The following is a 994,700-nucleotide window of genomic DNA, read 5'->3' on the forward strand; positions in this document are numbered from 1 at the left end:
TGTTTCCCATTCCACCAAGTTTCCACTCCCCAACCAGGAACAAAAGTTCACTCTCATTTAAGGATTTTTACCTGCCCTCGCTCGGTTCCGCGGTTCGGCGTGCGCGCGACCGCGTGGATTCTCAGCATAAAAGAAAAGCCTTGTCCATTCATTGAACTCGCGTGCCTTCTTTCGCGCTCTCTTCCATTGTTTCTCGCTCTCTCGGGGCCCAGAATGAATCTCCTTCTTCGAGGGAAATCCGAATCTCTATATACCTTTATACCTGCATGTGCCGAGTGCCGGGTTTTTGATTGGGGAGCGCGCATACACACATTGCATCCCGACCGAAGAAAACCCTTGCTGGCGACGATCGAACCCACTGTTGGGATCAGTCAGGTGCGAAGCACCCAATCGAGCGGACGTTCTTTTCCATTCCTCGGATTTTAGCCGGCCAAAGGTTTCGGTCGTGATCGAAAGAATCTTGAAGCTTGTATCGTGTGTGTTTCGTTGCGTTTTTTTACGCCTGTGAGGATTCGACTCCGAGTAGAAAGGAGAGAAGATGAAGATCGGGATTGCCGGTTAGGATTCGAAGAAATCTGATGATCGGTGTGCCTAAAAGTGATCGCGACAGGTGTTTTGCGAAGACGATCGGACCCGTAACGAATCTCGGTGTAAGGTGCGTTTGAATTGGATTTGGAATTGATATCCTTGGTGAAACTGGATCAAGGCGAAAAGGATTCAGGAAAAAAAAGTACTGGTGATCGAGCCTGCAGTGTTGTGAAGTGATCGTTAGAACAAGGATTATAGCAAGGGACTGATATCTGTAAAACAATTGGGGGAGAGGACAGCCCGAATCAATTGTGACCAACCTTGACCATCATCATCGGCTTAGCGTCAAGCAGTTTAAGGAGGACCGGACATCGCCAGCATCGTTCAGGGCAAGGTGAGGATCAAGGTTTCGAGGTCCAGAGAGTAGGGGCAGCGAAAGATCGCTGCGGCGTAGACGTAAAACTATGCCGGTACGTCCGGAATTGCTTCCTCGATGGGTTTCTGCAGCTATGAAATTATAAAATCGGCAACGACTCCGGCAGATTCGACTGATCGACGGTTGATCGAGTCACCTGGCTGGTTGAGGGAAAAACGCGCCGCATCGAAAAACACCTGCCCTGTTTAGCATAAAGATACCTCTCGCTCTCGCCGAAGCCGACGTCTTGTCTTGGTGTCTGAAGCAATCCCAAATACAAAAAAAAAACAAAAATCGGGTAAAAAGACGCAACGCCGGGTCTGGCGTCTGCTGGTGCTGGATTTTGGAAACATTTTTTTTTTTCCGTATGCTCGTTTTGGTTTATGTTTTTTGGGATTGCTTTCTTTCGTGCTTACTCGATGCATTCGGCGACGACGACGAGGGATTGAGATCGATCGATCAGGTCATCGTCGTCGTTGTAGTCTTCGTACGCTTTCCTTATAAGAACGCTGGCCATAAATTGAGATTGAGTTAACCGGAACGATTCGGGCTGCCGTCCGGCAGTCGGTGTCGCGTGGAAGCGAAGCGGACTAATTGAGTGAAGTGATTGGGTTTCGGGACTGTTGGTCCGGGGTGAAGGTAAGGAACAGAAAGTAAGGGAGAATGCTGAATGGAGCCACGGTTTGCACTTCGTGGCGTGTTAACTTGTCACCAGGTGACCGGTTGTCTGCGAGGTCTGCGAGGAAGAGTTGAGATTTTTCTTATTTTTCGCAAGATTGATTTATCTTCGGAGATAAGCTGCGGCGTGTGATGAGAGGTCCTGTCAGGATTTAAGATATGTTACGAGGGCCCAGGAAGGTACATTTCAGTATCGATTCCAGTTCGGTTGTGTTGAGATGGAAATTGATCGATTGAAGGAGGACTTCTCGATCAGCAGTTTTTATTACTATCAATGAATGTAATCAAATAATCATGAAGTTCAAGCTGCAATGCAATGCATATATAAAGCAAGCAAACAATCTGTATTAATAATTAAAGTTGAATTTAAGCAAAAGGGATGCTTGATTGGAATTGACAGATATAAGGCCAAGAAACTGCACTACAATTGCTTTCCAGTTATTTTCGACGACGTGACTTCCAAACTATTGCAGAGCCTTCTTCTCAGCTTAGTATTCTACGGAAATTTCTACTGTTGTTAACTTGTTTGCCAATTGGCTATTTCACATTAGTATATTGTTTGGCAAATACGGGAATACTTAATGTCCTGGGAATTCGAGAAAATTGGACAGCGGAAATGATTCAAGGCGCTTACCAAGATTCAAACCCGCTGCTGCTAAACAGCGGTACATCTATCAAATATTTGAAGCTTATATTATATTTTTAAGCAAAAAAGGAATCGATTGCCAATTTGGAACAAACAAGTTTAATTTCAAGTTCAATAATCTACGATTCAAAAATGCACAGTGCCGTGATTATGCTCTAGCTAGACATTTTTCACGATTTATCATTGCCAAAATTTACCTACAACTGTAATTTCGACTGGGCTTTTGAGTATCTGTTTAAATTCTTGATTATTTTATAGATAACGACATAGTGAAGATACCTTCAAAATATTCGAAATATAATATAATAGGGGCAATAATAAAGTTAAATACCAAAGAATTTTGACAGATACTGTTCGAGTTATTTGAAATCAGTTTTAGAGATAATTTAACATTTTGGTGTTTGTCAATGTTTCAATGTTTACGGAACTTTAAAATCAATTTGGAAATTTTTAATGATTTATTTTAATATTAATATATTGATGCAAGCATGTGGAAACTCTTATATATGTTATTTTATGGTTACTTTTTCTTTAATACTGAGTGATGCAGTTGGTACCCAGTGAGAAAGTGCTTAGGAGAGTTTTTACTTAAAAAATACGAACAATAAAATATTGTGATTGTTTCAAAAACATAGAATTTGTTTAAAAATACAAATTTGTTTAAGTTGCTCAATCTTATAAGTTGAATTAGTCCTGCTACGCTAGATGAAATGCAAAATAAGTGTTGTTTTCTAAAATAACTTATGGTATACTCAGTTCCATTAGCATAAAACAGTTACAAGAATATCTCAGTTAAATTTAAGCTCTTAATTACGATTGACATGCAACTACATCGAATCCCGAGGATCTTTTCGGGTTGGAAATTTTCTCGATTCCCAGGACATAGAGTATCTTCGTACCTGCCACACGATATACATATGCAAAAATGGTCAATCGGCAAAGAAAGCTCTCAGTTAATAACTGTGGAAGTGCTCATAAGAACACTAATCTGAGAAGCAGGCTTTGTCCCAGTTGGGACGTAACGCCAGAAAGAAAAAGATGCAACTACATGCATTCTGATTCTGAGCTCTTATTTTATATGTGATGATTTTGTATTATTAATTGGAGGGTGAATTGTTGTATTGTTGGTAGATTTGTTCTCTACGTCTGGGTGTTTTTTTTTAACCTTTTGCACCAATACCTTTCGCATAAAAGTGCACTTTGGTGCTGAATTTCAAGAGATTTGGTCGATAAATAAAAACTCCATGACGAAGAGAACACTTCGGTCGAAAATACATAAGTTCTCCTATGTTTTCGAAATTGCTAAGATATTCTTTTCATTTTATTCAATCGAAATTTCCAGAAAAAATCGGAAGATATGCATTTTAGCAGAACATTTCTCTTTAAAATTTCAAGCATCCATTAAAAAACCGTTCAATCGTGAAAAAGCATTTTTCATTTCAGGATTTAAACAGTATTTAAGACATTGAAATAATACAATATTGAACTCGACTTTTTGAATTTAATTTTTGACTTACGTTTGATTTGTTGTCAGCTCATAGTCCCATTTATCTCTCGATCTCAATTCTCAACTTATTTTCTGCTAACTTTTCAATAACTATTACTTGGTTCGCCCTTGACATAGTACTGACTTGCCTTTGACCTAGATTAAAATGGTCCAAAATGGCCTTAAACCATTCGAAGTAACAGTAACTTTACAATATTTGCTAGCTACAATTATGCAAGCGTTTTAGCTATTTTACGGTTTTAAATCGTGTCAAAAAGTTGGTTTTGAAAAATGGAGGTGGTTCAAAATGACCGAATGGATGGGGTAGAATGCCATTCAGTATGGAAAATAAAGAGTCAGCTACTAAGCGTCTTCATCAGTTTGCTCTGTGGCATGGAAGCGCTTATTCGCTAATAAGACCATCGGAAAAGCTTACAACTTAGGCAAAAAAGTGAAACAGTGTTGAATTTTATTTGGAAATCAAGGGAAAATCTATGAGTGTATGTCCAAGGGTTAAAGCAGCAATGTGTTCTTGGGAAAACGTTATTTACATCGCTTGGAATAGAATACAAATTGAAACGAACTAGGAATGATCTAATAAGTTGAGCCATTTTAACTCATAAGTGGGTGTTGGGCAACGTTCCCCTACTTTAATTTTCATCTTGCATCGTGTACAGTTTTCTACAATCTACTCTCGTATTTGTGTCGTTTTCTCATAATAAGATCCGCATTTTAGGGCTATTCGAAGTCATAACAGTAACTTTACAATATTTACTAGCTACCACCATGAAAACATTTCCCAAATTTGAGCTTTTCTACGATTTTCAATCGTGTCGAAAAGTTGGTTGAAAAATGGGGGTGGTTCAAAATGATCGAAGGGATGGGATAGAATGCTATTTAGTATGGAGAATGAAGAGTCAGCTACCAAGCGTCTCCATGAGTTTGCTCTTTGGCATGGAGGTGCTTAGTCGCAAATAAAATCATCGGGAAAGCTTACAACTTGGTCGAAGAAGCGGGAAATTGTTGAATTTCATCTGGAAATTAAGGAAAAAACTATGAGTTTATGTCCAAGGGTTGTATCATCAAATCTTGGAAAAACGTTATTTTAACATCGTTTGGCAGAGAATATTGAAACAATTTAGGAAGGATCTAATGAATCAAGCCATTTTACTTCCCCAGACAACCAAAATGTACGCATAACGAAATCACCTGGAGGCTCTATATGTGCAAAATTTCACTTATAAGATGTCGCGAAACGGCCCTCTACGTACAAAAGTGGAGGCGATATGCGTGCATATATTATGTGATGAATAATAACATACAATGCGAGTGTATAAATATTTTACCGAACTAACCTGCAATATTATGCGACTTAACTTATGATAACAAATGAGAATTTGACAGCTGCTACGGATTGATCCGATTTACTTGGTACGTGTGTACGGGACGAAACAAAATGTACAAATGAACTCAGAAAAGAAGTGTTTTATGCGAGGAAACTCATCAATCTGACGAGTTTATCCACGGTGTTTAGCGAGTTTGATGTAATTAGTATGAATAAACGAGTTGTAACGTGAACTTTCATGCGATTTCTGGTTGTCTGGGTCATTATTGCGTGCTAAGCCTTGCACCCCTGCTTTCATTTTCATCTAGCTTCGTAGCAGTTTTCTACAATCTATTCTCGTACAACTTGCACTTAAGTTCTCTACACTCTCGATCCAGTTATAACCCAATTTTGTACACTGTACTTGTTCTCAACTCATTACCTAAACATTTTTGACTAAGCTTTATCTCATTGTTTCTTCTCAGTTCACTGATTATTATATCAGTTTGTCCTCCCTACCTCATCCCTCGACACAATCTCTTTATTCGTGTACCTAAATTTGGTTCACGATTGGCTTTAAAAACTATTCTTTGACACGTCTCAATTACCTCTTGGTCAACTCTTAACTCGTTTCAGTCTTGATTTACTTTTAAGTCACATTCGACTAACTCTCGACTTACTAGCAGCTTTACTCTCGGTTAATTTTTTGAACATTTTTGACTTATAACTTCTCCTGACTCAGGTACAGTAAGTGAGAAATGAGCTAGTAATGAGTTGAATGTGAGTGCAATGCAAGGTCAAAAGTGAATCAAAAGTAGACCAATAATGCAACGAGTTTTCGCTCTCCTCGAATGATTCTCGGCCAACTATGAAGGCATTCAACCTGGAAACATTATCAGGAAATTTCGGCTACACTCAGGGTAATTATTTCGAAGCGGTAACATGGTAGAATATATCCTGTTTGTATCAAAAAAAAGTTTTCAACTAATCGCTACTAAAGATGGTATGTCCTGCATTGTTTTTAATTTATTTTATTCATTTAGCATAAAACATGTTTTGACAAGGAAGCAGAAAATAAAGATTTCCAAATCAGTATGCAAGTACAATTCCCAATTCCATATACTTTTTTTTATACAATCAGATTTAATGCCATATTAATCAAAAAAGTATCTAAAGTTAGCTCTTAAGTTATTGTTTGTCTTAATCTACATGCAGTGAATTGCATTATTGCACTAGTTCTTAATTACCCTTCTTTTTAGATCCAGAGGAATGCTTCGGAAATTTTAGTGATTAATCCAGAGATTCCTGCTGGAATATTTAGAAACTCCTCCTGGGATGCTACCGGCGGGTTTTCAATGTATTCTATGAGAAATTTCCCCAGAATTTGGTCCAGAAAATCCTACAGCACTCCAATGCTCTGGAGACATTCCTGGATGAATTTTTTGACATACCTGTAACTATTTTTTGAATGTTCCTTTGGGAAAATTTTCAAACAAATTTGAAGGAATCATAGATTCTCGGAGAAAAAATAATGAATTTTTAACTCTTCAAGAATGGGAATGCAGGAAAAATCCTAGGAAAATCAATAAACAATATTCCGGAGATTTTGGGCTTCCTTGAAAAAAAATATCAAAAATGATCTTTGGAGGGATTCTTGATGGAAAAACTCCAAACTTAATTCTTATTGATATTCAAAATGACATTCTAGGAAGATTTTTTTTAGAAAGTTTGTGGAAAATCACAAATAAAAACAAACTAACAGGATCTTGAGCGTTATATGTAAAAGATATTCACAGTACAATGCACATTTATGCTTGTTGTAATGTCACGAAGAATTCCAACAAAAAGTCTTGAAAATATTCTTAGAGAAATGTCTGTTCAAATGAGGAATCAAACACTTATGTGGTGATTCCTGTTAGGTTTGTTTTTGTATTCATATCCATGGTTGGTTTCTTAATGGTTTATATTTTCAAGCCTATAAGTCTGGTCTTCCAGGTCTGATTCCCCTAAAATATCTAGGATGAAAAAATACGATACGTCCTCTTGAGAAATATTCAGGGTACGTCGCTGACGTCCACTAACCTAAATCCCGTTTGATGCGGAAAGCTTTTTTTTTCAATAGGATTGAATATATTTTTTTTCTGATGATTAAAGATACTTTCAGATCATTAAATTTATTCAATAAACATTCTTGTTTCTCGTGAATATAAAATAAAAATTACCGTTTTAATTTTTTAACATGTATTTTGGAGAATTTCTTTGGCCTGGAATAAAATTTTTAAAGCCTGGAAATATCAGGGAATTTCAATTCTGTAAATGAGAAGACATTAGGGTGAGCCTTATTTTTCTTAAGTTCTCAAAATCAAAAATTCACAATTCTTCTGAATTCAAATTACATTGAAAGAGAAACTTGAGCCAAAAATATTAACATTTAGAGGTGGCGCAAGCGACTTGAAGGTGAATATTCAAGTTATAAAAAATGACCTCCAGTTAAGTATTCATAATTTTGATATTTTTCTACCAATTTTGAAACTTTGAGAATCTTTCCCTTAAAAAAATTATAAAATTTAACAACACCAAATTTGTCCAAAATCAAAACAAGAACTGGTTTTTCTCATTTTTAAAACTTTCGAAAAGGATTTTGCAAATTTTGTGAAAATTTAAGTTTTGGGGTCGATTTATCATCACCTTTACTATTGTATTACTCACTGTTTCACACTCAATTCACTGGTCTTGAGTCTCAACTCACGCGTGATTCACCCTCGACCAACTCCAGTTTCTATTTCAACTCACCTTCAAATCCATCTGGACTCATTCCTCAAGACCAACTTCGTAAGAGAAGAGGCTCTACTTTAATATAAAATGAGCTTAAATACTCTGTGGGTCAAAGGGCTCATTTGTGATTGCGTATCTTAATTACCAAAATTGTATAGATCTAATTTAGACAACGAATACATCTCAATTCTTTTCCAAAGAAATGGTGAAAGTGCATGAACTAAGTATTGCAAAAAGCGTGACAGATAACCATAGCGGTAAACGCGCAGCTATTCAGCAATCAATTCTCTTTGGAGACTTAGTTGAGTGAAAGAACACGCTAAAGGCCGCTTGGTTTAAGGTCTGATTTGGATCTTGAAGCCAAAAAATGCATTAGCTTATGTTTTTCCAATTTTTAAATCTTTCCGCATTATTAACATTATATTTTCTAGACAGCACAATAGACAATGCATTTTCATAGTTTGCGTTCGCGTTGTAAAACATAATCAAAATAGTATAAAACTTAAAGACTTTCATATCCATGAAATATATTCCTAATCAGTTGCGCAAATACTTTGAAAATTTTATTGGTTTAGGAATTTTCTTGAAGTCCTTTCTTTCTATCCAACTCAATCTGTGAAATGAAGTTCTTTCTCACACTCTCCAATCCCCATAAAAGAACCCCCGCTCCTTCAACATTTTCACCCTCGTATGTGAACACACCACCGTCGGGAACGATACTATCGTCTAATTTGTTAATGGTTATCAATTATGAAGCTCACGCGGCAGCGGACGAGTGGGTGGCGGCAGTGCCGGAAGAATGGGTGTTGTATATTTGCTGTTCACACACTGCACTCATGTCCAATAATACCTGCCGTCCACCGCGATCCACTCGCTCTGAAATACAGTTCGAGGGGGTCGGAATTGAATTGTTTGTTCCCGCCGGACGTGAATCGGAAGTGGCGCTATAGGTTCTTCTGTGCTGAAAGTGGTGCAGCACGTAAACCTGGTAGCGTGCCGGGAAGTGATTGTGGGAGAATGGTTTGAATAGGAGAAGTAGGATTTTTCGAACGGGGATTAGGTAGAGGTGTTCTTGGTTGGAGGAGAATGAAAATTCGATCATCACTGTAGGTACTTGGTTGAACGAGCTTGTTCACATTAGGGCTAATTGTGTGGAGGTAAATTTTCAATGCTCTGATTATGCCAGTGAGAATTTCAAACAATAGCAGCTACAGGTTTTGTATTATTGAAAGGATAAAGATAACCCACAGACAAACATGCGTAACACTTAGAATTTCACGAATCACTAATTTGTGCAACAAGACCTGCAAAAGGCACTAGCATCAAAAGTCAAACGACGAGAAAAGCGATGCTCGCGCCTCTGGTTGTGAGTTCAGAAAACTAACTTGAATTTGAAATTACCTTTCTGTTATGTTGATGTTTGAGGTTATGGCTTTCAGTCTTAATAAAACACAAAAAAGGATTTTTGCTTACATTCGACGTTTCGGACACATGTATTGTGCCTTTTTTTTGCTTTTTCAGCTAATCCTTGAAAAAGGCACAATACATGTGCCCGAAACGTCGGATGTAAGCAAAAATCCGTTTTTGAATTTTATTTAAAACTGAAAGCCATAACCTCAAACATTTGAAATTATCGTATAACGCATATTACATCTGTTTGTCTGCTGGAAATCGGTTACACAATCGGACAAAGCTTATCCTTCACAAAGAGAGACTAAAAAATCCTATTTGAAGAGTTCTGTATACTGAGGGGGAAAGAACTCAGTGACGAGTCGACGACTATAATTATCATGTGACATTTAAATGGTGCTTCAGTTGGGAATGGGTAAAATCAATACCGAACTGATTCCTATCGGGCTCCATTATGTACTCACCGGCAAATGGAACCCGGCAGATTTGTTTGCACTGGAAAGTGACATTGCTTCCAATTTCTAATGAACAGGGAAAAATGAAATGGATTGTTTCATGAACAATAATATTATATTCAAAAACGAATATAGAACACCTATACAGGCAAGAATATGCCCTGTTGTAAATTTATGATCCGCAAACATCACAGTTCATGTTATGCATCCCTTATTCCACTTGATTTGCACTGTCATCTATGACAACAGCTGATACTTCTAATTACAGGGATATGATTCCCATCGATGGGCTGTGGTTGCGATTGAAATCTGAGTATGGAGCTGGTGGGACATGGTAAATGGGAAAGCTGTCAAACCGTGCTTTGTTTGGTTTGTGCTCCGAAAATAGTAATTATATATCCGGGAGGTGAAGGTGGACGACGAGACTCTTTGAGGAGGCATCCATTTTTGCCATCGTGTTAGCCCCACACTGTACGTAACCTAGTTGTTGTTCGAATTATTTTGTTCGCTGTTCTCAGTGTTAAATTATTCATAATTTGTACAGATGGGTTCGTGCGGATACAGTGTGTGGATTTGAAATTCCCATTCGCATGGTTGGGCCGATGCCAGTTGACTTTCAACTGACGACGTGGACTGTGAAGATCTTCTCCATTATTGATTAGATTGATTTGAATTCCGAGTTTCAACATGGTTGTGTCGTTGCTTTAATTACAGATGGCGCACTTGTCGCCTCCACCATCGCCCCCGGCTCTCAACAGCCAGACTCCGGAGCTGAGCTCCGCCTCAACCACCAATCTCATGCAACGGGCATCGGCCTTTAGTTCCGTGCTCGGACAAAAGTGGAGCGCTAGAGGTAGGTTTCTTCACGCGACATGAACAACTCTAGTGTCAAATTCTTCAACTATTTGCTTTTTCGTACAGATCTTCCACTGTTGTACAACCCTCTCTTCTACTCGGGAGCCGCGTTCCTATGGCCACAGTTCCTGCTGCCTCAACAGCCCATCACTCCAATCTCGCCGAATCTGACGAACTCGCGAGACTACACCCTGACCCCGGAAAAGGAAGAAGTGATCGGTAAGTTGATCACGAATCACCGCAAACCTCAAACTCACCTTCATTTTTCGTTTCCGCAGACGAAGACATGCCATTGAACCTCTCAATGAAGCCGTCTTCATCGACGCCCAACTCTCGGTCCACGTCAGCAACCGTCGCATCTGCGGCCGCCGCTGCAGCCGCTTCTCTAGCACATTCCATCCACATCTGGTCCCCTGCGAGCATGTGTGAGAAGGAAACAATAGACGACAGCCAAAGCAATATCGACATCGAGAACGACGATGGCGACGAGGATTCCTCGAGTGGGGAGCTGCAGATCGACGAATCGAGAGATCTACGGCACAGCCAGCAGCAACATCAGCAGTACATGGAGAACCAGAAGGCTCGTATTCTGACGGAGTACAACAATCTTCTTCTGAACAGTGGCGCCGCCGCAGCCGTTGCCAGTGGAATGAGTGGGAAGGGCGATCGAAACTACTTCAACTACAGCAAAATCAGCAAAGGATACTTCACGCACTTGCAACAGCAACAGAAGAATCTGGAAATCCTGCGGCAGAACCGTACGGATGTGTTTGTGGTGAACAATGACAGTAGTAATCTGAACAACAATCGCGAAGGTGTGAAGAACAATAACGTGAGTGCGTTCAGTGACGATGGGGGTGAAATTCGGGTGAAAAATGAAATCGCGCGGCCAGACTCGACCGGGCACAGTGAAGGATACGTGTTCAAACGGGAACCTGGTCATCCGGAGGAGAAGAAACCCGCTCGACTATACCAGGTAAGTTCAGCCGCCCCGGCAGATTCCAAAAGCTAGCTTCCAAACTCCGATTGTGAGATCCAATATTTGCGCAAGTGGCCGACCGACTTGACAAATCCGTCCACGAAGACTATGACAACGACCTGAATGCAGCCCATTCTCTTCCTGCACAACGTGTGCAACACAGACAGACGACTTACAGTCACATTTTCCGCTGTGACAAATGAACTGAAAACAATCCGACACGAATCAGTTAATGAGGTGTTTACCGTCGTCGTCATCATCATCATCGGAGTTTGGGCCGAATGGTCGTCGTTCAGCTCGGAGAGAATACAATGACTTCTTCTCTGGGGCTCTGTTTGCTCAAGTGTGTCACCCCGTTTTCAATGGCGCAAAGTCAAGCGACGAACCCGCATTTCTCGAAATGAACAGAAAAAAAAAGTCTCAACATCCTCCGTAACCATGTTGGCTTACGATGTATTATGCTAATGGTTGCCGCCACTGCCGACCGAAAGAATCACGTTCTTGTTGGAGTTTCGTTATATTTTCGGTCATTTTCAATTTGGAAGGTGCGCGTAACTGGAACAGCGGAAGCGTTCAGCAGTCGGTAGCTGGCCAAACAGTACTTTGAGTGGTCTCCTCATCTCATGAATATTGAATGAGGATGACCCCATGATCGTCGTCTTCGTCGTCATCGTCGGCTTTGCGACGAGCCGGAGGTGGAGGTGGTCGGTATTGATTTACAATTTGTTCTCGCTCTAGTTCACCGAAAGCGTAAGTTGTAGCCGAGCTCAGTCATGAATTAATTATGCGCGAATCATTGAATATTGTTGGATGAGTTCAGGGAAGTGTGGCAGTGGGTGTGAGGTGTAATCTGACGTGATTGTGGGTAATTTGTTTTATTGTGGTGGAGCAATTTGGTGTTACGGCCGGTTCTAATTCAATTACCTTGAGAAGATGATAGATTGCGTTGTTGTTGGGATATCTCTGTCTGGACAGGCGAATCAGTGAAAGCTGAAGTGATTTATGTTTTGTTCTTGGTGTAGGGATTGATTTATGGAAGCTTCTGTAATTTTTTGTCTATTTTTCAGACTTAAGGTTTTTTTTTAATTGTTGTTTCTGGTTTTGACTTATATTCCCGACCAGTAGTTTACAACAAAATTGTATCATAATTATATGGAAATTTGTTGCAAATAACAAGTTTTGTTTGCTACAAAAAATCTGAGTAGGTCAAAGAAGCTATAACACATCAAGAATCTCATCAGGAAACTTCCAAGAATTCCATCCAGAGCCACTCTATAAAGAAGCAGGGAAACACACATTCTCCACAATTACATTGAGGCTTTCGGAACAAACTCACTTGAGATGTTGTCAGTAATTTGAAAAATATTGGTTCTGTATTCTATCTCGATTCTTTTCGGAAATCCACGAGTATCAAGGATTATTATAGCATTTAGGGTTCCATTAAAAAAACCTTTGAGTGATCACGTCATGAGCGATGTGAGATGAATTCCCTTAAGAATCTTCCAAAAATCACCACAAATCCGCGAAAGATCTTTCCACAAGCCCGCCAGAAATTCACCAAGATTGTCTGCAACAAATTTCGTCATCAGTTTTTCAAAAGTTTTACAAGAATCTACCAGAATTCTTATTTTTTAAATCGACCAAAAACAATCCGGTTGAAGTTTTTTTAAGCTCTTCAGGAACTTCTGCAGAAGCAGTTCTAGAATTTTCTCTTTTGAACTCTCCTGGTATTTCTCCATATTTTACACGTCGTATGAGAAGTTAAAACATTGGAGTTATCACTCTGAGAAAATCTGTTCAGAAAAAGTTCATCTTGGATTACTTTTCAATTTTCTTAGTATTTTTTCTTAAGAAAAAATAAAATAAAAAAAAAACTTGCTCTCTTGTTAGATATGATTAAGAATGTATATAGCAAGAACTAGGTTAAATGCTAGAAGAACTCTATAAAATTGAAGGATTTCATATAGGTGAGTTATAGGAAGGATAAAGATTTCCAGAAAAAGATAAATGAAAAATCCGGTAGAAACGCGAATAAATATTTTTAAAACATCTATGAAGTACTAACTAGCTCATTTACCTGATGTATAACTAAAACAGACAGAAAACAAACAAAAAACAGACAGAACAGACAGAAAAACAGACAGAAAACATACAGAACAGAGGCAGAACAGACACAGAACAGACATAGAACAGACACAGAACAGACACAGAACACAGACAGAACTGAGACAGAACAGAAAAAGATCAAAGACAGAACAGAGTTAGATCAGAGACAGAACAGAGACAGTACAGGAGCAGAACAGACACAGATCAGAAACAGAACAGAGACAGAACAGGGACAGAACAGAGACATAACAGAGACAGAACAGAAACAGAAAAGAGACAGAACTTAGACTGAACTGAAACACTGATACGGATCAGAGACAGACTGAGACAGAACGGAGACAGAACAGAGACAGAATGAAGACAGAACAGAGACAGAACTGAAACAGAACAGAGGCAGAACTGAGATACTGAGACAGATCAGAGACAGACTGAGACAGAACTTAGACAGATCAGAGACAGAACAGAGACAGAACAGAGACAGAACAGAGGCAGAACAGATACAGAACAGAGAGAGAACAGAGACAGAACAGAAACAGAACAGAATAAGAACAGAGACAGAAACAGATGAGACAGAGCTATGACGTGCTGAGACACAATAGCGACAGAACAGAGACAGAACTGAGACAAAACAAAGACAGAACTTAGACAGAACTGAGATACTGATACAGATCAGAGACAGAACTGAGACAGATCAGAGACAGAGCAGAGACAGAACTGAGACAGAGCAGGGGCAGACTGAGACAGAGCAGACATTACAGAGCAGAGACAGAACAGAAACAGAACAGATACAGAACAGACATAGAACTGAGACAGAACTGAGACAGAACTGAGACAGAACTGAGACATAACTGAGACAGAACTGAGACAGAACTGAGACAGAACAGAGACAGAACAGCGACAGAACAGAAACAGAATCAAAACAGACAGAACAGAGAGAACAGGCAGAACAGACAGAACAGACAGAACAGACAGAACAGACAGAACAGACAGAACAGACAGAACAGACAGAACAGACAGAACAGACAGAACAGACAGAACAGACAGAACAGACAGAACAGACAGAACAGACAGAACAGACAGAACAGACAGAACAGACAGAACAGACAGAACAGACAGAACAGACAGAACAGACAGAACAGACAGAACAGACAGAACAGACAGAACAGACAGAACAGACAGAACAGACAGAACAGACAGAACAGACAGAACAGACAGAACAGACAGAAAGACAGAACAGAGACAGAACTGAGACAGAACAGAGACTGAACAGCAACAGAACGGAGACAAAACAGAGATAAAACGGAAACATAACGAAGACAGAACGGAGACAAAACAGAGATAAAACGGAAACATAACGAAGACAGAACGGAGACAGAACTGAGACAGAACAGAGACAGACTGAAACAGATCTGGGACAGAACTGAGACAGAACTGAGACAGAACAGACAGAACAGAGACAGAACAGAAACAGAACAGAATCAGAACAGAGACAGAATAGAAACAGATGAGACAGACTGAGATAAAACTGAGACAGAACAGACAGAACAGATACAGAACAGAAATAGAACAGAGACAGAGCAGAGGAAGAACAGAAACAGAGCTGAGACATTGAGTCAGAAGTTAAATATATCAGAAACAGATTGAGGCAGAACTGAGACAAAATAGCGACAGAACAGAGACAGAAATGAGGCAGAACTGTGAAAATTAGAGACAGATCAGAGACAGACTGAGAACAGAGAGAACTGAGACAGAACAGAGACAGGGCAGAGACAGAATTGAGGCATTGAGACACAACTGAGACAGATCAGAGACAAAACAGAGACAGAACAGACATAGAACAAACACAAAATAGAGACAGAACAGACACAGAATAGAGACAGAACGGATACAAAACAGAGATAGAACGGAGACATATCGGAGACAGAACAGAATCAGAACAGAGACAAAACTGAGACATACATTGAGAGATTGAGACAGAGCTGAGACAGACTGAGACAGAACTAAGACAGAACTGAGACAGAACAGAGTCAGAGACAGAACAGAGACAGAACAGAGACAGAACAGAGACAGAACAGGGATAGAACTGAGACAGAACTGAGACAGAACTGAGACAGAACTGAGACATAACTGAGACAGAACTGAGACAGAACTGAGACAGAACAGAGACAGAACAGCGACAGAACAGAAACAGAATCAAAACAGACAGAACAGAGAGAACAGGCAGAACAGACAGAACAGACAGAACAGAACAGACAGAACAGACAGAACAGACAGAACAGACAGAACAGACAGAACAGACAGAACAGACAGAACAGACAGAACAGACAGAACAGACAGAACAGACAGAACAGACAGAACAGACAGAACAGACAGAACAGACAGAACAGACAGAACAGACAGAACAGACAGAACAGACAGAACAGACAGAACAGACAGAACAGACAGAACAGACAGAACAGACAGAACAGACAGAAAGACAGAACAGAGACAGAACTGAGACAGAACAGGGACAAAACAGAGACTGAACAGCAACAGAACGGAGACAAAACAGAGATAAAACGGAAACATAACGAAGACAGAACGGAGACAGAACGGAGAAAGAACGTAGACAGAACAGAGACTGAACAGAGACAGAACTGAGACAGAACAGAGACAGACTGAGACAGATCTGGGACAGAACTGAGACAGAACTGAGACAGAACAGACAGAACAGAGACAGAACAGAAACAGAACAGAATCAGAACAGAGACAGAATAGAAACAAATGAGACAGACTGAGACAAAACTGAGACAGGACAGACAGAACAGAATCAGAACAGAAACAGAACAGAGACAGAGCAGAGGAAGAACAGAAACAGAACTGAGACATTGAGTCAGAACTTAAATATATCAGAAACAGATTGAGGTAGAACTGAGACAAAATAGCGACAGAACAGAGACAGAAATGAGGCAGAACTGTGACAAATCAGAGACAGATCAGAGACAGACTGAGAACAGACAGAACTGAGACAGAACAGAGACAGGGCAGAGACAGAATAGAGGCATTGAGACATTGAGACAGAACTGAGACAGATCAGAGACAAAACAGAGACAGAACAGACATAGAACAAACACAAAACAGAGACAGAACAGACAGAACAGACACAGAATAGAGTCAGAACGGAAACAGAACAGAGACAGAACAGAGTTAGAGACAGAACAGAGACAGAACAGGGATAGAACAGAGACAGAACAGAGACAGAACGGAGACGGAGCAGAAGCAGAGCTCACTGAACAAATTTGAAAATAATAATTTCTTTGGAAAGAAGTCTGAAAATAATTGAAGAATCTATTGAGACTCTTGTTCAGCTTCTGGTAAGATATGTGTTGTATTTCTTGCAAGATCGTTATGAATTATTATAAGAAGACCTTAAATTTAATGGTTTTTCTCAAAGCTTCTTTGGTATGTTTGAGTATTCTTTGAATATTCCTTGATAATTTCTGATTTGATTGCTGTGCAGATGCTTGTTCGAAATTTAGAAGTTTTAAGCCAAAATTTTAAGCAATTTCTTCGAGAGATCCTCAAAAAATTATGGAATTTGTCTTTGGAAATTCTTTGACACAATAATCACATATTGTAGACTGATTCCTTACCTAAGGAGTTTTACAATCAATATTTGGGTTTAAATAATTTATAATCCCATGCTTAAACCTGAAATTTTGCACTCGAGGTCAAAAAACATTATTATAAATTTACCAAGTAAACCATTCACCAGTAACTATCATTTTTCCAATCAATCACCTCCCCCTTAAGGGCCACATTAACCGGGGAGGTCATCACATTTCTACGACCCCCGCTCCCCGTGCTTTCACAATTCCACCCCAACTAAATTATTAATCATCAAAATTGATTGAAAATTGATTTTATTACACCGCTTTCGTTCGCTTCTCGCGTGATAAATACCATCAACCATGAGGGGGGGACAGTTCGAGCTCGGCGAGTTTCATGACACCAGCCAACAACAAATCTATCAACTGGGTCAATGCAATCAATCCTTTTCTGTTTGTACTCCCCCCCCCCTTCATTCAGCATAAAAGGACGTTCCTAATAAATCGTCGCACTGGCACTCGCCGACCGGGGAGACGGAAGCGCTTGCAACAATTATTAATTATTTACATGGAAAAAGTGATCAGCGAGAACTTTTCTCTGTCCCCTCACGCCGGTCCTTGGTGTGGACCAGGGCCGGATTTATAAATGTGGGGGCTCCAGATTCACAATCTGGTGGGGGCGTGTCCCCTAGAAAACTATTTGGTACTATTGGATGGAATAAGAGACAATGTACAGACTAAGCAATGGACAAGCACCCGAGACGAAAAGTTTCAATGGCTATAGCGGGAACCGAACCCCCACAAATACAGCCCTGGTGTCGACATTTGACCGCGTAGCTCCTTTCGAGTGCGCGATTAAAATGTGGTCAACGCCGGTGCTCGTCGTCGCGTGCGATTATCTGTAAATTACAATCACCATTTCGTGTCGGAATGGAAGAAGTGGTACCGCACCGCGCTCTGCCCGCCATGCCAAGACTGCGGCAAAAGTGTCGTGCCGAAAGTGGCGTAATTTATTTTCGGACGAGGTGTATCTGGACTCTAGCGCTTTTTGTTGGCTTTCATGGGCTGAGACTATTTCATTATATAAATAGGAGGGTTCGGTATCGCTATCACTTATCCGATTATTGGGGAATTGTTTGGAAATAAATGTAGCTTTAATTTTGGATTCCATCTGTTATCGTTCTTCATCCAATCTACATAAATCGAAGATTGAAACGTTTATCGCACCAACTGTTGACCACAACCAGTTCAAACTTCTGAGGTTCGTCGCTTATTGCCGTTTGAAGTCTTTCGGAGAAAAATCTCCGATTTCGCCATTATTCCGCCCAAATAATGCCATTTCCGATATGTCTCGAAGTTAGCAGCTATCAGTTTCAGTACACTGACCACAAAACCGCATCTCACCATCACGAACCCCAGACCGAACCTTTATCTCCGCCGTTTATCAGCTCATGAAGCGAAATTCAAATGATCTCACAACCGATACAGGCTACCGTTTCTCACATCTACAGAAAATATGTATGTGTTAATCGTGCGGTTCACGGCAAACCATAACCAACCTACAGATAAAAAAAATGTAAATTTAATCATTTTAATTTTCGACCTCATAGCGCTAACCCATCCCGTACCGGGATTTTCGTTCTCCCCCTGTTTTTTCAGTGTAAACAATGCGGCAAGACATTCAAACGTTCCAGCACGCTATCGACTCATCTGCTGATCCACAGCGACACCCGACCCTATCCGTGCCAGTACTGCGGCAAACGCTTCCACCAAAAGTCCGATATGAAGAAGCACACGTACATCCACACCGGTGAGTATTGGGACTTTTTTCCGTGATCAATTCACTTAGTTACGTAAGGACGAAACTTATTTGACGCTCACAAAATCAGGATTTTTCTAGTTGCAATTTATTCAAAGCTAATCAATAGACAAACTAAAGCTAATCGAAATTCAAATCACAATCCACATCGCAATCCAAATCGTAATCCAAATCGCAATCCAAATTGAATCGCAGTGCAAACAGCAATCCAAATCGAAATCTAAGTCACAATCTAAATCGCAATTCAAATCGCAATCCAAATTGAAATCCAAATCGCAATCCAAATCCCAGTCCAAATCACAATTCGGATCGAAATCCAAATCGAAATCCAAATTGCAGTCGAAATCTCAGTCCAAATCGCAGTCCAAATTGCAGTCCAAATCGTAATCCAAATGGCAGTCCAAATCGCAATCCAAATCGCAATCCGGATCGAAATCCAAATCGAAATTCAAAATGCAATCCTTATTGCAATCCAAATCGAGATCGAAATCCAAATCGAAATCTTAATCGCATCCCAAATCGCTATCCAAATCGTTATCCAAATCGCAATACAAATCGCAGTCCAAATCGCAGTCCAAATCGCAATACAATTCGCAATCCTAATTACAATCCAAATCACATTATAAAACGCCATCCAAATCGCAATCCAAATCGCAATCCCTAATGCAATTCAAAATGCAATCCAAATTGCAATCCAAATCGAGATCCAAATCGCAATCCAAATCGAAAACTTAATCGCATCCCAAATCGCTATCCAAATCGCTATCCAAATCGTTATCCAAATCGAAATACAAATCGCAGTCCAAATCGCAATACAATTTGAATCCAAATCACAATATAAAACGCCATCAAAATCGAAATTCAAATCACAATCCACATCGCAATCCAAATCGTAATCCAAATCGCAATCAAAATTGAATCGCAGTGCAAACAGCAATCCAAATTGAAATCCAAGTCACAATTTAAATCGCAATTCAAATCGCAATCCAGATCGCAATCCAAATCGCAATCGAAATTGAAATCCAAATCGCAATTCAAATCCCAGTACAAATCACAATTCGAATCGAAATCCAAATCGCAATCCAAATCGCAATCCAAATCGCAGTCCAAATCGCAGTTCAAATCGTAATCCAAATGGAAGTCCAAATCGTAATCCAAATCGCAATCCAGATCGAAATCCAAATCGAAATCCAACTCGCAATCCAAATCGAAATTCAAAATGCAATCCATATTGCAATCCAAATCGAGATCCAAATCGAAATCCAAATCACAATCCAAATCGCTATCCAAATCGCAATCAAAATCGTAATCCAAATAGCAATCCAAATAGTCAACCAAATCACAATCCAAATCGCAATCCAAATGACAATCTGAATCGAAATCCAAATCGTAATCCGAATCCAAATCGCAGTCCAAACCACAATTCAAATCGCATTACATTTCGCAATCCAAATCACAATATAAAACGCCATCCAAATCGCAATCCAAATAGCAATCCAAATCGCAATCCAAATCTTAATCCAATTCGCAGTCCAAATCGTAATTCAAAACGCAATCCAAATCACAATCCGAATCTCAATCCAAATCGCAATTTAAATTGCAGTACAAGTCACAATCCAAAAATGCAATCCAAATAGCAATCCAAATCGCAATCCGAATAGAATTACAAATCGCAATCAAAATCTCAATCCAAATCGCAGTCCAAATCGTAATCCAAATTACAATCCAAATCACAATCCAAAACGCCATCCAAATCAATATCGAAATCCAAATCGTTATCCAAATCGCAGTCCAAATCGCAGTCCAAATCGCAATCCGGATCGAAATCCAAATCGCAATCAAAATCGCAATCTAAATCGCAATCCAAATCACAATCCATATCCCAATCCAAACCGCAATCCAAGTCGCAATCCAAATCGCAATCCAAATCGCAATCTAAATCGCAATCCAAATCGCAATTCAAATCACAATCCAAATCAGAATTAAAATCACAATCCAAAACGCAATCCAAATCGCAATCCAAATCGCAGTCCAAATCGCAATCCGAAACGCAAAACAAATCCCAATCCAAATCCCAATCCACGGTCCAAGAACAGTAAAATCCACCGAAATCGTATCAACCCTTTCGTGACTCACTGCTCCTTGTGGCGGCGGCGGCGGCGGCAGCCATATGAGCAGCATCTGCCGCTGAGCTGTGTTGCCTCATCCTCATCGCGTATAGAGTCCGGCAGATTCTTGAACTTTTGCGGGTTTCGAACCGCAATAGCGAAAAGAGAGCCCTCATTTTTGCGGTGTACCCTTTTTTGCGCACCCAAGAATGAATAATGAAAAGCACGAGCCAACATCATTTTTTTGGTTGTTGTTTGCGGCTGCCGTTCGTGTGCCTGGTGGCAGGGATTTTCAGCTGCCGCCGTCCGCTCCAGAGACCGAGAGAGGATCAACACGAAATCTGTGGAGTGCCTCCGGGGGTCAGAAGGGGGCCTGAATGGGATCCTTGACTCGGGAAGCAGCGAAGAGAGTTCTGAGGGGTGGTGAAGCTTGCCCACAAAGCGAGAAGACCAGAACAGATGGCGCCCCTGCTGTTTGGGCCACAGCAACCTACCTTGCTATTAATCTGCGGGGCCAGATTCCTAAACATCGATGCTGTGGTTTTTAGTGAGTTACATTTCTGAGTTTTTTGAAATTAATTGCTTTATTAGCTTCAGTTGTTTCGGGCAGCAGCTTCAGAGAGCAAAGACAAAGTGTGCAACATTTTTCGAAAAAACTCGGAAACAATTTTAACACCCGCTTCTCGGCTCGGTAACGAATGATCTGCAAGTGGAAATTAATGGCTTCTTGGGCTGTAATGAATACGAACAACATGATGACATGCAAACCGCAAACAGCAGAATGATTGCGATTCGATGTTGTCGAACAAATTGGACAACGAGGTGTTTCTTTTTGTAGGATGACCGTTTCGATTTTTTAAATAATTTAAACACTGTAATTGCATTATAGCAATGTATGGTTTGAAGTTTCTTCGACTAGAATTTGCTGTTGCCTAATTTTGATGTTTGGCATGAACTAGCATCACGACATCAGGACCAGTTGAAAAGTTTTCAGATTTATTGGAACGAATCAAATTCTTCACACGTAAAAATTGATGGGTGGTCGAATGTCCATGCGGGAATTCGAACTTCATTGGCAAAAATTGAATTTCTGTTGATGTGATTCATCATTCTGTTCAAAATGACTTTTCAAAAAGTTTACTGATCGTGGAAAGCAAACTGATTGGACGATTGCTGGACGCTTCGGCAGGATTTTATGTCCAGTTTTAAAATTGGCATTATCCATTTTCTAGTTGGCATAATAACTGCAAACATTTTTTAATTATCACTGGCAACACTGTTTCAGACAAATGAAAGGTACTGCTCATCGCCTGAAAAATCAATCCAAACCACCCATCATCGGAGAAATTCCAATTCCATTAGACTCTGCCGCAGTAGCAAAAATCCCCCGTTCGGAGCCGCCGCCAGCCTTCATAAATTTATGATTTCACCAAAACAATTAAAATCGAATTACCATCCTCGCTGCCGGTTATAAACCCACCGCAGCAAGGATGTTCAATCATACCGGTAAATTACCCATCTGTTGGTTGGCTGGATGGATGGATGATTGGCTGGGGCATGACGCGATAATCACTATTATGTAAAAAAAAAAACAATGTGACATGTAGGCTCTACGACTCTGGTTTGTACCAGAACCAGAGGAAAATCTGAAAATGGTACCATCGTCGAAGTCGTCGACAAAATGCACGTGGCTCTAACAACAAGCGGGCGCTGATAGCCGTAACGCGACCACGACCAACACATTCATTCATAGGTTACCGTAAAACGAGGTATCATTGATCGGTGAAACTCTGTCAAAAGTTTTCATTGAAACGTTATTAACATCATGAAACATCAAAAAATCTTTGCATGAGTGATCAGTGTTAACCCAAATCAGCAAATCCAGAGAAATAATTAGAATGTGTCTGGAATGTACTTCAAATTTTCCGATCACCCTGTGATCACTAGTGTTAGGGGTCAGTACTTGTTTTAAGAACATAGAACTATCTGCACTCGCATTTTCGAATAAAATTTTGTCAAATACACAAATGATTATCAATGTTACCCCGGGCTACGGTAATAGCTTTTTCCTCCACATTTCTATTCGATTGCATACATGCTGGTCCGGTGCTCGCTCGCTTGCTCGCTTGCTTGCTGTAACAATAAACGGGTTGAAACCTTTACTACAACTATGACGATGACGCGAATAGGTGGGCTTAAGCCGCCGTGGTTTGGTATCTTGATTTAATTAACTTAATTGATGTCTGTTTATGTATCACATATTGCACGCGCCCTCCTGTCGCTGTGTTTGCATACATGGCACGTTTCACAAAGTTGTGCGAGGAGAACATAGTGGTGGTGGTGGATGTGGGTGGTTGCTAAATGAGTTCAATATTGTTTCACGATAAGCCTAGCGCGTGGTCAATTTGTACCGATTGGATAGGAGAGTGGTGGGTTGATTTTGTTCTTTTTCACAGTTGAAATGAGAGTTATTTCTTTCAGTAAAACAGTGGCTTAGTTCAAAAGAGTATTTCCTTTAACTTTGCAGTATGATTGAAAGTTTAAGTAGATTCAGAAAACGTGTACAATTCCAGGAATAGTCAAAAGTCTACCTATATGTATATTCGCTTTTCATTTCTAAAAAACTCAATCGTTGGAGAGCGAAAATTTAAATTTTATTACCATTATTATTATTTATAGTTAGGCCGATACAAATATATTTTCTTACTTTTAAAAATATTAAAACTCATCGGATTTGTTAAGAAATTTCCTGAAAACCTTCAAATTTTCATAAATATTTTTTCAACTGCCCCTTGAACAAAATTAGGTTTGATAATTTTGAAGGGAGAGAGACAAAAAGTAACATTTGTATCGGCCTTATAGATACGTTTGTACATTTTCATCGTTGAATGTTTACACAAACTATGAAGTTTTGGCCTTTAAGAATGAAAATGTAGGAGACTCAGCTTGCCGTAGCAGTAAACGCGCAGCTATTTAGCAAGACCAAACTGAGGGTCGTTGCACAATGGTCCGAGGGCGGCCAAAACCTCAAAAATCAAAGTTGTTTTATCCGAACAGTAATATTTTTCCCGTTTTCCTCAACACTTCTGTTGTTCAAATCCAAAGTTTGAAGCAGATTCATTGAAATTTGAATCTTTTACAGCTCTTTGAGTGGACCGTGGACATGATTTTTCAAGAAAATTAATATTTACGATCCATTTTTCACAAGCTATTTATGAATTTAAAGAGAGCTTTAACCGGATTGGTATCTTCAGAGAAGTTGTTTGTATATACATAAAGCACACCTGAGTTGAATAAAAATTTTCATTATATTCACACAAAGTGAATTAAAGTTAAAATTGTTCAAAAAACATATTATTTTTTATAAAAGTACCCTAAGACATTAGTAGCCCGCGAATGCCCGCGATGAGAATAAGTTCATTCGAAAGCTAAAAACAAGAGCTTTCAAGTAGGGTACAAATTATTTTGCGAAAACTTGCGATAGGCCACTTTTAACGCGTTTGAAGGTGTACGGAGTGCAATTCTAATTAAATAAAAATAATCCTGTAATACGCTAGTAAGTGCATTACAATCGCAGTAGCCATGAATTGCATCCCGTCCCGAGAAGAAACGAAAACTCGCTCCAATCTTCTTCTTCTTCTTTTTATTTCTGGCGTTACGTCCCAACTGGGACAAAGCCTGCTTCTAAGCAGGCAGGTGTTCTTATGACCACTTCCGCAGTTATTAACTAAGGATTTTCTTTGCCGATTGACCATTTTTGCATGTGTATATTGTCTGGCAGGTACGATGATACTTTATGCTCTGGCAAGTCGAGAAAATTTACTTTACCAAAAGATCCTCGACTGGTGGGATTCGAACCCACGATTCTCAGGTTAGTCTAGCTAAATAGCTGCGCGTTTACCGCTAGGACTCTCTGGGCCCCTATGTATGCAATATTTTGTTGTCATACCTTAATTAAATATTGTCTATACCTTTATTTGATATTATTAGGATATTGAACTTCCTTGAATTTAAATTTGAGCTGTCACTAAATTAAATAACACAAATTATCTCGGCTTATTAAGATGGTTGAACGAAAAATAAAATGAAACAAATTGGAAAAAATCATTCCCTACGTGGACTTGCTTAAGCTATTAAAACAAGTATGATAACAGACTGAAGCTAAAGACATGACATGCTGAAACTGATTAAATGGATGATATTTGCATAAAGGCAGGGTTAGATCTGAGATATTTATGGACAAATGTGCATGAAATTTTCACATTTTTTTTTTCAGACGTCACGTGAATTTCAACATTGATTTTTGAGTGGTTTACCCAATCACGAGTTCATCGTAGTGGTTTTTTACAAATTTGAAAAATTGGCGCATTTAATAAAAAAGGTGGTCATTAAGACGAGATGAACATATTTACTTATGATGGTTTTTGTGTAGAGCTTCCATATCTTTGGATGAATAGTTAATATTTTTTGTCAAAAATTGCGCTTTAGTCTAGTTGTTTTCACTATTGCAGTTGTGCATGGAAAAATTACTTAAAAATATATGTTGAAATTCAAGTAATACCTGGCATGCTGTGAAATTTTCATTTCAATCTGTCAATAAATATCTGCGAATCAGCCTGCCTAAGTTGACTATTTTGTATGGAAGATTGGAAAGTTGAAAATGTATTGTCCAAACCTGAATATTCTAATTATCAGTCCAAAACAAGAAAAAATCGAGAATAAAAGTCCATAATAGTTCAATATGGCATAAAATATGTCAAATATATGATTTCAGCTAATTTGAAGAGAGTTTGAGGTTTTGTCCGACATTTGTTCTAGATCGAACCACTGTGCGTTGGTTTGAATCCGTGGATTTTTTTTCAGGTGGAATTTTTTTTCGACTTCCCATGGCATAGAGTATTTTCATACCGTGCAGAAATGGTGAATTAGCAAAGAAAGCTCTCAGTAAATAATTGTGGAAGTGCTTATAAGAACTCTAAGCTGAGAAGCAGGCTCTGTACCGGTTGTGACATAATGCTACAGAGAACATTAATGTCCATGAAAAATGTCAAGCAAATAAATCCAAAACATTGGAAATTCGATAAACGTAGTATACTAATTTTGTAATCCTTTTAATACGTAAAATTTAGTGTCGCGGGGTTTGAATCCGGGAGGTTACGGACCTTTTCGAGTTAGAAATTTTCTAAGTTTCTTTGAATTTGCCACACATACACATGCAAAAATGGTTGATTGGAAAAGAAAGCGCTTAGTCAATAGCTGTGGAAGTGCTCGCTCATGAGAAGACCAATAATCTGAGTTGCAGATGCTAAACAAAAGACAAACGTTATGCTCACAAACTGGTCTTTGCGATAAACTCTTACCGAAAATAGTTCCTTATCATCCTAGCTCAATTTCTAGAACATTCAAAATGAATCCTCTTCAAGAGTTGTATAAATGTTGACGTTGGAGGGGGTCAAAAATTTGCCAATTTAAGCGTTACGTTATAAATGGATGCTTGCATATCTGTGTCTTGTGGTACTATTGATCTTAGTTCAAATCGTGACAACTCCACGGAATTTCAATCATTTTTCGATTTTTCTGCTATTTTTCAAAGCAAATTTAATTCAGTTTTATTTAAAAATATGAGAAAATTCAAAAGAGGGTTGGTACATGGCAGGAAGGTTTAATTGTGAGATAAGGTTAAAGGAACGTGAAATTTGGAAACAGTGAATGCTTACATCTCAGAAATAGTTTCGCATAAAACAATAAATTCTTCAGTAAATATTTTCAACAGGGGAAGGGCTACAATGTAGCACATTGGTTAGTTGAGCATTCCACCGCATGATAGCGCTATTTCAGTAAACATTATTTTCTGATTCTTCGAATTCTCTAATTCTAGATAACTATTTTTCAACATATTTCAGAAATGTAAAAATATTTAAGAAATGTAAATGTACAAAATAAACAACTCGTAGATAAGCACCAACGTGTGAAAAAAAGTTACAGCCTTTCAAACTGCTCTGGGGTAATATTGATCCTACAAAACAGAGAAAAGTTTAAGATTCCTCATCCTTGAACTCGAGACTACAATCTTTCACGTAATGAAGGATCCGTTTTTTGAAGGGAATATCAATATTCGTTAGCTGGACTACTTTGTAGCTGGCGGAATACAGTCAATGAAGCATATAACCTAAGTATCCAAAAAACACTCATACAACCTAAGTATCCAAACACTCTAATTCACCCTACATGATAATACAGTGCAATTGTACAGCTGACAAGACTCCGTATTAGTCGTATAACAGCCATACAAGGTTGCTTCAGAAGTCCAGTCGCGAAGTATAGATCACGTTCCACAATAAAGTTCTTGTCTGCAAATTCGAATGTAATTCTACCGATGTTGTTACCGGTTCTTCTAATTGTCGCATATTTGCAATCGATTACGAAACCCGCAGACGCACTCTTCCTAGTACGGTTCGGTTATCACTTAAAATCTGGTGACAATAGATATTTTCATTATTGTTTATCGGGCTTAGGGACGAAATGTCGAAAGACAAAACGACGAAAGATAGAACGTCCAAAGCCAAAACTCAATCCTAATACTTCGAAAGGGACAAAACGTCGAAAGTAGTAAAATTTCAACAGAGATTTTAAATTGTTTACCGGATTTCTTTTTCACATCGTGGTCAATGATATGTACGTTTGACACATAAAGAATTATTTATTCTTTTGGAAGAGAATCTTTCTTCCAAGAAATTGTCGTTTTTTCAAATTTTCTCTTTTCGATGTTTTGACCTTTCAACATTTTGTCCTTTCGACGTTTTGGCATTTGAATTTCTGGAATTCAACGTTTTTTGTTTCGATGCTTTGTCACCCAATCACTTTTTAACCCTCACCAAAATTGGTTAGGATTTAATGAACAACTCAGTTTATGAACAAAATGTCGAAAGACAAAACGTTGAAAGGGATAAAACTCCAAAAATTTTCAATTTTTAACATCGATTTGTAATTGTTTTCCAGATTAATTTATGTCGATTACATACGTTATCGATAACGTTTACCAAATAGAGAATTATTTATTCTTTCGGAAGAGAATTATTCTTCCTATACATTTCTGTTTTATTCGAAGTCTCTCCTTACGACAATTCGGCATTCGAAATTTTGTCGTTTCGACATGGCATTCGTCGTTTTGAATTTCGAAGCTTTGTCGCCCAACCCTGTTTATCAATACATGAACGTTTCTAATCACATGATTGGGTAATATAAGCAGGATGTCAAGTTTGGGGTCTATAGAGAACCTGATTTAATTTGATGTTGCGGGTTTAGGGACAAAACGTCGAGAGGACAAAACATCGAATTATTTATTCTTTCGGAAGAGAATCATTCTTTCAAAAACATTTCTTTTCCTTTCAATTCGCTCCTCTCGACGTTTTGCCCTTTCGACGTTTTGTTTTTTCGACGTTTTATCCTTTCTACGTTTTGACCTTTTGACGTTTTCTTCACCGATGTTTTGTCACCCTACCGTTTCAAAAAATCTCATTTGTCAGTACTGCGGCTCCAATAGGGTAACGACTGTTTATTTTGCCCTTAAACGCTAACAGTTAGGGGGGTCCGTAGCCTTGAAGTTACGCTTTCGCTTCATAAGCGGAAGGTCATGGATTCAATTCCCAGCCCCTCCACAAAAAAAAACCCGTCCAGCCACCAGAAGACGCCGTACGGAGGACCGTGCGTTGGAGAAGCAAATCCATCCTCCGTCAGTATCAGATGGTGACTGAGACAAATTGACCCTCTTCGTAGGCAGCTAGCCTCAAACGACTTAGGAACACGGCAAAATGAACCACCGCAAGAGCAAAGGACTATGGCTTATGGAAATCGATTGGACTGAACCGCAGAGCTCTCTCCTACCTGCTCGGTGTGAGAGCAAAAGAGCAGAAGAGAGTGAAAGCAAATGTAAATATAGATTAGTTAAAAATAGAACTGTATCGGTATAGCAGATACAGACGAACAGAATCCGGCACAGTAGTGGCCACGAACACGGAGTGCCTTTAAAAAAAAAAAAAAAAAAACGCTATCAGTTTGCGCCCGCTGCCAAAAGTACAGACAACAACCTTTCGAACTTTCAGTTTCTCTCGCTGGCCGCACTGAAGTGTGTATTCCACTCACTGATCGCTCAATTTTCTCAAACTTTAAACACAAGCGCATGGAAGAATGGTTGTCGAGAACTGTCAAAACTTATGGAAAATAATCAAAAACGTAAATTACTAGCAATTATGTAACCGGATGAAAAAAGTAGTGATTAGAAATCAAGCGTAATGTGAATACATAAATTTTTGTGTTTAGTTCATGTTCCATGGTGCTTTCTTTGCATCAGGATTTCGTTTTCACCACCACTGAAAAAAGGCCGTCTATTGCCTTTACAGTTTTGAAAATCGCCCTATTTTACTGACACTCAATATAGGGTATAGAACTACTTGAGCCTTCCCCATTTGGCATTGTCTGGGCCAAAATGTCTGAAATTTTACAATAAGAAGAGCTTCAAAACGACGCATATTGTAATAAAATATGAGCTTAGTAACATAAAAAACCCTTGCCAAAGTGAAACCAAAGTACCAAGAATATTATCCGATCCCCGTTTTAGATTTTATTTAAATTTCTGAATTACAGATCAAATTTCAACACAGAAATGAACAAATGTTAGCATATTTTTCAAGCTTTGAGCTTATATGTTCTTTAGTGCATCAACATTTGAAACTTGAGGCCGTTTCATACTAGTTTTTAGATACCGTAAAATGGAGTGTTGAGAGATGAAAAAAAATTGAACTCAATTCTGAGTAACTTCTAGTTTGTCTTTTATCGAACAAAACACAGTCCTATCGTTCTCCCGGCGTCTACACCGATTACAATGATAATGATCCCGTGAACGTTTTCTGAGATAATCATGAAAATTTGTGATTTTTACAGGAACTGCAAAATGGGGTGTTAGGGTATTTTAGTCATGTAAATTAAATTATATTTTGCCAACAGGAAAGAATTATCCTTCTGGCCAATTATTTTTACGGAATAGGCCAAGAGTAAATTGAGGTAATTAACGGCATAGACCGGATGAGTTTGGTAACGTAGAAGAATAAAAAGGGGTAATCCCTTACCACCCCACTTATTTTCAAAAACAGACTTCTTACATAAAAAAATATCAGAATTCAAAACCTAGATAGTATTTTCAAAAGTCTTCGTTTGCATTATGATCTCAATCAAATTTACTTACCTGTAACTTGAATCACATATTTGTCTCAATATTCTTTCCTTTTTTGATCCCATAAAATTTAAAGAAAAATATTTTGAAATGTTTTTAATATCTAGAAACCATATTGCAGCTTGCAATCCTCCGAACAAATCAGTCATCCCAGTTGACTGATATATCGAATTTCTGCTTTTGTGTAACTTGTTAAACTTGATTAATCCCTTAATACCTCATGTGTCCTTAACACTTCATTTTACGGCATTTTGGATTTATCAGGTATCAGAAGGCCGGCTCCAAAGGCACGTTCCCCACCAGTTGGGAGATTTGTGCCATCGCCATATTTGAGCCTATTTCATCATCTACCCGATGGGAGAGGAAAGGGAAGGGAAAGATGGGAGGAAATAGGAGTGGGGTCCCTTGAAGAGGGAAGATCGCATAAGCGAAATGAGAGCATGTAGCTCCATACCACAATGGGTTCGAACAGCGCCTTAAAAAGGGCCCTGCAAAACGCATGAGCGTAAAGAGAGCCTATAGCTCATTACCACAGCGGGTTAAGAATAACAGAATGTCCTGAAGATTCAGGCTTCTGTATTCAGTTTCACTTAATAAGTGTTTACCAAGTAATTGGAATCGCATTTGCGCAAAAACTGGACAGTTACATATCAGGTGATACGAAGTTCCATAATCGGAGTCACAACTATCACACACAAATGAGTCAGCACGCTGAATATTTGCCATGTGATAGTTGAGCCGGCAGTGGCCTGTCAACGCTCTGACCAAGAGACTGCAATTCTGCTTTGACAGATTTGTTAAATACTTCGCCACCTTTGGAGATGGTTCAGTAATATACAATTTTGTTTGACGACACGACTCCAAACTATTCCAATATTGCTTGTGCTGAGTTGCCGCCCAAGAGTTTATCTGAAGCTTCACCCAGCACTTCGAAATTGGAATAGCCGGCTCAGGGCCAATGAAGTCATGCGATGCTCCATCGCGAGCTAGCTCATCAGCCAATTCATTTCCAGCGATGGAAGAATGGCCAGGTACCCATACAAGGTTTACAGAGTTGACTGAATTCAGTTCCTCAATTTGAGTTCGACATGCGATAACAAGCTTCGACCTTGAGTTGGCCGAAGCGAGAGCTTTTATAGCAGCCTGACTATCTGAACAGAAGTATATGACTTTACCCATTACGCGCTGTTGAAGTGCTGATTGCACTCCACACATAAGAGCAAATATTTCCGCCTGAAAAACGGTGCAGTTTCTACCAAGTGAGTAAAACTGATTCAGCCTTAGCTCACGAGAATATACTCCTGCACCAGCTCTACCTTCAAGAAGGGAGCCATCAGTGTAACATACTATATTGTTTGATATACTTCTTTCCAAATAGCCAGACGTCCACTCTTCCCGTGAAGGGAATTGTGTGGTAAATGTCCTGTAAGGAAAGTTACAAGCAATTGTGAGATCACTTGGAGCAAGGACAATTTTGTCCCAATTCACCAAAAGTGGAAACAACGAAGTGTGTGTAGATCTACGATTCACTGGATTTTTCTCCAGTAGATCCAGTACCCATAAACGGTAAGAGCAAGAAAGTGCTTCTTGTTTAAGATATATGTGTAGTGGCGCAACGTCGAAAAGGGCCTCGAGCGCTGCTGTGGGAGTTGTAGAGAACGCACCAGACATCGCCATCAAGCACATCCTTTGGAGATGGCCCAATTTTGATTGGATTGTTCTCACTTCGCCCTTTTGCCACCACACAAGATATCCATATGCCAATATTGGTCGAACAACTGTTGTGTAAATCCATTTGATATATTTGGGTTTGAGGCCCCAAGTTTTACCAAAGGTTCGCCGGCATTGACCGAAGGCCATACAAGCTTTTTTGACTCTGAAATCAATGTGAGCTGTCCATAAAAGTTTGGAATCTAGAATGACTCCGACATACTTTACTTGATCAGTCACATTAATCTCAGTGCCAAAAAGACGTAAAGGTCGAATTCCATCGCGGTTTCGTCTTTCCGTAAAAAGAACAATAGATGTTTTATTCGGGTTTACCGAAAGGCCATATTGGCGACACCAACTCTCGACTACCTGAAGAGCACTTTGCATCAGGTCGAATAGGGTGCTTATGCACATACCAACTATCAGAGCTAGATAGTCGTCGGCAAATCCAAATGTTGGAAAACCGCAATTATTGAGTTGCCTCAATAGCGTATCTGCTACGAGATTCCACAAAAGTGGTGACAAGACTCCCCCTTGGGGGCATCCGCAAACACTCAATTTTCGAATCGCTGCTTGACGCAATGTCGAGAAGAGATGTCGGTTTTTGAGCATTTGATGAATCCAATTGGTAATCATTGTAGGTAGCCCATGGTTTCGTGCGGCTTCCAATATGGCATCGAAAGACACGTTATCAAAGGCACCCTCAATATCCAAGAAAACACCCAAGCACGATTGCTTCTGAGCGAATGCTTTCTCGATATCGTATACAACTTTGTGTAAAAGAGTCACAGTGGACTTTCCAGATTGGTAAGCATGTTGATTGACATGAAGAGGCATGTTTGCCAAATAGACATCACGGATGTGATGATCGATAATGCGTTCCAGACATTTCAGAAGAAAAGAGGTCAGACTGATTGGTCTAAAACTCTTCGCTTCCTCATACGACGCACGTCCTCCTTTTGGGATAAACTTTACAGTAATATCACGCCAGGATTTGGGAATGTACCCGGTAGCAAAACTGCTTACAAGTAGCTTTTTCAAAACATGTTTGATAGACTCAAATCCCTTTTGGAGCAGAACAGGATAAATCCCATCCGCTCCTGGAGATTTGAAAGGAGCAAAACTATTAAGTGCCCATTGAATCGATTCAGTAGTTACGATACTGCGAGCCGAGGCCAGAGACTCGTAACTACATGAAAAGACATTTGGTTCATCCGTAGATGCTATGTCCACACATCCGGGGAAGTGTGTATTGAATAAACATTCTAAAACTTCTTCATCGGAAGAAGTAAAGTCACCATTAGGTAAGCGAATTTCGTTCACTTGGAAATCCTTAGATTTTGCAAGAATTTTGTTCAACCGACTGACTTCACTCAAACTGGAAACATTTGTACAAAGGTTTTTCCAGCCGGATCGTTCAGCAGAACGAAGAGCCTTCTTGTAAGCCTTGCGAGCTGACTTGAACGACTCTGATCCAGCTGAACGGCGTCTGTTCCAACTCCTTCTACATTGTTTCCTGAGTCTAGTCAGATCAGAATTCCACCATGGGGTCCCTCTTGTAGTCTTTACAGACCGCAGAGGACATGCTTCTTCAAAAGCTTCCATAATGTAGGATGTTGTAGTATCAACGGCATCATCCAGATCACTTGGATTTTCAATGGACGGAGAATATCCATGAAATTTGGTCGCAACCAATTCAATGTAGAGTTCCCAGTTTGTTGACCGGGGATTCCTAAAACGCAAAGTCTGCGCAGTTACATTTGAATGTTCAAAGAAGATGTAGCGATGATCAGATAATGATTCCTCATCTGATACATGCCAGTTCGTCAACTCGTGACTGATTCTATTCGAGCAGAGCGTTATGTCTAACACTTCTTCTCTATTAGAAACCATGAAGGTTGGGCGATTGCCTATGTTAAGTAATCCAAGGTCTGTACTACTTAAGTATTCCATCAGACTGGAGCCTCTCAAATTGATATCCGAGCTGCCCCAGATGATGTGATGAGCATTGGCATCACTGCCCACAATCAGCGGAAGGCCTTTTGTTACGCAGTGTACGACAACTCGTTTGAAGTCATCCGTTGGGGATGGTTCATCATGTGGTAAATATACCGAACAATAGACGTATTTCCTGTTGAGGTCACCAACAGAAACATCGATTGTGACAGCACATACATCTCTGGTAGTTAACTCAGAAATGAGTGTAGCAACGATTGCTTTATTAACGAGCACGCATGCGCGAGGCATGGAGCGCGAGTTTGCCATTTCAAGCTTGCTAAAAGTAGCAAAAACTGGGTCCACAAGGTTACCTAGATAGAAGTTCCCTCTACGAAAGTAGGGTTCTTGAACTAGCACCACTTGGGCTGCACCATTTTGCATGAGTCTGCAAAGATTGATCGTTGCTGTTCTTTTATGCTGAAGATTGATCTGAGCTAACCTAACCGTAGCCACTACCCAAACTAGGCAGGATTAAGCTTTTTGCAATCTCAGCACGAAAAAGACCAGCAACGAAAAAACCAGATCGGTATCTATTTAAAGTCGCCAAAGGCGAATGAGCACAGAATACACTGTGTAAAACGCATAATGCGAATCCATATAGGTGATAATTTAAATTAAATGTCAACATATTCATAATCCCACCCTTATTAAGCCTCAGGATAGAGACTGAAGAAGGGCAGCCGATTATCTCGGAGAAACACAAGGTCACCTGCACCATTGCTCCGGGTAGCACAGGAAGGACTCAATACTGTGGAGGGCGCCCTGGTACCCCACAGGCTCCGTTTGCGGTTAGGTTTTATTTAGACCCCCCTAACCATTCATTCTTAGGCACGGTACGCATCACACCATAAATTAGGGGTCACCTGTGAGGTGGACTTTTACCACCGGAACAGGCAGTCCGTAGTGTTGATTCTTAGCCAGTTGAAACAACCGCTACCGACACTACGCGGCTATCTAGGCTGCTCGGGAAAAGGAGGTTAATATTGATGATTAACTCCTGACGGGCCCAAGCAGCCAGGTAAATTTTGGATTTATCCCGTGGTCCTGGGAACACCCGAGATTTGAAGTATAAAAATCCCGAATACCGGGATTTTTTTTAAGTCCGGGAAACAAGACCCTCTAGTTTGATATGCTTCAATGTATGCTAGAAAGAACTGAAATTTCTACAGCCAGAATTTATGTCTGGTATTGGCGTTACGTATATCATAAACTGAAAACAATTCCAGCTAATACATTTCTGAACACACAGTTTTACATACATTTTCTAGTAATTTTCCAATTATCAAAAAAAAACAAAAAAAAAAATTCATTTGATGAAAATTACGCAAATACCAATTGTTGTTTCGGGGTCGGTGAGGTTCGTGGTTAGAACATACGCCTCTCACGCCGAGGACCTGGAATCGAATCCCACTTTCGAGACAGTCACATATGACGATCAAGTTAAAGTGAAGTGGTCTCAAAATGAACTAGGACAAGGCTAAAAAACCTGGATGTACGATATTTGCTGAAAATGTTAAGAGTTAATAAAATCTTTTTCAATATTTTATGTAGAGTAAGGTGGGGCAAAAGTTCGACCTTAGTGGTATAATCAAAGTTTCCAGAAAAACAATAGCAGTTAAAACAAAACAAATACCATACAGTGAACCTTCAACATATTGGCTATAATTTTGCTAAACAAACTTGTGTCAAAATATTTACCTATTTTTAGTTATAACAGTTTAAAAATTGATTGTCTAATTCGAACTTTTGCCCCACCGGTGGGGCAAGAGTTCGAATCTAGTGTGGGGAAAAAGTTCGCTGGCTAAAATACAAAATATCGATTCTTTTATGACAGGCATACTTTACACCAGCCGTAAACTTAAGTTTGACGAAAAATACACACTAAATTTTAATCAAAAAATTACCCAAAACCGGGTTAATTGTAATGTACTCAAAAATAGCAGTTTTTCGCAAAACTAAGTAGAAATGTAAAATTTTGGAGACAGTTTGCACACGATCAGACTAATTTAACTAAATTTGAAGATAATATGTGGATTTTAGGCAATTTGCAAATTTTTCCGTGATTTTATACATAGGTCGAACTTTTGCCCCGCTGATTCGAACTTTTGCCCCACTATGGGCCATAAATTGTTTTCAAACATTTATGCAAAAACTAATACACCTCAAAGCAACCTTATGATAGGCCTAGAAACGCCCTTACATAAAATTTTATCTTCAATTGGTTCCATGCAACGAAAGTTTGACCAAAAATTACAATATTCGCGTCGAAAAACAACAAATAGCCATAACTTTTCCAAATCTCAATCGATTTTTATGATATTTGGATTGAAAGTCTCTTACTTGAATAGCATTCGAACCACCGTGACATTTATAAGATTTGTTTTGAATTGAGCTAGAAATCGTAAAAAGAAACTCTTACCCCACTCGAACTTTTGCCCCACTTTACTCTAACTACTCCCGGTGGGGCAAAAGTTCGAATCAGCGGGGCAAAAGTTCGACCTATGTATAAAATCACGGAAAAATTTGCAAATTGCCTAAAATCCACATATTATCTTCAAATTTAGTTAAATTAGTCTGATCGTGTGAAAACTGTCACCAAAATTTTACACTTCTACTTAGTTTTGCGAAAAACTGCTATTTTTGAGTACATTACAATTAACCCGGTTTTGGGTAATTTTTTGATGAAAATTTAGTGTGTATTTTTCGTTAAACTTAAGTTTACGGCTGGTGTAAAGTATGCCTGTCATAAAAGAATCGATATTTTGTATTTTAGCCAGCGAACTTTTTCCCCACACTAGATTCGAACTCTTGCCCCACCGGTGGGGCAAAAGTTCGAATTAGACAATCAATTTTTAAACTGTTATAACTAAAAATAGGTAAATATTTTGACACAAGTTTGTTTAGCAAAATTATAGCCATTATGTTGAAGGTTCACTGTATGGTATTTGTTTTGTTTTAACTGCTATTGTTTTTCTGGAAACTTTGATTATACCACTGAGGTCGAACTTTTGCCCCACCTTACTCTACTAGATTTGAACTCTTGCCCCACCGGTGGGGCAAAAGTTCGTTTAAGACAATCAATTTTGAAACTGTTATAACTAAAAATGGGTAAATATTTTGACACCAGTTTGTTCAGCAAAATTATAGCCAATATGTTGATGGTTCACTGTATGGTATTTGTTTGGTTTCAACTGCTATTGCTTTCCTGGAAACTTTGATTAAACCACTAAGGTCGAACTTTTGTCCCACCTTACTCTAATGTAAGGATGGTGGATTTGAATCCCATTCTGATTGAAATTACGCTGAAAATTTTCTCGACTTCCTTAAGCATCGAATGTTCTCGTACTTGGAACATTGTATTAAAATGGTAAATTGCCTCTCAGTTAATAACAGGGAACATGCTCTCAGAGCAATACACTATGGAGCATATTCTGTCCCAGCTGGGATGTAATGCCACTAAGAAAAAGAAGATCTTTCAACATGATTCCACATCTCTGGAGATATCGCATTTATCAAAGGATCTAAATCGCTACAATCACGCAAGAGCAGGCGACGAACCCGTCATCCATCATGATACGCAGCTTCCAACAAATCTTGCAGTTAATACGCATACATTTCATGGTGGCAAAACTTCGCACCACCGATGGCGTTCATTACTCCTGAACAATTACAAACCCATAAAAATTCCTGGACGTCCTTCGGGCGGAACAATCACTGCCTGATGATGCGCCGATGTCAAGCACCTTTTCCGAAAAGAAATTATAATCGTATTAAAAATGTGTTATCAACGATTTAAGACTCGGATTGCGTGCGCCAATCAAGGCGCAAAGCACGGTAGTCAGGCAACACTTTACCCTGCGTCACGTCACACATTATGATGACGACTTAGTCGACCCGGCGATGCAGCCTCTTTCTTACGTTGCAGTTCTGCGTCACTGTGTGATTAACGCAAGAATTTTCGCAGAAACATTTTCATCTCACGTACTCGGTTGGATTGCGTCAATATTTGCGAACTTCTCCGGTTGAGCGAAAACGGAAACTCCGTGGGACACTTTTCGAACGCTCCCGCTTGGCGTCTGTTGACTCAAGTGGGTGATTGAACCAATTGTTGCTACTGAGATGTACATCTTGGGCCCGGAGTTTACCGTAAACAATCGGTTCCTTTGTACTCCCTCTGGTGGGGTCGCGCAGTAGGCTGATCAAATCCAGACAAATATTTTACCTCATCAAACGGGGCAAAGCAAGCTAAGACTTCGTAGACGCTCGCGACGACCTGTTCAAATCATCTCCGAAATATTTTTTGGATTGCTTTGATCGATCCGACTGCCTCGACCTTGTTGTATCATTGCGCCACCCCTTGAGCCACAGCCGAGCGAATCGCCATCATCATAAATAATTAAGTGCTTAATTGAATCCCTCGATTTAGTTTATGAGCCCGGAGTGGAGAATCACCCCTTTTCATTCCGTTCGGTTTGTGATTGTTATTGTCACTTGACGTGCACATCAGCTGCGCCACAATCTTTTGCTTCTAACCGTCTCAGGGGGCTGAGGTCGAAATGACAACGAAACGTCCCTAATGTGGACGACATCGAAGGGGGAAAATGATGAGACACTTTCCGATTAGATTCGAGGGACGAAAGGAATCCTTGACACGCAAATCCAGAATAAACATCAAATCAACGAGGAATGGTGCTGGCCTAATTGTCTTTTTTTAGGAGTTTAATTTTCATTCTTTGCCATCGGGAAATGGGGTAATAAATTTGTTTGAATTCGGCTGACCAATTTATGATAATCTAAGCATTTTTCATAAAATTGAAGTTGATTGTGAGATATTGAAAATTGTATACAGTGAAACCTCCATGAGTCGATATTGAAGGGACCATCGACTCATGGAAACATCGAGTCATGGAACAGCAATCCTTTGGAAAGCTGCTTGTAGGGACCATCATAGTAACCATGAAATTATGTTTTTAGTATGGTTCCATGAGTCGATATCGAGTCATGGAACATCGACTCATGGAGGTATCACTGTATTTGAACCCTTCCATATTGAGGCAATCAAATTGGATGCCTTGGCTGCATTGGCGTAAATAAAGGAAGGGGTGCAGGTTTTCTTCAGACTAGTGGTTAGAGTCCACGGCTACAAAGCAAAGTCATACCGAATGTGTCTGGGTTTGATTCCCGGTGAGTTCAGGTTTTTCGTAATGGAATTTTTGTTTTGACATCCCTGGCTATAGAGTATCATCGTACCAGCCACACGATATACGCATGCGAAAATGGCAACTTGTGCAAAGAAAGCTCTCAGTTAATGATTGCTGAAGTACTCATTGAACACTAAGCTGAACAGAAGGCTCTGTGTAGACATAATGCCTTAAAGAAGAATTAGGAGACTACTTGATACTTAATAAGACTGCAAGTAGTGATGAAAATGGGCAAACATGTCTGTTGAACCACAAAAAAAAATGCTCGCGATCATCAGAGTTCTGATTTACTCGCATCTGTCGTAATAACGAGTAAACGAAACTAACGTGATTAGTGAACATGATGGGAGCTGTTCAGAATCAATTGCGCTATTAAAAAAACTGTTTACCCTTCGAGATTTCTGATTTTCAATGGGTTTTGACTACAAACTGATAGTTCACTGTCGACTTGATGGATATACAATTGATTAGACTATCAAAACCGTAATATATCACACCTTATTCGAATACCCACAAGTAAATGTTCGCAAATTTTTCGCTATTTCCTTTGGTATGTTCTCCCGAGCACTCATGAGGTGCTTTGTCCTGCTAACATTTCCATTACTGTAAGTGGTGGTCGTAATGTGCGTATCTGTCAAAATATATGCAATTAGTGCAGAATTACAATGTATAATACTTAAATCTACACATTTTCATTGGTAATCTAACATCATCAATAGTTTTAAAATGTACTTTACAGTAAAAATTCTAAATAGACGTCAAAATTTGTATTGAAAATGTTCCTCAAAAGTCTGATATATATATTTTGGTACAAGTTCTTCAACGTCTCAGGAATTTCTGAATAAATTTTCTAGGAATGAAAACGGTGAATAAATGATGTTTATAGATCATTAAATAAATTTTTTTTTTCGATTCGTTCAAATTTTGTTCAAATTTTAACGTTTCGATGGTTATTTCCCCTGCGAATGGTAAAACTCAACTTTCGCGGTTGACCCATTCGAATTTAGACAGACGAATAGTTTTTCAGAACGAAGTTGATGGTTTGTTGTTCTGGTTAGTAGTACTGGACAAAATAACGTTCACATTGGCCGTATTCCATATAAATTGGTCAAGTTTGGATCTCAATTTCAAGTGCTTTCAATGATTTGAAATCTATTCAAGTTCTTTTAATGATCTGAAATCTGAAATTGAAAATTGAATCAAGCTCCTGCACAAATCTTTTAGTTTCACAGAAACAAAAAAAATATCAGCACGTTTTACCGATGAATGGATCATCTTGATTTGAAGAGTTTAAACTTTGTATTAGCTCTACTGTCTTTAGCAGTCGAAAGTCGTTGATTTTGAACATCATGTATGAAATCTTTTGCAGCTTGGTATAGCAAGTAATTAATATTAATTCTGCTTTTTCTAACAGATGCGAGTTGGTGTGGAGGTAAGATACAAGACTTGCACTCCAAAGATTGAAGGTACAAATCTAATTATGGCGTAAAATTTTATTTTGATTTTTTTTTAATTTTAATCCAAACATGCATCATTTATCAAGATTAAACAGCAATACAAATACAAAAGCAACACTATTGAAATCATCGAGCTTATTTTTTACTGTATTCAGGAGTGTTCTCCAAAGTTATCTAAACTAACACGTAAAGAGGACGGAACAATCTCATTTCCAATGATCCCCGAAAAATTTCACCATCACCAGAGAGAATTAAATTCCCTTCAACCTGTTCATGTGGAGCAAAAAAGCTTTAATTTGATAAAATAGATTCATTTTTTTCTAGTAATGATCAGTCTCCATTCCGCAAAAGTTGCAGTTGAATGTCGAGCAGTCAAGTCGAGTAGTAGCATGCAGTCATCGGACTTGACTTGCATAATTTGTAATCAGTCGATTCGAGCGAATTTCTGCTCGACACAGCTAACAAAATCGACGACTCAGGTAAACGCTATTCTCCGGATCACTAGAAGCAAGAACCGCCCGTTGGTTTCACTTTCAATGCCCATTCGCAGCTTATCTTAGATTAATAAATTTTCCTGCAACCCCCTGCCCAGTCCTCGAATAATTTCTCTCCGGAGAAAAACAATTTTCAGGTGTCCCACAGAATAAAACCCCCGAGCTCCACCGTGGCTGTCTTCGCTGGCGCAGTCAGTGTTTGAAATTTATATCTGTGTCAGCAGGATCGAATCGTTGTAGTCGTCGTCGCCGCCGTTGTTTTCGGCCGATCGGTCGGGCGGTTCGTCGGTGATACAAAGGAACTCGATTGTGCCAAATAAGGATATCGGTTGTTAAATGGTTAGCGGTAACAACAGCAAACAACGGGACTGCCACTGGTTTCGAGTAGGAATTGTTCCACCGGTGGTAGTGGATTAACTGCGCCGAATGGTTGGATGTCGTGTCGGCTGTAAACTGTTCAACTGGCGCTTGTATTTGGAGCTGCCGAGGTTTACCGCACACGAAGTTGTTTTGCGACGGAAATCGTGGTCATTTTCGATCCAACGGAAGAATATTGTTATATATTAAAGTTTTTAAAAGCACTTAATTTTGAACACATTATAGAGTGCTTCGAGAAGCCCAAGCAGGACAGTTCGGTTTTGCGTCGTCCGATTGATTTAGCTGACGGATTCGCGCGTTTTCGTTGCCGGAGAATTTTTTCCCCCTGTTTTGGAGCGTCTTGCTGGGTAGTGCTTCGAGAAGCCCAAGCAGGACAGTTCGGTTTTGCGTCGTCCGATTGATTTAGCTGACGGATTCGCGCGTTTTCGTTGCCGGAGAATTTTTTTCCCCCTGTTTTGGAGCGTCTTGCTGGGTAGTGCTTTGTGAAGCCCAAGCAGGACAGTTCGGTTTTGCGTCGTCCGATTGATTTAGCTGACGGATTCGCGCGTTTTCGTTGCCGGAGAATTTTTTTCCCCCTGTTTTGGAGCGTCTTGCTGGGTAGTGCTTTGTGAAGCCCAAGCAGGACAGTTCGGTTTTGCGTCGTCCGATTGATTTAGCTGACGGATTCGCGCGTTTTCGTTGCCGGAGAATTTTTTCCCCCTGTTTTGGAGCGTCTTGCTGGGTAGTGCTTTGTGAAGCCCAAGCAGGACAGTTCGGTTTTGCGTCGTCCGATTGATTTAGCTGACGGATTCGCGCGTTTTCGTTGCCGGAGAATTTTTTCCCCCTGTTTTGGAGCGTCTTGCTGGGTAGTGCTTCGAGAAGCCCAAGCAGGACGGTTCGGTTTTGCGTCGTCCGATAGAGTTTGTTGACGGTTTCGCGCGTGTTTTCGTCGCCGGAGATTTTTTTTTTTTTTTCCCTTTGTTTTGGAGCGTCTTGCTGGGTACGTATTTGGGAAGGCCCAAGCAAGACGGTTTATTTTCGGGACGCCAAGAAGTTTTGCTGTCAGTGTCAGTTTTGTGTTCAGTCGAGAATGGATGGCCAACTGGTGAGTTCGTTTCATGCTTATGATAACACATATTTTCTTGAAAGCGTAACTTTTATGTAATATTAAAACAAACTTTGTATGGTTTGTCACTATAGGTGTCGGCATTATGCTTTTTTCTTATACAATTTGAATATACATATATTTTTCTCTTTTTGACATTATTAAAAATTATCCTTTGAATTGTTCGACATTGTGAATGTTGACGTATTTTCTAAAACTTCTACCATATCGAGACAAAATGCACAGTAATACTCATATGTAATTTTCAAACAAACTATGTATGGTTCGTCACTACAAGTGTCGGCATTATTCCTGTTTCATATAAGTTAAAATATATACATGTAATTTTCAGTTTTCGTCATTAATAAAAACGTCTTTTGAATTGTTCGACATTATAGATGTTGACGTAATTTTTCCAAAAACTTCTCGAGACAAAAATACAAAACTAGCTTTAAATACAAGTCGTATATTTCCCCCTTGTCCATGGATCGCATCACCGACCAGAGGTGACTCCCAGATCTTTTCCTTCCTCACTAATAAACACCCTTCCCGTGGTGATTGTGGAGATGCAGAGGTATTCTCGGTCTCTAGAAGCAACAATCATTACACCCTAACATTCCTTCCCCATCCCAACTGACTGTAAGGACTTGGCCGGCGCCGTTATTGATCAATAATATTAGATCTGCTAAAATTGCACTTCGAGAGTAAGCGGAAACTCCCATCCCTTATTCATTTGGATCGTAGTGCAATTCTTACCAGTTCCGATCAATCACGGAGTAGCAACCATTGACATGTACAGTCAGTTTATGCTATGCTATGCTATGCTATGCAAAACACCCCTTTCTTTTTACCTTTATTTTTGTAATAAAAAAAACTTTGAATGGTTGGACACTACAAGTGTAGACTTCCGAAAGGTTCACTTTATTCAACAAACTTTGGATGGTTCGTCACTGTAAGTGTCGGCATAAGAATAGGAGTGTTAGGAATGTTTCATTTAGGTATTTGTTCAGCGAACTTTGAATGGTTCGTCACCCCAAGTGTCGGCATAATCATGTTTATATCTCACAAATAATTATTTATCATGGTCTAATTGCTTATCAAAGTGAATCCTGTGACCCAACGATCCTCCCCATTAACAAACATCCCTCCCAGTAACCTTTGTGGAGATGCAGAGGCAAACACGGTCTCCAAATAGCAAAGGTTACACACTAACATTCCTTCCCTCAATCCCACCTGACTGCAAGGACGTGGCCGGCGCCGTTATTGACCCTGTATAAATAGAGGCACTGAATTATGCACACTGAAGAAGATTATGGCCAATCCCAGTCAAACTTCTAGTTGATTCTTTGTGCATTTTCACTGACTTCGGTCAATCACGGAATAGCAACCATTGATATGTGTAGTCAGTCTAAGCTAAGCTAAGCTAAGCACTTAATTTTGAACACATTATGACAGTTGACAGATTGACAAATTGACAGTTTTGTAGCACTTCTTGTATCATCCATGAAGATTTTCACTAAACTTGCTCTTCCGTATCTTCTACAATTCCAGGTGAAAAACCGCACAAATGTGTCGTCTGCCTCAAAGCGTTCAGCCAAAGTTCCAATCTCATCACACACATGCGCAAGCACTCCGGTTACAAGCCGTTTTCATGCGGGCTGTGCGATAAGGCCTTCCAGCGGAAAGTGGATCTGCGTCGTCATCGCGAGGGCCAACACGGTGAAATAGTTGGAAGCGGTTCCCCTCCTAATGGCAGCACCCTTCCTACAAACGATGACTACAAATCGCCGAATATCTCCATTGTGGGTGCTGGCGGCAGCCCCTCCAGTCCCGATCTGCATCGTAGCTCGCCACCGAACCATCAATCGGCAGCTATGGCAGCCGTTGCTGCAGCGGCTGTAGCTGCGGCAGCCGCTGCAGGCTTCCATCATAACCAAAACCACCACCACCACCACGCTTCTGCTGGTGCTCATCATCGTAATCACAATCACCACGCGGACATTAAAATGGAAGTTAGCAGCAGTTGCTCATGATTTAAGCCAGGCTGGGCCCAGCTCCCGCCGATGACGCCGATTTAGTTTATTTTCATACCTAAACCTACTTACCTTTTACGAAACACACTCAGCCCGATTCACAAACCCTCGACCTAATGACGACTTTTTTTTTTTTTTTGAAAAAGACAGAAAAAAGAGATACAAATTCTGACAACAACAGATGTTGCTCAATTTGGGCGCTTCTTCTTCGCACTCGCCTACTGTGTCTTCGGAACACGCGTCAGATGATGTTTCTGCTTTATTCGGCCTTTGCTTTGTTCTTTCCTTCTTCCACTAACCTTGTTCGCAACACCGAAGCGAGACCGAAGAGCAGATCGCATCCTAACAATAAAAAACGCATTTAAAAAATCCGCATCTAACTTAAGCTAATTTGTACATTGTAGTCGTACTGGTCAACCGAGTTATAGACGTACTGGTTAAGTTAATCACGCATCCTTAGGTTTAGTTAGTTAATTTTTCTGATCTAGGCAAACCAAAGCTAATTGATTTCGACCCATTCTGGGAAGAAATTCTTTTTTGGCTCGGCTCTGAAAAAAGCGAAGCTTGCAACACCAAATTCAACACGCCTGTATATAATTATTATTTAGAAAGAATCCATATTTCCGGACCCACATTCGCGTACATATTTACATAATGTCTAGTCTTGTTTGTATGATAGTAATACGAGAAAAAATCAATCCGGGAACACCTTCCGAAGGAGTTCCCCTAGGGAAACGAGAGGCGCTTTTGTTACCGAAAATGTAGAAGACTGTGCCGGAAGGTTCTTCTTCCTAAAACAACACGCACTGTAGAAACCAACTGCACTAACTAACATTTTTTTAAACCTAATCATCAGTTCAAAGAACCTTCCGGTGCGCGAATAGCATCGCAGCAGCACTTAGTCATGGATAGAGGAGTTCGCACACTTTTATTCATTAAACAGCTACCGAACCAAAGACTCTATTTTGTAAACGCGACAGCCGACGACAATCGAAAGCACTTTTGTAATCTTGTACACTGTGTCAAATGCTTGCTTTTCTTTTAAGACTGTGTTTTTTTATGTTCCCTTATTCCGGATTTACGCCTTTATTTTGTTCGAACGTACTCGCAAATCTGTCCAGATTTCTTATTTAGTCGTACTTTTTTCCGGCCAATTGGTTTTCGTTTGTGCTTATCACACCACCGTTTCGGGATCTTTGTTCGTAATTCGAAATTTGTTATTTAGTGTTTTAGTAAGTGAGACACGAGGCGGAAGCAAATCAGCTGAAATGATGATCATCCAAATATTAAACTAATCGATAAGTTTTACATGTTCATGAAGGTGTAATCTAAGGTGTACAACTTTGTTAGCTCAATAGTTTGTAGTAATTTATGTTAATAGGTTTCTTAATTTTTCAATTTTATAGTTAAAGTTCAATTAGTCAAGATTAAGTTTCAAATGTAGGATAAAATGGTTCTCCTTAGAAGTATAGTATTTAGATGTTTCATTTAGATCTAAGAAGATAACCGTTGTATATTTTCAATACAATGTAGAAATGTGTATGGGATAACAAACCTATCAAACAATAAACTTTTGAAAAAAATGTCACATATCTTCTATGCTATCGATCCGAAACACCACGTTGCCTAACCTAAGATTACTTCATAACTTCTAAAATGACCCATAGTCTTTCATGATGAAAGTAAGGAATGCATGTAGCGTTTCGTATTGAAGCGCGAATAAATCACTCCTAGCAGAATTCAAATGGATCAGGATCTACATGGCTGTAGATGTGGTCCATAGAGGTGTGGATAATGGCGGCCTGCGTTGAAAATACCGAATACTCTGTTGTACTTCTAATTTGATCTTTATTTTAAGATGGTTGAGCCTGGGGGGTTCGAACAAGATATCAACAAGCAGCCAGACTGCTGTCAAGCAAAAATTTTCATCAAAATGATCCAAGTATTGCTAGGAGTGGGCGGTCATTAGTTCGTCACGCTAAAAGCTGCTATACATTCTATGTTACCATTTTGATTTATATTACGGACACTTAAGGCCTCCGTAAAGTATAACTCGTCAAAAAGCATGTAAAATAAATCCTTCTGTATGATTCTTTTGCGTTATCGAGTCTCCAAAACACTTAACTTCCGAATGAAGATTTTGATTCCGCAACATGAATTGTGAGATTTGTCCTTCTAGGTCTACTTTTAATCCACAAATTGATTCCGGAATGTATTGCTGTTTGAATTTGAGGTGCAAATTTTGTCTAAACATCCTCCAAATGCGGTAACACAAAGCAATCAAAGGACTCCTAGCAACGACAATCTAAATCACCACTGACCTAGCAAGAAAAATCTTGATTGATTGACTCTTTATTACGGGGTAATTCAGCCCGAGGCTGGTTCATCCCCGAAAATAAATTTTCATTTCTGTAAATTCTACTTCAAATCCACGGAAAATAATTTAAAAGAATTGTCTACGAAAAGTATTTTTGGAACGTCTTTTGTATTCGAATCATCAGAGAAAATTTGTTGAAAAACTGCAGGCTTCCGAAATTAGCATAAATAGTGGTAAAGGAATCTGTGGAGAAACATTTCGCAAAATAACTAGGAAGGGATTTATAAGGAAATTCATTAAGAAATATGTGAGGATTTTCCTTGCTACGTTTATGAAAAAATAGTTTCATTAACACAATTAAAATAAATCGCAGTATCCTGTGAAATAAATCACTGAATTTGAACTGGAAACATCAAAATAATACAGATTTCCTTGTGAAATTTACTATTTATCTATTTTACCGACAAAATCCGTGAATAGAGTTTTCAATTCCGGGAACATTTCCCGGGAAATGTGATTTCCCGGGATTCCCGTTTCCCGGGAAATGATTTCCTGTTTCCCGGGATTCCCGTATTTCCCGAGATTTCTGTTCTTCTTCTTCTTCTTCTTTTCTGGCGTTACGTCCCCACTGGGACAGAGCCTGCTTCTCAGTGTTCTTATGAGCACTTCCACAGTTATTTACTGAGAGCTTACTATGCCAATGACCATTTTTGCATGCGTATATCGTGTGGCAGGTACGAAGATACTCTATGCCCTGGGAAGTCGAGAAAATTTCCAACCCGAAAAGATCCTCGACCGGTGGGATTTGAACCCACGACCCTCAGCTTGGTCTTGCTGAATAGCTGCGCGTTTACCGCTACGGCTATCTGGGCCCCTGATTTCTGTATTTTCCGGGTATTTCTATTTAAAAAGGATTGACCATCCATTTTCCAACCTAAATTGTCGTATAATTTACTTTTCATATCATTCTAACCAATGACCTTACTAGATCACTAGTAATAATTCGATATTGATTTGTATTTTTTTTTGTAATCAAGTAGTTGTTGATGAAATGGATAGCTCTTTGACGATATGTTTTTTTTTTTTCAAAATAGATTATATGCTATACAATATACAGGATTTTTCGAGGGATCATCCATGAATTAAGTACGCTCATAAAGTTTTCATGGATTTAACCATCACATTTTCCATCGTTAGCCTCTAGTTGGTTTTTATTCTAGTGCTTGAAAGATTTGATTTAATGTTGGTGCAGGTCGGACTCGATTATCCGTTGTATCGTTTTTTATCACTCCGGATAATCGAATCTTCCTAAAAATCGAATCACTAGAAGAAAAATTAAGATCTGCATTAAAAGAACTTAAATATTATTCTTTTTTCGTTGTTTTATTTATATAATGCAGTGGCGTAGCCAGAAATTATTTCTAGGAACATTAGGGGTCTTGGGAAGCAGTGTTGATAAACTCACACTCAAATCTCAATCAATACGCTCTCCCGTGAGAGCAAACTCATTAGAGATCTGCTTAGCAAATTTCACGCTTGAGATTTTGATGCAAAATCACTCAATCAACTCAAACCGTTAAAAATGATTCAGTCGCAAAACCCATCAAAAACTCGTGAAACCCGAATGTTGTTATTTACGTTAGAAAGGATTAATATAATTTTACCAGACTAACAAGAAATTATTGCCGTGTGTGAGTAAATTGTGGAAATACGAGATGATGAGTCAAAAAGGTGAGTCAACTCATCCATGATTTTTTGATTGTTGAATCCCGGGATCCCGGGATTTCCCGGGAAATGGCAAATTTATTTCCCGTTTCCCGGGAAATCAAATCCCGGGAAATTTGAAAACTCTATCCGTGAAATAAACTATTTTACCGGAGAAAATCCGTGAAATCTACTATTTTACCGGAAGAAATCCATGAAATAAGCAATTTTACTGTAAACCTGTGAAATACTAACGAAAAGTTCGGTAACAGTATTATTTTCACCGAAATTCTGTGAAATCGTGTGGAAGCCGCTCTGGCTTCCTTTTGTTTCAGTTTTTGCACACCACTTATAAGCAGTGAAAGTTGGCTTAGTGGTAGCAAGTCTGCTTCCTGATCGATAGGTCGGGAGTTCGATTCCCGGTCTAGCCATTTAGTGGTTTTTCTTTATGATTGTGTTCAAACAATTTGCAGATTGTTCGGTGATTTTCACCGAACCTTTAGCTGTTGAGATTACTGTGAAATTTCACCGTAATCTTTTATATTTTTAAGTGTGAATTATTGGCAGAATTCATAATCTGGAAATGATTCTTGCGTTATTCCAGGGCGGGATTTCTTTAGGATTTCTAGCAGAATCTGGAGAATCCAGGAGTCAAAAATGGAATTACAGTCAACTCTCCCTTACTCGATATTGAAGGGACCATCGAGTTAGGGAGGCATCGAGTTACAGAACACAAAACCAGTGCAACTGCGATCCAAGGGACCATCGAGTTAGCAATGAAAACCAACTTTTACTATGGTTCTCTTGCTCGATATCGAGATACAGAATATCGAGTAAGGGAGAGTTAACTGTATCCTTGAAATGATTATTTTAAAAGAAAATTCTGAAGGAGATTTTTTTTTTCTAATTCCATTAAAGACGTTTCAATTATCCTGAAGCCATTCAGCTCCAAAGAAAATATTATAAATAATCACTTAACTTTAGTTGTTCCGATGTCCATCAATGGTTTCTACTTGCTCTAAAATATTGTTGTGTTTCCTTCTTTCGCACGACGCTTTCTAGAGCATTTTCGTATAAAAAATCTTTTCATAATCCTTAAAGCAACATTTCAAAGAATCTAAAAAAAAGTATATTCTAGGAGATTTAAAAAAAAAATCAGGATCCTATCCTACCTATAGTTTCTAATTCCTGAAAGTCGGAAATTGTGAAGGTAGTGCTAAAATTTCCTCCAAGATTTAAATTTGGTAAAAAATTACCGGTAATTTTTTACATCTTTGGCAAAATTACCGCCAATATTTTATGTGCACTCTCACAGTTACATTACCCACCGTAAGTATGGAATCGCATCACCTAGTATTGCAACACCCCATTTGAATATTGCAGCACCCCCCCAAAAAGTTTAGCATCACCTAAAAACAATAATATTTATGATGTAATGCAGGCCTGCCCAACATACGGCCCTTGGGCCACATCCGGCCTACGGCTTCATTTTATGTGGCCCGCGAAGAGCTTGAAGACCCTTTTCATATGTTGCCCATTAGCTGCTCTACTATCTTGATTTTTGAACATTTCAAGGATTATTATTAACACTTTAGATTTTTTAACTAAGTATAAGCTCTTTCATTTTGAACTTTTTTACATTATTCTTAATCCTCCTAAATCACATGACTTTTGAAAAAACTACCTTATTTATTAGGACAAAGTAAAAGAAATCTCTCCAAAAAATCGCTGTTAAATAAAGAACATCGAATTCATTTGAAGTTCTTGCAAACATTGTCGACAATAGGCCACACATAATCTTACTGAATGATAAGGCCTTGAAATTTGGCACAGACTCCTGAATCCCCCTCACCCTAATGATGGACGTCATTTTTGGATGATCCCTAATGGGTCTTATTGGGATTCTGAAGGAATCGGACAATTGTTCTAGGAAACTGCGCAGAATTCTCGAGAAAATCTGAACTTTATGACTTTCAAATAATACTGAAAAAATCCTATGAAAATGTTTGACTGAATTCTGTGAATTTTTTTTATGAAACCCTTGACAATTTATTTACTGCGTTCGGGTTGAGCTTTTGAAGAAATCCTGATGAAGTCTTGAGCACAGTTTTGCACAGAATCTTCTGCAAGATTATTAGAGAATCAAATATACATTGTCAATTCCTCCAAAATGAATTTGTACAACTTCCATTATATTTTAAGAAAAATATTGAAATCGCCGGCCAAAAAAATGATCGGCCCGCCAAACAATATTGAATCTGAAATTTGGCCCGCGATATGAAAAGGTTGGGCAGGCCTGATGTAATGTCTCGGAATCCTTACTTTCTACAAAGTTGCGGTCTTCGGCAAAGATGGCGTTTATTTGGTGAAATTTTGAATGCGTAATTTTGCCACTACGTGGCACTAGTATCCATGTAACATAGCCAAATTAATTATACTCTAGTTCATGACCCTGACCACCTAGAAAGAAAGCGCTCAGACTAACAGACATAACACTTAGAACAAATCTCGATCAAAATCATAGTCACGAGGACATGTACGCCCAATGCTAAAATTAGCGTGTTTGACCGACAGGCAAAAAGATGGCGGTAGTGTGAAAACGTCAAACAGAACGATGCGAGCGCTGCGGGTGGTGGATTGACCACCTACCATATATTTGAATCAGCCGTATAAAAGGTCGATGGACATCAATGAGAGTGTGACGTCTGTTTGTTTGTGGTACGCGTCTTCAGCAAAGTTGCTAAGAAACTTGAAAGCAATTTGAGAAAGCACTGTTTAGTTAGCAATTCTGCCGCTAAGTGGCACTACTGTGCATGTGATTTGTTCATGTTCTAGAAAGCTCTAACTCAGCAAAGTTTTTTAAAAGCTTGAAAACAATTTGAGACAGCACTGTTTTGTTAGCAATTTTGCTATGAGCACCACAGGATATATCCTGATATACAGTTGTGTTCAGAATAATAGTAGTGAAAGCCGATTTTCATACAAAATGCTCAACTTTGGCATGCTGTAACTTTGTTTCCATATGAGCAATTGACATGAAATTTTGACAGTGAACTACAAATATACTCAAATTTAATATCACAAGATTTGAAAATTTTCACACTACCGGCTAAAAAGTTAAGCACCAGGTGAAATCGCTCAAAATAATAGTAGTTTTAATAATTTAAATATCTGGTGTACCGTCGATGGGGGTGACAATGGGTCTAGGGGGTGAGATTGGGTCAAAACGGAAAAATATGTTTTGTGAAATATTTCAGCTAATAACGCTGATATTACTAAAATTAATAATTCATATGTTAGGGAACATATTATTACACGTAATTCATAACAATATGCATTTTTAGAAATAGTAGTTTTTGTTTACTACATCAATAAACTTGCATGTTGAAACTAGATAAAATTTACAACATTAAATTTCTCCTGTAGAAAGTATCACGCATGTACTCTAGCCTCTATCGTTGTATTAGTAGAATGTTGAAAGTCTTTTCATTACACATCACAGGTATTTTCCGGAATCTGTTTAATTTTCCCACAAAAAAAATCATTTTTTTCGGTACGATGTCTAAAACATTGAAAATGGGGGTGAGATTGGGTCAAGCAAGAACGATAGTAAATGAAATTCCAAGTCCACTTTTTTGACATTTTACGGTGCCGGGTGTTCTTTTTATTTTCATTAAGATGTGTTTATTCTTTCTAAACACAGCATCTCTGAAACATCAAACAAGTCTACTTGAGTATTCCGTGCATTGAATAACAATAGAACGCATTTTAACAACTTCGCAAACCAGCAACTGTGTTTCGTGCGCAGCAACATCGTAAATTTTTATCAAAAGGGTGTTTTTTTTTCTAAATTTGATTATTTATCAGTGTTTTCATATTATAGAAACATCTCACGGAAGTACAAATGAGTTGGATCGCTGAAATACTGGGATTATGAAGTCAACTTCTGCCTGAAATTTATTGATCGTAGAATGTCGCACCGAAATTTAACTATTTGCGAAGGTTTAAAATAATCACTGTTTCAGTTTCACCTTTGGGGCAACTGAATGAGCTTTATAGCAAGGGGATGAGACTTTAAAGACAATTTGAGGGAAACACCAAGAACATTCATGTAAACTTGACGCTAAATGTTGGGTTTACATATTTTTTCTCATAGGTTTTCAATTTTTAAGTGGGTTTATCATTCCCCTGTAAACACAAAGTCGTATACGAGAGCGCATAAGAGTACAAATGTGGAGGCGATATACGTACATGCGCCATAAGGCTGCATGCAAAATGTACGTATCTCACCTCCACATTTGTACTCTTATATCCCTTCATATACGATGGTGTGTTTACTGGGTCTTGTGAAACATCTTAGATATCTTTTTGTCTTGTTTGCATCGTTTTTTATCAATATTCTTCAGTTGTGAATGGTTTTGAAATCATATTCTCAAAAACAAGTTATTTCAATTACAGTGACCCAATGTCACCCCCTCTATGGGGTGAGATTGGGTCATTTTTCGTTCCACACCAAATTTGAAGTTTATTGGAGTTAAATTGCGATAGTTATTCAAAAAATAAATCGCACATATCCCTTTTTGACCCATTGTCACCCCCAACGACGGTATTTTAATTTTTTGAATTTTTCTCTATTCATCGTTTCCACCCAAGCTATGAATATATAAACAACTCATTTTTTTTACAAAATTGTTGCTGAACGAAAATTTGCAAAGAAAAACAACTATTATTTTGAGCGATTTCACCTGGTGCTTAACTTTTTAGCCGGTAGTGTGAAAATTTTCAAATCTTGTGATATTAAATTTGAGTTAATTTGTAGTTCACTGTCAAAATTTCATGTCGATTGCTCATATGGAAACAAAGTTACAGCATGCCAAAGTTGAACATTTTGTATGAAAATCGGTATTCACTACTATTATTCTGAACACAACTGTATATGAAAAATATCATTTTGAGAGTAATAACACAATATCCGAATAGAAATATTTTTGAATCACGAATGTTTAGAAGAAAGTATGTTAGTACAGTTGGGAAAAAATGAAGCATGGTGGAATATAATATAATACACTAATGATATATTCGTTTGTTTTCAAAATATGCAAATATCAGGATTGTCAAATACCAAACTGTGTTTCTCCAAATTGTTTTTAAATAAATTTCTAGGTTGGGGTCATGAGCTAGAGTATGGAATATAACCAAATTACATGCACATTAGCGCCACATAGCGTCCAAGTTGCCAACTAAACAGTGCTCTCTCAAATTGTTGCAACTTTCTGAACAACTTTGCCAAAGACACGAACATTCAAGATGGTCAGGATCATAAGCTAGAGTCTATTAGAATATTATCATATCACATGCACACTAGTGCCACGTAGCGCAATAACCTAATAAACGCCATAAGGCTGCTGGACAACTTTGCTGAAAACCGCAATCTTCCAGGATATAAGGATTTCGAGATACTGCATCATGAATATTATAATTTCGCAGCATCTCCTAACTTTTCGGGGTGCTGCAATATTCAACTGGGTGTTGCAATTCTAGGTGATGCGATTCCATACTTATGGTGGGTAGTATATTACTAAGAGCTTTCATTACCGGATGACCATTTTTGTATGTGTGGCAGTTCAATACCTCCAGCAGTCCTCAATAGCTATCGAATACCTAAATGAAGTATTTATAATTGTTTTAAACATTTTTTTCCAAGTACCATTATAATGCCAAAATGAGGTATTGACAACTGAAAAATACTTAATTATGGTATGATACCAAAATATGGTATGCATAAGTTATTGCGAGTTATTCTTTCCAACCCGAAGAGATCCTCGAACGGTGGAATTCGAACCCACGACCCTCAGCTTGGTCTCGCTGAACTGCTGCGCATTCACTGCAATGGCATTTGAGCCGTAATAGGCATCATTACGGGAAAAGGATAGGTACATAATTAAAACTGAACATTGGTTTTCCAAATGTTTGCTTAGATATTTGAATTATGGTTTGATCCATTCTCATACCCATTGAAAAACTAACTAAAGCTATATGAAATAAAATGTTGACTGGAGTTAAGCTCTTCTCCGTTCTCAATAATTTGTGCCGTTAAAACGGATGTTCCAAAAATCAAAATCGTCGCGGCAAGACAAAGGAAAATTGCTCCATTCTCCATCTGTCATCCTTTCTATAACTGCGATCTTCCGCCGAACCGATGTCGGTTCGCCCTTTATTGAACTCTTTCAATCGTTCACTTGCCGCGATCGCCGCCGCCGCCGTTTTCGTAGTTTAATTAGTAAAATATCAGCAATTTTAATTTCTATCATAACGATTCCTTTTACCTTTTACTCACACCCGAAGTGAGGCGTTTTTTATTCGGTTTCATTGCAAAAGAACTCATTGATCTGAAAAATTTCCAGCATTTCCGTACATTGCCCGCCAAAGGAAGCCGATTAAAGGCCGGTCGGTAGTTCATTACACTTTTCCCAATCAATCCGCGCTCTCATTTCACTTACGCAGACCAGAAGAGGAAAAAAACGTAAGAACATCGACCCGTGTGCATATCCGAAAATCATAAATCGAAAAATTAAAACATTCCCCCCGAATTGCGATCCGGCAGCAGTCGCGGGACCTTTCATCATCAACCAGTAGGACCGTCAATCTGGCCACCAGTTGGTTAATTTCCTTCCCCTCTCGCCTGTCCGGGGAGGTAGAAATTGGCGGACGGATCCACCAGCCGATCAATAGCCTTCGCGAAATTCGGTCGATCTGGTGCCAAAAATGTTGTAATCCTTTTTTGCGTACCTATCCCTTCAAAGGAGGACAAGCGGTGGAAATGCTTGCGTTCTTTGGACGTTTGCTTTATAGTGCCCGTCTTCCGCCGTGCCGACCAATTATGCTCGACTCGGACGGAGTTCGCTCCGTTTGCCCTCGCTGCAATGCAAACAGATTTTTTACACACATCCACTTACGCCCGAACAGATCTTTGGAACATTTCGGGATCACCCGAGTAGACCTGTGCGCCACCGCAGCCGATTCGTTTTGCGTCCCGGCAATGCCGATTGTGAGTTTTCACTCCAATAAATAATTTGATCCGAAGAATTTGAAAAAAAAACCTTTACAAAACAATGCAGCGAGGAATATTTGGACAGTACTTCAGGAATATTAACACAACATCTACGTAGGGTAACCAATATATTATGAATCTTTACATATTTTAGACCCTCTGGATCCTTTCCAACAAAGTTCACAGTTTACATCAACAAACCAACTCATAGCGCATGTCATTTGAATAGATAGGACAGTTTTACACTTGCATTGTGGATGTAAATTATCTTTATTTTGACTGAAAATATTAAAATTCAATCGGTTCATCCTTGTAACCGTTACAACACGGTACACACAGAAAATAAAACCATCAGAAATTTTTCGATAGCAAACAAAAACTTTTTCAATATTGTAGGCTAAAATAATAAAATTCCTTCGGTTTTCCATTGTTAATAATTGAATGATTGGACTATGGGCAAGCATATTGAATAAAAAATACCGTTTTGACTCACATTCCGAACACTTAATACATCTGATACATCTATACATCTGATAGGCATACATTAGCTGATAATTGGGAAAGTTTTAATTTCTTCGCAATGCCTGTTAGCTGTTGGGTGTGCTGATAATAATATTTATTTAAATTTGATTAGAATTGTTTTACGTAAAAGTATGGAACAACATTTTGATTCAACTGCAGAACACTATGTTCATTCTGTCTCATATTCCGAACACCTTGATTCAAATTCCGAATAGCACGAATAAATCGTTTTCAAATGATTAATTCCTCTATCAAATTTATCTGAGCTAGTTTTACTGACTTCGTACTAGAGAATCACTACTCCTGAGTATAAAATAGATTGATAGATTGAAGTTAAAATTAAATTGCACTGAGCTACCAATTCCTGGTAATCTGGTGACATATTTCAGCGAAATATTTCAACCAAATCGCCATACAAAAACCGAGTGTTCGGATTATGAGTCTCTTCGGAATTTGAGACAAACGGTACCGTAGGTTTTGTATCCAATCTAATGTAAATGCCCAGGGACCAAAATATATACTTTAAGGATCCAAAATTTTTTTGGGTGTCCAAAATAATGTGAAACAGTGCTGTAAAATTTAATTGTTTTCCAAGTATTTTGGACTATACATGACTGTGTGAGAATTATTATCTCACAGAGGAAGTTTTTCTCTATATTTTAGTATGTTCATTGATTCGGCTACGATGTCCAAATAATAAATTGAGACTAAAACCAACAATCATTTTTTCAGCTCAAAATACGACCGATACCCTGTTTTATCGGACACTTTTCTAGATATTCAACCGAAAATTAGTCCTAGAAATTCTCCAGGAATTCCTCCAATAGCTTCTACATGAATCCACCCTGACAGGGATTGAATTTTGAAATAAATAGATTGTCTCTCACTTATCGGTATCAGTAACAATCATGATCCACAACACATCATGAGAGTCTATTTATCATCTTCTGCTACAGATTTGATTTGATTTGGAGGATAATGGTGCATGATGAATGCATCTAAACAAGTTCCAAACCTTTGGGACACTATTGCTATGGCATGTTTGGGGATTGTTTATCATGTTAGTGACACAAAACATCTATCCCCAATGCTAAATAAGCAAGAAAAATTTGGGGCTCTCGTTGACTGCTGTTATTCGTCAAGCTTGTTACAATTTGTAAAACATTGCCTCTCGTGGACTGATACAGATGGGATGTTTTCTACGCTTGCTTTGATCGTGTTTCAAAATCAAATGAAAACGAATTCGACAATGCCTACACCCTGGAGTGCCTAAATAGATTAATCTTTGAGCATGATTAGACACTTCCTGATTGCATTTAATTTTTTTTCTGTGAATCTGTAAGGAATTACTATAAGACCTCTTCTTTGGTTGCTTCAAGGATTTTTTTAAGTATCTAGCAAACTAGTCAAACCCAATACGGTTCAGCGATAATCGCAGCGCCAGTAATTTCTCTACGACTACTTCTAAAAAAATCCTTTAGAAATGATTCCAGGTAGTCTACCAGTATTTTGTGAAGATTGTCAGTAATTGTAATTGTCAGTAATTGTCGGCACTGCGCACGCCATCGATCTGATTCCTACACAGCTCCAGTTGCTCAACCAGACCAGCCATCTGGTCCGACCGGATTCGTTACCTATTGACAGTATTTTATTTGTGAATTCTCTATAAGATTCTTTGAAATATATCTTGATTTTTTTCGTGCTCCTCACACGTTTCTTTCAAAGGTTCCTCAAAGAAATTAAACAAGCATTTGTCAAGGAATTTCTCCCAGAACTGCACCACAGATTCATGTCCTGAAACTTTTTCAATTGAAAATTTTTGAATAGAATTCGCATCAAGGATTTCCCCGTGTTTTTATTGAAGTATTCTGCAGTGGTATCCAAGTTGGTATCTTTACTTATTTTTTCACAGATATATCTCAGGTATTGGAAAGGTTCGTATTACCCGTGCGATTATTTCTCGAATTTATGCAATATTTTTTTCTTAATTATATCAGCTACTTTCTTGTTATCGTCACAGATTTACTTGTTCCTTCTAATGACTGTTTAGCTTGTGTTGCCAAAGACCTGGATGTATTAAATGTATCCATTATTTTCTGAACCGTCCATGACCTCGGCAATATTGAAAGTAGTTGGAGTTTTTCGTTCCTGGTGATACCGTCTTTATAAAATTTATATTTAATTTGTGCAATCATTTCATCAAACATGTTCATCTCTGCTCGATGAGTCATCGCTACTAGATAGTTGAGTACAATTAGACAGTTATAAACGACAAGAATCACAAATTTAAGCTTACTATTTAATTTATTCTGTTCAGCAAATCCCAATAAAACCAATTTCTGAATATTATCTTCCGTAAGATTTCGACAATGTTTAGAACAACTTTGATTGAACACTTTAATACATCTTGAACTGATATAACTCATTGCGAAAAATGATATTTGTACAGCTTTACGCACAACAAAAATAAATACCTCTGTAAAACACCTCCTTAATCCAAAATATAATGCTGTATCTTCTTTCGTAGCACGTCAATTTCACAGGCAAATAAACGTCACCTACAATCACTGAACAATCACTGTTGATACAACACTAATGCTCTCACGGTTTCAGACTTACCTTATATACTACATAGGTACTTCACACCACGAAGTTTTTGTACCGCATTTTTTCAATGATGATTGCTACAGTGATAAAACTTGACAACATAGCGCATTATTTTTGTACCCATGAAGTACGTTTGAAAAAAAACATCGTTTTTCTTTTATTCATTTACCATGTCCAAATGTATGAGTATGGGAAAAACGTGTTTGTTCATCATACCTACTAACACAGGCAAAAGTGATGCCAACCCTTGTGGAGCCTGCTTAGTAGAATGCCTGTAAAAAAAGATGAGTAGTACTGTTCTTTTTAATTCTACTATTGTATCCTTCGACAGATACGCGTATTTCAACCTCAACTGTAAAGCCGTCTTCAGTGTTGTGTACTTGACTTGACTTGGTTTGTGTTGTTGAAATAAAATTTTCCGGGATGGAGAAACACGAAATATGTTTGAAGAGGGCCTATTTTTCTTTGTTTATTTGAAAATTTTATACAAGTATGAGTATATCTCGAAATTGATGCAACCTAGAAAAATTTTACTTAGTTACTCTTTCAATGCATTTTCTGTACTATTAAATAAACACATAAAAAATATTGTTTTCCTTTATTTCGATTTTTTTTCAAAATTTTTTGTCCATAATTCTTCCATTATGAAACATTGTGCAATAAATCACATAAGTTGTCCCCTAAAACAAGTCCAAAAATAATAAAAATCACAGATGCATTTTCATAGAAAATCGATTTGAAATTTTTTATATTAAAAAAAATCTGTCATTATTTTTTACCGTGCATATTTTTTTCCAAATAGTCCTAAACAATACCTACAACAACCTCAAAATATATCCAAAAATTAAAAACATCAATGTTGCGGTTATTAAGAACTATTAGCTTCAAATTTTCATTTGAAAATATCGTTTATATTTTTAACCGTGCACTCTTTTTTCAGTACATAAGCATAAATGTTTTGATCAAACGATAAACGATTTAGCTACGATTCGTTCAATCAAAATATTTTTTTTTCTGGAATGGAGAAACTCGAAATATGCTTGAAAAGGGCCTATTTTTCTTTTTTTATTTGAAAATTTTATGTAAATATGAGTATATCTCGAAATTGATGCAACCTAGAAAAAATTTATTTAAGTACTTTCCGATTGCAATTTTTCTGTACTTTCAAAGAAACACATAAAAAATTATTGTTTTCCTCCATTTCGATTTTTTTTTTCAAAATCTGTAATTTTTTAAAAAATCATAACTTTTTCGTCCATAGTTCTTCCATTTTTAAACATTGTGCAATAAATCACATAAGTTGTCCCCTAAACATATCCAAAAATAAAAAAAATCAAAACTGCGTTTCTGGAGAAAATTGGTTTTAAAATTTTGTTTTTGAAATAAAAAATAATCTGTTACTTTTTTTTACCGTGCATATTTTTCTCCATATAGTCCTAAGCAATACCTACAACTTTGTAGAAGATCTCAAATCGATCGGACAAACCGTTTTCGAGTTACAGTTTTTTAAAGGTTTGCCATGCATTTTCCGATACGCCCTTCTCAAAAATAGAGCGAGGTTCAAAATGGCGGTCTGAAAGTGCATAATGGCATTTTTGGTCATAAAGAATCTGTATGCAAATTTTCAGGCGATTCAAAATATACAAAAATAATCGGGTATGCGAAACGGCGTGGAACCGCTCCGCTCTTTTCAACTATTCCGTGTATCTATAAGCCAACACGTCGATGGACAGTGTCGGTTCTCTGACTAATACCCACAACAAATAGATCGCTTACCCTATCTCTGGTTCAAGCAAATGCTATGAACTGAAAAAAAACTTTTTTTTTTGTTTCTTGGGATTCGCTTCAAAAACTCCAAGAACAATAGTTCCAGTTACGTAACACAAGTATTCCAGAGATTTGTTACCGGAATTTCTTCCCAGAATTTCATCGGGGATTCTATCAAGGTTTTATCCAATGATTTTACAGATAGGTTTGAGATGTTTTTTTAATATTCATTGTGGATTCCTCCAACTCTGACTATTTCCATGATTGTTTCCAGCCCCAGGATCATTTCAGGAACTATTTTGAGACTTTGTTCAATTTGAAAAATTTTATATCCATTTCCAAAATGAAAATGTATATACCTGGGAGGGAGGCACCTATACTACACACAAGGCAGGCTTGGGGAAAACCGTTAGTTTTCTTTTGTTGTGTACTTTCGATCTTTCCTGACAAACATGGCAAAAGGGCCACAGTTTTCTATGCAATATATAATAATTTTCATTGTAAAAAGTAAAACGATGCGTTTTTCAATGCTTTATATTCAATCAGTTGGAAAGTGCTCACGTGACATTACTTACATTTTGTGTATTAATTGATTTTCATTCAATTTTTGTCACTTTTGATGAAATGCGAAAATGTGTTTTAATCAGTTACGCGCTTTTTCCATGTTAGTCCAATGTTTGAAATCTGGGCTCACAGTGACAGTTCGTGACAGCGGAATCTCGGCTCACTATGACGTACAGAAATTTTGTGTTGGTTTCTCCCTCCCAGGTATATACCATTTTATTCACGTCGATGTATAGAGCCATCGCCGAAAATTGTCAACGGCGTGACGCCGATGTCTCTGCCGCCGCCAGTGCAGAAATGCCTGACGCCAACCATTAAAAATAACGCGGCGCACAGGTCTTGTCCAGAGCCCATCAGGTCAGTAGCGCTGCGCTGTGTTGGAGTTGCGTTGCGTGCCCTGACGGAAGGCGCGTACGAAATCGCCCGAACGGACCAAAGTAATTCATCAATTTCGGACCTGATTGGTATCTCGTGGACCGAAATCGGAGGACGCACATTGGGAGGTGAGCGAGCATGTGTATGCGTGTGCAGGTTTCATCTTTTTTTCTCTCTCCTAAAGCTGTATCGATCGGCGGCAATGAGTTTTAACTGCAATTGCATCTCGGGTGTATGAGCACCTGATGCTGCCTGCACACGACCATCAACCTGCTGCACACCGTATAGCCAAGCTGGAAGTTACTTCGGTAAAAATAGCGTTTTTTTGACTAAACTTCCTCGTCGAAGACGAGCGGAGCAGGGCGAAGTGGTGGTAACAGCGTCGGAAAGCTGAAAAACTGTGCGAGAAACCTGCCATCTCTACATTTCTTCGGCTGTAAGCGAGAATGATAATTATGAGGTGAAAAATATGAAACGCAAGCCAAAACAAATGGATACAGTGGGATCGACTTAAATCGATTAATTGTTAGTTGTGGTTGTTAAGTATATGAATAACGTAGAAATATGTTAACTTCCTTCTTCTTTCTGGCGTTATAGCTCAGTTGGGACAGAGCCTGTTTATTAGTTTAGTTTTCTTAGACAGTGTCCATTTATCACGTAACGCTAAAATTTGAAATTTTGAACCCCTCTCCCCTCCGCAACGCTTTTTGTATGAAAATTTCAAACTTTGGTATGAGTCCTAACACTTGAGCGTACTTCCCTTCCCCCTAGAGCGTTACGTTATTTGTGGATGCCGCCTTATGCGCATTTCCATAGGTTCTAACTGAGTGTTGTCTTTGTAATTTACCATTTTTGAATTCGTAGATCGTGTAGCAAGCACGGAGATACTCTATGAGCTGGGAAGTCGAAGTAATTTATATTAGGAAAAGATCCTCGACCGGTGGGATTCGAATCTACCGCCCTCAGCATGGCCTTGCTGAATAGCTGCGTGTTTACCGCTGAAAGTTTTGGTCTCACAAATATGAGTTTTTATAACTGTGCTCCAAGTGTATGAAAAGTGACCAAATCAAACCCCTTCCCCGTGATATTGGGTTAAGGCAGTGTATCCCAAACTTTTCCAGACTATTGCTGCCTTGCAGCAAATTATCAAATGATCAAAGCGCCCCATTACAGTTGTGGTTGAAATACACGTATCTGTCAAGGAAACAAGCTCTAGTGGAATTAAATTATACAGAACTTAATTCGGATTTCATTTGTTGAATAAGTTTTTGGCCAATGAATTGTATGAATACGCCAATAAACGTCTTATGCGAGAAAATTTGTATGTGGATAGTTGTCACGAATCGCTATAAAAAGTTCAACTGTTAACTCCACAACTTTTTTGCCACAACAATTCTTTCGCCACTTTGATGGGTGAAGGTTGACGAAAAGCTGGCGCATCCAGAGAGCCCCAACTGATCAATTGCCCTTTGTCAGGAAGCCTTCTGTGCTTGTGTTTGTCCAATTGCATCGAAGATGGTTAAGCGCGCAATTAGGCGTGCTCGCTCGCACATGCCCGCAACAATAATTCCCTTACGGCCTTTGCCGTAAACTCCTCAACAGGTCGAGGATGAATTTAGAGACTTTGCGTGAAAAAGACGAGTCGAGTTCCCTTCTGCGGATAAAGCTATTCCAAGATGACAGAGTTGCAATGCATTTCTAGATCTCGGTGTTCTGTGTTAGAAACACTATCACCCTAATTTGGTAAAATTAAATTAAGCATTTATTAACATTTTGTTGACAACATATTACATTTCAATAACCGTAGCAGTTCAGAATTTTTACAGGTGAGTTGATTTCGCCTGCTTCTTCTTCTTTCTTCTTTCTGGCGTTACGTCCCCACTGGGACAGAGCCTGCTTCTCAGCTTAGTGTTCTTATGAGCACTTTCACAGTTATTACCTGAGAGCTTACTATGCCAATGACCATTTTTGCATGTGTATATCGTGTGGCAGGTACGAAGATACTGTATGCCCTGGGAAGTCGAGAAAATTTCCAACCCGAAAAGATCCTCGACCGGTGGGATTCGAACCCACGACCCTCAGCTTGGTCATGCTGAATAGCTGCGCGTTTACCGCTACGGCTATCTGGGCCCCGCCTGCTTATAAGAGAAAAAATAACGTTTTCAATTAACTTAACCTAACTTAACCTAGAAATATAACGGACTTATCGTGGCATTAGAAGATTGCAACGATTCGACATTTGTTTCAATGTTTGATTCACTGAAAACAACATGGGGGAAATTTGTTTGAAGATCAAAAGTTTGATCTTAAGACAAAGTTTTGTTTTTCAATTAGTGAGTGGATAAAGACATTTTACATATTTGTTACATCACATTGAGGGCATTCAAGATTTTTGAAAATTAGATACTTAACCCCTAGATACTCAACTTCATCTGACAAATTTATTGGAACCCACCTTATCGTGACAACATGTTACTTGAAGGTTTCAAATAAAGAGCATTTGATTTATATGAGAATATTTTAAGTTGAGTTTGAGAAGCATTAGGAGAAAACTTTCATTACAAGTATGAAGAAAAAATATCCAATATTTTTGTTTGCAATCTACCACAGATGACATGCAGGCTTCGTCCTTTGGCGTATCTCAGATAAGTCAGATGTAAAAATATTGTTTAATATTGGTCCCAAAATACTGCCTTGAGGAAAATCAGCTCTTATAGGACGTCTTTCAGATTTCGAGTTATGATAATTAACCTGAAGTGTACGATCTGACAGATAGCTTTGGATTATTGTTACAATGTATGTAAGAAAATTGAAGTTTTTTAATTTTACAATTATGCATACATTTCAAACACTGTCAAATGATTTTTCTATATCTTGAAGAGTAGAATAGCCTACAGATTTGTTGGATAGTATCATTTTTTTTACTCGTAAAAGTTGATAAGTGGTCGAAAGTACATGTCGCAATCCGAACTGTTCATTGACAAAAATTGAATTTTCATTGATGTGGACCATCATTCTGTTCAAAATGAGCTTCTCAAAAAGTTTACTGGTGGAGGAAAGCAAGCTGATTGAACGATAGCTAGAAGCTTCTGCAGGATTTTCGTCCGTTATTAAAATTGGTACGACCTACACATTTTTCCATTTGTCAGGAAAATGTTAGCCCCAGCCACAGTGCTTCTAAGGGCCTAAATTCGTGATCGAAAATATTTTGCACCAGAAAAGTTGGTTTTAGAAGTGTAGTGTCTTCAGAGAAGTTGTTCGGGATGTTGAAGCCCTTCTTAAGAAAGTATTATTTTTATGATGAATCCACTTAGCAGTGAGATAGATTATCACTTTGTTGCAAAAGGTGAGATACAGCAATGATGTCTTCGGCAAAGTTGTAGATAATTTTACTGCATGATAATTTGCTGAATACACTTTAGCTCTATCTATTGAATTTTAAGAGAAATGGGTCATTTTTTGTGAACGACCCCATAACACTAGTTTTTTCGTTATATTTCTTTCTGAGTATTTTTGAGATTTTGTTGTTCTACAAAGTTGTTTGCATAAATAAAAAACGCATTTCCTTAGAAGACATAATAAATGTATCTCTTATATTTTCGGAGTTATATGATATTTTATGTTGAAAACTCGACTATTTCACCTTCCTCTAACATTTACAGGGGCAAATTGGGGCAACATTTTTGGCTTCCATATAAAAGAGTAACTCAATAGCTATCAAATCCATGGTAACTAACACGTGGTACTGCCTTCCTTGCCTACAAAATATGTTCTGTAAAATGTTGAAAAATTTAAATTATGCAGCTTTTAACACCGTGTATTTTGTAAATACACCATTTTTCAGGGCTGAGTGACACTTTTCAGGTCTTCTAGGCAATGAAATATTCTGTTTGGCTAATGCTGATATTGCATAACATAATATAACAAAAATAAAGAAAGAAATGTTTTTTTTAGTTGTGGTATTTTTTAGAGAACATAATCTTTATAAATCTATCCATCTTTCCATATAAATAAAACGAAAGTGGTGTGACATATGAACAAAATGGCTTTCAAACGGACTATCATTTGTTACCATGAACAAGCTATATATTCCGATGTTATGTGTATTTTTAAGATTTTAAATACTACTTTTTGTAAATGTGAAGAAGAAAATTTAAAATAAGACCCTTTTTATATATTTCTGTGCGATAATACAGTCGACTATCTACATCTCAACATTTTTGCCTATGTAGATTATTTCTTTGATCCTCTTTCTCCACAATTTCTTTCTCTATGAAAAGACTATCTTATAACTATTATTTTTACAAATGTGTTCATATAATGATATGAAGTCTTAGGCGAATTGATTATTTACATTATCCACTGTGCTCAAAGTGAAACATATCGGAATCTAGAGATGGTCATCTCAATGGCCGACTTATGTCATATCTCTGTCCGCATTCTAAAAGCACTAAACTGAACAAATATTGAATTAACAAGCATAATATTCTTATTTTATGCTTTCTACTAGTGCACAAAGCTAAAATAAAAATCACTGTTGTTTGATGCCTACTTCACTCGATTTGTGTCTTCAAAATTTTAGTGCAATATTAACTTAAGATAAGTAGCTATTTCACGTTAACAATATCCAAAAATATTTAGTAGGTATTTGAGAGATCACGTTTATACAGTCATAACCGAATATATCATATCCTAGAAGACCTCAAAATTTTCCACTCAGCCATGAAAAATGAGAACGGTTTATTTGGTATAAACCCAATTGGCATAAGGTCATTTTGCATAATGCCATTTGGCATAATTGCCAATTGTCATAGCGGTCATATGGCATAACTAGAATTAAATCCTTTCTTTCAAAATATGCATGTTCTTTGAAAATGTGTTTATATTAAATGACCATTATGCCAAATGACCCAGATCCATGAAAAATGGCGTATTTAAAAAATACACGGTATATGCCCCTGTAAATGTCGATTTTTCAACATAAAATATCATATAACTCCGAAAATATAAGAGATACATTTTATATGTCTTCTACAGAAATGCGTTAGAATGAGAAAAATCTCAAAAATACCCAGAAAAAGATATAACAAAAAAAAACAAGGTTAAGGGGTCGTTCACAAAAAATGACCCATTTCTCTTAAAATTCAATAGATAGAGCTAAAGTGTGTCTAGCAAATTTTCATGTAGTAAAATTATCTACAACTTTGCCGAAGACATCATTGCTGTATCTCCACTTTTGCAAAAAAGTGAAAATCTATCTCACTGCTAGGTGGATTCATCACAAAAATAATACCTCTAAACTCTAAAATAAGAAGGGCTTTAACATCCCGAACAACTTCTCTGAAGACACCATACCTCTAAAACCAATTTTTCTGGTGCAAAACATTTTCGATCACGAATTCAGGCCCTTGGAAGCACTGCACAGTATTTCGATCGGCCGAAATCGTGAACGTAATTCTGTAGCACCTTTAAACGTGATTTTTTCGGAATGGTGTCTTCGGACGAAAATTTTCTAAAAATATAGCGCATATATTGACGGTAAATGTTAGTTCGCAACTTTGCCACGGGCGGCGCTGCGAAAATATTTTTTTTTAAATGACAATCTTTAAATATGATGTCTTCGGCAAAGTTGTAGATAATTCAAATACAAACAACTTTGCCAAAGACACCTAGAGTGTATTCAGCCGCATTTCCAAAATACGGGAGTATTTTATGAACGACCCCCTAAAACTAGTTTTTCTCGTATATTTTGAAAATGCGAAGTTTCCGGTAGCAACAATGTTCTACAAAATTGTGTAAACAGTGAAAATGAATCATTTTCTAGAAGACACTAGGTTTCTAAAGACCAAAGAAAAGCAGTTATAACCAATTAAGAGCAAAAATCAGTCATTTTTGGGGTCCGTGTATTTATTCGGGTGGCAGCTGGTGGCAGATGTAGGGCTCAAAATACATCATTAGCAGTTGTAAATGTCGATAGTGTCATTAGTATCCACGAGTATCCCTTTTACTTAGAGGAAGTTTCATCAATGACTTTTATTACCCTGTAGTACTTAGTTATATGATGGGTAGAAGGCTATGTGACTCCAAACTTCTGCTTTTTCTTCTTCTTGACACATTCTTCATGTTTATACACACACTCAATAGGTTCCAAATACTTTTATGAAAAAAAGTTCTTAATTAGTCTTTACAAAATGACTCGCCATACAACTATTTTTCGCTTGCAGTTTTAGCTATTTTTCGTACATAGACACTATAGTAAGTGCAAGCTATGCAAATTTGGTGAAATATTCTGTTGAGAAAAGAATAAATCATTGAATCACTATTCTGTGAATCAAATCAGTGTTGAAATCACGCTATGTCTGAACCAGACGATTATAAAAATCGAATGTACATTGGATTTTTTCTCGCTAGAGTTTAGTGTTTGGGTTATATTTTCATAATCGGAAGGATTTAAAATATTCTATCGGTGAACATTTTTCCATACATTTTGTATGGGCTGAAATGCGTCGAAAACGTGAGTTTCATGGGATTTTGTATGAAAAATGGCTTAAAAGTGGAAAAAATCAAAATTTCACCGATGGAATTTTTTAAAACTTTCCGATTATGAAAATATAACCCAAATACTTAACTCTAGCGAGAAAAAATCCGATGTACATACATTCGATTTTTATAATCGTCTGGTACAGAAATAGCGTGAAATGTTAACGCAGTTTTTATGGTTGCAACACTCATTTACAAAATGATCTGATATTGAGGCACTTGCCAGATTTTGGATTTGAATTTGATACATCACTTAATTTGCTACTCACCGCATCGTTCTTGCACGTGTCATGTAGTAAACACTAGCCTGCTAGTTTATCTTTTTGGTCTTTTAGGGCTATTCGACCAATTAAGTGTGTCAGCTGTATAATGCTAGCACGCAGAGCGAATTAAAGTGCTATTTGGTTACTTGGGATATACGAAAAAACGCAAAAATCTCAAGTGAAAAATAGTTGTAGGGCGAGTCATTTCGTAAAGCGTCTTTTCAGGAGATTGAGAACTTTCTTCAAAAATGTATTTGGAACCTATTGGTTGTGCGTAATGATGAAGAGTGTGTCAAGAAGAAGAAAAAGAAGAAGTATGGAGCCACATAGCCCTCTACTTATCATATAACTAAGTACTACAGGGTATTAAGAGTCATTGATGAAACTTCCTATAAGTAAAAGGGATACTCGTGGATACTAATGACACTATCGACATTTACAACTACTGATGATGTATTTTGAATCCTACTAGGTTTCATCTGCCACTAGCTGCCACCCGAATAAATACACGGACCCCAAAAATGACTGATTTTTGCACTTACACGGTTATAACTGCTTTTCCTTGATCTTTTAGAAGACTAGTGTCTTCTAGAGAATGATTCATTTTGACTGTTTTCATAATTTTGTAGAACATTACTGCTACCGGAAACTTCGTATTTTCAAAATATCGGAGAAAAACTAGTTTTAGGGGGTCGTTCATAAAATACTCCTGTATTTTGTAAATGCGGCTGAATACACACTAGGTGTCTTTAGCAAAGTTGTTTGTATTTGAATTATCTACAACTTTGCCGAAGACATCATATTTAAAGATCGTCATTTAAAAAAAAATATTTTCGCAGCGCCGCCCGTGGCAAAGTTGCGAACTAACATTTACCGTCAATATGTGCGCTATATTTTTAGAAAATTTTCGTCCGAAGACACCATTCCGAAAAAATCACGTTTAAAGGTGCTACAGAATTAAGTTCACGATTTCGGCCGATCGAAATACTGTGGCACTGTGCCGGGGTTTTCGAGTTTGACAAACCTATTCTCATCCCCATCATCGTGTTTATTTTGTTCACACTTTTTTTAATTATATGAATCGTGGTCTTGGGCCCCTAATGATCACGTAGTTTTGTGTAGGAATATCTCGAGATAATTTAACCATAAATTTCTTCAATAATAACACAGTTCGACAAAAAAATTCGATCTGAATGCACAGACACCGGACACTCCGGGCTTGATAATATTAAAATAAACGAAAATAATGGCGTTTTCAGAATGTTCGTGTCTGCCCCAGGTCATTTTTAAAATATACTTGAACATTTTGCATTTATTATTTCAAACTTTAATCTAATCGATAACCCGACACAGTGTTTTATATTTAGGGCAGCAGAATTCATGTGCCATATTATGTTTTAAACTTGAAATTCAATCTGAAGAGTATTACTAAGATACATGGACTTCCCCCCCTTTTTTGTACCCTTCCCATTTTTTAAGTATTGGAAATGATGGAATATTTGATATAAATGGTTGAAAAAAGCGATTTTAGTGATACTACAATCCACCAGCTATCTCTCCAGAAATATCGTGGTTTAATAACAACCCCTTAACCATACTGTGGAACCGTCCATAAATTGCGTGTTCATTATAGGGGGGGGGGGGGTCTGTTCAAAGGTTACGGTTCATAAAAATAAAAATAAAAATTGGAAGGGAAAGGGGGATGAAAAGTACCAAAAATATAACCACGTGGTTTATGGAGGATCCCTTGCAGGTTATTTTGTTATTTGTTTACTATAATGAATTTAAAATCTAACAGGCTAACGAACTTTTCACTTATTTCTGTCAAATTCTTTGATAGTGTGATGGCTTTATCAATTTTGCTTCATTTACCGCAGCACAATGACAATAAATACTTCATGTGATCACAAAAAGTGCCTTGTAATTGTAATTGTTTACTGGTATTGTTCCCATGTCACACGGACATCGAACATAAGTATTGCTTTTTCTAAAGCTTAGATATTATTTAGATCACTTTTGTTAGAGTTAACTAAATAATATTCTTGAGAAATCTCTTTCCGAAGAATGCCAGATTGAGTTCTCTTTTTCATAATGATTACTTGGACTGGGGAAAATCCAAGTAAATCATTTATTCCATTTTTGATCTTTACAGTCGACTTACAGTCGCTTGAGAGACCTTTCAAGAATCGAAATGATTGCTCATTTACACCCATTTCCAAAGGTAACCCATTTCAGGGTATCTATATGAATCAATTTGAACAAACATCTTTTCATTTTATATATCTACACCATTTGGTTGAACCTATGGTACCCATATAACGTACGCGTGCATTTGATGATTCAAAGTGCATTGTATAAGATCAGGTGCTCGTCTGCATACTATCCTCTTCCTGGTTCCTTCTTCATTGTGATTCGATTCATCAAGCTTTTTCTCTCTGTGTTATGGTCCATTTGTGTTGGATTGATGTTCCTGGCCATCCGGCAATCGAAAACCCACATGAAGTTGGTATACGCCATGATACGACAAACGAGCAACCATGAAATACCACCCGGATGAGCTGCAAAGAACCCTGTAACCCAATCCCAACCTAGCCCTTCCTAAAAATATTTGTGACCACTAACCTCGAGTTGCCACGAGTACCCTGGCTCCAACCCGGACTAAACTTGGTACTTAAGAAGTTAAACAATTGTAAAAAAAAGTACAAAAATGAATCTCGGCTCCGTAAAGCGTTAAACGCGATAGAGCCTTAAATAAATGAATTGGTAAAAAAAAAAAGATTCATCAAGCTGCTGGTGCTGCTGCTGTTACCGCACCCATTCACAGAGACAACACCAACTGCCATCGGATCTCCAACCGAATCAACCGACTACCGACTGTGTGCCGTGTAATTGAGCAGATCATTTTTCGTTGGTCCCCTCTCTGTGATCGTCGTATATGCAAAAGGGAAAAATATCAACATGCTCTAGGAAAAGTATGGCCTAGAGAGTCCATCCCGGGACATCCCGGGACAAAAAATCCCGGGATTTGACAAATTTCGGGATTTCCCATTTCCCGGGATTTTATTTCTGATGTCCCGGGAATCCCGGGATTCCCGAAATGTACGTAGAATTTGATGAAAACCACTGAATTACAATGAAAAACAATGACATTTTTCCTCTTCATCAACCTTATTTGATAAAGTTAAAAAGCATAATGAAAAAGAGAATTAACGAGTAATTAGATCAATTTACCAAGTAAGAAACACATATTTTTATTTGTCTAGTTGCAAAGTTTTAATGCTCTTCTTTTCAACATTCATTTTTATAAGCCTATGCTGAGATAACACATTTGAAAGTACACCAAAACTGCCGCAAATCGTAAGTCGGTACCATCTGTAAAGAGTAAAAAGTGAGAAAATTGACTGAGACTTCACTCCATTACCTTTCCACAGGCGTTTCAGAATTCGCTCTCATTTGAGAATGAAGCACGATCAAAGCAAGCAAAGAAAAACATCCCATCTGTTGCGGTCCACGATCGTCATTGTATCGCAAGGTGTAACAAGTCTGATAAATGGAAGCAGCGAGCGAGAGCCCCAACGAGAGAGCGATGATAAAATCCATTTTTCTCGCTTGTTTACCGTTGGGGATAGGTGTTTTTCTTTAATGGCACGATAAACAATCCACGAACTTCCAATAACAACAGTGTCCCCAGGCTTGGAGCATGTTTAGAGGGGTTTTATCATGCACTACTATCCCCCCAATCTGATCAAACTTGTTGCAGTATACGATAAACAGTCTCTCATAATGTGCAGCATGTTATGATAGTTACAGAGAGCGATACGTGAGAGATTCTCTCAATTTTCTCAGGATTCAATCCCTGCCTTTCCAAGAAAAATATTAAGATGACCAAATAACGATTCGTTTTTGTGTTACACGATGCGAAAATCTGCGTTTACTTTTAATTATGGGACTATGTCGAATTGTTCTTTCCTAATTTAACTGAACGAAAAGCGATTTCTCGTTAGTACAGTTGAAAGATCATTAGAAGATATAATGAAAACTGATAAAAATTCAATTTTGAACAAAATGCAGATGGCACAGACAAACAGACGTCACACTCTCACCATTGTCACCTTTTTAACATTCGATACAAAAATATGATAGGTGGCCAATCCGCCACCAGCAGCGCTCGCGTCGTTTTTGTTCGCGTTTGACGTTTACACCCTGGCATCTGTTGGCCCGTCGTGATCTACAATACTTTCAATGATCTTTGATCGTTTCTTTTGTTCTAAAGATTTTATGGCTTTTCAAATGTTTGAAGCAAATTGCTTTAATATTACTTCCATTTATTAGTGTTATAGAGCTAAATTTTGATTTTTGTTAGGTTTTTTCATCATAATATCTGAAACGTGATTTGCTATAATTAACATATTATTTTAAAAATGTTACATTATCTGTATATTTCATTGAAAAAACATTGTATTGTTAAATTTGAACTTCCATTTCAACCTAAATGCTAGTTTTATTGAAAAATTGATAAATCCCGGGATCCCGGGATTTCCCGGGACAAGCATAGATTTTTGTCCCGAATCCCGGGACGAGCAAAATGGCCGGGAAATGGACACTCTAGTATGGCCTTATCGTTAGTTTATCCCAAACGGCCAACAAAATTATGCTAAACAAGCAAATTGGGTAGCAATAAGCATTAAGAATACGATGAATAATGAATAAGAAATAAGCGTTAAGAACACATTTTTGGATACAACAATCGTAAAAAAAGATAAATATAAAATCAAACATCAGTTATCTTTCAACAGAAAAAAAAGAGAATGAACTCTACAATTTGCAAAGAGATACCAAAAATACTACAATTTGCAAAGAGATACTAAAAATCTTGAATGACACCAATTTTTGATTCTTTAGTGCCTTTAGTTTTAATATTTTAGAGCTAGTTTTTAATTTTTCATTGCTTGTTAATTTTTTTATTGCTGTTTTCCAATTCATGGTTGCTTGTTTTTTTATCGATTTACTTCAAATATGCAATATGTTGCATATTTCTAATTATTTCATTGGCTTATTTTTGATAAAACACAGAGTGTTCTCCTTCTTTAAATGCCTGTTAGTTTGACTGCCATATGCAAAATCGTGCGGGGTATGATGGATTTGTTGATATTTTTATTAACCCTCTTACTTTCGATCTCGATTGGGGTTCATTTGTCTTTGGCTTCTTTGCAGTTTGTTACCGAAGATCTCGGTGGACCCGGCTGCCACACGACTACCACACGACACACGACACAATGGAGCACCGAAGAGGGTGATCGATGGCAAAGGGACGACGACGGTTCCGAAAGTTTTTTTTATTCCTTCGTTTCGGAACTTGTCTGACCTGACCCGAGAACATATGTCATCTTGGAGGCGATCGATTTTCCACCTTTCTTTCTGGTTCCTCTTTTTTTTATAGTTTCTCGGTCGGTGCATTGTGCAAGTTTGCAGCAACCGAAAGTCCTGCAGCTGATTTGCATGCTACTTTTTAGTGGCAGCAGAGAGTTGCCAATCTGTTTCCACCTTGGTTTTAGCAGTTGTTGGGGATCATAACTCTCTTTAGTCGTATTAAAAATAACTGAATCAATCCTCCTAGTGATGTCAGTGCCTTTTTCAAGTTTTTACAAATAAACGTTTGTGAATCTTGGATCATTTCTTTTGTTAGTGTTATTTCAAACATCATATGCATTTCAATAAACTGAGTTTGAAAGAGTTAGGAGTTAATCTTAAATCTTATTTTCCTATATCCGAACAGTCCAGATAGCGGTAAAGTGTAGTGCAAATATCGGCGATTCTGTCGTTGCTGTAAAGGAGATGGCATGAAGACCAAAAAGCTCCGGGTCGCGATCGGAGCAGGCTAGATCCTCCGTCGGAGACTAGGCCGAGTAGAGAGGGCGTAGCGTCGTATCGGTTAAAAGATGTCGGGGCGCTTGTGAACCGGAAGCCATCCTCCAACCGGAATTGCAGAACCGACCCTGGCACTTGGCCGACCAACGTCGAGTCGGAGTAGGTTGAGTCCACCGCTGGGTTCTAGCTGACTAATGGCGAGATAGCACCGGCAAATGGTCGTCGGGGTACCTGTGAACCGGAAGTTTCCCTCCACCGGAATCGCAAGACCGACCACGGCATCTGCCCGGCCAGCTTCGGAGTAGGCTAAGTCCGCCGCCGGGAGACATAGATAGATAGAGAGATAGAAAGATAGAGAGATAGGGAGATAGAGAGATATAGAGATAGAGAGATAGAGGGATAGAGAGATAGAGGTAAAGAGATAGAGATAAAGATAGAAATAGAGACAAAGATAGAGATAGAGACAGAGAGAGACATAGAGATAAGAAATATGTATCCGTCTGTTTGATATAGTTGCTCCATTCAGCAACTTCGTCTATACAAGTTTAAAGAATGAGTTTTCAATTTGAAATGATAATTCTGTATTTACGATACAGTACCGTAGTCCGGGATCAAATTAATCACAGGGGCGAATTTGATTAGGTTGGTATCGAATAGAACTTCCTTCCAAGGAGGCTGAATGTCTCGTTGGCATAGAAGACATTCCATTTTGTTTCTACAGTCGACTCTCTACATCTCGATGTTCTACATCTCGATATCTCTCCCTATGTCGATGATTTTCCCGGTCCCTTCATTCTGCATACATTTTCACTCTCCATATCTCGATATCCTCCTTATCTCGATACCTCCCTATCTCGATGTGATTTTCGTTCCCAATTTTCTCTCCATATGTCGATATGTCCATTATCAAAGGTTACTAGACTTGATTTCAGAGATTCAAAACAATTTGCAAAGACGAAATGACATCAGTTTGTTTTTAATTTACCTGGTAACGGAGTGATTTTCAATCTAGTATTCATTAAAAATGTGTTCTATGTCTCGATCTCTCCCTATCTCGATGGTCCCTTCGATATCGAGATGTGGAGAGGCGACTGTATTTATAGATGCCTAACGCTGATTTTGTAAAATATGATTTATCAAAACTCTTATTTTGCAAAGAATTATTGACAGTTTTTTTTTTAAGATGTAAGCAGATGCACAGTTGACAGTTGGAAAAATCAGTACTAAACTACGGTCTACATGCAAACTTTGAGTGAATGACTGGTTGTGTAAGCTCAAGTGTGAACTGCAGAACTCATCTCTGAAATCATTTAGCATTATAAGTATACTTTTCCAAATTTAAAACCGTTTATTCATGGAAGACTTGCTCAATTCAAGGGAAATTATCTACAATTACGTATTATACTGAAACTTGAAATAATTTGAAACAAAACAGTGAAATTACACGAATTATTACAATTATGATGGTATTTTCTGAAATTTATTAGATAAGGAATTGTTTCATTGTCAAATTCGTTTTATTATATGGTGATCATTTTCGCCCCAATGGGTCATATTCAGGGTTCCGAATTCTCACTCACTCTTACGATAATGGATTTATCCCTCACCGCAATTTTCAGCGATAAGCTGCCTTGCGATTCCATCCGACAACAAAAAAAAAAAAAAAAAAAAAACCAAAATAGATAATTACACATTTCCACAACTGTGAGAAGTTTGTTTTCTTTTTCTCATATCCATGGAGAACTTTTCCTGTATCCATCACCATGAGCAGCAGTTGCTTTTATGCACCAAATTAATCACTCCTTCGTCACGTTGATGTGGTAGCATGGTTAGCGTGCACGCATCGCGGTTCTTAGCAATGTTCTAAATTCGAATCCCGTCGCCGGCACCAGTTTTTGCATATCCACATAGTGATAATTCTCGGGAGCAGTAGGTGAGCGAAAATATGATGGAGTGATAAAGAAATTATCCCCAGAGTGGAATGATTTTCGGTTATCCTCCATCGTAGCTCTAGGGAAAATTAGTCTGAGTGAAAGAAAGCGTTCACGTGAGAAAGCGATAAAAGCATTCTCCTTGCGTGTGAAAAATCGTTGATTTTTTATCATTGATACGAAAATTCAGAACCCTGGTCTTATTCTATTTTAATATTCAAACTGTTTTTATGATACTAATAAATAAATTAATTAATAAATAACAAAAAGTTGTATAATATTGATCAACTTGCCCTTGGTTTTCTTCACAGTAACTACTTCGTCTTGACACCGCCTTTAGATAATCACAGAGTTACTCGCTGTCACTATCATCGCTACGTAACCACTTATTCTGCAGTAACTATGATCTAGAGTGCGATGTCGCATCACTGCTGTTGGTTGTCAGTTCAAAAAGATACCTATTGATAGCTCGCAAGTGATATTGATAGGTTTAGTACATCAGCTATCAGCTGATATTACGGTGGTAGGTCATTTGGCATAAAGTCGTATGGCATAAAGCCGTTTGGCATAAATTCGTTTGGCATAATGGTCATTTGGCATAAAGTCGTTTGGCATAATGGTTGTTTGGCATAATGGTTGTTTGGCATAATGTTCGTTTGGCATAATGGTCGTTTGGCATAATAGTCGTTTGGCATAATGAGTCTGAAACCAAGAATTTCTCAATTTTCGATTTTACGTTTCTTTTCAATCTTTCTGATGACACAAGGCTTGTTTTGGAGTCAATTGATACAAAATGGCACTCTATTCAACAATCATTCGCTCTTGAATAAATTTAAGCACATTAGGAAAGTTATTGCCAATAGTATTTTATTATTTATCCAGAAATTACCCTTCTTTTATATATTAATTCTTCTTTCGAGTTTCGCTATTGGAACAAATTTTAGCACTGAAGATTTTTATATATTTAGCACAAATTTACCCTTCTATTAATTGTTCTATTTTTTTTTTCCTAAATATGATGTAACCATTATTATAGGTATGAAAACTGTTGATTTCAAATTTCATTAAATTTCTCCTTCTTTTATGCATAGGCTGTTCTTTGGAGCTATATTTTTTAAGTATTTTTGTATAAAACTGACAAAAGGGCGGCAATCGATAACATTGATCTGCTCAAATTATCAGCGAAAAGAGAAATCGATTACTGCAGTTACTTTGATGGGTTGTGCTACTTTTCCCCGAATGTCGTTTCCCCGAATGCCATTTCCCGAATATCCCGTTTCCTCGACTAGCCCACTCCCCCGGAAAATTTTTAGCACCCATAATTGTCGTTACTATATACATTTCAGGGGGGTAAACGAACTGACCATCTAATATGCAACCTTCTTTATTTAATTGGCGGTTCTTTCGAGTTTTACCGTCTTCAGCATTTTTGCCAACATGTGTATAGACAAGAATGACAGAATACTTCCTTCTTTTGACTGTTTATCGTTCTTTCTTGTCACCACTTTTCGGGGGAACCAGTCATTGCCGCAATAATTTTTGGCGTCAATTCTTGTATTATTTAATTGTAAATTTTGCCTTCTTTTAAAAATAGGCTGTTCTTTATGTGTTTACTGTTATAAATTTTATTATTTTGTAAAGCTAATTGTGAACCATATTTATTATCAATTCTTGCCAGATGTGTTGTTAGAATTGTAATTATTTCGGAACCTGCCAATATTCTATATATACTTTTTTTTGGGGCAAACGCGTGATCTCCTTACGAGATATGCTGGAAAATATATAATTTCAATCACAAATTTTCCCTTTTCTCGACAATAGACGGTGTTTTTGATGTACACTTCCAAAATAAGAATTTATATTGAACCGTTCAAAAGTTTTGCCACAAATATTTTCTTTTAAAGATGTGTTGTTTATTTGAGCTGTGCTGTGAAAAGATTTTTTTTTGCGTTAGAGTCTGAAACATTTTAAACGAAAAATAATCTGCTCTCGTATAAAGGCTAGTGTTACGTCCAAACTGGGACAGAGCTTGATATGCATCGAAACATTCTATGAGCGTTCCCTTGATGAATAACTGCGAACTTTCCTTGCCAATTTACTATTTTCAAATATGTATATCGCAACAAGCTCAAGGGTACTCTATGTTCTGAGATGTAGAGACCCGTCACGAATGTCACAACATTTTTTGAAATTCTTAGCTCGGATAATCTCTGAACGAACACCACGCTTGTTTAGAACCTACCAAATTTTTTTGCTGTGGGCTCGGTGGTGTTGATCTCGGTAAAAGCTTAAAAAATGCCGATATTTATTTCAAGTCAATCATTATGCCAAACGGCCATTATGCCAAATGACCATTATGCCAAACGGTCATTATGCCAAACGACCATTATGCCAAACGACTTTATGCCAAACGGATTTATGCCAAACGACCTTATGCCGAACGACTTTATGCCAAACGGGGTACAGTCGATATTACTTATATTGAGCAACTCTGAATAACCACCGAAAATGGTGGAAATATAACTATATTTATCATAAAAGTTGTTAGAAAATTATGGGGGATTGAATATATTTTTTTTTATTTGAATCGCCCTGATGAGGATACTGAACAATAATCTATGAGCAATTCAGCGAAAGAGAACAGGAACATGTTCAGATGTCTAAACGGTTGTCCCCAGAACTTCATTTATTTTTGTGGAGACATCATTCTTGTATACACACTTAAAATAAATCGCAGTATCCTGTGAAATAAATCACTGAAATTGAACTGTAAACAACAAAATTACAGATTTTCCTGTGAAATCTACTATTTTACCGACCAAATCCGTGAAATTAACTATTTTACCGGAGAAAATCCTTGAAATCTATTATTTTACCGTAAAAAATCCGTGAAACAAACAATTTTACTGTAACCCTGTGAAATATTAACGAACAGTTCGGTAACAGCATTATTTTCGCCGAACTTCTGGGAAATCGTGTGACAGTCGCTCTGGCAGGCATGAGCTTCCTTTTGTTGCAGTTTTTGCACACTACTAACAAGCAGTGTAAGCTGGCTTAGTGGTAGCAAGCCTACTTCCTGATCGATAGGTCGGGAGTTCGATTCCCGATCTGAGCCATTTTCTTATTTTTCTTTATGATCTCGTTCAAAGATTTCACAGATTGTTCGGTGATTTTTCACCGAAGCTTCAGCTGTTGAGATTACGGTGAAATTACACCGTAATCCGTAATTTTTTTTAAGTGTGTACATTTATTTGAACAAAAAACTAAACTCTTTGATACGACCGGTTTGGATTGTTTATAAACTCTCTTTTGTGGCTTTTTGGGTGAAGCGTAGTGAAAGCGCCTCAATTTCGACCCACTATTATCTAACAGAAGGCCAAATCATTACCACACCGTGACAAATCTACACCTAGCAAAAGGCTATGAACAAATAGCGGGCCACGAGCCGAAACGTTGGAAGTTAAATAACTATCCCGCGTTCACAACGTTTGACCAAAAAGCCACAAAAGAGAGTTTTCTAAAATATAATCGATTGTTTTGTATGTGAACATTCTTTATTATAGGGTTGGTGTACCAGTTATGGACATAATAGTTCCCTATTTCGCCATACGTAATAATTTAATTATTTTCAAATTTTTAATCATTCTGTGTAGTTTAGTAGTTTGATATTAAATGAATCTTGATGTTAAAACATTCAGATTTAGATGTATTAATTGAAATTGCGACACATTATTCACAAAGGTATTTTAACTGGTTCACAGATTCGAATGAAAAATCATAAAACTTATGTAATTATAACCAGAGGTTCAATCTGATAACGCTTATTACAACTCTGTCCAAACCAAAGGGCTGCAGCTAAATATACGTGCTCCGATTTCACCTGTTGGAAGTAATAACAAATTGTGCCTCATTATTCCGTTAGTTCGAGCACAATGCACTCGTAACCCCTTGCCAAAACATTCATTTGCATTGATATGGCGTTGTTCTCGTAACAGAGCTACATCGAGCCAGTCCCGTTGAAAATTCGGTAAATTTTTGCACATGTCGACCTACCTTCTTGTGCAACCGGCGTCGAATGTCCTGATGGGTGCTTTGTTTACACTGTCCCATTCCGTACGGTTGTTACATTTCACTGCTCAGGCTTGGGCCTCAAACCAAAAAATCTTCGATCTTATCGATCCGATCAAAGTGTTTGTCAAATTACTTTTTATATTCCTGGGGGATTGAAGAAAAGGTGCCTCTGGGTTGCGAAGCTTTTGCTTCACGATGCTCCTAAGTTTACGATGGTTTTGCGTCAGCGTTTTGGATAATTGAAAATTTTGAACTCATTTTGAGTGTGAATTGCTTCGCAGAACATGTAGCATGGTTCTGCGATAGGTTCTTTGACTTTATCTCCCGTGGTCGGTTTGTGGTCCTCAATGGCCAATTTCGGAAGCAGCAATTGATTGTTATTACAAGAGTGCAGGGCATTAGATTTAATGACAATGGCCATCATTTTACTTGTTGTAAGCGATTTTGATCGAGCCGTAAGATATTTCTGTTCGATCGATCAGAGATTTTCGGCCGATTTTGATCATCGGAAGGGAGATAGGATTTTGTTCGAGCATGGGAGATCGGTTATTAGTGATGACAAAGTAGGAAGCGGCAGGAGGATCGAAACCTAACGACAGGTAGGTTCGAAGGAAAACGGAACGATTTATGAATACACCTGCCAAAAGGTACCATTATCGTCATCATAATCATCAACAACAGAGCGGTGCGCTTACGTATATGTATGAATGTGGAGAGGAAAACGATCACCGATCGAGTGGATTTCCTACAGAGCTGCCTACCTTTTTGCTTCGATTCGAACAGGTCACAGGTCTTGGAGGGGCGATTAGGTAACCGACCAAACAGCAGCTGATTTCCATCCGTGATTTTGACTTCACATTCGATCGTCCGTTTCGATTCATAGCAGCTGCAAGTCATATGGAGGTCAGTTTGATCATTTTTCTTTTTTTTAGAACTGGTGGATGTGATTACTATGCATTGGGCAATGTAACCAGAAACTGATAATACTATAGTTTGCTATTTTTACATATTACTTATTAATTTATGCTTATAATACAAGTACTTTAAAAAGACCATTGGGATTTATTGAACTAACTCCTTTGACGAGGTGCAAAGTTTAATATTAAAATTCATCGAGCTAATCGTTACAACTCATTTGAAAAGAAGCAAAGTTTAACATATGCAAACGATTGCTGGCTTACAATCTATCGTAAGATATTTTGTGTATACCACGATGTAAAAGGCCTTACTGGGGCCTTCCTCAGCTGAGTGGTTAGAGTCCGTGGCGACAAAGCAAAGCCATGCTGAAGGTGTCTGGGTTCGATTTTCGGTCGGTCCATGATCTTTTCGTAATGGAAATTAAATCGACTTCCCTGGGTATAGAGTATAATCGTTCCTGCCACACGGTATACGAATGCGGAAATGGCGACTTTGGCAAAGAAAGTTCTCAGTTAATAACTGTGGAAGTGCTCATAACAACACTAAGCTGAGAAACAAGATCTGTCCCAGTGAGGACGTAATGCAAAGAAGAAAAAGAAATCAACTTTTGTAACTGTTACTATTTTTACATACAGTGGTCACACTATTACGGGTCACTAACTATTATGGCTCAGGTATATTTGAATTGCATGTGAAACATGTGACTAATAACCGTAACTACGTGACTTTTAATAGTGTGAGCAGTGTATTTGTTATCTCATAATTTTTCCAAATACGTTTGCAATATATAACAGATTCGAGCTGACGGAATCGAAAATCAGAAATAATTTCCAAAATAACCTACATTCGAAAAAAAAAATAAACGTGCTGTTCTATAAATTCCCATCCACCAAACGCACGAAGAAATCCTTTCGCAAAATGCTTCCCAAGAATCACCCGTTCTCTTTTGTCTGCATCGCGAACTGCCAGCTGAAGCAAACCGAGTGAAATGAAATTATAAAAATTGCTATAATTTCGTCACATTTTCGACCGCGCATTGATTTCGGTATTTTTATGTCAAGACAATTAAGATTGCTGCTTCTGGTCACTGCTCACCACTGACTGACCGTTACGAATCGATGTGCGTGGCTGCAGTTTATGACGGTCGGTGCCGAGCGCAGACATTGTTGCATTTAAAACGGCTGCAGCCGATGCGCGATGCAGCGGCGAGTGTTGGCCTTGTCACTGTGCGAGCATTCCTGCGAGTGCCAGCTACATTTTTGCGTGATTTTTTGGGCTCCGCTTTTGGGAAGTCTCGTATAGCCCAGAATCCGCAAGCTGCAAATTAGCCTCCACTGGCACTGGCTGCTTTCGCACTGAGCCATTCCGATATGTCGCGTTGCTGGGAATACTTCCGCGATCGCTTTGTGGCGAATCGGCACTGGGAGAATGGGTGCAATTATTAGCGATTGTTGTTAATTATTGAACACGTACTGACTGGGATTGCTGAAGTAGGCACTGTGGAAAAAGATTGGCTGGTTCGACATTTTCACTGTTCTGGCGGTTAGTATTCCGTCTAAATTTTTCCCTTTTATGTCAAATATCATATTATTCGATCGGTTTAACACTGAGTTCACAATAACACCGCGTCAACTGTTCTACACTCTACTATCAAGACATAACCTGCGCCACAATGTTATGCCAAAAACTATAAGGGTACATCCCTATGGGGTTGTACGAACTGGTGACGTAGGACCACGTAACAATAGAAAATATATTGCATCCCAACGGCACAGCAGCAGCGTCCTCGGAAACATCCTCAAATTGCAGTATTGTCAGTAATTCGTAATAAATCAATTATTGTATGCTGCTATGTATGTGCTATTTGACGGCGCACTGGTTGCGTCCTCCTCGCCCGATGAGATTTGCGGTGCTGATGACGATGTGTGCTTCAACAAGCGGCTTTGGTCGATTTTCTTCAGCCATCTCGAACAAATTTGGGAATATTACACAATCAACTCTTTAAAACACATTTGTTGGCTCTGAAAAGGGTCGATTAAATCGTTGAATTTGCGTAACACGGACACACTTTGACGGCGCACTGATTGCAATCCTCCTCGCCAGATGATATTTGCGGTGCGGATGACGATGTGCGCTTCAACAAGAGGCTTTGGTCGATTTTCTTCAGCCATATCGTACAAACAGCTTGCCTCTGGTAGTGAGGAGCTGAGCAAGTTTGGAGGAGCTCTTACCAGCTCGAAAGCGAAAACAGAATGAAACCGAATTCAACGAAGGAGGGATGCTTTATACCCTTAGAATAGCAGATGATGCTCTTCCTTTCAAATTCTTCGTTTTCTTATCTGGGAAATAGGCTATACGAAACTGATGTCTGGGTAAGGGATGTACAAGATGAACATTGTGCTGTTATTGCATCCCGACGGCACTGCAGCAGCGTCCTCAGAAATATCCTCAAATTGCCGTATTGTCAATTATTCGTAATAAATCAATTATTGTATGATGCTATGAGATGAATTAAGAGATTATAGCAAGTATGTGGTAAACACATTAGGGAATATTACACAAACAACTCTTTAATTTCTTTTCAAAAGCATTCTAAACATGTCGCAATTTTGTTACATGTGATCATTTTCGTAATCGAAGTGTTCTCATAAAATATGGCAAATCAAAGACACTGTCGGAAATTCCACTCTAGTTTACAATCGTTGTGGAATGTTGAGCACTTACCCCGACGGCACTGCAGCAGCGTCCACGAATAGTCAATTATTCATAACAAATTAAATTTTGTATGAAGCTGCGAGATTGATTGAGAAATATAAGATCTAATAAGGTCGGAAATATTATTCCTTCAACTCTTTTCCACAAATTTGATGGTCCTGACAAGGTCCGATGGCAGATAAATAGCACTGCGGGAAGTTATCACTTGATTGCAATGGTCAAACAGAAAATCCTCAACGCAAACAGCAACAGCAACGGGTAGTGGATCCCCGGGCACAAGTCGAAATTTGGAAACAATGCTCACTCTTGGAATCTCGAGCGATTCCGACGCTCGATTAGCAGCAACTCCTCGGATCAGCAACTCTGGGGGCTTCTGGTAATTGACTCCTAATGGGCTTGCTTCTTGACCGCCGATGCTGAATTTATCACGGGTCGAAATCTGGGAGCGCGGATAAATTTGCGGCGGCGACGATGATGGCTTGGACGCTTCTCCGAGCAGCAGTAGTTTGCCGCTCGGAGAAGCGCCCAAGCCATCGTCATCGCCGCCGCAAATCAATCTTGCGTCTTCCTCTTCCGACGACACAAATTGGACTGTGACGCGGGTGCAAAAGCAAAGCGAGAATGACTCGCCCGACCGTGTTCACAGTCCGACCGCAAAAAGAAGACTGAGGGAAGAAGCAGGGACCCGTTTGCTTTTATAGTGGGAAGCGACACCGTCGAAAAGTGCTCGAACGTGATTGGTTGGATAAGAAAGGGGTCAACTTTTATCAAATTTTCAATAGTTTAACAACAAAATTCACTAATCGGATATATTACTAACGATGCGTAGATACATTTCTGATCGAATGATATTAAAATCGTAATAATTGGTTCATAAACAACTGAGTTATTAACGTTCAAAATCTCCCCTAATTTCGTTACATGTCTCATTTTCCGTACTTGTAAAGTGCACCCCAATATAGAAAACAAAGACGTAGTCCTACGTCAAAAGTGCAACAAAAGCTGAATTGAATAATTTTGACTGCATGGATGAAACACAGCCGGCCAAAAACATTGCAATAATGTGTTTATTGAAAACATTTAGTGGAAATTGGGGCAAAAGTTCGAGTGAGACCAGAGTGTCTGTTTTAAGCTTTCTAGCCTAATTCGAAACAAATGTTATAAATGTCATGTCATTTGTAAGCTATTTAAAAAAGAGATTTTCACTCCATACGTTAAAGAAATCGATAAAGATGAGGAAACCTTAGTGGTATAATTGAAATTTCCAGAAATACAATAGCAGTTGAAATGAAAAAAATACCACGCAATGCACCTTCAACATTCATTTCATTTATTTAGTTAACATCTACACAGATAACACTGAATCAACAATTTCACGCCACAATACTCGGTTCGTGGCCGCATCTCTCCATCCTCGGTTCTGCACCTTCAACATATTGGCTTTAATTTTGCTGAACAAACCTTAGTCGAAATAATTACCCATTTTTAGTTATAACAGTTTGAAAATTTATTGTCTTAAACGAACTTTTGCCCCACCGGTGGGACAAGAGTTCGAATCTAGCGTGGGGCAAAAGTTCGCTGACTTAAACACAATATATCGATACTTTTATGACAGGCATACTTTATACCAGCCATAAACTTATGTTTACAGAAAAATACACACTAAATTATCATCAAAAAATTGCCCGATAGTTAATTGTAATGTACCCAAAAAAAAGCAGTTTTTCGCAAAACAAAGTGAAAATACAAAATTTTGGTAACTTTTTTCGCACGATCAGGCAAATTTCGCTGAATTTAAAGATAATATGAGTATTTTAGGCAATTTCATTACTTTTCCATGTATATGGGTTGAACTTCTGCCCCACTATGGGCTAAAATTTGCATTTATGTAAAAAAATCGAAGAAGATTGTATCTTCATTTGGTTCCATGCAATGAAAGTTCGACCAAACATTACAATTTTCAAGTCAAATAAACAACAAATTGCCATAACTTTTTCAAATCTCAATCGAATTTTATGATATTTGGGTTGAAAGTCTCTTACTTGAATATCATTCGAACCACCATGGCATTTTTAAGTTTTGTTTTAAAATGAGCTAGAAATCTTGAAAAGAAACTCTTACCCCACTCGAACTTTTGCCCCACTTTACCCTCAGTATTAAATCAAGCGAAATTATCCCGGTGGCGTGAAAAGAGTACAAAGTTTCAGGTTTTTACTTTGTTTTACCAAAAACTGCAAGTTTAAGACAATCAGTTTCAAAACTTCTAAAACCAAAAATGGGTAAACATTTTGACCTAAGTTTGTTCAGCAAGTTTAAAGTCAAATGTTAAAAATGCACTGTGTGGATTTTTTTTCTTTATATTTTTTTTGGTGGATGTATTGATTATTTTACTGAGGTCGAAATAATATTTCATTTTACTCTAATAATATTTGTAAAACTTACTTGCTGTCTTATATAGCATACATGACACTGTTAACAATCAAATCATGAAAATTTATTAGCATCTCATGTTTTGTCTTTTACCAAAACTTTCGTCATGTAGTATTTCCAAGATTGGATCTTATTTTTTAATATTTATTTCTTGAGTGTATGCTTACACCATAGAATTTTGGATTTCAAGGTTTACAATTAGTAATAAAAGTTTAAGAAAATTAATGCATTTAATTATAAAATGAAATAATGAATTTATATGTTGGATCACTATCCCCAATTATTTATTTAGTTTTGTGTAATAAAATGTGAAACGAGCAATTTATGATGGCGAGCTATTTTTATCGAAGCAAAATTGCGAATTTTACGATGAATTTTGATTTGCACATGAGTTTACAATTCAATAAGAGCTAACTTCTTCAAAAGTCCTCCAATAAATTAAGGAGGCTTGTCAGTATTTGTACTTGTAAATTTTTCATTGTCGACATTGTAAATATTTCTAATTACAGCTTTAAAACTAATAAAGATTTCAAACAAGAAAATCTCAAATGTTCACAGCATTTTGTTGCCTTTTTGTTTTGTGGGACAAATGATAATACATATCAACTCATACAATACATAATTGTGACAACAAATATATGTTGCAGAAGCTCCACCTTCTGCGCTTTTCCAGTCATATATAAGTATAAATAACAGTTCTATCGCTAAGCAACAGAACATATTCAGTAGTCATATAGGAGTTAATGAGATTTATATGAGACATGTTGTGTTACTTGGGTGGTGCACATGTGACTGACGAAAGAATCGTTAATGAACGACCAGCAGCGATTTGCGGCTTTCTCAATTTCGCCTACGGGCTATTGTTGGCGTTTTGTTGTGAAGAACAATAGATGGTTGGATTTTGCAGAGTAAGAAAAGGGCTTCATAGCCGTGCGGTTAGCGGTGTCAGTCGTTCAGGCGTATTGTGCTACGGAGTGTGGGTTCGATTCCCGCCCCAGTCGGAGAAAACTTTTCGTCAAACAAAAAATTCTTCACTGGTCCACTGGTCGTTCCGTTTGTCCGTTGTCTAATGTTAGTTATGTTCAGTCTGTGCAGCCCATGGCTGAAGACGGTGTAAATTGTTTTTTTTTTTTTTTTAAGACACGTACATAATAGGATAGGGTAAGGTATATTAGTCGGTAGATGAGAGAACTGAATACGAATTGTGAATTAGAACCCCGTTTTTCAATAAATTTCCGCTTAAATCCTTATCCAAATTTGAAGCATAATGGTTGGTTCCCTGCAAGATTTCATTGCGCGCGCCTAAATTTGAATTTGGAAGGTATGAAGATTAGTCTGAAGGGCAGACCGATTTGCAGAACGGTCTCGATATTCGGTTTGAGTGATGGGTAAACTTCCGATAATGAGACTTGAAAGCTTTCATGGAGATCTTCTGAATTGTTTCAATTAGGGAAGAGTCGTCAATTATGGTCTTTTGAGAAAAGTGGCATTTTGTAAGACTAATGTGGGTGAAATTGGGGACAGCCGAACCGTTTTCTTTTCGTTTTCTAGGATCGAACTGAACCTACCTGTGGTCAGGTCTCATACCGGGCATTTCAACACGTGCGAATGGTCCTCAATCGACGTGGCGCATAAACCATTCACCTAATAATAGAATGCGATGCGGTAGTCCCTAGGTTGCTTAATAGGATAATATATGGAATTCTTTTGGAGTAGACCGCCAGTCGTTCCCAAACGATTTTGGCGTACTACAGGCTATTAGGAAGAATGTAACACATATGAGAAGGGACAGGCCTAGGATTGATATCCATTTTTTCAGGTATTTAATTATATTAACCATGATCAACTTGTAGGTTTTGAAGCAAACCGCAAATCAAATAGAAGATTTATATCCCTTATTTCTTGATTTAAAATTGTAGTGAATTTTTATTTCCAATTTGTAACTTATCCATTATCATGGAAAAATAAAAATTCATTGAATGAAATTTCCTTCATTTTTTGTTTCAATTCCTCGAGGGTTCTCTTGATCTGGGAGCACGAGGCGTTTTTTTATACATTCTTCTTGGAAAAAACTCTGTTTGTCTTCTTTTTTGTCTAACAACAAGAAATCAATATAACTGGCATCAGTGAAGTTGAATTATACATTATATTTGAAAGAAAAATACTAGTTCTCACATTATTCAATCGAATTGATTACTTTTTGGTCAAGTTTGTAGGTTTTCATATCAATAAAGCTATTTGGTTTGTAGATATTACAACTACAATTGAAGAATTGATCGAACGTCGAGCAGTTTCAAAATAGTTTAAAACATGTTTTTTTCTTCAATAAAATAAGCTACGTCGCCGTACAGTAAGTGTCGCCTGGAAGTTATGCTCATGGTGTTATGGGTGGGCTCGATTATCGCTTCAGCCTTTGCAAATTTTACGTTGTTTAGTGTTAAGTTACAGTCGGTGGAGCATAAAGGCTGAAGACGATGTCCGTGCCATTGGTGTTATAATGTCGTAATGTAGTGCTGAACACTTGTAATAGTGCTATTTTTTCAGAAAATGATAATCATTTTCAATTCAAAACACATCTCCCGATGCAAAATTTGGCTTGGAACTAATGGCCTACATTTCGTTATAATGTTTTCATTGATTACTATTTTTTGATAAACTGTATCAAGAAATAAATTTTATTTATAATCACTTTTTAACTATTTTTACCGTAAAACTTTTTACTGTGAAAGAAGTCTAATTCATCGATACGTGGACAAATTATGAAAAAAATTGGGCAGAGTTCTAGAACAGAACTGAATTTCGAATTGAATGCTAAGTAACGCTTTATTTCTTTTCCATTTTTTTTTGTATGAATGAAATGGTCATAATTCTCACAAATATTTCCAATATTGCTCTTACGTATGTGAAGCATGTATCTCAATTTAACTATTGCCAAAAAAATGATCTGCTCAGTAGTTTTCAAGTAACAGTAGAAAACAGATTAGTGTTTTTTTTTATATTCGCAGGGTGTAACTGTGGAAGTACTCGCAGAATACTGAGCTAAAAAGCAGACTCTTTCTCAATAGGGACATAACTGCAGAAAGAAGAAGAAGAAGAAGTAAAAGAAGGAGAAGTAACCCAGGTTCGTCCCCTCTGTGGAATATCGACGACAATTTTTCTGAGTGTCACCCGATTCGTATCGATTTGAGAGCACCAATTATTTTCCATTATTCCTGGTAAAAAGATGAAATCATTAAACGATTTTATGTGTCCAGTTCGATTTCGCCCAATAACCCCAAATCACGAACCAAGTTGTACACCTCTCGGGCCGCACTTGCAACGAAGAAAAAAGTCCACGTTCATTACCGGCTAAAATACAACAACAAAAAAAATCATCCTGCGAAACCTTTTTAATTGAATCGTCAAATTTTCACACGTCCATAGGGCGCAAATTCGGTCGCTCCGGCAAAGAAGAGGGATGGCATCACGAATCGATTCTTCGCGGGAATCGAAAGCTCTTTGATCGTACAACGAGTGGCGCGTAATTGTCTACCCGTGACATTGTACGACCGATTTTCGGTGGTTTGCGGGTTTGGTCCTTTCCAACTGTTCGGTGAACACTCATAAGCGGGAGCGGGAGGATAAAATTAATTTCCAATCCTTTTAAGGAACTGGTTCAATTACGGGTCACTACAAACCTGCCGACTAGCGGTACGATGCGTAGGTTGGCCAGATACGCGATCGAAGTATGTTTGGCGGAGGCTTGCCAAAAATCTGGTCCCGGTTCCATGTTTGGAAAATGTTTTGCCGCCGTACAAATTCGTGATCGGAAAATTGTCCGTTTGATTAGCGGGGCCCGCTTCGGGTGAAGTTATTAGACTTGAAGACGATTTTCGAGACGGTCGTGGGAAATTTATTTATTTATTATTTTAGTCAAATATCTAAGAGCGATTTCTCATAAAAATCTTTTCTAGGAAAAAACATTACAAAATAAACATTCTCAACAAAATTTACTTAAAAACATTAAAAATTGGATATTATTGAGAAATTGTAACTGAATTATGTATAATAATACAGTCAAACCTACATGAGTCGATACCTGAAGGGACCATCAACTCATGGAAATATCGAGTCGTGGATACAATTACCTTGGAAAGCTGTTTGAGGGGACCATCATAGTAACCATGAAATTTTACTTTTAATATGGTTCCATGAGTCGATATCGAGTAATGGAACATCGACTCATGGAGGTTTCGCTGTAATTGACAAACAGAAAAAAGACCATTTCGATTGTGCGGGAACTTTCTGAGACATGAATCAAAGTTCTACACTTCTTCGATAAAATGATAGATCTCCAAAAAATCACCAAAACTTGTCTTTTCTCCACAAACGATGTCCCCGCAGCGATCATTTCCATAATCGTACCATCAATCAATGTTTCGGCAGAACCGAACATATATTTACGCGCATAAATAAATACATTTTTCATCGGCCAGAGCGCAGAGAAAAGTGGCACCCGCAGGAGAAATGATCCGGGTCACTGTCGCCCGAGACGCCCAACTCGGCAGGATCCATCAGCCAGGGCACCGATTGCTGTCACTTGAGCCCATCAACGTTTCAACACGGGGAGCTTTTTTACTGCCGCTCCTGCAGGATTGATGATTATGGTTCTTTGCCTCCAGGATGATGGAAAGCGATGAAAGGGGAATATCGCTGGGGCTGTGTAGTGCAAGTGGAGAGAATACTTTTGAAAGTTGGAATGTCCCCGGGATGACACTGGGGAACATATCCATCTGAGACAAACAATTTGATTTATAATTTGGCTTGATATTAAGTATATTGTACAACATTTGCAATATATTTCCTTATTGACATTGACATGTACAAAAATTACAGATCTATAGATGCTGAAATCATCACAACTGGTCAAGAAACAGCTAAGTGAACTGATTTTAAAATCTATCGCAATTTTAATACATTTTCCAGTTTTCGTACTCATTGTTCCCCCATAGATAAATTAACCACGCTGTTGGGAATGACATAGAATTTTACGCACTATGATGTTATTACAGTCCGACGGCCCTGCAGCGGCGTCCGCGGATACATTCTCAAATTTTATTGATGTGGCGTGAACAATGTTACCCAAATCATATTTTGTGCAATGCCGCTAGATATGTTAAACAATTTTGGCAAGATAATGATTTATGGTAGATTAATTATTTAATAAATATTATTCAATTTACCCTTTAATTAATGTTTGTTGGTCCTGAAAAAGGCCGATGGCTTTGTTTACTTCGATGCTGTCACAGATAAATAGCAATTCGAAATGCCACACGTCTTAGTTTGTTCAAATGTTTGATTTTGGCACTTATCCGCGAATCCTGTGTCGTAATCCGAAACCACTAGGTCAATGTTTCTTCAGAAAACTGAGGATATATCTGATGAATTCTGTATGGCATTCCAAAAAAAAGGTGTGTCGCATGATATTATGGTTCCTTTACACGTTTGAATTGGCTACTTATTCGGGAATTCCGGAATCTGTTATGGAAACAGTGGGTGATCAATATTGCCTTAGGTTAGTAAATAAATCTCCAATGAATTATGTAAGGAATTCTGAAAAGTTTGATACGTCGCATGATGTAGTTGAATCAAGTGAATGAGTTGACCACTTATCTTGGAATCTCAGAACCATTACATGACCAATGATGCCTTTGGTAATTGAAGGCATCTCTAATGTATTAGATATGAATTTCTGAAAAGTTCGATATGTCACATTAGGGCTATTCAAATTTTAAAAATGTTTAAAAATCCAATCTCCCATATGCTCCTCACCATCCGTACCACTAAATTAGTGTTTTGTGAAATTTTCAGCTTTCTAGGTGGTGATTAAAAAGTGGCCCAAAGACAATGTAGGTTTATATGGAAATTACTATGGAAAATTTTTAAGAAATGTTCCAAAAACGCTAGTACTGTAATGTAAGTAGAAACTTATCATCCCATATTGAAAACTTATTCTATAATCCTCGATGAAGGATGTTTCGGAAGAATCAAATCCCTTTCAAAAATCAAAAATTTTGTTTGGGATTTTTGTGCATGTTTGTAGGGCTATAATCCTAAATTAAGCTTAATAATAGCAAAAAAACTCATGAATATCTCTTCTGTTATCCATCGGATTGAATTTCTCTCTTCAGCAAATATCTTTATTATGGTTTGAAGAATGAGTTTTTACTATGGCATAATAAGTTTGTACTTACATTACAATACTAGCGTGTTTGGGACACCTATAAAAAATTCTCCATAATAATTTACATACAAATCTATTTGAAAACACTATTTTTATAGTAAGGAACATATGGTAGATTGGATTCTCAAACATTTTTTTTATTTTTATCCGCAACATGTTATGGTTGCATAAAATGAATGAATTGACCACTTCTCCGGGAATTCTGGAATCTGTTTCGGAACCACAAGGTGGCCAACGTTGCCTTAGATAACTGAAGACATCTCTAATGAATTCTGTAGAAAATTCTGAAAATATTGACTGGTCATTTTCTCAGAACCCAAGAATCTGCCATGGGAACCCATATGAACAGTGTTGCCATACTCAGTTAGCAACGTCTTGGATCAATTTGTTATAAAATTCTGCACTACTCCGGCTGCCCTGGGAGCCAATTAATGGCGTCCGGAATTGGCCCCTTGGCCATTTGGTAACCAGTAGCGCCCTGAATAACTAACCAGTTGATTAGATTCCATTTTCAATGCATTTAAGACCAAATACTAAATTTCAAAAATCACAACAAAAGCATTTTGCTCTTACAAATGCTCTTGCAAAAATGGCCAAACCTTGGTCCCTTTGGCACCGGTTCCGAGCGGTCAATTCCAACCAAACCAAGATTTTTAGCTAGATTTAAAAAATATAAGCCTTGACGATAAATTTGAGCACAAAAACATTTATATTTCGTGAAAAACCGCCTGCGAAATTCGTAGGTCAAATCCGGATCAATATGACCCGAACACCTTCAACGTAACTTTTTTTGTCCAGCCCTTCAGAATTGCTCTACATTTTTTTTCAAACGTTAAACTTTTATTCCCACAAAAGATTTAAAGTCACCATATTTCATAACAATAGGAAGTAACACACAAAATTGTGGCGCTGTGGAAGTGCGTTTTGGGTCATATTAACCCGAACACAGTAGGAAGGTTAAAGTTATTCCTCAAGTAATCTTGCATAAAATTGCAAATAGTAGTTTACGCAACAATTTGCAAAATGATGATTTTTACAGAACGAGTCGCACATTTATTCATCGAGGCTTGCCGAGTTGAATAATTACGACGAGTGCTGTAAAAATTGAGTTCTGCAACGAGTTGCATACAACATTTTTTGCAATTTCGCAGAAGACCACTTGATGGTATAAGAAATCACATCGGAATGCATTCACCGTTATTTCACTTTTTATGAAAAATTGTTGTGTTGCAATTAATTACTCAACTCAAAACAGTTGCGTAATGAATCATTACTGCACTGGTTTCAGTTGCGTAATGACTGTTACTATACTGCATAATTCAGTGCAGGTAAGTAGGCCGTTTCATGACAGATTGGAGTGAAGGAAAACAGCCTTTTACGATGAGAAATTGCAAAAATGTTTTTTTGCGATTTCTCAAAGTACTAGGCCGTTTTTGCTCACACCAATCTGTCATTAAACGGCCTACTTTCCTGCGCTGAAGTATGCAGTGTCGTTATAGTCATTACGTAACTTTTTTCAGTTACGCAACGCTTTTCCATATCGCAAATAACGTTATGAATCATTACAGAACAATTTTCAAAATATGGAAAATAATTATGAACGCATCCCGATATGAATTTTGATACAATCAAGTGTTCTTCTACGAAATTGCAAAAAAAAAACCTTGTACGCAACTCGTTATTATTGTTTGACCTTTTTTTTTTTTTTTTCAAAACATCCCTTTGCTTTTGCCGTTTTTTTTTGTGATGAAAAATAAACTTTGAATGGTTTGACACGATTAATGTAGACTTGCAAAAGGTTCACTATATTCAACAAACTCGGAATGGTTCGTAACTGCCAAGTGTTGGCTTAAGAGTGTTCTGTAATGGTATAGCCAATCGAGTGTTTTTCTTCATATTAATAAAATAAAATAACACATGGTTTCGTCCCAACAGCTGTAGGAATGTTGCGTTTGACTATTTGTTCAACAAAATTTGAATGGTTCGTCACTTAAAATGTCGACATTATTTTTTTCTACTTGGAAATTTTTCATATCGATTGAAAATATTATACTTATAAGCATGTTAATATTTCACAAATAATTGTTTATTATGGTCTTATTGCTTATGGAAGTGAATTAAGTGACCCAACGAGCCTCCCCATTAACAAACATCCCTCCCAGTTATCTTTATGGAGTTGGAGAGGTAAACACGGTCTCCAAATAGCAAAGGTTAAACACTAATATTCTTTTCCCCAATCCCACCTGACTGCAATGACGTGGCCGGTGCCGTTATTGATACTGAGGCACTGAATTATGAACTTTTTCGCATTCTCACTGACTTCGGCCAATCACGGAAGTTATTGATATGTGCAGTCAGTCTAAGTGAATCTTAGCTAAGCTAAGATACTAAGAAAGGTTAAGAAAACAAATACGTAGTAAAGGGTGCACGGAATCAAATTGCAACACACACTCACATATTTTGCAAAATTCGCACGTTCAACCGTTTCATATCTTCCTCCGATTTCAGCCTTGCAGTGTCATCGATAGTCATTTTCAACATTAATATGCAATTATTAAGTTCTATTACTTCATCCACTGATCTATAAATTGCATTCGATCCTAGTCTTAAACGTTGTTGATGAAGCTTCCGTTACAGTTGATAAAGTCACGACAAAAAAATTGTTAGGAATTCAAGCATAAGGATTACACTCTATTTGTTTATCGTTTTTGACTCTTTCCTAATCTTCTCGTTTTTTTATGAAGTCAACAAAATCCCATTTTGAATGTTCTCATATTTTGTTTAGGAAGTTCATTTGAGTTTATTTGCATAAATCTCCCCATTATTGCGGATTTATTTTCTTAGAGGTAACCCAACCGATCTTTATGATTTTTTCTAGAGAAACTCTTCCATACCTGACATTGTCTAGCTCAGTGATTCCCGAAGTGGGCGAATTCGCCCCCCGGGGGGCGATTTTCAGGTGCAAGGGGGCAAAAATGTATAAAACTGAATTTGGGGGCGAAAATTATGGTATGACAGCAATTAAAAAACAATAATTAATTCAAAGTTTGTAAGAGACACTCATATTTCAATGAAAGCATCTACATCTGAAAAAAAAATATATTTAACTCCTAACTATTTCATCTGTTCTTGTGTGTGCCTCTAAACGCGCTTGATTTTTAATTATGATAGACAAATTTGACGATTTTAATTGAGATCTGAATGGTTTTTGACTAATATAACATTTAATGTATTTTAAAAGAAGAAAATATGTGAGAACTTGTAGCGATATTTTAAATTTATTTCCAAGTTTAATGTAATGTTTGGTAGCTTTTTGGCGATCTTTGGAAAAGGGCAGATTAAGTTTTTATTGCTTCTTACGCATTTGTTTCACTACTCATTTTGATATTTTGTTTTTAAAAATAGGCCTTGGTGTCATAAAAGTGCATGGATCAAAGCCTGAAAAATTAAATTAGCGCTGAACGTTATATTTCGGTAAATGGGAAGTTGAAGAATAGTCTGAGTTTACTTATATATTTTATACTTTGTATTATTTTTATATTTGCGATATTTTTTGCAAATTTGTACAAATCTTTTCGAAATGTATGAATTTTAAATCAGAACAGACATTAGATTGGGCTGTTTCCAGAACTGCCGAAAATGTATTAAAAAACTATTGAATGTATTCCCCATTGAATGTAGGGCCCAGATAGCCGTAGCGGTAAACGCGCAGCTATTCAGCAAGACCAAGCTGAGGGTCGTGGGTTCGAATCCCACCGGTCGAGGATCTTTTCGGGTTGGAAATTTTCTCGACTTCCCAGGGCATAGAGTATCTTCGTACCTGCCACACGATATACGCATGCAAAAGTGGTCATTGGCATAGTAAGCTCTCAGTTAATAACTGTGGAAGTGCTCATAAGAACACTAAGCTGAGAAGCAGGCTCTGTCCCAGTGAGGACGTAACGCCAGAAAGAAGAAGAAGAAGAAGAAGAATGTATTTCTACAACTTAATAAACTTTTGAAAGAAGACAAAAAAGCAAAGTGAACTACAATTGTTTCGTTGATCGAACAGTAGCCAAAATAATAGATTTCTTAATACGAAAACAATTGATGCATAATATAGATATTGCACAACTCTTTTATGGATATACAAGTAGAAGACATTCTGTTTGGGGTATTTTAAATGAAGTACCGTAATCCGGGGTAACATTGATATTTTTTTTTTAGTTTTTCTAAAATTTTTCATTTTACAATACAAATGTTACAAGTTTCATATTTTTAAAACAAGTACTGGCACCTGAAATGGGTAATGAAAGGAAAATGGGTAATGGAGGAAGTAATGAAAACACACGCGAGACTTTAATTTGATAACTACTAATTTATTATTCTAGAGATTCTTCTTGTGCGTCTGCACTGGTCGACGGTCGGTCAGGAAAGAGACCGAACGGAAGTCAGCATGTGCTGAGCAACCTGACTGCTATAATTAATTATATAGCATCAGACAATACTATTGGTTTGACAATGGACTATTGTTTAAGGCAATACTATTTGCCATAAGTTATCTAGATATACTACAGCACCCACCGCTCCTAACTATGTACTTTATTTTGTTTTTCGAAAGATTTAAACATGTTTAAATAAATGTTTTAAGTGATTTTTTGATTCAGCTGATATGGGGTAACATTGATCACCCAAGTAAACAACGTTCGCTAATATTGGAAATGTCGTTACTTACTAAAATCAGGGCCCCTGAAGCCGAATATGAAGACCAAACTTTTACAAGTCATTTACTTTTTGAGTTATTTCAAAATTAAAAACACCTTGAACCGCGGAATACGCCCAAAAGTAGGCAATTTCCTTAGGAAATTCTACATTCGTAATAATAATTAGTTAATGTTGCCTAATTGCATAAACTTATGAAAGATTTGACAACGGAATCGTTTTCGGCGATGCCATTTTTAGTAACACCCGCATTTTCCTTGATCACATCGTCTGCAGAACTCATGTGAGACATGAATTTTCGGTATTGTCAGTGAAAATGATAGAAATCATTGTTTCAAAAAGTTGACAAATTTGCGCATGAACTAAACGCAATTTTGGCAAAAACCTTAATTATCATTAGCTTATGAATATATGAAAGAGAGGCACCATTCATGGTTCGAAAATGTTTCATCAATAAATCTTTATTTGAACGTTTAACAAGATGAGTCATCCCGATCAATGTTACCCCGGATTACGGTATTATGATTGACTACTACACCCTTTAAATTTGACCAATTTTCGGTACACTTATGATGAGATTTGGATCAATACTCCAACCTAAGTTTACTACTTAATACGAATGATTAAATTTCGTATCAGGGGGGCGATTCCAAAAAATGTTGGTCTCAAGGGGGCGAAAGTCAAAAAAGTTTGGGAAACACTGGTCTAGCTCATACCTAGTCATCATACTAATATCAAAACCAAGTAATTAATAGTCAATATCGACACACAATAAAAAATACCAAAAAAATCGGTGCAAAAAGAAACAGTTATTGGGATAGACATTTTTATGGTAAAAATAATGTTACCCTTAGGGCCGATGTCTTCACCTTCGCTTAAGCTGTAAACCACGTTTAGCCATATACTTGAACTAGGTTTAAAGCTTAAGCGATAGTGAAGAAACCGCTTAGGTATTAACTACTGAAATACTTGTGTGAAGAGAGCTGGATCTATACCATCCGAGAAAATATATTTCTATTACCCAAAGATACTGATTGACTCAAACGTCATTCCATTGATCGTTGTTTTTTTTTGGAAAGTATTCAATAAAGGCAATTTTTTACATTTTAGAGGAAAATATTTAATATCGGGAAGTAGAGTATTCTATTTTTATATTACCTGAGAGTTTTTCTTTTAATAAATTGGTCATTTTGTGCAAGGTATACATTCTGGTACTACATTGGGCCCCTTACTACGTACTGTGAAACCCTAGTTTGACAGATCGCTATACACTTTTTGTAGCTTTTATATTTTGCTCTTTTACTTCACGTGGGCAAATGCAAAGGACATGAACTTCTTTATTCTGTATTTATTCAAGCTCTACCATTTACTAAATAAAACATCGATCATCGAAAAAAAACGTTCGGCCTGCGATAGCTGGCAGCCATCGATCAACTATTAAAAACTTGCCACTACTGTTATCGTCCTGTGAGCGCAGGAAAGGAAGGTGCATTTTCACGAATCGGTGTACCACTAACTAAAATGCCAAGGAAGCGACGCGCACGAAGAAATGGGCAACAACGGTTAAAATAATCGCCGGACCAGACCGCTCTGCTGCAACGCGTAATCATTCCGCAAACCAACGCTCCGCAACAATGTTGGACCCGCTCAGGACCCTGATAAGAAAGTTGATTTTTTGGTCTTTTTATGACTATGATGCAGGATGTGGGGAGCACGTGTAACTCGAAAGGTGCCAAACTTGATCGGATTGAGAAGAAATTATGCGCCATATTTCCTCACAGCACTTCGGCAGGCAGCTGCCCGGTCTGCGCGCATTAACAGTTTATTTTCAATAACCAATAAGCAAGTTCAAACAGTAAATTATTCATATAAACGTTCTTCGACAGCTCGCCAGAACGCCAGGCGATCGATGTCCTTCAATCACTAATTACATCATCAGCAGGTTACCCCGAAGAACCGGTCTGGGTCAAATCAATTTTCGTCGAGGACAGCTTTTTGAGTGTTAGTAGGGCAAACTGTAAATTTTAATCAAGAACCGGATTCTCGTCCTCGGAGCCCGGTTCTAGTGATTGCGTGGACACCGGTGACGCCAGAACCGAAGAAAACCCGATAAGAAGAATCCCAAACTCAAAAAATTTCTCCCTGTTTTCTCCATTTACGGACCTGGCAGTTCCACAGGGCATTGGACGGTACCTTGGCCCAGAGAGAAGCTAAAAAGAAAATCAACGACAGTGACTACTTTTACTGCCTCCTGTTACGCACTCGGTTCTCCCTGCGTACACTTTGCAACCTGTATGAATATCCAATCAATGTATGCAAAAATCTGATAATTTATTTTCTCCTGTGAGTACCCGCCAACTCTTCTCCCGGAACAGCATATATTCCCTGAACACAGGAAAAAAGACTCCCAAAACTGCGCATAATGATGCCCAGTGAGCAGCAATTACCCCTTTACATTGTTATTAATTTTAATTCATTCAATCTCGTCCATACCGGAGTCACACGGACCACACTACACATTCTGCCTCCGCCACCACCTTTTTCTCGGCCCGTTGCTGTTTGAAAGATTGCCGAGGACGCGAACCGATAATTTTCCGGTGCCACTGATTTTTTGCCTCCGATAATGGCCTTTTCGGCTTGGGCCTGCCGTTTTGCGGAGTTGGTAGTGAGCTGCACGTGGGGCTGAAAATATCAATATTCGGTATGCAAGCAACGGAGATTAAACCGAGAAATTTTGGTTTGTTACCAACCCATTCGATTTCTTCACCAGAGATCATCCATTGATTAGGAATTATTCAATTATTGGAAATATATTTTTATTTCAAAAAATGTTGATGATAAATAGGAACAGTTATGTATATTAAGGTATTTTGTAAGAATACGGTTCGTAAATGCTGGGTACCTCGCGAATCATTGGGGCACTACGCGGGTTTTGATGTTGGAGGTAAGGCAATTTTTCTGGCAGAGAGGCTTGCTTTGGTTAACATACTTGCCTATGCATCAGAGATAAGGAACGGCATGCTATGATGATGGAAGCGTAGGGAAGCCATTTCTTGTCAGTCTCTGGTTCTTGCGATTGTTTAAGCGAATAGTTTAAGTGTGATAGATTAAAAGTGGAAGATAGAAGCAAGTGATGGAACGGTAAATGGCTGGGTATGGTGTACCATTGGTACCTCCCGTACCTAAGGGAATAAAATATACCCCTTTGTGTGGTCTTTAGCCTGTTGCCCAGCAAGGTACGAGTAACCTTACCCCGGTGGGAGCTCTGGTCGTATGCTGACAGGGAAGGGGGGGTTTGCTTTTGCTTTTGTTTCTGCAAACCTGGAGCGTCTGTACTCCAAGTTAGGAGCGGCTCACAACAGCGTCTGTTTCCCATGTCTGGGGCGGCTGACCATGGTCCGAGTGCCAGAGAAGCCCTCTAAGCTAAACTGCGCACTATGGTCCTCCAAACATTTAGGGAATGGTTCTCCGGAAAATTAGGGGGTTGGTGTCAGGCCCTGGAAACCAGCCGTAAAAACATCAAGCAACGAATAATCAACGAGAGAATACGAACCGGGACAATCGGTGAATACCACAGCAACGTAAAGGCACTAGCAATTGGAAGCTCGGTACGTTGAACTGTAAATCCCTCAACTTCATCGAGAGCACACGCATACTCGCCGTCGTGCTGAATGATCGCAGATCCGGCATCGTAGCGTTGCTGGAAGCGTGTTGGGAAGGGATCAAAGGCCGATTCATCAACTTTAGCATAATAAACGTGCACAGCCCTCAACTCCGGAAGAACTGATGATGATAGAGACGCTTTTTACGCGCAGCTCGAACGCGAATACGACAGCTGCCCAAGCCACGACGTCAAAATCATCATAGGAGATCTAAACGCTCAGGTTGGCCAGGAGGAGGAATTCAGAATTCACGACTAATTGATTTCGCCACCTCCAAGAATATGGCCATGCGTAGCACCTACTTCCAGCACAGTCTTCCATACCGATACACCTGGAGATCACCACAGCAGACAGAATCACAAATTGACCTCGTTCTGATTGGTGGACGGCACTTCTCCGACATTATCGACGTCAGGACCTTTCGTGACGCTAACATCGATTCCCGTCGTTAACAACGTACGGTACCGACGGCCGCCCCGGTATGACCTAGAGCGGCTTAAGCCACCAGATGTCGCCAATGCGTACGCGCAGCATCTCGAGGCTGCATTACCGGAAGAGGGCGATCTGGATAAAGCCCCTCTCGAAGATTGCTGGAGAACAGTGAAAGCAGGCATCAACGATGCAGCTGAGAGCAACAATAACGGGAAGTAACGACCATTTACTTAATGAGAAAAATGATTTCATCTCAGTAATCCACGGCATGTCAGTGAAAAATAATACCTCCACTATTGGTACACTTTTCCTTTAGTTGCGGTATCCGTTGTTTTCTTATGGGGTCCTCCACTATAGGAACACTCTACCGCAACTATTGGTACAAGTCAGAAAAGTTTTAGCAATTGTAGTGGTATTTCATCAGTTTCAAAGCAATTTGAACGCTTTTTTCAACTATTCCGTGTATCAACAAGCCAATACTGTGATTGGAAGTGTCAGTTCTGTAGATAATATAATAAAATCAGTGAAAACGGCGCTACCGCAACTATAGGAAATCCACAACTAAGGGAACAATTACCCTATAACAACTTTGTAGAGGACATGAAAAATGTTAAAAATCTTGTAAAAGAGTTACGATTTTTTTAATAGAATGTACACAAAGTCGTATGAAAAAGATCGTTTAAAATCATTGTTCTTTATATCTTTTTACTTATATTTTTAACATTTTTCATGGCTTGTACAAAGTTGTTAGATATTTTAAAACGCGTGTTTTGCTGAACATTGCACCTCTCTATCTCTTAAAGTAAAGGAATTATCGGTAGAAATATTTTTAATAAGGCTTATTTGTTTAATAGTAAGAACCCGGAATATTTGTTTGGAGAACAAGAGATAACGCTCATGCTTCTTCTTCCATCGACCGTTTCTATCGGTGTTGAAGTGTTAACCGAACCAACCAAATAATAACACACAATGTTCATAATAGGTCAGAATTGACATGCAACACATAGTGTGAAATTGGATTACCCAAGTAACCACAAGCATTGAGGTATTACCGTATTTTAACTGTAATTCAACGAGTGCAATACATCATTACTTTTATGCTGCGATATGCGTTCAGTAATGCTTCAATTCCATTTTTTGAATGCAATGTAGCATCGCTTTATTGTAGCAATGAAATGTGCATTAATGGGTGATATACAGCCACCATTCATTGCTTCATTGCATCATCTTACTCAATGCTTCATCGCAACAAAACAGCAAGATTGCAATGCTCTATTTATCGTCAATCCTTCCCTCACTCAGGCAAACAGACTAGAGAAATAATAAAATATCCCTCATGAAAATTCGCCGAAAGAAATCGGGTTGAAAATCGTAGATTTGTCTTATGAGAAACCATAATTTGAAACAAAAAAAAATAGCAACAACCTGGAATTGAACCAAAAACCTTACAAATGATAGGCCCGCGCGTAAACCACAAGCCTATCAACGACTCAATGTATTGAAATGCCAAAACGATACATAATAAAAACAAAACAAAATCTCAATAGCAAATAAGCGACAGCCGCGGTAAACTTGGAAGTGCTAAAGTCGTTTCCACCAACTTATTGCGCACTTCACCCCAAACTGGACTATCACAAAATTTGTGGAGTGCAGAAAAAATGTAATAAGGGTGCACGCTTGCAACGGAGCATCCCAACGTATTCGGTGCACTTGTCCCTTGAACCACAAGGAATAAGTGCACTAAAAACACCATCATGATTCGACGTAATCCTGAGCTACTATCACACTTTGAGGGAGCTTACACACTTGGGACGGTCCAACTTGGAGTGAAATAGACAATATTTATCACTGGCAACGAAAGGGTTCTGCTTGAAGTTGCATAATTTTCCCGGCCAAGACATGCTACATTCATGGTCCGGTGCATAGGCGCGGCGAGTCATCGAAAACATCTCACAATTAATATGGGTTCGAATCCCAGCAAAGGAAGAAACCAAAATACACATATCATATAAGAAAAAAAGAAAAATAAATTGACAGACAAATAAGTTCATTTTTGTGTTTCTATTTTTGATCTTAAAATAATGGTTTTCTTCATGCATTAAATACACTTTGGCTAAAGCTTCTATAGGGTACAGACAGTTACTATACTTTAGAAATTTTGATTCCATTCCATTCCAATTCCGTTTTCTAGTGTGGTGCTTCCTTCAAAGGGCGAAATGCCCACTGGAAGCATTAACGTGTGGGTGTCTTTAAAAAAACAAAGAGGTAATAAATGTAGCCGTAGGGTGCAGACCCACTTGAGCACTTCCATGATTCACTTTGGCATGGGGGGTTTTCTCTGCCAAATTGTATGAAACTTTGCAATCAGAAGCGCATCAATACGACGCACATTGTGGCCAAATATGAGCTCTGTAGCTTTCAAAAAACCCCACTGTCGAAGTGAATCAAAAGAGCCAGGAATAGGATCTGGCTCCCTATTTACACTTTAATAGCGCCCTTTCCACTTTTTACTGAGACATGTAATGCAGTATGACTTTATATGCCATATTTTATAGTAGCATATAAAGCGATATTGATGCAACTATATACAGCTGTACGGTTACTTGGGTAGATTTTTATCAGTAGGGGAAAAGCACTAATTTTCGACCTACAAGAATTCTGTGCCAATTTTCGGATTTTCAAAATCGTATTATGAGTCGAGAATAAGTGTTGGGTCAAAAATAAGTGCTCTTCTCTTTGAAATCTTTCATAAGTTCGTGACAGTCTCAAGCCAGGAAACAGAAGAAGCTAACGTTATCCAACGTCACTTTGGTGGTCGGATCTCGGAAACTGTCACTATGTCGAGCTTCGACAGTGAAAGGTACCATAATCAGGGGTAACATTGGTTTTTTTTTGTATATTTCTTTGAAAAAATCATTTGAAAATGCATATGTTGCAAGTTTTATATTTTTAAAACAAGTACTGACACCCAATGCTCGTGTCTATATACTGTATTTTGTTTTCTGAAAGTTTAAAGCATGTTTAAAAAAAATGTTCAAGTGATTTTTTTTATTTAGCTGATATGGGGCAACATTGATCACCCATGAAAATAGGGTTCGGTAATATTGAACATATCATTACTTACTAAAATCATGGTCCCTGAAGCCGAATATAAAGTCCAAACTCTTACAAGTCATTTACTTTTTGAGTTATTCCAAAATTAAAAATATCTTGAATAGTGAACTACGCCTAAATATAGGCAATTTCCTAAGAAATTTCTACATTCTTGATAGTAATTCGTGAATTTTGCTTAACTAAACTTATGAAAATTTTGACAACGGAATCGTGTTCAGTGATGTCATTTTTAGTAATAACTGCCTTTCTTCTGCTCATATCATTATTCTTTGAGCGTGTCCATAATCATAAATATCATTTTTTTTTCCAAAAGTTAAAAAATTTACGCTTGGACACAACTCAATGTTTGCAAAAATCTTCATGTTTATTAGCTCATGAATAGAAGAAAGCGAATAACCATTCATGCACTGAAAATATTTCATCGATAAATGTTGAATTGAACTTTGTTACCCCGGATCACGGTAATCCGATAATTCAATTTGATAACAAAATGTTATCGAACAATTAAAATTAAAACCCATAAACTTAACCACAGCTCAATTTATCACAGGATAACAGCGAAATCCCATGCAACTTTTACAAAGTATGATCTTTTCTGTTTAGTAAGTTGCCAACAAGCTGAAATTGCATCCATTTGACTTTATTAAATCGCCGGATCTTAATGGCCATCATTATTCCCGCAATTCAGCCAGTTGATCCGATCAGACTCTCTTTTAGCTTCAAGTCTCTCGGTTTCTTAAAGTTTACACAAATAAGCATACCTGTTTCAGACGACGGACAGAGAATAAAAAAAATATCCGAAAAATTTCAATTGCAACACAGCCTCCACTCGATGCACTTGATCTCTTGCGGAGATTCAAAAGGAAGCGAAAAGCACTCTTTGGGTTTTTTTTCGTATCAAACACGAAAATGAAAATTGATCCCCATTGTTCACGTAAAACATCGAGATTACAGCTCCCGAAGCATCCAGAAGCTCGCATCGATGTAATTGAATAACTGTAATTTGTTCGGATGCAACTACCGTACTGAAAAGATTTTTTCGAGTTATTACCATTGTTCAGAGTTGAACCAAACCGGTGGAAGTCTAATTGTCGAGGAAAATTAATCATTTGCCACCACGTGCTGACGGTCCTCTGGGCGGCAGGGTTTGACAACCTCAATTAGCTTGGACAGGGTTACCTTATACGGCACACGTAAGACAATTAGCTTCGAATTCCAGGTCGAGCCAACAAATCCAGCTAACAAATCTCAAAAATCCAATAATCGTCGTCTGTTTGGGGGAAAAGTGCTGCGGGACGAACGTAAGTCAAAGCTGAAGAATGACTGAATGACGGTTTAAAATGCAGTACAAAGGATTAGCAAGAAGCCATAAGTGTCCAGTCCATGCAGTTTTGGAAAAGGGGTGGATTCAACATGGGCGAATAGAATTGATTTGTTCGACGCATGGTGCGGATTTTACAACGACGAATCCTTACAAATGGTCCTTGCTGCTGTTTCTGCTTGTATGTCCCCTCTTTGGGTCGTAATTTTGCTCTACCGCAGTGGCAAACTAAAGAGCACTGCAAGAAAGCTGCACCGTTCCCATTGGCCATAATTAATACATAAATATGGACAATTTAGATCACCTGTGATAAGCGAAAAGTGACAACTGCACCATCTGCTACCAAAGGAAGGGAGGGAACTCAAGAAGGCCCACGCGAGTGCGCCAAGACAGCAGGAAACCGTAACGAATTGCTCGATCGAAGCGTGAGGTAATTGCGGCAAGTTTTCAGCAGCAACTAAAATTCGACTCGTTTGAGTGGGCGATGAAGGAAAACGAAAGAAATAAATTGCCACTGCTTAAAAAATATTTAAGTTATATTAAAGACTACAAATATGTTAATACATATGTATCATCATGCAGAGTGAGACAAGGCAAAAATATGAAATATTGTTTGGCTCGAAACAAAATCCAACTAAAACAAACTTGTAGTACAAGAACATTTCAAATATTTGTCTGATATGTACTTATGACACCTCTGAAAAATCCTCTTAAGATTTTTCAAAGAAATCGTTTTCAGAATTCATTAAAAAATATATTTTCAAATTTTTTGTCAAAATTCATCACATTCTTAGTTGGCGTCCAGCAAACACAAACTCATTTTTTTAGTAACGACATTAGGTAAATTCTCTTGAACAACCATTCTTGACATTATTTTTTTTGTGAATTTTTGATTTTATGTAAGGTACATGCGGGATAATTGGATCATTTGCCAATTTTAGGTATACATACTTAAATATTTTGAATGTTTTCGCACCATTGCTTCGTTTTAGGCTATATTCTCACGTGTCACACTGATACTACTGAAAAACTGATAGCACAAGTGCCCTCGTTCTCAAATTGTTTTCTGTCAATTAAAAATCAATTGTTTCTTTACTCATACCCAAATATTATTTTCTTTATAAGCATCATTCCAAACATTACATTAATTTCTTATATCTAGGTGTTCTGTGTTAGACAACACTATCATCCTAATTTGGTAAAATAAATTCAAGATTTTATAAATATTTTGTTAACAACATATTACATTTCATTTGCCGTAGCAGTTCAGATTGTTTACAGGTGAGTTGATTTCACTTGCTTGTAAGAGAAAAAGTGGACTTGGATATTGAGGAATAGCTCTTTTTTCCTACAATCCGACACCATGGAATAAAATAATATTGCTATATATTATATGTTTCTATGCATGCCTTCACTCTTCCAAGACTTACTTCTTGGGATTAACGTCCTCACTGGGACAAAGCCTGCTTCTCAGCTTAGTGTTCTTATGAGCACTTGCACAGTTATTAACTGAGAGCTTCCTTTGCCAAAGTTGCCATTTTCGCATTCGTTTATCGTGTGGCAGGTACGATGATACTCTATGCCCAGGGAAGTCAAGGCAATTTCCATTACGAAAAGATCCTGGACCGACCGGGAATCGAACCCGTACACCGTCAGCACTGCTTTGTTTTGTTTCTCTCTTATGCAGGGGAAATTATTAAAGTCTCGTGTTCTGTACCATACGGGCGTATCTGCAGCGATCAATTTCTCTTTAGTTAAATGCTTGGTAGGGCTTTCTTGATTGAGCAAAAAACACTCATCGCCCCTCGTCATATTGCATCGTAAAATGTGATTGAAATCGATAAAATTGTGCATTTTAATCGAAGAAGAGAAATTTATCATCGCAGATACGCCGGTAAGATTTTATACGCGAGAAGTATACTTTGGACAAATTTCAGAATGTAAACCTTGAAAGGTTTCTACCATATTTTTAATTTGTTAACCAGGAAACGACGAAAGTCTTCAATTTGGATTGAATTTTACACATATTTCGTAATGATATAATAAGTGTTTTGCATATAAAAATTGATCATTTCGACTCCAGAATAACTTTTGGAAATCACCTATGAGTTTTTGCATGCAACTTATTTGACAAATGTTAGCTTTGAAACTGATAATTTCAGAGAGATATATTCTCTGGAAAAAATGTAGTGAACCGTTTGAGCTACTAGAAAACAATACACGCTGATAAATAAATGTATTATTTACCATGAAAACTTGAAAATAAAAGTTTAATTAAAAATTGCACAATAACTCCAATTTTAACGTTTTTCAAAATTCTCTTCGTAGAATCTTGATAGGAAACAGATGTTTGAGACGAAATTTCATGATAGAAACGCTCTTTGTAAAAACTTTCTTCGATTTTTGGTTTTTCATTGATGATAAAATAATTATATTCTATTCTATGTGCTAGCATAGCCAATATTGAAAAGCATCGTGGAAATACCAAAATGTCATCCAGAGTTTTTTCATCAGCATGATTATTTGCAGCATATCAGTGATATGTTACAAATATTCAAATGCACAGGCCCACGAATGAATTACATGATAGGCGGTTTTTTTTAAAAAATATTGCCATGGAAAAAACGGGGACAACCGTACCAACCATTCCATTTCAGGAGATAGACAAAAACGTTGCGAGTGGCGATGCTGAAGTCAACGTGCACTCAATTGTCTTTTGTAGTCCTTTTCTTAAGTCTTCTTCTTCTTCTTCTCCATTGTCTGTAACGAAAAGAAAAGTAACTTTGATCTCAAAGAAAAAACACTAAAAGGTGGCGTAATACCGGCAAACCACGAACAGAATCACGTCGTTTTGATTATGAAACAAGATTCTTCATATAATTCTGATACATAACGGTAACCATGATCACTTCTCTAGAAGTAGTAGGGGATTTTTTTTTATTATCGGACAATTTGGGCCAGAGGTTCTCCGATTTGCATGAAATTTTCACCAGAGGTAGAGCTCGTAGATACATGACCAAAAGTGAAATTCAAAAAAATATAATGGCCTGTTTTCCCGGAAAACTCTAGATGAATTTTCACGATTTTTCTATATACCTCAAACTTTGAAAATTCATATCTCCTGCACAATGCATCGTAGAACAAAAGTTTTTTAGTGAAATCGAAAGGAAATTTTCTCAGCAATCTATTAAACATATAAAAAGAAAAACATTTCTCGGAAAATTTTTCACCATGGAGAAAATTGTCGGAAAAATAGCAAAAAATCTATCGTCTGTATCATGAAAAATTTTCAAAAAAATATTTTTTGTTTCATCAATCCATACTACACGGAAAAAATCCGTTGCCGGATTCATGAACAAAAAGTCATGATTTCATAAAATTTTATGTTTCATGATATCATGACTAAAAGTCATGAAATCGTGACTATTATGCAAGAATTCGTATGCTTAGGGCGTTACACAAATCTAACTGTCACTTTCTTCACCTTAGTCAACGTGTCTGGTGGCAATCGGTGATCTTTTCTAGTGAAATTATAAAAAAAGTTTTGTTTTGAAAAAGTTTAAATTCTTCGGAAGCTTGTCATCATATCGATGACATTCTTGGTGAAATTCTCGTGAGTTCCAACATTGTTTCACGACACAATCAATGTACTTTCTTAATCCTGACTTTGCAGAACCGGGCAATGTTTCACTTTGAGCGAAGATTTTGCTTGACAAGCTCGTCGGCGATTTTGACTGTTCGGAAGTGATGCATACCCCACGTCCTATAACAGAGCAGGTCACAAAAGGCCTTCGGCAGCCGGATAATCCAGATCCACTTTCCACATCCGCAGAGTTGTTAAGGAGTGTTCCATGACTCATGCAATCCACCAGCCCAGGGACCATTTACCGATTCAATTGATGCTCGAAACAACATTTTGCATACAAACCTAACAACCGAATGTTCGCGTTCCTGCTAAAAATGTCACACTCGTTAGGTTGACATTTGTGGAATATTTTCACGGTTTATTACGAAACTATCGACACAAAAGCAGTAACAATTTTAATCTTTATTTTATTTGTTTACCAATGGCAGATATAAACTGGGATCTAAATTGACGTATAATGTTTCGTTTTCATGAACTGAGTTCATGATTGAGTGATCCTGCTTCATGATTTCATGACTCAACTTGCCGCTTTTCAGCACCAAAATTGGAATCATAAATGACAGGCATCTGAATACATGAAATGTGCTTATGTTTTCATGACCTTTGTTCATGATATCAGATCCTGCTTCATGATTTCATGACCGAAATTGCCACTTTTCGTATCAAAAATAGGAATCATAAATGATAGATGACTAAATCCATGAATAGTGCTTATGTTTCCATGAATTTTATTCATGGTTCCAGCATACATGCTTCATGATTTGAGAATTTTAATTGCCATTTTTCTTCGCTAAAAATTGAAAACGTAACGTACAGCCGGCGTTACGGTAAAATGCTTCATGATTTCATGACTTTTGGTCATGGTGTATTTTCATAACATGAAAACACACTTTCCTCCCGAAATCATGACTCTTTCTCATGTTTTAGAGTGCCGCATTTTTACCCGTGTATAACTTTCGTCCATAAACGCCAAAGTGGTATCTTTTACCGTTTAGGCAACAGAACTGAAAAACCGATGACCATCCGCACGCTTCCCATAGGAAAATGTGTTCTATTGTGGGCCTCATAACCGTGCGCTAACGGCGGCAGTAATTTACACGCATTGTAAGTGTAACGTAGTAAACCATCCTTTCCATTCCAGTCAGAAGAAGCTTTTCGTCAATCGGAGCACTCTCCTTTGGTCTGTTGGGTGTTTTGTATGTCCTTTATTCGTTACCTTTACTATTGAGACCAACAGTCTTTAATTGAAAACGATCCTAACATTTAATAATATAGGTAATAGGAACTGACCCTCAGCAAGCATGGGAAAATTCACTCACTCACACGAACGCCACCGATGAAAAATAGCAAAAAATCTGCTGCTATCGAACATTCAGTGATAGCTGAACCGTCCTAGGCGGAGTGTAGCATGAAAGCGTCGGAACCGATTATGTAAAAGCGACAATCGGAAGGAACGCGAAGAGAAGTGAATACCATGTAACCGTTTGGTTACAAATTGTGGATTTTTGTTTTGTTTATATTGTTGTTTGTCGGACCCTTCACGTTTCTTGTGCAACTACAGTAGACTACCACAGTAGTGATAGGGTCCTGTGCCGTTCAAATGTCATCGTTGCTACCAATAATGAATCATGGCCGAAGGATGATGTAGAGCGAGATGGCATGAGTAACACTGAAGGCTTATGAAATGTGGGAATTCTTTAAAAGGACGGCCATTGCCAATTTTTGGCCTCTTTTAATATCAGGCGTCCGTGTGCTGTAGACAAGTGTGAAGTGTAGTGGAGTTAAAAGTTAACGACCCCCCCCCCCCTTGTCCCTTAGCAGAAGCTAAGTGGACGCTTGGGAAAGAAATACGCTCAGATAAAAATCCTACTCTGCACCGTTCCGAGCGAACATTTTGTAATTTGTCTTCGTCCAATAGGACCTCTTGTCTTGTGTCTTTGTTTCGGACCTTGAACAGGTTCCGCCGTCCAGCACACGGCTCGGCTTGAGAAGCCATTAGGTTTCCGGGCCTAAATGTTAAGGATCCTGTCCTCTAGTAGGACCAATATCTCGGGCTTTTGGCCCTAATCGTCAAGGAGATCCCCCTCTCGGCCGTCCAAGGTGGCCATGCCACGACCGGCCGATTGTGCCTAAGAGGGAAGACGCCTGCAACCCCACCGTCCAGCAACGCCTGCTGGCTCGTCAACGGACCGGAATACCAGCCCGTACATCCGCCCGCTTCGCCATTCCGGCGAGAGTTCCGGCCGCACAGCAGGATTGGTGTCGCTGTGTCGGCCATTCGACCACCCAACAACAGAAGGCAGCGGTATGTACCGGTACAAGATAGATTAGGTAACATATAACAAATTAACACTAAAAATGAAAACACAAAACAACACGCACACGACACAAATAGGAATTTTAATAAAAATATATAAGTAAAGTGAAAGTTCCGTTTTGTTATTGATTACCCAGTAGCTAGCCGACCCTGGGATTGCCGGAGAGATCTTGCGTCTTGAGTTGGCCTGGCACTGTATGATTTACCGATTAGTTTCAACCAATACACTTGTATCTGCGAGGCACGAGTTAATGCACTTAGCATCCATTCGCCGAATGCATTGAACTAACTGAGAGGATTCCTACTCACTGAATCATTCCGTGGTGTGGACTGCCATCTGTGAACGCTCATTAGCACTCAAACCCGAATGCCATTCGAACGGAATCAGAATGTAAACAATCATTCCTGGACAAACATTTCTAAAGGGCACATCGACATTGGTAAACATTGGCTTTGCAAGCCGCTGTTGAACCCAATTCAACTCGATCACGCTCACCAATACCACTATCAGGAAGTGCTAACACCAATCTTTCTGATAGTGGGGTTAGTTTGCGTGGGCGGGCTAAAAAGGGCTCAACAGCAACGTTTCTGAAAAAAGGCTCAAGACCTCTTGGTCTCTTTTCAAATGTTTGTCTTTTGTCCTAATTTGGTATTGCATTCGACTGATCAGATGCCGTTTTTTGTTTCGCTTAGTGCTCGCCGAAGAAGCAGAATGGGCACTGGAAATCGAAACGTTCGGCTTGGTTAAAAAACGGCTTTCTCGCTCCTGACTGTGCGTGGAAGCGAGTGAGGGAAACACAATAACTGAGTGAGTGTTTCCCATGCTTGACCCTCAGTATCATATAGTACCTAGCCAAGCAAAAAGGATATTTATGCATACATAAAGTGCTATTTGTAATTTTTTTGCTTTTTTCAAATTTTGTTCAATTTATCAAATGATTAGATAATTAACTTAAAGCGCGCGAATAAATTTTCAGTTTTGTTTTCTATACAAAGTGATATATTTGATATAAATTCTGATCAGTGAATGAAATTATCGCGGAAATGAGACGAAAATAGGCATTTTTTAAGCAACCCGATAATTAGTTGCCGCCTTTATCTGCGAGAAACAGATTTCGTGAACTGCTATAATTGTTGATCATTGTACTGACGAAAAGCCAAGATCGATCTGATCATATGCACTGATCCAATTTTATCGGCTCTAAACTTATCGCGATAATTATCACAAGGGAAATAACAAAAATGTTTGCCGCCGACGGGGTTCAAACCCATATCCATGAGCAAAAACGTTTTCAGAGCGCGCATGCACCATACTCACTCGACCACGCCAGTTGAACAAATGGGGAGATAAATTTGGTATATAAAAGCTACATGCGGAAGAGAAGGACATTCAATACGACGAAACAAGAGTAGAAAAAAAAGAAGTCAACTTCTCGTTGCTGGTGATACACGCAGCGAACTGGACTATCGAATTTCATACATTTTGCCTTATGAAAGGTGGAACAATTATTGCAATATGAACGCTTTATCTATCGTTTTAGCATCACACCACATCAAGGCGTCGATAGGCGCGTGGTGTACACTCGGGCCTATCGATCGCAAGGTTCTTGGTTCGATTCCAGGTTGCCGCATAAACGTTTTTTGTTTTCAAATTCTGGTTTCATAAGGCAAATCTATGAATTTCAACCCGATTTCTTGTGGCGAATTTTCATAAGGGGTTCGATAGTCCATTTGCCTGAGTGTAATATAGGGTAGGTGTACCAGTTATGGACATAGTGGTTCCCTATTTCGCCATACGTGATAACTTTAAAGTCTTAAAATTTTGAAAACTTTTGTGTGTGGTAGTAGTTAGATTTAAGATATATCTTGATGTTAAAACATTCAAAAAGATTTAAAATGTGAAACTAATCAAAATATCACATATGGCCAAATAGGGAACCACTATGGCCATAACTGGTACACCTACCCTATATTCGCTGCTGCAGATCTCGTGAGAGCACACTCTCGCAGTGCTGGACGGGTAGGATAGTATCGCACGTCTCTTTTCTTCGGAAAATCGGCTTGAGCGATAGGTTTATGATTATCGCCGTGACCGATAATTTCACTCCCTGATTCTGATTGTTCCTTGGAAGAATATAGTATAGTATTTGCATGTATATAATATCAATCAACTGTATAACACTCAGGGACGCTATCTATTGTTCCATTGATGGCTGCTGTTGAATATTCCACTGCCAGTCAGCGTGCAGCCTCTACAGTTGGCGCCAACCCAACAGCGCGCCAAACTGTATTGAGAAGCGTACGCGCGTAATGAATAATTATTGTATGTTTTGTCTGGCCGTATCGTGCGCCTATATAAGGCGCACCCATTGAATTTGTAAGAATATAGTTTCTTTCGTTTCTCCACCGAGTAGGCATGCTGCCTCTCAGTGGTAATTAATCTGTTAAAGTGAAGCCGTTCGCTTGATTTGCCGTCCGTTGTGTCGTAAAACATATCAACAATATATTCATAAGTTTTTAAAGAAAGTGGATCTTGAGATTTGATCCTTCAAACGTTACCATAATGATTGATTGGAACAAGAACTTCCCGTGCGGCTTTCATAGAGGCTGATGAAGGGCACACAAAACACCCAACTGACCAATGGAGAGTGGTCCGATTGACGAAAAGCTTCTTCTGACTGGAAAGGAAAGGATGGTTTACTGTGTTACACTTACAATGCGTGTAAATTATTGCCGCCGTTAGCGCACGGTTATGAGGCCCACATGGGAAGCGTGCGGGTGGTCATCGGTTTTTCAGTTCTGTCGCCTAAACGGTAAAAGATACCACTTTGGCGTCTATGGACGAAAGTTTAAGTATGGATTGGTGAAACAAAAAATATTTTTTTTTAATTTTTCATGATACAGACGATAGTTTTTTCGCTATTTTTCCGACAATTTTCTCCATGGTGAAAAATTTTCCGAGAAATGTTTTTCTTTTTAAATGTTTAAAAGATTGCTGAGAAAATTTCCATTCGATTTTACTAAAAAACCTTTTGTTCTACGATGCATAGTTCAGGAGATATGAATTTTCAAAGTTTGAGGTATATAGTGAAATCGTGAAAATTCATCTAGAGTTTTCCGGGAAAATAGGCCACTATATTTTTTTTGAATTTCACTTTTGGTCATGTATCCACGAGCTCTACCTCTGGTGAAAATTTCATGCAAATCGGAGAACCTCCGGCCCAAACCTGTTTCATGATTAAAAAAAAAGCCCAGTAATTTTCGAGTTACCGTTTTGATTCATATTACGGACAGCTTCAAATTCCGGACACTCTCGTTTGTATGGGAAACATTTCACACGAAATGTTTCAATTTTCGCCGTCCAAAAGTTCTCATTTTCGAGGCTCGTTTTATTAGGTTTTTTCTATAAATATCATTGCAAATTTATAATGCCCAACTACCTTAGACGTCTCTTAAGTGGTTGAACGATTTCAATTGATGATTTGACTGTTCCATTAATGATTATCATGAGCTGTCCGTAATTCGAATCAAAGCGTCCGGAATATGAGGCAAAAGTGAGGGAGCGTCCGGAATAAGAATCATGAAAAGGCCACATGTTTGGATTTATTTAAAATTATTCAAGTTGCGGACGCGTATTCTTTACCCACCATCCGAAAGTTAAGGGCTTCCGACGCTTGATAACGCTAAAAAATCATACAGAATTATTTATTTTGTATGGTCCAAGCTGGGCTATACTTCACTGAGGCCTTAAGTGTCCGTAATATGAATCAAAACGGTACTTAAAGTTTATTTCAAAAATTTATTGTTTTAGAACAAAATAGGCCTAGTACATGACATTGAAGACGGCCCTACAGGGTGATTACTATTTCCTGTCAATAAAATAAGTAATCATTGAAAAAAGATGGTTGTATGAATTTTAATTACCAGTGCATATTCAGTTTTGTACATCTATAACATTTGTCTTCACTATACATAGATAACATATTTATTTTTTTACCTTAATTTTCAGCCACATTCGTTGTTTCAGAAGCATTACGATTAACACGCACGTTATTCAAAAGCATATATTTTAATCAAGAAGGACATATTTTTTTCGCTAAAATTTTTCATAATCAGTCTTATGCTGTTTCCTAGTAAGTCTAAAAGATTGTGCTAATATGCTGCTTCAATAAGGTAAATTTTTCAGCGGAGTTTAGTCAAAAATACATATCTGTGGAAAACGTGCGTGCCAGGTGTAATGCCCTTAAAACAACACATATGACTCAAAACTATGATAAATGAAAAAAGATTGAATCTTTACTTTGTCAAAACAAACTTTATAGATGTACAAAATAGGATGTACACTGAAAATTAAAACTCATACAAACATCTTTTATCTACGATCATTTACTTTTTTGACAGGAATTAGTAATCACCCTGTACAGTTGAGATCGAAATGCTTGTATCTGTCAACAAATACAAACTCTAGTGGAATTAAATCGTATAGTACCAAATTCGGTTTTTTATTCACTCATTTGCATTAGTTATTCGAGATTCTACATCAGAAAAAAGCAAGCCAGTAGAGGGAAAAATGACCAGTGTTCTTAAAAACCTATTGTTCTTGATTTGCCCATTTTGTTTTGAAATCATAAATGTTTACATGAAGTTTGAAGTTACTCGAAAATGTCTACTCCTTGTAGCTTTTAGCCTCAACAGTTCACTGTAACATCTCTATGAACTTCCTTCTCTAAAATCAACAGTTTCGGATCTAGAATTTTTCAAATAAATTGCATACCATTTCCAGAAGTTATTCTTTAGTCGGATTGATCAATTTTTCTATGAAAGAATCGTATTTTGCCAAACCGGAAACGTGTGTAAAATTTAATCAAAACCGGGGATTATCGGGTAAGATTTCTAATTATTTCGACTTATTCTGGATGGAATTCATCTCATAAAAAAAAAATCGGGAAGGATAAGAAATTTCTAAGAAAAATTTATTGCGTTTCTTGAGATGAATTAGGAGAAATTCTATACACACTCTTAATTGTTGCATATACAAATAAAAGTACAAATCAACATCAATCAGGAATGGAGGAATTCTTTGAACTGCCATGCGATCGATATTTTTCCTTAAGCCAAGGAACTTATGGGATCGTGATATGAATGTTCTAAACATGTGAGATTCTTTCGTTGTGTTGCTGCACGCACTCCTCTATGTTACTATCTAGACCAAAGCGACGAAGATCGCAGCGAAATCACGCTTCCGTGGCTTGGGCACACTCATAAAATTGTACATGCTGCGAAACATCAGAGAGATCGCGGTGATTGTTTGTCACTGTCGCCGTAAAAAAATCGCCTTGATTTGGGGGAGCCTCAATAAGCCTAACGTCACGAACGAAGTTTAACTCTCGGCTGCAGTCTCAACATTTAATTTCGAAAAATGCAGCGCTGCACGTGTCAGCCTTATTAGTTTCGCCGGAAAACCATGTTCAGTATGTACACAGCACATGTATCATCTACCTAAGCACTACTTCATAGCTATTGGTACAATAAGGTTGGATAACCGTGCTCGAAATTGTAGCCACAATGAGATAATGATTCATTTGCTTGACGATCAGTATCTGACGTTTGAGCGGTGCCGTGTTATTTACGTGACCATGGCAACGAGTGAATTCGGCACCGCTCACACGCCAGATTAGTGAACTCGTGAATTGGTTCATAGCCATTTGCACGTTCTGTGCTGTCACTGTTGTGTGGATTCATGACGGACTTCGAATTCAAGTTGGCCGACAACGCAATTATATGGTCAAAGTCTACTAGAATGAATCATTTTTTTTGTCAAAACTTTACATCCAAATTTTTCGGCTCTGACATTTGTATCTACGGATCTCAGGTTTTGAAAAAAAAAACACCCTTTATCTAGTTGGGTCTAGTATTGTAGACTTCTCCAAAAGCCTTCATTCGCTTGCAAGAAACAGTTATAGCTTTGAATGTACAATTCTGTATTTGTGTTTCAATCCATACATTCTCCTTCTTCTTATTGGAGCTATGTCCCAACTGGGACATTGCGTGCTTCTTAGCTTAATGTTCTTATGAGTTATTAACTGAATGCTTTTTTTGCCAATTGCCTATTTGTGCATGTGTATATCGTGTGGCAAGCACGAAAATAATATATGTCCTGGAAATTCGAGAAAATTTTCATTTACTAAAAGAACATGGACCGACTGGGATTCGTACCCATGACCCTCATCTTGGTCTTGCTGGATTGGTGCGCAATACCGCTACGGCTATCTGGGTCCATAATCCACATACGAAAAGCATTTCAAAGTTATATTCATTTTAAGACTAAATTCTCGTTTGTGTATTCTAGTTCGGTTATACTTCAATAACGTTTTGAAGTTTTGAACTTCCAACTGTTAAGTTAATAGTTTGATATGGATTGAATTAATTAGTGATGTAACTTACCCTTCCAGTAGTTCCAGTAGTAGAGTCCTCGGTTGCAAAGCAAAGCCAAACTGCAGTTTGATATGGATTGAATTAATTAGTGATGTATCTTACCCTTCCAGTAGTTCCAGTAGTAGAGTCCTCGGTTGCAAAGCAAAGCCAAACTGCAGGTGTCTGGGTTCGATTCCCGATCCGTCCAGGATCTTTTCGTTACAGAAATTTCCTGTACTTCCCTGGGTATATAGTATCATTGTATCTGCCACACGATATACGAATGCGAAAATGGCAAGTTTGGAAAAAAAACTCTCACTTAATAACTGTGGAAGTGCACATTGAACACTAAGCTGGGAAGCAAGCTCTGTCCCAGTGAGGACGTAACGCGTAGAAGAAGAAGAACATTTTAATAAGAAAACATGGTTTTTCTGGAAACCGTTTAGCAATAGCGAATTAAACACTAAAAATTTACCATTATCTTGTCCAAAGACTATCAAACGTGTAATTCGACCAACCCCAACGTACCAACAAAACGACCGTTACCAACCCATTCACCATACGGGACCGTCCGAACCCACGGGCTCGTCGTAGCCACTTCCCGAAGCCTTTGTTAAAGCATCGTTTAATGAATATTAATGTTGCATTATGACACCGAGCACCGCAATCTGTAATGCGGAAAGCATACCGGGCAGCCTCACAACAGCAGCGTCGGCGACGATATGCAATAATGAGACGAAATTGATATTAATTTACGTTTTCTTCTGCTGAAAGAACAGCCCGGATTGGACTTGACCGGGCAGGAGGCACAAATCGTAAATGTTTGATTTATAGTTGAAAAGCAACCTCCGCACTTGGACCACCGAGCATGGATGTTCTTGGACGGCAGAACACTCGTGCATAGTGGCGACATGAAATTATCATTAGTATTATGTATATTGTCGTTATTATACGCATCGGATCATCTTGTGAGGCTGAAGACGAGACCCTTGCCCGGAGAGAACGCACACACGTGTCCCCAGAAGATGTGATCCCAAGATGGACAATTTCTGAATGGGCAACAATTGCACTACTATGACAAAGCCCTATTCAGCGCTGCCCCATTTGGTTACGCAACGTTGTTGGGTGGAGTAAATTTATCAAACCCTAAAACGGAATCTGGCCGCGGTGAACAGACAACTATTGCGGTTATGACTCAACGATTTGCCGATCAAACATGGGTATGAGCGTAGCCAGGGGGATATGTCATGGCTAATTCTTTGATTTAAACTTGAAATCAGACTTTTGTCAGGAATTGCCTGAATTATAGTTTCAGGAAATCTAGCAAAGACATATTGGGAAGTTAGAAAGGATTTTTACAAATATTTTTTTGAAATACCTTCAGGAGTTCTTCAGTATATTTTATGGATATGTTTTCATGCATTCCGGAATTCCGCTTGAGGAATTAAGGACAGTGACGAACTAGTCTTGGTAAATTAAATGTCCAGTATCTTTTGAAGAAAGCTTTACTTTACTTCATTCTTCATTTCTGACAGAACATCATACAAACCTCTGCAACTAGGCTCCCGAAAATTTGTTTCGATCATTTGAAACAATAACCAAAAATTTTCTTCAATACTTTTTCCAACTTTTCGATGATACTCTTTTGTCCAATCTATATCAATGTGTCGAAAATATGAATCAAACAGATATCTTCTTCTTCTTCTTCTTCTTCTTCTTCTTCTTCTTTTTCTTCTTCTTCTTGGCATTACGTCCTCACCCGGACAGAGCCTGCTTCTCAGCTAAGTGCTCAATGTACATTTCCACAGTTAAGATTTAAGAGGTTTCTTTGCCAAAGTTGCCATTTTCGCATTCTTGTATCGTGTGGTAGGTACGATGATACTCTATGCCCAGGGTAGTCAAGGAAATTTGCATTATGAAAAGATCATGGACCGACTGGGAATCAAACCCAGACACCTTCAGCATAGTTTTGCTTTGTAGCCGCGGACTCTAACTACTAGAGTAAGGAATGTCCTTGTGCACCATGATCATGATCTTCTAAGGTTTCTCGCATCCCCCTCGCCTGAAGGAAATCCTGGCTCCGCCAGTGAGCATGGCTTTTATCCGCGGTTATGCTCTTACGCCCAAGCGCCACAGGAGCTGCCACCCGAACATAGACCCTGCTGTAATGGCACTATTTGCCCATTTGTTATCCGCTAAATTGTGGAGACACTTATAACTCCGGCTAAAATTGAAAGATTACGAACCATTTATGATTCGGATAATCAACTCAACATGTGCTGTAAGTGCTCACCTTTTTTCCCCATTTCGCTTTGCCCTGAGCGAAAACCAATCCCCGATCCTGTATTGCGCTTCGAGTGAAATTACCGTGAAGCTGTTTGACTTCTTGTTGAAAGTTTTCGGACAAGTTCGATGACTTCCAAATAATTGGAGTCCTGAAGGCTCGGCTGCCCGATACCGATGCCCTGGTTTGCACCCCGATTACATATAACCCTTCCGTGTGTCTGATCCTAACCCGATATGCGCTGGTTTTCTGCTTTTACGGCGAACGGGCAAGCTGTGATTTAAGATAATAAACAATAATTATGGTCATCCTTGGATGTGCAGCGGATTGACCGAACACAAAAATATAAATCGAGACGACTGGCTGTTCTGGGCTTGGTGATCGGCAATTACTTCGGCGGTTGCGTTGAAGTTGCTTTTTTCGTGAGCAATTTTGATGTAAGCTTTCGGTGCGTAATTCTGCAATGCTTAAGCAAAGAAGTTAACGTTGCACAGTTGCGTGTTCTGGAGGATGAAGTGAAAGTAATAAGTAATGTACGTAAGGCAGTTTCTGAATGATTTCAACCTTCCAACAGTTATTTGTAGATTTTTTTTCTAGATTATATATATTTTCTGTGCTATGGAGAAGTAGTGAGCTCGTTTTATTCTATTGATTGATAGATAATGATACGGGTCCTCCGGAAATCTAGGGGTTGGTGTCAGGCCCTGCAAGCCAGCCGTAAAAAAATCAAGCAACGAATAAGCAACGAGAGAATACGAACCAATCGGCGAAAACCTCAGCGACGTAAAGGGACTAGCGATTGGAAGCTCGGTTTGTGGATCTGTAAATCTCGCAACTTCATCGGGAGCACACGCATTCTCGCCGATGTGCTGAAGGACCGCGGATTCGGCATCGTAGCGTTGCAGGAAGTGCGTTGGAAGGGATCAATAATGCGAACGTTTAGAGGCAACCATACCATCTACCAGAGCTACGGCAACACACACGAGCTGGGAACAGCTTTTATAGTGATGGGAAATGTGCAGATCGCGTGATCGGGGTTGGGTGACAAAATGTCGAAAGACAAAATGTCGAATGCCAAAACGTCGAATGCCAAAACGTCGAAAGGACAAAACGTCGAAAGGCCAAAACGCCGAAAGACAAAATGTCGAATGCCAAAACGTCGAATGCCGAAACGTCAAAAGAATAAAACGTAGAATACGTCAACCAGTCAAAAATAAAAAAAAAATGCGATAATATATGCTAAATCGTCGACAATAAGGAATTCGATTAAAAAGGAATAATAAATAAATAAAAATGTATCGTCAAATAAAATGATTAAACAATTTTTTGAACAGTTAAAACATTGCAAAATATTCATATCGAATGTTATCATTTAGATTCCGTAATTTTTAGCTGGTCTTGGAAGGGATGGTAAAAAATCAAATTGAAAATACTTTAACTTGTCGGAATTGCTTAACATTTTTATTTAATCTTTGGGTTAAAAAACAATTTTGGAGTTTGTTACAAATTTCACAAATTCTCATCAAGTTTAAGTCAAAAATTGAATAAAAAGGGAGGGATGTGCTTTCAAATCAAACATTCAGTTGATGCTTGTATTGTTTTTTACTAGTTTATACGATAAAACTGTATATATTTGTCAAGTTGTCAAAATTGTAATACATTAATGTCACTAGTTTGTTCAAAGAATGAGTGTATTTTATAAGAATAAATAATACACTATTTTTTAACAGTAAATTCAATTCACCTTTACACAATAGCTACATCGTTTTTTTAGAAGTGGCTAATTGAGGTAAATAGATCTTTTATCAAATAAAAAAATTAAGCTACCACGAAATTCTTACGTTATAAATATACAAAATTGTTGGATTTCTCACATTAGGATACATATTGCTTTGGTGAATACGAAATTTCGTTGACCCATGACTAAAAAGGAAAATTTAACATTGTTATTTGGGCTTATTCTATGAGTTGCGTGAGGTAAGAATTTTCGGTCTCGTATTGCGAGGTGACAATTCTCGACTTGAGTTAAGCGATTCGCCGTATAAATCAAATGGAGGTTAACTTCAATCAAATCGGGAATTGTGTCCTCGCTATACGAGATCGACAATTCTTACCTCACACCACTCGTAGAAAAAACTCAATTGATATTTCCTTGATATGCCGTTGCGTGACTCCAGAGGCAATTCGTCTCCATAACATATGATGCACTCAACACATTTCAGGCTTCAGTTTCAATTTGCTTCTTGAAATGCTGCACTGCTTCTTCGCCAGTCAGAAAAGGATGTTAGATTGACATTTTTCTGAAAATTTGTTCGATGCTTACTTTGATGAAAATTGAAAGTTTTGCTGTTTCCAACGCCTTACGCATCGCAACCATTTCTTCCTTAGTAACGCTACAAAAAAACACTGCTTTCGACGTTTTGTCTCTTCGACGTTTTGTCCCTTTCGACGTTTTGGGATTCGACGTTTTGGCATTCGACGTTTTGGGATTCGACGTTTTGTCTTTCGACATTTTGTCCCTAAACCCGTGATCGGATAGTGGCCGATCAATGAGAGAATGTGCAAGTTGAGGATCAAAGGCCAGTCTACCTTGGCTGACAAGAACGTTAGTCGTGGTATACGGAGGTGCATCATGAGTGGAAGTCGGGTCTACCATGGCCTCCACAAGAAGCTGCGGCCAACAAATATTCACACTCGCACCCAATGTACCAAGTACAAAACGCTCATAAGGCCGATAGTCCTCTACGGACATAAAACGTAGACGATGCTCGAGGAGGACCTGCAAACCCTAGGAGTCTTCGAACGTCGGGTGCTTAGGACGATCTTTGGCGATGTGCAGGAAAACGATGAGTGGCGGTGAAGGATGAACCACGAGCTCGCCCAACTCTACGGCGAACCCAGTATCCAGAAGGTGGCCAAAGCTGGAAGGATGGGCAGGGAATGTTGCAAGAAGCCGGACCCTGCAAAGATGGCGTTCGCTTCGTATCCGGTTGGTACAAGAAGGCGTGGAGCACAGCAAGTTAGGTGGGCCTAGGGGCGGGGCAACTTTTGCTTTTGAGCAAGCTCTTGAGCTAAATACAGAGTAACTCTGAGTAATTCTTGTTGCTCGATATCAAGCGCGCATAGCAACCCATGTAGTAACCTACCGTTAGTGTGGTGAAAACAATTGACGCCTTTGGTGGTGCATTGAAGAATGTAGTTTCGTTTTCTTAAGTTCCGACACTGCCTTTGTCTCGAGTTTCGTTTTTCTATCAAAAGGGATTAATGTAGAAGTTAACATTTACGCACGAATTGTCAGTTGTCATTTAACGACCGCATATGAACAGGCTGAATAAAATCAAACAGCGAGATCTTCTCTGAAATGGCTGACTTTTCCAAAAATATTCTGATCCCTAGACTATTCATAAAAATATTGTAACATGTAATTCATGATTATCCCATAATCAATGTGGGATAGAACTCTAACCTCAGTCCGAAAAACATATTGTTAAAATCGTAACTTTTCCTGGCTGTTCCAATTGAGTCTTACACGCTATGACGTTGCAAAGTGTGATTTTCATATAGGGTAAAATTGAAATTTTCTGATTTTTGTCACAATTCATCATTTTATTGACGTGAATTTATTACACTCTTTGAATGTCCCATTGCTACTTCAAAAGTGTTTTTTCTTCCCAGATGTATTCCTTCAAATTTCCAAAACGAGAGAATGGTTAAATCTCGCACACAAGAGCCGAAGCTGCAATTTACTTGTGGGTGGTCTTCCGCATATGGGTCAGGATGTTGGACAATTCCTCTTGCTGACTCTAGGTGCGGATGTGTGATGGGCCACTTATAAATCTCAGGGCAAGCTTATCGTGGAACACCTTTAGCAATTGCATGTCTTTCTTCTTGAACGTGGCATGTACGACGACATCAGATTGCGACACGAGCTTGGTGTGTTTAGTTTGGATTTCATTGGTACGAGACAGGCCATCTTCGCGGTACTGCATCTGCCTCAGTTTAGAGCTCTTGTTAAGACCGACATAGATTTCATACAAGTATAAGACAACTGAAAAATAAGGCACCAATGAGTTTTGATCAATTTTGATTTAATTTCAAATAATTTTCCGTTTTACTTACATTGGCTGCCGTGAAAAATATTACCTTCACGAGATATTCAGTATCAATATTAGCGATTGTCCGACATTTTCCCGAAAACCATTTCCCCAAATGATTTCTTCCCGAAGGATTTTCTCCCGAAAACCATTTTCCCGGAAGAACTGTTTCCCCGAATGACATTGTTCATTTATTTAAAAAAAATATCGGTGAAGGTAGCATCCACAAATTACGTAACGCTCTAGGGAGGAGTAGGCTCAAACGTTACGGCTCACACAAAAATTTGAAATTTTTCATACAAAAAGCGCTACGGTTGGAGGGAGGGGGTCACAAATTTCCCATTTAGGCGTTACTTAATAAATGGACGCTGCCTAAGACTATATTCAGCAAGCTTGATAATCGCTTCAAACGGATGATTCTCTTATGAATGATTTGAATCGAAAAACGAAAGATGAGATATTTGGAGTGAAAATCGATGACATTTTTTACTGGCAGGTCAGCTTTTAAAAATATGTTAAAAAAAATTAAGTTCGGTTTTCAAATTTATTATGCTAAGAATCGCAATAAAAATACATAAAATATTTCGAAAGATCATCAAGAGATGTTCAAATCTGACGCTAAATGTTGTTTGTTCGAACATAATCCATCTTAATGAAATCTAGCTGAACGGGCAAAGGCTAAATAATGAAATAAAGTTTGACCTGGTTGAAAACAGTTTGCAGGATTAAAAGACGTGACCCTAATGAGATCTTCACTGCATGAAAACTTAGAAAGAATGAATGAGTCATAAATGTCGTTTTCGTTTTTAGGAACTGGGTCAGTTATCAACACGTAAACAAACCAACGTCAAGAAAATTGTAGCTCGGTCGAACCTGAATCGGGTTGGAGTTGTAACTGTGAGTCAGAGCGACCAGTTCCAAGTTTCGCCAGTTCCAAACTAAGCTCAAAAACGAATTCGACATTAGTTGATTAGGGACGCATTTGACAGTCCAGCACACCGTGTCGAGACTATCATTCGATCATTATTTTGACGTTAACTACGTCTTACGGCAATATACTGGGTGTCAATTGAAAATCTAAAATTTTGCGACCGTCACGAAATTATGTAAGATTTTGAACGCTAATAACTCAGTCATTTATCGATAGATTTTAAAAATTTTCCCACCAATCGGTCGGAAATGTATACAGCAATTTCTTCGAATGGAGAAAACTATATCGAATATTGAAAATTTGGAAAATGTCAACCCCTTTCTTACGCAACCAATCACGTGCAAGCAGTTTTCCACGCTTCTTTTGCGTTCCGCTTCGCACTATAAAAGCAGACCGATTCCTGCTTCTTCGCTCATTCTTCTTTTTGCCGTCAGACTGTGAACATGGTCGGCGAGCAAGTCTCGAGTGCCTTTCGCATTCTCAGCTCAGTTTTCAATGGAACGCGAATGGAACAACAACACGCCGTCACGACTGAAGCCGCTTGTTGAAGCGCCCATCGTCATCGCCTCCGCAAACCTCACCGGGCGAGGAGGATTTCTAACAATGCGCCGTCAAAATGTGTCCGTGTTACGCAAATTCAACAATTCAATCGGCCCTTTCCAGAGCCAACAAATGTGTTTTAAAGAGTTGATTGTGTAATATTCCTTAATTTGTTCGAGATGGCTGAAGAAAACCAACCAAAGCCGCTTGTTGAAGCGCACATCGTCATCAGCACCGAAAATCTCACCGGGCGAGGAGGATTGCAACCAGTGCGCCGTCAAAATGTGTCCGTGTTACGCAAATTCAACAATTCAATCGGCACTTTTCAGAGCCAACAAATGTGTTTTAATGAGTTGATTGTGTAATATTCCCTAATGTGTTTACCACATACTTGCTATAATTTCTTAATTCATCTCATAGCAGCATACAATAATTGATTTATTACGAATAATTGACAATACGGCAATTTGAGGATGTTTCCGAGGACGCTGCTGCAGTGCCGTCGGGATGTAATAACAGCTTAATGTTAATCTTGTAATTCCCTTACCCAGACATCAGTTTCATATAGCCTATTTCCCAGATAAGAAAACGAAGAATTTGAAAGGAGAAGCATCACCTGCTATTCTAAGGGTATAAAGCATCCCTTCTTCGTTGAATTCGGTTTCATTCGGTTTTCGCTTTCGAGCTGGTAAGAGCTCCTCCAAACCTGTTCAGCTCCTCGCTACCAGAGGCAAGCTGTTTGTACGAGATGGCTGAAGAAAATCGACCCAAGCCGCTTGTTGAAGCGCACATCGCCATCCGCACCGCAAATCTCACCGGGCGAGGAGGATTGCAACCAGTACGCCGTCAAAATGTGTCCATGTTACGCAAATTCAACAATTCAATCGGCTCACAACGAAATCGGCCCACAACGAAGCAAAAGAAGTTCTTCATGACGTGGAATTTATTCGAGTATCAGAAGGAGGACAGACCAATGATCGTGACAGGAAATTTTAACATCGATCTTACCAACCAGGAAAATATCGAGTTTGTGGATTTCTTGGAGAAGTACCTGAAACTCAAACTAGCTTCGGATCCCTCTAAGCCAACCAATCTCAGCGGTTCTTGTGTCGACATGACCTTCACGCGCAACATTCGGGTGGAAATCAAGAGTTATTATTCTTGTTTCTTCTTTCATCGACCGATTCTTTCGGTGCTACAGTGTTAATCAAACAAACGGCCCTTTTCAGGGCCACCAAATTTTTCAAAAAGAGTTATTAAGCATTGATAAATTGCATTAGACAATGAAACAACCATTACATTCTGGATTATAACTAAAGGAAGGTTGCAATTATGACATTCGACTATAATACAAATGCAGCAAATTACATGGCGTAGTTAACGTCATGCGGTCGTGTCTTGTACACAACCCCCACTGATTTTTTTCGATAATCAGCCCTGTCGTCCTGCTTAGTCGCGCTTAGTCGACGACTAAGAAGCTTTTCTCAGATTGTTTTTTTTTTTTTATTTTTCACCCGAAGTCATAGAAAAACATGTGCAAAATCAACAACAATCTATCGCCCCATAAGATATCAGTCGAAATTTCAACCTGTACCTACCAACGCTCTGTTACCCTATTTCTTTCAGAACTTCATATATCCCGCTCTGTAAAAATTCCATCGAAATTTTTGAGCTGTATCAACGCTCTAGAGTAATTTCACATTATTCCACGTAGATCAAAATTGAAAACTACAAGCTGTATCAACGCCCTGGAGTAATTTTACTTTGTCCCATATAGATCCGTAGCATCCTAACGCCCTGTATGACATCAATTAAAAATTCAAGCTTTATCAACGCCGAAGAGTAACTTGACCTCCCTTATGAAGACCAAGTGCATCCTTACGCCCATCTTTACGCCCCACATCACTTGAATATTTTAAGCATTATCAACGCCCTGGAGTAACTTGGACTCATGCCATGTAAATCAGCTGCATCTTAACGCCCTGTGGGACAAATGTCAAGATGTACAAACGCCCTTGACTGATTTGACCTTGTCTCACGTAGATCAGGTGTACCTCAATGACCTGCATCGATTGAAAGCTACAATCTATTGACGCCTAGAGTGATTTGAACTTGTCTCATATAGATCAGCAACATCTTAACGTACAGGGCTGTAGGACATTATTAAAAAACTTCAAGCTGTTTAAATGTCTAGACTAATTTAACCTCATCCCAAGTAAATCAAGTGCATCTTGACGCCCTGTGTGACCTCAATAGAAACTCCAAGCACTATCAACGCCCTGGAGTAATTTGACCTAATCTTATGTCGATCAAATACATCTCATCGCCCTGTAGGACATCAATTGAAAATTCAAGCTTTATCAACGTCCTGGAGTAATGTGACCTCATTTTACGTAGACAAAGTGCATTTTTACGCCCTGTAGGACATCAATTGAATATTCAACGCCCTGGAGTGAATTGACCTGAAAGCTGCATTTTAACGCCCTGTGGGACAAATGTTAAGATGTATGAACGCCCTTCACTTATTTGACCTTGTCTTACGACGATCAGGTGCACCTCAATGCCCTGTATCGATTGTCTCACGTAGAACTTAGATAAGGTGCCCATTAACGCCCTGTAGGACATCAATTGAAAACTCCATGCAGTATCAACGTCCTGGAGTAATTTGGACTCGTGTCATGTAATCAATTCATATAAACGCCCTGTTCGATATCTATTTTCCTTGTCTTGCGACCTTGTCCAATGACCTTGTCTTACGTAAATCAGGCGCAACCTAATGCCCTGTATCCATTGAAAATTCCAAGTATCAATGCCCTGGAGTAATTTGAGCTTATTTTATGTAGATCAGGTACATCGCAACGCCCTGTAGGGCATCAATTAAAAATTCCAAGCTTTTGCAACACCCTGGAGTAATTTGGCCTTATTTCACATAGTTCAGTAACATCTTCACACTTTGTATAACATCAATCGACCAAGCTATATCAATGGTCTGAAGTATTTCTGTTTTATTCCATATAGATCTTTGCAAGATCTGGAGGATATTTACGCCCTATTTAAAATTAATAGAAATTTCTTAGTAGTATCAACGCCCTGGAGTAATTTGACTTTATCCTTTGAAGATCAGGTGCATCTCAACGTACTGATTGATGTCATCGAAATTGTCAAAATATATCAACGCCCTGGATTAATTTGTTCCTTTCTCACGTATTTCTTAACTTCCTATATTCCATCAATTGGAAATTGTAGCCTGTTCAACGTCCTGGAATATTTCAAGCTTATCTTATGTAGTTCAGGTGCATCTTAACGCCCTTTAGAACATCAATTGAATATTCCAAACTGTATTACCGCCCTGAAGAAATTTGACCTTATTCTATGTAGATCAGGTAGATCTCAATGCTCTGTAGGTCATTACTTGAAAATTCCAAGCTCTATTAACATCCTGCAGTAATTTAACTTAAATCCACATTAATGAATTGAACCGCCATGTAAAAATCAATCAAATTTTTCATTTTGTATCAACGCCCTGAAGTGATAATACTTTGTTTCACGTAGATCAGCTGCATCTTAACGCCCTGTAAAAAAAAACAATTAAATTTTGTTTGCTCTATGACCTTAACTAACGTATATCAAGTGGAGAGTAGTATTTGGTAGTTTAGTTGCGTCGTCTGCTCTTGCGAGGACGAGCGATGCAATCAGGATCAATGTTGATTGTGTATGCTGAGCAATTTATATATTATATTGGTGAGTTCCTTCCGTTTTATACGTTGTTTATAATATCTATATTTTGTCTCATATTATATATATACTATTTGTCAAACGATTTTGCTATTTGCTATTTGCTATTATACTATTTGTCAAACGATTTTGCTACTTTTCCTCGAATGTCGCTTCTGCGAATGACAGTTCCCCGAATAATCCTTTTCCTCGAATCCTATTTTTCCGAATGACCTGTCACTTCGAGAAGTGATGCAGTTCATGAAGGTGCAAGAATAGTTCTCAGTGACAGAGTGCTACCAGATGACTGGTCCGTTCACTACTCTGAAATGTAGGAAGTTGTGAAACGGGATATTCGGAGAACAGACATTCAAGGGACTGACGTTCGAGGAAACGACATTTGGGGAATCAATATGTAGGGCAAAGTAGCACAATCCCACTATGGGCAATCAGGTGGCCAATAATCGAAAAAAATATTTGTTCTGTTAGGTTTTTCTTGTACATCATTCCATAGTAAACACTTCTAATCAATGTTCCTGGAATATAAGGGCAAGATCTTGTATAGTTTAATTGATACAGTGTGTCAAAGTTAGAATTTTTAAGAAAAATAAAAAAAAAACAGTGAAAACACAAAGTTTACATTGAATACAATATACTGCATAATCGCAATATTTTCTACTGATCTTTATACACTGTCCGAAAGCTTACTCAAAAAGCTATCTTAGAAAAATAAAATGAAATAAAAATTCGTACCTTAGGTCGGAAAAATGCAGGGAGTGCACTGAAAAAAATATATTTGATTTTTTATCGAAACTTTACACATCCCCTTACTTTTTTGTCCCAAGTTGTCCCAGGCTAAAATTTATTCCCAAGGGTACTTTGAGATGTAAACAAAAGGATCGTGAAGAATTTAGCTGCACAAATTTGCACTTTTTTGATATAGAGCTTTTTGAAATTTTTCAATATTTTTAACCATTTTCTATTAAAAACAGCTAAAAAATAATTCAAAGGACGACTGAATATAGCTAAATCATTCATATCATCATTTCTTTGTAAGTTATAATATTTATAATGGTTTGCACAACGTTAATCGCATAAATGGCTTATATACATCATTAGTGACAAAACATATTATTTCGCTATAGGCCCTTTTCAAAAGTTAGTCTCGAAAACTTGTTTTTGAAAATAAAACACCAAATTTGGCCGTCAGTCTGTATGGAAACCGGCCATAGTGAATCCCTTAATTAAATGGGTTGTATGCGCTTTATCTCAAATATTCGGTGTTATTAAAAAAATTGTTGGTTAAATTATCTTGAGAGATCCTTCGATAACAGCACGTGATTATTAAGAAGCCCAAGATCACTCTCGAAGTTTGATGAAATATGTTAATGTTTAGAGCTGAAAAAATTTTCAACTTATATGTTCTTAAGACAGTCAGTTCATACCCTTGTTTATTTTGGACCAATAATTTTCAAGTGAACTTTCATAATCAAGTATGCAAAAACAGCAGCATTTTCGTGTTATTAAATAAGATAAAATTCTGTAATTGATACTTGACAATTCCAAGATTCACAAATACATCCAACGTAAAACTACAAAAGATAAAATCATAGCGAAATATATTGAAATCCCGAGCAATTGTTGACTTTTTTTTCATTTTGATATCACTTCAAGAGGCTGAGGGTCGTGGGTTCGAATACCACCGGTCGAGGATCTTTTCGGGTTGGAAATTTTCTCGACTTCCCAGGGCATAGAATATCTTCGTACCTGCCACACGATATACGCATGCAAAAAATGGTCATTGGCACAGTAAGCTCTCAGTTAATTACTGTGGAAGTGCTCATAAGAACACTAAGCTGAGAAGCAGGTTCTGTCCCAGTGGGGACGTAATGCCAGAAAGAAGATTTGGCTGAAAATTGAACACCTCTTCTTAAAGTTAAAAAAAAAAAAAGTTCGAACGTTCTAGATGTCCTGCTTTTAGAAAACTCAAAAAAAGTCTTTGTTAACTTAGTTATTTTTTACAGAACTCTAACTTTTCTTTGCTTCCTAATCAAATTTTCTTAGTCTGACAGGACTGAGAATACACATAATGCTTCGTTAAAAAATATTTCGAGTTATGGTCGAGTAATTATAGCTGAAATGTGATTACCATAGGCATACATAATTAGAATTACAGTTTGTGTCGTATTTCGCTTCACTTTCATAAAACTAGAGGAGAAGTGTTTTGGTTAATAAAATTACGAGGCGAATAAACTGGCTAATCAAGTTTAAACCCTCATAAAAAAAAAAACAAAAAAATAACTTAAAATGCTGAACCCTGGGCTTGACAGTTTGCAAAAAGCTCAGTTTTTTGGAAAAAAAATCTATGTATTTCTTCACGTATCTTTCTTCTCATATATTCCTTGAAACACAAAGCAATCTTAGGGGCATTTCGAATTCGATTTTATTTTGAATGTTATCAGAAAACCGCGTTTCACCGTTAGGGCTTCGTTTTGAATTCTGAGATAAGCATCAAAAAGCTTATAAAAAACTGAGTTTGAGCAGCTGCATAAACTGTCCAATAATATTAACCGAATGAACGAATTTCTGATCAAATCCAAACATCATATTTTGTACAAGGCCATTTCGTTCTTAGTCAATTTATTAAACAAAAAGAAATACAAGAAAATCAAGCAATAAAAAATAGCATACTATTCAGTTGTATAGTCAAAATGACTTTTGACTTTTGACTGTTGCATCAATTTGCTTAAATTTTTCACAATTTTGTTTAAAAAGCGAAATGCAATAACAATATATTGTTTTAAAAGCAAAATGCCGAACATAAGAAAAAAAAAAATTAAATTTGAGGTGGATACAAAACGTTTTCAAATAAACGGTTCGATGAGGTTTTTGGATTTGCACTCGATGATCCGTTTTACATTGAGTGATAGGTTCTAAAAGACTGAGTTCATTTCATGGATTGAGATTAATTTTAAAGTGCACATCGTAATAGCCTTAGTTGTTAGACTCTAATAAATAGTCACAGGCATTGTTATGGTAGTTTCAATTGGTACAAAGAGTAAATAATTTTCACTTTTTACATTAGCAAATTTATCAACTGAATCATTTTAAGCCCATGTACTTGATATCTTCGTTTTATATTTTAATAGAAATGGAATACAAACTTAATACGTGCAAAAGCATATTAGTTTTCGTTTGTTAGGAATGTATATTGAAGTATTTGTGATATTTGTAATTTTTATATATTAAATGTTGCTAAGGGTTTTTGGATTTCTGTTTATGATCTGTACAGACTAAAAATCGAAAACTTATAGCAAATATAACCTCCGTCATAGTTGATCCCTGTATACTAAAATATGTGTGATATTTCTTATAAGAAAACATCATAACGCCTGGAAACAGAAGCGCCCTCTGAGCTATAGTAACGCCCCCTTCAAAAAGGGACGACTAAGAAGCTCAAATTTTACGACGACAGGGCTGTCGATAATAGATTGTGTTTCTTAAAACATAAGCAGATGTTTTTTTTTAACTACAACTGAGAACGTAAAAGGCTTGTTTTCAATTTTATAAAAATCCCTCTTTTAGGTTGTTCTTCTTTATATTACTGGTCCAATAATCATTGGCGTCAAAATAGTTGATAATTTTAAAATTCTCGCCTTCTTATCGTCGTAGGCAGTTCTTTAAAGCTTTGCTGGTTTCATATTGTTCTGCTTGCAGCTGCTACTGATTTCATCATAAATTTGCCCTTCTTTTATTTGAAGGCTGTTCTTCATAGATAAATATATCAATATAAAAAAACAGAGCTACTGAAACTTTAATCAGATTTTTTCGGGTAATTACATGCTAATAGTTCAAATGTCAGTTTGAGAACGAATACTACAGATTTTAATATTTTGATCCAACATTTTCAATGCTTTCGACCTACTTAATTAATGAAGACTTAATTACTTAATTAGGAGTTTTTTTTTAAATAGGCGATTTTTTCTGTTTAATTAGTGATTATTAGCATTTTTAGTGTTCATTACTAACATGTTCTCTGTTTCTAACGTTTTTGACTAGATGACCCATTTAGGAACGATTTGAAAAAAATTGACGTTCGGGAGAATTGTTTCTATCCAAGACATAAAAAAAGATTTTTATCTGGAAAACTAATGCTTATTCTGCGCGGCGTGTGAGTCGAGACGAGTCGTTCTCACCTCGGGTGACGTGAGACAACTAATGTAAATCAAATGGGAACGAGTCGTAACCTCATTCGACTTGTCTCACCTCACACGTCGCGCAGAATAAGCACAATTGATTTTCAGAGGGAGAAGAAAGACTAGAAGGGAGACTCGAGGTTTAATTATGTAGTGCAAGATATAATAGATTCTAAGGATCAATGGTTTCACTGTAGCTAGTCACTAAGTGTAATGAAATTACGTTTATCCTAGTGGACATATGGTACGAAGACGTTTGGCATCTTTATGTAGTAATGCGAAATAATGTGAAAGAACAGCCTATTATTAAAAGAAGGCAAAACTAAACCGAATGTTTATTCGTCTAAATGTTCGTAAGCCAAATATCTATACTCCGAAGATACCGCATCAAATGAAACTGCCTATCATGTGCTCGCTTTTTTCACCAGGGTATCACAAAAATTAATCTAAATTGTTTTGAGCCAAATGCTCGTGCCTCATTATTTTGAACATCTGTAACTTTAAACAAATGGATTTTTATCACAATTTAATCAATTTTTGTCTAATCTTACATCAGCTAACAAGTTGAATACTTTTTGGCAGCAGGAACATGGATAGCCTGCAGTATGTCATTTACATTACGATTTTTTCGGGAAAATGGTACATTCGGGAAAATAATTTTCGGGGAAATAGTTCATTCGGGAAAACTTCATTCGAGGAAATTGCTTTCGAGGAAATGTCGGACAATCATATTAGCAACTTCGCATTTGGTACTAATCAATGTTGTCGAAAAACCGATTTGACAGATAGACTACTGCGTACTATTTATGTCGGTTGGTACTGAGATCCAAGTAATCGCACATAATTTTGAGCAAAATGTGAGTAACTCAAGCTTGCTCAATGTCCAAAGTGTTGCTCTGTGCAAAGCTGTCCCGCCCCTAGTAATACTTTTATCCAAATTTTTCCTCATTAATAAAATATTTTTGTACAACCATAACTTTGAAAATACTCAATCGATTCCGAATCTTTTTACATGTTATTCAAGCAAATTTAGTTGTTTTCAAACTGCTCATAATACAAATTTATAAAAAAATGTTTTGACTTAGTTTTTCAACAAAAACTACCCAAAAACATTATTTTTTTAATGAAAAAATAATTTTTTGGGTCATTTGTGTTTTTTTTGCCGGAAATTGCATTTTTTTCTATAAAACTTAAATTTGTAAAGCATCTTGCCTTGGCTAATTACAAATTGAATAGTGCATATATTTTTTAACATTTGCAAACATAGTTTTGTTTCAAAATTATTTAAAAATTGTTACAAAGTCCTTCTCAAAGGTTTAACATATAAGTTAAACCAGTTTCAGCTTTAGAGATAATATTTAACTGGCACAAATTTGAAAAAAAAATTAACATTTTTCATCCCAGCCGAGCACGTGGATTTTTTTCATAATTTCACCCATAATTTGTCCATCTTTACCACGCGTAATGAGTTAATTAATTTAACATTTTTCGTTAAAAAATCATGTTTTTGTGCAATTTTTGCTGAATAACTTGGTCATGACAATTTTAGTAAAATGTAAGATATGAAAGGTTTTGTAACAATTGAATTAGCTTCAAGGCATGTAACAAGATTTGGAATCGATTGAGTACTCATGAAGGTTTGGGAAAGTAAAGTTGCAATTTTTATTAAAATGTGGAAAAAATTGTAATAAATTACTTTTAACTAAGACTTGTTTTGATTTTAGTCAAATTTGGTGTTCTACAAAGTTTCCATAAATTTAATTTTGAAGGTATTGATGCTAACATTTTAAAGAATCGGTTGAAACATATCAAAGTTATGTTTACTTCATTGATGGTCATATTTTATAACCTGAAAATTCACCTTCAAACGCTTGCGCCACCTTTAAATGTTAACATTTTTGGCTCAGATTTTGAGGTTTCTCTTTTAATCTGATTTGAATTCAGTAGAGCACACACCTTTTTGGTTTTGAGAGCCCAATTTTGTGTCAGTTTATTTTTAAATAAGTTAATCTTGAAAATTGCTGTGATTCCTAATAGCTATCTGAGAATTTTCAGTGAAATCTTGTGGATTATCAACACATTCAGATTCCTGATCCCTGCAAAAAAAGGTTCTCTAAATACACTCAAATACTAATGACAGTGTTGTTCGCAATCACGGTAGTGTTGTGATTAAGAATCATTAAGAAAAGATAATTCAACCCAGAGATACTACAGGTAGTCGAGACGTTATTGCCGACAGCCTTTACCTTCAGCATTCATAACGCGAGCGGTCACACGAACGTACAAAAGAAAAATGTCAATTGAATGAAGACGATCATGATGGCGTCACCAGAAATCGGAACGGGTTTGTTTATTTTCCTCCTCTTTTTGCAAAAAAAAGCTGTTTTCACTGTGTGTGTCACATTCGACATAACTAGCAAAAAATAGACAAATATGGCATAGACAGCCATCTTTGAAATCTATTTAAAATTTATGATTTATTAGAACTTCATCGTGTTAGCCGACATTCATTTCACAGGTTTTTGTTTTTCTCGATTATCTCTCGTGCTTTAAGGTAACGATAGCGGATAAGGATAGAAAAAATCAACTTACTGCGGACCATTTACTCGAAACGAACGTCACGAGAAATGTCGAGTGATTACAACACTGCTAGACCCCTCAGCATTCATGTGAATTCCTAGCGCGCTTTTGATTTCTAATTAGTAGTTTCTAATTTTATTTGACTTTCGAGGATGCTGCGCAGAATCTCAGCAAACTACTAGGATTTTTAGTAGGTCTTAAGATTTATTAGTAGCATCCTGTGTATTTCTAACAATTATCTGAGCATTTCTAGTGGACTAAATGAGGATTCTGCGCAGGATCTTTGTAAAATCTAGGGAATGCTAGCAAGAATTTCTAATAAAGTCTACAAAAGACTCATGAGCATTTTCAGCTAGATCGACAACAGGTAAGGATTCAAAATCTGAAGATTCCTATTGAGATCATCTGGTCGGTGTTAAGTCAGAGGGGACCAAGTGCTTATTACCATAACAGCGAAAAAGATCAGCGCGCTGAGAAATACGAGGAAATGAAAAACATTTCATGAGATTTGTCAGATTGTCAACATCGAATGATTCTTCTACTTATCCATTAATATAAATTTATAAATATTATTTAATTCGATGCTTTTGATTTTGATTTTTGGCCATTTACCATATTTGGATGGGTGGTCAGAAATTGCAACAATTTCTGTGCAGACAGAGCGGGCCAAGTGTTGAAAAGCCATGAACTGATCGATTATTGCATTTTTTTGAATCAATTTCAGAGTCCCATAGAAGTTTATGGTAGTTCTATGGTGTATTTGTGGAATTCCCTGGAACCCGCTTATTGGACCAGTGTATTTTAGTCGATACTCAAGTTTTTCACTTGGTCCACTCTGACTGAACGCATATTTGAATATTTCTGGTCGTCAATGTTCTGACCCTGCAAAACCTTCATTTTCAAGCTATTGTAATGCCACTGATTTCGGTATTGACGATATGGATTATTGAAGAATTTACGATACTGGTGTCGAAGGATCTTGATAATCTGCTTATCTTAGAGATATGCACCTAGTTTGACCATGCAAGCAATGATTGTTATTTCCTAGAAATTGTTCAGTCAGAGTGAACCAAGTACACATAGCCCATCAAAAAATCGTTGTATCAGAGGTTTGGATTATTATTTTTCCTGATTGTCACTTCACATTATATTGTTTGAAAATATTACTTAGATGTGCTATTAAGGTCATGGTCGTCTAAATGCTGTTGAAGTAGGAGACTTTAACTCCAAATACTATAAAAAATGATGAGAATTTGGAAAATTAATGACTGTTTGGTGATTTTTTGATGTGCGGCAAATCTGGCACATTTCCAATTTCCTTAAATGTACATATTATTATTAAACTTGTTCAAATTTGCCTGATCGGGGAAAAAAGATAGCTTTGTCGTACAATTAAACAAATCTAAGTGGCATCAAATTAGGATTAGTAAAGTAAGGCTTTGCTCCACAGCCGTCGACTAGGGTTAGTTAGTACATTGGCTTAACATTTGCTAGAGACAGAGTCATTTCTTTCGGCAATCTATAATGAATTTCTGTCAATCACATGAAGAAATTCAATAAAACAGTTCCTGCTCGAATATTATATGTCAATATTTATTTTTTAATTCGTTTATTAGTATCGTGTCAAACATTACATTCATTTCTCATATTAAGATGTTCCCAGTCAACATTCTGGTTGGTATAACTTTTGTTATACATCATTCTACACATGAATCAATTCAATCGTATAGAATGCATGAAAAGGCTATATACCTACCAAAGTGGGGGCTATATGCGTACTTGGCACGACTTTTACAGACTTTCTGCGATCAGAAATACGATGCCACAAAATTTGGATGCAAATAAGCCTCAAACTAGGGACATCTGGATTTGGCACCTTACCTCTGAAGCATCAAGGGTTACATAACTAATTTTTGATTAATATTTGCCAATATTAATGCATGTTTCATGTACACTTGCTTTGTTCGTTGAGGCCCATCGGCAGCAGATACCAAGTTTGGGTGGCAATTTTTGCTCACTTATTGCGATTTCATATGATGCTTTCTGGATAGATACATGATCTGTCAGTTTATACAACTTAACGCAATTTTTTGTTGCACTATTTACGACATGTTTTGCTCTCAACACAGATTGTCGTATATGAATCGTAGTAGGGATTTATATACAAGTTTTGTTGACATTGATAACGCTTAATTTGGCATCTTGTGCGATTCTGATGTTTGACGTACGAATATATAATTTTGGATGCACATTCTTATACGATACGTGGTTCACTGGGTTCTGTTTTAGGCAAGACTAACATCTCAATTGGGTAAAACTAAATAAAGCTTTCATTAACGTTTTGTTTACATAATATTACATTTCATTTGCTGTTGTTGTTCAAAATTTTACAGGTGTATTGAATGAAGTATTTATGACATATCAATATTTAATATCTCAAACTTTTATTGGATGCATACCTGTACGCTCACGGTAATCTTAAGGTTTGGTTGATCTTATATCTCTTCCTCCACCATCACAAAAAAAAACTGACAAACACGTTGGTGTCAATCCGCTGGTGGTCAAACATCAATCCACAATATTCCGGTTCAAATGTAAACACGATTTTTCGCTCGTCATATGACCCTTTTTTTGCGACCTTTTTTTTACCAAAAACCCTCGTTGACCCCAATTTCCTGCCGATTTAATAAACCCATGGAAATCATTTTGCAATTAATATTAATGTCTGCGTCTTTTGCTGAAGACCATTCAGAAAGCACCCAGAAGTGCACCCTCTGTTGAATAATTCACCGAACGCACGCCATACACATGTCAAAAATCAAAAATTTCTTCCACCCGATTTCGGAACCTTTCAACATGAATGGTCACTTTCTGGCGTTTCTAAAAGATGCTTTTAGACTTTGGAACCATCTGAGAAGCAGCTCGTTTGGCTGTCATATTTCGACGCAATTGATTGACGAAATCGGAGGTAAAAACTTGAAGAGATCATTAAATATCTCGAATGCCAATCCAGCCGAACATTTCGCGAAAGTAATTAATTATTTTTCGCAACTGATTACATTTCGAGAATTGGACAGAAAAACCAGAAATTGTTGCACTTGTCTGTCCGACGCAGCGCCCTTGGGATGCGTTTCGGGACATGTGCCCCCGGACGACATTATCGGTGACAATTTATCAGAACTCATCAAAATCACGTACCCGCTGCTGCGTTGAAAGTCCTTCCTCATTAAGCAAGCGATAACTGTATTTCGGTGGACCAATCGGGCGCCCGTGATGAATATTCATTGATGAACTGCAGAAACAGTGGTAGATATAGGGTAAAGTGGTTCAAAATAAGCTCTTGGGGTATAATGGCACACTTAGCATACTTACACCCAATTTTTCATATACAGAAAAGTATAAATGAAGTAGACAAAATCTGAAACCTAGTTATTGTTAAGGTGAACATGAGTCTAAGTCATACCTTAAATTTTTCAAATTTTCGAATCTTGAGCGCCAGTTAGCCATTTGCGCTGAAAATTTGACCGATTGGTCACTACCAGCGAGACCAATCGATCAGGATTTCGGCTTGACGGGTTCTTTGGTTCTCCAGATTTGTTCCCTCAAAAATTTGAAGTTTAGTAACGATCCATCTTCACCTTAAGGACAAGAATGTAAATGCAGAGTTGCTCAATATCAGCCATATCTCATGTATGAAAACAATCAATATCACTTACGAGTTAGAAATATCACTTTGATTTGTCAACGAACACCAGTGATTTTTTCTTTCAAGGGGGAAATTTGCAACCAGGCCCTTGTGTCATTTTGCACCACCTTCCCCTACTGACAGACGGAGACATTTCTGCTCGGGAACACATGCTACGACACGGGCTTCAGCACCTTACAATGTTGTAAACTGGACGTCAAAATAATTAAAAATTACACACCAGATCGTCCAGCAGCCAGTCAGCCAGCCAGCCAGCAAGTCCTTAGAGTGCGCATCTTGGAAACGACACCCGTGCCAAAACTTATTCATGCGCACTCGAGAAAGCCATTCAGCTTTTTTCCCCTCAGCTCGGCATCGAAATTGATTGAATGAATTTTCATGTTGAACCAGTTTTTCGCCCGAGACGCACATTTCGCTTATCTCGGACCTAATTTCGAAAAATAAATACACCGCCGTTGTCGTCCCTCGGCACGGCGTCTTCGCTTCCTGATAGCATAAGGAAAAAAATCCGACCATTGAACCATCAGGCCAACAGGCCAACAAGATTATTCCAGGACCTCGGATGCTGTTCAGGAGGCTGGTGAATGATTTATGTCCGCTTTCTTTTTGGCGGATTCCTGATCTCGGCAATTCTTGGCGTATTTTTTGAATAAAATGCTTCTCCTGAACGGTACAATATATTATTCAAAAATTCTGCTTTTTCGCCGTCCCGATGATGTTACGCTTTGGGCGGAGAGTGAAAAAGTTCGAATGAAGTACAGTAAATAAAAGGGGGAAATTAATTAAAATCGCATTAAACTGGAACTTTTGTTAGTCAATTGACTACTCGCTGAAAACCGGAATGGGGAATGATTTATAATCACGTAGAAAGTGGAGTGATTTCTTCATTGAATATATGAATAATAGGTATGTTGAATGAGAAAACTATTATTATGTTCTACATATATTCAAGAATCAGAGGTGATTTGAGCATTATAAAAGGAGAAGTTCATCGATTAGACAAACAATATATATAATTGGTGAAACTGCGAAGCCAAAAGTGATTCACACAACTACGAAACTTCCAAAATAAAGAAACTCTTAATGAAATGGTCTTGCAAGATAAGTTTGCACAAATTTGGAGCGCAACATGGCTTGGATATTTACATTATATGTTAGCAAACTACAATGTTATAGTCCAGTTGGACTCTGTGAGGTTATGTGACATAAAACACAATTTTAAATGATGTAAATGTTAAAATAGAATAGCGTCATGTTTACAAAACCTTGTTATCTTTATATTGCAGGTTTCCACTTTGATGTTTTATTATTTTATTAACCTAAATTTAATCGTGCAACTTAAACCAAATCATATCCTACATAATAGTTGAAGTCGTATTTGGTGGATCAATTTAATAAAACATACCTTAATTTTCATGTAGATAATATAAAAACTAGTGTTTCATACAATTTTGACGACCTGTAGGTCAACATTGTGACGGGGTGGAACATTTCTGAGAGCAGCATCAGATTCAGCAATCAAAATTTTACTAGAGACACATAATTTGAACCCAAAATTATTGATTTTGTCACGCTGTGTTATTTAATATCATGCCATTCAGACTCGTCGCAATTGCGATGTACGTGTAGACGGAATGAAAACAAGTGTTTAATTGAACTTCGAAATAATCGTATTAAGTATGTGTTTTAATTTAAACTCGTCAATCAAACGATTATATATAACGTGCAGTCAGGATGTGATGAAATTTTCATATTTTAATGAGTTTTCACGTGGATTCTTGTTTCCGAGTAAGCGAAAAAATAAACTCTCATAGCGTCAACATTTGGAGATAGAGTAAGATATTTTCCTAATAAATGCGTTGTCGAATAGCTGTTAAATCCATTCAAATTTTCGCTACACACTTGGTTATTAATAATAGTTTTTTGAGCGCTATCATCATGCGACATAATATATTTTTCTTAAAATTTATCAGTACATGTTTTCTTTTTGAATTATCGCCAATAAATATCAAACTTAACTCTGCATAGTTAAGAGTAGGCGCCAGGTCATTAGGCCGAAGTAAGTTCGGCCGAAGTACATTAGGCTGGAAGTTTAAAAACACCAGCTTTTGCCATTATAACTAGGGTGACAAATCAAGAAACCTCTGTTTAGTGTAGTTTGACTAGCTTTAAGCTGTATTTTTTATCATTTAGTTTAATTTGAATGTAAATAGTGGTGGTAGGTCATTTGGCATAAAGTCGTTTGGCATAAAGCCGTTTGGCATAACGGTCGTTTGGCATAATGGTCGTTTGGCATAATGGTCGTTTGGCATAATAGTCGTTTGGAATAATGAGCCTGAAACCAAGATTTTTTTAAGATTAGATTCGGGCTTGTTTTGGAGTCAATAATTGACAATAATTGGTACAAAAGTCACTTTATTCTACAAACATATGCTCTTGAATAAACTTAAGCATATTAGGAAAGTTATTGTCAATAATATTTTATAATTTATGTAGAAACTAGTGGTCTCGGCAAACTTTGTCTTGCCATCAAGTAGGCTGTTGAAAAACGCCATGAAAAGTCCACTACCAAATGACAGGTCCGTTCACTCCCAATGTTTCGACTCTCCTGTTCAATATTCTGTGCTTTGTATATACACAAACACGTCGGAACACTTCAGCAACATAACTGTGGAAGAATTTTCAAAATCGGATAACCCGTTCTCAAGCCATTTCGTGACATACAAACACCCCTCCATTTTTATTTATATAGATTACCCTTCTTCCAAATATTAATTCTTCTTTTGAGTTCAGCTATTGGAATAATTTTTTGCACTGAAGATTTTTATATATTTAGCACTAATTTACCCTTCTTTCAAACATTGAAACAAATTTCACCTTCTTTTATACATAGGCTGTTCTTTTAAGATTTCTTTATTTTTTAGATATTTTGTTGTTTCCAACTGACAAAATGGTTGCAATTGATAACATTGATCTGCTCAAGTTATCAGCGAAAAGAGAAATTGTGCTACTTTTCCCGTAATGTCGGTTCCCCGAATGTCATTACCCCGAACGCCAGTATTCCGAATACCAGTTCCCTGAATATCCCGCTTCAACAAAAAGTCCACTTCCCCGAAAAGTTATCGTAACTTTAAGCATTTCAGGGTGGTGAGCGAACTGACCATTTGATATGCACCCTTCTCTATTTAATTGGCGGTTCTTTCGAGTTTTACCGTCCTCAATATTTTTGCCAACATGTGTATAGCCAAGAATGACAGAATACCAGCTTCTTTTGATTGCTTATTGTTCTTGCTCGTTCACCTTCCAGCCACTAAAGACTATTATATCACCTATTTAAACTGCATCACTTTTCGGGGAAACGAGACATTCTAGGAACTGGCATTCGGGGAACCGACATTCAGAAAAACGACATTCGGGGAAAAGTAGGACAAGAACTATGATTCTGAATGCACTTTTTGATGTCTTTTCGTTTTACTATGCCACAATAGTTTTTGGCGTCCAATCTTCTATTGATTTAATCATAAATTTTGCCTTCTTTTAAAAATAGGCTGTTCTTTATATTTATACTGTTTTAAATTATATTATTTAGTCATGCTAAATGTTTACCATTTGTATATTTCGCAATTTTTGCAAGATGTGCTGTGAGAATAATAATTACTTTAGAACCTGTAAATATTCAACATATTTTTTTGCAAACACAAGATCTCCTTTCAACATATGCTGGAAACATATTGTTTTAATCACATTCCCTCCTTTCGATAATAGACAGTGTTTTTGATGTACACTTTCGAAATTTGAATTTATATTGAATCGTTCAAAAGTTTTGCCAGATATATTTTCTTTCAAAAATGTGTTGTTCATTTGAGTTATGTTGTGAGAAGATAAGTAGTGTTAGAGCCTTTCACATTTTAAACTAAAAATAATCTGCTCTCGTATATAGGCTATTTTTGCATTATGCTGCAATAATAGATCTTTGGATAAGAGCTTTTAATATTTTGCAAATAATTTATTTCTTCTTCTACCAAGTAATTTTCATCAAGTGTTACGTACAAACTGGGACAGAGCTTGATCTGTGCAAAATATGTGCGTTCCTTTTATTAATAACTGCGAATATTCTTTGCTAATTTACTATTTTCAAATATATATATCGCAACAACTCAACGATACTTTATGTTCTTTTTGCTATGGGCTCAGTGGTGCTGATCTCGGTAACAGCTTCGAAAATGCCGATATTCATTCTTACTCAATTATTATGCCAAACGGCCATTATGCCAAACGACCATTATGCCAAACGGCCATTATGCCAAACGATCATTATGCCAAACGACCATTATGCCAAACGACTTTATGCCAAACGGGGTACAATCGTAAATAGTAGATATGAGTTCTCACATTTAGAGATCAAGGAATTTTCAATAATTTTGGCACATGTTTCAACTGATAAACAAACTATTTCTTCTATCCTCGTATCTTTTGACATGTTTGTCGCTGTCACGTTGACGGTCATCAATAGGGTAGCCAGCTTTCCCCTCAGCTGCCCGTTACAAGGGGACTGTGAACAGTTCTCCCATAACTTATGACCTCGCTCTAATAACCATCGGTAACCGAGTGTATAGCGCGTTGTTTTCAAGCAAGTTAATGTGCCAAGATTAAAACTACCACCACTTGGAGATAGAGAAAGATCTTGTTTTCGTCGTAGCATTACAAGGCAGAACACGTTCTTGTCTCAAGCCACCTCAGATGCAACTATTTAATTTATTAAGGGTTGTTGAATCCAAAGCCAAAGTTTTCAAAAATATCATATCCCATCTAATTTTTGAGACATTGCACAGTGGTCCAGGAATCAGTTTTACGCGGAAAGATGCATTTTGAGCTTTAGAATGAAACATTAGACAAAAACGGTCTTCTACAAAGTTGTTTGTATTAATAAGGCCCTTTGTTTGGTGTTATTGAAAATTAGGGTGGACCACAAGAGACAAGCTTAGAGGTTTGCAGGAATGAAATAACTCCACTGAAGGTATTGTTGTAAAGGGGAGTCCGTAGCCTTGAGGTTACGCTTTCGCTTCATAAGCGGAAGGTCATGGATTCAATTCCCAGCCCCTCCAAAAAAATAACCCGTCCAGCCACCAGAAGACGCCGCACGGAGGACCGTGCTTAGGGGAGCACATCCATCCTCCGTCAGTATCAGATGGTGACTGAGACAAACTGACCCACTTCGCAGGCAGCTAGCCTCAAACGACTCAGGAACACGGCAAAACGAATCACCGCAAGAGCAATGGACTATTTGCGACTACGAAACAATTAAAGAGATTTACAAAGCACTCACAAAAACGGAAAACCTCGTAAGGAACTGTCATCGTGTGCGTGAAAAAAAAAGCAAAAAATATATCTCGTCTTGTTTTTCTCACAGAAAACCGAAGAAAACATTAGCAGCTTCGTAGTCGCGAATGGCTTATGGAAATCGATTGGACCAACAGCAGAGTACTCTCCTACCTGCTCGGTGTGAGAGCAAAAAGAGCAGAAGAGAGTGAAAGCAGATGTAAATATAGATTAGTTAAAAATAGAACTGCATCGGTAAGGAAGATACAGATAAACTGATTCCGGCACAGTAGTGACCAAGAGCACGGAGTGCTTTTAAAAAAAAGGTATTGTTGTAAGGTTTTGAAGTTTACATGTACACTAAAGGTAGTTGGACTCTTCGGATCATACCAAATGCGTCAGATTGGTATAAATAAATAAGGTAATTGTCTTCCACAAGACGCAGTTTCTGTCAGGACACGGTTTCTGTAGATAGTACAGTCAAGTCTCATATAAGACGCTGACACCCACTTTAGGCCCACCGAAATTTCTCAGCTGTTGTTCAATTTACTCCAATGAAATTTGATTGATAGGTAATAAGCTCATACTATGTCTCAGTCACAAACGAAAAATCAGCTTTATCCGATTGAAAACAGCTGAGAAATTGCGGGAGAAAAGTTGGTGGCAGCGTCTTATAGGAGCCCTGACTGTACGTGACTGTAGGTTCGGGTACTCAGAATCTCATGCGTTCCCCAATTGTACTGATGAGGAGGCAACAACGGAGCAAGCGAGATGATGAGAGATCGCATGCTCGCTTCATGCGAAGGGGACCCAGAACAATATCAAGGTGTGTGTATTTTACTCTGTATCCAGAGTAAGGTGTACTGACTTGGCGAGAGTGGGTTGGAAGCCATCTTTCTTTTGCTGGCCGTTTTGTTTACAAACATTACCGTGCAGCAGAAAAAAGCAAAATAAATTTCATCCGCAACCAGGTAAAAGTGCAGTGAGAAGAAATCGAAACACATAGTGAGTTATTTAAACACATTATCACCAATTAGTTAGTTGTTTTTATTAAAACATTCTTTTCCAGATGCGTTGGTACTGTGCGGTCAGCGGATGTACAAATAAAAAATTATCCACCAAGGAAAATCCTGGCATCACATACCACAGATTTCCAGCAGATAAAGCAAGAAGAGCGAAATGGGTGAGTTTTAGCGGACGTGGGGAAACGTGGACCCCTGTACCGAGTCAAGGAATTTGTTCCAGGCACTTTCATGCTACTAGTTACGATTCAAACGTGAAACATCGTCGGCAGCTCATTTCAAACGGTATTTACTCCATGTTGCTTAAAATTGTAGTTTTAAAGTAACGCATTCTTTATACCTACAGCGATTCCAGTGCTTAATCCGTCATCCGATCTCGGTCAACAACATCATCAGCACAGTTCAGTTTCATAGCATATGATTTCAAAAGGACACATGTTTATGGATAACTTCCAGATCCTGAGCGAAATTCCTTCTTTTGGTATGTAATTTACAACCATTTCTTCTAAACTGGCATTAGAACTGGCACTCCAGTAATCGAGTAGAATATATATAAATTTACAAACATATTTATCTATTTTAGATGAAAATCTTAGCTTTTTGGACGAAACTAATGTTGCCGACGACTCAGCTCTCGGTTCCGAAAATAGCTTGGAGACGTCGCTTATTTGCTATCCGGTGGCCTCAGATCCAGAGAATTCGTCTGTAAAATCCGACCAGAACTACCCCACTTCATCGGTGACCGTTTGTGGTACGTATTTGATCCATATGGATTTCTGTTGGTGGTGGCTTATTGTATAAAAGTTTCAGAATTTCAGATCCTGAAAGTTTTTTTTAATTCTTAACTGTTTTTGATAAATAGAAAAGGTTAGGGTAACACAGGGCAACAGGCTAGTGCCGTTTTTGAACGCAATATACATTTTTGATGACATGAACAATTTTGTCAGGCGAGCAGTATGTATGTTTTTAAGAATGGCGCACTGATAATTATACTTTCCACATTTTCTACTTGTAAAAACAATAATGCTTAAGCTGTATTCCTCCTATGAAAATGACACACAGTTGCCTTTGGTTTTGTATTTATTTTTCCTTCGAGCATAACAGCTAAGATATGAGTTACATTTTTTGATAATTTATTTATTTTAAAATAAACATTTTATTTTAAGGTGATTATAAAACGAAGCCAAACTTTGAATTTTCAAGTGCACAAGACGAGAGTATCTGACAACAGTTCGCGTTGAAAATCAATCAACTTGCTTGCTTGGTGGTGGTGACCAATGGGATAGATTTTTAACGCGAAGCGCTGTTTGGTTGTTAAGTCTTGTGCTCTTGAAAATTTGAGGTGTGTCTTCGTTCTATAATCACCTTAAGCGATCGTTAAAATCCTTAGCTTTAGACTGGACAAATTTGTTCTACAATTTTCAACGTGTATATACGCTTCCCTCTGACTTAACAGCTAAGATATAAGATGCATTTGTGATTTTTTTTATTGTTAAACAAAAAAATAATGTTGAACGATCGTTTAAGCCCTTAGCTTTAGGGTGGGCAAATTGGTTCTACGGTTATCAACGTGGATATATTTTTCTGCTAGATTAACATCTAAGATACAAGATGCATTTTGAGGTTTCTTTTTGATTGAAAAATAAAAATTTAATTTTAAGCGATTTTCATTATCAGAAGTTTTATAACGTTCAAAAAATGTTTTAAATTCCTAATGAACGTGAACCAATTTTGTATTTGAATCAATGTAAGCAATGTTATCATTAATATTCCATATATCTTTATAGATACCATATATTAACAGATTCAATGTTTTTCGGGCATATCAACAACAAAATTTATTTAACGATTCTCTTCTTATTGGTCCATTCATGTTTTAATATTCAAGTTGATAAACTTACTGATTTATTGTACAGTCTTATATTTAGCAGTTATTTTTCTAGGTCTCTATTTTAATGCAAGTCTCTTAAAATTCTCTGTTTTTTAATGGAAGGTCTCTATTTTAAATAAAATGGTATTTAAAGTCTGTTTCCTTCTTACTCTGATGCAGTTCATCCTGAAGTAAAATTCTACAGGCTCCAGAGAAAAATTCACAGACTACTCAAAAGGTTCCCCAGAAATTTCGTCTCACATGTCTCGAGAAAAAACTTCAAGGAATCTTTTAGTGATTTGTTCAGAGATTTCATCTTACATGGTCTCATACAGAGATTCTACAAGAGATTTCTCTACCAATTCTCCCAGAAATACTTCCAGTGATTTTTCAAAGGATGTTTAGAGAGTTTTCTCCAGGAAATCCTCCGGCACTCCATCGATACTACCACTAGTAATTTCCACAGGGATTACCCAGATTTTTCCCATAGACTACACTAGGAGTTTCTGAAGATTTTTTTTAACTAATTCTTAAGCCAAATTCTCCAGTTGTTACCTACATCTAACAAAGATTTTTTGAAGATGTTCTAAGCGTAAATCTGGGAGAATATGCGAGGGAAATCAATGGAAGAATCACCGGATAAAAATCTGGAAGATTTAAGACTCACGAGAAAAATATCTAAAAAAAAAATCTGGGGGAATTCCTGATGGAATCTCTTAGGTAAATTCAATGTTTATCCTTGGAAACATCCAGGATATACGAAACAAAATTCTTGGAGGAATTTCTTAGAAAAATTCTTTGAAGAACTCCAGGGAAAGTAATCACTTAATGAACTCCTGAAGAAATGTTAAAATTAATCTCTGAATCTTTAGAAAAAATCCTAAATTCATGAAATACCTAGAGAAAATCATGCAAATACAAACGAGTAGTATTACTGTCGTAATTTCACGCGGAATAACAAAAAACTGTCTGGCCTAAGGCGCCATCCACAAATTACGTAACGCTCTAAGGGGTGGGAGGAGTACGCTCAAGCGTTACGGATCATACATATATTTTATGTTTAATTTTTTAATACAAAAACCGACGCTGGCTAAATCTTTGATGAAGAATCAAAAGATAGAACTTTGATTCCTAACTATTAGGTTACGATTTGTTTTTCTGTTTCATGTTTGGTCCAGTTTCGGTCTCTTTTCGAATCCTATCTGGTCTCTTTTTTGAGGTCTCTATAGATCCTATATTCAAGGCACTTAAACACTACCAGTGTAGTGTAGTGTGATCGATGGAGTCATTTTCAAAATAAAAATATAACTAATTAAGTCTAATTCTTTTATCTGCAGATATTTAAATTGTATTCGAACCTAGTCCTAAACTTCGTTGAAGAAGCTTTCGTCGAAGTTGGGAAAAGTCACATTAGATAATAGTTAGGAATTTAAGCAGAAGGATGGCACACTACTTGTTTATCCAAATCGGTGTTGAATCTTTCTAATTTTTTCTCGTGAAATCTACAAAATTCCATTCGGAATGTTCTTATTTTATTTTGAGTGATGTTTTTCGAGTTTATTTGTATAAATTTCGCCCAGTATTTCAGGATTATAAAAAAAATATGATTTTTTTTTTTAATTATATGATGCAATAACAAAAAGTATGCACTATTGCTTTGATCCTTTTGAATTATAAAGTTTAAGTATAGATATGTTTGTTGAGGTTTATGAGGCCCCAAAAATGTAGTGGCCCGGTGCCATAGTCCTCTCAGCCCACTCGGCCCCACAGTAAATACGGCGCTGGCTTTGATGAATGATAACAGCGATAATAATTGTTGTTTTTTTAATCCATTTGACCTTATAAAGGCGAATATTTGCTCGGGTACCTATGCTGTATTGCCATATTTAAAATATGTATCCCACGAAATAATCGATTTGAGTAAAAAAGTAAAATTTAGGGAGATTTGTAGATCCGTGTAAATTGTTGGTACCGTAAAACGGGGTAACTTTGATAGATTTTTTTTTCGAAGAAAGCTTGAATATTTATGCATGCTGTTTCAAAGAATTATAATTTATATTTTTAAAACAAGTACTGGCATCCTAACTATCGATTGCAGTTGATAGATTGCCAAAAGATTTATTCTGAATGGATTTATAATTTTTCATATAATCGAATGTCGGTTCCCTTTTTTTTGGTAACTTTGGTAAGGGGCTTTCCATTTATTACGTAAGACATTTTTCGGGGTTTTTCAACCCCCCCTCCCCCCATAGTAAGATTTTTTGTATGAAAATTAAAAATAAAGTGAATGGCGCGTAAGAAATCTCAGACCCCCCCCTCCCCCCATAAACCCTTACGTAATTAATGGACCGCCCCTTAATGGAATGCAAATTGAACAAAATTGAATGCATTATGGAACATTTATAAGGCGTTGCATACCTCTAGGCGTTTAACGCTATATGGTAATTTCTGACTTAGATTACAAAAATAGTCCCAGTTTTTTAAATTGGTTTTCGCTAAGAGATTTGAGACCGAATTCATGTTCTGCTACAACTAGGCTGTTAAGGATAGGTGACGAACTCATTATGACTCCATGAAATAGTGATCGTAGAACAGATTGTTTGTAAGCGTTTCAAAAATGATAAAAACTTAAATGTACTTGTATCCAACGAAAATAGCTTTGACATGAAGTGTCATACTAATAGTCTTTACGTTTGAATTCGTTTTGCTTAACTGATTATCAGAAACTTATTTATTTCGTTCAGTATGTTGTGGGTCTCGCACTATCAAAGTTACCCGCATTATCAAAGTTACCCCGTTTTACGGTACTTTTGTTTTCAATCGCCCTTACATAGAAGCTTGAGTTAGCTAATAAAACCCATATATTCCTGCGGTAAGTGTCTTTGCTAATGAATTGTTGCATTTGGAAACACTCTATGGTATGTAAATCTGTTTCACTTCGTGGCGCATTATCAACTGTTGGAATCTCACTTCCACGCCGCGATATGAAAAGAGGAAATCGAAGATAGCAAGCAACAAAAAACCTTCTACATACATCACAGCCAAAATCGAGGGTCCCAATCAAATGATCTATAAACCAAAAATCCTCTCGTTTAACACATGTCGTCCTTAATATCGATCAGACTGTGCACAGCTCCGAAGAATCAAAAAGTAAAAAAAAAAAACATAAAAGAAACCCACCTTCAAAAGGAAGTCAAGAGGCGCGTGCCGGTTTTTATTTTTATTACACTGCCTGGCACTTCCACCCCTCCTAGCCGCTTCCATTTGCAGCAGCAAACAAACAACTGTTGTAGTTCACGGTTCGGACCCTTCAGGGATGGATGAATCTCGTTTTGACTGCGCACCTTCCGTCGTCCTTAAGGGGGAGCGACGACCACAATGAAACTGCAATATGGTCCCAGTCGTTTGCTCTGTCTCGCAGTTTTCTAGGGGTAGTTGGAAAGTATATCAATAAATTCACACAAAGTTTACTCACCCTCTCCAATTTTGGCGGTTGAACACTTCCATTGATGGTTTTCAATTCCATGAAGAAAAGATTATGCTTGGAAGCATTTTTGAGATTCATGCTGATTTTTGTAAAAAAAAGTAATTGTCACTTAAAAACATAATTTCCCTAATTAAATGTTCAGATGTAACCAAATGACATGTGTTTATAAATTACGGCAGTTAATCCTCTGGTCGAGTGCAAATAAATCCAACAGCCGGTCATCATTCGGTCGCTCTTTGTCTTAACCACATTTTCACCCCTCAGCCGAAACACATAAAACCAAGCGAAAGGAGGTGTGCAATTGCAGTTAATTATTTTGATTTCTCATTCTACTTTTGTACGATTCCTTCGGAAGAGCGAACCCTCGCTTTCAAACCGAATGTGCCAATCGACAATCTGTTGCGGCGTGACTTGGCGCGCGAATCGCATTGTTCACCCTTCGTGTTACCGGCGGCCGTTGCCCGGAAGCGAACTTCATCGTCGGAGCGCATTGGTAGAAACTTTAACGAGCATTTCTGGAGATGATCCATATGGGATATGCTTGCTGGTTGAGCCGCTGTCTCTCTGCAGCTCGATGAATGGGAATAGATGCGTTGCAATTACACAAAACTCCCTAAAGCTGATGAACGTTCGATTTCAACACATATGAACCCAGGCTAATTGCGCCCTCCTCGGAATCCTGATAGGAGAACGGAACAGTTGGTTGCCCGGCGCATCGCCGTCGTCGCTCGGGTTCGTTGGCCTATCGCGTTGAAGTCTTTCGTTCGTCTGCATGTCGATTGATGACATTTCTATGGAGTACAATTTCTGATTTGATTACGATGGTCCCTGGTCATTTGGTGGTATGCCTTTTACCGTTTGACCGAAAATAAAAAAGGAGTAAACTGAAGAATGCATGTTACCAATGTGGTCCGAAGCTACATTACATACAATAGCTTATTTTTCAAAAAAACATAATTTGTTATTAATTTATATACATAACTGAGTTTTCTGTATAAATATGCAGTTTTAAAAGTGCATAAACTGAAAGTATAACCTTTTTAATTAAAGAAAGTAGATTCTCGGACGAAATGTATAACACTCCTATAAATTCACAGATTGCACATCCGCACACCAAAACGGAATTCCTCCACGAGTAAATGGCTTCGCCATCCGTCTCACGTGGTTCGTCATTTTCATCTGTCGTCACCTTGAGCGCATCACAATCAATCTTCGAACTTCTCCCAGCGGATCGATCCCGGCAGCTGCCTGCTTCCGATTTCCACCGAAATCCGGATGGGTGCTGCGCAAAAGCGAAATCCCCTCTCGCAACCGTCGTCGGTTCCTACTGATTCCTATCGATTAGGAAATTGGACCAATTTCCTTTGTCTAACTGTTTTTTAATTATCTCAGTTGCCCCTAAGACAAACACGGCGGACAACGATGGCGGTGAACCTTCTGTGACCTACATTTTATCTGCTGTGCAGAATCTCGACGTAGGGACCGCGTCCTGGTCCTGGTCGAAGCCGTCGAGGATTTTATTGGGCATCATGGATGGAAATCGATTTATTTCACTTCCTCCGTCGCCTTTAGTTAGGATATTGGAAGCAGTCGCAGTAGCAGCAGAGGGGATTTTTTTTGTCGGAGTAGACATTCATCTTCGTTGATCAGATGTTGCCGGTAGAGTCAGGACTTTTTTTCCTTCTGTTCTCGTTTTAGTCGCTAAGCTAGCTTCTGGTTTGACGGAGAAGAATGATGAGATTTTGACCCTCGCTTAGCGTTATAAACGGAGAGGGAGATCAACGGAAGGTACAACATTGTAGTCTCTCGTTGAAAATTCATTTGAAGGGTAACACGTGGTCTACGTCATGATGAACCAGACGTTTTAATATGTAGTAAAAGAATGTCATATGCGCCAAATATTTTTCGTGAGTATAACATCTTCTTTACATCTAAATCATAATACAGGGTGTCCGCAAATTATCCGAACAGCAAAATATTGGAAAGATGATCTCGCATTGAAAACAATGAAAAATCAATGTCCATGTACTTTCATTATACATCTATATGTTAACACAAAATATAACTTTAAATAATTTAGAAATGATTGCTTGTTACTGAGATAGCCAAATTTAAATTTTTCGGAGACGTTTTTCTTGAGGGCCGCTAGTCATAATGGAGATATGTTATCTCCAAAACCTAAAAAAGATGAATCCAAATGTCCTTTTATTAATTATAATCTATAGGTTAGTGGCTTCAAGTTACACCGTGAATAGAAAATTGTTCGGTTCAAATCCAGTGAGTTCTATGGACATTTCTCTTCCGTCATAAAGCTCGGAAAGCAGCTCCCATTAAGACACCTCAATACATTTGGGTTTGTTTTACAATTATTTGAAATTGGAAATGTATCACACTTATTTCTTAAGAATATAAAAAGCCAATGTTTAAAACCATGCAAGAATATTGAATTTATTATGCTTGATTGTATAGAGCCAGGTCTTCAAAGTTTGTACGGATAATTTGCGGACACCCTGTAGGGAGCCGGATCCTATTTATGGCACTTTTGATTCACTTCGGCAGTGGGGTTTTTTGAAAGCGACTGAGCTCATATTTGGCCACAATATGCGTCGTATTGAAGTGCTTCTTATAGCAAAGTCTCAGACGATTCGGACGAGAAAAACCCCCCATGCCAAAGTGAATCATGGAAGTGCCCAAGTGGCACTGCACCCGTTGGCATCATCAAAAAAAAAAACATTGAAGAAAATGTAACAAAAGTTCCTTTTAAGTTCCCAGAATGAGTGAAAAACAAATGTTTTAATTGTCATGCTGATTAGAATGCCAATGTGAGGGACTTTTAGTGCGTATCGCATCCTCGTGATTCGCGTACATACATTATTTCTGCTTTTAGAAGCTTATGAAACTGCCTAAAGCAATAAAACAGTACTTCTCAGTGCAACTTATTTCTACCTATTAATCCCTGTTCGATCTTTGTTAGAACCCTACGATTTTTCGTTGCCCCTCCTCAGCGAAAGCTAGCGGTGGAATTCCATGGACATCGTCTTGAAAAAAAAACCTCTTAGAAGGTCACTCATTCTTTCCTTCATTCACTAAAAATGGTTGCCACCACAAACAAAAGAAGGGGTGAATCTCTGGATTCATAACTTCCTTTCAAATAATGGGTTTTAAAACTGCCACTAAATGTGGTAAAAATGGAAGTAAAGAATGTTTCTCCAGAATGTGTGCTTTCTTCCTAGGGTGAAAAATTCTTGGAGGACTCCTTAAGATGGTTTTCTGAAGGATAGTAAGGTGGGGCAAAAGTTCGACCTAAGTTGTATAATCAAAGTTTCCAGGAAAACAATAGCAGATAAAATAAAACAAATACCATACAGTAAACCTTCAACATATTGGCTATAATTTTGCTGAACAAACTTGTGTCAAAATATTTACTCATTTTTAGTTATAAGCAAGGGGTGGGACAGCATTGCACAGAGCAATTCTTTGAACATTGAGCAAGCTTGAGTTACTCAAATCTTTTTCAAAACTATGTACGACTACTTTGATCTTAAAAGCAATCGATATCAATTATACGAAATAATCAATACCGTTTTGATTCATATTACGGACAGCTTCAAATTCCGGACACTGTACTTTGTATGGGAAACATTTCACCCGAAATGTTTCAATTTTTGCCGTTCAAAAGTTCTCACTTTCGAGGCTCGTTTTAGTCAACATTTTCCTTAAATATTTATTAAAATTTATAATGCTTAGCTGCCTTAGACTCCTCTTTAGTGGTTTGCCAATCTCAATTATTTATTTGACTTTTCTATCTATGGTTTTATGAGCTGTCCGGAATTCGAATCAAAGTGTCCGGAATATGAAGCAAAAGTAAGGCAGCGTCCGGAATAAGAATCATGAGAAGTCCACATATTTCTATTTATTTAAAATTATTCATGTTACAGAATCAAATTCTTCTTCCACCATTCGAAAGTTAATTGTTTTGAAGGCTCCAAAACGTGGAGGAATCATACCGAATGATTAATTTAATATGCTTTCTGATGAGTTATACTGCACTGAAACCTTAAGTGTCCGTAATATGAATCAAAACGGTATGTCAAATCGGTTTTTCATCATGGACCAATGCACGGGTTCACTAGTTTGACGTTTGAGCGGTGCCGTATTATTTATGTTACCATAGTAACCAGTGAATTCGGCACCGCTCAGGCGTCGGATTGGTGGACTCGTGCATTGGTCCATAATTGACTATTATTTACGTGACCATGACAACGAGTGAATTTAGCACCGCTCAAACGTCAAATTAGTGAACTTGTGCATCGGTCCATAGTCGAAGTACGGATAAAGTCCAATTTCCAAGGTTACAGTTCAAATGTTCATACTTTACGCAAAAAGCCTACGTGCAACACATCAATGGCATAATGCATAGCTCGTAAAGTTAGTTTTCATCACAGGAAATGTCAGTGAAGTCAAGAAAAAAAATTGAAATTGATTAGGACAGTTGGCAGGGCTTCAATTTTCGAAATGTACCCTAATGTTTTCAGTGCACAATTCACACGTTACAGAGAACGTAACTTGCATGTAGCGTCAAATGGCACAGAAAGAAAACATTGATAGCAAAACGTTCACTGGACTGATTTGGAAATAGAACCCTCACTGCTTGAGAAACAGATTTATTCCGAAATTTATTAAAACATCCACCACTCCTACTGTACAATCAGTTCTTGGTAGATGTTTTGGAACATAAAAGTGTATTCCACTTTCCTTACTACTCCAGAGAACTCCACGGAACTCGATATCAAGAGGCCCGTTTCATGAGAAGCCTTTGAATGTAGACTAGTATCTTGGGATTTACATCAATCCCTTGTGGTGGAACAGCGATCCCAGCAGATAGCGATACAATCGAAAGCAGTATTGCAACGTTCTATACAACCCTCCAATAACTCCACTCAAATAAGGAGAAAAAAAACTTCCTGAATCTATAAACGCACCTCATTGACGGAATGGTTATCAACATTATGACATCGGGCAAAAACACAGGTTGCTATGCGCGCTCTAGCTTGAGCAACAAGAGCTACTCAGAGTTAATCTGGATCTCGCTCAAGAGCTTGCTCAAAAGCAAAAGCTGTCCCACCCCTAGGTTACCGTGGTGAATCAAAATCCGGACGGTACCAATATCCGGACACTATGATAATATTCGTTAATTTAAGGCAGAATTGATATGTTAACATGTTCAATTTATATAATAACTTTTGCTTTGAACAGCGCTGATCGTTTGAAATTCATTTACCATCTAGTTACCATGTCAAATCAATTAAAAATAACAAAACAGAAAAATTGCTCCAGTTGAACCTCATTTCTACGCGGTACAAGTGATGTTGTTGATAGTGTCGACGAGCGCACTCACACGTTTGGATGTGAAATTATTCTGCTAATGTAGTGATTTTAACATAATTGTGCACGAAGTGATTGTCCAAGAGTGTAACGACACAACATTACACAAATATGGAGTAAACACGTGTTTGAAACAGAGAAAAGGTCATGAAAAAGAGGCTGTCCGGAATTGGAGCCAAGTGTTTTAAACCCGGACATTGAAATCAAATATTATGTTTGTAAGGTGTAGGAACATAATTCACCAGCAAAACCGGAAGAAAACTTTCAACACAACTAATACAAGTGGCATTAATGGTAAACCATAGACAGAGTGTTACTTTACGTGAAAAAAAAATAACATATAGGGTCGGTGTTCCCTTAGTGGACAGTCCCCTATAGTCGCACTAGTAGCTTTTTACGGCCGTTTAGCTATAAATCTTTTCAAAATATTTTTTGACATGAAGGGCAGGAGCTATTAATCTAAGTACCATTGATACACAGCTTGATTTTGTTCAAAAAATGATCGAAATATTTAGTTTTGCTTAAAATTTGAGCTCCCTTGCGCCTATAGTTAACCTATTGTTCCTATAGTAGCACTACTGAGAGAAACTATTTTTTATTATACAAAATACTTGATGAAATAACAACTTTTTTTACATCAAACGAAAGCTTTTAATCCACACTTTGTAGGAAAAATATAAAAGTTTTGTAAAAATACGATTTTGATAAGTATTTTGCCAACGCCGTGATGCTAGTGCTACTATAGGAACAGGAATTAGAAATAGTGCTACTATAGGCACATGTATTCCTATAGTGGCACACGCGATAATAAATACATACATTTGAGTTTTCGTAGTTTTCTTATTTTTCCCGCAAAACCAAGATAAAAAGCTTTCAGATGATGTAAAAATAATGACGCTAGCGTTATTTTTCGATTTTATACGATTTTTTGTTCTTAGCTATGCGGCTATTGGTACATCGACCCTAAGTGTTTGGTGCAGCTCAACCCACAGTCGTCTCAATCCAGGTAAGCAAACCACACATTTGCTTACATTTTAAAGTGTTTAAACCATTAAAAAACATACGCATTGCTCCAATTTATAAGAGCGAGATAAATTCAGTTGATTTAATGAGTTTTACATTCAGTGATTCATTAATAGTATGCTAATAAATAGCTGTCCGGATTTTGATTCAAAAGTGTCCGGATTTACAGACATGATTTGTGATGGTGTCCGGATTTAAAGACAAGACATGCTGCATTGTTTTAGTTATTTTTATCGTAAATTCTTAAATTTTATCTGAAAATTGATCGTTTTTGCTTAGATAAAACACGAATGTATTCGTTACATAAGAACACTTTGATAAATTTTGGAGAAAACCTATTCAAAACGGATTTTGAACATTCATGGCAGCTTAAGTGTCCGGGTATTGATGCAGCACGGTATAACAGTTTCAAAATTGATTGTCTTATTCGAACTTTTGCCCCACCGGTGGGGCAAGAGTTCGAATCTAGTGTGGGGCAAAAGTTCGCTGTCTAAAACACAAAATATCGATCCTTTTATGACAGGCATACCTTACACCAGCCGTAAACTTAAGTTTAACGAAAAATACACACTAAATTTTCATCAATAAATTGACCAAACCAGAGTTAATTGTAATATTCTCAAAAATAGTAGTTTTTCGCAAAACTAAGTGGAAATGTAAAATTTTGGTGACAATTTTTACACGATCAGACAAATTTAACTAAATTTGAAGATAATATGTGGATTTTAGGCAATTTGCTAATTTTTCCGTGATTTCATACATGGGTCGAACTTTTGCCCCGCTGATTCGAACTTTTGCCCCACTATGGGCCAAAAATTGTTTTCAAGCATTTATGCAAAAACTAATACACCTCAAAGCAACCTTATGATAGGCCTAGAAACGCCCTTACATAAATTATTGAAAAAGATTTTATCTTCAATTGGTTCCATGCAACGAAAGTTTGACCAAGAATTATAATATTCACGTCGAAAAACAACAAATAGCCATAACTTTTCCAAATCTCAATCGATTTTTATGATATTTGGAGTAAAAGTCTCTTAGATTTGTTTTGAGTTGAGCTAGAAATCTTAAAAAGAAACTCTTACCCCACTCGAACTTTTGCCCCACTTTACTCTATGGTTAGTAGGAGAAATCGTTGCATGACACTTTGGAGGAATTTGTGGATATATTTTTGAATATTTTTTTTTTTGGGAAACTTAATAATATTTCATGGAAAAATACATAAAACTGAAGAATATATGGAATATATTTGGGAATTTTAGGAAATAGCTGGTAAAATCTTTGAAGTAGATTTAGCACGCAGCCTGGAAGGGATTCTTGTAGAGGAAGAGCACCAATTTTCAATCCAGTACTAGTTTTCGACCCATTCATGCCATTTCGGCCCACATTGTATGACATTTCAAAAATTAGCATAAAATTCCTTTTTGTTGACAATCGGCGAATTCTCCTACGAATGTTTGAAAAAAAAAAACGGATTGAACCCCTGGAATAGTTCAGGAACACCACTAGAAATTCTTGCCGTAATACATGGAGAAATTACTCAAATACTTTCTAGAGAGAGTTCTGAGTGGGGAAGTCATCTGAGAAAACCTCTATGACAACCCTTAAAAACTATGTTTTGAATTTTACCGAGAAATACACAAATCGGCATTAAGGACTGTTCATTTTATAAAGTGGACACCTTGTGCATGCTGTATCTTTTTAATTTATCAATGAAATTTCAATCGGTTTTCTGCACATTGTTCGACTAGTAGTGTACAATGTTGTGATAATATAAATTCTCTAAAATAATTAAATTTCACACGAATATGGAACAACGATTGAAACGGTTGATTTTTGGAGGTTATCAAAATCAATGATTGTTAGAAATTAGCTGGAAAATTCGACAATTTATATTTTTTGTTTTCAAAAAAGGCATGTTCTTCGAAAGCATCATCAATCAGAAGTCTGATGGAAAAAATCAAGTGATTTTTGGTGCATCAATTTTACAGATAGAATAAAATCATTTTTCGCCTATATTTTTTAAGAAAAATATTTTAAATTTGTAGGGAATTGATATGAGTTGAATTTTTTGGTTGAAAGTAAGTCCTGGGGGAAGTTCTATTATATTATTAACATGAAAAAACGGTGATCTTTAGTGCATACTGACTTGTTTGCTGTTCATATCCAGCAGATCTCAAGTACTATGTTTCGTATAGCTTTCTTGTGTTCAAAACTTCTAAAAGCGCCAGCTCGAACGTCTTTTGATGCTAATCTTCCATCAAAAGACGTTCGAGTTTGCATTTTAATCAAATTAGATGAGTCACAGGGATTCAAAATCATGAAGTTTGAGCCGTCACATGCCTAGTTTTGGTGCTAAAATTTAGTGGTCCCATATTACGGGTTTTCCGGTGGTCACTTCGGTACCAAGAAGGACCAGAATAACCATCAATTCATTCTTTTGGCAAAATACATTCAAACATAATATATCGTTATGAGTTGGACGCAAGTCATTTGGGTACCTTCCGGGTCTCCAGGAACCGGTTCAGCATGGACCATACTGGACCGAGTTTTTCAAGGGATGTGCACCGGTAACACTGCGGAACACGTTTTTGTCTCCAGCACCAAAATACTGCTATTCACTTAATTAAGAGTTGCTGAATTCATTGCCGTTTTCAGAAATATCATAGCACGTCTAGTTTTTGAGATATTGACTGTTGAAAATGCAAAAAATGACTATTTCAGCCAACTTGCATGCAAGTTTGCCAGCTTGTAAGGTAATATATTGGCTTAATATGCCACAGAATTCAAACTTTATGTATATAACAATACTTATCATCAAAGTTTGTATTATTTTCGATACGGAAAAGTTATTTTTTTGATGGTTTAGAAAAAATGTTGTGTTTTGCTACATAGAAGAAACGAAGAATTTTGTATGGAGACTGCAAGAATGCTGAAAAAATCGGTTTAATCGAAATTTAATCGCGCAATTTCAATCAAATTATGTTTGAAATGAAAGTTCAAGTTCTATTTTGCATGTTTGGTGGATTAGTTTACAAAAAAGTATGATAAATTGCACTTTAAATTTCATGTAAACATTAATAAAATCAGTGTTTTATACAATTTTGGCGACCTGTAGCTAAAAATTGTGACATGCTGGAACATTTCTGAGAATGGCACCAGATTCAGCTACCCCAAATCTACTAGAGACACATAATTTGATCCTTGAGACATGCAAAAATGTCAATTTTGTTACGCTGTGTAATTGGTTCCTTATTACAGAGAAATTTTATGACAAAATATCCATCAACCGAATAGTACCAATGTGAATTACATACACAAAACTGCGATGGAACTTACTTTTCGTATGTTCCAGGTTTCCGGAACCATACCAATAACTAAATGTTTTGAGAATCTCTATCTACAGTTCACGTAAATACCTTTTCAACAATATGAGGACGGTTAAGATTACTTGTTTAGTTACGAAACTATAGGTTGTCAAAGTAACAGTATATAAAGGGACTTTTTTCAGATGTGGCAGGTTCCCGGTGGCCACAGTGACGCAATTTCGGATCTCCGGATGGGTTTCCGAAAATCGACATGTGTACCTTTCATTTCAGCCCAACAGAACTAAATTTGGTCAACACACTGATTTTTCGAGCTCTTTGAGTTCTCTTACTTGAATAGCATTCGAACCATCATGACATTTATAAGATTTGTTTTGAGTTGAGCTAGAAATCTTAAAAAGAAACTCTTACCCCACTCGAACGCAGCCTGGAAGGGATTCTTGTAGAGGAAGAGCACCAATTTTCAATCCAGTACTAGTTTTCGACCCATTCATGCCATTTCGGCCCACATTGTATGACATTTCAAAAATTAGCATAAAATTCCTTTTTGTTGACAATTGGCGAATTCTCCTACGAATGTTTGAAAAAAAAAAACGGATTGAACCCCTGGAATAGTTCAGGAACACCACTAGAAATTCTTGCCGTAATATATGGAGAAATTACTCAAATACTTTCTAGAGAGAGTTCTGAGAGGGGAAGTCATCTGAGAAAACCTCTATGACAACCCTTAAAAACTATGTTTTGAATTTTCCCGAGAAATACACAAATCGGCATTAAGGACTGTTCATTTTACAAAGTGGACACCTTGTGCATGCTGTATCTTTTTAATTTATCAATGAAATTTCAATCGGTTTTCTGCACATTGTTCGACTAGTATTGTACAATGTTGTGATAATAAAAATTCTCTAAAATAATTAAATTTCACACGAATATGGAACAACGATTGAAACGGTTGACTTTTGGAGGTTATCAAAATCAATGATTGTTAGAAATTAGCTGGAAAATTCGACAATTTATATTTTTTGTTTTCAAAAAAGGGATGTTCTTCAAAAGCATCATCAATCAGAAGTTTGATGGAAAAAATCAAGTTATTTTTGGAGCATCAATTTTACAGATAAAATAAAATCTTTATTCGCCTATATTTTTAGAGAAAAATATTTTAAATTTGAAGGGAGTTGATATGAGTTGAATTTATTGGTTGAAAGTAAGTCCTGGGGGAAGTTCTAATATATTATGAATATGAAAAATAACTTACGCCTCCATAGAGTTACTTATTTAGGCTCCACGGCACATTTAAAGCACAATAGAAACCCAATTGCTTTATTCTCAGAAGACCTTTCAAAGTACATTGACAATCATCAAAATTGGCAACACTGCTATAATAAAATCGATTTTATTTTCCACATATTATTTTCATAACATGTTATTCTGAGATTACCAATTGAAATAATAGGAGAAAAACGTTCACTGTTTACGTTTGCTGTAGATCGATAAATATGCGTACATGATTTTAAATGTATGAGAATTTTTAGTAAAACTACCATAAACAGTAAAATTTATACTTAAGACTGTGGTTAAAACGCACGATTTAGCTCTCGTTTATTCACATATAGTTTCTTTAGTAATCCAAACTAGTTTTGAACACGCTTTTTACTTTTCTCTTTTGCTGGGAGTGAAGGGATGGTGTATCAGCAAATTTGGCCATTAATTGGTAAATCAGTAAAGTTACCTAATGTCAGAGAATTGTGGAATATTATTGATTTTTTTATAGCTTTAGTAGAATAGTAAAGGATACAAGCACACAATTTGTTCAAAAAAATTAGGATTTTTGTTTTGCGAAAAATAATGTTAAACTTTGACAAACAGCTTATCTTAGGAGTTTTTTGAAAAACTATATAGCCCTTCAACCAAAAGCATTTTTTAAGATCTTATATTTTCATAGCATTGTAGAATAATAGTTAAACGATGTACAGAAAACCGATAACAATTTCATCAATAAATAAAAAAGTTATAGCAGAAACAAAGTGTCCACTTTATAAAATGAACAGTCCTTCATGAAGGAATTCCTGAAGTGATTCTTGAACGAATTTCTTGAAAATTTTCAGAAAAAATCTTCGGTAGAATTTCAAAAGATATATCTTAAGGAAATCTCTCGGAAATTTTTGGATAAATCAATGTGTGTTAATCTATGAACCCTTCTAGTTAATTGTGGTCATTTTTGGACAATTTTACACCATTTTACTACCTACCCTAGGAGAAAGATCCTATTGTTGGCACCTTTAATTCACATCGACAAGGGGTATTTTCAAATCTATCAAGCACACATTTGGCTACAATATGCGTCGCATTAAAATGTTTCTAATTGCATTCAGACATTTAATTCGAGATAAAACTCATTATCCAAAGTGAACCATAAAGGTGCCCAAGTAGTATACTAATACAAACGACAATTATTTCACGCATTTAGTAGATAAAAGAGATTAAATAAAATTCTGTATGGATCCTACACATGTTAAATGTAGTTGTACAAAGAACTCCTGCGAGAATTTATAGAGAAATCCTTTAAAAAGTTTCTTGAAAGAATGCCTGAAGAAGTTACCAGAAGATTTCCAAAAAAAAAATACTACCGTAAAACGGGGTAACTTTGATAGTTTTTTCGAAGAAAACTTGAATATTTTTGCATGCTGTTTCAAAGATTTACAATTTATATTTTTAAAACAAGTACTGGCATCCTAGCTATCAATTACAGTCGATAAATTGCCAAAAGATTTATTTTGAATGGATATATAATTTTTTATATAATCGAAAGTTGGTTTTCTGTTTTGGGGTAACTTTGATAATGGAGTATGATTCGAACAAAATTGAATGAATAACGAACATTTGTAGGGCATTGCATACCTCTAGGCGTTTAACGTTATATGGAAATTTCTGACTTAGATTACAAAAATGGTCCCAGTTTGTGAATATGCTTTTCGCTAAGAGATTTGAGACCGATTTCAAGTTCTATGATAATTAGGCTATCAAAGATAAGTGGCCAACTATTTAAAACTACATCAAATAGTGATCGTAGAACAGATTGTTTGTAAGCGTTTTGAAAATGCTGAAATTGTATAATTTTTTTAAATTCGTATAAAAAGCCTAAAATGTTCTTGATTAAAATGAAAACCGCTCTTACATGAAGTGTCATACTAATATTCTTTAGTTTTGCATTCGTTTTGCTTAACCCTCTAATACCCAAATTTTTGTTTTCGATTTAGGTATTACTTTTCGTTATATAAAATCGTTCTAAACACGTTTTGGGCATTTATTTATTTTTATTCGCAAATTTTTAAATTTTGGTTTTTGATTTTTAAAATTTTAATTTTTGAACATCCCTAGCTTTCTTAATTTTTTCTTTAAGCCTTTTCTCGTTGTTGATTTTTGGCAATAATAAAAATTTAAATCGTTACGGTATTTTTAAAAACATTAAATTTTTAATTTTTTTTCGGAGCGTATTTTATTTTCCGTGTAACTAACGGAAAAACAGGTGTGAAATGATTTTAATACCACCAGGCTCTTCTTTTGTGATAGGTTAATCGTAGAAAAATATGAAAGGTACGATTTTTTATATAACACGTTAAATGAAGCCCAGGCATTTGTAGGTTATATAAGAATGCAATTTTTCAAACAATTTCTAAAAATACAAAAAAGTTTCAAAAGTCATAAAAAACTTTTCTTATATGCGTGTTATGAGTCAAGGTATAAGCCAAAAATAAAATCATTTTGATTTCCGAGCTACGAAAAAATACACAAAATTCCAAACTGTACCCCGTCTAAAGGCGGGGTTGGGTATTAGAGGGTTAACTGATTAACAGAAATTATGATATTTCATTTAGTATGCGGTGGGTTACGCACTATCAAAGTTACCCGCATTATCAAAGTCACCCCGTTTTACGGTATTAACAAAATAATCACTAGAGCAATTCTCGAACAATTTTTGAACGATTTTACATGGAAAAGGGTGAATACATAGTGGGAGTCAAGGAGGCATCTTAGCAAGAATTTGAGAAGAAATCTGTGGACGAATACTTGAACCATTCTTTGTAGGAATCTCTGAGAAATATTTGTTAGAATCCATAGAGGAACTCCTAGAATCTTTTTTGGGAATATTTTGAAGATTCCAAGAAGTGTCTCTGAAGGATTTCCTTCCATATGAATTCTTTGAAGAACTTGTTAAGAGTTAACTGTTTGGGGGAGAAGCGAATACCCATGTAGAGTTCCGGCTCATTCAAAATACCTAAAACCAGACTGAATGAGCTTACAAGTACATGACTTTAATGGCCGTTCTGGGTTTGCTCACCAAATTTAGCTTAGGCTCTGAAACTCCCACTTTCGGCTCATATCGAGCAAATTTCTCTCAAAATCTAACATAATTATTAATTTTGGTGGTTTTAGAATAACGTGTGCATTTGTGCATCACCGCTCTGCGGCCTCACCCTGTAGAGTAAAGTGGGGCAAAAGTTCGAGTGGGGTAAAAGTTTCTTTTTAAGATTTCTAGCTCAATTCAAAACAAATCTTATGAATGTCATGGTGGTTCGAATGCTATTCAAGTAAGAGACTTTCAATCCAAATATCATAAAGATCGATTGAGATTTGGAAAAGTTATGGCTATTTGTTGTTTTTCAACGTAAATATTGTAATTTTTGGTCAAACTTTCGTTGCATGGAACCAATTGAAGATAAAATCTTTTTCAAGATTTTATGTAAGGGCGTTTCTAAGCCTATCATAAGGTTGCCTTGAGGTGTATTAGTTTTTGCATAAAGGCTTGAAAACAATTTTTGGCCCATAGTGGGGCAAAAGTTCGAATCAGCGAGGCAAAAGTTCGACCCATGTATAAAATCACGGAAAATTTTGCAAATTGCCTTAAATCCACATATTATCTTCAAATTTAGTTGAATTTGTCTGATCGTGTGAAAACTGTAACCAAAATTTTACATTTTCACTTTGTTTTGCGAAAAACTGCTATTTTTGAGTATATTACAATCAACCCGGTTTTGGGCAATTTTTTGATGAAAATTTAGTGTGTATTTTTCATCAAACTTAGGTTAACGGCTGGTGTAAAGTATGCCTGTCATAAAAGGATCGATATTTTGTGTTTTAGCCAGTGAACTTTTGCCCCACACTAGATTCGAACTCTTGCCCCACCGGTGGGGCAAAAGTTCGAATAAGACAATCAATTTCGAAACTGTTATAACTAAAAATGGGTAAATATTTTGACACTAGTTTGTTCAGCAAAATTATAACCGATATGTTGAAGGTTCACTGTATGGTATTTGTTTTGTTTTAACTACTATTGTTTTCCTGGAAACTTTGATTATAGCACTAAGGTCGAACTTTTGCTCCACCTTACTCTACCAACACCGTTCGCTGCGTAAGAATCTTTCTCGCTGGACGATTCTGTCCGTGCTGTGTCTCGTGGGCATGTAGGTTTTATGGATATTATCGACTTGCCCACTCTTGGTGATGGTGGCGTGCGCCCTGTAGATGGCCGTTCGTGCTTGGTGTCGAGGCTGGGCACCTGTGGCAATGAAATGCGTGCTGTCGTGTCTGTCTGGCATCAACGTCTCCGGTCAATTGGCACGTCGTCCTTCGGTTTGTAATCAGTGTACAATCCGCATCGTCGAGTGAGATCAATCCACCAGCACCACAGGCCGACGGCGTTCGTTCACTGAATTAGGCTTGAACGAGACTCAATGATTCATGTGATCCGCCACGCTCTACGCATCCGAAGTGCTTACAGAACGAATCCTTGTTCTGGCCCTGTGTCTGCGTCGTCGTCTCACTGGAAGTCCAGTATGCAGTGTCCCACGTGTGGAAAAAGGCCCTTAAAATATCGGTTGTTAGAAAACGTCAATTGGCATCAGATCTCGCTAGACTCACTCTTCTGGGGTCTTTCTGTCCTCACGGATTGCTTCGGGTGAAACTGAGTGATTGTAGAAGTACTAATCACGTAACTCTCCTCCTGGGATTCTGTGGACATTCCGGTCAAAATTTGCGAGTTACTCGTCGGATTCGTTTACACGAATATTTTCAACTTACGTTTGTGAGTTAATATTCGGACGATCTCATTGCGACGATATTTCGTGGAGTTCTAGTGGAACCGATCAGAAAATCTGTGTTGAGGCGATGGATTACAATTGAGGTTAAGTTTTTCCACATGCGTGACTTACGACTAGCTTTCCATCTTCAATGTACACTTTCAAGAATTCCAGACATTAAGAAATCAATAACGACGCCGGCCACGTCCTTACGGTCATCGGGGGGACGGAAGGAATGTTAGTGTGACATCCATTGTTACTAGAGACCGAGATCACCTCTGCATCTCCATGGTTGTCATGGGAAGGAGTTTTGTTAGTGGGGAGGGATCATAGCTGCATGATTAGGATTGACCTTGGTGAGTGATGCGATTCATGCAACCTCAGTTCAAAAAATCACCTTTAAGCAGGCTTGATAGAAACTCCTTCGCGAGGCAAAGAGAAGGCGATTTTGCCGTTTTTCTGAGGAGAATAAACTGAACTTAAAATTTTCAACACAGATCCTCAAGCGATTCGAGTGAGTGTGCGAAAAAGTGCGAGGATTGTTTCAGGTACTCACTCTCTCTCTTGTTGCGATGCTCACCTTTACTTGCACTTCAAAACAACTCTTGAGTTTGCCACCCGAACAAACTGTCCTCAGAGAGTTGTGAGAGCACCCTTTTTTGATGGAATTTTACTCTGTTGTGTTTTGTGCTGCATCTTCCTCGCTCATTTTTAGTTGACTCTCTGTTTAGCTTTTTTTCGCTCCCTCGCAAAGAAGCAAAGGTAGCACGCTGCTCTAGAGTATTTCACCGAACTCTCATGATGTTGAGGAGCATTATCAAGCCTGCATACGATAAATCGACTCTTTTAGCGTCAAACCATTCAAAGGTTATTTTTCAAAATGATAAAAATTAGGTCAAAGGAAAGGTATGGGTTTTTTAATGTTAATGTACAAGAGTCTTTGTTGACACTTAGAGTGACGAACTGTACATATGTTGTTAAAATAAAAGTATGAAACGGGTTCACCAAATTAATCATCATCCATCCTTGATTGAGGAGCTGGAGCTACTTTAATCAGCATGCTCGCTCCACAAAACAAAAATATCACTCCGGCGAAGCGAGAAACTGAACTCTGAACGCGTGCAAACTAAAACGTGAAAAAAATCTCCGGCGACACGACGACGCAAAAGAAAAACGATTTTTCTAGTGAAGAGGAAACGAAGCCAAAACCTGAACCCCTAAGACACGAATCTAGAGATCCAGACAGCCGCTCAAGCAGAAAACCTTATCTTTTGGTCCCCACCAAGCGAGCATTTGATCAAACCCTCAGCACGATACGATGTCCAGCTCTCCAGACCCGTGCACCCGAAAATTTGAGGTCCGGCCACGATGCATCTTCACCTTCTGCTTGGGCCTTAACGAAACACTGCCCAGCAGAACGCGTGCAGAATAACCGTTTCATTTTCGCTATAGACACATTTTTTCACAAACTGCACCAGCCGTTTCACTGGTTTCACCAGCTAAATCTAGTAATTAACGTAAACGATAAAAAACGTGACAGATAAATTTTCAACACATCCGTTCTTGGCGATGCCTACTGCGATCTCTCCGTTGTTTCTACTTTTGGTGAATTGGGACAAAATTGTCCTTGCTCCAAGTGATCTCACAATTGTTTGTCACTTTCCTTACAGGACATTTACCACACAATTCCCTTCACGGGAAGAGTGGACGTCTGGCTATTTGGAAAGAAGTATATCAAACAATATTGTATGTTACACTGATGGCTCCCTTCTTGAAGGTAGAGCTGGTGCAGGTGTATATTCTCGTGAGCTAAGGCTGTTTTTCTCATTTGGTAGAAACTGCACCGTTTTTCAGGCGGAAATATTTGCTCTTATGTGTGGAGTGGAATCAGCACTTCAACAGCGCTTAATTGGTAAAGTAATATACGTTTGTTCAGATAGTCAGGCTGCTTTAAAAGCTCTTGCTTCTGCCAACTCAAGGTCGAAGCTTGTTATCGTATGTCGAGCTCAAATTGAGGAACTGAATTTAATCAACTAAACCTTGTATGGGTAGTTGACCATTCTTCCATCGCTGGAAATGAATTGGCTGATGAGCTAGCTCGCGATGGAGCCAATTTCCAAGTGCTGGGTGAAGCTTCAGATAAATGCTTGGGCGGCAACTCAGCACAAGCAATATTGGAATAGTTTGGAGTCGTATCGTCAGACGAAATTGTACATTACTGAGCCATCTCCAAGGGTGGCGAAGTATTTATAAAATCTGTCAAAGTAGAATTACAGTCTCTTGGTCAGAGCGTTGACAGGCCACTGCCGACTTAACTATCATCAGCGTGCTGACTCATGTGTGTGTGATACAGTTAAACCTCCATGAGTCGATGGTCCATGACTCGATATCGACTCATGGAATAATACCAAAAACAAAACTTCTTGGTCCCCTCAAACAGATTTCCAAGCATTTCTGTTCCATGTCTCGATATTTCCATGAGTGGTCCCTACATATTTCGATTCATGGAGGTTTGACTGTAGTTGTGACTCCGATTATGGAACTTTATATCACCTGATATGTAACAGTCCGATTTTTGCGCAAATGCGATTACAATTATTTGGTTAACACTTTTTAAGTGAAACTGAATTCAGCAGCCTGAATCTTCAGGACATTCGTTATTATTAACCCGCTGTGGTAATGAGCTATAGGCTCTCTTTACGCTCATGCGTGTTGCAGTGCTCTTTTTAGAAACCATTGTGGTATGGAGCTACATACTCTCATTTCGCTTATGAGATCTTCCCACTCCTATTTCCTCCCATCTTTCCCTTATCTTTCCTCTCCCATCGAGTAGATGATGAAATAGGCTCAAATGTGGCGATAGCACATTCTGATACCTGACATTATAATACCAAAGACAAATTAAAGACCTCCATGTCCCTTGTAGTTGCCCAAAATTTTATGGCTCATGAGGTAATCTAGAATGCCGTGAAAAGTGTACTGCGATCTGTCAAACTTGGGTACCTTTTGCACTACCGAGGGACCAAATGCAGTACTAGAAGTGGTACTCAATCTGAGCCCGAGTGCGACGGACCTGATGATACCTGAAACCATATAAATCGATTCGGTTTTGTTTAACTTGCGCACAGCCCCGCTCAATCTAACTGGGTAGTGAGTATATAAGAAACACATTGATAAGGCAGAAGGATAAAATACACTGAGTTTGGTTGATAGGATAGGAATTCACATGGATCTTCTACAGCGCTTATTCATTTAAAAAGCTCGTGATTTCAAATCACATGTAAAAATTCTGAAATTCTTTGGCTTATGAAATGTTCTATGTCGTTAACCAAATGTATTTTTTTAAGGCCACTACTGTGCCGGAATTAGTTGATCTGTAGCTTCTTAACCGATACAGATCTATTTTCAACTTATCTATATTTACATCTACACTCTCTCCTACTCTTTTACTCTCAAGAGCAGGTAGGAGAGAGCTCTGTTGTTAACGAGGCTAGCTGCCTGCGAAGAGGGTCAGTTTGTCTCAGTCACCATCTGATACTGATGGAGGATGGATGTGCTCCCCAAAGCACGGTCCTCCGTGAGGCGTCTTCTGGTGGCTGGACGGGTTTTTTTTGTGGAGGGGCTGGGAATCGAACCCATGATCTTCCGCTTATGAAGCGAAAGCGTAGCCTCAAGGCTACAGACCCCCCTAATTAACTTAATGTTGATAGAAGCTAAATTAGTAAATAAGAATGACATTGTCGCCTAATGCAGAAGTAGAAATAATTTAATACCTATTTAATGAAATACTAAATAATAAAAAAAATGGAAACGACCAATTAATGACCATCCGTTGAATCATGCATTTTATGCAGTATGTAGTATGTAGAGTGCAAAGACAAAGTGGCCAAGATTTCGCCACTGCAGCTGCTTTGCAACCTGCTGAAATCATACCATCAATTAGTCCTGCCCCTTGACGGGGTTTTGAATATTTTTTATCTACATCATTAATGCAACAACGCTTCAACATCTCCTGTCAGCAGATGCCCTTTAATGATAGATAGCTCAATTTGCTTGAACAGATTCAAGGGTGGTAAGTAATTACAAAAAGTAACGTCACCAAAACGGAACGACATTTGATAAATTACACATTTTTCAAACCTTTTTTTTATCTTTCTAAAACGACGCAAAGTGATAATAAAGCCATGATCGATTTTCGCATTTTCGATGAACGCCCGTGATGACACGGTCAGGGCGCCATTGCGGCCAGTGGCCAAAAAAGAGGTGTGTCCATTCTAATGACACGGGCTGCATGATTTTGCGTGCGTTAATGTGTCGAAAATTCTTGTTTTTACATAACAATCAATCAACCGGTTCGTCAGCCATGATGCTAGTTTGCGAGGTGAAGTTCAACGAACAACAAACTACATAGTTGGGTCGTTTTGGTTTGTTTAAACTTAAATGAAACTTAAAATTTAGATGGATTTCGCGTTAAGCAATTATAAAGATCTCAATGCTTGAATAATTTAGATTTCATAAGTTAGATTATAATTATGTGGAACTCGTATAGTAACTTCCAGTGAAATTCCCGGAAAAGTTTTTTTTCCCAAAATTCTAGATAATTTACAAAAGAGCTTAGAGCCAGGGTTGAATTGAGAAATTTTATTCTCAAAGTTTTTCTTTCATAATTGAGAAAAATGTTTTTTAATTTCTATTTGCAGATTCATAGCATGATCGTAAGTGCTTTGAAATTGATTTCTTCTCACGTTTTCTGGACAGATCAAGAGTTGTGGATCGTCGTCTATAATCACAAATTCCGATTTTGGTCTTACATTTTGGTATTGAAATGTCCCTAGTCTCAACAATAGAATTTGCTGAACTTTTAAGAGCATTGTTAATATCAGGTTTTATATTCATAGAATTTTTAACATTAACATAACTATGAACGTATGATTTACATAATCAGCTCGTTAATTGTTGAAAACTGATAAGATAGGATTGAGAATCGCTTTATGATGCATTTGAAATGTAAAAGGAACATGATCAAAATCCAGGCGTATTGTAGAGCTCCATCTTCGTCGGTCTTGGGTGAAACTTCTCCAGTTGCCCCGAACGTTTAGGTTCACCACTGCTTACAGCCAGCGTATTCGTGGTCTTCCCCGAAGCTGCTAACCTCTACCTGATTCTCTGCTAAATTTTTTTTTCACAATTCTTTCTTCCGACATTCGCACTATGTGAACAGCCCACTGAAGTCTACTGTATTTTACGTGCTTGGTAATATTCGCATCTTTGTACTTGATACAGCTCGTGATTCATGCGTCTGCGCCACAAACCATTTTCGAGTTTCCCACCGAGTATTGTTCTCAGCACTTTACGCTCGAAAACACCGGAAGCTTTCTGGTCTGCCTTTTTCAACGTCCACGCTTCGTGCCCGTAGAGAGCCACCGGAAGAATCAATGTTTTATACAGGGCGAATTTTGTTTCCGTTTGCAAGCTGCGGGGCCTAAACTGGTAAGGCCCTATTCGCAGCCACAACACGTCTTTTCACTTCACGGGAAACGTCGTTGTCACATGTCACAAGTGTCCCAGGGTAAACATATTCTTCAACAACTTCTAACACATCCTCATCAAACACTACCTCAGCACCTACACCACCATGCCTGACTCTACATCTACTTGTTATCATGTACTTCGTTTTGATAGAATTAATGGTCAGACCTATCCTCGCTGTCTCCCTCTTCAGAGGCACAAAGGCTTCTTCCACTGACCTGCGGACGATTCTAATTAGGTCTATATCGTCCGCAAAGCCAAGGAGCATGCGCGATCTTGTGATAATAGTGCCATTTCTCTGCACGCCAGATTTCCTAGTAGTGCCCTCCAGTGCAATGTTGAACAGTAAATTCGAAAGTGCGTCTCCCTGCTTCAACCCGGCCAACGTCACGAACGAAGCTGACACCTCGTCTGCGATCTAAACACTTGATTTTGAACCATCCAGCGTAGCAGGTATCAGCCTAATTAGTTTCACCGGAAAACCATGTTCAGACATTGCCACAGCTCATCTCTTTTCACTGAGTCGTACGCCTCCTTGAAATCAATAAACGGATGGTGAGTCAGCAAGTTATACTCTCGGAATGTATCTAGGATCATTCGCAAGCTAAATATCTGGTCCGTTGTCGAACGGCCCTCACGAAAACCAGCTTGGTATTCACCGACGAAGGATCCCTCGAACGGTCTTAGTCTGTTAAACAGGATGCGCCACATAATTTTGTACGCCGAATTCAGCAGGGTAATTCCTCTGTAATTGGCACACTTCAGCCTGTGACATTTCTTGTAGATTGGCCATCTCATCATCCGGTGGGCAATTTTTCATACTCCCATACCTTCAGAAGTACTCGGTGGATCGACTGATAAAGCTGCTCCCTTCCGTGCTTGAGAAGCTCGACCGGAATCTCGTCTTTCCCAGCAGCCTTAGCTTGATCGTCATCATCAATGTTCATCCTGTTCCTCGCTACATTCCTATTTTCACCATTCAACACTTGCTGAAAGTGCTCCTTCTACCTAGCAGCCACCGCCGTTTTATCGGTCAGCACATTCCCTTTTCGATTATTGCACATGGTGGGCATTGAATATCGCATATCATTCCGGTTCATGCTTTCTTATGCTTCAGCTACCACACTTTCTTCATGCTACCTTTTCTTTCGGCGGTGGATTCGCTTTTCTTCGGCTCTCGCTGCCCTGTACAGCTCTCTGTTCTGTCGGGTACCGGCCACAAGCATACGGCTTCTGGCGATATTCTTTATGTCTGTCACTCTCTGGCACTCTTCATCGAACCAGTCGTTTCGTCTTCGTCATTGACCAGTGACAATCACTTCCCGCGCCGTTGTTGTCACAGCTTCGTGGATAGGGTCCCACAGGCTGTCGACATCTCCAGCAACGTTGATTCTCCCCAACTGCTCGTCTAGTTGCTGGCGGTACTGTGCAGCTACCCCATCAGTCGACAAGCGTTGACTATTGAAACGCAGCGTTCTGTGTGTTCTGGAACTCGTGACGCTGGATAACCGCGCCCGAATTTCAGCTGCAACGAGATAATGATCCGAGTAGATATTAGGGCCTTGGAAGGTCCTGACATCCATGATATCTGAAAAATGTCGCCCATCAACCAGCACGTGGTCTATTTAGGAGCAGGCATCACCATCCGGGTGTCGCCAATTGTGTTTGCGGATATTCTTTCGTGCGAGGTAGGTACTACTGATTGTCATCCCTCTAGCAGCAGTGAAGGTTACTAGCCGCAGGCCATTTTCATTGGTAACGGAATGAAGGCTTTTCGTTCCAATGACGGGTCGGAAGAAATCTTCTTTTCGAATCTGCGCATTTGCGTCGCCGATGACTATCTTGACATCTTGTTTTGGGCACTTGTGTTGGAAAACACCCGAAGTTTCAAAAAATTTGGTTTTATTTCAACTAGAACTGCTTCAGTCATAGTTGTGGTTTTGAATATTGCCTCAATCCAACTGTTTAGACAAGATATGAAAATCACAGGCGTGCATGTTCCCAGAAGTAGCTCATATCCCCTAATTCGTCCATCTCCACACAGAAACACCTGCAGCGCAATGGAATACTGTGACACCTCGTCAGTTACCCCGAACAGTTTGTGTCACGCAAAAACCACATCCCATCAGTCATTGAGAGCACGTCCGCACGCATCCGATTGTGTCTTGTCAATTTACCGTAGAAAATGCAGAAGACGAATAATCAAGACACGGGATAAAATACTTATTTAATTGATCACTTTTGGCAGGCACCTTTCAAAACCTGTCAGCCAGCCCAAGCCAAACATGGGCTGAGGTTCTCTTGCCAAATGTAACATCAGCGAAGCAAACAAAAAAAATCTCCGAAAAGCGAGCGCCACACGCTCCGAGTCCATTTTTGGGACCATGGGAGTACTGTTCATTCAGGGAAGGCATCGCTTTCAATGGAGGTCCTGAATGGAAGAAATTGATTCACCTTTCTTTCATCAAACAATCAATTATGAATTTGGAAACCGTACCGTCGATCGAATTCGAAGCACAGAGGCAGCTGGAATATGAAATGCTTCGGAGATTTCGGATGTTTCGACCGAACTGTGCCATGTTCGAAATGTGGACAACTCAATATGGATTGGGCGGTGACCGCGGACGAGTAACGATAAATCATCCGACATGACACTCGACACTCGAATCCATTTATGGTTGGGAGGAAGTAATTAAATTCGATAATTGCAATACCGACCGATGGGAAGCGATACGTTGTACATTCAATGGCAGTGCAATTCATTTGAAGATTTGCTGAATTTTCGAATGCCATTGACCTTCGAATTGGGCGAATCCATCTGTTCCAGTTGTCTGCGGTCGTTCCGAATCGGATCTCGTAGCGGAGTTTGGGGCAAGTATGCCATAGAGGCAAGTACTCTTCTGTCTTCTGTCCATCGTTCAACTACCATTCAACGACGTTATGAAAATATAAGATCTAACCAAATGCTGTCGATTGAAAAACTATAATCGATTATCCCCATCTATGTGTGCACTCATAGTACTGAAAATGACGTTACTTTATATGATATTTTAGAAGCTCTAAAACTAATACTTTAAAAATTTCTTTTCATTTCAAATGACACAGTGGTAATGATTAAATGCAAAACTAATATTATAACGCTGGTTTGAAGAATTGGATGTGCCATGCACAAAGTCAGAGAACACCATACCTGAAGGTGGCACACTTGCCCCACTCTTCGCTATCCACCTGATACCGGACGATTTTCCTTTCATCGGGAGGCACCGAAGCCAACTATCCGATTGCAACTCTCCCTCGGGAACAGGACGCAGCAGGTCAAAAGGCAAATCGCCAGATTTTCAACGCATCCTTTTGCCTTTTATCGCCCTGTTATCCGCGAAAATTTTAGCAACTTGCAATTGCTGAGTGCAGCCAGTACTAACTCTGAATTAATTATTTCAGGGTTTTGTTTCCCAATGAAATTCGAATTTCGAGAGAGCATCAAATTGATCGTTTCCTTCCGTTTTTCGCTTTCATTCGTTGCCGTTGGGTTCCGATCCCGGTTGGCCAGCCGGGAGACGAACCGCACCATATGATGTCGGGAAATAAAAGTGGAAGGGTGAATGATCCTTGCCAGAAGGATGCACGTCTGGTTTGTTGAACTTAGATTGGACGTTTTCTGCATAGTTCTTCTTATCATATTGTAGATTTTTATAGATGTAGTCTTTTTAACGAGACGTTTTAGAACATTTGATCGTCTATTTTGTGAATGAAAATTTGAAAAAAAAAATCATTTTCCCGTAGGGGCATAACGATCCGTCTAAGAAAGGAAGCGATCTCAGCTGTGAACGACATTATTAGTTTTTTTTTATCATAATCTGATAGCCAAACATGTTATCTATCATATAGTAGAAACAACCAACCATTTTTATTTTTCTTGAGTTCATAAATCTATTTTAAAAAAAAAGCTTGCTTATCTGCATTTTTTGAAGAATGTCTGAGCTTGGCGTTAGCCGTATATGCTTACGAATGCGCAATCATGCTTGCATATACGTCGCATAAAAAAGAGCGTACGATCAGATGTTATTGTTCAATAATTAAATATAATTATTATACAGTTAACTCTCCCTTACTTGATATTCCATATCTCGATATCGAGTTACAGAACCATAGTAAAAGTTGGTTTTCATGGCTAACTCGAAGGTCCCTTGGATTGCACTTGCACTGGTTTCGTGTTCTGTAACTCGATACCTCCTTAACTCGAACCTTCCATATCGAGTTAGAGAGAGTTGACCATACAACATACTGATTCTAAAAATGTACCTTTGTAAGGTTCAAATTGGCACGTAACTACAGCGTGGCAACTGGAATTTGAATTCTAACGGCTGTTTTGGTGTTATTAAAAGGAGTGGCCGTTTTGCCCCACGAGTTGATTAAAGTTGAAGTCCTTCAATACGCTTTCTAAGGATAAATTAAACACTTTTTTCGCATGAGCATGAGCATGATTGACCGCTCGCAGATGCTACTCCGTTATTGCAAGAACAGCTGTACTTACACAGGGAACCAACAGACGATTTCGCCAGGAAAACACTTAAAAATATAAATAGAGATGCATTTTAAAACTTTTACTATTTTCTAGGGTGAAGAACAGCGTCCCAAAATACATCGTTCGTTCAAATCGAGGGTGACGCATTTTACCCCAGCGGCGCATTTTGCACCCAGTTCCCCTCCCTATGTGCCTTGTTACCAACGGATTCAAAGCTGAGTTCACACGGAGGGCTGAAACAACTCAAACTTAAGATAAAAAGTTTAACTCAAACTTGAGGTACATTCGAAACTAATTATTTTTGAGTTGTTTGATGGATGTATGAATGTCCCTGAAAGCGTTTATTTTTTATTTTGTTTTGTTTCGCACTCTGAGAAAGTACCTAAAAGCAAATATTGATCCAACACTTAGTTTTGAATAAATTTCCATTAAAATCACTTATAAGCGGTTTCTTCGGGGCCTTCCTTAGCCGAGTGGTTAGAGTCCGCGGCTACAAAGCAAAGCCATGCTGAAGAAGTCTGGGTTCGATTCCCGGTCGGTCCAGGATCTTTTCGTAATGGAAATTTCCTTGACTTCCCTGGGCATAGAGTATCATCGTACCTGCCACACGATATACGAATGCAAAAATGGCAACCTAAGCAAAGAAAGCTCTCAGTTAATAACTGTGGAAGTGTTCTCAGAATGCTACGCTGAGTAGCCGGCTTTGTCCCAATGGGGACGTTAATGCCAAGAAGAAGAAGAATAAGCGGTTTCTTCACCACCGCTTAGGCCTTAAACCTGGATTAATCGTATGGGCTTCAGCGAAGGTGAAGTAATCGGCCCTTAATCTTTTATACTCTGGCTTTAAGGATCATTTGGAGGTAAGTTTGTTATATCATTTTTTCTTCGCCATGAGATATTTAACCTCCAAATGATGGAAGCAGCACAGAGAACAGACGTTCATTTTTAACCGTCAGCGTGTGTAAAGCTTTGTACTGGTCATTTCAAAGTATGTCGTTATGCTCCTGTTACGCGGCGCTGTCATCAGAATATAGGTGGTTCAATTTTGCCGCTTTTTACACTTTGGCGCTAGTGTCACCATCAAAAATTGCCACTTGTCGCTACCGTTGCGTTGTGTGTCAATGTCTGTTAACGTTCACTAGTGCCATCGTGTGATCGAAACGATTTTGTATGTCGCGCTGTCTGCGTTGGCGGCGCTGATGATTGACTCTAACCTTTACACATGATTTTGACGGAACTTTGTTCGAGCCTCCATGTCTGTTCTCTGTGGAAGCAGTGAAGAATGCCCTGCCGGTAAACCCTAAACAACGAGAGTACTTATGGGAAACGGAACACCGGAAGATGATTTTCTCAACTGTGTCAACATTAATTGAATGAGTAAAATTGGATATTTTTCGTATTCTTAAATCTAGGGGTAAATAAAATATAGTTTGTCAATATTGTATATGATATGGAAATAATTAACAAAATAAAGAAATCACCTATTTCATTATTAAAATAAAAGTAGCTTCAGCACAACTCTCGGTATTGGGTACTTGTAATCCAGAATACAGTCATTTCAAAACAGTTGAAATCACTTAATTCAATGATTAGTGAAATGACTCAGAATTGAGTACTTTGCAAACAACTCAATTTTGAATCACTGTCAAGATGAGTGAAAAAGAGACTTAAATTTGAGTTGTTTCGATTCTCTGTTTCTGACTGTTCTGGTGTTTCTGGTGGCTATTCAATACAGTGTTGTATCGATTTTATCACTACACGAAAAAAAATTGCCGTTAACACTCCAATCGTCGCGTTGTTGTATTTTGTACAACACTACTGAAAAAGCCTCGCTTTTCGTTCACAACAGCAGCGCGGTGGTTCTGACGGTGGCAAACCGCGCGACGACTGAAAGGTTAATTAGGTAAAACTGTGATTTTGACGGAACGAAAAATAAACGTATTTTATTCATATCCAATTTATGAAATCCTTAAAATGTTGAGCAAATTAAATAATCCACTAACACATAACACATCCTCAAGCAATTCGAGTGAGAGTGCAAAAAAATATGCAAGGTTTTTTACTCTCTCTCTTTTGTTGCGTAGTTTTTTTTTTATTATTATACGCACTCCGTGCTCGTGGCCACTACTGTGCCGGACTCAGTTGATCTGTAGCTTCTTTATCGATACAGATCTATTTTCAACTTATTTATATTTACATCTAGTTTCACTCTCTCCTACTCTTTTACTCTCACACCGAGCAGGTTGGAGAGAGCTCTGCTATTAGTGAGGCTAGCTGCCTGCGAAGAGGATCAGTTTGTCTCAGTCACCACCTGATACTGACAGAGGATGGATGTGCTCCCCAAAGCACGGTCCTCCGTGAGGCGTCTTCTGGTGACTGGGCGGGTTTTTTGTGGAGGGGCTGGGAATCGAACCCATGACCTTCCGCTTATGAAGCGAAAGCGTAACCTCAAGGCTACAGACCCCCCTATGCACAGTGGTTTAAAACCCAAAAAACACGATCATCAGCTATTTAAGTATCAAAGAGTGACCCAAGTAACACAGAAAACATCTTCTCGGTCAGAGCTCCTAAAGTGATGTTATATTTAGGTCTTAAAGATAAAATCTAATACATCTTCTGTATTAAAACCGTTCTGGTGATGTTTTAGTAAAACATAACTATTCCGCAAACGTTGAAATTGTGTTTTTGCTATATTTGTTATATCTCTGTTTGATTGATGTAAACAATACTAAACAAAAGCATTCACCATAACCAACATTCAATCGATGTAAACATAGTTTTAAAGCTGATTTCAAAAACATATTTAGTGCATCTCTGTTATGATTGTTATGGTGAAGAAGTTATAACAATGCTTTTATCTGTCAAATGGAAAACATATTCAGCATATTGGTCTATACGACATCTCAGTTTCTCTTTGAAGATGGTTATTTCGAAGCAAAACAAAATCTGTGGCAAAAAATAAGAGGAGTGGAAAAAATGCAAGCGGAAAGAAAAATGAATCGATGATATGATATTGTGAATATTTTCAAGAAAATTTAACATCGAGTCTTGATGACGATGTTCGCATTTTGATGAAATGAAACAGCATGCTTCTATTTCTGTGTTTTTGTGGTTTTAAACATGTATTTTATACGCTTTTAAAACTTAATTCTAAAGCAAAATTTGTTCTGACATATGTTTTTTTCTATCCCTACCAAAGCAATGCTATATTACAGCACTGGTCAGAAAAATGTATATATGATTGACATCACAATGAATTCAATAAATAACGATTGTCAGCAGAGTAGGTGGAGAAACAATTGACAAATCAATTGAATTATCACACGATTTTTGTTAAATAATTATTACAATTTTTTTTACCTGCACTGTACGCTTCTGCTCGATTCCACCATATTTGTCGCTTCTTCGTTCAGATGAGCATCTGACCCAATCGGATGAATGCCACGGAACACTAGTTACAATTGCGCATCTTTTAAACGGCGCATGAAATAACAAGAGGTACAACTATAAGTTTCACCAGAAACCTAACACGGCACATAAAAAACACACACTTTATGTACGGAGACAACCTTATATTTTCAAAAACTTGATCAAAAGATTCCTGTAAAATATCATGCGGCAATAAATTAGTTTTTGATCACCATACACTTGAAATCAATGATTAGTATTTCTGTTTTTGTTTTCTTGAGCTGTCAAAACATTTCAAGCAAAAGGCAATGCGCTTGTATTTTTACATACCTTATTACATCTGGAAAACTTAATTACAACTAGTGGGTCATAATGATGTATGAAATATCATTGATATAACAAATCAGAATGCTTTGAGAAGTATGAAGTACGTATTGTAAAACATCTAGTGGAATCGAAAAGATGTTTTAAATACCGTTCATTTGTGCGCTTTTTCGGTTATAAAGGTGTTTTAAATTTAGTATTGTACATTCAAACCAAAACAACGGCGATGTACGAAAGGTGTATTTTAAGCTTGTTTATTACTAATTGTGTTACTTGGGGAAAATATTGCCATACTATATTCGGCAAAGTTACTGCATATGTTAAGCAGCAACTTTTGGCATTCACAAATTTTTGATTAATTTACTCATAAGTGATATAAAATTTTTATTTTCTCTGTTTGTCGTTAAAAGCAATTGGTGTCTTCAACAAAGATGTTGGAATTGTTAAACGAAGAAAAGTCGTCGAAGACACTTTAACTCTATCTATTAAAACATAGGATTTATAGCGATTTTCATTAAAAACCACTTCAAAAGTACAAATACTCACTTAACTATTTTCTCAGCGATTTTTATGGCTTACAATGTTCTAGGACTGTGTATATATTTTCAAAATACAAAACTTTGCTGAACATATCAAGACAATATCTTTATTTTTTCTATGAGTTATAAGCATTTTATTGTGCAAAATTAACCTTTTTAAACACTAAAATATCTCAAAAAGTTGCAAAAAGTTGCAAACAAAATTATATGCATTAGAAAGACCAACATCTCTACTTTATTTTCCAGGTGGACTCATCCGTGTCTTCGCCACTTTTCTGCCAGTCGAAAAATTGAATATATTTACTTATGAGTATTGATTATGCGTATCTGAGCACTATTCATAACTAATTATAACTATGCATAATTTAGATGATATCAATGCTGAAATACCAGAAATTTGAAAAAAAAAAAGGTATTTACTATCTATTAGCACTTTGTTACGACGTGGAACCATCTGCACCGTTTAGTTTCTATGGAGTAGTTCCACTAACATGCTTTTTCAATTAACAAGTCCGCTTATTTGCCCTCCTACTTTTTAAAAGGTTACAATTTATACCGTAGCAAGCTTTAAAAGCTTTAATATCCTTTGATAAGATTTTTGATATTAAAAAAATATGTATTTCAGGGCCACTGAACTGTCCTTTAATGCTCAGACGGTCAAAATTTAGAAGACTGCAATAGAAAAATCATCCATATAAACTTCTCTAACTAAAACTTCTCTGAAATGCAAGAATTTATCTTCTGAATCGTATGCTAGAGTCATCGGATCTAGTGGTGACGAGCTTATGAAAAGTGACATTGAAGCTTTCTCAGCTATTAGTATCGAATACAGCGTACATGCAGAAACTTGATAATTCAGGTGAGGAGGGAACTGAGTGAATCAAATTTGTATGTTTCTATTTAGTACACTTGAGATAAGAATAATTAATTCAATAAAATGATTTTGTTTCGCCCATTGTATAGTACATATATAGTAAATTGTTCTGAAATGGCAGTTTAAGGAATTGGCATAGTCAGCTACAATTGTAATATAAGGTACCGTGGGTCAAGTGGGTAATGAAATTCGCATAGTTGAGATTCTTCAAATTCTAGTGACTTTAAATTGAAACAAATGAGGTCGTGTATATTTTTTAGCTTGACTCCCACCAAATATAAGCAGCATGCTGAAATTGATTTTTATGAAAAATTAAAGAAAAAAATGCAGAAAAAGATTTTGAAAAATGACTCTTTACTTTTCACTTGCCCCACTTTTGGAACAATAAATTCTAAAACAAACAGTTATATTCACGATTTCCATTAGCTTTAACATTTGTTAAGGCTTCCCAATGAACATAAGTAACATGTAAACAAAGAAAATGTTATTCTTTTCACTTGAATTTTCTTCTGTTCAGTTATGTTAGTTGAAATGATTCGACAACATTATAACTGCAACATTTCCAATGTTAGTTCTTACATTATAGGACAGCAATTGCATTTCTGCTCTGTAGAATTTCCACCGCTCTTTATTTGTTTTAGAGAAAGTCGGATATGACGTCGGATAACTCTTGGGAGAAATCAAACGGAATCCTTCAATAACGTATTTAGAATCTTTTTTATGTGGATTGACCTATACCCCATTTTTATGTATTGAACTAGCTTTACATAGACATTCCACGAGATTTCCGTGTGTTCTCTAATATTGCAACTTTTCAGTCAACGTCTTCCTTTTAATTGGCTGCCCGAAGTAGTATTAATATTGTAATGTTCGCAACATATTTAAGAGAAGTTCCATGATTTCTAATAGCTTTTAATGCTTGAGTATAGTGTTTCCTATAGCACGTTATGTTTTTCTATGATAATTGCGAACCATGTTTACTTATGGCTACTTAAAGAGAATACACAAATTCAATCTCTAATGATAAACTTTTCACTTGCCCCACCTGATAAGAAAATTGACGGTCTTTAAATTGAGTTATTTTTAGGTCAACGTCGAATTAATTCTAAAACTTTTTTTATTGCAGTTTGAAACTGTCACAGAGGACAACTAAGAAGTGGTACAGGAAATTATTTTCCGCGACTTTTTTCCACTGAAAATATTAAAATAAGATTGTACGTCGCCAACTTGTTACGGAGTAACAGTTGACAGGTTAGCAATTTTTCGCTCTATTATGCAATAATGGCTGAAAAATCTCAGAAATATCTTACCTATCGTAATGTTCTCAACGGCCTCAAAGATTTACGCATGAGCTTGAAACGTTAATTCACATATCCTGTAGAATATATCAATTGTTTACCCACTTGCCCCGCGGTACCTTATGATTTTAGTTTTCAGTGAACATATGTAATAAAAAAAAACTATTAAAATGAATAAAATAATAACTTTTCGTTAGAAAACTTCAAACTTAAAGCTTTCAAAAATAGTTATTTTAATTATGCGTAGTTATAAACAGCTTAGATACGTATAATCAATACTTATAAGTAAAAATATACAATTTTTCGACTGGCAGAAAAGTGGCAAAGACACGCGATGACACGAATGAGTCTACCTGGAAAACATAGTACAGATGTTGGTCTTTCTAATGCATGTAATTTTGTTTGCAACTTTTCGAGATATTTAAGTGTAAAAAAGGTGAATTTTCCACAATAAAATGCTTATAACTCGTAGAAAAAGTGAAGATATTGTCTTGGTATGTTCAGCAATGTTTTGTATTTTGAAAATATATACATAGTCCTAGAACATTGTAAGCCATGAAAATCGCTGCGAAAAAAGTTAAGTGAGTATTTGTACTTTTGAAGTAGTTTCTATATGAAAATCGCTATAAATCCTTTGTTTTAATAAATAGAGTAAAGTGTCATCGACGACTTTTCTTCGTTTAACAATTTCAACAACTTTGTCGAAGACACCAATTGCTTTTAACGACAAACAGAGAAAATAAAAATTTTACATCACTTATCAGTAAATTAATCAAAAATTTGTGAATGTCAAAAGTTGCTACTTAACATATGCAGTAACTTTGCCGAATATAGTATGGCAATATTTTCACTCTTTGATTCTGAAAAAGCTGATGATCGTGTTTTTTGGGTATTGAACCACTGTGTCTTGGTGCTTTTCGACATGTTGATATCGGTACGATGAGATCTTGAACGATCTTTGTTGGGCGTGGGAGTTTCTAGGTCCTTTAAGCAAACATAGTTGTTTTTGTGTAACTTGCGTGAGCTAAAAGCTGTAAATTTTTATTAATAATTATGCTGAACAGTAGGGCATCCTTACTCACATCGGTCTCTCTCCCTAAGCTCCTAATGTCTCAACAATCTTCTAGTGACCCAACGATCAGAAGATCTTTCGATTGAGCCAAATGGGCTATAAATAATAGTTAAATCGTTATAAAACTCGTATGTTTAACATTATTTCAGCATACTCACGGTTATCTAACCTCAACCTATCACACTAATCTCAAATAACAAATTCAGAACGGTTGTAATCTCAAATACCACCTAAATGAAGTTTTTAACATTAATTATAGGCAATTCAGAGAAGAAATATATTTAACTTACTGTTGTACAAAATATAGAAAAAAAATCATTTAATTAGCTTTAATTCAGTTTAAGAGAAAGATGTTTATCAATTCCGCGCTTCCCTATTTGATTTTATGTCATTTTCCTCTTCTTCCGTTTGATATCTCTCATTATACGCTCGATGACAACCTAAACTGTCATCTATCGCCTTCTCCCGAGGGGTGCTCGATTTGTGGGTAATCGTACGGGATCGGTGCGATATTCCGTAACAGGTGGAAATAGCGCTCGCATTTCACTAACTTTCATTACTTTGTGCAAAGCAAAGAATATGAAATCTATAATAAAATTTCTTTGGTTCAAAGTGAGAAATACCGTGTTCTGAATATGTTAGATTGTAACCTGTTCCCCCGTTTGCACTGCGACATTGTAGTCTTTATCTACATGATCCGATTAATTTATTCCAAGCAAAGCGGTTTCCTCGTAATATCTCCATTGAAATGACCCACATTTTTTCCTGTGTTTGTCAGCCCCGTCATCGTAGAATGCACCTTGCCCAATTCCCATTCCACTGTGGTCCCTTCCGTTCGTCTTTTCGTCCGTATCTCTGATTAATGGCACGCGGAAGCAATTCGATATCGCGGTGCGCATTCAAGCGACTGCTCAGCACTTTAAGGAGCAGATCCCCCTTGGCATCAGGAAGAAACCTCTCTATATGTGTATCTCATTCCGTAAGTATCTCCATCTCCGGGCACGCAGTTCGTGATTAAAATCATAAATAATTGTACGGAGCAGAATGAAATGTTGAAGCGAAAAAACACACGACGAAAAATCCGAAAAACGCACCTTGCGTTTTGTTTTATTTCGACATTTTTTTCTGGCCGCTTTTTTCCGATTCCAAAATTTATGTATCATCGTTTGTTCATAATTAAGAATGCCGCGTGTGCGGGTCGACCCGAAGCCCAACCGACGACGCACAGTGGGGCGCTTTCATGTAAAATATGGACAAAAACTTCAAATTGATTGATAACGATAATTAACCAACTTTATTTTATACTCAACTTCTTCTTCTTTATGGCGTTACGTCCCGTCTGGGACAGAGCCTGCTTCTCAGCTAAATGTTCTGATGGTCACTTCCACAGTTATTAACTGAGATCTTTTTATGCCGATTGACATGCAAACATATGTGCAAAAATATCGTGTGAGTGTAATGTCAACGAAACATTCAGCGTTATTTCTGTTTGGTACCAACAGGATTAAGACGTATTTTGAAAGGGCCCGTTGAGATTCAATTGGCTGAGATTCCGTTGAGATAAGGCTGTATGAAGTACTGTAGTTAATAGAACTTGGGTATCAAATTTTGCTTATATCTCCTCACGTCAAAAATCAGAAACAAACACGATCAATCTAAAAATTAAAGAAACATCATTCAATAGTATAGAAATCTAAAAAAAAAATCATGAATTTCAAGAACTTCATATATTTTTAGGTTTTTCCAATCCTAAGCCACTGTGCGACAACGCTGACGATGAGTTGGTGTGTGGACAGATACAAAAAAAACCGTGAGGCAAATGGTTATGATTTTTTTTACTCTCACCCTACCATTGCCAGGTAGGTTCTCGAACTCACAAATTTCACACAAACACATTTCGGTCTTTGATGAAGTGAAGAGGGTCCACTGGAGGAAGCAAAAAAAAAACGAGTCATGGCACGCGTCTGTTGCTCTTTTTTATTGAATTGATTTTAATAATTAGCATTTTTGTTTGCCGCCTGGATCGGTGGCGATAACAGCAGCTGACGAGATGCCACAGTTGATGACAAGGTGCAGCCAATTGGGGCGATCAGATTGCCGGTTGATCGAGTTAGAACTGAAAGAGCTAACATGAGAGTTCATAACGTTGTTATTGGTAATACTGAAATAACAAATTGTTATAAAATATGTATTTCAAATAAGATATTTAATGACACTTCACACTATTTAGCTATTTATGCAAGAAACGCAAAATATGCTATGAAGAAACGTAAAAAATATACGCTGTTTTAGGCTATTTTTTTTTAATTTTTTATTAGTTTCATTCTAAACATTACATTAATTTCTTATATGTTGGCGTTCTGTTTTAGACAACACTATCATCCTATTTTGGTAAAACAAATTTTGAGATTTTATTAACATTTTGTTAACAACATATCACATTTCATTTGCCATAGCAGTTCAGATTTTTTACAGGTGAGTTGATTGCACTTGCTTATAAGAGAAAAAAAACCGTTTCCAATTTACTAAACCTAAATGAACTTAAATATATAACGCATTAATTGTGGCAATAATATAATAATGTAACGATTTGGCCTGAAATTATTAATTATTTTATTTGACATTTGTTCCAATGTTTCAACATTCGATATTCTATGTAACTCATTGGTACTATACCAGGGAGGAAGCCTCAGAATCAATTTCAAATTTTTATTTTGAGTTCTCTGCAGAGCTTTCTTCCTGGTATTACAACAGCTAGTCCATATTGGTACAGCATACAACATGGCTGGCCTGAAAATTTGTTTGAATATCAAAAGCTTGTTCTTAAGACAAAGTTTTGATTTTCTATTGATAAGTGGAAAGAGACATTTTTCATATTTATTTCATTTGGCTTGAATGCCTTCATTGTGATTTTTGAAAGTTAAATTCTTATCTAGCATGAGCCCTAGATACTTAACTTCATCTGACCAATTTATTGGAACCCCTCTCATCGTGACAACATGTCTACTTGAAGGTTTCAAATAAAGAGCTTTTGGTTTATGTGGGAATATTATTAGTTGAGTTTTGGAAGCATTAGGAGAAATCTTCCATTTTTGCAAGTATGAAGAAAAAATATCCAAACTTTTTTGCAATCGACTATAGATGATACGCAGGCTTCGTCCTTTGGCGGAGAGGCCTGTGTCATCCGCAAACAAAGATTTTTGACATCCCTGAGGTAAGTCAGATGTGAAAATATTGTATAATATTGGTCCCAAAATGCTGCCTTGAGGAACACCAGCTCTTACAGGAAGTCTTTCAGATCTGGAGTTCTGATAATTAACCTGAAGTGTACGATTTGACAGATAACTTTGAATTATTCTAACAATGTATGTTGGAAAATTAAAGTTTGTCAATTTTACAATCAAACCTTCATGCCAAACACTGTCGAATGCTTTTTCTATGTCTAGAAGAGCAAGACCAGTAGAGTAGCCTTCAGATTTGTTGGAACGGATCAAATTTGTAACACGTAAAAGTTGATGAGTGGTCGAATGTCCATGGCGGAATCCGAACTGTTCATTGGCAAAAATTGAAATTTCGTTGATGTGGACCACCATTCTGTTCAAAATGCCCTTTTCAAAAAGTTTACTGATGGAGGAAAGCAAACTGATTAGACGATAGCTAGAAGCTTCTGCAGGGTTTTGTCTGGTTTAAAAATTGGAACAACCGTAGCATTTTTCCATTTGTCAGGAAAATATGCTAATTGAAAACATTTGTTATATATATTAACTAAAAATGATAAGCTTCTTTCTGGAAGTTTCTTGGAGAGGATATTGAAAATTCCATCATCGCCAGGAGCTTTCATATTTTTGAATTTTTTAATAATAGTTCTCACTTCTTCCAAATCAGTCTCCCAGGAATTTTCGAAAATGTTCTCTTGATTGAGAAAATTTTTGAAGTCCTGAATTGGAATTGGACTAAAATTGTGCGCGCTTTCAAACTGCATAGCAAGTTTTTGAGCATTTTCGCAATTAGTTAGTTATAATTTGTTTTCCTCTTTCGACGCTAACTGTTTATTACCAGAACGTGAGAGGTCTGCGGACGAAAACGAATGAGCTTTTTGCAGCTCTCTCTTCTTGCGACTATGACGTAGTGGCACTCACTGAAACTTGGCTTAACCTGAATATGCTCAATTCTGAGCTAACTGACGCTTATGAAATCTATCGTTGTGATCGAAATTCCAGTACTAGTCAACATCAGCGAGGTGGCGGAGTTTTGATCGCTGTTAAAAAGGCTCTACAAAGTAATGTAATACTAATTAACGATGCCAATCAGCTTGAGCAGATTAGCGTTCGAATCACCTATGGAACTATGTCACTTGTCGTTTGTACTGTTTATCTTCCACCGAACACTGAACCTGCTCTTTATCAACAACATGCTGCGTCTGTTAATCAGCTATGCAAACTGTTGGGCACGCAGGATGAAATCGTAGTTCTTGGTGACTACAACTTGCCCTACCTTCGTTGGAGATTTGATGATGACATTGGAGCATTCTTACCAATCAATGCTTCTTCAGAACAAGAGATTTCTTTGGTTGAAGACATTGTGGCTACAGGATTAATGCAGATGAATCACTTGCTCAACTCGAATGAAAGGTTACTCGATCTGGCATTTGTGAGTAACGCCAGTGTATGCGAGTTACTGGAACCACCTTTACCTCTGATGAAAGTCGACCGTCACCATACGCCTTTTGTTTTGACCCTCGATGTTATACAAACTCCATTAGAAAATAGGAAAAACGAGACCTTCTTCGATTTCCGCCAATGTAATTATGACGAATTGAATGCTGAAATCGCACAAATAAATTGGTGGGATATTTTAGCCTTTGGATCATTGGACGATGCTGTTACCAGATTCTACAGTGAACTGAATGTAATTTTCGAACGACATGTTCCTCGCAGAAGTCGTGCATGTCGACCTGATAATAAACAACCATGGTGGAATGCTCAACTTCGCAATCTTCGTAATCGACTGCGAAAAGCACGGACACGTTATTTTCGAGTGAGAAATCGTTTGAACAGGGATGCAGTACGTGATCTTGAATCCCAATTCAATGAACTGAACGTGTCATGCTTCCAGTCATACATAGACCGACTAGAGAGCAACATGAAAGATGATCCGAAACAACCGCCCTCTTCAGCATCCTATTTGAGCGCTCTCAAGACATTCGATTTGAATCTGCAGCCTACATCATTCACGCAACACGAGGTTTACAAGAAGCTATGTAGCATCGATGGCTCCAAGGGACCAGGATCCGATGGACTTCAACCTTCCTTCATCAAAGCGTGCTCTGCGTCTTTATCTGAACCAGCAGCTCTTCTGTTCAACCGTTCTCTTGCAGAAAGTGTTTTTCCAGCCAAATGGAAGGAGGCTCTTATTACACCGATCCACAAAGCCGGCAACGTCCATGATGTCAAAAACTACAGGGGAATTTCTATACTCAGTTGTCTACCGAAAGTTTTTGAAAGCATGCTGCTAGATTTTCTGTATCCTGCGGTCCGACACATTATTACTGAAGATCAGCATGGGTTTGTCAGAAAGCGATCTACAACTACGAACCTAATGAGCTACGTGTCGACACTGATCGATAAGATAGAAAAACGACAGCAAATCGATGCAGTCTACGTGGATTTTACTAAAGCCTTCGATAGAGTTCCTCATCATCTAGCAGTTGAAAAAATTCAGCGAATGGGTTTCCCCGATTGGTTGACAAAATGGGTTTTGGCGTACCTCATCAACCGCTCAGCATCAGTGCGACTTGGAACAACGCTTTCAGATCCATTCGAGATTACTTCCGGCGTCCCGCAGGGCAGCCATCTTGGGCCGCTTCTGTTCATACTATTTGTGAATGACCTCTGCAGCGAGTTGAAGTCATCGAAGGTGATGTACGCAGATGATCTGAAGATTTTTCGAGTAATCAATTCGCCTGTGGACTGTTGCGCCTTACAGATGGACATTGATAAGATCCTAGATTGGTGTTCAAGAAATGGGATGGATGTCAACATCGCGAAATGTAATGTTATCACCTTCACGCGGAAACGTTCACCGACGGTTTTTGAATATTCAATGCATGGTGCCACGATTGAACGAGTTAGACTGGTCAAGGATCTGGGTATCTCGCTTGACTGTAAGCTCCGTTTTGTTGAGCAGATTTCGTCAGTGATAGCAAAGGCTTACGCGGTTCTTGGAATTATCAGACGCAACACTAAAGATTTCAGAGACGTGTACTGCCTTAAGGCTTTATATATATCACTTGTTCGCAGCATTTTGGAATATGGAGTTATAGTTTGGGCCCCGTATCACTCTGTACACATCAATCGACTTGAACGAGTTCAAAAAAGTTTTGTTAGGTATGCACTCCAGAGACTACCTTGGCGAAATAGGATGCTGCTGCCGCCATACGAGCATCGCTGTGCACTCGTCGACTTACCTACACTACGCAACAGGAGAACTCTTCTAAAGCATCTTTTCATTTTTGATCTGCTCGAAAATAACATCGACTGCTCTGGTCTGTTAGGCAAATTAAGTTTCAACACTCCTGTGAGGCTCCTACGGAGGACTGCACTATTCCGACACGCTGCTCATCGAACGTTATATGGGCAAAATAATCCGCTTGATGTATGTTGTGAAATGTTTAATAATGTGTATCACTTGTACGATTTTAACATAGCTAAGGAAACATTTAGATTAAGGATTCTACGGAATTGAAGTCTGTGCGATGTATTTTTATTTAAATCGAAGACCAAATAAATAAATCAAATCAAATCAATGCTGGTATTGGCTTCTGGGGTTTTTTCAAAATTTTAGATAATTTCCGAAAGGGCTTAGAACCAGGGTCCAATTGAGAAATTTATTTTCAAAATTTTTGTTTCTTAATTGAGAAAAACGGATCGCGAGTGCGTTGAAATTGCCTTCTCCTCAAGTTTTTAAGACGGATCAAGAGTTTAAGACCGTCGTCTTTAATCACGGATTCATATTTTACGCACATATTAGAATTGCATTCCTCCTGGCTTCAACAACGGAGTTTGTTAATGTTTCAAGCGCATTTTCAATTTCAGGTTTTGTTTGTAAAGAAATGTTAATATCAAGATTAGAGTCAATATATGTTTCATATATGGTCGGTGTTCAGACAGACTGGACTAAGTGTTTTTTAATGGTTTCAGAAAAACGTCTTCCAGGCATTCGAAATAGCAAAATATTGGCTCCATTTACTATAATAATGGAGCTTATCTATTTGAGGATACATTTGTATAAAAATATCATTGGAAAAATCAGAATTGATGGAGTTCTTACCGTATCTTCAGAACGCCAAAATATCATCTAGTCCGGTTTGTCTGAACACCGACCATATATTCCAGTCGGGTCGAAAATAATTGAAAGTGGAGCTGATAGGATTGAGAACCGCTACATGGGATATTTGAAATGTAACAGGGACATGGCTACAAAGATGACTAGAGTCGGTTCCCAGACAACCAAAATATACGTATAACGAAATCACCTGGAGGCTTTATATGTGCAAAATTTCACTTATAAGATGTCGCGAAAAGGCCTTCTACGTACAAAAGTGGAGGCGATATGCGTGCATATATTATGTGATGAATAATAACATACAATGCGAATGTATAAATATTCTACCGAATCCTGTATCTTATGCGACTTAACTTATGATAACAAATGTTGATTTGACAGCTGCTACGGATTGATGTGACTTACTTTGTACGAGTGTACGAGACAAAACAAAATATATAAATGAACTCAGAAAAGAAGTGTTTTATGCGAGGAAACTCATCAAACTGACGAGTTTATCCACGGTGTTTTGCGGGTTTGATGTAATTAGTATGAATAAACGAGTTGTAACGTGAACTTTCATGCGATTTCTGGTTGTCTGGGTTAAGACCAAGTCAATCGTAGATGGATTTCTAGAAGAGGAAAAGCATGTAGGGCTATCAGGGTATTGAATTGAGAAATATCCTGAAGAGCACTCATCAAATAAAATTCTGCCGTTGGAATTACTTTGAGAATTATTGCATGACCGATGTTTGGCATTAAAGTCACCAATGACAAAACATTTTGACTTATTGCGAGTCAATTTTCGCAAGTCAGTTTTGAGCAAATTAACTTGCTGTCCAGAGCATTGAAAAGGCAAATAGGCAACTATGAAAGTATATTTACCAGACTGTGTTTCAACAGAAACACCTAAAGTTTCAAAAACTTTAGTTTCAAATGACGAAAACAGTTGATGTTTTATACGCCTATGAATGATGATTGCAACTCCCCCACATGCCCCATCAAGTCGATCATTACGATAAACAAAAAAGTTAGGATCTCTTTTGAGTTTAGATCCAGGTTTTAAATACGTTTCGGTAATAACTGCTATATGCACGTTATTAACCTAAGAAAATTAAACAGCTCGTCCTCTTTACCATTCAGAGAACGACCATTCCATTTCAAAACATTTAAATTATTATTTGGATCCATTAGAAAAACGTAATCCAATAACAATTTGATTTGTAAATTGTACACCAACTTGGACTGCTTCAGTCATTTTTTTTCTTTTGTTGGGATTTGAACCACTGCGACCATTAAGTTGATCTATTGTGGTATACCCCTGTTTATTTTTCGCATATTTTCAGGACGACAAGTTACTATTAAGAGTAACTGCAGTTGACTGATAGTGCGACGTACCGCAATCTGGTATGATTCTTAAAATGAATTCAACTACCTTATTGGGATTTCCTTGCCAAATTTGCCATGGTTGGGCGCCAATTGTTAGAATTACTCTATTTTGGGCCAGCCTAATGTGGCCTTCTTGGGGACTCAGGGTCATTCAAAATTACTCCGGTGAGGAAATTGGGTGGAGGCGGAAAAACTTCCTTTAAAAACTTGGACTTAGTCCTACGCAAAATGTGGCCAAGGTGGACCCAACGATTAGAAGAGAGAGAAGCAGGGCTCAGCGTTTAAACAAATTGAAAAGAGCGTTCTATACATTTAATAAACGTTATAATTTCATTTTTCATATCGAAATATTAGGAAAAGGGGGTTATTTTGGGTAGGACACACCTGTTACAGGATCATCGTCGGGGCGGTGCTTCAACCGACGCTCGATGCTGCTTGGACGGACTCCCAATTCGTTCCTTTTGGAGGACGGTTCCGACGACCATTTTGTGGAAAGTTTGAAGGCCCGGACTGGGTGGAGTTCTTCAGGCGTAGGTGGCTTAGACCGACCGCAAATCTCTCCAAATGACCAGCACACTCGGAAGCCGCCCGGACGGGTGACTGGGTCTTCCACGAACTTCACAACACTTGAACACTGGTTGGCCGGCAGAATCCAGCTCCTGGAACACTTCCACCGAAGGATGCTTCACTACGCGGTCCTTCCCAGTACAATGGCTGATTCCGTGCGCAAGTTCGGTTCACTACTTTAAAAAAAATACCGGATAAAAATTATCGTACTATCGGTGTTGACGGTGGTTCACCTATTAGAGGATTTCTGTCCGGTGACAAGCAGTTTTATGTCATCACTGATCTCGAACGGCTACCAATGTCTGTGACATTTGTCGTTGGTAGCGGCGGTGTGTAGTCGGCGTTATGGAAATCGGGATGGGGATGTTCAGGTGGGGTAATTTCGATATAAATTCTTTTATTTCAATTTCAGTGTGTATTCTTTATATTAATATTTCAGTTAATCGTAATGAAGGTAGCAATAATAAAAATAATTATGATGAGGAAAATAATTAGTATGACGAATAGTAATGAAAAATTAAGGTAATATTTACAAAATAACATATGTAACCATTTTGAGAGGTTACAAGATCAAATCAATCGTAGATGGATTTCTAGAAGAGGAAAAACATGTAAGACTCGCACGGTATTGAACTGAGATATATCCTGAAGAGCACTCATCAAATAAAATTCTGCCGTTGGAATTACTTTGAGAATTATTCCATGACCGATGTTTGGCATTGAAGTCACCAATGACAAAAAATTTTGACTTTTTGCGAGTCAATTGTCGCAAGTCAATTTTGACTAAATTAACTTGCTGTCCAGAGCATTGAAAAGGCAAATAGGCAGCTATGAAAGTATATTTACCAAACTGTGTTTCAACAGAAACACCTAAAGTTTCAAAAACTTTAGTTTCAAATGATGAAAACAGTTGATGTTTTATACGCCTATGAATGATGATTGCAACTCCCCCACATGCCCCATCAAGTCGATCATTACGATAAACAAAAAAGTTAGGATCTCTTTTGAGTTTAGATCCAGGTTTTAAATACATTACGGTAATAACTGATATATGCACGTAATTAACTGTAAAAAATTAAACAGCTCGTCCTCTTTACCATTCAAAGAACGAGCATTCTAATTTAAAATATTTATATTATAATTTATTAGATCCATTAGAAAAACGTAATCCAATAACAATTTGATTTGTAAATTTTACACCAACTTGGACTGCTTCAGTCATAGTGGTGGCTTTGAACATTGCATCAATCATTTGATTCAATTGTTCAGTAAGAAAATTAAAATCAAAGGCAGACATATCACTTGAAGTGGGTACATTGTCTGATGATTCCCCATTAGAATTTTCGGTAGACGAAGAGGCGGAGTAGGAGTTACCTGTGGCGGTAGGTTTTTTTATTTGATTTGAAACAAGTAGAATGGGTACTCATAGTATGAATAGGGGAGGAGTTCAAATTACCTCTTTCGATATCGGCAAAGGATTTTCCGTGGGTAGATACATTCAAAATTGAAAGATTCGAACGGCTACCTAACGGATTAAAATTAGTTTGTGAATGAGGATGATTATGATCTTCCTGATGGGTATGATTCATGATCAAGCGATCGTTAACTGGAAAATGAGTATTGGTCGATACTCTACCAAGCAAATTCCGGAAACGACCGTTATCGTAACGGATATTATCTGAGGCACGAGCCTCAATGACTCTCCTTCGCGAAGGACAATCCCAAAAATTGGACTGATGATTGTTCCCGAAATATGAGCATATGAACTTGGTGGTATCTTCCTTCACTGGACAGACGTCCATAGCGTGAGAAGAACCTCCGCAAATCATACATTTAGCATCCATGCGACAATTTTTTGTACCATGACCCCACTTTTGGCACCGACGGCACTGAGTGGGGTTTTGATAATTTCCTCCAGGTTTCTGGAAATGTTCCCATGTCACACGGATATTGAACATAAGTTTTGCTTTTTTCTAAAGCTTTAATATTATTTAGATCTTTTTTGTTAAAGTGAACTAAATAATATTCTTGAGAAAGCCCTTTCCGAACAATGCCAGATTGGGTTCTCTTTTTCATAATGATTACTTGGACTGGGGAAAATCCAAGTAAATCATTAATTCCATTTTTGATCTCTTCAGGTGACTTATAGTCACTTGAGAGACGTTTCAAGACGAATTTGAACAAACGTTCAGTTTTGTCGTCATAAGTAAAAAAATGTGCTTCTTCTCTTCAAGATGTTTGAGAAGAAGTTCGCGATCTTTAAGAGTTTCCTGCAAAACGCGACAGTCTCTTTTCTTTGCGATTTGGAAGGAAACCTTGATTCCCCTAATGGAGTTCAAGATCTCCTGCCTAAATCCCCCAAATTTGGAACAACTGACAACGATAGGCGGCACTCTTTGCTTCCTCACTTGAATCAAAGAGCCTGGGCTAGAGGCTGCTTCGATTTGGTGTTCGGAAAATTTGTCTAGAGCATTGAACTGATTGCTCATTTCGATACAATTATCATTATTATTCATTTCACCCTTGGAAGAAAGTTCGCATTCCGAAGAAACGTCCTTTCTTCCATTCTTGCCACGTTTAGTGACAGTTTTAAATCCCACTTTTTTATAGGAAGTTTTGAATTCCTTTTGTTTTTTTGCTTTAGGTAGTTTTTAAAAACTTCCAAGAGCAGATAGAATTCTTGTACGCACATCACGAAGGTACGATGCGCAATGTGGCACTTTTTTTTTCTAGATTCTTGGGTGCATAAGACACTTTAGAATGTAAAAAAAGAGCACCTAATTCCGTCCCCTCGAATTTATCATTACTCCGAATGCCATTACCCCGAATGCACAATTATATTCATATGAGAAGGTACCGACCGTAACACAACTACACTGCTGAAATATTCTATGTCTAATGTGATTCGGAATGTTATGATATTTGGGTTTACCGCATTTGTTTTACTAGAGGTAGTACAACAACAAAGTAGTTTATATTTGTCACAAATCTCTCATATTATTTATGTGCATGTTATGAAAAATGTGCTAGGCAAAATATGCTATGAATAAACGTAAGAAGTAAACACTGTTTCACGCAAAAATATTTTTATAGGAATTGTTCAGATAAGATAGTGCAACTAAAAAAGATAAATAAAAGTTCCAACTGATTTAGAGAAAAAAAACATCATTATCGTACCTCAACCAATGAGAATTCCAGATACCAAAACCATCTTGAGTTGCACATTTCATGAACTAATTTACCGAACATCGATTCCATTGCAGCACGATCCAATCTACCCATCGCATGTCACATCACACCGGTAGCATATAATTTCACGATTCCAAGGCCATCGCAACGACGGCATGGACAAGCAAGATGTCCAGGCTTAGCCTGTCACACTTCCGACCTATCAGCCCAACAACTGCCTTACCGGTAGGTTACGTAAAGCACCGGACCAACTGTTGTTTCCCTTTCAGCTGATAGCGACCTCGGCTTTTGGCGGTTTTCCTGGTTATCTCACTTGCTCAAGACAGGACAATGACGACGCTGGCAAGCTGAAACTCGCGGATCCCCTCTTTAGGTGAGAGCACCTTTTCTCAACGCGTTGCCATAAGACTCTTCTTATCGTTATTGGCGCACGCGCGTAATGCACCCGTTCACTACTCGCGAATCCACGTGCCATCGATCAGCTCCGAACATTGACTATTATTAAGAGGCTAAGAGGGTTACGTATAGTTTATATTTCGCTCATTTTTTTTCTCGCTCAAATTGGCATACTTATCGAGCTACAATGTTCGGGAAATTGCAATTGTCCGTAACATATGTTGCATCCTACTTGCGACCGATCGATGCGATGAAGCCACCTGATCTGGATGATGTCTTGTACCGTTGAACTTATTTACGGGTGCCACCCATGAGGTAAGCGGGGTAATTACTAGAATCAATAAAGATCTGTGCGCTTGCAAGGATGGGATGGGTAACCAGGGGATTTGCAGCCGGTCAGTGCAAAGAACAAGTGCAAAAGAGCGTATGAAATAGGTGGCAATTCGGTGGGGACGATCAGAAGCCGTGTCCGCCCAATTATTCAGTCACCTGAGTATGCACAGCTGAATTTGGGTCAATTTCACTTTCCAGGATCAGCTTTTTCGAGCTGCTATGTGTTGACTTTTCAGTGACTGACAGCTGAGAACATTTTAGTATTAATGTCTATGAGCTCTGTTTTCAATCCACATCACTTTTATCGATTGTTCACAATAGTCAGGGAACTTTTCTTTGGAAATTTTTGTATTTCTTTAAAAATTTAGAATTCTGTCAAATTTCTATAAAGAAACCGGTCGCAAAATGCTATTCATGAATCTTGCATGCAATGGACCAGTGCACGAGTTCACTATTTGACGTTTGAGCGGTGCCATGTTATTTATGTGGTCATGGTAACGAGTGAATATGGCACCGCTTAAACGTCAAATTCGTGAACTCGTGCATTGCTCTATGGACCGATGCACGAGTTCACTAATTTGACGTTTGAGCGGTGCTAAGTTCACGCGTTTCCATGGTCACATATATAACACGGCACCGCTCAAACGTCAAATAGTGAACTCATGCATCGGTCCATGGACTGATGCACGAGTTCATTATTTGACGTTTGAGCGGTGCCGTGTTATTTACGTGACCATGGCAACTAGTGAATTTGGCACCGCTCAAACTTCAAATAGTGAACTCGTGCACCGGTCCATGGATTGATGCACGAGTTCACTAATGGGGATTTTTTTTATTTCCGTACGGGTTTGGGCCGAAAAGTCTCAGATTTTCATGAAACTTTTTCCACAGGCAGGGCTCATCAATATATGAATAAAAAAAATTGGGGAAAATTGAGGGTCGCCTAGTTTCCCGGAAAACTCAGTTGGATTTTTTTTTGTTTTCCTCTGACACTACTTACTTTGAAAAATCATAACTCAAGAACGAAGCATCATAGAAACAAAGTTTTTTCTTATGAAAATGAAAGCAAAGTTTCTCAGGAATAAAAAAAAATGTTAACTGGAAACAGTTTTCCACAAAATTTTCCACCGTTGAGAAAATTCGTAAAGAAAAACCTTGTGATGGTATCGGTGGCAACATTAAGCGAATGGCTAGATATGCTAGTATTAGAAAGTCAGCAGAAATTAATAACGCCAAACAATTTTTCGGCTGGGCTGTGTCGCAAAAGGTGAAAGACCAATTTAAAACAGATTGGGAATTTATCTATGCAACTGAAAATGACTATTCAGAGGCTGAAAAATTTCTTCAGGAAAGATTTTCCAACCTTGTTCCAATTCCTGGAACAAACAAATATCACTCATTTACCGTTCTGTCTCAAATTCCGAACAGACTCATATTCCGAACACTCGGTTTTTGTATGGCGATTTGGTTGAAATGTTTCGCTGAAATATGTCACCAAATAACAAAGAAATGGCAGTCAATTGCAATTAAATTTTATCGTCTCAAATATAATTTATACCGCAGGAGTAGTGATGATTCTCTAGTTTGAGACCATTAGAACAAGCTCAGATAAATTTATTTGTAAAATTATTCATTTGAATACGGTTTATACGTGTTGTTCGGAATTTGAATCAAGGTGTTCGGAATATGAGACAGAATAAACATAATGTTCGGCATTTGAATCAAAATGTTGCTCCATACTTTTACGTTAAAACAATACTAATACTAATTAAATCAACATTATTATTGGTACACCCAACAGCTAACAGTTAGACTTTGCGAAGACATTAAAATTTACACAAATATTAGCCAATTTATGCCAATCAGATGCATTTGAAGTCACTGTTGGCCTTAAGTGTTCGGAATAGTCAAAACGGTATACCAAAAGACGAACGAAGCATTTTTGCTAGTGAATTCTCAGATGCACATGAAAACCAAGAAAATACAGCATGCTTTGTTCTTAATATTACAAAGAAACGAAAATCTTCTGGTGTTAGCATTCAAAGATAATCTTCCCGGATGAAAAAATAGATAGTATAAAGATGAAAATGTAAGTTATATACTGAATAATTGAATAAATAAAATTAAAAAAACAGTAATCCATACAGTGATTTTTCATAGGATTCCACTAGAGATTTCACCAGAGATTCCTCTAGGGTATACTTTAGATTGTTAACAGATTTTTGAACCAATTCCGATAAGGCTCCATACATACCTTCAGCAATTGCTGCAGGAATTCTGCCAGGAGTTCCTGCTAAGATTTCTTCCCGAATGACACACGTGTTACAATTAAGCCATATTAACTGATGTAAGACCAAATATGGCCGTATGCCAATTAATCTGCCTCAATTATAATATGTGTGCAGTTGTGCAGTGTGTACTTGGGTCCAACGGTTATTCCAAGGATACCTGCAGTAAAGTATCCACAGTGATTCCTCAACAAATTTCACTAGGATTCCTGCAAGAATGCCTTTAGTGATTCCTTAATGGACTCCTTCAGTAAAACCTTTACTGAGGCTTCTTCAGAAATTTCTCCGGGATCTTTTCCAGGATTTCTTCCAGAGATTGCTACGAAAATTCTTCCAGAGATTCTTCAAGCCGTTTCTCCAAGGGTTATACTAGGGCAATCTCTTCAAGGATTTCTTCAGATATATCTCTTGCCCAGAAATTCCTCTATAGTTTCTTAAAAGTTCACATGCAATGATATCCTTAGGTAGCCTTCTCAAGATTCCTTCGAAAATTATACAGGAGATCATCAGGAATTCTTCTAGTGATCGCACCATGATTCAACCATGAGCTCTTTCATGAATTTTACAACAAATCACTTTACGAAATCCTCAAAAGCCTCCTCCTATATTCTCCCAGGGATACAAGGAAATCGCTACATTAATTCCTCTAGGAAAATCTCTGCATACGAGAATCACTTCATGAACCTCTCCAGTAGTTTCAACAGAATTTTTTACAGGGATACAGGGATTTCTCTAGGGATTCTTCTAATGATTATTCCATTGATTCTTCCGAAACTGTCTCTAGAGATCCCTCCGGGGATTCTTGCATCAAGTTAGTCAGGTAATTCTGTAGAGATCCCTTCAGTAATATACCCAGATAACCCATCAAATTTCCCCATCTAATCCTTTAAAGATTCCTACAGGAATTTTTACAGAGACTCTTCCAAGAAAATCACTTCATAGTTGCCTCCAAGGAATATTTAACAAAAATTTCGACAATTGTTCTTCTATAAATAACTTCAGGGATTTCTTCAAAAATTCTTCCATAGATCCTGCAAGAATTCATCCAGGTATTTAACTAGGGATTCCTAAAATTTCGATTCCTCCAGGGATTTCAGTAGGAATTATTAAGGAGATTTTCAAAAAAAAAAAAAATCTTCAGAAAAAGTTTGTGTTGAATTTTTTAAGAAAAAAAAGTAGAATCCCTGGAGAAATTATTTCTGATTGAATTTCCGAATGAAATCTTGGAGGAAACCCCGGAAGAGTTTTTGGAAGCCCACAATAATCCTCTAGAGGGAGTTTAGGGGAATCCCTGGAGGAATATTTGGGAAAAATCTTTGGAGTAACTCATGTAGCAATTTTCCTGGATGTATCCCTTGAGAAATATGTGAAGTGGTTTATTGTAGAATCTCTGCAAGTATTCTGTGTAACCCCTGGAGGAATTCCTAAAGAAATCCTTGAATGCATCTTTGCAAGAATCCTTGTTCTGGCGGAATTCTGGAGCGCATGTAAAATTTTTTGGAGGCATTTCTGAAGAAAAATCAGATGAAAACGCTCTCTAGAAAAATCTCTGAAATACCATTGCATGATCCATGAAAGGAATATTGCAATACCTGAAGGAATTTATAAAAAAAACAAATCTCAGTAAACATTATACTTGAGGAATCTAGGGAGGAATCACTTAAAAAATTCCTGCAGGAATTTCTTAAGAATCTCCTCGAAAAATCTGTGAGGAATCATTGATAAGAATTCCTACAGAAATCCCTGGAAAAATCTTTGAGGGAATCTCTGGTGGAACCGCTGAAACTTTTAGCATCGTTCCCTTTAAAATTCAATTCATGAAAACTTTGTAGAACTCCAAATTTGACTAAAATCAAAACTAGTTTTAGGACAATTGAGTTTACTCAATTTTTTTCCCTTGATTCACTAAAAATGTCATCTTCATTTGACCATATCTTCATGAATACTCAACCTATTCCAAAGATTTCTACATGCATTTGAAGCTAACTTAATTTCAAACTGTTTATACACCACATTTCGTTAAAAAATTGTTTTGACCAAGGTATTCAACAAAAATTACACAAAAACATGATTTTTTAACGAAAAATGCCAGTTTTTTTTTTTCAAAATTTACTCGTGTAACATTATTTTTAAAGCTAAAAGGACTTTGTAACATTTTTTTAATAACTTTGAAACCAAAATATTTTTGCATATGTTTTAAAATATATGCACTATTCAACTCGTAATTGAAACAAGATTCTTCATAAACTTAAGTTTTATGAAAAAGAAATGCAATTTCCAGCGGAAAAACTTAAATAATCCAAATACTTACATACGACATTTTCATTAAAAAAAATTTTTTGGGTAGTAAATGTTAAATAACTAAGTTTAAACCATTTTTTAGGAAAATGTGATGTATGAACAGTTTTTTTAGTAGAATGAGGAAACTTTTGGAGAAAACTATTTTTAACTAAGACTAGTTTCAATTTAAGATAAAATTGGTGTTCTACAAAGTTTTTATAAATTCAATTTTGAAAACATTGGTGCTGAAAGTTTCAAAATTGATTAGAAAATAGCGCAATTAGGGTGACTTCACTGAAGGCCATTTTTTATAACTTGAAAATTCACCTTCAAGACGCTTGCGCCACCTCTAAATCTTTATATTTTTAGCTTAAACTATGAGGTTTTTCTATCATTGTGATTAGCATTCACAAATAACCTTAATAATTTTAAAATTTCCTCAATGTGCTAGTTTTCCGATTTCAATTATCATAAATTCCTAAAGGTCCTCAGAAAAGTATGATTTTGCGAAAGTAATCCTATGTTGTAATGGAAAAAGTAGAATAAATTCGTAGAGGCCTGTCTCCAGCATTACATTAAAAGTGTATTATTTAACTTCATGAACGGTCTCTTTGTCATTCTTAAAAAAATGAGTTATTTTGATGAGTAATTATTGAAAAAGGGTGGGTATAGCTTTATTTTTGTTTCATCAAAACCTATGTAACCATCGAAATTTTAGCATAGTTCTAAGAGAAGTTCCTGAAAAAAAAATAGAATCATGATGGACATTTGCGGATGGATGGATGGATTGAGACATTGTTGAGTAAATAATTCTGTAGGCAATCTTCTTCTTCTATCTATATAAATAAAAATGGAATGGTGTTTTTATGTCTTCTACTTTTTTCTGGCATTACGTCCCCACTGGGACAGAGCCTGCTTCTCAGCTGTCCTTATGAGCACTTTCACAGTTATTAACTGAGAGCTTACTGTGCCAATGACCATTTTTGTATGCGTATATCGTGTGGCAGGTACGAAGATACTCTATGCCCTAGGAAGTCGATTCAATTTCCAACCCGAAAAGATCCTCGACCAGTGGGATTTGAACCTACGACCCTCAGCTTGGTCTTGCTGAATAGCTGCACGTTTACCGCTACGGCTATCTGGGTTTGTATGTCACGAAGTGGCTTAAGATCGGATTTTCTATATTCTTTCATTGTAATGTTCTTAAAGTGTTCCGTTGTGTATATAAAAGCCCAGAACTTGAACTTGAAAGTCAGAAAAACGGGAGTGAACGGAACTGTAATATTGAGCGGAACGTAATATTGCGTTTTTTATCAGCCTACTTGATGGCAAGACAAAGTTCGCCGGGACCTGGGAGGGAGAAACCGATACAAAATTTCTGTACATCAAGATGAGCCGAGATTTTGCTGTCACGAACTGTCACTGTGAGCCCAGATCTAAAAGAGTGGACAAACATGGTAAAAGCGCGTAATTCACCAAAACATTTTTTGCATTTTATCAAAGTTGACAACAATCGGTTGAAAATCAATTTTTGCACTGCCAAAGGCAATGTCACGATGGCTCCTTTTATTTTGATTGAACATAAAGTATGCATCTTTTTACTCATTTCCAATAAAAATGAAAATTAAATGCACAAAAAACTTTGGCCATTTTCACATGTTTGTCCGGAAAGATCGAAGGTGCACATCAAAAGAAAACCAGCGATTTACCTTAAGCCTGCCTTGATTGTTGTTGATGAGCTGGAGTTATCTTGCAGTTTGGAAAAGTGTTGTTGCATATTTCGTGTGTAGTATCGGTGCCTCCCTCTCAGGCCGGGACCACTAGACTTTTTGATATTTCTGAAACAGCCCTTAGATATTTCTGAAACAATCCCATTTGTTGAATCCCATTGGGAAATCACAAAATCATTCATCTTTTATTCAGAAAAAATCTCAAATTTAGTTATAAATCACAAAGATCTCCAGCCATTAACATTTCACTGGCTATATTCTGGGCTAGGAGAGACCGCCAGGGCACCTGAATGAAGCGATTTGGATCGGGAGCTTGGGATTGCCTCCTCCCTGTTGTTAACATTTCGTGGCTTGAAGGCGGACTCTTCGACTCCATCTATTGGGAGTATTCTATTAATCGAGGGCGCTTGGTTTTACAGTTGTTCGTGTAGATTCTCTTTTCCTGCGTGATGATGATTTTACGCGTGACGATCGATGGACATGACTTCCAGATGGTCGATGAATTTGTCTACCTGGAAACATTGGTAACGTCTGATAACAACCGCAACATAGAACGTATAATTGTCGGAAGTTACGCTTACTATGGAATCCACAAGACCTTGCGGTCTGGTAAACTTCTGTTCCGTAGTAAGTGTACCATATACAAGACACTGATAAGACCGGTTGCCCTCTACGGGTATGAGACGTGGACAATGGTCGAATAAGACCTGTAAGCGCTAGGAGTTTTTGAACGTGTTTAGGACGATCTTTGACGGTGTACGTGGGAACGGCGTATGGAGGAAAAGAATGAACCATGTGCTTGCGCAACTCTACGATGAACCCAATTACCAGAAAGTAACCAAAGTACGAAGGGTACGATGGGCAGGGCACGTTGTGAGAATTCCGGACAACAGACCCGTAAAAGTAGTATTTACCTTCTCCCGGACGGAGAGGTGCAACGAGCTAGGTGGTTTGACCAAGTGGGGTAGGATCTTGGAAGTGTGGAACAATAGAACTATAGAACTATATAACTATTAAGAAACTAGTGGTCCCGGCAAACTTTGTCTTGCCATCAAGTAGGCTGTTGTAAAAAGCCATGACACGTCCCGTGCAAAATGGTAGTTCCGTTCACCTCCGTTTTCTCGACTTTCCCGTGCAACATCGTTTACTTTTTATATACACAAACACGTCGGAACACTTTGGGAACATAAATATGGAAGAATTTTCAAAATCCGATAGCCCATTCTCAAGCCATTTCGTGACATACAAACACCATTCCATTTTTATTCATATAGAAGATTGGAGGCAAGCAGCCATGGACCGAGTTTATTGGCGTAACATTTTGGAGCAGGTCATGTCCTGAAAGACGTAGCGCCATCAAGAGCAAGCTTTCAACTTCTTCGGGATTTACTAAAGATTTTTTCTTGAATCACCCTTTATTTTCTTCGTCTAACTCTAAGTTCTAATAACTAAAGGGTGTACGGAATCAAATTGCACCTCTTTTAAATGGCTGTAACTTTTTACCCGTTGGTTATTTTCTATTGATGTTTTGGATGTAATTTGTTTAATTTGTATTTGCTTATGCTGTGTAAGTTTCACTAGCAGATGTGCAGTAGGGCGATTCAAATTTTAAAAATATTCGAAAATCCAATCTCCCATATTTTCCTCACCATTCTTACCATAATAATAGTGTTCAGTGAAGTTTTCAGCTTTCTAGGTGGTGATTTAAAGGTGGTCGAAAGACAATGTAGGTTATATGGAAATTACTATGGAGAAATTGGGAGAAATGTTCCAAACACGCTAGTACTATAATGTAAGTAGAAACTTACCATCCCATATTGAAAACTCATTCTTCAAACCTTCAAACCTTCAAACCGAAGAAACAAATCCCTTTTGAGCTCATTTTTTTGGGATTTTTGTACATGTTTGCAGGGCTATAATCCCATATTAAGCTAAATAATAGCAAACAAACTCATGAATAATAAGTTTGTACTTACATTACAGTACTAGCGTGTTTCGAACATATCTCAAAATTTATTCATAGTAATTTCCATATAAACCTACATTGTCTTTGAGCTACCTTTAAATCACCACCTAGAAAGCTGAAAATTTCACAGAACACTATTTTTACGGTAAGGATGGTAGAGAATATATGAGAGATTGAATTCTCAAGCAAACAAATTCTCAAAGAACAGAAGCGGCCCAAAGAATTTTTGCGCACGTACCTCGAAAATCCGGATATATTTCATCGTACCATCAGCAGAATGCTGGGAATAGTAAATTCTACGGTGTCTGGCATTTTAAATCGGCACCACGAACATTTTACCATCGATCGGCAAGAAAAAAAAGTGGCAAAAATGAATCTCCGTATAGTGTTAAGGATCAAAAACGTGTAGTTCAAACTTTCAAGAATCCCAACAGTTAATTTCGATATGTGGCGAAGAAACTGAATCTATCCAAAACTTTCGTGCAAGATGTGAAAAATCGTAAAGGACTACATACGCACAAAGTCCAAAAGGTGCCTAATCGGGGTGCGGAAGCTCTACACCCAGATGATGACGAAACCATATTGCCTCGTTATGGAGGATGAGACGTTTGTGAAAGCAGGCTTCCGGCAGCTTTCGGGGCTCCAGTTTTTCACTGCTCATCATTAATTCGTGCCATTACCTGAAAAAGGTTTTGGAGTTTTTGGGCGCGAATAGTTGCCCTTATGTGTGGAGTGCAATCAGGTTACTTAAAGTACGTAATTTAATTCTACTAATCTGCAAATTGGCGGGGAACGTGCCTCTGGAGCCGGCCTTCTGATCGTTTGCCACGATGCTACTCTATACCTAGGGAAATCAAAGAAACTCATTGTAGAATAGAATAAGGTCATAAGGAAGCAAAAAATCGTTCATAATTACAAATAATAAAACGCTTTCAGTTGATCAAAAATACGAGCAGTCATTCCAGCTTAATTCAGCTGCTCAATTAAATTATCAAATTTATTTTCAATACCTACCGAATTGAATTATACGCAACATAATTAATCCAGACAAAACGGCATATTTAATCTAAAGAACATAAAGCAGAAAACAAACACAAATTTGTCCTCTCTTAATGAAGTTCAATCGTTTCAGGGCACTTAACTCTCGAAGTCTTTGCAACAATGTTTCATCCTGCCATACGTTCAAGCCACCCGAAAACCACCGTCCCAAATTATCTTGTAAATGAATACGGTGCATACTGATCCATTGGCAACAGGTCCAACACGCACCACCAAGTCAAACTAACAAATAAAACTGCATTTTATTTACCTTATCAGAGGACGTGTGCCATGCCAGCAGCACCTTGCACTCGGGTAATGAAAGACTCGGAAATACCAAAAGTTAAACAACGAAAGAAAAAATTCCCCAAAAGCACTGCTGTTGCTACCCTTTGCTGCCGAGAGAAACGCTGTAATTATGCTGTTAATGTTTCAAAATTAAATTCAAATTTTCCGTAACGTTTCAAAGACGGGTGGCTGATTTGAGTGTGATAAAATGCTGCTTTGAAGTCGAACAGCAAGGGCTGAAAATAATGAAAGAAAAAAAAATCGAAAGATGAGACGAGATCCAACTGTGATGGTGTAATTGGTGTCGTCACCGAAAGTGTGTTATTTTTCGAGCGGATGATAAGATTCCCTGTCCACGATCGGTTTCGAACGAATCAATCTCTCGGGAGAGGTTCCAAGGAAGCGTGTGTCTTTTCTTAGGTTGAGTGAGGACTGTGACGAAATGAACTTGGATAGTCCTGAATCTTGTCAGATAGTTTTATTTTCATCACAGAAATGTTATTGTAGTTTGATAATGTGACTACATATTGTACAAACCTGTGCTATGAGGTTTGCAACATAATTGGGTAATCATTTGCAAAAAAAAAATCAAAATTTTCTTGGAAACTTTCGCCAGTTTTCCTTTTGCTCAATTAATGTCAATGTGCCAAGAATGTTGAACAATAGCAACATTCAAGGCACAGTCTACTTTCCACTAGGCGATATTGAAGGAATCATCGAATTAGAAGAACTGTGCTGAGAATCATGGAAAGATCCTGCTGGGAATTCCAGGTAGATTCTGCTGAGAGTTATGGTAGGATTCTATTGTGAATCCTGGGAGGATTCTGCTGGAAATCCTGAGAGGATTCTGCTGAGAATTCTGGAAGGTTCTACTGGGATTCCTGGAACGATTCTGCTGAGAATTATTGAAGAATCCTGGATAGATTCTGCAGAGAATTCTGGAAGGATTTTGCTGGGAATGCTTAAAGGTTTCTGCTAGGAATTTTGGAAGAATTCTGCTAAGACCTGATAGGATTCTGATGAAAATCTCGATAGGATTCTGCTCAGAAATCTGAGAGTGTTCTGCTGAGAATCCTAATAGGATTCTGGTGAGAATCCTGAAAGGATTCTGGTGAGAATCCTGAAAGGATTTTTCCGAGCATCCTGAAAGGATTTTGCTGAGCATCCTGAAAGGATTCTTCTGCGAATCCTGAGAGAATTCTCCCAAGAGTTCTGAACGGATGCCTCTGAGAATCCTGAAAGCATTTTGCAGTGATTCCATAGAGTACGTGGAAGAATTCAGCTGGGAGTTCTGGAAGGATTTTGCTTACAATCCTAGAATTCTGATGATAATCTTGGAATGATGTCAATAAGAATTAAAGAAGGATTTTAATGAAAATTCTGGAAGGAATCTGAAGAAAATTCTTGAAGGGTTCTGATGAGGATTCTCGGAGAATTCTCGCAGAGTTCTGATGATAATCCTGGAGGTATTCTTACAAGAATCTTTGAACAATTCTGATAAGAATCCAGAATGGCAAACCCGACAAAGAATCTGATGAGAATCCTGAAAATGTTCTGATGACAGTCCCAAGAAGACTCTGATAAGGATTCTTAGAGAATGAGTAACGGAGATAATTCTGATGGTAGTCTTCGAACAAATATGATGAGAATCCTTTTAAGATTCTTATTAGAATAAAAATATAAAAAATAGAGCATTGATCTTCCGAAATCTTTTAAGGGTTAGCAGCTCATAAAGAGCAACAATATTCTGGAGCGGAACTTCTTTGCAAGAGATTATTGATCACAAAGGCAAAAAATCGCCCGTACCGTATTTTAAACAATATTCTCAGTATTTAGGGTGTTTAATGTATTTTGGACAGAGCTTTACGCGTATATATTTTGGCCAACTCCATTTGATTTTATCGTAAATGGCTAAATTATGTACGCATAATGGTTTGTCCAAATTACTTTGATCACCATACACAAGATGCTTAAGATTCTGTGTCAATTTTGCAAAACAATTGTTTAAATGTTTTATTTTAATCTATTGTTATAGATAAACAGAGTTAAAAAAAACTGTTGTTTATTATATCGTTGAAACCTTAAGTGTACAGTTTTTAAGTGGTTTCAAAGTCTTCATTGTTTGCATTTTCCAAGTTAAGTTCATCACAGGCCTTATGCAAAGTGCGTGACAAATTCCCCTCTCAAATTTGCAACATTGTTTGCTGATGAGGAGGTGGCAGGTGGGGCTACCAACGAGTAATTGATCGATCATTAGATGGAGGTTGACCCGCTGGCTGGTGCCAAAGTGGCAGCAAGCTGCAGCAGCACCAATCTGATACTTATCACGCTTGTGTAACATGGAAAATCAATTTTTGAAATTATGAAGAAATAATCATTATTGTACGGCTGCAAGGAGTCGTTTTATTGGATGCATTTTAAATCAATTTCAGCTTAGGTCAATGGCTTTGGAACGATGCAGTTAAGGTTGCAAATTGACGGGACCTTGTTTCCATGATGACCGGACTTAATGTGAACATTAACGATAAATGGTTCAATATAAATGGCTTATTACAATATACGACAGTTTTCTTGAGGACCTCGTTGGAACAATGATATGCACATTAAAGGTTGCACGGATGGACAAAGAGATAGGCAGATGAATTTTTCGATCTTCTTTTTAATATTTTTATAAGCATCATCCAAATATTACATTCATATAGTATATCAAGGTGTTCTGTGAAAGACGACACTATTAGAATAAACTTAATTAAGCTGAAATCTAATTTATGTTAACTTCTGCGTCCCTGAGTCCTCTCGGGGCGTAGGGGTAACACGCCCTATCTAGCGAACATGGAGTCGTGAGTTCGATTCTCACCAAGAAGACGTGTAACTTTTTCGCAAACTTCACATCAATTTGCCCATTCAATCCAATTGCAAAGTATATGTTATGTTTAGATTTTCGGTAGTTGTTTATATTAAGAAGATATAATATCGTTACATATACAAGAAATGTAAACTCGAGTATACGTTTTGTATATGGAATGATATTTTACAATTTGTGTAATAGGATTTTGTTTATGGTGACGGATATGAATAAATTGACGCAGTTTTTAATTATTTCTTTTACAACATAGTTCCACATATTAATGTAAACAGTTTCTTATGCCATGGCCACCATCACATCAAATCTCATAGTTTGTTTGCTTAACTTTCAATTTCCCACCGATTGGCAAAATGAGCTTTTCCCGACGTTCGTGTTCATTTCCATATTTATTGGTCCTGGGTGATGTTGAACCAAAGCTTACTTATTCATTGCTCTGCCCCTGAATGCTCCGAGCAGCCATTCAAAACAGTAGCAGCAAGATCGTACGGTTCGATAGCCAGATTTGTACAAATTTCATCGTTGTACCTCTGCCGCCTCCTCTGTCGACCTCCTCTCCTACATTGGCCGGAGAAAGGTGAACACACATAAAACGCCATAAACGCGCCAACAGAAAAGAAGGCAATCCAACCTGGAATTGTACAAGATTTAACATCATTAGCCAACAATTGCTCTATCTGTTTGTCTTGAGGTTCCGTGCCCTGCCCGTCGTCGTTGCCTCTCAACCAACGCTCACAAAGACCCATCGACCAAAACATGGCATCAAGCCGGTAGCTGAACGTACAAATGTATATGTCCTACGATCACAACAGGACGACAAACCATAAAATCAATTGAAAACTAAACTCCAGCCACAACCTCGCCTCCTCTTTTAGGGTAGAAGTACTTGTTTTGGCCCTAGCTTCAATTGTAGCTATAGTATTTAACAAAGCGATCAGCATGAAACATTTTGTGTTTAGTAGAGGAAACCCAGGGTAACTGAAAAGGATTACTAATATACGGTCTTAAAATCTTAATCCTATTTTGGGCATTCCCTTAAGGTCAAACAGTTTGAAATCCAGATTCAATTATGTGTCCAAACTTTAAAGGTTCAAAACTCGAAAAAGAAGCATTGAACGACAGTGAAATTTTTGTTTTAGCTTTGTGCACTAGCAGAAAGTTTAAAATAAGGAGATCGACTTCGTACGTTCATTATTTCTGCAGATTAGTGCATTTAGAATCATAAGTAAGACACAAAGAGGTCAATGTGACAGCCATATTTGGGTTCCGAAATGTTTCACCTGAGGAAAACAATGTTATTGGCCAAATTAGAAATCTAAGACAAAAAACGTGACCGAAACTGATTCTTTTGGTCTATTTTGATCAACTCAATTTTCAATGCGGACTTCCCATATGTTTTCTCATGTTTTCTCTTAAGCTGACTAAAACCGGTCCATTTACCCTAATCGACAGAGGCAGGCGCACTTACAGCTCAGTAAGCATTCGATCGCTTTATTGTTTTGTTATGAATATCAATATTTCGTACCCCGCCACTACACCACCCGGCGTGGAAATCGTATATGGACCTTCCTTCAGCAGAGAGATAGGTTATGCGCCCTTTTACCCGTGATACGACTTAAACATTTGCATCTCGATTGCGATGCGACGGCAGAGTTTTCAAAATAATTTTATTGAACATAATTATAATTGAAATCGAAACATTTATTAATGCGCGCGCGCGACATACGGCTGAACTGGGGGGCTATAAGGGAGAAGCTGTCGTCACTACCCGTGGGTTAGTTCTGTAGAAGAGTGGAAAAGGTTTTGGCGAGATTCAATGGTATTTGAATTGATCTTTATGTTATGTCGATTATGTCGGTGTATGAACCATGTGGGACTGTATCCCGAGACTGAAGGAGTAGTATAAGGAAAGTAATGCGATTGATTTTTTGTTAAGGGTCGGACTTGATAACACATTTATTTATTTCTCTGTTTAACTTAAATTCGTTCGTTTGGCAAACTTCATCGTGAATACATAAGACAAATGTATTGAATTGTTTCGACTGTGTTGAATGCTGATAGACAGCCCCAGTGTCTGACCATGGAGGAAATTAGCAAGGTTGAGCAACTTATCAAATATTTTACAGGGAAGTTTCATTTAGTTCAAATCCATTCATATAATACTAAATCGTGGTAGCATCCTCGATCCCAAATTCTTCCATGCGCTAGTCAGATCGTTGTGCACTTGATCTGCCCACCTAGTTCGCTGCGATCCACGTCTTCCAAAGCGCGGTTCCAAAGTGTACACAATTTTTACGGGATTTTGGCTGGCATTCTTGCAACATGCTCTGCCCATTGTGTCCTTCCAACGTTAAGAACCTTCAGAGTACCGTAAAACACGGTATCACTGCTCAGGTAGGAACACTGCACAGTCGCCCGTATCAGTACACCACGTTTTGATTGATGGAAGATACTTCTTGAACATTGTCGACGTCAGAACCTAACGCGACGCAAACATCGATTCGGACCACTACCTTTTTTTTTTTTTCTTCTAAGCAATGGGGGGATAATCTGCTCAACAGACGCCGTGTGGGGTTGGGGACCATTTACTACATGCAAGCAGTAAACAGGACTACACCCCCGACCCACTAAACCATTTCCATTGCCGCCAAACCCTTCGTCTCTCCGGGACCACCAAGAAGGCATTGCTTCGGAGAGGGGCTATTGCACATCGCATCCTCCAGGTTAGCTGCGTAGCCATGCAGCAACGAACATCGATGACACGCTTAGGGGGGTCCACCAAGGTAGCATGCTGGCGCTTTGCCAGCTTCCCAGGTGGTCCTCACCTCCCGTTGTCCGCTGTAAGCGGGCAGGGTCGACCACTACGCCCGCGCCCATCTGCACCGCAGGTATCAAGAACTGATACTGCGGGCTTCGCAATTTAACCTACTGAAGGCTCAGGCCCTATCAGCTAGCACCAGCTGGGATTGCTGACGAAGGGGCCTCCACCTGCCCCGAACAACCAGAGGCTCGTACCAACTCAGCAGGCCGGCGCCACGACAGCAGCGCTACCAGGATGTTCTCCCCGCGGCCACTTAATCGCTGTAAGGGTCGATTTCGACCGTAGGGCACCGGTATGACCTACGTAGTCGACTGCGAACCCTTGGACCACCTGTTGTTCAGCGTCTGCACTAGCCACTCCTCGAGTCCACTCGCCACCTTCTTTGCAGTTCCGAGACGATGTGGGTGATAGCCGATGAAACGGCATTCCAGCCAAACTCGTCTTCACACATCCTCTGGACCAAATTGTCCGGAGTCGTGTCCCGACCGCATGTGGCTAACATGCGGTCACGCATTGTGCGGAAACGCGGGCACACGAACAAAACGTGTTCCGCCGTTTCCTCTAAACCTGCACAAACTGGACATTCGGGAGAACCCGCATGACCGAAACGGTGTAGATACTGTCTAAAGCAACCATGGCCCGAAAGGACCTGCCATTTGACCATGGAGGCCAGTCTGGCAGTCCTGCGTATGCCTCTTGTGCCGCGCATTTCGAAGCACTCTATGTCTTCCATGATAAGGATACCAATAGGCATCATACCGGTGATGACACAAAGTGCATCGTGTGACACGGTACGGTACGCGCTCGCAACCCTCAGGCACATTAGCCTATAAGTACTCTCTAGCTTGCTACGGTAGCTCTTGGTACTTAAAGCCGTGCCCCAAGCCGGGCCACCATACCTCAGTATGGACGAGGCGACACTGGCCAGAAGCTTTCGCTTGCTGGCGTACACCGCAGAGCTATTGGACATCATCCGGGACAGTGCCACAATAGCTGTGGAGGCTCTCTTGCAGGCATAATCGACGTGGCTGCCGAAGGTAAGCTTATCGTCGATCATCACCCCCAAGTGTTTGACGGAGCGCTTCGAAGTGATCGTGCAGTCGCCTACACTGATCACCGCTTGCTGCACCGACTTTCGGTTGTTGACAACAACAGCCTCAGTTTTGTGGTGAGCCAATTCCAGTTTCCTGGAGCTCATCCACTCCTCCACAATTGCGATCGAGTGGGCTGCAGTCAATTCCACTTCTTCGATCGATTCACCGTAGACCTCCAGCGTAATATCGTCGGCAAAGCCAACGATGACCACACCCGCCGGGAATTTTATTCTCAACACCTCGTCGTACATGACATTCCATAACACCGGACCCAGGATGGAACCTTGCGGGACTCCTGAGGTTATATGAAAGCACTTCCGACCCACCTCTGTGTCATAGACTAATACCCGATTCTGGATGTAACTTCCGAGAATCTTGTACAGGTACTCGGGTATCCCCAGACGCAGGAGCGCATCGGCAATAGCCGCCCAACTGGCACTATTAAATGCGTTCCTTACATCCAGAGTCACTACTGCGCAGTAGCGAATCCCCCTCCTCTTACGCTGAAGTGCTATCTCAGCGGTTTTCTTAACCGTCAGAATAGCGTCTACGGTGGACTTCCCTTTCCGGAAGCCGAACTGGTTGCTTGAGAGACCATTTACACTCTCAGTGTTCCTCAACAGTCTGTTGAGGATGATCTTCTCGAGCACCTTCCCCGCCGTGTCAATCAAGCATATTGGTCTATACGCCGACGGGTCACCAGGTGGTTTCCCCGGCTTTGGCAATAGTACCAGGCTCTGCCTCTTCCACGCATCTGGAAATACTCCCTCGTCCAGGCATATCTGCATAGCAGATCTGAACATACCGGGAGCCTCCAAGATTGCGACTTTGAGGGCCAGGTTTGGAACTCCGTCCGGACCTGGTGCCTTCCCCATGCTTAGGGATTTTGCAATCCCTACAAGTTCCTCATCGGTTACTCTATCCTCATCGCCAGCCCCAATCCCCGGCTGTCCTACAAAAGGAGGCCATGGGCTAGGGTTGTGGCGCGGAAAGAGCCCCTCGATGATCCCCTCCAGCATCTCTGGAGATTGCTCCGTAGGAGCAATTGCACCTCTTGTCTTCGCCATAACGATCCTGTAGACATCACCCCACGGGTTCGCGTTGGCACTCTGACAGAGTCCCTCAAAGCAGGCCTTTTTGCTTGCCCTTATCTCGGACTTCAGCGCGACTTTGGCAGCGGTGAACACCGCCCGTCGTTCTTCACGCTCCTGCTCGGTACGTGCTCGCTGCATCCGTCTCCTGGCCCGTAGGCAGGCACGGCGCAGGTTCGCAATAGCTTGAGTCCACCAATACGTCGGTGGTCTCCCATTCCTAGGGTGGACTTTTCTAGGCATGGTCGCATCGCATGCACGCGTAAGCACCGCTACCAGTTCGTCCCCGCTTAGGCCGAGTAGGTTACGCTCACGACGGAGCGCCTCCCTAAGTACTTCGTCATTGAAGTACGATGTCTTCCACCTACGAGGGCTTGGCCGTGACCTAGCCGCTTCCCCTACGCGCTGCCTGCTGTTGTTGTAGTCGATACTGTAGCGAACCGCCAGGTGGTCGCTGTGAGTGTAGGCATTGTCTACCCTCCAGTTCGAACTACTCGTTAGGCCAGGACTACAAAAAGTAACGTCGATAATCGACTCCGCTCCATTTCGGCTGAAGGTACTTTTGGTACCAACATTAGCCAGATCGACATCTAGCACGGCCAGTGCCTCTAGCAGGATTTGACCTCGCTGGTTCGTGATACGGCTTCCCCATTCCACGGCCCAAGCATTGAAGTCACCCGCTATTACTACTGGCCTTCGCCCTGTCAACACGGTCGTCATGCAGTCCAGCATCTGCGTGAACCGCTCGGTCGACCAACTCGGAGGCGCATAGCAGCTACAAAAGAGGACCCCGTTTACCTTAGCGATCACGAAACCCTCGTAGGTAGTAGACACCAACTCCTGGACGGGGTATTTACCCGTCGTCCATATCGCCGCCATTTTTCCGGATCCATCCACGACCCAGTTGCCGTTGCCGGCGGGTACTCGGTATGGGTCCGATATGATGGCGATGTCCGTCCCCCACTCAGCAACTGCCTGGTACAGCAGTTGCTGAGCTGCGTCACAGTGGTTCAGGTTCAGCTGCGTTACCTGCACTTTCAGAGTCACTGACTGCGTCAGAGCCCTCACTTCGACACCCTCGCCAAGGACCTCTTTCGCCAAACTTTTGTAGGCGGCGCCCTTGCGCTCCTTGTCGCGCTTAAGCTCGAGAATCATTTCACCTGTACGAGTGCGTCTGACACTGCGTACGTCGGCTCCAAGATCTGCGAGCTTCGCGTCACTGCGCATCGCCTTCAGGACTTCCGAGTACTTGGACTCATCCGTCTTGATGATGATCGCATCACCCTTTTCACGCTTGGCACCTACCCTCCTACTTTTCTTAGGCCTGGTATCCCTGCGCTCCTGAACTTCCTGCTTCTCCTTCTTCTTCTTTCTCACTACGGTTGTCCAGGGGGCGTCCCCCTCCTGATCCGCCCTAACCTGTGGTGATTAAGGACCTCTCAAAGGTCGCAACCCCCTGTTCCCATCACTCCGTGAGGGGCCAGCCTTTTCGGGCCCACCCTTCTCGGCTTTCCGGGACGCCTGGCTGGGGTCCGATTTTCCGGCACTTCTGCCGGTTTTCGGGGTTAATATCCGCCTGGCCTTGCGAGCGCCGCCGGGTAGCTCCTCCCCTGACGGCTGCCTCGTGCGCTTCTGCGATTGCTTGTTGTAAGCATTCGCTTCCGCACTTTTGGGGCTACCCGCGAAGACGAAGGGCTCCGTCTGGGTAGACTTCGGCACCTTCAATTCCACGGGTTCTGCCGCAGCCACAGTCGCCATGGGTTCAGCATGGTTCTGCTTGGCCGCCAACATCGACTTACGAAGTCTAAACAAGGCCTGCTTGAGGTCCTTGCTGATGTTAGACTTCGAGGACGCAAAGTCAATTATGGAGTCGAGCTGCTGTGCAGCCACTTCCATCGCAGAGAGCCCATCTCTACTTTTATTGATGGCCGTCATCAACCACGCTCCATCCATAACCTCACCCGATGCGTTAGCCGGGGATGAAATATGGTTTCCAGCACTGGCACTACGTGCACTGCTGCCTCTTCCTGCTTCCGCTCTCCTCAACGGAGACCTAGCTAACCCACTTCTTGCGAAGGGGTTCGCTTCCCTACTACTGCTACTACCTGCACTACTACTATTATTTTGATTTTGGTTTAAATTTGTATTCATGATTGGATCCCACGAGTAGCACGGGAAAAGAGGTCTACCACGCCAGAGCCCTGCATTAACGCGGTAAGGGACAAAATACTGTGAGGGGTGCCCAGGTGCCCCACAGGCTCCGTTAACGGCCGAACATCTTTTTCACCCCTTCGACCATTCATTCCTCAGCACGGTTTTTTGCATCACACCTTGAATTGGGGTTACCCCGTTTGGTGGACTCTTACCACCGGAACAGGTCGTCCGTAGTTCTATTCTATACGCCGGAACTACGCGGCCAAAGGACCACTACCTTGTAATGTTTAAAGTGCGCCAAAGACTTTCCGTTGTGGACAACATTCGGCACCGACGCCCGCCATGGTACAATCTGGAACGACTCAAGCTACCCGAAGTCGCAACTGACTAATCGCAAACCCTTGAAGCAGCGTTGCCGGTTGAGTAAGAGCTCACCGGAGCCCCTCTTGAGGACTGCTGGAGAAGTGTCAAAGCAGAAATTAACAACGCAGCGGAAGGTGCCATTGGTCTCGTGGAAGGAAATCGACGGCACGGTTGGTTCGACGAGGAGTATCAGGCGGTGTTAGACGAGAAGAATGCAGCGCGGGCGATTGTGCTGCAGCAAGGAATCCGTCAAAAAGTAGAACGATACAATCATAAGCGAAGACAGCAAACCCTTCTATTCTGGGTTGAAAAGTGCCGCCTGAAAGAGAGGAGTGCGAAGATATGGAGCAGCTGTATCGTTCTCAAGAAACGCGTAAGTTCTACAAAAACTCAATGCATCCCGTATAGGCTTTGTGCCGCGAGCCGAAATGTATCGGGATAATGATTGAGGTATCTTGACGGACGAACGTGAGGTGATTGAAGGGTGGTAGCAGCAGCACTAAGGCAGCAGGAGGAATGGCGGATGAGAGAGACGTGCCAACTCAAACAACAGGTGAAGTTAAGGCTAAGTAGCCCGTCATTCGTTTTGGCAGCCATGTTGATATTGTAGTTCGCAGTTTCAAAGTAATAAAACTCAGTCGTCATGGTTGATATTGATCTGGAAAAGTATCATTATATGTTATTACTTCCGGAAAGTATACTGATACTTTTTCAGATACGTTAGAGCAATACCAACTAATTTTTACCAATTCGAATTTGTGACATGATTTAGCAACAATCATCAATGACGTGTACAAATTTCAATGACGGCCTACTTCACCTTAAGTATGCTATCCAACAGCTCAAGAACAAAAAAGCAGCTAGGAAGGATGGTATTGGAGCGGAACTTGTTGGCTACTTGTCTGCACCGATTAATAGCTAGGATTTGGGATACATAACAGCTACATTTTAACATCAACAAAGTATTGATAGTTATTTTATAATAAACATTTGAACACATAACTTCCCTTAAATGAGCGGTATCTTGTGCACTGATGATAATAATATATCTGCTGCTACTAGCGTCTATCGCCAGCTTTAAGGGTGACTACAAAATGAAGCCAAACCTTGAATTTTCAAGAGCAATAGCGGGAATAGCGATGTTCATGCTATTGATCTTCTTGATCGTGATTGGATCAAGGTTCACTCCCCAGCCTAGTTCATGATAGCAATCTTGATGAGATTATCAAAGAGAAACATGAATGTCGCTAGTATCAATAGAATTATAAGTAGTAGAACGCTAGCGACGCTGTTATCACAAAATAGAATTATTTTATTGATACTTACTATTGAAGTTTTTGATTGTTTGTTTAGTGCCATGTTGTAGAGAATGTTTTATTATGGCTGAATGCTTGATAGGCTAGAATAATGATAGTCCTTGAGCTACTGAATAACTTTGCCGAAGACGCCATCTCTTTAAGTGGTCAGGATCCTGAGCTATCCGGAAAACAAAAATTCTATGTTCACTAGCGCCGCCTGGTGGCAAAATCGCTTATCTCTTGCTTAGAATAATGATAGTCCTTGAGCTACTGAACAACTTTGCCCAAGATGCCATCTTTCTAAGTGGCCAGGATCCTGAGCTATCCGCAAAACAAAAATTCTATGCTCACTAGCGCCGCCTGGTGGCAAAATTTCGAATCTCATAACTTTTATAATGATAGCGCTTGAGCTACTGAACAACTTTGCCGAAGGCGCCATCTTTCTAAGTGGCCAGGATCCTGAGATATCCGCAAAACAAAAGTTCCATGCTTACTAGCGCCACCTGGTGTCAAAATTTTGAACCTCATAGCGTTTATAATGATAGCGCTTGAGCTACTGAACAACTTTGTCGAAGACGCCATCTCTCTAAGTGGTCAGGATCCCTAGCTATCGGGAAAACAAAAATTCTATGCTCACTTGCGCCGCCTGGTGGCAAAATCGCGAATCTCTTGCTTAGAATAATGATAGTCCTTGAGCTACTGAACAACTTTGCCGAAGACGCCATCTCTCTAAGTGGTCAGGATCTTGAGCTATCCGCAAAACAAAAGTTCTATGCTTACTAGCGCCGCCTAGTGGCAGAATTCCGCAATTGAATGACCACCATATGTTAGCCCTTGAACTACTGAACAATTTCGCTGAACATCATGATCCTCTATTTTGAATACTTTTTAAGATAATGATCATTTATAAAAACGGTCGTTAGTCTGAATTTCGGTCGTAAAAAAGTGGTCGGAAAAAGAACCGTCGGTAAAAAACAATCGTAAAAAGAGGTTGGAGTGTATAACACAACCTAAATTCGCCTCTGTTCACTTCCTTCCGACATACAAAACAAGCCACATGCTTGCAATCGCTGACATACGCGAAACAACAATGATCATGCATAGAATCATACTTCTGGTTATAGCTTCCTTTATCCAATCCAACAGCTTCAATCGCATCACAGTTCATTGATAAAGAAAGACCGTTTTCTTCGTTGATTGTTGGAAAAATGGTTGCAGTTTTCTGTTGGTTACTAATATACGGTCGTATTCGACATTCGCCCATTCCAATCCGCGCGCTCGAATGCAGTTTTGTTTTGTGATTTGTTTTAGCTTATCTCCATAAATTGATCTACAATCCCTCGCCGTATCCCTAAGAGTGTACTAGAGACGCTTGGCAGTTTCCCTTCCTTACTTCCCGAGGTAGAGCCAACTATTATCGTCCAATATGAAATGTCCGAACACGATTCAAGCCGATCGCAATTTGCTCTTGTTTTGGCATTTTATTTCCATACGAAATGTGCTGTCTCTGCGCTTATACTCAATTCTAATAAAATGGAAAGAAAGTCCCCACTTTAAACGATCCGGACCCTGGGTTTCTTTTCTTTTTTAATTAGCGTCCAGATTCTAATCGTTTTCGGAAGGAGAAACTGCGCCGTTGCCAACCTTAAACGGTCAGTGAATTAATTGAAGTCATATTTTCATGCGCCTTGCGTCTCTTTCTCTGTATGTGAGTTGAGTATTATTCTTCTGGTTTCTTCTTGTAAGTTTTCTTTGCCAAAGTGGTTTGTGACTGATGTTGAACTCGTGCCATCCTGGGCGCAATGTGCGGCTTGCGTCGTGTGCCATGTGCTGCTTGGCTGGGTATGGAAAAGCAACGGTCATCAGGATATTTTTTCCCTCCTCGTCGGAATGGGACCTCTTTCTGGTCTGAGGTTAGTGAAGCGTTCGATGGCGGGTCCTTGGCACCAACTTTCTTGAATAACATTAAAACCATTATTCTCGGTGTGTTCTCTCCGTGGTGATATTTAGAGGTAACTGTCGTGTTCATTCTGAAGCTTGACGACATTGCTGAGGATGGCTCGGAGTCGGTTGATGTCCCTTTGTGATGGAAGACAGAGGTTTTCTTTTACCTTTTTCACAATAGGGTTACCAGAAACTTCCTTCCAACAATACCTGTTTATACCTCTGATGCTAACAGGAAACCAAAAAGCTTAATCTTTAAAAATCTGAAGCGCAAAGTGAAACAAAACAATGCTTAAACGCAAAAAAAAACAAAGCTGCAAAGAAATGCTGAAAATAAATCCAGACAGGCAAGCCAAAAAGCACAGCAAAAAGCTATCAAAACAATCTAAAAAGTGAAACTTAAGTACAAAGATGACAAATCTAAAAAATAATAATAAAGGATGGTACACAAATTATGTCACGCTAAATTTCAACTTTTTTGACCCCCCCCCCTTTCGTCACATTTTTTGTATGAGTCCTCCGAAATTTTTGTAAGACTTGTCACGCTTGGCTTGACCCGCCCCCCCCCCCCCCCCTCGGAGCGTGACGTAATTTGTGCATGACCCCTAATAGAAGCGTAAGAGCGATGCTAAAGAGAAGAGTTGTAGAGTAATGTTAAGGAATTAATCTCAAAAGAGATGCTATCAAAACACAAAAGTAAAATTGTAAAGCATTTCTAAAGAACAAAGCTAAAACAAAAAATCGAAAGTAAGAACAAAGCTTAATAGTAACGCTAAGAGAGCAAAGCTTTTCGGTAAAGATTAAAAACAGAGCCCAACGTCAAATTTAGAAAGGCCAAGATGAGCAAAACTGAAGTGCTATCCTACCGAGAAAACTAGAGAACAAAGGTGAACTGATAGAGTAAAATATGAAAGTCGAAGAAGAAAGTATTGTAGATAAATCTAAAGTCTGATTTTTAAAAACAAATTTGAAGAGCAAAGCTTGTGAGCAAAACTTAGGATCCAAGTTAAAGAATGAATCTGAATTGTGAAGCTTAAAAGCAAATCTAAGGTGAAAAGCTAGAGATCATAGTTCAAGAGCAAAAATGAGAAGAAGAATCAAGCTCTGCCCAAATATCAGCAAACATAATATGAACAAAAAATCTAAAGGGCAAGACTAATGATCAAATCAGAAGAAATTAGATAATAGGGAAAGCCACGGATTAATCTATATAAATAAAAATGGAGTGGTGTTTGTATGTCACGAAATGGCTCGAGAACGGGTGAACGGACTGACGCAAGTTTTTCATTGTTGCTCTCCACAAGGGATGCGACGTGTTCGTGCGAGTAAAAAGTTCAGGAAAGTCTCTGGAATAATGGGGAAAACGGGAGAAGACTAATGTGTCATTTTGTATGGGGACTTTCTTGACGTTTTTCAACAGCCTACTTGATGGCAAGACGAAGTTTGCCGGGACCACTAGTGATAAATAATTATAAGTGAAGAGCGGAACTTCGAAAACGAAGTTTTCCCCAAGCCGGGAGAGTAAATCTAACATGCAGTACTAAAGAGCAAAGCATAGAAGGAGCAAAACTAAACAGCAAAGTCGAAAAATATGTAGAGAACATGAGCAAATGTCAGAAGCAATCTTTAAGAATAAATCTCAAGAGATGAAGAATCAAGCTAAAGCAAGTCTAAAAGAAAAAGCTTCAAAATAATGCTATGAAAAATAAAAAGAATCAATATATAATAAAATTTAACTAAAAAAATAATAATGAACAAATGAAAAAAAAAATGATAATCTGAATAATACAACTAATGATCAATTGAAGAGGAAACACATCACTTTTGAAGATTAATGCAAGGGATCAATGTTTAAGACTGAATTGAATAATATAGCTAAAGAGAAAATCTCGATTTAATGCAAGGGAACAAAGCTGAAAAGCAGAGCTGAGGATCAATGCAAAGATAAGAAAACAGCTGAAGGCAAATAAATGAGTTCAAAGCATATGTAGAAAACAATGCTCTAGAGAATAACTAAAATTTGAATTGAAGAGTATAACTCAAGAGCAAAGATATTAAGAAAGCTAAGAAAACTAAAAAAAATCATTTGAGGACTAATCAAATTTTCATCAAAATCTAACAATAAAAGCCAATCAGCAAGAAACAATCATCTTATGTACAATTGGAGAGGAAAAATGTAGAGCAAGTTTAAAAAAAATACTTATATTGAAAAGAAAAGTGAGAGGGAAGTGAGTAAAGGTGTAAGAAAAGGTGCAGTTTATTGCTGGAGAGCTGAAAAAACAAACCCAAGATAATATTGAAAACAGCTCAAATGCAAAGCAATACGAATAAGAAGCTAAATGCAATATTAAAGCTTTTATAAAATACAATGATAGAGTAATCTTAAGAGCAATGCTAATATGCAAAGCTGAATAGAAGAGTAAACAAAATAACAGCAAAGTGAACAAAGGTCATAACAATACTGAGAAGCAAAATTTTAAAGAATCACTACAAAATGAAATTAAATAGCAAAGTTCAAGAGTAGAAATAGAAATAGAAATAGAAAACCTTAAATTTAATGCTCAGTTACGTGAATGCTATGATAGCTAGAGGCGACATTTAACGTTGCTAGAAGATGATATATTAAAAGTCAACTCTTAGTTGTTTTCAAAACCTTTTGAAGATAAACTATATAGTTAAAATTTTGTGGCTACAAAACCAGCTTTATTAAAGCACAAAATACCTCATTTAAACTGCTAGTGGTGGCTGAATGACACTTCTTTGTTATGGTTATGATAAAAGATTGATATAATACACCTTGTTGTCATGGAAGCTGCTTTAAACTGATTGACTTTCACTTTAATCTTGATAACTTACCATATTTATACCTATTGAATCAGTATTCGGGCTCTTCACATGCATTGCTATGTATTTCAAACACATATTCCTGACAAAAAACGACAAACTAATGCTCATTTTCATTGTTTCTGCGTATATTCTTCCTAATAGCATGCCCAAACTGCATACTTGGTTGAATGCTGCTTGGTTACCATGAAAAGCGAAAAAAAGCTGCATCATCTTCAATCAGCATTTTTTATGGCAATTTTACATCCACAAATGCCGTATCATAACAGTGTGCCCTTATTTGTGTATTTTTGATGACAAAACAGCATTTGTCAATGACAATCATTCAATTATGGTTCCACCATATTAATTTCACTCCAGTTGCCACAATTTCACTTTTTCGAACCATATTATCTCCATGAATTCGCGCATTTCATGCTATGGTGTGATGATTAAACTGACTGAATATAATTTAAAGCACAATTTCTGTCCAATCAAACTAAGAAATGTTGAATATGATTTATTCTTCACCTGGCGATGTATTTTAGCAAATGCTAAATAACTAGAAATAAGCCACTTCCAGAGGAGGCATAGGCAAATTTACTTGTTTTCCACCACATTTCACAATAAATCTCATTCTGCACTAATGATTTGAGCACTATATCCAATATTATTAAATAAAAAGCACTACATAATAAATTATCAAAGACGTGCTTGCAATCTTATTTTGTTTTGTTTACGTTGGAAAAAATCCGGCAAGATCGACGTTATGATAAAATCATTTTCAAGATGATGCGACATTCATCTAGAACAGGTGGCTTCAAAATAGCTACCATAAATGCAAACTCTTGAAACTTCTCCCAAAATGCCGGTTTTAATGTTATATTTCAAATTACTTTCATTTAAAGCATTCGCAACTTGCATTCAATTTTCGTTCCCATACTCACAACTCAGGAAAATTCATCCCAGTTGCGAGAAAGTTGCACTAAACTACGTGTATGACAGCTAGAAGTTTGTTTGTTTCAATCCAGTTGCAATATGGTTGAGTTACACCTTACGTATCATCTAACAACGAAAACATGGTCTAGCAACAGTTTGTTTGTTTAAATGGTGTTTCTCATGTGTTGCTCGAAAGTTTTTGCGAAAAGTTTAGATTATTTCAGACGTGGTCTAATTTCGCTAGTAATGAACTTGTATTCCGAAGGGTGCAGTAAAGTTATAAGCAACAAGCTTTGATTAATGGGCCATGTGATCGCTTTTATTGTGCATTGGCGAAGTAATTGTTCGAAGAGCTGGTGGAGTAGTGAGTAGAGGAGAAGATTGGTGATCTTGAGGTCGGAAGTTTGACTCTAGATCATAATTTTGTTTTCATTTTTTTTTTTCTCTTAAGTATTTTGCAACAAATAAGCAATTTCGATATAACTTAAATATGTTGCAAACAGACTCCGCCTCTTGCGCTTTTTGCGTTGCCATTCAGTGCAATTGTAAGTCATATTATCAACCATTGACACTCGGAAGAGATAATTTTATTCTTGAGTTGAAATAAACTGTGCTGCTTGGGTAGGACGATCTTCGGCGGAGTATGTGAGAACGGCGTATGGAGGAGAAGAATGAACCACGAGCTTGCGCAAATCTACGGTGAACCCACTATCCAGAAAGTCGCCAAAGCTGGAAGGGTACGATGGGCGGGACACGTTGTGAGAATGCCGGGCAACAATCCCGCAAAAATGATGTTCACCTCAAATCCGGCCGGTACAAGACGAAGGGGAGCGCAACGAGCTAGGTGGTTTGACCAAGTGGAGCAGGATCTTGGAAGTGTGGGGCGATCGAGAAATTGGAGGATAGCTGCCATGGACCGAGTTAGTTGGCGTAACATTGTGGCGCAGGTCATAGCATTGAAACAAAGACGTAATGGTAGAGCAAAGCTTATAGAAAAAGTGAAAGGTAAATGCTAAAAGAAAGTTATAACCGAAAAGCTACACAGGAACAGTGATGCACTATACCAGGTTTCAATATTAAAAAGTAAAAGAATGAATCTAAAACATAGAGATAATTATCAAAACCAAAGAGCAAAGCTCAAACAGGAGCTATTCAAAGCTAGAAAGAAAAATGGAGTTTAAAAACTATACTAAAAAATAAAACTTAAGTAAGAGCATAAAAGGACAATCAATAAGTTAAGCTGAAAAGCAAAACTAAGTATTAAATCTAGTACAAAAAGTAAAGCTAAGAAGATCAAGCGTTAAGATTGAACCTCAACACTGTTCAGTAAACAGCAAAGCATGGGATACAGCTAAAGAGAAAATCTGAAAAGAAAAGAAAACAAACAATAAAGCTTCTCCAAATACATAATTTCCTACAAAATTCAACCATCCAGCCACCCTATTCCAAAGCAATTCTTTTGCCCCGCATTGCTCACCTCAAGCCTAGTAGTGAGCAGCAGGAAAGAGTCACATTAGGTAGGTGCTTACATACGCCCCGAGAGAGAGAGCGAGAATCTCCTTCCATCCATCCATCCGCAACGCGGCGGCACACGTTACATGACTTTGTCCGCACCTGTCTTTTGGAAAGCTGCAAGTTGTTCGGTGTCCAGGCTGTGGCTCCAAGGTGAAGTGCGTCACCTCGCTGTTCCCGTATTTCCTCAAACCCACCAACAACGGAACGGAACGGAAGACCCCAACTGCTGAAGGACTCGCCGCATTCAATTACAATTCAAAACTCTCCTTTCTCAAACGATGGATGATGATGGCACAAAACATTTGCGCCGGGTATCACTTCGCCGCGTTCTGACTTTTTATGATCCTAAACGGATTCCCCAGGATTGGAGCGCGCCAGCAGGAGAGGTAAATCGTTCACCGGCGGTGGTGTCTTTCTTGGAGAAGGTGCACAGTGGTACAGGTTAAAAAATAACATGGCAAAAATAAGTATTTTCAAAGCTGTACAGTGCTCATGGAGGTTGATTTTCTATTACTCGATATCGACTCTTGGAATCACAATAAAAAGTAGTAATGTCCGCTCAAACAGCTTTCCAAAGAATACTTATTTCCTGAATCTATATTTTCATAAGTTTTTTTTTATGGTCCCTTCAATATTGACTCATAGAGGTTTGAATGTATTATTTTTAACCATGACATGATGATAAATGATAAAAATGGAACATGATTACTCTGTTATAGACATAGTCAAAGTTTTTTGCCATTTAATAATTTCATATAAGGTAAGTGGTTCAATGACTTTGATTGTTCCTATAGTTCCATTAATGACTTTTATACTGTTTTTATAAAATTAAATAGTGAAAAATTGCTTTGCCCTGACGGAATATCCCGTAACATATTCTAAAACTGTATTTAATCGTTATGTCATATCAAATAACTATGCATTTCTCGCGTAACTTTTCACAAGGACCTGTCCAACACTAAGAGGCTCTGTTTGTTTACTTAATCAATAACTGAGTCACATTAGCCAATTCTGTTGCGTTTTTGTATAAAACGCTAACCAACAAACTTCCCAAAAGATTTAGTATTGCACTGTTAAAATCGAAAGAGAGCGAGAGTGGAGAAAATCTCTCAATGTTAGAAAAGTTTTCAAACAAAAACCAAAGATAAAGGAGAAGGCAGCTGATTAACGTTCAAACATGATGAAAAAGTTTTTTTTTTAATTATCCTGTGTTTAACTATTTGATATTGTAGATGAATGTTTGACTTTGTTTTTCAAATTATGTACGGGCAATTGGGTTTTTACCAGGTCTTCAACTAACTAGACCGCTGTGAGGCGCCCGTTCGTTTGGACGATCGTCTGCCGCGGTTTTGAGTGGCTGAAATATGCCGGTTCAGGTGCGCGCCTCCAGAATCGTCCTTTTTCCTCCACTCGGTTGTCCGTTGTCGAGTTGCCCAGAACGGCAATTGACGGGCTAACGATTTGTTTGTCCGAGTTTATTCGTTACACTTCCACGCAAATGGAGAAACCGTTTCGGCTAATAATGTGTACGCGGAGATACTGAACTTCTGCCTTTTTTTTCAGTTACAAATGGGGCCATTGACTTTTCGATGGCTAGGATAAGCCCGCATGTTTTGCTTGCTTGTTGTGCTCGTCGTTATAAATGCTTTGTTTTGAACTGAAGTTGAACTTATATTTGTTATTTTTTTGATAAGACCAGGTGTTTTAACAAGGTTCAGCTCTGTGTAAGAAAGAAAGCAGAAGAATTTCGGCGTGATTTCAAATACCATGATTCAGTTCATATAGAAATGTAAGAACAATTACGATGAATTTCTGGAGAAATTACTAATGGGATACAAAATATTCAAATTTTTTGGCACAACGGGGATTGTTAGTTCGAACATATATGTTATAAGTAAAATTCCAGTCGGCTTTCATTCCAGTCAATATTCTATAACTCGATGGATTTTTCGATCCCTTCAAATTTCCATACACCGCACCGTGCTCTCCATAAGTCGATATTTCTATATCTCTACTTGTCGAAGTCACGTGTGAAGTAAATTTTTCTTCATTGATCGATATGTTCTATAACTTCATGGTTCTATAAGTCGTTGTCCCTTGAATTTAGAGTTATGGAAAGTCAACAGTATAAATAAATATGATAAAATTTCTTTAAACGATTCATTTTTTTTAAGGGAAACGCAACAATTTAATTGCTTGTACCACAATGTATTCGAAGCATGAAGCTTCGGTAAGATTCTTCATAATCAAGCAAATTAGTATTGTTGCCGACTTGGGAGTCACTGAGGAATATCCCTTGCTTGAACTACAACGCACGGAGCATCACGCTACCTAACGTTGATGGTTTACACATTGTGTTTTCTATAGCACTGGAGAACGATAATAGGTCATTGTTAAATCTTCAGATAAACAGAAATCACGTCGATCAAATTGATAAAATTGAATTCCTAGATTAACATTATATCAGCTGCATTAAAACTTATAAACTACTGTGAATTTAAAAACTTATACTACATTGTTTCTTATAATAGTGAGTAAAAACTAATGAAATTATAACTAGAAATCATAACTAATTATCATGCATTGAAGGTTGAAGATCTATATACAGTAGGAAGATTAGTTGGGACGAAATCCAGAGCGAGGTTAGACTCAATGTGAGTATCGAAAATCAGCAATTGATTTATATAAAACTAATTAAATAAACAGCTTTTAGCAACTGTCGCTACTGATGAACCAACGAAGTTCGCTTAAAAGTGGTCCGAACCGTCCGAACGCTCAGTCCCCAACAATCTAAAAGATTGATTCTATATCGATCACTTTAGCACACGCAATGGACACGTGTCAGGCATGCGGTATCCAGACGGATGATTCCTTGGTCCAGTGTGACCGATGTGATTCTTGGTGGCATTTCGGGTGCGTAGGAGTGAGTGATAGCATCAGTGAGAAGAGTTTCGTCTGCACGAACTGTGTTAACACTACTCCTCCGCAACCACCGTTGAACCAAGCTGGAGATTTGAGATTGCCACCCTCCGATGCCCTTTCCGTATCGTCCAGAAGATCTTCGATCTCGAATGCGAGTGCTCGAGCTCGACTTAATCTGGAACGGCTCGAGGTCGAGAAAGCTCTAGCCGAGAGGATGTTAAATTTGGAACTTCGGGAGCAAGAACGGAAAGTCGAACTCGCACGCATACAGAAGGAGGGAGAATTGGAACGCAGAAAGCTGGAAATACAGAGGGCCTACGAAGAGGAGAAGTTTCGCTTGATGGAGGAAGAGCTGGTAGAAGCTGCAGATAGAAGTCTACGTTCCCAGCAGAGCAGTAATAGTAAGGTACGACAGTGGAGGAGTCGAATGCAACTCGGCGGGGCCTGTTCGACGATGCAATCCCCTGCAGCGAATGAGGTTCTGGGCGATCGTGAGACAACGACCACCACAACGACGACTACTACGGCACCTGAGATACAGACTTCCGCGCTACCCGCAGCTGGTAGTGGAGCTATGAACCAGCATCCGATCGGTGTGACGAGTATTGCAACTGGAGCAGTACACAAGCATCAACTGAACAGCGCAACCATATGTGGAACGGTAAAGTCTATCCCACCCCCACCTGAGGCTCCGGTAAGTGCAACGCAATTAAAAATCTCTGAAGCTGATAAGCCGCTTAGTACTATAGTTGTACCAGCTACAGGTAGTAACAGTATAGGGACTAGTTTGCCAGATCAACATAGCATTGTAACTAGTAGGCCAGAGTCAGGTGTTCCTCCAAGCAATTTCAAATCTGTCCCTCTGATTCCCGGTTCACAATTACATTCATTACTTACCCACGGCTTGAGAACCACGTTTTCTTCCCAACCTCTTTGTAAGGAAGGCTCATTCCGGCCTTTGATGGATATTAGATATTCTGCTCCGAGCTGTTTTCCGCGTCCGGTCGTTTCGTGGCGAGAGTCAATGCCCGGTAGTGCGATCGAACGACAAAAGCCTACGCGAGTGATGTTTGAAAAAGGTGTTCGTGATTCAGCAATTGGTGCGTCGCAGCCAACTCAAGTCAGTCCAGCGGGATCATATATGGTGGACATTCGTTCGCAGCCGACTAATCCGGCAGAACGAATAGTGAGCGAAGCGTCTCTAGGAGTTCCGAGTTCGGTGTCCTACACACCGATGAGCAACACGTCAACCGGAAACAGTTTCGTCTTCCAGAAGCCATGCCAGAATGCAACTACTGGACCGGAATCGAGTGCAACTACCGGATTATCCTTCATCTCTAATAGTCACCCTGGTTTTCAGGGTCAAACTGGCCAAGTGAACGGCCCCTCTTCATCTCAGTTGGCTGCCAGGCAAGTTATGCCCAGGGATTTGCCAATGTTTTCCGGAAACCCGGAGGATTGGCCAGTATTCATAAGTTCGTTTGCCAACTCTACGCAAGCTTGTGGGTACACGGACGCCGAAAACCTAATACGACTGCAGCGATGTCTCAAAGGACCAGCGTTGGAGGCCGTGAAGAGTCGCCTGCTGTTTCCTGCTGCAGTTCCACATGTCATCGCCACTTTGGAGACTTTGTATGGAAAGCCGGAACATCTAATTTTCATGTTGCTGAAGAAGGTTCGGGAGGTCCCTGCACCAAAATCTGATAGGCTGGAGACTCTCATCGGATTTGGAATGGCAGTGCAAAACCTGTGTGATCACGTGGAGATGGGACAACAAGTAGCACACCTGAACAATCCCACTCTTCTGTACGAGCTAGTGGATAAGCTGCCAGCCAATCTAAAATTGGACTGGGCGATGTTCAAGCAGCAAGCTCCAATTACAAACTTGCGAACTTTCGCGCAGTTTATGTCGAGACTAGTGACAGCAGCGGCTGATGTTACACTTCATATGGATTCAAGAACGACCCAGCGTTCAAAATCTGAGAAACCCAAAGAAAAGAACTTCTTGGGTGCTCATAGCGGAATGAGGAATGCGGAAGACACTCCGAAGTCAGACTTTTCGAAAGGACGGCTTCAGGCCCAGTCGCTAGGTTCAATTGCGTGCCTGGTATGTAAGAAACCTGGCCACAAGGTTAAGGAATGTAAGGAATTTGCAGACATGACCGTGGAGAACCGTTGGAAAACTATCCAAGCTCACTCTCTTTGTCGAACGTGCATTGGGGCCCATGGGAAACGACCTTGCAAGTCCAAAAAATCGTGTGACGTGGACGGGTGTCAAGCAAGACATCATTCGCTTCTTCATTCGAACCAGGACCAAACAGCCCCGGAAATGACGCACGGAATCATGAACCATCACTTCGTGGATCGTTCCAGTCTTTTCAAAATTCTGCCGGTTACGCTGTATGCCAACAATCGATCTGTTACGGTGTTTGCCTTCCTCGACGATGGGTCGTCGAGAACACTGATTGAAGAGGACCTTGTCAAGCGACTGGGAGTGGAAGGAGAAGTGAATCCACTGTGCCTGCAGTGGACTTCGAATGTTAAAAGAGTGGAGAAACATTCAAAGAAGGTTAGCCTAGAGATTTCTGGAGAACAGCAAAAGCATCTCTATCAGCTGGTCGATGTCCGAACCGTAGGTCACCTAGATCTACCACGACAGTCAATTCGCTATGCGAAAATGGTGAGGAAGTACCCTTACTTGGACGGATTGCCCATAAAGGATTATGTCGACGCTATTCCCAAAATACTCATCGGCAACGACAACTCACATCTTGGTGCCGTTTTGAAGATTCGCGAAGGAAACCCTCAGGAACCAATTGCCGCGAAAACCCGTTTGGGGTGGACCGTTTACGGATCGGTACCCGGTAGCACTGATCGTGCTTTGAGTTTTCACATCTGCAGCTGTGAGTCGGATTCATCGCTTCATGAGCTGGTGAAACAATATTTTTCCGTAGAAAGTCTGGGGGTGAAAGTCGTCGACGGACCAGAGTCGCAAGAGATCCAGAGAGCCAACCGCTTACTGAAGAGTTCAACGAGGCGGATTGGGCAGCGTTTTGAAACCGGCCTACTATGGAAGTTCGACCAGATGGAATTCCCTGACAGTTATCAAATGGCCATCAAGCGAATGCTGTGTCTTGAGCGGCGCATGGCGAAAGATCCAGCCATAGGTGAAAGCGTTAAGAAACAGATGGTAGAATACCAGGAGAAGGGGTATATCCATCGGGCGACAGAAGCAGAATTGAATGAAGCGGATCCTAGAAGAATTTGGTATCTCCCTCTAGGGGTAGCTCTCAACCCCAAGAAACCGAAGAAGATTCGAATATTTTGCGATGCGGCTGCTTCTGTGGACGGAGTATCGTTGAATTCCATGCTTTTAAAGGGGCCAGATTTTCTCAGCTCTCTACCTGCTGTTTTATTTATGCTCAACGACTGTTGTGGCGTGATTCTCCGGATGATGATCCAGCAGTTTACCTCATGGACGTCGCTACTTTCGGCTCTACCTGCTCTCCGTTTTCAGCGCAGTACGTCAAGAACCTCAATGCGGCTGAACATGCTGAAGAATTTCCGGCAGCCGCTAATGCTATAGTTAAAAAGCACTATGTCGACGATTATCTTGACAGTGCTGAAACCATCGACGAAGCGGTGCAACTAGCGAAGGAAGTTCGAACCGTTCATTCCCGAGCTGGTTTCCATATTAGGAACTGGATGTCCAACGCAGAGGAAGTTCTCCGACGGGTCGGGGAACCCAGCAAAGCCACGTCGAAACAGCTAAACCTGCATAAAAGCAACACCACTGAACGTATACTAGGGATGCTGTGGTGTCCCGAGAGGGATGAGTTCACCTACTCCACGAGCATGGAGGTGAATTCTCAACTACCAACCAAGCGCACAGTTCTGCGGGCGGTCATGAGTCTGTTCGACCCGCTAGGATTAATGTCCTTTTTTATTATTCACGGCAAGGTGCTCATTCAAGACATCTGGAGAGCGAAAACGGATTGGGATGAACCTATTCCGGAGAAGTTATGTCACAGATGGTGGCAGTGGACGAAACTATGCGGTCAGCTAGATCGTATTCGGATTGGACGTTGCTATTTTCCGAACTGCGGCGTTGAACAATGTGAGTCACTACAACTTCACATCTTCGTGGATGCAAGTGAAGGAGCCTATGCTTGCGTAGCGTACTTCAGAGCCATTTATGGCGGCAAGGTACAATGTGCCTTGGTGGCTGCAAAATCCAAAGTAGCGCCGTTGAAATCCCTGTCAATTCCACGTATGGAACTGCAAGCCGCTGTTCTAGGAGTACGCTTGCAGAAGCTGATTCGTCAAACGCACAGCCTACCTATCAGCCAATGCTTCTACCACACGGACTCCAAAAATGTATTAGCGTGGATCAACTCTGATCACCGCAACTACCGTCAGTATGTTGCCGTGAGAATTGGGGAGATTTTGACTGAATCTGATGAAAGAGAATGGCGCTGGGTTCCATCGAAAGAAAACGTTGCGGACGATGCTACGAAGTGGGGCAGTGGACCAAGCTTTTCCTCTACAAGCCGGTGGTTTCGAGGACCCGATTTTTTGTATCGTTCGGAAAGTGAATGGCCGGTAGACAAACAGGTCAGATGCGAAACTTTAGAAGAGATCCAGGTATGCCTGATACACCAGGAAAGCAGTTGTTCGAGAACGATCGATTGGAGTCGCTTTTCGGCATGGAATCGGCTGTTGCGTAGTGTGGCCTACGTGCGGAGGTATCTGAGGAACCTGCGGAAGAAACTGCAAAACGAATCTCTACAACACGGCATGCTGACACAAGAAGAGCTATCAGCAGCAGAGACTTGTATTTGGCGGCAAGTACAAAAGGAAGCCTATGCAGATGAAATTCGTGCAATAGAGTGTGCAAACCTGGCTTGTGAGAAAGGATCAGTTAAACTGGATCGCACTAGTAATATACGCAAACTATCTCCGTTCGTAGACATCACTGGAGTGCTGCGCTCAGAAAGTCGACTTCAAAAGGCACATTTTGCGTCCTACGATACAAAATGCCCTATAATACTTCCCAAGGATAACCCAGTCACGATATTACTCGTAGAGTTGTACCATCGAAAATATCTTCATGCCAATGGTGAAACGGTTCTCAATGAGATGCGGCAGCGATTCCAAATTGCCGGTCTTAGAGCGTTGATACGTACAGTAACAAAACGCTGCAATCTGTGTCGGATTCGAAATGCTACTCCTTTGGTTCCACGAATGGCGCCACTTCCCACGGCTAGACTTCAGGCTTACGTCCGGCCTTTTTCGTACGTAGGACTGGACTATTTCGGTCCACTAGCGGTTCGTGTTGGCAGAGCTACGGTAAAAAGGTGGATTGCTTTGTTTACGTGCCTGACCATCCGCGCCGTACACCTGGAAGTGGTCCACTCACTCAGTACCGAATCCTACAAGATGGCTATTCGTCGCTTTGTGGGCCGGCGTGGGGCTCCTGTAGAAATACACAGCGACAATGGCACCAACTTTGTCGGTGCAAACAATGACCTTCGTCGGGAGTTGGCCAACATTACTGCAGATCTCGCCGAAACTTTCACCAACACTTCTACGAAATGGCGCTTTATTCCACCGGCGGCGCCCCACATGGGCGGCTCGTGGGAAAGGCTTGTGAGATCGATTAAGACAGCACTGGATGCAATGTATACTTCGAGGACTCCGAATGAGGAAACGTTTGCAACCCTGATAATTGAAGCGGAAGCTGTAGTAAACTCTCGCCCACTGACTTTTGTTCCTGTTGATCCTGTTCTGCAAGAGGCTCTGACTCCGAACCACTTTTTATTGATGAGTTCGAGCGGAGTAACATAACCAGCGAAAACATTAGAGGAAGCTAAGCAAGCATGCAGAAGCAGCTGGAACCTGGGTCGGGTCATGGTTGACGCATTTTGGCGTCGTTGGATACGCGAGTATCTACCAACGATTGCTCGACGGACTAAGTGGTTCGAGGACGTGAAATCAATAGAGGTGGGTGACTTGGTGATCGTCGTATCCGAAAGTACTAGAAATGGATGGACCAGAGGACGAATACTTGAAGTGGTTCGAGGGAGTGATGGAAGAGTACGGCAGGCAGTCGTGCAGACCTCTACGGGAGTAATTCGTCGGCCAATCTCGAAGCTAGCTCGGCTAGATATTGATGGTAACCTTGGCCAGTTGAGTTCCGGACAAAGTTACGAGTCGGGGAGTGTTGCCGACTTGGGAGTCACTGAGGAATATCCCTTGCTTGAACTACAACGCACGGAGCATCACGCTACCTAACGTTGATGGTTTACACATTGTGTTTTCTATAGCACTGGAGAACGATAATAGGTCATTGTTAAATCTTCAGATAAACAGAAATCACGTCGATCAAATTGATAAAATTGAATTCCTAGATTAAAATTATATCAGCTGCATTGAAACTTATAAACTACTGTGAATTTAAAAACTTATACTACATTGTTTCTTATAATAGTGAGTAAAAACTAATGAAATTATAACTAGAAATCATAACTAATTATCATGCATTGAAGGTTGAAGATCTATATACAGTAGGAAGATTAGTTGGGATGAAATCCAGAGCGAGGTTAGACTCAATGTGAGTATCGAAAATCAGCAATTGATTTATATAAAACTAATTAAATAAACAGCTTTTAGCAACTGTCGCTACTGATGAACCAACGAAGTTCGCTTAAAAGTGGTCCGAACCGTCCGAACGCTCAGTCCCCAACAAGTATCGTTTTATAAAGAAAAAATACGCATGATCCAAACATTATTTACTTACTTATAATCGAAGTCAAGTCTCAAATTTTCTGGAGCACAAATCTGAAATACCAGGCAATCGATCTTGATGAAATTTTGATCGATTGATTATCACCAGCGAGTGACCAATCGATCAAGTTTTCAACTTGAACAAATATCTGGTTCTCCTGATTTGTGCCCTAGAAAATTTGAGGTTCATCTTAAAGAAACTTGTGGATTAACTTTGAACAACGGTAAAGATAACTCATAAACCAATAACAATTGAGGCCGACATCCAGGATGATGTTGAACAATCGCACCCGTTATCCCAAGGTGATACGAACAAATAGAGCTACGCATATCTGCTGACAGATGCAACCGCTCACTCGTTCCACATTCAACTGCATCCAGCGACAAGCTGTGTCCTTACCTAACCTAACCACCGGCTCACAGAGAACGCGTGGCTCGTGCTGCAGGCGACATTTTTCGCTTCGATAATCGCTTATCACTCCGGTACCGGTGTAATTTATGTCATTATACATTCGGACAGCGGACCTCAGGACGGGAACCAGATCCCGAGCCCCGGTTTGGCACTCTCTAGGAAGCAATTGGTCGATCCTTTTTCTCTGCACCGAAAAACGCAAGTGGGCAAAATGCAAGTCGGCGCGAAGTGAGATGTAACAGAGCATATGGCTCCGAGAGGAGAAGCACTTTCTCTGCCAGCAGCATCCTGCACCATAGGCGTAGCCAGATTTTTGGAGGCTCAAATATTCAAGCTTTTGAAAAGTATCATACCAGAAATCATTCGAAGGTTTTATTAACAATCCTTAATATGACTGAAGTGAAATCTTATTAAAATCTGTTAAGGTACCCCGGAGAGAGCGCAAACCTTCTATAAAATCTGTTATGCAAGAATTATGTCAAATATGTTACCAGAATATTCTTTAATAAATCTATCACCGAATTTATCGAAGAAAATGTCAAGGGTTCTTTATAGAGATAACCCCACATATTTCCCCAAGAATTTCTCCTTGATTTTAGGTTAATTCAATACGTCAATACAAATTTCAAGGAGGGGGATTTACGTATTCTTGGCAGTCTAAACCGATGCCGCGCTTGTTTTGTAATTGTCTCGGACAACAGGAGATAAATTACATGTATGTATGTTTACATTTAGGCACTGCTCAATCCTCTATCGATTCACACCAACAGACTTGTTCAAAGCTTATTTGAAGTGTTTTTACAACGCTTCAAACATCTTTTATCGGTGTGACTATTATCGGCAGCCTCATTCTCTTCGGCAGCTTTCCCATAAGAACTACTGGCAAATCTGTTCGGCAGCTCTAAACCTCCCGCATTTTGAGGTGTAATCTTTTGAACTGATGGCATCTCTGGCAAAATTGTTTGTTCAGTCTCGGAAATCTCGTCATCAGGAAGCTGACAGAACAAGGAATCATCTGAATGTTGTTGTTTGATAGAAAAATACTGTGAATTTGGCGTTTGAAAATGACGTTAATAGTCGAATGGAGCCGAAGCCGTAAGTCTCCCTTTATCGAAAATCACATTTTTGGATCAAAACTGTTGCGTTGGAAAAGCAAGCCTCAGGATGAACGAAATATTATTTACAATTGTATTTATTACAAAAACTTTTACCGGAAGACGATTGCTAGTCGACTCTTTCAAGCTTAACAGGGGACTTCCTTAGCCGAGTGGTTAGAGTCGCGGCTACAAAGCAAAGCCATGCTAAAGGTGTTTGGGTTCGATTCCCGGTCGGTCCATGATCTTTTCGTTAAGGCAATTTCCTTGACTTCCTTGGGCATAGAGTATAATCGTACCTGCAACACGACATACGAATGCGAAAATGGCAACTTTGGCAAAGAAAGCTCTCAGATAATAACTGTGGAAGTGCTCTTAAGAACACTGAGGTGAGAAACATACTCTGTCCCAGTGAGGACGTTAATGCCAATTAATCATTGTAGCTTACTCCAATTTGGCCTTTCATATGCTCTTGGTGTATAGACTAATTGATCTGAAGTATTCTAAAGGCAATTATAGAGCGGTCCACCACTTACTACTGAAATTTTGTTGCACATTATGCTAAGTTTTGGCGGTAACAGTACTGAGTGACTGAGTGCCTAACAATTGCATTGAGATATTGATTGATAAAAGTATCACTACTTGCGCTTACATATAGAAAATATGCTGATAAATTTTCAGCAATGTCAGTGCAAAACCTAGTGATTTTCTTTAGTTCGCAATCGTGAGACGGATTGGGCACAATCATCGATGCCCAGTGCGAATTTCAATGTGGGCCGTCATTGAAATTCGCCTTAATATAAGCAAACGGATCAATGGATTGATCTGTACTGATGTTCATGAATTTACTTCGTTAAACAAGTGACGTCTATTGAATTCGCGTAAAAACAGACTTCGTGGATTGAGGTTTTGGTGAATTGAATTTAAAAATGGCGTCAGGCATCAATTTTCGTCAACAATATTTTCCAAACGTAGGTCGCCATCTTGGATTCCAAAATTGCGTCGGACATTGATTTTCGTCATCCCCTCATCGTGCCCATTCCGAAAATACCCATATTGTATGGGTTTCCAACGGTTTTCCCCAACCGGAAGTCAATAATTTCCTACAGAATTGTCAAAACTCAATTTACGCACTGCGTAAAAAAGTGACGTGAATTGAGTTTACTTTGTAAAAAAAAGTGACTTAAATTGTGGTAGCGTAAAAAAAGACTTTGTAAATTGAGGTTTTAGTGTATTCCACTTGACGTTTTTCTGTGACTCTTCAAGAAGTATCTCTTATCCAATTTTTTTGGATGGGAGATGCGTTTGCACGGTACGTAAAACCTTATTTCGACACATCAGGCATAAATAAGTTTTTGACGACGAAAATGTATGGAAACTTTTTTTGCTCGAACGTGTGAAAAAAAAACCGTGAAAAAAATGACTCGACTGTAATCCAAGGATTATTCTGAAGGTATATTTGAATTCCTCCTCAAGTCCTCAACAACACCTTATGATGATATTTTGGAACATCTCGAAGATTTCATTTAGAAGTTCTTTTATGAATTCCATTGAGAATCTATCTCAAGATAGTTCTAACATTGATCAAGGAAATCGTCCGAAGAATTTAAAAAAAAACTATAGAAATTGAAATTATATCAAAGAACATACTGGGAAGTTATTAGTGATTCCTTCGTCTAAGATGGTATCTTTAAAAGTTTTAATGTATATCCTCCAAGTAATTCATTCTTGTATATTATATTGAACTCGTTCATGACATACACCGGGTATTAGCAATTATATTTTAATTCATTCATTTATGGGGCCTTCCTTAGCCGAGTGGTTAGAGTCCGCGGCTACAAAGCATAGCCATGCTGAAGGTGTCTGGGTTCGATTCCCGGTCGGTCCAGGATCTTTTCGTAATGGAAATTTCCTTGACTTCCCTGGGCATAGAGTATCATTGTACCTGCCACACGATATACGAATGCGAAAATGGCAATTTAGGCAAAGGAAGCTCTCAGTTAATAACTGTGGAAGTGCTCTTTGAACACTACACTGAGTAGCCGGCTCTGTCCCAGTGGGGACGTTAATGAAAATTTTTTTTTTTTTAATTCATATAGTAATGGTCTTCTTTAAGCCCTTGATAAATTAATATTAGTTTCTGCCACTTTTGAAAAATATAACCTGTAAATATAATTTTTATAAGCTTGGAAAATTGTCTGTACATCTTTGTAAAAAAAAATTGGAACCATTTGTATCAGTGTAATTGTTCCAATTGAACCATGCGAATCAGAAAATCAATCGTTTTTCTTCGGGAGAGTGTTCCTTAGTGGAAAGATGAAAAACGATTCTACCCCATTACCCCGAATGCCATTTCCCCGATTGCCATCACCCCGAATTCCATTACCCCAAATGTACCATTACCCCGATTTCCATCACCCCGAATGCAATTTCCCCGAATTTACAAATATCATGACATGATGATATTGATGATTCGGGGTAATGGGGTAGAATCCAATTCAGCCTTTGTTTGAACAAAAGCTGTTCATAGCATGCATTCACTGTTTTTCAGCTGTTAAACATCTAATTCTGGCGATATTATTCAGCCTTAAGCTTAATTGAAGCTATATAGAAGGCTGAATAAAGGTCTAGTATACGCTTATTCAGGCCTCTTTCAATAACCATAATTTTATTTTTAGAACAGATGGCAACCTTCGAAAGCTTAACGATCGCTTAATCATCCATTATTCAACAATTAACCAAAAAAAAAAAAAAGTATTTACAGGTTTATAGTTTTGGGTTTTATCAACGCAACAAACAATTTCAAACACATAGTGTAGAAAAGTGCTGGAATATAATGATGAAGATTAGTAAATATGTGCCATTGAGATTTGAACTGGGATTCGCTGATTTATAACCACTTACCTTGACATCTGCTCCACATGAGACTGTATGAGCATCATCAACAGCAAGGGACTAACATATTGTTTTGTCTGAATAAGGGCTATTTTAAAGGCTGCATTGAGGCTGAAGAAGTGATAACAGCGCTATGCAAAAAAACTTGAGTTAGCTGTCAAAGCGTGTTGTGATTTTTGTTTCACAATAGAATCCTCGGTAATTTTTAATTTCTGCTATTCAATTGTTGTCAACGCAAGTTGGTAATGATTTCGATTTTGTACAGTTAATTAAAAATGTTACGAAGAAATCTGCGTCAACGAGTGTAGTGTTCTATCTTGTTGTTACACAAGGTCATCGATGCCGGATTCAGGATTTTTTTGACAAATGATTGGCCCGTGTGCGTTTACAGCATGTCTGCTTCGGGATGTGAAAATTTTGTTGTTCGATGAAACAGTTTTATAATACCGTAAAACGGGGTAACTTTGATAGTTTTTTCGAAGAAAACTTGAATATTTATGCATGTTGTTTCATAGAATTTTAATTCATATTTTTAAAACAAGTACTGGTATCCTATCTATCGATTCCAGTTGATAGATTTCCAAAAGATTTATTCTTAATGGATATATAATTTTTCATATAATCGAAAGTCGGTTTTCTGTTTTGGGGTAACTTTGATAATGGAGCATCACTCGAACAAAATTGAATGAATTACAGAACATTTGTAGGGCGTTGCATATCTTTAGGCGTTTAACGCTATATGGAAATTTCTGACTTAGATTACAAAAATGGCCCCAGTTTGTAAAAATAGTATTCGCTAAGAGTTTTGAGACCGAATTCGAGTTCTACTATAACTAGGCTGTCAAGTATAAGTGACGAATTCATTATGACTTCATCAAATAGTGATAGTAGAACAGATTGTTTGAGAGCATTTCAAAATTGCTAAAATCTTATAAATTTTCCATATTTGCATATAAATCCTCAAATGTACTTGATTCCAACGGAAATAGCTTTAACGTGAAGTGTCATACTAATACTCTTTACTTTTGCATTCGTTTTGCTTAACAGATTAATAGGAACTTTGTTATTTCGTTTAGTATGTTGAGAGTCTCGCATTATCAAAGTTACCCGCATTATCAAAGTTACCCCGTTTTACGGTAATTAATTTAGTATTCGACCCAATGTAGGTATATATTTCGGTATGTATATTTTTATCAACATACATGTGAACAACCTTGGCTGAACAAAAGTTAAAACTGTAGATGAAAAATAGTTTGTTCAACTCAATATTCAGCTTTGAGTATACTGCTGAATAAGAATGTTTAATAAGCTTTTCTTCAAATTATTGTTCAGCTGTCACGGTGTTCAGCCTTGTACACCATTAATCAGCCAATATTCAGCAAATACTCTTGCTGTTCAGCTTTCATTGTTACTTGGGAATTAAGTAATAAAAAAATGAATCATATCAAAATGACTATTGTATGTGTTAAGTGTTCATTACTTTCAAGAAGAAGTTTTTACAATACCAAAAATCCTTTTAGTACAAACTTTCAAAAGAGATTCTTAATGAAATGGAACGTAGGATTAATAAAAAAAAATGCTGTGTCACTTGAGCCATCTCTTTTAGAGATTTTTTAAAAGACTTCCGAAATTTTCTAGGCTTCAATTCTCACATACTTAATTGCTAATATTATCAAAGGGTTCTTTCAGTAGCAAAGTTTTAAGGACAAGGTTTCGACTTCCGAAGCGTAACACGTCGTTTTGATCGCTTGTGTATCGTTCAATCTAAGTGAAGTGTCGTCGGTGAATCACGTGTCCAATTGCCCTACTACAGCGTTAGCATTCCGGACGTTTGTTCGAAGACGAACAATTGAAAAATCCGCGAAAACATGTTCGGCGTGGAACTCGCGAAACTACCAAAAAATAACTTCAGAAGAGATACACAACATGGTCGGGCTTCAGCTCGGCATCGCACGGTCTCAGGTGGTTCGTATACAGTTGAATCACACAGACGAATGTGCCTTCGTGAAGGTCGCAAACCAAGCTATCACTCAACGGGTGTAGGACCAGTACGACAAAAAGCTTGATTACGACGTCAAAGGTGTAAAATACAAGCTACGACTCCATTTGGCGGACGGATGTGAGCATGGGGGCTGTCCATTTATTACGTAAGACAATTTTGACTGTTTTTTTACTACTCCTCCTCCTATGGTAAGATTTTTTGTATGAAAATCAAAAATAATTTGTATGACGCGTATGAAATTTCAAACCCTCCCTCCCCTCAAAACTCCTTATGTGATTAATGGATGACCATCTTTCAGAGAACACTACGAATGAGCAGATCCGGAGACACATGGAGATTTAAGACTCCCCCAAATCAACGCGTTTATTTTCGGCGACAACGATAAAAAATCGCGATTACGTTGTTGTGTCGCTGCAAGCACTCTCATATGAAATTTGAAAAGCATCTCAGAAGGTATATCTGAAAAAAATATGCAGGAAACGCTGAATGAATTGTTGAGGTTTTCTCAAAGTAATTTCTAAAATAAATTTTAGAGATATTCTGGGACGCAGTTTCATTAAAATCTCTTAAAAAATCCACTAGAAAGAGATCAATGGAAGAATCCTTCATGAAATTCATGAAACATTTATGACACAGCAGGAGTCGTAGAAAAAAGAAGAGTATGAAATTTTTTTTTGGGAATTACACTAGAAAAGGCTTGGAAAAAATCTTGAGTTGAGTCAAGAAATATTTGTAGCAAACTGTTGAAAACTTCCTAGGTGTATCATTTGTGAAACTCATTTTGTTTGGTTTATGTTATAGAAGATATTTTACAAAACGAAAATCCTAATTAAAACAAGGTATGAGTGCTTTAGTACTGTACATTTTATGGAATACATAGATCAGTTTCTGGAAAGATTCCTTAACCCCTCTACCGGAAGCTTCATTTTTACCACTAAAAATATTCAAATCACGAAAACTTTTTTGTTTCTCGATATTTTTGCACCATTTTTTCACAAGCTCTCAAAACCTTCTACTAGTTTTAGAATATGTGTCGATATTGATAATTGGTCATCTAGATCCGGAGATATTCCAAAATTCTTTGGGGGACCGAGGCGTAGCCATAACCCACGTAAATATCTCAGGCTACAGATTTTTTATCGTTACCGGATATTCACTCCTCGGAATGGTACATTATTGCAAGTATGTTGTGAAAAAAATGAAGCAATTTGGTGCAGCCGTTTTTGAGTAATAAGCTTTTATGTTTCTGGTACCACGCTGGAGAAATGAAGATCTTGAAAACTCTAAAAAACTTCATATCGTAATTTTCAGATTTCTCCAAGAATACTGAACCGGCATGTATGATTTTTTCAGAGTAGCTCCTTATTATCTGCCATTTTACAGTACACATTTTATTTTTTTTAATGAATTGATCAAAAACAAAAAGGCCGCCAAATACATTTTATATGGAGAAAGTCGGTCCCCCAAGGAACATCGGAATATATTCAAAACTAGATCACCAATCATTAATATCGACACGGATTCTTAAACTAGAAGAGTTTTTTAAGGTCTTGTGAAAAAATAGTGCAAAAATATCGAGAAACAAAAAAGTAAGAGGTTGTTTCCAAGATACGACCGCCAAGTTGACGTTGGATAACGTTAGCCTCTTCTATTTCCTGGCTTGGGACCGTCACGAACTTATGAAAGATTTCTACTGCTAAAAATCCAAATAATTTTCACACTATTTGTTGCATGTCAATTCTGATTTATTAAAGACATGTGTGTTATTATTTTGTGTTAATACAAAATAATCACTTTACATGTATTCAGAAGCTTAGTCCGTTATATTGAAGAATTGATTTTTAAGTGTATACTTAATCATTGTTAATTTGGAGCAATTAATTCAAAATATTTGAATCATTCCTTAACAATAGAAAATATATTGCATTACGACAGCACTGCAGCAGCGTCTTCGGAAACATTCTCAAATTGTCGTTTTGTCAATTATTCATAACCAATCAGAGATGAATTATAGCAAGAATGTGGTAAACACATTAGCAAATATAACACAAATAACTCTTTAGTACACATTTGTTAGCCCTGAAAAGGGCCGATTGAACTGTGAGAATCGAGTAACTATTATTTAGTTTACCGACAGTTCTGTTTCTGTGAGAATTGCCAATACTGTTGCGCTTCATGGTAGAAATATTTTCAAAACTCTTTCAAAATTGAATTGTCGTCCTGAAAAGGACGGTTGGGTTTGGATATCGTCGATCGCCATTCTATGCTCAGGTTTGATGGATTCAGTGCTAGGTTTGAATTCTGGTCTCGGTGATGGAGGTGATTTAACCTCAAAATCTGTACAGCGTACGGCCCTGCCACTTCAGAGCGTAGCCGACAGAATTCTGGATGACTTCAGCACACCGCGGGTTTTCTCGTAGATGAGACCGAAGGTACGCTTGACGTCACCACGGCGAGCCAGACGGCGGTGATTTGGTGATGATGCAATTGATGTTGTCACGCAAAACCTTGCGATGACGCTTGGCGCTTCCTTTTCCGAGTCCGGTCTATCTTCGGCAACGATTGTAACAAAACTGATGCTTGGCCGCCGGCTCGACTCCTTTTATGCGGTACGCAATGGATAAATTCTTCTTGCTCGCTCGCTGTTCACTGTTCGTCTCGCTCGCTCGCAAGAGAAGGTCATAAAAGGGACCGGCAGCCGCGCACATTCAATCATTCATTTGTTTCAATCCGTCCAGAAAACACTACGACGATGGCTCTACCAAGCAGACTGCCCGTAAGTCCACTGGTGGAAGCGGCCCCACGAAAGTCGCTCGCTAGAGCGCCTCAGCCACCGGAGGAGTCAAGAAGCCGTATCGCTATCAGCCAGGAACGGTCTCTCTGCGTGAGATCCGCCGCTACCAGAATTCGACGGAGCTGCTGATCCACAAATTGTTTTTCCAGCGCCTGGTCCGTGAAATTGCTCAGGACTTCAAGACCGATCTGCGATTACAGAGCTTGGCCGACATGGCCCTGCAGGAAGCGAGCTAGGCCTATCTTTGAGGCTACCAACATGTGCGCGATCCACGCCAAGCGTGTGACCATCATGCCGAAAGCCTTCTAGCTGGCTCGTCGTATCCGTGACGAACGAGTTTAAATTGAATTGGGACACAAGCAAAACGGCCCTTTTCAGAGCCACAACAATACATTCCACGTAAAAGAGTTACGGCTAGAGATATTTCACCTATTATTATTAATTTATTTATTTAATTGCCAATTGAAATTTCGGATGATTAGTTTTCCAACGGAGTGAAATGGCAAACAAAGTTTTACATAGGTTCCCGTCGGGCGGCGGTTGTATTTTTGCAGTCTTCTCTGTGCGATTATTTGGTTTCGATCGACAATTTCTTACCAAATCAAATCATCAACGAAGTTGTTGCTGATAAGTTTTAGCTTTCAAATCGACAAGTTGATACTGATCGCTTTGTCATGCATGTGGTTAGCGACGACGACGACAACGGCATTATTCAATCATCGCTAAATGCGAGGCAAACCGGGATCCTCATTCTAGTGCCGTCCCCAATTTATCTCTCATGCACACAATGTCGAAGATTGCCCTGCAAGAGCGCGATGGAAAATTGATTTCTTGGCCCTGTAATTCTCGAAAAGCACTAATGTTGACGCTAATGAAAGATTGCATGCAAATGACTGACCGAAATATGAATCCATCACATCCATTCACCAGTAATGTCGCTCTTCACGGTGTAAAATTCTCATAACTCTCTTTCAAAATGAAATTGTTGTCCTGAAAAGGACGGTTGGTGGTAGTCACAATCGATCGAACTGGGTTTTCATTCCATTCTTAGACAGAAACACACCAAAAGATTACCGAAGACGATTTAATTAAAATGCGGTCGTGCGCGTGCGCTTGAAGTGGAATTTGATTGGCTTCGACTGAACACGAGAAAATGGAGAGAAGTAAGAAGAAGACCGAAAGGGGCGTTTCCCTTTGAATGACGAAAGTGGCTAAGATATCGCGCAATGATGTCTGTGTCAGGAATACACAAGAAAAATGTGCTTTTCTATGAAAAATAAGACATGCTTCGATATTTCTCAATTTTTCAATAGTTTAGTCATGAGAATCAATAGTTTTCATTGTTGGAGTAGATTCGTAGAAAGATTTCCAATCGATTGGTGCAAGAATCTTGAAAATCTATCCGGGCGTTAGTAAGTTATTAACAGTCAAAATCTAACCACTTTTCGTGACGCGAGCGATTTTTCGTTTTTCGAAATTGTACTCCAGTATGTTGCCGTAAGACGTTATCCAACGTCAAAAGAGTTACAACAAGAGACATTTCATTTAATTATACATTATAATTTCGGTTGATTTGTTTTCAATGGAGAGAAATGCCAAACGAAGTTTTACCTAGGTTCCCGTCGCTCGGGTCGGGCGGCGGTAGCACTTTCATACCAAATCAAAACATCAACAAATCTGTTGCCGATTAGTTTTAGCTCTTTGTTCGAAAAGTTGATACTGATCGCTCTAGCATGCATATAAAAAGCGACGATTATAATCTTTATAATTATAACGGAATTATTTAATCATCGCTAAATGCGAGGCAAACCGGGATGGATTCTACATTCTAGTGTCGTCCGCAATTTATCCGACTCATGCCCACAGGGGAATTTATTTCGTGGCACTGTGATTCTCGAAAAGCATTATTTGGCCCTGATCACCAATCACCAGTAATGTCGCTCGTCACTATAGAAAATTCTCATAACTCTTTCAAAATGAAGTTGTCGTCCTGAAAAGGACGGTTAGGGGTAGTCACCTTAGATCGAACTGGGTTTTCATTCCATTGTAAAACAGAAACACACCAAAAGATTACCGAAGAAGATTCAATTAAAATGCGGTCGGTAATTGTATGCTTCCTTGTCCATCCTTCGTTTCTGTGGTTTGCTCATTCGATAGGCTAGCTAGATTGTGACGAATATGTAAAAATTATTCCAATAGGAGTCCTTCTCCGGTTGCTGGTCGACGATTGACTGATGCGCGCGTCGCTGATTGGACTTTGGCTGGCTTCGACTGAACATGATAGAATAAAGAGGAGCAAGAAGCAGACCGAAAGGGGCGTTTCCCTTTGAATGACGAAAGTGGCTAAGATATCGCTCAATGATGTCTGTGTCAGAAATACACAAGAAAAATGTGCTTTTCTATGGAAATAAGACATACCTTGATATTTCCCAATTTTTCAATAGTTTAGTCATAAAAATCAATAGTTTTCATTGTTAGAGTAGATTCGTAGAAAGATTTCCAATCGATTGGTGCAAGAATCTTGAAATTATATCCGGGCGTTTGTAAGTTATTAACAGTCAAAATCTAACCACTTTTCGTGACGCGAGCGATTTTTCGTTTTTAGAAATTGTACCCCAGTATGTTGCCGTAAGACGTTATCCAACGTCAAAAGTTATTGCGATTTGAATTTTTTTTTGCGTCAAAAAATGAAGCTGCCGGTAAGGGGTTAATGCGGCCAGGGATTCTAACAATAGTTGGCCTCTTTGGTTGGTGCAGCGGCTACCCCACCCATGCATTAAAGTCACCAGCTATCACTACTGGCTGCCGATGAGCTAGTTCGGCTATCATCCTGTCGATCTTGTGGGAAAATACCTCAATCGACCAACTTGGGGGTGCGTAACAACTGCAATAGGACACCCCGTTGATTTTTGCTATCGCAATACCGTCATTTGAGCTAGAGACTACTTCTTGGATTGGGTATCGTCGTCCCTATAGCTGCTAGCTGTTGAGACCTATCCGCCACCCAGTTCCCGTTGTTGGCTGGTATGTGGTATGGGTCCGATAGTAACACCACGTCAGTCTTGGTTTCAGAAACTGACTGTCCTTTCGACCTTTTGTCTTTCGGCCTTTTGTCTTTCGACCTTTTGTCATAGATTCATGGAAAACACTTCTGTCTGAGACGACTTAGTGTCTCTTTTGCCTACCTTGCCAAGTTGTTTCTTGGCTTACTCGTCGTCCTGCTTTGCAGCTAGGAATGATTGTCGTAATTTCAGTAGACTTGTTTTCAAGTCATTGCTGATATTGCTATTGATCGATACTGACATCGAGTTGCTCAGTAGCTACCTGCATTTTCGGGAGGTACCGTAAAACGGGGTAACTTTGATAGTTTTTTCGAAGAAAACTTGAATATTTATGCATGTTGTTTCATAGAATTTTAATTCATATTTTTAAAACAAGTACTGGTATCCTATCTATCGATTCCAGTTGATAGATTTCCAAAAGATTTATTCTTAATGGATATATAATTTTTCATATAATCGAAAGTCGGTTTTCTGTTTTGGGGTAACTTTGATAATGGAGCATCACTCGAACAAAATTGAATGAATTACAGAACATTTGTAGGGCGTTGCATATCTTTAGGCGTTTAACGCTATATGGAAATTTCTGACTTAGATTACAAAAATGGCCCCAGTTTGTAAAAATAGTATTCGCTAAGAGTTTTGAGACCGAATTCGAGTTCTACTATAACTAGGCTGTCAAGTATAAGTGACGAATTCATTATGACTTCATCAAATAGTGATAGTAGAACAGATTGTTTGAGAGCATTTCAAAATTGCTAAAATCTTATAAATTTTCCATATTTGCATATAAATCCTCAAATGTACTTGATTCCAACGGAAATAGCTTTAACGTGAAGTGTCATACTAATACTCTTTACTTTTGCATTCGTTTTGCTTAACAGATTAATAGGAACTTTGTTATTTCGTTTAGTATGTTGAGAGTCTCGCATTATCAAAGTTACCCGCATTATCAAAGTTACCCCGTTTTACGGTACTTCCTTTTGCGATCCATTGCCTCGATTTTTTCATAATCTGTAGAGCCTTTTAACCACTGCTTCCATCATTTGGGAATATTGTGGTATGACCCATATTTATTTGGTGCTCATCAAATATCCTTTCACAATTGAGATAATTGACATTGCCTCGATTAGTCCCGGGCCATCGATCACATCACATGTTGCACTAAAGTGACCAGTGCCTGCCGTCGTCACAGTGTGTAGGCTTTTGCCCACACTGTTGTCATTTAATTTGTTGTTGGTCGCCTTCTTTCTTTGCAGGAACCTTAGCCGGTTACTAATGGGTTACTATGTATAATGATCATTTATGCGTGAAATTCGTGAATGAACTTCTGACTTCGCTTGGTCCCTCCTGCTGAAAATCTTGGCTACGTCCGTGTCCTGCACCCGAATCACACCATCCGAATTCTGTGCGGATCATGACCGTGACGACGCATGGTAGCCTCCCAGAGTTGATGAAAATAATGCATTGCATGTATAATTAATTTATCGTTAATGGTAAGCTAATCCCTGCGGGACGCAGAAAGTAAAAACATACGAACCAAAAGCCATATTAAAAGCCTGTTTAACAGTAAATAATTTCTCCTATTCATTACCGGGGACCGGTTCATGGCACTCACCGCATGACCGACCGGTGCACTCAATTGCAGCCAAAATCCCTTTAAAAGTTATTAAATTTGAAATTAATCATCATCGTTGAGTTCGGGGCGAACTTGCTTTCCTTTTGACGAACTGCCATCACCCAACAATAAATATCCTCGCGGCCAGCATGGCACACACACCTTTCGGGGTCAAGCTCCAATTGCTTTTCGCTTACCCGGCAGATCGTAATCATGATCATTATTGTTTCACCGTTAATCAAAGCAGCACCCGAAAAAAGTAAGCTCGCGCTCTCATCTCACCGAGTACATCTATAATCATTTCGTGAGTAAGTCGGAGCATGGCCTGGAGAATTGCTGTAAAGGAGTTAACTGTTCGCGATCGGATCTCCAGGACTCTCGCGGACTCTGATGATTGGATTTTACTTTAACTGCCGTTATGACGTGGTGGGCAAGTAGCAACAAGATTGATTTTTAATCAGCCTGCTTCCATCAGTATTGTCTTCGTTATGGTACAACCATTGACCCATTTCTGCCCTTTGGGGTTATTCGGAAGTCAATGGTCAGTATTTACGAGGGTCATCAGCGAGCTACCGGGTGATGGGCGATGAAATTTTCGGTTGGAATGTGGGATTTTATCTCCTGGGTGTACCGTATGCTTATTATTTTTTGGTGTATAGCTATTGACCCTGCGTCAAATGGAAACTTGTTTGCTATCAAAGTGCTACTGGATTAACTGCTCCTAACGGTTCTGTATGTCAAGCAGGTGCACATATAAGATTTACAGAGTTTAGTTCCTCAGTTTTAGCTCGACATGCGATAACTAAACGCGACCTTATCTAGGCAAAAGCAAAAGCTTTGATAGCAAACTAATTATCTGAACAGAAGTTTATTACTTTACCCATTACGAGCTGTTGAAGTGCTTATTGTACTCATTGTACAAATGAACAAATATTTTCACAAAAAAAGGTGTATTGTTTACCAAGTGAGTAAAACTGATTCAGTTTCAGCTCACGAGAATATACTCCAGCACCAGACCTTTGCACCAAGAAGGTTCGGCGATTACCTTTATTAGATATTGTTATTGTCTTTTTACGGAACTGCATAAAAATTCAACACTATAACAAAAATTCATTTGAATAAATTTCATCAACTTCAAACATAAGTTCAGTGAAGTATCATATGATCCAACAACGAAAATAAAAAAAATAGTATAACACTATTCATTACATAAGCCATTGTTCGACAAACAGAAATCTTTTCGTTGTGTTTGTTGATATATTTATATCGTCTATCTCTAACAATCGATAACGGTACTATCGGTTGACATGCGATGAGTTTCTTTCAATTCAGCTTATAATATAAAAAAGTTTCCAACATGAAGATTTTTTGAACATTCAACATATTAGTTTTCGTTTTTAGGCAGAGATGCAATAGATTTTAGATTGAGCAAAAACAATCCTGAAACAAATTGATTTTTGCAAGTTTGATTTTGTTAGTGAAAGCACAATACCAATTTTGCACTAGTATTTGTGCGAACGTGAAAATATAACTTTAAACGAAGCATTTGTGGAAAAATAAGCAAAATATTTAAGTATTTATACTTTTAATGTTTAAATTATCCACTTACCCCACTGGTATACTTCTCGTGATGTACTACTTACTTACTTATTTGGCTTTACATCAATTATCTTGATAAAGCATCGCCAATTCACTCGTTTCATGGCCGCTTCCCTCCATCCTCGACCGTGACCCACGCTCTCCAGGTCCTGGAGCACCTGGTCCATCCACCTAGCTCGCTGCGCCCCACGCCTTCTTGTTCCGACCGGATTCGTAGCGAACACAATCTTTACAGGGTTGTTGTCCGGCATTCTTGCAACATGCCCTGCCCAGCGTATCCTTCCAGCTTTAGCTACCTTCACGATACTGGGTTCGCCATAGCGTTGAGCGAGCTCGTGACTCATCCTTCGCCGTCACACGCCGTTCTCCTGCACGCCGCCGAAGATCGTCCTTAGCACTCGGCGTTCGAAAACCCCAAGAGCTTGCAAGTCCTCCTCGAGCATAGTCCACGCCTCATGCCCATAGAGGACTACCGGTCTTATGAGCGTTTTGTACATCGTGCATTTGGTGCGGGGGTGAATCTTTCTTGACCGCAGTTTCTTCTGGAGCCCATAGTAGGCACGACTTCCGCTGATGATGCGCCTTCGTATTTCCCGACTAACATTGTTGTCAGCCGTCAACAAGGATCCGAGGTAGACGAACTCGTCCACCACCTCGCGCGTTATAGGCGGGTGAACAAATATGCCACCGTTTCAAATTTTCTCCCAATAATATCCATGTCGTCCACGAAGCAAACAAATTGTCCGGATCTCGTGAAAATCGTGTCTCGACTGTTAAGTCCGGCTCTCCGCATGACACCTTCAAGCGCAATATTGAACAACAGGCACGAAAGTCCGTCGCCCTGTCGTAGTCCTCGCCAAGACTCTATAGAGTGCTATAGGTGATAGACAACGGAAGAGAATCTGGGATAGCACTTTGTAGGCGGTGTTTAGGATAGTGATTGCACGATAATTTTTACACTCCAGTTTGTCGCCCTTTTTGTAAATAGGGCATGTAACGCCTTGCTTCCACTCCTCCGGTAGCTGTTCCGTTTCCCAGATTATGACTATCAGCCGATGCAGACAGGCAACCAACCTCTCCGGGCCCATCTTGATGAGTTCGGCTCCGATACCATCCTTGCCAGCGGCCTTGTTGTTCTTGAGCTGTTGAAGGGCATCCTTAACTTCCCCGATCGTGGGAGCTGGTTGGTTTCAATTGTCCGCTGTGCTGACGTAGCCATCGCCTTCGCTGTCCTGACCTGTGTTCTCTGCGCCATTGGGGTGTTCATCGTAGTGCTGCTTCCACCTTTTAATCACCTCGCGTCCGTCCGTCATGATGCTCCCATCCTTATCCCGGCACATTTCAGCTCGCGGCCTTTGCGGGATGTGTTGAGCTTTTGATATAACTTTCGCGTTTCTTGAGAACGGTACAGCAGCTCCATCTCTTGGCATTCCACCTTTTCCAGGCGGCGCTTTTTGTCCCGGAATAGGCGGGTTTGCTGTTTCCGCTTCAGTCTGTATCGTTCCACATTTTGTCGCGTACCATGCTGCAGCATTGCAGCCCGCGCTGCATTCTTCTCCTCTAAAACCTCTCGGCACTCTTTGTCAAACCAATAGTTTCTTGAGCTCCGTTCCACATATCCGACAATGCTTTCGGCAGCGTCGTTAATGGCTGCATTGACTGTCCTCCAGCAGTCCTCAAGAGGAGCTCTATCGAGCTCGCCCTCATCCGGCAAAGCTGCCTCAAGATGCTACGCGTACGCATTGGCGACATCCGGTTGTTCCAGTCGCGCTAGATTGTACCAAGGCGGGCGTCGGTACCGTACATCGTTGATGATGGATAGTTTTTGGCGCAGTTTCACCATCACCAGGTAGTGGTCAGAGTCAATGTGAGCGCCACGATAGGTTCTAACGTCGGTTATGTCGGAGAAGTGCCGTCCATCGATCAAAACGTGGTCGATTTGCGATTCTGTCTGCTGAGGTGATCTCCAGGTGTACCGATACGGGAGGCTGTGCTGGAAATAGGTGCTACGAATGTCCATATTTTTGGAGGCGGCAAAATCTATCAGTCGTAGGCCGTTCTCGTTCGTCAGCCGGTGGGCGCTGATCTCACCAATCGTCGGTCTGAACTCCAACTCCTGGAAAACTTGAGCGTTCAAATTCTCCTATGATGATCTTGACGTCTTGGTTTAGGCAGCGGTCGTACTCGCGTTCAAGCTGCGCATAAAATGCGTCCTTGTCATTATCAGTGCTTCCGGAGCGTGGGCTATACACGTTGATTATGCTGAAGTTAAACTATCGGCCTTTGATTCTTTGAACATTCGTTCATTGATCACGCGCCTTTGCATATCACTTATCACTTTGAAAGTTGTTTCCAGCTCGCGTGTGTTGCCGCAGCACTGATAACTGGTATGATTACCTCTTAACGTTCGCACCATTAGTCCTGTCCGGTGTGCTGGATACCTGCAGCGCTACGATACCGAAACCGCGGGTTTTCAGTACATTGGAGAGTCTGCAAGTACTTCCAATGAAGTTGAGAGATTTGCAGTTCCACGTATTTAGTTTCCAATCGCTAGTCCATTTTCGTCGCTGTGGTCTTTGCCGATTGTTCCAGTTCGTATTCTCCCGTTGACGTTCCTGTGCTGGTGTATTTTTACGGTTGGCTTGCGGGGCCAAAACAACACCAACCGCCTAGATTTCCGGAGGATCATTCCTCCTAAATGTTCGAAGGGCCATAGTGCGCAGTTTAGCTGAGAGTCCTTCTCTGGCACTCAGACGATGATCAGCCGCCCTTGACATTGGAACAGACGCTGTTGTGAGCCGCTCCTAACATGGAGTACAGACGCTCCAGGTTTGCAGAGGCAGAAGCAAAAGCAAACCCCCCTTCCATGTCAGCATACGACCAAAGTTCCCACCGGGGTTGGTAACCCGATCTTCCCCAAGTTTACTCGTACCCCGGCCAGTACCACGAGGAGGTAGGGATAGGAGTTGCTGGGCAAGAGGCTAAGGACCGCACAAAGGGGTCTATTTTATTCCTGCAGGTACGCGAGGTACCAATGGTGCGGCATGCCCAACCATTTTTCCTGATGTATCTTATTTAAAATGTCATGTTTGCTGGGAAAATTTCCTTCACTCATTTTTTATAAAACATACAAGTATAAAATCTTCGCTTAAGATCAAATAATCGTTTTTTTTTTTCCTTTGAAAATTGCATATCTTTAAGCGCGAAATGTGGATTTAGAGACTTTATTCTAGTAATTAAATTGTGCAATTTACTATATGTAAGAACTTTGACATCTTTTAAGGATTCCCTGAACCCAACTTCAGTGAATAAGACAATTTTTAAACATTTCTTGATGATGTAGCCAACGCAACATTGAGTTCATTCAACCCAAGCTTGAGAATAATTTACCTAAATTTGGCTGATTGAGCCAAACTACCCCCATTGGGTAGGTCCAGCTCTCTTTATTTTTGACAAGATTGGTGGGTAAAAGAGAGAATACCGAGATTTTGGGTTGAGAGAATGATCGGTATACTTAATTTTAGGTAAAGTCAACTAAAAAATTTGGGGTGGGTAATGTCTTTTACATTACCGCGGGGTTGACGTAGAACTACGATGATAAATAATTTGATTTGTCATGTGTATGAATTTGTAAGTGTACTAGTTTTGTGTTGTTATTGATCGGATGAAGTTTTCAGAAGTTAACTCTTTTTGGACTCATTTTGGTAGTCCTGAAAAGAACCATTTGTCGTTCTGTGGTTCCGAAAACCAGTGTTTGGTGTTCCAGGAATAATGCCAGATGATTGAATTTGTTTGTTTGGTGTTTGCTTCCTTGTGTTGCTTGGTTGGGTGATCGGTTTCTGGCTCCAGCTGTAGTTCGCCAAACTCCTCCAGTAAATTAGATGTTTGATAGCTCGGGTGCTTCGATCGTTAGAATCGATAGAATCGGTCCAGTGCTTTGGTTTGTAGCAATATCCATTGCATGAGCATTAAGGCTCTGTACATTGATACTCATCAATATGCAGGCTTGGCCGCTATGATCCAGTATTTCACGCAGTTCGTCTCAAAGCGTCACTAATCGATGATTGCCTAAGCGCTGCAGCTCATTCCTCAAATCAACCCTTTTGGGAGAATTGCTGCCTTTGGCATGATGGAACTTAAAAATATTGGAAGAGTTTGTCAAAAATAGTCCTTGCAGTGAAGTAACCCGCGACAAACAAACATATACCAATTGCTGATCCTGGCTTTTGTCATAGTCGTACACGACCTCAGGGAAAGTTCCACCTTGCGACTTATGAACAGTAAAAGCACAGGCACTAACCACCGGGAACTGGATGCGTTTGCAGTTGATTATGCCGCACAGTTTGAAAGTAAAATAAAAATTCTCTATACGGGAGTGAAATTGGAATTTCTAAACCAAGAGCCTTACGTTGGCATGAAATATTTTGAACTCTTATAACTGCTTGCTGGTTTAACGAAATTTCTTGAATGGCACCGCAATTGAAGGACAAGACATCAAAGGGTCATGTCGTCTACTTACTGAATCCCACATACCTGTCCAAATAGTTTAATTACTGTTTTAAAATAGAACGTTGATTTCAAGCAAATTTATAAATAGGGGTGCTAGAGAAAATTTGACGTCATTTGCTTTCCATTCTCCGCTTGGATCGCATCTCAGCAGGCGACAGATCGGCTTGCTCTGACCGGGCGTGCTTCTCAGGCACAGACATCGATAGCGAAGGACCTCCCCGTTTGTCTTGCTTCGCTCAAATCAAATTGTCGAGCGAGCGAGAGAAGATGCCGTCCGAAGCCAAAGTCATCACCGCTGCCGCCGCTAAGAAGAAGAAGAGGAAGCAGTCCACAGGAAAATTTGCGGTCGAACTGTGAACACGGTCGGGCAAGTCATTCTCGCTTTGTGCTTCACCGCTTGTTTGCATTCACCCAGCCATCGTCATTGCCGCCATCATCAGATTTCGACTTAAGCCCGGTGATCCACTACCTGTTACTGTTGTGCGCCATCCACGCCACGAAACTTTCGGTTCGTCGTATAAGCAAATATGCTCAAATTTATACATTTGAGTTGAGGATTCCCCGTTTGACCATGGCAATCAACTGATAACATCCCGCAGTGTTATTTATCTGTAAGAGCATCAAAGCTAACAAAGCCATCGGCCCTTTTCAAGGCCATCAAATTAGTGGAAAAGAGTTGCTCAGCGAGAAGTACCTCGCTGCTAGAAATCTGCTGAGCTGTTAATCTTCAAGCTGCCAATCCAGCATCTGGTTTGTGAAATCGCTCAAGATTTCTAGGTTGACCGATCCGCGCTTCTAGATTTCGACTCGTGGTCACAGCATCCAAGCTCAATCGGCCCTTTTCAGGGCCAACATACGTTCATAAAAGGGTTTATTGGATGATATTTACTGATTTATCTATAATGATCTAAATATCGCGGTATACTACAATTTGGTTCACATAATTTACCCCACATAATTACATGAATTTGAGAATTTACCGCTGCAGCGCCGTCGGACCGTATTAACATCATACTACTCAGCATTGTATGGTATTTCTAACAGCATCGTTGATTTATTATATAATGGGGGAACACTTCCTAAATTCTCGAGTATGGATATTGGAAAATGTATTAAAATTGCGACAGATTTTAAATACTGTTCAATAAACTGTTTCCTGACCCATTGTAATGAGCAACTATTGATCTGAAATTTTTCTACATGTTAGTCTATTTCAAATGTCATAGTATATGAATCAGAACACATTGAACATTGATCAGAAATATTTAAAATTTGCACGAAACCAAAACATGCGTGATTTTAATTAATTGTAAGCTATTAAAATAATGTTGATATTTTTACTGTCCATACGAACGCGCATGTGAATTTTCCAAGGTATGTAAATCCCTAACCAAGACATCAACTTCATGTATCTTATCCAAGATTGGTCAATCAGAAGAAGGCGAAGAATACGAAAGGGAGGAGCATCGTCTGCAATTCAAATTATGTAAAACATACTATCTTCGACAGATTCGGTTCATTTAAGGGACGAATGACCTTCGGATTAAAATCCCTCTGTAACAACAACTGGATTCGGTTCATTTCATTTACACTTTCGAGCTAGTAAGAACTTCTCGTGATAAACACAGTATAGCTAGTAATATTTCTTAATGTGCTTACCACATACTTGCTATAATCTCTTAATTCATCTCGTAGCATCATACAATATCTGATATATCACGAATAATCGACAATACGGCAATTTGAGGATGGTCCGAGAACGCTGCTGCAGTGCCGTCGGGATGCAATAACAGCATAATGCTCATCTTATACGTCCCTTGCCAAGACATCAATTTCATATAGCCTATTTCTCAGATTAACGCAATAGACAACATGTAGAAAAATCAATTCAGATAAATAGTTGCTCATTACAATTGGTCAAGAAACAGTTTATTGAATAGTATTTAAAATTTGTCGCAATTTTAATACATTTTCCAATTTCTGTACTCGAGATTTTTGGAAGCGGGGGCCATGACTGGTCCTGGCTGGAAATATTCGTGGGGAGAAACTCGACCCTTTGCTGCAGGAATTTCATTAACAACTCTTTGTTAAGTAAAATCATCCTAAATAACTCTTTGCTCCATCGCCAAACCAAACCATTTCATTGAATTCATCAAGTACAAGAATATGAATGGTAAGGAGAGGCAGATGGTGTATATTTCGCTGGCGTTACTTTCCAACAGGTCGCCGGTTGGCGCTGACTACTAATCTGTCCACTGAATGATTTTCAGTTGTTGCTTTCGTTCGTTGCTCTCTAGTTCCGTTCGTTACTCGCACACTGCTGTGGCTTTCACGCGCTCTTCTTTGCTGCTCCGCTGCTTGATCCGTTCGTTATGCCGTTCGATTTGTGAATGAGCTGGGAGCAGAACAGCCAGTGGTTTTATTTGCTCGAGCTTCTTTCACCGATGGCGAGTGGTGGGGTTCTCGCTTAGTTGTTTCGTCACTCCGTTCGCTACTCGCACGCGATTGGTTATTGCTTTCGCGCTATTTTCGTTGATGATTCTTCGCTGAGAAAAAAACTGTAACTCTTTTGATTTTTCATGCAAAATAACCAACTTTGATAAACCATATCTCAGTTATTTATGAACCGATTTGAATGAAATTTTCACAGAATATCAGACATAACTTAAATTTTAACATATATTTTTGAGTGATATTTCCAATTACACGTTGAAAAGCAGTAACGGTTTGACTTAAGTGAATTTTTTGACGATATTTTATAATTGACATAACTAAACAGCAAAGTTGTAGATTTTGACGAGATGAATAAGTTTGCTGAAGACAGTTTTTGTGTAAGGCTATCAGAATTTAAGATAAAAAGTTTTGAATTTTTCGTCGAAAATTACAGTTTAGTCAAACCGTTATTACTTAAAAACTTGTAATTGGAAAAATTATTCAAAAATATATGTTAAAACTCAAGTTACATCTGATGTTCTGTGAATGTTTCATTCGACAATATTTCCATAAATAACTGAGATCTAACTAACCAAAGTTGGTCATTTTGTATGGAAAATCGAAAAAGTTGCAAATGCATGTGAATAAGTTAGGGCCTTCCTTAGCCGAGTGGTTTGGTTAGAGTCCGCGGCTACAAAGCAAAGCCATACTGAAGATGTCTGGGTTCGATTCCCGGTCGGTCCAGGATCTTTTCGTAATGGAAATTTTCTTGCATTCCCTGGGCATAGAGTATAATCGTACCTGCCACACGATATACGATTGCAAAAATGGAAACTTTGGCAAAGAAAGCTCTCAGTTAATAACTGTGGAAGTATCATAAGAACACTAAGCTGAGAAGCAGGCTCTGTCCCAGTGAGGACGTTAATGCCAAGAAGAAAAAGAAGAAGAATAAGAAGATGTGAATAAGCTCTCAGTTTATTCGACAAACCAGCTAAATATTTCATGGGTGCACAACAGCAACAGGGTAGCGGATCACAGGGATTTAGTTGAAATCTGGAAACGTAGCTGAATAGTGAGCGATTTCACAAACCGGATTCTGGATTAACAGCTCAGCAGGCTTCTAGCATCTAGGTACTTCTTGCTGAGCAAGTTCGGAGGAGCTCTTACCAGCTCGAAAGCGGTAATGGATTGAAACTGAATCCAACGAAGGCAGCATGTTTTATAACCTTGGAATAGCAGATGATGCTCCTCCCTTTTGTGCTCTTTCTGATCGACCAGTCTGGGAAATGGGTATGTGCCAATAATGTGTTGGGCTTGGAATTACTTGAAAATTGTGGAGAATACTAATACGTGAGAAATTGGTCGAACATGAATTGTTGGAATGATTGGCATTCCCTAAATATTCAATACGAGCTATTGATAATCAATAGTTTTCTTTATTATTACGGTAAATTTCTGATTCATGGGTGCCAAAATTATTACAATTGTTCAATAGAATGTCTTTTCAAAAGCATTCTAAACATGTCGCAATTTTGTTACATGGGATAATTTTCCTAATCAAAGTGTTCCCATAAAATATGGAACATAAAAGGCGCTGTTGGAAAAGCCACTCTATTTTACAATCGTTGAGCACTCACCCCGACGGCACTGCAGCAGCGTCCGCGAGTACAATCTCAAATGGTTGAGTCATAAATTATTCATGACAACTGAAATTTTGTATGAAGCCGTGTGAAATTGATTTAGGAATATTAGAAGTTATAAATAAAGTCGGAAATATTTCACTTTTAACTCTTTTCCACAAATTTGATGGCTCTGAAAAGAACCGATGGCTTTGTAAGCTTCGATGTTGTTACGGATAAATAACACTGCTCGGACCTGCAAAACTCAGGGGGCTTCTGGTATTTGCCCCTAAGGGGATTGCTTCTTGACCACCAATGATGATTTCATCACGAGTCGAAATTTTGAAGCGCGGGTCAACAGCTCCTCGGCCGATGAAATTTGCGGCGGCGATGACGATGGCTGGGTGAACGCAAACAAGCGGTGAACCATAAAGCGAGAATGACTCGCCCGACCGTGTTCACAGTTCGACCGCAAATTCACCTGTGGACTGCTTCCTCTTCTTCTTCTAGGCGACGGCAGCGATGATGGCTTTAGCTTCGGACGGCATCTTCTCTCGCTCGCTCGACAGTTTGATTTGAGCGAAGCAAGATAAACGGGGGCGTCCTTCGCAATCGATGTCAGTGCCAGAGAAGCACGCCCGGTCAGAGCAAGCCGATCTGTCGCCTGCTGAGATGCGAGCCAATCGGAGAGTGAAAAGCAAATGACGTCAAATTTTCTCTAGCCACCCCTATTGATAGATTTGCTTGAAATCAACGTTCTATTTTAAAACAGTTTTTAAACTATTTGAACAGGTATGTGGGATTCAGTAAGTAAACGACATGAAGCTTTGATGTCTTATCTTTCGATTGAGGTGCTAATCAAGAAATTTCGTTAAGCCAGCGAAAAGTTATAAACGTTTAAAATATTTCATGCCAGCGTAACGCTCTCGGTTTTGAAATTCCAATTTCACTCCTGTATAGAGAAGAAAGACGTACTTCTACGTCAAAAAATTGGTAACATGTTTTTTTTTTGTGTAGAGTAACGATGTAGGATAATCGAGAATCATACCACTCTGGACATATTTTTTTCACTCCTCATATTTTCTGCTCATCAACTTCTCCAGAGAATTATCACTACGTGGATAAACTAAAATTGGTGCGAGCGACGGGATTTGAATCTAGGGCATTGTTAAAAACTACTGCGAGGCGTACACGCTAACCTTGTTACCACAACAACTTGATGGAAGTGGTGATTAATTTGGTGCATAGAAGCAACTGCTGCTCGTGGCGATTGAAACAGTAAACGTTCAAGACGAACAATTGAAAAGGCCTCAATTGCAAAATGTAAACAAATCGGTATTCTGCTTATTCTGGTATATAAGAGCATGTGTTTATTGAAACATACAAAAGTCATTCATTCATTAAGCTGGAAGTTGAAAAAATAACATTTTTTAAAAGGCCTCATCTCATTTTTTCGCTGACCAACTTCGAAAATGCGGCCATTTCCTAAAAAGGCTTCATTTCTATATTTGACTGAAACAGAGTTGAGGTCAGCGGTGTAGTGTGATTTGATAACACTGTTCGACAAAAAAAGTCGATCTGAATGCACAGAGACCGGACAACCCGGGCTTGAAAGTATAAAAATAAACAAAAAAAAAAGGCGTTTTCAGAATGTTCGTGTCTGCCCCAGGTCATTTTTAAAATATACTTGAACTTTTTGCATTTTTTATTTAAAAATCTTATCTAATCAATAAACCGACACAGTGTTTTATATTCAGGACAGCGGAATTCATGTGCCATATAATGTTTAAAACGTTAAGTCCAATATGAAGAGTTGTAATAAGATTTGCAGGAGGCCCTCCCCCCTTTTTTTTGCACCCTCCCCATTTTTAAAGTATCGCAAATGATGGAATATTTGATATACAGGGGGTTGTCAAAATAACTGGGACAGGCAAAAATTGGGCCAACTTTGGAATGCTGTAACTTTGACAAAAATTGACCGATTTCAATTCTTCAAGAAGTAATGGACGGGTCAACTAATCTAGTTTTGAGGTGAATCCACGGAGATGAACTATGACCACCGGATACCGGTGATAATCCGGATTTCTGGAAGCATGTCTTATGCAGTAAAATTATGACATGTTTTTAGCAAAGGTCTCGGCTAAAAATTCAAAATTTTATTACACATGAAGATAGAAGATCAAATTCTGAAGCGATTGGTGCGCCAAGTATTAAGATCGATCCAGAAACAACCAAGATATGGCCATTTCCCCGGAATCGGTGCCTGTAGTGGATCCGAATTGGGATCAAACAATTTATTCACTCAAAATATGTCGCGCAATATTGTTTTCTCCCTAGCTTATCATAAAATACCCTATTATAAATTGAGAAAGAGTCTTGTACAGATTTGGCCACTCATGACGCCGCCAAGTGCCCCGGGGGAACCTTGCATAGGGGACATTTCGATTTCAACACCAAAGCATATCATGCGACGGCTCATTCTTCATGTCTTGTCGTAAATAGGGCAACTGTAGACTCAAAATGGGAATTTATTTGAATTGGCCACTTTTGGGACCACCGGGTGTCTCCTAGGGAACCTATGATCGGGGACAATTGGAATTGAGCTCCAATACTCATCGAGCAACGGCTCATTCTTCATGTCTAGTCATGAATAGATCAACTTTAGACCGAAAATGGATATTTAACTAGAATGGCCACTTTGGGGACCTCCTATAGTTCCCTAAGGAACCTATCATTGGGGACATTTCGATTTTTACACCAAAACATATCATGCGACAGTTCGTTCTTCATGTCTTGTCGTAAATAGGGCAACTGTAGACTCAATGTGTATATTTAAATATTGTGGCCACTTTTGAGACCACCGGATGTTCCAGAGGGAACCTGTAATTAAGGAAAATTGAAATTGAACTCCAATACATATCCTGCGACGGTTCATTTTTTATGTCTCGTGCTTAAATAGGGCTAATGGAGTTCTGTTTGATCTTTCGACCTTGACGCTTGCTTTTGCCGGAGCGAGCGACGAGGGCAGGATCAAACATGCCGCGCGTCGATCTCGTAAGTGAAAAAGTGGCGTGATCGGGGAGTTCGGTTGGAGTAAGTTAAAAAGTGCCGCGATCGGTTCGTTCTTTTTGATCTTTCGACGACCTTGACGCTTGCTCCTGGGCAGTGCGTCAAGAAAGCCCGAGCTGTCGTCCGTGTTTTTTTTTCGGGTGGCGCGCCTATTTTTTTTTCTGAGTGCTAGCCGAGCAAACGAGTGAAGCTGAAAGTGGATTGTGGCTGCTCAGTCAAGGATAACGGATCAATTGGTGAGCTCGTTTCATGCTACTATTTCTAATCTATAAAATATGTATGACTGCACATTTAATCGTTACAATGGTGGGATGTAAATATGATGTTTCAACAAACTATGGATGGTTCGTCACTGTGAGTGTCGACACAAACTCTGATTCATGATTTATTTATGTTTAACATTTTTTTTTAGAACACCCCTTATATACCTTTATTTTTGTAATTAAAAAAACTTTGAATGGTTCGACACTACAAGTGTAGACTTGCGAAAGGTTCACTTTATTCAACAAACTTTGGATGGTTCGCCACTGTAAGTGTCGACATAAGAATAAGAGTGTTCTATGATGTCCCAACCAATTGAGTCTTTTGTTTCTTTTCAAATGAGTAAAATATAATAACACATGCTTTCGTACTGACAGCTGTAGGAATGTTACATCACAGACAAACAGACGTCACACTCTCTTCATTGTCCATCGACCACCTTTTTAACGGTCGATTCAAAAATATGGTATGTGGTCAATCCGCCATCTGCAGCGCTCGCATCGTTTTTGTTCGCGTATGACGTTTACACACTACCGCCATCTGTTGGCCCGTCGGCCAAACACACTTATTTTAGCATTGGGCGTACATGTCCTCGTGACTATGAATTTGATCGAGATTTGTTCTGAGTGTTACGTCTGTTTGTCTGTGGTTACATTTAGGTATTTGTTCAACAAACTTTGAATGGTTCGTCACCTCAAGTGTCGGCATAATTTTCCTCTACATAGAAATTATATTTACGTATAAGCATGTATATATCTCACAAATCATTGTTTATCATGGTCTAATCGCTTATCAAAGTGAATCCTTTGACCCAACGATCCTCCCCATTAACAAACATCCCTCCCAGTAACCTTTGTGGAGATGCAGAGGCAAACACGGTCTCCAAATAGCAAAGGTTACACACTAACATTCCTTCCCTCAATCCCACCTGACTGCAAGGACGTGGCCGGCGCCGTTATTGACCTTGTATAAATAGAGGCACTGAATTATGCACACTGAAGAAGATTATGGCCAATCCCAGCTGAACTTCTAGTTGATTCTTTGTGCATTTTCACTGACTTCGGTCAATCACGGAATAGCAACCATTGATATGTGTAGTCAGTCTAAGGTAAGCTAAGCTAAGCCAAGCTAAGCTCGTGCTTAAATAGGGCAAATGTAGCCCTAAAATGGATAATTGACTACAGTGGCCACTTTTGGGACCACCGGAATTTCCCGTTCATCGGTGACGAAGGATTCAATAAATCATATATTCAATCGACTGCATGAACCTTTTCTTGCTGTAGAGATTCCCATGTTCCATACTTCACCGCTTAATACCCTTCTACACTTTAATTTTCTTATTTCATTATCAATTTTTATTGATTTTGAATGAGTTATTCTGTGAACCATCAATTGCGTTTAAATTGACATCATTTGTGTAGTAAAATGCACTGTACGTTTGTAGTGTTCGTGACATCTTTCAGAACTTGATAATGTTTCACGCGCAATGCCTCAGAATTTGCAAAAAATTGGAAAATCTGATACCACAAATTCGCAAACCCGAATACATGGCAAATGATATTCCAAATAACTAAATATCAGAACCAGCATCTTTATTAGACGACAGTTTTACAGTAGTTCACACTTACTATTAGCATAAAATAGCTCGACTTTAGCAGGCAGTTGGTGAAAGGTACGAATGACATTCGGGTTAAAGTCCCTCTTAAACGGTAACAAAAACAACAACAGCTGGTATTGGAAATGTAGCATTCAGGTCCACCAGTTGTATTTATGGAGTAATCTGTTTATCAGTAGAGAAATAAGTTAAACTTCTGCTTGAGCCTATAGAATAAACGTTAAAATTAAAAAAAAAAAAAACAAAGTTTAAATTCTATAAGAAAAAATAGAGAGGTAACTTACCTATGTAAAAAATTATCGTATTCATTCGAAGAACATTTTGGGAAAGCACATTCAGATTCTGATTCATTCTGATATTTTCAGCTAAAATTTGCAATCAAAGAGAAAAAAAAAATTATATCCAATAAGAGCTAAACAATGATTGGAAACACAAAACTTGCATTTTCCAATAATACCTGTTAATTTCTCAAACATTTTTTTTTATTTAAATTTATTTATTTTACAACTTTTCCAAAGCAAATTTATTTTTAAATTTTTTTAACAACTTTTCCAAAGCAAATCGTTCAACTATGCGAGAGCTGTGCTTTCTTCCAAAAACAGTAATGGCGTCTCTTGATACGTTTAAGGTAACACGGGAGACCGTGTTATTTTCCCTATCTTTTGTCTCGCTCTAACAATTTTCATCCAAACTTTGCGAAAGCAAATCTCAAGTTTTAGTGAACCGATAAAGCTACACATGTAGAATACGCTTCCAATCGCAAAACGCAACATACCGTTAGCCATCTATACTTTGGTAGCGCAACTAGTCAGATGATGAGAGATTTGATTTTTCACGCATCCATCACATGCCGCTGTGGGGAAAAATGTTTTATTTTCCTGATATAAGACGGTTCACAGTGAAACAGTTAGGCGAAAAAGGTAGGAATATCCATTCTCTATGTTCTACATACGTTTGTTTTTTGTATTATTGCACTACTTTCATAAAAATTGAGATCCGGCTGGTAGGAGCACTAGTTTGAGGTTGGAAAACCAGGATATGTGAGGTTAGTTTCATTGGAACTTTCGCCTGAGCGATTTTTGCGCTTGAATAAAACACGCTTCGGGACATTCTCTGCTGCCCCTAAAAATACCATTGGGTAGATAAATGAATTCTCTACCATTGGATCTCATTCAATTTCATACATAAGTGAAGTAAGCGGTGAAAATAAATATTTTGTTCCGAATGTTTTGAAACCATGCATGAGTTTGACATTGCTCTCGTCAACCATCATCATGACGACAGCATCACACCCCACCGGACGAATTGTCGTATTGGGAGCGAATTATAGGGTGTTTTATGTATTTTGGACAGTGCGTTACGCGTATACAATTTGGCCACTTCCATTTGATTTTGCCGTAAATGGCCAAATTATATACGCATAACAGTCTGTCCAAAATGCCTTGATCACCCTAGTGATACTTTTTAACAACGATATATAGAGTGGTACTTGAGATTTGCTTCTTCATGGTGCTTATAATGATGTCCCGTGTGGCCTTAAAGAATAATAAACCATGATCAATTTAGGTTATTATTTTGAAGGTGGACATGGAAATAAATTAAACCCTATCACCTTGAAGATTACCGTGGCTGCAATTAATTTAACTGTGTAGTGAATGAGCTGTATGTTTGAATGAAACATATTGAGGATTGTTGAAACAGCGCCAAAATGGAATCAAATATACAGCTCATTCACTACAAACTGAATCCTGTAATTCTTAAATACATGGTCATGATTACGTTTACTCCAACATTGATTTCAGTATAGAAGGCCTTAACACATGTTAGAGTAAACAAAGGCATCAACTCACTGCACTGGCGTCATCAGCGTCGGCCGGCGACTAAGAGCCCAAATCAAAAGGGCTCAATAGCTTTTGATGAAATAAAAGCCTCTTTATAGTTTTTAGTAGAATTTTGGGCTAAAATGATAGTAATGAATATTTATTGCAATAAATCAATTTGTTCAGCGACTTTCTGAATAATAAAATAATATAGAACGTTTAATTTACAAGTGGAGCTTGAAAATAGGTTCAACCAAGTGTCGCTATTTAATATTAAAATTGCGTAGTTTGGTACATGGTAACATGGAATTCAAAAACGTTCGCAAAAAGAATTTCTAGTTGATGTTTACATTAGTTATTGACATAGCATGGGAGATACAATTATACATGTAGAACAAGCCATTAAATATAAATAATAGTTTTTGCTGTTTTTCTACGTATTCCATGACATTTTCCCCCTATTTATTTATTCATAATTCAAAATCAATTTGTAAAGAATAACTTCAATCATGAAATCGAATTTATTTTGATTAAAATTTGTTCACTCTGAATACCACCGAATGATCAAGAATGATTTCTACCACTAATTTTACGACAAAGTATAACAATATCAACCTTAAAACTATATAGAGAATTCACGAAATATCACGTAACCTTCATCACCTCACGCAACATCTGGTTGCACAACGCCGCATACGGATTCAGCTCGATCAGTTGCGTTCGGGCAAATTTGCTGCCCAGCTTTGCCGCCGCTTCAAAATCCTCCCGAGCCCCGTCTGTATCCTTGTTCTTCCTTCGAAGCACTCCTCGCTGGCAAAGCGCCCGACAGCCCGTCCTGCCGGACCGATTCGAAAGCTTCAGCGCCTGTTCGATGTCTTCCAGTGCCGCTGTAAAAAAAAACATAGAAAACCGATTCAGTCGTAGCTTTTGCTAGTCACCGCCAGGAGGCGCACCAAGTTTACCTTTCTCATCGCCCAAGTAGCGATGTGCTTGGGCTCGATTATTCCACGGAGCAGGTCGTTCCGGTGCTGCTTCAATGCTTTTGCTGAACAGTTCAATCGCTTCGTGTAGTTTTCCACCCTCGGCCAGTTCGATTGCGTCGATTTCGAGTTTCTTGGACTGTTGGATGCGGGGGTTGTCCGGCTCGACGAGGTCTGGCGGAAAAGTTCAGATCAATGTTTGCCTTCTGTCTGTTCAAAAAAAGCTTCGTTGACTGTACTTTGGGGTCATATTGATCCTAAATTCAAATCGTTATGAGTTCGCGAAATTTAGCGTACAGATTTAGCGAATCCATCGTGATTTAAGTTTGGGGTCAATATGACCACAAGCCACTCTCTAGAAAACTTCTTTTCACGATATTTGAAAATAAGTTACGGCTCTCCAAATGCTCTGGGGTCATTTTGACCCCAGAATACAGACAAAAGGTTATGGTGCATTTTATGACTCGATAAGTTAATTGATCATGACATGAATTAAATGCAATTAGTAATCAATCAACATGTCAGGCCTTTGTGGTTAATTATTATTTATGATGTTAACCCATGTTCACATATTGAAGAAACAATTCTAGTTCAAATACCTTGCAGATCATCAGGAAACTCCTCCTTTCCAGTGTAGATCAGTTCTTCGCCACCGATTTGCGAAGGGTTGAAAATTGATTCCAACACCTGTCGATCGTGCTCACTCAAGCAATCACGGTTCAAGTTCGACATTCTGAACTTCTTCGTTCTAAGATCTGCACTACTCAACACTTTTGAAACGACTGATTCGTCGTCTGGGTTTGTTTAGAAGTTTCCACACCGTCCATAGGAATCCAAGCCCACAAAAAGACTTGATTTGCATAGTCAGACTTGAAACCGGGTCCGGCATTAGTCGTCAAGCCACTACTGATGACGATTCAGAACCACAACAAAAACAAGTTTGGGATGGGATGTGAGCGTGGAGGCAGGTATCCAATCCGTTCAACAGGTAGACGAACATGTGTGCGATGGATAATCGTTATCACATGCATGAACGAAAGCCGGTTTTTGGAAGCAGACGCAGACGTTGTCGGTTCGCCAACGAAACGTCGACAACTTTTTTGGACTTTTATAGTTTCCAAGCATGGTGTTTTATAGCGCGACGACTGTCGCAAACTCTCCATAATTCGATGTTTTGCGTCAATGGCGGTTTAAATGCGAACCACAATCACAAAATGCATCAAGCGATGGACTAATTATTTCATTAGTAAATTGGAAATAAGAAGCACACCAAATATGGATTGCGTGCTGCAATGTGACCTTATGCGCGCAGTTGTTCGCAAAAATGCCTTTCTAATTGATTAATTGTTTGATTGTCGATTGGGTTTGAACTTTAGTGGAACAGAAGAACTAGAATGGAATACGGCGTATGTTGAATTTTTATTGCCTATATTTTTTAGCTTCATTTGTATTATTTTTAATACCATACTTCACTACATTAACTAGGTATTTCATAAATGGTTATATCACACACTAGGGGTATTCACTAAAAGCTGCGTAAAGGGAAATTATGCGTAACTTGGGCAAAGAAACATTTCACATGAAATATTCCTCCTCTGATTCTATTGGACGTCAAATGAGAGATTTTTAATCTAGTCACCCACTGAAAACGTCAACTAAATTCTCGAAAATAGCTTTGTTTTATAAGTTTTTATGTACGACTAGAATCTCCGGTACAATTCAGCCGTTCCTACATTATTATTAAAGGTAAACATTTAACCTAAAAGGCAATCTATAAGTCCATCTATGGACCCATCGAAAAACACCAATATATGTATATTTGTTTCTAGGACTTTCGTGGGAGCATCTGGAGCTGGTTCCGAATCGACAGCGAGTTTCAACCAGTTAACGATTAGACAAACTTCTTCCTAATTCCCCAGCAGTGTGATTTGTGTTCTAAATGTGTTTTTTGGTGTGTAGCTTATAATAAAAATCAAATTTAGTCCGATACAGATTTCAAATTCTGCAGTACCGTTTGTCGTCAATCATTGAACGTGTTACCTCAAACACAATTCCCTCCCCGTCTCAAATATGATAACTCCTTCTAGCCAATTCAAATGTATATCCAAGCTCCTTTTATTTGTAGACTTGTTTAAAATCATTATCTGATGTAAGACATTGTTCAATATCCCAAACTTTTTGGGACACATAATAAAACCAACTATGAGCTTTAAACATCCGGTACAACCACATATCGATAGTAATGGCGATGGGTTATGTACAGTATATTCTATATTTGAATTTAATGTTTGCACTTGTAACTTGTAGTCAAATATTTTTATTCATTTTCGTAGATTCTTTTGTTCTCAGTAACACGAATATTTACAAAAATAAATTTAAAGTTGTTCGTTTGGATTCCCAATATTGACGTTTGTTATATTTCCAAAGAATTCTCAGCTTCCTTAGATTGAAAGACCGTTGAATGTCATCATCCTGAAACGTTTCATTGGTTATTTACGCATTGTAATGAAACATTTAAAATACTCACTTTAGCATGACTTACGCAGCGCTTTACGCTGTTTAGTGAATACCCCTACTATCATTCTAATTTGGTAAAACTAATTAGTATATTCTTGACATTTTGTTAAACACAAGTTTTACGGAATATGTGGGGTTTAGATCGTTGCCTACAATAACAAATTCGAATTTTACGTCCCAATTTGGTATTGCAATTCTTCTTGCTTCAACGAGGGTTTCAAAAGTGTTTGCGATCAAATAATAATGTCTAGATTACTTTCGATGTGTTTTTTCTATGTAGCTCTTAAATAAATTAAAGCGAAACTGGTAGCGCTGAAAATTACTTCGTGGGAAATTTGAAATGTAACAGGGACTTGTTCAAAATCAAAGTCGTCGTGAGTACAAAGCTGACTAGATTCATAGTAGGGTTTCTACAAGATAAAAAAATAAAGAATTGCTTGGAAAAAAGTTCCAGTAGTGATGCTTGGCAATAAAGTCTCCAATGACAAAAACGTCGGAGTGAAATTCGAAGTAGTTTTTGATTATAATTGTATTAGTTTCTTGTGTCGCCGTTCCAAAGTGTTTTTTATGATGTTGGATAACGTCTTACGGCAACATATTGGGGTACAATTTCGAAAAACGAAAATCGCTCTCGTCACGAAAAGTAGTTAGATTTTGACTGTTAATAACATATTAACACCCGGATAGATCTTCGAGATTCTAGCACCAATCGATTGGAAATCTTTCTACAAATCGACTCCATTAATGAAAACTATTGATTTTCATGACTAAACTATTTATAAAAGGGTAAATATCGAGGCATGTCTTATTTTCCATAGACAAACACATTTTTCTTGTTGCTATCCAGCTTTTTAAAAGCGCTAATGGCTGCCGCAAATAGGCTAGCTTTCTGGTAGGGATAAGTCGATTTGACGTTTGGCTTGGGTCGTTTTATATTGAACGGACCCAAGCCAAACGTCATATCGACTGATCCCTACCAGAAAGCAAGCATACTTGCGGCAGCCATTAGTGCTCATAAAAAGCTGGATAAGGTTTTGACGTTTTGAAGTTTACATGTACCGTAATTTCGGGTGAACTTGATCATTTTTCACTGTTTTCCATGTCTGTTTTCTATTATGATGCCAATGCCAAACAACTGAATGCAAAACAACAAGTACTATCGTGAACCTCATTGGCTCATATACTGAACTTTTCATACAAATGTGATTTTAGTACTGAAAATCGTCTCTACAATAAAAAATCGAGGCATCTCATTCTGGGGTAAAATTGATCACTTGTTATATCAATTATTGTTAGTTTTGAAAACAACTTTACTTGTTCAATTCGGGCTCCCTGAATCCAAATCTCGCATACTCTGAGATAACGCCCTAAAAGCCATTGGTAACCATGTGTGTAGCTCGTTGTTTCTGAGCAAGTGAAGGAATAAACATCCAAACCAACATCACTGGTAGGTAGATAATGATCCTTTCTTCACCATAGAGTAGTTAAAACAACGTGTAAATCCATTCAAATGCTCAGAAACAATGAGCTACATACATGGTTACCAATGGCTTTTAGGGCGAGATCATAAGTTATGCGAGAAATATGCTTGCTAAGTTCTTGGCTGTTGGATTATAATACTCGAATCTCTGGAGCATGTAAATTACTTCTAGAGCTACCCAATCATGAAGACCACCCAAGTAACAATTTTAGTTTTACGAATTACTTGCAGGGTGCTATAAATAAACGCCCATAAAACCACGGTCAAGGCGCTGTTGCCTTCATCGCATCCCCCAAAACCTCTTGTAGATTAGAACGTGACTAGTTGGCCCACTCTGAAAGAGGCTATAAAATGTACAATTATGTCACACGAATAAAGCAAAATAGCATTTATGGAAGCTATTTTAAGGCAACCTGTTCTAGATGAATGTCGCATCATCTCGAAAATGAATTTATCATAACGTCGATCTTGCTGGATTTATTACAACGTACACAAAACAAAATAAGATTGAGAACACGTCTGTGATAATTTATTTCGTAGTGCTTTTTATTTAATGTGATTTATTTGGTTATAGTGCTCAAATCTTTAGTGCCGAGTGAGATTTATTGTGAAATGTGATGGCAAAGAAGTAAATTTCCCTTTGCCCCCTCTGGAAGTGGCATATTTCCATAAATTTAGCATTTGCCATGTATTTTAGGCCAGGTGAAGAATAAAACATATTCAACATTTCTTGGATCGATTGGACAGTGATTGTGCTTTAAATTATATTCAGTTAGTTTATTCATCACACCATAGCGTAAAATGCACGATTCCATGGAGATAATATGATTTGAAAAAGTGAAATTGTGGCAACCGGAGTGAAATGAATATGGCGGAACCATAATTGATTGATTGTCATCGACAAATGCTGTTTTGTCATCATAAATACACAAATAAGGGCACACTGCTATGATTCGGCATTTGCGAATGTAAAATTGCCAGAACAAATGCTGATTGAAGATGATGCAGCTTTTTTTCGCTTTTCATGGTAACCAAGCAGCATTCAACAAAGTTTGCAGTTTGGGTATGCTCAGGGCCGGATTTACAAATGTGGAGGCACGGGGTCCATTATCTGTGGGGGCCCTTTTTTATTACGTTAAAAAATACTTCGAACTCCCTATGAACGTAAACCAATCTGACATTTAAAATCATGTTGGTAATGTTTTTTTTGTATTTAATACTTCTTAGTGGTTTTTATATGTTTACAGGTTGAATTCAATGTTTTTTGTCAATATCGATGTCACTCAATGCCAATGTCAAGTTGTTGAACAAACATGTTTATTTAACAGTTCAGTGTTGAAGAAATTGCTATAGGGCTGGTAGCAAGTCTTTTTCTAAAGACTTGCCAACAAACATTTTCACGGAATAAGAGTTGAACAAACCATTCTCAAACATATTTCAGCAGAATAAATTGTTATGAAGCTACTAATGTTTGTTGGGAAGCTCTCTATTTTAATGAAAGTCTCTGAATAGTTGTGGAATTTACGGCTAAGCAGTCTTGGAATGATTCCGATAGGGCACTTCATCAAGCAAATGAAACGAACCACAGGAGGAGGGTTGAGCAAAAGGGAAAAATTGCGCCATTTGCCAAACAAGAAATACGTAAATTGAAAGTGGTTCCGAATAGTGTAAGACCTTTTTCAAAAAAAAATTTAGTTGTACTATTTTATAATTTTTGGACAAGTAATAACGAACAATATCCATCTCACAGCATGTACCAACGACGATTTAAACATAGGACAGTTAAAGTTAGACCAAACACTAGACAAAAAACGACAAATTAATGTAAGTCATATAACACAAATGTGTAAAACACTATTAACAATTGAACAAATTACAGCTCCCCTGAGGAAGACACAATCCCCGTGTCGAAACGTTGGGTTGAAACAAAACTCGTTTTAATCATTCCAAGACTGCTTAGCCGTAAATTCCACAGTTAAAATAAACAGTCGATTGCTCCACAAAAATCTCTGAATAGTCTTTAATGTTAATAGAAGATCTCTAAGATCTCTATTTTAATCAAAATGCTCCCTAGAGTCACTTTTCCCCTCATTAGGATTGCAGTGGCTCCAGATAAAAAAATCAAGAACTTTAATGCAGCTTTTCAGCCGGTTCATTAAGAATTTCATCTAACATGTCTCATTAAATAACTTCAAAAAATTTTCCAGTGATTTTTCCAGAGATTCAGGGACTCATACTGGGGTCCCTCTAGTTTTTATTTCTTTCAGCGATTTTTCAAAGGATGCTTAGGACTTTCTCCAAGAAAACCGTGAGCACTGCAACGATTTATCTCGATTTATTTCCTCAGCGACCTCGAGTTTATTTTTCCAGAGACTATATTAGGAGTTCCTCCAGGTATTTTTTTGTTACTAATCCTCCAACCAAACTCTACAATTGCTACTTAAGAAATCGATCACCTGATAGAATCATGGAGGATCTAAGCCTTCCTTGAAAAATATTTAATAACATCTTTGGAGAAATTTCTTGGGTAATTACTATTGTTATCCTAAATTCAGATTACATTCTTGAGATATCCGAAACAAAATTCTTGGAGGAGTTCCACAGAAAATAATAACTTAATCTTCGGAATTATCTCTGAATCTTTGGGAAAATTCTCAAATTCTCACGAGATTCCTAGAAAAAATCATTAAAAAAATACACACAGTAATACGAGCTGTAATGAATCTAATTATTCGTGAAAGTTCAACTATAAATATTTTTGTCGAGATTTGTGGGGGCCCGGGGGCCATGGCCCCCTCGGCCCCCCGTAAATGCGGCCCTGGCGTATGCTATTATGAAGAATATACGCAGAAACAATGAAAATGGACATTAGTTTGTCGTTTTTCGCCAGAAATAAGTGTTCGCAATGCATCGAAATGCATTCGCAATCCATCTGAAAAGCCCAAATACTTATTCAAAAGGTATAAATAAGGTACCGTTTTGATTCATATTACGGACAGCTTCAAATTCCGGACACTCTCGTTTGTATGGGAAACATTTCACACGAAATGTTTCAATTTTCGCCGTCCAAAAGTTCTCATTTTCGAGGCTCGTTTTATTAGGTTTTTTCCATAAATATCATTGCAAATTTATAATGCCCAACTACCTTAGACGTCTCTTAAGTGGTTGAACGATTTCAATTGATGATTTGACTGTTCCACTAATGATTATCATGAGCTGTCCGTAATTCGAATCAAAGCGTCCGGAATATGAGGCAAAAGTGAGGGAGCGTCCGGAATAAGAATCATGAAAAGGCCACACGATTTGATTTATTTAAAATTATTCAAGTTGCGGACGCGTATTCTTTACCCACCATCCGAAAGTTAAGGGCTTCCGACACTCGATAACGCTAAAAAATCATACAGAATGATTTATTTTGTATGGTCCAAGCTGGGTTATACTTCACTGAGGCCTTAAGTGTCCGTAATATGAATCAAAACGGTAAGTTATCAAGATTAAAGTGCAGGTCAATCAGTTTAAACGCAGCTTTTATGACAACAAGGTGTATTATATCAATCTTTTATCATAGCCGTCACAAATAAGTATCATTCAGCCTCCATATGCAGTTTAAATGAGGTATTATATGCTGCAATAAAGCTGGTTTTGTAGCCACACAATTTTAACTTTATAGTTTGTCTGTGAAAGGTTTTAAAAACAACTAACCGCTTAGAAAAATACTATTGGTCATGAATTCCAAACATTAAGTTTGTTTTAACTGGTACGGTGAACGTTTCACAAACAGTTGATTTTATGTCGAACAATATGAATCTTACGGCTAGAAACTATTTAAAGCTATTTAAGCAGTCCATACCAATCAGTAACATTATCTGGTAGAGTCCAAATAGTGTTGAACAATATATAATTAAAACTCAACAGAAATTAAAAACAACAGTTTGCGGAATGGTTTCGTGCTAATATTTTGATAACTCACTATCACAAGCGTGTTTTACTATATGTTATTTTTTTCTAACAGTTTGGCAAACTGTTGCACGTATTGGTATTTGTATGCAACGAATTACGCAACATTTGTGGTACACGCTTCAAAAAATTGTCGCGAAGGCCACGTGAGTATCGTATTGTTAGCAGAATTATTTTAATTTTTCACGCAAATTAACGTTTATTACAGAAACTTAAATCAATAACATCTTGACTGAAAAAAAAAAAAATATTGCTCTTATTTCCAAGTAAAAATGTGTGAAAATGTGGGACAGTTTTTTTCCGCTAAGTTACACACAGCTGCTGGCAATTTTTTTAAGAGTGTGTCTCTTTGCGTTCCGAAAATTTGCAGCAAAACTTCAAGGATTCATCAACGCAATTTAATAGTGAAATTAGCGTCGTTTGTATCTGCTCATAATACGATATCAATGTTGTCATCAACATGGCAGGCCGTTGTCGTTACTGTCGGAGCAAGGGTCGATTTACTACGACTCTAGGTCAAAGTGGCCATCGGAAGAACAGCTCCAAACATTGCTGCTTTCTATCCTCAGGTAAGGTTGAAAACTCATTGGTTATTTGGCCTGTGTTATGATTCTCCGCTCCCTGTTTAATTTTCTAGCAAACCGGACAACAATCCAGTGATCCCCGACAGCCGCTTCGGATTCGTTTCCTGTGGCAGCCGTATAGCATCCTTGAGAACAATCCAAATATCAAAAGGTGTCCAAAGACCATCCCTAAAACGAATGTAATTCTGTCGAACAGCTGCTTCCAGTGTGAAACTGATAATCAAACTGGCCACTGGAAAGAGAGTGGTTTAAAATAAATGTTTTATGTAACAATATTGAGCGTTTTGCACCTTATTAGACTACTGTGCAGAAAATTTTTGCACAGTGAATATTTGCACACCTCACACATCAGTCTAACAGCATACTTTGATACTAACTTTTTTCGTCTTTGTTTTGATTTTGTGCTCCAAAAATGACATCCACGCACCACCATGTAACGCATTTTATATGAACATTTTACAAATCTTGTATGAGCTGTAACATCCGAAAGACCCTCATCCTACCTCTTCAGCGTTATTAAATCAGTGAATAAGCTCTTGACTTATCCACCGGTGAACTAAATTGGATCGATCCAGGAATTCAATCCGAACATTGCCAGAAACGCCAACGAAAGAATGCTACAGTGACCAGAGGAGAATTCACACCTCTTGATGACGAGTTGAGTTCGTTTCTCAACGTAGAGTATTTGAGTGAACCGTTAGATAACGACAAGATCAAGTTGCTGAAAGTTCTTACGTTAAAAGGAATGCCGATTTGATAATCTATTATATCCTGAATCTGTGGGAAACATATCTGATTCTGGATATGATTTAGATGATTCTACCATAATAGATTCAACAATCAATAGTTTTCCAAAGAAAAAACTTCCCAATGAGCCTTACGGTTGCTGACTGTTATAAAATACTTATCCCTTCCCCAATCTCCCGTTTGCCGTCCGCGCTTCCAAGGGCCATGTAAAAAGAACAATGTAAAAGAATTCTGATAATGGGGTGTAGCTGACAATACGGTGGAGATTTTTAACATCAATGCTGGTTGCTTTCAAATAAACATAACCATAACGTAGTATTCACCCAATCTATTTGACTGCTTTGAATTTATTTGAAACGTCATGCATAGCTTTCAAATCATACGCCTGCTGATGTCAAGGAGTGTGGAAATTGTCTCCGGCACATGAACAATTTCATTAGAATCTAAAAATTCGTGCAACGGTCAATATTTGATTCAAACCAAAGGGGTGGATCACTTGTTTGATGCACATCAAATGTGCATTGAATTGCATCAAATGCATTTTTTCGTGATTCACATCAACTTAGCCCTGAGGTTGAAAACTTCATTTTGTTATCATAGTAACGCGTTGTTTGTTATGAAAGTAAAACAGTACGAAAACCTGACGGCCTGGCCAAAATATGTTCTTGATGATCTGTAGAGCAGTTAGGAACGGGAACAATCAGTATTTCCTTCCCAAAAAGCATTTAGGCTGTTAAGTGACTCGCTGGTAGTTGACTGGGGCAGCGTCGTCGTTCCGCTGACAACGCGATTGAGTTTGCCTTCAAATTTTATCGTAGTTTCACGGTTCAATTTCAGAATTAGTGTAGACAAATTATATTTGCAGTATGGGATCACATATATTTTAGGTAGAAGATTGTGGAACTACAAAATAGTGATGAACGTCACCTAGTACACTTCAATTGCACATGGAGGCATAAGAGAGACTCTTTGGGACATAAAACGTTCAAGCTTCTATGAAACCTTCCGCTGAGAGATTCCACATTCTTCCAATGTAGACCAAACTTACTTTAAGACTTCATTTGTAATATAAATCGATTGTTTAATAAAGTAGAGATCATCTAGAAAAGCTAGAAATAAATCAACCTCCTCCCTCTCCCATAAGCTTTACTTCATAAATACAAGATTGACAATGGTTATGTATATAAATTTAGTCTATTCCATATCCACGGCGAGAATTCCCCAACAGTCTCCTAAAGCTTTTTTATAACTATTTCCATCTATAACAGCACCCTTCGCCAATGTTGATGCCGGTGCACTCATTCTGGTCAACAATTTGCAATCTTATCATGTCCTCATGACTTTGGACATCTTCCTTACTGAGTTCGCCAATCATGTCCTCTATTTCCAGCTTTGGTTATATGAAGCAGGTTTATCAGCAGTGTATTTCGAAGGAGAGCAATTTAGCCATTCCGGTACAATGCTATTTGGTCTATGGAATATTCTGTAACAAATCAATTAATAAATATTCAAATCAATAATCAGCTAACGACACAGCCATTTTTCTCTGATATGTCTTCAGTCTTACTTGATTCATATAGCAGGTAGCTGCCACGATAGTAAATTGAGTATGGACGAAATTGACACTCACACAACAACAATCAAACCTAGAGTTAGAAATCACAGCATACCATGAGTTTAGAAATTTTCAAAGAGAACGATTGCATTGAAATGCATTTTAATTTTCTCGATGCATCAAGAGTGATCCACCCCTTGTTCAAACCTCATAAATAATAAATAAATTTATTTATGCTGTTAATGCGCTTCTGAATTGCATGGATGGAAGTATCTTTTCAATAAATTATCAAAATAAATAAGACAAATAAATAAAAGGGACCCAGGGAGGTTTTTTTGCATATTCTCCAACCATTACTTAACCGTTCGCCAGACAGTAGGGGTTTGAAAAAATGGATTATATTTCAACAATTTCGGATACTATTCATTGAAAATTTTGTTCGAGAAAATGACGATTTTTCTATAGTTACATAACTTAACCGCCTATTCCCCACATTGTACTTTTCCAAATTGCCATTTGCCAGACTGTAAAAACCGTTCGTGGAACTGTAGTCTTATTGTTATTTTGGGTGTTAAAGGTAATTGTTTTAATATTGTCACAAATTGTTACGGATAGAATGGGAAACAGTACTGATATGATTTTTAATTATGCGGGTAAGAGCTGACTTACGAAATATCACCTTCTAGCAACGTCAAATGCCGCCTCTAGCTATCATAGCATTCACGTAACTGTCACAAAACATTAATAAATCCACACGAATGCCAAATTGCTGTGGAATTGTTGTGCGCTGTTTTGTCTTCTCTATTTTGACGAGTCAGTGCATACAAGGCTACATTTCAGACAAGACGTACTACCGAGCGCGATATTCTATTTCTGTTTTGATTTCGTCTACAATAAGTTTGAGCAACAATTTACCTTAAGATTAAATCTAGTTTAAGAATAAATCGTGTTTTGTTCAAGTGTTTGTTTAAATAGTTAAGTGGACTTTAATAAATACAAGCTAAAATTCCCTACGTGATTAGTGCTAGATTGATCGAACGAAGAAAGAAGATTTAGTTTATTACGATGCTGAATTTGTCCCACTGATCACCTTGAGTATTTGAACATTGGAAATGCAAGATTTATGGAAATAATAAATAATTAATTTTCAAGAATACCGCAGTAAATGCCTAAATATAGGCAATTATGTAAGAAATCTTTTAATGTCTATCAAAAATTGATTTATTAATAAACTAATATAATATTAATAATAAACTAATATTTAAATTAACATCCATCCACTACTGCAACTGTTACCAGAATGAATTTACACACTTCAAACCACCACGAGCCTGTAGAGAAAATTATTATTCCGACTCGGGATTTCCGAGAAAATCTTCCACTAGACCCGTCACGAGTTTCAATTATTAATGCTCTCTAATGTCAGAACATTTTTTGACATTCATAGCTTGGGAAATTTTAGAACGAACACCACGCTTGTTGATAACCTACCAAAAATGTTTGCTATGGGCTCGGTGGTGTAGATCTCGGTAAAAGCTTGCTAATGCCGATATTCATTCTAAGTCAATCTTTATGCCAAACGACCATTATGCCAAACGACTTTATGTCAAACGGGTTACAATCGTCAAATATTTATACTTTTGAATAGGCAATACAAATTTTAGATTTTCAAATTTTTTAACGTACATGGTTTTGACACTTCCATAAATCGACCATCTATGAAATTAGATATTTAATTTGTATTCAAATTTAAAGACTTAAGCTTATAATTTTCATTAAAATAAGTGATGGTCTGATCATTTATCGTATCGATAATGATGCATATATTTTTTTTAGATTTTTATTTTACGTACTTTATGGCCACAAAATTCGTAAAATTCGTATTCGTATTTCGTATGATGCAGTAGTAGATGCTGTAGAGGAAGAGCTCAGAGGCGATAGTACGGTTGTATGCGATGGTGATGATTTGCCCAAACATACTCCCCGCCTTGAAGTATCGACTTCAACATAAACATAAAAGATGCACTCTAACATAGATCCTGCAAATTTTCGAACTGATGCAAGCTTCCGATGAGTTGATTTTCGTCGTCAGAGATTTCCGCTAGGGGCCACTTTACTGACGAGGCTTCAAGCAACATGGTCGTCTTGTTTTCCAGACAGGGCGCAGATTGCAGGCTACGGGGGACGTAGAGTCCCGCCGAGGTACATTGTGTAACCTCGGAAAGAAACGCTGTTAGAAGCACTGCAAACATTCACCTTCAATCGAAACCGTTCAAATACAGGATTGTAAAGTGGGCCTCTTTATCGGTTCCGGGAGCTGTCAACACGATCCGTTGATGATTCCATAGAGCTGTTATCCATTGTTCGCAAGTGATGGGGATTATTCATTGGTGAAATACTTCGATATCTCACTATCATCCTACGTAGATTTGTCGCACTGCAGGTCACGGCACCATTATGATCGAGCAAGTGGCAGGATATGCTCGATAGACGACATTTCTTACAGATAGTAAAACATTTATTTCACATTCTTAATTTAACAAAGTGTACACTCAATCGGACTAGACTACGTTGTGTTATTGATTACCTATGTAATAGAATGATGCAGCAGTAGATGCTGTAGAGGAAGAGCTCAGAGCCGATAGTACGGTTGTATGCGGTGGTGATGGTTTGCCCAAACACTAATACTAATCTCGAAATGGCAGTATGGTAAACTCGTGCCCATACTTTCTGGGACACCCTATAAACGTGACAATGATGGAAGAAAGGACGTTCCTCCGGAATGCGCGCTTTCTTCCAAGGGTGAAATGATTAATTTTGAAAATTGCATCGAAATGAGCAATCTGTGAGATACTTTGGAATCATTTTCCGAACACCAAATCGAAGCAGCTCCTAGCCAGGCTTTTTGATTTAATTGAGGAAACAAAGAGTACCGTGTATCGTGGTCAGTTGCTCCGAATTTGGGAGATTTAGGCAGGAGGTCTTGAAGTGCATTAGGGGAAACAAGGTTTCCTTACAAATCGCAAAGAAAGGAGACTGTCGCGTGTTGCCGGAAACTCTTAAAGATCACGAACCTCTCCTTAGACATATTGAAGAAAAGAAGCACATTATTTCTTATATTTATTTTTTTCTTATGAAAGCAAAAATATTCTTCACCGCTCAGCGAATTCTGAACGAATTGAAATGATTTTTCATCAGTATACTATCTAGTTTCTATAAGTAACCAGAGGAGCTCGGAAATACTCCTGTGGCCGGAGCTATTCCGGTGGGTCACTGGGTCAAGTCGGGTAAAGAAGGGCTATTTTTTGGGACATGCCAAGTTATTTTTACTTATTCGCAATGACGATCATTCAAATTTGCATAAATCAATAAGATTTGATATTCAACACTATAAATTAAGAGTTTTGCACCGATAAGAATATACCGGATGTGGCCACTTGGACTTAAGGCCCGAGAAAACCGCCAGCTATAGATTTGTTGGATACTAAAACGTTTGAAACGTTCTCGAAAAGTAGAGATCAAACATAATAGTTCACTAAAATGCGTTACCATAAGTTTGGCAGAGATGTTTGGAAACACATTGGTCATTTTATCGTAAATTTGAGGCTTCCCGGATACCCAAAAATAATCATTTGTAGGATTAATCAAATGCAAGACCAGTGTTTGGATTTTGATCCGAATATGATAATTGAACCATATTCGGAGAGTGTCACAGTTCGCGAACCATAATAGTTTGTGGCACATCGCAACAGGAGAGCCCTATGAATGTCAACTTTTACTCTCTCGTTTGGTACGTGGCGCGAGAGGGTTCAAGAACAAACTCTCACATACTGCAACAGTATCGAGCCATTTGGGTGATTTATGTTTTGCATAAAATAGGTATTGCGCATTTCTTTCACCACTGGACTATCGCAGAAGTTATTACAAGTGCGGAAACGCTAATAAAAATGCGCAATTGCATCAAATCGGGTAGGTGTCTTCAGGGGACTTATTCTTCGTAAATCGAAGAATAAGTGCTCTGAAGACACCAACAAGATTCAATACAATCCCGCACTTTTATTCTCACTTTCGCACTTATGAGACCGCACTTCGCAGTCCAGTAGTGAAAGAAATACACAATAATAACTTTCATATTTTCTGGTAATGCAGCCTTTTAACAACCTTAATAATCTATTTGACTATTGAACACTCCTTTGGTTGCAAACATAGCACTATAAATAAAAAATATTCGCCTCTGTTTCTTGATCAGAATTAGATTGGTTCCGCGAATGTTACAAGCACAGACAAACAGACGTAACACTGACGAAATTTCCATCGACCACTCATTTAACAATCATTTCAAATTCACTATGTTACAAATCTCACACCCAGAGGCGCGCGCATCGTTTTTCTTCGCGTTTGACGTTTCACACTACCGCCATCTGCCGGTCTTGTTGCACGAAACACCTTTTCGTGTAGCATACTCACCAGATGATGATGGTGTAAACTGGGCGATGGAATTTGAAGAAATTTGTTCTAACTGTTACGTCTGTTTGTCTGTGTTACAAGTGTTGACACACAGTGATCGGCGCCAAACAGTGGGTGATGGTGTCTGTCTTGTTTTCGTTCATGGCTCGTTATCTTCAACGAACGATAAATGTCATGCGTGTGGTATGAATACAGGCGGATAAATGGGATGAAATCATGGCTCGTGTGTCAATGGTCGTTCAATTTTCCAAAGCCTGTGCAGGACTAATGGTTTTCTAATGTCGTTTTAGTTTTTAGGAACTGGGTCGGTGATCAACACATAAACAAACAAACGTCAAGCAAATTGTAGTTCGGTCGAACCTGAACCGGGTTGGGGTTGAAACTGTGATTCAGAACGGGTTGCGCCAGTTCCAACCTAGGTTCAAAAACGAATTCGACATAATTCAATCGTTTCTCAAAAGGTTTACACTGTATTTTCCTAAAATTCCATGATATAGTGGCCACATTATAGCCGAAAATTACCTGTGACGTGAAATTTTCCTACCTTCAGGGGCCCAAACAGCAGACCTGACCCAGTGACCTAACGGAATAACTCCGGCCACAGGAACATTCCCGAGATTCTTTGGCCACCTTTACAAACTATACTGGCAGAAAATTAGAGTATACTGACAGAAAATGATTGGAATCCTTTAAGTATTCACTTAGCAGTAAGAGTTTTAGTATGTTTTCTTTCACTTGAGGAAAACCAATATTATAAAAAAAATACTGATACTTGGTTTTTTACACTAAAATGAACACAAATACGTGAAAAAAGAGCAAGTTTCATAATATTTTGTACGATGCACTTAGAGTTAAACACATACTCCTCAACTCAAAGACATAAACATCTTTTCCCTATAGCACACTTGACCCTAATTCCGATAAATTTGGGCATTTCAGCATGGTCAGACAGTTTTGAGGGTATTGTGGCCGTGCGGCCAACTATCAGTGTTACGTTCTGTTGCCTCAAATGTACATATAACTTCGTCTAGACAAATATATGATAACATGACTTAGCACACATATCACGTTGAATTACATAAAATTCAATCACGTTTCAGCGCCAAATGTTTGTAATCCAGGTGTTCGTTGAAATCGTGCTGCGATAAGGCTATTTCGGAAACCTTCATTTTCGATATCTCACAGACATACGTATATTGTAAGTGCATGTGGAAAACTCCCCACGACCACGAAAAAAAAACTCATCACGCAGAATGTAAATATAACCTACTAGCGAATTCCGGCGAGTCAGTTGATCTGGATCGCACCGGATTCGCGTGAGGCCTCCACCACACTGCCGCAGCACGATGCCACACTATGGGGCAGAAACGTACTTTGGTTGGTCAGAATCTCTAGCGCTCTGAGGATTGATGTCTTCGGCAAGTTTGGTATTAAATTTTATCTAGATAACTCACAACTTCTCTAGATTGATTCTGTTTTTTTATGAAAGGCACTTATTCTCTAACATAAAGTAACTCACAAGTAAAAATTCTGAACCGGACAAATATCTTTGACAAATATTTTCACTTAAAAAACGATCAAAAGCGTATGTAGGTATCTTCGAAACATTTCAAAGAACAAGTTTGTAGAAAAGTTTTTTACTGGTTCGCTCTCATCGGAAAATAGAACTGCACTAGATAAACTTAAGTAAAACAGTTCAAATTTGATATTATCAATATAATGCACTGATTCATCACAAGATAATTTATCGAACACATCAAACCTCTAGGAAGCATCCCCAAAGTGCTAGAGATTTTGGCCAACCAAAGTAGGTTTCTGTCCCACAGTGTGCCAGTAACGATAAACGCGATAAACCAACATGGAAGAATCGCCGCCAACCCGATCAGAAAGGCATAACAAAATTATAACAACCTGAGATATTTTTATCAAAAATTATTTTATAACACAGGTTGATAAAAAGTATACCTCGTTAGATGATAAAATATCAAAAATTATAACAAAAAAACCTCTACGAGAAACAAAATTATATCAAGCGTTGATATAATTTTATCAAATTTAAAACATCTTGAGATATGATACGCCAAATAGAAAAAAGGCAGTCATAACAACTGTTGTTACAAATGAGATATAAAAACTGCTTTAAAATAACAACATTATATCAAGGATTGATAAAACATTTTATAACTAATTTTGTTATAAATGAGATAAAATTCTAGGTTCAATATTCTTTCAATTAATACAGATAAAAATATTAAACTTTCGTTTATGTCTTATTTATCGCTTATTCTTTCATATTGAAAATTCGAAGAAATTCGTAAAATATCGTGTCAATGCACTAAAATAAAAAAAAAGTAGTTCATATTTCAATCTGAGCATTTGTGATTTGCAGAATAGCAGTTCAGCCGAATTCATTGGTCTTCTTCCTCCGTGGTGCGTTTTGTACCGTAGTACGAAAGCACTGATCTCGTTAGCTTCTTCGCTCCTAATGCCACGGCCTTAGCGACTGTCGGACAGTCACCTCGATACAACCGATGCTCCATCAACCGATCTACGAAAAGAAACAAAACAGTAATAAAAAATAAAAAATAAATAAATAAATAAAGTTTACCTTCACAGTTCTTCACTTTATCCGATTCAAGTGGTATTGTCCGCTGAGTTGGGAGATCCAAACGTGGTTTTTTCCAGTTTTCGGTGGACGACCATAAGGATTGTGAGACGATCGTCCTGTAATCGAGCGGTTTACAAATCCTTCTGGCCACAGTTCTTGCATCAAGAGCTTCATGAAGGGATAATCCGATTTGATGGATAGGTCTGAAAATGCTACCAACTGATCGCGGGACGGATATCCTTCAAGCTCGGTGAACTGATTTTTGTGCGGATCATCTCCAAGCACTTTCGAGTTCAGCGTGTCTGTCAGCCTGATTGTACGGTTGTTCGCTTCATTACGCTCTTGTTTGAGTTTCATCATCCGACGCTTGAGTGTTTGGATTTCCTTCACAAGCCTGTCGATTTTTGGTTGTTGTCCACAGTAACATTCTGCAAATAGAATGAAATCAGAAATCATAATTGCGGTAAAGAATTTTCTGTAAAGGGTCAAATTCTCGAAAGTGTGACCCAAATTGAGTGGACCTTGTTAATTATGGTAAAATTTGTCCAAGTATTAAATAGCCTATAAAGAGTTTTAAAAACTTGGACTTTTAAATGTTCCTAACTCAATTTTGAATAAACTTGTCCATGGAAAAATATTTTCCATTTATTTATACATTTTGCCAACAAAACAGTGGCCGTTCGATTATTGCAAAATTTTATATCAATAAATGAACGGCATTCGATTATTGAAAAGCATAGGGGCCATCCATAAACCACGTAGACCTATTTTTGTGAATATCAACCCCTCCCTCTCGTAGACTTTTTTTCAAAATTTGTATGGAGCGTAGACTTGGGCCAGTTCCCCCCTCCCTCTCCAAAGTCTACGTGGTTTATAGATAGCGTCATATGCAACGTCAATGTGACACTAAATTTCATGCGCTTGCATTTACCACGTGGTTTTTAACAGTTATCTGCTTTATTTGCAAAACGTTGCAATAATCGAACTTGCAATTAAAAAACATACAATAATCGAACGGTTACTGTATCGAAAACGAATCTTCATTTGCTGTAAAACCACAGATAACTAGTACATACCATCAGTATCAGATTCAGCATCTAGTTCTTCATCAGTTGACACCGGCATAGGGATCTCGTCTAGTTCCTGTTCAGGGCGTACGCCTCCAGCAGATCCGAACAGAGTTGGAACGGGAATGACAGTTTTCTTCCTGATGTTTGATACTTCGGCAGTGCGTATGACTTTAGCAGCTTGTGTTGATGTTGGAACGGGAATCGTCAACATTTTTCGCTTGTAATTTCCGGTTCCTAGATCCTTCTGGGTATCCTTCCTGGCAATCGATGCATGGGCAGTTGAAGAGACACGCAATGGTTCTGACTGGTTGACGACTGGTGCTGCACGTTCTGGCTGGTCGCAATCGATGTCAAGCTCATCCCAAAAGTAATAATCTGAAAAATAAAGGGCCATGTGTACTAGTTTTTGAACACCAACACCCCCCCCCCCCCCCCCATCCTCCCTGCATGTAGAATCCTTGGTAGAATCGACCTACAAATCCCGACAATCATAAACGGCAGATAAGCCATAAATATTGAATGTTTTTTTTCTCCTTCAGCACACATTAACTCAAACACAAATTCAGCCCTTCAAGCGTGTAGCGGAAAGCTTCTGCTACACACTCGTAGGATTGACTTTTGTGTTTGAGTCAACGTGTGCTGGAGGAGAGAAGAAAAAAGTCAATGTTTACAAAGGAATTATCCGTCCTTACCATATGTTTTTCGGGAAATTAAAAAAAATGTGTGGTCCCCCTGTAATCATAAGCATCTTACCGCTGCAGAGCTGTCGTCTTCAAAATGAACAGTTTTTGCTGCTAGCTTCGCACATCCCTTGGTCGGACGGATGCGCTTATTCTTTACTACCGTTGTTGGTTGCGTTTCTTCCAGTCGGATGCTTCGCTCTTCCTTCTGTTATTGAAATACAAAGATAAAGAAGCGCTTAGTAGGGTTAGAATCGCAATTATTTTTACATGTATTTTTTTGCTTACCTCGGTTGATTTGGTCAAGAATTCTAAATTCTTGCTATTAGCCGCGGCTCGGAGCCTTTTTGTCGCAGCAGATGTTTTCTTTTTCGCCATTATATTGCCTTTAAGCACAGTTTTTTTTCCTGGGTTTTCTTTCACCATACACTACCGAATATGAAAATGGAGCACAATGCGTAAGTCGGATAGATTAATACACTCTGATTCGAAAACACCAAACATGAGTAATATGCACGGAAAAAAAGTTTGCGTCAGTATTCCATATTTCTTTCGCTATTGGACTTCGCATTTGGTTTTCATAACTGAGGAAACGTGAATAAAAGTGCGGGATGACATCAGATCGTGTTGGTGTCTTCAGCGCACTTTTTCTTTTAATAGACCTTTCCCGTGATAAAATATTATTGGCGTAATCGCTTCCTTGTAAAGAAGGGGATGGTTGAGTAAAACGCCCATCCGAATGTTTTTCATTATTTTTTCAATAGTTAGGGGCGTCAAAAAATATAGGTTCTTTGGGAAAAGTTTCTCTATAAGACTAAAGGAAGCGACTAAGCCAATAATATTTTTTCACGGGAAAGGTCTATTGGGTACTTTAGGCTAGGGGTAATAAGATTATTGCCTTTTCAGAATTCGCATCAAATTCTGGGCCGAACCCAAAATTTTCATAACATTTGGTTCACTGTAACTGTGACTGTGACAATTTTGATTCACCCCTCGGCGGATTTTAGTACTGGTGGAGCTGTCAAACAGTGGTTTATGATTGTGCAAAAAATATCTAGCGACGCAGGAAAAAGTGCTCTTTCAGATAAGATATGGAAAAAATAAAATTAAAAAAAAAATAAAGTGCCCAATTGAGATGAATAAATGCGCTGAAGACACCGAAACGATTCGATGACCTGTCAAAATTATAGATACTATAGTTTCCATAGATCAGCTAAGACGAAGTCGAGTGTAGCCAAGTGAAATGTCAGTTAGTGTAGCCAAACAAGCATGATGTCACAGTTACAATCCACATAATGACGCCTGTGACGTCATTTTCGTTTGATACACTCTAAACATTCCCTAAAACACACTGGAATCCATCAACTTGTATCCACTCATCTATAGAAACTTCTTCTTCTTCTTCTTTCTGGCGTTACGTCCCTACTGGGACAGAGCCTGCTTCTCAGCTTAGTGTTCTTATGAGCACTTCCACAGTTATTAACTGAGAGCTTACTATGCCAATGACCATTTTTGCATGCGTATATCGTGTGGCAGGTACGAAGATACTCTATGCCCTGGGAAGTCGAGAAAATTTCCAACCCGAAAAGATCCTCGACCGGTGGGATTCGAACCCACGACCCTCAGCTTGGTCTTGCTGAATAGCTGCGCGTTTACCGCTACGGCTATCTGGCCCCCTATAGAAACTAGAGTATCTATAGTCAAAATTGGAACAAAACATCAGGTGACACCACTCGTTTATTACAGGCACTCTGAGACGAGTGATTGTTGCCGCTGTGTCATTTCACGCTCATGTGGGGCGTGCGGTCGTATTACTTGATGCAGACATGCCGGCGCAGTTACGGTGCTCCGGCTGTGTTGTGGTCGGTGGCGGCCTAGAAAAAAAAAATGTGAAAAAGTACCGACGGCAGCGGCACGGCGTGGGCTGCCATACAAAAATATGTGTTTTTGTCAGCGGCGGAACATAAAAATCACAAAAAATTGCGGCGCGGCGTGACGGCTTCAACTCTTACTCTTATGATACACATGTAGCTATCTTTAAAGCCCTGATAAATATGTCTTTAAAACTGTATGGGTGCGGAAACATAAATAGTTATATTACGGTTTTATGGTGGTCATAGGAAGACAAGCATTTTTTCTTAATTTTTACCGCCGCCATTTTTATAAAATGATATCAGTCAAGTGCTGTCGAAAACAAACCTAGTAAACAAGTAAAATGCTCATCCGAATGTTTTTAATTATTTTTCCAATAGTTACGGGCGTCAAAAAATATAGGTTCCTTGGGAAAAGTTTCTCTATAAGACTAAAGCAAGCGATTAAGCCAATAATATTTTTTTACGGGAAAGGTCTATATTAATCAATTTAAGAGTTGAACATTTTGTAGTGCATTTATATTTATTTTAATACGCAGAAGCAATCTTATTTTTTACATTTATAGCCTTATTAAAAAGTCATCCACAGCTACTCAGCTAGCTGTGCACGGCGGCAGCTACGCAGCAAGCATAACAACAACAAATCGGTAATGAAAGCCGTATATGTGAAAGTTTTTCCAGTAGATATTCCGGATATTCGAGCAAGAATATGCGACAATATTAGCAATGGCGGTACCGTATATGGCATTGTGATAGATATGGAGTGTGTTTGACACAGAGGGCTGATGCCAGAGTAGCTCGCATAAAACATAAACAGCATAAAAAAACTGTGTGGTGGTAGGTTGTCAACAGTAGCCCACACTGAGTTATTAACAACGGCCCGCGGTATGTTGGCTACGCTTATGATGCAGGGTCTTAAATGGATATGTCACCTCCCTGGTTCGACATAATACATCTACTGTGGCGCCATCTCTGATTTTCATAGCGACTCTTTTAGTTTTTTCAATGATCCATTACATTTCGTTCCGTGTATTTTGTTAACTTTCCAATACTTTCGGTTTACCGTGTATATTTCCGTAGTGCTTGGAACAACATAAGAAAAGGACCTATTTATATTAGACAATTATTGCTTTCACGTTATTTGTTACAAGAATTATCTTCAACAATCAATTATAAATCTATATACCAAGTATTTCTACAATTAAAAATTTATATAAAAATCAAAACATTTCCACGCTGACACATTTTTTTATTTCGGCTAGCTGGTTTGTTTTGTGCAGAACAATTGTTTGTAAATTTGAATTGGTCCTCTTCATATGTTGATCCAACAATTTGTTGAAAAATTAATCGTAGACCGCGACATTATTATGTGAAAACTCCGTGGTTTAAACGCAAATACGTTAAAAAAGTAAGTTATTTTATGATTATTAAACATTGCTTGGAATTAATTCGCCTCAACTATTTATAGCCAAGAAATGCAACGGTTGTCCATCAACCCGAACCACAACCTCAAAACGCTACGAATGAGCATGATGTACCGGATGACGATCAATACTTCCATGACGACCTAGGAAATAATTGTAATGATCCGAATATGAGAGCTCCCGATTACATTGACGCACAAGCTGGTTTGATAGAGTTTCCACCATCGACAAGTTCAGAACCAGTAAGGAGTAGGTTCTCCAGATTGCCAAGGACGGAAAATTTGTCTGGCGAAGAATCAGAAAGCTCGGAAAGTTTGATCGATGGCACTTTCCAATACTTTAATGAACCTTACGTTGGAGACTCCGATTCTTCACAGTCATGGGACTTTTCCAACTCAGACGATTCAATGGATGGAAGATTTCACGAAACAAATGATGAAGCTTTCGGCGGACCAGGTGTAGAATCATATTGCGGATCGGTAATCATTGACACATTCATCCAAGTTTATAAAAATGACAACATTCTTTACTTTCAGGACAACTCGGGGATCAATTTGTAAATCTAGAACGCAAGTAGATTAAATAAATTTGAGCATTCAGGAAAAAGGTGTTAACAATTCTAATTATTTCATGGCTAAATGTCTTATTGTATCACGCAAAACTTGGTAATTCTCGACATGCATGGTCGGTTCAAAAATGGTTTATGTGTTCGCAATATCTTCCTTCGCTTGAAATGGTGATCCATAAATGACCCACCACCCCCCTACCCTTCTCTCTTTTAAGTATAAAATAATTTATGCACGACCCCATACTAGTGATGGGCGATTTTGAAACGATGTTGCAAACATCGATTTTTTCGTTTCGATTAATCGATTTTTTGAATCGATGTTAGGACAACTCAAAATCTAGTGAATCGATTTTCTTCATTCGATTTTTTGTTTCGATTCAGAAGGATGAAATTGATTAGAATTTTTGATGAGATGTTGAATCATGAACCTAGTTATGAACTGGCTTTGAAGCGTTCAATGTATAATTTTCAATTTCAATCGTTTTTATATTTAATTTAATTTTTTATATTTAATGAATTTAATAATTGAATTTCGTTTTATTTTAAGAGCTTGTTTTTGTACATTTTCATATGACCTTAAAAATCGAATCGATTCAAAAACATCGATTCAATTGATTCGATTAAATCGGTGAATCGATTCGACATATCGAATTTGAATCGATTCAGTAACATCGATGTTCTGGTCAAATGTGCCCAACGCTACCCCATACTCATTAAATTCAAATAAAAAGTAATTTAAACTTGTTAAAATTTTAATATAAAGCAATTCCAAATATATTTCAAAAATATAACTCATTTTGATATAATTTTGATAGGACTCAAAACTATTTTCACATCACATTTTAAAAAAATATCTAAATATAACATACTTTGATAAAAATATCAAACCTTGTTATAATTTTGTTAAGTTTTTGATATGCCTTTCTGATCGGGAAACGCCTCAGCGCATGTTTATTTCGGTAGAACGTGAATGGTGTGGCGTTTTCCTCATTTGCTTTTTTCGATACTTTATTTTCCCTATAATTCTGGGTTGCGGCTTTCGTGTGTGACACGCAGACATCAGGCATTGAATGCCGGTCAGCTGCGGGAAAGTCAGTCAGTCAGGCAGTGCCGATAACTATCGGATGCCGAAAACACGCGTTTTGCAGTCGAAGCAACAGGAAGAAACCTTTGTGGATAAAAATGTGACCGAAAATACGAATTTGACAAGGTCAGTTGGTTGCGCGGAAAAGTGTGAGTTACTGCTGGGAGAAGAATCAATGCTATAACCGGCTGGTGTGCAGTGTTGATGAGAAGTGTTTGAGTTGTGCGCCAGTTTGAACCGGTTCGGTGCTATTTATCGATTGTGATCGCGTGGATCCGATAATAATGTAACACATTGTCAGAAGATTTGATCAAATTTGGCGCTAGACACTTGGCACGATCGCAATGGTGTTGATGCTTTCCTGAAATGGACGAGTGAAAGGTAAAGGATCGTTATTTGTGGTTTAACGTGGAGGTGTAAATATTTACTTATTTAATTATAGATCAGCCTTGGTGAAAACATGATCATTTCCAAAATAGAATAATTCTTCTTCTTCTGCTTGGTATCGCTAGCTTTCTTTGCCAAAGTTGCTTTTTTCGCATTCGTATATCGTGTGGCATTACGATGATACTACACACTTAAATTATATTACTGGGGTCGGTAAAATTTTACTGGGTTTTGGAACTACCGAAAAAGTCAGTAAAATAAAAATTGTCGCTACGCGTAATTGAAAAGCAAATTTCACCATGTTTTAGTTTTTATCGATATATGATATAAAAAGAAAGCTCTCTGCGAAATTTCAGTGAAAAATCTCTGTTTTTCGATTTCTGACATATTTTATTTAGTTTACTGACTTTTTCGGTAGTTCCAAAACCCAGTAATTTTTACCGAACAGATTGAGTGTGTATATGCCTAGGGAAGTCAAGGAAATTTCCATTACGATAAGATCCTGGACCGACCGGGAATCGAACCCAGACACTTTTAGCATGGCTTTGTTTTGTAGCCGCGGACTTTAATCACTCGGCTAAGGAATTCTTAATAAATAGAAATTGTATGCATTTGCTATCGAATGTGAACGTCAGATCTTGTATCCAGATTCGATTTTCGTTATAGCATTCAAAAACGCATGTCAGAAGTTTTCAATCACGATTTCTACATGTGCAAAAAGACTTGCTTATGATTCGAAAATCAACCAGAGGCGTGACCACGTTCGACATCGTGGGTATCAGGTATCAGAAGGCCGGCTCCAAAGGCACGTTCCCCACCAGTTGGGAGATTTGTGCCATCGCCATATTTGAGCCTATTTCATCATCTACCCGATGGGAGAGGAAAGGGAACAGAAAGATGGGAGGAAATAGGAGTGGGGTCCCTTGAAGAGGGAAGATCGCATAAGCGAAATGAGAGCATGTAGCTCCATACCACAATGGGTTTGAACAGCGCCCTAAAAAGGGCACTGCAAAACGCATGAGCGTAAAGAGAGCCAATAGCTCATTACCACAGCGGGTTAAGAATAACAGAATGACCTGAAGATTCAGGCTTCTGAATTCAGTTTCACTTAATAAGTGTTTACCAAGTAATTGGAATCGCATTTGCGCAAAAACTGGACAGTTACATATCAGGTGATACGAAGTTCCATAATCGGAGTCACAACTGATAGCACGCATGTGTCAGCACGCTGAATATTTGCCATGTGATAGTTGAGTCGGCAGTGGCCTGTCAACGCTCTGACCAAGAGACTGCAATTCTGCTTTGACAGATTTGTTAAATACTTCGCCACCTTTGGAGATGGCTCAGTAATGTACAATTTTGTTTGACGACACGACTCCAAACTATTCCAATATTGATTGTGCTGAGTTGCCGCCCAAGAGTTTATCTGAAGCTTCACCCAGCACTTCGAAATTGGAATAGCCGGCTCAGGGCCAATGAAGTCATGCGATGCTCCTTCGCGAGCTAGCTCATCAGCCAATTCATTTCCAGCGATGGAAGAATGGCCAGGTACCCATACAAGGTTTACAGAGTTGACTGAATTCAGTTCCTCAATTTGAGTTCGACATGCGATAACAAGCTTCGACCTTGAGTTGGCCGAAGCGAGAGCTTTTATAGCAGCTTGACTATCTGAACAGAAGTATATGACTTTACCCATTACGCGCTGTTGAAGTGCTGATTGCACTCCACACATAAGAGCAAATATTTCCGCCTGAAAAACGGTGCAGTTTCTACCAAGTGAGTAAAACTGATTCAGCCTTAGCTCACGAGAATATACTCCTGCACCAGCTCTACCTTCAAGAAGGCAGTCATCAGTGTAACATACTATATTGTTTGATATACTTCTTTCCAAATAGCCAGACGTCCACTCTTCCCGTGAAGAGAATTGTGTGATAAATGTCCTGTAAGGAAAGTGACAAGCAATTGTGAGATCACTTGGAGCAAGGACAATTTTGTCCCAATTCACCAAAAGTGGAAACAACGAAGTGTGTGTAGATCTACGATTCACTGGATTTTTCTCCAGCAGATCCAGTACCCATAAACGGTAAGAGCAAGAAAGTGCTTCTTGTTTAAGATATATGTGTAGTGGCGCAACGTCGAAAAGGGCCTCGAGCGCTGCTGTGGGAGTTGTAGAGAACGCACCAGACATCGCCATCAAGCACATCCTTTGGAGATGGCCCAATTTTGATTGGATTGTTCTCACTTCGCCCTTTTGCCACCACACAAGACATCCATATGCCAATATTGGTCGAACAACTGTTGTGTAAATCCATTTGATATATTTGGGTTTGAGGCCCCAAGTTTTACCAAAGGTTCGCCGGCAATGACCGAAGGCCATACAAGCTTTTTTGACTCTGAAATCAATGTGAGGTGTCCATGAAAGTTTGGAATCTAGAATGACTCCGACATACTTTACTTGATCAGTCACATTAATCTCAGTGCCAAAAAGACGTAAAGGTCGAATTCCATCGCGGTTTCGTCTTTCCGTAAACAGAACAATAGATGTTTTATTCGGGTTAACCGAAAGGCCATATTGGCGACACCAACACTCGACTACCTGAAGAGCACTTTGCATCAGGTCGAATAAGGTGCTTATGCACATACCAACTACCAGAGCTAGATAGTCGTCGGCAAATCCATAAGTTGAAAAACCGCTATTATTGAGTTGCCTCAATAGCGTATCTGCTACGAGATTCCACAAAAGTGGTGACAAGACTCCCCCTTGGGGGCATCCGCAAACACTCAATTTTCGAATCGCTGCTTGACGCAATGTCGAGAAGAGATGTCGGTTTTTGAGCATTTGATGAATCCAATTGGTAATCATTGTAGGTAGCCCATGGTTTCGTGCTGCTTCCAATATGGCATCGAAAGACACGTTATCAAAGGCACCCTCAATATCCAAGAAAACACGCAATGTCGAGAAGAGATGTCGGTTTTTGAGCATTTGATGAATCCAATTGGTAATCATTGTAGGTAGCCCATGGTTTCGTGCTGCTTCCAATATGGCATCGAAAGACACGTTATCAAAGGCACCCTCAATATCCAAGAAAACACTCAAGCAGGATTGCTTCTGAGCGAATGCTTTCTCGACATCGTATACAACTTTGTGTAAAAGAGTCACAGAGGACTTTCCAGATTGGTAAGCATGTTCATTCACATGAAGAGGCATGTTTGCCAAATAAACATCACGGATGTGATGATCGATAATGCGTTCCAGACATTTCAGAAGAAAAGAGGTCAGACTGATTGGTCTAAAACTCTTCGCTTCTTCATACGACGCACGTCCTCCTTTCGGGATAAACTTTACAGTAATATCACGCCAGGATCTGGGAATATACCCGGTAGCAAAACTGCTTACAAGTAGCTTTTTCAAAACATGTTTGATAAACTCAAATCCTTTTTGGAGCAGAACAGGATAAATCCCATCCGCTCCTGGAGATTTGAAAGGAGCAAAACTATTAAGTGCCCATTGAATCGATTCAGTAGTTACGATACTGCGAGCCGAGGCCAGAGACTCGTAACTACATGAAAAGACATTTGGTTCATCCGTAGATGCTATGTCCACACATCCGGGGAAGTGTGTATTGAATAAACATTCTAAAACTTCTTCATCGGAAGAAGTAAAGTCACCATTAGGTAAGCGAATTTCGTTCACTTGGAAATCCTTAGATTTTGCAAGGATTTTGTTCAGCCGACTGACTTCACTCAAACTGGAAACATTTGTACAAAGGTTTTTCCAGCCGGATCGTTCAGCAGAACGAAGAGCCTTCTTGTAAGCCTTGCGAGCCGACTTGAACGACTCTGATCCAGCTGAACGGCGTCTGTTCCAACTCCTTCTACATTGTTTCCTGAGTCTAGTCAGATCGGAATTCCACCATGGGGTCCCTCTTGTAGTCTTTACAGACCGCAGAGGACATGCTTCTTCAAAAGCTTCCATAATGTAGGATGTTGTAGTATCAACGGCATCATCCAGATCACTTGGATTTTCAATGGACGGAGAATATCCATGAAATTTGGTCGCAACCAATTCAATATAGAGTTCCCAGTTTGTTGATCGGGGATTCCTAAAACGCAAAGTCTGCGCAGTTACATTTGAATGTTCAAAGAAGATGTAGCGATGATCAGATATTGATTCCTCATCTGATACATGCCAATTTGTCAACTCGTGACTGATTCTATTCGAGCAGAGCGTTATGTCTAACACTTCTTCTCTATTAGAAACCATGAAGGTTGGGCGATTGCCTACACTCTTAAAAATAATGAAATTTACATGTGATGTAATCTTATCTGAACTTAAACATTTTGTGACGCAAACGCTTTCAGGACGAAATTAAAGGTATCTTCTGACTTGAAGTTCAAAATAATGAAATGAAACATGCTTTCAAACAAAAATAGCTTGAGAATTACGTCCGACAACCTATCTTTACATTAGCATATAATGTTTGGGTCATATTTTCAGTCCCACATGTAGCAATCCATAAAATATAGAAGTTAGACTGATATTTCCTTTTTACCACACTTAAATTTACATGATGTTTGATTTTGGTGCCGCTGTCGTGCAAATCATTGAGTTTGTTTTCAAAGATGGCCGGTACTGTTCGCCGCGATTTTTCTCTTCCGTATTTGGACGAGAAATCAATAGAAATCAAGGAAAGTATTTGTCAAATAACTAGTCGTTCGTTTCTATAAAGTGCGGTTGTGGTAGCAGCTTGTGAATTATTTAGCGTGAGGCTTCATGGATAAGAAAAAAATAAATATAATCCGCTCGCGTCGGCTGATTGGCACCTGAAACGCAGAAGCCTATTTATGTGAAATCGTGAAATATGTGTTCCATGATTGAGATTAGGATTGCTACTGCAATGTTCCGTGAAGTAATGAATTCAGTGAAACGGAAAGCAAGCAGGTCACAGCTGACAATTATTGGTGAGTTTGTCCCCCGTGAGGAATGGAGAAGTCCACGGAAACGTGCGGTATCATGCACCAAAGAACGATGGTTCCTTCAAGTTGTTGCCTTATCGTAAGAATCATCAAAAAGGTAAGAGTTTGGGTTTCAAAATTAGAATATCCGAGTATACACATAGCGTCCCATTAATGCAATCTTAGACACATGACAACAAGATTAGAATATAATTACACGTCGTTATGTAAAAGTCGGTCATAACGACTTTTACGTCCCGGCGTGTAATTTTTTTTTTTTGGTTTTTTGTTATCATGTAATTTTAAGATCAGATGTAAAAATATGTCTAATGATTCGCTTCTTTTATGTGCATCTTAAAGCACGTAAATTTACCCGATTTTTTGTAAGAGTGTATGTTAAGTAATCCAAGATCTGTACTACTAAAGTACACTCTTACAAAAAATCGGGTAAATTTACGTGCTTTAAGATGCACATAAAAGAAGCGAATCATTAGACATATTTTTACATCTGATCTTAAAATTACATGATAACAAAAAACCAAAAAAAAAAATTACACGCCGGGACGTAAAAGTCGTTATGACCGACTTTTACATAACGACGTGTGATTATATTCTAATCTTGTTGTCATGTGTCTAAGATTGCATTAATGGGACGCTATGTGTATACTCGGATATTCTAATTTTGAAACCCAAACTCTTACCTTTTTGATGATTCTTACGATAAGGCAACAACTTGAAGGAACCATCGTTCTTTGGTGCATGATACCGCACGTTTCCGTGGACTTCTCCATTCCTCACGGGGGACAAACTCACCAATAATTGTCAGCTGTGACCTGCTTGCTTTCCGTTTCACTGAATTCATTACTTCACGGAACATTGCAGTAGCAATCCTAATCTCAATCATGGAACACATATTTCACGATTTCACATAAATAGGCTTCTGCGTTTCAGGTGCCAATCAGCCGACGCGAGCGGATTATATTTATTTTTTTCTTATCCATGAAGCCTCACGCTAAATAATTCACAAGCTGCTACCACAACCGCACTTTATAGAAACGAACGACTAGTTATTTGACAAATACTTTCCTTGATTTCTATTGATTTCTCGTCCAAATACGGAAGAGAAAAATCGCGGCGAACAGTACCGGCCATCTTTGAAAACAAACTCAATGATTTGCACGACAGCGGCACCAAAATCAAACATCATGTAAATTTAAGTGTGGTAAAAAGGAAATATCAGTCTAACTTCTATATTTTATGGATTGCTACATGTGGGACTGAAAATATGACCCAAACATTATATGCTAATGTAAAGATAGGTTGTCGGACGTAATTCTCAAGCTATTTTTGTTTGAAAGCATGTTTCATTTCATTATTTTGAACTTCAAGTCAGAAGATACCTTTAATTTCGTCCTGAAAGCGTTTGCGTCACAAAATGTTAAAGTTCAGATTAGATTACATCACATGTAAATTTCATTATTTTTAAGAGTGTATTTCATCAGACTGGAGCCTCTCAAATTGATATCTGAGCTGCCCCAGATGATGTGATGAGCATTGGCATCACTGCCCACAATCAGCGGAAGGCCTTTTGTTACGCAGTGTACGACAACTCGTTTGAAGTCATCCGTTGGGGATGGTTCATCATGTGGTAAATATACCGAACAATAGATGTATATCCTGTTGAGGTTACCAACAGAAACATCAATTGTGACAGCACATACATCTCTGGTCGTCAACTAAGAAATAGCTTCGAGCACGCATGCGCGGGGCATGAAGCGCGAGTTTGCCATTTCAAGTTTGCTGAAAGTAGCAAAAACTGGGTCCACAAATTACCTAGATAGAAGTTTCCTCTACGAAAGTAGGGTTCTTGAACTAGCGCCACTTGGGCTGCACCATTTTGCAGTAGTCTGCAAAGATTGATCGTTGCTGTTCTTTTATGCTGAAGATTGATCTGAGCTAACCTAACCGTAGCCACTACCCAAACTAGGCAGGATTAAGCTTTTTGCAATCTCAGCACGAAAAAGACCAGCAACGAAAAAACCAGATCGGTATCTATTTAAAGTCGCCAAAGGCGAAACAGCACAGAATACACTGTGTAAAACGCATAATTCGAATCCATATAGGTGATAATTTGAATTAAATGTCAACATATTCATAATCCCACCCTTATTAAGCCTCAGGATAGAGACTGAAGAAGGGCAGCCGATTATCTCGGAGAAACACAAGGTCACCTGCACCATTGCTCCGGGTAGCACAGGAAGGACTCAATACTGTGGAGGGCGCCCTGGTACCCCACAGGCTCCGTTAGCGGTTAGGTTTAATTTAGACCCCCCTAACCATTCATTCCTAGGCACGGTACGCATCACACCATAAATTAGGGGTCACCTGTGAGGTGGACTTTTACCACCGGAACAGGCAGTCCGTAGTGTTAATTCTTAGCCAGTTGAAACAACCGCTACCGACACTACGCGGCTATCTAGGCTGCTCGGGAAAAGGAGGTTAATATTGATGATTAACTCCTGACGTGCCCAAGCAGCCCAAAAATCTTGTATCCAGTATTCGACATCGTGGGTAGGATAAACGGAAAAACAATATATTCATATAATGTGACCAAATATCATAAAAGGGCGCCTGTACCAGTAATAGTGGCAAGAGTAACGGGTAGTGGAATAAAAAATCGCCAATAACTGATGGAAGCTTGTTTCATATATGTCTGAATACGTCATTCGAAAGCTTTTCTTTTTATTTCACGTATAAAATAATCTTAGAATGATTAAATCATTGAATCTTTCAAAAAAGCATTGCCTCCATTACTGGAACATGTTTAAGTAATAGTGGTATTTGCTAACTTATGTTCCTATAATAGAGGTTTACATTGATTTCTCATAGAAACTCACTATTATAGGAACGCCCCACTATTACTGGTGCAAAGGAGCAAAAAACTTAAGGTTTTTAATTGTTTTCTACTGTTACGGAAACAGACAAGGAAATTTCCATGATTTTTTTATGCACATTCATATCATTTTAACAAGGGCCATGTTAGAAAAATACACATATCTTAAAAATTACCTATAACACGGATGAAACCGCACTATCACTATTATTGGAACAAAAACTACTACTGGATCAGCCACCCTATTGAATATTTATAAAATTTATTGAATCTGTCGAATCTGAACTCTTCCTTCAAGTGATGTTCAAAATATAATGCTATTATTCATTCTTTTGTTGAAGAGTTACTACCGTAAAGTGTCTTTTAAGCGCATAATCTCATTTCGCGTATTTTATCGTTTTTTTTTTTTTAATGCGGTTAGAGAAAAATAACATTTTTCCATTTCTATATCCTTACATGATGGAATACGTCACAGTTTTTCAAAAAAAAAAAAACAAACACACACACAAATTATGGTTTTTTATTTTTATTTTTTTACAGCACGTTATTTTTTTATGGCTTGTATACTTTTATGATTGTTAAGTTAAACTAGTGTTGACTGTATATTCAACGATAAATTATGTAAGCAGCCTCATTGCCTTCAGGAATGCTTGCAATATTGAGTGCAACTAAAATATTTCATGATCTTACATCCAACATTCACCAATAGTGCATACTTTCTTACTTCTTGAAAGTGAAATTGCAAACAAGAATGCTCGGTCATTCCAAGTGCAATGTTTATGATTTATTTCTCAACCTTAACCCCTCTACCGGCAGCTTCATTTTTTCCCGCAAAATTCAAATTCAAATCGTTATAACTTTTTTTGTTTTTCAATATTTTGGCATCATTTTTTCACAAGCTCTCAAAAAACTCTTCTAGTTTAAGGATCTGCGTCGATATTGATCATTGGTCATCTGGTTTTGAAGATATTCTAAAATTTCTTGGGGGACCGACCAGTAACTAGGACCCCCCGTTAATTTCTCATGCTACAGAAATGTAATCGTATTCGGATATTCACTCTACGGAACAATACATTAATGAGAGTATGTTGTGAAAAAATGAAGCAATTTGGTGCAGTCGTCTTTAAGTAATGACCATTTAGGTTTCTGGAACCACGCTGGCCAAATGAAGATCTTAAAAACTTCAAAAAACATCATATCGTAATTTTCAGATATCTCCAACAATACTGAACCGATTTGTATGATTTTTTCAGAGATGCTCCTTATAACCTGACATTATATAGCCCATATTTTATTTTTTTGATAAATTGATCAAAAACAAAATGGCCGCCAAAGACATATTATATGGAAAATGTCGGTCCCCCGAGGAGCATCAGAATATCTTTAAAACCAGATCACCAAAAATCAATATCGATACGGATTACTAAACTAGAAGAGTTGTTTGAGAACTTGTGAAAAAATGGTGCAAAAATATTGAAAAACAAAAAAGTTATAACGAATTGAATTTGAATTTTGCGGGAAAAAATGAAGCTGCCGGTAGAGGGGTTAAAATCATATAAACTGAGCGGTTTCGCTTGCAAACTCAGAAAAGACGTTTTGCGTTCAATATTTAGGATTTTGTTAGCAATGTTGGATATAATAGCTGTGTTTGCAGGTTTTAGCATTGAACAATACATTATACATGGCTTCACATGATTCAAACTAAAATATTTGTCGTGTAAATCTGAGATTTTGTTTGTTTGTAGCTTAGCTTAGCTTAGACTGACTGCACATATCTATGGTTCACTAATTTGCTATAAAACTATAAAGTATTGTGCTATAAAGTGTGGGTTCGATGCCTGCTCCAGCAGGAGGAAACTTTCTATCAAATTAAAAAAACAAAATACTAGGCTTAAGTCTGTGCAGTCTTTGGCTGAAGACAGTTGAAATAATCTTTCAAATTGGGGTATGTAGCATGACTTTCTAACTATATCGATGTTGTACTGGAAAAATATTGGAGGTATTCATTAAAGCGTGTCTTCAGTATTACATCAAGAATTTTTCATATAAATTCTAGATGAATGTCTATAAAACTCTCTCTACATTTTTTTGTGGATTTTTTGTATATTACTGTCAAAAAGATTGGAGTTATATTTTGCTTTCTTTGAAACCTCTGTAATTATTGTAATTCAGCGTTGTTCTCAGAGAAGCTTCTGGAAAAAAAGTTAACTCTAAAAATCTCCACAAGAACCATGGTGGATATTTGTGGATGAATCACAGAAAGTTTGTGTATACAGATTTCTCGTACCAGGTCTATTATCGGGTTATTTCTTTTTCTTGTTTCGTATAATCTTTCAATAGTAATTGAGATTAAAAAGAAATCTGAGCATTTCCAATCATCTTCACACTATTCCATTTGGCATAAATAGGCATAAATAGGTATTTACAAATTGGCTAACATATCTTTTTATTTCAATGTTTAATGTTTAACCTATTCACTAACATCCCTGAAACAAAAATGGAATGACATCATAAGCATCCACTAACAATTCAGAAATTATAATATCTTATCGAAGTCTCAGGTTGTCAAATTATTTCGCTAGTATTTTAGAGTTGTATAATATTTTTCCAGGAAGTCTCAATCAACGTTATAGGAACCAAACTTCGAACCTCTTGGATTAATCTTAAAATAATTTCAGAAAACGCTCTGGAATAACAGCTTGAAGTATTCCAGAACGAATTTCATGAAGAATTTTTAGAAAAACCCTCAGAAAATATCTGACGTTAAATTATGAACTAAAGGCAGAATCTAATGATTTGCCATATTTAAAAACATCCTATTTTGTTAACAATCTTGGAAGATTCCTAAAGTCTAATAAATAGACGAGCATGAGGACATTGGAGGAATTTTATCTGGGTTTGGTGTTGATTGGAACTACCATTTTTTTTTACCGAGTTTTCAATTTTATATTTTGTTCATAGAAAAACCGAGTGGTCTTAGGGGAAGGGGAATTGAACGAAACCACACAGAATCATAAGGCGGGAGGGGGTTTGAGAAAAAAAAAAAACACGTGGGTTATGGACGGCCCCATAATGTTTACACATGTATGTTTTGGCATTTTTGGGATTTATTGGTATTGTATCCAAGAAGTCAACATTAAGCAATCCCTGGGCTTTGTTCATGAATCTATTTAGCGATTGCTTATGATGTCTTTTGAAGAGTTGAAGAAGGTAAATTACTTTGGGGAAAAAATATAAAAAAAACGTGATGTAATTCCTCAAGAAATCGATCGAGGAAACAGTAAAGCTATCTAAACAAAAATTGTAGAGGAATATTTGAACAAAAACAGTTCAGGATTTTCTGAGAGCTCTTAAGAGCGAAGAGTAGTCCTTAGAGGGAATCTCTACGACCTGCTGCAGGGTTTTTGGTACAAATTTTCCGGAAAGTAAGTTCTTGAAAAACTTTATAAATATTTCTTAGAAGAAAATAATTAATAAATTCATCAAAGAATTTTTAAAGGAATTCATGATAGATATTTTGAATAATCTTTAGAATAATTTCTGGAAGTAGTTTTGGAAGTACTTTAGTGATATTTCTCTGGAAATCATTTGAGAAAAAAAAACTGGAACAATTGATCAAGAACCCACTGGATGCACCATTGTAGTTGTTGTTTATGTTAATGATGATTGAAACTCAGAAGGAAAGCTAGAATAATTATATGTATGTCAGAGAGCTTTGGCAAGCGTCTGAAGAGTTGTATTCATAGAGGAATTCCTAGCTGAATATTTTGATTAGTCAGAATTACAATCATCGAAGGGATCAAAGAGTCACTGTTGAAGTCAGAATATTAATGAAAATCACGGTTCAAAATGAGAAACTTCTTAAAATTAAACCTGCTTTCTATGTGTACTTTTAGTTTTTTTTTTATCTTTTTTAAATGTATATACATATTACATTTATTTCTTATATATTGTAATCTATGATAGCTAGTGTGTTAGGTAACACTATCCTCTAATTTTTTTTTCAATTTTATTAACGAGATTTTTTGCCCTATGCTAGATTATCTTGGGACCAATGGTTTTACTTCCCTTCTGAAAAAAGTCGTCACCAGGCTTGATAATACTCCTCAACATCATCAGAGTTCGGTGACAAAACACACCAGAGTAAAATTCCATAAAAAAAAAGAATGCTCTCACAACTCCTCGAGGACTGCCTTGTTCGGGCGGGACGCTCAGGAGTTCTTTTGAAGCGTGCGTAAAGGTAAGCATCGCAACATGAGAAAGTGAGTACCAGAAGAAATCCTCGCATTTTTTTTGCACCCTGACTCGAGTCGCTTGAGGATCTGTGTTGAAAATTTTGAGTTTATTTTTTCCTTCTCAGAAAATCGGCAAAATCGCCTCCTCTTTGCATCGCAGAGGAGTTTCTATCAAGCCTGGTCGTCACTATAACTTCTACGTCATAAGTGACTATCTCGGGGATGGTCCCAAGTCCAAGTCCAAGTCCCAAGTGAGAGGCACGTATTCTACACCAGGCCCGTCCCATCCTTCTAATTTGGTAAAACTGAATAAAGCTATTATAAATATTTTGCTAACGACATATTGCATTTCATTTGCCGTAGCAGTTCAGAATTTTTACAAGTGAATTGAAACGTTCAGTTGGTTAATGCTCCCGAAATACTGAATAACTTGATTTTTTATTGGACTAGTGTGAAATTAAAATTGTGCCTGCGCTCAAACTGCATTGTGAGTTTTTGACCTTTTTCATAATAAGTAAGCAATATGTTTTTCCTCTTTCAAAGCTGGAATTGGCTTTTGAGGTTTATTTCTCAAAATTTTAAATAACTACAGTCAAGCTCCAATTGACCCAACCTTTCTTATTTTTTTTTTGTTTTGCAGATCCTGCCATATGATTTTCATGGCAGGATCGTGAGTGCCTTGAACATACGTACTGTTTAATTGTGTGGTATGAAAGCAAGTTGTATACTGTGTCAATGAACAGAATCCATACTACGTTACAAAACAGTTGATTTCAAATAATCAAAACTATTAATTTCTTCCTGACTATTGTCATGAGTCAAGTATTTTTGTACGAAAGTAAGGCTAACTGAACCAATTCTGAATACGCTCCTGATGACGCATGTCGTTCGCTGCAGGCACAGAACCAAAAATCGAAACCAGTGTCAGCTCCATTCAACTGGTACTACTGGGATCGTGCATACTTCAGCACTCAGACAGCAGTGAGATCCAAAACAGCGTTGTTGGTTTTCGGCTGTCGTTGACTGACTTGGCGTTCAGCTGCTCGTCGCGTGTGATCGATTAAAAAAGACCTAATTTTTGTATGTGTGGTGCACATTAACCATCGCGGTTTTTCATATTGACACACTCGTGCAGCGTTCTGAGCATTTTGGACGCAGAAAAGTAAATCGCTCGGTTTGTTATGGTTATTGACCGACCTTTTATTCGGTTTCGCTTTGAACCTTTGAACGATGAAGCACGGTCGGGTATACTTCAAGTGAAACGGGTCGTTTTATGGACTGACAAGGATCCCGGGAAGTGAAGTTTCGATCGGACTGATTGTTCCTGAATGAGTGTGATGTTAAATAACTTCCGGATTAATCGATCGAGTTGCGTCATCTGTGATCGCCATCGGTAAGCATGAATCGCATGATAACTACTAAACTTCGTCGCTTATACTCTGACTGAAGCACATTCCGAGCAGATAATGACAGCTGAACAGCGTGACTGATAAGAGCTCTCTCTCTCTCTCGGTGGAGGTCATACATGGCAACACGAATCGTTTCACGGGCGTACGCGTTCCACATTTCGTCTAGTGTGTTATCAAGTTTTTCAAAAACTACGATTTCCGTACAGAATTTTTCATTCAGATCCATTAAAATAATCGTTTTATTTTTCCGGTGACCGTGAAATGCGATCATCCTTATCTGTCGCAACGCAAAACACCTTTGCGGATTGCCATTTCGTAGTGAGTTAGGAATGGCGACGTGCCTTCGGCGGTATTTCTCAGAAAACACGTTGCACTTTCCTCCTAATGAATGCGCTTAGTTTGCATGATTTGCGGTATCACGCTATCTGGTTGAGATCTTACGAGACCGGTTGTCCGGCCCATTAAAAAAGTGCTGCTCAGTAGCGGGATGTTCTTTTCTGAGTGACGATGTCCGGTTAATTTCTGAAATTGTGATTAAGGCCCAAGTAAAAATGGGGCAAATGTCAAAAATGAAAAAGCAGTTTTCGCCGTTAAAATCGACAAATCGAAAAAAATAAAAACACACAGCTGTTTTATTTTCGAAATAAAAAGGCTGTGTGTTTTTATTTTTTCCGATTTGTTGATTTCTGCTTTTTCATTTTTGACATTTGATTCATTTTTATTTGCACCTTAAGGAACATTGACAAATAGAAAATAATATGGAGTGAAAATTACGTAAATGATTAAATTTTATGTTACTTATCACTTAATTGCAATATTTATTTTTTTAAGTGGCATCCCGTTGAATGCTTCCCATTTTCAGCAAATTCATCAAATCATAGGTTAGTGCAGACCAATTAATAAACCACGACAACTCCATAATTGAATGTAACTAACAACTTGTTAATAATTGCTTCATTTACATTATACTCTGGAATCCTACTTGGTCTTGTGCAGCAAGCTTATTTTCCACGTGCATTATTTCCGATTTTTACCCGATTTTGGCACGGTTCTATTTTGGCTACAAAACCGTTCAGTTTTGGCAACACGGAAATGCAAGAACAAAAAATGGAACACGAACCCTATCAATCTTAATGTTTCTGCAGGTCTTTTTCAAACTTACTAGGTTCAACATTTGACGGCTACGAACCGAGGTGTTGTGGCTTGAAATTGTTATTTTTTTAAAGACACCGACACGTCAATGCTTCCAGTGGACTATTTGCCTTTTGAAGCAAGCACCACACTAGACAACGGACTAGCATGCAACGCCCAATGGCACAGCCAGAAAACATTCCTAACGATTTTTTTTTTCTGGCGTGAGGCGGGAATCGAACCCATACTCCATGGCTCGATGCGGCTAAATGCTTGGTAACACTAACCGCACGGCCACAAAGCCCACATCTGTTTGGATGTAAACTTAATGAATGAAATGAATAGTTTTTCAAATTAGATAAATTAAATTCGTGATTTTGATAACGATGATTAAATATTATATTAAAACATCCGTTCGATTTTGGCAACATGAAAATTTTTAGCATGTTTCCAAAATCGAACGGGCTTCTTATTCCAATGTTCCTTGATGGTCTGAACGGAACCTCAAAATTGTATGTTCTCAAAATCATTTGTTAATTTGTTAATAGGCTTGATCAGTTTTTTTTTTAATTTTTGGCAGCATCTAAGTGTTGAAAAGTCAGCAAAATAGGACTGCTTGAAATTCATCAACTATTTACTAGTTTACCTACCATACTTCCAACAGCTGTATTCTAACGAAATCATAACCGATTTGAGCATAATAACATGGTCTTAAGCCTTCGATTCGATGGCAACTATGAAATATTCACAATGTTAAGTTGTTACTCGTAAGAAAAAATAAATGTTTTTTTAATCTCTCTTCAAAATGTTGGGTAATTTTCAAAACTTCGTCCGTTTTATGTGAAGTATTTCAGTAAAATGAGTCACCCACTATTACGCAGCAAATGATCCATACTTTAAAACGAGCAATAATTTTTCTTGCCCCTCAATTCTCAAACCTACGTCATGTGTCATGACTCGTTTGAAATTTGACTGAAATAATTAAAAAGAGGTTGTTGCGGGAACTAGCAGCACTGCCACGGATACTCCTCGGTTGCCCTTGCCTAATTCTGACTTTTGACAATTTCGGTCAAACGATGTCTTTAATACTCAGCGCTGACAAAGCTGTCATACAATTCGATTGAGAACATAATCACGTTTGTAATTTTGCTATTCTCAAAATAATAAATAATTAATATCTGTTGGGTTCGAAATATTCTGAACAATTTGGATACCTTAACGTAAGTATACAAAACGAATTGTACAAGAAAACATTCAAATAAAAATGCTCTTCCACAGCTTGAAAAGACCAAAAACGTTTTCTACAAGGTGGATCCGAAGAATCTATGACAACAGGCCGAAAGACAAAAGGTCGAAAAGACAGAAGATCGAAAGACAAATGGTCGAAGAACAAAAACGAAGGGACAAAAGGTCGAAAATTTTTTTTCAAAGAAGGACAAATTTCCCACCAAGCAAATAATTTTCGACCTTTTTTCTTTCGACTTTTTGTCCTTTCGACGTTTTGTCTTTCGACCTTTTGTTCGTAAACCGAATCCAAAACGCTGCTCAACGATCCAACAACATTCAAGGTTAAGTCCACGATCAGATTAACCATTCGCGATGCCAAATACGGAGCGTAATGACTGCAAAGTCTGCAATATGGTACTGTACGGCCTGTGAGGAGTGGATTCATTTGGATGTGTGGGAGTGAATGTCAGCGTCCGAAAGGAACGCCAGAAATTGGCGATGCGAGACATGCAAGTCATCGATTGCCTTTCGCCCTCCACCGCCAACCCTATCCCTGACAACCCAGGTGATCCCTTCAACGTCGATATTGTCAATTGTGACTGCTGGGCTAGAGAACGTGTCGAATACGCTGATGTCGTCTGATGCGGCGGGTAGGCAACAGTATTATCAGCCCATTCGGGAGCTGGACCTCCCAGTTCTCCGAAAAAAAAACGAAAGCAACTCTTTGCCAATTACAGGTGCAACGAGCGCTTCTAGAACAGAAGATGGAATCTCAGTCCATGCTGGAGCTGACAAGGAAGAAACAATGTTTAAAGTCAGCGATTTCGAAGGTCAAAGGTCAGATCCTGCAAAGTGGAGAACTGGATATGTCGACGATGACTACGATAGTTGATGAATACGGAGTAGGACGAGTGGAAGAATTGATGAAAAGGGTGGACAATCAGCTCACGATCCTGTCACTCATGCGTCAAGTTGTGGCAGAGGTTCCTGCATCAGTGACAGCTCCGTTTAATTCAACATCCACGCCAATAAGCGGCACGATAAAAGACAACCTGGCCAAAACATCGTATGCTTCTATCTCGGTTCCCGTGCAACGCAATATAATCTCGACACCGATGTTAACAATACCTTCCTTGCCATCAACGTTTTTGCCAGCAGCCGTGTTGTACAGTAAGTGCCATCACTCCCGTTCCAGGCATCTGGGTTTGAGCAATATATGAATCAAGGAGCTATTCCAATGAGTCCAGTAATGGCCTCACTTACGCCGCCAGCAATGTGTATCGTACCGGCATCAGCAATTCAAGCATGCAATACGGTCCAAGTCAACCAGTGCTGCAGCGCCTTTCCTTTCATCACTATATCAACCACCAATCACCGGACATCCTACGATTCAAACTCAGTTGCCTGTCCCTGGACTCTGCCATCTATGTCGGGTCAGCAACTTCTCTTAAGTCAGCTGTAATAAAACATTGGGCAGCCGAACCCTCTCGTAAATCCATATACACCACTTTATATATTTTTTTTTCGGGCGCCCTCCTGCAGGTTAGTGACATTAATCTCATTTGGGTTGGCTGTGCAGAATCTCTGCGACCATCTTGAGGCTGCGGGTCAAGTGGCACAAGAGTAAGTAAGAGAAAGTTCTCTAAGAGTAAGTAGAGAAAGTTCCGGGGCAGTTGCGCCTAGATTGGACGTTGTGCAAGCAGCAGTTTTCAGCAGTTGAGCTTCGCACGTTCTCGGCTTATTTGTCTACACTTGTCGTAGCGGCTTCGGACATCACGGTCATTTCGGATAACAAGCCCTCTAGGAACAAGCCTACTAGGAACAAGATCCCCGTCATCGAAGCCGGAGTCCTCTCCATTAGTTCGTTGTCTAGCTTGTGAGGACCCGCAGCACAAAGTTAAGGATTTTGCAATTTTCAAGAAAATGGATACAGCAAGTCGTTGGAAGGTCGTCCAAGATCACCATTTGTGCCGGACGTGCTTGGGTAAGCACGGTCGTTAACTGTGTAAGACATAATCCACCTGTGGAATAGAGGGATGTTCAATGCGTCATCATCATCTTCTACATACTGTCCTCCACAGGCAAAACAAGCCGACGAAAGATGAAACAAAGGACTAAGTGGTAACGGGAGAAACAAGCAAACGGGTAAACGCATATCACGTTGATATGCACTCTGCTCTTTTTTCAATATCTAGCTATACGCTTGAAATGGAAAAGCAGATCGGTGGAAACATTTGTGTTTTTAGACGACGTCCCTTCCATGAAACTGTTAGAAAACACGGTGGCAAAAGAGCTCGTAATTGATGACGGAGAATCTTAAGCTCAGTTCAACATGGACGAGCAATGTAACACGACACGAACCAAATTCTCAGTGGATTCTGATCGAGATCAGCAACGCCATGCAGTCTGCAAGGTACACACTGAACGACACGCGCACAGTGATGAGCCTCAGTCTGCCGCAGCAGTAGAGACACCTGCAAGGACTCCCTATCACGAGTTTTAAGGCAACCCAATCGTGATCAGAATTTGGTTGGGCTGGACAATATCGGCAATGGCCGCAAGAAGTAATCCCACAGCCAGCGCAAGCTTCCACATCTCGCGAATGTATGAAAGATCTTGACTTTAACGATATGGTAAAGGAATTCATTACCGTTGAGAGCTTGGGAGTAGTCGAACTCAAACGTTTTGAGAGAGATGATGACAAGCGTGCCCTATCAATACTGGCTTAGACGACCCACCGCATCTCCACGGAGTTTAAAACGGGCGTTATGACCACTTTAAGTTTCCTGACAGTTTCGGAATGGCCAAGAGGCGACTAGAGTGTTTGGAGCGGCGGATGAAAGCAGGCCCAGATCTTCCTGACAATGTCCACTGACAAATCAGCGAGTATCTCGAGTGCGGCCACATACACCATGCTACTCCAGAGGAGCTGAAGTCAGCGGACCCGGCAAGAGTTTAGTATCTAGCTTTGGGAGCAGTGCAAAATGCCAGAAAGCAGGGGAAAATATGCCTCGTGTGGAATGCTGCAGCGAAGATCAAATGAACCTCTTTCAACAGCATGATCCTAAAGGGGCCTGATGTTCTAACTCCATTGTTAACAGTCATTTTCCGATTCCGTGAGCGGAAGATGGCGATCTGTGGGGATTTGAAACAAATATTTCATCAGTTTCGCATCTTACCCGGTGAATACACATTCACAGAGATTTCTATTTCGTAAAGACGTAGCCTACCTAGTACGTGTCGTAGCCTACCTAGTAGGTGAGATATTGTCCAAGACGTATACCGAAGATTGGCGTTGGATTCCGTCGAAACAAAATGGGGCTGACGAGGCAACCACGTGGGGAAAGGGACCCTGCCTGAGTTCCGACTCCAGATGGATTGAATGACCAGACGTCTTACGACGTTCTGAAGCAGAATGACTGCAGAAGATTGCAGTACAGGTCTCGGAAATTGCCCAAGAGCTGTGTGCTTGTTTATTGCATCGAGAAGTAGTGATGGAACAGTTGGTAGAACTCAGTCGATACTCAAAATGTAAACGTTTAATGCGGTCTTTTGCGTACTAGATTCGTTTTTTGGATAATGCCAACGGTACAGATTGGAACAGCCGAGAACGACGGGCCACCTGTTGCAGGAAGAAATCTACAAATCTGAAGCAGCCCTATGCCGCAAGCAATAGGCTACCTCGATTAAGTCACTACTCAACAAGGATTCAACAGTGGAGAGTTAGAAATTTGTAGATTTTGATGGACATGATGTTGATTTTGTTGAATAATTTGTGTGTTTTGTGCACACTTGTGATAGCAGGAAGACGTTTTTACGGCTTATTTTCTTAATTCTTATTTGAGCCTAAGGAGTTAAAATATTGTTTTAGATTTGTTTGCAGCATGGTAAATCCATCCAGCTCACTTCATGCATCTTGCAACAAGGAACGATACTTACTTACTTACTTATTTGGCTTTACATCAATTATCTTGATAAAGCCTCGCCAACAATATTTCGCCAATTCCCTCGGTTCATGGCCGCTTCTCTCCATCCTCGACTGTGACCCACGCTCTCCAGGTCCTGGTGTACCTGGTCAATCCACCTAGCTCGCTGCGCCCCACGCCTTCTTGTTCCGACCGGATTCGTGGCGAACACCATCTTTACAGGGTTGTTGTCCGGCATTCTTGCAACATGCCCTGCCCAGCGTATCCTTCCAGCTTTAGCTACCTTCACGATACTGGGTTCGCCGTAGAGTTGAGCGAGCTCGTGGTTCATCCTTCGCCGCCACACGCCGTTGTCCTGCACGCCGCCGAAGATCGTCCTTAGCACTCGACATAAACATAGTAGCCATGATTTGTGCGTGCTATCTTTCGCGCCAGGTGCAGCAATGCTGCCTGTTCAGAAGTTAAATGAGCACTGCTGAAGAATTTGTGACTGGATATAAATCAGTAACTAATTACTGAGGCGTCCGATTTGAAAACGATCTTCGGCAAAGTTGTAGCTGATAAATGTATCTCACAGTATCAACGTAGCTCTAATCCCCAAGAGCATATGGGCAAACACTATGACCGATTGAATGAATTGGTTGCTTTTCTCATAGTTATTCCCATATAAACTTTTAAGAGCTTGTGCAGTCTCAGTTTCCATCCAAATGAGCTCAAACTATGGGAGGACACTCAGAATTTGATCTAGAATCGAATGAGCGATGTGGAGCAAAAACGATTTTTTGAACCACTCTACCCAGTATGTGGCCAGGTCATCCTATTCTTCTTTTGACTTCATCAAGTTTGATATGTCGCAAGATAGGTCTCAAGACCGCCAATATAATGGCCACTTCCTCTGGGGAACAGGGTATCCAAAACAACCTAGCATGTTATCAAGTCATCCAGGAACCTTTGAATTACCCTTCTTTAGCCTTGATTTGTGAATTTATGAAGTTTGGTGTTGCCAGCTAGGTTTCAGAACCGACAGTTTAGAGGCCATTTCACTCAGGAAACCGGGAATTCAGAACAATCCGACATGTGGTCAAGTCATTCAAATACATTTGAACCACCTGTAGACTTGATTTGCAAATTCATGAAAATTGATATGTCACAAGCCAGGTTTCAGATTCACCAATATAATGGCCACTTCCACCAGTGAACCGGTCGGAACAACCCAGTATATGGCGAAGTCATCCAAAAACGATCGAACTACTTTTGTTTGGATTTACTTTGCTAAATCATGAAGTTGATTTGTCACAAGCCATGGACTCGAAATTATAGTGGTTACTGATTCTTCAAGTGGGATTATTTCAGTACTCTTCGTAATGCATCCAAAATTACGGTGAATTTCTAATCGATGAAGGCGGTTCAAAAAAATTGTGATTTACCTTGAAAATTCAACTGAAATTCATTGAAAAACGAATGGGAAATAATATAATGATATTGAAAATTTCAATCAAATTTGACGTCAGACTCGCATGAATGACGAATGCATCCCGATAATACTAACGCATAAAACAGGTTGTGTTCTACATGGGATGTAAAGCCAAGGTAAGAAAATGTTCAAAACGGTTTCCCAAACACCAGCTCATTCAAAACTGACAACTGAATATTCTGTTCAAGATTAGCGCAGCGAATTGTATAGTGTGACAGTTATGCGTAGAAATACAGTAGTGGGACAGTTATGCGTGGAAATTCAACAATGGGACAAATTGACTTGGCTTGCTTTTCATTGAGTTTCCGAACAAAGTTAATTTTTGGTTAGTGTTTTCTAAAACTACACGTAAAAATAAACTGTTTGATGGCAAAAAGTCAAAATGCACAAAAAGTAACATGGGACAATTATGCGTATAACGGCAGAGAAATTTTCTTCCATAATCCGCTAGCAAGAAAATTTTCTTTTCTTCGAAGAAAATACGCGCCGAAATTCGCCTACTGATTAGGAGAAATTTTCTTTGAAAAAGATATTCATTTAGTCCTAAATTTCATGTGACCCTAAAATACCCTATTCATGATTTCCAACTCCTCTTTGAGACGTTACATAATTTGTGGGTGTCCCCTTCCATACTGCTTTCACTTTCTGCATTGTGCACTGATCTACATATCGAAGAAAACATACACAAACCGAAATGAGCCATGCAGCCCACTTATTTGCAGGAAAATTCGCCGAGATGCAACACCACCATCCATCATGATCATCGTCATCATCCGCGTTCCGCGTGGTTTCTGCACTGCATCCCGACCAGAATCACATAACAAAATGATACATAACACATTTCTATCATCAGCAGATACAAGTACCATAGGTTGATGTAATTTTGTTAACAGGATGACTTTGTTCTTAACTTGTCGTATTTTTTTTGCATCACATTTACAATAACAAACACAAATACCAAATTATCGCTTGTAGGGGGTGTTGATGTTCGTAAGGTCGAATGTTATTTACAGAAAATATACAATGCAATTTTTTAATGCAATGCTTCTACTCTCTGGCTTTACGTCCCAACTGGGACAAAACCTGCTTCCTTAGCTCAGTATTCTTATGAGCACTTCCACAGTTGATAACTGAGAGCTATCTTTTCCAATTGACCATTTTTCATGTGTATATCGTGTGGCAGGTACGAAGATACTCTATGCCCTGGAAAATCGAGAAGATATCCAACCCGAAAAGATCCACGACCAGTGGGATTCGAACCCACCACTCTCAGCTTGGTCTTGCTGAATTGCTGTGCGTTTTCCGCTACGGCTAGCTGGGCCCCAACTGGTGGCAAAAACAAACCCTATCAGGGAAACACATTCCGTTATAATCTTGCTCGTTCCGTCTGGTCGGGATTCGTGCGGTATGCAACAATAACATGGTTTGGCTTTTTGCAAACTGGCTTGAAAAGAAACTGAATGAACGGTAGTAGGTGAAGGAGAAAAATTTCATCAGTCACAGCGTGATCACGGGTGGAGCTGCTACGTACATATGTTGTATCGCTCCATGCCCTAGATTCTCGCTGATGAGGGGGCGTCCATGTGGAAAACGTCACCGATTACGACTTGGCGCACGTTTTCGCAGAGGCTGTAGTTCGGTTTGGGTTCGATCTTCACTCAGGGGATCGGTGCCATTTTTAAAAATTGATGTCTGTCGGTCAATCGTATTACGGCTGTGAGTTGGCAGTTTCTCAGATCCAAAAAGTGGCGTCAAAAGTAAAATCGTTTCTTCCCAGAGCTGTCAGCGGCGTGTGCACTGAATGGCGCGAATCTGATCATCATCGTTATGGCTTTGGGCGCGTATCTCGTTCAATTCGCAATAAAAGAAATGGGAATTCGGTCATTTTGCAGTTTGTTGTGGCACCGAGTAATAAATGTTCTTTCGCTAGTGTGCAAAAATGTATCAGGTGTGAAAATAAGGCAATAGAAAAAGAAGAGGCGTACGTGAGTTTCGTCTCGTGCAGAGATCAGAATGAGGCTCGGAAAATTATCCGTTGGTGATACTGCGTATCTGGTAGGGTTGATGCTCTTAATGTAACAGTTAATCAATGTTACTAGAGTATCCATTTCCCGGCCATTTTGCTCGTCCCGGGATTCGGGACAAAAATCTATGCTTGTCCCGGGAAACCCCGGGATCCCGGGAAATATCAAATTTTCAATAAAACTAGCATTTCGGTTGAAATGGAAGTACAAATTTAACATTTTTTTTTTAATAAAATAAACAGATACCTAATGTAACTTCTTAAAATAATATGTTAATTATAGCAAATCACATTTCAGACAAGACTTTCTTATTCTGATGAAGTACCCTAACAAAAATCAAAACTTAGCTTGACTAATTACGGGTTTGCTATAGATTTTTCAAATTCTCTATAACACTTATGAATGGAGGTATGATAAAAACTTGAGCCATAATTTTAAAGCAATTTGCTTCAAACATTTGAAAAGTCATAAAAACTTTAGAACAAAAGAAACGGTTAAAGATCATCGATGGTAATGTAGATCATGCTAAAAGTTAATTATTGAAAATTATTGTCTGAAGTTTACTGCCGTGAATCATAAGTCGGCCCCATCTGCATTAAGTCAAAATTAAGTTGATATCAGTTTTCATTATATCTTCTAATTGTCTTTCAACTGCACTAACGAGAAATCACTTTTTGTTCAGAAAAATTAGGAATCGTGTATAACACAAACATGAATCATTATTTGGTCATCTCTATATATATATTTTTTTTTGGAAAGGTGACGGAGGGAAAAGCATTTTTTTTTCCAAATATTTGTATGAAAAACGAGATTGGAAACTTCAATTTTCTCAATGCCTACTTTTTACTGACTTGCGATTTGCGACAGTTTAGGGGTACTTTCAAATTTGTTATCTCAGCATAGGCTTAAAGAAACGTCTAAAGTTGAAATGGAAAGCATGAAAACTTTGCAACTAGACAAATAAAAATATGTGTTTCTTGCTTGGTAAATTGATCTTTTCGTGAAAATAACTACTCGCATACCGTCGGACAGGGCTACTTTTGATTCCAGGGGCTACTTTGGACACTCACCTTTTATATTTATTACCAGCGTAAATATTGATCTGAGCAATTTTGTGTCTTCAGCACTTTTATTAACCAATATATGCTCTACCACTAGGCATGATTTTTTTCTTGGAACAACATCAACAATAACAAGATAAAAAAGAAAACATTTAAAAAAAGCTCGAATATTCACAAGGTATAAAACATTGGCTATACAAACATTGTTTGAATTTTACCCATGTCGTGGAAACTTATTGGGAGCATCACAAAACTATCGAATCGTCATGTTTCATGAAAATCTTGTGATTTGTTTTGCTTAAAATTGTTTTTTAATTAAAATAATTGATCAAAGGTCTTATTTTTGCGAGTTTTATTCTATTTTAATATTTTGGTTTGTGTATTTTACAACATAACAAAAAAATAAAATAAATGTTTGTAAAAGTGAATAGACATAAAACACACATATTTCAATACGTACCAATGCCAAATTTACAATATAATCTCTAAAAAACTATTATTCGTCATATTTTACATGAATTTGTAGAAACAGAACAGTTGCATCTTTCAAATGCTTAAATTAAACTACTCTTAAGCCAGCTCTAAACTGCTAAGAAGCTAAAAGCATATTACAAAAGCAAACTTACTTCTTTACGATCTTGCTAAACTTTACTTCATAGATTGTGTTTTTAATGAAAATTACTTAATGGCATTAAATTAGTTACCGGTATTGATGTGATCCTTCAACATATCGTTCATATAACAGTAAGAATAGAAAAAAAAGAGTTTTTGTACATAACTCATTTACTATCGCAGTACCTAGTAGTTACGTCGTTCGTTTATGTCAACTTGAAAATCAAACATTCGTAACTGATAGTTTCATTCAAGAGGAAGTTGAAAATTTAAGTTTCATACTGCAAATTGATAATAGTGAATGGCATGTTTCGTTGAAATTTGTTATATATGTGTAATTAATTCTAGCTTTGCAATTTCCTACATTAAGTTTATCAATGAAAAACGTTCAATAACATCACAGTGAACGACAATATATTCAATCAGTTTGAAAGTTATAAGGAAAAATCATTTCATAAGCAAATTGTAAAAATGTCCAAAGTAGCCCCTTTTTTGTCTTGAAGGACACACTTTTTTCGCTTTTCAAGCATTTTTGTTATTTCTTGATGGATTTGCCTCATATTTTGCACATTTGTTACGTACATATACAACTTAAATATAGGCAAAAATTATCAACATCTATCCATAATTCTAAGAGTTACAAATCCTCAAAGTTAAAGAATGTGGAAATAATGTCAAAAGAAGCCCCGTTTGACGGTATTCTCTTTTTCATTATGCTTTTATACTTTATCAAATAAGGTTGATAGTGAGGAAAAATGTCATTGTTTTTCATTGAAATTAAGTGGTTTTCATCAAATTCTACGTACATTTCGAGAATCCTGGGATTCCCGGGATGTCACAAATAAAATCCCGAGAAACGGGAAATCCCGAAATTTGTCAAATCCCGGGATGTCCCGGGATGGACACTCTAAATGTTACTGATAATTATGAAGGGAAGTTTTTCAGAAGTTTGAACAAAACTCCGGTGTTTGATTTAACAATGTTTGAATATACTCGCTCAAAAACGATTTCTGGAAAACGTGAACTGTCAAAAATACACCATAAAGGGTGTCCACTATGAAATTGCTCTAACTTTTTAACCGTTGGGTAGAATTTAATGAAAATTTGGGTGGATTTAGTTCATAGTGCATTATTTTTATCCTGCAAGTTTTAAAGTCCTGTGATCAAAACTCGCGGAAATGGAGTCGAAAGAACAGCTCGTGCGTGATAAAATCTTGCGCATTCATCACGAGAACAAGGATCTCTCGCATCGTTCCATCGCTAAAACGTTGGGAATCGCGAATTCCACGGTGTCGCGAGTGATTAAGCGGTTCGAGGAACGATTGACCACCGTAATATTCACTTCATACACAAGTAATTCAGGTATGATTCGCTTTATATCCAAATGATTCATGTCATGTGACACTTCATTTTTGAATGCATACTCACTAGCGCCACCAAGTGGCAAAATCGCGAACTAAAGTGTTCCCTTTCCGGATGTCCTTGAACCCCTGAGCAACTTTGCCGAAGACCCGAACTTTCTATCTCTTATGGATCACAAGCTAGAACTAGTTAAAAATGCTCAATTTTACATGCCACCTAGCGGCAAAATTGCGAACTAAACTGTTCGCTTTCCGGATGTCCTTGATCCCCTGAACAACTTTGCTGAAGATCGCTTCTTTGCAAGTCGAAAGGATCTCGAGATATAGCAATGTGAATTAACCTGTTTTGAGGTGATGCTAAACTTTTTGTGGGTGATTCATTATTCAGCTGAGTGTTGCAATACTTATTTCAGTGAGTCCGTATTCATGACGGGTAGTGAACATTGCGAGTGTATAAATATTCTACCGAACTAACCTATGATCTTATGCGACTTATGATAATAAATGTTGATTTGACAGCTGCTACGAATTGATTCGACTTACTTTGTACGAGTATACGGGACGGAGCAAAATGTACAAATGAACTCAGAAAAAAAGTGTTTTATGCGAGGAAACTCATCAATCTGACGATTTTATGCACTGTAATTTGCGGGTTTGATGTAATTAGTATGAATAAACGAGTTATAGCGTGAACTTTCATGCGATTTCTGGTTGTCTGGGAAGTGAAGGAAAAAGTATTCCGTACAACACCAAAAATCACAACCGCGTAGCTTGGCCCTTCAACCGAAACCCGAACGCATCCGTTCGGGATGTGGCTAAGAACCTGAACCTAAGCCGAAGTTTTGTCCAGAAGGCCAAAACTAAGGCTGGGCTTCGAACGTTCAAGGTACAAAAGGCCCCTAATCGCGACGAGAAGCAGAACAAGTCCGCCTAAACCCGTGCCAGGAAGTTGTACCTCAACATGCTGACGAAATTTGAATGCTGCATCATGGACGAAGAAACATATGTGAAGGCTGACTTCAAACAGATCCCCGGCAACCTGTTTTTCACGGCCAAGGATAAGTTCAGCGTTCCGGAGCATGTCCGCGGAGCAATGTTTCTTTTGATGTCAAATTTTTATTCCCTAGCATTCCTGTTAAAGAGGCCATAAGCCTATTAGAAGATTGGCTACTTATTCAATATGAGGGCACAGATTGGATAAAACAAGTACGTAATGTATGTATTAAATTAACTAAACTCTGCATGGAAGAGAACTATTTTTCCTTGAGAGATGAAACTTATAAACAGTTAAATGGAGCCCCAATGGGAAACCCCCTTTCTCCATTTTTAAGTGAGATATTTATGACAAATTTAGAGAAACTATTAGAAGATTAAAACCAGCTCCCTGAAATCTGGTGGAGATCCACATCCTCCGGGCACCTGGAATTTACTATAAAGTGGTCATGGCAGCCGGTGGTGCTGGAAATGCTTCGGAAAGCATAACCTTTGAAAATCATGAAGTTTGATGCCCATATTGATATGGTTCCAGATATGTTCCTAATTGACCACTTCCTCAGGGCACCTGGAACCTTCTATAGAGTGGTCTGTGCATCTAATGGCATAGCTCCGGCTAATATTTACATGATTGGAAATACAAACATGACTGATCATGCTTTCCGGAACCAGTTTTACGGAAATGGTCATACACTCCCGGGCAAAAGTTTGGGTTCACCCCCTCAAAAACATGCAAAAGTGTTCTGTCCATATCTCTGTGATTACACGTACAATTGAAACTCTTTGAGTCGCATTCGAAAGGTTATTCTTACTTCGTATGTATTTTTCCAAAAACATTTTTTGAATTTTATATAGTTAATTTTTACTTAAAGTTGTTACATTTTTCAAAAAACATACTCAAAAATCATATCTAATTTCCTCAGCATTGGATCGACTAAAATTTTATATTAAAGTGTCATTAGAATCGTAATCCTATATTCTTTGAAGAGACCCCACGAAATTTTGGCGGAAAAATCTGGTAAGTATTCAAAATCAATAAAACAGTCAGTCAAGTCATCGTGCAAAAGTTTGGGTTCACCCTGCAGTATAATGCAAATCGTGCAAAAGTTTGGGTTCACCGGAGCTGCACGCATATAATTTTTGTAATATTTCTGCCATTTTTCAACCGATGGCGCGCACATGATTGATTTGAGATTTCACAGATTTAAGTAACTTCAGGTGAACCCAAACTTTTGCACAATACACCATACTGAGAGGTGAACCCAAACTTTTGCACGATGGCTTGACTGACTGTTTCATTGATTTTAAATACTTTTCAGATTTTTCCGCAAAAATTTCGTGAGTGCTCTTTAAAGAATATAAGATTACGATTATAATGACACCTTGTTTTAAAATTTTGGTCGATCCAATGCTGAGGAAATTAGCTATGTTTTTTTCAGTGTTCTTTTTGAAAAATGTCACAACTTTAAGTAAAAATTTAGTAAACAAACTTCAAGAAATGTTTTTGGAAAAGTACATACGAAGTAAGAGTAACTCTTTGCCTTTCGAATGCGGCTTAGAGAGTTTCAATTGGACGTGTAATCACTGAGATATAGACTGAACACTTTTGCATGTTTTTTAGGGGGTGAACCCAAACTTATGCACGGGAGTGTATATCTCAAGATTTCCAACCAATCTTAATGCGTCCAGTGGTATTCAACTTCCTATTAGTTCTAGTTTCTAGGAAAAATGCAAACATCTATCTAACTTTACACCGCACAAAAAATACAAGCGACAGAAAAAATGACATTTGGACATGACCTCAGAAAATCTGGAACATCTCCGGTGTCCAGTGGTCAATATGTATGGCTAAGAAAGTTCCTAAAACTGGACCAAATTTGCCGTCGACTGCTTCCAGATGCATCCAATTTCATCCATTTTTAATAAAGTTATAAGCATTTGAATTTGGGCAAAATGTTGCCTATCTCAATCATTTTGCCTATCCCCTGTACTTATTGGAAAGGAACACTCATCACTTACATTTGAAATCTATAGAAAACCAACTAACACTCAACGTATTATTCCAAATACATCAAATCACTCACACCAACACAAAATGTCTTTCTTCAATCACATGATACATCGAATGCTAACAATCCACCTCAGTGAAACTGGTAGAAGATAGTAACTTAACTACATTTTTGAAACAGGTCAATTAAACGGTTACACAAGACAAAAGACGTTTGACAAAAGAACATGAGAACAATACATACAGATGTTCACTTACTACTCTGACACAAGAACAACCAATACTCAAACGTATAGCCATCAACTACAACGATGAAACAAAAAAGCTACGCCCAATCTTACGAAGGTTTGGGTTTGAGTTAGTTTTTACCAGTAGAAACAATTAACTCCAACCAACTCTCCTAGGTGCAACAAAAGTCCCAATTGACAGTTTATATAAATCAGGCGTTTACAAATTACATGCGACCACTGCAATAAAATTTACATAGGACAAACAAAACGGACTCTCAATACACGTTTTAAAGAGCACGTAGCAGAAGTTACTAAAGCACATAAAGACACAGAAAAAGTACATGTACACCATTTCAAAAGTTGCAGAACATATTTACAATGAACAACATTTCCTTAACACAAAAAAAAAATAAATTAAACTCTTACGACATATTTCAAATCCTTGGAAGCTTGACGTAGCGGAAGGTATAGAAATTTTTAAACAAAACAACAATAAATTACTAAACAAAGATCTAGGAAATGGGTACTCTTGGCTGTTTAAACTTATACCTAACCTTCGCACACACAATACACTAAAGAATATTAGTATGACACTTCATGTAAGAGCTGTTTTCATTTGAATCGTGAACATTTGTGGCTTTTTATACGAGTATTAAAATTGACACGATTTTAGCATTTTCGAAACACTTTAAAGCAATCTATCAACTGCTATCGATAGCTTGGATGCCAGTACTAGTTTCAAAAATACAAATCATAATTCTTTGGAACAGCATGCACAAATAATCAAGTTTTTTTTTCGAAAAAAAAACTATCAAAGTTACCCTTTTATACTTCAAATTCAAAATAACTCAAAAAGTAAATGACTTGATAGAATTTTGCCCCATAACAACATTTTCAATATTACCGAACGTTCTTTACATGCGTAGTCACAAGTAATGGGTGCCAGTAGTTATTTGAAACTATAAAACTTGCAACATTTGCAGTTTTAAATGAAATACTTAAAAAAATATCCAGGCAAATGATCAATGTTATCCCGGATTACGGTACCCAGTATGGTAAAGGTTAATACGTTTTTTGAACGATTGAGAGTAAAATGAGCATACCAAGTTATGCGCCATCCTCAAATTACGTAATACTGTAGGGGGAGGGAGGAGTAGGCTCAAACGTTACGGCTCATACAAAAATTTGTTTTTTTTTCATAAAGCTTTACGGAGTGGGGTTCAAAAAACTTTCAATTTTTGCGTTACGTAATAAATGGACGCCGACTAACAGTCGTTCTGAATTTCTAGGAAGGATCAAACGAAAAGCATATCTGAAGGCGGGACATAATTTATATACGATCCTCAAATTCCTTTCACTTCTTTCTTTTAGCTGGTGTGCAATCATCATTGACTTATTTTCGTTTTGTTTATTCCATTTTCGCCTTCCAGCGCTCAACAAAGCAACCAATTAATCCCACAAAAAGTGCATCACTAGAGCATCGATGTCCAAAGCACGATCCCTGCAGCAGCATCTCAACCGAAGAAGAAAAGTGCATTCAAGTGGAAATCCCTGCTGCCTCACCACAAAGTGAAGTGTGTCTTCGCAACGAACGCAACAGTTGAACCGAATTCCTGACGCGCTCTCGGGCAGCGTGGTTCGCATCGCTCTCGATTTCTGTCTCTCGATTCCGTGAGTGCTTACGCGCCTCCTGATCCAAACAATGACGCTGACGTGAGTGAGCACTGTGCACGCCGATGACGATAATGATGATGGTGATGACGATTTGAGCAGCGCACCGCGCCTAAAGCGACCAGACCTGCCGCCGTGTGGTTACCGCGTGTTGAAGAATTTCGCGAGTTCTGCGTCAGCGTTCGGCGCGAGCGGTTGTCAAGGCTCTCGGCAGCAGCAGCTTTTCGTGAATCAATTCGCCCGTTGGTTGCCACATTTGGGGGAGTCCCATCCCCACTCGGAGTCTGAGGCGCTGCTCCAGAAGGATTTCTGGTTTGCGAAATTCTTAGATCGTTCTTGACACTCGTCGCGGTCGGACGCGATCACGGAAGTGCACTGTGTAGTGTGGTGTCTGGGCGGTGCGAATTTGAGAAGTGAAAGAAGGACAAATTGGTTGGGCGATTGAAAGTTGAACCAACAGCGAAGTCTGTTGTGGCAGTTGAAGGACGTCAAGTTTTTTTAGTGGAACAGCAAGGTCCTTGAGAGTTTGTCTGGACGCCAACTTTGCAGAACGATGGCGGTTGATCATACACTGGAGGAGCTGATGGGAATGTTGGGTAAGTGATCGTAAAGTGGGTACTCGAAGAACTGCGGATTAAGTGGGACGAGCCCACTCTCGTGTTGGGATTTTCGATGATTGTTTTCGTGTAAAGCACCTCCACGTGAGCTGGGTACCGAAGTGTGAACCGTGTGCTGTGGACTGTAAATGACGATAATTGTGGAGCCAGAAGAAGTGCCCGCGCGTGGACAAAGTGATTAGAAAGTGAAATATATGGGGGGTTTAAGTGGCCGAGGTGAACTGGAGTCGAACGCACGGGCAGAGGATTGCGAATTTTAATGGACCCGGTTATTGTTATGTGAACTACTACAATGGGGGATTGTGTAATGACCTGGAAAGGACGTTGCTTATTAGCTTCTAGGTGAAAAGTGATTCAGGGTGATGTGGAGAAAAATGGCGTAACTGCTTATAATTTATTGGAAGAATAGTGAATTTAAAAACCATAAAAGAGTCAAATATGAGAAAACAGTAAGACGTCAATCCTTATAATAAACTTAACTGAAATTTGGGATCATGATTCGATGGAAATGCATTTGTATACCCCTATATATAATAAGTTTTCAATGCCGTTGTATTTTTAGTCATCTCTGAATTGATTCTTGTGACTTTTTTTTTGTTGTAGTCCGCGGCTACAAAGCAAAGCCATGCTGAAAACATGTCTGGGTACGATTCCCGGTCGGTCCAGAATCTTTTCGTTATGGAAATTTCCTTGACTTCCCAGGACATAGAGTAATCGTACTTGCCACACAATATACAAATGCGAAAAAGGCAACTTTGGCAAAGTAAGCTCTTAGTTAATAACTGTGCAAGTGTGCACTAAGTTGAGAAGCAGATACTGTCCCAGTGAAGACGTAATGCCATAAAGAAGAAGAAGAAGAAGACAAATTTTCCATTTCACAAACTGTTTCACGATTTTTACTGCACTATTGAACTTCATGAACCTAAATCATATCAAATAACTGAGCTGATTCTTGCTGAGGTTTGATCGATTTCTCAGGTTTTTTTCTAAACGATCATTCCAGGTTTGAGAGCGATGAGATTCTTTAAATCACAGTGGCCCTCTCCTATCCTTTGATGCAAACAAATCTAGAGTATACATTTTGGTTCAATTTTACGGATTGGTCCTTAGAAACCTTGTGTTGAATCTGAAATTCTCCCAGTGGTGTCTTTCCTGATAGTTGTTACGAAGTTTCTCCTGAAGTTCTCCAAGGTATTACTTCGAGAATATATCAAGAGTTCTAGAATGATTACAAGGGGTTAGCCAGAGAGCAGTGTAAAATAAAAAGTGTAATAAAGAAAATTTTTATATGAGTAAAAGGTTGAAGTTCTGAAAAAAGATCAAATGCTACTCTAAAAAATCTGTATCATAAAATTTGCTGCTTTTGACGAATTCCATGTTAAATCAGTCAGTCCTAGATCTTGACCATCTTGGAATTGCAGTAAATTTTGCACATGTTTTCGTTATGGTAGAACAAGTGTTTTCCATGGAAAAATTGATCATTTTGACTCAAGAATAACTTTTGAAAATGGCCTATAAGTTTTAACATGCAATATTGAAACTGTTGATTTTAGAGAAAAATGATTTTAGGAAAATTTGTTGCGAACCATTTGGACCACAAGAAAAAAATATACACTGAAAATATTTATTGATTTTTTCATGCTAAATTCAAAAATAAAACATAAATTTTTGAATAGCACAAAAACTATATTTTTATTATTGTTTATATATTCACCATGGAATCTTGATAAAAAACAGATGTTTAAGATAAAGTTTCATGATGGCGAAATTTTTAATACAAGAGTTTTTCTAAAAACAATTTTTGATCGATTTTCAAAATTTGGATTTTTTGTTAAATTAAACATGTTCTGATGATACAATAAGAATATTGAAATCATTCATGATCATAATGATCACCGCTGTTGAACCATTTTTGAATTATATCAAGTTAAATGCATAAAATGATTGTTGTAATAATAAAATAGGCCACATTCATAAGTTACTAGTGGTCCCGGCAAACTTCGTCTTGCCATCAAGTAGACTGTTTTAAAATCAAATGAAACTCCCCGTACAAAATGACAGTCCCGTTCACTAACGTTTTTCCGACTTACCCGTTCAATATTCTTTGCTTTTTATATACACCATCACGTCGGAACACTTTGGGATCCTTACTATGGAAGAATTATCAAAATCCGTTAGTCCGTTCTCAAGACATTTCGTGATATACAAACACCATTCCATTTTGATTTATATAGATTTGCAATTCTCAAGAACAATACATTTTCGAGAGTAAAGGCCATATTTTTCTCTACTTATTCATTTTTCATGACGGAGAATCGCGAATAACTAATTAAAATTGCCTATGTTATGATTTAATTAATATTTTTTTTGCATCAAACTTTACATAATTCGAAAATCACTGCTTCTAGAGAAGAGATCATGATAATTATGATTAAGAATGATATCAAGATTCTCATTGTTTCATCATAATGTATTTATTTTCACAACAATTGAAAATCGACCAAAAACTGTTCTTAGAAAAAACTTTTTGATTCCAAATTTCTCCATCATTGAAACTTTGTCCCACTTATAACTTAGAAAAAATATTAGAAAAGGGTTTTTGTGTAATTTAAAATTAAAGTTTATTTTTGAATTTTCATTAAAATAAACAAAATATTTTATTCAGTGTATATTTTTTCCAAATAAATGTGGCCCAGATAGCTCACTACAACTCTTTCATATATCATTTTTAATTTAAAACAACAGTTTCGGAATAAGATTTTTTCAAAAAAAAAGCATGCAATAAATTACGCGATTTTCAAAAGTTATTCTAGAGTCAAAATGATCGATTTTTCTATGGAATACACTTATTCTACCAAACCAAAAGCATGTACAAAATTTAATCCAAATCAAAGGTTATCAAGCCCGATTTTCATTTTATTTTTTGACTCATTCTGGATGGTCTTTTGAGCCCTCGAATTATTTTGTTTAATATGTGAATATCAACTATTCGACTTCATCTAAGAATATGTCAAGGAAAACCGTCAAAACTTTTTCCAAACATTCATCCACGAAGCTAGAGATTTCACAAAGTGCCAGTTCAATGGTTCTTCTGGACAAGAGTACGGACAGTATTTCTACAGGAGTCCGTATTACTGAAATTCTGGAAAAATAGTAAGTTTGAACTAACAAATATCTAAAAAAAAAGTTAAATGAATCAACTCGAAGGATTGATGAAAAAGTGAAAGTGAATAATCTTCGTGTTTTTTTCGAGGAATTAAGAAATTAATTCATGGAAAAATGTTTGTTTATATATATTTTAAATCAGTATTTTAAGGAATGATGTTCGCATAATTTCTTGAGGAATTCTATAAATGATCCTCATATGAATTTTAAGAAAATTTCTTGCAAATAGTTCTTGTAGGTATTCAAAAGTTAATTTTCAAAGAGTCCTTTGATTCTGGACAGAATCTTCAGCAAAATTATTGTAGTTTTTATAGGAGGAACCCTAAAAGAAAGACTTTAAGCTATTAAAAAGAAATATTTTGGCATTACTGAAGGTATATTTTCAAAATAATAAGGCGATATTCAAAACTGAAAAGCCAATAGATGGCTCTTTTTCAGTGGTAGTAAAAACGAAATCCTGAAGCAAAGAGAGCACCATGGAAGATGAACTCAACGCAAAAAGTTATGTATTCACTTTACACTTGATTTCTTATCACTACTTTTTTGATCTAGGTTCCTAATTGCAAGTAATTTACAATTATCATTATTTTCCATACGTTTTGACAGTTGTCCGACTACCATTCTTCCATGCGCTTGTGTTGTAAGTTTGAAAAAATTGAGAATCCAGCGTAGCGCGATCAGTGGGTGGAATAAAAACAACAGTGTCGTCGCTCGGCGGCCAGTGAAGGAAACTGAATGTTCGAAAGATTGTTACCTGTACTTTTTGCCGCTGGCACCAACTGTTAGCGGTTATGAACGAAATAAACAGTCGTTACCCTATTGTAATGAAAGCTTTCTCAATGAATTTTAAGACTAGTTTCCAATGCAATTTAGTAATTAGACTAAATTATTTGACTTTTTTTTTTTTTTTGAAAATGACTTTATTGATTACATTGCAGGGCTGGTAATGATTAAGTGCCTTGAATATAGGAACTTTAGAGACCTCTTGCTTAAAATTAGAGACTTGAGAAAGACCAGAAAGGAACCAAAAAATACAGGAGACAGAAAAACAAAACGTAACCTAATATGGGCCAGGAGATAAGAGTTTGATCCTTCATCATAGTATGAGGTCAGACATTTCTCTTTTTTTTTGTACTTCCTCGTGACATCACGACAGTATTAATGCTCGTTTTACTGTATGTGTTTTCCTTGTTGTTTTTTTTTCTAAGAATTTCGTGAAAATTTTGGTATTTTCCTAAAGATTTAGAGAATATTCCGTAGATTTCCCGTGGAATTCCTTAAAGAATTTTCCCAAAATTTCTTTCAAAAATTTTGTTTCAGTTTTCTCAAGAATGTAACTTGATTTTTCCCAAGAATAACCACAGAAATTACCTACAAAATTCCAACAGGATTTTTTTTTCCAAAGATTCTTTTAGATATTTTTCAAGACCTCCAAGATTTTATCCGGAGATCCTTCCATCGTTTTTTTTAATAAATCCTCTGAGATTAACGTTTAGAACATCTTTAAACAAGTAAGATCCCCTATTGTAATACCTGGAGAATTCGATTAAATGATTAGAAAAAAAATCTGTGGAAAAACTCCTAGTTAAGTCTTTGGAAAAAAAAATCGAGGTAATCCCTATAGAAACTGAAGGTTGTATCGCTGGAGCGCTCAAGGATTTCAAGGAGAATTTTCTGGAGGAAATTCACTAAGCATCCTTTGGAAAATCGCTGGATTTTTGTCTGGGAGAATGGGTAGAGGAATCAGTAGAAGAATTTCTAGACAGATGAAATCTCTGAAATTCTTCAAATAAAAATTGTTTGGTGAATTTGTATGTTCAACAACTTGAATATAAAAAAGAATCAACAAATGTATTTTGTTGTTAACGAATAAGCCCAAAAACATTGTATATAAAATCTTCAAAGATATTACAACATTAGTGAAAACATTTGTGACATTAATTTTAATTTAAAATTGGTTCAAGTTCATAAGGGATTTCAAGCATTTTAGAACGTTATAAAATAGTTGGACTTTTGAAAATGACAACCTTGCGAAGAGCATTGAAAATATCTAGTCTATTCTAAAGTATTTTTTGGGGAACGGACCTGGTGTAGTGGTTAGAACGCTCGCCTCTCACGCCGAGGACCCCGACTTAGTCACTTATGACGTGAAAAGTTAAAGTGACGACTTTCTTCGGAAGGGAAGTAAAGCCGTTAGTCCCGAAATAAACTAGCCCAGGGCTAAACATCTCGTTAATTAAGGCTAAGGCTAAGTAGCCCGTCATTCATTTGGCAACAATGATGATTTTTCAGCTTGCAATTCAAAGTGATAAAACTCAGTCTTGATAGTTTATATTGTCTTGAAAAAGTATCACTGTACGCGCTAACATGCATAAAGTATGCTGATACTTTTACAGCTATGTCAGTACAAAACCAACTAATTTTCTTTGATTTGAAATCGTGAGATGAATAAGCAACAATCATCAACGACGCGTACGAATTTCAATGACGGCCTACTTCGCCTTAAGATAGAAAAAAAATCTAAGATATAAAAATATTTCTCGAGTAAAGGGTCCCCACATTTGTAAATCCGGCCCTGCCTATAGTACTCATTAACTTTTACGTGTAACACATTTGATTCGTTCCAACAAATCTGAAGGCTATGGACTGTTCAATTAAGAAAGTGGACACGTGTTTTTACAGTAAACTGTTTATTTTCGAACAAATTCATGAGTTTACCTCAAATACATGGAAATCAACGTAATTTCGATCAAATTCACATAAATTTGAACAATTATTGAGCATTGCTGGAGAATGCTCTTACTTTTCTTTTGATACCTCCCATAAAATTCTGCACAACTTTTTTCGGAACTTTTCGAACTGCTTTTTGAACTGCTGACCACATTTTCTTGAAAAAATCGATGGAGCTTGCTTCTCTTCGACTTATTCCTTCTTGAGCATCTCAAAAGTAGCTGAAGCATAGTGAGCCGATGCTAGGTCTGGCAAAAACAATGGAGGCATGGTATGCTTTCAGTGCAGAAGCCATTTTTTAATGCATTCAGATCTGTAATTTTTGCCGTTGATTGAACCCGTCGTGAAATATGTAGTACTTTCATACCGCAGGAGCAAATTGCTTGCCATACCAAATCATTTTTCCCAAATTTTTCTGTTGGGATGTATCGTACGTCGTTAGGAATATCTGTTTTGGCCACAGCGTTGAAAAAATTCAATTTGGACACTTCGCGATTTAAGCCAAATCTCGGAACGGCAGTTTTTCTGTACACCATTTGTGCAGAAAAAAATTGAGAGTCGCCATGTCAATTCGACCCATCGTTTAGAATCTATAATTTTTTTATGTCAACTTTTGTCTGCTGTCAAAATAAACACTTGAGATCACACTGAAACAAAATTTTATTTGTTTTTATGGAATTTTTACACCAAAATGCTAATATTTAGGTGTCCACTTTCTTAAATGAACAGTCCTTATTCTACTGGTCATAGAAAAAGCATTCGACAGTGTTTGGCATGAACACTTGATTCTGAAATTTAAAACTTTTTTCCCAGCATGTACTTATTGTTAGATGAATCCAAAGTTTGTTGTCAGATCGTACATTTTAAGTTAATTATCAGGGCTCCCAGTCCTAAAGACTCCCTGTGGGAGCTGATACTTCTCAAGGCAGCATTTTGGGACCAATGTTATACAAAAATTTTATATCTAACTTACCTGAGTTGTCACAGGGATTTCAAAAATCAGGGATTTCAAAAATCAGGGATTTGCAAAAAAGCTCTGCAGAGGATTCACAATTAAATTTTGAAAATTGATTCTAATGCTCCCTCCCTCGGGTAGTACTAATAAGTTTCGTAGAATATACAATGTTGAAACATTGAAATAAATGTTGAATAAATTTATTATAAATTTTAGACAAAAAACCTTGTAATCTATAATTGCCACGATTAATACGTCATATATTTACTATAAGTTAATTGAAAGCTTTTTTATCTCTTATAAGCTGGTGAAGTCGACTCATCTGTAAAAATTCTGAAATGCTACGGAAATGAAATGTAATATGTTGTTAATAAACTTGTGAGAAAAGCTTAATTTAGTATTACCAAATTGGAATGATGGTGTCGCCTAACACAGAATATTTCAATGTAAAGGCTGATTTGCTACTGACAAAAGAAGAAATCGCCTATCCTGATGCGTGGAAAATTTCTTCCGAGAAATGGTCCAGAAATCACATTTTTCTGATCGCAGTACGCAGTTGAGAAAAGATGTCTGGGCCCGCTGTAGGTTATTTCTTGACCCATTTGTCAGGGAATTTCTATACTTTTCTTGAGCGAAACAGAACACTTAGTTTATAAAAATAATGTTATGTTTGAAATTATTATTTTAAATCAATTAAGAAAATAAGTGTATTTAGAAGTAAATTACCGTAATTTCGGGTGAAATTGATCACTTTTCACTGTTTTCCATGTCTGTTTTCTATCATGTTGCTGATTCCAAACAACTTAATGCAGGAAAACAAGTACGACGGTGAGCCTCATTGGCTTGTATACTGATATTTTCAAACAGTTGTTATTTTAGTGCTGAAAATCGACTCTAAAATAAAAAATCAAGGAATTCCATTTCGGGGTGAAATTGATCACCTGTCAAAACAATTATTTTTAGTTTTGAAAACAACTTTACTTATTTAATTTGGGCCTCCTGAATACAAATATGCTTGCCAAATTCTTGACAATGCAAAATTTATGGAAATAATAAACAATTAATTTTCAACAAAACCGCAGAAAACGCCTAAATGTAGGCAATTTCCGAAGGAATCTTCTGACATCTATAAAAAAAATCAATTATTACAACAAAATGAACAAATTGGTACGAATTTTGATGATAAAATTCGTTTTGAGGATATATTTCAAGCATTCTTACAAATGTTCAGGTTGACACCATGTCCAAATCCTTGTTTAAAACTATAAGTTTATTGATGTCTGCCAATACCACACAGAATACGATTATGGAATTTTCTATTATTTTCATAGAAATAAACATTCCTTAACACAAAAAACTTCACAACATGCAATTCGACAATAGTTAAGACATACTATGTTCATTTACTTTATGTTGCATTGATTTCTGTGCTCTATAAGAGGGAAATAAAATCGTGTGACACGGTGATCAATTTCACCCTATTGATCAATTTCACCCGAATTTACGGTACAATAAATGATGTAACAAATAGCTGCACACGGCAGCATTCACTGTGAAAATTGGTTTATCCGCTCGACAGGAAATATCTCTATTGCTTGTTCCATTTATCACATTATGATCCGTTCCGGCTAGTTAATGTTCACTCCGTACACACAACCATTTCGCTAATCGTTGACGGTGATGCAAAACAATCATCACATCATCGCATTTATTCGCAACGATAGTAGCGAGAAATTTCAATAAGCTTAGTTTCATGCAGATGTGCATTTCCATTCGCAAACGTGTTCAGAATCTATATCTTGTTCTACAGTGAAACCTCTATGAGTCGATGGTCCTTGACTCGATATCGACTCTTGCAATCATACAAGAAACCTTAATTCATGATAACTATGATGGTCCATTGAAACAGCTTTCCAAAGGATTTCTGTTTCTTGACTCGATATGTCCATAAGTCGATGGTCCCTTCAATATCGACTCATGGAAATTTCACTGTACAGCAGTAGTTGAGCCAAAACGGAAAAAAAAAAATAATAAGCCGGCTACTCAGCTTAGTGTTCTTATGAGCACATCCACAGTTATTAACTGAGAGCTTTCTTTGCCGAAGTTGCCATTTTTGCATTCGTATATTGTATGGCAGGTACGATTATACTTCTATGCCCAGGGAAGTCAAGGAAATTTCCATTACGAAAAGATCCTGGACCGATCGGGAATAGAACCCAGACACCTTCAGCATGGCTTTGCTTTGTAGCCGTGGACTCTAAACACTCGGCTAAGGAAGGCCCCGTTTGATGATTTGTAAAAGGTATACGTAATGTGCAATCATTGGGAGCAATTGGATAACCTTTCAATTTGTAATGAATTCTATATTCAAAACCATTCAAGAGAATATATCAAAAACAATATTGAAAAAAAAATCACCACTACCTGATCGATTAAACGGTAGCTTATCTCATGTGACATGCACTGTTTGCCCTACTTCTGGATAAATATTTACCATTGTCAGAGAGCACCACCGGTATCATGTTGTTTTAATGTCTCAATCAAAGCTTGGGTGATTGTGCATCGATTGCCCTAATGGAAATGCAAACGGTTTCCGATGTGAAAATATTTATATTTGTTGCTGACGTCTGTTGGGCCGAGATCAGTTGCAACAATCGAGCGGCAGATAGGTTACGAACGGAAATCGAGGAACGAGATTGCTAATGTTTCTATAAATATTCCGTCATTATTAGTGGAACTGTGAAATGAATGTTACGTATCTGAGTTTTAAACAGATAGGAATCGTAGTGATAATCAACCTATAATACAGCGTAACAAAAATAAGAATAAAATTATATGTCATAGTGGGGTTGCTGAATCTGATGCTGCTCTAAGAAGTGTATTTGCACGTCATAATTTTGAGCTACAGTTTGCCAAAGTTGTATAAAACACTCACAGCTAAAAATATTTTGTAAATTTAAGTTTATTTTCACGCAAATATTTGGAGCATCAAAATAAACTGAAATGTCAACGATAAATCGCTTATTTTTCAATCAAATGCCCTTTAAATTTACACGATCATGTAACATTCAAGTGTCTTTGGTTGAAAACTGAACGAAATGCCGTAAAAATAGATGAATTTTATTTATTTTTACTCTATGCTTCAGTTTACACTACAGTGGTATTTAAATATTTTAACTGTGCTGGTTTTATCGTGGAATTTGGGCTGATATATTAATCTTTCTATTGATCTTATCCACCAAGCATGCGAAAGAGCATGTAATCTTTCATGCTGGATATAGTTGGTTTGAATTGCATGATTATGTTTCGATGAAATCGTTTTTTTTTTCAACATTGTTGGAGTTGTCATTCAAAATTCTTCGTTTTTTTATATGGCACATTTTAGATTAGAAATTCTACTTGAAACAATAGAAAATAGCTAAAGATGCTAAGCTACCTTTGTACAATCGCCACATAATGGAGTTGAATTGACTACTGCAAGCCATACTAACCATCGATCATGGTTTGATTGATAACTCCCAGCGAGTAACTTAACGTACAATGGAGTACCGATTTCAAGGCCGTATACGTAGCGTCGAAGAAACCGGTACAATCCAGTTCCCCGCTTACGCCGAATCTTGTTTTTATCGAACCGGCATCGATCGGTGGCGGTACTGAAAAGCCCTTTATCAACAATTTTACCATATCGGGTGAAACCCACACAAACACACCCATACCGGGAACAAGCAAATTGATTCATGGGGATATCATGCAAATTCAAAGCAAACAAGTCATTTATCGATCTTGTTGCGTCTTGGCGCGAACGGTAGGCCAGTCAGAGGGAGGGATTGATCTGAACTGAGTCTGCGACAACCGCAAATTAATGAACGACATCAACAAGATCGTTAGCAAGTTTTCACTTGCCGCAGGTAAACTCTAAGGGAACGATGTTTTCTTGGTATATTTGCTCCATGGTAGAATTATAGTACCCTGCAAAATGCTGTTATATGCCCTTATTTGTTGGATTTAGTTGAAAATTTTACTGGTTTGGTTCTTTTGGTGCCAAATAACTGTAGCGATGAGCGCGTAGCTCTTTGGTCAAGTCGTGCTGAGAATTGTGGCTGCGAATCCCGCTGGTCTAAGATTTACCTATTCATATGATTTTTTGTCTCGACTAACCCAAGTATCTTCATGCTTACACGAAATACACATGCAAAAATAATCTATTGGCAAATAAAGCTCTAAGTTAATAACTGAAAGTGCTTATAAGAACATTAAGCTGAGATATAGGATCTGTACCTGTTGGGACGTAATGCCAGATAGAATAGGAACAGCACTATTCAAAATCAATTGACGACGCATTTAACTTTTTTTTTTTGAATAACGTTGTCGGCTTCTGATTTCTGAACCGCCAGAGATGAGCCTTATCTTATCAATAATTGCACACGAGAACGGCATGTGGACAATACCAAGCCTATCCCTAGCTATGAACAGCGCCACTTCATGTGTCAAAATATTATGTAACGCTCCTGAGCAGACGAACATAGTACACCCGATTCTGTTTTTGCACGGGGGATGCGTACCGTGCAAAAAAAGTTTTCAGTTCAAAATTTCAAAAACCGTGCAAAAAAAGTAACACCAATTCTCGACGTTTCATGCAGAAATAAGGTTTAGGTGAAAAATTTTGTATGAAAACTTTTTTTGCACGGCCGTGTAAAAAAAATCCGTGCAAAAACAGAATCGGGTGTACTAGTCCATAGGGTAACGGTCGTATTTTGACGCCTTTAAGGATGTGATTTGGGGTTTTGTCTTAATTTATTATTCGCTCAGCGTAATGGACCGATGAAATTTTATGCTTTTAGCACAGAAATCTGAAAAAAGTTTTTGTTTACATTCGAAAAATTTCTGACGGCTTCGATTTCAGTATGTCACGCGTTGTAACGGTTGAATAGATGAATTGATTTGATTAAATTAATTTCAGTTAAAATAAAGTCATTTTCCATGCACACTCTGTTGATGCAAGTGTAAAATAGTCCTATCGATCCAAATGACCTACGAACCTAGTTGGTCATTTGATTTAAATTGAAAATTTATTGTAAAATTACCCAAAGGGTTCAAAATATACAAGGGTACAATATACATTGGTTACCCTATATCGCACTGAGACGACACAATTGGTGTTGATGACCACGGGTGTCGATGATTATTGAGTGATGGAGTTCAATGCCATCTAGCAGCTAGCCGCTCTACAATTGAGTTATCAATTAGTCTTCCACGGGGAAAACAATGAGTGGCGGGATTCGTCGTAGGTACGCTACCAAAGGTTATCGATAAGGGAGGTGGAGAATGTTTCAAGAGAGTTGCGATGACAACTGATCGCTTTTTCATTCATTGTAAACGGGGCGTATTTAACTTATATTTGCTGAATTGACTAGGTATAGAGTTGTTTGCTAGGTATATAAGGGCCAAGATAGTCATAGCGGTAAACGCACAGCTATTCAGCTAGGATTATTTCGAGTTAGAATTTAATGGAGGTCATATTTTATAACGGTTTGCAATTTGCTGGATCTGAGATGGTAGCGTAGTTCATGTAACAATAATCTAACAATTTCCAAAACCATGTTCATCGAGCACTACCTCTCTCTCTACTTGCAACCATGCCATAATATTATTACATCATATCCAGTGCTGTAAACATTCGACACTTTGCGCGACGTTTGTTTCGTTGCCATGGTCAGCAGTCACAGCACGAGCTTTAGAATGAACGAAATGGGAGTCGACGGGTGACATCTGAAATACGCATGCTTATTTTTTCGACAATGACTACAGACGAGTCACATGAATCTGCTCGATTCACAAAATACACCCCTGAATGTCGTCTGACACGATGACATTTGCATAAATCATAAGTTTTGCATATAATTCAGACATCGGATCATAAACAACATAAATAGTTTGATCTTGCCGGTTATGTTGAATGTGATACACATAAAAAGCAAACACGAAATTATTGCGACACCGAAACTGTCATGCCAATTTTCTTATAATATATTTACTTCAAAAATCAAAAGAAAAGTTGATCGATGGAGCCTTGAGTGTAAAATTGAAGGCATTTTTGCTTGATGCCTTCCATCAAAGTCATTACAGTGTCATCCGGTATCAGTTTCTCAGTTTTTTTTTCCATTTTCTTAACATGTCCTTCTCGTCTTTGACTGTCTTCTTGCTCTTCCTAAGTTCCCTCTTCATTATTGCCCAGTACTGCTCCACCGGGCGTAGCTTCGGACAGTTTGGCGGATTCATGTGTCCTGAGGAACAAAATGGACAGAATTGGCCTTATACCACTCCAGGACGCTTTCAGAATAGTGGCATGATACAAAATCTGGCCAAAATAGCGGAGCTTCGTCGTGCTGCTGCAATAACGGCAAGATTCGCTTCTCGAGGCACTCAGATTTGTAGATCTCGCCATTTACTGTGCCCTTTGTCACGAAAGGCTCACTCCTCAGTCCGCAAGAGCAGATGCCCTGCCAAATGAGATATTTGGAGGTGAATTTCGACATTTTCTTCTTCTCAAATTTGTCATCCACATCGAACTTGCTCTTGGTGGTGAAAAACTCCAGCTCCGGAATTTGCTTAAAATCGGCTTTTATATACGTTTCGTCGTCCATCACACAGCAGCCATATTTTGTCAGCATCTTCTCGTAGAGCTTCCGTGCCCGAGTTTTGGCCGTTGATTGTTGCCGCTCTTTTTAGCTAATTCACGGCTTGAGACGTTGGGATTTGCTTTAATCATCCGCTTCACCTTTCCCTCCGTCTTTTTGTTCTCCGATCCCGGTTTTCTTCCAGCTTCTTTGCCGTGGTCCAACGTCAACTACTCCTGGAACCGCTTCAATACTCTGGAGACAGTTGAATGGTGAATGTTCAACATTTTCCCCAACTGCCGGTGCGACAGGTCAGGAAATTCCAGGTGTTTGGAAAGAATTTGTTCTCTCGACTCGCGTTGGTTCACCTCCATTTTCGTTGAATCGAAAAACACGACTTCGAGTTTGACAGCATGTAAACAATACACATCAATGAGAAATTGTGCAAAATTTGGTTGATTTTTACCCAATGGTAGAAAACTTATGCCCTGTTGAATGTGTTGCAATAATTTCGTGTTAACCCTTTACAGTGAAGGCAGAACAGGAATAAACAAAACCGTAATGTTTCCTAGCGAAGCTATCGTGGTCAGTAGGATTCAATTGACATTTTTCTTTTCGACATTGGTTTGACAGCTCGCGTTGTGCATGTTCAAGGGAAACGCTTTCGAATATCAGCGAAAACGTGTCGACTACCGTGAATGCTTACAACACTAATCATATCCATTGCCTGCCATTGTCACATACATCATCATAGCTGGTACTAAAACCAACACAATCGATCGGGATTATTTTTTATGGAATTTCCCAGTAACAACTACAACTAAGGCTCACGTGGTAGATCTTTTGAAGATACTTATTTTTGTTTTCTAAAATTTTTCCTCTCTTAGGGCAGCCTTTTCAAAACTGTATATGAAAGTAGGTTATAAGACTACTATAATCAACAGTGTCTAAAAACGTAGGTTATAATACTACCCAAGTTCTTTGCTCCAATGAGCAGCATTCAATCAGTGAACCTATGTGTAGAAAAAACATTTCAAAAAACTGAAAGTGGTGTTCAATAGCAATGTGTGAATCCCAAAGAGAACTAGTTTTGAATATATTATTCTAATTATTGCAAAGTGAACCCAAGCTGCCACTGATGTCCCCTAAGAAATTGCCATTAACTCAAGCAACGGTGTAATTATATCGTTAATCAAATCACCTGTAATTGTTACGAGAACTCACAGTATATTGTAGGTAGTACAAGTAGCAATTATACAGTAGTTGTAGCGTCCAAATCATAGTAATTCCAGATAGTCACCGAATAACAACATTTCATGCACGGAAATCGTAACATAAACAAATTTCTACTTTACAATTCCGCACAATTTTATAGCAAGATGCACGTATAGCCAGAATGTACCCAGTCAGTTTAACATTCGGTCACATACGGCCCAGAACCACAAAAAGTTGCATAAGAGTGGCATTCGCATTTTTTTTGTCTATTGAAGCATTCTATGTCAAAATGATCAGTCACAGAACTCGACAGTCTTCGATTTGTAGTGTTTCCCATAGTTAAATCGATAAGTTTGACTCATGAATGACTTCTGAAGGTAGCTGTGGAGTTTTTGCATGTAATGTATTTGTAAAATTCTAGCTCCGAAACTGTCGATTTTTGAGGAAAACATTCTAAAGAGTAGTTTTAGTAAACCATTTTGGATAGAAAAAAAAAATATACACAGAAAACAATTTATTATGTTTATCATGGAAAAATCTTAAATAAAACTTCGAGACATGACCTGCGCTATACTGTTACGCCAACAAATTCGGTCCATGGCTGTCAGCCTCCAGTTTCTCGATCGCCCCACACTTTCAAGATCTTGCTCCACCTAGTCAAACCACCAAGCTCGTTGTGCCCTTCTTCGACTTGAACGTCGTCGTCTTCTTCGAGGTGAACGCCATCTCTGCAGGATTTTTGTGTCGGCATTCTCACAATATGCCTCGCCCATCGTATCCTTCCAAATTTGGTGACTTTCTAGATACTGGGTTCACTGTAGAGCTGCGCAAGCTTATTCTCCTCCATACATCGTTCTTGCAAACGCCGCCAAAGATCGTAATAAGCACAATTCGTTCAAAAACTTCTAGCGCTTGCAGGTCCTCTTCGAGCATTGTCCACGTCTCATGCCCGTTCCATAACACCTTCTAGTGCAATATTGAATAGGAGGCAGGAAATATCATCGCCTTGTCGCAGTCTTTTGCATATTTTAAACGGGCCCGATAACGCAACCGATATCTTCATACAGAACAGTACACTATCCATAGTAGCCTTGATCAGCCTAGTCAGTTTCCCGAGAAAAGCATTCTCGTCCGTAATTTCCCATAGCTCTTCGCGGTATCATAGGCCGCATTGAATTCGATGATTAGATGGTGCGTAGGAACTTGATATTCATGACACTTTGGAGGATCCACCGCAGCATAATTTTGGTCATAATTCATTCAACATAATTCTGCCGCATAGATTTGGTCTGTTGTCGATCACCCGTCTACGAATCAGGCTAGATAACTTCCCACAAATCCGCTTCCTAGCGACGATAGACTGCGTAAGATGATCTGGGAAAGCACCCCCGCCGCACTGATTAAGCCATTCCTCTTGCTGCCTTAGTCTTCCGCCTCAGCGCCATTCAGTTGTTCATCGTAATGCTGCTTCCACCTTCTAATCACATCACGTCCGTCCGTCCGTCAAGACACCTCCATCCTTATCCGGGAACATTTCGACTCGCGGCACAAAGCCTTTGCGAGATGCATTGAGTTTCATGTAAAATTTACACGTTTCTTGAGAGCGATAGGGGAACTGGGGGTAATATGCCCATAGGGGGCAAAACGCGCCACCATCGATTTGGACGAACGATGTGATTTAGAATGCTTTTTTTCACCCTAGATCATAGAAAATGGATAAAAATGCTTTTTCTAATATGTTTTTATGTTTTTTTCTCAACCGAATCGATAAAATCGTATAAAAACGTTTTGCGCTGTTTTTGTTGCAATTTTGTGCGATTTTCAATGTCATTTTTTAGGTCGTTAAATAACCAAATTTCTGAAACTATTGCCGAAGGCCAACTTGTGCACTGTCATAGTTTGTAAGCGAAATCTGGGTATTCCTATCGGACATTAGGGGTTTCTTGTGGGATTTTGAGAATTGTACAATCGGTTATTCGGGATGCTGTGCAAAATCTGTCGACTTCTTGTATACGCCACAGAATCTTAAAGTTTTAAGGGATATCTTCAAAATTCCCAGCTAGCTCTTGGGTAGATGTCAATTCATATCTGATTCCTAAACAAGATTCTGAGAATTCTAAGCAAGATTGTGTGGATTATTAGCGGGTAACTAAAGAGCTCTAGAGGGTTTCTGTAAATTCTTAGCGGACAACTGTTCTGTACCATTTTGTAATATTTTTAGAGGAATTTTTCATCCATATTTCTATAACAAAAATCCGATTGCAGGCTTAATCAATAATCTGATCTGAAAAATATCATAGTTTTTGTGCACAGCAATTGATTTAACTGTTTCTGTGTGCCCTTTGACTGTAGTCAATCGATTGATATGAGATGCCTTGCTATGCAAATATAATTTTGAAGAGTCATTTTCAAATTAACGAATATTACCTTATTCAAATTACCGAATAAACAAATTTGATGATTGGGCTCAACAGATAAACTGTTTTGTTAAGTTCATTGAACTAGTTTCATCCAGTTTTGTAACACCTAGAACTATTTTTGCAAACACATTCCTAATGAAATGTATTGCATTGCTGAATGCTTACACTATTTTGAGGAATTTTCCAGTTCTTGAAATTCTTCTAATGACAAGAATATTACATGGTCTTTGTACACAAACAGTATAAATGAAGCTTATAAAACATCATTCAAGATATTTCGCAAAATAAAAAGTGTGTGAAATGCCAACTGAAAATTTCGACTTTGTGGGCAAAAACGGAATCCCACTGTACCATAATGATCATCATGATCACACACACTCAGTTGAGCTCGATTGATTTTCATTCTTTTACCGAGATCCGCAAACCCGAGCGCTCAGCAACTGAATTTTAACCGATATGTCAGCAAAAAATCAAGTTTGTTTATAGCAGCACCTTTGCGTTCGATGTCAGAAACGTCACTTTTGCTGAGATGTCAGCAGACGAACTTTAAGGACATATAGGAAGGAATCCCAGTCATGGCTGGAAAAATGGCTTCCTCACACATACAAACACATTTGACGGTGGTCCACATTTATTTATCAAATTATTTCACTTACCTATAATTAATCAATCCCAAATTGCTAATATAGCATCAGAATATTTTTATCTTTCAATTTTCATAGTTTGGTAACTAGTAACTAGTCAAACTTTCACAATTCGTGCTTATTTTCATCGCGAGCGGCGAAAGTTTCTACTTTTGTTTACGCTTATTCACCCGCGAACGGAGAACACTTTTCGCATAATTGTATCACTTTCACTACACGTAGGACATCGTACACAGTTTACTTTCATGACTTGTATATGAAAGAACACTTTCTAGTTGATTTCTTAAGGAATCAACTTAAAACTTTGCAGAACCGTGCTTTAAACAATCACCCGATTACATTTTTTTGGCTTTTTTCATTTTTCTAATTTTGGGTCGGCTGATCGCTTGCAGTGCTGTCAGAAATGTTGATGTTTAATAACGACATCAAGCAATATTATTTAGTCGAAGTGAAAAATACTCGAACTGATGCAGTGATAACTGGCAACAATGTCTTATTAATTATAACGTCACTATTACCAACAGTTACGAGAATATTTCTTGAGTATCACTACTTTCACACAGAAATTCACGGACTCAACGGAGTTTCACCTTAACCGAGATTTGCACAGCTGAGATCGGCATTCTAATTTAAGAGTGCATCTCTAAAAGTAACCATTTTATTGTTATTTCAAGTTAAATGCAAAAAAACTGTCAATCAAAAATAAAATAGGCCATTTACTTTAGTTATTCTTGATAATCCATCAAGAGCAACGGGTTTTAGAAAATATAGGTCATATTTCTCTCTACCGAAACTTAATCCAAAATCGAAGATCATCAGACACGATTTCTCATAATTTCGACTTATTCTGGATGGAAATTGTCTATTTGGTTTAATATCGCAAAGCTGAGTATTACCAAATCTTTAATACAATCGACCATCTATCAACCATACTCGAGCAGCACAAATGTTGCAATTGAGCTATGACAACTAATTTATGACTAGATCTAATCTAAGGCTAGACTCTAAGTTATTCTATGTGTGTTGCTCGGCTAATAAAAATATCATCAAATTGACCAGAAAAAATGGTTTTTAATTTTTGATTATTGAGTAAAGAAATCTTGCCGCTTAAAATTCAATACAACAAGACAACTTGGTATTTATTTCAACTCTGACTTTGTGAGAATGTTACTGATACACGGTTATGGGCCCAGAAGAAGCTTTAAATATTCTGCTGTCAAACCATATCAAACTGCTAAAGTAGGATTCATCTCTCTGTTGCATCGAATGACAATACTTCGAATAATTGATGAAAAATAGTTTTTTGAGTGAAATTATATCCTTTCAATTGATTGCTGAAAAAACAAGTATCAATGAATCTCAAGGCCGTTCCAAATATACTGCGAGAAGAACAAGTTGTCGTAAGAAGATAGCGCCACTTGTACTCCTATAGCGAAGCATCATTGAAAGTACTGAAACAACTTGACGACAAAACGCCCCTCGATCAAAACATCCCAATTGAGGCTAATTGATAGCTGACGGAATTTTCGGGACACGATGCCTTTCAATTTGTATCAATTTATCTCCCATCATTGTTGACAAGCACCGTTTAGATCGAGGAGGGTTCGTTCGTTTGTCCGGCCGGGAGACTGATAATTAGATAGGCATACTGTTTATGCATTGATCGGTCGTTGGTCGATTTGCTATCGTCAGTTCGTTGACATGCAAACGAAAAAAGTGAAATCGAATTTGAGCTCAAGTTCGAAATGCATTTCAAATTATGACCCGCCAACTCAAATCCGTTGCGCAAACGTAACAAAGACGACAATACTGCACCGGTAATTTGTTTGTTCAGCCGAAAACGAGCGTCACTCCCATGTCTGGCCCCAAAATAGACAAGGCAAACACCACCCGGATGGTACGATCCCCCAGAAAAATATTTTACGCAAAAATTATCTCCTCAGACGTCATTCAGCAATTCGCGCCATGAAACGCCTCTTTGACTAATTTGCACTCATCGTTTAGCACCAGCATTTAACATGTTTCCATCTTTCTTCGTTTTTCTCCCGCAGGCGACTTCGGTCGTTACCAGGCATTCCAATTCGTGCTACATCTGCTGGCTGCCGTCACGGCTGGACTCCACATGCTGTCCCTGGTCACGGTAGCAGCCGTCCCGGAACATCGATGCTTCATCGAAGGTGTAGATTCGGCATCGTTCAACACCACCAGCTCGATGCTGGACTACAATGCGTTGGGCGAATACATTCCCCTGAACAAGGACGGCGAACTGGAGTCGTGCTGGATGTTCGATGGATCCAATAGAACTACCTGTACTTCCTACGTGTACAACACCACCTACTACAAATCGTCCAGAACGATGGAATGGGATCTGGTGTGCGATCGCAAGTGGATGGGAGCACTGGCCCAAACCGTCTACATGTTGGGAGTCTTTACCGGAGCTGTATGGTTGGGAGGTCTAGCTGATAAGATCGGTCGCAAGAAGGTGTTCTGCTGGTCAGGTCTGTTACAGTTGATTTTGGGAGTTGCGGTTGCATTTACTCCGGAGTACTACTCGTTCTTGGTGATCCGGTATCTCTATGGAATCTTCGGTAGCGCTGGAAGCTACATTACCGGATTCGTACTCACGATGGAACTGGTCGGACCAAGCAAACGAACACCTTGCGGAATCTCATTCCAAGCAGCATTCGCTGGCGGTATAATCCTAGTGGCAGCATGGGGTGCTGTTATCCACGATCGAATGCTACTGCAAGTGATCTACGGACTCCACGGACTGCTGCTCATCGCTCACTGGTGGGTCATGGATGAATCTCCTCGGTGGCTGTGGATGCAGAATCGCAAGCGTGAAGCTATCGATATCATTGCCAAGGCAGTTCGTATGAACGGCCGTGGTCTCTCCGTAGACAAAGAGTACTACCTCTCCAAGGACAAATCCAACTTCTCAGCAGAAGCTACGTCGACGACTTCTGCTGGCCTTACCGACCTGTTCAAAACGCCCAACCTACGCAAAATGACTCTGAACGTTTGTCTCTGTTGGTTCGCCAACTCCATCACCTACTACGGTCTATCGCTGAGCTCTGGAAATCTCGGAGGAAATCCATTCCTCATTCTCTTCCTGATGGCGTTAGTCGAAATGCCCAGCTACATCACTATCACCTTCCTACTGGACAAACTCGGTCGTCGATCGATCACCAGCACGCTCATGTTGGCCGGAGGTATTTGCTGTATTGTTGCCACTTACCTTACCAAGGGCAGCATTGAATCCACCACCGTTGTCATGTTTGGCAAGCTATTCATCGCTGGATCCTTCGCCGTTATCTACAACTACTCCGCAGAACTGTTCCCAACAGTGGTGCGTAACTCCGCCATGGGGCTCGGTTCGATGTGCGCTCGTCTTGCCGGAGCGTCCACTCCCATTATCATCCTCTTCCAAACATTCGATCCGAAGATCCCTGCCGTCATCTTTGGAGTTATCTCGCTCATCTCGGGAACCTGGGTGCTCTTCCTGCCGGAAACCAACGGCAAACCGATGCCCCAGAGTTTGCAGGACGGTGAGAACTTCGGACGAGGTGATACGGCCTTCTCCAGTTGTTTGGGACGCAACAAAACGCACATGGAGGATATGCCACCGGCGCAACAAATGGTGCCAATGCAGACCATCGAACGATAGACTGGTAGCGGGGGCTGGGACCAGCAGCGTGATAAAAATGCATTAGAATTAAGGTCAAAAGTGTTCATCGAGTGCAGATCGAAGGACAGTTTAACTGTGTTTTTAATAATTTGAATGATGTCTTCCACTGAACAAATCATATAGCCAATCGATTGAAGAAATGAGGTAGATCGCGGTCGGTTGTCCGCCGAACGAATGATGCGGAATGAGGATTATTTAACGTTTCGTTATTGATGTGTAAACTAAGCGCAAAAACTGAGCTCCTAGAGGTAGTCTTGTTGAAATGATTAGTTGAAATAGAGATTAATTTTAAACTATGAAATACCGGGAGCGTGTGTTTTATTGACTTATGATGACACAATGATAAAGGGAACGGAAAATCCATATAGAGTGTATTCCTTTTTCCGGCATTACGTCCCAACTGCGATGTGGCCTGCTTCTCAGCTTAGTGTTTCAAGACCACTTTACCATACTTCCATTTTACCCAATGGTTGGAAACTGTATGCTACTGTAGTGTCTTTTGAGATTCCCAACGGGTTTCCTTAAAGGATTCTGTCTTACATTCTTCTTAAAATTCCAAGAAAGGTTTTCATTGTTATTCATTCTGGGATTGTAGAATCTTCCGGAAATTTACCGTAGATTATTTCATGAAATTATTTGAAGACTTCTACAAAAGTACTTGAATTTCTACGAGCATTTATTAAATAATGTTTAAACATATATTTCAAATTGAGGGATCATTTCACAAATTACAAGAATCCTTCTGCTGATTTTGCAGAAACTATTCTAAATGTTTTAGAAAAGCCTATTAACCATGGTTTTATTAAACCACAAAACTTTCCTTCGAAGTTATTTCTAGTGATGTGATACTCACAAAGATACCTACATGCATCAATACAAAATTCATTATAGAATTATTCAACAGATAACTGTACTTAGTAGTGTTTTTGTATTCGCGCTTTGAAGTTTTTGCAGAAGAGTTTATAAATTCATCATTTGAGAAATGGCGTTTTTTGAAGGAATTTTCATAAGAAATCCCTATTTAAGCTCTTGTGAGAATTCATTGACTAATCCCAAGAGTAATACACTCATGATTGTACAATTCATTGATGAATTGCTTTCAGGTATTTAAGGGCAATCTTACTGAAATTTCCGAAGGAAAATTCGAATAAAATTTTAGAGGAACATACGGATCATCCCTTAAAAGAATATTACAGGAGGATACAACCCGAATCTTTTGAATTCTTACAAGAATTCATTCAGAAGTTTGTCTAGAGTTTTCTCAAAGGATATCTCTGAAAATGTCTTGTGTTTATAAACTGAACGTTCTGTTGATTTTTTTAAGCAGTAACTCTTGAGATCTGGGGATTCGTTCTGATATTCCTTTGGAACATCCAAAAGTTGATTCCTCTCATAACTCTCCCGACAGTTAAAAGATACACCGGGAAGTTAATGCTTCCAGTGGATTTTTAAGTATTTTTAACACAAAATCGACCAAAATGTTGCTTTGCGTTTGGCCCCTCAAATGTTTTCAATAGTTCCACTAAGGAAACATTTATGAATTTTCCAACGTATTTAAAAAAGTCGTGACTTCTATTAAAGGACCAGCAAGATCTTCAAATATCTTCGTTTATTTTCAATGAGTGTTCAAGCAATTGTCCAATATTCGCACAAAGCACACTTGCAAGTAATGCCTAAGAATTCTCGAAAAAAAAATCCTCCGGAATTTTTCATTGCAATAAAGTTTTTAAAGGCATTAAACCGAAATCGTTTCAAGAATTCATACAGAAATTTATCGAATATCACTCCAGGCATTACAAAGAGTAAGCTCACTAGGACTTCTTGGGGAAATTTTCAAGTAAATATCAGATCATTTGAACAGGAAGAATCTATTTTACGCTGTTAACCCGTAAAGGCCCAGTGACCCACCGGAATAACTCCAGCCGAAGAAATATTTTCGAGCTCCGCTGGTCACTTTTAGAAACTAGATACATGTACGAGTGTACTGATGAAAAATAATTGGAATCCATTCGCTAAGCGGTCAGAGTTGTGGCATTATTTTTTCACTCAGTCGTATAAGGGTTATAAGGGAAGTATCTGCAGGATGACCATTGAGGAAATCTGAGAGAAGTCCTTTGGAAAATTTCCTCCAATAATAGAAAATACAGAAATTCCTGGTTTACTGGAATAGATTATTGAAAGAACCACTGAAAGAAATGTTGAAAAATTTCCATTGTGATCATTGCATGAAATATTGTATGAATACCAGGGTTGTTAACGTGATTCAACGATAAACGCCGTTAACGTTGATTGTGCTCTGAATCAACGTCAACGTCGTTGCGTTAATTTTCATGGTTGTTAGTGTCAACGTTAACGCGTTTGCGTTGAATCAACGTCAACGGTCACCGCTAACCAAAGCGTTGATCTTATGTTCCGTACAAGATCTCCGAGAATGTTTCATCAATAAACAACACATTTCTATGCTGATACCCCGTATCTATGGAACATTGATTAAAACAATCTAAGTTCACAGCGCAGAACAATTATTTCACACCTAATGTCAGTCCTTGATTGCTTGGAAGAACTATTTCAAATTGCAAAGATTTCCTACCAATATTGTAACTCGTCATTCCAGAAACCCACAACAATGCACAGTGGTCCAGGAATCAGTTTTACGCGGAAAGATGAATTTTGAGCTTTAGAATGAAACATTAGACAAAAACGGTCTTCTACAAAGTTGTTTGTATAAGTAAGGTCCTTTGTTTGGTGTTATTGAAAATTAGGGTGGACCACATTTTCATAGAAATTGTGTAACTAACTTTCTTATTTGTAGAAATTATACTATACATGCTTCAGCAAAGTTGTAGACCATTCAATTTCAAGCAACTTTGCCAAAAAAAGTTTTTTTATATCTCTTAAATTGACCGATTTAGAGCTATTTTCCTACGGTGACATAGGGTGGTCCGAACAAAATTGGTTTTCTGGCTCTAGAGTTTTCAATTCAAATTTCTCATCAAAGTAGTCTATGAAACACTTTTAGAGCTTGAAAAAATGCGTAGTTTGGTGAGTGAAGAAACTCGTTATCTCTTTCCGTATGGGAGTTATTGTTGTTTTTCTCTCAAAAACATGCCTATTTTGATTGTGAATATTTTTGATTGGGGCAAACATAAAAAATATCTTTTGACGGCATTCAAAAGACAAAATAAAATTGTAAATTATATCAAAAAATTACAGATGTGTTATTTTTGTAACTCTAATAAAATGCCCTTAAAAACAAATGATTTTAAGCAGAAAAACTTTAATAACTTTTGAACTAAAAAAGATATCATCAATCTTTTTACATGAAAATTTGCGTTTTGTTAAGTTCTAAAAGTCGTTCATAGACCGCTTTGACGAGAAATCTGAAATAAGAAAGATAGGGCTTTAAAACTATTTTGAAGATTTTCATAGTATGTATTTCTTTATTATTTTGCATTTTGAGCATGAAAATAAAATTTTAGACAAAAATGATCTTCTACAAAATTTTTATAAAAATTTAGGCTTTCATACTGAGTCATTCAAAACTAGGGTGGTCCACAATTTCACACAAATCATATAATCAACTTTTTTATTTGCAAAAATACTGGTATATACTCTTAGACAAAGCGGTAGAACTTAGAATTTTGACCAACTTTGCCAAAAAAAGTTTTTCTGTAGCTCAAAATTTGACCAATCTAGAGCATTTTTTCCTAATCATCAAAGGGTGGTCCAACAAAAATCAGTTTTTCAATTCTAGTGTTTTTAATATTAGTTTCTCGTCAAAGTCATCTATGAACGACTTTTACAACTTAACAAAACGCAAATTTTCATGCAAAAATATTGCTGATATCTATTTTAGTTCAAAAGTTATTAAAGTTTTTGTGATAAAAAATATTTGATTTTCAAGGCGTTTTATTAGAGTTACAAAAATAACACATCTGTAATTTTTTGATATAATTTACAATTTTATTTTGTCTTTTGAATGCCGTCAAAAGATATTTTTTATGTTTGCCCCAATCAGAAATATGCACAATCGAAGTAGGCATGTTTTTGAGAGAAAAACAATAATAACTCCCAAACGGAAAGAGATAGCGAGTTTCTTCACTCACCAAACTACGCATTTTTCAAAGTTCTAAAAGTGTTTCATAGACTACTTTGATGAGAAATTTGAATTGAAAACTCTAGAGCCAGAAAACCAATTTTGTTCGGACCACCCTATGTCACCGTAGGAAAATAGCTCTAAATCGGTCTATTTAAGAGATATAAAAAAACTTTTTTTGGCAAAGTTGCTTGAAATTGAATGGTCTACAACTTTGCTGAAGCATGTATAGTATAATTTCTACAAATAAGAAAGTTAGTTACACAATTTCTATGAAGATGTGGTCCACCCTAATTTTAAATAACACCAAACAAAGGACCTTACTAATACAAACAACTTTGTAGAAGACCGTTTTTGTCTAATGTTTCATTCTAAAGCTCAAAATGCATCTTTCCGCGTAAAACTGATTCCTGGACCATAGTGCAATGAGTGGAAATCGTTACCAAAGAGTGGCTTCCTTTGCCTCCAGCCAGCACACGGCGTCCTTTTTTTCTACCCTTCCAACAACCAAAATGTTTCTGAGTGACTGCCCCCAGGATGATCCGATTTCACATTTCCAGATACAAAAAAGTAGCAGTGGCCATAGAGCAGATTTTCTCACTTCCGAAACTGTGGAGCTCTACTATAAACACCATTTTTGCACCAAATCCGACTGAGAGAAACATTAACATTGCATAAAAACTGCAATGAGATCATGCATTTGTTTTCTTCTAAAAATCGTTTCTGAACATGGCATGTTTCAGTGTATAAGTTGAAACCGTTGAAACTGACCACACAATTCTTAGTTATCTTGCTCTAATGTTAGTAATAAATTGTTCACTCGTTATCAGTATGCAAACTAATTCATTTTCTGGTTTTCTACATTTACTTATTTATTATTCTATCGACTAAGACAACCAGGTATTATTTTTATTTTTTAAATATTCGAATCTTCAAATCGTTAACGTTAGAAATAACGAAGTCGTTGCCGTTAAATCAACGCTGTACGTTAACGTTATCGTTAAATCGTATTTCAACGCAATCAACGCAAGCCTCGTTAACCGTTACAGGTTAACGTAAACGAATTAACGAAACGGCGTTAATCGTTGATTAACGTTAACAACCCTGATGAATACCAATATGTAATGGTAACCATTAGACAAATGTATGCAACAATTGCTCGAAGAGCTTTTGGATGAGTCTCGGGAAGATTTTCCAAATGGATCTCTAACGGAATTTCTTGAACAGTTCTTGAGAGGATTTATGGAAATTATTATTGTGGAGATAACTGAATAAAGAACAGGAAAATAAGCTTAGGTATCTGGGAGTTATTTTCGAAGGCAGTGTTGTAGGCAATCATGGTAGTCGACACGTTTTCGCCGATATTCGGCAGCGCACTATGGGCCAGAAATCAAAATTTCGCGACAAAAGTCCAAAAATCTGTTTTCAATAAAATTAATTATTGATATGAATTTAGGGGCCCAGATAGCCGTAGCGGTAAACGCGCAGCTCTTCAGCATGACCTAGCTGAGGGTCGTGGGTTCGAATCCCACCGGTCGAGGATCTTTTCAGGTTGGAAATTTTCTCGACTTCCCAGGGCATAGAGTATCTTCGTACCTGCCACACGATATACACATGCAAAAATGGTCATAGGCATAGTAAGCTCTCAGTTAATAACTGTGGAAGTGCTCATAAGAACACTAAGCTGAGAAGCAGGTTCTGTCCCAGTGGGGACGTAACGCCAGAAAGAAGAAGAAGATGAATTTCTCATTATTGGGAACATGTGTGATTGTATACCAACTATCTTATTTGATTTATTACATTATTTCATTGTACTCTATCGAGGTCAATTTTGTTCAAAGTGAAAAACTTTTATTTCAGCCTATTATTAGAAAATTTGGTTTGAGGGGAAAAATTGCAAGAAAAATAATTTTGTGTTCATTTTTCGAAAGCAAATTGAGTGCATTCCACATGTGAGATATCAAAATAATGTTAATTTTAAATTTAACCATTGATTTCCCAATTTACCAGTAATGTTTACTATATTTTCACTAGTTCGCCTTAAAAGTTTAGTTATTCCATCGTATTCGACTTGCAACCAGTTTGAGGTGGAAGCCTAGACTCCACTCTTTCTTGTGCTACCAAAAGTTTTTGCATATATTTGCGGATGGTCGAGATACAGCGGTTCAAGTAAAAGCGATAATTTAGTCAATTTTTCAACCCTATACTTCAAATTTTGCTGCTTGTAATACAATCCAACCAATTGAATAAATTTGATTGGTATTACAACAAATAAATCTGTCATAATGCACTACTTTTGAGCAAGGGTCTGTTCATGAGCTAGGTGACATTCAGAAATCTAGGTAGAGTCGGTAGAAAAATTACAAAAAACTATTTTTTTTTCAATTTCCTTTGAGGCCATGTTATATATGGTGTGATAAGACCATAACAGAGGAATCTGTTTGAGGCTTCCATTATAACGACTTAAGCGTGGTTTCTGGACAACCTCCAGGTTAAGATAAAAGTCTTCTGAAGAATTATAAAACGACTGAAATTGTTGTAGAGATAACTCTCCCTTACCCGATATTGAAGGGACCATCGAGTTATGGAGGTATCGAGTTATAGAACACAAAACCAATGCAAATGTGATCCAAGGGACCATCGAGGTAGCCATGAAAACGAACTTTTACTATGGTTCTCTAACTCGATATCGAGATACGAAATATCGAGTAGGGGAGAGTTAACTATATGTCTATGTTTTTATACAAATCGCAAGGGCATCAATTTAATAAAGACATTTAGTAGAAATTTTCTAAAAAGTATATTCCAACCCTGCTGAATATGTTTCAACCAGGATTGAATCATTGGTATAACATTTTTCAAAAGTAATAAAAATCAAATAGAAACATCCATAACCTGCCCGTTTTTGAATTTGATGGTTCACTAAGAGTGAATTGATATTAGGGAACAATAGATAATTAAAGAATTAGGCAACATCATGTACTATCCTCCTATTGGCGATCAAAAGTGAGGTTAGGTTGCGAAAGTTTCTCAAATTGAAATGAATATTTACGGTTTCCTGTGCCTTAAATTGCAAAAATCTTGTCAGTTAAATGGTTGTGGTGATTTTTCCTCGAAAGTTATCACTATAAAATTTAGATTACGGTGCACTAATCGCTATTCTAGAAGAGCGCCATCTACGAATTTTCGCTTTCTGTTAAATAACCAATTTGAAATATCGTTGGAATATCGGAAAAAAAAATAAAAAACAATAAAAAGATTAAAAGAAAATAAAACTAAAAAGGCAGCACCAAATGACCAGGTCATAAGCCATCAATGAAGAAAAGTAAAAAAAATCGTTTGAATCCTTTTAAATTGCTGTCAGATATATTAGCAACTTTAGTGTTATATTGCCGGGAAAATGTTAGTAGTTTGAGCCTATGAACTATTAAATTGTGCATAAACGAATCATCTAATTTCGTTGAAAGTAAATAAAGATAAAGAATTCTGCTTGATTTATTTCAATTTATAATCAATCATATATGAGATCTACACAAAAATTCATGATTATCATATAACAATTTCCTGCATGCACTAATATAATGGAGTCCAAAAGATGGTGCAAACCGGATGCTCTGATGTTTGAACACATCAAATAAGGCCTGCATTACAGCTAAAGTATTTCTGACTATAATGTTCCGAAAGTGAATTTGATTGAAACGCTTGAAGCGTGAATGTGAAATGGTCACCTTTTAAAACAATATAGCACCTAAAAATATATAATCATATTAACTTGTTCCATTTTGGACAATGCCTTTATGATTCACTGATGGTTTTATGGCTTTGTTTTAGGTTATGTACAGTAAAAACAAAGCGCTATGAAAATGTAATAGTTTAGATGATGAATTAAATGCAATTATACTGTGAGAAACCAATAAGTATATTGAATAAACAGTTGTCAATGCATTCCAAACAACTTTGACTTCATGATCACATTTTTCAGGCATTTTCAACTATTCTGAGAAATTAATAGTGTACTTTCAGAATACTTTGAAATGTATGAATCATATCTTTGAAAATATACAATGCATTTTGTAATATGATGTATGAGCGAATTTGAATATGTAATGCCTTAATTAACATATTTCTCCAAATATTCATAATCCTTACAAATATTCTCAATTTGATTTAAAATACATCTTAGTCGTTCCAAACACGTATTTTATCTGTTTCCTTAAGTTTGTTTTACTTTTAGGTTGGGTTTTGTTCATTTTGAAAGTGTTTGGAATTTTGTCGCGAAATTTTGATTTCTGGCCCATAGTGCAGCGCCTCTCTTAAATATTCACAACATGTGCGATCAAATGAATGTAGGAAAGAAAAATGTCAATTGAATGCCCCTGACCACGATAGATTTGTTAGATTTGTTACGGTTTTATTTGTGTCGAGAAAAACGCTTCTAAACATAAAACCCATTTTTTTTCGTGTTGCCGCTACTGGTACAAGTAAATGCTGGTGACATTGATCAATATACTGTCTTTGCAATGTACAAAAATAGTAAACAATTAAAATTTAGTAAAAGTGGTTTTTATTTCCTATCCAAATTAGGATTAATGCAGATGGAACTCGTTATCCGAGTATTTCTCTTACTAAACGCTTGAATACTCGCATACCAGTCTCATTAATTGGGATTCGCTTACTTTGATATCGTGCACCTTGACACACTGTTGTTCAAGTTTACGATCGATTGCAATGTACTTTTTCTTTAGCAGCTTTCTATTATCAACTATCTTATTTTGTTGCTTGAAGTTCTTAAGCTTTACAGTGGTGATAGTAAATTAGCAAATGAAGAAGATTTTCCTGAATTCAAATTATTCGTTGCGGTCGGCCCTAAGCAAAGCATGCTGAAATCGCAGCATGTGACAAGTGGAGGATTTGAAAACCAATGAAGAAAGGTGAATCTAACATGTTTTGATCCACTTGATGAAGGTAAATGGCGTTTCTCAAGATATAGATGGTCGGTGTTTAGTCAGACTGGACCAAGTGCTTTTTAATGATATCTGTAAAACGTACTCTATGTACTCGGAATAACAGTTTTTTTTTTTTTGCATTATTTGCTGTTATTTTGAAACTTATCTATCCAATGGATCATCTGTATCAAAATTGCATCGAAAAGATCAGAGCTGTGTGAGTTCTTGACTAATCTGTACAAGGTCAAAATATCATGTAGTCCAGTCTGTCTGAACACCGACCAGATAATCCTGATGTGTATCATGAGCTCTCCTGTTTCTCGATGGATTGTTCTTTCCTGATTCGTTGATTTGTTTCTATGAGGAAATAGAAATCAAAATGGACGCTTTTGGAAACCATCACTTGAATAGAATTAGGGGAAGTGGTGGCAAAACGAAAAGAGTTGGTAAGATGAACACCGTGCCTTTTACCGAGAAAAAACAAATTTGATTGTATTTTTATCACGCACGGACGATTCAGAGCATAAATCGGAGTGTTCGGGTTGATACGGAGGTCAATTGAAGTGAAAATGTCATCAAAAACTAAGATTGAAAAAAACTGAAAATTAGGACTGACATAACCTTCAGCTAGGGAGTCTTGAGGTTTTTCAGAGAGTTCAATATCGTTATGATATGATGTCAAATTTCGGGGCCCAGATAGCCGTAGCGGTAAACGCGCAGCTATTCAGTATGACCAAGTTGAGAGTGGGTTCGAATCCCACCGGTCGAGGATCTTTTCGGGTTGGAAATTTTCTCGACATCCCAGAGCATAGAGTATCTTCGTACCTGCCATACGATATACACATGCAAAAATGGTCATTGGCATAGTAAGCTCTCAGTGAATAACTGTGGAAGTGCTCATAAGAACACTAAGCTGAGAAGTAGGCTCTGTCCCAGTGGGGACGTAACGCCAGAAAGAAGAAGAAGATGATGTCAAATTTTATTTTTTTTTCGTCTCAGACGAAATTAAAATGACAATGCTGTGTTGTTTTTTCATAAGGGCTTATCTGCATTCATCGATTTCTCTTCATCGTTGCTCTCTTTGCGCTATTGCAGAAAACTGATTCTCTTTTCGTGCCATAGTTTTGTGCTGTAGGATCGCTTATATCAGATAGGCCCTATTGAAGTAACAGCACAGAATGTTTGTGTTTCGGTAGCAGATGAATGCAGAAAATTAAAATGACTGCTGACCAAGGCAATGAAACGAACGAACGTCGCGCAAAGAGTCGTGAATATCCTTGTCGAAACTCAAATCCCTGGAAGAATCATAAGACGGAGTGATAATTGTAAAAATCCGTAAAAGAATAACTGAAAGTATTTGTTGGAAATTTTCAGAAGATTTCCTCGAAGAACTTATAAAGCAATTTATGGAACAGATGGAATATTTTTCTTCGCTTGAAATTATTTAATAAAAATTCTTAGATAAATTCCGGAAAATCCATTAAGAATGCATGAGAAACATTTTCTTCGAAATCATGAAAAATCAGCAAAGAAACTCATAAAGAAGATTAAAGATATGTTTCTGGAAAAAAAAAATACCTGCAGAAAATTTTAAACGTTTCGTGTAAACAAACTTGTAGAATTTATTTAATTAGATACTGAAGAAAAAACTAAAAAACTGGCAATCCAGTAAAATTCCTGTAGAAAATTCTGAAGGAACTTCAACATGAATTTTAAAGGAATTCCTTGAGAATGGCTTGAGAAAGAGAAAAACTTTTCAAGTTAACTGTAAACGATTTCCTAGACATTGCCTTTCTAAAAAAAATCGTTTGACATATCTGGACACGCACCTTGAGGAATCACAAAAGCTCAAAGGAATCCTTCAACTAAATACATCAAAAACCTATCTAGAGAAACCCACAAAAGATTCCTTTTTGTGGGTATTCATAGTTAGATTTCTAGAACAGCTGTAGGAAGAATGTCTGGACGCATTCCCTCGAGGTTTTTTTTAGAGAATTTCAAGTGCCAATTGCTAGAGGATATAATTTAGATACTTCTGACGAATTTTCTTTTTTCTTCTCTAAACTTAGGCAAGAATATTCTTCTCCGGTCCACTCCTTAAATTTTAAAGAGCATTATTGCAAAAAATCTCCGCTGGGAGCAGCGGGGAGCGATTTTTGTGATATGAATTTTCGTTTGAATATTTGACATATCCACAATAAGAGATGTTAATTTAAAAGGGTTTACGACAAATAAAAATAAAGTTTCATTCGGGAACGGTGGATCAGTTTAATAACAAGTTACCCGCAAAGATAACCCGACAATGTCCGACATTTCCCCGAAAATCATTTCCCCGAATGATGGGTTCAATCCCAGGGCCGTCCCTTTCCTCGCACTTTGTAGTTGTATCTTTCACTTGCTTCTATCTACCACTCTTAATATATCACAATTGATCTATCACAGTTCATAGCATTTGCTAGAGCCCGAGACGGCCATGAAATAAACCGTTTCCCTACGCTTCTATTCTTTCATCATTAAAGTACCGTAATTTCATTTGAAAATGGAAATGCCGCAAGTTTAATATTTTTAAAACAAGTATTGGCACCCACCGCTCGTGTCTATATACTGTATATTGGTTTTCAAAAGATTTTAGTATGTTTAAATAAAAGTTTAAGGTGATTCTTTTATTAAGCTGATATGGGGAAACATTGATCACCCATGTAAACAACGTTCGGTAATTTTGAAAATGTCGTTGCTTACTTAAATCATGGCCCCTGAAGCTTAATATGAGAACCAAACTCTTACAAGTCATATATTTTTTGCATTATTTCAAAAATAAAATTACTCTGAACCGCTCAATACGCCTAATGGTAGGCAATTTCCTAAGGAGATTCTGCATTCTCAATAGTAGTTTGTTAATGTTGCTTCATTGAATAAACTTATGAAATCATTGATTCAAAAAGTTGACAACGGAACGCAAATTTTGCAGAAACCTCAATTTTCATGAGCTTATGAATGTAAGAAAGAGAGGCACCATTCATGCTTTGAAAATATTTCATCAATTAATGATGATTCAAACTTTTTACGAGAAGGATCGCACCGATGTTACCCCGCTGATCAATGTTACCCCGGATTACGGTACGCCTTTCTTTACGCTTGATACATAGGCAGTCTGCCAACCAAACCAGCTCTCTGCCATAGAAATTACCTCTCCCCTTCACCCTTCCCGCATAAACTGGCGTAGATACAGGGGTATATCCGGTCTAGTGTGGGGCCAGTTAAATACATTATCGATTCCTGCCGTGACGTGGCAGGCGCCATTGTTGCCTAAAAATAGAATATCACCAGCATTTATACACTGAGAGTGTTTGTTAGTCCCAAGCAGTCATTAGGTTGGTTCCTTGCAAGTTATGAGATGTATCCTCGAAAACAACTATATTGTTCACTGTCTGGGAGGTAATTTTACTTTGTACAACGTCTCCATGATATTTATTCATATTTTGTTCTGAAAAATTACCCTTACTAAATGCATAGCTGTGAGGGGGGTCCGTAGCCTTGAGGTAACGCTTTCGCATCTTAAGCAAAAGGTCATGGATTCAATTCCCAGCCCCTCCAAAAAAATAACCCGTCCAGCCACCAGAAGACGCCGCACGGAGGACCGTGCTTAGGGGAACACATCCATCCTCCGTCAGTATCAGATGGTGACTGAGACAAACTGACCCACTTCGCAGGCAGCTAGCCTCAAACGACTCAGGAACACGGCAAAACGAACCACCGCAAGAGCAATGGACTATGGCTTATGGAAATCGATTGGACCAACAGCAGAGCACTCTCCTACCTGCTCGGTGTGAGAGCAAAAAAGAGCAGAAGAGAGTGAAAGCAGATGTAAATATAGATTAGCTAAAAATAGAACTGTATCGGTAAGGAAGATACAGATAAACTGATTCCGGCACAGTAGTGGCCACGAGCACGGAGTGCCTTAAAAAAAAATAAAAAAAATGCATAGCTGTGGTGTAGCTGTATCGACTGTACAAAACCATTAAGGATTATGTACGAAAACATCTTTCCAGGGTAGCAGCTTCAAGATTGAATTATTGCAAATTTGTGTAAGTACTTCTGTTGTATTGCAAATTTAAAACATTTGATTTATTGGAACTTGTTGTTTTATCCTAACTACAGAATTTTGAACAACTCATGTTTGAGTTGATTCTGGTGGAGTTTCATATTGCTGTGATCTATAACGCCTGGTAGTAGCAAGAAACTCTTCTCGATAGTCGTTGGCCTGTTGGCTTCTCCGGTTAATTTTCATGTATGGTCCATAAAATCCTAGAAGCCCTAAATAAAACATGAATTGAAATTGCAGTTCAACCTTTACACATTCCATTCTCATAACATACCTGTTTCTTCCACAGATTTTCCACTGAAGTCACCCATAGGGTGCCACGTCGGAACATTTTTTGCCCTGGGAACACCATCTGAGGCAAACGAAGTCCACAACTGTACCATAGTCTTTGCCATTGATACGTCATCGGAATTCATATTCTTCAACGGAAAGAGGTAGTTGAGTTCGTCGGCATGATGCACGGGTCCTTTGTACGGGAACATATCGTGTGAGCTCTCGGGTGTCTGAGAGCCCGAATAGTCAAAACTGTACAGATAGACGTTCCCTGGATTCATGCGGGATATTTCCCGAGCTTCGGTTACCACAGGCCCTTTCACTCCATGAGCAGCACAAATCTGCAAAGGTTCAGATGTTAACAACAAATATTTTGGAGATCAATGATCACACTTACGTCAGCAAAACTAGTTACTATGTTTTCCCAACGCAAATCTACGAAATCTCGGTGATTGAAATGCCTCGAAAGCGCATAAGATTCAAGCACTCCATCTAAACGCGATTGTCCAAACTTTTCGTACAAGGTTCGCATGTAATCCAACACCTGACCCGTACTATTCAACGATTTTGGTAGATCCGATTGGAAACGGTTGATTTCATACAGTAAGTACAGACCGTCGTCAGATACTGTCCCAGCCATGATTTGGACATTTTTGTGGACGTTCCGCATGTTATACTTTGGATGTCGAGGAAAAAGACCCGTGGGTCCACCAATCACTAAGTTAGCTGCTGCCACTGATGGAAACCCTTGACTTCGAATGGTTTCCGCTCGATGTTCGAGAAACGCCTCCAGAAGTTTTTTCGTCGGTGCTGCTCGGAAACACAATTCGATCTCCGACTCGCCGCAGCCCAATCTTTTGGCAATGTCCTTCGCTCCTTCCACCGGATCGTCAGCAACGTGCCGAGGTACGAGCAGTGATCCGGATTGCAGAATCGCTCTATGGAACAGAGGAGCTCCACGATTCTGCACCAACGGGCTGTGCAACATAGCAGAAACGGACGACGCCCCAGCAGATTGGCCAAAAATCGTCACCATCGAACTGTTTCCACCAAAACTGGCGATATTTTGCTGAACCCATTCTAACGCTGTGATCACATCCAACATTCCAACATTGCCGGGAATGGCATCGCTCATGGTGCTCAAGAAGCCTAGCGGTCCCAAGCGGTATTGAATCGTCACCAGAACTATATCCGATTCCAGTAAGAAGTCTGGTTGAAACTCATCGGCGCCTCCCGTGTAGAACCATCCTCCGTGTATGAACACCATCACCGGACGAGATGCTTGCAACTTTAATGAGTAGAATGAGATTATACATTAAAATCGACAAAAGATTTCAGTAGACTCACTTCGTTTGTGAACACCGACAAGGTAAGACAATCCTCGTCATCCACATTAACGTATCCTTTGGTGATCTGAGGGCAACGAACACCCGGTTCAGTTGCATTTCGAACACCATCCCATGGGCCAGCTTTCACCGTAGGCTGGAATCTTAAATTTCCAACGGGAGCCAACCCATAGTGCAGACCTTGAAACTTGAACACTTTCCTTTTTGACCATGCCGTGTGGCTAATGGAACCACGAACCAGCCCCAATCCTTCAATGTTCACTGCAGACGTTTCGGCATTCTGGTCAATGCACAAAACTATTCCGGTAGCAATTAGTAGCACGAAAATTTTAAACTTCATTGATGGGCTTTCATGTCCATCAACTAAGCAGAACTAAGGGGAACAACAGCAATCTCTAGAATGACAAAATTTAGACTACTTCTATTTGGCCACAGCTAGCAGTTTTAGAAGGAAGCTATTATCAATTTTTGATAATGTTGCATTTACTTCTGACCTGCAGTGAAGAGCAAGTGATAGTAATTTTTGTTTGAACACCAAGGCATCATCAGTGCACAAATTTAAATATGTAGATGTTAAGAAATCAACAAGTCCGAAGAAATGTTGGCGTTTTCTGAAATTAGGACAGAAGAAAATTGATCGATGTAAATCGCTTACTCGTTACTTACTTTCTGTCACTATTTCCTTCTCATACTCCGTCTCGACCTCAACTCAATCTTAATCTAAATTTCAATCTATATCTAAATCTAGATGTTCATCTAGATCTAGAATCTGAATCTCTGAATCTGAATCTCTGAAATTGAATATTTGAATTTGAATCTCTGAACCTGAACATCTGGATCTGCAACTATTAATTTGAATCTCTGAATCTCAGAGGATCAACTGAATCTAAATCTCAGAAAATAAATTCCTGAATATTGATCTCTGAATCTTTATCTCTGAATCTGAATCTTTGAATATCTTAACCTAAATTTCTGAATCTTCAAGTCCGAAACTTTGAATCTGAGTCGTAATCTCTGAAACTAAAACTCTTGATCTAAGTATCTGAATCAGAATCTGTGAATCTGGATCTCTAAATCTGAATCTCTGCATCTGAATCTCTGAATCTGAATCTCTGAATCTGAAACTCTGAATCTGAATCTCTGAATGTGAATCTCTGAACCCGAGTCTCTGAATCTGAATATTTGAATCTGAATCTCTGAATTTGAATATGTGAATCTGAATCTCTGAATCTAAATCTCTGAATTAAATTTTCTGAATCTCAATCTATGAATCTGAATTTCTGAATCTCAATCTTTGAATCTGAATCTCTTAATCTGAATCTCTGAACCTGAATGTCTGAATCTGAATCTCTGAATCTGAATTTGAACATCTGAATCTCTGGATCTGCATCTCTGAATTTGAATCTCTGAGTTTGAATCTCTGAATTTGATGCTCTGAATATCTGAACCTAAATTTCTGAATCTGAATCTTCAAGTCTGAAACTCTGAATTGTATTCTCTGACACTGAAACTCTTGATCTGAGTATCTAAATCGGAATCTGTGAATCAGAATCTCTGAATCTGAATCACTGAATGTGAATCTCTGATCTGAATCTTTGAATCTCTGAACTTGAATCTCTGAATCTGAATCTCTGAATTTGAATCTCTGAATCTAAATCTTTGAATCTGAATCTCTTCATCTGAATATCTGAACCTAAATTTCTGAATCTGAATCTCTGAATCTGAATCTATGGATCATCTGAATCAGAATCCTTAAATTTGAATCTTGACATGATTCAAACACTGACTCTGACTCTCACTGTAACTCTGACACTGATTCTAACTTTGAATCTCTAAATCAGAATCTTTGAATCTGAATCTCTGAATCTGAATTTTTGAATGGGAATCCCTGAATCTCTGAAACTGAAACACTGAATCTGAATCACTGAATATGAACATCTAAATCTGAATCTCTGGATCTGCGTCTCTGAATCTCAATCTCTCAATCTTAATCTCTGAATATCTGAACCTAAATGTCTGAATATCTGAACCTAAAGTCTGAATCTCTGAATCTGAATCGTAATCTTTGAAACTGAATCCCTTGATCTGAGTCTCTTAATCTGAATCTCTGAATCTGAATCTCTGGTAATCTGAATCTGAATCTGAATCTTTGGATCTGGTTCTATGAATCTGGAACTTAGAATCTTAATCTCTGCATCTGGATCTTTGAATCTTAATCTCTGAGTTTGAACCTAAATATATGAATTTAAATCTCTTAATCTCTGAATCCGAATATCTGAATCTGAATCTCTGAATCTCAATCTCTGAATCTGAATCTGAATCCTTGAATCTGAATCTCTGAATTTCTGAATTTGAACCTTTGAATTCAAATCTCTGAATCTAAAACTCTTTATTTGAATCTCTGAATCTGAATCTGAGATTGGGAGATTCAAAGATTGAGAGATTGAGATATTGGAATATTGGAGATTGAGACATTGAGATATTGAGTGATTGAGAGATTGAGGGGTTGAAAGATTGAAATTGCCATTCGGATTGAGATTTGAAAGTCTGCCTCTAAGTTAATTTTATTCTTCTCTGAGTCAAAAAATAAATTGAGAAGTTGGATGATTGACAGATCGAGGGATAAAGAGATTGACAGATTGAGAGATTGAGTAATTGAGAGATTGAGATATTGAGAGATTGAGAGATTGAGAGTTTGGAACATTGGGAGATTTAGAGATTGAGAGATTGAGAGATTGAGAGATTGAGAGATTGAGAGATTGAGAGATTGAGAGATTGAGAGATTGAGAGATTGGGAGATTGAGAGATTGAGACTATGAGAGATTGAGAGATTGAGAGATTGAGAGATTGAGAGATTGAGAGATTGAGAGACTGAGAGATTGAGACTATGAGAGATTGAGAGATTGAGATCAATATATTGACTATGACAGATTGAAATTGATAGATTTAGAGGTTGAGAGATTGAGAGATTGAGAGACTGAGAGATTCAAAGGTTGAGATATTGAGAGATTGAAATATTGAGAGATTCAAACATTGAGATATTGAGTGATTGAGTGTTTGAGAGATTGACCAATTTAGATTGACATCCCAGTGAACCACGTATCGTATAAGACTGTGCATCAAAAATCACATATTCGTACGTCAAAAATCAGAATCGCAAAAGTGGCTAAATTAAAAGCCATCAATGTCAACACAAGTTGTATATAAATCCCCAATACGATTCATAAACGATAATCTGTGTTGACAACGAAACATGTCGTAAATAGTGCAACATATAATCGCGTTAAGTTGTATGAACTCCAGAAAGCATCGTATGAAATCGCAATAACTTAGTAACAATTGCCACCCAAACTTGGTATCTGCTGATGATGGGCCTCAAAGAACAACAAAGTATGTGTCGGTGTACATGAAACATGTATTAATATCGGCAAATAATCATTCGGCTATCATGAAACCCTTGGTGGTCCAGTGGTAAGGTGTCCGATTTATATTCCAAAGGTTTCGCGTTCGAGACTTGCTGGGAACTCTTTTTTTTATTTTCATCCAAATTTTGTGGCATCGTATATCTGATCGCAGAAAGTCTGAAAAAGTCGTGCCAAGTACGCATATAGCCTCCACTTTGGTAGGTATATAGGCTTTTCATGCATTCTATACGATTGAATTGATTCATATAGAATCATGTATAACAGAAGTTATACCAATCAAAATGTTGACTGGGATTTTGATTGAGGTTTGAAAGTCTGCCTCTGAGTCTATCGTATTCTTCTCTGAATCTAAAACTAATTGAGAGATTGACAGATTGACAGATTGAGAAGTTGAGAAATAAGGAGATTGAGAGATTGACAAATTGAAAAATGGAGGGATTGAGTGATTGACAGATTGAGTGATTGAGAGTTTGAGAGATCATTAGTTTGATAGATTGAGAGATTGAGAGATTAAGAAATTGATGGATTGAGAGATTGACAAATTGAGAGATTGAAAAATTGTGAGATTGAGAGATTGACAGATTGACAGATTAAAATTGATAGATTGGGAGATTGAGAGTTTCAGAAATTGATAGAATGAGAGATTTAGATATTGAGAAATTGAGAGTTTGGGAGATTGAGAGATTGAGAGACTGAGAGTTTGAGAGATTGATGGATTTAGATTGAGAGATTGATATCAAGAGATTGACATTGACAGATTGAAAGATTGAATGATTGAGAGATTGAGAGATTAAAAGGTTGATATATTGAGAGATTGAGAAATTGTGAGATTGAGAGATTAACTGCCGTTATACGCATAATTGTCTCATGTTACTTTTTGTGCATTTTGACTTTTTGTCATCAAACAGTTTATTTTTAGGTATAGTTTTAGAAAACACTTACAAAAAATTAACTTTGTTCAGAAACTCAATGAAAAGCAAGCTAAGTCAATTTATCCCATTGATGAATTTCCACGCATAACTGTTCCATTACTGTATTTCTACGCATAACTGTCACACTTTACAATTCGCTGCGCTGAACTCGAGCAAAATATTCAGTAGGCAGTTTTAAATTAGCTGGTGTTTGAGAAAATCGTTTTGAACATCTTCTTACGTTGGCTTTACATCCCATGTGGAACATAACCTGATTATGTGTTTGTATTATCGGGATGTATTCATCATTCATGCTGGGATGTTCTGAATACCGGGTCACTGGTGGAAGTGGCCATTATATTGGCGAATCTGAAACCTGGTTTGCGACATATCAATTTTCATGCATTTGCAAATCAAGTCTAAAGGTGGTTCAAATGTATTTGAATGACTTGACCACATGTCGGATTGTTCAGAATCCCCGGTTCCCTGAGCGGAATGGCCACTAAACTGTCGGTTCTGAAACCTAGCTGGCAACATTTAAACTTCATAGCTTGCTTTATCGACTGTTAATAGTTTTCTTCGCTTTGGTTTGGCATCCAGTCTCAAAAGATCAAAGAAAAACAGTGATTTTCTATTTTCCTTTGATTTCTTAAGACTGGAAGCCAAACCAAAGCGAATTAAACTTCATAAATTCCCAAATCAAGGCTAAAGAATTGTAATTCAAAGGTTCTTGGATGACTTGATAACATGTCAGGTTGTTTTGGATACCTTGTTCCCCAGAGGAAGTTGTCATTATATTTTCGGTTCTGAGACTTGCGACATATCAAACTTGATGAAATTGCAAATCAAGTCAAAAAAAGAATAGTTCAAGAGGTTTTGGATGACCTGGCCACATACACCCGATTCTGTTTTTGCACGGATTTTTTTACACGGCCGTGCAAAAAAAGTTTCCATACATTTTTTCCCACCAAAACCTTATTTTTGCATGAAACGTCGAGAAATGATGTTACTTTTTTGCACGGTTTTTTAAATTTAGAACTGAAAACTTTTTTTACACGGTACGCATCTCCCGTGCAAAAATAGAATCGGGTGTACTGGGTTATTCCGGATAACTGGTTCTTCGATGCAAGTGGCAAATATGTTGACGGTTCTAAAACATAATTTGCAATGTATCAAATATCATGATGTTGTAAACCAAGTTCAAAGAAATGTCAAATGTCAAATCGTGCGAACATTTGTGTAGTGAATTTTGAGTTAAATTTTTACTCCGCAGAGTAGCCTTGAACTCTCAGATGAGTTTTTGTCACGCCTGCAGCTGGAAGTGTCGATATAGGAATTTACTACATCTTATAAACTATCTAACTTACTCATCCACTCTTTCTTTCACTAACTAATACATTTTCTCATTAGCGTTAGAGTTAGCGTTAGCGTTAGCGTAGTTACGGTATACTTCGTAGATTGGATACTAGCAATATTTATGTTCTTTGTTTGATAGTCTCATTTAGACCGCTTTCAGGAACAAGGCTTGGGAGTTAACCTTGATCCAATCTTAAACAAGAATATTAAAACCATAAATATCACTATTTCCGGCCACGCCGATCTTTACCGTAACTTGGGATTGGGGAAGGAAATATTGATGTAGCACTTACTTAACGAGAGGCCTCCGACTCAGCGACACCCTCATAAGTGCTACGGAGTGGGGGGTTGAAAGGGGTATTAGGTCAGGATGCGCCTGAAAAGCTGGCGATGGACCCAAGGAATTTGTTGTTTAATGGTTAGTATTTTAATCTTTTGAATGCCGGCAATCAGAAGAGAAAGCAGCATTTTATTTACAGTATAGAGAACATTATGTCGTGAAAAGTAAGTCGATAAAGCGTTTCACCGTTTTAATTCACGCAACAACATTAAAAAATATCAGCACCGATCCCTCTAGGGTCATCGGATTGTACCGTAAAAAAAGAACGAGTGTATAATATTAAAGAAACTGGTTAAAACGCGCAAACCTAAGGAAAAGAAAAAAAAAGATCCTTAAAAACAAAAAAACGGCTACTACGCATAACAAACTCTGCAACTAGCAACCGGCTGAAATGACAAATACAAGCCGTCCCGAAAAACGATGAACTATGTCTCATGAAACGCGAAAATCTGAACACGACGATCGTAACATCTGAAATGCGATTCTTGTTATAAGGGAACGAACTCACTGGATGCCTGTCATTTCTTAATAAATGGCTCCGTTTTGGCACATGTCACTGGAGCCTTCATGAGGTGCTTTAACATAGTCTTGAGGATATACGTCCTCTACATTCGGTACAATCTATACGTAAGAACGGTCATCTACAGCAGTATGCTTAGCACATAATTGGTCACTACTATCAGTGGGACTGTTATACGTAGAAATTCGCCAAAAACCTCGTATTTTTAGGCATAACAGTCCCACTTTGAATTTCGTAGCTTAATTTACTTCATTCTCGTAACACAAACTCTTGACACTAATGAACACGCTATTCTTCATACTATTGTAGAGATTTTAATTTAATTTACCACACACCTGGTCAATATGATGCCTAAATGTGTTAAAATTTTTAAAAGCGTTTTTCTCGATTGCATGTTTTGGAACATGGGACAATTATGCGTATAACGGCAGTTAAGAGGTTGAAGAATTGAAAAATTGAGAGATTGAGAGGTCGAAAGTTTGAGAGATTGATAAAATGAGAAATTCAGAGGATGATATACTGAGAGATTGATAAACTGAGATATTGAGAGATTGATAGATTGAGAGATTATGAGATTAAAAAGTTGATAGGTTGAGAAATTGTGAGATTAGGAGTTTAACAGGTTGATAGATTTGAAGGTCAAGGGATTGAAAAATTAAGAGGTTGAGAGATATAAAGATTCATAGATTGATAGAATCAGAAATTGAGAGAAAGATAAATTGAGAGATTCATAAACTGCGATATTGAGAGATTGAGAGATTGACAGATTGACAGATTGAGAGATTGAGAGATTGAGAGATTGAGAGATTAAGAGATTCAGAGATTGAGAATTGAGAAATTGAGAAATTGAGAAATTGAGAAATTGAGAAATTGAGAAATTGAGAAATTGAGAAATTGAGAAATTGAGAAATTGAGAAATTGAGAAATTGAGAAATTGAGAAATTGAGAAATTGAGAAATTGAGAAATTGAGAAATTGAGAAATTGAGAAATTGAGAAATTGAGAAATTGAGAAATTGAGAAATTGAGAAATTGAGAAATTGAGAAATTGAGAAATTGAGAAATTGAGAAATTGAGAAATTGAGAAATTGAGAAATTGAGAAATTGAGAAATTGAGAAATTGAGAAATTGAGAAATTGAGAAATTGAGAAATTGAGAAATTGAGAAATTGAGAAATTGAGAAATTGAGAAATTGAGAAATTGAGAAATTGAGAAATTGAGAAATTGAGAAATTGAGAAATTGAGAAATTGAGAAATTGAGAAATTGAGAAATTGAGAAATTGAGAAATTGAGAGATTGAGAGATTGAGAGATTTAGATTGAGCGATTGAAAGTTTGAGAGAATGAGAGGATGAGAGATTCAGAGGTTAAGAGATTGAGAGATTGAAATTTTGAGAGATTGAAACATTGAGAGATTGAGAGATTGAGAGATTGAGAGATTGAGAGATTGAGAGATTGAGAGATTGAGAGATTGAGAGATTGAGAGATTGAGAGATTGAGATCTCAATCTCTCAATCTCTCAATCTCTCAGATTGATTAAGTAATTGAGAGACTGAGAGATTGAGAGATTGAGAGATTGAGAGATTCAGAGACTTAGATTGAGAGATAGAGATCAAGAGATTGACTTGACAGATTGAAATTGATAGATTGAGAGGTTGAGTGATTGAGAGATTGATGGACTGAGAGATTCAGAGGTTGAGAGGTTGAGAGATTGAAATATTGAAAGATTCAAACATTGAGATATTGAGTGATTTAGATTGAGTTTTTAAAGTCTGCTACTCAGTTTATTTTATTTGTCTCTGAATCAAAAAAATAAATTGAGAAATCGACAGATTGACAGATCGAGAGATAAGAGATTGAGAGATTAAGAAAAAAGAGATTGAGAGATTAAGAGATTGAGAGATTGAGATATTGAGAGATTGCCAGATTTAGATTGACATTTTGATTGAGATTTGAATGTCTGCCTCTGAGTTTATTTTATTCTTCTCTGAATCTAAAATTAACTGGTGAGATTGTCAGATTGGCAGATTGAGAGAATGAGTGACTGAAAGATTGAGAGAATAAAATGTTGATAGATTGTGAGATTGAGAGATTGAGAGATTGAAGAATTGAGAAATTGAGAGATTGAGAGTTTGAGAGATTGTGAGATTAAAAGTTTGATTGAGAGATTGAGATTTTGAGAAATTGTGAGATTCACAGATTGACAGATTGACAATTTGACAGATTAAAAGATTGATAGATTGAGAAATTGATAGATTGAGAGATTGGCAGATTTAGAAATTGAGAAATTGAGAGATTGAGATCAAGAGATTGACTTTTGTTGATTGAAATTGATAGATTGGGAGGTTGAGAAATTAAGAGATTGAGGGATTGAGAGATTGAGTGATTTAGAGATTGAGAGATTGAGATCAAGAGATTGACATTGACAGATTGAAAATGATAGATCTCAAAGATTCGAACTCCAATTTGTTTATGGACTCTTCTAGGAACCAAAAATGGATATCTTAAAATATTATTCTCACAAGAAAAAAAAAACTTTAAAAACTAACCATGACACAAAAAATATTTAATCCTTCTATTTAAGATTTCTGATAGTACCCTTGAGATTCTTTCAGAAAATGGTTCACAAACTACTTCACGAAACGCTTTTTTCAGATTTTTCCAAGAGTTCCTTTTAAGAAAAAATGAGCTATAAAGACTGTTGTAGCACTTTTCAAAATTCTGAAGTACCATGGCCCCACAGTTATGGATCAAATAGTGTGGAGTCCAACCTATAAAATTCAATAAAACTACATGGAAAACGTAAAATTGTAATTTAAAAGCACGAATTGAATCGTTTCAAATTGGAACTTCAGTTAGTAAACTGTTTTGAGTGTAATTTTTACATAGGATTGCATAAAAATTTAAAATTGTATCGGTTTCTGAAAACCATATTATGGATAAATTTTCATATTATGGATCAAATTGTGACATATTACGGATCAGTGCGCAAAATCAAGAGATTTTCAATCCAATGCATCTGTATTGCATAATTTGGCGAAAGTTAACAATGTATCACATATTACTGCAAAAAATAGCAGTGTTTGAGCTGGAAACAAGGGTGAAATGATATTTTTTTTGTGATACTGCATTGTAGTAACTAAGACATGTACTGTTTTCGCTCTACACCAAGTTTTCCACCCATTTTTGTCCGCTAAAAAATGAAATTTACAAACCTTGATGTTTTATTAGCTTTATCCGTAGTTCTTTTGTCTGAAAATGTCCAATACAATGCTTAAAACGTCAGAAATCTGCATTCTTTGGAAGTGATCCATAACTGTGGTAAACAATCATTTCCTAGTACATATTATGGATCACTAGTTAGAAGTGCTAATATTCGGTATTTAGAATCAACAATCAAGAAAAATGTTTTCCAAAGATGAATTCATACTAAATCGAAGCGAACGAGCATGTTTTATGTTATAACATTTGAATTTTACCACCTGTGGGAGCTTATGAATGCTGACGGCACTTCTTACAGAAAACGGCCATATAATGATAGCTGTGTGGTACCAACTAAACATTTGTCGAATACATCGTTATTTAGCGGTTGAATGTTGTGCTTAACATTATAAATGGTAGAAGACAAATAGTATGACATGGGAAAAATATGTTTTACGTCAACGTTTGTGTTTCAAGCGAGTTATCCGATGTTGAACGCCAATCTGATCCGTCACTGTGAGTGATCCGTAACTGTGTGGGCATGGTATTTAGAAAAGTTAAAACTGAAAGATTTCCTGAATATCTTCTTGCATAGATCTCCATAGATCTCTTTGAAAAAATGTCTTAAGGAATATCAAGAGGGATCCCTTGGATTATTTCTGTAGGATTTTCTAATGGTATTCTAAAATGAAATTCTTAACGTATCATCAGAAGAATTGACAGATCTCCAGGGAATTTAAAAAATTTAGGCTTTTCCATTCCGACACAAATGTGTGATAGACCTGTTCTTTCTTTAAATAATAAACTTTTCTACAGTAAGTATCAGTATCAGTACAGTAGTATCTTCAGCAATAAAAAAAACAAATACAATATTTCAGGTGTTAATAACAAAATCAAATCTTCACAGCTTCATATTTCCTGGAAGTTGCTGTAAACTCGTCTCGATAGTCGACATTCTGCTCACACACAGAGTTTATTTTCAGGTATGGTCCAAATAGTGCTACAGAAAAACAAAACATTAACACACGAGCTCATAACTCAACTGTTAAAAACTTACATTTCATCGGAGTCCACGCAGTAGCAATCTCATTCGCCCTAGGAACCCCATCGATAGCAAACGAGGTCCAAAGTTGCACCATCAGCTTGGCCATTTTCACATCATCGGCGTTCATCTGTTTCATCGGAAACAGATACTGCAGATCGTCCTCGTGTTCGACAGCTCCCACGTAGGGAAATGGTACGAAGTGGTCCTTTTCTCTCGCCAGCGAACTGGAATAGTCGAAACTGTAGAGGTAAACGTTACCAGGATTGATCCGGAAGAGGTTCTGCACGTCGGTTAACACCGCTGCCTCGAGTCCACTCGTCGCACAAATCTGAAGAAGGATTTCCAAAAATTATAACATCCTTGTTAAATTTGAAGATCTGCTACGCACATCAGTAAAACCAGTCACTAGCTTGTTCCAGCGCAACTCTTCTATATCCTCTTTTGAAATATGCGTTTTCAAAGCGTAAGCCTCCAGCGCACCATTGAAACTCGTTGGGCCAAACTTTTCGTGCAGAGTACGAATGTAGTCGCTTAGCTCATGTGCATCGTTAAAAACTGTTGGCAGCTCGGGTTGAAAGCGGTAAAGTTCATCCAGTAAGTACAAACCATCTTGAGAAACAGTTCCCGCCATGACCGCAATCGCTGGATTCGTGGTTCGAAGATAGTGTTGAGGATGATAGGGAAAGAGCCTAGAAGGACCTCCAATTACAATGTTGGATCCCACCACGAACGTCAATCCACGGCTTCTGATTGCTGCCGCACGATGATTGAGAAAAGCTCTCAGAAGATGTTCCACTGAAGCGTTACAGAAACACTGCTCTAGGTCGTACCCTTCATGGCACAAACGTCTTGCAATGTCCCATGTGCCCTCCAAAGGAGAATCAGTTAGGTGCCTTGGATTGAAAATCGATCCAGATTGTATAATTGCTCGTTGGAATAACTGTGCTTCTCGACTCTGCACCAATGGGCTGCGAAGCAGCATCGAAACCATAGACGCTCCAGCGGATTGTCCGAAAATTGTCACCTGTGCGTGATCCCCTCCAAAGTTCCAGATATTCTGCTGTACCCATTCCAAAGCGGCGATGGCGTCCAATACTCCAGCATTGCCAGGAATTGCATCAGTCAAGGTACTCAGAAATCCGAGTGGTCCCAATCGGTACTGGATCACCACCAGAACAATGTCCGATTCTAGTAGATAGTCTGGCTTGAACATGTCGGCTCCTCCCATGTAGAACCATCCGCCGTGGATGTACACCATTACCGGACGGGAGGCGTGTAACTTTAACAATTGGGATAAATTATTAACAGTCTTCAAACACCGATCAAAATAATAGGTATACTTACATCATTCGAGTAAACCGACAGCGTAAGACAATCCTCGTTGTCCACATTGACGTAGCGTTCGGTGATCTGCGGGCATCGCACTCCAGGCTGAGTTGCATCTTTGATGCCATACCAAGGGCCGGTCCGAATAGGAGCCTTGAAACGCAAAGATCCCACGGGAGCCACAGCATAATGGATCGATTGGAATTTGTAAACTACTCTTCCTGTCCATGCAGTTTGGCCAATCGAACCGCGAACCTGTCCCAGTCCTTGGATGTCAACTACTGGTGATGAGGAATAATCTACGTAGCAGTAGATACCGCTGAACGTAGAAAATATCGCGAATAATTTTAAAAGCATTGCTAAGCGGTAGACAGCAAAATAAACGTCGAGAACTACGTGCTTGCGGTTTTGTCTATTGTATGTAGACGGCTATTGTTTTGATAAGGTAATCATCGAGTTGTGTTTGAAGTGGTTCTATGGCATTACCCGGAAAACCATTATCCGGAATGCTGTTCACCAAAATGTATATTTTACCGGAAAACCATTACCGTAAAACGGGGTAACTTTGATAATGCGGGTAACTTTGGTAGTGCGAGACCCACAACATACTAAACGAAATAACAAAGTTTCTGTTAATCTGTTAAGCAAAACGGATGCAAAAGTAAAGAGTATTAGTATGACATTTCATGTCAAAGCTATTTTCATTGGAATCAAGTACATTTGAGGATATATATGCAAATATAAAAAAAATATAAGATTTTAGCAATTTTGAAACGCTTACAAACAATCTGTTCTACGTTCACTATTTCGTGGATTCATAATGGGTTCGTCACTTATCCTTGACAGCCTAGTTGTAGTATAACATGAATTTGGTCTCAAATCTCTTAGCAAAAACCATTTTCCCAAATTTGGACCATTATTGTAAACTAAGTCAGAAATTTACATATTCGTGATCAAACGTCAACATCCCACCGCAAAATCGTTAGTGTTTGGAGGTGATTTTAACCTCCAAATTGCCAAATAACCTCCAAATCATCACCTCCAAGTTAGTTCTAATAACCTCCGTTATGTGAAATATGGTGGCGCGTCGGTCGTCGCAAGTTTATCGTTAAACAGTCAATAGCGTTAAACGCCTGGAGGTATGCAACGCCCTATAAATGTGCCGTAATTCATTCAATTTTGTTCGATTCATACTCCATTATCAAAGTTATCCCAAAACAGAAACTCGACTTTCGACTACCGTAAAACGGGGTAACTTTGATAGTTTTTTCGAAGAAAACTTGAATATTTTTGCATGCTGTTTCAAAGATTTACAATTTATATTTTTAAAACAAGTACTGGCATCCTAGCTATCAATTACAGTCGATAAATTGCCAAAAAATTTATTTTGAATGGATATATAATTTTTTATATAATCGAAAGTTGGTTTTCTGTTTTGGGGTAACTTTGATAATGGAGTATGATTCGAACAAAATTGAATGAATAACGAACATTTGTAGGGCATTGCATACCTCTAGGCGTTTAACGTTATATGGAAATTTCTGACTTAGATTACAAAAATGGTCCCAGTTTGTGAATATGCTTTTCGCTAAGAGATTTGAGACCGTATTCAAGTTCTATGATAATTAGGCTATCAAAGATAAGTGGCCAACTATTCAAAACTACATCAAATAGTGATCGTAGAGCAGATTGTTTGTAAGCGTTTTGAAAATGCTGAAATTGTGAAAAAATTTTAAATTCGTATAAAAAGCCTAAAATGTTCTTGATTAAAATGAAAACCACTCTTACATGAAGTGTCATACTAATATTCTTTAGTTTTGCATTCGTTTTGCTTAACTGATTAACAGAAATTATGATATTTCATTTAGTATGCGGTGGGTTACGCACTATCAAAGTTACCCGCATTATCAAAGTTACCCCGTTTTACGGTATATGAAAAATTATACATCCATTCAGTTGATTTATTAACTGCAATCGATAGTTAGGATACCAGTACTTGTTTTCAAAATATGAATTATTATTCTTTAAAACAGCATGCATAAATATTCAAGTTTTCTTCAAAAAAAATATCAAAGTTACTCCGTTTTACGGTACCCAAAAGGATCATTTATCGTAAATTATTTGTTTTATTGACTGACCATTATTTTGAACGACCAACGAAGATAATGGACAGGGGAGATTATTCCTACTAAATTTATAGGCATCGAAGAGGGCTCTAAGATTTCTCCATTCTTAATCACATCGTATGCAGCAACGGCACTATGGGCGGTTTCCATACAGACTGGCGGCCAAAAATATTTTTCCCATCTCATGTCGTATTTATGAGTTTTATTATACAAATTTGACGTTTTATTTTCGAGACTAACTTTTGAATAGTGCCTATAGCGAAATAATATATTTTTACAAATTATGCATATAAGCTATTTATGCGATTATCATTGTGCAAACCGTTTTAAATATTAGAACTTACATACAAATGATGATATGAATGATTTAGCGAAATTCAGTTATTTCCTAAATTAGTTTTTTGCTGTTTTTAATAGAAAATGGGTGAAACTATTGGAAATTCAAAAAGCCCTGAATTAAAAAAAGTGCTAATTTGTGCAGTTAAATTCTTCTAGTTTACATGTCAAAGTACCCTTAGAAATAAATTTTAGCCTGGGACAACTTTGGACAAAAAAGCATGGGTTGTGTAAAGTTCTTATAAAAAATCAAATATACTTTTCTCCCGCATTTTTTTCTAAGATAGCTTTTTGAAAAAGCGTTCGGACAGTGTAGAAAGATCGTTATAAAATATTACGATTATGCAGTATATTGTAGGGGCCTTCCTTAGCCGAGTGGTTAGAGTCCGCGGCTACAAAGCAACGCCATGCTGAAGGTGTCTAGATTCGATTCCCGGTCGGTCCAGGATCTTTTCGTAATGGAAATTTCCTTGACTTCCCTGGGCATAAAGTATCATTGTACCTGCCACACGATATACGAATGCGAAAATGGCAAATTAGGCAAAGAAAGCTCTCAGTTAATAACTGTGGAAGTGCTCATAAGAACACTAAGCTGAGAAGCCGGCTCTGTCCCAGTGGGGCTGTTAATGCCAAGAAAAAAAAAAGTATATTTTATTCAATGTGTACCTTGTGTTTGCACTGAATTCTTTAATTTTCTTAAAAACTCGAACTTTGACATACTGTTAAACAATAAAAGATTTTGCCCTGATTTTCTAGGAATATCTTAAAATAAGTGTTTACTATACAATGAAATATGATTTATGAAATATTTCAGCTAATAACGCTGATATTAATAAAATTTATAATTCATATGTTAGGGAACATATCACAATTTTAAAAAATAGTAGTTTTTGTTTAACATATCAATAAAGTTGTATATTGAAACGAGACATAAATTTTTATATTAAATTTCTCCTGTGCAAAGTATAACGCATGTACTTTATTCTGTTTTGTTATATTAGTAGAAGGTTGAAAGTCTTTTCAATACAATTCACACGTATTTTCCGGAACCCTATTAATTTTTGCACAAGAATTTCATTTTTTTCGGTATTGTGTCTAAAACATCAAAAATGGGGGTGAGATTGGGTCAAGAAAGAACGATGGTGAATGAAATCACAAGTCTTCTTTTTTGTCGTTTTACGGTGCCATGTGTACTATTGCTTCATTAAAATGTGTTTATTCCTTCTAAATACAGCATCGCTGAAACATCAAACAAGTCTAGTTGAGGATTCCGTGCATTGACAACTTCTCAAACCAGCAACTGTTTTTCGTGCGCAACAACATCGTTATATTTTATCATTTTTTTTAAATTTAATTATTTATTAGTGTTTCCATATTATAGAAACAAATCACGGGAGTAAAAACGAGTTGGATCGCTGAAATACCGGGATTATGACATCATCATCTGCCTATAATGTCGTGGAATATCGCACCGAAATTTAACTAATTGCGAAGGTTTAAAATAATCACTGTTTCTGTAAACCTTTGAGGAAACCGAATAGTCTTTATGGCATTTTGCACACAATCAGTTCGCGGTCAATGACTAAGTAGTTCCTATTAATTCCCACACAAAAAATATGACAAAATGATAAGCCGTTTCATTTAGTTACTTACGACGTTTTATGTACCACTATAAAATCGGCTCAAGTAGTGTTTTGTTTTGTTTCCTGGATCCTTAAGTCACTTTGTCTCTCCATACAACGGAGTGGCGAAAGTAGCGGTTGGTTGCGAAAGTTGAGAATCTTACTTACGCCGTTTTGTATATCCGGAAATTAAAAGTTTTAAAAGTGCAATATCGAGTTGGTTTAGAGTGGAACGTGTATAATTTCGTCGGCGAAACACGTATGATCGATAAAGTAAGTTTTTTTTTACTTTTCTAACTTGAGACTGTTTGAATAAGTTTTCGAGATTTGTAACACCGGTAGAGTTCCAATTTTTAACATGGTCCAAAAATTTGAACCCAACCAGTGATTTGGACCACCGGTCAAGTTGCCCTTATTAAGGGAAAAATAATAGATTCTCTCATCTCTCGCTGTTTTTCGATTATAACAGTGCAAAACTAACAAACGGGGTTGGTGGTCTAATGGCTACCGCTTCTGCTTCATAAGCAGAAGGTCATGGGTTCAATCCCAGGCCCGTCCCATATATATATATATATATATATATATATATATATATATATATATATATATATATATATATATATATATATATATATATATATATATATATATATATATATATATATATATATATATATATATATATATATATATAAGTTAAGATCGAACCCTTACCGATCCTCAACAATCATCCATACACCAATCGCTTTATTGGTGTATCATCATTTTCATCATTCCCGGCAACAACAACAACAACGACGACGTCCACCACACCGACGACGATAGCCCAGCTAGTAGAACGGAAACAGTAGTCTAGCATCAGCATTTCATCACCTGACAACATAGGTAGCATTTACGTGGACAACCACCGAACGAGACCACTAAACGAAGCCACAGCCCTTTGGACCCGCGGCATCAGCAGTTCTTCCACAGCAACAGCATAAGCATTGCAGTAGGTAGTGAGGTTTGATCGTAATCAATAATTGAATAAAGGTTCAGTTCGTTTTAGGCAGTAGATCGAATAAGTTCTTTTTTTAAAACTTAGTCTGGGTGACACCCTTCTTCACTGGCGCAGTCGGCAGTTCTAGCGTGGAGTAGTTAAAGTGTAGTGAAAAGTGTTCTTATCCGAAATCATCGGCGGCTTACCGAAGAGCAAAGGAGGAAACACCTAAACTACAGATTCTAGTGCACCGGCGGTTTACCGAGACACCAAAATCATCTTTAACGAAGCTTCACACCTGCTAGAAGACATCGAACCATCCGAGGGAATATCGGACAATCGAACCATCCGAGGGAATATCGGACAATTTAACCATCCGAGGGAACATCGGATAAAACCGTAAGTAGAATTAAGCTTTTTTATGTAAGTGATTATCAGAGTGATTTAAGTGAATGATCAAAATAACAAAATATAAGAAAAAAATATCTATTATAGTGACAGGAAAATAATTAATTTAGCTTTTTTTATATCCAAATTTAAAACAAAAATCCTAGAAAACATAAATTCTCTTCACCTGTATTTTTTTTTTTACCATTTTTTGAAAGGATTTTTTTTTAATCAATTTTGACTTCAAGTGTGAAAAATGGCAAAGTTTGACGAGAACCGCGACTTGATCACTATCCAAGTCGGAGAGTTAGAAACCCAGATCAGAGAATTAATAGGCATAATGCAACAACGCGACTCTAGAATAGCAGAGTTGGAAGCGTTCGCTACGCACCAACAATCAATTGCAAAAGAAGCCGCTGTTGTGCAGCAACAAAATTCGGTAGAAGGCGCCTTGCGAGCCCTTCAGACCCCACAAATTATCAGGATGTTGCCACCATTTGATGGTAACCCCATTAAATTACATTCATTCATAAGATCTATTGATGATTCTATGCCTGAAATTTCAAAGGTCAAGAACACTCCAGCTTACACTGTATGGCTTCTTGCCATCAGATCCAAAATTATAGGAGACGCTGACAATGTTCTAGAATTTTATGGCACTAGCACAGACTGGGACGAAATTAAAAACAGTCTGATTACACACTACAGCGACAAAAGAGATGAAGTATCTCTCACAAAGGACCTGTTTAAAATTACACAAGCGGATAAGGAGATTGAAGATTTCTACAAGGAAATAACTTTTATGTTGTCTCTTATGGTAAATCAATTAAATTTAAACGAACACAACAGTGACGTAAGAGCCGCGAAAAATCTATTTTACCAGGAAATAGGCCTGAAAGTGTTTCTTGCAGGGCTCAATGAACCGGTAGGCACTGCCATCCGTGCTCAATGTCCCACATCGTTGAAAGACGCTTTAAGACGATGTATTGAAGAAAGAAACTTTTATTATCATAAACAAAAATCTTATACCCCACCTGTCCCTACTACCCGAGGAGGAAAGAATAACTCGCCAATAACTTATGCATACCATATTTTGGTATCATACCAGAATTAGGTATTGTTCAGTTATCAATACCTCATTTTGGTATTATAATGGTATTTGAAAAAAATGTTTAAAACAATTAAAAATACTTCATTTTGGTATTCGACAGCTATTGAGGACTGCTGGAGGTATTGAACTAGTATTGAAAAATTTCACTTTTATATGAAAATCCATCAAGTATTATTTAGGTATTACAATACCTGATCTAAGTATCAACTTGGTATTTGTAGAATATGCAGAAGGTATTATTTGAGGTATTTTACCTCTTATGCAGGGCTCATTCATACCTCATTTAGGTTGTAAGTATTGGAAATTATCTGGTATGGAATACCTCAATTTGGTATTTAGTAGTTATTTTCTTCTGCTCGGGTAGGAACAAATTTCAAAACAAATTTTCAAACCCATTTTCAAGATTTCAGCAAACTCCGGTAACACAAAATTCGTTTCCAAGTTACCCAATCCAAACTAATCCATTCCAACGCGTCGCACCAATCCAACGTCCACAACAACTACAGCACACCCCTCAACAGTTCTCTCCATTCCAACCTCAAGTACCATTTCAACGTACATTTTCTCCCAGTCAACCAAATCATTCTCAAAGACCACAACAACCTGGCCCATCCAATCCATTCAACCGAAATCCTAACCAATTTAGTAAACCTCCTTCCGGAACCTATCGTCCTCCAAAACCCACTCCAATGGAAATCGACCAGTCATTGAGAAGTTTAAAAGTAAATTATATGAATAGACCAAATTTTCATGAAGTAAATTGGACAGAACCAATCGATTACTACGGTCAATATAGTGAGCCATCTAACTGTTACCAATATGATGCAACTAATTATGAGCAAGTTAATATCAATAAAAGTTCCGAAGAACAACCCGTTACTGAACCAGAGGGTGATACCTTAAATTTTCAGATGGAATTGCCCGAAACACCAGAAACATGAACAGTAATAATTTTCTACCCTATATAAAAACGAAAACTAAATTTGGCGAACTAAAGTTTTTAGTTGACACTGGTGCCAACAAGAACTACGTGGATCCTGACAAAATTAGCACATGTTTTCTGAAAAACTGTACACCTACAGGAGTCAAAAATATCAATGGGAAACACAACATTAACAAATGTGTTGAAATCGAAATGTTTAACCAACCACTAACCTTTTACGCTTTGAAATTCCATCCATACTTCGACGGACTGATTGGATACGAATCACTCAGAAATCTAAAAGCAGAAATTTTAACCTCATCTAATACTCTCAAACTTCCTACTACATCAGTTAACATGCTTCGAAAATACCCCGATTCATTTAGTCGCAATCTAAATGCATATGAAGAAATTCCATTACCTCTAAAAACGAATGTACCGAATGGCGACTTTTTCGTCGAACATCCACTTCCTCTAACAAACGAAGTAATGATTCTACCAGGACTTTACACAGCAAAAGACAATAAAGCTACAGTTCTTTTGAAAAATTGCTGTGAAGTTCCAGTGAAAATCAGCCCTAATCGACTCATTTTCTCTGAATTGAATAATTTTGAAGTAGTGCAAAAAGTTGAAAATTATGAACCTGGATACGTATTTGATAACACATCAATAGATCCTAGATTGAAAAATCAGCTTCGAATCGACCATTTAAACATAGAAGAGAAGCGAAAATTGATCAATTTGATTTCGAAATTTCCAAGTGTTTTCTATTTGGAAGGTGACAATCTAAGCTTTACGAACGTCATTAAACATAGAATAGAAACCAAAGACGATCTACCCGTTCATGCAAAAAGCTACAGGTACCCCTATTGTCATAAAGAGGAGGTACAAAAACAAGTTTCTAAGATGCTATCTCAAGGCATCATACGTCCCAGCACGTCTCCTTGGTGCTCTCCAATTTGGATCGTACCAAAGAAATTAGATGCATCTGGACAACAGAAGTGGAGATTAGTAGTCGACTATAGAAAACTTAATGAAAAGACTATAGATGACAAATACCCACTACCCAACATAACCGAAATATTAGACAAACTAGGAAAATGCCAATATTTCACAACATTGGACCTAGCATCTGGCTTTCACCAGATCGAAGTTCACCCAGATGATATCCAGAAAACAGCCTTTTCCGTAGAACATGGATTATACGAATACTTAAGAATGCCATTTGGACTGAAAAATGCTCCAGCAACTTTTCAGCGTGTCATGGATCACGTACTCCGTGACCTAATTGGAAAATGTTGTCTTGTTTATATGGATGACATTATTATTTTTTCTGTTTCTCTTCAAGAACATATTGAAAATTTGACAAAAATATTTATGGCATTGGAAAAAGTAAACCTCAAAATACAGCTAGATAAAAGTGAAGTGGCATTTCTAGGCCATATTGTGACAGATAATGGCGTTAAACCAAATCCAAGCAAAATCGAAGCAATTCAAAATTGGCCTATCCCCAAAAATCAGAAAGAACTAAGAGGCTTTCTAGGAACTTTAGGATATTATCGTAGATTCGTTCGCGATTTCGCCAGAATAACAAAACCTCTCACTGCTCAACTGAGGAAAGGCGAACACGTAGAGCACACAGATATTTTTTTAGAAACATTCGTTGCATGCAAAAAACTTTTAACTCAAAGCGATATCCTTCAATATCCAGATTTCGAAAAACCATTCGTGTTAACCACAGATGCTAGTAATTTTGCTCTAGGTGCCGTTCTATCCCAAGCTGCTATTGGACAAGACAGACCCGTAGCATATGCGTCTAGAACATTGACGAAAACCGAAGAAAGATGTTCAGCAATAGAAAAAGAATTATTAGCGATCGTATGGGCAACTCAATATTTTAGACCCTACCTTTTGGGTAGAAAATTTACATTATACACGGATCACCAACCTTTAACATACGCACTAAACCTCAAAACACCCAATACAAAACTAGTTAAATGGCGTCTACAGTTATTAGAATATGATTTTGAAATAAAACACCGACCCGGTAAGCAAAACGTTGTCGCTGATGCTCTATCGAGGATAACACATGATATCAACGTGAACGAAGATGATTCCGACTCAGACGACTGTTCAGTGCATTCTGCTGATACAGATGACTCTGAATTCATCAAATGTACAGAAAAACCAATAAATTTTTTTCACAACCAAATTATTTTAAAAATTGACCCTAACGAATCTGAGACATACGAAGAAATTTTCCCTCGTGTGTACCGAAGAACTATTACGAAAATAACATTTGGTGTACCACTTTTAATTCGAATTTTGAAAGAATACATGGATCCCAGACGATCAAACTGCATTATGTGTCCTGAAAACGTAATACAATCCTTACAAATTGTATACAAAAACTATTTTAGTAGATGCAAAACTTTCAAACTCTGCATATCACAAAAAATTCTCATTGATCTACCAAAGTTAGAAGATCAAAACTCAATTATCGAGGATACCCACGAAACAGCTCACAGAGGTATTCGTGAAAATCAGGAGGAGATAAAAAGGAGATTCTTTTTTCCTAATATGAAAAGGAAAGTTAGGAAGTACATCATCCTATGTGATACTTGTAATAAAGCAAAATACGAGAGAAAACTTTACAAAATTAAATTTGGTGAAACCCCTATACCGAAACAACCCATTGAAATTATTCACATAGATATCTACATCGCTCAACCAAATTTGTTTTTATCTGTAGTAGACAAGTTCACAAGGTATGGAACATTAATCCCAATAAAATCAAGATCAATTGCGGATATACGAAAGGCGATAATAAAATACATAACACTGTATGGCACTCCAAGCTTGATTGTCTCGGATAACGAACCAGCAATTAAGTACATCGAAATTCGAGGACTACTCTCAGATCTCAATATACAACAATATTTTACTCCTTCGAACCACAGTCAAACAAACGGAATAGTCGAAAGATTTCATTCGACAATAACCGAAATTTTTAACGCTAATAAACACAAATACGGTGAAGTGTCAAACAAAGAAAAATTTTTAATCGCATGTTCTTTATACAATAACAGCATCCATACAGCTACCAACATGAAACCACGTGAAATTTTATATGCAGCCAAAAATGGACAGGAGAGACCGATAGAAATGGAACGCCTCGTTGAACTTCGTGACAAGTTGTACGACGAAGTTCAAGTACAACTAACCAAGACACAAAACTCACAGAATCTGTACCACAACAGGAAGCGAGAGGATCCGCCAAAACTAAAACAAAACGAATTGGCATACAACCACATCCAAGGAGTGAAGTCGAAAATTAAGGACCGCTACCAACAAGTGCGAGTACGATCTAATCGGAAACACACGTACAAAGATATCCTAAATCGAAAATTGCATAAAGAAAAACTGCGACGAATCCGAAAGTAACACCACAGAATCTCTAATGTGTTTTTTCATTTGTTTTCTCTTTTTAGATGACGTTTATTTGGAATATCCTGATAACAACCACATTCCTTACTCAGCTATCCCAACCACAATCCATCCACGTCATTAATCTCAAACAAAACCCCGGTCTTTTAACCATAGAAACTGGCAACAGTTTTATAAAAATAGGCAATCACAGATTGTTTCATATCCTAGAACTGGATAATTACGAACCTATTTTTAGAAAATTGCTTGCTAATATCCAAGGAATACGGACATTCTCAAATTTTACTGATATGTTTGAAATCTTAGAATCGAAATATGGAACCGTTCACAGTTTATTCAATAATCTTCGGCCAAAGCAAAGAAATAAAAGAGGATTATTTAATTTTCTCGGAACTGGAATAAAAAGAATTACAGGAAATATGGACCATAACGACTATGAACAAATTTCGAAAAATATTTTTGAACTGCAGATCAAGAACAAAAGACTTATTAACGAAAACAACGAACAGCTTAAAATTAATCTACAACTCCAAAATAGAATCAATTCCATTATCAACCGTTTAAATCAACAACAGAGTGAAATAACTAAAAACATTATATCAGCTAGATTTGAAAACGAAACCAACAAAAACTTTAAATTATTTAGAGAAATTTTGAAAATCAATTACAACTTAGACAACCTTAAATCACATTTAGAAGACATTTTTGAATCAATTCAGTTAGCAAGAACTAACATTATTCCCAAACAAATACTTTCAATTGAAGAGTTAGGATTTGTTTCAGATATATTAGAAGAACAAAACATTAGGACGAACAGTTTAGATCAAATTTATGAATATTTAGAATTGTCAGCATTTTATAACCATTCAAAACTAATATTTGTTGTGTCAATTCCAAAAATAGAAAAATCTATGTACACACATTTTTTCCTAGAACCTCTTCCAGTAGTAGATAAAATTTTAAAACTTCCTGCTAATGCTGCTTTGCAAAGCGACAACAGAACATATTTCATCAAGAAGGATTGCCTGCGAATCGAAAGGACAAGACTGTGCAATCTAAGCAGCCTAGAGGACATAACCGGCGACCTATGCTACTCAAACCACTTAAGAGGACTATCAGGAAACTGTACTTTCGTAAAATGCTATCAATCAACGGAGATCAAAGCGATCATGGACAATTACCTTGTCGCTAAAAACATCAATAACACAGAAATCGAATCGAATTGTGGTCTTTCAAAACGAAACTTATCTGGAACGTATTTGATAGAGTTCCACAATTGCTCTGTCATAATAAATGGCACCAAGTTCTCAAATGTCGAAGCAAACAAATCAGAACCGACATTTGTTATGCCATTAGATGGTTTACATATCAATGAACAGACCCTGGAAATCCAGAATAATATAGAAGAAATTCACATCCATAATAGACATCGGATTGAAGCATTAACTAAGGAACACAAAATTCAGACATACACATCTCTAAGTATGTCGACCGTATGTTTTCATCTAAGTATCGTTGCAGGTCTTTCATGGATTTCGAGAAAACGCAGACAGATATCTCTTCATATTGGAGCATCCATGGAGTCTAAAAGCAAACCAGAAATTAAACCTGAGACCAGTACAATTCGGGACGAATCGTCTCCAAAAGGGGGAGTAGTTAAGATCGAACCCTTACCGATCCTCAACAATCATCCATACACCAATCGCTTTATTGGTGTATCATCATTTTCATCATTCCCGGCAACAACAACAACAACGACGACGTCCACCACACCGACGACGATAGCCCAGCTAGTAGAACGGAAACAGTAGTCTAGCATCAGCATTTCATCACCTGACACCGAACGAGACCACTAAACGAAGCCACAGCCCTTTGGACCCGCGGCATCAGCAGTTCTTCCACAGCAACAGCATAAGCATTGCAGTAGGTAGTGAGGTTTGATCGTAATCAATAATTGAATAAAGGTTCAGTTCGTTTTAGGCAGTAGATCGAATAAGTTCTTTTTTTAAAACTTAGTCTGGGTGACACCCTTCTTCACTTATATATATATATATATATATATATATATATATATATATATATATATATATATATATATATATATATATATATATATATATATATACCCGAGACGGACAGAAATAAACCGTTTCCCTACGCTTCCATTCGTTCATCATTATAGAATGCCTTCCTTTACGCCTGATACATAGGCAATCTGCTAACCAAACCAGCAAGCCTCTCTGCCATTAAAATTACCCCACCCTTTCACCTTTCCCGCATGAACTGGCGTTGACGCAGTGGTATATACGGTCAATCGTGGGAGCCAGTTGAATGCATCATCAATTCCTTCCCCTTCCCCTCATTGGTCTGCATTCTGAAGTGGCAGGCACCATTGTTGCCTAAGAATAGAAGATCACCACCACTTATACACGGAGGGTGCCTGTTAATCCCACGCAGTAATCTGGTTGGTTCCTTGTGTAAGTGCAGCTGATCTGGTGATACTGGAGTAGCAACCACGGGCGCCCAATCAAGCTCAAGCTATAACAGTGCAAAACTAAAGCTTATGGGAAGTTTTTCACAATAAATCGAAAATCAATGTCCATGGCTAGCGTTTCAATCTCGCGTAACTTTTCAAGAGTTTAGCGAGATTTGCTCAGTATCAGCCTTTCTTAAGTGTTTTCCTTGACCTTGAAAGTATTTTCGATTTCTTGTCTTTCGATGCCATTTTGAAAGCTTCTCGGAATCTAGAACATGATATTCATCAAATGTTCTTAAGCCAGCATCTCTTTTCGACATTCCGTCAAGCTGGGATTCCGAAATTGAGTGTTAGCGAATGCCCACAAGAGTTGAAGAAATCTTGAAGCAAATTAGATTTAAGAGGCTGCTTTGTCAGTTGACAGATTTCAAGACTGGCTCTTTCAGTAGGAAGAATTGATTCTAATATAACTGTGGTCAAGGATTGCTTTCTAAGAAATCTGAGATTATCTCCCACGTATCAGACTCTGCAACAATCATGATCCGGAGCACATCATGAAAACCTGTCTGTTGTTGCAACTTTGAATAGATAGAATAGAGTGCTATCAGATGTCCGTGGATTTTTTATCATGTCAGTAAAATAAAATACCGACCTCAATAGAAAATAAGCGAGAGAAATGGGTTTAACCATCGCTCTCCTTATGGCTCTCGTTTGCTGCTGTTATATTTCAAGTTTGCTACTATTTGTGGAGCATTTCTTATCATGTACCGATACACAAGGGTTGTTTTGTTCACTTATTTTGATCATAAATCTGAAATGCCTGGCTGTGATACATCACCCCCGAATAAACCGTTTTTCCGTTATCAATTTTCATTTTTTATATTTTTTCCGCTTTTTGGTAATACTTTTTTCATCGCATTTTCCATCCATCATATTTAGTTGGTTTTGTTTCCTGTTAACTGATAATAGTTTCAATATCTTCATTTTCATAGCTCTTATCCTCTCGAGAGACTTTCTCGACCTTCGGAGTCAAAACATAATCAATGTGGCGCAGTTTATGTTTCTATAATTTTTCTTCTTCTTAGCATCTACAATATATAATTACAATGATTTAATAATCGAAAAACTTAACGATCCCCTCCCGTTGTCTGTGTTTCTTTTTGCTTTTTAGGGTGAGGGTATAATGTTTATGACAACCACACAGACATTTCCGAAGGGCGTAACTGTAACATTTTAACAACGCGCTGCTGGGAATGCTTTATAGAGTGCAAACACACAAACAGTCAGTACTGTACTGATTTGTGTGAGAGTACCATAGTTTGTTTGCAGAAACAGTGACGCTCCTCTGACTGCTGGTTGGTGTCGATACATGTTCTCGCATGACATGATACACAGTTGTACAAAATCAAATCAAATCAGTTATAAAATAGCTTTCTATAATAATAAGTTTGGATACATTTTGAGTGTCCGATTGGGTTGCATCGTTCTTGTTGCTTTTCTGTTAGATTTCGCGTTTTCTTCATCTTGTTTCCGTCTTGCTTTTTCTTTGAGTAGGACTTTTGTTTGAATATGAGTCTTGTGAACTTTTTACACAGATTTTACGTTTTTTTTGTTTTGGGATCAGGTAAATACATGTATGGGGGAAATGGGATCATGCTGAGACTGAAGCAAAACAGCTTTGCCCTTCTAACGCGATAGAAATTTTCGTTTCAATTTTAACGTGATGAATATAACTTATAAAATTGTTTATTGATAAAGGTGTGATGCCAAATTTTAAAGTTGTGTTGAATTGAGGAGGTGTCAAATAAAATTATTCTTGTGCAAAGTCGTTTTTGCTTCAGCAAATGACATGTCTTAGTTTGATGAACTATTCACAATGAGTGTTTCAGTTTTGCGATTTTTGTGTTGGTTTTATGTTTCGTATAAAAAATCTAAACTTTTCTGCTTGTTCTGTATATAGACTAAGTCGGTTATCATTCCTTTCTTAATGCGTATATTCATTAACATGAGTTTTCAGCTTCCGATTAACAGGTAAATGCTAGTTGTAAACAATACGACATGTTTTCGTCTTTTTCTATTCTTCTATTCATTCGTCTCATTCGCTCACTCTCGCCTCGAGTATTCTCATATGCTTTAGTTTCCTTTGTTTGCTGAAAGATTAGGTGGCAAGTTTGTTCGTTTGTAACATTTGTTTCCATTCACGAATGCTACAAATATTAGTGGTTGGTTTGAGTATATGACTTGTTCGATTATTTTACACAATGACTTATTTGCTTGTAACTGTAAGTTGAGTTTGCTATGTCCATGCTTCTTCGTCGTTTGCTGCTGATTTGATTCGCTTATGTTCCATTAGCTAGTAAGATCTCTACACCCTTGTTCACTTTGCTGGCTTTATGTATAAATGCTGTATTTACATCGAGCGTTTGTTTCGCATGATTCTGACGTTGATTACTTCACCACTGTCGTGGTGATCGTTTCGCTAAATCAGACTGTTACAGTTGGTTAATAGTTTTTGAAGCTTGTTTTGTAGTTATCATAAGATCTCATTGCGATTTTTCTTTCTTCATTTGCTTGTGTCAACTAAAATATCAAACTGAAAGTTCATACAGCCCTTTTATCAAACTTGTCACGCTGTTTCTTTCGCAGTTGCATCTCGTCAATTGTCTTCCCATTGAATATCTTTTCTAGCGATAATATCCACTGCATTTAGAAGCGAAGCTCTACAGATGTTTGGTATCTTGTGTTATACTTTACTATTAAAAATGCAGTACACAGCCAATTCAGATTACCGACCCCAGTAAAATTTTACTGGGTTTTGGAACTACGGTTTTTTCGGTAATTTTTACGATTACCGAAAAAACCCAGTAAACCAAAATATGTTTTGATTGATGGAAATTACTGACTTAGTCAGAAAAATTGTTGAGCGTTTTTACTGGCTTTCCAGTTTCCCATCCTTCATGCTTTGCTTTTCCGGATACTGTTTTTTTCAGAAATCAATACAAATTAAAACCCAATCGACATGAACATGAATATCGACATGCATTTTTCGTACGAATAAACATCTACGGTATGCTTATATCTCAGTGGAAGTAATCGAAAAATGTGTGACAAAATCATTATTTGGTTGGTTTGCATACAAGAGGCAAACTCAATGATGCAGATGAATTTACCTCTTGTATGGAAACCAACCGAATTTACCAACGTAAGCAGTTAAATCGTCCTGAGCCGTATTGGTTGCTTAAAATGGTTGAGTTTCTCACTAAATTTCGACTACTTACCACAAGAAATCGCAAAATAGGTGCAGAAAAAGTTTGGTTACCATAGCCGTGTCTCCCGGCGCCGGACGATTTTACAGCAGGAGATTCTCATTTGACACTTTACCGCATGTACATCAGTTTGTTTTGATTTGATTTTGACGACAAGTCAGTAAAAAACAACAACTACTGAATAGTCGGTAATTGTTTTTACTGACTTTTCGGCCTGTTCGGTAATGTTGCAAAATTGGGTCTGACAGCTACCGTAGTTCAGTAAAAAGTAAAAATTATTACTGAACCTCAGAAGTTTTCAATCAAAAAGCTGAAAGTTCGGTATTTTCTATGATTTACAATTCGTACCCAGTATAAAAAATTACCGAACAAGCAAATCGTGATTGAGTGTGTACATTGTTCATTTCGATCACACTTTAGTTTCGTCTGTTTCCTCGGCTTGATTGGTTATCATATTTGTTAGTGTCTATTCTGTTATCACGATAAGCTGGTTCCTTATTACGGCATGATTTTGTTTTTTCGGGTAAATTGAAAGATCTTTTGTTCAGGTGGGTTTCTATTCATCAACGATTTGAGGGGAGTATTATCTAATTTGTTAAACAAGATCATTTGCAATTTTTGAAGATATTTTCATTTAATTTCTCACGAGTTTATCATCGACGAATTAGAGCTGAGTTAATCGAGAAGGAATTATGTACAGTTCGTTTAATACATCAACATCGAGTGGAATGTTTTCGAGAAAACACAAATGAAGAATATTTAATGAAAGCCGCAGATTTTGGAAAATTTAAGGTAGGGGAACATAAGTATTTTTGTCCGTTCGTCATGTTTTTTTATCTTCCGATTTTCTTGCAATTAGGCAAATGCGCAAATCAACTAAGAGTATTAATACAAATTTTGAATTCAATAGATTTTTCAGAAAATCACCCAAGACTAAGAGAACAAAGCTGTCGAAAATATAACAAGCCACCCTATATAAATAGTGTTTTTGCATTCAAAAACATTTTTTATTTGTTAAATTTTGGATAATATTAACTCCAAAAAATTGAAGTTTTTAAAATTGAAAAACAATTTTAAAGTATTTTATTATGCTCTAGTTGTTCGATTATTTGATTGATAAGATTTATGCGCAAAGCCTTCATATTTCATTAACCCTAGAAATATCGATTAAAAGTCAAAATTGAATCCTACGTTTATCGTTGTTAAGCAACTTTTTTTTTAAGTAACCTGTACATGGTCAGTGCCTTATTCTCCTCTCAGTAATCTCACTTTCTCAGAGTTCATCCTCAGTTAATATCTGAGAGTATTCTTGCTCAAATTTTTCATTTTGCACTCGTATTTCGAGTAGCTGAAACGATGATACTTTATGTTCAGGAAAATCAAACAATTCAGGTTGCACACATTCAGTTTTCACATCTTACAATATATTGCATCCAGGGATTAGGTTCACAGTTCATACATGTGTTTTATGAGTTATGAGCATCCCTGATATAGAGAATCAAAAAAAGCTTCAAATATGTTTGACTTTTTCTTCGTCGCATTGTTATCAAATCTTCTAAGCTTCCAACCGGTGAATCAATTGTCTACCAACACGCAACAATAAGGGCATTGTCCTCTCCTACTCTTGTGGCAACAATTTTATTCCGCAACAACATTTTATCACTACATGAACAGAATAAGTCAATGACGGCTCATCGAGTACGCAACGATTTTTTAGGGTTTGCATGAGCCTCGGTGCGTGCCAAAAATTCCTTTGTTCTTTTGACGTTTACTGTGCGCCGTGTGTTGGTGCTGTCTTCTTGATCTCCCTCACGGGCAACTTGAAAACAGCGCACACAGCAAAAGTCAAACGTTCCATAGCAAGCATACCCCCATTGTAATTTTCAAGAAGTTAACCATTAAACAAGTTTGATTTTGTGTACCGTAAAACGGGGTAACTTTGATAGTGCGAGACCCACAACATATTAAACGAAATAACGAAGTTTCTGTTAATCAGTTAAGCAAAACGAATGCAAAAGTAAAGAGTATTAGTATGACACTTCATGTCAAAGCTATTTTGATTGGAATCAAGTGCATTTGAGGCTTTTTATACGAATTTTAAAAATTGACACAATTTTAGCATTTTCTAAACGCTTACAAACAATCTGTTCTACGATCACTATTTGATGTAGTTTTGAATAGTTGGCCACTTATTTTTGACAGCCTAGTTATCATAGAACTTGAATACGGTCAAATCTCTTAGCGAATAGCATTTTCACAATCTGGGACCATTTTTGTAATCTAAGTCAGAAATTTCCATATAACGTTAAACGCCTAGAGGTATGCAATGCCCTACAAATGTTCGTTATTCATTCAATTTTGTTCGATTCATACTCCATTATCAAAGTTACCCCAAAACAGAAAACCAACTTTCGATTATATGAAAAATTATATATCCATTCATAATAAATCTTTTGGAAATCTATCGACTGCAATCGATAGCTAGGATGCCAGTACTTGTTTTAAAAATATAAATTATTATTCTTTGAAACAGCAAGCATAAATATTCAAGTTTTCTTCGAAAAAACTATCAAAGTTACCCCATTTTACGGTACCAAATAATCCCGATTATCGATGAGAAGAATAGTCTATAACAACCCCCTGTATTTGTCATGACATTTTTTCTTAAAGCTAAGTATGCTGATTCGCTCAAGAAAAGTAAAGAAATTCCTTGACTGAATGGGTCAAGAAATTTCCTACAGAGAGCCTTCTTTGCAGTGGCATTTCTTCTCAACTGCGAAAAATGTGATTTTCTTGACCATTTCTTGGAAGAAATTTTCCACGCATTGAGATAGGCGATTCCTTTTCTTGTCAGTAGCAAACCAGCCTTAAGGTAGTAATCCAATCCGCAAAAGTAGGGACAAACGATTGTGAGCTCGCTAGCTTTGTTGTTTGTTTTGCGTGTGTTCAATGACAATTTGATTCACTACATCCAACACACGCTAATAGTGGCATGGACGTCAAAAATTCTCAAAAGAACGGAATATCATTGAAAACGGAAGTTTTTGTAAATTACCAAAATGTGTTAGCTTTCATTCATCAGTTGCTTTCCTTGAGTTCTTTCATACTAAAGATAACATACATATTTTCCAAAAATGTTAGAACATTTTGTTTCATCATCATCATCATCATCTTCCACATCATCATTCCTCATTCTTCATTCCTCACTCTTCACACCTCACTCTTCATTCCTCATTTTTCACTCCTCACTTCTCATCCCTCATCTTTTATTCCTCATTTCTTACTCCTCATTCCTCATTTTTCACTCTTCATTCCTCACTTCTCACTCCTCATTTCACACCTCTCGCTCTTCATACCTCATTCCACTTTCTTCATTCCTCCTTCCTCTTTCCTTATTACTTACTCCTCACTCCTCATTCCTTATAACTTACTCCTCCCTCCTCATTTATCACACCCCAGTCCTAACTCCTCAATCTATTCACTACTCTCTCCTCATTCCTTCTTACTTATCCCCAGCAACACACATGTTATAATTGTGTATTATCAACTGATATATGACTAAAATTAGTTATATATATATATGTTGATAATACACAATTATAAATTGTGTGTTACTCGGGATTCCTCACTCCTCGTTCTTCACTTCTCACTCTTTATTCCTCATTTCTTGTTACTTTCTCATTATTTCTCATTCCTCATTCCCCATTCCTCACTCTACAAACATCCCTACTCATTCCTCACTCTTAATTTTTCACACATCACTCCTTATTCCTCATTACTCACTCCTCACTCCTTATTCCTCATCTCTCATTCTTCATTTCTTACTACTCATTGCTCATTCTTCACTCCTCATTCCTCATTCCTCACTTTTATTTCATCATCCCTCATTTCTCATTCCTTATTGTTCACTCCTCTTTCCTCAATTCCAATCCCTCACTTCTTATTTCTCATTCCTCACTTCTCACACACAGCAAAGGTAAGATTATTCGCCAACTTAAATGCAAGCTTCCATTATGCAAGAGTCATTGTAAAGTTTAACAAGTTGCCTCTCAAGCTTCAATTAAAAGAAAAACATGTTTCTGTAGCGATTGAATACTTTGGTTTTACAAGTATATGACTTCATAAACTTTCTTCAAAATGAGATGTTATGTTAAACGTCACTAGTGCATTATGAACATTTGTTTGAGCTTACTTGATTATTTGAGATTTATGCATGTTATTGTTACGTCTTAAATACGTTGTCAAACAATCAAACAAACCATACAAGCGCTTCAGATGCCACGAATGCATGGTAAAAATTTGCTGGGGCAATATTGACGGTCAAAAAAATTACCACGACAAAGTATATAAAGTCGTTTTGATTTATGCTGTCAAAATGCTAATTTGAGAAGTGAGCGCACTAAACACTAAACCAAAGTATCTAGAAGGGAGGTACTTCAAAGTGTCAGAATGTTGAATTCGCCATTTTGAAATTCCAGGTGACAGCTGACGAGTTTGTTTTGGTTTGAAGGTGCTAACTCAAGACGTACCTCTAAACATTTTTCACAGCCACACTCCATCTCGTTTCGTTCGGCTTTTAATTTCACTAGTCATAGAAGAAATGTAGCATCCTAGTAGCTTTTCCTCACTTTAATCAATAAAACACTTGCATTTTACATCCTCTAAAACACACGAAGAAGATAAACGTTACTCAGAAATGCGGGAGAAAATGTTCACTTACCGGTAGGACTTGTTTTCTGTGGTAAACAATCCCTAACATTCCCATAGAAACGATACATGAAAACATACTCGCCAGCTAGCCAGCTCGCCAGCTGTCACTTTCACCTCCCCTGTAGCTGACCTCACCTCGCACCCACTGACTGCTTAGATCACTGAACCTCCCTTCAATCAATCTTGCACTAAACAGTAGTGTGTTATCCAGAGTAGTTCGGTTGATATAAATGTGGATATTACCTAGTAGGCAAATTTTCAAAGAGAGTTTAGAATATCTAAACGATAAACATCCGAAAATTTGTTGACGGCACTGCAGGCCTATGAGGAAGACGCCATATTGTTTTCTGATATTGGGAATTGATCCGCTGAAAAAAATCTATGAAGGCACACAAATATTTAGGATATTTTGTTTCGTTTTTCCATTTTATATGGAGTCCATAAAATTGTGTATTTCACATTAAATCTAGAGCTGTACACAGTTTCAGTACACTATTGGAAATCAACAGAAGGACAGTTAATAACCATCGATTACTAAAATATTTTGACAAAAAGCAATTCGTGAAGATAAAAAACTTTCGCTTTCATTATTTGGATTTTGTTTCGAAATGATCCTGTCAAAACAAGAATAGATGTACTTTGTAAAACAATACATCTTCTTAGCTTTGATATAACAAGAAAGTATCAGTGATGCTATTTAATACATCTAATACGTTCTTATGATGTATTGGGAAACATCTTCTATGACATGAAAGATGTTTTATCAGCCGCCATTTTTTGCGCTGTTTCGGTGGTAGAGGTGTACAAAATAAGGTTATCCATATTCAGCACAAAACATACAGATTTGTATGAAACAAGTATTTTATACATTAATTAAACACTTGGGTCACTCCTTATTACTCATTTCCTAAGACACGACACGTTAATGGTTCCAGTGGGTGATTTATTTGCCCCATGAAGGAAGCATCACACTAGACAACAGACTAGCATTTAACGCCCAGTGGTACAGTCGAAATACATTCCTGACGAAAAGTTTTCCGGACTGAAGCGGAAATCGAACCCACCCCTTGATTCGATGCGGCTAAATGCTTGGTTATACTAACCGCACGGCCACGAAGCCCTCCCCCCCTCACTGCTCATTCCTCGTCTCTGATTCCTCATTTCTTACTCCTCATCCTCATTCTTCAATCCTCTTTCTTCATTCCTAACTCCTCATTTATCATTCATCATTCCTCATTTCTCACTTCTCATTCCTCACTCCTCATCTTTCATTCCTCATTCTTTCTTCTTCACTCCTCATTTCTCATTCTCAACTTCTCATTCTTCATTCCTCGTTCTTCACTGCGCACTCTTCACTCCATATTCCTCGCACTTCATTCCTCACTCCTAACCCTCCACACTTCACTCCTCATTCCACATCCCTCATTTCTTAATTCTGATCTCTCAATCCTCATTCCACACTCCTCACTCCTCATTCCATATTCCTCAATCCTCATTATTCACTTCTCAATTCTCATTTCTCATTGCTAACTCCTTATTCCTCATTCAATACTCCTCATTCCTTACTCATTCTTCACTCCTCACTTTTCATTATTCACTCCTCGTTCCTTATTCCTCACTCATTACTCTTCACACCTCACTCCTTATTCCTCACTCCTTATTTCTCATTTCTCAGTCCTCATTCTTCACTATTTTTCCTCACTTCTCACATCTTATTCCTCACTTCTCATCTCTCATTTCTCATTTCTTGTTCCTCATTCCACATTCGTCACTCCTCATAGATATACCCTCTCGGGGGAATTGAGTTACCCTCTCAGTAGAGTTCATGGATTGCCTTGACGTATTTCACCACATACCATACCATTAAGCATAACACAATAAAGTCGGCTTCATTTGAAGAATTCTCACAATACTGTTTTCCGATTGTGTTTGAAGTTAGTTATTTACATTACGCTGTGTCGTTCATGAACATAAAATAAATTAATATCTTATCCAACAGCCAAACAACCGTCAAAGTGACAGCGGAGTAGTGTCAACTTGCAAAGCTACGACACAGCGATAGGAGCCGGGACGCGCACTTGCCCTCGGTAGTTTGGAAGCCTCTCAGCCTGCCAGCGACCCATATCCGTTCCGGTCCTGTGTGTGGATTTGGGGAAGAGGTCTTTCGCAATTCTAGTACAGGCATCGTTCTACTGAGCAATACGTCTTCTGAAATGTTTGTAGTTTCCAGTTCTTCAGCATCAGTCAGCTTCCATAGTATTTCAACATCTAAATCATCGGGACGCAATCTGCCTCTAGCCTCTTGGAAGCCTCTGACATGCCTTCCACAGTCGAGTCCCTCCTGCCAGTGACCTGCAGCCGTCCCGGTCCTGTTTGTGGGTCTGAGGAGGAGGTCTTCCAGCATTTATCAGCAGTTAAGTATATCAATTCCTTGAACTATTCGTTGCCTGAAATATTCGTAGTTTCCAGTTCATCCATGCCAAATGATTTCCGTTGTACATCTTCGTTCCTGACAGCGGGACACATGCCTGGCCCCAGTCTCTTGGAAGCCTCTAACTCGCCCTCCACCATCGAGCCCCTCCTGTCAATGACCGGCAGCCGTCCCGGTCCTGTGTATGGGTCCGAGGAAGAGGTCTTTCAAAACCCATCGGCAGGCAAGTATACCGCCCCTAAGCTGACTGCCACTGCGACTTCTTCATGCTCCATAGCCCATCATATCAATCAAGACAACACCGTCTACTACCGAAACGTCGGCGGTATGAACAGTCATATTGACGATTTCCGAGTAATCCGAGTAATCGTGTTAGGTGACTTAAAGATGCCGGAGATCTTGTGGGAAAAAATCAAGCAATGGTTTCCTATATACAGATATCGGCCGATCATCGCAGTATAGCTTTCGGGTTTTGACTGGAGTGTTATTTTGGATTCAGATGTCCCCAAAAAGGTCCAACATTATTCTTTCCATCCGCCGTGGCAAATCAGCGAGCTTCACCGAGTGAAATCCAAAAAGAGAGCTGCACTCCGCTACTTAAACGCCACTACGCGAGAATCATTTTTGGAAGTGTGTTGACGAACAGCGACGTGAAACTGGACTGATATACATGACGTTGCTAAATGGAAACGTAGCCAAATCGCTGCAGGATATATGCAATTTATTCGCCGATAAATTCGCCAGTGTTTTCAATGATGAAATGTTGAGCGATGAACATATCACACTTGTCGTTCCTCAATTCGGCCACACCCTGAGTATTGACGAAGACATGATTATCAGAGTCTCCTCGAAACTGAAAACGTCTTATTATTGGAGATCAGGTACATCACACACCTTGCAGCGGAGTTGTCCGGAGGTAAACGTATTGTAAGATAGCGGTAAGCAAATGAAATTGTAATATATAACCAGACATGGAATCAAAAGAGAGGTGCTGACATGGTAGCAATATCAGTCCGTAGCCTGCGGTTGGAGCGGAAGCCTCTTTTGTAGTATTATTCACAACAGGTTATGGGCCCAGGAACGCCTGGAGGACGCTGAGGTGACTTGGCTGAGGGACCACGAGGAAGCACCTGGACGAGAAGGCAGAAGGACGGGAGGTGATGTCTGGACGGGAAGTGCCCAAGAGTTGGAGGCCAAGATGTGGTCGAGACTGGACAGGTGCGGCGTTACCTGATCGGACGAGACGAGCTCGGAAGAGCTGGAGGAACTCGATAGCAGAAAGAAGCTTTGATTAAGGTTCACCAAAACTAGGATGGTGCGACTGACCATCTTCCTGGTCGAGACTAGGAGGAGTTCGGCAGTAAGGAGGAGCTTGGTCCCAGGAGCTTAGATGACAGAAGGAGTACGGTGGTAGATGTGCGGTTCGGAGATTGTATGATGAGAAGGAGTGTTGGAGATCAGATGGTTTCCACCTTGCAGCGGAGATGTCCGAAGGTATTGTGAGATAGCGGTAAGCAAATGAAATAATAATATAACCCAGACAAGGACTAAACGGAGATGTGCTGACATGATAGCGATATCAGTCAGTAGCCTGTAATTGGAACGATAGCCTTTTCGTTGTTGTTTGTAGTTAGTTTAATTTCAACATATACAAACTAGGACCCGATGATGTTCCGTCAACATTTCTCAAAACGAACATGCGTGATTTAGGGTGTCAATGCTAGTAATGGACCCCTTAGTAGCTGAAATTCATTCTCGACGCCTTTCCGCAATTATATCTGAGGCCGATATACGTTTTGTGGAGTCTAATAACAAGTTCAATGTCTTTACTTCACAGTACACCCATGCAACATACAAAATCATACGATTTTCCCAGAGAAATATACATTTGGAAAACTGTTGTCCGAATGCCTATTATGGACCCTCCCGGAGTTCATAATAGGATTGTTTACAAATTTGACGTTGCGTATTATGGACCCTCCATTTGATTCCCTTGTAATCCGGCTCGCTGCCGACGTGCCTATTATGGACCCACCTGGAAATGCGTATTATGGACCCTCTTGTGTGGTTTCATTTACAAAACTGTTCAAATATCTGTATTTATGCGCCTCAATCCAAATATTTTGCCTGAAACTGCTGACTAACAATGCAATCGAAGTTCCCCCGGTGGATTTTCATAGGAATAAGGTTGCTTTGAGTGCTAATTTTATGTTTTTCTGTAGGGGATCCATAATACGCAAAGGGTCCATAACCGGCATCTACTCCCTAATTCCTCCGCTGCGTCATGTTTTTCATCTTATCTGCTCTGTTTAACTTCGTATATTACCGAGAGTATGCCGAAACGCTTCATGACCGTTTCCTCCAATGGCTTCAGTCGTATCTTACCTTACCGACACCTAACCGTCGTCATAGGAGACTATTGTTTCTCTTCGTTTGCTGCCACATCTGGAATCCTGCAAGGTAGTCATGTGGGACCATCCTGATCTATATTAATGATATGAAGGACCTCGATTACGGTACGCGGATGACCTCAAACTGTACTCCGTATTCGTTCCATCGAAGTCTGTTGTCTTCTCCACCAACAGTTGAATCAGAATGGATTTAGATAAGAGTGGCGTCAATGTCAAAATTGGAACAGCGGCGAACTGTCACACTTGTTTACAGGCACTCTTATGTCGAATTCGTTTTTGAACCCAGGTTGGAACTGGCGCAACCCGTTCTGGATCACAGTTTCAACCCCAACCCGATTCAGGTTCGATCGAACTACAATTTGCTTAACGTTTGTTTGTTTATGTGTTGATCACCGACCCAGTTCCTAAAAACGAAAACGACATTAGTTGAATGCCTTTGCGGATTTGTGTGCTCTGAATACGATGGAAGTGAACCCGTCGAAGTGCAAAGTTATTTCGTTTTCGCGCTAAAATCAGTGCATATTGCACAAATACACATTGTCATGAGAAGTGTCAGCCAAGTCAAGGATTTAGGAGTGATCCTGGATCCACAGCTATCGTTCAAACAACATCTTCGGAACAGCCAAGGAGCTTACGGACATTTACTGAAATCTTTGTACTGTTCTCTATCTAGCTCCATCCTAGAATAATGTTCGGTTGTTTGGACTCCCCACCAGGGCTGTTAAGAATCATGACCGGCATGCGACACTGACGAAACCAGTCTTCTCACTGTCACTAGGCGAAGCTATGTTTCATGTGCTCATTCCGTCAGGTCACAATGACGGGGCTCTCATGAAAGCAATTGTAAAGTTGTTTTGCTTTTAAAATTTATATGTCATTTTGGAAAATAGTATAAATAACAATCATATCTGATAATGCAAAAAAAATGGTATAGTTTACAATTCCGTCACAAGCCGTAGTGAATTTGAAGTAAGCTTCTGCCATTGTCTCGTAGTCCGATGACAGTGAGAGAAGCATCTATGTAAAAGTCGTGCGACACCCTCTATTTACATTAACGCTTTCCAGCACTGCCCCACTAACAAAAAATGGCGTCCTATGGACCGAGTCTGTTCAACGACGGTTCTTGAGATAGACGCTGTGACCAATGATGCCACATACACAGATTTATCTGTAATTACACAGATTGTTTCCTTTTCTCGCCTACAGATATCTGTGATCACAGATCACAGATTTTTTAGATGAAAAAGATTTTTAAGATATTAGGCTATTTCACAGGTTAAGAGGTGGTGATAGGCGTAAGGTGTATGCTTGAGTCTATGGATCGGAAGGTTGCGGTATCAAATCCAGTTATCGACGACAACTCTGCATACTACAAGGACATGGTTTTGAAAGATATAAATCATAAATACCATTACTCTGTTTAGTTTTTCTCTAAAACTTGAGAATTTCAAATTTTAAGAATCAATTATTCATCTTTAACTTACTTTTTGAACAATCAGTTCAAATTAAAAATCTTTTACATGCTAAGAACAGCCATAATACGTTCGCAAAGGTACTTTTTGATAAAACAAAATATAATTTTGAATTTTTTGCGACACAGATTTTTACCAAGATTTTTGAAACTTGACTTAAGATTAAAAAGATCTTTTCAGCCGAAAACACAGATGAGAGTTGGAAAAAATGTGGCAACACTGGCTGTGACGATAATCTTGATCTGAGAGAGACTCGCGAAGAGGAAAAATATCAACGTCATATGCAGCCCAGATTCCCCTCTCACGAAACGTCAAATGCAGCCCACCGTTTTTATGGCTGAAAAAGTGAAAAGTATTGTGTTCAAAGTAAACTGTTATTAAAACCCTCAGTCGGCGGAGCAGTTTTTTCCAAAGTTGCTGATAAATCTAAGCAGAAGATTAATTATTTCAAATGTCTGCTACGTTTGCTGGCATGAAATTTCACTCAAACGGCTATTTATGATTCGATGTGTTGCAAACTCAATCATATTTTGCTGAGAGGTTCATGTGAGGATTTGAACAGCATGCGCATAATTGGTATAAACACAAAGTGGAATAAGAAAAAAAACTCAGCAATCACAGAAAAAGAAGACCGTCTTCGCGAGTCTCGTCTCAGATCTTGATCAGATCTTTTTCGTCTGCCTAGCTACGAAAGTCGTTGGCAATTGATCCTTTTGGAGTCACTATCGATTCGTCAAGATACGGCAAGAGCGTTACTATTACGTGATCGGACATACTTCAGGGGCGTATTGATTGTCCGTATATTTTGAATAATATCGACATAAATATGTCCAACCGCTTGCTCTATGCTGAGACTGTCGCTACAGCGAACAAATTGAAGCATTCACGGTTTGCCGCGAGTGTTCAACAGAGTTGCCACTTTGTTTGACTACAATTTGTTCCGTCATTTGCTTTGTAGGAAATTTAGTTCGTTTTTTTTCAAGAGCTCCATAGTTTGGCCTTTCTTGTATGTTACTATTTGCGAAAGCTAGCAGTGTTGACATTTTTATTTGATGAATGTATAAAAACGTGTACTACTAAATTTTAAGTTGTATCATCGGGACCTTACGTAGCCCGTTGAATAATAATAGTAAATAAATAAATAAAATCTCTCGAAAATCTTGACCACACATTCAATACGATTTCCTTCTCGTTTATCTCAGCTCGTTTCAAACGATTTCAATCAATATCATAAAAGCACCTGGATTTCACATGAGCAAAGTAACAATTAGCGATATAGCCACTAGCCATAATAATTAAAGCACATGCGTTGTTTAGCTTTAAGACCACAAGCCCTCTCGCTCTGCAACTACACATCCACTAGCTTCTACTGCTTACAAGCCTCATAATGCAATCATATCCTAGATCGATACACTCATATTTTGTGTCTCTTTTCAGTACCATCATCGCAAAAACTGCATTTCACTCCCCCCTTTGAAAGGGAGCAAAGCAGCGCAGCATTAATGTATTTAGACTCATACCATTTGAATTTGATTGTTGGGATTGTTCGATACCGTGTCTGAATGTGTGTGGGAATGTCCTGTTAGTGTACTGTTTATCAAGCAGAAATATCACTCAAGCAATTTGGAAACTTTCATTTCCACACTTTTACAAGCTCTTAGTGGCGTTTTTAGGTTTGCATTGCGAGCATTACCCACCCCTGAAGCGATCAGGGGTGGCTAAACACGTTTCTCTCCTTCTCTACCTTATAGCGACAATGAAATTCGGCGTTTGCTCTACTACTGGTAAGGTACCAAAATCAGCGGAAACATTAAGAACCGAAAACCTAATTAAAACACGCTTATAAGCCCTTAATCACGAGTCAACAAATGTGTAACGATTCTATTTAAAAGATTTTCCGCATGATTTTGCGAATGGTTTAACACACATACAACACGAACGCGCTCAGTATTTCACACCCTCACACGATTATTGCGAACGGTTATTACTTTCTTCAAGGGATTGAACGATTTTATCGCACCCCTAGTGACGCGCGACGTTCAACGCTTGGCCCCGGTGACGTTCAGCTCTGCGGTTGCATACCGGTAGGCGCGGCAACACTCGAAGCGTTCGTTCGCCGGATGCTTTCTCGCATGAGTGAACGTCACCGCGAGCGTGAACCGTTTTTCGTCTCATTTTCTGTTTTAGGTGATAAAAAGTTTTGTGATGAGAGTTTTACTGATGATTTGTTCAGGATTGTATCAGTTGGTTTGTCGTTTTTCTTTTTGTTAGTGTTTGGTTTTGAACCTGGTTTTTCATCCCTGACGGCTAGAATATCTCTGAATTACCGCGAATAAAGAATTCTTTCTTAACTCTTCTGCTGATTGTTTTCTTTTGTTTTGGAAATTATATGGATAACAAACGGAAAAATAGATAAAATATAGAATACGATAGTGAGGATAAATAGCATTTGGTACTGTACTTTAGGACAAGCACTGGTACGCAAGTGTGATTGTAATTTATAACATTTTAGGCTAGGAATAGTACGAGGAACATGGCACAAATTACACTTTCTAGCAGTGTCAACACTTTTTTCAACATCAACATAAGTATTAGACTCATTTACCATTATAATATCGTAGCAGGACAGTTTGGGAAGGGTTGATTTCCTCGATTCCTTGTTAGTTTGTTTAAACATTTACTAGTACGGCAGTGTTCGCTTAGCTTTTTAACTGTAACATTTGGTATGAGTAATTTTTAACGTATATCTCGCTCAAGAGTGCAACTCATATTTTCTGGAAAACAGTCTTTCGGTGCCAAGTGTTTCAATTTTTTTGAGACAGCAAAGTTCTGAATATTTTGAAACTAAACAAAAACCTAAACTATATTGAAATCCGAGAAAAGTTTGCGATACTCTTCACAAGTGTATATCTGCATTGTTCAAAAGTTCCGCAAACTTTTCCCTCGAAGATATAGAACACAAATAAGGAAGTATAATAAAATACAAAGAAAACAAACTCATAACTCGAACGAAAAGAAAACTTACTTCAATTTATCAGCGGTAAGGTCGATCCCTTTTTCTGGCACTTCAGAATTATCCGGATCGCTAGCCGGCAGGGATAGCAAATGCTATGCTTCTAAAAATATTAATGCTGTTGGTTTCGGTTCTAGGTTTGATTTCTTTGCTTCGACTACGAGAAAGGTGATATCGTTCTTGTCGCGTGCGGCGAAACACTCCGCTATCAGTCGGGCGACGTCCTAAAAAACAGAGAAAATCGATTAAATTCGTACAAATCAATCGTTAACCCTTTGTCTGTGCGTGTTCCTATTTCCACTCACGGTATACATATTACGGACGAACATACTAAAAATGCTTCAATTAGAATTTCGTTATTTATTATACTGATATTTTTTATGGTCAAACCATAGCTTCTCTGGCAATAAATAAGGCTGCATACTAAAATCGACATTTTTTTTTAAGTTTTGTATTTTTTTGTTTGCATGAGCGGTTATTAGAAGACACAAAAATACCTTAAATTCTAAAATAGCTTCAGAAAACTAGTCTGAAATGTATGAGATAGCTCATTCTAATGTTTTTATATGGCCTTGGTAACAGTGAATTGTTTTGAGAAGAACCCTTGAAAAGTGCATTATGCACTTCCTAAAAAAACTGATGTTTAAACCAAATTATGGCAAATCCAGAGCAGCTATCAGATAATGTGTTTAGAGAAATTTCGGTGTAGGGGTTCCTGGGGTAATATGCACTGCCGGGGCAAAACGCACCTTGTCAATTTCTCTGAAATAAATTAGTTTTGAGTGAAAAACATTATGCAGATTGATGAAACGTTGCAAATTGTTGACACCTTGAGAATTTGATTCATTTTGAATAACTTAACGGGGAATTAAAACAATTTATTCGAAAAGTACGATTCTGATGTAACTTTCCCGATCATTTCATTTGTTGTTTTGAAAGTGATGAAATTAGATTTTTACAACCTTCAACCATAAAACAGATGATTAGAGATTAGGTTGATTGTTGATGAGATGATTTGGCGAAATAATACAACTATTTCTATTTTCCATAACATTTTCTGTTAACCTCACAGCTGGGGCAACATGCACTCCATTGATCGGGGCAGAACGATCCACTCCAAAATAAACTAAAATCATCAATTTTAGGTTATTTGAAGCCTTTACCAACGTATTTATGCACAATTGTATCATCTTCTAGGCGAAAATCATCAAAAACTCCTAGTTTTTCGATAAATAAAATTTCGCTTAAAACACGAAGGTGCATCTTGCCTAATTGTTGTGGTGCATCATGCCCCTTTATTTAGGTGCGTCTTGCCTCAATGTTGTGGTGCGTCATGCCCCAAAAAGCGGTGCATCACGCCCCGCATCAATCATAATTCACGCAAAAATAGTGTTTGGAAAAAGTTAAATTTTAAAGCAATCTAATGTAATTATGATGAAGATTCGCTCAACACCATGTAAGGTGAACCCAAACCAACTCGATTCGTGTATTAAAACACTACATACATGATGTTTAGTGTTCATTTCGGCACATTTTCCTTAAGTGGTGCATATTACCCCAGGAACCCCTATTTGATCGATCAACACCGATCAAATACACCCTAACATGCGGAAACTAAATTTATTTTATTTTCAAAACAGTGGAAAAATCTGAAATGCAATAAAATTCCGCCAAGTTATCACGATTTGAATTTTTAGTCACTATAACCCCAAGGCACAGATAACGTATTTTGTGTTTGGCACAGACAGAAGGTTAACTGCGGCATCTCAATACGAACCTGATGGTGCATTCCGTCGACTTTGTTACCGTCGACCTCCAATATCAGCTGGCCTACCTCCAGTCCTCCGGCATCGTACGCTGCTCCGTGTTCCTGTTGAGAAATACGAAAACTCTTGGACCATCAGAATATCTCGGATCATCACCGGCCTTACGTGGATGTTGATGATCCGCGGCAGTGGGTGCTTAGTGTTGGCCCCGCCCTCGATCGCGATGCCGAGTATGGGCTTCGACTTCTTCACCGTGATGTGTAGGTTTCCTCGGTGGTCAGGTACTATATGTGGTGGCTGGTCTTGGCTCTGCTCCAGCGATGAGCCGTTCTGGTCCATCGGTAGGCGCTGCATCGACTGTTGACGGCGGGGTTGCGTCCGACAAAGCAGGGAGTGACATTTAGCATTAGAAGGGATTCGGTGGACAAAACTATACATGCATGATTGTGTCCTCACTGATTACCACGTCAAAAACAAGTGAAGGTCAAAGAGCTGCTGGAGAACTGGATGGATGTTGACTGAATAATAATAGTTACCAAAAGGTATTTTGAATGCTGAAATAACTTGTTGTTCCAATGACTTTTTGTGCTTTGTTTATTAGGGGAGAATACTCTAAAACGATCATTGGGGCAATGCTGTATGTTGCATTCCGTTCATTTTTTTTCCGTCAAATTCATACAGAAACAAGGCAATCCATGAGGCAACTGCGATCAGCTGATTTTCTTGTTTACTATGTACTTTTGACGTTCTGCGATCGGATTGACTTTCGATTACAAAGGAAAATGTAAAGCTTTGATAACACTCGCATGATTTGTTTACTCTTTCATTCCGGTTGCATTCACACTTTTAGCTGTCAGTCCTATCACGAAAAGTCCTCATGGATAGCCTTATATGCTAATTCTTTTATATACACGGGAAAAAATTCTGTGGTTAGAATAACTATTTTAGCTGACTACGCCCATTCTTAAAACTACCATGGAAATTCAGACCAATTTACTATGTTTGCGGTACACCCCACCGCATTACTGGTACATGTGACAGAAATAATTTACAACAATTTGATTCCAACTACAGACATGGTAAAATCGAGCGCATTTCTGGTCTGCTGAAAATTGCCGGTGCGAGCGCTTAAGTTAACCCCCTAAAATGGTAGTTTTTACCGCACAATTTTTTTGCGTGTAGAGTAAGGTGGGGCAAAAGTTCGACTTTGGTGAAATAATATATATTTATAAACAATATTTCCTGAAACACTATAAAAGTTGAAAAGTAACAAATACCACACAGTGAACCTTCAACATATTCGCTTCAATATTGCTGAACAAACTTATGTAAAAATATTTATCAATTTTAGCTATAACAGTTCTAAGACCGATTATCTAAAATGAACTTTGCGCCATCGATGGCTGAAACACAAAATTTCGATACTTTTATGACAGGCATAATTTATACTAGCCGTTAACTTATATTTGCATAACAATACACACTATTTTTTTAACAAAAAATGCCCAAAACATGGTTAATAATAATATACCCAAAAATAGCAGTTTTTCATTAAACTATATCATACAAAAAAGTTACCAAACGTGAAAATTTGGTTACTTTTTTCGCACAATCAGTCATAGTTTACTTAAATTAAAAGTAATATGTGGTTTTTAGGTGATTTGCATTTTTTTTTCCGCGAGATAATATGTGGATCGAACTTTTGCCTTACTGATTTGAAATTTATTTCCACTATAGGCAAAACAATGGATTTCAAGAATTTAAGCAAAAACTAATACAGCTCAAAGCTTCTTTATGGAAGGCCTAGAGACGTCCTTACATAAACAATCACATAAGATTTTATTATTATTTATCTCCATGCAATGAAAGTTTGACCAAAAAATAAAATTTCCACGTCTGAAAACATCAAATAGTCATAACTTTTCCGAATCCTTATCGATTTTTATAAAATTTGAAGTGAAGGACTTTTACTTTACTTAGTAGCACTTGAACTACCATGACATGTATAACATTTATTTTGAATTGAGCTAGAAATCTTAAAAGGAAACTCTAGTCCCACTCGAACATTTGCCCCACTTTACTCTGTATGTAATTATTGGCATGTGATACAGTAAGGACCCGATTTTGTCAGCCCCTCGATGAATTTTAGGCTGACAAAACAGGGAACCTGACAAAATCGGGTCATTTTATTTTGTTCCTATTTTTCAAATTTTGACGTGCTACATGGTTACATGGACTTTTAAGAGAGCGATGGACATGGGAGTAGTCAGTTTTTTTATCAGGGGCTCCCCCTCCCTTATATTGGTAATATCGATTTTAAACACTTAATAAAAGGCATTGCCATTGCCCCCTCTGGCTACGCCCATGCGTGCATGACATCAAACATCATCATCAATTTTAATGTAAACGTTGTAAAACATGCCGATAACACTTTTTTTTGACAAATTTAAAATAGGCTGACAAAATCGGGTCAAAAAGCTGACAAAATCAGGGGTAGACAAAATCGGGGGCAGACAAAATCGGGGGCTGACAAAATCGGGTCAGTACTGTATAAGTAATAGCCTATGTTATGTGCGCTAACACTGACACTAATACTAACATGGGTCAGAAATTAGCCATATTTTATGTAATTTAAGAAAATGCTCGATTTCGTTATAAAAAGATTCCTGGTTGACCCAGTCATTTTAGTTCAACAGACGTTATGATCATAAGTTGTGGCCTGTCTGATGTACTTTCTCCAACCAGGAATTTGATTTGGATATTGCTTGCCATACTCAAAGGAAGCTTTCAAGCAATTCGAATTCACATTAACCCCTCTAACGTCTGTATAATTTTTACTCCCAAAAATGGCAGAGGATGTCGATATTCATGGAAAAACATCAACCAGCTCATTTTGTTTTCTCACAAGCAATAGGGCCTTTTTAACCCGTTACCCAATGAGAATATATACCAAGGTGTGGAAGAAGAAGCAATGGCTTCGTATGGGTGAAGAGATAAAAACGTAAACAAAAATAACTACGTCACTAATTTACACGGTCTCTTATGGAAGCTCGCTCGCTTGTAGTTGTGAAACATTTTGCACCGTTCACGGATGTCACGCACACTAAATGTCTTTTCCTCACCTCGGTATATATTCTCATTGCCCGTTACCACTTTTTGTGGTACGTTACGACCTGCCTATCTAAACCCTAGTATCATCTTGTTTGTCGGGGATTACTTAGCAGATAGTTAAAGACTCGGAGTTTGCCGATTCCCAGACTATATATGAATCCTGGGCATTATTTAAATGTTAAATAGTGGGTAAATAGTTCTTGGACCTACTTGAATGTTGAAAACTAAATAAATTTTATTGCATTATTCGGTTTTTCTGTTAGAACAAAGCCCTTTTTTGTACATACTATTAGTGCGAAAGAAAGATGGGTCTAGACGTCCATTGCAAGCTCAAATATCAGTAATACCAATTGATTTCTTCAAAAATCAAATCGATTATATTAGATAAATGGGCACCTTCGCAGAGATTTAAGACTCTTTAGGGCGTAAATAGCGAGAGATTTTCATCACATTCGATTTTTCCATAATTTTCTGCGGAATCAAAGCGAAAACTGTAAGAAATTGACACTTCATTGCCTAACTATGGAAATAAAGTAATGTGACATGCACTTTACACAGATGATACGAGTATTTGTGGCATACTCAGATCTAAGCAATGGTCACTGCGGCTCTTTTGAACAGAAGAAGTAGCCCTATCTACATTTTTGTATCAAACGCTGTAGCCTATGTCCGAAATACCCGTTTTCTTAATTTTCTCATGTTTTGTGTTGCATAAAGACTATTAAACTAAAAAAAAAACATTTTTCGTTTTTGACTTCATGTCACACGTCTAGATTTTAACCCAGATTGTAGTGAATTATGTTTTTCATGTACCTTCCGAAATGTCAGAAAGTTTCAACCCCCCTGTGTCAAACAGCAAAACCCCAGTGAATTTTCTCGATATCAAAGCATTTCTCTTGGGGGGGCAACGTGATGTAGTTGGCTACACGTTCGCTTCATTAGCGGATCGTCATGGGTTTGATTTCCAGCTCCCCCTACAAATAAAACTCTTCGTCAGTCCGCGTGAAAACTACACCAGCTCCACCCGTCCAACACCATGACCGTCTGGAAGCAGACTAAAAACTGACCCTCTTCTGAGCGAACATGCTCTAATGTACCTGGATAACATGACGATCGACTAACGGCAAGGAATAATGGATTTCTCTCTGGACTGATAAAGAAGCAACATCGCAGGTAACATCGTATCATATACGCAAATATATTAAATCGATAAAGCAGATAGGAATACGGACAATGTACTAAAAAAACAACTATCAAATTTAAATTATCTCTGGTGATGCCCAAGCTGGCGAATAAGAGCTGAATAAATTAAGCAAATGAGAATAAAAAAAGCATTTTTCTTAACTTCACGTTTAATTTTAAATTTTGTGTTAATTGACGAGAAAAAACAAATGCCAAAGTTGTTGTATTACCATGTTCGATCGTGTAAAAAAAAACAATATTTCATTGAATGTTTGAGATTCCAATTGAAATTGAAATTTTCTTCACGAAACAATGCAAAATAAAGTCCATTATTTTTATTACAAGAATCAAAACTAGAGACATTTGCGGTTGAGGTTGAGGTCATTGAATGTAAACAAAATTATGTTTTCAGACCCTGAAAGTTCACAACCATACTAGCAAAACCCTATTTGGGTTTCAATGATTAGTTCGAAGCTTGGAGTTACGCCCTTCAGTGATGGAAGGTGGCAAACATTTCTGCAGAACTGGATCAAAAACAAAAATTCATCGATTTCTCTTCATCATTGTTCTCTTTACGTTATTTCAGAAAATTGATTATCTTTTCTCATTTGTGTGCTGTAGGATGGAGAATCACTATATATTGCTTCATGAAAAAGAAATATTACAGATTGGTCTGATTTAGCAAAGTTATTAGCGAAGGAGAGGATCGATGAAGAGAAATCGCTCATGCCAGTTAGGCCCTATTGAAGTAGCTGTGTAGAAATGCTCCCGAGCGTCAGAGTGCTGATTTATTCGCATTTGTCGTGCGTCCGAGTTCCCGAAGCTAAAGTGATTTGTGAACGTGTTCGGAACTATTCAGAGTCAATTGTGCTTTTGAGAAAAAGCTGCTTCCTCTCCGAGATTTTTGGTATGGGTTTTTGACTACGAACTGGTAATTTACTGTCGTTTTAATGGTTATACAAATAATTTCTCTGTAAAAACCATAAGAAATCGTACCTTGCTCGGTTACTCGCAACAAAACGTTCTTGAACTTGTTACAATTTCTTTTTATATGTCCTCCCGAGCAGACGGATGCAGGCTTACTCACACCTAGCCTGTTCGCGAGTCTGTCCTTTGTGTTATGTGTTGGTTTACACTCGCGAGCTGCTTCGTCATGCGAACATTTCCATCACTGACGTCCTTTTCAATTTTTATCTTGATTATCTCTTAATATGGCTATATCTCACAAACTATGGAGAATTTCTCAATACAGCCTTTGGACGAAATTTTACACAAAAACTAAGAAAAATGGCGGTTTCCCATTTTTGGTCGTAATTAATATACCATTTATTTTTTTAGCAAGACTGGTTTCAACAAAAATATGCTTCTAACCAACACAAGCAACTTTGTGAACATGTTGATACGCTACAATCAATCCTTCTTCTTGTTTTGTGATAATGTGACCAAAACAAGTAGAAGGATCGTTTGTAGGTTTTCAACATGTGGCTTGTTTTGGTAAGCAACTTTTTTGTAGAAAATGGTTATGCTAAAATATTTGTGACTTAAGACCAAAAAAATGTGAAAAATGGTCATGCACAAAAACACTATGAAAAAATGATGAGTGCGGTTTGGAAAGCCCGAGCAAGCATGAGCTTTTTCCTAGCGTCGCCGGATTGTTGCGTTAAGTGAAGAAGAAAGTGGATTGTGGGTGTTCAGTTAAGGATGAAGGATCAATTGGTGAGCTTGTTTCATGCTTTTGTTTCAAATCTGTAAAATCTATATGAATTCACATTTATTCGTTCTGTGGTGAAACGTAGATATGATTTTTCAACAAAATATAAATGGTTCGTCACTATGAGTGTATTTATAAACTATTTATGTTTTACATGTGTTTTATTTACTTTTTCAAAACACCCTTTTTTACATTTGTTTTTGTAATTGAAGAAATACTTTGAATGATCCGACACTATGAGTGTGGATTTGCAAAAGTTTTTTCAACAAACTTTGAATGGTTTGCCACTGTAAGTGGCATAAGAGTGTTCTGTGATGGTCCAATCAATCGAGTTTTTTTTTTATTTTAAATCTCCGTTAAATGGGCATGGGTATGTTCAATGAGAATTTGGAGGCATGATTTATATACTGATCAACAGGTGACGCTAAGATAAATAAACTGAATAGGCAATAGCCTTGGACATGGTTATATAAATTATATATTTTCGCTCTTTTCTCCTTTTTGGATTTCATTTAGGTCTTATAAAAACTGTGCAAAATTTCAACTCGATCGGTGAAACTATATTTTTGCGCCAGTCGTTCAAAGTCTGTATGGGAAAAAATACTTTTGCAAAGAAAAATCGCCAGAAGTCACCCAATGACCTCTTTAACAATTATGAACACATATTTTGAGATGTGTTTTTAAGATATAGAATATTGCCGAAGACCGCAAAACCATTAGAGCTGATTTGAAGTGGGAAAGGAATCAACATTTGTGCGGCCCTTTGCCACTTTAACTCAACTTTGATCGTGATTGTACAGTAATACTAGCTTAATATCAAAGATGGTTAGAAGAAAACAGATAACCGACTTCCGTGTCAAGTGAATGCCAAAAAATGTAAGAAAAAGAAGAAGAAATCAGCACAGAAGCGGTTGTTTAACATTGCCCAAAAATTATACAAATTTTGTGTTGGTTCAGAAGACCATGTTTCTATGTGAGTAGTGCTCAATTCTATGTAACTTTTTATAAGCATAATCGTTACGATTTCATCCCCTCTACCATCGTTTTCCAATAATTTTAATTTAGTCTGAAAATAATGTTTACGCGCTTTTGACTCAACAGATTGCATTAGTCTTACGTGGATAGCATGTCTTCGACAAAATGTATGGCAAAACAAAAGAGCCATTCATATTTTTCTATATACTTATGCATTACTCTTCAAAAAAAACCTCCAAAGGTTCCTCCCATAGGAATGTCACCGATAATCCCTGTTTTTTTTTCAAAATCTTCGGTGAAAACGACAATAATTATTTTTAGTAACACGCACTTCAAATCAAGTTGTTTTAAAAGTAATTCATGTAATAGGAAAATAACCATCATCGGTTAAAAAATATTCAATCCCAATTTTTTTGCTCAAATTGGAAGAAATGTTCATGAAAATCTATCATTGCATTGGACTTACTGTCTGTAATGCGGTGATAAGTTTCTATGAGCTTTTCTTTAAGTTTGAACGAAAAAACTGTTTGACTTTTATTTTTGATGTTTACTAATGATGGATTATTGCGCCTTCAATCAATATCGTCTTAGTTGTCCACTATACTCACGTTTGATAATTGAAGACTATTAAAACACGACAGTCAAATCCAGTTCACCAGCAGCTCTTCAATTTATGTAATTAGTTGTTCAACACACTTAAACTACTAGAAACTTGACTCAAAATCTACCGGGCAAGCAGAATTACAATACTGAGAATCTTTGAACGGTGCTTATTATCGAAATATGAGACAAATACACTTGGATGAAATTTTGTGAACTTTAAAATTATCTATCTAAGAGCAAAAAAGCCATGACAGTGCTTGAATTGAAAAATCTAAGCTCTTACTACAACATAAATAATTCAAAAATAACTTGAAGTTCATTCAAGCTTTGCATCTCATAATGGTGACTGTGATTCAATGAAATGTACTTCTGATTTAATTAAATTCTGATTTCAAAAAGGTATGACATAATTTTGCAATTACTACTTCAAATGAATTGACATTTCTACTTCAATAGTCTACTAACAGCATGGAGAAGCTTTGGCGGCAATTCGAACTCAAAGTAGTCTCGAACATATAGACAGTGAATCATGAACTGGCTTACAATTACCATTACTTACAAACTAAATGTGATCTGTTTAATGTTTTTAGGTTTTCTATTTCATTTGAGTTATTTTCAGTGGTATTTATTCGATCTGTTTAACTGTCATAACGTCTAACGTAAAAACAACAAACGGAAAAACATACAGAAACGATTCACAACACAAGACTGGCACTTTTGATATTTGCTGCTGGCTAAACTATGTGGATCGATCCTGCAGGGGAATCGATCGCCATTTACCTGATGCCGTCTGACACCTGCATCGGATCCTAACAGCGAACCACCTTCATCTTTCATATCAAAGCTCCTAGACAACTTGGTCGCTAGTTCCTGCACGCGCACGAGTTACGCGTTTACGGTTTTGTGAAAGTTGTATTTTGTTGTTGTGGGTGTTTGGTTGGTTGTTTTTGTACAAATGGAAGATTACGGCGGGTTTTCGAAGAATAGTAAGGGGAGGGTGGTTGTGAGTGGGCGAGGCGATAAAGAAAATAGATTGTAAATTTGAGTTGTAAATCATACGGTACACACAGAACTTAACTATAACAGCAAAAACTCAAACGGCACGGGACGAAACGGATTTTACAAACAGAGGGTTTGTTGTGAAACCTTAGTTTTTGCGCTAGAAGTTGGTGGTCGTATTTTGTGTGGGAAAGGTTGTGTTTGCTTGAGAACTCAAGGAAAAATATCGAAAATCAAACTGAAAAACTTAAGATTTGAAGAACTGAGTCCTAGGTTTGTGTATTCACTCCTGATAAGAACATCCTTTAGTTTGTGATTTTTCTATGTTAGTATAGAGTTCAAAAGTGTGGGTGTATTGTTTACTGTAAGACACGATTATTGTGTTCGTTTTTCATGACTGTGTGGACTGCATTGCCTTTTTTAACTAGTGAAGGACGATATGCATCATGATGATTGCAGTCTACTACTATTGGCTGGCTAACGAAGCATAGGACTATGAACTGAATGAAGGAGATATTTTTAAAAAAAATTTGTGAAAAAAAAACACACTGGAAATCGAATCGAAAGTTCAAACACAATAGCTTAATTTCGTTTTTTGTAATAGGGATAGCGTACCAGTTATAGCTACAGAGGTTCCCTATTTGTCCATATCTGAATGCTTGAAAACTTTGACATTTTGATTACTTTTGAACGTTTTAACATCAATATTAGAATGGCCCAGAATGATCAAACTTCAAAAATCTTAAGTTGCACCAAACCAAATTAAGGCGATCAAATACATGGGATGACGGTTTCAATTACATTTTTAACCATAGCTGTTGCTGCAGTCCATGGATGTCTCATTTTTAATTTAAAGGTTTTCCAATCAATATAGAAGAGACTGCAATAAAGCCTTTCCGTTAAGCAACAAATCAATATACCTAGGGAAATTTGAGTTCTCATTTAAACCACCAGAGCCAATAAGGCCAAAATAATAACTAGGGTAAAACCATTTTCATTAAAAACATCCACCAAAATTCACCATCGCAAACAAAGCTGAAGGACCACTCTGGTCAAACTCTTAATCTGTAAAAATAATTTTTGTAAAAACACAATGGAAAAATAAACATGAATTTAATGCAAAAAATGAGTTCTCATTTCCCCCTAGGTGGAACGAGCAGCTCCGCAAAAACGGCTATTCTTCCGTGCTCCGAATTCGTTCCAATATTATTCACAAAAAAAACTCGTATTATTCCTTTAAATTTTGTTATTTAAATAAACTGATTTTTTTTTGCTCGTTCCACTCCAGGGGAAACCGAATTTCAGTTTCCCTAGGTACAAAAAGACTTCCGGCTTCTTGCAGTCTTTTCTAAATAGATAGGAGAATCTTCAAATTAATAATGAAAGATGTTCATTGAAGGCAGCGACATCTTTAGCCGAAAATGTAATTGGAAGCGTTTTGACATATACTTGGTCAATTTTCTCTATACAAACCATAAGCTCGTTAAGCCCCACGTTAGGGTTGACGGATCTTGCTCAAATTTTTCAGTTGCATCTAGGGGTCCACATGAACAATTATGTACCTTTTATACCATTTAATTCCGCCCAATTGCTTATCTTTGATACGGGACACTAAATAAAAAATAAATGAAAACAATTGAATTATTACGTATGGAAATATAGGAAACCATTAGGCCCATAACTGGTTCACCTACCCTATAACCCTATTTATGGCACAAATCTACCGACTGCTGGGGAACGTGCCTTTGGAGCCGGCCTTCTAAAGATCTTTGGGATTTTTAAGAGATTTTTCTGGGAGTCCAAAGGCAAGTTCTTTTAGAATTCTAGAAATTATCTTCATGGAATTCGCCAATGTAAGTCCTCTTGGAATATCCCAATAAGGTCCTGTTGAAGCAGTTCTGTGAATTCCAGGGAAAAAATATTATGTTGATTCTAGGATAAATCTTTTTGAGATGCCAGGAACAAGTCCGCTTGCAATGTATGTCCTCTTGGAATTCCAGGATCAACTCAATTTAATAGGAAATCTCCCTAAAACTTTAGGATTAGACGAATTTCATGTCTAATCGGTCAGTTACAGAACTCGACCATCTTCGATTTGCAATAAATTTTGCACATGTTTTTGGTATGGTACAATTAATGTTTTCCATAGAAAAATCGATCTTTTTGACTCTAGAATAACTTTTAAAAATGATCTATACATTTATGCGTGCAACTTATTTGAAAATATCTAACTCCGAAACTGTTGATTTTAGAGAAAAATGTTCTATGAAGAAGTTGTGGCGAACCGTTTGGGCTGCAAGAAAAAATAAAATACACAGAAAAAATATTTTATGTTCTTCATGAAAAGTTAAAAAATAAAACTTAAAATTGAAATTACACAAAAACTCCCTTTTTATTATTTTTAAATTTTCACTATAGAATCTTGATAGTAAACAGATGTTTGGCACAAAGTTTCATGATGGAGAAATTTTTATTAAAAAAAAAAAAACATTTCTCACAACATCTTTTGCTCGATTTTCAAAATTTTGTTTCTTCATCAAAATAAATACGTTTTGATGATACAATAAGAATCTAGAAATGATTCTAACCCATAATGATTGTGCGGATAACTTCTCTAGGAGTAGCCATTTTGGAGTTATGTCAAGTTTAAGGCAAAAAAATATTATTTATTACAGTAATGACCCAATTTTGTTAGCCCTCGATTTTGTCTACCCCCGATTTAAGCATCTTTTTTGCCTGATTTTGTCAGCATAAAATTTATATTTATTTCAATTAGGCTAAACACATCTTAACTGGCAATATTGGGTGCATAAAGTCAATTATGACCTTGGCTGTGTCTATACAAATTTAAAAAATTTAAATTCCTAATAATTATCCAAGAAACTTATCAATATTACCTTGGATTATGATACATAGAAAATGGAGTAAAAAAACAATGTTTATATTGACAAAATCATAAAACTAAGTTCTTAAGTAAAAACAAAACTTGAAACCAGTCTAAATTTTTTATCCCGATTTTAGCTCTTTTCACTTTTTGTCAACCCTGAATGCAGCATGGGGCTGACTGAATCGAGACACTACTGTATTAAAATAGGTCATTTTAACTAGTTATTCGCGATTCTCCATCAATTATAGTGCGTTTTCGAGAGTCAAGACCATATTTCTTTCCACTTACTTATTTTCCTCCATGGAGAATCGCAAATAATTAATAAAAATGTTCAATTGTATTATTTAATTCATATTTTTTTGCATAAAACTTTAGACAATTTGGAAATGATCACTCCTAGAGAAGTGATCAAGATGATCATTATGATTCAGAATAATTTAAGGATTCTTATTGTATCATCAGAGCGTTTATATTTTGACAAAAAAAAGAGAAATTTTGAAAATCAGCCAAAAGTTGTTCTTAGAAAAATTAAAAATTTCTCCATCATGAAACTTTGTCCCGAACATCTGTTTGCAATCATAATTATATGGTGAAAATTTAAAATATATTACAAATGAAGTTTTTGTGCAATTTAAAATTTAAAATTTATTTTTGAATTTTTAATGAAAAATAATAAAATATTTTTTTAGTGTATATTTTTTTCTAATAATCCAAACGGTTAACACGACTTCTTCATAGGAAATTTTTCTCTAAAATTCACAGTATCGGAGTAAGAATTTTACAAATGAGTTTATTTTATAAATTCTGGGCCATTTCCATTTATAAATTTAAATGCCATTTTTAAAAGTTATTCTCGAGTCATGCTGATAGATTTTTCCTTCAATAACACTTATTCTACCCTGAGAGAGACTCGCGAAGAAGAAAAATATCAACGTCATATGCAGCCCAGAATCCGCTGTCACGAAACGTCAAATGCAGCTCATCGTTTTCATGGCTGAGAAAGTGAAAAGTATTGAATTCAAAATATACTATTATTAAAAACCTCAGCCAGCGGAGCAGTTTTTCCAAACATGCTGATAAATCTAAACACAAGATTAGTTATTTATAATATCTGCTACGTTTTCTGGCATGATATTTCAATCAAAATGCCGTTTATGCTTCGGTGTGATTCAAATGACACAGTTTTTGCTGAGATGGTCATGTGAGAGCTTGAACGGCTTGCTCAAGATTGATATAAACACTGAGTGGAATATAAAAAAAAACAACTCAGCAATCGCAGAAAAAGAAGACCGTCTCCGCGAGTCTCGTCTCAGATTCTACCATACCAAAAACATGTGCAAAATTAAATCCAAATCAATTGTTCGAGGTTATCCAAAACCTTCTTTAAGTACAAGTCTTCAGATCTACAAGCGTAACTAGCGATCTCTGAAAGGTATGCTCATAAAGATATATTCCGTCAAGTTCTGCGTAAAACAACCATTCAAGGTTATACAAGAACATTTTTTAGTGAAGACCTACAGTTCTACAAGCGTAACCAGTGGTCTTTCAGAAGATTTAGAACGCATTTATATGATTTATCTATACCTAGATTTGAGTTCAACGACTGTTAAAAGTTATCCAAAAACTTTTTTTGTACCGATCATCAGATCAACAAGTGCAACGAGTGACGGAACCTTAGAATTTAGGGTAACATCCACACAGGTTCATATAGTTTGGTTTATCATGTTTTGAATACAGTGACTATTGAAGGTTCTCCTAAAACTCCTTTGAGTTCAGGTCTTCAGATCTACAACCATAACAAATGATTTCTCGAAGGTTTATGAACCACATTTATACACAAATAGGCTCATAAACATATGTTCCGGTGGTTGCAAAATGGTGAGTAGACAACCAGAAAAGAGCATTCAACATATCTCTGTCCTTACAAGCCCCTACCTCACGCTTCCACGGGTCAAACGATGACAAAGGCCACCAGCTAAGGTTTGCGTACTTGGACACTGTTGTCCTTCTTACATCACCTACAGTGATGGGGTGCCAGGTGGGAGCTTGGGATTCTTGCCTTTCCCAAGCGAAATTCATCCATACAGCCGTATGAAATACCACCTTTAGCACTTCCTACAGGAGGTGACCGAGCTTCTGGTCCATCTGACCAGGAGCTCTAGCATGGTCTTCCTAGGATATGGCGGGGGTTCAGCAGTGGACTCTGTTGAATCTCTAAAAAAAAAAACACATATCTGCAAATAGCCCTAAACAAGCGACCTGGTACCGCTTTCAAAGTGCCTTAGCCCTCTGGAGTGCCAACCAGCACATCAGGATGCCTGTCAGTAAAATCATGATTATGGTATACTGGTCACAGCGCAGCACATCAGACAGGACACGGACTACGGATTGGATACGTCGACTAACAGTCGTGGGCTGGCTGGCAGTGTACTCTACTGTTTCCTGAGTAAGGAAGGGTGACACCAATTTGAAACGGTGAATAGGACTATGAGGAGACTGTCTCCGTCCTGATGTACGTTCGATACTCGTCACCAACATCGTTGAGTAGGCTCACATGTCTGTCCTGATTCACACCGATCCGGCTCTGAACACAACCCCCATGAAGGATTGTGTCAACCCTAATATGGCCTCCATGCTTCATAGACAACCATGGGATCACGAGAGGCGACTATGTACGAGTGGAGATAGTGACCCGATGGAAGGCCCAATCGAATGGAGCAAATAATGACTATTGATGGAGAATCTAGCGGAGGAAACGAATACGCCGAGATCGCCAGTGACCACAGACGATTGCAACCAGCACTAACAAATGCAGCACACTGAGTGACCCACCGGGAAACCAGCGGAATGCAGGCTTTCTGAGTCAAGTGTTCACACCAAAGTCTGGGAGTGGCACTGATCACGACGACTGGCAACATGAGAAGTCGGAGTTGTCGGAAGTAAAGAGGAAGGTCAACGAACTCTATGAGTTCGTCAAGACCAAAAACAATGTACACCTCAGGATCAAGCTGCTAATCACGTGCATCAAATCCGCCGTTACAGTCGCAGAACGAGGACAGAAAGAATTGCGGATTAGAGAGAAAAAAAAAAGCCGAAAGGGCATTATACTCGGAGAATGCAAAGCCGGTTTACAGGAGACGCCTAGGAGCAATACAACTACCCGCTCGGGGAAAAGAATGAGGTATACACCAGGAAAACAGGATGATCCCAAAAGCGACAATGAGTGCGTCAGCGAGCAGAATAACGGCAGTGAATGGCACACCGTGAAAGGCCAAAAGGAGAAGAGTACAGCACGTAAAGAGAGGAATAGAAAAAGAAAAGCATCGAAGAAGAGAAAAAGCGATGGTCTCCTCGTGAGAGGTTCAAGAATGGTACTCTTGTAATAGAGGCAATTGACAGAACAACCTACGCGGAGATTCTCAGGAGAGTGAGGGATGATCCAGAACTGAAGGAGCTAGTTGTAATCGTGGTAAGAAGGCAAGTGTGAAAGCCTCATCGGGGCTGGTAAGGTCAAGGTGGGATGGTCGGTCTGCCCGCTGAAATGGAAGACAAATTCGGTGGAGAGATGCTTCAGCAAAAGTAAAATACTTCAGATGTATGGACTTCGGCCACCGGGCAATAAACTGCAAAGACTCGGACAGGTCCGAACACTGCAGGAAGTGTGGTGAAAAAGGTCACGTTGGCAGGGACTGTCTGCAGACTCCTAGGTGTATGCCCCAAACATCAGAAGGTGAAGGTAGGGTAGTAATGGTGATGAAGATAAGGCAGGTGAACCTCAATCATTGTCGCACAACTACTGTTGTGGCAGTCGACAACGGAAACAAAATGCGACGTTGCAATCATTGTAGAACCGTATCGTGTTCCTCCCGATAACGGAAATTGGGTAGCAGACAGAGCAGAGACGACAGCAAGTCGGATACTGGAGCAGTACATCCAGATGTTGGATGTGCTAACCGACAAGCTAATCGATCGAACGCCGGTAATCATCACTGCTTGGGCCGTGGAGTGGGGTAGCAGACTGACCAACGCGAGAGGATACAGTTTGCTGTAAGGCTGTGCAACGACGATCTTGCTGGCACATTTCGCAAAGACGGTAGGGAATCCATCAACAACATGACGTTTTGCAACCCGTCGCTGATCATTAATAAGAACTAGAGAGTTAGCGTTTGCCAGAGAAGTTATGCATAATGGCAGAGGAGGAATGGAGAACGAAGGTGGAAGACGAAACATTTCGACAAGGATCTTTTCGTCGAAGTACTCCGAGCAGTAAGCGACGCTCCAAAAATGGATGAAGGAGAGCTGCCAGAAGCGTTGGCGAGAGTGTGTGATGCAACAATGCCAACAAAATTGGAGCCAAGGAGTCAGTGGTGTCCTGCATACTGGTGGAACGACAGACTCAGCACCCTCCGTGCAGCCTGCTTAAGAGCCAGAAGACGCGTGCAGAGATCTAGATCGGAAACCAGCATGGAAGAGCGTAAGTTGACCTACCGGCAAGAGCCGAGTTCAAACGGGAGATAGCGACGAGTAAATCGAATTGCTACAAGGAGTTGTGCCTGGACGCTTACGCAAATCGAGTAGTGATGACAAAGATGTGCCTCGACAAACTGATGTCGATAGTGGACGGTCTCGTTCCTACGACTGCTCCCACTGCGTGGCCACCAACACCATACGCTGATGTAGATGAGGAAAACGCCGGTATCCAAGTATCTAACGCCGAGCATTAGCTATTAAGTTGCGAAAGGATTGAAGTTTAAGAAGCTCCCGGTCCAGATGGTATCCCTAGTGTAGCGCTAAGGGCAGCAATCTTGGCGTTCCCAGACATATTAATGACAGCGGTGCAGAAGTGTCTAGCGACAGGCTGCTTTCCAGACAGATGGAAGATGCAGAAGATGGTGTTGCTGCCAAAACCGGGAAAACCTCTAGAAGATGCTGCTTCATATAGACCGATATGCTTGCTGGATACTCTTGGTAAACTTCTGGAGATGGTCATCCTCGGCAAGCTGGCGAATGTGTAAAAAGACTTCGACGGTAGACGCTATGCGGACAGTCATCGCGTGCGCGGGGAAAGCGTTCAAGCAGAAGAGGAGAGGCAATCGCTACTGAGTAGTGGTAACGATAGATGTTAAGAACGCGTTCAATAGTGCCAGTTGGGAGGCAACCGCCGCATCTCTTCACAGAATGCGGGTCCCCGAATTTCTGTGTAATGTTCTGCAGAGCAACTTTCGGCATCGGGTACTGGTTTACGACACAATGATGTACGATGAAGTGCTAACCTTGCTAAATGGAATCGATATCGTCAGGTTCGCAAATGACGTCGTTCTTGTGATAACTGGCCAGACTGCGGATGAGGTGAAAATGCTGCCGGCGGAATCGCTAGACATCATTGAATCGTGGATGCCTGGAGTCAAGCTGCACTTGCCTTATCGCAAAACTGAGGTGGTGCTGGTCATCAACGGCAAGGCGGTTCAGCAGTTCGAGATCAACACCGGAGGATACGCAATCTCATTGAAGCGCTGTCCAAAGCACCTTGGAGTAATGGTCGACGACAGGCAAAACTTCAACAGCCACGTAGACTATACCTGCGCAAAGGCAGCGAAAGCAGTTAACACTGATTACGCCCAACATTGGAGGACCAAGGAGCAGAACAAGGGGTCTTCTGGCCATCGTATCATCGTCTATACTGAGATACGGAGTCCCGGCTTGGGCTGCAGCGTTGACAATCAAAAGCAATCGAGGAACGCTGCAGGTACGTTCCGGTACATGGCTATACGGGTGGCGAGTGCCTACCGCACTAGATCGTCAGAGACAGTGTGCGTTATCGCCGGAATGATCCCCATCTGCATTACTCTGGCTTAGGACATTGCATGCTACCAGCAAAGGGACACTAGAGGAATACCAATCGTCAAGTGGCAGCAGGAGTGGAATAACTCGGAGACGTAGACGACTAGGAAACATGAAGAAGATAACTTCTTCCAAATTCAGATTTTGTCAGGCCATGGATGCTTCCGGAAATATCTGCACACATTCGGACACGTAGATTCTTCACATTGTCCGGCTTGTTCAAATATATAGAGGAGGCACCGGAGCATGGTATACTCGACTGCCCTCGATGCAGGGGTATACGAAGCGAAATGATGTCAAAACCGCAAGCGTCCTAATTTCGAACAACATGGTGCAGACCATATGCCAGCATGAAAGCACTTGGAATGCGGTGAACAGAAGGATAACGCAGATTATGTCGTCGCTGCAAAGGAGATAGCGTGAAGACCAGAGAGCTCTGGACCGCAATCGGAGTAGGCTAGATCTTCCGTCGAGGACTAAATCGAATAGAGCGAGCGTAGCGTCCTATCGGTAATAAGTCGTCTGGGCGCCTGCAAACCGGAAGTCATCGTCCGACCGTAATTGCAGATCCGATCCTGGCACTCGGCCGACAAACGTGAAGTCGAAGTAGGCTGACTCCACCGCCAGGGTCTAGTTGAGTAATTCGCGAAACAGCACCAGCAAAAGCCGTAAGCTTCCCACCACCGGAATCGCAGGACCGACTTCGGCATTCCACCGACCACTCAGTATCGATGCATGAAGAAACGCGTAAACGGAGTAGGTTAGCTCCACCGTCGGGGACTAGGCCGAGTAGCATCGATCGTCACTAACCAATTTTGGGTCGTCGGAGCACCAGTGAAATGGGAGCCATCCTCCAACCGGAATCGCTGGGCCGACTTTGGCGGAGAACGAGTTGTCGTAGAGCAACGAAATGCGCATGAGCTTCCAGTAGAAGTTCAACAGGGCTCTGACGTGAGGCCAACCCAAGAGAAATATGCGTCGTCACACAGAAAGCTGTCCAAAGCCCCGACGAGATTTTCAACCGCCTATAGGCAAAACGAGTAGTCGCAGAGATATGGTAGAAATGTCATAGTGAGCAGCGTTTTTGACGACATTACGCGAACTAACAGAACAGCTAGAGGCTGAGACTGACGAAGTGCATAAGTACAGCCCTCTTCCGATGAAGTTGCGTGATGTAGTCCTGGGGGGGATAGAGGAACAAGAGCAGTATGGAAAGTTTCTCAATGGTTAGGCACACCTAATGTCAAGTTTTGAGCTCGGTGCCGTTCTAGGTTGTACAAGAATGGCTTCGAGTACATGTCTTTAGATTTTCAACCCTAGAAAGATGTTAGACTCCAAAGTTTTAAGAATATGTTTGCTTGAATTTACTTGGGTATGTTTCTTGTTCATAAACCTCTGATGGATCTCTGATTACGCCTGTAGATACGAAGGCCGTCACTTACAGAAGATTTTGGATAACCGTAAGCAATCGATGATTTTTAAACGTGATGGGAATTCTACTTTGCCTGTTTGGCTGTAAATCTTATTCATCAATGTCAGAAACGTTACAAGTTACGATCTGAGGGCATTTTCTTAAAGGAGTTCAATGATTACCGGAAAATTTTATACCTTGGTGTATGAGCCCAAATTAGTGTGAACCATGATTTATCGTCAAGAGATTACGAGTTACGTCTGTTAAAATTGAATCCTAAATAAGGTCCACCCAATTCATTTTTTTTTCTTGGAAGATACAAAACTCAATTACGAACAACTTGTTTTAATAGTTGGCTTCTAATTCTTATTTCTCCTTTCGTTCAGTTCATATATAATTGCTTTCATGGATGAATGCGCTTATTTTGTGCTTTCCGACGTTTGACTACTATTGATCTACAAATGTTTGCATGATTTATTTTATCACGTAAGAGCTATTTAAAATTGTCATGATGATTGCAGTAAGGCTAGGAATGCGAATGATCTACTAGTGAACTATATAAACTATATCACGACAACTACAAACCCAAAAAGTCAACCAAAATGAAAAAAAGAGAGAGAAAGAGAGGAGCTAAATAAATCGTTTACTGTTTCAAACCAAATTTTACTGGCAGAAATGGAAATGAGAAAAATTTGACAAAGTCATTTCAACTTTTGATCTTCGATACTAAGAAGTGCCTCATGCTGCTCAGTGCAAAAGGAGAAGCGAAACTTACGATGGAATAAACCGAGGAGGAAAATCAAGAAAAGTGCTGAAAAGTAAACGAACAAAACTGGATCATCGGAATTCGAAAGTGGATAAAGGAAAAGAACAGATAAGTGTCCATTTGTATAAATATGTGAAAGTGTTGTGAAGTTCGATTGCATTTAGTTTGTTAGTTGGACCAATTGATCGGATTTTTTATTTCAACTCATGCTCAAACGTTCTGTTTTTTGAATTGACGAATTTCATGCAATCTAACATCAGTAAACTACATCTAGAGAAAATGATGACCAGACTGAAATACGAATCGAAAACATTCCAATGTGAGAATCTAAATGAAAAAATACGTGACTATAAACATCGAGATTTGGTGGAAAAATACTATCAGAAAAAGATCTAAAGTTTCTATTGATAAAGTCAAAAGCTAGCAAAAGGCAGCTAGTCAAAGCACTGAACTAAAAGCGCTAGGAACGAAACGAAATTTGGTTAATGAACGAATGTGTTTTGCGTCGGAAACGATATCTATAAAAATGGACACAATTCGTGCTTCGCAATTTTTCAATTTACTGGTGCAGATTCTAAATATTTTGGTACTGATAATTACAGGAGTATTTTTTTTTGCAAAAAAAGGTCAATAAAACAAAACTAAAATTATTTTATAATAATTTGAATATTTTTAACGAAAAACAACAGCAATTTTGATTTAATTATTCAATTGGTGATTATTGAAATCAAAACATGTCCAAAGAGACACAAATGGTAAAATACTTCAAAAGAGAAAAAAAAAATCTTCAAGTGAAAAAACAGAACCAAAACTGACACTTTTTTGTTCGGGAAAATACAAAATTCAAATAAATTGCACTTACGAGAGGTCTTCCCCAGTACCAAGATTTGACTCGTTGCGTTAAACCACCTAAATGTGATCGTAATCCATCTAAGTAGCTCCCCTGGAAAATTGTAACGTACACAACAACACACAATGTTTGGAATAGCAGCACCGATGAAAGTTTGAGAGTTAGGTGAAAAAATGGCAGTTTGAACAAAAAAAAGGGATGGAAAAAGGGGACTGAAGTTTGACGAATTTTCTAATAATTGTAAAGATCGGAACTATGTTTCGCTATTTGGAATAAGTTTCCAAGCTAGATTTAAAAAGAAACTATGGAAAAGTCCTATTCTAAGCTTTAACTTCTTAGACCTCTATTGTAATGTTCTAGCTGTTAGTTAATTATAAATTTTCTTATCTCTAGCAAAGGGAATGGATATAAAAGTTTGAATAATATTCTACAATTTTCTAGCTGATATGAACATGGTAAGGTATTGAATCATTATTTAATAACAGGTTTTCTATATCTTGAGGTGATCGAGTATGTATTGGATGTGTATTTTTTTAGTGTATTTCAAGTACATGGGACGTGTGCCTACGTGAGGGGTTTCTTTTCCCTTATCTTATGATCGCAAGTGAGATAATTTATATCTTTCAAATAAGACCTTGATCAAAATATACTTTAAAAATACCATGATAATGTTGCTTTCAGAACTATTGGAAACCCAAAAGATAACCAAAACCAAACAAAAGGTCGTACATTTACAGTGTAATGTTAAAACTAATGAACTAGAGCAAAATATCGGTCCGTTAGCTTACCTGGTCCTGTTGAAGTGAAGCATGAAAATATCAGAAGGTGTTAGTAATGGTGGTCCAAGAAGTGTAAATTAAAAGAACATAGTTTCTATGAGTTAGCTCGAGTGGTATCATGTCGGCTTCGTGGATGGCGGCACAAAGATGGACCAGACCTTTACAAAACGATTAACATTCAGGCTGTCGTGCTGTTGTACTTTGTAAAACAGTTGTGATTTATATGTTATCAATTTACAACGAAGATATCTATCGACACCAAACCAAAATGTATTCCTCAAGAACTTTCTTGAGAACAATACTCGACTGTTTATATTTACAGTATGGCCCTTTATAATGCGGTAGAAGTCGTATAATAATTAACGCACTTTATACGGTTCAAGTAAAGTACAATTTGAAATCGATTTCAAAACACAAATAATTTCGAAACATGGGGTCTTCAGAAAAGTTGTCCTGGATGTGGAGTGCTATCTGATGGTATCTCATTTATTGAGAATTTGACCGCTAGGTGGCTCTTATTGCATGAAACTTTTTCTTTTGTTTTGCCAACATCTCAGAAGCCTGTTCATTTAGATTAATGGCGTTTTCGACAAAGTTGTTCAGTTAATCGAGGTGTATCACTGTTTAAGCAAGATGATTCAAAATGTTGCCACAAGGCAGCGCTAGTAAGCATGAAACTTTTGTTTGGCGGATATCTCGGGATCCGACCACTTAGATGGCAAAGTTGTTCAGTAGCTCAAGGACTATCATTATTCAAGACAAGAATTTCGAGATTGTGCCACCAGGTGGCGCTAGTGGGCATGAAACAAATGTTTTGGGGATATTTCAGGATCCTTATCATTAAGAAAGATGTCATCTTCGTCAAGGTTGTTCAGTAGCTCTAGGACAATTATTATATTAACCAATCTCCAATTTCAAGGCTTATATAAAGATAGCCTTTGAGCTACTGAACAACCTTGCCGAAGATACCACCTTTCTAAGTGATCGGGCTGCTGAGATATTTGCAAAACAAATGTTTCATGCTCATTTGCGTCACCTGGTGGCAACATTTAGAATCAACTATCAATGATAGCTCTTGTCTTATTGAACAGCTTTGCCGAAGACGCCATTTTCATAAGTGATCAGGATTCGGAGATATCTGCAAAACAAAACTCTCATGCACAGGTGGCGCTAGACCTCGTGGAAAAATATCGAAACTTTTGGTTTGAACGATAATGCCTTTGGCTTATTAAAAACTTTGCCGAATACGCCATCTTTCTAAGTAGTCAGGGTTTTGAGATCGCGAGGTATTTCATATTGAACATGAAAAACCAAGGGTGTTGTACAAAGTACAACACGCGACTACTTGCGTTACAAAAATTAGCGCGGCAATCGAAAATTTAAACTTTCAAAATTTTGACGATATCTAATACTCATTGGATTTATGTTTATTCTATAAGAGTTTTGACACATTGCCATCGATTTTAATTTCATTGAATACCCTAAGCCTTTTTTTATGCTTGATAAAACTATTACAAAACCGAACATTTTATTACTTTTTAGGTAACGTTGGGTTGCGATCGTCCAATTCGCGAACTTTGACCGTAATGCAAACTTCAGTTTCGAGAACTTGACATTAGTATTACATGATACTGAAGACAGCCTTAAAGTTACAATACTGAAATGATGGTCGTTCTGGGTTTTGTCAGGAACAATTTTTTTTTCGATTCTACCAGAAAATGTATGTAAACTGTTATGAATGGAAAATTTCAAGGGACGCTTATGAAAATTCTTTCAACAAGTCTTTTAGAGTAATGGACTTAGTGGCCGTGCGGTTGGTGTCGTCAGGCAGTTTTGCGCATCGTGTCATGGGGTGTAGGTTTGAATCCCGCTGAAACTTGTCACCAGGAATATTTCTTTGCTATGTCACTGGAACATACTTGTCCGTCGTCTAGTATTAAGTTGCAGACTAAACAGCTTAAATGCTGAAGATGATCAGGTATCAGAAGGCCGGCTCCAAAGGCACGTTCCCCACCAGTTGGGAGATTTGTGCCATCGCCATATTTGAGCCTATTTCATCATCTACCCGATGGGAGAGGAAAGGGAAGGGAAAGATGGGAGGAAATAGGAGTGGGGTCCCTTGAAGAGGGAAGATCGCATAAGCGAAATGAGAGCATGTAGCTCCATACCACAATGGGTTCGAACAGCGCCCTAAAAAGGGCACTGCAAAACGCATGAGCGTAAAGAGAGCCTATAGCTCATTACCACAGCGGGTTAAGAATAACAGGATGTCCTGAAGATTCAGGCTTCTGTATTCAGTTTCACTTAATAAGTGTTTACCAAGTAATTGGAATCGCATTTGCGCAAAAACTGGACAGTTACATATCAGGTGATACGAAGTTCCATAATCGGAGTCACAACTATCACACACAAATGAGTCAGCACGCTGAATATTTGCCATGTGATAGTTGAGTCGGCAGTGGCCTGTCAACGCTCTGACCAAGAGACTGCAATTCTGCTTTGACAGATTTGTTAAATACTTTGCCACCTTTGGAGATGGCTCAGTAATATACAATTTTGTTTGACGACACGACTCCAAACTATTCCAATATTGCTTGTGCTGAGTTGCCGCCCAAGAGTTTATCTGAAGCTTCACCCAGCACTTCGAAATTGGAATAGCCGGCTCAGGGCCAATGAAGTCATGCGATGCTCCATCGCGAGCTAGCTCATCAGCCAATTCATTTCCAGCGATGGAAGAATGGCCCGGTACCCATACAAGGTTTACAGAGTTGGCTGAATTCAGTTCCTCAATTTGAGTTCGACATGCGATAACAAGCTTCGACCTTGAGTTGGCCGAAGCGAGAGCTTTTATAGCAGCCTGACTATCTGAACAGAAGTATATGACTTTACCCATTACGCGCTGTTGAAGTGCTGATTGCACTCCACACATAAGGGCAAATATTTCCGCCTGAAAAACGGTGCAGTTTCTACCAAGTGAGTAAAACTGATTCAGCCTTAGCTCACGAGAATATACTCCTGCACCAGCTCTACCTTCAAGAAGGGAGCCATCAGTGTAACATACTATATTGTTTGATATACTTCTTTCCAAATAGCCAGACGTCCACTCTTCCCGTGAAGGGAATTGTGTGGTAAATGTCCTGTAAGGAAAGTTACAAGCAATTGTGAGATCACTTGGAGCAAGGACAATTTTGTCCCAATTCACCAAAAGTGGAAACAACGAAGTGTGTGTAGATCTACGATTCACTGGATTTTTCTCCAGTAGATCCAGTACCCATAAACGGTAAGAGCAAGAAAGTGCTTCTTGTTTAAGATATATGTGTAGTGGCGCAACGTCGAAAAGGGCCTCGAGCGCTGCTGTGGGAGTTGTAGAGAACGCACCAGACATCGCCATCAAGCACATCCTTTGGAGATGGCCCAATTTTGATTGGATTGTTCTCACTTCGCCCTTTTGCCACCACACAAGACATCCATATGCCAATATTGGTCGAACAACTGTTGTGTAAATCCATTTGATATATTTGGGTTTGAGGCCCCAAGTTTTACCAAAGGTTCGCCGGCATTGACCGAAGGCCATACAAGCTTTTTTGACTCTGAAATCAATGTGAGCTGTCCATAAAAGTTTGGAATCTAGAATGACTCCGACATACTTTACTTGATCAGTCACATTAATCTCAGTGCCAAAAAGACGTAAAGGTCGAATTCCATCGCGGTTTCGTCTTTCCGAAAAAAGAACAATAGATGTTTTATTCGGGTTAACCGAAAGGCCATATTGGCGACACCAACTCTCGACTACCTGAAGAGCACTTTGCATCAGGTCGAATAGGGTGCTTATGCACATACCAACTATCAGAGTTAGATAGTCGTCGGCAAATCCATATGTTGGAAAACCGCAATTATTGAGTTGCCTCAATAGCGTATCTGCTACGAGATTCCACAAAAGTGGTGACAAGACTCCCCCTTGGGGGCATCCGCAAACACTCAATTTTCGAATCGCTGCTTGACGCAATGTCGAGAAGAGATGTCGGTTTTTGAGCATTTGATGAATCCAATTGGTAATCATTGTAGGTAGCCCATGGTTTCGTGCGGCTTCCAATATGGCATCGAAAGACACGTTATCAAAGGCACCCTCAATATCCAAGAAAACACCCAAGCACGATTGCTTCTGAGCGAATGCTTTCTCGATATCGTATACAACTTTGTGTAAAAGAGTCACAGTGGACTTTCCAGATTGGTAAGCATGTTGATTCACATGAAGAGGCATGTTTGCCAAATAAACATCACGGATGTGATGATCGATAATGCGTTCCAGACATTTCAGAAGAAAAGAGGTCAGACTGATTGGTCTAAAACTCTTCGCTTCCTCATACGACGCACGTCCTCCTTTTGGGATAAACTTTACAGTAATATCACGCCAGGATTTGGGAATGTACCCGGTAGCAAAACTGCTTACAAGTAGCTTTTTCAAAACATGTTTGATAGACTCAAATCCCTTTTGGAGCAGAACAGGATAAATCCCATCCGCTCCTGGAGATTTGAAAGGGGCAAAACTATTAAGTGCCCATTGAATCGATTCAGTAGTTACGATACTGCGAGCCGAGGCCAGAGACTCGTAACTACATGAAAAGACATTTGGTTCATCCGTAGATGCTATGTCCACACATCCGGGGAAGTGTGTATTGAATAAACATTCTAAAACTTCTTCATCGGAAGAAGTAAAGTCACCATTAGGTAAGCGAATTTCGTTCACTTGGAAATCCTTAGATTTTGCAAGAATTTTGTTCAACCGACTGACTTCACTCAAACTGGAAACATTTGTACAAAGGTTTTTCCAGCCGGATCGTTCAGCAGAACGAAGAGCCTTCTTGTAAGCCTTGCGAGCTGACTTGAACGACTCTGATCCAGCTGAACGGCGTCTGTTCCAACTCCTTCTACATTGTTTCCTGAGTCTAGTCAGAACGGAATTCCACCATGGGGTCCCTCTTGTAGTCTTTACAGACCGCAGAGGACATGCTTCTTCAAAAGCTTCCATAATGTAGGATGTTGTAGTATCAACGGCATCATCCAGATCACTTGGATTTTCAATGGACGGAGAATATCCATGAAATTTGGTCGCAACCAATTCAATGTAGAGTTCCCAGTTTGTTGACCGGGGATTCCTAAAACGCAAAGTCTGCGCAGTTACATTTGAATGTTCAAAGAAGATGTAGCGATGATCAGATAATGATTCCTCATCGGATACATGCCAATTCGTCAACTCGTGACTGATTCTATTCGAGCAGAGCGTTATGTCTAGCACTTCTTCTCTATTAGAAACCATGAAGGTTGGGCGATTGCCTATGTTAAGTAATCCAAGGTCTGTACTACTTAAGTATTCCATCAGACTGGAGCCTCTCAAATTGATATCCGAGCTGCCCCAGATGATGTGATGAGCATTGGCATCACTGCCCACAATCAGCGGAAGGCCTTTTGTTACGCAGTGTACGACAACTCGTTTGAAGTCATCCGTTGGGGATGGTTCATCATGTGGTAAATATACCGAACAATAGACGTATTTCCTGTTGAGGTCACCAACAGAAACATCGATTGTGACAGCACATACATCTCTGGTAGTTAACTCAGAGATGAGTGTAGCAACGATTGCTTTATTAACGAGCACGCATGCGCGGGGCATGGAGCGCGAGTTTGCCATTTCAAGCTTGCTAAAAGTAGCAAAAACTGGGTCCACAAGGTTACCTAGATAGAAGTTCCCTCTACGAAAGTAGGGTTCTTGAACTAGCGCCACTTGGGCTGCACCATTTTGCATGAGTCTGCAAAGATTGATCGTTGCTGTTCTTTTATGCTGAAGATTGATCTGAGCTAACCTAACCGTAGCCACTACCCAAACTAGGCAGGATTAAGCTTTTTGCAATCTCAGCACGAAAAAGACCAGCAACGAAAAAACCAGATCGGTATCTATTTAAAGTCGCCAAAGGCGAAAGAGCACAGAATACACTGTGTAAAACGCATAATGCGAATCCATATAGGTGATAATTTAAATTAAATGTCAACATATTCATAATCCCACCCTTATTAAGCCTCAAGATAGAGACTGAAGAAGGGTAGCCGATTATCTCGGAGAAACACAAGGTCACCTGCACCATTGCTCCGGGTAGCACAGGAAGGACTCAATACTGTGGAGGGCGCCCTGGTACCCCACAGGCTCCGTTTGCGGTTAGGTTTTATTTAGACCCCCCTAACCATTCATTCTTAGGCACGGTACGCATCACACCATAAATTAGGGGTCACCTGTGAGGTGGACTTTTACCACCGGAACAGGCAATCCGTAGTGTTAATTCTTAGCCAGTTGAAACAACCGCTACCGACACTACACGGCTATCTAGGCTGCTCGGGAAAAGGAGGTTAATATTGATGATTAACTCCTGACGTGCCCAAGCAGCCACCAAAATGAAACTTGTCACCAGGAATATTTCTTTGCTATGTCACTGGAACATACTTGTCCGTCGTCTAGTATTAAGTTGCAGACTAAACAGCTTAAATGCTGAAGATGATGTTCGTGTTTTTATTTTCCTTCAGAAGTTTTTTTTTTTGATATTGATTAAAAAAAAATCTTATGTATCCTTATGGTCTGAGTTTATTCATGTAATGGAAATATTTCTCGATAAATTACTGGAAGTGTTTTTAAGGTGTTCTTGATCAAATTACAATGCGTAAAGGGATCTCGGTAAAAATATTTCGTAGGATGATTTTCTATTTTCCTTAAGCACACTCCAGAAGATTTCTACACAGTTAAAATAATGAAGATTACGCGTCATGAACTCTTCATTTATGCGATGTAAAATGAAGTCATGTAAATTTAAGTCTCAAATTCTGTAGAAATGTGTTATATGTCACGTAATTTCACAGGATCCAGTTGTTCTACATGATACATGATTGAAGTTTACATGGCATATCATGTGACTTCATTATATGCCACGCTCCATTAATGTGCAATAGCAGTTCCCACGTTTTGCTCGAACCGTGTACTAGGAATTTCTACAGGATATTCTTGATGGCTCCCAAGAGAAACTTCTTAAAGGCTTACCAAAAGCAGAATTTTATAAGTTCTCTAAACTTATTATTATGATGAATTACTGTACTAATTATTGATTTTTCGGAAAAGTTTCTGAAATGATTATTAAGAAAATTCACAGAAAAAAGACATCTTTGAATTTAAATGAACTTTTCCAAATGAATTCCTAAAAGAGTTCCAAGATTTTGGTGAAACTTGCGGAAAATTTCCGGTAAATATTCATTGGGAAAATACTGAAGGAAATTCAGAGAAAATCAGTCATATATTTGCTGTAAGCTGAAGCCGTTTCAGGTAAATTTTTGAAGGGAACATCGAAAATCATCTTGGATACATTCAGGAAACACAAAATAAAAGTTTCTGAGATTTTGAAGGAATTTCCAGAAAAAAATTCGGGAACACTAGAGTAAAAATTGGAACTGAAACTATCGGTTTGATCGGAGGTTTTAAGTGGCTCGTAGTGAGCAATTCTCGCTGAAACCAGGCCGCCATCGGCACCCATCGTTAGAATTCCAATTTTATGTCACTGATCGCTAGTTTTCGATTAAACTTAAGGGTGGTCCTTTTGGTTTTCTCAAATTGGTGGACCCCTCGTACGCCAGCTAGCTGAACAGTTTGCGAAAAAGCCCATTTTTTGATAAATATAGGGTATTTCTTCACGTTAAATGTTTCATATTTCGCTTGTAACACAAAGCAAACTTAATGGCATCGTATAGAGAAAGGATATAGTTTTCATTTAAAGTCAAACAAATTTTGGCGGCCATTTTTAATATGGCCACCATCTTGAATTTTGTTATAAAAATCGACTTTTCACCATTAGCGCACCGCTCGTTTTGAATTCTAAGATCACCATCAGAAAGCTGAGGAGAAATTGCGTAAGATAGGCTACAGAAACAAGGTGAGCAATGGTATTTACCATATGAAATGAATGATTTTATATATCATGTTCTACGATTTTGACGTATATGGCGTGTGCAATCAATGCAAACATTATCTTTTGACCAACAAAGAAACAAGTTTTCAATCGTTGGTGTTTTATTCGAGTCAGGTGAAAAATGAGAGTATTATTTTGAGTGAAAAAATCTGGCGGCCAACTTTGATTTAGACGCCATCTTGGTTTTAAATAATAGAATGAGTTTTCACCTTGTTAGAAATTTTTTTTGAAAATTTTCCAAGACTTTGAGCATAGTTTTTCCGGTTTTTTTTTACGAATTTTCTCAACGGTGGAAAATTTTGTGGATAACTTTTTCCAGTTAATATTTTTTTTTATTTCTGAGAAAATTTGCTTTTATTTTCATAAAAAAAAAACTTCGTTTTTATGATGCTTCGTTCTTGAGTTATGATTTTTAAAAATAAGTAGTGTCAGGGGAAAACAAAAAAAATCCAACTGAGTTTTCCGGGAAAATAGGCGACCCTGAATTTTTCTCAATTTTTTTTATTCATATATTGACGAGCCCTGCCTGTGGAAAAAGTTTCATGAAAATCTAAGACCTTTCGGCCCAAACCCGTACGGAAAATAAAAAAAAATCCCCATTGGTGACTTTAATGCCGAACATCGGCCATGGAATAATTCTCAAAGTAATTCAAACGGCAGAATTTTATTTGATGAGTGCTCTTCAGGATATTTCTCAATTCAATACCCTGATAGCCCTACATGTTTTTCCTCTTCTAGAAATCCATCTACGATTGACTTGGTCTTAACCGATTCTAGTGATCTTTGTAGTGAATTAATTACTCATGCCGATTTTGATTCTGATCATGTCCCTGTTACATTTCAAATATCACATGAAGTGATTCTCAACCTTATCAGCTCCACTTTTAATTATTTTCGAGCCGACTGGAATATATATAAAACGTATATTGACTCTAATCTTGATGTTAACAGTGTAATAAATATGTAAAATGTCTCTATCCCCTCATTAATAGAAAATCAAATCTTTGTCTTAAGAACAAGCTTTTGATATTCAAACAAATTTTCAGGCCAGCCATGTTGTATGCTGTACCAATATGGACTAGCTGTTGTAATACCAGGAACAAAGCTCTTCAGAGAATTCAAAATAAAATTTTGAAAATGATTCTGAAGCTTCCTCCCTGGTATAGTACCAATGAGTTACATATAATATCCAATTTTGAAACATTGGAACAAATGTCAAATAAAATAATTAATAATTTCAAGCAAAAATCGTTACAATCTTGTATTGCCACGATAAATGCGTTATATGTTTAGGTTCAGTAAGGTTAAGTACATTCAAAGGGTTTTTTTTTCTCTTATGAGCAGGTGAAATCAACTCACCTGCAAAAAATCAGAACTACTACGGCAAATGAAATGTAATATGTTGTTAACAAAATGTTAATATAATCTTAAATTTGTGTTACCAAATTAGGATGATAGTGTTGTCTAATAACACAGAACACCTAGATATAAGAAATAATGAATGTAATGTTTAGAATGATACTAATAAATAAATTATAAAAAAGGTCAGATCTGACTATAGTAAATAAGTGTTTGCTGAAAGCTTAAATAAAAATTTAACGTTCATTTGAAATAAATCGTGACGTCACAGTAGGGAATAGGATTTTTGAATTCGAATAAATTAAATAGACGTTAAATTTAAGGCAATCGATTTGAGCTCGATAAATTTGAATTACAAGTTAATAAATTAACTTCGGATTGGATGTTAAATTTGTAAAAATTAACTTCTAGATTGGATAGGTTACTCCACTAGTTTTATTACGTCCCGAATGAATTTTGGCTGCATTTCAGATTGTTGTTTGGGTACTTTTAGTCAAAAAGCATTTCCTCTATTGATTAATTTCTAAATTTATTTTACGGTTTCGGAATTTTTGATAATATTTTGAATTGGTTCTGGTTAGTTGTTGGAGACGTTTTGGGTTGTTAAGTGCGGTATTGGTTCGAATAACTTAGGTTGATCTGCGGGTTTGTTCCATGCCTCTTATTGGAAGGTGGCGCTTAAGCCGTTTGCTTAGGCTAAAAGAACGGAACGTTACATTCTGTTAAATTTAAGGTATTACTAGATGTTACACCATTTACTATGATTAAACTGTTCAGAAAAGCAGGTTCATTGAGTTTTCTCCCGACCTGACCCAGGAGGACAACGGAATAATTCCGGCCAGCGTGAATAAATTGGTACACTTGTGCCAATATATGAAACTAGAAGCCTTTGGATTGCATTTAGTAAAGACGCATCTAAATCAGATGAATTTAACGTTCACAATAACAATTTGAATAACAATCTTTACTCAGTCTGATACGGGTTAACACTTTTGATTAAATGGATTGCATTCTTGGTTTTATTCAAAACATCAATCATCATAAGTAGAAGAGTTTAAACTTTGGATTAGCGCTTCGATCTTCAGCACAGGACTCTAAAGTATAGTCGTAGATTTTGAACATCATACCTCTTGTATGGAAGCCATCTTTAACCTCCCTACAAGCATCATCACTTTTTATCACAAGAAATATTCAAATCGCGATAACATTGTCGTTTCCCGATAGTTTTGTACCATTTTTTACAAAGTTTCATAATCTGCGTCGACATTGAACATTTGGTCATCTGGTTTTGAAGATATTACGATGATCCGGCATTCCCCATGTGAAATTTCATTGGCTGCTATTTTGCTTTTAGTAATTTTATTAGAAAACTAAAATATGGGCTAGGGTGGATTCAAATATGACGTCCATCGTTTTTCAGGATCTCTAGACCCCCCCTCTGTCACGGTTTTTCCAATACAGTGCACTTTCGTAGATCCACCTCACCTTCCCCCAAATGATGGACGTTATTTTTGGATGACCCTCTATACAATGTCAGGTAATGAGGAGATTCTTTGAACCACTCATAAAATCGGTTAAGTATCTGCAAGACCTCTCAAAATAACAATATGATATTTTTCGAAGTTTCCAAGCTCCTAATATGGCCAGTAGAGTGGTACAAAAAATCGTTTTTGCTCCACACCGCTTATTCGATTCTAGATCAAATTCTGAGTGTCCTCCCAAAGTTTGAGCTCATTTGGATGAAATCTAAGACTGCACAAGCAGTTTATATGGGAAATACTATGAGAAAAGCAACCAATTTATTCAATCGGTCATAGTGTTTGCCCATGTGCTTTTGAGGATTAGAGCTACGTTGATACTATGAGATACATTCATCAGCTACAACTTTGCCGAAGACCGTTTTCAAATCGGACGCCCCAGTTATTAGTTATTGATTTATATCCAGTCACAAATTCTTCAGCAGTGCTCATTTAACTTCTGAACAGGCAACATTGCTGCACCTGGCGCGAAAGATAGCACGCACAAATCATGTCTACTATGTTCTACTGCATATATCCAGTGATGACTGGAGAACAGTCCAATATTTACAGCCAAAGTTTTACAACTCATTCAAAAATCAATAACTAATTACTGGGGCGTCCGATTGAATGAATGATTGAATGTATCTCGTAGTATCAACGTAGCTCTAATCCCCAAAAGCACATGAGCAAACACTATGACCGATTGAATGAATTGGTTGCTTTTCTCATAGTAATTCCCATATAAACTTCAAAGGCTAGTGCAGTCTCAGTTTTCATCCAAATGAGCTCAAATTTTGGGAGGACACTCAAAATTGGATCTAGAAGCGAATGAGCGGTGTGGAGCAAAAACGATTTTTTGAACCACTCTAATGGCCAGACTCCTTCCCACAAACATGATTGCTTGTTCCTCAAAACGGTTGTACCAAATCGCTTTCACAACATACTCTCATCAAAGTATAGTTTTGAGAAGCGAATAACTGATAACATAAGAAAGAATCTGCAGCTAATGAAATTTACGTGGTTACGGCTACGCGTCGGTCCCCCTAAGAAATTCTAAATAGGGGAACTGGGGGTAAAATGAACACCCTAAGCATTTTTCATGTTTTCTTGCTTATAAAGCTGTCAGATTATTTTTCAATTGCTCAGAATTGAAGAAGGATGTTTATGCAATGTAACAAGTTGAAATATAGTGATGGAAATAGAATTTTATCAACATTATTATTATTTTGAAAATTGCTTTCCACAGAGTCGATGTTCCAAACATGTGGGTAAAATGAACATGTAACGGGGGTAATATGAACATACACTTGGGGGTAAAATGAACATACAATGGGGGTAATATGAACACATACTGGGGGTAAAATGAACACATGCTGGGGGTAAAATGAACATGTAGTGGGGGTAAAATGAACATGTAACGGGGGTAATATGAACATACACTTGGGGGTAAAATGAACATACAATGGGGGTAATATGAACACATACTGGGGGTAAAATGAACATGTAGTGGGGGTAAAATGAACACCATTCAAATTGAACGGGTTGTGGCATGATTCTCGGCATCTGGTACATGATCAATGCATATTTCATAGATATTCTGAAATCGATGGAACGTTCAGCCGCGACCATTTGGATGGCTCCATTACTGTCTTTGTATTTCCTCCGGAAAACTTTCGGTATCTGATATAAAATCCGGTAGTATTCGTCCTGCTATGGTGTTCATATTACCCCCATCTCGAGTGGTTCATTTTACCCCCAAAGAATCAACTTTTTCAAATCATTAGTTCTAAGAATTTAGAAGATAAAAATGCTTCCTATTTCCGTCTACTTATCATAAATACTTTAAAGTTGCACATCATCAACGCAGTTCCATAGATTTTTGATTATTTTAGTCATAAAAACCTTAAATTCTACGATTGAAAATTACATCATATAAGAAAACGGAGAGGCGTACCGTTTTGATTCGAATCCCGGTCAGCTTCAAATTCCGGACACTCTACTTTGTATGGGAAAGATTTCACTCGAAATGTTTCAAAATGCGCCGTCAAAAAGTTCCCAATTTGAATGATGATTTTTATAAACAATTTACATAGCAATCCATGAAAATTTACAATTTTCAACTAGTTTTGACGTCTTTCTAACATCGTGACGCGTGTAGTTAATGATTCGATTAGTCTGATTGCGTTTTAGAAAGGCTGTCCGGAATTCGAAACAAAGTGTCCGGAATATGAATCGAAAGTGTGGTTGTGTCCGGAATAAAAATCAAAGTGAATCAAAGATGTGGAATCCGAATCTTTGCCCACCATTCGAAATTTAAGTGTTTGCAAGGCCTGATTACGTTAAAGTTTTGTGCAGAACGATTCAATTTATATGTGTAGTGATTAGTTGTAATTCACTGAAGCCTTAAGTGTCCGTAATATGAATCAATACGGTACTTTGTTTTTGCTTACTTTTACAACTTTTGACAGTTCAAGATCGCGCTAGAGATGTCGAAATGGCTCCTTTATTTGAGCATTAAGGATGGTGCTATGTTTTGCATAGATGTATAGCATATTTACCGTAAAACACTAACCTGTTCATTTTACCCCCCCTGTTCATTTTACCCCCCCTGTTCATTTTACCCACAGTTCCCCTATCTCCGGATCCAGATGACCAATGATTAAAATCGACACAGATTCTTAAATAAGAACATTTTGTTGAGAGCTTGCAAAAATTTGGTGTATAAACTTTCTAGCTGCTTAAGAGGCTAAAGTAGGTTCGGGTAGAATTTCAGTCTAAAGAGTGAACCAAACGAAACATTCAGGACCTATAACTTTAACTTCAAAGTTCACAACAACTTCTTTAGCAACTTTGAAGTTTTGAGAAGTGATGAGAAGCCACAGCGACGTGATTTTCGTCGTGTCAGTCAAGATGGTTCCATTTAAGAGTGCTTGCAGCGACAGAATTACGAATCGCAGGGGAACTTTTTGTGCAGAAAACAATTAGTTCGATGAGGCAGCATGGCTAGCGCATTGGTATCGCTGTTGTTTAAAGCCATGTTGCAAGATCAGAATCCCAAAGCCTGCATTATTTTTTTGTATTTTCGTATTGTGCTTATAAAAAAAAGTAATGATTTTACAGCATAAGTCGTGCATTTTACGACTCACACGCAGAAGTATCTTATTCAAATCTTCATAGAAGCATCATCAATAGAATTGTGTAAATTACACTGCGGAACACGTTTTTGTCTTCAGCATCAAAATACCTCTATTTACTTATTTAAGGGTTACTGAATCCATTGCCGTTTACAGAAATTTCATAGCACGTCTAGTTTTTGAGATATTGGTTGTTGAAAAGGCAAAATTTGACTATTTCAGCAAACTTGCATGCAAGTTTGCCAACTTGTAAGGCAATTTACTTGCTTAATTTGCCACAAAATTCAAACTTCATGTATTTAACAATGCTTATCATCAAAGTTTATAATACTTTTGATGCGGCAATGTTATTTTTTGATGGTTTAGAAAAGTATTGTATTTTGCCATATAAGAGAAACGAAGAATTTTGTATGGAGACTGCAAGCATGTTGAAAAAATCGGTTTAATCTAAATTGAATCGTGAAATTTGAACTAAAATATATCTAAAACGAAAGTTTAAGTCCTCTTTTGCATGCTTGGTGGATAAGATCACAAAAAAGTTTGATAAAATATACTTCAAATTTTAGGTAAACATCAATAAAACCAATGTTTTATGCAACTTTGGCGATCTGTATCTAAAAATTGTGACGTGCTGAGAAATTTCTGAGAACGGCATCAGATTCAGTAACCCCAAATCTAATAGAGACACATAATTTGATCCTTGAGACACGCAAAAATGTCATTTTTGTTGCGCTGTGTTACTATACTCTCACCGGTGCACAGTGCGTTGAATGTATGGAGATGCGGGACAAAAATCAAAACTGGAAGATCAAGCCATTTAAGCACCTTGGTATGAAAGGAAAAGTTTTTTCTGGTGAAAAGAGCTGCAATTTGCATAAATGACATATAGTATACGCATAATCGCAAAACTGTCCTAAGCGCCAATTTCATTATTTTCCAAGAAAAACTTCGTAATTTGTACTATTATTGCCTAAAATAATTTAAGGAGTTATTTGCAAATATGTCTCTTCACACTCATAGCTGCAAAAGTGACTTATACGCCTTAATGCAAAAAATGCGCATACTTTTAAAATTTTCTAGTTTTTTACAAAAAATTTGAATAGAATCTTGGAAACTTCATTAAAAATATATTATTTTAAGCATAAACTTGCTCTGGTGTAATGTCTGGTTCAGCTTTGACCACATAACGTTATGAGATTTTCGGATTTTTCATCACAAACAGCTCATTTTCATACTTGTGCTGGTTAAGGAGTATACCGAAAAATAGTCGAAAATCTCGAAGAGTTGCAGGGAGTTGCAGCTGTATCTTCCAGATCTTATAGAGGGCACTCTGGGAAACATGTCTGTGAGTGACTTAGGGTGGAACTCGGTGGAAGTTTTTTTGAATCGATAACCAAAGTTACATATTAGTATTTCATAAGTTTAATTTCATAGCCAACTCATCGTGCCGATTTTTCATATTCAAAGTTAAAATTGGTGTGCTTATTACATCAAATATACTTTACCAACCTTCAAACATGTTCTCTTTCAAATTTTGATTGGATGGATTGGTTTCAACACCCTCCATACTAGTTGAAAGTAATGTTGAAAACATGCGACAAAACTAAGTTTTTCTGCTACTCCGACAACTGTCACGATGCTTGTTGTAGTCGTTTTAGTGCTCTATAAATCTTATAAATACACGTTTCAAAAGCCGATGTTATCCGTAAATAGTTGTGGATACTTATTATCGCCGAATAAAATAACTTGAAATTTGATTTTTGTCTATGGAGTAACGCACTGTGCGGTGGGTCGAAGTAGAAAAGAGTACTCTCTTCCAGCTTATTTTGTATTTTTATTGTTTTCGTAAGCTCCATCTGAAGCTGCTTAGCACGCAATGTGCCTACGTTATATAGACTTTCAAGTTCATATAACTACTTAAAAATAAAACTGCTGAAAACTAGCCCTGTCGTCGTAAAATTTGAGGTACTTAGTCGTCACTTATTTTGAAGGGCGTTTTTATAGTCAAGAGGGCGCTTCTACTCTTTGGCGTTAATGAGGGCGCTTCAAAATAAAAATGACACAACTAGTTTATTAAAGAAAAATAGCACGTGAACAAGAGTTTTCAGCTGAAGAACTTTACTTGCCTATCGAAGAAACATATCCAGGGATCATGTATGTCCTGTACACAAAGAAATATAGTCATTATCGACATATTTTCTGTTAACATAGCTTGGATTTATTTTCTGGAAGGTGCCAAAGTATGTTCTGGTAAAAAGGATTTAATGTGAGAGATTTTCATCTTTTGAACTTTTTGATGGTTGCAGTAGATCTTATAGTGATCAAAAACTTACTTGAATTTAAGAAAATTCTAATCTATTAAAATTATGAAGAACGAACCATCACCAGGCTTTTCCAGGAGTTGAAACACATATTTCCTTCATCAAAGGTTATAAGTGTATCTAAATTTAAGAATGCCATAATTTGATATTTTTCATTGTTTTCAAGCACAATTATAGTCAAATATGCTCTTCAAGCCAACAGTTGCATGACAAGGCATGAAGAATGAGACAATTGTTTCCAAAGGTACTCCTCGGGAATTTCCGGTGGTCCCAATAATGGCCAAAAATATGAATTTTCGGATTATATTCATGGCAATGCATGTAGAATGAGCCGTCGCATGATAAAATCACAGGTTCCCTCGGGGACATCCCATGGTCCCAAAAGAGCCCATTAATTATCCAATGTGAGACTGCAGTTGCCCTATTCACGACAATACATGAAAAATGAGCCTTCGCATGACATAAGGACTGTTTATTTTAAAAAATGTACCGTTTTGATTCATATTACGGACACTTAAGGACTCAGTGAAGTATAACCCAGCATAGAGCATACAAAATAAATCATTATGTATGATACCTTAGCGTTATCGAGCGTAGGAAGCCCTTATCTTTCGAATGGTGGGTAAAGAATACGCTTCGGCAACTTGAATAATTTTAAATAAATCAAAATGTGTGGTATTTGCATGATTCTTATTCCGGACGCTTCCTCACTTTTGCCTCATATTCCGGACACTTTGAATCGAATTCCGGACAGCTCATGATAATCATTGATGGAACAGTCAAATCATCAATTGAAATCGTCCAACCACTAAATAGACATCCAAGATAGTTGGGCATTATAATTTTTCGAAGATATTTATGGAAAAAGCTTACTAAAAACAGCCTCGAAATTGAGAACTTTTGAACGGCAAAAATTGAAACATTTCGTGTGAAATGTTTCCCATACAAAGTAGAGTGTAATATGAATCAAAACGGTACATGCAATTTCTTTTTTTATTTATTAATGAAATCGAAATCTGTTTTCTGTGCATTGTTCGACTAATGTTATACAATATTATGATAATAAAAAAGCCATGAAAATAATTAAATTTCGCACGAATAAGGCACAACGTTAAGAATGGTCAATTTTTTGAGGTTATCAATGTCAATGATTATTAGAAAAATTCTGGAAAATTCGACGATCTATATTTTTTATTTTCGAAAAAGGCTTGTTCTTCGGAAGCATCAACAATCAAAAGCCTGCTGCAAAATATCAAGTTATTTTTGGAGCAACAATATCATTTATTCACCGATTTTTCTGAAGAAAAATATTTTAAATTGAAAGTTAACTGATGGAGTATAATTGTTAGGTTCAAAGTACGGAAGTGCAAATAAAGTAATAATATGAGAAATAACCTATTCCTTCAAAGAGTTGCTTATTTAGTCCCCACCTCACATTGTGTTTTTTTTTTTCAGAAGACTTCTCAAAGCACAATGACAATAATCAAAATTCTCATTGTGCTGTTGTGATGAAATCGAATTTATTTTCTACATATTATTTTCATAATACGTTATTATGAGATTTCTTATCAAAATATTTGAAGAAAAACGTCTATAATTTGCTGTAGATCGATAAATATGCGTAAATTATTTTAAAAGTATGAGATTTTTCAATGAAACGACATAAAGAGTAAAATTTATATTAAGAACGCGGTTAAAACTCACGATTTGGCTCTTATTTATACAAATATATTCTTTAGTAATCTAAACCAATTTTAAACACGCTTTCTTCTTTACTTTATTTTCTGGGAGTAAAAGGATGGTGTATCAGCCAATTTGCCCATAAAGGATAGACCCCCAGAGCGATCTAGTATCAAAGAATGGTGACATATTATTGATTTTGTCAAGCTCTACCTATATTAAAATAGTAATGGATACCAACACACAATTTTGTTCATGAAAATAAGGATTTTTGTTGTGCGAAAAATAATTCCTAACTTTGATGAACAGTTTTTCTTCGGAGTTATTGGTAAAACCATTAATTTCTTCAACCAAAAGCATCTTGTAAGATTTTATCTTTTCATAACATTGTGGAATAATGGTTGAACGATGCACAGAAACCCGATTACGATTTTATCAATAAACAAAAAAGATATAGCATAAACAAGCTGTCCACTCTATAAAATGGACAGTACTTATATTGGAGTTCAATTCCAATTATCCCCAACCACAGGTTTCCTCGGGAATATCTGTTTGCCTAAAAGCGGCCACAATAGTTTGATGTACGTCTACAGTTGCGCTATTCACGACAAGAAATAAAAAAACTAAGCCGTCGCATAATATGTTTCGATGTGAAAACAGAAATGTCCCCAATGACAGGTTCTTCCTGGAGCTTCCGGTGGTTCCAAAATTGGTTATTCTTGGTAAATATCCATATTCAGTCTTTATTTAACTTATTCATAACAAGACTTAAGGAATGAGCCATTTCACGGTATTGGAGATCAATTCCAATTGTCCTCTAGCTCTGGTTCCCACGGGGACATCCGGCAGCCCAAAATTGACCTCTGTTGTCAAATATGCACTTTGCGTCTACAGTTACCCCACTTACGACAAAACATGACTCATTCTGTCCAGGTAAACAACAAACAAAATTTGGTTGTAGTTATATTACACAGCTAAAAATATGTTGTAAATTTAAGTTTATATTCATGCACATATTTGGAGCATCAAAATAAACCTAAATTTCAACGACCAATCAATTATTTTTCAATCAAATTCACTTTAAATTAACACGATAATGTAATATTCAACCATTTATAGTTGAAAATTGAATGTACATTCATTTAAATTTATATGATGCTGTAACAACACACGAATTTGTTTTATTTTTACAGTAGACTTCAGTTTACATCACATTGAAAATTAAATATTTTTTTCTGTGTAGGTTCCGATTCATTCTTATCATACTAATTTTCATGATTTCATCCCTTACAAGCATGATCAAGATAATAAAAAGAACCGAAAAAAAATCTAAACGAGGCTTGTGCAGAGTTTTTTTAAGAAAATGAGGAGGAAATGCCAAATTCCGTCCTCAGGGCGTTGAAGTGCATCTTATCACTATATAGTCAGCTTATTCCAGGGCTAATGTCTTACAGGGCGTTCAGATGCACCTGGTCTACGTATAATAAAGTCAAATTACTCCAGGGCGTTGATATAGCTTGAAAATGTCTATTGATGTCTTACAGGGCGTTAGGATACACATGATCTCGCAATGGTTTATCACTCCTCCTATATTTTTTCATTAATCAAGGCGAAAATTGTAAAAAAAAATCTTAGAAAAGCTTCTTAGTCGTCGACTAAGCGCGACTAAGCAGGACGACAGGGCTGCTGAAAACGCTACAAAACAACCTCAGACAAGTTGCTTATTCTAATAAATAACCTTCTACATGCACTTTATATTACTTGGGCAGGTAAGAAATAAGACTTGCACTCCGAAGATAGAAGCATAGACATGTATGTGATCATAGTTCAAGTCTGGGTCGGGAGGAAATGCTTATTTTAACCTAGATAGGCCAAAAACTTAGATATCATCGTGATTACTTTTTACCGTGTAGTATCCTAAACGCATATTACCAACATCATACTCACCGAGTCGTAGTCCGCCCTCGATAGCTGAGTCTCGCTGCCTCTCCTAGGTCGTGACGGATCATTGTAATCCTGCAGGCATTCCGAGGTAGGTAGGAAGAAAAAGACAAAAGCACACGAGAAAGAAAGAAGAAAAATCACAACTTGAGTCATTCGAACTATGGTTCTTTGGTTTCTCAGAAGTTTTCATTGAAGAGCTCTTTCTCATGTACGATTATCAAAACAGTGTTCATGTGGTAGGATGCCAAAAAAAAATTCAACAACACGGGCTCTCAAAAAGACAAACATTGGTTGAACTGTGTTTGTAGTTGATAGTATGTAGTAGGGTTCGGGGGGGTTTGACAGTTTTGTGTGTATTTTTTGACGAAGTATAAGGGTTAACAATAACGAAAGTCTATCTATGTTTATGGATATTTTGCTCTAAACAGTTAAACAATACTATGTCTAACACATATTATATGGTTATTGACTAGTTTTGTGTGAAATGTGGTCCCTAATAGGAGTTTCTTGTATTGGAGTTGTGACTGTGGTGGTGTTTTGCTTTGCTCTCTTTCTTTCCTGTTTTTGGTCTGTTCTGTGAATTCAACAGAATTCATCCAAGTCAAAAATAAATTGTTTCGGCGCTTTTTGACAGCTGGCAACACTGCCGCACACCGGAAACAAAACACTAGAATCAAATCGCTTCAAATCACCTTGTTCTTCAACTGTTTGACCACATCGCTAGACGACGAGGAAATTTTGTGTCGATTCGGGTGATACAGAGGATTGAGCCCGAGGACACCGGCTGGCGGCGAGGCGGCCCCGAGCCCTGCCCCGAATGCAACCCGATTCGGTGTCCCATGGCTGCCCAAATCCGCCAGATGGCTCTGCGATGTATTGAGATGACGGGACGATGACGACGATGATGGTGGATGATGGTGGAGAATCGGCCCGGCCGACATTGGACGATACGGCAGTGGTGCCGGTGGACTACGCAGCGTCGTCGTTCGTTTTCGTTTTGGGGGGTAATTTGGGTTGAAAACAATACGTATGAATAACAGATCAAATAATAGAGATAGTAGAAGGGAAAATAAGAAGGATTTTGTACCGATTGCGAATGTCCGGAATAGTTGCCGCTGCCGTCGATGCCGCCACTGCACCGGAATCATCTGCCAGACTTCGGCCGGTCGCTTCGATCACTTCCAGATCCGTGTCTGAAACCTGCAATGGGGAATGGGATGGGAAGATGGAGAGACATTCTGAGACTGGTCTGAACCCGAGAGTTTTGGGGGAGAGGCCTCTGATCGACGTCCTGTGTCTAGATTGTGTTGTGGTGATGCGAGTGGTTCAGGTGAGATCTCCTAGAAGCGCCAGGGGATGCGAAACTACTGAATTGACTACTCGGAAACTATTAAGATTGTGGCATTCCCATTCCATCTAAGAAGTGTGTACTGTAAGATGCTTCCATTGCCGAAACTAGTTCATACAGCAGGCAGAGCGTGAGTAGAGCAAACACTACGGAAAAGTATGACGGAATTTCTTTCTATCCTCCTTCTGGTATGTACAAAACAATGAGAGAATTCCGAGATCGAGGTGAAAATCGCGAGCGAGCGAAAGGTTTTTACAGCAGCAGCGATCTATTCTACCGATGAAGGAAACAGGTTCGTATTGCTGAAACACAAGTTGAAGAAAACAGTGGAGGCTATCGTGATAAAAGAAGAACATGGTGAACAAGCAGAAAAGGTACCAAAACTAGCAGAAAGTGAGAGCATATTTCAAATAGGTAATCTACACCAAGCTGCGTAAGGATTTGCATTTGAATTAACGCGAGAGCAAAATTTTGTTCTAGGTAGAAGGTAAAAGTTTAGTTGCATTTTGTGTGTTTGTTTTATTTGGCGTGTGTTGGTGTTGATATCTAATTAGTGGTGAAGCTGTGCGTGTGTTGCTTTATTTTTTTAATATGAACTACAAGGAAAACGATATCTAAGCTAATGCATTACATTATTTAGGATAGAGTGTTCGTTAGATTTTGGTTATGCGTCCGAAAATTGTATGTGGTCATGAACGAACCTTTTTTGTTTCTCAAGTTTACTGGATTCGAAAATGAGTTATTCATAGGTAATCGAGCTGTAAATTCATTTTTAACATAAGTTTTAATTATTACATGTGAAAATTCAACAACAACTGTTAAATTTTAACACGGTGTTTAAACCGAATGTTTTCAAAATCAAACTGTCAAAAATGAATTCTATCAAAATCGAACAAACACTACTGGTACATTATGATTACAGATAAGGTCTTGTTTATATGACAAGTGGACTTTTATGAGTCAGGAATTTCGTATTCATAATTATCATAACCTCTTAGAGATAATGAATCTAAAGGACTATGAACATTCACTACCAGGATTTGCTTCTTCCTTTGGTGGAGAGCCCTGTGTCATCCACAAACAAAAATTTTTGACACTCCTTAGAAAACTCAAATGAGTCTGATGTGAAATTATTGTACAATGTTGGTTCCAGAATGGTGCCTTGAGGAGCACCTGCTCTTACAGGAAGTCTGTAAGACCTGGATTTTTGGTAATTTACCTGAAGGGTACGATTAACTGATAACTTTGAATGTAGGATTGAGTTGGTTGAAAAACGGAAGTTTTTTTTTTAATTTTGCGACCATTATTATCTTGATATAAGCTTTGGTAGTATTTTTGTCAAGTTATAAATGAGTACAACCTTAGTCTGTTTCTATTTTCCATTAAGATATACCAGCTGAAAACATTTGCTAATTATATTAACCTAAAACGACCATTTATGGAAGTTTGTCCTCTGAAATTTCTTAGAAGTCCACTATAGAAGCATATAGGATTCTCCAAGACTCGCACACTGAAAAAAATTTCCTAGAACAAAATTTTTTGGACTTTGTGCCAGTTTGAAGTGGTTTTTATTAACACTTCAGTCGTCGCGCTGTTGTATTTTGTACAACACTGGTCAAAAAAACCTCGCTTCTCGATCACAACACCAGCTTGGTGGTTCTGACGGTGCCAAACCGCGCGACGACCGGAAGGTTAAGTGTATTACCAATCGGCAGACTCAAGTGGGCTGGGCACACCAAAAAAAGAAAAATTTTGAAATGCTAGTTAAGATACATACGCAACGTTTCATAAAACCATTATTCTCGTTTTATGAAACGTTGCGAACACATGATCATCTCAAAGTTATTAAGCGAGTATTGGAGCTTTCCGACCGGTAGGATTTGGGGGAATATTGTTGAAAATGGAGCCCTAGAATGCGGTCGGCATAAAGCTGACCAGTTTAAACGACTGGAACAAAAGTATTTTTGAGAAATCCTGTTTCAATCACGAAATTTTATCGAAAGAATAAATCTGCAATCTGATCATTGAAAAAGCTTGTCGAAATCGTTTTCGTTCTATGTTTGCTCAATAATAAAAACTACTCATATGAATCAAGTAGGTTTTGATACTTTTGATTCGATATTTCATAGGTATCGATAGTTTTCTGTAAAACTACTTTCAAATAAAAACAAAACAAAACAAGAAGGAATCTTGAGGCAACTTATTTAAAATGTTTCTTAGATTCTTAGGAAAATATGAGGATTTGAATGATTGGAAACTTTTTACCGAATTGTTGAAAAAAAAAAGCATAAGAATACATATGTAAATTTTGATAACATTCCTTCCGATATTCCTTGTATGATTGGATTGTTTTTGGCAGAATTCAGAAAGAAATTTATTTTGGGATGAATTTCTAGAGCAAAATAAAACACACATTTGATATATTCTATAGTTTTATGTTGGCAGAACAGCTCCTACAATTTCTGTTTTTCGAGGGTTTGGTGAAATTAACCGTCAAATCACTATAGCAATAATTATGAAAGAATTGTTTATGTTGCTCAACGTGTTTTATCAAAGATCTTAAGGGAATTTCTGCTGAAACTTATGAAAAAGTTTTTCATGAAATTGTTGATGAAATCAACTTCTGAAACATCAGAAATTGCCTATAGAACCTATAGAAGATAAAAATCAATATCTTCTATCGGCAACTTCTGATGTTTTTGCCAAATACATGAAAAACAAATCTGGTGGTATTTTTATGCATATTTGAAACACTTAGTGTCATACTAATATTCTTTAGTTTTGCATTCGTTTTGCTTAACTGATTAACAGAAATTATGATATTTCGTTTAGTATGTGGTCGGTTACGCACTATCAAAGTTACCCGCATTATCAAAGATACCCCGTTTTACGGTACAACAAAATTTGTTATTTCAATTCGATTCCAAATTGCTTTTAGATAACTCATAACAAACTGTGTTATAATCGGCCGGTGTCCTGACAGACTGAACCAAGTGTTTTTTAATAGTTTCAGAAAAACGTACCCCATGCGTTTGAAATGTCAAAATATTGGCATCATTCGCTGTAATAATGTAACTTATCTATTTGATGGTACATCTATATTGAAACAGCATCAGAAAAATCTTTATTGACGGAGCCCTTGATATTTCTTTTGAATACCAAACAAAATATCATCTAGTCCGTCCTGTCTGAGCACAAGCATTGTTGTAATTCGTACATGTATGTGGGAAAATCATCGTTTTTCGTACATAACCACAGCGCGCTGCTTTTGGGGATGACCAATTGCGTGACGAATGGAATTATTTGCATAGATCGGATCTGGTGAGTTGGTTCCAATATAAGTGCTATTTTTCAATGAAACAAAGGCTAGTTCAGAGATTTGTCAATTTGTTTTCTCGTTTCAAAGAGCGAGTTGGCGCTTAAACCAAAGCTCTAGCTAGGACACAAGGTGGAAATACCTGTGCCCCATCCCTGGAGGACACGCGCATGGAATGACATTAAATTTCTCAACACACCAAACAATTTGAATCCGGTCGTATCACTCGCTTATAGTGAATAGTGGCCGAATATGTTAATTGTCATGTCTTTTCATCTCTGACTTCCGATTGAACAGCTATTTCATCCAAAATGGTTTTTCATAGGTAGAACAAGAGTGCTAAAGTAAATAACATGAAAGTTTTCAGGATGCAATCTACCGCCAAGCTACCATTTACCGTGCATTTAAGCAAAACACGCACTTTGAAAATTTGCATTATTTTTTTAAGGTGTCAATTTTAAATGAAAATATTTCAATAACGATTAATTGTTAAATATCATTACAGGAAAAACAAATACAGAAATGATTATATGTTTTCAAATATAAGTCAATAGTTGTGTTCACAAATGCCTATTGGTAAGGACGCCTTGTTCCGTTCTATGTCACCATTAAAATTCTATGTCAAACCATAATTAAGGTGATTATAGAGCGAAGCCACACCTCAAATTTTCAAGAGCACAAGACTTGAGAACCAAACAGCGCTCCGCGTTGAAAATTTATCCCATTGGTCATCACCAGCAAGCAAGTAATTTGATTGATTTTCAACACGAACTGTTGTCAGATTCTGCAGTCTTGTGCACTTGAAAATTCAAAGTTTGGCTTCTTTTTATAATCACCTTAAGGTGGAAGTTTCTTCAGTGGTGATGTTATTTGAAGAAGCATTACAAAGTACAACATTAGTGCAACTGTGTTTCATGGAGACTGCCATAAAAAAAACACTATTACCAAGCTTCTACAACTCACTATCAAGATATGAAAACTTGAGCTATTTAGAGTAGATTGTATATGCCAAAATTTCATTTAGTTCCCAAAAAAATCGTATAATATTCTATTTGATATATAATTATAGTTATTTTATATGATATACAATTTGAAGGATTTGGAAAAAGCTCAAAATCCACAGGAATTCTGGAAATTCGGCTAAGTTCTTAAAGTTCCATCCAACGATAGAACAGTTCCCCTACATGAAACCTTATCCCTCAACATAGTGGGGGAAATCTATTTTTCTTGTACCCCGTCCCAATCATCAACAAAAGCAAAACATTAATGCCTACCGAAAAAAAAAACTTCTCCCTAATTTCCAAACACTTTCGCCCAACTCGGTGTGCGTGAGTGCCCTCTATAAAAACAGCCGAATCAGAAAAAAATAATCCAACGCAGGCAGGGGGAAAAGCTGGCAGCTGAGTTCCTTTGTGTTTTCGACGAGCTCGAGGCACGTTCCCTTCTGGTCCGTTCCATACTTCGGAAATGTTTACGACTCGACATTATTAGATCGAGATGGCGCAATAACGAAACTTCTCCCCCTCTGCTGGCGTTGCGATGCGATATGAAGGCATCAGGCGGGCGTTTTTTTACGTTTACAGTTCTGTGGGCTTTATATACCGCACGTCGTTCCGTTCGGGGTATTTGGAGGGTTTGCTGCGCGCTGCCATTGGATGGCGGTATATTTTTTTCGGCGTGTGACGTGAAAAGTAAAAAAGTATGCGGGAAGCCCGGTGAGTTCTCGTTTTTGATTGGATGAGGCGTTTTTTATAGCGGTCGATCGGTGGGAACAAAGCCGTAATCAAAATGGAGTTTGGCAAGTGTCGGAATCGTGAGAAGTCGCTAGCAGGAGGTGAATCATAAACTTTGATCGAGGGATGTGGATGGCTAGGTGATAGTTCTATTTTTTTTCTATCTTTATTAACGAGATTTTTAGCCCTGGGCTAGTTCATCTCGGGACCAACGGTTTTACTTCCCTTCCGAAGGAAGTCGACACTGAAATTTTTCAGTGACTATCTCGGGGATGGGATTCGATCCCAGGTCCTCGGCGTGAGAGGCGTGTGTTCTAACCCCTACACCAGGTCCGTCCCCTAGGTGATAGTTATGTTTCGTCTACGAATTCGTTTTTTGGCATTTTTTACTCAAAAACCTGTGCAAAAACTTTTGCCACGTTGACTGCAGAGTAGTTTTTTCAATAAATATCTCCGAAAATTTATTTTGTAACATCTTTGAGGACTCGTTTAGGAAATACTCAGCGATTTTTCTAGGAATTTCTAAGTATTTGATTATGAAATTTTTTCTTCATCGATTCCTCTTGAAGCCCCTATATGTGTATATCTTTACCATTTCAGAAATTATTCTTACAATCTATATGTGGTTACTCAAGGAATTTGGATATCTAACTACCAGCAATATGTGTTTCTAGATATTCTTATTCCTCAAACTCGAACAATTTCATCCGAAATTTTAAGGCATTCAGAAATCCGATAACTCTCTATCCAAAACCGTTTTGTCCCTAAATTGATCATCCCTACAATCGTTCACATCGCATGACAACCTCCTCGCTTCAAGAAAACCTCTCAAAATCTGTTTCCATGCCAACGTTCGCATCCGGAAAACCCATCATCACAACCACAATTCCAATCCCCTCGGGAAAAATCGACGAAAAGGGGCTTTTTGCCTAACTCGAAACAGAAAAAAAACGGGAAACTAAAAGAGGCAGCAGCATCATAAAACAATCGCTTCAGGGCTTGTGTGCGATGTGCGGGGGTGGTATCTCACAACACAAAAATGGGAAACTGCGTATAAGTCGTCCTTAGGTGGCAAGTCTGTTTTCCTCCTAGTCAGATCGTTATACTGGACTGTATATAGAATACTCGATGGGAAGTGAAGGGTGGATGGTCGGCCTATGTACCATCGTTTACCGCGCGAGAATAATGATTGGGGGAAAAGGATATTTTTTTTATATTTACAGAGTGAATGTGTCTGTGTTGGTCCCTTGTCGTCCCTCTCGGTGAGTATGATGGTAGGCAACTTGCCGTGGGTGAAAATAATTTAACTTTCAATTCAATCAAATTTCTTTCCATTTATGAAATAATCGCTCTAATCGATCCATTCGATACACATGGGATAAAATCGTAAAATCCTGCAGATGAAATGGGCAGATAAATTACGCTCGATGGACCGTGTCCACACCGATTTTGTGATGGCGGTGGTCAGCCAGCAGAATTCCGCTTTTGCTAGTGAGTGCTCCTGCGCTCCGAAGGGAGGGTTAGTAACATGGACGTTGTCAGGTTTTTCAAGGGTTCAAATGATCTCAAACATGTACCGTTTTGACTCATATTCCGAATACTTGAGGCTAACAGTGACTTCAAATACTTATGATGGGCATAAGTGAGCTGATATTTGTGAACATTTTAATTTATTCGCAAATTCAAACTGTTAGCTATTAGGTGCGCTGATAGAAATATTTATTTAACTTGTGAAGTATTGTTTTTACTTAAAATATGGAACAACATTTTGATTTGAATGGCGAACACTGTGTTCATTCTGCCTCATATTCCGAACAATTTGATTCAAATTTCGAACAGCATGAATTAATTGCATTGAAATTAATAATTTCGCAAATTTAATTATTTCAGTTGGTTATACTCGCTTCGAACTAGAGAATCATTACTACTCCCGAGGTTTAAAATAGATAAGAAGACGATAAAATTGAATTGCTATTGACTGCCATTTCCTGCTATGTGTATGACATATTTTAGCGAAACATTTCAACCAAATCATCATACAAAAACCGAGTGTTCGGAATATAAGTCTGTTATTTACAAATTCCAAACAAAATGGGCATTTTCAACGTTACACTCTAGAGTACAATCACTCTTTTCCACAGTAGAAAAGTGGAGTCCAAAATGCGTAATGGTTCAATTTTCCGACCATTTGGTAATTGGTTCATTTAGCGGCTTGATCAATTCCAGATTGGAGACAGTTAGAAGGTTCGTTTGGTTGCTGTCTCATTGACCGACAATTTCACTGTGACCATTAAATTCCCTTGGAACGAAGCATCACTTTGGACACCTATTTTCGGAACGGCTCATTCAGGGCTGCTCACATTTACGTTATCTCCACTTTCAACTCTCCATAGACAATAAGTTACATGTAGACCATAATACCTCACAAATATTGCAATTCGTTTTGGAGTGTTGCCAATTACCAACATTAATTTGATTATAAAAATGTAATGTCGTCCGTCCTGGAAGGGTTGATAAACTCTTCAACATAGCTTGAACCTTGTTGTTGTTGGATTTTAAAATGCTTTCACACAGTTCTTCCAACATTTCACTTGTATAAGTTCCATCAGCATCTCTTCAAGAAACAACAATCCAAGTATCCTTAGAAGAGTTTTTCAAAATATTCTGGAAGAAATTTTACTTCAGGTTAATATTCTAAGATTCAACAATAAACTATAACATTAATTTAACGAGGAACTATTCTTTGACCTTGGGGCTGTCGCGCTGTGTACTTTGTACTTTGTGTAGTTGTGATTTTTATTTTTATTTTTCAACACAGATATCCACAGACATTGAACCAGAATGTCCACCACATGTTACCCCTTGATATCCTAAACAACTTTGTCATTTTTTTTTTAAATGTATTCAAACCATCTGAGCAGAATCTCAATAGAGAATCAAAAAAGTAGACTTGAGTACTTTGTACCTTTTAATTCTGTCCTTATTACATACCATTGAAAGATACGCATATTTCCACAACCATGTGTAGCCTTCTTCAGTGTCAGTTACTCGTATCCACTATATCGAAGATGGTTTTTCTACATTTAATCTAGATCAAGAGGTATTTCATGTTGAACATGAAAAAGAAAGGATGTTGCGCGACAACCGAAACTATTTCTACCGATCCCATCTCTGTAATAACGAGATTGCTCTGAGAACACCTTCTAGGATTTCTTCAAGAATGTCTTTTCGATATACATTCTGAGATTCTTTTACTCCAGCAACTACTCCAAGAGTTCTAGAAATTTTTGTGGGTTAAGCGCATGGTGCCGTGGGGTGTGAGTTCAATTCCCTCTTAAGCCATGTGAATCTTCTCGTGAAGAACACTTCTTGACTGTATTTTCCTCAGGAGCTCTTCCCGATTTCAACATAAGTCAACTCGAGAAATTTTCAAAATATCATTGAAGAGTTTCTTAAGAGGTTTACTCCAAACATTATTTCAAGAGCTCCTTGACGAATTTGTCTAGTATTTTGTCTAAGGAACACCTTTTTTTAAACTAAGATAGTTTTCCAGTTCGAGTTGGAAAATGTTACTAAGAAAATGTTACTGTAGAAAATTTCTGGAATATTTTGCTAGATTTCACCAGAAATGTTTGTAATAAGTTGTCAGGCAAGGTCCTTGTATTGACGGGATTGAAGAAATTCTAAAATCTTCATTGTTTCCACTCAAACAATTGGCTGAATCCTCTTATATCTACCAGCAATGTATGATGTTGACAGATATCTGTATTGTTGAATGAATATCCCACAAAGTATTCGGAAATTTCTTATTACCAATGTTTTACTCCTAGTGAGCTAGAAACATACAAAGCATCTTATAATGGCCATTTTTGTGAATTCCTAAAAATATTGCGAACATCTTTTGGAATCATTCAAGGAAATCATTAACGAACTCCTTAGAAAATCTTTGAATAATCGCAGGCGTGATTTTTTGTTGAAATCTTTCGAAGTATCTGACCTGCAAAATTTATTGTTGAATTTCGAATAATTTCTTATTGCACTTTTACGAAGTATCATAGTAGAATTTTTGATTTAACTGTGGGGCACTACAGACGTAATTTTTTGGTGCATCGACCAAGTATACTTATTGGCATTCTGAGATCTTTGGTTACTTTATACGTTATTTATAACTGCACTGCAGAAACAAACTACACTGTTTATCATTACCATCAAATATCTGTTTAGAGTAAGAGACTTTCACTCCAAATATTATAGAAATCGATTAATGTTTGGGAAAATTATATTTGTTTGTTGTTTTTAAGAGTAAACATTTTATTTTTCAGTTAAACTATTCATTGCATCAAATATCATTAGATTTCTTATGATAGGGTTTAGTTTGGCCTACCGTAAAGATGCTTCGAGATGTATTAGTTTTTGCATAGATGTTTTGAAACAATTCTTGATCCGAGTAGTGAATGATCTTTCGGTAGTGTCGGTAGTGCTTGTCCCTGAGGGGGTGGGCAGAAGAATCAATCGTGTTACGCGTCTTTGTTTGGGCCACTCACGATTTGGACAGTCGTTAAGGTAATTATAAAACGAAGCCACACCTCAAATTTTCAAGAGCACAAGACTTGAGAACCAATTTTTGATTCTGGGGGTGCGAAGTGGATATCAACAAGCAGCCGAGCTGCTGTCAAGCTAATTTTTTCATGAAAATGATCCGAGTATGGGAGGGGGTCTAAAATTGTCAAATTTTGCGTTACGTAATATTTGAATCATCCCTTAAGTGTGCACCTTGAAAACGGTTTCGTGCGAGACGAGCAAACAAGCAACGGTTAGCACTGGTGGAAAAATTGTGTTCAAATTGAAAGACCAAAACGCTCGAGTTCATGATTTTCCATCAGAATCATCATAGTCACCGATGACTGAAATATGTAATATTTTTGTTTATACCGAATGAACTGTCACGATAAATTTGATCGGTTCGACGGATTTCGCGCGAAATTGCATTGGAAAACTTCAAAAATGGATTGAACCACTGATTAATGGTGTGGGATGCATAGATGGGAATCGCATACATTGAAATCTTGAAAATCTTAGCAATGGAAGTAGATGAAAAAACCGAATTTAGTACTATACCATTTAATTCCACTAGAGTTTGTATCCTTTGACAGATACGCGTATTTCGACCTCAACTGTAAGGCCGTCTTCAGTGTCGTGTACTAGACTCGACTTAGTCGAGTCTAGTACACGACACTGAAGACGGCCTTACAGTTGAGGTCGAAATACGCGTATCTGTCAAAGGATACAAACTCTAGTGGAATTAAATGGTATAGTACTAAATTCGGTTTTTTCATCTACTTATAGGTATTCTACTAAACAGCTCGAAGATTTATTATTAGCAATGGAAGAAAGACGACCCGTAGCATACCGTGGTGCATCGATACCCGGACGCTTAAGGTGCCACAAATGTTTAAACTCTAATAATAATATCCTCAATGTAATATTGCTTCATAGATTGTTTCAAGCCAGATCTTCCCAAAACTGATAACATATTTGGTAAAAATCAGGATTTTAACATAAAAAACAGTCAAATACTGAAACATGTCTTGTCTGTAAATCCGGACACCTTATGCAAATGATGTCTTTTATTCCGGACACTTTTGGATCAAAATCCGGACAACGGTGTTATAGCATGTAATATCCGTTTAATTTTAATGAAATTGAAGAAATATCATAATTTCATAAAAAAAATGTCAAATTTTTACCCTCATAAACCTTCACTGCATGAAAACCAACCACACGAAATAGACCCGGTACAAATCGCATGAGTCGTTCTGTAGGTATTCGAGAACAAACATTTAGCGTCCATTTTTACTATTTGCCTTACCTATAAGACATCATAATTTAGCAATTGAGCATAGTTATGCAAACAAATACTACTATTTTTGGGTATATTAAATTTAACCCTTCTTTGGGAAAATTAAAATTTGGAAGTATTATAACTTAACATGGTTAAATATTGGGACACAAGTTTATTCAGCAAAAGTGTGGCCAATACGCTGGATTTTATTTATATTTATTTCTTTAAACAGTTGTAGTTTTTTCTGGAAATATTGATTATTCCATAAATTCGAACTTTTATCCCACCTTACTCTCATCTTTTAGCGGCTCCTAATGGAAAAACTCAAGAAGCTCTGAATGAGCTCTAGAGCAAGTTCTAGAAAAAAAATCTCTAGAAGCAAAATTAGAGGGATTTCTAAGAGGAAATGTCAAAGATGTTTGGAGGTGTTTGCAATGGTTTCGATTAATCCCAAAATGCATTTCCTCGAGAATTTTTCGAGGGAAAAATCATTAAGCAACTATTTGGTAGGTTCTTTGATGGATTTAGTGGAGCAATTTAGTGACTGAATCTGATAAGATAATTATTAAGAGAAATACTGCTCAGCAATTATATTTCCATCAAATTCATGTTCTGACTGCAACATTAGCTGTACAAAATTTCAGCTTCGAATGGGTATTGATGAGCTCAAGGCTATATTCAAAAAAATTAATTGCTTCCCATACTGACCAAAAATACACATTTGGTGCTCCATTTCCTCAATGTCTAGGTCTACTTTTTTATTATTAAGGGCTTTTGTTGCGGTTGTGGGCAGAATATTTAATGTAACGTCCTGAGGAACTGTTGAAAGTATCACAAAAAATAAAAGAATGGTAATATTTTCAGATACATGAACGGTAAATAGGAAATTACTTGAATAAACTTGAAGATTGTCTTCGATTTGGATTAAATTTTACACATGTTTCCAGTATGGAAATGTTGATTTTAGAGAAAAAATATTCTATGAAAAAGTTATATTTAACCGTTTGAACTACAAGGAGAAAATAGATGTTCTGAAAAAAATCTTTACTATAATGGAATATTCAAATATAGAAACCCATTTTCAATAGACTTAATTTTTTTAATATTGAATATTGAAGGGAAACAGATGTTTCGGATGAAGTTCCACGGTGGATTTTTTTTTTTTAGATCAACTTTTGGCCGAAAATCTTTTTTTTTTGTCAAAATAAATACGTGTTGATAAATTAACACGAATCTCAGATCTATCCTTAACCATAGGGATTATCATGATCATTTCTCTAGAAAGAGTAATTTCCGAGTTATTTCAAGTCTATTGCAAGAAAATATTAATCAAATAATGAAATCGACCATTTCCCATAGTTGTTCGCGATTCTTCATCAAGAAAAAAAAATCAGTAGAGAGAAATATAGCCTATACTTTTGTAACATATTGTACTTGATGAAAAAACGCCAAGAACTTATAAAAAAGGCTTATTTTATAATTAAATTTATATATTTTGCATAAAGCTTGAAATAACTTGAAAATGGCTGTTTCTAGAGAGCTGATCATAATTATTTTAATGGTTAAGAATCATTTCAAAAATCTTATATTATCATAACACGGAGTATACCCCATTAGGCCTAAAGGACGTTAGGCATAAAAACATTAGGAATAACAAACGTTAGGCATAATGGACGTTTGGCATACAATTCCATTTGACAAATTTTTGATCGGATAATATTTTGAGTCCATTGACAAACTACATAACGCTGAAGAAGGTGAGTAGGTGTCTTTGAGATGTTATAGGTTATATCAAATCCGCAATATGCATACACAAAACTAAAGAGGTAGGTGGGGGTCTTAGAAGTGTTGCCACTTCTAAGACCCACCTAACTCTCTAGTTTCGTGTATGTGTATTTCCGCGTTACAAAATTTGAGAATGAAGATGTCGCGAGATATACAAGCAGACAATAACAATAATGATCATTCCAAAATGCAGATCAAACCATTTTCGTTAACTATCAGTAATTTTTCAGGTTTTCAATCTTAGTGTAATTCGTTTTCATGAATAAATTACATTTATATGTGTTATATTTCCCCAGAAAGTACGTGTCAAACTTCAATCAATCAACATGATTGGTAACACCATCTTCAAATGTTATTTTCTGATGATATTCTTGGCGTACACAGCTAAAAATATGTTGTAAATTTAAGTTTATTTTCATGCACATATTAAGAGCATGAAAATATACTGCAATGTCAACTATAAATCGCTTATTTTTCAATTTAATACATTTTGAATTTACACTATCATGTAACATTCAAGCGCTTTGGTTGAAAATCAAAAGAAATGCCGAAAAAATAAATGAATTTGGTTCATTTTTACTCAATGCCTCAGTTTACACAACAATGGAATTTAAATATTTTTATCTGTGTACATTCAGAGCTAGCTCATCAATTCTGAGAACACTTCCTTTGTCTTTATAGCAAATATTTGTTTTGCTGATTTTCAATTGATTACAAACTAGCAAAGAGTTTGATATAAACTCGAATTTGTATAAATGAATCAAACAGAGTAAGAAGTCCTTGAAAAGTCCCTTTTCGGGAGATATCTTGTCATCAATGATATATAGTTAATATTGATAATATAGTAATAATATTACCTAATAAGAATAAAGTATAATCATATCGATGGAATCATTGAACAAGTCCTGTAACTGTTGTTATAGCTCCAATAGCTCCTGTTAAAGGTCAAGGGCTATAGCTACAATGCCAATAACTATTATAAAATTATGACTCGAGAGAACAGCATAATATGAAAGAAGGAAAAACTTGAGATTATTTTAGCAGCTCTTACTTTCACATTCAATAAAAAATTGATCATAAAACTATGAAGAACAGCCTATAATTTAAAGAAGGAAAAATATATGATGGAGCACTACAGAACGTTACAGAAACGTTTCAACTGTTGAATGATAGCTTTCTTTGCCAAAGTTGCCATTTTGCATTCGTATATTGTGTGGCACAAACGATTTGAATTATAACAAGATCCTGGACTAAATGAGATTCGAGCCCATACACCTTGCTTTTTAGATATAGACGTTTTTACGAGTCTAAGGAAAGATCTGTTAATTATCCTCATCACTTTAATAGTTTTTCTGCTTGAATGAGGTTTTCAGGGGATTCACAACTGTAGAGCGATACTCTTTGATCAACACTTCTCCCAATGAAGCCTTTTACAAGAATCAAATAAATCAGCCAATTGCTAAAATAATTCCAATTTTAATTTTGAAAATTATGCCTTAATTATGAAAATGGACAAGTTATGCCAAACATCCATTATGCCAAATGTCCATTATGCCTATCGTCTTTATGTCAGTCGTACTTATGCCAAACGTCCGTATGCCTAACGTCGTGCACCCCATAACACGTATGACTGAATCGGGAGTTTGTAAATAGAATTGCATCGTAAATTCAATCACTTCGTAAAACGATGTTTTGCTTTTTGGAGTCTGCTTGCAAGACATTATTTTTTATTATAGGGAAAGTGTACCAGTTATGGCCATAGTGGTTCCCTATTTGGCCATATGCAAAATTTGGATAGCTTTTACATTTTTAATCTCTCTGAATGTTTAAACATCAAGATTTATCCTTTATTTTATTGCTAAAACATAAAAGATTTTTCAAAATGTGAAGGCATTCAAGATATCACGTATGGCGAAATAGGGAACCACTATGGCCATAACTGGTACACCTACCCTATCTAGAAATTGGGCTTTTTCAGTAAGCAAATCAGTACATAGCACAGTAATTTAAAGTAAATATGTGTAAGTTAAGATCTTCCAACAATTCATTGGAGTTTGTGCATATGATTCTCATGAGTAAATGGAGATCCATTCACAATTTCTAAGTACAAAAATATCTCGTTATCAAAGTGAGTACAACAGGTGTTCTAGTTCATCCAATATATATAATTTCCTATATCATTCCAATATATATAATTTCCCATATAATCGCCTCAAATCAATATGAGAGCTCCGTAAAAAGTACAAAAAAATATGTAATAAAAGATTTCGTAAGTTAAGTTTAAATGTATCGCAATCACAGAAAATGTCTAAAGACTCCGATATATCTAGACATTCTCTGTGACTCATATATAAACATTTAGAAAAAATCTAAATGGGATTTGCAAGAAAATAAACTGAGCTATTACAAAGGACTCGCTGTCCCCCTCTGACTACATCCATAGTGAGTAAGAGATGCATTCATTCCGATAAATTATGAGCAAGGATTAGGCATGATCCCTCTATGGTGGCGGTGACGAAGTAATGCACAAGCAACAGCAGTGGATGCAGTACTGCTAACGCCATAAGGAATGGCTATCGTTATGACGCATGTTTGTTGCTCAAACGCCTAGCTCTTATCGGGAGTCGCATCTTCTATCTTACCAGAGAGTTCTGTTTGCACCTAGCTTCAGTTCCCTGCTTTTGTTCTCGAATAAGGAACCAGATCTGCCTGATGAAAGGAATGAAGCACTTGTTTCCCTGCAGTGCGAAGCGGGTCTTCTTGTTTTTTGAGGAAGACGACAAAACGTCCATAATCTTAAGTCAATAGGGGCAACTACAAGTGCTTACCACTTATAGCCAACGCACCACTCTCTGTTATCGGAACACACGAATGGAGTGGAAGAAGAAGAAAAAAGCAGTGAATATTGTCTCAGCTCTGCTTGGTGATTCGAATAAATGTAAAAATAAGTTGATTAACTTGTTTGCTTTCGGATGATGTGTTTGAACGAGATTCGACTCGACGAGGGCTACTTTCAAAGTTTCCTACAAGTCACAAGACGACCGGCTGTTGAGCCTATTATAATTCTCATTTTGCATTCCTTCCAGAACTTCTGCCCGCAGCCCAAAAACGCACTAGTCTAATTACATAACCCATCTAGTTTATGGGTCAATCGTAATTATAAGCTCGTTCACGAAAGCCAAGAGGTTTGTTGTCGCCAAACCCCGTTTTACCCACGCGCTTTCACCTAAAATACAAAAATTTTGCTACCTAATTAACCTCGTCCACGAAAACGGAATGACGGACACACGTCGCAATTCAAAAATTACTCGTCATGCTTCTGTTTTACCTCATTCTTGCATTGCAAAAGGGCACCCAATAAAATGAATGGTGGATAGGGGACGAACGACGACGACGACGACTGAACCTTAATTAGAATAAATAGAAGTTTCGTCAGCTTGTGAAAACATTTCCATTCATAGTGGCGGAAACTCATGAAAATACGCAAAAATGTCCTCTTCAGCTCCGAAAATGGTAGTGTTTGCTGTCAAGTTGTACAACTATCATAATAGAGATAAATAGATGTGTCGACAGTGGCGACGTGCCCACCCACAGCAGAAGGGCGACGATGAAGCCTCCTTGAATGCATTATTTGCCTTAATAATTCAAATCGATTCGGGAGCGAAGGGCTAGTCAGTTGAGGGAAACTGCACCCCGCTCTGAGTAATCTCTCAGGATGCTGGAAGATAGAAGAGTAATATCTCATCTCCCCAGTGTCCAACTTAAATGAGATAACATTTACTTTCGGGAACCTTGAAACATAACTCGGCAACAAGCTTATAAAATACTGTTATACAGAAAATTACGAATTGACTGCAGGATTTGATATTTTTAATCAGTCCAAAGTTAATTTTCATTCAAGAGCCTTTGCTCTTCTTGAAAATATCTTTAAAAAATTAAAAGAATACCAGACAAGATTGAAAAGTAGGATATTTGTTTTTTTTTTGTTAACGTATTTTTTTCGAAAATATTAATGAGTTTGTTGTAAATACAAGCGATGATTGAGATGGGCAAAATTTTGAACATATTCAAATTCTTATAATTTATTGAACATATAATTGAATTGGATGTATCCAGAAGCATTCGACGACAAAACTTGTATAATTTCAGTAACTTGCTTGGCCATGCATTTTGGTTACCGGACACCGAAAATGTTTCGGATTTTTCGAGGACATATTTTAATCCTATTTTGCTGTCGCTTTTAAATAAGTGCGGTTTGAAGTTATGTAGATGTTTAGGGTGGGCACTAGTGAGGGACAAAATTTAGATTCTCGCTCCAGTACACTTTTAGGATTGCACTTAGGTCCCATAACAACTGTGCAAAACTTCAGCTCGATTGGAGAAACTATATTTTAGCGTCAGCCGTTCAAAGTTTGTATGGGATTTACTATGGAAATACTTACTTTTACAAAGAAAAAATGCCAGAGGTCGCCCATTGACCTCTATAAAAATTCTGAACGCAGCCCTCGATAGGTATTTTTACGATGAAGAATATTGCCGAAGACCGCGAAACAATCCGACACTTGTGAAAAAAGTTATTCAATGAAAACCTATTGGCACGGCGACGCGACGTTGATTAACACGTAGAGGAATAACAATAATAACAAAATCGACCAAAATTTCCGAATAGTCTATTCTTAATAACTTTTTTCACAAGCATTGGATTGTTTTGCGGTCTTTGGCAATGTTGTTATCCGTAGAAATACCTATTGAGATCTGTGTTCAGAATTTTTATAGAGGACAATGGGCGATCTCTGGCGATTTTTCTTTGTAAAAGTATGTTTTCCCATAGTAAATCCCATACAAACTTTGAACGGCTGGCGCTAAAATATAGTTTCTCCGATCGAGCTGAAATTTTGCACATTTGTTATGGGGCCTAAATGCAATCCAAAGAGCGGATTGGAGCGAGAATCTAAATTTTTCGTATAACCGTGTCCCAGGCTAGTGGACACACCAAGATTCAATGTAAATCATTCAAATTATGGTCATTTCCGTAAAACTGGTTCTGGAATATACTGTCATAAATGGATGTATTTCCAATCATGTTTATATCATCCGAAACTATATACTTCCGAAAAGGGTCGTCCATAAATCACGTGGTCATTAAGGGGGTGGGAGGAGATATTCGACCAAATAATCACGAAAAGCCACGTTTGGAGGTTTATCAAGGTCAACTACGTGGTTTTATCGGATTCAAGAAAGTGTTGTTTTCACACATACTAGTTACCATTTAAGAAATCCTACCAGTGGCGCAGGAAGTGAGTAATATAGATAAGACATGTACTACGCACAAAAACACCTGGGTAGGACAGTCAAAGGATTGTCCTACCCATGATCTAACAAAAAAAAAGATATTAGCAGAAAGCTTAAAAAACCAATTGAACTATTTATCACCTGTTCAATATACATACAAACTCGATCAAGCTCGTACGTATTCTTATGGTGGATGGAAAAAAAAACAATAAGGTTTTTCGTGGTTTATCATGTCTAGTGAAGTGTGACATGAATTGTGCATGACCTCCAAAGGTTCTGGTTCATTTGAAGACCGATTGACGATTTGATGATTGCGGATATCTATAGTGCAAAGCTTGGCAAAGTAACTGTAAGAATTGTTCTAAGAAACTTCATTAACCGTTAGAAAAACTAATGGAGCAATCCTCTGTGGCATATCTGGTACTCTATGTTCTGGGACATTTTGCTGTGAGCATTCCTGGAAGTTATTCTTGTGAAGTTTCTGGAACATCCATAGAAAGTTATCAGAAATTCTTGAAGAATCTTTGAAAGATGTAATGGATAAATCTAAGACCAGTCGCATCGTGTTATACAAAGCAAGAGTGTGGTAGTGCCAGCGATTTCTTAAAGTGAGATCACTCTTGGTATAATATATCAAAGCATTGCTGAATTTCTGATCTGATGATTTTCAGACAAATTCCTATAAAATTCCCTCAGTACACTCTCGTGAAACTTTTGGCTGGTTCAGAATTGCCGTAGGAATTTTTGGGAGAATCCAGTTCATAGTTGATTCCTGAAAAATGATTTGATCAAATTCTCATTGATATTTTGTAGCAACAAAACAAAAAATATTTAGAGCAGATCATGAAGATTTTCTGAAACTTGGATGAGCTTAGACTAGAATTGAAAAATTGAAACGGAATTGAAAACGCCAGTTTTTTTTTGTTTTAATCGACGTTTCGGTCCGTTTTACCGTTTTAAAGGGCTCAATCACTGTAGTTTTCTATTCAAGATGGCTTTGCTAAACTCTAAAATGTCATGCATGCATCAATCAAGGGATATGAATGGAGTCCGGTCCGTTATAAACCATCATGGTGCGGACAATCTCATACCTTGTGAGCGTTCTGGAATTCGGTGTTACATCTTAATATAGGACAACGAATTCCAGATGACCACTTGGCTTTTTAAATTTTAGCAAAACCTTCTTGAACAAAAAACCGTAGCGAAAAAATAATAGTGAAAAAGTTCCAAAACGGACCGAAACGTCGGAAGATAAAAAACGCATTTTCAATTCCCTAAAGACCATACTAAGCCAACATGGTTCCAATGAGTTTCTGGAAGATTGTTTTGCAGATTTATTAAAGAAATTCCATCAAAATATTTGAAGGAGTTTCTGCGCGATAAAACGTTTCTCAACATCTTCAGTTTTTCAAGAAAATTTTTGCTACTGGTCGGGTCTTTTCGGTGCAAAAAAAAATCACTCATTTTTTGCTGTTCATGCATTTGTTATATAGAAATAGATGCGAAAATAAGAGCAACGTCACTGGTTGAATTGACAAGTAGTTTGTTCTCTTTTGGTCAAATGTGCTCAACAAAACTGATTTAATAGGGTATTGATATCAAGGATATTTATATTTTTATTATAAATGATAACAAAAGTTGATCCAATGAATGATCATAGAGACGAAAAGCTTTCTTAGTTTTGTAGGATCAACTGGCATGAAAATGAAGGGGTTAAAAACAAAAAGGTGTTAGTGACAAAAACCTAGTTATGAGCAAATCCATTTAGAAGTTTTTGGCTTTTTTTCATTCTTTACAAGAGAGTTAACAAAATACAAGCCAGTCTTTTAAGAAATATGTTACTTTTATTGTTAAGCGAAAAATATACCTGAAAATATCATGGGAAAGCTTAGAATCAGTAGAATTTGCCAATATGCTCAATGTTGTGACCTAAATGACCCTAGAGGTTAAAAGGTCGTTAATATAAAAAAATGCTCAACTCAAAATCGAGCAAAATGTCACTTACACTCCTTTGCGTTTGGGCCCCTCAAATATTGCCACTTTAAATTCCCAGCCTATGATTCCATAGGATTAAAAATATTTATAGCATTACTGTGGACTAAACAATTGCCAACGTTTGTCCTACCCATGGTTTTGAACATGGATATGAAATGCCTCTGAATTCTACCGAGCATAATTATTTGATAAATTCTCTTATCATTTACCGTACCTTTTCCTCAGCAATCCTAATTTTGTCAGAAATTTTAAGCATTTACAAAACACTTTAAATCATTTTAAAATTTCCCTTAGGGAAAGGGGTGGTAAATTAAACACCTTAAGGATATCTTGCTTCTAATGAAAAAAAAAAAACGATGAATTTGTATAGATTGATCGCACTACATCACAACATCAGGCACTATGCAGGTAAAATGAACAGTTGTTAGTGGTATAATGAACATCATAAAAAATACGTGAAAACAAATTTTTATTATGTATTATATTAAGTGTCAAAAGTATCTGATTTGACATCATTTCATTACGATCAACCTCAAACCTCAAGACTTCCGAGCTTTAAATAAAGTCAGTTCTGATTTTTGAACGTGGTTTTCTAAAATCTTGATTTTCGTCGATGTTATGTGAACTTCAATTTATTTCCGTATCAACACGATCACTCTTATTTATGTTCTGAATCATCCATGCGTGATAAAAAAAATCATTGAAGTTTGTTGACGATCCCGAAGCATAGTCAGAACTATTAGATGCACTGATTACTTTTAGTAGGTTTCAGGTGCCCTAGGGCATGGGGCCTATTGAAACATAATGAAAGTCATTTCAATATGGGTATCAAACATCAAGATTTTTGAAGCTCACAAAGCAAAGCTAAGAAGGTGTCTGCGTTAGATTCTCGGTCGGTCCAGGTTCAGGATCTTTTCGTGATGGAAATTTCCCCTAGGCATAGAGTTTCATCATACACCCGATTCTGTTTTTGCACGGGGGATGCGTACCGTGTAAAAAAAATCCGTGCAAAAAAAATCCATGCAAAAACAGAATTTGCTACACGATATACGAATGCGAAAATGGCGACTTTGGCAAAGAAAGCTCTCAGTTAATAACTATGGAAGTGCTCATTGAATATTAAGCTGAGAAGCAGGCTCTGTCCCAGTGAGGACGTAATGCCAAGAAAAAGAAGAAGCATCTGGAAGCACTTTCAGAACCACCGCCTATCTACCGTGACTATTTTTTGGAATCCCCACCATACACATGATTTTTTTTCAATTATCTAGATGACAGCAAAGTGTCAGTGAATATTTGACCGTTTTCAATACAGTAAGGACCCGATTTTGTCAGCCCCTCGATGAATTTTAGGCTGACAAAATGGGGAACCTAACAAAATCGGGTCGTTTTATTTTGTTCCTGTTTTTCAAATTTTGACGTGTTACATGGTAACATGGACTTTTAAGAGGGCGATGGACATGGGCGTAGCCAGTTTTTTTTATCAGGGGCTTCTCCCTCCCTTATGAGTGCTTCGTGAAGCCCAAGCAGGACAGTTCGGGTTTGCGTCGTCCGATAGATTTGGCTCACGGTTTCGCGCGTGTTTTCGGCTCCTAAGATTTTTTTTTCTGTTTTGGAGCGTCTTGCTGGGTAGGTATTTGGAAGGCACAAGCAAGACGGTTTGTTTTCGGGACGCCAAGAAGTTTTGCTGTCAGTATCAGTTTTGTGTTCAGTCGAGGATGGATTACCAACTGGTGAGTTCGTTTCATTCTTGTGATAACACATATTTTCTTGAAAGCGTAACTTTTAAGTAATTTTAAAACAAACTTTGTATGGTTCGTCACTATAAGTGTCGGCATTATGTTTTTTTCTTATACAATTTCAATATACATATATTTGTCTCTTTTATACGTTATTAAAAATTATCTTTTGAATTGTTCGACATTGTGAATATTGACGTATTTTTTAAACTTGTACCATATCGAGACAAAATGCACAGTAATACTCATATGTAATTTTCAAACAAACTATGTATAGTTCGTCACTACAAGTGTCGGCATTATTCCTGTTTCATATAATTTAAAATATATACATGTAATTTTCAGTTTTCGTCATTAATAAAAACATCTTTTGAATAGAGTAGTGTTTGATCCTTCGACCTTGACGCTTGCTCCTGCGGGGGCGGGCGATGGGGGCAGGATCAAACTTGTCGCGCGTCGTTCGCTCAGAGAAATGAAAAAGCGCCGTGGATCGCTAGTAGTGTTTGATCTATTGATCGCGTCGCTTGCTCTTGCATGGGCGAGTGACGAACACTTGTTCGGCGTTTAATGCGATTATCGAATTATTTCGCGAATCCGGTTAGGCGTGATTATATCATGGCTCGCATCACCAAACATTGGTGACTCCCAGATCTTTACCTTATCCCACTAACCCAATATCCTCTCCACGACAACCGTGGAGATGCAGAGGTGATCTCGGTCTCTAGTAACAACGGTAGTCACACTAACATTCCTTCCCTTCCCCGATGACCGTAAGGACGTGGCCGGCGCCGTTATTGACTTTTAAATTTGAGCTCTCGATTTGTGCACATTGAAGAATGGTAAGCTAATCCCAAGCCCCATTCATTAATTCCCTGTGCAACTTCGATTGTTCTGGTCAATCACGGAGTAGCAACTACGAATTGTACGGTCATCTATGCTTATGCTTATGCTTATGCTTATCAGGGGCTTCTCCCTCCCTTATATTGGTAATATCGATTTTTAACACTTAATAAAAGGCATTGCCATTGTCCCCTCTGACTAAGGAATGGTGCACAAATTATGTCACGCTAAATTTCAACTTTTTCGACCCCCTCCCCCCCTTTGTCACACTTTTTGTACCAGTCTTCCGAAAAATTTGAAAGGCTTGTCACGCTTGACTTGACCACCTACCACCCCCCCCCCTGGAGCGTGACGTAATTTGTGCATGACCCCTAAGCCCATGCGTGCATGACATCGAACATCATCATCAATTTTAATGTAAACGTTGTAAAACATGACGATAACAATTTTTTGACAAATTTATTATAGGCTGACAAAATCGGGTAAAAAAGCTGACAAAATCGAAGGTAGACAAAATCGGGGGCTGACAAAATCGGGTCAGTACTGTATTTGCTTAACCCGTATCCGACCGGGTTAAGAAAAAAAATTCAAAAAATTCTCGTGAAGCTATTTTCTATCCGATTTGCAAACTTCTTTAACTATATGAAATCCAAACTCTTCTATTTTTCTATGCCGGAGAAAGTTGTCCAAAATTTTGCCTGTGGCCGAGTTATTCCGGTGTCTTCATGGGTCAAGTCGGGTTAAAACTTGATCAACTTTCTTTTCCAAACAGTTTCATAATGCTAAACTGTCATTTAACAACTCAAGTTTTGTAGGAACAGTCAATCGTTTAACATGAAAGATATTCAAGTGATTTAAGGAGTCTCTTTAATGGGAGTTTCCTTCAAAAACTGAATTATGCTTTCCGGAAGATCCGGAACATCCGTAAAAGTGGTCGAATCGTTTAAAACGACTTGGAAAGCGCGGCTTTTTTCATTCTCACTGGTTTTCAACATACATGGACATAACCAATGCTTTGACTGCATAAGCCCATCTATGGCCATTAGGGGGCTCACCGGAAGATCCGGAATATCCGGCAAAGTGGACAATTCGCGTGACTTACCCTACAACACCGCAATTGTTGAAAATTCATTGTTTTCACGTGCCATAAACAGTATCAGTATTTAGGCCACCATGTGACTCTAGTTGGCTACTGAGTGGTCCCCCAAACGATCCAGAACGTCCGTAAAACAGGCCTTGTCATAAAAGATGATTTGGAAATTCTCGTTGTTTTTATTATCGTCTGGGAGACCACTCAGTAACAAACTAAGGCCATGTGGTAGACTCGATACTGATGCTGTTTTTAGTGCGCAAAATTAACAAGTTTTAGATAAATTGCAAGTTTCTAAAATGAGTTACGCAAATTGTCTACTTTTCCGGATGTTCTGGATCTTTCGGTAAACCACCAAGTGACCATAGCTGATCATAAAGCTTTTGAAATATTAGTTTCGTCCTTGAATGTAGAAAACTATTGTAATAATAAAAACAACGAGAATTACCAAGTCATCTTTTATGACAAGATCTGTAAGTCAATATTGAAGTTAAAATTTTGATGTGGTCTTCAAAAATGTATCTTTATTTCAATCAAGATTGCAACCGTGCCGGATTTGTGCTTCGGGGAGCCAGGGGTCAGATCTAGTATAGGGTGCCCTGAATATGAAATTCAGCGCATTTTTTCGCGCCATAAGCTGATGTTTTGGGCTTCGAATTTTGTATTGAATGTCCAATTCAAATAAATTGAAAATTTTCCCACTTTTACTGTTCAAATTATCGGGGGAGGAGGAGATCACTTTGTCTTTCTTTTGTTTGAATCCTTTGATTTGTTTTTAGGCTTGTAACTTTATCCATGACCCTCTCCCCTTTTGCAGTGTGACATAATTTGTGCCCGAAGGTATATATGAGAAAATTGGATTTTAAGGGGTGTTGAGATTATTTAATTATCAGATTCTTTGTTCAAAACTGAATCCAAAACCAAATTTTCAAAAAAGTTCGAAATCCGGAAGTATTAAAAAAAAGAAATAAAAATTTGGGTATCTTTTCTTTAAATTCGACGTGAACTCGTCAACAATACACCGTGAACAAGATCATGTTTATGCATAAACATGATGGTAGTTCATGGTGTATTTTTGACAGTTCACGTTTTCCAGAACTCTTTTTTGAGCATGCTTTCTTCGCACCATGGTCTTCTTTGCAATTTGTAAACATACTGTGCACAATAAACAAAAACCACTCAGATTTTCGGTAAAAAGTGGGCTGTCATTACCGTGCTGCATCGAATTTCCGGACACTAGCCTTTTTCACTGTGTTTTGAGACCAAATGCCTGTGTTTCGCCTAGAATGCATAATTAAGATGCCTTATGCAATCTTCATACAAATAAATTGTCGGAAAAATAATTTCTAGGTGGTTTTATGTCGTGTCCGGGATTCGAAGCATCTGGACACTTTGAATCAACACGATATGTTATCCGTATTGCAATGAACGATATTTTTTGCGATTTTTATTGATTTCTTGCAATATTTTTCGATTTAGTCGTGCGAAAAATCTAATGAATACTGCTGTGCTCAGAAAACGTTGAGCTACCAAATGGAAACAAAGCTTGACAAATTTTGAAAAAAAAAACGCAAAAGCCTAATTGTTTATGAAACATTATTATCATGATCTGTTTGGGAATTAATCTACACACTTCAAATAAATCGCAGTATCCTGTGAAATAAATCACCGATTTTGAACTGTAAACAACAAAAATTCAGATTTTTTTGTGAAATCAAATATTTTACCGACAAAATACGGGAAATCGGCTATTTTATCGGAGAAATTCCGTGAAATCTGCTATTTTACCGAAAAAAAATCCGTGAAACAATCAAATTTACTGTTACCCTGTGAAATACTAACGAACAGTTCGGTTTTCACCGAACTTCTGTGAAATCGGGTGACAGCCACTCTGGCAGGCATCAGCTTCCTTTTGTTTCAGTGAAAGCTGGCTTAGTGGTAGCAAGCCTGGTTGCTGATCGGCAGGCCTTGAGTACGATTCCTAGTCGAACCATTTTTTTGTTTTTCTTTATGATTTTGTTCAATGATTTTACAGATTGTTCACCGAACCTTCAGCTGTTGAGATTACGGTGAAATATAACCATATCCGTTTTTTTTTTTAATTTTTTTTCTCTTTAGATGAGTTTAGTACTAATTTATAAAAGAGGAAATGTATGTTTATTATTAGTCACGCATTTTATATCCCCCTTAGCAGAAGTGGGTGCGAGTAACTGACACTGAAGTAGACTGCAAATCGTGTTGGCAATTCACGTATATGTAAGAAAAGCAATAATGACGAAATTAATGGATATAAAATACTTAAATTAGGGGCCCAGATAGCCATAGCAGTAAACGCGCAGCTATTCAGCATGAGTATGCTGAGGGTCATGGGTTCGAATCCCGCTGGTCGAGGGATTTTTCGTAGAGGAAATTTTCTCGATTCCCAGGGCATAGAGTATCTTCGTACCTGCCACACGATATACACATGCAAAAAATGGTCAATCGGCAAAGAAAGCTCTCAGTTAATAACTGTGGAAGTGCTCATAAGAACACTAATCTGAGAAGCAGGCTTTGTCCCAGTTGGGACGTAACGCCAGAAAGAAGAAGAAGAAAATACTTAAATTTAGCGTAAGAGCGATTGTTCATACTTAAAAGCATGGAACAAAATTTTGCTTCGAATGCCGAATACTAAGTCTATTTTGTCGCATATTCCGAACACCTTGATTTAAATTCCGAGCGGCAAAAAAAATCGTATTCTAATGAATAATTTCATTACTAAACTTATGGGAGCAAGATTTAATGACCTCGTAAAAACCTTGTAAAACCTTGATGAGATAAGTGGAATAGGATACAAAAAAATAGATTTATTGAAAAAATAATAGCTTTTTTGGAAATGTTTTTAACAATTTTGTTAAAAGCATAACGAAGGAGCAGTATACTCGGTAAATTTATAGATTATTGTCTTAGCAAGAGACGAGTAGTATTTTCGAACGATTTAAAAAAGGATTGAGGGTTTTGAGAAGGCATTTCGATAAAACGTTTGTAACATCTTCAAAACATTATTACTTTTGGATAGTAAAAGATTGTTTTCTGGTGTTTCGTCAGTTGCCTTTTTTTGAGGATTGATTGTTGTGGTAATGAAATCATCACACTGGAATCTATCCCTGAAGAAGGCAAAAGTAAATTGACGAGATTTTTACAAAAATCTCTCCTGAACAGGTAGAAAGTGTCTACCACATTACAAAATAGAGATAAATATTCAATAGTCGGATACCAATTCCTGAAAAGGATTTCTAGCTGCATTCTTTAAGAATTTATCATAAATGATCTAGATCTAGATAGAGCTTTGGTGAGATAGAGATCTTACTAAAACACATTGATGATCGGTAAAGTAATTCACCTAGGCTTTTCAACTAAATCCTTCAGGAATAAAATTCCATGAATGTAGCTGTGAATCAAATTCGGTCCACTTCATACAAAACATCTTTTATTAATTTCGGTTAACCACTATGTTGCTAACAAGTTCTAAATTTTCTTTGCATCTCGCAAGCAGTATTCGTTTTATTGATTGGGTATATTGGCCTAAACGAGGTTAAATCATTCAGGTTTAGTGTCACATATATCCTTTGATTAAAAGTATTAAAATATATGAACAATGTATTAGAAACATAATATTAATTATTTTGAAGTTAAACTATACGTTGAAGCGAACATCACCTTTGTTGCTTCCTTATGCCTTAATGAAAAAGGCATCCCCACCTTTAACGGGCGATTCATTTTTACCCACACGTTTTCCTCAATGGCCATGTGCTATCCATTATAGTTTTTTTTTTTTTCGTTTTTCCAATTTTTCTCCACCCCTTCGAACCATCGTCGCTCGTCCGTGAGTTGCCCTCTCTTCATCCTATCCTACATGTTGCCTGCCTGAAGTTCAATGTTACTGCCACTACTGCTGACTGACCCTTACGCATTTTCCCGGCTTCCCTGTATGGGTAGCACTCTGAGTTCCACTCTTTCATTCATCCCTCTTCAGCCGAAGAGAAAAAATCGAATCACTTTCGTTTTCATTGTCCCGTGCTCCTTTTCGGTTCACATAGATCTCTAGATCCACTCACTTTGGGACACTCGTCCTACTAGTCGAAAACAAGAACCACTCACCCACCACCATGGGCCACTCACCGTCACCACACTGAGTAACCGACTATGTCGTAGGATTGTTGCTGCAATTGCCTTTTTTTGCCTGTTCCCTCTTCATTCGACCTAGCTGCCGTCCTCCCGCACCCCGCCTCTCGCCACAGTCCTCAGCGACATCAGGCGGCGATGAGGGTCATCCCGAAAAATAGAAATTCAATGCACTCGTCACCGCCGTCGGGGTCACACATTATCGGTAAAAATCTCGGTTCAGTTTTTAAAGTGATTGCAACGAGCGAGGTGGTTCGAGCCGTCAAGAGTTGGAAGCGATTGAATTGCGTGAGGCTCGAGTTGTGCGATTATTTTTGTTTTAAGGAAGAACAGTTATTTGAAATTTTGAGGGGTAAAGTGACTTCATAAGTGTTGTTAGGTAGTGTTAAACACGAAGAAGACGATTGAGCAAAAAGGATTCAGTGAATTTATCTGACATATAAAGTGATTGGGAGTGTGGATCGAACGATCTAAGTGAAACAAGGATATTTAAAAATCGGAATGAATGGTTGCTGATACGTTAAGCCAGAATCCAATCGACTTCAGTTTCCGTCAAGGTAAGGATCGAGGTCAACTCTTTGCTCGTGACAAAATGTGTATTTTTCCTGGAATCTTTTTTACGACCGGTCAGTTTGACTTGTGGCATAATTGTCTACCCTGAGCAAAAAAGCAAACACGAGGCGTTGCAGACCCCTAGAGGTAGAAAAGTCATTTTTCTTCGGCCGTTCGACCTCTGTACATTTTGCCTAAACCAAAACTAGAGCAATTCCCGTTGTTTTCGAATTTGGGAAAACGGTTACCCCGTTTCAACGAGAGGAGGGTCTTTTACGAGCTGCCGGGTGACTGTTTTATTGCTCCCAAGACCCGGCCGATGAATATTCAAATGAGGTCGTAAACGCAGACACTTGGTATTTTTTTCTCTCTCTGGTGGGATGGATGCAAGATTGTTTTCTTTTGATGATTTGTCCCTTTTTGCCGTAGAATGGGATCGAGTGACTTTCGGTTTTTGGAGAGATCAACTGTAAAGCAATAAATTTGATGAACCCCTGTTTGAAACGATTGTTGTTGAATCGGTTATGGGAGGTAATCCTTTAAAATACACAGTTATAGTGTTGTTATTCGAAGGAAATTTGATGGCCTTTTTGAGAAAATATTTATGAACGTTGTTGGCAATGATACCAAACCGTTGGCGACAAATTTTCTGGGAAGCCTTGGGCAAAAAAACGACGCTCAAGCTCTTCCCCTTTATCGATTTTCCGACCCTTCTTAATGGCAAAAAAGCAAACCAAAGAAAGGGAAAACTCATATCGAATCCATGCGGCCTCATCCCACTGTCCATGGTAAATAAAAAGCTCTCGCGATGAAAATAAAAATAATCGTCTATTCGGCTATGTGTATGCGGAAATCCTTTGCGGCACATAGGAAGGCAATTTTTCGTTTGTGGGGGAGTCACCCTCGCAGAACGCAAAAAATATCCGGCATCAGAAACATGGCGCGTTTTATTAATGGTTTTCCTCTCTGTCTATCCCCTCACAGAAATGCAGAACTTCAACTCAGTCATGGCCAGTTCATTGCTTCAACATCAGCAACAGCAGCAGCACCAGTCTCAGCAACAACATCCGTCTAGTGGGAAAAGTTGGTACGATATGACCATTAAGTCGGAACCCATGGAAGCATCGAATAACTACGGTCAACAATATCCAAACCATCATCTTCTGCATCATCATCATCAGCAGGACACTCCAATGACTCATTCCAGTCCAACATCTCCTCAAAGCATAGACAGTATGGACTCGATGAGCAGTCGAAGTCAGTACTATGATGCAAAGCCATCCAACGGAATGATGCACGGCTACAACCCACTTGGATTTAATCCACTAACCCCGCCTGGATATGCTGGACTTTTTGTTCCACCGCAACAGCAGTTAGCCAGGCAGACAACTCCGAACCGAAGTTATGTGAAACAAGAATCAAGCTACGTGACATCTACACTCACTCCAACGCACACTCCTCCGATGGACGTAACCCCACCAAAGTCCCCCAAAGAAAGTGCGGAAACTCCCGAAAAGGAAGATGACAACGGTTCAGAATGTGGAGAGTCTTACGACGGCAGCGAAGACGAAGACGGAATCAGGAAGCCCAAAATCAACTCTCACGGCAAAGTTAAGAAATTCAAATGCAAACAATGTGACTTCGTAGCAGTGACCAAACTCAGCTTCTGGGAACATACCCGAGGTCACATCAAACCGGAGAAGATGTTGACCTGCCCCAAGTGCCCTTTCGTTACCGAGTACAAACACCACCTGGAATATCATCTGCGGAATCACCAGCGATCCAAACCATTCCAATGCCCTAAATGCAGTTATAGCTGTGTGAACAAATCTATGCTCAACTCCCACATGAAGTCCCATTCCAATGTGTTCCAGTACCGTTGTGCTGATTGCAACTACGCCACCAAGTACTGCCATTCCCTCAAACTGCACCTCCGAAAGTACTCCCACAAACCGGACGTAGTTCTGAACCTGGACGGCACACCAAACCCGCTGCCCATCATCGACGTGTACGGAACCCGACGGGGACCCAAAACCAAGTCACAAAAAACTCAAAATCCAAAATCAGAGAATCAACAACCTCAACACCCCACCCAAGCTCCCCTAACTCCGCAATCCCACCAAAACATCCCCAACCAATCGGCCTTCACTCCCCCCAGCTCCCAAGCCACGAACCTCTCGCGAACTCTCCTTCCACACCAACTGCTCCCGAACCCCTTAGCCAATATGTTCAAAAACGCCGCCTCCAACAACCTCTCCCTCTTCCCGTACCTGAACCTCAACTTCCAGATGTTCGCCGACCAGCAAGCCGCTATGGCGCAACTCTCGCCCACCTTCCACCAACACCTCTCCTCGCATTTCACCGATAAACTCACCAGCGAGGACTCCTCTGAACCACCATCCAAGCCCTCTTCCATCTCCCCATCCTCACCCGTCCGCAACCCATCCACCACCCTGAGCGAAGAACTGCTCAAACAAATCACGGCCGCAGCTGCCGATAGCTCCAACCTCAAATCCTCGGAAACCGAATCCGAACCCGCACCTCCCCCAACCGAAGACCCACCAACACCTCAAACCCCCTCCGCCACCTCCACCCCAAACCTCCCACCCACTCTGCCCACCGCCACCGGCAGCACCGGGAAGAACCGCCGCAAAGGTCGGGCCTTCAAGCTAGAACGGCTTACCGACTTCACCAAAGCCCTGGAATCCGCGCCCTTACCGATGGACCAATCGGACGACGAACACTCCAACACGTCCAGTGCCAACCCCGCCGCTCCCCTCACCACCTCCCCCACCATGGTGGACTGCTCCGTACAAGCGTCCTTCGACCAGCCCGCACCCACCACCCGAAGTTTCGAGTGCAAGTACTGTGACATCAGCTTCCGGGACGACGTCCTGTATACAATCCACATGGGCTACCACGGGTACGACGAGGTGTTCAAGTGCAACATGTGCGGTGAACGGAGCGACGATCGAATCGGATTCTATCTGCACATTGCGCGAAAGGCGCACTGATATCTAGTCTAGTGGTGCAAACGGGAGACGCTGTCTGACGATGTGCGCAATCACGTCAAAGTCAAGACCGAAACAAGACGCGGAAGAAGACTGAATCTAGATCTGTAGCTGTTAGGTACGCGTGTGTGATGTTGAAACGAAACGAGCAACGAATCAAACCTCAAACTAACACTATTCTGTAAGTTAAGAACGTTTGAAATGGATGTGAAACATTGTTGTAAAAAGTAAGAGTAAAACTGTAAAACATTCTGGAAATCCGAGCAAGAAATCAAAGAGTAGGTTAAGAATTAGACAAACTAGATAAATAAGAGTGGAAGCTTCTAAGCTGTTGTTTATAAATATTGCCTAAGAAGAAAAATTGTTGTGTAATTCCATAGTTACTAGGATAAGGCTCGCTAAGTACCTATTTACCGTATTTATGAACGAAATCAATCAATAAATTATTTGAAATCCATTCCATCTTGCAAATCTTATTTAGAATGCGAAAGAAAAACATTTTCGAATAATAAAGTTGATATTATGGTAGGCAGTCGGATCTAATTCTGGGCACTAATTCACTTCGGCAGGGTTTTATTTTTTAAACTATTTGCAGCAATATGTTCCGTATATGAGTGCACCTTACTGCGGAAGATCTAAAGATTTGTCTAAAAAAAAAACCTTGATACCTAAGTGAATAATAAGCGTGCTAGTCCAGTGATTCCTAATCGGTGGGGATCCTCAAGGCCATTATGAATAAAGTTAATTTTCCTTGATTTATAAATAAATGTGTAGAGTTTCTCACTACGCTTGTTTCGGAGATGATAAATGTTAGCAATGTTCGGATTTTTTATATTTCAAACATTCTTCAAAATAAATTGGATTGATTTTTTTGTATTTACACTAGGGCGATTAAAATTTAATAATGTTTGAAATTCCTATCTCCCATACATTTCTCACCATCCTTACCATATAAATAGTGCTCTGTGAATTTTTCAGCTTTCTAGGTGGTGATTAGAGGTGGCCCAGAGTCGATGAAAGTTTATATGAAAATAACTTTGGAGAATTTTGATATATGTTCCAAACACGTAAGTACTGAATGAAGAATGTTGCTAAAGAAAAAAAAATCCTTTTTGAGCTAATTTGGTTTAGGATTTTTGTAGATGTTTGAACATGAAGAAATACGAAATTCTTTACTGTTTTCATTCACAACATTACAGGAATTTTCTCGAATCCAGTTGGATTTAATAAGATTTTTGATTGTTATATGTAGTACTAATATTTTACAGGTTGAATTATCTGCGAAGATTCTTGTTGTATGTCGGACAAGGATTTTAAGAGTTGCTGGCGAAATTTTAATCGATTTTTACCAAGCAACATCTGATTGAAAATCATTTTTGTGGGTTATTGTTTAGTTTCTTGGTAACGGTGCTTAAATACAATTAATCTTTGACGTTTTCATAATGCGCAACTATGTTATAGTTGAATTTGAATTGATGAGTAGCATCTATTTAGCCAATATGGCCATGTTAGATCACCTTCATCTAAATGGTTAAGCTTTTTTAAAGTGAAATTTATAGTCATTCGAATTTGTAACATTTGGAAGAGATTCTTGGTGGACAAAATCTAAAGAAAGCATCTAGAAAAACCTAAAGAAATTGCGTTAGTATTTCCTGTTGCACTTTTAACACGCCAATTTTTCGAAAGGGGGTAACTATTTTTTGCGTAGAGCGTATTCAAACTCACTCAAGTACTAAAACTGCTCTATTAAAAACAGAGAATCATTTTCCTTTCGACAGTTTTGTATTGTATTTTTTTATTATAGAATTTTCATCGTTTGTTGTATTTGACCCAACGAATTTTTTTGTATTGTATTTTTTATTATAGAATTTTCATCGTTTGTTGTATTTGACCCAACGAATTATGAAAAACCGGTGATTTGATGCTTATCCTCTGGCGCCATCCTAAAGTGGTATTCTTTAAATGGATTATATTTCTAAAGCTTCTAAATTATATCTAGAAGTTTCTGACAAGCATTGCTCATGTAGTTTCGCGAAGTATATCTTCCTAGGTATTCCTGCAAGGAAAGCTCTAGGGATTCTTAGACAGATTTCTCCGCAATTTATGGAAGATAGTCTTGGGCAATTTTTCGAACGAATCCTTGAAGGATTTTTTTTAAATATCTTGAGTAACTTATCTTATGAAATACATGCATAGATTATTTAATGCATACTTTCCCAAATTATGCATCGCGACCCACTGGCATGTAGTGGGACGATCTCTGGTAGGTCGCAAAAGCATCTTATTTTGAAATTATTTTCAAAGTTTTTACATATCTTTTCGAATGTTGGCCTCCAATTTGGAATCGTTTATGACACATTAATTTATTGATTGAAATCAGTTCTTCGTAGACATCGGAGCTTACAAGCATCTTGAATCCCATATATTTCTTTTTATTTTTATCTGAATTGGCTTTTTGAATTAACTTGGAGTGATTCAAGCTTTCTATATCTGTATGATAGTTTTCAGATAATGTCACCAATAAAATTTAGTTTTCAATATTCAAACTGCTTTCAAACGCGTATATCTTAGTTTTACATCAGCGATGTTGTTGATTTCAATTATTTTGCCGCACACCTAGGCTAATTTGAACGCTACCTCAGGAAAACTATCGGAATTAATTTTTAATTTGAACTTCTAGTCACCCTAGACCGTATTTCTAGCTACCTTTCTTGCTGTTTTCATTTGATTATGCTTTCGTTTCACACCGTCCCATTTTCTCACTGTTCCATGATCTAAATGACGTTTGAACTATTTTCAATTTCAACGTTGTGCAACTTAGCGGAATTCAAAATAAAAAGCGTACATGTTAAGAGTGGTCAAACCAACGCCACAGTGGGAAAAAAGGCAACAAACCGACGAAGAATTCTGTATCCTCTGAACGCAACGAGTAATCCTTGAGAAAATTCCGGTATCATATGTAATAATGTCTAAGGAATTGAATGAAAGTGGATCTGATGGCCGCATGGATCGTTATAATGCTCATTTTATCAGATTTCCCCGTTTTTATTAGGTTTTTGATAGAATTTCTCACATTATGTGTAAATAAATTGTGTATGAGCTATTGAATATGCGATTTTTCGACGATTCCTATCGTGAGGATGTGAGTGAAGGAGTTGGACCTGACCGCATGGATAGTTATCATCGGATCAGTATTCGCCCTAATTCCAAAATTTATCAGGTTTTCTGATAGGATTTTGCATATTATAAGCAGGGAAACTGTTTATGAGCTATTGAAATAATATTTTCTAAGAGATAACAGTCTGAGTATGTAAAAAACCGAACGGATCGTTAATATGCTCATTTCACCCAAATTTCCCATTGTATAAGGTTTTTCATAAGATTTATCATATTATGTACAGGGAAACCGTTTTGTTGCTCTTGACATAACGTTTACTTTGCGATAATAGTCTAGAGAAGGGAGTGCATAAATTAAAATTGACCGCTTGGGTAGGTATTGAGCTCGTTTTACCCTGACAAATGGGGATTTTGGGTAAAATGAGAATGATAACGATCCGTTTGATCAATTGTAATTATTAAACTCCCTCACGCTTAGAAAACGTTTTTTCAATAGTTCATGAACAGTTGCCATGCATTTGATATTAAAAATCCTATCGAAAGTCTGATCCTTTGGTAAATTTCGGTAAAATGAGCATGATACCGACCCGTGTGGTTATTTTTAACTCATGCACTCCCTTCTCTAGACTATTATCGCTAAGTAAACGTTATGCCAAGAGCTAATAATCGGCTTTCTTGACATAATATGATAAATCTTATGAAAAACGTTATGACATGGGGAATTTGAGTGAAATGGGCATGTTAATGATCAGAGCCGTCAGTTTCAACACCTGCTCTTATTACCTAGACTGTTATCGCTTAGTTAATATTATTTCAATAGCTCATAAACAGTTTCTCTGCTTATAATATGAAAAAATCCTATCAAAAACCTGATAAATTTTTTTTTTCTATCTTTATTAACGAGATTTTTAGCCCTGGGCTAGTTCATCTCGGGACCAACGGCTTTACTTCCCTTCCGAAGGAAGTCGTCACTGATTTTTTTAGTGACTATCTCGGGGATGGGATTCGATCCCAGGTCTTCGGCGTGAGAGGCGTGTGTTCTAACCACTACACCAGGTCCGTCCCCACCTGATAAATTGGTGAATTCGAGTAAAACAAGCTTGATACTGATCCGTGCGGTCAGTTTTAATTCACGCACTTCCTTCTTTAGGCTATTACCGCTTAGAAAACGTTATGTCATGGAAAAATCTGATAAAATGGGGAATTTGGGTGAAATAGGCATGATAACTGTCCGTGCGGTCAGGTCCAATTCTTGCATTCACATCTTCATATCCCTGTCGTCTAAAAATCGTTATTTCAATAGCTCATACACAGTTTCCCTGAATAGAATGTGATAAATGCTATCAAAAACCTAATAAAAATTGTGAATTTGGATAAAACGGGCTTTATAACGATCCGTGCGGCCATCAGAACCACTTTTATTCAATTCCTTAGACATTTTTACATATGATGCGATATTTTCTCAAGGATCATTCGTTGCGTTCAGTGATACAGAATTCTTCGGCGGTTTGTTACCTTTTATCCTTTGCAACGGGGTTACCCGGTAATAGATTTTATTCACGCCAAATTATTTGTATAATTCTTTAGCTGTTGTCCAGCTTATTGTTACATTTCGCTGAAATTTTCAGTTCAGAAAAATTAGGCAAAATATTAATGGTAGGTAGGGGAACTTACGTATTCTCGGCGGTCTAAGCCGATGTCGCGCTGCTTTTGTAATTTTCTCGGACATCAGCTGCCAAATTACGTGTTTGTGTATTTACATTCATGCTCCTCAATCGATTCACATCGACAGACTTGTTACAATTTTTCTGGCAACGTTTTGACAACGCTGCGAACATATCTCTTGTCAGTGTGACTATTGTCGGCAGCCTCAATCTCTTCGGAAACTTTCCCATAAGCGCTGCAGGCGAATTTGTTCGGCAGCTCCAAAACAGTCGCATTGTGAGGCGTGTTCATTTGAGTTGATGACATCTCTGTTAAAATTATTTGTTCCGTCTCGCAAATCTCGTCAGCGGGAAGCAAAGAATCATCTGAATATTTTCATTGGTGTGTTTTGATAGATAAAAACTGTGTATTTGGCGTTTGAAATTTGGTTGCCGATAATAGTCCAATGGTGTCGAAGCCGTAAGTCATATATAGAGTGTTGAATTCTTAAGAAAGTGAACACATTTACATACTATAAAATCGCATTCTGAAGTTTTCAAAAACTATGTCATGAAATCTGCGATTCAAAATGACTGATAAATTATCTTCCGTTTTCCCGACTGTCTGTGTTTTGTATGAATACAACAGGGAAAGAATTATCCAAATCCATTGACTCGTTCTCAATCCAACTCGTGGCATACGAACACCATTCTATTATTATTTTCACAGTTTGCGTTTTGAGCATTTTTGGTGATGCTTTTATAGATATTTCTTGATCAATTCATGATAATCGTTGAAATTTTTTTGATGGTATTAAAAGAAGAATTCCTAAAACAATGGAGGGGGTTAGAAGTAAATGAATGTAAGTGACAAAAACCTGGTTTTAAGAAAATTGGCTTTGAAGTTTTTTCATTTCTCATTAATTGCATAAAAGCCAATAAAACATGCCAATCGTCAACAAATTATTTCCTGTTTGATGGAAAAATCATCTAAAAATACTATTGGGAAGCCTATAAACAGTAATACATCTCAGTTTACTCAAATCAAAACTGATTAAAATTTCATTCACATCCATTTGTGTTTGAGCCCTTAACTTGCTAGAGAGATCTCTAAAAAAAATCGCTGGTCTAAGGACTTTCTTAGTAAATTTGTAGAGAACTCATTGTAATGATTCTTTTAGAAATATCTAGAGTAATTCTTTCAATTGCACAGCGTGACAAGTCTCAAGAATCAAGTTATGTGTCTGGTAAATTTGGGGTTGCTGCATCTGATGCCTTTATCAAAAATGCTCTAGCACGTCACAATCTGAAGATCAAATCGACATTTTCAAATTTTTGTTTCCCATATATGTAAAAAAAAACTTTTCTAAATCATCAAAAAATAATTTTTCGAAGAGCATTATGAACTTCGTTGACAAAAATGGTTAAACACATATAGCTTGAATTCTGTAGCTAATAATCGGAGTTTAACTTACAAACAAGTTAAATGAAATCGTCAAATTATGTATTTCCAACAACAGACGAGCTATGATATTTTTGTAAACGGCAATGGATTCAGCAACCCTTAATTTAGTAAAAAGTAATATCTTACTGCTTGAAACAACAAAGTTTTCCGTATTTTCACAGTCCTGAGAGAAATATCTATTAGATTATAATAAATGATGCCCACACTGCTCATTACTGCATATTTGTCACAATCCACAATTTCGAGTTAATACTGAATGACTCTCCTCAAATGATAAATACTTTAAGTTGCTAAAATCTGTGAGGTTGTTCTAGAAAATTCGAAAAACATACCAAGTTGTTTTGTCTAATTGATAATTGTTACCGCATAACAGTCACATTGAGATTATACATGAGCCTCGTAATGTAATAGCAATGCAATTTTTTATCAGAACTATTTTATGACTATTCACCCAGTATGCGATATTAGCTGTACAACATTTCAGCCTCAAATAAGCACTTTTGAGTTCATGGTAATACTTTGAAATATTAGTTTCCTCCCATACTGCTATAAAATGCACACTTGGTATTCCATTTACTCAATGCCTACTTTTGTCGAATGTTACAAATATGCAGTTATAGACAGCGAAGCAGTCACCAAAAAGTTCCAAGAGTTATTTCTGAGATAATTCTTAGGGGGTATCTCTGACGCGATTCCTAGACATATTTGTCCCAAAAACCTGGAGGGATTATTGTGCGAAATTAAGTTATTGAGCAGACGAATATCTAACAATTAATGATATCATATGAATAGATAATTATGTTTTTTGTTTTTCTGTCAAAAGTAAGAAAAGTAGAGAAATGTTACATCTTGTCTTGCGATACGTTTTCCTTATGAAACGAATATGGTCTGATTTAAATATATTTCCAACTGTCACCATCGGAATTTATCAATTTCCTCCCAAAAATCAATCAAGAAATACCAAAAGTTTGGAAGTTTGACATGGCACGACCATTACCCAAATTCACCGTTGACCCCAAACGCAGCCGATGATCCATCCAGCCTATTGGAAGATCTGTCACAAACATATAATTTACACTTTTTTCCTATTCCGTTTCTTTCGGCCCTTATGCCCAAAGCCAGTCACCCCTAGGAAACGGGAAGAAACCGTCCTAAGAAAATGGTACATCATTACCAAGGGGCTGAGAGTGCTGGCACGTGCGAAACTGTTAAAGATGATTCCCCTATGATTAAGAAAGATGTTTCAATGTTCTTTCCCATTATTTTTTTTGAGAAAAAAAATTTCAGGGGAGAACAAGGACGATAATTACATGCAGTCGGATTTTAATATTATGATCGAAGCGGGAATCAAGCACTGAATGTTGGGAATTTCCACTTCCTATGCATTGCTAACGATCACTCACAACTACGAGGGGACTCTGCTTATTGAGTTATGGCCACGAAATACGTTCACGGTTGATAGAAGGTGAAAATTGAATCAAGATTGGTGGCACGTGGTGGCTGTCAAAAACTTTACGAATGATTTTTTTTTCTTTATTTAATAATAATTTATTTTTTGAAGTAAATAACAGCAAATTTGCCCAACAGTGATATGGATATTGAGATTTTTACAAACCAAAATTTTAATACTAACTATCGCCGCCTAGTGGCAAAACTTTGAATCAACTAGCTTGAACAATGATAGCCTTTGAGATGCTGATCAACTATGCCAAAGACGCCATATGTCTGAATGGACAAGCTCCTGAGATATCTGCAAAACAAATGTAAAAGTTTCATGCTCACTAGTGTCATCTAGCGGTAAAATTCCGAACTAAATGAGGTTCCATAGAATAGCGCTCGACCTGCAGAACAACTTTACTGAAGACCACTGGTTTCAAAATTATCTGGATTTCGACTAATCATTTTGATGTGAATTGTTGAATGAATCCTTTGTGAAAACATCGCAAATTTCAAATATTTAATGCATTCGAATAAATGGTTTCTAGCAATTATTGTAAGATACGACAGTTGGGATAAATAATACTAAAAAAAAAAAAAAATACAACACAAAATCATTCAGTCCAAGTAGCGTTATTAGGCGTTTAGCTACGAATTGCAAAACGTTTGTTTTTTTACGAAATGGATCTTATAAAAACATGAAGAGCTGGTTTCAGTGTGAGTTGTTTGTTCCAGTTCGTTATAAACTCAGTACAGACTGTCTTAAAAAATTGGAAGCGCTATATTTAATCTTTCTATTTCCTTCAAACTGCGAAACTGCCTTTTCAAAATATGGGTTCGATTCAGAGTATCACCTTTTCCACGTAGGAATGACAACTCAGTTAAACGGACACAGTCTCCAATTGAAATATTTTGGCAGCTATCAACAGTTTTTTCTCGTCTTAATACGATTAACTGAACAGCAGAACAAGCAAATTCGTGATGCAACGAATGGGATTAAGATGCGACACTTTTTTTTTTGCTCGTCGACCTCCAGCACAAAAACCGTCCAAAAACTGCCCCTCAAGCACGTTCCAGATCCCATTTGAATGCGAACTGGCAGTAGCATCGAGCACCCGGTTCGGGGTCCAGGATTATCTCGGAATCTTTCAAGGGTCAAGAAACGCATAATTATCGATTCCGAGCAAGGGAAACATACGCCGGAGAAGTGTTCAACAAGCGTGACCGAAGGATAATGAGATCGATTCAGCGCGGTAGATGTGGCTCTCTCGATAAAAACCGACCATCGGGACCTCTTGGTTAGAACTTTTTTTCTTGTTCCATCAAGAGAGTCCTTGGAACCGTAAAACAGTGCCGTCGGTTTCGTTTCTAATCCTATTGACGGTGCGAAGATTGCGTAAAAATAGGTCAGTCGTCCTGGTTGGCCAAGGTGCGAGACCCTCCTTAGGGGTCATAACTCAAAACACCCATACGTTACCGGCGTTCAGGGCACATGCCAAAAAAAAGCAAGCGAATTAATCGGAAAACGACTGACGACGGCCGTCAGACTCCGGTAATGAATCAATTCTTCGGCCCACATCTTTCTCCTCTTACCGTCGCGCTGGCGTTGTCCCACATCATGCCTGGGCAATAGGGTGCGGGTTATTTTTTAAATATTGATATTTGAAAGTGGTGCAAGAGATTTGAATGTGAATTTTCTTGTTATAAAGTATGGCCCTTGGTGGTGTTAAAATAACTTTGTTATTTTCCAATCAATTTCGATTTTTTGGCTACATTCTCATACTAACAAAAATACACACTTGGTTCTCCATTTCCTCAAAAGCCTTCTTTTATCGCATGTTACAAATATGCGGTTCTAAGCAATATAGTAAAATTACACATAATTTCGGCTCCTATGAATAAACAAATAAGTAAAAATATATATTTTGTTTTTCAAATGCAAGTAAAATAATTTGAGATTGATTTAGTATTCATGAAAGTATGCTCAAGGTTCTTTTTTTGTGAAATGTGGAAAACATTGGATTAAACTACTTGAAATTACTACTAGTTATAGCTTTAGACAATTTTGGTGTTCTTCAAATTTCTCATAAATTTAACTTTGAGGAGAAAAAAGATTTTAAATTGAAAAATAAGAAATTTATGTTAACTTCTCTGAAGGTCATATCTGATAACTAAAAAATTCACCTTCAAATAACTTACGTCACCTTAATAATTTTGCTGAAACTTTGGGTGTTTTGTTTTTCTATGATTTAAATTAAGTAGAACCTACGATATTTTGGTTCTGAAAACTCGTAAAATAAGCCGCACCCTACTGTATGTGCAAGGGTCCGAAATTTTTTCCAAAAACGACCACATTTCGGTTCGGATCGTTTTTGCGCTTTCGGTCGGGAGAAGGAAAAAATCATGCATCTGTTGTCGAGATCGCCGAGTCGAACGAAGAGCCGCATGATTTGGCAGTTTAAGGGATAGGAAGGTGCGACATCGGATGCTTAGGGGGGAAGGAACCGGAGAAAAACGGAGAGGCAATGTGTGTTTTAATGATAGATGGATAAAGAGGGCTCGGTGCCAGCAGAAGCAGCGTCAATAGTAGGGAAAGTAACCACATCGTCACCACCTACAACAGCCGATGCAAAAATAGAAAGGCATTTATTTACGTACCACGGTGAAATGGTTTGTGGAATGGCGTTTGGATAACAGCAGGATGCAGCATGTGCGATGCATGCGAAATGGTTAGAACAGATGATTTTTGGATTTTTGTAATAAAACGAACCGGAGCCATTGTCGAGAGCTAGGTGATTGAAAGGGGTACCTACAGAAGAGAGATTGAGTGTTTTTGCAAAAATTTTCGGCTGTAGGGCGATAAGATGAAAAATGATGTATGCCTGGGACAACGAGAAGAATGCATTGTTCATTGAACGTTCAATTATGGTACTGGTGGATGATACTTACACTCATAGAATACAGCAGGGGTAAATTAATGCTGTAAATCTCGAAATTCGTTGCGATTGGAAAGATTTTGTGAATAGAAGATAGCAATCATAAGAAATAATGTTTTTTTGGAACACTTTTTAGGAGAAGCTATATTTTACCCAAAGGTAAGATACAAGGAACCCAGTAGTATATTTTTTACTCCTTCAAGTACGTCAATCCATCTTCACCAATTTTTAACATATTAAGTTATCTTGTGACTCAAAAAAACCCACGGCGTTTGCCACTTCAAGTTACAGAATTAGCACCCAATAACATCACGAGAGATGATTGCCTCTTTGTGTAAATTCTCCCTCCGTTTAAAAACCAATCGAAAAAACAACCCCTAGTATTAATAACATATCATCACCACATCAACATATAAAAAAATCCATCCAGCGAAAAAAAAAAACAAACACACGCCCCTGTCAAAAACCAACTTATTAACCCCACTTGACACACACGGAGGTTGAAAATGCACTCCTCTAATAAACCACCATAAATGCCGTCATTCGTGGTACGATTGCGTAATGAAAAAATCATTTCAAAATCATACCAAAAAAATCAACCAAACCTAAAAAATCAAACCGATAGAAAAAAAAAATCACCCCTCGAATAAGCGCATTGCTCGATCCGAGATAGATCCCCTCGTCATAGCCGTATGTGCGTGTAAGGGATCCTTGCAACCTTCGCCGGATCAAGGGCCGAACCGTTGGTCTAGATCTTTTTTTCGATGTTTCGCTTTGTTTCGGTTGTCAGAATACTATTCGAGGGAAAAATGAATGATCTGGAACCAACGAATGAAAAAAAAAAACTGGTACGGCACATGTGTTTTGGCTTTTTATCTATGATCTTGCGTTTTTTTTTTCTGTGGTGATGGTTAAACCATTTATTGTCTTCATATTTCAGGGGGTAGTGAAGAATCAGGTAGGTTTTTCTAGCAGTGGTAGAACAGGTGATAGCTTGTTCGGTATTGTTCAATTTTTACAATAAATTTGAAATCCGGTTTCGCCGAAGTTTTAAACTTTAGGTGGGATTCCAGTCACCAACATGGTTTCTCTTCCTTCTCGCAGGAAGACGTCACTTTAACTTTCTTAGTCAAGAGTAACGCAACCTTAAGATGAAGATGCATCGAAGCCACACCTCAAATTTTCAAGAGCACAAATCTGATGTACCAGATATCCATTCGAGCTGAAAACTTGATCGATAGGTCTCTCGCAGGAGGTGACTAATTCCAAATTTTCAGCGTGATGGGTTGTATGGTTCTTCAGACTCGAGCTCTTGAAATTTTGGGATTTGACTTCGATTAGTCGTCACCATGAATTGGGATAGAATTTGCTACACGGCTTATGCACAAAGATCAAAAGACAAAAGGGCAAGATGTCGAAAGGTAAAACATCGACAGCACAAAATGTTGGCAATGATTTTCTTGATGAGAAATTTTTAATGTTTTGAGATAATTTTTTTCTATACTTTGATTTGTCTTATTTGTTTTTCGTCCTTTTGTCTTTCAACTTTGTGTCATAGATTCAAAAATTTCAAAAATGGCTCAAACTTTGCATTTTTCTCACGTTTTTCAGGAAAATATAGAGCTGAACTCTATTTACGGTGCACTAAGCAGCCTGAAAATATAAGAAGCTGGAAATATACCTTGGGCTGGGCATGTTGTAAGAATGCCAGCCAATAATCCTGCAAAAATGTTGTTCGCCTCTGATCCGGCAGGTACAAGAAGGCCTCGAGCACAACAGGTACGATCGGCTTACCGAGATCGGCTTATCGGAGACATCCAGATTTGGCAATTGTCAGTCCCAGTCGAAGATTGGGAAGATTCTTGCAATAACAATGTCATAGCAAAATATGAATGATAATGCCAACGGAAAACATTTGTACAATAAATTATCCAAGAACGAAAAGCTACTCTCTAGGAAGTATGTTGCTGAGGACGAGAAGTAAGATTCTATCATCGAGAGGGGATTTGATATTTTTGATTTTTTTAATAGGTGTTCTCACTTTTTCCGAGTAAGTTCCCCAAGAACAGTTTCAATGATTCTCTTGATTGAGAATGGTTTCAGAATTGAGAAAACAGTCAAAGACCATCGAGTTTGGAAGGTATCAAGTTACAGAGCATAAATCAAGTGCAAATGCGATCCAATGAATAATCGAGGTAGCCATGAAGGACGCTTGGTCGAATGACATTTGACCGAATGACATTCGGACGAACGTAAATTTGGTCGAAAGCTTGTTCTGAAATGTTTTATTGCAGGATCATCTGATAAAAACACATATGGCCAAAATACAACTTTTGCATAAAGATATACATGGTCTTAACCTTATAACATTTGATCAAAAGTTTATGGAGCATGAGTATTTATGATTTGATCAAAAGATTATATTTGCTTAACTGGCACGAATTTTCTAATTGGTGGAAACGATCCAAATGCTATGCAAATATCTAGTACATACTTTTATGGTAATTTGAGTGATTTTTTTAAAGTAGTTTTTTGCGCATGGACTAAAATATTTATCTTCAATGAAATTATTATTCTTGAATTATTGCTCAATATAAATATTTCTTTACTCAACGATGTGAACATAATGATTTGTTGGAAACATTACTCTTTAAAAATGTCATTGATCTTCGAAATGAACTGCCGATCTTCATCTGATGGAAGCATCCGGAGAGAGTGCTCGGGATCTTTTTCTGATTTCTGGATCTTGAAGCTTATTTTTATTCTTTAAGTAAATACATGGCTTTCCTGACGGTTGCAAAATGCACTAAACGTAATTCGACTAAATGTCATTCGACCAAATGTACTTCGCCCAAATGTCAAAAATTCAGCCATGAAAACCGCATTTTGCTATAAATCTCTGGCTTTAGGAAATTTGGTCGAACGACGTTTGGTCGAATGACATTTGATCGAAAGTACATTTGGTTTTTATTATATCTTTATTAACGAGATTTCCAGCCCTAGGCTAGTTCATCTCGGGACCAACGGCTTTACTTCCCTTCCGAAGGAAGTCGTCACTATAACCTTTTTGTCATGTGACTACCTTTGGGATAGGAGTCGATCCCAGGTCCTTGGCGTGAGAGGCGTGAGTTTTAACCACTACACCAGGCCCGTCAACCTCAAGTAAATTTGGGGAACTGGGTGTAAAATGCGCCGTTGGGGTAAAACGCGCTACCCTTGACGACCCACGACGTGCTTTGGGACGCTGTTTTTCACCCGAGATAATGGAAAATGTATTAAAATGCTTCTCTATATTTATATTTTTAAGTGTTTTCCTGGCAAAAATCGTGAAAAACTCGAAAAAACGTTTTTCGCTGTTTCCGTTGTAATTTTGTGTTATTTTCTAGGCCATTTTTCAGGCCGATAAACAACAAAACCTTTGAAACTATCACCTAGAATCGACTTGTGCACTCCCATAGTTTGTATTCCATGCGAAAAAAGTGTTGAATTTATCCTTAGAAAGCGTATTGAAGGACTTAAACTTTAATCAACTCGTGGTGCAAAACAGTCACTCCTATTTCATAACACCAAAACAGCCGTTTGAATTCAAATTCCAGCAAATGTAATGCCAAGCTGAAGTTATGTGCCAATTTGAACCTTACAAATGCACATTTTTCGAATCAGCATGTATACTATAATCGAACAATAACATCTCATCAAACGCCCTTATGTATGCAACGAATTTGCAAGCATGATTGCGCATGCGTGCGCGCGAACGACTAACGCCGAGATCAGGTGGCGCGTTTTACCTCGCAAAAAATAAAAATGCAGATAAGCAAGCATTTTATATAAGTTGATTTATTAACTCCAGAAAAAAGAAAATGGATGACTGTTTCTACTATTTGATAGAAAACATGTTTGTCTATGAGAAAAAGAATAAAATAAGGCTTATAAAAATGTTCTTCATAGCTAAAAACGCTTGCTTCCTAAGGGGGCGCGTTTTACTCCCAGTTACCCTACATTGATGGATGGAACATGGATCTTAAGTTTATTTTGGCACACAAACCTTTCATTAGCAGTCAAAAACGTATCTATCTGTATCTGTAATTGTTAACTACGCTTCATAACGCAGTTAGTATATGTAATTGGATAAATTATTCTGGTCACATATTCTCTTCTTCAGTCGTTTTTGGATTTGGAAATGAGACGTTTTATTTACCCAAATTTGTAGAAATTCAATGGTAACTATGACAATTGAATTTGTTGAATTTATTATTCTTTCAATAAATAATCATTCTTTGGAAAAATGCTTCACAAATATTTTCGTTGCTCAGTTATTGGAATAACTAGCATAGTTGATTTTATTATTCTTTCAAAATATCATCGTTCTCCATATATAATCATTATTCTAATTAATTCGGAATACAAGGACCAGTTTTAATAGGTTAGACAAAGAGAGTCATGTTCAGTTACACTTTGATATAATGCACTTTTATACGTAGAATTTTGATAACCATGTCTTTTAAAAACGCTTTTGACGAGTGCCTCAGAATATCCGCCAGTAGCATACGTTTTCCCTTCTCATGCTGAATCAGTTTATTGTGAATTCTAGCCAAATTATATTCCTTGGACAAACATGTTTCTTTCATCATAGTTTTATGATACATGACGATAACATTGATAATAAGATGATAATTAATGCAATATAAAATAATCAAACAAAATAATTGTTTTTTTCCGGTGTATTGCGTCAAGTAAGACGAGTTTCCTTAGGTAACAAAAGTTGACTTGCTTCATCTGGCTGATTCTGGCTGGTTCTTCGAATCGCGACAAGCTTATCTCAAACGAAAATTACAAACTTTTGTCACCTCAGTTGATTCCTCTCACCTCACCCTATACATAGAATAGACACGATTCTCTAAATAGACTAATTTTTCCATTGATTTTTTTTATCAACTTTTTATCATTTGAAGTGGTTGACACCGGTATCACATTTGCTCTAGGAATATATTTTAGCAGAAAGTCCCAATAACCTGGTTCACAATGAGTAAATAAATGTATCGCATAGACGGCACTTTTGATGCTCTTCGTCATAAGCGTTACGAAAGTGTAATGGCCACCAAAGTTGGTCCCTATATTCCATCTGTATCAAATAACATAAAAAAGGCTCTTGAAGAAACTTTAAAAGTTATTAGGTACTTACTTATAACCAGGCATTGCATTTAATCTCATCTTTCGATCTTCTGAGCAAGATACGGATCAAATATTAAGATATTATCTTGGAGCTCTTCGATCGAATTTTGAACTTTATCTTTGACTCTCTTGGTTCAAGATGAAATCTTATCATCTGAGCAATCCGTACATCAGAAAGTCATAACAGAAAGATTCGAAACAGCCCGGTTGTCAAGTCTGGGTATTTTCTGACCAAATACAGTGAAACCTCCATGAGTCGATATTGAAGGGACCATCGACTCATGGAAATATCGAGTCATGGAACAGCAATCCTTTGGAAAGCTGCTTCTAGGGACCATCATAGTAACCATGAAATTTGGTTTTTAGTATGGTTCCATGAGTCGATATCGAGTAATGGAACATCGACTCATGGAGGTATCACTGTAGAAGTGAAATTTATCTGAAGATGTCAACCAACGTAAGTAAGTAGATAATTCGTTCCTTGTGGAAATCAATTTAATTTTTATATTTTTATAGGTTTGGATGGATTCTATTGCGGCCACGCACATAATGTGTTCGTATTTTCTTCGAAGACCACAAACGCAATTTTCAAGCATGGATGGGATGGATCGCTTGAGCAGAAATCTTTCTTGACTAATGAAGAAAATATAATAGGATGAGTCTGGATTGGGAAAAAAAATCCTTAAATATAATATGAAATAAAAATTTCCTTCGTGATACATTCATAATAACATGATTCTCTCATTGCTTATCCCCTCTTACTTGAACATTAGCAGTTAAAATTTGTCTGTAAATCACGTCACAAGTGATAAAAGCTTAGATAAAAAAAACTGATATTTTCACAAAAACTGCACGCATTTCTTGTTGAAGAAGAATTTAGGAATTCCTGATGAATCTTCTGGCAAAATCAATATTCATCTAGCAGGTATGGTGCGGGCGGGAGAAGCTTTAATTTCATTTGACATAAGTTTAAGAGTTACCAATTGTTCTGTAATATAATTTTCCACTGAGGATTTTTTTCTATAATATTTTTTGTTCCAACCGCACCTTGTAGGTGGAAAAATCTCGACTTTGCAAAATGCAAGGGCTCAATAGAATTATTTAAAATCAGAATTTAATCAAAGTTCAGTGAGTTTCAGCACTATTTTTCATAATTGTTCACTTCAAAACTCAGCGGTTCATCAACGGATCTAACTTTTTCAGCTTGTAGCATTGAAAGCACAAGAAAATGCTTACTATGTAGAATTTACTAATACCAGACATCTCAACTAAGTAAAATATCCGTACACTAGTCATAACAGCATAGTAGTGTAATCTAATTTAAAACAGAAATATATCCATATGTCACCGAACAAGCTTCAAGATCATCATCTAATAGAGAGATGGAATCATATCAAAGCGCTCTTGGATTGCTGATACTATCTTTCATTATCCGAAGATGATCAAAGTGATCAGATGAGATTGTATAGCCTGCTTATAACTTACAAATTCTTACTTACTTACTAACACATAAATTCCAATAGTTTTGGTTTGAAATATCATCCATTAATCATTAATAATTTCAAAATCATCTTCAAGATCATTAAGCAAGATTTGTTTCACAAAATCTTCAGAAAGTGCGTCATCAATTTTTTCAACGCTGCTTTTGAGAGTTGTTTCCAAGTTTCTCTTCAGGTTCCTTCAACAAATCTTCAGAAAATCCCTGAGGAATTCTTCAAGGATTAAGTTGTTTGAAAAATTCCCAGCAAAATATATCCATGAGTTACTGCAAAAAAATACATATAATGATTCTTCAAAAAAAAAAAAATAAAAATCAATGATTGTAAGGATTTCTCCTAATATTTCGCAAGATTTTCAAAAAGGAATAAATTGAGAAAATACTCTTTGCGATTTCTCATGGAAGTTTTCCACAGATATCTGCATTTTTTTTTCACATGAAATTCTTTAAAAGTTTCTTTGCATTTATCTAAAAATCAATTTGATATTGCTCCCAAAATTCCCTATCGAAAATAATATTTTTATTTTTTTTAAATGCCTACCTGAGAATATTTAAAAAAAATCGATCTTTTTAGCGTTTTTAGCGCAATACGTTTATCTGTTCTTTCGCGAAAATACTCAAACATTTCCCAATAGATTTCTTCGGAGAATTATATTATTGTTTCCCTTGGGATTTCCAAGCATTTTCAAAGATTTTTCACTTTTAACAGCATAAGCGATTCTTCTGTTTTTTTTCTAATTTCAACAGATTAACTTAAGAACTTGACAATTCATTCTCGAAAAAAATCCTCCAGAAATTTCATCAAGTATTTTTTCAGGTACTAAAATTAGTTTACATTTTTTTCCGAATGCTAATTTAGGAATTTTTCCATAAATAATATCTAGAAATCTAGCAGTACTCCTGGAATACCTCAATATTTTTAAATATTTTTCAAGGGATTAAAAAAATCTACCGATCTCTCCATATAAATATCCGATTTCCATAAAAAAATCTTGTCGGTAACTTAAATAATTTAGCGTGGAATTTCTGATATTTTAACGATATTACTGACGCTATATTTCACAGAAAGGCTTAGGAGGTTTTTGTAAGATTTACTACAAAAACTCTTGTTTGTTGTGTTCGTCTTTTATAATGGACAGAGATTTATGTTAATTTGAATGTTTTTTGGGGCCTTCCTTAGCCGAGTGGGAGTCTGGGTTCGATTCCCGGTCGGTCCAGGATCTTTTCGTAATGGAAATTTCCTTGACTTCCCTGGGTATACTCAGGCAAATGGACTATCGATAAACATAGGAACCCCTTATGAAAATTCGCCACAAGAAATCGGGTTGAAATTCATAAATTTGCCTTATGAAACCAAAATTTGAAAACAAAAAACGTTTACGCGGCAACCTGGAATCGAACCAAGAACCTTGCGATCGATAGGCCCGAGCGTACACCACGCGCCTATCGACGCCTTGATATGGAGTGCTGCTAAAACGATACATAAATCGTTCGTATTGCAATAATCGTTCCACCTTTCATAAGGCAAAATGTATTAAATTCTATAGTCCAGTTTGCTGCGTGTAGAGCATAGTTTCCCAAACTGTGGGTCGCGACCCCCAGGGGGGTCGTGAGCTGCTCTCTGGTGGGTCGCGAAAAAATATCTCATTTTGTGTTGATCGACTTAGATTTTTTCCTACATTTTCATATGTCTCCTCGATTCGAAGCAAATGGTTTGAAATTGTTCCCATTTATTCATTTCAGCATTTCTTCTAGAGCCTAACAGTCATAAGTACTGATGATCAAAACACTTGATATGGCATTTATTTTTTTTTTTGAAAGATGTTAGAAAATTGAAGCTTTAAAAACATTTCGTTTCAAACAAAACTTTTTTCTCGTATAAGAAAAGTTTTGTATAAATATGGTGATTTTTTTCACATTAACGTAACTGTACCAGGAGTTTGGATAAATTTATAGATTTACATACTACATTTTTGTGGCAAATTTCGGAAACAAACATAGTGCGAACGAAACGTCTAAAACTATGACGGATTGAATGTATCAAAATATATTCATCATTATGTGCGATCTTAAAACTACATTGCTGCTGGTTTGAAAATAAGTTGATGATAGCTTCAAAATTAAAAGAGAAAATACAGAAATGTATCCAAGAATCGAACTCGCGACCCTTTAGTGATAGCTACACGCTCCAGCTCTCTCGGCTGTTTCACCATCTCAGTAAATGAAAAATGAAAGTGGAACAGCTTCTTTCTTAAATGAATGTGTCACAGAATCGCTCGATGGTTGGCGGTTTCATCGTGAATTTGAAAGAGCAGTCAACAATAAATTTCTAGCGCACTGAACTGAATTTTTTATTGCAAGGGTCATGATTGGTTGACAGATGGTCTGATTTGCTTCAGCTGTTGGCTAACGCTTGTAATTTTCAAATGCCTGCCACAATTTTCCGTTGATTTCCAAATTGCGTGCTACTTAATAGTCACAACTTTTTGCTGTGTACAATAAATTTAGCAAAAATGAAATTTGAAATCTTTGTTCAAATAATTCTATCACAAATATTGGGAGTTCAGTGAGTTTAATTGATAAACAGTACTCTTACTGTTGAAATTTCCAGCTCAGAAAAAAATAATTATCTTAAATATCAAAAAATAAATAACTTTTTAGCTGAGAAAAACTGTTTTCCTTGGTTCGTAAAATTTTATGAAAAGTTTATATTCCCATCAAATATGTAATATGGTGGAATAGAATATTTCGATGTGATTGTTGTTGTTGTTGTCAATTGAACGAGAATTAGTCACATTGAAATGTAAGCAACATCGTAGACTTTGTAATTTAAACGTTCGCGGTGCATGTCATTTTCAAAAAAGTAACGATAGACTTCAAAAATTTTAGTGGAAAAATTAATTTATCAACTTTTTTCACCTGGTGGGTCGCGAAGAATATGCCAGACAGCTAGGTGGGTCGCGCACTCGAAAAGTTTGGGAACCTATGGTGTAGAGTATCATCGTAGCTGCATCACGATATACGAATGCAAAAATGGCAACTTAGGCAAAAAAAGCTCTCAGTTAATAACTGTGGAAGTGCTCATAAGAACTGAGTAGCCGGTTCTGTCCCAGTGGGGACGTTAATGCCAAAAAGAAGAAGATGGATGTTTTTTTCTGAAGGTATTTATATCTGACATATTAGAAACTATAATATCAGACTAATGCAATACTATGGCGTACCGGTCGATGTAAGAAACAATTTCTTCATACTTGCAGAAATTCCTAACAATTTTTTTGGGTGGACTGTTTTCAACTATTGTGGTAGAACTGCAAAAGTTGAACTTGGTGGTTATTATCAAAAACATTGCCAAAGATGTCATATGGTAAAATTTGGAATGTAGAATTTTACCAAACTTAAATGATCGAGGAAATGTTTGTCTCGAGAAGCTCTATCAGAATCTTCTTTAGAAATTATTTTTTCATTCCTTCGTTGATTTTAAAACTTCCTAGAACTGTGCCAGAAGCCTCCAGGAATTTCATCTTGAAATAGCACAAAAATTAAATTCCAGAATATGGATTATTAGAAAAAATGATGAATCTATTTCTAAAGTAATGTTTTGAGGAAAATCCTTACTAATTTATTCATGAGATTCTTAATAAATCCTTTCCTAGATATTTTGCAAAATATTTCTCCACCTGGGGATTTGTAGCAAATTTCCTCTGAAGATTCGAAGGCACGAGACATTAAAAAATACAAATAATTTCTTTATAATCCGGGGAATAGAAGTAGAATTTACTGAAAAAAAAAACAAATGTGATTTTGTTAGCCTTTACCAGGCTGAAATTTCTTGAAAAAGATCACTTAACAATCAGGCCTTTTTTTAAGCCAAGAATTCTTGCTATCTAAATAAATGAAATAGGCAAAATTACTTAAGGAACTTCTTACCTTAAGTAATTTTGCCTATTTCATTTATTTAGTCAACATCTAAACAGATAACACTGAATCAAGAATTTCACGCCCCAAAACTCGATTCGTTGCCGCATCTCTCCATCCTCGGTTCTGCCCCACGCTCGCCAAATTGAAGCGCACTTGATCCGTCCACCTAGCTCGCTGCGCTCCACGCCTTCTTGTACCAACCGGATCCGAAGCGAACACCATCTTTGCAGGGTTGCTGTCCGGCATTCTTGCAACATGACCTGCCCATCGTATCTTTCCAGCTTTGGCCACCTTCTGGATGCTGGGTTTGCCGTAGAGTTGGGCGAGCCCCACCAGCTAGCATGTACTTTGTCTTGGACGCATTCACCTTCAGTCCAGCTTTCGCTGCCTCGCGTCCCAGCCGGGTGCCTAGTTATTTTTTCAAATAATTTTGTTGGATATTATACGAGTTCAAGGTGATGTATGGTTTAAGTTATCATCACCGAACACCTCGAGCAGTGCACCCTCCAAAAAAACAACATAGGATATCATAATGCACTGGATATGCTGCTTTATGCTTAAACATTTGAAACAGTATTGTTTGCATTATTCAACAAACACGAATTTTGGGAACCGTATGTCCAGGGTACTGACGCGTTTAAGTATCACGGTATTTTTTGCAACTGAAATGTCGAAGAAAATGTGCTTATAGCAACAACAACAAGCTGGTTCTAGCGGTAATTAATCGAACGACATCCGGACAGTTAATGTGTTGGTTGTCTCGTGATTCACCGATATCAGAACCGCCACGCTTATGCTGTGTACGACAATCGAGGCTATCGCACTTTTGTTGTAGAAAATAGAAGAACGTAACTAAATTGAAGAATATTTTGCAATTGATTCAGATATTTTTCTTCATGTTTAAAACATGTAAATTATACATATTTTTTTTTTTTATTTTATACTATACAATATCATCCAAAATTCTAGATGATTCTGGAGAGGGGGGCTGCCCCCTAGCCACCCTGTTCCTATACCAATGATCAACGATCCTTTAATGAAATTGTGAACAAATTCCATCGTAAGACATCATTAGCTTTTTTGACAATATAGAAAAAGTATGCCTTTATTGGAAACACGCATATATCCAATCAAATATAAACAGCTGTCCGAAGAATCATGTAGGTACCACAATACTACGCACTTCATACGTCCAGTACACCGGAGAACAGAAAAAATCCTGTGGGATGCAAAAGGACAAACCGCTCGCCGCCGCCCAGTTGTCCCAAGTTGAGCTATAAGCAGTTTCGAGAGGGATTTTTTTTTCAAAAAAGTTGCAGTTGCTTTTCTGTTTTCCAAAAGTGTGTGAGGGTGCATGTCCTGCGCGCAGCATCCAGTATTTTCCTCCCTTTTCCCTTGGCATTCTCTTTGCACACATATTTTTCTCGGGTGACATATTTTACGAGTTTGTTTGCCCAACGGATAGTTGGCTACAACCGTTCGACGCGGGCAGGACGAAACGAGGAGCAAACAACAACGGACTCTGCCGCGTGCCAGGATATTTATAGAAGCGGGAAAAAAACAGCAGATCGGCAGCGATTTTAGGACCCGTGCCCGCGCGGCGATCAACGCACAATGAGCGGGATACATAAAAAGGCGACTAAAAGTACTAAACATTATTTTAAGATCTTCATATGTTTTATTATTTTCAAATATGTACTTAATGTACTATATTCTCATATAATTGCACTAACAAAAATGTTTTTGAATCTTATGTCATCATTATTCAATATTAGACCCTAATAAAGGCATTAACTTTGAAGTTATAAAAACAACTCGTGTTGCGTCAAGTCGTCGCCATTTTAAATAGTACATATACAAATCATCCCTAGTTCTCACAACTAACGTTAATTATTTTTGCAGTCAATTGCTAGTTTTGAAATTTGAGCTATTTTAAAATTAAACTTTTTGTGTTTATACATTTTGATCAAATTCGATCAAATACAAAATCAAATGAATTTTCATATTTTTGCATTTATAATAAAATCGCGTTTGTACTGTTTAAAAGTTACGTATTATGTAGTCCATTCTGAAACAATAAAATAATTAAGAAAATCATTTCGTTCAAGGTGGTAAAATAGTTTTGGCCAAACTTTTTTTTTTCGAACATTGTGCAGCGGACCGGTGCGTCGCTAGTAGCTCCTTGAAGGCAGTAATTTTCGTGCATGATTTCCTCATTAGGACATTGCTGAACATCTGACTGCCGGGACACTTTGCCACGGGAGTGTGAAATTAGTTCACCGATTTCGATTTTTCTACATTTCCACATCCACCGTTGTTCTCTTCCTCTCACTGGTTTCGTTCCTGTTCCGGAATGTCTCGATAGTGGGTACGCGACAGCACTTGAGATGTTAATTTTCCTAGAAGTATTTTAATGAATTCACGACGCTCGCGAGGGGACCCACGAAGTGTTTGTTATGGCTGGGCGCTTCGACGCTTTGACTGGGTGCAGTTAGTGTGTCTGTCTAAATCTCAATCGTCTTCGTCGTCGTCCTCATCATCATATTTGTTCATCTGCATCTTGTCGCCGAAGTGGTTGCCGTTGTTGGTCCAGGTCGTGTGCCGCTACTGTCATACCATCAACCAAGCGAGGGTTGAGATTTAAATGGATGTTCGAGGCTAATGAGGTGAGCGGTAATGATTTGTAGGCGAAAAGGGGGTGTGAGTTTGTTTTTTCATTCGTTTCGATGCAGCCAGCAGCGCGAGTCGTTGGAACAGATGGTTTCGATAAAAATTTGTCAGTTTTGTTTCTTTGGTGTAACGCTGATGACAATATAGGATAAGATGGTTTTCCTATGACTTGGAAAAGTAATCCTCGCTACTACACACAGATTTTTTATACAACGCCAAAAATAGTCGTAATCGCAGAGCTTGCAAAACTTCTGTGAGTGCTGGCTAAATTTATCTCTAAAATATAAGAATTTCCCGATTCAGAATATCAGCTCTCAGCTTCATGTTTGACGTGATCGTTTTCAGTTTGACGTGATTATCATTCGTCCAAATTTCCAATAACTTCTTATTTCAAAGGAAAAAAATTCTGATTCAGCCTATAAAGATCACGATGAATAATGAATTCAGCGGCTTTGGGGTCCGGTACTGGGGGATCCCCCCATATAAATAAACGACTTTATTCGCTAACTGTTATGCGACTTCTGGTTGTCTGGGACGTTAAAATCTTTGTATCTAAATGGCTGAAGACGGTGTCCGTGTCTTTTTTATTTTTATCAAATATTGGTCTCTTGCGCCCATCAAGAGTAGATTTTGAACATTCTGACGTTTGAAAATGGCGCCAAGTTTGTTAGAAACACCATGGCTTACTAATTCAAGGAAGAATTTGTGAACTAGATAGTGCTTTTAGAGAAATACTTGGATGCATATAGTTAAGAATCTCCAGAGATATACATCAGGAAATCGATTGATGGAAGAATCCTTGAAAGAGTTCATGGAAAATCTATGACAAAGTTCCTCAAACTAACCAAGCATTATGTCTAAGGGAATATCTACAGGATTAGAAAAAATGTAAGATGAAATCCGGAAGCAATGTTTAGAAAAACCTTGAAATGATTCTTGAAAAAATATTTATAATATCACAAAAAACATAGAATGCAAGAAGTATCATAATTGCGTTGTTAGATAAACCAATAACAAATTCAACCTGTTTTCTAATGGGTTTTTGAATTACCGAAAAAGTCAGTGAAAAAAGAAAAAAATATTAAAAATCGAAAAATAGTATTTTACTTTCAAATATTGTAGATAGCAGTAGGGAATGTTATGACAATTAAAACCATAGTAGTTTCTTCCAATTTTTCTCGCAAGGCTTGGAAAACATCTCTAGTAATTCTTTATAATATGGTTTTCAAATAAAACGGAACCTTCCCTTCGGTATGTATTTGTTTTATAGCAGAGCAGAAAAAGGCTACAGAAAGATTCGTAAATAAAGTGATCAGACGTACCGGAAGATATGTTGAAAACTGATTTCAACTCAATTTTGACGGAAATGCAGATGGGATTGCCTTGTGATTCACGACAGTATAGTTCAAAAATGTGAATGTTTAATTGTAAGTTTAAACCTATTGCATTGAACAACAAGTAACAAATTTCAATGACATGATAATTCTGGCCTCATGCTCACATGATTCTGGTTTCACTTCTCTCATGATTTTGACTCACGTAGGATTCCTTTGTAAGTATTTATTTGGAACTCTGACAGAAATCTTTTCTGAATCAACGTAATTGACGGAAAAGATTGAATCTTGATAGTATTTGTTTACTTTTCAAAGTTTAACGGTTTTATTTAGCATTATATTGATTCGTTTGAAGTACCTTTTCGCTTTTCCGATAGTTTATTTTGAATTCATTTAAGGATAATGATGGAAACTTTAAAAATTTTCACTTTAACAGCTCTGAAATTGTTTTGATATATCCTAAGATGGATATAGAATAAATCCACATCCCGAATTATCAAGAACAGTCTTGAGAACCAAACAACGCTTCGCGTTGAAAATTTGATCGATTGATCACTACCAGCAAGCAAGCAATTTGACCGATTTGTAAAGCGATCGCATGTCAGATACTATATAGTTAATTTATACATATATACATATACATATAATATTTATACATATGCATAATATTTATACATATAATATACATAATACTAATGAATACATGAAAATGACTTGTTTAATTCACGCAAGGCCCTTAACAATAAAATCAGCAACAAACTGCGGTTCCCGTAATAATTTACACCGGAAAAAAAATTGTTTTTTCTACCTAATGTGAAAATTGTGACATGTTTGAAATGTCATAACTTTTTTGTTTATTGGTTTACCATCACCAAATTTTTATGGTAGATAGCTAATATAATGGACCGTTTTCCCTCAAAAAATTACGTTGGTATTCCGATAGGGTTTTGAGATATTTGAGTTTTTGTGTCAAAAATTATGTTTTTTAATGCAAAAAAAATATTTTTTACTGTGTGTATTTTTTTTTTTTGAATCTTTATTTAGTTGTCTAACTTTGTTTCTTTAGTTGTCTAACAATCGAACGAACCGTTTTTGCTGTGCAGCTTTTTGAATATTTTTGAACCATTTTCACATACACCCTTTTGATAAGTTAGTCGTGACTCAACTTGAAGATTTGATATCGAAAAATGACGATTAAGATGGAACTGGAAAACTGTGCAAAGTTTCAACTCAATAGAAAAAAATGAATTAAAAAATTTACCAAATTTTGGTGCTGTTGCTTGGAATCACTCATAGTCTTCTGCACTAGAAAATTCAAATTTCAGTTTTGTTTTAAAACAACCTTAAGTATTCTTATCAGAAACATTACAGGTTGCATATATTCTGTTGTATGTATACTAGCGAAATTCTCTAATAAATATTATGAACTGCTATAAGCAGATTTAAAAAAAATATATTAAATTATTAAATAATAAAGCACAAGAAGAATTAATGAAAATATTCTTGCCTTTTTGTGCTCCCGCATTAGAGAAAAATATTCCAGGTCACTCTACGCACCTCTCATTTAGAGGGTCTTGTTTCCATAATAAATCCATATTAAATAAAAACTAGTATGAAACGTTCAAAACTTAACTGAAGTTCAAAATTCTGATGCCTTAAACTACGCTCAAGTTTAAGTCAAAGCTTTAAAAACTATATTAAATATGTCCAATTTTGTTCATTTTATGTTAAAGTTTTAGTTTTATTTCTTCATTTTTCGAAAGAGATTTCTGTTTTTTTTTTTCATACGGGTATCAGATAATATTCTTGGCAGTTGCTTCACTTTGGCAAAGGTTTTTTTTTAAGCTACTAAGCTGAAGTTTTACTTCAGTGTACGACCTAGTTCCCTACTTTATGTTCTCCCTGTAGTTCTCTACTTTATGTTGGGTGGAATTCTGATTTTTTTTAAGATTTTTATTTTCGGCAGCTTTAGGGAAGGACTTATTTTGTTCTTACATGATTTACTAGAATCAGTAGCTTTCATCGGCTGAATTGAATAGTAACTCGGCAGTAAGATGCCTTTGTATACGGAGCATATTGTTGAAAAATATGGTCCCTACTGATACTGACTTAAAGGGCTCCAGATTTTTCAAAAGTACTAAGAAAAAGATCTGTCACCCACTTCATTTTATCCTAATGTGTTAAACGATAAAGAAGTGTAAAAAGAATCACAAATCATTTTTCTATCACACGACTTTTTATGGAATATATTTATGGTAACCACACTATTAATGTTGAAGATATCCTTTTCACGTTTGCATAACTTTGTCTTTTGTTATATCAACATTTTTTCTTATTGCATAAAAACATTTCCTTCAAACAAAAAAAATATACACTTTTGTTTGCAAATATAGGGGAAAACCACTACTTTTTAACCCACAAGAATTTTGTGCAAATTTTCGGATTCTCTTACAAAGTAGGCCATAAACGTATGAATGGGTCGTAAATTCTCGAAAACTTATTCATATAGACTCAAGACAAAAAGAATACAAACTAACTTCATCGATCCTACGTGTTTCGCAGACTAAATTCTACACGTTTCGCTCTGAACCAACTCGATTTTCCACTTTGAGAACGTTTAATTTCCGGATTTACAAAACGACGAAAGTAAGATTTTCCACTTTCGCAACCTTACCACTACTTTCGCCGCCCCGCTGTATGGAGAGACAAAGTGACTTAACCACGAATCAAAATAAAACACAACTTGAGTCGATTTAACACTGGTGGAAAAACGTCGCAAGTAACTGAATAAAACGGCTAATCATTTTGTCATAAAATTCTTGTGTGAAATAATAGAAACTCCATAGTTTTTCAACGTGAGCTCATTGTATGCAAAATTTAAGCAATGTACACGTCGAAAACATGCTAAAAAGGTGATGAAACTGTTTTAAAATGAACAGTTTTAGAAGACAGGTTGTGATTCCTCTGAATTAATTTTCTCAAAACCGTATGGAAGTTACTTACGTCTATTTGAAAAAGTAATCGAGAATTGGTGCTCTTCCCCTAGTACCAATTTCATTTGAATTTTCATAGAGCTTCGATAAATGAAATCCAGCACACCTCGTTAAGATTAACATATCGAGCGAAACATTTGGTAGTTATAACTTATAACAGTACTTTCACACGAACAGTATTCAAAAGTTCAGTAAGCCTAATATGAAGCCATCCAACCAATCATCTTCCTGTTCCTCAACTATTGCAGACAAGTCAAAGCAGCTCTCGTCTGCCAAATAGAGGATAAATCTTGTCAAAGAATTGTTTAGTTTAAAATCGCTGTCATTGGGTAAAAAACGAAGAATGTAGCCATTTGAATATCATTTACGACTGTAGGACTTGTGCGTGATAATATTTTTTACATTGATATTTCAACCATTTCCGGGGTTTTTGAAAAATATCTCGTAATTCAGGATTTTCCTGATCCCGTGAAATTCCGGGTAAGACCCACTAGCCTTATTTAGTATTTTAAGAAAATAGTTTTACCATAAATAGATGAAAACCGAATTTAGTACTATACCATTTAATTCCACCAGAGTTTGTATCCTTTGACAGATACGAGTATTTCGACCTCAGCAGTAAGGCCGTCTTCGATGTCATGTACTAGACTCGACTTGTCAACAAAAGAAGAAGAAGTAACTATTTCTAACACATCAATCGTCGCGCTGTTGAATTTTGTACAACACTGGTAAAAAAACCTCGCTTCTCGATCACAACACCAGCGTGGTGGTTCTGACGGTGCCAAACCGCGCGACGACCGAAAGGCTAATTTGCAATTTACCAATTTACCAATCGGACACCACTGTACAATAAAAGAAAAATAATGATGGATGGTTTTCATGGTTTAATCGAGGATTTTTTTAAATTATTTGCATTGTTTACAGCGCTCATATTTTGCATACAATCAGCTCACGTTCAATCATAAGAGATTTTCTATAATTTTCACACAAAAGTATGATGACAAAATGATACACCGTTTTATTCCATTACCGTTAAGTCACCAGTCACCGTGCGGCCTCCATTCACCGTGCACATATACAAATTCCCACAGAATATTCATACAATTTTCACAAATTATTCTTTTGTCAGCAAAATAAGATAAAACTGATGAAATGAAGTAGTTTTTGTCACAAAGCATTTTAAAAAACCGAGTTTATGTAGTCACAATCATGTGAATTCTGTTTGATAATGAGATTTTTTAACATTCTTAGTAGAAACGCCAAAAATTCACATTTTTCATTTTAACGATAGAGTATGAAATTTTTCAAAAATTCAACAAGTTTTCACTGTGGATACTATAAGCAAGATGTTTTTCATCGTATGAGCAATGAAATTTTATGCAAGTTATATTTTTTATTGTGTTTCAGTCGAAACCCAAATGCACGGTGAATGGATCCTTTTTAATATACATGGTTCCTATTACACTGCGGAACACGTTTTTGTCTCCAGCACCAAAATACCGCTATTCACTTAATTCAGGGTTGCTGAATCCATTGCCGTTTTCAGAAATTAAATAGCACATCTAGTTTTTGAGATATTTTTTGTTGAAAATACAAAAAATGACTATTTCAGCCAACTTGCATGCAAGTTTGCCAGCTTGTAAGGTAATATATTGGCTTAATTTGCCACAGAATTCAAACTTTATGTGTATAACAATACTTATCATCAAAGTTTATAATACTACGGAATAGTTATGTTTTGATGGTTTAGAGAATTGTTGTATTTTGCCATATGGAAGAAACGAAGAATTTTGTATAAAGACTGCAAGCATGTTGAAAAAATCGGATTAATCGAAATTTAATCGCGCAATTTAAATCAAATTATGTCTGAAATGAAAGTTCAAGTTCTATTTTTCATGTTTGGTGGATTAGATTACAAAAAAGTATGATAAATTGTACTTAAAATTTCATGTAAACATTAATAAAACCAGTGTTTTATACAACTTTGGTGACCTGTAGCTAAAAATTGTGACGTGCTGGAACATTTCTGAGAATGGCACCAGACTCAGCAACCCCAAATCTACTAGAGACACATAATTTGATCCTTGAGACACGCAAAAATGTCATTTTTGTTACGCTGTGTTACCGTGCATCAGTGTAGAAGGCATGAAATTATTCGATAATAATAGATTTATTGTTATGTCGTTATTAAACTACTTCATATTTAGTTTTTGAGTGAATATGGAATGGTTTGGACAATACAGTCAAACCTCCTATTACGATTTAAATGAAAAAATAATTATTTAGCCAATTTATAATTTTTTGATGGTTTTTATTGTAAATAAAGATTTGAATACCCTTAAAAATGAGTGCACACACTACTAGCAACATAGTTTATCCATCAACCACGTTTCTTCAAGATAAAAAAATAAATCATGACGAAAACTATACGCACGGTGAATGGTGCACTAGTGTGCACGGTAAATGGTAACATAGAACGGTACGAGGCAACCTTAACATGACATTTTAAAATATAACTTTTGAGTATTTTTTTGTTATGCATCACTAGTTTTGTATTTTTCCCTAAATTATTATAGAATTGTACGCTACGTAGTGGTATTCTAGTACGCTTCAAATTATTTGGAAAAGTTATATCATTTTTTGAAGTGCATTTTTTTCTTAAATGCACGGTGAATGGTAGCTTGACGGTACTTACGAAGTTTTTGTACCAGTGTAAGATCGACACAAGAAATGATTTGTTTTGATTCGTGCTTACAGCGCTTACTTCGAAAATATTCTCAATCAAGGGATCGTTATCGAAATTTCCTGGGAGACTGATTTGGAAGAAATGAGAACTATTATTAAAAAAAATTCAAAAATATGAAAGCTCCTGGCGACTTTGGAATTTTCTACAACCTCATCAAGAAACATCCAGAAAGTAGCTTATCATTCATAGTTGATATATTTAACAAATGTTTTCAATTAGCATATTTTCCTGACAAATGGAAAAATGGTAAGGTTGTACCAATTTTAACCAGACAAAAATCTTGCCGAAGGTTCTAACTATCGTCTAATCAGTTTGCTTTCCTCCATAAGTAAACTTTTTGAAAAGGTCATTTTGAACAGAATGATGGTCCACATCAACGAAAATTCAATTTTTGCCAATGAACAATTCGGATTCCGCCATGGACATTCGACCACTCATCAAATTTTACGTGTAACAAATTCGATTCGTTCCAACAAATCTGAAGGCAATTCTACTGGTCTTGCTCTTCTAGATATAGAGAAAGTATTTGACAGTGTTTGGCATTAAGGCTTGATTGTAAGATTAAAAAAGGTTTTCCAACATACATTGTTAGAATAATTCAAATCGTACACTTCAGGTTAATTATCAGAACTCCAGATCTGAAAGACTTCCTGTAAGAGCTGGTGTTCCCCAAGGCAGCATTTTGGGACCAATATTTTCACATCTGACTTACCTGAATTACCTCAGGGATGTCAAAAATCTTTGTTTGCTGATGACACAAGTCTCTCCGCCAAAGGACGAAGCCTGCGTGTCATCTGTAGTAGAGTTTGTATATTTTTTTCTTCATGCTTGCAAAAATGGAATATTTCTCCTATTGCTTCCAAAATTCAACTTATAATATTCCAACACAAATTAAAAGCTCTTTATACCCGAGGAAGAACAAATAACTCACAATAACTTATTCATACCATATTTTGGTATCATACCAAAATTAGGTATTGTTCAGTTGTCAATACCTCAATTTGGTATAATAATGATATTGACAAAAATCTTTAAAACAATTAAAAACACTTCATTGAGGTATTGAACAGCTATTGAGGTCTGCTAGAGGTATTGAACTACTATTGAAAAATTTCACTTTTATATGAAAATCCATCAAGTATCATTGAGGTATTACCATACCTGATCTAGTTATCAGTTTGGTGTTCGTAGAATATGCTTGAGATATTATTTGAGGTATTTTACCTCTTATGCAGGGCTCATTCATAAATCATTCAGGTTGTAGGTATTGGAAATTATCTGGTATGGAATACCTTAGTTTGGTATTCAGAAGTTATTTTCTTCTGCTCGGGTATGAAACCTTCAAGTATACATGTTGTTACGATGTGAGAGGTTCCAACAAATTGATTAGATAAAGTATAGTATCTAGAGCTCCTGTTAGATAGAATTTAACTTTCAAAAATCACATTGACGGCATTCAAGCCAAATGTAACAAATATATGAAATGTCGGTTTCCACTTATTAACAGAAAATCGAAACTTTGTCTTAAAAACAAGCTTTCAATACTAAAACAAATTTTTAGGCCAGCCATATTGTATGCTGTATTAATATGGACTATCTGTTGTATTACCAGGAAGAAAAGATTAAAGCTACGGGTATACTTATTATAAAATCCTTTCAGTACTTGGACTTTAATCTTAGCTAATATGTAACATAATATTTGTTTTTTTTCCTTAGAGTCCCACTAGAGGTTTTTATATTTTGTACTGAACTAATATATTATGAATAGGTAATAATAAAACAAATCATCCTTTCACTTTCCGGGTAGTGTCAACTTTTGCTTTCTCGACACAGCACGAGTCCAAATTTTCACAATCGGCAAAGGTTCTCTGGGAACTGATTTTTTTACAACCAATCAACCTGAACCCTACCTCCTATGTTTGTTTTGTCGTGCATGCGTCATAAAAATGACGAACCCGAAAAAAAGGAGGAACCAAAAGTCGAACCCCATCTAGCGGTATCCGTTAATTGTCGCCATTGAACCGCTTCGGGTAGATTCCATAGCTTTCTTCTGTACCTCGCAAGGTTACGTTCCGAATTGCCTTACTCGTGCCGTAAAATCCTGATTAGTAAATGTGCAGACAAAAACGAACCAAAAGGATTAGCATGAAGAAGTTGTAAAACCCGTCTAACTGTTTTAACTTTTACTTTTTAGCACGTCTGTTCTGAATGTTTGCTTTTCTCGCCGGCTTTCGGTAATGTCAACCTAAGTTATTATCAATGACCTCCGTCCGAACCGCCCTTCGGTTCAAGGTCTGGACAAAAAGGATTAGGTAATCGCTGTTGTCGTAGTCATCATCATAAAAAAGAGATCTAACAATGTCTCAATTTTGATCCGCCTCTTTATGGCCCTTGCGAGACTTTTGGTCAATTCCTCTGCCTTCTTGTTTGTTGAACTAATTCGGATCGATTCTGACTAGACATTGACCAACTGTTGTCTTGTACATAGCGGTCTATAACGGTCACCAGGTGAATATTGCAATCCACTTCGTTTCCTCCACACTCTGTATTTATCGATCGAATTTCGCCAGAAAACACAAAAGCGCAGCCGTCCTTTTATGTCCCTTTAAACTCCCGAAATAAAGGAATTTCAGCTTGCACTGACCTCTAGGGCCCATATGGGAGACTGTTTGCAAGGATTTATACAGTATTGGACAATACGTTTGCGACTTAAACGATTTTCCAAACAAAATTATCAAGCTAGATCTCAGTTTTATGACCGATTTGAATGACATTTTCACAACATGTCAGATATAAATTGAATTGAATTCAATGTTGGCTACCTTCAGAAAATTTGACCATGTGTTTCTCTTTAATTTCATCAAAAAGTTCACTAACGTGCATCTGTAAAGTTTAATATCATTGCCCTAGGGGACTTTTATGTATGTTTTTTATTATTATTATTTATCTTTATTAGGGAGATTTTCAGCCCTTGGCTGGTTCATCTCCGTATGTTTTTTAGTTTACTATAAATAAATAAACACATAATCAACAATAAACATTAATTGTAACAAACTAATCGTAGCAAGCTCTACAACATCTCGTCTAAATCTACTGCTTTACTGATTTCTGATGTCGTAATTGAAAAAACAATTCAAAATTATATTTTCGAATTCAAATTATATCTGAAGAACAGTGAAAATTTGAATCATCAAATCAGTTCAAATAGCTTAGGGAGAAATCTTTAGTTGACCGATTTGTAAGGAAAATCGAAAAAATTACAAATGTATTGTCCAACACTGTATATCGAAGATGAAGGCCAAGGCAAAACCGGATCCTTGCACACAAGACAACATCAATAATTTATCGATCATCTTTCCAGCTTACTTCCCAAAGCTGGCCATCACCGGGAATGGTTTTGTTCGCATCTTTCCGAGCAATAAAAAACGCATGCTTCTCTACAAAAATGAGCCACAATCGGACCTTTAATTGTGTTCGGATCGTACGGATGACAATAAATGTTCGATCGAGAAGAAAGGAGAGGATTTTTTTTTTCAGATTTCAATCACATATCGAAGGATACCGGTGGAAGGAGGAGGGAATATCGCAAAACAATCATGCTGGACGAAGAGTTCAGAGTCCGAACGCTAAACACCCGGCCTGTTCTATGTTGGAAGAGTTCCATCTCATGTAGGAGAGATGATTCACGATCGTTGTCACTGGCCGAAGGATAACAACACTCACTCAAACTAGCACATGGTGAGCCGGTGAGTGAACTGAAACGAACGGGATCGGGATAAAATGTTAGTAGAAGTATTTTTTGGACCGTGGCGAAACGATTCGGTCAGTAGGGTCGTTTGTAGTTTGTTTGGACATTGAAGAATGAAAAGAGACGAAAAAAAATCGTAAAACTGTATCGAAAATCGAACCGAAGCGCTAGGCAGATGTGCAGGGCAATGTTGCTTACTGGTTTGTCCAGAGATTCAATTTCAGTGTCAACAACGAGGCTTAGAAGGATTCGATTTAAAGTTACCCATTAGGCTGGATTCCACGGATTGGGACGTGGAACAGCAATTCATTTTACATAGGAAAGCTGTCATATAAATAAATTAAAGCAAATGATACATGGAATCCGTATGGTATTTAATACAGGGCTGTTAAATGTCATGGCTTGTGATCAGGGCTCTGTTAAATGTCATGAATATCATGTGACTTTGACAATTGAATATTGGTAATATCATCGTTACCCGTGGTAAAAGTAATCGGAAAATGTTTTTCCCGGTGACCTTTTCCGAATAACTGTCAATTGGCAATATTTGCTGATGCGATATTTCGCATACGAGGGTGCTTGAAGTTCAATTTGACATTTAACAGCACTGCTAGTGATATTGTCGGCGCGATAAAATATTAGAATCGGATTCTCGCAGAAGTTGGATTTTTCGCAGGATCTATGCGAGGTACCTAACTTCGGAAGTTATGCATTCGATCGCATCCGGATGTGCTCTAATGCGTCCTGCTTCCGAACAGGGTGTCTTGCATGGATACTGAGAAAAATCCATTTTCGACAAACTGCAATTTCTAAAGATTTACCGATCTTACAATACTAGTTTGGAAACGGATCGTCCAGCATTCGCAGAGATGGCAGCAGAACTCGCTCAAGTTCAAGCTTTGTTGCTTTTAGAAGCAAACTTGTTTTGTGAAACAAACAGATGTTGTGATATCCACAAGCAGCTTAACACAGTTTTTATTAACACCGGATTATAATAATAATGCTGTTTTCTAATTAAAATTTTTGAAAAGGTTGTAAGTCTAAAAATGGCCCTAAATCAATATATTTTAAAATTTAAAAAGTTGGATTTTTGAATTTCCTCCTAATCATACAGGCATTTTAAACAAAGTTCAATAAGTTACATTGGTATTGAAAGGCTAACTACACGTTAGTGATATAGAACTTCAGTAATTATAAGAATCTAACAATTAGTTAGGTTTATAGACAAAAGGTCGAACAAAAAGGACGAAAGGACAATAGGTCTAAAGACAAAAATCGAAAGTATTAAAGGTCGAAAAAGAAGCCAGACTTTACGGACGCGTAGCCATTACCCACGTGAATATCGTAGGTTTTAGTTTTTGTCTCATGTTCGGATACTCGCTTTCCAAAACAATAGTTTGATGAGAGGCTGTTGTGAAAAACGAAGCAAAATGGTGCAACCGTTTTTGAGTAATGAGTGTTTATGTATTTGATTTCGCTCTGGCCGTACAAAGATCATCTTCTTTCTTCTTTTCTGGCGTCATGTCCCAACTGAAACAAAGCCTGCTTCTCAGATTAGTGTTCTTATGAGCTCTTCCACAGTTATTAACTGAGAGCTTTCTTTGCCGATTGACCATTTTTGTATGTGTATATCGTGTGGCAGGTACGAAGATACTATATGCCCTGGGAATCGAGAAAATTTCCTTAAGGTGAAACAGTTTGGAATCAGCTTCTAAGATTTCACTATAACTTCAAAGGCACAAATCTAGCGATAAAAGCATCCAATAACCGTGTACTTTTTATTTTGGCTTTGTGCACTAGCAGAAAGCCTAAAATAAAAAGATCAGAAACGTTTTCCAACTACCGTCGATGGGGGTGACAATGGGTCTAGGGGGTGAGATTGGGTCAAAACGGAAAAATATGTTTTGTGAAATATTTCAGCTAATAACGCTGATATTCCTAAAATAATAAGTCATATGTTAGGGAACATATTATTACACATAATTCATAACAACATGCATTTTTAGAAATAGTAGTTTTTGTTTACTACATCAATAAACTTGCATGTTGAAACTAGATAAAAATTTACAACATTAAATTTCTCCTGTACAAAGTATCACGCATGTACTCTAGCCTCTATCGTTGTATTAGTAGAATGTTGAAAGTCTTTTCATTACACATCACAGGTATTTTCCGGAATTTGTTTGATTTTTCCACAAAAAAAAATCATTTTTTTCAGTACGATGTCTTAAACATTGAAAATGGGGGTGAGATTGGGTCAAGCAAGAACGATAGTAAATGAAATTCCAAGTCCAATTTTTTGACATTTTACGGTGCCGGGTGTTCTCTTTTTTCATTAAGATGTGTTTATTCTTCCTAAATACAGCATCTCTGAAATATCACACAAGTCTACTTGAGTATTCCGTGCATTGAATAACAATACAACGCATTTTGACAACTTCTCAAACCAGCAACTGTGTTTCGTGCGCAGCAACATCGTAAATTTTTATCAAAAGGGTGTTTTTTCTAAATTTGATTATTTATCAGTGTTTCCATATCATAGAAACATCTCACGGAAGTACAAATGAGTTGGATCGCTGAAATACTGGGATTATGACGTCAACTTCTGCCTGAAATTTATTGACCGTGGAATGTCGCACCGAAATTTAACTAGTTGCGAAAGTTTAAAACAATCACTGTTTCAGTACACCTTTGGGGAAACTGAATGGGCTTTATAGCAATGGGGATGAGACTTTTAAGACAATTTGAGGGAAACACCAAGAAAATTTATGTAAACTTGACGATAAATGTTGGGTTTACATATTTTTTCTCATAGCTCTTCAATTTTCTGTATAATCTTTCTTTTAAGTGGGTTTATCATACTTGTGAAACATCTTAGATATCTTTTTGTCTTGTTTGCATCGTGTTTTATCAATATTTTTCAGTTGTGAATGGTTTTGAAATCATATTCTCAAAAACAAGTTATTTTAATTACAGTGACCCAATGTCACCCCCTCTATGGGGTGAGATTGGGTCATTTTTAATTCACTTGTGGTGCCGCTGTGAATAAATATTTGTCTTTAATTTTTTGAACAGTTGTTAATGTACCATCAAAGTACATACACACCAAATTTGAAGTTTATTGGAGTTAAATTGCGATAGTTATTCAAAAAATAAATTGCACATATCCTTTTTTGACCCATTGTCAGCCCCAACGACGGTATTCCTAAAGTTTAGTGCCTTTGAAAACGTGAGTAGGGGCACAGGTCGGCCATTGTGCCGGCCATCTTTGGATTCCGAGACGTTTCACCTTAACAAAAAGATCCTCGACCAGGACTCGAACCCACGGCCCTCAGCATGGTCATGCTGAATAGCTGCGCGTTTACCGCTACGGCTATCTGGACCCTTGGATCATAAAGATCTTGAAAACTTCGAAAACCATCATTTTGTAATTAATCTTCAACTCAACCGATCTTTATGATCTTTTGAGAGAAACTTTTTGATACCTGACACTGGTCTGCTGAAATATTTTTTTTTTATTTTTTGAAATATTGAGTTTAAACTAAATGGAGACAAAAGGAGTTTTACATGAGGAATGTCTGTCCCCCAAGGAATTTCGGAATATTTTCAAAAACTAGTATCAGATGATTAATATTGACACAGATTCCAAAACTGGAAGAGTTTTCTTTTAGAATCGATAAATAAATGTTGCAAAACTATCGAAAAACAAAAAAAAATGTTTTGTGGTAAAAAATATGATACTGTCACTAGAGGGGTTAACCTAAAGCCTTTGATTACTATGCGATGGTATTTTAGCATTAAAATCTCATTTCCCCAAACACTTCCGTTCATCGACAAATTAGCTCATTGACGGCAGTTGTATAAACTGTGAACAGATTCACTCTACTAGGGCGCAGTTCTAATTTATAAAATTGATATAGATTTTTGAAAACAGACAAAAGAACGACGAAAGTTTCTCACGCATTCGTCGTTTTGGATTTAATTCTCTACAATCATAATAATCGAAGTGCAAGGATCTAAACCTAACATAAAGGACTTATTCGATAAATACCATAGCTGAAATACTAGGCTGTTTTCCAATACAGCTTTATGCATTTCAAAAGGCCAAACTTAAGCTTAAGTGCAGAAGTGAATTTAGATCAATTTTTCTACGTTTTATATTTTTGTTACCATCGAAATTTGGATTTTTTGAATACCTGCACACTGGTGTCTGCCAGATTTTGCAAGACTTTTGATTTTGAACTCGCCAGACATTTTTCAAAATCTACTGGCAACCCTGGTCGGCGAGCAAGTCTCGAGTGCCTTTCCCATTCTCAGCTCAGTTTTCAATGGGACGCGAACACGCTGCCGCGACTGAAACCGCTTTTTGAAGCGCCCATCGTCATCGCCACGACAAACCTCATCGGGCGAGGAGGATTTCTCGCTGAACATTACTAAAGGACTTATGAACAAATGAGAGATTCTCTACGCTCTCGCTCTCTTTCGATTATAACAGTGGAATACTAAAGCTGTTGGGAAGTTTTTCACTATAGATCGAAAGGCAGTTTCCTTGATTAGCGTTTCGTACAAAAAACGTAACAGAATAGGTTAATGTGACTCAGTTATTGATTAAAGAGAAAGTAAACAAAGAGAGTCTCTCAATGTTAGATAGGTCCTTTAGTAAAGTTTCGCGAGATTTCTACCAGTGCGCCGTCAGCTCCTCGCTACCAGAGGCACAAAGCTTGATCATCAAGCGGCGGCAAACCCAGCGTCTGGTTTGTGAAATCACTCAAGATTTCTTAATGGACTCGCGCTTCCAGAATTGGCCCTGCTTGAATCGGGGCGCAAATGCAAGATTTGTACGAGATGGCTGAAGAAAATCGACCAAAGCCGCTTGTTGAAGCGCCCATCGTCATCGCCACCGTAAAACTCATCGTGCGAGGAGGATTTCAACCAGTGCGCCGTCAAAATGTGTCCATGTTTCGCGAATTCAACCATTCAATCGGCCCTTTCCAGGGCCAACAAATGTGTTTTAAAGAGTTATTTGTGTAATTTTCCATAATGTGTTTACCACATCTCTTAATTCATCTTATAGCATCATTCAATAACTTATTTCTTACGTATAATTCACAATACGGCAATTTGAGGATGCTTCCGACGAAGCTGCTGCCGTTGGGATGAGTGCTCAACATTTCACAACGATTATAAAATAGAGTGGCATTTCAAACAGCGTCATTGATTTCCCATATTTTATGGGAAAACTTCGATGACGAAAATTATCACATGTAACAAAATTTCACAGTTGAGTCTAGTACAGGACACTGAAGACGTACAATTGAGATCGAAATACGCGTATCTGTCAAAGGATGCAAACTCTAGTGGAATTTAATGGTATTGTACTAAATTCAGTTTTATAATCTACTTCAAATTGCACAATTGTAATAAGGCTGATACAAATATTAATTTTCTTTTATGTCCGAGATCACTCGGAAGGTACGAGGGGGGGGATAAAAATAAATAAGGAACAAAACAAATAAAAATGAAAAAAAAGTTATTTCTTCAAATTTTTATTTTGAACGATAGTTGTTAAACTTTTTTTCAATTGTCATCTGCATCATTATTTTACCTGTTTTTCGTTTTAAAAATTAAAAAATCCTAACTGATGTCTTAAAAATGATGAATCTTCTTTTTTCTCCCCCCTCAAAATTTTCGGATTTTTGAAGGGGGGGTGACACAAAAGAAAATTAATATTTGTATCAGCCTTATTTGGATAATAATAAAGGATCAGAAATTTACCTTCATAATAAATAAAACTAATGATTATCAAGAGCTAATTATTGAATATTTAGTAAATGTCAACATTTCCAACAAATCATCCATTTCTTACGCATTAGCATTTTCTAAGAATTTCAAGTAATTCTCAGCCCAACACATCATTGGCACATACCCATTTTCCAGATTGGTCGATCAGAAAGAGAAGAACACAAAAGGGAGGAGCATCATTTGCTATTCTAAGGTTATAAAACATGCTTTCTACGTCAGATTCGGTTTCATTCCATTTTCGCTTTCGCGCTGGTAAGAGCTTCGAACCTGCTCAGCGAGGATTACCTCGCTGCCAGAAGCCTGCTGAGCTGTAGATTTTCAAGTTGCCAATCCAGCGTCTGGTTTGTGAAATCGAACTAGATTTCTAGATTGGCTCACGTTTCCAAAATTGGCCCTTCAGGGATCAGTGCGCTAATGCAAGATTTGTACGAGATGACTGTAGAAAATCAGCCAAATCCACCTGTAGAAGCGCTCATCGTCATCGCCACCGCAAACCTCATCGGGTGAGGAGAATTTCAGCCTGTGCACCCTCAAATTGTGTCTGTGCTAACAATTCAATCGGACCCAGTTCCTCTACACTAAACTAAACTGATACAAAATATGTTATAATTTAAACAAATGTGTAGCTCATTATGTTTCAAATCAAACAAAAACATAACTGATTGTGTTATTTTTCATAACAGAATTATAACAAAATTTGTTATAAGTAATTGCTCCTTTTTTTTTACCATATTGGGTTATGGTTATGTTTTAAATTGTAACTAATTTAAAACAACTTTTGGTATTAAAGCTGATTTTGTTAAAATTTAGTTAAATTTTCCTCCATCAATAATAAGTGCTTCTAACAAAAATGATACAAATTATGTTTTTTTTTTTGTAACAAATCTTGATATAATTGTGCTACAATTGATGTTATCCACTGGTCGGGTTGCTGGTATTTGAGTGTGGGTTATTTTTGGATTCTAATTCACACTTAAATCCTGGGATTTCAGTGTGAACCCTTTTTCGTAATGGAAATTTTCTTGACTTTACTGGGCATAGAGTATCATCGTACCAGCCACATGATATACGAAAGTGAAAATGGCAACTTTGGCAAAGAAAGCTCTCAGGTAATAATTGTGGAAATGCTAATCTGAGAATCAAGATCGGTCCAGTTTGAATGTAATGTCCAGAAGAAGTGTGGATCGAAGGATTTCAGTATGGATCCTGGGATTGTAATGTGGATTGTGAAATTCCTTGCGATTTCAATGTGGATCTTAAGATTCTAATGTTGATCCTGGAACTCCTGTGTGAATCCTGGGATTATAATATGGATCGTACAAATTTAGTGAAGATCCAGGAATTATAGTGTGGATCGCAGGATTTCAGTGTATATCTTGTAATACCAGTATGGATTATGGTATTCCATTGCTGATTATGGGGTTTCAGTGTGAATGCTCGAGTTCCAGTCTGGATCCTGGGATTTCAATACCGACCCACAGTGCGTTGCTCCATAGACAAAAATCGAATTTCAAGTTATTTTATTCGGCGACAATAAGTATCCACAAGTGTTAATAGATAACATTGGATATTGAAACGTGTATTTATAAGATTTTTAAAGCACTAAAACGACTGCAACAAGCGTCGAAAGTGACAGTTGTCGGATTAGCAAAAAAACTTATTTTTGTCACATGTTTTCAACATTACTTTTAACGGTCGGTGTTGAAACCAATCCATTCAATCAAAATTTTAAAGAGAACCTGTTTTTGAAGGTAGGTAAAGTATATTTGATGGGATAAGCACACCAATTTTAAATTTGAATATGAGAAATTGGCACGATGAGTTGGCTATGAAATAGAACTTATGAAATACTAACATATAACTTTGGTTATCGATTCAAAAAAAGTCCCACCGAGTTCCACCCTAAATCACTCACAGACATGTTTCTCAGATTGTCCTCTAAGAGGTCTGAAAGATACAGCTGCAACTCCCTGCAACTCTTCGAGATTTTCAACTATTTTTCGGTATACTCCTTAACCAGCACAAGTATGAAAATGAGTTGTTTGTGTTAAAAAATCCGAAAATCTCGCAATGCTATGTGGTCAAAGCAAAACCAGACATTACACCAGAGCAGTTTTATGTTAAAATAATATATTTAAGATGAAGTTTCTAAGATTTTATTCAAATTTTATGTTAAAAACTAGAAATATTTTACCATATGCGCATTTTTTTTGCATATAGGCGTTTAAGTCACTTATGCAGCTACGAGTGTGAAGAGACATATTTGCAAATAACTTCTTACATCATTATAGGCAGTAATATTATAAATTACAAGGTTTTTCTTGGAAAATATTGGAATTGGCGCTTAGAATAGTTTTGCGATTATGCGTATACTATATGTCATTTATGCAAATTGCAGCTCTTTTCACCAGAAAAAACTTTTCCCTTTATACCAAGGTGCTTAAATGGCTTGATCTTCCAGTTTTCATTTTTATCCCGCATCTCCATACATTCAACGCACTGTGCGACCCTGCGATTCCAGTGTGAATTCTGAGTTTACAATGTATATCACTTTTGTGAGACTCCAATTTGGATACTGATATTCAAGTTTGGATCCTAGGTGGGTTGTGGGGCTTTCCTTAGCCGTGTGGTTAGAGTCCGCGGCTACAAAGCAAAGTCATGCTGAAGGTGTCTGGGTTCAATTCCCGGTCGGTCCAGGATCTTTTCGTAATGGAATTTTCCTTGACTTCCCTGGGCATAGAGTATAATCGTACCTGCCACACGATATACGAATGCGAAAATGGCAACAATGGCAAAGAAAGCTCTTAGTTAATAACTGTGGAAGTGCTCATAAGAACACTAAGCTGAAGAGCAGGCTCTGTCCCAATGAGGACGTAAATGCCAAGTAGAAGAAGAAGAAGAAGAAGAGAAGATCCTAGGTTTTGAGAATGGATCTGAAAAATCCAATATAGATTCTTCGATTCTAGTGTGGATGCTGGGATTCCACTGTGAACCTAGAATTACTGTATGGATTCTGGTACTCCAGTGTGGATTGCAGAATTTCAATATAGATCCTAGCAAGCCATTGGGGATTCTGATATTAAACTCTGAGTTTCTAGAGGTGGTTGCAGTGTGGATCCTAGGATTTCAGTGTGGATATTGGGATATCACTGGGAATTTTGAGTTTCCAGTGTGGATCCTTGGGTTCCAGCATGGATCCTGGGTTTCCAGTGTGGGTTTGGAATTGCAATGCAGGTATTGGGACTCAAGTGTGAATCCTAAAAATACATTATGGATCCTGGGACTCCAGTGTGGATCCTGGAACTCAAGTGTGGATCTTGGGTCTCCAGTGTGGATCGTGGGATTACAGTATTATTCCTTAGATTCCAGTGGATCCTGGGTTTCAAGTTAAAATTCTGGTACTTCATTGTGGATCCTGGGACTCCATTGTAGATACTGTGATTCCAGTGTTTGCCCTGGGATTTCAATGTGGATTCAAGGAGTCCAGTGTGAATCCTAAGTCGTAGAAATCCAATGTGAAAGGTGATCTACCTGCGTTACGGGTTAACTGCCAGTCTCGATACACACCACATCAAACTGTGAATTTGTTCAGCAAATAGAAGCAAATTAGTACGATTCGCTAGAACAAATAAATAGTTTGCTCCGATCATCACAATTTTAAAATACAGTCTCTTCAGAATCTTTGAACGCCTCCAGGTATTGATTCAATATTTATGAGAGCCTATGAGTTAGTTGTCCATATAAGTCAATCACATAACATCATTTGTCTCCAATTTAACTTGACATCCAATCATACCGAACCAAGAATCATATTTTTTTTGTTCAGCCATAGTGTCTCCATATTTCAAATAAAATCTATTTACATCGAAGATTTATGATGATTTCCTTGTATAAATTATCTAGGGTTACTTATTGAAAACTTGTCATCACATGTGAGCGTTAAAATTTTAAAATAGGTCATCCGCGATTAAGCAGTACACGATAAGACTTTAAAGTAAAATAGCGCAAAACAAAGTTTTTGGCGTTTGGTGCGGTTTAGAAGAACCCCTACCAAATAGAACCCAAACATTCCAAATATGGGTGAATATTCTGTCAAAAAAATATTCAACGACACTGTAGCTATATGTTAAGTGTTTTATTTATTTTCAACTCCTATTGTTTTCCTTAAAATATTGATTATTTTATTGAAGTTGAACTTTTGCCCCAACTTTTACTACTAACTGAGATGATTTTATTTATTTAAGATTTATTCACATATAAGATAATGTTCCCATTTTGCTCCTTCTACGATCTTGAACTCAGTACCATTGATGGGACATAAAAAATTTAATTATAAGGAAATTTTTGATGAATATCTAAGAAATAGTTGTTAGGTAATCGGTGGCAATCGTGGATTTTTTTTGCGTATTATGGACCCCTTACAGAAAAACATAAAATAACATTCAAAGCAACCCAAGAAACTACCAGGGAAACTTCGATTGCATTGTTAGGTAGCAGTTTCAGCCAAAATATTTGGTCTGAAATGCATTAATACAGATATGTGAACAGTATTGTAAATGAAAGCACACAGGGGGTCCATAATTAGCAATTCGAGGTGGGTCCATAATAGGCAAGTTGGCAGTGAGCCGGATAACGTGAGAATCAATCGGATGGTCCATAAAAAGAAACGTCAAATTTGTAAACGTTTCCAGACGGGATCCAACACTGCGGAACACGTTTTTGTCTCCAGCACCAAAATACCGCTATTCACTTAATTAAGGGTTGCTGAATCCATTGCCGTTTTCAGAAATATCATAGCATGTCAAGTTTTTTAGATATTAGCTGTTGAAAAAGCAATATTTGACTATTTCAACCATCTTGCATGCAACTTTTCCAGCTTGTAAGGCAATTTATTTGCTTAATTTGCCACAGAATTCAAACTTTATGTGTATAACAATACTTATCATCAAATTTTATAATACTTTCGATGCGGAAAAGTTATTTTTTGATGGTTTAGAGAATTGTTGTATTTTGCCATACAGTAGAAATGAAGAATTTTGTATGGAGATTGCAAGCATGTTGAGAAAATCTGTTTGATCGAAGTTTAATCGTGCAATTGCAATCAAATTATATCTGAAATGAAGATTCTAGTTCTATTTTGCATGCTTGCTGGATTAGAAAAAGTTTGAGAAATTGAACTTTAAATTTCATGTAAACATCAACAAAACCAGTGTTTTATACAACTTTGGCGATCTGTAGCTAAACATTGTGACGTGCTGGAACATTTCTGAAAATGGCATCAGATTCAGCAACCTTAAATCTACTAGAGACACATAGTTTGATTCTTGAGACACGCAAATATGTCATTTTTGTTACGCTGTGTAATAGGCATAAAGACAACAGATTTCCGTATGAGTATTTCACGGGAAAAATTGAACGATTTTATGTGTTTAAAGACGCACTATGAAGTTGAAACATAAAACTTGTTGATAGGCTACACAAAACGTTTATTCATCTGAAATACCATTATAGAAAAGCGTCGAGAATGAATATCAGCTACTAAAGGGTCCATTACAAGCACCAAAAACCTTCATTTATTGAGTTTTTGTTTTTGTTTGCGGGTAGAATTCAAGAAAATGAAATAATATAAAAGTTATCCATTCTAATGAATTGTTAAATTGAACAAATCAGCCTCTTTTACATTGCGAAATGCCAAATGAAGTCAAATCAGTTACAAATACATGTCGTATTCAACTAATTGCTCAGTTTGGATCCTATCTATATCCTATTCGTATCATCAACAGCAAACATCAAACCAAAATTCAGTGAGTCAATTGCACTTGTCAAACCAGCAAGCCGTCATCGGTCTCCGCCGTTTCCGCTATTACCGTCGACTCCTGACATCGAATGCAATTATGCAAAACAGGCAAGCAATGTAACGCGTGAGCCAATTATTGTCGACCGCCACTACTCACTGACCAGCGCAAGAGTCACCGCCACCAGAAGGACCACACTAGTCTTGTGCCATAAGCAAAGCAACCAAATCCCATTATCGCAGTGGGTTTCCCAGTCAAAAGCACGCCCTTTCCTAGCAGAGCACCATCTGTATTTTCCTTGCCACTGCATTGCTGTTTTATGGCGTTTAACCGCTCGGGCCACGCGCCGATATTGTATTGCAAAAAGGGTCTAATCGAAATCGGCACGCAAGACCCAGACGTCTGTCCAACTGTAACGACAGCGATAACCGAAATACGGAGTCAAAGGAAACCCGATAGGTTGAGCGAAAACTTGTTCGGAAATGAGTGGGAACTGGACTGGCAATGACTCAACGAAAAGCCACTTAAAAGCAAAAACAAACAAGTTTGCGGTTTGAGCATAAGTTTAATGTGATGCCATTAATCATCGTCGCCTAAACTATCGATTTTTTTTTTGGGAGACTGAAATGTGACAGATGGATGCGTTTAAAAGTGACTCTAGAAGTTACAATCGCATTCAATCAAAAAATACTTTTTCCAACGGATGTCAAACTCTATCAATAAAAATCCAATAGTCTTCTTAAGGTGAAGATAATTCGAAGCCAAAGTTCAAATTTTCAAGATCACGGATCTGGAGAACCAAACATTCGTTTGAGCTGAAAACCTAATCGATTGGTCACCACCAGCTAATGATCAATCGATTGAGTTTTCAGCTTAAACGGAAGTTTGGTTCACCAGATCCGTGCATGTGAAAGAAATAAAAATTTTGAAAATTAAATTTCTTATTTGGACCCTGGCTCTAAGCCCTTTTGGAAATTATCTAAAATTTTGAAAAATAAATCTCAGAAGCCAATACCGGCATTGGAAGAGGAAAAGAAACTGTTACTTAATAATTGCGAAAAATCTTTAAAACTTGCTATGCAGTTTGAAAGCACGCACAATTTTAATTTAGGACTTACTAGTCCAATAGAAAACCAAGTTACCCAGGACTTCGAAAATAATCTCAATCAAGAGAACATTTTCGAAAATTCCCGGGAGACTGATTTGGAAGAAGTGAGAACTATAATTAAGAAAATCAAAAATATGAAGGCTGCTGGTGATGATGAAACATCTACATCCTACATCAAGAAACTTTCAGAAAGTAGCTCAGAAATCCTGCAGAAGCTTCCAGCTATCGTCCAATCAGTAAAGTTTTTGAAAAGGTCATTCTGTGCACATCAACGAAGATTCATTTTTTCCAATGAACAATTTGGATTCCGACATAAACTTTCGACCACTCATCTTTTTTCCGTTTAACAAATTTAATTCGTTCCAACAAATTTGAAGGCTGTTCTGTTGGTCTAGCGCTTCTTGACATAGAAAAAACATTCGAAAATGTTTGGTAGGATGGTATGTGTTGCGTCCACCGCAATAGAATGCGCGACAAATCCGTGACACAATTTGTTAACCAGTGTACACTTCACCCGCAGTAGATGTCACCTTTATACGCATTCAATATCTCTGATAAAAGCATCACCAGCACCCATCGATCGTTCTATAGAACACCGATCGGTACATACAGGCTCTAGATCTCAATAATAAGCAGTTAATATCGCACTTTTGACCCGTCCGGTTCAAAACACACCGTTATTGTCGGAAAGTGACGAAGTGCAGTTCATTTTTTCTCCCGACCGAAACCCCCAGTGCAGTGATTCTCCCGCCGTGAACCAGTGATTAAATCCGGACTGTCCGCTTCGCCGAAAAGACCTACCGAAGAGGGTTCCCTTGCGTGGGCAGTATGATTGAAAAACTTTAATTTTCCAACAAACATTTGTAAAATAATATAAAGTTATCTGTCAAATCGTACACTTCAGGTTAATTATCAGAACTCCAAGTCTGATAGAATTCCTGTAAGAGCTGGTATTTTTTAAGGCAGCAATTTGGGACCAATATTATACAATATTTTCACATCTGACTTACCTGAGTTACTTCAGGCCACACATATTGTATGCAGTACCAACATGAAACCAAGATGTACCAACCAACCAAAAAGAAAAATCTACAGAAGATTCAAAATAAATTCCGTGGTATAGTACTAATGAGTTACATAGAATATGCAATGTTGAAACATTGGAACAAATGTCAAACAGTTTTTTTTATTCATTTTAGACAAAAATCTTTGCAATTTTTTATTGCCACGAATAATGCTTTTTATATTTAGGTTAAGTTAGGTTAAGTTAATTGAGAGTGTTGTTTTTTTATTATAAGCAGGTGAAATCAACTCACCAGTATAAATTCTGAACTGCTACGGCTAATGAAATGTAATATGTTGGTAACAAAATATTAATAGATGGATGGAATTAGGATGGCAGTGTTCCCTAAAAAAGAAAACCTAGATATAAGAAATGAATGTGATGTTTGGAATGATTTTAATAGAGAAATTAAAAAAAAAACGATCGGCTGATCAAAACTAGTTCGGAAAGAGTGCACCCAAAAAATGAGTGGGAACTCGTGACTCATCGAACAGTTCTCTAAAGCAAAAACAAACAAGTCTGCGGTTTTAAGCATTTTCGTACCATTAATCATCTTCGTCTAAAACTCCGATTTTTGGGAGTTCAAAATGTGACAGATGGATGCGTAACAAAGTGACTCTAAAAATTACAATCGAATTCTATCGATTACGGTTTTTTTCCTTCTACGGATCCCAAATTCGATAAAAAGAAAGCCAAACAGCCCTCTTGAGATTGCGATCCGGCTCATGGCGTGTGCGCGCGCGCGTTTTCGCCACGTCATGAATCGAAACCTTAAATGATCAAGATTTTCCCCTTAGCCCTTCGATTGCACCATAGAACGAAGACGGCAGGCGATCATAACAGCGCTAAAATTGAGCATCTTCGGTTTCATAAGTTGACCCAAAGCCCTGTTGTAAGCCGGGTCGCCTCGGGATCTCTGGCTCGTGTTCACCTCACCACCCTTCGCCCTTTGGCTCGCATTCACCCGAAGACCTCCTTTTGTGCAAAGTTTAAGAAGCATAAATGTCGTAATAATGCGATATTGTTACCACTCTCGATTGTGCCCGATTCGCATCTTACGTCCCGTCGTCATCACATCTTCTAGCTCTATAGGAAAGATCAAGGGAGGTAACCGGAATGGAAGTTTTGATTTCTGGTTTCCAGTGCCTCGTTATTGAGTTTCTTCCTTCGGACAGAAAACGAAGCTATTGATGATGATTGAATGAAGATTTCCGTTCCGTTTGCTCCTCTCGGACTCGGATGCATTATGAATGGGTGCTCAAAGGCGCATTGAGATTTGGTTCCTGCTTCCTCTTACTACGAAAGAAGAGGGAGGATTGGGGCGGAGCGCGGCGGTAGGATAACAAATTGTTCTGAGTGAGCGCGCACGAGGATAAAATTATCCTTCGGGAGTTTTCTGTTTGGGTGATTGTGTTTCTGTTTGAGGAAGTGCAAGCTGCAGATGAATTGGAAAGCGGAGGAAACTCGCGCGCGATCGTTATTCATTCGTCTCCGATTACCGTTTTGTCTGGTCATCGGAGAGGTGCATATTTGTCGTAGTGATTCAGGCACAGAAAGTTGGTTTTGTTTTAATGAGTGACATACACACTCAAAATAAATCAATATTACCCAAGATGTGATGTAAGTAACTGTTCAAACAATGTAAATTTATTAGATTTATTGAGTTCGGTCTTGTTGGAAGAAAAGTATTTGTGCTACGGTAAAAATAGGTTTCAAAAGTCGACTTTATCTGAAAAAATAACGCAAAACTAGATTCCACGTTACCAACCAGACAAAATAAATAATGCAATAGGCATTATGAAGATCGATTTCCATTATTTGGTTTTATTCAATGAAGGTTATTATCCAAAACACACTTTTTCACGTCCGGAACGTCACAAAGAATAGATTTTCACCCATTTTTGATATTTTTGTTTTTTAAAAAGCTTTTTAGTTACAAAATGATCATTATTCCGGTCGTCACGCGGCTGACTATCGCCATAAGCACCTCACTGTTGCTGTGAACGAAAAACGAGGTTTTCTCAATTGTGTTGTACATAATACACAATCCGACTATTGGATTGTTGAGTGATATACTGAACAGGCACTCCTACAAATCATGTCTGTAATCCACACCAGATCTTAATAGAGAAAATGTCAATGCAAGAATCCTGCTGTGATATTTTGGAGGAGTCCTCTAAGAATTGAGTCTAGAATCTATCTAGTACTTTTCCAGTAATACGACAAGTAACTTCCATAAAGAATCTTAACAAAACTAAACAATTTATGCAGGGCAAGTAGCATAAACCTCTTTTTTGAACGCTGCTTGGGCACGTCAGGAGTTAATCATCAATATTAACTTCCTTTTCCCGATCAGCCTAGATAGCCGCATAGTGTCGGTAGCGATTATTTCAATTGGCTAAGAATTAATACTACGGACTTCCTGTTCCGGTGGAAAAAGTCCACCCCACAGGTGACCCCTAACTTATGGTGTGATGCGTACCGTGCCCAGGAATGAATGGTTAGGGGGTCTAAATAAAACCTTGCCTCAAACAGAGCCTATGGAGTACCAGGGTACCCTCCTCAGAATTGAGCCCTTCCTGCGCTACCCGGAGCATGGCTGCCCTTCTTCAGTCTCTATCCTGAGGCTAAATAATGGTGGGATTATGAATATGTTGTTATTTAGTTTAAATTATAACCTACATGGATTCGCATTATGCATTTTAAACAGTGTATTCTGTGCTCTTACGCCTTTGGCGACTTTCAATAGATACCGATATCTAAAAACTTTGTAGAAGACAAGAAAAATGTTAAAAATCTTGTAAAAGAGTTACGAATTTTTTAACAGAATGTACACAAAGTCGTATGAAAACAATCGTTTAAAATCATTATTGTTCATAACTTTTTACTAAGATATTTAACATTTTTCATGTCTTGTACAAAGTTGTTAGATATCTTACAACGTATGTTTTTGCTGAACATCGTACCTCTCTATCTCTTGAAGTGAAGGAATTATCGGTAGAAATCGTTTTCATAAGGCTTATTTATTCAATAGTAAGAACCCATGAAAAGACGCTTATAGACAAGTGTTTTATCATCTGCCGAGTTGTCTGAGCCATTTTGCGCCCAAGACAGTTGTAGGGCCCTGAACTATCCCTTGAAATAAGAGTAATTCATAAATAACTTTGTTACTTCAAAAGATAGCGCGATGATGTGTTCAGCAAAAACACGGGTTTTTTTTCATGACAAAAAACTTTGTAGATATCACAAAAAATGTTAAAATTCTTGGAAAAAGTTATGATCAAAAATATGATTTTCAGGGGCCACTCACATACAACGACATATATTTCAAAAAGTACAAGAGATAGAAAAATCATGTCTTCGACAAAGTTGTTCAAAATCGCCAATTCTACAACTTTGCCCAAGACACCATATGTCTATCAAAATGTTTTGAAAAAAATAAATTCAAAGAACTTATTTAGCTAATTCATAAAGAAGGATAAATCATCATTGATATACATAAATAAGCTTCTTAGTGTTAGTTCAAGAAACAGTCAGTGCTGAAAGAAGAACATCCTTAAGCAGTTGTTCAATTCTGTGCTAGCGGTAATAGTCACCAGTAGATATTTTGGTATCACATTTGTAGTTAGCTTTATACAGTAACTAAAACGGTTTAAGACTTATTCGGCCTTCTGCTGGATCGGGTTGCTTTGATCCTTCAAATCGTATTAAGTAATATATGTCATAGTTCTGACATCAACAAGTCTTGGCTTCTTCTTTTCACAAAACTATGCTTCTTAGACGAGTTGTTTATTGCTATACGCAAACAACGATGCAGTGTTCAGTTCACATGTTGTAATCTTAATCTTGGAGGAGAATGGCATCTCACCTAAGTTAACTCTAGAGCTAAAAAATATATATTTAGAATAAAACGTATTATAGGCTTTAATTTCAATAACTATGGAATATATTTCTCTCTTGAAAGAACTGAATTAAAAGGTCGATGTAATCATTCTCAACATCATTAAAAACAACAAATTAATTAGCTTATCAGTTATTGGGCCACACTTATGAATCCTACACATCAGCGTTGGTGTTCGGCCAAATGGTGTTCGGCCAAATGACCTATAAGAAGGCTTTTCGTTCTGCTGAACAATTCGGCTGGAAAAACCGTTGTACAAATGTTTCCAGTTTGAGTGAAGTCAGACGTCTGAACAAAACCCTTGCAAAATTTAAGGATTTCCAAGTAAACGAAATTCGTTAACCGAATGGTGACTTTACTTCTTCTGATGAAGAAGTTTTAGAATGTTTATTCAATACACACTTTCCCAGATGTGTGGACATAGCATCTACGGATGAACCAAATGTCTTCGATTCAATGGGCACATAATAGTTTTGCTCCTTTTAAATCTCCAGGAGCGGATGGAGTTTATCCTGTTCTGCTCCAAAAGGGATTTGAGTTTATCAAACATGTTTTGAAAAAGTTACTTGTAAGCAATTTTGCTACCGGGTATATTCCCAGATCCTGGCGTGATATTACTGTAAAGTTTATCCTGAAAGGAGGACGTGCGTCGTATGAAGAAGCGTCTGACCTCTTTTCTTCTGAAATGTTTAAAAGGCATCATCGATCATCACATCCATGATGATTATTTGGCAAACATGCCTCTTCATGTAAATCAACATGCTTACCAATCTGGAAAGTCGACTGTGACTCTTTTACACAAATTTGTATACGATATCGAGAAAGCATTCGCTCAGAAGCAATCCTGCTTGGGTGTTTTCTTGGATATTGAGGGTTCCTTTGAAAACGTGTCTTTCGATTCTATATTGGAAGCCACACGAAACCATGGGCTACCTACAAGGATTACCAATTGGATACATCAAATGCTCAAAAACCAACATCTCTTCTCGACATTGCGTCAAGCAGCAATTCGAAAATTGAATGTTTGCGGATGCCCCCAAGGGGGAGTGTCACCACTTTTGTGGAATCTCGTAGCAGATACGATATTGAGGCAACTCAAGAATAGCGGTTTTCCAACTTAAGTATTTGCCGACGACTATCTAGCTTTGATAGTTGGTATGTCCATAAGCACCCTATTCGACCTGAACAGAGATGAACCAGCCTTTGGCTGGAAATCTCTCTAAAAAAGATAAAAAAAATAATATATTTGACCTGATGGAAAGTGGTTTTCAGGTAGTCAAAAGTTGATGTCGCTAATATGGCCTTTCGGTTAACCCGAAAAAAACATCTATTCTCGTGGAACATTACTAAAGGACCTATGTACAAATGAGAGGTTCTCTCCTCTCTCGTTCTCTTTCGATTATAACAGTGGAGTACTAAAGATTTTGGGAAATTGTTCACTATAGATCAAAAGTCAATTTCCTTGACTAGCGTTTCATACAAAAAATGCAACAGAAGAGATTAATGTGACTCAGTTATTAATGAAAGAGAAAGTAAACAAAGAGAGCCTCTCAATGTTAGATAGGTCCTTTAGTAATGTTCCGCGAGTATTATTCTTTTTCCGGAAAAACGAAACTGCGATGCAATTCGACCTTTACGTCTTTTTGGCACTGAGATCAACTAAGATTAACTGATCAGGCAAAGTCGTTCGGAGTCGTTCTAGATTACAAACTTTCTTGAACACCTCACGTTGATTTCAGATTCAAAAAAGCTTGCATGGGCTTCGGTCAATGCCGGCGGACCTTGGTAAAACTTGTGGCCTCAAACCCAAGTATATCAAATGGATTTACACAACAGTTGTTCGACCAATATTGGCATACGAATGTCTTGTGTGGTGGCGAAAGGGCGAAGTGAGAACAATCCAATCAAAATTGGGCCAACTCCAAAGGATGTGCTTGATGACGATGTCTGGAACGTTCTCTACAACTCCCACAGCAGCGCTCGAGGCCCTTTTCGACGTTGCGTCACTACAAATACATCTTAAACAAGAAGAACTTTCTTGCTCTTACCGTTTATGGGTACTGTAGCTACTGGAGAAAAATCCAGTGAATCGTAGATCTACACACACTTCGTTGTTTCCACTTTTGGTGAATTGGGACAAAATTGTCCTTGCTCCAAGTGATCTCACAACTGCTTGTCATTTTCCTTACATGACATTTACCACACAATTTCCTTCACGGGAAGAGAGGACGTCTGGCTATTTGGAAAGAAGTATATCAAGCTGGTGCTGGTGTATATTCTCGTGAGTTAAGGCTGAATCAGTTTTACTCACTTGGTAGAAAGTGAGCCGTTTTTCAGGCGGAAATATTTGCTCTTATTTGTGGAGTACAATCAGCACTTCAACAGCGCGTAATAGTTAAAGTCATTAACTTCTGGTAAGATAGTCAGGCTGCTATGAAAGCTCTTGCTTCGGCCAACTCAAGGTCCAAGCTTGTTATCGCATGTCAAACTCAAAGTGAGGAACTGAATTCAGTTAACGCTGTAAACCTTGTATGGGTACCTGCCCAAGTAACAATTTCAATGCTCTTTGATCTAAGATGTTATTTATTGAGGTTTTATTAGAGATGCATTAAATCCCAACAGATTTAATAAAAGATTTAAAAGTGCTAAACGATCTTTCCAGTAGAAGCCACTTTAAATTGCTTTGTAGACACCTTTAAGTGCTTCTGTTAAAACTTGTATGCTAGCTAAACTTGTTAATAAAAAAATGTATATTGAAGGGGCTGTATGTTTCAACATCAAGATATATGTGATATCAAACTACTTAAACACACAGAATGATCAAGAATATGAAGATAATTAAATTATTCCGTATGGCGAAATAGGGAACCATTATGTCCATAACTGGTACACCTACCCTAACTAATTAATTTTGTATCTGCACAATATTGACCTTTCAAAGCCCCTCCTGGCTACACGACTGGTCCATAACCCGAAAGACTTTGGGATTTTATTTTTTTCATATTTCGACATGTGGCATATAACAAAAATAGTCTGGTTAAAAACTCTATGTAACATTATCCCTTGTAAAAAAAAACAGTTCGCAAACGATCTCACAATAATGCTTCCAGTTGACAATTTGATTTTTGGAGGAAGCATCACACTAGATAACGGACCAGAAAGCAACGCCCAGTGGCACAGTCGAAATAATTTCCTGACGAAAGTTTTACGGACTACAGCGGGAATCGAACACACACTCCTTGGATCGATACTGCTAAATGCTAGGTAGCACTAATCGTACGGCCAAGGGACAAGCCTGCCATGAGTTCATCAGAATTAAATAAAAAAAAACTCCAGAGATATTTCACAGATTGATTCAGTATCCCGGTGGTAAGTTATAATAATAAAAATCTCGCAAAAGGTCATTGAGGATAAAAAAAATCCACGAGTCTAGTTCATGATACTTAAAAGGCCTTGCATTTGAGGTCGAAATACGCGTAAATGTCAAGCTTAGCTTGACGGACCTGGTGTAGTGGTTAGAACACACGCCTCTCACGCCGAGGACCTGGGATCGAATCTCATCCCCGAGATAGTCACTGACAAAAAAGTTGTAGTGACGACTTCGGAAGGGAAGTAAAGCCGTTGGTCCCGAGATGAACTAGCCTAGGGCTAAAAATCTCGTTAATAAAGATAAAAAAAAAAAAAAGCTTAGCTTAGCTTAGCTTAGACTGACTACACATATCAATGGTTGCTATTCCGTGATTGACCGAAGTCAGTGAAAATGCACAAAGAATCAACTAGAAGTTCGGCTGGGATTGGCCATAATCTTCTTCAGTGTGCATAATTCAGTGCCTCTATTTATACAGGGTCAATAACGGCGCCGGCCACGTCCTTGCAGTCAGGTGGGATAGGAGGAAGGAATGTTAGTGTGTAACCTTTGCTATATAGAGACCGTGTTTACCTCTGCATCTCCACAAAGGTTACTGGGAGGGATGTTTGTTAATGGGGAGGATCGTTGGGTCACAGGATTCACTTTGATAAGCGATTAGACCATGATAAATTATTTGACGCGAGCTAAGGATCGAACACTACCAACCTGCTTCGCGAACCGCGCCACTAATAAATCATGCCACGCGAGCGACGCGCGACACGATTGATCCTGCTCACATCACCCACCCCCGCGAGAGCAAGCGACGCGAGCAAAGGATCAAACACAACTCAACGAAATACGCGTAAATGTCAAAGGATACAAAGTCCAATGGAATAAAATGGTATTGTACTGAAATTGATTTTTATTTATTTATCTTTGGAAGATGTTCCATCATAACTAAAATATTGTGGACCATCTGGAAATGAAACTCACACATCTCCACCATGATATTGCTTATAGACGCGGACGTTAACACAAGGCGAAAGAATGTTTTTAAAAGTGGCTCAATCGAAGAAGATGTAATGAATATCAAACATGTTGACAAATCGATTATTTTATTGTTTAATTTAAATGCAGTTAGATATAAATCCATCTTTATAACATACTAGACTAGATACAAAGATTCAATTTTAAGCATGATTTTGGGAAGTACACTAAAAATAAATACCATTCACGGAGCTAACTCAAAAATGAATAAAATTAATATGGGACTGTTATGCGAGTATGGGCAGTAGTGGTCCCGGCAAACTTCGTCTTGCCATCAAGTAGGCTGTTGGAAAACGTCAAGAATCCCCTTATACAAAATGACACTTTAGTCTTCTCCCGTTTTCCCAATTATTCCGGAGACTTTCCTGAACTTTTTCCTCGCACGAACACGTCGCATCCCTTGTGAAGTGTAACAGTGAAAGACTTGCGTCAATCCGTTGACCCGTTCTCAAGTCATTTCGTGACATACAAACACCACTCCATTTTTATTTATATAGATTAAACACATTTATCTTGGAGTTATTTATGAATAATGGCAAAGCGCTTAAAATTCAGTACAATATTTTACATATAAAATTAAAATCACAACAGTTGACTGATAAAAAAAAAATCACAAGAACGTTTGATCCTCTCAATCTCCCTTAACCGCCATTGACAGCAAAGTAATTCCGGGCACTTCATCATACTTCAAATTCCCCGCATCCACCTCCGCACGCTTTTGCTTCCTCCAGAGCGAAAAAGGACGCACCGTACAAAAGTAGCACAACTCTACAAGACTCAGCAGACTCACTCCCATGCAGAGGCCGAGCAAGCCCCCGCAGTTAGCCAGGAAATCAGTCAATCCGTACAGTTCACTTCGCTTCGATGTCATGAATTGCGCCTCCTTGAAGTAGATTCCTAGCCGTGCCACGTGCAATCTGCAAGCAAGTTAGAACTTGGTAATCTACTTTCTCTTCAAATTATACCTCCCAATTTACCCCGTCGTATTATCCAGTGGAATCTTGATGGCCTGTGTCCACTTTAGCCAGTCGAAATCCGTTTGCGTAATTTCCGCGTCGTACTGAATGGAAGTGCACGCCGGAAGGCAATTGCACTGGGCACGGAAGTTAGCCTGTTGGTCCTGATGGCCAAGCACATCCATCTCGAGAAGGTCGTTTTCCGCATTCAGGATGCAGTTGATCTGGTTGGTTTCGCAAACTGCGGTTCCGTTGGTGTACATCATAGAGAACTTTACGCAGCCACAACGTGCCAAGGTGTAATTCGTTAGACATTCGAGTTCGCAGTTATCCTGAGTGTAGATTTTGAAGAACTGCAGGTACCGTTCGTTGTTGAAGAAACACTGTCGACGTTCGGGTGTGTAGCTACGAAGTCCTTCGGTGGTGGTAACCATCTGAGGTTTGACGGCAATGGTCACTTCCTGATCCATGGGGACGTGGACAAATTTTCGGGATACCTGCGGGTACTCGGCGGAGGTGTGCAACAGAACTTTGAACGCCTGAACCGGTCCACGGCAAAGATAATCCAGGTCTTCGTTGCTGGACAGGAGTAGTAAGGATAGTCCCGCTGAATAGCCTGGGCCGAGAGTTCGATAGGGGTATGAGTTGAGCGTTGCTTCCGGAGAGTATCCGTGCTCGAGAGACCAATGAGGGGATTTCCGTTTACCAGACAAATACGGATCGATTGACTGGATGACTTCGGTGCGAAGTAGTTCAGAGGCGGCAAGAAGATTGAAGCTGACGCAGATGCCCTCTTCGGTCATGGTGTGGCTGAATATGTCCCGGCAAAATTGCACTTCGCTGCGAATCACACAGAACTCCATCATTTCGTACATCGGCAGGGACATTTCTCGGACAATGGAAGCGTAGCTTTTACTACTGGTTTTGTTTGGTAGGGAGTCTCCTCCGTATAACACGATGGCGTAGAACGTCCTCTCGCAAAGCTGCATCATCGTCAACAGGTAATCGGTTCTGTTGAAGCCTTCCAGTTCATCGCCATCCATGGATGTAAACTCGTCGTAATCTCGGGAAAAGTTTAAAATCTCACTCTTAACCTTGGTTTGAGGACAGATTGTCACCGCCGGGAACGGAATCTGCCAAACCGGGGTAGATTTTTCGTTGAAACTTACAATCACCGGTGTTTGATCCCACTTTTGGTACGTTTTCAGGATCAACATCGCACAGCTTCCCACCGATAAGACAAACACCACAACCCACCAAAACTTTTCACAAATCGACCTTTCGCGACATCCGAAATACCGAACTCCGTGCACCGAACTATTACTACAGTACTCCAGGAACAAATCCTTCGCTCCGGCAGAAGCCAACTGCACCTTGGAGCGTTCCATTTCTCGCGACGGACGAACCGTTTCTGATCGTCGTCGGTGAATATTTTCCATCCAAGAATTACAAATTCCACGCCGTAGGCCGATGAATATGCAACAGGTTGATGGGCCAACTCACGGGATTGGCGTGAAACACGAACTTCCGGACTGGATGTAGCAGCCAGTCGTCCCGGGAGAAATGAATCCCAGTCGGCTCAACTCCGCAAACGGCGGGATAATGTAAATGTCGGACAAGGTCAGTTCCGTTTGTATGCAAATGGAAATGTTTGTTCCCAATTAAAAGTACATTTCCACCCTGCCGGGTTGGGTGTTGTTTTTCTTGATTTATTTACAACCCGCCGGGGGAATCGAATGGCTTCCGGTGAAGCGTTGAGAAAAGTATGATTCTGTTTTGCTGTTGCTCATTTCTGCGATGGGGAAATGAAAAAGTGGCAGTGCAGCACGCTTCTGGGTTTAGTAATGTATGCAGGCAGGGAACTGTGAATTCATTTCTCGCAGTTAAATGTCAAAATTATGGAGCATTACCTAATCCACCCTTTGGAAGGAGGCTCACGCATTAGTATGACGTCATTCATTTTCATTAATTTAACATTCCATACCGTCCGTAATGAATGGGTTCCACAATAAAATCGGTAGTTCAAACATGAGTTACGAAATTATTAGAAAACACTGTAATTAAACTATGTTAATGTGGAATTACAATGTATTTAACCAACACACGACTTTTTATAACATTTTTTTGCAGCGCTCTCATAAAAATTACGAAGTATACAAAATGAAAATTACGTACCTAAAAATAATAAAGATTACACGCCATGTAAACTTCATTTATGCGATGAAAACATGAAATCATGGTATTTTAAGTACGAAATCAAGTAAAAATGTGTTATTTCTCACGTAATCTTACAGGATCCTGTTGCATTAAATGACATACCATTGAAGTTTACATAACATATCATGGAAACATCAATTATATTTGACGCTCCAATTATGTGCATTATATGTCACACGTTCGTTCGAACCGCGTATGTTTAAGAATTTATCTCTAGTGTTGTGTTCTTGATTGTTCAGTATTCCTCTTTTTTTCAGCAGTCTTCCAGATTAGAAAAGGATATCTATGTTTGTAATATCAATACGGTCTATAAAATAAACGGTGTTACTCGATTAGATATGGAGGCATGGAACTATATTAACAGTATATTTTCTGGCTTACTTCGGTAGTTCCTTCAAACATATATTCAAAGGGTTTTTTTTTCGTTACCTGAATATTTTCATAAGTTAGTCCTTCAATTTCGACTCATAGAAGTGTGAGTGAACATCACATAAAAGCATTTAAAATTATTTTAATGTGTTTAGTGTTTGAACTTTGGCAAAATTCATCACACCTCGCTTTCAATGCGTGATTTTCAAAATAGAGAATGTAAAAGTAGATTAAGTAACGATTTAATTCCGCTCTAATCGCATTTTATTTTGTACTAGAGATCATTCAAATATCACGTCCATCATTAGGGGGAGGGGGGGTCTAAGAAAGTGTGACAGTGCGTGTATTAGGTTTTGGAAAAAGCGTGACAGAGGAGGGAGGGGGGGGGTCTGAAAAACGATGGACGTCATATTTGGATCATCCCTTACACCTAAGAAATAACTCACGCTCAGTGTGAGTTCTTCTTCTTCTTGGCTTTGCGTCTATCAACACTCCCGCAGCTTAGTGTTCTATCAACACTCCCGCAGTTATTAACTGAAAGCTTTATTTTCTTTTACATTGTGTGGCAGGTACAATTATATTTTATGGAAGTCAACGAAAATTGCATATCGAAACATTCCTTGAATTGAACCCAGACATCTTCATTATGGCTTTGCTTTGTATCCGCAGACTTTAATCACTCGGCTAAGGAAGGCCCAGTGCTAGCCTTCCTAGGTTAGATTTTCTGGAATTCCCAGCATATTTGATAAATACATCGGAAGTTCCCAGAAACTGATAATTCCTGGATACTTTTTTATCCTTGATACAAGGGTAGATGCACCGGTTTTGGCCATACGCCAATTGTAGCCATAGCCAATTATACACCGTTTTACATAGCCAATCAGCATGAAACCTTTTGTGTTGAGTAGATCACATTCCCATGATAGAGCTACATTCATTTACACGTGCAAATTGATTCAAAACATAAGAAAAACAATTAATTTTCCTTATATGTAATGTTAACTCCTATACACCTAATTTGGCCAGGGTACTCTTAATTTTGCCACTCTCATAAGAAATCAATGCGATTGGCCAATTTAGGACCAGAAATTAAATCTTTGGCCAAAACTGGTTCTGATGTCCTATACTGACTAACGAGATTTTTTAATAGAAAAAATGACTTTGGCTCAGTTTCGATATTTTACATACATAATATGGATTGAAAGCTTGCATATGACATACTTGTAGTATAAATGCGACTTCCCATATAATTTTTATTGACATTTTCTCTTGGGCTGGCCAAAGCCAGTGCTTTTGCCCTATATTTTTATACATTTGTCAATTATTTTAGCAAAAGAGCAAAAGTCCAATCCTCGCTGTCTCCCTTTGAAAAGGCACGAAAGCCTCTTCTACGGCTCGACAATCAATTCCGATTATATCGATATTGTCCGCAAATCCCAGGAGCATGTGCGACCGGGTGACGATGGTACCGCTTCTTTATACACCCGCTCTCCTTATAGCTCCTTCGAGAGCAATGTTGAACAAAAGGTTCGAAAGCGCATCTCCTTGCTTCAATCCATCTAAAGTTACGGAGGAGGTTGAAGTCTCATCCGCAACCCCCACACTTGATTTCGATCCATCCAACGTTGCACGAATCAGTCTAATCAGTTTCGCCGGAAAACCGTGTTCTACCATTATCTGCCATAACTCATTTCTCTTTACTGAATCGTAAGCCGCCTTGAAATCAATGAACAGATGGTGAGTCTGCAAGTTGTATTCCCGGAACTTATCAAGGTAAACATTTGATCCGTCGCTGATCGGCCCTCACGAAAACCAGCTTGGTATTCACCGACGAAGGACTCAATCTGTTGAACAGAACACGCGACATTATTTTGTACGCCGAATTGAGGAGCGTTATTCCTCGGTAATTGGCGCACTCTAATCTGTGGCCCTTCTTATACAGAGGGCAGATGAGGCCCTCCAGCCAGCTAGCAGGCAATTCTTCTTCCTCCCATATCCTTAACAGAGTACGATGCAGTATTTCGTACAGCACCTTTTGCGTTATGCGATGCTTATATGTGCAAAGATTCCGTAGAGAATGTCGTCAAAAGGCCTTATTCGTACAAAAGTGGAGGCGATAGATGTGCATAATTTATGTGATGAAAATTACCATACAATGCGAGTGTACAGATTTTATTACGAATTGCACTGATGAACTCAAAAAATAACGTTTAATGCGAGAAAATTCATCAATCAACCGATTTCATTCACCATGTTATGCGGGTGTGATGTAATTCGCACAAGTAAACGACTTTTCACGTAAATTGTTATGCGACTTCTGGTTGTTTGGGTTGAAACGCATAGGAGGCCGTCCATAAGTTTGACTTTGGTCAATTTAGGTTCCTCTGTTCCCCATGTCCAACTAATCCCCCAACCTGCGCAAATCAAATTTATTGATAAATTTGTGGTCACATGATAATAGCACATAACTTGAAGGTTATGTATGTTATCAATTATCGGGAAGCAGAAAAAAATTACAATTTTCGTTTCTACGAGGTGTGTTTTTGAGAAGTTTGCTATAATACAACATTTTATAATTAGAATAAAGCTACTTTACTGGTATCATTTGTTATGAAAATTGCAAATTGTCTAAAACCAAAATGTTATCTTTAAATTTAGCAAAATTTGCCCGATCATGCGAAAAAAGTAATCAAAATTCAGGTTTTTGCTTATTTTTGTGAATAACTAATATTTTTAGATAAAGTGCAATTAACGCTGTATGGGCATTTTTGCATGAAAATTTAACGTGTATTTTTCTGAAAACATAAGTCCATAGTTGGTATAAAGTTTGTCTGTAATAAAATTATCGATATTTTGTGTTTCAGCCAGCGAACTTGTAGTTCACACTAGAGATCTTACTCTACCGGTGGGGCAAAAGTTCTTTTAACTTGATTTTAAAACTGTTATAACATAAAATGGGTAAATAGAAAAATACCTAAGTGTTTTCAGCAAAATTGTGGCCTAAATAATGAAGGTTCACTGTGTGGTTTTTATTATTTTTCAAATTTTATAGTTTTTCTGAAAATGTTCATAATTTCACTAAGGTAGAACTTTTGCCCTACCTTACTCTACAGTTGTCAAAAATCAATCACTTAAGGTGGTGGGGAAAGTGGGTACAGAAAAAACAACAGCTAATTTTATCTCAATGTTCACCACGTATATAATAAAATTCTATTTTTTTCTGGATAACGAATGAGGGACTTATACACTTAAAATCATTATTTGTTTCAATTTTTCTTATTGTTATGTATTGAATAAAAGGGGCTTCAAAATTTGCGTCAAATAGTCCACTTGCCCCCTAATGGTGAAGTGAGTGGGTCACCAAGAAAAAAAATGTATCTTAAAAATAAAACTAATGTTTTTATTATAGATAAAATTATACTACTCTCTTTATTGATATTAGTGCTATGTTACGTATTCTAATAGTTTTTTTTTTATAAAATATACTGAAAAATATTTACACATTAGTTTACACTTATTTGAATAAAAATGCATTGTTACTAAAATGTGTTGAAGAAAATTTATACATTTCAGTAATTCAGAAGAATTGACAAGAATTGTAGCTCTCTTTAATGTATTCGAATCCTCTGAGCAGAATCTCAATAGAAAAACAAAGAGAAAAGAAGTAGATTGGCGTACCTTGTACCTTTTTAATTCCTCCCCAATTGCTTATCTTTGACAGATACGCTTATTTCGACTACCACTTACAGTCTTCTTCTGTGTCAGTTACTCGTGTTCACGAAGAATTGTAGGATTATTTCCAAGGTTGATGATACGTGATAATTATCACTACAGCTGCAAGATAGGGTTAATTGTCAAATGATGTGAATGTTCATGCTGAAAATTAGAGCTTGTTTGTTTATTTATGAGACAGATGAATGAACTCCTAAATCAGTGAGTTACTAGTTCACTGCGTGGGATGAAGCATAAGATTCCTCATTCGTAATAATGTTCACTGGCTGTAAGATATTCATCGGCAGGAATATAATGAACCGATTCTATCATGTTGATTTTCAGCTATCATTCTGATTATCACTCATAATGAAAATATCACCAGTACGACAAGGCGAAGTTGTTTCGAGCCCATTGCTTTTCAATTACTAATTTCTAACTATCTTTCCAATTACTAATTAAATTTAAAAAAAATATTAGAAATTTGGAACTGATTTGTGAAATTGGCTAAATAGCTTTCAGTGATTCTATCAATTCTATCCAGCGTTTCTTCAATAAATCCCCGAAACCCATTTACCGGAACTAGACACAATCTTCAATAATAAGTTCTGCTTCATAAGAAATCTTCGAAGATAGTTTTGGTTTTCGGCCATTTGATTGCGTTTTATTTGAAAGAATCATGTGCTAACAAATATTGTGGTTGATAATAGCTCTAAGTTGACACATTCCTGTTGCACTCCTGCACCGATATAAATGATTCTATAGCAAATGCCCGAAATCCATTTACCCGAAAGACAGATAACCAATCGACATTTACCCGAATGAATTCAAGTTACAATCATTTTTGGTTCCGCTATAATCCATAAATCTTACCTGCAGTTTGACTTTCTAGACTTGAGAATAACACTCGAGTTGAGCATCGCCCTACAATGAATTTGATTCATTGATTACTGGTTGGTTGTAATCAATACATCACATACTCTGGGAGGTCGGCTTTTTGATTAACAAGATTAAGGCTCTTGAAGAATGTCCGTATATTGGCATAAATTAAAAGAATAGTACGTTTTGAAAAATACTTTAGTATTGAAAATGTAACCAATTAAGTATATTAAAACTAATCATCACTCATAATAATCAAGAATATTACTCAAATAATCAACGGTTTATAGAAAAATAAAAATAAAGACCATAAATAACATAGAAGAGGTGGACAGGGGGTGGAGAATCGTGACTGTTCATATTTTTTAAAATTCTGCACGTTAAAATTTACATAGGTAGAGATGATTGATCATCTAAATCAAAGGCCAGTTTTTACATTATGAATTGCTGCAACAACACAAATCGAAAGATTTCCCTCTAAATGATAATTCGGAAACGATTAAGCCATCGGCTAATATTTTAAACATAACGAGTAGATTTGAGAGTTGATACCAAACTAGACGACTCTTTTTTTAGTGTCCAGGCGCGTTATCACTTCAAAAACGGGAAAGAATCAACTTAGAGCTATTGACAACCAGACTATTTGTAAGCTAATGAGTCGTCAAATTAAAATCTGAAGACCAAATCGTGTCTGATTCACTGTAACATATACAATTCAAGTAAATATCGCCTTCAGGTAAATGGTAATCGGGTAAGAGTCTTATTCGGGTGACAGGTTTTTGGGTATTTAATAAAGAATCAATCTATATAACCATACGGACAGAATGGGGACACCAATCAGATAAAAGTCATATTCGGGTATATGTTACATTCGATTAAATGTTCGGGTATTTATCTACCCTAATCTAATGATTTTCGCGTTATGGAACCTATCCAGCGTACCAGTCAATATTTCATAAACACTGCCAATACCTACTTCTTGAAAGCTGTCGTTTTTCATACATGGTAACAAATTTTCACCTGATTTTGTGAAAAAAACACATCCCATGATAATCAGTTCTCGCTTTTTCACTCAGAACAAACGTTTGTTATTGCCGATTGAGAGACCGATAGTTTTGACAATTGAGTGAACTAGAATGAATTTCACACGGGTAGAAATCAGAATCCAAAATCATGATTATTCGATGATTATGATTCGCGTATCCGTTTCGAATCTATTTATAATTCTGTCAGTCAACCCGATAAAATGAAAACAAAATTTACTAGAGCAAGATTCGAACCAAAAACCTTTAGATTGAGAGCCACGTACTTTACCACAGTACCAATCTATCATGATGAATGATTCGAAGCAAAGTGCACCGCTTTGTGTTGTCGCTCTGGACGTTGCGTTTATGAAGAATCATTATTTGACTCCAGAAACCATGATTCGTCGTCCTGATATCACGACCTAACCAATTTATGAATTTCATGACTTGTAAATCATGGTGAAGGAATCAGATTTTTATCCGTGCAGAGAGCTTTTTCCTACGAGCAATGCTGAAACCGACGGAATGTACAGCTGCAAAAATATGACAGCTGTGTTTGTGGCCAAAGCGATCAAACAAGGCGCTTTGACATTTGTAATCTTTATTGGCCAAAAAATCGAGATAAAAGTTCAACGATACGATTACTTGGAACCTTTAATTTTTAATGATGTTTTCGAAACGCACTCGTATTTTATAAATATTAGTTACATTTACTTTTGTTTAACAAACTGAGTTTTTTATTCTATTTGTGAATATATTTGTACCATCAGGCTAGAAAAATTGAAATGGTTAATTGAAACGGTGCAATTGAGCGTTGATAAATCACAAACAATTCTGTTTGAGTTTCGCAATGTTCATCTTTTTCATATTTTTTTATAAAAGAAAGACTGTGAAAAACTTTTAGGTGGGTTCATAAAAAAATGTACTGGTCAGTTTGACATATTCATATTTGCGTAAGCAGTCTACTTGATCTACTTAACCCATGCCGTTAAAAAGTGTACCATGTTTAATATATTCGTATTTGTTTATAAAAAAAAATACATTTTTTGTTATAGTAATCCATTAAAACAGAACTGAAAAATTCACTATGTGTTGAAAAAAAACTAATAGTATTTAATTTTAGGCAGAGATACTCTGGATTTGGTAGACAGAAAGCAATTTTGAAAATATTTAATTTTTGTCGTTAACAAATTGGCTTGTGCTAGTGCACGTGTAGTACCAGTTTTGCAGTAGTATCAGTGTGAATATGATAATTTAACCTAAAACTGAGCAATGGTGCAAAAACATTAAAAAATTTCAAGAATTTGTACTTAATATGGACCAACGATTCTTTTACCCCGTTTGTACACTTCCCTCACTGTTCGTTATCTGACAAAAAGAATCTGCAGGTCGTTATTGATGTTCTGTTAGGATTAGTTTCCTATATTGTTTCTTATTATTCTTATATCGGTCCACTCTATGGACTCTGGAGTAATTCTAATACACACCGAACGCACTGATTGATCAACAATAAAATAGCGTTTAATGCGAGGAAACTCGTCAATCAAACGATTTAATTCATCATGTTGTATGGGTGTCATGTAATTCGTAATGGTAAACGACTTCTTACGTTCACTACAACACGACTCCCGAGCAAAGTCGGATAACTGGACGATATCAAATTGATAACAACTTTTATTATCGCTGTTATCATTTTGATATTAGGGGAAGTGGTGGTAAAATGAACTGGGGTGATAAAATGTTATCGAGGAAAAACAAATTTTGATGAATTTTTATCACGCGCGGATTTATAGCATACATCAGAGTGTTCGAGTTGATACGTAGGTCAATTGAAGTGAAAATATCAACGAAAAACAAGATTTTAGAAAACCAAGTTTTAATATTAGAACTGACGTAACTTTTAGCTTTTGATGTTGTGGGATAGAACTATACAAATTCCTCGTTATTCTATCAGAAACAAGATGATTTCCTTAAGGTGTTCATTTTACCACCCCTTCTCCTATGTTATCATTGATAATCGAATGATAACAAAATTTGTTATCAATGAATCCGTGACAGACATGTTTGATAACAGGCTGATAACAAAATAGGTTATCACTCATCTTTTCCATAACATTTTTAAAAAGCGTGTTAATAAACAAAGTTGACTTTTCGTCATACAAAATTTTGTAAAATTATATGAAGCCTTTAATCCCAACCATTCATCTTTTATTTTTTTCCGTGATTAATGACCATAAAATTCAAAAATATATGATGATGTAAATTTAAATATCATCATGAACTCAGTGATTATAGTGACATAGTTTACTATTATTTTGTTATTCAACAAACAAATTTTAGTTCTAATTTTTGTTATATTGGCCGTTAATTTAGCCAAGATGATAATAACATCAGTTATCAAATGGTGATAACCAGGTAACAAGATTTATTATCATTTTGCGATTCAACTTTTCTCGGGCTTCTGGTTGTCTGAGGTACCATGGGAATTTCAGAGAATTTGGAGGACAAACAGTTTATTTATTTTAGGTTCTTACAAAGAATTCTCAAGAGATTCCTTGGCATTTTTAGAGGATTTTTCTAGGCATTTTCTTCTTATTTATTAAGCGTTCTAACAATTCCCAAGTAGTTTCAAGTGCAGTGATGCACTTTGAATTAAATGCTAGTCAAAAGTGAGCTAAATTTATAGTTGAACGCAGTAAACAATGCACTTCCGAGCAGAAGCCTGTTGCCGCTCTGGAATGCTTACGTAAAAAAACGGAAAAATGTAAAATTAGTTTCAGTTAAGCTTAATACTATATCAGCATTAGAGTGGTTCAAAAAATCGTTTTTGCTCCACACCGCTCATTCGATTCTAGATCAAATTCTGAGTGTCCTCCCAAAATTTGAGCTTATTTGGATGAAAACTGAGACTGCACAAGCCCTTTGAAGTTTATATGGGAATTACTATGGGAAAAGCAACCAATTCATTCAATCGGTCATAGTGTTTGCCCATGTGCTCTTGGGGAGTAGAGCTACGTTGATACTGTAAGATACATTTATCAGCTACAGCTTTGCCGAAGACCGTTTTCAAATCGAACGCCTCAGTAATTAGTTATTGATTTATATCCAGTCACAAATTCTTCAGCAGTGCTCATTTAACTTCTGAACAGGCAACATTGCTGCACCTGGCACGAAAGATAGCACGCACAAATCATGGCTACTATGTTTTACTGCATATACCCAGTGATGCCTGCAGAACAGCCCAATAATTATAGTCAAAGTTTTACAACTCATTCGAAAATCAATAACTAATTACTGAGGCGTCCGATTTGGAAACAGTCTTCGGCAAAGTTGTAGCTGATTATTGTATCTCACAGTATTAACGTAGTTCTAATCCCTCAGATCACATGGGCAAACACTATGACCGATTGAATGAATTGGTTGCTTTTCCCATAGTAATTCCCATATAAACTTCAAAGGGCTTGTGCAGTCTCAGTTTTCATCCAAATGAGCTCAAATTTTGGGAGGACACTCAGAATTTGATCTAGAATCGAATGAGCGGTGTGGAGCAAAAACGATTTTTTGAACCACTCTAATCAGCATACGTGATAGCGTTTTGATAATTTTTTTAAATAGCCTCAATAGTTATTAATTGAAGTATACACTCTGTAGTGAAATCGATCATAACTGGTAATGTCCTTTTCAAATTCACAAACCTTGAATTGAAAGTAGGTATCTTAGTATTAGAGGGAGTTACTGATAATATTAGAATTTGCCCCAAGTTTCAGGAATCTTTGAAAAGCACGCAATTGTGTTTCAGCTGAAATCATCAATCTACTTCTTATTGGCATTAAGTCCTCACTGGGATAGAGCCTGCTACTCAACTTACCGAGTTACATTTTTTGTAATTTTTAAGGAAATTCCTGCTCGAAAAATGTCTTTCTTACGGCTTATTGAAAAGCATTCATAATAGATTCTGTTCCTAAAATGTATTGAGCAATAAATTATGGGTCAACGAAACCGATAATTCGTTACCTAGTGCATCCTTTGCTCAAATAACTTGTTTGCTTTGAACGTGAAGTATTCATCAACGGCAGGATTAATCTGTCCCCACTATAGCAAGGCGATGTATCCAATTACTCGGAAAACAAATATTGATACATTTTTTTCATAGCGGGTCCCCAACGACGTGACCAAAGTGACGTAGAGTTATTAGCGCACAGTTACAATTGTTCGCACCATAACAAGCTGCTTGCATTGAGCTGCGCGAGTTATGTGATTGATTTACTGTTTAGGAGCAACTGTCACCATTTAAGCGCCAAGCGAATAGCCGTTCATCGCGTGTGGCTCAACTCGACGCAACCGGCAGTTTAAAACACTGAACTATCTGAAAAGCATTCCTTTGCGTAATATATTACCCATCGATCAGCCGGACCAGGCCAACCAACGCAATCCAATTCCCCAGTGGCAAACAAACTCGAATGTTGGCGCTGACTGACTTGGCAGGACACAGATAGACTGACTGGCTGAGGCTGCCCAAGGGTCAATGCCAGCGTCCGATTGAGTCTCACGCTCGGCTAGGGTTAGTTCTATTTAGGATCACATCCGCTCGAATGATCAGTCTTGATTGAACTTTTGATCTAAACACGGCGCGTGGAATGGTGATTCTAAGAGTAATTCGGGGCTTCTTCACTCGCATCCGGATGCTAACGGATGAGTACTTCTCCAGTTCTTCAATTCACGGGATGCAATATTTGGCGGCCAGTAAGCGGTCACCGTTCGAGAAAGTGTTCTGGATTCTGATTTTTGTCGGGTCGATATCGGCGTGTACGATTTTGTCGCAGGCGATCTATCGCAAGTGGCAGCAGACTCCGGTGATTATTGCAATCAACGAGAGGATGACACCGATATGGGAGATACCTTTTCCTGCAATCACCATCTGTCCGGAGGTGCATAATTACAGTGCTAGTGAATTTCGAGTTGAGTGTGTGTACTACGCTTATCCTTACAAGGAGTGTGAAGTGACGACAACTTTGGTAGGTGAAATGCCTTGCGCTACCTTCAACGTGTTGTCAGCAAGTCAGATGTTCTACCCGGAAGTGATAGCCAATGTTACAAACTATCGCTACCTTCGTGAAATAACGGAAGTGTCATCTTGGAACCTTGAACTCGGCTACAACAATAGCAATCACATCCCGTCCTATCCAGTTCGTGCATTTCGTATAGGGACTCTTCACGGGGTGTCTGTAGTCATACAGCAGCGCGCAATTCCGGAAGTGAATCGTCATCGTCCAAATACCACAGCGTCGTTTCAGATTATCCTTCATGTGCCAAACGAATATCCCCAGAGTTCGAACGTTTACTACGAAATCCCAGCCAATCAGGATGGGGAACTCCACATCACTCCTCACATGACCACCACTTCCGAGGAACTGGAGGACTACCTCCCTTCAAAACGCCAATGCTACTATCAAGGTGAACGGAAACTCAAATACTTCCAACACTACACCGTGGCAAACTGCGAACTGGAATCCATCGATAATTACATAACTCAATACTGCGGATGTGCCATGTTCCCAGTTCCAGGACGAGACAACATTACCGCCTGTAGCGTCGGCAGGGAAGACTCCTACTGCTGGATGGCCGAACAGGAAGATATCCAGTACAGCATGTCCTTCGACAGGATCCACCTTTATCCGAAACCAGAAGACGACTGCCTGCCAGCCTGCACGTCTATTTCCTACGATGCCGATGTCACGGTTTTCCCCACCAAACGGTTCCAGCGAATGGAGAATAGGTTGGTCTGAGTATCGCATCATCATTAACTATTAGTTCCCCACTTAATAGTGACAAATTGCCCCACAGCATAACGACCACGAATCTATGGTTGGGTTTTCGGACGCCGCAGTTCGTAGCGTGGAAGCGAAGGGAGCTGTTCAGCGAGACCGATCTGATTGCGAGCATTGGCGGTCTGGTGGGACTGTTTATTGGCGCTAGTTTGCTGAGTGCGGTGGAGCTGATTTACTTCTGCACCGTTCGACTGTGGATGGTTCCTGCTGTGAGGAAGGGCGGTAGCAGCAGCAATGGTGGTTGCAGCAGGTGTGGTGCAGACACAAGTAGCGAGAAACCACCTGTAGTGAGTGTTGAAAGCTAGAATGGAACCTGTGAGGGGCGGATGGATGTTTGTTATACAGACAAGCGTGTAATTTTAATTGCACAACAATTTAAGACACATAGTCAGATGAGTTAATTCATAATAAATATACAAATTGTACAATAGTGTAGAAGTTTCTTATATTTTTGCCATGTGGGATAAAGAGCTAATTAATCAAAAGATTAATTATCATTATTGTTGGGTGAACATTTTTTTGCTCAGAACATAAACCACTGCGACCAATATTTGACCTATTGTAGTATATCTCGTGTTCTTTGTTTAGTGCAAGTCTCGCGTTACTTTGGTTCTTTTGAGAAAGGGTAAAGAATTCGGTTTTCTTATAGTTGTCATTCTTATCATGATCACACGAAAGGATTCTAATTGAAAAGTTCTGCTGTTTATACCTTTCGAAAATTTTCAGCAACCAAACTCACCTAAGCCGATATTATGCATGATTTAAAATCCTAGTCGTTGAAAGAAGTAAGCTAGAGAACTACCGTCGTCGGAGGTGAGAATGAATCAAAAACGCAACAATACTGGGCCGAATAAAATACTCAACAAAACTTTCTTCCTTAAAAGTCAGTTTGGAGGCTTGTACCCATTGACCTACATGAAAAAACACCAAGCATACTTCATTATGTCCAGTACCCAGACAACCAGAAATCGCAAAAAAAAACACGTTCCAATTCGTTTAATCATACTAATTACATGAAACCCGCAAAACACCGTAGATAAAATCGTCAGATTGATGAATTTCCTCACATAAAACACTTTGTTTCTGAATTCATTCGTACATTTTGTTTCGTCCCGTATACTCGTACAAAGTAAGTCGAATCAATCCGTAGAAGCTGTCAAATCGACATTTGTTATCATAAGTTAAGTCGCATAAGATCACAGGTTAATTCGGTTGAATATTTATACACTCGCATTGTATGTTATTATTTATCACCAGGGCCGTATTTACGGGGAGTCCAAGGGGGCCATGGCCCCCGGGCCCCCACAGTTTAGGGGCCCCCGCAAAATACGACTAAAATAATTATTATTGAATATTTAAGAATTATTAAAAACCAACTGAGAGCTTGCTATGCCAATGACCATTTTTGCATGCGTGTATCGTGTGGCAGTACGATGATACTTTATGCCCTGGGAAGTCGAGAAAATTTCCAACCCGAAAAGATCGTCGACCGGTGGGATTCGAACCCACGACCCACAGCTTGGTCTTACTGAATAGCTGCGCGTTTACCGCTACGGCTATCTGGGCCCCTCAGAATCCTTTGGCATGGAATTTAAAAGATTTTTAGGCTTTTCTGTAGTGTGCAGTACATTTGACCTATTATTTTGGATGAGAGAGCTTCAGGTTTTATTTGTTTCCAAGAGTTTTGTTTAGTAATCTTTGCAAGAATGCAAATGATGAATCAATGTTGGATCGCTGCGGTGAACATATTTCTTGAGCTGTAAAATAAATACGTCGAAAAGTAACTAAATAATTTGATATATTTCAAATAAATTTTGAACTCTAATTTAAAATCCCAAAGTAAGGGAAATAACATTTTGATCGATTTTGAATTTTAGGTGTACTTAAATATTGCACAGTTTGCAAGCTTTTCCAAATGCTTTTTGAGTGTAAAAAATATCAGATTTAAGAGGATTGTCTTGTTATTTTGGCTCTCATACAATTTGTTTAGAGTAAAATATTGCTGAAAAACTTCAAACCCGTTCTCTCAGAAGTAGGTTTTGTCACTTATACCCATTGACCCAAACTTGCGCTATCTTTTATCTCATTTTAGCAGTAATTGCTAATAAGCTAATAATTATTATAATCAAATCTTTGAAGAAGCAAATCTCGAGTTTTGGTAAACCGATGAAGGGTTATATTTAATGGGTTGTGCACTAGGGGGAGTGCACTAATTTTCGACCCATTCATACGATTGTTGTCTACTTTGTATGAAAATCCGAAAATTAGCACAGATTTTTTGTAGTTCGAATATTAATGCTTTTCCCTTATATACAATTATAGTGATAAATATTCACATCGATGTATGGAAGGGTACTTGAGATTTGCTTCTTTATGGATATGGTATGGTATGGGTATGGTATGGATATGGTAATTACAATGACTTCTCGTGTAGCCTTGAAATTCATAGATGAAATTATCATTGAAAACATGTTACAGCATTAAAATTGTTTTTTGGGAAAAAGGCCCCCACTAAATTCTGGCCCCGGGGCCCCCACATTTGTAAATTCGGCCCTGTTCATCACATAATATATGCACGTATATCGCCTCCACTAGATGGCCTTTTCGCGACATCTTACAAGTGAAATTTTGCACATACAAAGCCTCCAGGTGATTTAGTTATACGTACATTTTGGTTGCCTGGGAAGCAAGTAGGGCTGTGCAAATATCGATATTGTCGGATCAATTTTATCGATAAGATATCCGATATCTGTCAGCCCGATATTTTCCGATATCAATAAACTATTGTCGGTCCGATAACAAATCCGATAATCATAACATTTATTGATTATTTTGCATAAATGAAACCGATTCAATGTTTTTTTTTTTTTTTTATATCCGTTGAACATGGCATAGCATCGCTATAAATTTATATAATGAACTCCATATAGCATTAGTTGATGTGGAATATCGCCAAAATAGTCGGTTTTTAAGAACTATCGGATATCGGTTGGAAATCGATAATGTCAAATCCGATATATCGCTGATGCCGATATTTAATCAACATGATACTGCCGATACCGATAAATCTTCATAGTGCACAGCCTTACAAGCAAGTGTTATGCGTGGCGCAAAAAAAAATCTCTCTTCGGCAATCTTCAAAATACGCCTGTAGATTGTCGCAGTTATCTCAAATCGTGTCCTCTGCGCTATCATTCCTTGGACAGTTAAGACTAAAGGGTGTCCCAGAAAGTATGGGCATGACTTCACCATACTACCATTTCAAGACGAGTGAAGATAAAAATCTGATTTTTACATATTTGATTACTGTACCCAACAAGAGTAGACTGCGATTTTTAAATGAATAATTTAATTATTATTGTGTTGATTACGTAACATTTCTTTGAAGCATCTCTTATAGTTCTGCACAAATCGCATTATTTTTGAGCGACTTTGTTTTATAAAAATTGTTCTATGTCAGAAAGTGTGTATAATAAAAATCTGAAAAATATATTTTTCAGCGACGATATGATAATTGTTCGGACTATCACTTATTCAAACTGAAATTTTAAACTTAAGCATGTAAAATTTATAAAGGAACTTAAAATCTGATACCAGCCGTGGTCGATTTGAAAATGGTCAAAAAACAAATCCTCATATTTACGTAAAAACTTAAATAAATCAAAAATTTAATTTGCCTATCCAAGACAATAGGGATCAACCTTTCATAAATCTAAAATGAATTATTTTTATTAATATTTAAAATACTCGACGAGTTATAACTTCGTGATGTTGTCTTATGTGGAGAGGAAAATAGGTTGGTTGGTTTGACTTTATTAACGAGATTTTTAGCCCTGGGCTAGTTCATCTCGGGACCAACGGCTTTACTTCCCTTCCGAAGGAAGTCATCACTATAACTTTTTACGTCATAAGTGACTATATCGGGGATGGGATTCGATCCCAGGTCCTCGGCGTGAGAGGCGAGTGTTCTAACCACTACACCAGGGAGAGGAAAATACAAGATTTTTAGAATTTTACCATTTTTTTAAGTGTTCTCTAACAAATAAAATTTCAAACAAAAATGTATGTAAAACATCCTTCATACAATGTACTTGGACTTGCCACAGCAAAAGATTTTGATAAAAACATATTTTACGAGTTATTTTTCAACAAAAACGAAATGTAGGGTCTGTGCTGACCGGATAAGAATTGATTTTCTAAAATCAAAATTTTAATGTGAACGATTATTAAATCTAACAAATTTATCACAGATGCTGGTTAAAATAGCCTATACAAAAATACAAAAATATAAAAAATATTTGATTATAAGGAAAAAATCTATTATTTTCATTATCAAAGTCGTGCCCATACTTTCTGGGACACCCTATAATTGTGCAGGAGAAACCACATTTGCGACGGTATACAAGCATTCTAAAAAGTTTCGCTTCAAGTTTCATTCAAGATCGTTGTTGCGGTAAATAATCGTGAAATACAGTCACCCCACGCAGTTGAATCACCCACAATTAATGAATCAGCTGACTTCAAAAGACAAAATTATTATCAAACTTGTCACAAAACATCACAGAATTATTTTTACTGATAAGAAACTATGTGTAAAAATAATTCTGTGAAGTTTTGTGACAAGTTTGATAATAATTTTGTCTTTTGAAGTCAGCTGATTCATAAATTGTGGGTGATTCAACTGCGTGGGGTCACTGTACACAGTAGATAGTGGGCTCCACAAGTTTCATAGTTAATATATATGAGTTTCAAACAAATCTTATATTTTAAATGCCAAAAAGAGATTCCCAAAATTGCACTAAATGAATTGATGAATAACCTTCTCATGCAGTTTTCAACGTCAGTCCGTACGATTATATTCTCTCTTATGATTAGGAAGAATGGAAACTGGCAAAATTTTTGAAATTTCGCGGGTGACCAAGTTAATTTTGCGGTTTTGTCGCGGTTTCATACTCATGACCGTATTATACACAAAAATTAACATTTCATGTGAAAATAGCCTTTATATGTGTGAAATCATTTTATTTATTTATTATTTTTTTCATTTTACTAATAAGATGATATCTTTAAAACCAGTATGGGTTTAAAAAAATTAAACCACAAAAGCATGACAGAAATAAAAAGAAGTTGTATCTTGATTAATCTCTCTTGAAAAAACAATACAATGGTCAGCTTGACCCACTTCCATGTTGCTATTATTATTAATATGGCCCCTCTAATGGTGCAAAGTGGGCCTTCCTTAGCCGAGTGGCTAGAGTCCGCGGCTAAAAAGCAAAGCCATGCTGAAGGTGTCGGGGTTCGATTCCTAGTCGGTCCAGGATCTTTTCGTAATGGGAATTTCCTTGACTTCCCTGGGTATAGAGTATCATCGTACCTGCCACACGATATACAAATGCAAAAATGGCAACTTTGGCAAAGAAAGCTCTCAGTTAATAATTGTGGAAGTGCTTATAAGAACACTAAGCTGAGAAGCAGGCTTTGTCCCAGTGAGGACGTTAATGCCAAGAAGAAGAAGAATGGTGCAAAGTGCATTCAAGTAATAATTGTTTTAATATTACATTTATTGACATTCTAACCAAAAGAAAAACTAAAACTATTGTTGATCTATCACAGAATCATATTGATCGATTGAAATATGTAATCAACTTTCATTTCGAACCTCGACTAATGAACAATCTCAACGCTCCTCACTGCTCCAAAACATCAATACTGCACATTTATATAGCGCTAATGTGAATTATCCTGTTATCCTGTAAACCGCATTTTTTTTCAAATTTGACAATTTTGTCTATGAAAAATTTCCCGCTTTTGTCACGGTTCTGTTTTATCAACTGAAAATTTCCGAAGCTAAAGTGATTCGTGATCGTCAATTGTGTTTTTGGGAAAAAAAAGCTGCTGCCCCTCTGAGATGTCTGGTATTCAAGAGTTTTTGACTACAAACGGGTAGTTTACTGTCGATTTGATGGTTATACAATTAATTTGTTTGTTAAAACCATAATAAATCACACCTTGCTCGGTTACTCGCGAGTAAGCATTTCCCCGAGCTTGTTGCTATTTCTATTGGTTTGATCTCCAGAGCAAATGGGTGTGGACTTACTCACACCTGGCCTGTTCGCGAGTTTGTCATGTTTGTTATGCGTTGGTATACACTCGTGAGCTGCTTCATGATGCGAACTTTTCCACCACTGCTGGTTAGCCGTCATGGGGCCCAGATAGCTGTAGCGGTAAACGCGCAGCTACTCAGCATGACCATGCTGAGGGTCGTGGGTTCGAACCCCACTGGTCGAGAATCTTTTCGTAAAGGAAATTTTCTCGATTCCCAGGACATAGAGTATCTTCGTACCTGCCACACGATATACACATGCAAAAATGGTCAATCGGCAAAGAAAGCTCTCAGTTAATAACTGTGGAAGTGCTCATAAGAACACTAATCTGAGAAGCAGGCTTTGTCTCAGTTGGGACGTAACGCCAGAAAGAAGATGGTTAGCCGTAAACCACGAATCATAAATAATTAAACAAGTGTTTTTCTTATATGTTGAATCAATTCGGATGAGTGAGTGTAGCTCTATCATGTGAACGTGATCTTTGAAACACAAAAGGTTTCATGCTTATTGGCTATGTAAAACGGTGTACACTACCCGTCATAAATACGGACTCACTAAAATAAGTATTGCAACACTCAGCTGAATATTGAATCACCCTGAAAAATTTAGCATCACCTCAAAACAGGTAATTTTACATTGCTATATCTCGAGATCCATACGACTTGCAAAGAAGCGATCTTCAGCAAAGTTGTTCAGGGGATCAAGGACATCCGGGAAGCGATCAGTTTAGTTCGCGATTATGCCGCTAGGTGGCGCTAGTGAGCATGCAAAATTGAGCATTTCAAAATAGTTCTAGCTTGTGACAAGCATGGGAAAATTCACTCACTCACCCGAACGCCACCGATAAAAAATAGCAAAAAATCTGCTGCTACCGAACATTCAGTGATAGCTGAATCGTACTTAGGTGGAGTGTAGCATGAAAGCGTCAAAACCGATTGTTTAAAAGCAAGAATCGGAAGGAACACGAAAAGAAGTGAATACCAATACACTTGTATCTGCGAGGCACGAGTGAAAGCACTAAGCATCCATTCGCCGAAAGCATTGAACTGAGTGAGCGGATTCCCACTCACTTAATCATTCCGTGGTGTGGATTGCCAGTCAGTGAACACTCATCAGCACTCAAATCCGAATGCCACTCCAACGGAATCAGAATGTAAACAATCATGCGGTATGCATTCGGTTGCCTTCGGCCTTTAGAATCGGTATCGACTCAATCAGTTGCCGTTTTTTGTTTCGCTTGGCGCTCGCCGAAGAAGCAGAATGGGCATTGTAAATTGAAACGTTCGGCTTAGTTAGAGAAACGGCTTTCTCGCTCCCGATTGTGCGTGGAAGCGAGTGAGGGAAACACCAAAACTGAGTGAGTGTTTCCCATGCTTGGCTTGTGATCCACATGAGATAGAAAGTTCGGGTCTTCGGCAAAGTTGCTTAGGGGTTCAAGGACATCCGAAAAGGGAACAGTTTAGTTCGCGATTTTGCCGCTAGTGAGCATGCATTCAAAAATGAAGTGTCACATGACATGAATCATTTGGATATAAAGCGAATCATATCTGAATAAATTGAACAAGAATGTAATCGATCCTGAATTACTTGTGCATGAAGTGAATATTACCTTAAACACTTGACTATAAAGTGAATCATACATGAATCGCATGAAGTGATTCTCATCTGGAACACTTGAATATGAAGTGAACTGGACAAGAGTCTCTTGGATATGGAGCTAGTCAAATCTGAAACACTTGAATATAAAGTGAATGAGATGTATTTGGCCTTCTTAACAACTTTGCTGAAGACTCGAACTTTCTATCTCTTATGGATCACAAGCTAGAACTATTTTGAAATGCTCAATTTTGCATGCTCACTAGCGCCATCTAGCGGCAAAATCGCGAACTAAATTGATCGCATTCCGGATCTCCTTGAACCCCTGAGCAACTTTGCCGAAGACCCGAACTTTCTATCTCTTATGGATCACAAGCTAGAACTACACACTCAATCTCAGTTTATCTGTTCGGTAATATTTTTTACGGTGTCGGAACTGTAAACTACAAAAAAATACCGAACTTTCAGCTTCTTTATTCGAACTCACTGATGTTCAGCAAAATATTTATCACTTTACTGAATTCGGTAACTATTTTAGCTGATCATTCAGTGATATTCAAAAAATACCGTACGAACTCAGTAAGTTAAAAAAGTCAGTAAAATCATAGTACCGATTTTCAGTGAAAATTATTTTTTACCGACTTTTTTCGTTAGAATGCAAAGAAAACAGCGCATGGTAGAATTTGACACAAAAAGAATTACAGATCAATTCGGATTCTGAATCAGAAGGTGGAATGTGCGAGGCTGATGAGCTGTTTCCAAACGAAAAGCAGTTTTATTTTATGAATGCTGATTCCTGTGGGCTCGGTGCAAGGTAAGGAATTGATTATCGGCAGTATATTGTTATTTATTAAGATAATAGACACCGAGTGTATCCGTTGAAGTTCCAAAAACCTGTGAATTACGGAACCCAAACACAGCACCAATTTGTTGAGGTTAGGTAAGAAGCTAGGAAGTTTCCAACTATGCACAAACTAAGACAAACAATTTGTTGCCGATTTTCAATTCCTTTTAAAAGTAACAAGCTTCTTCTTATAAAATCAGGGTGTTTAGGGTGATGAATTGGGATTTTAACCAACAAAAATATGGAATGAAAATGGGGACTCTGATTCAATGCTGAAAAAATCAGCAAATTATAGTAAACAAATAGGTTTTATTTACCGAAAAATCCAGTAAATTACTGTAGAAAGCTTTACTGACTAAACCAGCATTTTTAATGACAGCTCGAGAATCTTGTCGATTTACGGAGTTTTCAGTTCTTAAGAAAATTACCGAGAAAACCCTGCTGTTCAAAAACCCAGTAAAATTTTACCGACTAAAATCTTAGTGTGTAGTTCAAAATGCTCAATTTTACATGCTCACTAGCGCGACCTAGCGGCAAAATCACGAACTAAACTGATCCTTTTCCGGATCTCCTTGAACCCCTGAGCAACTTTGCCGAAGACCCGAACTTTCTATCTCTTATGGATCACAAGCTGGAACTAGTTCAAAATGCTCAATTTTACATGTTCACTAGCGCTACCTAGCGGCAAAATCGCGAACTAAACTGATCGCTTTCCGAATGTCCTTGAACCCCTGAGCAACTTTGTCGAAGACCCGAACTTTCTATCTCTTATGAATCACAAGCTAGAATTAGTTCAAAATGCTCAATTTTGCATGCACACTAGCGCCACCTAGCGGCAAAATCGCGAACTAAACTGATCGCATTTCGGATGTCCTTGAACCTCTGAGCAACTTTGCCGAAGACCCGAACTTTCTATCTCTTATGGATCACAAGCTAGAACTAGTTCAAAATGCTCAATTTTACATGCTCACTAGCGCGACCTAGCGGCAAAATCACGAACTAAACTGATCCTTTTCCGGATCTCCTTGAATCCCTGAGCAACTTTGCCGAAGACCCGAACTTTCTATCTCTTATGGATCACAAGCTAGAACTAGTTCAAAATGCTCAATTTTACATGCTCACTAGCGCCACCTAGCGGCACAATCGCGAACTAAACTGATCGCTTTCCGGATGTCCTTGAACCCCTGAGCAACTTTGCCGAAGACCCGAACTTTCTATCTCTTATGGATCACAAGCTAGAACTAGTTCAAAATGCTCAATTTTACATGCTCACTAGCGCCACCTAGCGGCACAATCGCGAACTAAACTGATCGCTTTCCGGATGTCCTTGAACCCCTGAGCAACTTTGCCGAAGACCCGAACTTTCTATCTCTTATGGATCACAAGCTAGAACTAGTTCAAAATGCTCAATTTTACATGCTCACTAGCGCGACCTAGCGGCAAAATCACGAACTAAACTGATCCTTTTCCGGATCTCCTTGAACCCCTGAGCAACTTTGCCGAAGACCCGAACTTTCTATCTCTTATGGATCACAAGCTAGAACTAGTTCAAAATGCTCAATTTTACATGCTCACTAGCGCGACCTAGCGGCAAAATCACGAACTAAACTGATCCTTTTCCGGATCTCCTTGAATCCCTGACCAACTTTGCCGAAGACCCGAACTTTCTATCTCTTATGGATCACAAGCTAGAACTAGTTCAAAATGCTCAATTTTACATGCTCACTAGCGCCACCTAGCGGCAAAATCGCGAACTAAACTGATCGCTTTCCGGATGTCCTTGAACCCCTGAGCAACTTTGTCGAAGACCCGAACTTTCTATCTCTTATGGATCACAAGCTAGAACTAGTTCAAAATGCTCAATTTTACATGCTCACTAGCGCCACCTAGCGGCAAAATCGCGAACTAAACTGATCGCATTTCGGATGTCCTTGAACCCCTGAGCAACTTTGCCGAAGACCCGAACTTTCTATCTCATGTGGATCACAAGCTAGAACTATTTTGAAATGCTCAATTTTGCGTGCTCACTAGCGCCACCTAGCGGCAAAATCGCGAACTAAACTGATCGCTTTCCGAATGTCCTTGAACCCCTGAGCAACTTTGTCGAAGACCCGAACTTTCTATCTCTTATGGATCACAAGCTAGAACTAGTTCAAAATGCTCAATTTTACATGCTCACTAGCGCCACATAGCGGCAAAATCACGAACTAAACTGATCCTTTTCCGGATCTCCTTGAACCCCTGAGCAACTTTGCCGAAGACCCGAACTTTCTATCTCTTATGGATCACAAGCTAGAACTAGTTCAAAATGCTCAATTTTACATGCTCACTAGCGCCACCTAGCGGCAAAATCGCGAACTAAACTGATCGCTTTCCGAATGTCCTTGAACCCCTGAGCAACTTTGTCGAAGACCCAAACTTTCTATCTCTTATGGATCACAAGCTAGAACTAGTTCAAAATGCTCAATTTTACATGCACTCTAGCGCCACCTAGCGGCAAAATCGCGAACTAAACTGATCGCATTTCGGATGTCCTTGAACCCCTGAGCAACTTTGCCGAAGACCCGAACTTTCTATCTCTTATGGATCACAAGCTAGAACTAGTTCAAAATGCTCAATTTTACATGCTCACTAGCGCCACCTAGCGGCAAAATCGCGAACTAAACTGATCGCTTTCCGGATGTCCTTGAACCCCTGAGCAACTTTGTCGAAGACCCGAACTTTCTATCTCTTATGGATCACAAGCTAGAACTAGTTCAAAATGCTCAATTTTACATGCTCACTAGCGCCACCTAGCGGCAAAATCGCGAACTAAACTGATCGCATTTCGGATGTCCTTGAACCCCTAAGCAACTTTGCCGAAGACCCGAACTTTCTATCTCATGTGGATCACAAGCTAGAACTAGTTCAAAATGCTCAATTTTACATGCTCACTAGCGCCACCTAGCGGCAAAATCGCGAACTAAACTGATCGCTTTCCGAATGTCCTTGAACCCCTGAGCAACTTTGTCGAAGACCCAAACTTTCTATCTCTTATGGATCACAAGCTAGAACTAGTTCAAAATGCTCAATTTTACATGCTCACTAGCGCCACCTAGCGGCAAAATCGCGAACTAAACTGATCGCTTTCCGAATGTCCTTGAACCCCTGAGCAACTTTGCCGAAGACCCGAACTTTCTATCTCTTATGGATCACAAGCTAGAACTAGTTCAAAATGCTCAATTTTACATGCTCACTAGCGCCACCTAGCGGCAAAATCGCGAACTAAACTGATCGCTTTCCGGATGTCCTTGAACCCCTGAGCAACTTTGTCGAAGACCCGAACTTTCTATCTCTTATGGATCACAAGCTAGAACTAGTTCAAAATGCTCAATTTTACATGCTCACTAGCGCCACCTAGCGGCAAAATCGCGAACTAAACTGATCGCATTTCGGATGTCCTTGAACCCCTGAGCAACTTTGCCGAAGACCCGAACTTTCTATCTCATGTGGATCACAAGCTAGAACTAGTTCAAAATGCTCAATTTTACATGCTCACTAGCGCCACCTAGCGGCAAAATCGCGAACTAAACTGATCGCTTTCCGAATGTCCTTGAACCCCTGAGCAACTTTGTCGAAGACCCAAACTTTCTATCTCTTATGGATCACAAGCTAGAACTAGTTCAAAATGCTCAATTTTACATGCTCACTAGCGCCACCTAGCGGCAAAATCGCGAACTAAACTGATCGCTTTCCGAATGTCCTTGAACCCCTGAGCAACTTTGCCGAAGACCCGAACTTTCTATCTCTTATGGATCACAAGCTAGAACTAGTTCAAAATGCTCAATTTTACATGCTCACTAGCGCCACCTAGCGGCAAAATCGCGAACTAAACTGATCGCTTTCCGGATGTCCTTGAACCCCTGAGCAACTTTGTCGAAGACCCGAACTTTCTATCTCTTATGGATCACAAGCTAGAACTAGTTCAAAATGCTCAATTTTACATGCTCACTAGCGCCACCTAGCGGCAAAATCACGAACTAAACTGATCCTTTTCCGGATCTCCTTGAACCCCTGAGCAACTTTGCCGAAGACCCGAACTTTCTATCTCTTATGGATCACAAGCTAGAACTAGTTCAAAATGCTCAATTTTACATGCTCACTAGCGCCACCTAGCGGCAAAATCGCGAACTAAACTGATCGCTTTCCGAATGTCCTTGAACCCCTGAGCAACTTTGTCGAAGACCCAAACTTTCTATCTCTTATGGATCACAAGCTAGAACTAGTTCAAAATGCTCAATTTTACATGCACTCTAGCGCCACCTAGCGGCAAAATCGCGAACTAAACTGATCGCATTTCGGATGTCCTTGAACCCCTGAGCAACTTTGCCGAAGACCCGAACTTTCTATATCATGTGGATCACAAGCTAGAACTATTTTGAAATGCTCATTTTTGCGTGCTCACTAGCGCCACCTAGCGGCAAAATCGCGAACTAAACCGATCGCTTTCCGAATGTCCTTGAACCCCTGAGCAACTTTGTCGAAGACCCGAACTTTCTATCTCTTATGGATCACAAGCTAGAACTAGTTCAAAATGCTCAATTTTACATGCTCACTAGCGCCACCTAGCGGCAAAATCACGAACTAAACTGATCCTTTTCCGGATCTCCTTGAACCCCTGAGCAACTTTGCCGAAGACCCGAACTTTCTATCTCTTATGGATCACAAGCTAGAACTAGTTCAAAATGCTCAATTTTACATGCTCACTAGCGCCACCTAGCGGCAAAATCGCGAACTAAACTGATCGCTTTCCGAATGTCCTTGAACCCCTGAGCAACTTTGTCGAAGACCCAAACTTTCTATCTCTTATGGATCACAAGCTAGAACTAGTTCAAAATGCTCAATTTTACATGCACTGTAGCGCCACCTAGCGGCAAAATCGCGAACTAAACTGATCGCATTTCGGATGTCCTTGAACCCCTGAGCAACTTTGCCGAAGACCCGAACTTTCTATCTCATGTGGATCACAAGCTAGAACTATTTTGAAATGCTCATTTTTGCGTGCTCACTAGCGCCACCTAGCGGCAAAATCGCGAACTAAACTGTTCGCTTTCCGGATGTCCTTGATCCCCTGAACAACTTTGCTGAAGATCGCTTCTTTATAAGTCGTAAGGATCTCGAGATATAGCAATGTGAATTAACCTGTTTTGAGGTGATGCTAAACTTTTTGGAGGTGGTTCATTATTCAGCTGAGTGTTGCAATACTTATTTTAGTGAGTCCGTATTTATGACGGGTAGTGTATAATCTATGGCTACAACTTGCGTATGGCCAAAACCAGTGCTTCTACCATATTTGATGTGAGATTATCCTTATTCTATTCGGCTCAATGGTATTCAATCTGTCGTATCCAGTGTAATAATCCATCACCGACTGCATGGATTTCAGCATCATTCAGAACTACGTCATCGTCATCTCACTTTCAGATTATTTGCATTGGAAAACGCGACATTCCAGCAATTAGGTGTCACTCGTGACTCTCTCGTCAGCCATCAGTCCCATATGATGGCAACGGCCTAGACAAGCTGACTTCAAGAAAAGTGTTAATTTTCACACGCGCGGGGAAAATTGCATTCGGTCAACGCTCAGTACTGTCGCGTCTGTCGTCTCGTACGGGATGAATCCGGGCAAGGTGAAGGCCGCGCTGCTACGGGCGAAGGAAATCTTCTTGGACTTTGCCTCGAAAACTTCGATCCACGGCGTCAAATACTTTGGCTGTCCGGATCGGAACTGGTGCGAGAAGTTCTTTTGGATTACGGTGTTTGCGCTTTCGGTGTGCAGTGGCGCTCTACAGATACGCAAGGTTTACGAAAAGTGGGACCAAACTCCGGTCATAGTGAGCTTCGATGAAAAGTTCACCCCAGTTTGGCAGATCCCGTTTCCGGCGGTCACCATCTGTCCGGAAGCAAAGACGCCGATTTCGGTTATGAACTTCACCAGGGAGTTTCATCGATTTGTGGAGCAATCAACGAAAAGGAATCATCAAGCAAGGTTGAGAGGGTTGTGTTTCATGAGAGTTTTGAATATTTCACTCTGTTGAATTTCAGGGACGATGCTCTACTGGCAATGATGCAGCTCTGCGACCGAACCAACATTTTCACACTGATCTCCAAAACCGTGACTATTCCGAACAAAAAGAGCGAGGAAAGCTACGCCTCTTTGATCAGATTGTTGAACATTCCTCAAACGGAAATGTTGGAAGACTGCGTTTTTCTTAGCGAGAGATTCAACTGTTCAGAGCTGTTTTCCTATACGTTAACCGAGGAAGGAGTGTGTCTCACGTTTAATATCCTTTCAGCGAACGACATGCTACGCACGAATGTTCTCCAAAAAAGTGACCCGTACATTACCGAACAGTCGGAAGCACCCTACTGGTCCCTCGAGATGGGCTATTCCCGTCAAGCTAACATCACATCCTACCCCCGTCGAACTCTCGGACCAGGCTACTCTGCAGGTCTGTCCCTATTTCTGCGCTCGGACCTCACCAACCACGATTACCTCTGTAGAGGTCCCATCCACGGTTTCAAAATCTTGCTGCACTCTTCCAGTGAATTCCCGCAAGTATCGAACAAATTCATCCGGATTCCCATGAATCACGAAGTTACGGTTGCTGTCAAACCGGAGAAGATTTCCACCAACGATGGCCTGCAGAGTTACAGTCCGGAACGGCGGCAGTGCTTCTTCAACAGCGAACGGTATCTGCAGTTCTTCCGAGTGTACAATCAGGAAAACTGTGAACTGGAGTGCTTGACCAATTTCACGCTACATCGATGCGGTTGCGTGAAATTTTCGATGCCTCGAACGAGTACAACGCCCGAATGTGAAATCAATCAATTTTGGTGCATGTGGAATGCGGAGATTGAGCTGCTCGAAATGGGACCCACGGGACATAAGCTGGAGGAGTTGAATTTCCGCACGCGGTGTAATTGCCTTCCGGCGTGTACTTCGGTGCAATACGATACGGAGATTACCCAGGCCAACTTCGACTGGATGAGATGGGCCCGTACAATGAACGTGTCGGCAAGGGCAGTTAGAGGGTAATTTGAATTGCATATGCAAATTGACGACCACGTTTAAGAAAAGTTTAGTTTTTCTAACAGAATGGAGATCTCGCGTCTGGGGATCTACTACAAGCAGTCGCAGTTTATGACTTCGAAACGAAGTGAGCTGTACGGGCTGACAGATTTTTTGGCCAATTGCGGAGGACTGCTGGGGCTGTGTATGGGTATGAGCCTGCTCAGTGTGGTGGAATTGTTCTACTTCAGCTGCATTAGGCCGTTTGCTTTGTGGACGCAGACAAGTGGATCGGGTCCAAATGAAAACGATCCTACTGTGATTGATTCGAAGAATGGTACAGTCAAAGGTGATTGATGTGTATTTTTTGTTGAAGTTTGTTATATTTAGTGGTTAATTATCTTAAGAACAGTCGCGATACCAACTGAATCACATGAGCGATACGTCACTGGCTATGGCTGGTTATGTCCATGCTCTTGTGTAAATGTTATTGAATCTCAATCAGTTATCACTATACGAAAAACATTATGTAGGTACAAATCACGATTTTGAGTTCTTAAACATAAAATTGAGCTATAGTAGTTTTGGTAATAAAAAGAAATGTTCTTTTGAAATATGGTTGCAAAAATTTAAGTTTCTATAAGTTTTCAAAATGTTACTTTGTTAAGATCATAAATTGAAATTATTCACTTATTGTATATTTAGTTTTTTTACTAACTTCTTATGTATTCAGCGATAATTTTGGATCGGCAGTCTATAAAACATTTGTAGGACAAAATTTCAAAGGACATAAGTGGAATATTGAAATGGATGACGATTTCAATTGAGCAAATTATATGTTGGAAAGGCAAAGCTGCCAAAGCGTAATACAGAATTGTAAAAGTAAAGGATGTCCACGTTAACATTGTAAAACCAACAGTGAAGCGTAAAAAAATCCGTCTCTTATCCTATTGTCTTCAAATTTCGAGAGTATCAAGCAACTAATCTTTGCTATGTTTTGACATGTCCACATTATTCAAATTACAATATTACGCTCCAAATCCAGTTGCCCTAAGTATTATCTAACGACCCTTTATGAGATTTTGTACAACATTAGAACCAGAGTTTGGATTTTGATCCGGATATGCCAAATTATCCATATTCGGAAAGTGTAACAGTTCGTAGCACATTGCAATGGACCAATGCACGAGTTCACTAATTTGAGGTTTGAGTGGTACCGAATTCACTGGTCTCCATGGTCACATAAATAACATGGCACCGCTAAAACGTCAAATAGTGAACCCATGCACAGGTCCGTCGGAGAGCCCTATTTATTGTGATATTCACTCCAGAGTTACTCGCGGTCACTATCAACGCCTAAAATTGGCTGATTTGTACAGGCCGACTTCGATATATTTCGGATCATTCTTTATCAAATCAACATCATGCTGTCTACTCCATCACCAGTGCATTGAAGACGACAGACTGTGGATATCACTGATGGGTTAAGTTAAGCCTTAAATTAAGCAAAAAAAGGCAATTCATCAGTATAATATTTTGATTGTGCTGCATATTGATTTAAACTGTGAGTTTATATGACTGATATTGAGCAGCTCTGATTCACTCTCTCTCACTTGGTACGTGACGAAAGAGCGTTGAAGAGCAACAAATCTCACAGACATTCAGGAGATTTTTGTTTGCTAAAAATTAAAAATAATTCACATGTTCTGATAATGCAACCCTTAGCAACTTAATTCTGATCGATTGATTTATTAAAAACCCCTTTGGTTGCAGAGATGATACAGTAAACGGAACATTTTCTCCCCTGTATATCGTGCAGAATGTTAACGCGGGCGGATAAAAGGGATAAAATTATTTCTCGCATGTCATTGATCGTTCAATTTTCCAAACTGAACTTAGGGGTTTTTGGCTGATTGAGGTCCGCTGAAAGTCCGTCGGGTTCATCATTCATTACGCAACACAATGTATTTGTTAAAATACGCGTAAGCTCGTATCGTGCGCGTGATTGTACTATTACATTTTTCTGGTCGTTACGATTTATCACCTTTTGGACTTCAAACGAGCGATGGACCTTTTGCTCAAAATTTTTGGTAGCTTTTTTTAATTATCCCGGAAAGAGGTATTTGATAGGCATCTTGAAGCTTCATCTACTCTCCTATTGCTTTTAGCGTTCTTGTGTTGATAATTTTTGTCCTATGTTTCCGATAGAGATGGGCGACTCACTCACGAATCATTCAAAAGAACCGACTCTCGAAAATGAGTGAACGCATCGCGGTTCTTTTCAAAAGAGTCATGATTAATTTGCACCGACAATTTTCTCATATTATTTTTCCGACAATTTACGGAATATTATTTTTTTTTTATTATAGTAAAGCATTTCGGACATGTATGAATATTAAAAATAGCTGGAAAAAAAAATTAATTCAGAAATTGTTATATTTTTCGTGTTTTGAGTGAAATACATGATTCATTTTTGATTTTATTGAATGAGTCACCGAATCGGTAAAAAAAGTCGATTCACTTTTGTGAGTGAGTCATCTACGATTCACTCCCAGAATTTGATCATTTTGCCCATCACTAGTTTCCGATCGCTTATTATACGTTATTTTTCTTAAAACTGATACGAGAAACAGTAAATGATTCAGGTACTGCCAACGATTCCCAGCTTTTTTGCTATTGCACATAGCGAAACATATGTGTTTTCTAAATCCATATTTAAACTTCATCGCGCATACTGTAATTTTTCGAATTTTTTTCAAAGCTCTGTGGGCAATTTTCAATGAAATTTACAGGATATAAACACTACATACAAAACTAAAGTTACTTAAAATGTCAATTATTTTACCTAGGAAGCAACAAATTTAACGTGATAGGGATCACACGCCTAGATATTTTTTTAACTGTGGCTGTTCTTTCAGATTGAACTGTAAGAAAGATTATTTTAAATTAAGTTGCACACATCTGAGCATCACAAATCACTCCTTGTTTTAAAGCTGTTCTGTTCTTTGAAATTATGCTTTGCTGGGTATATTGTAATTATGGTTGCTATCATGGCTACGGATGCCACAATTGCTTCTGACATTTTCCCTTTTTTTGTGAACAACAGTCATCCTTTGGAGATACCATTCGAAAAGAATATTGATATTTAAGTTGTTGTTTATCGATACATTTTTTTTTTATAATACGGTAGCTTTCGTATTTTTGGCAGTCTAAGCCGATGGCGCATTTCTTCTGTAACTTTCTAGAACATACGCAAACAAAAATACGTGTCTGTATGTTTAAATTTGTGAGCTGCGTAATCCTCTATTGATGCACACCAACAGAGTTATCGAACATTTTGAAAATGCTTTGAATTTCTCTTCTCTGCTGCCTCATTTTTCCCGTAATAACAATGGGTTATTCTGTTCTATTACTAACAACTCGAAATCGACCACGTTTTGAGCAATTTGGTCATGTTAATGTGTTGATAGCAACATACTGTGACGGATCTTCAATTCTGAATGCCGAAAATATTCGAATAGTGCCGAAGCCGTAAGTTACCCTATCAATTGTTATTATTTGGAATAATGCCTTTGCATGATTATTGGTTTTCCGTTCGTTTATTTTTTTTCATCAAAGATTCATCTTTTCCAAAATAATGGCTTTTTAGTTTTTTATAACTTTTGAAGTTTATTTGCATAATATATTAACATATTAGGGGAAGGAATGTTAGTGTGACATCCATTGTTACTAAAGACCGAGTATACCTCTGCATCTTCATGGTTGCCACGGGAAGGAGTTTCGTTAGTGGGAGGGCATAAAAGCTACATGATCAGGATTCACCTTGGTAAGTGATGCGATTCATGTAACCTCTGTTTAAAAAGTTATTTATCAATGCGTCCACATCTTAAACATCGGACTATTCAAAGGTTTGAATCTCGAAATTTTATAAAACATGAATAACCGCTTATGTCAACACTTAAAGTGACGAACCATCCATAGTTTGTTCTACTAATTCATAAAAAAATACATGTCATGATACAAATGTGTTAATACAAGCATGAAACGAGCTCACCAGTTGGTAATCCATCCTCGACTGAACAGTCACAATTGCAGCATAACACGTATGAGCAGGAATATAAAATAACTCCGATGGTGCGCGAATGAAGTGCTAACTGAAAAAAAAATCACTACGAGCGCGCGAAAAATGAATCGGACAGCTTGGGCCTTCGCAAAGCACTCTGGTTGTTACTTTCAGTTGTACAGATGAAAAAGTCATTAGCTTTTCGTTTTTGAATATTTGAATAAGAAATGTACTCTTCTTTTATATATCGACTTTGCTTTTGAGATGCACTTTATAATGCCTTACATTTTATTTTGAATGGAAAGTTTTAATTATATGTTACCTGCATTTGGCAATTTTAACTTATATATTTTTTTGTATATTAACCCTTAGAAGCCCAAGACGTACCTTGAATTTTCAAATGGCCACAATTCGGAGACTAGTAGATCAATTATATGAAATCAATTTTGAAGCAAATTTGGTTAGTGGGTCTTACAATCCTTGGGTTAAATATCCCACCAGACCCCTCCCCCTAGGTAACTGAAGAAGCGTGCACACGAGGGGTCCAAAACTGACATCAAAAAGATATCTTAACATCAAATTGAGCTAGAAGGTTGGTGTCTTCTACAAATGTGTTCAGCAAATAACGATCTATCTGGGCTCAAGAGTCTGATAGGAAATTCATCCACTAGCTGGCGCTAATGAAAAGAAATCTTCGATCTTTTCTACATTAAAATCCTTATCAGCTAGTGGGTGTTTTCGGCATAGCTGTTCAGAAGAACTACACCAAACTTCTAGCTGATAAGGATTCTGAGATAGAGATGATTGAAGAAAATTTGTCACAAGCCGATGAATTCTCAAACAGATTTTTCATTGTAAGATAGCCCTCGATCTGCTGAACAACTTTGACGAAGACACCCACCTTCATTTGGATGTTAAGTATCTTCTTCTTCTTCTCATTCTCATTATTCTTGATCATAACGATATTTGTACCGTAGGTATGCAGTGGGCTTCGTGGCCGTGCGGCTAGTGTTACCAAGCATTTAGCCGCATCGTGTCAAGGAGTGTGGGTTCGATTCCCGCTTCAGTCCGGAAAACTTTTCGTCAGGAAAGTATTTTGATTGCGCCACTGGGCGTTGCATGCTAGTCCGTTATCTAGTGTGGTGCTTCCTTCAAAGGGCAAATCGTCCACTGGAAGCATTAACGGGTCGGTGTCTTTAAAAAAACTCCATGAGTTATGGGCATCTGAAGATTTCATAGTTTTTCACTTAAATTTGCTTATAACTTCAAAATCATAAGAATTACAAACTTGCGATGTTCAAAAATGTGTATCTTTACTTTCTCTGCAACTCTTTTGAATACCATATTCACGTAAAACTGAAAATAAAAAAGTTAGACAAAAATAACTGATATTTTGGGTCCACCCTAAGTTAAAACTTTCAAAATCAATTTACTTAGCTCAAATGAAGAGTTAGATCAAAAGTGCCTTCGACAAAGTTGTTCAAAATAACATTTTCTAAAAGTTTGCAGAAGAGCACAGCCACAAATTTCATCAAACAAAAAAGTTTGAGTCAAAATTTTAACTTAAATAGGGGCCACCCTATTCAACTTTTTTCTTAAAAGATGCAAAACTTAATTGCGAATAACTTCTCTGAAGACATCGAACGTCTAAAATCGACGAGAACAGAGAAAACACTTTTTTCCGGCTAAATTGTCGATTTGGTCCATTGTGCACTGTAGGTCTCAGCGTATTAGATTTTTAGACCTGTGTGTCGATAAAAAATGACTGATTTTTTTATTTAAAAAAAAATATATCTCAAAAACTAAAAACATACATCGCAGAAAATTTTATAGTAAACGAAAATTTTTTTGAACTTTAAAAAAAAAAAGAACAGGGGCTCTATTGTCCCAAGGCCTTCAAAACACGAAAAACGGAAATTTTTGTTTTTTTTCCATGTAAAATTACAATATTAGTGAAATTTTATATATTTCTTGTAAAGTCAAAATTTTTAGCTTTCATTCCATCCATTTTTTTTATATATTTTTTGTGAAATTTTATATTTTTCTTGATAAGTCAAATTCTTCAGCTTTCATTCCGTTCAAGAAAATTGCAAATCGGTCAAGCGGTTCAATAGTTATATTTTTTTTTAAATAATATTTTTACAAAATGGGGGTTTCTTGGTCAACCTATTTCGGAAATGGTCACTCTAATAAAAAAAATATCCAAAAACACGTTGCATTTATGACATTCATACCGTTTTCACGATAAAGATGTGAAATTTAAGGATGAAACGAGCTCACCATTTAATGGTCCATCGTTGACAGGGTTTCCAAAACACTTCAATTTTGTCACATGCACGCCTAAGACATACGGGCTTAATGAATAACGAAAAGCTTGCTTGGGCTTTACCAAGCACTGCCCAGCAAGATGCGCGAAAACGAAAGATAAAACTTTTCCTGCGACGCAAAAACGAACCGTTCTGCTTGGGCTTCACGAAGCACTCATGATGGATTAAAATTACCTAATGAGTAGCTTGAACTCATGATGGATAAAAATTTCACTTTTAAAATTCACGTAGAAGACATTCAAGTCATGTATAACAAATACATTGAATGTATGTATCCACTTACACAGCGTAACAAAAATGACATTTTTGCGTGTCTCAAGGATCAAATTATGTGTCTCTAGTAGATTTGGAGTTGCTGAATCTGGTGCCATTCTCAGAAATGTTCCAGCACGTCACAATTTTTAGCTACAGGTCGCCAAAGTTGTATAAAACACTGGTTTTATTAATGTTTACATGAAATTTAAAGTACGATTTGTCAAAATTTTTTGTGATCTAATCCGCCAAACATGCAAAATAGAACTTGAACTTTCATTTCAGACATAATTTGATTGAAATTGCGCGATTAAATTTCGATTAAACCGATTTTTTCAACATGCTTGCAGTCTCCATACAAAATTCTTCGTTTCTTCTATATGGCAAAATACAACCATTTTCTAAACCATCAAAAAATAACTTTTCCGCATCAAAAGTATTACAAACTTTGATAATAAGTATTGTTACACACATAAAGTTTGAATTCTGTGGCAAATTAAGCCAATATATTACCTTACAAGCTGGCAAACTTGTATGCAAGTTGGCTGAAATAGTCATTTTTTGCATTTTCAACCGTCAATATCTCAAAAACTAGACGTGCTATGACATTTCTGAAAACGGCAATGGATTCAGCAACCCTTAATTAAGTGAATAGCGGTATTTTGGTGCTGGAGACAAAAACGTGTTCCGCAGTGTTATTGATAGAAAATCGAAAATTTGTCTTAAAACGATCTACAAACAAATTTTTAGGGCAACTATGATGTAATATCAATGATGTAAGCTATTCCAGAGTAGCTATCGTAATACTAGGTAGTAGACTCTACAAAATATTAAAACTAAATTTTAAATACTTGTTTTTAATTATGAATCGTGCTTGTTTTTAATTATGAATCGTGGTTTACGGCTAACCAGCCGAGTGGAAGTTTAACAACTACCGAAAAGCTAAACATTACATATAATTTGCAATTGGATTAGATGAACAACTTGATGTGAAGATTTGCGAAAAAGTTACACGTCTTCTCAGTGAGAATCGAACTCACGACTCCCCGATCTCTAGTTGGGGCGCGTTAACCACTACGCCATGAGAGGACTCATGAACGCAGAAGTTAACCTGAATTCGATTTCAGCTCAATAATCACGTGGTCCTTTTTCGCAAAGTGCACCTCTTTTGGAAGAATTAGATGCCTACCGAAAGATGACTACCGAAATGTAATTTTTAGCTTTTCGGTAGTCGTTAAATTTTAAAGATGACTCTTATGTTTCTTCTTTGGTATATAACGTGTAATATACGATTTTGAACTCTAATGCCAAATATAGTTATTAACAATTCTTGGCAAATATCGCTGTAATGTTCTATTGTCCTACTTACAATGGCTTACAGTTTTAGTAAACATATAAAATATCGGAATTGCAGTGACAACAAATAAAATGTAGATGATATGTGCTTAACAAAATGTTAACAATAGCTTAATTCAGTGTCACCATATTGGGATGGAATCTATGACAAAAGGTCGAAAGACAAAAGGTCGAAATGACAAAAGGTCTGAGAACAAAACAGAAGGGACAAAAGGTCTAAAAGAAGTAAACAATTCTCAAGCCAAGCAAATCATTTTCGACTTTTTGTCCTTTCGACCTCTTGTCTTTCAACCTTTTGTCCTTTCGACGTTTTGGCCATAAACCATTGGGATGAGTGTTGGCTAACAAAGAACATCTCTAGATATTAGAATCAATGTAACGTTCTAAGTATTAAGTATAAAAATATAGAAAAATGAATGAAATTACACCTTTTACGAAAAATTATTGCATTCATGCTCGATGTAACACAGCTCAGAGAAAACTCCTAATTACGACCGATTGTGCATCGAAAGATGAATAAAATCCCCGCTGCGGAATGGGTGTCAAATCAGATTACCACACCACCGCTAGAAATGCCAAACAGCACGCAGGATTACAACACTCTGGAAATATGTCGATCGTTCTAAAAATTTTGGCGCCTTGTCCGACCATTTATCCGTTACGCACCGCTGGCGATGCTTCAATGCTGACCATTCGCATTTCCGGTCCCGCTTTCAAAGTCCCGCTCGTAATCCCATATAGATCGACAGGCTTCTTTCAATAAAAATGGAAGCACAATTAAGGAGGAAATTTTTCGCTTGGCCCGGAATTTCGGTTCGATTGAGGATTTTTGATAAATGACCAGGAATTAAAACGATTTTAGGTCACACCGAAACTCTTTTGTTCGTGCTCAATGTCCAACGGTGGAAAGAAAAATCTTTATTTTCCAACCCTCCCTGTCGTTGCTGTCGTCGAAGTGTTATTTATACCAATATATTTTGCATTTCGGCTATTGTTTTCCCCGTGAACTGCGACCCGGGTCAACATCCATGTTTCCCCTTCCCATCAGCTGCGGCTTTGCCTTTGCCCTGGCCAAGCGAGGGGTTGTGACCCCTAGGGGTGAGAAAATTTTCAAGGATAACCTTTTGTCAACGCGATTCCGGAGCTGGCTGCTTCTTTTGCTTGGTTTTAAAATCAATCAACGGTCAGTTGCTGCCCGATGCTGACCCTTTTCGATATGGTTTCGAACTGTGTGATTTGTGTTTCACATCGGTTATAGCACAGAGGAGTCACTAGAACAAATTCGTTACCAATGGCTTGAAGAGCGAGAGCAGACATTAAGCGATTTTCTTACTCTTAATGCAAAATTGAACCTGCCTATGCATATCCCGCACATCCAAACAAATATTGAAAATAATACTTATTATCAATTGTTGGACTGCTTGGCAAGCCAGGGGCTCACAAATTTATTTTAGACAAAAATAAAATTATCTGTTGCAACAACATTTTAACTAATTGCCATAAAAGAATAACTCAAAAACTGTTTGTCAATAACGGAATAGTTTTCTATACAATTACTCACTGATAAATGGATAGGTGCCAAACATTGGCTCAAAATTAATACTAGTTAAGCTTAGACCGTTTTTTAGACAATTTCAGAGTATAGGAAGACCATTGGGGACAGGACACAATTTTGGTCATTATTGACCAAAATGACTCCTGTATGTGCCATTGCGCAATCCTCTGTGCCAAATTCAGATCACCGAACGTATGGGTAATCTTGCGTCCTTAGAAAGTATACGCTAGGTTTCGTCTCCTTGCGTTTGGGAGGGGTCAAATGTCGGTGTGAAAAAGCTGTCAATTAAAATTCATTGCAATTCGCATTCCGGGCTGAGTAATCGCTTGACCCTACCAATATGTGTTGGACAGAGCCTTGAGCAACAACAATGGAGCCCGTTGGTCAGGGGTCGGTCACATAAATGGACAATTTAAATAAATTTTGCAATTCGGTTCGGCAAAAGGTTGGTCATTACAATTGGGATTTTGGCGCGAACAGTGATCTAGATGTGAAATGAGAAGCAAAAGTAACGGTTCTGAACTTTGATATTGAAGTTCAGTATTTGAAAGCTGAAAAGCAGACTCTGTCTCAGATAGAAAGTAACACCATGAAGAAAAATACTGATAATTGGAGTTCTTGGAGGAGAAATGAATCGAAAAATTCAAGATATATTTCTTAAAATACTCTAAAAAACTTCTCCAATTGGAGTTTTTGAAGGAGTGATTTCAAAAACTCTCAGAATGCTTGTGGAAATATTTTTTTAAAAAAGAAAGTTTAATTAAAATTTGTGAAAATATTTAATCAATCATTTTTTCCGAATTGCTAATGGACCAACAACAAAGCGCATTCAAGAAATCTACATACTTTGTTGTTTTTCGCGAACTTGGCTATACACATATCGGTTTTTACGAGTTCAACCGAGATTTAACTAATGAATTGTCAGGTTGATTGATACCGAAGAACAGATTTATGATACTCGGATTTTATATTCTGAGATCTCGTGAAATGTGCCTGCCGAATATTTGGCTGCGCAAATCTCGGTTAAAATGAGCCGTTAATCGGCATTCTGACTTAAGTGTGTAAATCACTACGTATTTTGAAAAGCAGTCGGAAAGGTATCCTATTTTGGCAAGATATTCTATTAAGGCAGTAGAAATGAGATTTTGTGCTAATATTTTGCAGGATTATCAACAAAAAATTCAAGCTTCATTGATTCAGGGAGTTATTCCTAAATATATGTAGAAAATATGTTAATGCCAAAGATCCAATAAATATATCAACACATCAAAAAAATCTTAGATTTACACGTAACGTAATTTTAGCCACAATCATGCAAAGCTATTTCTCATGTATTATTCAATGATAGAAACTCATCCAACATTGTTACCAAAATCCTTAAAATTGAACGCGGAACGTCTTCTCTCAAAGAATGTTGCATGCAAAACGGCTCGGTTTAATAAATAATGCACATGACATGTCAAGCCGTCGATTCATCCATGTCCATTATATATGACAGAATATTTAGCGTAGAATCATGTAAACCGAGAATTCTTGTTTGCAATTTCACTTTGTAGATGCAAGAAAGCATGCAATATTGGTGAATGTTGGATAGAAGATCATGAAATGTTTCAGTTTCACTCAAGATTGCAAGCATTTTCGAATGCAATGAGACAGTTTACATTATTTATCGTTCAATATTCGAATATAACATGATAATCATAAAGTTTTACGTGCCATGTTAATTTGAGAATTTTTTGCTGTGTAATATTAATTCATTACGCCAGTCTTTAAAGAGCATCCTTCTAATCCAGGATTCAAACAAGCATGCTTTGGATAAATCCCAACAAGTACACACCAAAAAAATCTTGGATTTACACGTTACGTAATTTTAGCTTTAATCATGCAAAGCCATTTTTCATGTATAACACAGCGTAACAAAAATGACAGTTTTGCGTGTCTCAAGGATCAAATGATGTGTCTCCAGTAGTTTTGGGGTTGCTGAAACTGATGCCGTTTTCAGAAATTTTCCAGCGCGCCACAATTTTTAGCTACAGGTCGCCAAAGTTGCATAAAACACTGTTTTCATTGTTTTTTACATGAAATGTAAGGTATGATTTATCTAACTTTTTTGTGATCTAATCCACCAAGCATGCAATATATGACTTTAACTCTCATTTCAGATGTAATTTAGTTGAAATTACACGGTTAAATTGAAATTAAATCGATTTTTCCAATACGCTTGCAATATGGAGATTAATTAAAAATTATTCGTTTCCCTTATATGGCAAAATACAATACTTTTCGAAACCATCGAAAAATAACTATTGAGTATCGGAAAAGTTATGAACTTAGTTGATAATAATTGTTATACTCATGAAGTTTTAATTATGTGGCAAATTAAACGAATAAATTGCCATACAAGCACGCAAACTTGCATGCAAGTTGGCTGTAATAGTCCAATTTAGCATTTTCAACAGTTAATATCTCAAAAACTAGACGTGCTATGATATTTTTGAAAACGGCAATGAAATCAGCAAGCTTGAATTTAGTAAATAGAGGTATTTTGATGCTTGAGACAAACATGTGTTCCGCAGTGTTATTCAATGATTAAACCTACAAACACATCTATTATATCCAACATTGCTGGCAAAATCCTTAATATTGAACACGAATCGTCTTCTCTTAAAGAATGTTGCATACAAAACGGCTCGGTTTACATGATTTTCACGTTAAAAGTTCAATCATAAATAATGCACATCAAATGACAAGCCGTCGATTCATCCATGTGCATTATATATGACAGAATATTTAGCGTAGAATCATGTAAACTGAGAATTCTTGTTTGCAATTCCACTTTCTAGATGCAAGAAAGCATGCAATATTGGCGAATGTTGGATAAAAGATCATGAAATGTATCAGTTTCACTCTAGGTTGCAAGCATTTTCGAATGCAAGGAGTCAGTTTACATTATTTATCGTAGAATATTCAGTTATAACTCGTTTTACATGATTATCATAAAAGTTTACGTGTCACGTAAATTTAAGTTTTTTTTTCCTGTGCAGCTTTTTGCGAACGCTCATGGCCACCACAAGTAAGCACCTTTCCTGGTAGGAATCAAACGATCTAATATTTGGCTTCGGGTGTTCGAAAACCAATAGTTTGATGAACGATCCCAAACGCCCCAGACAAATATCGCAGGACCCCAACCAGGAAAAGAGCTTACTTGTGGCGGCCATTGATGCTCTTTAAAAGCTTAATTGGTCTTGTCTTTATTACTTTTATGAAGTCATGAAAAAGGTATTCCTTCTAGATTCTAGATTCTGCTAATGTGAGAAGGTTGAAATGCTTCAGAATCTAGGAACTTCGGAGGTTTTTAGTTTTGGATCTCGCTTGCAATTTAAGTAGGGGAATAAGAAACAATGCTTCAACGTTAGTCTTTACAAAATCGTTCAATGATAATAGTTTTATTTTTGACATATTCCATTCATTACTCAGCATTTTTGGTGTCCAATTTATTTCGCGATTAGCACATCTTTCTTGACGATTCCAACTGAATAAGAGATGACTGAATTCTTGAAACCGATTAAAATGAGGTTTATTTGAGTTCCTGAATGAATGACCTTTGTAAACTGCACTTTTTGGATCATTATTACCAAAACTGAGTGCGTTAGACTTCCAGGGACTTCGACAGATGGATTGGATTGACGCTTATATTGAGCTGTTCGGTAATCCAATCCGCATGGTTATTAAATTATTTAACTCATTACGAGTGGTAAAGATGGACCAATTATGGGTGAAATTATGTGTCTAGCATACAAGAGTCCTAGGTTCAAATCCCAGCCGAGCACGTGATTTTTTTTCATAATTGGTTTTTTTGAAAAAAAAAATAAAACTACAACAGCAGGATGAGTGCCTGGAACTACTTTTCTGTAAGTATGAGCTGAGGGATTCTTTTAAAAAACCTATTTTTAGGGTCGCTAATAAAATATTTTCGTTGTAGTATCCAACTGCCCAATTACGGTTCCGGATAGAATCGTCACACTAACGAGCATAACCACCAATGACGGAATCGGTGACGCTTTTGTGCAAAATCGCAGGTTCGAGTTGTTGGTGATGCCGCTGGTGGTTTCCCATCATCATAAGCAGACAAGCAGTTCATCTTCATACGGATTTACCGTTTTGATTCATATTACGGACACTTAAGGCCTCAGTGAAGTATAACCCAGCTTGGACCATACAAAATAAATCATTCTGTATGATTTTTTAGCGTTATCGAGTGTCGGAATCCCTTAACTTTCGGATGGTGGGTAAAGAATACGCGTCCGCAACTTGAATAATTTTAAATAAATCAAAACGTGTGGCCTTTTCATGATTCTTATTCCGGACGCTCCCTCACTTTTGCCTCATATTCCGGACGCTTTGATTCGAATTACGGACAGCTCATGATAATCATTAGTGGAACAGTCAAATCATCAATTGAAATCGTTCAACCACTTAAGAGACGTCTAAGGTAGTTGGGCATTATAAATTTGCAATGATATTTATGGAAAAAACCTAATAAAACGAGCCTCGAAAATGAGAACTTTTGGACGGCGAAAATTGAAACATTTCGTGTGAAATGTTTCCCATACAAAAGAGAGTGTCCGGAATTTGAAGCTGTCCGTAATATGAATCAAAACGGTAAAACGAAAACGCGAAATAAATCGATGAACATTTGCTATCAATATGAAATTTATTGTTTTTTTTTTTTGTTTTGATCATCCTATTCTATTCCGACTGCCTGCTGCTACGAACAATGCGTTCGGTAGTTTATATTACAATTCGTTCGGTAATAATTTACGAGCATATTGTAATTTTTTGACAGCTTCGTGTCGATTGACATTACAGATTTTTCGGTAATCCTTAACTTTACCGAAAGCATTACCGAGCGCTCAGCGGTTTATATAGGATTTACCTGTAATACTTTCACATTGTTCAGACAAGGTCAGATGTTTTATGTATCGTTTTACTTACAGACCGCTGAAATCAACACAATTTTCTCACCAAAATCGCTGAAACATTCAGAAATTAAAAATTATACTGAAGTAGATGTAAATATATGTCCTGTCAAACCAAATTTATAACTGACACAATATTGAACGGTAACTAGATACACATCGTTACGCCAGGCACAATCATCATCAAAGATTCAATCCTGGGATTGAATCCTCTCATACAAGAGGCAAGATTCAATGCATTCCTAGATCAAAAGAAATTGAGCGCACCCCACCGATCTTGCCCTGAATGATTTGGATCTCAGCAGCTCTTGTAGTGAGATTTTTTGGAGACTGCTTTACGCATTCAATTTTTTTCTCTATAAAATCTTTTAGGAGTTTTGCCTGTCGTTAAACATGAAAATCCGTAAAAATGCTATTATTGTTATGATAAATTTGTAGCATTTGGAAGAGAAATATTAATTATAAATATAAAGGAATTTAGCCTCCAATTTTGAGTTCTTGGTAATTTGTAGAAATTTTATTATCTTCCCATACTGCCATAAAACTCACACTTAGTATTCCATTTGCTCAATGCCTACTTTTGCAGAATGTTACAAATATGCAGTTCTGGGCAGTTTAGGTAGATACAAAAATGACCTCCTTTATTTTTGAGGAATGATAGTTCTTCCTATCGCCGTTTTTTCCAATACCTAATACATGCTCTGTCACAATTTATTGAGGATTCTACCTCATTCCTCATTAGCGAATTTCTTCTTATTCTGCTTGACATCTATGCAAATTTATAATGCCCAACTGGTTTAAACGTCTCTTTACTGCCCATAACTGCATATTTGTAACATTCGACAAAAGTAGGCATTGAGTAAATGGCATTGCAAGAGTGCATTTTATTTCAATGTGGTAGAAAACTAAAACTTTTAAAAATCACTAAGAACTCAAAAGTGCTTATTTGAGTCTGAAATTTTATACAGCTCATATCGCATATTGAGTGAATACTCAGAATATAATTCTGATAGAAATTTCATTGCTACTACATTACGAGGCTCATGTATAATCTCAATGCGACTGTTATGCGATTATAATTGCCAATGTGACAAAGAACTTGGTATTTTTTTTTTGAATTTTCTAGAACAATTTCACAGATTTTAGTAAGTTGATCGAAAGTATTTGTCATTTAATGACTCTCCCCGGTATTAACTCAAAAGTTTCAGAAATGTCGAATGTGACAAATATGCAGTTATGGGCAGTTTAGTGGTTCGATGATTTCAATTGATGATTTGATTTCTCTATTTAGGATTTTCATGATCTATCCGGAATTTGAAACACAGTGTCCCGAATATTAGGCAAAAGTAAGGAACCGTCCGGAATAAGAATCATGAAAAGTCAACACATTTCTATTTATTTCAAATTATTCATGTTACGGAATCAAAACCTTCTGCCATGATTCGAAAGGAAAATGGTTTGGAAGCTAGGATACGCGGAGTAAACTACATGATGATTTATTTTATATGATTTCTGATGAGTTAAACTTCACTGAAGACTTAACGTTCAAGGACCCTGCATCGAAATCATCGTCATCATCGAAGCTTCAAAACCAAAAATTATCAGATGAAATTGTGTTCACTGTGTTTAGTTTGAAGAATAGAATTGAATGAACCATTTTTCGTATAAATTTTCTTAATTTTGAACGAAAAACCTGCTTTTGAAAATGCCAAAATCAATAACGGATCCTGTCCCTTTAAGTGTCCGTAACATAAATTAATACGGTATATTGTGTGACAGGTACGATGTTCAGGGAAGTCAAAGAAATTTCAACAACAATTTTTGTTAAAAAGTTTTTTTTTCTTTGTACCCACTTTACTTATCTATTTACCAGTCATTCAGCATAATCATAAGCATTGATGACCGTACAATTCATAGTAGCAACTCCGTGATGTCAGTAATGTCAGAAACGGCCATATCCTTACGGCTATAGAGGAAAAGAAGGAATGTTAGTGTGACATTCATTGTTACTAAAGACCGAGTATACCTCTACATTAGAGTGCAGCATATTTTTCTAAAGCTCTCAAAACCAAAAAATTATGTTCTCTTTTGAATTTAAATTTATATGCACAGCAAAAAAAATCTTAAATTTACGTGACACGTAAACTTTTATGATAATAATGTAAAACGAGTTATAAGTGAATATTCAACGATAAATAATGTAAACTGTCTCATTGCATTCGAAAATGCTTGCGTATCAATTCTAGTATGTATGGCCCAATGTCACCTCCTCGATTGGGTCAATTTTCAATCGTTCCATATTAAAATCAAATTAAAGGAATATAAATTATTTCTTCAACATTTGCAAATACGTAAGTCATGATTTTTCCAAATAATATTCAAAATTTGTTCTGCTGAATATTGAAATACGTTCATGGGTAATTACCCATGAACGTATTTCAATATTCTGTTCTGTTGTGAATATTAATTGGAAAAAAGATTAATGGGAGCCAAGTCGCAAATTTTCAATAGCACAAATCTGTAGAGCTAGATATCCGTTCAAGCTGAAAATTTGATGGATTCGTCACTCGCTGCCGTAACAAACCGATCAATTTTTCAGCCTGGTCGGTAGTCTGGTTCTTCAGATTTGTGCTCATGAATATTTTCGGCTCGGTTTCGATTCATCTTCACCATAAGAGCTTATGTCGACACTAATACGAACAGGGTTGCCACATTAAAATTTATATTTTTTGTTTGAATTATCTGTAAATCTGTATCCTGGTGCAATATGTATTTTAATCTGTATCCCTGAAAATAAAGTATAAATAACAATTTTACATGAAGTTCTAAGAGTCACTCATTTGTAACTACAATGCAATATTGTCACTTCTCAGTATAAATTTAAAAGTTTAAAACAATGTTTATTTTAATTTTTGTTTATTTGTTTATTTTAATTTTTGCTCAAAAATCTGTATTGTTCCGGCATAATTCTGCATGCTGAATCTATATATCTGTATTTTTCCAAAAAATCTGTAATCTGTATGTACAGATTCTTGGTCACAAAATATTCGAAAAAATCTGTAAAACACAGATACATCTGTATATGTGGCAACCCTGGTGACGAACCATCCCGTCACTATTAGTGGCGACATAAGCTTGTCACTAAAAGTGGCGACTTAAGGTTGAATTTGAACCGACTTTTTATCTGCTAAACGTTCGGTTTCTTGCTCGGTTTAATAAGAGCAAACCGAACGATCGGAAACAAAACTTTCATACTCTAATTTGTCAAAATAACCGAAGCACACCCGTAAACCGTACATCGGTCCATATATGAGTTGACAGCTCGTACCAAAGGCTGTCAAAACAAGCGAAATTTGGTTCAATGATACTTCTCTTGGATTGTAAAAATGAAAAGATCGCGCAGAATCTTCGTTTCTTATTTGCAACCATTTGAACATTTATTTATTTCTTGGTTGTGAATTTTCCAAAACTTCTGCGGCGGGATTTTCTGATGAATAAAACCACTCAAAGTTGTTGGGCTGAAAAAAGTTCTCATTCTTGCTGTCTGGTTCGAATCTATCGAACGTAACAACTGAAATAAGGAAGATTCATCGTTTATCTATAATCAACCGTTGGCAGAATCATTTTATTGTGCTTACATGCCGCTGATCACAAAATTTTGGCAAAAATATACTATTTAGATCTATGTTGCGCCGTGAGAGCTTCTGACGATAAATGCAGTGAAACAAAAATGGTTGTTCTCGTGATTGGTTTGTCGAATTCTATAATCCAGTTTTTTTCGGTTTTATCTACGGAGTTTGCTAATGTCCATGCATTACTGTCGGTAAATTAAAGTTAATAAAGTCATTAAAGTCGGTAAAGAATAGATTCTAAACTGTCAAATCAATCGAATGTTTGGTTAAAACTAATGACATGTTGTCAAAAATATGATTTTATACCGAATTAATCGGTTCATAATACTGAACCGATGTGATTTGTTGAAGAATCTGGATTCGGTATAATAATTTAAGTGTGTATGAAAGCTTACGTAAACGATAACACTGAATATAGAAACAAAAACCAACACCGCTCGAATGTGTAAGTTAATTAACTTGATGAGTTAACTCATCCAAACATTTAAAAATATTACAAAAGAAGTAGATATGGAAACATTTTTTAAATTATGAAAATGTTTCCAAATCCAAATTCTTTTCTACTATGTTTGATTGTTTGAACAAGTTTTATTACGCATTGGAATGTGTTTTAAAAATTGATCAATTTTCACCAATAACTGGCATGTTTCATAAACATATTTGGCTGTTGATTCGCTATAAAAAACGTTTTCAATATAGGGTGCACAAACCATGAATTTTTGAACAATATATTTTTCTGTTACTTCAAGAAGTATTTGGGAAGGCCCAAGTAAGACGGTTTGTTTTCGGAACGCCAAGAAGTTTTGCTGTCAGTGTCAGTTTTGTGTTCAGTCGAGAATGGATTACCAACTGGTGAGTTCGTTTCATGCTTCTGATAACACATTTTTTCTTGAAAGCGTAACTTTTATGTAATATTAAAACAATCTTTGTATGGTTCGTCACTATAAGTGTCGGCATCATGCTTTTTTCTTATACAATTTTAATATACATATATTTTTCTCTTTTTGACATTATTAAAAATTATCTTTTGAATTGTTCGACATTGTGAATGTTGACGTATTTTTTAAAACTTCTACCATATCGAGACAAAATGCACAGTAATACTCATATGTCATTTTCAAACAAACTATGTATGGTTCGCCACTACAAGTGTCGGCATTATTCCTGTTTCATATAATTTAAAATATATACATGTAATTTTCAGTTTTCGTCATTGAAAAAAAAAACGTCTTTTGAATTGTTCGACATTATAGATGTTGATGTATTTTTAAAAGCTTCTACCAAAAATTTCTCGAGACAAAAATACAAAACTAGCTTTAAATTCAAGTCGTATATTTCCCCCTTGTCCATGAATCGCATCACCGACCAGAGGTGACTCCCAGATCTTTTCCTCCCTCACTAATAAACACCCTTCCAGTGGTGATTGTGGAGATGCAGAGGTATTCTCGGTCTCTAGAAGCAACAATCATTACACCCTAACATTCCTTCCCCATCCCAACTGACTGTAAAGACTTGGCCGGCGCCGTTATTGATCAATAATATTAGATCTGCTAAAATTGCACTTCGAGAGTAAGCGGAAACTCTCATCCCTTATTCATTTGGATCCAAGTGCAATTCTTACCAGTTCCGATCAATCACGGAGTAGCAACCATTGACATGTACAGTCAGTCTATGCTATGCTATGCTATGCTATGCTATGCTAATATATTTTTCTGTTACTTCATGTATTTTTAAAACAACATCTTTCGAACCGTCCATCCCTGACATTCAGTAACTGGGAACGCTACGAACTGGGATACGTATACAACTTTAGGCACCATTCTAATATCAGATGTGCGTCCCACCTAGTGGCGACTAGGCGAAACAAGATGGCTACCGTTATGATGGTTACGTGTGATTGGGAAAAGCTGTGTGAAAAGAAAAAGATAACGTATGGCGTGCTCCCGACTGGAACGAAATGGTCCCGTTAGAATCTGTCCTACGTTCATATACGAAACTTATTTGTAGGCTCTTTGCGTTCTTTGGAATGCATGATTTGAAATTAAAAATGAGTATTTTTATGTTAGTTTGGAATAGTTCGTTCAATTTAGTGATAAGTGGACCTTCTAAAGACTATTCATTTTATCAAGTCAAGTATTGCAGTCGCTCTTCTGCACATTGTTCGACTAATATTGTACGATTAGTGATCCTTTATAGAGGATCCCTTATAAAGGATTTCTATGTACGATATCGTGATAGGGGGATTAGGGGCATAATGAACATACGGGGTGAAATGGACGGCTTTAGGACATTTCATCGAATGACATTTTGTCGAATGACGTTTGGTCGAATGACATTTGGTCGAAAGTACATTTGGTCGAAAGGATATTTGGTCGAATGGACATTTGGTCGAATTGCTTTTGAACATTTATTTTGATCGAATGACGTTTAGTTGAACGGAAATTTGGTTGAAAGCTTGTTTTCAAATGGATTCAAAGATTATTTGGTTAAATTGATTATTGTTTTCTTAGTTTTGCAAAGTTGATAAGATAACGCATTCTTTGGAGTAATCTGAATCATTAACTGTTGTTAAATAAAAAAAGGGACATTTTATATAGTCTTATTTTTAAATTCCATACATCTTTTGATTTGTAATTTAAAGCTTTTGCCAAAATCTAGGGTTTCGATGATTATTTAAATTAACTTTTTAGAAGTAGATTTTTTTGTACATTGACTGAAATATTTAGCTCTAGTGAATTTATTATTCTTTGAAAATATCATCATTCTTCGACAACTCAACAAGCTTTTACAGTGATCCCTCCATGAGTCGATGTTCCATGACTCGATATCGACTCATGGAACCATACGGGAAACAAAATTTCATGGTTACTATGATGGTCCCTTCAAACAGCTTTCCAAAGGATTGGTGTTCCATGACTCGATATTTCCATGAGTCGATGGTCCCTTCAATATCGACTCATGGAGGTTTCACTGTATTTTATTATTCAACGATGTGAGCATAATGTTTTCATTATTTATTATTCTTTTAAAATGTCATCGGTCTTCGTAATGAACTACTGATCTTCATTTGATGGAATAATTCAGAGTGAGTGCTCGGAATCCTTCTTTGAATTCCGGGTCTTGCAGCTTACGGACGTAGGTAAGATTTTTGAATACGGAAATTAGAATCAAAACGGCAGGAAAAAAATGCATTAAGGAAAACCTTTATGACGAAATGAACGCTAGCTGTCGGTCACTCTACTTATGACCAATTGGCTTATTGTGACTTCCAGTAAGCAAATATATGGCTTTGCTGGCAGTGTTGATGACCTAAAAATGAGGACCTGATGACCGGGTAAAAAACAGAGTTTGCTAGGAATTATTGAAAATGAAAATTTGTGCTAATTCTATGTATCGGGTAAGTGATGACGAGTTGACTGAGGAGACAAAAGTTGGCTTGGATCAGCTTATCTCGAATCGCAGAACATGCTCGAACGAAAAAACAACATGAGTAATTGAAAAACCCAAGAGATTGATCAATATGTTGGAAGAACGTTTATCAGATTGAATAACAAAATGTTGCTAATCGCATAGATTGTTAGTAAAATAGCTGATACTTTTTCGATTATTCAATCACTCTTGTATTGGCGACAAAATGCTTCTCTCGAAATATGCTATGCTTTCTGTTGCAATTAAACCTTTTCGACCAAACGTCCATTCGACGAAATGTCCGTTCGACGAAATGTACTTTCGACCAAACGTCATTCGACTAAATGTCATTCGACCAAATGTCTTTCGACCAAATGTCTTAGATTCAAATGGACACGCCCTCAATATCTGAGAATATGCATACTTCATCAAATGTTTATATACTGCATGAAATCTGTATTCCATTTGAAATGTTAGATGGTAAAAAAGTTGATTTTTTGCTTCAATTGTTCTTCAAGATGTTACTTAGAGTTTTTCTCAGTTTCAAATTGGCATATAAGCAAGGCCGTGGAGGAATCTAATTTTTGAGCAAAGTAGCAAATCCAGAATGGTTCGTTTTAGCTATTATGACTGAGGAAGAGCCCTTTTACATATCAGAACGACTGACAGCTATTAAATATATTAAAATCACTAAATTTCATGCAGGCGTTAATTTCGCCCCGATACCTTTTTACCAGCCTTGTTTTCGACCCAATTTTCTATCTCGTTTTTCTGACATATGATATAATTTTTACACCATGTATGAATTTAGCACGTCGTACTATCATGAAACTTGAAAACTAGCGGGGGGTGAAATAAAAATATTGCCATTTTATAGTCTTTAACCAAAAATTTGCTTAACGTGTCCGTTATGCCCCTAATTCCCCTACTTAATGAAGAAGCCATCAAAATAATTAAAGTTTACACGAATAAGAAACTACGTTTTAGAAAAGGCTTGTTCTACAAAAGCATCATCAATAAGATACCTTCTAAACATGTCAGGTTATTTTTGGAGCAACAATTTTTGTAGATATAAAAAACACAGTTTTCATCAATTGTTTTGGAGAAAAATATTAGAAATTTAAATGAATAGAATTTTTAGCTTTAACGTACGACCAGGCGAGAGTATTAATATAGTCTTCATATACAACATAATCTATGCCTTCATAGAGTTGATACATCACATTTAAACCACAATAGAGAAAAAATGCGTTATTTTCAGAATACCTCTTAAAGCACAATAAAAACCATCAAAGTTAGTAAACTACTGCAACGAAATTGAATTAGTTTTCCTTGTATCATTTTCATAATATGTAATTCTTAAATCACCAGTCAAATGATTTGGAGAATCACGTTTACAAATTGCTGTATATCTGTCAATATGCGTAGATGTTTAAAAATGTATGAAATTTTACAATTAAAATACCATAAAGAGAAAAAATCATGATTCAGTTATAGTACACAAATATACCGAGTACCCCCGTTGGTTTGACCACATTTATTCTGAACACTTTTCAATCTGTACCCCGCTAATTTGCACATCGTTCAGATTAAAAATGGTTCAAACGTCATTTAGCTCATGGAACGGAGTGAAGTGAGATGGAACGCTATGGACCGGAACGCAGAATCAAAACAAAACAGTGAAAGATCAAGCTGATCAAACGCTCTTATAACTAATACTATTCAGCCTTTGTTTGAACAAAAGCTGCTCATAGCCTGCATACACTGTTGTTCAGCTGTTAAACATCTTATTCTGGCGATTTTAATCAACCTTAAGCTTAATTGAAGCTTTATAGAAGGCTGAGTAAAGGGCTATCATGCGCTTATTCAACCCCCTTTCAATAACGATAATTCTATTTTTTGAACAGATGGCAGCCTTCGAAAGCTGAACACTCGCTTATTCATCCATTATTCAACAGTAAACCAAAAAATGTTAAATAATTTACAGATTCATAGTTTTGGGTTTTATCAACGCAACTTACAATTTCAAACACATAGGGGAGATGTGTACTGGAATTTAAAGATGAAGATTAGTAAATATTAACAATTGAGAATTGAACTGGGATCCACTGATTTATAACCACTTACCTTGACATCTGCTACACATGAGACTGTGTGAGCATTATCAAAAGCGAGGAAATAACTTACTGACTTGTCTGAATAAGGGCTATGTTAAAGGTTGTATTGAGGCTGGAGAAGAGATATCAGTGCTATGCAAAAACATTTAAGTTAGTGTTTTGTGTGTTGTGATTTGTGATTTAAAATTTAAATTCTCGATAATTTTCAATTACTGTTGTTTAATTATTGTCAAGGAAAGTTTGTAATGATTACGATTCCGTACAAGTAAATGAAAATGTGACGAAGAGAACTTTGTGAACGAATGTATTGATCTATCTTATTGTTACTGAAGCTCATGGATGCCGAATTTAGGTGTTTTTCGACAAACGCTACGCCCGTGTGTGTTTATGGCATGTCCGCTTCGGGATGTGAAAATTTGTTCTCCGGTGAGTTAGATGAAACAGTTTTTAATATCAAATTTAGTGTTTTGCCCAAACGTTGGTGTGTATATTTTTGTCAACCTACAGCTGGACAATTTTTCGACAATGGCTGTTGATTCGATTAAAGCTTTAAATAACCTTTAATCAATATCATTCAGCATGGCTGAACAAAAGTTAAAATTGTAGATGGAAATAGCTTGTTCAACTTGATATTCAGCTTTGTGTATACTGCTGAATAAGAGTGTTTAATAAGCTTTCTTCAAATTATTGTTCAGCTGTCACGTTGTTCAGCCTTGTACACCTTTGATCAGCCATTGTTCAGCAAATACTCTTGCTGTTCAGCTTTCATTGTTACTTGGGGAGGTAACCAGAAACACGTTTCTAGGGTGACTAGATGTTCAAATTAAAAAAGAACCCCGCTGGTTTGCATGAGGTACCGTTCAAATTAGCGGGGGTGCACGGTAGTTTCTTTAGTAACCGAACCAACTTTGTACATACTTTTTACATTTACTTTTTTGCTTAAATATACGGAGGAATGGTGTAGGTACCTATATAAATTCAAATGGCTCTCAGTTAAAAAGACTATATTTGTAAAGCATAGTCGTAATATTGTAGTAACGATAAATGGCCGGCGTTTCAAACCATTAAATGTGAAGTGATAATCATGAAAAAAAAAAAACATAATACAAACCTCTTACAGAACGATTTTTTGATGGACTATGTGCACTTGGTCCACTCTGACTAAGCAATTTCTAGGAAAATATCAATCATTCAATTTTTGCATGTTCAAACTGGGTACATATCTGTAAGATAAACAGATTATCAACATTCTTCGACATCCGTATCGAAAATTCTTAAATAATCCATATATTCAATCCCAAAATCAATAGCTTGAAAATAAAAGTTTAGCCGGGTGAGGGCATTGAAGACCATCAATATTCAAATATGCGTTCAGTCAGAGTGAACCAAGTAAGAAACTTGAGCGCCGGCCAAAATATACCGGTCCAATGCGCGAGTTCTAGGACATTCCATTCAGACACTAGAGAACTACAAACAGCTTCTATAGGACTCTGAAATTGACTTAAAAAACGCAATAAACAAGCAGTTTATTGCTTTCTGACACTTGGTTCGCAAATGCATCGAAATAAGTAATATTTATGAATTTCTATTGATGGATGAGAAGATAAATAATTCGATGTAAAAATCACTTAAAATGTTTTTCATTTCTTCGCATTCACTAGCGCGCTGATAATTTTCGCTGTTATGGTAATAATCACTTGGTCCACTCTGACTGCATACTTTTATGGAATTTTATTGATCATTCAAAGTAAATTTCTTAGATATCTCTCGCAATTTACAACATTCATCAAATCTGATCAAAGTGATATGTAGCTAAGGTAATTTCACATCTAATGAAAGAACATACCAAATTTCCCTAGTTTTGTACTTGGTCTATTCTGACTTAACGCCGACCAAATGGTCTAATCACAGTTCGAGTAATAGTCACACCGAGAATGCCCCATTTTCCAGCAAAATTTTCAAAACTAGCTTCACAAGCCTCTGTGTACTGAGTCATTACTCGTCAAGTAGCAATTGTGAAGCAGGCGCAGAATAAGCTTGATAAGCTATCGGTCAAACCATTTGAAGTGCCGCTAGTAAAACCACAGTGTAAAGGTACTTGACTCCATTATGAATTGCCTTGGAAATGATATGTAAGCATCCAGCATGTTCAAACATTTCTTCACTGTTTCTTCAGTAATTACCCAGTTTATGACTAACCAAGCCGCGGGAAAGCCTTTATGATTGACCCACAATTACGAATCAGTGACATCCGGTCTGTTTACTACCCTTTCAGTTTCTATCTTCAGATCAATTATAGCCCCCAGCTGGTGTCAAGTGATTTCGACATTCTCAATTTACGGTTTGTACTTATCTGTCCTTACAATGATGTAGGTGTGTCAGCAGTGATCAAAACAGTTTGTACTAAGATAAAGCCGCTGCTGGGTGCAATCATCAGATAGGATAGGTGTACAAGTATCAACCGGTAACAGTTGCTGGATAGATTGCTAAGCTGACTCATGGGAACCACTGACCATCGTCAGCTGATGACGAGATTATCTTGTTGTTCGATGTGGCAATAAATATATGAGGAAGTTGTTTAAAAAATCTGGCATGCGAAAAATGTAAAGGAAAAATTCGAAAGCATAGATGCAAAATTTGACGAATGAAGCAGTTCAATTAAAAATTGTAGCGAGATGTGAAACTAAACGAAAGCCGAACAGTTACTGCTTCAACGAATGACTGACCATGTCTCATTTAGCGAAGGAACCAATTCGGGAAATTTAAAAAGATTTCGAAAATTTTACAACTGCCTACTCTAACTTTGAGCTTGTCTCATAAATCTACCAAAGCTTTTTTTGTTCTACGACTATTGTCCTAATGATTGCTTGAGCAAAGGTCCAATTTTTGGATTCGGTGGACAAAATTTCTATGTGAAACAGTAAATGTGAAAAGTTTGTGAAGAAAAAGGTAAAATAAAAGAGTGTGTGTAAAGAGTTTTTGGAACAACACAGCCGCTGTCAGAGTGCGGGTGCGAGTTGTGGTTTTTGGTATTTTTCGGATTGGATTTTGGTTTTTGTGGTGTGGAGTTTGCTTAGAGACGATGTAAAACTTTCTTAGTACTTACCGGCAAATCGTGCGAATGAGGTAAATGATCTTTTCTCTGAAAGAAGGAATGAAGGCAAAAATTAGGAAAATTAAAAATAATGAAACAATTCTAATTGACACATTCAAACTATTGAGGGAAATACGAGTGCGCATCGTACCTTCGTGCTGTGCGTACACGAACTCTCTCTGCTCTTGAAAGTTTGAAACAGTACTTCTCAGTGCTACAAAAACAATATTTTTCATTACTATTATTTTTCTACTATTGATCCCTTTACGATCCTTGTTTGGACCCGTCCTTTCGATTTATCGTTGGACCCGTTAGCGAAAGCTAGCGGTGGTGTAATGCTTTTTGGATACCGCCTTGGGAAAATCCTCTAGAAGGTCACGTCTTTCTCGTTTATTCGCTAAACATGGTTTCAACTACAAACAAATGGAAGGGTGAATTTCTGAATTCACAACTTGCTTCCAAAAAAGTAGGGTTTAAAGTTGTCACTAAACGTGGCAAGAATGGAAGAAAGGATGTTTCTCCGGAATGCGCGCTTTCTTCCAAAGATGAAATGGATAATGTCAGGGGCGTGTCCACGTTCGAAATCATGAGTACGACAAACGTTGGCAAATTTTGTGCACACTGAAGCGAAGAAAAATGTGAACCCTATGGATTCCTAAGCTGGAAATGGAAAGGGGCTCAAAGGCAAAGGGTGTCAGTCGTCACCACAAAACTTAGAAGACTTTCCTTCTTTAAGGCTCTCACATATCAACGCGATTATTTTCGGCGAGAGCGACAAAAAATCCGCCGCGATTTCGTTGTGTTGTGTTGTTGCAAGTACTCTCATATGAAACCATCTAGATATACGCGACGAAAATTGCAGCGAAATCGCGTCACTGTGGCTAAGGAACGTTCACCAAACTGTGCATACAGCGCAGTCGCCAAAAATAATCGCGTCGATTCAGGGGAGCCTTTACACAACTGGTAGCGACTGGGTAGCTTAAAAATGTGATACTTAAGACCTGTTGCCTGAAAAAAAGAATCCTGAAAGGAATAAAAAAATGACAGAAAATATACAAACTAGGTATCAAGAAAACAAAAAGAAACCTAATAGGAGTTTGATTGTTTTTACCATCAGAGCAGATATTTCTCTAAGATTCAAGACATTTATTTAAGAATTCATCGTGATATTACGACAAGTATTACCGTATGTGTTCTTTCATGATCTTCTCTAGGAATTTCATAAGAAATTATTTCAAATGCGTTCAGATATTACTTCGGAAACCTACAAAGGTGTACATTAAGCTATTATTTCACAAGGAATTTGTCCACGAATATTCCTAGGGTTTGTTACATAACGAATTTTGTTTAACACTTCAGACGTCGCGCTGTTGTATTTTGTGCAACACGGGTGAAAAAATCTCGCTTTTCGATCACAACAGCAGCGTGGTGGTTCTGACGATGGTCACCACGCGACGACTGGAAGGTTAAGGTACCTCAAGAGTTCAGCCTAGATTTTCTCAAAAAGTACCACAGAAATGGAATTGCTCCAAAGATTATTTCGGGCATCATAAAAACTTCTTCACAAATTCTTTGAGAAATTTTTCAAGAAAGTCCTAGTTTCGCTAAGATTGCAACCAGTGATGCATCCAAAGATTTCCCTGGGATATCCTCCAAGATACCTGGCACTTCCTGGTCTAAACATTTTCAACCATGCGATCAATAACTTCCCCAGAAATGCCGTCAAGAATTTTCAGGGATGTCCTATGGAATTGTCTTTCAGGATTAATATAAGATTTCAACTAAAAATTAATCTGTAGATACCATCAGCAATTACCCCCCTCCTACGATTTCTACAGAAATTCTTCCACTAATTCTATGAGATTTTCTAAAGTAAGTCTTGAAAGCTTTTATTGGGATTTCTTCCAGAAATGTTTTTAGGGAAATCTCGGGATAGTTTATCGCATGATATTCCAAAGATTTTTTTTTAAACATTGGACAGAATCTCGAAAGAAATTCGTGCATGAATGATTGGGAAAATGACTGGTGTAAAAATATTAATAATTGCATCGAAATGAGCAATCAGTTCGATGCTGTAGACAACTTCCTCGAACATCAAATCGAAGCAGTCTCTAGCTCAGGCTCTTTGATTCAAGTGAGGAAGCAAAGAGTGCCGCCTATCGTGGTCAGTTGTTCCGAATTTCGGGTATTTAGGCAGGAGATCTTGATTTCCATTAGGGGAATCAAGGTCTCCTTCCAAATCGCAAGGAAAGGAGAGTAAAGCACAATTTTATTACTTATGACGACAAAACTGAACGTTTGTTCAAAGTCGTCTTGAAAGGTCTCTCAAGTGACTATAAGTCACCCAAAAAGATCAAAAATGAAATAAATGATTTACTTGGATTTTCCCCAGTCCAAGTAATCATTATGAAAAAGAGAACCCAATCTGGCATTGTTCGGAAAGGGCTTTCTCAAGAATATTATTTAGTTTACTTTAACAAAAAAGAACTAAATAATATGAAAGCTTTAGAAAAAGCAATACTTATGTCCGACGTCGGTGTGACATGGTAACATTAACAGAAACCTGGAGGAAATTACCAGAACCCCACTTAGTGCCGTCGGTGCCAAAAGTGGGGTCATGGTACAAAAAATTGTCGCATGGATGCTAAATGCATGATTTGTGGAGGTTCTTCTCACGCCAAGGACGTCTGTGCAGTGAAGGAAGATACCACCAAGTTTATATGTTCGAATTGCGGGGGGAATCATAAGTCTAATTTTTGGGCTTGCCCTTCGCGTAGGCGAGTCCTCGAGGCTCGTGCCAGGCAGATGAACGGTAATGTCCGTTACGATAGAGGTCATTTTCGGAATTTCCCTGGTAGAGTATCGAATAATGCTCATTTTTCAGTTAGCGATTTCTTGATCTAGAATCAAACCCACCAGGAAGATTATAATTATACTCATTGACAAACCAATTTTAATCGGAATCTTTTAATTTAGAATGTATCTACCCAAGAAAAATCCTTTTCCGATATCGTAGCAGGTAATCTGAACTCCTCCCCTTTTCATACTACGAGTACCCGTTCTAATTGTTTCAAATCAAATGAAAAAAAAAAACCCTGCCGCTACAGGACACTTCTACTCCGCCTCTTCATCTACCGAAAATTCTAACGGAAAATCATCAGATAACGTACTTAATTCAAGTGGTATGTCTGCCTCTGATTTTGATTTTCTAACTGTCCTATCGAATTAACTGATTGATGAAATGTTCAAAACCACAATGGTTGAAGCAGTCCAAGTAGGACTAAAATTTACTATTAAAATTGTTATCGGATTACGTTTCATTAATGGATACAAATATTTTTTTTAAATATTTGGAATTGGAATTTTTTTTGATGGTAATGAGGACGAGCTGTTTAATTTTCTAACTGCTAATAACATACATATTACAGTTATTACTAAAACTTATTTCAAACCTGGATCCAAACTCAAAAGGGATCCTAAATGTTCTGGTCTTGCTCTTCTAGACATAGAAAAAGCATTCGACAGCATGAATTTGGCATGGAGGCTTGGTATAATTGAAAAACTTTAATTTTCCAACATACATTGTTATAATAATCCAAAGTTATCTGTCAAGCCGTACACTTCAGGTTAATTATCAGAGGTCTGAGAGACTTCCTGTAAGAGCTGGTGTTCCTCAATGCAGCATTTTGGGACCAATATTATACAATATTTTCACGTCTGACTTACCTGAGTTACCTCAGGGATGTCAAAAATCCTTGTTTGTGGATGACACAGACCTCTCCGCCAAAGGACGAAGTCTGCGTGTCATCTGTAGTCGATTGCAAAAAAGTTTGGATATTTTTTCTTCATACTTGCAAAAATGGAAGATTTCTCCTAATGCTTCCAAAACTCAACTAATAATATTACCACATAAACCAAACCTCTTTATTTGAAATCTCCAAGTAGACATGTTGTCACGATGAGAGGAGTTCCAATAAATTGGTCAGATGAAGTTAAGTATCTAGGGCTCATGCTAGATAAATGTTAAACTTTCAAAAATCACATTGAGTTTCAAGCCAAATGTAACAAATATATAAAATGGTCTTATTCATTTATTATCAGAAAATCAAACTAATCAACCTAAAACCAAGTTTTCGATCTTCAAACGAATTTTCAGGCCAGCCATGTTGTATGCTGTATCAATATCGACTAGTTGTTGTAATACCAGAAAGGAAGCTCAGCAGAGAATGCAAAATAAAATTTTGAATATGATTCTGAAGCTCCGTCCCTGCTATAGCACTTAAAAGTTACATAGAATATCCAATGTTGAAACATTGGAACAAATGTCAAACAAAATTATTAATTATTTTTGGACAATAATCGCTTCATTCTTCTAACAGAACAGTGCTATCCACCGTCTAGGCCCAGAGTATTTTTTTCACGTTCCAGAGCCTCAAAAAATACCTCACTCTGGAAGTTCGCTATACTCCAAACTATAAAAATAATGAAGTGCTTATAAGCATACTAAAACAAACCGATTGAAAACGTACTCATTGCAATTGGTCTCAAAATTCTGTCGAAATTTATTGATAAGATTGTTTTTGATACCGCTACAATTGCCTTTACCACTTTTCGATGGACAAAAGAAGCTGATAATCTTCGACTATTCTATGTCCCAAAATGACATCATCAAACGTGCGGAATTTCAAGTGTTTTTTGCATTGTTCTGTTTTTGAAAAAATAAAGTTGATAATTATCACCACGTATAGCGAACCGGATGTTAGACACGGAGCCAGATCCATAAAGATTACACCGACAAACATCTTCCGCGTGAATGAAATACCCGAACGAATTTCTTATCTACTAACCGACGCTTAAGAAACATCCGAGTATCGAAATTATGGAGACGCCTGGTTATCTGAGGGGAAGGCCCACAAGAAAAACATAATGACGTCTCATAAAGATATATTTCTGTTCTACTCGATTTGAGTTGTGTCAATTAGCGTTCAGCTAAGAAGCTCGCCAAGATACTTACCCTATGCCTATCTAGTGGATCACCGTAAACGTCTCTCCCTCTCCTATATACAAGTTCGTCATATCGCGTCCTGTCCTCAGGAAAAATTAACTCTCTTATTTCTGTTACTAAAGTATGCTGCAATGGGAAATTGATTATTAGTCAAAGTGAACTAACGTAGAGCAAATCTAGCAACTCTTACCTTTTCGGGTGTATCTAACATTTCTAATAAAACAGATACGAAGGCCTCTATGGTCATTCCTCTAGCACCATATTCCGCTATATAATATGATAAGTTAGCAAAATGATGACGAGGTAATAAGGATCTGGCTTTTTCTTCCACCATCGCTGACACCGGACATTTTCGGCGGGTCCTAAAGGGAGAAAAAGGAAATTATTAACTCATTCATGTTGGGAGATCGATTTGGCAAATTTGGCGCATAAGTTTTTTTTATGAAAAAAGTTGTCAAAATCTTAAGCTACACCATAGACCTGACCATAAGATGCGCTGTAGTTGAGGAAATTCTCTAGTAATTGAAGTTTATGCTATTGATAGAATAAAGACTGCTACAACTCAAAAGTCACTTAGTACGGGCGTGTTGGTGACGGAAACAATTGACGCAGTTGAGGGCTGGATGAGCGGAGTCACACTACAGAGAGCTCTCCACAAAAAAGGTTGCTTGCTGACAAGCAACTGCAAGGCGGTGCAGCAGATGGAGATCAACGTCGGAAGGTATGTGATTGCACCGAAGTGCACATTAAAGCACCTGGGAGAAATAATAATCGAAGATCGACTAAATTTCAACAGCCACGTTAATTATGTATCCGAAATGTCAGAGAAGGCAATGAAGGCAATAGAAAGAATCATGCCAAACTTTGGCGGTACTGCTGCTTAGTACGAGGCTTCTGATAGCTCATGTCTCGTCATCGATACTGAGGTACCGTAATTTCGGGTGAAATTGATCACTTTTCACTGTTTTCCATGTCTGTTTTCTATGATGTTGAAAATTCCAAACAACTTAATGCAGGCAAACAAGTACGACGGTGAGGCTCATTGGTTTGTATACTCAAATTTTCATACAGTTGTGATTTTAGTGCTGAAAATCGTCTCTAAAATAAAAAATCAAGGAATTCCATTTCGGGGTGAAATTGATCACCTGTCAAAACAATTATTGTTAGTTTTGAAAACAACTTAACTTATTTAATTTGGGCCTCCTAAATCCAAATATGCTTGCCAAATTCTTAACAATGCAAAATTTATGAAAATAATAAACAATTAATTTTTAACAATACCACAGAAAACGCCTAAATGTAGACAATTTCTGAAGAAATCTTCTGAAATCCATAAAAAATTCAATTATTACAACAAAATGAACAAATTGGTACGAATTTTGATGATAAAATTCGTTTTGGGGATATGTTTTCTGCATCCTTACAAATTTTCAGGTTTACACCATGTTCAAATCCTTGTTTAAAACTATATGTTTATTGATGTCTGGCAATACCACACAAAACAAAATTATGAAATTTTCTATTATTTTCATAGAAATAAACATTCCTCAACACAAAAAGCTTCACAACATGCAATTTGACAATAGTTAAGACGAACAACGTTCATTTACATAGGTTGCATTGATTTCTGTGCTCTATATGAGAGAAATAAAATCGTGTGACACAGTGATCAATTTCACCCTACTGATCAATTTCACCCGAATTTAAGGTATGCAGTTCCTATTTACTTGCGGCATAGCACTGGAAACAATGAGGAACCGCGAAAAACTGAACAGAGCGTTTCGGCTGATGACAGTTCGAGTTGCGAGTGCGTATAGAACGATATGGCCAGATGCTGTATGCGTTATAGCCGACATTATCCCCATTTGCATAACGTTGGCGGAGGATATCGAGTGCTACTAACAAAGAGACATCAGAAAGTTGGTCAGAGTCGGATTTATGGCGAAGTGGTAGTGCGAGAAAGACTGACCCATCCCAAACTTATCGACATGGATGAATGGAAGCATGGAGAGGTGATCTTCTACCTGACATAATTCCATGGATTTTTGAGAAAGTATCTCCATAGATTCGGGCACGCAAAGTCGCCATACTGCTCAAACAACGAGGATATATCGCAATATGTAGTTTATTACTGCCCGCAAATCTTGGAAGTTAAACAAAATGCACGAAAGCAGCGACGCAGAAAATGTGTCAACTCGTAAGTACGGGGCACGTGGAGAACAGAGATCCTCTGTCGGGGACAAGACCGAGTTGTTCGAGGGTCACGTTGTATCGGTGATGGGTAGTCGGGACACCTGCGAACAGGATGTCTTCCTCCAGCGGGATTGCAGAACTGATCTCGGCACCAAGCCGACCAGCATCGAGTAACTGGTCGGGATAGACTAGGTCCACCGTTCAGAACTAGTTAAGTAGATCGCGAAGTAGCACCGGCAAACTGATTCTGGTTGGAGGATGACTTCCGGCAAGTCGCTGGACCGACTTCGGCACTCTACCGGTCTATGGATCTACACTTCTATTACGCTATTGACGTTTTCCCGCTCTGTGCTCTTGCACTATGTGCAGTCTGCCAATGGTTTGCTCTTGCATGTTGAGCAGACTGCCTCTTCATCTTCCTCCGCTTCTCTGTTTACTTCCGTCATTCATCCTCTTCTTTCCTTCTCGTTTCCTTCTCCTCCACACTGATGATGCCCCGAATACTGGCGGCTATCGCACGGGAGATCCTCGTCTTCTTTCTTCGTCAGGCTGACTCGAGTACCGAGGTCGGTCAAAAAATTTCGGTTGGGGGCTGACTTCCAGTAAACATTAACGCCCCAATGACCCGATGCCAGGCACTGCTCTCTGCTGCTGCTCTTTGCGACAGTTTCTCTGCAAGATAAGCGTTATCTCCGCCACCATATTGTTCGCCAGATTCTGAAGGTTAAGATCGCTTACCATTTTGCTTACCATTCTGTCTGCCTTGAAGTCCTGTTCAAAAGCTGCCGCCGCCGCACTTCGTTCCATGTTGAACCTCAGGCACTTGAAGACAATATGTTCCGGCGTTTCCTCTCCTTGCTACTCTCATGGCCATGAGCCTGAACGTTTGATTTGCAGTACTGCACCCCAGGCCGGAACTCCGTATCTCAGTATCGATGATGATACGCTAGCCAGAAGACGCCTCCTACTGCTGGCCATGAGCGTTCGGCATGATCCCCCCTTCTCACATGCATAGTCGACATGGATGTTGAAGTTTGGCCGATCGTCTATCGTCACGCCCAGGTGTCTGAGCGACCGCTGTGATGCTATAACATGTCCCCCGACGGTAATCTCAGTGTGTTGAACCGCTTTGCGATTGCTGAGTAGAAGCACATCCGTTTTGTGGTGGAGTATCTTCAGCTTGACTCCATCCCTCCAGTTCTCGACCTTACCCATTGCCTCTGTGGCTAGCACTTTCACTTCCTCCATCGTTTCGCCTATTACTGTTAAAACGAAGTCATTAGCAAAGCCGACGATCTCGACGCCCATGGGTAACTCCAGTGATAGGACCCCGTCGTGCATCCTATTCCACAGCGTCGGACCCAGTATGGACCATAGCGGAACTCCCACCATTACTCTTAACTCCTATATGCTGGCAACGGATGCATTTACCAACACCTAATTCTCGAAGGAGCTCTGCAGAATCCGGCACAGATAGTCGGGAACCCGCATTCCGTGCAGCGCTATGGCGATGGCCTCCCAAATGGCGCTATTGAACGCGTTCTTTTCGTCAATCGTAACTACGGCGCCGTAGATTCCCTCTTCGTTTTTGCTTCAATGCCTACTCAGCCCGCTCAAGAACCGTCCGAATTGCGTCTTCCGTCGACTTTCCCTTCCGGATTCCGAACTGCCTCTTTGATACTCCGTGCTCGCTCCCCGTACATTTAGCTACACTGTTTAGAATGACCAATTCCTTCTGAAACATATGCTAGGATCGCCCCTTTGAGTGCCAAACTCGGTATTCCATCCGGTCCGGGGGCCTATCTCACCTTCAATACTATCGCCACTGCTACAAGCTCATCATTGGAGACCTGACGATCTTCGGCGTTTGCTCTTTCCTCGTCGACATACGGTGTGGATGGCCATGGTGTCAGATCATGCGTTGGGAAGACCCTCGACAATAACCCTCAGCTTTTCAGCACACGTTTCAACCAGCATTGATGGACCCTTGACTTTCGCCATGACCACTCGATAAGCGTCCGCCCGGGGTTGGAGTCAGCTGCTTGGCACAGCTCCTTGTAGCACTCGGACTTGCTCAGCGCTATCTCGCGTTTGAAAGCAGCTCTGGCTGCTTGGAATACGACCTTTCGCTCCTCTTTGACTAGTACGTTCCTTGCTCTCTGGTGACGCCTCCTGGCTTTAAGGCAAGCAGCGCGGGGGGCGTTGAGTACCTCGTTCACCAAGTTAAGCAATAAGAATATGCAGCATGATCCACAAGAGTAACCTATGTTTGAAAGAAGGGAAAAATTATGATAGTTTAAATTGGCAGCTCTTCCGCAATAAAATTTTATCAACTCCTTCGAATTCCATCCAAACCTTGCGCCCTTGAACTCATCTTCGACAATCATCAAGCTTCTGCTTATCGCATTCGGTTCCTACAGCCAGCAGATCCTTAATCTTCGACGTATTTACCTTCAATACAACTTTTTCTGATGCGCATTTCAGCCTTGTATACCGATCAGCGACCACCTATAACATGCTTCCGACAATGTCCACTTCGTCAGCAAAGCAGTTGCATGTAGAAGCCTACCAGTTTCATAACACTTTCTAGCGCAATATTGAACATGAGACAGGAGAGACTATTGCCTTCTCGAAGTCCATTACGTATTTTAAATGAAATCGATAACACCTCAGATGTATTCACACAGCACTGTACCCTATCCCTCGTTGCCAGTCTAGTAAATTTCCGGAGAAAACCGTTCCGTAGTCAGTTTTGAAATCTATGAAAAGGTGATGCGTAGGAACTTGATGTTCAGGTGTTAATCATAGTGCTGCTTCCACCTTTCAATCGCCTCAGGTACGTCCGGTACATTTTGGCTCGTGGCACAAAACCTTTGCGGGATGTGTTGAGTTTCTTGTAGATCCTACGCGTTTCTCGAAAACGATACAGCCATCGGCGTAGCCAGACGGCCGTTGCTCCCCCCACTGGCCGACCGGAAAAAACTATATGAACTCGTTTACTACCTGCTTTTGCCAAGCATTTGGTACGTTATCTTGAAATATTCAGCCAGAAATTCTTCGTAAAATTCATCATAGAATCTTCCTTATAGTTGCATAGAATAACTTTTTTATTTTACTCTATATTTTTCTTATAGATTCTTTAAGTTTATTTTTTCAATAGTCCAATAATTTATTCTAGGAATCAATCCTGGGAGTAGCTCGAATTTCTTCATCGTGTGCTCAATTTTCTCTATAAGTCTATCCTTGATTTTACCCTAGAATTTCTATAAACTTTCTACAAAACTTTCACAAATAATTTCTCTCAAAATAACTTTACGAAATCGTCTATTGAATCTTTACAAACCTTTTTTTTCATTATATAAGGAATTGTGCAACATGAATTGTTTCAAAAGCTCCAGCAAAAAACATACTGGGAAGTTTGTAAGAATACTTACCTGTCCAGTTCCAGTATGCCACCTTCGGGAATTTTGAAACTTTCTTTTTCGTAAATTTCTTCATGCAATCCTCCATGAACTTGATTGGGAATTACACCCATAGTAACGCTTCAGAGTTCATATTGTTAAGAATCACTTTAAGAACATGTTTTGTTTCTTGTGAAATTTGTACACTATTTTTCATGTAAATTTCCCTTTATATTTTAATCCATTCAATGACCCCATGAAGTCCTTCAAATATTAACGTTCTTAAAATTTTCTCTGGGAAACCCTTGATCAAATGAAATTTGTGACTAATCAAAAAGTGTGATCAGATAATCCCAAGAGAACTCCTTCAAGAACACCTTTGAAAATACTTTCAGAAATTGCATTTCCGGTCTGGAATGAATACAGAATTTGAAACAAATCTGGAATTTACAGAGAACATTTTCAAGCATTGTTTAAGGCTCAGAGATTCCCCAAGTAATAACTGTAATGATTTTTCCAGTAATTTGCTGATATTTTGTATATTATCTTATGAATATCTCCAGGAATACTTATTGAGCTTCTTCAAGAACGTTTGCTAAATTCTTCAAATAAAAGGAATTAGCTTTGGAATTCTCCAAGCATTCCTTCTCGGATTATTTTCAGAACTACTCCAGATTCAAAAAATCTTATAACGATGCAGGGATATTTTAAGGAATATCTCGGGGACTCCAGCTGAGACTTTTCAAAAAGTTTTATCTTGAAATTCTCCCTAAAGTTATTTTGAAGATATCTTCAAAAGTTGTTCAATAAAAAAATGGAAATTTCCAAGAGTTCCAAGAATTTAACCAGAAGTACCAATATTTGTCCAGGGATTGATCTTGTAGCTTCCCTTGAATATTTTTTTCTCAGAATTCCTCCAAATGTGGAAATACTAATTCTTCCAAGGATGCACTAGAATATAGTTCAGAGATTTTTCAAGAGTTCATCCAATGCTTTCTTCTGGTTTTATTTCTATGATATCAATGACTATCTCAAACAATACTACCAAAAACAAATCTGCAGATTCAAAAGTAAATTTCTCATGATATAAACTAAATTGATTACAAAAATTTCTGCCAAAGATATTCCTAGAAAAGAAAAACAGATGAATTTTTGGTGGACTGCATGAATTTCTAAAGTAGTTTTGGAAAAAATGTCTTAAAAACTCCTGCATGGGTATCTCATAAACTTTTTATCAAATTTATATGGAAAATATTTTGCAATGATTTTTTCAGAAATAATTTCTGTAACACTCTAGATTATTTTTTGTTAGAATACCTTCAAATATTGAAACAAAATTATTCCAGATATGCATTAGAAAAAAGTTCAGATGTTTTTCAGGATTCCATTCAATGCTTTTTTTAGTTTTTATTTTTATAAATACAATTTATCAATGAACATCCATAAGAACACTATCAAAAACGAATTTGCTTAATTTAAAGGAAAATTCTCAAACTTATAATTTATAGTATACAATATAAATTCTGCAAGGGTTAAATCGTGAATAAATCCTTGGAATACTTTCTAAAAGAATTCGTAGTAGTATTAAAAAAATCCCGACGAAACTGCTTATGAATATTGAGGAATTCTTGAGAAAGTTTATGAATAAACTTGTGACTATAATTCGGAAGGAATGTTTCAACTTATGGTCATAGGAATGACACGTAGATCTCCTGTGAAACCCGCAGAGAAGCTCTTACATGAATCTCTGTAGGGAATTTGGTGATCTAAGTGAATTCTTGATTCTTGGGATAGTTTTAGTAGTTCTGAAAGAATGTATAAAAGTTTCCCTACATTTTTTTATATTTTTCAAATATATCTCTCATTATTGTTCTGGAAAGAATACCCATAGGTGGATTGAATTGAACTTTTTAGTAATGAAAAATTCACAGTTTTTTATAACTCAATCGAAAGAGCACATTGTTCCAAGTATAACATAATTTTATTGCGCCTCATTATCTTAATTTTGATATTATAAAAGACTGAGAAAGATTCCAAACTGTCATGAAGAAAAATTTGCCGAAGGATGATTATTCAAAAGTGATTTCCATACTAATTTCAGACGAGTTTTAAAAATACTTCAAAGCTACATAACATTTTGAAACTTTGGATTTTGGTACCCCTAAACAAGCCTCAAATATAACCAAAGCGTGTTTTTGGATTTCACTTCGCTCATTGTGAATTAAGGAGGAGGATAAGTATCCTTCATAGTTTAACGCTTTACACAAAGGTGATGTATGATGAACGTTTTTGCGAAAAATAAGTCTCTCGCCCCTCCCTGACGAAAATCCTGGCTACGCCCTTGGATACAGCTGTTCCATCTCTTCACACTCCAACTCTTTCAGGTGGCGCTGGAACAGTCAACCCCGAATCTTATGGGCTTCGCTTCAGTTTGTCCGTCGATTTGCTTCCACGAACCCAATGGCACCCTCTGCTGTGTTGTTAACGGCTGTTTTAACACTACCCCAACAATCCTCAAGAGGATTTTCGTTAGGCGCTCCCTCATCCGACAACGCTGCTCCAAAGCTTTGTGCATAATCAGTGACGACATCGGGTAGCTTGAGCCGTTCTTGGTTGTACAGTAGCAGGCGTCGGTACTGAATGTTGTTCAAACCGGAAGGTTTTTGGGGCACTTCAACCACCACAAGGTAGAGGATCGAATCGATGTCGGCGCCGTGATAGGTGATCTCTAGGTGTACTGATATCGGTGGCTGTGCTGGAAGTAAGTACTAAGTATGGTCATGTTCTTGAAGGCTGCGAATTCCAATCGTGAACTGATGAGCGTTGAACTTTCTTTTAATAAGTGTGAATTCATCTTCCTGGCCAACCTGAGCGTTTAGATCTGCGATAACGATTTTCACGTCATGATTCAGACAGCTGTCGTATTCTTGTTCTAGTTGCGCCTAGAAATCGTACCATGAACCCCTCCCAGAATTATTTTGAATACAGCGCATCCTATGGCTAAAACCGTATTTTCTCCATATAAGCTTCAAGCCCATTTATTATTATTAGCATTAGGGATATTTTGAGCCCACGGCTGGTTCAAATCCAACAGTTCCCCGCCCGTTCAGAATTGACGTCAAAGTTTCACAGTAGCCTCTTGGGACTCCAAATTTACAAATTTTGGGAGTATAACTAAGGTTTTTTTTTACTTTGATCATTATAGACCACCTTGTTACCCACTTACCTCACTCCGGTCGGACTGTAGGCATCCCACGGTTCTGGCTCAACGGTGGTACACGAGTGTGGCACTTTCCCGACGTCCCGTACCAGCAGCGACATCCGCTTGTGGAACTTGAATTGACTAACAGCCTCGTCATGGGTAACGTCCATGAATGATTGATTATTCACTTCTAGGATTTGGTCGCCGACCTGTTCCAATGAGAAGAAATACAGAAAATACAAGTCAAAGCCAAATATCTCTCTTTTAATGTTTCATATGGTCTTACCATCAGTCCAGCCCGATCCGCGACGCTGTCCTTGTCGACGCCGGTAATAAAAATTCCTAATCCGTACTCTACGCCACCCCTTATCATCAGTCCCAGGGATTGGCCGGGTTCTATCACTAGTTCAACCCTTCGAACACTGCGGGTTCAGGGAAAAAGAAGACAATTTCGTTATTTAGTTTGCTACATAGATACACAATGATACGGGATGGAGGTGCACTCGTAAATTTGACCGGTGCCCGCCATTGCAGCTTCGAGATAAATGGGTTTCCGGTTTCGGCGATATCTTCGTAGCTTCGTTTGGGTATGCCGAACTTGTTGGGGTTGTGTGTTTACACTATTTTTGTGGCTGCAGGGCAGGAAGGATTTAAGTGAGGTTTATCTTCATTACTGCATAAAGAGCCATGTAAAGGGGGAAAGCTCAATGTGGGCACAATGCGGTTTGCAGCAAGAAGGGATAAAAAATGCATGACATTTCCGGTTGCACCTGGTGAATTTTAAGTGGGCAGGAACAGGTGCATCCTATGGCATTTGATAGAATGTGGGCCATTGAAGAGAGAGAAATAAATTTGGCTCCTTTTGCATAACTGGGCTATAAATTTACTGAAAAAGAGGTGGATAGAGAAAGAGTTAAGATTTAGATGTGGCATAAATGCTACAAATCAAAGCAATAAACGCAGGCCATCGTGCATAATTTCATTATATATTCCAATTGTAGTTTAAACAAGGACAAGTGGCGGACGGTAAGGCCTCTTCAGATATTTTAAATTTTCATCGCTGGATAGAGGATAGGGACAAAATCCAAGTTCATTGTTGGATTTGTTCGTGGTTTGTATTGAAATATAGGGGGAGATCCCCCAGTGCCGGACAGCACCCAATACCGGACAAAGTCGAAACATTGAGAAATCATGGTCCAATCAAGATGGTGTATGAGTAGAAAAGAAAGCTATTATGTAGACTAATGTTTGCGTAGAATAACACATCCTTGAAATATGCATGCCTTTTTAAAAAAAGTAGAAAAGTTTGGAAATCTTTAAAAAATTGACGTATCTTCTTAATGTTGAGCCTATTTAGTAATTATTTTGAATATGGAAAAATACTTTGGATCCCGCAAGCATGATCGAACATAATCCTAATTTGATAGTATGAATGTATTTTGTACCAGTGCTGGGAATGGTAATAGTAGAAGGCTTGAATTTTTGCGAAAATCACGTGGCTCTCCAGTACAGTAGTTCCAAAAACGTGAATCTCATCAAGTAGCCTATGTTGGGTGCACGAATTTTATAAATCATGAGTGTCATTGAAGGCTCCAAATGCGGGAAATGCAGCGGGGAATAGAACATTTTTCTACAGTAATTCTGGGTTGCCCTTAGCAACGAGTGTTTTGCTATTTTCAAAGCTTTTGCCTACAGCAGCGATGGGCGTGAGTTTCACTGGCTTCGCTGACTGTGATTGGCTTTGCTTGGCTACTGTAGAGTGAATTTCAAGATTTTTCCCAACCCTGTTTTGTACCATAATTGAAGTAAATATGGACAAATTACAATTTTGGTTAAGGCCGCACGGGACGTCATCATAATCACCCTATCCATTTCAAGAAGCAAATCTCAAGAACCACTCCATATATCGATGCAAAAATGTATCACTATGATTCTATATATGTAGTGCACAACCCGATAAATTTTCAGCTTCATCGGTTCACTAAAACTCGAGATTTGCTTCCAGAAAGTTTTGATGATTATTGTTAGAGTGAGAAGAAAGATAGGGAAAATAACACGGTCTCCCGTGTCCCCTTAAGCACCTCCTGTCCCTCAGTTTCGGACAGCTTGATTTGTTATATGATATCTTTGTAATTATTGCATCAGTGTCTCAAAATACTTTCATTTTTCATGGGTTCCGTCGACCATGGTATCAAACATGCAATAAAATTAAGTAGAATAAACATTCATAACAACATCGTAAAATGTGCTATTTTTCATCATATATGAAAGAGGTTTTTAATTGGCATTTTGCAAACTAAGAAAAACTCAAATAATTTTTGTTAATGTTGCAATTGCATTGAATTGGTAATTATAAACTATTTCTATAGTGTACACATTCAATGATGTTCAAATTTACAGAATTCGAGGCATTTCCAGACCGTGTCCGGTATTGGGTGCCACCTTTCAAGATCGATCAATTTGGTACTAAAATACATCATCAAAACTCTATGTCAAAATTCATATTTATATTTTCAAATTTATTTTTGTACACTATAAAAATGATAATATTTATCATAAATGGGTAACACGAGCCCATCAAATCAATATTTTTCGAATTATGAATTTAGTGGCTTAAGTGTCCGGTACTGGGGGATCTCCCCCTACTGTAAGTGTGAGTTTAAAATAATAATTTTTAATAGCAGTGATAAAAGTGATATTTCGTTTTTGGCAACTAAGTACAAATTTCCAGTAGCTGGAAACGAAACTGAGCTAAAATTGGCACCCATTTTTTATTGAACTTTTCAATAATTATTTTCAACAATATCATTGGGATGTCGCTATTTCATCCTAATGAAACCATGTGATGGTCAGACTTCATAACGGGCCACTTTAGAGGGTCTATCTTTAATGGTAAAACCTGGGAGGGAGAAACCGATACGAAATTTCTGTACGTCATAGTGAGCCGAGATTTTTCTGTCACGAACTGTCAATGTGAGCCCGGATCTTAAACAATGGACCAACATGGAAAAAGCGCGTAATTGATCAAAACATATTTTTGCATTTCATCAAATGTGACAAAAAATCGATTGATAAGCTATTCATGCCTGTTCAAAAGTATTGTCACGATAGCACCTTTTATTCTGATTGAATATAAAGTACTCAAATATGCATCATTTTACTTTTTCTAATAAAAACGAAAATGAAAACTTTGGCCCTTTTTCCATGTTTGTCCGAAAAGGTGGAAGGTACACAACAAAAGAAAACTAGCGATTTTCATCAAGTCTGCCTTGAATGACATTGGCAAGCTTTAGTTTTCTTGCAGTTTGGAAAAAAAATCGTGTCATATTTCGTGTGTAGTATCGGTGCCTCCCTCCCAGGGTAAAACTATGCCATGAATCTATAGACCCGTAATGTTTATTGTGACAGACGTTCCACATACTTTTTGTCACTCTAATGCAAGGATGCTCAACATACAGCTCGCGAGAATTCGAAGATTTTTCTCATATCTGGCCTATTGGTTGTTTTACTTCAAATAAGAATACTAACCTTGCCATTAATATTATTTCAACTTTTGATTCAATTTTAGAGTTGTATTTCAGCTTGATGAATTTTTTAAATTAAATATTTGATTATTCAAAATTTCCTACAATTCTTCAGTGATTAAAAGCAACATCACTTCAATTACAGAAAACAAACTCTATTTTTAAGTTGAAATAATCATTAACTTTGGGTAGGACTCTAACAAAATCTTTAGAAACAGCTTACAAAATTCAGATTCAGATTTATACTGTATTCTCAAAGATCCAGGTGGTGATTACCACTAATGAGATTCAGACACATTGCTATGTGGATGTCTGACAGATCCCTGAGCAGGATTCTTACAGAGTTCAGGACACGATTTTTAAGTTAAATTCACAAAGAGATTTAAAAAAGTAGATTTAGGTGTTGTGAACGTGTATTTCTAACACCCCTTGCTCTCGAATAACTGATAATGAAGACGACTGTAAGTGGTACACGAAATACGCGCCAAATATCTGTCAAAAGATAGCAATTAAGACGAAACTAATAGGTGAAATACTCAAACCTATTTTTTTCGATTCTCTTTTTTCAAGATTCCACATAGAGCTTTTGAATACGTAAAGCTAAGAATTCATAGTTAAATTTTGACCAAGTACAGAGAACGCCTCACACAGAAACCTGGAAAGGAATATCACTGAATCCTGAAAGAATCTTACTATCTTACTGAAGCTTAGAAAATATGCTCAGAAGCATTTCTATTTTGTTTAATTTCTACATAAGATAATTTTATACTGATCTTCAAGATCTTTTTTTTTGCCAAAAATAATTCTCTACGATTTGGCTCACGGATCAAAAAGGTGTGGCAAGCCTGCTCTAATACCTTCAATGATTTTCTATAAGCTTTATGTATACTTTCTGTATGCATGTTAAAACCACAATCGCCTAAGTATTTTGGCGAACTGGGCAATTTCTCAAAACTGTTGAAGAATGCAGAAAAATAATACATTAGAATAAAATGCATTTAAAAAAATATTCTTCGTGTACACCTGAAATAGGTCTAATCCGTCCATTTCATACAAAACGTCTACTATTTGTATGAAGTGTACGGATTTTGATCCCCCACTATACAAAACTGTTTGTATATTTTCTAAGCATAATGAATCTGTTTGTTTTTAAGCGCAAACGTCAAATTTTACACAACTCGATAGGTTGAAAAGGCTCTTAAAAATTATGTTTCTTGCAAAGTATAGCAGATATCCTGCAAACAATACTTTGATGAGAGTCTGTTGTGAAAAAATTAAGTAAATTGGTGCAACCGTTTGCAAGTAATGAGCATTAGCTTTTCTGGTACCACTCTTACCTTATTAGAATCTAAAAAAAAAACACTATAACCGTCATTATGCAATTTTCATATTTTTTGAAAATAACTCAACAGATTTGCATGATTTTTTCAGAGAAGCTCCTGTCATAATGCCAAACACAAATAATTTTATTATTTTTCAACTTTTAAATTTAATAATCCTAAAATAATAATAAATTGCTGAATCCATTGCCGATTTCAAAAATGTCTTACCACGTCCAATTTTTGAGATATTGACTGTTGAAAATGCTAAATTTGGCTATTTTAGCCAACTTGCGTTCAAGTTTGCCAGCTTGTAAATTTAAAGATAATATGAGGATTTTAGGCAATTTGCTAATTTTCCATGAGTTTATATGGGTGGAACTTTTGCCCCGCTGATTCGAACTTTTGCCCCACTATGGGCCAAAATTTGATTCCAAGCATTTATGCAAAAACTAATGCACGTCAAAACATCCTTATGATAAGCCTTAAAATGCCCTAACGTAAAAAATCCAAAAAGATAGTATCTTTATTTGGTTACATGCAATGAATATTTTCAGAAGAAGTTCCGGAGAAATCCCCGGAGGAACTCCTGGGAGAAATAAATGGTGCATATACCCAGAAAATTCCTGGAGGAAATCTCCGGATAAACCCTCTAGAAAATCTCAGAAGGAATTCATTAATGAATTTCTAGACGAAATCCCCGGAGGAATTGCTATTGGAAATTCTCTGAGAAATTCCTAGCGAAAATCTTTTGCGAAATCCCCGGAGGAATGCTTGAAAAAAATGTCATGAGGAACTTTTGGAGAAAATCTCCGGAGGAATTCCTAGTGCAAGCACCCGAAGAAATTTCTGGAGAAACTGCCTGCAAAGAATTTCATAAGTAAATCCCCGGAGAAGTTCCTGGAAGAAAATCAATTAGGAGTTTTCGGAGGAAAAGCCCAAAAATTCCTGGAGGAAATCCATTGGAGGAACTTCTGTAGAATTTCTGGAAAAGCTCTTGGTGGATTCTGTAGAAGGACTTCGTTGAGGAACATTCAGATGTCTTCCCACAGGAAGGAATTGCCAAATGTATTGACGGAGGAGGGAAGAGGGAAATATATTGTTTAAAAAACGGCATCGAAGGAATATTGTTCCTGTTTTTACCTACCTTGAATTAGTAGGAACTAGAGACGGTGACTGTTTCAGCGAAATCAATTCGAACTGGTAAACATACATGTGCCAAACCAGTTTTGAAGCAGCTCAAATATTGGTCTAAGGACAACTTCACTGGTGGTCCAAATCACTGATTTGGTCCAAATTTTTGGGCCATTTTAAAAAATGGAGCTTGTACCGGTGTTGCAAATGATGTTCTAATATTATTTTATGCCAGTTTACTGGCCTGCTTTTTTGCAACAGGCTAACGGCCGGGTCCATTTTTGTTCGGATTTGGCACAAGATTTAAGCTGTTCCAAATCTGGTTTGACACCAGTTTTTCTTTCTGAGCTTGGTAGTCTAGGAAGCGAAGTTGCAAAAGTTAAAGGCGATTCGAGAAGGGAGGCGATCATCAGGTTATTTCTCCGGGGAATCTTTAAGGAATTTCTTCAGTGATTGTTCCACCACGAATTTCTACGGGAATTAATCTGAAGATTCCTCAACGAAGTCCTCGAACAGAAATTTCCAGCATCTCTTCCAAGAATTCTACCGAAGTTTCTTCGATGCGTCTAACAGGATTTGCACAAAAAATCCCTTCTTGGATTTCTTGCCAGAATTTATACTGAGATTTTCTACAGGAATTACTCTGAGGATTTGCTCCAGGAACCCTACAGGTATTTCCATCACAAATTTCTCCATGGTTTTTGTCCAAAATTTTTTTTAGGGTTTCCTTTTAGGCTTTTCACCAGGAATTTCTTGAGCATGAGCATGAGCATAGATGACCGTACAATTCGTAGTTGCTACTCTATGATTGACCAAATCAATCGTAGTTTCACAGAGATTTAATAAATGGGGCTTGGGATTAGCTTACCATTCTGAATGTGTACAAATCGAGAGCTCATCCAGGAATTCCCCCGTGGACTCCCTATAGACACTCCTTCAGAAATTTCTCTGGGAATTGGCACTTACAATTTGTTCGAAGATTACTTCGAGGATTTCGTTAAGAATTTCCTCAGCGGATTTGCTTCATAAATTCTTTCGAGGATTTTTTCGGAGATTTCATCCGGAGATTTCTCATAGGAATTTCTCTGGGGATTCGCACCAATTTTTATCAACGGATTCCTCCGGGGATATCTAGGATTCTTCCGAGGATATCCCCTAAAAACTCCTCCTGGGATTTTCACCAGGAATTTCTCAGAGGATTTCCGAAAGAAATTCCTGCGGGGATTTTGTCCAGGAATTTCTCTGGAAAATTGTCCCAGGAGTTGCTCCTGAGATTTCCTCCACAAACTCCCCCGGTGATTTCCTCCAGGAATTCCTCCAAAAATTGCTGCGGAGATTACATTCAAAACTTCTTCCGTGGACATGCTTCAAAAATTCTTCAGAAGATTTTTCCAAGAATCCCTCCGAGGATTCCCCCCAAGAACTCTTCCGTGGATTTTCTCCAGGAATTTCTTAGGGGATTTCTAACCGTCTAGAAATTCTTCCAAGAATTTCCTCCTGAGATTTTTTTTTTCAGAAATAAGACCGAGGACTTTTTCCTAGAATTTATCCGGAGATTTCGTCTAGGAATTACTTTGGGAGAGATCGAAGCGTGATGTTCTGAACGAAGGACGTAAAAAAATGTCTTCCGTCAAAAATTGGAATTTAACATACACTCCCGTGCATAAGTTTGGGTTCACCCTCTAAAAACATGCAAAAGTGTTCAGTCCATATCTCTGTGATTACACGTCCAATTGACACTCTATTAGCCGCATTCGAAAGGCAAGGAGGCAACCCAAACTTTTGCACGATTTGCATCATACTGAGGGGTGAACCCAAACTTTTGCACGATGACTTGACTGACTGTTTCATTGTTTTTGAATACTTTCCAGATTTTTCCGAAAAATTTTCGTGGCGTCTCTTCAAAGAATATAAGATTACGAGTCTAATGACACTTTGATTTAAAATTTTGGTCGATCCAATGCTAAGGAAATTAGATATAATTTTTCAGTGTGTTTTTTGAATAATGTCACAACTTTCAGTAAAAATTTAGCATACAAAGTTCAAAGAATGTTTTTGGAAAAACACATACGAAATAAGAATAACTCATTGCCTTTCGAATGCGGCTAAGAGAGTGTCAATTGGACGTGTAATCACAGAGATATGGACTGAACACTTTTGCATATTTTTGAGGGGGTGAACCCAAACTTATGCACGGGAGTGTATATTCAAAAATATACTGATTTGATTAGTTCCTCCATTAATTACGTTATTAAATTGATCAGTAAAGTGTATGCATCAAGCAGTAGTGCAAATTGTTCTTACTGAGAGGATTCTTCAAGTCAAGTGTTGCTGTTTCCAAAAACGATGAACTTTCGTCAATGAGTGAGCTTGAATTCAGTCAGAAAATGGTTTTAGCTTGTGGTTGGACCAACAAGAATTACAACTTAGTGTCCGGATACATATGTAGCAGACGGAACAATGCAGCAATAACTCAAAGCTCCCATAAACGAAAAATGTTGTCTTCGCTGACCACCGAAAACCTACTGTCAAGGTGATCGTAGCAAAACCTGGAATTTTCAAGAGCACCAATTTAGAGAAGGTCATACCCAGCGAGTGACCAGTGAGTTGAAATTCCAGCACCAACGGTTGTCTGGCTCTCTAGATCTGTGTTCTTGAAAAATCGAGATTTGACTTCGATGCATCTACACCTTAATAGCCTCAAGCGCAACATGCAATCATTTGGAAGAAACAGCGGGATTCACGATCTAGAAGTAGAAAAACTTCAAACGTTTGTACACTACGGAGATCGTTTTTAATACTCATTTTTAGAATTTTTGATCAAATTGCACTTTCATGGGAAAAAGTTTTGGTACCTGTATAGGGGGAATAAAGAGGGACAATAAGTTTCCATCTCGTTTCAGCCAGCGAACGAAGGCGCTTAAGCCAAGGTTATAGTGTCAGGACATGAGGAAGAAATGCCCATGTCCCATCCAAGGAGAATAACAATGGATTGTGCATTAACATTCTTAGCAACGCCACTCACATCGATTTTACCTTTAACCCTGAATTGAACGGTTGTCCCCGTTTCTTCCTTCTTTAAATTGAAAATATATTGTTTATCAGTTTACTCATGCGTGAACAACCTAATCGTTAAGAGATTTTCAATGGACCTATGCACGGATTCACTATTTGACGTTTTAGCGGTGCCGTGTTATTTATGTGACCATGGAAACCAATGAATTCGGCTCCGCTCAAACGTCAAATTAGTGAACTCGTGCATCGGTCCATTATACTACCCAGGTAACAATTTGAAGCTGTTCAAACGCTTTTATAACTAATACTATACAGCCTTTGTTTGAACAAAAGCTGCTCACACTGTTGTTCAGCTGTTAAACATCTGATTCTGGCGATTTTAATCAGCCTTAAGCTTAATTGAAGCTTTATGAAAGGCTGAATAAAGGTCTATCATGTGCTTATTCAACCCCTTTTCAATAACGATAATTCTATTTTTAGAACAGATGGCAGCCTTCGAAAGCTTAACAATCGCTTATTCATCCATTATTCAACAGTAAACCAAAAAATGTTAAATAATTTTCAGATTTATAGTTTTGGGTTTTATCAACGCAACTTACAATTTCAAACACATGGGGTAGATGTGTGCTGGAATTTAAAGATAAAGATTAGTAAATATTAACAATTGAGAATTGAACTGGGATCCACTGATTTATAACCACTTATCTTGACATCTGCTCCACATGAGACTGTGTAAGCATTATCAAAAGCGAAGAAATAACTTACTGACTTGTCTGAATAAGGGCTATGTTAAAGATTGTATTGAGGCTGGAAAAGAGATATCAGTGCTATGCAAAAACATTTAAGTTAGTGTTTTGTGTGTTGCGATTTTTGTTTTAAAATTAAAATTCTCGATAGTTTTCAATTACTGTTGTTTAATTATTGTCAAGGAATGTTTGTAATGATTACGATTTCGTACAATTAAATGAAAATGTGACGAAGAGAACTTTGTGAACGAGTGTATCGATCTATCTTATTGTTACTGAAGCTCATGGATGCCGGGCATGTCCGCTTCGGGTTGTGAAAATTTATTGTTCGGTGAGTTAGATGAAACTCTGATTGGGGCAAACATAAAAAATATCTTTTGACGGCATTCAAAAGACAAAATAAAATTGTATATTATATCAAAAAATTACAGATGTGTTATTTTTGTAACCCTAATAGAACGTCTTGAAAGTCAAATATTTTTTATCACAAAAACTTTAATAACTTTTGAACTAAAATAGATATCAATAATCTTTTTGCATGAAAATTTGCGTTGTGTTAAGTTCTAAAAGTCGTTCATAGACGACTTTGACGAGAAAATAATATTAAAAAAACTAGAGTTGAAAAACTTATTTTTGTTGGACCACCCTGCGAGGATTGGGAAAAAATGCTCTAGATTGGTCAAATTTTAAGCTACAGAAAAACTTTTTTTGGCAAAGTTGATCAAAATTTCAAGTTCTACCGCTTTGCCTAAAAGCATATACCAGTATTTTTGCAAATAAAAAAGTTGATTATATGATATGTGTGATATTGTGGACCACCCTAGTTTCAAATGACACAGTATGAAAGCTTACATTTTAGAAACAATTTTGTAGAAGATCATTTTTGTCTAAAATTTCATTTTCATGCTCAAAATGCAAAATAATAAAGAAATACATACTATGAAAATCTACAAAATAGTTTTGAAGCCCTATCTTTCTTATTTCAGATTTCTCGTCAAAGCGGTCTATGAACGACTTTAAGAACTTAACAAAACGCAAATTTTCATGCTAAAATATTGATGACATCTATTTTAGTTCAAAAGTTATTAAAGTTTTTCTGCTTATAATCCTTTGTTTTTCAAGGCATTTTATTAGAGTTACAAAAATAACACATCTGTAATTTTTTGATATAATACACAATTTTATTTTGTCTTTTGAATGCCGTCAAAAGATATGTTTTATGTTTGCCCCAATCAGAGATATTCACAATCAAAGTAGGCATGTTTTTGAGAGAAAGACAACAATAACTCCCAAACGGAAGGAGTTAGCAAGTTTCTTCACTCACCAAATTACGCATTTTTTTAAGCTCTAAAAGTGTTTCATAGACTACTTTGATGAGAAACTTGAATTGAAAACTCTAGAACCAGAAAACCAGTTTTGTTCGGACCACCCTGTGGTCCACCCTAATTTTCAATAACACCAAACAAAGGGCTTAACGAATACAAACAACTTTGTAGAAGATCGTTTTTGTCTACTGTTTCATTCTAAAGCTCAAAATGCATCTTTCCGCGAAAAACTGATTCCTGGACCACTGTGCATTGTTATCAACCCCAAAGTCTGCACAGTGGGTCTGACCATTTTAATATTTGTATCGTATCTCTGATATTCTGCAAATATTATTATTGACAAGAAAATACCTGAATAAATTTAGGAATTTCCATGATGCCCTTCAATATTGGCTGTGCAAGCGTTTAGAATAGATTAGATTTCCTCTGGGAATTTCTCTGGGAATGCGCAACAGGAATTACTCCGGAGATTTCCTCTAGGAATAGCCCTCAAGAACTCTTCCGGGGATATTCTCCAGATATTCCTCTGGGAGCCTTCGGAGCTCCGCCGTGAATTCCGTCAGATTTCCTTTGGAGTTCATCCGGGTACTTCTTAGGAGTTCTTACTTGCCATAAACTTAAGAATTCTGCTGGTTCAATTAAAATTTTGTTACTTTTTGTTGATTATATTCCAAATGGTTCGAAAAGACTACAACAACCGGTGCATGCGCGTGCGGTATAGTCTATTTCTACTGGTCTATTTAATTTTCACTGGTCTATATAATGGTACAAATTTGAACAAAAAATGATTTTTAATTTTATATTTCACGTAATTTTTATACGACCTTTTCAAATTGCTACTTGGGTTGAATAAGTATTTTGACATCTAGTGATTGCATTTTTCAATAACAATAGTAACACCTATTTTGTACATTCAAATATTTTAAGGTCCCTCTTATAACGGTTGTAAAATTAGGTTGGCGTAAACCTTTAACCCATTTATCTCAAAGCAGCTGAAAGGATTAAAATTCACAAACAATTATCAATTGCAAATAAAACCAACTCACCGATCCCGTCGCTCCGGCCGGCGGCCACCGTATTCATACGGCGGCGAGGCAGGTCGCCCCTGGCGGTCCATCCAGGAGCACGTTTGCCGGTTCGGGGGCGGTGGATAAACGCCCACCGGAGCGCCACCAGCAACAACCGATCCAACAACGGCAGCCGGTCCTCCTACGCCAACCAGCCCGGCTCCTCCCAAAGGATCGGCCACGGCGGCCGCCAGTCGACTGGTACTCCCGACCACACTCGGAGGTGGCCCGAAGCCATGCAGCGGCGCCGTCGAGTTGATCATCGATGTCCCCGCCGAAGGAGGCGCTCGGACCGTCATGCTGATCTGCCGCGATGATTTCAGGATCTGCACACACCTCTACAGTTTTAGGGTGAGAAGAAAAACGAAAAAGCAAACATGGCAATAGAAGAGAGAGTAGCCTTCTAAATACGAGAGGACAGCTTAGCACAGTTGGTGTGTTTGGGCATCACGGTATGTCTGAAACTGTTATTAACGAAAAGAAGAGATGTCCAAGAATTTGGCGCCTACCATTTGAAAGATTTAGTTTTCGAGCATCTTCTCAGTGAATTTGAAAACTATTCATCGAGAAAATCTAAAGTTGCCATGATTTGTATATTTCCCACTATTCACAAGCGCTCATTTGATGAACATTATGAAAAAAATCCATATGATTGACGCTCGGCATTCAAAACATAAAGTATTAAGTATCTTCACTTGGATATGGTATGTTCTGAATGCTTCATGCAAAACTGAAAGGCACTTAGTTCTATACAAATTAGTAATGATGTACTATTAGGAAATATTTATAAGCATGCAAATAACCTTTTAAAAATAACTCAAAATCTCAAAATCTTTGTTGAAATTTTTTCGAATTCACTGAGAAGATGCTTAAATACCTAATCTTCAGAATGGTGGTTGTCAGATTCAATATTTTTTTCGTTAATAGCTGTTTCAGTCACACCGTGGGCATTACAGCTCTCCTAAGTTATAGGGGTTAGTTGGAACAGAGGGAAAGGGGAAGTTTGGAAAAATCACTATTTAAAAGAAAGAATGAAGAAACAAGTGCACAGGGCGGAAACAATGGCATGCAGCTAAAACAGTGCATTTTTACACGATAAACTATACCAAAATGGGGGCGGTCATGCAGTGGTTACCGTCTGTCCGTATACAAACTCCCACAGAAGCAGGTGGGGGAAAACATTCGTTCCAAGCATGAAGCTATTTGATTCGATATTTACAAGGCAAGAAAGATTCGATAAATCACCGGCCTAATAGGGGGCGCCCCTACGGGAAGTAAACGTCGGAACAGGAATAATCCATTTGTTACGAGCAATTACGGGCTGCTACATTTTCGGGGGGGTTAGCTCCGCAGTCGGAAGTTCAATGAATGTCGGATGTGTGTGTTTGTATACAATGCTATGGGCAAGAATTAAGGAAATGAATGAAATGTCCGTAACTTGTTGAATGTGTTGCCCTTGACCAAAGGATTTTCTTTTTGCTTGGAGATATATAATAAGAAATCTGAAAATATGACATTGTTAACCTTTCGGCTGTCGCGCAAATTTATGTAACGCGAGTAGCTGCGCGTTGTGCTGTGTACTACACTCTTGGTTTTTCATGTTCATCATGAAATACCTCGCGATGTAGATTAAATGTAGAAAACCCATCTACCCAAAGTTGTTTAGGAGATCAAAGGCTGACACGCGGAGGTTATTCCACCACCATGGTGTCCTTCAGGCGGCGCTAGTGAGCATGAAACTTTTGTTCTGCGGAAATCTTAGGATCCTGACAACTTAGAAGGATGCCGTCCTCGGCATAGTTGTTCAGTAGTCTAAAGACAATTGTTATTTGAGCCAAGAAATTCGAAATTTTTCCACCAGGTGGCACTAGTGCGCATGGAACTGTTCTGCGTATATCTCAGGAGCCTGATCATTGAGAAAGTTGGCGTCCTCGGCAAACTTTTTTGATAAGCCAAGGGGTATCATTATTCAAGCCAATGGATTCGGGATTCTTCCACCAAGCGGCGCTAGTGTGCATGGAACTTTTGTTTTGCAGATATCTCAAAATCCAGACCAAATAAAAATGGTGTCTTCAACAAACTTGTTTAATAAGCCGAGGGCAATCATTGATCGAGCTCATTGATTCTAAATGTTGTTACCAGGTGACGTCAATGAGCATTAAACATTTGTTTTGCAAATATCTCACCAGCCCGATACCTTAGAAAGATGGCGTCTTCGGCAGAGTTGTTCAGTAGCTCTAAGGCTATCTTTGTTAAAGTCTTGAAATTGAAGATTGGCCTATAATAATGATAGCCCTTGAATTACTGAACAACTTTGTCGAAGACGCCATCTTACAACGGGTTCAGGCTTCTGAGATGTTTGCAAAACAAATGTTTCATGCTCACTAGCACCGCCTGGTGGCAAAACTTTTAATCAGCTTGCTCGAGCAATCATAGCCCTTGAGTTACTGAACAACTTTGTCGAAAACGCCATCAATCTAAATGGACAAGTTCCTAAGATATCGGCAAAACAAAGTAAAAATTTGGTTGCACACTAGTGCCACCAATCGGTCAAAATCCGAATTAAATGAGGTTCCATCAGACAGCGCTCCCCCTCTAGAACAACTTTACAGAAGACCTGATGTTTCGAAATTATTTAGATTTTAAGATTTATGGATTTCAAATATTAGTCTACTTGAACCATATACACTCCCGTGCATAAGTTTGGGTTCACCCCCTTAAAAACATGCAAAAGTGTTCTGTCCATATCTCTGTGATTACACGTCCAATTGAAACTCTTTAAGCCGCATTCGAAAGGCAATGAGTTATTCTTACTTCGTATGTATTTTTCCAAAAATTTTTTTTGAATTTTGTGTACTAAATTTTTACTTGAAGTTGTTACATTTTTCAAAAAACACACTGATTCATATCTAATTTCCTCAGCATTGGATCGACCAAAATTTTAAATCAAAGTGTCATTAGAATCGTAATCTTATATTCTTCGAAAAGACCCTACGAAATTTTGGCGGAAAAATCTGGAAAGTATTCAAAATCAATGGAACAGTCAGTCAAGTCATCGTGAAAAAGTTTGGGTTCACCCCTCAGTATGGCGTATCGTGCAAAAGTTTGGGTTCACCTGAACTAACTTAAATCTGTGAAATCTCAAACCAATAATGTACGCGCCATTATTTGCGCTCAAAAAAGCTTTAAACTATTAAAATCGGTTGAAAAATGGCAGAGATATTGACAAAAATGATGTGCGTGCGGCTCAGGTGAACCCAAACTTTTGCACGATTTGCATCATACTGAGGGGTGAACCCAAACTTTTGCACGACGAGTTGACTGACTGTTTGATTGATTTTAAACACTTTCCAGATTATTCCGCCAAAATTTCGTGGGGTCTCTTCAAAGAATATAAGATTACGATTCTAGTGAAACTTTAATTTAAAATTTTGGTCGATCCAATGCTGAGGAAATTAAATATGATTTTTCAATTTGTTTTTTGAAAAATGTAACAACTTGATTTAAAAATTTAATACACAAAATTCAAAAAATGTTTTTGGAAAAATACATACGAAGTAAGAATAACTCTTTGCCTTTCGAATGCGGCTTAAAGAGTTTCAATTGGACGTGTAATCACAGAGATATGGACAGAACACTTTTGTATGTTTTTCAGGGGGTGAACCCAAACTTTTGCACGGGAGTGTATACTGCGTTCATTATTATGCGACTTCTGTACACACTTGTTAATTTTTAATGCGTTTTCAAATTAAGGAATCAATTGAAGAAGATTCTTCGTATCTCAGTTTGCCCAAATGATTCTTTTGAACCTCGAAATGTATGAGAAACAACAATTTTGTAAGAATGTTGTTCTATGAGAGCCAAAATTTGTGACAATGCCCAAAATAGAGTTTTCGCCCCCGAATCATTTTTCAAAACACTATTTTGGCTAAAATAGTAAAATATTGAGAATGCGAAATTTCTGTCATGTTGTTTTTAATCTGAACCGCTGTGTGTAGTGATGATTTAAGAATTATTCTAGGCTAAGAAACCGGCTTTGGGTGGTGCTTTTCAAATACGTACTGCTGAGCTAATAAAAAAACAAAGGTTTTTTTTTAAATAAAAATTGCGTTTAGGTTTTTGCGTAGCCAGATGGTGGTGTTATATACCAATATCATTAAATTTTGATAACTGTACCGAATGTTCACCAAAGTTGAAGAAAGTGTTGCATGCCATACAGTTGGCTGAAGCAAAAATATTGGTATAGCTGGCAACACTGTTTAAGTAGAATTAAAAGAAGTTCAGAAACATTCAATTTGAGCGAATAGAAAAAATAGTTTTTCGTAAAATCGTAAAATCAATAATACTCACTATATCAAATAGTTTATACGTTATTTAAGTCGAATCTTGAGTTTAAATTTCTATTTTTGTTACACTTTGGGTTCGGGAAAGCGAAACACGATGATTTTTTATGCTGGCAACACTGATAAAATGGTTCGGTCAGGTCGCCTATGAGACACATGGTTGGGGGGCGTTTTAAAAATCCGCGCTGTATGAAATCAACCGCTTATGGGATATTATCAATTTTGAGCTGTTGTTAAATATCTCGTATGCACAGTACTATCTTGAGCGAAGTTACAGTGCTCAGTAAAAACTACCTTTAGGAGTTGAGGATCATATTTTTAGTTGAGATCTTGGCTTTTTCTGACTTACACTATATAAACCTTGAGACATAAGAATGAACTCTTGGAATGATGGCGCCTTCGACAAAGTTGTTCAGTAGCACAAGCTTAGCTATTGTTTGAGCCAAGAGCTTCGAGATTTTGCCACCAGGCGTCGCAATTGCGTGAGCGTGGATCTCTTTTTTTGCGGATAGCTCAGTAGTACGACCACTTAGAAAGATTGCGTTTTGGAAAAAGTTGCTCAGTAACATAAGAGCTAACATTCATTGAGCCGTGAGATTCGGAATTTTGCCACCAAGCGGCACTAGTGGGCATGAATCTTTTGTATTGCGGATATCTCAAGATCCTGACTTCTGGAAGATGACTTCATCGGTAAACCATGTCAAGGATCATCATTGTTCGAATCATGAGATTCGAGATTTCGCCACCAGGTGGCGTTAGTGAGCATAGAGTTGTTGTTTTGCAATTATCTAAGCAACCTGATCAATTAGAAAGATAAAGTCTTTGGCAAAGTTTTTCAGTAATAATGATAGCGTTTGAGCTGCTGAACCATTATTCTAGGTTGTCAGCATCCAGAAAAATCCAATATCCAACATATAACAGAGTAAGAGTGGGCTTCGTGGCTTTGCGGTTAGTGTTACCAAGCATTAAGCCGCATCGAGTCAAGGAGTGTGGGTTCGATTTCCGCTCCAGTCTGAAGAACTTTTCGTCAGGAATTTATTTCGACTGTGCCACTGGGCGTTGCATGCTAGTCCGTTGTCAAGTGTGGTGCTTCCTTCAAGAGTGCAAATCGTCCACTTGAAGCATTAACGTGTCGGTGTCTTTAAAAAAAAAACAGAGTAGAGAGCCGGATCCTATTCTTGGCACTTTTGATTCACTTCGGCAGTGGGGTTTTTTTTAAGCTACTGTGCTCATATTTGGCCACAATATGCGCCGTATCCAGCTTTTTACGCTAGCTATAAAAGTACAGGGGGTGAATTGAATTTGATGTTTCTTGTCTATAAATTTTATAGCTCGATCTTAGTAGGCTGTGGCTTAAGATTGTTGATTGAACTGTCAAGAATTTTCACTATTTACATTTGTTTCGTGTAGCTAGGGAGCTTCAATATCTGAATTTAAACATTTTCTTTAAATAACTGCATTTCTTTTTACGAATTCGAGGAGAGCAATGTGGAGCAATGTTAAAAGTTTGGAACGAGTAAATACAGCATTAGCAACAACAATATTCTTCACAGTTGTAGGCATGTTCGGAATAATACTAAATAACATTGTTCATTTAAGTTGAAGCGTCTATACTTAAAGTGGTTCAAAAAATCGTTTTTGCTCCACACCGCTCATTCGATTCTAGATCAAATTCTGAGTGTCCTCCCAAAATTTGAGCTCATTTGGATGAAAATTGAGACTGCACAAGCCCTCCAAAGTTTATATGGGAACTACTATGGGAAAAGCAAGGAATTCATTCAATCGGTCATAGTGTTTTCCCATGTGCTCTTGGGGATTAGAGCTACGTTGATACTGTGAGATACATTCATCAGCTACAACTTTGCCGAAGACCGTTTTTAAATCGGACGCCCCGGTAATTAGTTATTGATTTTTGAATGAGTTGTAAAACTTTGGCTATAATTATTGGGCTGTTCTGCAGGCATCACTGGATATATGCAGTAAAACATAGTAGCCATGATTTGTGCGTGCTATCTTTCGCGCCAAGTGCAGCAATGTTGCCTGTTCAGAAGTTTAATGAGCACTGCCGAAGAATTTGTGACTGAATATAAATCAATAACTAATTACTGAGGTGTCCGATTTAAAAACGGTCTTCGGCAAAGTTGTCAAACTTGGGTACCTTTTGCACTACCGAGGGACCAAATGCAGTAATAGAAGTGGTACCCAATCTGAACCTGTGTGGGACGGACCTGTCTGCACCTAATGAAGCATTTTTGCACCACTAGACTTTAATGAACAGAATTTCGTCTTTCCCAGATTTCGCTGCCCTTTTTCGATCTCCGCCACCCATGTAATTTTCATGGTAGACTTCTCCGACCAGCTCAGTGTTTACCATTTTCTGTTTGTTCTCGTCTCACCAGCTGTGCTTGTTTACACAATAAAAACAGCTGGTCCTCCGATGTTTACAATCATCGTCATAACTCTCATGTATCAAAACCAGGTGGTAGTGACAGAAATCAAGGATGAAATGTAAATGGTGTTTGAAAATGTCCCATCAGTTTATCGACAGCTTCTCAATTTCGTCATGGAGGTGTAACAATTCGTGAAAATAACAATACAGCGTTAATTGTGTATACCGAGCAATCTTATTTTAAAATTAACTTATTATTATTATTATTATCTTTATTAACGAGATTTGCAGCACGAGGCTGGCTCATCTCGGTAGTAAAAATTAACTTCCCAGATGCAAGGATGCGTGCAATATTGGTAATGATTAAGTTTCATTCTAGATTGCAGTATCGCTAAATACCTGTTTAGTTATAATTCATTATACATGACAATCATGAAAATTTACGTGCCGTGCGAGTTATTTATTTTTGCTGTAAAAACCTTATGGTAAATATAGTTTTTTGTATTTGTTTCTGGAGAGTTGCATCCAATTTGAATAATAAACGTTTTATATTGAAAAATGAAGAAAACCCTTAGGAAATTTCCTATACTAAAGTAGGATTTATGTTATTTTAAATTATTTGCAAGTGTTTGGTGTTGATATACACTGTATATTATACAGTTTTGTTGTAATCCACTGCAGTAGTTGGTTAGCACTCATTGCTGGGATTTGAAAACCCGAGATCCGACCATCTCTAGTAGTCAGTCTAAGCTAAGCTAAGCTTGGCTAATTTTATAAGATCTGTACTCAGGAATATGTAATCTAACCCAGGTTTTTATTTAGAATCTTACCCTAGATTTAATTAGAATGGATTCGAAGATAATACATTAATAAAAACTTTTCAAAATCCTGTTCGTGAAAGTCTTGCCTAGGACTTCGAAAAAATAATTTTCTGCATTTTATGAGAATGCTACCCAAGTTTTTGCGAGAATTTTGCCTGTGATTCAATAAGAATTGTGCGCAGGATTTTGTGGAAATCCAGTCAGGTTTTTTTTTTGACCAATTTAAACTACAACTATTGTTAGTGTGATGAAAATTCAGTTTATTTATCTATCAAGTAATGGAACATGAACTTTCTCACTATGAACTAATGTTTTTCAGAAGGAAATAATTGGTCTTGAAATGCTCCAACATCAAGTTAGTAGATCAGTCTAAGGGCCATATATTAAACGATTTTTTAAAACCTTCGAGAGCCACGTACTTTGAACAGCCCTGGTTTAATGAAAGAAGTAAATATCAGTTGATGTGAACCATCGTTCTGCTCGAAAAAACTTCTTCAAAAAATTCACTGATAGAAGCAAGCAAGCTGAAAGGACTAAAAGCTTCAGCAGGAATCTTTTCCGGTTTAAGATATAATACAAACATTTCATTTCTACATTGTCCAGGGAAATATGTCAATAAAAAATTAGCTAAATTATGAAAACATTGCTTGCTGAAAAACTTCCTAATTTTCAGGGATTATTTTAAATGGTTTTCAATTAGTTCTCACTTCAACTGCAAATCAATCAGTTAATTTTTATTGGAATTATTGAGAGCTAATTAAAAACTCTGCGCGTGACTTTAAACTGTAAAGCTAGATTTCGAACTGTGTAGAGATTGGTAAGTCAAATTTTATTCCTCTCTCAACGTCGAAATCGGCTATTGAGACTTATTTATTTTAGTTTTAAGATCAGGGTATAATTGTGAGACCTGATAAAGAAAAATCGGTCAAGAAAAAATGAATCTTATTTTCTTCCCCTTCAATATTTTCGACTTTTCAAGGGACGGGGGTAGGCTCATGAGATGAAAATTTGCGAAGGAACGGCATTTTGAATATCTGGCTTTAAAGAACGAGGACATGTTGATTTTAATGAATTCGAGATTGAACTCATGGCCTACTATTCAGTAAGCTAACGGAGTAGCTATTGAGTTTTCACGAACATCTGATTTCCATTGAACCGTATTACATAAATCGGAACCCGATCAGTGGATTACAACAGAATCAATCACAATTATATCAAAATTTGTTGCAAACAACACATTTTGTTTCATTTTTGTTCTGTTTCTGTTCGGGATGAACCACTGCGACCAGTTTTCTTTGATCTTTTGTGGTATACCCGTGTCCTTTGTTTAGTGCATGTCGTTCTACTCCATTACTATTAAGAAATAATTAAGTAGTCGTTTTTTATACTAATATCATTCTTTACCATTTTGCATAGAGCCTCTTTAGAAAAAGATACCGCTATTTATACCTTTTGGAGTAAACAGTTTGTCATCATTAAACTCTCAAAAGCGCGCCCCTTAATCAGATTCTGCCACTAAGCTGGTTGAATGATACTGATTTTGACCATGCATCGGTACTCTAGCGTATCAAATTATTGCTTCTACTTATAAGGCTCTAAGTTGTTTTTTGAAACTGTGAACAGGTTTCATTGCATGAGTCATTTAGATTCCTTGAAAGAATTTCAGAAGTAGGTATTCTACTAAACAGCTCGAAGATTTATTATTATTTTAGAAGTTAAGAGGTCTGCTACTCCACTGATTCGGAATCGTTTCCCTCCTAGATATCGAAAGATAAACTCTTGAACTTGGAAAGAAATTGTCTCATGCGTTGAAACCAACCTCAGATGCTGATTGAGCCATTTTTCCACTTCGACCTTCTCATCATCTAGGACAAATAGGTGGGTCTTAGTGGCTTGTTACTCACTTATACTCTTCCGACCGTAACTTATAAGTATTCACAAGAACAGATACAGCAAGAGTACAATTTGGTAGATCTTACCCCGTAACGCACCTCGAAAAGGTGATCTACCCGCGTTACGGGTATACATTTTTGTTAGAAGTGCCTTAAGTTGATGGAGGAAATTATAACACAATTAAAACAAAATCAGTTATATTAACAGAAGCTGTTTCAAATTTATTTCAATTTAAAACTAAATTATAACACAATTTATTCTAAAAATCTGAGGGGAAAAAAATTAACAAATTTTCTTATAATTCTTTTATGAACAATAACAAAATGAGTTATAGTTTTGTTTAAACTTTACAAAAACATTCCAAACTCTGAAAAAAAATACATGAATATATATGAAAACTTTCTAGTTTTTTAGAAAATTTTTATATTTTTACATTTATTTTTTTTAAAGAGTTCTATATTTTTTGAAACCTTAAGCTTTCATTCCATAAAAAAAAGATTGAAAATCGATTGAGCTGTTCAAAAGTTATAATTTTTAAAAGAATAAAAATTTTGCAAAATCGCGATTTTTCTGGTCATCTTATTTCAGAAATGGTCACCCTAATCAAAAAATCCAAAAATACGTGTATCTTTATTTCGCATAAGGAACAAAATAGCAAATTTTCACGAAATTCGATGACCCACTAGATCGGTTTTCCATGGAATGGCTGAATCAATATAACTTAGTAACATAGCTGCTGACCTTCATGTCAAAAAATATTTGGTAAAGATTTATAGCAAAACGGTTTTGAAAGCTGAAACTATAGGGAGCCCTCTACTAAGGGTACATCGACCCTACTGTTCTATAAAGTATAAAGGGTATTAAAACTTCCGTCAGCAGAAAGCATATGTGAACGCTTAGCACGAAAATTCGTCTCGTTTATACAAATTGATCTAATTACTTGTTTCTTTTTGATCATTTATTTTATTTTTGATTCAAAGTTGTAAGTCGTATCTGTAAATAATGGATGCATGCTACTGCACTTTTTTAATTACATCGATTCCCCGCATTTTTTTTTAAATTACATTACAGTAGCTGCTTGAGAAAAAGCACAATCACCTATACATAAGCTTCAACGGTACAAAAAAAATCCAAACCATTTTTCTAGTACCATAGAAAGAAGCTCTTCTCCTCCACCCATCTCACCTTTTCACCACAGTCAAGTCTACGAACAAGCGACTGACACTGACATTGCAGATAGACCAGACAGAGCATAGAGCTCTACCGCAGCAATCAATGTACCCTGAAATGGAATGTGTGCTGTTTTCCACCGGAATGAGCTCCAAGCATCAGCTCTCCCACCTCACTTGGGGTAGGTAATTACACACGCCAAGGCAATTTTCCTGTCTTACAGAAGCGATTTCCCATTTTCCTACCTCATTCGGTTGCAAAGTGGTACTTTTTTCTCTGTTATCCCCCTCATTCAAAAACGCCACGGTAAGTAACAGACGAAGGTTTCTTTACATTTCTGATATAAGTATGCCATCCTGAGGATTAGCTCCCGGAGTCGTTTGCATTTCTGATGCCAAAAAACTATTTCGTTTTTGCTGGGGTAAATTTGAGCAAAAGATGATGATCACGTCAAGATATTCCACCACAGACGACGCCTTGGTGGCAACGAAATCCCTCCTCCAATTGACGAAAGTTTTCTTTTAATCTTCTCAGAAGTCTTTGTGGAACTATTCCCAGTTCACACCGGAGCAGCCTCAGTGCGGCAATAATGCACGGCTGTTGAAAAACTTAAAGGAAAACAACTGCATCGAGAAAAACTACAAACATAGCGCAGTGGCGCATGGCCTGGCCGGATAAAATTTCTTAAATTTGAAGTTCTTAAAATAACCTGCAACGATTTTTGTCTAAAATTATTGATAATTTTATTCGACATTTGTTCTAATGTTCCAGTTGGATATTTTATGAATCTCAATAGTTCTATAGCATGGAGGGAGCTTCAGAATCATTTCAAAATTTTATTTTGAACCCTTTTCAGAACTTTCTTTCTGGTATTACAACAGCTAGTACAACAAAGGCCGGTCTGAAAATTTGTGTGAAGACCAAAAGCTTGTTCTCAAGACAAAGTTTCGAGTTTCTATTAGTAAGTGGATACAGAGATTTTACAACGTTTGGCTTGTACGCCCTCAATATGATTTTTGTTGGAACCCCTCCTTATCGTAACAACATGTCTACTTGAAGAGCTTTTGGTTTATGTCGGAATATTATCAGTTGAGCTTTCGAAGCATTAGAAGAAATCTTCCTTTTTTTCGAGTATGAAGAAAATATATCCAAACTTTTTTGCAATCCAATAGGATCTGTAATAGGATGACACGCACGCTTCGTGCTTTGGCGAAGAGGCCTGTGTCATCAGATTTTTGACATCCTGAGGTAACTCAGGTAAGTCAGATGTGAAAATATAGTATAATATTGGCCCCAAAATGCTGCTCTCACAGGAAGTCTTTTAGACTTGGGGTTCTGATAATTAACCTGAAGTGTACAGTTTGACAGATTACTTTGGATTATTCTTACAATGTATGTTGGAAAATCCAATTATATTAATTTTACAATCAAGCCTTCATGACAAATCTTTGTTTGAAGACGCGCCACTGTGCAAAGTCCATCCACCGTGACCGACCATCTCATCCCAAGTCAGCCAGCTCATGGTTGCCGTGACGATAATCCAAAAGGGGGTTTGTCGTTGATATCCCCTTGGTCACTGCTGCTTCTGCTGGAATGATGGTGCGCACTTTGTTATAGTTTATGTGATGAGCTGGAGCAAAGTAGCTTAATCGTTGTTGGTTTTCCTGGTGCAAGGCCACACCGACCGCAGCACTAGGAGCAGGAAGTTTGAATTCATTTTTCATTGTGATGGCTTTCTTCGAGATTGTCACCGAAAAGAGGGTGGTCTGTGGTTTGGTATAAATATGGGTGGTATAAAGAGATCAAACCTGTAGGTAAAACAGCAACAGTTTTCATTTTAGATTTTTATAAGTATTGTCGGATTTTATTAGTCTCATGTACAGGAATAATAGATTAGCTTCCTATGTTGCCCTATTTTCATCTTCTTAGGCTCAGTGTTAACCAAGTTTACTAAGTAGTATGAGTAACTGATGCTTACCGTACATCAGAAAGCCATAACAGAAAGATTCGAAATAGCCCGGCTGTCATGTCCGGGTATTTTCTGATTCTGATATTTTTCTAATAGAAGTGAAAATTATCTGAAGATATCAACCAACGGAAGTAAGTAGATAATTTGTTCCTTGAGGAAATCAAATTTTATATTTTATATTTTTATAGGTTTGGATGGATTCTATTGCGGCCACGCACATAATGTGTTTGTATTTTCTTTTGCAAAACTCGAAGACCACATACGCAACTCTCAAATATTAGGGTCAGGGAATGAAGTGCTTGAGCAGAAATCTTTCTTGAGTAATGAAGAAAATAAAATAGGATGAGTTTGTATAGCGAAGAATAAAATTCTTCATATAAAATTAACCAAAAGTTTCCTTCGTGAGACACTCATAAAAATGATGCTCTAATTGCTTTGCCCCTCTTACTTGCACCTTACCAGATTAAATTTGTCTGTAAATCACATCACAAGTTATGAAAGCTTAGCTAAACAAACTGTTTTTTTCCCAAGAACCTGCACGCATTTCTTGTTGAAGAGGAATTAAGGAATTCTTGATGACTCTTCTGGCCCAAGCAATATTCATCTAGCAGGTACTTCTTGGTGGCGGGAGATGCTTTAATTTAATTTGGCATAAGTTCAGAGTTACTAATTGTTCTGTAATACAACTTCCACCGAGGATTTTTTTTTCTGTAATACTATCATGTTTCAACCACACTTTGTTGGTAGAAAAATCCCGACTTTGCAAAATAAAAGGGCTCATTAAAATTATTTAAAATCAGAATTCAATCAAAGTTTTCAAAGTTCAGTCCGTTTCAGCACTATTTTTCATAATTTTTCACTTCCAAACTCAGTGGTTCATCAACGGATATAACTTATTCAGCATGCAGCATTAAAAGCAAAAGAAAATGCTTACCATGTGGAATTTACTAATACCAGACATCTCAACTGAGTAAAATATGCGTACAATAGCCATGTTAGCATAGAAGTGTAATCAAATTTATAACAGAAATATACCCATATGTCACCGAACAAGCTTCAAGATCATCATCTGATAAAGATATGGAATCATATCAAAGCGCTTTTGGATTGGTGATAATGTCTTTCACCATCCGAAGATGATCAAAGTGATCAGAAGAGATTGTAATGCCTGTACACAAGTGTTTGGATGTGTTAGTGCACCACTTGAGTTTTCACACAGCAACCTTTTGCAACTTGACGATGTGTGACGTTATCCTGTTTGTTATCCATAAATTGTGTAAACAACAAGGCCAGTAAACGTCAAAATCCCATACAAAATCAAAACAGTACAGAGGCCTATGTTCCTGCGGTTTCGTTGCTAGCAACCCTTCTGTTACCAAGCTTGTTATGTGCTGTTACTCAAACAACTACATGAAAACATGCAGCACGAAAAGATGGCCCTTCGTGTTATAATTTTATTTAAGTTTAAGCTTTTGTTTTCATTCAAGGACGAAATTTTGGACGAAAGTTAATATTTGTTTAGTTTTTACACTACACTAACACAAGCACAAATCGACTATCGCCTCACCCCTTAATCACATTGACACTGAGAGTAGTAATAGGTACATTAACTTTCAGAAATGCTTAGATTCCTTCCGTCCCATCTGGAATTTTCATATCAAGTGCTAGGGGGTCGTCCATAAATTAGGTAAGAGTTTATGGGGGGAGGGGGGGTTTGAGATTTCTTACGCGCCATACAAATTATTTTTAATTTTCATACAAAAAATCTTACTATGGGGGGAGGGGGGCCTAAAAACCGCCAAAATTGTCTTACGTAATTAATGGATCGCCCCTAGCTCATCTTATTGATTTCATAATTATTTTTATTTGTTTTTTCCATATAACTGATTACCTATCCTATTAACCTCTGCGTTCCTGACCTTTTTTTACAACCAAATTTTCGTGATCTTTTGACTCTAATTTCCATAATTTTCAGCCGATTTCAATAAAATGTTGACACAACATCACAACCCTATTCAAGTTCCATGACCTGTACTGTAAACCTCAGTCGGACGGTCGGTTCCGGTTTTTAAACGAATGTTTCGTGGGGTCTGTCCGAAGGTCATTTGAGACATTTCCATCATTATTTGGCATGGAGAATATAAAACTTCAGTGTTTTTAACTGAATCATTATCTATTAGTATATTCCAACTCTTTCAACTCATTTGGAACCATTCTGACCAGTTCCGAATTCCTTGGAACCTGTTCCTGGGGCATCAGTTGAGGACCGAAATTTGATCAGCACAAACCATACCATGCGACACATAAATCTTCAAGATTTTCCAACAGAATGGTAATACAATGCAAATTGAGCAATTTCGTGCAACATAGGGACATTTACAAGTACTCCGGGATGTTCTGGAGCCGATTTCTGGAGTCTGGAAGAGGACATCAGTCCGATGATTGTAAACCTTTTCATGCGTCACATCAACTATTTCAGTAGTATTTCCACTATTTACACAGTATTTCAACGTAACTTTCACAGGATTCCCACATTACTGCCATTGATAGCCTAGCATTATGAAAGGAACTCTTAGATTCCCATTGAACCATGCCTACTGGAATGCCAGAACCTTCACTGAAATTACAACATCCACACTGACGTACAACAATTATAGCTGGGATCCCTTGATTAAAGTTTCTAATTTTCCTGGGATTTGACTTCCCGGGAAATGGAAAATAAATTTTTCATTTCCCGGGAAATTATAGAAAACGTGAAAATAGAGCAAATTTGATACATGTTTTTGAAACGCTTCATATTTCTTGTAGATATATTATATTTACACCTGTAAATAACTGAAAAAAAAGAGTAAGAACCACGCAATATTTTGTTATGTATTTATTAATGTTTCTCTAAAGAAATCGCTTGACTTTGTTTTGAACAAGATCAAGCTCCAAAAAGTTTATAAAATCATTAAAAATGTCATGCAATTGCAATAATATTAGTATTAAAGCTCATTCTTGTTTTCATAAAACGTTAAAATCATATTTGCCAACATTGAATCAATTTTATCTAGCACTAGAATAAAAACCAACTAGAGTCTTACATTAAAATTGAGACTGTAACATTGAACAGAACCCATAAATAACTAAAAAAGCCCTTGTTTTATAAAATAGATTCTTGAAAGATTTGTTTTGCTTATAATCTTTCTTGAAAAACATCTCGTCGAATAGTTTTTGTTAGAACATAGATGGCCAATTCGTAAATTAAATTGAATAAGAAAAATATGGGATTCTTGGGAAATACGGGAATCCCGGGTAACAGATCTTTATTTCCCGGGAAATCTTCCCGGGATTGGAAACTCTACCGATGATTTACACTTGAATCCAAAAATCCACACTAGAAATCCAGAATCATACTGTAAACCCAATATCCATACTGAAATCCCAAGATCTACTCTGGAATCCGAGAAGCCAAGGATCCAAACTCAGGATTAACATTGGAAACCACACGGAGAACAAAATATGGTGTTCGTAATCATTTGTCTGGTCAAATTAACAAAAATTTTAGGTTGTTTTAGAGATAACTAAAAATATTGTTGATTTCTCAATTTTTGTTCAAAATTACTGTACCGTAAAGTTGTTTACAATTATATTTTTTATTGAATTAACAAACGTTAAATGTCAACATTTAATTATATTTTAGTTGACTCAAAGTAAGTTTAGTTGAGTATAAAAACTTTTGCAATGTTTACGCAGCAGTTTGCTCTGCTTAATCAACATTTCCAAGCTGCTTTATCGACATAAAAAAAAACAATTGGAACAATCAAAACAAAGTGCTCATATCTCAGGATTCACAGTGGATTTCCAGGATCCACACTGGAAACCCAACATCCACACTGGAATAAAAGATGCATACTGTCACTGTACGATTCAAAGGATCTACACTTAAATACCAGAAGAAGGAAGTGGTCGAAGAAATACCGTAAGGTGGTTCCGGAGAGATAAGGGTCTGAGGCAGGCATTGAAGACGTGAGCGAGCTTGATGAGCATGAGCATTGAACAATCAAAACGCCTTTATGCCGTGATTGAACTGTGCTGTTCAATAGAACGGCAGTTAGCGATCACGAGAGCTCACTGTACGGATCAACAATGAGTTTGGAATTTCACTACGCAAAACCAATGTGCATAACTACCACAACTACTGTGTAGTATGTTGAAATCAAAGCAAACCAAATTGATTTTTATACGTCAGTGCACGGTGTACTATATTAAGAAGTTTTTGGAAAAAAAATCTGGTTTTTCAGTCTATTTTAACTATTTAAAACTACTGTATGTTTTCTTTTCCCAACGTTTCGGTCCTTATTGGACTTTTATCAAGAACCCTGAAATGATTTATTTGTTTAAATAGTTACAGTGTTACAAATATTTATAAACTGTACCGAAATTTGATGTTGTTTTTCGTCTATATGTTTGTTTGAGCAATTAATCGTCATTGATGTTATTGGGCTATAAGAAACAACTTTTAGTAATTGTTTTATCCTCAAATATAGCCTTACTCACTGTTCACGGTTATATTACTACCCGGAAACAATTTTATTTTAAAGGAATCGGAATTCGGAATCGGAATTAAGTTTACTGCTATCTTGGTGTGTGAATGTGTGTGTTTCTTAGGCTACTGTGTTGATGTAAAATGTGCTCTATTTTTCTCTCTGCGTTCTTTGTTTTGTATGTTTTTGACTGAAGATAGAAGTGCAGCGTATGTAACATTTAAATTGTCTGTATCTGTTCGTTTGTTTGCAGTGTGATTCGTATTTTTGATGTGGCAACTTTCCAGTATTGGTCAAATGGATGGTCGGTTCGCTCTGTCGATGATTTTTGTTTCTTCCAATTTGAATGTGGTATCCATTGCTGCTGCATGATTAACCAGTGCTGTTTTTTCCCGTAGTTCTATAATAGCCCTGTCTGCGTTTGTGAAGCCTGCTTCTCGTAGTGATAGTAGTCGTCTCATGTTAGATCGATGTCCAGAGATTCTCTGTTTTAATTTGGTAGTGGTCATACCGATATAGCAGGCTGCACAATCGTTGCACTGGATTTTGTAAACAACGTTCGATTGTTGTTCTGCTGCTGTTCTGTCCTTAACCGAAGGTTGCAGTGCGCCAACCGTTTTAGTAGTTTTGGTGGCGACTTGGATGTTTGGGTATCCCTGTTTTAGTGTTTTTGTTATTTGGTTTGAGAGGCCATCAATATTGGTGGTATTTAGGAGATGAACAGGGATGCCAAGTCAATTTATCAAAATCCTGAAAGATTTTGAAAATTTGTCTGGAAAAGTCTAGATCTCCTATGTCGTATATGGAGAACCTTACAAATAATTTACAAATCCCTACAAATCCATTACAAATTTTATCTGGATCATCCGGTTTTTTTGTAAAATGGGGCCTCAAAAATCTGGACATTCCAGACAAATCTGGAAGGATGTCAACGCTTGAGATGAACCAGCCTATATGGCTGAAAATCTCAATAATAAAGATAATAATAATAGTAACCAATATTGGTGAGTGAACGAAACAGTTCTTCGCTCTCGTTCTCTGTGTCATTTTGATTTGGGATAATCATTGATCAGGAGTTGCCGTTTTATCGTCGATTTTATTTCGTTTTGAGTACGATTAGTGCAGAAGTCTTTTCGCAAAGTTGAGTGCGATATTCATTTTCTGGTGCAACGGATGTGACGGATCTCTCCTAATCAGAGAATTTTTATCATACCATAGTAGTGCTGCAAGTTCTCATGAAAATTTATTTGCTACTAAGGAAAACTTTTTAATTCTAGGATTTCCAAATATCATCGATCTACCTCAGATTGGCTCATTTACCGATATATATCTTTTTGTTGTAACGGGGTTCTGTTATAAAATTAATTTAAATTTCACAATAACATCAATCTTTTGTAGTTTTCAAAAAGAAATCTTATCTCTTTTGAACATTATACACTTAGATTAGATTGGAGAGTCGGTGGTTTTTGGACGACCTAAAGAGTCAGTAAAACGGAATTAATCATTACGCTCTAGCGACTGGCCAATACCATCATATTTATTTTTTTTATAGGTAGGGAACCGGATCCTTTTTGATTCACTTCGGCAGTTGGGTTTTTTGAAAGTTACAGATCTCATATTGGGCCACAATATGCGCCTTACTTATGCGCTTCTTACAGGGTGTCTGCAAATTATCCGTACAAACTTTGAAGACATGGCTCTATACAATCAATTATAATAAATTCAATTTTCTTGCATGGTTTTAAACATTGACTTATTATATTCTTAAGAAGTAAGTTTGACACAGTTTCGATTTCAATTAATTTCAAAACCAACCTAAATGTATTGAGGTGTCTTAAAGAGAGCTGTTTTCTGAGCTTTATGACGGAAGAGAAATGTCCATAGATCTCACTGGATTTGAACCGTACAGTTTTCTATTTCCAGTCTAACCTAAAGCCACTAACCTGTAGATTACTTCAAATAATAATAGGACATTTGGATTCATCTCTTTTAGGTTTTAGGAATAACACATCTCCAGTATGACTAGCGGCCCTCAGGAAAAACGACTTCGAAAAATTGAAATTTGCCTATCTCAGTAAAAATCAATTATTTCGAAAATTTTAAAAGTTGTATTTTGTGTTAACATATAGATGTATTATAAAAGGTACATGGACATTGATTTTTCATTGTTTTCAATGCGAGATCATATTTCCAATATTTTGCTGTTCGGATAATTTGCGGACACCCTGTAGTGCAAAGTTTCAGACAATTCGGCCGAGAAAAAGCCCCCATGCCAAAGTGAATTATGGGAGTGCCCAAGCGATAGTCCAAAAATCAGTACTTTTTACCGGACAGGCTAAGTGTGTATACCAAAAGAATTATTCCCATTTCTTTATGACCAAAGCCAGTAACTGAGCAAGTGTTTCGCCGCCCCTCAACAACTCCATGCAGATTATGATGACAGCAAAGACAACAGCCGTGGACGTTTAAAATGCACACCAGAAAACTGCATTATCAAGAGGATTATCAACTGAGGAAAAACTTTATTTTGGGACAGTTCTACTTAGCGCATTTATACGAAATAGCAACTGAGAAGACTTGTAGGGAGGCTAACTACGTTTGTTGATGAGCAAGACTACACTATATTTGTGAGAATTTGTTTAACGTGCGGAAAACGTGCTTATGAGATTTAGAATAAAGTTTACCAAAACTACCGATTCAAACTAAGAGGGAAGCAAATCTACCAAGAAAGCAGTGAGGTAGTGACAGAGTGAAAGTCTTTCTATTGCCAATCTTTTTCCTTTTTCTTCTCGGTTATGTAAGTAACACAGGTCGGTTAAATATGTTTTATAAAAAAAAAAAATAAGTTTGTAAAACATACAATAATCCTCCCAAAACAGTAAACTAAATCCGCTTCCGTCGATGAAAAATCGTTTCCAGTCGCAGTAAAAGTCTTGGCAATTGAAGTTCGATTCCATGCAGATTTGTGATGTAAGTGGCAAATTTGAATCATAAATCATAAAGCACTCTCTCACAGAAAACCAATTCTTCGGAAAAAAAACCGTCTTCAGTGCCAACACATAAAAAAATGAAATCAAACCAATTGTGTATGTGGGTGGAAATCACTCGAGTGAGCGTGTGTAATTCAATTGCGTACAAGTAAAAAAAGTGCGCGAAATTCTCAATCGACAAAAAGTATCACAATTGATAAGAACATAATAAGATCTTGAAAAAGTTAAAAAAGAAATAATAAAAATAGATTATTGAAAGTATTACGAAACATTACCTTGAGCGCCTCCTCGTGGTTGATGGCCGTGAACGGCGTTCCGTTCACCTCCAGTATCGTATCTCCGGGTCGAAGACCGGCTCGTTCCGCTACCGAACCTTCCTCTATCCGCGATATATACACGCCAACACCTGTCGAAATGGAAACCAGAGGGAGAGATTTTATTATTACTGGTATCGTTAATCATTGCTGACGAGAAAATAAGCTTTCCGAAATTAATATGTCTGGCGCAGATTGTGTCCATTGAATTCAAATTTTTAGAAATCGCTTTGGATCTATGCTTTGAGATTGTATGTCTTTTTTTTTCTTTTTTTTTTAAGGCACTCCGTGCTTGTGGCCACTATTGTGCCGGAATCAGTTGATCTGTAGCTTCTTAACCGATACAGATCTATTTTTAACGTATCTATATTTACAACTACACTCTCTCCTCTTTTCACCCTTACACCGAGCAGGTAGGAGAGAGCTCTGCTGTTAGTGAGGCTAGCTGCCTGCGAAGAGGGTCAGTTTGTCTCAGTCACCATCTGATACTGACGGAGGATGGATGTGCTCCCCCAAAGCACGGTCCTCCGTGAGGCATCTTCTGGTGGCTGGACGGGTTTTTTGTGGAGGGGCTGGGAATCGAACCCATGACCTTCCGCTTATGAAGCGAAAGCGTAACCTCAAGGCTACAGACCCTCTATGTCGTATTTTTAACGTGGTAACTTTAATTTGTTTGAGTACACATAAATGTCTGTTTTTGATAACTTTAATCGTACGGTAAGCTATAAAATCGATAAAAAAACTAATTCTCAAAAATATGGTTAGTATTTCTGGAGAGAAAACTTAATATTTTCAAAACTTTGTAAGCAATAGTTTATTTAACTCGTCAAGATCCCTTTTTTTTAACAATGGTTAATTATTCCCAACAAACAATTTCAATGCTTTCTAGTCTTTGATATTATTTATAGAGGTTTTGTTAGAGATGTATCAAATCAAAACAGATTTAATGATATATTGAATAGAGCTGAAAGGTCTTTGAAGTAAAACTACTTCAAAATGCTTTGTAAATCCATAGAAGTGCTTATATTAGAACTTTTTGTCGGCAAAATTTGTCGATACTAACTTGTATTTTGAAGGAGCTGTGTGGTGTATACTACAACCTATCGTTAAAACGTCAATTTGTTTTTCTAAAGACAATGATAAAACTTTTACGAGTGCACTAAGTCATGTAAAAGTAATCTCAAATCTCAACTGCGTCATACAGGTATACATCGATTGAGTGAACATTTTGATTTTAAAATTGTCCATAAAAGCAATTTTTATCTCACTTTTTGTTTTCTATTCAGTCGAAAGTTTATTAGAATGTATCATTATCGCTGAAATAGTTATTTATGCAACACGTTGCAAAATGATGATTTTTCATAACCTGTGATCTCGCTCTAAAAGCCATTGGTAACCGAGGGTGTAGCTCCTTGTTTGTAAGCAAATGGGTGGACCAGGATGAAAACTATCACCTGTGGGAGATAGAAGAGGATCTTCGCTTCAACGTAGCATAGTTGAATAACGTTTAAATTCATTCTTTTGCTCGGTAACAACAAGCTACACACTCGGTTACCAATGGCTTTTAGGGTGAGATCACAAGTTATTTAGTTTTTGGAGCATAAACATATTTCAAGAAAACTCACATGAGCATCAATGCGTAGTAACAACTCGCTATTCCTCAATCATGTAGGCTGTGAAATGATTTTCATAGATCATAAAAAGCTTAGCTTAGACTGACTGCACATATCAATGGTTGCTATTCCGTGATTGACCGAAGTCAGTGAAAATGCACAAAGAATCAACTAGAAGATCGGCTGGGATTGGCCATAATCTTTTTCAGTGTGCATAATTCAGTGCCTCTTTTTATACATGGTCAATAACGGCGCCGGCCACGTCCTTGCAGTCAGGTGGGATTGGGGGAAGGAATGTTAGTGTATAACCTTTGCTATTTGGAGACCGTGTTTGCCTCTGCATCTCCACAAAGGTTACTGGGAGGGATGTTTGTTAATGGGGAGGATCGTTGGGTCACAGGATTCACTTTGATAAGCGATTAGACCATGATAAATAATTATTGGTGAGATATAAACATGCTTATATGCAAATATAATATTTCCATTTTATATTAACAATATCTTTGTAGAGAAAAATTATGCCGACACTTGACGTGACGAACCTTTCAAAGTTTGTTGAATAAAGTGAACCTTTCGCAAGTCTACACTCGTAGTGTCGAACCATTCAAAGTATTTTTAATTACAAAAATAAAGGTAAAAGGAAAAAGGTGTTTTGAAAAAAAAAATAGACATAAATAATTTATAAATCAAAGCTTATGTCGACACTCACAGTGACGAACCTTTCATAGTTTGTTGAAAAATCATATTTACGTCTCACCGTTGTAACGATTAAAAGTGCAGTCATACATATTTTATAGATTAGAATAGTAGCATGAAACGAGCTCACCAATTGATCCGTCATCCTTGAGCAGCAACAATCCTCTTTCAGCCTCACTGCCCAGGAGCAAGCATCAACGTCGAAAGATCAAAAAGAACTAATCGAACGCGGCATTTTTTCACTTTACTCGACCAATGCGCGACATGTTTGATCCTGCCCTCATCGCCGCCCCCCGCAGGAGCAAGCGTCAAGGTCGGAGGATCAAACACAACTCTGATTTTCATAGATCATAAAAAAATCATAAACCATCATAAATTTTTTCGTAAAACTTTTACGGTAACCGCAGAATTTTACCGCAGCTGTCAAAAATTTACCTCAGTCTTCGACATCATTTTATCATTGAATCAAACAAAAACCATAGTATGCTTGAAAGAGAAAACGCTATGAAAAATAGCAACAAACAACAATCATCAAGATAGTATCCAAGGCATCATTGAAGCCTACTGATGATTTACCAGCGCAAATCAGTGATGTGACAGCTGCGGGGTCTTCGTTAGCCGAGTTGTTAGAGTCCGCGGCTACAAAGCAAAGCCATGCTGAAGGTGTCTGTTTTCGATTCCCGGTCGATCCAGGATCTTTTTGTTATGTAAATATCCTTGAATTCCCTGGGCATAAAGTATCATCGTGCAGACGCTCCACAGTTATGGATAGCACACAGATATGGATCAGAGTTGGGTTAAACGGAGAATATCTCATTAAATAGGGTTACAATCACGCAGAACAAATTTCACCTACGTGAACCATAAATGTTAACACCATTTCAAACGATTATAACTGCTTTAGTACATTTTTTTGTCCGTAGCAAATAGGCATCCGGCAACGCTGCCTCAAGATTCTGCGCGTACGCATTGGCGACATCCGGTTGTTTCAGCCGCTTGAGATTGTACCGGGGCGGACGTCGGTACCGTACATCATTGATGACGGATAGTTTTGGGTGCAGTTTCACCATCACCAGGTAGTGGTCGGAGTCAATGTTAGCGCCACGATAGGTTCTGACGTCGGTTATGTCGGAGAAGTGCGTCCTTGTTATCATCAGTGCTTCCGAAGTGTGGGCTATGCACGTTGATTATGCTGAAGTTAAAGAATCGGCCTTTGATTCTTGACTTGCACATTCGTTCATTGATCGGCCATCGCCCGATCACTATGAAAGCTGTTCCCAGCTCGCGTGTGTTGCCGCAGCTCTGGTAGATGGTATGATTACCTCTAAACGTTCGCACCAATGCTCCTGTCCAGCACACCTCCTGCAGCGCTACGATGTCGAAACCGCGGGTCTTCAGTACATCGGAGAGTATGCGAGTACTTCCAATGAAGTTGAGAGATTTGCAGTTCCACGCACCGAGTTTCCAATCGCTAGTCCATTTTCGTCGCTGTGGTCTTTGCCGATTGTTCCGGTCCGTATTCTCTCGTTGAAGTTCCTGTGCTGACACCAACCCCTAGATTTCCGGAGGACCATTCCCCCTAAAAGTTCGGAGGGCCATAGTGCGCAGTTTAGCTTAGAGTCCTTCTCTGGCACTCGGACGATGATCAGCCGCCCCTGACATGGGGAACAGACGCTGTTGTGAGCGCAAAAACATCTTTCATGTCATAGAAGATGCAACCCGGGAGCATCATGACAGCTGCAGTACAACGTCAATGTACCGAAAAATTTTGGTCCGTGGTACTGTCAAACTCAATGAAATCATGGAGTGTGCTCAAAATAGGGCGCAAACTAGAATTATGCTTGATGTACATAAAAAAAAGTTTTACAATTTTTGTTTGGCATTTGTAATATCATTATAAACGAGTGATCACCAAATAGTGGTTCTCTGAAAGGATTTGTACGATCATCGGGAAGATTTTGTATGGGCCACGAGCGAGTTTTGAATAGTGGTGTGATGTGTTCCAGTAACCAATCGTTTGTGTACGAACTAATTTGTTGACCACTTAGCAATTCAAAGCAATACAAATTTGTATGGATCGTTCATTTTGATTTTTTTTATCAGCATATCGGTCTATTTTGCTCGAAGTAAGAGGGAGCATGGAAAAGAAAGCAATGAATACTAGATGGATAGGTACCGTAAGGGAACGGCGAGAGAAATTGGATTAGATGTTGAAGAGGGCATACCATATCAAACAGTATTACTTGAAACGAAACGTCCTTCCTTGTGGCTAACGTTCAAATATTACGTGACACAACAGGGGGAGGTAAGGGGTATTTTGCAGTGTTACGGTCCATACAACAAATTGAAGTTTTCCATACAAAACCTGTTACTTCAGGGAGGGAGGGAGTTTAAATTGACAAATTTCTTCGTTACGTAATATTTGAATCATCCCTTAGATATTTACGATCATCATTAATTTATGGGAAATTGTCTGTAGTTATAAGCTTGAAATCAATCTGAGATCATGACAACTCGCAGAGATTTTCTTTTGCGGATTGGAACACTTTTTTCTCATACTCACCACCACATGTCTAAGTTTCAATCAGATAAGCGTGGATAAGCTTATTGGATGAATCCAGCTTTTTACGAGCGCTAATATCACCAAAAATTTGCCCATTTTTACAAAAAAAAAGGATCTGACGTTCGATCTGGGTTGCTTGATATGAACTTATCCACCGGTGCACTAAATTCACTCAGTCCAAGAATTTTGACAATTGACCGAAACACATGGGGAGCATTGAGAAGCGTGACCCGCTAAGTGTCAAAATTCTTGAACCGATTGAATTTATCACACCGATGGACAAGTCAATTATTGACCGGACCCAAGCCAAACGTCAATATGTTGAATCCCTACCAGAAAGTAAGCTGGTTTATTTTTCTGTATGCATCGCCCGCAGTAAAGATTTGCTTCTCGTTGAAAGTTGCAGCGTGACGTCATCGTATATTAGTTCATAGGCTTATTCGATTGAAACTTAGACCTCTGGTGGTGAGTATGAGAAAAAGTGTTCTAACCCGCATAGAAAAAAAACTGCAAATTCAAAATTTCACTTTTCGACTTGATTCGATCTCAAATAAAATGACAAGGACACCGTCTTCAGCCAATTAGCTGCACGGACTGTAGCTTAACACTAGACAATGGACAAGAATGCTCCAGTGGCACAGCCGAGAAACATTCCTGACGAAAAGTTTCAATGGCTGAAGCGAGAATGGAACCCACACCCCATGGCACGATGCGCTTAAATGCCTGACGATACGAATTGCACGGCCACGAGGCTCACAATATTTTATTTTATTTTATGTTACGGCCAGCGCTTTTTTTTTGAGGTCATAAAAGCGATCCACAAATCAGTTAGGCTGTATTGTAAGTAATTTCTTATGGATTACTTTCCCGCAAAACAAAGCACTGACAGGTCATTTAATCTTTTCACCGAACGAATTGGTGCGCTCTTAAGTTCATTTGGTGCTTAAACTTGGTGATTTTATTAAATTTATTTCCATTGGCAGACGAAATTATCAGACTCGCCCTTATTTCATTTCATTCCATTCGTTGTTTTGCACCCGTCAACAACGAAACAAAACTCCGATCTGCCATAGTGAAAAATTGTGCCGGCAGCGGTGGATGGCCCCATTGTTTACGTTGCAAGTAGGTACGTGGAAATTGCGTTATCTGTCACTTTGCGGGGGGGTTGAGAAGATGTTTCCCAATACATCATTAGAACATACAATAATGCGTTAAAGATGTATTACATATCATCACTAATACTTGCTTGTTATATTGAAGCTAAGAAGATGTATTGTTTTACAAATTACATCTATTTTTGTTTTGATAGCAGTTCAAAACAAAATCAAAATAATGAAAGCGAATGTTTTTTTTCTCTTCACGAATTGCTTATGGTGATTATTAACTTTTCTTCTGTTGATTCCAAATAGTGTACTCAAACTCTGTGCGGCTCCAGATTTATTGTGAAATGCACAATTTTATTAATTGTAAATTCATGCGCCTCAATGAAATGGAAAAACAAAACAAACTATCCTAAAAATATGTGTGCCATCATAGAATTTTTCAGCGGATCAATTCCTAATGTCAGAAACACAATATGGCGTCTTCCTCACGAAGCCTGCAGTGCCGTCAAAAAATGTTCGGATGTTTATCGATTAAATATTCTAAACATTCTATGAAAATCATGTTACTAAGTAACATCCACATTAATATCAATCGAACTACCCTGAATAACACACTACTTGTGGATAATCACAATGTGTTTATTGCGCTCACTTCTCAAATTAACATTCGGACAGCATAAATCAAACGACTTTGTACCATGGCAATTTTTTGGACCGTCAATGTTTCCCCCGGCAAATTTTTACTTTGCATTCGTACGAGCCACGTGGCAACTGAAGCGCTTGTATAGTTTGTTTGAACAACGTATTTAAGACATAAAAATAACATACATAAATCTCAATCCATCAAGTTGGCTCAAACATGTGTTCATAATGCGCTACTGATGTTTTACTTAGCATCTCATTTTCAAGAAAGGTAATGAAATCATATACTTGTATAATCAACGTATTCAATACGCATCAAAAACATATGTTTTTTGATTGAGGCAACTTGTAATCATCAAACCTTAGAATGACTGTATTTCACCACAAGATGTTTTTCAATAGGATTATAATACTGTTGTAACACATCATATGTCAATCTCGCATAGCATCGATTGCAATCGCTGTAGCTTAGCTGTGATAACGATGGACTTCAAAGAATAACAGAGCATGTGCTACTGTATAGAATGCTTGCATTTATATTGGTGAACAATCTCGGCTCCACTATGCATTACTTGATGGTGTAGTGATAAGGTGTTGACTTCTGAATCCAAAGGTCACGTGTTCGAGAACAAGTGAAAACTTTTTTTTTTATTTTTATCAATTTTTTATGGCATCGTATGTCTGATTGTAGAAGTGTGGAAAAGTCACGCGAAGTGCTTAGATAGCCTCCACTTTGATAGGTGTAAAATGGTTTGTAAAGTTTATACCAGCTAAAAATTGTATTTTTGTTACCTTAAAAATTAAGATTCAATACTTTGATCGTCATACGGGAGTGGGTTAGAAAAGCCCGGGTCAAAATGAACAACTTGCCTGATGTTAATGCATCTTCATAGTGTTTGAATGTTATTGAAAACTAGTTCGAAATACTTTTTTAGCTCATACGTTTTGATAACGTAAACATGTGCGGTTTAAATCTTAAAAAAGTTATATTATTATTCGAATACTGTAGTACAGCTCAAATATAACACAAGATGTTATATAATACTCAAATAGAGCTTCAATATAACAATATATCGTTAATGCTGCACAAAAAGATGTATTTGTTGTTACTTGGGAAGGCAAATAATCATTATATTAAAATAACTACAAAGAACTGCAAAATGACATTTGACCGAATGGCATTTGACCGAATAGCATTCGACCGTATGGCATTCTGCCATTAAATGACATTCGTTCAATCGGCATTAGGCCAAATGGCCGGACACCGTATGGACAACCCATTTGCCTTGTTCAATTGATCTATGAAGGTTGTCGTGATACAGAAATCCGTCGTCCCTCGTGGTGTCACCCCAGCAATGCCCAGCATATCACCTTTGTTTGAAGCAAATTCAATCCAGCACAATTCCTAACCATGACTAACATTCAAAGTCATATCGCAGTCCCTGCCTCCCATCACAAAAGCGAGTTCGCTATCGTTTTCCGTTATTTTCGTATTATGTCCCGCTGAGAGGATATCAAGATTGAAAACCCACAGCCAGTGGTTTCCTGACATGCGGGACACAAAGGCACACAAAACGTCGGAATCAAAGAACGACCCATCATAGGTCCAAGACAAAGCATTCTCCCGTCCACCATCAGAACCACATGTGAGTGAGTATGTGATTCCGAATCTGGCCCAATGGGAAACGCGGGATCGGTGACAACGACCTCGATGTCCCAGTTTTTCACCGAGCCCCATATTTTTCCCTTTCACCCGGTTTGCCAGACCGTTTTCCGGAAATGTCGTCATCATTTCCTGAACAACTGCCCCACCAACCCTCCGGCTCTTCGTTATCAATGGGGGAAGTCAGTCGTCATCATCATTGTTCACATACACATACATCACACAGGACTTCTACTTGGTGTCGTCGTGATGGACGGTGAATAGAAAGATAGGGTGCGGCTATTTTTTTGAAAGTTCTTCTTCTTCTTCTTGGCATTAACGTCCCCACTGGGGCAGAGCCTGCCTCTCAGTTCAGTGTTCTTATGAGCACTTCCACAGTTATCAACTGAGAGCTTTCGTTGCCAATGTTGCAATTTTCGCTTCCGTATATCGTGTGGTGGGTGCGATGTTACTCTATGCCCAGGGAAGTCAAGGAAATTTCCATTACGAAAAGATCGTGGACCGACCGGGAATCGAACCCAGACACTTTCAGCATGGATTTGCTTGGTAGCCGCGGACTCTAACCACTCGGCTAAGGAAGACCCCGTAATGGTACTGAAAGAATCAAAATTGATAAAAAAAAACAGCAAAGTTGTGTGAACTTCACTAAAGGTCATATTTTATGACTTGAAAATTCAAGCAACTTTCACCAACTTTAAATCGTAACTCGAACATCGAGGTTTTTTTATGTGACTTGAATTAGGAAATTTCGAAAATTGAACCGCACCCTAATAGAGCGCGCTTCGGTGAAACCGTGTCGTGTCGCTATTTTCATTTTCGTTTGAATGTCGCCTTGTCATTGTGGGAGCCAGACAATTTCGCACAGCGAGGGCCTCAGACTTGTTCCAACATTTCACGAAGAAAAAGGCTCAGTCACCACGTCTATCGTACTTGTCTGTCTATAGTTGGCCGACGGAATGACCATAGTCCTGGTCTCTTCATTTTGTGTAGACCGTTGTCGCTCGTCATCGCTTGGACAATGAAGAGTAGGGAGTTAGTACCAACCAGTCGTGAAGTCGAGGTAGGAATGTATTGCTGTGTGCATTTGAAACGCAAATATCAAATGCGGGAACACTAAATGCGGTAAGATTTTCTACAAGAAATGCGATGTCAAAGATAGATTTTTCTTTCTAGGTCGGCGGTGATTTTGAAAAACGTTGCTAGGTGTCCTTTGATTGTTTTGTTTTACCGCATTTGGAGGACGTTTGGTCAAAATTTGCATCTCAAATGCAAACAGCAATACTGAAATTTGTTATCTGGCTGTCATTTTGGGGGATGGGACTCTCCTCATCTACCATAGCCGTCAATTTGGTGCGTGGGTTCGTCAAGGAAAAAAAACTTTTCCGGTCGTCAAAGTTTTAGTTTCGTCTTTTATTTTATGAAGAATGCTAATTTTCGGAAGCCTGGTCACGGAACGATGATTTCCTTTGGGCCTTAGAGAGGGATTCAGTATTCTAGTGACTGCGTTGACTGTCGAGGAATGCGAACGTGACAAAATTAGGAGCGCTTGCTAATAAGCAATTTCCCCCTTTTATGGGCCTGAATCATGAATGCATGACAATGCCAATAGGATGGAATGAGAGAGTTCGCACGGTGTATCTGCGAAAAAGTACGAAATGCGTTGAAATACCGTTTTTATTCCATCCTTTCTGACTTGTAATCAGCTTAATTTTGTTTTTTTATTCCTGCTGGAAAATGAAGCGTATCAGGATACAAATTCCCACACGGTGGAAGTTCAAGACTTTTATTCGAACCATGTACACCCGATTCTGTTTTTGCACGGCCGTGCAAAAAAGTTTCCATACGCCAAAACCTCATTTTTGCATAAAACGTCTAAAAATAATGTTACTTTTTTGCACGATTTTTGAAATTTTGAACAGAAAACCTTTTTTTGCACAATACGCAACCCCCATGCGAAACGAAAATCGGGTGTACTCGGATCAAGGAAATTAATAATCTTTTATATTTGCTGTATTTGAGTTTGACAGTAGTATTTCAAATCTAAACTTCCCTAGCATAGTTGTTTGTTTGCTCTGCTGGCTCAAGTAAGCAAGAACATTGATTTTTAAAATCTGTACAGGGGATTTTTTTTTATTACCGTACGGGTTTGGGTCGAAGGGTCTCAGATTTTCATGAAACTTTTTCCACAGGCAGGGCTCATGGATATAGGAATAAAAAAAAATTGAGAAAAATTCAAGGTCGCCTTTTTTTCCGGAAAACTCAGGTGGAAATTTTTTGTTTTCCCTTGACACTACTTACTTTAAAAAATCATAACTCAAGAACGAAGCATTGTAGAAACAAAGTTTTTATATGAAAATTTAAGCAAATTTTCTCAGAAATCAAAAAAAAATATGAACTGGAAAAAGTTTTCGACAAAATTTTCCACCGTTGGGAAAATTTGTAAAGAAAAGCCGGAAAAACTATGCTCGAACTCGTGGAAAATTTTCAAAAAAATATTTTCGAGAAGGTAATTTTATAAGCTTTAATCACTGAAATTTTTGGAATGCACTTTTTTTTCGTTTTTGAGTTATGGCCAATTTTGTGAAAAATGTCCAGATGTGCCATATAAGACTTTTCTTTGAAAAATCATAACTCAAGAACGAAACATTGTAGAAAGAAAGTTTTTTTATGAAAATTAAAGCAAATTTTCTCAGAAATCCAAAAAAATATGAACTGGATAAAGTTTTCCACAAAATTTTCCACCGTTGGGGAAATTCATAAAGAAAAGCTGGAAAATCTATGCCCGAGCTCGTGGAAATTTTTTAATAAAATATTTTTAAGAAAGAAACTTTATAACCTTCAATTCTGGTAACTTTTAGGATGTACTTTTCTTTAAATCCTGATCTATGGTCAATTTTGTAAAAAATGCAAAGATTTGCCATACATGCCTTTTCGTTAAAAAATCTTGACTCAAGACTCATCATGACTTGTCGAACCGGATTCAAATTATCTCAAAAATATGAAATTTTTGAAATAGAATCAGTTTCCCAGGACATTTTTCACTGTTTAAGAAAAAAAAATGAAAACCCGATTAGCTATTCCAGCTTTCAAACAAAGTATATTTGAAAAGAGCGATCAATAAGATCCAATCCTACAATATTTTTCAATACTTGGAATGGAAAAGAAACAGTTTTTTCAGCTTTGCTTAACGGTGTAATGTTTCATGAAAAATATAATCCAATCCGACTTATACTTCATTAAAACCAATCCCATATCGTTTCTCTCAGATCTTTTAAAAAATTTGCAATTGCTTTGATAAAAAAAACCTTGTTTTTCTGATGCTTCGATTGAAATATGGGTTTTCAAAGAAAATGCTAATATGGTCATTTTTCACAAAATTGACCATAACTCAGGAACAAACAGAAAGTACATCCTAAAAGTTACTAGAATTGAAGTTTATAAAGTTTCTTTCTCAAATATATTTTAATAAAAATTTTCCGCGAGTTCGGGCATAGACTTTCTAGCCTTTCTTTATGAATTTCCCTAACGGTGGAAAATTTTGTAGAAAACTTTATCCAGTTCATATTTTTTTTTGGATTTCTGAGAAAATTTGCTTAAATTTTCATACAAAAACTTTCTTTCTACAATGTTTCGTTCTTGAGTTATGATTTTTCAAAGAAAAGTCTTATATGGCACATCTGGACATTTTTCACAAAATTGGCCATAACTCAAAAACGAAAAAAAAGTGCATTCCAAAAATTTCAGTGATTAAAGCTTATAAAATTACCTTCTCGAAAATATTTTTTTGAAAATTTTCCACGAGTTAGGGCATAGTTTTTCCGGCTTTTCTTTACGAATTTTCCCAACGGTGGAAAATTTTGTGGAAAACTTTTTCCAGTTCATATTTTTTTTGGATTTTTGAGAAAATTTGCTTAAATTTTCATATAAAAACTTTGTTTCTACGATGCTTCGTTCATGAGTTATGATTTTCCAAAGTAAGTAGTGTCAAAGGAAAACAAAAAATTTCCACCTGAGTTTTCCGGAAAAATAGGCGACCCTGAATTTTTCTCATTTTTTTTATTCATATATCCATGAGCCCTGCCTGTGGAAAAAGTTTCATGAAAATCTGAGACCCTTCGGCCCAATTTGTACGATAATAAAAAAAAAATCCCCTACACTTAATTTAGAATGCCGAATCTCGGTTAATTTCAACCGCGATTTGCACAGCCGAGTAGTCGGCAAACAAGTTGCATTAAATCGCGGCAACCGGAAGCCGATACCGAGATAACCTGGAGGAAATTTCCAGAAATCACTCAGGGCCGTCGGTGCCAAATATAGGGTCATGGTACCAAACATTGTCTTATGGATGCTAAATACATGATTGTGAGATTCTTCTCACGCTAAGGACGTCTTTCATGTGAAGGAAGATACTAAAAGTTTGTATGTGCAAATAGCGGAGGCGACCATAAGTCGAACTTTTGGGATTGCCCTTCGCGTAGACGAATCGTTAAGGCTCGTACCAGGCAGATGAACGGCAACGTTTTTTTTGTAGCCCAAATTCCCCAGACAGGAGATTCTGTCTCATTTCTATTTCCAAATTCTCATTTTCCAGTTGACGATGGCTTGCTTAAGAATTATATCTTCTTCTTCTTGGCATTTACGTCCTCATTGGGACAGAGCCTGCTTCTCAGCGTAGTATTCTTATGAGCACTTCCACAGTTATTAACTGAGAGCTTTCTTTGCCAAAGTTGCCATTTTTGCATTTGTATATCGTGTGGCAGGTACGATGATACTCTATGCCCTGGGAAGTCAAGGAAATTTTCTTTACGAAAAGATCCTGGACCGACCGGGATTCGAACCCAGACACCTTCAGCATGGCTTTGCTTTGTAGCCGCGGACTCTAACCACTCGGCTAAGGAAGGCCCCTGAAGAATTATATCCACTAGGTAAATTATAACCTTGGTCATTCACAAGATAGTTTTATACCTTCGGGTAGCCGTTCAAATCATTCCATTTCAAATGGATTTACCCAAGGAAACCGTTCTAATAATTTACCTTGGGTTGCCAAAAGAACAAAGAAAAGTATTATGGTATTACAACACATCTATAAAACATGAATCTATGACAAAAGGTCGAAACACAAAAGGTCGAAAGTACAATAAGTCGAAGAACAAAAATAAGGGACAAAAGGTCAAAAATCTATTTTTAAAGAAGGAAAAACTTCCCACCAAGTAAATAATTTCGACCTTTTATCCTTCTAACCTTTTGTCTTACGACTTTCTGTCCTTTCGACCTTTCGTCCATAAACCACAATACATACCGATCGCTCATGAACACACAGTCAGTAGTGGAATAGACACCACAGAAGACACGCACGGATTAGTAGAATAGCAATCTCAATTGTTAATAAATTTAAAAAACTGGCTTTGCTCAGTTGGACAGGATTCAAACATGAATCGAACTTTAAATTCAAGTTACTGGATTGAAACTTTGCAAATATAATTGCAAAACTACTTATTTATTTTTATTTATTTATTTATTTATTTATTTATTTATTTATTTATTTATTTATTTATTTATTTATTTATTTATTTATTTATTTATTTATTTATTTATTTTATTATTTTCATTTATTTATTTATTTATTTATTTATTTATTTATTTATTTATTTATTTATTTATTTATTTATTTATTTATTTATTTATTTATTTATTTATTTATTTATTTATTTATTTATTTATTTATTTATTTATTTATTTATTTATTTATTTATTTATTTATTTATTTGTTTACATTTATTTACATGAACTATGTTTGAACTTTAAACTAATACAACTTGAACTTTTAATTTAATTTAAGAGGAAAATAACCATCATAGTTTTACAAATTTTCAAAACCAGTTTTTTTGCTCAAATTTTAAGCAATATTCAAGAAAATCTATCATTGCATTACACTTGCTATCTGGATTGCAATGATAGATTTTTATGAGGATTTCTTTAAATTTGAACGAAAAAACTGGTTTTTCATTTTTGATGATTGCTGATGATTGAATGATGGATTCTTGAGCCTTAATACAAAATACAGCCAAAATCAAACTCCACGTTATCAAAAACGAGTTTAGCTCTTTGGATCTCTGAAAATCATCATCTATTGCAACACGGATATTGTACCAGACAGTTTCAGTTTTCCCCCTTTAAGGTGAAGATGAATCGAAGAAACAAACATTCGACCAATCGATTAGGTTTTCAGCTTAAACCAAATAAAGTTTGGTTTACCAGATCCGTGCTTTTGAAAATTTGAACTTTGGCTTCGATTCATCTTCACTTTAAATAGTCTTCTTACGTTATAATTGTATCATATCATATGAAAAAAAAATCCTTCCGCCGCAGGCAACTCCAATTTCGTCTCTTCATTATCGGATAATCCCAACAAAATCATCAGAAAATGTACTCAATTCTAGTAAAAAGTCTCCCTCTGATTATGATTTTATAACTGAACAATTGAATCAAATGAATGATGCAATATTCCAAACTACCACAATGACTGAAGCAGTCCATGTTGGTGTAAATTTCACTAATAAAATTGTTTCAATGAAATTTTCAAGTGTTTTACCATTTGCTTTAAGAGATTCCTCTGAGAATTCCAACGGGAATTTCTTCATGATTTATATTAATACTTTTGCAGTGCTTTCTTCAAGAACTTCTCCATAATTTTCACTGAGTTCTTCCTGGGGTTCCCACGAAAAAGCATTTCCGGGATTATAAGTTATTATTCAACATTTTGTTTCCTGCTTCCTGATCTCAAAGTCTCAAATCGGACAACTTTTCAAAGAATCTCTATCAAATTGCTTGAAAGAATCTTTAGAAGAATTCTTATGGGGAATTCTTTAGAAATTCTTTAAAACGTTTTCCAGGAAGATCCTTTATGTACTTATTAGATATAAATTCAAATTTTTGGCCCTAAATATCAACTAGTGGTTTCTTAATAATTTGTTCTGGATTTTCTGGAATAACTGAGCATTTTCAAGATCATTGCAGATGCATTCTTCAAGAATTCTTTCCACAAGTTATTTAGAATGTTCACAACACATGAAGTCTCTATTCAGATTGTTTTAACAATATCTCTCGAAACTTCTTCAATGAATGCTTGAAAAATTCGAAACAAAAATCATCGAGGACTTCCTGCAAAACAAAACATCAAATAATTCTTCCAGTTAAGTACACAGCAAAAAAATCTTAAATTTACTGTCACGTAAACTTTCATGATTGTCATGTGAATCGAATTATCATTTGACATTAAACGATAAATAATGTAAACTGCCTCATTGCATTCAGGAATGCTTGCAAACTTGAGTGAAACTGAAACATTTCATGAGCTTGCATCCAACATTTGCCAATGTTGCATGATTTCTTGCATCTTGAAAGTGAAATTGAAAACAAGATCGCTCAGTTTACATGATTCCACGTTGAATATTCTGCCAAAAATAATGCACATGGATGGATCGACGGCGTGTCATTCCATGTGCATTATTTATGATTGAATTTTCAGTGGGAAAATCATGTAAATCGAGGCGTTTTGCAAGCAACATTCTTTGAGAGAAGGCGTTTCGCGTTCAATATTAAGGAATTTGGTAACAATGTTGTATATAATAGATGTGTTTATAGGTTTTATCATTGAATAATACATGAGAGATGGCTTTACATGATTGAAACTAAGATAACGTTACGTGTAAATCTAAGATTTTTTTGGTGTGTAGATGAAAAAACTGTCAAAGTAGATGAACTGTCAAAGGATACAAACTCTAGTGGAACTAAATGGTATAGTACTAAATTCGGTTTTTTCATCTACTTATAGGTATTCTACCAAACAGTTCGAAGATTCATTATTAATCTTCCAGTTGTTACTCTAAGATTCCTCCTAACAAAAGCAATTAAACAGAATTCGATTGGGAAAATGTTCCTAGCGATTTTTCAGAGAAGTTCTCCGCAAATCTATTTGCTTTTGTTTCACAGAAAATTGTTTCTTCATATTTCTCTAAAAATCAATGATGTTGCTCCCCGCATTTCCTTAGAACTCTTTCGAAAATAATATTTTAAAGTTTCTTCAAAGCCGTTCAAGAAAATTAAAAAAAACTTAATATGCCTATAAAGTTTCTAGCCGAATACGATAAAGTGTACTCTCAAAAACTCTTCCGCGAAAACACTGAAAAATTTCCCAAGCTATTTGTCGAGGGTTTCTTTATAGAGTTATATTGTTGTTTCCCTTGAGATATCGTCCTTGGATTTTTCCCAAAAAAAAAGCACCAGGGATTCATCTAACTATATTCCAAAGATTTTTTTCATTAAATAGCACAAGCTATTTTTCCATGGATTGTTCAAAGTTATTTTTTTTTACAGCAGATTTACTGAGAAGATTTTGCAATTCTTTCTAGAATTTCTCAAAAAATATATTCAGAAATTGCATCAGGTATTAACTCAGGTTTGATAAATGTTTTTTTAGCAACACCTCAATACTTTTTCAATAATCTACAAATCACTACTTATCCGTATCCTATTTATATCATATTCCTAGAGTAACACATACTAACAAGTTTTTGGAAGAACTTTTCAAGAAGTTTGTTAGATAATTTCAGCTCATAAAGAATTCGAAAAAAATAGTAAATCCCTGTCTAAAAATTCGAGAACTCAATGTAGAAATTTCTGAAAATTTTTATCAAAATTCCATTTTTTCTTTATATTCATTAAAGTGTTTATTTTTGAAGTATGATAAAATTTTTGTATGAAGTTCCTCAAGAAAGTGTCGAAATAAGATAAGTTTCTTAAAAATCTTTTTTAGAATTCCTTCCTTGGCTTCTGGATTGCCCAGAACTGGGCCTGAAAGCCTCTAGAAATTCCGCCCTGGAATTGCACAAGAACTCAATCATTATAATGTTTAATGTTTCAAGGATAATCCTTACAAATTTTTTTATACATATTTAATTAAGGTGAAGATGAATCGAAGCCAAACTTCTAATTTTCAAGAGCACGGATCTGGAGAACCAAACATCTGTTTAAGCTGAAAACTTAATCGATTGCTCACCAGTGATTGGATTGGTGACCAATCGATAAGGTTTTCAGCTCAAACGGATGTTCGGTTCTCCAGATCCGTGCTCTTGAAAATTTGAACTTTTGATTCGATTAATCTTCACCTTAAATATCATCCCCTTTCCCCAGTTATTATGTCACATTTTCTCTTCCGTTTCCTTTATCGCTTTATAAATTTCGGAAGCAAAAGCATTACTGGGGATATTCAAACATAGGAGAATTTGTGACGCAATTTGTGATGTATTTTGAAAATATTTTTAAAGAACTTTGGGTAAACTTCGCGAAAGAATATGTAACAATGTATGGTATAACTTTTTAAAGGAATTTGGAGTTTACAGAGGAATTTCTAGTCAAAACTTCAACAAAATATCTCAATGATATTTTATTTTTTTACTTGTTTTGATGATGATGATATAGGCTGCCATCTATTGTAGCAAGGTATCCACCGGTAGCAATGGCCTATTCTAACAAAACAATTTGTTCAAGATTGTATGACTATTCGTATTCAATCATACTCCTGTCTGAAGGGCCAAAAACGAATGGCGGACCCGTAAGCAGAGACACTTACGCGAAACCCGCAAGGAAAAAGAATCTCCTTCCAAAAGTAAGTTCACACGAACAGTCGTACAATCAAGCCCTTGCTTGTCAGAAAGACCCAATAGATGGGAAGAAGAGCCCGCCCTTTTTCCACGAAATGTTAGCGATAGGAAGTTGACAGTTTCACTCTTCCTATCCATCTCGCTTCAATCGGGTGCCCTGATGGTCCCACCCAACCCAAAATGCATATAACATTGGAAATATAATCAAATATCACAAGTCATCATGAAAAGATCTCACCGGTTTTTTTTATCCTTGTAGTATTTTGAAGCTGGTCGTCGCAACGATGTCATCGAACTATTTCACCGTTAGCTATAAAGTATCATTTATGCGAAACTGTTCAAAAACCGAGAAAAAAAAAAACAAACTTCCACTCCTCCGATGAAGCGATACGAAAATCAAATCCACTTGTTGGGCTTCTCAAACTGCACTGCCCGAAAACCGAAAAAAAACTTCCATTCCGACGAACCGAAAGCCAAAAAAAAAAACACTTCTGCTATGCGAAAACTGTACCCGCTTGCTGGGCTTCTCCAAATGAAGATCGAACGGTAGAGTTGCCAAAATCGAACGGGCACTGTATTAAATTTGCAACACTCCAATTGAACACCACTGTACATGCCCAGTTTTCTAATCGTACCGTCATCTTGCTCATACCCGCTTCTCTTTCCCGCTTCCGAAAGATCACTTTAATCAGTTGGTGTGGGTAAGACTCGCAAGCAAAAATTCTCCACACGTTCACCTCTCTCACCACACCACATCCACCCGTCCTACCACTACTACTGAGACCGCGTTCACTCATACACTAATCGCTTCTCCCGCGCATGCTGTCGCCAATCATTTTTTTCACATCAATTACACTTTTTTAAATTCTAAATTATTAACTTTTGATCCATTTTCCAACTGAAATTTAACTTGCACTCGCGACTCTGCTCTTTTCTACGTTCGGATATGTATTTTTCGTCGATTTTACTTTGATATTTCCACATTTTTTCACTATTTGAGTACCACGTTAAAAATGCACAACCTTCCCTCAGCCAGTGCTGCCAGGGTCCTTATTTTTTTTTTTTTTTTTTTTTCTTGTTTTCCTTAGCTAAAACGAAACATTAATATCCTGAAATTCAAATCATAATTTTATATTAATTTAAATTAATTACTGCCTGAAACGTCAGGCATTTATTTTTATTTATTTATTGATCCACCGTCTTCGACAATAAGTCGTACAGACTGTAAAAAAAACTTAAAACTACAATTCTTCAAGTTATCCACAAGATAAGGTTGAGAAGAAACTATGTTTATCGAATTTCAGAACTTTTGACTTGCGAGATTTAGCGTTGTTGAAATGACACGAAATCAACGATAGGAGAAAGAACACAAGCGATATTCCAGCGAAACAGTTTAAACTAACTTATTTCCTGTTTAAGTTACATAATTGTGATTCCCAGTTTTTTTTTTAATTTGGTTAAATTTAGTTTACATTTTATTTGTAGTATTTTCGCTTTTGTTAAAACCTAAAACAAGTTTACAGCTGAAAATGTAAAAAAAAATTGGTTCGGATTGATAAAACTAACAGCTATGAGTAAGGGTATTTTATAATATATTAAACAAGAACGTTGTTATATTAGAGGAATGTATAAATTATCCCCCCCCCGTCACATATCGTCACAAATTCGTGAAGACCCCCCCCCCCCCCCCTAAAATGCTACGTCATTTATGGACGACCCCTAATTGATGTTATTTGTCGAACCGTACAGCTCAGGATAATTATCAAAATTTCAAGTCTGGAAGACTTCCTGAAAGAGCAAGTGTTCCTCAAGGCAGCATTTTGAGACAAATATTATACAATATCAATACATCTGACGTACCTGAGTTTCCTCAGGAATGTCAAAAATCTTTGTTTGTAAATGACACAGGCTTTTCCGGCAACGGACGCCTGCTTATCATCTGCTACAGACAATAATAGAATATTGCAAACAAGTCTGCATATTTTTTCTTCATATTTACGAATATTAAAGGTTTTTCCTTATGCTTCCAAAACTGAACTTATAATATTCACACATAAACGAAAAGTTCTTTGATTGAAACTTTCAAGTAGACATGTTGTCTCGATTAGAGGGGTTCCAATACATTGATCAGATGAAGTTAAGTATCTAGGGCTCATGCTAGATAAAAATTTAACTTCCAAAAATCACAATGAAGGCGTTCAAGGCCATTGAAGCACATGTATAAAATGTATATAGCTTCTCATTAACAGAAAATCGAATCTTTGTCTCAAGATCAACCTAATAATTATGAAGCTCTTTAGTATTTAGTTTAGTATTGTTCCAGTTACATAGTTTCCAATGCTAAATGTAAAATGTTATTATTACTTTTAGACAATAACCTGTTGAAATCTTCTATTGTCACCATTAGTGCGTTATATACTTAGGTTAAGTTAGGGGGTGGGACATTTCGCATAAAGACGTTTGTCATAACGGACATTCGGCATAATCAGAATTATATGCCTTCTTCAAAATACTACCTGTTTTTGTATGGAGCTGTTTTATGCAAAACGTCCATTATGCCAAACGTCCGTAGGCTAAACGCCTTTATGCGGAATGGATCACCCCCATTAAGTTAGGTTAAGTTTTTGAAAGTTTTTTTTCTATTATATTAAAATTCTTAACCGCTACGGCAAATGAAATGTAATATGTTGTTACCAAATTTTAATTGAGGCTTAATTTAGTTTTGCCAAATTATGATAATAGTGTATCTCCCAATCTCCCAAAATTACAGGGTACGTACCTCTGGAGCCATATTTCCTATATCTGATATCTGTTATTGTCTAGATCCAAAATCGAGCGAAAGTTCGCCAAGCTTCATTATTTCGTAATCACTTAATTTAGAATAATGATAATTTTAAAGCAATAAAATCTATCCCGAAAATTCTTGATGCTGAAATTTTCCCAGAACAACCATAAGAGCCAAAAGTAGCTCCCTCCCGAACCAAATAACGCAAATCAAACATCAACCGAGGACAGGGAATTGAATTTCCGCCGTAATTTCACACTTTCATCATCATCATGGCAAGGCCAGTAGTACGAATCGTACCTCGCCGGCGGCGCAATTCCCGGTCTGTGTTTCCCATCTGGCACGAATGTTCCAAATGGTTAGCAATTGATTGACGTGCTTCGGAATCGAATCCTTTGAATGGCAAAGAACCGGCAGAAGATCAGGCCTTGACAAAAAAAGGGGAAATTATCTTGTTTTTTTCCTCCCACGTTACCGAAGTGACGTTGGTTTCTTTGGATCTTGAACGAGAAGTATTGCACCCGGCAGTTTAAATTGTCATCAAATTTTCTTTTCGTTCCATTTTCACCGTTTTCCAGTGGAAAACATGGGACGGGTAGAACGTGTGATGGTACCGAGAGCCAGGTGCAACTCGTGATTGAGTGCCGGGATTTGGAATCGTTGTTCAACGGAACACTTAGAGACAAACAGAGAACCTACAATCATCATCCGTGCCAAAATCAACTCCGAATCATGCCGGAGAGCAAGCACCTTCACAGTGCCGCTTGACTACATAATCGAACCATTTTTGCCATACTCCAGGTCCCAATTGCCACCCCTTTCATATATTGCCGCAAAGTAGACATTCAAATTTGCACGAAATGGAGAGAATATAAAGGATATCTTTTAACCTTCTGTCCGGCCATAAAAAAACAGTTACATAGTCTGTGTCTTGGGGTTTTCTTGTTATTCTTCATCGAGACAGAGTCTGCTTCTCAGCTTAGTGTTCTATGAGCACTTCCTCAGTTATTATGAGAAAACCATTAGAAAACTTTTGGAAACGCTAGAACGTGTTTGAACAAATCAGTTCACTAACAAAATAATGACAGCCCTGTCCTGTCCTTCAAAGTACCCTGAGATCAAACCGCAATTCAGACAAAGGGTTTCAAGGGACCCAGCCCCAAAAACTCACCTGAATCCTTTCCTCCTTTGACGCAGATGCCGAACCCGTGACTGGCGTCGGTTTGCTGGTCACGGGACATGTTCACGGTGCGCGTCGTCAGCTGGTGAATGTTCGGTATGCTTCGATCCCGATCCCGATCTCGATAGATCTGCATTGCATGGTTGGTGGGGAATGCAAAAAAAAAAAAATAGAAAAAATTGAAATATCATTGTTTCAGTTGAGTGAATCACGCCCACCGGCACGATGAGGGGGCGGCTGCTGCAGCAGAAATCGATTGCATTAATTGGCTGTGGGAATTGTTTGACAGCTTTGAGTTGGAAAATCGCGCGGTGATTTGATTTCAGTTTGGCCTTTGCTTGTCGGAGCTAGTCACGTAATAGATTTCGTAAATGGTCGCACCGATGGAGTTCGTGTTCGAAATTTTCGAATTTGTTTCACTTCTAGTCTAATCCTAGTACTCCTCTGCCTGGACTTAAATATCCATCAAGAATTCGCAGAGTAACCCAGGATGATTTCGAGGGCTAATGTGGGTCATTCATTCAAACATTCAATTTAATTGTTAAAAGTTATATATTAAAGCTTTACTTCCGATTAAATTTTCCCATGAATTGTCTCCCGTGTCACCTTAAATCTCAATGCAATACATATTGGAGTGGTTCAAAAAATCGATTTCCACACCGCTCATTCGATTCTAGTTGAAATTCTGAGTGTCCCCCCAAAATTTGAGCTCATTTGGATGAAAACTGAAACTGCACAAGCCCTTCAAAGTTTATATGGGAATTACTATGGGAAATGTAAGCAATCCATTCAATCGGTCATAGTGTTTGCCCTATTGCCCTGTTTGTTCTAATCTCCAAGAGCAGATTAGAACTATGTTGATACTGTGAGATAAAAAAAATCAGCTACAACTTTGCCGAAGATCGTTTTCAAATCAAACGCCCCGATAATTAGTTATTGATTTTTGAATGAGTTGTAAAACTTTGGCTATAATTATTGGGCTGTTCAGCAGGCATCACTGGATATATGCAGTAAAGCATAGTAGCCATGATTTGTGTGTGCTATCTTTCGCGCCAGGTGCAGCAATGTTGCCTGTTCAGAAGTTAAATGAGCACTGCTGAAGAACTTGTGGCTGGATATAAATCAATAACTAATAACTGAGGCATCCGATTTGAAAACGGTCTTCGGCAAAGTTGTAGCTGATGAATGTATCTCACAGTATCAACGTAGTTCTAATCTCCAAGAGCACATGGGCAAACATTATGACCGATTGAATGAATTGGTTGCTTTTCTCATATTGATTCCCATATAAACTTTAAAGGGCTTGTGCAGTCTCAGTTTTCATCCAAATGAGCTCAAATTTTGGCAGGACACTCAGAATTTGGTCTAGAATAGAATAAGCGGTGTGGAGCAAGAACGATTTTTTGAACCACTCTATTGTATAGGCATGAACAATATTTTATTTAAATTTTTGTTGCCAGTCCTGGCAGAGTAAAGCGCTAACCTCATCAAGCGGAGATCAGAACTGAGTCATCATTAGGAGTTGCCAAGAAGAAACATCATGAATATGACAAATATATATTTTGACGTTGGATAACGTCTTACGGCAACATATGGGGGTACAATTCAGAAAAACGAAAAATTGAGCATGTAACGAAAAATGGTCAGGTTTTGACCGCTAATAACTCAGTCATTTCACGATAGATTTTCAATATTTATCCATGAATCGATTGGAAATTTATCTACTCGTCGATTCAAATGGAGGACACTATTGATTATTAGCAACAAGCTATTGAAACATCGTAAAACGTTGACCCCTTTCTTATCTAACCAATCACGTTCAAGCACATTTTTCGGTTCCGCTTCCCACTATAAAAGCGCACCGCACTCTGCTTCTTCCCTCATTCTTCTTTTTGCCGTCAGACTGTGAACACGGTCGGCGAGCAAATTTCGAGAGTTATTCGCGTCCTCAGTTCAGTTTTCAATAGGACGCGAATACAACACGCATTAGAACCGAAGAACCACGCATTTCGGAGCCGCAGCAACTGAAGCCGCTCATTTGAGTGCACCAGCCAGCATAATCGTTTTCGGCCAGAAATCGTCGCTACCAGCCAGTGCTCCGCTGTCATTGCCATGCGGGAAGCTAGCGTGGTCATTCTGGTTCATTAGATCGAGCGGCACAGCCGTCATCATCCGTGTAATATTCCCTAATTTGTACGAGATGGCTGAAGAAAATCGACCAAAGCCGCTTGTTAAAGCGTTCATCGTCATCCGCACCGCAAATCTCATCGGGCGAGGTAGATTGAAACCAGTGCGCCGTCAAAATGTGTCCGTGTTACGCAAATTCAACAATTCAATCGGCCCTTTTGAGAGCCAACAAATGTGTTTTAAAGAGTTATTTGTATAATATTCCCTAATGTGTTTACCAAATACTTGCTATAATCTCTTAATTCATCTCATAGCATCATACAACAATTGATTTATTACCAATGATTGACAATACGGCAATTTGAAGCTGTTTCCGAGGATGCTGCTACAGTGCCGTCGGGTTGCAATAACAGCATAATGCTAATCTGTACATCCCTTACCCAGACATCAGTTTCATATAGCCTATTTCCCAGATAAGAAAACGAAGAATATGAAAGGAGGAGCATCATCTGCTATTGTAAGGGTATAAAGCATCCCTCCTTCGTTGAATTTGGTTTCATTCTGTTTTCGCTTTCGAGCTGGTAAGAGCTCCTTCAAACCTGCTCAGCTCCTCGCTACCAGAGGCAAGCTGTTGTACGAGATGGCTGAAGAAAATCGATCAAAGCCGCTTGTTCAAGCGCACATCGTCATCCGCAACGCAAATCTCATCGGGCGAGGAGGATTGAAACCAGTGCGCCGTCAAAATGTGTCCGTGTTACGCAAATTCAACAATTCAATCGGCCCTTTTGAGAGCCAACAAATGTGTTTTAAAGAGTTGATTGTGTAATATTCCCTAATTTGTTCGAGATGGCTGAAGAAAATCGACCAAAGCCGCTTGTTAAAGCGCACATCGTCATCCGCACCGCAAATCTCATCGGGCGAGGCAGATTGAAACCAGTGCGCCGTCAAAATGTGTCCGTGTTACGCAAATTCAACAATTCAATCAGCCCTTTTGAGAGCCAACAAATGTGTTTTAAAGAGTTATTTGTATAATATTCCCTAATGTGTTTACCACATACTTGCTATAATCTCTTAATTCATCTCATAGCATCGTAAAACAATTGATTTATTACCAATGATTGACAATACGGCAATTTGAAGCTGTTTCCGAGGATGCTGCTACAGTGCCGTCGGGTTGCAATAACAGCATAATTAATCTGTACATCCCTTACCCAGACATTAGTTTCATATAGCCTATTTCCAGATAAGAAAACGAAGAATATGAAAGGAGGAGCATCATCTGCTATTGTAAGGGTATAAAGCATCCCTCCTTCGTTGAATTTGGTTTCATTCTGTTTTCGCTTTCGAGCTGGTAAGAGCTCCTCCAAACCTGCTCAGCTCCTCGCTACCAGAGGCAAGCTGTTGTACGAGATGGCTGAAGAAAATCGACCAAAGCCGCTTGTTGAAGCGCACATCGTCATCCGCACCGCAAATCTCATCGGGCGATGCGTGGACCTAACGTTCACCCGGAATATTTGTTTGGAGAGCAAGATTTACCGCTCAGGCTTCTTTTTCTATCGACCGGTTTTATCGGTGTTGAAGTGTTACCCAACCAACAAACAAACCAAACGGCCACAAAATCAATGAAAAAGAGTTATTTTGAATTAATACATTTGAAAAACAATTCTTCTAAGCTTCTGAATACATGTAAAGTGATTATTTTGTATTAACACAAAATAATAACACACAATGTCTATAATAAATCAGAATTGACATGCAACAAATAGCGTGAAAATTAATTGGATTTTTAGCAAAAGAAATGTTTCATAAGTTTGTGACTGTCTCAAGCCAGCAAATAGAAGAAGCTAACGTTATCCAACGTCAACTTGGCGGTCGTATCTCGGAAACAACCTCTTACTTTTAATTTGCTTCACTATGTCGAGAGAATCGAGTCTATTTTCTTGCTAGATTCAGTTATTGTGCAGTAAATGCAGCCTGGTCAAGTTTCTTCACATTATGAACTAAATGTAATTTATTTGGGTTAAAGATGTCCAATTTTGACTGATGCAAATTTTGAAGTTTTTGCTCCCCTATGCTTAAACGGTGTCAATTATGATGAAAATCATTCTCCAAATATTTGAAGTGATTTGGAAGAAATTTGGATGTGCACAGGCCATTTGAAGTTTATATGGAAATTACTATGGAAAATGCAAACGTTTTGTATTTAGTCCTCTAACTGCTCGTAAAGATTATACATCGAAAAGTGAACAAACTCTACTCATGTGAAATCTTCCCAGCTACAACTTTGCCGAAGTCTAAATCATGCTTAGATGATCATTCAATTACTTTCAGAGCAACACTGCTGTTTTGCTGAAGAACATAGTAGCCTGGATTACTTTGATCTATTCTACTCGCCAGGAGTACCACTGTTGCCTGCCGAGCAGATGGTTAAGCATGCAAAATGCAAACCCAGTTTATGATTAAGAATAGCAATTTATCCCTAAGTCCTATCAAAATGTGGTCTTCAGCAAAGTTGTTGCTGAAAAAATTTCACATGAGCAGAGGTTGTTCACTTTTCTATAAAATATTATGTCGATGAGATTGAGGCCTAAATACAAAAAGTAGGCGTTTTTCATAGTAATCTCCATATAAACTTCAAATGGCTTGTGCACAGTCAAATTTATTTCGAATTATTTCAAACATTGAGAGGATGCTATTTACCATAATAGGGGAAGTGGTGGTAAAATGAACAGGGGTGGTAAAATGAACACCTTGCCTTTCACTAAGAAAAAACAAATTCCGATGAATTTTTATCACGCACGGACGATTTAGAGCATAAATCTGAGTGTTCGAGTTGATACGTAGGTCAATTGAAGTGAAAATATCAACGAAAACTAAGATTTTAGAAAACCATGTTTGAAAATTAGAACTGACGTAACTTTTAGCTCGGAAGACTTGGGGTTTTTCAGTGAGGTGAATATCGTTATGATATGATGTCGAATCTGATTCTTTTAGAATTCTTTTTGAATGGGTTACAATCATTAATTAATGTATTTTCTGTGGGGCAATGCAAATTTTCAGAAATATTTGTTTTGCTCACGTTTTTTGTATGGTGTTCGTTTTACCACCAACCGCTGTTCATTTTACCCACATAGTGCAGGTAAAATGAACATTTGCATCGCTTTTTGATAGCGATGAAAATATGTGAAAATTTAGCTAATTTAGTCTGAATCCATGTCACTGCTATAGATTACATCCCTATTTTTGATGTTGTGCGATAGAACTATACAAATTTCTCGTTTTTCTATCAGAAACCAGATGATTTCCTTAAGGTGTTCATTTTACCACCCCTTCCCCTATACATCGATTAAGCATAGGAGAGCCAACATTTCAAAATTTGCATCACTCTAATGTCCACATATTATTGTATTGTAACAAGGTATTGTAAGCTCTAGTTCCAGCTGAAGCTGATTTGGCAACTTAAAAGTCTCGTAAGTTGATCGATTTATAATACAGTTACTAGTGAATTTATTGCTAACGATTATTAGGTTAGGTTTCACCAGCAGGGTTGGGAAAAAATCTGAAATTCATTCTACAGTAGCCAAACAAAGCCAATCGCAGTCAGCGAAGCCAGTGAAACTCACGTCTACCGCTGCTGTAGGCAAAGGGCCTTGAAAAACGCAAAACACCCGTTGCTAAGGGCAACCCAAAATTACTGTAGAAAAATGTTCTATTTCCCGCTGCATTTCCCGCATTTAAAGCCTTCAATGACACTCACGATTTAGAAAATTCATTCACCCAAAATAGGCTACTTGATGAGATTCACGTTTTCGAACTACTGTACTGGGAAAGTCACGTGATTTTCGCGAAATTCAAGCCTACTACTATTACCATTCCCAGCACTGTTCACCAGTAACGCCTGAGCCCTACCCGGAACAAAGACAAATTAAAGACCTCCATGTCCCTTGCAGTTGCCCAAAATTTTATGGCTCATAAGGTAATCTAGAATGCCGTGAAAAGTGTACTGCGATCTGTCAAACTTGGGTACCTTTTGCACTACCGAGGGACCAAATGCAGTACTAGAAGTGGTACTCAATCTGAGCCCGAGTGCGACGGACCTGCCCGGAACCTGAGAGAGACTCGCGAAAAGGAAAAATATCAACGTCATATGCAGCCCAGATTCCCCTCTCACGAAACGTCAAATGCAGCCCACCGGTTTTATGGCTGAAAAAGTGAAAAGTATTGTGTTCAAAGTAAACTGTTATTAGAAACCTCAGTCGGAGGAGCAGTTTTTTCCAAAGTTGCTGATAAATTTAAGCAGAAGATTAATTATTTCTAATGTCTGCTTCGTTTGCTGGCATGAAATTTCACTCAAACGGCTATTTATGATTCGATGTGATGCAAACTCAATCATTTTTGCTGAGAGGTTCATGTGAGAGTTTGAACAGCATGCGAATAATTGGTATAAACACAAAATGGAATAAGAAAAAAACTCAGCAATCACAGAAAAAGAAGACCGTCTTCGCGAGTCTCGTCTCAGCCCGGAACTAATCATATTTGTTGGATTACGCTGTTATAGAAAGTAAGGCTACCAATTTGTAAGTGAATTGAATTCTAAATATGAATATCTACTTAATACATCAATCAAAAATTTAAGGCCCAACTGAACTCAGTGCGTTTTCTGTAAAGAGGTACGAATTCGAAATCTAACAAGCTTAAAGAATTTGCCTATTACACCGGAAGACAGGTTGCTAGAAACGGATCTATCTATACGATTGCAAACTCTGCCGGAGGTCAAACAATGTGGACGATATGGTATTTTAATAAAGACAATTTACACCGTCTTCAGCCAAAGGCTGCACAGATTGAACAATCACTTGCATTAGACAACGGACAACATGGAACACCCAGTGGCCAAGTGATGAATTTTTCGTTTGAAGTTTCCACCGGGTGCCTACAGCGACTACTGTTGTAAGTTCTACTATCTTTTGCCAACCTCTGTTGACTAAACAGGCACGAGCAAGCCTACAATGGCTGCAGGAGCATCGGGCATTCCTGGAGCGACGAATCGGCGGAGTACCGATAAGAAGGCTGATACGGAGAGATCCGTGATCCACTCAATGTGAACAGCTCTTGTAGCGAAACAAACGAAGATGCTGATGTAGGTCTTGGTTGGTGCTCGATGGGCGACTTGATAAACACAGGCCCGTAATAATCGACGCCGGAGGTGGCAAAGGGACATGCCGGAGTGACACGAGATTTCGGAAGATCTGCTGAACTCTGCTGAATGATTATGGGTTTGTTCCGGAAGCACTTGACAAAACGGTGATACGTACGACGAACAAGATTCCTTCTCCGATGACCCATTATTTCTGGCGCATTGTTGCCAACATACAGCGCATTGTTGCCAGCGGTAAAGCGAGCAGCAGAACCTTGTGGTAGTGTTTGTGCGAGCATTTGTGCCAAGGGATGTTTTGCAAATAGAACGATTGGATGCTCGATGCTTTCCGGCTTTTCGGCATTCGAAAAGCGTCCACCGACACAGAGGATTCCGTCCTCGTGGACTTCAGCGAATTCTTGCCAGCAGTTAGCTCTTCCAAGTAGAGTTGTGATTGGACAAGACGAACTAGTGCACGATCGGCGACTTCAAGGTCAGCTGTCGATAGAATGCTTGACTTGATTGATGTTCGTGCTTGATTGATGTACTTCAGACAGTACGCTACAACATTGCGGAGTTTGGTGCAGGACAAATAACGTGTGAACAGCTGATCCGGTTGTTGAACTTCGGGGCGATGATCTTGGTGAGTGTTATCTCCACCATCCGTTTTGGTTGATAAGATCCGTGGGTAACAGACCACAGGACAGTTCGTCAGCTGGGTTTTCTATTCCTGGTACGAGGTACCAAGAAAAAACATCGGTGAAAGATTGGATGGTGGAAACACGATTTGCAAAAAATGTTTTCCATTGGCTTGGCAGAGATTTCAACCATCCGATGACGGTGGTGGAGTCGGTCCAGAAAAATTCTTCTGCTAGAATTTTGATCGACTGCTGTACTTTGCGATACAACTTCGAAGATAGCATGGCGGCGCAGAGTTCGCTATGGTGTGCTTCGTTGCGAGTGGAGCCACCTTTGTCTTCGATGTCAGCAGTTTCAATGTCTGCTTTTAACGTACAGACATAACAGCAAGCTCCATACGCTACTACGGAGATGTAAATGTTGCTTGGTTTTAGAAGCATCAGGCAGTGATACAGAGCGGGGAATTTCGATTGCACCGAAAATCGGGAGTGTTGGATGAAACTGCTTAAATTCATCTTATCTTCGTTCTTTAGGTTCTATTAGCGTTGCATGAATAGCTATGCCGTAGCTATTGCGCCGAGAAGATCGAAGGTCTTGGCGATGGATGAGATAACTTTCCTCTTCGTGAAAATGGCTGCCGGTAGTGGAAGGTCGGCGTTGAACCGTAACATATCGGTCCTTGTATCCCACACTAGTCCAAGGGTTTGATATCAACTGGTTATCTTACAGATCATACACGGGCTTGATCGCCAAGTCTTCTGGTGGAATGTCGGCTAACGCTTCAGGAACATTGGAAGCCTACTTCTTCAAAGGAAAACCGGCCGATGCCAGCATTGCGGATAGTTGACGACGTTTCTCCAAAGCAGACTTCAGGATGTCCCCTCCTGTTAAGACGTCATCCACGTAGAAATCCTCGACGACAGCTTCCTCTAGGTAGTTATGTCCTTCGTTCTTCGCTCGTTGCTGTAGTGATGCCAGGAAAGGGGCTGAGGCTGTCCCATAAGTAACTTGAGTAGTTCGTAGGTATCGAAAGGATCCGACGGTCGTCGGCGAAACAACACTTGGAGAAATCGTTGAGCGTGCCCGGAATGTGGAAGTTCAGATCGTCGGCCAATGGAACGTTTGGCATGTTCCATGCCGGAGTGTGGATAGTAATGGTTGGAAGCTGTGCCGTAGGCTTTTTCATTGCTAGAAATTCGAGTGTGGTGGAAAATGGGTTCGTTTTAAACTTCATTGTATCTGGTACTTCACTTTCTTAACGGATTCTCCTAGACCGGAGACATCTATGGTAGCTCGACGGATGCCAAGATCGTTCGCTATTTTTTCATGATGTATATTTAACGTATTTCCCAACAGGTCCCTGCCATGGTCGTATTTCCCTGCCGCGAAGGTCGACGTAATTCCCTACCGGTAACAGGTATTTCCCTGCTGCGGTGGTCAACAATGAGAAGTGAAGCCATTTCCAATAGAACCGTGATGTATTTAGAATGGATATGCTGACTTCCGTTGGATTTGCTTATCCTGACGTCCCGGCAATCGCTGTTGCGGATGGATTCGGTTGATGTGTAGACGGATTCGACGGCTTCTCAGAACTGGCCAGCCACCTTGTTGATAGTCGGTTGGGAACGTTGTTGCAGATCGCTGGCAACGGCTGTTCCGAGAAACCCGATCAGCTTGGCGTACGTAACTTCATCTTGCAGTGGGTCCTTTCCCAGGCATAAAGTGTTGCAGAGTCGAGTTTTTTGGTGAACATTAAGATGGGTGGAGTATCCCAGTGGTCGACAGTGGCTAGAGCTTTCACGTGTCACTGAAAGTGTTGAGCTTCTGTGCACGCTCCTTTCTCATCCCCGGTAGATCGAACAGGCCTCGGAACAGTTCTTTCTTCAGGAACCGCTTGTTGCCATACCGTTTCATCAACGCAAACCAGCTCTTCACCGTTTAGATGCAGTGTTCCGTTCGCGCCTTAATACTTCGCCGTCGAAGCGCGTTGTTTTCCAACCTCGGGCTCGGGTCAAGTTGCTGCCCTCCGCCCGCCTGGTATTATACTATAGCGAATCGATTGATGATCGCTTTGAGTATAACTGTCATCAACGCGCCAGTTCACGGTGCCTAAAACTTTAGGACTACAAAACGTCGGGTCGATAATCGATTCTGCATCTTTTCTGCGAAAGGTACTCACTGTACCCACATTTGCCAGGTCTACATTTAATGCGGCCAGGGATTCCAACAATAGGGAAAGTGTACCAGTTATGGCCATAGTGGTTCCCTATTTGGCCATATGGGAAATTTTGTCAACTTTCACATTTTAAATCTTTTTGAATGTTTTAACATCAAGATATATATAAAATCTAATTTCTACAACACACAAAAATTTTCAAAATTTGAAGGGATTAAAGTAATCACGTATGGCGAAATAGGGAACCACTATGTCCATAACTGGTACACCTACCCTAGTAGGCCTCCTTGGTTTGTGCAGCGGCTACCCCACTCCACTACCAATGGACCTATGCACGGGTTCATTATTTGACGTTTTAGCGGTGCCGTGTTATTTATGGGACCATGGCAACCAGTGAATTCGGCACCGCTCAAACGTCAAATCAGTGAACTCGTGCATTGGTCCATGCATTAACCTTCCTAATGCATTAAGAAAAAGTTACACATTATGCATTAAGGGTCAAAAATGACCCATGACTTTGAAACGCTCTCAAAAATCCATTTTTGAACCGATTTTCGTTCTTTTAGCTTTATATGAAAGATATGGAACTCAAGAATGGAACCCTGGAAATTGTTTATCAGTATGGCCATTCTGGGCACAAGGGCACAAGGGAAACTGGAACCTGTTTCAGAAGGAGCTGGCGTATATCATATTCAGCAGTTCATACACATGTATTAACGACGGTTCAAATTTCATCGTTTTTCATTCCGATTTACAAGAGCACCAAGAGGACCAACATTTAGATTTGGACGGTATTTCGGAGTATTCCGGAACCGGTTCCGCTAGGGTGTGATGTGGACATTTTCAGACCATCATATAGTACCATCATGCGACGGCTCAAAATACATGATTTTTCATCCAGATGTAAATGGACACCATGCCATATACCTGGCGTTACGCACCTAGTGGAACAGAGCCTGCTTTTCAGCATTTATGAACGAAGAGGTTTGCCATCTGACTATTTTTGCCTATGTATATATGCCAAGGCATGATGATATTGTATACCTGTGAAGTCGAAAAAATTTCCAACCCGAAAGGATCCTCGACTGGTGGGAATCGAACCCATGCCCATTAATTTTATCTGACTGAAAAGCTGCGCGTTTACCGCTGAGGCTATATGGGTCTTTTAAACATAAAAATATCATACTTGAATTTTATTTCCGTTATTACCAAATTAGTAAAAAAAGTAATATAAGGAATCGAAATCATTCGACATAATTCTAACTTATAACTTTTGACATCAATCGCAATTTTGAGACCTGCTCAAATAGGGCACCAGACATCCTTTTAGGAAAACCTTCAGATATTTCTTCAAGAATTACTCTCTATATATCTCCAGAGGTTCTTCCAGAGAATTCTCCAGGAATAATTTCGAAAATTCCTTCACGAATAATCTCTACCGTAATTCTTACAGCAATTTCTTCACTAGGGCTTTTGCCAGAGATTGCTCCAGGAAGAAATATAATTTTCCACAATACATTTTAGACCAGTTTTGATAGGGCTCTTTATAGGCTGAATATCTTAGCAATTCCTCCTGGAGTTTCTCCAGAGATTCGATAAGCAATTCGTCCTAGAATTCCTGCAAACAATGTTTACAGGCATTTAATTTGGTTACCGGCATATCGGTCTATTTTACTTGAAGAAAGAGGGAGCATGGAGAAGAAAGCAATGAATACTAGATGGATAGGTACCGTAAGGGAACGGCGAGAGAAATTGGATTAGATGTTGAAGAAGGCATACCATATAGAACAATATTACTTGAAACGTCCTTCTTTTTGGCTAACGTCCCCTATGGGAACGGCTTGGCGTGTTGTTCGAATAACACTACCAAGACAGCCAAGACATTTACGTGATTCCTTAAGAGATTTCGCAAGGAGTTTCTGCAAGAATGTCTCTAGTGATTACTAAAGTATATTTTTTACTGGGATTCTTCCAGGAGTTTCTCCCCTCCAAGATCTGTTCCAGGAATTCTTTCAGGAAAGCTGTGGAATTTCTCCAGATAATTTTTGAGTGATTTTTTCTGGTATTCTTTCAGAGATTCTTCTAGAAAATCAAGGATTCTTGCAGAGAATCTTCAAGGCAACACTTTTTTTTATGAAGGGATTGTTAGAGTATGTTAATGTTCATATCTTCAAGGTTTCCCCCATGAATTTCTCTAAGAGTTACACTAGGACATTTTTATCTAGTGATTTCTTCAGAATTTTCTCTGATGATTCCTCCACGGAAACATACAAAGATATCTCCAAGTAGCCCTCTCACGATGCTTCCAGGAATTATTCCGAAAATGTCTTCTTGGATTCCTCCCGAAATTACTCCAGGGATTCTACCAGGAATTTTTACAGGTGTTTCTCAACTTACAAATTCCTCAAGAATTTCTTGGAGGAATTCTCCCAGAGTTACCACAAGGAAAATCGCGACATGAATTATTTTAATAATTTCTCCAGACTGACTGGGACTCGTTCTGAACCACCAATAGGGATTCCTCTAAGAGTTCTTCTTGAAATTCCTTCAGTGATTCTCCTATGAATTCCTGCAAGAATTAAGTCATACATTATGCTAAGAACTACTTCAGGGATTATTTTACGAAAATATCTACAAATATTCCTACAGTAAATGCTTTACATTGATTTTTTTGTTAAATCTCTTCATGGTATCATGGATTTCTCTAGTAAAACCTCTACAGCGATTCCTGCAGGGATTTCTCCAGCTTTTTCATCAGGAATATCACAAAGGATTTCTTAAAAAAAAAATCCTCATGATTTCCTCTAGAAATTGTCCAAGGTAGACAATCAACTGCACATTTTAATGAAATATGCTTTTCGTCTACGCAGTCTTTATCATAAAAAAAAGCCGGTAAAAAAATAAACAGCGGAGCCAAAAAGCATATTTTATGTTCCAGGGATTTTTTCATGAATTCCTCTAGAGCATTTTTCTAAGAATCCCTAGATTGGCTCTTGCAAGAATTACTTCAGACATTCTTCCAGGAATTCACCCGGGGATTCTTCAAGGGATTAATCTATTTTTTTTTGTAGAATTACAACGCATTTATCCGCATCGACCAAGGAGTGTGGGTTTGATTCCCGCTTCAGATAGGAAAACTTTTTGTCAGGAACGTGTTTCGATTGTGAAATTGGGCGTTGCATGCTAATCCGTGGTCTAGTGTGGTGCTTCTTTCAAAAGACAAAAGGTCCACTGGTAGCATTTACGTGAAAGTGTTTTTTTAAGGTTTCTCCAGGGATTGCTCTAGGAATCTTTTCAGGACCTCATCTATTTTCTTTCAAACATCTTCTTGAGAAAAGGAGTCCCTAGAGCAATCTTTAAAAAAAATCGCAGATTAAATTCAGGATGAATTATTATTCATTTTGATGAAATCTCTGGAGGAATTCATGGGTAAATCTATGTAGGAATTTATAGAGGATTCTCGAAGAATTGCCCGGAGGAGCTTTTGGAGACCCAGAACGAGTCTCTAAAGAAATCTGAAGATTACCTGAAAAAATCCTTAGAAGAATTCATGTAGCGAATTCCTGGATGCATGCCTGAGGGAATTCCTAAAGTAAACTTTTAAGGAATCCCTAAAGGAATTCAAGAAGTTATTTATTGTAGAATCCCTAGATGAATTTCTCCAGGAGAATTTCGAGAGCGATCCCAGGAATAATTCGTAGAAGAATCTCGAGAAGACTACCCGAGAATATTCTGGAGAAACAAATGGAGAAATATCAAGAAATCGTTGTATTGTAACTTGGAGGAAGCCTTAAAGACATCACTGCATAAATCCTTGTAGAAATATTCCTGGAGGAATGGTAAGAAGAGTCCCCGACCAGATAGAAGAAACAAGATTATAACAGTTTTGCTCTTAAATGATTTTATTATAAGACCAGTTGATATAAAACACATACCGTTAGTAGTTGGAATAACAAATTTAACGCCAAATAAATATAGAATATAACAAATCCTATTAAAATTTTACCAATATGATTACAAAACGTGTTACCGACCTGTAATAATAAAACAACATTATAGCAAATTTTGTTATTGTCCATAACTTTAGATGTTATTTACAACCAACTTACACATGCAATGTAAGAAATATAACAAATGTCATGTAATTAATCTGATACAAAAAAAATGTGACAAGTTAAAAACAAAGCCATCTTGACAAAGTTATATGAACTTCTGTTAATTTAACAGCTTTTGTTACAATATGTCATAATCTTGTTTTGTGATTCTAGACGGGTGTTTGAGAAGCCTGAGTGGCCCAGAACTTACTTTACTTTTGCTGGCTCTACGTCCTTTAAGACATGACCTGCGTCACAATGTTACGCCAACTAACTCGGTCCATGGCTGCTAACCTCCAATTCCTCGATCGCCCCACACTTCCAAGATCCTGTTCCACTTGGTCGAACCACCTAGCTCGTTGCGCTCCCCTTCGTCTTGTACCGGCCGGATTTGAGGTGAACACCATTTTTGCGGGATTGTTGTCCGGCATTCTCACAACGTGTCCCGCCCATCGTACCCTTCCAGCTTTGGCGACTTTCGTGATACTGGGTTCACCGTAGAGTTGCGCAAGCTCGTGGTTCATTCTTCTCCTCCATACGCCATTCTCACATACTCCGCCGAAGATCGTCCGAAGCACACGTCGTTCAAAAACTCCTAGCGCTTGCAGGTCCTCTTCGAGCATTGTCCACGTCTCATGCCCGTAGAGAACTACCGGTCTTATTAGCGTCTTGTACATGGTACACTTAGTACGGAAGTGAAGTTTACCAGACCGCAAGGTCTTGTGGAGTCCATAGTAAGCACGACTTCCGGCGATGATACGTCTTCGAATTTCTCTGCTGCAGTTGTTATCCGACGTTATCAATGATCCGAGGTAGACGAATTCGTCCACCACCTCGAACTCATCCCCGTCGATCGTCACGCGTCTGCCTATGCGAGCTTTATCGCGCTCGGTTCCTCCAGCCAGCAGATATTTCGTCTTCGACGTATTTACCTTCAATCCAACCCGATCTGCTTCACGTTTCAGCCTGGTATACTGTTCAGCAACCACCTGGAACGTTCTTCCGACAATGTCCACGTCGTCAGCGAAACAAATGAACTGGCTGGATTTATTGAAGATCGTGCCCCGCATGTTGAAGCCCGCCCGTTTCATAACACCTTCTAGCGCAATATTGAACAGGAGGCAGGAAAGACCATCGCCTTGTCGAAGTCCTTTGCGTGTTTCAAATGGGTCCGATAATGCACCCGATATCTTCACACAGCACTGTACACTATCCATCGTTGCTTTGATCAGTCTAGTCAGTTTCCCGGGAAAACCGTTCTCGTCCATAATCTTCCATAGCTCTTCGCGGTCGATGGTATCATAGGCCGCTTTGAAATCGATGAATAGGTGGTGCGTAGGGACTTGATATTCGCGACACTTTTGGAGGATCTGCCGCAACATAAAGATTTGGTCTGTCGTCGATCGCCCGTCCACAAATCCGGCTTGATAACTTCCAACAAATCTGCTTGCCAGTGGCGATAGACGGCGGAAGATGATCTGGGAAAGCACTTTATAGGCTGCATTAAGAATGGTGATCGCTCGATAGTTCTCACATTCTAACTTGTCACCCTTTTTGTATATTGGGTATATTATTCCCTCCTTCCACTCCTCCGGTAGCTGTTCTGTATCCCAGATCCTGGCTATCAATCGGTGCAGACAAGTGGCCAACCTGTCCGGGCCCATTTTAATAAGTTCCGCTCCAATACCATCCTTTCCAGCTGCTTTGTTGTTCTTGAGCTGTTTGATAGCATCCTTAACTTCACCTATTGTGGGAGTTGGCACGTCTCCCTCATCCGCCGTACTGATGAAGCCATTCCTCCTGCTGTCTTGATCTTCCTCCTCTGCGCCGTTTAGGTGTTCATCGTAGTGCTGCTTCCACCTTTCAATCACCTCACGTTCGTCCGTCAAGATACCTCCAACCTTATCCCGGCACATTTCGGCTCGCGGCACAAAGCCTTTGCGGGATGCATTTAGTTTCTTGTAGAACTTACGTGTTTCTTGAGAACGATACAACTGCTCCATCTCTTCGCACTCCAATTCTTCCAGGCGGCGCTTTTTATCCCGGAATAGATGGGTTTGCTGTCTTCGCTTCTGTTTGTATCGTTCCACGTTTTGACGGGTGCCTTGCTGCAGCATCATCGCCCGCGCTGCATTCTTCTCGTCCAAAACCGTCTGACACTCCTCGTCGAACCAACCGTTCCGTCGATTTGCTTCCACGAACCCAATGGCACCTTCCGCTGCGTTGTTTATGGCTGCTTTGAGACTACTCCAGCAGTCCTCAAGAGGGGCTTCGGTGAGCTCTCCCTCTTCCGGCAACGCTGCCTCAAGGCTTTGCGCGTATTCAGTTGCGACTTCGGGTTGCTTGAGTCGCTCCAGATTGTACCGGGGCGGGCGTCGGTACCGAATGTTGTTCACAACGGAGAGTCGTTGGCGCACTTTAACCGTCACAAGGTAGTGGTCCGAATCGATGTTTGCGCCGCGATAGGTTCTGACGTCGATAATGTCCGAGAAGTGCCTTCCATCAATCAAAACGTGGTCGATTTGTGATTCAGTCTGTTGGGGTGATCTCCAGGTGTACCGATACGGGAGGCTGTGCTGGAAGTAGGTACTACGTATGGCCATGTTTTTGGAGGCGGCGAAATCAATCAGTCTAAGGCCGTTTTCGTTCGTAAGCTGGTGAGCGCTGAACTTCCCTATAATCGGTCTAAATTCCTCCTCCCGGCCAACCTGAGCGTTGAGATCTCCGATAACGATTTTGACATCATGGCTTGGGCAGCCGTCGTATTCACGTTCCAGCTGCGCGTAGAAAGCGTCCTTATCGTCATCGTCACTTGCTAGGTGAGGGCTGTGCACGTTGATTATGCTGATATTGAAGAAACGGCCTTTGATCCTCAATTTGCACATTCTGTTGTCGATTGGCCACCACCCAATCACGCGCCTCTGCATTTCATCCATCACGATAAAAGCTGTGCCCAGCTCATGTCTATTGCCGCAGCTCTGGTAGATGGTATAACCATCCCTATACGTATGTACCGTCGACCCTTTCCAGCAAACCTCCTGCAGCGCTACGATGTCGAACTTGCGGACCCTCAATAATTCGGAAAGAATGCGGGTACTTCCCAAGAAATTGAGAGACTTACAGTTCCATGATCCGAGTTTCCAATCGTTAGTCCGTTTTCGATGCCTGGGTCTATGCCGATTGTTCCGGTCCGAATTTACATTGTATGCTTCCTGTACTGATGGTTTTTACGGCTGGCTTGTAAGGCCTGCACCAACCCCCTGTCTCGCCGGAGGATCATCGTGCACAGCACTGTTTAGAGTCCCACGCTGGCACTAGGACGATGATCAGCCGCTCCTAACATGGAGAACAGACGCTGTTTTGAGCCGCTCCTAACATGGAGAACAGACGCTCTGATAAACTACACCCTCAGAAGAGAGGAGCCCCCCTTCCCTGTCAGCATACGACCAAGGTTCCACCAGGGTTGGTTACCCGATCTTCCCTACGGTTACTCGTATCCCAGGCGGCACCACGGGGAGGTAGGGATAGGAGTTACTGGACAAGAGGCTAAGGACCACAAATGGGGTCTATTTTATACCTGCAGGTACGCGAAGTACCAATGGTACGCATTGTCCAGTCATTTACCACCCGAGAGTGGCCCAGAAGTAATATTTGAAAAAGTTCCCTGAGGAATCGTTCGAGAAATTCCTGGAGAAATTCTAGTTAAAATTTTACTGGAGGAATCTATGGAGGTATCACTGGAGGCATTCCCGCAGTAAGTCTTAGCGAAATCCCTGTACAAATATCCCTGCAGAAATTCCTGGAATAATCCTTGGAAAAATCCCTGGAGGAACTTCTGGCAATATTCCTGATGGAATTGCTGGTGTTTCTGGAGTTCTATCGGAAACGGTCTGGTAGCAAACAAAATTTGTTTCTTGGAGAAATCTCAAGGTAACCGCTTGTGGAACCCATGGAAAAATCGCTGTAAGGATTACAGTAGAGATTATCTTGGATCTTATGGCTCCTGCACATAAGGCTGCAGCACGTACACAGAATGCAATCAGGTGATTACAACAAAATTGTATCAAAATTATATCAAGATTTGTTACAAATATAAAATTTTATTTGATTTTTGTTCATGCACGTTGAGTTGTAACAATGTCCTTACATAATTAAAACAAAATCAGTTAAAATAACAAAGGCTATTTCAAATTTGTTTAAATTTATAACATAATTATGAAACAAATCGTGATAAAAAATCTGAGGGAAGTTATTTATACATATGCGCTTTTATTCATGTAAAAACATATCGAATTTTATTATAATAAAGTTATGAATAATGAAAAACTGAGTTATATTTTTGTTTGATTTGAAACATAATAAGTTACATTTTTGTTTAAATTATATTGTATTTTGTTTCAATTTTGTTTAGTATAGAGGAAATTTATTGTTATTTTATCTACTACCAACCAATGGATTACTACATTATTGTAGCACGATTATATCAAGATTTATTACAAATATCAAATTTTGTTTCATTTTTGCTAGAAGTACTTTGAATATATATTAACAAAAGCTGCTTCAAATTTGTTACTAGTTAGAACATAATTATAACACATTTTTCATAAAATTTGTGAGAGCAATTGCTTATAACAAATTTTGCTATAATTCAGTAATGGAATATAACAAAATATATTTGGGTTTGATTCAAAACATAATGAGTTACACTTTTGTTTGAATTATAACATATTTTGTTTCAGTTTAGTTTATTTAGAGTAAATTGTGTTATAATTTTTATTATTTTAACTACTAATCATTAAAAATTATAACATACTTTTTTAGACAAAAACGCGCTAATGGAATAGCAAAATCTGCTTCGACTCTGTTGTAATTCACTGGTTAGGTTACTCTTGCTTTTACTGCATACCTCCCTTGTTCTCTGCACACTTAAATTATTTTACGGATTCTTGTAAAATCTCAACAGCTGAACAGTTCGGTGAAACAAATTAACGGAGTACGGTAAATTTTTACAGTATTCGGTGGAAAATCACCGTATTCCATAAAATTTCGACGGAATTACGGTGTTTTATTTCACCGAACTGTTCAGCTGTTGAGATTACGGTGAAATTCATTGTAAGAGCTTAGTGTGTGGTCCGTTCAAAATCCAGTTATGCTGAGTTGACTGTATAATCATTTTTTTTTCTAATTTGGCCGTAACGGAAATGATAGTCTAATATATTTTTATGTTTCGGAAGCCCAGCGGTAAACACGCAGCTTCTCAGCTAGACCAAACTAAGGGGCATGGGTTCGAATCCCACCGGACGAGGATCTTTCCGGGTTAGAAATTTTTTCGACTTCCCAGCAGTGATGGAAAGTGGCGAATTGTTCTGCTGAACTGGAACAAAAACAATACCAAACGCTCCCGAGCGTCAGAGCGCTGGTTTACTCGCATCCGTCGTGATCTCGAGTAACCGAAGCTAAAAGTGATTCGCGAACGTGTTCGGAGCTGTTCAGAGTCATATTAGTTTTTGGGAAAAAAGCTGCTTCCCTTCCAAGATTTATGATTTCCAAGGGTTTTTGACTGCAAACTAGCAGTTTACTGTCGATTTGATGGTTATATAATTAATTTGTCTGTCAAAACTATAATAAATCACATCTTGCTCGGTTACTCACGAGTAAACGTTCCCGAGCTTGTTGCTACTTCTTTTGACACGTTCTCCCGAACTGGCGGGTGCGGACTTACTCACACCTAGCCAGTTCGCGAGTCTGTGATGTTTGTTAAGCATTGGTATACACTCGTGAGCTACTTCGTGATGAGAACTTTTCCACCACTGCTTCCCAGGCATACAATATCATCGTGCTGCCAAGCGATATACATAGGCAAAAATAGTAGGATGGGAAACCTCTCCGTTAATAAATACTGAGAAGCAGGCTCTGTTCCACTAGGTGCGTAACGCCAGGTATATGGCATGGTGTCCATTTACATCTGGATGAAAAATCATGTATTTTGAGCCGTCGCATGATGGTACTATATGATGGTCTGAAAATGTCCACATCACACCCTAGCGGAACCGGTTCCGGAAAACTCCGAAATACCGGCCATATCTAAATGTTGGTCCTCTTGGTGCTCTTGTAAATCGGAATGAAAAACCATGAAATTTGAACCGTCGTTATATACATGTGTATGAACTGCTGAATATGATATACGCCAGTTCCTTCTGAAACAGGTTCCAGGATCCCTTGTGCCCTTGTGCCCAGAATGGCCATACTGATAAACAATTTCCAGGGTTCCATTCTTGAGTTCCATATCTTTCATATAAAGCTAAAAGAACGAAAATCGGTTCAAAAATGGATTTTTGAGAGCGTTTCAAAGTCATGGGTCATTTTTGACCCTTAATGCATAATGTGTCACTTTTTTTGTAGCGCCGCTCCTAGAGGTCGCTGAAAGCTTCTTTTAGCACGAAAATGTTCGTTTTCAAAAGTTAGGAAAAGTCAGAAAATTTCAGATTTATATCTCTTTTCTCTACAAAGTTACAGCTTATTTACCGTGCCGATTGGCCAAAAATGACCCCAATGCACAAGGAAGGTTAAAATCACCAGTGAATAGTTTGGGTGGAGTTCTCTGCTGGTCTACCAGCTGACGAGAGATTCACTCCGACAACGGGACCGCCTTCAGGGGAGCACCAAATGCTCTCTATAGAATTTACGAAATGCGCTGAAAAGCAGATGCAGTGGAAGTTCATCCCTCCCCGCTCATCACACTTCGGTAGATTGTGGGAAGCCGCGTAGAAGTCAACAAAGCACATCTCCTGCGTGAAATCGGTAGCATTAGTCTGCCGTATGAAGATATGATTATCGTCCGATCCCGCTGATTTACAAGTGCTGACATTCGGTCACTTCCTGGTGGGATCAAGCTTCCAAGCCGTTCCGGAACCGAGCTGCGTCGATACTCCAGACAAAAGCTTGAATCACTGGCAGTTCACCCAGAAGCTATTCTAGCGTATTTAGGCTCGTTGGTATCCCAAATACCTCGCATAACTCTAAACGCGTGTGCGGATAAGTGAGGTCGATGTTAGCGAAAACTTCAACAATATATGGGTGGTGGTGAGTGAAACAGCGCGAGAAGTGCTAGTTACTGCTCAAATACGCCTCAGAAGCGGATGGTTTGACGAGGAGTGCCAGAGGGTGACGGATGAGAAGAACGTGGCCAGACGTCGGATGTTAGTGTCTGGTACCAGGCTGAACAGAGAGCGGTTCAGGGAAGCAAGATCAGCCGAAAAGCGATTCTATTGCAGGAGAAAAACAGAGTATAATGAAAATGTGATAGCAGAGGTGCAAAACTGTATGGAACAGAACGATATGCGACGATTCTATGAAACTGTCAATGGCGTGCGGAGAAAGTCAGCGCCGTCTCCCGTCATGTGCAACGACCGTGAAGGTCAGCAAATTGACAGATAAAACGATGGTGGCGGCCAGGTGGAAAGAGCACTTCAAAGCGTTACTGAATCGAGGAAACAAAAGAACATCGGAGAACAGAATAAACATTGACAACGATGGTCTAGCTGTGGAGCCTCTATCACTAGATGAGATTAAGAAGGCGATTAAGGAGCTAAAGAACAACAAGGCTACTGGGAAGGACGAGCTCCCGGCCGAACTTCTCAAGCACAGTAGTGAGTAGCTGCATAGAACAATACTAAGGATATGGGATAAAGAAGAACTTCCTACTAGCTGGATGAATGGCCTCATTTGCCCTCTCTTCAAAAAAGGGTATAGATTGGAGTGCACCAATTACCGAGGAATAACGCTCCTCAATTCAGCGTACAAAAGAAAGATCCTCGATAAATTCCGGGAGTACATTTTGCAAACTCATCATCTGTTCATTAAGCTCAAGGCGGAGTACGATTCAGTGAAAAGAAACGAGTTGTGGGAAATAATGATGGGACATGGTTTTCTGGCGAATCTGGTTAGACTGATTCGTGCAACGTTGGAAGGATCTAAATCAAGTATACGGGTTGCGGATCCTTCGTAACCTTAGACGGATTGAAGCAGGGCGATGCATTTTCATTTTTTGCTTTTTACGGAGTCTCGCAGCTTACAGGCGAAGACCAAACTCGCGTTGTACAAGACTTTAATTCTTCCGGTAGCTCTGTACGGCCACGAATATTGGACGTTGAAAGCGGTCGACCGGAGAGCTTTTTGGATCTTTGAACGTAAAGTGCTGCGAACAATACTCGGCGGTAAATTGAACAATGGCATCTGGCGGCGTCGCATGAATCATGAGTTATACCAAGTCTACGAAGAAATGGATATTGTTAAGCGTATAAAACACGGCAGGCTGCGATGGGCTGGGCATGTAGTTCGCATGTCGGAGGAACTTCAAGCTAAACTAATATTCAGCAGAGAACCAGAACCTTGAACTTTGTAAATATTCTACATAAAACTAACCCTAGTCAATTGATCAAGTGTTGACAGGCGTCTGATAGAAGACCTGACAGTACAATCAGTGTGAGTGTGTGTGTGTGAAAGTGAAATTATTGTATGATCTTACGACGTACAGTAGAACTCTTAACGATTAACACCAGCAGTCAAACAATTCCCAGCTCCAATTTATCATATGCACATTCCTAATAAATTTACAATCCTCACCTGGTGGGTGGTAGAAGGCGGACTGCTGGCAGGACTGCGACGGCCTCGATCTCGCGTGCCGTTACTATGATAACTAGTAGGAACTGAAGAAGACGAACTTTGTGTGTTAAACAATCTTATGACCTGCTCTGGCGAGATAGGCCGCTTCTTACCATTATGTCTGGTAGAATTTGGAACTGTACCTGAATTTCGAAGGGGGTCGAAAAAGATTTCCGTGGTTGTTTTTTTTAGTGGGGTTGATTGGGGAGATTGGAAAAGGATTCAAGGTCAGGATTTACAGGGGGAAGAGAGAAAATCAGAAGAAGAAGAGCGGAAAGTGGAAGTTCGCGTTAGGATCATTTCGAAGATTGTATCATATAACATTGTTACGTTAGAGTTTGCTACAAACGGGGTCACAAAGGACGGTTAGTAGAGAAAGAGAGAAAGTTTGTCTGAATGCGGGATAAAGGGGGATCTTTTTTCGAGAACACATTCGGGGTTCTACCTATCGAAGAACATGGGGAGGATTTGGAAGAGAAAGAGAGAGATTGGCTAACAACAACACGCTCCTAGTGATAATTCTTGTACGGAGGGCTGGAAAGGGGAGTCGCTCACGAAAAAGAAGTTCACAATCTAAAGGCATTCCTCGTATAACCTACGATCCTGCATGGTTAGAACGCACAGTTCGGGCAATACAATACACATCGATTTCAACAATTGGGGTTTCTTCAAGGAATGTGGAATTCGACGGAGTCTGTTTGTATTTGTGTGTGACGTGTTGTATTCTGGGATCAGTGTTGGAGATGTTAGGATTTGGGATACAGATGGGATCTTACAATACTTGCTCAAAATATCTAATTGAAATCAGTTTCCTTCGCTCCTTTCGATCTCCCGGAAATCGTTGGTCAAGACATAATGGCAAGCAGAAGAGTTTGACCAGATATTTTTTTTATTATATCTAAAAGAATACGGCAATAAGGGTAAGAAAAGAAGTTGTTACAACTGTAGGAGCTAAACATCTACAGGGTTGCTTCAAGTTGCAGTGAGTTCTAGAGGAACGGTGAGGGAAGCTAGTTAATAGACTATCATTGAACTATCGTAGATTTGAGTTGAGGAGAACGAACAGGAGATCTAGCGAGAGTTGCTTTTGGATTCAGATGTCAGATTGAATGGCTGCGCTTGGTGAATCCTTGTTAAAACGCTATATGGGCTGTAAACAGATATAAGATGGAAGGATAGGGCATGTGTGTTTTTGGAGTGGAAAGGTGTATAGTAGGTGTAAGTGTGAAAGGAGGCCGACAGCAGTTCTATGCGAAGCGGCTTACTATCTAGGGGACACACTTCATTCACTACGAGGAGCTGACAGAGCTATAAGGAGCATGCTACTGATGTTGGTTCAAACGGTAATTGCTGTCAACGACTTGAAGTTGCTCAAATTTGCCTTTACAAAAATGTGAAAGGAAATTTTTTTTTTTTTCTTTTTATCTTCATTAACGAGATTTTTAGCCCTGGGCTAGTTCATCTCGGGACCAACGGCTTTACTTCCCTTCCGAAGGAAGTCGTCACTGAAATGTTTGGTGACTATCTCGGGGATGGGATTCGATCCCAGGTCCTCAGCGTGAGAGACGTGTGTTCTAACCACTACACCAGGTCCGTCCCCAGTGTGAAAGGAAATGTTGTAAACTGCATCGAAAATAGCTCCACAGATCTAGTAGCGTAGTCAGAGATTGCTCAACTATTAGGTATTGCTGTTTGCGTTTGATGAGCAAATCCAGTCTAACCGAGCTTCAAATGCGGTAACACAAAGTAACAAAGGATACTTAGCAACCATGATCCTTATCACCGCCAACCTAGAAGAGAAAATCAAACTTTGACATCGCCTTCCTTGTTAAAAATCTTACCGCGTTTGGTGTTCCCGCATATGATATTTGCATTTCAAACGCACACAGCAATATTATCCATTTCATAGAACCGTTCTGATTTAAATTCCGGACACTCAACTTTGCACGGGAAAGGTTTCATTTGAAATGTTTCAAAATTTGCCGTTCGAAAGTTCCCAATTTAAGGACTCGTTTTAATATGATTTTTTAATAGCAATTCATGAAAATTCACTATGCTCAACTAGTTTTGACGTTTATCTGATGGTTGGTAGTGTTTATTTTACGATTAAACTTTTCCAGCTTTGTTTTTCACGAGCTGTCCGGAATTTGAATCAAAGCGTCCGGGATAAGAATCAAAAGTGAGGTGGTGTCCGGAATTCAAATCTTCACCTACCATTCGAAAGGTAAGTGTCCTGATAGCATGATAACGCTGAGGAATCGTAAACATTGATTAAATAATATGCTTTCAGGTGGCTCACACTTCAAAGAAGCCTTAAGTGTCCGTAATATGAATCAAAACGGTAATCAAATTCAAATTTGTGCAACTTCTTGCAGCCCAGATTCCGAATATGCTTCACAAACTCTACAATCACAGAAAGGAGGAAAACGTGAGCGATCAACAGCTGATTTCATGCTGAAAATGTTCTCTCATGCTGGATAAGTTTCTAGACGAACGAGGGCGATAGAGACAGAGTAGTTGAGTTGATAGATGTACAACAACAGTGGATGGATAGACGACAAGATACTATCGAGCTAGAACACTATTCTATCAGGATTCAAATGAAACTTTGGAGAAAGGAGGACAGTCTATTTCGATGGAGGAGAAATATTTCTATCTATCCTACAGCTTTTCTGGGGAAACATACAAAACGTGAAAATATATAGAGAGAGGGGGACAGGGGAGCATTCCGGAGTTTATCAACGTTTATAATTATCAGTTTATAACAACGATCAGAAACGAAATAGTTAGAATAGTGAAAAGGTGACTCTAGAAATATCGAAAACTATCAGTGAGCTAATTGGGAGAATAATAGGAAGGAAGAAGAACAAGAAGGGCTTAGCCTAAGGAGATAAACTTTTAAAAAATTGTTGTCTGAAGTAGACTAAGTTTTACCTGCACCAGTTGAAACACCTAAACTAGCTGAGTCTAAATAACTACTTCTACTTGGCAATGAACCTCCTTTGGAAGGGACACCGGCTGTGTTATAATAATAATGAGGAGAGTGTGGTCTTTCTCTTTCTACTATTGTATATGAAGTACCGGGTGGTGAATAATATAAACCTGAACGTCCTCGCAGGGAGCTTGTGCTGTTGCCGATCCGGGACGACGAGGTGCCGTAAGGACCGATGACGTCCTCGGCTTCGAAGCTGTTGGACCGGATGGTGGCCCCACCGGACGAGGACAGTGTGGTCCCCCCGGTGCTGCCAACGACGCCGCCGGCACTGGGGCCACCTCCAACAACGCCAACGCCGCCGACGCCTACACCAGCGATACTGCCGCCAGTGTGGTGGTAGATCGAGTTGACCGGCGGCGAGACCTGCTGGTAGCCGCTCCTGGAGCTCCAACGGGACGGGCCCAGGTCGCATAGCTCGGCGTAGTCGTTCCCGGCACCCATCGCTAGGGGGTCTCCGCCACCGGGGGCGCCCCCTAAGCGCATTTCCGCACACCTGTGAAACGAGAAGAAGAGAAAGGAACGCGTTAGAAATAATCTAATTGTTATGTAGGTAGGGTAAATGTACCATTTATAGCTATTACACCTATTATAACTATTATGCCAATAGTGAGAAACTTACTGTCATAAGGGCAACATATGAGTGATGCAATATTTCAAAATGTTTGTTTTTCGAATTGCATTGCACGGATAGTCTTATCAAGACCTAGTTATCGTCAGAAACAAATAGCTTTATCATTCTTGTGAATGGGCCATTATATTTTAGTGGAACCATAAAATACAACTCGTTTGCGGAATGGTTCGGCTTTGCTGACTTATGTTGGAGGAACTGGCCGGAATTGAACTCTCGACTCTGCTTCTGACGATCACTAGGTTTTGATAAGAACATTCGTGCAATGCAATGCGGAAAACGAACATTTTGGAATATTGCATCACTCATATGTTGTCCCTATAAAAGTTAGCTTCTCAATATTGGCAAATAGCTAACATTTTTTTATAATGCATCTGCCTTATAAAAGTTTGCTTGAGGATATCCGTACAAAATCTATGTTTTCGTCTGATAAAACTACTTCAACCAATGAAAACTACTTCAATTCTCGGTCAAAACATTTTCGAGTTTTACAGATTGTTCGGTGATTTTTCACTGTAATTCGTATTTTTTTAAATGTACAATGCATGGCTGGTAGCAAATCACTTTTTCGTGAGTTGGTCACTTGTTTCGACCAAGTCACTAAAAAGTCACAATTTTCACTTTTCTAGAAAAATGTTCACAAAAGTAACTGTTTTCGTGATCTGATGATCATGAAATCACAGGCTCTACAATTACAAGACAACTATAGTGTGATTTCGAAATAGGGAATCCCGGATAACTTTCTGGAAGAATCTAGATGAACATCAATGTGAATATGAATGTCTACACATTTCCAACGGAAAATGTACAAATTTTCTAGAAAAAGTTTCGGAGAAAATTCTGGTAAAACTAGGAATGTTAAGGCTGATACAAATATTATATTTCTTTAATGTCCGAGACTATTTGGAAGGTACGAAGGGGGGGGGGGATATGTCATTGAAGGCGCAAAATGCGGGAAATAGAACATTTTTCTACAGTAATTTTGGGTTGCCCTTAGCAACGCGTGTTTTGCAATTTTCAAGGCTCTTTGCCTACAGCAGTGTGTGTGCGATGTAACGGTAGCGGATGAGTTTAGAATAGACAATAGGGTTCTAAAGCCCTATCTCAATTTTAGTACCAAACGCTTAAGTCCAACGACACATGTTTACTAGGGTGTCTAAAATTTGTTGGAAAACTGGGGGGTTTAACCTCCAAATAGCAGGTAAAGAAATTACAAACGAACTTTCGTATGGAGGGAACTCTGAGTAATAATGGTTAGAGGTTGCGCCTTTGATATTTTTGAAAAAAAAAATCCGATTATCGTGAGTAATGTCAGAGAAATATTTCTAATTGAGCTAAATTTTGTACTATAGGTTTTTTCATATTTTATTTTTGCAGATTAATTAAAGTCAGTATATCTTGAAACAAACTTTTCACTGCATGTTTCGCAAAAAAAATGCACATGCATTTTTTTAATGATCGAAAACCATTATCTTTCCATCAAACATTTATTTTATATGGTCCAAAGTGGGTATCAAACTTTCTTACCGACGACATCATACCCCTAATTTTACGCTTTTAAGAGTTGTTCAAGATTTATCGAGGGCAGAAATGCGACTTTCTAGATGTTTTTTATTTCGGAATATCATACCATTTCCAACATATGGCCTAGGCCCCATAAAGCTGAGAAAATTCAATGGCGCACCTTTTTTCAGATAAAATTATTGTTGAGCAAGGCTGGGTTTATGATTTGGTGGACTTTGTTTAGCTTTTTTTTTTTAATTTAAGCTTGAATTTGACAAATTAAATATAATAAGGCCCATTCTTCCACGGATTAAAGGACTACCGAAGATTCACAAGCCGGGAAAGGAAATGCGAGAAATCATCTCGGCCGACGGATCCCCCACTCATAAACTGGCGAAATGGTTTGTCAAGGAATTCCAGAGTATGCCAAATCCATTCCCCACTAGGTCAGTTAAAAACACCCAGGAGTTCTCCAAGAAACTATTAGAGTCAGGACACATCCAGCATGACGAGATGATGGTTTCTTTCGACGTAGCGGCTCTTTTTCCCAGCGTTCCAGTAAAGCAGTGGTCCTCAGCCTAACTGGTTGTGCGGGCCACCCTTTTGCTCTTAAAACACGTCGAGGGCCACTAGATGTAAACATATAAGTTTGACCAAAACGACTCGAATAGAATTACTTTCGACCAAAAAAAAAACGATTGGCACGACTCATTCAAACAAGTTTTTCGACATTTGTTACTTAACTTGAACGATTGGGGTCGATATGAAACGAGACTCGACAACACTTACTTAAATTTCGTGCCAAAATGAACCAGCCTCTGATCGGTCCGCCAGACAGCGTTACCATCAATGATTATTGTACGATAGTTTCAGCACCTTCTGTGTTCAGCTTTTTTTCTCTCCTTTTCAATTTTCAATGATGCATACCAGTTTTCTAGCAACACAAGGATCATACAAGAGAAGAAGAGAACTAATAAGAAGCCAGGTGTCACATCTTGTTTTAGGGGTCAGCAGGTGATTTATGAAATTTGCGTGCTTATTATGTCTGGCAGTTACTAGCGATTTCAATCATCTTTCCAAATAACACTGATGTCCCTGGATTCTCAAGAGTTCATCCTTCGTGCAAGGATAAATGTCAAAAATTATAGGATTTCCGAAAATGAAAGATAAGGCGAGTGTATTATTTCTTTAAAGATGAGGATGGATTTAATAAATCTTCAATATTATAAACATTTTTAATACATTAATTGTAACATTAGAATAATGACAACAATTAACCTCCATAGAAGAAAAAAAAAACCTTAGCCGAATAAAAACTATGACTTCAGCGTTATTTTAGAATTAAAATAGAAATACTTGGAAAATTCGCTTTCTTACTTAAACTTTGAAAACTGCGCTAGTACGTTGAAAACTTTGGTGTTTTAAAGAAACGATGATATCAGACTTGAAGAAACTTTGGGTTATCAAACAAACAAAGGAATAAGAAATTGAAATTGTTTTCCTTCGTTTCTTGATAACCATTCCATAAGGAAGAGAAAATCTGGAAAATAATGGCTTACTTTGCCAGATATTGCGGATGATGTCTAGTTATCTAAGATAACATCTGAAATCGATGCGGGCCGCACAACTCCAATATTCAAAATCACTCCGCGGGCCGCACAAAACCTTCCTGAGGGCCGCAGTTTGGTGACCACTGCAGTAAAGGATTCCCTACAGGGTGTCCGCAAATTAACCGAACAGCAAAAAATGAGAGAGATGATCTCGCATTGAAAACAATGAAAAATCTATGTCCATGTACCTTTTATAATACATCTATATGTTAACTCAAAATACAACTTGAAATAATTTCGAATTGATTGCTTGTTAATAAGAAAGGTAAATTTAAATTTTTCGGGGACGATTTTCCTGAAGGCCGCTAGTCATACTGGAGATGTGTTATCCCTAAAATCTAAAAGAGATGAATTCATATGTCCTATTATTATTTGAAGTAACCTACAGTTTAGTGGCTTCAAGTTAGACTGGAAATAGACAATTATTCGGTTCAAATACAATGAGTTCTATGGATATTTCTCTTCCGCCATAAAGCTTGAAATTCAGCATTTTTTAAGAAACCTCAACACATTTGGCTTGGTTTTACAAATATTTGAATTCGGAAATGTGTCAAACTTACTTCTTAAGAATATAATAAGGTAATGTATAAAACCATGCAAGGATATTGAATTTATTATGCTTGATTGTATAGAGACATGTCTTCAAAGTTTGTACGGATAATTTGCGGACACCCTGTAAATCTTCTCGAGGACTGGTTATTACTCCAAAGGACGGATGCAGCATAGAAAGGAAAGGTCAGGACATACATGAGGTTGGCAAGATTGTGCATGGACGAAAACTACTTTCGATTTCGAGGAAATTTCTACAAACAGACGAAAGGAGCCCTCATGGAAAATCCTCTCTCTTTGTGCGAACTATTCATTGCGAATTTTGAGGAAAATTTAAAGAAACTAGGAGTATTACCGGATAAATGGTGGTGATATGTCGACGAAATTTTCAGCGTTATCAAGCGGAACGATCTGGCTAAAATTTTGGATGCAATCAACAGCGTACACAAGGATATCAAGTTCACCCACGAAGAGGAGAAGGATGGAAACTACCATTTTTGGATCTACTTGTCACCAGGGAAGAAAGTTCATCTTACAACTTCGAAATCTACAGGAAGCCTACAAACACCCAGCGAGTTATCCCTTACACATCGAATCATTCGTTTCAGCATAAGATGGCAGCGTTTTACCACATGATCCACAGGATGCAGACTTTACCCCTCAGCGAAGACGGGATGACCAAGGAATTGGAATATATCTACGAGACGGCAAGGATCAACGGATACAAGGAAAGGACAATAAAAGCCATCATCGACAAAAAGGAAAGACAGCAAATTCGGAGTGCTTTGACGACACTAACCCCTATCACCGAACCCATGAAAAGAGTCGCCATCCCATACGACGTACATATCAGTAAACAGCTTCGCCCAAAGCTAAGGAATTTCGGAATCAATTTGGTATTTTCCAGCAGAGACAACCAGACAAACAGAGACAAGCACTTCGTTAGGCTCTACCAAGGATCCGGTAAACACACTAAACACGATTTCAAATCTAAGGTGGCAGAACATATATTTTCAGAAGGACATACAATTACGACGGCCGATATCAAAATTTTGAGAAATCCTCCTTGGAAACTGGATGTGGCGGAGAGTCTGGAAATTTGCAAACAGACAGGTACCTACGACGCTACTCAACAGAGACAACGGCAACGGCAACGGCAATACATGGTTATTCAACTTGGTACCTACTAATCATTCCCGTGATGTACCGTAAAATGGGGTGAAGTTGATCACTTTCGAGCGATTCTGTTCTATAACTCCTAGTACAATACATGTATTCTCTTCCAAATATTTTTAAAACATGTACTGCCTGGATATCTATCGAATCATATAAACGAAATTTCGACGAAATGTTTACTTCATAACAACAACATTTTTTTTAAATAAAAAAGTGGAGTTTTTGAATCCGGGGTGAAGTTGATCAATTATTGCGATATGTTTCCTAAGATAAAGAGATTCACTATTTACTAAACTTGGGGTCGCTGAATCTGAATCAAGTCTCAAAAATCTTAAAACTAAATGATATATAGGTCAATTTTAAATTTGAATGTTGTAAATTACAGAATACACCACATTAAACGCCTAAAAGTATGCAATTTTCTTTGAAATTAGCAACTCACGCACATTTACATTTTTTACTCATATAATGATTGTTTATCCACAATGCAAATTCAAAACTGGATTCACACAACGTATCTGGAATATATGAAACAGTTTATTTAAATTGTGTCTTTATATAGCCTTGTCAATAGTCGATTGTTTGGAGGAGTACCCTTCAACAGTTCATCAAACATTTCCTAAAAAATCTGTTTTTCCATGGTCTAATTATCTTGAATGTCAAACAGAATTAAGGATCATCAAGAGCAGCGATCAGGTAATACGACGCCACATAAATTGTGCTAATTGAAATCGAATCATAGCTCTCTTGACACTTTATACATGTGGGTACATGAATGATCAACTTCTCCCCACTGATCAACTACACCCCGAATTACGGTACCTTTCAGCATTTAAGGTTTCCACAAAAGAGGGATGGACTGGTACAAACACAATCCTATATATACCCTATACACTCCCGTGCAAAAGTTTGGGTTCACCCCCTAAAAAACATACAAAAGTGTTCTGTCCATATATCTGTATTATCCAATTAACACTTTAGTCGTCGCGCTGTTGTATTTTGTACAACACTGTTGAAAAAGCCTCGCTTTTCGTTCACAATAGTAGCGTGGTAGTTCAGACGGTGTCAAACCGCGCGACGACTGGAAGGTTAAAACTCTTTAAGCCGCATTCGAAAGGCAAAGAGTTATTTTTACTTCGTATGTATTTTTCCAAAAACATTTTTTGAGTTTTTTATACTAAATTTTTACTTAAAGTTGTTAAATTTTTCAAAAAACACACTGATAAATTATATCTAATTTCCTCAGCGTTGGGTCGAAAAAAAAATTGGACATCAAAGTGTCATTAGAAACGTAATCTTATATTCTTTGAAGAAACCCCACGAAATTTTGGCGGAAAAATCTAGAAAGTATTCAAAATCAATAAAACAGTCAGTCAAGTCATCGTGCAAAAGTTTGGGTTCACCTGAGCCGCACGAACATCATTTTTGTCAATATCTCTAACATTTTTCAACCGATTTTAATAGTTAAAAGCTTTTTTGAGCGCAAATAATGGCGCGTACATGATTGGTTTGAGAATTCACAGATTTAGGTAAGTTCATGTGTACCCAAACTATTGCACGATACACCATACTGAGCGGTGAACCTAAACTTTTGCACGATGACTTGACTGACTGTTTCATTGATTTTGAATACTTTCTAGATTTTTCCGCCAAATTTTCGTGGGATCTCTTCAAAGAATATAAGATTACGATTAAAATAACACTTTGATTTAAAATTTTGGTCAATCCAATGCTGAGGAAATTAGATATGATTTTTCGATGTGTTTTTTGAAAAATGTCACAACTTTAAGTAAAAATTTAGTATACAAAGTTCAAAGAATGTTTTTTGAAAAATACATACGAAGTAAGAATAAATCTTTGCCTTTCGAATGCGGCTTAGAGAGTTTCAATTGGACGTGTAATCACAGAGATATGGATTTAACACTTTTGCATGTTTTTAAGGGGGTGAACCCAAACTTATGCACGGGAGTGTAGCGGACTTTGGGGCAAGTGTGCCATAGGGGCAAGTGTGCCACCCCTGCTTTTTATAAAAACTACAATATATATTTTCTATTTGAGCTTAGCAATATGTTCCCTTATAGTTCACAATACGATTATCAAAATATGATGAAAGTTGCTTTATTTTTCACGTATTTACATCGACTTTTGCAAAGACAACCAAATTTGAGTGGATTATTATAAGATTTCGTTGTTTCTAAATAGCATGCTAAAAGGTAAATTATTAACAGATTTTTTTATGTACTGTAGATCGTGAAACTATTCAAATGTGTAAGTTATTGTGGCATTTGAACGAAAAAAGTTTTTAGTTCTACATACGAAATCCAGTTTGGTTGAAATCAATACTTATTGGGGCAAGTGTGCCACCTGAGTGAAATTTATAAAAATGTAATCATCATCATTTAAATCATAATAATAAACCAAAATGAGGCACCAGTAGTAGTTTCTGAAGTATAGTAGGGGAATAACTGTCATTTTTGCCCCTAAAGTGATTTTTTCTCTAAATATTCAAAAATAACTTGTTTTTCGGCTTATTAAGTACCGTTTTACATATCTACATCAATATTTTACCATTATATAGTGCTGATCTAGTGTAGTTTTAAACATATTCGCCGTAATATAATGGTAATGCATATATTCTTTTGAATGGAGACAAAAACAACCATTTAAGTTATTCGAATTGAGTAATAGAGAGCTAGGCATGTTTTGAACCTTGTTATAAATCATCCCCTTGTTACGGTAAACTTAAATTATTTTTTTTAAATTATCGATTAGCGTATGCTTTGTAAGTAAAATTATTAGGAAATAAAGAAAAATTTATTACAAGTAGAATTACATGCGATGTTTATTCGGTGGCCGTCTTGCCCCATATGGGTGGCACACTTGCCCCATAGTGTCGAAAAATAGGTTATTTTGGATGGTATTTGAGATGCTCCAAAACTAATACTTTTTGAAGTTATTTTCTTTTTGAATGATACAGTGGTTATGAAAAGATGTGAAACTAACATCATGAGGCTAAATAAGTGGATTTTATAAGCTTTAGACAAAGTTAGAGATCAATTTGCTTAAGGTGGCACACTTGCCCCAAATTCCGCTATGTCGACCGTGACGAAAGCAAGAGGCTCCAACAGGAAACCAATTTTGTTAAATTGATGCATGGTTCGCATAATGCAACACTTATGTCGAGTCGTTATGGTTACGTAACCGTGTGCAGAATTATATAATTTCCATGATGAGACATTTATATTTTGCGATCCCCCAACCCCCCTTGTGCTTACAACTTAAACGCGGCGTAAAGGGAGTTTGGGAGGAAATTATTACGCGACCGACAAACAAAGTTGTCCCGTTGCTGCCCCTTGTTGGTTCAGATTTTCCGAGCACAGGAAAGTCTCTCTCGTTCGATAATGAAATGACACAATCAAATTAGGGAGGTGAGTTTTAATGCATCGAAAAAATCATAGTTGGTTTACAAAAGGTCAAATGTCAAAACGTCGAATCCCAAAACGTCGTATGAACAAAGCGTCGAAAGGACAAAACGTAGAGAGGAGAGAATTGGAAATGAACTAAAATTTCTTGGAAGAATGATTCGACGTTTTGTCTTTCGACGTTTTATCTTTCGACATTCTGTTCCTAAACTAGGAAAGTATAGATTGATTATTTCGTCCCTGCCAAAAGGCTGCAATGCATACAAAAAAATAACACATTTTCTCAGTGAGATTCCAACTTAAGACTTCTTATTCACAAGACAGGTGCGTTATCAACTACGCTACCAGAGATGCAGGTGATGTTATTCATAAGAGTAAATGATTTCTCACATTAATTCTGAGAATGATCAATAACTTTTTTTTTTATTTGAATAACAGAGGAAACTTCGATATAAAATACCTCCGATTTTTTTTTTAGAGTTACTAGATAGAAAGTTGGCGTTTTAGATAATGCTTTCAAGCTTTCAAGATCAACAACGTTGCCGGAACACCACATTGAAGTAAAAGGTTAAAGTCAAGTTGAAATTTACAACGCCATCTCAGGAGAAATTGAAAGAAACAGGTTCTCATTTTGTTGGGCGTATTTGATTAGAAGAATTTATCCAAAGACACCATAGAATGAAGTGAACCAAAGTTTGAGTGGGGAAAAAGTTTTTATTTATTATATCTAGTTCAATACAACACTTGTTTGATAAATGTAATGATGACTTGAATGCTATTCCGGTAAGTGAGTTTCATTCCAAATATCAAAGAAATCGATTGAGATTTGGGAAAACAATAGCGATCGTATTTTCTCAGGCGAGAAATTTCGGTCAAACAGGGCTACTTTTGATTCCAAAGGCTACTTTGGACACTCACGTTTTTGGTATATTTGCAGCATAAATATTAATCTGAGCCATTTTGTGTCTTCAGCACTTTTGTTAAACAATATATACTCAAAAAGCAGGTATGATTTTTTTTTGGAACAACATCAATAATAACAGGATGAACAAGGAAATATGTCAAAAAAGTCCGAACACATATTCAAAAGGCACAAACATTTGCTATGTTTGCATTGTTCGAATTTTTCACATATCGTGAAAAGTTGTTGGGAGCGTCTCAAAACTATCGAATCATCATGCTTTATAAAAATTTGTGATAATTTTATGTTAAAACTTATTGTTTCACAAAAAAGGTCTTAATTTTACGACTTTTATTTTAAACTAGTGGACCCAGCAAACTTCGTCTTGCCATCAAGTAGGCTGTTGAAAAACGCCATGAAACGTCCAGTACAAAATGACAGTTCCGTTTCCTCCCGTTTTTCTGATTATCGCGTTCAATATCATGGGCTTGTTATATACACAAACACGTCGGAACACTTCAGGAACATAACAATGGACGAATTTTCAAAATCCGATAGCCCGTTCTCAAGTCATTTCGTGACATACAAACACCACTCCATTTTTATTTATATAGAAGATAGATACGTATAAATAGTAAACTCACAACATATTCCTTGAAAAATGATACTTGGTCATATTTTACATGGATCCGCAGTAGAAAGCAATTCCATCCTTCATCTGCTAAAAATAAACTACCCTTACGCCATCTCAAAACTATTGAGACCCAAAATACTTTTAACAAAAGTAAAATTTAAATTGTTTACGATCTTGCGAAAGATCATTCTTGTACTTCATGCATTTTACTTTACTTTATGCGAGTATGGGCAGAATAATCTCTCAAAAAAAAAAAACTTGGAAATAGCCTATAACTGCATATCTGTAACATTCGACAAAAATAGGCATTGAGTTAATGGAGTACCAAGTGTGCATTTTTTGTCAGTATGGTAAGAAACTAAAATTAAAAAAAAAACGCTGAGGACTCAATAATACTTATATGAATCTGAAATTTTGTACAGCTCATCTCGTATATTGGGTGAAAAGACAGAAAATAACTCTGAAAGATATTTCATTACTACCAAATTATGAGGACCATGTATCATTTCAATGTGACTGTTATGCAATTATAATTTGCAATGAGACAAAACAACTGTGTATTTTTTTCGGATTTTCTAGAACAATCTCACATATTTAATTCAGTTGGTCGAAAATATTGATGATTTAATGACATTCACCGATATCAACTCAAAACCGTCAAGAATTGCGAATGTGACTAATATGCAGGTATGGGCAGTATTATACTATTATTCTATAATAGTACCTTTAAATTTTGCTAAACATTTCTGATTGAAGGGACCATCGAGTTAGGAAGGTATCGAGTTATAGAACACAAAACCAGTGACCGTCGAGGTAGCCATGAAATTGAGCTTTTACTATGATATCGAGAATATCGAATATGGAGTAAGGGAGAGTTGATCATTCCTTGCTGTGCGCTTGAACAAGACAGTTCAGTCTTTGGCAGTCGGTAGTTTTTTTTTTTTTTGGTTTTTTCTCCCACCGCCCGAGTGGGTTTTTACCAGTGCAGTTTACTTCTGTAGTGCTATAGACCGCGCACCGTGAAGGAAGCGAACCAGATTGGCAAAGGTCAACTGGTATCGTGCCACCATTTGATTGATATTATCACCATCATCCCCCGGTGATTGGTTCCCCGCATACATCAGTGTAGAAGACCAGCAGCGGTCATCGAACGGGAACGGATAAGTATCAATTTGTATACCTACTCCACATCTATTGAATTGCTTTCGCATCTCCGAACAAACAGTGTTGAGTTCAAGGTTGTTTGTTGTTTCTCCTCTGTCTCTCTCCCGGTGCAATTTCGGCCGTATAGGGGAGTTGGGTACAAAATAGCCCACTGATTAGTTAAGTTTTTTTTCTAGATTTTTTTTTTCTTTGTAATTTTGCTTTGCCCATTTAGGGGAAGTGTGAACAAAATAGTCCACTGATAAGATATTTTTTTTTTGTTTTTTATTATTATTTTTTTTTTTTTGGTTGCGGTTGATTTTTAACCCGCATGGACGAATCGGATGGAGGCGATACGCCTCCTAAAGATCTCGTTGCTCGAACGCGGTTTTATCAACCGTCTTCGGCTGGGCCTTGGGTTGTCTATTTCCGGCGCAAAAATAAGATTTTGAATGTGCTCTCGATCTCTAGAGAGCTGACGCGTAAATATCCAAGTGAAGCAATCCAAGCTGCGTGTAACTGCACCTAGTTACAAAGCAGCGAATGAGATTGCTCAGCATGAGGCTTTTACTGTGGAGTATTTTATCTACATACCCGCCAGAGAGGTTGAGGTGGAAGGGAAAATTATCGACGCGAGTCTGACATGTGAAGACATTAAGACTGGCAAAGGCATTTTTGAGAACCGGTCCATTCCTGATGTGGCTATACTGGATTGTAAACAATTGCAATCAGTTTCCATGGAAGGAAATAAGAAAGTGTTTTCGCCGTCAGCCTCGTTTCGTGTAACTTTTCCTGGTTCCGTTCTCCCGAAATTTGTTTGCATCGATAGTGTTTTTTACCCAGTGCGCCTATACGTGCCGAAGGTATTTAATTGTACCAACTGCAAACAGCTTGGTCATAGTGCTAGCTTTTGCGACAACAAGCCCCGTTGTGGCAAATGCAACCAAGCTCACTTGGAAGATGCTTGCACACAGGAAGCTGTAAAATGCAGCTACTGTCGTGAGGATCTTCATGACTTGCAGAAGTGCCCGGCATACAAAAGGCGCATTCGAAATGAGAGTCGCTCCATTGTGAAGCGCTCCAAGAAGACATATGCGGAAATGGTAAAATCTTTAAAAAAGTCCGCAGAAGAGTCTTCATCAGCCATCCCAGTTGGTAACTCTTTTCAAGAGTTGTCTTCCGATGAAGCGAACGACGACGAAACCGATGGGGGAGATTCTTCGGAGGTACACGCACCCGGTAAAAGAAAGTCTCCATCTTCTCCGGGACTGCGCCGTAAGGTATTGAAATCTTCCCTCAGAAGTTTGCCTAATCCCAAAGGAGGTGGGGCAAATTTAAAAATCCCGAAGAAACAGGTCTTTGATGCTTCCGTTCCGTGTTGCAGCAAAGATCTGCCGCCCCCGCCTCCACCGACTAAATACACTTCGAAAAGAAGCTCTAGACAAGATAGCAAGCTACTGAAGTCCCTCGCTCTTCCTCGAAAACCCCCCGGGCTAAGCGAGGACTGTTAACTTTTACGGCCCTTGTGGATCGCATATGTAATGCTCTCGGAGTTTCAGACTCATTCAGAGGCATACTCGACCTTTTTCTCCCCGCAATAGAAGAGTATCTCAGGGAGTTAACTATTTCGTGGCCCCTCCTTGCTTCGATCATATCTTTCGATGGCTAATTCATCAAGTGAGGTACAAGATATGATAACTGTGCTACAGTGGAACTGTCATAGTCTAAAACCTAAATTAGACACATTTAAGTTTTTGCTTCACAATTCCGATTGTGATATATTTGCACTCTGTGAAACATGGCTTTCTTCTGAAGATGATCTTAACTTCTACGACTTTAACATTATACGCCAGGATCGAGATGATAATTACGGGGGTGTGCTTTTAGGCATCAAAAAGTGCCATTCATTCTACAGAATCCCCATCCCGACTCATCCAGGCATAGAAATCGTTGCTTGCCAAATAAACGTAAAGGGTAGAGATCTTTGCCTAGCTTCTGTTTATATTCCTCCAAGAGTTTCAATTAACCGCCGTCATCTTTGGAATGCAGTCTCCATGCTCTCATTCCCGATTTTAATACTGGGTGATATGAACTCCCATGGTACTGGATGGGGCGAATCTTATGACGATTATAGAGCGGCTATTTTCTATGACTTATGCGACGATTTCAACTTGAACATTTTGAACACAGGTGAAGCGACACGTATTTCATCCGACGGCAAAGAAAGCCGCATTGACCTATCTTTGGGTTCAAGTTCACTATCATTCGATTGCATGTGGAAGGTGATTGATGACCCCCATGGTAGTGATCACTTGCCCATAATAACCTCTATCAGATATAATCTTGAAAGGTCAGAACAGTCAATTCAGGTTCCTTTTGACCTCACTAGGAATATCGATTGGCAAAAATTTGCATCAGCGGTAACTTTCGGTATCGAATCATTCAACACTCTCCCACCGTTGGATGAGTATCGATTCCTAACAGAATTGATTTATAAAAGTGCATTAGAATCCCAAAAACAACGAGTTCCAAGTGCATCCTTCAAAAGACGACCAGCCACACCTGGTTGGGATGATGAATGCACTCAGTTGTATCGAGAAAAATCTAATGCCTTCAAAGCTTTTCGTAGATATGGTACCTCAGAACTTTATTTAGAGTACTCGAAGCTCGAAAAAAAACTGAAGAATCTTATTAAAGCGAAGAAGCGTAGCTATTGGCGACGTTTTATCGATGGCCTCTCACGAGAAACTTCAATGACGACGCTTTGGAGAGTGGCTCGCAACATGCGAAACCGCTCATCCTCAAATGAGAGTGACGAATACTCCAACCGATGGATATTCAACTTCGCAAAAAAGGTCTGTCCTGACTCAGTTCCAGCTCATCCGCCTTTTTGGGAAACTCCAAGAGACGATTCTTTGGACAGACCATTCACTATGCTGGAATTTTCTATGGCTCTTCTTTCATCAAACAACTCCTCTCCGGGACGCGATATGATTAAGTTCAATCTTCTTAAAAATCTCCCCGATATCGCTAAAAGACGGTTACTTGACCTGTTCAACTCATTCATGGAGCACAACATTGTTCCACCTGAATGGAGACAGGTCAAAGTAATAGCTATTCAAAAGCCTGGGAAACCAGCGTCTGATCATAATTCATACCGCCCGATCGCTATGTTATCATGTTTAAGGAAATTGTTAGAAAAAATGATCCTATCGCGACTCGACCACTGGGTCGAATCAAACAACATGCTTTCCAGTACACAATTTGGCTTTCGCAAGGGCAAAGGAACAAACGACTGTCTAGCGTTGCTTTCATCAGATATTCAACTAGCCTTTGCGGACAAGGAGCAATTGGCTTCGGTTTTCTTGGATATTAAGGGCGCTTTTGATTCAGTTTCCATAGAAATATTGTCAGAAAATTTGCACAATAGTGGACTACCTGGAATATTGAATAATTTCTTGTACAATCTGTTGTCAGAAAAACACATGAGCTTCACTCTCGGTCAACTGACAACTTCCAGAATTAGCTATATGGGCCTTCCCCAAGGCTCATGTCTGAGTCCCTTGCTTTATAATTTTTATGTTAAAGATATTGACAACTGTTTGGAAGAACCATGCACGCTAAGACAACTTGCAGATGATGCTGTGGTTTCTATGAAGGGCCCACGAGCGGAAATCTTGCAAAGACCATTGCAAAATTCCCTTGATAATCTATCCACTTGGGCTAGAAATTTAGGGATCGAGTTTGCTCCGCAAAAAACTCAACTGGTCGTATTTTCAAGGAAGCGGAACCCTGCCCAACTAAAGCTTAAGCTTTTGGGAACAGACATCGACCAGTCTTTGACTTCAAAATACCTTGGGGTCTGGTTTGATTCAAAAGGCAATTGGCGAACTCATATTGGGTATTTAACGGAAAAATGTCAACAAAGGATCAATTTTCTACGAACAATTACCGGAACATGGTGGGGTGCTCACCCGGAAGACCTCATAAAACTCTATAAAACAACTATTCTCTCTGTTCTAGAGTATGGCTCTTTCTGTTTCCTCTCAGCAGCAAACTGCCACTTGATTAAATTGGAACGAATTCAATATCGTTGTTTGCGTATCGCCTTAGGGTGTATGCACTCAACACATAATGCGAGCCTAGAGGTTCTGGCAGGGGTTTTACCGCTACAGAACCGATTCTGGGAGCTCTCGCTAAGAATACTTATTAAGTGTGGAGTGAGCAACACACTCGTCATCGAAAACTTTGAAGAATTGCTCAAACTGAACACTCAGTCAAAATTCATGAGAGTTTATCTCTACTACATGTCATCTGACATTAGCCTTCCATGTTATAACCCTCCACGTGTACGCTTCACCAATGACAGTTCCTCTGTTGAATATGATGTGTCCATGAAACAAGCTATTCATGGAATTCCAGATCAACTTCGATGTATAACTATTCCACGTATTTTCAACGCAAAGTTCCAGAATGTTGATTCCTACAGGAGATATTTCACTGACGGGTCTCGTATAAATGGATCCACTGGTTTCGGTGTCTTCAATGAAAATTCTTCCGCCTTCCGAAAACTTCAGGAACCTTGCACGGTTTATGTTGCTGAGCTGGCAGCAATCAACTTCGCTTTGGGGATGATCTCAAACATGCCCGCAGACCACTTCTTCATCTTCTCGGATAGTCTCAGTTCAATCGAGGCACTCCGATCGATGAAACCCGTAAAGCATGCATCTTACTTTCTTACAAAAATAAGAGAGCAGATGTGTGCACTGGTCGAAAGATCATACAAGATTACCTTTGTATGGGTCCCCTCACATTGCCTAATTTATGGCAATGAGAAGGCGGACTCTCTCGCAAAGGTGGGCGCTGAGGAAGGTGAGATTTATGATAGACGAATTTCACACGATGAATTTTTTCATTTAGTACGTCAAAGTTCTCTTCACGGTTGGCAAAGCGATTGGCTAAATGGCCAACTGGGACGGTGGTTACATTCCATAATTCCTAGAGTTTCCTTGCGAGCCTGGTGGAAAGGTTTGGACATAAGTCGAGATTTCATTCGCGTGATCAAGATGCCACGTTATACCTCCCGGATGAGCTGCTGAGAAGCCTGATTCCAATCCCTACCATGTCCTTCCTTCAAAAATTGTGACCACTAACCTCGAGCTGCCACGAGTACCCTGGCTCCATCCCATATTAATGTTGAAAAAGCCAATTAATTGTATGTGATAAAAATACAAAAAATGAATTTCGGCTCCGTAAAGCGTTAAACGCATTTGAGCCTCAAATAAACGAACTAGATAAAAAAAAAAGGGAGAGTTGACTGGTTTTACAATTAACCCTGTTTGGACAAATTTATGCTCTAAATTGTATTGTGTATTTTTCTGCAAATACAAAATATTCTTGTTACAAAAGTGTCAATGCAAAAGCTCGTTCAAGACAATCAATTTTGAAACTGTTGTAACTAAAAATGAGTATTTTTTTTTTTTGTATGGTGTTCAGTTGGAGCTGCCTGACAGCTTAACTTGTCAAGGCTGAACCCTCGGATTGGCTTTTGCCAAGTTTCCCCTCTACCAGGACAAATACTCAGACGGACTAGGCTATGGTGCCCACATGAACACTGTTTTTTTATTAGTATTGTGACGTGGTAGTTTTTGAAAAATACCCATATTCCCTTGCTTCTGGCAAAAGAAAGCATTGTGAAAATCAGCAACTCCATCACAATTTGTTTGAAATAGTAGTGTAGTAATGTCATTACCAATACTGTCTAGTCGAAATGGTTTTGAATAATTTGTCATTTAAGTGTCATTCTGATTATTCCTGTCTTTTACGTAAGACTAGAGTCTTAAATGTCAATTGTCGTCAGTCTAGTTCTAGTTAATTTCGTTTTTTGTTGTTAAATGTATTTATTGGTCATTACGTTCATATATCCTTGAAGAAAAAAGTCACTTTCCTTGTCTGTTCAACAATTTCTCGATACTAGCAAGTGTACCCTAATGATCGAAAATCAGCGTCTTACTTTTCATAGTCATTATTATAGTGAATATTTAAGAGTAATGTTACCTTAGGCTTCTATTACAGTCTCCTACAAGATTCACTTTTCGGTGGCAAATGCAATGCTTCACAACGCCTACTTTCTACCTGTAAATTTTGCGAAAATGAAGCAGGAATTAGATTGTTGTCTGATCAAACTTTGGTCAAATGTTAATGATATCGTTTCACAACGTATTGACTCAACAAAGCTATTATCTAAATTAAACTTTTATGCTCCTAATCGACAATTGCGTCACAGAAATTTGTTTACTTTAGATCGTTATCGTACAAACTACGCCAAATTTAGTCCTCTAAATCAAATGATGTCTGTTTACAATGAGCACTGTGAAATGATTGATCTTAGTATGCCCCGGACCAAATTGAAATCATATTTTAACTCACTAGGAAATCTTAGAATATAAGAAACTATGTAACTATGTAGTCTACAAATGATTGACGAAATAAATAAATGAAATGTTTTGGTTACTGAAAAAAAAAAATCCAGTTCGATTTTATTTTAAAAATGATGAGATTTTGTACCACTTGGTAGAAGTAATACAGCAATCAGCACAAACTACGTTCAGCCGTTACCGGATAGGAAAATCGATGAACCCCAAAAAAACGCACATTCTATTCTTGGAACTGTGCCAACTTTTCTCATTATTGACACTCCCGCTCATTCAATTGTCAGCTTCACGGCTCATCACGTTCCGAGAGGGCTGTTGGCATTAATTGATGATGACGCCGTTGTCGTCGCTGCCGTTGTTCTGAAAACGAATAACACCATTGATCTAATTCGAAATATGCCGTCCGCATCCGAACCTGAGCTTTGGAAAATTGGACACAGCATGATTTATTGAAGGGCGTTGAGTCGTGACTATTGCTGTCTTCCGAACCTGTTGGTTGTTTTTTGCGTGCCGAGAAACAGTTGTTTGTCACAACAACAAGGCTCAACGATCAAGGCCTTTCCATCTTAACCTACAAATTATTATCTTCGACAAGATTAGTAGATTAAGGAGAAAAAAAGTGGTGTGGCAGTAAAGTCGATAAAATGTTATATATTTTTTTAAGAAATCCGAATAGATAATTTTCTAGGGAATCTTCCAGAAATATCTTTATAAGCATAAAAATTGCCAGAGAGTTTTCGAAGCATTTCCTTAGAGGTTCTTCCAGGATATTTCCCTTTAATCTAAATTCTTTTTCTTCTTCTTCTTGGCATTGATGTCCTCACTGGGACAGAGCCTGCTTCTCAGCTTAGTGTTCTTATGTGCACTTCTACAGTTATTAATTGAGAGCTTTCTTTGCCAAAGTTGCCATTTTTGCATTCGAATATCGTGTGGCAAGTACGATGATACTATATGCCCAAGGAAGTCAAGAAAATTTACATTACGAAAAGATCCTGGACCGACCGGGAATCGAACCCAGACACTTTCGGCATGGCTTTGCTTTGTAGCCGTGGACTCTAAACATTCTGCTTATGAAGGCCCCGAGCAATTCTAACGATATTTTTTTGTTTTCGTATTCCGGCATTGAGCCATAATTGATTTTTCCAACTACATTCCGTCTTCTCAAGGACAACCTAAGCGGAAAACTTCCGATGTCACGAGAATCAACGCACATTTGAATTTGGAAAGGGAAAGGGGAAACCTCGCCCGGAGCGGAAGTGATTTATTAATTTGTTTGTCGCATCGGTACTTCCGGAAATCGGATTCCTCTCAACCGCAGCAGCCATTATTGCATTGCAAACTGTTAGTCGTCGTCGTCCGGTTGGCTGGCTCTGGTCTAACTGCAATTGGCTCGTTTCAAGCAACCAACCGAGCAAACACTGTTGTCATTGGCTTTTCCGTGGTTTTGGTCTGGGAATTAGCAGCTTCTGGGTCAATGCATGAAAGGACCTGTAGCTCATTCCCAGGGGGAAGAGAATGGCTCTTTGGCGATGATTCTGCCACCAAACGTTCAAAAGCAAGCTACAGGTTCCCCGGACGAACAAAAGCTCCCTTCTGATTGATATGTAAATAAGTGATATCCGGTTGCCTCCGGGGATTTCTAGCCGTTGTCGTAGTCATCATTGTAGGGTAAAATCACTTTAATTCAACCTCTAAAACCAAAGAATAGATGAAAATCACACAGAGTTTATTCAAACAAAACGTAATTGATATTTAAAATTCACTAGGGTTAAGCACAAATTTTCAACCCAGCACTAATTTTCGACCCATCCATACGATTTTGGCCTACTTTGTATGGAAATCCGAAAATTGCCACAGAATTCTTGTAGTTCGAAAATTAGTGCTTTTCTCCTATCATGTGCAAATATTATCGATGTATCATAATAAAACATGACTTTTACATTATTTTACATAATTAATAATTAAAATGATGCAAATTAAACTAAAAAGATCGGTCATTCCATGATAAAGAAACATTTCTGTAATTTAAGCGAAACCTTTTACAGTTTAAATAAATATGGCTCTGCCAAAGGATCAAGAACAAGCACAGAGCCTATAATTAGTTCCCTTACTCTATTTAGTCATGGTGTGTGGTTTCCGATATTTGATTCGCTCCAGAACCGTATGCCTGGCCAGTCGACCGATAGTGTTGCGTAATTAGAAGGAAGAGATCCACCACGGAAGCAGCAGCAGCTTGTGTGCGACATGAGGACCATGACTTTGTGTCATCGTCACGGAAGTCATCGCCATGAATGGTTTTGATGGTTTTCACAATGTGAGAGGACATGGCGAAGTCATTCTACACTTGAAGCTGGTGGATGGTGTCCCATCTAGGGCCTAATTGATGTGAAGTGGGATTATGTTCCATTTGGTTTTTGGTTGAAGAGCATCTTTTGGGGGAACGGATTACACGCTACGGAGACATTGTTCCTCATGGGAAAACATTACGAGCGAAAACCTTTATGTTGATGGCTGTTGAGGAAATGGAAATGTATGCTTTGCCTAAAATTCTCATGAATACATAAGTTTGAATTGTAGCAGTCATGAATGATAAGCTCCATATTAATAAAAGTAATATGTTTGTTATTGTTTCTGTCCTTTTGAGGAACACGCAAACTGTTTCAAGAATATTGATTACATGAAGTGATGAATTCGATGGCTGTTCTGCGTCATCCAATTCCTGTGATGAAGTCCTCAAGAACTAGAAGTGTAATAAGTAATTTCTCGATATTTCTTGAAATGTACTGCTCATAGACCTTATTTTGTCAATCTTATAAGACTCTAAATTATCGGCCCCGGAACCTCTCGGTTCCAGAAGGGAACCGGCTCAAACCCAAGACAGCTGGTCTAAGCCACGGCCTTCTGCTGGATGGGTGTGCAAGACCTCTTTTACCCACGGCCGTAGAGAAAACTTTCTTGGATGTTCCTCACAACCGTTCACTGTCTCGGCCAAAAATCAACTGTTCTTCGTACTCCAGTTAGATCAGTGGTTCTCAACCTTTTTCGAACTGCGACCCCCCTTAGATTTTTAAAACTTAACACGGACCCCTAAAAATTAATGTTATTGAAATCATAAATCATGAAAACGAACGAAAACCATTGAGTTGTGCAAAGACTTTACATATAGAAACAATATTCATACGCCTCGACATCCAGTGAAATTGTTCCCAGAACTCCAACAAGGATCTTGAAACAAATAACTTTGTCTGATATGCCCATGATCATATGAATTACTTTGAAACTTTGAAGAAGCCCACCAATAATTTCGGAAGAGGACTATACCTAACACACTTAGATTTTTTTCACGAGCTCGGTTGTGCGAATCTCGGATTCCCAATTTTAACCGAGACTCAGCTAACAAGTTGTCCGGTTGCTTACCGTGGTGCATCAATACCCGGACGCTTAAGTCGACACAAATGTTCAAATTCCAATGTTGTTTCAGAAAATCCTAAACGTTATAGTGGTTTTAACATTGTTTCAACCCAGATCTTTTCGAGAGTGATGAACTTTTTGGAAAAAAACATGATTTTAACTGGAAAATCATTCAATTATTAAAGCATGTCTTGTCTATAAATCCAGACACCTGATGCAAGTCATGTCTTTAAATCCGGACACTTTTGGATCGAAATCCGGACAACTGTTCAAAAGCATGTTATTTTTGTTTATTTTTTATGAAAATCATATCAACACACGACTAAACATCACTCTTTAATAAATATGATGTTTGCGTTTACCATACAATATCAAAATTAATTGCAGGTTTGCAATATTAGTGATTTAATTACCTGAGCTGAAGTTCATGTGATTTGAATTCAAGTTGATGCGGCTCCATCTGTCATTACGGAAGATACACTCAATTTATTTAACACTCCATTGAATTGTGATAATTCACTACACTTTGCATTTTTATTTTTCATGTTTCTTCATGTTTTTTCCTCCACGAAGCTTTTTTACACTAGTCAAACGTGGGTCTTTTCAACGATGTCCGGATCTTGAAACACTGGCTCGTAATCCCAGACAGTCTCTTTACGCACCAATAAAATCACATTTCAAACATATAAAACAACATTGGAGTCACAGAACCTTTAAATATATATTCCTTAACACTTATGGATAAAACTTTCTAGAGAAATATAGTTCACAAACTTTTTCTTCAACCAAAGTTGTTGTGCGTTCATCGATCGTTGAACTTGAGTTGGGGTTGGACCGCGACGAAATGACGTCCAGCATAAACGAATTGTTTGTTTTTATTTTTATGAATTATTTTACAGTGGCTACTAGATTGAAATGAATGTAAAATTATCAGCATTGTCAAAAAATAAAGGAAGAAAATAAAATCCAAACATATAATAACTTAATTTTAACTCTAATTAATCAATTTAATCAGAGTGTCCGGATATCGGTACCGTCCGGATTTTGATTCACCACGGTAGCAACGAAGCACGATTTACTGATTCTCGGCTTTCTTTTCCTGAGATCCCAGGAAATACGTTTGCCGACTACCGTGGTGAATCAAAATCCGGACGGTACCAATATCCGGACACTATGATATTATTCGTTAATTTAAGGCAAAACAAATATGTTAACATGTTCAATTTACATTGTAACTTTTGCTTTTACCAACGCTGATCATTTGAAATTCATTTGTCATCTAGTTACCATTTCAAATCAATTTAAAATAACAAAACAAAACAGAAAAGCTGATCCAGTTGAACGTCATTTCTACGCGGTGCAAGTGATTATAATGATAGCGTCGACGAACGCACCACAACGTTTGGTAGTGAATTTATACTTCTAATGTAATGATTTTTACATAATGGTGCACAAAATGATTGTTCAAGAGTTTAGCGACACAGCATAACACAAATATGGAGTAAACACACGTTTAAAACAGTGAAAACGTCTTGAGAAAGAAGCTGTCCGGTATTGGAGCCAAGTGTTTCAAACCCGGACACTGGAATCGAATATTGTGTTCATAAGGTGCAAGAACATAATTCACAAGTAAAACCGGAAGAAAACATTCAAGACAATCAATACAAGTGAGAATTATGATAAAACTTAATCAGAGCTGTAAATTATGCGTAAAAATTGAACAAATAAGTGTTTGGTTCAGTTCAACTCACAGTCGTCTCAGCCCAGGTAATCAAATCCAGTTTGTTAGAGCGTGGTTTATTTAGTTGACTTGAAAAGTATTACATTTAGTGATTTATTGACAGTATGTTAATAAATAACTGTCTGGATTTTGATTCAAAAATGTCCGGATTTACCGACATGATTTGTGCTGGTGTCCGGATTTAAGGACAAGACATGCTCCACGGTTTTAATTATTTTTATGATAAATTATTCTATTTTATCGGAAAATTTATCATTTTTGCAAAGATAAAACCTGAAAGTATTCGTTGCATAAAAACACTTTGATCACTTTTGAAGACAAACTATTCAAAACGTATTTTGAACATTTATGGCAACTTAAGTGTCCGGGTATTGATGAAGCACGGTAGTCGGCTGTGCGAATCTCGGTTAAAATTAGCCGAGATTCGGCATTATTATTGAATTTAATGTGTATATCTTTCTTGAAGTCCTTCAAGTAATTTTTAAAAACGATCTTTCCAGAATCCTATCAAAATTATATACGTCATGTTCATGAAAAGACCCAACAACAGACCCTGACAGACTTTTCGACAATTTCGTTGAAATTTTCCTTGGATATTCCCCCAAAGATCATCAAAAAAATTAAAATATTTCTCCTAGATTTGTTCCTAGGATATCCTCGTCAGAAATTTTCCAAAGATGTTGCCAGAAATGCATTAGGTATTTCCTCTGGAACTAGTTAGGGCTATTTTCAGGAACATGTAAATAAAATTATTTAGAGCTCAAGAAAAATTGGATGGAAACATACTTATTTATGACTGAGTGATTCAACGAATACTTGGCCACTGTGCATTCTGCTTACTTGTAGGTAAGTAATGAGAAATCCACAACAAATTTCTGCCAATACTTATCATACAAACCTAGATTGGTCGCATTCAAAAGTAATGACACCTCACTTAGATATTATTACGGTGCAAATCCAATATTAACGCTTGCGACCAAATTGTTGTAGATTTTTATTTCACATAGTGAATCCAAGATTCGGTCGAAGAAGCAATACATGAAATGGAGATGAAAAAGTAGTCAAGAGATGGAAATAGAATGGAATGAAAAAGAACATCAAGATGCAGAGAATCTCTATGTAAATCGAAAAACCCGGTAGTTTGAAGTAAACAAATTATCAACTGAAAAAGTCAGAAAAGTTTCCTGTATATTTCGGTAATTTTTGGCAGCTGGCATTTTAAATTACTGGAGAAAATCGTAGCTCAAAAACTCGACAAAACTGTATCGATATCGGTAATATAAACTGGCTGTGAATGGGAAGAGCCCATTGGAAAATTAAACTGGAATTTTCGAGGAACTTGTCAAAAAATCGTCCAGAATCATTCCAAAAATCGAACCAGAATCAGATATCTGCAACATATTTCAAGAAGAATGCTTCCTGAGCTATCAAAAAATTTGCAAACTTTTGAAAAATTCCGTCAAAATCAGTCGAAAAATTCAGAAATTATTTGTCAGGAATTTTTCAATGATTTTACAAAGAATCTCTGGTGGAATCTGCCAATGAGTGAGCCAAAAGCTATGTTGGAAATATTTGATGGACACCTACAGGAACGATTTTAGTTATTATACCTTACTGAGATTCACATTAAATTGCATTCAATTTTTGCATTGGCTTCACGGACCCCCTGAGAATGCTTCGCGGCCCCCTAGGGATCCGCGGACCACCGGTTGGAAAACCCTGAGTTAGATCGTCTTCTCTCATCACCGGGCGCTCAGCCACCCACGGCAGACGCGCATTTGATCCTTTCTCCCGATCGCGCTACCTGCTCGGTGGCATATTTTACTGAGGTTGCCCAACTCCCGAAACGCACCGCTGATTCAAATTAGCCGTTTTAAAAGCCAAACTTTACAATTCTTTTCCCTATGTTTTCACGTTCATTTAATATAGTATAAAAAGATGTCACTCGACGGTAACAATCCTAACTCTATGAGTATCTTTAAAATTATTCATTTTCATCTTATACTTCTAAGCATTATGTTTCCACTATAACAAAGCCTACTTCTCAGCTAAGTGTTCTATAAGCATTTCCACTTTCATTAACTGAGAGCTTCCTCAAAGCTGTCAAGGGAATTTTCGGGTGTCGCGATAGACTTTCCCATATATTGCGTAAAATACTAACTTTCTTAATTCTTTTAACTCCCACAACCTGTGAACCTTACTCAACTGTTTCAGTTCAATAATTTATCTTAATCGTCTCAGCTCTCTCATCTCTATTAGTTCTATCACTACTTTACTCTCTTAGTGTATTCAACTCTCATATCATTCAGCTATCTAAAGTTGAGCAGCTCTTTCTGCTTAATCAGTTTTTTTTTCTCAGATATAGTCTTTCTTAGTCTCCTATATCTCCAAGTTTCTCAGCTTGCTCAACTTTCATCATTCCTTGAACACTTGAAGATCAGTTAACTCTCTTAGGTTTCTCACATGCGATTTCTTCACCACCGTTTTATCCTTCAATCTAGTTTTACTATATGAGTAAACGTGGTTTACAGCCTAAGCGAAAGGGAAGAAATCAGCCTTCAATTGACAAGCTCTCTCAACTCGCCCAGTTCTTTTAGCGTTTTCGACCATTCAACATCTTTCAACTTTCTTGGGCTTAATCATCTCTATCAATTTTCTCCACTCTCTCAGCACTCTCAACTTTTCCAGGATTATCAGCTCACTCAGTTCTTTCAGTGTTGTTCGATTTGTTTGTGCTTGTTTCTCAGCTAGTTGAACTCTCTTAATTCTCTAAGCACTTCACGCTAAACTTGCTAAACTCCAAAATGAGTGCCGCGCGCACAAAATCGGCTTCTTTTCGTGTAGCACAGATTCTGTGCAAAGGGGGCTATACACAGTTTTGTGCAAACGGTGGTAAACGAACGTTTGGAATGCGGAATTCACTTCCATTTTTGTTTTGCTTCTGAAAACTACATATCAGCAAATGGGGAAAACCTCTTTTGCATTTGCGACCATCTTACGGCTTTTCGCTGTAAAAAATCTCAAAAATCTCCCCATCTTACCAACGGCCTACTGTTTGCTGCCGCGCGAGAGATGATTGACAGTTCCGTTTCCATCGATCCTCGCACAGCTGAAGGCCAATCAGAGTTGATTAATATCGATCATATCAGCTGACGGCTGATGGTCTAAAACTATCACTATCACTTGCGAGCTATCAATATCGCTTTGATTTGACAACCAACAGCAGTGATGCGACATCACACTCTAGATCATAATCACTGCGGAATGAGTGATCACATGGTAATTATCCATATTATTACTATTTTTCAGTGACCAACAAATAGTTTCAATCTATCTGCAATACTGTAAAAAATATCGTACTGGCAATTAACATTTTGACTCTTTAATTTAAGGCTAAACTTAACCCATCAGTGATATCCATAGTCAATCGCTATCAATGCACTTGTGATGGAGTAAACAGCATGATGTTGATGTGATATAGATTGATCAAAATTGTATCGCAGTCGGCCTGTACAAATCAGCAAATTTTAAGCGTTGATAGTGACAGCGAGCAACTCTGAGGCCAATACGTCGGCTACTCACAGAATGAGTGCGACCTACACATAATTTTCAATGCGTCAGCCAGTTCTGCATTGGATGCCTCATTCTGTGCAGTTTTAACACATGCGCTGCGTGGAGCTGGCTTAGCGTGTATAAATTTTCATTATCAGCTCTCTTATCTCTCTCAGCTCTTTTATCTTAACTTTTTAGCATAATCATTCCCCACGCATCAAACGCATAAATCAATTGACACAGACAATCTGCCAAATTTCAAGCTTTGTTGTTTTCGTTTTCTCCGGCTCATTTTTTGTTAACTGAGTTTTTGTTTCAAAGGCCAAGTTTTCATCAATTTTTGTGAGCATTTTTTTCTATATTTCTTCAACTTTCCCAGCTATTTTTGTTCTCGCAGTTCTCTCAGTTCCCTAAGATCTTCCAACTCTCTTAACTCTTCCAGCTTTCTTCATTCTCTAAGCTCTCTGAACTCTGTTAACTATCTCAGCTATCCCAGCTCTTTCAAATCTCTTGTTTTCGTAGCATCCTTCATTAAAGTCGCTTCTTTTCAATTACTGTGATGCCTCCTGTTGACATAGCAAGTAAGTTATTATAGCCTTTTACTCTGGAACAGTGTTTGGATTTTGAGCCGAATAAGCCGATCGAGCCATATTCGGAGAGTTTAGCAGTTCGTGGCCCCTCGCATCCGGAGAGCCCTATGAATGTAAACATTAACTCTCTCGTTTGGTACGTGGCGCGAGAGCGTTTAAGAGCAGCAACTCTCACAGACTTCAAAAGTATCGAGCCCTTCGGGTGATTTATGTTTTGCATTAAATTGGTAATAACTTCCATATTTTCTGGTAATGCAACCTTTAACAACCTAATTATAATCTATTGCATAGTTTCCCAAACTGTGGGTCGCGACCCCCAGGGGGGTCGTGAGCTGCTCTCTGGTGGGTCGCGAAAAAAATCTCAATGTGTATTAATTTTGTTAGAAATTTTTACTACATTTTAAAATGTCTCTTGGAATTGATTTAAACAGTTTGAAATTATTCTCATTTATTTATTTCAGCATTTCTGTTAGAATGCCTGACTATCGTTAGGTACTGATGATCAAGACACTAAATGTGACATTTAAATTTTTATTGGAAAGATGTTAGAAAATAGAAACTCCTTCGATATAACACCCAGCTGTCAAAATATTTTGTTAAATATAAACCTTATTTTTCACGAAGAAATGTTTTGTGCGTATACTGTGAAGCATTTCACATCAATGCTACTGCACAAGCTACTACTGATTGAAATCGAGATTTACATACTACATTTCTGTGTCAAACTTATGAAACATACACTTAATTTAGCCAATAGTGGAATTGGAAATATTTGTTTAAAAAATGTTATCATTATTATTGGAAGACATATCACAGAATTGATAACTTTCCAGTTGAGAAGTCTAAAAACTTATTTTTTTGATTCATGAATTTCTTTATAAAGTTCATTGATATTTCCATCAAAAATGTATTACGGTGAATTACATTAGAATTAGTGACATGGGCAAGTGAGCAACATAGTAAACTCTGTAATTTAAATGTTCTTGATGCATACCTTATCCGACAAATCAACCATAGACTTCGAAAGTTTTAGCGGAAAACTTATTTCACAACAGTTTGCACCTGGTGGGTCGCGAGGAATATGCCTGACGGCTAGGTGGGTCGTGCACTCGAAAAGTTTGGGAACCTATGATCTATTGGACTATTGAACACCCCTTCGGTTGCAAACATAGCACAGAAAATAAAGAATATTTGCCTCTGTTTCTCGATCAGAATGAGAGTGGGTCAGCGAATGTTACAAGTGTTGACACAAATTGATCGGCGCCAAACAGTGAGTGGTGTGTGTCTCTCTTGTTTTCGTTCATGGCTCGTTATTGCCCTCAAACGATAAATTATGGCTCGTGTGTCATTGATCGTTAAATTTTCCAAAGCCTGCTCTTCAAAAATGTTTATTTGCAAATGTTATCAAAATTGGAACACAAAAAACATGAGAAAATTTTGCACAATTGCGTTGGAGATTCAAAATAATCAGAAGAAATGATCGCGAAAAAAATATATAGAAAAAAAATCACTGGTTTCAATCACTGCAACAACAAAATGGACAAGTTTACGAAGATATGTGTCTTTAGAATAGATTTTTTTCATTTATTCAATTGAGCAAAGGTCCCATCAGGTTCTAACCCGACTCATCCAGCTGCGGTTACAGATCTGACACCATTGACGGGCATGGTATGGTATATCTATAGCATTAGCACACTGAAAAGGTATAATTTCACCACATCGTCCATTTGTCAAACAGATCAAAACTATTGGGCAATATCCAAGCGCATATCTAAGAAATAAGATTGAATAATAGAAACATCGTCTTTTTCATACATATTCTTCAAAAAAGTATAGATAGGGTAGACAATACTGTGCAAGAATTCACTGGTGGAATTCGGTAAAAAGTTCGAAATCGATTAGAAAAACTGAATTTGTTTTCCCTATATTTTTTCCTTGAAGCTTAATAAATCTGTGATGACAAAATGATGTGCAAATTTTTTTTTGTGCTTTTTTCCTCTTGGAGAAATTACTCATTTTGTCAAATCACAAACATTGATGACGATCAAAATGATGATCAGCAGACATCATATAATTCGTTTTCAATGGATTTCGAAGAACGATCAAAGCAAGCGAAGAAAAAAATCGCATCTGTATCGGTACACGGTCCGCAATGTTTTGCAAGTTGTAATAAGCTTGTTAAATAGCAGCAGCGAAGGAGAGCTCCAATGAGAGAGCGATTTTATGATTGATTTTATCAATTTTTCAACGCTTGATTTGTTTTTCGACAATAGTCAAAAGTCCACCATTTGGGATCATCGTGAAAATAAAAATTTCAAGTATTGTAGGAATTTAGCTAAATTAACACTTCCCTACAATCCCACAAAGTTGATCCATATTAAAATGGCTAAAAGCGTTTCCAGCAACGCAAGCAGTAGAGTCGAGTCAAGAGAAGAAAATTCAATTTCGCTGTTAAAGTCATACTTCAAATTGAATCACGGACAAAGAGTGATTTAGACTGCAATTTGTCAGGTACAATGTCGATGGCGCTAACGTCCAGGACCGAAAAATTTCATTAAAGTGGATCTTCTTGGTAAGAGAGAATTTATTTGCGTTCAAGGAAAGCTACTCCTCATCACCTCAGTTTACTCCGGAAAACACCATCATCTTCGAACAGGAATAATACCGGATATAAAAGCGACTTGATTTATCAAACGAGTTGGAAGTTAACTTCCATCGATTCAATTTGCGCCAAGAGCGAAGACGAACTTCTGAATGCACTGCTGGAATGGAAAATGAGCAGCAACGGAGGAACCGCTCCTTTGCAGAGGAAAGAAAAATACTTCCCGTTCATTTCGCTGATTGCTGGCCGTGTTAGCTCTCGAGCAATGGCGATTCACAAGAAATGGCGTAGTCAAATAAGGCTTGATGATTCACATTCTTCTGAGATAACATTACGGTCATTAGATTACTGATGAATAGTTGGATGACACTGGGCTAGAGCCTGTTTCTCAGCTTAGTGTTCTTATAAGCACTCCCACAGTTATTAACTGAGAGCTTTCTTTGCCAAAGTTGCCATTTTCGTATTTGTATCTCATGTGGCAGGTACGATGATACTCTATGCCCAGGGAAGTCTAGGAAATTTCCAAAATGAAAAGATCTTGGGACGACCGGGATTCGAATCCAGACACCTTCAGCATGGCTTTGCTTTGTAGCCGCGGACTCTAACCACTCGGCTAAAGAAGACCGAGAAGGGTGAAAGAGTTGATTTGCTTTTATTGAAAAACTCAGCTGATGATTGGGGATGATACTGGATACTCTTTGGTATACTACACTTACGAATATTGCAACTAACAGATAATGTACCGAAATTGTTTTAGAATCTCTAACCATAATATGTTCATTTGACTCCCTCCATCTCTCTGAAATGTAAATTAAGAGCTTTTTATGTACGGCCTCACCAACTGTATTTTTACAGCGCCGATCACAACATCCATAAAATCACATTTAATGCAAATTGCATTATACCATCCAAGCTAACATCACTAGAATATTCCGCGTGGCTTCGGTCATATTCATTCCTTATTTCAAAAAAAGGGTGGCAGAGCCAGTGATGGGGGGCGTTCAGTACTAAAGGTAATGCACTCTGATTCTGTACATAAAGCAGTTTTAATTTGTGTGTCTATTTTCTATTATGGTCCTAGGCAAAACTAAATGAACGTGCAAGAAACTATCTTGGTATTGAGTAAAGAAACATTAAGTTTCTTTCACCAAAAATTGCTTCCATTATTTTTCTATGGCATTTATTTTTACTCCTAAACCAGATACTACCACCTCTATCACTGGTACAGATGCCCTACTACATCAATGGTGGGAACATCCCCACAATGTAATATCGATTTCCAGTCTAAAACGCTTTTTTTCTTCTTCCCCCACCCAAAGGAAGTAAATTACATAAGCTTTTATCTAGTTATTGCCTCCCGAAGGCGCCACTGACTGCTCCCACCCCTCCTTTCACAAAACAATGTCATAAAGCTCAGCCAACAACGTTGTATCGGTTGTGATGCCGTTTCGTGCTACTGCTACTACAGTGATGATGGAGAAGCATTGAGCAGAGCATAGGTACCCAGCTGGGAGTTTTTGGTATTCCTTCATATTCCTACGAAAAGGCAGTTAGCCAAAACTGTAAAACGTAGAAGAGAGCGAAATGGCATAAAAATAAATAAAATATCCTGTTCAGTTCGTTATTCGGGAGCAGAAGCTCCACCAGGATCGAGTTGCTAAAGCAAACGAGATATATTTTTCCTTTACTTGGTGCTGTTTGATGAGATGAAAGGTTGTTGAATCATTTCAGCAACCAATTTATACATCATACCAACATTTTTCGCAAAGAAGTTGGAAATATTGGAACCTTTCTTTACAAAATCTTCATGACCGTTGCAACTTCTGATGGTTTTTCATGTTATAGCTAATTTTCGTTCATGATGAATGAAATTTTTGTCATCATTTTTTTTTTATTGTATTGGTTTTAGGAAACATTCCTAGATTCACTGAACAGCACAGCTTACTAACCAACCTCAATTTGCGAACTAGATCGGGGGTTCGTAAATTGAATCAGTTTGTAAAACGAGGAGTTGTCTTCTGGAGTTTACTTGTAAGAAATCAATTATTATTATTTCGAGAATTTATGATTTTTCAGTATCTTAAACGTATTATTGAGTTAGTTGGTACTAAATCAGTTTAAATTATGTAAAACTCAATGTCTTCCATGAACATCTTGGAGTTTGAGATTCTACATGAGGCCACTAGTTGGATCAATCGAAATTCTTCCGAAGCCATTTTTTGGAAGTCCAATGACATCGGCAGGTGGCGGCAACAGAGGACGGTAACAGATGTTTTCGGACCCATCCATGGCTGCCGTGTCTGCTGCTAGGATATTAAATAGCGTGAGTGTAGGATGGCCCCACACGGATGATGCCGGGAATCGAGTTGTTGCCTTTACGACACACACAGTCCACTATCCATATCTACAGTGAGAAGGAGTGGGAGAAGATTTCGGCTACGAAGGAGCGAATAATTTATGGATAAATAAAATCGATTCACGGAAATGTAATTTTTCACCCTGGGTTCCAGCGGTACGAACGGATTTCGATTTTCAATTACCATTAAAGTGGAATAACTGTCAAAAAGTTCAATGGGAAGTAAAATATAGCGATCGGTTGTGGTTATTCGACTCCCAGGTTGTTGGCACCAGCTTGTCAGCATGTCATCATTGATGATTGGTGGAAATTATATGCTTTCAGCCTGCTCAGGAAACTAGGTCAGCGAGGACATACCTGTGGAGGAAAACTACGAGTTGAGGGAACAAATGAACAAACATAACTTATGACTCTTCTCCAGTCATTAAACTGGCAGCAACCTCAAAATGATTCTAATTGAGAATGGCACACCGCGTCCAGTTGTGCGGCAAAAGCTAACAATTATACAAACAAATGCACTTCGCCACAGCAGCAAGCCGAACCCAGTCAGGCAGTCGTGAGCGTTTAAATACAGTTTCAGATCATGCGATTGCCATGGTTGTAGCCAAAAAAGGGTAAGGGGGCGGCATGCCTCCTGTCCCTTAATAGACGGAAAAATGAAAATTAACTGGTTTATAACGACTGTTAATATTTTGCAAGTTTGACTTCAGACTTCAAATTTGTATCAATAATGAGAATCTTTTTTAGATAATTCTTAGAGTCCAACTTAAAATCAGACATTAGCCAAATAACTTCTCAAAGATCGTTCAGAACAGGCATTGCAGAATAAAAGCAAGACAGAAGCAAGCAAACAAAAACATCTAATCAGTATTGGCTCATGATCGGCAATGTAATGCGAAATTACAACAAGCTTGATAAATAACAGCTGTGAAAGAGAACCCCGAAGAGAGAGCGATGATAAAACGCATTTTTCTCGCCTATTTACCATCGGGGGTAGGAGTTTTATTTTACTGACATGATAAACAATCCCCTAACATGTGATAGCAATAGTGCCCCACGATTTGGAGCTTTTTTAGATGGGGTTTTCATCATGCACTATTATCCCGATCATCGATCTAATCAGAGTTGTAGCAAAAGATGATAAACAGGTTCTCATGATTTGTTGCGGATCATGATTACTATAGAGAGCGTTATGTTAGAGATATTCTGAATTTTCTCAGAATTCAATGCCTGGTTCAGGGACTTCAGCCTTGGAAAATAGAATAATTTAAACTACGAAGATCAATTTGGGTTTAATTTTTTTTTGCAAAAGATCTTACCAGAAATCATTCGAATGCATCTGGCAAGGATTCTACCACAAATCGGAGTTTCGTCTTCTTTTTAATCGTATCTTTCTTTTTTCTACAGGCAGCTTACTCATGATATACCTGCAAAAAATCTGCCCTGTATTACTCTGTAAACTTCTTCAAATATCTATTTAAAAACTCGTTTTTCTTGAATTTTCTCTAGCAAGCTTTTGATCAAAAGCAGCTTGTGGGCAAAAAACTGTTCAGCAATATCTTTGACAACTCCTAGATGACAACTTCTATAATGAATTACCACTCTCCATAAGAAATAACTGCAGATGGCGAATTAGGGGCCAAAAAACATGGCGAATGCTGGTGCAAGTGTTTCTGTATTCGCTATCCCAAATTTCAACACAAGAAAGTTTCTGACCAGTTGTTCCAGTTGTTTTAGTTTTCCTGTAAAAATGGATTGAAACCTTTCGTTTAACGTTTATTTCGTAACGATAGTGTCAGGTAGCTTTTTGATTGATTTATAAAATCATATATATTTCCTTAGGGTGTTGAATACTGGTACACCTACCTTACTCTTCCAGTAATTTTCGTAAAGAAGTTTTTGCATACTTCCTTAGTAATTTATGCAATACTGCTTCACGGGATTCTTCATGTAGGTTTTTCAAAAATTTCCAGATGTTTTTTTTATTTTTCCAGGCAATTTAATTGGTTTCCTTCAAAGATTTTAACAATTACTCAAGATATTTCGCTTTGGAAATCTCCTAAGGATTTCTATAAAAGATCTTCAAAACTTGTTCTAGAGATTTCCGATATTTCCAAGAGTTTGTTTGAAAAACAATCAAATAATTGAAATTGAATGTCCGCGTTTACGATTATGGGCCATTTGGTCGAATGCCGTTTGTCCGAACGCCATTTAACCGAAAGGGTCATTTGGCTGAGTGCCGTTTGACCGAAACAAAAAAAAATGATAAACTAAATTATGAATGCGTTACGAAGCTACAGAGCTGCTCCGAGTAAAAGCAGAGCATCTCGATGGAGACGGACCTGGTGTAGTGTGTAAGAACTTACGCCTCTCACGGATCTGGGAACGAATCCCATCCTCAAGATAGTCACTTATGACGTAAAAGGTTATAATGACTTCTTCCTTCGGAAGGGAAGTAAAGCCATTAGTAGCAAGATAAACTAACCCAGGGCTAAAAATCTCGTTAATAAAAAAAAAAATCACTTTATAAAATGAACAGTCCTTATGAGATCCTGATAGAACTTTCTAAAAAACACAAGGAAATGCTTCATGAATTATTCCAAGAGGTTTACCAAATAACGAATCAGGAAGTTTATAGGCATTCCTAAGAGTATTTTTGTCTTAAATGACATGTTTGGGAACTCTACTATTCATGTAATCTCTCGAATCACTTTTCTTTATTCTCTTCCTTGTAAAGTTTGTTAATGGACATCTTCAGTGATTTCTCGTGATATTCTTATAGAAATTGCGTCTAATAAGTTTGCCAAGTATATGAACTGGAACTTCACTAAGTACATCTTCTACCATTGCCCTTCTCAGAAATTCCTCAAGAAGTTGCACTCTCCCAATAATTTTCACGAAGTAATTTTTGCGTAAATTGCTTAGCAATTTTTGAAATAATGCTTTACGGGATTCTTTATGTAAGATTGCAGATTTAGCGTTTAGCTATTCCAGGTACTTTTTCATGCAACTTTGTGAGATTCCTATAAAGATTTTTGCAAAAATCTTGAATTTCACTGTAGTCTCTTCGACAGCGTGACCGCCTTCCTCTCACCCTCCCACCATAATGCTTTCTGCAGTAGTGTAGCTAGGGAGGTGTGGTAGGTGCGGTCTGCACCGGGCCCCGGGTTCCTAGGGGCCCCAAAATCATGAAGCATATTTCCTATAGCAGTAGAAATTCAGTTTTTAACAAACTAAAATGTATGCAAATAGCAAAATATATTCCAGAAATTACTGTCTCAGCCTCATAACTACAGAAATTTTCCTCCTACAAGAAATACGAGAAATTATACATAGGTTTAGTCCAGGTTTGAAAACGTTCGTGTAGAAAATTTCTAAAGAAATTAAACAAGAAAAGCTTTCATGTCAATTTTAGCAGTATCATTTAATGTAATTCAAGAATCACTCCTTCAGGCATTACACCACAGATTATCACAGGAATTGTTACATTCTCAATAGACTTTTCAATTTATTAGTTCATTTAGGGTTTAAGGCCACAAAATACTACATCAACTATTTCTGTGCTTCCTCCATAAGTTCCACTTTAGAATTTCCAGGGATTTCCACTAGAAAATCCTACATATAATTATGCAGTTGGGTTAATTTTTCAATAATTACTTCATCAGTTTCACGGGATGCTTACTCAAGACTCTCCAAAGAGTCTAGAAGAAATCCGGAGAACTTTAAAAAGCTTCTCCCTTGTAGTATCATCTATTTTACCACAATCAGAGATATCCCTAGGATTTAGTTTAGAAATATCCACCGGTTGTTTTAATTTTTCAATAATATCCTCCAATTATTTCTGTAAAATTTCCTTAGCATATTTTTGAAGGCGTTCCTGGATGAATTTATTTTGGGAAAACCTGACGAAGAATTCTTAGAGAAAAATATCTTAAGGTAGTTTTAGATAAAAGGAATCCCATAACTCACACAGAAATCCCAGGATCCACACTACAAACTCAGGATCCAACCTGGAATCCCAGCATCCACACGGGAATCCCATGATCCACATTGGAGTCCTAAGATGCACAATGGATTCCCAGGATCCATACTGGAATCCCAGTATCCATACTGACACACAACGATCCACACTACAGTCCCAGAATCCTCACTGACATACAACAATCCACACTGGGATCCCAATGTCCACATTAGAAGCCTAGGATCCACAATGAAACCGTAGGATTCAGACTGAAACATCAGGATCCACATTGCAATACCAGGATCCACACTGCATTCCTAGCATTACCACTGGGATTCCAGACTCCATAAAGGTTATGGTTATGTTTGTGGACGCTGCCTTAAGGACTTATCAAAAAATTTCTCAAAACTTGTCATAGAGATTTATAAAATTTTCAACAGTTCATATGGTAAATAATTCTAGAGAAGTTTCAGTATTATATTTCTTTTGATTTTCAACAAAGTTAATCTAGAACATTTCACATTGGCGTCATCAAATGCTTCTTTCAAGTATGACTATCATTTATCTGTGTTTACCTTTAAGAAATAATAAGAAAAATGGTTAGAAAAGTTCCTAAAAGAAATTCTGCAGTATTTCTAAAAAACTACTTAATCAATTTTCGAGTTATTCTTGATAAAACAAGATGAGCATTTTCGGATAAAATTCTAAATTCATGAAACTTTTTCCTGAAGGAATTCCAAAAAGAGCTCATGATGAATTTAATGTTCCTATTTTGCAGGAGTTTTTTGAGAAATCTTTCGCAATAGTACCATTATTTGACCGCAGATTGCACCACAGCAATGAGAAATATTTTACAAAATTGCACATTACTGTTGATCAAAATAACAAACATCATTGATTTTTTATATTTTGTGTAAAACTAGCTCATTTTCCTAATGATGCAAAAACTTTTTTATATAGGTGGTTGCAAACACCATGAAAAGTCATTTTTTCCTATAAAAGCCAATGTAGCGACCAAATTCAATAACCGCAAAATATTTTTATTTTTGCAACTAAAGCTCCTATGTTTTCTCTTTTCAAATCCATGTTATTGTAAAGGGGTTGATGAAGAAATTTTTGAATCATAAGTTTAAGTGAGCCAAGAGTTGTCAAAAACCGAGAGATCGTCAAAAACTGCTTCAATTCTAGCTCTGTCAATTTGACCTACCGAATGCAGTTGCTTTAGGGGATTTTTTTTATTATCGTACAAATTGGGCCGAAGGGTCTCAGATTTTCATGAAACTTTTTCCACAGGCAGGGCTCATGGATATATGAATAAAAAAAAATTGAGAAAAATTCAGGGTCGCCTATTTTTCCGGAAAACTCAGGTGAAAATTTTTTGTTTTCCCTTGACACTACTTACTTTGAAAAATCATAACTCAAGAACGAAGCATCGTAGAAACAAAGTTTTTATATTAAAATTTAAGCAAATTTTCTCAAAAATCCAAAAAAAATATGAACTGGAAAAAGTTTTCCACAAAATTTTCCACCGTTGGGAAAATTCGTAAAGAAAAGCCGGAAAATTTATGCCCGAACTCGTGGAAAATTTTCAAAAAAATATTTTCGAGAAGGTAATTATATAAGCTTTAATCACTGATATTTTTGGAATGCACTTATTTTTCGTTTTTGAATTATGGCCAATTTTGTGAAAAATGTCCAGATGTGCCATATAAGACTTTTCTTTGAAAAATCATAACTCAAGAACGAAACATTGTAGAAACAAAGTTTTTATATGAAAATTTAAGCAATTTGATGGAATGCACTTATTTTTCGTTTTTGAGTTATGGCCAATTTTGTGAAAAATGTCCAGATGTGTCATATAAGACTTTTCTTTGAAAAATCATAACTCAAGAACGAAACATTGTAGAAACAAAGTTTTTGTATGAAAATTTAAGCAAATTTTCTCAGAAATCAAAAAAAAAATATGAACTGGAAAAAGTTTTCCACAAAATTTTCCACCGTTGGGGAAATTCATAAAGAAAAGCTGGAAAATCTATGCCCGAACTCGCGGAAATTTTTTATTAAAATATTTTTGAGAAGGAAACTTTATAAACTTCAATTCTAGTATTTTTTAGGATGTACTTTTTTTTTGTTCCTGAGTTATGGTCAATTTTGTGAAAAATGACCATATTAGCCTTTTCTTTGAAAACAAATCTTTGCATTTTTTACAAAATTGACCATGGATCAGGAACTAAAGAAAAGTACATCCTTAAAGTTACCAGAATTGAAGTTTATAAAGTTTCTTTCTTAAAAATATTTTTTTTTTAAATTTCCGCGAGTTCGGGCATAGATTTTCCAGCTTTTCTTTATGAATTTCCCCAACGGTGGAAAATTTTGTGGAAAACTTTTTCCAGTTCATATTTTTTTTTGGATTTCTGAGAAAATTTGCTTAAATTTTCATACAAAAACTTTGTTTCTACAATGTTTCGTTCTTGAGTTATGATTTTTCAAAGAAAAGTCTTATATGACACATCTGGACATTTTTTACAAAATTGGCCATAACTCAAAAACGAAAAATAAGTGCATTCCATCAAATTGCTTAAATTTTCATATAAAAACTTTTTTTCATATTTTTTTTTGATTTTTGAGAAAATTTGCTTAAAATTTCATATAAAAACTTTGTTTCTACGACGCTTCGTTCTTGAGTTATGATTTTTTAAAGTAAGTAGTGTCAAGGGAAAACAAAAAATTTCCACCTGAGTTTTCCGGAAAAATAGGCGACCCTGAATTTTTCTCAATTTTTTTTTATTCATATATCCATGAGCCCTGCCTGTGGAAAAAGTTTCATGAAAATCTGAGACCCTTCGGCCCAAACCCGTACGGTAATAAAAAAAAAAATCCCCTTTACTTACTCGACAGGAGCTTTCGAATAAGCATAAATTTGAACAAATAGTGGACCGGTCGCAGCGAAAATGTCTCAAGATGTTTTTTTTAAGGTATTTATTTCACCACCACTTCCCCTAATCGAAAATTTAAAAAAAAAAGGTAGTATGCGTATGCGTATCTGTCAAGAGATAAACAATTAGTCCTTTTTTTTTTGATTCTCTTCATCAAATATTCTTACAAAAGTTAATTGATGTTAACTGATAAATAATCCTGGATGAAATTTAAGGAAACAAAATCAAGAAATAATACTAAGAGATATTTTGAAGCTTTTGGCTTTTGGGGTAATTATTGGGTGCACTTTTTCAAGAACTTCCAAAAAAAAAAATATCGGTGAATGCTTGATGAAGTACATGAGAAATTCACAAAATTAAATGAGCTTCTTGGAATTCTTTTGAGAATTTTTGATTTTGAAAATATTGATAGTGTCCTACAAACTGCGAGTGTAACTCCTAAAAAAATTCTAGTCGTAATATTAAAAGCATCCGTTGATAAATTATACAAATTACACTGCGTCACACGTTTTTGTCTCAAGCACCAAAATACCGTTATTTACTTAGTTGAGGGCTGTTAAAACCATTGTCGTTTTCAAAAATATCATAGCAAGTCTAGTTTTTGAGATATTGACTCTTGAAAATGCAGAGTTTGACTATTTCAGTTTGTATGACAATTTATTTGCCTGATTTGCCACATATGTATAACAATATTCATCAATAATGTTTGTTATACTTTCGATGCTCAGAAGTTATTTTTTGATGGTCTATAAACGTCTTGTGTTTTGCCATATAAAAATACGAAGAATTTTGTATAGAGGTTGCAAATATGTTGAAAACATCACTAAATTTAATCGTGTTATTTCAACTAAATTATATCTGAAATGAAGGCTAAAATTCCATTGTGTATATTTGATAGATTATGTCACAAACATTTGATAAAACATACATTAAATTCCATGTAAACATCAATGAAACAGTGTTTTATACAAATTTGGTGACCTGCAGCAAAAAATTGTGACGCGCAGGTAAATTTCTGAGAACGGCAACCCCAAAGCAACTAGAGATAATAATTCGATCCTTGAGACAAACAAAAATGTAATTTTTGTTACGCTGTGTTAGCTGAACTCTTGAAGAATCTTTGCAACAAATGTTTCTACAAAACTTGTAAAACCTAGCTTATCTTTTAAAGCAATATACTTGATTGAACATATTGAAGAAGTTCTGGAAGAACTCTTTGAAAAATACAAGTTATTCGGAGAGAACATTAAAAACAACTCCTGAAAAAAACACCTGAGGAAATTTCTATTGGTTCACTTAGAGCATAGGTTCCCAAACTTTTTAGTTGCGCGACCCACCTAGTCAACAATCGTATTCCTTGCGACCCACCAGTGATAATTTGTTCTGAAACAGTTTTATACTGAAGCTTCTGAGGTCACTTATGACTGTGAATAAACATCATTTTTTTAACTCGCAACTGCTTGATACAAGATGAAAATATTAACATAGAAAACACTTATAACAACAACACTAGGATTTGTTTGAATGTCTCAGCATCTATCAAAATTCCATATAGAACTGAGTTTATTCTCGCAAAACTTTCCGATTAAGTCAAACCTCCATGAGTCGACGTTCCATTTCTCAATTGACTCACGGGATCAATATTTGGATTATAATCAAAGTTGCATGCACCTCATATTTTTGTTGCCCCTAAAGGTTTCTTTCGCACCCTGAAAATTAGAAAATGTCCTCTCGGAGAAAATTAGATATTTTCAAATTTAAGGCTTACAGTAAGGCCCATAAAGATGCGAAAATCGTCAAATCATGTGTTATGATAGTTTTTACATAGAAAACAGGAATGAAACATAAATGTTATTCATTACTTGTGTTGTACAATATAGTTAGACTCAGTTTTTCGCTTTGAACATGATTTTCATCTGTTACTTTCACCTTACCAGAGAGGAATTGGAAGCATACCTTCAAATTTTATCATGCAGACATCGAGTTCAATATCTGTTTGATGAAAGCTTCTATAACCTGAGATTGTTGACGACCCTTGCTTTAATAATTATTCAAATGTTTTTGACTTAGATCTTAGCCGCAGAATAGTATTGATAGTACAAACTGACCCAATGCATGATCACTGGAAGAAACTGTAAGTAAGAATATGATCAATGAATTCCAACCAGTGCCCAAAGTTTAAAGCAATGTGCCCAAACTTAAAAAACGAGGGATTGATTTTTGATTTTCTTTATTATAGAGGCTTTCAGCCTTAGGCCTTAGAAATCTGGAATCTTCCAAGATACAAAATGGACCCATTATTTAAAAAAAAAATGGACTGTGAAGCAATTTCGACTCCACTAGTCTCTGTGGAAGAAAAAGTAATAGAAAATTCGAATGAAATCTGATGGAACCCCTAACTACACCCATGCCGATTGCGCCAACATTGAAATTGAAAATAATGTGGGTGCTGACTGCCCTCTAAAAACACAGTAGGTATCACCCGGTAGTTCGTGCTGGAATTCATTTCTCATTCAATTTGAGCATTTGTTCCTTTCATTAGCAGCTACTAACTGAAAATAGTTTACACTGGCTCCTTCCAGTGCACTATGCTGGGTGGCTGGTTGGGTGGCATTTCCTCCTATGATAGTCGATGAAAGCTGCCATTTGTTCTGTGCACTACTGGGTGTTTGTTTCATTCGTAGAGGAAGTTGCATGACCACGGGTCATATTGGTTCATGGCCGGTTTAATGGCGCTGATCAACGGAATCGAGAAATAAAAGCAACTGTAAATAAGTTAACAAAAGTTTTTTTTTTTTCAATGTTTGGTCAACGAATGAAGCTTAAAATTAGTCTTGATTCGCATTGTGCATCAAACTTTTGTGCTATGCGTAAACATATTCTTTCAGCTGAATCTTTGAATTCAAAATGAATTGGAAGACGTTTCTTTTAGGGGTCAAATGGATAATGTTGAAAATTGTATCGACAGCAGCACTCAATTCGATGCACTAGGCAATTTTACATGGCAACAAAAAGTAACAAGTAACACCAAAGACCTTTTTTTATGTAGCATAGGGTAGATTTTTTTCTATTCAAGCTTATTTTCTGTAATATATACATCTTATGTAGTATATGATCTATTTATATTAAAATATTCAAAAAAAAAGTTATACAAGAACATCAAATAGAAATATGAAGAACTGTCTAGGTATCGTTAAAGGTCCACTTAAAAATGAAGCAGTTAATATGTATTTTAAAATGTTTTTTAAGAGTATAAACACATTAGGAAGATGATGTAAAGGTTTTATTGGTTAACTTTAGGTTAACTGTAAGAATTGCATGTCCTATAATAGCTGATGATTCTCAAATTAGGTTGCAAAAATTGAGAATATTTTTTTTTTTCCAGTAATTCTAGATATAAAAAAAAGTTTTATAATAATGAAGATGTTGTAATATGTATAAAAAAAAAATAATTTATATATATATATATCGAAAATGTATTGGTACGCAACATTTTAGTATTTTCAAAAACTCTGCTGCAGCAATTTTTCTTTAAAAATTCATTCAAACGTCATTTATTAAAGTTACGAAAAAACACATCAAATATTGATGAATAATTTCGTTACTCACACGCTGTCTCTTCCAGTTCGTCTACCTTATTTATGGAAACACTAAAGATAATGCTTTCTATTCCGCAAGTCGTGTTTCATTTTGCCAACATAACTCAAGCTACTCGTCAGATGTCTTCTGAAACGGGGCTGGCTTTATTCAATATGAAGCACTAGAAAACTCAGGAAAACTTAAACCAACAGTGCTGCATAGAGCGTGGGACTAAAAAACACCACCAAAGTGCTATTGGACGACATCGTTTAGCTCCTTACGTCTCAGGCCTCACACGTCAGTGAGGCTGGTGACGAAAATATGGCACTTTCCTGATCCTTGGCCCCAAGACGAGAACTCTACTAGTGCTGCTGGCACCAACCCAAACATCCATCGTTTAGTGCCTTATTTAAGCGGAGTTGTCCTCGTCATCGTCAACGACGCTGTCTTAACCATTTGGTACTAAACCTTCACGCCAACACCAGCAGCAGACTGTGACGTATGGGCTGGCAATAAGGCCGTCTGTTCGGAAGCAATGGCCTACAGCCGGGGTTTCCACACTGTGCGCCACTGCGGCCTGAAGCGACGAACGTTTCAAACCTATTTATATCATAACACACATAAATTACACTTAAGAAAATTTGTACACTCAGTTTTTGTTCTGGTTGTGATCTTAAAAAGTTTGGGAACCTCTGGCCGACACTCTGCCGAAGACGACGTCGACGACAACGGATGACGTGAGCAACGGCGTAATGACAATCGAAGGCTGACGGTTCTTCCGGATGTGACGAATGATGGCACAAACGACTTTGATGGTGAGGACAACCACGTAGTGGATGATGAGAGGAAGGAATTTAATTCAAGAATTTTTATTTACAAACAATGGGCAACTTTCCAGCATGGAAGCACAAACCGAACGACAGCTGCTTGTGGTAGAGTATTTTTGTGGCAGAGTAGGTTTATTTGTTTGTCTTTGATTTCCAATTTTGGACTTTGATTGTGGTGCTTTTTTCTGTGACGAAGAGCTTTAAATGAAAATGAAGAAGTCTTCTGCACAGGTGCGATTTTGAGGAACTTGTGAAATTTACACAAATTATGTGTTGGTCCAGAAAACTGTGAGTTGTACTCAATTCTGGATAACTTTTCTTAGCGTATATATTCGTTCTTTAGTAACCATGGTTCCTTCCCTTCCCAGATGACCGTGTGGACATGGTCGTCGGCGAAGTTATTGTCTTTTGAGTTTTGGGCTCTCGATTTATACACAATGTGAATGGTTTGCCCGAGCCCTATTCATTGAATCTCTGTGCAACTTCGATTGTTCTTGCCACTGAGTGCTTCTACAAAGCATACATCTTTCCTCATGCTCATGAGCACTACCATAGTTACAAACTGAGATTTCTCTATCCCAAATGACCATTTTTGCCATATAATCACGAAGATACTGTATGTACCGTGAAGTCAAGAAAACATCCCTGCCCTCGATCCTCGACCAGCGGGATTCTAACCCACGACTCTCAACAAAGCGATGCTCAATTGCTGCGCATTAGGGTGCGACTTATTTTTCGAAAGTTCTCAACACCAAAAACTCGTGCGCTCTTCTGAAATCAAATCACAGGAAAAGAGAAACCTCAAAGTTTAAGCCAAAAAATATTAAGATTTAGAGGTGACGCAAGTCACTTGAAGGTAAATTTTGAAGTTATAATATAAGACCTTCAATTAAATCACAATAACTTTGTTATTTTGAAACTTTTGGTATATTCTCTTCAAAATTAAATTTATGAAAAGTGTTTTTTTACATCAAATTTGTTCAAAATCAAAATTAAATCAGAGCATGCAAAACGTGCTTACCCATAATTTTTAATTGTTGAAGAAAATTAGTTTATGAACCAAACATACATATGCTTTGAATTAGTAGCTCTTTTTATTCTTATTAACGAGGTTTTAGCCCTCGGCTAGTTCATCCAGGGCAGTGCTGCAAACATTCGACACTTGCACGACGTTCGTTTCGTTGCCAGTAGTCAGTAGTCATTTTATTCCTCCGCATTCATCCGCTATCGCCACCTCTCACACACAGCACGAGCGGTAGAATGAACATCGAAAAAAACAAAGTATGTCAATTGAATGTCATCTGACACGAGGGCTGAATGTCATCTGACACCAAGGAGTGAAATTATCGGTCACGACGATAATCATAAGCCTATCGCTCTAACCTCTAATATCACACTCGTCCAACACTGCGAGAAATGAACGCGGTGAAATCGTCCGAATCCCGTTCACGCTAAACTTCATCCGCTCAAAAATGAGTGCCGGGTACACAAAATCGGCCTCTCTTCATGCAGCACAGATTCTGTGCAAAGGGGGCTGTACACAGTTCTGTGCAAACGGTGGTAAACAAACCGAATGAGTGAAATGCGCACAGAGGAGGAACGCTTGGAATGCGGAATACGCTTCCATTTTTGTTTTTGCTTCTGAAAACATTGAAAATACATTCAAATTTTAAAGTTTTCAGAGATTTTTTCATTCGAATAGCCAAAGTGGAAGCAAATGGGGAAAAAACTCCCATATTTGCGACCATCTTTGGCCTTTTCGCTAGAAAAATCCCGGAAAACTTCGCATCCTACCAATGGCCAACTGTTTGCTGTCGCGTGGGAGATGACTGACAGTTCCATTTACATCGATCCGCGCACAGCCAATGGCCAACACATCGGTTACACATAGTATGAGTGCGACTCACACACAATTTTCACTCAGCCAGAGAGTTGCCTCATTCTGTGTAGTTTTAACACATGCGCTGCGTTGAGCAGGCTTAGCATTTTGGTGGCAATATTTTTCATTATTTACCTTTTGATAATTATCGCGATAAGTTTAGAGCCGATAAATTTGGATCAGTGGAGATGATTGGATCGATCTTGGCTTTTCATCAGTACTTAGTTAACAATTATAGCTGTTCACGAAATAAGTTTCTCGAAGATAAAAGCGGCAACGAATTGTCGAGTTGCTAAAAAATGCCTATTTTCGTCTCATTTCCGCGAAAATTTCATTCACTGATCCAGACACATTGGATCATAAACTACATGAATTCTCGCGCTTAGCATCATACAGACGTATCTGCATTGATCGATTTCTCTTCGTCGATTTTCTCTTTAGGTTAGTACATAAAATAAAATGGTTTTCGTCACATTTTGCAATGCAAGATGAGGAAGGATGATGAGTGAATCGAAGAAAGCAGTTCAAAATAGTCATCCGGCCGAGTAATCAGCCAAAGAGAAAATCGATGAAGAGAAATCGATCACTGCAGTTACCAGGGGGGGTATACGCAACGAGGTGCGCCTACCGTTCATGTTTTGTGGGTGTATTCGTTTGGCTCACAACGCTGCTAGGCATCCCGCTGTTTGAGTGTTGAAATGCATCAGCATTTGCTGCCTGGCATGGCCCGCGTTTCGACCTGTGCTGTTTGGGCCGGCCCGCCCGAGAGATGATTGTTAGGCGAGCTTTGTTTGGGGTTGACAGCCGTACACCCACCCTGGCAGTTACGCCCTTATGATACTGAACGCGAGAATTGTTTGACACATAGGGGAACTGGGGGTAATAAGCCCATAGGGGGCAAAACGCGCCACCCTCGATTTGGACGAACGATGTGTTTTAGGATGTTTTTTTCTATCCTTGATCATAGAAAATGGATAAAAATGCTTCTATTAATATATTTTTATGTGTTTTTCCCAAAAATATCGTTTAAAACGTATAAAAACGTTTTTCGCTGTTTTCGTTGCAATTTTGTGCGATTTTCAAACTCATTTTTTAGGTCGATAAATAACCAAATTTTTGAAACTATCGCCGAGAGCCAACTTGTGCACTGTCATAGTTTGTATTACATGCAAAAAATATGTTAAATTTGCCCTAAGAAAGTTTCACGAAGGACCTAAACTTTAATCAACTCTGGGGGCAAAACGCCCACCCCTATTTCATAACACCAAAACAGCCGTTTGAATTCAAATTCTACCAAACGTAATGCCACGTTGAAGTTACGCACAAATTGGAACCTTACAAATGTACATTTTTCGCATCAGCATGTATGCTATTATTGAGCAATAACATCAGAACAAACGCCCGGATGTATGCAACCTATAAACAAGCATGATTGTGTGCGTACGTTTACAGAACGGCTAACGCCGGACTGAAGCGGGGCATTTTACCCCGCAAAACAATACATATGCAGTTAAGCAAGCATTTTTAAAAATTAATTTATAAACCCCAGAAAAGCTAAAATGGATAGCTGTTTCTACTATTTAAAAGAAAACATGTTTGTTTATCCGACCATAAATAAAAAAGAGCATAAAACAATGTTTTTCACATCTAAAATCGCTGTTTTCCTTAACGTGGGCGAACTACCCCCAGTCCCCCTACAGTGAAAGTAGCGCTCAGTTCGGGAATTGACAGCAACAAACAAAACCGTAGGGGGACTGGGGATAGCGAAAAACGTTTTTATACGTTTTGAACGATATTTTTGGGAAAAACACATAAAAATATATTAATAGAAGCATTTTTATCCATTTTCTATGATCAAGGATAGAAAAAAACATCCTAAAACACATCGTTCGTCCAAATCAAGGGTGGCGAGTTTTGCCCCCTATGGGCTTATTACCCCCAGTACCCCTAACGTTTCCTAGCGAAGCTATCATGGTCAGAAGCATTCAACTGACATTTTTCTTTCCGACATTCGGATTATCGCTCGTGTTGCGAATGTTTGAGGGAAGCGCTGCCGAATATTATATTGTTGTAATTACATGAACCTTATTGATCCTCACTTTCCTAAAACTGACACTCTTCTGCTTGTGAAGATCAAAAACACCAATGATAAACAAGCATCGTTGGTCGTTTTCTTCATATTGTGAACCATCTTCAATGGTTATGATGCTATTAGTCTCGACCCTAGTCCAACCACTTTATTTCCCTTCAGAAAAAAAGACGTCACCTTAGCATGAATGTCAAGTGACTATCTCGTGGATGAGATTCGATCCCAGGTCTTCGGCGTGTATCACTATTACCACTACACTATGCTGCACAGTAGTCCAGAAATTAGTTTTACGCGGAAAGATGCATTTTGAGCTTTAGAATGAAACATTAGACGAGAACGGTCTTCTACAAAGTTTGCTAGTTCTAGTAAGGCCCTATGTTTGGTGTTATTGAAAATAAAGGGTTGTCCACATTTTCATAGAAATGTTTTTAATTCTATCGAGTATCTCCCTAGGAATCTTCCGGAAATCCTGTTGGAAGGCTTCATAATATCTTCGAAAGATACTCACAGATTTTTTCCTAGAATTATTCCTGCTCTTCCGTAAAACCTTTTGAGATTCATCCGGAAATACTAAATCATCCAGATATCATTCACGGATGCTACCGGAAGTTTCAGTGCGATTCTACCGTGAATCGTGCTGGTGTTCTTGTGGTACTAACATTGGGATTCTCCAGACAATAATTCTACGAATCTTCCGAATATCTATCATGTATTTTTCTGAAAATCCTTCTGGGAATTTCTTTGGGATTGTAGAAGAATTTCTGGAAGAATTCTGGGATAATTTGCGAAAGAATCACAGAGAGATTCTGCATGAATTTTGGGGGGATTTCTGGATAAATTACTTATGGCTTTCCGTAAAAATCTGAAAGAGTCCCATGAGGATCTATGTAAGAATTTCAAATAGGTTTTTGGATGTATTTCATAGTGATATCCAAAAGAATCCTAGAAGTTATTTCGGAGGAATCATTTTTCAGGAAATTCTAAGGGTTTTTGGAAGATTTCACTAAGATGACCGGAAGAATTCCTGAAAATTTTCCGGAATAATTCCGGAATAATTCGGAATAATAATTAAAACTACAGAATGACTTACGAAAAAACAAACGGAATTTCCGGAACAATTTCAAAATTAGAAATATTTCCATAGGAATTTCAGTGGTATCTTCTAGGAGCCCCGGAGGGCTGTCCGGAAGATTTTTTTTTTCAACTTTTAATTAACTGATAAATCACAAAAAAAAAACATTTCCCGAAGAATCACAAAAGGATTGTATCAGAATATCAGAATTCCAAACGGATATTTCCATGGAAGATTTCTGGAAAATCTAAAGCATGATTCCGTTAGAATTGAAGAAGAATTTCTAGAACAGGACCAGGAGGATTTCCGAACAATTTCTGAGGAGTTTTCGGAAGAATTTCTGAGATTTTTTATTTAAATTTCGTATTGATTTCCATAAAACATATTGTTTGATAAATCGAGAGATATCTGGAAGAATTTCCGGACAGGATTTCCGAAAGTATTCCATAGGGATGTGCGGAAGAATTCCAAGATTTTGAACGAAATAATCTGACAGTGAAAGAACAGATTTTTTATCATAGTTTCAGGTGGATTTCCGGGAGAATACCAGAAAAACCGAAATAAAAAGATATCCAAAAAATTCCCAGGACACTCATGAAAGATTTCAGATTGAAATAATTTTGGATGGAATTTTCTTAAAGAATTTCATCCCTCTGGAAAGCAATCATAGAAACCTTTTCTGCAGAATTCCAGGGAATTTTCACGGATGAAATACGGAAGACTTCCATAAAAATCCAAGACGAATTTTCGGTATCCAAGATAAAGTCTTCCTCTTTTTTTTTGGAAAAATTACAGAGCGATGAGATAGATAACTATAATTATTTCAGAAGGATTTCCGAAAGAAACTAAGAGGACTTTCCGAGAGAGCTTTGGAAAAGTCCCAGAAGGGGCTTTCTGTAGAATATCACAGGGATTCTTGGAAGATTCTCCGAATCAATTTCTGTAGTATCATAAATAAATTGCAAAACGAATCCCAGAAGCATTTCCAGAATAATCTAAAAAGGATTTTTGGACGGATCAGCTCGAGATAGGTTTATGAATGAGCAACAGAGGGATTTCCTGATAAATATCGAAAAGATTTTGTATAAAGGATTCCATGAGGATTACCGGAAGAACTTCAGAGAGATTTTTGGGATAATCCCAGAGTAATTTACGGAAGAATTAATAAGAGATTCCAGGAAGAATCTCAGAGAGATTTTCTGAAAAATCCCAGGAGAATTTTTAGAACTTCTTGATGAATCCTTAAGTGATTCGATTTATAATCTCAGATAATCTTCCCAAAGAATCCAAGAATAAATGAAAGAAGATTGAAACATAGTCACTAAGGCAGGCACAAAAACGTCGTAAATAACTGAATGAAAGGCTTATGATTTTGTCAAACATTTTTTGTGGGAAACGATAGGAACCACTTAGTAGTTAACGCGAGCTATTTGCAAGCAACATTTAAGTGATGTGCACGGCGAAAAAATGTTAGAAAGAAAACCGCATAAAAGTTACTAACGTCGACTTGAAAAAGTTAACGAGATTTTATGAAAATAATATATGGAAAGTGAATTTGAATTCATTATAGCAGTTTTGCCAATTTTGATGATTTTCAATGTGCTTCGAGAGGTTTTTTGAACCGGACTCATTTTTCTCTTTTTTGGTTTAACTATGACGTGGGGACTAAATTCACAACTCTTTGATGCCATGACTACTTTTCATACATCATTTCATTTTCAAACATCAAACTTGTTCTAACATTAGAACATACTTTAAACCTAAAAATTGTATTCATATCGGTTCCTTTTAAATATCAAATAATTTTCTGTCAAAATAGTACTTATGATATCTGGAAAATTGTTAGCATTACTTGATTTTCAGGGAGCCTTCTTATTGATAATGTTTTTGAAGAAGCGCTATTTGGAAATTAAAAATAAAGATCGTCGAATTTTTCAACCGATTTCTAATAACCATTGATTTTGATAACCTTCAAAAATCGACTGTTCTTAACTTTGTTGCTTATTCGTGTGAAATTTAATGATTGTGGTGTTTTTTTGTTCATTAAAACATTAATATGTATTTATATATACAATATTAGTAGAACGATAAACAGAAAACCGTTTGCGCTTTCACTGATAAATTTAAAAAAAAAACAGGCGCAAGGTTTCACCTTTATAACACGAAAGCCCTCAGTAGCGTGTTTGTGCCTGTTACACTATATACAAAGGCAAAAACCTGACTTAATCCACGGATGGTGAGACTGAACCCTTCTTACATTTCCATACAGGTTGAGATAATTATAATTCATCATTCATTTGGAACCTTGTACCAGTATAACTAAACTTTAGAATGTTGTGACTATGTTCTATCTACCCTAATAGTTTGATGGTTTGCGAGAAAGTCCTGGAAACTGCATGTCAAAAGGCGGATATCAGACTTTATTACTTTCCATACGATTTTAATCATAGTTCAAGAGGGTCTATAAACCCATGTTGTCATCCTGTAAAATAATATCGAAAAACTAAAAAATGATAAAAGATAATTTACATCGTCTTCAGCCAAAGCCTGCACAGACTGAACGATCACTAACATTAAGCAACGGACAACACGAAACACCCAGTAGCCCAGCGATGAATTTTTCGTTTGACGAAAAGTTTTCACCGACTGGAGCGGAAATCGAACCCACACTCCGTGGCACAATACGCCTAGACGACTGACTCCGCTAACCGCAAGACCACGAAGCCCATGGTAAGATTTATGTGCAGGTTTAAATTAAAAAAAAGGGAATTTTAGAGATTTTTGACAAAATGGTTTTTATCTCTGTAATTTATAATTCGATTGCAATATGGTTGTGAATGATGTCAGAGCTTTCAATCGACGAAAAAAGAGATTAAATCGGATTAAAAATAGCTGAGAAATTGATCAAAATGTAAAAAGTTGAATATTTTAGAGAAAAAAAATTTCCAGTACCTTAGAAAATTCTTCCATTGATATCTCTGAAACTAGTAATCCGATTCCAATGAAAATTTGAAGGGTTATGAACGAATGTTAGAGCTTCCATTAAACGATGAACTTGAATCGGTTCAAAAATGGCTGAGAAATTGATCAAAATGTAGACAGTTGAAAATACACGAATATGCTTTTTCTAGTACTTCACGATACTGTTTGAATCATAACTCTGTAACGAAACGTCCGATCGCAATGAAATTCTATGGGAATATAGCGTTTAATGAAAATTTTGTAGCTTTTATTTAGAGCTAAAAGTGTGTAAATCGGTTGACAAACGGCTGAGATAATTGAGTGAAATTTTTGTAACACACACACATACATACACATACACACACGGACATGTGCTCAGTTCGTCGAGCTCTATCGATTGGTATATGAGACTTGGCCTTCCGGGCCTCGAATCAAATGTCAGTTTTTTAAGCGATCTTTACTTTCTTCTTATGGAAGGGTAAAAATCAAAATGACAAAATTATACTAGAATACTGCGCTGACTTTGTTCCAATTGAAGCGTAACGCTGGTCATAACTGTAGAAGTGCTCAAAAGAACACTAATCTGATGAAACAGAACATTGTTCCAGAGGGGGCACTGTGCCAAAAAGAAGAAGAAGAAGAAGAATTAAATGAAGAAGAAGTTGAGCTCTTATTCTACTCGGTTGAATTTTACTAACCTTATCACTATATCTCGGATACTTGCATCGGAAAATATACGTTGCTAAGTGTTATTGGTTATTGCGATCAGTCTGTTATGCTCAAAAACGGATTTCCGTTTTCATTCAACGTATCGAACACATTGATTGTGCTTTTTTCAAGAAATTTCTCATGTTTCGTTTTCTCGTTGGCATGCCCACTTACTAAATATCACCTATGCTGCTTATTATGTAGACATGTTAACGAGAAAACGAAACATGAGCAAATTCTTGAAAAAGGCGCAATCAATATGTTCGAAGCGTCGGACGAAAACGTAAAATCCGTTCTTTAGCATAACAATCTGAAACCCATAACCTAAAATATAATAATTACAGTCGTATCCCTTAAAAGATTTAATACCTACATTGATAAAAGTAAAACAAAACATTAGTCGAAATCGAATTTTGCCTCACTACCTTTACTCCCAGCTAACAATCGCGTGATCGGTTTAAAAATCAACGACGTATCTTAAACTGAACACATAGTGAAATCGCTTGTTCTCACACAGAAAGTGCAAATTTTCCGTTGGAGCATTACATCTTACAAATACACAAAGCGCTCCCCACGCTATTATTATCTTTAACGTTCCCTTCATCTTGGGCGGTACATTCATTATTCATTCCACAGGAACAATTAAGCATTGCGCAAGCATTGACTCAACTGCTTCCAGAGCGCACAGTTTGTGTTTGGTCAGCGTTCCAATTCGGTAGCAGCATTCAGTCTCCACAATATTTAAGCAAAAAATTGTGTCCACGGTAGAAGTCAATCCTACAAAATGAAACTCCTGGCCATCGTAGTCCTTTCAGTGGCGCTCTTCGCACATTCCGGCAAAGCTGCTCCCAAACCGCTACCCCAGACTTACATTCCCGGAACGATACAGTGGTTCTGCGCCCCCAGCTCTGATTCCAGTTCCGGACCCGGTTCCAGCGATAGCGCATTCGGCGACTGGCTTCGAAATGTGGTGCAACCGTGGCTTCCTCCAGCAGTGTGCAAAACTGTACTGCCTTCGGCTTCCGGAAACTCTTCGGGAGCATCCGCCGCATCGTGGTTGGACATGATCCCAATGCCCTCGCCGCCGAAATAACCATTCTGCGAGACGTTCAATCTGTTCGACGGAAGGCGAAATTCATTTTTTTGTCAAGAATAAAGCTAGACTGATGCCAAAAACTCAAAAAGTGAGCAACATAACTTATTTTTCTCAATGGGAGCACCACTCTGGTGGGCGTGAAAAGTGCGAAAAGAAAATTCCACCCCGCTGGGCTTGTCGTCGTTCAAAGTCGGCCGTATTATTACGTTTTCCTCCTTGCCGCAACCAAAGCACGGAGTCCACCAAAAACGAAGCTACCTTTTTCAAGAGGCACTTGTCATACTTGTGGGTATCATTTTTTTTTCTGTGCTACTGTTGTTTCCATTGTATCGTAACAAACAACTTCACAGTCGTGGAGGCGGATTTCCGAAACGAAGATGTGGTTTCTGATGTGATGTGATAGGAAGAGGGAGTGATGGAAAACTCTTCGCAGAAGATGATTTCACTTTTTTCCCCTTTCCGGAGATCGGTGCCAAGTTTGATGTTAGTGGCAATAAGAGAGATTCTTGGAATGCTCATAGAGGCTTGCGTAGAAAAATGTTTGTAGGGTTTTGGGAGCTACGTGATAAAGTGTTCCATGGGTATTTGAAATTATTTTTTTAATAGTACTCATGGAAATCATATGAAGTTATCTCTAAAAACATTACAAATTTCCTAGTTGTATACTGCCGTGAATCGCAAGTCAGTCCCATCTGTAAAGAGTAGGCATTGAAAAAATGGGCTGTGAAGTTTCCAAACTAGTTTTCCATATGTACGCTTCCGAAACTGGTTGCGGATGTACGGGAGTAAGAACAAGGACAAATTGCGTAGGCGTAAAATGAATGTCGAAGTTTACTTTTTATAATTCAACATCACTCGTAACCGTAATTGTAACAGAATAGTAATTGTCTGGTGGACAGTTACAGGATCTACCGAACCACACTGGATAATAGAACCAGGTCCGTTACACTCGGGCTCAGATTGGGTACCACTTCTAGTACTGCATTTGGTCCCTCGGTAGTGCAAAAGGTACCCAAGTTTGACAGATCGCAGTACACTTTTCATGGCATTCTAGATTACCTTATGAGCCATAAACTTTTGGGCAACTGCAAGGGACATGGAGGTCTTTAATGTGTCTTTGATGGAACTGTAAAAATTGGCAGGAGTAAAAACATAAAAAATAAACATAAAAAAATGTATACCAAAGACAATATATTTCAGAGTCCCTGAAAAAGGTCCCAAACAGACCGAAACGTTGAATGAAATAAAATAACAGTTTTTTTAATTTTGACAAGACTGAAAGGCCAATCCTATCAACATCAACTACAGTCGAACAATCAACGTGGCCATAATGTTTTTTTCCCAAAGATATATTTAGTAAAGTTTCCTAGGATACCGTTGAAACGATTTACCGGACGCAAATGTTGTGATTTTTTTTAAATGATTTCGTGTAGTATTTATAAACTACAAATTAACAATTTTTAGTATAACTGTCATTACAATTCTTTCGATATATCTTAGAAAAATGTTGCCAGAAAACCTGTGACTTAACTTGCGGAATTAGGACATGAGTTAGATGTCAAATCACCAATATAATTGTATGAATTTCTCGAAAGCTGCAGAATAAATTTGCCTTTATGTCTATTATATTTCACATGTTTATATAATTTTTTGGATTTTTCATTTTCAGTGACGTGTTATAGTGTCCAGATTAGTACTGCCTAAAATTTTTAAGTGTTCGCAGAAGGTTGTTCCGCTGATTTTTGGCAGAAATTCTGATTAAAACTGCAAAACTGTCAGGTGCTGAAGAAAATTTTGCGAACTTTTATGATAAGTTATATATTATTTCGGACGGAATTTCAAATGCATTAGTTACTGACGAAATCGTCACGAAAATTCAAATCCGGCAATTTCACCAAAAACATCCTTCTGGAGCTTCTAGGGAGAATTTTTCAATGATACTTCTAAAAGCTACGTCAAATATTAAAATTTCTCAGCAATCGTTCTTGGAAAATGCGTCAAAAACGCTTCTAGAAACATGACCTGAAAAACTTTACAGCAGTGAACAAAATGATCATCGATACTGATGCAAAACAACAAAGCAAGCGCTATTATAATCGTTTTTTTGCAATTTCTCATCGTAATAGGCTGTTTTCCATCACGCCAATCTGTCATGAAACGGCCTACTTTCCTGCACTGAAGTATGCAGTGCGGGAATAGTCATTACCTAACTGAAACCAGTGCTGTAATGATTCATTACGCAACGCTTTCTCATTACGCAACTGTTTTGAGTTGCGTAATGAATCATAACACAACAAGTTCTCAGAAAATGTAAAATGTTAGTGTATGCATTCCTATATAATTTCTGATACCCTCAAGTGGTCTTCTACGAAATTGCAAAAAATGTTGTACGTAACTCGTTGCAGAACTCGATTTTTACAGCACTCATCGTAATTATCCTACTCGGCAAGCCTCGTAGGATAAATTTACGACTCGTGCTGTAAAAATCATCATTCTGCAACTTGTTTCGTAAACTACTATTTCCCAACTTTTGTGGATTGGGATATAATCTTAAGAAGAGTTGTGATGAAAAACACAGGAGGCAACATTGTTGCAACTTTTTTTAACGCGTGATTCAGTGGTCTTGAACACCAAATCACCAAATTCGTTTCACAGAGAAGCTTTTCGAAAATTGTAATGCAAAGCTTAGAAAATCGCTACGCACAAGGTGGGCGATCATTGTCATATTTTGTTCAGTTTGTGATAAACTGTTGTTGCGGAATAAGATTCTTGCAACAAGAATAAATAAGGATAATGTCTTTCTGCGTGTTGGTTGACAATTAATTCGCTGCTAATAGTTATCTACTAGAAGTTTTTACGCGAATTTCTTCTCTTAAATCAGAATGCCGAAATCAGCTGTGCGAATCTCGGTTAAAGTTCGTTTGCTGACATCTCAGCAAAACTGACGTTTGATGGCAGCGGCACCCGAAGGTGCTGCTATACACAAACTTGATTTTTTGCTGAAATATCAGTTAAAATTCGGTTGCTGACCGCTCGGTTGTGCGGATCTCGGTAAAACAATGAAAATTAGCCGAGCTCAACTAAGTGTGCAGGAAATTTATTCACTCATTCTTCAGCAACTCCGCTTCCATTTTCTGTTATTGTGCCTAGAATACCTTAATCATTAGGTAAATGAATTTCGATTCTAACACTGCACAATTTAAGGCTAATCAAAAAATTTCCTATTCCTATGACTTGTACGAGTATGTCCCATTGGGCATAAAGACGTTTGGCCTAAGGACGTTAGGCATAAGAATGTTAGTCATAACATACGTTAGGCAAAATGGACGTTTGGCATAAAATAACTTGTGTATGCATTTGACATCTTTTTGATCGAAAAATATTTAGGGACCATTGACAAATTGTACAACACTGAAGGAGATAAATAACAGTCTGCAATAAGCATACATAAACCGATCCAGAAGGGTGAGTGGGTGTCAAAAATTGCAATTTTCCGCATTAATAAATTTTAGAATAAAGAATTCGTAAACAATTTGATCATTGTTGTCATTCATAAAATGCAGCCCCCATTTTCTAAATTATCATCAAGTTCGAGAAGTGTAATTTGTTTTTGTGAATAAATTACTCTTACATGTCTTGTATTTCTCTGAAATATCGTGCATAGCTTTAATATCGAATATTCAACATGATAGGTAATACCATCTTCAACTGTGATTAACTGGTTATGTACTTGACGTTCACATTCAGAGTTAGCTCAACAATTTATAGTTGTAATAACACTTTCGTTGCCTTCGCAACATTTTTTCCTGATTTTCCGTTGATTATAAGCAAGCAAAGAACTTGATATAAATGATCGATTTTTTATAAATTAATCAGTCAGATATAATTACCAAATTTTCGATTGAGATAAAATTTACTATAGTCAGATTAGTTTTGCGAACTAACCAACTAGTTGTCATCGAATAAGAGTCAAAAAAGTTGGACAGATTTGATAATAAATCTTTGAGCTGTTAAGTGGAATACCTTTAATTAGATGAAAAACCGAATTCAATACTATACCATTTCATTCCACTAGAGTTTGTATCCTTTGACAGATACGCATATTTCGACCTCAACTGTGAGGCCGTGTTCAGTGTAGTGTAGTAGACTCGCCTTACAGTTGAGGCATACGCGTATCTGTCAAACGATACAAACTCTAGTGGAATTAAATGGTATAGCACTGAATTCGGGTTTTCATCGACTTGGACAGATCCGCCTTAAAACTCTTTGGGATCCCAGTATAGAATCCACATATTCATTCAAAAGGAAGGAAGGGAAATTTCTGATGGAAATGTTTAAAGATACAATGCCAAAAGATATAATAACATTATGACTCAAGAAAACAGCATATTTTGAAAGAAGGGTTAACTTTAGATTATTTATTAGATTAGACACTACATTCCAATTGGGACAGATCCTACTTCACAACTCAGTGTAACACGAACGTTTTCACAGGGGACTGCGAGCTTCCTTCGCCAAAGATACCATTTTACATTCGTATATCGTGTGGCACACACGATTTCAATTACGACAAGATCCTGGACTAGGCAAGAGTCATACTCTTTGCTCTTCAGATGCGGGCGTTATTACGAGGAAAGCTCTGTACATTATTCGCATGACTTAAAACGTTGTTTTCCTCTTGAATGTGATTCTCAGTAGATTCGCAACTATAAAGCAACTATAAACTCTAAATGGTTCCATTTTTCAATTGAAAATTATGCCTACCATCCATTATGCCGAACAACTATTATGCCAAACGTCCATTATGCTTATCGTATTTATGCCTATCGCACTTATGGCTAACGTCCGTGTGTCTAACGTATTTATGCCTAACGTCGTGCACCCGACTTGTAGGTATATTTTGTTATTATTTTTATCAATATGGCTTGTAACGTACCAAACTCCATGATTTTGCAAACCAAGTCTGAAGAAGAATGGTTTTGGAGTGTTTTAATGACTTTTACATATGTCGGTGTGTTCTAGACACTCGATATCTAAAAAAATGGGCACTATGTTAGCCTTTTTCCAAGCTTTATTATTTTACAAAGCATATTCAAAAAAGTTTGGTGTCCAATGAGCTAGAATTGTTGTTTGAAATTCCTTTGTAAAACATTGGATATTGATAAAGAAATGTTCCCAGTAATTCTCTTTTTTATTACGACTTTTTCAGTCAGCTGTTTTTACTTTTAAGGGAAAGGTATTCAATATCGGCAAATAGAGATATGTTTGCCATCTACCAGCAACTTCAATTTTCAACCATAAAAAAATATTCACATCGCGATTACTTTGTTGCTATACAATATTTTGCCCCATTTTTTTCACAAGTTCTCAAAAACTTTTCTATTTTTAGAATCTGCGTCGGAATCGATCACTGGTCATCTGGGTTTGGAGATATTTCGATGTACCTTGGGGGACCGACAATCTCCATATAAAATTTATTTGGCCGCCATTTTGCTTTTAGTCAATTTGTCAAAAAAATGAATATCGCCTATACAATGGGTATATAAGGAGCTTTAAAAAAATACAAATCGGTTGAGTTGTTTCCGAAAAATCTTAAAATTGCATTTCAAGATCCTCATACGGCCAGAGTAGTATCACAAACATAATTGCTCATATCTCAAAAACGGTCATACCAAATCGCTTCATTCTTACTCAACAGATTCTCATCAAAGTATTGTTCCGAAAAGTAAATAGGTGAATACGAGAAAAAATCTGCAGCTTGAGATATTAAAGTAGGTTATGGCTACGCGTCGATCCCCCAAGGAATTGCGGAATATTTCAGGATCCAGACAACCAATGAATAAAATCGACACAGATCCCAAAAGAAGTATTTTTTTTTGGGAAAAATGGTACAAAAATACTAAAAAAAAATAAAACAAAAAAGAGGTTAATTATGAAAGGAGTTATGAACACACAGGTTATAAGGAAACTCTTGAATAGTATGCACGAAACGTCAGAAAAAAAAACTGAAATGTCGAAAATTAAACATTACATTACTCTCAAGTAACATCCCTAAATATCGTTGAATTTTTGAAACCCAAAACTGAGGGAAGTGTAGATCTATGAGATCTATCTGCAGTTCTGCAGCAAATCTTGAAGGCGTAAAAAACTAAAACATATGTTTTCGAAGAAATCGTCTGATCCGTCATCATACCACAGGCTACTTAAGATGTATATATCCAATGTAACGCAGTGTAATTTAAATTCGAATGTGCTTTATTATCTCCTACAACAAAATGAACATTACTTCAATCCACGCAAACTATTTAAAAACAAAAATTCCATTAGTCCAATTCGTTCTTCAATAGGTATAATTATGGTTGCCATCGTTGGACGACCAAGAGTTGCTCCAGGAGTTGTTTCCTTGGTGGGAATCCCAATGACCAGTTCCGTTGGCACTACCAGATGAATTCGATGCTGGATGATGACAGGGTGGCAGTGGTATGAAACGCCACCACCAGGGTGCACCGTTTTCCGGTTGGGGCGAACCATCTTCAGTAACGTTGCGGCACAGATTCGAGGGCTGATTCCACCAGGGGTTAAAAATGCGGAAACCGGCCGTGACGTGGATGGTGGCCACCAGCACCAGAACCGAGAGGATTAGTAGTTTCATGATTGAACTGCTACTTTTACTCGTGAGCGGAATGATGAGTCGTGTTGCATCAATGGCCACTTTTATAGCTGAATAAACTGTTTGCAGATCGGTGAATATTTAATGAAACATAAATATTTTCATTTAGGTGTCGCATTCCAAAACCATGTTTGGCGTCCGGGCAACAGCTGTTCAAATATTGGTAAACATCACTAGACAGGTAAACCTGTATTATATGACGCTAAAACAAAGAAGACAATGTACACCGTCTTCAGCCAAAGGCTGCACAGACTGAACGATCACTAACATTAGGCAACGGACAACACATAACACCCAGTAGCCCAGTGATGAATTTTTCGTTTGACGAAAAGTTTCCACCGACCGGAGTGGGAATCGAACCCATACCCCGTGACGCAATACGCCTAAACGACTGACGCCGCTAACCGCACGGCCACGAAGCCTACAAAGATGCTATTTGTTTGTATTCTATATTTCCTATAAATTTCTGAATAAATTTTCTAGGAGCAACATATTTTCGTGCTGTGCCTAAGAAAGTTTCGATATTAGCTAAGACAATGAACCAATGCTTCTCAGTGTTACAAAAACGGTACTTTTCCATTCTGATTGTACCTTTTATCCCTTTTCGATGGGAAAACCTTGGCTCTTAAAAGGTCTCAAGCAACTATTTTAATGATTTCATCTCTGAAAGTGCTCAGAAAAAATATAAGAATAATTGTGGTGCTAACACAGCATTTATTCCAAAATGTTTATCAGTGTAATTTTTTTTTTATGTGTCAAAACTCGAAGTAACGATTTACTAAATTAAATTCGAAAATGTGTATGGTACGCATACCTACAAAGTAAAATTAACCCATTGCGAATGAGCCACAAAGAGTTTCAATTGGAAATGTAATGACAAAGTTATAAACAGAACATTGTAGTTATGTGCGTCTGTACAGGGTGTCCGCAAATTATCCGAACAGCAAAATTTAGGAAAGATGATCTCGCATTTAAAACAATGAAAAATCAATATCCATGTACCTTTTATAATACATCTACATGCTTACACAAAATACAACTTTAAATAATTTCGAATTGAGTGCTTGTTACTGAGAAACATAAATTTAAATTTTTCGGGGACGATTTTCCTGAGGGCCGCTAGTCATACTGGAGATGTGTTATTCCTAAAATCTAAAAGAGACGAATCCAAAAGTCCTATTATCATTTGAAGTAACCTACAGTTTAGTGGCTTCAAGTTTGACTGGAAATAGAAAATTATACGATTCAAATTCAATGAGTTCTATGGACATTTCTCTTCCGTCATAAAGCTCGAAAAACAACTATTTTTAAGACACCTCAACACATTTGACTTGGTTTGACAAAAATTTGAATTCGTAAATGTGTCAAACTTACACCTTAAGGATATAATAAGCTAATGGTTGAAACCATGCAAGAATATTGAATTTATCATGCTTGATTGTATAGAGACAGGTCTTCAAAGTTTGTACGGATAATTTGCGGACACCCTGTAATCAGAACTCTGAATTTGATAGACCCTTAGGGATCCCTTATCTTATGGATGCCGAAAACATTGTTATGACACAGGCCAAAAAGAAAAAATGTAATCTTCTATTACCACGAAAAGTGTATTAAGACACCGTTTTTATTTAATGAAAAAAAATCCGAACCGCTACGGTAAATGAAATGCTGTATATTGTTAACAATAGCTAAATTTAGTTTCACCAAATAAGGATAATAGTGTTTTCAAAGACACCAACACTTTAATGCTGTATTTGAGAAATGAAATTAAGATGTTTAATATGATGCTCATTAAATTAATATACTTAAATCTGATAGTTCAAAATTTAAAAATTTTGAAGATTTAAATTACCCATGATTTGTAATATAAGTCTTATCACAGCTAATATCATTCCTGGGGTTTAAATCGTATGGCTCAAGTGTACCATTAACAGAAAACATGAAAATCCATCCCACAGCAATTGCTCCTCCAAGTAAAAACAATGCCAAAGCAATTATGATTTCAGCCATAAATCCATTGTCAACTCGGCCAATCACAATCTGGGTCAGCAAGATTGAAAGCCCTCCATTATTCTCCGGAGCCATACAATCAGTCACACAAATCAAATCCTCCTGCTTCGGGCTTGCTGGTAGTCAGCTGGCTGTGGCATTGTCTCATGGTGGCGTTTCGTGACGCAATTTCCGGTCCTTACAGCCCTATAAAACGAGCTGCCCGTTCCAAACCACCGGCTAAAGCCAATGTCCTCCCAGGCAGGGATCTAGTTGGATCTTGGTCCAAAGCTATCACATTAATACGAATTGATGACTTTTGCAGCTTTGAGTTCGGTTTGTAACGACCCATTCCACGACGCACCGCACGACTGACTGGATGCATGGCTCGATGAGCACAAACCAGTTAATCGTCGGATATGTTTCCCTTGAGGATTGGGGTTTTCGTTCGGTTTTGAATAAAGGGCGATAGCCGACCGACTTTATGGCAAACAAGCACACCACATGAACCCAACCTTATGTTGTACTCTAGCAACCGTTTTAAGGATAGAGGTCAATTATGTATCGGTGCTTAAGTTCATCACCATAAGAACATGGAATAGATTGACATCCATTAACTTATTGATTTATCGCAAATGCTGAAGCTAGCTCGGTAATGAGAAGCTTTCTTATCACATGTATGCATCCCAGTGATTAAATTTGATCAAAAAGCTAAAATTTATTTTTCTTCGTAATACGTTCCTTTTGGGACTGAGCCTACACTTCCTCAGTAATCAACTGAAAGCTTTCTTTGTCAAATTTGCCATTTTCGCATTCGCATACCATATGGCAGAAACGATGATAGTCTATGCCCAGATAAGTAAAGGAAATTACGAAAAGATCCTGGACTAAGCGGAAATCGAACCTAGACATCTTCAACATGGCTTTAAAATGTAGTCGCGGACGTAACAACTAAGCTAAGAAGCTGAAACTCAAGACGTTAAAAATCATCAACTCAGTGGAGCTAGTGGTTTTTCTGAAAGTTCATTCGAATTTATACTTGCGTTGTTCAAAATAGCACCAACCTTTAATAATCTCTCTACAAGCAATCGATTAAGGGTATGCGATATGGATTTTTTTGTAATGTCGATATAAAAAACTAAAACGATACGCAGAATTTCTTGCGCTGCTAATGACAATACAAATAAAAATATTGAAATGATCCGAAGAATTCTATGTAAAATTCAATACGACACGGCATTTTTTGAAACAAAACACAATTTCAATTGTTTTTGGTCAATTAATCGAAAAAAAAATCAGTGGGGGTTGTGTACAAGATACGACCGCATGACGTTAACTACGCCATGTGATTTTCTGCATTTGAATTTGAGTCAATTGTCATATTTGCAACCTTCCTTTAGTTATGATTCAGAATGTCATGGTTTGTGAATTTAAGAACAGTGAGGAGCTCTCCGTTTGGAGAACCGCCCCAGTCATCGATATCGTATTGTCAATTCTGCTTCTTCTTCTTGGCATGAACGTCCTCACTGCTTCTCAGTTTAGTGTTCAATAAGCACTTCCACATTTATTAAGTGAGAGCTTTCTTTGCCAAAGTTGCCATTTTCGCATTCGTTCATCGTGTAGCAGGTACGAAGAGACTTTATGCCCAGGGAAGTCAAGGAAATTCTAATTACGAAGAGATCCTGGACCGACCGGGAATCGAACCCAGACACCTTCAGCATGGCTTTGCTTTGTAGCCGCGGATTCTAACCACTCGGCTAAGGAAAACCCCTATTGGCAATTATCAATTATTCGTAATAAATCAGATATTGTGTGATGCTATGAGAAGAATTAATTGATTATAGCAAGCATGTGGTATACACATTAGGAAATATTACACAATTAACTCTTTAGTACACATTTGTTGACCCTGAAAAGGGCGATAAAATTGTTGAATTCGCGTAACACGGACACATTTTGACGGCGCTCTGCTTGAAATCCTACTCGCCAGTGAGGGCTGCATGGCCAATTCTGGAAGCGCAAGTCAATTTAGAAATCTTGAGCGATTTCACAATCCGGTCGCTGGATTGGCAGCGTGATGATCAACAGCTCAGCAGGCTTCTGGCAGCGAGGTTCTACTCGCTGAGCAGGTTCGGAGCTCTTACCAGCTCGAAAGCGAAAATAGAATGAAACCGAATCCGACGAAGAAAGCGTGTTTTATAACTTTAGAATAGCAGATGATGCGGAACGCAAAAGAAGCGTGGAAAACTGTTTGAACGTGATTGGTTGCGTAAGAAAGGGGTCGACATTTTCCCAATTTTCAATAGTTTATTGTCGATAATCAATAGTTTTCTTCATTCGCAAAAATTGTTGTTCAGGACTGCTTGGACACGTCAGGAGTTAATAATCAATATTAACCTCCTTTTCCCGAGCAGCCTAGATAGCCGCGTAGTGTCGGTAGCGGTTGTTTCAACTGGCTAAGAATTAACACTACGGACTGCCTGTTCCGGTGGTAAAAGTCCACCTCACAGGTGACCCCTAATTTATGGTGTGATGCGTACCGTGCCTAGGAATGAATGGTTAGGGGGGTCTAAATAAAACCTAACCGCAAACGGAGCCTGTGGGGTACCAGGGCGCCCTCCACAGTATTGAGTCCTTCCTGTGCTACCCGGAGCAATGGTGCAGGTGACCTTGTGTTTCTCCGAGATAATCGGCTGCCCTTCTTCAGTCTCTATCCTGAGGCTTAATAAGGGTGGGATTATGAATATGTTGAAATTTAATTTAAATTATCACCTATATGGATTCGCATTATGCGTTTTACACAGTGTATTCTGTGCTCTTTCGCCTTTGGCGACTTTAAATAGATACCGATCTGGTTTTTTCGTTGCGAGTCTTTTTCGTGCTGAGATTGCAAAAAGCTTAATCCTGCCTAGTTTGGGTAGTGGCTACGGTTAGGTTAGCTCAGATCAATCTTCAGCATAAAAGAACAGCAACGATCAATCTTTGCAGACTCATGCAAAATGGTGCAGCCCAAGTGGCGCTAGTTCAAGAACCCTACTTTCGTAGAGGAAACTTCTATCTAGGTAACCTTGTGGACCCAGTTTTTGCTACTTTCAGCAAACTTGAAATGGCAAACTCGCGCTCCATGCCCCGCGCATGCGTGCTCGTAAATAAAGCAATCGTTGCTACACTCATTTCTGAGTTGACGACCAGAGATGTATGTGCTGTCACAATTGATGTTTCTGTTGGTGACCTCAACAGGAAATACGTCTATTGTTCGGTATATTTACCACATGATGAACTATCCCCCACGGATGACTTCAAACGAGTTGTCGTACACTGCGTAACAAAAGGCCTTCCGCTGATTGTGGGCAGTGATGCCAATGCTCATCACATCATCTGGGGCAGCTCAGATATCAATTTGAGAGGCTCCAGTCTGATGGAATACTTAAGTAGTACAGACCTTGGATTACTTAACATAGGCAATCGCCCAACCTTTATGGTTTCTAATAGAGAAGAAGTGTTAGACATAACGCTCTGCTCGAATAGAATCAGTCACGAGTTGACGAATTGGCATGTATCAGATGAGGAATCATTATCTGATCATCGCTACATCTTCTTTGAACATTCAAATGTAACTGCGCAGACTTTGCGTTTTAGGAATCCCCGGTCAACAAACTGGGAACTCTATATTGAATGTGTTGCGACCAAATTTCATGGATATTCTCCGTCCATTGAAAATCCAAGTGATCTGGATGATGCCGTTGATACTACAACATCCTACATTATGGAAGCTTTTGAAGAAGCATGTCCTCTGCGGTCTGTAAAGACTACAAGAGGGACCCCATGGTGGAATTCCGATCTGACTAGACTCAGAAAACAATGTAGAAGGAGTTGGAACAGACGCCGTTCAGCTGGATCAGAGTCGTTCAAGTCGGCTCGCAAGGCTTACAAGAAGGCTCTTCGTTCTGCTGAACGATCCGGCTGGAAAAACCTTTGTACAAATGTTTCCAGTTTGAGTGAAGTCAGTCGGCTGAACAAAATCCTTGCAAAATCTAAGGATTTCCAAGTGAACGAAATTCGCTTACCTAATGGTGACTTTACTTCTTCCGATGAAGAAGTTTTAGAATGTTTATTCAATACACACTTCCCCGGATGTGTGGACATAGCATCTACGGATGAACCAAATGTCTTTTCATGTAGTTACGAGTCTCTGGCCTTGGCTCGCAGTATCGTAACTACTGAATCGATTCAATGGGCACTTAATAGTTTTGCTCCTTTCAAATCTCCAGGAGCGGATGGGATTTATCCTGTTCTGCTCCAAAAGGGGTTTGAGTTTATCAAACATGTTTTGAAAAAGCTACTTGTAAGCAGTTTTGCTACCGGGTACATTCCCAGATCCTGGCGTGATATTACTGTAAAGTTTATCCCGAAAGGAGGACGTGCGTCGTATGAAGAAGCGAAGAGTTTTAGACCAATCAGTCTGACCTCTTTTCTTCTGAAATGTCTGGAACGCATTATCGATCATCACATCCGTGATGTTTATTTGGCAAACATGCCTCTTCATGTGAATCAACATGCTTATCAATCTGGAAAGTCCACTGTGACTCTTTTACACAAAGTTGTATACGATATCGAGAAAGCATTCGCTCAGAAGCAATCCTGCTTGGGTGTTTTCTTGGATATTGAGGGTGCCTTTGATAACGTGTCTTTCGATGCCATATTGGAAGCAGCACGAAACCATGGGCTACCTACAATGATTACCAATTGGATTCATCAAATGCTCAAAAACCGACATCTCTTCTCGACATTGCGTCAAGCAGCGATTCGAAAATTGAGTGTTTGCGGATGCCCCCAAGGGGGAGTCTTATCACCACTTTTGTGGAATCTCGTAGCAGATACGCTATTGAGGCAACTCAATAATAGCGGTTTTCCAACATATGGATTTGCCGACGACTATCTAGCTCTGATAGTTGGTATGTGCATAAGCACCCTATTCGACCTGATGCAAAGTGCACTTCAGGTAGTCGAGAGTTGGTGTCGCCAATATGGCCTTTCGGTTAACCCGAATAAAACATCTATTGTTCTGTTTACAGAAAGACGAAACCGCGATGGAATTCGACCTTTACGTCTTTTTGGCACTGAGATTAATGTGACTGATCAAGTAAAGTATGTCGGAGTCATTCTAGATTCCAAACTTTCATGGACACCTCACATTGATTTCAGAGTCAAAAAAGCTTGCATGGCTTTCGGTCAATGCCGGCGAACCTTTGGTAAAACTTGGGGCCTCAAACCCAAATATATCAAATGGATTTACACAACAGTTGTTCGACCAATATTGGCATATGGATGTCTTGTGTGGTGGCAAAAGGGCGAAGTGAGAACAATCCAATCAAAATTGGGCCATCTCCAAAGGATGTGCTTGATGGCGATGTCTGGTGCGTTCTCTACAACTCCCACAGCAGCGCTCGAGGCCCTTTTCGACGTTGCGCCACTACACATATATCTTAAACAAGAAGCACTTTCTTGCTCTTACCGTTTATGGGTACTGGATCTACTGGAGAAAAATCCAGTGAATCGTAGATCTACACACACTTCGTTGTTTCCACTTTTGGTGAATTGGGACAAAATTGTCCTTGCTCCAAGTGATCTCACAATTGCTTGTCGCTTTCCTTACAGGACATTTATCACACAATTCCCTTCACGGGAAGAGTGGACGTCTGGCTATTTGGAAAGAAGTATATCAAACAATATAGTATGTTACACTGATGGCTCCCTTCTTGAAGGTAGAGCTGGTGCAGGAGTATATTCTCGTGAGCTATGGCTGAATCAGTTTTACTCACTTGGTAGAAACTGCACCGTTTTTCAGGCGGAAATATTTGCCCTTATGTGTGGAGTGCAATCAGCAATTCAACAGCGCGTAATGGGTAAAGTCATATACTTCTGTTCAGATAGTCAAGCTGCTATAAAAGCTCTCGCTTCGGCCAACTCAAGGTCGAAGCTTGTTATCGCATGTCTAACTCAAATTGAGGAACTGAATTCAGTCAACTCTGTAAACCTTGTATGGGTACCTGGCCATTCTTCCATTGCTGGAAATGAATTGGCTGATGAGCTAGCTCGCGATGGAGCATCGCATGACTTCATTGGCCCTGAGCCGGCTATTCCAATTTCGAAGTGCTGGGTGAAGCTTCAGATAAATTCTTGGGCGGCAACTCAGCACAAGCAATATTGGAATAGTTTGGAGTCATGTCGTCAAACAAAATTGTACATTACTGAGCCATCTCCAAGGGTGGCGAAGTATTTAACAAATCTGTCAAAGCAGAATTGCAGTCTCTTGGTCAGAGCGCTGACAGGCCACTGCCGACTCAACTATCACATGGCAAATATTCAGCGTGCTGACTCATTTGTGTGTGATAGTTGTGACTCCGATTATGGAACTTCGTATCACCTGATATGTAACTGTCCAGTTTTTGCGCAAATGCGATTCCAATTACTTGGTAAACACTTATTAAGTGAAACTGAATTCAGAAGCCTGAATCTTCAGGACATTCTGTTATTCTTAACCCGCTGTGGTAATGAGCTATAGGCTCTCTACGCTCATGCGTTTTGCAGTGCCCTTTTTAGGGCGCTGTTCGAACCCATTGTGGTATGGAGCTACATGCTCTCATTTCGCTTATGCGATCTTCCCTCTTCAAGGGACCCCACTCCTATTTCCTCCCATCTTTCCCTTCCCTTTCCTCTCCCATCGGGTAGATGATGAAATAGGCTCAAATATGGCGATGGCACAAATCTCCCAACTGGTGGGGAACGTGCCTTTGGAGCCGGCCTTCTGATACCTGATACCTGATGGAAGGGGTCGACATTTTCCCAATTTTCAATAGTTTATTGTCGATAATCAATAGTTTTCTTCATTCGCGAAAATTGTTGTATACATTTACAACCGATTGGTGGGAAAATATTGAGAAATTGGAGTTCAAAATCTTACATAATTTCGTGACGGTCGCCAAATTTTAGATTTTCAATTGACACCCAGTATATTGTCGTAAGCCGTAGTTAACGTCAAAAGAACGTGACACAAAATTCAAAACGCAGCTGCCCGCACGCATGGCTTGCTCCGATCCAAAAAACAATAGACGACGACAGCGACAAAAAATTGCCACGATTTCATTGTTGTTTCGCTGCGTGCACAGTTTTATGAGCGTGTCGAAGCCACGGCGGCACGATTTCGCTGCGATTTTCATCGCGTTGGTCTAGATAGTGTCATATAAGAGTACATGCAGTGACACAACGACGAAATCGCGGCCATTGTTTGTCGCTGTCGCCGTGAAAAGTCGCTTTGATCTGGGGGAGCCTTTAACTGAATTCTATAAGCGCTAACACCAAGAGAACAATCATTCCGTTGCGACACATATAAACAACTTTAGTTTTATGTTGCTTTATCGAGCAAAAATGCAGTAACCCCAAAAACGAAACTGTGCTTTAGCTTTTTCGCATTCGGGTTTGAAATACCGTTTGGAAGAAGAAGATTATAGTTTTGGAGCGTCGCGTCGTGACATATTTTAGTTTCGAACTATTATGGTTTGCTTCAGATTTTGATGATCGCGTTGAAAGCATGTACAATTAGAGATAATTATTATTGTTATTATTATCTTTATTAAGGAGATTTTCAGCCCTATGGCTGGTTCATCTCCGTAATTTAGAGGTGGTAAATGTTAGCTATAGTATTTTTGCCGTCCCTCATGCATGAAGTTTGTGCTGCTGGATACCGAAGAGGATGAAGCGCTTAAGGCTGAGCTACAATGACGTGGGTAGGTGCCACAGAAGGATTTAAGATTTTGACAGTTTTAGTCTGTTACTGCATAAGGACAGTGTAGCCACATATTTTTTCGATTCTCATCTGTGTTTTCGGTTGAAGAAATCTTTTTTATCTTGAGCCAATCTCTTAAAATATTGGTTAAAATCTGTTTTGCGCAAAAATTAAAAATGTTATTTCGATTAGATCAACAAAAACCTTTGCAAACGTAATATGGTTGTTCTTGGCATGTCAACATTTTTTTTTATTTGAATTTATTCTAGTAAAAGTTAGTTCAAAAGTCGAATCGTTTCTGAGTTCAAAAGTCGCCCGATTCTGTTTTTGCACGGTTTTTTTTACACGGCCGTGCAAAAAAGTGTTCATACATTTTTTTTTTTTTCGCCAAAACCTTATTTTTGCATGAAACGTCGAAAAATGGTGTTACTTTTTGTGCACGGTTTTTGAAATTTTGAACTGAAAACTTTTTTTGCACGGTACGCATCCCCCGTGCAAAAACAGAACCGAGCGTACTTGAGTATTATTTGAAAAACAAAAAACTTAACAGACTAAATTGCATTTCTGCTTCCATTCATCTTCTAAAAACATGTCATAAACTTGTTTAATATTTTTAAAATCTTATTTATCTCAAAAATCTATGATCATTGATATCTGTAGGAATGAACGGGAAAAAATCTGTGTATGTTGCTTTAGGGCGGTTCAAAATTTAAAAATGTTTGAGAATCCAATCTCCTATATGTTACTTACTATCATTACCATAAAAATAGTGTTCTTTGAAATTTTCAGCTTTCTATGTGATGTTTTAAAAGTGGCCCAACGACAATGTAGGTTTATATGGAAACTACTATGGATAAATTTTGAGATATGTTCCAAACACGCTAGTACTGTAATGTAAGTACAAACTTATTATTCCATAGTAAAAACTCATTCTTCAAACCACAACAAAGAAATGTGCTGAAGAGAGAAATTCAAACCGACGGATAGCAGAAGCGATATTCATGAGTTTGTTTGCTATTATTTAGCTTAATATGGGATTAAAGCCCTGCAAACATGTACGAAAATCCCAAACAAAATTGTTTATTCAGCAACATCCTTCATTAAGGTTTGAAGAATAAGTTTTCAATATGGGATGTTAAGTTTCTACTTACAATGCAGTAATAGCATGTTTGGAACATTTCTCAATATTTCTCCATAGTAATTTCCATATAAACCTACATTGTCTTTGGGTCACCTTTAAAGCACCACCTAGAAAGCTGAAAATTTCAGAGAACACTATTTTCACGGTAAGGATGGTCAGGAGCATATGGGAGATTGGATTTTCAAACATTTTTAAAACTTTAATCGCCCTAATGTGGCATCACTGCATAAGGGACTTACTGACATGAGCGATTTCTCTTCATCGATCCTCTCTTTCGCTAATAACTTAGCTAAATTAGATAAATCTATATAAATAAAAATGGAGTGGTGTTTGTATGTCACGAAATGGCTTCCGAACGGGTCAACTGATTTGAATGATTAATTTTCCATTTCGTTCGCCATGTGTACCGACGTGTTTGTGTGTATAAAAATCCCAGGATATTTATCGGGAAAGTCGAAAAAACGAGCGTGAACGGAATTGTCATTTTGTATGGGACGATCCATAGCATTTTTCAACAGCCTACTTGATGGCAAGACGAAGTTTGCCGGGCTCACTAATCTGTAATAATTCTTGTTAATGAACCATGATATAATGATTCTTCATCCTACAGCACGAAAATATATTACGAAAAGAGTAATGCAATAATGCAAAGATAACAACGATGCAGAATAATCGATGAATGCAGATACTGCCCATAACTGCATATTTGTAACATTCGGCAAGAGTAGGCATTGAGTAAATGGTATACCAAGTGTGAATTTAATAGCAGTATGAGAGGAAACCTAACTTTATAAATATTACCAGGAACTCAAAGGTGCTTATTTGAGGCTGATATTTTGTACAACTTATATCGCATACTAGGTGAATTGTCAGAAAAAAATTCTGATAGAAATTTCATTGCTATCACATTACGAGGCCCATTTATAATCTCAACGTGACTGTTATGCGATTATAATTTTATTTATTTCATGTCGTCAATCAGAAGTAGACCATTTTGTTACAATTTTACACTTAATATTATATAGTTTGAAAACGTTATTTTCTTAATCTAGTTCGAATTTTGATATGACATAAATTTTTGTTTTAGTTCCGATTTCGTCATAGTAAAGTCAATGGTTTCGCAATGTTTATTGTAAACAGACATTATTTGATTTAAAGGCTCAAATTTGGCATAATTTGTACGGTGATGGTTTGTATAAAAAATTAAATTTTGATAAAAGTGTCATCGAGTCAATACGAGGCGAAACTATATCGTTTACGAACGAGACCATTGCAAATTCGCGACGTTTCTTCAATGTTTGAATATTAATGAGCATGCATCGTGCTTCATAAGATGGTAGAGGTAACCTTGTCCAACCTAATTTTCGAAGTGCGAACAACAGAAATTGTTTTTGAACTGATTCTATACGATTTTCATGGGTTGATGAAAATGGTGACCAAACTATGCTACAGTATTCTAAAATTGAACGCGCATAGGTTATGTATAATGTTTTTATAGAGTATGGATCGTGAAAATTATAGCTAAATCGTTTTATAAATGCTAACATCTTGTTTGCCTTGTTGATAATTGTATCATAGTGATCTATAAAAGTAACTTTGGAATCTAAAATCACTCCTAAATCTCTTATTCTTACGCATTTTTCTACTAGTTGATTCCCTAGGTAGACTGTTGTGTTAGGTATACTACGCTTTCTGCTAAAGGATATAGAATTACATTTTTTCACGTTCAATTGAAGAAGGCTTTTATTGCACCATTTGTAAAACATATCAATTTCATTTTGAAAAGTATGTATAATTTCATCGTTTACTATTTCAAGAAACAGTTTCATGTCATCAGCATATATGAGAGTTTTCACTTTTTTCAGAATGAAGGAAATGTCGTTAACGTATAAAATAAAGAATAATGGCCCTAAATGAGACCCTTGAGGAACTCCTGATGTAACTTTAATTGGAATAGATTTTACTCCTTTGTATCTAACTATTTGTTGACGATTAGTAAGATAAGACTCTACCCATTTAAGAAGGTCCGGTTGAAATCCTATTTTTTCCAACTTAAAAAGCAACATTGGTATGTCAATGCGATCGAAAGCTTTACTGAAATCTGTATAGAGAGCTTCCACGTGATTACCATTATCCATGGCTGTCAAAGAATAATGACCAATGTGACAAAACAACTTGGTATTTTTTTCGAATTTTCTAGAACAATCTTACAGATTTTAGTAAGTTGATCGAAAGTATTTATCATTTGATGACTCTCCATGGTATTAACTCCATTTTGTCAAAAATGTCGAATGTGACTGTTTTGCAGTTATGGGCAGGATAGGCCCTTATGAAAAAAAAAACAAAACCTGTCGCGCCGCGTTGCTGGTCACGTCCTTATGTCTTGCTCAAATGGTATAGTTCATCCGCAACCAGCCAAAGACAGTGGGCGAACGCTTCGAGCGAACTGGGATCTGGTTCGTTCTTTACAGGATGAATTTAGGGTAAAGTAGATAAAAAGATATCTGCCTCGTACTGTCGTCGTACTGAATGGTTCGATGACATCAAGCCCATTATAGTTGGTGACCTTGAGTTCGTAGTTGCCGAAGGTATGCGAACTAGCTGGACACGTGGAAAGGTGGTGAAGAAGATTCCTGGCAACCAGGCTTGATAGAAGCTCCTCTGCGATGCAAAGAAGAGGCGATTTTGCCGTTTTTCTGAGGAGAAAAAAATGAACTCAAAATTTTCAACACAGATCCTCAAGCGATTCGAGTGAGAGTACAAAAAAATGCGAGGATTGTTTCAGGTACTCTGTCTCTCTCGTTGCGATTCTCACCATAACTCACACTTCAAAACAACTCTTGAGTCTGCCGCCCGAATAGACAGTCCTCGGGGAGTTGTGAGAGCACCCTTTTTTGATGGAATTTTACTCTGTTGTGTTTTGTGCTGCATCTTCCTCGCTCATTTTTCGTTGCCTCTCTGCTTAGCATTTTTTCGCTCTCTCGCAAAGAGGCAAAGGCAGCACGCAGCTCTAGAGTATGTCACCGAACTCTGATGATGTTGAGGAGAATTATCAAGCCTACTGGCAACGATGGCAGAGCTAGAAGAGTGGATGATATGGATATTAGTGTGGGACAAAATTTAGATTCTCGCTCCAGTCCACTTTTTGGATTGCTTTTAGGTCCCATAAGAACTGTGCAAAATTTCAGCTCGATCGGAGAAACTATATTTTAGCGCCAGCCGTTCAAAGTTTGTATGAGATTTACATGGGAAAACTTACTTTTGCAAAGAAAAATCGCCAGAGGTCGCCCATTGATCTCTATAAAAATTCTGAACACATACCTCGATAGGTATTTTTACGATGAAGAATATTGCCGAAGACCTCGAAACAATCCGACACTTGTAAAAAAAGTTATTCAATTAAAACCTATTGGCAACGCGACGTTGATTAACACGTAAAGGAATAACAATAATAACAAAATCGAGCAAAATTTCTGAATAGTCTATGCTTAATAACTTTTTTCACAAGCATTGGATTGCTTTGCGTTCTTCGGCAATGTTGTTTATCGTAGAAATGCCTATCGAGATTTGTGTTCAGAATTTTTATAGAGGTCAATGGGCGGCCTCTGGCGATATTTCTTTGCAAAAGTTAGTTTTCCCATAGTAAATCCCATACAAACTTTGAACGGCTGGCGCTAAAATATAATTTCTCCGATCGAGCTGAAATTTTACACAGTTGTTATGGGACCTAAATGCAATCCAAAAAGTGGACTGGAGCGAGAATCTAAATTTATCATATAACCGTGTCCCAGGCTAAATTGGATATGCAGACGGTCAAAGAAGTTCTTGAACGACCTGTTACCAAAGAGGCAGTATTTGATGTGACAGTTGGCGGTATAGCTGAGGAAACCAATTAGCAATACAACTAAGTCCTTATCGTCAGTTAGGATGGGGAAGAATGTTAGTGTGTGATTGTTGCTTTCAGAGACCAAGAATACCTCTGCATCTCCACAAACATTACGGGAAGGGTGTTTGCTAGTGAGGGAGCAAACATATTTGGGTATCACCTTTGGTCGGTGATGCGATCTAAGGACTGTTCATTTTATAAAGTGGACACCTTGTGCATGCTGTATCTTTCTTATTAATCAATGAAATTTCAATCGGTTTTTTGCACATCGTTCGACTAGTATTGTACAATGTTGTGATAATAAAAATTCTCCAAAATAATTAAATTTCATACGAATATGGAACAACGATTAGATCGGTCGATTTTTTGAGGTTATCAAAATCAATGATTGTAAGAAATTGGCTGGAAAATTCAATAATTTATATTTTCTATTTTCAAAAAAGGCTTGTTCTTCAAAAGCATCATCAATCAGAAGCCTGATGGAAAAAAGCAAGTTATTTTTGGAGCAACACTTTTACAGATATAATAAAATCAATTATCCCGTATATTTTTAAAGAAATTTTTTTTAAATTTGATGGGGATTGATATGAGTAGAATTTTTTGTGTAAAAGTACGTCCTGACGGAAGTCCTAATATGGTATTAATATGAAAAATAACTTACGCCTTCATAGAGTTACTTAGTAAGTCCCCACGTCACATTAAAAGTACAACAGAAACACAATTGTTTTATTCTTAGAAGACCTATCAAAGTACATTGACAATCATCAAAATTGGCAACACTGCTGTAATAAAATCGATTTCCAGTTGACAACCATCAGTCGTAGACAACAGACGTGTGCAAAACTTCTCTGCTCGATTTCAAAGTGCTTTGTGCTATGGCGAATGTACGCAAAAATACACTCGTTGTTGACTTCAGCGTTCTCCCTGTGCGACCGGAGGCGGCGACAATACAAAAGTTCTTGTATGAAAATATCAAACTGCAGCTGAAGGACGTTGCATCCATCCAGTTGCATAGCATTCGAAACTGCGTGTTTGTCGAATTGACTAGCGCAGAGTTGGCCTCGAAGTATCAGAATGGGAATAATTTGAAGCATGTCATCAATCACGAAGGGAGAGCTTTTAAAATCCCAGTTTACGTAGACGATGCTGCTGTGACTGTCAGGATTCACGATCTCTCTACGGACATCCCCCATACTGTGGTGAAAAAGCATATGGAGGACCGATATGGTTTTGTGCTCTCTATTGGAAGAGAGCGATGGAAGCATTATTTCCCTGGTATCCCGAATGGAGTACGATTGCTGAGAATGCATCTTACTAAACCGATACCCTCGTTCATCGAGATAGAAAACCAACTGACGACTGTGACTTACGAAAATCAGGTTAAAAGTTGCCGTTACTGCCAAAAACCTGTACATCCAAAACGTAAGTGTACCGAGCTTCCCAAGGAAACAGCATTTCCTCACCAAAACGAAACTGTAACGGCAACACCAACATCTCTGTTCAACGAGAATGACTTCCCCGCACTTGCTTCGGTGGCAGTTTCAACCCCAAACCAGTCATCGCAAACAATAGTACCTACTGCATCTATCCAACATGAATCGAATCAAACGAAAAACAACAACGCTGATGCCGACTACGAGAAAGCAGAGACAGCCAACAACGAAGACGAAACGACCAGCAGTTCATGTGAGGAAACCGAAACAAACAAACGTCGATTGTCAACTCGCCGGCAAAATGATACGAAGAAGATGTGTATTCCTCAGGGTTGCCAGAACGAGGGCGAAACCGTTCGTACCGGTGTGAGAACTCGTTCACATGTTGTTAATTTTTCATCTAAATTGAAAGATCGTTCAGCATCCAAATAAATTTGCGATTGTAGTTATGTTTATTATATAAGCCATTATGTAATTAACAAAAAACAACGGCTCCGTAATGCTTTCAGGGCGGATGAGCCTCTTAAATAAACAAATAATTAAAAAAATAAAATCGATTTTATTTTCCACATATTATTTTCATAATATGTTATTCTGAAATTACCAATTGAAAAAATCGGAGAAAACTGTTTACAATTTGCTGTAGATCGATAAATATGCGTACATGATTTTAAAAGTATGAGACTTTTTAGTAAAACTACCATAAACAGTAAAATTTATAATTAAGACTGTAGTTTAATCTCACGATTTAGCTTTCGTTTATACTAATATAGTTTCTTTAGTAATCCAAACTAGTTTTGAACACGCTTTTTACTTTTCTCTTTTGCTGGGAGTGAAAGGATGGTGTATCAGCAAATTTGGCCATAAATGGGTAAATCACTAAAGTTACCTAATGTCATAGAATGGTGGAATATAATTGATATTTTTAAAGCTTTACCTTTAGTAGAATAGTAAAGGATACAAACATACAATTTGTTCATAAAAATAAGGATTTTTGTTTTGCGAAAAATAATGTTAAACTTTGACGGACAGCTTTTTTTAAGAGTTTTTGGAAAAAATATTTAGCTCTTCAACCAAAAGCATTTTCAAAGATTTTATTTTTTCATAGCATTTTAGAATAATAGGTCAACGATACACAGAAAACCGATTACGATTTTATCAATAAAAAAAAAGATATAGCATAAACAAAGGGTCCACTTTATAAAATGAACAGTCCTTATGTATACGGAGAAAAAAATATACTTTTACTTAAAACTAGTTTTGAATTGTTGTCTTGCAATGAGAAAATATTGGTAGCAGTTTAATTAAAAAAAAAATACGTCGGCATTCATTATGTTGAACAATTCGAAGGTTGTTTTAAGTGCCTACTAAAAAAAAATTGTGTATATTTAAACTGTATACACGAAAAAAAAAAACGATTTGCCGTATTCATGAACAGAAAGTCATGAATTCATGAAATTTTATGATTCATGATACCATGACTAAAAGTCATGAAATTGTGACTATTATGCAAATATTCGTATGCTCAGGGCGTTACACAAATCCAACTGAAGATAGCGATTCTTCACCTTGGTCAACGTGTCTCAGGGCAACCGGTGATGTTTTCTAGTGAAATTATAAAAAAAAAGTTTTGTTTTTGGAAAAGTTTGAATTTTTCGAAACCTTGTCATCATATCGATGACATTCTTGGCGAAATACTCGAGAGTTCCCATATTGTTTCACGACACAATTAATCTGCCGGAGCTGTTGGATGTTGCAAAATGTATTCACTTCATCCTGACTTTGCAGAACCGAACTATGTTTGACTTTGAACGAAGATTTTCCTTGACAAGCTCGTCGGCGATTTTAATTGTTCGGAAGTGATGCATTCCCCATGTCCTATAACAGAGCAGCTCACAAAAGGCCTTCGGCAGCCGGATGTTCCAGTTCCACTTTCCAAATCCGCAGAGTCGTTAAGGAGTGTTCCATCACTCATGCAATCTACCAGCCCAGGGATCATTTGCCAGTTCAATTGATGCTCGATACAACATTTTGCATACAAACCTAACCACCGAATGTTCGCATTTTTGCTAAAGATGTGACACTCGTTAGGTTCACATTTGTGGAATGTTTTCACGGTTTATTGCGAAACTACCAGCACAAAAGCAGTAACAATTTTAATCTTAATATTGTTTGTTTACCAATGGCAGATATAAACTGGTATCTTAATTGACGTATGATGTTTATTTTCATGAACTGTGTTCATGATTCAGGATTCCTGCTTCATGATTTCATGATTCAACTTGCCACTTTTCAGCACCAAAATTGGAATCATAAGTGACAGGCATTTGAAAACATGAAAAGTAAAAATTGAAAACGTATCGTACAGTCGGCATTATGGTAAAATGCTTCATGGTTTCATGACTTTTGGTCATGGTATATTTTCATAACATGAAATCACACCTTCCTCCCGAAATCATGACTCTTTCTCCTGTTTATGAGTGCCGCATTTTTACCTGTGTAAAACAAGAATAAGTCTATCTGAAGTGACGAATCATCAATAGTTTGTTTGAATATTACATACACGTTATAATCATGAACCGCTAATATTGTTCTTTTTTCTCAGAATCAAATTAATGAGCCAACATCTTAGCTTAGACTGTTTCTGTTTCCTTTTTATTAGTGTTTTTTAATCTTACTTTTTGTAACGAAATCAGCTCTAAATTTCGTGAATTTTCGTTCAATTCCATTTGATACCGAAAAATTGCGATGCATTTTTGAATGCTTCATTGTATCCTCTTAACGAACTCGTTCGAAATATCATGTACCCTTAAAATTAATAGCATGCCCAGAATACGATGTTGTAAGCAAAAGCATGTCCACGTCCTATGTTAGATTCCACCCGGTTGCACGTGATCACACGTATTATGAGGTCCCCTTTCTCCGCTTCCCCAAGCGCCACTACCAATGAGAGCCCTTCAGATTCAAGACTCCTATCCCCCTGTATCGTCGCTGGAGACCAAGATAGGGAGGCTTAACCCTCCCTCGATAAGGTCATGCGTCGACCCCATTGAACTGATCCATCGTTTGGCCCTCCCGAGTTGTCGTCGTTTGCGTTGGTTGGCCGCCCAAGCGGAAGGCCGTAAACAGAGCGAGGAAAAAATAATATGTATAATGAAAAAGAATCACGCCCCCGCATTTGCTGTGTCCCTGGAAGAAGAGTCTGATGCTGGGGGAGAGGAAATGGGGATAATTACGTGTCGCGCATATGTTCGCAGCATTACGACACTTGAAGTCATGTTTTGTCACACTTGAACATCGTTGGGCCTTCCGTCGGACGGGATGCTTTTGTAGCCCCTGAACGGAGGCACGCGGCTTCCAAAAACAAATATAAATATAAATCTCATTTTGAAATATTTATGGAAAAATCAATATCAATTCCAAGCAGCGCACGGACCCGAGTGGTTATTCAACGCTGGCGGCGCTCTGTTGGATGGGTGGTGTGTTCCATATTTGAAAAGGGCAGAGGGGGATCATGTAAAATAAAGGGAATGAGTCGTTCTGGTAATGATTTTTATTGAGATTATTTAGCATTGTTGTTTAGCTTATCTATGGCCCATAAAAATACGAAAAACATTAAATCATGTTTTACGATAGAAACAAATTATATCTATCGCTGATTAATTTAATCCAGATGTTCGCAGCAAGCTTAGCATAGCATAGCATAGACTGACTGTACATGTCAATGGTTGCTATTCCATGATTGATTGGACTGGTAAGAATTGCACTTCGATCCAAATGAATAAGGGATTGGACTTACCGCTTACTCTGGACTTACAGCAACTCTCATATAATTGATCAATAACGGTGCTGGCCAAGTCCTTACAGTCAGTTGGGATGGAGAAGGAAAGTAATTGTATAATGATTATTGCTTCTAGAGTCTGAGAATACCTCTGCATCTCCAAAATCATCACGGGAAGAGTAATTATTAGTGAGGTAGAAAAAAAAACTTGGGAGTCACCTTTGGTCAGTGATGCGATCCATGGATAAGGAGGAAAATTACGGCTTCTACTTAAAACTAGAATCGCATTTTTGTCTCGCCGTGAAAATGTATTGGTAGAAGATTAAAAAGTACGTTGACATTCATAATGTCGAATCATTCAAAAGTTTATTTTAGTAATAACGAAAGAAAGACATGTGTATGTTAAAATTATACAAAACAGGAACAAGAGTTCATGCCGACAAAACGTTCATGTGACGAAACGTTCATATTTTCTTTGAAAATGACAAAAACTTAACGTTGTCCCGACAAAAATGTGTTATCATAAGCATGGAACGAGCTCACCAGTTGATGATACATCCTCGATTGAACACTGATATCTCACTGAAGCACTCTGTTTAACTCGGATCTTCCGAACAAAATTCAAAATGATACCATTTCGGCAATTTTTGAGGTATTTTATCAATTCAGTTTTCTGGTTACTTTTGTGGTTGGAATTATGTAAACAGACTGATAAATGGTGGTGAGAAAGGAAGTTGAGGTCAATTTTATCTCGATCAGACCCAGCGACACATCGGAATAAACTTTGCCCAATGTTGAAAAATACAGTCAGCTTTGCATAACTCGCTATTCAAGGGACCATTGAGTTAGGCTATCGACTTACAGAAAACCAAAACAGTGCGAATGCCATCTAGGTACCCTTAAAATAAGCTTTGACTATGGTTCTCTAACTCGAGATACAAAATATCGAGTGAGGGAGGGTTAACTTTATTACCAAAATCACGAATACTGCTATTCCTATTGGAATAAAATTGCTTAGTATTTTGTTTGAAATAAGAGTTAAAATAACTAACACTAATAAGTAAAACTTGCTTATGAATACCATTACAATATCAAATTTAGTTCATTGAATACACCAACCCAACCAACCTTCGGAAGAATCGAAAGGCATAATACACAAACTCTCAAATCTTTGTGGTGTAACAGTTTCCTTTTCACAACGTAAAACACAAACGAAAAGCATGGACCGCTCGTCATCGGGCCGCGGGGGCCGCTGATATTGAATTTCCCTTCCAATTTCCTCGCACATCATAAATTTAAATTAATTGAGGGAAACCCCACATGGATGGGAATGCCCAGCCGTCCGCTTGCTCATGAATGTAACCACCGCCGCTAGTCAGCAATCGCCAATCAATCGGTTCGTATTGCCCCGGTGCCGTTGGACCCCCTTGTACACCTGCCGTACCGCGTCATTCATATTCCGGGTAGGGTTACCATCCGGAATACTCATTTTACTCTTTTTGCACAATGGCGTCAAGTTATATCTTACAAACCTTGACAAACAGATATACAAAATTTGCGGATTCGAAGCGAACACCATCTTTACATGGCTGTTGCAAAATGTCCTGCCCATCGTATCCTTCCAGCTTTGGCCACCTTCTGGATACTGGGTTCACCGTAGAGTTGGGCGAGCTCGTGGTTCATCCTTCGCCGCCACACACCGTTACCCTGCACATAGCCAAAGATCGTCTTAAGCACCCGACGTTCGAATACTCCAAGTGCTTGCAAGACCTCCTCGAGCATCCTCCTCGTTTCATGCCCGTAGAGGACTACCGGCCTTATGAGCGTTTTGTACATGGTACATTTGGTGCAGGCGTGAATCTTTTTTGACCGCAGCTTCTTCTGGAGGCCATGGTAGGCCCGACTTCCACTGATGATGCGCCTCCGTATTTCACGGCTAACGTTATTGTCAGCCATCAGCAAGGATCCAAGGTAGACGAACTCGTCGACCACCTCGAACGTATCCCCGTTTATAGTAGCACTGCTTCCTAGGCGAGCCCTGTCGCGCTCGGCGCCACCAGCTAGAATTTTCTTTGTCTTGGCCGCTGCCTCGCATTTCAGGCGGGTGTACAGTTTAAAATGTTCGGCCGACAATGTCCATATCATACGCGAAGCGAATAAGTTGACTGGATCTCGTAATAATCGTACCCCGGCTGTTAAGCCCGGCTCTCCACATAACACCTTCTAGCGCAATTTTGAACAACAGGCACGAAAGTGCATCAGTACCCGGCGGGATCCAAACGAACTGGAGTGTTCGTCTGAATCCTTCACATAATTTCGCACAACTTCCATCGTCGCTCTTATCAGTTTCGTAAGCTTCCCGGGAAAACTGGTTTTGTCCATGATTTTCCTTAGTTCTACGCGGTCAATACTGACGTATGTCGCTTTGAAATCGATGAAAAGGTGATGCGTTGGGACCTGGTATTCACGACATTTTTGGAGGATTTGCCGTTCAGTAAAGATCTGGTCCGTTGTCGATCGGCCGTCAACGAAGCCGGCTTGATTACTTCCATTGAACTCGTTTACTACGGGTGACAGACGACGGAAAATGATCTGGGATAATACTTTGTAAGTCGTATTTAAAATGGTGATCGCTCGAAAGTTCTCACAATCTAACTTGTCACCTTTCTTGTAGATGGGGCATATTACTCCTTCCTTCCACTCCTCCGGTAGCTGTTCTGTATCCCAGATTGTGCCTACCAGACGGTGCAGACAAATGGCCAGCCTTCCCGGTTTATGAGTTCAGCTCCGATACCATCCTTACCAGCAGCTTTATTGTTCTTGAGCTGGTGAATAGCATCCTTAACCTCCCTCAAAGTGGAGACTGGTTGGTTTCCATCGCCCGCAGTAGGACTAAGGCATTTGCTCCGTTGTCCAGACCTTCATTGCCTGTGCTCTCAGCGCCACTCAGGTGTTCGTCGAAGTGCTGCTTCCACCTTTCGATCGCCTCACGCTCATCCGTCAAAATGCTCCCATCCTTATCCCTGCACATCTCGGCTCGCGGCACGAAGACGTTCTGTGACCGCCCGCGCTGCATGCTTCTCCTCCAGAAACTGCCTACATTACTCATCGAACCAATCGTTCCGTCGACTCCGTCTCACGTACACGGCGTTACTCTTAGCTACATCATTAACGGCTGCTTTCACTGTTTTCAAGCAGTCCTCAAGAGGGGCTTCATGCAGCTCACCCTCTTCCGGTAATGTAGCTTCGAGTTGCTTTAGCCGACGGCGTACGCTGTTCACGACGAAGAGTTATGGGCGCAGTTCAACCATCACCAGATAGTGGTCAGGGTTGATGTTAGCGCCACGATAGGTCCTATCGACGATAATGTCGGAGAAGTGCCGTCCATCAATAAGAATGTGGTCGATTTGCGATTCTGTTTGCTGTAGTGATCTCCAGATGTGTCGGTATGGAAGGCTGTGTTGGAAATAGGTGCTACGAATGGCCATATTCTTGGAGGCGGAGCAATCAATTAGTCGTAAGCCGTGTTCTTTCGTCAGCCGGTGGGCGCTGAACCTTTCAATAGTCGGTCTTAATTCCTCCTCCTGGCCAACCTGAGTGTTTAGATCTCCTATGATAATTTTGACGTCGTGGCTTGGGCAGCTGTCGTACTCGCATTCGAGCTGTGCGTAAAAAGCGTCTTTATCATCATTAGTGCTTCTGGAGTGAGAACTGTGCACGTGCACGTCACCCATCACTATATAAGCCGTTCCCAGTTCGAGTGTGTTGCCACAGCTCTGGTAGATGGTATAGTTACTTATAAACGTTCGCCCCATTGATCCCTCCCAACACACTTCCTGGAACGCTACGATGCCGAATCCGCGGTTCTTCAGCACGTCGGCGAGTATACGTGTGTTCTCGATGAAGTTGAGAGATTTATAGTTCCACGTACCGAGCTTCCAATCGCAAGTCCCCACTATGGGTGATCAGGTGGCCAATAATCGAAAAAATGACTCGTGCTGAATACATCGTTGTACATCATTCCATACTAAACATTTTTATTACGATATTCCTGGAATATTAGGTCAAGATCTTTAATAGTTTATTTGAAGCAGTATGTCAAAGTTAGAGTTTTAAAGAAAAATAAAGAATTCAGTGCAAACATAAGGTACACATTGAATACAATATGTAGCATAATCGTAATATTTTATACAGATCTTTATACACTGTCCGAAAGCTTATTCAAAAGCTATCTTAGAAAAATAAAATGAAATAAATATTCGTACTTTAGGTCAGAAAAATGCGAGGAGTGCACTGAGAAAAATATATTTGATTTTTTTATCGAAACTTTACACATCTCATACTATTTTGTCCCAAGTTGTCCCAGGCTAAAATTTAATTGCGACTTACTTAAAGATGTTAACTAAAGGGTCGTGAAAAATTTAGGTGCACAAATTTGCACTTTTTAAATATAGGACTTTTTGAAATTCTTCCAATAATTTCAACAATTTTCTATTAAAAACAGCTTAAAATATATCAGAAAATAACTGAATTTCGCTAAATCATTCATATAATCATTTCCATATAATCATTTCTATATCTAATAGTTTTAATGGTTTACACAAAGTTAATCGCATAAATGGCTTATTTGCATCATTAGTAACAAAGTTTATTATTTCGCTATTATTTCGCTCGAAAACTTGTTTTTGAAAATAAAACATCAAGTTTGTATCATTGAACTCATAAATACGACATGAGATGGAAAAAATATTTTTGGGCGTAAGTCTGTATGAAAACCGCCCATAGTGGTTCTTTTACGTCACTGTTTGGATTATTCGTTGCTTGATTTTTTAAACGGCTAGCTTGCAGGGCCTGACACCAACCCCCTAGATTTCCAGAGGAACATTCCTTCTAAATGTTCGGAGGACCATAGTGCGCAGTTTAGCTTGGAGTCCTTATTTGGCACTCGGACGATGATCAGCTGCCCCTGACATGTGGAACAGACGCTGTTGTGAGCCGCTCCTAACATGGAGTACATACGCTCCAGGTTTGCTGAAGCAAAAGCAATTGGATTCCAAAATGTTCAATTAAAAACAATTTTCAACCCGGACAAACTTGTAAAAAAAATCATGCTTCTAAATTATCATGATTTTAAGATACAATGATCTTCATAGTTATTTTCAACCTGAATAAACTCGTTGAACAAATCTTCCTTCTAAATGATAGGGAAGGGTTCAATATCGCCGCCTGGCGGTTGAATTCCTAAAAAAATAAACTCATCAAGGGTAACAACTTTGCTGAACACACCATTTTTCTATCTAATGAAAATCACAAGAATATTTAACATTGAAGAACTTTAACACTTCACTTTTTGCAAAAAAAAAAATACTAAAATCACTAGTAAGGCGAGCAATTACCTTTAAATTTTAATATGTGTTGCTTATAGAGTAGACTGGCCCTTAAACAAAAAAGTTGTAAAACTTAACGGGGCACCCCCTAGATATGAGCCTTAGGGTAAGAAAAACGCTTTCTCAAAATTTCAACTCAATTGGTTGCTCCACCAGCTGGCGCAATCGTTATGAAGTTTGTATGGGATATTCGTCTCAAATATATTGATAATTGACCCTATGTCACTGTTTCGTTCCGTATACTAATTGTTCGCGTTCAAATAAGCCCAGAATGACAAATACACTAGTTGATACCCTAATGAACATAATTGCAGAAGGTTGTATCTGGATTTGATCTCATTTTCATTACTCTTTCAGTTGTTGAAAGTTAGGCTTAGATCAGCACTCCCGTACAGCCACTTATATGCATGCGACATGTGCCTCAGCTCGCCCAGCGTCATAGGTGGCTATGATGCGCTTAGTGTTTACCTCCAAGCTATGTTGAAGAAATACAAGCAGTATTGCATGATATACTTCAGATAGTTAAAACACCAACTTTATTAATTTTGATCGTGGTACAATCTTCTACAATATTCTTCGCTATTATATCAAGTAGTGTTTTTGACATTCTGGATCCAATTAAACACGATCATCAATTTTCCTGAACCAAACAGTAGATGATGTGCTGTTGCTCATATGTTTGAGCTGAAAATCCCATATTAACTTCAATTCAAATGCGCCAGCTCATGGAACGACCAAATGAGCTGAATTTTTCAGAAAGGCTTCCTCTAACCCCAAGAAATAATCCTGGGGGGTGCCCCGTGGAATCATACAACTTTATTTTTCTCCCATACTGAGCTGGGCCAGTCTATTATAGAGTGTCCCTTCCGGGACATCTCGGGACGAAAAATTCCGGGATTTGACAAATTTCGGGATTTCCCGTACCCCGGGATTTTAGTTTTGACATCCCGGCAATCCCGGGATTCCCGAAATGTACGTAGAATTTAATGAAAACCACTAAATTTCAATGAGAAACATTTTTCATTTAAGAGAAGTTATGTGTTCAAATGTTTATTATAAAAAAACAAGTTGGCTATCAAAACTATTTTTTCGTCACAATGTAGCTCCAAGTTTAGATAATCAGCGTCGAACAAATAATTCGAAAAACTTTCATAAAAAAAAATATTGTATTGCATTTGTTACTGCATCTAAGTGTTCCTATTTCCGCTCACGGTAAACAGATTTCGAGATTTATCCTGATATGTTTTATGGTCAAACCATAGCTACTACTGCAATAAAGAAAGCTGTTTACTAAAATCAACATTTCTTTTAAATTTTGTCCATTTTTTGCATGAGTGGTTTTTGGAACACGCAAAAATTCCTTATTTTTCTAGTTGCAAAGTTTCAATGCTTTTCTCTTTAACATTAGCCGGTTTTGTTTTATAATCCTAGGCTGAGAAAGCAAATTTGAAAGTACACCTAAACTTCAGTCAATAATTTTGGGTAATTAACTTTTTACAAACTTTTTACACAATACCTTCAATGATCTTTAATCATTTCTTTAGAACAGTTTTGATGACTTTTTAAATGTTTGAAGCAAATTGCTTTACTATAATGATTTTTACTAAACTTCCATTCATAAGTTATATAGGGAATTCGAAAAAAAAACCTAGCAAATCCGTAATAAGTCAATCTTGAAAAGTTACATTATCTTTTTTCTTTCATTAAAAAAGCATTGTATTGTTGAATTTGTATTTTTATTTCAACCAAAATACGGACTTTTTTTTCACTATTTCATCCATAATTTATCCATCTTTACCACGCGTAATGAGTTAATTAATTCAAAATACTAGTTTTATTAAAAATTTGATAAACTTAGATTTTTGTCTCGAATCCCGGGACAAGCAAAATGGCCGGGAAATGGACACTCTAGTTGCTTATCTTGACAGATAAGGCGATTTCGTCTGCAACTTACAGACTTCTTCAGAGTCGAGTGCTCGACTTGAAGAGAACATCGCATGGATCTATTATTCATACTAGAAATAGCGTATGGGTATGCCTGTGATGTTATACAGGTTCATTGTAAATATGTTCTGCAACTTTTGATTTGAAATGGTGTACATGTCCTTTTTCCGTGTCTTTGTGTGCTTTAGTAACTTCTGCTACGTGTTCTTTAAAACGTATAATGAGAGTCCGTTTTGTTTGTCGTATGTAAATTTTGTTACAGTGGTCGCATGTAATATGGTAAACGCCTCATTCAAATGAACTGTCAATTGGGTCTTTTGTTGAACCTAGGATATTTTAAATTTCGTGAAGGTTATTCTATAGAAATTGCAGTTTCTGTACTAAATCATGACCAAACGCTCTAAAATGATCATTTACCCCTCAATGTGTGGCCATTGCTTTTTTATTCTATAGAAATTGCAGTTTCTGTACTAAATCATGACCAAACGCTCCAAAATGATCATTTACCCCTCAATGTGTGGCCATTGCTTTTTTGTGCCAAAATTAGAAAAAATATATTGAATCACTTTAAGCAAAGTAAGCACTTCAACAGAAAAAATAATCGCCTATCTCGATGCGTGGAAAATTTCTTACAAGAAATGGTCAAGAAAATTTCTTGACCTTTTCTTCCGCAGAAATGTTTACTTTTCTTGAGCGGAACAGCATACTTAGCTTTAAGCCTGATTCGCTGCTGACAAGTATTTTCTCGGCCTAACTTGATGCATGGGAAATTTCTGCAAGGAATCGATCAAGAATGCGTTTTTTTTTTCTGATTGCAGTACGCAATTGAAAAGAACTGTCAGATCAAATGGGAGTCGCTGTAGAAAATTTTTGCAAGGAATTGGCGAGAAATTTCTTTAGCGATTCCTTTTCAGTAGCAAATCAGGCTTTAGCAAATGCACATGGGCAGCTCTGTGTAGTCTTTTATAAAGCTTCAAAAATGTACCCCTTTCGGTAAGAACAATAGAAATATAAGTAGTAGAACGCTAGTAGCGCTGTTGTCACAAAACTGATTTTAATTTTTGTTTGTTCATTGTTTGTTCAATGCCTTGTCGTTGTTTATGTTTTTATAATTAATTTGACACTTTGATGCCCGGTACTCAGGCTGTCAGTTCGTGGCAAACTAGATGTTGGTAACACGAACAGCAGCGACATTAGCATTCTTAGGTTAATGCTTCTACAAACATGATAACCCTAGCTCTGAACCATGACGGCCCATGACACGAAAAGTACACTTCCTCATATGTACAAGAGGAGGCAAAGAGACGAGGTAGTAATGGACATTTTTTTTTGTGTACGGAATCCTTTTTCGAGTTCTACCTCCGTAAGCGGTGGCCGGCAAAGGATTAAACGATCAAATCAAAAAGCTGTGAAATGGCTTCGCCCGAAGTGGTGCTCCGTTTCTTCCGGTCCATAGATTCCATGATTGTGCAATTTTCAGTGTATCGCAGGGCATGGTCGTCGGGTAGGATGGTTTACAGCAATGTTATGCGGTCAGGCTCAAACAGAGATTGGCATCCACCCTTGTCATGGACCTCGTCGGTCTCGTCGAGCGTTACTCACTGGAAACATGCCCGAACGAGCTTGGTGGAACGAAAATTGAATTGTACACGGACCGGATCAGCGGTTTTCCGGCGGGAGTGAATCGCGATGATGTGCTGAGAGACTGAAGTGTATCGGTCCAAAGGATTTGTGTCTTGGTTGACTCGCGGAGTGGATTTGAATCCTGAACGGGCCAACGGAAGCAACAATTTGCATGTTGGACATTGCTGACTTACATTGAAGGCACTTACATAAAGGAAAATTCTCGTTTTACGAGCAAAACTCCATCGTTTTGAGAACTTATTCTATTCTTATTGTTCGCTAGTCAAAATTCTAATTTCATACGATCTCTAAAATGCCTTGGTGGCTTGTTGAAACACTTTTACTATAAAACATCTATGATGTCAGTAACAAATTGATTAATTTACAAATCATAATTATGGAGCATGCCGACCTCAATTAACCATCAATATTACAACTTAAATTCTTTCCAACCTACACCTATGACCCGTTTTATTATCGGATTCCTGTCAGTCCGACATTCTTTCTCTCAAACTCTTTTGCAGTGGTTGTTACACCATTGTGTATCCAGTGGCATTCCAGCAGCATAGCTCTCCACCACATTACACCACTGAGCTTTTGTGCAAGTATGCTTCATTTTTTATATGATAGGTGCATCAATACGTGCTGCATGGCACGAATAAAAAAATAGCCAAACGTGTTCACAATTGCTTGCACTTGTTCTTTCTTTCACATTATTATAAAAATAACTTTCGTAAAAAAATCAATAGCATCGCATCGATGCGGGCACACGTAACGTAACATATCGCAGCATGTTCTACTACATTTTCATCGTGATTTTAATGAAACTTGTACCACGGCAAGTCACAGAGCTGGAACAGTGTGCTGCGCTGTTCAATGACTAGACAAAACTCCCTTCGACAAAGCAGAAGGTGTTCCGGTAGCAGCAGCAGACTAGGTACATATATCCCATATTTTCTCCCGTGATTGGCAGTACAACATGTTCAATTACAAACATGCCACTTGCAGCAGTCCCCCCTGAAGAGTGCGCTTCTCGGACAGCGAACCTGGGCCCATTCACCACACAGCAGCTGCTAGCGGTATAAATCCGTCCGGCCAGCAGAGAAGACATGACCAGCAGGCTAGCGCCAAACGATACCGCAGTCCGGCCATTGGACGTGTGCGAGGGCGTAGCCAGGGTTTTCCGTGTATATTGAATTCATAAAGGGGAACTGGGGGTAATTTGCCCATAGGGAGCAAAACGCGCCACCCTCGATTTGGACGAACGTTGTGTTTTAGAATGCTTTTTGTCACCCTAGATTGTAGTGAATGGATAGAAATGTTTCTCTTCATATATTTTTATGTGTTTTACTCAAAAAAATCGTAAAAAACGTAGAAAAACGTTTTTCGCTGTTTTCGTTGCAATTTTGTGCCATTTTCAAGACCATTTTTAAGTCGAAAAATAACCAAATATCTGAAACTGTCGACGAGAGCCAACTTGTGTACTATCATAAATTGTGTAAAATGCAAAAGATATGTAATTTCTTTTAAAAAGCTTAAACGAGTCCTTCAATCAAACAACCCTTCCCAAACCAAACACTCATTGTTTTCTTGAGAAAATGCAGAGGACTAAGCAAGCCAAGACTGAAAGCGTGTAACACGTCAACAATTTCCTCCCATCCCCAAATTGACCTGCATTCGGATGCAGGCGGCCCCGTTATTTTTTCGTATTATAAGAGCACCAGTACTTACACAATGGGGATGCTGCTAATCACGATTAACGAGATGGTTTCCTGTGGAAGTGCTGTCGTAATCTTCTTTCAGGTATTTAAGATTCTTCAAGGAATTCTTGCAAAAACTCCTAACCTTCCTTAGTCCCTAACAAAAAGTTACAAATTGTGACTTAGGGTCGTTTTCGACCCAAAAATTCAAACAGCTCCAAAAAATCAGTGTGTTGACCGAATTTAGTTCTGTTGGGCTTAAATGAAGGGCACACATGTCTAGTTTCAGAAACCCTCCCGGAGATCCGGATTTGGTCACTGTGGCCATCGGGAACCTGCTACATCTGAAAAAAGACCCTTTAGAGACCCTTACTTTGACGACCTGTAGTTTCGTAACTAAACAAGCAATCTGAACCGTTCTCATATTGTTGAATAGTTATTCACGTGGACTGGGAATAGAGATTCTCAAATCACTAAGTTATCCATACCCGGTTCCGGAAACCCGGAACATCCGAAAAGTAAGTTCCCATCGCAGTTCTGTATATGTAATTCACATCGGTACTATTCGGTTGATGGATATTTTGACATATTTTTTTCTGTTATAAGGAACCAATTACCGGCGCACATTTCCTGAAAAATTTGGTCCAGTATGGTCCATTCGGAACCGGTTCCTGGAGTCCCGGGAGGTGGCCAATCTGGACAATTCGATCAAATTACCAAGATTTGAACCCCAAAACCAAATGAATTGTGTCCAATTCTTTACGATTTTTTATGTTTGGATGTATTTTGCCAAAAGAATGAATGGATGGTTATTCTGGTCTTTTTGGAGCACCGGAATATGGGACCACTAAGTTTTAGCACCAAAAGAAGGCATGCGACGGCTCAATCTTCATGATTTTGAATCCCTGTGACTCTGCTAGTTCAATTATTGAGATAACCGTTTTGTGTGTCAATTCAGTTTTTGTACCAAAATTAGGCATGCGACGGCTCATTCTTCATGATTTTGGATACCTGTGACTCTTCTAGTTCGATTATTGACGAATGACCACTTTGGTTCTTCTGGCCCACCGAAATAACCCAGGAATGGCCACCGAAGATGCCGTTATTGTGGGTCATTTTAGTTTTAGTACCAAAACTAGGCATGCGACGGCTCTTTCGTCATGATTGTGGATACCTGTGACTCTACTAGTTCAATTTTAGATGAATGACCACTCTGGCTCATTGCTACCACAATACGGGTATCTCCATTGGCTATTCTTGAATTATTTCGGTGGTCCCGAAGAGCCAGTGCTTATTCAGTACTGACCTGATTTTTTCAGCCCCCGATTTTGTCTACCCCCGATTTTGTCTGCCCCCGATTTTGTCAACCTATTTTAAATTCGCCAAAACATTATTTTCGTCATGTAAACGTAAACGTGGTGTTACATTGAAACTGATGATGATGTTTGATGTCATGCACCCATGGTCGTAACCATAGGGGGCAATGACAATGCCCCCTCCCCTCTGGAAGATGGAAAATATGTACTTCGTTAATTAATCTTGTGTTTGTATTCTCCAGCACTCGTATTTACCTGTCTGTAAAATTTCTGAAGTAATTCTATAGACAATCTTCAAAACGCTTCTGTATGAATTTTAAACTACATTTTAGTAAAATTTATGTGTAAAACTCCGGATGGAAAATTCTTTGAATTATACTTCGAGGCAATTATTACTGCAATTTTAGTATCTAAAAATTTCGGTGTTTTGGAATAAATTCTTAAATAATTTAACGGTCATGTATAACTAGGAATTCAGGTTGGTCCCTTTTGTCTTACTGGCCATAACAAAATTGCTGATCAAACGGACAACAACGAATCGGATCTTCAGATTTTTTTTTCAATAATTATTTCTCCACGAATCAAAATGGTCCCGTTACTCAACACTAAAACAAGACGCATTTTGAACTTCACTCTATTTAGGTGAAAAAATTGGATGGATGTCTTACATAGTTTAATCGCATTTTATATTTCATTCAAATATGGTGCAGAGGTAGTCTATAATGATCGATTGGGAGTGAAAATCGTGAATGAAATTTAAAGATCCGATTTTCGACCCCCCTACCCTTTTTTCCTGATTAAAAACCTGGCTACATCCATGTCAACCGCCCCCTTAAGAGCCCAAGTAAGTTCTAAACGCGGTTCATAAGCAAATATAAACACGTCAAAATTTGAATAACGGAAACAAAAAAAAAATGACCCGATTTTGTCAGGTTTCCTATTTTGTCAGCCAAAAATTCATCGATCGGCCGACAAAATCGGGTCCTTACTGTAATTGAATTAGAAGAGTCACAGGTATTCAAAATCATGAAGAATGAACCGTCGCATGCCTAGTTTTGCTACTAAAACTAAAATGACCCACAATACGGGCATCTCCGGTGGCCATTCCTGGGTTATTTTGGTGGGCCAGAAGAACCAAAGTGGTCATTCATCAATAATTGAACTAGCAGAGTCACAAGTATTTAAAATCATGAAGAATGAGCCGTCGCATGCCTACTTTTGGTGATAAAACTTAGTGGTTCCATATTACGGGTATCTCCGGTGGCCATTCCGATGCTCCAAAAGGACCAGAACAACCATCCATTCATTCTTTTGGCAAAATACATCCAAACATAAAAAATCGTAAAGAATTGGACACAATTCATTTGGATTTGGAGTTCAAATCTTAGTAATTTGATCGAATTGTCCAGATTGGCCAACTCCCGGGACTCCAGGAACCAGTTCCGAATGGACCATACTGAATCAAATTTTTCAGGGACTGTGCGCCGGTAATTGGTTCCTTATTACAGAAAAAAATTATGCCAAAATATCCATCAACCGAATAGTACCGATGTGAATTACATATACAGAACTGCGATGGGAACTTACTTTTCGGATGTTCCGGGTTTCCGGAACCGGGTATGGATAACTTAGTGATTTGAGAATCTCCATTCCCAGTCCACGTGAATACCTATTAAACAATATGAGAACGGTTCAGATTGCTTGTTTAGTTACGAAACTACAGGTCGTCAAAGTAAGGGTCTCTAAAGGGACTTTTTTCAGATGTAGATGTGACCAAATCCGGATCTCCGAGAGGATTTCTGAAACTAGACATGTGTGCCCTTCATTTACGCCCAACAGAACTAAATTCGGTCAACACACTGATTTTTGGGAGCTGTTTGAATTTTCGGGTCGAAAACGACCCTAAGTCACAATTTGTAACTTTTTTTATGGAAGCCCTCCTAGGGGTCATTCAAAACTTTTGTTTCCACAAAAACAAAATTTCCCACAAAAAAATAATTGTCAGAAAGTTTCAAATTGCTTGATTATTTCAATCAAAAGTAACATTGATTTGAATTTTGAAATGGGTCGAAAAAGACCCAAGGTCCTTACTAAGGCTAAATATATTCTGTCAAATGTTTTTCACCATGATTTTTATAGATTCATCCATGATTATTAAAGATTGATCCGCAAACCAACTCCAAAGATCATTATCTAAAGAGTTTATCTGAAAAAACATCCAATATGGGCCTTCGAAATTTTTCTCATGATTTCAGGAATAACACTCGGAATTGAATGGCCAAAACGCAAAGAGGTGTAAGTGACATTTTGGTCGATTTTGAGTCAACAATATTGAAAAATTCTTCTGTTTCGAAACCTTTAATGGTATTTTTGCGTGATTTATCCGTTGAACAGAAAGAAAAAAACATGAATCGTAGAACGGTTACTTTTTGTAACAGCTTCAAAGTTTGTTTCAGGGATACCATCAATTTTATTTTTTTCTTACATACAGAACGAGTCGAAAAAAAACTAAAAATCGTGCTCGACAATTTTCAATTTGGATTAAATTTCACACATAATTTTAATATCGTAAGTGTAAGTGTTTCATCGATAAATCGATCATTATGACTGAAGAATAACTTTAGAAAATGACCTATGAGTTTTTACATGTAATTTATTTGAAAAATTTAAATTGATTTAACAGAAAAATCTTTTATGGAGGTGTTGTTGTGAACCGTTTTGACCACAAGAAAAAAAATATACACCGAATTTTTTTTATCATATAATAATATTTATGGTGTTTGGTGTTTGAGTGTCACGAATTGGCATAAAAACGGGACAATGGATTAACCTTATTCTTTCACCATTAGGTTCTTTAAATATTCCGAAGTGTTTATATGGGACAAAAGTCAAAGATAATTACGGGAAAAGTCGACAAAATAGGAAAGAAAAATATCACTGCTTTTTGTTGAATTTTGTTACGCACTATAAAACAGCCTGAATCAGTCAAAAAAACTCCAAGAATTCTTCCGAAGAACTCATGGGGAATAACCATGTATTTCCAAGAGATTGCACTGAGAATTCCCACGGAGATTTCTTCATTATTTTTTTAGTGCTTTCTCCAAGAATACCTCTGCCAATTTTTTCACATTTTTCTGACCTTACCAGAAAATTTCTCTAAGATTCTCAAAAAAATCAAAATTGCTCTCAAGATCCCTCGAAGAATTCCGCCAGAGCACGTTTACGAAATTGTTTTAAATATTTCTCCTGGAAGATCCTCTACATTAGACCTATTCATATTTGAAAAAAAAAAAAAATGTCTGGAAATCTTCCGATCAAGTAGTTTTCTGAATTCTCATGCTGAGAACAATGTCTGGTCAAATTTTCAGCTCATTTGATAGATATTTCACTATGCTTCAAGTTGAACATGTGTTTTGAGGCTTATTTTAAGGTTTGAAAAATCATAACTCATTACTCATAAATCAAAATAATTTGCTATTACCAATTATTGAAATCTAATTCTATTCTGTTGAAGTTTGTCGAACACGCCAATAAGATTAGATTAAGTTTAAACATCGTTTGATTGAGATTTGTTCTCCACAGTACCCAGAAATCACGGTTTTCTGAACATGTATGCTACAAAAAACACACATTGGCATTAATTTTCCAGACACTAGTCAACAGGAAACAAACATAATAAATCTATGAAATCATTAAGGCCGCACGGGACGTCATCAAAATCACCCAATCCATTTCAAGAAGCAAATCCCAAGAACCACTCCATATATCGATGCGAAAATGTATCACTATGATTCTATATATGTAGTGCAAAACCCAATAAATTTTCAGCCTCATCGGTTCACTAAAACTCGAGATTTGCTTCCACAAAGTTTTGATGATAATTGTTAGAGTGAGACGAAAGATAGGGAAAATAACACGGTCTCCCGTGTCCCCTTAACCATTAACTGCTTACATGTTGCTTTAGGAAATAAATTACAAAAAAATGTCCAAATATCGAACAATCCATCCCAACCTGATGATAGTTAGATCGTGCATGACACATGTACCGTCGAATGAATGAATTGAACAAGTTAGCATTGCTTTTTCTTTCCGAGTGATGATTGTTTTGATCGTTTTTTACTGACTATTCAGAACGATTTAAAAACAATCATCATCATCGACTGAGAAAAAGTAGTGCTAACGTGTTCATTTTTTACATTCCTTGAAGCTCATGGTGGTGTTCTTGACTCACCCACAGCGGACTTACGAATGTGCTTCATAATTACCTATATTTTTACAATTTATTTTCGTAAGATAAAGGGTTTCTTTAAACGGGATTGAGTTTAAGAAATGCATAGTCATCATGCTCTGGAAATTCAAAAATCGAAATTTTCTTACAGGTATGGTTTTTATGGAGAACACTCCCCAAAAATAGTGATTTTCAAGAACATTGAAGCACAAACCTCACCCAAACTATGTTTAAACTTACTCCAATCATAAAACTGTTTTCGACAAAAGTTCGTAGAATTGAATAAACTACTATGTAGGGGTATTTCCGATAAGTTTTAATGTTCCTTTCAGTACTTATAAATTTAAGAAGCTTGAAAATATTCTAAATTTCACATAATTGATTTGAAGCACATCTAAATTTTCTCCAAATTGACTGAAATTGGTTGACTGAGGAACAGCCAGACAATTGAATAGGTCTACTCTACATACTTATAACAATAGAAATATTAGTGGTAGAACGCTAATGGCGCTGTTCTCACAAAACTGAATTAGTATATTATCACCTTTAACTGTATATTTTCATTGTTTGTTCGATACCATGTTGTAATGGATGATTTTAAAATGTATTTGACACTTTGAGGACCGGTACTCAAGCTGTCAGCGCTTGGCAAACTAGATGTTGGTAACACGAACAGTAGCGATACTAGCATTCTTAGGTTAATGCTTCTACTCTTATAACATACTAGTGGTCCCGGCAAACTTCGTCTTGCCATCAAGTAGGCTGTTGAAAAATGTCATGGAACCTCCCATACAAAATGACATATTAGTAGTCTCAACCAAATTTTCCGAAAACTTCCCGTAACTTTTTCGTCACACGAACACATCGGAACCCTTCAAGAAGACAACAGTGAAAGAATTGTGTAAATGCGTTGTCCCGTTCTCAACCTATTTTGTAACATACAAACACCATTTGATTTTTATTTATATAGATAAATCCATTTAATAGTGGAAAATATACATTTGTTCATCATTAATTTGTTCTGGATTCCCTGGAATTACTGAGCATTTCTGCGAGAAAAAGTACAAGAAACTCTAGAAGTCTCACCAAAATTGTCTTCAAAATCATTAAGCAAAGATGCTTTGCTTCTTGAAGTTTCTTTTCACAACCCATCAACAAATCTTTCACAAGGAGATTAACCAGCCTATGGCTGAAATTCTCGAAAATAGAGATAATAATAATAATAATAAAAATCTTTCACAAACTCTCTCGGTAATTGTTAAAGGAAAAAAATATCCAAGACCTACTGCAAAAAAAAAATTATGATGACATTAAATGACTCTTCCAGGTGACATTTGTTTTGACAAGATTTTCATGAGCAATTAAACAGGATTTAATTGGGAAAATATTCTTTGCGATTTTTCAAAGAAGTTCTTTGCGTATCTATACGAAATTTCCAAAAAAGTATATATAAGAAACTCTAAGTTTTTAATTTGATTTCCCTTTAAATCAATTTGATTTTCCTGCATTCCTTCAAAACGTTCTCGATTTTTTTTTAAATACCTTCGAAAATGCCCAGCTAAGAAAATTTTACATAATTCAAACATTCATATTCCGCTAGGAATATTTGAATTATTTAAAATCGTAGAGGGTCTTAGAAATCTTCCAAAAAATACCAAAGCTTCATCCAAGTGTATTCCTGAGCTTTTTTTTCTTTAAACAGCACTAACAATTTGTCTGAGGATTTTTCGAAGAAATTTTTCAACAGATTTACTGAACGATTTTTCAATAAATTTTAATATATCTCAGATATTCCAAGAGGTATTGTTTCAGATTCTAGATATAACACTATATTTATTTTTCGAATGCAAGTCCCGGAAAATTATTAAATAATATCTAATATCTATCCACTTCCCATTTTTGGTTCAGAAACTACTCCAGGAATCTCCATATCTATGTCCAATTTATATCAGATTTCTAGAGTAAGAGTAAATAAAAAGTTATGGAAGAATTTTTAATGGAATTTATTGGATAATTTCAACTTAAATTGAATTCGGAAAAAAATGCTACATTGCTATCAAAAAAAGAATGCTTGAATTGCGTAGAATTTCTGAAACATTTTGATGAAATTTCTTCACAGAAAATTTCATGTGTTTTTTTAGGATTCACTACGAAAATTATTGTTCGTCTTTCTTCGTCTTTTTTATAATGCACAAGCATTTAAACGAATATAATTTAAACCTAAGGTACTTGTATCTTACATCTTCGAAAATTATTTACATGAACTCCGAAGTTTCTTGATACTTGGGTGGACAGATAGATGACAAACAAACTTTTATGGAGGGACTATTTTAAATTATTATGACAGAACTAAAGAAGTTTAACGCGAAAATATTTGCGGTATTTTTCAAGAATATAACCGGAGGTCCCTTATATTAATATTCGTAATGTAAAACTTTACTGAATTAAAATCTTGGAGAAAATTTATTACATTACTTTGAATATTTGCTGATAGATAAACACAAGCATAAAAACTCAATCCCTAGAATGTATCTTTCTTCTCAGATTCTTGGTTTTTAAAGTATAACAAGATTTTTGTGCGAACCTTCTCAAGAAAGTGTCATACAAAAGAAGGATCGATAACGGAGCAACGAAAGATAAATGATAGCGTTAGCGTTAGCGTTAGCGTTAGCGTTAGCGTTAGCGTTAGCGTTAGCGTTAGCGTAGTTACGGTATACTTCGTAGATTGGATACTAGCAACATTCATGTTTCTTTTTAATAATCTCATCCTGACTACTTTCAAGAACAAGGCAGGGGAGTATACCTTGTTCAAATCATAAACAAGAAAACTAAAAGCATGAATATCGCTATTCCCGGCCACGCCCATCTTTACCGTAACTTGGGATAGGGGAAGGAAATGTTGATGTAGCACTTACTTAATGAGAGGCCACCGACTCAGCGACACCCTCATAAGTGCTACGGAGTTGGGGAAGGTACATTGTCAGGATTCGCCTAGAAAACTGTCGATAGACCATAAATATTTGTTCTTTAAGCGTTTTCAAATTAATCTTTTGAATGCCGGCAATCAAAAGAGAAAACAATAGCTTATTTATAGTATAAATAGTATTTCGCGAAATGCTTGTCGATTGTGCAGTAATATTTTTGCTCAATAACCAGTAAAAAGCAAAACCGATCCCTCCAGGGTCATCGAATTGTATAAAATAACGATACGCGTAAAAAAAAAATCTCCGGCGACAAAAACACGCGCGAAACCGTGAGCAAAATCTATCGGAGGACGCAAAACCGAACTGTCCTGCTTGGGCTTCACGAAGCACTCGAAGCAACGAAAGATAAATGATTATTCATAAACTTTTCTATAGGATTAAAAGATAATTGAAATCTCCCAAATGAAAAAAAAAAATAAAAAATTTCTCAAGAAGTCCCATCAGATTTTTTTTAGAAATTATCCTTAAGATCTGTCAGAATTCCTTACTTGACTCCAGGATTCCCCAGAATTCTACCAGAAAGCATTGAGAAAGTGCACAAGAACTTTTTCTAAAAAAAGTTGTTTGGAAAATCCTTGCAAAATTCTTTATGAACAACAAGTCTCTTTCCCCTTCTCAGATATTTTGATAATATATTTCCCCACAGATTACTTTACCGCTATGCTAATTTCGGATGTATTTTTGGGGGCTTTCAACAAATTACATCAGACGATTCGAAAGAGAGACATTTCGAAAACATATTTCGTAGAAAATGCTTGTTCAATCCGAGGATTTGAAGCAAAATTTCCAGAACAAAAATAAAACAAAGAAGAACTTTTAGAAAAATATCTCAATAATAGATTTAACAATTTGGCCAATTTCCAAAAGATTCGTAGGAATTTGATGAATTTTATTAAACTAAAATTAGTAATAACATTTTACATGTGAATCTGTAGGTAATAAGTCAAACATTTTTTTGGATCTCATAAGAATGTAAAACATAAGTTTTGATAACTTAAGAAATAAGGAAATTTCCAATACGAAAAGTTCCTGGACCGACCGGGAATCGAACCTACACGCTCGGTTACCAATGGCTTTTAAAGCGAGACCATGAGTTATGAAAGATCTATTTTATTAAGAAACAAGTGGTCCCGGCCAAGTAGGCTGTTGTAAAACGTCAAGTCACAAAATGACAACTTATTCTCCCGTACTCTCCGGAATAATCAGGAATTCCAGGAACTAACCCAAACTTTTTCCTCATACGATCACGTAGCACCCTTGTTGAGTGCAACCGTGAAAAATTAATGTCAATCCGTTCTAAAGCCATTTGGTGACATACAAACACCACTCCTTTTTTATTTATATAGATAGAATTTTCCATCATGAAACTTTTTTCCAAACATCTGTTTCCTATCAAAATCGTACAGTGTAAATTGATGAAATGTTAAGAGTAGAGTTTTTGTGTAATTTCAAATTCAAATTTTATTGTTTTTCTGATATCGGAACTAGATTTTTTCGAATAAGTTGCATGCAAAGCCTTTTTTCAAAAGTTGTTCTTGAGTCAAAATGGTCGATTTATCTATAAAGAAAAACACTTTTTCTACCATACCAAAAACATGAGCAAAATTTACTGTAAATCTGATATGGACGAGGTCTGGGACTGGTCGATTTGACATATATTTTTATTCGACAATCAATTCAAAACATTCTCAAGGAATTCTTCAACCTAACTTTTTTGATATTTTCTCAAGGCAATTTAAGTAAGGCTTTGCCATCAATTTTCCATGAATTCCAAAGGGTATTTCAACTTAAAATCTTTAAAATATGTTTCCAAAAACTTTAAATATCCTTTCAGTATGATAATAAATCTTCGAGCTGTTTATTGGAATACCTATAAGTAGATGAAAAAAACGAATTTAGTACTATACCATTTAATTCCACTATAGTTTGTATCTTTTGACAGATACGCGTATTTCGACCTCAACTGTAAGGCCGTCTTCAGTGTTGAAGATGTTCCAAGTGAAATTCCTGATCAAACGCTGAAAATATGCAGGGATGACTTTTTCGATAGCCTTAGCAGTTTCTGATGCCCAAAATGATTTAGAAGAATTCAGTTTGGTGCAAATTTTGTAAGAATTCCAGAAGAGAAATTGTATTTCGTGAATAATCTCTGGAAGATTTCGTAGAAAAGTTCCCAGAGAGATCCCTGAACATTTTTTTATTGAGATCCTCGAGAATTTACAGAGACAATTTAAGGAAAAGTTGTCGAAAAAGTTTATAAAGTTACTCATGCGAGACTTCCGAGCCAAATATCAGGAGTAATACATAAAGAAATATCTCAAAGTTCACTGAGTTTACTTAAGATATAAATTTATAAGGTTTAATCACCGCATGACTTTAATATTATGAAAATTTATTGGCTTTTATCGGTGAATGCAATACTGTACTCAGAGTGAAAGGGAGTAACGAAAGTAATGAAATGACAAGATGGATAGAATCGCAAGCGAGCGACGAGAGAAATGAATAGAAGTTGAAAATTTGTTTTTAACAGAGGGCCATATGTGTGAACAACACAATCGAAACGACAAATCGTTGCCTAACGTCCTGGTCTTGAACGGCTAGATGCTGTAGTGTTGGTCACTACTAACACTAGACAGGCAAAAATTTGTCGCCTCGACCTGTTAACTATATTGTTCGGCGTATATAACAGTTCTATCGATCGTTGGCATATTTTCGGAGATTGATACGAAATGACGTTACTTATTGGATTTTTCGCGTCTAATCTCGCATACCCCTAATTTGCCCAAGTGATCCTATTCGAACTGACGTTAAGGTGAAGCGGCGTGTAACTCAAAGAATCATTAGAATCATCATTGATGTAACAGTAGTAGTGTCGCCTTTCCATGTATATGTTCAAAACAAACAAACAAAAAATATAACATTTGTGTTAAGCATATTTTTATGTAAACACATGGGAAACTTAGTACATTGACGAGTATTGGAAATAGAAATCAACTGTTCAATCGTACATATCAAAAGAAAACATTACAATTTAATGAAGGGCAACGGAATTTCTCTGTTTTTTATTGGATTTATCGCATATTTTTGTTATGCATCGATACGGTTTATGTTTGCAAGGGATGACGGTGTTGCCAGGTGATTGGTGACAGATTTTTCTAGCAATTGTTATATGCTTGTTTTCGGAACATTTGCTGCATATTATAAAACCTTGTCATTTTGCAAATAGTTTTCCATCATAAGATCACTGATTTAATAAAATTTAAATGATTTTTGTAATCAATCCACATTAAATGCTATGATTTTACAGATAGCAACTCTGACATCACTGCGCTCAACGATCGCGATGATTGTGCACACACGATAGACGCGTCCCGACGCATCCCGACGCATCGCACTGTGGAGCTTTTCAATTATTTTGGGTGGTCGAAATTGATAAACACTTGGTATGATTTTATGCTTCGTAGAGATGGTTTCTGTAATTTGAGAGAATCGAAAAACAAACAACGTATGAGATTCAAGTTTCTATGCTTTGCCCGACCTTTCCGCACTGAAAAATAATACAACAGAAAAAAAGGTGGATATTTTAAACTATAAACACAGGCATGTCTCAGTGTGCGGTGGCGGCGTCGATTCGCAACAAGTGAAAACCATCGCCATAATTGTTTTGAGTGATGCGGTTGATAAAACTTTATAAATATTGAAATCCCGGTGGAAATGTGTTTCTTTAAGGAAAGTGAATAAAAGATTTGTTTAGTGGAAGTGTAGTGAACGCAATATGGGATCCAAAACACAAATACTTGCCGCTGAATTACAATCGAAAAGGTAAGCACCTTCTATTTACAAGTGTAGTTGTGGGAGGCAATAAAATGCGGCATGAAATCGGAGATTTTTTTTGAGAATATAAATCTCATGTATATTGACGCTGAATTGATAATGTTGTATCTGAAAGTGTTGATTAAATATTGAAATACCACGTGAAGCATTTTTCTTCGCATATATTATTTATTAAATCAGGTGATAAGCAGTTATATTTCATCGATGTTGCAAATACCAATACTATCATAACAATATGTTAATGATTTTGGAAGAAGCCATTTTGTGATGACGCACCAAAAGGCCTTAAATTTCTTTGCCAAATTGATTCTACATTTATAAGGTTTAATCACCGCATGACTTTAATATTATGAAAATTTATCGGCTTTTATCGGTGAATTGATCGGCTGCTTGGGCACGTCAGGAGTTAATCATCAATATTAACCTCCTTTTCCCGAGCAGCCTAGATAGCCGCGTAGTGTCGGTAGCGGTTGTTTCAACTGGCTAAGAATTAACACTACGGACTGCCTGTTCCGGTGGTAAAAGTCCACCTCACAGGTGACCCCTAATTTATGGTGTGATGCGTACCGTGCCTAAGAATGAATGGTTAGGGGGGTCTAAATAAAACCTAACCGCAAACGGAGCCTGTGGGGTACCAGGGCGCCCTCCACAGTATTGAGTCCTTCCTGTGCTACCCGGAGCAATGGTGCAGGTGACCTTGTGTTTCTCCGAGATAATCGGCTGCCCTTCTTCAGTCTCTATCTTGAGGCTTAATAAGGATGGGATTATGAATATGTTGACATTTAATTTAAATTATCACCTATATGGATTCGCATTATGCGTTTTACACAGTGTATTCTGTGCTCTTTCGCCTTTGGCGACTTTAAATAGATACCGATCTGGTTTTTTCGTTGCTGGTCTTTTTCGTGCTGAGATTGCAAAAAGCTTAATCCTGCCTAGTTTGGGTAGTGGCTACGGTTAGGTTAGCTCAGATCAATCTTCAGCATAAAAGAACAGCAACGATCAATCTTTGCAGACTCATGCAAAATGGTGCAGCCCAAGTGGCGCTAGTTCAAGAACCCTACTTTCGTAGAGGGAACTTCTATCTAGGTAACCTTGTGGACCCAGTTTTTGCTACTTTTAGCAAGCTTGAAATGGCAAACTCGCGCTCCATGCCCCGCGCATGCGTGCTCGTTAATAAAGCAATCGTTGCTACACTCATTTCTGAGTTAACTACCAGAGATGTATGTGCTGTCACAATCGATGTTTCTGTTGGTGACCTCAACAGGAAATACGTCTATTGTTCGGTATATTTACCACATGATGAACCATCCCCAACGGATGACTTCAAACGAGTTGTCGTACACTGCGTAACAAAAGGCCTTCCGCTGATTGTGGGCAGTGATGCCAATGCTCATCACATCATCTGGGGCAGCTCGGATATCAATTTGAGAGGCTCCAGTCTGATGGAATACTTAAGTAGTACAGACCTTGGATTACTTAACATAGGCAATCGCCCAACCTTTATGGTTTCTAATAGAGAAGAAGTGTTAGACATAACGCTCTGCTCGAATAGAATCAGTCACGAGTTGACGAATTGGCATGTATCAGATGAGGAATCATTGTCTGATCATCGCTACATCTTCTTTGAACATTCAAATGTAACTGCGCAGACTTTGCGTTTTAGGAATCCCCGGTCAACAAACTGGGAACTCTACATTGAATTGGTTGCGACCAAATTTCATGGATATTCTCCGTCCATTGAAAATCCAAGTGATCTGGATGATGCCGTTGATACTACAACATCCTACATTATGGAAGCTTTTGAAGAAGCATGTCCTCTGCGGTCTGTAAAGACTACAAGAGGGACCCCTTGGTGGAATTCCGATCTGACTAGACTCAGGAAACAATGTAGAAGGAGTTGGAACAGACGCCGTTCAGCTGGATCAGAGTCGTTCAAGTCAGCTCGCAAGGCTTACAAGAAGGCTCTTCGTTCTGCTGAACGATCCGGCTGGAAAAACCTTTGTACAAATGTTTCCAGTTTGAGTGAAGTCAGTCGGTTGAACAAAATTCTTGCAAAATCTAAGGATTTCCAAGTGAACGAAATTCGCTTACCTAATGGTGACTTTACTTCTTCCGATGAAGAAGTTTTAGAATGTTTATTCAATACACACTTCCCCGGATGTGTGGACATAGCATCTACGGATGAACCAAATGTCTTTTCATGTAGTTACGAGTCTTTGGCCTCGGCTCGCAGTATCGTAACTACTGAATCGATTCAATGGGCACTTAATAGTTTTGCTCCTTTCAAATCTCCAGGAGCGGATGGGATTTATCCTGTTCTGCTCCAAAAGGGATTTGAGTCTATCAAACATGTTTTGAAAAAGCTACTTGTAAGCAGTTTTGCTACCGGGTACATTCCCAAATCCTGGCGTGATATTACTGTAAAGTTTATCCCAAAAGGAGGACGTGCGTCGTATGAGGAAGCGAAGAGTTTTAGACCAATCAGTCTGACCTCTTTTCTTCTGAAATGTCTGGAACGCATTATCGATCATCACATCCGTGATGTTTATTTGGCAAACATGCCTCTTCATGTGAATCAACATGTTTACCAATCTGGAAAGTCCACTGTGACTCTTTTACACAAAGTTGTATACGATATCGAGAAAGCATTCGCTCAGAAGCAATCGTGCTTGGGTGTTTTCTTGGATATTCAGGGTGCCTTTGATAACGTGTCTTTCGATGCCATATTGGAAGCCGCACGAAACCATGGGCTACCTACAATGATTACCAATTGGATTCATCAAATGCTCAAAAACCGACATCTCTTCTCGACATTGCGTCAAGCAGCGATTCGAAAATTGAGTGTTTGCGGATGCCCCCAAGGGGGAGTCTTGTCACCACTTTTGTGGAATCTCGTAGCAGATACGCTATTGAGGCAACTCAATAATTGCGGTTTTCCAACTTATGGATTTGCCGACGACTATCTAGCTCTGATAGTTGGTATGTGCATAAGCACCCTATTCGACCTGATGCAAAGTGCTCTCCAGGTAGTCGAAAGTTGGTGTCGCCAATATGGCCTTTCGGTTAACCCGAATAAAACATCTATTGTTCTTTTTACGGAAAGACGAAACCGCGATGGAATTCGACCTTTACGTCTTTTTGGCACTGAGATTAATGTGACTGATCAAGTAAAGTATGTCGGAGTCATTCTAGATTCCAAACTTTTATGGACAGCTCACATTGATTTCAGAGTCAAAAAAGCTTGTATGGCCTTCGGTCAATGCCGGCGAACCTTTGGTAAAACTTGGGGCCTCAAACCCAAATATATCAAATGGATTTACATAACAGTTGTTCGACCAATATTGGCATATGGATGTCTTGTGTGGTGGCAAAAGGGCGAAGTGAGAACAATCCAATCAAAATTGGGCCATCTCCAAAGGATGTGCTTGATGGCGATGTCTGGTGCGTTCTCTACAACTCCCACAGCAGCGCTCGAGGTCCTTTTCGACGTTGCGCCACTACACATATATCTTAAACAAGAAGCACTTTCTTGCTCTTACCGTTTATGGGTACTGGATCTACTGGAGAAAAATCCAGTGAATCGTAGATCTACACACACTTCGTTGTTTCCACTTTTGGTGAATTGGGACAAAATTGTCCTTGCTCCAAGTGATCTCACAATTGCTTGTAACTTTCCTTACAGGACATTTACCACACAATTCCCTTCACGGGAAGAGTGGACGTCTGGCTATTTGGAAAGAAGTATATCAAACAATATAGTATGTTACACTGATGGCTCCCTTCTTGAAGGTAGAGCTGGTGCAGGAGTATATTTTCGTGAGCTAAGGCTGAATCAGTTTTACTCACTTGGTAGAAACTGCACCGTTTTTCAGGCGGAAATATTTGCTCTTATGTGTGGAGTGCAATCAGCACTTCAACAGCGCGTAATGGGTAAAGTCATATACTTCTGTTCAGATAGTCAGTCTGCTATAAAAGCTCTCGCTTCGGCCAACTCAAGGTCGAAGCTTGTTATCGCATGTCGAACTCAAATTGAGGAACTGAATTCAGTCAACTCTGTAAACCTTGTATGGGTACCTGGCCATTCTTCCATCGCTGGAAATGAATTGGCTGATGAGCTAGCTCGCGATGGAGCATCGCATGACTTCATTGGCCCTGAGCCGGCTATTCCAATTTCGAAGTGCTGGGTGAAGCTTCAGATAAACTCTTGGGCGGCAACTCAGCACAAGCAATATTGGAATAGTTTGGAGTCGTGTCGTCAAACAAAATTGTATATTACTGAGCCATCTCCAAAGGTGGCGAAGTATTTAACAAATCTGTCAAAGCAGAATTGCAGTCTCTTGGTCAGAGCGTTGATAGGCCACTGCCGACTCAACTATCACATGGCAAATATTCAGCGTGCTGACTCATTTGTGTGTGATAGTTGTGACTCCGATTATGGAACTTCGTATCACCTGATATGTAACTGTCCAGTTTTTGCGCAAATGCGATTCCAATTACTTGGTAAACACTTATTAAGTGAAACTGAATACAGAAGCCTGAATCTTCAGGACATTCTGTTATTCTTAACCCGCTGTGGTAATGAGCTATAGGCTCTCTTTACGCTCATGCGTTTTGCAGTGCCCTTTTTAGGGCGCTGTTCGAACCCATTGTGGTATGGAGCTACATGCTCTCATTTCGCTTATGCGATCTTCCCTCTTCAAGGGACCCCACTCCTATTTCCTCCCATCTTTCCCTTCCCTTTCCTCTCCCATCGGGTAGATGATGAAATAGGCTCAAATATGGCGATGGCACAAATCTCCCAACTGGTGGGGAACGTGCCTTTGGAGCCGGCCTTCTGATACCTGATCATAACAATATGTTAATGATTTTGGAAGAAGCCATTTTGTGATGACGCACCAAAAGGCCTTAAATTTCTTTGCCAAATTGATTCTACATTTATAAGGTTTAATCACCGCATGACTTTAATATTATGAAAATTTATTGGCTTTTATCGGTGAATGCAATACTGTACTCAGAGTGAAAGGGAGTAACGAAAGTAATGAAATGACAAGATGGATAGAATCGCAAGCGAGCGACGAGAGAAATGAATAGAAGTTGAAAATTTGTGGCCACATATGGCCCTCTGTTAAAAACAAATTTTCAACTTCTATTCATTTCTCTCGTCGCTCGCTTGCGATTCTATCCATCTTGTCATTTCATTACTTTCGTTACTTCCTTTCACTCTGAGTACAGTATTGCATTCACCGATAAAAGCCAATAAATTTTCATAATATTAAGATATAAATAAAACACGTCCAACGAGGTTGACCAACTCCCCGCTACGCTCATGGTACATGTGTGTGGTAAGCTCATGTTAGAAAATCCAACGCAGATGTTCCAGCTAAACCGTTTCGAGTGGTAGTCCCGTCCCCATTGGGATCGAGGCTTGAAACCACGTGTGAAATGGAACCCAGCAGAACACGGGGAAAAGTGCTTTGATCCCGTTGGGCGTTGCCAAATTTGATGTTGAATAAATTTAATTAAACCTTAACTGGTACGTTGTGGCATCGTCGCGTGCGGCTCTGAATCACGAGTAACCGTAGGAAAAGCGCGTAAGGTTGTTACATGAATGTTTTGATAAAAAGGACACTCGCATCGATTTGAAATACTCAAATGTGTGTTGGTGGATAGCCCATTACTACCTACAATATTGCTCTACATAAATTTCATTATCAATCTGACTTCAAAATACCGCTGCATGAAGGGCCGAAAAAGGGTATGGCGGACATGTTAGTAAGGACATTTACGCTAAGCTCAGGGGATTTAAAAAAATCTTCTTTCTCCAAATATTCGAAATATTAATGATGGAAAATTCAATGTCACCATCTAAAATTGATATAAGCACTTTTTGGCCAAACATGTATTTCTATTCGCAAATTACGTAATTTGATTATTGAATTATGAAATTTGATTTAAAAGTTTTATACTTTTTAGGTTTGAACATCCTTTTCATATTTTATGTTTTCAACGATAATAAAAAAATAATTTTCACGGTACATATTTTCGAATAATTAGCGGAATAACAGGTATTAAATGTATTTAATATCACCAGTATTTTCTTCCATAGTGGGTTGATTGTGGAAAAATATAGAATAGGGTAGGTTATGACCATAGTGGTTCCCTATTTCGTCATAGGTAATAATTAAATTTTTTTAAATTTTTTTTTATTAGTATGTGTGTATAAGTAGTCAGATATTATTACTATCTTGATGTTGAAACATTCAAAATGTTTCAAAATGTGAAAGGTTTATATATTGTTCATTTGCTCAAGTTAGACGCTTTCCTTAGCCGAGTGGTTAGAGTCTGCGGCTACAAAGCAAACCCATGCTGAAGGTGTCTGGGTTCGATTCCCGGTCGGTTCAGGATCTTTTCGTAATGGAAATTTCCTTGACTTTCCTGGGCATAGAGTATCATCGTACTTGCCACGCGATATACGAATGCGAAAATGGCACCTTTGGCAAAGAAAGCTCTCAGTTAATAACTGTAGAAGTGCTCATAAGAACACGAAGCTGAGAAGCAGGCTCTGTCCCAGTGAGGACGTAATGCCAAGAATATGAAGATATGCCGAAATAGGAAACTACAATGTCCATAACTGGTCTATAACTAATATGCAAAACTCAAATGTTATATTCAAAGGGTATCCTGTCTAAATGAGAGATTGGTTATTAGAGAGTTACTAATCTGATTCATTAGAACATACTTTTTCGTTCATTCTCATATGTCTAAAATGATCAATAACGACCAATGCGACATTAGGATCTAATATGCCCAATGAAAAACTTTGAGTTTTATCGTTTTCATACTGAAGAAATAAAGGGCAATGCATGGAGTAAGCTATGACGAGACATCACATTTATAAAACGCACTCCAATACATCTCCCCAAAGGGCTCTCTGCATTCGCATATCATCATTGCGCAATAGGACGACGGTACCCACTGGGACTAATTTTGGACCCCTGCATGCCTCCTTCCCTCCTCAAGGAACATATGGTCACGTCACAATCAGCCTATGAAAAGGACATTTTCCGGAATAAGCCAAGAGTCGACGCGCTCGACGGTGACGTTGCCACAATTCGTACGTGTATGTGCACCAAAAGCTCACCTCCGCCACCCACCGCTCCTTAAAAACGAAACGAGACCGTTTGCTGAATGAGGTCGTTCAGTCGCCGTCGCAGCAAAGGCGCTTCTATCATATGGGGAAAGCTCACATGCTAAAAAATGAAAATGTCACCGTTAAATGATGATATGACCCGGCAAGGTTTCCCAAGGACCGTGGGTGAGGTGATCCGCGGTGGGGTGCGGGTGGAAAATTGTCGTCGCCTCGGAACGTGTAGGCGCGGTTCCTTTCGGTTTGGTTTGGAATTTTGGGAACAGGCGAGCACGAGGTCACGACATCTGTCGCGCACAATTCCACGCCACAATTTGCTGCCACATGCATGTTCTCACACGGAAGATGGACGGGAAAACTGGGCCAGCAGTGGCAGCAGAACGAATGACAAGTGTTATTATATGAATCATTTAAGCAATTAAATATTTACCGTTGCTTCGTTCTGTAGTGAAGAACTTGATTTACGGAGTTAAAGTCACGTAAACAAAGAAAAATGGCAAAATCTTTTACAATTTTGAGAATGCGATGTTTAATTATTAATGTTTGTTCTATTAAAGTCTAATGGCCATTAGAAGTAGATAAATTGAGACATGATTGGTGCACGATTAATATAGTCTAATTCGTATACTAAGCGTTTTGAAGTGCTGAATTACTAAACAATAATCATTCTTCTTCAGTTTTGATTTCGGTAAGTAAGTAACATCATAACATGAGGCCTTCTTTAGATTAGTGGTTAAAGTCCGCGGCTACAAAGCAAACCCAAGCTGAAGATGTCTGGGTTCAATTCCCGATCGGTCCAGGATTTTTTCGTAATGGAAATTTCCTTAACTTCCATGAGTATCATCGTAAATGCCACACGATTTAAAAATGCGTAAATGGCAACTTTGACAAAGAAAGCACACAATTAATAACTGTGGAAGTGCTAATTGAACACTAAGCTGAGAAGCATGCTCTGTTCCAGTGGAGACATAAGCAGAAGAAAAAGTAGGTTACAAAGTTTAGAGAGCATATCTACAAGGAATTAAGGATTCAGAGCTTTAGAATGAAACTGTCATCTACAAAAATGTTTGTATTAGTTAGGTACGTTCAATAGTCTTTGAAATTAGGGTGTTCCACATTTTTTTTTTATTTGCCGAAATAATGGTGCTTATTTTTCAGCAGACTTCAAGAATATTAGTATTAGTACACATACAAAAAAGTTTTTCATTTTATGCCATTTTGCGTCGACATATTCAAACGAACAAAGTGACATAAAATTGTGTAGGATCCAATTTTTACCCACACAAGAGTTTTTAAATTTTACAACATGACACAACTGACCTAACATAATCTCAAGCATACCATTTGTGTGCCTAAGAAAAATACACTATTCTGAATTTCTTTCAGACCACATAAGTAAGGTATAAAGCACAATTAAATTATCAAATCACTGTATTTGGTCATTGTACATTATTACACATAATGCAAATTCAGAACTAAAAATAAATGACATATAATGCAGTCATGGCAAAAGAATTGCAAACGCTTTCTCTTATGGAATATAAAATGGTCTCCTCTTTAGTTCCATAAATAGGACTTCCAAGAATGTGCTTGATGCGACTATCAAGAATATTCTGTTGTTGATGCGCAGTGATATTGCTCTCTCATTTCGTTCAAAAATAAATCTTCTTCTTTACATCTGATTTAGATAAAAATGAAAATATCTTTTGGTAACTTTGGAGTTCAGCGGCCAACACCAGAAGGGTGTGGAGATACTAAATATTGAGTAAGAGGAGTTGACCGTATTGGGAAACGATGACATTTGAAAAATTGCAACCATGCTGTAGGAACGCATTATTGTTTGATATTTTAATCAATTGTGTGTAAACAAATTGTCTTCATATGTAAAACAAGTTTATTTTTCCAAAAATGGGAAAAAGATGTATGGTTGATACACTTTTTCATATGATGTAAATAGTTAAAATCCATTATTTTTTCAAAGATAATGGGGTTCTTAATGGTATAAAAAGCCGATACAGTCATTCTTCTTCTTTCTGGCGTAACGTCCCAACTGGGACAAAGCCTGCTTCTCAGATTAGTGTTCTTATGAGCACTTCCACAGTTATTAACTGAGAGCTTTCTATGCCGATTGACCATTTTTGCATGTGTATATCGTGTGGCAGGTACGAAGATACTCTATGCCCTGGGAATCGAGAAAATTTACCTCACGAAAAGATCCTCGACTAGCGGGATTCGAACCCACGACCCTCAGCATGGTCATGCTGAATAGCTGCGCGTTTACCGCTACGGCCATCTGGGCCCCCGATACAGTCATATTGGGGGTTAAAACAGTAGCCCATGATATTTAAGCCTCCTCGTTTGGATACTCATGGATGTAGTATAGGCATCTGCACTGTTTTGATTTTGCATGGGAATTTCACTTTTACTGGCCTTGTTGTTTACCAATTTCATGAAAGTGTGAAAGGGGCAGGAACATTTTTGTGAAGAGCCCCTTTGTGCTGTCGAATAAGTTTAGAGTAGGCCATGCTTCAACATTGTGACAGGAAGGTTCAGAATAAAACATTATAATTCATCATTCTGAAGACGGAAGATGTGTTTTCACTTTGCTACAAAGGATACTTGTAAACCTATATACAGTAATAACTTTGAATGATTTTGTCAGCCCCCGATTTTGTCTACCCCAGATTTTAGAATCCTTTTTCCCGATTTTGTCAGTCTAAAATTGATATTTATTTTAATCAGAGTAAGCACGTCTATCCTGGCAATATTGGGTGCATAAAGTTAATTATAACCTTGGTCACTTTTATACAATCATCTTGACCGAAATTTTGAATTTTGAAATTTTAGATATCATTATGAGCTTTTATTGGCTTTAAATTTCAGATATGTATTCCAGAAACTGATCAATGTTACCTTCGATTACGGTACATATAAAATGGAAGTGGAAAAAAACAATGTTTATCACGGCGTGTATATGGGAAAGGTTTATCACAAAAAATAGGCATCGCGTTAATCTTTCACCATTCGAAAATATAGGTTTTTAGCTTTCATTTGACGTGTTTCTCAAAAACATCCACCGAGGGATCCCGAACATTTTTTTTTTATTTTAAATTTGTGTTCCTTAAAGTACACTTTTTTAATATGTAATTATGGTGAAAGGCAGTTCTTTCTCTCTCAAACTCGATGGTAAGTTAAATTTCAAATGAAAGTTGATAGAACAAAGATAAGTGTTGTAATAGGCAAAACTGTCCTATGTGATTTTGAAGATTTAATGAGCTATAGGACATTTATTCGATTAGATATGTTTAAAATTCGACTGTTGGACATTTATTAGTACTGTGGAAGTATATTGATCCGAGCACTGTTTCCTTTCGTGGTTAGAATACACTAACATTACTTCTTCTTTTTCTTCTTATTCTGTCTGGAATTACAACTCTGCTGGGACATAGCCTGCTTCTCAGCTTAGAATTTGTTGAGCACTAAGTTATTAATTGAGAGTTTTCTTTGCTAATCAACCGTTAGTGCATTTGTATTTGTGTATAGGAACCAATCAACCATTTGATCGTGCAGTCTATCAGTGCGATCTTGTTAGGTTATTTTTGTGCTGGAATGAGTTATCTGCGAATTCTCCCGGCAATCGTCTAATACACTGCGCGATAAAACTCATATCTGCCTCAGAAAGACCCAAAACGATAGTGTTTAGTAAAAATAGTTTTTTTCCACAAGTCACTGTCTGCATTGGTTCATTATGAGGTTTATGAAAAGTAGAATCGATCAACATTACAACAGCCTGCGAAAGGAATCGAAATATGATTAAACGCTTTATACCTCAAGCCTTAGCAAAAAGCTTCAAAAATTCTTATTGGATATATTATTGAGGCCCCGGAACAAGTGACAATCCGAGGACTTTTGTGATTGTATTGAAATTATTTCAATGAATTTAACATAGATTTCAAAATTTACCAAGAATATAGTGAAAGATATTTTTGTTCAATCAAACTTTAAGCATAATTCTACCGTGAAAGTGGTTTTTTGGCAAGAATAAGAGCAATGACACAATTTTCTCAAATACTGCAGTAATTGTGATTAATTGGTTAATGGTAATGGTAAGTATTATGCGGTAGATTAACAAGTTAAATTTCATGTGTCCCACTTGCCCCACAGAGTAGGGTTACTGCAATTTAAAGTAGATTTTTAAGACTTTCTTCCAAGAGTTTAAATATCTCGAAAAGATACTTCCCATTCGTGCGCCCATCAGCAAATACGCTATCACAAGGTAATTGAACCATCATACATTAAACATATTATATTCGGAATTGGAAATTTTATTGGAAAATTTATCTGAATTACTTACTTATACGTTCTACTTACCCTAGGCTATCATCTACTAGCACATCAACCATTAAATAAAAAAAAACAGTTTTCAACAGACTGAAGAATTTATCTCTTTATCAATTATTTTCTCACAAGCAAATTAGTAAACCAAGCATCTTCGTTTATCATATTAACTGTGAAAATGATTAAAATATCAACACAGCAGCAAGTTTTATTGATGTGTAAAAATCGTTTATTAGAGCTATATTTCGTATCAATCGTTTTAAGTTTGAATTTGCACGGAATTTAACATTGAAATATGTAATTGAAGGAAAAGCTACGTGAAATTGTTATGAATTACGCTTTTTTCAGGATGGTTGGTTCGATCTCACCGGTTGAGGATATTTTTCTTACATAAAATTTGACAAACACATTAATGAAGGATTTGCGAAGCAAATTCTCAGTTAATAAGTATCCAAAGAACTCTAAGAAGCTGAGAAGCTGGCTTGGTACCTATAGAGGTGTAATTTCAGACAAAAGAAGAAGACAGTTCATGTAGTCTAACCATGAAAAGAAACAGTTAGACGCTAGAACCAAATACAAACTTAAACCAGAATGCCGTTCTCAGCTGTGAAAATCTTGGTTGAAGGTCGTTTGCTGACATCTCAGCAAAAGTGACGTTTGATGTCAGCGCCACCCGAATGTGCTGCTTCAAATAAACTTGTTTTTCTGCTTACATATCAGATGAAATTCATTTGCTGAACGCTGATCTTGGTAAAAAAATGGAAATTAGCCGAACTCAACTAACTGTGTACTTCCACTGTACGAATAAGTGTCCTATGGCTTATTAAATCCACATGATCACATAGGACAGTTTTGTCCATTACAACATATAACCTTATATATCTTTGTTCTATCATTTTTCATTTGAAATTTAGCTTACCATCGAGTTTCAGAGAAGAAAAAAAAACACCTTTTACCATGATTACATATAAAAATAGTGTACTTTAAGGAACAAAAATTTAATATAAAAAAAATGTTCAGGATCCTTCGGTGGATTTTTTTGGGGAACACGTCAAATGAAAGCTTGAAACCTATATTTTCGAATGGTGAAAGATTTAGCGATGCCTATTTTTTTGCGATAATATTGTTCTACCAGACACGCCGTGATTATATCAACAAAATCATGAAACTAAGTCCTTAAGTTAAAATGAAACTTGAAACCAGTCGAAAAATGTTTTCCCGTTTTTAGCTTTTCCCGATTTTGTCAACCCTAAATGCAGCATGGGGCTGACAAAATCGGGACATTCACTATGGCATGGAAGATTTTCTCGGCCGAATTGTCTGAAACTTAGCCAAATATGAACTCCGTGGCCTTAAAAAAAAATCCACTGTTGAAGTGGAACAAAAGTCCCAAGAATAGGATCCGGTTCCCTGCCAGTAAACTGAAAGAAGCGGAAAAGGTGAAACAGTTGCATAGATCCAGATCCAGCATCTCATTTGCGGGAAGTGAAATCTTCTCAGCTGAAGAGACCACTTCGACCCTGGCTGAACACGTCCTTGCTGACTTCAGTTCAGCACATCTAGTTCCAGCTTCGTCATCTCAGATAGTTTCAATGGAGACTTCTGACTACAATGCCACACAACCCCAGAACATCTCCAGTTTAGAAGGCGACAAGCAGCAACAAGAAAATAAAGCAACACTCAACCAACAAGTGTGAACGTCAGCCGATCGGTATCAACCCTTTTTGCCAAAAAAAGGAAACCGACAAGAGGACAACTCGCACCGACACCCGCCATGATACCCGTTTACGATCTACTTCAAGAAGCAAATAATAATTCGTCGTATTTGTAAACATCAACCTGCTGTCATTTTCTTCATAGAGTCCAACAAACATCAACTCCAAGCCGCCCACTTCTAAAATTATTTAATAATGTGTAGTAAGTACATCAACCTTAACCCCGGAAGTCGGAGTCAACCCATCAGGCCAATGCCTTGCTCTACATTGGAACTGTCGAGAATGGCATGCCTACTCTAGCGAACTGAAACAACTAGCCTCAGACTATCGACCCATCGTAATTGCATTACAAGAGACCAAAGCTAACGCTCTAAGAATCCTTACTGATTTCACCATCAAAAATTACACCTTATTACTTGAAAACGGTCCTATCCCAACCATTCATGGTTGCATGGTGTTGGTCTTGCAATCCGTGCTGAGGTTCTCTTCAAGAGATTAAATGTTCAAACTACGCTACAAGTGATCGCTGTGAGAGTCGAGCGTCCGCAACCTTTATCTGTGGTATCGATATATCTTCCACCGAGTTCACAGCAAATACAGTATTGGACAAAACATTTGCAACTTTTTCGATTTTCCATACAAAATAATTAATTTTGGTAAGCTAGATCTCAGATATTTATGGACCGATTCGAATGAAACTTTCATAGATTATCACATATAACTTGAATTTTAACATATATTTTTGAATAATTTTTACAATCACGAGTTTATAAATAATAACGGTTTAAGTAAAGTGTGGTTTTCGACGAAAAATTCAAAACTATTTATCTCAAAATCTGATAGCCCTACACAAAAACTGTCTTCAGCAAACTTGATTATCTCGTTAAAATCTACAACCTTGCTGAAGATACCAGGAAGCTATTCCTTCAATATGTTTAGTTATGTTAATTATAAAAAATCGTCAAAAAAATTCACTTTAGTCAAACCGTTACTGCTTTTGAACTTGTGATTGAAAAAATCACTCAAAAATATATGTTAAAATTCAAGTTATGTCTGATGTTCTGCCAAAATTTTATTCAAATCGGTCCATAAATAACTGAGATATAGCTTACCAAAGTTGGTCATTTTGTATGGAAAATCGAAAAAGTTGTAAATGTTTTGTCCAATACTGTATATATGTCAGTATTCTCGGGAATGTTCCTGTGGTCGAAGTTATTGCGGTGTATCACTGGTTCAGGTCGGGTGACAAGGGTTTTGTGCTTCTGTGCCCCTAGAGGTAGGTAAACTTCAAGTCACAGATAATTTCCAGAATCAACTATAATGATATAGTGGCCATCAAGAAGTTTTCGGAAAAACGCATCAGCTTGAACCTTCTGATAAATGAATAAATTCGATAACCATGTCTCCTGCATTTGGTTGATCCTACAAATGACCATTAGGGTGCCAATGGAATGTATGGGAAAAATTTTGCCATTGAATTTCAAAAAATGGTAGTGCTCAAAAGTTTTGTCTCCTCGAAAAAAGTCCCCATGAAAATTTGAGCTCAATCGGACTTCATTAAGTGGACCCCCAAAGCGGTCAAAGTTTGGCTTTTTTGACCCATGAAAAATCTCCAAAGGGGGGGGGGTACATGAAATTTACGAAATCGATTTTTTTTTTTTGATGCCAGATGTCTTAGAAATGCATGAAACGTCGAGATCTGGTGTTATTTGGAAAAAAATTTTTTTTGAAAAAATCGACCTTTTGGGACTTAGTAAATTTTGGAGTTGGGGGAGTGAATTGAATTTGAAATGAACGATTTGAATTCAATTGCTGAGAAATTCAAGGCAATAGTATTGAAACATATCCTATATCATTGTTGGCCACTGAAAGCATATTATATGTGATATTTCATTGGGGTGGTTCATTTACTTTCCATTCCATTAGGGTGGTCCTTTTTGTTAAAAAATAAAAAAATTAAAAATAGAATTTTAATTGAATATTGAAGACAATAGTATTGGAACATCTCTCACATTATCGTAAGCCATTTTCTACATTTAATATGTGGTATTTTATTAGAGTGGTTCACTTATTTTCCATTAGGGTGGGCCTTTCTGTCGAAAAATCATAATTTGAATGGGATATTAAAAACAATAGTATTTTATCACCTCTTTCGTCATCGTAGGCCATTTCCTTCATTAGATTCGTGATATTTCATTAAGAAGGCTCACTTATATTCTATTACGGTGGTCCTTTAAAAAAAATGAGAATTTGAGGAGAATAATAAATACAAGAGTAATTAAACATCTCCTATGTCATCGTAGGCCACTGTTAACATATAATAAGTGATATTTCATTGGGGCTATTGTCCTCAGTTTTGCATAAGGGTGATCATTTAATTTGTAAATTAAAAAAAAATATTCTCAACAGATCTATTGTTTGTATAGTTTTGAATCATGATTCTTCATTGGCATGCAACTCTTCGTTAAGATATTTTCATTAAGGTTTTCTTTTGAATAGTTAAAATAAAACGTTCCAATAACAATAATCAGTGAATTAAGTGAAGCACAACTCTAACTGCCATAATCAAAATATAGATAATAAAGGAATGAAATAATTTTTGACGTATTCAAATTATGACAATAGCTTGATGGGCGACGATGAAGGGCAACAAAAGTGTTTAGTTTATATTTTCAAAATAGATTCTCAGCCTTGGGCTCCTTCATTCCCGAAACAAAAGTACGTTGCCTTCTGCTTGCTATAGTACACGCGATTCGGTTGTGACAACGTAGGCAATTCCAGTTCTAACAATCAGTTCTCGTTTATTCTTCAAAGATGTAAAAAAGTTCCTTATAGAAATTTTGTCGGAATTTCATATGGATTATTTCGTTGGAGTTTTCAACGGAATTTTCTTAGGAGTTTCCTTTGGAATTTTAATCGGAATTAACTTCGAAATTCCTTCAAAGTGTTTTATTGGACTTTTCTACGAAATTTCCTTTGAAATTTTCTACGGAATTTTCATCAAAATTGGAAATTTATCCGTAATTTGCTTCGGAATATCGTGTGGAATTTTCTTCAGGTATCTTTGGAAGTGCCCTTTTGAATTTTCTGTGGTATTTCCATCGAAAGTTCCTATGAAGTGTCCTTCAGAATTACATTCTGAACTTTTCATTGGAATTTTCTTCGAAATTTACTTCGGAGTTTCTTTTTGAGTTTCCTTCGAAATTTGCTTTGGAATTTTTTTTGGAGTTTCCTTCCGAATTTCTTCTAGAGTTTGTTTCGGAATTTCCTGTGTAATTATCTTTGGAGCTTCCTTCAGAATTGTATTCGAAAGATTATTTGGAATTTCTTTTGAAGCATTGGAATTTACTTTGGAATTTCCTTCCAAATTTTCCTTGGAGCTTTCTTCGGAATTTCATTTGGGATTTCTTTTGGACCTTTGAAAATTAGTGCGGAATATTCTTAGAAATTTCCTTTACAATTTTCTTTGGAATTTCTTCAGAGTTTTCTTGAGAATTTCCTTGCAAATTTGCTTTGGATATTCCATAGAAAATTCCTTAGAAATTTTCTACGAAATTTCCTTTTAACTTCCTTTTTTCATTGCAATTCGCTTCGGGATTTGCTTTGGAATTTTCTTTTGAATTTCCTTAGAGATTTCCTTTTGAATATGCTTTGGATATTTTTCAGAATTGTCGTCGGAATGTCCTTTGGAATGTGCTTCAGAATTTCTTTTAGAATTTTATTAAGTTTTTTTTTTAAATTTTTTTTTCGGGATTTCCCTTATATTTTGAAAGTTTCCATCGAAGTTTTCTTTGGAATTTCTTTTGGAGCTGTGATTTTTTCTTCGAAATTTTCTTCCTTTTTGAATTTTGCTCTGATTTTTTTTATGGAATTTCCTATGGAGTTTTTGGAATTTTCCACGGAATTTTCTTCGGAATTTCCTTTGGATTTTTTTCGGAATTTCCTTTGGAATTTTCTACGCAAATTTCGTCGGAATTTCCTCTGAAATTTGCTTCGGAAATTCCGTTGTTTTTTTTTTAGTTTCCTTCGGAATTAACTTTGGAATTTCCGTCGAAATTTCCTTAGGAGTATCCTTTAAAATTCCTTTGCAGTTTTTTTTTTGAGGCTACTTATCAAATTTTCTTCAGAATTTCCTTTGGAATTCCTTTATTACTTCCTTCAAAATTCTCTTTGAAATTTCTTTCGGAATTTTGTTTTAAGTTTACTTCCAAATTTGTTATAGAGTTTCCTCGGAATTTCCTTTGGAATAATCTTTGGAATTTCCTATGGAGATTTCGGATTTTTATTTAGAAGTTTTGATTGGAATTTTTTACGGAATTTTCCTTTGGACTGTTTTATGTAATTTTTATCAGAATTTCCGATGAATTTTCTCGGAATTTACTTTGGAATTTCCGTCGAATTGTTTTTTCGGAATGTTCTTAGGAGTATCCTTTAAAATTCCTTTGAATTCTTCGAAGCTTCATATCTCATTTACTTCAAAATTTCCTTTGAAATTTCTTTCAGTAAGTTGCTTCAGGAAGTTGTTTTGGATTTCTTTGGAATTACTTTCGGAATTTCCTTCTTCAGTTCTTCAAAATTTTCTTCGGTATTCCTTTTGAATTTCTTTCGGAATTTCTTCTGGAATTGCTTTCGGAATTTCCTTTGAAATTCGCTTCGGAAGTTCCTTTGAAATTTATTATGGAATTTCCTTTGCAATTTCTTTTAGAGCTGGCTTCGGAATTTCATTTGGAATTTTCTGCGCAATTTTCGTCCGAGTTTTCTTTGGAATTTGCTTCGGAACATCCTTCAAAAATCCATTCGGATTCATTTTTATGGAATTTCTTTTTGAATTTGCTTTGGAATTTCTTTCGGGATTTGCTTTGGAATTTCGTTAGGAATTTCTTTTGGAGCTACCTTCGGGATTTGATTTGGAATTTTCTACGTTATTTTCGTCAAAATTTACTTTGCAATTTGCTTCGGAATTTCTTCTGGAGTTTCCTTCGGAATTCTTTTAGGAGCTTCTTGCTAAATTTGATTCGGAATTTCATTTGGAATTTCTTTTGAAGCTTTGAAATTATTTCGGAATTTTCTTCAGAAGTACCTCTATAATTTTCGTTTCCTCTGGAATTTTATTCAGAAGTACCTCTATAATTTTCGTTTCTTCTGGAATTTCCTTCGGTATTTCCTTCGGAATTTTCTCTGGAATTTTCTTCAGAATTTCCTCTGGAATTTAATTCGGAATTTCCATTGGAATTTTCTTGGGAATTTCCTCCCGTATTTCCCCTAGAATTTTCTTCGAAATTATCTCTGGAATTTCCCTTGGAATTTTCTCTGGAATTTCTTCCCGGATTTTCTCTGGAATTTCCTTCCAAATTTTCTCTGGAATTTCCTTCAGAATTTTCTCTAGAATTTCCTTCGGAATTACCTCTGGAATTTCCTTCAGAATTTTCTCTAGAATTTCCTGCGAAATTTCCTCTGGAATTTCCTGACAAATTTCGTCTGGGATTTCTTTCGGCATTTTCTCTGGAATTTCTTTCGGAATTTCCACTGGAATTTCCATAAGAATTTCCACTGGAATATCCTTCGTAATTCCCTCTGGAATTTCAGTTGGAATTTCCTTTGGCATTTCCTTCGGTTTCTTCAGAATTTTCTCTGGAATTTCCTTCGGAACTTGTAAAACTAAATTGGAAAGGTCACTGAGGCTCAATGCTTGATCTCTGAGATGAATGCATATGAAATCACGAAGTAGCATGCGGATTTTGTATGGGACGAGGACTCCGAACTGGTTCAGCTTAGTGAAGTGTTGCAATCCGAATGAAAATCACGCAAAACTTTTCAAAAGGACCTTTCTAACAATGAGAGGCTTTCTAGAAAACTCTTTTGTTGTTCACTAAGTTACCTTTACTTTTTTCGTCGAACATTACGCAAATATTATGTAGTAGTCCACACCATAATCTTTCGGTCTGTAGATATTAAGGTAGAAATTTTTACAATGTCACCATAATTTAGGAAAGTGGACGAGACTTTTTCGAGAAATCATGGTTTCAAACTGTACGAAAAATGAGTCACCCTAATAGAAAATGAGAGAAACTTCCTAATAAAATATGTTAACAGTGTCCTACGATGATGTCGCATATCAAATGGAACTAGAGGCGCATGAATTCAGAGGAATTTAAAGCCTCTCTAAACAAAAATGAAGACAATGGTCTACAATTATGAAGGAGGTGTTAAAATACTAAAAGGATCAAATTCAAAATTTCTTGATTTTTTTTTTATTTTCGGCAAACACCAATGGAAAATAAGTGAGCCACCCTAATAAAATATCACGAATCTAATGAAGGAAATGCCCTAAGATGATGAAAGAGGTGATAAAATATTATTGTTTTTAATATCCCATTCAAATGGCTTACGATAATGTGAGAGATGTTCCAATACTATTGTCTTCAATATTCAATTAAAATTCTATTTCTTATTTTTTTTATTTTTTAACAAAAAGGACCACCCTAATGGAAAGTAAATGAACCACCCTAATGAAATATCACATATAATATGCTTTCAGTGACCAACAATGATATAGAATATGTTTCAATACTATTGCCTTGAATTTCTCAGCAATTGAATTCAAATCGTTCATTTCAAATTCAATTCACTCCCCCAACTCAAAAAATTACTAAGTCCCAAAAGGTCGATTTTTTCAAAAAAAAATTTTTTTTTTCCAAATAACACCAGATCTCGACGTTTCATGCATTTCTAAGACATCTGGCATCAAAAAAAAAAATTCGATTTCATGTACCCCCCCCTTTGGAGATTTTTCATGGGTCAAAAAAGCCAAACTTTGACCGCTTTGGGGGTCCACTTAATGAAGTCCGATTGAGCTCAAATTTTGCATGGGGACTTTTTTCGAGGAGATAAAACTTTTGAGCACTACCATTTTTTGAAATTCGAAAAATCGATTTTCATTGGCACCCTAATGACCCCTAATGGTCCCCGGAACGCATCAAATTCATGATAAAGTAGACAATTTGTATTTTAACATCTGTGTCAAGCTGATTCGAACGCATTTTAGTGAACTATTATGCTCGATCTCTACTTTCAGATTTTTCAAACGGTTTAGCATCCAACGTATCTAGAGCCGGTTCTTCAAGGAAAAAATGTCCGAGTGGCCGCATCAGGTACACCTTAAACGTTGCAAAACAATTCATTTATAATGTTGAATATCAGACCTCAATGATTTATGCAAATTAAAATGATTCCCATTGAAAATAAATAAAGATAACTTGGCATGTCCCAAAAATCGCGCTTTCCGATCCGGTCAAGGTACTGATACACCTTTCGCTGAGATGGAAAACGAAAGATTGCGGCTCTAGACTTGTCCAACCTACTTGCTCTGTACATCTTGTTATCAAAATTGTTTAGTTAGAACCAGATACAGATAAATATTGAAAACTAAATTAATAAAAAATGCTTACCTTTTCCGCTAACGTTATCCCAAATATAAACTATTATCCTCAACAGGCGGAAAATCCATCACTCATCCTCACGCACTAACACATGCCGAACTCTTCCCGACAGCTCCGTTGTAATATCTCGATGATCCGTTCCTTCGATTCTAAGCTCGCTGATCTTCCTCGCTGCACTTCCCTTCCAACGTTGATAACGCCTCAGTATCTTCTTTCGATCGTAGCACTATTCATATCCTTCCAAGTTGCACACACAAGTTCCCTCACTTCCCTTTCTTTCTAGATTTTCTCTGTCCAACACGTTCCAAATTCCGTTTCACAAAGTTGTCGTCGAGATGTCAATATTCGCAGTAAAATTTTCCCTTTTCACCGCTCTTTTTCCTTTCGAATGAGCTGTTCCGATTATTCAGCAATTTTATCCTCTCACCAGTTGCAGTACTACAAACCTTGACTTAGCGAAAATCGTATTTTACTTCTTTTATTCTTTCATTTATCCTTCTTTACACATGTTTTGCACTTTCACTAATACCAATGCCTATCGGAGAAAATTCCCATCACTGACTCGTTTCACTTCCAACACATTTTAACGACATTATTTTCTAACGCTTTTTTACGTTTCCGAGTAAAATACAATGCTCACTCTCAGAGCGACGAGACCTCAGCCGTTACTGTTGTTGTCACAATTTTGGTTATTTTCGTTGACTTTTCTGTTCAGCGTTTTCGTAAGCTCACTACCACGTCGACACGTGCACATTTTCCGCTCGCTGACAATGACACTGAATCCTCTCGAAGCTCCTTGATTGCGACCTGGTTCGGTGTTTGAAAAACTGCGTCTGGTTGGTGAGGGTGGAACTCGTCGCGAGCCGTGAGTTGGTGAGAAAGTTTTCTCACTCACCTGTCTCTGCGTGTGAGTATGTGCCAGTCTCTTATCAGTTCTTTCTCGACTGAAGTGTTCGTTCTCAATCGATGGGTCGATGTGGGAGGTTTGCCGAATTTCTTGGAGAGGGGGGTGCTTTTTGGTTGATAGGATATACGAGATTGAATGAGTTTTTTGCGGATGAAAATTGATGTTCGCTATGACACTTTTTCTTCTTAGATGCGGCAGATCATTTCCAAGTCCATGAAAAGCTTTTCCAAACACAGTTGATCGAACGTATTATTTTTTGGCTTCTTCCCCACTGCTTCGACATTCGAATAACTTCTAATATCACTAGTAATGCAATGTTTTTCTCTATTCGTTAAGCAACAACAACTTCAATGCAAAAACACTCAAAGCAGACACTTATGATAATGCACTAGAACACTTAATTAGTAGATGTGATTGGCTTCAGATTCCTCTGCTTGACGTCTTTCCTCTTTTCTCCTACTAGTTATCCACAGAAAATGCATCGATAATCCTTCTCAGAATCCATTCATCGTCGTGCCGTAGAAAATCTTCACGTGTCGATTCCCAGTGCGTGTGACCTTACAAGGTGAGAAAAATAGAAAATTCCATCATTAGATCAAAGAAAACTCCCTTGGTTCATACACATCTCTAATCTGATTGAAGCTCACCAAAACCCTCCGCAGAAGGATCCGTATTCGTATCGAGCAAACCCCCAATGTCCCAATTTGGATGCAAATCACAACACTCACCCACAAACCACCTTCAAACCGTGCTTCACCGACTACCAAAACCCATCGTTCGTCCTTCCGATGGACGATGAATGGAAAGGCCTTGAATCCTAGCAGCCAGGTTGCCCCACATATCTTTTTGCATCAACCTTCACAATCACTCTCGAATCTCACAACGAAAACCCTTCCGGGAAGGCCTTCCGGGCGATTCCGAAAACTTGTTGGAAACTGCACCGACTGTTGACCGAGACTGGAACACACATTCAATCCATCAGCCACTCTGACCACTGACCTGATCGCAAAAATCGAATGACGTTTCCAGTTTTTCCTCGACACTAGGAGGACTGCGTTGTGCATAGCTATGTGTAGTTGTATACATACGTGTGCTTACAAGGAGCGAGCCAACTGTCAAAACTCTGTGTCTGTGGTTCTTCGGCCACGGTCCCATTTGGGAAGGAGTCTGCGCACTACGGAGGAACTGGCTCTATCTTACTACACATCGGAACATGCGAAGGAACCACTATGAGAGATGCTTTTTGGAGTTCTACCAGTTGTAGCTAACAAGAATTTGTTAAACGAATGGGAACTAAAGTTTCTGGTGTTGGAACTTGGAACTTTTTTTTTATAAATATGAGGAATGTAGATTACCAAAAAATAATTCTACTATCAATTAAATTTTCGGAATATCTCAGTAGGTTTCCAATTCAGAAGTCATTGATAAGTCTTCTTATGAACTGGTTTTGTGAAATCATGTTTTTTTATGTCACAAAATACGAATGGGACAACCGTTCATCCCTTCCAAGACTACCAGAAATTTTTCTGGCCACTTTAGACGGCCAATATATGTCCGTTTTGGATCATAAGTAATGTATTACTAGTAGGTACTAAACTAAGAGAGAAGAGACAGCTGGCTTAGATTGCGAGCTTCCAAAAGTCAAGGGAACCTGTCACCAACGGTCACTGGAAAACCGCACATTCGAAGGGCAGAACGTAAAAAATCGTCAAAATTCAAGTAAACTTAATTGAAGTTTCTAGGTGTTTTTCTATGACTCCACGTTTTGAAAAGTTTTTAAATCTATATACAGTATTGGACAAAACATTTGCAACTTTTTCGATTTTCCATATAAAATGACCAACTTTGATAAACTATATCTCAGTTATTTATGGACCGATTTGAATGAAATTTTCACAGAAAATCAGAAATAACTTGAATTTTAACATATATTTTTGAGTGATTTTTCCAATCACAAGTTAAAAAGCAGTAACAGTTTGACTAAAGTGAACTTTTTGACGATTTTTTATAATTGACATAACTAAGCATATTGAAGGAATATCTTCATGGTATCTTCAGCAAAGTTGTAGATTTTGAGTAGATGAATAAGTTTGCTGAAGAAAGTTTTTGTGTAGGGCTATCATATTTTGAGATAAAAAGTTTTGAATTTTTCTTCGAAAATTACTATTTAGTCAAACCGTTATTACTTTTAAACTCGCGATTGGAAAAATTATTTGAAAATATATGTTAAAATTCAAGTTATATCTGATGTTCTGTGAAAGTTTCCTTTGAATCGGTCCATAAATAACTGAGATCTGGCTTACCAAAGTTGGTCATTTTGTATGGAAAATCGAAAAAGTTGCAAATGTTTTGTCCAATACTGTATAGATGTATATAACCATACTGCTTTTGATTTTTCTCATATTCATATCCTTTTTCATATTTGAGTTCTGTTTGATCCTTCGACCTTGACGCTTGCTTCTGTGGGGGCGGGCGACGAACACTTGTTCTGCGTTCAATGCTTTTATCCAGTAATATCGCGAATCCGGTTAGGTGCATTCATTTGGAATTATATATTCATCGTTCACATACCTTAACCTTTCCCATATCCAAACTCCCAGTGTCTACTTGTGGAAATCCAGAGGACTCCTCGGCTTCCATAAAGCAAGTAACACGTCAACATTTCCCTCCCATCCCTAAATTGACCTGCATTCGGACGCAGCCGGCGCCATTATTGTTTGTTATAATAACGAAAGCACCAGTACTTACACATTTAGGATGCTACTGATCCCGAGCAGCGTCTGTTGGTTCCCTGTGTAAGTACAGCTGTTCTTGCAATAACGGAGTAGCATCTGAGGGTGGTCAATCACGCTCATGATCATGCTATTCATATCCTTTTTCATATTCACTTTTTGTAGTACAAGAAGTGAATATGATTTTGACCAAAATAAGCTCATCTGACCGTTGTGCACAATCCAACGAATAAAGAAAGAAGTCAGAGAAGGCAAGAAATCGTGCCAACTTTCAGTGAGTCGTCTCCTACTAAATACTAAATGAGCTGCCCCAGGAAAATTATGATCTTATGTTGTTGTCATGTTCATATAATGAAGGTTAGTTGAAATTATCAACATGACAATTTCAATCATAGAAGATTATTATCCATCAATTTTTGCCCAAGAAACATTTGCCTATTTTATAATCATTTATTAATCAATTTTTCACAACTGCATTTTGAATAGTTGCTTTATTATATTACTTTGCGGCTGCTACGCATACATTGTTCAAACAAATCTGGCGAAATTATTAGGTTACCTACCATTTAGTGACTGTAATAATATATTGAAATGATGTTTATTCAGGTTTCACTTAGCCTAATAAGGATTGATGATATAACAACGCTAATTTAACAAACAACATTATTGCAGTTTAATTCAGCATCATGTTTAACAACATTTTAATTATTTCCATGTGAAACCTTTGTTCAGGCGTTGTTCACACAAAATTGGAGAAGTTATAAAGCGTGTCGTTGTATATTGACTTTGTTCTACAACTTCAAAATCGCTTTATAGGCATTTACATCAGCTTTTATTCAACTGCCACAAAATTTATTGAAAACAAATAAATGACTAAAAATCTCTAACACGTTTACATCAAATGCAGTGTACACTTTTACCATGAATTAATAACTACTTTCAATAATTACCTGGATACTGGATTCAAACTCGAGAACTTCCCATCGTCTGCGGTATACCTTGCCATCTGCGCCATCCTTGAATTCATATATGATCCTTCCAGTGCCCAATATAAACCTCTTGTAGCTGAACATTGATCATGCTTGAGCTTCTGTTCAACAATGTCTATATCAACACGTGCTCTGATCAACAGCTGAACAAGCGCATTACTTCTGCTGCTATTCAGTACTGATGCGAGCTGAATTCAGTCAGCTATTTATAGCGCACAGTGAGAAAATTTATGTCAATGCTGGTCAAAAATAAAGTTTATTCACAAAGTGAAATCAGTCTGAAATGATAAATCGAATTTCATAAAAAGTTTTAACTTGTTAAAACTTTAATTTAATTGTTCATCTAACTATACTAACATTCATTTATTTCATACATAACATTTTTAATAGATTATTATTTAAAGTAGGGGAATTCGGGGTAAAACCGACACCTTAAGCTTATTGATAAAATTTATGTACTTTCGCTTGTTAAACGAACCTAAAATTGTTGTAGATTCACATATTGGTTATAAATCTATCAATCCTTGCGATCGCTGGATGATATATTATAGTAATATAGTGATTTAAATAAAATTAATACTTCATCATTTTAAGGTGAGTCAATTGAGAGTGCGGGTAAGATCGACACCCTGTTGGGGTAAAACCGACACATCCACTTTGAGAATCTATGACAAAAGGTCGAAGGACAAAAGGTAGAATGACAAAAGGTCGAATGACAGAAGGTCGAATGGACGAAAGGTCGAAGGGACAAAAGGTCGAAGGGACAAAAGGTCGAAGGGACAAAAGGTCGAAGGGACAAAAGGTCGAAGGGACAAAAGGTCGAATGGACAAAAGGTCGAATGGACAAAAGGTCGAATGACAAAAATGGTCGAATGGACAAAAATTCGAATGGACAAAAGGTCGAATGACAAAAAAGGTCGAATGGACAACAATTTAGGAAGAACAAAAGGCTATTTTGATAAAAAAGCAAGTTATCATAAGCGCTACAGCTCAAATAGACGTGACGAATACGCGCAGATTTTCAGAAAGACCATACTGAGGGAGGTTCAATTTCAGTTGGTCAACGATCTTTTCGGGGTGAAATTTTGTTGGACTTTTCAGGTCGTAGTGCATCCAGAGTTACTGTGTACGTGCTGTAGCCTTATGTGCAAGAGCCACATTCCTTTCATGCTCACCCGTGCACTGTGCATTTTGAGACCTACGTTGGTGTTCCTCGTTTTTTTAGGGTAATTTCTCAATGCGTCTCATGCGCTTCGTCACATGCGTTGTTCAAAAACAGCACAATAATTGATGTGAAGACAAAATTTTAAAACGAGAATCGAAATTGTAGCTTCCAGATTGCGACCGTATCATGTAGACCATCTAGACACCTGCATAATAAGGTAAAAATAGCTGTAGAGACTCTTCGTTATTGAGCAGTTGTTTTTTGGATACCGATGGCGAGCGTAGCACCGAGCAGCGCATGTGTTGAATTTCCCCTAGCGCGATTCTGAGTCCAAGAGTAATGTATGTGTTTTCTGTAAACCTCAAATCAGAGTATGGGTAGATGTCAGATCGTCGGTGATGCGACATCACACCTGCATTCCTTGAATTATCTTCTAACGGTTCGGGTTGCAGATCGTCTCCTAATAAAAAGCATGATGCATATATGCAAAAATGATCAAATTATCAGAAAAGCTCTCAGTAAATGCTAGAGTAGCTGAGAAGCAGACTCTACCCTAGTTGAGACCTAAGGATGATTATTTTTCCCTGATGCTAATTTAAATCAGTCGAAACCAACAGTCAGATAGAACTCTAATGCATAGCTCTAAAACAGCAAAACTTTAAAAGAATGAAAATCCTTTGTTAGAAATGCAATTGAAATGCTCATAAACACTGCAAAGCATGAAGAACAGCCGACATTTATATGAAGGCAACATATCAATTGAAAAAATAAAAATAAAAGGTGTTAACGTGAAATCCATGAAGAACAGCCGATGTATAAAAGAAGGAATAATCGTCGATACAAGTGTCTACAACAATATAAAATCACTATAATGCAACTCCAAGAGAACAGCCAATGTTTAAAAGAAGGACAAATCTCTATTGAAAATGTATCAAATAAAAAGCTAATCATTTTTTTTTGCTTTGAAGTATCAAAATAATAACAACCGACATTCAGAAAATGAATCTTTTGTTTGGAAAATAACAGCATTTATACAAATTATTGCTTCAAACGATAGTTCTGAAGAACAGCTATCATTTAAAAGAAGGAAAAACTTCAGATGAGAAGGGAGGAATTTGTGGTTAAAATGTTAGCAACTGAGGGTACGATAATCCTTTCAACGGTACAATTTGGACTTTTCATCCATTCGACCTTTTGTCCATTCGACTTTTTGTCCATTCGACCTTTTTTCCATTCGACCTTTTGTCCATTCGACCTTTTGTCCATTCGACCTTTCGTCCATTCGACCTTTTTTCCCTTCGACCCTTTGTCCATTCGACCTTTTGTCATTCGACCTTCTGTCCTTCGACCTTTTGTCCTACAACCCCACTTTGAGTGGAATTTATACGTTGTGAACATCACCATCACAATGCATATTTAAAAGAATGCTTTAAACATGACTTTCGACATTTATGACCCCTTCGTCCAAAGGATTAATCACATATCACGTAAATTATTGAGGAGAGGCCAGAGATCCACTAAATATATGTGAAAATTTCAAATGTCCCACGCCTAAGGTTATAAAGTTGAGGTGAATACACATGGATATTTTTGATTTCTGTTCATGGAATGCTTACGAAGATGAAGTAGTAGCGAATGATTGGTTGTGAAAATAAATACTGTTTTATTTTAACAAAACAGAAAATTGTAATTATTTTAAATAATAAAAACTGTCGAACCTCATAGTTTGTAAATAAACAATAAGATTATATGAGAAAAATTTCTTCAAGCTTCATCAAATAAGTTGAAGCGTGATAACACAGAAATATTTTTTAATACTTAATGATAGCTATCATCATATGTTAACAAGTTAGCCATCCGTGAACTTCACTGGAATTCGAAAATAAAGGCTCACATAAACTACAGGGATAGTCTTCCGATTAGAAAGATTCCCTGAAGTAAGATTATGAAGCAAAGAAAGGTGTCGATTTTACCCCAAATGGACTTTTATTTTTCAATAGCGTTTTCAGCTTTCGAAAAACCAAAAATTAATTTCTTTTTCATGTTGTATCAACGTAATAATAGTTAATGATGATGTAGACGCAGAACAAATAATAACACATGCGAAATTGTTAAAGAATAACAGCGAAATATTGCAGCTGTTGTTGCTTCTATGTTATCCAATATGATTTTGTTGTTTATTTTGGCAGTTTATAGGTAGCGTCAGTTGTAACGTCATTCGAAACACAATATTTCACAAGTTATGATAGCGATTGGTGGAAATCTGCTCAAAACATGAAAAATCAAAGGGTGTCGAGCTAACCCACATTGTCGGTTTTACCCTGATTTCCCCTATTTGTCGTACTTTTCCATATATTAAGCATTATATAAATATAAAGTATATTTCAACCATTCGTATGTTGAATGTGCTCTTTTTGTTTTTCAAAATAATACTATTTCAGAAGACTGATTCAAAATATTTTCTAAACATAAGTGGATAATTGTATTGAGAAAGCATCAGTTATTGTTGTATCCAATATGTTTTTATATATTAGTAAGTTAGGGACGAATTCGCCAAGGGCGAAAAGCCACTCAAATAGAGATAATTAATAATAATATTAGTAAGTTGAATATTGCAATACATTAGGAATACAACGCAATTTTTAAATAATTTGTCAATTTCTCGAAAATTTGGCTATAGTGTGACCTCTTTTGTAAGGCTTATTTGTTGCTGAACATTGCGTTTATTAATCGTTATTTTGGCCTTCTTTGAATTAACTACTCGGATGATATATCTATGTTGTATTAAGATTTAATAAAATACCTATTCAGCTTTAAATCATGTTCATGTTAAGCATGGAAACAGCTGAAGTGCGAAGCAACCAAAACGTTAGTTCGTCTACTGTACATCTGTTCCACAATTATATTTGTTTGGTGGAATATTGGCTCTTTAATAGAAGGAAAAATAACTTGTTCAACTCATTAGTAAAACAATCTTGATAAGTCGGCAGAGATTCTTTGGAGAAGTTTAATAAGTGTTGATACTACTATTATTCATTCCAATGACAAATGATGAGCATTGTCTTAAATTTGGATCTAAATAGCATCTTCTCAGCTCTTTGTAGGGCATTTTTTCAGCTGTCACCATTATTCAACAATAATCAAATATATATGTTTATTTGTGACTCTGGACTGTAACTTTCATGTAATTATTGTTTAATTATTATGTATACTTTGATTATCATGAAAAATGTTATGGTTAGTAACTTTTTCCGATATCAATAACGACGCAGATGATGGTCACTACATTTGGAAAATTTAAATTATGATGTTTTTAATCCAATTCGAAGTTTACCCTCGTTGATCCATAGTCGCCTACATGTCTTATATTTGATTTGAAAAACATTTGAAACATTGGTAAACAACATAAAAAGACATGATATGTTTTGCTTGAATAAAAGCATACTCATATACTGTTATTCGCATTGTTTTTAAGTTTCACTAATCATGCTAGTCAACATTTTAAGTATAAGACACTGAAACTTTAGTACGATTTGTTGTTAATCAAATGTTCAATATTTTACTAAAATGATGGCTACAACCTATAAAAGCTTTTAATCAGTCAATTGTTAAACTTCTTATGTGTTGTAGAACAAAAGCTATTAATAATAATAATAATAATATTTGCATTTTCGGAGGTTTATTCAGCTTTTATTAAAAACACAAACTTCAAGTGGAATAAAAGCTTTTTTATAAGCGGAAATTAATTTTATTCAATTAATGATTCAACTAAAAATTTGTTCAGCAATGGTTGCTATCATACAGCTTGTATTAAACACGTAAGTATCTTAAAAGCTACCAATTGTTCCTTGGGTGCAGACTCATTTAAAGTGGCGTAATTCCAGAAATCATTCTTTCATAACCACTTAATCCCATATTCTACTATTATCATAGTTCAATTTTGAATAATATCAATGATGTCTCAATTAAGGTTTCAGTTGGTGAAATATAACAAAGTCTTTTGTTATGTTTATTTACCACATAAAAAACCATCCCCAAACGAATTGTACTACGCAAAAAAGGTCAATTGTGGCCAATGATACTCATCACGTCATCTAGGGTAGCTCAAGTTTTAATTAGAAAAACTCCAGTCTGTGTAACTACTTAAGAAGCACTGATTTTGAATTACTCTGCTAGACATAACGCTTTGCTCAAACAGTCAGTCCCAGGTTCACGAATTGGCATGTGTCAGATAAGAAAGCATTATATGACCATCGCTACATCCACTTTAAACAGTTGAATGTAACATCGCACACTTTGCGATCTTGAATTCCCCTCTCAACAAACTGGGAACTCTATATTGAATTGGTTGCAATCGACTGTTTGGATAATCTTCATCCATTGATACGGTTGAAACTACAATGGACCGATGCACGAGTTCACTTATTTGACGTTTGAGCGGTGCCGAATTCACTAGTTTCCATGGTCACCTAGATAATACGGCACCGCTAAAACGTCAAATAGTGAACCCGTGCATAGGTCCATACACCTACATTGTGGAAGGTGCATGTGAAGACTGAAACTACCCATGGTAGAATGTCGATCTGGATTGAGTCACGAAAATATGTAGATGTTGAAAGATATGCTGTAAAATGGATTAAATTCGCAAGGCTAACAAGAAGGCTTTGGTCTACTGAATGAAATGTTTTTACAAATGTTCCCAACAAGGATTGGTGCCGCCAATATGGCATTTTCTTCAACCTGAGTACCATTTTGACTCATATTCCGAGCACTCAAGGCCAACAGTGACTTCAAATGCATCTGATTGGCATAAATTTGCTAATATTTGTGTAAATTGTTATTTCTTCGCAAAGTCTAACTGTTAGTTGTTGAGTGTACCAATAATAATTTTGATTTTATTAGTTTTATTATTGTTTTTACCTAAAATTATGGAACAACATTTTGATTCAAATACCGAACACGGTGATCATTCTGTCTCATATTCTGAACACCTTGCTTCAAATTTCGAACAGCACGAATAAATCGTATTCAAATGAATAATTTCACAAATAAATTTATCTGAGCTTGTTCTACTGGAATCATAACTATTCCCGCGGTATAAATTATATAAATATATATCGCATTTATGTATGGAATAGCTAAGTATGCCATTTAGCAGTTCAAGGAAAATAAATCAACTAGTAAGCATGACATTGCAGCTTATGTCTTTAAGATGGGTCCTGAGAAGTTTGCCATTTGTCTGCACTGTTCAACTTTGTGCCTCAAAAAGTTCTGCGAACTTGTTCAACTCTGCTGTGAATGCAGTATTCATATGGTTGTGAAACATTACAGTTTTCGATTTGTATGTTGCAAGAATGCTAAATAACATACTTGCAAAGATTCAGATTAATTTGGAGATCTGAGTGAAGTTGTCAATTCAGTGCTATCTGTTCTGATGTAAGCTATTCAATGGATAACAACGGTGTGTATTTCAGGATGTAATATAAGGAAAGGGTTTTTTACATTGACTGACAATTAAATGATTGTATGTTTGGAGATGTACCAGCTGCGGGAAGAAAGTCTCCCTAGTGTAGCTAATAATAATACAGATTTTATTTGATAATGATACTAGGAAAACGGTTTCTAAACTTGAAAGCATGTTTTAAAATACCTTGTCCTGTTTTATGCAAATACGAACACAAAACATTCCTATTATTGAAAGCACGCCCCCACCTACAACCAGTATGATTCCCGTGGGCCAAATACCTCAGTCGCCTATAGGCATCGAAATAGTTCAAAATTGTTCGCCATCCGCTTCTGGTATGCTCGAAGAAACAAGAAAACTATACGACGACGTCACCGTCGCCTTCTTTTTACCCGGAGGACAACATCTTGTTGGGTAGGCAAACTACCACCCTCCACTCCACCCACTTGAGCATTTAAACTAGACCAATATAGAGAGCATACGTACGAACAAGTACATACAACAGCGGCGACGCTCGTGCTGAAAAGCTCCAATATCAGAACTAAAAATATCGATACAATTTCCTTCTTTTCTGTTTCGTGATTGTGTTTGCTTTGATTCTCGCATTCAGCTCGCAGTGGTGCTTACTCGTGGGAGAGGAGTGGGACGAGGGCTTGATAGTCTTCCAAAGTCGTCCTTTTCTCCGTAGAGTAGAAGCTTGTGGTTGGCAATGGGACAGCTATTTAGGCAGTTGAATCATTTTCGTATTTATTTTTCTCCAAATAAAATGCAATCCAAAATATGCAAATTGTTCAAAAACCAATAAAATTCAGAATGTGACTTTTCGCATTAATTCGTTTTACATAAAAACGTTTTGCATAAGGACATTTGGCACAATGAATTTTATATACCAAACTCATGCAAAATGTCTAAACACAACATGGGAAAACGTCTTGTTTCGATGAAAATAACAAAAAGCTTTTATAGTTATTGGTGGCTCACTGTTGAATGCGTTCCCCTATCCATCCACAATATTTAATCGAAGAAATACTGCATGAAGTTCATTGAAGGGAATGGCAAGAAGAGAGGACCGTGACATAGTTTCCTCTTCATCGGATTTTATTGTAAAATATTGACCTACAAAGTTTCGAATTCCAGTTCAGCTCCGTCAATCGAACGATTGCTATTTGTTATACGAAGACATTTAGTTATGTACCAAGTGGGGCTAGCTTCCGGCACTACGAAAGAGTCATCAAATTACGATGAAGATGCCGATGATGAATGCGATGTCGTCGTCGTTCTGTTTGCCACCGTCGTCAGTTGGAAGAATCTCGCTTTTCCGCTGACGATATTAACGGGGAGGGGATTTGAGTTAGTGCGTCATAAATTCCTGATGTTAGGTGATAACTCCTTGGAAGAAAGCGAAGAAGACACTCGCCCACGGCGTAAATGCAGAATATCGATTCCCATTGGGGAACCTGTGAGTTTACTTGGGTTAACGTATTAATATGTAATCCAAGCAGTTCCACAAAAACTTTTACTTTAAGGTAGCACACTTGCCCCACATTCCGTTATACGCTATTCGACTGATTCATAGCCTGGATTTGCACGAAAAATTGATTTTTCTTTTGCTCGACACTTCTACCACATTACTACCATCAATCCTTCAGATGATGACACCCAGCGTTCATTATTCAGAAGATTTCCATGAAAATCCGAAGAAAAATTCCCTCTGACAGGGCCTCTTAAGAACGCATATCAAGTCCAATACCATCAGACAGGTAAGACTATAAGATTCCAGACACGTTCGCAACGCGCTATTCCCAATGAGAACAGCTACACGAATGGACTGACAATCTGATGCTGCCCGACTCAATTACCAGTCTTCTAAATTAATATTGACGAACTTTTCTGAAGTGTTTGCCGGCGTGGGTGTTCTCATCTCAAGGCAACATTTCGCGAGCGGGTTAGCTCGAAATAGCTTTATCGATCATCTAACTTTGAACAAACTCAATGAAATTCTAAAATCCGTTTCCGTTCCGCCCCCCGTTTTGTACAGTTCCGTGGTCGACAAACTTTGTCGTAGCAGTTTGTCCAAAACAGCGTGAAATTGGGCGAAAGTTCAGCTAGAAAAGCTCGGCACATGCTACCACCCCAAATATGGTTGGCATTGCTTTCGTAGTCAGATTGCTGTTGACTCTACACATTTCCACTCTCTGGTCCCCTTATTTCTCGTCACGAGCGGAAACTAACTTGAAACATTCATATCGCGTAACGAATGCCCTATGCTGTGTGTACACATGATCTACACACACTCTCATACATGGTTCTGGAAGTTTAAGGAATGTTTGATTTTCATGACGTTCACGTGCCATCTATGCACGGCCCACGAGGTTTGTGAAAAATACTTCATACGATTAGGAAGAGCTGAACAGTCAACGAGAAGCGCGGCCTTTTTCAAATTTTGATAAGGCGATTTTTAACAACATGGTAGAAACATTGGAAAAAACTTTCCTTTTTAGAATGTTTAGGTACATAATAAACAATGAAGACTTTAAATAAATGAAAAAATCTCAGGGAAGATAAGAACTAAGAGATTTGATGTATACAAAGATTTTTCCAGCAACAGAATTTGAACTGTTAATTGTGTATATTTATCTCGCTTATTTGGTAGGCTGTCATAGAGCATAACAGATCCAAAATCAAAACGTTTCAAAAAAGGTCTAAAAAACACAGAACGTTTGTTCAAGATCACCTTGAAAAATCTTTGAAGTTTCTATATAATCTATTCTCAGGCTAATGTGCAGTTATCTGTAGTAGGACTTTCGGGCATAATCCGTTTTGAGGTCATACGTGGGGTTGTCAGTAAGGGGGAAAATTAATTTAAGATGCTTTAAAACGTAACCTTGAACTATCCTGAATACTGAAATATGAATAGTGCGCATCGTACCTTTGTGCTGTGCGTACACGAATTCTCTCTGCTCTTGGAAGTTTTTCCTTAAAAACTACCTAAAGCAATAAAACAGTACTCCTTGTTATTACGTTGCATATAAGCCTACTTTATATCAAGGTAATGCACAACATAACGGCCTACTTTTCCTAACAACAAAAACAATGCTGAAAAGTGCTACTTTTCAGCACTCATTTCGGTGATGGGCTGTTTGGGCACGTCAGGAGTTAATCATCAATGTTAACTTTCTTTTCCCGATCAGCCTAGATAGCCGTGTAGTGTCGGTAGCGGTTGTTTCAATTGGCTAAGAATTAACACTACGGACTGCCTGTTCCGGTGGTAAAAGTCCACCTAACAGGCGACCCCTAATTCATGCGGCTTTAAGCTTACCGTGCCTAAGAATGAATGGTTAGGGGGGTCCAAATAAAACTAACCGCAAACGGAGCCTGTAGAGTACCAGGGCGCCCTCTACAGTATTATGCCCTTCCTGTGCTACCCGGAGCAATGGTGCAGGTGACCTTGTGTTTCTTCGAGATAATCAGCTGCACTTCTTCAGTCTCGAGCCTGAGGCTAAATAAGGGTGGGATTATTAATACGTTGTAATTTAGTTTAAAATTTCACCTCTATGATTTCGCATTATACGTGTTACACAGTGTAGTCTGTGCTTTTTGCCTTTGGCGACTTTTAAGAGATACCGATCTGTTTTTTTCCCTGCTGGTATTTTTCGTTCTGAGATTGTGAAAAGCTTAATCCTGCCTAGTTTGGGTAGTGGATACGGTAAGGATAGCTTAGTTAGATCAATCTTCAGCATAAAATATCAGCAACGATCAATCTTTGTAGACTCATGCAAACGGTACAGTTCGAATGGCGCATAAACCTTACTTTTGTGAACTTTTATCTCTGTAACTTTGTGGACCCAGTTTTTGTTACTTTCAGAAACATGAAATGGCAAACTCGCGTGCCATACCTCGTGCATGTGTGCTCGTAAATAGCGCTGACGTTGTTACACTCATTTCTGAGTTAACAACCAGTATGTGTTGTCACAATTGATATTTCTGTTGGTGACCTCAATAGGAAATACGTCTTTCGTTTTGTGGTTTATTTACCACATGATGAGCCATCCCTAATGGATAATTTCAAACGAGTTGTCGTTCACTGCCTATGAAAAGGCCTTCTGCTCATTGTGGGCAGTGATGCTGATACTCATCACATCATCTGGAGCAGCTCAGATATCAATTTGAGAAGCTCCAGTCTGATGGAATGCTCAAGTAGTTCAAATCTTGGATTACTTATTTTAGGGAATCGCCCAACCTTTATGGTATCTGCTAGAGAAGAAGTGTTTGACATAATGCTCTGCTTGAACAGAATCAGTCACGAGTTAACGAATTGGCATGTATCACATGATGAATCATTATCTGATCATCGCTACATCTCTATATGAACATATGAATGTAAATTCGCAGACTTTGTATTTTTTATACTCAACAAACTGCGATTTGGTTGTGACCAAATTCTATGGATTCTCTCCATCCATTGGAAATCCTAGTGATTTGAATGTTTCCACTTCCGGTGAATTGGGACACAATTGTCCTTGCTTCGAGTGAATCCCACAATTGCTTGTCACTTTGTTCCTCACAACTCCCAGGACGAGTTGACGTCTGGATATTTGTAAAGGAATATGTCAGATAGTTAGGCTGCTTTTAAAGCTCTTGCTTCGGCCAACTCAAGGTCTAAGCTTGTTATCGCACGTCGAACTCAATTTGAGGAACTGAGTTCAGTGAACTCTGTAAAACTTAAATGGGTCCTAGCTATTCTTCCATTGCTGGGAATGAATTGGCTTATGAATTAGCTCGCAATGGATCATCGCATGACTTCATTGGCTCTCAGGCAGCTATTCCAATTTTAAAGTGCTGGGTGAAGCTTCAGAAATACTTGGGCGGCAACTCAGCACAAGCAATATTGGAATAATTTTGAGTCATGTCGTCAAACAAAATTGTACATTACTGAGCCATCCCAAAGATGACTAAGTATTTAACAAATCTGTCAAAGCAGAATTGTAGTCTCTTGGTTACAACATTGACTGGCCACTGCCGACTCAACTATCACATGGGAAATATTCAGTGTGTTGATACATTTGTGTGTGATAGTTGTGATTCCGATTATGGAACTTCGTATCACCTGATATGTAACTATCCAATCTTCGCGTAGTTGCGATTCCAATTACTTGGTTAACACTTATTAAGTGAAACTGATTTCAGAAACCTGAATCTTCAGGACATTCTGTAATTCTTAACCCGTTGTGGTAATGAGCTATAGGCTCTCTTTACGCTCATGCGTTTTACAGTGTCCTTTTTAGGGCGCTGTTCGAACCTATTGTGGTATGGAGCTACATGCTCTCATTTCGTTTATGCGATTTTCCCTCTTCAAGGGACCCCACTCCTATTTCCTCCCATCTTTCCCTTCCCTTTCCTCTCCCATCGGGTAGATGATGAAATAGGCTCAAATATGGCGATGGCACAAATCTCCCAAATGGCGGGAACGTGCCTCTGGAGCCGGCCTTCTGATACCTGATAAACAAAGGAGACTGTCGCGTTTAGCCGGAAACTCATAGAATTGCGAACTTCTTCTCAAACATCTTGAAGAAAAGAAGCGCATTTTTTTTACTTATGACGACAAAACTGAATGTTTCTACAAAGTCGTTTTTAATCGTCTCTCAAGTGACTTTAAGGTACCTGAAGAGAATAAAGGAAAAGCTGATTTACTGGGGAATGGTACACAAATTATGTCACGCAAAATTTCAACTTTTTAAACCCCTCCCCCCCCCCCTTTGTCACACTTTTTGTATGAGCTCTCCGAAAATTTTGTAAGGCTTGTCAGGCTTGGCTCAACCCCCTCCCCCCCTTGGAGCGTGACGTAATTTGTGCATGACCCCTGGGATTTTCCCCAGTAACCAGGCTGAAATTTTCAAAACCTCAGTGCCGTTGGTGCCAAAAGTGAAGTCCAAGGTATTTATAAGGGAGGTAGTTCAATGTGTCAATTAGTACAATCCGCCATATTGGAAAAGGATTTGACAGCTGGCGAGTTTGTGTTGCTTCAATAGGTCAGCAAGCCTTGAGATCCTAGCAACTCTTTCCCCTCATTCTTATATGTTTCGTAAACGCACTTAAATATCATTCAATTAACGAGAGTGAAAATTTATAGTTTTGTTAGTTGGAAATAATTACTAAGAATCTATAACGTGCTATATTATGCAGCAAAAGAATCTCATTTTCGAGGACCGTAATCCGGGGTATCATTGATCAGCGGGGTAACATTGATCGGCAAGACTCATCTCATCAAAAATACGTATTATTATTTATTGATGAAACATTTCCAAATTATGAATAGTGCTTCTCTTTCTTATATTCATGAGCTAATGAAAGTTAATGTTTTTGAGAAAATTGAGTTCACCTTATACGTAAATTTATCAACTTTTTGAAATAATGATTTTAATTGTTAAGGATGACACTACCGAAGATTCATGTCTCACACAAGTTCTGCAAAAGATATAAGCAAGGAAAATGTGATTCTTACTAAAAATGGCATCGCCGAAAACGATTCCGTTGTCAAAACTTTTATAAGTATGCTCAATTAGGCAACATTACCGAATTACTGTTAAGAATGTAGAATTCCCTTAGGAAATTGCCTACCTTTAGGCGTATTCCGTGGTTCGAGGTGTTTTTAATTTTAAAATAACTCAAAAAGTAAATGACTTGTAAGCGTTTGGCCTTTATATTCGGCTTCAGGGGCCATGGTTTAAGTAAGTAACGACATTTTCAGTATTACCGAACTTTGTTTTAATATGTGATCAATGTTACCCCATATCAGATAATTCAAAAAATCGCCTAAAACATTTTTTTTAACATGCTTAAATCTTTCAATTAACAAAATACAGTATATTATCTCGAGCTATGGGTGGCAGTACTTGTTTTAAAAATATAAAATTTGCAACATTTGCATTTTCAAACGAAATATTAAAGAAACATTCAGAAAAATGATCAATGTTACCCCGGATTACGGGATGATAAAATCGAGGGGTACAATTTCACGAAATTAGTAGTGAGTGGTAGTTGTAAACTTCTGATTTAAAAAGTACACCCTAGCAGTATTCCGCTAAACGACCGATCAGGGCTAACGAAATCAACTTTTGAAATTTTTGAATCGGCACTGTACATCGCAGCTCTTCGTATCGCTCAAGAAACATGCCATTGTTCAGTAAAACAACAATTCGAATCTTTTAGCGTTTATTCTTTAAAATATCACTGGTGCAACTTATATTATGATTTGAAAAGTTGCTTCATTTGGATCATTCTTCTTTTCCTATTTGTTTTTACACGTAGTGCAGAACATTCCTTAATTGCAAACCATCAATTTAAACTTCCTAGTTTTATGTCGAAATCAGCTGAAAATGTTTTTTCGAGATGAAAAAAGCACGATGGTACTCGGTCACATCACACAATCTCATGTTTTCACAACCGAAAATAAAATTCCATTAAGGGTGTGATTTCCAATATGCATTTATGCACTGCAGAGAATACAACGTCATCCTGAAATGAAACAACTGAAATTATGTTTGAATCTAATACAAAGGAAGCAACTATTTCGTACCTGTAGTTGAGCTATCACTCGCAGAACAGAAATTTAAAAAAATCACAATAATAAACAATCATGTCACTAAGGAAACAATAGCAACCATGGGAAAGGAACATTGCATCAACAAACTCACCAGCTCGCTACCTGGCCAGCTGTTATTTTTTCCCTCCACTTCCACTTCCCATCTGCATCCACTGACTGCTTAGATTGTTATACCTCCATATAAATACCTTGGTGGAGTCATGGTACAAAACATTGCCATATGCTAAATGTAACATTTGCGGAGGTTTTTCTCACGCTAAGGACGTCTGTCCTGTGAAGGAAGATACCAAAAAGTTTGTATGCACAAATTGAAGGGGCAACCATAAGTCTAACTTATTGGGATTGCCCTTCGCATAGGCAAGTCGTCGAGGCAGATGAACGGTAAAGTTCCCGGAATTCCCCAAGTAGAATCTCCAACAATGCTCATTTTTCAGTTAACGATCGCTTGCTTAAGAATCATACCCATCAGGTAAATTTTAATCATGCTCCTTCACAAGCTTATTTTCTCTTGTTAGGTAGCCGTTCGAATCTATTAGTTTCGAATGGATATACCCGGGGAAACTCGTATGCCGATATTGTAGCAAGCAGTTTAAACTCCTCCCCTTCAAATTGTCTTCCAACGGATAACCGTTCCAATTGTTTCAAATCATATGGCAAAACCGCTGTCACTGCAGGCAACTCCTGTTCATTAACGGATATTTCCAATAAATCATCAGAGAATGCATCTACTGATAGTCGAATGTCTGCCTCTAATTTAGATTTTTTTAACTGAACAATGGAGTCAAATGATTTGTGCAATGTTCAAAGCCACCACAATGGCTGAAGCAGTTGGTGTAAAATTTACTTGTAACATTGCTATCGGATTACATTTCTGCAATGCACCCAATTTTTTTTTTATTTTTAAAATTGGAAAGCTTGTTCTTTGAATGATTTAATTTTCTAACAGCTTATAACAAACATATAGCAGTTATCAACCTTTATGTTACCAACCTCCGACATGGCATTTTTAAATAGCTGCCATTTCGTCAATTTCCATTCGTTTTGAAAAAGATATTAGTCATTTGTCTAAAATGGACAATGCTGCATTCGGAACCATACCGGAGATATTCCAGGTTGTACTGAGGTCACAAGGGTGCCAAATTTTGGAAATTTGATTATTTTTTTATTTATTTCAGTTACAACCAGGGATTGAATCCTGAGAAAATTAAGAGAATCTCTCTGTAACTATCGCTCTCTGTAACTATCATAATATGCTGCACATTATGAGAGACTGTTTATCGTATAGTGCTACAACTTTGATCAAATTGGGTGGGATAGTGCATGAAAAAACCTCTCTAAACATGCTCCAAGCCTGGGGCACATTATTGCTATCGGATGTTCGGGGATTGTTTATCGTGTCTTCCCCCAACGGTAAGCAAACAAGAAAAATGGATTTTATCATTGCTCTCTCTTTGGGGCTCTCATTTGCTGCTCCCATTTATTAGACTTGTTACAACTTGCAATACACAGAGTTGCTTGCTGTCACTATCAACGCTTGAAATTTGCTGATTTGTACAGGCCGACTGCGATACAATTCGAATCATTCCGTATCACATCAACATCATGCTGTCTACTCCATCACCAGTGCATTGATGGCGATAGACTATGGATATCACTGATGGGTCAAGTTTAGCCTTAAATTAAGCAATTAAAATATGGCAATTTATCGGTACGATATTCTTGATTGTGCTGCAGACGGATTAAAACTGTGTGTTGGTCACTGAAAAACATTAATAGCGTGGGTAATAACCACGTGATCACTCATTCTGCAGTGATTGTGATCTAGAGTGCGATGTCGCATCACCGCTCTTGGTTGTCAGATCAAAGTGATATTGATAGTTCGGAACTGATAGTGATAGTTTTAGTCCATCAGCCATCAGCTGATATGACTGATATTGTGCAACTCTGGCGATACATTGACGATCGTGAACCGCAACAGATGGGATGTTTTTCTTTGCTTGCTTTGATCGTGATTCATACTCAAATGAGAGAGAATTCTGCAATGCCTGGTTACAACATCGAAGTTTTTATGTAAAACGTTAGATAATGATCGATTGTTATCATATAAACATAATTTGAATTAGTGGACCGTTCCGAAACACCGTAGTCGATTCCGCCTTTGGGGACATTTCCGTTTCATCCAAAACATACCGTGCCACATCTCAATCTTCATGAATTCGGGAGAACATGTCAGTAAAAGAAGAAAAAATCCGATACAAAGAAATGTGGCCATTCCAGAGCTTCTGACATATGTTTCACGAGGGCCTGTTCGGGGACATTTCTGTTTTATGTTTTATATCTATTTCCATGCGATATCTCATTCTTCATTAATTCGAGGGAACTTGGTAATAAATAAAGAATCAGTTAATTACCAACTGATTTGGCTACTTCAGTTCCATGCGGCTATATCTCACAATTTGTCAAAAAATTATCAGTAATTAAACAATAATGTAATGAGGAATCCATCAAACATCTAATCTGGAATCCATTCGAGATTAAATGTTTTATCCACAAGGAGTTTTCCTACAAGTAAACCATGTTATTTTTTTTTTCATTTTTATTTATGAGGCCTTAAATTTCATAAGCCAGTTCTTTCGCATCAATCCAATTTTTTTTCAATTCTTCCAATAATTCAGTTAACTGTAAATATTGAGACGTCGCACGGTAGGTTTTGGACATAAAACGGAATTGGCCCCAAAGAGCCCTTGTGGAATCTGAGCCAGGAGCTCTGGAATGGGCACACATGTTCCTACCGAGTTTTTTCTTCCTTTAATGACATGTTAAACAGACTTTGAACAATTGAGGGTTTAGAAGCAAAGGGGTGTAAGCGACGAAAAACAGTTTTGAGAAAATCAACTTTGAAGCTTTTACAATATATTTTCATTCCATACAACCCAAGTAACCACTAGCCCGCTAATTCGCCTTTTTGGCCTTGGAGGGCTATTATACGGCTGATATAGGGCATGTCAGCTATATAATAGCACTATATCAGCACACAGGGTGAAATAAATGGCCAAAAATACCGTTGGAAAGCTTAGAAACAGTAGAATTTTTCAGTATCCTTCGACCACTTCACACAATTTTCCAGACAATGATGGCCATGTTGCACAAAATACGATTATAGATTACGATGGAAATTTCGTCTGTGTTCAGTCTACCCGAGGATGCTTTTGGAGATCTGGCGTTTCTGCCAGGCACTATCACCACACGGTCGCATATGCTCTCTGGCTTTACGGACATCGAGGTGGCATCGAGGGGGAGGGGTCATTAATATCCGAAAAAGCAGTCTTTCGTAAGACATCAAGAAGATTCACACGAAAATATGTTCACTGTATTGAATTCGGCAATAAGAACACAGTCAACACATTTTCATTTATTAACTTTCAGTTGTGAACAGAAAAACTGCTTTTGAAATTTCGATTATTACGATGACGATGATTATGTGACGCATAAAAATTGACGAAAAAATCGATTAATTACACAAGTTGCATCACATCCGCACAACAAAGTGAGTGGAATCGTTGGTTTGAAAAGTTTCCTCACATAACATCAATCCGCAGCTACAGTCAGATCTATTTTGTTATCATATTTTTTTTTTGTATATTTATTAAGGTGAAACATCTCGGAATCCAAAGATGGCCGTCACAATGGCCGACTTGTGACCCCACTCCCCTTTTCAAAGGCACTGTTAGCGCAAGGTCCAAGAAAAAATCGTGATACTGACCGACGGAGAGATGATAGTTTTTGGAGTAGATTTCAGTAAAAAAAAACACGTGTCTTATTAGACGAATTCAACAATACTGATTTTTCAACCGGAAATGAACAATGAATTCAATTTATATAAGAGTTACGTAATATTTGAAATGTTGATAAATTGCTGATGACCGATAGCACCAACCTCGATGACTGGTGTTAGGCTGGTTCGTCATTTTGGTCGCAACAGGCACTAAACTGGAGAAATAGTAGGCAAACGTTACTGATCTTCTTATTTTAAGCTTTCTGCTAGTGCACACAGCCAAAATAAGAAATGCACTGTTGGTGGATGCTTTCTTCGCGAGATTTGTGCCTTTAAAGTGTCAGTGCAATCTTAGAAGTTGATTCCAAACTGTTTCACTTAATGAGATGTTTAGCCCTTGGCTTCCCTTCCGAAAGAAGTCGTCACTGTAACCATTTTTGTCATAAGTGACTATCTTGGGGATGGGATTTGATCGCAGGTCCTCGGCGTGAGAGGCGTGTGTTCTAACCACTACACCCGGTCCGTCCCCTGTTATCATAAATCAAGTCATAAAAGATTACTGATTAGTTCGCAATTAAATAAACATATGAAGATTAGGTCCGCGTCTACAAAGCAAAGCCATGCTGAAGGTGTCTGGATTCGATTTCCGGTCGGTCCAGGATCTTTTCGTAATGGAAATTTCCTTGACTCCCCTGGGCATATAGTATCATCGTACCTGCCGCACGATATACGAATGCGAAAATGGCAATTTAGGCAAAGATAGCTCTCAGTTAATAACTGTGTAAATGCTCTTAGAACACTATGCTGAGTAGCCGGCTCTCCAATTGGTATAGCGGAAACCGGAATATGAAACCATTTTGGAATCCTAGTGGTGATTTCCGGTTCATGGAAATAAGTTAAAACCCAATATGTAAATTTTGGAACGGGAACGATGAGTATATTATGGTATCGACGTCTGACGTCATTTGGGAATCCAATATCCAATCCAATATGGCGACTTTCGGCTTGTAAAAATCACTTGCATTTCATCATATTTAGCAAGGAACTATGCTGACGTCAGACCGCAGACGAGGCAGACTTCATGAAAAGGCTATGAATACGTTGGTTCAACACACAAACATAGGACCTGACAACCCCAAATGTTCGGGGCAACTGAAGAAGTATCGTAGTTCGACCACAGTTTTAGGCTTCCCATCAAATGCTTCCCACGACAGTCTTGTGAATGAACTATTCACGCTATGTCTAATATTTTCATAATCAGAAGATTTTAAAATATTCCATCGGTGATATTTTGATTTTTTTTTCCACTTTTAGCTAGTTTATCATAAGGCCCGTCCATAAATGACGTAGCAATTTTTCACTGATTTTTTACACCCCCTTCCCCCTCGTAGCATTTAGTAACAAATGCTGATACCCCCCCTTGGAAAATACGTAGCATATCAAGGACCCCCCCCCCCCCCACTCCCATTCAATTTTAAATTGATGGGCTAAAACGAAACATGTAAATCCAAAAATTCGAAACTTGATATTATCTTATATTATTTACTGATTGAAACGTCAGGATAATCTAACGGATGATACTTTTATATACCGTAGGGCTCAAAAATCATTTGGAAAATAGTTTGTGCAAACATATTTCCTTTTCGAGTCAAATAATTTTGGGGTCCAGTTTATACAGGTTAAATTTAATTTGTAGTACTTTTGCTGTTGGTGAAACTTACACGAAGTTTACGACAGAAAATATTGAAAAAGGGTAGAAATCTTGTTCGGAATGATAAAGCTACCAGCAATGAGTAAGGGTTCAAAACATTTTACAGTCAACTCTCTCTTACTCGATATTGAAGGGACCATCGAGTTACAGAACATAAAACCAGTGTAACTGTGATCGAAGGGACCATCGATGTAGCCGTGAATACCAACTTTTACTATGGTTCTCTAACTCGATATCGAGATACGGAATATCGAGTAAGGAAGAGTTAACTGTATAATGCATTGAACAGAAATTTTGTTACATAAGAGAATTTTTTATAATTATTCGTGGTTAAGAAACAGATTTTAGTGAATATGATCCTCTTTCGCTGAATTATCGTGTAATTGAGAAAACTGAATGATAAGATAATTTCGATAACACTCGAATTTGATAAACTCATTATTATCCAGAGCATTGATATATCAAACAAACCGATGAGTTGACTGATTGGAGATCTGCAATAATGAACGCAATCAATCAATATTTTGTTTTACTATAATAACGTTGTTATTTGCCAAATGAGCATATTGTATTCTTTTGAAGAATTAAAGTAAAACAAGTTGTTGAATTGTTAGCAAATGAAAAACAATGTTCGCCAAGTCGACAAGGCATTGATTTTTATTTAACTCATTAATATCTTAAGTTGTTCACTTATACATTAAATAGTTTAGACACGGCAACAATATAATATTCACATTATTATTCAAAGCATAAGGTGAAGATGAATCGGAGCCAATTCTCAAATTTTCAAGAGCACAAATCTGGAGAACTTAAGCTGATTAAGTTTTCAGCTCAAACGGGCATTCGGTTTTCCAGATTCGAGCTCTAGAAAATTTGAAGTTTGGCTTCGATTCATCTTCATCTTTATTAATTGTTTAATTGTATTTATCAGGAAAATTTAATATTTCTTAGAAAAAAAAATCTTATCATATTGCATCAAGTTGAAGAAGTGAGACAAAGAACTTTGATAAAATACTGTTTGTCATTTTTTTTTCAGCACTACTCTTTTTTACCAGAATTATTAAGAATGCTACGTCCACTAGGTGGGACCCCTCCCTCCCCCTCGTCACACATCGTCACAAATTCGCGGAGAACCCCCTCCCCCCTAAAATGCTACGTCATTTATGGACGACCCCATATAAAAACTATGGAAATCAATGATCAGTGCGCATCGTACCTTCGTGCTGTGCGTACACGAATTCTCTCTGCTCTTGGAAGATTTCTTAAAAACTACCTAAAGCAATAAAACAGTACTTTTCAGTGCTACACAAACAGTACTTTTCAGTGCTAAAATTAAAAACGGTACTTTTCAGTGCCACTTAAACAGTACTTTTCAGTACTATTTTTTCTACTATTGATCCCTTTACGATCCTTGTTTGGACCCGTGCCTTCGATTTTTCGTTGGACCCGTTGGCGAAAGCTAGCGGTGGTAATCCTTCTTGGACACCGTCTAGGGAAAAAACCTCTCGAAGGTCACGTCTTTCTCGATTATTAACTAAACATGGTATCAACAACTAACAAAAGGAAGGGTGAATCTCTGAATTCACTACTTCCTTCCAAAAAAGTGGGTTTTAAAACTGTCACTACACGTGGCAAGAATGGAAGAAAGGACGCTTCCCCGGAATGCGAAGTTTCTTCCAAGGGTGAAATGAATAATTGTATTGAAATGAGCAATCAGTTCGATGCTCTAGACAAATTTTCCGAACACCAAATCGAAGCAGCCTCTAGCCCAGGCTCTTTGATTCAAGTGAGGAAGCAAAGAGTGCCGCCTATCGTGGTCAGTTGTTCCGAATTTGGGGGATTTAGGCAGGAGATCTTGAACTCCATTAGGGGAATCAAGGTTTCCTTCCAAATCGCAAAGAAAGGAGACTGTCGCGTTTTGCCGGAAACTCTTAAAGATCGCGAACTTCTTCTCAGATATCTTGAAGAGAAGAAGCACAAATTTTTTACTTATGACGACAAAACTGAACGTTTGTTCAAAGTCGTCTTGAAAGGTCTCTCAAGTGACTATAAGTCACCTGAAGAGATCAAAAATGGAATAAATGATTTACTTGGATTTTCCCCAGTCCAAGTAATCATTATGAAAAAGAGAACCCAATCTGGCATTGTTCGGAAAGGGCTTTCTCAAGAATATTATTTAGTTCACTTTAACAAAAAAGAACTAAATAATATTAAAGCTTTAGAAAAAGCTAAACTTATGTTCGATGTCCGTGTGACGTGGGAACATTTCCAGAAACCTGGAGGAAATTACCAGAACCCCACTCAGTGCCGTCGGTGCCAAAAGTGGGGTCATGGTACAAAAAATTGTCGCATGGATGCTAAATGCATGATTTGCGGAGGTTCTTCTCACGCTAAGGACGACTGTCCTGTGAAAGAAGATACCAGAAAATTTCAATGTGCCAATTGCAAGGGCCCTCACAAAGCTAACTTTTGGGAATGCATTTCACGCAAAAGAGTCGTTGAGGCTCGTGCCAAGCAGATGAAGGATAATATCCGTTACGATAACGGTCGTTTCCGGAATTTGCCTGGTAGAGTATCGAACAATGCTCATTTTTCAGTTAACGATCGCTTGATTAGGAATCATACCCACCAGGAAGATCATAATCATGCTCATTCACAAACAAATTTTAATCCGTCGGGTAGCCGTTCGAATCTTTCAATTTCGAATGTATCTACCCACGGTAAATCCTTTGCCGATATCGTAGCAGGTAATTTGAACTCTTCCCCTGTTCGTTCCATGAGTACCCATTCTACTTGTTTCAAATCAAATGGAAAAAACCCTACCGCCACAGGTAACTCCTACCCCGCTTCTTCGTCTACCGAAAATTCCAATGGGAAATCATCAGATGATATGTCTGCCTCTGATTTTAATTTTCTAACTGAACAATTGAATCTAATGATTGATGCAATGTTCAAAGCCACCACTATGACTGAAGCAGTCCAAGTAGGTGTAAAATTTACAAATCAAATTGTTATTGGATTACGTTTTTCCAATGGATCCAAATAATAATTTAAATATTTTAAATTGGAATGCTCGTTCTCTGAATGGTAAAGAGGACGAGCTGTTTAATTTTCTTACAGCTAATAACGTGCATATAGCAGTTATTACCGAAACTTATTTAAAACCTGGATCCAAATTTAAAAAAGATCCTAACTTTTTTGTTTATCGTAATGATCGACTTGATGGGGCATGTGGGGGAGTTGCAATCATCATTCATAGGCGTATAAAACATCAACTGTTTTCGTCATTTGAAACTAAAGTTTTTGAAACTTTAGGTGTTTCTGTTGAAACACAGTTTGGTAAATATACTTTCATAGCTGCCTATTTGCCTTTTCAATGCTCTGGACAGCAAGTTAATTGGCTTCAAACTGACTTGCGAAAATTGACTCGCAATAAGTCAAAATTTTTTGTCATTGGTGACTTTAATGCCAAACATCGGTCATGGAATAATTCTCAAAGTAATTCCAACGGCAGAATTTTATTTGATGAGTGCTCTTCAGGATATTTCTCAATTCAATACCCTGATAGCCCTACATGTTTTTCCTCTTCTAGAAATCCATCTACGATTGACTTGGTCTTAACCGACTCTAGTCATCTTTGTAGCCAATTAGTTACTCATGCTGATTTTGATTCTGATCATGTCCCTGTTACATTTCAAATATCCCATGAAGCGATTCTCAATCTTATCAGCTCCACTTTCAATTATTTACGAGCCGACTGGAATATATGAAACGTATGTTGACTCTAATCTTGATGTTAACATTTCTTTAGAAACTAAAATTGATATTGACAATGCTCTTGAAACTTTAACAAATTCCATTGTTGAAGCCAGAAACATTGCAATTCCAAAATGTGAAGTAAAATTTGAATCCGTGATTATAGACGATGATCTTAAACTCTTGATCCGTCTTAAAAACGTGAGGAGAAGGCAATTTCAACGCACTCGTGATCCTGCTATGAAAATTATATGGCAGGATTTGCAGAAAGAAATCAAGAAACGTTTTGCAGATTTAAGAAACAAAAATTTTGAAAATAAAATTTCTCAATTGGACCCTGGCTCTAAGCCCTTTTGGAAATTATCTAAAATCTTGAAAAAACCTCAGAAGCCTATACCGGCATTGAAAGAGGAAAACAAATTATTACTAACTAATTGCGAAAAAGCTCAAAAACTTGCTATGCAGTTTGAAAGTGCGCACAATTTTAATTTAGGACTTACTAGTCCAATTGAAAATGAAGTTACTCAGGAGTTCGAAAATATTCTCAATCAAGAGAACGTTTTCGAAAATGCCTGGGAGACTGATTTGGAAGAAGTGAGAACTATTATTAAAAAATTCAAAAATATGAAAGCTCCTGGCGATGATGGAATTTTCTACATCCTCATCAAGAAACTTCCAGAAAGTAGCTTATCATTTTTAGTTGATATATTTAACAAATGTTTTCAATTAACATATTTTCCTGACAAATGGAAAAATGCTAAGGTTGTTCCAATTTTAAAACCAGACAAAAATCCTGCAGAAGCTTCTAGCTATCGTCCAATCAGTTTGCTTTCCTCCATCAGTAAACTTTTTGAAAAGGTTATTTTGAACAGAATGATGGCCCACATCAACGAGAATTCAATTTTTGCCAATGAACAGTTCGGATTCCGCCATGGACATTCGACCACTCATCAACTTTTACGTGTAACAAATTTGATCCGTTCCAACAAATCTGAAGGCTATTCTACTGGTCTTGCTCTTCTAGACATAGAAAAAGCATTCGACAGTGTTTGGCATGAAGGTTTGATTGTAAAATTGAAAAATTTTAATTTTCCAACATACATTGTTAGAATAATTCAAAGTTATCTGTCAAATCGTACACTTCAGGTTAATTATCAGAACTCCAGATCTGAAAGACTTCCTGTAAGAGCTGGTGTTCCTCAAGGCAGCATTTTGGGACCAATATTATACAATATTTTCACATCTGACTTACCTGAGTTACCTCAGGGATGTCAAAAATCTTTGTTTGCGGATGACACAGGCCTCTCCGCCAAAGGACGAAGCCTGCGTGTCATCTGTAGTCGATTGCAAAAAAGTTTGGATATTTTTTCTTCATACTTGCAAAAATGGAAGATTTCTCCTAATGCTTCCAAAACTCAACTAATAATATTCCCACATAAACCAAAAGCTCTTTATTTGAAACCTTCAAGTAGACATGTTGTCACGATGAGAGGGGTTCCAATAAATTGGTCAGATGAAGTTAAGTATCTAGGACTCATGCTAGATAAGAATTTAACTTTCAAAAATCACATTGAGGGCATTCAAGCCAAATGTAACAAATATGTAAAATGTCTCTATCCCCTTATTAATAGAAAATCAAAACTTTGTCTTAAGAACAAGCTTTTGATATTCAAACAAATTTTCAGGCCAGCCATGTTGTATGCTGTACCAATATGGACTAGCTGTTGTAATACCAGGAAGAAAGCTCTGCAGAGAATTCAAAATAAAATTTTGAAAATGATTCTGAGGCTTCCTCCCTGGTATAGTACCAATGAGTTACATAGGATATCCAATGTTGAAACATTGGAACAAATGTCAAATAAAATAATCAATAATTTCAGGCAAAAATCGTTACAATCTTCTATTGCCACGATTAATGCGTTATATGTTTAGGTTAAGTTAGGTTAAGTATATTAAAAACCTTTTTTTTTTTCTCTTATAAGCAGGTGAAATCAACTCACCTGTAAAAAATCTGAACTGCTACGGCAAATGAAATGTAAAATGTTGTTAACAAAATGTTAATAAAATCTTAGATTTGTTTTACCAAATTAGGATGATAGTGTTGTCTAATAACACAGAACACCTAGATATAAGAAATAATGAATGTAATGGTTGGAATGATACTAATAAAAAATTAAAAAAAAAAAAAAAAAAAAAAAAAAAAAAAAAAAAAAAAAAAAAAAAAAAAAAAAAAAAAAAAAAAAAATTGAAATCAATGAAAATCACGTTTTCCTACACATCAGCCCATACAAAATGTATGGGAAAAATTTCACCGATGGAATATTTTGAAACCTTCCGATTATGAAAATATAACCCAAATTCTGAACTCTAGCGGAAAAAAAATCCGAGGTACCGCCGTGCGGGGTGACATTGGTCCATAAGGGTAACTTTGGGCCAACATTTTTACAGCAAGCTAACAACCAAATAATGAAAACAGTGTGTCAAGCGTCTAGAATACGTTACAAATAGCCAATAGATGGTCATAGATTAGTTTTTTGGCGCTCCTACTAGCCATGACATGCATCGAAAGAGGCGGTCAAAGTCACCCCCTAGGCCCAATGTCACCTCGCACGGCGGTACATTCGATTTGCATAATCTGCTAGTTTAGACATAGCGTGCGTATTCATAACAGCCTACCATGAGATGGCCACGCGACCGCCAATGACAAGCTTGGTTGTTCATCTGTAACTTATATCGTACACCGATCATCATACTGGCAAAATAAATCTGCTGTCAGGTCCCTCGTGTTCTGTTTTTCTCGCCATGTAGGGCAAACGCTCCCTTAGTGGAGGTAGCTCCAATAGTGGAGGTAGTGTGTTTTGGCATGTTTCGCGCTAATAAATGATTATGTGATATTTTTGTATTATGTACGATGCGAAAATGATACAAGTAATCGAATAATATTCATGAAATTTAACCGTAAAACTATTTAAAACAATTATTTTGCTTAATTTTTTTGCTCCTTTGCACCTATAGTGGTGCATCAGTACCTTTAGTGGAGGGTCCCATAAGAAATCAATGGTTTGCGCCACTAAAGGAACCATCCTTAAAATATACCTCCACTAAAGGAACAGTGTTCCTATTATTGGTGCAAGGCTTTTTGCAGGGAAATTTCAAATGAATCGTGATTTTTATACATTTGAATGATAGAAGGATTTGAGATCTATCGAATGATACGTTAAAATCATATATTTCATGATCTTAACACCGTGTTTTAGCAGTTTTCCCTTAGGTGTACCACTAATGGTACACTTGCCCTAATATGTCACGCCTGAAGGTTTTCAGAATCTTTTGTTTCTTTTAAACGTTTGCTATGCGTTCACTAGACCATACACTCACAAGACGAACATAGTGTTAAAATTTCATTGTTCATCATATTTTCAATGCTACTCAAATCATACTACTCAAACTACGTTCATATCCACACTTTTGTACTTCATTAATATTTTGATGTGTAAAATGTTCAGCATGAATCTCAAGTTTCATAACAGCCCATAAAAGCATTCTGACAGCTGGCTCGAGTAGCCGAAGACTGTTGCGGCCCATCGGTTGCTGTAATGTGAAACAGCCCGTTCGGCTCGATACATGATGACGAATGCTGTTAGCTGAGTTGGTTTGACAGCGACTGTTCCAATCCAGCCACCATTGCATTGCAATGCATTGTGTGCGGTTGCCATTGTGTTCCATATTTGATGTAAAACCTATAGCAGCATCTCCATGTGCACCTCCGTAGGGACTATGTTAGGGACCACCTTCGGGTTAAAGTCCCTCTCAAACAACAACAACAACAACAACAGCACCTCCGTATTTCACGCCAAACGTTGTTGTCAGCTGTTAACAAAGATCCGAGGTATACAAACTACATTCTAGTACCACGAACGTAACCCCACCTATCGTAACACTGCATCATATGGGTGCCCTGTCGCGATATGTGTCGCCAACGAACATGTACCGTTTAAACTCATATTCCGAACACTTAAGGCCAACTGTGACTTCAAATGCATCTGATTGGCATTATTTAGCTGATATTTGTGTAAATTTTAATTTCTCCGCAAAGTCTAACTGTTAGCTGTTGAATGTACCAATAATAATTTTGATTTTATTATTTTTAGTATTGTTTTTACCTAAAAGTATGGAAAAACATTTTGATTCAAATACCGAACACTGTGATCATTCTGTCTCATATTCTGAACACCTTGCTCCAAATTCCGAACAGCACGAATAAATCGTATTCAAATGAATAATTTCACAAATAAATTTATCTGAGCTTGTTCTACTGGTTTCAAACTAGAGAATCATAACTACTCCCGTGGTATAAATTATATTGGAGACGTTAAAATTGAATTGCAATTGACTGCCATTTCATTGTTATTTGGTGACATATTTCAGCGAAACATTTCAACCAAATCGCCATACAAAAACCGAGTGTTCGGAATATGAGTCTGTTCGGAATTTGAGACAAAACGGTACTTTCTTTTCAACGCATTCATCACCCGATCATAAAGCCACCGTTAAAAGCCAATGAGAGAAGCATCTATGTAAAAGTCGCACGGCACTCTCTAATTACATTGACGCTTTCCAACACTGGTTGTGATCGCACGAATATTTAAAAAGTGGAAATGCCCATTGCTTCCGTTTCTCCGGTAGCTGTTTTTCCACTCGGATTCTAATGATTTTGTTGCATGCTCCTTTGTGGGCGAGCATGTGGAATCCAGATAAGTTGTGTCCAGTTCGCGATGTGCGGGTGAAAAAAAAACATGAAATGCATTAGAAGTGTTTGATCTGTTGAATGTGTTTCATGCTGCTGTGAAGTAATCAATCAAATCGGGATCATGTCCGATTCGCGTAGTACCCGCACTATCGGTCATCCGTGTATATGGTCAGATATTCATTTCAAGTTGGGTATACCCAGGGGGGTGGCATGAGCCAATAATTACCAACCCAACATTGATCCAACATGGCGTCTAGTGTTCTTGTTTTGATTGTTTTGGAAGGGGCAAAACATATGTTTTTATGGATAGGAGACATCAATGATACCTCACTGAAGCGTAAAACATTAAACAAAATGATGAACATATGAAATGCGTAATCAAATACGACGATTCAATGCGATATGTTCAATTGCCAGAATTTAGCACTAGCAGCGTATGAGCCGTTTACTCGAAAATCGGGAGCAAGTTTAGAGTAAACCGACCAGAAAGTGGGTACCAAAACGCGAAGTACCAAAACGATGTGAGGAAGAGCCGAAATGTATGTATGCATGATGACAGCCGTGTCAGTCCCCTGGGTATACCTTTATCGTTTACCAAAACGAATAATTTACCATATCCAAAGTGTTTTCTTGTGGAAGTGCAGAGGGCTCTTTGACCATAAAGCAAGTAACACGTCAACATATTCCTCCCATCCCCAAATTGACCTGCTTTTACAATTTTAATGTAAAAGCACGAATTGAATCGTTTCAAATTTGAACTCCGGGCAATAAACTATTTTGAGTGTAAGTAAATATTAGGATCGCATAAAAAATAAAAATTCTATCAGTTTCTGAAAATCATATTATGGTCAATTTTTATATCATGGATCAAATTGTGACATATTACGGATCAGTGCGAAAAATCAAGAGATTTTCAACTCAAAGCATTTGTATTGCATGATTTGGCGAAAGTTAACAATGCGTCACATATTACTGCAAAAATAGCAATGTTGGAACTGGAAACAAGGGTAAAATGCCTTTTTATGGACAGCTTTATCAACTTTAAGAATGGATCAATAAATAAAACTTGAAGGCGCTTTTAAGATAGTTTACACTTTTGAAACACACTGCTATGACCATTCAACCATGATAATTGTCCTTGTTTGGAAGCATATTTAATCTCTTAATAAGTTGCTGCTCAAGTGTCATGTTTTTGTGATACTGCATTGCAGTAAATGAGACATGAACTGTTTTCGCTTAACACAAAGTTTTTCACCCATTTGTGCTATTGTCTGAAAATGTCAAATCCAATGCTTAAAATGGCAGAAATCTACATTCTTTGGAAGTGATCCATAACTATGGTAAACAATCATTTCCTGGTCCATATTATGGATCACTAGTTAGAACTGCGAATATGTATTCGATATTTAGAATCAACTATCAAGAAAATTTTTTTCAAAAGATAAATTCATACTAAATCTAAGCGAACAAGCATTTTTTATGCTATAAAATTTGAATTTTACCACCGGTGGGAGCTTATGAATGCTAACGGGATTTCTTACAGAAAACGACCATATAATGATAGCTGTGTGGTACCAACTCAACATTTGTCAAAAACACCGTTATTTAGCGGTTGAATGCTGTGCTTAACATTACAAATGTTAGAAGACAAATAGTATGACTTGGCAAATATATATTTTAGGTCAACATTTATGTAATGAGCAAGTTATTCAATGTTGAACGCCAAAGTGATCCGTTACTGTGTGGTACATAGTACTTATCCCGAATAGCGTCTGTTGGTTCCATGTGTAATTACAGCCGTTCTTGCAATGACGGAATAGCTACTGCGGGCGGTCAATCATGCTCATGCTCATGCTCAAATTCTTATGATCATCCGGTCAACCTCTCCAGGCCCATCTTAGTGAGTTCAGCTAGTGATAGGATCCTCCGCGGGTCATCGTATTTCCTGAATACTGCACTCTCGCCCCATGACATACATTTTGAACATTCCTTTCCTTGGTATACTTTACAACTTTTAATGAAACCATTTTTGCCATACTTTTTCGCTCCGTTCTAAAGCAATTATCGCTTCTTTCGCCAGACATCTACATGCCGGCTCGTTTGTTACTAGTTTTCGCGCTAGAATCACGTAATAAATTGGTATGCTGCAGCTGATTAAGATATGACCTCTCTCCTTCCCATAAAGGTTCCTTGCTGGCAGCACCGCAACTAACATCAGCTGATGACGGCGGTCGTTGGTCCAATTACTATGGGTGGAGGTGCAAAGTGAAAATGCAAATTACACACCGCAGTTACAACCGTGTCCTGCACCCAATGCAGGCGAGGCAGGCACTCTCTCATCATCTGGCTGCAGGATCGACAACCGCAAATCCTTACCCCGAGCACGAAATGGGAGCGCGATGAGTTCGAATGTGTGCATTTTTATGATTCACCTGAGAAGAGCATTCATTCGTTACGGTTTTCCGAGGGAGGGGGAATTATCATTTGGTGATAGTCAGTATAATTTTTTAAAATGTTAATTTGAAACGTGATGTAGAAACTATTTTTGTTTCTATCTTCTTTAACATGGAGTATGTTAGGGCAAAAATTCGATCTTAGTGAAATAATCAATATTTCCTGATTTGCACAATTTTGCTGAACAAACTTGTGTATAAATTTTTTTCCATTTTAAGTTATAACAGTTTTGAAACTGAATGTCTTAAACAGTCCTAATTTGGTAAGACAAATTTGAGCTTTAACTAACATTTTGTTAACAACATTTTACATTTCATTTGCCAATTTCAGGTTTTTTTACAGGTGAGTTGATTTCACCTGCTTATAAGTGAAAAAAGGGCTTAAATTTACTTGATCTAACTTAAACTAAATATACAACGCATCAATCGTGGCAATAAAAGATTGCACCGGTTTTTGCCTGAAATTATTGATTATTTTATGTGACATTTGTTCCAATGTTTCAACATTGAATATTCTATGTAACTCGTTAGAACTATACCAGGGAGGAAGCTTCAGAATCATTTTCAAAATTTTATTTTGAATTCTCTACTGAGCTTTCTTTCTGGTATTACAACAGCTAGTCCATATTGGTACAGCATACAACATGGCTGGCCTGAGAATTTGTTTGAAGATTAAAAGCTTGTTCTTAAGACAAAGTTTTGTTTCTCTATTAATAAGGGTATAAAGATATTTTACATATTTGTTACATTTGGCTTGTATGCTCTCAATGTGATTTTTGAAAGTTAAATTCTTATCTAGCATATGAGTCCTACATACTTAACTTCATCTGACCAATTTATTGTAACCCCTCTCATCGTGGCAACAGGTCTACTAGAAGATTTCAAATAAAAAGCTTCTTCTTCTTCTATCTGGTGTTACGTCCCAACTGGGACAAAGCCTGCTTCTCAGATTAGTGTTCTTTTATGAGCACTTCCACAGTTATTAACTGAGAGCTTTCTTTGCCGATTGACCATTTTTGCATGTGTATAATCGTGTGGCAGGTACGAAGATACTCTATGCCCTGGGAATCGAGAAAATTTCCCTTACGAAAAGATCCTCGACCAGCGGGATTCGAACCCACGACCCTCAGCATGGTCATGCTGAATAGCTGCGCGCTTACCGCTGGGCCCTTCATCAAATAAAGAGCTTGTTTATGTGGAAATATTATTAGTTGAGTTTTGGAAGCATTAGGAGAAATCATCTCTTTTGGAATCGACTACAGATGACACGCATGCTTCGTATTTTGGCGGAGAGGCCTGAGTCATCTGCAAACAAAGATTTTTGTTATCCCTGAAGTAACTCAGGTAAGTCAGATGTGAAAATATTGTATGATATTGGTCCCAAAATGCTGCTTTGAGAAACACCAGCTCTTACAGGAAGTCTTTCAGACCTGGAGTTCTGATAATTAACCTGAAGTGTACGATTTGACAGATAACTTTGAATTATTCTAACAATGTATGTTGGAAAATTATAATCTTTAATTTTACAATCAAACCTTCATGCCAAACACTGTTGAATGCTTTTTATATGTCTAGAAGAGCAAGACCAGTAGAATAGCCTTCAGATTTGTTGGAACGGATCAAATTTGTTACACGTAAAAGTTGATGAGTGGTTGAATGTCCATGGCGGAATCCGAAGTGTTCATAGGCAAAAATTGAATTTTCGTTGATGTGGGCCATCATTCTGTTTAAAATGTCCTTTTCAAAAAGTTTACTGATGAAGGAAAGCAAACTGACTGGACGATAGCTTGAAGGTTCTGCAGGATTTTTGTCTGGTTTTAAAATTGGAACAACCTTAGCATTTTTCCATTTGTAAGGAAATATGCTAATTGAAAACATTTGTTGAATATATCAACATTGAATAATAAGCTACTTTCTGGAAGTTTCTTGATGTAGATGTAAAAAATTCCATCATCGCCAGGAGCTCTCATATTTTTGATTTTTTTAATAATAGTTCTCACTTCTTCCAAATCAGTCTCTCGTTCTCTTGATTGAGAATATTTTCGAATTCCTGAGCAACTTGATTTTCTTTTGGACTAGTATGACCAAAATAAAAATTGTGCGCGCTTTCAAACTGCATAGCAAGTTTTTGAGCTTTTTCACAATTAGTTAGTAATAACACAGCGTAATAAACATTACATTTTTGCGTGTCTCAAGGATCAAATTATGTGTCTCCAGTAAATTTTGGGTCGCTGAATTTGATGCTACAGGTCGCCACAGTAGTATGAAACAAAGGTTTCATTAATGTTTACATGAATTTTAAAGTGTAATTTATCAAATTTTTTTGTGATCCAATCCACCAGTCATGCAAAATAGGACTTGAACTTTCAATTTAGATATAATTTGATTGTAAATTTTACCATTACATTCAGTTTAAATCGATTTTTTCAACATGCTTGCAGTCTTCATATAAAATTCTTCGTTTCTTTTATATGGCATAAGACAATACTTTTCAGAACCACTAAAAAAAATAACATTTTACCGGCGGAAGAATTATGAACTTTGTTGAAAAGTATTGTTTAACACATGAAGTTTGAATTTTGTGACAAATTAAGCAAATAAATTGACATACAAGTTGGGAAACTTGTATGCAAGTTGGCTGAAATCGTCAAATTCAGCATTTTTAACAGTCAATATCTCAAAAACTAGACGTGCTATGATATTTTTGAAAACGGCAATAGATTCAGCAACCCCTAATTGAGTAAATAGTGGTATTTTGATGCTTGAGACAAAAACGTTATCCACAGTGTAATTTGTTATCCTCTTTCAATGCCGGTATTGGCTTCTAAGGTTTACTCAAAGTTTTAGATAATTTCCAAAAGGGCTTAGAGCCAGGGTCCAATTGGGAAAATTTATTTTCAATTTTTTTGTTTCTTTATTGTAAAAATCGTTTTTTAATTTCTTTCTGCAAATCCTACCATTTCAAAGCGGGATCGCGAATGCGTTGAAATTGCCTTCTCCTCGAGTTTTTAAGATGGATCAAGAGTTTAAGATCATCGTCTAAAATCACGGATTCAAATTTTACTTCGTATTTTGGAATTGCAATGCTCCTGGCTTCAACAATGGAATTTGTTAAAGTTTCAAGAGCATTGTCAATATCAAGTTTTATTTGTAAAGAAATGTTAATATCAAAATTAGAATCAATATATGTTTCATATATATTCCAGTCAGCTAGAAAATAATTTAAATTGGACCTGATAGGATTGAAAATGGGATATTTGAAATGTAACAGTGACATGATCAGACTCAAAATCAGCATGAGTAATCAGTTGGCTACAAAGATGACTAGAGTCGGTTAAGACCAAATCAATCATAGAAAGGTTTTCCAGAAGAGCAAAAACATGTAGGGCTATCAGGGTATTAAAATTCTACCGTTGGATTTACTTTGCGAATTATTCCATGACCGATGTTTGGCATTAAAGTCATCAATGGCAAAAAATGGACTTATTGTGAGTCAATTTTTGCAAGTCAGTTTGGAGCAAATTAACTTGCTGTCCAGAGCATTGAAAAGGCAAATAGGCAGCTATGAAAGTATATTTTTGCAATTCCGTTGCATATAAAGCTCCTTCTTATGCAGAGAATTGACAACATAATGACCCACTTTTCCTACCAAGGAAGACAGTGCTGAAAAGTGCTACTTTTTAGCACTGATAACGGTATCGAAAAGTAGCACTTTTCAACACTGTTTTTGAGCAGTCAAATAATTATCTGATTGTCTGTATACGACATTTATCGAATTGCTCCGGGATTATCAATAACTTAGTCCACTAGGTTCTAATTCCCCGGTGATCTAAATTGAATCGGGATTGGATGGTGCAGCAGATATAGAATTGAAAGTCAGGTGACTGTGAGGTATTCTTAGTTGAAGAACGATCGTCTTGCGGACATAGAGGACAGTAGACTTTGTTGGTTCATTCTCAAGAAAGTCGGGAGCTTTAGGCGGCGGTTCATGCAGGCAATCCAGCACATGAAGAATTGCTTTCATATTATCAAAAAATGATATGCGGCGTCTTAGCTGAGCAGCCTGAAAATAGCTTCAGCAACGGAAATGTACATTTCATTTGCAGTAGCAGTTCAGATTTTTTACAGGTAAGTTGATTTCAGCTGCTTATAAGAGAAAAATAACACGTTTTTAATTTACTGAAATGTGAATAGTTGTGACAATCATTTCACAGCCTACCTGATTTATGTATGTTATTAGCTGTAAGAAAATTAAACAGCTCGTGCTCTCAACCATTCAAAAACGAGCATTCCAATTTAAAATATTCAAATTATTATTTGGATCCATAAGAAAAAAGTAATCCAATAACAATTTAATTAGTAAATTTTACACCAACTTGGACTGCTTCAGTCATAGTGATGGCTTTGAGCATTGCGTCAATCATTAGATTCAATTGTTCAATTGGAAAATTAAAATCAAAGGCAGACATATCACTTGAAGTGGGTACATTATCTGATGATTATCCGTTAGAATTTTCGGTAGACGAAGAGGCGGAGTAAAAGTTTCCTGTGGTGGCAGGGTTTTTTTATTTGATTTAAAACAATTAGAACCGGTACTCGTAGTATGAAAAGGGGAGTTCAAATTACCTGCTACTATATCGGCAAAGGATTTTCCTTGAGTAGATACATTCTAAATTAAAATAATAATAATAATCTTCCTGATGGGTATGATTCCTAATCAAGCGATCGTTAACTGACAAATGAGCATTGTTCGATGCTCTACCAGGCAAATTCCGGAAAAGACCGTTATCGTAACGGACATTATCGTTCATCTGCCTGTCACGAGCCTCGACGACTCGCCTACGCGAAGGGCAATCCCAAAAGTTAGACTTATGATTGCCCCCGTAATTTGCGCATACGAGCTTATCGGTATCTTCCTTCACAGGACAGACGTCCTCCGCATATCATGCATTAAGCATCCAAGCGGCAATGTTTCGTTCCATGACCCCACTTTTTGCACCGACGGCACTGATTGGGGTTCTGAAAATTTCCTCCAGGTTTCTGGAAATGTTCCCATGTCACATGCACATCGAATATAAGTCTTGCTTTTTCTAAAGCTTAAATATAATTTAGGTCTTTTTTGTTAAAGTGAATTCTTGAGGAAACCCTTTCCGAACAATGCCAGATTGGGTTCTCTTTTTCCTAATACTTGGACTGAGGAAAATCCAAGTAAATCATTTATTCCATTTTTGATCTCTTCAGGAGACTTATAGTCACTTGAGAGAACTTTCAAGACAACATTTGAACAAACATTCATTTTTATCGTTATAAGAAAATATTTCGATCTTTAAGAGTTTCCGGCAAAACGCGTCAGTCTCCTTTCTTTGCGATTTGGAAGGAGACCTTGACTCCCCTAATGGAGATCAAGATCTCCTGCCTAAATCCCCCAAATTCGGAACAACTGACCACGACAGATGGCAATTTTTGCTTCCTTACTTGAATCAAAGAGCCTGGACTAGATTTGGTGTTTTGAAAATTTGTCTAGAGTATCGAACTGATTGCTCATTTCGATGCAATTATTACATTATCCATTTCACCCTTTGGAAGAAAGTTCGCATTCCGGAGAAACGCCCTTTCTTCCATTCTTACCACATTTAGTTTTAAATCTTACTTTTTTGGAAGGAAGTTGTGAATTCAGAGATTCGCCCTTCCTCTTGTTTGTAGTTGCAATCATATTTGGTGAATAAGTGAAAGAAGAAATGATCTTCTAAGAAGTTTTTTTTCAAAAACGGTGTCCAAGAAAGATTACCACCACTGGCTTTCGCCAACGGCTTCAACAAAAAATCGAAGGCACGGGTCCAAACAAGTCCAAACAGAAAAAAATAATAGTTCTGAAAAGGACTGATTCAGTAGCACTGAAAAGTACTCTTTTTTATTTTAACACTGAGAAGTACTGTTTAATTGCTTTAGGTTATTAAAAAAATCTTCCAATAGCAGAGAGAATTCGTGTACAATGCGCACTTTTGAATTTTCAGTCTTTTAACTACTAGCGTCTCTATTACAAGCATTGCCGAGCATCGACTCTATACAAATTGAGCATCAATTCTTAAAATGCTAGTTTGATCGAACCCCGCCAATCACACATAACATAAGCTAAGCAAGTATCTCAAATTACGTTCCAAGTTCCGAAGAAAAAAACCTTTATTTCTGTTCCAAAACATCCGAAGCGATTCGATGAAGCGCGATAAGTAAGTTTTATCGTCTCGGTCTACTCTGCATCCGACAACCGCCTACAAATCCGACGGCAAGTAGCTGCGGTTAACCAACGGCTGCTGTCGCTTCTCTTCAAAAACACACATACACACACCATCCAAATCCGTCCCAGGAACATACGAAGCCCATTTCCCGATCCCACCAGAAGGACATGATAAACAGCTTCGGAACAATAGTTTCGTCCCCAACATACCCGCTACTAATCCATCCCAATTTGACCTGCTTCAGTGCGCTTCCTTTGGTGGGGCTGCAGAGGATGTGTGGCACTTTCGTCGTCGCATCATCGCGCTGAGAGGGATCCAACGAGGTAGCTCTCCGTTCACAGCTAGACGTTGGCCTGTAGTCACCCAATCCTATGCACGGTGTGTACGAAACCGTTATTATCAATTCTGTACCCAAATGTCATCTGCAGTAAATTACAGATAAGTTGGGATATTTTTCGTCATACTTGCAATTATCGAATATTTTCATCAATGCTTCCAAAACTCAAACTATAATATTTCCACAACAACAAAAAGCTCTTTTCTTGAAACCTTTAAATGGACATGTTGTCACGATGAGAGGGGTCCCATAAAATTGGTCAGATGAAGTTAAGCATCTAGGGCTTATGATAGATAAAATTTAACTTTCAAAAACCACATTGAGGGCACTCATGCCCAATGTAACAAATATGTAAAAAGTCTTTATCCAGACAATTAAATTTTGTTTTTAGAACAAGTTCTTGATTTTCAAACAAATTTCTCCGGTATAGAACTTATGAGTTACATAAAAATCCAATGTGTAAACATTGGAGCAAACGTCTAAAAATATTATTAATAATTTTTGATATGAAGCGTTGCAATCTTCTATAGCCACGATGATTGCGTTATATATTTAGATTAAATTAGGATAAGTTAATTGAAAGCGATTTGTTGTCTCTTATAAGCAGTTGAAATCAACTCACCTGAAAAAAATCTGAAATGCTACAGCAAATGAAATGTAACATGTTGTTCACAAAATTTTAATAGAAGCTCAATTTAGGTCTACCAAACTAGGATGATAGTGTTGCCTAACACAGAACACCTAGCTATAAGAAATGAATTCAATGTTTGAAATAATTTACTATCATTTTCCTCGATGAAACATTTTCCAATACGGCGACGGAGTGAATGCTACAATATCCTTCCCATTGGTGGCTGCAGAACTGATGGTCAAAATCTTCTTGTTGTTAACGATTTCAGACACACCGTGTTCGTGTTCCTAGTTTGCTGTTTTATTTTCTCGTACATCACTGCCGGTAGCCGTTGTCTATCCATTGGAATCGAAACCAAGAAGAAGGGCGGACGCTGGACATTAGGAGGGCGAGCGGTGGAAGGGGAGTGCAAATATTTTGTTGGCTCTCCGTCATGTGCAGCACTCGCCCACTGGAAGTGGATGTGGAAAAAGCGAGAAAAACTTTTCCACTTTTCCGGTTCCGGCAAATGGTGATTGTGCAGGATCGGATTTAGGGAAAATTCTTCCAGATTAAAAAAAATATTTTTTTGAAATCTCTGCAGAGTTTTCTTCTTGATATTACAACAAACATCATGGCCAGCTTTTAAAACTGGTTTGCAGATTAAGAACTTGTAATGAGGATGAAATTTGGATTTCCTATTGATGAATTGATTTTATATATTTGTTGCATTTGGTTTGAATGCCCTCTATCTGATTTTTGAAAGTTGAAAAAATAACGTATCATGAGTCCTAGATACGTTACTTTTTCTAACTCAAAGATAAAAACACCTTCAACAAAGTAGGATTCAAGTAAAGAGATTTTGGTTTGTTGTGTTTTGCAAGAATTAGGAGTAATTTTTCATTTTTCATACCTTTCAATACCTTCATGCCATAGGATTTTATAAGAATATTTAGATACTTTGCAATCATTAATTAAAAGAATTAAACTTTCTACTCTGAAATAAAAATATCATATATAACGTCGCTGATGGAAAACAGGAGGGTGATTTCAAATACAAAATAAATATACCCGGTAACATTGTGTCTTATAAACTTTATTTTTTCTGGATCTGCCAAACAATTTTCATGGAAATGTGGTTGATTATTTGTCTACGCCTCAATAAGAATTCCATAAGGTGGGCATGACTATAGTTTTTACAGTATTTTTTCTTCAGTCACGAAATGTGCTTTGATGTGAGCTTTTTGCATATGACAAATTGAAGAATTTGAGTAGTGTTTGATCCTTTGCTCGCGTCACTGGCTCCTGCGGGGGCAGTTGATGTAAGCAGGATCAATCGTGCTGCGCGTCGCTCACATAGCAATCCTGGAGGAATTCTCCGGTTGAAATCTGAACGACAATTTTGAAGGAAATTCTAGAAAATTTCTGGGGAAAATAATAGACGAAATCTCGAAGATGTTGTAAATGAGGAACTTGATGGAAGTTTTTTTTAATGATGATTATATCATTGGATACATCCCTTGAGCACTTCTGATTTTCTTGAAAAATTTCTGAACGAATGCATTGATGATGGAATCTTTGGGGTAACTTCCATAATCACCTCTAAAAAAAATCTACGTTGAATTTTTGAAGATCTTAAACGAAATCTTTTGGAAGTCCGTCAATATCACTACATGAACTCCTGAAAAAAATCATTGCAGTTCATTTGGTAATTAATTTGAAGCAAACCTTGAGCAAATTTATCGATCCTCAAGGCATTTTTTTCATCAAGAATCAAAACTAATCCCGACTCAAAAACACAAAATTGAGGAAATATCCAAACTTTCTTAGAATACCTAATTAGAGCTGTAATAAATCATTGCTTTCCAGTGCTACTTCGCCAGCTAATATTTCCACTTCCATGTCACTTTACTGGAATCCTCTCAATAATTTTCAGTTAACTAATGTTGTTCCTGCTCATTGCATTGCACCAACCACCAAAGCGAATACATCCAAAGTGAATACAAACTCAAAACGACTTATTCAATTCATCTCCGCTACATTTTTGACTTTAAACTACTAAAACATCATATCAACATAACAACATTAGGTTCCACATTTGCGTCTTACATTAAGACAGCGTTAACTTTAATGTTGAGGGCCCCTAAATAGAACTCCGCACCGGGCCCCAAAAACACTAGCTACGCCACTGATGCAATCCCTTTAGGAAGGCAAGAAGAAGTGCTTAACCACTTTAAATCTAAACACTTTTTCACATATACGCTTCTTAACTGTACATAGTTATAATTACAAATGAAACAAATGACATTTAATATATGGATCGGCGATAAGAAGGTATTAAAATCTTTAATGTATTAAAGCAGTGATTCCCAAAGTGGGCGAATTTGCCCCCCTGGGGGCGATTTTTAGGCTCAAGGGGTCGAACATTTGTAATATATAATTTGGGGGGCGAAAAATCCAGAAAGGGGGCGAAAAAGCTCACTCGAGAACACTTGAAATTAATTACTCATAACATTTCTGCCTATGATTTCGATTTTTTAACCGAATAAAATAATAGATGCAATGTTCAAAATCACCACTATGGCTGAAGAAGTTGAAGTTGGTAAAAAAATTACTAATCAAACTGTTATTGGATTACGTTTTTCTAATTGATTCAAACTTTTTTATATTTTGAATTGAAATACTTGTTCCTTGAATTGGTAAAAAGAACGAGCTGTTTAATTTTCTACCAGCTAATAACTTACATAAAGCAGTTCTTACTGAAACATATTTTAAACCCAAAGTGGGCGAATTCGCCCCCCTGGGGGCAATTTTTAGGCTCAAGGGGTCAAACATTTGTAAAATAGAATTTGGGGAGCGAAAAATCCAGAAAGGAGGCAAAAAAGCTCACTCGAGAGCACTTGAAAATAATTACTCATAACCTTTGAAGGAGACACATCTGAAGGTTAATCAATTTCAAACTTACCTAATTTCAGCACTATTTTACCTTAGATTGTGATATCTCTAATTATGGTCATTTCAAAGTTATGATATACAACATTTGATGATTGTCAGACATGAAATGTTAGTTTTATGCATTCATGCTTTTTTATAGCATGTGAGTTTTAAGAATGGTCGGTATGTATTTGGGTGTTTTACAAGGTCGGAACGATTAGCCACAGGTATCAGGTATCAGAAGGCCGGCTCCAAAGGCACGTTCCCCACCAGTTGGGAGATTTGTGCCATCGCCATATTTGAGCCTATTTCATCATCTACCCGATGGGAGAGGAAAGGGAAGGGAAAGATGGGAGGAAATAGGAGTGGGTCCCTTGAAGAGGGAAGATCGCATAAGCGAAATGAGAGCATGTAGCTCCATACCACAATGGGTTCGAACAGCGCCCTAAAAAGGGCACTGCAAAACGCGTGAGCGTAAAGAGAGCCTATAGCTCATTACCACAGCGGGTTAAGAATAACAGGATGTCCTGAAGATTCAGGCTTCTGTATTCAGTTTCACTTAATAAGTGTTTACCAAGTAATTGGAATCGCATTTGCGCAAAAACTGGACAGTTACATATCAGGTGATACGAAGTTCCATAATCGGAGTCACAACTATCACACACAAATGAGTCAGCACGCTGAATATTTGCCATGTGATAGTTGAGTCGGCAGTGGCCTGTCAACGCTCTGACCAAGAGACTGCAATTCTGCTTTGACAGATTTGTTAAATACTTCGCCACCTTTGGAGATGGCTCAGTAATATACAATTTTGTTTGACGACACGACTCCAAACTATTCCAATATTGCTTGTGCTGAGTTGCCGCCCAAGAGTTTATCTGAAGCTTCACCCAGCACTTCGAAATTGGAATAGCCGGCTCAGGGCCAATGAAGTCATGCGATGCTCCATCGCGAGCTAGCTCATCAGCCAATTCATTTCCAGCGATGGAAGAATGGCCAGGTACCCATACAAGGTTTACAGAGTTGACTGAATTCAGTTCCTCAATTTGAGTTCGACATGCGATAACAAGCTTCAACCTTGAGTTGGCCGAAGCGAGAGCTTTTATAGCAGCCTGACTATCTGAACAGAAGTATATGACTTTACCCATTACGCGCTGTTGAAGTGCTGATTGCACTCCACACATAAGAGCAAATATTTCCGCCTGAAAAACGGTGCAGTTTCTACCAAGTGAGTAAAACTGATTCAGCCTTAGCTCACGAGAATATACTCCTGCACCAGCTCTACCTTCAAGAAGGGAGCCATCAGTGAAACATACTATATTGTTTGATATACTTCTTTCCAAATAGCCAGACGTCCACTCTTCCCGTGAAGGGAATTGTGTGGTAAATGTCCTGTAAGGAAAGTTACAAGCAATTGTGAGATCACTTGGAGCAAGGACAATTTTGTCCCAATTCACCAAAAGTGGAAACAACGAAGTGTGTGTAGATCTACGATTCACTGGATTTTTCTCCAGTAGATCCAGTACCCATAAACGGTAAGAGCAAGAAAGTGCTTCTTGTTTAAGATATATGTGTAGTGGCGCAACGTCGAAAAGGGCCTCGAGCGCTGCTGTGAGAGTTGTAGAGAACGCACCAGACATCGCCATCAAGCACATCCTTTGGAGATGGCCCAATTTTGATTGGATTGTTCTCACTTCGCCCTTTTGCCACCACACAAGACATCCATATGCCAATATTGGTCGAACAACTGTTGTGTAAATCCATTTGATATATTTGGGTTTGAGGCCCCAAGTTTTACCAAAGGTTCGCCGGCATTGACCGAAGGCCATGCAAGCTTTTTTGACTCTGAAATCAATGTGAGGTGTCCATGAAAGTTTGGAATCTAGAATGACTCCGACATACTTTACTTGATCAGTCACATTAATCTCAGTGCCAAAAAGACGTAAAGGTCGAATTCCATCGCGGTTTCGTCTTTCCGTAAAAAGAACAATAGATGTTTTATTCGGGTTAACCGAAAGGCCATATTGGCGACACCAACTCTCGACTACCTGAAGAGCACTTTGCATCAGGTCGAATAGGGTGCTTATGCACATACCAACTATCAGAGCTAGATAGTCGTCGGCAAATCCATAAGTTGGAAAACCGCAATTATTGAGTTGCCTCAATAGCGTATCTGCTACGAGATTCCACAAAAGTGGTGACAAGACTCCCCCTTGGGGGCATCCGCAAACACTCAATTTTCGAATCGCTGATTGACGCAATGTCGAGAAGAGATGTCGGTTTTTGAGCATTTGATGAATCCAATTGGTAATCATTGTAGGTAGCCCATGGTTTCGTGCGGCTTCCAATATGGCATCGAAAGACACGTTATCAAAGGCACCCTCAATATCCAAGAAAACACCCAAGCACGATTGCTTCTGAGCGAATGCTTTCTCGATATCGTATTGTTACGTCGACCAGCAAGCCCCTCGTACGGACATCCATTTGTGAATAGGTCGAAATGACAGCACCTATCTATGACAGCGAGAAATGTTTATGCGTGTTGGAAGAACGATGGCAGGTTTGTCATATGATGATGATTGGCAAAAATTGAAGTAGATCGATGGCTATTGTTGGATTAAAAGTATAAAGTTTACGGATTTCAGAATTAAAGGTTTAGCTAATTGAGTGAAGTAATTGAATTCGAGTTGGTAAGCAAGTCATTTATTCGTGATTATCGTTGATAATTATAAAATTGAATTGTTTAGGTGTTTATGCATCCACATTTCCACCCACGTTGAACTAGGAGAATTAGAAAAGTTCTGGAAAGAAAATTAAATTTTTAAGTAAGTTTGTTATTGAATTTCTCTAAGATGCAGTGTACGAAATTAATAATTAACCATAGGCCAACCCATTGACAGCTGGATTGTCAGATAACAGGAGAGGAAGATACCTAATCTGTATCTGTGGTAGAACACCAAAATTGTGAGTCCACATAAAATCATTTATACCTTTAACTCTAATCACAAATACAAATTTCAGCTTAAAGCGCTTCACTACAAACAACAGTTGTGTTTTGCTAAAAAGATTGGTGATCGTCCGAACAAATTCTTTAAGAATTTTGTCGCTAAAGATGCAGACGGGAAATACCTCCGGCTACAACTGTCAGTCGTGTAACGAGCATGACGGCGTAGATACGATGGTCGCCTGCGACGCTTGTAGCAGCTGGCACCACTTCAAGTGTGTAGGTGTCGATCATACCGTCAAGAACCGCCGTTGGGTGTGCCATAAATGTGAACAGGGAACCTTTTCGGGTCTACTCAACCCTCCGCAAACGAAGGATAAGACAGCGAAAAGCGGCGGCAGTAAGACGTCAAAATCACGGAGCAAGAAGCCAGAGAAGACCGTCGGATCTAAAATGAGTATAACGTCCAGTGCCCGCGCTGCTGCTTTAGAAGCTCAAATGCGCCTACTCGAAGAAGAAGAACTGCTAAAAGAAAAGGAATTGAAGGAGCAAGAGGAGCTACAACGCCTGGAGTTTGCTGAAGAACAACGGAAGCTTGAAATCAAGAAACAACTAATGGAAGAAGAATCCAAGCTCAGGGAAGCGGAGCTGTCGAAACAAAAGGATTTGCAGGAGAAAATGATGCTATTGCGACGGGAATCCATGGAAAAAAAGAAGGAATTGATGCGACAACAGGCAGAGCTTAGCGAATCGTCTTCATCGTCGCACGTTTCGAAGTCAGAGAGGGTGAGAGATTGGATCACGTCACAACAGCACACCAAAGGAGACAAGGTTGACATCACACAACAACGGATCTCTTGGCCGACTTCTCATATAGCAAACTCAGCATCACCACAACAGCGAGAGGGATCCTTGGTAACACCTAGACAACAATTTTCGAATCTTTCGCTGCATGACGATGATCGCTGCGCAGTGAATCCGGAATTACCAACGGCCTACATGCAAATTGCAGCCAGACAAGTAACTGGCAAGGATCTTCCGGCCTTTAGCGGCAATCCGGAAGACTGGCCGATGTTCATTCGGACCTATGAAGAAACAACGGCAGCGTGCGGATTCTCGGATGTAGAGAATTTGGTACGACTTCAGAAGTGCCTACGTGGTAGTGCGCTGGAAACGGTCCGCAGTCGGCTTATGATGCCCGCAGGAGTGCCCCATGTAATCAAAACCCTTCAAATGCGTTTTGGTAGACCAGAGCTTATCATCCGTTCGCTTTTGGAAAGAATTCGTCGAGTTGCTGCCCCTAAACCTGAGCGACTTGATACTCTCATCGATTTTGGGTTAGCCGTGGAGAATTTGGTGGTTCATTTGCAAGCCGCAAAACAAGAAAACCACCTGACCAATCCTGTCTTGCTACAAGAACTTGTAGCGAAGCTTCCAGCGCAACTTAGATTGGATTGGGCCAGATACAAGCTTCTTCGCCAAGATGCCACACTTGCGACCTTTGGTGAATTTATGAACGAGTTGATTCAAGCCGCCAGCGAAGTGTCGTTTGACTTACCTATTAGCCTGTCCTCGAAAGCCGAAAAACCTAAGGACAGAGAGGTTTTCATACACGCTCATGACGCCCCGGATATGGAATCAAAAAACACCGGTGCGATAAGAAAGACACCTAAGCCGTGTATCGTTTGCAGCGCCATAGGGCATCGAGTTGCGGAGTGCGAGGAATTCAAAGCCAAAAACGTCGAGGAACGAATGCAAATAGTGCGGCAGCACAATTTGTGTCGCACGTGTTTGAATTTCCATCAAAAGTGGCCCTGTCGAACCTGGAATGGCTGTAACATCCATGGTTGTCGCGATAAACACCACTTTCTTCTGCATCCTCCAACGACATCAAGTCCTGCCCATTTCTCCACCAACCATAGTTCTGTAATCAGGGAGGGCTGTGGTCGCTATCCATATTTTCGCATACTTCCCGTACTCGTATCAATGGGAAATAAGCGCCAAACAATATATGCGTTCATTGATGAAGGCTCCTCTTCGACGCTTTTGGACCGATCAGTGGCAGAACAATTGGGATTAGACGGACCTACAGAGCCTCTGACGCTGCAATGGACCGCAAATGTTGCGCGCCAAGAATCCCGGTCTAAAAGAGTAAATTTTCAAATCTCAGGCACTGGAAAGGATGAAACATTCCAAATCACAGAAGCACATACCGTTGAAAGGCTTTTGTTGCCGAAACAATCGCTTCCATATGAAACGTTAGCGAACCAATATCCGCATTTACATGGGCTACCCATCGCCGAATACGACAGTGCCGAGCCAAAACTATTAATTGGACTCGACAATCTGAGCCTGTGCGTCCCACTGAAAATACGGGAAGGGCAAAACAAAGACCCTATCGCCGCGAAATGTAGATTGGGATGGACAATTTACGGGTATAACGCACGTACATCAGGGCCAACAGTGACCGTTAATTTTCATGTACCTGCCGCCCAAGACGCGGATCATGAGTTGAATGAACAACTTAAAGAGTTCATCTCACTGGATCAATCGGCCGCCAATCCAACGTACGAGATGCCTGAATCCGACGCTGATAAGAGAGCTAGAAAGTTGCTAGAGGAAACCACGCGAAGAGTGTCCGGCAGATTTGAAACCGGTTTGCTGTGGAAATCGGACCACATCGAATTTCCCAACAGCTTTCCCATGGCGGTGAGACGACTTGAGTTGTTGGAGAAAAAATTGGATAAGGATCCAACTCTTCGTTGTCGAGTACATCAGAAAATGGAAGAATATCTTGCTAAGGGATATTGTCACCGAGCTAGTCGCGAGGAGCTGAAGGCTTCCAACAGCAAAAGAGTTTGGTATCTTCCGTTGTGCGTAGTAGTCAACCCGAAAAAACCAAACAAGGTACGGGTTGTGTGGGATGCGGCAGCGAAGGTTAATGGCGTATCCTTTAATTCAGCTTTACTGAAAGGACCAGATATGCTGACATGCCTTGTTTCTGTTTTGTATCACTTTCGTGAGCATAGAATCGCCGTAACCGGTGACATAGAGGAAATGTTTCTTCGGCTTCTTATTCGACCTCAAGACAGCCAATATCAGCGATTCCTGTGGAGGGCAAATGCTGGAGACGCTCCTTCAGTGTATATAATCGATGTTGCGACATTTGGGTCAACTTGTTCCCCAAGCTCGGCCCAATTTGTGAAGAACGCAAATGCCAGAGAATACATGGAAGAATTCCCCCGAGCATCCACAGCTATAATTAAATACCACTACGTGGATGATTACCTCGATAGCTTTGAAACGGTGCAAGAAGCTATAGAGGTAGTTAAACAAGTGAAGATGGTTCATTCCCAAGGAGGATTCAATCTGCGCAACTTTTTATCCAACTCCAATGAAGTGTTGGCGGCGATCAGCGACACTACTATTGAAGATACCAAGCAGCTGAACCTGGTGCGAGCTGAAAAGGTGGAATCTGTGTTAGGCATGAAATGGAATCCATCAAAAGACGTATTTGTTTACACAGTATCCCTTCGAGATGATCTCGTCGATGTTATCGATTCGACCCACATTCCAACCAAGCGAGAAATGCTCAAACTCGTTATGAGCCTTTTTGATCCTTTGGGGTTTGCAGCCTTTTACTTGATCCATGGAAGAGTTCTGATTCAAGATGCCTGGGCCACTGGAATTGGTTGGGATGCACCGGTCAATAGTGACTTATCCGAAAGATGGTTGCAATGGATAAGTCTGTTACCTTTGCTAAACGACTTACAGATCCCTCGATGCTATTTTCGGGGTAAAATTGAAGAGACGAAACAACTCCATATCTTCGTCGACGCCAGCGATGCAGCATACGCTTGTGTGGCTTATATGCGCGCCAGCGGATCTGAAGGAATAGAACTAGCGCTTGTGGGTGCTAAGAGCAAGGTGGCACCACTCAAAGTTTTATCTGTCCCTCGTTTGGAACTGATGGCAGCGGTAATAGGTGCACGCATGGCCGAATCCATCGTTAGCTCCCATTCATTCAACATAGCTGACATATACTTCTGGTCTGATTCTTCTACGGTTTTGGCGTGGATCAACTCGGATCACAGACGGTACACTAAGTTTGTAGGAGTGAGAATTGGAGAAATCCTTGCTTTGACGAAGATTAACCAATGGAGATGGCTGCCCACAAAACAAAATCCAGCAGATGAGGCGACTAAGTGGGGAAAGGGGCCAAGCTTCAATATCAGTGGCCGTTGGTTTTGTGGACCCAACTTTCTATATCATCCTGAATCTGAGTGGCCACGAAATCAAAACTTAACTTCCACCGAAGAAGAATCCGTTAGTGTTCATAATGTTCATTATGATACTACATCCACGTCAATGATAGAAATTTCCCGTTTCCAAAAATGGGAACGCCTACTGAGGACACAAGCGTACGTGATAAGATTCATTAATAACATCAGGTGCCGTTGTAAAGGCCAAACTGCAGATGTCGGGGCGCTGAAACAAGAGGAGATAAGGGATGCAGAGCGTCATCTTTGGAAACAAGCTCAAAAGGAATATTACGGCCAGGAACAGAAATTGTTGCTGGAAACACAAGGAAGCCCGACTGCACGCCACAATGTAGTGCAAAAGTCGAGCACCATATACAAGTTGTGGCCATACATCGACCAGCATGGAGTAATCAGGATGCGTGGAAGAATTGGAGCCGCATGGTATGCTACTGACGAAGCAAAATACCCCGTCATATTGCCCAAAACGCATTTAATTACATCACTTCTGGTGGATTGGTATCATCGACGTTTTCGCCACGCAAATCACGAAACGGTGGTGAATGAAATTAGACAACGCTACGAAATTTCAAATCTTCGAACGCTGGTAAAGCAAGTAGCGAGAAGATGTGCCAAGTGTCATATAGCAAATGCAGTTCCTCGCCCGCCTCCAATGGCTCCACTCCCCGAACAACGTATAACGCCTTTTGTAAGACCCTTTACGTTTGTCGGGTTGGATTATTTCGGCCCTTTAACGGTGAAAGTCGGACGCTCCGAAGTAAAACGCTGGGTAGCACTTTTTACGTGCCTTACGGTGCGTGCTATACACCTAGAAGTGGTACATAGCCTATCCAGTGAATCGTGCGTGATGGCTATTCGACGCTTCATTGCACGACGCGGTGCACCGGCCGAGATCTTTAGTGATAACGGAACCAATTTTGTGGGCGCAAATAAGCAACTGCGGCAGGAAATTGCGGCTAGAGATCAAGTGCTAGCCAGTACATTCACTAACACCAATACCCGATGGAATTTCAATCCACCGGGTGCTCCACATATGGGCGGGGCATGGGAGCGTTTAGTGCGCTCCGTTAAAAGTGCTATTGGAACAATCGTCGATGCTCCACGACGCCCCAATGAAGAAGCACTTCAAACAATCTTATTTGATGCAGAAGCGATGATTAATTCGCGTCCCCTTACTTATGTGCCACTAGAGACTGCAGATGAAGAGTCCTTAACCCCAAATCATTTTTTGTTGGGGAATTCCTCTGGAGTGAAGCAACCACCCTCGGAACTGACAAACCTTAGACCTAATTTGAGAAGCAGTTGGACATTAGTTCAAAACATCACTGATGCCTTTTGGAAGCGATGGATCAAAGAATATCTTCCGGTCATTACCCGGCGGTGTCGATGGTTCGAGAATGTCCGAGACTTCAACGAAGGAGACTTGGTATTAATTGTTGATACTACTATGAGAAACCAATACATAAGAGGACGTGTAGAAAAGGTATTCTTTGGACGAGATGGTCGTGTGCGTCAAGCTCTTGTACGCACCTCTACCGGATTATACAGAAGACCAGCAGTTAAGCTTGCATTACTCGACGTTGGGCTACCTGGTAAAGGTGGTCAGGACTCCTAGAACCGTCACCATCCTTTACGGGTGGGGGGATGTTACGTCGACCAGCAAGCCCCTCGTACGGACATCCATTTGTGAATAGGTCGAAATGACAGCACCTATCTATGACAGCGAGAAATGTTTATGCGTGTTGGAAGAAGGCAGGTTTGTCATATGATGATGATTGGCAAAAATTGAAGTAGATCGATGGCTATTGTTGGATTAAAAGTATAAAGTTTACGGATTTCAGAATTAAAGGTTTAGCTAATTGAGTGAAGTAATTGAATTCGAGTTGGTAAGCAAGTCATTTATTCGTGATTATCGTTGATAATTATAAAATTGAATTGTTTAGGTGTTTATGCATCCACATTTCCACCCACGTTGAACTAGGAGAATTAGAAAAGTTCTGGAAAGAAAATTAAATTTATAAGTAAGTTTGTTATTGAATTTCTCTAAGATGCAGTGTACGAAATTAATAATTAACCATAGGCCAACCCATTGACAGCTGGATTGTCAGATAACAGGAGAGGAAGATACCTAATCTGTATCTGTGGTAGAACACCAAAATTGTGAGTCCACATAAAATCATTTATACCTTTAACTCTAATCACAAATACAAATTTCAGCTTAAAGCGCTTCACTACAAACAACAGTTGTGTTTTGCTAAAAAGATTGGTGATCGTCCGAACACGTATACAACTTTGTGTAAAAGAGTCACAGTGGACTTTCCAGATTGGTAAGCATGTTGATTCACATGAAGAGGCATGTTTGCCAAATAAACATCACGGATGTGATGATCGATAATCCGTTCCAGACATTTCAGAAGAAAAGAGGTCAGACTGATTGGTCTAAAACTCTTCGCTTCCTCATACGACGCACGTCCTCCTTTTGGGATAAACTTTACAGTAATATCACGCCAGGATTTGGGAATGTACCCGGTAGCAAAACTGCTTACAAGTAGCTTTTTCAAAACATGTTTGATAAACTCAAATCCCTTTTGGAGCAGAACAGGATAAATCCCATCCGCTCCTGGAGATTTGAAAGGAGCAAAACTATTAAGTGCCCATTGAATCGATTCAGTAGTTACGATACTGCGAGCCGAGGCCAGAGACTCGTAACTACATGAAAAGACATTTGATTCATCCGTAGATGCTATGTCCACACATCCGGGGAAGTGTGTATTGAATAAACATTCTAAAACTTCTTCATCGGAAGAAGTAAAGTCACCATTAGGTAAGCGAATTTCGTTCACTTGGAAATCCTTAGATTTTGCAAGAATTTTGTTCAACCGACTGACTTCACTCAAACTGGAAACATTTGTACAAAGGTTTTTCCAGCCGGATCGTTCAGCAGAACGAAGAGCCTTCTTGTAAGCCTTGCGAGCTGACTTGAACGACTCTGATCCAGCTGAACGGCGTCTGTTCCAACTCCTTCTACATTGTTTCCTGAGTCTAGTCAGATCGGAATTCCACCATGGGGTCCCTCTTGTAGTCTTTACAGACCGCAGAGGACATGCTTCTTCAAAAGCTTCCATAATGTAGGATGTTGTAGTATCAACGGCATCATCCAGATCACTTGGATTTTCAATGGACGGAGAATATCCATGAAATTTGGTCGCAACCAATTCAATGTAGAGTTCCCAGTTTGTTGACCGGGGATTCCTAAAACGCAAAGTCTGCGCAGTTACATTTGAATGTTCAAAGAAGATGTAGCGATGATCAGATAATGATTCCTCATCTGATACATGCCAATTCGTCAACTCGTGACTGATTCTATTCGAGCAGAGCGTTATGTCTAACACTTCTTCTCTATTAGAAACCATGAAGGTTGGGCGATTGCCTATGTTAAGTAATCCAAGGTCTGTACTACTTAAGTATTCCATCAGACTGGAGCCTCTCAAATTGATATCCGAGCTGCCCCAGATGATGTGATGAGCATTGGCATCACTGCCCACAATCAGCGGAAGGCCTTTTGTTACGCAGTGTACGACAACTCGTTTGAAGTCATCCGTTGGGGATGGTTCATCATGTGGTAAATATACCGAACAATAGACGTATTTCCTGTTGAGGTCACCAACAGAAACATCGATTGTGACAGCACATACATCTCTGGTAGTTAACTCAGAAATGAGTGTAGCAACGATTGCTTTATTAACGAGCACGCATGCGCGGGGCATGGAGCGCGAGTTTGCCATTTCAAGCTTGCTAAAAGTAGCAAAAACTGGGTCCACAAGGTTACCTAGATAGAAGTTCCCTCTACGAAAGTAGGGTTCTTGAACTAGCGCCACTTGGGCTGCACCATTTTGCATGAGTCTGCAAAGATTGATCGTTGCTGTTCTTTTATGCTGAAGATTGATCTGAGCTAACCTAACCGTAGCCACTACCCAAACTAGGCAGGATTAAGCTTTTTGCAATCTCAGCACGAAAAAGACCAGCAACGAAAAAACCAGATCGGTATCTATTTAAAGTCGCCAAAGGCGAAAGAGCACAGAATACACTGTGTAAAACGCATAATGCGAATCCATATAGGTGATAATTTAAATTAAATGTCAACATATTCATAATCCCACCCTTATTAAGCCTCAAGATAGAGACTGAAGAAGGGCAGCCGATTATCTCGGAGAAACACAAGGTCACCTGCACCATTGCTCCGGGTAGCACAGGAAGGACTCAATACTGTGGAGGGCGCCCTGGTACCCCACAGGCTCCGTTTGCGGTTAGGTTTTATTTAGACCCCCCTAACCATTCATTCTTAGGCACGGTACGCATCACACCATAAATTAGGGGTCACCTGTGAGGTGGACTTTTACCACCGGAACAGGCAATCCGTAGTGTTAATTCTTAGCCAGTTGAAACAACCGCTACCGACACTACGCGGCTATCTAGGCTGCTCGGGAAAAGGAGGTTAATATTGATGATTAACTCCTGACGTGCCCAAGCAGCCACTGGGGAGCGAAAAATCCAGAAAGGAGGCAAAAAAGCTCACTCGAGAGCACTTGAAAATAATTACTCATAACCTTTGAAGGAGACACATCTGAAGGTTAATCAATTTCAAACTTACCTAATTTCAGCACTATTTTACCTTAGATTGTGATATCTCTAATTATGGTCATTTCAAAGTTATGATATACAACATTTGATGATTGTCAGACATGAAATGTTAGTTTTATGCATTCATGCTTTTTTATAGCATGTGAGTTTTAAGAATGGTCGGTATGTATTTGGGTGTTTTACAAGGTCGGAACGATTAGCCACAGATAACAATTAAAACTAAAACATGTATCTGAGAATTTTTTGAAATTTTTGCAATTACCCAGGATTTTTTTTATGGTATGGGAACTTTGAGGTTGTAAAGCTAGAATTTCTTTATACCGTACCTATTTTGAAGATTCGATTGAACTTATTCTTATCATTTCTTACGGTAAAAATCATATGAAAAACAAAGTTTGGAAAATTAGGCGAACAAAAATCGGGTTCCAACAATAAAACCGCTCGATGCCGAAGACGAAAAACACTCTATGTGCGAAAAACACAAATATGACATGTTCATGTGAACAGAAGTGCGTTTGCTCGGAAAACATTCCATTTTGTTATATTTTTGAGAGCTTTGCCCCCAACAACGTCACAAGTTGGTGCCAATGCATACATTACATTTAAATAGTTGAAACTAGACCGAAAACTGATTCAGCAACCTGTAATACACGCAAGATGTTGTTAAAATTGCTATTATAAATTACAGTCCAGTAAAGAATTCCTAATAATTGTGAGTTGTAGATATTCAAGAAAATATTTTTCAATATGCATAATAGTTAATGTATTTAATGGATGTGCGAGTCGAATACATTTTTTGGCGTACAGCGATTGAATAAAATATTTGAATCATATATGAGGAGGGCGATTCCAGATAAATTTGGCCTCAATGGGGCGAAAACTGAAAAAGTTTGGGAAGCACTGTATTAAAGCAATAATGAGGGTTGAATTTTTTATGAAAAATGTAGACCTCTAATGCTACCTTGAAGTTTTAAACTTTTAATAGCTTTCGTTTTATTGCTTTACAAGGGGATGAAACAAAAGCCAAGTGTAGTACCCTTTGAAGTACTACACTTTCAATGATCTTTTAGTGCTAAATATTCCCAAACACGTTGTGAACAACTATCTGGAGAACTCACGGGGAAATTTCCCTGAATCCTTAATTTTACTTCTGAAAGAGTTGAAGTCTGAAAAGATTGCACATATCGGTAATAATTTTATGGAGAAATTCTTAGAAAACAAGGTTAGGGAATCTTCAGAGCATTTCTTGAAGGTATCCGTAGAAGAATTTCTGGTTAAGTTCCTAAGATCCTTAAGGGCTTAAAATAAAAAAAAATGTTTGGGAGTGAATTTTGGAAGACGAATCCGAAAATAAAATAATCTAAATACCCATCAAAAACACAATTCCTAGAATGTTCTAGAAGCAATTGTCGAAGCAAGAATACTTTAAGAATATACTAGATGATGTTTCTAGTAAAATCTTAAATTCATAGAGTTAATAAAATTCCAACAAAAACGTCCTAAAAATTTCATGATTGTATGATATTATTTTATTGAGGAACTCCAGTGAAATTACTTGAGGTATAAATTCTGGATAAATAGTAGCGGGCAGGGGCGCCAACTTCATAAAAATATTGAGGGGGGCAAAATTTATCAGACCAAATCGATAGAATATACGTTTTTCGTTAAATTTCGATTCCAAAAAATGTTGTGTTTTTATGTACAGTCGACTCTTCACAACTCGATATTCTATAACTCGATGGATTTTTCTGTGCATCGTGCTCTACATAAGTAAATATTTCCATTACCTGATGTTCGTTGAGTCGATGTCATGCGTAGTGTAAATTTCTCTCTATAACTCAATATCTACTCAAAAATTCTTCAAACTTCGACTACTTTTTGAGAAAAAAAATTAAGACATGCATTAGGCAAAGAAAGTTACAAAACATAACAATAATAACAACAATTGTCCTAATTGACTTTTGTGTCTACGACCTTCAGGTATTTTCAAAACACCGTCGGCTGGTTAAGCCGTAATAGACATGACAACCCTAGTTGAATAACAATAATAGTCGGAAGGGCAAACATATTTTTTGAATATGTATCTCCATTTTATTTTATGTTTATTCAAAAAAAATTGAACCTTGAACATTAAATATTGAAAATAGAGAAAAAAAATTCTTTGATTTTTTTATGTATATGTTATAACCCGATATATCTATATGTCAATTGTCCCTTTGTTTATCGAGTTATGAATAGTCGACTACACATCTTTTTATATAAAATGCCAAACCTTTGTTCTCGCATAACTTTAGAACGGCTCCTACAATATGATTCGGATCTATTCCGCATGATTAGTCTTCTCGCAAAGAAGGTTTATGAAGTTAAAACAAGGTAAATTTTACGGAAATTGTGATAGTTTTGAAATTTTCGGTTTCTCATACATATGGTGTTTTGGCAAAAAAAAAAACATCACAGTAGGTAACACGAAGATTGCCGGGTGACAGCTAGTTTTTTTTATGAATATACAGGGTGTTTAGTTCCGGACTTTAAGAATTTTGAGGTTAGATAGATCTCCACGAGGGTGGTAAATGACTGGACAATGCGTACCATTGGTACTTCGCGTACCTGCAGGTGTAAAATAGACCCCATTTGTGGTCCCTATGCTCTTGTCCAGTAACTCCTATCCCTACCTCCCCGTGGTGCCGCCTGGGATACGAGTAACCGTAGGGAAGATCGGGTAACCAACCCTGGTGGAACCTTGGTCGTATGCTGACAGGGAAGGGGGGCTCCTCTCTTCCGAGGGTGTAGCTTTTCAGAGCGTCTGTTCTCCATGTTAGGGGTGGCTCAAAACAGCGTCTGTTCTCCATGTTAGGAGCGGTTGATCATCGTCCTAGTGCCAGCGTGGGACTCTAAACAGTATTGTGCACGATGATCCTCCGGCGAGACAGGGGGTTGGTGCAGGCCTTACAAGCCAGCCGTAAAAATCATCAGTACAGGAAGCATACAATGTAAATTCGGACCGGAACAATTGGCATAGACCCAGGCATCGAAAACGGACTAACGATTGGAAACTCGGATCATGGAACTGTAAGTCTCCCAATTTCTTGGGAAGTACCCGCATTCTTTCCGAATTATTGAGGGTCCGCAAGTTCGACATCGTAGCGCGGCAGGAGGTTTGCTGGAAAGGGTCGACGGTACATACGTATAGGGATGATTATACCATCTACCAGAGCTGCGGCAATAGACATGATCTGGGCACAGCTTTTATCGTGATGGGCTAAATGCAGAGGCGCGTGATTGGGTGGTGGCCAATCGACAACAGAATGTGCAAGTTGAGGATCAAAGGCCGTTTCTTCAATATCAGCATAATCAACGTGCACAGCCCTCACCTAGCAAGTGACGATGACGATAAGGACGCTTTCTACGCCCAGCTGGAACGTGAATACGACGGCTGCCCAAGCCATGATGTCAAAATCGTTATCGGAGATCTCAACGCTCAGGTTGGCCAGGAGGAGGAATTTAAACCGATTATAGGGAAGTTCAGCGCTCACCAGCTTACGAACGAAAACGGCCATTGACTGATTGATTTCGCCGCCTCCAAAAACATGGCCATACGTAGTACCTACTTCCAGCACAGCCTCCCGTATCGGTACACCTGGAGATCACCCCAACAGACTGAATCACAAATCGACCACGATTTGATTGATGGAAGGCACTTCTCGGACATTATCGACGTCAGAACCTATCGCGGCGCAAACATCGATTCGGACCACTACCTTGTGACGGTTAAAGTGCGCCAACAACTCTCCGTTGTGAACAACATTCGGTACCGACGCCCGCCCCGGTACAATCTGGAGCGACTCAAGCAACCCGAAGTCGCAACTGATTACGCGCATAGCCTTGAAGCAGCGTTGCCGGAAGAGGGAGAGCTCACCGAAGCCCCTCTTGAGGACTGCTGGAGTAGTCTCAAAGCAGCCATAAACAACGCAGCGGAAGGTGCCATTGGGTTCGTGGAAGCAAATCGACGGAACGGTTGGTTCGACGAGGAGTGTCAGACGGTTTTGGACGAGAAAAATGCAGCGCGGGCGACGATGCTGCAGCAAGGCACCCGTCAAAACGTGGAACGATACAAACAGAAGCGAAGACAGCAAACCCATCTATTCCGGGATAAAAAGCGCCGCCTGGAAGAGATGGAGCAGCTGTATCGTTCTCAAGAAACACGAAAGTTCTACAAGAAACTAAATGCATCCCGCAAAGGCTTTGTGACGCGAGCCGAAATGTGCCGGGATAAAGATGGAGGTATCTTGACGGACGAACGTGAGGTGATTGAAAGGTGGAAGCAGCACTACGATGAACACCTAAACGGCGCAGAGGAGGAAGATCAAGACAGCAGGAGGAATGGCTTCATCAGTATGGCGGATGAGGGAGACGTGTCAACTCCCACAATAGGCGAAGTTAAGGATGCTATCAAACAGCTCAAGAACAACAAAACAGCTGGAAAGGATGGTATTGGAGCGGAACTTATTAAAATGGGCCCGGACAGGTTGGCCACTTGTCTGCACCGATTGATAGCCAGGATCTGGGATACAGAACAGCTACCGGAGGAGTGGAAGGAGGGAATAATATACCCAATATACAAAAAGGGTGACATGTTAGAATGTGAGAACTATCGAGCGATCACCATTCTTAATGCAGCCTATAAAGTGCTTTCCCAGATCATCTTCCGCCATCTATCGCCACTGGCAAGCAGATTTGTTGGAAGTTATCAAGCCGGATTTGTGGACGGGCGATCGACGACAGACCAAATCTTTATGTTGCGGCAGATCCTCCAAAAGTGTCGCGAATATCAAGTCCCTACGCACCACCTATTCATCGATTTCAAAGCGGTCTATGATACCATCGACCGCGAAGAGCTATGGAAGATTATGGACGAGAACGGTTTTCCCGGGAAACTGACTAGACTGATCAAAGCTACGATGGATAGTGTACAGTGCTGTGTGAAGATATCGGGTGCATTATCGGACCCGTTTGAAACACGCAAAGGACTTCGACAAGGCGATGGTCTTTCCTTCCTCCTGTTCAATATTGCGCTAGAAGGTGTTAAGAAACGGGCGGGCTTCAACATGCGGGGCACGATCTTCAATAGATCCAGCCAGTTCATTTGTTCCGCTGACGACGTGGACATTGTCGGAAGAACGTTCCAGGTGGTTGCTGAACAGTATACCAGGCTGAAACGTGAAGCAGATCGGGTTGGATTGAAGGTAAATACGTTGAAGACGAAATATCTGCTGGCTGGAGGAACCGAGCGCGATAGAGCTCGCATAGGCAGACGCGTGACGATCGACGGGGATGAGTTCGAGGTGGTGGACGAATTCGTCTACCTCGGATCATTGATAACGTCGGATAACAACTGCGGCAGAGAAATTCGAAGACGTATCATCGCCGGAAGTCGTGCTTACTATGGACTCCACAAGACCTTGCGGTCTGGTAAACTTCACTTCCGTACTAAGTGTACCATGTACAAGACGCTAATAAGACCTCTACGGGCATGAGACGTGGACAATGCTCGAAGAGGACCTGCAAGCGCTAGGAGTTTTTGAACGACGTGTGCTTAGGACGAACTTCGGCGGAGTATGTGAGAACGGCGTATGGAGGAGAAGAATGAACCACGAGCTTGCGCAACTCTACGGTGAACCCAGTATCACGAAAGTCGCCAAAGCTGGAAGGGTACGATGGGCGGGACACGTTGTGAGAATGCCGGACAACAATCCCGCAAAAATGGTGTTCAACTCAAATCCGGCCGGTACAAGACGAAGGGGAGCGCAACGAGCTAGGTGGTTTGACCAAGTGGAGCAGGATCTTGGAAGTGTGGGGCGATCGAGGAATTGGAGGTTAGCCGCCATGGACCGAGTTAGTTGGCGTAACATTGTGGCGCAGGTCATGTCTTGAAGGACGTAGCGCCAGCAAAAGTAAAGTAAGTCAGATCTCCACGAGTTATGAAAAAGTGCCCAAGGAACATAGGGTCGTAAGTCACTGCTTAGTGCATTAATCACAATTTAAAGTTTTCAATTTAAAGTAAGTCACTAGTAGCAGGAATGAACAAAATATTTTTTTGTCGAAATTTTAGTAGCATGCCCATGGAAAAATCGATCTAGTGCAATTTCATGTGTTGTAAAAGCAAAACTTCTAGAGTTTTGACATAACGTGTTTTCAATGCGAATCATTGGTAAATTATAGGAGGAATGCTAGAAAACTTTGAAAAAGACTTCTTCGTTGAGCAAATGTTTGCAAAAAAAAATTATAATATATTCCTAGAGACAGGGTAGACAATCGTCGTCGTCAAATGGAAAAAGTCGACGGCGAAACTAAAAGAAGCATCGTCATCGTCACTCAACCAGCGTCGGATGACGAATTGCCACAGCTATCCAGTCACATAAACTCGGCGTCATGACGAACAAATACGATTCCTTCGTTATGGGCGAATCTTCGTTCGGAAGCACTGAGACGACTAAAAGTATGACTCGTGTCTTCGACAGATTACGAGCAGTTTTTGAAAAAATAAAACAAAAACAAAACAACAAAACGCGTCTGGAATCGAGCAAACGATCTCTGAATTATCAACTCCACACGCTTATCAACAGAGCTATCGTAGAAGCATGAGGAGTTCACTTGCCAATACAAGCAATTATGTAATGGCATTCGTTGTTTGGTGCGTAACAAGCGAATATACAGTAAACGCCTTCGTCTTGTGAGTAAGGGTAGCAAGCGAAATGAAGAAAAATTAGCTTTTGGATTGGAGTTAGTCCTGCATTCTTTCGTCGATGACGAGACGACGAACTGTCAGAGTTATTATACTGGATAACAATGATTTTTTTTTCGTCACCAGTCGGTAACGAATCAGACGATTATCTGCACAATGGTTTTTGAGGTGAGATCAGAAAATATGCGAGATGTGTTACTAATCATTATGGTCAATTATGCTGTATTACAGCATGTTGGGCAAACTATCGGTAACAATCGATATCCGCACCACATCAAGAGAGCTAATTAATCGTCTGCTGCTACAGCTCTGATTTGATGGAAGGGATAACAGTACATGATGAAACGCATCTAAACAATTTTCAAATCTGGGTAACACTATTGCTATGATAGGTTCATTGTTTCACATGATTGTTTATCATGTCAGTAAAATAAAACACCTACCCCAATGAGTCATAAGCGAGAAAAATGGGCTTTATCATCGCTCTCTCTTTGGGGTTCTCGTTTGCTGCTGTTATTTATCAAGCTTGCAGCAACTGGATGTTTTTCTTCACTTGTTTTGGTTGAGCTTCAAAATCGAATTTGAACGAATTCTGCATTGATTCAAAAAAGGAAGTATGAAATGATTAAATTCATTAAATTCAATCTTCCTGAAACAATTTCCCACATTTGGTTTTCACCACCCACATCCGACTCTGGTGCCCACCATCGACTCTAGCCAAAGAGAACCTCCCAGCTTATAAATTTCGAAGGCTTTTATCTGCCCGTTTTTATTAGTTTTTTTTGCTCGTATAGCAAAGCAGTTGTTTTTGTTGCTACTCGGAACCCAACCATGATAGCGTCGGTCGTCATAGAGTTCGAGGTTGCTCGCTCTTGCTACTCCATGGTTTCTCAACCGATGGTCCTCGGTTCAGTTTATAACTGTGGAAGTGCTCGTAGAAACACTAAGCTGACAGGCTATGTCTCAGCTAGGACGTTAACCAAAAGGAAGATGCAGGCTACCGGGATTAGATTGGATAATCTTCAAATCAATAATGAAAGAAAATCATTGACTATAGTGCCGACTACATTTCAGCATTGTTTTTTTTTTTTCATAACGGCTTATCTGTAATCCTCGATTTCTTTTTATCGTTGCTCTCTTAGCGTTATTGCAGAAAATTGATTCTCTTTTCGCAACATATGTTTGTGCTGTAGGATCTGCTGCAGATCTTGCTTCATTAACAAGAAATATTACAGATTTATCTGATTTAGCGAATTTACTAGCGAAAAAGAGGATCGATGAAGAGAAATCACTTACGTTAGTTAGGCCCTATTGAAGTAACAGTGTAGATTTGGTCGATTTCCTCCTTATAAGCTTTGAGCTCGTTTGCCCCCCTTCCCGATCGGGATGGCAAATCACAATAAAAACACAATTATAAAGGAAGATACCAAAAAGTTTGTATGTGCAAATTTTGGAATCAATCATAAGCATATCTTTTGGGATAACCATTCATGCAAACGAATCGTTGAGGCTCGTACCAGGCAGATAAACGGCAACGTTTTTCGTAGCCAGAATTCCCCAGGCAGAATTTCCAACAAATTTCCATCTTCAGTTAACGATTGCTTGTTAACAATCATTCCCACCAAGTATTAATATCCATCTGTCGGGTAACCATTCTAATTTATTAATTTCGAATGGACCAATACCAAAGGAAATACTTTGCCAATATTGTCAAATTCCCTTAAAGTTTTCTTCCTAAGGGTTATTGTTCGAATTGCTTCGTATCAAATGGAAATACCTATAATGTCACCGCAGGTAACTCCTATTACATCTCTTAAACAACGGATAATCCTAACAGAAAATCAATAGAAAATGTACATACTTCTAGTAACATTTCTGCCTCTGATTTCGATTTTTTAACTGAATAAAATAATATATGCAATGTTCAAAATCACCACTATGGCTGAAGAATTTCAAGTTGGTAAAAAAATTACTAATCAAACTGTTATTGGATTACGTTTTTCTAATTGATTCAGACTTTTTTATATTTTGAATTGAAATACTTGTTCCTTGAATTGGTAAAAAGAACGAGCTGTTTAATTTTCTACCAGCTAATAACTTACATAAAGCAGTTCTTACTGAAACATCCAGACTTTTTTGTTTATCGTAATAAGCGACAAGACGGAATATGTGGGAAAATTGCATAGGTGTATAAAACATCATTTATTTTTCGCCATTTGAAACTTTGGGAATTTCTTTTGAAACACAGCTGGGTAATATAATTTCATAGCTGCCTATCTGCCTTTTCACTGCAATGGGTGGATTTATTGCTAAACATCGCTCATGGAATAATTCGTAAAGTAATTCCAATGGCAATTTGTCTGAAACTTGGATCTTCAAGGGGGGTCGCAACCAGTGCCAGGAATGGTAATAGTAGTAGGCTTGAATTTCGCAACTTCAAAAAAGGTTGGGAACCACTGTGCTCCTCTATGGTGGCGTTGGTCGGCCTACACATAATAGCGGAAGCGAAGATGTGAGCAACGTCAGAGCCCGAAAAAAAAAGTCTAAGAAAAGAGTTTCAAGGAAGTCTCGCCATGTAGGCTTATATGCTGATGATGCTGGTGCCGGAGCTTTTTTTGCCGTTCGCTTCTCCGGGAAGGATGAAAATTGCCTGTTTTTGACTTGGGCTATTATTTCTCCGGTTCCGTCTTTCACTTGAGGGTGCCTATTAAGCGCCTGGAAGTGGGTGGGTTTGGAGGGAAGATGCTCTTTGGTGCTTTTAGATTGAGGGAGGTTCTGCTGCTTTCCTGGCAACACGTCAACTTTGGTGGGGGCAGAGTGGATCCAAGTGGGGACGGTCATGCTATGATTTACGATGGTAATTGATCTTTTAGGGGGCAGAGTTAGTGGGACTTTCCAAAGTTGTGAGTTATTGGGCAAACGTCCTTTTCGAAGCTTCATTATTTTGAACTCGAATAATTTAACCTTCCGCGGATGTTAAGAAAAACAACTTAATAAGATACTGGGGTCATTATGACCCAGAAATGTATACCCCTATAAATCAGCGAAATATCAACCGAATAATGAAATTTATGCCGCATTCGAAAGATATACTCCTCAAGATTCTGATCACTACCTGGAATACCGGTTCCGGATCCAGTGGCCACCGGGAATCGGCTACGAAGGGGACCATGTTGGCCACGTGGAATTTCAGTACACTCAGTCCAGAAATCTGCAGTCATCACCAAATTGTATAAGATGCAGGCCATATAGGAATGTACTGTCTTCAGCAAACTTGCTTCGGGGACCAAGAACTTCCACATGGGATACAATTTAGTTCAGAACTCGACCGCTGCGTGGCGCTAGCGTCGATATGAACTTCCGGTAGGAGCTAATTATGCGATAACTCGAGATTGCGAGCACATAGAAGGATGCTGTCTTCGGCAAAGTTGCTCAGGAGGATAAGGACTTTCACAGGAGGTACAATTTAGTTCAGAACTCGACCACCGCGTGGCGCTAGCGTCGATACGAACTTCCGGTAGGAGCTAATTATGCGATAACTCGAGATTGCGAGCACATAGAAGGATGCTGTCTTCGGCAAAGTTGCTCAGGAGGATAAGGACTTTCACATGAGATACAATTTAGTTCAGAACTCGACCACCGCGTGGCGCTAGCGTCGATACGAACTTCCGGTAGAGGCTAATTATGCGATAACTCGAGATTGCGAGCACATAGAAGGATGCTGTCTTCGGCAAAGTTGCTCAGGAGGATAAGGACTTTCACATGAGATACAATTTAGTTCAGAACTCGACCACCGCGTGGCGCTAGCGTCGATACGAACTTCCGGTAGAGGCTAATTATGCGATAACTCGAGATTGCGATCACATAGAAGGATGCTGTCTTCGGCAAAGTTGCTCAGGAGGATAAGGACTTTCACATGAGATACAATTTAGTTCAGAACTCGACCACCGCGTGGCGCTAGCGTCGATACGAACTTCCGGTAGGAGCTAATTATGCGATAACTCGAGATTGCGAGCACATAGAAGGATGCTGTCTTCGGCAAAGTTGCTCAGGAGGATAAGGACTTTCACATGAGATACAATTTAGTTCAGAACTCGACCACCGCGTGGCGCTAGCGTCGATACGAACTTCCGGTAGAGGCTAATTATGCGATAACTCGAGATTGCGAGCACATAGAAGGATGCTGTCTTCGGCAAAGTTGCTCAGGAGGATAAGGACTTTCACATGAGATACAATTTAGTTCAGAACTCGACCACCGCGTGGCGCAAGCGTCGATACGAACTTCCGGTAGAGGCTAATTATGCGATAACTCGAGAATGCGAACACATAGAAGGATGCTGTCTTCGGCAAAGTTGCTCAGGAGGATAAGGACTTTCACATGAGATACAATTTAGTTCAGAACTCGACCACCGCGTGGCGCTAGCGTCGATACGAACTTCCGGTAGGAGCTAATTATGCGATAACTCGAGATTGCGATCACATAGAAGGATGCTGTCTTCGGCAAAGTTGCTCAGGAGGATAAGGACTTTCACATGAGATACAATTTAGTTCAGAACTCGACCACCGCGTGGCGCTAGCGTCGATACGAACTTCCGGTAGGAGCTAATTATGCGATAACTCGAGATTGCGAGCACATAGAAGGATGCTGTCTTCGGCAAAGTTGCTCAGGAGGATAAGGACTTTCACATGAGATACAATTTAGTTCAGAACTCGACCACCGCGTAGCGCTAGCGTCGATACGAACTTCCGGTAGGAGCTAATTATGCGATAACTCGAGATTGCGATCACATAGAAGGATGCTGTCTTCGGCAAAGTTGCTCAGGAGGATAAGGACTTTCACATGAGATACAATTTAGTTCAGAACTCGACCACCGCGTGGCGCAAGCGTCGATATGAACTTCCGGTAGGAGCTAATTATGCGATAACTCGAGATTGCGAGCACATAGAAGGATGCTGTCTTCGGCAAAGTTGCTCAGGAGGATAAGGACTTTCACAGGAGGTACAATTTAGTTCAGAACTCGACCACCGCGTGGCGCTAGCGTCGATACGAACTTCCGGTAGGAGCTAATTATGCGATAACTCGAGATTGCGAGCACATAGAAGGATGCTGTCTTCGGCAAAGTTGCTCAGGAGGATAAGGACTTTCACATGAGATACAATTTAGTTCAGAACTCGACCACCGCGTGGCGCTAGCGTCGATACGAACTTCCGGTAGAGGCTAATTATGCGATAACTCGAGATTGCGAGCACATAGAAGGATGCTGTCTTCGGCAAAGTTGCTCAGGAGGATAAGGACTTTCACATGAGATACAATTTAGTTCAGAACTCGACCACCGCGTGGCGCTAGCGTCGATACGAACTTCCGGTAGAGGCTAATTATGCGATAACTCGAGATTGCGATCACATAGAAGGATGCTGTCTTCGGCAAAGTTGCTCAGGAGGATAAGGACTTTCACATGAGATACAATTTAGTTCAGAACTCGACCACCGCGTGGCGCTAGCGTCGATACGAACTTCCGGTAGGAGCTAATTATGCGATAACTCGAGATTGCGAGCACATAGAAGGATGCTGTCTTCGGCAAAGTTGCTCAGGAGGATAAGGACTTTCACATGAGATACAATTTAGTTCAGAACTCGACCACCGCGTGGCGCTAGCGTCGATACGAACTTCCGGTAGGAGCTAATTATGCGATAACTCGAGATTGCGAGCACATAGAAGGATGCTGTCTTCGGCAAAGTTGCTCAGGAGGATAAGGACTTTCACATGAGATACAATTTAGTTCAGAACTCGACCACCGCGTGGCGCTAGCGTCGATACGAACTTCCGGTAGAGGCTAATTATGCGATAACTCGAGAATGCGAACACATAGAAGGATGCTGTCTTCGGCAAAGTTGCTCAGGAGGATAAGGACTTTCACATGAGATACAATTTAGTTCAGAACTCGACCACCGCGTGGCGCTAGCGTCGATACGAACTTCCGGTAGGAGCTAATTATGCGATAACTCGAGATTGCGATCACATAGAAGGATGCTGTCTTCGGCAAAGTTGCTCAGGAGGATAAGGACTTTCACATGAGATACAATTTAGTTCAGAACTCGACCACCGCGTGGCGCTAGCGTCGATACGAACTTCCGGTAGGAGCTAATTATGCGATAACTCGAGATTGCGAGCACATAGAAGGATGCTGTCTTCGGCAAAGTTGCTCAGGAGGATAAGGACTTTCACATGAGATACAATTTAGTTCAGAACTCGACCACCGCGTAGCGCTAGCGTCGATACGAACTTCCGGTAGGAGCTAATTATGCGATAACTCGAGATTGCGATCACATAGAAGGATGCTGTCTTCGGCAAAGTTGCTCAGGAGGATAAGGACTTTCACATGAGATACAATTTAGTTCAGAACTCGACCACCGCGTGGCGCAAGCGTCGATATGAACTTCCGGTAGGAGCTAATTATGCGATAACTCGAGATTGCGAGCACATAGAAGGATGCTGTCTTCGGCAAAGTTGCTCAGGAGGATAAGGACTTTCACAGGAGGTACAATTTAGTTCAGAACTCGACCACCGCGTGGCGCTAGCGTCGATACGAACTTCCGGTAGGAGCTAATTATGCGATAACTCGAGATTGCGAGCACATAGAAGGATGCTGTCTTCGGCAAAGTTGCTCAGGAGGATAAGGACTTTCACATGAGATACAATTTAGTTCAGAACTCGACCACCGCGTGGCGCTAGCGTCGATACGAACTTCCGGTAGAGGCTAATTATGCGATAACTCGAGATTGCGAGCACATAGAAGGATGCTGTCTTCGGCAAAGTTGCTCAGGAGGATAAGGACTTTCACATGAGATACAATTTAGTTCAGAACTCGACCACCGCGTGGCGCTAGCGTCGATACGAACTTCCGGTAGAGGCTAATTATGCGATAACTCGAGATTGCGATCACATAGAAGGATGCTGTCTTCGGCAAAGTTGCTCAGGAGGATAAGGACTTTCACATGAGATACAATTTAGTTCAGAACTCGACCACCGCGTGGCGCTAGCGTCGATACGAACTTCCGGTAGGAGCTAATTATGCGATAACTCGAGATTGCGAGCACATAGAAGGATGCTGTCTTCGGCAAAGTTGCTCAGGAGGATAAGGACTTTCACATGAGATACAATTTAGTTCAGAACTCGACCACCGCGTGGCGCTAGCGTCGATACGAACTTCCGGTAGAGGCTAATTATGCGATAACTCGAGATTGCGAGCACATAGAAGGATGCTGTCTTCGGCAAAGTTGCTCAGGAGGATAAGGACTTTCACATGAGATACAATTTAGTTCAGAACTCGACCACCGCGTGGCGCAAGCGTCGATACGAACTTCCGGTAGAGGCTAATTATGCGATAACTCGAGAATGCGAACACATAGAAGGATGCTGTCTTCGGCAAAGTTGCTCAGGAGGATAAGGACTTTCACATGAGATACAATTTAGTTCAGAACTCGACCACCGCGTGGCGCTAGCGTCGATACGAACTTCCGGTAGGAGCTAATTATGCGATAACTCGAGATTGCGAGCACATAGAAGGATGCTGTCTTCGGCAAAGTTGCTCAGGAGGATAAGGACTTTCACATGAGATACAATTTAGTTCAGAACTCGACCACCGCGTAGCGCTAGCGTCGATACGAACTTCCGGTAGGAGCTAATTATGCGATAACTCGAGATTGCGATCACATAGAAGGATGCTGTCTTCGGCAAAGTTGCTCAGGAGGATAAGGACTTTCACATGAGATACAATTTAGTTCAGAACTCGACCACCGCGTGGCGCTAGCGTCGATACGAACTTCCGGTAGAGGCTAATTATGCGATAACTCGAGATTGCGAGCACATAGAAGGATGCTGTCTTCGGCAAAGTTGCTCAGGAGGATAAGGACTTTCACATGAGATACAATTTAGTTCAGAACTCGACCACCGCGTGGCGCTAGCGTCGATACGAACTTCCGGTAGAGGCTAATTATGCGATAACTCGAGATTGCGATCACATAGAAGGATGCTGTCTTCGGCAAAGTTGCTCAGGAGGATAAGGACTTTCACATGAGATACAATTTAGTTCAGAACTCGACCACCGCGTGGCGCTAGCGTCGATACGAACTTCCGGTAGGAGCTAATTATGCGATAACTCGAGATTGCGAGCACATAGAAGGATGCTGTCTTCGGCAAAGTTGCTCAGGAGGATAAGGACTTTCACATGAGATACAATTTAGTTCAGAACTCGACCACCGCGTGGCGCTAGCGTCGATACGAACTTCCGGTAGGAGCTAATTATGCGATAACTCGAGATTGCGAGCACATAGAAGGATGCTGTCTTCGGCAAAGTTGCTCAGGAGGATAAGGACTTTCACATGAGATACAATTTAGTTCAGAACTCGACCACCGCGTGGCGCTAGCGTCGATACGAACTTCCGGTAGAGGCTAATTATGCGATAACTCGAGAATGCGAACACATAGAAGGATGCTGTCTTCGGCAAAGTTGCTCAGGAGGATAAGGACTTTCACATGAGATACAATTTAGTTCAGAACTCGACCACCGCGTGGCGCTAGCGTCGATACGAACTTCCGGTAGGAGCTAATTATGCGATAACTCGAGATTGCGATCACATAGAAGGATGCTGTCTTCGGCAAAGTTGCTCAGGAGGATAAGGACTTTCACATGAGATACAATTTAGTTCAGAACTCGACCACCGCGTGGCGCTAGCGTCGATACGAACTTCCGGTAGGAGCTAATTATGCGATAACTCGAGATTGCGAGCACATAGAAGGATGCTGTCTTCGGCAAAGTTGCTCAGGAGGATAAGGACTTTCACATGAGATACAATTTAGTTCAGAACTCGACCACCGCGTAGCGCTAGCGTCGATACGAACTTCCGGTAGGAGCTAATTATGCGATAACTCGAGATTGCGATCACATAGAAGGATGCTGTCTTCGGCAAAGTTGCTCAGGAGGATAAGGACTTTCACATGAGATACAATTTAGTTCAGAACTCGACCACCGCGTGGCGCAAGCGTCGATATGAACTTCCGGTAGGAGCTAATTATGCGATAACTCGAGATTGCGAGCACATAGAAGGATGCTGTCTTCGGCAAAGTTGCTCAGGAGGATAAGGACTTTCACAGGAGGTACAATTTAGTTCAGAACTCGACCACCGCGTGGCGCTAGCGTCGATACGAACTTCCGGTAGGAGCTAATTATGCGATAACTCGAGATTGCGAGCACATAGAAGGATGCTGTCTTCGGCAAAGTTGCTCAGGAGGATAAGGACTTTCACATGAGATACAATTTAGTTCAGAACTCGACCACCGCGTGGCGCTAGCGTCGATACGAACTTCCGGTAGAGGCTAATTATGCGATAACTCGAGATTGCGAGCACATAGAAGGATGCTGTCTTCGGCAAAGTTGCTCAGGAGGATAAGGACTTTCACATGAGATACAATTTAGTTCAGAACTCGACCACCGCGTGGCGCTAGCGTCGATACGAACTTCCGGTAGAGGCTAATTATGCGATAACTCGAGATTGCGATCACATAGAAGGATGCTGTCTTCGGCAAAGTTGCTCAGGAGGATAAGGACTTTCACATGAGATACAATTTAGTTCAGAACTCGACCACCGCGTGGCGCTAGCGTCGATACGAACTTCCGGTAGGAGCTAATTATGCGATAACTCGAGATTGCGAGCACATAGAAGGATGCTGTCTTCGGCAAAGTTGCTCAGGAGGATAAGGACTTTCACATGAGATACAATTTAGTTCAGAACTCGACCACCGCGTGGCGCTAGCGTCGATACGAACTTCCGGTAGAGGCTAATTATGCGATAACTCGAGATTGCGAGCACATAGAAGGATGCTGTCTTCGGCAAAGTTGCTCAGGAGGATAAGGACTTTCACATGAGATACAATTTAGTTCAGAACTCGACCACCGCGTGGCGCAAGCGTCGATACGAACTTCCGGTAGAGGCTAATTATGCGATAACTCGAGAATGCGAACACATAGAAGGATGCTGTCTTCGGCAAAGTTGCTCAGGAGGATAAGGACTTTCACATGAGATACAATTTAGTTCAGAACTCGACCACCGCGTGGCGCTAGCGTCGATACGAACTTCCGGTAGGAGCTAATTATGCGATAACTCGAGATTGCGAGCACATAGAAGGATGCTGTCTTCGGCAAAGTTGCTCAGGAGGATAAGGACTTTCACATGAGATACAATTTAGTTCAGAACTCGACCACCGCGTAGCGCTAGCGTCGATACGAACTTCCGGTAGGAGCTAATTATGCGATAACTCGAGATTGCGATCACATAGAAGGATGCTGTCTTCGGCAAAGTTGCTCAGGAGGATAAGGACTTTCACATGAGATACAATTTAGTTCAGAACTCGACCACCGCGTGGCGCAAGCGTCGATACGAACTTCCGGTAGAGGCTAATTATGCGATAACTCGAGATTGCGAGCACATAGAAGGATGCTGTCTTCGGCAAAGTTGCTCAGGAGGATAAGGACTTTCACATGAGATACAATTTAGTTCAGAACTCGACCACCGCGTGGCGCAAGCGTCGATACGAACTTCCGGTAGAGGCTAATTATGCGATAACTCGAGATTGCGAGCACATAGAAGGATGCTGTCTTCGGCAAAGTTGCTCAGGAGGATAAGGACTTTCACATGAGATACAATTTAGTTCAGAACTCGACCACCGCGTGGCGCAAGCGTCGATACGAACTTCCGGTAGAGGCTAATTATGCGATAACTCGAGATTGCGAGCACATAGAAGGATGCTGTCTTCGGCAAAGTTGCTCAGGAGGATAAGGACTTTCACATGAGATACAATTTAGTTCAGAACTCGACCACCGCGTGGCGCTAGCGTCGATACGAACTTCCGGTAGAGGCTAATTATGCGATAACTCGAGATTGCGAGCACATAGAAGGATGCTGTCTTCGGCAAAGTTGCTCAGGAGGATAAGGACTTTCACATGAGATACAATTTAGTTCAGAACTCGACCACCGCGTGGCGCTAGCGTCGATACGAACTTCCGGTAGAGGCTAATTATGCGATAACTCGAGAATGCGAACACATAGAAGGATGCTGTCTTCGGCAAAGTTGCTCAGGAGGATAAGGACTTTCACATGAGATACAATTTAGTTCAGAACTCGACCACCGCGTGGCGCTAGCGTCGATACGAACTTCCGGTAGAGGCTAATTATGCGATAACTCGAGATTGCGAGCACATAGAAGGATGCTGTCTTCGGCAAAGTTGCTCAGGAGGAAAAGGACTTTCACATGAGATACAATTTAGTTCAGAACTCGACCACCGCGTGGCGCTAGCGTCGATACGAACTTCCGGTAGGAGCTAATTATGCGATAACTCGAGATTGCGAGCACATAGAAGGATGCTGTCTTCGGCAAAGTTGCTCAGGAGGATAAGGACTTTCACATGAGATACAATTTAGTTCAGAACTCGACCACCGCGTGGCGCTAGCGTCGATACGAACTTCCGGTAGGAGCTAATTATGCGATAACTCGAGATTGCGAGCACATAGAGGGATGCTGTCATCGGCAAAGTTGATCAGGAGGATAAGGACTTTCACATGAGATACAATTTAGTTCAGAACTCGACCACCGCGTGGCGCTAGCGTCGATACGAACTTCCGGTAGGAGCTAATTATGCGATAACTCGAGATTGCGAGCACATAGAAGGATGCTGTCTTCGGCAAAGTTGCTCAGGAGGATAAGGACTTTCACATGAGATACAATTTAGTTCAGAACTCGACCACCGCGTGGCGCTAGCGTCGATACGAACTTCCGGTAGAGGCTAATTATGCGATAACTCGAGAATGCGAACACATAGAAGGATGCTGTCTTCGGCAAAGTTGCTCAGGAGGATAAGGACTTTCACATGAGATACAATTTAGTTCAGAACTCGACCACCGCGTGGCGCTAGCGTCGATACGAACTTCCGGTAGGAGCTAATTATGCGATAACTCGAGATTGCGAGCACATAGAAGGATGCTGTCTTCGGCAAAGTTGCTCAGGAGGATAAGGACTTTCACATGAGATACAATTTAGTTCAGAACTCGACCACCGCGTGGCGCTAGCGTCGATACGAACTTCCGGTAGAGACTAATTATGCGATAACTCGAGATTGCGAGCACATAGAAGGATGCTGTCTTCGGCAAAGTTGCTCAGGAGGATAAGGACTTTCACATGAGATACAATTTAGTTCAGAACTCGACCACCGCGTGGCGCTAGCGTCGATACGAACTTCCGGTAGAGGCTAATTATGCGATAACTCGAGAATGCGAACACATAGAAGGATGCTGTCTTCGGCAAAGTTGCTCAGGAGGATAAGGACTTTCACATGAGATACAATTTAGTTCAGAACTCGACCACCGCGTGGCGCTATCGTCGATACGAACTTCCGGTAGGAGCTAATTATGCGATAACTCGAGATTGCGAGCACATAGAAGGATGCTGTCTTCGGCAAAGTTGCTCAGGAGGATAAGGACTTTCACATGAGATACAATTTAGTTCAGAACTCGACCACCGCGTGGCGCAAGCGTCGATACGAACTTCCGGTAGAGGCTAATTATGCGATAACTCGAGATTGCGAGCACATAGAAGGATGCTGTCTTCGGCAAAGTTGCTCAGGAGGATAAGGACTTTCACATGAGATACAATTTAGTTCAGAACTCGACCACCGCGTGGCGCTAGCGTCGATACGAACTTCCGGTAGAGGCTAATTATGCGATAACTCGAGAATGCGAACACATAGAAGGATGCTGTCTTCGGCAAAGTTGCTCAGGAGGATAAGGACTTTCACATGAGATACAATTTAGTTCAGAACTCGACCACCGCGTGGCGCTAGCGTCGATACGAACTTCCGGTAGGAGCTAATTATGCGATAACTCGAGATTGCGAGCACATAGAAGGATGCTGTCTTCGGCAAAGTTGCTCAGGAGGATAAGGACTTTCACATGAGATACAATTTAGTTCAGAACTCGACCACCGCGTAGCGCTAGCGTCGATACGAACTTCCGGTAGGAGCTAATTATGCGATAACTCGAGATTGCGATCACATAGAAGGATGCTGTCTTCGGCAAAGTTGCTCAGGAGGATAAGGACTTTCACATGAGATACAATTTAGTTCAGAACTCGACCACCGCGTGGCGCTAGCGTCGATACGAACTTCCGGTAGAGGCTAATTATGCGATAACTCGAGATTGCGAGCACATAGAAGGATGCTGTCTTCGGCAAAGTTGCTCAGGAGGATAAGGACTTTCACATGAGATACAATTTAGTTCAGAACTCGACCACCGCGTGGCGCTAGCGTCGATACGAACTTCCGGTAGGAGCTAATTATGCGATAACTCGAGATTGCGAGCACATAGAAGGATGCTGTCTTCGGCAAAGTTGCTCAGGAGGATAAGGACTTTCACATGAGATACAATTTAGTTCAAAACTCGACCACCGCGTGGCGCTAGCGTCGATACGAACTTCCGGTAGAGGCTAATTATGCGATAACTCGAGATTGCGAGCACATAGAAGGATGCTGTCTTCGGCAAAGTTGCTCAGGAGGATAAGGACTTTCACATGAGATACAATTTAGTTCAGAACTCGACCACCGCGTGGCGCAAGCGTCGATACGAACTTCCGGTAGAGGCTAATTATGCGATAACTCGAGATTGCGAGCACATAGAAGGATGCTGTCTTCGGCAAAGTTGCTCAGGAGGATAAGGACTTTCACATGAGATACAATTTAGTTCAGAACTCGACCACCGCGTGGCGCAAGCGTCGATACGAACTTCCGGTAGAGGCTAATTATGCGATAACTCGAGATTGCGAGCACATAGAAGGATGCTGTCTTCGGCAAAGTTGCTCAGGAGGATAAGGACTTTCACATGAGATACAATTTAGTTCAGAACTCGACCACCGCGTGGCGCTAGCGTAGATACGAACTTCCGGTAGAGGCTAATTATGCGATAACTCGAGAATGCGAACACATAGAAGGATGCTGTCTTCGGCAAAGTTGCTCAGGAGGATAAGGACTTTCACATGAGATACAATTTAGTTCAGAACTCGACCACCGCGTGGCGCTAGCGTCGATACGAACTTCCGGTAGGAGCTAATTATGCGATAACTCGAGATTGCGAGCACATAGAAGGATGCTGTCTTCGGCAAAGTTGCTCAGGAGGATAAGGACTTTCACATGAGATACAATTTAGTTCAGAACTCGACCACCGCGTAGCGCTAGCGTCGATACGAACTTCCGGTAGGAGCTAATTATGCGATAACTCGAGATTGCGATCACATAGAAGGATGCTGTCTTCGGCAAAGTTGCTCAGGAGGATAAGGACTTTTACATGAGATACAATTTAGTTCAGAACTCGACCACCGCGTGGCGCTAGCGTCGATACGAACTTCCGGTAGGAGCTAATTATGCGATAACTCGAGATTGCGAGCACATAGAAGGATGCTGTCTTCGGCAAAGTTGCTCAGGAGGATAAGGACTTTCACATGAGATACAATTTAGTTCAGAACTCGACCACCGCGTGGCGCTAGCGTCGATACGAACTTCCGGTAGAGGCTAATTATGCGATAACTCGAGAATGCGAACACATAGAAGGATGCTGTCTTCGGCAAAGTTGCTCAGGAGGATAAGGACTTTCACATGAGATACAATTTAGTTCAGAACTCGACCACCGCGTGGCGCTAGCGTCGATACGAACTTCCGGTAGAGGCTAATTATGCGATAACTCGAGAATGCGAACACATAGAAGGATGCTGTCTTCGGCAAAGTTGCTCAGGAGGATAAGGACTTTCACATGAGATACAATTTAGTTCAGAACTCGACCACCGCGTGGCGCTAGCGTCGATACGAACTTCCGGTAGGAGCTAATTATGCGATAACTCGAGATTGCGATCACATAGAAGGATGCTGTCTTCGGCAAAGTTGCTCAGGAGGATAAGGACTTTCACATGAGATACAATTTAGTTCAGAACTCGACCACCGCGTGGCGCTAGCGTCGATACGAACTTCCGGTAGAGGCTAATTATGCGATAACTCGAGAATGCGAACACATAGAAGGATGCTGTCTTCGGCAAAGTTGCTCAGGAGGATAAGGACTTTCACATGAGATACAATTTAGTTCAGAACTCGACCACCGCGTAGCGCTAGCGTCGATACGAACTTCCGGTAGGAGCTAATTATGCGATAACTCGAGAATGCGAACACATAGAAGGATGCTGTCTTCGGCAAAGTTGCTCAGGAGGATAAGGACTTTCACATGAGATACAATTTAGTTCAGAACTCGACCACCGCGTGGCGCTAGCGTCGATACGAACTTCCGGTAGGAGCTAATTATGCGATAACTGGAGATTGCGAGCACATAGAGGGATGCTGTCATCGGCAAAGTTGATCAGGAGGATAAGGACTTTCACATGAGATACAATTTAGTTCAGAACTCGACCACCGCGTGGCGCTAGCGTCGATATGAACTTCCGGTAGGAGCTAATTATGCGATAACTCGAGATTGCGAGCACATAGAAGGATGCAGTCTTCAGCAAAGTTGCTCAGGAGGGTAAGAACTTCCTTTTGAGATACAATTTAGTTCAGAACTCGACCGCTGCGTGGCGCTAGCGTCGATATGAACTTCCGGTAGGAGCTAATTATGCGATAACTCGAGATTGCGAGCACATAGAAGGATGTTGTCTTCGGCAAAGTTGCTCAGGAGGATAAGGACTTCCAAATGAGATACAATTTAGTTCAGAACTCGACCACCGCGTGGCGCTAGCGTCGATATGGACTTTCGGTAGAAATTACACAGATATTGTCCGTGCATCAGAATCATAGTCCCTACTTCTTCAAACTAGAGAATCAAATGAATGAAGGATTATGAAACAAATTGTTCAATTCGACTTCATTGTTTTCCTTGTCTCGATCATTGTCAGATCATTCTCTGCAACTGGGAAAACCGCGACTTGTCACTTTCAACAAGGTTTAAAATGTAACAAGGACTAATAAGTGTTCCTTTCATTACTCGAACATCCTGTTCTCTTCGTTTGAAGCAGTCATGACTAGGGTTCACTGGTATATCTTTTCTCCATAACGCACCACGAAACTATGACGTACCCGCGTTATGGGTCGTTTAGAAGGATGCTGTCTTCCACAAAGTTGCTCGACCACCCGGTGGATTTGACGTCGATTTGTATTTCCGATAAAGGTTAATTATTAGAGGGGGGTTTCACATTTTTTGAACCCAAACACGACCCGTACCCGACTTACTTTATTTTTTTAAACCCGGACCCGACCCATACTCAGACCTGACCCGAACTTGAAAAAAAAAATCCGCTGTTCAAATCCGAATCTGACTCGAAACCTAAACATTTTTTGTAAGAAAAGACCTATTTTTAAAAATAGATAAATTCATCGTTTCTGATGCATAAGGAAGCTTTTTGGTTGTTACTCTTACCATAACTCTTACTAAAGTCCAGCTAAATCCGAATTTTTACAAGCCCGATTCAGACGTACTCGAAAAAAATGTTCTAGCCTTCAAATCCGTCCCGCACCATTCGAGTTCGGGTTTGAAAACCCGAGACCCGACTTATAGAAGGATGCTGTCTGCGGTAAAATTGTTCGAGAGAATAAGGAATTAGTCATGAACATACGTTCAAAATTTAACCAGCATGTGGTGCTGGCGTCTATATGTATTTCCAGAAGGAACTCTTTTTTGAAGGTTTTATCTTCGGCAAAGTTGTTCAGTTTTTTTTTAATTCTGCGTAGTAAATATATGTTACGATATAAACTACAGTCGACTCTCCATAACTCGATATTCAAGGGACCATCGACTTATAGAATTATGTTATAATAGAATATACCGACACAAAATCGAAGGAACAAATTTATGTATTTCCAATATTTTTATTATCATTTTTGTAAGAAAGCAATATTATTTTGTTGATAGCATTTTACAAACTATTATTTGAAAACATTTTTCGAAGTGCTCGAAAAATCACGTTATTTTTACTGACAATAGTTTTTATCATTTTCATGTCATTACAACTTGTAAGTATTTATTCACCTTCAAACAAAAATTAGATCACGTTTCCCCAAAAAATAAAAAGAATAAAATAAATATCGAGTTATGGAGAGAAATTCACATCTCACGTAACATCAACTTGTGGAGATATCGAGTTACAGAAAATCCATCTAGTTATAGAGTATATCGGGTTATAGAATATCGAGTTGTGGAAAGTCGATTGTATATAATATAAAATGAGCTCTATGATATGATATGAACTATATTGTACTCACTTCTAAAATTCCAACAAGAGTTCAGATACAGATAACGTCATGAAGTTGCAAAAACAATTACTTCTAGTTTTCTTTAGAAGTTGTTGCAGTAACTGTGCACTTTAGTTTTTAATTGGATCCGGAGGAATCTTATGACTTTATACCAGTATTTCCTTCTGGATTTCCTCCAAAAAGTTATCTAGATCTCAAGACGTAGTTCACATCGGAGTTATTCAAAGGATATAGTCCAGTAACCTTAAATGATTTGTATGATGGATTCTACAGTTATTTACCGTGAGCTCATCCGATGGAATACAAACCCATGCCCTTCTGTCCTCATCCTCTCGAAATATCTCCAGAGACTCTCCCAAAGATTTTTCCAGGAAATCTTTCGAAGATTCCTCCAAGTATTTTACCAGAAAATAATCCAAGCTATTCTGTACCTTAATCTCTACAATGATTTCTTCTGGGGTTCCCTAGGACTTTTGCCAGAGATTCTTTCAGGAAGAACTCTTGTTTGCCATGCATGGAATAGCTTCCTCCAGGGAGTTGACATGGAATTTTTACAAGGATTCCTACAAAAAAAAATATGTTTAAGGATTTCTTTAGAGATTTCGCAAAGGTTTCCAGCAGAAATGTCTTTAGTGATTCCTTCATAGAATCCTCCAGAAAAATCTTTATTGGGATTGGGATTTCAGGAGTTTTTCCAAGGATTCCTCCAGGATTCGTTTCAGGAATACTTCGAAATTTCTCCGGCGATTTCTCCAGGGATTTTTTAAGTTATTTCTTCTAGTATTCCTCTATAAAATTTTCCACAGACTTTTGCAAGGATTTCTCCAGGAAAATGTCTTCAAGGATTCTTGCACAGATATCTTCAAGGCTTTTTTCAGGAATTCCTCCAGGAGTAACACTTAAAACAATTTCTTCAAGGATTACTAAAGATCTTTCTCTAATGATATCTGCAGAAATTTTTCCGAGGATTCCTCCACGGATACATACAAAAATATCCCCAAGCAGTTCTCTCGAGATTCGTTATTCCGGGATTCCTCCAGGGATGATTCTACGAGGAAATTCTACAAGGATTTCACAAGGAATTTCTGCAGGTGTTCTAATATTCACGAATTCCTCAAGGAAATTTCATGAACCGCCTCAAGAATTTCTCAAGATAATCTTCCAGGGATTCCCCAAGAATTTCTCCAGGGATTCGTACTGGGTCTTCAATAATACTCCATGGATTCCCCCAAGAGTTCTTCTTGAAATTTCTCTAGAGATTCTCCCATTAATTCCTGCTAGAATATTATCAGAACTTATGCTAAAAATTTCTCCATGGATTTCATTAAAAAAAATCTCTACATATCCTACAGTAAAATCTCTATAATTTTTTTTTTAAATCTATTCACGGATTTCTTTAGATATTTCTCCTTAGATTTTTCGAGAAATTTTTCTATTTTAATACTCCTATAAGGATTCTTTCAGGGATTTATCCAACAAAAATCTACAGGGGTTTTTCCAGCAAAAAATCTACAGGGGTTTTTCCAGGGATTTCTCTAGCGATTCCACCTGCAAAATTTCTACATCGATTCTTCCTAGGATACGTCCATTCATCAGTGATTCCTCCAAAGATGTCTCCAAGAGTCCTTCATGGATGCCTACACTGCCTATATCTGCATATTTGTCACATTCGACATTTTTGACAAATTGAAGTTAATACCATGGAGAGTCATCAAATGATAAATACTTTCGATCAACTTACTGAAATATGTGAGATTGTTCTAGAAAATTCGAAAAAAATACCAAGTTGTTTTGTCACATTGGTAATTATAACCGCATAACAGTAACATTGAGATTATAAATGAGCCTCGTAATGTAACAGCAATGAAATTTCTAACAGAATTATTTTCTGACTATTCACCTAGTATGCGATATGAGTTGTACAAAATATCAGCCTCAAATAAGCACTTTTGAGTTCCTGGTAATTTTTAGTAATTTTAGTTTCCTCCCATACTGTCATCAAATGTACTCTTGGTATTCCATTTACTCAATGCCTACTTTTGTCGAATGTTATAAATATGCAGTTATGGGCAGAACATGAGTCTATCCAAAGACTCCTACAGAGATTTCTCTATGCAAATATTTACAGGAATTCCTGCAGAGATTTCCCCAGCTTTTTCTTCAGGAATTTCTCCAAGGATCGCTTCAGAAAAATCTCTACATGGTTTCCTGTAGATATCGTTTCAGGAATGAACTGGTAGAGATTTGACTGTATAAATAAATGAAATATGAGTTTCTTCTACGCAGTCTTCATCATAAATAGAACGTTGAAAAAAATAAAGACTGCGTAACTGAAAAGCATGTATGCTGTTCCGGGGATTTTTGTAAGGAATTTCTCCAGAGCTTTCCTCGAGAATCCCTTCTTGGGCTCTTGTAAGAATTTCTCCAGCGACCCCTATAAGAACTCATAAAATAATTTCTTGTAAAATCCCCAATTGAATGGTAGAATCTCTGGAATAATTCGTTATAGAATTTCGGAGCGATCCCTGGAGGAAATCTTAAAAGTAAATCCTAGAGGAATCTTGAGAGGACTACCAGCGGAATGTCTGGAGAATTCACTGTGGAAATATTTTAAGTAATCCTTGAAGAAATGTTACTTAGAGAAACCGCTGACATTCTGCAAAAATCTCTGTAGAGATCTTCTTGGAGGAATCCTTAGGGGAATCTCTTATTTTTTATTAGAGGAATGTCAGGAGAAATCGCTTGAAGAATCTTTGGAAAAATCGCTGGAGAAGTGCTTGAAGTAATCTATGCAATAATTCCTGGAAAACTTAACTGAGGATGGATTAATTCCCGGAGAAATCTATCTGGAGTGAATTCTTCAGAGTTTTTGCAATTCCCTCACAGGTATTTTTTTTATTGAATTCTTCTACGATCTGATTTTAAAATTGTTTTCGGTATTTCTCAAGTTATTATTTTTGGATTTGACGGAATAATAGTCTGATTTTTTTTCTAAAGGATAATTTTGAATATGCTCAAGAGGATTTTTTAAAAACACTTCAGAGTAGTTTTTAATAATGCGTCCCAATGAAGCTATTTTTGAAATTCCTCCAGCTGTTCTTTCTAGTATAAGTCCATAAAATATTTCCAACATTCGTTCGAGTTAATGTATGAATTCCTCCACGGTCATTTATTCAATTGTTCCAGAAATCTACTGAAGGTCTCCTCGAAGTTCTACATGAGTCTAATTTGATTCTTCTAATCCTTTATTATAGAATTCTACGAGAAATTTGGATTTTTGGGATTTTTTCATTGGTGTTTGCGAAATTGCTTAATTGTTTTACAAATCTGACGAAATTTTTCTGAGTTCTTCCTGCCAATATTGTTATCATACAAAACCTGTATGCAAATTCTTGTTGAAATTTCTGCAGAAGCTGATTCAAAAGAAATGTCCAGAAGAAGAATGTTTTATGTTGGCGTTACTATCCTGTTAATTATTTTTACTTACGCAAAAATAATTGATTCTGAATCAAATCAACTAGTTCAGCACTAAATTTTACGTTAAATTCACACACTCTATTGATTTTACAGTGATACCTCCATGAGTCGATGTTCCATGACTCGATATCGACTCATGGGACCATAGTAAAAACAAACTTTCATGGTTACTATGATGGTCCCTAGAAGCTGCTATCCAAAGGAATGCTGTTCCATGACCCGATATTTCCATGAGTCGATGGTCCCTTCAATATCAACTCATGGAGGTTTCACTGTACTATAAACTTTTAATTATTTCAATAATAATATTGATAATTATCACTATCCGAACACATTCACATCTTTATACTTCAAGTCATGCTCGCAAATCTACTTACTCTAACTTGCGAAGAATAGTGTAGGTGATTAGATAATCACAACTCAAACAGAAGATTACGTTCAAATTAAATTTTATGACGTGCACTTTTTTAAGTAGGGGTAAGAAAATGTAGGAAGTTTCTTATGAAATGTGCTCAAGAGTTTCTTCCGGAATTCTATCTCTTATTTCTTCTAGGGATACGCCACAGAATTTTTTTTCGGTGACATCCTTATAAATTATTTCCTAGGAGAGACACCCCCAGTACTCCTCAAGGCGTAATTTTATCAATTTATTTATTTATCCAATGATTATAAAAATTACTCCTTAAATTACTGTTTAGGTCTTTTTGGAGTTTCTCACGAATTTCTTTCAGCAATTTATTTCTTTGTTTTCATTAAAAATTAGCCACGTGGTGGTCGTGTTCTAAACTAAATTGTGTCTTATGTGGAAGTCCTTATCCTCCTGAGCAACTTTGCCGACGACAGCATCCTTCTATGTGCTCGCAATCTCGTGTTATCGCATAATTAGCCTCTACCGAAAGTCCATATCGACGCTAGCGCTACGCGGTGATCGAGTTCTGAACTAAATTGTATCGTATGTGGAAGTCCTTATCCTCATGAACAACTTTGCCGAAGACTGCATCCTTCTATGTGCTCGCAATCTCGAGTTATCGCATAATTAGCTACTACCGGAAGTTCATAGCAACACCAACGCCACGCAGCGGTCGAGCTCTGAACTAAATTGTATCTCATGTGGAAGTCCTTATCCTCATGAACAACTTTGCCGAAGACTGCATCCTTCTATGTGCTCGCAATCTCGAGTTATCGCATAATTAGCTCCTACCGGAAGTTCTGAACTCTGAACTAAATTGTATCCCATGTGGAAGTCCTTATTATCCTGAGCAACTTTGTCGAAGACAGCATCCTTCTTTGTGCTCGCAATCTCGTGTTATCGCATAATTAGCCCTTACTGAATGTCCATATCGACGCTAGCGCCACGCGGTGGTCGACTTCTAAACTAAATTGTATCTCATGTGGAAGTCCTTATCCTCCTGAGCAACTTTGTCGAAGACAGCATCCTTCTATGTGCTCGCAATCTCGAGTTATCGCATAATTAGCTCCTACAGGAAGTTCATATCGACGCTAGCGCCACGCAGCGGTCGAGTTCTGAACTAAATTGTATCTCATGAGGAAGTGCTTATCCTCCCTAGCAACTTTGCCGAAGACAGCATCCTTCTATGTGTTCGCATTCTCGAGTTATCGCATAATTAGCCCTTACCGGAAGTTCATATCGACACTAGCGCCACGCGGTGGTCGAGTTCTGAACTAAATTGTATCTCATGTGGAAGTCCTTATTATCCTGAGCAACTTTGTCGAAGACAGCATCCTTCTTTGTGCTCGCAATCTCGTGTTATCGCATAATTAGCCCTTACTGAATGTCCATATCGACGCTAGCGCCACGCGGTGGTCGACTTCTAAACTAAATTGTATCTCATGTGGAAGTCCTTATCCTCCTGAGCAACTTTGCCGAAGACAGCATCCTTCTATGTGTTCGCATTCTCGAGTTATCGCATAATTAGCCTCTACCGGAAGTTCATATCGACGCTAGCGCCACGCAGCGGTCGAGTTCTGAACTAAATTGTATCCCATGTGGAAGTTCTTGGTCCCCGAAGCAAGTTTGCTGAAGACAGTACATTCCTATATGGCCTGCATCTTATACAATTTGGTGATGACTGCAGATTTCTGGACTGAGTGTACTGAAATTCCACGTGGCCAACATGGTCCCCTTCGTAGCCGATTCCCGGTGGCCACTGGATCCGGAACCGGTATTCCAGGTAGTGATCAGAATCTTGAGGAGCATATCTTTCGAATGCGGCATAAATTTCATTATTCGGTTGATATTTCGCTGATTTATAGGGGTATACATTTCTGGGTCATAATGACCCCAGTATCTTATTAAGTTGTTTTTTTGTGGCGCCATCTTAGAATCACCTTAAGAAAAAAATTTTTTGGTCTTGCGCTTCGTTTCCACAAAATATTAAAAGTCAGGGAATTTCAGAAAGATCCGTTTGATAACAACAGAGATATTGCAGGTTGAAATTCGATTTTGGGTCATTATGACCCCAGTATCTAACTAAGGTTAATGAAAAAAATCGGATGACAGGTGGTGATTAAGGATTCCAAGGTCCTGTGAAATTCATCATCTACTGGGGTGCTGAGATCTTAATGTAAAATCTGTTATAATTTTTCTAACTGGAGTAGAATTGATATGGCTAACATTAGTAAATGACTTGCAGCGGTGTGAGGATTGGCAACTAGAAGAGCCTATTAACCACTGGGATATGTGTACTACTAATCTTTATTCAGTCCAGTTCTGAAACCTTTCTACCTGAGAACAAAAGATATGCTAGCATAAAGTGACCAGATCTGTTTTGCTCCAACGCGGGACAAAATTATCGACTATCATTTACGTACTTACCACCGTTCTACAGTAAGAAATATGTCGTAAAGTACAAAGCTTTAAGAGCCAGTTCGCGAGAGCCGTAACCCCTTCTTGTATTGATGTTCTTCGATCAGGCTGAAATTTTCAGGGATTGTTCTACTAAATAAAAGATGATGTTTTGCAAAATTTTGGATTTTTATATTAAAGCCTGTCCACGATAAATTTCGGACACGGATGGCGGGTGTACCACAGAAAGTTCGAGAATTTTACAGAAAGAAGGATTAACATCCTTGTCAACTGTTTATTTTGTAGATATAACTCTTTTATTCTGAAATAAACAATTGTTTTTGTTGAATTATGAGTAACTTTTTTTTGCTGCCATTATTTGGGTGTCCGAAATTTAACGTGGACAGGCTTTAGGGGGAAGTGGGACAAAATGACCCCCAATGATTTCATGTCACTAAACATGCAAAATCACAAAAACTGAAATAACTATAGTAAAACTGCACGGATTACGTTGAAACTTGGCTTGATTACTCTACGTTATATAAACTTTGAGATAAGCATGGTATATGAATTTTAAAAATACTTCAAATCGAGAAAAACAAGTTTTTCATAAAAAATTAGTGATTTTCAAATCGATTTTTTTCTTACCAACCGAACTAGGTCAAAAAACTAAATATGACGTTTTGTAGGGTAACTCATGGGCTTTCATTTGAGGTATAATCCAGATATGCCGTTTCAAAAATTTTCGAAAAAAAAATTTTTTTCGGGGTAGTGTTTTAATTTGAGCCATTTTGCGAGTACCGCAACCGCCTTGTCTAGAGAGGTTGTATTGATGTTCACCTATCGGGCTGAAATTTGCAGGAGTTGTTTTCCTATATAAAAGAAGATATTTCGCAAAATTTCAGATTTTTTTATTAGGGAGAAGTGGTACAAAATAACCACTAATGATTTAATATATATAAACGTACTAAATCAATTGAAGTGCTATAAAAGCGATAGTAAAAATGCACGAATTTGCATGAAATTTGGCACGTTTACTTAACGTAATATGAACTTCAAAATGAACATGGTATTTGGATTAGAAAAAAATTTCGAATTGATAAAAAAAAAAATATTTTTTTTAATAAATTTATTTTTTTTTCAAATCGACTTATATTTTTGTCAACCGAACTAGGTCAAATAACTAAATATGAAGTTTTGCAGGGAAACTCAGGAGCTTTCATTTGCGGTGTACCGTAGTGAATCAAAATTCAGACGGTACCAATATCGGGACACTCTGATAATATTTACCAATAAAATGCTAAATTGACAACATTTATACAACTATATTGAATGAAAAATAGCTGTTTTTGTAGTTATTACGACGTATTGGCCTTTCGGAGGTCTGTTCAACAAACTCATCAAAGTCCCCGATGAGATCAGCTCAAAGGTATAAATTTATTGGTTAGAGATAATCGTTTAGCATATTCTTATTACTTACATTTGGTCTCTTACTAGACAAACAAATTCAAATTTTTAAATTTAATATAGGGTAGTTCAGGGCGCTATCTGTAATTATTCAGTTTTAATAAGCATATAGTAATAATATATGAATTAAAATTCACTTAATAAACGATTTTGTATTCACATCGATCAATCAACAATGAGAAGGTAATTTTTTCAATTCTCATTCCCTCACTTGACATTTCCCCCACTCATTCGCATGGATGGTATATATGCATTCGAGGGGCGCTTAGATGGAGGCAATCGTCGCAGCAGTAGTGATTGTAACATAATAATACACAAAGTTATAGTTTAAAAATTTAGTGACACCATATTGAAAAAAATATACTGTAAATATAGTTTAAAATAGTAGAAAAAGGCTGTCCGGAATTTGAACCCAATGTTTTTGAATCCGGACATTGTATTGGAATTGTATGTTTCGATGCCGTAAGTACACAATTTTCGAATAAAACTGGAATAATACTTTGAACATCATCAAAACATGAGTAATATGTAATAGGAACAATACTGTGCGGCGTTCATTGAACCAATCAGTGATGATTGCAGTTTAAATCACCAACATGTCTGTCCAAACAAATAAATCATAAACATTGCTTACACAATATGTGTTCATTACTATTCAAAAAGAAACCCATTTGGCAGAACTACACTTTTTATAAGCGAAAAGTGGGTCAAAATGGTCCCCAGTATTTTTGTGTCGCAAAACACACAAAATCACAAGAACTACTGTAACGTTTAAACGGATTGTTTTGAAAAATATGTTTTTTTTTTGTAAAAAAACACACAATTTTCCATGGAAAAATGCAATTTTTAACAATCTTCGTCTCTCTTTTACTCTTTCGAGAAATTTGCAAACATCAAGGCTAGTAAAAGTCAAAATTCCATTCAAGATTTGAACAGTACAGTGTCTCATAGCAGCCATATGAACAGTCAGTCTAAACTAAGCTAAACTCAATTATTTACAAATTGATCTCTAGCAAACATAACATCATATACACATACATGTGACCCTCCTAATCAAACATTATCCAAATTAAAAAAAAATGCGGTGGTTGATTCCCATCTAAACAGCGTGAGAAGAAACAACGCTTACTACTGAACCGCCGAAGCTGCTAACGAAAACATTGGTGCAATGACTTATTGTTATCCACATCATCACTTTTACAAGAAAGTGACATTTCTTTCAGATATGGCAGCGGCATATGATATAATGATATAATCGGTATTACAACTACCGACAAGAGGCCTCCATACGCTGCTCATACCGCCCGGATTTTGATTCACCACGGTACACCGCGAATGAAAGCCCTTGAGTTGTCCTACAAAACTTCAACCTAGTTCGGTTGACCAAAAATAAGTAGATTTGAAAAAAAACTAATATTACAAAATAACAGGTTTTTCTCGATTTGAAACATTTTTTTATCCAAAATGATCATTCATATAACGTAAAGTAAACATGCCAAATTTCATACAAATTCGTGCATTTTTACTATCGCTATTCTTCTTCTTCTTTCTGGCGTTACGTCCCAACTGGGACAAAACCTGCTTCTCAGATTAGTGTTCTTATGAGCACTTTCACAGTTATTAACTGAGAGCTTTCTATGCCGATTGACCATTTTTGCATATGTATATCGTGTGGCAGGTACGAAGATACTCTATGCCCTGTGATGTCGAGAAAATTTATAACCCGAAAAGATGCTCGACCGGTGGGATTCGAACCCACGACCCTCTTGCTGAACAGCTGCGCGTTTACCGCTACGGCTATCTGGGCCTCTATTATCGCTATTATAGCACTTTAATTAATTTTGTATTTTTTTATATATTAAATCATTAATGGTTATTTTGTACCACTTCTCCCTAATATAAAAATCTGAAATTTTGCGAAATATCTTCTTTTATATAGGAAAACAACTCCTGTAAATTTCAGCTCGATCGGAGAACATCAATACAACCTCTCTAGACAAGGCGGTTGCGGTACCTGCAAAATGGCTCAAGTTAAAACACTACCCCGAAAAAAAAATTTTTTTCGAAAATTTTTGAAACGGCATATCTGAATTACACCTCAAATGAAAGCCCATGAGTTACCCTACAAAACGTCATATTTAGTTTTTTGACCTAGTTCGGTTGGTACGATAAAAATCGATTTGAAAATCACTAAATTTTTTATGAAAAACTCATTTTTCTCGATTTGAAGTACTTTCAAAATCCATATACCATGCCAATCTCAAAGTTTATATAACGTAGAGTATTCATGCCAAATTTCAACATAATCCGTGCAGTTTTACTATAGTTATTTCAGTTTTTGTGATTTTGCATGTTTAGTGACATGAAATCATTGGGGGTCATTTTGTCCCACCTCCCCCCAATATAAAAATCTAATATTTTGCAAAACATCATCTTTTATATAGAAGAACAATCCCTGAAAATTTCAGCCTGATCGGAGAACATCGATACAACTTCCCATGGAAAGGGGGTTGCGGTTCTCGCGAACTGGCTCTTAAGTAAAGCTACAAAACAAAAATGACAACTTATGTTTCAATAATTTTTATAGCTTATATGCATTCATCGATTTCTCTTCACCGTTGCTCTCTTTACATTATTGCAGAATACTGATTAACTTTTCTAACATGTTTTCGCGCGGTAGGATAAAGAATCACTATATCTTGCTTCATAAACAAGAAACATTATAGATTTCTTTAGTTTGGCTATGGTCAGTTCAAACGGGAATCGCTGTAGGAACTTTCTACAAGAAATAGGCGAAACAATTTTTGACCGATTTCTTTTCAGCAGCATATAAGCCTTAAAGATAAATATAACAGCTATTCTATCGAGCATTTCTTTTAGGATTTCCTCGGGAAATTTCGTTAATAAATTCCTTCGGTATTTCCTCCTGGGATTTCCTTTTCTCCAGGATTTCATACGGGAATTGCAAGGATTACTCCAAAGATATCCCCCAAGAACTCCTTCGGACATTTTCTCCAGGAATGCCTCAGGGGAATTGCAGTGGAAATACCTCCTGGGATTTCGTTCAGAGCTCCGCCGTGACTGCCTCGAAGTTCTTCCGGGAATTTCTTTGGAGTTCATCCTGGCATTCCTTCGAAATTCCTTCGAGAATTTCTTAGGAGCTCTTAGGAGCTTGGAAGTTACTTCCAAAATTCATCCAGAGTTTCTCTCTGATTTTTTTCCGGAGTTCCACCATACTTTTTTCAGGAATTTCCCCGTGAGATGTTATAAGAATCCCGCTGGCAGTTACACTAGGAATTCTACCGGAGTTCTCCCAGGAATCCCGCCAGGCGTTTCTCCAGGAATGCTCTTAAGAATTTTGCACGATCCCCACGGGAGTTATCCAGGAATTCCCCCTCCATTAATTCCTCTAGGAGATCTTCAAAGAATTTCTGAGGATTCCGTTCCCAGGAGGGAATTCCATCAAGTATTCCTAAGTCCGTCTCCTAGGTCGTAATTCCTCCGGAAATTATTCGACAAGGTCCACCACTTTACAGAAATAAATACGCAAAACGCCAAGAAATTCCAAAATTAATGAACTCTGCCAGAAATCGCATTCCTCCGGTGGTTTTAACGTGAATTTCTACAATTTTGATTTGTTTTTGGTTATCACGTTCGAAATGGATTGGGAAAATAAAACAACTGGTGCATGCGCGTGCAGTTTGGTCTATTTTTACTGGACTAATAAATTTTGACAGGTACATTTTTGGAATAAATTTGGTCCAAAAAATGGACCACCGGTGAAGTTGCCCTAAAACAATAGGTGCAAAATTTCAATTAATAAGAACTTCACTAGAAATTGGAATTGGAAGACCAATTGCTGGAGTACCTGAACGAGCATAAAATTATAATATATGAACAGTCAGGATTTAGGCAAAACCATTCATGTGAGTCTGCATTAAATTTATTGTTGTACAAATGGAAGCGAATGATCGAAGAAAAGAAAACTATTATTGTTTTGTTCTTAGACCTCAAGCGAGCATTTGAAACTATATCACGGCCGGAAATGATAAAGACTTTGGGTAAATATGGTATGGGAGGAAATGTCCTCAAATGGTTTGAGTCTTATTTAGCTGATCGCACTCAAGTATGTCAATACGAAAATCATATTTCTTCGCCAAAATCAGTGCCGCTTGGAGTTCCACAGGGTAGCGTTTTAGGACCGATTCTATTAATTTTATATATCAATGACATGAAGAAAGCTATTCAGCATTGTGATATTAATTTATTCGCAGACGATACTGTCATTTTTATTGCAGATAAAGACGAAAAGATAGCAATTAAGAAAATTAGAAGTGATATAAAATTATTGAATAAGTGATTTAAAATAAAAAAGCTTAAATTAAACGTCCAAAAAACTAAGTCGATGGAAATAAGTAATAGGAAGCAATTAAATTATTCTGAAATAAAAATTTGTATCGAAGGAGATGAAATTGAGAGAGTTGATGTTTTTAAATACCTTGGGGTCCTAATTGACCAAAGATTAACATTTAAAGCGCATATGGATAACGTAGTAAAAAAATAGCACAAAAATATGGTTTGCTGATCCGTTTAAATAGTCAACTCACGTTTTGGAGCAAAATATGTTTATATAAAACCTTAGTGGCCCCACATATCGATTATTGCTGTTCAGTGCTATTCTTGGCAAGTGAAATGCACCTAAATAGACTGCAAAGACTACAAAATAAAATAATGAGATTCTTTTTAAATTGTAACAGGTATACTCCAATATTAAACATGTTAGAGGCGCTTCAATGGCTTTCTGTGAAAGAGCGTATAATTTTCAATGTGGTAACTTTTATTTTCAAATTGACTAATGAACTCTTACCAGAATACTTGACGAATATTATCATACGAGGACGAAATATACATAACCATAGAACTCGACGAAGAGATGATTTACGTGTTGTGCCGTTTACTATGACAAGTACTCAAAAATCGATTTATTATAATGGAAATAGTTTTTTTAATGAATTACCAATTGAAGTTAGAAATGCAAGATCTGTCTCAGAATTTAAAAGAAATTGTGCAATGTGAATAAAGAATAAGTATAGATAATTAGGTGAATTTGTATGTATTTAATGTATATTATCAAAAGATAAATAAATGGATTATTATTATATAGAAATGAGGGACATTTTCATGATTTGAGTGAAACGCGGGACGTTTCGCGGGACACTTTTCTGCGCGGGACAAATGTTCGAAATGCGGGACTGTCCCGCGAAAAGCGGGACGTCTGGTCACTTTATGCTAGCATGATAAAGTTACTTACGCCGAGTGTCTTGGACAACACGTCCGAATGCTAAAATCTATTGTCAGAGATCTGTTACAAAGTTCCCAGAAGTTTAGAGTACCAGTTACAAGGATGTTACAAAATAACAAAATTATTGCAAACAATGTTACTGATTTATGACATCGGATGTTATTTGCAACAAACTTATAAATACGATGTGAAAAATATAGCAAATGTTGTTATAAATGTGTTACTTAAAACATAACATGTTGAGAACAAAGCCATTTTGATAACAAATAATTATCCACTTCTGTTATTTTTAACTGCTGCTGATAGGAATGTGTTATAATTTTGTTATAGTGTTGTTATATCAGAATTCAAATTGAATTCCTTGATGATCTTCATGTGACCAATCAAATCACCATCTAGTATATTATTATAACGAATTAACTGCAAGGCATTTTTTGCAGTTAAATGAATTTATGCAAAGGCAGTATATTAAGAAGGGCATCCAAGGCAACCGATGGTGTACTTTTCATTGCTCCTGTCATTGACATACAAGCAAGTCTTTGCAACAGCCAGCTTTTTCGGAGCGGCTACCTCATTTGTCTTAGGCCACCATACCAGTGAAGCATAACATGGACGACCTCTTAAATTATTACGCAATAAGTAAAGTGAGTGGTCACGCACCTTAGGGATCATGCACAAATTACGTCACGCTCCAAGGGGGGGGGGAGGGTGTCAAGCCAAGCGTGACAAGCCTTACAAAATTTTCGGAGGACTCATACAAAAAACGTGACAAAGGGGGGGGAGGGGGTCAAAAAAGTTGAAATTTAGCGTGACATAATTTGTGTACCATCCCTTATCAGGAAGTAAAAATATCATTGAAACAACTAGAGATGTTATATTTATAACCAGTAGATTGACGCAGATTAGTGAATGATATGACAATTATTTCATTCATTTATTTAGTTAACATCTGAACAGATAACACTGAATCAACAATTTCACGCCACAATACTCGGCTCATGGCCGCATCTCTCCATCCTCGGTTCTGCCCCACGCTCGCCAAATCGATGCGCACTTTATCTGCTCACCTAGCTTGGTGCGCTCCACGCCATATTGTACCAACAGGATCCGAAGCGAACACCATCTTTGCAGGGTTGCTGTCCGGCATTCTTGCAACATGCCCTGCCCATCGTATTTTTCCAGCTTTGGCCACCTTCTGGATACTGGGTTCACCGTAGAGTTGGGCGAGGTCGTGGTTTATCGTTCGCCGCCACACACCGTTTTCCTGCACACCGCCAAAGATCGCCAAGTGCTTGCAGGTCCTTCGAGAGCATCGTCCATAGTTGGCCCGACTTCCATTGATGATTCGCCTCCGTATTTCACGGCTAACATTATTGTCAGCCGTCAGCAAGGATCCAAGGTAGACGAGCTCATCGACCACCTCGAACGTATCCCCGTCTATCGTAACACTGCTACCTAGGCGAGCACTGTCACGCTCGGGCCCACCAGCTAACATGTACTTTGTCTTGGCCGCATTCACCACCAGTCCAACCTTTGCTGACTCGCGTTTTAGACGGGTGGGGACCTTTTCAAATGTTCGGCCGACAGTGTCCATATCATCCGCGAAGCAAACAAATTGACTGGATCTCGTAAAAATCGTACCCCGGCTCTCAGCATAACACCTTCTAGCGCAATATTGAACAACAGGCGGAATTTAAACGAACTGAAATATTCACCTGAAACCTTCACACAATTTTGCATACCTTCCATCGTCGCTTTTATCAGTTTCGTGAGCTTCCCGGAAAATCTGTTCTCGTCCATGATTTTCCATAGCTCTACGCGGTCGATACTATCGTATGCCGCCTTGAAATCGATGAAAAGGTGATGCGTTGGGACCTGGTATTCACGACATTTTTGGAGGATTTGCCGTACAGTAAAGATCTGGCTCGTTGTTGATCGGCCGTCAACGAAGCCGGCTTGATAACTTACCACGAACTCGCTTACTATAGATGACAGACGACGGAAGGATAATACTTTGTAGGCCGCATTTAGAATGGTGATCGCTCGAAAGTTCTCACAATCTGGTGGACGGAACGGAACGCGACAGGGCTCGTCTAGGAGGCAGCATGGCGGTTGACTGGGATACCTTCGAGGTTGCAGATGAATTCATCTACCACGGATCCTTGCTCACGGCGGACAACAATGTTAGCCGCAATATACGATGACGCATCAGCATCATCTGTGGAAGTCGTGCATACTATGGGCTCTAGAAGAACTTGCGACGATGCTCTAGGAGGACCTACAATCACTCAGAGTCTTCGAACGTCGGGTGCTTAGGACAATTTTTGGCGAATCACGAGCTCGTTGTACTCTACGGTGAACCCTAACATCTTGAAGGTAGCAAAAGCTGGAAGAATGCGATAGGTAGGGCATGTTTTAAGAATGCCGGACAACAACCCTGCAAGAATTGTGTTCGCCTTTGATCCGGCAGCTACAAGGAGGCGTGGAGCACAGCGGGCTCCGTGGGTTTTCACCCTTAGCGAGTTCACCACTCAGTGACCAATAAATTTCACTAAATGATCCTGCCAAGCGGAAATATTGGGTTATAGTGCATCTTGTTTACATATAGAGAATTCGAAGTTTATTTATGGACATTTGCAATATCTGAGCTCACTAAAACATTGACAAAATTATATGTTTAGCTTCGAGCATTGTCCGGCTTATTTACTTTTATGGTAACAGAGAAGCAATAGAAGTATAAAAAGCTAATCAAGATAAACTTAATATGATACACAAAACTCACTCAAAAACCTTTTGATTCCTTCCCACATATAGACAGATTGTCTTCGTTTATTATCATTAAAATCAATACGATACCAAGAACCCCACCATGAATCACGAAAGATTTCACTACAAGGCATAATCCACCCTCCTGCTTACCTTCTCAATGCCAAGTCTCGCTTCAAACCGTAACCGATTTCAGCACGGGATTATGACAAACGACTACTTCTTCCACGCGGCATAATCCGTTTCCGTTTTCGGGTCCCCGATATCCTTCGTTCCGATGCTCCAAGCTCAGAGGAAAAAAAACACCGAACTCCCCCTCTCACTACACTATTACACTGTCCTTACAATAGAGAAGCACACTCACACTCAATTTTACTCGCTTCTCTTCCAGCGTGGAGCCGTATGTATGTTGATTTTCAACGCAAAATTCCTTCACCAGCACCACGTTGTTGCGAGCGATGGAGGTGTGTTTCTTGACCCAGAGGTACTTCGCAAAAGGTCTTCGCCAATCGACCTCCTCGTCACTATTTTTGCACCACGTGAATTTCAATAGAGGGCTCTAGCTAGCTATAGCTACCACTAACTTGACTGATGTCCTTGCTCTTCAGGTGCCGTGCCTTCTTCCTGCACCACTAACCACCACCACTACTACTAGCAAAATGGAACACCACCCGTGAAAATTGGCCACTTTTTCTTCACCCCCACTAAGCTTGACTCACTCTTGGTTTCACTTCAAGAAAGGCAGGATTTCTCTTCTTTTTACTTTAATTTAATTAACCTCATTTTGGCTTGTACGCATTTTTCCGCACCTCGATGATCACATATCACCACCCCTCAGGGCAGACGTTGCAAATCCTTCTCGATTGTTCAAAAATTCGATTCCACTGACTCCATACAGGTATCGAATAAAATCCTTATCGCTGCTGCTTGCTTCGCAGTTTCATCCTCGTCAGCCCAAAATTCAAGGGAGCGGTCCTTGACACACTCTTTTCGCTTGGCCGTCCATTTCCCAGAGCCACCAGACGGAATCGATACTAATTCCGGAGCTCATCCTGCCCATAAGAGATCGCTTCACTCCTCGAACCATCGGAAAAATCACTCTTCGAAAACCGTTCAACCGTATTCCGCTGCCATTTTCAATTTTCCTAATTTTGGTAGGAAAAACTTCAGGAAAAATCACTTCTCACTTTGGCCCCACTAGATTGGGGTAGCTCACAATTCCAGCACGATGCGTCTGTGTCTTTCCCGTAGGACATTTCACCTCGAACTGGTGCGAGCAAAATTCCATGATGGCTGACGGTGGCTTTTTCCCACAGCATTAGGGGATGGAAAATTGAGAAAATCCGTTTCGGGAAAACTCCGAGAAGGAAAGCTCTCTCTCTCGCTCGCGCGTTCTCTCTCCTCCACATTGTTCGCGAAAATTTCAAAAGAACTGTCAAACAAGAAGCATGAGAGGGCTCCCCTCAGTTTGTGGGGTTTACGTGTTTGTTATTGTTTTCGGAGCGAAACTTTGAAGGTGGCCACCACGCCACCCCCAATCTGTTGGTTCGCGGAAAATGACAGAAAGGAAAAAGGGATGCCATGTCAACAGAAGAGGGCTCTGACAGTCAGCGCTACCAACCGAAAATAGGACTTTAATCGATTGCATAATGTGAGGGAAATCCCTTTTCCACCAGAGGGGCATAAACTTTAGCTGAAATGTTTAAACTAACGGTTTAAGAATGTTTTTTTATTCTTATTGGTTTTAATGTTTTAAGTATTAACTGCAATGAAACAGACTCATAGAAACCTAGCGATTTCAGACTAAGGTATGCGCAAAATAAAATTTATCCAAGGAAAAACTCATAGAAAAAAATGTTTGATTTAATTTCGATATCTAATTGATTTCACGAAAAAAACTGTGATCTCACGAAACATTCCTGCAAATCATTATGCTGCCTTGTTATATTTAAATGCTCGAACTTTTTTGTATGATTCCATGCATGGGGTGTTGCACAATGCTCTTAGCAAAAATTTTATAATATTTTCCCGTCTTTTTTGCAAAATCTTTCTCATTATGTGATTCTTCTTTTGTGTTGACATGATTTTGCTACACTATCCAAAATTTACCAATTGGTCTTTGCTCTGGGGTGTTCGGAGGATCACAATCTTCTGGTACAATTTCAATGCTGTTTTCTGGAATCACCTCAGCACCACTTTTCGGTAATAGCATGGCGCTAAATATGATAAATATAATAAAGAACGCGTGGACTTTTGGTTAAACGGCAAGAACCATTAGTGCAGACACTTTTTAGCGTACTATTACTGAATAATTGTTCTATTGGTTATGAAGATCATGCTTTTTATATTACAACTACGTACAGTATGCAAAAAAAGTTTATACACCCCCCCCCCCCTACCAATTTAGAATTCTTTTGTTTTTCTGGTGAAAATCATGTAAATTTAGGGGTCTATTTTATAAGTCGAGTCGATCAAAATGACTCGACTGGAGTCACTGTCGACCAAAAAATTCGCTCGACTCGGCTCTGTCACTCGAGTTTCTCGACAGTTGTCACTCTATGTGACTGGATTACTATGGAAGTCGACGGGTGACATCTGAAATACGCATGCTTACTTTGATAAACAGTGATTACAGACGAGTTACAATAATCTGCTCGATTTACAAAATAGACCCCTTAATGAGTGTTTCTCCATGGTTTATCAATTTATGTTTATTTATCTCATTGCCATTAAAAAATGACGTTTATTTATTTGTTTTGAGATTTTATGTGATTAATTATGAAAAAGGGTGTAAAATAACGCAAAAAAAGTTTATCCACCCCCAATCGGATACTAAGGGGTCTATTTTGTAAATCGAGCAGATTTATGTGACTCGTCTTTGGTCACTGTCGATCAAAGTAAGCATGCATATTTCAGATGTCACCCGTCGATTCCCATAGTAATTCAGTCACATAAAGTGACAACTATCAAAAAACTCGAGTGACAAGGCCGTGTCGAGTGAAATTTTTGGTCGACAGTGACTCCGGTTGAGTTATTTTGATCGACTCGACTTATAAAATAGACCCCTAAGATTTAAGTGTGTATTACAGAGTTTTAGTGTGTATTCTGCAGCTTTGTCGAATGTAAACATTGTGTCTAGCATACATTTTGTGCTCTTGAAGTTTTCGTGCTCAAAATTTCAGTTTCGTGTTAAAATTGGAGGTTTTTTGTTGCAAAATGCCCAAATAAGCACAAATGTCGATCAGCATCCGAAATTTGATTATTGAACATCGCAAAACTGGCAAAAGCTACCGTGATATTGCCGGAATTGTGCAGCTCCACAAAGATACGGTCGCTAGGATTGTGCAGATGTACAAAAAGCGTGGTTCTATCTTACCAGCTAAGCGATCGGGACGTCCTTCAAAGACAACTGGCCGAAATGACAGAGCTATCATGAAGAAGGCGGAGCTGGACCGGGGACTATCAGCTCCGAAAATTGCGAAACAAATTGAAAGCGAGTTTTCCATTCAGCTGACATCATAATCCGTACGAAATCGTCTTCATAAGAAAGGTTTTAAGGGCAGAGTAGCACTTAAGAAGCCATGGTTGTCCGCAAAATATATCAAAAAAAGATTGAATTGGGCCAAGGACCACATTTCATGGACCAGTGATGACTGGAATAAGGTGATTTGGTCAGATGAGACGAAAGTAATACTATTTGGATCTGATGGTATCACAAGAAAATGGCAGCGAACCGATGAAAGTTTGAGAAGGGAGTGTTTGCGGCCTACAGTCAAGCATGGCGGTGGTGAGTTACTTTACCAACATTGATTTTTTAACCAACTGAGCATGACTTTGATTTTTTTTTCTGCAGGTAGAGTCATGGTGTGGGGATCTATGGCTACATCCGGCGTTGGAGAAATTGAGTTTGTCGATGGAATTATGACCAAGGAGGTATACTTGGACATTTTGAAGCAAAAACTACCACCGTCTGCCCAAAAGCTTAAGTTAAGGCACAGATATACGTTCCAACAAGACGGAGATCCGAAACATACCTCAAAGCTGGTTTCGCAGTGATTCAAGAAAAAGCGTATTAAGGTTATGGAGTGGCCAGCACAGTCTCCTGACCTTAATCCGATAGAACATCTCTGGTTAATCTTGAAAATTAAAGTCTAGGAGCAAAAACCAACAAGCATCCAGCAATTTCGGCAGGTAATCTCAAGTCAATGCCCCGGCGATGCTGAGCAGTTATTGAAGCCAAAGGTGGTCACACAAAGTACTAAAACTATTTGTGTCAGAGGGGTGGATAAACTTTTTTTGCGTCATTTTTTAACTTATTTTCAACATCAGCTCTCAAATGCAAGAGAATTTGTTTTTTTTTTTACATCGAACTCGCACGAATTGAACTTGTTTTTACCTAAATAATAAGAAACTGAACAACAAATAGTCGTGTTCTAATTTTTTAGTGGGATTTTTGGAAGAAATCTAGTTTTCTACTGGGGGTGGATAAACTTTTTTTGCATACTGTATAGCTTGCCAAACCATGACATGTTTAACAAATTTTGGCCTTATTTTGGTCTTGAAAAGATCGTTAATCTTGCTTTGTTGAAGTGCAGTAAAATATGCAACCCCTGGTAGCTGTTTTAAGTCTGCTTTACCGTTTGTTTCGTCATCCATGACCATGCAGTTAAAATTTTGTGAGCAATTTATTACACCTTGTGTTCAGAACAACTTATACCTCGCTGCTATCATAAATTTTTAAACGTAAGAAAACGACATTTTCACTTCTTAATCATATTTTGGATAGAAAATTTTTGAATTTCACCTAATTATCTTAAGCAATGCATTCCACTTCAATTCGAAATAATCGTTCTTCTCCCCTCTGAATCCAAGTTTCCGGTTAACCTTCTATCTATCATGGACGCGTTACAAAATGCTGGCTACACCCGTGATTTTATTTATATGGTCGCCATTTACGATTTCCTTTGCTTGTCTTATGTAAAAGTTTAATTCTCTTATGCTTTCTTCTCTAGTTTTATTGTGTTGTCCTCTTTGTGTTGGATTGAGGATCCTGGCCATCCGGCAGGAGAATACCGACAAGAAATGGGTACCAACGACATGATACGATAATCGAGCTACCACGATATACCTCCCAGATAAGCTGCAGAGAACCCTTAACCCAATTCTTACCCTTCCTTTCAAAAATGGTGACCGTTAACCTCGACTTGCCACGAGTACCCTGGTTCCAACCCGTACTAACTTTGATTTTGCATTGCATGGTAACGGAGTATTTCGTAGATTGCATACTGAAAACTGTCATGTTAGTTACTTTACCACTCTCATTCCAATTGGTCATGGAGAACTATTTTTGACGGAATAGCTATCCAAACGGAAGTCAGAAATGAAAAGACATGACAATGTCCATTGCCGGCCACGCCCATCTTCTCCGTTACCGTGAAAGGAAAGAAAAATGATGATATGACACCTACTTGAAGAGAGGCCAGCGACTCACCGACGCCCTTATAGATGTCAAGGAGTTGGATTGAAGGAAGGGTGATGGTCTAGGACTCACTATAAGCGAGTGATGCGACCGGATTGAAATTTAGTGTAGGTGTACTGCCGTGAATCACAAGTCAGTCCCATCTTCATTTTCGTCAAAATTGAGTTGAGTTCAGTTTTCAACATCTCTTCCAATGCTCTTTCAGCTGCACTAATTAAACAATATAATTTGGTTAGAAAAATAGGAAAAAACAGCAAGTCAAATTGTCCCATAATGAAAAATAACCGCATATCAGTCCCACTGCAGACCTTCGCACCGTGGAACACAAAATGTAACTTGTTTTGATCGTTTTATTGTTTTTCTCGAAAAGCTGTCATAGTGAAAAGCAAGTTCTGGAAGTTTCGTTGAGATTGAAACATGTTCCAATCATCTGGAATTTTTTTGAATATTCGTATGGAAAACGAGTAAGAAAAACAATGTGAAAAAGAAAAAAAATAAAATTTTGACCACATAATTTTAATAGGCAGCTTAAAAACGTGTAAGATTGACCATTTTATACTCTTTTTAAGATATATACCATATTTATATCGAATAATATATGTCACCACGGCTCACCATAGTAGCATGTCCGAAAGAACTTAAAAATATTGAGAACCAGAGCTACAGGTCCAAAGCCCTGATACAGATGGATGGTTGTGATGGCTATGACCGTAGTCATCATGTTAAAAACAAACGGACAATGTTGTATCGTGTCAGCACCGAGGAGGCAGCCCGTCTAGCACGATGTAGATAGCGCAACCCTGATTAGGTGGCCTATCGAAGACTCTTCACCAACCAAGAAAGGCAAAAGTAGAGCAAACGGATTGATTTTACGGCATCAGAATCGGCAACGAATAAGGGACAATGATTGGAAAGTTGGATCTTAGAACGTGAAAACTTTGAGTGAACCCGCGCGTGTTGAGCTCCTGGCTCGTGTACTGCGGAATGTCGGCGTGAACGTACTGCAATCACACAATCGCACGAAAGAACATCCGCAAACACACCTGGCGACACCCGAATGGCGATGCCTGCTCCCAAATAGACCACGTGCTGGTTGATGGGCGGCATTTCTCAGATGTCATGGACGTCAGGACCGTCCGAGGCCCTAATATCGACTCGGAAGGCGGTTATCCAGCGTCACGAGTTCCACAACAAACAGAACACTACGCTTCAATATACAACGCTTGTCGACTGATGGAGTAGCTGCGCAGTACCGTCAGCAACTAGAAGATCAGTTGGGAAGAATCAACGTTGCTGAAGACGTCGACAGCCTGTGGGCCCTATCCACGAAGCTGTGATAACAACGGCGTGGTAAGTGAAGGGCACTGGTCGACGAAGACGAAACGACTGGTTCGATGAAGAGTGCCAGAGAGTGACAGACATGAAGAATGTCGGCAGAAGCCGTATGTTTGTGGCCGGTAGCCGACAGAACAAAGAGCGGTACAGGACAACGAGAGCCTAAGTAAAGCGAACCCACCGCAGAAAGAAAAGGCAGCACGAAGAAAGTATGAACCGGAATGATATGCGGAGATTCTATGCAACGGTCAATGGTGCACGGCTCAACACCATGTCAGTGCTCGCCATGCGCAATGATCGAGAAGGGAATTTGCTGACCTATAAAACGGCGGTGGCTGCCAGGTAGAAGGAGCACTTCTAGCAATCGTTGAACGGTGAAAATGGAAATGTAGGGAGGAACAGGATGAACATTGATGATGACGATCAAGCTGTGGACTAAGGCGATTCAAATTTTAAAAATGTTTAAAAATCTAATCTCCCGTATCTTTCTTACAATCCTTACCATAAAAATAGCGTTCTGTGAAATTTTCAGCTTTCTAGGTGGTGATTTGGGTGGTAAATGACTGGAAAATGCGTACCATATTGGTACTTCGTGTACCTGCAGGTATAACATAGACCCCATTTGTGGTCCTTAGCCGCTGGTCCAGTAACTCCTATCCCTACCTCCCCGTTGTGCCGCCTGAGATACGAGTAACCGTAGGGAAGATCGGGTAACCAACCCTGGTGGGATCTTGGTCGTATGCTGACAGAGAAGGGGGGCTCCTCTCTTCTGAGGGTGTAGCTTATCAGAGCGTCTGTTCTCCATGTTAGGAGCGGCTGATCATCGTCCTAGTGTCAGCGTGGGACTCTGAACAATGCTGTGCACGATGGTCCTCCGGCGAGACAGAAGGTTGGTGCAGGCCTTACAAGTCAGCCGTAAAAATCATCAGTACAGGAAGCATACAATGTAAATTCGCACCGGAACAATCGGCATAGACCCAGGTATCGAAACGGATTAACGATTAAAAACTCGGATCATGGAACTGTAAGTCTCTCAATTTCTTGGGAAGTACCCGCATTCTTTCCGAATTATTAAGGGTCTGCAAGTTAGACATCGTAGCGCTGCAGGAGGTTTGCTGGAAAGGGTCGACGGTACATACGTACAGGGATGGTTATACCATCTCTAGAGCTGCGGCAACAGACATGAGCTGGGCAAAATGCGGAAGCGTGTGATTGAGTGGTGGCCAATCGACAATAGAATATGCAAGTTGAGGATCAAAGGCCGTTTGTTCAATATCACCATAATCAACGACGAGAAGGACGCTTTTTACGAGCAGCTGGAACGTGAATACGACAGATGCCCAAGTCATTATGTCAAAATCGTTTTTGGAGATCTCAACCCTTGTGACGTTTGAAGTGCGCCACAGACATTCCGTTGTGAACAACATTCGGTACCGACGCCCGCAACGGTACAATCTGGAACGACTCAAGCTACCAGAAATCGCAACTGATCACACGCAAAACCTTGAAGCAGCGTTGCTAGAAGAGGGAGAGCTGACCGAAGCCCCTCTTGAGGACGGCTGGATAGTGTCAAAGCAGCCAATTAACAGCGCAGCAGAAGGCGCCATTGGGTTCGTGGAAAGAAATCGACGGAACGGTTGGTTCGACGAGAAGTGTCAGACGGATTTGGACGAGAAGAATGCAGCGCGGGCAATTATGCTGCAGCAAGGCACCCGTCAAAACGTGGAACGGTACAAACAGAAGCGAAGACAGCAAATCCATCTATTCCGGGACAAAAAGCGCCGCCTGGAAGAGTTGGAGTGCGAAGAGATGGAGCAGCTGTATCGTTCTCAAGAAACGCGTAAGTTCTACAAGGAACTTAATGCATCCCGCAAAGGCTTTGTACCGCGAGATTGAAAGATGGAAGCAGCACTACGAAGAACATCTAAATGGCGCAGAGGATGAAGACCAAGACAGTAGGATGAATGACCTCATTAGTACGGTGGATGAGGGAGACCTGCCAATTCCCACAATAGGTGAAGTTAAGGATGGTATTGGAGCCGAACTTATTGAAATGAGCCCGGACAGGTTGACCGATTGTCTGTACCGATTGATAGCTAGCAGGCTTCTTCCTTGCTCTTGACTTATCCTCTCTCTCCCCCTTTTAATGATCAACTACAAAAGAGAAGCGATTTTACCCACACACAAACTGAGCGTACTTGATCTGCGGGATGAAGTGTTTACAGGTTTGTCTTTGCTTATTTTCATTCCCACTGTGGTAAAGAATTTGTTTTGACAACCTCAGTGCTTAAACGAGAAAGAGATTATTTTCTCCCTTTCTCAGTTAGAGGGAGAGCATTTTTTTCCATTTCTCAGTTCGGGGAAGAGCACTTCCAGACAGTTCTTCGTTGTCTCTTTGTAGCTCTTTGCCCAAAAGGGCAAAGAGGAAAGCATAATCATGCTCTTGCGTTGACGGAGAAACCAACCTCAGTTCATCCCAAAAGCAATGATGATGTGTTTGCAGAGCCTCACAGTAAGCTAGAGCTGTCAAATGGAAGATTTGCGTTTGGATTTTTTTTTTTTTCTTTGTGGGGACATGATACCACTGCGACCATTAATTTGATCTATTATGGTGTTATCCTCTTTGTTTTTGCCGTACTGTAGAAATATATTACTATATGAAGTAACTATCTCCACAGCTATTGGCGTGCGTTTGGATAGAGCCAACGTTTCTCTCCACTCTCTCTGCCACGGATTATTCAACCAACATCGAATGCTGACTCATAATTGTTGTGAGCGTACGAGGTCACTCCATCTATCAGATCAAGATGAGCAAAATAAAGCCTGATAGCTAGGATACAGAACAGCTACCGTAGGAGTGGAAGCAGGGAATAATACAACCAATATACAAAAATGGTGACAAGTTAGAATGTGAGAACTATCAAGCGATCACCATTTTGTTTTTTCTTATTCTTGCAATCTTGCATGGAAACATCGCTGATCAGAAGTTACGATGTTTTTGTCAACTATTACCGAATGATCAGTAATTTTGGCATATGCCATCCTAAACGCAAATTATGTAGACTTTCTAAGTGATCAGGGTCCTGAGATATTTGCAAAACAAATGTTTTATGCTCATTAGCACCGCCTGGTGGCAAAATTTTAAATCAACTAGCTCGAACAATGATAGTCCTTGACTTACCGAACAACTTTGCCGAAGACGCCATCTTTCTAAGTGGTCAGGATCCTGAGATCTGCAGAACAAAAGTTTATTGCTCACTAGCGCACCTAGTAGCAAAATTTCGAAATACAAAGTACAACGCGCGACTACTCGCGTTACAAAAATTCGCGCAACAATCGAAAGGTTAAAAAGATCCTTATAAATTTATTCATGAATATCTTAGTAAATTCATTCCCCTTTCCTAATTAGTTTGTTAACTGCTTCTCCACAGATAACTTTATCGCAATGCTAATTCCGGAAGCAAAATATTCCTGGGGTTTTCCAACCAATTTTCTCGAAGGATTAGAAGGCAAGAGATATTTGAGAACATTTTTCGTAGATAGATCTTGGATATTTTTTGGGAAAGCGATTTGAAAGAATTCGCAGAGTAATTTCTAGTAAAACTTTTAGTGGAATTTCTCATTGCGAGGAAACGCATTGAACATTTGATTGGCTGTAAGTAATTAGTTTAAAGTTCAATCCGGAAACATATTCCGGAATCAAATTGTAGATCAGAGAAGATATAGAAGGAATGGTTGTCGTCCAGGATGAATTCACGTTGAAAGTATAAGGTGAAATATCTTGGAATGCAAATATGACCGTTACAATGGCCGACTTGTGCCCCTACTCAGGTTTTCAAAGGCACTTAACTGGTGAAATAGTCGGCAAACGTTTCTGATCTTCTTATTTTATGCTTTCTACTTTTGCACAAAGCCTAAATAAAATGTGCACTGTTGATGGGTAGTTTCTTCACGAGATTAGTGCTTTTGAAATTTAAGTGCAATCTTAGAATTTTGATTCCAAACCGGTTCACCATATTCACAATATTTTTGAATAATTTCCAAAACATTTGTAGCTAAAGTTTTGAAACCAAATATGGATATTCCTTGAGAAAATTGGTTACAATAAAATTCTTCAAGGAATATCGAAGGGTTGCTTCAAAACTTTTTTTACAAATTTATTTGAAATGTTAAAACAAATTTTGGAATTCAAAACATAATAAGTTTATTTAGGAAGCAGTGTAAGCAATAAAGTTTTTGTATTGAGAAATTACTTTAAAACTTGAGGCAAAATCAAGAAAAGAATTTATTGCTTGAATAAAAAATTAACGTTTATTTTGTTGGTCTTTTGGTCTTCTTCATACCAGGTATAATTTTTGCCATTCACATGAAGATTACTTAGGCAGGTTGAAATTCCATGAAAAGATGTGTTAATTAACCCTTATTTTTCGTAAATAAAAATACATCCCGATACCCATGCAGCTCTCTATTGTATAACAGATTCTTTTAGTAATTTTGTCTATTTATTGAATTAATTTTGTCAGACATTATAGGAGTTGTAGTTAATGAATGGATCTCTTTAGCCAATTCTTCACAAAATCATACTTCACCTGAAATTCGAAAATATTATCTTTAGGGCCCGTTCAGTAAGAAGGTAAGCACATTTTTTTCAGATCTCTGATCCCCTCCTCTCCTCTTCATAATGAATGGGGGACCGAAATCCATACAGCCTCAAAATCCGCACACTTCATACACAAAGTAGGTGTTTTGTATGTAGTGGATGGATTTAGATAAATTTCTTAGGTGTGCGGATTTTGATCCCGCACGGTACCAAGTAAATCATTTAGTTCATTTTTGATACCTTCAGATGGCTTTTAATCACTTAAGAGACCTTTCAAGACGACTTTGAACAGTTTTGTCATGATAAGAAAAACTATAAGGGTACAGCCCTATGGGGTTGTACGAACTGGTGACGTAGGACTACGATGTTTTGTGTTATTGGCATGCAAAAATATAAAGCTGCTGCGGGGAGCCATTTAAGAATGGAAACAGTGGATGTCGGACACTTTGATGTTTTGGAGCTTTTGAGTCAAATATTAAAATAGTTGCATACTAACCACTGGTGAAATACGTTTTCTGATAGTGTTACATTCTTTGATAAATAACTTTCCAATTATATATTCCCTTTCTTTCTTAGTTCGGTATGTCAAAACAAATTACTGAAAATGTTCTCCAACATATATGAAGCTCGTGAACTTGTGATTTAAGATATTCTCTGCGGTAAAAATCTCAATGAGAAACGGTTATGTTTTAACTGTTTGCTATCTCAACATCATGGATAGAACATATATAGATAGATACCATCGCCCACTATTTGGTTTGGTCGATTTTCTTCAGCCATCTCGTACAAACTTGCCGCCGCTTGCTGATCGGACACACTTTGACGGCGCACTGGTTGCAATCCTCCTCGCCCGATGAGATTTGCGGTGCGGATGACGATGTGCGCTTCAACAAGCGGCTTTGGTCGATGTTCTTCAGCCATCTCGTAGCTTGCCTCTGGTAGCGAGGAGCTGAGCCGGTTTGGAGGAGCTCTTACCAGCTCGAAAGCGAAAACAGAATGAAACCGAATTCAACGAAGGAGGGATGCTTTATACCCTTAGAATAGCAGGTGATGCTCCTCCTTTCAAATTCTTCGTTTTCTTATCTGGGAAATAGGCTGTATGAAACTGATGTCTGGGTAAGGGATGTACAAGATTAGCATTATGCTGTTATTGCATCCTGACGGCACTGCAGCAGCGTCCTCGGAAACATCCTCTAATTGCCGTATTGTCAATTATTCGCAATAAATCAATTATTGTATGCTGCTATGAGATGAATTAAGAAATTATAGCAAGTATGTGGTAAACACATTAGGGAATATTACACAATTAACTCTTTAAAACACATTTGTTGGCTCTGGAAAGGGCCGATTGAATTGTTGAATTTGCGTAACACGGACACATTTTGACGGCGCACTTGTTGCGTCCTCCTCGCCCGATGAGATTTGCGGTGCGGATGACGATCATCTCGAACAAATTAGGAATATTACACAATCAACTCTTTGAAACACATTTGTTGGCTCTGAAAAGGGCCGATTGAACTGTTGAATTTGCGTAACACGGACACATTTTGACGGCGCACTTGTTGCAATCCTCCTCGCCCGATGAGATTTGCGGTGCGGATGACGATGTGCGCTTCAACAAGCGGCTTTGGTCGATGTTCTTCAGCCATCTCGTAGCTTGCCTCTGGTAGCGAGGAGCTGAGCCGGTTTGGAGGAGCTCTTACCAGCTCGAAAGCGAAAACAGAATGAAACCGAATTCAACGAAGGAGGGATGCTTTATACCCTTAGAATAGCAGGTGATGCTCCTCCTTTCAAATTCTTCGTTTTCTTATCTGGGAAATAGGCTGTATGAAACTGATGTCTGGGTAAGGGATGTACAAGATTAGCATTATGCTGTTATTGCATCCCGACGGCACTGCAGCAGCGTCCTCGGAAACATCCTCTAATTGCCGTATTGTCAATTATTCGCAATAAATCAATTATTGTATGCTGCTATGAGATGAATTAAGAAATTATAGCAAGTATGTGGTAAACACATTAGGGAATATTACACAATTAACTCTTTAAAACACATTTGTTGGCTCTGGAAAGGGCCGATTGAATTGTTGAATTTGCGTAACACGGACACATTTTGACGGCGCACTTGTTGCGTCCTCCTCGCCCGATGAGATTTGCGGTGCGGATGACGATCATCTCGAACAAATTAGGAATATTACACAATCAACTCTTTGAAACACATTTGTTGGCTCTGAAAAGGGCCGATTGAACTGTTGAATTTGCGTAACACGGACACATTTTGACGGCGCACTTGTTGCAATCCTCCTCGCCCGATGAGATTTGCGTTGCGGATGACGATGTGCGCTTCAACAAGCGGCTTTGGTCGATTTTCTTCAGCCATCTCGTACAAACTTGCCACCGCTTGCTGATCGGACACACTTTGACGGCGCACTGGTTGCAATCCTCCTCGCCCGATGAGATTTGCGGTGCGGATGACGATGTGCGCTTCAACAAGCGGCTTTGGTCGATGTTCTTCAGCCATCTCGTAGCTTGCCTCTGGTAGCGAGGAGCTGAGCCGGTTTGGAGGAGCTCTTGCCAGCTCGGAAGTCGAAACGGAATGAAACCGAATCCAACGAAGGGAGCATGCTATATACCCTTAGATTAGCAGATTATGCTCCTCCCCTTCGTGCTCTTCTCTTTCTAATCGACCAATCTGGGAAATGCATATGTGCCAATAATGAGTTGGACTTAGAATTACTTGATAATTGCGAAAAATGATAATGCGTGAGAAATTGGTCGAACATGAATGAAAGGGTTGACAATTACTAAATATTCAATAGATCGCTATTGATAATCAATAGTTTTCTTTAATATGAAGGTAAATTTCTGATCCATGGTGCCAAAATTATGAAAATTGTTCAATGGGAATTTCTTTTCAAAAGCATTCTAAACATGTCGCAATTTTGTTACATGTGATCATTTTCGTAATCGAAGTGTTCTCATAAAATATGGCAAATCAAAGACACTGTCGGAAATTCCACTCTAGTTTACAATCGTTATGAAATTTTGAGCACTCACCCCGACGGCTTTCTTAGCCTCGATTCGGTTACAGATAAATAGCACTACGGGATGTTATCAGTTGATTGCCATGGTCAAACGGGGAATTTGCTTATACGACGAACCAGCTGAATGGTTCGTGACGTGGATGGCGCACAATAGCAACGGGTATTGGATCCCCGGGCACAAGTCGAAATCAGGAAACGATGCTCACTCTTGAAAGCTTGAGCGATTTCACCAGTCCGACGCTCGATTAGCAGCATCTCCTCGGATCAGCAACTCTGGGGGCTTCTGGTTCCTAACGGGCTTGCTTCTGGACCACCGATCACGAGTCGAAATCTGGGAGCGCGGATAAATTTGCAGCGGCGATGACGATGGCTTGGACGCTTCTCTGAGCAGCAGTAGTTTGCCGCTCGGAGAAGCGCCCAAGCCATCGTCATCGCCGCCGCAAATCAATCTTGCGTCTTCCTCTTCCGACGACACAAATTGGACTGTGACGCGGGTGCAAAAGCAAAGCGAGAATGACTCGCCCGACCGTGTTCACAGTCCGACCGCAAGAAGAAGACTGAGGGAAGAAGCAGGGACCCATTTGCTTTTATAGTGGGAAGCGACACCGTCGAAAAGTGCTCGAACGTGATTGGTTGGATAAGAAAGGGGTCAACATTTATCAAATTTTCAATAGTTAAACAACAAAATTCACTTATCGGATATATTACTTACGATGCGTACATATATTTCTGATCGAATGATACTAAAATCGTAATAATTGGTTCATAAACAACGTTCAAAATCTCCCCTAATTTCGTTACATGTCTCATTCTCCGTACTTTTAAAGTGAAATTTTGAGCACTCACCCCGACGGCACTGCAGCAGCGTCCACGAATAGTCTCAAATTGACGTGCCATCAATTATTCATAACAAATTAAATTTTGTACGAAACTGCGAGATTGATTGAGGAATATAAGATGTAATAAGGTTGGAAATATTATTCCTTCAACTCTTTACCACAAATTTGATGGTCCTGACAAGGTCCGATGGCAGATGAATAGCACTGCGGGAAGTTATCACTTGATCGCCATGGTCAAACGGGAAATCCTCAACGCAAACAGCAACGGGTAGTGGATCCACGGGCACGTGTCGAAATCTGGAAACTCGAGCGCTTCCGACGCTCGATTAGCAGCAGCTCCTCGGATCAGCAATTCTGGGGGCTTCTGGTATCTGGTTCCTATCGGGCTTGCTTCTTGACTGCCGATGCTGAATTTATCACGGGTCGAAATCTGGGAGCGCGGATAAATTTGCGGCGGCGACGACGATGGCTTGGACGCTTCTCCGAGCAGCAGTAGTTTGCCGCTCGGAGAAGCGCCCAAGCCATCGTCATCGCCGCCGCAAATCAATCTTGCGTCTTCCTCTTCCGACGACACAAATTGGACTGTGACGCGGGTGCAAAAGCAAAGCGAGAATGACTCGCCCGACCGTGTTGACAGTCCGACCGCAAAAAGAAGACTGAGGGAAGAAGCAGGGACCCATTTGCTTTTATAGTGGGAAGCGACACCGTCGAAAAGTGCTCGAACGTGATTGGTTGGATAAGAAAGGGGTCAACATTTATCAAATTTTCAATAGTTAAACAACAAAATTCACTTATCGGATATATTACTAACGATGCGTAGATACATTTCTGATCGAATGATACTAAAATCGTAATAATTGGTTCATAAACAACTGAGTTATTAACGTTCAAAATCTCCCCTAATTTCGTTACATGTATCATTTTCCGTACTTTTAAAGTGCACCCCAATATAGAAAACAAAGACGTAGTCCTACGTCAAAAAAAATTTGCTTCCTCTCTTCAAGATGTTTGAGAAGAGGCTCGCAATCTTTAAGAGTTTCCGGCAATACGCGACATTCTCCTTGCTTTGCGATTTGAAAGGAACCTTTAAAAAAAAGACACCGTCACGTTAATGCTTCCAGTGGACGATTTGCCCTTTGAAGGAAGTACCCCACTAGACAACGGACTAGCATGCAAAGCCCAATGGCACAGTTGAAATACTTTCCTGACGAAAAGTTTTCCAGACTGAAGCGGGAATCGAAACCACACTCCTTGACACGATGTGGCTAAATGCCTGGAAACACTAACCGCACGACCACGAAGCCAACAAACCTTGATTCCCCTAATGGACTTTAAGAATAGTAGCGCTTTTTTTAGCACTGAAAATTACTGATTTATTGCTCAAAGAAGCTTTCAAAAACTTCCCGGAGCAGAGAGAATTTGTGTACGCACACCACGAAGGAACGATGCGCACATAATCAATCAATCCATGATGGCAGTCTCTAACTAGCCCTCTGGGTAGGTACGTCACGTCACATTTACACACCAAGAGAAGTTTGGTGTACAAATTCTTTATAGTCAAAAAATTTATCTTAAGAAAGTCCGTTCCGATGGTTCAAAGCTTTTTGAATTGAACTTGCCGTACTCAGTGGAACTTTGAGCTAAATTCAACTTGTTTTGCGGACAAACAAAAAAAAAACTGTATCAAATCCACTGCATTGATTTATTCGCTTGACAAATCACCCAGAAGATTGATCGGTAAATCGGCGAACTTTCCCCGATATGCTGTTAATTGACAACCAGAAATTATCAACAGCTTTCGGCGATAGGGGCAATCGAAAAATCGATAGCTCCATCGGCCCACTCATAATCGGCACCATTGGGGCTGCTAATCTCCGATGGTTTCACCATACCCGTTGATAACGAATGCTTTATCGGTACCCTTGAACCGAATCAAGCACCAGGGGCCCATGCCTATGTAGATTAGGGTAGTTCTAAATATCGGCTTTATTCCATTAGTAACTAAGTCGGATTCTGTTTGTTCTCCCAAAACTTGAACTCATTTGGATGGATATTGAGATTGCACAATCCCTTCAAAGCTTATTTGGAAATTAGTAAAGGAAATGCTTCTTTTTCGATCAATTGGTTATAGTATTTCCCGGAATTTGAATTTTGAGATAATTGAGGGTATCTCACGGTGCTCCCCTGACCGTTATTATCAGAAAAAAATCTCCATCAAATCTGTGATCACCAGTCGTTTTCAATAGCTATTCTGCATGTCTGGGCAAAATTTCAAAAAAAATCGTAGGGCCCGTTTTGAAGTTACGCCTTTTTGATTGTTTAAGTCCAAAAATTCAAAGAAAATCTGGTCTATTTGAACGGAATTTCATTGGCCATGATTATCAGATGAAATATTCCATATTTTTTTTATTCAAAGTTTGTTTATTTGATTATTCGTAACTTACGAGTAGAGTTTTGAATGAGAAGATCGACGAAATTTTGAGGTACGCACTTTTGGAGGTGTAACCATGAAAAACACTGATTTTAAATGGATTAATTATGCATTCTAAAACAGTTAAGCATGTTCAAATGTTTTCAATGCAACATTGCATTTACATACCGCAAAAGACTTTCACAATTACCTGATTTACCATAGGCTCAAGCGCTATAATGCATTACGGAGCCAATTGTGTACTAATATAGTTATTATTATTCATCAAATGTTGTTACAGCCCAACTAGCTGACTCTTTGGATGTTCCAGTAAACTTTGTACTAACCCAAAGCTTAAACTTCAATTACTGAGTAATGCTTTATTGGCCAAGCTATTGCACTCTAGACCATTGTGAATATTTTGTGATCATGAATAGCATACATTACTACATTTAGCTACAAGTTTCCCGTACTTTTCGATTACACAAACACGTAAGAGCCCTGGATAAATACAATAACTGAAGAATTGTATGTGAAGCAACCCTCAATACTTGGAACGCGCTCAAGAAGAGTGAGAAATATCAGTTTTTATTTGGTTTCGTAATACTTGCAGAGTTTAGTTTTACATGCCATTCTTAAAATCAATACTCACATCAAAATTCTCTTACGAAGATTCTACCCCATAACCCCAAATTTCATTTCCCCGAATGCATCAGCCTGAATTCCATCACCCTAGATGCACCATTACACCGAATGCTTCTTCTTCTGCTTGGTATTAACGTCCCCACTGGGACAGAGCCGGCTACTCAGCGTAGTATTCGTGCACTTCCACATTTATTAACTGAGAGCTTTCTTTGCCAAGGTTGCCATTTTCGCATTCGTATATCGTGTGGCAGCTAAGATGATACTCTATGCCCAGGGAAGTCAAGGAAATTTCCATTACGAAAAGATCCTGAACCGACCGGGAATCGAACCCAGCCACCTTCAGTGTGGCTTTGCTTTGTAGCCGCGGACTCTAACCACTCGGCTAAGGAAGGCCCCAATGCTATTGCTCCGAATATATATATAGTTACCTCTACCTGTATTTGAGGGGTATAATTATAAAAATATTTTTGAAATATGGTAAATACAGAGTTGTTCATAGACTCTGTGTAATTTCCAGATTTGGTGACCGGAAAATCGTAAATTATTTGTGGCCTTCACAAACCGAAGATTTCTCTGTAAACTTTCATTTTATTTGATCACAAACTTTGCCTGTCAAGGTAAAACTTACTAGCTACTATAACCAGTGAATGCAAACAAAAAAAAACTATACTTTGGGAGCTACATAGACTTTTCCAAGCTGACGAAGAAAAACCATTTTTAAAATTAAGCTGTGTAAGCGGAAGTGTTACATAATTAAATTGGCTCCGTGATGCCTAATGGCGCTTGAGCGTATGAAAAATCTGTTGATTGTGAAATTCTTTTGCGGTATGCAAGTGCAATGTTTCATTTTAAACATTTGAACATGCTTAACTGTTTTAGAATGCATAATCAATCCATTTAATATAAGTGTTTATTTTGTGGTTACACCTCCAAAAGGGCGTAACTCAAAATTTCGTCGATCTTCTCATTCAAAACTCTACTCGTAAGTTTCGAATAATCAAATAAACAAACTTTGAATGAATGATTGATGGAATATTTCATCTGATAATCACGGCCAATAACCTCCTTCAAATAGACCAGATTTTCTTTGAATTTTCGGACTTATACAATCAAAAGGGCGTAACTTCAAAACGGGCCCTACGATTTTTTTTGAAATTTTGCCCGGACATGCAGCATAGCTGTAGAAAACGACTGGTGAGCACAGATTTGATGGAGTTTTTTTCTGATAATAACGGTCAGGGGAGCACCGTGTATCTCTAACTTATCGCTCTCTGTAACAATCACGATCCGGAACACATCATGAGAGTCGGTTCATTATCTTCTGCTACAGCTCTGATTATATCGGAGGGATGACAGTGCGCGATAAAACACATCTATACAAGCTCCAAACCTGGGGACACTACTGCTAAAGGATGTTTGGGGATTGTTTATCATGTCAATAAAGTAAAGCCCACCCTGATGGTAAATGAGCGAGAGAAATGGGTTTTATCATCTCTCACTCTTTAAGGCTCTCCATCGCTTCTGCTGCTGTTTATTAAGCTTGTTACAACATGCGAAACATTGCCGATCATGGATCGACACAGTTGCGATAGTTTTCTTTGCATGCTTTGATCGTGTTTCCAAATCAATTGAAAAATGTACCCATAGGGTTTGAACTACGCTGATAACCTTGTCGAAGGCCGTTTTTAAATCGGACTTCTGGGATGAGCGGTGTTGAGCAAAACCGATATTTCGACCCAGCCTAATGCAGATCCTCTAAGGAAACTGATAACGAATGGAATGGTGATATCGCAAATCGCTCCGCTTACTGCACCGTACCCTTCTTGGCACTAATTGGGATGACATCCGGTGTTTGTTTGTGGAGGTTTTCAAATAGCTCACATAGTTGAGCGACTTCAGTTACTTGGCGTGTATATCTATGAATTTGTAATTTAATTAATTGTTGCACTTTGTATGATGTCTCTCTGGTCATTTTATAAATTGCAGTGTTACTCTTCACCGGTTATGAACATGCATCATTGTATCATGTTTCAAAAATGACAGAACAAAAGAAATATATATTGACCAAAAGAGAAAAAACATTGAAATAGCTTTCAACCGGTAAACTTTGTCTTGACTGCTGCCATGTTTTAATTAGGGCAAAACAACTGAAAGGAATTGGTAATTTTCATATATTGAATATTGCTGTAACATTTATCATGTTTTATGTATCAAAATCCTTGTAATTTGAATAATCTCTCGATACGTTCTTTTGATGTCAAAATCAACCAACAAATACAATGGGATAGAAAGAAATAGGAAAATAGGAAGATGGGAAGATAGAACAATAGGAAAATAAGGAAATAGGAAAATAGGAAGATATTAAGATGAGGAGATAGGACGATAGGAAGATAGGAAGATAGGAAGATTGGAAGTTTGGAAGATAGGATGATAGGATGATATGAAGATAGGAAGATGAGAAGATAAGAAGATATGAAGATTTGAAGATTTGAAGATAAGATGATAAGATGATAGGATGATAGGGAGATAGGAAGATTAGAAGAAATGAAGATAGGAAGATAGAAAGATAGTTAGGTAAAATGTTAGAAAGTTGATATGATTGACCGATAGAAGATCACATATGGAAAATTATCAACTCTAGCGTCAAACAACACAATATTTGAACGGTCTAAGACGACCGTTACTCTGGTAAAATCATGATCTTAAAACTTCACTCAGCTAGCGCATTACAGATATATGCACCATTTGATGACCTGAATGTCACGGGAAAAACAGTTTGTCTGATGTTGTAACAAGTCACGATCAACATCACGACAGAAATCTGTCCAAACCATGTTTCAATTGGTTTTGGGATCACAATGAGCACACTATGAGGAAAACCACCAATAACAGCTAAAAACAATTCTCAGAAAGATTTCGATTCACGAACGATTTATCGCTAACATACAGGTAGAATGATGTGATGCTTCTTAGATTTATTCATGATCACTAGATTTCCATCCTTATGAAGATGGAAGATGGAAAATTGAAAGATTGGAAGATTGGAAGTTTGGAAGATTCAGGCACGATAACACTAGGCACACGTCCCAAGTAATCACTAATGTTTGAAAAGAGTGATATATTGGAAAAGAATCTTCTCTTTGAATTGAAAAGATAAGAAATTAATGAAAGAAATGTGAATAAAAATTGTGAATATGACAGATAAAAATGGAAAAGAAGTGAAATATGAACAGGGCGGAAGGGAATGGGAAGATGAAATAAATGAAAAAGATAAAAAAAATATGGAAGAAGTGGAACAATTGACAAACAAATGTGAAAATTAAAAGATGAAAAAGATTAGCAACCCGAAAAATTTGAATGAAGAGTATGAGCGATGAAAGATTGAATTGGGAGCATCAGGGGCTTCGAATATCAACACGAATCCTCAATTTCGTCACAACTCCTGGGTCAATCTCAATCTACGCAATTGGTTCAAAATAAATTGTACTCCAAGTGATAAGCCCCATTATGATGCCATTGCAGGAACCCATTTATCGTATCTGATAGGACACAGCAAAGCAGCTAAAAATAGTATGATGACGAAGCTAACATCGGAGCTATTCAAAGTCCTTCGGCAATATATTATCCGCGTGACAATTCTGCACTTGCTAACCGTTGTTCCTGTGACGGCGTCATCCCATTGAAACCCGAGGTAAGCTACGACAGTTGCGACCCGTACCTGCTGCTCATATCGTAATGATAACCCGTCAAATTGATGTTATCAGCTATCCGGTTCATTGGGGTGGGTTGTGTGTGTATAAGAAAATAGGTACTTTGGTGATTAACAGTTGACATCAAATGGCAAGCATTGAGCATTGAGTTCGTACGATAGACGATTGTTGTTGATGGCATTCAATTCGCGACTTTATGAGCTAGATAGATACACTTTTACTCGGAATGGTAAGATAAAACGCTTGGAAGACGAGGCCGTTCTTTCTTGTCCGCAGTATCGTATACTGAACTGAGGTGTTTGCCAGTTTCATTGAACGAATTTGGGGGCCTTCGTTTACTTGAGGGGTTCACGGGGATTTTTTTCTGAAGTGTATGACATTCCTGGTAACTGCCATATATTATCGTCGCATATCACTTACATAGTACAAGCTCATACCGTTGTTTATATTGGGGCTTATCAGAGGGGAAAAAAATTGTAGTCTTCAGAACCGCAGTCGATCGTAGTGATTCATACCTATCATTGGCCGGGGTTACCTGTTGCTGTCAGTGTTGAAGTCCTCTCGCTCCCTCTATCTTTGGAATTATGATAAGCCACGCTTTCAGCATTGCTATTTGAGGAGGCAAGGAACGGAACCCTTCTGCTGATACGCAAATCCACTTCAGTAGGTCTATAAAAGACCGCTCCCTCCAGGGATACTTCAGCACAGTTCGAATCGGCGTGGTTTCAAACGGTACACACGTGTAGCATAAAAGCGTTCGTTCGTGTGATTTGTGGTAAATTAAAAGGTGGAAATCATAATCTCAGTGAAAATCAATCATCATGTTCAATCGGAACTGGCTGCTGGCGGCCCTGGTGGGCATGGTGCTGATCTGTGAATCTACCGGTTGGTATTTTGGTGAATTTTGCTGGAAAATACGTGGTGCAAATGGCAAAACTAAGTGATGTGATTCTGTGGTGCGAAGAATTGCGCTGAATTGTGCTAATGAAGGATTTGGATGCAGAATTTTGTAACTGCTTGAAGTGGAATTGTTGGGACGTTACAATGAAAACAGTTGTGTATACATGTGATGTACAACACCGTCCATTATGTGTTGTAGTTTCAAAAGTTAGTTAGGATTATGCATATGAAGTGAAATTAAATTACATTCTTGGCCAGATGATAGAAGGTGATGGAGAATTCAACCGATTTCCGCCCTGACATTTATCGTTGGACTAATAATTGATGGGCCCAAACGCAAACGGTTGTAAGTGACATTTTGGCAGGTTTTGAGTTAAGTTCACAAGAAAAATTTACTTCAAATTTTTAAATGATATTTTCAGGTGATATTTTCGTCCCACAGAAAAAGAAAAGTCTAATTCATAGAAGATTTGCTTATTGTTTTGGCTCTCATACAATTTGTATGGAATGGAAAAAAAAGCTGAAAAAACTTCAACGTCGATCTCAAAACTAGGTTAATGTCACTTACACCCCTTTGCTTCTAACTGTTTCATTTAGTCTCACTTATTCAAAAAAGCTATAGAATAATCTATTGAGCATTTTTCGTGAGAGATCAAAAATGTTGAAAATCAATATACCATCATTTTTTCAAATATAAATTGAGCTAGGTAAAGTTATAGCTGAGACACTAACATGTACTGCTCCTATGATTTGCGAGCTACTCAGATAAAAAACAATACGGTCAGTATATTTTCATACACTTTTTATTTCCGCTGGTGTAATTAGACTGAGCTTAGAATAATTGTATTTTCTAGTATTTTATTGTACTCTGGTAGCAGGACTAACGAAAAATATCTTGCTTGATGAAGTAGAAAAATGAACTACTATAATATATAATAGATTGATCATTGAAAGCAAATTTGGCACTTAAAATGAATTGTTGAACGTATGGCTCTGCTTTGTAAAAATAATATCACAGCAAGAACAAAGAAACTGCAGGAACTTGAATTAAATCATAAAATTATCATTCAGTGCGCATCTTACCTTCTGCTCTTGGAAGTTTTTCTTTAAAAACTACCTAAAGCAATAGAACAGTACTTTCAGTGCTAAAATTAAAAACGATACTTTTCAGTGCTACTAAAACAGTACTTTTCAGTACTATTTTTCTACTATTGATCCCTTTACGATCCTTGTTTGGATCCGTGCCTTCGATTTTTCGTTGGATTCGTTGGCGAAAGCTAGCGGTGGTAATCCTTCTTGGACACCGTCTTGGGAAAAAACCTCTAAGGAGGTCTCGTCTTTTTTCGTTTATTAACTAAACATGGTTGCAACTACAAACAAAAGGAAGGTTGAATCTCTGAATTCACAACTTCCCTCCACAAAGTGGTATTTAAAACTGGCACTAAACGTGGCAAGAATGGAAGGCAGGACATTTTTCCGGAATGCGAACTTTCTTCCAAAGGTAAAATGGATAATGTCGATAATTGCATCGAAATTAGCAATCAGTTCGATGCTCTAGACAGATTTTCCAAACACCAAATCGAAGCAGCATCTAGCCCAGGCTCTTTGATTCAAGTGAGGAAGCAAAGAGTGCCGCCTATCGTGATCAGTTGTTCCGAATTTGGGGGATTTAGGCAGGAGATCTTGAACTCCATTAGGGGAATCAAGGTCTCCTTCCAAATCGCAAAGAAAGAAGACTGTCGCGTTTTGCCAGAAACTCTTAAAGATCGCTAACTTCTTCTCAAACATTTTGAAGAGAAGAAGCACAATTTTTCACTTATGAGCTTGAGCTTGAGCTTGAGCTTGAGCTTGAGCTTGATTGGCCGCCCGTGGATGCTACTCCAGTATCGCCAGATCAGCTGCACTTACACAAGGAACCATCCGAATGACTGCTTGGGACTAGCAGGCATCCTCAGTGTATAAGTGCTGGTGATCTTCTATTTTAGGCGACACGGTGCCTGCCACGTCAGAATGCAGACCAATGTGGGGAGGCGGGAAGAATTGATGATGCATTATACTGGCTCCCACGTAGACCACTGCATCTACGCCAGAACATGCGGGAGTGTATGGATTAGGGGAAAGGCATGGTAGAGAGGTTTGCTTTTATGGTTAGCAGACTGCCTATGAATCAGGCGTGAGGAAAGCATGCGCGTGGAAGAATGGAAGCGTTAGGGAAACGGTTTCTTGTCCGTCTCTGGTTCTAGCGTTTGCTATGAACGAATAGTTTGAGTGTGATATATTTAGAATGGAAGATAGAAGCAAGTGAGAGATATACAACTACAAAGTTCGAGGAAAGGGACGGGCCTGGGATTGAACCCATGACCTTCTGCGTATGAAGCAGAAGCGGTAGCCATCAGACCACCAATCCCGTCTCTAAAGAAGGAGCTCAATTTTTCACTTATGACGATAAAACTGAACGTTTGTTCAGAGTCGTCTTGAAGGTCTGTCAAGTGACTATTAGTCACCTGAAGAGATCAAAAATGAAATAAATGATTTACTTGGATTTTCTCCAGTCCAAGTAATCATTATGAAAAAAAAAAAAAAACAATCTGGCATTGTTCGGAAAGGGCTTTCTCAAGAATATTATTTAGTTCACTTCAAATGATATTAAAGCTATAGAAAAAGCTAGACTTATGTTCGATGTCCGTGTGACATGGAAACATTTCCAGAAACCTGGAGGAAATTACCAGAACCCCACTCAGTGCCGTCGGTGTCAAAAGTGGGGTCATGGTACAAAAAATTGTCGCATGGATGATAAATGCATGATTTGCGGAGGTTCTTCTCACGTCAAAGACGTCTGTCCTGTGAAGGATGACACCACAAAATTCATATGCTCGAATTGCGGGAACAATCATAAGGCAAATTTTTGGGCTTGCCCTTCGCGTAGGCGAGTCGTCGAGGCTCGTGCCAGGCAGATGAACAATAGTGTCCATAACGATAACGGTCGTAAACCGGAATTTGCCTGGTATAGAGTATCGAACAATGCTCATTTTTCAGTTAACGATCGCTTGATCGGGAATCATACCCATCAGGAAGATCATTATCATGCTCATTCACAAACTAATTTTAATCCGTCGGGTAGCCGTTCGAATCTTTCAATTTCGAATGTATCTACCCAGGGAAAATCCTTTGCCGATATCGTAGCAGGTAATTTGAACTCTTCCCCTATTCGTTTCATGAGTACCCATTCTACTTGTTTCAAATCAAATGGAAAAAAACAGGTAACTGCTACTCAGCTTCTTCGTCTACCAAAAATTCTAATGGGAAATCATCAAATGTACCCACTTCAAGTGATATGTCTGCCTCAGATTTTAATTTTCTAACTGGACAATTGAATCTAATGATTGATGCAATGTTCAAAGCCACCACTATGACTGAAGCAGTTTAAGTTGGTGTAAAATTTACAAATCAAATTGTTATTGGATTACGTTTTTCTAATGGATCCAAATAATAATTTAAATATTTTAAATTGGAATGCTCGTTCTCTGAATGGTAAAGAGGACGAGCTGTTTAATTTTCTTACGGTTAACAACGTGCATATAGCAGTTATTACCGAAACGTATTTAAAACCTGGATCTAAACTCAAAAGAGATCCTAACTTTTATGTTTATCGTAACGATCGACTCGATGGGACATGTGGGGGAGTTGCAATCATCATTCATAGGCGTATAAAACATCAACTGTTTTCGTCATTTGAAACTAAAGTTTTTGAAACTTTAGGTGTTTCTGTTGAAACACAGTCTGGTAAATATACTTTCATAGCTGCCTATTTGCCTTTTCAATGCTCTGGACAGCAAGTTAATTTGCTCCAAACTGACTTGCGAAAATTGACTCGCAATAAGTCAAATTTTTTTTGTCATTGGTGACTTTAATGCCAAACATCGGTCATGGAATAATCTCAAAGTAATTCCAACGGCAGAACTTTATTTGATGAGTGCTCTTCAGGATATTACTCAATTCAATACCATGATAGCCCTACATGTTTTTCCTCTTCAAGAAATCCATCTACGATTGACTTGGTCTTAACCGACTCTAGTCATCTTTGTAGCCAATTAGTTACTCATGCTGATTTGGATTCTGATCATGTCCCTGTTACATTTCAAATATCCCATGAAGCTATTCTCAATCCTATCAGCTCCACTTTCAATTATTTACGAGCCGACTGGAATATATATAAAACGTATGTTGACTCTAATCTTGATGTTAATATTCCCTTACAAACAAAACTTGATATTGACAATGCTCTTGAAACTTTAAAAAATTGTTGAAGCCAGGAGCATTGCAATTCCAAAATGTGAAGTAAAATTTGAATCCGTGATTATAGACGATGATCTTAAACTCTTGATCCGTCTTAAAAACGTGAGGAGAAGGCAATTTCAACGCACTCGTGATCCTGCTATGAAAATTATATGGCAGGATTTGCAGAAAGAAATCAAGAAACGTTTTGCACAATTAAGAAACAAAAATTTTGAAAAAAAAAGATCTCTCAATTGGACCCTGGCTCTAAGCCCTTTTGGAAATTATCTAAAATTTTGAAAAAACCTCAGAAGCCAATACCGGCATTGAAAGAGGAAAACAAATTATTACTAACTAATTGCGAAAAAGCTCAAAAACTTGCTATGCAGTTTGAAAGTGCGCACAATTTTAATTTAGGACTTACTAGTTCAATTGAAAATCAAGTTACTCAGGAGTTCGAAAATATTCTCAATCAAGAGAACGTTTTCGAAAATGCCTGGGAGACTGATTTGGAAGAAGTGAGAAAAATTCAAAAATTTGAAAGCTCCTGGCGATGATGGAATTTTTTACATCCTCATCAAGAAACTTCCAGAAAGTAGCTTATCATTTTTAGTTGATATATTTAATAAATGTTTTCAATTAGCATATTTTCCTGACAAATGAAAAAATGCTAAGGTTGTTCCAATTTTAAAACCAGACAAAAATCCTGCAGAAGCTTCTAGCTATCGTCCAATCAGTTTGCTTTCCTCCATCATTAAACTTTTTGAAAAGGTTATTTTGAACAGAATGATGGCCCACATCAACGAAAATTCAATTTTTGCCAATGAAAAATTCGGATTCCGCCATGGACATTCGACCACTCATCAACTTTTACGTGTAACAAATTTGATCCGTTCCAACAAATCTGAAGGCTATTCTACTGGTCTTGCTCTTCTAGACATAGAAAAAGCATTCGACAGTGTTTGGCATGAAGGTTTGATTGTAAAATTAAAAAACTTTAATTTTCCAACATACATATTTAGAATAATTCAAAGTTATTTAACTTTCAAATCGTACACTTTAGGTTAATTATCAGAGCTCCAGATCTGAAAGACTTCCTGTTAGAGCTGGTGTTCCCCTAGGCAGCATTTTGGGACCAATATTATACAATATTTTCACATCTGACTTACCTGAATTACCTCAGGGATGTCAAAAATCCTTGTTTGCGGATGACACAGGCCTCTCCGCCAAAGGACGAAGCCTGCGTGTCATCTGTAGTAGATTGCAAAAAAGTTTTGATATTTTTTCTTCATACTTGCAAAAATGGAAGATTTCTCCTAATGCTTCCAAAGCTCAACTAAAAATATTCCCACATAAACCAAAAGCTCTTTATTTGAAACCTTCAAGTAGACATGTTGTCACGATGAGAGGAGTTCCAATAAATTGGTCAGATGAAGTTAAGTATCTAGGGCTCATGCTAGATAAGAATTTACCTTTCAAAAATCACATTGAGGGCATTCAAGTCAAATGTAATAAATATGTAAAATGTCTCTATCCCCTTATTGATAGAAAATCAAAACTTTGTCTTAAGAACAAGCTTTTGATATTCGAACAAATTTTCAGGCCAGTTATGTTGTATGCTGTATCAATATGGACTAGTTGTTGTAATACCAGGAAGAAATCTCTGCAGAGAATTCAAAATAAAATTTTGAAAATGATTCTGAAGTTTTCTCCCTGGTATAATATCAATGAATTGAAACATTGGAACAAATGTCAAATAAAATAATTAATAATTTCAGGCAAAAATCGTTGCAATCTTCTATTGCCATGAATAATGCGTTATATATTTAGGTTCAGTTAGGTTAAGTAAATGTGTTCTTTTTCTCTTAAAAGCAGGTGAAATCAACTCACTTGTAAAAAATTTGAACTGCTACGGCAAATGAAATGTAATATGTTGTTAACAAAATGTTAATAAAATCTTAAATTTGTTTTACCAAATTAGGATGATAGTGTTGTCTAATAACACAGAACACCCAGATATAAGAAATGAATGTAATGTTTGGAATGATACTAATAAAGAAATTAAAAAAAATGTCAGACCCGTAGTCTAGGTTAAACTTTTTCGATACCAGAACTTTGCAGCACAACATCTGTTTTACATCAGAATTACAATCCTAAAGAAACTACCGAAGTTTTTGAAAACTTCATTGATCGCACTATTGTCCGGAAAAATAAAAAAAAAACGATTTTTCACTCTTTTTTTCCAGCACTCTTATGCCTCAAGTGCGAAGACACCGGCACGGATACAGCCTGTTCGCTAGGAACTGGAACACCAACAGCCTGCACTAACCCACAGGAGACCTCGTGCTACCTGCGTAACAATGATGGCAAAATTGAACGTGGCTGTCTGACTGATCTCATCCCGGCTGACCAAGGGGAATGCAAAACGACTGGAGCGAAATGCGTTTCCTGCACCGGTGACAGTTGCAACAATGACCCCTGGCTCAAGTGTCATGAGTGCGATGGTGAAACCGCTGAGTGCACAGGGGCTCAGGCAGCTGCTACTGGGGCCGCTTTGTGCCCCTTCTTTGCCAAGGCAGACCAATGCTACGCCAAAGCTGATGGAAACAAAGGTAAGTGTAAGCTTAGAACCCACCACGATTCCCTGGATCGTTATTATCAGAAAAAAAGAGCACCGTGAACCACGATAGAACTGTTTCATACAAATGTTCCGTTTATTCCACCAGTAACGCGTGGATGCAAATCGAGCCTGCCGGCAGGCGACGACGGCTGCACCGATAACGAGTTCTGCGATTACTGCAATGGGAATGCCTGCAACAGTATGTCAGGTGAATCGCTGAAAGTCTACACCAAGTGTCTCATGTGCAAGTCTCAGGATGGAGCCAAATGTGAAGACGGCACGGCAGCTGCTGCCTTGTGCCCAAATCGAGAGGATACCTGCTATTCACGTGTCCAGGGTGAGTAACGATTCTTTGGTCAGCAAGTCAACAGGTCGTAATGAATCAATTTCTCTCCACATAGACAAAGTCCTGGAACGTGGATGTCTGTCCCAGTTGCCCGAAGCTGACCAGGCTAAGTGCAAAAATAATGTAGATTCCACCTGCGTTACCTGTTCGGGTGAGGAAGGATGCAATAAGCAGGAGTGGCGTAAATGTCATCAGTGTAAGGAAGCGGATAAACCTACCTGTGCCGAAGAGCAAACTGTTGACGAGGCTGAGTTCTGCAAGACTCATCGGGAAACCTACAATAAGTGCTACGAACGTTTGGACAATGACAAAATGGTTCGAGGATGTGAAAATGATTTGACGACGATTGTAAATGCGTGCACGGAAAATAGGTATTGTCGTACGTGCGATACAAATGGATGCAATCGTGAAAAAGCATCCACCCTCAAAACCGAAGATCGATGCCTTCAGTGCACAACTAGCAAGGACGTGGACTCGACCTGCCTTCTGGGAACTGCCAGCAGCACACCATGTGTCAAAGCTTCGGAGAAGAAATGCTACTCGAAGACGGACAAAGGTAGGAATTTGAAAGCAAAACCTAACTATACATGGTCAAAACTTACCACGTTTGTTCATTCTTCCAGATGGTGTTCTCACGCGAGGTTGTTTCGGAGATTTGCCAGCAAATGAAGCTTGCACCGACAAGACTTGCGCGACTTGCGTCAATGAAGGCTGCAACGGCAAGGTTTTCCCAACGGATCGCCTTCGGTGCTATCAGTGCACGACAACCGATTCGGACAAGACCTGCTCCAACCAGTTGACCGGCGAAGCAAAGTCCAGCTACTGCACGCTCTACAAGGACGGGGACAAGTGCTATTCTAGAATTTCCGAAGGAGTTTGTAAGTGTTGTCGTAGATATTCGGAATGAACTTTTCGAATAATTGTTTGTGGTTTCATTTCAGTCCAACGTGGATGTCAGTCCAACTTAAAGGCGGCGGACCCTTGCGATGGTCTTACGGCAAAGCAGTGCCTGACCTGTGCCGGCGAGAACTGCAACGGCATTTCGGAAGAAAGACTGAAGAACTCTGCCGGACAGAAGGCTATCAGTTCGATTCTGGTGGCGGTTGTTGTGGCTTTTGTAGTGCTTAAGTAATTTATGAAGCGTCCTTTGCTCGGAAGCTCCAAGCTGACTTGTGATGTAAATAATGTGTTAACTTAATTGGGTCACTAAATAAACCACGAAATCCTGGTTTTATTCGAAAAAAAACTAAGAATTATTCGTTCATTTGTGAAACCAAACGAAATTTGAATAACTGGCTTGGGACCAACGAAGTTATGCTATGCTCCATTGCGAGCTAGATTGAAGGGAACGCGCATTGCATCGAATTAGGGGAAATGTCGAGTAAGGGAGAGTTGGATGTATTATTGTGGAGTATAGAGACCAATTATCATTTCTCAAAGTAAATGAAAATAGAGGTATGTGCCATACCACTGAATTCCAATAGGGCTTGTATCATTTGACAGATACGCGTATTTCGACTTGAACTATAAGGCCGTCTTCAGTGTCGTTTGCTATTCGAGTTTTGCTAGACTAGAAGTCGAGTCTAGTAGGTAGAGCCTTATAGTTGAGGTCCAAATATGCGTATTTCTTCTTCTTTCTGGCATTACGTCCCCACTGGGACAGATCCTGCTTCTCAGCTTAGTGTTCTTATGAGCACTTCCACAGTTATTAACTGAGAGCTTACTGTGCCAATGACCATTTTTGCATGCGTATATCGTGAGGCAGGTACGAAGATACTCTATGCCCTGGGAAGTCGAGAAAATTTCCAACTTAAAAGATCCTCGACCGGTGGGATTCGAACCCACGACCCTCAGCTTGGTATTGCTGAATAGCTGCGCGTTTACCGCTACGGCTATGCGTATTTGTCAAAGGATACAAACTCTACTGGAATTCAATAATATAGTACTAACTTCGATTTTAATTTATTTAAATAGGGTGAATGATGGCTTCGGCACCCTGAGGGTATTTTCGGGAACACTAACTTATCGTCCTTGTTTAAATTTATCTAAGGAACAAGGGTTACCTTCAATTTACTCAACATATTCCTCGAAATATAATCTTCGATGTAAATCACATCTTTTACAAAAATATTATATAACATGGGTTTTATAATTAAATGAAATAAATGCTTACGAAGTTATCGTCATTCGTGAGCTGCCGAATAAAACAACACAAGAACAGCTTACAAAAACTAACCACTTTGAAAGGTCCAATTATCCGCTCTAATGCCTATTTTTTCACAAAAACTACGCAACGATCACTTTTGCACTATTGAACTTATGATTTTTATATATAGCACTCGAAAATACTTAGTTTTTAGGCTTCAAATCACAAATCAAAATTAGAGCACTTTGTTTTCCTCGGCAATCACTTTTTATTACTGGACCAGGTTGCCAGAAAACCATATTCAATTACGGTGTATTTATTATTCACGATTTAAATTCACAGAAAAAATCGAACACAACTAATTAATTTATTGGAATTAGGCAACAAAGCATGCATTGGTAACAATTGAGCCTTTCAATACTTTCTTATTTGAAGATTGTAGTGCATATTCAATATACTGAGAAATATATAATATACAGTCAACTCTCCCTTACTCGATATTGAAGGGGCCGAGTTAGGGAGGTATCGAGTTAAAGAACACAAAACCAGTTCAACTGCGATCCAAGGGACCATCGAGGTAGCCATAAAAAAACAACTTTTACTATGCTTCTCTAACTCGATATCGAGATACAGAATATCGAGTAAGGGAGAGCTAACTGTATACGTCTCTTAATAGGTTAACTATATACGTCTTTTAATAGTTTAACTATTTTGGCAACAGGGGATTTTTTTTATTTCCGTACGGGTTTGGGCCAAAAGGTTGTAACCTGTTCTTCTCGCTTGAATGCCGTGGTGGGCAATCGTTGTACCGTGCATCGAGCCCTTGATGGTGCTCTCAGCCTCGCCAATCAGCAAAGAAGTTTTGGTTTATTAAAACGTGTCAAATCACCACACTAAACAACAGAAACAACAGAACAAGATCTTCGGGTTGATCGTTATCAAATGTCGATCGACCGCGCCGCATGCCTTACTGGATGCTTCGCTGGGCGCAAACTGCTTAATGCACATTCAAATTAGAGATTGATTATCCCCAATAACATCATTTCGTAAATACCACCCACTCATCCCACCAATAGCTGATCATTGAAACCATTGCCATAAAAAAACCACACACCGGTATCAGGAACACTATCTGCGCTCATCAACTAAGGAGAGATTAATCTTCTCCCGTTATCAAAGATCCCGATCAATTATGAGTACCTCTAGATCGTGCATCACTCACGAATCCACTCGATTAGTGGCGATAAAACCAATGCACAAGAAGGGGAGAACCAGCAGTTATCGGTTAATCATCAAACAGACCGTGTGCAGTGATAGAAGTTTTGAGCATTGTGTAGTCTGACCGATGTGAGTTAGAAAGCCTATTGTGTGAGTTGTGCGTTTCTTCCATTTAATTTTTTGGTTCCCTCTAGAGCATAGTGAAGAAAATTAACGAAATGGTTATGATGTGCAGTGTGGTGCAATGGCGGTAGAGCGATAAGCTCTTTCTTGAGATCGGTAAGCAATCGGAATGAATACCCTAAACCGCATCCCAAAGGATTATCACCACTAATGGTCCAATTCGACGCCTACTGTAGGCCTTTCTTTGACACCAGCTACAATCCTTGGTGGTGCATTAACGGTGGTGATGTCGTGTGGTGGTACCTTTGGCTATGGGCGTGCTAAGCAGCGGGGTGGCCGGCATGGCGCCGGTGGTCCTTCCCCTCCACTGTCCGGACAGGCTTGTCACTTTGCAGACGCCGTGGGATACACAAAACACACTATCATCACTCCAACATAATTAGGACATAAGCTGCAACTAGGATAAGTACACCAATAAAAATGTAAGTACACTTTAAATGATCACTCCCATTTTATTTTTGTGAGACTGTAATTTCTTTTCCGATTTGGGATGGCTCGTTAACATTCAGCGTTGGTTCCGCTTTTCTCGAACCTGGTTCTTGCTGCCTATTAAGTATTTGGATCGGGGGATCAATACTCAAGAACCTTTTTCTTTAATTACTTAACTTTGTCTCCGAGTCTCATGCGCCCTCTGTGGAGCGGTGACAAGGTCTCAGATTTTCATGAAACTTTTTCCACAGGCAGGGTTCATTAATATATGAATAAAAAAAAATTTGAAATGGTATTCTTTTTTCGTTTTTGAGTTATGGCCAATTTTGTAAAAAATGTGCAAATGTGCCATTTTGAGCCTTTTCTTTGAAAAATCATAGCTCAAGAACGAAGCATCGTAGAAACAAAGTTTTTTTGTGAAAATGAAATCAAATTTTCTAAGGAATAGAAAAAAATGTTAACTGGAAAAAGTTTTCCACAAAATTTTCCACCGTTGAGAAAATTTGTAAAGAAAAGCCGGGACAACTATGTTTCAACTCGTGTAAGATTTTCAAAGAAATATATTTGAGAACAGAATTTTATAAATTTCAATCACTGAAATTTTTAACATGTACTATTTTTTAATTCCTGCGTTTGGTCATAGTTTTGTGAAAAATACCCAGATTTCTCGTACAAGTCTTTTCGTTCGAAAATCATAACTGAAGATAAAAGCGTCACAGAAACATTTTTTTGTCAAATCGGAATCAAATTTTCTCAAAACTTTGAGATTTTTTTAAATGGAATAAGTTTTCCAGGACATTTTTCACCGTTAAGGAAAATAAATAATGATTTCTCGTTATTACCGAAGCTGTTAAAATGGACAAAGTTCAATACTACGAATACTATTCGCTATGCTGTAACCCCTTCGGACTGGACGGCCACAAATCAGTAAGGACAAATTTACGCTCGATTAGCCATGGTCTCATGACCAAGTTTCATTCGAATGGAGTTCGGTGGATTACGGAAAAGATGAAAATCTGCATGAAGTGCATGATTATGATTAACTAGAAACGAAAATCTTCTGGTGTTAGCAACCAAAGACAATCTTCCCGGTTGAAAAAATAGATAGTATTAAGATGAAAATGTAAATTATATACTGAATAATTGAATAAATAAAATTAAAAAAAATAATAATCTTATTTGTTCCATAGAAAAGAAAGAATCCCTTTTCAGTGTAATGAAAAATTGAGGCAGAAACAGTTTTTTTTTTTTTTTGAGTTCTTCTTAGCGGTGTAATTTTTCATGAAAAATATCATCCATTCCGACTTATACTTCATTAAAACCAATTCCATATCTTTTTTCAGATGTTTTAGAAAATTTGCAATTGCTTTGATAAAAAATCTTTGTTTTTCCGATACTTCGATTGAAATATGGGTTTTCAAAGAAAAGGCTTATATGGTCATTTTCCACAAAATTGGCCATAACTCAAAAACTAAAAAAAAGTACATTTCAAAAATTTCAGCGATTAAAGCTTATGAAATTACCTTCTCAAAAATATAGTTTTGAAAGTTTTCCACTAATTGGAGCATAGTTTTTCCGGCATTTCTTTACGAATCTTCTCAACGGTGGAAAATTTTGTGAAAACTGTTTCCAGTTAATATTTTTTTTTTATTCCTAAGAAAATTTGCTTTCATTTTCATAAAAAAAAACTTTGTTTCTATGTTGCTTCTTTCTTGAGTTATGATTTTTCAAAGAAAAGACTCAAAATGGCACATTTGCACATTTTTTACAAAATTGGCCATAACTCAAAAACGAAAAAAAATACCATTTCAAAAATTTCAGCAATTTAAGCTTATAAAATTATCTTCTCAAAAATATTTTTTTGAAAATCTTCCACGAGTTCGGGCATAGTTTTTCCGGCTTTTCTTTACGAATTTTCCCAACGGTGGAAAATTTTGTGGAAAACTTTTTCCAGTTAATATTTTTTTTTATTCCTGAGAAAATTTGCTTTCATTTTCATAAACAAACTTTGTTTCTACGATGCTTCGTTCTTGAGTTATGATTTTTCAAAGTAAGTAGTGTCAGAGGAAAACAAAAAAATGCCAACTGAGTTTTCCGGGAAAATAAGCGACCCTGAATTTTTCTCATTTTTTTTTTGTATTCATATATTGATGAGCCCTGCCTGTGGAAAAAGTTTCATGAAAATCTGAGACCCTTCGGCCCACTTTGTACGGAAATAAAAAAAAATCCCCAACACTCCTGTTGTTCTACAGGCAATCAGAGGATGTTGCATTTGTGTCAAGTCATAAGTGAATTGATTTGCAAAGGGACTATTCTCATGTTCTCATACACTGGGAAAAATATGAACGTAAGTAAATTATACTAGCAAAGCTGGGATTTCGATCCGGATGGGTCGATCGATCCATATTCGGAGAGTGCTATTCACAAACAAAAAAAAATCGTGGAACATTGCAATCGGATTTTTTTTAATGTTACCATTCATTCTCTCGGTAATAACTTAGTGAAGAGCATATAACACCAATAATGGTCATTTTTTACACCCACCCACCCCCTAATAAGACTTTTTGTCTGAATATTTTACAAATTTTGTACTCAGTTATAACGAATTTTGAAAAGTATCTTGCAAGTACCGTCGCACAGTGATGCGAGGGCGGAAAAAAGTCGAAAAACTAACTTGCACTATTAATTCCCAAAATATTTTTGTATTTTTATACGATAATTGAATATTTTTTCCAGGTTGCATAGAGATTGAGTAAAAATTGAAGTTTTGAGAGCATTTTGAAGAAGTCGACTGACGTAATTGTATTTTTTGTTCCTTTGTAAAATATATAGAGAAAACCAAATGAAATTCAATTTAATTTTTCAAATATGAGCACACTCTCGCACACATATGGCACTGGTCGTAAATGAAAGATATTTTAATCAAGTTTCGGTAAATCATAGACTCATCTTGCGCAAACTTGCACAACATAGGTTTTCTGTCGTTTGACTAACCGGATTCAATGTGACAATTCTGAGTACGGTGAAATATTAAAGGGTGTCCACGATGAAATTGCCACACTATGAAATTGCTCTAACTTTTTACCCCGTTGGGTAGAATTTAATGAAAATTTGGGTGGATTTAGTTCATAGTGCATTATTTACATCCTGCAAGTTTTAAAGTCCTGTGATCAAAACTCGCGGAATTGGAGTCGAAAGAACAGCTGGTGCGTTAAAATCTTGCGCATTCATCACGAGAACAAGGATCTCTCGCATCGTTCCATCGCTAAAACGTTGCGAATCGCGAATTCCACGGTGTCGCGAGTGATTAAGCGGTTCGAGAAACGCTTGACCACCGATCGGAAGCCCAGAAGTGAAGAAAAAAGTATTCCGTACAACACCAAAAATCACAACCGCGTAGTTGGGGCCTTCAACCAAAACCCGAACGCCTCCGTTCGGGATGTGGCTAAGAACCTGCACCTAAGTCGAAGTTTTGTCCAGAAGGCCAAAACTAAGGCTGGGCTTCGAACGTTCAAGATACAAACCCAAGTAACATTAGTAGCTGAACAGTACTTTATTAAACGGAAATAAGCTTCAGCTGGTTTGTTCAGCTTTTATTCAATAAAAATGTTTGTTGGGAAAGGCCCCTAATCGCAACGAGAAGCAGAACAAGTCCGCCAAAACCCGTGCCAGGAAGTTGTACCTCAACATGGTGACGAAAGTTGAATGCTGCATCATGGACGACGAAACATATGTGAAGGCCGACTTCACACAGATCTGCCGGAACCTGTTTTTCACGGCCAAGGATAAGTTCAGCGTTCCGGAGCACGTCCGCACTCAAAAGATGTCCAAATTTGCGAAGAAATTCCTGGTTTGGCAAGCCATCTGCACGTGCGGGAAGCGGAGCGCACCTTTCGTGACCCAGGGCACGATGAACGGACAGGTGTACATGAAAGAGTGCCTCCAGAAGCGGCTGCTTCCTCTCCTGAAGGCCCACAACGTCCCAACAATCTTCTGGCCGGATTTGGCCTCATGCCACTACTCCAAGGACGTGCTGAAGTGGTATGCGGACAATAAGGTCAATTTCGTGCCGAAAATGTTCAACCCTCCCAACACTCCGGAGCTCCGCCCCATCGAGAAGTAGTGCGCGATTATGAAGCAGCGCCTTCTTAAACGACCTAAGGTAGTGAAGACAGTCGAGGAACTGAGCGCAAAAAACGGTTGATTCACAGGTTGTGCAGAATCTTATGGCCGGGGTTGAGGCCAAGGTGCGAGCATTTGCGTATGTGCTAGCTTTTGTGACAACAAGCTCCGTTATGGCAAATGCAACCAAGCTTTTTGAAAGATGCTTGTCCACATCAAGCTGAAAAAGGTAGCTACTGTCGCGAGGATCTAAATGACTTACAGAAATGCCCGGCATACAAAAGGCGCATTCGAAATGAGAGTCGCACCATTGTAAAGCGCTCCAAGAAGACGTATGCGGAAATGGTGAAAGTTTTAAATCCGCCTGCAAAAGAGTCTTCACCAGCCATCCCAGTTGGTAGCTCTTTTCAAGAGTTGTCTTCCGATGAAGCGAATGACGACGAAACCGATGGGGGAGATTCTTCGGAGGTACACGCACCCGGAAAAAGAAAGTCTCCATCTTCTCCGAGCCTGCGCCGTAAGGTATTGAAATCTTCCCTCAAAAGTTTGCCTGATTACAAAGGAGGTGGGACATATTTATAAATCCCGAAGAAACAGGTCATTGACGATTCCGTTCCGTGTTGCAGCAAACATCTGCCGCCCCCGCCTCCACAGATTAAATACACTTCGAAAAGAAGCTCTAGACAAGAAAGCAAAAGAAATGCTACTGAAGCTCCTCGCTCTTCCTCGAAAACCCCCAGGGCCAAGCGAGGACTGATAACTTTTACGGCTCTTGTGGATCGCATATGTGATGCCCTTGGAGTTTCAGACTCATTCAGAGGCATACTCAACCTTTTTCTCCTCGCAATAGAAGACTATCTCAGGGAATTCAATTTCTTGGCCCCTCATTGCTTCGATCATATCTTTCGATGGATAATTCATCAAGTGAGGTACAAGATATGATCACTGTGCTACAGTGGAAATGTCATAGTCTAAAACCTAAATTAGACACATTTAAGTTTTTGCTTCACAATTCCGATTGTGATATATTTGCACTTTGTGAAACATGGCTTTCTTCCGAAGATAATCTCAATTTCTACGATTTGAGCATTATACGCCAGGATCGAGATGATAATTACGGGGGTGAGCTTTTAGGCTTAGCTTAGCTTTGCTTAGACTGACTATACATATCAATGGTTGCTCCGTGGTTGACCGAAGTCAGTGAAAATGCACAAAGAATCAACTAGAAGTTCGGCTGGGATTGGCCATAATCTTCTTCAGTGTGCATAATTCAGTGCCTCTATTTATTCATGGTCAATAACGGCACCGGCCACGTCCTTGCAGTCCGGTGGGATTGGGGGAAGGAATGTTAGTGTGTAACTTTTGCTATTTGGAGACCGTCCCAAGGAACAATTGGTAGCTTTTAAGATACTTACGTGTTTAATACAAGCTGCATAGCAGCAACCATTGCTGAACAATTTTTTAGTTGAATCATTAATTGTATAAAATTAATTTCCGCTTATAAAAAAGCTGTTATTCCACTTGAAGTTTGTGTTTTGAGTAAGAGCTAAATAAACATCCGAAAGTGCAACTATAGTAGCTTTTTTTCTGCAACACATACGAAGTTTAACAATTGACTGATTAAAAGCTTCTACAGGTTGAAGCCATCACTTTAGTAGAATATTGAACATTTGATTAACAACAAGTCGTACAAAAGTTTCAGTGTCTAATACTAAAAATGTCGACCAGCATGATTCGTAAAACTGATAAACAATGTGAATAACAGTATATGAGTATGCTTTTATTCAAGCAAAACATATTAGGTCTTTTTAATGTTATTTTCAAATCAAATCTAAGACATGTACATGTCTACGTAGGCGACTATGGATCAACGAGGGTAAAGTTCGAATGACATTGGATCAAAAAGATCATAATTTAAATTTTCTAAATGTAGTGATCATCATCTGCGACGTTATTGATATAGAAAAAAGTTACTAACCATAACATTTTAATGATAATCGAAGTACTAATAATAATTTAACAATAATTACATGAAAGTGGTTACCCAACTAACAGTCCAAAGTCACAAACTATTTTTCATTGAAATGAATAATAGTAGAATCAACACTTATTGAACTTTATTAAACTTTTCTCTGTCGACTTGTCAACATTGTTTTACTAATAAGTTGAACAAGTTATTTTTCCTTCTAATTAAGAGCCAATATTCCACCAAACAAATATATTTGTGTAAACAGATGTACAGGAGACAAACTAACGTTTTGGTTGCTTCGCACTTCAGCTGTTTCCATGCTTAACATGAACAAGATTAAAAGCTGAATAGCTGAATTTTATAAAATCCTAATTCAACATAGATATATAATCATCGAGCAGTTAATCCAAAGTGGGCCAAAACAACGATTTATAAACAAATTGTACAGCAACAAATAAGCCTTACGAAGGAGGTCAAACCATAGCCAAAACATTCGAAAAATGGACAAATATCTAAAAATAAATATTATTATTATTATTTATCTCTATTTGAGTGGCTTTTAGCCGCGAATTTATATACTAATATATAAACACATATTGGATACAATCATAACTGATACTTTCTCAATACAATTATTCAATTATGTTTAGAAAATATTTCAAATCAGTCTTCTGATATAGGATTATTTTGAAAAACAAAAAGAGCACATTTAACATACAAATGATTGAAATATATTTTATATTTCTATAATGCTTAATAGATAGAAAAAATACGACAAATGATTAAAATATTAAACTAATAAAAATATAATATATGAAATAAATGGATTTTAGAATGGTTAGATGAACAATTACATTTAAGTTTTAACAAGTTAAAACATATTATGAAATTTGATGATTCATTTCAGACTGTTTTTACTTTGTGAATAAACTTTATTTTGACCAGCATTAACATATATATTCTCACTGTGCGCTATAAATAGCCGACTGAATTCAGCTTGCATCAGTACTGAACATCAGCAGAAGTAATGTGCTTGTTCAGTTGTTGATCAGTGGTGATTTTGTGGCAGTTGAATAAAAGCTGAGATTAATGCTTATATAGTGATTTTGAAGTTGTAGAATAAAGTCAATATACAACGACACGCTTTATAACTTCTCCAAATTTGTGTGAACAACGTCTGAACAAAGGCTTCACATGGAAATAATTAAATTGTTGTTAAGCACGATGCTGAATTAAACTTCAATAATTTTGTTTGTTAAATTAGCGTTGTTAAATCAACAGTCCTTATTAGGCTAAGTGAAACCTGAATAAACATCATTACAATATATGATTACAATCACTGAATGGTAAGTAGCCTAATAATTTCGCCAGATTTGCTTGAACAATGTGTGCGTAGCAGCTGCAAAGTAATACAATAAAGCAACTATTCAGTATGTAGTTGTGAAAAATTACGTTATAAATTACTATAAAATAGGCAAATGTTTCTTGGGGTGTTTGCCTCTGCATCTCCACAAAGGTTACTAGGAGGGATATTTGTTAATGGGGAGGATCGTTGGGTCACAGGATTCACTTTGATAAGCGATTAGACCATGATAAATAATTATTTGTGAGATATAAACATGCTTATATGTAAATATAATATTTTCATTTGATATGAACAATATCTATGTAGAGAAAAATTATGCCGACACTTGTAGTGTCGAACCATTCAAAGTTTTTTTTTTTTAATTACAAAAATAAAGATAAAAAAGGAGTTTAAAAAAAAATAGACACAAATAATTAATGAATCAGAGTTTATGTCGACACTCACTGTGACGAACCTTTCAAAGTTTGTTGAAAAATCATGTTTACGTCTCACCGTTGTAACGATTAAAGGTGCAGTCATACATATTTTATAGATTAGAAATAGTAGCATGAAACGAGCTCACCAATTGATCCGTCATCCTTGAGCAGCAACAATCCACTTTCAGCTTCACTCGTTTGCTCGGCTATATTAAAGCACTCAGAGAAAATAGGCGCGCGACCCAAGAGGGAAAACAACTGACGACTGCTCAGGCTTTCTTGACGCACTGCCCAGGAGCAAGCGTCAACGTCGAAAGATCAAAAAGAACTAATCGAACGCGGCACTTTTTCACTTTCACTCGACCGACGCGCGACATGTTCGATCCTGCCCTCATCGCCGGCCCCCGCAGGAGCAAGCGTCAAGGTCGAAGGATCAAACACAACTCGATAATTACGGGGGTGTGCTTTTAGGGATCAAAAAGTGCCATTCATTCTACAGAATCCCCATCCCGACTCATCCAGGCATAGAAATCGTTGCTTGCCAAATAATCGTAAAGGGTAAAGATCTTTGCGTAGCTTCTGTTTATATTCCTCCAAGAGTTTCAATAAACCGCCGTCATCTCTGCAATGCAGTTTCCATGCTCTCATCCTCAGTTTTAATACTGGGTGATTTGAACTCACATGGTACTGGATGGGGCGAATCTTATGATGATTATAGAGCGGCTATTTTCTATGACTTATGCGACGATTTCAACTTGAACATTTTGAACACAGGTGAAGTGACACGTATTCCATCCGACGGCAAAAAAAGCCGCCTTCACCTGGCTTTGGGTTCAAGTTCACTATCATTCGATTGCATGTGGAAGGTGATCGATGATCCCCATGGAAGTGATCACTTGCCCGTAATAACTTCTATCAGAAATCATTTGTGAAAGGTTTTGTGAAAGGTCAGAACAGTCAATTCAGGTTCCTTACGACCTCACTAGGAACATCGATTGGCAAAAATTCGCATCAGCGGTAAATTTCGGTATCGAATCATTCAACACTCTCCCACCGTTGGATGAGTTTCGATTCCTAACTGAATTGATTTATAAAAGTGCGTTAGAATCCCAAAAACATCCTTCAAAAGAAGACCAGCCACTTCTGGTTGGGATGATGAATGCACTCAGTTGTATCGAGAAAAACCTAATGCTTTCAAAGCTTTTCGTAAATTCACTCAGTTGTATCGAGAAAAATCTAATGCTTTTAAAGCTTTTCGTAGATATGGTACCTCAGAACCCTATTTAGAGTACTCGAAGCCTCGAAAAAAAGCTGAAGAATCTAATCAAAGCAAAGAAGCGTAGTTTTCGGCGGCAATCCATTGATGGCTTCTCGCGAGAAACTTCAATGTCGACGCTTTGGGGAGTGGCTCGCCACATGCGAAACCGCTCATCTTCAAATGAAAGTGATGAATACTCCAACCGTTGGATATTCAACTACGCAAAAAGGTCTGTCCAGACTCAGTACCAGCTCATCCGTCTTTCTGGGAAACCCGGAGAGACGATGCTTTGGACGGACCATTCACTATGGTGGAATTTTCTATGGGTCTTCTTTCATCAAACAACTCCTCTCCGGGACGCAATATGATTAAGTTCAATCTTCTTAAAAAACCTCCTTGATATCGCAAAAAGACGGTTGCTTGACTTGTTCACCTAATTCATAGAGCACAACATTGTTCCACCCGAATGGAGACAGGTCAAAGTAATAGCTATTCAAAAGTCTGGGAAACCAGCGTCTGATCGTAATTCGTACCGCCCAATCGCTATGTTATCATGTTTACGGAAATTGTTAGAAAAAATGATCATATCCCGACTCGATCACTTTGTCAAATCAAACAATATGCTTTCCAGTTCTCAATTTGGCTTTTGCAAGGGTAAAGGAACAAACGATTGTCTAGCAATGCTTTCATCAGATATTCAACGAGCCTTTGTGGACAAGGAGCAATCGGCTTCGGTTGGTACCCTGCGATATTATAGATGGCTACATTGGAATGTTACGCTTGACAATGCTGTATGAACCTTGTTACGAAAGTGTATAAACCTTGACACAGGTTGAAAGTAACAACTATTGAGTGATATATAGTTAGAGTGTTGAGTGGAAGTCAGACGATAGCTGCCGAGTTTCGGGGCTTCCAGAATAGTGTGTGTTGTGCGTAAGAGAGCCGGAATAGTGGAATACCACAGTGGCGACGAAGATGGGATCGGTGTCCGGATCGGCGTCCCAAATTGGTAAGAACGTAATGGAAAAATTGGTTGAAATTTGTTGATGAATTTCGGTTGGCGATCAAGTGAAAAGTTTGATGAAACGCCATGATGGTTCACCGGTTGCTGAATCAACAGTAGCGTGAAGGCAGCGCAAACTTTTCTAATGCGTCTAGTATTGAGGTGGTGTGGTCATGAAAATATGACAGTTATGAAATTGTATGGATGTTGAATTTTAATGGCTTTGTTGTTAACAAACTTTATGGAAAAATGAAAGAGAGCAAGAAGCTTTGTGCAGAGCCTTATATGCCTTGTTGTTTACAGGTGAAAGAGTTAAGAAAGAGGATGGTTTTTGGGCAGAACACCATAGTGGTTGTCACGATGAATGGTGTGGGTGCCTAAATGGAGATGTGGTTGTTAAATTCAGAGAAAAACAATATGAACTCTGTCTTGAAAAAAAACCCAGAAACCAGTTTTTCAAATTGGGTAATATTTCCATATGCATTTTGATGAGTCTGGAAAGCGTGTACAAGTTTCTCAGAAAAGAAAACCAAGCTGTCTATGACAAACTTATTAGAGTGTTCATGAGTTCAAATGTCATCTATAGACAATTGGATCGTTGAAGTTGATATCAGTGGTATTATGTTTTATGCGCAACACATGCATAGTGAGATGTGTTTGTTTTTGACGTGGTGGCTTTGTAACAGGTGTGATATGGAGAATAGAACTATCGAAAAAGTATGAGAGCCTGCAAGCATTCTGCCGCCAGTGATATTGAATGTTTACGTTTCTTCATGAGTTGTGACTGAAATTTTCTTTTACTTTGTGCAGAATAAAAAATAAAAGGAGAGTTGAAGGGTCAGTGGATCTCTGTTCACTCAAAGTGGAGAAACCAAAGTAGCTGGTGCATCGCAAAGCATTGCTCTTCGAGAGCGTATAAAAGAAAAGAGGCTGGTGCATTGCACAGCGTTGCTTTTCGAGAGCGTACAAAAGAAAAAAGGCTGGTGCATAGCACAGCGTTGCTCTTCGAGGGCGTACAAAAGAAAAGATGCTGGTGCATTGCACAGCGTTTTTTTTTTACTAAATAGTTTATTAGGCTCATTGGAAGACCTTAACGGAGCCGATTGTTCATGTTAATTGTTTACAATCTATTTACATATAGTATTTTTGTTAGTTTTTTGTACAAAATGATCAAAAATGATGTAAGAATATTATTAGACTAGTTCACAGCTGGATTTTTGACTTGATGATAAAATTATTAACGATTTGCATAGAGATGATATCCATATTTCCCAAAATATCTCTTATAGGTTGCGGAGCTCGATTTTGTCGTTGCAGTTCTTGTAACAGGTATGGTCTAGCCTCTTCGAATCTCTCACATTGCCAAATAATGTGATCAATGTCTTCGTAGTCCAGGGAACAATCGCAGAGGTTTGAGTTGACTATATTTACCCTGAAAAGAGACGCTTTTAAAGTGTAATGGTTCGATATCAAGCGAGACATATTTTTTACGAATAGTCTATTGCGTTGTAATTTTGAAAACCAAGAAGAGAGACTAACTTTGCGTAGAATACTGAAACAGTATCTACCTAGCTCACTATTGGACCAACTTTCTTGCCAATACGTTAATGCCGTCTGTCTTACGAGTGCATAAAAATCTCGAGCTTCTGAACAATGTTGATACACATCACCATTTCGGGCTCCTTGCTTTGCAAGAGCATCAGCATATTCATTAGAGATGGTCGGGTTTCACATTTTTCAAACCCGAACCCGACCCGTACCCGACTTATTTTATTTCTTCAAACCCGGACCCGACCCGGACCCGAGACAATAATTGAAAAGCAAACCCGGACCCGACCCGAACCCGAAAAATTTTAGCTGTGTAAGCCCGAACCCGACCCGAAACCCGAAAAAAATTGTAAGAAAAACCCGAATAAAACCCGAGTTTGAACAGATGGTAAATTCATCGTTTCTGATGCATAGGGAAGCTTTTTGGACTCTGTTCAAAATTCTCACCAAACCCAACCTAAACCCGACTCAAACCCGACTTTTTGTAAGCCCGAACCCGACCCGTACCCGATAATTTTGTAGCTTTCAAACCCGAACCCGAAAAATTTCAAATTTTCAAACCCGAACCCGACCCAAACCCGTCTAGTTCGGGTTCGGGTCGGGTTTCGGGTTTTAAAACCCGAGACCCGACCATCTCTAATATTCATTGCCCTCAATCCCGCAATGTGAAGGCACCCACATGAACATGATTGTATATTGGCGTTTGGAAAGCCATGCTACGGTTTCTTTGATGTGCAATGCAACTAGACTTGTTTTCGTGGACACTCTAATATGTTTTAGGCTTTCTATAGAACTTAGACTATCGGAGCAAATAAGATATCTTTTAGGTGAAAGTGATTTGATATAATCTACGGTAAATTTTATGGCCAACATTTCTGCTTTATAGATTGAACATGGAGACTCTAACTGAAAGCTTGCTTCGAAGTTACAATTGTAAACTCCGAATTTACAGTTATCAACTCCTAAAGAGCCATCAGTGAAGAACATCTCATCTACGTCTAAGGTCGATAAAGTTTCGAAATATGCTTGTTTAGCTTGATATGGTAGTAACAGTTTCGGAAAATTTGCCAAATTTTGGACTAACGACGTATTGACGTCGATTTCAAAGGGGCGTGCTGGGACTTCATAATCATAAAATGTGTCCGAGCTAGGGGAAGTTGGCAGCACGAGACATTCTCGATATGATCGAAGGAAATTTGACTGTGGATGGATTCTGAACAGTTCATCCAATTGGGTCATCAATCTAGAAGATGTTATGTGACAATTGGCTAAATATCTACAATTCAATTCCAGAAACCGAATGTTTAGCGGAAAGACACCAGCTGTCACTTCAACAGACTGGGTATGAGTAGAATTCAGCAAACCCAAGCATATCCTCAGAGATTTGAACTGAATTCTTTCAAGCTTGATGAAATGAGATTTGGCTGTCATTTGAAACATGAAAGAACCGTATTCAATAACAGATAGGATGGTCGTTTTGTACAATTTTATCATATCCGACGGATCAGCTCCTCACCATGTCCCTGCTATGGTACGTAAAAAGTATATTCTTCGTTGACATTTTCTAACAACATATTGGACATGAATTTTCCAAGTACATTTTGAATCGAACCATAAACCGAGGTATTTATAAGAGAGGCTTTGAGCTATTTGAAGGTTATACAGTTGCAAATGTAGTGGCTACAATGATCGTTTGTTCGAGAATACCACGATTTCTGATTTTGAAGCAGAGAATTCCATGCCAAGATTGTGTGCCCAAAGTGCGAGGTTATTTAAAGAGGTCTGGAGAGTTATTTCGGAAAATTTAACATCTTTAGCAGTTGCCCACAAACATGCATCATCAGCGTATTGTACTAATACACATCCACTTTCAATACAGCTATCTATATCACTAGTATAGAGATTGTAAAGCAGAGGGCTTAGGGACGACCCTTGTGTCAATCCTAAACATGAGTTGCGAACTTGTTTAACTTGAAAGTTATGATAGAAATGCATAGCTTTCAGCGACAAAAGGTTGAACAAAAATTCAGCTAACTGAGCTGGAATTCCCAGCGTGCATAACTTATGGCATAGAATGTCAACTAGCACTGAATCATAAGCACCTTTTACATCAAGGAAAACTGCATTCAATGCTTGTTTCGATCGAAATGCGATTTGAATATCAGTAGCTAGTAATGCTTGACAATCTCTAGTACTTTTTGCGTGGCGAAAACCGTATTGCGTCGGTGAAAGTAGTTGATTTTTTTCAGCCCAGAATTCTAGTCGAACGAGTATCATTTTTTCTAGAAGTTTACGAGTACAGGATAACAGCCCTATTGGTCGATACGACTGTGATATTCCAGGGTCTTTACCAGCTTTGAGTATAGCTACAACCTTAATATTTGTCCATGCTACGGGAATGGATTTGTTTCGAAAGATCCAGTTGAACGATCGAAGGAGGAGCTCTTTAGCAGGAGTAGGTAGCTTTTTTAATAGAGAAAATTTGATTCCATCCATGCCAGGTGAAGAATTATTACACGACACGAGTGCGTTTTCTAAATCTGCGAAGCTGAAATCTTCTACTAGTTCCATTGCAGACGAACCATTTTCATTGAATAACGGCGGTTGATTGGGTACAAAACAAGGGCTAACATTTTCAGCAAACTGATCGATCCAACTCAAGTCAAATTCCCGAATATCTGATGGACTTGGATTAAAGTTCCTCAGCCTACGCGCTGTTTGCCATAGAATAGGCATAGCAGTATCCTTGGTTAGAGATTCTACGAACTACTTCCAAAAACTACGTTTCTTGGTTTTGAACATCAATTTACTTCTTGCCTCTAACTTCTTATAATTCAAGAAATCTTTCATCAATCCAAACTTTCGAAACATTTTAAAGGCATCTGACCTCTGTTTGACAATATCTGTACACTCTTGGTCCCACCAAATTGTGGGAGCCCTAGTTTTGGTTATTGACGAAGGAATCGGTTTAGTTTTCGAGTTTTCAGCTGCTGTTAATATCAAGTTTGTTAGGAATCCGTGCAAATCCGGTTCCTGTACCGAAATGTTTTCAATTTCCGATGAAATAGCCGAGGAGTATTTGGACCAATCAATATGTTTTGTCAAGTCATAAGGAACCAATATTTCGCTTTTAGATTTTGTACAAAATGATATGTGAATCGGAAGATGATCACTACCAGCAGGGTCATCAACAACATCCCAGACACAGCTTAGAGAGAAATTCGACGAACACAGTGAAAGATCGACTCTGCTATTACAAGATGGAGGACAGGCTATCCGGGTCACTTTCCCTGTGTTTAACACTGATAGGTGAAATTCATCTAATATGTCGTAGATCATATTAGCTCTACTGTCATCTCTATCCTCCCCCCACGCACAACCATGGGAGTTAAAATCTCCGAGTAGGAATACAGGATGAGGAAGTCTGCTGACTAATGTCCTTAAAACACTAGGTACCAATTTAGCTGATGGAGGAATATACAGAGAAGCAATTGTGAACACCTGATTATCAATATCAATGTCAGCCGCAACCACTTCGATAGTATTAACATTTGGTAGATCTATACGACGAAATGAATAGCAGTTCTTTATCCCCAACATGACACCTCCAGCTCGGATATTGCGATCAGTCCGAAGAATGTTGTAATTGTGAAGATAAAAATTCAAATCAGGAGTAAGAAATCGTCCCCTTAATGCTACAACTAGATAACTCGAAAATCAAAATTTTGGGATGTGCCACTTTGAAAATATGACCGTTTTACAAGGTGACGGTTAATCGCAGAGGATATGGTTGAAAAATAAACTTTAGCTTGTGTATTTTGAATCACACGCTTATGAGCTGTAGGTATTTTACAGATCTAATTAATAAAAATGTTTTGGCATATTGAAGTCAAAAATTTCAAATTTCGAGTTATCTAGTTGTAGCATCAAGGGGACGAAATGTTTCCGAGAGTGCGAAACAGTCAACATTTAGCTTCAGTAAGAAGCATCTTAAATTTGCTATCTTTGGCAGAACACTTCTACAATTCCATTGAAATACAGAAAATTTCTGGTTTGGAAGTGAGTTAGCCATCGATAGATACTAGCAGTCTAAGGAGTGGCCATGATGAAATTAGTTTTTTCAGAAGGATGTTTAATATGGGTATCAGTTTCAGAAGAATGTCTGTCCAAGCTGGAGTTAGCTGGAATATCTCTGAAAATAGTTTAACTATCTGGGTAACTGTTAGCCCTACAGCTGTAGCGGGGTTTTCTGTGGAGTTGGTCGCTCCAGGAAGGTTAGGGAAATCGGATTCATTGTATTGAAACTCAGGAGGTTTCCGTGAGGGTTGTGACAGACGAGAGGTGGATGGTAAATCAAGCGATGGTGAATGTGAGCCAACGGTTTGATGTTGTTGTCGCGAAGACAACGGTACTACCCATGGTTGATGATTCACGGATTTTCTAGTTGGGACATTTCGAGACGACAGAGGGGACTCTTGCTGATGGCCGGAGGATTTAGCTCTCTTTGATTTTTTTGCTCGGGTTAACTTTCTGCGTTTCAAGGATTCCGAACGACTACAGACTGACTCATTTTCATCAATGTCTGACAGTTCACTGAGCGACGAATACGGATTTTCATGACAAAAGTCGGAATTAGGCAAATTACTGACAATTTCAGCATAACTAAGTTTGGATTTTTGCCAGATTCGCGCCGTGGCAAATTGAGCACGTTTTTTTGTAAGCAGAGCAATCGCGATTTGATTCATGGCTCTTTTTACAATGGAGACAGATGTTTTCTTGGATGGGGCACGTAGCATCGTGGTGCGATTTTCCACATTTCCCACAGCGTGCTTTGTTCGCACAGAGTGGCTCCGTATGTCCATACCTTTTGCACTTGTTGCAAAGCATAGGCTTCGGAGAATAGATCCGAACGGGAATCAAAACATGTCTGATTTCGAGAAAATTGCGTAAGATTGTTCCTTCGAACGTTACTCGGATAGAATACGAGGGCTTGAACGATTTTCCGTTTTCATCGTCAGATGCAATGGCTAGCTGATTGCATTCAAAAACTGGAACTGAAGGGATACGTGGGTCTTTGATTTTGCCAACACCTTCATCCTTAAGGTACGACAGATCCATATCAGCCTGCTGAATCACGCCATCGATCTCCACCAGATTGCATGGAACATAGACTCTGTAGAGGCGCGACAAAAGCTCATTAAGAGCGACATTATTTGCTTCTTCTCGATTAGCCAGCACAACGCGGACCTTGCTGAAACCAATCTTTCGGACTTCTTTCACTGTCTTAAAATTGCTGTAAAGCTCTGCGGAAATCAACAGAACGTTGAGCGGTTTATCTTTCTGCCGTAAGAATACCTCATAGGGCCCTTTTGCCGATGGAGGATAGCATCGATGTCGGGAATCAGTTGGCTGAGGATCTGTGGAAATCAGCGTAGGGTCGACTACTGATGGAGTATCGGAAGACATTTCTTCGATGATTGGTGGCATCTGAGAGGTAGACCCCTCATTGCCGACCATATTTTGCTACCGACACCTATCTCGTGCACACAGCAACGGGTTGCGAAACAATACGTTCACTCAACAATAGAAAGTACAATAGATACTTAGCTCTGAAACAATCAGCTCGAATTGACCTTCGCACCACAACACCGCACTCTATTCGAAAGCAGAAGAAACACCAAATACAACCGATTCGATCGAAAGTTGAAGAGCGACTGATTGCACAGCGTTACTCTTCGAGAGCGTACAAAAGAAACGAGGCTGGTGCATTGCACAGCGTTGCTTTTTGAGAGCGTACAAAAGAAAAAAGGCTGGTGCATTGCACAGCGTTGCTCTTCGAGAGCGTACAAAAGAAACTAGGCTGGTGCATTGCATAGCGTTGCTTTTCGAAGGCGTACAAAAGAAAAGATGCTGGTGCATTGCACAGCGTTGCTCTTCGAGAGCGTATAAAAGGAAAGAGGCTGGTGCATTGCACAGCATTGCTCTTCGAGAGCGTACTTAGGAAGGAAAAAAGAAGTTGGTACTTTGCACAATGTTGCTCTTCAAGAGCGTACGGAAAAAGAAGGTTATTGCATAGCAAGAACAGATGGAGAAAAAGATACGAATGTTATAAACAGTATTGTAATGGATGATAATGTATCCCACACTGGCGTTGTGCACCTGAAGTTAATGATACGATCGTATTATGCGTCGAGCATAATTGAATGCATCGCGTTGGATGGCACTGCAATAGAACTTTTCGTTGTCAGGTTTGGTGGTGACCCTTTAAAAATAATATTTAAACGGGACTGAAAAAAATGATTCTAACACAGACCATTGCTGTATATAAATGTTGCATTCATAGAAGAATATTGCAGGTTTAAGTGAAAGATTCAAATGACATACTACAGATAACAAATTCATTATAAACAAACTTTTGTTTTTAATTAAGTAAATACGATACCATGACTAGCAACTTAACGATTACTCTTCATTGGAAGCAGAAAATTGCGAATCTGACAAATATCAGAATGTTGAAAACAAATAGGAACAACAAATCGTTTACACGCAGTTTACGTTTATACAAAACACAGTAAATTTGCGATCTATATGGCTATCACAAGCAGCATATCATTGTGTGCATTAGTTTTCAGTGAAACATATATGAGTATTTTCATTTAGATATCTAAAGGAATATTTTATGAGGAAAATGTACGAAAGTATAATCTTGAGTGTTGGTCAAGATATTCAGAAGCAAGTACATGTAGATAAATATTGAGTTTATATTAGCAATGCGTTTTGAGATAGTTATGAAAAGTTCCAGAACCGGAATTAAATTGCCTTTGGAAAAATATATGTTTCTAATGATATCAAACGAGAAAAAAATAATAAAAATTGTCAAAAATAACAAGTGGTGCAGGCAAAGAAGTTTCCTATCAAAAATACATTGAATACGGAATATTGATATATATGTTTGAAGAATATTCCAGAAACTCTTAAGAACTGCTGCCTAGGTTGCTGTTTATTTTTCCCGTGCTGTTTTGGAATTTGTTTGGGTATAAGATAAGATGTTGAAATAATGCCACAGTTAGTTACTAAATCACAATACATCTAAATTAAAGTCTAACTTGCTATCAGTACAAAGGAGTTCATTTACAAACACACAACTAACAAAATAGATACATTTTAAGAAGTCATGCGACCATCCAATGCTAAGTAGAACAGCTGCTTTTATAAAACATGGAATATTCCCGATAAACTCAATTTGCTATCTAGAGATAATACGAGATGTGGTACCCTGCGATATTATAGATGGCTACATTGGAATGTTACACGCAAAAAAATTGTGCGGTATAAACTACCATTTTAGGGGGTTAACTTAAGCGCTCGCACCGGCAATTTTCAGCAGACCAGAAATGCGTTTGATTTTACCATGTCTGTTGTCGAAATCAGATTGTTGTAAATTATTTCTGTCAAATTTACCAGTAATGTGGTGGGATGTACCGTGAACATAGTAAATTGGTCTGAAATTCCATGGTAGTTTCAAGAATGGGCGTAGTCAGCTAAAATAGTAATTTTTACCACATAATTTTTCCCGTGTACGCTTGACAATGCTGTATGAACCTTGTTACGAAAGTGTATAAACCTTGACACAGGTTGAAAGTAACAACTATTGAGTGATATATAGTTAGAGTGTTGAGTGGAAGTCAGATGATAGCTGCTGAGTTCCGGGGCTTCCGGAATAGTGTGTGTTGTGTGTAAGAGAGCCGGAATAGTGGAATACCACAGATATTAATGAGTAGATGAATTTAAGCCTTCGCTCAAATGTTCAAGAGAAAAAATCTAGTAAACCAAGCTCCAACTTGAAAATTTCATCGTTTGCTCACACCCAACGTGAAACCAATTAATCAAATCTTCAGCGGGAATGGTTATTTTACACTCTAGAAAATATCAAATGTGGTTTGGTATACTTTCGATATAATTTATAGTATATTTTCAAACAGAAGGGCCATGAACAAGGCTTCGTGGAGCTCTAAGTGCTTCGGGGAGCACGATGTAAAAACCTCTGATCTAAAGAGTTTAAGAGCATTTCTAAACAGAGAGAAAATCCCCTACGGAAGGTTTCCGTGATACTTCAGTGATATCAGTCAGTGGAGCACTTCAATCAAGAACAGATTGATGCCTCATACACTTCTACTGTTTCCTTTGGATCAAGATAACGTTGTATTATGTTGATTTTAAATTTTACTTTTCTGGCGTTAGTGCTTGTAAATTCCTATGTGAACGGTATGTTTAAGATTGCCAATTACTACATTGGTTACTATTCCATCCATCAAACTCCAAATTCTTGAACAATTTTCAGCCCAGACCTCCAGTTGCCTCCAATGTTCTTCCGACGATTCCGGATGTGACGAAGGCACGGTGGCTCCTACCAACTGCCCTACCCCTAACGATAGCTGCTACTCACTCACCCTATCCGGAGGATTTATTCTGGAAAGAGGATGTCTCGGGACACTATCGGACGAAGAGCAGGCCCGGTGCGTGGATCCGACCGATAGATCCTGCACGGTGTGTTCGGAACCGGGTTACAACAGGGCACGATGGCCAGCGTGTCACCAGTGTTCCAAGTCCAGCAACAGCAAGTGTGCGTTCCATCCCAATCGAATCGCGTTTTGTCGGAATTATATGGAGGATGATCGGTGCTATGCTCAAGTCGTTGGAGATGATGGTAGGTAATCAGTTTTCGAGATTGTTCTGATTAGCGGAAGGTGATTGATGTTTCTCGTTACAGTGATCCGCGGTTGCCAGTCAGATCTTCCCGAAAATGAAGATCCATGCAAAAGAAACAAATATTGTATCACTTGCAGTGATGGGGACGCCTGTAACGGGGCCGATCAAGATGTTCTGAAAACCGTAACGAGATGCGTTCAGTGCAAAGAGGGCGATTTCCGGTGTATTGATGGAACAACGACCAACAGTGAATGCGATGAACGGGAAGACAGATGCTACATCAAGATGTGGCGGGAAGGTGAACTGGATCGAGGTTGTGTTAAAAAGCTCAACCAGGAGGAGCAGCAACGGTGCAACGACGAGTCGGATAGGTCATGCTACAGTTGCTCCGGACGACAGTGCAACAATCATCGGTGGTTGCGGTGCTTTCATTGTGCCCCGGGGCAGAACGCTACTTGTGCGGAAGAGCAAACGAATGCGATCCTTTCGTATTACTGTGGGAGTTTCGATCTCGGCGATCGGTGCTACTCGAAGTTGGTCAATTTTGAAGGTGAGGCGATTTGTATCATCAACTTTAGCGGTACTAAAATAGTAATTGAAATAACAAGTTTGTTTTTAAACAGTTCCAATTTGGTCAAATTTTAATCGATTTAAATGTTTTTAGTTGTATAAGATCGGGAATTTCTTCTATTTTTTCAAAATCAGATTGCATTGGTTCAATGATATTCTTGATTTAGTTGAGGATGGGATTTTTTTAAGTTTTGAATAATAATTCATGATCAAAATTATTCAAAACAACATTGATTAAATTAACATGATATACTACTCTCACATCACCATGTTATGTAAAGGATTTGGTATCCACAAGCACGGCATAATAATTAATATAGTACACCATGTCCACAAGGATGTGGCCATCTATCGACTTGGACCAAATGAACATGTGACCTACCTTTTTTAAAATTCCCTTAATAGTATCATAACAAACATTACATAAATTTCTTATATCTTATGTAGTTATATATAGAATGTAAAATCGATTATTTGGCCAAATGAAAACCGTTCAAATACAAAAAAAATGATTTGTCAAACACTAAGTTGGTGTCGCAAACCATAGGTTAACTGAATGATTCTTTTGTTTCGAACTCATTGTAGTTACGAGAGGATGTGCATCCGATCTGGGAGTCAACGTCGATCCGTGTAAAGGAGTTGACACATGTGTAAGCTGCTCGTCCGATGGATGTAATTCCATTTCCGAAGCTTACATCAAATATGCCGGAGAGGTCAAGCGTGGATCAATTATTCAAAACATCCAAAAAACTATATAACAATGTTTAATTTTTACAATAAATCTTTTTATTCTGTGCATTCCATATATTTCAATAAAAGCATGATTTCTTCACCGTTTGTCAATCACCGAATATTTCAATCTTCATAACCACTCGGAAGGGGATTCACGTGGGGATTGTGGAACAAAGAGCGCTGACCTTCTCCCCAGGGGAACCGCTTGGTACGGATTCGCATATGTTCGTAAGGGACGAATTCCGGTCGCTCCCGTTCCTCCGATGAATGTTGCACGAAAGCGTTGACCATGGCCAAACCAACAGCCGGAAAAGCAACGAAGAGGGAAAGGTTTTTCCACTTTTTGTACCCACCGTGGCCGGATCCGGAAGCACCAGGTATAGCAGTAGTAGTTCCACCCATGTGACGAGTATTAGTGATGAAGAAAGCGCGCCGTGCGAATTGGTTTATGGAAGCCATTCTGATGGACACTGCAAAGGAGAGTTGTTCGTAGATCGAGGACAACAGAAATCCGTTATATTCGAATGGTTTGAAGAGAAGATCGTTTGAAAATGATGCCTTTTTACTACACTCGGTTACTTTGATTTTTTTTTTTTTTTAATTCGATCGATTGGTCATCGTCAGTCGCTTAAGAAAAGTAAAAATTTCTGCGGAAAGAAATGGTGAAGAAATTTTCTACAGTGTGTCCCATTTGAATTGACATTTCTTTTCAACTGCGTACTGCGATCAATGAAAAATGCTTTTCTTGAGCATTTCTTGCAAGAAATTTCCCACGCACCGAGATAGGCGATTACTTTTCTGTTGAAGTACATACTTCCCATTACATAAATATGTTCATCGCAAACACATGTCAAGAAGGATTTAGCTAACGAAATAGGTGTTGAAGGTGAAGTGAAATCTCTATGCTTACAGTGGACTAGCAATCAGTGTCGAAAAAAATCAGCCGGATGATACACGATCAGTGCGAAAACGAACAAAAACAAACTTCGCTAGCACGAAACCAATCTATGGTGTCGGCCAGGGCAGACGCGTTACGCGAAACGAGCTGAAAAGCAGGGGGGGTATACGCAACGAGATGCGCCTACCGTTCATGTTTTGTGGGTGTATTCGTTTGGCTCACAACGCTGCTAGGCAACCCGCTGTTTGAGTGTTGAAATGCATCAGCATTTGCTGCCTGGCATGGCCCGCGTTCGACCTGTGCTGTTTGGGTCGGCCCGCGTGAGAGATGATGCTGTTTGGGACGGCCCGCCCGAGAGATGATTGTTAGGCGAGCTTTGTTTGTAGTTGACAGCCGTACACCCACCCTGCTGAAAAGCCTTTGGAGTTTGACATTTCATTATTATTAATTGTTATTCCTTCTCATGCAATTTTCGTTTCACTTCGCAATTCACGTCTACCCTGGCCGCACCCTATAAGAGCGAATGCGACGAGAAAGAGAGTGGGTGCAACACACGCACACATTCAGTTTCACCCACTGTTGGTGTCATTTCAATATTCAATTTCACATAGAGATACTGAAAATTGAATATCGAAAGTAAAATATTAAAAATTAATTTTATATTATTGGTTTATGAAAACGGCAATGTGTTGATGAGTCATGTTTGTCCATCTATCTATCTATCTATATCTATATAAATAAAAATGGAACGGTGTTTGTATGTCACGAAATGGCTAACGAACGGGTCACCGGATTTGAATGATTCTTTCTCCGTTTTGTTCGTCAAGGGTTCCGACGTGTTTGTGTGTATAAAAATCCCAGGATATTCACCGAGAAAGTTGAAAAAAACAAGCGTGAACGAAACTGTCATTTTGTATGGGACGATCAATAGCGTATTTCAACAGCCTACTAGATAGCAAGACGAAGTTTGCCGGGACCACTAGTTAATAAATAAATGCAACTTTTGCAATTTGCGGATGTTTTTGTGGGGTATTCTGATGGAAATGATTTTTTTCACAAGCAAAATTGAATTTGCTGTCACCGAATGTCAGTAGATGATTCTGGTGTGCAAAAGAAATCGAAAAACTGAATGCAAGTTCTACCCAAGGAATTTTCTAAATTTTCAAAAATTATGTTCTCGCTGCTTTTGCAGAAAAAGTTGCCTAACGTATGACCTTTCGAATGGCGCTAAAAGAAACATTGTATCGAACCAACTCCATGAGTTACAGGCATCTAAATATTTCATAGTTTTTAACTCAAATTTGCTTATAACTTTAAAACCACAAGAATTACAAACAAATGAAGGACGGAAAGCGGAACCGGGTCAAGGGTATCTGTTAGTTCGTAATGAGATCTTTGGAAGGTTTCCATAAACTTCCATTTCGAGACTATCCATTTTAGCGGTCCGCGGGTTGTTTGTAGAACTTCAAAGGGGGTCGCATCTGCAAAAAGGTTTAGAACCACTGGACTAGACCTAACTAAAACGGCGGTCACAAAGTCCCAAAGTCCAAAGTTTTCCAATGCATTAGAATAAAATTGTAATGTTATAGAAACTATTGAAATATTATCAATTTCAGAAGAAGCTTAGCTCATGATTTAATACAAACATTTCATTCATAAGCGTTGACCAATAAATTTTCTCAGTCGTTGGGTTGTACAGCGGCATGTTCAGCGGTCTATTGTCTGATGTCTTAATTAAAACCATTTTACCAAATTTGTTTCTGTATAGATTTGTAGCAAATGATACTACCATGAATTAGACACTTTTCACCGCTCCTCATAAACTTAAAATAGAAGGAAACACATTAGAAAAATAAGCAAATACTTACTACCGTGATGCATCAATACCCGGACGCTTAAGCTGAGACATATGTTCAAACTCCGTTTTAAACCATTTTTTATCGAATAAGATTTGAGTTCATTATTGCTACATATAGTTTTATACCTGAACTTGATAAGAAAATAAAATTTTATGATAAAATTTATGATAATACCATGAAAATCATTGAAACAATCAAGATTGTCTTGTCCTTAAATCCGGACACCAGAAGCATTACTTGTTTATAAATCCGGACACTTGTGAATCATAATCCGGACAGTGCTCTTGCACAATGGAATACTGCATCAGAATTCATAAAAAGTGTATAATCATTTAATTTTATGTCTCATTTATAAACATTACATGCAGGAATGTGATCTATAATGCTTTTGTTAACGAAATGATTATAAATTTTTGGTTCGATTACCTCAACTGCATCCGTACATATGGGGCTGGGCGCTTGTCGTTAGAACCTCCGAAATATTTGAGTCACACTGCTTTTCAGAGCATAAAACTGCATTTTATTCACTAATAACACCTGATTGATAATACTTGTAAGATTTCTTTCAGATATATCCTTAAATATTCACTCACAGAAGTAAAACACAATACTTTAGAATGGTGTCCGGATTTAAAACCACCTGCTGACAATCCCGGACAGTCTCTTTTACACCTTTATATGCGTATTTACACGAGCTTCACGAGTGTAGTGCTTCCGAATACATGAATTAATGTTTATTTTACTGTTATATTCAAAATACGTTGTGCATAATATAAATTAAACACATATCTGTCAGCTGAATATGAACGCACGTTCTTCGCTACTTCTACCGGAATGATTCACAATGCAACAAAAAAACACGTCCAACACGAAAGACTTTTTTGTTTTGATTATTATTAATTATTAGGCAATGGTAACTAGATTACGAATGATTGTAAAATGATCAGCAAAAATGGAAGTAGATATTATGAATAAAATTTACCACTACAATATTTAATTCACCAATAATTGATGTATTTTACCAGAGTGTCCGGATATTGGTACCGTCCGGATTTTGATTCACCACGGTATAATTTAGATATTCAGAGAACAAGAATGGTAAAGCTCATTGTCAACATCACAAATTTTCATTTCCTCGAAGCTTGTTTCGATTGAGCTATAAGAAAATTAAAGTGCATGCAAAACATGTCAAAAAGGGGTGATTCAAATATTATGGCAAGCTAGCGTAAAAAACTGGATAAAAATCAAAGTGAACTGAATTTTTGTTCTTAAGCTAAGTATGCTGTTTCGCTCAAGAAAAGTAAAGAAATTCCTTGACTGAAAGGGTCAAGAAATTTCCTACAGAGAGCCCCCTTTGAAGTTACATTTCTTCTCAACTGCGTACTGCGATCAGAAAAAAGAGATTTTCTTGACCATTTCTTGGGAGAAATTTTCCACGCATCGAGATAGGCGATTCCTTTTCTGTTGAAGTGCATACTTCGCTTTAGCAACCATTGATTTATCTTTGTTGTTCGCTTCCTGCCAAATAATGAAAAAACATGTTGATTCCAGCAGGAAAATCTTACCATGTCTATTTTGCCTACAGGTTTATATTTATTTTCTGTTCATCAATCGTATTAATCCAGATCAACGTTATGGGAATAGACTATAGAGGAAGAATGTTGCTGGCGTTGCTGTTGGAAAATGTTTTGCTGGTAGACGTGGAAAAGTTGTTTTAGCACGAGAACAAGAACACCAGTGACATTCGTCCACTACATATAGTCTTTTATCACTATGAATGACACTCATACCACATCCCGAGCTGCTCTGGAAGAATAAATGAATAAAATGTGGGAGGATACGGGAGAGTCAGGAAACCATGTAGATTAATGTCGCTAGTTAGGCTTTTTTAAAACAAAGACACGCTCTTTCGGATGAGTGGAAAGATATGATTGGTAGCGCTGAATAGGTCTTGGAATAGATCCGTAATTGTTGGGTGTAAAACATAATTCAAATGTTTTTTTTTTATCAGAATGCTGTCCATACATTGATTTTCACTTCATTATGTCCCCTTTACAAAAATAGTTCATCCCATATATTGGAAACTCCGTATCGCAGTACCGGCGTTGTCTTGGGCCGTTTCCAAAACCTTCCCATTAAAAAGAAAAATTAGACGAAAATAACAAATGACAATGTTTGCAGAGAATACTTTGCTATAATTTAAGTTTATTGGGTTTTATAGCATGTCGAATAATAACAAGCTTTGCGCGCTTGGCACACCTTGGCGCTCCGAAGGCACAGCTGGAAAAAACATGTGCCAATGAAGTGTGTAGAGTGACCACCCCCTTGGAACTTTGGCAAAGAAAGCTCTCAGTTAATAACTGCGGAAATGCTCATTTAACTCTAAGCTGAGTAGCCGGCTCTGTCCTAGTGAGGACGTAATGCCAAGTAGAAGAAGAAATCGAAGCCCATGCTTTCTGATTCAAGTGAGAAAATAAAGAGTGCCGCCTTTCATGGTCAGTTGTTCCAAAAGTGGGAGATTTTTGCAGGAGATCTTGAACTCCATTAGGGGAATCAAGGTTTCCTTCGGGATGGCGATAAACGGAAACATCCGCGTTTTGCTGGAACTCTTAAAGATTGCGAACTGAAACTTGCGGAGTAAAAATAATAAAAACCGGTGACCAAGAGAGTTCTTGGGTACTGACTTTAAACAGACGGCATACAGCTTTATTCCGACGGTTTATATACACGCAAATAAAACTATTCCAGAAAATGAGAACATCCATGCACGAATTCCAGAACAAGCTGATTTTTGCTTTACGAATATATACCTACCATGAACTAAAATCACGGAACCCAGAACTATGTTCCGCAAAACATTCGTAACGCTTGCAAAACTGATCACTGGTACAAGAAAAAATCGTGGATCCATGATTTTTGTTCCGCTTATTTTGAACATTGTTCCTGAAAACTGGTACACTATTCATGATGGTGTTTAGCAAATCAAAATCGAGGATTTCAATCACAAAATTTAATGACAAGGAGTTTTTTTTTTCAAACAGCTTAATTTCAATGTGCGGATGTTAATAAATTTAGTCACTATGGAATGGATACATCTGTGAACTGTGCAATCCGGAGGCGGAACTAAATTTCAGTGCTGTTAAAGCCAATCGAAATCATTCCTGCGGAGGGATATCACAATTTCCAGCAGCGCACTCGGCAACTATTGAAAACTATAAACACCATTCTTGCAGCAAACTATTAGAAACAACTGATAGTTTAGTAATTTATTCAGAAAATGGTCACATACTCCAATGCGCTAAAAGCGAAAACATATTTGCAGATTCACATCCGGAGCTCCATTGTTGACTACCATATTTATGTTTTTCTGCGCATGCGTTATTAGTTTCTCATTATCAAGAACTAAATCACGAATTTGATTTTAATGGTGCTCGATATTGTGATTTCAGAATCATGGTTTTGGAAGCGTTACTAAACAAGCATATCAGTGGTGCAGTTTGTGACAAAATTCCTTTTGGGGTGGGAATTAGTCTTGGGTAATCGAAAACTGCTATAAATTGCTGGGAATGCTCACAAGGATGAGGTGGAGCCAACGAAAGTGGAAAGCTATCTATCGAGTGGCCTCACACCTCTCAACTCAAACTTTTGTAGCCGGCTAGCTACTTGTGGCTGTTAAACTATAAGCCAACAGTCTCAATAATAAGAAAACATCATAACTCCACTAGTTAAGCTATTAGTTTTGATATAATGACTCATCTTAGTATCTAATTATCCTATCCACCAAAAGGAATACATACAGTTGTGTTCAGAATAATAGTAGTGAAAGCCGATTTTCATACAAAATGCTCAACTTTGGCATGTTGTAACTTTGTTTCCATATGAGCAATCGGCATGAAATTTTGGCAGTGAACTACAAATATACTCAATTTCATTAGCACAAGATTTGAAAATTTTCACACTACCGGCTAAAAAGTTAAGCACCAGGTGAAATCGCTCAAAATAATAGTAGTTTTAATAATTCAAAAATCTGCTGTATTTTGAGTTTTTGAATTTTTCTTTATTCATCATTTCAACCATTTCCACCCAAGCTATAAATGTATAAACAAGCCAATTTTTTACAAAATTGTTACTGAACAAAAATTTACAAAAGAAAAACTACTATTATTTTGAGCGATTTCACCTGGTGCTTAACTTTTTAGCCGGTAGTGTGAAAATTTTCAAATCTTGTGATAATGAAATTGAGTATATTTGTAGTTCACTGCCAAAATTTCATGACAATTGCTCATATGGAAACAAAGTTACAGAAGGCCAAAGTTGAGCATTTTGTATGAAAATCGGCTTCCACTACTATTATTCTGAACACAACTGTACATTGACATCCTCTCACAAGATTATCTTCTTCGGTGGGGGCCCCGTATGCTGCACTCACTGTGGCTGCCGATGTCTGCAACTGCGCTTGTCCGCAACATCCGATGCACTGTTGAATGTCGTGTCACCTCCTAACACTGACGCATCACTTGCATCCAGTGTCGTTGCAGGCCAAAGATGTAACGCAGCCCTTGATGTCGCGGGCTTCCTTGTCGCATGACACAAGGCGACGTGTTGCACCGATGCAGGTGATCTTGTCGCACTATGCCGATGTCACTGCCCTGATGCACTGGTAGCTGGGATGCAATTACGAGAAGGTCCACCCCTCGAATGACGATTTTGCTTGTAGATCTTTGCGCCGGAATGCTGGGCCCCTTTAGAGTGATCTCCGGCGAAGCCGGATCGGTTTTTAGAACTTGAAGCTGGAAGTACAAGGCCCTCTATTGAGGGTAGGCCTGTTAGTCCACTCCCAGCGGATCCCAAGGTTCATATGTTACCTTGCGAAGGCCTTGTGTTCCGAACGATTAGGAAATTCGTTCACTAACCCATTCCACGTGTTGCGAAAATGAACTGTGGGCATGATGCAGATGCATAAGGATTCATGGAGGCTCGTTTATTGAATAGTGCATGAATTTATCTGCCGTGCTAGTTAGCTTAGGTCCCGTGAATCATGCAAGTGGCACGCCTTTGATGCAATCAACCGATCCTTTAAGTGAAATGCATGGGTTATTGCACTATCGTACCCAAATTTAGGTAATTTTTTTTTTACCTGGTTAGAGCCCGCCAATGGGATTCAATTAGCGTGGGCTGTGAACACTTGTGCGTTTTCAAGTCTGGTACCTTGCATGGTGGAATCAAAATTAGTGTCTTATTTTTGGAATTGAACACTTCATTTTACCTATTTGATTGTAGGGTTTTTTGGGCACTTTGCATTAATCAAGCACTGTTTCACCGCACAGTATTAAAGGCATGCACTTTTTAATGGTTTTCGGGGCTTTCACTTGGCCATCCACACTCGAGTATTGTTCGATCTACAATAGCTCATTGTATTCGATTGCTGGATTCTGGGCCTCGTATCGGGGCGACACTCTATGTGCGATATTGAGGAATGTCTTTGCGTGTGTTAGACAATTTAACGGCGTTAAGGTCATGGTAGCTGCAATTTATTCGGTTTCACTCAAGGAAATTTTTATTCCATTTTGTCGGCATAATTTCAAATTGTAACAAGGTTAGAGCTGTTTTCTTGGATGGGTGATTTCGTTCACGAAAGCGAAACGCAATGAATCATGCTTGTAGGAGCTAAATCATGAGATAGAACAAGCAATGCGTTCCGTTTACCATGACGTTTTGTTCACGAATATTGGAACGGATTTTTTTTGCGTGTAGGTAGCTTTTCGTGTAGTTTACAACCTATCTTTGTTACACATTTTCTTCTGTCCCTTAAGGGGGTTCGGACTATTTGTCCGAATAGGACTGAACTCCTACAATTCTCATCCCTTCAGTTAATGCTTATCATTCATATTCAAACTATAAAATTCACTAGAGTATTCAACTTAATTCAGAATGTAAATTCAAAAATAAACATAATCACTGTTCTTATTGATAATTCTACTTCGTTTCGATTGCCTGGTTACAGGAAGCGTTGGAGGCATCTTACGTTTCCTCAATTGTCGTCTCGAATTCGAGTTATCTTTAAACGGCCTCTGCGTAGAACTCAATGGCAATGACCAGACGGGCGCATCAAAGATCGTTAGTTGTGTACCGTCAAGCTACCATTCACCGTGCATTTAAGAAAAAAATGCACTTCAAAAATTTATATAACTTTTTCAAATAATTTGAAGCGTACTAGAATACCACTACGTAGCGTGCAAGTATATAATAATGCAGGGAAAAATCTAAAACTAGTGATGCATTACAAAAAAAATACTCAAAAATTATGTTTGTAAATGTCATGTTAAGGTCGCCTCGTACCGTTCTATGTCACCATTTACCGTGCACACTAGTGCACCATTCACCGTGCGTATAGTTTTCGTCATGATTTATATTTTTATCTTGAAGAAGCGTTGTTGATGGAGCAACTATGTTGCTAGTAGTGTGCGCACTTATTTCAAGAGTATTCAAATCTTCATTTACAATAAAAACTATAAGAAGTTTAAAAATTGGCCAAATAATTATTTTTTCATTAAAATCGTTGTAGGTGGCTAGACTGTATTGTCCAAACCATTCCATATTCACTCAAAAACTAAATATGAAGTAGTTTAATGACGACATAACAATAAATCTCATATTACCGAATAATTTCATGCCTTTTACACTAATGCACGGTAATAGGAACCATATATATTGAAAAGGATCCATTCACCGTGCATTTGGGTTTCGACTGAAACACAATAAAAAAAATCTTATTTGCAGAAAATCTCATTGCTCATACGATGAAATACATCTTACTAATAGTATCCAAAGTGAAAACTTGTTGAAATTTTGAAAAATTTCATACCCTATCGTTAAAATGAAAAATGAGAATTTTTGGCGTTTCTACTAAGAGTGTTGAAAAATCTCATTATCAAACGGAATGCACATGATATTGACTACATAAACTAGGTTTTTCAAAATGCTTTGTGACAAGAACTACTTCGTTTCATCAGTTTTATCTTATTTTGCTGATAAAAGAATAATTTGTGAAAATTGTATGAATATTCTGTAGGAATTTGTATGTGTGCACGGTGAATGGAGGCCGCACGGTGACTGGTGACTTAACGGTACGTAAGCGCAATTGTTGCTTCTTTGCTCGATCGCTACCGATTTTTCCTTGAATTTCGTGAAATTCGTTTGTTTTATTTCTGGTTTGTGTATGTTATTACGCAAAGTATTCGTCTTCATCCGTTAAGTTTGTCGATAGTAGCAGAAATTGTTATCTGTAGTATCTCCAAGCCGGCAAAAATATCGTGGAATCGTGCCTCTGCTCGCATCCATTGTTTTACGCTGCATCGCAACATTCATCGGTAAAGCACGAGATGGAAACAACAAATGAAACGATCTGCTCGAAGTGTAACACTGCTGTTACTGATGGGCAAACGTATACAATATGCCAAGGCTTTTGCACTGATGCCTATCATGCAGAGTGCGTCAAATTAACAGATGCCGATGTATTGAGCTTCAAACGAAATCGTTGTATTTGGTGGTTGTGCGTAAGCTGTACCATCCTGATGAGCCAAATACGGAATGACAAATCATTGCTCTCAAAGCGATCGAATTTCGCCCCCGAACACAATCAGTCGATGAATATGGTACTTGCGAACGATATACTGGAGCTGAAAAAGGAAATTGCTGTCATCCAACGCACTATTGCCGATCAGAGTGATCGCACTGAGGCTACTACAACATCGATCAATGATAGTCCTCCTTTGGCTCGATCTTCCCCGAAGTCAAATGGAAAATTGATGTATGGCTCGAAGTGCTCTAATGATAGTTCCTCAATTTCATCCTTACCTCAGGACAAATTTTGGCCTTTTTTCACTCGATTGAGAAATACTGTGAGCGAAAATCAAATGCTTAGGATGGTGTCAACTGCAATCGGATCGAAACATGTTACAGTGAAGAAACTTGTCGCTGACTGGAAGGACGTTTCCTCAATGCCGTATGTTTCGTTCAAAATTGGAAATGAAGCAGAATTCAGGAATATTGCTATGCGTCGCTCTACTTGGCCCGTTGGAGTTTGCTACAGAGAATTTCACAACGAATACGATATCTGGGAACCTGAATAAGATGATATATTTGGTATAAGTGTGTTCCATCCATAATCACGTTGTTTTTGTTTTTAGACTTTTTGGCTATATTTTGTGAAGCTAAGTGTTTATTCATGTCGGAAGAATTAGTAAGATGTTGTGACCCGAATATGTTGAAAATTTTTTGTTTGTTTTTGTTATGTCGTCGCTAGCTCTTGTTTTGAAGTAATTTCATTAGTTTTAAGATCATTCAATTAGACCATATGTAGTCCGTTGAATTAACCATGAAATAAATAAATAAATAAATATTTGAATCGGATGTAAATCCGTAGAAGTCCTCATCGTCGCTGGTGTGAGATGCTAATTGGTGGTTTGCTGTATTTTGATCTTCAGGTTGTACTGGCGGGTCTCGATCGATCAGAATAGTAGAGGTTCTGCGATCGAAGGAATCCTCAACCAAACGTAACTGTTGCCGATGGGCGGTAAACAATCGATTGCCGAGTGAAAGCTTTTTTTTCTGACGCGACGCTACTACTTCCGATTCAAATCTGATTCGAATAAGGGATTAGCAACACGGTTCCACTCAAACGGCCACAGCAACACGGAAAAAAATCCGTTGCCGGATTCATGAACAAAACGTCATGATTTCATAAAATTTCATGTTTCATGATATCATGACTAAAAGTCATGAAATCGTGACTATTATGCAAGAATTCGTATGCTCAGGGCGTTACACAAATCTAACTGTCACTTTCTTCATCTTAGTTAACGTGTCTCATGGCGATCGGTGATCTTTTCTTGTAAAATTATAAAAAAAAGTTTTGTTTTTGAAAAAGTTTCAATTCTTCGGAACCTTGTCATCATATCGATGACATTCTTGGTGAAATTCTCGTGAGTTCCCACATTGTTTCACGACACAATCATTGTACTTACTTAATCCTGACTTTGCAGAACCGGGCAATGTTTGATTTTGAGCGAAGATTTTGCTTGACAATCTCGTTGGCGATTTTAACTGTTCGGAAGTGATGCATTCCCCACGTCCTATAACAGAACAGGTCACAAAAGGCCTTCAGCAGCCGGATGTTCCAGTTCCACTTTCCACATCCGTTGTTAAGGAGTGTTCCATGACTCATGCAATCCACCAGCCCAGGGACCATTTACCAATTCAATTGATGCTCGAAACAACATTTTGCGTACAAAACTAGCCACCGAATGTTCGCGTTCCTGCTAAAGATGTCACACTCGTTAGGTTGAAATTTGCGGAAAGTTTTTACGGTTTATTACGAAACTATCGGCACAAAAACAGTAACAATTTCAATCTTTATTTTATTTGTTTACCAATGGCAAATATAAACTGAGATCTTAATTGACGTATAATGTTTCGTTTTCATGAACTGAGTTCATGATTCAGGGATCCTGCTTCATGATTTCATGACTCAATTTGTCACTTTTCAGCACCAAAATTGGAATCATAAATGACAGGCATCTGAAAACATGAAAAGTGCTTATGTTTTCATGACCTGTGTTCATGATATCAGATCCTGCTTCATGATTTCATGACCGAAATTGCCACTTTTCGTATCAAAAATAGAAATCATAAATGACAGATGACTAAATCCATGAATAGTGCTTATGTTTCCATGAATTTTATTCATGGTTCCAGCATACATGGGTCATGATTTGAGGATTTTAATTGCCATTTTTCTTCACTAAAAATTGAAAACGTAACGTACAGCCGGCGTTACGGTAAAATGCTTCATGATTTCATGACTTTTGGTCATGGTGTATTTTCATAACTTGAAAACTCACTTTCCTCCCGAAATCATGACTCTTTCTCCTGTTTTAGAGTGCCGCATTTTTACCCGTGAACCAACAACAGCAATCTAGCAGAAACCAGCTCCACAACAGCAATCAACAGCACAGCAACAACCCACTGGAATCTTCTCGGCGACGGCGACGTAACCACAACGAGCCTAACACCTTCGATGAAAATTTTCTTCCTTTAGCCTGCTTTCTTTTCACAATATCACTCTGCCTGAGCAAATAACAAGCTTCCGGAAAATCAGCACCACCGGACCCGGTTGGCAAACAAAACAGAGAAACAAAAAATCCCCAATTATCACTTTTTCTATCACTTATTCCAATAAGAATTTACTCCGCTTTGATCTGACACAATCTGCCGAAGAACAACAGATGGCCTCTTCAGTAGCAGCCAAAATGAAATCACAAAGCGGCCCTAACAAAAACCGTAGCACGCTTTCCACAATTTTACCTTTTTCTTCACAATTTCATGGGATTCGCGTTCGCCTAAAACTCTGGCGTAAATCAGCTGCCACTTCACTTTTTGCACTGAATTTTCACACGGTAAAAAATAAGCACCATGCTATCAATAGTTCTGCACTTGGATTTGCACTACTGTTGAATCTTGACAAAATCAAGGTAACAGCACTTGAATTCAACGTTGCATGTTTTGATTAGAAATAAAAAAAAGTTAAAATAAACATTTCCGCCTGACCCAGATTTGAACCACCAACCTTCGGAGTGCAGATCTAGTGTATTACCTCGACACCAATTCGCATCTGTTGAAAGTGATCGAATTGATCTCAATTACTTTCTACAACGAGCTGTCAATGATTGCTCTCATACAAAAGACATGATGTTCAAAATCAACGACTTTTCACTTCAGAGTCTAGTTCTAGAGACAGTAGAGCAAATCCAAAGTTGAAACTCTTTAAATCATGGTGATTAGTGTTTTGAATTGAGTCAAGTGATCAATCTATTCAATCGAACGTGCTGATTTTTTACCGTGTGCACTTTTCACTGTTCAAACCGAATTACAGTCCTCGTCGACACTGAAACTTGCGGAGTAAAAATAATAACAGCCGGTGACCTAGAGAGTTCTTGAGTACTGACTTTAAACAGACAGCATATAGCTTTATTCCGACGGTTTATATAGGTAGCTTTTCGTGTAGTTTACAACCTATCTTTGTTACACATTTTCTTCTGTCCCTCAAGGGGGTTCGGACTATTTGTCCGAATAGGACTGAACTCCTACACGAGCTTCTTCTCAAACAAAGAGAAGAAGCACATTTTTTTTACTTGTAACGATAAAATTAACGTTTGTTCGAGGTCGTTTTGAAAGGTATATCAAGTGACTGGAAAGTCACCTGAATAGATCAAAAATGAAAAAAAAATTCACTTTGATTTCCCCAGTCCAAGAAATTATTATAAAAAAGAGAACCCAATCTGGCATTCGTCGGAAAGGGCTTTCTTATGATTATTATTTAGCTCACTTTAACAAAAGTGAATTCAATAATATTAGAGCTTTACAAAAAAAGAAAAACTTTATGTTCGATGTCCGTGTGACATTATAACATTTCCAGAAACCTGGGGGAAATTTCCAGAATCCCGTATTGAGCGTCGGTCCATATGAGAATGACGTTTGGATTATTTTGGATGTACAGTTCTAGTCCACAAACTGAAATGACAAATATACGCGAAGAAGACAAGAGAGCCGTCCACAAGAACGCATATCATTAAAATTGTTTAGCATTAGTATCCGTTTATTTGGAATGATAACGTTGTTATTGTGCGTTCAAAATTTCAAATAATATTCCGATTGATAAAAGTACTGAGCTTATTTGGACTGTCCGTCCTGCTGATCGTAATCCAACTTCGGAAAGGTTGTTGCAATGGTCCACACTGCATGTCCGACATTCTGTTCTCTCCAGACCATGGCACACATCAGCATCAAACTCTGACGTGCATCCCCGCTTAACTGAAATTTCAGAACAAAACTCAATAAACTTTCATGAACATACTTTTGATGAAATAGCACCTATTCCATTTTGAAGTAGCGTGTAACAGTGATCTTGAGGCTGATAGCGCTGACAAACTTTAGACTCCTGTTGAATCGTCTGTTCCAGTCCACATGTACGATCGCTTCGTCCATCGCATTGGTAGCAAGATCGTCTTCCCCAAGGGTAGACTTCGGCATTGCAAACCGGTCCCTCACAAGCTGAACAAGTGGCGTTGAGCAATGCATTGCAGGTGGCGTTGAGTGACGATTGGCAACCACGTTCAATGGATCCATCTGCAATGTTTAGTAATTTGGAGTTTTCATTGATAACATAACAATGAGGATGATTACCGGTCCGAAGCCATGTATAGCATTTATCTCCATTCACATGTTTCCGACAAGGATTCACGAACAAGTTAGAAGATTGATTTTGAACACAGTCCATGTTCATCAAACTATCACACTGAACACATTGAAGAGCGTTTGCAGGAAATGTGTTATTGTTGCAACCAGAACCGGAGCAAATTTCGCATGATTGATTGCTCGGATTCAGACAAGTTTGCTGCACTTCCTCGTTCAAGTCAGACAAACATCCACGATGAAGAGTGCCGTTTTGGTCCAATCTATTGTAGCAAACTCCATCGGACGACAACTTACAAATCGTTGACACCCTTTGTCCACTAGCGCAGTTCAAACCGTCCGTCGAGGAACACTGCAAACAGTTATCGTCCTGGCGGACAGTGATCTTGTTACAACCCGTACCGCTACAGGCTACGCATTCCTTGCCACCTTCAGTATTACATTTCAACAAATCGGTATCGCTCAGTCCTGATCTACACTCACGACGTATTATGCGGAAGTTATCGAATATGGTAACGCAATCGTCACCGGAAACGTTACGCAGACAAGCCTTCTCGAACTGTCTGTTGTACGGAAGCGTAGCGCAGTTCGGATTGGCAGAAGTCTCGCATACATAGCAATCCAGTCGATTCTCCGGATATCGGTAGAAGTTGCAGTTTCTATATTCGTCACACTTGATGCAGGCGTCCCCCTCGGCAACACATTCCGCGTCCGTCGAGCAGCCCCGGTAGAGATGTCCGGTGGCCGATAGCAGTACCGTTGCACATGCCGTATCGTTCGTCGGACACTTTTTGTCCAGAACTGTGTAGGGATCTCGTACACAGGCTGCGGTGTTGGCCGAATGACAACTCTTGCAACGAAACTCTGTGTTTGCGAAAGGAAGTGGAACAAAGAGAATTAGCTGTAAAATTAACGATTGAATACGAATCATTGAATACAATCAAAACAAACTGTTTATCGTCCACTTTAGTTATCATTTTACTACTGTTTGCTCAGTATTACAATTGATAGGGGTAAGAGCACGAATATCAGTTTGTAAAGAGGCTCTACGTTAGCTACTCCACCGTATCTTGCCGGGAAAACGTTGTTGTTGCAGCCTGATCCGGAGCAAACGATACAACTTGGTGAATTGCACGGTTCAGATTCTTCCGTGGATAATTCGTGAAAGCAGCCTCGTTTAACGGTGTCATCTGCGCTTAAGGAATTCTGAGAATCAGTCAAATGTATCATATTAATTACATTATTTACTTACCACTCAGAAGTCTAGAGTAACACTTCCCTCCGGATGTCTTTTCACAAGCACTTGCCTTATGGCTGGCATCGTTACAGCCCCGATCCTGTGAATCGCACTGTAGACACTGCTCATCTTGTCTCACATTAACCGCGTTACAATCATTCTCCCGACAAAGCACGCAATCGGCTGATCCACTATCGCAAAGCGACTTCACCCCCGCGTCCATGTCACCCAAACAACCCCTCAGCAGAGGTTTAAAATCTTGAAACACAGTAACGCAAGCTTCATCTTGGAAGTGCAATACGCAAGCAGAGCTCAATTGGTGATCGCTGGTCACCAGTTCGCAGCTTGTTCCTGAAGAACACGTTAGACAGCGCATGCGATCCGATGGAAAGGCCCCAGAGTTGCAGCCGTCCCCATCACAGGTGTCGCATAGGTCATTACTGTAGCATTCCGGATCCGAGGAGCAGCCCCGAAACGTGTGACCCGTCCCGGTAATGATGGCTACGGCGCATGGGTTCACGTTGAAACATTCCTTGGTCGATTCGGTGAAGATTGCTGCCGAACACTTGGGATCGTCCGCTGAGGAACACGATGCACAGAGGGTAGCTCCTAGGAAATGTGAAAACGTTCGTTAGGGAAGTGAAGCTAACGTGGAATCTATAAATTAACTTACCGATCTTGGGTATTGATTCGATTAGTAGGATTACCCAAACCACCAAACTAAGAAAAGTGGTCATCGTGGCTGCTGGTTTGATATTGATCAGATAACTGCTAGGTACTGAATCAGGAAGACAGCTATTGACTGTGTGTTATTGAGAATGGCTTTAGGTTTTTTCAGTGGAATAAAGCTTTTGCAAACAATCGGGCAGCTAATCAGAAGAGGGGGTTGTTGAAACTAGTCGCACTGAATGGAACCTAACTTGGTTTGGGAACTACCGCATATTGTTTAACTATCGTTGTAATGAATAAAAGATGTTTTTACATAATCAGTTAGATTAAAATGAGATTTTTTTTCAGCATTCTGGACGCAAGTTTTGAAAGAAAGAAAACCTTGTACATCGAATTTGCTCTATATTTTCGGCCTGTGATAAGTATAGTATTGAAACAATGAACTATGATCTTTTCTTTCAGCGTTTTTTTTACGAAGAGCTAACATTAACGTATATAGTAATCCCTTTATCTAGGCGCATACAATCAACTAACCTCCCACTATAACGGGCATGCTTTGATAGTCTATGCCAGAGTGCCAATTCGAGTCCATGGGGTGACGCCTACTGAGTGATGCCAAAGATGCCATAGCGCCCCAAGAGAAGTCGCCTGAATTGCTGCGATCGATAATCAACGTTGATTACTCTTCCCGCATCATCCCACAAGCCCATCTCGGTGCCCGGACAGACCATTATTTTGAAAAAAAAAAAATTGTCCATAAAATCTGAGCACAAGGTTCGATTCCCGAGCTCATTCGCACCTCTGGGCCAATTCAAAATAAAAATCCCTAGGAGGAATCTCAAGAAATCTTGATTTGAAGTTTTTACTTAAAAATTCAATGTAATACATATGTATTAACATTACGTCATAGCACTGGAAATACCTACACTCTTAAAAATATTGAGAATTACGGGTGACGTAAACCACTTTTCACTTAAATATTTTGTATCTTAAACTAAAAATTGACTGAAAGGAGTTTGGGCAAATCTGGGCCCGGAATGTACACAGATGACGCATGTATCATTTGAAAGATCTAAATGAGATAAGAAAAAGTTGGTATGGGGTCAAAAATATCCGTCGTGGGAGAAAAAAGTTATTCCGCATGGTTGGAGATGGATTTTCGCTACATTTGATATTTTTTCCGCTATATTTTCAATCGACTATCAATGAAAAAAAGCTCTATCTTCAAAAGAATGAAACGTGACTTTGATTAAAAGATGAAAACACTACGTAGTGATGCTAGACGGCCATTTATCGAAAAAAATTAAGAACTCGATACATACGTTCAGTTAAGTTTTATACCAGGCCATGTCACCTATATTGCATCAAATACAATTGCTCAACTGTTTTGTTACAGTTTTATTGGGATTTTTTGTGAGCGATAAGCTCATATAATGACTAAACTTCAAACAAAAATAAATAATCTTAATTCGATGGAACACAAATGAGATACTGTGGTAAGAGAAAAGTAGGTGGTGTCTAATAAGAAAACTGACTGTAACTGATTTTGCTAAAGTACATATTATTCCAGAAGGGATACAAAGAATTTGGTGTCCGTGTCTTTTAAGTCATCAGCTCAACCTCTATAAACAACATCGTCAGTATAAATGTACATGCACAAACTGTAACTGTAACTGTAGCTTCTCAGTAATATAAACGTAGTTTGAAGATTTCATGGAAAAAAAGATTCCATTTGTTTAAAGGGCAATCTAGCTCAATATCATCGCTGGAATAATCCCGCTTGTGTTGTATACTACAGTATCGGACATATTAAATGCACCAAAGCCGTTTTCCATACAAAATGGTCAACTTCAAATAGCTATATCTCCGCCGTTTTTCAACCGATTATTTTCATTTTTTTGTGACGAACTACAAATTTCCTCAATTTTTGAAAACTATTGTAATAGTTGTGTGAAAACTGTTGATTCAAAAGTTACAGATAGGTTGAATTTTGACATAAAAAATGCACCAAGACACAAAATGATGTAGCAGAAAAACTACGTGTTGTAGCATCTTGGAGTCTTCAGCGCATTTGTTCATTGAGTGATAAGAACCAAATGCGCTGAAGACACCAAAAGGATACGACGCATAGTTTGTACGGTACATCACTTTTCGTCTTGGTGCATTTTTTATGTCGATATTCAACCTCTCTGTAACTTTTGCACCGATAGTTTTCACAGAACTTTCTCCATAGTTATGAAAAACTGAGGTAATTTGAAGTTCGTCACATAAAAAATGAGAAGAATCGGTTGAGAAACGGCGGAGATATAGCTCTCTGAAGTTGACCATTTTGTATGGGAATATGACTTTGGTGCATTTACGAGGAATACATACGTGGTTATTTAGTGTCGCATGCCTATTCCTACATTATCTAACCAATCTTAAGTTAAGAAAAATGTCAATCGTTATCAGTTTACGAGTTGGTATGCCAAAACCGTGGCGTTAAGTTGAATTTTGACGTTGGATAACGTCTTACGGCAACATACTGGGGTACAATTTCGAAAAACGAAAAATCGCTCGCGTCACGAAAAGTGGTTAGATTTTGACTGTTAATAACTTACTAATGCCCGGATAGATTTTCTAGATTCTTGCACCAATCGATTGGAAATCTTTCTACGAATCTACTCCAACAATGAAAACTATTGATTCTCATGGCTAAACTATTGGAAAATTGAGAAATATCGAAGCATGTCTTATTTTTCAAAGAAAAGCACATTTTTCCTGTGTATTCCTGACACAGACATCATTGAGAGATATCTTAGCCACTTTCGTCATTCGAAGGGAAACGCCCCCTTCGGTCTTCTTCTTACTTCTCTTTATTATCTCGTGTTCAGTCAAAGCCAATCAAATTCCACTTCACGCGCACGCGCACGACCGCATTTTAATTCAATCGTCTTCGGTAATCTTTTGGTGTGTTTCTGTCTAAGAATGGAATGAAAACCCAGTTCGATCGATTGTGACTACCACCAACCGTCCTTATCAGGACGACAATTTAATTTTGAAAGAGAGTTATGAGAATTTTACACCGTGAAGAGCGACATTACTGGTGAATGGATGTGATGGATTTATATTTCGGTCAGTCATTTGCCACATGCATGCCAAAGCAATCAGTATAAACTTGTCGAATTGAAAGCTAAAACTTATCAGCAACAGCTTTGTTGATGATTTGATTTGGTAAGAAATTGTCGATCGAAACCAAATAAGCGCATAGAGAAAACTGCAAAAATGCTACCGCCGCCCGACGGGAACCTAGGTAAAACTTTGTTTGCCGTTGGAAAACTAATCATCCGAAATTTAAATTGGCAATTAAATAAATTAATTAATTAATAATAGGTGAAATATCTTAAGCCGTAACTCTTTTACGTGGAATACATTGTTGTGGCTCTGAAAAGGGCCGTTTTGCTTGAAATTGCGTCCTAATTCAATTTAAACTCGTTCGCCACGGATACGACGAGCCAGCTAGAAGGCCTTCGGCATGATGGTGACACGCTTGGCGTGGATCGCGCACATGTTAGTACCCTCAAAGATAGGCCTCGCTCGCTTCCTGCTGGGCCATGACGCCAAGCTGTGTAATCGCAGATCGGTCTTGAAGTCCTGAGCGATTTCACGGACCAGGCGCTGGAAATACAACTTGTCGATCAGCAGCTCCGTAGAATTCTGGTACCGACGGATCTCACGCAGAGCGACCGTTCCTGGCCGATAGCGATACGGCTTCTTGACTCCTCCGGTGGCTGGGGCGCTCTTGCGAGCGACTTTCGTGACCGGCTGCTTGCGAGGGGCTGCTTTCCAGCCATCGTCGTAGTAGTGTTCTCTGGACGGATTGAAACAAACGAATGATTGAATTTGCGCGGCTGCCGGTCCCTTTTATGACCTTCTCTTGCGAGCGAGCGAGACGAACAGTGAACAGCGAGCGAACAAGAAGAATTCATCCATCGCGTACCGCATAAAAGCAGCCGAGCCGGCGGCCGAGCATCAGTTTTGTTACAATCGTTGCCGAAGTTAGACCGGCCTCGGAAACGGAAGCGCCAAGCGTGACAACATCCATTGCATCATCACCAAGCCCGCCATCCGCCGTCTGGCTCGCCGTGGCGACGTCAATCGTACCTCCGGTCTAATCTACGAGGAAACCCGCGGTGTGCTGAAGTCATCCAGAATTCTGTCGGCTACGCTCTGAAGTGGCAGGGCCATACGCTGTACAGATTTGGAGGCTAAATCGTCCCCATCACCGACAGCAAAACTACCACTGAATTCACAAAACCTGAGTATGAAATGGCGATCGACGATATCCTCACCCAACCGTCCTTTTCAGGACGACAATTTAATTTTGAAAGAGTTTCGAAAATATTTCACGCAACATTATTGGCAATAGTCACAGCAACAGAACTGTCGGTGAATCAAAAATAATAGTTTTGGTGAAATTTTTAGTGATTTTCGGTAAACATTTTACCAAAATCAGTAAAATTCCAACAATATCTACAAATTTTGTTTACCGAATGTTCCGCTGCTGAGTTATTATCAAAATTCGTAACTCACCCTTAGTGTGTGGACAAGAAAACCAGCATCAATAATTTACAATCATTAAGGTGAAGAAGAATCGAAGCCAAACTCAAATTTTCAAGAGCACGGATCTGGAGAACCGAAAACCCGTTTGAGCTGAAAACTTAATCGATTGGTCACCACCAGCGAGTGACCAATCGATTAAGTTTTCAGCTTAAACGTATGTTTGGTTCTCCAGATCCGTGCTCTTGAAAATTTGAGGTTTGGCTTCGATTCATCTTCACCTTAAGCTGCTGCAAATCCAGTGTCCGGTTTGTGAAATCGCTGGCTACGAGATGGCTGAAGAAAATCAGCTCAAGCCGCTTGTTCAAGCGCCCATCATCGTCGCCACCGCAAATCTTATCGGGCGAGGAGGATTTCAACCTATTCGCTGGCAAAATGTGTCCGCGTTACTCGATTCTCACAGTTCAATCGGCCCTTTTCAGTGCCAACAAATGTGTCCTAAAGAGTTATTTGTGTAATATTTGCTAATGTGTTTACCATATTCTTACATTTATTCATCTCGTAGCATCATACAATATCTGATTAGTTATGAATAATTGACAAAACGACAAATCGAGAATGTTTCCGAGTCGTGCTGTCGGAATGCAATAAATATATTTTCTATTGTTAAGGAATGATTCAAATATTACATAACCCAAAATGTACCAGTTCTAGACCCCCTCCTTCCCCACGTAACAACTTTTGTATGGAAGATTTAAATTGTGTATAAGGGCTGTAACACTATGGAAGACCCTCTCCCTCCCCCTGTGACGGAACGATATATTAGAACGATAAGGCCTGATGTCGTCACTGCGTTCGCATGTTTTCCAATCTCCGTTGTGATGCGCCGTCATTGCCAAAGCCAAGATAAAATTTTCCTCAGTACCGCCAGATGCAATTTCTTCTTAGCAGACGCAAAAGTTATCTTCTTTTTGACGTTGGATAACGTCTTACGGCAACATACTGGGGTACAATTTCGAAAAACGAAAAATCGCTCGCGTCACGAAAAGTGGTTAGATTTTGACTGTTAATAACTTACTAACGCCGGGATAGATTTTCAAGATTCGTGCACCAATCGATTGGAAATCTTTCTACGAATCTACTCCAACAATGAAAACTATTGATTCTCATGACTAAACTATTGAAAAATTGGGAAGTATCGAGATATGTCTTATTTTTCATAGAAAAGCACATTTTTCTTGCTGTTATAAGGTTTTGACGTTTTGAAGTTTACATGTACCGTAAAACGGGGTATCTTTGATAATGCGGGTAACTTTGATAGTGCGTTACCCACCACATACCAAACGAAATATCATAATTTCGGTTAATCGGTTAAGCAAAACGAATGCAAAACTAAAGAATATTAGTATGACACTTCATGTAAGGGCTGTTTTCATTTGAATCGTGGGCATTTGAAACTTTTTATACGAATATTAAAAATTGACACGATTTTAGCATTTTCGAAACGGTTACAATCAGTTCTACCAAATCAATCTTTGTGGATTATGCGTGGACCTAACGTTCAACCGGAATCTTTGTTTAGGGAGCAAGAGTTACCACTCATACTTCTCCTTCCATCGACCGATTCTATCGGTGTTGAAATGGTAACCGAACCACCAAAATAATTACACACAATGTCCATAATACGTCAGAATTGACATGCAACAAATAGTATGAAAATTGATTGGATTTTTATAAGTAGAAATCTTTCATTAGTTTGTGACGGTCTCAAGACAGAAAATAGAAGAAGCTAACGTTATCCAACGTCAACTTGGCGATCGTATCTCGGAAACAACCTCTTACTTTTTTTCGAATAAGTGCCTGTCTTGTATTATCTCCTTTTTTATTTCTTTCCTTCTGTCACCTTGTTTGCAAGCCCTTGATATCTTCTATGCAAGCACTGTAGAGAGAGGAATGGTAGATAGACACTGCCTTTATTGTAAGTAGGGCTCCACGTCTCTGGAACAGGTTATGTCTCAGATTCTGACTATCAGCTGATGCAGACAAGTGATCAGGCCCATCTTGATGAGTTCTGCTCATGTACCATCTATAACAACTCTCTTGTTATTCTTAAACTGTTGAACGGCATCTTTCCCTCAAAGTGGGAGCTGGTTGATTGCTATTGTCGAACATTCCGACGTAGTAATTTCCCCCGCTGTCTTGGAACTCCGTACCTGTGCCCTCAATCACCAATCAATTGTACGTCATAGTGCAGCTTCCACTTTCCAATCACCCCGTCTTCGTCCGAAGAAATGTTGTTTGTTTTGTTTATTATCGACACTTTACACCAGTGTGGTGCATTCGTGTCCGTTTGAATTTAGAGTAATAATACAATTCATGTCGATAAATTAGTTATTCTAAAGGCAAATTCAATTATTAATTATCCTACCTAGTTTTACAGGGAATTATTATTCAATTTCTTACATTTCCTAGATCGGGTTATCCTCCAACCCGCATTAGGAGATTCGCATAGTTCTTCTCGTTCTTGTTCCGTTTTACTTCCTTGACCCTTACTGTGTGCTCGTTCTACATCGTTCTCATCGCTTGACGTTCTTGTTGACAGTCGCCGCTTCGTGGTGGTTTGAAATTCGTCATCTGCCGCATTGCTGTTACCGTCGTCGTCTTCATCGCCATCGTCTACGTCAATTTGATGCTGTTTTATCTGTTGGTTATCGTCGTGGTTCGCTTGCTCGATAGCAGTAGTAACAGAGCTGGGTTTCTGTTGCCGTTGGTCATCTTCTTTTTCGGTTGATGATGTATTAGATTTTTCGCCTTTCGGATAGGTAACGAGCGAGGGTTGGTTGTTGATAGTGATGTAAGTCGGTACCGGCTTCTCCATTCGCATACGTACCAATCTTACTCCGTTCGGCGTTCCCGAAAAATAATTTCTCCACACTTCATTGCTAATGGAGATGACTTTGCCGTACTGTTGCAGGTAGTCGGATATCGTTGAGTTTGGTATCTGCGGTGATAGATCGTGGATCCTGATTGTGGTTGTTGGGCCATCCACGTGTATCGGAGTGAAGTATTTCGTTCCGTTATACCCGATCGTGTATCGGAGATGGTGTAGTTTCGCTAGACGAAGGGGTAGGCCTGCGGTGTGCATTTCGATATACACACAGTTCCTTAGAGTGTGCAGCTGGATGCTCCTAACGTCGGCCATATCGAGTTTAACGATATCCCTGTTGGGTGCATTGAGTTTTTGTATACCCGCGATTCTCAGATATGAAATAGCAGCTCCATTTCTCTAATCATTCGTTCCGTTCTCCATTTCTCTAATCATTCGTTCTGTAGTTTTCATTCAACGTACAATGGTCCCGCCTCAAAAGTGGATGCTGATGGTTGTTATTACTGTATTTCAAATGACGTCAAGAAGGGTTTCAGCAAGCAAAATCTTTTATAGCAACGTTTGCTCAAGATTCGGGGCGTATACTGTGGTGATATCGGTCTGCTTCAATTGCTGAAGCCCATACCGAGGCAGGCGTCGGTACCGTTTGTTTTAGTGGCAGCGAGTTTTAAGCGCAGTTTTATCATAACCAGGTAGTGGTCAGAGTTGATAGATTCTGACGTTCATATGAGCAGTGTGGTGTGCAAGCAAGTGGCAGAATTCAAACGTCCAAAACCCGATTTTGGTAATTTATGTTGCATTTTATCGATACGTGTTAACCGATACTATTGGCTGCGTTAGGTCATGGTATTTCTCATGAATGCTAAGTGATCTAAGCGAAGCATTCGTAGGGTTTCTACAATCATATTGTAAGCACACTTGAGTAGGAAAATAAGATCTGACCTTGCTGTCCAGCTGGTATCTCAATTAAAGCGAGTTATTTGTCAAACGCATATTGGTATACCTTTATTTCCCATATCCGCATGTCTTAAGTATTCACATTGCAAAAACATCCAGAAAACTGTTTCAAAACACTCTATTTTGAATAGTTTATGATAAAAATATAAACATACATTAGCACCCCAACGCACGAATCCGCGCAAGAATATATGATTTACTACAAAACTGCCCAAAACATGTCCTTTTTAACAATGTTTCAGGACACATAACGTTTTTCTCCCAAGACGAATATGTTTGGCTCCATACCAGATTTTTCTTATCTCATTTAGATCTTTCAAACGATGTATGAATGTTTACATTCCGGGACCAAACTCCATACAATTTTGCCCAATTTCCTTTATGTTTCTTCTGACGTATAATGATATTTCAATATTCAATTACCTAGTTTAACAAAATTATTTAAGATTAACGTCCCATTTTCAAATCCTATGCTATGCAATGCTATGAAAATTTAAAGCACAACTGATTCTTATGCTCATTAAAACGTCATTTTACAAGACAGTCTACTTTTCAGACGATAGCAACCCATCAAGTCAGTTTCCAAACATGGCTGGTGTACGACGTCGAGATTTAGTTAGTTTGCAATTGTTTCGAAAAGTTTCAATTTTTCATCATTTTCAAATACCATTTCGGTGACGGTATAGTGTTATGCAGCCCACAGACGCTCAGACGGTTTGAACAACATTGACTCCACCCCCAAGTTCGTCAAAGCGATTTATGTTAATGCAACCGTTTGTAGAAGTTCGTTGCAGCAACACGATAGGTATTTCTTCGCATGTTTTGAATGATCTCGTCAAGTCTAGTGATTTAGCGATTGCTATTTTTTCCGGCTGTGAGGGAGAATATTTCTATGATTCATTTGGCAATAATCGTAGTAAGGAAGAGCTGAACTTTCAAAATTTAAGTACCGGAATAAATGGATATCAATGGCCCTAGGTCAATTTCAGTACCAAACGCTTAAGTTTATGCCAGAAACACATGTTTACTAAATTTCTGAATGATTTTCGTTGGTATAAGTCCAAAAACATTTTATACCGTTTTTTGTTTTCTGTGTCTCTTCCGAAATGTCAGATCGCTGTAGCATTTTTGTCGACAAAGTGAACGTCAAACATGATCACAAGTGTCAAGGTTCATATTTGAAACCATATTTAAAATAAAGTTTAAATTTGTTATAGCCGTTATTTGAGCTGGAAAAATTGCTAAAGTAGTTATAAGAACATACTTTTTTATATTATTAAATGAAAACAAGAAATCATAAAAAAATTAAGGACCCAATTCGCACGAGGTATTCCGGCAAAACTCTGAAATTATGAGGGGTCTCTGTCGGGAATATTCTGAGGAGTCATCGATATGGCTATGGGATTTTTTCAAACATTCTAGAATCTGTAAGTGGTTTCCTCTAATTTTTCTACTTTAAAGTTTTTTCAGGAATCCATGGGCTATGCTAAGGATTCCATCAAAAATGCTTCCCGAGATTATATCAGGAATATTACCAATAATACTTATAGAAATTCATCTACGGATCTAACCAGAAATTCATCCGGGGAAAATCCTTCAGGAATACCTTCAGGCGGCATACTTCCAGTGATTCCTTCAAAGGATCCTCTACAAAATATTAAGGATTTCCTCCACTGATACCTACAAAGATCAATTTGAAAAATTCCACAAGTAATTTCTTCAGTAATTCTTCATGGCTGCGTACTAGAATTCCTCTAGAGATTGCTTTAACAATTTCTCCAAGGATTCTCCCAGGAATTCCTCTAGCAGTTAGTTCCAAGGATTTCATCGCACTCAGGAATCACATCACGAATTCTTTCAAATACTTCTCAAGGGATTCTTCAAGCAATTCATCACCAAAAATTTCCCCTAGGATTTCACCAGAACTTTTTTCAGGGCTTCATTCTAGGATTTTTTCTTACATCCCACAAGGAGTTGCTTCAGAAATTACACCAGGATTTTCTTCAGCGATTATTCAAGAAATTCCTTCCAAGAAAAATAATACAGGGATTCCATCAAAAGTTCCAAATAGAATTTCCATCTGGGATTGCTCGTATCCGGTGATTCAACTAATGATTTTCCTAATAATTCCTCAACAGATTCCTCCATAATATCTTTCACCAATTTTCTTTAAAAATTCCTTCAAATCTTCCTACAGAAATACATGAAGAGATTTACTCCAGAAATTTATCCAAGGATTCATCAAGGAGTTCCTCCAGAGATTCCTCCAAGAATTCTTCCAAGGATTCCTCCAAGAAGCCTTCAGGGATTCCACGAGAAATACTGCAAAAAAATCATTAAAGCTTCCTCCAGGTTATCCTGCGGTATTCTTCTAGGGGATCTTCAATAAATTATTTTATAAATTCCACTAGTGTTTCTTCCAAAGATTCATCCTTTTATCGCTGAAAGGACTCTGCGAGGCATTCGTCCAATTCATTTTGCAGGAATTACTTCAATAATGTAGCATAAATTTCTCCGAGGATTCCTAGAGGAATTTTTCCGTCAATCCATTCCAGTATTTCTTGAAGGATTTTTTCCACGGGATCCACCAGTAACATTAGAGAATCCTTTAGGAACTCCTTCAGGAATTGCTCTTAAAGTTCTTCCAGAAATATATTAAGGAATATCTCCATGAAAATCTCTGGGAATTACTCCAGTGATTTTTTTGGTGATACCTTCAAGGATTTCTCAAGAAATTGCACGAAGTAATTTTCAGGAATTATCAAAAAAAAACTCTTTGCAGGTGTTTCTCCAGGGATTCAACCTGAAGGTATTCAGAGAAATGTTTTGTTCAATCCTCTGAGTAAATATCAGTTAGTTCCCTGGAGGAATTTCTGATAACCCTGAAAGGAAATCCTAGTAAAACCTTTCAAGTATTTTATGGTAAAACTTCTGGCAAAACTCTGGTAGATTTTTCTGGTGGAAATTCTTGCGAAGCTTCGGAGATATTATCAGCGTTAACCCTAGAAGAGCTACTTTTGAAATTCCTTAAAAAACTTCTCTCGCGAAGAATTACAGATGAAATAAAAATACTGGTGAGGTGTCTGAAGGAATATTTGGTGGATTTTTTTTATAGGAAATTGTGGTCGTATCCCATTGGAAATTCGTTATAGGGTTATTGGAGTTCAACTTGTCGGAATCTACGGAAGAACCTCTTGTGGAATTGTCAAAGGAATCTCTGAAGGAATTCCTGTTTTAAATCCCAGAAGGAACCTGATAGAGTCACGCAATAATAAACTAGGGAATCCCCAAATTACAGGTGAAATTTTTATACGAAATTTTTGATGAAATCGCTGGAGGAATTCCTGAAACCCCTCAAGAATCCCTGGAGTTATTCCGCGAAAAAGTCCTTGGAAAAATCCGGGGGAATCTCTTGAAGATTTCCGGGATTGATTCCTTAAGGAATTCTGCGAAGAATTTTTTGAGAATATCCGGAAAAAATCTCTTGAGTAATTCCGGTGATGAAATCCTTGTGAGAAATTTCTGATAAAACCCCTGGAGAAATTATTATGACCCTCGAGAATCCTTGGAAGTATTACTTAAGGATTAATTCCTTGAGGGATTTCAGGAGGCATACCTCGATTGATTCCAGGAGAAATCCCTTTAGGAATTCCGGGAGGGATTCCTAAGGAATTCAGAAAGGACTACCTCCATGAAGAAACTCCTGATGAAATCCCAACAAGAACTCCTGTTGTTATCCCCGTAGGAATTCCTAATATAATCCCTATAGGGACTCCTTATGGAATCCCTTGGGAAATCCTGATGAAATCCCAACAAGAACTCCTGTTGAAAGACTCAGGAGAACTCCTGATGGAATTCCTACAAAAACGTTTGATAGAAAGCCTTGAGGAATATCTGGATGAACTCGTGTTTAATTCCTCAGAATAACTCCTGATCCCTAGAGGACTACTGATGGAATCCTTGGAGGAAATTTTGATGGAGTTTTTGGTGGAATCTATGAAGGAATTCCTGGTGGAATCGTTACAATAACTTCTGATGAAAACTTTTGAAGTTTTCCTGATGTAATCCTTGGAAGAACTTTTTAAGGAACCCTCGAAAACCTCCTGATGGTATTCCTTTTATATACTATAAATGAGAAATCTATAAATACTGGAATGTTTCTGCAGTAAGTATAAGGATGTAATTAATTAGGTGTTTGCTGAGTAAAGAGCACGAGAACGAGCTCGTCGTTTCCTTTTATTCAATCACTTTCGTATAAAAGTACATTTCACACATACAGATATTCTGATTGTTATCTATGTATCATTTTAAAGGGTGGTAATCACCACAATTCTTTGAGGCACTCCTGGTGGAATCCCATGAGGAATTCCAGGTGAACTTTCGGATGGGATTTCTAAAGGAATTCTTACAAGATTTACTTTTAAATCATTGGACAACATCTTAATTAAATTTCTGGAGGAACGTCTGACGGAATCATAAAGGAATTACCGATGAAATCCATAAGATATTCCAAGAGGATTACCTGCAAGAATTTC

The 994,700-nt window shown here is 38.2% G+C and overlaps 13 protein-coding genes, 3 long non-coding RNA genes and 1 pseudogene across 25 annotated transcripts; 10 read left to right on the forward strand and 7 right to left on the reverse strand.

Moving 5' to 3' along the window:
• Nucleotides 1-327: 327 nt before the first annotated feature.
• LOC5567210 (zinc finger protein sens) lies at nt 328-45,551 on the forward strand. The gene is made up of 6 exons (XM_001651589.2): nt 328-922; nt 10,432-10,570; nt 10,639-10,791; nt 10,851-11,548; nt 18,904-19,054; nt 44,274-45,551. Exons 2-6 carry the CDS (start codon nt 10,432-10,434, stop codon nt 44,753-44,755), a joined length of 1,623 nt encoding a protein of 540 aa, XP_001651639.2. The 5' UTR covers nt 328-922; the 3' UTR covers nt 44,756-45,551.
• Nucleotides 45,552-267,998: 222,447 nt separating this feature from the next.
• On the reverse strand, nt 267,999-269,414 carry LOC5567209 (tetratricopeptide repeat protein 36 homolog). Its single transcript, XM_001651588.2, has 3 exons — nt 269,130-269,414; nt 268,513-268,704; nt 267,999-268,437 (listed from the first exon to the last, which is right to left on the reverse strand). Exons 1-3 carry the CDS (start codon nt 269,260-269,262, stop codon nt 268,196-268,198), a joined length of 567 nt encoding a protein of 188 aa, XP_001651638.2. The 5' UTR covers nt 269,263-269,414; the 3' UTR covers nt 267,999-268,195.
• Nucleotides 269,415-270,045: 631 nt separating this feature from the next.
• On the forward strand, nt 270,046-270,422 carry LOC110679494. The gene is made up of 2 exons (XR_002502528.1): nt 270,046-270,276; nt 270,360-270,422. It is a non-coding gene; the product is annotated as an uncharacterized LOC110679494 (long non-coding RNA).
• Nucleotides 270,423-274,129: 3,707 nt separating this feature from the next.
• LOC110677775 lies at nt 274,130-274,519 on the forward strand. The gene is made up of 3 exons (XR_002501184.1): nt 274,130-274,194; nt 274,278-274,351; nt 274,407-274,519. It is a non-coding gene; the product is annotated as an uncharacterized LOC110677775 (long non-coding RNA).
• A 16,462-nt stretch (nt 274,520-290,981) lies between these two features.
• LOC110678964 lies at nt 290,982-292,255 on the forward strand. The gene is made up of 3 exons (XR_002502093.1): nt 290,982-291,474; nt 291,535-291,969; nt 292,027-292,255. It is a non-coding gene; the product is annotated as an uncharacterized LOC110678964 (long non-coding RNA).
• A 915-nt stretch (nt 292,256-293,170) lies between these two features.
• On the forward strand, nt 293,171-347,092 carry LOC5567207 (organic cation transporter protein). 2 transcript variants are annotated; one of them, XM_021855007.1, is made up of 3 exons: nt 293,171-293,523; nt 324,500-325,336; nt 345,155-347,092. In XM_021855007.1, exons 2-3 carry the CDS (start codon nt 325,294-325,296, stop codon nt 346,768-346,770), a joined length of 1,659 nt encoding a protein of 552 aa, XP_021710699.1. In that variant the 5' UTR covers nt 293,171-293,523; nt 324,500-325,293; the 3' UTR covers nt 346,771-347,092. The 2 variants fall into 2 exon arrangements, with proteins under 2 accessions (XP_021710699.1, XP_001651636.1); XM_001651586.2 differs by lacking the exon at nt 293,171-293,523 and adding an exon at nt 306,611-307,006.
• A 12,821-nt stretch (nt 347,093-359,913) lies between these two features.
• On the reverse strand, nt 359,914-362,298 carry LOC5567206 (esterase FE4). Its single transcript, XM_021853743.1, has 4 exons — nt 361,556-362,298; nt 360,606-361,496; nt 360,210-360,549; nt 359,914-360,147 (listed from the first exon to the last, which is right to left on the reverse strand). Exons 1-4 carry the CDS (start codon nt 361,892-361,894, stop codon nt 360,005-360,007), a joined length of 1,713 nt encoding a protein of 570 aa, XP_021709435.1. The 5' UTR covers nt 361,895-362,298; the 3' UTR covers nt 359,914-360,004.
• Nucleotides 362,299-371,955: 9,657 nt separating this feature from the next.
• Nucleotides 371,956-374,103, reverse strand: LOC5567205 (glutactin). Its single transcript, XM_001651584.3, has 4 exons — nt 373,694-374,103; nt 372,738-373,628; nt 372,362-372,677; nt 371,956-372,304 (listed from the first exon to the last, which is right to left on the reverse strand). Exons 1-4 carry the CDS (start codon nt 374,030-374,032, stop codon nt 372,198-372,200), a joined length of 1,653 nt encoding a protein of 550 aa, XP_001651634.3. The 5' UTR covers nt 374,033-374,103; the 3' UTR covers nt 371,956-372,197.
• Nucleotides 374,104-403,577: 29,474 nt separating this feature from the next.
• LOC5567198 (whirlin) lies at nt 403,578-910,276 on the reverse strand. Of its 6 annotated transcripts, none has more exons than XM_021854220.1 (21): nt 909,152-910,276; nt 811,831-813,285; nt 688,225-688,610; nt 685,084-685,265; nt 662,277-662,415; nt 640,340-640,470; nt 619,940-620,298; nt 608,117-608,252; nt 607,855-608,039; nt 599,225-599,396; nt 599,044-599,160; nt 594,042-594,077; nt 448,311-448,423; nt 447,916-448,192; nt 447,227-447,295; nt 427,275-427,280; nt 426,499-426,579; nt 414,513-414,602; nt 406,316-406,507; nt 406,162-406,254; nt 403,578-404,608 (listed from the first exon to the last, which is right to left on the reverse strand). In XM_021854220.1, exons 3-21 carry the CDS (start codon nt 688,598-688,600, stop codon nt 404,480-404,482), a joined length of 2,883 nt encoding a protein of 960 aa, XP_021709912.1. In that variant the 5' UTR covers nt 688,601-688,610; nt 811,831-813,285; nt 909,152-910,276; the 3' UTR covers nt 403,578-404,479. The 6 variants fall into 6 exon arrangements, with proteins under 6 accessions (XP_021709912.1, XP_021709911.1, XP_021709908.1 ...); XM_021854219.1 differs by having other exon boundaries at nt 685,084-685,166; nt 688,057-688,610; XM_021854216.1 differs by having other exon boundaries at nt 688,057-688,610.
• Nucleotides 476,553-480,381, forward strand: LOC5567202 (protein hunchback). Its single transcript, XM_021854222.1, has 2 exons — nt 476,553-476,918; nt 477,898-480,381. The coding sequence occupies exons 1-2, from the start codon at nt 476,867-476,869 to the stop codon at nt 479,925-479,927; spliced, it is 2,082 nt and encodes a 693-aa protein (XP_021709914.1). The 5' UTR covers nt 476,553-476,866; the 3' UTR covers nt 479,928-480,381.
• LOC5567201 (pickpocket protein 28) lies at nt 537,073-539,015 on the reverse strand. Its single transcript, XM_021854223.1, has 2 exons — nt 537,644-539,015; nt 537,073-537,583 (listed from the first exon to the last, which is right to left on the reverse strand). The coding sequence occupies exons 1-2, from the start codon at nt 539,008-539,010 to the stop codon at nt 537,298-537,300; spliced, it is 1,653 nt and encodes a 550-aa protein (XP_021709915.1). The 5' UTR covers nt 539,011-539,015; the 3' UTR covers nt 537,073-537,297.
• LOC5567199 (pickpocket protein 28) lies at nt 565,813-568,230 on the forward strand. 2 transcript variants are annotated; one of them, XM_021854224.1, is made up of 3 exons: nt 565,813-566,223; nt 566,280-567,269; nt 567,321-568,230. In XM_021854224.1, the coding sequence occupies exons 1-3, from the start codon at nt 565,850-565,852 to the stop codon at nt 567,601-567,603; spliced, it is 1,647 nt and encodes a 548-aa protein (XP_021709916.1). In that variant the 5' UTR covers nt 565,813-565,849; the 3' UTR covers nt 567,604-568,230. The 2 variants fall into 2 exon arrangements, with proteins under 2 accessions (XP_021709916.1, XP_021709917.1); XM_021854225.1 differs by having other exon boundaries at nt 567,333-568,230.
• LOC5567196 lies at nt 741,038-741,573 on the forward strand. Its single transcript, XM_001651575.2, has one exon. It carries the CDS (start codon nt 741,166-741,168, stop codon nt 741,472-741,474), a length of 309 nt encoding a protein of 102 aa, XP_001651625.1. The 5' UTR covers nt 741,038-741,165; the 3' UTR covers nt 741,475-741,573.
• Nucleotides 910,277-931,736: 21,460 nt separating the features above from the next.
• Nucleotides 931,737-940,444, forward strand: LOC5567194 (surface antigen CRP170). Its single transcript, XM_001651573.2, has 6 exons — nt 931,737-931,942; nt 938,479-938,844; nt 938,959-939,189; nt 939,254-939,754; nt 939,822-940,076; nt 940,140-940,444. Exons 1-6 carry the CDS (start codon nt 931,879-931,881, stop codon nt 940,328-940,330), a joined length of 1,608 nt encoding a protein of 535 aa, XP_001651623.2. The 5' UTR covers nt 931,737-931,878; the 3' UTR covers nt 940,331-940,444.
• Nucleotides 940,445-953,171: 12,727 nt separating this feature from the next.
• On the forward strand, nt 953,172-964,978 carry LOC5567193. Of its 3 annotated transcripts, none has more exons than XM_021852010.1 (4): nt 953,172-953,314; nt 963,198-963,563; nt 963,627-964,115; nt 964,721-964,978. In XM_021852010.1, the coding sequence occupies exons 1-4, from the start codon at nt 953,281-953,283 to the stop codon at nt 964,891-964,893; spliced, it is 1,062 nt and encodes a 353-aa protein (XP_021707702.1). In that variant the 5' UTR covers nt 953,172-953,280; the 3' UTR covers nt 964,894-964,978. The 3 variants fall into 3 exon arrangements, with proteins under 3 accessions (XP_021707702.1, XP_021707703.1, XP_021707701.1); XM_021852011.1 differs by lacking the exons at nt 953,172-953,314; nt 964,721-964,978 and adding exons at nt 962,737-963,121; nt 964,189-964,692 and having other exon boundaries at nt 963,627-963,991; XM_021852009.1 differs by lacking the exon at nt 953,172-953,314 and adding an exon at nt 962,742-963,121.
• Nucleotides 964,979-964,990: 12 nt separating this feature from the next.
• On the reverse strand, nt 964,991-965,326 carry LOC5567192 (annotated as a pseudogene).
• A 13,927-nt stretch (nt 965,327-979,253) lies between these two features.
• LOC5567191 (proprotein convertase subtilisin/kexin type 5) lies at nt 979,254-982,058 on the reverse strand. Its single transcript, XM_021852282.1, has 6 exons — nt 981,787-982,058; nt 981,129-981,722; nt 980,941-981,066; nt 979,868-980,740; nt 979,556-979,810; nt 979,254-979,495 (listed from the first exon to the last, which is right to left on the reverse strand). Exons 1-6 carry the CDS (start codon nt 981,848-981,850, stop codon nt 979,302-979,304), a joined length of 2,106 nt encoding a protein of 701 aa, XP_021707974.1. The 5' UTR covers nt 981,851-982,058; the 3' UTR covers nt 979,254-979,301.
• Between the last annotated feature and the right edge of the window lie 12,642 nt (nt 982,059-994,700).

The sequence above is a fragment of the Aedes aegypti genome, chromosome 3, assembly GCF_002204515.2.
Source record: "Aedes aegypti strain LVP_AGWG chromosome 3, AaegL5.0 Primary Assembly, whole genome shotgun sequence".
NCBI classification, from domain to species: domain Eukaryota; kingdom Metazoa; phylum Arthropoda; class Insecta; order Diptera; family Culicidae; genus Aedes; species Aedes aegypti.

What these genes read in the sequence shown, in the direction of transcription:
- LOC5567207 (XM_021855007.1), top strand. Translation starts at nt 325,294, where the DNA reads ATGGCGGTTGATCATACACTGGAGGAGCTGATGGGAATGTTGG. An exon ending in GGAGCTGATGGGAATGTTGG is followed by an intron (nt 325,337 to 345,154) that starts GTAAGTGATCGT and finishes TTTCTCCCGCAG; the next exon opens with GCGACTTCGGTCGTTACCAG.
- LOC5567196 (XM_001651575.2), top strand. Translation starts at nt 741,166, where the DNA reads ATGAAACTCCTGGCCATCGTAGTCCTTTCAGTGGCGCTCTTCGCACAT.
- LOC5567202 (XM_021854222.1), top strand. Translation starts at nt 476,867, where the DNA reads ATGGTTGCTGATACGTTAAGCCAGAATCCAATCGACTTCAGTTTCCGT. An exon ending in CGACTTCAGTTTCCGTCAAG is followed by an intron (nt 476,919 to 477,897) that starts GTAAGGATCGAG and finishes ATCCCCTCACAG; the next exon opens with AAATGCAGAACTTCAACTCA.
- LOC5567201 (XM_021854223.1), bottom strand. Translation starts at nt 539,010, where the DNA reads ATGGAACGCTCCAAGGTGCAGTTGGCTTCTGCCGGAGCGAAGGATTTG. An exon ending in CCACTGGATAATACGACGGG is followed by an intron (nt 537,584 to 537,643) that starts GTAAATTGGGAG and finishes ACTTGCTTGCAG; the next exon opens with ATTGCACGTGGCACGGCTAG.
- LOC5567206 (XM_021853743.1), bottom strand. Translation starts at nt 361,894, where the DNA reads ATGAAGTTTAAAATTTTCGTGCTACTAATTGCTACCGGAATAGTTTTG. An exon ending in TGTCGGTGTTCACAAACGAA is followed by an intron (nt 361,497 to 361,555) that starts GTGAGTCTACTG and finishes TACTCATTAAAG; the next exon opens with TTGCAAGCATCTCGTCCGGT. An exon ending in TAGTAACTAGTTTTGCTGAC is followed by an intron (nt 360,550 to 360,605) that starts GTAAGTGTGATC and finishes GAACCTTTGCAG; the next exon opens with ATTTGTGCTGCTCATGGAGT.
- LOC5567191 (XM_021852282.1), bottom strand. Translation starts at nt 981,850, where the DNA reads ATGACCACTTTTCTTAGTTTGGTGGTTTGGGTAATCCTACTAATCGAA. An exon ending in CTATACATGGCTTCGGACCG is followed by an intron (nt 979,811 to 979,867) that starts GTAATCATCCTC and finishes TAAACATTGCAG; the next exon opens with ATGGATCCATTGAACGTGGT. An exon ending in GCTACTTCAAAATGGAATAG is followed by an intron (nt 979,496 to 979,555) that starts GTGCTATTTCAT and finishes CTGAAATTTCAG; the next exon opens with TTAAGCGGGGATGCACGTCA.
- LOC5567210 (XM_001651589.2), top strand. Translation starts at nt 10,432, where the DNA reads ATGGCGCACTTGTCGCCTCCACCATCGCCCCCGGCTCTCAACAGCCAG. An exon ending in AACCCGCTCGACTATACCAG is followed by an intron (nt 11,549 to 18,903) that starts GTAAGTTCAGCC and finishes CTGTTTTTTCAG; the next exon opens with TGTAAACAATGCGGCAAGAC. An exon ending in GCACACGTACATCCACACCG is followed by an intron (nt 19,055 to 44,273) that starts GTGAGTATTGGG and finishes CTACAATTCCAG; the next exon opens with GTGAAAAACCGCACAAATGT.
- LOC5567209 (XM_001651588.2), bottom strand. Translation starts at nt 269,262, where the DNA reads ATGTCGAACTTGAACCGTGATTGCTTGAGTGAGCACGATCGACAGGTG. An exon ending in GTTTCCTGATGATCTGCAAG is followed by an intron (nt 268,705 to 269,129) that starts GTATTTGAACTA and finishes CTTTTCCGCCAG; the next exon opens with ACCTCGTCGAGCCGGACAAC. An exon ending in CTACTTGGGCGATGAGAAAG is followed by an intron (nt 268,438 to 268,512) that starts GTAAACTTGGTG and finishes TTTTTTTTACAG; the next exon opens with CGGCACTGGAAGACATCGAA.
- LOC5567198 (XM_021854216.1), bottom strand. Translation starts at nt 688,600, where the DNA reads ATGCGCTTAGGGGGCGCCCCCGGTGGCGGAGACCCCCTAGCGATGGGT. An exon ending in CGCCTTCTACCACCCACCAG is followed by an intron (nt 662,416 to 685,083) that starts GTGAGGATTGTA and finishes CATGCAATGCAG; the next exon opens with ATCTATCGAGATCGGGATCG. An exon ending in TCAAACAGTTGAAGAACAAG is followed by an intron (nt 447,296 to 447,915) that starts GTGATTTGAAGC and finishes GAATGCCTGCAG; the next exon opens with GATTACAATGATCCGTCACG.
- LOC5567194 (XM_001651573.2), top strand. Translation starts at nt 931,879, where the DNA reads ATGTTCAATCGGAACTGGCTGCTGGCGGCCCTGGTGGGCATGGTGCTG. An exon ending in CTGCTATTCACGTGTCCAGG is followed by an intron (nt 939,190 to 939,253) that starts GTGAGTAACGAT and finishes CTCTCCACATAG; the next exon opens with ACAAAGTCCTGGAACGTGGA. An exon ending in CTACTCGAAGACGGACAAAG is followed by an intron (nt 939,755 to 939,821) that starts GTAGGAATTTGA and finishes TCATTCTTCCAG; the next exon opens with ATGGTGTTCTCACGCGAGGT.
- LOC5567205 (XM_001651584.3), bottom strand. Translation starts at nt 374,032, where the DNA reads ATGCTTTTAAAATTATTCGCGATATTTTCTACGTTCAGCGGTATCTAC. An exon ending in TGTCGGTTTACTCGAATGAT is followed by an intron (nt 373,629 to 373,693) that starts GTAAGTATACCT and finishes CAATTGTTAAAG; the next exon opens with TTACACGCCTCCCGTCCGGT. An exon ending in TGCGTGGACTCCGATGAAAT is followed by an intron (nt 372,305 to 372,361) that starts GTAAGTTTTTAA and finishes GTTTTTCTGTAG; the next exon opens with CACTATTTGGACCATACCTG.
- LOC5567193 (XM_021852009.1), top strand. Translation starts at nt 963,064, where the DNA reads ATGTTGATTTTAAATTTTACTTTTCTGGCGTTAGTGCTTGTAAATTCC. An exon ending in TCAAGTCGTTGGAGATGATG is followed by an intron (nt 963,564 to 963,626) that starts GTAGGTAATCAG and finishes TTCTCGTTACAG; the next exon opens with TGATCCGCGGTTGCCAGTCA. An exon ending in GAAGTTGGTCAATTTTGAAG is followed by an intron (nt 964,116 to 964,720) that starts GTGAGGCGATTT and finishes AACTCATTGTAG; the next exon opens with TTACGAGAGGATGTGCATCC.
- LOC5567199 (XM_021854224.1), top strand. Translation starts at nt 565,850, where the DNA reads ATGAATCCGGGCAAGGTGAAGGCCGCGCTGCTACGGGCGAAGGAAATC. An exon ending in AAAAGGAATCATCAAGCAAG is followed by an intron (nt 566,224 to 566,279) that starts GTTGAGAGGGTT and finishes GTTGAATTTCAG; the next exon opens with GGACGATGCTCTACTGGCAA. An exon ending in TCGGCAAGGGCAGTTAGAGG is followed by an intron (nt 567,270 to 567,320) that starts GTAATTTGAATT and finishes AGAAAAGTTTAG; the next exon opens with TTTTTCTAACAGAATGGAGA.